Source organism: Exophiala xenobiotica, assembly GCF_000835505.1.
Source record: "Exophiala xenobiotica strain CBS 118157 unplaced genomic scaffold supercont1.3, whole genome shotgun sequence".
NCBI classification, from domain to species: Eukaryota; Fungi; Ascomycota; class Eurotiomycetes; order Chaetothyriales; family Herpotrichiellaceae; genus Exophiala; species Exophiala xenobiotica.
The window spans coordinates 1-995,671 of record NW_013562492.1 but is presented as its reverse complement, the minus strand read 5'-3'; the positions used below and the strand labels follow the sequence as shown (position 1 = coordinate 995,671).

The window sequence follows — 995,671 nt, the reverse complement described above, 5'->3', positions numbered from 1 at the left end:
CGACAGCATGGCGGGGTAGTCCAGGCTGCCCGTTGTGTTCGCAATCATGTGTTCGCCCTTCCGTGGTCTTCATTCGGCATACCAGTTCTTCGCATGCAGCAGCCCCATTCCTGTCGTTTCCTTCCCACTCACTAATGCACTCCTGCCTCATTTGCCGTACTTAACGGGCCTGACAAGTCATTTTGCCAGTTTGTTCTCTGGAGGTTGGCCAACTTACCACCAGCCGAACGATGCATTGGCCTCGGCCGCAGTTTTGAAAACTGCCACAATTGGTGTCTTGCTTGGGTGGTTTCTCATTGCTATCTGTTTCCGGGCAGTCTGTTCTCTGGTCTATCGCGTCTGGATCCGCCTCATTCCTTCCCAAGCATGCTCATTCGGTCTCCCACTGTGTCATCCCTCAAATCGCCAGTCAGCCTGCTCTGTGACCGAGGCTCGCGGCAAGCTGGACAGTGGCCATTGACAGCCTTGGTCGTGATCGCTCCAAATAAACCCGCCCACTACCCGGTCCCGTCGCCATGTCCAAACAGTCGTCCAAGTCCAGCAAAAAGCAGAAACGAGAGGAACAGTCAGAGTCTGATAGCGATGACGATCTGCAGCCAATCCATTTCTTTGTTCCAGGGGAGAACATCAACGCCGCAGTGCTTGTCGACTACATAACGCAGTACGTCGATAGAACCGCAAAGATCACGTCAAGTCATCATCCAACTGTGCGAATAACCGATCCCACTTGATATGCGCTAACAAGTACCAGGATAAGTCGCGAACAGGCTTCAACGTGTCCGCAAAGAAGACACTCAATGCCGTAAGAGCCATCCTCGAAGTGAACCCTCCATGCAGCGAAGCTGATCCCTTCCGCGCAGGTTAGCCTCCGCGACATCATCAACGACTCGAAAGACTGGGATCTAGAGACACAAAGCAGTATGGGAATTGTGTTGCGGGCGCAGAACTATATTGACCGTTGTCAGAGAAATTCCGAAAAGACCCATACCGATATGCAGACTCGGAAACAGCCCGCCGGCGTGGGCGTCAAGGCGCATCAAGAGGTGGCACGACTCGTCCAGCACAACAACGATCGACACGGGAAGCATCGGCGGAGCCTGAGAGTTACCGACGAGACAAGGTCACCGGTCCTACAACCACGGGCAATGTTCCCGCACAGTATTCCTATCAGGGGTCACAGTCCCCAAATGCAGGCGGATACTATCAGCCTCCCCCAAAGGCAGACTATGGTTCGAGCACAAATTATATCTACAACAACGTAAATGCCACTTCTTTCAGTGCTAACCTGCCTGCCAACACTGCCCAATACCCATCCGGTCAATACCAGAGCGCCTATCCTCAACCTCAGAAAACATATTCTGATCTAGCACCACCCTCTTACGAGCAGGCCGTTCCGAGAGGGCCACCTCGACCTCAGACTCCGGGCAATCCTGATCCCGACACGTTTGACCGCGAGGAGAAGCCCAGGAGACAGGGCAGCGATGCACCCGCATCACGTCAAGGTTCGATAGCCCATGGGGACGACGGGTCTCGGTCCTACAGTGCGCAAGGTCGTAGGCAACATCCATATGATGAAACGACGCGAAGGGCCAGTCATCGGTAGTCAGTCTCGAATGGACCGCATACGACCCCGTCGTCGCTGGAAAGGATTTGGGTTCCCCGAGCATACTATTCCAAGAAGCAGCTGTGGTGATGGCAACAGTTGGACCGAGGAGGACCTCTTCATGCTAAATTTGCTGATTAGAAGTCCCAGGCTTGCAGTTCCAACGTTGGTGACCGGGAACACCACAAGGATCTTTGGACGTGGATGCCAATCTCTCTGGGTTAAGGCGGCCGTGCCTTTGTCGATGCAGAGCTGATCGAGCCCCGCCGTGCAGTACTCGCACTCACTGTTTTGTTTCCCCTGCGGCGCGCATCAGGGAAGGAGTCACCACCTGGTTTCTGGCATTCGACATGAGTCGTGGATATCAGTGTCAGTTTCTGATTTGCATTTTTGGGCGTGGCGCTTAGCATCGAGCTTGATGTTAGTTTCATTCTGGATGGAGATGGGATACCTGGACCAAGCGATAGATTGAAGAACGGGGAGGGATATCGAAGAATGAAATCCGTGCCTGATCGGATCAAGGTTGCTTGCCGTTGCGTATGGGGCGTTGGCCAAAGAGCCTTTCGCCGCATAACAGTCGTTGCACGGGAGGAGAAGTTGACAGGTGGGAAGTTGCACATCTCCCAGATCTGTGCGCATGCAGTAATCGAGCTGTTGCAACGTTCTTGCATCGGCAGTTTCAAGTCATGTTATCGCCTGTGACCGCGCACAATGGCAGCTGCCCACGACTGCATCGACCAGGTCATTTTGGTGTTGAAAGTAGATATACACACTCAACAATTTTTGTCTTCCCAACAGTCGCGCTTGCGAGGTAGTCCGTCAGCCGTCATGAGACCTTCGATATCATTGTCACCTGCTGGTCAACTTCAGCGTGATCTACTACGGTCCGGAGCTGATCATGGTCTCTCGGCGTAGCTCTGAAACGGGGCAAAGCCATGTTCACTCAGGCCGCTTTCTGAAACCCGCTCGTATTGATCGACGACCATCGATCCAGGAACTAACGGAGTAGTCAGGTCGACATTGGGAAAAGACATGCTTAATTGCCCTGGGATGGTGACGTACGAGGGCTATATAATAACGATCAATGTCCCTCTAAGATCTGGTCAGGATCCGCCCCCATCATCACCCATCATTTGCTGGACAAGTACTTTATTACCAGCGTGGCATTGCCCGAAGCAGGGTTGTTGGGGGGCACCATCACACACCTTTGATGCCCGCAATCTTACTCCCTGGGATGGGCGTTTGACAATCCACGCCATCGCCTAAATCCCAGTCATGCTCCCTGGCTGATTGGCCGCATAAGGGACTTTGCATATGCAGCAAGCTAATAGACCGGGCCCGTAGCGTTGAGCGATGCATGTCTCACGAGCGCCACGACACACCTTCAGACGAGCCACCTACGACTACTACAGGCCACACCACCCACACCCCTCTTCCATCGAGGGGCAGAGTCAGATCCTCTCTCGTAACGGGCCGCACTCGCAAGGCAAACAGTCTTGCCCTGTCACACTCTGTGTCCACTGTCGACCTAGCCGGACAAGGCGGGAATCCCCTTCACAGCATTGCTTCAAAGGCCGAAAAGTCTCTCGGCAGTTTAATTTCAACCTCACTTTAGGAAGTGATGAACGTTGACAAGAGCACAACAGAATCGAGTCAATGGCCTTGAGCCTGGAGAACGCCCCTGGATGGCCCGCCAACAACAATAACAATGTTGCTCAAAATTCCATTCAGGCTCCTGCTGCTCCTCCCACGACTCAACTTGAGGCACGCGAAGGCCCCGCTCCCGCTCAATGGCAAGCGGTGAGGGAGGAAATCCGGGTCTTGTACGAGAAAAAGCCCTTGAGAGATGTCAGGAGGATCTTAGAACAACGGCACGGGTTTCGCGCGACGTAAGTACCATGCAAGCTTCCGGATCCATTCCTTCCCCAGCCATCGCCCTCCCTCCAAACCTATCGCTTATGCAACGACAGTGAGCGCATGTATAAAGCTCGCCTCGCGCAGTGGGGATTCAGCAAAAACTACTCGGATAAAGACTATCAAATATGCGCGGTGCTGCATCACGCCCGACAAAAAAGCGGTAAACGAAGAACGGCCTTTGTGATACATGGCCACAAAAGATCAGTCAAGGACTTGCACAAGTACATCAAGGGCCGCAAGATGTCCGAAGATGCATTCCTGGCAACCGCACTCAAGAACATCCACGTTGACAGCCTTGCAGAACACGAACAGGCTCAGTATGCCCATGTTCGCGCCTACACGCCACCTCCGGGGGGACCAAACACCCCGAAGCCGGACGGCGACGGCGACGGCGATGAACCGCTACCCTCACCGACGCAAATGCAATCCACGCAAGCAGCCAAGTATCCCTCTCCGCGAAGGAAGTCGGCATCGGGTTCTGGGTCTGGATCGTTCTCCAACCACCAAGGGTCACACCATCTCCTTCAGACAACATCACCCCAATCGGCGACGTTGGTATTCCCATCACCTGCGACACAGTTGACAACACCCACGCGACACATGTACGGTTCGCAATTATCCCCAAGCGCAAATAGTGTCACGGTCACTTGGCCGTCACCGTCCCATCCTCACCTTGCAACCTCACCGTTGGACGAGACTTTCTCATCGGCAGCATTGTCCTACAAGTCTGCGCAAGCCGTACCCTTGAGCAACTACCACGATCATAGCAATCATGTCAGTTCTGTCCACAGCAGTCCGTGTCAGCGACTTGGTAGGGACGTGGAGTACATGGCGCTCCAGGTGACCGACGGACCGTCTCTGAGGTCGCTTTGCGGGCACGACGACATCGAGGCCTGGCGACTGCTGAGTGACACGTCGTCTTCGGACAGTGGAGAGTACGAACACGTCTGTCCAGGCTGCTATGAACCGAGTCGAAGTCATTTTGTCAGTCTTACAAATCTAGAGTTGCCTCAGCAATCACGAAATATCCTCAATGAGACCGTCGGAGGCACCGATCGTGCGATATCCGTTCCACCATCATCTCGCGATCACCAGCACTCCTGGAGGTGGGTCGCTCGCTGTTTCGCTGCGTGCATCTATCTCAGCAGAGGTGACGACGAGCTGTCCCGACGAAGTCTGACCGACGCAAATGCAGAATTCAAGCAGATGCTCGTTCCGACGCAAGATCCCAAGGTCGTGTTGGCTTTGAATCAGACCCTCCAGATCCTCCACATGCATGACCAAGGCGAAATCACCAAGAAGATCATGCGGTCGGCGTATAATGTGGCACAGCGCGTGCTGGGGCCCGACGACCCTTTGACGGTCATCACGCGGTGGATGGTGTACGTGGCGAACCTCCAGATGCGCGATCAGGACATCACAAGTTCCACGCTCTACGGAGTGTATGGACACTATCTGCGGCAACATGGGCCCGAGGATCCAAGGTCGATAGCCTCGTTGTACTGTTACGGGTACATGCTCAACGTGGAGCGGCGGCTCGAGCAGGCGGAACAGGTCCTCCGAGACGTCTACACCATCTCGTGCGCAAATCTCGGCCCCCGGCATTTGCAGAGTTTGTCGGCCCTGACCAACATGGCTCGGTGTCTGGAGCGACAGGGAAAGCTGGACCAAGCCATTGAGATGATGGAACGGGTCATCAAGGATTCAAGGGATACGTTGGGTGAGAGCCATCCACGACGGCTCGAGAGCATGCGGATACTGGGAATGTTCTTGGAACAGCGTGGGGATCTGGACCTGGCAGAAAGACTATACTGGAGAGTCCTGGAGGGACGGATCAAAATGCTCGGTGTCAATCATAAATTCACGCTGGGCGCCAGGGACGTTTTGGAAGCGCTTTTGAGACGGTTGGGCAAGTGGGATGACCCTGAACACGAGGATGGGGGTGAGAATGGGCAGAGCGAGGCGCAGAATCGAATTCAGGACTTGTTCGAGTGGAATCCGTATGAGATTCCAGAGGACGTTGTGGCGAGTGATGGGGATTTGAGTGATGGCGTGGGGAGCGAGCATGATGCTTTTTGATAACATACACAGGGCCTCTGAAGATGGGCTGCGTGACTTGACCGACCTTTACAACGGACTTGCGAAGTACTACCTTATACAATGGCACTGGAACTGGTACTGGAACTGGCTATGGCATGAATGAATGAATGACCCCAGCGAGCGTGGCGTAGGTGTCTGGCGCACGTTCGGGCATTGATTGATTGAACTTGAACTTGAACTTGGCTATTCTGACTGGAATGGATACTAGCGTAGCATATGAAGTACGGAATATGGAGTACGGAGTACCTCGCAGCACGATTCGTTGTGAATAGTGGACTGGACCGAATCGAGTTGCGTGGGGAAATACCGGTGGAATGGGGAGATGAGGCTGATATATATATGTGTGTGTGTGTGAGAGAGAGAGAGAGAGAGAGAGAGAGAGAGAGAGCGCTCTCGATTCATGACGCTGTGCTATGCTGGACGTGGGATATCTGGACAGACGCGCAGTAGTGTAGTGAAAGATCAGAAAGACATTTGAAGGATATCATCCATGTTTAGAAAGGGGTTCGCAAAGGATGGTGCCCAGGAGGTACGGAGTACAGGGAATTACAAAGGAAAAATCAAGACAAGAAAACCCCTCTCTAACCCTCCCAGAGGTACATTCTGATATCTCTTTTTTTTTCCGGTGTCGCGACAGCTTGAGAGTCTGAAAGGGTCAGAAGCGATGAGATGGACTGTACTCTTCGCCGTGAAGAAGCTCGAGTATGAAAGCGTCAAAGCAACGAGACTGACAGTAGTCGATACGGTAAAGGAGCAAGAACAAGGAAGCTGCTCCGTACGGAAGAGTCGGCTAGATCTGTACGGAGTACTGTGCACAGTACACTGCGTCAAACCAGAATCCGCTGTTCCAATCCCATAGGCCAGGCACGGAGTAGAACGGAAATGAAGTCGAAGCCCAAGGCAAAGAGAGCCAGCCCGTCGGGCCCATGAAGATGGACCTGTTGAAGAGAGCGTGGTGGGTTCGGAAAAGATTTCCCAAAGACCCCAAATCAACAGATTCTCTGGGAAAGTGGGAGAGAGTGTAATGCCCTGCAACTCCTTTCGCGAGACCTTCTTGCCGGCATGCCTTGCAGGATACGTACCCACCGGCCGCACGCTCAGTAGGCGGTTGTTTCTGGTTATGTTGAGTTCGGATCTGAGAACAAAGAACTTCGGATAAGGGGGAGTCGGGACGGACTGTACGGAGTACTGCACAGCTCACACGGCTTCACATGTCGGTACGAGTACCAAGCCAGAGACAGACAAACAGCTGAGAGAACGACTTTTAGGCCAGCCAAGGTTCTTGGGATGCCATGCGAGTGCTACTCGCACAATATCTGGTAAATCTGCGAAGACCGTGGAGGACATACTCCGTAGAACGATCGTGGTTACTAGACACAGCCGAAATAAGGCCTGGAGTCTGAGTGGGGCGATCGAAAGGCTGAGGAAAGTAGTGGGCGGTTCGGCTTGTTGACGTTGGGTGAAGTTGAGTATGTAAGAAGGGGACAAGATGCAGTCTCATCAGGCTGTGCTTTTCAAGATTCCACGAGGTTGTCTGCTGGATTTTTTTTTGTTTTTGAGAGAATCTATCTCTTCAATGTGCTGCAACGCCTTTTCCGTCTTCCTGTGCATTCTCGAGATCAAAGAGACATCCGATGTCTTGAGGCACGTCTCTGAATTTGACTGGGAGAACCTTTGTTTCAATGCACCTTTCTATTGATTCTCAAACTTCAGCCCACTTTCTAACCTCTTCGCGCCATAAATGCCGGCAATGTCACCCTTGGCCCCTTGAGTCTCTTTGACCACCTTCAAGTAAGAGTCTGCCAGCTCGACATTCTTCATCTGACATCCGGCGCTTTTGGCCAGGTCCATTGCATGTCTGGCGTCTTTCCGTGCCAGGTCAACAGCGAACAGTGGCTCTTCACGTTTGTAGTAGTCACCACTTCGTAATCGGTTGGAGTAAGCGGTATATGGCCCCGGAAACATCATCTCGATGAGTTTGTGCAACTCATCCACTCCAAGGCCAGTCTTTTCGGCCACAACGTGACCTTCGGACAAAGCCTCTACCATGTTCACGACAAAGGTATTGCCGATCACTTTCAGTAAAGTGGCCTTGCGAGGCTCTTGACCGGAGAAGTCGATGTTCTCTCGACCCATGACACCCTTGCAGTATGGTTTCACCTTTTCAACCGCGTCCGCCTTTCCAGCCAGCACGCACACGAGTTGTCCCGAGTCAGCCATCGCAGGAGCACCGAAGACGGGGCAGGCCACGAAACTGGCACCTTTTTCTTCAATCATCTTGGCTTCTTTGCTTGTTGTATCGGGATGAACAGTGCTACAGTCCACCAAGACTTTGCCCTTCACATCCGTCTTGAGCATCTCTTCAACCATTGTCAGAACCGCAGCGTCATCTCCCACACAGTAGAGTATTATGTCTGCCTTGGAGACTGCATCTCGGATTGAGGTGGACACGGTTGAATTGCCAATCTTCTCAGAGAGCTCTTCGGCCCGCTTCGTCGTGCGGTTGTAGATGATCAGAGGGTTTGAAAGGTTGCCTTTCTCGACTAGATTCTTGCACATGCCCTGTCCGCTGGTCAGCATTCGGTTCAGGGACGTGGAAGGACACGTCTGACCCTGCCCATATTACCTAGGCCGAACCAGGCCAATTGCGGTGCCATTTTGGAGGATTTTGTACTGCGCACCCACTACGTGTAGGAAGCAAAGCAGAAGCGTATTGATACAAGTCGGTGGATATAGCGCTATTGATATCGTCGTCAATGCTCAAGGAACAGCCACAGCAAACCTTTCTACGACGGAGAAAGTCTCAAAGGCATAAGTCCACCTTCCATTATGTATTGTCGACCATGACGTGGTCTCCATGGTTCGTGGGGCGGCGAGCCCCCGCGCTGATAAACAACAAGTGGGAGGACGATATCTGACTAGCCATCGATGGCTTCAATGAGTCGGGCAGTTACGGAACGAGCTCCAATGTGGCTCCAGACGGTCAGTAGTGACATACCTTCGACTGTCAGACGCCAGGGTCAAATTGAGATATCAAGGGCAAGCCACCGGACGCAGCACCGAGTATTACTTACTACTGTGCAAGCCAGGGCGCGGACAAAGAGCTGATCGCCGCTTAGCAGATGGCGAGCATGGTGAGGATCTGCGATGGCATCGATGGGGTAGCGGCAGGCGGTGACTCCGCATCGCCAATGATTCATACGGCAGTATTTTGTTATCTTTTTTTCTTCGACAATGCACGAGAATGAAAATTTTCCATGGCTGCATCGTAAGGAGATCTTCTGAGAGGATTACAAGTCTTCGCTCATGACAATTACACCTTCACTTTCTCATGCATTATTGTTCTTGTTCCGCTGTCGTGCTCTCTCTGCATCATGAAACATGAGCCAGACCGCCTTCACATCGTCCACAGCGTCCTTGAGGAGTCGTTACTCACAGTGGCAGAACAGGAACGATGCTGCTGAAGTGTTGAGATCCTACCTCCGTTCAAATCCTCCTTCGACCTCTCGCTCATGCCACAGACGTCGTTATTCTGCTCAGCCTGCTCCTAGACCGGACGACCCTCCGACGAATGACGTTCACAATGTTTCTGAGCAAGAGAAGAGCAATGCATTTGCTCGCTGGGGCAGGCAGAGACTGGCAAACAGGGAATTCTTTACAAGTCTGTTGAGCTCCGCAGCTACGAAACGAGACGCAAAGGCATATATCTCCAGACTCAAGACCCCGGCGAAGGCGGCTTCTGGTGCAATCACTGCCCAGCAGCCTGCATCTGCTAGAAAAGATCCACCAGTGAATGTGGGCAACCTTTTCGGCCGTGCTCGAGCTGTGGAGGAAAGTCCGATCTTTACACAATATGAAGATGAGTTGTCACAATCGCTTGGAGAGCAAGAAATTCTACATGTTGCTGTGGTCAAGCTCAGTAATGTCAGTACCATGGATGACAGTATCTTAAACGGCATTGCCCAGACCCTTTCTTCCCTATCTCGTCTGAGTATGGCTCCATGTATTGTGTTGGAGGAACCCGAACAAGGTGATGAACAGACTCGGCGGAAGCAACTGGCACAGTCAGCAGACAAACTCGTGGCTGCCATTGATCGAGCCAGTGAGGTCGGTGCCCGGAGGTTAGACAATTTGTTCAGCTTTGGTACAGATGGTCAACCTCAAGTCTTCCTCCGGAAACTTCTGACCCGTCCCCTTCGTCGAGGCCGAATCCCGGTGATTGTGCCTACCGCATACTCTGAAGCGCGTCAGCAGGTTGTTCCCATTGGCGCGGATGAGGCTCTGCTAGGATTGATCAGAGAACTTGCAGGTCTCAATTTCACGCCCAGGAAGGACGAGAATCCGGAGGCTGTGGCGCAGAAAGAGAATGCCCTGCGCAAACAGATTTCTGTTGACAGGATCATCGTTGTCGATGAGACTGGCTGCATACCCAGCACCAAATCACCAGACCGAAAACATGTCTTTGTCAATCTGCATCAAGAATACCCATCTTTACAAGAAGAGCTAAGGAGTTCCACCAGCGGCAATGTATCCAAAAAACATGCAACGAACCTGAAGTTGTTCAGAGAAGCTCTAAGGATGTTGCCACATTCTTCATCAGGGTTGTTGACGACTCCGTTGGAGGCTGCAAACACAGCCCGAGCATCAGATGACGGAGCCTCCAACGTCGGCACCAGACGGCAAAAGAATCCTCTCATACATAATTTGCTGACCGACAAACCGGCGTATTCTTCCTCTCTACCTACAGGACGCTTGGCTCAGGACACACCTACCACGTCTGCAACGACCTCGACTTTTGTCAAGCGTGGCATGCCGTTAACGATCTTGCCCAACCCTCACGCCCAGGTCTGGACATCAGTGAGCACACCTCGACTGAAATTGACCGACCCTAGAATCGATCTCGAGCGGCTCGTTTACCTGATTGATGATTCTTTCAATAGGAAGCTTGATGTTGACGCCTATTTGAGACGAGTCAACGATCGGGTCGCCGGCGTCATCATCGCTGGCGATTATGAGGGCGGCGCAATCTTGACTTGGGAGACACCGCCTGGCGCTTCTGATGAGGACACCTCCCGTCTGGTCCCATATCTTGACAAATTTGCCGTACTCAAGAAGAGCCAGGGTGCTGGGGGCGTCGCCGACATTGTCTTCAATGCCATGGTCAGGACATGTTTCCCCAACGGTGTCTGCTGGCGGAGTCGGAAAGACAATCCCGTCAACAAATGGTACTTTGAGCGATCCAGGGGGACGTGGAAGATTCCAGAGAGCAATTGGACCATGTTTTGGACCACACCGAATCTGATGGAGGAGACAAATAGCCAGACCTTTTTGGACTATGAAGGCGTCTGTCGTACGGTCAAGCCTACCTGGGCTGACGGGAAGAAAGTGGCAGACTGAATTTGAGGGATGAGGTTATGATGTTGACGTAGCGAATCTATGAACATACAGGGTATATATATATATGAACGAAATATGAAACGAAAGGCACGCTTAGACCTGATGGACCCTATTCGGTACTGCCTCTCGCCCCTCCCGGCGATTCTCTCATGTGTACCTGCTCCGTGGGATCTCTCGGCAGGGCGTCTTCGTTCAACTTGCTCTGCAGATGTGCGCCCTCGCCTGAAACCGCCGCCGCTTGCTGCGGCACGGCGGCCGACGTCTTCAACTGTCGCACATTGCCCCTTGACAAAGCCAACAGGAAACTGGACGTAATGAACTCGACACCCTGCGTCTCCTCGGCAGCAACGTCGCGGCCCGTGGCAGAGTTCGCATGGCGCCTGCACAGTCCATCTTCCCGAAGCTGCTGAAGTTCGCCTTTCTCCTGGTCCTTCTCCTCGTTCTCGGATGACTTGCGCCTTGGGATCCAGACGTTGCCCAGCCCGACGCTGGCAACCAGGCTTAGTCCCAGGATCGGCAGGATCGAAATGAAACTCCACATCGTGGCCGTGGCACCCTGTGCGCGGATGGCGTCTTGTTCGGCCTGCGGCAGGCTGCTTATTGCGTCGAGCGAGGCTTGATTGTGTAGATTTATGGTCGCCGTCGACGTGCTGTTGTTGGAGCTGGAGTTGGAATTGCTCACGGCGTCAGACCCGAAATACTCGCTCATCTGGTTCTGGAAGACACTGCCCATGATGGTCAGGGCGAGGGTGCCGCCGAACGGCAGCGCGAAGCGCAACAACGAGTATACGCTGGCGAGTTGTGACCGGAACATGCCTGACAGGTGCAGGTTGGACGGCATGAAGCGCATGCCCGTCCCAGCGCCTGCAATCGCCATCATGACGTTGACGAGCGTTGGGTCGCGGGCTTTGACAGCGTAAGAGAGGACCGCGATGCCAGCGGTTTCGACCACGGTGCCAATAAACAAAGGCCAGAATGTCTGCCGCGGATACACATTGCAGATGAAGATTGCGCCGTAGACGCCGACGCCCAACCCGGGGACGTAGTAGAGCAGTTGCGTGCCGGCGTGGGACGAGGTGTAGGATTCCACGAGGGTGAAGTAGATGCCTATGAAGTAGAAGACGGAGTAGAGCGCGGAGCCCGTGGCCGCGGCGATGAAGCAGACTAATTTGACGTCTTTGGCTGAGAGCACGGAGGAAGGGATCATGGGTACGGTCTTCGGGAAGTGGCGGTTGAGAATGCGACCTGGGGAGAGGAGCGTTTCGTACGCAAGGAACAACATGATGAGGAGCGCTCCGAGGATGATGCTCGATATTACCGCGCCTGATTTCCATGGGAATGTCGAGCCGCCCCAGGCGGTGCCGAGGATGACAAGGCCGACACCCAGAATGAACAGCGTGATCCCGCCGATGTCGAGCGTGGAAAGGCCGGAGACAAGCGCTTGAAAGCGTGTTTGAGATGGCTCAGGCCGGGAGAGCGAGATCTTGCCAGGCTTGAGGTCGCCGCGGAGGAGGAAGATGGTGCAGAAGCTCATCACGGAAAGGCCGGTACAGAGGACGAAGCAGTAGCGCCAGTTGGCGTTGGTAATGTAACCCCCAATGACGGGACCGATGCCTGGATGATGTTAGCAATGAGGTGTAAAAGGTAGCGAAGTAGAGCGAAAAGGGTACATACTGTATCCCACACCGTTCATTAGCTGGAAAATACTGGTGTTGACGGCTTGTTCTTTGAGAGAAACGGAGTCGGCCAGGATGATCATGGCCACATTCTGGATGCCCGCCGTGCCCATACCTTGTAGAGCTCGACCAAGGAGCAGCACGGGCCAGTCTGGTGCAGCGGCGCAGAGAACGCTGCCTATAGTCAGGAGGACAACGGCGGATTGGATCGTTGCATGGCGACCGAAAATGTCTGCTGATTGGCCGAAGACGGGGATGAAGGCTGTTGATGTCAAGGTGAAGGCTGTAACAATCCAATTGAGTTGATTGAATTTGTCTGTTACATGGTCAGAATGGCAGGGCTCTTAAGCGCAAAGGGTAGACGTGGAGGCTGACCGAAATGAGAAGCGATCTGAGGCAAGGCTGTTGCGACAATGGTCAAGTCAAGACTTGCATCGAAGAAAGCGGGGAGCAGGCAGAAGAGGAGTTTCCAGCGATACTTTCGAGCGACAGTCTTCTCCTGTGCGCACTGCGGGCATGGTTTCTTCGGTGTAGCTGCTGTTTGAGGTGAAGTGTTGGTGGAAGCAGTGGTCTTGGTGTTGATCGAGGAGGGCACAGAAGTAGGGACTGCAGAAGTCGGTACTGCGGCCGCTGCGGTAGCTTCTGCGGCTTTGCGAGCACGGTGCTTTTTGATCTTCTTGTATGCCAGATACATTTTGCAAAGAGACGAGTTGCTATATGCTCAGTGAAGGGCAGGGTGAAGAGGACGACACATCGGTACAGTGTGCACGACTTCAGACATGTTAAATAAAATTTACCTCGAACTTGCATCAAGCACCATCTTTACGACGAATACGTCGTTCACATCTTTGCCAGGCTGAATCACAGCCTCTTTTTTCGCAGATTGGACCTGAACAGGCATGGCGCGGAATGGTCGTGAATTGGGTCAATTAAAGCAAGGACGCACCCTGTGGGACGCTCTGTTGTTTCTCAGCTAATCCAAAAATGGTGCATACCACGAGGTTCGACTCGATTGGCGAGTCGTCCTGGAATCGATAGACCAGCGAAATTGTTCAGTGTATGATATCGTCCGATGGTCAAGGCAGACTCGCGAACCTCAATCTGGGGCATTGGGCGAACGTGCCAGACTCGTGACGAAGAAAGCCATGTACTGTGTAGGATGCAGTGGTGATGGGGATGACAAAAGTCCATCTTGAGAGCAGATTTGGTGATTCATCGGCGAAATCCTTGGTTCACCGTACAATTGGGTACGGTGGGTTTTAGTGACCTTACTACTACATGATCTCCCAAACGGCGAGACCAAAGCTCTATGGGTCTTATCTGTCTCGACAGTTCGCAATAAGTCCATCCTCGGTTCTCTGCCATTTCGGCAAGCATGCCAATATGCATTACGTGCAGTACTCCAGTCAAGGACCTGTACACGGTCTACAGCAAAGCAGATGACAGAACCTTAGGCAAAGGCGTACGCTTAACCCAATGCCCCAATTGCAAGCGGTTTGCCGACAAATATGTCGAGCACGACTTTGTTGTCCTGTTCATAGACCTTGTCTTGATCAAGCCCCAGGTAAGCATCTGCAACAGCGAGAACATTTTGGCCCTGACCTTTTCAGGTTTACCGCCATCTCCTGTTCAACCGGCTTGGGCGCTCGGATAACAAGTTCGATCCTAGCATCTTGCGCCTGGGGATCTTGCTCGTCCTATTTGACGTCTACATTACGTGGGCTAGGATCGAGAAGACAAGTGCTATCAGTCCACGCAATGGGGCCGGCTCCAGACTCAGTGGGATGCCTATCCTTACGCAATATCTTTTCTTTCTTACCATGAATGTCATGGCGACAGTTGCGCAGCATGGAATCATCCGCCTGTTGGCTCGAAGTTTTGTCACACGACATGAGCTTCAAGGAGACTTTAATGGGTTAAACCAGAAACCTGCCCTGTCCTCATCTGGCGCTCCTACAAGGCCGCCGACGGTCGCACCCGGTAACGCCAGTCCAAGTGCAATCAGCACTGCTTTATTAGTGTCCAGCTGTACCAAGTTGTTTCCCATCTTGCTCGTCATATGGCCTACAGAAGCAAAGGAAGGTGACTCCCCTGGATTTGCTTTTCGGGCAACGAGTTATGTAGGATGGGCTGTACTCATCAACAACATCGAGGCCTTGCTGATTCTACTCAACTGCGGCTACGTGACTGCAACCGGGCTAGCCGTCTCGGGAATGCTTGCGAGATGGGTTGTGGAAGGTTGGGCTTTGAGCCTCGTTGGATTAGGGAGAGATGCTGGACCGATGGGAGATGTTGTGGGCGCTTTGATGGCAGTAGCAAAATGGCTGGTAGGAAGATGAGACTTTAGCAGGAATAAAAAGAGTATTCGTCAGTAAATCTATACATCCACCTTCCGCCCACCGTACACGAGCTCTTGAGTGCTCGCTCGGTATCCGGTCTCACGTATCGACGACGACGAAGCCCTGCAGGGCACATTTCAAAAGTCTTGAAGTGTCACGAATCATGTTCCATATTCACTTTCCTGATTCCTAAACTTCGACCCTGCAACCCCATGCCTGGTCACCGGTTTCTGGAGTAATTAGCCGGGGTTTTGCCGTCATTTTGTGGCGGCTCGTGTCTACAGTCTGCGGGACTCGAGATATTGTAGCACGCGACGCCATTCTCTGTTGACCGGCCACCTTTCATCTGGAAAGGCCCAGCATGGATGAAACTTCTGGTCGCGGCCATAGGGAGAAGAAACCAAGCGAAAAGTTAAAGGAACAGGTGACAAGCAAGATCGACAAAATCGAGGACGAGAAGTCAATCGTGCTGCCAACCTACATTGCACCCAACGACCCAAAGTTCTTTCAGGACCAAAAGGAGGTTCCAAAGATACACGACCATACAAAGAGATCTCTAAATGACGACAAGGTTGAGTTTTACTCATTGGGCACTCAGTGAGCCATCACTTTCAATCTGTACAAGAGCCCCGGCTAATCGAATCAGTGTCGAGAGTAAAGAGAAACGATACTATATTCGCGCAAAGAGAGATCCGAATACTTTCTACTTCCACGCCGACGAAGCCCCTCCTCGATATGCCCGTTTAAGTGATGAGAATCACCCACAATGCGGGGTGGAAAGCCTGAAGAATGTTTTCACCAAGGATATGCTAGGGAAGAGTGGAGAGTTTGGCAGCTATACAACGAGAGCAAATGTCTTTGCACGAGAAGGAAAGTTCTTTTTCGAGGCCAAGGTCATAAGTATAGCTCCGCCAGGCAGAGAAGAACCCGATCGTGCTCTGGCCGATACCCAGAACTCTGACAGGACCTCTACGAACCGAGGAGGGCTACGCGTTGGCTTCTGTCGGCGAGAACATCATTGGAGTGAGAATCTAGGTGGAAATGCGTACAGCTACGGTGTGGTTCTACGAAGTGGGAGATCAAGAGAATATGGCAGTGTGCGCTTCAACACTTTGATGTATCACATGCAAGGCGAGGGTGGGAAGGATCCTGAAGACCTCTCTCCAGGAGATGTTGTTGGCCTTATGATAACACTCCCGCCTTTGGAGGTGCACAAAAAGGTTGTCGAAGGTACATTCAACCCGGCCGAATATCCACACCTGAAGTGTGGTCCTGCGAGCACCAAGAAGAAGCCTGGACCGGGCAAGAAATCTGCCAAGGGCAGTGCGAAGCCGAAAGATGGGGAAAACATCAAGAGCAAGGAAGAATTCACCAAGAAATCCGACTGTCGGAATGCCATAAGAGGCGCGCTTCAGCCTTTGTACGGGCTGACTGCACCGTCAGACCACGACATTATCCGCGACCGCAACCCTTTCCTCCACAAAGGCATGACTTATTTCGAATGTCCAGAATACACACCAAACAACGATCTCAGTCGGCCCACGTTGAACGCGAAAAACAAGTCCGTCAATCCTGAGACTGGCAAAAAGTACGACTTACTGAACGATCCTCATCCGAATCACGAACTACCACATTTACGAACCCTCCCTGGAAGCAAAATCGAATTATGGGTCAATGGGAAATATCACGGTGTCGTGTGGGAGCACCTCTTTGCATTTCTTCCGCCTGCTTCATACATCGAGAAGGGTAGCCGAGCTGTCACGGGTCACGGCGACGTTGATGATGGCTTGTTAGGCTACTACCCGGCAATTAGTCACTATACGGGTGGCGCAATCGAGTGTAAATTTGACGGACCGTGGTGGTACGGATATGAACAGGACGGTTCTCAACATTCGGATGCTCGTCCCATTGGCGAGCGCTATCAGGAACAAATTGTCGAGGACATGGTCAATGATCTGGTGGACGAAATCTACCAGGAAAAGCTATATCATGATCCAGACTGGATGAAGAAACGAGTTCTGAACGCCGCGCCAGTCAATGTCCAACACAACTGAATGGGTATGATTTCTTTTGAGCTGGTGCATCAATGGTTTCCCGGTCAAGCTCGTAGTAGGCGCACGTGGAATAGTGATTTTACCGCATATGGCAGGATATGGACGTGGGATGGGCACGTGGATGGGTCGACTTGGGCACGGCGGTGAAAATGTTGTTTCAAGCATAGCGAGATACCCCTTGATGCATGGAATGTAGAAATAGCAACATCAAATAACCATGAACACATCAGCATCCTATGTCACTCCAGGCGGAAGGATTCTCCTCGCAGAAGCAGTGGAACGGCAAATGAATTGCTGTACTCCCTACAGTGTGAGATTATACGAGGCGGCTGCAGTCAGCTTCTTGCCCAGCATCACGAATACCAGGGCAGAGCATCGGCAAACCCGACGACTCTCGATTGACGCGTGCCTGAAGTTTCCTTTTGAGGATGTGGAGGATTCCCCTGCGTAACTGACAGTCTCGTCGTGGTACAAGTGAACATCTCCTGATGCACGAAAGGAATCGATAATCGTGATGGAGACCCAGCAAGTGGGACAAGGAAAGGGAGATGCCTACAGCTGACGAGTCTGAGGCTGAGCTGAGTGTGGAGGGAGCGGTTGAAGCGAACAGGATGGAAGGCCAAAGCAAGGGATGGCATGTGTCTATGGTTGGTTGATGGCTGATGATGGCGGTGACTGGCCAACAGAATTAGGAGATGCGTGCATGATGCGGGTCAGCAACTCGGACAGTCAGGAGTCGTGTTCGCCCCCTTGTCTCGCACCATGATCTTGGGGGTCCTCACTTCTGGACACCTGTCCTTATATTTGCTGCCTTCACCCAACACTACCATCACTCTTTCTTTCACACGCATCAACCACTTTGACCATCTTATGATTGACCTCCACTTTCCAGTTTATGGTGCTGCCTGCCATGGGGCATAATACTTGAGGATACGTGGCCACTTTGGCCATCATCCATAAACACTACACCATCACATCTACGTAGTGGCATCTCCTCCACACGTCTCCTCGATCACACCAAGCCCGCCGCAACCATGACTGCAATGGACGATATCGTTGACCCCACGATGCTGGACGTCTCTGGCTACGGCGAGTCCTATCCTTCTCCTGCCACTACTGCCGACGATATCAAGGAGTCCAGTCAGCCACCTTCAGAGCAATCCTCCAAGAAGAAGCGGAAGGCATGGGGTCAACCTGTTCCTGAAATCAAACAGATTCTTCCGCCGCGTAAGCGAGCAAAGACAGCAGAAGAGAAGGAACAGAGAAAGAACGAGAGAATTCTACGGAACAGAAGAGCTGCCGACAAGTCGCGACAACGTCAAAAGGCAGCCGTCGCCGAACTCGAGGCTAGGCAAAATCGGATCGTAGAAGAGAACGCTTCTCTGCGTGAACTCTTAGCTCGATATCAGTCAAGATTCGGTGTCCAACAAGACTTCCCAGCACCAGTTCCCGCAGCTGATTCATCCATGTTGGAATTCGACATAGCCTCTACGCCGATCGAACTCAAGTCTGATTCACCATTCACACCCTCCTCGTATGAAACTCCCCAACCTCAACATCCCACACTGGTTCCATCCGACAATACCACTCCTGTCAAACACGAATCTCCAGTCCTAGCACCTCAACTCAACATCATCAACCAACACGTCGAAGCTGAACAGTCTGATACCATGGCGACGTACCAAAGCTTCCCAGCCGTCTCCGGGTTGACACAATATCCTGCCGTGATATTGTGTGACCTGCAGTGTCAACCGGAGACCTGGGCTTTCAAGCTGCCGGCGTTCCCATGCAACCAGACCAACAACTTTGGACTCAGTTACCTCCTGCAAGTCTTCCAGACCTTGACGATATTTCAGACCTTCTCAACGACAACTCTCTTGCCGATCTACAATCTCTTCCAGATTTTGGCACAGAAATTGTCGGCGACCTCGACGGAACAGGATTTCTCCTCCATCCTGAACAATTTCCCACTAATTCATTCTTTGATTTCGATGCCTTCGACACCGACCAGACCAGCGGTCTTCCGCATGAAACTTCTGAGCCGACTACTTGCATGCAGCCCACACATGGCGCGCCTATTGCTGGCAGCGACAGACCGGGCTTTGCAGCAAGTGGTTAGTGAGGACGGTTTCGCCGAAGACCCTGATCGTCGGTGGACGTGGTCGAGTCTGATGACTATTAAGTGGACCATCTTGAGGTTAGAAAAAGAACATCGCAAGATACGACGAAGGGTCTGGGCGAACCGTGATGAAGCACTTTCAGGTGTCAAGGTCATGGCGGGAGTTGATTATCGAGCAGTAGCCAGGAATTCACAGCTTTGGCAAGGGATGAGTCCCAATTGTACTATTACCACGAGAGATGACGGTTATTGGATGCCTGCACAGGAGGTCCATTGAAAGTCCAATGTGGCTTTCCTTTCTTCCATAGATGAATCAGATCAAAAGCGTGTTTTCAAAGTCATATTATCTGGCCAAGTCTTGATCCTAACCCTCTACATGTGGTAGTACTCCAGATGTGCCTTCCACACCCCTCCTACATGACTGACTGCTCTCGGCTCATCATATCACGTGATCCGTATCTCTTGGCGCTGCGCTGCCCGCGTTTGGAGAAGTCGCGGTAAGTTAGAGAAGTTCAAGTGAAAGTCAAGCGCGACCGACCTACAGCCTGGCGCCGGGCAACTGACGAGGTGAAACCATTGAGTTCAGGACCTGCCGCAACCATGCCTCCCTTTAAGGATGAGCATGTGCTCGTAAGTATCTTCTTCGCAACATAGTCTAACCTCGCTAAAGCCACTGTCCAGATCATTGCACCAGGCTCGCAAATCACCGCCGCGCAACTTGGCCTCCCCGAGTCCTTCACTCCGCCACGGTACCGTTTCCCTACTCGAATGTTCCCTGGCGCAAAACCTGGAGAATGGGAACCTGTGCGGATACGTTCCAAAATCACGACCACACGAAAGGAGCCACCACCACAACCACAACTTGGTCAAAACGGGGATGCGAATGTCGAACCACCTGTCACTCACCAGGGAAACGGTGTACCGGCCGCTTCAGAGCAGAAAATTGCTGTGTCCGCGACTACGCATCAAGCACAAGCCGCGCAACCCACTGGCGATGCTGCCAACGGTCAGACATCCGTCGCAGAGCAGGCACACGTCGAACCATTACCAAACGACCAGAGTCAGAACGAAGTCGCTTCCTCTATTGAACAGCCTAAAGCCGAACAAAGCACCTCCGCACCCGCGCCATCGGGGGATGTAGACATGAACGAAGCTCCTACGGCGCAGGAGACGACAGACGAACCCAAACCGGAATCCGACAAGCCGGACACTGAGATGACGGAGGGCGCAAAGCAGGAAGAAACCAAACAAGAGCCTCCCTCTGCTCAAGAGACGATAGCTGGTGCGAAGCCGGAGCCAGACACGGAGATGAAGGAGGCACCACAACAAGAAGTTCCCGAAGAAGCAGAGGAAGAGACAACAGAATCCTTTGAAGATGACCCCTGGAACACAGAAGGCGCCGTTTACCCTTTACAAGAGGGTCGCATCGACAATTGGCCTTGCTTCTTTGCCCTTTTATCGCACATCTACAACATGATTTCACCTCCTTTCCACATGCCTGTGTTATTCGTTTCACAACCTTGCTGGTCTGCGCGAGACAATGAATTGATCACTCAGTACGTCTTTGAGAATTGGAAGATTCCCGCTTTTTGTCTCATGGATGCTGCTCTCACTGGGATCTATGCCTACGGTATACCGACAGCATTGGTGGTTGATGTTGGATACGAAAAGTGCGATGTGACGGCTGTGACAGAGTATCAGGTCAACGAAATTGGTCGAGGCGCTGGTCTGAGCGGCTGTGGTGGACGAACCATGACGAAGAGACTGCAACAAGTTCTGGAGCAGCAGGGATTCAACGAAGATATGGCTGAGCAGTTAAAGAAAAGTCCTATATGCGAGATTCTTCCAGCTGGAACGGCTTACCCACGAGCAGGGCCCAATGCTGCAGCTCCCAATCCTGCTGCTGCTGCTTCCACAGGAGCCTTGGATTCGGGCGTGAATGCCAAGGATGTCGATGGGCTGAGACCCGGTCAAGCACCTAGGGGTCCGGGCACGGGCACTATGGTCGGCGATGAGGCAACGAATGGGGAAGAGGACGACAACGAAGGAGTTTTGGACGTGGCAGCTATTGTTGCTCGCGATAACGCCGCCGAACTCCTTGCGAAGCGAGAGAAGGAGAAGGCTGAGAAAGCGGCTGCGGCCAAAAAAGGAGCTGTTGCTGAGGCTCAAAGACAGCTCCGGCTAAGGAACTCGGAGAAAGAGCGTGCAAGTTTTACGTACACCGAGTATCTTCCAGTCGAGGAAAGCGGTGACGGTGAGCCGACCAGTCGAAAACGAAAGCGCGAGATTGAGGTTGGCGTGGAACGATTCATGGCGGCAACACCTCTGGCCGGATCTGCAGAGGGTATCATTGACACCATCGCAGAGGCGATGCATCACGCGGTGCTGAGCGTACCCGAGGTCGGTTTGAGATCAACGTTATGGGAGAACCTGATCGTTCTTGGTAATGGAAGTCGTATACGAGGTCTGTTGAGCATTCCTTCTTTCTTGCAAGCTTTACTAATTTGTCTCAGGCTTCGCATCTAGCCTCATATCCGCTCTCAACTCGAAATATGTCTTGTCGCCTTCGACCGCCACTATCTTCACCTCGGAACTGCCCTCGAATTTTACTACTCCTGTAGCCACACCAGGCACAAATACTCCCATTCCCGGACAAGGTGGACAACAATTGCATCATCCAGGAGGTGGCGTCAATCCTCTTCTTGTCGCTGCGACGAAGAATATGATGCAGCCGAACCAGCACCTGCAAGTTCCTGGACAGGGCCAACCTGGTCAAGACTTGGGAATGCAATATCATCACAGGGGGTTCAGCCAATCTCCGACATCGATAAAGACTGTCAAGGCACCAGATTACTTTCCCGAGTGGAAGGATCCGAGTGTGAGTGGAATGGAGGAAGCGGCCTTCCTGGGAGCACAAGTCGCTGCCAAAGTCGTGTTTATCGTGGATCAGGGTAACAGTAAGGGATTCTTGACGAGAACGGAGTACAATGACTTGGGACCGGGTGGGATTCACGAGTGCGCATTATGATGTTCGTTCTTGTGATTGGGGACAAGGTTGTCGGACATTGCAGTATCCTGAAATTAGATGGTTGGGTAGCCGTCTGCATTCTGGGCGGGTTTTCTGGTCCCGGGGCATTACCAAAGGTCTAGTCTGGATGGGTCACGATGGTGGAGTAAATAAAGAATCTGGACAGAGCATGGTGTCAAAGGACAGTAAAATGGTCGGCTTCCACGTCGTGATAGGGGTCTGACTTGGAAGATTGAATCAGAACATGCATTTATTGTGAGACTGTGGAACACTGTTTTCAGTCCCTTGTAGAAAGCCGATCAAGTTCGTCCTTGCAAGACGCAGTATCTAGAGGCTTTTGCGTGGAGACTCTCGTCTGCTAGAGAGGCGGTCCCTTTTCAGGCCCTGCTGGCCCAGTTGGAATACTACAAATACTACCTAGTACTCCGTAGTTATACGAGACCCGGGTTGCCTTGAAGAGAAACGAGTATTTATGCGTGGTATCGCGCCTGCACCACCTCCCAGTTTAGGTCCGGTCTTGTCGATCTTGTAGGTCTTGTCGATCTGACTACTGCAGATGCCGGGTGAAGATATGAAAGACTGTGGCCGTCCGCTGGTCTAGAACAGACGCCGGATGAAGATGTGAAGACTGTGGTGTTCTCGCCATTCTCCAGCAAGGAAAACACGTCGACCGGTCAGCTCGTAGACACCGGTCTTGGTCATGCCGGTCTTGTGCATGACTCGCATGCTCGCCGGGTTGCCTTGGTTCACGATTGCTCGGACTGTGACGGACGAGAAGGGGGACCAGAAAGACAGAGACCGCGATCCTGGGGCTCCCGCTCTCTGACAGGATGAGAAGACTGCGTTGACGGACTCGGTGGCGTAGCCTTGACCCCAGGAGGTGGGGAGGAACATGTATGCTAGTTCGACGGTTAGGGGTTTCGTCGTGGTCGCGCTGGTGGTGGTCGTGCTGGTGGTGCTAGTGGTCGTTGTTGTCGGAAGAGTGGTGAGATGTGTGGGGAGGTCGAGGGTGTTGGCATTTAAGGAGGTGAGAGTTACGAGACCGATGAAGGTTGTTGCTGTGGTTGGGTTTTGTGATTGTGATTGCGCATGGGATTGCGATTGCGACTGGTCTACGGTAGTGGGAGTGGTGGTGGTATTGGTTGTCGTTGCGGGTTGATCTGTCTGTTCTCCAACAAGAGGAGGGTCTGGCGATCTAGGGAGCTGATGCACGGCGTAGACGACTCGGTATGTCTTTTCGTCTTCTGCGTCGGAGGTGTCGGGGTTCTGGGGGTTGTCGGTTGGCAAAGGTGCAGGCAGAGGTACAGGCAAGAATCCTGCGATGACCTTCTCCGTGTCCTCGAGGGTCTTTTGTTGGCCGTGAATACTTTGCAAAGTCAGTCGATGCGGGATAAAGTTCAAAAGGGGGCAGTACAGAGAATGAGATACCTCCCGCATGGACCTGGGACTGCAGCAGTAATCAAGAGGAATGGAAATAGAAACACATTCTTACCTCCACCATGTGGCCTTTTCGTTGCTGCGTACTTCATGTAGCCATTCGAGTTCGGGACTGCCTCGCTCTGCTTTCGTGATCAGAGTCAACTTCAGCCGTGGGGTGAAGATGATCGGATCCATAATGTGATGGGAGGGTGTGACTTCCGCTGTGGTTGATTTCGTCGAGGATTTGGCACGGGCATTACAGTATTTGGATCGAAGGTTGGCCCTCTCGGTGGCCCTGGGGAGTGTCCAGACTATATTACGCAGTGGTAGCGAGTAATGTTAGGTGGGATTCCAGCATGGGTGATGGGGCGTACGGACTATGTACAGAAGGGCGTGGAGGTTGAGTACCTAGCCAGGGACCGGCCATGACAAGGTAGTACAAGGGACCGTAAGGAGATGTCTCCACAGGGGTATCATTGCATGTCTTGGCACATTAACCCATACCTGACGGAGCTGACTACGGAGCATTCGTCCAGCCGTTAGGTACCGCGGTTGTGCTGAGACGGCATGGCCTTGCAGTCACCATGGGAGATGTGCGACAGACTTTTCTTTCCCAGCGAGACTACCTAGGGTTTTTATGTACGTGACCAAGTCAGTGACTCAATTTAGTCCCTACTCCAGCCTGGCTCGCCGCTCCTTTCGCGGATGCTCTTTCCCCTCCACATCAGCGTCACAATGCACAGCGGGAAGAAAAACACGATCAAGGCCGCGAAGATGCCGAATGTGGCGCTGAAGTCGATGTGTCTCAACATGTGGGGGACGAAGAATGGCGTCGTGTACGACAGGAGGTTTCGGCTGAGGTTGAACACCAGACTTGCCTCGGCGCCTTGTCGCGGGTATGATTCGAGAATGTACGTCTGACTGTTTGTTTCGAGGTGCAACAGTCAGCTATAATGCGAATGCGGGCGGAAGTGGTGATTGAGTGCGTGAGACACAGGGACATGGTACTAGGGCCAAAGCACGGGTAACGAGCGACTTACATGACTGTCGTGGCGATTTCGACGCCGAAAATGTAGATACCCTGGCCCACCAGCGGCGTGACCCAACTGGACCCGAACTGTATCGAGACACCAAACATGAGCAGTCCCCCCGGAGCAGACACCAGCGCGGGCCAGATGGCCCTGAACCGCATCTCTGGTCTCCATTCCTTGCCTTGACGTAGATGTCGTCTCGCAATGAGGTCGATCGCCGGTCCGGCGTACGCTTCACCGATCAACGCACCAATCAGGCCCGAGAAGGCCGTGAGCCCGACCCCAAGCACGGAAAAGTTGTACGGCGCCGCTTCGAAAATGAGCGGGATTTCGGCCGTAATGCCCACGTGCAGCATGTAGGTGACCCCAAACCAGAAGGAGGCCAAGAACACCGCTGGATAGGTGCACATGATGAACGGGCGGGTGAAGAGGTACGAGAACGTGTGACGCTTGTCCGGGTGACGTTTGGGTATGCGAATGCCGTATCGAGCCCAGAGGCTTGGTTGCGAGCGATCGATAGGGTTGGCCCGGATTTGATCACGGACGTATATCGTCTCCGGGAGGAACACGATTTGCATTAGGAGACCCGTGGCGATGAAGATCAGAGATATCCACTGGGACCATCGCCAGCCCAGGCTCTTGTTGTTGATGATTGCGCCGCCGATAATGCCACCGGCGAAGGGGGAAACGACGATAGCTAGCGTGGATGTACCGACCTTTTTCCCCTTTTCGTGTCGGAAGAACTGGTGGGCATGTCAGCGTTGTGATGGTCTCATGTCTGCAGGAGGTGAGCCTTACAATATCGCCAATACTCGCTGGGCCGAGAGTCCAAAATGCAGATCCGCCTAGACCTTGAATGACTCGCCCAACCATGCAAGCTCCGTAGCTCGGTGCACTTGCAACCACTATCGTGCCGATGACAGAAATCAGATTGGCAAGGAGTAGGACCGGCCGCCGTCCAACAAAATGGCTCAGAGGGCTCCACAGGAATGGACCGACTGCGTAGAGTGCAACGGGAGTGTTGCCCAGGTACACGGCGATGTCCTTTGTTGTTCCGAATGTTTCGGCCAGCTGCAACGTTCCCGGCACAAGTGATGTGACGGCCATGTAGCAGACGAATGCGAGGTACGAGATGGTGCTCATTGCCATGTGTTTGCGGAAGGATGACCTTTGATGGTTGATATTGTGTTAGACGAGAAGAGAACTGCCGGGGGTGACACCGCAGGACAAGGGTAGGGCGCTGCTCGACGTTGCTTACCAGTTCAAGGGATCGTTGGGGTCATCGGAAGGCTGGGGCATCAAGATGATGCCATCTCGCATCTTGAGCGCACCGTTGATGCTCGAGTCACTGGCATCTTGACTGTCTGTGATCGCTCCTTTCTCTTCTCTGTTTGGGGCCTGATCTTCTAGCTTATGGTTAGTACAGAGCCGCAGACAGCGTCCAAGGAAAGGAAGGCTTACCCAGGTGGTTCGAGTCGACTTTCGTGGCCATGTTTGTGAATGCGCGTAAACGTCCAATGTGCTCGGCTCCATGCGTGCGTAGAGTGCGGGCAGTGATAGAACGTTATATAACAAGCTCTCAGTGCTTCGCAAGCGTTGCTATCCCTCCGCGATTCCATGCTCGGAACAGCTTCCTGGAGAATGGCTCACCCATTGTGGAGGCACGGGGTAGGTCTTTTGTTGCTGTATCCACTTTTGTCGGCTCCGGGTGTATGCTTCCCATGGCCTCGCCCAATGAGCATCCCCCTTTGACACTGTTCCACCGGGTGCACTCATCCGGACAACGAAGCGAGCAGGCCGCTGTGGCTGATGAATACAAAATGCGCTCCAATGGCAGATATCCCCGGAGGGGGTAGGAGGGCCCGTCCAGGCATTCATGCAAGGGTGTCCACTTGACAAGGAGCTCGTCACGAGGTTGGTCGATCGCTTCTGATATTTCAATCTCATACATACCCCAGAATGCTTCAGCAATACCACATTGACCTACCTCTGATATACCACACCTGCCGAGGTGTATCTTTCAGCCATGCCATCAGCGGTTCCTGCCCAAGTGCCCACCTCATCAGCTGCCGCGGTGCAGGATGCCAGCACAAAAATCATCTCAACGACGCAACGGACTACGCCGGTGCCAAAATCGACCCAGGTCCTTGTCAGGGTGAACTACACAGGAGTTTGCGCGTCCGACCTGCATCTGAGCAGGCGAGACCTGCCTTATCTTCAACCTACCGTATCCATTGCTGGACATGAAGGTACTGGAGAGATTGCCTCCCTAGGACCCGAGGTCGACTCTACGACTTGGAACGTGGGCGACCGTGTGGCGATCCGATGGCTGCATAAGGTATGCGAACAATGCGAGATGTGCACGACTGGGTACGAGAACCTGTGCCCCAACCGAAAAATAAGTGGCAAAGATGTCGAGGGGTGCTTTGCCCAGTACGCCTTGGCCGACTCGGAGTATCTCGTTCGCATTCCCGAGGGCGTCAGTGACGCTGACGCTGCGCCGATACTGTGCGCCGGGGTGACAGTCTTCAAGGCGCTGAAACTAGCGCAGTTACGAAAAGGATCCTGGGTTGCTATTGCCGGAGCGGGCGGGGGCCTCGGGCATCTTGCGATCCAGTACGCGCGAGCGATGGGACTGCGACCGCTTGCGTTGGATGCAAAGAAGCGTGGCATTTGCTTGAGTATCGGCGCGGAAGCTTATCTCGACGTACTGGAGACGAGCGACTGCATCGCCGAGGTGCAGAAATTGACAGACGGCGGCGCATCTGGAGCACTAATATGTGCATCAAACGGAAGGGCATACGCCGATGCAGTCAAGTACCTCCGCCGGGCAGGGACACTGGTCTGCATCGGATTGCCTCCGAAGCCATCGCCTATACCGGTGCTGCCAGAAGACTTCATAGCGAGGGGCATCAAAATCATGGGAACGTCGACGGGCACGTTGAAGGATACTGAAGAAGCCTTGAAATATGTGGCACGTGGTGAAGTGAAGCCAAGGCTGGTCGAGAGATCATTGGACGATATTGAACAGGTGTTGCGGGACATTGAGGAGGCGAAAGTCGAGGGGAGGGTTGTCATCAAGATAGAGTGATAGGGAAATGTCCGCTTCAATACAGCCCTCGGAATGGGAGGTAGCAAAACAGTGGTTCAATCAATAGCCCCGAAATAACTCCAGAGTGGTTGATGCACCACTGGATTGTTCTGAAGATGTGCGATTAGTGGGAGCCAGCTGAAATTGTGTCGAGGGTGATTGTCATCCATCAACAACATAGATAGCTTTGACACCGTCCGAGGTGATGCGGCCAAAAGTGTCGAATGGCGTCTCCGTTCGGAGGACGATGGGACGTATGGGGTAAACACGGGACTGTCCTTGTTTGAGGTGCTCCTCGGGATTCCGAATGCCCCGACCTTCTCGTGGATTCAAAGGCCATTGACTCCTATGGTCAGGACTGGAGCTTGTGCAAGAAGTAGTGTACTCCATCAAATGATGAGTCGGTCCGTCCAGTGCAAAAGGACGAGATCGGTGGCCTTTTGTCGCCGGATAGCAGGTTGCGATACTGCACTTCATCGGGTACATGTACCCTTAGCCGCCGGTTCACCTCATCTCGTGGTGGTGGCGAATTGCGGAGACACTGTCGGCTGATCAGACCCATGGAAGCAAGCAGATGTGAAGGGAGTAGTAAGGAACGTCGTTGGGATAGGTATAGCAGCTTCCCTGAAGGAGCGAATGGGTTGGTGGTCATTCACTGCTGTCCACATCTGCCACAGTAGAGTACCTGGAAGAGTACCTGGTAGGGTAGAGAGACGGAGTCATTCACACGAAGTGAAGCCGCCAAGACGCGTCCTCGGTGCTTTCTCATGCCGAGTCTATAGGAGGCAACTGTACCGAGTCCGTGTTCTTTTGATTCCATCCCACACTCAGCCTCACCCTCCACCTGCTGTTCTCACCCGCTCAGAGGTAGTGATAAGAAAACACCGGTTAACGATGCCTGCGCAATTGGAGACGCACTTCCCAGCGTATCTGATCTCTATTGGACCCTTCCGCTTCTCCAACAGCTTGCATGCGAACGAAACATGGGAAATGCGGGAGAGACGGTCAGAGGGAGACCACTAATGCTGATCGACGTCCCAAAAGACAGCCCACGACAGCCTTAGTTCCAACGCCGAGTGCATCAATCCGTCACAGATCTACAGAATAGGCCGTTTCAAAACCAAGGAAGCAGTACTATCAGAGCCGTCTATGACTTGGCGGCATCCGATCAGTCGAAGTGTCGTACAGCTATTGGACCTCGTGGACCTCTCTCCGCACTGTTAAATCTGTCGGCATGGGCCATGCCTTTTAGCCGACTGCCGCTGCAATGGCTAGCTTCAAGAGCGCTTCAATGGCTTGTCCATTATTGGCACTTTTCCAGCATCGGCGCAACATGTGGTCAAACTGGTACTGGCCAGATGGAATGATCCTTGACCTTACCCGTCTTCTGCCCTGAAAGATCATCCTTGGCCACGTTCTCGGCGTGCGGAGTACCATCAGTGATTGCTCTAACGGAGGGCAAGCGATGAGTCCTGTTGGCGGTGCAATACCCGCTCCTGCATTCCTCGCGTCAAATCGCGTCAAAACGGCAATAGCATTGCTATCTACAAGTAAGTATCACTTCCCCACGGGGCTTTGGGGGTTATTAGCATCGTACAGTATACCCCTCGCCGTCCCCTATTTTCCTCGGTTGTCCGAATCGAATGTCGACTGGTGCCGTGACATGACCCCCAAGGCGCGTGCTTCGTTGGTTCAAATAGGGTTCGATGCCCACGATACCTCGCTTGCTGCAGATCACTCTTCCAAACTGCCTCTTCTCCTTCACATCGATTGAGTCCTTACTCGCTTCATTTTCGCCCTCTATCTAAGCCTAGGTCGCCCGCACCTAAGGCAGGACGACGCCTCAACGCCATGGCAGGCATTACCACTCTCCCAGAACCCATCACTATGTCGAAGGAGATAGAGTTGGATACTAAGGGCATCCATGTCGAGAAGTTGCCCGAGCATGAGAATCTGGTGGCACGCATGAATGCGCTCGATCCTCCTGTCACCCCTGAAGAGGAAGCGCGCGTGAGACGGAAGATCGATCTTCGCCTTCCTCCCTTTCTTCTGGTGCTCTACATGTTTACATGGCTGGATCGTGGTGCCCTGGGAAATGCCGCGTTGATGGATATCAAGACAGATATAAACCTGTCTGGCCCGCAATTCAGCCTCGCTGTGAGCATGTTCTTCGTCGGTACATGCGTTGCCGACCTGTTCACCAATATCGGCATGCGATATATTAGGCCAAGTCTCTATCTCGCTGGCGCAATGGTGCCCACTCTCTACTTTGCGACTATTTGGAAGCCTTGCTGATCGAGAATAGGTCGTCTGGGGCGCCGTGGCCTCACTGCAGGCTGTCGCAGGAGGGGCGGCAGGAATGTACGCTATCAGATTCTTCCTGGGTGTGTTCGAAGCTGCGTTCATCTCTGGGGCACCCTACCTGACTACCGTTCTTTATCCACGAGCTGTGAGTTCAGGCTTCTCGTTGTCCACCTTCCTGACCCGATGTGCCCGATGTTGATGATAGCAGGAATGGGGCAAACGCATCTGCGTCTACCTGGCCGCAACTCCACTTGCCGGCGCCTTTGGCGGCTGGATAGCATACGGCATTGCGCACATCAGCAACCCTGGCATCCACAATTGGCAAGTCCTTTTCATCCTTGAAGGCCTTCTGACGGTCGCTTTCGGCATTGCTTGTATCTGGGTTCTGCCCGACCGCCCACACAACACCCGCTGGCTCACACCCAGAGAACGAGATGTTGCCGACTGGCGTATGATGCGCGATGGGAATCGAACGCACGGTAAGATCCATTGGGCCGTCGTCTTCACACAATTGCAGGACTGGCGTCTCTGGTTGAACATTGCTATCTATGTAAGTCCCTTGATCTTTCTTGTCTTATCGTACCAGGCCTCTCTTCTCTTCGTTGCCCTAAGCGTTCATCCCGACTCCATACCGTCTTGGTCCATTGCTCTTCTTGAAGCCATCCCAAGTGACGAGCTATCATACCATGAATGGCCTGCTGATCTTTCCTTCGGAGGCGCTTCGCCTCTCACCTCTGAAGACTCTGTTACTGACCCTTCGACCTCACTAGATGTCCCAAGTAATCTCAACCTACACAATCGCAACCTTCACCCCTATAATCGTCAAGACAATGGGCTTCACCAACGTCAAAGCCCAATTGATGACCGCTCCACCCTACGTCGTCGCTTTCGTCATGGTCTTTGTGGTCGGATACCTGTCCGACCGTTTCCGCTCCTGTTCAGGCATCATGGTCATCAACTCCGTCGTTGCGGCGATAGGCAATCTCATGCTCGTCCTCGTCCCCGCGCATCACAACAACGTACGTTATGGCGCAACGTTCCTGACCATCTCCGGCATTCTGTCCGGTGTGACTTTGTCCGTGGGCAATATTACGGGCAATTGTTGCGGTGATATCAAGAAGGCTATTGCGACGGGACTGTTCCAAGCGTTCGGCTCCACCATGGGCGTTGCGACTGGCTATCTGTTCCCACAGAAGGACGGACCGTCGTACCAGACCGGGTTTTGGACGTTGTTTGCGTGTACGTGTTTCACGGGCGTTGGGTCCGCGGTGGTCACGGTGCTCAACGTGCGTGAGAACAGGAGAAGGGATGCTGCGACGGGGAAGCCGCCGACTGATCGAGTCATCAATTTTGATGAGGACGGCATGATGGAGAGACATCCGCATTGGAGGTATTATAGATGATCCTTTACTAGTCTCTGCTGGCCCGATAATAGGAGGTATGGAGATGAGCAAGGCTGTTTGGGTAAGGGGACAGAGATGATGGGAAGCACGTTGAATATGGTCATTAACGTCGGTCCCTCAGCGCAATAGTGAGGTGCCGAACGACTATAGAGGTGAGAATGAGCTTGTCAGTCTAGATGCACACGTCTTCCTGACCTGGTGCTACACGTGTCGCGACCCGTCTCAATTCGTTCCATCATACCCTCCCGTAGGTGCAACCTTCTCCGTAGACCAGTACTCGGGTCATTAAAACACCGAGCAATCGCGGAGAATGGCCGGGGACCCCACCAATAGCCATCTATGTAATGTACCCGAGGTACTGTAGTCTTTGTCAAGCACAGTATGAAACAACACTGTGATTCTGTATTCTTGTGGATGGGGCACGCTTGAAGAACGTACGGAGTACTATAGCCATGTCATTCCTGCTGGAGCGGCACAGTTGCAACGCAACCTCGACGACCGCCCGGTGGAAGGCTGTCGAGCTGCTGACTTGGCCGCTGTTGAACGAGGCAAGACGGACATTCAGTGCCAGGCAGTGCTTAAGAGAGCGACGGCTTCCCTTGGCTGAAGAGCGACAACCGCCAATTCCAAGACACGCTTCTTCCAAAGTATACCAAAGTGCCGACGACGCCATTTCAGATCTCAAGGATGGCACGACCGTTCTCAGCGCTGGCTTCGGGCTAAGTGGAGTTGCAGGTACGTTCATCCTACACCCCATCAGACACTGCCAGACTCTTCTCTACTGGTTTGCTCGTATGCTTCTCTGCAGTTCTGATTCTTTGTTCTCTGCTCCCTGTTTGTATGCCTTTCTGCTTTCCAAGGCGTAGCGCGAGAGCCAGGGGACACGACTGACATGCGCTGTGGACGTCTGCTAGAAACACTCATCGACGCGATCCGCAAAAAGGGAACCCGCAATCTCACCGTGGTCTCGAACAACGCAGGCGCTGGCGAATACGGGCTCGCGAAACTCACATCGACAGGCCAGATTTCGCGCATGGTCGTCTCGTTCATCGGCAACAACAAGTCGCTCGGCCAGCAGTACCACGACGGCCGCGTGGCCATCGAACTCTGCCCGCAAGGCACGATCGCCGAACGGCTACGCGCCGCGGGCGCGGGGATCCCGGCGTTCTTCACGGGCACGGGGTCACGCACGCTGATCGAGACCGGCGGGATCCCGATCCGGCTGGGGCCCAAGGACCCTGCGACGGGGAAACACGCGGTCGTCGAGCCCGGCCGGCCCAGGGAGACCCGAATCTTCGACGACGGGCGCAGCTACATGATGGAGACGGCGCTGCGGGGCGACCTGGCCATCGTGCGGGCCTGGAAGGTCGACGAGGCCGGGAACTGCATCTTCCGCAGCACCACCAAGACGTACGGAGTGCTCATGCCCAAGGCGGCCAAGATGGCCGTGGTCGAGGCCGAAAACATCGTGCCCGTCGGCGCGCTGGACCCAGACCACATCGATCTGCCGGGCATATATATCGACCGTATCTGTCCCGCGACGAGTGAGAAGCATATCGAGAAACTCGTGCTTGCGTCTGCGTCTGACTCGGAGAACGTACCTGCAGAGAAGAAGAAGTCTGAGGAAGCCGTCAAGAGGGATAGGATCGCTAGACGGGCGGCGAAGGAGTTGAAGGACGGCATGTACGTGAATCTGGGCGTCGGCATCCCCACGCTCGCGCCGAGTTTCTTGCCGCCTCGCACAAAGGTGTGGCTGCAGTCTGAGAATGGGATCATCGGGATGGGTCCGTACCCGAGCACAAAAGAGGAGGCCGACCCAGATACGATCAACGCGGGCAAGGAAGCTGTGACGCTTGTGCCGGGCGCATCGACGTTCGATTCGGCGGAGAGCTTCGGCATGATTCGCGGCGGACATATTGACGTCTCACTCCTGGGGGCGCTCCAGGTCAGTGCGACGGGTGACTTGGCGAACTATATCGTCCCGGGGAAGGCGTTCAATGGGATGGGTGGCGCAATGGACCTGGTGAGCAACCCGGACAGGACGAAGATTGTCGTGTGTACGTATCACAGCGATAAGGACGGACGCAGTAAGATCGTAGATAGCTGTGACTTGCCACTCACGGGGAAGGGAGTAGTGAGCACCATCATTACGGAGTTGGGAGTGTTTCAGGTCGATAGAACCGGTGGGAAGGGGCTGGTGCTCACCGAGACGGCGGACGGTGTGAGTGTGGACATGGTAAGGGAGAGGACCGCTGCCAAGTTCACTGTTGCAGAGGACTTGGGGACAATGGAGTAGATATAGGCGATGGACTCGGGATCATCGAGGAACGGAGCAGGAGACTCGGATGGTTTCCTGTACACTCTTGATGCGATTGTGTGCTAAGTATGTACTGGCTTTATCAGGAAAAGAGTATTTCGTGTTCATGCTTTTCGTGACCATTCCTGCTGCTACATCCCAGCTTAGAGCGCATCGATCCTGCCCAGTAGCCACTGCAAATGCCGATACGAGCTCCGGGGCTGGAATTGTGGCTGCATGTGTCCACTCAGATACGTCTCCGCCCACATGAGTCCTCGCTCGTAGTGCTGAATGCCCATGATGCCTTGAGTCGGTCCATCCAGGCCACCGAACCCGCTTGACACGAATACCTCTTGGTACTGGACATCTGGTATCCTGATCGAGATCGGCTTAGAAGGCGCGGACTGGAAACCCAGCTTGCCATTCCATGTCATATTCTGGATCGCAAGAAGTGTACCGTTGGTCAAGATTTCAAGGTCAAGGTCGCCATTAGACCTAACGGTAGGTGTTAGCTCAGATCTGATTTTTTTTAAGCGATGCACATAGGGAACATACACGAGAACACGATTCGTTGCCTCAATAACGCGAGGCAGCACCATCTGGATTGGGTCTGCACTCAGATCATTCTCGTCTTCTGGACCATTATCTTCAGCGACGAACACCGGCCCCGTGCATAGTTCCCAGTCAGTCGTCAATGGAGCGTGCATCGCCTTCTTGACGTCTGTGCGATTGAAATAAGGCGGCAGTCCAGGATATGAGTAGATTAGATCCGAAGGGAAACCGAGGGGATCAGACAGGAGCGGACACTGCAGGTTCGGCTCGTAAACGTTGAAGCAAGGATTGACAGAGTATGCGGTATCGTACACGCTATCCCAGAGATCACAGCCTGGATCCGCGGTAGTGTTCAAGTACGTTGGTGGTTGAGTACCGTTGGGCGGGAAGTGCATGAAATTCTTGCGGTACTGGGAATAACCACATTTTTGGTCCATGTCTGCCAGCTTCGAGACATACGACTGATTGAAGCCCATGATGTTGTTGTTCTGCTGGATCCAAGGGTATACGGATAACGCATTGGCTGTGGGCCAGGAGCCGATACAAGGATCATACACAAGTGCGCCTATGGCGAATTTGTCAGATTGTCTTGGGATGCAGGCCAATATCGGAGAGACTTACCAGAGACATTGAAATGTGTGGTGTCGTTCTGGTCGAGCATGGCGTTTGCTACATAGGGTACGTAGCGCCCCGCGTACGATTCGCCGGTCACATAGATCGAGTAGTTGCTGATGTTAAAGATTGTCTAGAGACATCTGTGAGCCTGATTCAACCTTCAGAAGGTCAGTAATACTTGGAAGTTTCTGAAGAACTCCACAAATTCAAGTGCGGGTCCTTCTTCGTCCGTGGCGGTTGCATCGCCAGGTGAGAACCCCACACCAATGGGATACTCGACCCAGAGCATGTTTGTCAAGTTGACCCAGGAATATGGGTTGATGGTCGGGGAATACTGTCCCCAAGCCCATTGAATGCGGCCATTTTCCTGCAGAAAGGCTTCAAGCGAGCTGCATCCGGGCCCTCCGTTGAACCAAATGGTGACCTCCTTGACCGGCGGGCCAACGCGAGGCTGGTAAACAAAGAACATACCACGACTGTCATCGGACATGTTCAGGGGAATGACCCCGCTATACATTTCAGTCATAAAGCTTTGTGGGACCTCAGGCAATGATTCCACGAAGTATTCTGCAGTTGAACATAGTCAGCGTTTCGAACTCCATTGGCGGGTAATTCGAGGACGTGGCATATTCATGAGCTTACTCTTGGTCTTGTTGGTGTAGTACAGTCGCTCCGATGCCGCCGCAGTCTCACGGCCTAGCAGAGAGCGAGCTCGCATTTCTTCCATTGCCTGCGGCGTGAAGCCTCTCCGGTGAGCGACATCACGACGTGCTGACACAATACCAAGGAGAAGGCTGCAAAGTAGCAGAACTCTATCCAGATGTTGAAGCGTCATATCGTCAGCGCATGCGATGGAGTTTGCGAGAAAGAGATAACGTTGAAGTAAAGGTGAGCTGGTGCAGCTCCGTGCTACTTATGGACTCTAGCGAACACCCGCAGTGAAAGTCCTCTGAGCCAGGGTCGGTCCAGTGATATGGGGTAGCATTTGTTGCACTTGCCGATCAGTCGATAGCTATCGGTAGGATCAAGGTGTTCTCCACCCCGACTTTGCCGATAGAAGCAGCGCTGTCTAGAGATTAGTGTGATCTCTGGAGGTTCTTTGTACCCGATAGGACGCTTGCCTGATTCATTGATCAGGTAGGGATTCCTGATCATCAGGCATCCACAAGGTTAATCACGAAGGTCCTGACATAGAGGGTCGCCCCATTCACTCAGCATGAAAGATAGCGGACTCTCCTGACCGCGGCACACCCAGACAGTCATGGTTGCAGGCGTGCGCCTTTGCATCAAGAACATCTTGAAATGCTGTCAGGCAGTCCAGCGTGGAGTGACAGGCTAAAGGCAGAGCAGATTTAGGCTCGATTTGTTGTGGGTATGGTGATAAAGAGGTGCAGAACTTTACTTTGACCTATGTCAGCAAGCACAACGGTGTGGCCGAGTGCCTTGCGAGTCATATCAAAGGCCCACTGTGCCGGGTAAGCCCAGCAAAGCTTCCGTGAGCTTCCTTGAGCTTGTGTCTGATCGTTATCAGTCAAAGGGACCTCCTCTGAGGTCTGATAAGGAGATGGTGCTAGACCACAATAGGAAGCAGTCGCAAGTGTTACATCGCGCGGCCGCTACCTCTGATGTAGTTAAGGCGCGTCCTGCTATCGAAGCACGACAACGTCATGTGGGGAGTGCAAAGCAAAGCAGAACCTGCTCAGAAGAGCCATATTTGGATTCGCAGCCGGACATATACTTCTGGGCTCGGGATGCAGGCCAGCTCTAACTCCTGCTGACTGCCCTCTGCAGCATAAAGAGTGTTGCGGACAGTCCAGCGCAACGGAAGCGTATTTTTGTTGGACAGCACAGCGAGAGTCGGCATTCTTGCATAATAGCATCTGTGGTCTCCAGATATTCCAAAGTCACGCTCGAATCGGCGAGACCGGTGCCAATTGTCTGACATTAGTCTCCAGGTGAGTGTCGCGGTCTCGACTTAGTTCTGAGGCGTGGGAACGAGAAATGCCCCGACTGCTATAATGAAATAGCATGCACACAATATGCTTCCCTCCAAAGCATTGGTTCTTGAGTTGAGGATCAAACAATTCACCAAGAATGTAGTGGCAAACAACGCCACAATCTCGAAAAGCCCAAAGTACATCGTCATGTCCTTTTGCATGGCCCAACCGCACAGTATGACAAGTGGCGTCACGAACAGGGATATCTGGACCGATGAACCGACAGATACACCAATCGCTAGATCGAAATTGCCCCTTGCGGCGACAATGATGGCGGTCAGCAGTTCAGCACAGTTGCCGGCTATAGGGAGGATTATCAGGCCGATGAATGCTTGAGAAAACGGTCCTGAGGAGATCATTTCATCAAGAGTATTCACCAGCAGTTCTGCACAAATTGCCACAAGAAGTGACGACACAATAAGGAGTAAGATTGATGTCTTGCGGCCAATAACGGGACTCATCTCGGGTAATGCTTCAACACTGCCCGGGAGATCGTTGGTCGAGGGGTTATTGCCGAGGAGAAATCGAGGCAGGTTCGAGGTAGAGTGTCGTTGATGATCAGATGTTTGACTGTGGCTGCGATGAGAATCTCTCGACTGTGATCGGTAACGTTGGTGTTGATGATAGATGGACTGTGCTGATAATGTCTTTTTGTCACCATGCGTGTTTCGTGCTTGGCTCAGAAGCGCTTGAGATTCTTCATCGGGTCGATTCCGAGTGTGCCACCGGCTTTCGTCCTCATCAAAGGAAGTATTGGCTTCATTAGGACCTGCGATCGGTGCTAGCTCCACGCTGTCTCTTCGCAGATCGCCAGTCGACAGATGATAGTCTACCATTTCTTCATCCTCAAAGCGTATGGATCGAGGAAGGATGCAAGGTGTCGAGGATTCTCTACCCCGGCTATCATGAGACGTCCTGGCTGGCAAAAAAGGAGGCGGGTCATTCAAGGCAGTTGTCGAAGATGGTTTTCTGACCTGGAAGAAGATATAGAGGAGGTAGATGACTAATAAAGTAAATGAGGATACACGACTCAGTATCAGCACAGCCACTTTCGCAGTTTTGTCATCGTCGAACGTGTGGTAGAAAGCATTCTGAGAGACATTAGACTTCGTCAGTGCTTCGTGAGTGTCTCACTCACAGGTATTAAAAGACTGAATACTGACACGCTAAGGAGGCAGGCAAGGCCTTGTGCTTCTTCTTTGTCATGGTCTTGTTCATGATTGTGAAGACTGCCTGCCAAAATTGCCATTCCGAGTATGAGCAAGAGGTTGACCAGGATCGAGCCCAGAATGGAAGCCTGCACCACTTCGAATTGATTGTGATAGAGAGCAGCTCTGTAGAAGTCTATGAGCCTGGAGAAGCCAGATGTATCCGTCTAGTCTTACATACTGTGCGAAGTCAGTTCATGCGCCCATGAAGGCAACCGAGTCACTCACAAAAGAACAATTTCAACCAGATTTCCAAACGTCACGTTCACCAAGGCCCCAATCGGCATCCCCAGACTCTCTCGAGATGTTTTCGGTGGCATATGTGAGCAAGGAGGACAAAGGGATGACAGCAATGACATTTGAGCTGAAGACTATTACGGGGTTTGCATGGACGAAGTAGCTTGTAATGGCCAGAGGTACAATCACGAGCAGGACATTCAACCACGAGGAAGTCGCTATCGTGTGACTGCAAGAAAGGAATCTTTTCCAACTATCACAGATGACAGCAGACACCCTTCGAAGAGACTGCGCCATCAGCTGGGTCGGTCTGAGGTGTCGAGAAAGAAAGGAAGCAGGTCGTGGCATGTCGAGGAAGATCAAGATGCGGATGGACTGGCCTGGCATGTCCTGCATGTCGACGCTCGGTCCGGAGTAGTCGGGTCTCACCAGCCGGAGCCGCTAGTTACTCCCCACGATTCCCTTGTCACCGGGTTGCTGGATGATTGGCTACAAGCCAGGATTTCTTCGTTCCGTCTTGCCGGTGAGCATGGTGTTGCTGCATCTGCCAATCCATTTTATGTCACTTTCGATTTAGTAGGACACCCTTGCTGCGGCTGGCCAGGGTTGGCGAGAGGGATGCTGCTTTTGCTGGACACCCTGATACTGCCAGAGGGTATTTGATCCATGATACGGTGGTGTACGGCGGGACTGAGTGGTATGAAAGGGACAGTCCAGCAACCACGGCAATGTCGCGAGTGCCAAGAAGTGATTCTGACCTCACGGTCATGTGACACCTCGGCAGAACTACCTACGTTGCAGCAGAAGTTCGGTTACGTTTTACGTTACAGCATAAGGCGAATGCCGTAACCTCTCTCGCTCTGTCGGTCTTGCTTCTTGGAAATCCAACGTTAACACAACATTCTACATGCGAAAAATGCAGCTAAACATAGGATACGACGGGGTGTACGGTCATGGCGATGGATGATATTGCGGCGGCAAACACTCGCAGTGGGCGTGTACTGAAACACGAACTGTACCCAACCCCACACGCAATGGCAATGATATCCCTTTGCCTCTTCTCCTTGACTCTTTGGACTGACAATCTTCACACCTCCTGTCGTCTGCGAAAATGAGTACAACTCGCGAACTTCCCGATCATATCTTGCATGAAACGATTTCCATGATCATCGATTCAACACGATCAAAAGGCTGGCAAATATCGCTAAGATTAGTCAATCGTAAGTACGACAGGAATCTTTGCTCAACTCTTCTTAACCTGACTTCTCTGATGCAGACCAATTCAATGAAGCCGTGCTGGATGTATACTACTTGCGGAAAAGACTTGTGGCCAGAACCAGAGACCACTCACTCGATTGCGTCAATCCATGCTACAACGGGTTCTGCCAAAGTAGAATGGCTTCCCAACTGAAAGAATTCTACGCGGCGCGCTTCACCTTCCAAAGCTTGCTTGCAATCCGACACTTGGATGGCAACCCCGCGCACGCTCATCAGCTCCTACGGCAGTGGCAAGCCACAATCACGATATTGCGAGGAGTGGAGAGCCTCAAACAGCTCGATTTAGAGCGAGTCCGATTCTTCTCGACCTGTAGCGACAATCCGAGCTTTAATGATGCCCCCAGCGCGATTCTTTCTGACTGGGACCACAATTTGCGTCAATACTGGTCGATGGTAGAGGAGAGAGTCCTTGTCGTTCAGATGGGTTCCAGATCCACCCTCCTGCGTTCTGGGTGGCTCTCAGTGCATGCGTGCTGGGAGACATTCAACTGTTTGAGACGTACAGTAGCAGAATGACACTACCAGTCGAAATTTCCTCCCGGGTAAGCACTCCGGATCTGTTCATCGCAAAACAGCCTGTCAACCTATTGAAAGTGGCGATAAAGCATGCGAGAACCGGCATAATAAGCCGTTTGCTTGAGCAACATCCAAATCTAATGTCAGATGACCATTCACCTCTACGAAGAGCCATATTCTCCAACAACAACCAAGTCCTGAAAGCTCTACTCGAGTATACGCCGCACAACTTGCCCGACCTGCTGACTGATGCCTTGAGTCATTATTGGACACTGCTCACTCAGTCTAACAACGGCTCAGAGACGATCAGATAGTTGTCACGGCATTTCAGCCCCCTTTCTGCAAAATCACGTACTTGGCTTATCATGCAGTCATGTGCAGTGGGTGACGTAACGCTCTTGGAAGAGTTCTCGAAAACGGAATCGCTCTTCAGTCATCGCATTGACGACGCCAGCGGTCGCATACCAACATACATCCATTTCGCTATCCGCTGCGGGAATATTGACAGTTTGCGCTTCTTGTTCGATCATGGGGTTCTCGAATTTCAGCGTCGACAGTCGGTGTGGATGGCGACGGAACAGGCTATGTCATTCAATCAGATAGACTGCTTTCGAGAACTGTACCAGCGGTGTGAGGAATCTCGATCGGCACGCTTCTTCGAGTATCTCGCAAAGGCAGAAAATGCAGAAGAAATGATGGCCGAGCTCATCTGTACTAGTAAAGACAGGGACCTCATTTTTGAACCGTTGGGCGAGCCGGATAACCCAATACCGTCAGTTGCTCAAAGAGCACTGCGGAATGCTATACAACGTCTCAGAGCCGGAAATGTCCAGTTCCTCCTCGACGCAGGGGTATGCGTATCCGGTTGGCGGCTGCTCGAGGACTCCTTTGAGATCCAATGGCCATATTACAACCTGAACCGAGATGCGTTCCAACGCAATCAAGTGGTGCTCGATACTTTCGGCTTGCCAAAATTGAGGATAATTGTGTAATGCGACAAGACTACTGGTCCCAAACGGGTGCCAAAGTAAGGTGTAGTGTCCGCGCTGGATATCGGAGTCTCATGAGCAGTTGCGAGCTTCCTGTGTCATAGCCCTGAGACGGCGTTTCAACCATGCTGCTATGAGGCTGGGTCACGTGCGAGGCTGGAGCAGCTAGGGGCAGTTGATAGCTGTTCTGACTGCTAGGTGAAGGAAGTTGGATCATACTGTTTCGAAGAAGGGATTTGGTAATTAAAGCAGATAAAGATGTCCAAAGGACGTCATTACTCTGATACCGTCAACAAGACTCGTGTTCCAAATCGATTGGTACTGACATATGCCGCAGCCCCCCTTCCAGATCTCCTCTGGATCCCTTCGCCGAATCAAATGTGATTATTCCGCTGCTAGAGCAGCCCATGGGTTGGCTGGCAGAAACTTTCCTTCAACCATACAGCTATCTTGGATGAGAGGAGGCATCTTGTTCCTCCAACCCCAGCTGTCCGTCGGCCCCGTGGTATGGTAATCGGCTCCAGTAACCTTTTGACCAGTAGCGACGTCCTTCCCGAACGTAGTGCGGTTGAAGATCCTGAACACCGCTTCCGGCGCGTATGCAGACAGCGAATGCCCTGAGTCGAACACCCTGGTAAATGACAATTGACCGTATTGTTTCACAACGCCACCTTTGGCGCCTTTACCGAGACCTTGGAGTTCTTGGTAGCCTGCAGCAAGGAATCCCTTCTGATTCTTCCATGACGCACCTTTGGCCGTAGCTTCGCCACCAGTCCAAGGGCATCGATAGTCTCGGTCTCCAAATAACATGGCGACCTTGACACCTTCGTCGAGTAGGTATTCAATGTTCGGCATCCCGGCTTGCCGGACGATGTCACCCGTCGACCTGATAGGACCGTCTGTGACAAAGCCGAAGAGCGCTGTAACCACATTGGAATCCCATGTCCAATTCAAGGGAACTCCCATGGCAGATTGGATATCTGCTGTGTTGAGGTACTGCGCTACCGGGACGTAATATGGACATGTGTCTGGAGTTTCTATCGCAACATCAAAGGCGGACACCTGCAACTATGTCAGCTTCATTGAGAGGTCTTAGTGGAATGCCGTCTCATACATTGTGCAACACGTTGAGCAGACCGATGATGCTTTCGCAATAGACAAAGCTATCCTCGCATAGCTCATTGACAGTTGCATTGTTGCCGGAGAACCCAGGGTCGCCAACTTTGCTTGCCTGACGGCATTGTCTTATCAGGTCGAGGCAGCCACCAGGCTTGGTGACATTGTTATGAGCATCTTCGTACAAATCCTGAGGAAGGAATTTGACACCGTAAGTGTTATTGTTGGCAAAGTCAAGGTAACCCTCCATGGAGTACTCAAAGTCGACACATCCATTTGTTATTCCGATGGCATCGACTTTGAGATTCTTCGCTTTTAAAGGATGAGAATCTGTGAGGTTCTTGAGGTGCTTACTGATTTGGACCGCGGTTTCGGGTACCCAGAAGCCGCCATAAGAGTTCCCCCACACACTGATCTTGTTCGAAGACGTGCTATACCCGGGGAAAGAGGAGAACCAGTGTTCTGAGAAATGCCACAGAGCTTTTGCTGCCGCAACAGTCGTATTCGCAGTGGTCGACACGTCTTGGTCTGCAAATGTTCCATATCCAAAGGTACCGTTCACAATTGGGGAGGAACTGGCAGTGAATTTCTCTGGAGTGATGTTCAAAGATTCCAGATCATAGGTTCCGTTGATGAGCGAGCTATATGAAAAGCCGGTTTGAGTTGGTTGATCGATGTAGAGCATATTGACATTGTTGTTGAATGACCATGGATTGAGCACGGTGTCAGTACCATTGACATTGACATAGCACGGCCCGCTCTCGCTTGCGAACGCTGCATAGGTGGAGGCTTCACCAGGGCCCCCTGCTAAGTAGATGCCAAGAGGAGCTGATTCTGGATTATTGCGAGCTTCGAAGTAGATGAAATAGGTATTGATATCGTAACCTCCTACGTCGGCCAGCAGACTTCCAGGAAGATGGACGTAGCCACTATACGTCTTGACTCCAGACGTCGTTTCACATATTTGTGTCTAAGAGCCATCAGATAGTGTAAGACGGATTCGACTGTTTGCTCACTTTCTTCCAGGAAATCTTGACGGCCTCATTGGCTTTGGAAGTGGTGATAGTCACCCCAGACGGCGTCGGAGGGAATTGTGCGTAAGCGATGGACACGAGGGCAGTAACGCCCAATCCTAGGCTGAGAGCTCTCATTTTGAATGTATTTGAGGAAGGAAAGAGTGTTGGTGATGGACTCCATGAAGCTTTGGGCAGATAAATTTGCTTTATATGTGCTGAAGAAACGGACTTCAATTTGGCGGCCTGATGAACTCAGAAAATAGAAGTTTCGCTCCGCTGGCCGAAAACAGTTAATCAGGTACTGACTCCTCTGCAGACATGGAGATCTCGCAGCTAGCTGTGGCTAGGACCGGTGCTAGACTATCAGGGGTGAGGCAACTGGTATTCGAGTCGCTATGCATCTTACACGTCGAGCGAAAGGTCTGCTCCACGTCAGTGGCTTGTGGCTCGTGGGCTTGAACGCACATCGCCATGGAGAATTTTGTATGCAGCAGCGTTTCAACCGTTGACCTGACCTTCTTGTGGTAAGCAAGCAAAGTGCTGCCTCTCGCGCATAGGAAACATGGGACACACTATTGGTTGGGAGCTCCATCAAAAGCGGTTAGTCCATACGAGTTGTCCAGAATTGGCACCCCTCGGGTGAATTGGCCATGATCGCGCTGTATGGGCGAAACATGCGGTCCTTGGGACGTTGCTAAGTAAGCCTCGCTCAATGCTACAACATCCGCAATACCGAGGTTTGTACTTAGTGGTCAGAGACGAGGGAGGAGCGTGGAGGAGAGGGGGAGGTCCTTGGAGGCATTCGATTCCGAAATTCTGTGCAGATTCACCCAAGAGTCGCCAAGTCGGCTAAACTCTGGGAATGGAGGGCTTGGCCGTTGTCGGACTGCTCACGTGACTTTTCACGTGACTTCTCCGGCGCAGTGCAGTGCCGTGAGTGCCTGCGCTCATCGTCATCGCAACCTCCAACCGCCGTAGGCTTCACGATACTACTTATCTGAGAGAAGCGACTCATCAGACCCAGAAGAACATACGCCAAAATCGAATCCCATAAGCAAGCACTCTAGTGCCATCATTATCTCGAATCCAAATTTTCAGTGGTAGAAGAGAGAGCGCGACTGTCATTCACCAGCACTCGCTCCCCCCAACCACACCAAATCCACTTACAGTCGACATCTGTTTGAGCCGACTCGATAGCGGCTGTCTCAGAATGTCGGGCCTCGAGAAGGCACTATTTAATCTGAAGGTATTTCCTTTGTCTGATCTTCCGGAACGGATGAAGACGTGGTGCAGAGCGTCCCGACTGGGCGCCCGCCGCAGCCAGATCCAATGGCACTTGTTCCGGGGAGTCACGAAAGTCACTACTGACATTACTCTCTTTCGCAGTTCACCTCCAAGCAATTGAATCGACAAGCCGCCAAAGCCGACCGCGATTCGCGCGCCGAACAAGCCAAACTCAAGAAAGCCCTAACCCAGAACCCACCTCAACCTCAAATCGCCCGCCTATATGCCACAAATTCGGTGCGAAATTCCCAGCAACGCATCCAGCTTCTTACTCTCGCTGCTCGTCTCGATGCAGTCGCCGCACGAGTCCAGACGGCCATAACCATGCGAACTGTGACAAGCTCGATGGCCCAGACGGTCAAGGGGATGGACATAGCGTTGAAGAGCATGGATCTGGAAAAGATAGGTGCCGTCATGGAGAAATTCGAAGCGCAATTCGAGGATCTTGATGTCGTTTCTGGATACTACGAGGGCGTGGCCAGCGGCGTAGAAAATCAGCAGGTCGGTGTCGAAGGCCAAGGAGAAGTTGAAGCCTTGATGAGCCGGGTTGCCGACGAGGCAGGCGTTGAAATTTCCCAAGAAATGCAGCAGAAAGTACCAGAGCACGAGCTCCAGCAAGCAGAGACCGCAGAAAGAGCGAAACTCGAGGAAGGCTTGGGCGACAGATTAAGAGCTCTGAGGAATTGAGAACCTTTCCTTTGTGTGGTTGACGAGAGGCTTCACGAGCAATGACGATTTTATGCAGAACTATGTTATTATCCTGCTGGGGTTTGCTGCTGACATTGGTATATGGAGTGCAGGTCTATGCACGTATCTTGTTCGATCAAAGATTCTAGCCTCACCATTCGAGGGCCACTCCACACCCAAAGGCTCATATCTGTGCTTCTGGTCCTCAGGAGAGATTGGAAACGGTAATGTCCAGAAACAGTTATAGTCGGTACAGCCCGATTATCATGTTCAACCGTAACAGGGACGCCCAACGCTTCCAAAGTATAACTGGAGAACAGACGACACCGCCCTCGATCATTTGGTCTTCCTACCATCCTCCGCTTTCTGTGCCTTCACTCTCTCCTTCTGCCTCGTCTCCGCCAATTGATTATCCCTGATGATCTGGTCTTTGGCGACAGGCCAGGCTTTCCTCTTCCCCATATCAAACAACCTCCATATGGCAGGCGAAAAGACACCGTTCTTGCACAGGTTATAAAACTTCCGATCGCGGCACCAGAAGCGCCAGGCCTCGATGCTGGAAAAGCCGAAATTGGCGAACAATCCTGTCCCGGCCGTCTCGTCCAACCAGGCCACGTAGTCCGGCATGCGTACGAAGACCGAGTACCAATTCCCAGTGGTCTTGTGCTTTGCAAGGACATCCGCGCGCCACGCAAGGTGCTCGCGGCGCCATTGCTTCATCTCCTTGAGGGGCGGCAAGTGCGATTTCCCACGCCAGATCTGCGACACCGCCATGCCGGGTAGCTCGAAGAGAAGAAAGCCCGGGAACGGGACGCCCGCGAGGCCCAGGAAAGCCAGCGAGTTGCGGATTGCCGGGTCGTCGTGCAGAGGGAAGATGTTTCTGTACAAGTGCGGTGGCTGGCCCGTGACAGGGACTGGGTCGTATTCGGCCGGAGCGCAGGGCGCGCAGAAGTCATAGCCTGTGCAGTATATGATTGCGTCGATGTCCTCAAGGAGTCGGCCGTCGGCGAGGCGTACGGATTTGGGGCCCGAGATCTCCTGCACAGCGGCGACGGGAGTGGCGAAGCCGGATTGCAAGTGCGGGTAGATGGCATCGGCGACGAGTGGAGTGGTCGTCGCAGTGGACGGGAAGGGCGCGAAGTTCCATTCCTTCGGCTGGGAGGGGAAGGCAGTGTTTGTCATGCTTGCGAGGATCTTGTCCAGGATCCAGATCCAGAGTGTCGGGAACCAGGTTTCCATCTGCGAACGGTCAGAAAGCGACTCCATAGGTCGGCAGGAATAAAATGCGTAAGATATTCGTGTTGGAATGGTAAGCTCTTTCTTCTAGGGGGCCGAGACTTACGAAAAGTTGGACGAAGAAGAATGCCAGGCTTTGCGCTTGGTCCATCGAGCGCCCGTCCTGCGTGAAGCGTGGCACCTAGATATATCAGTATCAGAGGTCGGTCATTGGTATAGGGAGCAATGTATGCACCATTACGAGCCCATTCCTATGCGCTATGTACACTTTCTTTGCGTGAGAGGATAGCTCGACTGTCAAGTCTTGGGCGGTGGCGTGGAGCCCGACTAAGAGGACATTCTGGTCCTGGAAACATGATGGATCAGGGAAGTTCACAGAGTGCAGCGTCGTGCCCTGGAAGTATCCGATGCCGGCCAACCTGGGCGATCTGGGACTCACGAAGGAGCCTGTGCAGACCATGACCTTGTCGAAGTACTGTGTCGCCGTCGTGCCATTCTGCTCGAAAGTTAGAGCCCATTGGCCCTCCTGCCTCTTGAATGTCTTGATCTCGGCATTCAGCTTGATGTGCGCTCGTAGGCCGAAATGGTCGCAGTAGCTCTCCATGTACTCGTGGATCTGCTTGGCCGTTGGGAAGTCATCGTAGTGCTCTGGCATGGGGTAGTCTGAGATGGCGGAGCGAAATCGACTGCTGTTGAAGATGGTGTTCTCTGTGACCGAGAGCGACGAATCGTGTGATTGCTTCCAAAGACCTCCCACATAGCCGCGCTTTTCAAACCCGGTGACTTCAAAGCCGTCTTCTTTAAGATTCTTCAGGGCCATGAGTCCCGTAGGACCTGCACCGATGACAGCGACCGTCACCGTCATGTTACCACCGTCGGCACCAACGTGGAAGGGGCCCGAATTTGAGCCAGAGAACTTTCGACTTACTGTTGAGATACCGCATATAAATATCTCGAATCCCCGTCGTAGCTACCTAACCCGATGTATGTCAATGCTCGATCCCGAGCGCCTGGAAAGAGACATCTTAGAGCCGTGTTGGCGCGGCATCAACAACTATGGATCTCACCATAAGGCCTCCCAACACAGAATATACCTCGAGGAATACGAATAGCTGGCCAATGGACACTGTCTGCGGAAAAGCGTAAGATGAACGCCAATTCAGGCAACCACCAATGCGCGACGGCTGATGCCCAGAAGGAATTGGAGCGAATGATGATGCTCCTCCATTGTTCAATGCCACCTATCTGCCGGTTTGGCTTCCTAATTATCCTGTGATTCGCGAGTCAAGCGCAACATAATGGATTTCTGGGAGGCCCTGATCTACTCCAAGGAAGCGGGGAACTCGGTGTAAGCCTTGTCTTCTAAAATCTTGCCCGTACCCACTCCTCCTCGCCCCACAGCATACAAGTGTCTGAACAGGCATAAAAGGAGCTTGATGGTTACGCCGGTGCTTTTGATCAGACTAGGACAATTCGAAGACGAGCCTCGATGGCGGCAAATGATGACGAAAACCTTTGTCTGAAAGCCTCAGGCAACATTGCCATCGAAACCATATCCAGCAGTGAAGGATCAGGATTGCCAATCTCTATCTTCAGAGATCACATCGGTCGACCAAATTGATCTGAGAATGGACATTGTATTCTATGCGAAGCACGTAGAAGGTCATCCGAATGGGGCGCTCCATTTCCTCCAGACCCTTACCTCCTTAGGGCGGAAATGACTCTCACGGAAGATATCAGCAGTAGATTAAGATTTGCTAAAGTAAAGTCATCAGCAAGCGGTTACACAGGCGTGGTGTTGAAACTTACGCCATCGATTGTCGGTGTGGTGTTTTCAAAAACAGGCTCTGAGCATTGCAGTACGATTTCAGTCCTCCATGTCCCCATTCATAACCTATACCACTTTCCTTGTGACCGCCAAATGATGCCATTGGGTCTCCTTCCTGATGGACGTTGACCCAGACACTCCCAGCTTCTAGCTGGCGTGTAATTCGAGCAGCTTCTTCTGGACCAGACAGACGCTCCAAGTCCCATATTCGTGTGTTTATTTGATGCATTGAACGTTTTCAAGCCAAAATCAAGCATGAATGCTTACTATACTCCATTGGACAAGACTAGCTGTACAAGTCCGAGGAATTATCAGGGCCTGAATAGTACCTGGGCTCTTTGGGCCGTGTTGCAGCCGAGCGATCTATGGACAGAGCTGTCAGCACAACGATGCTATCTGTGTTTCTGGCTAAGCCTTGACAGAAAACATTCTAGTAATTCGTAATAAGTGAGAGCCTTGAAAAGCTGGAGAAGTCGACATCTGGTTCTGCTTCAAGAGTTCCTCGACTGTAGAACCATGTAGGTACTAGAGAGCCGAGGCAATAGCAGATGAAAACTTGAAATTCTGTTGGCAGCTCCGTTTATATCTAGCACGGAAATCTGACCGTGCTTCCAAAACTACGGTATATTCGGAGGTCTTGTTCAGCACTTGTAGTAGATGTGCAAAAGGAAATAAACAGCTGTCGAGCAGTTAAATGCCCTCTCATAGGTACTCGTTAGCTGTGTGCTTGTAGGCCCTGTTACCTGCAACTGTGGGACATGGTTTCGGAGCGGACAAAACATTTCACCTATTACCGACGACGGTAGCCGAGGTTGTTGATGGACAACGAGGAAGAGCAACCAGACTTGGCCACAGCATAAGTGCGTGTCCTCATCCACAACTGATGCAGACGGTAGCTGAGAGAGTAGTCTGATGCAACATGAGGGTCGCCCGATACCATGGCCGGCGAGACGTTCGAATCGAAAGTATTCCCACGCCGGAACCTGGCCCTGGGGAATGTCTGATCGAGGTGGAATGGTGTGGCATATGTGGCACTGACTTACATGAATACCTTGCAGGTACGCGGTTCTGACATCAGATAATTTGAGTATAAAGTGTGCAACCAGTGTCCACGTACTAAATGTGTCTCGCAGGTCCATTGGGAATTCCCACCCAAGACCGTCCCGACCCCCTGACGGGAGGAACTATGCCCGTCACGATTGGACACGAAGTCTGTGGCCGTATCAAGACTGCTCCTCCTGGATCGAACTTGCAGGAAGGTCAACCAGTCATGGTGGATCCTCATGTCCCGTGCCGGAAGTGCCTTTCATGCAACTCTGGTTATGACCACTTATGCGATAAGCTTGCATTTATCGGCAATAGCGGACGTAGTTGCGGTGGAGGGCTGGCAGAGTTTGTGGCCGTCAATGCTGAGCACGTCCATCCTCTTCCCGCGAATGTTAGTCTCGATTTTGCAGCCCTCATCGAGCCATTGGTGGTTGGCTATCACGCGACACAGCAAGCGGGCGTCAATTTAGAAGGCAAAAGCATCCTCATTCTCGGCGCTGGGCCTATCGGCATGGCTTTGATATCCAACCTCCGAGCGTGCCGAGTCAAACAAATTTTGGTCAGCGAGCCCACGGCGAAGCGATCCTTGACTGTGAAGGATCTGGTCGAGAGGATTATTGACCCCAGATCGGAGGACGTGGGAGATGTTTGTCGCCAGCTAACTCATGACAAAGGCGTGGATATTGTTTTTGACTGTGCCGGTGTACAAGTGGCGATGGATGCAGGGCTTGATGCTCTCGCGTTCAAAGGTACCTACGTCAATATCGCTCAGTGGGAAAGACCGGTAAGAGATACCGAAACGAATTCTGGTCCACAATTAACGCTGATCTATAGTTCGGTGTCAACTTCAGACCCTTCTTCCTGAAGGAGATCAACATTGTCAGTTGCTGCTGCTATAATGACAAAGACTTTCACGAAGTGTTAGAACTGGTTAGAAACGGTACGTCTTAAGATTTTGTCGCCGTATGACTTACGCTCATTTGAAGAAGACAAGTTACATGGGTATGAGCAGATGGTGACAAAGCGTATTGCCTTGGAGGACCTCATCTCCTCTGGCCTCGAAGAGTTGATCAATCACAAGGATGATCACATCAAAATACTCGTCTCACCTAAACTCAAGGCTGCAAAGTAGGTAGAAAGATTGTATGCGTACTTCCATGGGCAGCGGCAGCCACAAATACTTCATATGCTTCTGGGTGAAGGTTTAATATGGAGAGTATGTATTTATCTATATAGTACTTCTATCTATCCCGGCTATCATAGAGATTACTATGACAGCCGCGTCGGATCAATGTAAATCCGCTACGGGACGGATTGGAATCCGCCAAGTGAATCTTCCTGAGTCACTCCCCTGTGTTACCCCTGAGTTCTTGTGATGCGGTGCGAGTAACCATGGCAAGAACTTTGGTGGCTGATCAATGACCTGGAACCCCTGGAACACCGATGCCCTGGGTGATGCGTCTATCCCTCGGGTCTATTCCAAACTTCCGAGCCGATACGGTCTCTCGACCCTTTCCACGGCTCTCTAAGCTTGACAACGTCTCATGTTCTGAGCGATCACTCCTCGGATACCGCTTCAAACCCCCTGGCTCCTGACTAATTGTACGCAGCAGCTGTCGTCCCGGACATGGGCAGGTCGAGGACTTACTCAAACCCAGCACTGACGACCTATATGTAGACATCTTGCAACTGGCTCTCAACAAGCGGACCAATTAGATACAGTACGCACTAATCTACGAGACTTTTCGGCACGGCCAAAATGCCACATATCGCAGAGCAACAAAATGACCTTCTTCCTGACCAGGTGCCTGATTTTCCACAATGCACGCCTCGATCAATGAAGATCATTCACGTCGGTATGGGAGCTTCGGGAATGCTGTTCGCCCATAAGGCCGAGAAGTTCCTGAAAGATTATGCGCTTGTGTGCTATGAAAAGAACGACCAGATTGGAGGTACTTGGTACGAGAACCGGTACCCAGGCTGTGCTTGCGATATTCCTGCACATACGTATACGTTTCCGTGGTTTCCCAACCCGGATTGGAGCGGCTACTATAGCTATAGCGATGAAATACAAGAGTATTTCTCGCGATTTGCCCGGACTTACGGGGTCGAAAAGTACGCTGTCCTCGACACAGAAGTGACGGCGTGTACTTGGGATGGGAACAAGTGGACCGTTCAATTGCGCCGAAAGGACGGCTCCACGTTCTATGATTCTTGTGATGTACTTGTGAACGGTACCGGTATTCTCAACAAATGGAAGTGGCCAAATATTGAGGGTCTGCAAGACTTTAATGGTATTGTGGCACATTCAGCAAATTGGCCCAAGGATCTCAGTTGGCATAACAAAAGAGTCGCTGTAATCGGCACCGGCTCCAGCTCAATACAGATGGTCCCAAAATTGGCTGCCACTGCGAAAGATGTTACGGTGTTCATGCGAAACCAGACCTACATTGGTCCACAGATTGGGTCGGGTATATCCAATAAAGCGGCAGACGACAACGCAATGGACCCCGAGGCAGCTGGTAAACACATCTATACGCAGAAAGAAAAGGACAAGTTTAGGAATGACCCAGCTTACCATTTAGATTATCGACGCGCGATCGAGAGGGCGGTCGTGGGCGGCTTCCGCGCCTTTTACCGAGGGAGCGAAGCGAATCTTCAAGCAAAAGCAGTCATGCAGAAATCAATGGCTGAAAAGATAGGGCCTGGGAATGAGGAGTTAAAGAAGCATTTGATTCCTGATTGGAGTCCCGGCTGCCGTCGCTTGACCCCGGGTGAAGGATATCTTGAGGCTCTCACTCAGGCAAACGTCAAGCCGATATTCGAAGAAATTACCAAGGTCACACGAACTGGAATAGTGACAAAGAACGGCGTCGAGCATGAAGCAGACATCATTGCCTGCGCGACAGGCTTCAACATCCAATTCTTACCGCATTTCACAATTACGGGTATCAATGGTGTGGTAATGCAAGACCACGAGCCGAATGTGTACGCGTCTGTGGCCTCACCAGGGTTCCCGAACTACTTTGTCGTAAATGGGCCTCGTGGTAACTGGGGTCAAGGGTGTGCTCTCCCGAGCCACGACGTCCAGATCGAATACATCATGCAGATATGCCGCAAAATGCAACGAGATCGGATCAAGGCCATAATGCCTAAAGTCGAAGTGACCGATCAAATGAATCTCTTCATGGACGCATGGCACAAGAAGAACTCGGTGTGGGCAGAGAACTGCAGGAGTTGGTACAAGGTCAGTTGTCACCAACGTTGTCTATCAGGTGAACGTGGATCCCTAACTGGCTACCAGGATAATAAGCCTAATGGTCGAATATATATCTGGCCCGGCAGTCTGCTGCATCACCTTAAGTACATGAAGACGCCTCGATTTGAGCACTACGACATCATCTGTGAAGACCCGGGGAACATGTTTGCGTTTCTGGGGAATGGATTAACCATAAGTGAATCAAAGTTTAGAGTGGAGGATTTGGCTGTGGACTACATTCGTAACGATGAGGACGAACAATGGGACATAGAATAGACCAATGCTGGTCTCACTCGCTATGATAAATCTGATGAAACATTTTCGCAGACTTCCACAAGCCACGATCGTAGAGCCGAGGCAAAGCTATGGTAGAACGCCACCACCACAATCGACGCTGTTGCCAGTCCGATGGGTTGTTATTTAGTAAGCTGCCCCGGTAATTGCGAGGCTATGTGTGCAAGGGGTAGTGGTGCCGAAAACGTAACGGCTGGGCTCCTGCCCAGATACCTTACCCCGCTCTTCCTGTGCTTTCAAGATTGAACCCATCCAGTATCTGTCGTTGCAGGGCGAGGTAGAGAGATGGGTTCCTAATGCGACTTGTGCTTGCTCATAACCTGTACGCCGTCCTGTCTCAGACCGCCCAACATGACAACGGCGGCCGCTACAAAAGTCCCAAAGCACAGAGCCTCGAAAGCATGTGAGCGTTGCCGTACCCGAAAAGTCCGCTGTGACATTGTTCTGCGGAAAGACAGATGCACCAATTGCACCTTGGATGACCTAGATTGTGTTGAGTCGGGCCCACGGCGTCGGCGAGGCACTGTTCGTCGCTCCAAGGCAACATCAGATACTACAAACCCGAACAACCCATCTGTGTCCGAGTCGGTCAGCTGGAGCATAGTCCAGGACATGGAAAGTGTTCTGGCGGCAAACCTCCAACCGAACGAGGATGTCCAAGGACCTTCAACCGTCAATGGTGCCCCGTCGCTGTCGACGACTAGTCCTGAGGATGGCCATCCTGTTCCTGATTCAAACGAAGACCTCTTCCCTGATTTCTCTGGCGATCTACTCAATAAAGGTCTCGAAGTTCCACTATTTGGACGTGGGGGAAGAGGGATGCATATCAATGAAGACGACAACGCTTTCAGAGACCTGCAAACCTTACTCCCTCCATTTGCCTCTCAGATACGCTCGCCGCGGATACACATGTATGCCGATTTTCTGCAGAATCAGAAAGCTTTCAAGATCCCTCCACCAAAACTACTACAGGCGCTGTTAATACGCTATATTGAATTTGTTCACCCTCAACTCCCGCTTGTTGATCTCCATCATGTTCTTCAAGCAGTAGCGACCGGCGGGAAAGAGGGCAGAGTGAGTCTGCTGCTCTTTCAGGCGATGTTGTTGGCTGCGTCGGCGTACGTCGATACGCAGCACCTGCTGGAGGCTGGATATTCTAACCGCATGGCGCTGCGAAGAGAGCTAGCCGAGCGTGCTAGGCTCCTTTACGACTTCGACTGCGATGCAGACCGACTGGTCATTGTCCAATCACTAATTCTAATGACCAGTTGGCAAGACAGGGGCGACGAAGTCAAACACTTACGCCATTGGATATCTATTGCCTATAACATCGCATTCTTGCTGGGCCTCAACAAAGAGGTACCAGATTCGTTGAATCTTCCAGCGAAGAGTCGGTCTCTTCGGAAACGAATATGGTGGTCGCTCTATATGCGGGATCGAACTCTCTCCTTGGGACTTCGACAGAGGCCTATCATTGCGGTCGAAGTCTGTGAAATCTCGGCACCGGTTGTTGAAGATTTTGATATTCGCCCTGCTTCAGATGAAATCTGCGAACTGGTGCACAATTGTGCACTTCTAAGAAATCTTGATCAACAAATTCGGCTTGTCGACGTATTCCGAGCACAGTTGGAAGTCAGTCATCATATACACGAGGTATTCAAGGCTAGATACACAGTAGTGACGCCGAAACTGGGGAGCAACCATATGATCGCACTTGTTTTGGTGCCTAAGCCTTTGACCACGACTCTGCATGCCGTGGACGAGTGCTCGGAAGGTCTCGACAAGTGGCTCAAAAACTTGCCAGAGAATTTGAGGTTTCGAATGCCGCTATCACTTCACTTCGACCCGGGAGAGGACGTCCTGGTGCTTCACTGCGGGATTTTGAATCTCTTTTATTATGCCCTGGTGTGCGCGTTACACCGACCATACCCTCTACCAGTCCAACGGGAGCTACCTGCATCAGAGAAGATGTCCCAGCGCAGAGCCCGACACGCAGCAAATGCGATCTTTTCTATATTGGAGGAGTTTCAGAATCTTGACATTGTCTGCTTCATGCCAACGCAAGGAATCACATTCATGCTTCAAGGCGCAATGACAGCTCTCTGTGACACAACATCGAATAACGAGCAAATGCGAACTCAAAGTTGTCGTCGCCTTCAAACGTGTCTCGAAATATTGATGACTTTGAGAGACATGCACTCCTATGCACCTTATGCAACGAACATCCTCACAGCTGCTGCTGCAAGACTGAATCGGCAGCCTCAACCCTCTGAATATGGAGAAAGCCAGCACCGAAACCAGTCTACAACCACAGCATCATCTCAAGGGCCAGTTTCAGCTCAAGGTTTAAGTCTGTCTCTCCCTAGTCCGCAGCTTGGACATGACGACTGGTCTGCAACAACAGACTCAATCGCGCCGTCCGCCTTTGAGCAGGCATACGAGACGCAGGCAGGGCTCCAGGCGCTTTTGTGCTACTCGGAACAGCCTGACACCGGGTTTGACTATGAAACAGCTAATTTCCTCTCTAGCTGGGAGTCCTTCGTGGGCCTTCCTTGACTTAAGCCTGTAAGGGAGGATATCTCAGTCAACGTCAGTTTTTATTGGCGATAAACTCATTATAACTACGTAGTATAAGCAGCGGAACTCTGAAAGATGTTCGATATGTCAATTTCAGCGGTGAGATATCCTCCAGCTCTGGGGGTTTGCTGAAGGAGAAATGAGACCTCGACCAGAACCTGAGTTAATTTCTTGCAATGCCAGGAAAGGTCTTGAGAACCGATACATGGAAACTGCTGGCCAGCCATGTGAGCCCTCGGTAATATCTATCTATCCGAGGATCTAAACCACCCCCCGCACTAACACAAAAGTCCGGAGTGGGTGAACAATCACCGGTTGGCAGGCAGCATCCGCCAGCAAGGTTCGTTATTATGCGTGCCGTTCTACTATGCTTCCATGTTCTCCTGGCTGCATGTTCTCCATGCTGCAACCCGCCTTCGGTCGGCATGTCGTCTCAATCCGAACAGCCCCTCACATTCACGGACGAGGACTTGAAATTGAACTTCAATGCGACATTCTGCGACCAAGTCGTGCCCTTCAACATCTCGGTGAAGCAGGAATTTATCGACTTCACGAAGCTCAAGGTTTCTCTCACTCGCTTCACGGACGATCAAAAAGACCTGGAAGAATATGCCGATGGACCTCCTGAACACTTCGTCAGGAAGATTACCGCATTCTGGGAGAATGTCTATGACTGGAGGGCTGTTGAAACTGGGCTGAATGATGGTTTCAATCATTTCACAACAGTAGTTCAAACACCACAGACATCGCATCATGCATACCCGGATCCTATCCCTCTACATTTCATCCACCAAAAGTCCTCACATCCTGACGCAATTCCACTACTTTTTGTCCACGGGTGGCCAGGATCCTTCTTAGAAGTCAAAAGCCTCATCGCACCACTAACAGAGCCACCTGATCCAGCTCTTCCTGCTTTCCACATTGTCGCACCCTCAATTCCCGGTTATGGCTTCAGCCCTTCTCCTCGGAGGCCAGGTTTTGGATATCGTCAAGCTGGCGCCACTTTTCGGGCGCTTATGTTAAAGCTTGGGTACGACAAGTACGTTTTTCAGGGCGGCGATGCTGGTGATCTTATCAATCGCTATGCCGCTGTCGATTTCCCCGACAATATTGTCTCAGGACTCTCGAACTTCTGGGTCTGTCCGCCACGACAAAGCGACCTCGACTTACACGCGCAAGGTCGAGCGTCCGAGGATGAAAACTACCTCGTCAATCTATACCAGAAGTTCGTCGGGACCAGGTGGGGATACGCCCAGCTTCAACAGACCAGGCCGCTACGCCTAGCAATTGGATTAACGGATAGTCCCATCGGACTCGCTATGTGGATTTACGATAGTGTTCGGCCTGGTGTTGACGACCCCTCGCTTTGGACGGAGGAGCGAATCATCACTTGGACCATGATGCACTGGATCAACGGGCCTTACGGAGCCTTCTCGCTGTACAAGAATGGTGCCCATGTGAGTCACCGCGGCCTCGGGAAATGCGATTCAAATACATCCCTCATCTCCCCGATACTTCCTCCTTACACACCATCAGTTATGTTTATGACAAATTCCACCCTCCTGTAATGCCCAACTATTGATACTGATACTCACCGAATTTATAGGACGGCGCTATTTCCCCACAAGGCATTAACGAGCTTCCCTATGTAAATCAACCTGTTGCCATTTCCGAGTTTCCCTACGATCTCTGGTACAGAACTCCCTTAAAATGGGCCCAAAGATTAGGAAACGTGAAGTACCGCACCGTGCATACCCGAGGAGGACACTTTGCTACTCTCGATGCACCCGACCTGCTGATTGATGACATTCGAACATTTTTCGGTGATCGGGAATTGTCTGGCACCAAGGTCTTTGAGAAGACACAGGATCGATAGACTACTAGTATGCAATGAGATCGACAGTGCCCAATCACGAATTTTGCAGCGTGGACAGGCTATTCTACTAGATTAGGCGATCAAGTACTCCATACTACGGATCAGATTGTGCTTAGGCTGGCTGCCACATCTTCACCGGCCTGGAATAATGTCAAGTCGTTCCAGCTAGAATCTTCTGTTCGTTCAAGCTTGGTTTAATTTAGCATCCCAATATTATCGCTCTTCTTGCAGGCTCGTGAATCAGGCGTAATTAGATAGGCTCCAACTAGCTGCTTCGTAGCTACCACTCTGCGACAATCGTTCAGTCTAGAAAAAGGGATAAGAGCACATATTTAGGGTAAATGAGACCATCTGCCTTCTTTCATGTGTTAGTTACGATGGAGGGATGCGTATTGAGGAGTCTTCCGAAGCATATCGACTGTGCTAGGGGGCCAGCTTAGGCATAGCCGTGGGACAGTATATTCACACTTTGGCTTCCGCCTTGTCAGAGCAAGCTTTTTGGTCTTCGACCATCTCAACCCTTTCCTTGGTTTCGACTTCATACGAGTCATGATTGCCATATTGCTCCCCGTGGTCACCGAAAATCCTGGCAATATCCTCCAAAGGTATACCTAAGGTATCGGGATAGAGAAACCAGAGAATTGCCGTGCACTGCGAGATCATTAGCAGCCGAGGCGTCTTCGGAAGAAAGAGATACTCACAATGTAACCCGGAATGAAGAACACCATGTAGAACTTGTACCCGATGGACTTGAAGGCCATCGGAGCCAGTTGCAGCCAGAGAATATTTATAGCACAGATCGTAGCTACGCCCACGACCATCCCTTTTGCTCGCAAATGTGTGGGAAAGATTTCGCCCAAGTACGCAAACTGCACGCCGTCGAGGCCCAATTGGTAGAAACAATTAAGGAGGTAGATCATTGCGATGACGGCATGCAGAGCTGGCTGGTTGGGGTTTTGCAAGGCCTCTTTTGATGCATATCGTCCAATTAGGCCACACACGATGGTGAGGCAGCATGCGCAGCCGCCGACACCGAATGCCAGTAGCTTAGGCCGTGGGAATCGGTCAATGAGGAAGAACGACATGAATCCTGTTCCCAATGCGACGAAACACCATCCAAGCTGGAAGAGCAGTTGTTTGTTGGTGTTGAAGCCCAAGGATGCATATATCGTTGGGCCATAGTTGTTGACAACGAGAATGCCAGAGGTATGGATCGAGAGAGCCATGCCCGATGCCAAAATAGTACGCTTACGGTAGCTTGGTTTGGAAACCATCGACCACCACGAGCTGACCAGGTGACGCTCAGCACTGATTGATTGCCGAATCTGTATGGCCTCCACGCAGGCCTCTTCCGGGTTATGGAGTCTGGCCAATACGCGTTCGGCTTGCTCGGTGCGGTCTTGAGTCATCAGCCACCTGGGGGACTCTGGCATCCACCGGATGCAGGGCAACAAGATGACAACCCATAGTGCCTGGAATATCATCGGTCCTCTCCACCCCCAGTTATTGGTTGGGGGCAGGTGATAGAATGCATAGCCGAGAATTGTCGCCAGGTTATAGCCAACAAGAAAGCCGACGTTATGGCAATCCACAAAAATGCCGCGGACCTTTGGTGGAACGACCTCGTTCATCCAGATGGGAATGGCGGTGACGATCATGAAGGCGCCTGCACCTGCGATAGACCGGAAGACGATGAATGTCGCAATGTGTGTGCTACCAGTAAGCCCAGCTGCCGACACCAGATTGACAAAAGCGGACACAACAAAAGCGAATTTGCGGCCCCAGCGATCGGACATCCAGGACACGGTCCAGACTGCCAAGAACCCGCCTGCGTAGTAGAGGCCATTGGTGGTCGCGATCAATTGCGTTGCATCGCTTCGTTTGTCCAGTTGAAAATAGGAGATGAAGGAGGGCTGTGCCAATGTTGTAGAAATGATAGATGCATTATACCCATATTCGATCGAGCCCAGAGACATCAGCAGAACCATAAGCACATTGTACCAACGGAACTGCCGTGCGGTCGAATGCTGGAGCTCGGGGCCGGGAGATATGGCTCTAGTTTGGGTTTCTGCCATCCTGAATAGTAGATGATGTTAAGCCTTGTGTAGATAGCCAGAAAATATATCAATGTTGTCGATATCCTACTCTTTTATTAAAAAAACAGGTCTGGAGTCTGCGATCTCGAACCATTTGTAGTAAGACAAGCAGATACTAGTATTATCCGCTTTAGATGTTTACCACCACGACCCGTGGCGAACGTGCTCGATAGTCAGGGCCAACACATGAGATCCGAGGCTTCGAGTTCGGCATGGCAGAAATTCTCCGAGTGAGGCCAAACCATTCTGTGGAGAGTCTGAACAGGAGGAAACCCCAGACCCCGGATATTGAGCCAAGGCCTGGAGAAGATGACATTTACCTCGGGCCAAACAAGTTCAAGCTGGAACGAAATGAGAAGCAATGGCAGTTCCGAGCTTCAAGTCCTAGTTTGCTCACTTGTGCCAACTCGCCCTCTTCCATTTCGGGACAAAAATTCAACAGACCAAGGTTCATTGACCGCTACATGGAGGTTTGACCGCTTATCTCTGCGAGCGAGGGAATTATCTTCTCCTTAGAGGGCATTTGGTTAGAGCCACCAGTGGATTTGGGAAAGGGGCGACTGAACCATGGTAGCAGTAACTTGTAAGTATCGTTCTGGGCACATGGATCCGAGTTCAGAACGGAAATTGGTGGTTTGAAACGTAATGATGTTTATGATACATAATGCCCGTAGCGATGCCTGTGCCAAAGAGGTTGCATTGAGTAGTAATGTACAATTAGCATGAAACCAATAAGCAGCAATAAGGATAGCTAATCGACGAGTAGCAGAAGCCTGTGTGGCAGCACTGGCCAGGAATCAGGAATAGGCAATAGTATGGATAAGTTGAGCCGCCCCCGTGATGACATCTAACAAAGCACTTCAGATGGGCCCGGACCCGGATCCCTTTTTCCTCACGCATGACGGAATGCACTGTTCTTCCGGGTCAGCAGGGGCGGACTTGGCTCACCAGGCTGATGCAGGTTGACCAAATCCCCGAGATAGCCGCACCTTTCGCTGTCACATACCTCAACCACATGACGGCACACGAAAACAATGAAGAAATCCCCCAAATCCGAGCTTGAGTGTGACAACTCTACTATTCAATGAAGGGAGAAATCATCGGGCTATTGTGATTTGCGGATGGTAGTAGTCCGAGATCTCTTTTGTCAATGCTTCCCTCACGATTGAGCCGCACAGTTTCGCATAAGGATTCGTCTTAACTGCCAGTTGCCTTGCCGTCTCATTGCCATATCGACCACCAATCCCCAGCTCTCGGCTTGCTGCTTGTTCCAGATCCGCAAGCGACAGGGGCTTGAGGCCCGGAAGCGCACTCAGCATATTGCGATTGTCCTCCGATTTACTTGCAAAGAGGAGGAGGTATCCTCGGTGCGTATGAGCCGATGCGAGAACTCTAGCATCCAGGTGGGAAATAGACCCGTGTAATTGTTTGGGTGTTGCTAGCGAGATGGCTTGCGTAATGTCCTGGAAAATCTGGGCCACGGCATCTGGCATCGTTGGAAGATTTTCATCCTTGATTAGCATTCGGCGTGCTTGGGCTCGGTTGTTCCATGCAGATGCGTAAGATTGGTCGTCTTCGATTATGGATGTCAAGTCTGATATTGCAGATTTAATGTCGCATGCAGCTGGCGTCTCATGATTGAGCAATCGTAAAGCATCCCGTTCGCGTTCTTGGAGTCCTTGTATCTTCGCAGAATCCGAACCCTGGGGTAGACTGTTGTCGACTTGGACAGTGCTTGAAAGGGACGACTCGGGGTCAAACAGTGCTGACAAGACCGATGAGTCATTGTTGCTAAGGCCGGCCGCATCCATCCTTTCGGGAAACAGTACACTGAGTGAACGCGAAGAGGGTCGTGAAGCTCTCCAGGGTAGTGTTAGTTATTAAGACAGAGAGAGCAGCACATCCGGCAAGACACGGTTGGCGGATTTTGAGGAGACTGGAGGTTAAAGGGCTTGACCACGCAGATGGTCCGCTGATGCACGGATTCGCCAAAACAATGGAAGCCGTGCATATCCGTGCCCACCCACCACAATGGCAGATAAAGGTCACGCACAGCGCTTCCGGTTCGTAAGCATGTGAACAGTAATAAAGCATCAGTGAACCTCTTGAAATTTGCTTTTCCTCCGTACAGCGCTCTGGCAGATTTTGGATCGACATCAAACCAGATTTCGAGCATCATGGCACCCATCGCGTTGGCACCTACACCTGTACCAAGTCACAATCTCAGCAGTACATACCAAGATCAATTCTCGAACCCTACCCTTCCTAAGACATCAAAGAAAGTGGTCAGGTATCAAGGGTATGATCACGTACATTGGTGGGTTGGCAATGCCAAACAAGCCGCAGCGTACTACATCTCTCAGATGGGCTTCGAGAAGATAGCCTACCGTGGGCTGGAAACAGGTTCGAGGGCCATTGCGTCGCACGTTATCCGTAACGGCGATGTCACTTTTGTCCTCACCTCGCCGTTGCAAAGCCCTGACTGCAAGGGTGTGTCACTGTCCGATGAAGATCGACAAGCTCTTGAGGAGATGCACAACCATATAAGAGCTCACGGTGATGCGGTTCGCGACGTTGCTTTTGAAGTCGACGACGCTGTGGCAGTGTATGATGCCGCGGTGGCCAAGGGCGCGCATTCAGTACAAGAACCTCAAACCGTTAGCGACGATTCTGGTTCAGCGACGTACGCCCAGATTCGGACATATGGAGACACCATCCACACTTTGATCGAACGTCACCAATATCATGGCGCCTTCTTCCCAGGCTATCGAGCGGTAAAGGAGATCCAGAAGGCTTCGAAATACTTGCCGAAAGTCGATCTGATGCATATTGACCACTGCGTTGGGAACCAAGATTGGGATGAGATGGAAGCCGCCTGCGATTATTATGAAAAGACTCTCGGCTTTCACAGATTCTGGTCAGTGGACGACAAAGATATCTGCACAGATTATTCTGCGCTGAAATCAGTTGTCATGGCCAGTCCTGATGAAAAGATCAAGATGCCCATCAATGAGCCAGCCAAGGGCAAAAAGAAATCTCAAATCGAGGAATATGTCGACTTTTATAATGGTGCTGGTATTCAGCACATTGCTCTGAGAACGGAAGACATCATTTCGACAGTGATCAACATGCGGGAGCGTGGTATCGAATTTATCAGCGTGCCTGATACCTACTATGAGGCCATGACCAAACGATTGGAAAGTTCCGGTATGAAGCTCAATGAGGATTTTGCCAAACTAAAAGAGCTTGGAATCCTCATCGATTTCGACGAAGGTGGTTACTTACTGCAACTTTTCACCAAACACTTGCTGGATCGGCCAACAGTGTTTGTTGAGATCATTCAGAGGAACAATTTCTCGGGTTTTGGTGCTGGAAACTTCAAAGCGCTTTTTGAAGCTATTGAGAGAGAGCAAATGGCCCGAGGCAACCTGTGAAGAATGAGCATTGATGGACAGTCTCTCAAATTCCGGGGGTCGATTTTCTTCTCTATGCGCAATCTTTGCCCTCATTTCATCACGATGGTTCGACGAGATGAGGTAAGGTAGTACTCCGTATCGCGTGTGGTGGACAATTGAAGAGAAAAAGGACCAGATGACGGGCGCGTGATGAGAGCAAAGGCGAGTTTAACTGTAGACCCAAACAGGGCCTGAATTGAAGCCCGCTAGCAGAGGTTAGCCTACCAAGTTAACCTCATCATGCCTCAGGGAGTGAGTCTGCCAGGCACCCCTAAGGTTAGGTTACTTGGCGCACTGACCGGGCTTGTGCATCGCCTGTGACTTAAAACCTGCACTTCCCGCTTCCGTCCTCCGTCTTGCTCTTCATCCGTGCCCAGCAGCCGTTCTGCTTCTCATCCGTCCTCGACTAGTAGGTATACTCCTATCGATTCGCTGCATACTGGTGGCCGAAGAGGAGCCAGATTATTCCTAGCATGAGCGACAGCACGCCACCACCCATCCGTGTAAAACAGGCTTGCGAGCCTTGCAGGTACGACCTCCTCACTTCTCCCCAGAAGCCTTCGGTTGAATATAACCAGGAGGAAAAAGACAAAATGTCCCGGAGAACGACCGGCGTGCTCCTTTTGTAGTCGTCTCAACCAGCCATGCACGTATCTCTCAAGCAATGGCCCACCCGTTGCCAGAGTCGAAAAGGCCCCGCGGAATCCCAGAGCAAGGGTCAGTGACCTTATGAAACCCTCCCGACCAGTTGTTGAGGTATTTGATTCGCAGGAAGGCCGCCATCCCGCGGACCGCGTTGAACGACTGGAAGCCCGAGTCGATCAGATTATGGAAGCTGTTAAGTAGGTACATGATGGTACCTTCTGATTACCTGACCGCACCAGCGGCACCTTCTGGGCAGGGATATTTCCAGTTCAGTGACGACTTTGTACAGTGCCTTGTGGCAAGGCGGCAACTTGGTCAACTTTTGCAAAGTCCTGATCTGTCAACTAGGAGTACTCTTTGCAGACTTGACCATCTGCTAATACTGCACAGTACACTTGTTGAAAGACAATCAGCAGAAGCTTCCTCTCGGACAGAACAGTTTCCTTCGACGCCGGGAGGGAGAAGCCCACCATATGGGGGCGCTCACGGCCACGGAAGTCGGACTGCAGACTTTGATGCTACCAGCAGGTAAGCCCATACCTCCTTTAGCCCATTCAAAAGCTGGCACTGTATGGTAGACGTGGTTCGCCCATGTCAACCAGTATAAGATAGTCATGCTTTTTATGCCCCGAAACGTCGCCCCTCACTTCAAGATCGAAGATGGCTTCAAGCCAGGGGCACATCCGTTCCGCATACGAGTTCACTGTTTTGGTGCTGAGCGGGAAACCATCTCACGTCCAGACGAGCTCGCTACCAGGCCTTGGGAGCTCCTCTTGTCAAACTGAGTCACTCCTGTCGCCGGCTTGTTCAGTCCATAGTGCTGCCGGATACAAATAGTAACATGATCCAGGCCATACCCCCCTTCCGAAGTGCTGCAGTCTTTGGTGACACTCTACGTTGAGAAGATATCCGATCAGCCTTTGCCACTTTTCGACGTCTCTACGCTCCGATCACAAGCCGAAGACTTCTCCGGAGCTCTCCTCGACAGTTTCCTCGCGCTCACTGTTCGATTTTCCCACAACCAGTTCTTCGAAGGCGTCCAATCGAAAGCTGTAGAGTTTTACAAAAGCTCGGCTCGAGATGTACTCTTCCGTCGCGCTGCCGAGCCCACGGTCACTCTGGGGGTGCTGCAAGCTTTGTGCCTTCTCGGTATGGCAGAGATCTATGATGGCAAGATGGTCAGAGCATGGATGGCTTCTGGAGTCGCTGCAAGAGTCGTCATTTGTTCGACCTTGGCAATGTCGGAAGGTGGGAGGACGTCGACGAGGAAGTCTGATCTTTCCAGATGCTGTTGGAGCCTATTTATCCTCGATCGAATCCACGGCAGCAGTCTGCGAACTCTCCCCGCCATCTCCGATGAAGGCATACTTCCCGATATGCCATCCTACGCATCGTCAGGAGAGACGATCTCGTTTCCTCATACCGCTATGGACTCAAATGATGGACGCTTTCAAGCAGAGAAGGACGTTGGCATCAACTCTTACGCGTTGCAATTATTGACGATCTGGGGCCGCCTGATGGGATACCTCAAGAGCATCAAACAAGGCAATCGCGAATATGCATGGGTCGCCAATTCCGGCTATGCTCAGATCAAAGCACGAATGTCTGAATTTGAGACAATCTTTCCCGAGGTGCACCGGTTCACTAACGCGAAATTTCATGAGAGGGCGAGCATAGATTTGTCGAAGAACAGATCATACTGGGCACCCTGGATCTTCACACAGTGTATTTATCACACCATACACTGTACTTTGAATCACCCGTTCCTGCACGTTGCTCGGATCCATGGGGAGCAAAGGCTTCGATCGCCTTCTTTCCTTCAGCAGGCGATAGACCAGACAATCTTACATTCGACCTGGGTCGTGCAGCTGCTCAACATTTGCGAAGAGAGGGATTTCAGGATCCATGATCCCTTCATCGCGCACCTCGCCTCAATGATCGCGACAGCGCAGTTTTTTCTACGATTCTCGAAAGATGAAGCTCTTGGTCTCAGAGCGACCAGAGATTTTGAGACGCTGCAATATTTCGTGGAAAGAATGGGAGCTGAATACCCTCACCTGCTCCACACGGTGAGTCGTCCACCTTTCTTCCTGCCAGCACGATGCTGCAGTTGCTGACTTTGCTGTGTAGAAAGCGAAGCTATCCAAACTCGCGCAGCTTGCCGCACCGTACAACAACACCGCTCGACCAGTCCATCCGCCGAAAGTCGAAACGGCCATGTTGTGGGATTTGCTTGATTACGCCGTCTCATCGTCACCAACAGTCAGCAGTGATGGTGGGCCGGCAGATGATGTCGAGCTGAGCGTGAACACGCAATTCCTTTTGCCAATGGATCAGACAACGCCGCACTCTGCAGCTGGAGCAGCACCCTTGCCAAGCAGAAATGGCCCGGAGTCCTTCTCGCCGAACTTCTGGGATGATTCCGCATTCGCCTTCGACATGGCGGACTTTTCGAACTTACCCGAAATGTCGACAATATTGATGCCGAAGGATGCCTGGGTCAATGGCCTTCTTTGATCAAGGTCGACGGTCCTGCCTTTTTGTAGAGAGCAATTGCTGGTCAGAATGCAGCACGTAGGCATGCCGGAATCAATAATCTAGCAGAATCTTTTGGATCAGGCACAAGCTAGGCGGGGCTAATGGACAGCTTCCGCATCTGCAGCCGTATAGAGGAGCTCGCAGCCTGCAAACTATCGTTAAAATTGCCCGAGTGCAATGCTGATACCATGACCTCCTGGATCATGTCAGGAGTTCATGACAGTGTTGCAACCATGGTGCCACGGTTACGCACGGTGTCAACCGCTAAGAGCTTTAAGGTGGAAGTTTCCAGGCACCCATAGGTAGGGTATAACGGGTTAAGCTGATCACGTTGAAAATACTAGGGATATGAATTTTAGTGCTAGACTTACTTTCACAATCGACCATAGGATGCGTAATCAACAGGGCTTCCCGTCCGCTCAGCCGTACTTAAGCCGCATGCCGATGAGTTAGTAGTTGCGTCGGTGACGAGCAGCGAATCCTCATTGTTGATTGTTTTTGTGTCTTTTTTGCAAGAATTGATGCTGAATTGGTTAAAGGAGAGGTTCTGATGGCTTTATATATATATATATATTATATGCCCCGAACTGTGCTTTGTCCCTTACCATTTTCGTTCAGGAAAGGGAGCGCGGCCGCTTTAATCGCACGTGTGACGGAGCATCGAGGGCGCCCCGGCCGAGCACGGGAAAGGGTCAAGGGAGCCACGGCAGAGTACGTGGAACACCGGGGGAGTACTGAGGGAGCACACCCGAGCACTGCGCGAGCCCACAGAGAGCGCTGCCCTAATACGGATCTGCAGAAGCCAGTTCAGGCTTAGGTGCGCTTTTGGGTCCTCGGCTATAGTTGCCTAGCTGTGCTCTTAGTAGCCTACTCCTGGCGTGGTAACGCGTTCAATCCTAGCGTTTATGGTAAGTTTTTACTTCAAGAATTCGAAAGTTTTTTGACCTATTTAGCAGAGTATTGCCCGATCATCTACGAAGTGCAGACATACCAATAAACGAGTCGTCTATAACTAGTGTTTCCAAATTTATGATACCGATTGATACAGTAGATAGCGCCTTCGTACCGAGCCTACCTATCTCCAAGTCGATGACCATCTACTGGCTCGTTTTCGTCTATTTGTAGATGCCACTATCCCACTGAGACTACATTGTGGCCATCCCTCAAGGTCCCCAATCCCTCCATAGCACAACCCCGTCCACCGTCTGCGTCTCGACCAGGGTCCTTGATGATATGGGTGTCACTGTCGGCATCCGTGTGACGGGCTCTTCTGGCGTTTTGTTTCGGGCTCGCCAAAACCAGACTTGCGAATTCCTGGGGAGATGGTCAAAATTGAAGATCTTCAGTCGCCGTAGTTAGCACTCAGCTCTGCGTGCCGTACAGCTGGGGGCTAGGATTCTGCATCTTGACCTGGTGCACAACAACTCTTTCGGTGGGGACCGTCATCAAAATTCGTTTCAAGGAGCGTAATGCTCTCGAGCTGTTGTTGAGAGCCTTGATTATAAAGCTCCGATGGTTGCAGTATATTCATCCATAAGATACTTTTCGTGCTCATAAGGCTCGATCATCCTTGGGATCCAACTTTTCTGCCACTCGTCTTCCCAGTGTGTGGTGTAACACATTTTGAAGAATTCCCAGTAGTCTGGATACCACCCAGATTGGCCCCAGTCGATCAGCGCAAGCACCCGCGGTGGACCGAAGGCCGATGTAGAGACAACTATGTTGGTAGGATGTACATCAGCATGTGTGAATTTAATAGTTGTATCTTTCGGCATCAGATTAAGATACGGATCTTGATATCTCTGGGAAAGTGATAAGAATCGTTGGGGAAGCCATTCGAGCCAGTGGTAAAACTCGTGAATTGTATCAAATGGTCCGGCCTTTGGGCGATCATAAAAGACTCTGTCGATTAATGGACCTCGAGTAATAGATCCTACGAGGAAATAATTAGTATAGAAGCCTTGTTAAATCGTGAATTTCTAACTCACCAATAAATGTATTTTCTTGTTCGAGTTGTCGTAGGGAGGAAAGTATATCACGAAGCTGACCACAGATAGCGTCCTTGTCTGAGAGGTCCATGTCGCTCCAACATTCTTGTAGAGTTACTCCAGATATAAGTTCCATGTAGATAAAAACAGTGTCCTGATAGACACGCCATCCAAAAAGCTCTGGAACCGGAACTTGAGAACCAAGACACTTCCTAACTATCCACATTGTCACTGCTTCGTCAATTGTCACACGTGGTCCAAATTTGATAACAAGCTGCATTTCCGAGATAATGATAATGCCTTCTCGCGAGGCACCAAGTTGTTCGGGACGTGGCAGCTTTCGGCCAGCTGTCTTAAAAAATGAGGAGTCAACGAAATCCATTTCATCTTTGAGATGATTGGGAAGCGAGCTTTGGCTTATCCTCTTCAACTCAGTGGTGCTTGTCGAGTTCATTGTTGTGGGTAGAGTCGTGTCGGTATAGAGATGTCCACGACGGCTATCTTCGAGATCTCGCATGTATGCTCGATCGTGCTGTGTCTGTGCTATCTAACTATCTACGTGCCTTCTATATACCGCTTTGATACTCCTGACACCTGCCTCCTTGGCCCTCGTCCACCCCCTAACTATTAGGAGCAACGATCATCTCCACAACAATATAATCGGGAAAAGCTACTAGAGGCTAGGATATACGCGACGTTAGCGCCTATAAGACTAAAGCCCGAACGGGAGCCTCAGCGGCACGTAAGAGAGGACTGCAGGTGCAGGCCAGAGCCCCTAGGGAGTAGAAGGGAGTTGAAGGGGAGCGTAAAAGAGAGGAAGGGAGCAGAAGAGAGCGGACGAGGGAGCGAATCGACTAAATAGTCGTTAGCGGGAGAGTAAAGCGGCGAGGGATAAGTCAGCGAAAAGATCGTGGACGTCGACTATTCGGGGATTATATATATATAGAGGCGTACACTATTACTATTGATCGCACTAAGTTAAATAATAAGGAGCTACTACTTAACAGTCAATTTTTTTTAGCTTCTAAGTGATTGACCTTTATTGATACCTAGGCTTCTAGGCGATCAGTCTCTCTCGATACTTAAAGATTATCCCTTATTTAAGGAGACTAAGTAAACACTAATAAGCGCTTTAGGCGTCAATTGTATAACTTTGGAAACTCCGGGCGACGTCGTTAAAGGTAACCGATAAGAAATCTTGATATCTTTTTATAACATTATCATTCGATTTAGCGCGGTCAATAGTAATAGTGCACGCCTCCGTATAAAATGCCGAACCGTCGTCTCCCACGATTCTTTCGCTGACCAATCCTACGCCGCTTTGCTCTCCCGCTTACGACTATTTAGCCGCCTTGTTCCCTCATCCACTCCCTTCTCCTCCTTTCCTCTCTTTTACGCTCCCCTTCTGCTCCCTGCTGCTCCCTCGTGGCTCTGGCACGCTCCTACCAAACTCCCTCGCGTCTCTCCCTGCTCACTCCTACTCCTCTACATGCCGGTGAGGCTCCTATATTGGCTCCAGCCTTACATACGCCTGCGTCGCGTATACTCGGCCTCGTAGTACCTTTACCCGATAGTATTAATAATAGCCTATTTCGGGCCCTTGATAAAAGGTAAGATCTCTAAGAGGATATATCAGGATTAGTTCCGTAGGCCTCTAGCTCTCGCTGCCGAGACAAGTGTCCTCGGACGGTGGATGTCTGAGGACAGACGTCCCGGCAGAAATAAAAATCACAGGACGAAATTGGGCTGAAGATTCTTGTACCTATCCGATAAGGAGCTCTAAGAGGGATCGCCTGGTATACAAAACAGCCTAAGACAGGCATCCCCGCCCCAGAAGTCCGCTGGAAGTTTGAACACTGGTTTCTGAACTTCAATGACCTTGAGATCCTAAGACGTAGCACTTAAAATATTAGATCGGTGTAACCTAACATTGCTCGTGCAGAAGACGGCATACCAGCAGGAGGTACAGTCTGAGGTGTCAGTCCCTTAGCAGTCGGTGTACTGAATACCACACTCAGCTGAACCCAGCACAAAAGCTTGCGGTATGCGACCTCGAGTGACAGGTCTACAACCCGGGATCATCCCGCCTACTGTGGCAATGGACTATCATCATCATGCTGGGCATACTTCTGGTGTTACTGCTCATAGCCATTACGCAGTACATCGCCCATCATGTGTCGCCAGCGGAGTCGCTGACATCTACTGGTATACTGGTGGCTGCCAACTTATCTTAGCAACTCGACATTTCTAACCATGATTATCAGCCCGGGCGTAAGGATGGCGTGGACAAAGGACTGTTTTGGTGTAGAAATATGGGTGGAGGTCGAGTCACGAGCAGTGACAAGCCCGTGACTTGGTATAGGAGTTGCTAGATAGACGTACTAGTGGAAGGAGGTTCGAATTAGAAGATACGATTGGTAACGTAGTATTCTTGGTAGATCATAGGTACTCAGTATGGAGCTAGACTCGGCAGTTCAGAAAATTTGGAAGTCTTGCAGGGGCAAATGCGGCATGTCGGATCTTTCAATCTGATCCTTCAGTGAGACCAGCGCCAGTGCAGCCAATGCTTCTCCGTGCATAATTTCATGAACATAGGCAGCACCCACAAAATGGTAGCCACCGTCAGAGTCACGCTTTCGCAAGCAGACTGGAAATTTGGAACCGAGCAAGATGCAGATAAGATCGCCCATCTGCATGTCTGCTGGACCGGAGCCAAGATATCCTTGCGATGTAATGAAAAAACGCCGGCGGTATCCGTGAAGAAATGCTGCTCTGTAATAGAGCATTGCGGGGCCCGTTGGTACGATACGTTGGGGATGGGGAGGTCCTCGACAGGAAGCTCCGTATGTACCAGTTGTACCATCTTAGTGACCAGATTAGTTACATCACTTCCGACCTTTCTGGAAGGCAGGAGGAAGTGCCTCGAGGTAGTAAGGGTTGAGAACAGGTCACCAAAGATGTCTGGGGCCGGATACCGCCCGGATGCGTCGGAGTTCCAGATCAAAGTACGCCAGAAGGCCTCGTCTCGCTCATGCTGCTCCACGCGGTCCCGACAATATTTCCCATCGAATTCAGCCAGCCTGCGCTGATATCGCCGGACTGTGTGGAAGAACATCGATTGCTGCTCCTCCGGTTCCCCGGACCATTCCACGTCGATCACGAGAGGAGTATCGAATGTGAATCCTGTCAGGCTCAGTTTCCCAGCTGTATCTTTGGGGTCGAGGGCGCATCCTCTTATGTTCGCCCACTGATTACCGTCTGCCCCGAAGAAGCCTGTGGGATGTGATGCGTTATAAGTCTCTTGACTCACTGAACCAGAAGACGAAGACCACTGGCTTCGCGAAAAGTCAGGGACCCACGTTGGGAGATCAAGGCTCTTGGGAAATCGATTGAGGAGGAGCATGCCAAGTATCCTGGAGGATCCAATCACCGTCCTAGTCACCTCCTCGTATACCTCTTCTGCCTTTCTAGTATAGTCCGGGAGCAGACCTATGGAAGGCACAAAGCCTAAAAGAGCGAAGATCTTGTCCCTGGGGTCGCTTGCGAGATGGTCACGTGTTTGGGTCAAGAGGTAAATGAACCCAGTGATGTCGTCTAAGTTCCTATGAGCCCGAGAACGTAGATCCGTAAGGCATTCTATCCTGAAAAGGGCCATGTCAAGGTGTCCAAGTTGTTGGAAGTAACTAGGGCAAGACAGGTACTCACGTATGAGCTTCGCTGCCCGCTCAAACATCCACCAAGGCAGCCAGATTGTCCCACAACCAACCCAAATAGTGCCAGATTCTCTCCTGGCGGCCGCGATTTCTTGAACGATCCATACTCGGCGCCACCACGGACGCTTCATGAGCTTCTGGAATGCTATCCACTCATTCGGTTTGTGTGGGTATATCTGCTCGCCCTCGGTGGAGTCGTGGAGCTTTAGAAGCGAGCTGAAGGGGTTGATGCATCTCTCCACTCCGAAGAGGATCCCAGGCGGAGTGATCGTAGAGCCTGGCTTTGTTCCTGAGTCCAAGACACTAACTAATATCATGGCAAGGTCGCTCTCATCACAGGCATCACCGAGCCACACCAAAACCCTCGATGCTCGGGCATATATCGACCACATCATTGCGACCTGAATATTCCGCTCAGGAATATTCTCCTGGTCGATGCAAAGGGCATCGATCCAGAGCCGCCGATGAGATTGGGATGATCCTTTGTTGGTGCACACCTTCCTCCGTCTCAACCACTCTAATGCAATGCTCACATTGCCAGGAACCAGGCATTCCTTGCCATTGACAACGATCTTAGCCACCCTGGCGGTAGAGCCCCACGCGTAAGAAAGTGCCTCATATGAAGGTGCCTCGTCAAGTGAGACTGAGAAGATTGCGCATCTGATGATGCTCTTCGTGCCATCCTCCTGGTCGTCCGAGGCATGGCAGAGATCCAACAATCGAATTTCGCGTCGAGAAACATCTAAGGGATCATAATGATACTCATCCATTCCTCGCGCGTTCTGGCGAACCCCGAAGAGTCAGGTTTGTGCGGTATGTTGGGTTTTAGTAGCCTCGTCTCGATCGTCTGACTCTTATCCGGAGTTCGCGTCAGTTGCAGCTGGAACATAGAACACCGAGCGAGAAGTTACAAAGTAGTTGTCGGCCAGGATTTTCTTCAGATTTGCCGGAACGACCCTTTCTGTTCTATAAGCAGAGGCCCGCAGAAAGACGGTGTAGTCAGCCATGGCTGCAGAGAACTATTAGATAGCTCAAAGAGGAAAAGGCTGTCATCTAAAGTGCCTGAGCGGATGCGATTCGCAGGCGCAAAGAGACCCGCATCTGATCGGTTGTCCATTCTCAACATATTCCATTGACACGTCTACTCTGGGCGCAGAAAATCGTTTTCATAATGCTTGTCAAGGTGCCATATGTCTCACTGTCATAGGCTTGTCCGGGCGGGCCTTAGCAGTGGCAATGCGGCCAAGGGTGGTTCCCCTTTCCATCCTCTAATCTGTAAGTGTCAAACCGACGCCCAGGTGCGCACCTCCGTACAATTCGACCACACGCCCTGGCGCACCGCCAGGCCCAAGGTTACAGGGGAATTTAGGCAGCAGTGTAAGGGCACGGAATCTACCAGGTTCCCTGACGCGCATCTGAAACAGATGCCTAGCCGACAGGTAAGTTATAGCCGAGGCCCAAACGGGACCCTTGAGCCCGAACTGGCTTCTGCGAATGGGCGTCAGGCAGCGCTCCCTGTGGCTCGCGCAGTGCTCGGGCGCACTCCCCAATACTCTGGCCTGGGCCCCACGACGCTCTCACGTACTCGGCCAGGCCTTCTCGATGCTCCGTCGCGCCCCCGATTAAAGCGGCCTCGGTCCCTTTCCTGAACGAAGATGGTAGTGGATAAAGTATAGTTCGGGGTATATATAATATATATATATATATATTTTTTGGCGAGGCGAGATTATGCGGCCTCATGGTCGCAGTTGGCTAGCAGTTGCCTGAACATACTGTGCGCTTGTAATTGGCGGAGTAAGCTTACCTAATCTCCATGGATAACCGAGATTCTGCCGGGCTATGACATGGTGCGGATTGCTGCTGCTGCTGTGCGGAGCAAAATAACCATCACATAAACTTGATTGTATCTTGCAATGTGAATGAAAACTGTTGTAAATCGCCTGGTGATATGGTCTCCATCCTCCGCTCTCAACAGCCCTTGAAGGCAGCTTCACGGACCTTGACCTCACACAGCCGGCCGATATGCCGGAGCTGTTCTCGGAGGTCAACACCCATTGACCAGCGCCGGACAATCAGCAGCTATGGCTACGAGCAAGCCAAAGCTCTCGTCTACTCAAAGTATGGAGAGCCCCAAGATGTCCTGTCACTGCACGGCCACTCAATATCTCCTGCCGCCGGAACGAACGTAGTTCTGCGCATGCTCGTCGCTCCGATCAATCCCGCAGACGTCAACCAGATCCAGGGTGTCTACCCGTCGAAGCCGGAGATGAACACAGCTCTCGGCACCTCAGAACCCGCTGCAGTTGCGGGCAACGAAGGAGTCGCAGAAGTCATCAGCACTGGTTCTGGGGTCAAAACTTTGAGCAAAGGCGATTGGGTGATTATGAAGAGCACGGGTATGGGAACATGGCGAACACACATGGCTATTGACGAGAGCAAGCTACTGAAGATTGACGATAAAGAAGGCTTGACTCCATTGCAAGTCGGGACAGTGTCAGTCAACCCGTGCACTGCATACCGCATGCTGCTGGACTCTGCCAAGTGGGGGTTCCGAGGAGACGAATGGTTCATCCAGAATGGGGCCAACAGTGGTGTCGGGCGAGCTGCCATACAACTCGGCAAGGAGTGGGGCTTCAAGAGTATCAACGTGATCCGGGGTCGGGAGGACAAAGAGGAGGAGCAGAAACTGAAGCAGGATCTGTACGACATTGGTGCGACGAAAGTCATTACGGAAGAAGAGCTTATGAGCAGAGAAATCCGGGACCAGATCAAGGAATGGACCCACGGAGGCCGAGAACAGATCAAGGTCGGGCTGAACTGCGTGGGAGGAAAGCCAGCTACAGCACTAGCCAAGTTTTTGAGCCCGGAAGCAACGATGGTCACGTATGGTGCCATGAGCAAACAGCCTCTCATGCTACCCGCGTCGTTGTTGATTTTCAAGGAGATCAGTTTCACCGGTTTCTGGGTGAGTAAATGGAGCGACAGACATCCCGACCAGAAGAAGCAGACTGTCGATGATGTGCTTCGGCTCACGCGGGAGGGAAAATTTAAGGATATACCGGTTCAAGAGTGCAAATGGGGCTGGAAGACGGAGCTTGACACGCTCAGGTCGGCTGTGCAGGGGACATTAGGCGGCTTCAGGCCTGGGAAGGGAGTCTTTGTGTTCGAAAAGACATAGGATGACCATCCTTGAAAAGCGCCAAGGCGAACCTCAGGGTCATAGCGAACTTCGCCGACGAATATGTAAAGCCAGAATAATGACTCGAATTGTCTTGCTTGCCCAATGTGGTGGAAATGGCACAAATTAACCAGACCTCATCTCCAGTTGCGCTTCCGGTGTGCACAAACGACGAGCAGTTCTAGCGGCCGGAATTTGTTATCTACACACCACAAACAAGTAAATGGCAGTTCCCTGAGATATGGTCTCTCTGAACTCGTATTCACGAGGCTGCATCGACTCTGGCCAATCACAACAGGGTGTCTCCCTCGCGCGCACTGTTTCCGCCGCGGAATGAATTCTCATATCATATCCCATCCAAGCCCAATCTGACACTGCAATTTGTTCTGGAAGGGCGTGCAACGAATTGTCATCACTTCGGGGCGGTATTCTGTTGTTTTCTAGATCCATCTTTAGACAAAAAGGGAAGGGGTTGATGGTGTTGTGGTATTTATGCTCCAACTTCAACCGAGCTTTAGTACGCGTAGTACCTTCATTTATCCCGGCGTTGGCTTCATCCAGGTCCTTCCATCGATCCAGGAGTCTAGATATGAACGCAGACGAGTTCAGGAAGGCGGCTCACGCTGCTATAGAAGAGAGTATGGCACCGCTCATGAAATCCTGCGGAAAGCCCAGATACTGACCAGCCCGAAGTCATTGCATACAATCAAAATGTAGCTGATTACCCTGTCCTGCCGACCATCAAGCCTGGATTCCTGGCACCTCAATTACCCAAGTCAGCACCGGAAAAACCACAACCGTGGTCTGAGATCCAGCCTGACATCGCGTCCAAGATTGTGCCAGGCATCACGCACTGGCAGTCGCCCAACTTCATGGCTTTCTTCCCGGCCGGAGTGACCTACCCATCCATGCTGGGCGAGATGTACTCGGCGGCATTCACGGCTCCGGCGTTCAACTGGCTGTGCAGCCCGGCCTGCACGGAACTTGAGACCGTGGTGATGGACTGGCTTGCGCAGGCGTTTGACCTGCCCAAAGAGTTTCTCAGCACGTCTCCCAGTGGCGGCGGAGGGACGATCCAGGGTTCGGCATCCGAGGCCGTGGTGACGTGCATGGTCGCTGCGAGAGAGCGCTATCTCCATGGCAAATGTGATGCCGAGGGTCTTCCGCCGGACTCGAGAGAGCGAGAGGATCGAATTGCGTACTTGCGCGGACGACTGATCGCGCTGTCGTCCGACCAGACGCACTCGTCCACGCAGAAAGGCGCGTTGATCGCGGGTACGAGGTACCGTGCTATCCCGACGAAGCTCGAGAACGGGCTCTCGCTGAAGGGACAAGATCTCGAGGCAGCTCTGGCACAGTGTAACGAAGAAGGCCTCGAACCATATTACATCACACTTACGATGGGCACGACTTCGACTTGCACGACGGACGACTTTGAGAGCCTGGCTCCCGTGCTCAAGGCCCATCCAAACCTGTGGGTGCATGTCGATGCAGCATATGCCGGCGCCGCTCTGGTCTGTCCGGAGTACTCTTCGAAGTATTCACCCTGGATGAAAGTCGCAGACTCCTTCAACATGAACATGCACAAGTGGTTGCTCGTCAACTTTGATGCGTCGTGTCTGTTCGTGCAGGACCGGAACCATCTCACGCGTGCATTGTCGATTTCCGCCGCATACTACGTCAACAAGCATACGGACAGTGGTCTCGTCACGGATTACAGGGACTGGCAGATTCCGTTGGGCAGACGGTTTCGTGCACTGAAGATATGGTTCGTCATGCGCAGCTACGGTCTGGAAGGCATGAGGGAGCACATCAGGAAGACTATCAAGATTGGCGAGGTGTTCGCTGATCTTGTCCGAGGCCGCTCCGATCTTTTCGAGATCATCACCACGCCTGCCTTTGGTCTAACTTGTTTCAGAGTCAAACCCTCTCTGGTCTCGTCGGGAGGGACGGCTGAGACAGACGCAGATTTTGTCCCGCAGGTATCGGCCGCGCAACAGAGAGAGCAGGATGCCAATGCGGTGACGAAGCAGATTGGAGACTTGATCAATGAGCGTGGCGAAATCTTTATTACCTGCAGCAGTACGGCAGGGAAGGCTTTCATGCGGGTAGTCAGCGGCAATCCGAATGCGGAGGAGAAGTATGTGAGGGCGGCGTTTGACATCATTGTCAAGACCACGGAGGAAGTGCTGGCGGCTGGCTCTGACAAGGGGGGAGGCAAACATGCAGCGAACGGGCATGCGGTATAAATATAGATGTCGAGGCATACATATCGGGGAAAAGGCGGTGTTGTACATATGTTTAGGAGCGGATCGAATTGCAACCCAAAATGAGGGTTCTTGAGCAATATAGACAATCACGAGATTTTCAGGTAGATTCGAAAGGAATGTCTGCTTGGCACCAATATGCATGGGACTTGCGAAGAAGCATGGACTGTGTAAGGTATTGGATATCTATCTATTGGTATGTCTTTGGCTTCGCTGTGTAGGTATCGAATCGTCGGCAAAAACGCGTCTTTCGGCCGACGCGTAAAGTGCTTTCTACAACGCGCAATACTGTACAACAAACCACCACACTCACATTTCTTACCACCAACACTGCCGCAAGTATGCCAGACTTTGGCCATACAGATGGCTACGACGACTCGAACCGGGCTTTTCTTCAAGCCTTTCTTGCTCGCAGCGTATTGACTCTCGAAACCGCCAAACCCATCCTTGCTGCACTCTTAACCTACCGAGACGGCCGCGAGGTCCAGCCTCAAGATGCCACCATCGAAGACCTAAATATGTACATTGCAGAAGCGAACCGCAGACTATCCCCTCTCGACCTCGAAATCAGAAGCACATTTCACCAACAAACCCGAGAACGAGTCTATGCGTTGGTCAATACGACGAGTGATCCTCTCACACAGCTGGCCACCACATACACACCCGACGAGATTGTCTACCTCAAGAAGCTCCTTGACGCGATGTTTGATGGCCAAAACAACAAGGGAAAGAGGGAGGCTATGTGTCTGAGCGGTATCGACGCTATACATGTTGGGCGAGCGCAGGGCAGTAGGCGGGACACGGAGAATGGGAGTGCGACGCAGTCCAATGCTGGCATGCTGGGCGCTAGAGACGCCGAGGCAATGCTGAACAAGTTGCTTGAAGAGGGCTGGCTCGAGAAGAGTAGACACGGCTTTTACAGTCTGAGTGCCCGGGCGTTGATGGAGTTGAAAGGCTGGCTCGTCGACACGTACAATGATGAAGACGACGATGGGGCAAGAAGGGAGAAGATCAAGTTCTGTCATGCTTGCAAGGAGATCATAACTGTGGTAAGTGTCGGTTTCTCGATGCGGGTGAATGGTGAGGGCTGATATTGGACTTGTGCAGGGTCAACGATGTGCGCGACGGGAATGTCCTTGTCGGTTGCATGATATTTGTACGCAGAATTTCTTCCGGATGCAGAGATCGCAGACGTGTCCTATCTGCAAGACAGAGTGGGACGGACAGCATTATGTCGGGGAAAAAGCAATAACGACATCCGAGAGTTATCAGATGAGTCGAAGAAAGAGTGGTCATAGAAGGCAGACGGAGACCCCAAGACAGAGGGAAGCCGTTGTTGACGAGGACGAGGGAAGTACTTGAAGATCACTTCGAAAGTTTGTGCTCTGGACCAACAAGGCGCATCTCATCGCCATCGTCGAAGTTCTCGTCGCCTGTATGATCCTGAGTATGAGGGATTTCATCGGTGGCGCCAGCTGCAACGACCGTTTTGATCTTGCGCCAGTGCTGGACTCTATTCGATTGTTCTACTCAATGGCCGACTCTGGAAAGCTTGACTTTACTTCTATGTGATCCATGGTAAGTTTGGACTCTCATCCAAGTCTAGGGCTTGTGCTAACGTATGGGAGTACCTGAGCAAATTCTGTGGTGTTGCAATGGATGGTACCATTTCCATGCATGCCATTGGTGCTGTCAAAAAATGGGTCGGGGATTTTGGCCTCGAGCCAGATTTTGACGGCAAATCTTGAGCATGGACCACCTGCGACTCCTACCCAAGGTCGATTTGAAGGCTACCACCTTCCCCGTGCTTTCGATGGAAACGACCGTGCGTCCAGCTCTCGAAATAGCAAATCACCATCTCGTGACCGTCCCAGACTGTTGCAAAATGGACGCAATAGGACCGTACCCCACAGGGAGTTGAGTTCAGCGAGAATTGGTGCAGTTAAGCTCTCATTCTTATGAGCTAGATACTATTTCGGGCATGCGGCTTTTGTATCATGGACTGGACCCCTAGGTCTACACCAGATTGTGACTTTCCCCTATCCGCGAAAAGATCTATCCTTCGGGGAAGACTTTGCGTTGGCAAACAAGGTATATAGGAGTGCTGTTGATCAACGGTTCAGGTATCATCTTCAGCATCAACAACAACAATAGCAACCACAAGCACACATCCACCGAAAAGCAAACAATCGCTAAAAGCATTCACTAGCATCAATTCGCTACACTCAAACCAGCCTCGTCAGACTATTCACAGCTCTTCTCGCTTCCCACTCGATTTCTTACCTTCATAAACTCCCAAGATGCAATTCAAGAACGCTGTCCTCGCCTCTCTCCCAGCCCTGGCTCTAGCTGCACCCACCGGCTCTTCAGGCCAGAACCCAGATGCCCCCGCCACCTTCCCGGCACCAGCCTATGGCTTGATCGTTGGTACTGACGTCCAACCATTCCACTTCGAGTCCTTCAACGCCAACAGCGGCAAATTCTGGCTCAACTTGCCACAAACTGCCTCTTCTTGCCCCTTCACTGGCACTGCTCAAGCAAGCAACTGCCCGCCGGGCAATGACACCGCCTTCGTCGGCAATGGTGCTCTGGCCGTTGCAGTTCCCGGAGGCCAACAAGTCTACGTAGCCGAGAGTGGCGCGCTCATGTTCACTCAAGCTCACTCCGCTGTCATTCCCAACGGCGCAGTCACCGATCCTTTCATCTACTCCCTGGAGCAGGGAGCCCAATACGGATCGGTCAGCACCAACGCTTTCGGCGCGGACGGTTTCATGGCCTGCCCTACCGCCGGCAGCATTGCTTACCAGGTCTTCGCCAACATCGACTGTGCGGAAGTTCCATTGGGCAATGTTGACGACTGTGTCCCAGTGGTGCCGCTTGCTGTTCCCTACACTCAGGGCCAAGCTGCTGCCTGGCAGTACAACTAAATTATCACCCAGAAAGACGGAGGAGAGGAGGTATTTGACTTGCAGTGGGGATGGTATCACTGGCAGTTTTGTTATACTTGCATAGCCTGGTTGAATTATCGGGTTCATTGTTATTACAGCATAGCGAAGCGGAGCATGGAAGAACATGGGGCAAAGAGCATAGCATGGCATACCAAAGGATCATAGTATGAATTCACCTTTGACACAATATTTCTTGTGATCTTCTCTCCGCTGCAACTGGCATTCCGGGTAAGCCGAACCTTTCTGGAGAAGATTGTCAGGGCCAACAAGGATCCCTGTGTAGTTAGCACAGTACGAGTACGAGCATGCATCAGCCCGAGATCTGGCACGTTGCAACCATGAAAATCCCTTTCAACCACCACTCACCACCACTCACACTCGACTGATGGGATTAGTCCGACTCTCCCTTGCATGGGCCAAGTGTCCGGGGTGTCTGTATGACATTGTGGCGTCTGCGCCTTGCGCCTCCACCAACTCGATTCAGCTAAAGCTACCACCACCATCTGCACCCACAGTCACTTTTCCACCTTTCTCCGCACCCTTCACCCAATGACGGAGAGCTGGACACGAACAATCACTTCCTCTGAGTGGTGGAAGAGCTGGTAAACACGAGGGATGCATCCATTCAATGATGCTACAAGCAGCCAAGTACTCGATGTAACTCCTTCTTTTCCACCGAGCCACCCAAGATCTAGCGGGGTGCTATTAGTACTTGCTTCTATCGACCGGCACTGTACATAGCTCTACCGAGGTGTCCGCCTTCCATCGAACTCGCTTTCCCATTCCCAACCCTGTAAATCACCTCAAGAGAGCTCTACCATCCAGTATACCTCTCTTGCGGTGGAACTCGAGCCTCCGAAAGAACGAAGGTCCTGGGTTTGTGGTCTAAAGCATTATTTCGTCTATGACGAGGGAAGGGTCACTCCCAGTATTTCAAGGTCAGTCTCTGCATCACAGATCCGATAGGAGAAATAGCTGAGACCATAACTACAGATGAAGAGGAAGACCGATACTTCGTTCATCGCTCTGCTCACTGCTGGACTGCTGTTCTCCGTAGCATCAGCTCAGTCAGGCAATGCCTCTACCAGCTACAAGACTCGCTTCCCAGGCGTTACCTGGGATGCTGCTAACTGGGTCCTCTCCACCACCAACCTCGACCCAGGACACTACCAGTCCCGGGCGACAGTCGCCAACGGCTATCACGGCATCAATGTAGCCGCTCTCGGTCCGTTCTTCGAAGTTGACACGTCAGTTGCCGGTGACGACATCAATGGCTGGCCTCTTTTCGGTCGACGGCAAACGTTCGCGACTGTCGGCGGCTTCTGGGACTCGCAACCAAAGCTCAATGGCACAAATTTCCCCTGGCTCAATCAGTATGGCTGGGATACTGCCATCAGTGGGATCCCCCATTGGGGAGGTCTAGTCGTGGACCTGGGTGGAAATAACTTCCTCGCTGCCTCGACGAACAAATCCACCATCAGCAACTTCAAGTCGAGTCTGGACATGAAGAATGGTCTCATGAACTGGGCGTTCACATGGAAGCCAAATGGCGATCATGGCTCATTCGACGTGTCGTACCAGATGTTTGCTCACCGACTCAATGTGAACCAAGGCTTCGTCACTATGAACATAACAGCCACGAAAGCCACCAATGTCAGCATTGCCAATGTTCTCAATGGAGACTGCGCGGTGCGGACCACAGTCGGTCAAAACGGCATGGACTCGGCAAACGCGAACCTCATATTCACCTCTGTTTCGCCGAATGGTGTCAGCAACGTGACCGCGTGGGTGTATGCCGCTGTCTCGCAAACTGGTGCAAATGTCAGCTCCGGCCAGTCAGGCTCTTTGGATCGACCGTACGTCGGCAACAACGCGTCGTCAATCGCTTCCATGTACGAGATGCACCTGCAGGCTGGCAAGATGGCGACAATCACAAAATTTGTGGGCATTGCATCATCTGATGGATATGTCCAGCCTCGTGCAGTCGCAAGAGATGCAGCACTCAAGGCAGCAGAAGCTGGGTACAGCGCATCGTTGCAAAGTCACATCGCCGAGTGGAATGCCAACTTCCCTACGACTTCGGTGGACGACTTTTCATATCCCCAGAATGGAAGTTTACCAGATGACCCATACATTATCGAGGCAGCTATTGCAGCAGTGGCCAATCCATACCATCTGCTGCAGAACACGATATCTGAAAACGCATTTATCGCGTCCAACAACGCCTCAATCAACAGCCACAGCATCGCGGTTGGCGGGCTGGGATCAGACTCGTACGCCGGCCAGATCTTCTGGGACGCCGAGATCTGGATGCAGCCGGGCCTTGTCGCAGCATTCCCAGCATCGGGTCAAGGTATCGCCAAATATCGCACGGAACGGTACCAACAAGCACTCGCGAATGTCAAGACCGCCTACCAGTCTTCGAAGAACAAAACGCACTTCTCGTCGAATGCCGCCATCTTCCCATGGACAAGCGGCCGTTTCGGCAACTGCACGGCCACCGGCCCCTGCTGGGATTACGAGTATCACATCAACGGCGACATTGGCTTGGAATTCACAAATTACTGGGTGGCCTCCGGAGACACGTCGTTCTTCCGGGATTCACTGTATCCAATCTACGACTCGGTGGCGACGCTGTATTCCGAACTCCTGGTCAAGAACGGCTCGAACTGGGCACTGCGCAACATGACCGACCCCGACGAATACGCCAACCACGTGGACAACGGCGCCTTCACGAACGCCCTGATCAGCCAACATCTCACCCAGGCCAACGCCTTCCGCACCATGTTCAACGGCACGCCCAACGCGACATGGGACGTACAAGCGGACAACGTGCTGATCGCCAAGGATGCCGAAGCCGACATCACGCTCGAGTACGTGGGGATGAACGGCAGCGTCGCCGTCAAGCAAGCCGACGTCATCCTCAACACGTTCCCCCTCGGCTTCACCGGCCAGAACTACACCTCCGAAGACAGCCTCACCGACCTGGACTACTACGCGGCCAAGACGGCGACCAACGGACCCGCCATGACATACGCCATGTTCAGCATCATCGCGAACTCGGTGTCTCCATCCGGCTGCTCGTCGTACACCTACCAGCAGGCCTCGACGTACCCGTACCTCCGGGGTCCGTGGTTCCAGTTCTCCGAGCAACTGGTCGACAATTACCAAGCCAACGGCGGCACGCACCCGGCGTACCCTTTCCTCACAGGCCACGGCGGAAGCAACCAAGTCGTGCTGTTCGGCTACCTGGGCCTTCGTTTCGTCCCGGACTTCAATCTGCACGTCGACCCGAGCCTGCCGCCGCAGATCCCGCAGATCAAGTACCGCACATTCCACTGGTACGGCTGGCCGATCAGCGCGTACTCCAACCAGACGCACACGGTCCTCAGCCGGGACGGCAGCCTGTCGCCCGCCGAGGGCGCCGTGCCCAACGCCACGTACGCGAACACGCCGATCCCCGTGCTCGTGGGACCGATCGGGAGCCCGCCACGCCAGAAGCTCAGCCTCGCCGCCAATTCGAGCATCACGATCGAAAACAGGCAGATCGGGCAGCTCAAGACCACGCCAAACAACCTCGCGCAGTGTCTGCCCGTCAGTTCGCCGGACGAGTTCCTGCCGGGCCAATTCCCGATCGCGGCCGTCGACGGCGCCGCCAGTACAAAGTGGCAGCCCGCCCTGGCGAACCGCACCGCGAGCATCACGGTGAGTCTGCCGCAGGGATACCGCGTGACTGGGATGCAGTTCGACTGGGCGCAGGCGCCGCCGTGGAATTACTCGGTCCTGTTCCACAACGGCACGCTGAAGAATCCGAGCGCCGCGAGTGCCGGCTCGAGTGGGCAGCCCGGCGTGCTGGAAGTCGCGAGCAATGACCGGCTGAAAATCACCAATGCGTACAACGCGACGGAGATTCTGAACATCGGGCCCTTGGAGAGCAATATCACCATGTTCAACGTGCCGGCCGCACGAAAGGTGTACACGGCGAAGTATGCGACGCTGCAGATCTGGGGCAGTCTGGCCAATGGGACGGCGACGGCGAAGAACATGGCTGGCGCAGGCGCGACAGTGGCGGAGTGGAGCATCATTGTCGAAGGGCTGGAGGACGGTAGTACCAGTGCCGGTAGTTACAAGAGGGAGTTGGGCGGGAACCTGAGGCCGAGAGAAGCCAATGTCGATGTCTTGATGAAATTGGGTCGTGTGGCGAGGTATATGGAGGTCCGGAGGGGGATGGAGATGGGAATGTCAATGTGAGTTTGCCGTGCTTACATCTTGTGTGGAAGGATAGAATCCATGAGAGGGAAGCAATGAGCAACGAGCAAAGGCTCAACATACGACCAGCATAGGTTAATAAAATGAAACGAACATTATGTATGCGTTGGGTGTAATGGAAGTGCTAGTAGCAGACAGACGAGGCCTTGATCTGGAGGAGCATTCTAATTCCGATGAGCTCAACAGCACTTTGCAGACTCGCCTCGCTGGATGCGACAGCCTTGCCAGATGCACAATTGACATGTGCAAAGGTGTTTGGTTCGATTCCGAGATCGAATCAAAGATAGCGGCAGCTACATGCATAGAAATAGTCGGTCTTGAATGTATGAAATTGATGACCTATCTCGATTTTGATTGCATCAAAATGCGCCGCCCGTAGCGATCGACGCTCACAGGCGCCGGTTGCTGGACCATGGCGATCGTCATCACGGTGCCGCAGACTGTGGCATTGCGCCGTCAATGTCGAGACCCATGACTGTATCTGATAATATGTGACGGATCTCTGCAGTATTTGCTTGGTCGATATCTGCCGAAGCTGAAGCGGGACGTAGCGTGCCAAATGAGGCTTCTTTCCCCTCATCAAGAGGCCTCAGACTGACAAGTTGACTTTATCGGACGGGACGACGTGATCGGGCAAGTAATCTGTGTTTGGAAACCCCTGGATGTTCACATGGCCGGCGAACTCGATCGTCGTGGCGCGGGGAATGTCTGTGTCCCCAGTAGCTCCAACGACGGCGCCGCGTGTATGACAGCAAGCGAATAGGTCTTCCTCTGTGTTGTTTAGTCGGTTAAACCACCTCGACAGTTTGGTTCCTGAACGAACAAGGACGCGGTCGTCATGACTCCCCTTGCGGATCACTGTGACCTTCCATTCTGCCTCGGGCTTCACCGAGCAGAGCTTCTTGCATCTTGCGCAATTCTTCCTCGCCCATCTTATCGAAGCCACCAAAATTTCTCATCTTCTCACCACGGCCGACTCTCTTCTTCTGTACTTCCTGCCATTCGCCCACGACCCCGCGACAGCCTTCAATGTAGCTTCCGAAGCCGAGATCGGTCAAGGCTTGTTCGACATGTTCGACACTAATGGTCTTTTTGGATTCACGTTCGGATATTTCGTTGGACTCGGAGGACAACATGCGCAGAAACTCGAGCGAGCAGGAGATCAACAAGTCGCGAGCAGGTCTGGTAAACGTCATCTCGCCTTCTTTACCTCCGCCGGTGGTGTCATGAGGAAGTTGTGGGAGGATTTCGGCGATGATCTTTTGGACTGTAGCCTTGGGAAGCGACAAGTCGTCGTTACCTGGAGTACTTTGTTAATTCTTGGGCTAGTAGGTGACGCGATGATTGTGGTACTAGAGGGAGGGGCAGACGTACTACCAAATTCCTTGTCCGACATGTTGGAGGCTTCTTCGTGACTGACGCTAAATAGGTATTACTGAATCAAGCGTCGGGGGCGTATCGCCGTTGAAGATTCATGCTGCCTACGCGGCGCATGCGGGAGGAAGCAGGAGCAATAAATACCTTTAGCTGAACGTGCCTGAGTGAGGCAGTGAAGAACGGGATGTCAGTCTCAAAGAGGAATGGCGTGATAATGTCTTGGCACTATTTGCATGAAACGAAAGAAATCTCGAAATCTTCTCTGTTTTGTTTTCATTCTTCCATCGTCTTGTCATCTACCATCAACTGACTCTTGTTGTCTTGGAGAATGCACAGAGCTGCAGTAGAGGATGTCACTCATGCTCCTTCAGCTGTCAGCCTTGACTATGTGACAGGATAGTTGATGCCTGCAGTTTGTTCTTGAGCACATCTCAGCCGTGCATTTTCATCACCCAACAACGCCGAGACCAGGGAATTTCAACAAGTTCTAGGTGAGTTCCATCAACTCTTTCGTTGATCCCTTTTTCATGATGAACATTCGTGTCGCCCCTATCTTACGATCTCATGTCTTCGAGATCCGTGGTGATTACCTGTCCAAATACCAAACTCCGGACTTTCTGACCCTATCCGTCCATGTCAACATTGCATGATTCAGTACCCAACCCCGAATTTTGCTAATGGTTCGAAATAGGTTGTATCTATGTAGGTAAATCTCGCTCTGGTCGGAGCTCCCTCAACATGATGAACAAAACTCTATGTACTATCAAATTCGGAACTACAATGACGAATCAATTGGTTCGATTACCTGAACTCGACTTCAACTTTTTACTCTATGGTCTTCATAAGCAGAATCCTATTCTGACTCGTCTCTCTAATAGTTTGACGGCTTTGTGACACTCTTCTCTCTCATCTCGTAAGTCTAACTCGACTCTCCTTCTTTTCCTATGATGAACACATTCACTCTTCCATGCTAAACATGAAGATCCTATGGGTCTAATGCTTAAAGCTGTGTATTCATTTTTCATCTTTCGCCTGAGTTCTTGTCATATGATGTTGTGTTTTCCACCGATCTGGAAGCCTTGACTGACATTGTCATACCAGATCGTCCTATTCATTTTTTCTCTGCCTTGCTATTGAGATCGCATGCCAATGCGTTCCATCGTCTTAAATCCGCCCAGTGTCATAATGGCCTCAGTCTGTTCGGTAGGCCGCTAACTTGGGATCATCCCAGCTTGAAACGAATCAGCAATCGTCGTATCCATAAACTTCAGCTGGTCAGGTCTTTACCTCAGAAATTGGCCTGACAGAGCTTTCTCCGCTCTGATCGCCAATTCTGCAATGACCCGTCCCGGTTTTTCTGGCGGCAACAGAATACCATCGTCCTTGGCACTTCCGAATTTCTTCTGGTCTTTTTCGTCCAAATTCTGGAGGAACTTCTCCCTGATATCAACCTGCATTGCCGTGTCGACCACGCCAGGGCGGACAGACACTGTCGTTATTTCAGGTTCTTCACTCTTCAAAGTCATTGCAAGATGGTTGATGGCGGCTTTCGAAGCGCCGTATGCGCCCCATGAGGAGTAGGCGTTTGATGCGGCACCTGATGATGTGAAAACTATCCGGCCCTTCGATGGCCGCAGAAGAGGCACAGCTGCTTTGATCTAACAGCCGCCCCAAGACATGAGTTAGCTGGCACTTCTCTTCTTCATGGGCATGTTGGCACGTTCCCACACAACTGTAGGACAGGATTGCCAGGAATAGCCTAGGTAGTTTTCGAATGCAAACACTTACCAATGCCACACAACTTGAGACGTTGATTCTGAAGGTGCTTTCCCAGTCCTCGACCTCGATATCCTTGATCCGCAAGCATGACCCGAAGGTTCCATGGTTCAGAATGAGTCCGTCGAGCCGTCCGTCCAGATGTAACCCTTGTAGCACAAGCTTCACATAGTCCAAGTCGGACATGTCGCCCGCCCGAGAGATGACACGATCTGGATTCTTGGCCTCCAAGTCCTCGAGGACATCTATCTTGCGCCCCGTCAGGATGACGAGATGCTGCGAGCTCGAGGAGAGCAGGTGGTTCGTGATTGCGAGGCCGATCCCGGCGGTAGCTCCAGTGACTACAATCGTGCGGGACGAAGGATTTTGAGACTGCTCACAAAAGGTTCGACAATGTCAGACCCTGTATATTTCCTACCACTTGTCCGTCACACGGGATTGGGATTGCGATGAAGCTGTGCTAGAAACGTACCCGGTGCTTTGATATGTAATCCAGCGAAGAGCCAAAATGGGTCTTTGTTGGAGCCATCCTTCCGGGTGAGAAATCGTTGAGCTTTGGCACCTTGAATCGGTATTTCCCTGCAAGTCTAGCAGAGGTAGAAAATGATTGAGCAATCGCTGGTATTTGGGCTTGGTGGACCTTGTAAGGAAATGAAAGGCTGTTTGCTCTACAAAACATGAAAGTTATCGAACGATCTTTCACCATGTTTCGATCGTTTGGGGGATCGATGGATAAACTTCGGCATTGAGACACAACACACGGAGTGCTTGTCTCAAGAACTGATGTCAACGCACATCGCAGTCAAACGCCTGCATTTTGCTTTTGAGTCCCACTCGCTGCCAGTGTTCAACACGGAATGATATATTTCAAATTTACTCGTTCGTCATGAGGAGTGTTCGTAGCAGCCATGTCCTTTCCATCATCTAAGAACACGCATGCCAGCCACAGAGTCGCCCGCTCCAACATTCTCCCCCTGGTCAACATAGGTCACCATGACATCGGCAACATGTTTTGGCAGGGGATCAGCACCACTTGCATCTTCGTCGTCCTCGATCAGAGCGCTGAAGGCACTGTCTCTGGTCACGCGCAGGATCGTCGAGAAGTTGTTCGTATATGAGACCCGGTTGTCGAACATCGCCGCAAGGCCCAGCGCGAGGCACAAGGTCGCAAGCAACACCGCGATACCGTATGAAATGAACAGTGCACGAGGCGAGTATGTAAATGTGTCGAGGGCTTGTCTCAGCGTGGCCTGTGTAGTGACATGGGAGCTGTAATTTTGTTGTAAATATCCACTTTGAGTGAGCGGTCAGTAAATGCCCCGTTTGGCACTGTATAGGTTCAGAAGGGCTTACAATTCCATGTTGCCATATCGATAGCTTAGGGTAAAGTTCTGGAAGAGGCTCTCCAAGGCCGCTGTGAATTCATCCCATGTTATCGAGAATCCAGGGTCGGAATACATGGCGCCTGAAATTGCTGCGCCAAGGACCGGGTTGACTTGGACGGAGCTTCCGGGTGTGAAATTGTTGCCGTCGACCTCGATCGTTGTCGTTCCGCTTGCATAGTAACCGAACGCTTGCATGAAAGCCTGGGCGTTGAATCGTTCCGCGGCTTGGTCGATAGTGAAATTGGTAGGAAGATACTGCACGGCCTCAATTCCATTGAGCACTTGGCGCTTAGCTGTGATCGCCTGCTGCCCATTACTGTTGAACTCAAAACGTGCGTCGTAGGATGCATTGTGCAGGGAGCACTCAGCCATGCGGTAAACCCAATCACCGGCCGGGATGGCAGTCATGTTGTCTGAGAAGTACATCACGTGGTAGACTTTCGCTGGGCCATTGCTTGGTGCCTGTAAGCCTAGGTTGGGAGTTGAGAAATTATACTGTCCATCGCCGTCAATTAGAGCTTCAAAGAATGTGGCATTGACTGTGTCTGGCCCAAAGTCGCTCTGAGGGACGAAACCAGCCCAGTAAATCATGTTTCCAGTGTGATTCATGTAGTCGTAGAGTCCATTGCGGATGGTCATAGTGGTGGCGGTGTCGGGCTCGGTACAATGGAGAGCGGGGGCCTGGAAGCTCAAGCTGTAAGTGAGGTTCTGCGTGCTCAAGCCAGAAGAGACTGGCAGCACATTTCCCTGTTGGATGTTCAAATTTGCCACTTTGATGAAGGTTGTCGACATCCCGAAATATATCCAAGAAGAGCCATCGTCGGTTTTCAGCATCGTCAGCTGTGAATCGTTATTCTGACGTTGGGGCACCTGCAGTAGATCCGAAGACGAGTGCATCATCGACCGTACCGAAAGTGTCGATGGAGTGAAGATCGCAGACAATGGGATCAGCCTGTCACTCTCGTCAGGACCTTGGCCATCGAGCACAGTACTGACTATGGTGTAATACTTACCATGTGGTAGCGGCAGTCAGAGTTAAAACAGGATGTCGCAGCCAGAATTGCATGTAGAGGAATTGAAGTGGATTTGCAAGGACGTCAAACATCGAGTCGAGCGAACGGATCTTCATGGGCTCCGATCTCAGTGAGCGCCATGAACACTGTGTGAATGCTGTAGCAGAGGTGAGCACCAATGACACCTTAACCAGGAAGGCCAAAGCGAGCCCGGTTGTTGATATGATTTGTTGCTCGTGCTCGAAATCGATAGTGCGGTTGTTGAAGGTTGAGTAGAGAGCATGATGAGAGGCTGCACCCATAAGTCCCACAACGAAGGACGACACCATAGTCGCCGGTGCTCTCCAGTGTATACGGCGTCTTCTTTCACGCGGTATGAATCGTTCTTGCGAGTCCATGGTTGGCTTTGTCGTTGACAGATTGGTCCATGACCCGTCTTCGTGGCCCCGATGTTCAATATAGATATGAGAAGCCATTTCCCGTGTGATACCAGACTGTGCCAAAAGATGAGCGTAGCGAGAGGTCATGCCTCGATAATATGTGCCAGCGATCTTATTGAAAGAGCGACCCAGTGGATGGTCTGGCTATCTTCTTCCATGACTTGCCAAAAGCTTTGCATATGCTGCATGCTCGCATGGCCGCTGATAGCCTCTGTGCGAAGGTATGCGATGATTTTATCCCTGAAACACGTTGTGTTTCGAAGCGGGCTGCATATATGCGAAAATCAACCTATTCGAAGGGTCCGGCCTTACCAGCTCTTGCGGTATATCAGTGTAATTGGCCCAAGGTGGTCTGCCATGATAGGCAAGCACTATTGTCGAAGCGCTAAATAGAACCTGATAAACCTAGGATTGCGAATCATGCCCTTGGTATGTCACGTAGGTGCAACCCGGATGGGGGCTGGAAGTCAAGTTCGGCCCCCCGGCGGCAAACGTCATGAAACATCAAGTTTAAACCGAGTCTGACGAGCCTCAGCGAGACGTAGCCGCAGGGAAGTGCACAGGGTGTGCATTGCCGCCAGGAGGCCAGAGCCTCTTTCGTCGACGACCGTTACATGACTGTTATCCAAGGTTGCTGGGTCATGGCAACAATGGCTAGAGAACAGAATCCCTACCAAGATACGGAGAAGTGCACCAAATGTAGTTGCCGCGCTAAATTTTAGTGCGGGCGGGGAATGCGGCTTGGCAGCTCTCAGAGTTGCGGTGTAAGGATTGCCTACCAATTTGTATGGCACTTTTCAGCACTCGCCTCGAGATTTTTATACTTTGTATACAAAGCCTATAATAATCTTATCTCTAGTATTTGTAATTGGCTTTATTTTATATCTATTTTTCTTTAGAATAGCCCCTTATTTACTTAATTTTGTCGATCCTAGAGGGTACGCTAAGCGCGGAGACGATAGTAAGTAAGAGGTATATCAATGGATATTTGTTTTATCGACGATAATCTAGTAGATAGTTAGTTTTTACCCTTATACTTTCTTCTATCTCTTATCTTACGGTAGAAGTAGCTAAAATTAAAGAAACTAAGCGGCCGCGGCATAAGAATTCGCCTATCGTTAAACTTATAACTAAGTTAGCTTTGTAGAGAGATATTGGTACTAAGTATTCTATTATTTAACGGTCTTAGGCTTTTACTCTATATTTTATCGATTAAAAAACTACGTAAATTATAATCTATACTAAAATCTTTAAGTAATCTATTTAAGCGATTACGAAGAAGGTAAGAAAGAGAGAATTTACGCTATAAGAGAATCCTCGAGTCTTCGATTATTTTGTTAAAAATAGATATAAACTAGGGCGTCTAAGAGAAGTATTAGAAGTTAAGGAAGAGAAAGTTTTAAGTTTATTAAGAATAAATAAATTTATAAGAGAGAAATCCGTAGAAGTTTTAGTTTATAAGTATAGTATTAATATATTAATAGCCCTTTATATTTTTTATAAATATAGCCTAAATAGTATAAAATTAACGATAAAACTAGGCCTTAATTTAAAGTAATATACGATATAGTTTACATTTTATCTTATATATTAAAATTAGACTTTCGAGGATTAGAAGAAAGTAATTTAGAGCGATAAAACAAGTGTTATCCTAAGGTATCGATAAGATTCTATTTAGGTATAATAAATATCTAAAGAGCTATTTAAGAAGTCTATTATCCGTTATCGCTAAAAAGATTACTTAGAATTTATATTTTAGGGTTATTTTACTTACGATAAAATTAGTCTCTATTATATTTATTAAGTAAAGACTACTATAAAGAAAGAGATATCTTAGAAAGAGATTAATAAATTAAATAAGACTCTTAAATTAAAAAAATATAAGAAATAAAAATTATTAAATAGTGTAAGATAACTAGATTTTAGAAATCTTCTAAAATATAAGCTAAAATAGTACTTTACTAAAGAGATAAGTAAACTAATAAAATAAGGTAAAAAAAGAATTAACTAGTAGCGCTATTATAAAGTCTAAAATCTATTCTCTTAAGATCTCTTTATCTAATAGAAATTAAGAGATTATTCTTTTAAAGCTAATTTTATTTGCTTATAAGTATAGTTTCAATACTATTATCTAAGAGAATAATGTTTTACTATATATCTATTACTTTATTAGATAAATTTACTCTATATAAGGCCTTAATAGAATATTTTAATTAAGTAACTTCTTTAATCTCTTTATTATTAAAAAAGATTAGTTATAAATAAAAAGAGTTACTATCTTTAAGGGAGCTCTATAAATAAGAACTAACTTAGAAACCTTATAGATAAGTAAATAAGAAATAATTCTATAGGACTTAATTTAAGGCTAGATTAAGGGTATTATAGAGAATATTAAAAAGATTATTATATTAGAAAGTAATAATAAATATCTTAAGAGCTATAAGAGTAAGAGATTATATAAAGGGTATAAATATATTAAAGAGTTATTTAAATACTCTTAGATCTAAGATAATTAGAATAGCGACAGCGAGGATAGCGAGAACAGCGATAACTATAAAGATATAGAGATAAAAGAGAAGGACGAGTTTAATGCGGATACTACTAACTAATTAAACAGCCGACCTTACTTTCTATAGGAGTACTATAGTAAAAGAGGCGAAGGGTTTAAATACAAGGATAGGCATAGATAGATAGAAAAGGTATAGATAGACGGAATGCCTCCTAAATCAATAGGAATGCCTTAAAAATCAACACCATGGATCTCTATACTAATCCAGCCTTGCGCGTAAATAGCAAGGCTACGGCGGCGGTATATTACTACAATATAATGCCGTTGTGTTCATTCCATATCAACTGCTCACCTAATTTTGGTGAGGAGTCGATGACATCCGAATACCCTTGCAATGCCGAGAAGCTAAATTTTAGCGCGGCAACTACATTTGGTGCACGTCTCCGTAATAGATTGTGATTTCTTTCTCACGGGTCGGAAGTCACCGCACTATGCGGCGATGGGGGCGAGCGGGAGGTTGTGACTCCCCACAAATGTGGGTGACTGTGCTGCTGCCTCCGCTTGTGGCCACCCACATGCCACCGTTGCGGAAGATGATCCGTTGATGGAATGCTGCTCAAGCACCGAGAGCGATACCGCTGTTCAGTCAACGCAGACCCAAATGACCGTTTCTGGGAGTTAACGGTAGAGGCGAAGTCGACGCGTTAGACTTTCACGACCATGGATCTACCTTGAATGTGGGCATAACATTTTGAGAAAAGAACAATATAAATGGACTAAATCTCGGCTTCTTACTGCCTGCCTTCTTCACCCGTCATACCCAACTGGCCAATACCAAGTCAGCCCTGCCGGAAAAGGTATTTTCACGTTACTGCCCGTCAATATGTCGATCCAGACAAATCTCTTCATCAACAACGAGTATCTTCCATCGTCAACTGGTGAAACGCTCAGCATCTACAGTCCAAGTGACGACTCCTTAGTTTCGGACCAGATCCAAGTAGCTTCGGAAGCAGATGTTGACAAGGCAGTCGCTGCAGCAAAAGCTGCTTTCCACACTTGGTGGGCAACTCCAGGCCCAGAGAGAGGTCGAATTATGCTCAAGTTTGCGGACCTTCTTGAGCGAGATGCAAAAAAGCTGGCGAAGCTAGAATCGATGGCAATGGGACTACCAATTTCTGTTTCCACCCGTTTGGTCCATAGCCCTGCTGCCATCTGGCGCTATTATGCTGGGTTTTCAGATAAGCTCGCAGGCGAAAGCTATCCCCCAGATGGAGATGGCATGTACAAGATTGTAGCTTACGAGCCACTCGGTGTTTGCTCTGGGATTTGTGCATGGAACGTCACGCACATCCTGGCAGGTAGTTGTCCTCATTCATCAAATACTGCCACATACTGACCTGACCAGCTTGGAAAATGGCTCCGGCATTGGCTGCTGGCAATACCTTTGTCATCAAATCATCCGAGAAATCCCCATTAGCACTGGCCGCATACGGAGAGCTCGTCAAAGAGGCTGGCTTCCCTCCTGGTGTTATCAACATTCTGTCTGGAGCTGGAGCTGTTGGTGCCATGTTGGCATCGCACATGGATATTGCAAAGATTGCGTTTACCGGATCGGTGAGTTGTACCATAAGTGGAAAGACCTCAACACGACTGACTCCATCTCCAGGCTGGAACTGGTAGACTTGTGCAGATTGCCGCGGCCAAATCGAATATGAAACACGTCTCTCTTGAACTTGGTGGAAAGTCCGCAGCGCTTGTATTCGAAGATGCCGACATTGAAAATGCAGTGCTCCACAACTCAGACAATTTCCTGGCAAATTCGGGACAGGTTTGTGTGGCTGCATCTCGAGTTTTGGTTCACGAGAGTATTGCGTCAAAGTTCATCGAGGCTATGAAGGTTGCATTCGAAGCTGCAGAAAAGGGTATGGGCGATGCACTGCTCGAATCCACAGTGTTTGGGCCTCTTGCAGATAAGAAGCAGTTCGATAACGTCATGCGTTTTCTTGACGAGAGCAAGGCCGATGGTGTTCGAATATTGACTGGTGGTGAACGGAAAGGCGAGAAGGGCACTTTTGTCAAGCCCACTGTGTTGCTCACCCAAGATACCAATGCAAAGGTATACAAGGAGGAAATCTTCGGCCCTGTTATCACGGTGAGGACGTTCAAGAACGAAGAGGATGCTATTAAGCTTGCAAACGATACGACTTATGGTCTTGGTTGTGAGTTTGTTGTCATTTGAGTTGATTTCTGCTAAAACTTTTGTAGCCACCATCTTTACCGCCGACATTGCTCGCGCTCTGCGGGTAGCTAGCAAGCTTGAGGCTGGTACTGTTTCCATCAACAGTTCATATACGCCGAGCGTGCAAACACCCTTTGGGGGGTACAAACAAAGTGGTATTGGTCGCGAAGGTGGACTTGAGGGATTGAGGGAGTATCTACAGGCTAAAGCTATCCATATCAACATGGGAATTGGTAAATAAAGAGATGCCTAAAGTAATGTGCATACCACATACTGCTTGTTCGGGTGAGTGAATGAAGAAACCTCTAAATTCTGCAATCAGAAGGGTATGACAGGCCTTACACTATACGTAGTACTACGTATACCCTTTTACTAGCGTCTTGGAGTTGTTAGGATGTACCAGTATTACCACGCTACACCGCGGCACGCGTTGTCAGTGGCGTCGTCTTTATATGCCTTGGCGTCTGCAAAATCACAAATACAAGGAGTTAGATGGGAGTGGTCCCGGGTCCGATAGAGATGTCCACCCAACATCCACCCAACGTCCACCCAGACGTTCGCACGCCCTCGCAGTGGGCCATAGAATTGCGGCTTTTGGTTAAATCCGACTCAACTCGTCAGTTCTCCAATTCGGGGGTCTCACCCCTTGGGGACTCGGACTCACACCATCGCCACCCATCGACGGACATTAGCGAGCGATGCTCTCGGAAAAATCGCGAATGATTTCGGGGCGAAACGATGTAGACATTCCGCTGCTTTCTGACGGTCGGGTTACGGGAAGAAATGTTTCAAGCAAAATCACATCCTCCTTGAGTGCGATATGACCCCGTCACTGACCTATTACTACCTATATTCTTGATGTCTAGCCAAATCTAGGCCATAATATCACATCTTCCATACAACGATATATTTATTGCACCCAAGAATCTTTTATCGACAAATCTCTCCTACGTGAACACAGTTGTTTGGATTCAAAATGATCAGCCGGGAAAAGGACGACGTAGACTGGTCTCCGGATGAGCTGATGTCCTCAGCCCTGAAGGTCGTGAAGTTGTCCCTGGCCAACCGTCAGGGGATATCTGACCAACGGATTGTGAAAATCAGCCAACCGGACGTTGCGCAGAGATTCTCGAACCTTGCAAGACCACCGCGTCCACCTACTCCGATCGACATCGTTCTGGAGCATGCGCGAGACGTGTTTGACCACCGCATCCGCATGGATCATCCAAGGTTCTTTGGTTTCATCCCGTCTCCCGCATCCGATTGGTCTTGGCTAGGAGATATCCTTAATTCAGCATTCAACACGCATGCTGGCAGTTGGTTTCAAAGCTCCGGACCAAGCGCAATCGAGCAATCTCTGATATCATGGTTGGCTCAGGACTTGCTCGGGCTGCCACCAACTGCTGGAGGATGTTTCGTTTCTGGCGGATCAATGGCAAATCTATCGGCCCTCATGGTGGCGCGGGATCAAAACCTACATTTCGAAGAAAGGGCACGAGCGGTCATCTATACTTCCGACCAAACTCATTCTTCGATTGTGAAAGGGCTCCGGATTCTAGGCTTCCACGATAAGCAGGTCGCCCAAATTGAGTGCGACCAGCAGTACCGCTTCAACACCGCCACATTGCGACTTCGGATTGAGGAGGATCGTCGATCGGGGAAGAAACCATTCCTAGTCGTGGGAAGTTGCGGTACAACGAACACGGGTAGCGTTGACCCTTTAGAGGAGTTAGCCGCCATTGCGCGAAAAGAGGGTCTATGGTTTCATGTGGATGGAGCTTATGGCGCCTCGGCGGCACTGTCCAAGAGTCGAAAGGCTGTAATCAAAGGCGTAGAGCTCTGTGATAGCATCTCTTGGGACGCTCACAAATGGCTCTTCCAGACTTACGGCTGCGGAATGGTACTCGTGCGCGATCGCCAATTTTTAATGGCTTCGTTCCGGACTGGGGCTGAGTATACCCAAGACGCCCCAGATGGCCCTGAAGAATATCCAAACTTCTGGAATTATACCCCGGAATTGACACGTCCGGCAAGAGCTATGAAGATGTGGTTCTCATTTCAAATGCTGGGGATCGATGCGGTGGAAAGCGCTATCGAACATGCGTTCGAATTGGCGGAAACAGCGCAACTAACTTTGGAGAAGCTTGAGCACTGGCAAGTCGTATCCCCTGCACAGATGGGTATCATTTGTTTCCGCTACCAACCCCCTGGGCTCGATCAGGCAGCCCTGGAGAACCTCAACAAAGACATATCCAGGATCGCGATCGAGACCAATGTGGCTGCGGCATTGACGACGCGGTTGTCAGGAAACCTTGTGATAAGGATATGTAGCGTCCACCCGGAACTGAAGAAGCATGAGATGATGCAGGTCATCCTAGACTTGGATCAAATTGCACAAGCCCAGATGCATCACCAAAGGTAGAAACGTACTTCACATGCTGGGCGAGTCGGAACCCACGAGATCCCTCATGGCCATTAAGATGATCTAACCGACCGAAACTTCTCTGGCAGCGGTGACATTGGTAGTTTGCCTTGCTTTAGCGCCTCTGGGCTGCATCGCTGGGTTCGATTGACCCTTTTTGTTTCCGATATCATCAGATTCCCAATTCCGCGATATATCAGGAGAATGTCTTCCAATCAAACTAAAGCCTCTACTAGCAATCTGGAGGCGGCTGCATCGGCATCCTCGCGACAGAGGATACGCGAAGGAGTTTGGGCTTGAGGCGATTCACAACTCCCAAAGTCCGCGTGAGCAAGGTGATAATCGGACTTAACCATCCGATGTATTGATCTCCAAATTTCTGTGCCCCAAGCATAAATACCAGTACTAGATCCTGTAAACTTCTGTTGTCCGAATCCTGCGTAGAAGGCTTCTCGAACATTGGTGACATTGCAGAAACACCGAGTTCCCACTTGAAGCGGTTCTTACTCCAACAGCTACAGACGGAGACATGGCTCCTCAAGCTGCAGGTGTGTGGTTTATCACAGGCTGCTCGACAGGCTTTGGAGCAGCTCTTGCGAGGGAGCTTTTGTCTCGAGGCCAGACAGTCATCGCAAGTGCCAGAAACGTCGACAAACTACGCGATCTGGAAGCCGCTGGTGCAGCTGTTATCCAGTGCGATGTGTCTGCGCCGCTCGATACTTTGGTCAAGACGGCTCGACATGCCCATAGCCTTCATGGCCGTGTCGACTATCTCGTCAATAATGCAGGCTTTTGCGTGCAAGGCACAATCGAGGAGCTGACACCACAAGAGATACAAAACCAGTTCGACACAAATGTATTTGGAACACTCAATGTCACCAAGGCGTTTCTGCCTTACTTCCGATCCCAACGATCAGGCGTCATTGCCAACATCTCATCTATGGGCGCGTGGCGTGGCACTCCCGGGTTAGGGATATATGAAGCATCTAAGTGGACGTTGTCTGGTCTTACAGAGACTCTCAAGTCCGAGCTGGCAGACTTTGGGATCAAAGTGTGCTGCATTGAACCGGGGTCGTTCAGGTCGAATTTCCTCACATCCGGCAACCGCAAGGTAGACGAGAGTCGAATTAAAGACTATGACGGCACAAGTGCGAGAAAAGTTGCGGCTTTCATGGACCAGCGAGATGGTGCACAGTCCGGAGACTTGAAGAAGGGGTCGAAAGTGATTGTGGATGTCCTGACTGGTCACACTGGGAAAGACATACCATTGCGACTGCCACTTGGAAGGGACGCGTATCAGACCATCAAGAACAAATGCGAGGCGACCTTGCAGCTTCTGGAGGAGTGGAAATCCATCATCTCGACAACCGATCACGATGATGTAAGTGCAGCATCGTGATCAGTCTGGGCAAATTGGAAGCTTGCCGGGCATATTGAGCTTTGTAAAGCTGTATCATCTTTGAAACAAAGACATGTTTGACATGCAATCCGCTCAAAACTACTAGAATCATGTGTCTCCTGGCTGATTAAAGGTGAACATGTGCGCTCGTCAGGAGATCTTGACCCGCTCCAAGCCAGAAGAAGCACTCGTATCAGTATGATGATTGGCGACGTCGGAGGCGATCCACTCTACCTGTTGCATGCACTGGACGATTTTTTCCGTGTCTCCAAATTGGAGATGTACTAGTAACGTTTGAGCTTCTGTAGCCTCGTGTTCTGCGCTGATCCACAATGCCAAAGGCAGCCAGAGTACATCATGGGCGTTGACTGAGGTGTGTTGATGATGGAACGACTAGTCTGAAGGCAAAGCCGGACATAAACTTGGCATATATCTGCCATGGCTGTTCATATGGTTCTCAGTCTGGGCCGATTGGGGGTGTCTCCCATTGAGAGAAATACCTACTAACCCGAGCACGACCTGGATGGCAGGAGTCATGTACCAGCAAGATTTTACTCATACACTAGAAATTGCTCTGCCTTCCCGGGCTCCGCCCAGATTGTTATAGCCACCAAACTAATGTCTGTCGAGCAGATCTGCGTATTCCTCCAAAGAGTCTCCTACAAGGTCGACAAAGTCCCAGACACTGCCGGCACGAAATAGTTTCGCCCATATTCGCACAATAACTGAATTGAGACGTATACTGGTCGCACTAAAACGTTCGGAGCAGTACCTTCTTCGGTCTCCGCCATAATCTCATTGACAAAGTCAAGGAGCCGGACCTCGGCATCCGTTAACGGTGGTTATAGATTTACGACTATTACGGCTTCCAGCCATTTCAATAACAGTACAGCCGATTCCAAAGCACAAAGTGCATACTAATCCGACTAGAAAAAGGATATTGTGTGAGCAACGAATTCGATCCCGAGCTTAGCAGGTATATTGAGCGTATGTACGCAATGGAGGACGGCTGTTGTCACCCGGTCACTTCGTTGTATGGGCGGTACATTACCGAGGAGTTGCGCAATCTCCGTCGGATTCCACACGCTCAGAAGCGGTGGTAATTTCGGGCTGACGCTAATTTAAGTATATACCAGCCGTAACAACGCTATAGATATAAATACTAGGGGCCTAGTCGGACTAATAGGATCAATAGACGATTCTTTATTTTGTTCCTATCCAATACACCATCGACGAAGAGCCTGCTCTATCATAGCACAATCTATACTTTACAATACCAGGGGGCCTACACGTACTTGTGCGGTCTAATACAAGAGCCAAATGTACTGAAGATTTGCATAAATAAGAGCGTAACCACCAAACAACGTAAAACAAAACGAATAACTCCCCCCACCTACGAAAAGATAGTTATAAACCTCCTTCAAAGTAGCATATACATTTTCAGCGTTTTCTTGAGCTTGGTTCTAATTATCCTAATCTATTGCTCTCCAGCGGCGCTTGGAGCAAAGAAGTAGAACGTCGAGGGACCACCAGATCAATGTTGGAGCGGTATCGTGGGCGATTGTTTGAATGTTTGTTAGGCAAAAAGCATAGATTTGGATTCGTTTCAATGTTTCCTGCTGGATCCAAGTTTCCCGTTCAGTTCTTAGTTGCCCTACTAGTGGCTCTGTGCTGATCTCGTGGACCATCACGCCCAGCAAAGTCCGGAGAGTTATAGTATCTCGGGAACGAGCAAAATCCTTTGTGCTGGACTAGGTGGATGCGCCGACTAAGGTTAACAAGGCTTGCGCTCCTTGGATTCTAGCCTAATCAGTAAGAAATCTATCCACTAGGCCAGACTAAGTCTCGGTCGGTAGGGACAGATTGATAATGCCGTGCGTATCACTATCGCTGCTGCCAGATGATTTAATCTTTCGAATATTACAGCCTTTGCTGCTTAGAAGAGCTCCTCGCGGCAGTAGCGCACCCCAATGGACGTCAAGGCTAGAAAGAGCTCCAAGGCAACCTCCTCTAGATCGAGCGTAGGAAGGTAAATGACTGGATTGTAGTCGTAAAAGCCCAAAGTTTAGCCTGCCAGAAATCGATTAAGTACATGTTTGGTAGACAGGACGAGCTGCGGAGAAAGTACGGCAGCGAAGGCGCCTATCTCTGCCGCAATCCGTTCACGGCATTTGCTTGAGACTCACAATTTGGAATGTAAAGGTCAATTTGAGGTTTGGAGAGAGTAGATCTTCCAAAGAACCCAACGCAGGTTTTTCTGTCTAGCTATACTTTATTCGCGATCCCGAGGATATCGTCGTCGGCTCCAGCGAAGGCAATCGAGATCTAAACCTCGAAAGTCCTTGTTCAGAATCCGGCTGAAACCCGTGTTGAATAAATGCTTCGCTCGTATGGAACATGCCGAAATCCGTCTGTGGCAGCGGATAGATGAAGTCGTAGGGCATGGTCATGAAATGCTCGAAATTGGGGGAGAACATCTGGTCCGTGGCCTCAGAATTGTTCACCCGCGTGGACAGGTCGACGTCCGGAGCCGGTATCGAATCTTTTGCCGCAAAGTCAACAGCTGGGAAGTCGCGAAGGTCACCACTTGAAGACATCAAAGTATCAATGCTGGAAAATGTCTGCACACACGAGGCGCCATCAGCTGCGATTGGAGCGAGAGTGGCATTGTTTGGCAATTGGGCCTTCAAACGTAGTTGATCTCCAGCATTAGTTGTCCCTGGTCCTGTTGGTGCCATAATAGTGTCTTGAAGCGCATGTTGCGACTCCAGCTGGGCTGCTGGTGGCGGTGCATGGTTTAGTTTATTGTGGCGAGTTAGAAGATCACTTTGGCAAATCTGTCAGCAGGTTGTCGACCACAAGACATTGGGTTATGTACCGTCGTGTAAATGCACCATCACATTTCATGCAGGCGTACGGCTTTTGCAACTCAGCATATGCGCTCAGCTCTGATAGTCGGGCATCCTACGAGATCGATCTTGCCGTTTGAGATGCTCGAGTCGACCAAATTGCCGAGGACAGCGTAAACACTGATGCTTCTTCATTCAGACGGAGCGATAGGAAAATGTGGGAGAGCAGGAGAGAACAGAGGCTTTGACAGGCATGTCAGGCAGGTACCGTATATCACGGGTTGTCTTGACTAGATGCTCTGCCGTACATTGTAGAGCGGAGTATTTATGCCAAATTATGCTCGACGTTTAAGTCAACTACAACGCGCCTGCTACAGAATAATATCATTGACAATAACCCAGCATCTCACCCGTCTATCCCTGATCTCAGAATGGGCATCTTGGAGTGATCTACCCCTGCCATATGTCTTGCGTCAACAATCTGGGAAGCTTACACCCGTACGAGGTCGGTGGAAAACAGCACATCCGGCTTGTGCCCGCTGTCGTTCCGCTGGCATCGAGATATGCATAAGCGAAAGTTATCGATTGTTGCATTCCTCGGTGACACCGAGAAGACTCCACTGTGTGCACCAGTTCAGGTGCGCGGGGCACGGGGTGGCATTCAGTGTTTGCTTCACTATGGCAAACTCTGTCTTACCTGTACCAAGATTGTTGATGGCGATCGTCCCAAAGCAGTCCGCGAAAAGGTCAATCCAAGGTTTGAATTCGACTGCCTAATCGCTGGACGGGGCAGCCTGTTTCGGTCAGCCAGATACATATCGATAGCTAGCAAGCCATGGCATCTTCGATATACCACACTTCTCTAACGGTCTTCTATGACGACAACGGGTGAATCACTATCACAACTCCCGGTATGCACTCCCAGTCGGTCTCTCATCCCTTGGGAATGGGAAGTCCTGGCGAGGTCCTCACTCGGTCAATATTGAGACGATCGCTAAAGCCATGAGCTGTATGACACCGACTAACCCGCCCAACGATTGGTTAACCATTGCTGTCCGATGCAGGCTTGCGGTCGATAAAGTCAGTCAACAGTCTTGGTCTAGAATGTCCAACTATCATGGTTCAGTTAGGTCGGTGTCTTGCGATTTCGTCATCATTCTGGGTTCTAGAGAAGGAAAAATCTTATGCTTATTCCCCTTTTCAATTGTGGCGCCTTATTGGAGGATCCACGGATAACAACAGCTGTCTCCTGGAAGACTTGCAAGTGTCCGTCAATGGTTTTGTGCTTTTGGACTTGATAACATCCTTGAACAATGCCTCAGAGCTTGTGACTAAATCAGATGAAAAGTATTTGACATTCAGGATTGAATGTCCACACGGGGCCGTGTCCTCCCACACGTGTGAATGTTTCTCCACAGGTCGGGTCACTTGTACCTGCGCGTGAAGCTTGCTTCAGAGTGTCTGTTTGCTCATAAGTGAACATCACTTCACGACTCACTGTTGACCGCAACTCACCGATCTCACACCAAGTGCTCATCTCAAACCATATCCGCTAACCTCCCAACCTTCTCGCATATTTGCACCACTCGTTGCCTATTACAATCAACGCCAGAACGAACGACAACATGGCTATGCCAGCAAGACCAAAAGAATGGCCCAAGTCGAATTATACCGATCCTGAAACGCGGGGTTCGCCATCGCTGTTCGTGGTGATGATGGTCATATCGACGATAGCCGTGCTCCTCAGACTCTACTCTCGGCGGTATCTCACAAAATCTCTAGGTTTAGACGATGTCCTCCTTCTGGCGGGCTGGGTAATGATGCCTCCCTTTCTCTTTAGCTCGCAGCTGACGCCTAGAGTTCCTTTCCATTGGAATGACCTTTGCCGAATTCAAAGCAATGACCACTTGGGGTTGGAACAAACATATCTGGGACATACGACCTGAGAAGTTGCCCAAGCTCAGACTCGCTGCATGGCTCATTGAATTCTTCTTCCTCTTGGGCAATGCCTGCACCAAAATCTCGATCCTCCTTTTCTATCGGAGGCTCACGTTGGGACTTCCCAGATTCTGGTTTTTGTACCTAATATGGGCTGCCATTGCGTTTACCGTCTGCTACACGATCGGCTTATTGGTGGAACTGTTCGTCATCTGTCGGCCCTTGACATCATATTGGGAGTCATACAGCCCGACATATGGCAAGGACTTCACATGTGCCAACGAGCATGTGGCATTCCTTTTCAGCGCCGCAGCCTCGGTGACTTCGGATATCTATGCGTCGGTGTTGCCTATGCTGCTGGTCCGAACACTGAATATGACCTGCAGACAGCGACTAAGCATGTATGCGTTGTTCTCTGCAGGTCTGTTGACAGCCGGCACAGGAGTTGCCAGGCTCATTACATTCATCCCAGCTACGACCAACTATCAACCTGGTCCACATATCGACGATGTATCCTGGTTGGGCTGGCCTCTATTGGTGAGTACTTTTGACTCTGAGTCGACCCACTGCTGACACATTCAAGGCGCTCACCGACGTCGAAGCACATCTCGCCATCATAATCGCCTCTCTGCCTGCTTTAAAAGTGTTCTTCAGACGTCGAGTCTCCGGCCAGCTGACCAAGATGCGCGGGTCGATTCGCTCGATGTCGACTTCTAGCAGAGCTCAACTGGCCATCACCCTTCGTTCTGGACCGATGGTTGAGGAGCCTCCACGTGTGGCCGGTGGCTGGTCTAAGCAACCAGTCCACGCCAACATAACTCCTTGCAGTCCGTCTTCGGGGTACTCTGATGAACGATCTGCTAGCTTTGGCTCCGTCTACACCTTAGAAATGGACACGCCGAAGATGCCCCGCTATGTTGATATAGTACAGGCTGCGAAGATTCCGAGATGTGTTCGAGTGGAATCAGTGTAGAGGATATCAAGGGTGATCTCGATCGGAGCGATGATATAGGTGCAATTATACTAGTAGGAATATTGCAACATGTACACCATTCAGCATAAGAGGAACTTTCATGTTATCTTGGCCTTGCTCTACTTTAGGTCGAATGAAACTTATTGCAGCTACAAAGGCTAAGAATAGTACCGATATCATGTTGAGGTATGACACTCTCGTGGTCAGGGTAGAGAATTAGTTAATGAACAACAGCTGGGAAGCAATTTGTCCACAACGGGAAATCTTCAAGAAAGTAGTACTATCCAAACCCTCTAGCAACGTTTTCGCCTCTGTCTGCACCAGGGTTGACCTTCAAGCGCTGGATACGCCAAAGCTCCATGCGTCCCATTCAATCGCTCGGAGATGGCCACGTGGATATCACATGTATTATCAACGAGAAGATCCCAGCCCTCCTCACGTTTTTATGTGTGGTCTGCCCATCTTTGTGTCCATTGTCCAGCAATGGGCCACTGTGGTTTCTCAACTGGACAGACAAATCCACCTGATTCATCTCATCCCAAGAATCTCCTTTGGTAGTCCTTTCTCCACTTCTTCCTGAATTTGCCTTGCTTATCCAATTCTCACTCCTCGCTTTACAACTCAGTGAGTTGTAGCTGGCGGGAGTTTTCGCATCTGGTTTCGGAAACCCATCTGCATCTTCCTGCCTATTTGCGTAATGCTATGCTCTGGTCCGTTGAATCGGGCGCAGTTGTCGACGATCAAGCCGAAATCGGCGACGAATTCGGAAAGCATGGTGTACCGCTTGTCCTTCAACTTCCGATCGATTGTTTCCAGGTCAATCGGGGTTTTTATGATCTTCGGATAGGATGGCAGGCTGAGCGCCACATAGTCTACCGGTTTTCTGAAGTTCTCGGAGAACTTGCTCGTTTTCAGGTTTGAGATGGCTCTTTTCATGTGTGTCAATCGTGCCGGCGTGATGGTCTCATCTAAACTAAGTTCTTCCAAACTGGTCACCGGGGTGGGAGAGCCGCGGGCCCTGCTGTCTGAATACAGCGATGTGGAGGAATGTCGATGGTCTCTATGTCGGCTGCCGAGCTCTTCACTTCCTAGTCTTGCTGGCGATCGAGAACGAGCATCCCTCGAACGAGGGATCCGGTTGACAAAACTATACGACGGAAAGGTGCTTCGGTTGACTGCTTCTCCTTTCGGAGGCTGTTCAGCATAGGATTGTTCCAAATTGTGGCGGTCGATTCGTCCTAGCTCTTGTAATCCAATGCCTTGTGTACTCTGTACGCGTAGTCCCGAATCGATGTCTGGTTGGATGCGGTCCGGGATGGTTCGACGACGAACAAGAATTGTGTCCTCGTCCCCAGCTCCGCTCAGTTGACTTTGAAGAGGAGGATAATTGGTGCCGTCGGTCGACTTGGGTTCAAGGAAAGGGAGGACGCCGCGCGTCTCAGCGGCGCGTGGGAAGTCTGTGGAGTCTTCACCACTGGGAGGTCCGACATCCACGGTAGCAGGAGTCCCTACCACGAGATCGGTAGCGAAACCGATCTGGCTCTCCGAAGGCCGAACGAAGAGTCTAGTCCCGCATTTGAAACAGTATTCTCCCTGGATCTGTGGAATGACAATGTGGCACTTGATGCAGAAGCCCTCCATATTTGCCACTAACGCCGATGAGAGTTGGAGAAAGAGAAAAGCGATGGTGCAGGTAGAGAAGTTGAGAAGAGCAACAGTAATGATGAGTCGTGGTGCTCGGCTCAGTTATCACAAGCAGTCCGTTATGGAAGACAGAGACGCCTCATTCGAAGTGGTCATCGTAACTTCCGTTAGATGTGAACTGAAGTATGAGCCGCGTTGCAGAAACATGAGAAACCATCAGGCAATGAACTGTCGAAACTGGAAAATCAAGGCACCCCTCCCACCCACAACAACAAGAACAACAACGCCTCCCCCAGCCACCAGTGGGAGGCCGGGGGGTTTCAACATCATCACATATCGAGTTCATTGGCAATGGCGATGTCACCACAACGGCCTGGAGTTCATTTAGCCTATCGCTTGTTTATGGGCCTCGAAACGGTTTCGATTCTTCCACGTCCTATGATCCTAGCAGATATATGTCCAGTATGCGAAAGAGGCCAAGACTGTGTAGGATTTGTTTGTGCCCAGGAAATCGCGAAGATGTTTGGTTACCCTCAAATTACCTGCTTACCTTCTCTTCAATGATATAAAAGTGGGTATGATGATGTACTGCTCGCGTCCTCCATGAATAGTACCACATGCAATGTTTGCTTAAGTAGTTTGCGATGGGAGGTTGTTGAGATACGAAACTCCTGAGAACGAAGAAGGCTTTAAAGCGGCATGAAATTTCACGCGAACCCCTTCGACAATTCCACGCGTTCATTACCACGGCGCGTCACCCTCAAACATTGCAATGCGGTGATGCGGCCAGGCTTGAGGTCTTTCAAAAGCTGGGATCTTCGCCTGCTTGGAACTCTCATACGACCCAACAGCCATCCTACCCTCCGAGCATTGCCACTCCAGCGCAGCGGCCCCTGGCTCGCGTCATGGCGCCTCACAGAGGGACAACGGAGAGGAGCGAAGACCACCTCAAGGAAGAAGGTCAGGGAGTTGCAACAAGGGGCAATTCAGGGTGAAGCCCTGCCTGAACTGCCCGGCGATGACGAACCTCAATATCCTACCCTCCTGCAGGGCGTGAAGAATAATATTGCCAAATTTGACAACTGCGTTCTCCTTACAAGAGTTGGTAACTTCTACGAAATGTATTTTGAGCAAGCAGAAGAGTTTGGACCGTTGTTGAGTCTTAAAGTGGCCTACAGGCAGACGAAGCTCGGTCCTGTGGCGATGGCAGGCTTCCCCTTCTTCCAGCTGGATCGGTTCTTGAAGACACTGGTTCACGATCTGCACAAATATGTTGCCATATGTGAGGAGTTTCTCATCCCTGTCTCTAGCAAAGTCAAGTCTGGCGGGCTGAAGCATGACAGACGAGTCACTCGAGTGGTCACTCCAGGCACATTGATTGATGAAAAATTCCTCGACCCGTATGAGAATAATTTTCTGCTGTCAGTACATCCAGAACCAGCCCTACACGCCGATGGTGATAGCCACGAAGTCCATGGTACGGATACTGAGCAGCATGTTGGGCTTGCTTGGTTGGACCTGTCTACCGGTGACTTCTTTACTCAGACCATTGCCCGCAGTTCTCTGTCATCGGCTTTGACTCGAATCTCTCCGCAAGAGATCATTCTCCCTTATGGCGTGGCAGAAGATGTAGAGAATGAAATCCAACAGATCGTCGGACATGACCATCGGCTGCTCACATTGCATCAATCAGAGACTCAATTCAGTTCGATGAATGAGTGGAACACTATGTTGGTGTCTGCGGTACAAGATGATGCCGACACCATTTTCAAACATGGAGAGAAGCAAGCCGGTAACCTCTTGTTGGACTATGTTCGTCTTCGGCTGCAAGGACTACAGCTGCGACTGCAGCCCCCTCGTCACATAGAGCTTCACGAGATTCTGAGCATAGATCGAAACAGTCTGCGTGGACTGGAAATCCTTGAAACTGCAAGAGACGGTCTCGGGAGAGGCAGCCTATTTCATGCTGTAAAGAGGACAGTCACAAAGAGTGGCTCGCGTCTCCTTCGAGACCGCCTGACATGCCCATCTGCCTCTCTGCCAGAGATCAATGATCGTCTGGATCTCGTTTCAGCTTTCTTCGAGTCGGAGGAGCTGACAGAGTCATTGGTCTTCAGGCTACGTCGGACTTATGATGTCCAACGGATCGTGCAGAAGTTTGCACTCAACAAAGGCGATGCAGACGACATGCTGTCGCTAGCGAGTGCGATTTCTGAAACTGTCTCGACCCGTGATCTTCTGCAGTCCGCCTTTCCAGCAACGGAAAGATCCCGGGCCAGTATCATTGAGTCAGAAAACCAGATCAAACCACTTCAGAAGCTCCTCCAACGATTTGACCTGGACGACCCTGTTGAGCTTCAGATCCGGATCGTCTCTGCCATTGACGAAGAGGGACTGCAGCAGAAGCATCGCCTGGAGGAAGATGAAGCAGCCAGTGTAGCGGCATTAGCTCATGATGTTGTCCTTCAAAGCGCACCAGAGGAGCTCGAGTCGATGCCAAAAGCTGTCAGGTCCAGAACCAAGTCTGAAGACAACAAGGATGACATTGTTTTGGAAGAGCCTTGGATCATGCGTCGAGACGCTAGCGACATAATGCTACGTTTACATCAGGATCTTGATGGTTTGGAAGCCGAGAAAGTCGTTCTCGCCGAAAGGCTGCGGAACGAACTTTCAGCACCAACATTGACGCTCAAATCAACGCCGGGGCTCGGCTACATCTGCCACATCCGAAGCGCCAACGGCTTCAACAGAGATAAGTTGGAAGCTTTGCAAGCAAGGATGGTCTCTTCTTCCAAGAGCACGCGGTCGTTCTACCTGAATGACTGGACCCGGCTGGGCCGCAGAATTGACCAAGCCATTTTCAACATCAGAGACGAAGAGAAAAGGATATTCGCATCCTTGCGAGAAGACGTTATTCACAATCTAGTCAAATTGCGTCGCAATGCAGCAGTCATGGACGAATTAGACGTGGCTAGTGCATTTGCTACAATGGCCAAGGAACAATCATGGGTTCGTCCTGTACTCAACAATGGCACTGAGCACAAAATCATAGGAGGACGCCACCCGACTGTCAAGCTAGGTCTGGAAGAGCAAGGCCGGTCATTCGTCAGCAACAATCTTGTTCTCGACTCCAATGAGCGAATCTGGCTTGTGACTGGGCCCAACATGGGCGGAAAGAGCACGTTTCTTCGACAGAATGCCTTGATCACGATTCTCGCTCAAGCGGGTTCGTATGTTCCAGCCACATATGCGGAAATCGGGCTTGTGGACCAGATCTTCAGTCGCATTGGTGCTGCCGACGACTTGTTCCGTGACCAATCTACCTTTATGGTGGAGATGTTGGAGACGGCAGCCATCTTGAAGCACGCAACGCCAAGGTCATTCGTGATCATGGATGAAGTTGGACGCGGGACTACTCCTGAGGACGGCACAGCAGTGGGATACGCGAGTCTTCACCACCTGTATTATACCAACAAGTGTCGGACGCTGTTTGCGACGCATTTCCACGCTTTGGCGGATATGACACGAGACTGGAAGCAATTGGCATGTTACTGTACGGATGTGCTGGAAGAAGAGAATGGGTCTTTTGCCTTTGTGCACCGACTGCGAAAGGGTATTAATCGACAATCCCACGCACTGAAAGTGGCCAAATTGGCTGGTCTGCCCCCAAGTGCACTGAAAGTCGCGGAAGATGTTCTGAAGCAGCTTGCTGAAGAGCGGAGTAATCTACAGGCGAACACTATCCATGGTCAGGAAAAGGACAAAGCATCCACAACGGCAATTGAGTGACTTAGACCAATAGGTCACTCGGGAGGGAATCTCGGCGGCTGTTGTATCTCTCCCTCTGCAGGTTTTGAGGTGGCCACTGTCCCGCAGTTCTTACACGTTCTGGCGTCCATGTCGTTTTCGAAAGCCAATACACCCTCTTTGATCTGCGTGCCCAGATCTGTCAAATGGAAGCTCGCCTCGTGCACGATATTATGACAGTTCTTGCAATACCACCGCATCGTGTCGACTGAATCTTCTTGTCGCGGCTGCTCCAGGACCACCCCAACTGTATCCGCGAATCGGACGGGATTATGAGGAGTGTTGGCGGGTAAGAGGTACAGCGAATTCTCATGGATGGGGATGTCTACTGGGGTGTGAGGCGACGTTGATGTGTCCATGGTCTTGAGGAGCATGGAACCTTTGTGCTGGTAGAAGAATTCTGGAGTGGTGTTGATGTGGTAGTCTGTTCGAGCGTTGGGCCCGCCGACGACCATGACCGTCAGGCCACCTGAGGAGGGTGACGAGGGATGGTAGACGCAGTAGTTGTTGATAGGAGGTTTAAGGAGGTGAGAATTGTCTTTGAGCCTGGAAGGCAGTCAGTCTGCGGGCGTAGAATAGTGTATCAATAGAACAGGACTTGCCATTTGGGCAGGTTCAATGCGGCCATGTCGATTCTCTGTATCGTCGATGGTATGACGGAATTGTGGAAGAAAGTTATCTCGCTACTCCAGACGTTGGCTCAAGCAAAGGATGTTCTCGAGACTAGAGGCGGTATATAAGACTTTATGACTCCCAGGAATCGATTACTATATCTTGTGCTGCATCTCGACTTACAAATGCGTCGTGGACCGCAGACAAATCTGAGGGTCGTCGGATGATGCACGACGTCAGTCCGTCAATCGCCGTTGCGTCGGAAAAATTGCTGCAGATTTGGCCGTGCGGAGAAAAATTTTGTGCAAATGCGGAGAGTCGGCGGAAGGAATCTTCACATATTGATCGATTCAAGAGACATTTCGAATGAACATGCGGTGGTAAACGACTTCGACGCAAGACTCATTCGACAACAATGTCTACATCTCAACCTCCTCTCCGCTTGTCGTCCCACAAGTCTCTAACTTCGCGACTCGTCCTTTCGACTCTCCTCGGCCGCGCCGTCCGCATCGACCAAATCCGCCCTGACTCTCCTACAAACCCCGGTCTTGCGCCTCACGAAATCTCCTTCCTGCGCCTCCTCGAGGCCGTGACGAATGGCTCACACATCGAGATCTCCTACACGGGCACTGTCCTGCTCTACAAACCGGGCCTGATCACGGGCTCTGCCGCGGGAAGCGGCGCCTCGAGTGCCGGCGTCCTACGACACGAAGTTCCTGCGAACAACACGCGCGGGCTGAGTTATTTCCTCATACCGATATGCCTCCTCGCGCCGTTTAGTAAGACCAAATTCAACATCCTGTTTACCGGGGAGGGGGTGATTACGAGTTCAACGGAGCGGTGGGGCGACATGAGCGTCGACGGCGTGCGGACCGCGATACTGCCCATTTACGAAAAATTCGGGATCGAAAGGGACATTGAATTGAGAATATTGAAGAGGTCGAACCCGGGAAGAGGGGGCGTGGGTGGCGCAGGGGAAGTCCAGCTTGTGTTTGGACATCAGGTCAGGCTACCCAAGACACTGCACTCTTTAAGTCCCGGGAGGGTCAAGAGGATTCGGGGCGTGGCGTATTCTACAGGCGTGAGCGGGAGTAATAATGCGAGGATGATCGAGGCGGCGAGGGGCGTGTTGAATCAATTTGTGCCGGATATCTACATTTTCAGCGATATGGGTGGTGCGAGTTTGGTGCCAGATAAAGGAAATCCAAATGCGAAGAGAAAGGTCGGGCTGGGTTTTGGATTGTCCCTTGTCGCGGAGACGACCAGTAGGTGTTTGTACAGTGCGGACGCGGTCTGTCCGCCGGAGGGCGGGAGTGCGGCAGAGGACGTGGGACGGATGGCCGCGTTTCAGTTGCTTGAGAGTATTCAACGAGGTGGGTGCGTCAGTCTGGAAGCTTTCGAGACCGTGGTCACTTTGATGGCCATGGGAAGTGAGGATGTGGGGAGAGTAAGTTTGGGGAGAGATGTGTTGGCGAATGAATCCAGCATTCGGCTAGCGAGGGATCTGAATGCTTTTGGGGCGGCCGGCTGGGGAATCAGAGAGGCGGATAGTGAGAAAGCGGAGGGACAGTTGCTGGTCAGTATTGTGGGGAGAGGTGTTGGAAATGTCGGTAGGAAGATTGGGTGAAAGAAAATGGAAGGACATCAACAGGATGTCAAACAGTCCAAACGGCAAGGCTATGATTGCTTGGAAAGTCACCGATGCTGCCGTCGGTCTCGCAGCCTTGCGGATTACAGATGTCTGCCGAGAACGTCTCTGATATCGACTGAGAGCGGCCTTCGACCACACAACCAACCGTCCGAGTCGACAAAGGCACCTAGGTACAAGGTACGCCGGGATCCCCGAGGAACAAACCAGCAGCAGCCGCAGCCCGACAGGCGAAGCCTTGTACAAGAGCGGCACCTTGAAAGCCCGAGGCCGAATGTGCACAACTGAGGGCCATCAGGTTCACAGAATATGCAGAAGGAATCGGACAGCCAATGATGAGTCTGTAAAAAGACTGGGCTCCGGATTTGTCGGAAGCTGTTGATCTGTTGGTGTCGACTCGGCTGATCGTCACACGACCACAAGCGCTTTCGAGATAAGCAGTGAGAACACGAGCAGTCAGTAGAGTGCACACTACCTATCTAGGTATGTTGGCTGTGAAGGGCCTGTGCTCTTTGCCCTCATGTGTCGACGAAAAGACAACATCAACCAGCAGGATGACGAGCGACTGTTGGGAAGAATTGGCTTGAATACCTAATGATTAATATGCCATCGGAATTGGCGGAACGACGGACGTAGGAAAATAAGAGGAAGTTGTCTCTATGTGGATCCTGGTTCTATCATCCATTTTGTCACTCGATGCTTTCTTTCTTACTTATGTCGTGCTTGTTCCTATCTGCAGCCTCGCTCTCCCGGCGGTCCTGAGGTAATCATGGTCCGCTTGTTATTCGATTCGAGCACACAAAGCGCCACCGCTCTGTTCATTAGCTTCGCCCATACGTGCCTATTTACCGAATGTGGTTGGGTTTATGCAACTCTTCACGGAACGCTTTCATCCCATTTGCTTGCTCGTGGGACCTTTCACATCATCTGCTGACCGAACAACCGACCAACGGACCAACGTATGCAAATGGGAGGCTCTCTGCTCACTAAATGACTCTAGACTTTATCGCCGGCTCCGTGCTTAACTCATCTTTTTTCTTGAAGCAGTCATGCCCGTCCGAACCCCCGCAGTTTGTAAACTGATGATCAATGTCCCTGCCTGTCCGCATCCCTGCGCTTGATTTCTATATCTGATTACCTATCCTTATCTTCTTTGGTGTCGAACTTCACGTACAAAATCTGCTGTCACCAATCCCTTCCACGGTCCTTACCTTGGTTGCCAGCTTTTCCTCGCGGCAGCAGGAGGAACACATACTCAAGATGGGGGCAGGCGCATTCCTTGAGCCGCTGGTAGTGGTGGGATTGCTCTTTGGTGGCGCGTGGATCAATCGAACCACTGACTACACGTTTTCTGCGAAGAAGACTCGTTGGGATGAACGTTTGCCCGAGGCCCAACGAATTGAAACCGACGTGGACCTTGACATCGAAGAAGCCCGTCTCTCACAAACCAAGAGATCCCTGTCGCCGTCTCTACTACCTTCGCAGGAGAACAAATGGCGCGAAAGAGAGATCAGAATCCTGGGATATCGCAAAGTCATCGAGACACCCAATACCGCTGTCTTCCGCAACCGCCTGCTCAGCAGACTTCTACACAAGTTTCCCTTCCTGGTCGAAACATGGTACTGGGCGCTTATTTACTGGGTAAGAAATGGGCCCCACAAACGGAGTCACGCCGATCTGACATACGCAGGTCTACCAACTCGGTCGAGCATTCACGGCCGTCACCCTCGTTCAAGGTACAGTCCACGTTGCGCGCCGACATGCGCTTGAAGTCATTGAATGGGAGAAACGCCTGCACATCTTCTGGGAGATCCCTATCCAGAAATTCTTCATGTCCTATCCACGGCTGATGATGTACATCAACTGGTTATACTCGTTCATCCACATCCCCGGCACCATCGCATTCCTGGTCTGGCTGTATTACTACACCATCACGAACAACCGCCTTGTTCAACACAGGGGGAGTCGTCCGCTGACTGGTGGACAAGGTGGTCCAGGCTCGCCACCTGGACCGTGGCTGTACGAAGCGCGAAGGCGGACCATGGCTATCTGCAATCTGCTCGCATTTGTGGTGTTCACGCTCTGGCCGTGCATGCCGCCAAGGTTACTCAGTGATCCGGAGTACAACGGTCCACAGGCTGAATTGGCAAAGAGTTATGGGTTCGTTGATACAGTGCATGGCAAGGACGGCGCGAGTAGCGTCTGGACGCAGAACAAATTCTGCAATCAATATGGTACGTTTCACACTACCCTAAACGTTGAAATCCGGACACGCGAAAATGAAGGTTGTGGTTTGGATCCATGACTGACGTACTTGTGCCTTGCAGCTGCAATGCCATCCCTGCACTTCGGCTATTCCTTACTGGTTGGCCTGACCATCATGACCATTCCGTTAGCTCCTGAGCATCGCCGCTCGAAAGCGATTCACTTACCTCTGTTCAACAACTCGCATCCTGAACTGGCGCCTCAGATTCGCTTGCCCAGCACACGCCGGCTGGCTTGTCTGACCATAGGCTTCATGTACCCGTTCGCCATCCTGGTCGCGATCGTGTCGACGGCGAATCATTTCATCCTGGACGCTGTCGCGGGTGCCTTAATCTGTGGTATCGGATGGAATACCAATGGCGTGTTGTTGAACTTGTTGCCGCTGGAAGATTGGTTCCTGTACGTGGTGAGGATTCATAAGCCTGTGCAGATGCCGCTTGAGGAGACGAGGGCTTTCGTATGGAAAGAGAAGATCGAAGGATGGGTGCCGGAAGGGCTGGTGGTGGTTAACAGATGAGATTGTTTCTCGTTACCCGTCAAGACGATGTGTCGGACGTCCTGGAGCCCCTTACAACTCCGCAGATTCTCGTTGTGAGCCACCAACGCTGAGAGCTGGCGAGGCTTGAAGGGCTACTTCTGCTCGACGAAGGACCGATCTCTGCGCTACAGAGACTCGACCGACACCAGAGGTGCCCATGTTTATCCATTGCTCTATCTCACGAGCTTCCCTCAAATGGCTCGAGGATACAACGTCCGCCCAGATCGGTATTTGTGGCAGACGACCGGCATGAGTTGGCTTATGCAGGAGGAGTTCGCCATCGGAGCTATTTTGATCTGCGAGACAGCCAATCTAGACGACACAATCCCGCTGCAGCTAGCCTTAAGCGTTGGTAACAACGTCAATTGTTCCTGACAGAGCTGAGAGTGTCTCAAAACGAGGTTGGGAGATTAAATGTTCGAGGATGGTGCTGCTGCTGCTGATGATGATGATGATGATGACATTACGAAACTACTACGAACCTATCCCTTGCAATTGCATTATGGATGGTGGTAGAGTAAGCATGCATTGCATTAAATTGCTTAGACAGTATTTAATCAATCTCTCATGTTGTACTATTTCGGCTCCCCTGTACTAAGACTGCGTGTACGCATGATATGATATGAAGTCGAGTGGAGTGGTATTTTGTTCAGCCAGGCAGTTCCGCTACGCGACTTTGAGCTGGGAGTTCTGCCACGGAGTGATGATTTGAGACTTGCCAGGATGACGGGCTTCGGAATCCGTATGTGGCTTCCTCGGACAGGTTCCAGGGAGGAAGACTCGTGTATGAGTTGTTGTTGCTTCTTTCGTGGGGCCTTCCAGTGCACTGTGGGATCTCAACCTTCTGCTCTTTCCCTCGTTCTTGACGTCTGCGTCGATATCTGCGTAGCAGCAGGAATGCTGCGACTGCGATGACGGCGGCCGTAGTGCCGCAAACCAGGCCGATTATCAGATTGAGCGTCTTGCCAGATATAGTTGGTTCGCTTGATGTTCCTGTTTCTTGACAGTCTGGGCAGGAAGAGGGCCGGTCGGAGGCAGCTGCACCGGTCGAAGACGGTGCGCTGGTTGGACTGGGGGAGGATGAAGTGCTAGTTCTTGAGGACGGGGTCGCATCAAAAGTTGCAGCAGTATTGGTAGTGTCTGCTGTCCTGGTTGAACTTTGTACTGAGCTGGCAGAAAAAATGCTGCTTGTAGTTGTTTCAGGGGCGGAACTCGTTGGGCTGGATGTTGCCGCTTTGGAGGACGTGATTGAAAGACTCGATGGTATGGTTGTTGCAGCCTCGGAGGACATGCTTGAAAGCGTGCCCGCAGGGACGATGGTGAAGTTCATCGAGTAAGCGATAGCATAGTCGGTCAGATCATCCATAAGCTCTAGATAGAAGCCCGAAGTGTAACGAAAGGGGAAGATGTTGTCAGGAAACGTCAGAGGACCCGCGAACTCGTCGAGGGGTGAAGTATCTATGGTGCACATAATTAGTGGTATTCGGGCAGGAGGTGGAAAGACGACGATTCAAGTGCATCCGAACCCGTAAATAAGGCTGCCCAAGGTAACCTTGGTTTGGCGGAAACAAAGGGATGGAGTCGAGCGTACACAGCCGTTATCTGCGAACTCATGAGGCAACGGCTTGTACTTTTGACGGCCCTGTGAACCAGCAACGCTCATAACGGCGCAAGTCATACTAGGACGGGCAAGAGGGAATTGCAGGATAGGGATATGCTCAACTCAAGAGGATGTAGTTCGTATGGGTGCATTCGTCGTAGCAAAGTATGAGATGAATGCCAGAGGAGACGTTCATGACCCATTCGAAATTCGGTGTAGAGCCATATTCGAATGTGTAGGTCATAATGCCGTCTGGAAAATCTCCTTGGTTCGGAGGAAAGACAAAGTAATTCTGAGGTCCACTACTCGAAACTGATCGCGTCGGTTGTGAATGAGTTATCAGGAGGAGGGTCAAGGCGAAGCGTAGTCGGAGGAAGGATGAACTTAACGCGCAGGGCATGACGACCGGTCGCTGAAGAGAGTTGACGGTGGGATGAGCTTCGGAATTGAGAAGTCCCAGATAGCCAACAAAGTGAGAGTGCCAGTAATGTCGAGATTAGGAGCGATGGAGAATTGGACTGCCATGACTGCGCTGTCCAAGTCGTTGGTAGTGTTGGAATATTCAAGACATGACTCAAACGTGTCGTCAAGTATCAAGGCGCAACTGACAAATTCTTGTGCATAGTGTGTGGACGTCCTCGAAAAACGGAGGAAGCTCCTTTTCGGTCGAGACAACCTGATCAGTATTCTGTTCCGCGTGGTTTGGACGATACTTGGTTGCTTGGTACACGAGTGCGGGTTCTAGCATAATGTGGATCTAACATCGACGAGGAACCGTATTTGGGCATTTTGTTGATTCAGCAGAGTCTTCGGAAGGTTGTGGGCTTGATAGGACAACATTGCATCGAAGTTAGAATGATTGCAAGCTTCTGTCTTGCTACGATGCTGGCGTGAAGGCCGGCTGAGCTCCGACCGCCTGGTTAGCAGAGCACCGAGGGCCGGCTCAGCAAGTCCGGGCAATGTTTGCTCTGCCGTGGTTGTGCAACAACGCGTCTTGGCTCCATCCGCTCCGATGGACCTGATGAACTCGTAGTGTTGAAAGAGCCCTGGCCACATATGCAACTCAGCAAAGTCGGTAGACTCGGTATGGAAGCTGTAAACAACCATGGTCACCTGATCTTGGGAAGGAAGTACGGTGAAGCACATGATCCAGCGTGAGAATCTACACTATTGTTAGTGTGCGTCACCGAAGCTTTCCGGTCAAGCGGTCACGAGCGGTCTAGAAATGATGGTACCATTTTGGGCGAAACAGCACCGCCTTGATTGATGTTTGATGAGATATCTGTCGGGGAACTAGGACACTCACCTGCGCTCTCAGGCATGATACTTTTGAGAGCCAATGACCTCAGATGAAAAGGTGAGAGCCCTCAGGCAGTCACTTCCAGCGGCCTACCTTCCTCTTCGGAGATGTCGGCGAAAGAAGGAGGCTTCACTGGTTCGGCAGACACAGTCAATCACATCCCAGCCATCTATTTACGCAGGTCGTGAATGAACTGCAGCCATCAAAGGTTTGATTCTGTGGCGAGCTGTCTGTGAAGTGAGTGTACCTGCAGCATCAAGAGCATTCGTTGCCTTGCTGTTCAGTGGGCACTGCTATTGTCTTGTCGCGCTCTTCATCCTCACCACGTTCGCCAATCAAGCTGAGGTGGCCCTTCGTCAGAGGACATTCAACTGTGAGTAAGTCTTCATTCTCCTTGCATTAAATACACAAGAAAGAGCAATGGTCGGTCGAAGACAAGACATCTTGACAGCCCCAGCCCAACTGCTTGAAAGCTCTCTCGATCTGAAATGAACGCGGCTTGGCAGAGTGATTGAGAGGCAGGTCGATGAAAGGCGGTGATTGGCTGCAGGTGGTTTTCTCTCCAAAGTCTTAGTTGCGTTGCTTCTCTCAATTCTCCTCCCCCATCATTCATTACTGCCGTCACTCTTGCCCGTCGGTCGGAGTCGCTCACACTCTTACATCTTCGCAATACCAACACCATCACAGTTCTTGTCGCATTCGATCCAGCACCATCATTGTCATACTGAACAGAGTCTCTTGGTTTGTGCTCCCTCCTGTCTGGCCCAGATCCACCAGCCGTGCCTGCGCCTGCTTTTGTTGTCGCGTCATCTGTCCCAGCTGCCCAGCACCGATCTGACTGCCCCACGACTTCAACCCATTCGTATAGCTGTCTATCAGCTTCGGGCAAGGCTCTGTTGCTAACTCCTTGTCCCGCCAGACTCTACACTCCGATCGCGCAACGCGTCGCTTCAATCAAGTTGTCTCATACTCAACATGGATACCGAAACACCTGCTCAAACCGAAGTCCCAGTCAAGGTGACACAGCCTGAAGATAATGCTCCTCCATCTCTGGCTGAGCCAGCTTCGGGCCCGGTTGCCGAGATGTCGGGAGCCTTGCCTACAGAGCAACCAACTGAGCCAAAACCAGCTGAACCGACAGGTAAGTAGGGAACACCTATGTAGCGCTGTCAGCGAACTGATGACCTCTGAAGTGGAATCTGCGAACAATGCCCCTGAGTCAGCTACTGAGCCACCCAAAGAAGCCGAACAGCCCGCTGTCGACACAGAAGCCGCAGAAGCCCCTGCCCCTGCCCCGGCTACTGCTGATACAGAGATGAAAGAGGCGGACGAGACGGTGGCTGCAAAGCCAGAAACAAACGGGACCCCTGCTGATAAGAAACCGTCCTCTTCCAGGAGAAAGTCATCTGGTATCACTGAGCACAAGGGCAAGAAGCTCAACAAGAAGAAGTCCATGCCCAAGATCACTCATACAGATGCCAAACCTGGTGAATATTACTTTGCCAGACTGAAGAGCTACCCACCTTGGCCATCTATCATCTGTGATGAGGAGATGCTCCCAGATATTCTCCTTAGCACTAGACCGGTTACCACCAAGAAAACCGACGGTAGCTACAATGAAGCATACGCCGATGGTGGAAAGAAAGAACACGAACGAACATTTCCTGTAATGTTCTTGCACACGAACGAATTGTAAGTTGATTCCGGTTTTGCAAGTAGCCGCTGTTGCTGACGACGTTTAGTGCCTGGATCCACAACACCGACCTCACCCCATTGAACCCAGAAGACTGCAAGGATGTTCCAGAGAAGGGCAAAGCGAAGGCGCTGCTGGCAGCATTCCAAGTTGCTGCCGAGGGGCACGACCTCGAATATTTCAAGAATATGCTCCATGAACACAACGCAGCAATGCAAGCCGATCTTGACGCAAAAGAGGCTCGTGAGGCCGAGAGGGCCGCAAAAGCTGACAAAAAGAAGCGCAAGAGCGAGGTGAAAGCCGACACAGACGTTGAAATGGAAGATGCAGAAGCTGCACCCAAGAAGTCCTCCAAGAAGAGAAAGAAGGAGGTCGACAGCGATGACGAGGAGTCTGAAAAGGTGAGCATTTCCCCTTTCTATGACGACATGATCTGATTCTGATCGTAGCCTGCAAAGACCCCTAAGACCACCAAGATCAAGTTGACAACCAGCAAGACTCCTAAGACCGAGGAGAAGAAGCCCAAGGAAAAGGCTCCCAAACCCAAATCTGAGAGAAGAAAGTCCAAAGCTGCGGCAGAGGACGAAGAAATGGCCGATGTTGCTGAACCAGAACCAGAGGAGAAGCCCCTGGATCCCGTCGAGGCACGAAAGGCTCGTGAGAAAGAAGGTGAGCATATTTTGTAACAATGATAGTTCTGCGATTGACTTGCTCTAGTTTTGTTCCTTCGACATCGCTTGCAGAAAGGTTTTCTTTCCCGAGATCAAGCGCCTCAAGAGGAAGAAATGCCACAAATGTCTAGTTTCATCAAGAAGCTCGAGGGATACACCGATCTCGAGGTCAGCATCATCCGACAAACCAAGATCAACAAGGTTTTGAAAGCTCTCATCAAGCTCAATACCATCCCGCGCGACGAAGAGTTTCAATTTCGGAAGCGCTCGCTCGAGCTGCTAACTCAATGGAACAAGATTCTCGGTGCTGAGCCACCTGAAGCTGAAGCTGGTACAGACAAGGAGGCCAAGGCATCACCAGCCACAAACGGCATCCATGATGAGAAGACAGAGGAAGACACGGCTGAAAAGGCTGGGGAGAAGGCTGAAGAGAAGACTGAGGATAAGACCGAGGAGATGACTGAGGAGATGACTGAGGAGATGACCGAAGAGAAGACCGGAGAGAGCACTGAAAAGCCGGCCGAGGCTGCTGAGACTACTGAAACAAAGCCTGCCACCGAACCCGAGACTGAGAAGCCTGTGGAGCTCACCGAACCAGCAGCCGATCCAGTAGAGACGGCTCCAGCTGAAGACGCACCAAAGCCCGAGACGACTGGTCCTGAAATTGTGGAAAAGGCGCCAGAGTCGGTTGAGGCTGCTGCCGAAGCTAATGAGGTCGTCAAAGCCACCGAGTAGGCAGGTCTCATACGACAGGATCCGATGCCGATTTGGGGTCATGAAGAAAGCATGACGGTGATCGGAGGCCGGATCGCGTCGAGATCCGGGTTCGTCTTGGGAGACAGGGTTGAATCTGGGAGAACCTCCAGGACGATGCGCGGTGTCGAAACACGAATGATTCAGCCATGGTACTATTATTTGCTGTGCACACGAGCTTTCCTTATCGAACGACATAAAGGAACATGGAGTGACGAATGTGGGTTGCTGATCTTGGGGTTGCTTGGAGGCAAATGAAGCAATTGGGGACTTGTGGTTTTTCATTCATTCCTTAGGGGCCCTGGCAAAAGCATAGAAGCTTGCCTATGTCTCATTGATGCAAGTTTTGATGGCTTTCAGGCCTTCGATGTAAAGGGCGATAGAGAGAGTGAGCATAGGTTTGATTACGGAGAATATTTTAGGAAAAAGCAGGCTGAATGGAAAACTCCAAAACAGCCGTTTTTGTCTCTGTTTCGTGTGGCGCTCAAATTGAATCCGATTAATCTGTTGTACATATAGAAACGTGCTCGGCTTGACCTAAAGCCCAACCTGACAATGGGACGCTTTTATAACTCACCGGCTGGGCTGTCTCCTTCATCGTCCTCAGGTAACTCGCTCAGGCACGTATCAATCAGCGTCATGAGCTCGTCGACGTCGGGACGTTCGGAAGGTTCTACCTGGAGGCAGCGCCTTACCACCTCCCTCGCCGCCGGGTGAGGGTATACCCTCTCGTTTGACGCCTGCGGTTCAGGATTTGCATTCCCATTCACTGACGATTGTGTATTCGAGCGTGACGGTGCTTTGCCCTTATTTGCATTGCCCTCGCCAGGCCACCGCCAGTCACCGCCCAGAACACAGATACTCAGCGACCCACCCGTTTCGTCGCTGCGGGCTTCAAACGGCGATTTGCCGATCAGGCATGCGTACATGGTGCATCCCAATGACCAGATGTCAACTTTCGTGTCGATTACGCTGCCTGTCTTGACATCGAAGAGTTCCGGTGCGCGGTATGGCATAGTCGAGTGCTCGGCTGCGATGTCCTGCACGGCGATGGCCTGCGAGCGAGATGTGATGGGTGTCGGGCTAGGCGCGAGACTGCCCAGGTCCATGAGGATAGGTGTGCGGCCGTCGTCGGATAGCATGATGTTGCCGGGCTTGATGTCACGATGGGCGTATGCGCGCGCGTCGCCGGGCTTTTTGCCCTCCTGGGCGCGAGTGATTTCGTCGTCGGGCATGAGTGGTTGTTCTTGCTCCTCTTCGAGATCCTGTTGATGTGTCTGGTCGGCTGTCATTGTCCGTTTTTGGGCGCGGGCATTCCGCCGTGCGGCGTCGGCGTCTTGGCCGGCTGCTTCGTCGCGGACGGCTTTTGCAGCAACGCGGGAGGGAGTATCGCGCACGTGGTATTGGTGCATGGCTTTCAGAGCCTTGCAGACACCCAGGATGAGTTGCATGAGACGTTGCTCGCCGAAGCGTGTGTGGTTCACGAGGTTGGCATTGATCATGTCCTGTAGGTTGCCGCGGCGGTAGTAGGGGAGGAGGATGTATACTGTTTTAGAGGTGGAAGAGGCTTCATTGCCGATGCCAGAGACCTTTGTGCTGGAGTCGTTCTGGACGGCATGGTCGATGCTGTGGATTATGTTCGGGTGAGGTGCGAAGAGGGTGTAGGCTTCGACTTCTTTGAGCGCTTGGGATACGGATTCCTGGCCAAAGGGGCAGCGGATCTTTTTGAGGGCGTAGAGTGCTGAGTCGGACGTGTCTTGGACTAGGTATACGTAGGAGAAGCCGCCCTGTAGAACAAGGTGTTAGTTGGGCAGGCGCAGTTGGAGATGTCGTAGGACGTGGTTGAGGCTTACTTCGCCTAACAGTCTGAGCATTCGAAAGCTCCTGTTGTTTATCTTCAATTGCGGAGTGCTCGGAAAGCAGCATACGCAACTCCCCAAGGAGTAGAAAATGTCCATGAGTGTTTGCGCCATGGCTGGCATGTGCAAGACGGTCGGACGTAAGCAGACGCAGGTAGGAGGACGGCTGCAAAGCTGGGGAAATGCGGAATGTTGACGGGGCTGATGCGACCGAAGGTAGACGAGCGGCAAGAGGTAGGCGTGAGTATGGGAGCGGGAGCAGTCTCGTTCGTATCAAGAGCGAATGTAGATTCAATTCGAGGTCATGTTGATATCGGTCGGCAAGCAAAGACGTTGCCAGATGCATTGGAGGCCGGATATAAGTAACGCGAGGCCTGCTCAGGTGAGATTAGGCTAGTGAGGCTTAGGGCAAGGCTGGAACGTGCCCCCATCGTTCCCCTTGGGGCCCATCAGGGCCAATCGATGCTCTATCATGCTCACTCACCCATGCGTGCCCATCATCATCTCTATCTCGTCCATTGTCGTCCACTCCTGTCCATAGACCGAGGCTCAAATCTCTACCGCATTATGGCACTCGTGCAAAGAAGAGGTGCAAAATATGCCTTTAGACCCGCTATGCGATAAACGGTCGCTGTGTGAGGTTTCTTTTTGAGAGTTTGATGGCTCCTTGATCAATGCTCAAAACGAATTCTTTGCTGCCCTCAGTCCTCTTGCCTTATGGCTTTTCATATGTTAGTGAAAGCTCTTGATCTCTCTCGGTCGCAAGATGAGCCAAGATCCTGGAGGCCATTTGTTCTGCGCTTCCTGCAGCATCTCCTTCTTGCATGGCTGGTCTATCCGACATGAATACTTATATCCGTGTCCTCAATGACAACGCCGAGCTATCTATCCGTGCAAGCAAATGAATTGTTGATCGCCATCTTTCCCATGTGTGCAGTGTGGCGCTGTTCATGATCCTGATGCTGTTACTATGCTTACTTGTATCTAGGAGGCGTATTTACTCCATACGGACAACATGGTCTCTCCCGCTTTGACAGCGAGACTAGCAGTTCCTTTCTTGCCGAGAACAGAATATTCCACGGCGTCCCATCTCCGTTCGTGTGAAGTTTGAACACAATATCCGTCATCATTCCTCTCTGGCCGCCGTTGGCAGGGGAAGTCCTCCGCTCCGGTGGGCAACCGGCGTTGCCCACCGACTGCCTCCACACTTGCAGTTTCTGGGAACCCCCCCATCGGCGGCGGGAAAGGTTAAAGATCATCTTGTTGGAAAACCAGCTGGGGGAATCTTTCTTTTGTTCTTTACACTTGACCGGAAACACTCCTATATCATTTGCTTGAATATCTGGGACAGTACAATGGCTGATACATACAAAGACGTACCTGTCCGCAATGTGGACATCTCGTCCCCTTTCTGGGCCCATATGCGAGAATGTTCACGACAGAAGACAATTCCCGCTATCATCAAAGCGCAAAAGCTTTCAGGCCACTGGCAGTGCCTGACATGGAAGGAGGGCCATGATGCCGAAATCCATGTAAGTGGTTCACTCGTGTTGTGCTATATGGACAGACTTACTGAGTGCTCAGCCCTTCTGGGACAGCGACATATACAAGACGACTGAAGCAGCCTGCTACCAACTCATGACCAAGGATGATCCAACAATGAGAGCCAATGTGGAGGAAGCTGTCGATATGATCAGAGCAGCTCAGCATCCCGACGGCTATATCAACTCCTATTATACCGTCAACGGCATCCAAAATCGATGGACCAATCTGCGGGATATGCATGAGTTGTACTGCTTGGGTCACTTGTTCGAATGTTGCGTCGCCTACGAGACTTTGACCGGTAGTGGTCGACTCCTTGAACCTGTCATGAAAGCTGTTCGACACATCGACTCGGTTTTTGGCACGGAATCCGGTAAGAAGCGAGGCTATCCTGGTCACCAGGAGATCGAGATCGGCCTCCTCAGGCTTTACGAAATGACTGGCGATCCTCTACTGCTCAAGGTTGCGAGCTATTTCATCCATGAACGAGGAACCCGGGATAGCAACGGAGAGACCTACTTCGACCACGAAGCCAAGGCTCGTGGGGAAGAATATAAGCACCATTTCCATATGAAACCCTGGTACCGGTTCCCTCGAGACTACGCTTATCAACAGGCCGATTGCCCGTTGACCGAGGCGACCGAAGTTCAGGGCCATGCCGTTAGAGCAATGTATTACTTCATTGCTGCTACGGACCTCTTCCGCCTCAAAGGCGAGAAAGATATCAAGACCGCTCTGGACCGCATGTGGAGAGATCTTGTCGACACAAAACTCTACGTTACCGGGGGCATTGGATCTATTCGACAATGGGAAGGGTTTGGCCCTCGATACTTTCTTGGAGATACCGAAGAGGGGGGTATATGTTATTCGGAGACATGTGCATGCTTCGCGTTGATTATGTGGTGTCAGAGGATGCTGCGATTGGATTTGCGTGCTGAATACGCAGAAGTCATGGAAGTCGGCCTTTACAACGGATTTCTCGGAGCTGTCAACGGAGTTGGAGACGCATTCTATTACGAGGACGTACTGCGTACCTTTACAGGTCGTCCCAAGGAACGCAGTCGATGGTTCGAGGTCGCTTGCTGTCCGCCGAATGTTGCCAAGTTACTGGGCTGTATGGGCTCTCTCATATACTCGTTCAAGGACGATATGGTGGCAATCCACCTCTACATCGAAAGCACATTGCGTGTGCCGGACACCGACATTGTCATCACGCAGAAGAGCAACCTGCCGTGGTCAGGTGACGTCGAAATCAAAGTTCAGGGCACGACGGCTTTGGCTCTGAGGATCCCTTCATGGGCTGACGACTACAAATGCTCCGTCTCAGGTGAAGTCCGCAATGGTTATCTATACCTTCCAGCATCGAAAGATGCGGAGGTAAAGTTGACGTTCACGATGAAACCAAGGAAGGTCTTTGCCAATCCGAAGACCGGAAAGAACGAGGTATGCATCATGCGCGGGCCATTGGTGTACTGCATTGAAGATGCAGACAACGACGTTGACGTTGACAATGTGTTTCTGACTCCAAGTTCTTTCAAGGAAGGGAAAGCGACCAGCATTGCTTCTGTACAAGACGTTGTGCCAGTCATTGCCCGAGGCAAGGAGATCACGAACGCCAACAGTGTGCCGCTGTATGGACAGCAACCATGGGAATATGGCGACGAGAAAGAGTTGGTATTCATACCATACTTCCTGCGAGCGAACCGTGGTGGGAAAGGAGGAATGAGGGTATGGTGTCCGAAGCTTTCATAGGCCTGCTCTCATTCGATAACGAGAGCTAAAAGTATGTGAGATCTGAGGACCACAATGGTATGATCGTACGAAAAGATGTTGAAGTGTTGATGGATGTATCGAGCGCTGTGCTAGGACGTGACAGCAATAAGAAAAAAATTTCCCGCGGAGAGTATCCGCCAGTATCGATTCTGCAGACACCGCTGCGACCATCTTTATACACCCTTCATTGCAAGCTGCAATAGGCAAATGGCCATAGCGGTACTTTTGCTGCAATCCAGAGCTCGTGTTTTTGGGCCTTGATTAATATAGCAGCTGAAAATCATGCATGTCAGATCGCCTCTCTCAGCAGCCGCGCCCCGCCCAAGGCGCGTTCGAAGCAGCAGTAAGAAGACAAACGCACCGCTTCCACAAAAGGTCCAAGAAACAGACTGCGTACTGTTCTAAGCACTAAGAAGATTTGCAATGATGGGACAATACTCTTGAAGCCCAATTGGTCTGTTCAGCGACGCTTCCCAGCCTGGAAACCTTCAGCCTGGGCCAGATATTCGCCATAGGCAAGCACCTAGCCACCCACATAGCTGTAATACCGACCGCATTTCATACAGATATTTGGACCGACTGCCACATGCTTCGCGCACATTGTCCTCACTTCTTGACAACATGTTGTTCGGAGTGACCAAAGACAATGGCATACGAGCCCGAATCAAGCAGCTCACCCCGGGAACGGAGAGGCCAATACATCTTCGGCAGGCTAGATCACCACAGCCAGCACCACGCGCAGCCCAGCACCCGCAGCGTTACCACGGACAGCGAGACCTGCACTTTGAAAACGTACAGGAATCCCCACCAATGGCCAGTCATTCCTCTAGGCTACCAAGTTTGCCTGCGACTACTGATTCTGACACTCTCTGCATTGGTTTCGGCCGCTTTGATATACCTGATCATCATTAGAAGTTCAACGGGAGATTCTCGACATCTTGACAGGGAGGGACACAATGTGCCTGCTTGGCCGGCAACTGTCTGGATGCAGCCGACATTCGTCCTACTAGGAGCTGCGGCTTTTTGCACGCTAGGCAACTTCTCATTTCTCATAGCAGAATGTTCAAAGGTCGGTTCGTCCCCACTGGTGCATTCGCCCTCTGACACTGCACAGTTCGGACGACGATGGTTGGGCTCGAAGGCTGCCTGGATCGCGTCATTATGCATCGTCTGCATGATCGCAGCCTGGATTATTGCAACGGCGTATGCGAAGACCTTCGGTGCCACCAACACATTTGCTTCGGATCTCTGGTCGTGGTCATGCGCACGAAAAGACGTGCAGCTAAATTACGGGAACAGCAGGATCGGGTTTGTCAAACTCTGTCAGTACATGGTAGGTCTCCAGTGATGCTTCGCCTGGCTGAGGTTGGAAGTGCAGGCTTCAGCTAACAAGCAAACAGGATTTCGTGTTCGGCGCTGGAGTGGCCACAATGTCGCTGGAGCTGATGGATCTTGTCCTTGTATGGCTCAACGAGATGGGGCATCGAGCAAGCAAGCAGAAATCCAGGCGCAATGCGCTCATCAGGAAGCATATCACCGGCCTTGAGATGGCCGGGCTGGACACCGTGGACAGATGAACCGGAATTGTCATGGTCTGAATATTTCTGCGTGGGAGCAGACATGCCAGCAAGCCGTTTACCACGATCTCGCCACCAATGCCTGTAGAGACGGTAATAGATGTGACAAACAGTTGAGCAGTCTGATTTCATCAGGCGTCCAGGGAGAGCCTGCAGCTCCGTTGGATGGTCGAGAGACACACAGAGAGTAGGGTGGAATCGAAGGCGCCTTGCCCGGCGTAATAGAGGTATTGAGTGCGTCGTACGTGGTCGTATTAGGAATCTTTAGCGAGCCCCACTAACTGCGCCAAAATTTGGGGACATGGACTTTTCTTCAGCCTGCGCATCGTTGTTGCTGCAATACATTCGCCGCCGCGTTCATTTCTCAGCGCAAGGGGGAAAAGTGAAGGACAGTCTATTGTTGACTGCTATTTATTGCGCACAAGAGTCGCAATGCTATGACGCACCATCATTGAACAACGGATTAAATCGCTCCATTGAGCATACACCACAACACACCTTTACGAACTTGTAGTGTCCTCTCTTTCCTCGGTCAAAATGGCGGACCCAAATATCTCTCGGTACAAATACTCGGCGATGTCGAACCTGGTTCTCCAGGCCGACCGTCGACTGTACTCGCGTAACAAGGATGAAAATACCGGCGACCCGGAGTCCCTCGCAGGGCGGCTCAACATTCGAGACATGGGGTCGCGAATCGCCCGAGAAGAAGCTCCAAAGCAGAAAAGGTTGGCTCCGGGCCTTGAAGGAGTGGAACGAGGCGCAATTCGTGAAGGCGAAGATGTCTTGGAAAGGGAACAGCGGAAACGAAAGAGGGGTGAGCCTGCCCAGACTCGAGGTGCTGGCATCCTGTCTGCTGGCGATGCACTGATCGAAGGGCTTAAGTATCGTCCTAGGACTCCCGCCACCCGCGCGACCTACGATCTCCTGCTTACCGTGACGGCGAATGCGCTCGGCGATGTGTCGCAGGAGATTGTCAGAAGCGCCGCCGATGCTATCCTCGAGTATCTGAAGGATGAGAACATGAAGGATCTTGACAAGAAGAAAGAGATTGATGATATTGTCGGGTCGACAATGACGCCGAAACAGTTCAACGAGCTTGTCAATCTGGGCAAAAAGATCACGGATTATGATGCGCAGGACGAGGACGAGGATATGGCCGATGGAGAAGAAGCCGAGCTTGATGATCGGCAAGGTGTTGCTGTTGTCTTTGACGAAGACGACGAGGATGAAGATGGAGTTGGCAGGACGTACGAAGTCCGAGACGACGATGAAGATACGGACGAAGACGACGACGTCCAAGATCAGCCCGACGACGAAGCGGCTACCGCTGGAGGTGCTGGGGCACGGGACCTTGAGCCTGATGAAGAGGATACCGGTATAGTACTGGATGGCGGCATGACCGAGTCTAGTCGCAGGAAACGAGAAGATTCAGACCTTGTTCCAATCCACGAGATAGATGCCTACTGGCTTCAGCGACAGATTGGGTCATTGTACGCCGACCCGCACATCCAGCAACAAAAGACCCAGGACGCTTTACAAATACTATCTGGCAAGTCACTCGAAGGAGAAGAGTTATCTCTTCGTGACATTGAGAATGACTTGATGGATTTATTTGACTATGACCACCCAGAGATGGTCGGCAAATTTGTTGCCAACCGCGACAGAATAGTTTGGGCCACGAGATGGCGCAGAGTGGCCGAGGATGCTGATGCTCGGCATCTGGTGGAAGTCGAAATGGTCGAAGCTGGTCAGCGAGCTATTCTCAATGAGTTGCTCGGCAACGAGGACCGTGGCGAGGAAGCGCCTCGACCAGCAAAGAAGATGAAGCTAGATCTGATGGACATCGATATTCCGAGAGCACAAACGGAGAAACAAGAAGAGAAGAAAGACGGTGTGCTCTCTGGTGGGCTGCAGCCCCAGCGGCTCATCAACCTCGAGAACCTGGTCTTCGAACAGGGGAATCATCTTATGACCAATCCGAAGGTTGTGTTACCTCAAGGCTCGACGAAGAGGACGTTCAAAGGCTATGAAGAAATTCATGTGCCTGCACCTAAGCCGAGACGCGATCCAGGCGAAAAGAACATCCCAACCAGCGACTTGCCTGACTGGGCAAGACAAGGATTCGGCTCTGCCAAGGAATTGAACCGGATTCAGTCGAAGTGTTTCCCGTCTGCATTCGGCGATGATGGCAATATGCTGGTCTGCGCACCGACGGGGTCCGGCAAGACTAACGTGGCTATGCTGACGATGCTGCGAGAAATTGGGAAGCATAGAAATCCCGAGACCGGCGAGATTATGCTGGATGACTTCAAGATCATCTACATTGCCCCTCTGAAAGCTTTGGTCCAAGAACAAGTGGGCAACTTTGGCAAACGACTTGAGACATACGGTATTCGGGTGTCTGAGTTGACAGGAGATCGACAGCTCACCAAGCAGCAAATTGCAGACACTCAGGTCATTGTGACAACACCTGAAAAGTGGGATGTCATCACACGGAAAGCCACCGATTTGAGCTATACCAGACTTGTTCGCCTTATCATAATTGATGAAATCCATTTGCTCCACGACGACCGCGGGCCAGTTTTGGAAAGTATTGTCAGCCGGACAATTCGAAAAATTGAACAGACTGGCGACCCCGTGCGCATAGTCGGATTGAGTGCAACACTTCCTAATTATCGGGATGTTGCCACGTTCCTTCGAGTGGACCCCGATAAAGGTCTCTTCCATTTTGACGGCTCTTTCAGACCTTGTCCTCTACGTCAGGAATTCATTGGCGTTACCGACAAGAAAGCGATCAAGATGCTGAAGACCATGAACGACGTTTGTTATGCCAAGGTGATGGAACATGTTGGCACAAATCAGCAACAGATGTTGATATTCGTTCATTCTCGGAAAGAGACTGCCAAAACAGCCAAGTACATTCGTGACAAAGCTGTTGAATCGGAAACCATTGGACAGATCATGCGAACAGATGCAGCCAGTAGGCAGATCTTACAAGAAGAGGCCGACCAGGTACACGACGCCAATGTGAAGGAGTTGATGCCTTACGGCTTCGGCATCCATCACGCTGGATTGAGTGCAGCAGACCGTTCATCGGTTGAAGACCTTTTCGCCGATGGTTCCTTACGCGTTCTTGTCTGCACAGCAACACTTGCGTGGGGTGTCAATCTTCCCGCACACACGGTCATCATCAAAGGCACGCAGGTTTACTCACCCGAGAAGGGTAGCTGGGTTGAGCTCAGTCCTCAAGACGTGCTGCAGATGTTGGGTCGTGCTGGTCGACCGCAGTACGATTCTTACGGTGAAGGTATCATCATCACGTCGCAGGCAGAAATTCAATATTACCTGTCACTCCTGAACCAGCAGTTACCCATCGAAAGTCAGTTGATGAGCAAGCTTGCTGACAACCTGAACGCCGAAGTTGTGCTGGGAAACGTGCTGTCCAGAGACCAGGGAGTCGAGTGGTTGGGCTATACATATCTGTTTGTCCGTATGATCCGCTCTCCTGGTCTGTATAGCGTTGGTGCGGACTATAGCAACGATGAAACCCTTGAACAGAAGAGGGTCGATCTCATTCATTCGGCTGCTGTGGTTCTCGAAAAGGCTGGCCTGGTCAAGTACGACAAGACTTCGGGGAAACTGCAAGCTACAGACCTCGGACGAATTGCTTCTCATTATTACATCACACACCATTCTATGTTGACTTACAACACCCATCTACAACCTTCGATCAGCACCATTGAGCTCTTCCGCATCTTTGCTCTCAGCGACGAGTTCAAGTACATTCCTGTTCGACAAGATGAAAAGCTGGAACTGGCTAAGCTATTGGGCCGAGTGCCAATTCCGGTCAAAGAGGGAATGGAAGAGCCGCAAGCGAAGATCAACGTATTGCTTCAAGCTTTCATTTCCCGGCTGAAATTGGAAGGTCTCGCCCTCATGGCTGACCTTGTCTACGTCACACAGTCGGCTGGACGTATTCTTCGGGCCATCTTCGAGATATGTCTGAAGAAGGGCTGGGCCTCCGTGGCTAAGATTTCCCTAGATCTTTGCAAGATGGCCGAGAAACGAATGTGGCCGACGATGACTCCTCTGAGACAGTTTCCTATGTGTCCACGAGAGTATGTTCAGAAGGCCGAGAGAATGGAAGTCCCCTGGTCAAGCTATTTCGACCTGGATCCTCCTCGGATGGGAGAGTTATTGGGACTTCCCAAGGCTGGACGCGTTGTGTGTGACCTTGTCTCGAAATTCCCTCGACTGGAGGTGCAAGCTCAAGTTCAGCCTATGACAAGATCCATGCTTCATGTTGAACTCACGATTTCGCCCAACTTTGTCTGGGATGATGCATTGCACGGGAACGCCGAATCTTTCTGGATTATTGTCGAGGATTCTGATGGTGAAGAAATCCTCTTCCACGATCAGTTCATCCTGCGAAAGGAGTTTGCTATTGGCGACATGACGGAGCATCTTGTTGATTTCACCGTGCCAATAAGCGAACCCATTCCACCCAACTACTTCATCACGCTCATGTCTGACCGATGGATGCATGCGGAGACTCGAGTTCCCGTATCGTTCCAGAAACTCATCCTGCCTGAACGATTTCCGCCTCATACTCAGCTCTTGGACCTGCAGCCAGTGCCTGTCCAGGCACTCAAAATCAGGGAGTATGTGGACCTCTATCCCCATTGGGATAGGTTCAACAAAATTCAAACACAGGTCTTCAAGTCTTTGTATGACAGCGATGACAGCGTGTTTGTTGGTGCGCCAACCGGAAGTGGCAAGACTGTCTGTGCCGAGTTTGCACTATTACGGCACTGGAAGAACCCCGAATCTGGGAAAGCAGTCTACCTTGCGCCATTCCAGGAGTTAGTTGACGGTCGTCTTGCTGACTGGCAAGAGCGGCTATCTCGAGTGGGTGGTGGGAAGACTATCTCAGCACTGACGGGCGAGACCACTGCTGATCTACGTATACTCGATCGGTCAGACCTCGTCCTGGCCACTCCTACTCAATGGGATGTCCTTTCCAGACAGTGGCAACGTCGCAAAAATGTCCAGAACGTTGAGCTATTCATTGCCGACGAGCTCCACATGCTTGGCGGCGAGAATGGCGCCATCTATGAGGTCGTCGTGTCAAGGATGCAATACATTCACATTCAGCTCGAGAACAAACTGCGGATCATCGGGCTCAGCGTACCACTCTCAAACGCAAGAGACGTTGGCGAATGGATTGGGGCAAACAAGCACACCATCTACAATTTCAGTCCACTGGTCAGACCTGTCGGCTTGGAATTGCACATTCAGTCATTCAATATTCCGCATTTCCCATCCCTGATGATGGCTATGGCTCGACCAGCATACCAAGCCGTGCTGCAACTGTCTCCCGACAAACCTGCCATCATCTTTGTACCTGGCAGGAAACAAGTACGAGCTACTGCTGTGGACATACTTTCGGCTTGCATTATGGACGACGACGAGGAACGATTCCTGCATACCAACGTTGAAGAACTGGCTCCCTTCTTGGAACGCATCCATGAGCGCGCCTTGGCTGAATCCTTGACACATGGTATTGGCTACTACCACGAGGCGTTATCCGCAAGCGACAAACGCATTGTATCTCACCTCTTCAAGATTGGCGCCATTCAGGTTATGCTCGCCTCTCGCGATGTCTGTTGGGAAATCCCCTTTACCGCACATCTTGTCATTGTCATGGGCACACAGTACTTCCAAGGCCGTGAACACAGATACGTCGACTATCAAATCGCCGAAGTCCTGCAGATGTTCGGCCGCTCCTGCCGGCCGGACCAAGACAGACTCGGCAAGGGCGTGCTTATGGTTCCCCAGGTCCGACGAGAGTACTACAAGAAATTCCTGCACGAAGCGCTGCCCATCGAGAGTCATCTCTCGCTATGGATGCACGATGCATTCGTCACTGAGATCAGCACCAAGACCATCACATCAACCCAGGACGCAGTTGACTGGACCACATATACGTACTTCTACCGCCGGCTGCTCGCCAACCCAAGCTTCTACGGCCTGAACGACACATCGCACGACGGCCTGAGCACATTCCTCTCTGAACTCGTTGAGAGCACTCTCAAGGAACTCGCGGAAGCCAAGATTATCGACCTCGACGAGGAAGATGACTCCGTCTCGCCGCTCAACCCAGCCATGATCGCGGCATACTATAACATCAGTTTCATTACGATGCAAACCTTCTTGTTGTCACTCACGGGCCGGACGAAACTGAAAGGCATGCTAGAGATTGTCACCTCCGCGACCGAGTTTGAATCAATTCAAATGCGCCGCCACGAGGATCACATATTGAGGCGTATATACGACCGGGTGCCCGTGAAGATGTCCGAACCGGCGTATGACTCGCCGCATTTCAAAGCCATGGTCCTTCTGCAAGCGCACTTTTCACGTATGCAACTTCCCATTGATCTGGCCAAGGACCAGGAGGTCATTGTCAGCAAGGTTCTGAGTCTCCTCTCCTCTTGCGTGGACGTCTTGAGCAGTGAGGGTCACTTGAACGCCATGAATGCCATGGAAATGTCCCAGATGGTCGTGCAGGCAATGTGGGATCGTGATAGTCCGCTGCTCCAAATCCCGCATTTCGACAGCAAGACTGTGGATGTTCTGGCCCGGCACGATATCAAGGACATTGATGAGTTCATGACGGCCATGGACCCGAGCGAGAACCCGGACCACGCCAAACTCGTGGCGGAGATGGGCCTGACGAATCGCCAGCTCGTGGAGGCGGCCAACTTCACTAACAACAAATATCCCAGCCTCGAGCTGGAGTTTGAAGTCGTGGATAAAGACGAGGTCACTGCGGGACAGCCAAGTCTTCTCCAGGTCAAAATCGCAAGGGAGGTGAACGACGATGATGAAGAGGAAGAAGGCGAGGTGGATCTCACAGTGCACGCGCCGTTCTATCCGGGCAAGAAGTTGGAGAATTGGTGGCTCGTCGTGGCTGAGGAGAAGACCAGATCGTTGCTGGCAATCAAGAGGATCACCGTCGGCAAGAGCCTCGCGACCAAGTTGGAATATGTGGTCCCGACGCCGGGCAAGAAGGATCTCACGCTGTTCCTCATGTCGGATTCGTATGTCGGAGTGGACCAGAGTATGGCGTTTAGTGTGGAGGTTGCCGAGGGGATGGATGAGGATGAAGAGCAGGATGACGAGGAAGCCGGAGAGTGAATATAGTGGTTGAAGAAGAATTGAGGCTGATGGGGATTTTGTTTGTATTGCTGCAGCAAAAGAAACAGGCACTGGCGGTTCTGTAAGTTAGGTAGATCAAAAACTTGAAATGTTCAGTGATTATGGTTCTGCATATACCCTATATCGCTTCCCACCCGAGAAGCTCTACCTGGCATGCGATGGCTGCCACTGGGGATATATGTTTCCCAAATACGCACGTTCTGTCTCGAGCTGGCCTCTCGTGTACATACCATATGGTCCTATCTGACCGCTCACAGACATTATGTGCCCCTTCTTCCACCATGGCTGCGTCACTTTTTCAATGACCTGTACCTAGCTGCCCCTATAAGCCATTGAAGCCGACGAATGGCTCGATTGTCCCATAACCGCACTTGACGCTCACGTATCCATACTCATGATCGTTTCGACACCTGGGGAGCACTTCACCCTCCTCAGGCTCAAACCAGAAGGGTATACTCTCACCAGTGGACGTGAAGTCGTCAATAGCAGCTTCGAAGACCAATTTGTTAACTGCTTCCAGTTTGCCACCCCCTTTGAAAAAGTTTTTGGTATCGACTGGGATCTTCTCGTCCGTATCATGTACGCTCATGATGTTGAATTCGTTTGGGAGCATGCCAGCGCACAAACAATTGGATGTATGCTTCAGAAGACTGATCAATCCGCGACACATGGATTTGCTGTGCCTCATCATATTGACGCAGTAGAATGGAAAAGCATCCTCGGCATTTTCGCTAACCCACTGTCGAGTACCCATGACAGCCAATTGGTCAGTAAACATGTCGTGAAGTATTCCGGCCTGCAGGGCCAAAGAAAGTCTCATTCGTGGACTCATACACCCCTCGAAACAATGTCCGCAAGTGCAGCCACCGGCCAAGCGCTTCCACCCTTCATCTTTGGGCTCGTGGTGGACGCCCTTCAAGATTGCCAGACACCGAACAGCATTTTTCGGATAGCCACGGAACGCGTCCGAATAATGAAGGAGGAAGCGCCCCCCAGTAAACAAGCGGGTTCTGGATTTGTCTAGTACCAGCTCTAGCGCCTCCAAAGGGGTGTCGTAGTCTTGATTGCGAATGTTTTGTAAACGGCGGCCTCCTGGCTGAGCCATCATCCAGGCCAGACATGCCGGTTCGTGGGCCATAGCCGCAATATGCATGAGAGTATTTCCTTTCATGTCCGTGGCTAGCCATCGTTCGTCGTTCGGTTCGGCTTGTCCGAGATGTTTCTGAAGGGCTTTGACAAGAACCTTGTCCTTGGACGTCTCGAAGGCCCGCCGAATGGACTCCGGTACAAGATTATTAGAACGGGATATTGGTGGAGGGTCGTAGTCTTCTGCAATGGGCGGAAGCTGGGATTGAGCATCATGGCCAACAAGGGTGCCAAACCAGATGGAAGACCCTATCCGCCTGAAACCGACGGATCGAAGCCACTTGATAGCCTGGGCGTCCTTTCTCTCAATGAAATTATAGCTGAGGTATCCGACAAGGTTCTCCATGGTTTGATGGAAGTTGTCACCTTTGAATGGATCCGGCCACGCCAAAGCAACGAATTTTCCACCATCAATCTTCTTGCTTGCAGCACTGAGCAGTGTCTGAACCAATCGAGTCCCGATGCCGCGTTGTCGATATCGTTGGTCGATAGTTACATCTTCTATCAGTAATATGTCGCCTTCGTCAAGCTGATCTTTCCAGAATCCCGAACCTTTTCGGATGGGGTGATGTTTGTAGTCGTCTTTCAGTCTTCCATAACGATCAAACAGGTCGAATGCCAACACAGTCAACTCGTTGACTGGCGCTCTCATGCTTTTATGGAAAGAATGCCATATTTGCTGCCTCCTAACCAAGTTGGCCATGCAACAGCCCACTTGTTCAGACGTCTTCTCGTCAGTCGCGATGACATCGATGGGTTCCAGCCATGTGAGGCCATTAAACTCGTCATATGTCTCGTACTTGTCATCCGAATACTCAATATGGAGGTTTTCACCAGACACGTTGAGTGAATTCACTTTCACCTCCCCTAAATCACACTTTGGTTCCGCACCCCCGGATCCTTTGGGATCATTTATATTGGCCTTTTTGCGCGAGTGAAGGCGTATCTTGATTGCAATGTGGTCTTGGAAAGAGGATGAGGTATCGGCAAGGGAGGGCTGTACGCGGTCAATAACTGCCTGGTGCATATATGCGTTGAGTGTCGCGTGTTACCTCGTGCTCGATGGATTCTCGAGTACAAATCGTTTTCGCGGGTTGTTCCTCGGAAGCAGTCCCGATGGGACGTTTTCTAGATTCCATTATGGACATGGATCTGACCTCAAAGAAGTAAAGAGATGATGGGAAGAAAGCAGGGGTGTGTTTCAAGACAAGAATTTCAAGAAAGAAGATTGTTAACAGAATGACGCAGGCAGCCACAGGGTCGTTTCAGCGCACTTCATCGCACTTACCGTTGCTACATCTTCACAGACAGGGCGATTGATAGCACCAAACAGGTGCCAATAGCTTCAGTTATCGCGACTCTCCCCAGTCGGTCTGAGCAGGGGTTTCGAAGACGCTCAGTACTGTTTCCATCGAGATATTATCGCGAGCGCATCACGCCCGTGCATCCCTCCGTGATCCTCTCAGTGCGGGATGTGATGCGGGGAGAAATGGAGGTCCTCTTCCGGTGCTCTTATCCGATGGCAATGGGCGTGGCAACCTCAATGAGCCATGTCTTTACCCGAGGGTGGATTTCTTTGCGCCGGCGACTGGCTGAGAGATAGTTCAATCTTTTATAACTCTGTCGCTTTAAGACTCGCTCATTCCTTATTCTTGCTTCCTTTCGTTCGCTAGAAGTGCTCCCACTGACCAGGACCATTTCGTCGACCCAGACGTACTCAACAGCATCTTCACTTCCTCCTCCGACTCATAAAAGCACTAGACAGCATGGCAAATGCCCGAGGCTTGAAGCAGATCCTCTCGAAGAACCCCTCTGATGTTGTCATCCTATCCTCCCTGCGAACACCCGTAACGCGAGCAGTCAAGGGCGGTTTCCGAGACGCTTACGACCATGAGCTCCTCTCACACGTCCTGCGGGCCACACTCGCCGCAAACCCCAACCTAGACCCTGTCAAAATCGACGACGTTGCAGTTGGCGTCGTCCTGGCTGAACTAGGTGGATCAAAAGCTGCAAGGATGGCACAGCAACACGCTGGCTTTCATGAGCGAACATCCCTACACACGGTCAACCGAGCTTGCAGTTCGGGGCTACAAGCTGTGACCAACATAGCACACAGTATCACCATGGGCCAAATCGACGTAGGGGTCGGCGCTGGTATGGAGAGTATGACTAAAAACTACGGTAGCAAGGCCATTCCCACAATGCTCTGGGATGAGCTCAAAAACAGTCCAGACGACAACACTAAGGACTGCATTATGCCGATGGGTCTGACGAGCGAGAACGTGGCCAAGAGATATGGCGTAAGTCGAGAGGATCAAGATACCTTTGCTGTCCAATCACACCGCAAAGCCTCAAAGGCACAGAAGACCGGATTGTTTGATTCTGAGATCGTGCCTGTCAAGGTCAAGCAGACGGAACCTGAACACCCAGATGTTCCCAAGGAAGTCGTGGTAGACAAGGATGACGGTATCAGACACGATGCCAGCGCTGAAAAGATGGCCAAGCTCAAGCCGGCATTCTCAAACGACGGATCATCCACGGCAGGGAACTCATCTCAAGTCTCAGATGGGGCAGCCGCGACGTTACTCATGCGACGATCCACTGCCAATGAGCTCGGCTTGAGTAAAGACATCATTGGCAAGTGGGCTGGTACGCAAGTTGCAGGATGCAGACCAGACGAAATGGGTATTGGTCCTGCAGTCGCGATTCCGAAATTGCTCGACTACACCGGCTTGACGACGGAAGATATCAACATATGGGAGCTCAACGAAGCATTTGCCAGTCAAGCTCTGTATTGCATACGCAAATTGGGATTGGATGTCGAGAAGGTCAACCCCAGAGGCGGAGCAATTGCCTTGGGCCATCCATTGGGAATGACGGGCACGAGACAGCTTGCCACCCTGATGCCTCAACTGAATGAAGGTGAGGTCGGTGTGGTAAGTATGTGCATCGGCACGGGTATGGGCATGGCTGGTCTGTTTGTCAGGGAATAAAAGCCGCAAAGTTCTCTTCTCGGGAAGACCGAATTATAGGACTGGGGGAAGCGATGAGTCAAGAAAGGGGCTTGGGGTCCTGACGGACGATTGCTCATGACGCTTTCTCGATTAAACGATGGTGCAAGTCACGTCTGGAGCCCTTTTTCAACCTGGAATCTGTTGAGCTTACAAGAAGACTTTGAGTGCACGAGGATCTTGTGCTCCAGCAGGACGCCAAAGAGTCTGTTCGGAACCAGAGTTCACGGCTTCCGTACATTGACACGTACTGACGGTCATATGTTTATACAGCATTTCACTGCGCTGAGACGGGCAAAAGTAAACCAGCATCATCTCTGGATATATAGATTGACAAGAATATATAGTGTACATCTATCGTTGCTTTAGCCTGCCAAAGGATTTTGTAACCCTTCCTCGCCCCTTAAACAGCAACGCTCAGCACACCTCCGGTATTCCCCAGATGCTTCGGACGAATCGGCCATTAACATGCTTTCAGCATGGCACAAGTCTGGCACACCAGTGACCTTTGTGAAGGTTAACACGATTCCGCCTTCACTTAGCTTGTATTGTTGACAGTCTGCTCCCAGCCCTCCCGTTGCGGCGCCAGGTTCTTATGCCCCAACACCGGCAGCCCTTTAGCTCTGAGTTCTCGCTCAATCACCTTCCACCTGCCAATCTCCTTCTCTTTGTCCACGGGCGTTTCGCGGCGTGAGAGGACCATGACATTCGGTCCGAGAGGCTGTGGAACCTTTCTCTTCGGCTTTGTGTTCTCAACTTCACTTTTGGATTCAGGGTCTGGTAGTGCTTGAGACTCGTCTTCGGCCTTCGCGGTCCAGCGCAGCGCCTTGAGCTGCTTTGCAATGAGAATGTCTGCTGTTTTCTGTGGCTTCGGCTTGGAGGCGGTGTCAAGCAGATTGACGAAGTCGAGAAGAGATTTGTTGGTGCGCATGACGGTGTTCAGAACGGGATCGGGAATGGGAATAGAGGATATTCGGGAATATTGTTTGACAACCTGATGGATCTTGAGTCAGCGAGAGCCATCCCCCTGGAGCAGTCTGCGCAAATTGCTAGATATAACTTACAGAGAGCGTGATCGGATCATTAAAGTCGAATCTCGCCTTCGACAGCAGCTCCATGATATCGGATAAGGGAAGCTCAACAGACTTGTCTTCTGCCGGGGGTCCGGGATTTTGCAGGACTCCTGTCGGATCCTCGAGGTGCGACAAGGTACCGGTTGGAGACAAAACGATCTTGACTGCATTGTACGCATCGGCGCCGATTGGGCTTAATCCTCTGACCAAAAAACTTTTCGGTTTGCGACCTTGCTGTATAATCTCTTTGTATGCAAGGCAATCCACCACTGCAATATATAGCGAAGCCAGAAGATTTGTACGATCAGGAGTTGCTGTGTCGTCCTTCAAAAGCCAGCTAAAGATCGTTAACCGTCGTCCTGCCGGGTATGTTGTTTTGACTTACGGTTCAAATTGATCCTGTGGTTTTGCAGGGATGTCTTTCCAATGGCCGCGATGTCCAACGTGTTCTAGTCCATCCCACGTTTGAGCTTCGACGTAGCTTTGCACCGGTACGGTGTCGGTGTCGGAGGAGGTAGTGGCCTTGGTTGTGCTAGAAATTCCGCGAGTCTGCTTCGCATTGAATTGCAGGCGATCCCTGCATGTTCGACAGATGTATCTTGAAGTCGGAACTCTGGAGAGATCATATAAGGATTGAAAGGCGCGGCGTGATGTCGCCATGTTGCTCACGAGCAGCTTGAATACACCGGATATGAAGGAGCAGTGCGTAGTTGTCGTTCTGACGGATCCAGAGAGATAGTCGACTCGTCCAAAATCTTGTCAAGCTCGACTTCCTCCGCATGCGCCAAGATGAGACTGGCAGCTCATCCCGTTTGGGGAGGAAGGCGATGCCGCCCTATGGATATACATCAGTCTGTAGTCTCCGTACTCCGTAATACTACTCAACATTCATGCTACAGTACATCTAATGTCTAATCCCAAATAGTGAACAATCTATCTTGCAGTCGCCTTGCAGAACGAACTAGCGCTCTGTCGATCTTTGTGAAATAATCTGCGGCTGTTATTACGATGACCGTGATGATGAGTGCCATCAACATGTAGGCCCACAAGGAATCACCCAGATGTGTTTGCCGCCATGAGTCCAGGAACTGTTGCTTGATCCCCATACCGAAAGGGACATGCATAGCGTAGAGGCCAAATGAGATGTCCCCCAGGTATCGTGAGATCTTCCAGCCAAGTGGCCTCTGCAGGGCCGGATAAAACTCCAGCGAGTACACGAGGGCCAAGCTGCCCCATCCAAGCCAAAAGACATAACGTCCGGTTTCCGGCCACCAAAACGGGATAGCTTTATTCAGATACGCCCAAGGGAACTGTTTCCAGAGAGGGAGCTCGGCCTGACCATCGTCAACTTCTCCTAGAAGAAGGAAGCCAACGATGAAGATGGCGACATGTGTGATCCTCGAGATCAATGACTGATCTTGAGCAGGCTTCTCATCGTTGTTCGTCGGCAATTGCGGAGGGCCCGCGACACGCTCGGGATGACAACACAACGACAATTGCGCGATGAAAAGACCGCCAGTGAACTCGGCAATGTAGACCGCTTGCCAGCAATAGCTGACGACAATGATAAGCCACATTATCAGCATGCGAGCGCGGGGCGTCAACTTGCAGATGGCGGTGCAAAACGCAAACAGGAACACGCTGCCACGAAATTCCACGGGAATGGTCCACATCTGTGGTAGGTAGTCCGAGGAGAGCGGGTGGTTGTCCTTCAGATCCGTCACGTTCGCGGAGAACGGATTGCAGAATTTGAAGACATCGTTGAACCAGTGCAGCAGCTGGGCACCGAAGTTCTTGTGGTAGATCTGGATGAAATATACGCCGTCATACAGTCGTAGGCGCAAAAGGACAAGCGTGATGAGCAAGGCCATGACGCTACTGCCGTACAGACGCATGTATCGTCTGAAAGCGGAGGACGCGAGGCTGTGCAGCATTGGGCCTTCTTCCCTTCTGTGCATATTTAGAAGCAGGCCGTAGCCCAGGGCATAACCGGATATGACGTAGAATACGGCTACCATGCCAGATCCTGAGAAGAGTGTGCTTACGAATGGGTAGCGTCGCCACGTTACCTCGCCTTGTCGGTCATACAGGTGGAAGATGTAGACGAAGAACGCTGCGTAGCCGCGGAGCGCGTCGAGATATGCAGTGGGACTGTCGCGCGGCGACGAGATCTGAGATGGTACGCAGTAGGTCGGTAGGGCGGACTTGAGCACCTGGCCAACGGCGTGCACGCATTCTTTGAAGCGGGAATAACGCGAACGGTTTTTGACCGCTATAGGGGATTGTGAGGATTCTGAGCGCTCGTCCTCTGCTCGATCCATGAGAGGAATGTTTTCGGCATAATCGTCCTCGTCTTGGACTTCGAGAGGAATAGCTGGGGCATACCCGCCTCCCTTCGGAACCTGAAAGTGGATGGGTTCATCGTCGTCTGTTGGAGCCTCCAACAAAATGTCTTCGGCATGTCCATCACGTTCTCGTGCGTTCGGAGGGTCATTTTCCGCCATAATGAGAGCTTTGAGAAAGCTCGACCGGCCAGTACATCGAACAAGCAAGGGGGAAGACAGAAAATCAAGAACTTACGGAGCACAGGAGGCGGGAGTGGCTAAGACCTGAAATTCGTGATGCCCCATAAAGAGACAAGTGCAAACTCAGTATCAGACGAGCTAGAAACGCCACAATTTGCTGCAACCGCTCAAGGAAGAAGTGCCGACACATTCCTGTCCTTACCTCAAGCGGGCGACAGAGATATGAAGGATGGGGGTGTCAAAAGAAACTCGGAATGTGTAGAAACTATGGAATCAAGGAGGCCGACAAGGTGAGGTTTGAAATGTGGTGCGAATAGTGTAGGTAGGATTGAGAGACGGCTGAGACGGGTACGGTCGCGAGTACGGAGTACCTAAGTTGGTGGTTCCTATCGCGGCCATGGCACATTTTGCCGACCTCGGCTGCTAGTTTTTCCGGTGCTGGAACCGCCAAGACCTCGTGGAGAGGCACGTGACTGCTGCTTTTTCGTCTTCACTTTCGAGCGAGGACTCGTCCTTGCTTCCATATACCATATCCATCCTGCTCTTCAGTTGACATTGATAGCTGTCTATCCATCAACAGTGACATGCGTTGTACAGCTTGGAACCATCACTGTCGATACCGACGTCGCCAAGGTCCTTGACGACATCACCAGGCCTTGTCGGATCCCGATGCCACTTCCTCTCACTCCACTGCCATTCTTTACGCAGACCAGTCTCCCTGCCTTCAAATGCATCTGCGATATACTTGCCAATAGTTGGCAGAAACTTGAAGCCATGACCACTGTCGCCGGTGGCCAGAAGCAGCTCACCCCCAGGATAGTTTGGGTGTGGGCCTATCAGCCAGTGTTGGTCAGGAGTGTCTGTGCACCAACAAATGCGGGCTCCAAGTAACGGACGTCCCGAAAATTGAGGTACCACTGCATCAATGAACCGGTTGATTGCTTGAACAGCTTCTTCAGGGATGCCATCTTCCGGATGATCACTTGCATATCGCGGAACACTGTACTTTTCCACCTTCCCATCATGCGCGTACTCTCCTTTCCTCCACTGGTACCCGGGAAAAGCATTGCAAATTTTGATCCATCCACTATCAGGGTCGGGCTCGAAAAAGAACCCCAACTCGTGATTGTCCACCACTGGCATACCCTTGAACTGTTCTACCTCTTCTTTCGTGAGCTGGATATGGGCCAGCGTCCAGCATTTCGACCAGAGTTGAGGGGAGAGCTCTGGTAAAATTGCCGGCGATGCGGCACCTGTTGCAAGGATATATCTGGATGCCGTAAGAACAGCGCCAGACTTGACTTTGACGCCTGTGATTCTGTTGCTTTCCCTTACGAGGCCCGTCATTGTCCCTCCAGCTCCAGAGATGAAGCGGACCCCTAATTGTTCTGCTTCTGATCCGAGTTTTGCAAGAGCATTCTTCGCATGTGCCCAGCCTGCTTGTCTATTCCACAAGCCTTTCCAGTTGTCAAGGCCTCTGGCCGCAGTGATCTGAGGCACATATCGGGTGATCTGGTCTTTTCCCCCCACGAAGTCGATGCTGTCAGCGTGGCCTTGACGTTTTAGATTCTCATAAGATCGACGAAGGTGCTGAGCCGCCGCTGGCTCTCCGCATGTTGTCACTATCCACCCAGTTTCGTGGAATATGTCCTTCCACATGGGGTCACGCCATGCTTCTAGTGCCTCGATCGCCAGTTCGGCATATAGCGGCTCATCGTATTCCGTGCGGATGATCTTGTTCAGATCAAACGCCGCACTGTCCAAGCTCGGGCATGGATGCTTGTCAATACAGGTGATGAAGGTATACCCTCGTTTGGCGAGATGGTATGCTGTGCTGATCCCAAAGGTACCACTAGAGACCGTCAGTGTCAATCCAACATACGTCACCCGGCCAAAAAGCATACCTTCCAATGATCAATACCGAAGCATCCATGATTGCAGACTTCAACCTCGTACAACCGAGAGTACTGACAGTGACTGGAGTACAATGCGGATGAACTCCTTACTCCGAAAAGCTCGTCTCCCACTTTGCCCCACGGAGCAATTCAGAACATCACCAACATGTCCCCAGGCCTGCAACATTACGACACTAGCATCTCGATGGTCTTGCCACCTACCTGTCTGGAATCGATGGGGGCGAATTGGTAAAAAGGACGTAAAGGTGCACGCGGTCAAATCACATCAAGTAATTGATTTCTCCAGATAGAGCTCCCCTCAACTGGTTCGTCGACTATTGCCCCGTACGTCAAGAACCTACTGCCGGCGACTGAAAATATTTTACAAGATTCAATACGAGTACCCCTTGTCCACAGCCCCTGTGACCACGGATATGGCCGCTCTTGCATATAACATTCAATTGCGCGTGAGGGAGCCCGGAGAAGTTGATTAGTTAAGGTCCGCGGCCTTTCCCTATTCGTGCCAGTATATCAAGGCACCATTACACAGAACGACCAATGAAACTCTTATACAAAGCCAACAGCCAACGCAAGACTTGACATCCTGTTTCCAACCGCCCCGGATTAGTTGTAACACTCAACCCAGACATGCCTCGAGCATGACGTCGACGTCCAAGCCAGCCATTTCACGACTGGTCGCCTCACTGAGGGCATATGTCGCAGAAAATCTCGAAACCCTAAATTTATTCCCCGTCAGCCAGCCATACCTTTCAGCCACGACTCAACAGCTGGTGACCTGAAAAGACTTACAAGATCTTTCCCCGGCGAATTGGAACAGTTGGTCGAGAGCGGCCACTTTTGCTGAATCGCCCAAAGCGCCGAGTCGGGACTGTGATCGAACACGATCGGAACGAATGGCGCCTTGTGTCGGTACAAGTCGATTGTATCTGCGTCGTTATACTTCTCGTTAGCTCACGTCAACCATGCTACATATCAGACAGTTCTCTGGCATCACATGTTCCTCAATCACTATTTGTTGCGTCGCCGCCATATTGAGGCACCGGAGAAGAGAGGCAGCGCCAGAGCCAGAACCTGACATTGGAAAGGAGTTCAAGCATAAGAACGTACCAGTGAATCTGAGCGTGAGATTCTCCAAACGCGAACCCCTGACGCCGTACCCAACGCCCGTACCGTCCCAATTGATGCCGTCCATTTGGCCTGACAACACGCTCAAGGGCTGCTCGGGGCCCATCAACACGACTACCACACGACGGGTGTTAGTCACCTTGGAAGAAGGGCAAGCCGAGCAAGGCAATTGGACACCATGGCATCCAGAGTGATCCTGGCCTGGGTGGAAGAGGAATGCTAGGCCGGAGTAGACCGGCTGGACATACCTCGCAAGTTATACCCGGCTTTGACGATATCGGCGGCGTCCCCTCGTAGCGCGGCATCAACGGCTGCCGGGTCGAAGCCCTGCGCCGTGACCAGGGGATGGTATGGTGGTAGGCCACTGCAATGTCACCCATAAGTGTCTGACGCTCTTGTACCGTCCGTGATGGATACTCGAATAAAGACAAAGGCAGGCAAGCGTACGTGAAAATGATATCCAGATCTCCGCAGCCAGGCTTTGGAGGCCATGAGGGCGCGGCCAAGGTGAGACTGGCTGCCGGAGCGAGTGAGAGCAAAGTCTTGAAGGAGACCATGGCTGAGAATGTTGGTATACCGTTGGTAGGAGGTTTGGAGGTAAATGGAAACAGAAGTCGGTTGGAAAAGTGGTTGACAACATATCATGAAGGCCATTGCAGGGGGTAATTATCTGTTTCTCAGAATTCTTGTCTAGCACCAGAAACGACCGGGAAATTAGCACCGGGGCATGCAGCGTGCTGGAGCGACGCCAAAGCCGTACAGGCTCGTGGAAGTATGATCGTAAAGTCTCTCCAGGTCGGTACGTATACAATAGTCACAGCCCCCAATTCAACAGCCTTGCAAAGAGTTGAGTGCCGGGCCTTGGTTGCCGATACTCCGACTGACGTGGCTACACCGGAAAGGGTACCTCCTGGGATATTCTGCGCATTAACCTGCCTGCAGAGCAAGAACATTTAGCGTACCGACAGATACGTTGCAGAAGGCCAAGAGATGGATCGTGATCACCTAGGTATCTTCAATTCACATAGTGGATGGCAGGCCTGAAATATCATGCTCTTGCTGAGCCTGTGGAGAATCGCTTGTCATTCTTACATCGCACGTGTCGCGGTGATCAACCACGCTTGCAAAACGACGCTATCTCCCACCAGACAGACAGGAATATGATGCGCCGGATATTCCACAACCAGACTATTGCTGCCAAGAAACGCGATCTTGCTGTACAAAGGCCGGAAGTGTCAGTACATGGCTGTGGGCTGGCAGTGAAAGGGGCGCGAACGTATCTAACGCCAAGGGTAGCCTCAGGCGATCAAGCGCCACGACCGGTCATACCGGATGGCCTAGGGGCAGCAGTCTGCCGATGACGACCAAATTCATACGGGCAGCGCTCCTTGTCAGGGTCTTGGCAGGTTTCTGCAGCCCTGTCAGGTACAAAGACCAAGATCGGCTTGTGAGGAAGGGATCAATGACGGCCATCAAACAAGCCTCAACAGGCTAACCCGGGATATAGCGGAAGGAGGCCCGGCCCTCTCTACATGGACAAGCATCCCAAGTCTGCAATGGACGGCCAGGCACTTCCGAGCAGGTCTGAACGATGCATGAGGCGTCCTCCTCGGGAAGAATGTGTCGCTCGCCTCGTCTTCAGAGGTTATGCGTTAGAGATTGCGTATACGCAACGAGACATGCGGTCGCAGGCGGCTACATGAGCTTACCGCGTTAGGCGCCCTGAACAGTTCAGATGTCGGTGAGTCTTGTTGGTGTCTCCTTGTAGCCAAGGATGAGGTGACCGTGCCAGACAATCCGGGCGTCGGGTACCTGCGCCAGCCACCACTCCCGATCATGTAAGTCGAGTCATGGGCCACTGCCGGTGAATCTCAGGATGTTCCAACAGAGGGGAAGTTCGGGGTTGTTTCGATGTCGAGCGAACACCTCGATGGCATGTCCGTCGTCTCGCTAGCCCTTTATTGATGCCGTGCATTTGCTGGGATCGTAAAGCCTCTGGTCATGAAATCACGGCCTCTACTCCCCTGTCCCTCAGACTTTGTGGTATACAAGGAGCTGATATTCTCATTCTCGCGTCGCCTCTTTTTCCTGGCTTCTTCCTCCTCGAGGACGCGAGCGGTGAGACCTGCCGTCGCCGCGTTCTTTATACCACTTGCACTTCTCGGTGTTGACGTCCCAGACTGTGGCGTCCCCGTCTGTGAGATACTTGCCGCAGCAGGTTTGCTCTCGCCATTCGTCTTGTTTTCTTTCGTATCTCCAGAAAGTCCGGTTGATGACTCGGTTTTGCCTTCACCATTTGCTTTTCGCTTCTTGCTTCCACTCGCCTTCTTTAGAGAATGGGTCAACCCCAGCGACTTGAGAGTGTCCATGCGCTCCATCACAAAGGCCTTGTCTCTCTCGGTACTGGGCAGTATAGGGATGACATCACGTTCTTCATATGGTGTAGCACACTGGACACATTTCCCCTCACTCTTCATCTCTTTGATGGCCTCTTGCGAGAAGGCATGGCCGCAGGGCACCAGGTAGACCGCCTTGACATTTGGTCCCAGCTCCTTTGATGTGACTGGGCAAATCCATTTATCTGTCTTTCTTTGTTCGTCATGCTCGACCTCGAAGTGGACTTCCACAATGTCCTTCAGGCTCTTGATACGTCCTTGTATAAACTTCTCATATTCTTGCTTGTCTATCGAACTGGCTTCGGCCGGCAAGAGGAATTGGATGATGGCATCTTTGTTGTAGAGGTCCCCTGAATAGTCTGAGACTATTGGTTTGGCGAGCGGTCTGTGCGATACCGGACATTGTGACCATCGATGTGCGAGGTGTTCTTTCTGCTTATCCTTGAGTTCAGTGGCAGTCGGGTTTCGAGCGGCTTCCTTGACCAGCTCGCGTCGCGTAGGAATACTGCTCTATGTTAGTGCAGGCGCAACAAGTTTGAATTTCAACGGACTTACCTGCCTCCGTCGTTACCCATCTTTGATGAAGCAGTTTCGTTGAACTTGTTGAAATATAGAGACTGCGAAAGCCAGGTCACAGCCTTGTAGATAATTGTGTTTGCAGTAGGTATAATAAGTGGCGCCTGCACCGAATTAACCTAGGCGCCATTTCTTCCCCTCAGTGGCGTTTGACCCAACCAAATGTCCCCCTTCGCCCCTAGCGTGTCCCTAATTTCTCAGCCCACCAGCCTTAGGCATCCCATTTGGCATCCCAAACCTTGGGAATTCCTGCTGCCACGACCTTTCACTTCCAGGCTTCAATAACAACGACAACCTGTACCGTTTTCGGTGTCTGGTGGACTCGAATATGGAGAGTCTCATGCTGTCATATTGTCTACCGCACACTTGTCACAGATTCATGCAAACTGGAATCCGGTGGTAGAAACCTCTGAGTCTTGCAGTTCTCAAGGCTCTCCTACACGGACTTTGGACTTTGTGTAAGGTAGGCTATCTCAGCGCCACTCTATGGAGCAGTGTTAGGGCAATCACGTCTTCCCACAACCAGGACTTTGACCGGAGAGACGATAAAGCCCGACTATATCCGAACATGACTCGATGGACAGGATTTATGACTTTCGGCGAAATACTATGTTCACCATGACATTTTCTTGTGACGATGATGATGACGAAGCGAATCATCTCCTGGCAAAGACAGCAAAGGTGGGTGAATTGATCAGCAGAAACGTTCAACCAAAAATCGTGACGTGAAAGCTGCATCTGGGTGGCATCTTCAGTACATACTCCGTACGATCTACCGAACTTGGGTCCCGGCTAAATCCCGTGGTCCACCGACTTATCAATCCTTCAGGCGATATAAAAAGCACCCATGCTTCGTTCTGGAGTTCGATTGATTCACGCTGCTCGACATCTCAACCCTGTCACACAGACTTTCAAGAGATCTTATCACGCTGCAAACATGAAAGTTCTTCTCAGCGGTGGTTCAGGCTTTATCGCCGCGCACTGTGTTGATTATCTCCTGCAACGTGGCCATGACGTGGTTTTTACCGTTCGCTCGGACGACAAAGGCCAGAAAATATTGAGCAACCACCCTGGGACCCCTTCGAGCAAACTCAGCTATGTCATCGTCAAGGATATCGCTCAAGAAACCGCTTTTGACGAAGCTGTCAAATCTGACCCGCCTTTCGACGCGGTTCTGCATACTGCTTCCCCATTTCACTTTTCGGTCACGGACCCCAAGAAGGATTTGCTTGATCCAGCCATTATCGGTACCACTGGGATCTTGAAGGCAGTGAAGAAGTCAGCACCCTCAGTCAAGCGGGTGGTCATCACCTCATCCTTTGCCTCTATCATCGACCCAAGCAATCATCCAAAGATCTATTCCGAGGAGCATTGGAATCCCATCACTGAGGAAGAAGCGGTTAAAAACCCTGCAAACGCTTACCGAGCAAGTAAGACGTTCGCGGAAAAAGCCGCCTGGGATTTCGTAAAGAATGAGAAGCCCAACTTTGATCTTGCGACAATCAACCCCCCTCTTGTCCTCGGACCAGTGGTGCATTATCTCAACTCCTTGGATGCCATCAACACATCGAACGAGCGCATTCGGAACATGATTCAGGGAAAATTGAAGGATGGTCTTCCACCTACAGGAGTCTTCCTTTGGGTTGACGTCCGGGACGTCGCGCTGGCGCACGTAAAGGCCATGGAAGTACCAGAGGCTGGAGGGAAGCGGTTTTTCGTCACTGCTGGGTATATGTCTAACGGCGAGATTGCCAACGTCATCAAGACAAAATTCCCAGAGCTGGCAGACAAACTTCCAGCAGACCTCAAGAGCGATCGTCCCAAGGACATCTTTGGCTTCGACAACTCCAGAAGCAAAGAAATTCTGAAGCTCGAGTATCGGAAATTGGAGGACAGTGTTGTCGATACTGTCAATTCGTTGCTGGCAGTCGGAGCGTAATTCTCTTAGAGAAGGACAGGGTTCTCACGGGAACTCATACTGAGATAGAATGTCATATATACGCATACTCTGAGATGATCGTTCCATATGCAGCGAATCTTTGTTGTGACGACTTACCATAGCCCTTTTCGCCGAACGTTTGGCCGTGAGTTGCACGGCACACTTCGCTCAGCCTCGTCTCTTCCTAACTCCAGCCTTTATCAGAGGCTGGTTGAAAACACCTCAAGATGATCCATGCGACTTTCGGCCAATCACAAGGACCTGGAGCTGGGTTTCTCCAAAGGATGTCCGGCTCGTCGGTCAAAAGTTCTCATACTCTTCGGTTTCACTCCATGTATCGCAGACACTGGAATGGCCTCGCAACACGTCGTCGACTGACACGTTTCTTGCACTCGTCAAGTCGAGAATCTAAGAGTCAACAAGTCCTTCGCCACGTTGTTCGCCGAAACCCCTTTTTCAGGCCCCCCAGGATCCTCTGCAGTGAAGGCGACTGGCCCACTTACGGATACGGAGATTTCACTACGGTCCTGTTCATTTCTCATTCCGGCTGCACATATTAATGTCCGGCCCACGACAAGGAGCCATCAGTCGGCGTGGTTACTCTCAACTGTTTCAACCCTTTGCAATCATGCTTCACGTGGGAAATGGCGGGTGATTCTGTACCTCCGTCTCCTCCTGACACACCTGGATTGAGAGCAAATCGCGCGTGCAGACATTGTGTTCAAATCAAAGCTAAATGTATCGCTCTCGAGGGGTCCGACAATTCGATATGCCAAAGGCGGGTGATTAATGCAGCCGCTATCCAAGTCAGATTGCTCATATACCCGTTAGGTGTCACCGACTGGGCAGACAGTGCACGACTCCTGCTCCTGTACCTCGCAAGCGTGGTCGAAACAAGTCAACGTATGGTGCACCACAGTTGGCATTGGCTGTAGTCTTACACATTCACTAATGCGCACTAGGAGAGTCGCTCAACTTGAAGAGAGAATAAACAACTTGACGAGTCTTCTGACCTCCAACCAGTCACCAGAGGAATCGCCCAATCCACCAAGTGGCATTCGCTGTCGGCAGCCGCTTCTTACCCCTCCAGTCTCAATTACACGGGAAGCAGGTTCTTTTGGGCAGTCCAACCCTACAGTTGAAGTCGGAAGCAACGCCTCCCAGCGATGCAGACCTGCTGCCAATGATGGTGCCAATGCCACAGCTGATATCAAGACCATCTTTCGAACCCAGTTGGCACCAGTCGTCGAAGAAAAGTTATTTAGCGACTTCCGAATCAGTTTCAACCAATATTTTCCTTATGTCATTATCTCACCTCAAGCTGCGACAGCTTCTATTCGGGATTCCAAACCCTTTCTCTTCCGTACATGTATCGCCGTAGCTTCCCATGCGGATCCTGTTGTGCAGAAGCAAATGGCTGAGGAGTTGCTGCGGTATGTCGGAGAGCGGATGTTGCTCAAGGCAGAAAAGTCACTTGACATACTGCAAGGCATACTAGTCTTCATTGCGTGGTAGGTCAAAGATCCCCTATATGATCCTTCTGAACTCAGCTACATTCTCGCCATAATATCAACATGGCTCCCGAGACAGTACTGGACCCCGCGGACTCGTGGCGCAGACGAATGACTAACGCTTTTCAAGGTATCAATACTACAACCATTACAATCCTCAGCTTATGAATCTGCTCCATCTTGCTTCAGCAATGGCTATTGACCTGGGCTTAAATCGACCAAGTCACCCAGGACCTTGGCCTCCAGTCGGAATGGTGATCGATACGAACCAACTAATACATGGAAAACCAGTTCATCAAGGTATTTCAACATCCGATGAACGGCGAGCACTTCTCGGTCTGTATTATTTCACGGCGAACCTATCGGCATGCTTCAGGAGACTCGATTTCATGCAGTGGACACAACACCTAGACGATTGTTGCACGGCGCTCACGGTCGCTGCTGAGTATCCTTCTGATATCGAAGCGGTCCATTCCGTCCAATTGACGCGCATGTTGGACCGTTATTCACCTTATACTGGCGCAATATCGCCAAAACACGTACCTATCAAGACGTTCGTCAAGTGTTTCCAGGAAGATCTGCAACGGGTCAAGCAAGCTGTACCTGCCAGTCTCGCAGAGAACAGTAAGTGACCATTTTGATGTCTCTAGGACGATAACCACGACTGTTGCCCATACAAAGCCTTGAGACGTCAAATATTCACATCCCTTCGAGTTTGAAGCATGTACTGACAATACCTTTAGCGCTGTTCAAAATGCAACTTCTCAACGCCGAACTCGATATTTTCGAGATTGTCGCTACCTCGGAGCAGGGTGCACCGCTGGAACGAGCTCAGGCGCTGCATGCTTCTCTTCAATCGATGGACTGCCTTATTGAGCTGTTCTCGAAATTACCAGCAAGCAGTCTACCTCACCTACCATTTCTGACCTGGATACACGTCTTGCACTGCTACATTCTCTTGGCAAAGCTTTCGTTCCTCGTGGTGGATGGATGGGATCTACAGTATGTCCGGACGTGTTGGACAAACTTTCCGACAATGGTTTCTCGTTTAGTTGGAATACTCGAGGCTGCAGTACGACAAATCATGGGTGAATCCCAGACACCAAACGCCGTCTCTGTTCGCTACACTGCGTATGCTGAGAAGATGCGTCTATGTGGGAAGTGGTATGACAACAAGATCCGAGCAGAGACTGAATCTCAGGAGACCACTTCTGAAGCTGGTCCCGCTCTTCCATCTTTTGACCCTACATTCGAAGGGTTTTTTGAAGGCGTCGATGATGGTTTTTGGACAGATTTCAACACCGACTGGGCAACTGCTGGTATACAATTCTGAGCATTTATCGGCAAACAACATATGCACCTGTTTGTTCGCTACGGTCAGTGGGAGTTGGTATGCCGGTCCCTCTTCACCACCAACAACCATGTGATCGCTATCTTGGCAGAATACCACCCATTCTGTTTACAGAGCACCTGCAGGCCGAACCCCTGGACTCTAACGCCTAAGCCTGACCAAGTTGATGCAATAATGCAATACCATCTCGGGACTCAGCGAATCCGAGATCCACTTGGCGTCGACCGGAGTACAAATTGGTGATCCGCTGAACGGACCCGGACTCAAAGCGATATCCACGCCTGTTTCTTGTTTCTAATATACATCAGCCTTGTTCAAGAACCTCTCGACCTAATTGCCAAGCCAGTCGCAAATTGAATGGCTATTTTGTCAAACCATCAAACATGGAGCAAGATATAGACACCGTCAACACGATTCCAGCACAGCCACCGATCACAGTCCTCCCAACCACAGTACCTGAAAATGTTGTCACTACCGACTCCTCATCGGCGAAGGAAGACCGGGAACCTGAATACCTCGGCCTACGCGCTTTGGCATTGTTGATGTCCTCCCTGTTGCTGGTCGTCATCATTCTCACACTCGACCAATCGGTATGTGATTCACCTCTGCGAACGACGAGGCCATTCGACCACGAGTCTTATGCTTTTGTTCCAGCCCACACCCGCATAGACTTCTGACTCTGTACAGATTCTTGCTACTGCGATACCCAAGATCACCGACCACTTCCACACAATCGCCGACATAGGATGGTATCCAGCAGCGTATATGATCTGCAATGCCTGTCTCCAGCCTCTCACGGGAAAAGTCTACACCTACTTCTCTCTCCGCTACGCGTTCCTGAGCTTCGTCTTTGTGTTCGAGCTAGGCTCTCTCATCTGCGGTGTTTCCCAATCCAGCACCATGTTGGTTGTTGGTCGAGCAGTTGCAGGCATGGGCGGCTCAGGCATTCAGAACGGTGCCCTGACCATGATCGCAGTCGCAGCACCACCTTCTCAAAGACCAACATTGATGGGGATCGTCATGGCCATGGCAGGCGCGGGACAACTGATTGCACCCCTCATCGGCGGCGCACTCACACAACACGCATCGTGGCGATGGTGTTTCTACTTGAACCTGCCCATCGGAGGCCTCGTCCTAGCTGTCATGGCGTGCATCCAAATGCCAGCATACAAGAATCGCAAAGCGAGCTGGACCTTTCGCGATGTGATGCGTGACTTTGACATTACAGGATTCACCATCTTCGCGCCCGCCTGCGTCATGCTCCTGCTTGCGCTGGAATGGGGCGGTTCGACATATTCATGGTCATCAGCCAAGATCATTGGCCTATTCTGTGGATCTGGCGGCACGTTCATTGTCTTCTTCATCTGGGAATACATGCACGACGACAATGCCATGATTCCCTTGCCTCTGTTACGCATGCGGGTAGTATACAGCGGCATGGGCGCTACCTTTTTCCAGTTTGGTGCTCTTTTGACCTTCTCCTACTATTTGCCACTATGGTTCCAGGTGGTGAAAGGGGCCAGCCCGACTATGAGCGCCGTCTATATCCTCCCGACATTCATCTCCCAAGTGGCGTCGGCGATCCTCGCCGGCGTGTGGGTCTCGCGGATTGGCTACGTCGCGCCCTTTGCGCTTGTGGGCTCCGCTCTCGCAGCACTGTCGTCTGGCTTGATCACCACGTTCAACGTCAATACCGAGCCAGGCCCCTGGATCGGGTATCAAATCATCAACGGTTTCGGTAGAGGCATGGCCATTCAACAACCCATCCAAGCGGTCCAGTCTGTCGTTCAACCGGCAATGGTCCCCACAATTACCGCCTTGGTCTCCTGGTCGCAAACATTCGGCGGAGCTATCTTCATTGGCCTCGCTCAGACTGCCTTCATTAACCTCCTCAAAAGCGCTTTGAAGAGCCATGCTCCCGGAGTCGATGCCGCTGTTGTCATTGCCACCGGCGCAACAGAGTATCTCGCGGAACTCGTGGCCAAGGGCGACACGACGACCCGGAACGGAGTATTGCTTGCCTACAACGAGGCTATCACCAAGACATTCTATCTCGCCCTTGGATGCACGCTGGCAGCTTTCATCGGCAGTGCTGGCTTAGGCAAGACAAGAGTCGAGACGAAGAAAAAGCATGTCAAGGGAGATATCGAGAAAGGCGGCAAAGGAAAGAAGGCTGAGACAACGTCATTGGGCGGGCACAGCGAGAAGGCAAATGCAGACTCCAACAGCGACAGGATCATGAACGACCACGAATCGCGCCCTGTTTCCACCGACATCGCAAGCACTGGGTCGATCAAGGCTGCATAGCGAGACTTTTGCACACGGGTCGTGACCGTCAGCAGCAACGGCATTGATGTGTTGTTGGCTCATGCGCTTCAAGCGACTCTTCTCACAGTTGGAAAAGCATGTACTAAAACCCTTTTAGCGTTTGTTTCAGACTTGGTCTACGGAGTCGAGACGGCCGGATTTTCAACACTTTCATGCATAAAAATGCTTTGGGCGGAGTTCAGTTCTGCTGACTACGGAGTACAGGGCCTGAAACTCGCACTACGTGCACAATTGGATGGATAGCTTATGTCTTGTTGAACACGGACTCCGATCCAAGCAGGGGATTCTGAAAGTATAATTTTGGTTAGACTGGATTCAAGGGACATACTACCGTAGTAGTTGTATTTGTACATTGCATAGATTGCATAAACAGCATTGGAATTGCGCACAACATTACGAACAAACACTGGAAACATCCTCATAGCTCTGAGACCAGCGAGGAGTAGTCGTCGTGCTCTTCAGTCCGGGATTCGTCCTCTCCCCCTCCATCCGGATGTCTAACGCACACTATGATGTAGAAATAAGCGCCAGTGAGAGAGATCAGCGATGACTTGGATTCTATCGCCAATATTTACGGTTGCCGAAGTCATAGCGAAGAGACCGGAACATGCCCCATACACAATTCCATCAACTGTTGGAGTGGCTCCCCTTGGTGCACCGACCACACCAGCATTCAGTGATCTTGCAACAGTTCCTACAAAACGGCCTTCTGAACTCATGCCGACACATGCACTGACCAAAGGCTTTCGAACAAGCCAAGCACCAAGGTCTCTCTAGGTGCATAGAACATTGACAATAATCTGGCAACGAAGCATGGGCTGAATCCAAAGACAGTCCGTACCCATGCTGATGATGCTGTTGATATGAGCCGGAACTCCATAAGTGCTGTTGTTGTTCACGTTGTTGTTGTTGCTCGTGCAACTGCGCCCGCATCAAAGGAGGTGTATCTTGATCCATTAGCATGTCGGCAGTAACCATGATTTGGTTCAAGGGCTCGGTTCGTTGAAGTCCATCTCGATCCATCGCGCTGGGTATACCCAGCCTTGTAAACAATGGCGCTGTACGATCCAGCGGCACCATCAGACGGCTCGGATCTTGCCCCAAGGCTGGGTCCGTGAATCCCGAGTTAGGGCTAGTCTCCATGGCTAAGCTCGATCGGCGTGCGGCAGGTGTGCGCGGACCGGCGTTGCCTGTCATGTGGAGGAGTATGGTCTCTTGATTCTCGCGAGACCCTTCAGACATGATGGTCCCTTCTGGGGAATACTGACCCGTATCAATGCGCGTCGGATTCGTGGAAGACGACGTCACAAGCGTATCAAGGGCTCCGTCCAGCTCTTCCTGGGAAGTGTTCAAATCTTCCTGAAGTTCGCGCTCGGAATCAGCTTGTCTGTGAAGATGGCGTCTCCTGGCTTCAGAGTCTCTGACGTCCTTCTGTGTGACAAGGTCCGAGTATGACCGAACTTGGCTCAAGATTTGTTGGATAATGGGAGGCGACATTGCACTTAGGCTGATGCAATGCATCAATTGCTCGAGAAGGGGCGACACAGGAGTTCGATGATGCGTTTCGGCTTTGTATGGACACACTGCAGGGTCGGTGCCCCCAAAAACCCGGTAATAGCGCCTCCATCTTTCTTCAGGCTTGAGCTTGGTGCCCGACAATTGTTTGACCTGCTGGGTCTTTACTTCATCACCTTTCGTATCTCGATACATGTGACGAGTCACCGCTGCTATCTTTGACCCACACCAATGTCGGCACTTTTGATCATTGCAAGCCCGGGGGTTGGCAGCAAACTTGGGGCAGCGAAACCCTTCTGTCCGCTTCCTATCAAGCGATCCTCCTTGATGGATATCAGAAGGTGAGTCCGAACCCTCCGCATCTTCCTCGTCCTCGTCATCAGTCGGGTTTTGCTCTGCATCGCTATGGCCACCTCGAAATGAAGCGGATCCGGACCCGTTTGCACCTATTGTGTAGGTCGAAGATTTTGAAGTCTTCGCTTTTCCTTTTCCAGAACCTTCGCCGACTCTGTGTCTGATGCCATGGCTGGTAACGCTGTCCAAAGGACCTGCATTGTAGGTACTGTCAAGGTCGCTCTTGTGGGCCGGGTCTCGAGCTGGTTCGTCCGAGTGACATCCTGTTGCACGGCTCTGGATCTCAGCCTGGTGAGCTTGAGAACTAGCTAGTCTTGGGCGCCCGGTACGTGCAGGGGGACACCTGGACCCTTTGCATCGCCGACGGGGTACTCCAGCAGTGTTACCAAATGCTCTGAGCTGATTCTGAGCGATGGACACCGCAGTTTCGATGCTGGCACTTGCCGGGGCTTTGGCTGAGGATTTGAGCGGGGGTGGCGTCTCAGGACGGCGTGGCGCTTTTGGTGGTTCTTTAGGCCGATCGCTACCTCGCTGAGTTGCGTCCAAGGTCTGCAAGCGAGGACGAGATGGTGAGCTGAAAGATTGACGCAAGGTTCCATCGTCTCCTCGCTTCGAACCGCCATCACGGCTTTTGAGCCTCAGGGTCGCATCGCACCCCTGGGCCCTTGGTTCGCCATCGCCATTTCGGGCCTCAAACGAATCAATCAAGCCCGCGTTGCGATCTTCATCATTCCTGTTGAGGTTGGGCCTTCCGAACTTGAACGGCTCAGAATGCTTTCCTGATGTACACGCTCCATCAGACGCATCACTACCCGCATTCTGAAGTGACATCAGAATGCAGATAAGCGCCTGCGTTGCGGAAGCCCAATCCTGTGACGAATGTCCGTCCTGACCGTCACCATCTTTGCATAAGCGAGGCTTTGTCGCATATGTCTCTTCTCGAGATTCCTTGTACGTGGTTTGATGGTGAGTGTCCGCCCAGCAGAGAATTCCACAAGCTTGCGAACGACGGCGCAACCACCAAGACAGCACAACGCATGGGATATGGTAAACAGCCAAAATACATAGGCGAAAAATCAACATCAACATTATCTGGGGCAAATAAAATAGAAGACGTAGGATCTCAAAAATCCCTTTCGCATTCGATCCGATTGAAAGGGCGAGTCTGCCGTCAATCGTAAGCAATGCCCGCTGTTGCCCTGCAAATGCATCCATGGTGCGTGTATGGGAGTCAAAGAACGCAAAATAGCAGAGTGGTCTTGATTCAGTGAGTGGTGTTCTGATGTTCTGAAGCTCGCGGACAAGAAGGCAAATAGTGGCATGTGCTTGGGTTGCAAAGTATATGAAGTATTTCTGGCGGCAACAAGGCAGAATATTGAGTGGGTGATCGATCAAACGGGCGGTGCACTGAAGATACTAGTAACAGTTCGACCACTGTTGATCATGTTGTTGGTTTCTTTCGCTTTTCAATTTGTGGTCACCTCGTGAGCCTTCCCAAATATTCCCTTCTGCAACTTGCAATTTGCAATTTGGGAACGACCAAAGTGTAAAGTGGAGTTGATCTCTGACCCAATGGGGTGAGAACGACACCAATGCCCAAAGATCCCGTACTGCATCGTGCGTGGCGAAGGCTGCAAAGCCCAAGCACATAAAGCCCGAAGCCACAAAGTCGGATATCGGGTGGCCTTAGGCAGCGACACAAGTACGTCGTCGGGTTCAGGCTCGTTTATGGTCCAAGCCTCGTATCGGGGCAGCTTCACTTTGTGGGCGTAGCCGTTGGCGCCGGTGTCCTCTGCAAATGGTCACTTTGAGCGTTTTCGATGGGTGTCCAGCGCCACCGAATCGTTGGGTCACTTCCATCTCCAACACGAGCAGTTCTATTTACTCTGAGGTGGAGGGCATATTTCCACAGAGATCCATCAGGGGCACAGAAGACGTCCTGCCATCACTGCGCATAGCTTACTGCATGTCCCGAACAGTGTGGGTGTGGCGGAGATGGTTTGCTGACTGGAAACCAAGACGGAAGAGGTGTACACTACGTAGTGCGGAAGTGATCCCTACACCGGTCGTATGCTCCTGCCGCTCACCGAATGATGATGAGGCAATGCCAGCGGCCCGCGCCTGCTGCTCAGCCAGGGACACCGCGCAGCGGAGAAGGTGCTCGTTTCCGGCTCGCCGGTCCCCTTTGCACCTTGCTCCAAATCTTGGATGGCTCCTGCGTTGTTCTTTGTGACATCGTTTTAGTCATCCGAGGCATCGTGGAGTCCTCGCAATGCTCCATTACAGATAACTCGAGTTGTAATCGTCCCAGTGGAGAACCGGAAGCCTCTGGGGGAATAAGGGACTGGGCGTGTCGATCACCGGCGGATTCTGCTGCTGAGACCTCATGGCTTATTCGAAACAATGCCAGGGGCTTCCTCTGTAGTCGTGCTTTGTATAAGTGAGTGATGGTTGGGGAGCATTGCAGTGACGTGGAGCTCGCAGTGACCGGCGGAGTCATCTCTCGATATGCCGTCGACAAAGCCACTTGCCAGAGTCGACTTTTGCAATCTTGAAGATTGGGAGCAGGAAAAAGCGACATAAACTCAGCAGAGTAGTTGTGTCCCCTGAGTAGTGTCCTATTGTCCAAAAGGTACCAGGCTGCCTAACACGCTACGTCAACATTCAGAAAAGGTTGCATTGGGGAGGGTTTTTGCTGGGGCCAGACCATGTCCCTTCCTGTCAAGTCGAAGCTCGTACTCATTCTTTTCCTCAGCCCAGCGCGAAGCTGAATACACTCATACGGCTTGTGAGTCTTGCCGCCAACTTCGACCGACTGCTAATCATCCCAACCTCTCTCTGTTACCTCTCACACCGCCGCATCTTTAGGCCGCAAGGCCACATGCTCTGCATTCCAGTTTTCAACGGAGACTGATAGCGGTGACGGTAGCAGAGGCATGCCTCGGCCGGATCATTGACGACCTGATGAAAACAGCGTCACATACATTATTGAAGAGTCTGAGAGTGCAAGTTTCTCTGCGATTTGATCGTGGTAGAGCTAGCAGCGTTTTTTTAGAGTTATTCAAGACACCAGGTATCGAGAAACAGTGCAGCTGAATTCGGCATAGCATTTTTGAAGGCGTTCACATGGAGAAGACCGAGCGGTGCGTCGCGAGTCTCTCATGTGCTGTTCTGGGAGACGTAGGGCTCAAGAGAAGGTTATCGTCAGCGAATCTGCCAAATGTTGCACCGGCGCTCCGCAGCGTCGAGCTGCTTTCTCTTTTCTCATCGGTTGATACGAGACCTTGTGACTTCAGCCAATCCTGAAGTGGTTTCTTGAACGTTAGAGGAATATCTCGAACACGAGATGGTCTCCATTGAGCAATTGGACAGAGCAAGAAATCTTTCCACCCAACCAGAAATCCGTGCCAATGGGCCAAAGTGAGGCGAGTCCTTGCATTCGCTGATTTTGATCCAAGCGAAGACGTTAACTTCCTGGAGGCTTTGCCCCCCTTCGAGTGTACCGCTGGGCCGATGTCTTGACGTCGTGAGCCCATGTTCAAGCGCGTAGATTACCGTGGTTGGACACACGCTGCCAACGAGGGGGGCTTTCGAGCGCTGTTTGGCACGGAGCTTGTGACTTGCTCACCGCTTTCCCTTCTCTACAGGATGTGAAATCCTCGCCCCACCAATTGCTACAAGACCAAGGTTATATGGGTCTGATGGCTTCAGCGCATGCTGGATGCGCCTGAGATGGGTTTCCGGAGATGACTTGTCTTTCCCTCGAGTTTAGTTGGGGAAAGTCGGACAGGAACGAGTGGTGTTCCCACACCGAAGTCTCGCATCCACTATGCCAGGCCATAAGCCGAAGTCGCTTTCCGGGTGTGCTTCCGGTACATACGATCTCCATTGTCCCGCAGATTCAAGCCATCGAAGCCGTGGTGCGGCCTCGGGGCCTTGCAGCCTTGCCTGAAGGATATTCTCCGGAAGAGGATTATTCCGTAGTTAGTTGCGGAGTAAATGAATCATGTGCGGAATTGCCATCCATAAATAACATCATCCGCCTTGCTATGCCTAGCAAAAGAGCGGGTAAGGTCCTCCACAGAGCCAATGCCAGATTTACATTCTCTACCGGCGGGATCGCGACCTGAAAATGCTGTACGTAACAATGGACCCGAAAATTTGGTGTTTGAACGTTACAAGCTGAGAGAGCTGGCCGAGGGCTGGCCAGCGTACAGGTCAGTGTTGGAACCCAAAAACAGGGTACTGCTGATATGTGAGCCCAGAGACGCCTGTGAGTGGGAGAATCTGAAGTCGATCTTTCACCCAGATGCATACATCTACACGACATGGACGGGAAGAACACATCATCTCGACTTTATCGCAGCGTCGCAGAAGGGCATGGACAATGGTGCCTTCATCATGCATCGCTGTCATGGAGTCGCTAGTGATATAAATCTCGACGCAACCCGTGCTGTGACCAAGATGAAAGCCACCATTACCCAGCGATTCAATCTCGACGGATGTGAAGCTGATGCGGAGAGTGACTGCCGGTTCTGCTTCTTCTGGGTCAAGACTGAAGCTGGTGAATGGCGGGCCCGATATGTGAGACACTGGTATGAGAAGGTAAAAAGCATCGGACTTCGTCTTTTGTCTAGAAGGCTGATCTGCTAGGACAAACTCATTCCTGTCAACCCGAACAAGGTGCCAAAGCTGGATGAGCAGGAATTGCAAAGATATCCCAGTGGCTATAGATACTTGGCATACTGCCAGGAGAAGACAATGGGTGTCAAGGTGTTATTGGACATGCCCGGCCATAGGCGTGAGAGTGGGGTTTCAGGAGGAAGTCAGGCGTGCGGCGACAAACATGATTTGCTGTATTGGCAATGTAAGCGATGGGTGGAGGGCGAAGTCTTCGAGATATGATACACGAGATAACCCTTTGTCTCATTCTCAGATGGATATTCGCCAAAGTAGGAAGCTAGGGGGCTTAGTTTTGCTTGCCGTAATCAATTTACCGGCTTTAGTGAAGCAGCACTCTTCTTCCCATGATCTTTCCGTCTTCTAAATCCTTTAACACTTGCGGTAAGGTGTTGATGCCGTCTGTGGTGATTCTTGGCCTGATGATACCTTGAGCCATCAATTTCAATGCTTCTTCGAGTTCATGTCGTGGCCCGTTGTAGGAGCATAGTAGAGTCAATTCCTTGGACATGGCGATGAGTGTGTTGATAGGAAACGTCATGCTGTTCATGCCCACCATGACGATCTTACCTCCGGGACGCACTTCCAAAGTCAGCAAAGTAGGCATTCCTACAAGGGGGACAACTCACCAGCTGACTGGGCGCTAGAGAACGTCTGTTCGGCGCCCACGAAATCAATCGCGGTGTCCACGACAATCTTCTCGGCGGCAATGTAGTCCTCGATCTTCTTGTCGTCCGAGGGGCAGAACACATCCTGAGAGGCAACACCAAGCCTGACGGCTTCAACTAGGAGCTCCTGTTGCTTCTCGACCACAATTACCCGCTTCGGTCCGAGGTGCAGTATTACTTGCAACCCGTTGAGACCGACTCCACCCAGTCCGTAAAGAAGGACTGTCTCATTCGATTGTATCTTCGCAAGACCCTTCACTGCGTGGTAGGAGGTGAGCACTGCATCTGCAGCGATGGCCGCAGCCGCGGCCGAGACACCTATGATGAAAACGTGAGCGATCAATATGACAGTGCTCAAGCAGTAAATTCTTACCCTCTGGCACGGGCACGGCGGCCCATTCTTTCACGGCGGTATACTCGGTAAAGAACCCATCGTGCCCAAGTCCATATGGTTCCGCTGCCATGCATATCCGCTGGAGTCCTCGATTACATTCTGGACAGTCGGGGCGCTGACATCCTGCACAGCACATCAAGGTTACCATATCTCCCTGCGTGGTTCAGCTACTCTGATCAACATCAACGGAATCCAAAAGGTCGACTCACGACTTTGAGTTTCGACGTGGCGGAACCGACCTGGACCACCTCACCGCTTGCCTCGTGACCCTAGCTAGCATCAGCGTTGCTCATGCTGATATCAAATGCACACCTCTTACCAACACAAATTTCCTCGTCCATGAAGGAACCGGTAGGTCCGGGAGACTGAGTATGGTGCAATCACTATGACACACTGTAGTTGGTTGTTAAGTAACCGATACACCTTTGCTCTGGAGGTACCTCACCTCCCATGGCTAGAATTCTGACAAGGACGGCATCAGAGGCTGGTTCTGGTACAGGCACTTCACACCATTTCTGCGGAACCTGGTCTGCAAGGAGCTTCGAACAGTAGGGCTTGGGAACCAACCAATTCTTTTGTGCCAATTTCCACTGTCCACGCGTGCATCCTGGAAGGGATGGAAGCCATGACTATAAAGCACAGAATCGAACACAATGAAGCCTAGTAGGGATATATGACACTTGTAGTGGCTGGGGGCAACAAGACAAGTATGCGGCCACAGCGGCATATCAGATAATAATATAGCAGGATCGGCAACTCACCTCTGATAGGCTTGGTCCCGAGCCCAAGCAGTAGTGACGCGGGAATATCCAGTGCACAACTTTACTCCATACCAAGAGCGGGAGGCACCGACGTGTCTGGGGGCCTGATGTACGCCTTACGAGTCCACTCGAAGACACATTCGTAGCATGGTGCTATTCGAAGTGAGAAAGTCTCAGATTAGGTCGAGCGATAATCCGGCAGATGGAGAATCAAATGATCTCGCTATTGTCATCAGAGCAGGCTCGACTGAAAACGTAACCTTGGAAGACATGTTATGGTGGTGGTGGTGATGGACTTCAGCCTTGCCTCGCTTGTACACAAGATTGCTCGCTATGCTCCGCCGCACAAGGCTCTGTTCCCAGCTTGGCGCAGATTTCCCTCGTTAATCTGCTGCTCGTGTTTCCATCGTGCTGTCTCGAAGCAACCATCTTCTGCGACCATTTAAGCTCTCAGCAGCTGGGCCAGACTTTGCAGCAATGACGGCTGCTCGTCTGTCGCCGGCGGCGAGCTTGCTGCGCAACTCAAAACTTTTTGCGCTCCCTCCTTCGTTATCCCTGCCGCTCACTGAACCGTCGTCCGAACCGGTCGCCTTTTCAGACACTGCCACGACTCCCTACCCGCTTCGAGCAGCCCTCGAAACTCCTACCTCATCATTAAATCGAGGTGACTGGGGTTTGAAGCGGTCACTGCCTGTCAAGACTACAACTTCCTCCGGCACACCTACCATTAGAATCCAAAGAGGAATAGACACTCCGGAGCACGTTGCTGATTTTGAGTCTGCGGCCGACCATGTCATCACTCTACGAAAATTCCAAGAACTCAATCTGAGAGTTACGCTTCCGGCCCCGAAAGACAAGAAGTACAATGAACGGACGAGCGCCTTCAGCCCAGAAATCGATCATACCGCAGACACAGCACCGTTAATATTGGACAAGAAGAACCAACCTTCATCATGGCTCGCGAAGTCCTCAGGTGAGCGTGTGGCTGAACTGCCCAAACATCTCCGAGAGACGTTGGATGAGGTCACGAGAGCCAGGTCTGCCGATACGGCGTCAGAGATTGCAGATGTTCCTCCACCACAATCGACCCAAGCACCAGATGTTTTTGCTAGGCGAAGATGGCGCTACTCAGGCCCTTACTTGGCAGGCATGAACGGCATGCAGTTGGAGAACTTCTTGAAGAAAATCACAAGAGAGAAGAGAGCGGACTTCAGAGCACATGTGAAACAAAACCTAATCAACGAGCGGTTAGCTGAACGCCGTGCAGAGGCGCTTGAACAAGGACAGACGGAGACTGTCAACGAGACACCTCTAGAGGTGACCGAACAGGATGTCACCCAGTATCTCCGGCACCTCCGATCAGAGCCTGGCAAATTTGGTCCGCTCATAGTCGAATTTTTCGACCTCGCCGACGGTCCCAACCCGTCAATGATGGCTAGAGACCCCTGGTCATATGGTCGCGATACCATCGCTGCGGATCAGTTCAGAGAGTCTGGACCACCTCGGACGCATCCTTCTGCCGGCTTGTCCTACATCAAGTCAGAATCATTCTCCCAAAACGATGTCGTCGTAGGTCCAAGGGAGACACGTCCTCCGGTACCAGCACGGTTGCTGAAGTCCGTTCCAACGGTGCATCAAAGACACATACCATATGTTGGCATGGCTGGTTTCGTCATTCCACAGCCTTTGTGGGGGTCAACGCGAGATCGCAACTGGCAATGGAAAGCCGTCAGAGATGGGCCAAAGACAGTGGTAACGCCTACATCTGCCAACGTTTCGCAGGCCGGAAAAGTGGAGATCAATACCAAACTGCTACCGGACTGGCATTTGGAAGATGATGTGCCTGTTAACATTGCTGACAAACCGCGAAAGCAACCTGCTACTGCGCGAACGACTCCTTCTACGAGAGTGCTGCCTTTGGACAGACTAGCCTCCAACAGACTATCTAAGCAGACGAGGCCTGCTCCAGCGCCGAGTCAGGATGTTAGTGAAGAGTTGGCTATGATGGGACGAGCAGCGTTTCAATCATTTGCCAACAAATCAACGTAGCTGTAGAATACTTTTGTATAGAATTTCATCTTCTCATGCTCATACTTGCAGACTTCAGAATCGCATTGCTCCCAGTAGAAAATGCTGTCCGAATGATGATTATTGATCTGGACTTACTGTGTCCGATAGGCAACTTGCTCCAGCAGAGAAGTTCGGCCTAGTAGTCAGACACTTTATTCCTTCATCTACAATTTCCCAGTGGTCACCGGCGTGATTGACTCGTTGGCCCACTGGTGCGATTATGTAATGTAGCTCTTGGCAAACTTAGCGCCAAGAACCAATTCCACATTCAAAAAATCCCACCGCATCTGGCTCTGAATCTCGACGCCAGCACAGCTTCAACTTCCATTCCTCGATCAAATCTCCAGACCAACCGTCAAGATGGGTCGCGTTCGCACAAAGGTCAGTTGTACTCACTCACTTGATCACAATAGAGACAGCAGACCTGACCGATCAATAATAGACCGTCAAGAAGTCCGCCAAAGTCATCATCGAGCGATACTACCCCAAGCTCACCCTCGACTTCGAGACCAACAAGCGCATCTGCGATGAGATCGCTATAATCCCGTCGAAGCGTCTTCGGAATAAGGTACGCCGCTTCCAATTACTCGTCTGCGAGCCGTCCATGATATGCTAACGAGATGATCAGATTGCAGGCTACACAACCCATCTGATGAAGCGCATCCAGCGTGGACCCGTCCGAGGCATTTCATTCAAGCTGCAAGAAGAAGAGCGTGAGCGCAAGGATCAATACGTCCCCGAGATCTCGGCCTTGGACTTCACCCAGAACACCGAGAGCGGACAACTGGATGTGGATGCCGACACCAAGGACCTGCTGAAGAGCATGGGCTTCGACTCGATCGCCGTCAATGTTGTACCGGTCAGCCAGCAGCAACAGCAGGAGCGTGGCGGTCGCAGAGTTTTCGGTGCCGGCCGATAAATTTAGACGTGAGGTGATGTGGCAGGGGAACAAAAAGTCGCTGCTTGATCAGTGACACAAAAATCCCAAGTGTCCTCGACAGGAGAGGGAGTCCTGTAGGCGCAGACAAACGAGACGCCCCGGCGGGCAATCACGCCCTAGACGACAGAAATACTTGGCAAGAGAATGGGACGATATCCAGACCTTGCATTACGCCGGAAACCGCAGCAGGCTGAGACTATCAAAAAAGAACAAAAATTCCACAAGAACAAGGTGTCGCTTAGTCCGTTCAGGACGAAGCTTGATCGCCAAGTCCGCTTTCTTTCCCTGCATGTGTTGTATCGCTTGCTGTCTCCTCCCTATCCTCTAGTCTCGGCATATCGAACCTCACATATGCCCAACCTCTCTATTACACTGACGTGCTGGAACGGCTAACCTGAATTGGCGTCAGACTCCGTTTGATAGACCGACATCGTAGACCCTGCTGAACAGACGTACAATTACTGTCCGACACGCTACGAGGTGCGTGACATAGCACAGATCATGTACGGAGCAGTATACATTACGGATTGAGGATGTACCTTGTAGGTCGTTTCAGAAGAATCTCCATGGTTCTTCATTATACTTGATACACGCCTAATATCCAAAGCATTGCAACGAATACCATCATTGTTTAGTCTTGTCGACCTTCCGGAACGCCATCGCCATGCACTGTACATATAATGCTCATCTCAAACCTCAACCTCAGACACCGTGATACAATCCTGCTTGTTAAGCAGAATCTAATCTGCCTTCCCATTCGTTGTACCCAGGAGCCCTTCTTTCCCATCAAGATGGAAATAGCCACTACTATTCCTGCTCAGATTTCTCTTGATAGTCGTTCCGTTCTTCAAGACATAAAGCAGCATGACCACCGATACGATCAGAATGGCAAATGAGAAGTATGGATGGTACGTGCCAAAGTTCCTGATTTGAAAGAAAACATTTTCGAACGTGCCGATGGTCGATTTGGGCGTCAATTTCGGCGGATTGGCAATGATGCGATTCAGCGTTTCGAGAATCGAAGTCCTTGATGGAACGATGTACGCGCCGGAGTCAGTCACGTCCCAGTAGCGTCGGTTCTGCCGCGTATCAGTATATGATGGTTGAAACGGGGGACGAACACTCACATCCTCATCGTTAATGATCACCCTTTCACCTTTCGACACATCCACACCATAGGTCGACCTCAGCCATCTTTCCCAGAAGACACCGTCAACCCAGGCGAAGCTTACTTGTTTTCGGAAACTTTCTTCTGTGATACTAATAACTCGGCTCTTCGCCTGTCTCAGTGCACGTTGATCATTACGGTCTTCCGCTTCTTCGATCCGTAACTGCTTAGAGTCGCGCAACTCTTGTCTCTCGAGTTGGAAGGCTTGTGTCTGTTTGTCCATCCATTCCAAGGCTGCGTTCTTCAGCTCGCGCCTTGATTGCAGGAATTCATCTGGTCGATCACGGGATAGAACACCCATGACGACGTATTTGCCTGCCATGATCTCCTTTGCATTCGAAGGTGTTAGTTCAGGGACAAGAGGCAACCATACGGATTGCATCCAAGTCAGGACACGCCGGAAGTCTCTCATATCCTTCGGAGCGAGAGCGTTGTAGTAAGTGGGTCTTCCGTCTCGAGACACAAGTAATCTAGGCCATGTTGAGATTTTGAAGCGGTTGGCCAGGATTTTTGAGTCTGTTTTGACTATCTTCCCGTGTCCGATTAGACTCAAAGTTAGTCGGTCGATTGCCGCAAAGTCCTCCGATGTGGTTGCATCATCGAAGAAATAGGCAAAGATGACTTCTTCGGTCTCCTCCATCTCTTTGAACATGTTGGCGTCAACGTATTTGACATCGCTATCCAAAGCCTTGTTTGCGAAAGACAGCAAGTCACCGAGTCCACGGAGCCCTTCATATTCGACGCGTTCTCCGCCACGGAAGAAGTAAATGGTTGGATAAGCATTGACCTTCGCGTCCTTGCACAGTCGTGGAGACTGCTCACAGTTGACCTCTCCAATGTTCAGCTTGCCTTCCATCTCACGGCCCAGCTCGGACCAGGTTGGGGCGAGATGTTGGCAATGAGAGCACCATGGGACATAAAACTTGATGAACCATGGATCTTGGGATGTGGTGACAAGCTTCTGGAACGACTCCGCAGTCAAAGGAATCGAAGCGCCTTTGGGATTTGGCATGAGGCCGGCCTTCGCGCTGTTCTGTCTGCCCTGTCTAGCCGTTTCTGATGCCAGCATGGCGGATGTGGTCTCGGTAGCATACTGTTTGTTCTGCTTGTTTCCAGCAGCGGCGCCAGCAGCAGCATCTTTGTCTTTTGCTAGAGGGATTTCGGGCGTGGCGGTTCGATCGACACTCTTTGCCCCTGGTTTCGGGACTTTGACGCCTTCTCGCGGTCTTGACCCTGGTTTGATCTGTTCCAGCTTTTCCTCAACGTAGCTGCTGAACGCCTCCATGGATTTATCACCAGTATATTTCTCAACGAGCTCGCCATCTTTGAACAAGAGGAACGTAGGCCATGCACGCACGCCATTCTTCTCGCAGATATCGCCATAAGCTATACAATTCAATGAAGCAAAGTGGAAGTTGTAGTATCCATGAAAGCTGTTCGGTGACGATAAATCCGGCTGGCCTGATCTTGTCAGACCGTCGAGAGGATCGGAGGTCTCATAGAATTCGTATAACGTTTGCCAGTGAGGTGCGATGGCTTTGCAATGTCCACAGTAGGGCGAGTAGTGTTTAACCCACCTACAATTTGTCAGTAATGACTCCTCCATATGTCGTACAAGTCATACCAATAACCGTCTTTTATCGTCTCTGCAAACTTGCTGCCTTCGATCTCTGCCATTGGCGGCACTTTAATGCCATTGAAGACTGTGTAGTCGACAGCCTCTCCTCCTTCTGCTTCAGTCTCTCCAGAGACTGCATCGTCTGCTAATACATTTCCTCCTTTTAATGACCCGGGAGGAGCCGCGAATGATGTCGAGAGGACGGCGGCTAGCACCCAAGCCAGCAATGCTGGTCTCATCTTGCAGGTTTACCAGCAATGGCTCGATCACCAGCGAGGATGAAGTGTCTCTTTTAGAAGGGTGGCTCGGGGTAGCGACGGTACGTCGGCGTCCAAGCGCAACACGGGGATGGGAACGAATGTAAGAATCGAAGAGACTATGACTGTCGGCATACAGAATTGAATCTCCCAAAGAATCAAGGCACGGCGAACGGCATGTTCGTGGGGTTTGCGCGATGGCGATGGCGAGACAAGTCGAGATACGGCGTTTGATCTGCAACGTCGCAGTCTGACCCTGACCCTGCCCCTTGCCGCACGTTGCCGCTTTAGTGGGCATACGACCGCCCGCTATCTTCGTACGAACAACAACCCGATCCCCTTGCTGTGCTAAATAATGATCTAACTAACTTGCTTCTCTCCCCTTGCACGGCTCTAGCTGCCTGCTCAAGAACCCTGGCTGTTATGGTCAGTACATTTATCAGGTTTACGTAGCATGTCTTTCGCACGACCAGATATGAACTTCCGATCGTGGCGGAGGCTCTTCTATCCAGTGAGGATGGCCGTCAGATCTTATTCTCAACACCAAACAGGGAAGCAATCACGACCATCGCGAGCACTACCAAATGGAACGTGGGACAGCCATATGCATGTTGTTGACCCGAAGCGTTTTTCACTTGCTGCAGATGCTAAATACAAGCCCCAAGTCCACACATTGGAAGATGCAAGAGCATTCTACTCTCAATTTGGCATTGAAAACATGGTCCTAGTCCAGCCCTCAATCTACGGCAATGACAATTCATGCATGCTTGAGGCATTGCGTGAATTGACGCCAAATCACGGCCGGGCAGTAGTCGGCCTCGATCCAACCAATATCGACCAGAATATTATGCAGAAATGGCACGCCCTGGGTGTCCGGGGAGCTCGCGTCAACCTGGTCTCTGTGGGAAGAGAAGTCACTGAGTCAGAGCTGCGAAGCGAGTTGCAAGCCTACGCTCGTGTCCTCAGGCCCTTCAATTGGGTGCTGCAATTGTACATTCCCTTGAGGCTTGCAATTCCACTTGAAAAGATCGTCCCGGATCTAGGGGTGAAAATCTGTATTGATCATTTCGGCTGGCCGTCTCTACCGGAGCCGTATGATCCGTCGCGAGCTGTTCCTCCCTACGCATTACCTGGATTTGAATCTTTAGTCGCACTCCTGCAGAAGACTACTTGGATCAAGCTGTCCGCGCCATACAGGTTGTCGAAAGATCCTGGTATGCGAGATCTGGACCCAATCGGAAGGGAATTGATCAAGGAGGCTAAAAGCCGTGTCGTGTATGGCACGGATTGGCCTCATACGAGGTTTGATGACATCGACTCCGTGCCATTTATTGAGAAGTGTTTTGAGTGGTGTGGAACGGATACTGGACTAGTAGAAAATCTTTTCAGAGATAATGCTGAAGAGCTTTGGGATGCTCCAGCCTCCAGATGAGCGTGGAAGGCTCCTTGCATCGCTGTGATTTTGCAGACAAGACAGGCCGTATCTATTCGCCACTGAGAGCTATAGAACGTATAGCTGTAATCTGGGTTCCTGCCAAAGGGTTATCGTGCATGCAGGATGACTTTCGGCAACTTGCAACACGGAACAAGAATAGGAAGCAGAAATTTGTCGATAGAATGCTCAAGCCCATTGTATACGAAAGCCTCATTTTCACTGCTTCGTCATTAGGGCAGAACTGATTGAGACCGCTTATAACTCGATACCCGGGGACCAACGCCTAACAAGCAAGACAAATGATGTATGTGCATGGAATAAGACAGCGCCCGCTGCTAGAGCGATCTCCTGACTTCCACCGTCCTCAGTCCTCCTGCAGCTGCTCATCCCCTTGAGAAGAAAACGGTGCTTTCCATGCATGAAATCTTCTCCTTGTCGACAGTGTTGACGTCGGCCAGCACAGTGTATTTCCCGGGAGGTACTTGCTTAGGGATGTCGACTTCCTTCTTCAGTGTCATAACACCCTCCTTGATCGGGCATGACATGTCTATTTGAGGTAAGTTGTCGCAGAGATCGGCTTCTTGTTTGATGAGAGTGATCAATCCGTATTTGACTTGGAGGAAGACTGTAGCACCAGGCTCGATATCTTTGTGGAAAGTGCCATTTGCAGTAATAGTCAACTTCTGACCCCTTCAAACAGTTAGCAATATTCAAGCAAGCTACAGCAACAGGACACGTACGGTAGAGGTGGATTAGGCGACAGGTCAACGTAGTCAACTTCGAGGATATAGTCTTTGGGGTCGGCACAGAACTACAAGACAATTAGTACAGGGTGTGCAATAGTGCCGCAGCTGTCTTGCTCACATTCAATGGGTTCTTGCCTGGGACAGGGAACTGGGGTTCATCGACGAGCGCATTTTGATTTGTAGCGCCGAACAACGACCTCGAAGAAGCGACGCTGGCGGTAAGGAGTGACAGAATGAGAACGGTAGCCTTCATCTTGTCTTGTCTTGATGCACAAACGAACAGATCAACGGGAGTAGGCAGGCTTTATTGCGCCTACAAGGCTGGATATGCTGTGGATTGATGGATTGATAGTCGATATCGCAGCAACGAAAGAGAGTGGCAGGGCAAGATGAGTTGGTTTGGTTGGTGGCGCATGACTGATTGCGCTTCGCTCCACATTCTTCTGGACAATTGCGTCACCGGATAGATATGCTCAGACCTCTCAGTACTCCGCAGTATACTCTGCACTTTGCGCTAGTTGTACCCCGTGTGCCCGTACACGCCTTGACGCTCGCTCAGATGATCCAATTCAAATCCCTCAGTCGCAAAGTACGTGAACATCGGGCCATGGCCCATACGGCTCACGTCGGATATGACGCCGTCTCGAACGAGGCCAGACTTGAGTTACGGTAAGCTTGTATCAAGCACGGTGATATTCACCCACGCTCTGTCTGTCGGGGCAACAAAGCTTGTCGACTCTAGCAGTATTCGATACGCTCTGGAACTCGGACACATGTAGTTTCACTCTGGACATGCCCTACCCTTTTACAGTCATCGCTTGCCAAAGGGAAACTGTCCAGGAAGGTTCCCTGAGGCATGAGTGGGCAAGATCTCCCACTGTACGAACCTGGAGAATATGGCAACAACTAGACAATGACGCGGCGCCTAACCACGATGCGTTTCAGCCATAAGTGAAGACATTCTAGCAACTCCAATAATACTCCCCTGCCGGTCGAACCATGGGAATTCTCGGGAAGCTCCAAGGCCCCCGGCCAGATTCGATCGCTCAGTAGCTCTGTACCGGTCAACAAAACTCCAACCCCAAAAAGGAAGTATGGGAAAGCATCTACAATACCTCAGAACACTGTTACCGCACAAGGATCCAGAAGAATCCGCGAAGATGCTTGGATAATTGCGTTGGTGCTCTTGAAAGCCAGATTGCTTTTACGGCACAGCAGACTAGATATGCAGCTTTCGTCAGGCTGAGGGCAAAATGGTTCATACTCAATTTTCGGGGCTACATTAACTATATCCAGCAGACTCGGAACAGAAATATACATTTGCGAATAGATCTTGTTACTGCAAGACTTCGCGGGCTACACTGCTAACCCCCAGGTTTTCAGCATCACTTCCCGCTTTTCGATCAACCATAACGGAGCCCCGCAAGAGACCTCGGCAGCCTGAACGATTGATGTCCCTCACCGCCGCCTTGATCATTTCTCGCGAGGACTTCCTGTTCCCACCAAGACTAAGGAACATCCTGGTGGGAAGCTATCCTGGACTTGTACTATTCCCGCAAATCATCTCCAAGATCTGCGTTCAGGTGGCCCGTTGCATGTACAATCGCAAACCGTCAGCCTTTCCGATCCATGCCCTGGAAACTAAATTGCGGAGTTCGCATGGCGTAATCCAGGCTCTTCGGCAGTGCATCGCCAAAGCAATCAGGGTACCGTCGGGCTATAAATCTCCAGGTACCGCCTCTCCCACAGCGTAACGAACCGATGTATCGAAGAAAAGTGCAAGTATACTTCTATTGACGGCAGACATGTTGCGACTAACAAGCGCCCTGGTGCTCTTCCAAGCCATCTTGTGCTCAAGCTTTGCCCAATTCCAATCCCTTGGACACGCGCAATCTTTCAACACAACTCCAAGTCACTTGCAAATTCCAGTCGTGCAGTCGACCAAGCACGGAAAGACCGAGGCAGGCTACATTTTTGTGAATCCGCTCAACCGTACAGCAGGAACTGTCACACCATGTATTTTCACCGATGATGGCCGGCTGATCTGGTACAGCTCGTCGCTCTCGTTCGGGCCGTTGAGACCGCAAACATACCAAAACAAGACTGTCCTGACCACGTGGATTGGTGCCGTCTTTTCCCAAGGACTGGGCTGGGGTTTCGTGTCAGTCCTCGACGATACATATACTGTGATACACAATGTCACCTTGGAAGATCAGAGTTTCCAGACGTTCAACCATACGCCTTACCAGTCCTACATGGACTTCCACGAAAGTCAGGTCACTGATGACGGGTCGATTCTGGTCACAGCATTGAATATTACTCCAGCTGACATGTCCTCGGTTGGTGGTCCGAATGCTGGGTTTGTCATTGACAGCTTGTTTTACGAGATCGACATTGCAACGAACAAAGTGCTTTTCTCCTGGAGCGGTCTGAATCATACCTCGCAGATTCCTATGAACAATAGCATGCTTCCCCTGACGAGCACGATCTCTGGCAATGGAAGTTCGTTTGAACAGCCATGGGGCTACTTCCACATGAATTCAGTTGCGAAGTACGGGTCCAACTATCTGATCTCGTCTCGGATGTTGTGCACTCTTTTCCTCATAGGACCAGACGGTAACGTGATTTGGAGACTATCCGTGAGTGGACTGCCCAGTATAATACATCCACTGCGACTGACATTCGACGCCAGGGTATCGGTGGAGGCGATTTCAGACTGGGCATGAACACCCATTTCTGCTACCAGCACGACGCACGAATACTGCACCAAGACAGCAAGAAATTCACTATAACGTTGCACGACAACGGAGACACAGAGTACGACAACAACACTGTAAGCCGAGCGTTGGTGTTGGACTTAGACATGACCACGAAGCTTGTCACCGTCAACCGATCCCTGAGGAATCCACATAATCCTATCTTTGCTGTTTCTCAGGGCAGTTACCAGACTCTCCTCAACGGACATGTGCTCACAGGCCACGGAGCATTTCCAGTCATCGAAGAATTCGATGCCCAGGGAAATATCACTATGACTTTTCAATTCGGGTCTACGTACGAAACATCCACATACCGAGCCTACAAATCCCCATGGCACCCCAATCCTGCCGCTCCACCGGTTGCAGTCGCTTACACAGGCCACGGAACGGACGTCTACATGAGCTGGAATGGAGCGACGGATGTCGAGTCATGGAATGTCTATGCAGGCTCAAACGTAGCGTCCTTGGCTAAGGCGACCTCGATACCGAATGGAGGCTTCGAGACGTCGGTCAACCTGGCCAAACAGTTTGGTATGGTGCAGGTGGAAGCAGTGAGGTCCAATGGAAGCACCATGAGATCGATTGTCGTGAAGGTGACCAGTCCACCTTGAGAAGGTCACCTGCTGTTGGCCATGACGGGGTGGCGACCGATCGACGGGCACACAGGTTGGTCCCATGTTGGGCTTCTTTGCCGTACATCTAGAGACAGGATACAACGTCAATCAATCGACATGAGCGAAAAGTAGCAAATTGTCTTCCCTAGATGCTACCAAGATTAATGACCTACATTTGAGCTACAGTCAATCTTCCCGCCTTGAACAATGGTCGTGCAGCTCTGGTCACCGGCTGATTCGAAGTTGATCAAGGATGGTGGTCGCCGTGACGCTCTCTCGGCGAAGATGCGGTCATCTTTTACGGTTTCCGCATATCTGACTGCTGGAGCATTGTACTACGCACGCACCAGTACCTGCAGATTGCTGCTTCCTTCTCTTTCTGCCACTACCCCAGGCGGCTACATGTCTTCGTAGATTAGAAGTGTATGGCCATACCTCGGTCGAAACACATCCAAGTCGTATGAAGCTGTTCATTGACGATTCGCTCCTCTCAAGGAACTCACTGGCGGTACGCGCAGCTCGCTTCAAATCTTGATGACTTGTAGAGCTGTCTTTGACGTTCAGTGTCAATCACTTAGCAACATACGGACGCTTCAGAAGGGTCATCCATCACCCCCTTTCTTCGCTCCCAAGCCTTGAGAGCGCCAATTGTATGTGGTCTTGATGAAGTTGGCCAACCTTATCCCTACACAAATAAGACGAGGATAGTTTCGTTTGGAATATGTTGGAGTTTGAAAGAAATGGACAGTCAGAGAAGAGGCAGATCGCCAGGATGATGAGTTGTTCCGGCTCAAAGCCCCTGACGAGCTTTCGCCGCCACCGTACGACACATAAATCTTGTAACCTTCTGCGTAGAGCTTCTTCTTCTGCCTTTGGCAATCAGCGTTGGCACTTTGGACTGCACGTGTCGACCGTAAGTATATATATAATGTTTGTTGCGCCATGGGAGGGAACTCCAAACTCCGGACCAGGCCGGCGAACAGTGACTGTCAAGAACGCAAAGTAGCAGATTGTGGAGGTTGATTGAGAACGAAAAAGAGACTTAATTACTTGTTTGGAAGGATTGGATAACTGACATGTGCTCAAGTTGCTGCAGGACTGTCTCGGGAATTGCAGTTCCAGAGTCGCAGTCACAATTATGATCAAGATATCAGTGAACACCCCCTGGGTCAATGACTCTTTCCTCGTTGTGCCACAGGAGATCTTCACCAAAACATGAATTTCACGACAGCTTCTGGCACGATCTCGGCCCAAGACAATTTTTCATGCAGTCGCAAAATTCAATGCGCCAGACATGACCCTTAACCTCTTCCCAAAGAATTGGAGGAAGACGATCAAGAAGAATGCAAAGGCACAGATTGCAGCTTGAATACCGAATGAGGTTTTGGTCCCTTGCGCGTTTGCCCAAGTTACTTGGAAATAGGAAATCTGCAGTTAATGTGAAGACGACATCAGCATGGCGTTCGGTAGGGAGACAAGATGGGGATTACACGTACGATGAAGCCGCCTGTTGTTCGGCAGAAGTTAATCCAAGCAGCAACCTCTCCCGAGGCCTCGGGATAGCTGTCGAGGTTGTAGGCATTGAGTGCCACCGTCGTGATCATAATACCAAACACATATAAGCCCCAAAATACGCTGGTAACCATGTAGTGGTAGGCATCTTCAAGCGCAAAACCTAGACCAACAAGCCCGGCGAGCATAAACGGGGTTGAAATCCATATAGCTTCAAGTCTGGTCTCTGGCTCGAAATGCCCCTTATGTCGCTTGATGTAGTTATTGGCGATGGCATCGTGTAGCCAGTGACCACTGATCTCGCCCAGCAGTGCGGCTACAATCGGAGTGAAGTAGAAGTATCCAATTTGCAAAGGACCAAAGTTGTAGAGTGGTGTGAGGAAGATTGCCAATGTCGTATTGATGCCGACCACCCAAGCGAAGGTCAGGAGGTAGTAGAAGCATGAGATGAAGACTGTGGGCTTTAGGACAACCTTGATAGGTCTCATAAGTGCCTGGGTGAGGGTGTTGCGAAGATGGCGGGAGCGGTATTGTGCAACACCAAGGAGTCGGCAGATTTTGCTGCCACGCGGTGGCTGAGAGGATGCCGGAATTCTCCGGTCGTAGTAGGTCTCTTCAACGAAGAGAACGGTCAGAACTAGGCATAAGGCGGTCTGAGTATCGATGGGTTAGTTATTGCTTGGGTAATGAACATGGGGAAAGGAAGTAATGGGAGCTATCGGAGTGACGGAGGTCGTGGTCCGCGTCAGGCGGGATCTTTAGATTTCAACTCACCTCAGCAACATATACTTCAAACGGTACACGCCAAGATTGTGTACTGATGATGAAAGCAGCAAATAACGGGCCGAAATATGGCGAAAGAATAATAAAAACTGCCCATATATTGATTTTCCTCGCCCGTTCGTGGAAAAAGAAGAGATCGTAAATGAACATCAAGCCTCCTCCTTGGGCAACGGTGCTGAAGAATCCATTCAGGATACGGGCGGCCATGAAGGATTCGAATGACTGTGCAGCGGCGCACCAGACTGCCGTGGCGGTAGCGAGTACGAGGAAGTAGAAAAGTACCGGGAGACGGCCAAAGTATGCTGACAACGCAACCACGACGACACCTCCAGCACCCAGCATGAAGACATTGCCGACTTGTGAATGGTTGACATGATCTGGAGTCATTCCCCATACCGTCGCTTGAGGAAGCAAGGTCACGGCACCCGTCGCACTGCCGTAGTCGGGAAGGAATGCTGCCATGGAGACGATGATCAAGATCAAGTGCTTCTTGAAGCGACTCCAATTGAGAGGATCATTGGGGTCGGAAGAAGGCTGAGGAAGAAGGATGGTATGGCCATCTCGTGCTCGTTTCAAGTTGGCATGCTCCGGATCGCTGGCGTCGATAATGTATCCCTCTTTGTTCTCGAACTCGTGGAGCTGGGTAATATGCTCGACGGTATTGGTGGGCTCTCCAATCTCCTTGTCCTCCATCATTGTGACCTGAGGTTGTGATATGGACTATTCCCAGCTGGCTGCGGAGCAGGAAGTACGATTGCAGAGATAATCGCTGATCAGAGGAGGAGAAAAAGAAGTAGATCGACAACTGCCTGTGATGCGGACTGGTCTTATCGAAAAAGGATCCATGGCCTGTTTTTGTACCTGATCAACAGGTCAGACGCCTTGGGATTATTCATCCGAAGGGTCTGGCATTTGCGTGGAGTATGGAGTATCAGTCGCAATATCCATGCCCCGGATGAGCGCCTTCGGATAAAACCCCATGGCATACCCCCAGGACTTTTCCAGGCGTGTGACGCCCATGGCAATGTTGTGATTGGTTGTCCAATTCGTCTTCAATATTGGCACAATTTGCTTGATCAACCCTGAGTCGACCTGCCATCCTGAGGGAAGTTGGCGGAAAGCTACAACTTTTCCAATTCGTCCTTTTGTCAGCTATTTACCAACTCCAACGAATTAGGATATCGTGGCCTTACCTAAGAGGGTGATGGGGTAAGCCCCAGTTGTATGACCGGTTAGCTCTCGCTTATACCGGCTTTTCATTTGTTGGAAAACTCGAAGCTCCCTCCTTCCGCGATCCAGTTTGCCAGTGCGGGTGTCCCCATGAAACTACTTACCGTGGGGAGCATTCCGATGTGGAGCGGGAAGTTGCACAGTGAGTATTCAACGATTCAAATCATTCGTTTGCTTTGGAGGCCAGCGGAAGCAATACGGCCCCTATCAACGATGCTGTTATCCATTGTGATGAGAAGGAGAAAGGTGACATAGTCTGGATCCTCCAACTCTCCGGTGGCGTTGCAGAAAACGCTAGAACAATTAGCAGGTGAAAACACCTCTCAATACTCAAAAGAAGTCTGGCCATCCCAAAGTCGCTCTTCAAAGTCGAGGACTTATCGATAGACGGCCTGGGGCACCTTCCCAATGAGCCAGCTCTGTAAGGACGTCAATGAAGATCGAGCTTAACGTTGCTAATGCACGGAGTAACTGCACAGAATCTGGAAGTTGAGTGCTCAAAGTTCGCTTACTTTATGAGCTTGGTCTCTTCAAAAGTCGAAGTTCTCATCAAGACATGGGCTCTTTGTGGTAGACATGACCGCTTGCGAAACTCTGACTCAGGCTGTAGCACTCCGAAACCTGCTAGTAAGTTTGCGATTGAGGTCTTACCTGTCATACATCAGTCGCAGGCTCTTGCTTTCTCCGGAGGCACCACTTGTGGCCGTTCGGAGCACATCTGGATTACTCTCTTCCTGCAAATCCGAGCAGATCTTCTCGGTGTCCTTCGGCTGAACTATTGCTGAGCAAAATGCTCCACGTAGACCGAAGTTGATAGCCCTTCGTTTCGTAATCCCGGGACTGCCAGTATTTGTCGTGCTGACAGTGCCTTTCGCTTGGGTACGGTTGACTCTTTCGACGAACTGCACCAGGTTTGCCCGGGTAGAAGGTATCCCAAGATGCTCTAGAAGCATGAGCATGCACAGTACGGCCTAGCTTGGTGATGAACCGGCTTGTGATCGACAAGCTAGAGTTGGCTTCCAGGCCTGAGAAATTTTCCACAACTTCCTTGAGGACGGATGTGGACGTCTTCGGCACGGCTTCTGCACAGTGTAAGACTTTGATTGCCACTACCTCAGTGGCCGTCATACTTGCACTCATGGACGTGGACGACTTCTAGAACTTGGAAACTCATACGAGTACAAAATACCTTCTGCCAAATGTCGCAGCCTTGATTGGCCAAGACCGACTGCGCTTTATGGCACGAATAGCCTGCCATAGCGCAGTTTGCGAGCTTCCCAACTCTAACCTCAATCACATCAGCGACATTGGAATATTTCCCTAGCTTCTGCACCTACCGAACAGTTCGTCGCAACCCGATTTTGTCGTCAAGAGACGTCCCCAGTCATCATGGCTATCTCTCAGGAAATGTTCCAGTCCTCCGGACGCACGCCGCTGCGAGTCTACAACAAGCAACCTACATACAACACATACATTTCACCTTACGGACCCAAGTACGTCGTCCGGATTCGATCTTGTCCTATCAGTGCCCTTACATGAGCGCTGCATGAAAAAGTACTTGGTTACTAACACAAGTCTCGCAGAACCAAGCACATTCCTAACCTTATGGGCCTGAGTCTCGGCAAAGCAGTGCGCTACGGATACATCGCCTCTGGATTTGGGGTTGCAGCTGGTGTATTTGCGCTGTTCTTTTTCGCCGAGGTCCCCAAGGTCCGAAACGATATCCTATCGAAAGTTCCAGTAGTGGGCGAATATTGGGTGCGAGAGATTCCGCCCGAGGACAATCCTTTCTAAGGGAGGAAAAAGAGTATGGAGATGGGCGAGGTGCAGCTACCTGGAGCTGAGTGAGTGCGACATTGTAAATATCACCACGGCATGATAATGGCACAGAAGTGGACAAGTGCTTGCTTGAGAAGATACAGGCAATGGGAAATGGAGTCCACCAATACGGCATGATACATCAAAGCTCTTCCTTTTGACGTTGCATCCCAGACTCTTATCATTTGAGAGCCGGCATATTTTCCCAGAACGAGATCATGAGCCAGGTTCATAACGCTGGAAGACCGCCAGACGACGACAGGAGCTGGTAGTCGCAATACAGCCTTCTTTCTTGCATTTTGATATCGTATATACAAGCTTGCCCATGCGCCAAAAGCATCTAGACTGTGTCTCCACGCTCAAAGTAGGACCATTGGCCAGCCGGCGCCTTCTCTTCGAGCTCTTCCCATCTAGTCAATGTTAGCAACCTGCTCCTCTGGAAAAGCAGTGGGAGACCTACGGTCGGTGTCTCAGCATCTCATCCACAAGCTCTAGTTCACCTTCTGCGACTTGCACGACCTCTTCGATCAGTCCGGCGCCAATCTTGTTTTCAATAGACTCGATCCTGCCACGACCGTTAGCAACATACACAACATTCAAATCTGTCACAACGTACTGCTCTCTTGTTAAAGGCGGCTCAACTTCCAATTCCTCAACAGTTGGCAATTTGCCCTCGACAGCCTCTCTGTCCACGGTCTGCACCTCTGCATTGATATAGCGAGCCTTCCGCTCTGCCTCCGCTGAACTGTTTGTGCCTTCCTGGATACCATCATTCCGCGTGATCATGCCATCCCAGACATCCACAGGCTCGACATGCGCTTTTTCGCTACCAAAAGTCCCGTCCTCGTTCAAAAACCTATTGTACGCAGCGGGATTCGCTTCGATCTGCTTCCGGACTCGCTCGAGCCATTTCTCATATCCTTCGGGTTTCTGTGCCTCGACAATTTCTAGGCGCTGTTTTGTGAGCGCTTCTGTTGACTGTCGGTACACCGAGCTCTTGGGTATCTGTTCGAGCTTTTTGAGTGTTTGACGATATGTGTAGATGAGGGCTGGACGGGGTGCAGGATGCGTACTTAGGCCTGTCAGGCCCGTAGGTGTGTTGGGTTCTAGGTATTTTCTAGCCGATTTGACTGTGGCTAATAGCCGCGATGTTGAGCGCATATTGGCAGACCAAGGTTAAGGGAATTGGAAGATATGTCGACCTCAACTGTGCTGCCCAAGAAAGTCTTTAACGTTCGCTTGTCCCGGAGCTGTAGATGCGCTTCCTGACGTCGAGCATTGATTGGCTTTGGCAACCTTCGGCAGGTCTAGCGAGCTTTCGCTGCTTTTAGGCTCGATCAGCCTCGAGCATGGGAGAGTACTTGTAGACTGACACTTACTGATAGGAGTCCGCCTCTACAAGGGATGAGGATCTTACATGGGTACAGGACTCATGGCCTGCGTTCGGTGTGACCTTTCTCGTTGGCTGGAAATAGTCTCTGGCCCCGAGAATCGTCCATGGTTTGGCCCATGGTATGGGATGCCTTAAGCTCCGCTGCACTTAACGACTGTGAAGCAGCTCAATTCAGGCGTGTACCCTCTGTTGAAAGGGATTGCCAGCGTATTCGACGTTTCAAATTCGGATCTTCAAGTCAGAGGATATCAAAGACTCTGGTCGCCTCAGCCTTCCCATGACTTCGTTCCGAGCTAGACTGATTGGGACCTGGGAGCTTGTCTCATTTCAGGCTGTAAACGTCGCAGATGAAGCTGATATCATATATCCCTTCCAGGGAGACTGGCATGGTCTCATCATGTGTACGTGCTAACTCTATACCTGCGTCTTTGGCATCCGGTCGCTAGAAGTGGCGATGTTCTGATGATACAGTTGTCCGAGCTGACCATAGCTTTGCATTCTCTTCCAGATACGTCGGACGGCTATAGGTCTGTGCAGATACAGAATCAAGAAGTTCCACGAACTGGTGGAGGTCCAGTGCCAGGCACTGTTGAAGATCTAGCCGAGCTTGCCAGGCGGACGACGAACTACACCGGGCCGTACCACTTGAAAGACAACGGCCCAAACGATGGCAAGCTTTACCACGAGAACATGATTTCAATCCCGAGCATATACAATGGGATTACCCAGACCCGTCTAGGACACATATTTGTTAAAGACGGAGTCCAGCCGCGATTGGAATATCAAGCGCGATGTTATCGTGACTTGGAGAAGGGCAAAGGACAATAGTAACAGCAAGGAGCCCAGACAAGAGGTCTCTACACCTTTCTCGTGACGGGAGCAGCTTGTAGATACAGAAAGTGGAATCACTTCATGATGAGTTTTCCTGTCTTGACCGTTCACTATTCAGGCTCGGTAAGGAAGCCCGGTCTCAGAGCAAGAAGAAGGGCTCTTGGATGAATGAAAGCTAACATAGTCGTCCAGCAGTGGCCTAATGTTCATGTGTAGATTTATTTCATGTATCTCGCCTTTGAAAGGCTAATTCGGTTCGCATTGATTGGGCTCTCTCTTTTGAGAAACAGGCCAGGAAGGGTCGATCGAGCAGAGAGACGCCAAAATCAATGGACAACACTCAATGCTCAGACCCAGTTGTTCAACGTCGATGCTTTGTGATGGCACATTCCAGGCGTCCATCAGGTGCAGATATCAGACTACCCCTCCACAGGGCCGCGGCGCTGCTCTTACGTCCGTATGTGCTTCCCAGAATTAGGGCAGCAGATCAGATATGACCTGGGAATGATTCTGTTCCTCGGGATTTTTTGACCTGTTGATACTCTCCTAGAGCACGTAGAGCTGGGAGTGTTTACTCGCCAAACAATCTTCGCACCCTCCGGAGAACGCTATCCTTCTCCGGGTCGTATGGATGATCTTTGCTCGGTATTTCCAGGACTGCAGGGAAAGGATCTTGAAACTTGTCGACAGTATCGCGTATGATTTCTGCCAGCTAGTATTTCAGTCAGCTCGATGGCCTAGACACTGCGTCACTTCGAGGGCCCGGACATACATGTTGATTGATCAACACAATGCCAATATCCTTGCGCTCCTTTGTGAATCTGTTAAATGCCTGCTCTATTGTAGATTTCTCGGTTTTCGAATCGCAAACGAGGAAGTTCTTCTGGGAATCGGGGGGATCGGTGATGTGACCAACGCCGGCGAGTAGCAGGCCTGTCACTGAGCTGACAAGGGGTCAGCTAGAGCCTCGATTGTGCCCAGGTCATATCGACTCACTCTTCATCTCCAATGACAGCTATAAATTGCCGGTCCTAGCATGAGAAGTCAGTAACCGTCTCGGTAAGTTGAGGTCCAAAGCACCTTGTAAGCCGAAGCTGGCGCAGCCATGGTGGGAGGGTCTGCGCGACCGCAGCTTCTTCACCCTTGCCTTTCTACCTCAACTCTTTCGCGAATCCGGTAGTAATGGCGAGTGCCCGTAAATGCCAGATGTGTTGCTGTGAAGTGTCGAAATGACGAGCAGCAGTCTCGCCGGCCGCAATTGCACCTGCATTCATTATCTTATCGAAGCCAGGCGCCTGATTGGTCGCAAGGCTATTGTTTACCTGTCGTTCTCCGCATTCAAGCACATTTCATCAGCAACCCATTTTGAGATATTCACTTCGGCTGTTCCTATTCATCGAGACTTCCTTTCCTCTAAGCACATCTCCCTACGAAGGAGATGTCTGCTTCGAGGTTGCCAACCCAGTCCTCTTCAACACCATGCCCAAGTACGTAAGGCGTCAGCCTCTCATCGAGCGAGTCAGAGCCTACCTCAATCCGTACGATTTCCTGCTATGGATCTCTGAAGAGATTGAATCAAACGGATGGGACCAGCTTGAAAAGGAATGGGCTACACCGATTGGCCTTGTGCTGAATCTGGTCTTTATCATTGCCAGGGCGAACTCAAAGGGCACATCTCGCGGCTATGACGACGTCTTTGGAGATGTTCCACGGATTGCTTGGACGGCATGGCTGGTGAGTACGGAATCTTAGAGTTGCGAATAGTCAAGCTGACAGCATGTAGGCCGCATTCATCGTTCATTTCTTGACGCTCTTGTGTGGTGTCAATGCTGTCTACACCTTCTGGCGGAAGAAACACTACCGGCTATTCGAGAACTCCGTGGATACTGTTCCCAGTACTCCTTCTGCGAAACGTGTCCGAGTCGACTCTTCTCCTGTCTCCTCCTCGCCCCTACGATTTCTTTCCAATATCCTAGGCACAGAATCAGCGCAGTCAAGAGCACATCCGGACCCTACAAGAGACGTCTGGGAGATCGCAGTCTGGGATCCCTTGCCTGTGTCACTTCGACTGTTCTGCTACTTCAGTCCGGGCCATGTCCTCATCTACTGGCTTTTCTTACCCACGCTGTCATCTGATTCTCGACCAAGTGTCACGATTGCTACAGCGATGTTTCTGGCATTGCTTCTGTCGGCTCAACTAAGTCTCCTTCAGTCGAGCTATTCCACCCAAATCAAAGATACTGCATTCATATCAAAGGAAGTCCTGCATGAGTACGACACAAAATATGTGAAACCAAGAACACAACCTGTTTACCGCGATGTTGGCACACAGTTCAGTGAGCAGGCGTCCTACAGTTCTGCCCGCGACGGACAATACAACAAAGTGGATGTCTACACTCCCATGGTTGTCATTAATCGTGGCTTCAAGACACACGCAAATCCGAACTACTCCCATTATACAGATCCGGACGGAGCGGACTCAAGTAATTTTCGACACCGCATATCTACACCTGATTTCAAGTCACCTGTTCAAGTCCCACAGGCCAGCTCTGCAGTGAGACCTCTGAATGCTATGCGACAACCAAACTTCCGACCGACTTCTTCTGGTGGTGATGGTGGAAGCCTTGGTGTGTATTCACATGCTGCGTCGCCTCTCAGAAAGAGTGCCTCGACCAATTTCTCGCGCGATCGCATCACTCAAAGTCCTGAGAAACGATCAATGAGTCCTGATAAACGGATGAGTGTGCCTGCTGGAGGTATCAATACTCTCGCTGCTGCTCAACGCTGGGCCCATTTGAAACCTGATAGACATCGAAGAGAAAGCGGCCGTTTCTAGCTACTGTATGAAAATCGCCCCTTGGCTGGGTCATGAGCTTGAACAAGGACACTTGCCATTTATCTTGTTCGTATCTCGACGTGCGGTCGTGCCTTCCTTGACTCAGCACTGTCCATGGCCCAGATCAGAATCGTTGCCGGGGCCAAAGTACAGACCACGAATACCAATCATCGTGGGGCGTTGTCCTCAACACCAGCCCTATGCACAGACCAGTATATGCCACTACCATACACATATCACAGCAACCATCTCAACCTTCGTCATGTCCTCGGAGCTTTACTTTCCCTCACTTTCTCGTCGACCTCGCCGAAAACCCTCGCTATCGTCCATCTCTTCAGCCAGCACACAGCAGAGCGTGCGGCATCAAAGTCAACCACAGGAGGGTAGAAAGGTCAACCCGCCCTTACGGAGTGCTCTGAGGTCTCCTGAGCCCAAGCGTTCCAATCGCCCTTCCCAGCCACAACAGCTTGCCTCTCCTACTATTCGATTTGACACCAAGCAGTGTGACGGTTTCGCCTCATTTCGACCTGCACAAAACCATTCAATTAACGACTTCGACAACCGTCAGGAGTTGGCAGCCGACATTCCAGGCGACAAATCTCCCATATTCACAGCCACTAGGGGGGTGGATGCTCAATCCATCCCCTCGGATCAATCTAGGCGAAATACCGCTATCTTCATAGGGCCTGAAGCAGACAAAGCAAACATTGCGCCCGAAAGCAGTCAGTTTGGTATGTCTGCTCCAGCACATCAGCGAGATCTTAGTGCTTGTTCGGACATGCATCGACCTGTCAACAAGGATGACTATTTGGTAGCTCGAGGGGCAAATCCGCGAACCGGAGTTGTAACACCAGGATCGCATAGTGCTAGCAGTTCTCTTGACAATAAAGGTTCTCGGGGAAGGTGGCGTCAAAGAGGCGATCAATGGGTCAGTCTAGATATGGAGCCGGAGACACCTCCTGTTACGCCGCCAAAGGGTCGACTGCCAGAGCCATATCATCATGGTCTAAGAGTTCCCCCAAAGCTTGTACCCGGCAAGCGACTATCTTCAAGGGACGAAACCGACCGACCGATAGGTTATCCCGGAGGCTTGCCCAGTTCTCCAAAGCCAGGACGAGATTCGAGCGCTACGTTCCACCTTCTGAAGCACTCGCAAGGGCCAGGCATCTATCCAGAGGTGGCTAGGAAGGCTACGGGGCCTCCAGCAGCGCAAAATCCGGCGGCTGGAGAAGTAGCAGTTCGAAGAAAACCAGTAGGGAGTCCACCCAGCCAAGGTCAGTCTGAACACTGCGTTGAGGGCTCTTCAGTTGTTGATGGCAGTGATGAGACTGTCCTACGACGCCCTCGGTTTGAACCAGAATTGAGATCTTCATCAGCCCCTATACCGCCTCGGATGCGGAACATTACGCCATACGATGTTGACAAAGACTTGCCCAGACTGCCCACAGATACCGGCACTTCGGTCCTCCAGGAATATCAAGCTATGGCAACGCAAAATCCTTTTTTAGGGCCGGAGCAGGTGGCCACGAACGACCCGAGTTCAAACCCCTCCAGCACCTCTGGCCCTCCAATACCCGAAAAAGATCTACCATGTCTGCCGATGAGCAGTGGCCCATCCCAGTCGCCTCAGGGATCGATGCTGTTCGAGGATACCATGAAGGAAGAGCACCCGGTCAGCCCAAAGAACCTCGGAACTCGCCAACCCCAGATTCCCAGGGGTCCGAGGGGAGGCGACCCACAGTATCCTTTCGTTCGCCCAGCGAGACAAGTCCACCCGTCCCCTCCGACAAAGAGAAGCATCGGCCCGCAGGAGCAGAGAGCGATGCCCGTACCGGTGTACGACAATCCTCCGAAACACCTGTCACCGCCGTTAATGAGGACCCCTCTAACGAGAGCAGAAGGGCCCAGGTCGATGCCGGACAGGATCAGGGAAAGTCGCAATTTGTCATTGAATACCACTATCACTCCCACAATCACTACTATGAACCGACCAGGGCTTCCGAGGCAGCTCCGCGTGGGACCAAGACCTCCAATCCCGGATGCACGCATGGCGAGTCATGGCCGGCCTAGTGTGCCGAGAAGGCCTCCTCTGCCAGATATGTCAGGCATTTTCATGAACACTGGCATGAACGTGAGTATGGATTCAATCTTGCCGGTCCCTCTTCCGAGGGTCAGGCCGAGAGCGATGTCCCGCCCGCAGATGGCCTTGAGAGGCGACGGGATGTACGGTATTCCGAGGATGGGACCCGTCCACAATCGTCCAAACACGACAGACATGAAGGTGCAGCCGATGTGGAGGGACACCGAATGGGAAGAAGGCGCGAGAAAGTACCGGGCCGACCGAGAGACGAACCTCGTTCCGCCACCTTTGAGACCACGACTCCCGCAAGCGAGTCACGAGGGCATCGCAGCAGACGATATGGACGACATACCAGCAGACGGAGGCGAGGAAGTAGCGACGGGCCTTGGCCTGACGAGGAAATGCAGCCGTTGTCACAATGGATTCGTGGACGTCAAGCGTCACAATACCGATGGTGTCACCCATACGCCCGGCCTCCAGAACAAAGACGGAGAAGCACACGAGGGCTCTAAGAAACTTCATCCAGCTGCAAGTTCACTTCCAGGCCTCTCAGAAGAGAGTGAGCCTGAGCCAGATCATGTCCAGCATAACACTACTACAACTGCGACCAAAATTGAAGGCACTGTTGAAGAAAGTGCTCATCCAGTATGCTGCCCTGATTGCTGCAGAGAGGAGAACGTCCATGGCAGCTGTCTTGGACATCCAAGTCCAAGCTCTACGACAAGTCCAACGAAGAGTCTTTGGTCTGATGCTCAAAGCCCGAGCAGCGCTAGTGAAACAGATGACTGGGAGCATACGAAAGCACCAAAGAGCAATATTAGGCCTTCAAGGCTTGTCGTCACCTCACAGAATTCGCAACAGCAGGGACATTCGGGACCTTGCAACCAGGGTAAGGCGAACACCAAGGGTAAACGCTCAGCCGATAAGTCACCCTTCGAGCTATCAGCTCAGCCAAGAACACCTGCCACTCCCTCCAGATACAGTCCCGTTCAGTATTCAAGTAGTGCATTGGCTGCGGCTCTGCGTGCCACGGGATCCTCCAATCAGAAGACGTTCGGCTCCGGCATCCACAAGCGGCAAAGGAGTTCTAGCTCGCCTGCTATCGGATCTGTGACGCCTTCCAGAAAGCCCAGCGTGACTCAAGGTGTAAGGATACCCAGCGGCTCCCGCTTGAGACTGCCAACACCAGCAGGCCTTGCAATCTCCTGCGCTGGTCTTCCAAGGGGTCGCGATGTCAGCGGTACGAGTTTTGCGACATTGGAATTGCAGATTCCAGGTCTAGGCTCATTTGGCGGCGGTGCCCTTGGAGAGATGGTTCTCGTTCCCTTTGAAGCTTCAAAGATGTGGATCCGGAACCATCCTCAAGTGATCAACTCGGGGTGGGAGGTGCTTCAACGGGGCTGGCACATGGGACAGACCACGATGACAACTGCTTGGAGGCTTTGGGCCGTCATCTTTGTCTACTCCAAGACTGGAAAGTTGAAGCTGAACGTGGCCAAAGGCGAGACTGCTGGTGGATTCGTCATTGATTGTGCAAGGAGCGCTCTGTACCTGCTCGTTTTCGCTGCGGTCGCTGCATTTGCCGTCAGATGCCTGAGAATCGTGCTTGGCCTGGTTGGTGTTGTTGGCTGGCTCTTCAGGGCGGTATTTTGGGTGTTGAAGCAAGTTCTTGGGTTAGGAACTGCGAGGTGACATTGACGACATGTGAAGCGCCGAGATGAAGGACAGAATTAATTATCCATAGCCTGAACGGCAAGGGTAGACAGCGTAGTACGTAGAAATGAATATCAATATTGTTGGGAAATTATATGCTACGAAGCTTCCAGGGACGTGGACAAGTATCAGTCTGCAGTCTGGATGACGATGGGCAGGCTGAGACTTGTTTTAGTTATCACTCGGCTCTACGGGATGGGGGAACGTATGGACTCAGCCTGAATACTATATCTTTGGTATAGGGGAGAAGGTAACGTGGTCCTGAATACGTTGTGAGTGCTACTCCGGGCCTGCCGTTTGCCAAGCCTCCGTCCTCTTTGTACATTTTCTGCCCGCCTCAGACTTGGGTTTCTTGCAATATATGACACTCATCGGAATCAGCTAGTTCAGGTGCTTCCAAACCTCTTCCTGGTAGGTTATTGTCCAGATGTTAACCAACTTTTATTCTTTGCACGTGTAACACAGAATTTGAGGACATGTCCCCGCAGGTAATATGGATCGAAAAACAAAACCCGGAAGAAGCAAATTTCCCGAAAGATCGTTGATGATCTCATACGCTCAATGCCTCAGGTTATGAACGCAAACAGAACAGACTAGGGTTCTCGGGCATTGAGTGTGCTCTGTTCTCACCCAGTCACTGCACTTCGATAAGACAAAATCTCATCGCCGCGGCGTCGGTGATTAGCTAAGCTGCGGAGTCGCTGACAATTCAACACGGCAAATACGGTAATGTATCAAATTCGAATGCCCGAGCCTGGGATTCCGGATGCTATTTCAAGGGTGGGGTTCGCACATAGGCCTCTGGTGTTGTACTAGATGAGTCAAGACAGGTGAAAATAATTCTTACATCAACCAAGGCCAGTCATGAAACCAACACTTTTGATCATCGGAGCTGGTTCCAGAGTTGGCCAAGCGACTGCGGATACCTTTGCGGCCGCTGGATACACCATCGCCGTAGCCTCGCGGTCAGGAAAGATCGGATCCAAGTACAAGCATTTCACCTTCGATGCGTCCAAGCCCGAGACTGTACGGGACCTATTCAGCGAGGTCCGGAGAACTACCGGCATCCCAAGTGTCGTGATTTACAATGGTAACACACCCTCAGTTTCTCTTCGGTAGGTGTATGGCACGAGAGTCTTCTGACCCCCGAACAGCTTATTCGGCTCATATCACCCGCCCAGAGACACCATTCGAAAGTCCAATCGACGAGTTTCAGGCTGACATGGACGTCAATGCTACCAGCGTTTGGGTGGCAGCTGGGGAAACTGTGAAGTGCTTCGAGGATCTTGGTCTCGACGCCCTGGGAACGACGGGCGGGACTTTCATCTTCACTGGAAACTTGCTCAACCTGGCCGCGGCTCCTGGTTTCCTAACGTTCGGCATGGGCAAAAGCGCGGCTGCACATTTGATTCAACATCTTGCCCTGGTGGCTTACCCAGGGAAGCCATACAAGTAAGCTCACAGCGATGCAGACGGCGAGTAGCGGCTAATCTCGATTGTGTAGATTCTACTATGGCGATCAGCGACATGCCGATGGATCGCCAATGCCCACGGGTCTCAGTGGTCTTGCCCATGCGGAGACGTACCTACAGCTAGCGAAGGATCCTGAGCAAAAGCCATGGCTACATACTTTCGTAGAGGGCCAGGGATATGCCGAGTTTCCCCGTCAAGAGGTCTGGGTCCCCGGCTCATGAGCAAGTTTGATGGTCGCAAGGCTGTGTTTCCCTATTTTAAAGGCTTGATGCTGGCTTCAATTGAATGTGGCAACCAAGCACTCGTCCATCGTCGAACGAGGTGCAGAACACGTGTGAAGACGTCCAAAAGCGCAAGCGTACTTGATGGGGTCGATAGTGGCCATGAAAATACCATGGGCATCGCCATATCGCTGTCCAGTGATGAAATGAGCTGCGCGCGTCGCAGTATTTATCAGTACTGTACTCGTACTATACCACTTTGTGTCCAAATGAAGCAAGTACCGTCCCATACTTTACTCTACCGGGTTTGGGCTCAGAATCATGAATATGTCACGATTTCCGAATTTAAGCATTTAAGATCGACGTGGGTGTAAATCATTGGCAATCATCGTTGATCATTATGTAGATCTCGTCGTGATATCGTTCACGTACTACTTTTCGGACCAACACGAAAAACTCTCCGAGGAACAAGCAGGGCGGCCTGATATCCCGCATTCCTCTCTCTGTCGAGTCCAGTTCCTCGCCTGATACTTTAGGGCGTACGCTCACTTACTGGCATTTAGACGCTACTTTGAGGGCACAAATCCAGACATGGGAATCATACATGCGAGTCAAGTCAAAGCGGGGATAGCGCCGCATTGACAAGAGTCTTACGACGAAGCACGCAATATGCATCCCCGGACCAAGGGACATAATGACATCCGGCACCCCTGCCCTTGTATGGAGGGTCTAGATTGCGGGTTCTCGTCGTGCCGGCTAACGAATTGCTAGGATGACACGGGCACAGTCATCTGCTTACACTGCTTCCTGCCTAATGCATTATGCATGTCGACTTTGCATATGGGATGACTGATCAGCAACTGGTTGTGGTGCTTGCAGGTTTCCTGATGGCTATATGGGCTGTGTAGGAGGAGAAGATTTCCGCGTCACCTCAAAAGGGGGTCGAATTTAAGTACCGGAGGGGAAGCTATCGGACAAGTTTGGAAAGGTATTCAATTTCCTTGCCTTGCTTCTAATAAGCAGACTGAGTCTGTTGGTGGGTATCTCAAGTCATGATAGGCTGGGATCAGCCTTGTAAAATGTAAAGATCCGTGTTGCATGTCCAGCATGATGCTGTGAGCTATGCCATTTCCATGCATCTCGTTGCTCGCGAGTAGAAAGTGGAAGAACAGGCCAGTCAATCTTTCAGCAGGTTCTGCCCACTCAGCACGCTCGCAGAGGACGAAGAGCGGGACTCACCGTGACGAGTCTCGACGCTGGATCGAATCGTGTTTGTTTGCCATGTGCGGATTGTTCATTGTCGAGGGCCAGATTTTTGGCCAGCTCGGACAGAAGGAGACTATGCCATTTGCAATCGCACGGGAGAGTGATGGTCGTGCATTTCACCATCCATCTCCGTAAACAGTCGACGCAGGAGATCCTGCGATAAGATCAAGGTTTCCCAACTCTGTCTGGGTAGCGATGTCGTGGTTGCAGTGAGTTTTGCGTGTGACTTTGTGTACACCATCATGTCGATCGCCATGAGGGTGAAGCCTTGCCAGCCCGGAGACTCAATGTGAGCGAAAAGGGAGGACTTCTCAGCTCTTCTCTGGCTGGAGGAAGGCCAGTGATCTCGCTGGAATGTCGAATACCTCGTTCGGAAGTAAAAATGTCGAATGTCGGTGGCGGCATCGTTTTGATCTTCTACCATTTCATGATGCTGGTCACAAAGGTTGGAGAGGCCGGCAGATTTGTGCCATGATCAATGTCAACCTCGACGACTTCTAGAGGGAGGTTCTGCGGAATATCGAGTCCCAGGGCCGTGTCTTTGAGGATCTCGAGTCCCCTGATGTGCTGCTATTCGAGGTGGAGCTGCCGCTGCTCTGACTGCTGGAACGTTGGGTCATGGTCGGACGGGCATGGCCAAGCCATAACGGCATGTCAAGGGCGTCTTCGATGCGGAACTGGTTGAATTGGGTTTGCTCTTGTTGTTTCCGCTTGCCCTTTTTATCGGAATTTTTCTCCTTGGGGTGACACGGGCAGCCGCTTGGATAGTAGATCTCGCGGAGGGTGATGGTGGTATATCGTCTTCGGCGATCATTTGTGTTGTTAGCAACAGGCTCATCCTCAGGGAAGAGTGTGTTGTACGACGGAAGGATATCCCCGTCTGTAGATGCCATTGCTTCAGATGTGTCGACGTGCTCTGCCTAGTGTGGGTGGGATAGGAAGGGGAGCAAAATCGGTCAGGAACAGTAAGTCGGGGCTGACCTAAAGGATATAGGAATTTATGAACCGAGATGTACTTACGACAACAACAATGAAGCAAGGGGCCACAATTACGATATGTGGATAAGTCGAGGGGTCGAATGTTTAGAGTGAGCGCCGAAGAAGGCTGTGACTGGATGGTTGGCTGTCCGGCTCGGATGCGCACGGAAAAGGGCTGTGCACTTTGGACGAGCTGATGCTGAGTTGGACGATGCGTCAGCGTGACTTAAAGTTGTGAGGTTCTGGGTCTTCGGGTTACCGAGTCAATATCTGACCACTTACAACCTATTGAGGCTGTTCTCGTACAGGCTGGCGAGTTTGTGTCTGGCCTGGATGTTGGGAAATCCCCGAAGGCGCAGTTGTGATTGTGTAAGATTTCAGCGGCGAGACTTGCATGTGTTTGCCATATTACAGGTTGAAACTGGCAAACAGACCAAAGCACCGTGATTTAATATAAGCATGGAAAGAATAGAATGTACCTGAAGGCGGCAGAAAGCGGTGTCTGCCTCATGAGGTTCAGAGCCTCGGAGCATGGTCGCGTCTTTGTCACGCGATGCCCAGAATAATAGGCAACGCTCTGACGATCTGGCGGCGGCAGCATGTTGGCGGGTGGAACAAGATGGAGATGATCAGACAGATGATCAGCCTGCGGACGACTCATTCTTGGATTTCGTCTCATGCTGTGTCCTTTCGGCCCTCGACGTATCCGCACTTGGCGAAGGCCCAGAGCGGTTACGCGAGATTTTCCGATTGACCCCGGACTCTGCTGGGTGTATAGCGCAGTACGAGTAGTGCACAAAGCATTGCCGCAGCCAGAATACGGGGTACTTCTTGGACAACTTACCTACAGAGCCTTGCCTAGAAATACAAGACTTGGCCATTTTCCAGCTGACATGGAAATCATGAGATTTGCTTTTGTATATACTTGAATAGATGCTTGGCGCTGACGACCTCTTCTGGGCGAAATGGTACTCGTCTTGTGACGAATGAGACGCCACGCGAGTGTCTTGAGACTCGGACATACGAGAACCGCCACTGTGTACGTTCTACTGTCACAGTACATGTTGTTGCTGCTATTTATCAACACGAATGGACAAGTATTGAAGAGCGGTGGTGTCGTGGCTGTTCTCAAGTCTGAACGAGATGGTGGGAACATTATGTGACGCCTCAGCCAGGCGAAAAGCGATATTCCTGGATTACACATTATGATGGTGATACGGAATGTGAAGTTATGCAGTCAATCATGCGACTGAAATTGCCCTGTTCGTAGGCGAGGATCAATTTCTTTGGGGTGCATGAGGTTGGGACGATCCGGTCTGGAGATGGGGGAGACTTCGAGCACAATCTGGAAGGGACTATGGAGGCCAGGCCGCCGTATTACGAGCCCAGACTGTTCCAAACAAGCTGTCCTCGAGCATAGCCTCAAAGAGACACATTCAGTGCGGATTCGAATGGTGTGAGTCGGGCAAAATATCATGAGATTTATCATTGGGATGGCAAAATTGAATGGTTCACGATGGTTGAAGCAATGGCCAGACAGGCCACGTGACGTGATTCTCAACTCTAAGGAAGGTCTGCCGAGACGCTTCAAACAACCAATCAGCTCGCGCGACACTTGGAAATGACAGTCTCGCACCGTTTTTCCATGATCCAATCATCATCTTGTCTTTCGGAGCAGCTCAGACTTCGATTTCTCTCGTAGTGATCAAACAGCCACAGCTCCCTCTACGCAAGTGACTCCGGCCTTCAACCAGTCTCCAACGGGATTGGGAATGTCACACCATTCATACCAGCTTCGGCGTTGATACCTCCACCTTCACACCCCAATCATGAAGGGCCCAGCGACCAGGTTAATTCTCAGCGCCCAACGCCCACGAGTTTTTACTCGTCCGTCCTTCGCAACCACCCCCTTTACCACGCCGTCTGTACGCAGATATGCGTCGACAACCGGGACTCCTGCAAGCGGCAGTTCACGTGTGCTCAACTTCTTCTATGGCTCAACCATCGTTCTAGGGTTAGGTATCATCTATGTCTACGTCACGGACACCAGAGCTAGTGCACACCGGTATATCGTCATTCCAGCTCTGAGATGGTTCTATCCCGACCCAGAAGAGGCTCACGAGACCGCTAACCAGGTGTTGAAGTCGCTCTGGGACTTTGGCCTTTACCCACGAGAGCGTGGCGATCCTGACCAGATAGGGGATCTGGAGGTGGAGGTGTTTGGCCGTACCATCCGAAACCCGATAGCAACTTCTGCTGGCATTGACAAACATGCCGATATTCCTGACCCTCTTTTTGCTGTTGGCCCTGCCATCATTGAAATCGGCGGAACGACTCCCATGCCGCAGTCCGGTAACGTCAAACCTCGAGTTTTTCGGCTGACTTCTCAACAAGCGATGATCAACAGATATGGCCTCAATTCCGAAGGAGCTGACCATATTGCCATGAGGCTACGAAACCGAGTGCGCAAATTTGCCTATCGACTTGGTTTGGGCCAGGATGAGGTTGCAGAAAAGGCTGTGTTGGACGGCATTGCTGGTGTTCCGCCCGGAAGTCTGACACCTGGTAAATTACTTGCTATCAATATTGCCAAGAACAAGATCACCCCTGAAGATGATGTTGATGCGGTCACCAAAGACTATGTCTACTGTGTTGACACCGTAGGCCCTTATGCTGACATACTGGTTGTCAATGTTTCGAGCCCGAACACCCCCGGCCTTCGGTCGCTGCAACAGTCGGACAAGCTTCAAAAGATTTTGAGCGGTGTGGTCAAAGCTGCCCATTCGGTAGACAGGAAAACAAGACCTGCTGTTATGGTGAAAGTCAGTCCAGATGAAGATTCGGATGCCCAAATTTCTGGCATTTGCGATGCGGTGTGGGCAGCAGGAGTTGACGGCGTTATCGTAGGCAACACTACGAATCGACGACCAGAACCGTTGCCACATCTTAAAAATCTGTCTTCGCTCGAAGAACAACACCTACTTGAGACGGGCGGATTTTCTGGCCCACACCTGTTTGATAGAACCGTCTCATTGGTCAAACGTTACAGAAAACTTCTGATGGAAAGGCCTCCCACGGATGAACGTGTGCCTCAAGCGCCAAGTGCACTGCAAGCTGAAGCTCAAAAGATCAAGAGTGCTCTTGAAACTCCATCAGGGTCAGCCCCCTCTACGAGCCCTGACGCTGTAACGGCATCGGTCGATACTGGTGTCATCCCCGCTCAGCCTATGCCCGAGCAGACCAATTCAGAAAAGCAGCCTCTTTTCAATCTTCCCAAAGATCGCTTCTACGACAAGCCTCTAGAGGAGCAGGATAATATAGACAACTCGAATGCTGCGTTTCCAGAGAAACCTTCTGCCCAGCCAGTCGACGAAGTAGGGCGTCTGCAAGCGATTCAAGAAGCCATTGAACGCCTTCCGCCTCGAGAGCAGCGCGATGCATTCGACAAGTTGGAGACACCCGTCCATCTAGCCTCAAATGACCAGCCGAAAGTCATTTTTGCGACTGGCGGTATCACCAACGGAAAGCAGGCCCTGGAAGTACTCAATGCGGGTGCCAACGTCGCAATGGTGTATACGGCCCTGGTCTACGGAGGCGTTGGCACGGTATCACGAATCAAAGATGAGATGCGAGCGGAGATGAGGCGTCAGGCAGCGGAAAAATACCCTAATGTTCTAGGTGACGCGGTCAAAACCCCCTGAAGCATGCTACCATGACTCCGGTCGCGCCAACTCGAGATGGATCAACCTGACTGTCTCGCCATGCTCAACGATCATTTCCTCCGAAACCTTCTGGAACCCATATTTAGCCAATATTCGAGCACTTCCAAGATTGTTCTCAACTGTGTCTGCCGTCAAAACCTCTGGCCTCCACGTGTCTGTATTGTCATCGTCATCTTCGTTGATTACCACCTCTTTCCTGGGCAGTTGCCAGTATGCTTGCAGCCATCCCTGGAAGGCTTCCGTGGCATAGCCCTTACCCCATGCCTCTTTAACAAACATATATCCGACCTCAGGCGGTTCGATAATATAACATCCCATGACCCCTATGGCTTTCCCTGGGAGCAAACGCTCTTCCACGGCGAAGTTGAAAGTGGTAGCATCATTTGGCGGCAGAAATCGATTCATCCAGACTTGAGTCGCATCTTGGCTCGCGTCTGGTTTCCCCTGGCTCGTCCATTTCATGACCTCCGCCTGGTTCCGTAGTACAACAAAAGCAGCTAGATCAGTCTGTTGAATTGGTCGAAGAAGCAATCGAGGTGTTACAATCGGTGGTGGTGGGACCGGGAACACGGGACGCGTGGTTTTCATATTCACTGGGAGAGACTGGGAGGATTAAGCCGGAGAAAGAAATTTACGCCATTGACAACAGGGGGAGGGTTCATGTATTCATATATCGATGCAATAACTGCCATGTTACATTCTCCGGTGACTCAGTGATACCTTAATTGAATGAACTCCGTTCACCGAAAAAAGGGGAGTCTTGAAGAAGCAAAGACTGTGACCAATCGGAAAGTGACAGGCGTAGCTTAGCGTGCCAAGAGAATGCCTGATATCGGCCTACCTTCCTTGCAGCCGATAAGAAATTCTTCGTGAAATTTTGTCGATGCGGACCAGTGCATTTCTGCAACCGCCACTTACATTCGCAGTGCCACGACTCCCAGGTCAGTCGGCAAGATGAAGACCACTTGGAAGGATATCGCCCCGGTGCCAACTTCTCAAGAATTCATTGATATTGTCCTCAGTCGGACGCAGCGGCGGCTACCCACCCAGATCCGCGCTGGGTTCAAAATCAGCAGAATTAGAGGTGAGCCTTCCTCGAGCGAGGTTATGTCTTCCGTGCTGACCACCGGCCAGGTTTCTACACTCGCAAAGTCAAGTTCACATCCGAGACCTTCTGCGAAAAGCTGCAAGCCATTCTGGAAGGGTTTCCCCGTCTCCAAGACATCCATCCGTTCCACAAAGATTTACTCAATACCCTCTACGATGCCGACCATTTCAGAATAGCACTAGGCACGTTATCGACGGCCAAGCGGCTGATTGAGACCGTGGCAAGAGATTACGTTCGACTCCTGAAATATGCGCAGTCACTGTTCCAATGCAAATCGTTGAAGCGGGCCGCGCTCGGTCGTATGGCCACAATCTGCAAGAGACTGAAAGACCCTCTGGTGTATCTGGAACAAGTACGACAGCATCTAGGACGTCTGCCTAGCATCGATCCAAATACTCGCACGCTTCTCATCTGCGGTTATCCTAATGTCGGAAAGTCCAGTTTCCTCAAATCAGTCACCCGTGCCGACGTGGATGTACAGCCGTACGCATTCACCACAAAGTCCCTTTTTGTCGGACATTTCGACTACAAGTACCTCCGATTTCAAGCCATTGATACGCCCGGTATCCTGGACCACCCGCTCGAAGAGATGAACACCATTGAAATGCAGTCAATCACGGCGATCGCACACTTGAGATCTGCCATCCTCTATTTTATGGATCTTTCAGAACAGTGCGGATATTCAGTCTCGGCACAGATGGCTCTTTTCAACTCAATCAAGCCATTGTTCGCAAACAAACTTGTCTTCATCGTGATCAATAAGACGGATGTGACAAAACCTGAAGATCTAGATCCCGAACAGCAACAACAGCTCAAGGATCTCCTTACTCAAAATTCGAACACCGAACTTCTTCAATTATCGTGTATCACCAATGAAGGCGTTCAAGAGGTCAAGAATACGGTCTGCGATCGACTTATTGCTGACCGTGTGGCTGCGAAACTCAAAGCTGGTCAAGCCTCACAGCCCGCAATTTCCGACGCTCCAACCGGACGATTGGGAGACCTGCTTGCGAGGATCCACGTTGCAAGACCGCTTGAAGGCGCAGTCAGCGAAACATACATTCCAGAAGCGGTCAAGAACGGCACACACAAGAGATACGAAATGTCTGACCCCGAGAGACGGAGATTGGAGCGCGACATTGAAGAAGAAAATGGTGGTGCGGGCGTTTACAACATCGATTTGAAGAAGTTTTACGACCTGGCTGATCCAGAGTGGAAATCGGACAAGGTTCCAGAATTCTTTAACGGCAAGAACATCGCGGACTACGTCGACCCGGATATTGAAGAGAAGCTCAACGCCCTCGAGGCGGAGGAAGAGCGTTTGACACAGGAGGGATTTTATGACGAGAGTGATAGTATGAGTGATGAAGAGGATGCCGAGATACGAATGAAGGCGAACCTGATCCGCGACAAGAAGACGTTGATGAAGAACGAAGCGCGGATGAAGAAGAGTCTCAAGAACAAGGCGCAAATTCCACGGGCGAAGAAGTCGCGGACTCTGGGCCAGATGGAGAAACATTTCACCTCCATTGGTCTGGATGCGGCTTCCGCCACCGATCGAGCTAGGGCACAGATTCGGAATGCTCCTGCTCCTTCGACTGCTGGGGATCAGATGGAGATTGACACCCCTTCTGCGAGGGCGAAATCCGTCTCCAGAGCACCGAAGACAAACAGGTTGACCGACGGGTTGGGCCTCAGTGCAACTGGTGTGACGGATCCTGCCAAGCGTGAAAAGGCAGAGCGCATGTCGAAGTTGAGCCAGCGGAAGATGAATCGCATGGCCCGGCAGGGTGAGGCTGATCGACACGAGACGGCGTCCTTGCCTGCTCATCTACTCAAGGGCAAGAGAAAGATGGGTACGAACAGGTCGAGATAGTCGGATACTTGGTTGATCTCTTGATGATGTGATGAGGCGTACATTGTAGTTCTTGCGGCATTGGGTTGTGGTTGTTGATAAAGGAGTCTGAGTGAGAGTGACCCCGAGTTTTACACCATCTGCTTTGGCGTTGACAAGACCAGAGCTTGAGCAGATAGCAGACAATATCTATGCCTGATTACTGCTTGAGACGAGTACGCTGTCCCTACCATGTTCCCGTGTGGAAGCCATTCTTCTCTGTCCATCTTCCACCGAGACATGAAGTCGGATCCTACAGACACCGACATAAGCATCCTTGGAATGGTGCAAACCATGGTCACCGACTCGGCCAGTTATAGGTTTCCAAACCGGGATGCTTTTCACTTGGTCAGCCGGTTGCCTTAAAATCTGGCATAACTCTGAATGTTTCGGTATGCTACTGGATACGTGCAATCACCGGGTGACCTCAGTGATCTGGGAAGTGATGGAATATTGAGTCGGAAGTGTCCGAGCGAACATAGTATGTACGAGCGTGTTGATTATTAATAATGCTCGTGCCAAACTTATCAGACCATCCATATTCCACTGCATAGCATCGCATCCCTACGTCCAGCCTACATGTCACCTTACTAAGGACGGATGATCTGAAAACGCCGGTTCCACATCCTTATTGACAAATGATGGCATGAGACTAATCATGGGGCGTACACACATAAGTCCATCAAGAAGCATGAAAGACATGAACCTTCATGCCAGACCCCATCGTCTTGTCTACAACTGCACTGCTTCCATTGCCTTGTCCTTCAGTAGAGTCCAGGATGTCTCCACAGACACAGAAAGCACTTGTGGTTACCGAAATCGGCAAGCCAATCACCCTGGTCACAGACTGGCCTGTCCCGCAGCCTGGTCAAGGCCAAGTCCAAGTCCGAGTCATCGTTGCCGGCACAAATCCTCATGACCAGAAAGCCCGAGATTTTGGCCTTTTCATCAAAGACGGCCTCCCCGCCATCCTGACAAACGATGTCGTTGGCGAAGTTACCGCCCTTGGTGAAGGCGTTACCAAGTACTCGCTTGGCGACCATGTCTTCGCCCAGTCGAATTTCGCGCCAGGGTGGGCGCAGTCTGGACTCCAGGAATACGCGATCCTCGACGCAGACTATAGTGCCAAGGTACCAGAGGGACTCAGTGATGATGATGCGGCAACACTTCCGTGCAACACTCTGGCTCCGGCCATCGCCATGTTTCATGAGTCAAATCTAGGCTTTCCAGCTCCCTGGACGCCCGAGGCCTCGCATTTCGACTACAAGAGCATAACGCTCCTAATCCTTGGTGGCGGCAGCAATTGTGGCAAGCTCGGCGTACAGTTTGCCGCGCTTGTGGGTATTGGACGAATTATCGTCGTGGGCGGAGACGAAGCGACGTTGAAATCGTACGGCGCTACACACATCATCGACCGCCATGGCGCACCAGAGGATGTTACCGCAAAGATTCGCGAGATCGTGGGAGATGACCTAATCTACGCGTTCGACGCGATCAACCCAGCTCCTACTCAGGCCATTGGGATCAATGCCTTGTCGACCACGAAAAGGGGCAAATTTGCGCGACTTTTACCGAATGCTCCGGTTGATGAATCGCAGGTTAAGCCGAAGAAAAAGGGATACGAGCTGATTAACATCTTTGGCAGTTCGCACGCAAAGCCTGAATGGGGGTTGCAGTTCTGGCAAAACTTGCCCAGGTATCTGATCGAGAAGAAAATCCAGCCGACGCATTATACGGTGGTTAAGGGATTAAATGCGGACAAGGTGAATGAGGTGCTGGATGCCTACAGGGATGGCAAGAGGGTGGTGAAGCCACATGTCCATGTCAGAGAGTAAAGGCGGTGGAAGCGAAGGATTCGTGAAAGTGAAGGCCATCAGTCAGAGGTAGTCGGTAGGTGAAAGTGAATTGATGCTTCATGCCAGGCCTCTCGAAGACACGTTTGCTGCTTCCAATTCACTGCTGCTTGACTGCCTTCCTTGTGCGCATGCCAATCAAGAATTCTTTCGTCTGTGTATTTCCTGCCTCCTCTAAACTTGCAACTCATGTCTGCCTGAAGTCCATGCTTCACACATTGAGAAGGTCGGCGAACAATTCCTAACCCAGGGCCACCGTCAAAGACCATGAAAGTTACTAACGCTTTTGTAGTGCCGATATTGGTGGCTAATCAGCCCTGAGCCAGGATGGCAGGATTGGAAGGCGCATTTTTCGGGATCGATCTGTCTGATACAGACCGTCACCGTTCGCTGCAACGACTAGAAGCGGAAGAGCAGACTGAAACCTATGATTTGTCCCAGCTGCATGTCGATACTAGGAAACTGGTCCAGGAAATCCAAAAAAGAACCAACAGAATCAGGAGCGAGATTTCTGGTACTCTCGAGGGTATTGAGAAGGCCTACTGGTACAAAAAGTACGGTGGCGCCGCTATGCTCAGGGCATTTCGAAGCGAGATCGATGGAACTGCGACGCAGGTGCCGGTTGGGCAAGGTCTCGGAACGGCGGTCCGACTCTACATGAACATCATATGGCTTACAGAGATTGTTCAGAAGCATTATCCCGACCGAGGACCGCCCCTTCCTCCACTCTGGAGGTCATACATGGCGATGCGGGTTTATCTTGAGCTTTCGCCGATGAGGTTCTTGTTAGTCCTGGACAGGCTGGCTATCAGGAATCAACTCGAGAGGACAACGAGAAACAACCGTCGTCGTGCATCTGAGAGCGATCGAGACATTCAAGAACTTAGGAGCCTTGATAAACAATACCGAGACGACAGCAACGCCTTTCAGCAGGTGATGCGTCAGCTGTCCCGAGCCCTCCAGTTTGCACTTGCAAAGGCAGAAGGACCCGAAGCTGTGAGGATTCTACAGGAGGACCCAACACAGCCCACACAAGCTCGGGCATGGCCGATACTGAGAGATGACATTGTGGCAAGTGACCCTGATCTTGACCTTGCTGAACTTGAGATTCCTCCTCAAGATTGTTCCGTCTGGGCTCTACTTCCACTGTTGTGCAGGAAAGGAGCTTCGGGCGCGAAGTGATGAATGACTCCATGGGCAAGCTACTGAGGAGAGTTTAACAGAGCCTGTGTGACGTTGGACCAAAGTCCTGTAACATGAGAAGTTACAGGAGAAGAACTCGGATTCGAGTCACATAATGAGAATGCGCAATCCAGCATGACTGAGACTGTGAAACTTGCGATGTTGTGTCCTTCATTTCCACATTACAGGCTCTCATTTGCGCTTGCAGCCCAGTGAAACATGGTCACACCTGGTCTCCTTAGCCACAGGAAAGTCCTCAGCACTGCCCACTGCTGGAACTTGCAAGCGGACAGCCAACGTGCGGCGTCTCCATGAACCCCTTCCCAGCTGCTTCTTTGCCGGCCTTTTTTGGACCAGAATAGTGTTAGGCGGCCGCATCTTGACCGTTCTCGCAGTATTGTGTCGTGCTTACGCATGAGAACTGTAGTGTACTAGTGTCGCGTGATCTTGGGTTGACGTGGGTTGTATCCAGGTCCTATCTAACCGCGTTGATATGCCTCCCCAAGGTATGTAATATCAGCCTTCGCCGTTAACATGTAGTATCTGTCGGCTCTGACTGTCTTGTCTTTGCCAATTTGTTGAAGGTATGCGAAACACACAAAGCAAGATAATTGAGCGGTTGAATGGAAGTGATCCGCTCAGACAAATGCCCCGATTTTGCAGGAGCCAGCTGCAGCCTCGCATGGCTTGGCGTTACCCCTTGGGCGAGACAGCCTCGCAACAAAGGTACCGGGCATCTACAGTCCAACAAAGTGCAATTTGATCTGAAGACGGCCCTCGAGCAAGCAAACGCCGAGCGAGATATCCTCCAAAAGGAAATCACGAATGCCAAAGCCGAAAAGGATCAGCTGCTGAAAGACCTCGACGAAGCCAACAGCAGAGCCGAGAAGGGGAAACGATCATTGACCTCAACCATGCAGCGCCTGGTGAAAGATGAGCCAGAGCTGGAACAAGAACCGGCACAGCACATCGCAAAGCTTACACAAGCCGTCGTTGAGAATGAGAAACCCCAAGTTGCTCTCAATGAAAGCGGTGCAGAAAAACACGCGGCGCAGAAGGTGGCCGAGAAAGAAGAGCCTGGCATTTCCACTGCTGCTCTGCAGAAGGACGAAGAAACAGTCAAGGCAGATGAAGAGACTCCAGAAGCCGCCTATGGAAGATCGGTGCGTCCAGCTAGCGAGATATCCGACTTGAAATCCAGCATGACAACTCCAAATGGTCGGAATCATGGCTTTGCACATGGCACCTCAATGCTCGGTCGAGGCCGGGGCAAGGCCCGTCACCGTGGCTCTGGACGAAAGGGTGTTGGCCCGGAACGATGTGGCAAGTGCGCCATGATATCGCATCTTACAGAAGACTGTCCGATCAAATGAGGTGAAAGCGACGGCGAGGTGTCTTCAAAAATGATTGCCACTTGAGACCCAAGCAAACATGAAACATCCGCGAGAATATGGGTTGACCCGGCGCAGGAACAAGGGTACCCAACAATGAAATTGAACTGGCATGAAACTGAAGATGAAAAGGTGAAATCGTTGGAAAAGGTGGATTTGAACATAAATTCTGGAGAAGGAGTAGGATGCTTCTACCGGAAGAGCTTTGTGAGCTTTCAAAGATGAGGCCATACAGCCTGTGGGTGGGTAAATGCCTGACTCAGTGTGGTCCACGTGACTCGGCGTCCGGATCAAACGCGCTATTCGCTAGTCTGTTGACCTTTCAACGACCTTCACGCGTCTCCTATACGATATGACATCTTTCCCCCTCCGTGACCTTGATTGCTTGCGCTGCCTCTGATCTCATACTCCCTGATCTACAGTCTCACAGCTACAAATATACGTCCCTTACAGCCCATATTCAAGATGTCTGCCTCTCGACCTATTCCACCGGCTGTGTACCCACAAAACCCGTTCGACAGCATCGCAAGCAATCTATCCAAGATTTCTGCTTCCATCAGGATGCCCGATCTAACACCTCCTCTGACACCTCTGGCGGAGCGCAGCGCGAATATCATGCCGCATGTGCATGCGCAAGTAAGTTCCCACGCGCCTCCAGCACCGCAATCCGATTCTTGACTCCAACGAAGATGATGACACTGACTGGAAGTTCGTAGAATTCCGGGGACAAGCCAAACTCAGGGAAAAAGCGTAAGAGTACTGATGTTCTTCTATCAATCCGGATGATATCGACCTCCCGTATGGCATGCCTATCGTAAGTCTCATCCCTGTCTCTGCTCCACGCGTCATATCGTAGTACAATCGATTATGAGGCACTGCGACGCAGCCCAGTATGCATCCCAGAGGGGCTGTCCACATGGCTGACTACGTTTTGCTTGTTCCGATTCTAATTTAGCGTCACAGGGATGGAGCCGTCACAGGAATGGAGTACGCAACAAATTCGGGCCAAAATCCGTCAATATGTCAACAGCGGCGAAAGGAAGATCGGCGAGTTCCAGAACAAGCTAGGCGTTAGCTCAACGTCCTATTCCCGTTTCACGCCATGAACGGCGCAGACAAGGGCACGAGCAGCGACACATACTTCGCCGCCGCCGAGTTCCTCAAGCGCCGGGAACTCGCCGGAGTCAAAATGCCACGACAGAAGAAGGCCAAAACGACCAGCAACACCAAAGAAACGAAACACGTCAGGCTCGACGGCCGCACCGAAGAAGTCGAAGAAAGATGAAATTGCCGAGACCGAGAAGGCCAATGACGTTTCAGACATGACGCTGCCCGGTGAAGAGAAGGACGAGGTACCCGTGTTCGACACGTGCGACGACATCCGCACCAAGATCAAACGCTACATGCGCGAGACACCTCACGCCACGGGCGCAGGCTTTGTGCGCACCGCCAACCGCGCACTGCCGGAGGACAGCGACCGTAAGGCCGGGTCACAGACATTGACAAAGTTCCTCAACGCGAAAGGGCCGAGGAAGGGTGCGGAGGGTAACGTCTTCCATACCGCGTACGTCTTCTTTGAGAAGTTGCGCATCAAGCAGGGCAAGCCGAAAAGCAAGAAACGGGAAGAGATGGAGAAGGCATGGGGACGACAGGGTATAGACTTGGAGGATTCGTCCAGGACCCGTGTCTTCGTGGGACCGAACCTTCCGCCTGTGTATGAGGACCAGTATGGGAAATTGAGGAGACATTGACGCTGAAGAAGAGTCTACAGGATACGCACGACTTAAAATGTCTGTTGGTGCGTTGTGCGTGGTGTTCCGGCAATACGGTCGGTGAGCGTGCAGGTGGGTGATGCGTGAATGTGGGTCTCATTTTACATGTATCAGTACCCCGTACAGGCGACAATGAGGAGGATGCCAATTCATTCTCTATTTTTATGCAGATGCCGGTATGCTCTACGATGCTGCTTGGGCAGAGTCTTCTGTTCAAATACATCCGCGGATTTCTGACCGGGAAAGTGCCTCGCTGCAATCATGTCGTCGAGGCGCCGGACTGCGTACCTTTCGTCAGGCCAAGTTCTTCGTAGAAAGCGTCAGTCTTGGGCTCTCTACCGAGAAAGTCGATTAGCGTCGTCATCTCGTCCTGGCTGCCGCCCTTTTCGAGAACTGTGTGACGGTAACGACGACCTTCCTTGGGGTCCATCGGGTTCTTCTTGAAGACGGAATAGAACATATCGGTTGAGTATACCTGAGAACTGAGGTAGCCATAGTAACCTGTTCAAATTTGGTCAGTGTCTGCGAAATACATTGTCGTGGTAGGCGATCTTACCAGCATCATAACCTCCCATCAAATGCCCAAAGGTGGCTTGACCGTTACCCCATTTGTTCCCTTCACCAAGCACTTCTGGTCCGTCGATCTTACTGATGTCCTTTCGCAGGGCATTGTATGTCTCAGAAATGTCCATAGCCTCGAGGCTGGCATGATCCTTGGGCTCGTGGATCGTCATATCAAAAGTGCCAAAGTGCAGTTGGCGCAGGTTGAATAGCGCGCCGTTGAGGTTCTTGGTCTTGATCAATTTCTGGATCAAATCATCGGGTATCCGTTCCTCGGCCTTCTCCGCATTCGAGCCGGCAGCTTCTTTCCACGAATCGTAGTAGTCAGACGACAGAGTCGAGTAGTGTCTGCTCAGGGCTTTCAGCTGTGACGGTGTCCAGCACCAATTCTCCAGCATCTGACTGGGTGCCTCAACGAAGTCTCTCACAGTGTTCGTGCCGTGGAAGCGCGAATAGGTGGTTCGAGAGACGAGATCGTGAATACCATGCCCGAGTTCGTGGAAGAGAGTGGTGACTTCGTCATGTTTGAGTAGGCTGGGCTTCTTGGCCGTCGGCTTGGAGAAGTTGCAAACAAGTGCTGTTGCCGGATATCTTCTCGTACCATTTTCCTGGATGAAGCCTGGCTGAAGATTGAAGTTTGCGGCATGTCCGTACTTGCCCGTTCGAGGGAAGAGATCGAGGTATAGATAGCCAACAAATCCGCCTCCTTCGTCTTCGTCATCCCAGACACTAAACACCTGTACTTCTTCGTGCCAGACAATATCTTCGCCTTTTCCAGAAGGAGAGATACTGTCCCGATCTTTGCCCACCACCTCCACAAAAGCTAGACCGAAGAGTTGCTCGAATATTTCGAGCATGCCTCTGATCGTCGTCTGCAGAGGGAAGTACTCAGAGATCAATTGCTGGTCGAGCTGATAGTCCTTCTCCTCCATCATTCTGTCGTAGAATCGGTGGTCCCAGAGGTAGTAGCGGCCATCAAACTTTTCACCCCGCGACTCAAGGTCAGCTTGCTTCATCTTCTTGAGTGTCTCGATTTCATCCAGGCCGCCCTGGCTCAGCCTCTGCCGCAGGTCACCCAAGAAGTCGTCCACGGTCTTTGGAGTCTTGGCCATCTTGTCTTCGATTCTGAAGGCTGCATGGTTAGGGTATCCCAGTAATCGAGCGGCTTCGTCTCTGAGAATGATGGCTTCCCGGAACAGTGGTACATTCTGATTGCACTTGTTCTCGTTCGAGACAAAGACCTTCTGACGCGTGGCGCTATCGGTGGCGTACTTTAGGGTAGGAAATAGATCAGGGTATTTGAATGTCAACCAGTAGTTATCTCCCTCCTTTTTCAGGAGAGACAGGACATCTTCGGGCACGCCGTTTAGCTCATCAGCAGTGAGCCACAGCCCGCCCTTCTCTTCGTTGAGGTTCTTCGAAAACGCAATACCGAGCTGACTTAGACGCTTCTTGATCTCCTTGAAACGGTCTCGCTTGGGTCCAGCTGGGATATCTAGACCATTGCGGACAAAAGCCTTGTGTTCTTTCTCAAGTAGCCTCTGCGACTCCGGGTCCAATTTGTCGCCCTTCTTCAACGCAGCATCCACCAGCTTGAAGACGTCCTCGCGCATGGCCGCTTCGATGCTGTACTCATCCATGAGCTTTTCTGCTTCGGTTGAAGCATCGCGCAATGCCTGCTCCGTAGACACTGATTGGTAGAAGCCCAGGATATGTGCCTTCAGCGTCTGCAAGTTCTCGTCATGCACCATGGGAAGCAGTACGGTTTGAAAAGTGGCATCTCGCTCAGCAATCTGGCCAACTACATCATCTGTGACTTTCTTCGACTGCGCCAGCATCTCCTTTGTATCCTTCATAACCGACTCTGGGGTGGCCGTGAAACTTGGAGGTGCCTGCGGAGGCTTGCGAAACTTTGCTGAAGTCATGGCCGAGGTCGTTACTGGTCTGAATGGACTGGACGATGAAGTAGCGGGCCCAAAAGGCCGTATTTGGTTCAAGATGGTACCGAGGCGGGCGGGAACGCGAAAGGGAGCCAGGATGACGAGGCAGATGATGGTGAAGAGGGCGGCGGAGGTGAGTAGGATGAGTAGGGGCTTTGGTCGAGCCAGATTGACGGATGTAAGGAGGTCGATCTCAACACATGGAGGAAATAGTTAAATTCCTGGGTGAAAGCCAGTGCGGGTTGCCAGACCAAAGATGTATGTATATTCAGGTCTGAAAGGGAACTGTCGACAAGTTACACAGTAACCTACCCTTATGCATCTGGACATAGCCGACGACACACGGACCAGTTCTAGTGCGGGCCAAAGTGCCCTTCCGGGTATTTGTTTGTGCTCGCCCGTGGTTCCCATTACTCCACCACAAAGATATCACTACAGAAATCACGCTCAACATCCCTTCCGGAACAATTGCCCATGGTTCTCATAGCTCCGAGGTCTTGGAGCATTTCAGGGGGACGTCTCTTCTTTACGCCTTGCTAGTCGTCATTCTCCAGCCCGATACACGGCCTAGCCCCAGCGGAACCGGCCATGCATGCTTGGCAACTTGCAGGGTAACAACGCACGCCGATGTACCTACAAGTATATCAACCATTGCTGGGCAGCTCCCATATATCAACATTGGTCGTACGTAGACACAAGCAAAAGAGATAAAAAAAAGCATGGACGACTTCCAGCTACCAACACCATAAGTCTCGAGACCGCCACAATACCTATACCATTCATTATCGCGTTCTCGGGGCTCCAGACGGCCAACCTCTCATATTCGTCCATGGCACTCCATGGTCGTCCAGGGTCTGGGTCCCGTATGCTCAAGCGTATGCTTCGGCGTTCAGAGTCTATCTCTTCGATAATCCCGGATACGGTGGATCCCCTGGCGGCATACCAATTTCAGACTCCAAGGGCGAACCGAATGTGTCGTTGGCTTGTCAGGCAGAAGCCTTCGCCTCTCTGGTGAGGGCATGGAGTCTTTCTGAACCTCCACACGTCATAGCCCACGACTTTGGAGGAATCATCCCGCTCCGGGCACACCTTTGCCACGGCATCCAATATGCAAGCTTATGCTTTGTCGATCCTTTGGCAGTCAGTCCTTTTGGCTCGCCTGTCTTCCGTCTGGTGGCATCAAATGCAGAAATCTTCAACAGCCTACCCAGTTATTTATCCGAGGCAATGGTTCGCTCATATATCCGTGAGGCAGCATTGAAGCCCCTCGGCCAAGCAATTGAAGACATGCTTGTCAAGCCGTGGTCCGCAAGTGGCCTGCATGGCATGGCAGGCTTTATCAGGCAGGTGAAGCAAGCAGATCAGCGCGATATTGAGGAGGTAGAACAACGGTTCCATGAGGTAGGTCAAAAGATGCCAGTTAAGTCATCTGGGGTGAGGAAGATGCTTGGATTCCGGCGGAAAGAGCCGATAAACTTGCGCGACTGATCGGTACGGAGGATGTTGTTATTGTTAAGGATGCCGGGCATCTCATCCACTATGATCAGCCTGTACGATTGGCTGTGGAACTCACAGACTGGCTTCAAAAGATCAAAGGGGTGAGACAACATTGAGACAAAGTTGTGTCCGGAGACAAGCGTTCTGTATCTTTTCGGGAAAGCGCCGTTCAATGCAGGGTATACCATAAACAATATCATGATTCTGATTGAACCGTTTGACTTTGATTAATCAGCAGATTGATGCAGTGTGCAACAAGAACGACTTACGAAAGCCAATCCATGCCTTCATTGATACCTTTACCATCGATCACCGAACAGGCAACGATGCTCCAATTACGGTCTCTCAACTCACCCAATTTCAGAGCTTCGGAGATTTCTCCAGCGCCTTGTGCTCCAGGCTGCGCGTTGTCAGTCAACGTTTTGCACATGTCTCATGCAACGTACCTGGTCCTGCTTATTGGCAAAGACTAACAGCGCGGCATCTTTTAATTCATCCTCGTTCAACATTGATCGTAACTCATCAGCGGCAATTTCTAACCGCTCGATATCCGTAGAGTCGATCACAAATATCACCGCAGCCGTATTGGCATAGTATGACCTCCAATAGGGCCTGATGGAAGTTTGGCCACCGAGATCCCAGACATCGAAGTTCAGGTTGCCATATTGCACCGATCTGTTTGTCAACGTCACAAAAGCTTCACGTAGGCATCGAGGAGTCCACTCACTCGACATTGAAGCCAATAGTCGGTATCGTTGTCACCACTTCGCCAATCTAGCACTGTTAGAAAGCGTTCCATACCGCCGCCATTGGAGCCAACCTTTAGTCTGTATAAAAGTGTTGTCTTGCCAGCATTGTCCTGTCGCAGTCAGTGAGCAAAATGTCCACCGAGATAGAAATCGCTGCGAGCATACAAGCCCAAGGATCAATATCCGAATGTCTTTCTTCCCCCAAATAAGGCTGGAAAAGTACTTCGATATTGAGCCTCCCATTGTTGCTGGCTGAACTGATTGGCTGTGAGGATTTGGGATAGGAGCGGTCACAAAACCATGCCGCTACTCTCGAAGACTTTTGATCTCCCACAAAGACTTGGCAGTTCAGTTGTTCACGGTATGCACACTCAGACTATCGATGCTGTATCCGGAGAAAGATGATGGCTTGGTCGAGCAGTATCAGATGAGGTGATGTTTGTTGCTATGACCAGATGTCGAGAGAAGTGATCGAGGAGCCTTGAAGTTCAGCCACTTGGCGGTGTGGCGCCCTAGCTCCTTGGTGACAGAGCCACTTCTCATGCGCCACAATGATTGAGGCTAGTGTCCGTCCCCGTACCTCGTCGAGCATTCGAGCGACTCATTCTACCTCGATGTGACTTTATCCTGGCATTTCGAACAACCCTGCGCACGCCGTGTTATGGTGAACAGAACTTTCACTGCACCTCATTCCGATCAATGGACACTGGGCGTAAAACCAACCAAAGGTATTGCTATTAGGCACCGTCACACGCGGCCAGAAATCTGATTCACCTCGTGGCCATACACACGCGGTCGGGACGCAGCACACGAGACGCATAGAAAATGGTGGGCAAAAAGAGCGGAAAGGCTCTCCTACGAGAGGAGGGCCTTGAAAGGACAGACAACAACATGGACTTGACGTCCTGGCCACAAATCATCCCGATTAATCAGAAGAATTATTACACAGGTGCGCATACATACCGAGTACATTGAACAGACTAACTCGGTTGGATAGACTACCTCAAACGAGATGAACAGATCCTCGCTGTGCGTTCTCAACAGGAGGAAGCCAGAAACAAGATGGTGAAGCAGCACAAGGACAGGGACCGCGCATTGGCGCAAGGCAAGACTGTGGGCACAGATGGTGATATCGAAATGGAAGATGGCGAGGACGAAGATGAAGAAGCTGAGGACGAAGCCTCAAGTGGTGCAAAGACCATTGTCATCCATATCGGTTCACAAAATCTGAGGGTCGGTCTAGCGAACGATGCGCTCCCTAAGACTGTGCCAATGGTCATTGCGCGTCGCGCACCCATGTCCGAAAGCGAAGAAAACGACGGTCAACCCGCGCCGAAGCGAGCGAAGCTAGACAACGGATTACCTCCTCCCGAACCGGAGAAGCGTTTCGGTGAAGACTTTCAGAAAAAGTTCTCCGGAATGTCCAACGATCTGAAGGTGAGGATGCGAATGAATAAGAGGAAGGTCTTACCACAATCCAGAGACATGGTTACCAGCTACAACCGAAGAAACACCTACGAGACCATAACAGAGCACAATGACACCATGCGCATTGAGTGGACGGAAACGACAGGAAGCGCCAATGGTGCACCAGAATACATCACCGGGAAGGCTGCGCTTCGAATTCCTGATCAGTCAACCCCTCGGTACAGACTCTACTGGCCCATCCGTCTGGGCTGGATTAATGAAGCAGATTATTCATCCAGACGCTTTCTGTACGAGGACATTCGGTTAATCCTTGAAGATGCCATCAAGTCCCAGCTAGAGCTCAAAATCCGCACACGCGATGAATGGGCCCAGTACAGCTGTGTCATTGTCATCCCTGACTACTACGAGAGGACCTACGTAACTAGTCTGCTCGATATGGCCATCTCCGAATTCGGTTTTGGCAGAGTATGCTTCATTCAAGAGAGTTTGGCTGCTTCATTCGGTGCCGGTTTCACCACCTGTTGCATAGTTGATATTGGGGCACAGAAGACATCAATCTCTTGTGTTGAGGATGGCATGGTAATTGAAAACTCCCGAGTCAATTTGAAATATGGTGGCAGAGACATCACTGAGGCCTTCGTCAAGATGGTGATTTACAACCATTTTCCTTATTCCGAGGTCAACTTGAACCGACGTTACGATTTTCAGCTCGCAGAAGAACTCAAGCAAAAGTTCTGCACCATGAATGAGGCAGATATCTCTGTCCAACTCTACGATTTTCATCTTCGAGCCCCTGGCCAAGACACCAGGAAATACACGTTCAAAATTTACGATGAAGTCATTCTCGCACCGCTGGGAATGTTCAGGCCTCAAATCTTTGACGAGACTGGAAAATTGAAGGGCCGCCGAAAATTGGTCGACAAATCCTACGACATCTACGACGGCAAGCCTAATGACCCCAGTTCAAGCGCCCAAGCCGAAATTCTCACAGCTATTGCTCCGGAGGAAGTACTGACATCGAACACCAAGATTAATCTGAAAGCGAACGGAATCACCAACGGGACCACCAATGGCACGAAAGACGAAACTCACACTGACTCGCGCCGTCCATCATTTAGCAATATCAAAGATATGGACGCTACGCCGCAGCCCTCTGCAGCGAGCTCCCCAGCGAGACAGCTCGATGGCACTCCCCAACCCGAAGACAGTGAAGGCGCAGCCCCTCGTGAGGAAAAGCCCAAAGTCGAAGAAGAAGTGGAAGAACCTCTCAGCATTGAGCGCCGTGACGATATCCTGCCCATTTACCCACTTCCCAACGCGATCGTCACGTCAATCACCCATGCGGCTAAGAATTCACCACAAAAGACCGGCGATCTGCTCAGCAGCATCATGTTAACCGGAGGTACCAGCATCATTCCGGGCCTACCGGGACATCTTGAGGACACACTCAAAGGTATATTGCCAGGCTATAGCAAGGATATCCTGATTTCACGACCACCACGAGAGTTGGATCCGCAGGTCGTGGCGTGGAAAGGCGGCGCAGTGTTTGGCCGCATGAGCCGGACTAATGATAGCTGGGTGAACCCTTTTTTGTATGAGAGATTAGGCGAGAGAATCCTGGCTCACAAGTTGATGTGGGCTTGGTGAGTGGTGGGACTCAAGAGTCCCAGAAAGCTCATTTGGCTTGAGGAATGGTGTAAATCTATTTTCCAGCACAAGCACGAACCAACAACTGCCAGGTCTCACAATGGTGAACGTTGAGTGGCTTCTATGTCGGCGCTAGTGCTCTACTTGACTGGTCGCAGAGTAAGCAGGAAGTTCTTCCCTCAGCAGAGCCGGCTATTGCACTCTCTGATCTCGTGTGCCCTCTTCGATCACTGGGAGACATGATTGGTCTCGAAATTACCTAACAGAGGGCCTTTTGGAAGACAATAGATGGGGCATCCACTCCTCCACCAACCAAGTACGATTCTTCTGGAGATCGCTCCGCAGAGCTAAAGGCCACATTTTCCTTCAGCAATGCTGGAGTGCTTGGACAGATGCTCAACGAAAATTATTCGTATTGTGAGAGACTTCAGAGCAACTCATTAACAAAAGGACCGGAAGCGAAAGTCGTGACGGCTACAATCCAAAGCCGATGCTGCAGACACATGCAGCATTGAATATTACCAACCCCAAAAGCCGAGTCGCATGAACCGGGAAGGAAGGGTAAGGCATTTGTCTGAAAAACTCCCTCGAGCGGCGTATGTCCTTGGCTCGTATACTCGATCAGAGGCGTGGTCTTGGGAACTTCTTTTTCAACCAGCCCAGCAAAGTGTCCCCGAAGTCTGCGGGACGATCCAAGTGAGCCCAGTGACCCGAGTCGACCACGACTTTCGTACAGTCCGGCAGGAGTCCTGCTTTGAAACTGTAATCGCAAAGTTCTGGCGGGCAGACATAATCCCTCTTCCCACCCCAAAACAGATGCGGCACCTTGACGACATAATTTTCCGGTAGTATAGCTGCGAGAGCCTTGTCTTGAGTGCCGAAGGTAACAGCACGGTAGTAGCTGAGGGGAGCGTCGAATCCACCAGATTTGAATCGTTCAAGCCAGCGGAGCCGTCTTTGCTCCGTGGCATACGGCAGGACAGGCAGCTTTTTGTCCTGGAGGATGAAATTGCGGACACCGTCCTTCACAGTCAAAGTCTCGAGCCAGCTTTCAGGCTCGGCGTGGAGTAGGGTCCATTGAGACTCGAGGTGGGCGTCGAGTATCTGTGCTGCATTGGGCGCCGTGAACAGCTTCCAGTACCAGTGGGTACCATGGCCGAAACGTTTGGTATTCAGCTCAATGACCTTGTCTAGGTCGAAGGGTTGTGTGGATGGCGCGATGTATGCGGCATTAAGCAGGACCAACCCGCAGACACGATTGGGATAAAAGTTGTAGAACCGCTGCGCGATAGGAGAGCCCTGTTGGACCAGATGAATATCTGTACCCTTTTTGGCACAGCAAGAAGAGTCCTTCATATGAAACACCAAGTGATGGACCATCGAAATGTACTTACCCAATCGTGTCCCGTGCTGATTACTTGGTCAACTGACTCTTTGTTGATGATTTCTTCGAGGTCTTGGGCAAGCAGCTGGTAATTGTAGGCTTCTCTGTCAAGTGGCTTTGAAGTCCCACCATAGCCGAGACAGTCAACTGCAATGACACCGTACCCGTTGGGAAGCAGATAGTCGCGGACGACATCGGAGAACTCTTCAGGCGAGTCTGGAAAGCCATGTATCATTAACAATGCGGGAAGATTATGCTTGGCCGCGCTGGCGTAGTAGGTGTAAGTGAAGCCTCGTGAGACCTGCAAGGTCTTTTCCTCGAGAAGCTCCATTCCTCAGGTCTCGCAAAATCAGTAGTATTGTGATGGGCAAGAAAATATAGCGAAAGGCGACACTGGCAAAGCCACGTACGAGCGGTTCATGCGGTCAGGGGAGACACGTTGATATAATACGATACAAGTCTGTTTCCTTGTGCGGGACACATCCAAATTCGATCAATAGGCCGAGGGTATGTATACGAAGTGACATGGGCCGTCACATAGGGTGCCCAGCTGCAGGAAGTTTGCGCCATGTAGCCGAATCTAGACCTACTCAGAAGACACATGATTTGAAGCGGATTAGTGATACCGAGTGCCCAGTTAGGAGGTCCGAATCTGCCGCGTGTTCTCGTCATAAAGGCTTTCGTGTAGGGTGTCGACCAATCCTCTGTCCGTAGCATGTAGTAAGGGAACTCCCCTGCTACATGCAGGTAGCTTGACAGTCGAGCATCATTGTCGAACTGGAACGAAAAGAAATGGAGAGGGGTGAATGTGAATAAGAATGCATCACGAGAGAAGGAAGTGTTGCTGTGATGGCTCGATGGGTATCGAATGCCCCGTCACGTGCCTCTCTGGACGTAAGGAAAATCCGACAATAGGATTGGTCAACCTTTTCTCTCTCGAGTATCGACTCGCATCCGACTTTTTGTAGATATATGAAAAGAACTCTCCCATACTTGGAATCTACACACCGTTCATTACTACTTAAAGTCTTGAGACTTGGCTACCGCAGACTGTGTTGTTCTCCGAGCTCGATACATATGTCGCGAAGATGAACGGTTCCCGAGCACGATATGCGTCTTCAGACTGCGGTGCAGGTTCGCGAATACCTCTTGACTACTTCCGTAGCACACTCACTGATTGATCAATTCCATGTACAGAGGGCGCGGCAGGCACGCAATCTAGATGTCTTTCCGGGGTTCTTCCATCTTTGGGGCCCTGGCGGCCCACGGTTCGGCACACCTCGAATCCGCAAGATCAAACCACGAACTCCTCTTCCTGATGAATCTCGAAACAGACGGGCTCTAGCATCCCGCCTTGGTCTAGTCAATACAGGAAGGCGTCGTGAGCAGAAGCTCACTGGACGTAGCCATCGACAGCTCTTCACACCGTTCGCCGGAGTCTCAGTGCGAGCGCCCATCTTGAAGGAGGAGTCAGAAGGTGGAACAACCTTAGCGAAGACCTCTGTGACGTCGGCGCCCACTGAAAGACACGTTGACACCGACAAGAACTCCGAGGATCACCAGGAAGCAGGGACAGAACATGATATCACGGAGGATTCAACTAAAGGGTTCTACACTGTTAGACCGTCTAGACTTTTCACCGTGAAGCTTCCCAGGGGAAATATCCTCTCATCAGTGAAAGCGTTGAGGCTGGCCCGCGTTCATGCCCTGCCGGAGCAAGAGATTGCTCTCGATCCTTTCAACCTGCCTTCGCCTGAGCCACGAGCCCCCAAGCGTAGACAAAGGAAAGACTACCTCCTTGCTGCACAAATGATTGTCGACCTCCGGCGCAAAAGAAAACAGGCGGAAGGAAACGAAATCCTACCCAGACGATACAGTCTGCCCCTGTTTGCTTCACAGCGAACGAGGGACACGCTAATGCAGACCATTGATGGTAACGACGTGACGATCGTTTTGGCAAAAACAGGTTCAGGGAAAACGACTCAGATACCTCAACTTGTCCTCGACACAGCTATATGTCGTCAGTTGGGACCAGAAACGCGTGTTCTCTGCGCTGAGCCACGGCGGATTGCGGCCACATCAACAGCTCGGCGTGTAGCTTTTGAGCGCGGCGAACCGCTAGGGAATTCAGTGGGCTATCATATTCGCAATGACAGCGAACTTCCACGACAGGAAGGATCCATCACATATTGCACTATAGGCATTCTGTTACACCGTCTACTGACTCAAGGATGGCGGATGCTCCAAGGTTATTCGCATGTTATTCTTGATGAAGTCCACGAGAGAGATGCTCAACTTGACCTGGTATTGTCACTGGTGCGAAGAAATCTCTACTCGTTGAAGGCTTCTCGACTACCTTATCCAAAGGTCATCCTCATGAGTGCCACAATTGATCCGAGCTCGTTTCTTGACTATTTTCGTCAACCTATTTCATCGGATACTCTCGAAGCTGCCAGCTTCGAAGTTGAAGGAAGCGGATATCCGGTCGAAACTCATTATCTGCCTGATATATTGACAGAACTTTCGGCGAAGGGCGAATTGCATCCTACAATGCAGGCTCTCTTACAAAGCAACAGTCGGAAATCGAAATCCAGCGCAGGTTACATCAAGGAAGAGCTGGCCTTTGCTGCTCTTGATGAAAAAGGCAATAAGCTGGAAGTTGAAGGCAACGAACAGAACGCGCACGGAGCTCAAACGAGTCTAAAGGTCGCCGCGCAAGCGGAGGCCACTGCCAACTCATCAGCCAATAGCTATCTGGGTCTGGTGATGGCGGTGATTGCTCATATATCGTCCACAAAGCCGGCAGGGGATGTGCTAGTCTTCTTGCCCGGCAAGCTAGACATTGACACCATTTACGATCTTTTGATCGAGAGGAGACCACTCGGTCTCAATTTCCAAGACGAGAGCAAGTTCAAGCTTTTCAAGCTCCACTCAACACTCCGGGACACAAACGACAATGTCTTTACGAAGGTACCCACAGGCTGTAGGAGAATCATTCTAGCAACAAACATTGCAGAAGCCTCAATCACCTTACCAGAAGTGGTCTACGTTGTAGATCCAGGTAAAGCGAGGACCAGTGTTTATGACCCGATCACCTTTAAAAGAAGTCTCCCCTTCGACTGGATCAGCAAGACAAGTGCGATTCAGCGTCGTGGCCGGGCGGGGCGCGTGCGCCCCGGACATTACTATGCACTGTTTACAGAGAAGCGATACGAGACATTTCTTCCTATGGCGCGGCCCAAAATCACAGTGTCCAATCTTGTGGACATTGTCTTGAGCTTAGCGGCACACCCACAGCATGGCAGTCCAGCGGAATATGGCGATCCACGAGAATTTTTACGTGGCATGGTCGATCCACCGAGCGAAGACGCCATTGAGTCAGCGTATCGAGACCTTCAGGTCCTCGAAGCCTTGGATTGTGACGGCAGAATCACGCGACTTGGCTACTTACTTTCTGAGATAAACATTCATGCGCCCCACGGAAAAGGCATCTTGCTGGGAGCCCTCTTCGGCTGCCTGGAGCCAATGTTGATCTTAGCTTGCCATGATTTCAACAACCCTTTGATCCACAACCCTGAGCTCAGCATCAACCAGGTTCGAGAATCGAAGCGACATTTCGATCGTGACCTCGAAAGTGACCTTCCGGTACTTATTGAGGCTTTTAGAGCCTACCATGCGGCTTATCGAGCAGAAGACCTTGCAAAGCTGGACAAACTCCGTGAAGAGAGGTCCATCAAGCATAGTGCATACCTGGAAATGATCATGACCAGTAAGGCTATCCACGAAGCACTGGTGAAATATGGCATTTTGCTCGAGGCGCCCCTTTCTGCGACAGTGTTTGAGATCCTGCCAAATTTCCTCAACTTCAACCGGGATAACATGACTTTAGTAAAGGCCCTTGCTGTGAACACCGTCAGCTCCGAGTTAGCCGCTTGGGATGCAGAGAAGCACAGATGGATTCTGGATGTACCGAATCTCGGCTTCTCATCCAGGGCCAGCATTAACCACGACAGGCTGAGCGTAACTCGCAAAAAGAAGCGGAAACACAGGGCCGATGGACGTCTAATGGCCTATGCGTGGAAGAGCTCCAATGACGAATCGAGTGGGGGTGAAGTCTGGCTGGAACACTCGTCCATGGTTACGCCTCTGATGTTGATTCTCTTCAGTCGGAGTGCGACCTTGGAATCTCCCCAGACCATCAGACTCAATGACTGGCTGAGGTTTCAATTCGAAGTTGAGCACATGGACGCCGCCCTGGCAGATCACAGCGCGCGGATACTCATGGAAACAAGGAAGATGCTTGATCGCTTCATTACAAAAACCTGGCTTCGCATCCTACCAAACAATGTCCCGGATCGCGCGGACTTACGAGAGAAAGTCGTGAAAGCTGAACTCGGAAGAAGTAGGACCAGGGGTATGATGGTATCTACCATCACGAAGATGCTTGAGGCGGACAACGCATTTTGGCAAGCGTATCGGGCCAAGCGTCGAGCAAAGATTGATGCCGAAGAAGCCCAACTTGCAGAAGACGCTCGAATACTGGAAGGCGGGGGTTCAGAGCCACAGCCAGAGCGATCACATATATATGATGGTGAGTGGGAAGAAACTGCCACACAATATGGGTCAGCCTTGGCCGTCGAGGGCGACGAGGGACCGCCTGCCGCTGATGATGACGAAAATGACATTGGCCTCGGAACTCAAACCACTGAAAGTGCACGCCAATTGTTCCTTACTCATGAAGGTGAAGATGAAGATGTGGTCGCATCAGGAATCTGACCACAACTGCGGCGGACCCGACTGAGCCACATGTCATCCTTCTCGACGGAGATACAGCCTTCAACAGTGTTCGTGACGCCACTGTCCAGGGGGACGGCATATACCCTCTGGCTGATGACGAACATGCCAGCTTCCAGAGTGGTCTACAAGGCGACGTGGTAGGCGAGGTGACACACCCTGACACCGACTCTTTTGGCCCCAGGTGGTCACGGAGCTCGGATGCCACCATACCATTCGGCTTATGCCTAGAATGGCAGATATGTCTCTTGTTCCGAGCCAAGACAAAAAAGTAAGTTTGAAAATCCAAGAAATCAGCGTCGGCAGCACTGTCATGACGATTTGTGCGCCAATCGGCGGAGAAGAGCTACAAACGTCGAGCGGCTGTCGAGATGATTTGCTCGAAGGGTGAAAACACCTTTCCGATACATGATTTGTTAGCGGTGTTTAGGGACATTTCCTGGTCCTTGTCCGTGGTGCAAGATGCATGATGCCAGCAAGCTGGCTTGTATATATAATCTTTTGTGCGACTCCTCTCTAGGATGGGAGGATATGTATGAATACATTCAGTAGGGACAAATAGCTGCCAGGAATGTGCATGCCTCGAGAGCCTTTTGGAACATGATTCCAAGCACGGTGTCAATACATTCATTCTGGTCGAATGGAGATGATGAATATAGCTGGACTGCTCCTTTTTCCCTGACACTGCTGATGTTGTAGACTTGCTTGACCAAGCTCTGGCTGCAACCCGACCCTCATTGCCATGTAAAGACTCACAGCACACCACGCTTGGATGCACAGAACCATCAAGCCTGTGCCAGACTTCTACCCTTCACCTACCAGAGTACGGCAGTGTCATGTTCATAGTCTTCCGTCGCTCGCTCGAGATATTCTTCATCTTCTACAGGCTCGGCTTGACCTCGCCATCATGTAAAGAATCTCCCCACAAGCGGCATAGCAGCATATATTTTATCCCAATTCGATGCCTCCCACCCAACACCCTTGCCCGCACGCCCTACCACTCCCAGTCCGCCTGCAATCCACAATGCAGCAACTGTTGCCGCAATTCCGTTCACAACCCGCCTTGTCCACTTCCTCCTCATTGCGCCCGACTGCCCACCCTCGGTGACATACTCACTCGACAGCTTGAGATACTTCGCAGTACCACTAACAAAGTGATAACTCGCTACACTCACGAACACAGTGTAGAAGGCGTTGGCAATGATAGGGTCATGTGCGACTCCGTGGGCGAAAAACCGCAGCCCGACACCCGCCGAAGAGCCCTCGACCTTCTGCGGTATGATGCGTTGCATGAGGACATGCGCGACGAACATGGGGTACAGTATGTATCCTGCCGCGGAGGTCAAGCTGAGTTTGGGCCAGGGAATCCTGCGACGGTCGGCGCGCGTCTCGGCGCCGTGGCGCGTCGCGTTGATCCGCCGGCGGTAGATGCGCAGGGCCACGCCGGAGACGACATGCGTTATGATCGGGGCGAAGATCAGGAGCGGCTCGAGGGGGAAGGACTGGTAGTACGGCCGCGTGAGAAGGAGGTATTTATCTGCTTCCACTGCATTCCGTGTGAGGAGAGGGATGAGCGCGGTGTTGGTGTAGTGCATTGTCAGGTAGAGCGTGGGAGGGAGGGTTGCGTATTTCTGCACGGAGGAGAGGATGTGCAGGGTCCGCGCGGGCGTAAGGCCGAGGAAATTCGTGGATGTCCGGGATGCATGTGGGAGCTTGGAGGCGTCAATGTCGGAGGGGTTGGTCGGGTAGAAAGCTGGGGGTTCCTCGTCGACAGGAGAGGGTTCGACTTCGTGCATGGGCACGGCGGAAATCGAGGAGCGGGTGTCGCTCGTGGTGAGAGGGGCGAGTTCGGAAGAAGACATGTTCGGCGGTGTTTCCGTGAACTCGTAGACAGACGATTATCGGGGCATCTTCTGAAGCAGGAATGAAGCGGTGATATAGGCAGCTGGGTGGTGGTAAGTCAATGTTTACGGATGAACATTCAGTGAGCGAGACGGACGATCGCATTGTAACCTAGGCCAATCATACTGAGCTGATTACAGGCGTGCAGCCTCGGATATGCTTATGTAAACAAGGATCAGCATCAGGGGCAAGGCTGACCTTTCAATGCTAACATCGCCAGCCTGCTCAATTCACGCTTGCACCCTCTTGCACAGCTTTGCTACGCGTGGACATTAAGTAAAATATTACATTCAGGGTCCCGTAGTTGAGCGATCTCACCGGACAACCTTCGATATTGTGATGGGCATTCTTCAGCGCAAACAATATTGGGCTATGACCAGCAAGCCACGAAGGCGATCGCAGCGACCATCGATCGGGAGAAAACAATTCTCATACTAAAGTTGAATCGGGGCGGATACAGTCGGGCAATAGTGGCTGCCAGACATCCCAAATGATAGGCCAGGGTGAGTTTAGGGGACTGAAGCATCGTCAGCGGATTGCTGCCATAACAAAGACGCTCAGTCGCGGTGGAAGGAGACTTACGATGCCAATGTTTGGATGGGAAGGCTAAAGCTTATTGCATCTTGCTTGTCTCCTGAGGCTTGAATTTCTGCAGGTTGATTGATGATACTGAATTTGAGTTTTTGAAGACGTTGTAGGCGGTATTTCATCGCAGCCAACCGGTCGACGATTGCTTGCGCCTTCTCGTGCGAAGCTGTGGCCATTTCCAGCTGTCGGACTGAGTTCGGTAGACAGTCTAGGAATGAGACTTCCATCTTCGGCCACGCTATACGCAGCTCTTGTAGATCTGGGGCAGCGATCAGAAAGGCTGAAATGTAGGCAACAAAGGCCTCTGAAGGCGGATCATTGGCGGAGATATGGAGCACCCGGAGACTGTCCTTGTGGATCTCATACAAAGCTTTCACCGTTTTGGGCGTCAGCAACGCGCTTGCTTTACCGTTCGAATCAATCACCTCGCTGAGCCTCAGTCGCTTGAGCGGTTTGACTTGCTCGAAAAGTCGATGCGTGGCCGATTGGACGATCTTGCTTTGGTATGCTGCATGCTTTTGTCGTAATTGCAGGCCTGGTGACGGACCACAAATATCCAGCTCCTCGAGATAGCCAAGTTTGCTGAGGACATCTGCGATCCTAACGCTACCGCTCTCGGAGCAGCCTGGCATACGAAGCGACCGTAACTCTCGAAAGCCGCTCAGAGAATCAAGTCGACAGGATTCGATCTCGACTCTCAGATGTTGGAGCTTGGTGTAATGTTGTGCTGCCCATTTGAGCACGCCAGTAACGACGATACTTGCAGGAATTGTCTTGTTCGCATCGGACGGTCTTAGTACCGCTAATCGGGTGACACTGGGTAGCTTAGCCAGTGCGCGCGTAATCCGGTCGATTTCCACGAGATATGGGTGTTGATCTGCTGGCATCGGCGTACCCATCACTATTTTGGTAAGATATGGCTGCATTACATCTGCTTCAACCTCCTCCAATCTTAGCTGCAAACTGGTGATACTGTCCAGTGTCTTTCTCTGACGGCTCTCCACAAACGTGACAAGATCATTCGGCGATCGACAAACAAGAGGTCGGTGGAAAAAAGATTCCCTGGCTTCCGTGCATATCTGGTTACAGACGCACATCAGACTCGAGTGGTCATGGGAGCTGAAATTCAGCATAAGAAGATAGATGTGTCGACGAATTTCGAGCGGAAGTTTGAGTAATTGAGGTGCGGTATTCGTTGCATTCGTCTGCGAGTGGTAAGCCTTGTCTCCAACCCGAGGAAGGAGTCAGACCACCTCTTTGCCGTGAAAATGCGTCCTACGTTGCATGTTCAGCGCCGAGCGACCAGTATAGCATGTTCAAACGACAGGTGTACAACACTTGGCTTCCCTCGATACGGGTTTTGTTATTTCGGAGAACAACTCGTGATGTATTTGTTGATTCCGGTGGCCTGATGTTGACTGCCATTCAAACAGTCAACATACGTGATGCACGAACAGGTGGAGTTTTGCGTAGTATAAGAAGGCTTAAAGAGACCCGTCTCGATTGCCGACTTGCCTACTTCATCCTCTAGACCATATTACGGCAGAATGTTTGCCACCCATCAGATGCAGCCATGACGATATAGTCTCTCCTTTTCGGCGACATCCTGGACTCACAGATAGGTCAAGATACGTGACGGCGTAGAGCTACGGGCGTTGGAGAGGCTGTGAGCTGTCGCCTGTGTGGGTGTAAATGAGAACGTGGTGTGACTTGGACGAGCATCAAGAGGGCGTTGGTTCGTATATGGTCTCGTAAAGCGGAGAGAAGTCAATCCGGACGTGGGTACTGGTCAGCCTTGTTCTCCTATGACCCAATATGGCGGGCAAAATATGTAAGTGGCAGCCACATGGCGACAGGGATGTGACGCAAGTTGATACCAGGAACCGAAGTAAACGTGCATATGTGTGCAATGTCAGCGCCGAAGAGATAACGAGTGCTGAAAGAGGCAATGCAGATGAGATGGGTAGAGCCGGCGACGTTCGGGCGGCCATGTGTTCGGATATGCTGACGAGCATCTTCCACGCGACAGGAGAGGACCATGGGATCCAGGAAGACCCCATTCGGTCAGCCCAGGGCCAGTAATTGTGACAGGGCCATCATATGGAGCGATGCGTGGACCAAGTGGATGACTTGATCTTAAGCGATGCAGCCTTGTCAAACAACTGCTTCAGGGCTCAAGGTCTGGAATCGATACGTTAACAGTTCCGGCGACTTTCTCCAGCAATGGGCACCATCGCTATGGTCTCGACTTTGCTTCTAAGACTCTAACCCAGAAGGAGTACCTGCCGAATTAGCAACTCACCTTCGAATACGATATCGCTTGGAACACTCGCTTCCTTCAGGATACTTGAAGTGCTAGGGAAGGAGGCTAAACTCCAGACACGAAGACATGGGGGCATGGGCGTAGGGGAGCTTGTGACGGACTCGTGGTCGTGCTTCCAGTGGTCGATCGCGCAACAATTGACCTGGAGACGCAGCCACTCCGATCATCGTCTGATCCCTGTCCTTGAGCACATTGAGACCGTCATATGTGCTTGCAGAATGTGAATCAACATGCAGGATGGTGAATGTCAACCACGCGAGGCACTGTCAGGCACGTGGAGGGATTGTCTGGAAGAGGGAAAGGCTTCGTCCACCGCTCCCATGCGTGTTTCACGGCCATTACAGTCTGGCCGAGTAGGAAGTTGACGGAGAGTCGACGAGGTGAACAAATCCCAAAGAGAGATCAATCCCAGTGATCGGCAACTGCAAAAGACTGGACAGCCACAGCCGGGCCGCTGGGAGATTTCGCGAGAAAGGGTTGAGACGGGCTTCAATGGGCGAGATGCTGATGACACGAACAAGATGGCGTCAATAGTTGCCAGGGGAGGGTTGGAGATACTAACTTCGTGGTTGATGTCGAAAGGAGGAAGAAAGCAAAGACACGTGTGGTCACAGTGGTGAGGTCGGACAAGTCTAGATCCCAAGCTTGTCAACATCCTGGTTGAGATCTAGATCGTCATCTCCTTCCCACCATGTCGCATGCCGGATTGTATACGTTCCACGTCCCTCGCATATACTTGGCCGATCGTGAATACGAATCCTGTATCACATTCAATTCGAGATACCGGATCCAGGGCTCAGATATGTCAAATACCTGGACGTTTGGTGCTACTATTGTCTGCAGCCTCCAATTCCACCGTCCCAGTGGCTTGGGATCACATAAACCCTGTTTATCAGCACGAGTCTCAATTCTTAGCTGACACCTGCCTCTCAAGGCGACGCCTGATTCATTAGGTAGGGGTCGTGCCCATACAGGGGGGTACTGGTTAGGTGCTTGTGGTACTTGTGGAATTGCACAGGCAAAGTCTTTGGGGATGATGAACACATGCATCTGATGGGTCTTCGTGTCATGCCACCTGTTCGTGCAATACATGGACTAGTTGAAGCTGAAATTATAACAATTCCTGGCCACCATGTGGCAGCCACCAACGGCAACCCATCCCAGACCTAGACCACCCGAAGTCGAAGAAACGCTTTCGCTAATACACACGTCCAGAATTCTGCTTTTTGGAGCCGAGAAATGGTTTGCCCAGTTACACCCTCAAAAGCTTGGCGGCGTAGTTGACGATGGTGTCGATTTGGGGGAAACTCATTTCTTCCAGTTTCTGTGCGTATGGCGTAGGCACCTCGGCACCAGTTACACGCACGGGAGGTGCTTGCAGATAGTCAAAGCCAAATTCGACAGCCAATGCCAAAATCTCAGCACCCACTCCGAAGGCCGGATACCCTGACTCGACGGCCATGAGAGCACCGGTCTTCTTGACCGATTTAATGATGGCCTCGACATCCATGGGCTTGATTGACCTCAGGTTGATAACCTCTGCGTCCACACCATAGTTCTTCTTGAGTTGCTCAGCTGCCTCCAGCGATTGGCCGACGCATCGCGAGAGAGTGACAATGGTCAGGTCCTTGCCAGGTCGCTCAATCTTTGCTTTGCCAAAGGGGAGCACGAAGTCGTTCTTTTGTGCTTCGGCGCTCATGGGGAATGCTTGGCCGTAAAGGAGCCTGTCTGTGTCAGCCGTATGCAGGTGTACTGAATATCACAGAGCACGCACTCGTTTTCCAGAACCACCACTGGATTGGGATCCCTGATCGCAGCCTTCAATAGACCCTTCGCATCCTCCGCAGACCACGGCGCAACTACTTTCAAACCTGGAATGCTGCCATACCAGGCAGTGAAGTCTTGCGAATGCTGGGCGGCGACACCGGCAGCGAAACCGTTGGGACCTCGGAAAACAATGGGACAAGGCTGAATGCCACCGGACATGTAATGAGTCTTGGCCCCGGAATTGATGATCTGGTCGATGGCTTGCATAGCGAAGTTGAAAGTCATGAACCTTGTCGTCGTGAGCAAATGTTCACTTGACGGGGCAATTTTGGGACTCGATCTTGAGGGACATACTCGCAAACCGGGTGCAGACCTGCCAAAGCTGCGCCGACAGCCAAACCACAAAATCCGGACTCTGTAATGGGTGTATCGATCACTCTCTTAGGTCCAAACCGATCCCTGCGATACCGTCAGAAAAATCAGGCCAACTCCTCGACGACAGGAAAGACTCGCAATAATCCTTTCGAGACTTTGTAGGCACCGTTATATTGAGCCACCTCTTCGCCTAGTAGGAAGACCTTGTCATCCAGTTCGAGCTCTTCCGCCAGAGCTTCGTTGAGAGCATCTCGAACGGTGAATGTCTGCTTCGATTCGGAGGCATAACCGCGTATCTTAGGGAGCGAAAGAGGCGTGACGTTGTTGAATACAGGAATAACGAACTTGGGAGAGGACCTGACTTGTGACAACAGCCTTGAAGTCGGCCTGAGAAGTCGAGAAGCAGACATAGCTGGTGATGGGAAGAATCACTGCAGATGGTGAAGCTGCGACACTGAGCTTATGGAGTTGAGCCCCAGCAGTTTCTGTTGTTCGATTTTCGGATAACTTCCTTAACCAAGCAATCCCCGAACTAGTTAACTTAGGCGTGTTTAGGACTGTCGGCCAAGGGCGTCGGGCTATTTCAGTGGCAAACGCCGGTATGTCTGTCGGCCACCGAAAAGTTTCGATTGAACGTTGGAAGCTACTATCAAGTACTTTCGTGACCCAGAATATAAATGATATAGCACGTCTAAAGAGATACTTGTTTCTATGTCTCTAACCAGAGAACCAGCAGCAAATAGTTGAATTCCGTACGAAGTACCTAGATCTACCAACTCTTCGTGGCTGTATAGCTGGCGTATGTTCCACAACGTTTCTCTGGCGCCTAAATCCTGTCCTTTTCTACAAAGCTCTATTCAGTCCGGTGCGAAGGAAGGTCTAGCAGTGTCGCCTCTTTCATGATCGGTACTGGTTTTTCGCTCATGACTTAGAGGTCTTACACTAGTGTCGATATCTGTACTGAACTGTTCGAGTTTGATGGCGGTTTCTTTATCTTGGATATGTGCCTGTTACTCTTCATCTGCTTGGTCGACAACCAATGCATCAGCCTTAGGCTCCTGACGCAAAACGAAGCCATAGCTGTCTTCGTAAGATGTCTCTAGGAGCTCATCAGGAGTGTTATAACCATCAGTAGTATCGTCTGTCCGATGTTGTTTGTGTGGTCGTGCTGTGGTCTATTGGCACAGCACCGAGGAGTCGAACGAAGAACAGGATGGCTCGATAGACTGGCCCAGACGTGTGCCATATTGGCAGCCGGCTTAACGACATTGCTATCAGCATTGTAAATGTAGGTTTCTGGACGGTTCGAAAATGCTTCTATCGAGTTGATGCCCGCGGACAAGTCCATGATATCGACTTGGCAGAGGGGGGACTGTTGAGAACGAGTTTGGTATGACTTTTGGTCATAAGATTGAGTATCCTGCTAATGAGCTGCAGGGCGTTCTGATCTTGGTATAATGCTATGATAATGTGTTGGATGTCGGCCGGAGCACCCATTGTTTCAGGGTTTTATTCAGAAAAGCAGAATTTGACCACCCCTTGGAGCTTAATCATCTCGACGCTAGATAGCGAGCTTGCAACCCAACGCTTGCCGGCATCGCGCATGCTTTGTCGCCTCCGAAGACGAGCTCGCAGCGACGATTCGATCTTATTTGGAAGTCTAGATAGGTTTCCATTCGCAGGATGGCCGACTGTTGAGTCATGGGAGGTCTTAACGCGTCATGCCCCTGTACCGGTCCTGAAATTCCAGAAGATCAAAGGCAGCAAGAGTCTACAGGTCGGCGAATTCGATTATCCAAAGCCTCGAGAGTACAAGACGAAAGGGTCTTGGTGGCAGTGCTTCTTGCGTCGACAACGCAGACGCAGGAGTGCAAATAGATCAATGAGCGAGGGGGGACTCGCATCGGAAACCGGCTCATGCGTCGTCTGTTGAGCGAGAAAGAAGGCATCAGCAATTGTCTGCCCAATATTGACCGACCCATTTAGCAATGAGAGTGGTCATGTTCTCATCCGGCATGTACTTGTCGACGTCGTCGTCGGTATAGTCCAGGCCCAAGAACTTCAAACCGACAAGCACCCATGGCTGAATAAATTCATTGAACACTAGATCAACGACGGTCTCTTCGAGGTCGACTCTTTGCGGGTTTATGGTTGACTGGATGCAATTTGGGACTCGGTAAAACGATATAGGTGCGTGGATTGTGTCATCCCCATCATTGCCGAGGTCGTCAATTGTAGTGTATCCCGGCGTCAATGCAGTGTCACCAGTGAGGGAGAACTGCTTTTTGTCGGGACCGGGCCGAGAAATCTCCTCGACGATGACGTCCCTTTCGATGCCTATCTGGTCGACTGGAGCCAGCTTTGACATTGCAAGCGTCGGGTCTGCCTTCTCGAAGATCTCGTCGCCTCGGTTCAGAAGGGTGATGAGCTTCTTCGCCCTGTTGTATGGTACATCCTTAATGTAATGGAATCCACTTGTGAAAGGGCACACAATAAATGTCGAGTCCTTCGTGAATGCTCCTTTGAAAATGTCGAACCGAATTGCTCCAGTATTTGAGATTACAAGCCGTGGTCTATCGTCTCGTCGAGAATCATTGACTATGCCGGGGAACACCCTGTCTTCTAGCCAGCTGAAGATGCTGTTGTTGCTTGGATATGGAGCACGACTCATCCACAGATCGCGGTTTGAGCATCCGAAGGTCTGGTCGAGGTCGAGGGCCTGTCTTGCTTGGTGTATAGCCTTCGTAATGTTCCTGCCGCGGTCAGAATGAAAAGTCGAAGAGTTGTGACCAGAATGGTGGTATAATGAATAGAGGTTGTTGTCGATGTATCTCCTGAAGAATGTGGGAGCTGTTTTGCGGCTGGTGTTTGTTGACAAGCCATTGATGGACTGAAATCCAATGGTCTCCATGAAGCGTCCGCTAGCCAGCGCGTGTGACTTGCTGTCGAATATTCGATAGTCTCGGACATGCCAGTGTCCACCGAAGAATTGGATAGGAGTATCCCATTGCACTGATCGAATTGCCCTGAAGACCATGTCGAACTCTTGAGAACGAATGGCCGAATGTCCGATGACGACAAACAAGTCAATTTCTGGGTCACGGATGGCATCTTGAAACCATTGTTCTTCAATGGTCTTCTCCACTCGTTGCACAATAGTATTGTTGTAGTTGCGATCAAAGTTGTAGAGGAAGCCAAATGCCATGATCCGAATGCCCTGCTTCCTTGTAGTGAACTTCTTGTATCTCGGCGCGAGCGGAACCAACTCTCCTGTTTCCGGATCGTGTATGTCGAGGTTAGAGGCAAGGTAGCTGTTCGGATACGCCGGAGCAGTGATCAGGTATTCATTTTCGGACGAGTTTTGTTTGTAGAGCTCGTGGTTGCCGGAGCAAATGAGATCCATATGCTGCTCTCGAAAGATGTCGAAAGTGAATAGCCCTTTTGGCTCTGACGCATCGTATAAGCCATTGCCTTCGATGCGATCACCAGTGTCAACGATCAAGAGGTCTCGTCCCTCCCCTTCCAGCTTCTCTCTCAGTCTGTCTGTAAAGTCCACGTAGTCGCCCCAGTCGGCACTGAAAGAAGGCTCGAGGAGGTGTCCAGCATGCCAGCCATGGGTATCGGTGGTATGGAGGAAATGAACTTGGCCGAACTCGAGTTCGCGCAGCGGAGCAGCAAGAGGTTCGGGAGCGCCTGGTTGTGCGGCAAAGACCCGAGGCGCCAGCAAGAAAAGGGCATGGCATGCCTTTCGAGCCCTCATTGATCCGTGAGGTGTCCTATACTTCAGGACGCAACATGAGTAGGCTGTATAACAGACCTATTGAGACGAAATAACTTGAACTGTCAGCTCTGTCAGGATTGCTGCCTCTTAGCGCTGTTCTCGGCACGATTACCTAGTCGGGAATTGCGCGGCGGCCTCGAAGCCGCATCCTTTGTTCATAGTTCCTGGCATTAACAATTCACCCGTTGCCCTAGTTGTTGGTTAGATCTGGTGCTCCGTCTTGCCTGATTCCAGTGACCAGGGCGACTTTGCCGCGGAGGTCAAGCGCTATAACCGTGCAGCGAAGGCAGGGCACGGCAGATCAACAATCGAATGACAAAAGACCGTCAAAGTGAAAATGCACCGTACAGTATACGCGCTGGTGAAATCCTCAACCGAGTTGCAGCCCGTGTCCTCTTTCGTGAGATCGACCGACATGGCCTTCTCCGCTATCAGCGTTGGTAGGTGTCTACGTATCTTTTTTCGATAGTCAAGCTTCAGCGGGATCTGAAATTGTGTAGGTAGTAGCTCGAGCTGATTCCGTATCAGCTCCGGGCTGGTAGCGAGCCGCTTCGGGTAGGCCTTAGGCTTAGTCTAGGCCTCCTTGGGCGTGAGATGAAGGAGGCCGTCATGCTCGCGTGTTTCGGAAATTCGCTACAGTTGGACATTGGATAGTGGTTGGCGCCGATGCTCATGCCGTGTAAGAAGGCTTCAAGGTGGAAATCGTAACCTTGAGCCCATGGTGACGGTGGTAACGAGATAATTGTCGAGTCTGTGTTGGCGTTGCGGGCGAGAAACAGTGGGGGTGGGGAGAAGTGAGAACTCGCTGCTGTAATTTCGCTGTAATTTCGCTGTAATTTAGCTGTATTTTGCTGTCTGGTGCTCTGGCGCTCTGGCAAGATACAACACCAAACCCTGCACCCTCTTTCTAAATTGTCAATAGCTACCAGGCAACATGCGAATACGACGGATTATGAGAAGCACGGCACCATCAGCAATACCACGAGCTGATTTTTCCCTGTGCTCACTGAATTGAAGACTAAATAGGAAGCAGGAAGCAGGACACTGTCCATCACGATCGCATGGAATCTATGCTATGTAACTGCTGCAGGAATTGCAAGACCAATGAGCCAATAAACAAAACTTTTTATGGCGCAACCAGTGCAGACCAAGGGCGCGAGATTCTTCTCCTTCATCTCATCATGATGATGCGAACATCCAGTTCCGCAAATCATCGAAAGAAGTAAACGCTGCCCTCCTCCAAGCACCACACTTCCCACCGCCCACTCCCGCTTCCCACTAGTCAGCACTCCTCGTCTCCCAAAGCCCTGCAAGTTCTTCACCAAGAATTTCAAGAAGCCCGCCCTACCCAGTGTGTGCAGGTGAGTCTCCAGGAAGGGTTCCTGCCCACTCCCTTAGGAAGGCTTTCTGGTTGTTCTATGGGGGTGGTGTATGATCATCGACGCCAAATTCATCATCGTCGACAGCGGCATTGTACTCGAATGGTGTGCCCATTTGATCAGTGAGAATCTGATCCAGCAAACTCCAGCCAGAGATTATGGGCAAGCCATGGTTTGGGGGAAGACGGGCATCGTCGGCGGGGACCAGTATGCCATTCCATTTTACCCAATCGCCGACATCAGGGATACCTTCTTCTTGATCGAAATCGGCCGCAGCTGCCGTGTAGACATCTTTGCCGAACAGCCTATCGCTAAGGCTGGCCAGCAAGCCCGGCATGGCCTTGCGCATGTTGTTGAGGAATTGCCGGTCGTTGAAGGTGTCCTTAGTGGAGAGAGTGACAATGTCGACGAGGTTTGATTGGCCAACACGGTGGATGCGAGCCGCGGCTTGCTCGCCGAGGGCCTTGGAAGGTGGAGGGTCGAGGAACGCGCCGTGATGGCAACGGTACTGCAGGTTCAGCCCGCACGATGTGATGGCATAGGAGCCGATCAGTACCAGAGGCTCATCCTGGCGGTTGAACTTCTTCTGCAGGGAGCCTTTTTGCTCACCGGTCAATTTGGCGTGGTATGCCTCCGTAGGAATCTGTAGTGCCTGCATAATAGCATAGAGGAAAACTTGCTGCCCTGGAAGTGATGTGAAGATGATCATTTTCTCTTGTTTCTTAATCACCACTTCGTTCACCCACGCCATCAAAGCGCGAACCTTGGGGGCCGAGCGGTAAATCAATGCTAATTGGCCTTCAGTGGTCTCTGGGAAGGCTTCCTTATTAGCCTTGCAGTACCAGCGCACAATGTCCGCAAGTAGATTTTTATTTGAAAGGTGTCGCAGGGTATCTTTGGCCGTAAATTTCTCGTGGATGTGCTGGAATCCTGTCCAAGTTGAGAGCAGCAGGAGCATTCGGTAATGCTTCCAGTTCCAGCGTCGCTTGCCGTCTGGACCAACAGTCACCAGCTTCTTGGTCGGGATAGAGGCGTAGTCTTTGTACCGGGTAAGCTCATCCCGGGAAAAGCGGCAGACCAAACGTCGATGCCGCATGGCGGGGATGTCGTCGGCCACTTTTCTACCATCGACTACGCTGACAAAGGTACGGCGGATCATGCACTGCTGGTAGAGCCGACGGAGTCGCGATCCCACTACGCCAGGGTCGGTAACGTCGTTTGCAGCGATGTATTGCTGGAAGAACGTCTCCGACAAGCGCAGGACAGCGCCAGGATCCTCGTCTTCCAGGTCGTCATAGGGGTTGACAGTGGCCGGGTTCAAGCCCAGGTCGACAATGTGGCGGTTCTTCCCGAAGCCTTTCACCTTCGGGGTGATGAACGGCATATAGCCGGCCACGTCAGCCGAAGAGTTAAGGTCAGGGCTGGCTGTGACCAGGGCGTAGAAATTGGGTTGTAGCCACTTGCACGCGAAATGAGAGGAGGATGCTGGGTTCTTGATGGACTGTGCCTCGTCGATGGCGCATACGTCGAAGAGACCAGAGAGATTGTGTTCCCAGCCCTCGGGAAGTATGTGCCGTCTTTCTTTCGCTGCCTGGTGGCTGAGCTTGAATCGCTCCTGGCGATATTTGATGATTGCCTGGGGACCATGGCGGTAGGCCAGAGTCTGCGGGGTGGTGATGACCACTTTCCACATGTTCTCGGCATCGCCATTGAAGATCTCATGGTCCCGGGAGAGAGTTCCCTTGATTACGCTTTCCGGCCCGTATACCTGCTTGGTGCCGTAATAGCGCAAGGTGATGATACGATCCGATATGTTTCGGAGCTCTTCTTCCCATTGCTCCACCAAAGCTGGTAAAGTTACGATGATCCACGGTTTAGGCTCACGTCCACCTTCGATCCAGAGACCTTTCTCCTCATACTCCGCACGATTCCGATCGTTCTGCTCCTTACGGAGGTTTTCCTATTGGAAAGAAGTCAGTACTCGCAATATAGGGTTATAGGAACGCTTCCTAGGGAATAGTATATAAGCCATTCCTTATGGGCTTCTCCGAAGGGAAATAGGAAGGGTAAGCGTAAAGGGTAGGGCACTCACTGCGATCAGCATGCCTGCAATCTCCCAGGTCTTGCCCATGCCCATCGAGTCACATAGTAAAATACCACCTAGACACTGTCGTCTCATCTGCATCATCCAGCGAATTGCAACTGGTTGCCAAAACTTGAAGAAAGCCGTCATTGGCATGCTGGGGAGCCGTGGCCGCTCGGGATTGGCGATGCGGAGGTATGCGCATGCCTCTGTATGACCTTGTGGCTGCACCATCTCATTGTCGACCATCCGCTGCTGATGGAGGTAGGCTTGGCGGTCTTGCTCGGTAGCCATCTGGGTGACAAGGGAATCATCTTCTTCAGCGCCTTGTGCCTCCAAGCCGCGACGATAAGCAGCATCCTCAGCACACAGCTGGGTCTCCATTGCGCTCAGGAAGCGGACGTCCCGCTCGAGAGCCTGGATGTCCTCGAAGTGCTTGTCCAGCCGCTTGAGGAGGTCATGTTGCCAGAAACGGTCGTCGAGGTCGAATGTCTCGTGGCGTCGCTCCATGCGCATGACGTCGTACGCGGTAAGACGGAAGTTCTCGACACGGTTTGCACGATCTGTGATTTCCTCTTGCAGTTCAAGCCGCTCAATCATGTCACCCACTTCAAGGCGAGCGGCATGATCTTCTAGCGGTGCTGCTCGTGCCGTTGGCAACAAAGCGAGGGCCTCCTGTGCGCCATCAGCCTCATCCACGTCTTCGACGTCATCAGTAGCGGATCCTGCAATCGTAGGTTGCATGAAAGGTTCCTGGGGACTTGGGGGTTGCTCATTCAACGTGTTGTCGGCCAATTCATCCTCAATGCTTGCCAACAGATTATCAAGATTAACAGGACGCTCTACTGGAGCTGAGGAAGCCTTCCCCGAAGGTTGCCTGGCTGACGAACCACCGGTACGCTCTTGCTCTGCTGCAGTCATCAACGCGAACGCACTCTCAAGTTGTTGATCTGCGTTTTGCCGTTCGAGATTTTCTTGCACTTGTATAAATGCAGCTTGCAGATCATTCATAGTGGGAACAGGTTGTATAGAGGCAGGCTGCGATGTTGGTAGTCGTACGGCAGGTGACTCCGAAGCATGTGACGAGGAATTGTGTGACGAGGAATTGCGTGTAGAGGAAGGGTGCGAAGAGGAAGGTTGCGTAGAGGAAGGTTGCGTAGAGGAAGGTTGCCTCGAAGAGGTGCCCGCGGAAAGAGTCCTCCTGGGTGGATGGAATGTCTCAAGTCCGCTAAAAGCCGGAGGGAGAAGCGGCTTGGGGTGCTTCTTCTCGTTGGTCTTGGCTGGTGATGCGCTGTGGACTGGAAACACAGGTTCCTCGGCATCATCGTCGGTCGAAGCGGGCAGAACGTCTGAGGTTTCAGTTTTGACATACTTGGCCGGTTGCTTAGCGAGAGGAGAGTCCCCTCTACGCTTCGGGGTGCGCTTCTGTATTCTGCTCGGTGAGTTGTCCCATACCTCGAATTGGAGTACAGACCACAGCAGATTATGTTTTTCTGACACCGGCATTCTGGCACGACTGTAGAAGAGCCCCTTGTATGTGTGGGTATTCTCCTCCGTCAACTCGTACAGGGTCCAAGCAGTATGGTCGAGAAGAGTCCATTGCGATTTGTCGAGACGTCGGCTAGAGTATTTGCGACGGCCGTTGCTCTCCCCTTCAAGTATCTTTGCTTCGATCGATACGAGGTTCATCAGTCGGCGCCGCATTTTACCTTCGGTTGTGGCTTTCTCGCGTTCGGGGAGCACAACATTCTCGAAGTACTCATCGAAGATGGGCTTGAAACACTCCGACTCCCGCCATTCGTCGTAGGCCCCGATATCCGCAAGGCCAATATGATGCGCGAGATCGGCTTTGCTGGTGAACTTGATGCTTTCGCCCTCTTTGCTTTTTGGGGTAACTGGAGTGGCGGGGTGTTTGCCCTGACTCTTCTTCGAGCGCGGTGGCGTCATGGTGGAAGCCATAGTGATTGGAATTGAAAAATCAACTGAAAAAAAGGCACACTGAAATGAAGCAAGAAGTGAACATTTGAGATCGGGTAGCCCTGGAAAGACCAGGGAAGGTTGTAGGAAGGCTTCCTAAACACTTGGATAGTCCTGGTGATGGTGTAAGCTGGTGGGAAAATAGTGGAAAGGAAGAGAAGTAGTTGATGAACTGAGGATATGGTGGAATGTAAGATAGGGAATTGAGATCGGGTGGTTGGTATTGTGTTGAGAGAATGGACACTATGAATAGCAGCAAGATGAATAGGTGAAGTTGATATTGTCAATAGGCATTGATTGGTCAATCGAGAGAACGTCATGTACAAACCGAGGCACCTTTCCCCATAAGGTTGCGCTAGCCGTGCCTGAATTAACCTCAACTCCCTGATACAGATTTTCGCCTCGCCTGTGCACTCTGGCCCATTCAGACACGCGCTGTATTAGTAGTGATGAGCATCGAAGCAAACTTCCCTCTTTGTCATTCTTCGGTTGGCCGACTCCTCACAGTCCGCATCCACCCAGCGTTATAGCCATGCCTTCCAAGCCTACCATCAAGCGGATGGCGGTAGACGCTTCGCCACCTGCCGCGAAAGTCAACCGATCTCCTGCAATCAAGTCGAGAGAGCGGGTCTGGACAAGACGAACTCGCACCGAGTTTAGACGACCCTAACGCGCGCAAGGTGTCCAGGAAGGTTGTGTACAATGTCGATAACAGTGAAGACAAATTCAATGAGGAAGATGAGGAAGACGAGGAGGACGATCCGGCATCACCAGCGAGAAAGGTATGGTATTTACGTACCTTGAGAGTGTACAAAATACTAGTATTACTAACGATTCAAAGCAATTCTCGCCTGCTACTAAGCTTGCGGGGAAAATATCCACCAAGACTTCAGCCCATCATCACCCCAGATAAGCACATTCAACTTCCAACTTCCAACGCTTACCTTACTTCTTGCCCTTTGCGAAATTTCGCCATAGCGTTTTGGCGTTATTGCATCCCGAACATACCCATATGTTTAGGTGCTTGTTAAATTGTTTGACAGGCTGATTGGGGCAATTAGGGCGCTCGCAGGTGTCATCAGCAGGTTTGGGTGGGTGGTTTTTCCATGCTCGAGTCTTCTGCAACACCTTGCTGTTTTTACAGCCGACGCAGGTCCAAAGCCCGAGGGTTTTGTTGAAGTGGTATGCAACGTGAGTGGCGTTCTGATAACCGAGAATCTCGCTGCATCCAGGCCGTTCACAAAGCATGTCTGCTGGCTTCGGCCTCTCGTTCTTTGCGACTCTCTGTTCCTCTTTTTCGGTTGGTCTTGTCGTGCCATACTTGAATGTCCATTGATAACAGTTTCGGCAGATCACTGTCATAAAGGGCAGCCCCTTTAAGGCATTAAACCAACGATCTTTATCGCTAGTCTTTGCCGCGCAATTCGCACAACCACCACCTCTTTTCTTGGCTTCCAGGCCCTGAAGCATTTGCGTCGCCCGGTTCAGCCCGATATACCTCTTGGGAGGAAGCCCAGGTGGCGTGGCCCTCTTCATGGCTTCCATTGCGACGATGGGAAGGTATTTGCCTTCCCTCTCTTCCCACGTCCTTAGTAGGATGGTATGCGTCAACTCGGAAAGCATCACATATGGTTTCGCGGTCGTATGTGGACCGAAGACCGATACCACGCGTAGGTTGATCTTGACGTTTTTCTTTGTGAGCAAGTCACAATGCTCGCCACCTTGATTCTTCTTGGTTCCGGCTTTCATCTTCACGTATTCAGACATCCTTCCTTGCAGGCCTTCTTTACCAGTGGCCGACCCGGTGTATGGCTCCATGCCTGCTTCGTTTTCAATTGGTTTTCCGGTGAGGATGTCGACGTACACGCCCCAGAGAACCACGCCTTCCCAATTCGAGGGCAGCATCAGCAGCTCCTCGCGAGTCAGAGGTCCTCCCAGCACCAGCTGTGCAGTTTCCGGGGCAGCCTCAATGATCTGGTTGGCGGCCTTGTCTAGCGCCAGGCTTCTCAAGAATCTCCACCAAGCAATGGTGACTGGTCTTTTGTTCTGTGGCAGATGGCTGAATTTGTCCCAGGGCAGATCACTTACCGTCTCTTGCAATGTACGCACGATATGCGTTATCCTGGTTTTGTACTGATTTCTTCGTCTACACTTCTCTTCGGCCGCCAAGGCTGCGAGCTCAGTGGGAGTTTCCTTGTCGGCCCGACTTCTGAAATTCTTCAGTACTTTTGCGGCATCTTCGTCTTCGATATCTGGCTCTTCGTCCTCATCTTCCTTGTCTACCACGAATGCGTCGGCCTGTGGCTCCTCCTTAGGCAGGTAAAGGCTAGAGTTGTCTTCCTAGGACTTCTCTACGAGCTCAGTATGTGAAGTAGGTCCATCTTTCCGTGGTTGTTTGATTGGTCTGGATGTGATTTCTCTCTCATCAGGCGAAGGCTCGCGCTTTGCACCACGTTCGAGTGGTCTAGTGAAGGCCTTGATGGATTGTTGCTTATAGGGAGCCATCTCTGCGGGGAACAGTATGACAAAGGTACTTCTTTCCAAGAGGGCAAAGGTACTTCTTTTCCAGAGAGCAAAGGTACTTCTTCTCAAGAGAGCAAAGGTACTTCTTTTCCAGAGAGCAAAGGTACTTCTTTTCAAGAGAGCAAAGGTACTTCTTCTCAAGAGAGCAAAGATTCGCACGGTACAAGCACAACCAAACAACTCGCTTCAATCCAGGTAAAGGAAATCGGACTTGTGGAGGTACAGGCCTCATCGAAAGCACACAGCAAAGTCGGTCGCTTCTCCCCTACAAGTACTTTCTCGCCTCCGTCGGCTGGCAGTGGCTTCCACACCCGTCCGCTGTCTCGGAGCAAGCCCGATGGAGGGGCATAGTTATCAGCACCTGCCTCCATGGCGATTCTCTTCGAGCTGTAAGAGAATAGCTTATTTCGAGTCAAGATTGGGGGTACTTCCTGAGGAACACTTCCTCTAAAGCCTACCGATGCCCGAGAACGCTTTCTCAGAGTGCTATTCGGACCAAAGCTGATAGTTTTTCTCTAGAATACTCAAGAACGTCATCAGCGCCAGGAGAAAGGCGAAGGCGTTGGTCCAGTGAAACTGTCGGCTCGTTTTACATTGCCCAACCTCGTCGATCAACAGTACGATGAGATTCATGAGTTGGACACGTCGCGCATACCCATCAAGTACTATGGCGATTTCAGAAGTGCAGCGAATATCAGCAGCGAGATATCCAGACTACTGGCTCGGGATCATAAGTCTTCAATGGCGACGAGCTCGATGCTAGGATCATCGTCATCTGTTCGGTTCCAACATGGGCTGCTCGACATATCCGTCGCCTCGGCTCGCCATAGGATATTGTGGTAGAGTTTGTAACCTTTCGATCAAAGACTCGTCCAATGATCGTCAAATCCAGAGCATTCTGGTGTCAATGTGAGTGTCAATGAAAACGATTAGGTGGATGTCGACGTTGGTGAATGGGCTTCAATGTCAGGGATATCTTAACTAGGCAGAGGACCCTCGGCTCCCCTCCAACCATGGTCTTACCATCCTGAATCGTCTGGAAGTCATCCACCAGATCGTTGACAAAGACATGGGAATCCTATGCAAGACGATCGGAGGTGAAGAAGAGGAAAGTGAAGAAGAGGCCGCTGAAGAAGAGCAGCCGCTCTAAGAGGCCATCTCGAGGAAGTGTTCCTCAACCTCCAACCTATGGCTATGACGGATGGCATAAGGAACATATCCTCGGATCGTTTCTACGGCGGTGGAATTATAAGACATATTGACCTCGGCGAACGAATACAGCCAACGAGAGGTGGCTAGGAAATGGAAGTTGATGGGCTTAGCTGCGCCGGCAGGTCGTCATCTGAAGACACGGAAAAGTCTTATGGCCGCTGTTGTGATGATGAATATACCAAAATTTTGCTTCTTGTTTTCATTTTGGAAAACCACAATTGCTATTGGAAACAAAAATACTTGGGAAATGGCATTGCAAGAAAGGGCCACAAAAGGGGCTGCACCTCTTGTTTGGCAAACCACTGCACACAAGCATAAATCGTTTGCCCTGCTGGTGTCGGTGAGAGGCTGGCCGGTGTCACGAGGCTGTTTTCGGATGCCCAACTTGCGGCAGGAGATCATGCACTAAACGCCGTCACCACCATCAAAACCGAGTATCAGACCCCATCATCGAAACCCATCACCATTCTCGACTCAATGACTCCCATACAGGGCGAGCCTATCTCCAACATCGATATAAAGGCCCTAAGCCGAAGGAGACTCCGCGAAGACTCATCTCATGAACCTGCCGAATCCTTCTCGGTACACCCTATCTCGAACGAGCAGTCATCACGCTCCAGGTTTTTACCGCAACGTGTCATCTTAACTACTGACGCCACTCAAATGATGGACGCGGACCTCCTCAGGCAGATCTCTTTGCTGTCTCACGTGCTCGACACGGATTGTCGGCGCTCGCACAGAACCTGGTAACGATGCGACGAGAGCGGGTTATTGTCTGGGTGATACTGACATACCCGTATATACCAACGTGGTAGAATTAGATTTGAGATGGCGTGGCATTTCAGTGCCTCTGAGGTCGAGTCACGCAATGGGATGATTCCATGGGCCCAGTCACGAGAAACAGGCTCAAGCGAATGGTTCACTGCTGTGGAAACATATCTTGTCGTACTCTACTCAGCTCACTGCAAATGCTCATCCCAAATCATGGCCCAAGTCTTGACTCCTTCACCTCCCTCTTGCGGCCACCCTTTAGCATTGACCCTGCCCTTTCCAATAACCACCTCCTCACACACCCTGAACCCAAGATTCTCATACTCTTTCTTCGAGGCCTCGCTGGCCGTCTCGAGCCAGACAGGCACATCCTCCTCCTTTGCCTTCTTCAGAAACTCATCCATACAAGCCTTCGCTGCCGCAAAACTCTTCTGTTCATCCACATCGGGATCTCTTGCCAGCATCGCGAGGTGATAAAACGGCCTCGTCTCAAAGTCCACGTCCTTGTTGAAATCTGCAGGGTAGGGGTCCTCGGACGGCGCACCAGATGACTGACTTGGGGCTGCGGGCTGGTCCCAGCTGTGTGGGCCCTGGTCAGGCAGGGAGAGGTATTTTGCTTTCATCTTGCGCGCGGTGGTGCGCCATTCTTGCAAGATTGGGCCTGGGTTGCGGCGCGCCTGGGATGGAGGGATCCCGCAGAAGTCAGGCGGTTCCCAGAGCGCTGCGGCGGTGAAATCCCCGCTCTCGATCACGACGACATTACTTCGGGCTGCGGCTGTGACGCCGAGTGTGAAGTGCTGCGTCAAACGTTCGGGGGTTATCACCTCGGCTTGATTGGCTGACGATGGTGTGCCATCAATCTCGGTAATGAAGGCTGTAGTGAGGGGCGTGGTCAGGTAGGAGCGCGAGAGGAGAGAGATGAATTTGTCGAGAAACGCTTTGTCAGGGGAGGTAGAGATTGTGGTGGAGGCCATGGTTCCCTAGATATCTGGGGGCAGTAAGGCTGACAAGAATGAGGCTGGAAATCGAGCACACAAGCCGCAAGACCCAAGTAGGTTCCCTGACTGCTTTGCGTACAATCGAGCTCAAAATGAGAATCAAGAGTGGTCAATGGGTATCTACTTGTGAAGCAACGGTTCTAGTGGTGGAATGGTGGAAGGCTGAAGCTGAAAGATATGGGAGGCCGTGCTTACAACCTACACCGAAGCCATTGGCATGATGGAGGGGAGCAAGAAGGTCAGCTCGTTGTCGGGCTGCGCTGCGTCATTGGCACTGGACAATTGGGCAGTGCATGTCCCTGTTGATCTTGTTCATTTATCGCTTGAGCGGGGCCGTGAGCGGACCACTGGCAATCCTTGGTCAGAACGCGGGGCATGGGACGGAACTGCTCCATCAGTGACACTGTTCGCCGAGTATCCAATAAAAAGAATGGTAAGCTGTCAGACTAAATGCTTGGCGAAGGTGCGGTTCGCCAGAAATTTTTTGTGTGAGATTCTGACATAATTCTTCTGTCACGACCACGGATTTATTCTCAGATCCATTCTCATCAAAATCCTTCTCTGCTAAGCTTCAGCAGATCCATCTGCGGTCCAGCCTTGGCCGGCAGGAAGCGATTCATAATTCAACCATGACCACCGTTGACGTGCGGAAGACCGTTCTTGTCACAGGCTGTGCACCAGGAGGCATCGGCCATGCGCTTGCTATTGCGTTCCACGCACGTGGACTGCGTGTCTTTGCCACAGCTCGTCGTACTGAACAGCTGGCGAGCTTGTCCGCAAATGGCATCGAGACCTTATCATTGGTCGTGGACGACGACGACTCGATCCTTGCATGCAAAGCCACTGTCGAGAAATTGACCAATGGTCGCGGTCTCGATTACTTGGGTGAGTTCTCTACCGAAGTTCCTAGTCTTTGGTCGCTGAGATGGATAGTCAACAATGCTGGCGTCTCGTATATCATGCCTGCACTTGACATTGATATCGCAGAAGCGAAGAAGATATTCGATGTAAACGTCTTCGCGGTCATACGCATTTGTCAAGTCTTCTCGCCTCTTCTCATCCAGGCAAAAGGTACCATTGTCATGATCGGTAGCCTTGCTGGTGTAGTTCCATATACATTCGGGAGTGTCTACAATGCCTCCAAGGCAGCATTGCACGCGTACTCCAACACCCTGAGAGTCGAACTTGCTCCATTGGACGTCAAGGTCATTACTGTTGTCACCGGTGGCGTCAAGTCCCGAATCAATGCTCACACTACCCGCGTCTTGCCTCAAGACAGCATTTATGCAGTCATTGAAGACAACTACGTTCGACGTCAAGGCCATTCTCAAGAAGGTGCCATGCCTAATGATGCCTATGCTGAAAGTGTCGTCAAACAAATCCTGCCCGGCGCCGGTCCATGGCCGTGGAGGTGGTTCGTGAGCGATGCCAGGAGGAAATGGATTTGGCAAGGGAACAAATCCTGGCTGGTCTACTACATTTCCGGAGGTTTCACGTGGACAGGTGTGTTCGACTGGTACTTCACCAGACTATTCCAGCTCTGGAAAGTCAAGCGCAGAGACAAGCAGGATTGATTCCACCGTACGGAGTATATTGTCGCCAACTCGCCCAATATGCGTTACTGAGGCCGAAATGATAATGATTGGGTGTCATCGGCATGCACTTGATTGTCTCGGAATCTCACTGATATAACCACCTTTTCAGGGCCGGAGTCTCTGACAAGGCGTGCCCATCGCCTCGAACCGTGCATGGCAATATTCACCTTTTCAAAATGGTTCTTACTTCCCCTAACAAGGCGGCCTGCCATTTTCTTACCGCCACATGATTCGGCCAAGATTCCCACTTGAAATCGGTCCATCACCTTGCCATCAGTCTCAACAAAGCCGTCTTTACTGGGCTGATCATGCATCACGGCAATACGAATGCACAGTTGCGCTTACGATACACGTGTATTGAGCAATAATGGAAAACCTCAACCCCTGCTCGACACACCATCTTTTTCATTTCGGTTTCATTCGTCAACAGAGGCACCACTTGTTTCCTCCTGGTTTTCTCTCGGCCGAATTGCGGACTAATATACATCACACGATTGGGGGCCAATATCACGCAGCTCGATTTGTGTCTATCTAAGCGTCGTCTATCAACCTCTATACTTTGACCACAGTGCGAGTCACTAAGCGCAACTTTCACCAAAGGCCGATGGCTTCTCAACACCAGACTGTCCTCGTCACCGGCGCCTCGGGCACCCAAGGTGGACATGTTATCAGAGAACTCATCACTGCTTCGTCTATCCATCCTGATACTTCGCTCACTATCCACGCCCTGGTCCGTGACCCAAATTCTTCCGCCTCTCGAGATCTACTGGCTCTAGACTCGTCCAAAATCAAACTTTTCAAAGGCAACTTCGACGACATAGGCTCGCTGTCCCGCGCCGCTCAATATTGTACCACGGTCTTCCTCAACGTCACCCCAGTCTTCGTTGACCCCTCGGGTGAACTCCGTCACGCTCGCAACATCCTCTCCGCCAGCCTCGCAGCAGGCGTCAAATACGTCATCCTCGCGTCCGTCGCCGGCCTCGACGAAAGCAAGAACTCTCCCAGTCTCGACGCTTACCCCTTTTTCAAGACGTACTTCGCCAACAAAGCCGCCATCGCTGATATGGTCCGACAACCGCCTTTTCCCACCCCAGAAGGCTACACATATACTATCCTCGAGCCCGCCACGTTTCTAACGAACTACCTCCCACCCGCTCAGACCGTGATGTACCCAACCCTCACAGCTCCCGAGCCTACATTCCACGTCGCGTACACGCCTACACTGAGCATGTCGCACCTCGATCCTGCCGACATCGGACGTTTCGCGGCAAGGGCTATCTACGCTCCCGCCGAGGAGTTTACTCGCTTGTTCGCCAACAAGGCCATCCCCATTGCGAGCGTGAACATGACCATCTCCGACGTCGCGGAGGCGCTGACCCGTGCTGCCAAGCACAAGAAGACTGTTAGGGTAAATTATCTTTCTCCCGAGGAGGTGGCGGCCCAAAAGGATGCGAATCTCTTCATCGAGGGTCAGCTCATGCTTAATGGGCGCGAGTATCTGGTTCATCTGGAAAAAGTCAGGAGTTATGGGATCGAATTGGGCAGTGTCGAGGGATTCTTTGAGCGTGAGAGGGAGAGACTGGCAAAGGCTTTGGCATTGTAGATGCTGGAATGGAACACATCTTAGCTGGATGTCTGGCGCCTATGCTTGTTTAGAATGCCGATTGGGCCAAGAGAATCAATTCAATGTGACTAAGGAGCGATGGCGATCAATAGGTATAGCAGAGGAAAAGGAAGTTGTCATCTGCATGCGTTGTAGTCAGTCATTTCGCGACGATGGGGCTAGACTCCAACACACCACCAATATGGTTTAAGAGCTGATGTATAGCATCGCATCTGAGGGTGCATGTTATGATTAAACTAGGGTATATACAATGGAGAAAGTTCGTCACACATGTCAACTGGCCAGGTCACCAGTGATATAAACATTTTAAACCTAGCCGAAAATGTCATCCAAAGACCTCACAAGCAGTTCCCCAGCGCCCAACGCTGTTTTGACTCGTCCATTGCCTGAAGCATCCTGCCAGCAATTGACACTAATCGTCCAAATATACATCCCTGCGAGGAGAGAATCGGGCCTGTTATAAGGCGCGTATTCCTCGGGGACAGGCTCCAACTTGACCGAAATATGCAACCTGAGAAATGGTATCTTTACATCTATTCCCCGGTCCCTGTGTCCCCGGAGGATGCAAAAATCTCGATTCTGCCACAAGGCTGCGATGTCCTTGATGTGCACGTCTCCGGCGTTCTTGACGATCCAATCATTTCGAAATAATAGCGCGTGTTCTCCGGGTGAAAATTCTGCATCTTCGAACGACTCCGGCGTGACGGCCAGATGCGCTGAATTGCCGCCCCAGAGTGAACGGCGCCGGCCGAAGATGCACATGGGACAGAAATCTTCGTCGAAGCCGAACTTCATCCAGCAGACCCTCTCTCCGTACTTATCTTTCTTTGAGGGTGGAAAATGCACTATACCTGCTGTGCCTCGACCGCTGGGCATTGCGAAAAATACTGGCCGTGGGGGCAAATCTAGAAGTCCATTGGGAAGATAGTTCAGGGCATACTGCATTTCTTCGGGTCCGTAGCGCCATCTGTGAGGCAGGGAGTTGCGAAACCGGAACTCAGCCTGGATGAGCTCTTCGGGTGTATAACCTGGTAATTTCAGATCGTGCAACCGGAAGCCAGGCCAGCGGCGCAGGGGTGGATCGATGATCAATTGTCTGACGTGGACACGTCGAATCCGCCTTTGGGTGTCTTTCATGACGTGCTCTAGGCGTACGGGCTGTACTGTAGCACCAGCATATTGAACTCGGGCGAATTGTTGTTCATCATGGGAGGAATATAGCCTCTCCAAGAAGATACCGAGTCTGTCGTGTGGATAGTTCTTGATGTTGCAATTGAGGATTGACAGATAGGTTTCCATGCCCCAGGGCACCGTCAGTAACTGGATGGAAAGGCCAACATTGGTGAGAGCGAAGCCGCCGGTGCTCACGAGCTCTGTTGAGGAACGGACAACGTTCTGACACATGATGAACTGCGACGGTGATGTTGCGAGGAGACCACTGTGGCCTCCAAAGAAGCCCTTGTGGCCGCGATCCCATGCAAATATTGAATGATCATCGGAGTGCTTGATGATTTCCTCCTGCAAACGCGTGAATGACCGCTCTCCTTCGCCGTAAAGCATAGGCATGCTAACATCGAAGATACCCAAGAGGCTGTATGCTCGGTCCTCGATGCGTTCTGTTTTCCTCTTGGCTGCCCATGACATCCGTTGTGCGACAGAGCAGCTCGATGGACTGTTCTTGCCGACCAGGACATCTAAGGCGATGCCGGTTGCCTGTGCGAGATAGACTGCAAGCTGTTCTTTCGTACCAAGAAATACCCAATTCTTGTCATAGAAAATGACATTTTTGGGTGCAATGAGCTCTTGCAAAGTCCAGCCTCGAGTAAACCACACACTTGTCAAGATTTCATGCTTGTGAACTTCGATGTCTGTAAGATAGGCAAAGCAGATCTCCGCTTCCTTGTACCACCTGTACATAGAGTTGATGGCTTCAGTGAGTTCTGATGAAGAATTCTTGTCGATACAACACGTGTCGACCCAGAGGTAGGGGAGACCCTTATTGCGAGCAATCCAAGCAGCGGATTGGATTTTGCCGTATCCTTTCTTGCCAAAGATTTGAGGGTTGCTCATGTCCTGGAAAGTAACTTCCTCGGCTTCCCATCGGTGCGACAATATGGCATACTTCGGAGCCTGGCCGCTATGAAATTCCTCCATTTGCATAGTCTTAACATTGATGAGGCGCATAGCGACGACGGAGATACCTAACGAACGACATGAGGGTTTCTCAGTGCTGAAGTTCCTGAGGTCCTATGCAGCCTGTGTGCTTCGTGACCCGCAATAGACAGGAGGAGACTATCACCGAAGAACAGCAGGGATTCTTGTTCGCGATCAACCATGTACTGTACGAAGGAAATTGATTCTTCTTGCGTCTCTTCCGGACCGTCGTAGGAGGGAACAGCATTGGCTCGAGATAATTAGATCCTGAGAAATTGCGTGAAGTTTAATAAAGCCCAGGTGCATGGTGACAACGAAGTCAGTGGGCTGATTGATGCGGCTGAAAGTTGGGAGGGGCATCGTTGGTTACCACGTTACCGAAGCTAAGCGTGCTAAGGTACCTATGTACCAGCTCGCCAGGTAGGTACCAAGTCTACCTAGTTAGAGGCTTAAATCGAGGCCACTAGGCCGGACCATAGAAAACACGACTTCGGTGGGTGCTACACAAATAGTCGCAATCATGCATCGCCACTCATCACTCCTTTCCTTCTTCTTTTCAGCATCGCCATATTCCGATCACCCTTCGGAACTCACTCCTGCCCATTCGGCCAAAGGAGCCCATTTGCAGCTTCGCGTTCGACTCGTGCAAGCAGCATCACTTCAATCATGGCTCCGGTAAGTCGCGCTGTTCATCGGCTGCTGGGTGGCAGCGATCGGTACTTGCATGATTCTACCTTGTTGGCATTATTGACTCGTACCGACCTCTCTAGCGAGGATTTACTCTTCCTCCAGCAAACACTCAGTCCGCAAAACAAGCACGTAGTGCCTTCTTCTGTTCATTGTGTCAAAAAGGTTACAGTCGCATGAACGAGTTCGAAGTACATGAATCATCCTACGACCACCAACACAAGAAAAGATTGAAGGAGATGAAAGAAATGCAAAGACAAGTACAACCGAAAAAGGAGGAGAAAGGACCGTTGATGCAGATAAAACTCGGCGGTGCGACTAAAAGCTCAGCCACGGGAAGCGGAGGCTTCAAGAAAGGCGGGTTCAAGAACGCTTTTGCTTCTGCGGAGGATGATACCCCGGTGAAGACAGAAAAGAAAGATGATGAGATGGAGGTTGTTGAGAAGCATACGCCGGAGGACGATGATAGCGATCTGACGGATGTCGAAGATTATTATGATCCACGAAAACCGACGGGTTGCATGCCAGGCTGCCAGGGTCACATTGCAGCGGGCTCTTGATGCCATCCAGTTGACACCATCAACATTTACTTCAGACATCATCAGCTTGACTGCCAAATAGGCACATCAAAGTCGAGCCGCACCTCTTGAGCAGAGACTGCCCTAGGCAGCGGCCGGTCCAGTGGTCGACGACGAAAGGTTCTCCTCGGCACGGAGGAAACTGCACTCTCGGGCTAAGTTGTTCTTATACGGCTCTTCGGTGGCTTGAAGGAGGCTGCAAACACTGGACCGGGCCAGGACCGATGTCAAGGGACCAAGGAAAATCCGGGACCTTGCGTGGCTGTTGGTCTTCGGTCACTGCGGGTGAAGAATGCTGGCATCACTACATGCAAAGAGCGATTTACACAAAGCTATGTCAGCTATATCATCACCGTGGGGGTTGCAATGGTGTTTATGGCTTGAAGAATTCCTGTCAGCCAGAGAGTGGAGGCGAGAAGCCGTGTCGCACAGATACCGTAGGTATTTCGACTTACAACTTGAGTTGCTAGAAGCAATGAAGCAATTGCAATATTCAGACATACTAGGACTCTTAACCTTGTTTCGTGCCATGAGCAGGGCTATCGTTATTCGCCTAGTTCGAGGGCCAGACTGTTAAATGACCTCCACCATGTGACATTTAACTATGCAAGGCTGACGAGGCTGTGCAATGGCCAGTCAGAGACTGGTCTTGGCATCAGTATCTAAAAAGTTTCCGGCAAGTCGTTCGATCTTTAAAGTCTTTCACTTTCAAGGACCATGCTTTGGCGATTATCAAAAGAAGACGAAGCCATGTCAAGGGGATTGTGATGAAGTTGGTATTCATCTCCAGTTCGCTTCAATCACGACCCTTTGTCAAGGGCATACTACATCTCTCGTCACCTTGCATAATCTCCTATTCATTCGAGGCCCGCCGAAGTATTTCCACATCAGTATTTCGGTTCCAGATGGCGCCATCAAGCCCTTTGGAAGCCACTGTAATTGACGGCAAGAAGTACAGAAATGTACGCGAAGGTCTGGCATCGGTTCTGGCCCCATACAGCCAGGACAGCCGACCATCTGGCAAACAGACCCGGAATAATGATGAAGGCGATCAAGCGGTCTTTTACAATCCCATTCAACAATTCAACAGAGACTTGAGTGTTCTTGCTATTACAGTCTACGGCGAGGGTGCTGTGGTAGAGAAAGAAGCTCGGCTCGGCCAAAAGAACCATGCTAGGAAGAGTGCAAAGGAGAGGAAGAAGCAGAAATCGAAGACCGACTCTCATGATGCAACAGCGGCGGAACCTCCTGCAACCCATACCGACGGTGGCAAGCGGAATGCTCGCGCCACAGCGGATGTGAATGGTGATGCTGTCGAGAGTGAATCGAACGACAAAGCCAAAACGAACGATGAGGCCGCGGGGATTGCAACAACCCTTGACACAGCTGTGGAACAGGCTAACGGTCGCAAACGTAAAGCGGACGAGATAACAGATCCATATACCGGACCAAGTGCGGCTGACCCGAGCAAAAAGGCCAGAACAAGTGATGATGTTGAAGAAGATGAGGACGATTTGCTAGTCGAGGCATTCAGCAGTGACCCATTGGCTGAGAAAGGTGCGGAAAGAGAAAAGAATCAGAACGGTGGCACAAGACAAGAAGGCAACTTACAAGAAGCTGCCACCTCGAGTGTTTCAGCATCTACCGAGAAACGTATACCTTTCACCATTCTAGACGCATTATCTGCAACTGGTCTCCGAGCTTTGCGTTATGCCAAAGAAATACCTTTCGCCACGAATGTTGTCGCAAACGACTTGTCGCCTGCATCGGTGCAAGCAATCGAACTCAACATCAGGCACAATGACGTGAAAGACAAGGTCCACTCCAATCTAGGCGACGCTCGTGGCTTCATGTACAGCAAGGTTGGAAACGAAAAGCAACGACAGGGAGATGGGTACGTACATCGCTTTGATGTTATCGACCTGGATCCTTATGGTACTGCTGCGCCCTTCATCGATGCCAGCCTCCAAGCTCTGCAAGACGGTGGAATGCTTTGTGTTACGTGTACCGATGCAGGTGTTTTTGCTTCAACAGGATATCCCGAGAAAACTTATGCACTTTATGGCGGCATGCCTGTTAAAGGTCCACATTCGCACGAGGGCGGGTTACGACTGATCCTGAACGCCGTTGCGATCGCTGGTGCAAGATATGGCCTGGCTATCGAACCCTTGCTTTCTCTTTACATCGATTACTATGCTCGAACGTTCATCCGAGTCCACCGAAAACAGAACGAGGTTAAAATGCTCGCTGGAACTACTATGACCGTATACAACTGTGCACATGGCTGCGGTGCATGGACAACACAACCTTTGCTGCGAAATCAACCACAAACCTCAAAGAATGGTGAAACATTCTACAAATTCTCTTTCGCACAAGCACCGTCGACTACCCCCGACTGCGAGCACTGTGGTTCAAAATTGCATCTATGCGGTCCTATGTGGGCTGGTCCACTCCATAATCCACATTTTGTGCAGCGAATGCTGGACAAGATACCATCCCTGGACAAGAACGTATATGGCACGACAGAGCGGCTCGAAGGGATGCTCACTCTTGCTCTAGAAGAAGATCTGTCACCTCAACCCTCTCCAGCCGCCACCTCAGCAGCACAGCATGCGACAACATCTGACACCAAAATCATTCCGCGGCTACCACCCAACGTCATCGATGGTGCTCCGTTCTTCATTATTCCTAACCAAATAGCGAAAGTCATCCACTGCGCAACCCCATCAGAGAATATGATACGAGGCGCTATCCTCAGCACAGGTTATCGTGTCACCCGCTCGCACTGCAAGCCCGGCAGCATCAAGACCAATGCACCCTGGAGTGTGCTCTGGGAGATTATGCGGGAATTCATGCGTACGAAAGCCCCAATCAAGGAAGGAGCCGTCAAAAAAGGCACCCCAGGCTGGAACATTCTATCCAGAGTTAGAGGAACAGAGAGATCCTTCGTTTCGGGGCTGGCAGACCTTACGAAAGATCAGCTTAAGAGGTGTGAGACTAAGGAAGATCTCAAAACGGTCCTGCATGGGATGCTTGGAAGGCTGGAGAAGGACAATCCCGCTTCCAGTGCAGGAGGTGAAGAGGCCACCACACAAACAAATGGCAGGCTCGAAGAAAGCGAGGCTTTGAGCGAAGACCAGCCTCGTCGGTCTCGCTCCAGGAGTTCATCAACCGTAGAAACGGGTAAGCTCAAGATTGTCTTCGACGAGAAGTTGGGGAAAGAAAAGCCCCGAGCCAAGCTTGTGAGATATCAGATGAACCCGAGGGAAAATTGGGGTCCTATGAGTCGGGCTGGAAAGATGGGCTGAAGATGACACCACAAAAGAGAAAACTGCCTTCGCATACCCACAGTCGCCACTTGAGCAATGATTGACACACCTGCCAACACTGCTCTTAGTGTAGCCGTTGACCACGATGGCGTACGAGCATGTGATTTGGTTTCCGGACTTGAAAGTGTTCATACCAAAGCATTTAGCACGTTTGCAGGATTCAGAATAGATGTGCACCTCCATCTGTACGTGAGACAGATCTGCTTTTCGATGAGACTTTGTAGGATTGAGTATTGACCGAGAGGGCTCAGGACTATGCGAACCACACGCCAAAGTACAGTCTGGCCGTATACCGGTTGAAGTTGCAGTTCGTGGACGGGAGTAGTTTATAAGCGGGGGGAGACTGTAAAGGATCGGAGCATTAAAAGCTGTGTTGACCACTTTGAAGCGTAAGACGTCGCTGCTACTCGATGTCGAAGCTTGTCCCGCAACCGCAGCTGCTTGTTGCCCTCGGATTGCCAACAATCTTGAACTGACTGCCAATCAACTCGGTCGTGAAGTCAATCGTGCTTCCTTTCAGCAGTTCCAGTGACGCCTGGTCCATTACGACCTGCGCCTTCCCAGGGGCCCCGCCATCTTCGCTGGCAAATATGGTATCCTCCTGCGGATCAAATTTTGAGCCATCCTCAAGTGACATCAGATACTGGAAGCCATGACATCCGCCGGCGGTGACCGTTACGCGCAAATGTGAATCTCGAGGAGAGGAAGAGGAGGAAGAAGAGGAAGTAAGAGTGTTCCTCTGGGGCGCAGCACTTGTGATTTGTTTGAGACGCTGCATCTGCGTTAGTGTCTGCCAACATGTGTCTGCTTGAGGAATGCTTGCCTTGGCAGCTCGTTCAGATATCTCAATCGTCATATCCTTCCCATCCTCGTCGACTCGACGGTTATGCAACACGACGGTCGCCCTTACCATATTCGTGCTCGAAAATGACCTTCTGGATGACTGGGACAGAGCACGTTGCTCGACAAGGGGCCTCTTATATCTCGGAGGCCGTTGCGCGGGAGAGGAATCTGCGATCGGGCGAGAGGCTCGGAAATACAATCTGGGATCTTGTTGCCGGCGCAAAGGCCTGGCGACCGAGAAGGCGAGTCGTAGAGGTGTTTGAGACATCATGACAGTGGACATTGTATCACTATAGACACGCCAAATGCCAGGCTCCAGTAGATCATGGGGATAAACAAGTGATGCAGAGTACATACGGACAATAATAGTATTATGAGGAGTTTCGGCGGCGAAACTTCGGTTGCTGACAATTCATCATTCCTCGAAAATCCATGTCCGCATCCACACCACCAAGCCGAATTCAGCCATTCGAGTATTGACATCAACTGCCAGCCCACCTACCAGCAACCGAAAACAGCAAAACATTGTCACAGAGGCGAACCAGAGGAACCTCTCTTGTCTCGGACCAAGACATACACCAACAGATCTCTAAGGACGAGACATCCCGGCGATATTAACGACGACCATGTCGACGGAAGACGTTAAGCAAGACTCAACCAACGGAACACTGGGCCCCTTCTCCAAAGATTATGCTTCTTCCCTCGATGCAGCGGACTCTCTGGCACATTTCCGCTCCAATTTTTACATTCCAACAGTAACAGATCTTAAAAGGCCGACCTTAGCCACACCTCCCGACGAGGGCACGGCACAGCCTTGCACATATCTATGTGGCAACTCCCTGGGACTGCAACCTGTCAGAACTGCCGAAGTCGTCAATGCCTTCCTCACTCAATGGCGCACCAAAGCCGTCACAGGGCACTTTGTTGACCATACCGACTCTCCTCTGCCGCCGTTTGTGGACATCGATGATCACGCAGCAAAGCTGATGGCTCCCCTAGTTGGCGCTCTCGAGGCCGAAGTGGCTGTTATGGGCTCGCTTACAGCCAACTTGCACTTCCTCATGTCCAGCTTCTACCGTCCAAGCAGGAAAGGAGAAGGTCGATGGAAGATTCTTCTCGAAGGCAAAGCGTTTCCCAGTGACCATGTGAGTCCCTCCCATGTTGGGGTGCTTTCTGGATTGCGCTGACAGCAACAGTACGCCGTCGAATCGCAGATTGTCCATCACGGCCTCGACCCAGCAGAGGCAATGGTCCTACTTGAGCCGACGGATCCTCGGTATCCCATCTTACCCACCGAACAGATCCTGGAGACGATCAACCAGCATGCCTCAGAGCTCGCCTTGATTCTTCTGCCAGGCGTCCAGTTCTACACAGGACAGTATTTTGACATTCAGAGAATAACCTCTCATGCTCACTCTCACGGTATATTGATCGGATGGGATCTGGCGCATGCTGTTGGCAACGTCGACGTGAGATTACACGATTGGGACGTCGACTTCGCCGCTTGGTGTAGCTACAAGTATCTTAACTCAGGACCAGGAGCAATGGCAGGAATCTTCGTCAACGAAAAGTATGGCAAAGTTGATGCGGAAGGGTCAACACCAAAATTTTGGCCGCGCCTAAGTGGGTGGTGGGGAGACGACAAGTCTACCAGATTTCAGATGACGAACAGTGAGTTCCATTTGAGCTTTTGTAATGGACTCAAGGCTAACTTTACTAGAATTTGTGCCCCGACCCGGTGCCAAGGGCTATCAACTATCTAATCCAAGTGCCCTCGATCTTGCCGCGGTCGTCGCATCCCTGCAAATATTCAATGAAACTTCGATGGCAGACCTTCGACAGAAGTCTTTGAGGTTGACCACCTACCTCGAGCAGCTCCTGGATGCTTTGGCACTCAAGAAGCCTGGGCTATTCGACATGGTCACCCCTCGAGATCCAAGTGAGCGTGGTGCCCAGCTAAGCATTCGCTTAGCGCCAGGTCTGCTCGATAGTGTACTTGAAAATCTTGAGCACGCAGGCATCATCGTCGACGAGAGGAAGCCGGACGTGATTAGAGTTGCGCCGGCGCCCTTGTATAACTCTTTCCTCGACGTGTTCCGGTTCTGCCATGTTTTGGAGGCAGCTCTAGATAAATCGTCTGCGGCTTCGAAAAGCTGAGAAGTCATACGCTTCAGTCAAAGGCGCCGCTTCCGTCAATCATCTTCGCTATCGCTTGTCTCAGCATCCCGCCACAAGACAAAGTCAAAGCGACCTTCAAGATTTGCCCGGATGTATTCACGGATTAGTTCTTGTTCCGAATCGCTCAGGTCGTATTCCGGAGCAGCAGCCATCAATGATAGGTTGAATCCTTTCTGGGTCTCGGTGTCGAGGCTAGCCAAAAATTCCATAATGGCAGAGGAGCTGAACTGTGTCATGGCGTACAGTGTCAAGTTCTTGAGGTTCTTCAAGCCAGCAAGCGCGGGTAAAATGTCTTCCGAGACTTCACCACCACTAGTCCAGAAGTCTTCGAGAAGTGGGAGGCTCACAGCAAGAGTCGTAATGTGGTCTCCCGAGAATTCGTCGGACACGTCTTTTAGGACGAGTTCTTTCAAGTTCTTCAATGCGCAAAGACCTTGGACCATGATTGAGAGGTCGTCAGGAGTGGTGTCTTCGCCGTTGCCCTTGAGCCACACCGACTCCAGGGACTTTTGCTCGGCAAGCGCACCGTGGAATAACTGTGCATTGGTATGACGAACGGTGTATCCTTCCAGCGACAGTTTGGTCAATTTAATGTTGGGCGAGCAGAGTACTCGCGAGAGAATAGCTGGGCCATCTAAGAATTTCTTTAGGCTCAAGTCGCGCAGATTTCGACAGGAACTGAGCCATTGAACCACTTCAAGGAAGACATCATTGTTTGATTCTTCCAACTGGACAGTCCCATAGAGGTCGTCGAGCTTGACAATTTGCAGTTCGGTGCAGCCCTTCAAAAAGTTCAAACTCCTCACGGCTTCTTGGTTTAGATTGCCAAGGGCCAATTCCCGTAGAGACTTGTGACGTCCTAGAGCTTCAAAGGAGAGCCTGCCAAGGTTGTTGTAGCTGATCATTTCAAAGTAATCTAATGTGTTGGGCTTTAGCTCGTCTAGGAACATCGCGAACGATTCGTCGGCGTCGGGGGAAAGCCATTCATGAAGCGTCAAATCCCGGAAATGTTCGCATTTTTGTGCGATTGCTGCTCCAGCTCCCCCGGCTAACGCGTCGCCTCTCCATAATACCATACTTGACAGTTTGGGAGAGCGAGAGATCCATCGAGGTAGGAATCCCGGACTGATGTGCCCGTCGATTTCTTCCAGGAGAGTAGCTTTCTTAGTGACAGCTTCACCAATGGCGTTGACGGTGGCGATGACATCGACAGCATTCCTGGTGAACTCTTTCCTCGGAAACCAGAACGCTTCGAGGCCTTTCTTGAAGAATGCCGTTTGAATGGTTTTGGTGAATTTGTAGTCGTCCAGCATTGCAGAGAGGTTGCGAAAGTCAAGCGTTTGGATGTACCGGCAGTAGGGCTTGTAGGTAAGGGGTTGCGTGTCGTCGCCGAGACTTGACAGGACGATGGACCGCCAGAGGACCGTCCATTTCCGAAAGAACCGTGTCTGTTCGGCAGCTTTAGTTGCGAAATCGAGGTCTGCTTCTCGTCGCAGAAGTTCTAGCTCGTCTCTCTGTTCGAATACGGGAGAGAATTGATGGCGTCTGCAAGGATCAGTCCAACATGGAAGGCAAGAGGGTGAGCGGGACGTACTGATACATAGTCCGAAGAGCTGGGTCGGCGAATGATTTTGAGGACAGGGCACAGTTGTAAAGAGAGCCAAATTCTCCATCGTTTCCAAGTTCTTGACAGACCATGGATAAGAGCTCGTCTGGCAGAGTGGTGCCGCTGCCGTTGGATGAGGACATCGTTGATGGTGCCCACCTCCGTGGCGAGCCCAGGAAGGTGGCGGGAGAAAAGGCTACAATCACTATCAAGACAGAAGGTACGGGTTGGATGTGACGGAAGTTTTCCAAGGCAATGCCGGTCTTGTCAAGTGAGTGCCATACATGGATGAATGGTGATGGTCTCGTGGTGAATGCAGCATCTTCGAGATCCTTTCCGCCAATGACATCACCGCCTTCTGTGTACGCGTTCTGAGCGCGTTGAGGCATGAGAAGTCCACCACCAATTTGACAAAACCGAGTGCAGCAAGCTGACTCTCAACGAGTCACCAGTGAATGATCAATGCCGACGTTCTTGTTCACAGTCGTTGCTCAGGGAGTCGGCTACATCCATGATCTCTTGATTTGCCTAGCAAAATTTGATGAAGATGTCTCACTAGAAGCTACGCCTCAATTCGTAAGTCTCAATATTCGACCTGCCATGCGTCCTCGGCTGAACAGATCAGCTTCGCATCTCAAGCTTGAATGTTTCCAAAACTTCACATGCATCGTTCACGCTCAGATCATCCTTCTTCAACAAATACCACTTTTCTCCTGGGCCGAGGAGCGCTTCAGGACAGCCTGTGCCAAAGTTCTGGTCCTGTAAGATTCAAAACAGGGTATGCTTCCCGCTCACGGTTGCAACTCCTCAGCTAATCATAAAGGCTCTTCTATCTATCTTCAAACGGCGCCTTGCAGATCAGCGAGATAGAGACACTGCTCTTGAAACTTGCGAGTGCGAATTGCAGGCCAACCCTGACCAAGCAGAATGCCGCCTGATCTTTCGACTGAACTGCCGACAGGGTGTCGTCAAGACGTACAGTCTGTTTTATGAAGCCGGAGAAATCTTGCATGCGGCTTTCGATCAAGTGGGATCTACTAACCACTGGACTGTCGCATCGCGGACATTGCGTGATGTCGTTGAGTACTTTGGCCCCAAGACGGATCAGCTCGACTGGTACTATCAGAATGGGAAGGTCACATTCACAAGCTACACTGAGAAGATCCAAAGTGGAAAAGGTAGACACTTAGCAAACTTCAAATCGAGCTACTAATCTAACATCTCAGAAATTCTCAAGCAGCCGATGCACACCTCCGTTGCCCTCGAACGAAAAGATTTTGCCAGCTTCAATGTTCAAGAAGGTCTGCATATCGGCACCATGGTCAAAGACTTCCGAGCCATCGTGGCACACGCAGAATCGATGAGAGCGCAGGTCACCGCAAGATATTCCAGGGGCAATCGCCCGATGCAGATCAGCTATGAAGACAACGGGGTTCTTGCCGAATTCACCCTGATGACTCGGGGCACGACGAATGTCCCCCATGCCACGAGCACAAGCACGCCAGCTCGAGATCTTTCGTTACGGCCTCTCTCTCGTCCTCCAGACAGTCCAGCCACAGAATCAGCTTCTACTCTTCCTGCAAGTTCTCGTCCTCCCGATGCTGCATCCATGCCGCCTCCGGCGCGGACCTCCTTTCGAGATCGTGACGCCGCACCACCGACTCTTTCAAAGACCGCATCAGGAGATTCTGCACCCCTTCCGGCTGGCAGTCTCAACACCGAGAGTATGTTCATCCCTGCTGATGATGACGATCACCAATGGGGGGAACCCAATTTCGAAGAGGAGCCCGATATAGTGACCTGGGACAACACGGCCGACGAAGTATCCGCATCGAGCTCTCGTCACATCCGCGATTCCGAACTACACTCTTTTGCATCGATGCAAGACCAAGATCGTCGGTCGACCATGACAAGGTCAAGATTTCCGCAAGAAATTGCGCCCACTCAGCGACTTTCTCAGGTTCGCGGCATTTTCGACTGAAATACATTCAGCGCTAGTCAAGTATCTCTCTCGCAAACCACAAAGCTGGTCGCGCAACCTGCTGCGACAGTCCTCACATGGATGCCACCGTCAATCCAGGGCAAAGGGATCGCATTCCATTGATCGGCGACGTACCCTGTAAGGTCCAATTTTTCGCCACAGTTCCCATGTTCACCCCATCCCCAGGCAACGATTTGACCATCGTGCGCGAGACCTATGCAATGCTCGCTCCCTGCGGCCAGGGCTCTCAAAGGAGGTAAATCGGCTGGCGGAAGTTGGCCACGATGGTTTTTGCCAGTACTGATTACATGTGCAGACGACAAAATGTGGATCGAGCTCCAGCCTGAGACCACAATATCTCCAGCTTGTAATGAATACTGCAGCACTCGTTCGTCAAAGTCCTTCATGCTACCCCAGATTAGCGGCGTCTTCCCAGTCCTCAGGAAGACAGTGTAATCTCTTCCAACGACGACTTTCTCCGGCCTGAAAGGCAATCCCACATCAATCCTCCTGGGCCGCCACAAGGCTTTGTCGGGTTTGGCTTCATCTCCTAGCTGTCCTTTCCGACAGCTTCCCCAGCCGAAGACACGCCCATCTGATGTAAAGACCACCGCATGCGACATGCACGCCGATATAGCGACGATCTCATTGTTCTGGTCTCGACCAAGAGCAGTATCTCCCACTTTGTCAGCCACGTCCAAGACCTTGGTCAACCGCTTCGCCTCCACAACATCCTTGCCCAGACCTAGCTCACCCTTTGCTCCGGATCCACACACGTAGACGCTATTCCCATCGACCACGAAGAATGAAGCCTCCCACGTTGCTGCGATATGTGACACTATGCCGGGGCCGGATGTTGCATCAATATAGATTTGTCGCTCCTGGAACTCGGCGCTCACACCATCCTCACCAGGACTGATCTTTCCAGCAGTGAAAATCCGACCATCAAAAGTCAACAAAAGCGTGTGATTGCCTCCCGCAACGATCTCCTTGACTTTGAAAGGGATCCCCTCCCCCTCAATGTTTTCGTGCTGGTTGCCTGGCTTGAGACATCGAAACAAGCATCTCTGCGGACGTGCCACATCATCTGTGCGCCCTATGCCGAGTTGTCCTGAACCATTAGAGCCCAAGGCATACAAAATGGCCGCTGATGTGTCGAAGTGTTGGGCTGCCATCGTTGAGCGGAAGGTCTTGCCGGCCGCCAGATTCAGGACAAAGTTGGAGGGTACCAACAGAGTGAATCGGCCACCATTGAGCGTCTGCTATTATCAGAGAGCGTCCAGGCGCCTGCCGTTCAGTACGAGGTCTCGTTGACGACCGGCATGAGGCAATTCAAGGCACGGTAATTCAATTGTATGCACAGAGTCGTCGCGCCTCTGATCGTAGGCGCTGCATCAGCTCAAGCTTTGTAAGCTGCAATGCCACACTGGTGCTCGTCCTGCGCCATACTCGATACAACCCCGGATAAAGGCGCTGAGAACATGGCAAGAGCTGTCTTGAACTCAAGCTTTTCATGTATCGCAAGTCCTCGTGTCTTGGCGGCTGTGAACGAAGTCAATTTCTTGCGTTTTTGGCTCGCGCGCTCCACCCGAGCTATGTACAGTCTGCAATTCTATCAACACCCTTTCGTCTCACTCGCCTTTGGACTTCTATGCTACCCTGAATCACACCGACGTCTCCCTAGCTTCTACCTGCGCCAGTTGTTGGATCTACCGCTTGGTCAATGCGGTAGGCTCACTCTTGACCAATAAGGGTCGTATGGTCATCATGGCATTTACGACTTGTCCTCGAGCGGAGACCTTTCAACTGCAGACGAAGGAGACCAGAGGACAGGCCGGTAGTCATCGTACAGACAAGTATATTCATGAGGCATGCTCTCTAATCTTTGGTTTGATAAGTCTGCCCATCCGATATCCATTCGGAAACTATAATATCCGCACCTCTATTCGTTCACACAACGAAGAAAAACACATTACCAGCCACACCAGTGTGCATCAGGAAAAGCATGCGTAGTCAATCCATCCTTACATGCTCACCCAACATTGCCTTACAAACCCCTCCACCATCTTGTCTCTCGGACCTTGAATTGCCCTTGGAGAGGCGTAGACGAGCTAGAATCGCCAACCAGCACATCATACGCACCCTTCTCCATCGTCCAGGAATCTCGTGCCTCATCCCAGAAACTTGCTGCATATTTTTTGGACATAAGTATCTTGACCTTTTCGATGGCTCCGGCTTTAACGAACACCTTGGCGAACCCCTTCAGCTCTTTTGGAGGTCGGTTGACGCTTGGGTTCTGTTGTGATACATATGCTTGAACAACTTGTGCACCATCAACATTGCCGGTATTTGTCACGGACGCGGTTATCACAATATTGGCCTCGTCATCCTCAATGGACAAGTCCTTGATGTAGAATGTAGTGTAGCTCAGACCGTGGCCGAAGGGGAAAGCGACTTCTTTCTTGGTCTTTTCGTAGAATCGATATCCGACATACACATCCTCGCCGTAGATGGCTCGGTTGCGCTCTGACTTGTAGTTCAGGAAAGCCGGATTATCCTCATTTCTGACCGGGAAACTCAAAGGAAGCTTCCCACTTGGATTGGTCTTGCCGAAGACAACATCTGCAATGGCATTGCCTGTCTCATTACCACCGTACCAAGCTTGGAGGAGAGCAGGTGCTTCCTTCAACCACGGCATAGCAACAGGCGTCCCGGATTGGATGACTATGGCAGTGTTCGGGTTTGCTGCAAGAACGGCCTTAATCAGGTCATCACTACCTGGTGGGAGATCCATGTGCTGTCGGTCATAGCCTTCAGATTCCCAGTCTTTGTTGAGACCGGCGCACAAAACCACTTGTTCAGCCTGTTTGGCAATTCTGACGGCTCTCTCAATCTCTGTCTCGATCTCGGCCTTGCGTTCAAGCCCAATTCTCAAGCCGCCAGCCCCGAAGCCAGTCGCTCCGTGGGTGTTGAACCGCATGGTTGGGAAGGTGCCAAATGTGATGTGGATGTTGTATGTTTCGCCCTGGTTCAATTTCAGAGTACCAATTTCTTCGGCTGTGCCGGCGCCAAAGAATGAATCTCCTGGTCGTTGCTTTGTTTCGTTGTCTACCACACATTCTCCGTCGACGAAGATCTTGCCAGTGCCAGCAACTGCCAGACTAAATTCATATTCGCAGGTCTCTGAGGGAGTGAAAGTACCGTCCAATTCAACCCAATAGAGAGAGGTCTTGATCAGAGGATGCTTGTAGTCAACGAGCAGAATATCTGAGTTGCTGACATAAACCTCATCTATAGGCTTGCGATCTCTCTCAGAAGGCGGGTCCAGGAACACTCTCATGGTCAAGCCGGGCTTGTCGTCCTTTGTTTTGGCAAGCCGAGTCATGAGTGGAAGAGATTTCCAGCCAGGAGCACCAAGTGCATATTTCGCGTCTGGTGCTTGGGCTCGGAGCCCATCAAGTGGACTGATGGCGTAGTAGGGCAGAAGTGAAGCTGAGCCACCACCGCAGTAGGCAGCATACGCAGCGTTAGGTCCGATGATGGCTGTAGTCTTGCTGTTGTCGAATGGTAGGACATTGTTTTCATTCTTCATGAGGACGATTCCGTTCGACGCTATCTTCCGGAGCAAAGCGGCAGTCTCGGGAGTATCGACAGTCGTCTCAGGGGCGTTCTCGGGAATGCCAAGAGATAAAGTCATTTGAACGAGCTTGAGCACCTCCCGTACTCGCTGGTCGACGTCATATAAGGAGAGTTTCCCGCAGCCGAGGGCTTGGTTGACCAATTTCCCACGGACGTAGGAAGGGCCCGGCATTTCAAGATCGAGACCTGCTTTGATGGATTCCGTCGTTGAGTATGTACCAAACCTGGGAGAGGTCAGTACCGCGTCTTGCAGCGCGTAGAAGGGCCAACCTACCAGTCACTCATAACCAAGCCATCGAAGCCCCACTCGCCGCGGAGGACTTCTTGCAGAAGTCGAGGGTTCTCGCTGGCGTGGACGCCATTCACTCGGTTGTAAGCCGTCATGTAACATTCTGGCTTGGAATCGCGCTGTGCGATCATGAAAGGCATCAGGTAGATTTCTCGAAGGGCTCGTTCTGTTAATATACTGTCGACTGCCTGTCTTTGATCTTCTTGGTCGTTGCAAACGTAATGTTTGATAGTGGCAGCAACACCGGTTGACTGAATACCGTTGACGGTGGCGGCGCTCATTGCACCTGCAAGGTAGGGATCCTCACTGAAACTCTCAAACCCTCGACCACCCAGAGGAGATCTCTGCATGTTGGTCGTTGGGCCTAGAATGACGGAAGCACCCTTGGCGATGGCTTCATGGCCTTGGAGTCTCCCCCCCTTCTTCACAAGGTCGATATCCCAGGTTGCGGCAAGTCCGGTTCCTGTGTTGCGTTAGTGGTCGTTCGATTTGACAACAGGAAGCGCACTTGCCACAGGGAAGACAGGCAGCAGGTACGCCATTGAAAAAGCGAGTGCCACGGACGCCATTGGGTCCATCGGAGAGTCGTATCGAGGGAACACCTAATCTATGGACAGGAGCGGTGTGCCAGAAGTCAATGCCCGAAAGCAAATCCACCTTCTCGGATGTAGTGAGTTGCGGGAGGACTTCTTCGACATCGAAGTTGGTCTGGGGGGCGATAGAACCCATGCTGGCCAGCTGTCTGGGTTCAAGATTTGGTTGTCCAAAAGGTCAAACAAGCGTCAAGAAGTAAAGAGTGTGCTGTAGATAAGATGTACAGTAAAAGACTGAGATAGATACCACTGCGAATACGAGTACTAGAAGTACCAAGTCAATGAATGGTTGATAAGGTCAATGGGTAAACATCGGTTGATGGCAACGAGAAGAATGGATCGGGATGGAGAAGTCACGAGAAGTGCATGGTGATGGCCGTGCATTCTAGTGCCCCTGGTTGACTACCTAGGTCGCAAGAGCGTCCCATAATCGTCCCGCGTAGGCCAGAGACCAGTGACAGCGCATGGCAATCGTCCGCGACAGGCACGACGCGGCATAAGGGGGATCAACGGCATCTCCACAGGAAAGCATCAAGAGCGACCATGAAAGATGCTCTTCTGGGCACAGCCATACGACGAGTCGGCTCTGCACAAGGTAAGATAGGCTTAAGACCACACGCGGAGTACCGGCTCGTTGGCAAGAGAACGGACCTCGCAAGACTGGCAGAATGCGGTGCGGGATGTCGTGGATCGAGAAACATCACCACGGAGGTTCTATGGAGACCACCCACATCACGCTTCCTCAGTCCTCACTGCCTCCCAGAATGGAAAATGCACTGAAGCTGGAATTAAGGCTAAACTTCGGTAGACTAAGAGCTTAGTACCTCTTTTAGCGCCATGTTTATCCTTGGCAATATATGTGTAAAATCAGCCGAAACCCCCATGATGCCCCCTGCTCCCTCCTCATTGATCAATTTCTCGTTCGGAAGTCGTTCCTTGTACGGAGTATCTCGCAAGTCTAGGTATGCAGACATCCTGCCGACACCCGCTGATGTAGGGATGTGTAGGGTCAACTGAAGGCGGTTCTCGGTACGCCGACAGCCGAAGTGTAGAAGAAATTCGTCCATCATTGATGCTTGAACCTCGTGGTCAAGTGAAGCAGACCACACATGCAGTCCACATATGCAGATTTCATAGAAATCCTTGTGAGCATTGCATAGATACAGGTGCCGGCCAATTCGCTCCCGCCACATATGCTGAACGACAGCCAACAGTTGCCATCTCTGCTTCCCCCAGAGATGGACGAATTAGGCAACCTGAGCCACCCACTACTGAATCAGGACGCATTGATAGATTACGCCAGCTTCTTCGTACAGGACCACAAACGCCTCTCCAGCAGCAGACATGTTTACCGAGAGCAGTAGATCTATCCACAATTGATGTACTGTATGTAACTTATGTTGCGGTGAGGTTGGCAGTCTTGATCCCGTGAAATCCAAACGTTCATGCCAAACCAAGTCATTGATACACCATCATTCAACCTCCTGAAGTGAGACACCCTTGGCCATCTCTCTTCCTCCCTCGCCGAGACATCCCTACGTACTGTGCCTGTCTCGTATCTTGCCTGCCTCACAGCTCCCACTCGACAACCTTCCACTGCACTCCAGCTACCACGACCTCGTCCCCTATCCTCCTATCCTCACGGCACGCCCACATACACGGCACTTTCTCACTGTCTCCGCCCTCATCAGACGTATTACTTCGCCCATCCTTCAGCCACTCTCTTTTCTCTTCCTGTTCCTCCTCCACCGACCTCCCTCTATCGATCCGTGTCCTCTGCCATCTCTCTACCAGTACCTTCACCTGTTTCTCTTCGCTTTTCCCTTGGTTATGTCTTGCCATGATTCCCTGACAATAGTTTCCGACCCTAATGACCACCCCATGCCAGCCCTCGCTCTCGCTCGTTCTCGCAACGACGCAAGGCGTTATCTCCACGACTCCCGGACTGGTCCAGTACTCTTTATACATCGCCATTCTCTCCGTCCTCGGATTCTTCATCAACCCAGTCTCCACGCAATCCCCATTCCCCAGCAAGAACAAATCCCCTTCATCTCTTATCGCCTCGTCTCTTGAGTCAATGTCATGTGTCCATACTCCGTGCGCTGTGTGTGGCATCCCTTCGTAGAACCTCATAGTAGCCACACCGCTAAACGCCCAGAAAGCCGGGTCCTCCGTCAACGGTCTTGACTTAGCGAAGTTGGACGGAAATCTGATATCAACGAATGCGCCCGCCTTAGAGGTCAAGACAAGCGTGGAAGTATCTTCGTATGGTGAAGAAAAACCCTGCCATTTTAGTTAATGTTAGCCCGGAATACCAGAGCCTCATGCAGGAGCATAATAGCGAACTCCACTCCGTCCTTCGAGACTCATGAGAGCTCCTATAAATCCTTTCTCCTGCTCGATCATGGCCAGCATACATCCATCGCTATCACCATAGGAAGCTGTAAGAAGATATAGACGCACCCAAGCGATCCCCTTCCGCACTGATATTGACGGCTTCTGCAAGAGATCTTTCTTCCACTGAGGCAGATCGTCAAACTTGGACTTGGTGCCGTCGATTTGGCCTATCACACCAAGTTTCTCCCCCGTCATGCCATAAAACTCCATGGTTGAAGGATATCGGCTGTCTTTTCTTTGAGAATTCAAAAAGACAAACTAGGGCTGGCAAGTGTCCTGAAAGCCGGATGTGTAAGTAATGCTCCTGTCTCATAATCTGTGACAAATCGGAAAATACTTCAACCTGCAAGCATCATGGCTTCTAGCCTACCCCGGAAATCAAAACGATTCTGCTTCTACACAAGGCAGCAGTCATTTGTAAGTTTGGCCTACTGCTACCAATACTGATCTTCATGTGCCATTGTCTCTCGTGGTACGGCAACGACCACAAGGACCCACTTTAACCCAGACATCCCAGTCCTACATGCTACGGGCATGTCAAGATCTCATGCCTGTGTCCTAGTCCAGAGGTGGTCATCTCATCCGTCTGAAATGCTGGTTTAACCCAGTTTCCCTACTCGTCCTTCGTCGCTCTCAACGAGTCGTCTCCTCTTATAGGACCTTTCCCTGCAACATTCCGCTTCCCCTGCTCGAGAAGATGCCCATGATGCCAAAGCCCAGATAAAATAGCGCCAGGGGATACGCCACAAGTCCACGCATGCCCTTCATTCTCCCCACACTCACAAACATGCCCGAACTGCTGAACGTGCACCAACCCACCGCGGCCGCCGTAAGGACATACCCGAGTCCTGTATCCATCGGAAGCAAGACACCAAACAGGGCCGTGAACACCAGCGGCAGAAAACAGTACCCCAACACACTGGCGCTCCTCGAATATGTCAAGGTACTCGAGAAATGCCCTCCATGTCCCGAGCCACTCGCAAGATCCCGCTGCCCCTGCGCCATCTGATCGGAGTCGTTCGGATCTACCGGCGGCGTCATGAGCGCGAACATCCAATGTAGCGCTATGGACCCGAAAAGCGCAATACCGTAGATATATCCATAGAAGAACTTGCCGGAGAGTGCGAGGAAAGTGCCATAGAGCACAAGGAACAGCAAACCGCCGTATAAGTCGCTGTCGTCCATGATGTGCGGGGATGGGCGTGTCAACGGATTCAGGACTGTCAGAGTCTCCCAGAACATCAGCCTTGCAGCACACAAACTGCGAATGATATCAACCTACCTTGGTCTTGATATGTCCAAAGTTGACGCCCAACTCTTCCATTAGTCCTGGTTCGCCTTCGTATCCTTCGGTTCCAAACGCGGCTAGCCAGCCTGTCCGCAGTCCACCAGACTCGCCCATGCGTCCACTTACGCCTTGTATGCCTGGGCCGCCTCCGAAGCCTCCTGATGTGCCTGCGCCGTAGCCTGCGTATGCGGGCGCGGAATTCCCGGAGCCATATCCGCCATAGGATGCTTGTGAGGGTGTGGTGTGTCCCGAGACATTCGTGTAAGATGAAGGGAAGAATTGTAGGTTCGAAGGTGCTGCACCGGAGCCCTGACCGTAGGTAGGTTGGTAGTAGGACATTTCTAGGTCGAGTGAGGCCGCCTGGGCCGAGGTGTTGTTGTGCGCAGCAGGATGAAAGGTCTAGAGAGAGGAGACTGGGGTAGGTCAGATAGGACCGAAGGCCTCGAGGAAGTGCTAGCCACAGCGAGATTGTAGGTAGATGTGAGCGCTGGCTTTCTCAGAATGAATTGTTGGCGTGTGCGGTGAGCAAGTCGACTTTGGTCCCCCAAAAGCCGTGCGGAGTTGTTCAGAGGGAACCACACATCCAGTCACGCTCAACCATGTCTTTCATGCCAGATGGCCTCTCACTTACATAGACTAATTTCACAGTGATGACATTTTCCTGGCCACGTTGCTGCTTAACTATGTACATGCTCTATCTCTTTACTACAGAAGGTTGATTCCCACTCCGAATGAGACTCCTTTACGGGCCTCCTCGTTCTTTCGAACCACAAGAGGAAGGGAGAAATTCAGCTCAAATCGTGCCACAGGATGCGCATACACCAGACCAAAACCGGCCGACATGGTTGGCAATCCATTGCCCAGGTCTGAGATGGCGTTGGACAAACTCCGGTTGACCTCCTCCTTCGTCATTGGACCTTCCGCATTCGCATTCCTTAAAGAGAGAAGTCGTCCTCCATTGACAAACGCTTGTAAGCGAAGGGGTTTATCTTTCCCTACTCTCGGAAGAGGAAAGAAAAGATTCGCACTTCCTGCCGCATAGAGATCGCCTCCCACAGCATCTGGTCCGTCATGAGGTCCCAGACCAGACAGCCGGAAACCTCGAACATCAGTAGGGCCACCAAGCTGGAATCTGTCGTTAATTCGGGACATTTCTGGACGTTGATTTGATCCGAGAGTGAGTGGGTAGAGCAAACCTGCCCGAAGTCCAGTCGTAAAGCTGATGCCACTATCTCCTTTGAGACCTGGCACAGGTATGGGGACAGCGGTCTGGCTTTCAACCTCAGTCTTCAGGAATGAAACGTCGCCCTGCAACGGTCCCCACCCTGCCAATTCCACCATAGACTTAGCATAATATCCTCTAGTGGGCAGCATAGGGTTATCTCTTTTGTCGGTCGTCCTCATGAGCGATATACTGCTCTTGAAAGAATCCCCTGCTTCGTTCTTCACCGTTGGTGACGCGTTTTGTGCCAGTCCTGTCACTTGCCGCCACACACCGTTGTAACCGATTTCATTGAGAGTTCCTACTTTTGACAGCCAACGTAGTTTGGCCCAGCCACCCTTAAGAGCCTCTTCATGGCTCGCAAAGGGTTTTTGAGTTGCGCTTTGCAGACCGCCGAGTTGAAAGCGGAAGTCAGGGTTGCTGAGAACGGGGGTATCGAATGTAGCTTGGTATGACGACCGTGTTCGTGTCCCTATCGAAGCATTCAGGTCGAGCGTTTCTGCACCTCCCAGTATGTTGCGCCATTCGACGTTGGCATATGCCGAACCCTCCGCATTTCCCAAATCTGTACCAGTCTTTGCAACTATCCGGCTCTTCTCTTTTACCGAGTAGTATACAGCAACATCGGTCGGGGTAGTGGTCGGGTCAGTTTTGGCTGGTTTGTCTATGTAGACAGAGCAGTCCTGGTAGATTCCTACAAAAGCAAATCAGCCTGGAACACACGTCTTGCTTGAGAATGTTCATACCGAATCTCTTGAGCTTGTCCGCAGTCTTTGCAACCTCGTGTATGAGCTCCGATTGCGTGTAGGGGCGATCGCGGTTTGCGCTCAGCAAGGGATTGACTACGCCCTTCAGGAATCCATGCCGGGTATTTGGAGCTCCTAGTACCGTGACTGAGGAGACAGTGGTAGGTAACGTGGAGTTCTGGTCTATGAGCTCTGCGAGCCTTTGCTGGCTAAGCTGAAAAGTAGCATGGATACGTTCGTTAATCGCTCTTTGCCGCTGCTCCAACTCGGAAGGATCTGCTTGCTTGAGCAGTTCGAAGATGTTGTCGTCGCCAGCGGAGTCCGAGGCGGCCATTGAGGCCAAAGTGCTCCCTGGCTGCACTAAGTGAGCGTTATTGACAAGAGTGCCAGCGACGGTAACTGCGGGCAGCTTCCAAGTCTCAAGTATGGAGAAAGCCAGACAGAAGCGCAGACGGGCGATCGCCAAGCCATTCCGATGTGCGACCGAGCAACTTCACTCTGTCGTGTGCTCATGAGCTGCCATTCACTTGCTACAGTCCTTAGTCTCTTTCCCTTCTCCATTTCCAGTGCTTTGTTCGTCATGGTCGGTGGTTTAAGTTACTAGTTTTCTTCTCGCTGGACACTCCTCCACACTTTCCCATCTCACCGCTGCGCCTGTCTCCGCCGCCACCACTGACTCAACTTGCCTGGCGTCTCGACGAATCGTGAGACCCTTTCCGCACGAGGTGACTATTCACAATACAGACATCCTCCCTGCATACCTCTGCGCTGAGCGCGTTGTTCAGCCATGGCGACTCCGGCAGCACAAAAGCGATTGACCAAGGAGTTTGCCATGATATCCAAGAACCCTCCCGAATTCATTACGGCAGCGCATCCTTCCGAATCCAACATCCTCGAATGGCATGCGCTCATCTCTGGCGCTCCAAATACACCGTATGCCGGCGGTCAATATTGGTGCACGCTCATCTTCCCGCCAGATTATCCATTTGCGCCGCCAGCTATTCGAATGCACACCCCAAGCGGACGATTTCAGACGAACACCAGACTGTGCCTGAGCATCAGTGACTACCACCCCAAATCATTCAACCCTGCTTGGTCGGTATCGACGATCTTGATTGGCCTCATGTCATTCATGAACAGCGAAGAGATGACAGCCGGTAGTATTGGGGGAAGCGAGGCCGAGCGGAAATGGCACGCTACGAGGTCGAGGTGGTTCAACTCAACTGGAGGTGGTTCTAGTTCTAAGCCGGTGGCTGGTGTTCAACCTACAACGAAAGGCATTGGAGGGATCAAGGCTGGCGACGGTGGTCGCAAGTTCAAAGCCGAGTTCCCCGAGCAGGACAAGGAGAATTGGGAATGGATGACAACACACCGCGTCGATCCTGCCACAGGCAAAATACTCCCGGATCCGGAAGGCGAACCCATAAATTGCTCTCCCGAGACCAAAGCAATACGACGCATCCTTGGTGGCAGTGCTGCAGGAGTGGGGGCGGTGGTTCAAGGAGGGCAAGCAGCACGAAATGCAGGACAGGGCTGGATATGGAGGAACAAATTCTGGGTAGGCGCAGGCTTCTTTGTGGTCTATGTGATGCTAGCAAGAGTTCTTGGTCAAGGCGATTGAGTATCATGATTGGTCATCGCGAATTTGTTCCGATGCTGGATTCTGCGGGGATGGAGGCGTTCTAGGCGCCTATGAGAGACATTACGCATTGTGAAGAATATACTGTGTTGGGAGCGATGGCGCCGGTTCAATCGGAATGCAGGATCGGGGCGCAACCATGGATAGAATGTCCCGCGAGCTGTCGGTCCGCTCGAACCACGGCGAACCACGGCTTTGGTACTGGAACCGATGCGCTACATAGAATCTTTCGGGTACGAGCATTATGACAGCAGTCTCGAATATTTATGATCGGCATTGCTTGGTTAGTCGACGACATCGACCAGATTCAGTAGGTAAAAAGAGATCCGGACCAGAAGATCGCAGCGTCACATGCCGCTTATTTCTTATGTACTGTACGTCCCAACCCCGGTTATCCCTATATATTACTGACGTTCCCACCATATGCCAAAGAAGGCCAAACGACGTGGAAACTCCCTAGCATGCAGCACATGCAGCACATGCAGCTACATTTTACCTTTTCACGGGCAAAGCAACCCACGTCTCGACCACGGTGGGACCCATCAGGCACCAAGTGACAGGGGAAGAGAGGAGCCTGTGGGAGCCAATGTCACTTGCCCCTCCTGGTTGAGTTGAGGACTAACTTTAGTTTTATTGTGGCATCTCATCTGTTACTGGTCTAGCCTCAACGACTGTCCCTCTCGAATGTGCTGCACGGCCTGGACTCACAATCATGTCCTCGCCGTCGGCTTGTGCCGGTTTGGTCAACTTTCGGAGTCTCTAGACCATGTCCCATGTGCTGGTCGTCATTCTAGACCATGCTTAACTCGCAATGATATAGCTGTCCCTGGTCGCCGCTTTGCCCCTGTTATCAGCCCATTGGCTATCACGTCGATCAAAGCTAGTCTATGCCGGAGTGATGGACGTGGAAGATGCGTCACAATGTCAAAGAAGAAGGTAATGCATCGCTTGGTTATCCAAGTACTCTCTCCATACCAGGACTGACACCCGGAAACTCCCAGACTCACCCGACGACTCGAGCCAAACTCCCTCCAGCGCATCTCCAGGAACAATCACCTTCGTCTTTGTGAACCAGGCTGAAGATGTTACTGCCCTCATGCGTCGAAGAATCAGCAACCAGCAACAACGCCATGTCATCCGATCACATGTTATGCAAAGAGTTCGCCATTTGGAGTGGGCGCAGGGAAAGTCGCGGACTACCGCCCGAGAAATTGCGTTATCAGACAAGTCCCGGACGAGTTCGACGTCAACCGAGTCAGGCACATCCATCAAGGATGAACCTATGTCACCAGTCCCAGGGAAGATGGCAATTCTGCCCAAGCGAATCAAACAAGGTGGCTTTGTCAGGTTCTCTACGCCTCTGAGTCCTTCTCCAGCCAACCATGAATTCGATCCTTTTCAAACCTTGCCGAGCAATAACCTGCCGCACAAATCATCGGAGAGTCTACTGGATTACTGTGAGCGACAATCTCCTGTACCTTGATACTGAAATGTTAACAACCCGTAGGCTTCGATGTCCTACTGCCACTCACATTCGCTGTTGAATTCAAACAACCGCAGGAAAGGCTTGCTCGGCAGGGCATGGTTTTGCAAAGCAAGATCAATAGTCCTGCCACTTATCTAGGTTTTATGGCCACTGTAGCAGCGCACAGAGCTATATTGTATGGTCGCCACAAAGACCTGGCCCCATCCGATCTGAACCATGACGAACTCATAACGGATCCGGATTACAAGAGGGCCAAACACGAAGCCATTGTTGCTGTAAGGACGTTAATCGAAAAGAGCAAGACGGCCGATCAATACATGGTCGATGCCTGCTTCGGATTGGTATCGACAGCCACTGTTGTAGGCAACTTTGAAGAAGCACGAATGCACCTAAAGGGTATCGCTCAAATAATGGCACTCGTCGGCAGCTCTCAGGAGTCCTTGCTTTGGCTTCCGGTCACAAACGTCAAGGTATCTGTTGGATTATTACAAAAGCCGATTCTATCGCTACCTTGGATACGCGGACCAATCCCGCCTGAGGCTCTACAACGTATCTCCCCACATCGCAAGAGCGCCCTGGCACGGATGGGGGTAGATTTCAAGCCACTGACAGATCTCAGCGACACTATCCAATCTCTACTCAAAAAGAGTCGAGACATTTGCACTTTCGTTCAATTCAACGCCGAAAACCCCAGCGGGCTGACGCCGCTAGAGAACGCCATCTTGCGACAAAGTGCCGTCGAATTGGAATACGATCTCGTTGCCTATCCATACGACATACCAGAATTCTTCTTTAATGGCGATCAAGAACCGACCATTCCAACACTGGAAAGTGTTATCCGTACAGCAGCCCTCGGGTTCATGTCGTTAGCCCCCCATACGATTATGCCATCCACAGGCCTTGGTAGGGCACTGACGCATCACCAAAAGCGAGCCACCGAAGCTTGGCTGCGTGATAGGCAAGGCAAGTACGCGATACCGGAGCTCAAAGCGGTTTTCTGGTCGCTCTTCATCTTCGCCCAGTGCGCATCGAAACAGCCCGAGGAAGACTTTTTTCTAAAGATGATTGTACAAACGATGTGGGACTTGTGGCCCTTGGGCTGGCCGGAAGCCGAAAGGATCTTGACCGGGTTCCTCTACATTCCCAAATTACAAAGAGTGGTTTGGAAACACATCTGGACGCAAGTGGTCAGCCGATCGGAAGCCCTTCGGAGTCAATTGGCGTCGGATTTGAGCAATGGCTACCAGGAACCTGTCCAGCTGCCTTCAGTGTACTAAGACCTAGCTGCCTACTCTCTCGCTGCGCGGAAGATGTTAGCATCTATAACAGAGGCAAATCAGAGCAGGAAAGGCACCGGCCTGCACAGTCGCAAGAGCTTCAAAGCCGCAGCCGCCCGTGTCACTGCCTGCACAAGCTTTCATGACGAATGAGGTTGAGTCGACACAAGCCAAGGTATACAACCCAGATGCGCAGCAGTCTTCATTCACGGAGTCTTGTCCACCTCTCCATTCACTGTTTCGAAATGATTCAGGATCCAACGAATGGAGCTACATCCGAACGGCTGATCATGTTGAGCTGGATGCCACCGTGGACACGAAATATCTCGGCTGCCGTCTCGCTCCGAATTCAACAATGAGCAGCCCCAACTCGCTGAAATCGAATTTACAGGAGAATGCCATGGACACCTACCCAGCAGCATTGATCGAAGGACTACTTGGAATACCGAACCCATTGTATACAGCTCACCACAGACCGTCTCCACAGTGGTTTGCATACCGACCTCCGGCATCAGAGTCATTCATGAGAAGACCTCGTAGCAGTGAATTTGAATCCCGAAGCAGTTGGGACGAAACACTGCGTGTATATAAATGTAAAGTATCATACATAAGGTCTACGTACCATTGTCTTGGATTGAGGAGGAGAGCATCATATCCCATAAAACCAGAAGTCGGCAATCTGGAATGTCCTTCGAAGGATTGGCTGAATGGATCAGGCTGGACAGTTCGGCCACTTGTCTACACATGCCATAGTCAAAAAGTAATATAAACAAAGTTGAAAGCCTTGAGTTCGTCGGCTTCCCTCAGGCAGAGTTATGATCGCTCGTTCACCTCTCACTCTGCCTGGACTTCCTCGCCACCTACAACCAGTGCTTCGTCGCGTCGTCTGTCACGCGGTCGATCTGAATCAGTTCAATTCACCCTCCATCACTCGTCGTAGCTGCCTCTCTCGCATCACCACAGCATGAACTACACTATATAACACATAACACATAACAACCGAGGAGGAGCGCTCGCCACCGCTGACATACTGGGTAACCTCAGCACATACCTTCAAATATATATGTCGTAAAAGTCGAGGGCCACGGTTGCATTCAGCTCTTGCTTTGATCATTGTTCCTGGCAGCTTCTCTGGCAGAACCACCACTTGCGCGATGCCATATATCGCCTCCCCAACGCATCGCCCGCTCTACCGCGGCTGTCGGTGTGTCCAGCGCGGGTCTGATATCCAAATAGAAAACCGGTTCCCCAGTCGCTTGCACCCCCCCGCCATAATAGTCAATCACGTACCGCACCTCGGTGACGGACCCGTTGGGATTCTTGCGGGCCACGTACCAATCGTGCCTATCAAACGGTGGCTCACCACCAAATTTCTCCGGCATAAGCTTCCCCATGATGTTCAGCATCCTGGCCTTCGGGGTCGGTTCATTCGGCCGCCCTTGGAAACGCACAAGCTTCGGCTGCCACTGTTCTTCCTCCCCGGTTGCAGGTAAATTAAGAGCCTGGCGTCGGGCAGCCAGGAAGTCATGCTTCGCCCTTTCAAGCGCGATACCTTGCTCGCCACGGGAGCAGATAGACCAGGCGTGCGCCAGGCCCGGAGAAAAGATGCGTTCCCACTCTTCGATCTCGCGCCAGGCGCCTTCATTGAGGAAATTGTGGACGGCGACCATGGACTCGACGTCCTCGGCAGGCGTGTCGGTGTAGCCTTTCCGAAGCATAGCGTTGTACATTTGCTGAGGGGATGGGTATTCCCAGTTTGCGTTGTTGTCAGCGCGTGGGATGGACGAGGTTTCGCGGTCGAGGGGAAGATTGATGGATTGAGGGGAGTCGCTGGGGCGTGTGTTGGATAGAGAGGGCATATAGTTCAAAGGATTCAGTTTGGACAGAGTTGAGGAAATAGAGGGAGCATGTTGCGCTTTTGAGGACTCCGAGGCGGAGGATGAGGGCTGAGGATGGTTGGGCTTGAGCGGCGAATTCGAGTTTTGACTGACGGGACAAGAGAAGGGTATAGGTTGGGGTGAGTCTTGTCTAGGAGGGTATGGTACAGCGCTGGAATCTGAGGATTTGTGCATTGGACATGATGGCTGCTGCTTGTCAGTCGGACGGCAAAATGGTAGAGAACTGAGGCGAACTCACGGGTGGTGCTGAACTCAACGGCGCTACCACTGCCGAAGGTGGTTTCGGAGCGTCAGCCCAGAAGAAGCCCATCTTGAATGCTTTGGATGTGAGGAAAGCAGAGGCAAGAACGGATAAATCGAAGTTGAAGGAAGAGAGGCGGGAAAGTGAAGAAGATGTCGTCGCCGGTCGATTCGATCACTCCGCATGGGACCCACACCAAACTTTTGACCTGCAGACGGACTTGGAGGACACCAACACGAGAACATATTTTGCGGAAGCAGTCTGCTATACTAACCCAACGCTGTCGACCGTCTGTCTCAACCCTCTTAGGGCCATGAGCATACCCTGCGCATAAATCCCTCCTCCTAGTCCTCTCTCGCACCACGGGCAACGACCTCCTCTTCGTGAACTTTTGAACAGATTGAGCAGGTTCTAAAAGCAAGCAAGCAAGCCAAAATGGCAGCCTCCAGTGATGCAAAGGGGTTCAAGCAGGATATGGTCGTTTCGATTCGATATCGAAACGACTTGCCTCCTCCACCCATGGCCCCAAAACTCCTTGACATCGACACTGGGGGATTGGCCCAATATCTCACAACAGGCTACGCTTCGGCGCTGGCCAAACGCGAAGAACCCAATATCGAAGTGGACGCAGAAGGTGGAATGCCTATAGACATGGTCGGAGTACCAGGCTACTTTCTCGGAGACGAAAGCGCAATCATGGCTCCAGAGATCCAAGCTGTGCTCGATCCCGCCGACCACGCCCTCATGCTCTCAATCGACCAGCTCAAGAGTCAAGGTGCAAAGAACAATGTTTCCTTCCTGCGGAAAACACAGTACATGACCGCTTCACAAATGGCACGAGCAAATGACCCTCTAATGCGCATAAATCCTCGCGCGCGAAAAGTATCCGAGAACAAAACTGCTCCTTTACCCGTTGCTCGCGACGACAAAGAGAACATCAAAAGACACATCCAGAAGGGTTTCGACATCGCGTATCCAGAAAGCATACCCTACAACCCACCCGAAGCCAAATCCAACCCCATCACACCTCAAGATCGAGACACTTGGAATAACCCTGTCCACCCTGACAATCCCAGACTCAAACCAATCGAATTTTACCCCATCCTCCCCGACCTCGACGCGACCACCGACCTCTCAAGCAACTGGCAGGCCCTCAAGTTCGAGAAACCACCCTTACCACCCATTCGCGGACGCCGCGACGACCGCATCGACGTAGGCCTGCTCATGGCCGCCGAAAACACGGCCGAGACCTCTAAATGGCGTGCTAAGAAAAAGGCATTCGAAGAACATCCAGAGCTGTACGAAGACCCCGGGCCAGAGCCTTATATGTGGTCCCTCAACATACCGAAACAAATCGATTCCACGGCCCGCATGCGCAAGATCTTGGACGACAGCAACCCTTCCAAGGACGATCCCGCGCTGTACGCGCCCCTGCTCGAGGAATCCGCCGACGGTTCGCAGCGTCTACCCTTCGAACGGGTCCGTGTGTACACTTCTGCGACGCAGAACCCCGTCGACCCTCGGCGGATCATGGCACTCTCGCTAGTCAAGGCGGAAAAGTTGGCGAGTGGGTCGCGGCTACGCAAGCAAGGCTCCGCGGCGTATTATTACCCCATTCTTGACCGCGTACGCATGAAAGCGGACAGGGCCAATTTGAACAGAATGCGCTCTCAAGATACTGAGGACGAGTTACCGGTGCCGGACCAGTTGATGGTCACTTTCACCGAGCCCGGGCCGCAGGAGAAAGTTACACGACACCAGTTCAGGGGTGAGTATGACGACAGCTATGCGGAAGAATATGCAGAGATTGTACGCGCGGCCGAGGCCGAGGCCGAGGCTCTGCGCGCGGAGGAGATTGTGCAGGAGCAAGGAGAGGTGCATGAGGGTGCGCTGGATGTGAGTATGGCCGAAATCGAGGCTGGCGAGGAGGCCGAGGTGAGCACGGCGACGAACAGGGTGAGGCATAGGGATAGGGATGATGACCGGAGCACGCCGCCACCGGTGAACGGAAATGAGAATGGGATCGAGGCTGGAGATGCTGACGCCGACGAAGATGAGGATGCCATGCGGGATGATTGAGCTGGCAGCCACTGAGCAGGACTATGTGACCATGAGCATCAATGGGCATTGGCCCGTGGGAGCAAGCAAGACTTGCCGGCTGGCGGTATCATTACAATAGCGTTTTCAGAATGGTGCCTACAGGTAGCATGGCAGTGAGATCTCTTGTGAATACATCCCTGAATTGATGCGAATATAGTTTTGAAGTGATTTTGAAACTTTTCTCTTTCTATTTCAAGCATTGATGGGCTCCCTGCGTCGGATACTACTATTTCATAGGCTCCTCTCGTCAAGCCCAAGCTTGCCATGCGATCCTGCATGTTTTCACCTTCGTGAAACACAAATGCTGAAGCATCTGCCAAGATGACCATACATGGCTTCGTTCGCAGGCCCTCAATATCTCCTCCAGTATTGGACGAAACCCTTCGTCTTCCCCAGCCCACAAAGTGAGCCGTGAGCGGCGTGACTTGGCTTACATCTCCTAGTCATCATCAAGTCCATGGCGTTCAACCATCAGAACTGAGCCGCTTCCTGGTTCAACACTTCCTCGAAGAATGTCTTTGCGGCCATTCTCCATTTCGAATCATGTTCAGTAAGACCTGGCCAGATTCCTCAAGTACCAGTCGACCAATCTCCGCCCCTGCTTTGCCTCACTGATATGGATCAGGTCGCCCTCGATAGCATAGTCCAGCTCGCTGCCATTGACAGTCTCGCCGTCCAACAAACCACCTTCAGTCCAGCGAATTTGCCTGCTTCTCTGCTTATTGACGAGCAACCAGCTGCGTAGCTTCTCGGGCTCGACTTCAAGGAAACTTGACAGCTTTTTCAAATCCATAGTCGTGTAGAGCTTCAAGTACGACTTGACAGTCGGATTGTACAAGGTGTTCTTGACTTCATCCATGAATATATCGGTGTGGTGCTCGACCGGGTCGATGTTGAGCGATGGGTTATCGAAATCTGGTGGCGTCGGGGTAATGAACTTGGGACATGCAGACTGAAACAATTCCTTGTACACTGGCAGAGAGTCGGGACCGCCACGTTGAAGTTTGGCGAATTTCTCGCCATACTTCTCGCGAAGTGCCGTGTGAATGGTATCATCGAGACGAGTGGGTGCGAACGACACACATATCGCGATAAGTGCGTACATCTGCTCCGTCTTCTTGGCAATGGCGTCGAACTGCTGGTTGCCCTTTTGGAAGTTTTTGGTTCGCGAGACGTAAACCAAAATGTGGCTGAACATGCGTACAGCATCAGCATACCGGCGGAGCATCATATAAGAGAAGCCGACGTAATAGTAGGTGTTCAGATGGGCGGCCATGACTCGCGCGAACATAGCTTTCTTGTTCATTTCGATATCATCCAGCGTCTTCAGCGCCAAGCTGAAGTCGCCGAGCAGGCAGTGCACCCTCAGCAGACCGATGATCGAGAAGTAGCCCAGCATGCGGTAGAGTGGTCGAGAGCCGTACTCGCCAGCGACGGAGTTCGGGTCTTCGTTCCGCTTTTGTGCGGCGAGTTGCTCGTTGATCTGGGAGCGTTGGATGAGCGAGTACAAAACATTCAATACTGAATAGCAGCCCCAGGTGTTTGGATTTTCTCGCAGAACTTGTGCCTCCTCTTCATTCGGTGCTGTCCGTGCAACACGGTTCCGGTATCTGCAGAACGATTCGAATTGGTAAATGAATTCGTCGATAACATCCCACGCCCAGTAGTAAGACGGTTGTTCAATATCCACAGGTCCATCTGAGTTCAGGATGTAGTGGAAAAGGCTGCAGTAATTGTCGTATGAGGCAAACTTGGTCTCTAAGGATGCCTGGTATTCGAGAGGTGCTGCCGCAGCCTCCAGCTGGGCTCGAATATCTGCTGGCCCACTGAGCGATTCGGTTCGTTCAATGTCCGCTCCATCGTTATATCTTATCTGTTCCTGATAGTCTTGGACGAGCTCCTCTTCGAGCTGATCGTCCTCGTCGATCCTGTTGCCATTCTGGTATGACATTTTGGCAGTTGTAGAACAAGGTCAGAATACAGTGGTAAGGGACCGGTCATGCGCAGTAAGATTCTGGGTCTGAAGAGGATTAGAAGAGGACGTAGAAGACCTCGTCGCGCACAGGACTCCAGCAGTTGGACAACCTGGAGATGCCTTGAGGACGATGATGCTCTGTGATCAACCGGTGTAAAAGTGCGGCGCACTCGAAATTTCGAAAATGTGGGGTTATGTGACTCTTGTACTCCGCCGTAGTCTCAGAGCCTCGTTCTGAGGCACGTGAGATGCGGCAATCTCCTTCTCAGCCTTGTCCATAGTGACATACCTAGCTCGCTAGTAGGTACTACAGATTACATACTACATACTACATACCACTCTGCGACTGACATTCAATCTCATTGTAACACATATTCACCTGTTGGCAATTCGACTATGGCGACCTCCTACGAGCCTTTCAATCAGACTTTCAAAGTCGCACTGATCCAGCTATACCCCAAGGTAACGCACTCCCCATTATGACTTCGGCTTCAACCTCGTTCGTAATACCTTTGGCAAATGGGCTATAATGGAGACCTACATCACTTTAGCACCAAAGGCGTATGAGGCGCATCATGAAATTCTACTGTCGCTGTTATCATTGACCGAGCCCCGCCCGATGCACCTTACAAGAATGCCCTATGCTTCCGACCAACTCCCCGGGGTGCTGAAGGCGGCACACATCCACCTCAGCCGCTGTTACCTGGACTCCCGCTGTTACCTGGACTCCCGAAACTTACTCTTTCCAAAATCGCAATACTAACACATATGTCCAGGCGCTCGACCCGGAACACAACTTCAACACAGCAGCAAATTACATCCGCGATGCCGCCGTCCAAGGCGCCTCCCTCGCCGTGCTGCCTGAGTACCACCTCACAGGCTGGGTTCCCGACGACCCCAAGTTCACCGACCTCGCCCAGACGGCCTACTCCTACGTCCCTCGCTACCAGGCTCTCGCTAGTGAATTGAAAATCAACATCGTCCCGGGTACAATTGTCACCGTCGACCCGAACCTCCCTCCTCCGGGCGCTAGCAACGGGACGACTCCAAACCCATCAAAACCGCCCTCTCTTCTCAACATTGCGCCCTTCATCTCCTACACTGGTGAACTTCTGGGAAGCTACACCAAAGCCAACCTCTGGCTCCCCGAACGCAGGGTGCTGACATCAGGTCCGGACTCAACACGCTCATCTCACCAATCACACGCCCCAGCGTCCAGCGAAGGTCCGCCCTCGACACCGCCAAATCCGCACTCGATCATAGAAACGCCCCTCGGTCCCGTCGGGATTGTGATATGCTGGGACCTCGCCTTTCCAGAGGCGTTCCGTGCGTTGGTCAGACAGGGTGCCAGGTTGATAGTACGTTATCCCTCCATTTTACCTGCTCTATTTCCCCACTCGGCGCAACTTGAACTCCTCGCCTGACCCTTGCGATCAATCCTTTCCCGCGGTGGTACATTCGGATGATAATGGTCTGACATTCCGAAGATAATCCCCACCTTCTGGACACGCGACGACTTGACTCCGGAAGCGCGCCGGTACGGGCCTGACGTCGACATCATGTTCCTCAAAAACGCCCTAGTAACACGGTCTTTCGAGAACACCTGTGCCATTATATTCTGCAACGTGGGTGGACCATCTGAGGAAGACTATGCTGGTCTATCTCGTGTGGTGCTTCCACTTGTCGGTCCGGTTCACGGCAGTTTCGAGGACAATGAGCCTGGGATGAAAATTGTCGAAGTCGATATGAAGACAGTAGATATTGCCGAGGAAAATTATAAGATCCGCGAAGACCTAGCGAATCCTTCCTGGCATTATGGTTACGAGATCGGGAAGTGAATATGTCAATAATTGAGGCTGACAATAACGTTATGTTCTGCATTGGTATCCGACGGGAATGCGGTCGCCGACATGACAAGGCAAGTTTGCCCTAGGCTAGTCCAATCGAAAGGAACATGACATGGTCAGTTTCGCAGAATTGAAAGAGCCACGACGATTAAACGAGGTAGTCTTTGAAATTCAGTTGTTTGAACATACAGTGTTTCAGCACTAGATGCACAGCTGGCAATGCTCGTTTGTCCTTCACGGTTGGCAGACCTGTCCTGTTTCCTCAGCGGACTGCACCCTATCCACTCACAATATTGTCCTCTTGTCATCTGCGACTGACGAGCCTGCACCGCAGAGGAAACGACTGAGAGAGACGCTAGCACCGACGGTCGTCATACAGATAAGACAGGCTCTTAATTGCACGTCAGCCTTCTGAGTCGTTAAACAGAGCTGCGAACCGATTTCTGAGTGTGATCGCACTTTTCTTGGCCCGGTCTGCTTCGTCATGATTGTCCTTTACCGGCCTAGGCCTTATTGGCTGCGCACATTCATCTGGGTAGAATTCAATGCGCACGCACTTGTACTTTCGTCGAGAGTGCATACAAGTTCTAGCTGTGAATGCGTGTGAGATACCGTTCAGCGAAATGAAGCAGTGATCATTCGAGAACCTGATGCTGACCACTTCGAGATTGTAAATATGGTCAAGGTCGTCGCGTATGGACTCAGCAGTCATGTAAGGCTTATGGAACCGAATGACAAGGTTGCGGGTGGCATCACAGGAGGCGATCCGACGTGCGAGACTGTCGCTAAGGTAGACCTGACGGTCGTTCCATGTGACAGACACCTGCTACTTGTCAGCCAGCTGTACTCAGCACAATTTGTGAAACCATCTAACCTTCTGTCCCTTCACGTAGATATCGTTCTCTTTAGCATGGTGCAAGAAGCTTTCGGCCGCAGCATGATCTAGAAAAGAGATGCGTAAATAACCATCTCCATGATACATCTGCAAGACGGCTCCACCGCGTACAACCTTTGTGAGGTCGAGAAGCGTTGTTGAAGAAGGCAACCCCGTCAGCAAAAGTGTGCGATGTTCATGACTAGTAGCATCCTGTACCTCCTCTTGGACAACTTCCAGTGCTTCCTGCTGAGCGTCGCCATCAGAGAGAGTCTCGGATCCGGGCGTGGGTGAGCGGGCAACGGGTGCGATGTCACTCCGTGGCTCTGGCCCGAATTCCTTGGGGGAAGGGGCCAAGTTGACAGTTTTTGTCTCCGAGGTCGTACTTAAAGTTTTCTCAGGTCTCCAGTTGCTAAGGACGCGCGAGGGGGGGAGGCTAGTGGCAGTGTTGGGACGCTTCTGGGGTGGGAAAGGTGAGAGATTGCTGTTGACTAGGACGTTGATGGTGTCCTCGTGAGCACCACCTGCAAGAAGGGCCTGGCGGAGTGACAAATACTCTCGTGTGGATTGTATCTGCGAAAATGTCATTGTTAGTTCGGAAGCACACAACGACGTTGTAACAACTTGCCAATGATTCATATTCACATAATGGGATTGTGACAACATCTCTACGGTTTGACTACAGTCTGGATCAGTCCACGGCACGAGGGACACAATATGTCGCTCCCTACCTCAACCGGACTGCGTAAATTGAGTCAGCTAGGGGGGTCCTTCAAGGTAGAAGGCCGCGCAGTCCGGACAACACTTACATGGGCAGACTATTGGTGAAGGTCATTTCTGATGCGTTTGTTGAAAGTACTGTCGTATTGACTGGGTGAGTGGGATAGACGAGTTGAGCGCGTTCGCAGGAAGCTTTTCAGGGTTGGGCCAGAAGCCGTCACCTCAGAAGCACCTGCCCGGTCATGTAGAAAGAGGTGCGGCATATCATTCTTTTGGCACTGAGCTCAACCTGAACTTGATCATAACATCCTCCCAGTCGGTAAGGCACTCTTGAAATGCTGGTTAGAGATCAGGCTTTGTGAAAATGTGTTCCTTTGTCAATTAGAGCTTTGCTGAAATTGTTCTCCATGCTCTTTCAAGACTTGCTCTGCCATTTCTATGCTTCCCTTGATAAGTCGCGCGCGTTCATGTGGATGAAGGTCAAGAAATTCTTGAAATTCCTGGTACCAAGTATCATCCTTCGCTGGACCCTTGCCGTCGTAGCCAACAACCATCTCTGCGATTATGGCCAAAGCCACACGGATCGACATGTCACCGCCATACCGTGTAGGGAGTTCCGCCTGGTTGAGTGGCTTGAAGATCGACTCAGGATCGTTTTTATCCGTTGCTAAGGCCAAACATTCCATCCTATCCTCTGAATGCCACCACTCTGGTAGGATAGCGGATCCTTCCACTAGGTCAAGAAACCGTTGAAAATCGTCGATTGCTGCCAAGGGTTCCATCGTTAGTATTATTTGAGGCACACATATCCGGGAGTGGAAGCATTCAAGACCTACCATCACCCTTTGCCCACACCAAGCCGTCGATGGGCTTTCCGGGATAGTATATTCCGTGGTCTTCGTCCCGCGACAGATGATCCGTTTCGACCCGAAGGCGGTAGGCATCGACGATCATTCGCAGCACTTGGTCACGTTCTAAGGACGATAGATACGTATTTGGGGTTCCTTTGCCCTGAACGAGATTGCAGAATGGCTTGTGTACGGGCCAGTTTGCTTTCTGACACCTAGAAGACGGTCAGTATGACTTTTCCATCATAAGCTTCGACTGCTTATCATACTCTTTGGAGCAATAATCAATCAACATACATCCATTACATCGTCTCAGGGGCTTTTGGAATCCCAGAGCTAGACAATTGGCACAAACCGAAAGCTTCTTGCCATGAAGGTATTCATGTTCGATTCGGCTGACGTAGGATACGCCACACATTGGAAACGTCTTCTTCGATGTGGTCATGATGATCTGTTTGCGCTTTAGAGCTTGATTGGTCTAATACTAGATGTTGTAGTTGTGACGCTGCGGAATATCGAGTGCTTTGAGACAATATGCGAGATCGTACGGAGTAGGTCGTCCGTTGCTTTGAATAAATTCCCGGCCTCTCCACCGTCGAGCCGTCCAACCTGCTTGGCGATCTCCTTTCGACCCAGCCTTATGCACCACGTCAACCCTTTGAGTCCGGAAACGCGTCTTCGTTACCTGTGATTTAGGTGAGTCTACGGGGAACTCTCAGTGGGATATAAGCTGGGATTGCCGATCAACAACTGCATAGCCCAAAACAAATACAATGCGAGGAATATACGAAAAAAGTACGAGTTCGATTCTGTACTACCACATGCATTATTGCTGTTGCTGTTGATCATCATATGACACTCTAGCAGTACATTAATGATGTTTTGACGACCGCTGGCTCGAAGATGGACCGAAGTCTGAGTATATCACGGACTTCTGTATCAAGTTGCAGCCACTGAGCCGAAGAAGGGCTGTATCCGATAGCTGTCGTAGCCAGATTCTCCCACTGCAGCTGTTCCTCAACCAGATATTTGCATCTGTGACCGGTCAGGGCGCCCCCTTGGAAAGCGCCGAGCTGTCAAACAGACATTGCAAACTTATCACTGTCGCAGGGAAGGGAGACTGGGAAGTATTGCACCGGCGGCTAGTCCTGGTGCGCGATCCCAAGGCCTGAAATTCCCGCGGCGTGACTATCATTGACTTCGCGAAGTCGGCATGTCTGGGCGCCACTCCTCGAAACAGCTCTTCAACCTTCCACTCTCATGTTGTTGAAGTGCACGATCCAAAAAGGGATAACTTTTCGCGGTCCAGCTTCAGAGCCAGATATCAGGCACATAATCCGCCGTCAACCGAGGGTCCTCGCCATATTGTGCTTGCCATTGCCCAAAACCACCCTGGAGCACACATATCTCTTGAGCAGGCTTCGTCTCTTCACCTTGCTCTAATTTCTGCTCTTTCGCCTCGTGACTCTGCTTGGCCCTCGCGTACCTCAAGGCGGCTCTAGGACCCCTCTGTTGGCTCAACATGCAGTGAAAGACAACTCTCTCTTTATCCTTGAGGGTCCTTACGAGTTCAGGTATTCGAGCGTCTAGCTGATCCATAGGTATCCATGTGCTACCTTTGATATTGCCGCCAAGGTGATCAGAGTCTCGGACATCGATTATAGCAATCTTTGGCTGCTCAACAGGGTCAAGGAGTAAAGGAGCCAGGACATGTCCTTGCAGCTCTGTGAGGGAGGAGAGGGTTATCGGCGCAGAGCCAGAGGCCATATTGCGGACCGAGACAAGAAATCGCTTGCGTACACTGGATGGCGGAGTGGTGAGATGCCTTCTACTTATAAGCAAAGAGCAAATGTACGGCCTTGTAACGCCTAGTATCATCGATTTACATATGAGAGTCTCCCAAAGAGTTTATGTCGAGATTGAGCTGCGATCCGCGCACTCGCATTTCAGGGCAAAATATATGTGCTCCGCATAAGCTCCCTCCTCATTGGTTGGGTCATTGGACCAGCTTAATTCAGATTTCCTGTTCGACAAGGACCTTTCGAGCTCATTTATTCAATCTACAACATCAACGCCTGGCTTGCTGCAAGACCACTGTCCGATCTGCCGCTGCGAGGAGTATTCAGCACTTTGGCCGGGCTGACTCCGCGATGGAAGCTCTACCAACCCTGCAACGATGCTTCACACTTTCGCGGCCAACTCGATGCGTCCTCTCTCCGTCGACTTCCACCTTTCGAGCCATTAGACCAACCCTCTCCCTCTCCTCACGGAGAAGAAGTTTCACGACCTCTTCTTGTTTCTCTGAAGAGCAGCCTCCCAAATCCTCACCGCCGCCGCCCAATTCCAACTCAATATGGCGTAACCTTGTCTCAGAGATGCGAACACTACCTCCGAAAGATGGTCAATCCGCCAGCCGCTCGATGCAGGCTTTGCGAGGCCAAAGATCGCGATCGCCGTCCCAGGCCCAGATATTAGAGAGCGTGAACGCGACTGTCATGGGAAGGCCCGTTGACCAGAACAAGATGGAGGAAGAGCTTAGGGGGGGCAGCGGGTCCTCGGTAGCCTTGCGATTGAAGCCCACTCTTGGACGCACTGTAGATAACGTGTTCGGCGAGCCCGCGAGAGGGTTTCGCACGCTCGAGCGGAAGTGCGCAGAGAATCGAGTCAGGGCGGACGCAAGAACTCAGGAGAAACATGTGCGGAAGGGTCAGCGGAGGAAGGACATCAGAGCGTTGAGGTGGAGGAAGCTGTTCAAAGAAGGGTTCATTGCCGAGTGCGACAGGGTCAGGAGGATGAGGAAGCAGGGTTGGTAGAAGTTCCGCATAGAATACAGCAGTCGCTAAATTACGGATGGAAAATGTACCATGGCGGAGGTTCAGTATTCTTCGAGGAGAGCAGTGTACAAAAGCGAAGCGATCAGGTACGTAGATCTGTCTTATGATCATGAAGGCATCGTGAATGCGTTCATCTTGGCCAGTACCTACGTGGCTGGTGGAAAGGTCATCTCGACCATGGTCCTCCTACCTGAAGGCGTCTTCGATTCGAGCGGCATACACGCTGCTCACCTCCACAAACCCTGCTGGAACACGTCAATGCTGTGGTCAATTTGACTGGAAATGGACCTGTCGACTGAGAAACTGTTGTCTTTGACTGCATGGCCCTATGAGCGAGCTACTCTGGTTGACTGAATCATTTCCAGCTCATGCTCCGTGTTCCAATACCTGCAGCTGGCAATTCGAATGAAGCGCGATGGCCTCTTCCTATCCAATGCTCTCACATTTCGCAACGCCTGTCTGTCCTATCCACACAAAAGCCAGGAAGAAATCTCATGTCGATGTGCGTTCTCTCCGGGACGATTCTGCATCTCATACTTTGTTGGTGTCGTTGGTGCAAGCTATCCGTGTGTTCGGCCAAATTTCGAAACCCCCTTAGATTGTTCTTTTAATATGGCTTCCTCGCCAACCTCGCAATCTTGACCAGGTCAACGGGTAGATCGAGCTCGCCTCTGATCCTGGCGTTGCTGATCTCCTTCTCCACAGCCATTTTCTTGGCCTTCACGTCCTCGTCGTCTGGAGTTCTGTCGAGCGAATATTTCAGGACGTGCAACTGCGCAGCACTGGTCGGCAGAGCAGCTGTTTGAGTATCGTACCAGCCGAGGAAATCGATGAGCTCTGGGTCGACAACCGACGTCTTGCCAGCGATTGAGGCTTTGCAGTCTTGAACGACGCAGAAAGCGCGGAATCCCGTAACAGCATCACCCTTCTCAGCAGAGTTACGCAAGCTGACAATGCATTTGTGGCAGTAAAGGTGCAGGCAGCTGAGGACACGGACGTCACGTCGAAGTTGTTGGCATTTGGAACATTTGATGTCCTTGGCGATGCTCTTGCCGTGTTGGTGAAGTCTCTGAAGCTTCTGCATGAACTCTACGAACGCAGGCGCCATGACTGCAGAGTGGTCAGTAATATGTCTATGCATTGATATGGTTCTGCTCACTGGGTTCTTTGGTTATCTTGTGTCTCTTGACCGTCTTGACAGGTGTCCCCCCTCTTTCAATTGGGCTTGGGCTCGGTTCGCGCGCAACCGCGGATGGTGCTGGTCTCTTTTTGGGCAGAGTGGTAGTCAGGCTCTCGAGGAGACCCGGATAGCTTTTATCAAGGCGGGACATCATCGATTTCGTAGCTGATCCAGCGACCTTTGTTGCGGCGCCATTGCCGTTGCTTGGAGTAGGTGGACTGATGCCGGGCTGAATCGCGGAAGAGGTAGGTGCAAACATGTTCGCAGGGCCGTATGTCTTGTTTGGAGTATACGTTGGCGGTGCGTACATGTTAGGGCTGACTTGAGTCAGGGTAGATTGATGGCTGAAACTGTCCTCAGACTTGATGCTTGGGGAGCGGTATGGGACGAGAGGCTTTAGAGGCGCGACCGTCCGACTGTTGGCAGGTTTGTCGACGGAAATCTCGTGGAGGGAGGAAGACGATCTGGCGGAGACAGACGGGGCATCGACAACGGAGGGTACCGCAATGTCGTCGTCGTCGTCGTTGTCATTGCGTTGCTGAACCCGAATAGCGATGGGCTCGAAGATTTGAGATAGATCGCCTGCCAACTCAGTCATGAGCGCAGCCGCCATCTTGTTGTGGTGGTCAACCGACCCACGACCATTGGCGATGGCGTGGACGGCGATTCTCAACGCGACATCGTACTGGGACCGAGCGCAGAGACCGCCGACCAGGTCGTCATTGTTGAGAACGCTGTTGCGGAAGGTCAACTGTTGCCCAGCGTTCTGCTCAGAACTCAGGACTCTGTCGAGCTCCTTCATCTTCTGTCGGATGTTGGTGATGTTTTCAGAAATCTTCTTCTGAAGGGATTGAAGCTGATCTTCAAGATCAGTCCTCTTGAGTTTAAGGGACTGTCCCTCTCTATCGAGGGTGATTAGCTGTTGGCGGAGGCTGTTGGTGGTTGATTGAGGTTCGAGTGACCTCGAAGGGGATGACATCCTGACCCAGGATTGAATGTGAAGTCAACAAACAGGAAAACACGCTAACGAGGGCGGTGGAAGGGACGGTTGTCGGTGAGGCGGTCAAGTGAGTGAAAGATATTCAAATCATCGAAGGACAGGACGGTTGCCCGAGATGGTGATTCACTGCACATTGTGTTTCTGCCGGACCTCGCTTTCAGATACCGACATGGAGATTTTGTGAATGACACCCCTTTTCTACAGTGTCTTTCCAGGCGGTCTCTTTGTGCAAAGTCATGATAGGAGTGTGAGTATGGCATGCGCTCTGCGGCGCCTTGTCGTCATCAAGGACCATCTGGTTTCTGTGACCAGGATGGCATTGTCGACAACTACGACTGAAGAACCAGATATTGACCCGGGAATCACTCCACCACGCTACAGTGTACATGGCTGTTTCCATGGCAGGACTCCGACCATCCAACTATTTACATAGCTCTGAGGTGGTTGTTGGTATCAACTCTACAAGCAGGTTTCTCATCTCGGTGAGACGGAAGGAAGGGGTGGAAACGGAAGTAGTCTATAGTCCATACACCTCGATATGCATGACGTCCGTGCCGTATTGGACAATAGGATGTAAATTGTAGTCAAGGGGCTATACATATAGCCTGCATAAGCACGAACGGACACCACTTACATTCTTCTCCGCCTGACTCACCGGGTTGAAGACCGTATAACTTGGCTCCCAGCCCTGAGCATTGTTGTTCAAGTCCCAGTCAATCAGGGTTTCTGCGAATTATCGCTCGCCACGTCGGTAATCGATCAGTACATTGCAGTAGAGATAGCTTGACACATTCATCCGCAGCCTATTGTGCAATGTATGCCTCATGCTTGATTTGGCGCATTCCTGTGTCGACGAACGGGACGCCAAGCGTGCCCCGTTCCCAGCGATCGTAGCCCTCCTGGTCGTCTTCCCAGTGAACGAAGTCGAACTTGAGATTCTGCGGCAAGCTCATCGCCGTGTGCGGAGTCGTCAAGGTGCTCTGCCGGTATAATTCGCGGAACACGATCTCGCGTACCCAAGATGCTATGCCGTAGCTAGATCCAGACTGGGAGAAATCGGACCCCTTGTTAACTCTGCGCACTGCAGAAAGCGTTTCGCGGACAGACAGTACTCTCGCGGCAAAGTAGGCGGACAAACGTGAAGTCGAGTCCTGCGCTGGATTGGAGCGCGTGGCCGCGTAGCCCCCTATCTTATCTGTGAGGAAGTGTTTCAAACGCTGGACTGCGGCGCCGTGGCCTGCGGGCCAGAGCGAGCGGATGCGCTTGCGCTCCGACTCGTCGGCGAACTGTTTCTCCTTGGGTGGAGTGGGCGGTTTGCTGTCGCATAGCTGATGCAGCGTCTTTGTGGCATCAGCGGAGTTTCTGGACGGCGCAGGCACAGTGCCGAGAAGCCTGGGGTTATATTTCACTTCGGCTAGCCAGGCTCGGTGGTAGGGCGTGAACACTTTCATTGGCTTGCCATTTTCTGTAAGCATGGTGTCTGGTTCCATGACTGTCTGGTCGTGATGTAGAGAGACGTGAAAGGACCTGTGGGCGTCAGCGGTGGCCTCTTGCAAGACTCTAGTGTCACAACGGAGCTCATCGACTTCGTATTCGTAGTTGGCGAAGAACGTGGGAGATATCATTCTCGCGGATGAAATTGACGATCGAGGGAACGATGTCGCTGCGTTCGCCAGCCTGAAGGAAGATGAGTGGGATGTCTAACTCATTGAGCTCGGACTGCATCAGACTGAGGTTCTCGCAGATAAAGTCCGTCCTAGCTGGTGAGGTTCCGTGCCACCTGAATTCGGCCGGGCAGTTCAAATACGCGCATAGTAAGGGTGCGTTGAATTCTTGTGCGAAGCTGGATGCTGCGTGCAAGGCGCGATTGTCGTGGATGCGGAGGTCCTTGCTGCGGAACCAATGCAGTACTCTCCTTGTGTCTTTCGAATCTTCCTGTTGGTGTAAGAGGGTGGTGAGTTCTTCATATGGGATATGGGAATCGATCTCCTTTGCCAGTTTTGTTTTTGGATGTATGGTCTCAGGGTGATCTGGAACGTGCCTTTTGGACATCTTGATCCGAGATTGATGTTGAATTGGTAGGGTGCTCTTCAGGCGCTGAAGATGCAAGTGTTTCACGGCAAGGCTGAGGGTACTACCTTTAAAGAGAAATCGAGGAGCTGGAAATTGGAACTCTGGTACAACGTATACGGAGGAAAACAAGGCAGATACTGACATTCCGTCATTTTAGTACTCACGGTGTTATAGTACCAGATATGTACACGGGCCAGGTCGAGTTAAGACATGGTTTCTGACTGCGTTGAACCTCGCAATGTACTTTGGGAAGACGATCTTAAAGTCGTCACGCAAGGGAAGATCTGAAGCAGCTGCCTCCTGCCAAGGCGCAGCCTGAGAGGGTCTCGAGTGAAAGCATTCCTCTCGAAAAGTTGCTCTTAGCCGTATCCACGATGCGGATGGGCCTGGGGATCGCTGGTAGGCACAGGAGAGAAGTGAAGCCTGGAATGGTCGTGTCTAGACCTTGAACAGCTAAGTGGCCCATTCTGACACCTCAGCCTTACCGATTGTTTGCCTGTCTCACATCTGTGTAGTAGCCTAGTGGATTGGGTGGTGGAGGCCCGAGGCTCGTTTGACTCAGCAGCATGAAACAATTAGGTTTGCGTGGGGTTCATTGCTGGTACATATCTTGCTTGCACACCTGTGAATTGATGGGAGGATATTTGGACAACAGGTCGTAGTCAAGTTCGAGAGCGTCGAGGCGTCAAGCAATTGGTATTTCTAGATAGTGGTGTGGTGACATGAGTGTCGGCAAACTCATACCTGCATGCTGCAAGAAGTTGATTCTCCTTGGCTGGGCCTCGCTGATCGAAGGTTGATCAAGTTGCTGGACATCTTATCCGAGAACGCCTGATGGTGAGTTGGCTGGATCACAAGCCATGCGTCAGTGCTGAACTCTCCCAACAGAATGGGGCCTCGAGTGAATTAGTAAAATGGTTAAGAGATCAGTGAGAGCCAGACCGCTGGGAACAACGGGGCGACTTCTGGAAAGAATGGATCAAAAAGATTCCGGTCGACAGGCTCGCCTACTACGTACAGGGTTACGACTTACTTGGCGGCCTCCGGGCGAGAGACCCATTCCAAGCGGCGACCCTATCAGCGATGAAAAGGCTAGTTTCCTGCCTCGGATGTCGACCGCTTCGACCTTGGGATGAACTCGTATCGAAATTGGGGTGACAGGAACATGATGCATCGTCGATGTTGCCAAGAAAGCCGCGCTCGTCAGTGCTCTGAGTGTTTCCGAGTTTCGGTGAGAAGTCGAAGGCAAACTTTCGCAACATGGTCAACCTCTGACTTCGGAGATTTGATGAACCATTCCAGTCCAAAATAGATGAAGCGCTGGGAAAGCTGCCACTCACAAGGTGCTCCGCAGATCCCTTATTGGTCCAACGCCAGCCAAAGGCACATGTTTGATTGTGTGCGGTGGCATGATTACTCGTATAAGTTAAAACCATCCTGGCGGAAGCCGCTCCGGACTACAATTATTAGGGCTTCTCAGCGTGGGATGGTATTGGGCTACTGCACTTGGGCCACCTCGTACCGCAAGCTGTAGAGCAAATAGGGGCGTGGAGTGAATTGGGTGGTGGCTCGCAACGTCGTTATGCTTGGATGTCTCTGTGATGCCGCGGAACAGTGCCGAGTTTCCGGGCGTCCGAGACTGAAATTGCTGAACCAACTGTATTGGTCAAGGTTCGCGACCGATGACGTTGATAACGGGTTTGAGCGCTTTGATTTGGTCATCCTTTGTTCACTATTGTGCCAGTTGAGGAGGACCAAGAAGAGCTGCATATCGACTATTGATTCGGAGGCGGCGGCAGGTGTTTGTTTGCTACGTTGAACACAACTCGGCCTCCCCTGGCGTTCAATCCAGAAAAATCAGAGGCATGGGAACGATTGATATTAATCTTCCTAGTCAGACTCGTGTTCGCGATGTCATGGGCGGGTCCGTCTGAAGGCGACCCGAACAGTGCCTTGCAGTTTGTACGCCGCAAACACGTGGATGGCGGAGTAAGTGTAGAGAAATTATTGTGGATATGTCGTTCTGTACCTTCGTGTTTCAATTGACGCCTGTCTAAATCTTGAGGTATCAGACACAGCAATAATGAATAGAGCCCTGATAAAACTTGGCTGGGAAGCAGTTCATTGGCAACCGGGAAAAGGTTGGCGGACATGGGGCTTACGAAGCCGCAGGATTAGCTAGGAAGCAGATCTTTGCCTTCCACTGCTGACCTAGAGTAAAGGAGCAACCAATCTTCCCTCTCTCGAATCGAAACCTGCGTCTCGGAAGATAAAGGAGAACAATATGCTCCAAATGTGCTTCCCCTGCCACCTTCCGGACAATGGTAGCTGACCACCCATTTGCTTATCCCTCGTGCGCGTGAACTGGACAAATCAGCGAGCGATTAGAGCCAGCTCATAAGTCTTCCAAGTGGTAGAAGACTACAGTGTTTGTCATGATCCCAGTCCACCGGTAAACATTTGGCGAGACTTGCAGCGAGACTCATTGTTCCCCGTTAGCGTGGCAAACAAGACTGAGTGACCTCGTGCCTATGCGGAACACTCGGTCGGCTGGCTTGCTTGCTCGGCTCTGATGTGTGCTGTTCGCATTGCCGGTCAGCGCCGGAGCACAAGATATGTGTGCCAAGTCGAGCCTCGTGTGTTCGCTCGTGCAATGGCAACTTCTGCTCAACTCAAAAGGCTGAGATCAACGTGATACTCCTTCAATTCTCCTGTCACATGGCTGACTTTGAGAAGGACATAACAGGATTAGTTTCAGTTCGGTTCGAGGTTGACGTGCTGCAAAAATACTCCCGTTGGCCTTGTTTGGTCAACCAGGACACACTAGTTCATGGAGAGGAAACTGAAAAGTCAAAGTAGCAGGTTGATCGGCTCGAGCTCGGCAAATCATACGTGCCCGAGCTGCTGAACGGCAAGGAGGAATGGCCTTAGTTTCGGGCACGTAAGAAATTTCAAACCACGGCTCTTTCCAGTGTCAGAGTCACGTCGCATCCAGAGTTGCAACGGAAATTTTTCACGAAGCAGACAGGGAGAATGGCAATGTCAATCCGAAGGCGGCGGTATTGCTGCTTTTGGCCAGCTTAGCTGTCATTTTCATGACTCCTTGTAGCAACCGAAATGACGGACGGGTCACTGGCTCTCTGGGGTTTTCGCTCTGCGGCAGTGGTCTTTGCATCGACGACATGTCTAGCTCGTCTTTAATTCAAGATCGTGACTTCTACCGACTTGGATCGGATAGATGAAGTACCTATGAATTGATATAGCTGCATTACTCGGAGATCCTTTGCGATGGGAGCGTGGACAGGCTGTGCGTGGCAGCCTTGGGCTTGCACTGAACCGCCCGGACAAGGCTCAGGAGGGTCCAAAGACTGCCGGATGTCTTGCTGAGCGGGGCCACCCTGCAGGCCACACCTTATGCCGTTATTCGGTAATTGCGAGCTTCGTCGTGTCACCTGTATGAAGGCCTCAGAATTCCCGTCGCATTCCTTAGCAGTACTAATACCAGCGTCCTTTCTTGACCTCTACTAATAGTATTACTATGCGAGGATTTGTTCAGGAAAAGTAATACATGGACAACGGCATGGCATGATCGTTTGTTTCTTCTGGGCTCTTTTTTACCGAGCTTAGCTCCAAGCTCTTTGTGTGGTTTCAGAGCCTGGTCCTTGCTGTCTCTTCCCTGCGTGCGCTCGAGGCTGTTTTCCTCGGCACCTAGTCTTCTTTCGGGGTTAAAGGCGTTCCGCGGCTTCTCACTGATTGCGCGCGTCCGTAACGAGTAGCCCCTGTTTCGCTGGCGGGACGCGCCATTCTTTCTGAAAAGGCAAGCGCAACAGTCCCGGTATCAACAAAGGCATATCCCACGCGAACCATGGGTGGTAATCATCGTCTAAAACAAGATCAGATATCTCAACAATACAATAAGTATCACGAGTATGATGGGGATGCCATGTCTTGCTCCTTATTGGAGTAAGCCCGTGTCTGACCGGAAGTTACCTTGTTCTTATGCACAGATACAATGTCGACATCTCATAACAATTTTTTGACTTTGCGATTTGCTGTCGTTGGCTCCGAGTCCGACCACCGGCCGGCCTTCCGTCCATCTAATCATCAAGTCATGTTGCAGAGATTTTTTCAGTTGACTGCACTTGCCGTCATGACAAGCCCTAAATCCCTGGAAGCCTGGAAGCTACCACGCATTCCTTTCATGACGGCTTGCATTAAACGTTCATCTGTTTGTAGAGTTGTAGTTGCTACTTGGGGTCTCGTCGAGGGCTGCCGATAGTTCTGCTGTTGTCAAGCTCGATCGTCGACCTCGCCAAAATCCATCACCGGTAATATCAATATCCACACAATAACGGAAAAGGAGGGTCGCCATGCATTGCCGGTGGGAGCTGAGCTTTGGACAAGTGGTTGCGTAGGTGTTTGGATTTGGGCAGGGTACGTGTGCATCGTTTGCCCCCTGGCAGCGCCACCCAACGCCCTCCCGATCGACAGATGGTGGGTGTGGATGCAGGCTTAGCGACAAGGGTGGGCACCTTTAGCGGATTCCCACCGTCACAGCGGCCGAGCTTTGACTGTCACCTTCTAAACTCTTGCCTTGCCTCTTTGCCTGCCTTGCCTGGCGCCGTGCTTTTCTCGTCTTTCCTGCCTGAATCATCCCTCATCAGCGACTGACACACCTATGAACCGCTACTCGCTCTTCAATTCCCCGATTCAAATCTCTTTCTCTCTCTTCGAAAGAAAAGGTTTTTGCATCTCATCAAAATTCTCTTTCTCCCTTTTCCTCTTTGCATCGCACTCTCCGAACCCGTCAACAGGATCGTAAAGTCCCTTTTCCACCAGTCTTTGGCAGATCAACCCCGTCAGTATTTTACCCATCTATTTTCCGGGCGGCAGCATCAGCATCAGCATCACGCACTGCGCGCAGCCCACACGCACAGCAGCCCACCCACCGTCAACCCCCAACCCGAAAACCCTACCCAAGAGAAAAACCTTCCCACCTTCCGCGCCAGACCCAGCAAGCCTCCCTGACGCACCTGCCGAGTGTCTGACAAGCTAGAGCAAAGGACCCAGTCAGTGACCCTCATCTATACTCATGCTTTCTGCCTTCACGCGTTGCAAAAATTTCCACACAGCGACCTTCCCATTCCGCACACATCCACCCCCCTCTTCGCCTCCTCCACTCTCTTGCAAACTACCCTGGCAAAAGCCTTCCTCTTCACCTTCAGCCTCACCTGCGCCTGTCGCGTGTCTTGATACATCCATCACAACTTCCTTGCTCCGCTAGGCTGTTTACTGACTTGTGGCTTCGTTGCCGTACCCTGCAGACACGAGTGTTCTCTTCGTTACCTCACTTTGAGAAAATTTTAATCCGTCCTGTCCTTACTGAAGACATTCATCACAACACCTCCTAACCGTCGAGCTGTTCCTCGACGTTCGAAATCTATCCTACACGAACAAGCCCGATCCTTTTCGTTTGTCGCTTCTCTTGATCGTCCGATGGTCGGTTGAATCCAGCGACTCCACGAACAGATTTATTTTCAGGTGATGGACCCTCGGCAATCATTATCAAGGACAACGTCGTCCGGTGTTGGAACACCGCAGAACACGTACAATCCCAATAGTATGGCGTCAGCTTATGCCATGCCTCAGTATCCGAACAACACGCATCTTCCACCGATCAACTACTCGCAACTTCCACCTGCAGGTCAAAACTACATGCCTCAACAATACCGCAACGAGTTGCCTCGCTACACCTCTGCCCCAGCAAACGCACCTGTCCCGTCACCAACTCCTGACAATCGTTACAACTCGCAGATGAACCCCCAGGGTTCCATGGGCGGCTTGCCACCGACTTCCATGTTGCCATCTCCTCACCAACAACCTCAGCAGCAGCCACCCCAGCAGCAGCAACAACAACAACAATCACACCAGGCTTATCATCAGCAACCACCACCTCGCCAGAGCTACCCGCAACCTCTGGCTCCTGCACCGCCTCGACCGAACATCGATTCGATTGCTCAAGGCTACCCCCATCCCGATAACCGCCAGCAACCGTGGTCCGGCGCCGAGTCGATGCCGGGCATGACAACAGATGTCGGTCGCGACCCAACAAGAACACACGTTGTGGGCTCGCAAGGAAGAAGAGGCATTCTGCCCAGTGCACCCGGCCGACCACCGGTCATGCCCAATGGAGTTAATGGTTCACCAAAAAGCAATGCTGTCCCTCAGAAAGACGCAGATGGAAAATTCCCGTGTCCCAACTGTACCAAGACCTATCTTCACGCAAAGCACCTGAAGCGGCACATGCTGAGGCGTAGGTGGTGCCTTTTTTACGTGCCGGACTAAGCTAACATTCTGTCCAGACACCGGTGATCGACCATACATGTGTGTTCTGTGCAACGATACGTTTTCCCGAAGTGACATTCTGAAGCGCCACTTTCAGAAATGCTCTGTCCGTCGTGGTAACCCGACTGGAGCAAGTCATTTGTCCAACCCTGCCGCTCATCTCAAGAAGTCTCAGCAAGCTGCTGCAAAGGCTGCTGCTGCCGCCGGTAATTCACCAGCAAATGCATCTACTCCTACCAGCGGAGTGATGAATAATCCTCCCTACACCACTGCTACAATGCCTAGCACGTCCGCACCGACAACAACCGCTCCTGCTCCTGGAATGGCCTATGGCATGTCCTCCAATGGTCAGGGCGATATGCAGCGTCAGGGACAGATGCAACCTGGTTCCGCACCAGGTGGTATGGATCCTAATGGGAACACCTCGTGGTCGATGCATGACGCTCGAAACAGCCAAATGATGTATCAGACTTCCACGCCTCCCACTCATTACGGCATGCAGCCCGGCGGAGGGGATGACAAGCGCAACGTTATGCCTGGTGCTCATCACATTGGAGATGAGTGGAACCACATGTTCCACCCCAGTGGTAACGAGGGCTACATGAACCCCATGTTTGGCGGATATGACCAGTCACAGGGTGAAGTGAAAAAAGATTATGAGTCTCATGAAGGTGGATCGAATGGTTACTACATTCCTTCTACGAGCCTTGGAGCTGACGGTACGCTTGGACCCCCTCTCTGGAACCTGCATGCATCTCGGCAAGACTTGTTGCAAGCCAAGGTGAACGCCTTATTAACGTTTGTTTTCCCTGGTGGAATACAGGAATCGCTCCAAGAGCAACAAAATAACCTCTCAATCCAATCCTGCCTAACCGTCGACGCCATCCAACATTATCTCGATCTTTTTCCGAATTTCCAAGGTCATTTCCCATGGCTGCATGTATCGACCTTCGATTTCCTGAACTCTTACGACGGCCTCGTCCTCGTCATTATCTGCAGTGGAGCAGTATATTCTGACCGTACTTCGCAAAATCAGGTACGAGCATTGATGCAACGTGTGAAGCAAGGCATCGAACGAACGTCAAAAATCCTCCAGAATTTGGAGCTGGGCATACCACAGTCACAATTCTCACCGTCGGGCATCGAATTCCAAGAGCTACAAGCGCTGACAATCCTGCAAGGCTTGTTTGTCTGGCATGGCGGCCCTGAAGACAGAGCACTTGCACGTGCTGAAAGTAAAAGAATCATGTACCTGGTCAGACAATTCGATATGTTGACCCTGGCTGGCCCAAACGATACTGTCGGCTACAGCTATCTCCACAGTCTTCAACCTGGTGAAGAAGCTGATCCTTCCCGGTGGGATTGGCGTTCATGGGTGGAACAAGAAAAGCGATCCCGGTTGATGTTCATGGTCTTCTTGTGGGACGCCGCCATGTGCATATATTTCAATGTTGCCCCACAATTCTCTTCGGCTGAGATCAAATTGCCCCTTCCCTGTGACGATGCTGCCTGGGAAGCTCAGGATGCTGAGACTTGTGCGCAGGCTCTAGGCCTTCGAGGTCAAGTTGCACAGTCGCGGCTCAATGTCACTGGCTCGCACCGGTTAAAACAATTGGAGATGCACCATGCGATGAGTGCCTTGCATAGTACGTCAGTACTCATGCACCCACGGACTACCAACATCTATTCCAAGTTCATTCTGATTCACGCATTACACGCCGAGATTTGGCAAGTCCAACGCCAACGTTCATTCATCAATCCTACGGGGTCCCCTGGTGCTGGTGAGGATTCGGCCATGGACCAGTTTATGAGCATGTACAATTCTATCGATCTGGCTCTTGCTCGATGGAAGCATTCTTGGGATGAGGATCTGGCGTTACAATATCCTCCGAATGATGGATATCACCAATTTCCTAAACGCGCTGGCTTTTGTCGAGATGGCGTCCATTTCTACTGGCTTGCTCGTGCTTTTCTTCAACCTGATCGAGCTCACGATTGGCAATTACCTGCGGACGCTCGCTTGCAGCAGACGCTACATGGACTGAAAAAAGCCCGCGACTGGAGCCGAAGCGATGGTGCTCAGAGAGGTGAAGAGCCCGGCAGTGTCGCATGCATTGACGACAACTACGCGCTAGCGAGCCCGGTACTAGACATGCGAAAATTGTTTCGTCCATTGCGCATGGTCTCTGATGATTCGCTGGCGTCTTCTCAAGATCTCTGAGATGGCTTCTAAACGTGCTCATTCGAGGTTGGAATTCATCCCGCCGGGGCATCATCTTATGGTTCTCCATGCCAGGGTCTTCCAACATCGATTAACGAATACCATACGAACTCCTTGGCGGTATTGTCATGTTTGCTTTTCAGAAGCTCTGCATTAGACGGGTGGGCGGTATGAAATCAAAGAGCTGAACTTCAGTCTTTGTGATCAGAGCGTTTTCCAACTTTCGCCCATTTTTGCGTAGCAACGGCGCATGGATATGCATTTCCTGGACGGAGACAAATGGAGTCCTTGAGCGAACTTTTGTGCATTTTCTTCTTGTCCAGTTGGCTCATGCCCGATGTCAGGCGGTCAGACTCATTCAATGCGACAGTGGCGAGGGTGCTCAATCTCGCCATTTGTGCATTCTTTGCAGCACTGAATGGAGCTCTCTTTACGGTGGGCGGCAACCATGGATATGGGACATGGGGATTCCGGGAAGATCGAGATGGTGTCGGTTGGGTCGCGACGATTGAGGTTATTATGCTAATTGTGTCATTTTCTGCTTGCATGGGGTTCGTTCCGGTTGAAGCCTGTAGCTTTTATCACAGGCCATCGTGGACGCCACCCGTGCATCTGTTTGCATTGCGTTGATAAACGGGGCTACTGAACGGGCATACTTTCGTTCAATTGGGTCGGAAAACGTCGACCTTCCTGGACAATGGCTAAGGCCAGGCAGAGCTGGAATTGTTGCTGTTAGGGTCATGGGAGTTTGCTGCTTTTTCACGATCAAATCAACTGCCATCACAAGAGACTGGGCTAGTGGTTGGCTGGATGCAATCGTTGTCAATTCTCTCTCGACCTCCGCCTGCGATTGCTTTCTTATTAAAGCATACCACAAAAACTTGATTACTTTCAGATAGATAGACGCAAAAAGTGCAATGCAAAGAATACGGCTTTCAGAAACCCTATTGACGGTCCTCGGACCATGTTTCTTTCGTTTCGTCTCTCGCGACCGCCTTGTCTGAAGTAAAGCATAAAGCTGCCACGGATGTTTTGCGAGAGTACAATCGAGTACAATCCACCATATGTTCACGCCATGCCAGTCAATATCACAGTACACCGTGCTACTCGTATGAGTGGCGCCTCGTCGATCCCACCGAGCCCACGTCGAGAACTGGGCTCCAACTTCTCGGCCCACTTCTGAAGCATCCACTTCCCGCTGTACATAGCTTTTAGCGAGAGATGTTACGCGTCCCAGAATAAGGCTTTCGTCTAGAACTTCCGCGTAGTTTCAGCGACCACGTTGCCATTTTGAGGCAAAAGTTTCCAGCAGTGCAATGCACCGATGGCACTCCATGCAGGGGTTATCCGAGAAGGGCTAAACAGTGGCCGTAATGAAACACTAGTCTCGAGCAAACCGGTGCCGGCATCGAGTCAACCCTCCGGTGCTCAGTCGTAAGCTCAAGTATTGCGTGTCCAAGGGCCAACACCCAGCAACCACGGCGTATGCTTGTTTTAGCGCTGATAGAGCGGTAGTTGGGGGCTGAGACGGGACCGGTAACAGTTCTTTGTGGGGGGCAAACGCGGAAGTCTCGCACGCCACTTTCGCTTGTGCTCGCGTGGATCATACTCGAGAGGGTGTGTGTTTCAGGCTTTCTGCGTTGACAAGCAATCGCTGCCGAAGGCGGAGTCTCGCTTGCGGCCAGTGTCCCAGGACCCTTATGCGAGTCATTCGGCTTCAGATTGTTTCAGTCAGGTAGTGAAACAGGGACACCCGAGCAGTGACCTATCTGGTATGACCTAGGCTCGCCAAGAGCCCCGAGGATCACGGGTAGTCGAAGCGGCATGTCCAGCAGAACAAACAACTCGTCGCGGCCGTCCACGCATGACGGATGGAAATCTGACTGCTACCCTCTCCAAACACTGTCGGACCTGGGGCCTGCCTGTGTGAGGCTGAAATAACCGGTGCTCGCGAGGTTGACCTGAAACTCTTTGAATTTTCGAGCTTGCGCCCTTTTCTCAAACAGTATGTCCAGCTCCATGTACGTCAAGCCGAAGGGCTCTGGGAGTCGAAACCAGCACCAGATGAGGCAGATCAGTGTCGTGCCCGCAAAGAGGAAGGACGATTTGCCTTTCCAGTCCCAGGCCGAGGGGTTTAGCATTCGTGGCGTGATGATGTTCGTGATTATGCTTGTGATATTGTATGCCACGCGGGCTAGCACGACAGTCTTGACGCGCAACCGAGTCGATGGAATCTCTGCGACCAGGACGTAACATACAGGTCCGACTGTGAAGTCGTAGACGAATGTAAGGACTATAAGCATTGAGCCCAGTGTCCAAGAGATGCTGTCCTTCTCAGGTAGTGTGCCGACGATGCCGGTTGCAATCAGGATGACGAGAGAGAGGCCAAGTCCTCCGAGATATAATGCTCGTCTGCCTATCTTGCGCATCCCGACCCATGATAATATACCCGCGCAAATGGCCCCAGCGTACATACCAACGGCGAGGTTGAAGCTGTTGGCAGTGTCAAAGCCTGCTTGTTCGTAGAAGTAAGCAGCGTACCCGGTCATGGAACTGCCACAGAGTGCTTGCGTGCACCATACCATGCAACAGATTTCAGTCCGTCGAAGATCGGTGCCCTTGAAGCAGTCGAGATAGGAGACGCCACCACCATTAAGGTACTTCTCGACTTCGTTGGTGTGTTGCATCATGGCAATCGTCTCGTCGGCATTGAAGTCCGGGTCCGCTCCTTTAGTAGTAAGTCGCAATAAGGCTTTCTTTGCCTCGCTGATCTTTTCATGCCTCACACACCACCATGGGCTTTCGGGCGTGTACAGAACGAGGCAGAGAATTGGCACTGCGAAGGCCCACCTGTGATTTGCAGGCTGCGCATCAGTGCGTGAACCCACGGGATACAAGAATTCGTGCAACACTTACTGAAGGCCAAATGGAATTCGATAAGACCATTCTGAAGTGTTGTGCACAAGACCTCGAATGACCGAAACGCCAAGTATTTGACCAATGAGCCAGCACAGATTGACATTGCTTGTTAGATACGCCCTGAGAGCGACCGGCATGACTTCCGCAGCGTATGTTGTCGATAGTGTCTGAGTAGAACGAATTAGCTCGAAAGAGGTCCAAGCAGTGGGCACCACGGACCTGAAAGACGCCCCAGGGCAGACCGCACAGAATTTGAGCAGCGAGCAACATCCTGATGTTGACCGCGAAGAAGGCAAGAAAAACGAACAGAGACATCCAGACCAAAGTCAATACCATCGTTTTATGATATCCCCATCTGTCAGTCAGGAAGCCGTTGAACATCAACCCAAAAATCTCGCCAACAAGAGCTGCGTTAGTGAGGCCAGATTGCCACGCTGGTGATATCTGATAATCAAGTTCGCTCCTCGAAGCGCTGGGGTTTATTGGAGTGCCATAAGACCGCCGAAAGACCGGGAAAGCATAGAAGCTGTTGATCAAGGTCTTGTCATAGCCTTCCATGACGATCGTCATACTCAGAAGAACGGACCACATCATTGCCTTGGGATATAACCGACATCCTCGAAGGAAAGTCATGGCATGTTCGGCTTTTGTGGCTGCTCGGGCCTCGACTGACAATCGGCGCAGACCTGGGATGGCCCGCGACAAACCGAAAAAGAGATCGTCATTGGATCTGGTGATATGGATTTGATTTTCAGAAGCATGTTTATCGAGGTCCTGGTTCGCTTGCACCCTCAGAGGCTGTAAGCGATGCGAGGCTGGGTTTGCGACTGTGATAAACTCCAGAAATTCGGAGGGATGGACTTTGTCGTTCGATGACCTGGCTTGCTCCGAGGAGTCAGGATCGCGGACACTCCTGCTTGCATCACTCATTGCTGCTGAGGAGGAAATCGTTAAGGGAGGTCATGACTCAGGCAAGCGCATCTTAGGGCATACAGGGCCTTGCAGAACAGGAGCTAAGTTCGCAAAGGGATGCGGCTGACACGAACACCCAATTGTAATAGGCAAAGGAGAACTCAAAGCGAAGGACACGTTGGAAGAGGGAACGGAGGTGAACGCGGGAATATGAGTTTTGAGAACCTCGAGCTCTCCCATGGCGTAGGTTGAGCTGGCCTGGCTAGTACTCAAGAAGTGCAACGATTCGCGGTCGATTTGTAGACCGCAGCCGAGAGTAAGGCCGAGCCAAGAACCACAGAAGCCTCAAGTGGGTGGCAGCAAAAGGGTTGATTGGCAACTGAAAGCTGCTGGAGGCGAAGCGAAGGTCGAGTGGTCTTGTTGAACCAGAAATGGGAACACCAAGCCGTTGGAGTTGCCCATCCCCGCAAATTGTCTAAACCCAACCAGGTCTGGTCTCGCTGATACTCGACCATGGGATGACAAGCTGTTGGTCAAGATAAGCGAGGTGGATGGGAGCTGACTTTCCCACCGTAATGGTTTGAAGAGGTGGTGGTCGTGCTCCAGGACTTCATGAAGACACCAAATTTCGTTTACGCCGGATTTCCAGCTCCTCCCATACAACGCACTCTCCTCTGCTCGGTCACACAACAGTGTGATCATCACCGATGTTCGTCTCGCCCTGACCCGAGCTTACCGTGTCGTAGGCAGCGTGGAAGACACGTCCAGATCTCGCGGTCGCCTTGGAAAGACGCCTGCACTAGCACTGCGGACTGCTCAGGGACGAGTCTTGAAAAGCATACCGATCTTGTGCTGGGTGTCGGTAGAGACTAGCTGCGGAGCACTAGCGACTCCAGGAACTTCCTTCGGCTTGCAGCATGCAATGTCATCTTCTTTTTGAGAGCTGGGGAGGGAGCTGGTGACGTAAATATTGGTCGTTCAATGGCCTGAAAGCAGTGCACAACAGAGAGCGTTGGATCCCATTCCTAGTACCCGTGTGAATCACTTCGGACAAATCCGACTCGATGCAGCTCTTTAGTAATGAATTGAAGGAGCACAGCGTAGCACCATTAGGGAGAACTCGTTCACTGTTGCTTGTTATCACATCAAACACCCAAAGTCCCCGCTCATACATCGCCAGGAGCCTTACCTGCTGTGAGAATGTTGGCAGAAGAAAATCCACGAGGGCGACGCGCCTTGTGTTCACGCGGCAGGTTTGCCGACGCGTCGCGTAAAGTGCTTGCATTACACCGAAAGTGCTGGTAAATTCATTGAACTACACTTTACAGACGTCAAAGTCTTACTGTGAGCAAGTGCTCTTGTTTGGCCTACCGACAAATCTAGACATACGATTGTCGGACATGGAAGACTTCGACCCTTCACCTCGAGCATCGAAGCGGCGCCGGACTGGGACTTATGCCACGCGACGCACGACCTTAGACACTCTCGATTCAATAATACCCGCAGGCCAAAGCAGCGATAAGGACACCCCGGCAGATAAAGAGTCCAAGACTGCTGGAAACGGCGTTGATCATGCTGAAGCCGGCCTCGCCGAGCAAGCCACCGATACTCCTGAAACTGGGGAGACAATATCTCGACGAAGCAGCACCCGAAGACGGAAACCAAGTGCTCGAGTGGCAGAGGCGGAGCAAGATGTTACACCTATCGCTGCGCAAAAGCTTAAAAGGAAAGATATGAATACAGGAAAGGGGGGTGCGGGACGTGGTTCTACAAAACTTGCGAGCAAAGAGGGTGCAACCCGCGAAGGACAGGATGATCAGGATGACGCTGAACCACAACCACGCTCGAGTGGGCGTACACGAAAAGTGCCTCGACGATTCTCACCTGATGTACACCCGCGAAGCCATGGTCAAGTGGGGAAGGAACCTGCGCAAAAGACGGCGGAAAAGATAAAGCTGCGTGAGCCTACAGGCGAGGACCTGGCCAGTGCTGCGCAAGCTCCTCGTCCAAAAGGTATCCTGACACCTTCCCGGCATGGTCGTGAGAAAAGCAGTGGTCCTCGGAAATCAGTCGTTTTCGATGCCAACGAGCTACAGATCGAAGAGAAGCTCGGCTTCAAAGACATTGATAATTCGAGCAACCTTAAAGATACCAAAAATTCAAGACGGGCGCCGAAGAGCGCTGTACCAAATCAAAGCGAGATCTCAACCCGCCATAAGAACGTCGCAGCTGGAGGGGAGCCTCTATTAGACGACATCGACGATGACAGTGACGAGCCCGACCTGGAAATTGCTCCCAATGTGGATGAGATCCTTTCTTTAACCACCAATACTACGACATATGTAAATGGTGACAGGCAATCACCAATCTACGAGCAGGAAGACGAGCATATTACCAAGATCAAGGTCGAAATCCTCGGCCGTATGACAAATCGAACAATCTCGCCTATATCACACCTCCGGTCTCAATACAGCACACTCCACTCCTTACTCTCCGCAACGATAGCAGCTGGCGAGTCCAACTCCCTTCTCCTCCTCGGCTCACGAGGCAGTGGCAAATCGCTGCTTATCTCTCATGCTCTGTCCGACCTAACCAGATCTTATGGCGACGACTTCCACGTTGTTCGACTGAATGGCTTCTTCCAGACGGACGACAAGGTTGCACTGCGCGAGATTTGGCGCCAATTAGGCCGCGAGATGGCCGTGTCCGAGGACGAGACCGGCGAGATATCCAGCTATGCGGACACCATGGCAAGTCTGCTCAGCCTCCTGTCTCATCCAGAGGAACTCCCCGAGCCGGACGCGAATGCGATGCTTCTCGACACCCCGGAGAACAGGGCGGCGAAAAGTGTTATATTCATCATGGACGAGTTCGATTTGTTTACCACGCATCCTCGGCAGACGTTGTTGTACAATCTCTTTGACATTGCACAGGCGAAGAAAGCGCCCATCGCGGTGATCGGCTGCTCGACGCGGATGGATGTTGTGGATTGCCTGGAGAAAAGGGTCAAAAGCCGCTTCAGCCATCGCTGGTTGCATGTGCCTTGCGCGAAGACCTTGCCTGCATTCGAAGAGACCATTGCGAGCATATTGCTCATGCCGGTTGATGTGAAGGAGGCGCTCGGTGTGGGCAAAAACGAGCTCGAGTGGAGCGAGAAGTGGAATGGAGCCGTCAAGGTACGTCTACAACTATTGTCATTCGAAGGATGATTGTACTCACTGTTGATGTCTCGCAGACTCAGTTACTCCCTTCAACAATGGTCCAAACGCTGCTGAAGAAGACCTTTTACAGCACAAAGTCTATTCCAGATGTGCTTGCGGCACTGTACAATCCCATCGCTGAGCTCTTCCTCTCCTCTGACAGCGACAACAATCAGCAAAACGCGGCGCCAGCTACTCTTCCCCTGTCTCTGTCACCGATGTCTGCTCCTTCACTCCTGAGCCTTCTCCCACAGCTGCCAACCCTTCATCTTTCGCTGCTCATAGCCGCCGCTCGTCTAGAAACGATCCACAACTTCATGGCCGTCAATGTCGCCCTTGCATACAGCCACTACGTCGAGCTGCTCACTCGTGCCAAGCTCCAACGCTCGTCGATGTCGTCGCTGACAAATGGGGGTGCTCTGATAGGCGCAGGTCTGCGCCAGTGGAGCAAGAGCACGGCGAAGGGGGCCTGGGAGGAACTTGCGCAGTGGGAAGTTATTGTACCTGCTTCTGGGGTCGGCGTGGGTGCTACAGGGAAGGTGAGCGACGAATGGCTAAGTGGCGACGGTGTAGGAACGAGAATGTTCAAAGTCGATGTGACGCTTGATGAGATGGCATGGGTTGTCAAGGAGAAGCTGGGTGGTATAGGTGCCGGGGAGCTGCTGGTAAAATGGTGCAATGATGTCTAGTGTCAGTAATAGTAGATGTTGATCATGAACATTGCTCGAAGATCTTAGTCTTTCCACCTTAAGAGACTCAGTGACCTGCTGTTGATGGAGGACACTGTACTTGATGAGCCCGTGTAGTCGTAGATGTTGATGTGCCTGTGATACTGCCTTGTGGGCTAGTGCTTTTTGTGCGTTGTCACTGGGGCGGGCGTTCAGATAGAACAGGCGTGGGCCTCGTCAGACGTGGCCACCTTCATGCACTCATATATGTGCATATTAGTTCCTTGTTTGTGGAACTGTGTCACCCATAGATGGTAAATCTAATCCAGTAGGCTTCTCAATAAGCTCCAGCGCTTGCAGTAAAGCATCAGACATAAGATACAATACCGATGCTGTCCATCCAAAGTAAGTCGATCAGGGTTATACCTATTCACTTACCGCATTGCAGGGGTTCTCTGCTGCAAATGGTCACATGCACATATGATGAAGACTTTGCCACTCGAGGATGAGCCTTGAGCAAGGAAAGTGCAAACACGACCCTGATTTGAGAATGAAGTATTCCACATGTGACACGTGCTGCAATGCGGTCTGGTGGTACAAAAAGCCGAGTGAGCATGAGAGCATGGAATTGTCTTGGACAGAGAAGTTCAAACAGTAGCAGGTTTGCGACTGATTCCAGCTTATTGGCCTCCAGGGCGTTGCGCAGCTGCTGGAAAAGGAGAAGCGCAAGAAACGGCACGAACCATGGTGCTGTTGATAAAGGAAGCTGCATGCATTAGTATGCCTTCCCCAGACCCGGTGTGACGACGCGACGCTCCTTGGTCGGCAAAGTCAACGCTTGACATTGGCGTAAATTTGTCTTCTGTCCACTTAGGATGCCCGTTTTTGTTGTAGGCCGGGCGTCGGTGTGTTTGTCCTTGGGAGCAACTTTTCAGCAGATCACAAGTTGCCTTCCTTGAAATAACAATGAGCAAAGATTGGCTGGTACGCACACCCCGGGGTCGTTTGTGTCACCAGCTCTTCCACTTTACGTGCGGAGGTATCCTCCTTCAAACCACTCCTATGCTCTTGTTTAGCGCGAATGACCTTCTGTGGACGAATGCATGCAATCCCTGATCGATGCTTCATATGCCATTCAGCGTTTTGACAAGCGCTTCCCACTAACATGGCGCAGGGAACAGAGGGTTTTGTAACGATGCCCAAACGCGGATGACCGTTAATACGAAGGGTTTAATCGTTATTGGGCCTCGTGACTGCGATGACCTGCAGGACTCATGCACGTCAGGGATGGGGTTTGCCATGGCAATCAGGTTGAAAGCGACACGTTCAAGGCCTCGATTGGTAGTGTGTGGGTTAGTTATCGTGTGATCTGCTAGAGTATCAGTCTCATCATTGATTTCACCAGTAGGAATGGGATGTTCTCATTGCAGCAGCGTCCGTTTCCGGTACCTATGTCGTACTCGAGAATACGAACTGACCCGTTGTGCCCGTTTTGCAGCAGCAAACGATAGTCTGACGCTGGTAGTGCTGAGGAGGAATTGGTCCCAGGAAAGCAGGGAGATCGGTCGCAGGTGGAAAGCCTGTCCCGAATGGCGCTTGAGAGGCGTGCTGGGAACCAAAGCCATTTAAGGTGGACTGCGATTGTGCGAGCTCCTTGGGCCTCCGAGGCCACCAGATGGGTTCTGCAAAAAGAGACTTCCGGTTGCCTTGGGGGAGGACGGACTTGACGGGCCTGTGGCCAGGATGCAGAGACGACGAGCAGCGTGCCCCAGCCGTCGGTTGCATGGACGCCTTGACACCTGACACTTGACATGCGCTTCATCGGTCGCTCCCTTCCGGTCCGAGTCCCCCGTAATCCACATCATGTCTCCCTAAGTTACCTGGTAGTTAACCCACGGTGCCCACTGCAGCACTTAGCCTCGCAACTCTATTCTGTCCACGTCTGTCCTCCTCTTCATCTCTTCCGTCCGTCGCCTCTGCTTCTTCTTCTCCTATTTCTCTCCATAATCGCCTGCTTCCCATGCTCTCCTTTACCACGACGCCGACTCCGGATCCTAGCGTCAGCTCTGGCTGTCCGATCTGGTTGTCCGATCTGTAGAGTCGGACGCCGGCAGCCTCAATGTCAATACGATTCAAGCCTGGTCCGCTTTGGCGCCGTGCCACCACGTCACAAACCCCTTCCTGATCACAAAACCATGATGAATGGTTCTTGTCGGACGCAAGAGACTCAGCATGGCCGCCTAGTCCCTCTGTCTCCCTATTCAAGTGAATCAGCTTCGTGGCCGATTGTCAATTTGACACACCCTGGCCGCGCGACCGAGACAGCGCAAAACTGACCAGAAGACTTCTTGGCATAACCCTCGCGTTTGCTTGATATAACTCGAACCGAGCCATGGAATCATTGTCTTTACGATATTGCTGATTCTCAGCTTGTTGTTGCGCAGTCCTGGGCTGGCCATCGTCTCACAAGGACGTGGTTTCTCCTGAACACGCGACGAAGAGACGCAATGGTGTCGACGCAGGTCAAGAGCGCTACAACAAGACCAGGCATTGTTTCCCAAGTTTTGAGCATGTTCATGCGATGCCACTGTTCATCTTCAGCACTGGAAGCGCTCTTCATGGAGATTTGTCCATGTGGCCGAGACGCTCATGTGACCACAGAGCCGCATGCCCACCATCGCCCCTGGCTTACTCGGCATTGTGAGCGAACCCACACTGAGTCTCTCGGCCAGCTGTGCCCGGAGGCGTCATAAGGGTTAGGGTTACTTACCTATCGACCTCCAGCAACGCTACTGCGCTGCACGCTAGGTACCGAGGGGATCTGATGAGTGCCAGGTTGAGAGCACATGCAGTCCAAAATGTCTTTCAGGACGTCTCGTTTTCACGCAACAGGGGTCTCCATGCAAAGGTCTTGTTTCATTCCGAGCCCGCGACCAATCCTGAAGACATGCTGGGTTGCTAGGTCGATTTGCGGCACTTGAATCGGTCCCATAGTCGGTCTGACTCGCCAAACTGACCCTCAGGTTCGCCGTTCTAACGGGCCGCTCATGCGTTCAGCCAGCATTGATAGGCATGAAATGCATCCATTGCAGACAGATGTGCAGCAACTGTGTAAGGGATATGCAATGAGCGGCGTCTGAAATGGGGATGGCGGCTTAGAGTTCGATTTGCTTAGCTGACGGAAAGGCCCCAGCAGCCAGCCATAAGAACCGAGCTCCCCTCGTCCAGAGTCGTGGACTCGCCTCATTCTAAATTTCCCTGTGGAAATTGGTACAAATCTACCATTGTCTTTTGAATCAACCCGATATCGATCTTCTATGGTCGGAGCAAGTGCATTGCAAAGGTTGAGCTAAAGACAACATCTGCAAGCATGGACAACTGGTTTCGACCAATGGCTACAGGTTTGTGCAACCAGATCTATGCACGACACCATCGACGCTCCCACTTGAGTCGTACAAGCTAAACATTGCTGACCATCTACCGTAGCAACTGAGAGCCCGAGACTCGGCAAGGTTCTGTTCAACCATGATGATGGTAATACCCCGGACTCTACTGCTGGTAAGACTTATGGGACCTCTTCTCCCAGATTGCTTGAACCTAACATGAGACTAGGACGTCGTATAAGACAGGTAGACAAGCCGGCTAGTCACCAGGACGAATACAACGAGAATCTGCCGACATCTTATCGGCCCCTGGTCAGCGATAAATTCATGGGAAAAGGCAAACCTCCAGCACGGCCACCTCCAGCACAGCCACCACCTAATTCCGAGGAACTTCCAAGAGGCAAACCTCCAGCAAACCCTCCAGCAAAACCTCCAGCGAAACCTCCAGCGAAACCTCCAGCAAACCCTCCAGCAAAACCTCCAGCAAAACCTCCAGCACGGCCACCACCTAAGCCCGAGGAACCTCGACCAATCCCTGGCGTCTCGTGAACGCGAGGGCGATGCCAGTTCTCAGGATGCTGCAGGATGCTGGAAGATGCGAGACTATGGACGTCTTGATCTGGCGAGGCTTACAGATCAGGGCAGCAAATTGCTATGAGATGACGGTTGGAAGCACGGACTACAACCCTACATTCTGGGAGATGGTACATTCCTTTGATCTTAGGACGAACTGTAGCTCTCTGATGATTTATCGACTCATAATCGAGAAGTTCGTCAACACTGAAGGTTCTTGATGTGCTGTGTTCGCTAATCTTGAATGGGATGACTAACACTCTCGCGTTGGGTATCAACCCCCCAGGAACAACGAACCAAGGGCCCGAGCCATCACGTCGGTAGTGATATTTCTCGTGACCATACTAGAGTCATCCCTGATTGATGAAGAGCTGTGTTCAGGAATCGGATGAGGCATCGAACCAGCGGAGGGCTCCCAGACTAGCTCTAGCTGAAGTGGCACCGTTGCCAGATGGGAGTGACACGAACCACAACCCCCGACAACTTTCTCGACCTAGGGCCAAGCGGACAGCGCTAGCTGTCTCGGAGCATGGGATTTGTGATGAGCCAAAGCCAACTTTTGGATCGATAAGTCGTGTTTCCACGCGAGGTCACCTCCATTCTCCATTGGAGAACGGATGTGCTCATCAACGCTCCATCATAGCGACAACCCCCGGCGGGAGGTTATGTCCCTGCATGTCGATTCTCAGCCTGCCTCTTGCGGTAAGCATGAGTACCACGATCGGGCCAGTGCCTAGCGTCCGTAGAGTTCGACGAGTTTGCCCGCCAATCGCCCTTGCCTTGAGGTTGAGGCTAATGCGACTGGAGGGGGATCATGGACGATTGGACGCTTTTCAGCTCTACCTTGAATGAGGGTGACTGATCGTCCACGTAGCTGGCCGGGCAGAATGGAAGACGATTTTACAGGCAGGAGACGGATGTCTGAGCCGGATTGAACAACCACAGACTGGAGACGTCTTCCTGATGACCGGGTGAGGGCGGTTGTAGCACCAAGGAGCATGTGCCACGAGGGCCAGCAACGACACCCATAATGAGCAAGCACTAGCCAGCACTGGCAAGCAAGCTCGTATGAGTCGAGAATATGCGAGCATACAAGTGGGCGCCTCGACATTGCTAGGTAGAACATCGACCCTCGACCTTTTTCTCGGAAGCTGCCCAAAGAGGATGATCCAAATGCACTCAAGAGGTATGAAGAGAGGTACGTGGCATGTCGATGGTACAGCTGGTGACGAGGAGTGATCCGTGCAGAGACATGGGTGTCAGCATGCAACTACGGTGATACGCAGCAGGTGAACTTTGACTTGGAAATTCCCATGTCTGCAGCCTGCTCGGGCTAGAGGCCCTTTCCCTGGGCCTACCAGTCTACCCGCCTACCTGACTTAGAACTACTGGTGTTGAGCGTAGTGAGCCTGTAAATCGCCGCTTGATTCTCCCCTTGACTCTCGCTGCCTCATTTTCTTCATCCGCATATTTGCAAGATCATTCTGTTTTCTTCTCACCACCCTCGCTTCAAGTTCTTTCCAGCCTCGTCACTTTCGCGGTCACTTCGGGCAATGGTTTCTTTGGCGTGCCATGTTTGGTCAAAGATTCGCTTCCGCCTTCAGCCACCTCGTATGCGTGACAGGCCGCTGTCCTCACCGTCTGTCTACCCGCCGTTGACAATTCTTGCCCAATGTCATCCAAGTTACACGACAGCAAGGCACGAGCTCCACAATACGCCCTGACGTTTCCATCCTCCCTTCCTGCCGGATGTCCCAAGCAATTCTTTCTCAAATTCATCTTCTCTTCGGTTCCAAAGATGTGCCTTGCCCCCTGCTTTACCCCTCATCCATCGTGAACTGCCACTGGCCCTCCTACTAGTGCTGCATGATGCATGCACTTCTGGTTCAATCAGCAGAGACGTCGAACAGGTCAGATAGATCACCAGCGTCCCAAGTAATGGTTGCCAAAGCTCCTGCCCTGCCATTCTCCGACGTCGATTCATCTTCTCGGGCCCAGCCAACCACTCCCTTCCACGTTGGTCCTACCAGCGTTCAAGCACGCCTCGACTACTGATCGTACAGCCGGGCCTTGGGCAGGGCCGCCAGATAATCCCCCGCAAATCAGGGAGTGAGGAAAATGTTTTCTTGATGTATGCTGTGCTTTCTCCCCGACCAACGAATCCGGAGTACAATGGAATGGCTACATGGTTACCAACCACGCTTCTGACCCCGTTCCAACGCCCATAGCATTATCTACTGACATTGTCACAACCCAAAGCTCCCCAAACGGCCATAGCCGGTGTCACTGGCTCGCTCATACGACATGGTCAGCCCGAAGGCTCCATGTCATCCAAGAGAAGTATGGGAGTCATGGAAGGTTACCATTGCTCAGATGTACTTGAGAGAGAACAAGACGTGTGCCGAAATCCGAACACATCTACTTGGGCAGAGCTTCCATTGTAGCGAGAGACAGATCAAAAATCGGCTGAGCGAATGGAAATTCGAGTGCAAGAAAACGCCATCTCAGCATTATTTGGCTATGTTGGTCGTCGCAGACGCTTATCCGGCTGACGGATATGAAATCATGTTCGATGTACCAAAGCGCCATGATCGGGAGTTCTTCAGTCTCAAAAAGATCAAGAAGGAATGCGACAGAGTCAGAAAGAAGTGCCTCAAAGAGCGGGCTCGGTTCTTGCCACCTTCCCTCGAAGAGGCCCAACGGATATTGCAGGATGCCAACATCCGCGTAACTCGGGGGACAACTGGGACACAGCCTGTCTTCCAACCTTGTGTCTGCCACGAGGGAAATGACCCTTACTGCTACTGGGGGGATTGTTCTTCTGGAACTCGTCGTTCTTCGGTTGATGGTTGGGGACTCTCATTTGACGAAAACAGCTGGGCCTGCCAGGTCCCCGAACCAATTGCCCCATCTCCCACATACTGCAGCTCTCCCAGCATCATTTCCACTCACATGTATTCTCCGTCCCGTGTTAACACTCCATGCACGGGTTTTAGCGATGACAAGCTGCATGCTTCGTCGGTGCTTTCCAATGGGACAGAGGACACGGGCAACCTGTCCGTTCATAATACTTGCGAAAATATCAGCTACACTCCACCGCTGGACGACTCTGAACCTCTTTCGGATTCTGCGGAATTTTCCTGCACTGAGCTATCAACCGACCCTGGTCAAGTTGCGCCACTTGAAAGTGTCTATCATCCTAGGCCAAGATCTCTCTATGCTGCCTTGGTTCGGAAACCAAAGCTCTCGTCGCCATCAGCGTCTGTGTGCGAGGAAGAGCCTATGCGCGATTTTGACCTCTCCCAAGTTCTTGACACGAACGATAGCGAAGAAGGAAATGGCCATGTCGACATAGGTGGGCCTTGGAGGTGGAGGAAGGACAACAAGGACTTTCACATAATGAACGCCTGCAGATGGGCCGCGCCTTACTATTGGCAATGTTCCGGAGTCAGCGCGGATCCGACCACGCTGGAACTGAACAAACGCCAGTCCATGCACATCTTGCGGCAGAGCCTCCGGGAAGACAACAATCAGCTATACCCTTGCCTCGCTTGGGTGCTCTCAGTCCTCGGATCACAGAATCGGATGGCGGAGTTGAAAGACTTTATTTCCACCAGCTGTACTATCATCGATAACGACCCTGAGATGCAAAAGAGTTATACTTTTGCGGTGCCGTTTCACTATGCTTTTGCCTTCGCTACCTACGACTATACTCAAATGGATCATTGGGGTAAGGAGCTCCCGCGCGCTTACACGGAGGTTCGAAACAGGTGGGGTGAAAGGCATCCTAATTCTCTGGTCGTCGCACATTTCTACGCATGGCATGCACTTCACTCCCGCCAATTCGACGAAGCTATAACCCTGCTGAGACGTTGTCTCCCTATATGCGAGAAGGTCATGGGTAGTCACAACCTCGTGACTATCAATTGCTTAACGATCATGTCCCGTGCCTTGGAAAAGACCCAGAATATTCGCTGGGCGATAGCGTATCTCCAGAGCGCGCTGAATCGTTTCGTTGGCGAACGACCTGATCTGGAGAAGTTGCGCCTGATATTAGTACAGAGACTTGCGATGATCCAACTACGCCATACCGACGATCTGTATAGCGCTGAACAGAACCTTCTAGAGGTGCTTTGCTGTCGTGGCTTCCTAAGTGGCCTCGACAAGAAGGAAACGTGGTCCACCATTCATCAACTTGCCGAGCTCTTTTTTACGACTGGTAGGATGGAACAAGGTTATGCACTGATAGACTACTGTACCAAGCACCTAAATTGGCAACGCGACCAAGACCACAACTGGTACCATTTTCCGGCGGAGGAGTCACCAGATCCTCCTTGGTGGTGGCCGTTAGAAATATACGAGGCTACTGGGCTGATGACTTTTCATTTGTTTGATTGAAATCTATCACATCATGGGTCAACAGCATACCAAAAAACGTTACTTTCGGGTTGAATAGGTTGGGTCTTTGGGCGTCGGAGCAAAATGGTTAAAGATACATGGGCTGTTGCCCCTGCTGTTCTTTCGGTCTGAATTTGGAGGGCGCCGTAGATAAAACATGCGATAGTGCAGGGCTATGCCGAGAGAAAGCTCACACCCTGGTAAACAAATAGACTTGGGCTATGACCAGTTTCAATCAGAGTGAAAGCTGGAGATGATATGTGATTCAGACCGTCCTGGCTATTTCCTTCGTCTGCCAAATAATTTCGGCTTCCCGCCCACAAAGAAGAACGATAAAATCGCCGTGACGCCTGAAATACATGCGACAACAATATTCATGTTCCCGTACCCTATTGCGTCCTTCAGTCCACCGCTCAGAATCGGGCCTATGGTCAAACCAGCGCTGAAAACCAGCGAGTTGAACCCATATAACTGGGCGTAGGGGCCATTCTGGCCGAACAAGCCTGGATTGGCCTTGTCGTACTTTTGCACCACGTCGCTTGCCTCGACAATGCTGGGTGATCCGATAACAGCGAGCCCTATGCCGTTGAGGGCAAGTAAGCCACAGAATAGAATGATGTTCGATTTCACATTGGGCGTGATTTGTGCCGGTGGAAGGCGAAGTAGGACTAGCGTTGGGACGAGGAATCCAAACCCCAGTACCGAGGCAGGCTTCGTGCCGTATCTGTCGACGCACCACCCCGCGATCGGGCCAAGGAGGAGGAATGGGACGTCCAGCGCGATGAAAAGCAGGCCGGCCTGTAAAGAGTCAAAATTGAACAGGTCTTGTGCTTCCGTCGGGACCGTGGCGTCGAAGGTAGCTAGGAGGGCTGCCTGGACGAATGCGAGCAGGAGCGCGACGAGAAGTCGTGGATCGGAGAGACAGTACAGGATCGGCAGCATGCGGATCAGTCTGTTTTGGCCGTCGGGAATGGCGTAGTGCTGATTCACTTTCTTCGGCAACAGGTGGTCCTGTTCGCTGCCGGCTCTGGGACTCTCGGAATCTGAATTTGTCGAATTCACGTCTTCGTCGCCTTCGGCTTCGACGCTCGTGTTCTTGGATATCTGGAAGGATTTGTCATGCTGTGCGGCGACTTTCCTCTCAATCACCAGGAGTCGCAGGATGAAGTCAAGGCCAAGCAGGGCAGCTCCAAGGCCGAAGACCCCGGCGTAACCAGTCTTGCGGTACAAGACGCCTCCTAAAACCGGGGCCGCGAGTTCGCCAACAGATATGAATGAGAATATCTGGGCAGTCAGCCGAAAGGGCTTGGAAATGGAAGAGAGACTCACTGTTCCGATGACCTTTCCTAGGTTCTCAGGGCCAACGGTGTCAAGGACCATTGCCAGACCAACTGTCCAGACGACTGCAGCACTTGTACCTTGTAAAAGTCTGGCAATGACAAGCATGGGAATGTTTTTGCCGAAAGCGAGCATGAAAGTGGCAGCCAGGAGGGCGGCGAGGCCACATAAGAATGGTAGTTGGCGAGCATTTGTTCTGTCTGCGATGACGCCAATTGGTATTGAAAACTAAAATCCGTCAAGAGGATATCCAATTGTAAATCGGCTGCCACGGTGTGACCAGGAACCACGGTAGACTCACAATAATACTAGCACCTGCATACGCAGCCAGGAGACCAGAGACATATGATTGGATTTTCCCGTGAGGGATATGGACACGCTCTTTCAGCATGAACGGAAGTACAGGGACGACCAAGCCATAGAGAAAGAGGTCGGTGAACATGCCGACAGCCACGGTAGTGATGATGAAAGGAGTGGACGCACGCCATCGTAGGCCTTTGGGTACTGCTCTTTTGGAGAATATGATGTTCCGCATATACCGTGAGATGAGCGGAGCGGTACAGATATTCTTGCGACTACCGTGAGTAAGAATGATAAATTTCTAACATTGAAAGCCATCCAGACTGGAAGTGTCGGATGGAGTATGGTGTTGAACCCAAGTCGTACCTTCATGTTCACATGTGCAATGTCATATAGTGACGTCACAATCTCAAGCAGATTTTCACCGACATCGTCAAGATCCAAAATGCCTTTGCCTGGCAAAGGGGCCCTCCATCTCAGTTGATGGCATATAGAATTGACGGCATGTCGTGGCGTTACTTCAAGACGACCGATAAATGGCATCCGCCATCTTTGTGACCTGAACCATCTCACTAACATCGTGAATCCGGACGATTTCGGCGCCACCTTCAACGCTCGCGGTCACTGCAGCAGCTGTGCCGTAGCTCCGTTGCGATGCTTCTTGGACGCCGGTGATCTTGCCCACGAACCCCTTCCGGCTTGGTCCCACGAGCCAAGGGAAGTTTTTCAGGCTGACCGCATTTCCAGTGTCTTCCCGAAGCTCCTGTAATCGGCGAAGGAGTTCCAGGTTTTGCGGTTGATTCTTCGCGAAGCCCAACCCAGGGTCGAGTATGATGTGCCACGGTAAGATTCCCGCAACTGTGGCAGCCTTGACGCGCTCGCTGAGCTCCTTTGCTACACCTTTGACAACACCCTCGGGATAATCGGTGAGCTTGGTCATAGTGTGCGGATTGCCTCGCATGTGCATTAAAATGATGGTCTTCCCAAGTTCTGCCACCGTTGGAAGCATTCGGTGGTCCATAACACCCGCAGAAACATCGTTTATGATGTCCGCTCCTGCGAGAATGGCTTGACGAGCCACTCCAGAGTGGAAAGTGTCAATACTCAGGGCGACATTTTCAGCTTCTTCCATTCCTCTGATAGCTTGGACAATGGGGAGCACTCGGCTGAGCTCGTCTTCACAACTGAGAAGGTCTGCATTTGGGCGTGTGCTTTGCCCTCCAATGTCAATTATATCGACTCCAGCGGCAATGAAAGCTCTGACGGTTGCTTTGATCGTCTCCAAGTCCTTAGCACTGTGCACTCCCCCGTCTGAGAAAGAGTCAGGCGTGAGGTTAAGGATAGCCATGACGTGGGTCTTGCGGCTTCGGTCGTGAGGCCGGATCAGGGGCAGCCGGGAGTTGAGGACAGTCACAGGTGACATGGTGCTATCTTTTTCTGCAAGTGCATTCAAATGCTGATGCATCGTACGAGAGGTACTGGTAGGAGAAAAGCTTGCTGGAAGATGGTCATTTGGAAGAATGCTGGGGAGGTTAGTCTGGGATAATGTTCGCATGTGCGCACAGCAAAAGGAAGAATATAAGACTCACTCGGCAAGAGGCCGGAGCACAAATTCTCTTTCCAGCATCAATTTATGAGGCACCTCCAGACGAGGATGCTTGATGTGTTGCTGATTGTAGAGGATGATATCAAGATCAATTGTTCTCGGCCCTTTGTTGATGATTCTCTTCCGGCCAAGGTCATTCTCAATGCTCTGCAGCACATCCAGTAAGGGCAGAGGTTCAAGTGACGTCTCGACCTGGCAAACACCGTTCAAGAACGCATCCTGGTCATCATAGTACATAGGCCTGGTCTCATATAAGGAGCTAACTTTGATAACGTTAAGACCATGCGTCTTCATTCTGGTCAGAGCAGCCTCGATATTTGCAACACGATCACCCATGTTGCTCCCAAACGCTATCACTGCCTCGCCGAGTGATTTTGCAGGCGTGGTTGAACCATTCATTTTTGGCATTGAGAATCGTCGCCTGAATTGACTCACAGGAGAGTGAGGTTCGGCGCGAAGAATTTGTGATTTGCGAGCTAAATCCGTGTAGCAATTTCTCCGTAGAGTCGAGGCGCTCAGCCACCTTACGGGCAAGTCATGGTATGATCGAACGCGTGCCCATGAAAAAGAGGCAGCTGGACTTTGATGCGTCGAATGGAGCGCGGTCGATATGCAAGGAACTGGTCCTTTGGCGCGGCACGTGCTGCTGACGAGAGCCGTGCCGTTCATCAAGGAGCTGAGCTTATTTCAGGAACTGGATAGACCTGTTTAGCAATGGCTTGACCATTGACAGTTATTCAAAGGTCAATTAGCACTAATATCGACACCCAGGACGACACGGAACACTGGGTCCCAGACAGAATTTTTAGCGTTGTCAGGCTTGGACGATCCCAAAAGGGTATCGTTGCCGAACACTGGCATACAGCACTTGAGCAGCCCTACCGTGGCCTACAGTACCCTACGTACCTGAATTAACACGATACGTGGTGAGTACGGTGCGGACCTAGACTGAGCAGTTACTTCATGAACCTGAGTGAACCTTTGTGCAATGACCGTATATCGTGAAAGTATGTGTGGTGATCATCCAACGACCATATCATTGACACTCACATTGAACCAGTCGCATTCAGTTGCCTTCTCCTTCCCTTAAATATTGCCAACCCGGCGTCTTCGTTTCTTTCGGTAAATCCTCCTGCTGTCACACTCCGTCAAGGGTGTGGCCTTATGGTTATATCTCTCCTGCTCGGGGGGCTTGCTCGGCATTCGCAGTGCAAAGGCTTCCCTGCTGGCGATGGGCAAGCACTGCTTGGGATGCCGAATGAGTGGGAATAATTTCGTCCTTCTCGATCAAACGCCCAAATGCGTCCAGGAAGGCAGATGGTAAATCAGCAGCAGCAGCTTCAATTGAATAATTTGAGAACTGCCCAATGTGAGAAACTCATGGAAGAAAAATTGTTGCTACAGTATGACTGTCTGGCGATGACATTCCACTCGAGAACTCCAGCTGCACGGTGATTGCAGGGAATAAACTGTTCATGAGTCCGTTCCAAGCACATGAGGACGGTCCTCGTGCGAGATCTCGACCTGGATTCAGTGCAAATCAACGCAACCCCGGAAAAGCCAACATTTCGAAGGATTATTACCAAGCAGTTGGAGCGCGCAACCACAAGAGCAATCATCAATAGTTCGCCTTTACTTTTTGCTCGGCCCATCAGAAGTCTCTTTGTAAGCTCTCTACCTGTGACAGTTGGACTGAGGCAGTGGTCCACCTTCGCGTTGAAAAGCGCAATGCCGGGTCTTCCATACACGCGTAACCGGATTCGCATGTTGGCAACCCCAGATCCGCCAATCTGGGGCTGAATGGCATTGGACCATGTCGTCCATGTTTACCGGAGGCTCAGCCGGTCTCGGGGTGAATCAGTGTCTGACGAGTTGGTTGGCGGACAGTTCTGCAGTTTTCAGCGAGAAAACATGAGAAAGCCCTCTCGTCAGCCAGAATATTTTCTTCACTTTTGCCTCGGTACTTTGCTCGACTCTGCACACCACCTCTGCCCCAGCCGCTCCTTGTCTCTCTGCGGTCAGTCTCGCTGATTACTTTTTGCTGCTTCTCCCCTTCTCTTCTGCTCTTTGTTCTCTCTCCCATCTTCTTACACCTGTGTCTTCTTCTAACGGCTGCTTACTCTTTTGAGTCCTGCTCCAGCGACCCATCAACCACGAATATTTGCCTACTAACCGCGGCACGAACATCTATCCCTCGATCGATCAAATCCCAAAGGACTACCCAAGATGTCGTCTCCTCAGAAGCTCAGAACCACGGCCACCGATCTACTTAAGATCAAACACCCAGTCCTGCTTGCGGGCATGAATGTGGCCGCTGGTCCTAAGTTGGCCGCCGCAGTTACCAATGCTGGAGGTCTTGGTGTGATTGGCGGTGTAAGACGAGACGAAAAGAAGGATTTCGGATAATACTAATATGAGAAACAGGTCGGATATACTCCAGACATGCTGCGGGAACAAGTTGCTGAGTTGAAGGGATACCTGAATGACAAGAACGCTCCTTTTGGTGTCGACCTGCTCCTCCCTCAGGTTGGCGGCAGCGCAAGGAAGACAAAGTGAGAATAGAACCCTACAAGCGTCAAGGTGGCGACTGACTAGTGGCAAGTTACGACTATACCAAGGGCAAGCTGAATGAACTGATTGATATCATTATCGACTCTGGGGCGAAGCTCTTCGGTAAGCCGCCGTCGAACGAACTCCTCTCCGTGCTTAATACTCACCAACAAACTCTCTAGTCTCTGCCGTCGGTGTGCCTCCCAAAGAAGTCGTTGACAAACTGCACAGAAATGGAATACTATACATGGTGTGTTATGACTCGACCTGCATTTCTGATAGCAACTCGACGTGCTGACCTTCTCGGCTGTAGAACATGATCGGCCATGTCAAGCACGTGAAGAAGTGCCTCGACCTTGGAGCTGACCTCATATGCGCTCAGGGCGGCGAAGGTGGTGGCCATACTGTACGTATCACAGATTCCTCCAACATCGAAGTTTGATGCTAACAACGATGCAGGGCGACATCCCCACAAGCATCCTCATTCCCGCCGTCGCCAAAATCTGTGCAGAAGCACCACCATCCAAATTCACCGGCAAACCAGTCCAATTGGTCGCTGCTGGCGGTATGTTCAACGGCCAATCCCTCGCCAGCGCCTTGATGCTCGGTGCCTCCGCCGTGTGGGTCGGCACTCGTTTCGTCCTCTCTGAAGAGGCCGGTGCCCCCAAGGCTCACCAGGAAGCTGTCCGGACAGCAGGATTCGACGACAACGTCCGTACTATCATCTTTACTGGACGACCCCTGCGTGTCCGCAGCAACGACTACATCCGCAATTGGGAGGAGAACAGGCAGGCAGAGATCAAGACCCTGACTAATAAGGGCGTCATTCCAGTGCGTATTCCCTGAGAAACCATGATGAACCACCTGATTGACAATGTATAGGTCGAGCACGACTTTGAAGAGAAGGGCGACGACCTGACAGATGAGGACATGGAAAATGCCCGCCCCTTCCTGATGGGCAAGGCGGCTGCCGTGGTTAATGAGAGGAAATCCGCTCGCGAGATTGTGGATGAGTTCGTTAACGATGCCGTCAAGTGCTTGCAGACCGGCAACTCCCTCATTGTTTCGCAGAGTAGGCTATAGTCATGTCATTTGGCGAGCGGCAATAGCGGTGTGCATGTTAGCTATATAGCTGGGTGCAATTGAGATGGACTGCGATACTTGAGCCTACAAATTCGTTCTGGTGCTGCTTCGGCAATTCCGCTGGCTAGCAGCTCTGCTCTCTTCTTCGCGCCATCATGCGCTATTCGTCGCCTGAGTTACTCGGCGCCTACTTCTGCTCTACTCCCGAGAGCTATTGATCGATCAGTAAAACATATCTCCTCGTGACACCGGCGAGCAGATTGTGAGACTCATATTGCAGAAGCAGCTTTCCTGTTACGATTGATCTTTTCTAGCTTCTGTCGGATCCAAGTTTTTGCCGTCGGAGATCTTCAAAGATGCCTTTTCTGCATCACTTCAACGCAGCTTGACGTTTTGAACAAGCAATTATCCAGTATGTGAATCCCTTTCCAACGTACAATGATCTCTCCCTTCGGTCTCCAACATCCGCGGTCCTCGTGGACAACGTGACACCGCCACACACAGTGAGTTTCAGGCTAGGGTGGTTCGCAGCAAGTTCATGCCTGCCAACTTTAATCTTGTGCTTGACGTCTTCTGTACGACTTTCAAACATATTCAGCCTTGACGTTGCCGTACTCTACTCCCTTGTACCACAACGAGTATTGGGTATGAGCGGAGAAGAATTTGACCTTGATTTGGAATGAAAGGACGTAGTAATCCAGTCCGTCCATGCCTTTGTCGATCGGAATGATGGATCTGGCGATGGGAGACAGGTTGGCTTCAAGGAGTACCAGCTTTTTCATCGCTGTGAACGGTCAGCGCAGGTTCAGAAACATTCAAACACCGAAACTTGCCGCTGTTGGAGTACAAGGGTGGCTCGTCCTCACTGGAAGGGGCGAAGGAAAACAGCTCTGTCGAATGGTAGCTGAGCGGTCCGCTCGAGACACGCTTTGTCGTGTAATAATTCAAGGTAAGCGGCATATCTTGATCGATTTCATCTCCCTGTAATTGTGGTCAGAGATGAACTATCCAACCGGAAACAAGCTGACCTGTTTGACAAACCAGTCCATGATAGTGATATGATATCGACCACTGTATTCATCGAAATGCCTATCTACAGTCAGTTCTCATTCAGCCGAAGGCCTCTAATACGCACTTTCTTGAGGTATCATGCAAGTGAGCATTGAAAGGACGGCGGACGCGGATTCCATAGGCTTTCCGAGCTACACGCAGCGCAAGCTGGATTCGGCACGTGTCTGGGGCATCTTCATTGAGAGCTCGCTTCAAGGCACCACGAACAACAGCAGTCCATCCGTGAGCAGGTTGCAAGACTTCCACGTTTCCCACCACTCTTTGGATATTCTTCCGCAGATAGGGTGACTGTCCGAAGCCTCCAACAAGGATCACCGCCTTGGCTTGCTTTGTATGTTTGAGCTGGTTCTTGACAAGCATGGTAATGGTGCTCATGACAGGCTCGAACAAGGCTTGCATCTTTTCGTTGGTGATAGTCAACTTGCCGCGTTTGACACCTCTTGCGGGATCGTCGGCTAGGCCTGTGACACGAATGATGACATTCCCATCGCCAGTGAACTTGCGTTTGGCATTGTTTTCGAAATCCTTGAGAGCTTCTTCCAAGGTATCGTCACCATAGCCTTCGCTATCACCGAATTCATTTTCGAGATATTGTCGAAAAATACGATTCAAGAAGGTACTGCCACATGCTTCTCCAGAACCAGCTACAGCTTCTCGGATCTGGACTTTCGGATCGAGACTGACGACAGAATAAGATATGAGATCAACCGTGCCGCCTCCCGCATCGCAAAGCACGAAGGTATCACCGGGTTTGAGATTGTGTGGATCAAGGGCATCAAGTGCATGCACAACAGCTGCTTCCGGCTCCGAGATGACTCGAATATCCTCCCCCATGCCAGCGGTCTTAGCGCATTGCTGAGTTCGCGCTTTAGCGGCATCGTCCCAGATGGCAGGCACAGTGATGATGTAGCGAATCGGCGTGGTATCAACCACTCCATCTCCTAATCTCAATCTCAGGATTTTTGAAGTATGTTTGCGTAGACATTGGAGATAGTCGGTTGTCAGCACGACGGCCTCTCGGGAGCTGTCATAAGATGGCGGAAGAGCTTTTGGATCAGGATAATTCAAGGTCAGATAGGAGATCACGTCCGATTCCTGGTTTGGATCAAGCCCGAGCTTGAACCATTGGTGCCGGCTCGCGTCGTCTGCGATTCCGAAGCCCCATTTGCGATTGCGGCCATGACCTGCAAGTTCTGTAGGAACTTTGTCACTTGTTGCGCCTTCAAGTGAACCCTCAGTATCTGGCCATTGGATGATAGTGGTCTGAATGTCTGGCTGAGCATCTGTTAGCTGCGTTCAAAACTTAAAGCCAGGTCTGAGGAAGTACTCTAGCAGTCTGAGCCCACGCGACTCCCGAAAAAGTAGTGCCATAGTCGACAGCGACAACAATTGAGCGATTCATCGTTCCACACGGCTGCGGCGAAGGTTTCAAAGTCATCCTGAACGGTCAGTCCACCTGGCAAGATGAGCTCTGTTGCCGATCAGAATAGGGGAGGTTGAGGTTGAGAGTCTGAGAGTGATGAAGACGATGGAATGATATGAGCCGGCCAACAAAGAGGGAGTCAAGTTAAGGTGAAGCACCAGGTGAAGTGAAGTACAAATCATTTCGGGCGCGTGCAGTAGACCCTCTTTGTTAGATTGCTGTGACTGCCTCACATTCGCTTCAAATTTCTCGCCAAGTGAGGTTTGAGTGACAAACAGCTGCCTTATAAAACGATGTTTTCTTGCACTTCGGCTTCAAACATTTGCTCTTTTCATAACCATGTCGATTTTATTCGACTACGTGGCCCAAGTTGTCGGATATCTTGTGGGGCAGCCAGAGATGGCAGATCAAGAGGAGCTTCCGCAATTTCCCAGACAATCAAGCCGAAGTCGCCCTCCAGCCACCGGCAGCAGACATCTCGGGCGCCGTGATTCAATCTCGGCTCGACATGAAAGATTCGGCACGCTGGGAGGCTCTGCATTCAGCAACACAAGAAACAAGTCGCGCAAGATGACGGGGACATTCATGGATTGGAAAAATCAGAGACTTACCCAAACCACGACCCCAGATCGACGCGGCCAGATGTCTCGAACGAACCTAGCACCACCATCCCAGTAAGACCGGCTTCAAAGCAGCCTGGAAGAAAACATCCCAAAGGAAGTCGTCCGGAGCAGGGGGAAGGAGAGCCAGCCTCCGATGACTTGCTTGAAGGTATGACGGATGTCGAGAACCTGGTTGTCCCAGCTATTCTGCTGCAAAACCTTCAGGCCTTTTACGAAGAGGAACTCCGCCGGGTGAAGAAAACCAATTTGGAGCAGCACACGCGCATCATGCAACAGAATGTGATGATCACAAAGCTGCAGTATTCAATCGAAGAATCTGAGACATGGTGGAATCATGAATACCACAAAAAAGATACAAGCCTGCAGAACACACAGGCAGATCTCACCAAGGCTTATGACAAGGTACACGCTCTTGAAGTTAGCCTGGATGACTGCAAAAAGCGTATCTTCGCCCTGCAACCATTCGAGGGACCGGCAGATGGCGAGCTTTCGACCTCATTCAAAGGACTGCTCAGCTCCATAGAAGACTGGCTCGATATGAATTTTGGTGATGTTCAGAGTGCGATACCCAGATTGAGTGTGTCTGTCGACGAACGCAGCACTGCTCTGTGTCTTCGCCACTTCTTCGAAGACAACGAGCTGGTTGCTATTCGGCGATTTCCTAATGTCAGCCACTCGATGCTCGGTTCATTCATTCTGCGATCTTTGGCAAACTTCGTTTTCCAGGACAGGATTCTAATACCTGGCTTGGATCCGGACCGTCAGCGCCTACTGTCCGATCTGACTAAGGCGATGAACCGACTGCAACCAGCCAAAGGTACGAATCGTCCGGTTGACCCAGAGATTTTGCTGACTGGAGTGTAGACGAGGAGGTATGTCAAGCATGGAGGGTTGACATGTACCGTGCGCTGGAAAGCCTCGGCAACGTGCGAGCAAGTCGCGAAGATTATCTTCATAAGTTTTCCATCGCGCTTCTCGACACCATGGCGATTCTAAACCGGGACACTGCTGGAAGTAGGGCAGTCCGAGAAGCGTGTATTGATTTCGTCACCGATGCGGCGCTGCTAGCAGACAAGATCCGGCTTTGCACCAACGAATATGAGACAGTGTTTCCATTCTCGTACAATGAGGCGCTAGAACAACGAGTCATGTATGAGCGGAACCTCGAGGAGTACGACATCATCGATGGCGCCACAGGTACGAAGCTCAGACAGGCCAGCACGCCTATCGCAGCATCGGATGGCAGAGTTGGAGAGATGGTTTGCGTTGTATATCCAGCATTTGTTCGCAAGGCATCCGACAGTAAGGCCAGAGCCCAGCTCTGCAAGGCCACAATCGTCGTCGCCTTCGACCGCGCTGTTCCCCGAGGTGGGAAGCGCAAAGACTGTGGCTGAAGGTCAAAGGGAATCAAGCTACGGCTGAGTACCTCAGTCCGGACGGGAATCGATGACAGAGAGCGGCAGCAGGGTGCAACGCTCGGATCATTCAGGGAGAGTCGCCACGACTTGATGAGCTGAGCATTGGGCACTGATGTATCATGGACTCACACTGAACCGAGTTTGTTAGATGGAAGGGTCGATGAAACATGCTCGAAAGGAAATCGAGACCAAGATCTACACGCTAGTACTACCTGGTACCTAGGCGTCCGAGTAAATTCATCAAGTCAGACAACCACCGAAAGCGTTCCCAGAACCACTTTTAGCACATTTTAGGCGTCGGATGTCATGCTACTAATCTCCCATGCTCAGTCAGACATCCATGTAGTCTTGGCAGATACCTAACCTTTTCGGGCCACCAGACATCGCCGCAATGTGTGGCCATCTTTTCGATTTTACAAGAGCCTGATTTCTAATAGAACTCGCACTTCGACATCGCAACAACTCAGATTCCACCATGTCTAAAACCGCAAGGTAGGTCCCCGGCGCACCCACGCTTATCGCGGTCTCATATGGTGTTCAATCTTTCGCTAACCACTTTTCTTGATGCACAGCCGACCCGACTGGGCCGACGATGTCTCCGAGTCAGAACAGATTGACCCATCCGCACTCCCTCCACCAGTCACCACAGTGAACAAAGATGGCACGAAGACGACTGTTTCATACCGTCTCGACGACCAAGGTCGCAAAATCAAAGTAACCCGCAAAACCCGCACGACAGTCCACAAAGAGCGAGTGAACCCGGTCGTCGCAGAGCGCAGAGAATGGTCAAAATTCGGTCTGGAGAAGGGTAAGCCGAAAGGCCCGCAGCCAGACACAACTTCCGTCGGCGAGAACATTGTTTTCCGGCCGAGCAGAGACTGGAAGAACGTGCAGGCCGAAGAGGCCAAAGCCGGCGGTGGCAAGGCCGAAGAGAAGAGTTTGAAGGAACAACTCAGAGACAAGAAGGTGAAGTGCCGTATCTGTCAAGGCGAGCATTTCACAGCAAGATGTCCCTTCAAGGACACCATGGCACCCGCGGACGATGGCGCAACGCCCGTTGCGAATCCTATGGAGGACGACGAGGACGGAGCTGGCAAGGCAGCTGGTGGCCTTGGCGTGGGAGGTAGCAGCTACGTGCCGCCTCACATGAGAAAAGGCGCGCAGGGCGCAGGCGAGAGAATGGGCGGCAAGTTCGAGAGAGACGATCTGGCCACGCTGCGTGTTACGAATGTAAGGAATCTTCCCACCCTTGCAACTTCCCACAGGCATGCTAACGAATGTATCTCTAGGTCTCTGAAATGGCTGAGGAGCAGGAACTCCGCGACCTCTTCGAGCGATTCGGCCGCGTCACGCGTGTGTTCCTTGCGAAGGACAGAGATACGGGTCGGGCGAAGGGCTTTGCATTTATTTCATTCGTTGATCGATCAGACGCTGCAAGAGCATGCGAGAAGATGGATGGCTTCGGTTATAGACATCTGATCTTGAGGGTTGAATTTGCGAAGAAGCCAACTTAGAGGATGCATGTCATGAGAAAGAGCTCAACGGGCCACTCTACGGAGTCGGGCTCCTGCGGTTTAGGATGATGATCAATTGCAATTGTATGAATCAAAAGAAAAGTGATGTGTGGCTCGAATAAGTTTTAGGGCATTCAACAAGACATGAATCGTGCTATCAGGGGATTAGAACATATTTGAACCCAACAACTTTATGTCCTGTGGTCTCCATTTAGACAGTAGTGTCAAGAAAAGCAATTTCTAGCTTTGAGCTCTCGCATAGAGAGGAAAGCAGTCTCATAGACATCTGATGTCTGAAGACTCATCTCGCCAGGTATGGTCGATTAAACAAGTTCGAGGGCACCGTAAATGTTCTCATAAATGTTGGACCTCCCAATAGGCTCTGCTCTGGAGGTTTTCCTTCCCGACCATTACGGCTGGCTGGAAAGGCAGCGTAAACTACAACCAGAGGCGGCTAAAACCTCGTGCTCAGTATGTTATCGAACTTGATAAGCAATATTCAGGTTGAATTGCTCGGATCCCAATCTAGCAGGCCAAAGAGGATAGTCAATTATCTGGTTGAGGTAGGCAGAAGCCCAGGAAGCCACGTAACGCCAGATGTTGGGAACGGCCCAGAACCTCTGTCGGTCGTGACCAGGTATCTGAACAATCGACAGGCAGACGTTGCCTGTTGATGAGATCACTCCGACATTTCAGAGACATCACGAACATGCTTGCATGGACACGTCAGCATTTCGTGGCGTTTACTGTCTCATCAAGGCTTTCTGAGCAGGCGGAGAAGGTTGACAGGTAAGGCCTGGAGCGGAGCCGCGGAGTAGGGGGTCTGAGTCGTGATGGTCGTGCTATCGATGTCTATTGATTTGGTTGCCGCCGGTTGAGATCGAAATGGCCGGATGTGGGAATACTTTCCCAGGGCTGTTGGTGCCCGATGAGCCGGCCAAGAGTGGTGATTTCAGGCAACTGTTGGAACCATACATTTTGCAAAGGTTTGCATTGCTCCATAGACCTGCACCGGGGAAGTACAAGCCGTCGGGATTGGTTACTCGAGTCCAGAAGCGGTTGGAACGATAGAACTGGCACAGCATGGCAACACACCCGCTCTCGCTCAGCATGTTTCCTTTCAGATCGTGATGCTAGTCATGATGTAGGGCGAATTCCAGTGCCGGCGTCTGGAAAAATTCCAAATTAAGACGACTGCGAGGGTGTCCGGGGCATCCGCCGGACAAAGAAACGGTGATCGGAGCCACAATGCTGCACCCTCTGGACTGTCGACAAGATCCTCAGCGGAACCACGACAACTGCCATGAAGGTCGCACCGATGGCGAAACCCAGGACGAACGGGTGGTCCAAGCTGAGCAATAGGCAGTCGCCGTACGACCTGTCAAAGTCGCTGGATTTGTCAAGCCAACAGAACATTCGAGTCGGGTCCCTTGCCTGTCGAAATCAGGTTCCTCGGACGAGGTTGGAGAAAGCTTTCCATGATGATTGTTTCGTTGATACGGTGCTTGTGCCGTTTTCAGGCCACCGGAGCTTTTCTCCACTGGCATGTAAAGTAGCCGCTAATGTCTGTCGTGAGGCGTATGACCCTGATCCATGGCATCTCTTGCGGCTTCCAGTACCGAGACGAATGGTAAAGGAGGCAAATGCTGTAGACCCGACGTTTAAGCGTTCCGATTTGCCTGATCAAAGGGGCCATGGCTGTTCAGAGGGTGGCTTACTGCCAGGGAAACCCGCGGAGTGTCGGGAGGTAGCAAGAGGCAGTGTTCTGTCCCCAGGCGAGAGAGAGCGCCTAGTACCTTTCAAAACACGTAGCAATAGATCGTATAATGGACGCAGTGCGGAAAGGTGGCCATTGAAACCAACGTGCACAGGGATGTCCACAGGTTAGGTCCCGCTGACTTGTCCTGACCCCAGCAGGGGCGGAGGGCAAAGTCTTGCTTCGGCTGACAGCTGAGGCTTAGGGATCAAGCTCAGTGAAGATGGATCTCGAGGTTGGGTGAAGGACCTGGCAGTGGTGGCAGCGGCGGCGGCGGCGGCGATGTTGAATTGGCCGGCATGGGGGAAGGACGAAGTCGTCAATGATCTCTTGAGTTAGTGCACGGAGCAGTTGCCGTGATGGCGCTGCCAGTTTTCAAACTCTCCCTCCACACAAACTTCTCATCCCATCCCATCAATTTCTCTCAACACCATCATCCTTCCATCTTCTACCCACTAACTGGTGTGCTGTCGGTAATATTGCTGGGCCACACGGCCCCGCCACGATATCCAGCTAGTTTCGAGCCCCATCGGCTGCGCATGACATACTTGCATGTGCCAGGAGACTGCGGCCCGCATTCTGCTCTGGATACAGTCTCCCCGTAGCCAATCGTTGTCCCAACCAGTCTCCATTGTGTTCCTTTTCTTTTCTTTCCGCCCGGGGGCCTTCAGTCTCGGTCTGGAGGACCAGCAGTCACCGTTAGGATGTGAGTGGAATGGTTGGATGCTCCAGTGTTCAAAGCCGGCTGAGCCCTGGTACTCGTTCCAAACCAATGGTCTACCATACAACAAAGCAGTGCTTTTTGCTGCTCAATACACCAGCCCCCAAGTCAAGTGTCCATCCGTTGACCATGATAGTGCCTTGCCAGTCGAAACATTCCCCCCTGTCTGAGCATTACCACGTCCCGTCGGAATACCTGCAAAGCACAACAACCATCATCCTTGCTATGGCCATGCAACCATTGGTGTATTCGCAAGTCGGCTAACGATCGGCCCTTCGGCAGGCTGCTTTCTGCGCCCAAACTTATCTGGGCTCAGACATCAGGTTTCGTTGTCCACTTCAGTGCCGTGCTATCCCCTTCAGCAACTGAATACCTCTCTGAGGCGTCTGATCGGCTCAACTTCGCATCTTGTAGCAGCAGACCATTGCCCCCAGAGCGCCACATGGCTGAAAAGGAGACCATGGATCATCGCAAACGAAGACATCTGGGGGGTGGGCCTATTGACAAGGACGTTTCATTGCGCTCGATGCGTGAAGACAGTATCACTCCGAACCACGTGCTTGATGGTCTTCAGGCTATCTTGGATTTTCAACATTCTCAGTTGAAGTCATCATCTGCTGAAACAACCGCTGCAAGGTCCGTGGTCGAAGACTTCCTTTGTTCCTGCATTACAGTCCAACTTTGATTCGCTTCTTCCAAATCTTCCTTACTTTAGCCTGCGAAGGCAATGATACGACGGCCAAGCCAGTGCTGTGGCAATTTTTAGCCTGAAGCCAGGGCTGTTGAAGAAGGCCGCCTGCAGCACAGTCGGGCGGTCTCAAAGCTCAGATGTGATGGGCTGGCTATTCATTGGCTCAAAGATATGCAGCCTTCCATCGAACGGTCCTTGCCCACAACGTTTGGTTGATCCTGCTCCCTCACCGAATTCTGGTAGTCAAATGTCAGATCTCGAAACCGCTTTCATGGCCGAGCTGGTCATTTCTACTTTCGAGCAAGACATTCCGACTTGCGAGTCCAGCCTGCCCAACCGGGTCAAGAAAAGGCTCAAGGCTGGTGTGGGACCACCTACCTGGATGTTGATTGTTGGATGCGCTCCATTTGAACACCTCTCAGCCCAGCTCATTGTTCCGTATATCTCTTACTTCCAAAAGTCTCTTCTTTCCTGGACAATCATCCGCCTCTCCTGACAACGTCTCGTTCAGTCATTTGACTGTTCTGCAACCCGCAGCTCCATCGTGCTGACAACAGTGAATCTTGCGCCCACTTCTTTTAAGGGTCATCCCTGTGTACTCAACTGTCTGCTTCGAAGAGCCACCGAGAGCGGCAGCAGTCGATATTCGGGCTTAGTCGTGTCGTAACCGTCGCGCAGGTTGCTGACCAGAAAAGAGGCAACATCGATTGGGGCTTGGAACAAAAGCTTCTCTGCTAAGCAGCAGTTGAAGCCGTGCCCTCGTTCATCGCGTGGTGTCATTGTGAAGGGAGACGAAGTGAGATCAAGTCAGGATTGATGCGACAAGCAACATATACTGACCAATGACAAGGCCGGATTGGGGTCATGAAAGGTGCGAGCCTCGTCGCGAGAAGACTTTGAGCATATCCAGTGTGGTAGGCAGACCGAAGTGCCACGGCGATCTGTCCAGAGAGACAACCATCACCGGGCAAGTTGAAAGATTGTTGTGCTGACACGCCGTAGACAAACACCATTGAGCGAAGTTGCGGACCTTCGGTCGTACTCCACGGGTGTCTTGCTATTGGCAGCGAGCCCTGTTCTCAGCCTGCAGAATTTTGCCAACCAGCATAGACCTGCGCTGCTCCAGGCCCCTGTCAATCACATTCGACGAGGATCCGAGTTGAAGACCAACTGGTGGAGAAACTCTAAACAGGTCCCCCGTGCCCATTCAGCCTTGTCATTCGCTCGGTGTCGAGCATTGGGCGGCATCATGGATCCCAGTAGGTACTTCGTCAAAGCAGGAATATCTGCCCAGCTCCCTTTCACTTCCTTCATTGCCCATGTGGATGTCGAAATGAGTGCATCCATACCGCAGCGCAACTCGGCAATCTGGCTCGATATGCTCTGTGCATTTTGGGGAATGGAAAATCTCGCGGACACTGTGCATTTGTCTCGCGCCGCGGTTGCCGCCTGCGTTGCTTGACCAGGATGCCCCCGCCCGTCCTACCATGCCTTCCGAAATGGCTCTCAGATGGCAATTGTGCACGACAAGCCCCTCTCAGCCCAGCCGAAATGCATGGCCTTGTGGCAGGCTTCTTTTCTATTTATCAAATAGGGTCCTTGAACGCTTTTTCACCACTACGGGCTACTGACGTCTTGAGCAGCGTTGCTTCAGCATCCCTCTTCCTTCGAGTTTCCGATTTCATCAGAATCCAAATACCTCGGCCACGAGCGTCCCTTTCCAAATCCATCCTATCCTACCAATGATTTTTCAACAAGAAAATATCAGAGCACCTTGACGAATGGTGCTCCGACGTCAGCAGTGGCACTGCCAACGAATTCCAGTCTTGACTTCAGCGGAAGCTCGCTACTCAATGATACACAGTACGTATTCGATCCTGCTTTCCCCGTTGGATTCTGCATCTTCAACGTGTCCGCTGTTGTCATGACTCGAGCAGCTATTAGGCTGCCACAGAAAGGCGTTAAGACTTGGGCGTTGGGCATCTGCGACCTGTGTTGTCCACTCTGCAAAGCTTGCAATCTGCTGAAAAGGCGGTCCAGAAGCCTCCCGTCCTTTTCAAAATGCACTGCGCTTGCGCCACGGCCGACCCCGTTGCACCTCAAGGTTCCACATATGGCCTTGACACAATTACTCTGCAGTTCTCGTCTTACTAACCAGTGCAATCTTCTGCTAGGTATCATTCCAATTCTCATCTGTTGCTGAGTCCTCCTGATTCCACGACCGGCTCAGCAACCGTCAGTGGCAATCCTACAACTTCATCTTTTGTCTATACGACTCTCCCCAAACCGTTTCCGAGCAATGCAGGCTCAGCAGACCACTTTTCGAACGCACCTCCATCGATCCTCTCGTCCAACTGGACTGGATCTGGCATGACGGTCATGGACCGTCCACCAAGATTGTAAGTCTCATTGTTTTATTCCATCTGGACCATGTGATCGCGATTGGTATTGACTCTGGTGGCACAGTCCTCCACCTTTGTCACCTCCTTTGAACTACTCGGCAAACGGCATTCCAGGAGCTGTGCCCATGAACTCTCGACTTGTGGTTGATAGAATGTCACACACCTATCAACCCAATGGACACACTTCAATAAGTCATGGGTATCTCCAGCAGCCAACATCCAGGTTCCCGCCGGGCCCTTATTCCTCTCGCAACAGTGTTGGTCATTATTCAATAAGCGACAATTCATATTCGGGACATAACATGTCAACACCCTTTCAAGAAAATTCTGGTCCAGCCCGTCAAGATGGTCCTCCGTTTGGGGAGACGAACGCCCTTTACCCTGTACTGAACGTGCGAAACCAACACTTGGTACCTGAAATATCTGCCAGCATACAAAAAGGGTTCTTCCAAGTGGATCGCAAGTGGACTTGCTATCGCAGGAACTACTTTGCAGTCTCTTGTTCATTCTCATTCAAAAACCACGGCTCAGAAGGCCCTTTCTACCTCCATCGAAGCGGGCACGATGAGCAGATCCAGCAATTTTCTGTTTCTATCTCGGCGAAGACTGCTCTGACCGGCAATAGCGAGAGTGAAAGTCGGGGCCTTGTCCAGCATACGCCGAAGCGGGACAAGGCGACAGAGACCGTGCCTGGACGGCACCTCATTTCGCCAACACCTCCTCAGGCAATGACTGCTAATGGCGTCTATGCTGGCGCAAGCCATATATACGGCGCGCAACACCATATGTCCGCTGCAGTGATGGGGAGCTTCGGCAGTTTCGACAACCACAGCGCCAATGCCATTCCCACAACATATACCTTCGAGAGGATACAGTTTCAAAAGGCCACAGCCAACAATGGCAAACGACGCGCCCAACAACAATACTTCTTGCTAGTTGTCGAGCTGTCTGCCAATGTTGCAAGAACACCAGGCGATGAGAACTGGGTCGTCATCGCGACAAAAGAGTCAGAACCCATGGTGGTGCGCGGCAGGTCTCCTGGCCACTACAAGGACAATGGCAGACGGGACAGCCAGGCTAGCATGGGCCCCGATCGCGGAAGTGGCCACGATGGCGAGGGTAGCTCTGGGTCACTCCCTCCTCCCAGTTATTCTCATTCAATGGATTGGAACATTAGTAGTCATCGACACGGCGGACACTATGGTGGTTCCACTTATCGCCAGGCTATGGAATCGGACTTTTCGCCGGTGAGCATGGCCTCATCAAGCACTCTGGCTGGAACACCAACGGCAGGCGTATATAAGTTCGGCGGTAGCCGGGCGCCCAAATCGTCTTGCACACTGTCAACAGCTCAATCTCCTCTGACGCCGCTGTCTGAAGGAAGCGTGGACGAAGACATGATGTTTCCTTTCGGTCGTCCTATTATGGGCAGGAAGAGGTCCTACGACGACGATAATGATGAGGACCACTTGCGATTCCACCTGCCAGGTCCCTTCACAGACGGCACTGCTTCGGTGGCAGATTACTCCGCCACGCCGTACTCAAAACTGCTGTGTGCGTCATCGTAAAGCAGAGTCGCGACCCAGAACTACATTCTCGTGACTGGGCCAGCGGCCTTCAGGAGAGGACGGCACCAGGACTCTGTTGTAGAATACAGCGAATGGATTTTGACTTGACGCTTTCTTTTGTGGTATATTCCGGCGAAACAAGGTATGCGGCCGTTGACACAGTGTTGGCCAGGAGGGCGAATGTTAGAGATACCCACTGCATCAAGGTGGTGTATGGCGCATCAGCCGGCTTTGGGACTTGATGGATTTCATTCGTTTGGAACATTATTCAGTGCGAGCCGTGAAAATCAGGAGCATTGGGCGGGTCTAAGGAAAGGACGGAACAAGGGCAGATTTACGGAGGATGCTGGACACCCGCTGACAGGGCTGGGAGGAGTCGGAAACAGGGTGTGACGAGTCGAATCATGGCTAAGGTTTATGCATATGAGCGCCGATACAGGCATATGGTTGAAAGGGAGTACGGCATCACGACATGATAGGCACATAACAGACACAATACAGCTGACTCGTTCCCGAAGCACAGGGAGGTTACTTCGTAACGCGGTGGAAGCTCTGCAGAGCGGCAGATTTTTGTCGGCTTTGGGGAACACAGAGGCAGAGATCGAGATGGGCGCTGGGGGTCGTGCTCGTAGCTCCTGCTGTTTGCAGATAATCTCCTCCGGGGGCTACTCGTAGAAGGTTGGAGCAGGTCCTCTGATTCCTCCCTTCGGTTAAGCGATACTCACTGATGTTTCCACTCACACAAGGGCTTGAACAGACATGCAATTAATAAAATGCCATGACAGTTCGAGGCTCTAAAGATGTGCTCCGTGCGGCGTATTCTTCAGACTGCCATGACAAGATCCACAAGCATCTGCTCTAATTTGGATTGTTCAAGTGTGATCAGCCTCATGCGAACCTGCCCTGTCAAGGACCGCTTGGCTGCCAGCGTAGTCGCCATGGCCTATTCGATGGACCATGCAGGCCTGTAATGCTGGAAATGAGGGACGAATGTTGGCCCTTACAACCTATGTCACGAGCGCACTAGCCGTATAGCGGACTCGAGACAGGCTGGAAGCCCCGAGCGGTTGTTCGCGGCTGGGATAAGCACCCAAAGGAAGCTCTCTTGGGGCAAAGACCAAGAATGACATAGGGTAGGTCCCCGGTGCACCCTTCAAAAAGGTAATTTTGGGCCCGATGCCAATCAACTGTATCAACGACCACCCTTCGAGGACGTGGCAGGGCAGGGACCGCTAGAGTAGCGCGTCGTGGAGGAGCTGGAGACCCGTATCAGGCAAAAAGCTCAAGGACTGGACAAGAACCTTGACTAGCCATTGGATTCTTCATCCGCCCAGCAACATCCCTACCTTAACGAAATTGATATTTTCGACCTTCACGGGCCGTCACGAGGCCACCATTGCTCAGCTTTGGGCACCAAAGATATGCAGTTGTCTGATGGAAATCAACCCATGCCGGCACTCTCCAGGGCTGAGGTTTCCGCTCATCCTTCGCAGTGACGCAGTATCCGATGCTGGTCTAATGCTCCCAGCTGCAATCACCTACAATGGGGAAATGGACGTCAGTCGACGTCATGACATTGCCGGCAATTCCCTCGCCCGGAGGACTCTCTTCACACAAAGCACTTCCGAGACAGATGGCAGCCTGACGATTAAAGCAAGGAGAGGCGAGACGATGTTACACAGCGCCGGTGAAAGCCTGTCGCTTCCGCGAAGGTCGCTAGTGCACATATTTCTTGCTTCCCGGCGTGACGCACGTGGCCATTCCTGTCGACACCGACAAATTCAGCCACAAATGTCGATCAAAGCAAGTTGGAAGCCAGCTTTAAGGGCCAGTGTCCCATGGCAGGTCACAAAGTACATGCTTAGGGCACGCCACGGTCACATTGAGAGCCGCCGCGAACGCAGGGGTTGCGTTATGTATGTGGAAGATCCACTTCGTAATGGAGGGCTCAGAAAGGGAAAACCAGATGCACATCTATTGGAGAGGTTTCCGCCTTTCGGAGGCACAAATGGAATACGAGAAGCTCCAAGCACTCGCAAAGCATGCTAGAATCCGGCATATCACATATCATACTGTGATACGGAGTAACTAGACGCTTGAGATGTCGTCAAAATTGGCGAACGGAGACTCATGTCAGGCGTAAAGTCTAAAGACCTCGAGCAACGCGTGGATGCCGGGACAGACGATCGCCCCGAAATCTTCTCCAAGGCCACTTGACACTCCGAAAGTCTTAGGTTAGCGGCGGAAGGAATCTGGACCACGCAAACTTGTTTGGACCGTAGAGAGCCGAACTGTGGTCCTCGAACCTCGGATCTACCCTTGGCATCACAAGATGGGATTGTGGTGGGGATCAGGGGTGAGCAACTGGAAGCTCCATAACCTGGTAGGATTTGCATGTTTTGGACAGATCAGCCCCAAGCACGACGCAAGATGTTTTCCGGGTGCAGAAGCCGTCGATTCGAGTCTGTCGAATCGACGCACGCATCCAACACTATCGCCGTGGTCGACGAGTAGGTTCCCACACAAACTCGCGGTGAGCACTGGTTTATACCCACTATCGCTCAATGTGGGCTGCTTTTAGGGCGGATGGAAGGACGAAAGTGAGGGTCGGCATGCTTAAGCGAGGACACCAACGGTTCATACATACAAGTGACGCCGCAATGGAGCCGGGAAATGCACACCAATACCAGAAGAATTATCAAGGCCTCTCTGCTTTCTCCGCTGCAAAAGGGCCGATACCAAAGGACGCTGCGTGTGTCCACCTTTCTGCCGCACTCCACACAACCTCGAGGAGAGATAGAGATCTACGAAAGCCGCAAGAACAGCCGAGGTCGTTGCCAGCAGCGTAGCCCATATCCATAACAATGACAGCCACGGCATACCATTCGAGGGATCGTGAAAAGAGACTTGGAGATCCCGCGATCCGCGGAGTCCAGTTTGGCCTGGGCCTGTGGCATCGACGTCTGCAGACACAGTTGGCACTTGGACATACTTGTACAGACATATGGCTGGTCCTTGTCTCACCAGCCTATCGCTAGCACTGTCAAACACGGAGCGCTTCCGACCCATGAATCCAAGATCCTCTTCTCCTCCCGGTAGCCTCCAGATGATAGAAAGGCAACACTTTGCCGGATGAGGACACAACCCCGTCAGCATCAAGCAGCATCCGAGGCTCTGCAGATCCGAATGATATTCCCCAGGCTCAAGACTCGGTGAGTATAAAGGTCTTGATAGGCCGTGCGCCACCGGTAAAATAAATTCCATGGTTTTCTGTCAAGTTCGTAGTCGCATCAGATCATGGCCGGTAGAATCTGTTCTCCACGAATGGCATCTTCGCAACTTCGGCCTTCCTCACATTCTTCCGAACTTTGACGCCCACCTTCGTCCCCTTTTTGTGGAATCCGTTCTTGATGTAGCCCATTGCGATATTCGCCCCGTCCAAGCTGGGACTTGGGCAGCCGGAAGTGATGCGGCCAATGACACGATTATCGTTTTCCGGATCGACTATTTCGGCGCCTTCGCGCGCGGCGGGACCCTTTTCGATTGTGAAGCCAACGCGTCGTTCGCTCATACTCTTGGGTGATGCCAGTTGTTTGTTGATGATCTCGTGTCCGTTGAACGGAGGAGAGGGATTGTCAGTTCGGCGCGCTTTGCCCACGACCCAGCCTAGCGCCGCCATGGGCGGCGTAATGGTGTCGTTCAGATCGTGCCCGTAGAGACACATGCCCGCTTCGAGACGGAGTGAGTCACGGGCACCGAGGCCTGCCCAGCGCACCTTTGAAGTGTCCGCCGTGAGGGCTTTGGCGATCGAGGTAGCCAGCTCAGTCGCATCGCCAGATTCGGGAGGGATCGAGATTTCGAACCCGTCTTCGCCGGTATACCCGGTTCGGCTGATCAGCAGGGATGGCGTATTCATCCCGGACTCCGGCAGCGTGAGCTGTAGCCAGCGACTCGTGCCGAAGTACAGTGTGTCGAGCGATGTGTCGAGACTCTCGTCCTCGGTGTCGTTGAAGACCAGGGATTGCAGGACGGACGCGGCTTCGGGGCCTTGCAGGGCAAGAAGTGCGTGATGGTCCAGGACGTGCCAGTTTATTTTGTCACTGGAGGCGGACTTGGATTTGAGAAATTCTTCCATCTCGGACTGGATGAAGGGTAGGTCGGTCTCGCGGCAGCCGGCGTTGGTGACGAAGTAGAAGCTGTCTTTTCCGATGCGGGTGATGACAGTATCATCGACGATGCCGCCGGATTTGTTGAGCAGCACGGATAAAGACGAGTGGTGCTTTTCGATCTCGTTGATCGAGCTGGGAGTGATGGTCATCAGAAATTCCTCGGCCAGGTCGCCGGAGAGTTTGTGCTGGACCATGTGGCTGACATCGAACACCGAGGCGTGCTGACGGGTCCAGACATGGGAGTCTCGGTGAGATTGGTCGGGGTATTCGACTGGCATGGCGAAGTTGGCGAAGGGGACCATTTTGGCGCCGAGGGATTCGTGTAAGGCGTAGAGAGGGGTGTGCTGGAGACCCTCGGATGGTTTGGACGAGGCATGGCGTGCCTGGACAGTAGATTTTGTGGACGAAATTGCTAATGCTGAAGCCCGTCCGGGATGAGATGCTTGGTACGGCCGTCGTGAGCCTGGAGATAAGGATGATGCGATGCGTGACTTCGGGGAAGTGATCAAAGAGCTCATTTCTCTTATGGGAGCTTGCCGCGGTGATCTGCTAGCTTGAGAGGCTGCAGCCAAAAGCGGTCTCCATGCTCGGTGAGATGGCATATTGCTCAAGAGTCTGGTGTCTTGATTTTGCTTGAGCTTGGTTCTAGGCGGTTGCGGGATATCTACCACTTGCAATCCTCTCTCAGCATCACCACTGGCAAGGATTATTGCTCTTAGATCGCGAAGAAGTAGAGACTTCTGTGACTCTTTGACAGCTTGCTGATGCTTTCAATTTGACAAAAAGTCAATGAAACGCGAAGGGCGCAGACCTGGCCGTTGGCCGGAGACTTGAGCGGAGAAAGCCTCAGATAAGTTGATTTGACCAGGTTAGGACTAGCTTCTGCCAGCATCTTGGCGACATTTTGCGCGTCTGGGCAAAAAGTTCCTGTTGATTTTGACAGTTGAATCCTTTTCTTCCCTTTTCTCCTCACAGTCTCCGCGCTCAAAGAATCGCATTCAAAGCTCACGCACAGCGGAACCTTTGGTTTCTGCATACCATCCTAGCTTTGGGAGAAAGTCCCCGGACCACCCTACCTTTGAATTCCATTCAAAGAACGTTAGGACTTGCCGCGAGGCGCCGCCATAAAAGCATTTTCACTGCGGCTCTTTTTTTCTAAACTCTGCCTCTCACTCTCCTCTGGACACCTGGTTTTGCTGCCTCCGACCTCGCTGTCGTTTGTACTCCTCGTCGACTTCCTGACCAGTTGTCGTCATGTTCGAAGCTGAGGGATATCTGGGTGGATGAAGATATGAGTCCGCCCCTCGGGCTACGGCTAGATGTCTTGACGCGGAGAGCTGGTGACTTGGTCGTGCGAGTCACGAGGAAGAGATGGTGAGGGTTTACAATGGGTAGGTTGGAAGACAGGGGATTTGTCTCAGAGGGCCAAGAGTGCACAATTGGAGGTTGCGCAATTCGTCACATGAGTATAGTTATGCGATTGCTCTTTGCTGCTTGGAAACAGGTAGCAAGGGTAACTCGATGGGGCTTATTCTTGAGGCGCGGAAGACACCACTTTTTGGGTCTGTAGCTTATGGCAAAGCGGCGAGCTCCTGCTCGCAGAAGTCCTGTCAAAGGGACCGGACTCGTCGATGTGAAGTTGGTGGTCAGGGCGAAGTAGGTTGCAGGCGCAGTGAGAATGTCGAAGGGCCGGGATCTGAGGATGGCTTCAAATGATGACACTACAATCAATAGAGTCAAGCACTTAGGCCTCCATGACCTCGAATTGAGCATGGCTGGTCAGTGACGATCAACGATTAAATATCTCTGATGAAGCATTACAATATCCTCATTTTGTTTCACGAGCATTCTCTGAATTCTCATTTGTCATTTGCTCTTTTCCATGGCCGTGATAGGAATTGGCCTCTTCACTTTCTGGCCACCTTTCATCTCTTGGACATATTGTATCGCGTAGATTGTCACGTCCCAGACTAACGCAATGACTGTTGCGCATGCCATGCTCCAGACGTTGATGCTCACGCCTCCGTAGGGACACCTAGGAAACCCCAACAGCCACTCGATATACCATGGGAACCAGCCGCGAGGATATGTGAACACTGGCGTTTTGGCGTGCCAAAATTGTAGACCAAACCGCAACCCACTTGTGCATAGCCAACGGATAGCAGTTGCTTTGGTGTCGAATGAGGCTCGAGATGATGAAACGGCGGCAGCTACAAACCGATGAATTTAGCGCAGGGCCTCCTGAAGTTTTGCACGATCCGACTTACCTTTCTGATCATGGTCTGCCATAGCCTTGTCGTGTTGTCGCCGTACCTTCGCCCACCTCGAAAACTCATCCTGCGCGCTGATTGCGTTCATTTCTCGCTTTAATCGAACCACTTCCTTGCGCAGGCGGATTTGTTCTTGAATGTCGCGCGAAGACTGTATAGGGAGTCGACAGTAGATTTGCCATAACTAGAACTCATCGTCAGCAAGAACGTTGTAAAGGTGAAAAGGATAGTCGCATACCAGGTCGTTAATCGGTTTGGAGCCGATGGTCAAGATGAGGTGGCAGAAGAGCTGGATCAGGAAGACGACGACCAGAAGGGACAACATCGTTGCAAAAAATTGACTCTTGTCAATTAACTATCATCTGCGAAATAACTGCAGCAGAAGCAGAAGGTCCCTGTGAATAAAGATAGGTCGTGGGAACGAGGACCTGGCCCGTTTGTTCCTCTGGATTCCCCTCTAACAAGACCGTTGTGCTACTGTTGGATCACGAGTCAGAGATGACGTGACTTGTTCTTCCCGATGACTCGAGTATCTTCTCCGTTGCGCTTTGTTTCTTGTTCAAAGTTGCACTTTCCTGCCAGTCAGATAGTCCAGAATTAATAGCGGAGATGGCTGCAGTCGAGCCTGGGGTGTGAGATGATGCAGATTGGTCAAAGACATGTCCGACGGTGCTTGATCAAAACCGACTTCGGGAGACTCCTTGCTGCACTATCCGGTATGCAATTCTGAGCTCTCTTCCAGTCGAGGTAAGATATCTTCATTTCAAGTTTTATAGGCTTGTCTGCCTCTCTCTCTTTCAATGACAGGGTTCTCATAGACACCGAATGCTACTGCCAGTATATTTAATCAACAATTGAAAGGACGTCCCATGTACACCTCCGCAATGTCTCGAGTACGACAATTCCTTTCTATTACAATAACAGATCTCCGTTCTGCGCAAAATTGGCCTGTGGATTAAGAACCTGCTGCGGCGCGTTCTGGCTGACGACATAGGGATTTCCACCTACACCGTTTGCAACAGGGCTGGTCAAGATATCCCCGCCGCTATTATCGCTTAGGCTGAGGTTCTTGAAGTAATCGTCCGCTGCTTTGATCGCATCTTGATGGCCTGGCAAAGGCGTGCCGCCAGGTGTTGTCGCTGCGGTGTTCAACGACACGGGATTGACAAGATTCATTCCTGGCGAGCCAAGTGCACGATTGAACTCCTCCTTTCGTCGCTGTAGGGCAGGCGACTCTTGCAAGCGCCGCGGTCGGGCAGCGCGAAAGACCTGCTGCACCGGTTTCAGGTAGATTGTCGCCAAGGTGCCGATACCCAGGCAAAGCTCCTCCAGGGTGGTGGGATCCAGCTTCTCGCTTTCCGCTGTGATGGGAGGCTTGATACCCATGACGACTTTCTTCGCCGCTGCCGGGTCCGTGGATAGGAGGCGCCAATACATGAAGCCTCGATCCCGCAGGTCTGGGTCGTCTGTCTCTTCTGTACACCATTTCAGGACTTGTGGCACGATTGAGGAACCTTTTGTTGGACGGTGCAGGAATAGTTTCACGGTAGCAGTCAGTAGGGCCAGCTGCACTTCAATGGGCTCTTCGTGGAAAGTCGACAGGTAGTCTTGAAGCAGTGTATCGGCGTTATCGATGCGATCTGCGTATTCGCCAATGATCCAGATGATGGCAGCCTTGGCTTCGGGTTCGTCGAGCTCGTCGATCTGTCCTATCACAGTCGAAATGACGGACTCATATTGATTGGGGTATTTGCGGAAAATGTTCTTGATGACGACGGTCGCTTCTTGGACGATGTAGGGAATCTTGGCGTTGACCAAGTCGAGAAGGGTGTCGATACATTGACGAGCTGCGGGTTCGATTTTGATGGCGAGTTTGCCAATTGCTCGGACAGCTTTGCGGACGAATTGGACGTCTATTTCTGTGGCATACTCTCGTAACTCGTGTAGGACGACGGAAATATTGTCTTTGTTGGCAAGCATGAAAATGAGCTCCAGTTTCGTTACTTTGACGTAGATTGGATCGTTGTATTTGCAGAAAAAGACCCGAATGTCGTTCTGTAAGACTTCGGGTCGTTGTTGAAGAATGAGAATGGCATTTCTTAAGGCAAGATATTGGATCTCGGACGGTTTGGACAGCAGCGTAATCAGAGGTGGTGATAGTTTGCGCGCGAGCTCGTCGACCTTTTTCTGGTCTGAGATGTAGTTCATCAGGTACATGATGACTCGGATGCAGGTGAGCACCACGGCAGAGTTGGAGTGCGACAGTCGAGAGGCGATTCGTTCCGCCAGGAGGAGGGCCTCTCCTGACTCTTGTGGCACATATGAGATAAGCGCTTCAAGGACATATGTCTGTGACCACTCATTGCAATCGGGCAATATGGCGACAATCTTCGACGCACTTGAATAGTCAATGGTCAATTTGATGTTCTCGCTTCTTTCCCAGATATCTTGGAGTGCGGATAGTGCGCAGGCAACGACTGTTGGGTTGTCGTCCTTAAGCATTCGGTTGAGTCTATCGATCAAGTCTGAGCCTTCGACCATTCTTTTGTCGTGGTCGTAGATCTTGGCCACGGTGATGGCTGCTGTCTTTCGAACGTAGGGATCCTGATCTGTCATCAACTTCTTCAGGGGAGTAATCGTGCCTTCGACAAATTCGCGAACGTGAATATATGATATTGTCCTCAATGCCAGTGCTCGAATTAGTGGATTTGGATCTTGCATATCCTGTCTCCGTCAGATAGACCTGCTGAGTGGGAAAAGAACTGCTTACATCTTGTAGAAAGGGTAGAGCTCGGAGAGCAACATCTGGTTTCAAACGGGCATAATGTTGTAGGTACAAGAAACACCTACATCCGTCAGCAGGGGTTGCAACTCCAGAACGAGCAGACGTACATCTTCTTGATCTCGAGTACCGGTATCTGCATACAGGCGACGATGTCGGGAAAGAGAGCGACCATGTCGTTGTTACTCATGGTCATGTTGGCAACGATCTTCTTGAGCGCGTTTTTCTTCCCAGAATGATTTTTGTCCTTTTTGCCCGGGTTGATGAGCTCTTGTCGTAACTCAGCGACTTTGCCCTTTAGCCTGTGTAAGCAGGCGTTCCTTAGATAAATACATGCGGCTCCTCTAGAGGGTACGTGTGTCCTAACCTCCATTGACGCACTTGGGCTGATCAAGGAGACATTCCTTGTCCCCTTCGCACAGGACTGAAAACAAAGGAAACATCAGGAAACACGGAATTTGACTTACTCTGGCAAAGAGTTTCGCGTCCCCATGGCCGGACGACATTCTCGATATATCGTTCTCCCAGCGGGAACAAGAGTAGTCGAAGTTGACCCGCTGTCGGTGTCAGGTCTGGCAAATTCCTTCAGTGTACGTAGGTACATCAACACTGTGTCACGACATGGCTACCAGCGGACTGCCATCGACTAGTAGACGAGTGTTGACAAAGGACTAGAACATTTCGAGAATTAGAGGTGCTCCAGACAAATGTGAATGTAGGCGGAAAGGAGTCGAGAGGCACATCTGCTCGCTTACTCAGGCCAAGCGCCGGAGGCTACAATTTCCGTTCCGTTATGTTGCTTGGTTGTTAAACTGCGACCTTCAATCACCTACCTAGGTACGGAGTACTGAAGTCCAGCATCCTGCGTTCTCTGGCCGTAAATCACCATCGAATCAAGCACAATGGATCACACACAGCCGAAATGGGTTGTTGAACTTAACAGTGGTCTTCCTTCGAAGCCGAAACATGCCCACAGCATTCCAGACCCTCCCGGCTTCTCGTCCTCGAAATCAGCGGCCGGGAAACAGGTCAGCAAGAACCCAGATCATATGAGAAGTTTGGCTTACACCTGCTAGAAATCGCAAGTTTCTGCAAGGAAAGGACCTACACCTGAAGAGACCGAAACCTTGAAGCTAAAGAAGGCTTGGGAGATTGCACTGGCGCCTGCGAAGCAACTGCCCATGCAGGCTATCATGGGTTACATGTCCGGCAACTCTCTACAGATATTTTCCATCATGATGGTTTGGATGCTGTAAGCTACATAACCTGCCATCACGGCTCGGGCGGCTACTGATCTAGTACAGCTTCAAGAATCCAATTCAAGCTATTACGCAGACCAACATGGCATTTTCCAAATTCGAAAGCGTAGGCACACGTTCGCAAATGCTGGGTGCCAAAGCAGTTTATGTCCTTATGCAGTGCCTCTTGCTAGGCCTAGGGATATACAAAGTAAACAGCATGGGCTTGTTGCCTACAACGAGGAGTGACTGGTTAGCATGGGAGTTCGAAAGACAACCGCTCGAAAGAGCATACTTTGCTTTCGGCGGATGATGCCACAGCGCCTTACACCCTCGGTCAAGCTGAATGGTGATGACTTCGGCTGCGCAATATCCACGAAATCCTTTCTTCTAGCTCCGTGCGGCATGCTTCTTTGTCGACGATTTGGGCTGTGAGCTCCTCGCCCCCAACCCCACTTCAGCACGGCATCGCAGCACTACAAGCTAGAATCCCGATAACTTGCATCAAGCGGGGACTCTGGGGTTAGTCGCTGCCTTGGTGCCTAGGAATCATACTAGCACAGCTTCAGCTCATCACCACCATCACATTAGGCTTGGATCCTTTCGTCGCAGGAGGCGGGCCCTGTCATGGTGCTCTCAATCATAACATCTTCTTGGTCTCCAGAACGTCAGACTGCGTATTGTCATCTCAGGGGTTCTGGAAGCGGACTTTGCGCGGCTGATGACCCTCGACGGCGTTCTGCTGCTTCGGTTTCAGGGATGGAGCCTTCGGAATAGCGTCGCTCGACTTCTCGACAAGTGCAACAGAGTTGTCAGCGCGATTGACCTTGAGTTCGCCGCGCTCAAGGGAAAGTGCCTGCATTTTCTCTGCGACATCGTCATCTGCTGCTTTGGCGAGCGAGAGGGACTAGTGGTAGTTAGCGGACCTGATGCCCGGAAAAAGCAAGACTCGTGGGTAACATCCTTCAGGTGACTTACATTGAGCGACTCCACAAGATTGTCAGTACCAACTTCGTCCAAAAATTTGATGTCAACAGCTTTAACGTCTCTCAACCAAGCTGGCTCCGTACCGAGTTGAGCGCGAACGAAGGCCGTTCTTTCTTGACAGAGTGGTGAACACCATTTTTCCATTTCTGCCTTGTTGACGAGTTTGAAGTCTTTGCCACCTTTCTTGTTCCACATCAAGTCACCGTTATGCGACAATTTCTGGTTTGGTTTGGGACAGAGAGCGTAGCCGCATCTGTTGTCTACATTTCGTTCGTAAACGAGGTCGTCCAGATCAGATGCTTGGAACAGCCCTAGGCATTGCTTAAATAGAGAGGCATCTGATAGTTGTGGCCTTGCTGGATCGGCATCTGTTTTTGATGGTAGATCGAATGCTTCAACGATCAAGTCAACAATACGGGATTGTAGTCTCTTCCTGTCCTCGATATCGGTAGCATGGCGAAGAACTGTAGAACGGATGCGCTTTTCGGCTTCGGCTTTTGACATGTTGGTGGTCATGATTTCCCACTCATGTCGTCACTCGACCTCTGCCAAAGGTGATTGAGAATGAGGAACACCTGACCAGGCGTTGATGTGTATGTCGAGGCGCAAACAGTTCCTCGACGAAGGATCGCGGCGAATTTCTAGCGTACGACCTCTAAACCGAAGGCGGCCTGATGTTGCGGCGGTCTCTGAACTTCTGCCCCACGTCGCCAGGTTGTCGAAGGCCACTTCTAACCAATTAATGCCACATTGCCGACCAGCTACTTTGTCCTTCACCGTCTCACCTCTTCACCAAATTCTCTTGTCAGACGTTCAGGTGATCGATTGCAGAGCCGGGACATCCTCACCCTGTCGTATTACCCTCAGCTTGGCAGCGAACGTGATTAAGGTGGCGCAGGTGCTGCGTCACCGGTCTGATCGGGTAAGATCATTGAACCTTCAAAGCCGCCGCAACGCAACAACCTCGCCTGTCGTTGGAGCGCCAATTCACAAGTCAGGATGCCTACGGTACCGTTCAAGGTCAAAGCGGTTTTTGAGTACAAATCGGAAGAGCCGGACGACTTGAACTTCGAGAACGGCCAGATAATCACAGTCACAGCAGAGGAGGACGAAGACTGGTATGCCGGTGCATATGTGAACAGTTCAGGAGAGAAGATAGAGGGCATATTTCCGAAGAACTTCGTCGAGAAGTACGAACCGGCGATTCCTACCCGTCCCTCAAGAGCCCCTAAGCGTGCGCCTGCTCAAGATGCTTCGGAACCTGTGCCAGAACATTTGCCGGAATCTCCAGCACCGCAGGCTGTCCTTCCTGCAGTTGAACCTGTACACCCGTCGCCACTAGAAGAAGCAGGCCCTCCCAAAGAGCTCTCCGATCGTCTACACCTTGTCAAGGAGGAAGCACCTGAATCTTCGTCTGCACCTAAACCGGCGGCACCTCCCAGCCCAACTAGCACCTTGAAATCTCCTCCACCCCCTTCAACCTCGAAGCCTCCTCCACCTGTAGCCGAAAAGCCAACCTCAAGCTCCTTCAAAGACAGAATTGCAGCATTCAATAAGCCTGCTGCAGCTCCTATCACTCCTTTCAAGCCTGGGGGCGGTGCCGGCACAGGCTTCATCAAAAAGCCCTTTGTTGCCCCTCCTCCTAGCAGAAATGCCTATGTCCCACCACCCCGTGAACAGCCGGTGCAGAAACCGTATCGTCGGGAGGAAGAAGATACAAGTTTGCATGAGCAGGAAACGAATGAGAAAGCAGAACACCCTGTTGCGCAGGAGGAACCTGAGGCTGAAGATCAACCCAAGCCACAAAGTCTGAAAGATAGAATAGCCCTGCTTCAGAAGCAACAATTGGAACAAGCTGCCCGAAATGCCGAAAAGAAAGATAAGCCTAAGAAACCACCAAAGAAGCGAGTCGAGCCTACGGAGACCATCGAAGAGCCTGCACCAGCGGAGCCGTCAGTCCCAATGCCGAGTACTGACGACGTTCCTCGCCGTCAATCCGTTGAGCTTGCCGAGGATGAGAGCGATCGGGCTCCCCCATCGCGTCGTGCAACAGGTTTGACGGGCGTCACACCGCAGCCTCAACCGGTTCGCGAACTCGTGAGCGACACGAATGACGCCGATGACTCGGGAGCTGGTGATGACGAAGACGCTCAGGAGACGTCTACTGAGGAGGAACGACCAAAATCAAAGGGCGTTGATAAACGGATTGTAGAGACAACCAAGCAGCCGGCGGCCGACGAAGCGGATCAGGAAGATGATGAAGAGGAGGACGACCAAGAAGAAGAGGAAGATCCTGAAGTCCGTCGAAGGAGGGAACTCCGTGAGAGGATGGCGAAGATGAGCGGAGGGATGGGAATGATGGGCATGTTCGGGCCACCAGGGGGTATGGGTTCAGCTGGAACGAGGAAGCCAAAACCTGCAGAATCCACAAAACCCTCAGAAACCCAGCCTCAGGAGGAGCCGCAAGAGAGAGCTGCACCCATTCGAATCATGGCTCTGCCAGGGATGTCTAACGCAGCGCCGACGCGACACGAAGAGCCTGCGGAGGACAGCGGTGATGAGGACACTGCGCAACCTACCCCCCAAGAGTCCGTAGCGCATGGCGACCATAATGACCATGTTCCTCATCCGTTAGAAAGACGCTCTACGGACAGGCCTGCTCCACCGCCACCTCAGGGTAGGTACACCCAAGTTTGATTTTGGGGATTCGCTAATGTTCTATAGACCGAGCCGCACCTCCCGCACCTCCTCGCGAGACTAGAGTTGCTGCAGCAGCGCCGCCACCACCGCCTGCTGCCACAAGACCAATGCCTCCTGTACCTCAGTCCCCAACTTGTAGGTTATCTTCCGTGCTGGGTTTGGAAGTTACTGACTCGCTTAGCCCGACCTCCGCCTCCCCTGCCTCCGGCAGCCCCTACATCTGGTGACGCCCGTGCTGACGACGAAGACGACGGGGAATCAGACTTATCCGAGGAAGACAAGATCCCAATGAAATCACCAGGTGCAGATACGCCGACCAGCCCATCTGGCGTCCCACCTCATCCCCCTTTAAGGGTTGCCGAGTCTCCGAACCTCGAGACAAATGATTTCACAACTGCCCCAGCCGCAGACAAGCGCACGAGTCGTCCTCCGCCTCCTGTTCCTGTGAGCCCAACGGCTGCAGCTCCTCAGACAAGAGCTCCACCACCCCCGCCTCCAGGTTTCCCGAGTCGCCGATCAACAAGCGATTCACGTGGCCTGAATGTGCCTCAACCTCAAGCGGCTGATGTCAGTGACGAAGACGAGGTCACTGAGTACGATGGAGACTATGACACCGATATCGCCTCCAGTGCGAAGCACAAAGACGCATTGAAGGCCCATAATCGTGACTCAAGTCTTGACGAGGGAGTCCTCACCGATGATGCCATGAAGTCACCAAAGAACCTGCCCACGAGGGCTGCACCTCCTATGCCTCCCGTTCCTGCGCCAGCACCCCGAGAAGTGCCGCCGCCATCCCAGCCTGTTCCTAACCGAAGGAGCTCCATGGATGCTCCTCGTGCGGCTCCTCCGCCAGTGCCTCCATCTAAAGGAGGCGATGATGAGGAATACGACCCATACCGGTACTCTGCACCCCACCACGGCCCATCTGCACATCCAAGCAGAAATCAGTACTCAAACAGACTACAATCGCCAAAGGAGGAGCTTGAAGAGGAAGACTTGTATGGAGCAAGTTCCCCACAAGGTTATATGCGACCCCATCCAGCTGAAAGAAGTGCCCCACCACCTCCTCCGGAGAGGACCGAATATACTCAGCCTTCTACGGGCTTCGCCCCTCCCCCGCCATCCGGATCACCGCGAGGATCTCTTGACGTCAAGAGATCCGGCACAGTCTCGCGTCGTTCGATAGAGCAGTCGCGCACAAGTAGTGAACAAGGTTATATCGCTCATGATCTGGATCTGGGGAGAGGTACGATGTGGTGGACGCAAGACAATATGCCACCCCCTTCATTGCAAGGACGATCAGATGTCCTGTTTGAGATGGAGTCCTCGTCTTCCACTAAGCGCGGAGGCCGAAACACTATCTCGAAGGATGTCTATGTTCTGTATATGGACTATTCCCAGACGACTATCAACGCTAGTTTTGACGCGGTGGATCCATCGCACGTCACCTTGGAGCAGAAGCATGAGCGACCGCCGCCGCCACCTAGGCGGGATCAACTTGAAAATGCGTCTGCACAGTATGGCACTCAGATAGCAAAAGCTGCTGCTGGCATGGTGGGTTCATCTGTCGCGGATGGATCTGCTCAAGGGCTTGTGCATGAACTTTTGAGGCCGCATTCGACGGCACTCTTACCGATTGGGTCGAGGGCTTATGGTGCTCTGGTCTATGCTAATCTGGGCAACGCCTCGACGCAACAATACGACGAGATTCGCCCTGGTGACATTGTCACATTCCGCAATGCCAGATTTGCGGGACATAAGGGCAGTCTGCACGCGAAGTACAGCATGGACGTGGGCAAGCCTGAGCACGTAGCTGTCGTGGCGGAATGGGACGGTACAAAGAAGAAGATTCGAGCCTTGGAGCAAGGAAGGGATCTGGAGAAAGGCAAGAAGCCAAAGGTGAGAGAGGAGAGTTTCAAGGTCGGAGACCTGAAAAGCGGAGAGGTCATGGTCTGGAGAGTCATGCCTCGGACTTGGGTTGGTTGGGATGCAGGCAAATCATAAGCCTCGAGGATGGGATGTTGCGCGAGCTTTTCGCACGATATGACGATCTGTTCTCCTATGGAGCATTGTAGCGAGACTGGAGAAGAAGAATAAAGAACTTTCACTCATCATCTACTCTGGTATCGGCGAAGAAAGTACTTGGGCATACTCCTCCTACGCTGATAAGGGCGAATATTCCGTGTTACGCCCACCTACTGCCGTGTTTTACAGGTAGATAGTGTCTGTTCCTGAGCAGGCAGCCGTTCTCAAGCTCACGCAATCCCGCCCTTACGCCCACTGCTGATCCCTTCCTCATCCTCAGGACGTACCAGGTGTGTACCATGGTATGGCATGATGATCGTCACTAGACAAGGAGGATGGTGTCGCTTGATCACCAATCATGCTCAAGTATCTCCACCGCCTTTTTGGCATCATCCATGAAGTATCCAGACTCAAATTCGACCTCGATTCTCTTTGTGAAGTTCTACAGACCAGCTGAGCGGTTTTCTTCTCGAGAGAGACCAATTCTATTTTGAGCCACCTTCTCGGAAGCGGGTCGATAAACATGTCGGGGCTCAAGCAAGAGGCCGGCACGGCAACCCAGGACAAGGGTAATGACAACGATGAAGACTGGGAGACCGAGTCTTCGTCCGACGAGAAAAGGAAAAAGAAAGTGCCTAACAGCAGTGCGATAGGACCGGGAGGGAGACCGGTCCAGCGCCGTGATCTTAAGGAGCTGCTCGAACTCGCCGAGGAAACGAATGCCTTTTTACTGTGAGTATACATGTACATGTACATGTACACCTACACCTACCACCTAGGTCTGGGTCACTATAACTTTCAATGATTTTTTTTGGCCTAGTAGTATTCAAAAATTTCACTGCTGAACATTGTACGTGCTATAGCTCACTCATGTGCGACCCGAAGCTCGATCGCAACAACCCCCTCGCCTCGCCCAAGCCGCTCTTCAATGCATGTGACTTCGCGCGCCGCACCTACCTAGAGTATATCGTCCCGCTGTTCCCCAAGGAAGCGCCGCACAAGGTCCTTGAGATGGCGAATCCGTTCGTGTTCGACTACCCGAACCGCGGGGCGGGCACGGTATTCGATAGGCAAGGCGGCTTCAAGACGGATATGGCTTGGCTTGAGAACGAGGCCAACTGGCCCGAGTGGAATGCCGATTTGGAGGAGAAGTTCAGCGACGCCGTGGGCAGGAACACTGTGATTGCACTGATTGTTCTGCAGAGGGATGAGAAAGGCCCGATGATGATGCAGGGGAAGTATGATTTTCAGCCGGCGACGATGGAGTTGGCGAAAGGTCTGAAGAGGGAGGAAGTGGTCGAGTGGAAGGAGAGGATGCAGGATGCCCGAAAGGCAGTAGGGCTCGCCGGGCGAGGTTGGGCCCAACAATCACAGCCAGTAAGCACATGGGAATTCAAAAAGTCAAGTCGTGCTTCAGTGTTGTGCTGACCAGCTTGTATGTTTCCCATGTATTTCCAGACACGATGTTCCAAAGCTATATAATAGATGTACACCCTTTCTGTCACCGGAGTCCGAATTGAGCCAATCCCTCCTTGAAACACACTTTTGCTGGCAGTACTGCCCTAGTCTACTCGTGTCACATAACGCTCGAGCCCAATTCTTACGTTCATTCCATCATGTCTTCATTATAACAAAATCAACGGGGCGTCCAGAGCAGGTGTTCCGGTGTCTTCCGAAATCCAAACCTGCTCAAGGCGCTCTCGAACCGTATCCACAGTCTTGACGCCGCGTTTGGACCTCAGAGCCGTCAAGCGGCCCCTGACAAAAGCCTGGGTCTCGTGATCGACTGATCCATGGTGATTGAGAAAGTAGCCGGCCATGTAGAGCGGCCACAGGTGGCTTGCTGCGGCAGGACTATCGATCGAGACGTATCCGATATGTCTGACAATTTCTCTGCAATAATGCTCGATATCTGCGCGGTCATGGTCACGGAGAGACATCGAGGTCAATTTGTGAAAGTATAGGAGACCTGCATATCGCATTGCCTCGGCGGTATTGCAAGCATCGTTGGGAATTGCTTGCGGAGGTGCCCAATTTTCCAGTTCCATTTTGAGATTCCTTGCCGCAGGGAGCTGGGAGGCCTTGATGTACCTGCTACATCCATCGTCCGTCAATGACGAAGATAGCATCGACAATTTGGCGACAAGAGAGAGAAGTCGATCAACGGAGGCGAGGAAAGCATTGCTGTGACCGGCGAGCGCTGACCACGTATCTTTGCTATAAAAGTCCATCACCAGCGACGTATGGTTGGTACCGACGCTCGCAAGGACGTTGTGGTAGGCAAATCTGTCGGTCGACCTGTCAGCTTTAATTGCGTGTTCTCTGCGGGCAACCCACATGTCTAGGAGCATCTTTATGTCATGGTCTGGCGCCTTGCATTGAGCCATGTAATCGGAAATGATCTTGCCGGCGGCTCTCAAGTGTCCAGACCAGTTCTTGGGGTTGGCTTCAAATATCTAAACATCGCCAAACGTCAGTGAGCTGGTCGTAAAAGGGTAGCGCAGTGTGGCGTTGGTACCTCATTGATACTCATCATTATGATGGTGGCCAATGTAGTTGGGTCGAACCCTTCCCATGTGTTAATGCGATTGATCAACTTTGGTAAGACGCGATTGCGATAGTGTGGTAACTCCAGAGCAAACTCTTCATACGTGGATGCCAGATGAGATGTCGATACGAGTAGAAGGGTATCTAGAAGCAGGTCGGATGACATGGCCATGGGCAGGACGACTCTGCAGTAGGTATTGATCGACCTGTCATGCGTGCTTGAGAGCAGCCCTGAGACCGTGTAGAAATAATGCTGTAGTAGGAATTGATCCTTGGGGGACAGTACCGATGGTGGTGCCGCTTGCAACTTCGAGATTGCCAATTGCAGCGCCCCTTCGGACTGTACACCAGGCTGTGGCACTTCTCGTGCCCTAGTAGGTCCATTGCCGCCAGGACTTTTGGGCCGACGTGCTTTGGGGGTTTGGATGCGAGAAGTCGACTTCATCCACGTCAAGCGGATGCTGTAGCCTTCACATTCAAGGCCCAGACGAGTGCATTCCTTGCAGACTGGCTTGCCTTCATCGCAGCGATACCCGCGTCTTCTACAGGTCCAACACCCTGCAAACAGTCAGTAAATGGGGCATAAGGATAACGAAAATCATGGCGAAAGGAGCGGTGTTTCCGCCATACCTGTTCTCACACGCTTGATGTTCCCTGAGGCCATCGCAGCGGGGCATTGTGGAGAGATAGCTCTCTTTGCAGTTAGGCCTCTGCGCGTCTGTTTGGTCAGGCACTATCAGGCTACGTTCTCCGAAACCGGATCTCTTAAGAGAAGGATGCTCACCTGGCAGTGATCAACAGCGGCCGGAGACTGCTTTAGTGGGAGAAGTGAGATGGAATCGTCTGGTACAAGCGTCAACCCGACCCGCAGTAAGCTAAGCTTGGAGGATGAAGGCTTTCAAAACGTGGAAAAAGTGAGGAAAGACGAGACTTGAGTAGCTGGAAGGAGGTTTGGCGGGGGAATTCCCACAACCGCGGCGCCGTAGACAAAGATTTCGAGCTGATTGGATGATTGGATATAACGCTAATCTGTGTACATACTAGCGTAACTAGTCAAGCGGATCAGCCTTCATCCGCCAAGCCCGTCAATTATGCGTTTCATCCCTGTATATTCGGCGCAGAATAGTGCATGATGGTGCTCAGGTTCGTATTTCAGTCCTGCGGAAACTGATCACACCATCCATGACGAGCACAAACCAACCATCTCTCCGCTGTGATGCTCAATGGGAGTGCTTCTCACTGACGGTTGTGTTGCCGTCAGCCTTGGCATCGCCCATCTCGATCTCCTCAGCCTGTCCTTCTGTGATCGTAGGCTCGACGAAGTCAGCCTCTGTGATCTCGGTGTTATGCAGACGCCAGTAATAAAGCGGCAATGCAATGACCAGTCCACCTGCCATCAGACCCCAGCTAGTTCCAAAATTGATGTGGAAAGACACTTTGTCCTGCAAAAATATTATTAGTCCATGACAATATCAATGCAAATGCGTGACCATTACCGCATCCAACTTGGAGATAGTTGTTGCTCCAACGGCCTGAATCGACTTGTAAAAGCCGGCATAGTAGGCAAGTTTGCGAGGGTCGTTCGACATTGCTCCCATGGTGTAGTAGCAAAAGACTTGCCACAGAGAATCTAGCAAACCGTAGGACATGTACAGCTGATGATCTGCGTCAGTGATCGTTTGCAAACCGGGACCGTGATAACATACGAAGAGACACCAGATGTAACCTGAGTCAAAGAGATCCATTTCAGGTCCCTTGACATTGCGGTCAGTCTTTAGGAGAAACTTATAGCCCCCTCCCCAAATGGACATGACTAGAGCCAACAACATGGCCCAGGCCATGACTGCTCGAGTGCGTCGATTGAATCGTGTCCAGTCAAGGAAAGCGCCAAAGGCAGCAGCACCGATGATCTGCGAGATCCAGTAGAAGATGTTGTTGAATGCGCGGGTTCTAGTCGAAAAGTAATAGGCATTGACGTCTGGGAAGGTTGATCAGCAAAGGGCTACCACAATGCCAAACCAAGCCCCTACCATTGAATTGATAGGTGTAGAAATAATTGGAAGCGAAGAACATAGGGAAGAGCAAAACAACCCAGGGATCCGTCACAAGGGTCTTGTAGAGGCCAACAATGTCAGACTTCAGCCCTGGGTGAACGACCTTTTGTACTTTAGTCCCGTCTTTTCGAATGATCCTGTCACTGGGAGTCAGGAAGCAACAGAGCAGAGCTCCGGCTGCCTCCAGGACAATAAAACCAACGTAGGTTCCATCAGTGACATGGCCGGCCTTGACACTCCAATTCTGGCCCAGAGACACCGCAGCTCCGATGACTGCACCAAGGTTGAAAAGAAGCCAAGTGATCGAGATGGCGCGACCTCGCTGAGATTCGACAGGGTAAGACTTGAGCAAGATAGGTCTGTCAGCAGGTATCTTATAGAGCAGGAGTGCATAGTTGGTGTTGTATACTGACCATCATCACGACACCCTGTGCGCACCACAAAAACGCAGCACAGAAACCGAGAAGAGCACCCGAGAAAATGACAAAGCCCTCGTTCTTGGTATGATTGTAGCACAAGAACGCAGCTGAATAGACACAGTAGCCGATGCCTCCGATTGCCATTGTCCATTTTGTGCCCCTGCAGAACTTGTTAGCGCAAAAAGGGCCTCCAGGGACACATATGCGTGTACAAGAAGTTATGGAAAATTCCGACCAAGAATCCAATGACCGCAAAAGTGGTGTGGAGGGCAATGCCGGCGTTGTTTTGAGCGGTGGCATCCACTTGTCCAGCGCCTCCCAGGCCTGTCAATGCATTGTACATACTATTATTGTCTTAGCAATGAGCCCACACCAAAGGCAATGGACAGATGTGAACATACCCAGGATTCAGGAACAATATAAAGCCAACAATGACGATCTGCACCATGGGATCGGAGTAGCTTGGTACCTGGAAGCCAAAGAGGCTTCTCTTCCTCGATGGAGTAACATCTTGTTGTTGCTCTGAGTCAACTGCTAGATGTTAGTCCACCATATATGACACACTTAGTTATCAAGACCAGAGTGTACCTTTCGTCGCCATTTTTGTGGCTTCAGCTGAATCCTTGAGACCTTCAGCAGACATGGGGCTTGCAAGACAAGAAGCCGTTTGCAAAGATTCGAAGGCAGAGTGATGGTCCTAGCAGGCTCGGTCCATGAAGACCAAAGCTGAAGTATTTATATACCCAAGAGGTAATCAAGAGTATGCCATTTGTTGCCCGAGCCGGTTCGTGTTATCGCGGAGGGCTTGAGCAGTGAGTACTAGACTACCATACCGCAGAGCCGGGTTGCAGCGAATGAGAGACTGTAAAGTTATCCCATAATTGCAAGTTGTCGGCACGCGAAATGGACAGGACTACACGTGGGTGGTGCTCTTCCACAGAGTAGACAGAAATGAAAGAGTTCGCGAACACATACCATCGTCAAAATCTAGGCCGTAATGCCTGGAGCCAACACACATGCGGGACTGTTCGAGTTGCCACATTGGGTTAGACTCTCAAAAGAACCCGATATCCGAATACATGCAGATGCAGTATACCGTCTCCTTCCTCACAGTGGGGATATCCGAGTGGACGTTGCTCGGTTACAAATTAAATATTCCCGACCATGCGACGGCTCACCATGTCAGCCTTGCGACTAGACATCTGGGCATTGTCTGAATTGCCCATCCGGGATTAGGTTGAGCTCGACGTTTATGCAAAAGCCGTTAGACCTCCCTCCCTATCTTTGGGAAGGGATTCACATGTACAAGAGGGGCAAGTCGAACAGTCAAGGCTAGGGAAGAGGAACCCGAGAACGAAGCGAACAATTTTGATCATTGATCTTGGACAACTCTGTGGATTGCGTGCGATTCCGTGGAGATTTCCGGTAGACCAAGACATCCGGTACATCAAGGCGGAAACCTGGTCAGACCGGAGGCAATATATAGCTCTCTGAGTACTGACAAGCTCTGAGCTGGCAACATCACAGAACAGCATCTACCTCAAGGCTGACTAACCATTCTCGATATCCTACGAGCAAATCCAACACAACTCAAGATGATCGCATCCCTGGAGAAGCAAAGAGAGTCGGTCCATGTCGAGATCAGTCCGGAGGAACGCAGGACCGGCAAGATCTCCAAACAGAACCTGGAAAAGGCTGTCGTGGCACTCTCTGAGGATGGGGTAGTCGTTCTGGACAATGCCGTCGCGGAGGAGAGCCTGGATATGCTCAACCCGCGCATGATCGAAGAGGCCAAAGCTCTGCGCGAAGGCTCAGCCACTTGGTTCAACTACGACAGCAAGGCTCAGAACATCCTTCAACACATGATTCCGGAGCCGGAATACCTGCTGCCAGATATACACGCAAATCCTTTCGCCGTGGAAGTATGCAAAACAATGATGGGACCGAACCCAGTCCTCCGATACCACAAGGCAAACACCAATTTCCCTGGGGAAAGCCGCCAGCCTGTCCACAGCGACGTTCATTATGAACATCCTCGCGCCTGCTTCAGTCTAGCCGTCAACGTCGTCTTGATTGACTGTTCGCCCGAGAATGGCTCGACTGAGTGCTGGCTAGGCACTCACACGACAACCAAATTCGCCGACCAGAACGGTATGAGCGGCATTCATCAGCACCTCTTAGACGAGACATTTCAGGCTCATGGCCCTCCTGTCCAACCCACCGTCAAGAAAGGAGGCATCATTATCCGCGATATGAGATTATGGCACGCCGGGATGCCTAATCGAACAGCTGATGAGGTCAGGGTCATGCTCAACCTGATATTCTTCGCAGATTGGTATAGAAGCCCTATGACCATAGTCTTCCCCAAATCTGCCGAACCAAAGATCCGACAGATTGAGAAGGAAGGTGGCATCCAGATTGCAGCCGAGTTCGTCGACGAATTGGACCATAGGACACTTGCGCACACCCATGATTTCGGACAGGACGACAAAAGAGAGGAATTCGGCAGATGGCACCACAAGGTTGCTACTAAGTAACAGTTGATGTTGCCACAATTGACCTTTCCAAGTACTCTTTTGCATTTGTAGTTTCAATGAGATGTGAATAGATGAAAACGCCCGACTTGCCTGTAATGATGAGAAATGGAGACAACGGACGGAGTGAGGTGAACGAGATGCATGAGGTACTCCGTAGTGAGTATTATGTCGAGAGGGTGACCATGGAGAACAGTTACATGACTTCAAGTTCAACTGGGGGCGAGTCACGCCGCTTTAAGTCAACACTGCCCAGCGGCTCAAGCAGCGAGTCATGTGAATGACCTAAAGTGAGCGAGTGAATATCGGGCATGATTGCAAGAGATGGCTTCCTGAACATTTGCCAACTTGCACGACTAGCCGAATATTGCTGATAGCGCACCGTCTTCCTGACGTTCGGTGCATCCTGATATATATCCAGCAGCAATCTACGCAGAACATATCCGTACAAGGTCCGCTTTCAGTCGCCCATCCTACCAATACTCTCCCCCCCACAGAATCACAGCGACCATGTCATCCTCAGTCGACGAGGAAGCCACCATTTCCATTCCTAGCCTTGCTTTTGTCGCCGTTCTAGGCTACTTCATCTATCGATACTTTTTCTCTTCCTCACCCAGAACCGGCGCAGATGGCAATCCTTCATCGTCATCCAGAAACAACGGCCTCCGGTTTACTCCGGCGCAAGTCGACCAGATAGCCCAGATGTTTCCGCAGCTGAATCGCAGAGACATTATGTGGGACTTGCATCGGAATAGAGGGAGCGTGCAGGCTACGACGGAAAGAGTCTTGACGGGGCAAGGGTTGGATCCGGTAAGTTACCAGGCAGTCGCATATCTGTCGTGGAAGGATATTAACCTTGGAACAACAGGCTCCACCGTCTTTCCAGCCGCAGATATCGTTTACAAACCCACCTGCTAATGTCGCAACGTCGTCCTCTGCAGCAATGCTGAAATCTCTTCCTCCCGACCTTATCACGCGATACAATTTGCAGGCCAAACTCAATTCCAAAGGCAAAGAAAGAGAGGAAGAATCCCCACCCCCGGGCTGGGCAAGCAGCAAAGAAGCCCGCCAAAAGATGCTACAGCGAAGAAGAGATGAGATGATCTTGGAGGCAAGAAGAAAACTCCAAGAGAAGGATGGAGGAAATGCCGCTTCCCAGCCCTCGTGACATCTCCTGCTCCCATGTTACGGGTCCTCGAACGAGCGATTCTTCTGGGGGTGACTTTCATGGGTTTGGTGTCCATGTATGATTCAATGAACATAATTCTTTGCGAGCTGTGGATGAGGATTTCATGTCATTTCGTCGTCTTCGTCGTCCTCATTATATCTTCTATTTTCCCTCTCTTCCTCTTCGCGCTCTCGTCTGGCTTGCTCGCGACTCGCATCGAGTTTTCTCAGCCCGTCCATGACCCCTGTCATGAAGCCTCTGGACTCGGACAGTTCCATCGCACCTATTCCGTCTAGTCGCGTGCCTTCCCCGTCTCCGGATAAGTGATCGACTTCTTTCCGCACCTTGGCTAGCCGGACTTCTCTGATATCTCTTAACAGCTGCCGCACCCTGTCCGGTTCTGACACATCGTCGCTCGCAGACTCGAGGAACATCTCTGATATCTCGAACCAATGGTATGGCAGTGCTGTCGGCGCAGCGTTTGCAGTACAAGACTCCACAAACGGTGACGAAGTATAAAATGGCTTTCCTGTATAGTCTGTCTGCCGTCTCGGCGGTATCTGCGGCGGCGGAGAAAAGGAGTCTTGAAAATGTTTCGTCTCCAGTTCGAGGATTTCTAAAAGGTTCTCGGGATATAGCCATGGCGGCGGCATAATGTTGGCACGTCGCTGGCGTTTTAACATAATCGCAAGCCAGAGAGGTAATGTTGATCTTTGAGGAGGGATGAGAGGTTTCGTGGAACCCTGTTCGCAGCGTGGCATGTCAGAAGAGTCTGAATATTGATCGAAGTACATATGCCCCGCACCTCAAGTGGTGCAGAGGGAAGGACTTACGCCTAGTAAGTCAAGACGGTCGAGGCGTTGCCGTGGGATGACGGTGACTTGTTCCATTTCGCAGAGGAAAGCGACCTCGGCGGGAAGCAGGCCAGGAGGTTGAGGAAATGCCATTTTGGATGGATCAATGCAATAGAACACTTTGAATGCAAGGCCTCGGTATTGTGGACAGCGACTTGGAATGCAGACATGGGCGCAGCCTCGCCGCGTGACGCGCCGAGCGAGCTGCAGAGCCTAAAGATATCGTGGGCCTACAGGGCCCCGGAAGATTTCTACCTCGGCTGGCCAATGTGGTTGGCTGGGCTGCAACCAAGACATCCTAAGCATTTTTACCGGCGCCTAATAAATGCTTGACCAGCCAAGCAGCATACCGACACTATGGGCACAAGATAAAAGACTTCCTACAGCTTTGCCAACTGCATCACCAAAGCAACTTTCGTCAACGACCAACCAAGGTAAAATGCTCTTGAGCAGTTAAAGACTCGATCTGGTCGGCTTGCGCTATGCTGTAGAGCCACATCACAGCCGTCGACCATGCCTGGCGAGGTAAGGTGAGGTGGGTGAGCGGCTGCCAGACGCTAACGCCATGCTTCCTCTCATTCGCCCTCTCCTGATGGTCTTGTGGGAGCCGTACCGGGTCTTCCGACACGATCCTTCGTCGGTCTAATCGATGTCGCGTGAAAAAGACATCTCAATGCCTTTTTCCATCAGACAGATATGACCTTCATTATGCGATAGTCGATCTTTCCCAATGAGGCGCACAACGCGAGGAGCCTTGGTCAACATCTTCCTCTTCTCTGTCGTGCTTCTACTTATCTTGTATGTCAATGGCAGCGGGTCGGGGTCAGGCGACAAAGCTTTCGCATGGAGCACAATATGCTACAGAACGAGCGCCTCAGATTTACCCGAGCCTCGTGGCATTTGCCCAGGACTATCCGATACTTCGAAGCCAGCTCTCGTTGTCGCCAGAGTTGCTAATGATGATACAAAGTGGCTCGACAAACTTGCAGGAAAGTACCATCTATGCCTTTACACTGCGGATGCGCCGGTCGATACAACCTCGAGGTTTCTCCAGGTTCCGGAAAACAGGGGTCACGAGGCTATGGCATATTTGACCTTCATCATCGACAACTATGAGCATATTCCCTCATCTGGCGCCGTTTTCGTACACGGTGCACGCTGGTCCTGGCATAACGACGCGCCCGACTACGACAATGCCGCACCTCTCGCGGCGCTGAATGTATCTTCCGCCCTTGAGCCATGGGGATACCATAACCTTCGCTGCGATTGGAGCGCTAGCACATGTCCTGCTTCCGAGGTCGTCGCTCAGGGCAGTCTGGGCACGTCTGTTAATGCCATGCTTGAACCCTGGAATCAGCGGCTCGTCTCTGATGCAGCATTACCTGATGCTCTGGTGACCTTGTTTGGTGGTGACGACAAAGATCCGATTGACCAAGGGAGGCTGCATCTAGGACGCAATGACGCTGTACGGTCGCAGTGCTGTGCACAATTCGTTGTTTCCCGGCAGAGCATATGGCAGCATTCTCGAGAAGAGTACATCGCTTTGCGACAGTGGCTGCTCGACGGAAGTGGCAGTCAACGACCCGGTAATGGGCGATTCCGAACGACCAAGGCAGCTCCACCAGATGATCGTGTTGCTGGGCGGATATTGTCCTATGTATGGCATATCCTATTTCTGCAACATAGCCACGGCTCGAATGAGCATATTGACCTGGAAAGGCTAAATGCACTTGCTTGTCCTTCTGCAGCCGAGTGCTATTGTCGACTGTATGGACGATGCGAGCTTGAGCATTGCAGTGTTGGTCGTTGCCATGGACAGTATACTATTCCACCAGGTTTTCGATTGCCTGAAGACTGGGCGGCGACGCATTCATGATGAGCGACATGCACTATATGGTCCTTGTTGATATGAAGAATGGATATCCTGAAGATGTGTATTCTATGATCTACACCTAGCTATGCTTCTCAAATTAAATGATTGTCTTTCAGAAGGTTCCCGACCTCGTTATCCATTTTCCGTACGATCCAATTTCTCAGGAACTCTGGTAAGGGCGCGTCCAGTTCCTTCCCATCACGAAGCTTGTTTATTGCAGCAAGCAAGGTGCGATTATCGTATGTTGAGTTGAACACTTCAGGCACCCCGCGCTCGACGTTGAGCAATTGATAGACCGCCTCCATGCCCGTTCGGACCGAATACTCGGTCGTGAAGATGGTGTCGCGCGTTGTCTCGGCGAATTGGCCTATGAAAGCGAAATTCGCAGATCCTTGCGGCACCACGTCCGGCCGATCGCCTGCGTGCCGGGGCATAAAGAATGACGTGACATACGGCATCATGACGGGCACGCATCTGGCGCCAGTGCTTGCGAGGTGTGGGATATCCTCCACAGGCACGCCGAGATGGTAGAGCCATTCTTGCGTGACCTCCTCGCCCGTGCAGTCCTGCATTGGTTTCTTGACAAAATCCCCGGGGACATCGACGAACAGCGAGTAGAGCCAGACCACGATCTGACCGTCCGGTTGCTTTTTGAAGTGTGGTTGGCGATTGACCGTCCAGCTGAGTAGCCAGCTGGAGTCCTTGATCGTCACAATGCCGCCTGTCACGACTCTGCCGCTGAATGGATCGCGTTTGCAGATTTTCTGGATGTACTTGGGAATGCGCTCGTCCAAGGTGGTAACTGTTGCGGACTGCCATTTTGACTCGGGGATGTGAGAGCCGAAGACGTCCGGTCTGCCGAAAGATGGGTCTTTCGCTGCAATGCGGCGCCACAAGTCCCATGCTGGTGCTGGCCCATTGTCGAGCTTAGCAGGTGTCTGATGGTCGCCTGTGCTGGAATTCTCTGTCAAGGAGCCGATGGTCATGAATAGTAAGTCATTAGAAGTCAGGTCGACACCTCCTGTCTGGCCTTCCTTGATCCACTGAATACGGGTAGCTTGCTTTTTTCCTCCATCAAAAGAGAAATCCACGTCCACAACTTGTGTCTTGTACTGAAACTTGACTCCATGGCCTAGTAGCCATTTATAGAGCGGCAGAACAAGGGATTCGTATTGGTTGTACTTGGTGAATTTTAGAGTCGAGAAATCCGGCATTCCTCCAATATGATGGATGAATCTGTGAAGGTAGAGCTTGAACTCGAGTGCCGAATGCCATTCTTGAAATGCGAACATGGTCCGCCAGTACATCCAGAAATTGCTTTGCAGAAAATCGCGGCCAACGACTTCATTGATACGCTTGCCTTCCACGTCTTTCCGGGGCGTCATGAATACTCGCATGATATCCTTTTGCGCACTACCACTCAGGCCAAATAGGCCGTCAGTGTGTGCGTCTTGACCTTGCTGAACAGTAGCCCGCTGCAATGAAGAATTGGGGTCGTCCTTGTTGAGCCAGTAGAACTCGTCTAGCACAGACGCGTCTTGGACTTCCAATGAGGGAATTGACCGGAAAAGATCCCAGAGACACTCGAAATGGCTCTCCATTTCCCGCCCTCCACGAATGACGAAGCCCTTCTCGGGTTCGTCGATGCCGTCCAGTGCTCCCCCAGGCAGGTCCAGTTCTTCAAGTATTGTGATGTTCTTCCCTGGCATCTGGCCATCTCGAACAAGAAAAGCTGCTCCAGCCAAGGAGGCGAGACCAGACCCGACGAACCATGCTGTCTTGCCGTCAACGCCTTCGGGCTTGCGTGGTCGAGCAAAAGCCTCGTAGTTGCCGCTGCTGTAGTACATGTTTGTGGAAATTGGTGTTAGTGATGCTTCGAGTACCTACCTGCGTGGGAACCCTCCATATATATACGGTCCAACCCATGAGTGGCAGTCGGACGGTGACCGCTGTCCTCGGTAAGCCCAATACCAATATCACTCATGGTATTGCATCGAATCCTTCGGTGGTGTGATAATTTGGCCGTGCGGTATTTCGCTGGCTAGCAGCTGCGGGCAAGACCATCAATGGGATCCATAGTCTGGAGCTCTGTGATCATCAGCCCGAGCTTCCAGGTGTCTTTGCAGGCTCGAGGTTGCATGTGATCATAGGTTTGTGGTACCCTTCGGAAAGAGGCTCGCTAACTGAGCCTCGGCGAAGCACGCTCAGCTCGCCTTCCGCAGCCCGCGTAATCTGCATACTGACACTATCCAGGAAATAGCGGTAAATGGCGCGGCTTGGCTTTCCCTTCGATATTCTTTCTTCTCGACCACGGTGCTTAATGAGCTTCCGCTGATCACCTTGGCCGACCAAGTTCCACAGCCTGGAGCGGGCACTGACACATGATGTCGTATGCTCCAAGAGCTTACGTATACAGTGTCCGGGCAGGATCACGCTCCAGTTCCTGACATGAAAACGACCCTGTGCTCCGGGAAAAGGGCAGCCCGCTGAGGGTAGAGGACTTACTTTGGTGGACGGCATAATATGAAACCCTTGGACTTTGGAGGGGCGGCATTGATCTGGGGCCTGGACCGTAACCCTTTTGAGAAAGAAAACTTCTATCCGAGAGAGATCGCTGCTGTTCTGTTTCCCTGCCTTGATTATGGCAGAAATGACAAAGGGTCAGCTGTCGCAGAGCTGATGCCCCTTTACTAGTCCAAAGCCTTGCCGACAAGGACTAGACTTCATCCAAGGCAATCATGAGTCGATATGACCTTGCACTTCATCTTGCTCTCGATCGAGGATGGCAAGTGCGACTCCGCAACATTGTCATGATGATCAGAGATTTCGCAAACAGTCGAAGCATGCATGCAAGTTATGGCGCCACAGTCGACTTTTTGTTCGTTTTGAACGGCCAACAGTCGAATTTCGACGCTTGTGTCCAGCCCGGCAGCATTTTACTGCCGGTCCTCACAGGGCTACCATTCACTTTCACCTCCAGCTGCCGCTCTGATTGGCCTACACAAAGATTTACTGAAATTCAAGGGTTATTATGTTAAGAGGTCCAATTATTCCCAACAATTGCCTGTATCTATCCCGTGTCATCTGATCCTGCCCAGCTGGGTCAGTTGGCGTGAGGGTGATTCACCAGATATGGGCCAGTTTACTTGGGGCTAGCCACGAATCCTAGAGCGCGATGCACCCGACAACCAATGAAGGAAGTACCAGTGTCAAAGCTGGGAAGGGCCTGAGGTTGTTCCTTAGCTAATATGGCCTCCCTCGAGTGTCCTATGCGGGAGGTAACCTGACGAATACCGGAACAAAAAAATCCCTCCACAACTGGGGTTTCCCTCGACCTGGCCGTCAACTACCAAGCGTGTAGTTGGCCCGCCAGGTTAGAGTTTTGCTTCTTGAAAAAAATGAACAAAATATCTTTTTGGCCCGTGACGGCAACGGGACTCGAACACTCGTCGTGTGGGCATAGCCTGGGTGCCTGGCTTGGCTTGAAGGGAAAACGCTGTGCCACGACGGGGTGCGGTGCACGCGAGTCCACGCGAGTCCACGCGAGTTTTGTCACGCGCTCTGAAAGCTAACTCACGACGCACTCAATCACTGTGACGAGATGCAGGTAACACGTCCGGTGAGACAGCTTAGAACATTGCCACTTTCGTCAGCTGCTTCAACGTCAACTCAAGGCTAATGATCTCTTGTCTCAGTGCATATATCCAGCAACCCGACATTAACCACAAGGGATGACCAGGTCGAAAAGGAGGATCATGGGCAAACAGGGCGTTACCAAAATTCTGCCACGGCTGTGCCTTCTTCTTAGCAACTTGTCTCCTTTTGCTTCGGTGGTGGAAGGCCAGTGTTTGCCTTTTCCGGATCTAGTGGCCTCGCCTTCGACATAACGTTCGTGCTCGGCGCTAGCTGAACTCGCGTGGCGATGAACTCAGTCGCGCCAACCGAGCAGGTCGATTTGGTCCGATTCCATCCAAGATCATTTCTGCCTCAGCGTTCGCTTCGATGACCTCCACGAGGCCGCGGCTGTGCCTCCTTGGAGGGTCGGCGAGCTCGATGAGCTGTTGATTGAACCGCCGTGGCCACTTCATCTCGCGAGGTTGAATCTCTTCTGGTGGATACCGTTGGCAGATTTGCGATTCATATGGTCGAATGGTTGAGTCTGGATGCGGACAATCCTGTACATTTGCCGAGCATCACTAACATACTCCCGCTTATTCAAAGCCTTGAACACCTCCTGGTGTCTAAATATTACCAATGTCGGGTGCGGGCTTACCAATGCATAACTACAAATATCGGACAGACATGATATAGTATATGAAATTGGAACGGCGCACTCGGCCATTGGAAGTCCACGACTCTGCGATTTACTATCACAGGAAGGAATGCTTGCAGGGCCATCTTAGTGCATCTCTTCTTCAAACTCGTTGCTATCACCTCTGCTGAGTAAGCTAGGGGTCACCCTGCACCATCATTGCATCCAGCCCTGGTATTCAGAGGCACCACTTGGAGACATTGCGACAGCTGTATTTGTTCGAGGGTAAACCAAACCCGAGACGGAAAACTGCGTCTTTGCGAGAAGACCAAGGTCCAAGAGCTGCAAAGGTGGTGAGACTGTCGAGCGTGTTACATAAGCCGCCAAGTCCGAAATTCAGTGGTTGGCAGAGCTTCAACTCCTTTAAATAAAGTAAACGTTGCTACTCCGTACAGCACCTACTTCTCATGTTCTTTGGAAGTCACCACATCCTCGTCCCATTGTATATTATAGCGGCTTGATATTCGCCATGTCATATTTCTTCAGCCCCGAATTTGCGCGGGTGCTCATCCTAGGCTTCATCACCAGTCTACATATGACATGGCGACGGCTAGTCAACCAAATCGTTCCGGTCCCCTACCTCGACGAAGTGTTTCACATCCCGCAAGCTCAAGCATACTGGCTGGGGAAATGGTCGCAATGGGATCCGAAAATCACCACACCACCAGGCCTGTACATCTTCTCGTACATTGTCAATTCTGTCAGGGACTTTTTCTACCTCAACTTCAAACCGTCGGTCAACGAGTGGAGAGCCATCAATGTCTTTCTCCTATACCTGCTACTTGTCGCCTTGTACATCTTAACGGCCGTTGGGAGGAAGACGGTCAACCATGACAGCATTCTGCAGCGGGAGTTCAGCATCATCTCGTTCCCTTTGATCTTCTTCTTTTCAACCTTGTATTATACGGACTTGTTTAGTGTATTTACTGTCGTGCTGGCCCACATATTCTGGTCGGCTTCAACATCGGCCGAGGGAAGCAAGAAGGCATTGTATCAATTCTTGCATTTTGTTGCCGGCTTGATCGCCTTGTCGAGTCGGCAGACCAACATTTTCTGGGTGGCCGTATACCTGGGAGGGCTACAGGTGGTGGAGAGCGTCAAGCGAGACATTGGAGCCAACAAAGTCCATGACCCTCCTATGTCTGAAGCATATTTCGAAGGTCAGCATTACGTGCACCTTTTCCTCCTCTATCCCGAAGGAAGATTTCTAACTCAGGAGCCAGATTTCCCGATCACCAGCATTTCCATCGCCCAGTCCGCTTTGACCGCCATTCCCCAACTGCTGCTCGATCTCTGGCCACAAATATTCCTAATCCTCACGTTCGCCGCTTTTGTGGTTTGGAACGGAGGCGTCGTCCTCGGCGACAAAGACAACCACATTGCCACCATCCACCTCCCCCAAATGCTCTACATCTGGCCCTTTATAGTCTTCTTCTCCTGGCCAGTCCTCCTTCCTCAACTTTCCCACCTATCCGCGTTCCGCCGTCGCCTGCCCAGGCTCAGCACAACGATCACGTGGATCATCCTCATGCTTGTCACCGTCCACCTGAACACCATCATCCACCCGTTCACGCTCGCCGACAACCGCCACTACACTTTCTACGTCTTCCGCATCCTCAGACAACATTGGCTGCTCAAATACGCGGCTGTCTCAGTCTACTTCCTCTGCGCATGTCTGGTGCTGGCATCGCTAGGGGGGCCCACTGAAGCCGAGCCGGCCTCGAAAACTGTGCGCATCCTGTACGGAGAGGACACAGTATGCGTGAGCTTCACGCTCGTCTGGCTGGTTGCCACGTCGTTGTCATTGATCACTGCACCGCTCGTCGAACCGCGATATTTCATCATTCCCTGGCTCATGTGGAGGTTGGCTGTGCCCGAATACATGCCACGGTCCGACAAGCTACGGACAGTGGAAGTAGAGAAACGAGCATCCTTGAAGGATAGCCCAGCATCACGCCCAAGCTCGCCCCTACATAGACTATTACGAACAGCAGCCGCCTATTCGATGTGGTTGGAGCTGATATGGTACCTCGTGATCAATTTGGGCACTTGCTATATGTTCTTGTACAGAGGCTTTGAGTGGCCGCAAGAACCGAGAAATGTGCAGCGATTCATGTGGTAGTCTGAACTATGGCCGTTCCTTGTCAGACAGATTCCAACTAATGCAGGCTTTGCTTTATGCAACTGCCTGGAAATTGAGTTAGCTCCGTCCAAAAGGCATACGAGACGTCCGCGTCCCCTATTCTCCACAAAATCCAGGAATGGCCATCTGCTCTGACCATAAATTTTTCGAGTGATCGACAGAAGCGTAATATCCAAGCAATGCCCAATATTGCAGTATATGCCACGTATTGGAACTGTCGGCGCTCTCGACAATGATATTAGACATTGACCACACTTGTTCTCCTTATGACAATCGCAGCCACCTCGTCATCAACCACAGGCCCTTTATATTCCTTGTGACCCCGAATGTAATACCAGATGATGCTGAAGATGACGACTCCGCCTGTCACCACGACAGAATAGTTCATCGTCTGATAATCCACCGGCGTCTCAGGCGGCCACACACTCCAGAAGATCACGAAGATCATGTACACGCAAGCGTAGGCGTTGTTGATGATGCCAAACCAGCCTGGAAGGTGGAAGGGACCCCAGACCAACGGTGCCTGAGCCACGGAAATCCGGCGGCAGCCCTCACCCGTGGCAGGAGGATAAGTGGTCGAGCCAGCGTCGGTGTACGCGGGTTTCTTCATATCCTCGTCTTCCGGGGAATCCTTTTTTCCAACAGCACTAGCAATTCCGTCACCATTACCCACGGGGCCTTCGACCTTGTTGTCTTCGCTCGTGTCGCCGTCGTCAATTGGAAGGCCCGGCGTCTCTTGCTTGTGAGGTAGGATACGGCCTTTGACTCGATTGTAGAGCAAGAACGCGGCAGGGAGGAAGTACGAGCTGTAAAAGCCAGTGATGGTCAAGGAGATGACGTCGTTGAAAGCCGTGTAAGAACCAATGTAGATCAGCGTGAGGAGTGCAGCGATGCCGGTCACAACCAAAACTGCAACAGTTGGGATCTTGCGTTGCTTGGAAACGTAGCTGATGGCTTTGCTGAAGGGCGTGCCGTTGTCGCGAGCGAACGACCAAGTCATGCGACTGGCGGTGGTGCAGATACCGATGGCGCATGCCCAGGTCAATGCGAGCACCACGGCGCCCATCGCTGTTGCTCCGGCAGTGTTTTGAACACTGTCTGTATCTGTGGTCAGAGGAATGACAGAGGAATAGACTCTCGGAAGGGATGACTTACTGTAGAATATCTGGATAAAAGGATAGCCTGTTGCAGTCTCCAAGACCGAGTCCACATCACCAAGGCAGAACAGTACAGTCAACATCATCGTGAAGCCTACCGCGCCGTTGATCAACATTGCGCCGATAATAGCTCGTGGTATATTCCACGGAGCATTCGAGACTTCCTCCGCCATGTGGACAGAGGCATCCGCACCCACAAACGTGGCGACGTTGCCGAGAAATCCTACGCAGATCGACAAACCTTGCGTCGGCCAACCGCCTTCGTTTAAGGCCGTGGTAAAGACAAAATGAGCCGAGTTGTGAGGAGAATATACCCATAGCACCGATAAGATGGCGATGAAGCCCGCAATATGGAAAACGATGATAAAGATCTCGAATTTCGGCAGGGCTCCTGGGATGACAACATTAATGAAGATGGCAACAACAATGACCAACCATGCTAGTAGCGTGCCGTGCCATTGTTTCGGGTTGTAGTCGTTTTCATGGTCAAGAATTATCAGACCTTGGAGCATTGTACCGGCGAAGATGGTTTCTGTGGCGACGGTAGCCACCCACGCAAGCGAGGTAAGCCAGCCGACGATATAGCTGGAAAACACTTTGTACCGCTCGGGAGCCAGCATGTACACCCAGTAATACTGACCGGCGGCGATAGGAGCCATGGAGGCAAGCTCGGATATGACTGTGTATACGGACAAAGTGGATGACCAGGCGATGATGAAGCCGTACACGAGTCCTGCTGGCCCGCCATTGTTGAAGCCCTGACTGAAGAGAGCCAATACTGTCTCCCAGGTGATCAATTCACAGACGGCGAAACCGAACAGAGACCAGAAACCGAAACGTCGTTTGAGCACTTCTTTCTTACCCAGAAGTGCTAATGTGTTGCTGTCGGTGTTTCCCTTGGTGCGTGCCATCGAGCTCTGAGGTGATGTTCAAATAGGTGCAGTGGGTTGATATGTTGAAGGTGGTCGCGTGTCAAGTTGTTCGATACACAAAGCAGATGGGCGAAGCTGAGAGGTGAGTGGGCACCAGCGTGGAGTGTGCGGAAAATTGGGATTTTGTTTGAGCTGGGTTCGTAGGTGTAACTAGCTCTTTACCCAACAAAGGTAGAATTTCCTTCGAGTCGGCTATAGGGAGTCTTATAATACTGAGGAGGCGTAAGATGGAAGAATCGCATCCGAAGAATTGCGATGCTGACAAGGAGAATAACAAGGAGATGAGCGAGATCGCGAGGTCACGAGCAGGGGGTAGATAGCAGTGGGCAAGGCACGGGGATGGTCGTCTAGCACAGGCATGCCAGCCACTGTTAGCCACGACAATCCTAAGATTGGGGCACTCGTGGGCTCGATATGGGGTAGCGAGAGATGGTTGATGGATAGTAACCAGCCAGGTGACCACTCAGCAGATCGAGGAAGAAAATCTTTGACCATAAGAAACTCGCAGTGTCGTGAGTGTCCAATGGTGGCGGCGCACAAAAAGCTTTTGCCCAGCCCACCAACAGTCCGCCTCCCGCGGGCCGAGGGAGTGTTACTGGCTGCCTGGATAGGATAGAGGAAGCTTGCCGGAGCTTGTCCAAAATTGTATCGACTTTCCTCATGCGCCTTATGAGCATTACCGTGTGAGATTGCGATGACGGGGACGACGTGCTGAAGATGTTGATGAGCAGCCGAGGTGGCCATCTCCGATTAACATACTACGGTATGGAGTATGTTGTAGGCTCAAACTGACATTGCTGGTTATATTCTGCAACGTCCAATGCCGAGCTCGACGGCACCAACATAACCGTCACCTGGAGGACACGAAGCATGAGAGACGTACTTTGCCGAAACTGCTTCTCTTGAGGTAGGCAGCCATATATCGTCTCCTACTCCTCTACTCCATACTGCGCCCTGACTGCTTGCGGGTCGGTGATGGGATATCTCACTGCCACCCAGACTGCCAGCCAAGCAGCGTCAGTGTCGTATGTCGTATTCCTTAGGCTGTGGCGACGAAACATGTGGCTGAGTGTGGCTGTGCTCGTGGCTTGGCGGAGGGGTTTCTTTCCCTGTGGTTCGATTTCGCATTGAATGACGTCGCGTCGCGGTGATCAGGTTCAGTTGTTACGTCTGGCCCTCACCTGCACCTTGCCTTCGTTTCATATAACCATCCAGGCATAACTTTTGGTAATCCCTTACACTGACACCCACTGACTACCTTGCCGACTCAATTCCCCTTGATTATTCCTATCTCCATACCAACTTCATACTATTCTACGTCTTCAACCACACCAAAAATGTCTACCACAGTCCACGTCAAGGGCATCTCTCACGAGACGACCGAGAAGGAGGTCAAGGATTTTTTCAGCTTCTGGTAAGTCCAGAGAACCAAAATCATTGCAACGAGTACTGACCCGACTTACTAGCGGCAAGATCAATTCCATCTCAGTCACCCCCGAATCCGATGCACCTGATGCGCAAAAGTCGGCCACTGTGACTTTCGAGAAAGAAACGTAAGTCAAATCTCCATTTCACCCTGCCTGCACAGAGCCTCCAGCTGACAAGCAACAGCGCGGCCAAAACTGCTTTGCTTCTGGATAACACCCAGTTGGGCAAATCTCAAGTCCACGTTTCCACTGCAAGCACCCTCGAAGATGTCGCTTCCAAGGCCGGTGCTGCCGTCTCCTCCTCGGTTCCAGATGACCACATTGCCCAAGAAGACAAGCCACGCACGAGAATCGTCGCCGAATACCTAGCTCATGGCTATAGCCTCTCAGACAATGTCATCAATAAAGCGATAGCGGTGGACAAAGAGCACGGATTCAGCTCGAGATTCACGACTGCGCTGTCAAGCTTCGACCAGAAGTACAAGGCAAGCGACAAGGCCAAGTCCGTGGACACAAAGTATGGTGTCACAGATAAGGCCATGAGCGCTTGGAGTGGTCTGAACTCATACTTCGAGAAGGCTATGAACACACCTACTGGACAGAGAGTTCGACAATACTACGTGCAAGGAGACAAGCAAGTCAGAGACGTTCACAATGAAGCCAGAAGACTCGCAGATCTCAAGGCCGGCAAGGCTCACGAACCCGAACCAGTTCCCGGCACAGACAAGACAGTCTGCAAGTGTGGCGGTGCCGAGGGTGTCTGTGGCTGTGCGCCAGGTCATTGCAACTGCGCCAACTGTGCGAAGAGTGGTCAGGGTGATAATCAGCCAGAGCCAGTCAAAGGCACTGACAAGACCGTTTGCAAGTGCGGAGGCTCGGAAGGCTCATGCCCTTGCCCAGCAGGCCACTGCGCTTGCGCTAGTTGCGGCAAGAGCAGCGAAGGTGCGACGACTGAAGCAAAGGAGGCTGCTCAAGCCAGCGGGCAACAATTGCCAGCCGGAAGTGTCTAAGCAGCCAGTTCTGCACCACTCTTTTCATGTTGAAATGAAGGAAAGCAAGCGGCCTAGTTGAGACTCACTGCGGGAGAGGCATGGAATTTCGAGCGCTGAACCTTTCACGAGGCACGAGAGCTGAAGGATTGTGACGTGCTTCTAGGTTATGTAGTACTCTTCGATTGCATCAGTCTCATTGCTTGAACATTGTCCTGGATGATTTCCTGAGTAATGCGCCAACCCCTGGTCTTGAGCTACGAATTGCAGCTCTCTCCTTCTTGACTGCCGCAGTCCGCATACTCCTCAGCTATAATCCAAGATATTGTGAAATGGTTCTGCGATTTAAGCTCAAGATTCACAATTTTGACTGAATAAATTGCCTTCCGAAGCTTCACAACCTTGCATGCAGGTGCTCGTGGTGGATCGTTTGCAGCCCTTGGTCAGAGCGCAAGGTTCTCATATACAGTACCTACCAGGTAGACGTCAATGAATTTTGGACTCTAGCCGGTCTTAATCGGCGTTGTGCCCCACGTACGACACAGTGACCGCTCGGCAATGCTCTGAGTCCTGCATACGCAGTACTGGACATCGAACAGGTTCCTCTGTTTCGCTAGCCATCGAAAGAACAACGCTGTCGAAAGGCACAAACAATGAAAGAGCAATTGTGAGTAGCACGACCACTGGAGGCAACATGAAGGTTCTGTTTTGCATCGATTGAGAATGCTGTGCCATTTCTTCTCTCCCCTTCAGGGTAAATCTACTTCTAGTAGCTCTTATGTAATTCTTTCCCGCACTTGAATCAATTGGGTTGGTTGCCAGACTCCAAACGCCGTGAGCTTGCCTATCCGATTCCATGGTCTGAAGAAATCGTCCATACCGTCCGTAGAATCAGAAAGTAAATTGCATCAACCCGGGGTTCAATACCAACGGCAACAAGAAATGATTCGTCGTCAGAATTGCCAACGGGAAAATAGCCGTGAAAGTGGTGATCCTCCAGTCATACGGGACGAAATGTCCCACTGGCCCAACGCCAGCTAGGATAATCATGGTAGCAATCGTGACGATGCAAAAGCAGAAAGTGAACTTAAACCTTTTCAAGATGACCGGGATCTCGCGAAAGAACGACGTGTTTTCCGCCTCCTTCGCCGTCGCGCCCCATGTCATGTCGATACTGAACAGGTAGCACAAGATGGCCTGCGAAACGTGCAAGCTTATGCCTCCGAGGTACACGGTCAGCAGCAGCAGGTTGGTGAGATTCTCGAACAGCGACCCAAGAAGAGACCGGTTCTCCGTCCGATACCGCAAAACAGCCAGACTGACCGTGCCAAGCGCCTGAAACACGACCACAATACCAAAATAGATCTTGAATGAGTCTACGTACGCCTGGTCGATATATCCGTTCAGCCAGCCGATGAGAAAGTAGTTCATTAGCGTGAGCGGCCATGCCGAGGCGATGGCGAAGTAGGTACCGATGTAGGACATGATAGTAATCTTGCCCATTAGGCTCATCGGGCTCCGCATGAAGCGCCTGAACATGAGTGTAATGGGTCCGCGGGTCAGCCAGTATCGAAAAGGCTGGAAAAGCAGCTCGGCGCAACCATAAGCGTACTTCTCCCACCGGGCTAGCTCATCGTAGACCGTAAGAGACACGCCTTCTTTGAACCCATCGCCGCAGTAGGTACTGAAGCGGAGGGTGTAGCCTAGCGCTTGGAGACGCAGGGCCATATCAAAATCCTCAGACACGGTGTTTTCTGCCCAGTACTTCTCCACGCCCGTGGCTGCATCCGAGTAACGGACGTCCTGGACAGCGGACCAGCGCAGGATAGCGTTATGCCCAACGAAAGCGGCGACGTCGCCATTGGCTACGGCAAAGCGAATCGCGGTGTAGACAAGGTTAGTGAAGAAGGTGATTGCACGCTCGAAGAAGCTGGTCGTCACGTTGAGCACGCCCGAGGAAAATTGGATGATCGCAACTTCTGGCGAGGCCTCCATCTCCGAGACGGCGTCGAGAAGGCAATCTTCGGGAACACGAGTGTCCGAGTCGATGATCAGGATATAGTCGCCTATTCGCACGTCGCCGTTGCCCCACGTTCGACCCGCATCCTCTTTGATGACGTGGTCAAAACAGGCCTGGTAGAGTTGGTCTTCGTCTTCCTGATTCCACGCAGGTGTGCGAGTTGTCTGCGCCATTTTGTCCTCGATGCGGTTGCTCACGTGAAGACAGTAGTTCATATTGGACGCTTTCTTGAACTTGCCAGCACGAACATATACGTTTTCCCCATTCTCATCACCCTTTGGTTGATGCTTGGGACGCGCAACCCAGCCGATGTTGTTGTCTTCGTAGTACTGAAATCGTTTTCGAGCATCTTCTTCGGGTATTAGTTGCATACCGTCATCGTTGATGAAGATATTGGCACTGCCGCCTTGAAGTTCGTAAGTAGAGATGGCTCTGTTGATAGACACCATCGTAGGATGAATGACGGCGTCGAGACCCTCTTTGTACACAGGACATTGAATGGTAACGTGAGGAAGATCCACGTTGGTAAGACGTACTGGTGGCCTCGCCGAGTAAAATTTCGAGTTTGTAGTCAACTGAGAGACCGGACCGAGTATCTGTGAGACACCGTTCACCAATGTCATGAAAAAAAACCATCCCAGCCATAGCTCCAAGGGCGCAGCTGCAAGTATGGCGAGTCGAGTATAGCTGTGGTCGATTGTTATTTCGATGGCAATTCGTCTCCATCCTATCGCGAGACAGAAAATGGTCAGGATGGCGACTATACCTACCAGGAATGCTTGGTAGAGAACGGTCTTTCTCGGTTTGTCCCAGGCCTTCAATTCCATGTCCAGAATTGAATCGGTGGAAGCAACTTCGGGAGGGTTTGAGGTGGTGATTGCGTACTTTTCGTCGTCGATTTCATATTCTTCGTCGTCGTCGGTCTCATTGTCATCCATGGACCACAACATATTCACAACGTATTTCTGAATCATTTCCGCTCGGTCGAAAAGCTCGGTGGGATTTTCGTCCCACACAACAAGAATACCTTGACCGCGCACGAACGCAGCATAATGATGTCGTTTGCTGAATGAGAGCTCACTGATGCTGTCAATGATACGGAGACGTTGACCATTGTTAAAGGGTACATAGTCATGCTTGTACGACTTGAGGAAAGTCTGGATAACCGAAGTTTTGACGGTCATGGCGACCTATTGCATATCAGCACCTCTGTTGCGAGGCTTGGACCGCTACATACCTTAACATTGAGCTTTGTCGCTTCGTCGTAAAATCCGTTGACGTGCTTGGGTAGTTCTGAAGGCTGGCAGATATAGTCATCCTTGCCTCTCCTCAGTATCACGCCTTCGGTTGTATTGACCTCATGAGCCCAGCGCTTTTCGAGTTGTTGCTGCCGGAGGTACAACAGCATGACTTCGAATTTGACATTGTTTGGATGAGCTTTAGAGCTGATCTTGGAGGGTGATGTTGAAGCTTTTCTTGTAGGAGTTTCAACAGCAATAACATCTGGTGCCACATTGTCGTCATCTTGCTGATCGATCGTGCCTAAGGTCGGGACCTTTGGCCGTCTGAACCCAGGACGCGATTGCAAGGACGACATGGCGATAGCAACACGCAAGACTCAAGCACGCAACCACCATCGTCAAGACCGAAGAAAGATCAGACAGGGCCAGCCTTTTTGAGCATGCGGTACTTTCAGATGGCGTCCCGGTGCCGAAGCGCCCGCCGTGGGTACCAAGCCGCAAGAATCAGATCTTTTGTCAGTATTCCCCACTTTGGTAACCTGTTTGCTGGCACCGCATGGATGATTCGTCTTACGGGCGCGTCCAGAGCAAGAGCAGCGTCATTGAACTTTGATTTAGGTAGTTCTTTTGGCCATGGGAGGGACCATCATGCCATTGCAAAAGGCACAGGCTACCCGATCAAGGCCACAGCCGTGGTCGAGGCTGGCCCATCTTGCCGAAATCCACCCTGACCATGGATAACTTAGTGGTCCAGAAGCACAGTAGTTGAAAATGATGTAGGATTTCTAACGATGAAATCGAGTCCTACCGAGTGCTATGACCTCCAAGAGGTCCGGGTGAGGCTTCAAGAATTGAAGTTTATGACCCGGTGCACGGGCGCACCTGGCGCAAGATTTGCGAGATCGGATGTCCCTGAGACGACACGTGTGAAGCCATTGGTGGGCCCTTGCCGCAATCAGATACCCTTTGACTGGGACCGCCGTGTCTATCGATTGTCGTCCAGGCCGTCATACTTGCACAGACCTCGCTGTCGCAACCGGCCGCAGTCCAATGGTGGAACCTTAGCCTTGCGGTATAGTCGGAGGTATCGCCGTCATCTAGACAACATATCTCTTCCAGTCAAGCCGACAGTGCTGAAGGATCCTCACTGCCATCCGTCAGTGTCAGGCTTGTTCTGTCACACTTCTCTCAAGCAAAGATGCCGCCTCCAAACAGCACACGAAATGGTGCGCTCATCACTGAAACAGTGGTGGAAGAACCTGAGAGCAGGGACTCTTCTGAGCTGCCTTCTCCCGATCTGCCCTCTCCCGGCACGGTAGCATCATTGTACCTGAGCAAAACTAGCTCCCGGGCAAAAACCCAACAGACGCAATATGTTGGATTACGACAAAGCAATGAAAGTAATGTAGATGCTTTTGGTAACTTTCAATGGCAAGAACTTCCTGCAGCGGCAGGCACAGCGATCCCTCCATCTCAGGCACCAAGTCGAAAGAATCCGGCTTTAGGGGCCTCAGGTAAAGAGCCAAACCCATCTGGCTCGCGACGACCATCTGTATGGACGAGGTCAAAATCCCTGGCTGAGAATTATTTCAAACCCGATGCGTCGACTGAGCAAGGGCGCGGGCAGAGCTATTTCAAGCCACGTACCGAAGTGACTGCAGTAGGTCTCAACACCACGAATACTTCAGGGTCTGAATGGCCACAATCTGCTCCTAATTCTGCATTCAACTTTGGAAGAAGGAGGAGCTCCGCAGGTCTCGTGGCGCCCGACTCTTTGGCGCCTGTTAGCAGTCGAACTGATAGCCGGAATCATTCCCTCCCATCCCAGCTGAGAAGCGCATCTGCTTCTCAAGAGACTGGACTGAAATCCCATCAGAACAAGCCCGATCGACGCCGGGAAAAGCGTCTTTCCATCACGGAATACATCAGGCCCAGTGTAAGTGCGGAAGGAGGTCGAAGAAACTCGGGGACATTTCCGACAACGTCCACCAGTGCGCGAGGGTCTCAGTCGACGACAGTCTCTCGGAAGAGTGAAGAGGCTGCTGTTGACGCTAAGGTATCTGCAATTTCCGGCAAGCCTCCCTTCAAATATTCCAATATTTGGGCTCCGCCAGTAAAGTCCGGGTCGCCTGCACAAAGTCTTGTTGCTCGTCATCCTTCAGCGTCCGAGGAGGCTTTGGGCCGTTCGAAAACCCGAGCATCGATTGCAGTCTTCGAAAAGGCTATACCAAAGCCCGGGGTTTATTTTCGAACACGCCGGATCAATGAGAAGTTCACCGATCGGTCGTGGCTCAAGCAGAAAAAAGATCCCCGGCAAAGATGGTTGAGCATGTTTCCATTGCTGGGCATAATCATGGGCTTAATCATTGCCGGAGTGTACATCTTCCTTGGCGTTCGAAGCGTTCCCCAACACAAATACTGTATGATATACGAAGATGACTTCACTTCTGGAACGTTGAACCCTGACGTATGGACGAAAGAGGTCGAAGTGGGTGGCTTTGGAAACGGCCAGTTCGAAGAGACAACGGCGACTGATGAGAACGTCTTCATCAAAGACAGCATACTCCACATCCAGCCTACACTCCAAGATGTCAACCTTCTCACCCACAACCATACTCTCAACCTTACCAAATTGGGGACCTGTACCTCGAATCTTTGGTCCAACTGCGTGGCCGTGACCAACACCACGAACGGGACAATCATCAATCCCGTGAAATCAGGTCGTATCAATACCAAAAAGGGAGCAAATTTGAAATACGGCCGTATTGAAGTTGTGGCCAAAATGCCGCAGGGCGACTGGCTATGGCCTGCGATCTGGATGTTACCGAAAGACTCTGTATACGGAGTATGGCCTCAAAGCGGAGAGATTGATATTGCAGAGTCGAGAGGGAATAACTTCACATACCCTGAAGGTGGAGACAACGTCATGTCTTCAGCCCTTCACTGGGGCCCGGATAGTACCAACGACGCATGGTGGCGGACATATCGCAAACAGAGCGCTTTGCACTCGACCTTCTCGGAGCAATTCCACACATTCGGGCTAGAATGGAGTGAGAAGTACCTATATACCTACCTCGACAGTCGCTTGTTGCAGGTACTCTACAACAAGTTCAACACTCCGTTCTGGAAAAGAGGCCAATTTCCGCTCTCCGAGGCCAATGGCACAGCGATTGTTGATCCTTGGTCTCAAAGTGGTGACGCGGCTCCATTTGATGAAGACTTCTATTTGATCCTCAATGTTGCCGTGGGAGGAACGAACGGATGGTTCAAGGACGGCGTAAACAGTAAGCCGTGGGTAGACACGAGCACGTTGGCGAAGAGCGAATTTTGGGCCGCAAAGGACTCGTGGTACCCAACTTGGCAGAACACGCACGGCAGTTCGTTGCAAGTCAAAAGTGTGAGGATGTGGCAGCAACAAGGGTACAATGGATGTGCAGGTAATGCGAAAAGCATTAGCCATATGGCCAGTTCATCTGTAGAATAGTTAGCAGGAATTGGTATGTTATTTCCAAGCGTGGGTGGATGATGGTGGGAAAGCGCCCGGAGTTGAGATGCCTTGGGGTGGTCATTGTATCATGCGCGCGTCGTCACTGCCGAGATAATCGTCGGGTCGTTGCACCGCAGATGCCTGGGATGGACAAAGGCAGAGCGCGCCTTTGACGGATTTTGTACAGAAGGGGGTTTGCGTCATGGCCACACAGGCAATCAAAGAGTCATCTCGATTGTTCATGAAAAGGATGGCATTCGGATGTGACAGTCGCACGCACGGTGATCTAAAACAGTACGGAGTGGTCTCGATAAGAGTAGATGACGGAACACAAGGACATGAATTGCATTCCGATCAATGAGAAGGTGTGTGATGGTGTTTTGGTTTTTGGTTTTTGGTTTAAGAGCTTTGTTGTCGCCCACTCCCCTCCGCCTGACCTGTCACTCCCGAGACTCCCAAGGACCGTGCCCGCCCAGGGCAAGACACCCGAGGACGAAAACTTTGCCTTCGACTGCGCCCTCCTTTGCCCTGTCCTGCCACATCACCGACTTCTTGTCCTCACCGACAGTTTTCTAGACACCATAAAAGCTGTCGCAGTCGTCCTGGACGATTGATTTTCCAGTTTCTCGTCGAATTAAGTGAATCTCATTCTGCCAGAGTATGAACAAGCCCTCCACCATCTCCACGGACCGCTTCTGTGAAGCCTGCGACGAGCCTGGATAACTGGGCCGATCGTGAAGCACCAGGTGCAAGGCGGAAAAAGCCACGACGAACAAACTGGCGACAAACCTGGTTATTGGAAATTTTGTACTCATTCACAAAGGTACGCTCATTGTGCGCGATCTCGATCGTGATCAATCTGCTACCGATGTTCATGCTGAGACATGTCGCAGCTATCCTAACATTACCCTCCCCTTCAAAATGTGCTTCGAGCGGCTGATCAGCCTGAGGTGCGGCCATTACGAATCGTACCAACTGGACAAGCAAGGCTGCCCCTTTCAGGCTGGTCGCCAATGCGCCAATTACATTCAGCTCAAAGTCCGTGAAGACAAGAATCGAAGCTGCCCCAAATGCAAGGCGCGTGGTCTGGCCAAGTTCGGGATAGCCAGTCCAAGTCTCGTGGGGAGGTAGAAAGACGAACTTGCGACATAGAGGAGATGGTTACGTTTGTTGATTTACATGATGCGGGTTGTACGAATTCCCATGTGGCGTGGGCGTGTCTGCGGCTCTGAGAGAAACGGGAATGTTTAGATTGGCTCATAGATGTGTCTACGTGGTCAGTCTGGCACAAGCAGGATTCTTGATGGTGAAGATGCTGGCATTTGTAGTTGTGTCTGTGTTTTGCATGTTCTTGGATACTACATGTTCTTTTGGGCGGACTAGGTCATGTTGACATTCGTTGTTTCCATCATACTCCTACAGTACCACCGGAGCTGCATCGAGAGGTAGATAGATGCCAATCCCCACTCTGAGAAATGCAGCTCACATAATTCGGATCATTACCAAGACCGGACTGTAGCACCTGTGACATGGTTCGCAGAATTTGCATGTTTTGTCAGGAACCAGACGTCATAAGTCAAGGGGTGGGCTAGTGGGCTGTTTGGTGGGGGAACTGTTCTCATCACTCTTATATTCGTGTCCGGGCTTCTGCTTGACTTCTCTTTATTCCATCCTGCCATAATCCTCCAACATTTGAACACGATTGATTCTATTGCAAAGCTATTTGACATCAAGGTGAGCTGAACTGCTTTATTGAGGTCCTATCCGTACTCCACCAACTGTCCAAGGTGCTTGTTTTACTAACAAAATCAACGCGCACCAGAACCGCATCTTAGTCAAGATGTCTGCACCAAACCAAGGCCGTCAATCCCCAGAACCTGAGCGCCAGACCGGTGCTCAGCAGCAAGATACTCCATCTCAAGGCAGCGGAAAGGTGCGCGACACTCCTGCTCTTCGTCCATTGACACGGTCCCTACCTTCCATGCTTCCTCCCACCATGACTACTAGCGGACACGGGTCAGAGCATCTACTAATCAGTGCGCACAGATTGATGAGTCCAAGGCAAAGAACGAGGGAAAAGATGATCAGACCTCTGGCTTGACGAGCAACCCCACACATATCCTTCACGACCATTCGGAGCAAACAACTTCAAAGAAATAAAAGCAGGAGTGTAAGCTATCAATTGACTCCTCAAGGAGCAAGCACGAACATGCCAGCAGTCGAGCTCGTGGTGGAATGGCCATTGCATAGACAAACTTAATGAGAAAGCGGCATTTGTCGGATAAGAACTGCATTTCGTCTCAAACAGTGACTGTCCTCTTTCTGGCCCAACTCACCTCCCCTTCTAACGTACTACTAATATCCCCGTATGTTCCTCAGCATGCCTGGTATGCCCTTTTGTTGGTCTCTATGGAAATCCGAACCAGGATTGACATGTCTTTCCGAGTCCGAATCTCTGATTTTGTCATTTAGGAGCTTCTTGGCCCCTATTGTGCCGCTCCCGAGCACTTTTCAGTTGAAATCATGGCTCTACCCGGCAGACACAGTCTATCATAGAGTCAAGACTATATATTATTCTGCCTCTATAGTAGCTACCTAGTAGCTGAGCAGGCTGATCACGCATCACGCTCAACTCAACCTCTGACGTAGTTTTCTGCATGCAGAGGCGGCTCGTGCCGCGTTTAGCGCGTACCCAAATAAGGCCAGGTTGGTGCTATTGAGCCGAAAACTACGAAGTCGCATGCTCTGCTCGCGCAGGTGAGACAGTTTCAGCAATCCAACTCCGGCCATGCTGCGCTGTCTGTTACTGCCGCTGAATGCGCTCTTTATATTCTATTTCGCTCTTTGCTCCTCAGTCAGGGCCAGCGATGAAAAGATCTTGTCAAATGGAAGCCCGAAAAGGAGAGGATATTCCCCGGGGGAGTTGATGCCTGTCAGCTGCTTGAATAGGACAATGTGAGTTGCATGGTCACAGTATACAATGGGTACTCGGTACTGATGGGTTCAGTGACACGGGCGAACATGTACGTCGAACCATTTCCGCTTTCACCTGCTCGGCACAGTACCTTCCTCTGTTCCTGCGCTTTGTTGTCCTCTGTGAATGCTAATGTTGAACGTCTCCAGATCACCGACAGCCATGGCAATTTGCAATATATACCGTTCCCGACCTGCAATGAGACAAACCAGCCTTTGGCCTTCCCCTACAACACCCCTCAGACTCAGACATGTACCCTTGACTCTCTACCCGACGAGCTCTATCACTTGATCGAGTTCTTCGTCCACAGCGATGTTCCTTTGACATGTCGCGTCCCATCATACCCTCTGTCGCAAGAAGAGTTGGGCATAACATCATCATTGCCTGAAGTTGGAGGGACAGGAGCTGAGAAGGATCATTGGACACCTTTCACAATTGCTCTACAAGGCACGCTGCAGCTGTCTCATCTACACCTGCACACGAATATAAACGTCCTTTTCCATATGTCGCAAGATCCCGAGTCGCCCAAGGCCGCTTCTGAATCGCACTTGATAGCCTCGACCGCATACTCGGTTCCGAACATTTCTGCACCCGCACCCATTGAAGGTTCGAAAATTGTCCGCTATGAACCTGTTGTCCTCACGTTCAATGTTGGATGGATTGATGGCGCAGTGCTACCGGGGATGGTCGGACGGCCGGTGCTTGGCGTCACAGCCCACAGGGTTGGCTTCTCTTTGTTGAGTTTCTTTGCATTGGCTGCCAGTGCCGGTGTGGGTGCAATGATTATGCTTGTTTACGAAAGGAGAAAGAGCGGGAGAAGTGGCGTGTACGGTAACGGAATTTTGGGTGGCAATGTTGGCAATGGGATACCCAGGACGTCAGGATACGGAGGATATGGAGGCTATGGTAGCAGCTTTGGTAAACGCGACTGACAGCCTTGCGCTTTCCAGACTCAGAAATGCAAGTGTCCTGTTCATCGAGCCCGAAACTGGTGATTGACTATCCGCGGCTTGCCCGTACCAGCCGTTCGCTATCGACGAAGTGCAAGACCCAGCCTTGCCGTGACTACCTATATTTGGCCCCAGGATTCGTTCGTCCGTGGAAGAAGGGCGCTTCAAGCTTGTCCGTCGTTTGTCCAACACGGAAATCTGACAATTGCGCAGATAACCGTGTCTCGGCCATCGATATCATGTTACTCCTTATGCAGGCGGTGGTCGTCACACAACAGGCGGCATCTTAGCAACTCATATCTACAGTATTACCTCGCCCTACTAGGGCTTGCAGGAGCTCTATCGACGTACAGATCAGGCTTGTGGGTGAAGGCAAAATGTAATGTACAAAAATAGCATGGAGGATAATCAGGCTGACCACTAACTAATCCCTCGGCTCTAAGCCCTGCTCAAACGCCTTTTTAGTGTCACCAATTCCACCCGCTGAAAATCACCTCGGACCAATTCCACGCCTTCTCACTCCTATCACAACACCTCTTCAGGCCTAATTCTGGGTTGAGAAGTGTTCGAGCCTCAATAGCAGGGCTGTTTACTAACCTTCTTCCGTCTTATCTACGCTTTCGGTTTGCCAGTCTAACCAACAAAGATACCCGCTTGCTACGGGTACTGCTGTCAGCAGACGACGCCATCAGCGCTTTCTCAGGCTTCCTGGCGTCACACCCTCCTCCCGTGCACCAATTCAGTGCCCCTTCCATACTCAGCCTCGTTCAATAAACGGCATCTGATGCTCTTGTGCCACAATAGAGTGGCCAAAAGGTCAAGTTGAGCATGTTTATAATCTTCTACATGGCCCTGTCCAAAAGGTGAGTTCTGTATCCCATCTACCAACAACCACAACCACAACCACAACTACAACAACCATTCACCAAAAGCGAACTACCATCTATCCCCAACCAGCTCAACATCTCACACTATCCTCTCATCAACACCCACAAGAGATAAAAACAAAATGCTCTCCATCAAATCCACCCTTTTCACCCTCCTTCCCATCCTGGGTAGCCTCACTCTCGCTTCCGCTGGGCCCATCTCATCCCGTCAATCCAGCGTTTCCGTCACATTCATCGGCGCCGCCGACGCCCAATACACCCTCGACATGCCCGTCAACTCGGTCTTCACCCCGACCAACAACGCGCTCTCCATCTCCCACATCCAAACCAGCGCCGGCGGTCCCTGCGTCTTCTTCGGCGTCGACGGTGCCGTGTTCGTCGCCCCTGCGACCGGTGGCTACGGCGACGTCGGTCCTCCACAGACCATTGCCGGAGGTATCTGCGGCGCATTCCCAGGCCACCAATATGGCATGTGGTAGACCACCTCGTCTCCTTCTCTCCATCCCTTGCCATTTTCCTTTTCGAGCATCTGCATAGCGTCGGCCCCGGAGTTCTAATGTTTAATTAGAGAAAGACCTGGGATTTTCTGCATAGCGAGGGGGCGTTTACTCTGACTCCAGACAGACTACTGGGAAATGATACCATCTTTTACAGTTGAGAAGCTCTTCAATTCCATCGCCCTATGGCGCAATCCTATCCTACTTATCCACGTCGTCACCCCCTGTTCTCAAACACAACCCCCTCCGCCCCATCCCACCCCTGACCCCTACTTCCCCGCTCCGCCGCCGCCCTCTCCACCAGCGTCCTTCGGCTCCGAGCCCCTATCCACCGCAAACGGCAACTCCTCTTCTTTCTCCCACCTCGGCCTACCCCGGCCCAACCCCCTACTGCCCAAGCCCCTGTCCTCGACGCCCACCTTCCGCGCACCGGCCTTCCCACCATCCACTCCGCTCTTGGCAGCCGCCATGCCTCCATCCGCCCCTGACCGGGCCTCCATCCCCTTCCTCTCCTTCTCCGCGACCAGCCGTTTCTCCTCCCGTATCCTCATCAACTCCCACTCCTCAGGCAACGGCCGAACCGGCGCTGGCTCAAACGTATAGATGTCTCGATTCCACATCTGCGAGATGTTCACATAGTCCCCTTCCAAGGCCGTGCTGGGCTTCGTGGCGACCTTTGCTTCGATCTTCTCCTCCCACGAGACCTTCTCCCATTCCTCATTGGCCATTTTTTTTGGTTTGTTTGTTGCTTGTTTCTTTGGCTCGACCTTGGCTTTTGATTGAGGCTTGAAGGTGTATGTATGTTCGTGATGTTCTGCGCGGAGTCTAGGCGCTTGATTGGGGATATACGGCTGTTGGGTTCGCGTGTTCCGCAAGCTCGGAAAGGTGTATGTGTTGTCGAGAAAATGCAAGGCTTGCGAGGTGAGTATCCGCGGTCTTGTCTAGATGTGCGTGTGGATGTGGGTGTGTTCGAGGTCTGAAAGAAAACCAATTCAAACGTGCAGGTGAGCTAGTTCTTCGCGCTGTTTGAGCGCCTATTTACACACGATGTCGAGGATTCGAAGTTCGAGCTGAGCAATCTGAAGAGGCGGTTGCTTTCGTGTTTGAGGCGGCTGTTTGTTCGCTGTGCACAAGTCTGAAAGATGAGAGAAGTGTTTGTTGGCTCTCACAGGCTTCCGCAGAGTGAGAACAATATCAGGACGCCAGGCAACGACGGCAAAACGGTGACACGATTCACAATGTCTGCATTGAATAGAACGCATGTCAGGCAGAATGATGTCGTCGAGGACAATATGGTATGGGATAGCCGCGCTTTGCGTTCAGGGTGGTGAATTGGCTTGAGTCGCGGCCATAAAACGACTCGTACCATTGAGTGAGGTTACTTGCGTCCATGTCTAGGTTGCCGCGTCTAGCCAGAGCACAGAGTCTCCTTCATCACGACGACTGGAACGGTTGGAAGCTATACGAATGCGGGCTGAAGGGAAGACAAGACTTGCCATGTCCACCTATAGCGTGAGTATGGGTATCGTCCTTTTCAGAAGACAAGGCTCTGGCTCAGGGGTAACATGTAGTATAACAAAAGTACCCGACGGTATGTTACCATGCTCAACGTGTCATTGTTATAAACACAGTGTCGGGACCTGGGCCTTTGAGCCGTCACGGCACGCCAAATGTGCAATGCCTCACAGAACAGCACATTAGGATTGTAATTTTTGAGAGAGTCAATCATCAGCAAGCACTAGAGCAAGCGAACGGTGAGAAATCAAGCTGCGAGATGAGGTTGAATAGGCTTACCCCTGAGATTCTTGGCGGGGGCTCAGCCTTGTGCATTGTCGACCATGGTGGTCGCCATACCACCATTGGCATTCTGTACCATGTACGGTACGGAACTGGCCCATATGATCTTCATCATTTCTGATGTTTGTCCCTGGAGTCATTCATAGCAGTAAATATCCAACTTCTTCCATCATTTCAAACGTTCGTCCAGGTTGTGAGCATCAACTTATTCTTACCGGTCAATTGCCTGTATTCCCCCTCATCTGTACCTCTTTTATTCGCTGCCTTTAGAGTGACGGTCGCCAGACATCTATCTATCTTGACGGGTATCAACCCTGATTAGGCGCATGCACTTGACAACATAAAGAGCTCTGCTCATGCCGGCAGGACGATCAGCATACTCCTACTCCCAAGGATGACACGGCCATTTCTCATCTCATATTATTGGGTGTAATTTAACTATTGAAAGCCAAGCTAGCTATGCCATCAAAGAAAATAGTCTATGTCGACGCCAGCGTCCATCTAGACATATCACAATCATACAGTGCCACGAATCCTCTCATCCGCATACTACTAGTCAGCCTCAGTCCGTTGAAAACCACAACCTATCAAGGTGAGGCATATAGACCCAATGTACTTTCGCGAGTCCTTCTGCTCTTTCAACTGTACACCATCCCATCCCTAACGTAGCACCATGTTTTCAACATCTTTGTTGAAGTCTGGAGTTGTTAGTTCGGACTTCTCAAACCGTCGGGTGAATCTGTATGTCCATCCCGGCTTCTCGTCCTTTCCAGGGTTTGGCTCTTTGTCGACTTCCTCAAGGTCCTCACTGTGTCCTTTACGAAGGTTTGTTGTGCTCAACTTCGTAATGACCTTGCCCAGTGTCTTTCCAACTGGTGAGGCCATCAAGGTCAAGCTTCTCTTCTTAGCCTTTGAAACATGGACATTCGAGCGCTCTTCAGTGCTGAACTGATCAGACTGCTTGCCATGGTGTTCAGTGGTGCTTCCGTTACGATGCAAGTCTGGTGTTTCAGCAGGCTTTTCCGGACTCGAGCTTGATTTGGCCTCTGAAATCTTGCTGAGCTGTGCAATCGAAGGACTGCCGGTCCCAGCTTGATCATCACTCCGTCCTAACTTGGCCTTGTAAATCCATCTCTTCTTGAGAGAGTCTGGGACTTCATGGGCGTTGAGGTCCAGGATGGAGCTATGTACAGCAAGGCGCACACCGCGTCGTGAGAACCGTCTCTCTAGTGGATCCTCTTCTTTCTTCTTTTCTGCTCCCTTGTCCGATGGTAAAAAGTCTTCGACTGCGAGTGTCTCGACGCCAGTGGCAGTGGATAAATTTCGGCCGTGTGCTCCAGGCTTGAAAATAGGGGTGGCTGCTGAAGAAGCAGAGGAGGGGCTGTGTTGGTGAGATTTCTTTGCAGAGTTCTGAAGCTCAGTGATTGCGGCCTTGCTCGCAAAGACAGACTGTAATATTGCAAGGTCATCTTGTAGGATGTGAGGAGACGATTCAGCAAGGCGCACAGAAGGGCTTCGAGCAGGTCAGCCTTGGAGAATCTCATAAAGGACAGATACACACCTCTGCAGACCATATTCGGTGCCATGATGAAGTACTGTGCGCATGACAATCAGGGTAGACTTGTTGGCCTCGAGGTGTCGCCGCAGTCTTTTCATGTATGGCTTCCTGTGCAGCCAGCCCACTGCGGTAGCTCCAATTCGATCAGCTTTGTGCATTTCTCGGCAGCAATCCTCAACATCTTCAAATATGCCCTCGAGGTGACGGTAGATTTCTCTGAGGTCTTCCTCGAATACGTTGGTATATTGGTCCTTATTGGTTTTGACGGCGCAATCGAGGCTGATCAATTCAGACGAAAGGAGCTTCAGCTCTTCGGCGGCTTCAGAGATCTCGGACGAGGTGGTTTGGTGACCACAGTCTAGACGCAGCTCATTCAAGCCTGTCGACAGCGCCTCCGCATGCTCGGCGAGGCAGGCCAGATCAACCTCGTCGGTGGTATGCTGTTCGAACATCTTGATCCCGATGTCGTAGAGAATGAGTTCGTGTGAGGTAGGCAGACAGTCGAGAAGCAGCTGGGAATGGGTGTAAACGAGTGAGGACGTTGGAGGGGCAACTGCGACTGTTAATAAAAGAGAGAGAAAGAGGGAGTGCTCCAGCGTCTTACAGCAGTAAACAGAAGCTTCCATAAACCATCAACTTCGGAGAGGCACCTTCATTCACTTCCAAATTGCTTTGACCTTCCATCTCGGTCTTCAATTACTTGACTTGTAGTCGCGCCTTCCCGAGACAGTCTGCAGTTGTTGCTACGCAGGAGTGATCTGCTGTGGGTTCTCATTGTTCCCGTCATGATCGTCCGCCTTGGTCTACATCCGAGTGAATCGCTATTCCTTGCATACATATTCGGAATGCCTCTTCATCAGCGTATCCATTGTCTTTGAGCTTCTCGCAATGTGAAAAAATGTGTGACTTGACATCTCGAACTTCTCCCGATAGCTCTGCATTACCCACAGCATATAGAATGAACGCAAGGCTCTCACGATTTGCAGTCAAGGATCCGCGTGGAGCGAATGGGCTCTTCCTGCCGCAGGAGACGACTCTGCACTAGAGTCGTAGCAAATGGCATGATCACCATCATTTCTTTCCCCGAGCCCCCCGGGGCTCATTTAATCAATCTTACCCAGAAGCATGATCATGTAACCCGTTCAATCTCCAAAGAGGTCTTCCAGCGTCTGCAACATCCTCTTCTGCAATTCTCTGAGTTCACCCTTGTCGATTCTTCCTTTTGCAGCTCCAGTTTTCTCAGGTCCTTGTTCCAAGACAACCAGATCATGCTTGATAGCATAGAACGGCACTCCTATTGCCCTCAACTGTCGATCGAAATCTGCTGCCATTGTCGTAAGCCCGGCGTAAACTTTCCTATCGTAGGCTTCCAATTCTGCTTGGTCCGTCTTCGGATCTGAAGAAGCCATAGGGACTTCCTTCCCACCTAGTGACTTCAAAAGAGCAGCAACTTGTTGAGACGTCCCGGATCTGCCTTGCTGTCTAGCCACAATTGCCTCCCGACCCGCCCACCACTGACGCTCATGCTTGTGCTGTTCAGAAATAAGATGCTTGATTCGATTGGCTGCCTGTTCGTTTGGAACCAGATGACGAGAGACATGTTTCAGTGCAGCCGGCCATGTCGTTATGGTCGACGCGTCAGGGGCTGTAGGTGTCGAAGGCTTGCTTGATACGTCTGCTGGACATGGTTGTGTTAATGCCTTATGCGAACTTGAAATCTGGTGTCGGAGAACAGGAGGCGGAGAGATAGGTCTCTGCTGACTTGACTGTGAAGGTAGGAATCCCAGGCCTGGAATGCTGGAAGCAAATGTGGCCAATTCCGGATTATAGGCTTGCTCGGAGTCGAAGGGAGATTGTTGTGGAGCGCCTGATGTTTGTGAACTATAACTGTTCAAGGCCGCGAGGACTCGCTGCAAGTCTGGGTTGCGCTCCATCTTGCTGGCTGAATAGGATTTTTAAGAGGCCCATCTGCCAGCCTGAGACAGGACACCCTCCATCCGATGATGGTGTTCAAGGCCTATTCCCGGGGGCTTCAAGAATGGTGTCGCGAAGTGCAAATATGAGGTGAAAAGCACAAGGCCAGAGTTGGACAGATCTGGTCCAAGAAGTGAAGTTGTAATAGGTCTTGGCGGTCATCCTTGCGCCGCTTTTAATGACCCGTCTGCCTGCTACTCGCGCTTCACAACTACATGAACAACCCACGACAGGAGAGAGCTCCAGGAGTTACTTAGTTTGAACTGAGCTGACTCTTCTTCTAAGCAAGCTGTCGAGCAGCCCTAACGCTACTCGAGGCAAAGATCCTCAATCTATCACCATACTGTTGCTCTGCCTCGTCTCCTCCACGTAGCCCGACTTGCGTGCAGTCACCCAGAGCTGGAGAAAAGACCACTTGCTGCGCGCCTCCGGCTTGTATGTCAGCGTCTCTCCCTGCTCTACCTCAAATGGTTCACTTGGCTTGCCATTGACAGTCCACCACGCTTCGAGTGACACGCCGGGATCCCATCGTCCCACGTTCGCCTTAAAGACACACCCTGCTTGACCACAGTCTCCGGTCTCGATAGAGGGTGCCGCCTGGCGTGCGAGTGCTGCTTGATGGCCACCATATGCAAGCACCTCACTGAAGGTGTTTCCCCTTGAAGACGGTGTTGTAACAGTACTCGACAGTGGCGTTACTCCCTTAGGGGAGTGATCTTCGATCCAACTGTGGACTAGCTCAAGAAAGTTCCATATTTCTCGGCCTTGGTAGTTGCCACCGTGCGGCTTCTCTGGAAGAATCGTGATGTTGGCCCAGTTGGGTCCGCCGGCGGCTTCGATGCGCTTCTGAAATTCTATGACGCCCTCATTTAGATAGTAATCGTCCCACGTCCCGACGTAGATGAACAGACGTTCGCGCAGCGTCTCCCCGAGGTTGCGGTCGTTATCCCAATTACTGACGATATAGTCAGCCAGATCCATGTGCCTCCAGTACTCAACGGCCTCAGGATAGATTTCCCCGGTGACCTTGTTCCATGGTTCCAGAGGATAGCCATTGACGCCCTGTACGCCAAACACCGCGTTCCAAACGTCCCATTGCAGAGACGACCGCGTCGAAGTGCCAAACGTAAGCTCCCAGTGATTCTCCTGCGCTACAGTGGCTAGAACAACTTCGGTGCCGTTTTCGAAGTCACGTATAGACGGGGTCGCACTGCCGTTGGGGCGTTGATAAGCATTTGTAGCAGTGTAAAGTTGGATATCTTGGTGCCTGTGGAAGTCCAATGAGTCAGGATACGATGAGAAACAGACACCAAACAGATCAGGCCTGAAAACGACGCTGGCAGCAGAGATCCAGCCTCCTGTCGACCCACCGACCTGAATGCGTGCATAAGGCTCAGGGATTGTGTTGAAAACCGTTTCGATGTACGGTATTAGCTCATCATTGATAGCATCGCCATAGGGGCCTAGATTTGCTGTGTTGACACCGTACGAATCGTCATAAAACGGTGACTCATGACGGAAGGTCACTAGAATCATTTTAGGCGTGGGCCGGTCAGGTTGGCCGTCTTCGCCGGGAATCTCTCCTTGGTCCCATGCCTCTGAGAAATTTGACTTGGGATAACCAAAAGCACCGCCATCTGCCGGCCAATGACCCTGCGAATAGATGACCGGATACCGCGTGGTCGTGTCATTGGCCTCATACCCACTGGGTAGGACGATGTTGGCGCCAACATACATATTGCGGCCCCAAAATTTGCTGAGAGCCTCACTGCGAATCTTCAAATGCTTGAGTGTTGCCGTATCTTCATAGTTTCCTTGGGCACAACCGCCAATCTCCGTGCCTGTGAAAGCCTCAAAGACTGTCACGTTGTCCATCCTGAGCTTGATTGTCTGTGGACCTCCCTGGACGTTTGTATCGATTATCGACGTGGTGAGACTCCCGAATCCGTTGATGTTTGGTGCGCCATCGCCACAGGGGAAGTGCACGCTGAGCGAAGATCCATCGCTGCGAGATACCTTGTCGTACCTGTTCAGGAAGGCTTGCACCGAATAGTTGCCCTTGGGGACATCGTCCAAGCTCACGTTTGGGAAGCCCCATACGCCCGTCATGATGTTATCCCCACTTCCGCCGGAGAGCGTGATCGTGTCCATGTTCGCTACATTGAAGACATTCATTCCGAAGAACAGGTTAGGGCTAGACGTAACGTCCGTGTCGTCGAGAGGGTCTACACCGCTAGGAGCGAACATGACCACAATGCGACCGTCAACACTGCCGTTCAGCAGCCCATTTGCAATTGATATCTGCACTTCCAGCCGGGGCGTGGGGTCGTTAGACTGGGCAAGTGCTGCGAAGGGCAAGCAAGCCGCAAACAAAATCATAGTCGCGGCGGCAGTGACAAACTTGCCGCCAGACGGGTGCTTGAGAAAGGCCATGTCGGTCAGAGATAGCGTGCGTCCTGAGGAGCAGCCGTTGTGCCACGAGCCAGCTTTGGTAAAACAGAATGTGATATGAGGAACAAGCAGTACCTTGAGACGTCCTCAAGCTAAAAGCACCAGATAGGACAAAAGAGAGGTCAGAATGCGAGGTAGTTGCTGCTATGGTCGGAGCCATAGATTCCACGACCTCCACCGATTGCACGAGCTCAATTAGCAGTTGTAACGTTACTTATAGCCGAGTTGCCGTCTCCATTTCCCAAGCAGATACCCTGTACGAGCACTACCTGGCTTGGCCGACCGCGGCCGACCTAAGTCTTGTGCCTTGCAAGTCATGATGAAGACCAAGAAAGCCTAAGTATAAGTCACCTGTATGCTCGTTTCCGCACGCTTCGAGCCTATTGGTAATCGGGACCGGAGGTCAAGAGATATCAAGATTGTCGAAGCGATGAGCGGGGAGAATGGTGTCGAGGAATGTAGGTCCCGAGCCTAGCGTTATCGAGCACCACCGGAAAGGCAGGTCGTTGACCGGATAAGCCTTGGCATCTATCTCTGGGCCGGCTAGGGTGGCAGCGAGTTATTACTGTCGCCGTCGTCGCAGACCAGTGCGTTCAAGAACCTGCCGAAGGGACGGAGACATATTATGGTTGCAGTGAATGCACTCCCCCAAAACTCCGTAACCATAGAATAGACGAGGGAGTCCGGCAAGCTCGAAGTCGAGCAACAAGTACGTACGTTTCAGAGGTTTATCCTTCTGTCCAATTTGTCTGATTGCGTCATTGAATTGAATAAATAAAGCTTCAGTGAAGTTTTGATCTATCAGACGTATATTTGTACAGCCTCCAGCCACGGGTTAGACTGTCACGAAAGGAGAATGTAAAGCTGACCTCCGGTGCGGCAAGGCTACAATTTTTCCGAGTACGGTGGAGTATCACGAGTACCTAGCGAGCCAGACACGTCGATAAGATAAGATCCTGTCGAGGAAAAAGTTCAGAACTTTTGGCCGGCCGCATACCGCAGTCAACAACCACCAGCACACCTACCTGGCTACTATCTTGACTCCTTTGGTCCTTCCCAAGTCAAGATGGTCAAGCGCAAACTCGGCGCGCTCGAAAAGGTCGACGCGGACCTAGCCAATCTACAGAACAAAATCAAACGTGATCCTCGATCCTACCACACCGACTTCTCGCACCAATACATCCAATATGAGAACCAGCGGCAGATTTTCATGCAGTCACCTTCCTCCTCATCCGACACCAACTCGGTAATCTCCTTCCGCGACCTAATCGAATTCGTCGCCCACGTGGCAGACTGCTACAAAGAGGAGACGAAAGAGTTCCCGAGCCAACTCATTGAGATACTGTCCGCACACCATGCGAGTCTCGAACCGGAGTTGCGCGAGAAGATCGTGGGTAGTCTCGTACTGCTACGGAAGAAAGAGATCATAGACTCGACCACACTGCTGCAGTGTTTCTTCCCGATCCTGGTGTCGACGCCGAGCAAGAGCCTGCGGGCGCTGCTGTTCCAGAAGATCATCAGTGATCTACGCAGTTCTAATGCCAAGACGACGAACCACAAGTTGAACAGGAGCGTGCAGACGACATTGCACAATCTCGTGGTTGCTGATCGGGCGAGTCCGAAAGCATTATGGGCGGTCAAGATCACGAGGGAGATGTGGAAGAGGCAGATCTGGACCGACGCAAAGGCCGTGGAGATCATGAAGGAGGCCGCCGTGGGTGACAATGAGAAGTGTATCGTTGGTGGGGTGAGATTTTTCCTCGGCGGAGATAAGGAGAGGGAAGAATTGGAGGATGAGAGTTCAGACGACGAAGGCATCGATATGGCGAAGTTGAGACATCAGGTTGGAGTCAACAAGAGCAAGAAGGCGGAAAGACGACTGGAGAAGGCTGCGGCCACGGTGAAGCGAAAACAGAAGAAGAAGGGACAGCCGCATCCATTGAACTTTTCGGCACTGCATCTACTGCATGATCCTCAGGGGTTTGCGGAGACATTGTTTACAAAACATCTGCAAGCTGCGAAGTCGAAACTGAATCTGGAGCAGAAGTTGGCGGTACTGCAGCTTGTGTCAAGGCTGATTGGGCTGCATAAGTTGACGGTCATCAGCTTTTACAGTTATTTTCTGAAATATCTGACCCCACGGCAGCCGAGTGTGACAAGTTTCCTGGCAAGCTTGGCGCAGGCGACGCACAATCTTGTGCCGCCGGACGTACTCGAGCCCTTGGTACAGAAGATCGCGAACGAGTTTGTGTCTGAGGCTGCGGCGGGTGAAGTGGCAGCAGCGGGGTTGAACGCAATAAGGGAAATATGTGTGAGGCAGCCATTGGCGATGAATGATACTCTTTTGCAGGATTTGGTCATGTATAAAAAGAGTAAAGACAAGGGAGTTATGATGGCGGCGAAAGGCCTGTTGGGCTTGTACAGGCAGGTTGGTGCTGAGATGTTGAAGAGACGAGATCGTGGCAAGGATGCTACGCTTGGTCTACGGTCAGGCGAACAACAACAGCAACGATTTGGTGAGGAGGCAGTTGGAGAGATTGAAGGACTGGAGCTATTGGAGAAATGGAAGGAAGAAGAGAAGCAGAGAAAAAGACTCGAGAAGGGTCTCGACCCCGATGCTTCAGATGATGAAGAGGAGGACGATGAGGAAGATTGGAATGCCTGGGATGTGGAAGAAGATGACAGTGATGATTCAGGGGGCTGGATCAATGTCGAGAGCGATGATGAAATCAACATTAGTGACAGCGAGGATGAGAAGCCGTCGGCAAAGAAAGGTCGATTTGATGCTCATGTCTCAACAAGCGACGATAAAGAGAACGAGACAAAAGAAGATGGAATCGAAGACGCCGAGAAACCGAAATCGAACCTCGCCACGACCCGAATTCTGACTCCAGCAGATCTTGCCAAACTCCAAGAGCTGAGAACGACGGCGTCCGTGTCGTCGTTGATGAAAAATCATCATGCTCAACAAAAGTCCCGTGCAGAGCAGACGAATGCTCAGCGGCACATGGATGATCCTTTGACTGCGGCTGAAATTGAAGGTCTCGCAGCCTTGTCACGAGGTAAGGCGACTCGGGCACAGAAAATAGCTCTGCTGGAAGAACATAAAGCCGACCGAGAAGAGCACAAGTCCAAGGCTGCCAGAAAGAAGGAGAGGAAAGAGAGCGAGGGCAAAAGCACGACCAACAAGGAGAAGGCGCGGAAGAAGAATTTCTTGATGACCTTGGGCAAGGCCAAGTCGAAAGGGAAGAGGAGTTTAGTTGAGCATCGCAAGATCTTGAAGGCGCACGCTGCGAGGGCGAAGAGGGGTGGAAAGAGAGGGAACATGGGAAAATGATATGCCTCGTCTCCGATATGATGATGCTTTTTGCCATCTGTTGGAGTAGGCGTAGACGTAGACGTAGTAGACGTTCTTGGCTTCGATATTCAACAGATGGCAGCCACGACATGAAATTTTTGAGGTTATTTTCTCATCCTCTCCATCTTCAGTGCCGCCATAACCTTTGCCCAACATCGTGAACACATCGTATCCCCTCGACTCAACCTTCTTAATCATTAAAGACGCCACGAGTCATTGAACGTCGGATTGCGTGCTGTGTTGTGCAATTTCCACAGGACAATCTCCTCGTGTGGCTCTGACACCTGCGCCACGGAATACGGATTAATTAATTGACATCGTGTCCACCGCGCATCCTCGCGTCAGGATCGCGTTGAATCAGCAAATCAAAGATAAGAGGAAGATGCAGGAACATGGGTTCTTTGGGCGGTTTCCAGTGGGCCAATGATGCACTCTGAATCCCTCCCAGCCCCCGGACTTTTGCGTGCTGAGTCCGCGCCCAGTATCGAATGAGTGGAAGCTCAGCCTTTTAGCGGCGGAAGCGAGGGCGCTATTAATATCCTTGCATGCAGGAGCAGCACCAAAGATTATCCAGGGGAAGACATTTGAGGCTGGGGCTGATGGCTGAATTTCAGGCCAACAGGACCAAGAAGAAGTACGGAGGAAGAAAGAAACTCGCAGGGCGGACCATTCATCCAGCCTGAGGTTTCTCGCTTATGGTCCCTCGCGTGTCCAGTCGCTCCGGAGACTCCAGGCTTAAGATAAGTTTTGATAGTCAGATTGAGGATCCTCTTCCTGCCCCGTGCGCGACCACACCAAGAAGCTCAGCAAAAGTCTCGACACGGCACGGATAGCTTTCTCCCTTCTCTCTTACTTCCACTCTCAGACCTCTATCATCTCTCACACTCACTTGATCGCATTCATCAAAACAAATATATCTTGCTATTCGCTTAGCAGGATATTCATTCAGTCCTTGCACCTATTTACTCACCTTGCGCCTCACCCTCTCTTCGACTTCACTGTCTAGGAGATCGATCGCACCTAGAGCTCGAGCCCTTTCTCCTCCTCGAGCTTACCACTTCAGCCGCAAACTCCACCACTACTCTCCCATCAGACCTTGTTCTTCACAAACACCCATCGTCATGGGCCTTCCACAAGACTTTTCGGCGCCTGCGCCTTCACAGGAGACTGTCTCTCCCCAATCCAAGCGCCGTCGGTTCGCACCACTCTCCCTTCCTCCCATCATTCCAGTCTCGGACAACTCGTCAATTGAAGACCATACCTTCGACTCTCCCTTGATGTTCCAGCTATGCGAACAAGCTCCTGACCGGGCCGAGATCGAAGCTCAACTTCTCCAAGTCGGCATGCGGGTGCGCAAATCTGTCTCAGAAGGATATCAGACTCAACCGAAGAAATTTACACCTCGTCCATTCTTTGACATTCATCGACTTTCTCCTGCAACACAAGCGGCTCTGACGAACGGTAACCCTCAGTCTGCGAACGAGTTGTCTCCCTATTCTGCCTCTGAGCTTCAGCCTATGAGCACGGCCACCTTCTGCGGCGTCAGCTTGTCCTTCCTTTCTCAATATGAGGACCCAGCTGTCTCCCAACAACAGCTCTGGTCGTACTCGACCAGCCACAAGCGAGGCTATGAGGTCGACTCCGATAGCGACGAGAGCCAAGATTGGCAACCTCAAACACCCAATTTGATTGCAGAAGCTGGAATGAGCATGCCGGTGGATTTTCTGGCGATTGATATGGAAACTATGAGCGATGTCAGCCCAATGACGCAAATTGGTGATCGGAATGGACAACTCAATGGTCGACGGATTGCCATGCCCAGGTCTCGTAATCGTCAAGTTCAACCCGTGGAAACACAAACGTCTTCTACCTCTGCATTCAATCCCTTCGCGGGATTTGCTGCGCCACAACCCGAGCCCCAATTCGGCGCTGGTTTCGGTCACAAGAGGATGGTGAGCTGCGGAATGGAAGCTATGGATTTTGGTGATGCTCCGTTTTTGCAACGACGAGAGGATGTCGAGATGGATTGCTCTTGAAACGGAAAAGTTTTCGGGTTTTTATGATTGTATTGTATTATGCCTCGCATTGCATTATGTTATGAGCTTTTCCCATTTATTCGGAGCTGTTCAAATCAAAACAGCAACCTGGGAAGGCTCGTGTGGAATTTGACTGAAGGACGACGAGACAGGCGAGTCTGAGAGAATCAGCTCAATAGGTCTTGGGATATGGGTTTGTACATCATCGCATTTTGCATCAAAGGCAGTGGACTCTGTACACTGTGAGACAGAGGACTGAAGAGAGGCCTACAGTTAGGCCGCGGAGTCCCTTGAGACTCCAGGAGATTGGGATCAATGCAGAGTCGGCGCACACTGCAACATCATGGAGTTTTGCATGCTATACTTATGCATCACGGCCGATTCATCAACATGAGGTCGAATTAGCTAGTTAATGAATTCAAAGAAGAAGCAATAAATTGGTAGTCCTCCTTGTTCACACGCTTCAATCGTTTAGTACCAAGTCCGTAGTCCTCGTGAATCATCCGCCGCTCTAAATTGACGGCACGTGATGCACTTGTCCGCCAAGCGTTAGTTTAGCCGAGATAACCCCAAACAGACTTAAAGAGTAAACAAATCGGCCTTTGCACACTCAAGCAGCAACCTGCATTGTACCTTTGCTTTTTGACTTACTGTATGTTGTCACACAAGCATCAAACCATGAGCCTTTTATGACAATCAGCATTTTGAGTCTCTCTCAAATTTCCATACATCATGGACACAGCAGTACTTGTCGAACATAACATGGAGCCAACACACATGAGTCCTAATCCATTAAGATGCCCTCCCCCTTCAACCCCTCTACATCAGCTATCTCCCGAACGCATCAATCAGCAGCGCATGCCTCTGTCTCCTTCCTTGCCTAGCTTTGCCAATGAGAATGATCGCCCACGAACCCGGGACTCATTTTCGTCCGATGTCCAGTCGAAAGTCGCATTTCTAAACAGTCTCGCCCACGGCACGGGCACGGGCAGCGTGCAATCGTCGCCTACAAGACCACCTAGGGGAAACACCAACAGCAACAACGCCCTCCAGCGGGCTGTGATGGGGTATGAAGAGGCGCAGGCCAGTCTGGCTACACTGACTGCAGAACTCGAGCGGGCGAAAGAAGAAATGTCCTCGAGGAAGAAGAGGGAACGAATGCTCGCGCAGCGCGTGGACGAATTACTGGAAGACTTGCAGGCCGAAAAGGAGAAGAGATGTCGTGATCAGGAAAGTTATGCTAAAGAGATCAAGAGGTGTCGCAAGGAGGCGTACCGTGCTGAGTTGGCGGTCGTAGAAGCACGACAGGACCTGCAGGAGGCGAGGAGTGAGTTGAAGAGAAGCCAGGCTGAAGTGCAGCATGAAAAGGCGGAGAAAGAGAAGAGTCGGCAGGAGAGTTTTGAGAGAGCTTATGCTCTCGCAGGGGTGGTCGGCGAGCTGGAACAGTTGAAAGACCAGCTGAAGGTCATTGAGAAAGAAAGAGATGCTGCCTTGCTGGAGGTGAAGGCTAACAAAGTCGAGATGAACGTCTCGATGGAAGACGAAGACAAAGATAAGGTTGCGACAAACCGCCAGCCCGAGAAGGGGCAATCTGAAACGAGCAAGCATGCGCAGCAACAACCGGAGCCGACAGTTTCTCTGAAGAGATCAATCGAAACGATGGAAGAGCCGGAAGTGTCTGAATCTATGGCGCCTCGTGATATACTCAAGTTCACCCTGGACATCTACGACAAACGCATGCAAGGAGAAAAGCTGACGCCTCAAGAAGAGATTCGATATCTCAAGCAGGAGTTGAGATGTGCTCGACAAAAGCATGCTGAGGATGCTGATATGATGCACTTCATGCATATGCAGTGCCAGTTCAAGGCTTGCCCCTGCCGACTAGCAGAGGAGAAGGGTGATCGTTTTGTGCATGACTACGCATATGAGGCGGCTGTCGACCAAGCTCGGGCGTCGAAGAAGAGGAAGATCTCGAATCAACGCACTGATCCACAACCCGCACAGGTGCCCTTTGAGGACAAGGGCGCCCAAGCAAATGCAAGCACTGATGTACCGTTCCACGATGCGCCACAGGCACTGCCTGAGCCTATAAAGGACGAAGAAACCTACAGACTACCTCCCGATCCCATACCCGACCATCTATCGAGGATCTCCGAGGAACCACTTCTCCTCGAAGAAGCCGTCGAGGTTCCCCTACCCGAACCTCAACCCATGGAATTGGACTCACGAGAAGTCACGCCCGAGCCGACCGCTCAACTTGAAGAAATCACCCAAGTTATCGTCGAACCCGGCACAACATCAAAACCATTCTCCTTCTCCACCTCGACCACAAGCAATCCTGCACTGAGAGCCGCAACACCATCCCTGCGACACACCGAGAGCGCAACGACCGTTCTCGAACGCCAAAGAGAACAAGAACACGACCTCTTTGATCTCTCTCCTCCAAAGCAAGCACCCCCTCGCCGTCCATCAACTGCCATGGGCATCTTAATGATCGACTCACCCATCCGCCTCGTGCCAGACTCACCACGCTCCTTGAGGTCGTCCGAACACGAAATGACCCGCTCAACGACCCCGACATATGATTATCACCACCCCAACAACTACAATCACACGATCACCACAACCACCAAAATCGCACTCAAAGGCTCACCGCAGAGGAACAGTTTGCACAGACGAGCACAGTCGCGACCAGACATTCGCAGCCACTCCCCTCTGAGATCCTCCGCCATGTCGCATGTAAGTGACCCTGATACTGAGTCATTTCCGCGTCCCGTCTTTGCGAAAGACACATCCGCATCACCGGCCTCGACGACGCTATTCCCCGTCACCCCACTTCATAAGCACGCAAAGTCCGCACAACTACTCGCGCAGTCGCAGCCTCGACCTGCGCCCGCACCCACGGCTATGACCAGTATCACGACTCGCGTCCCGCTCAAGGGGTTCGCCGACGCCGAAGGAAATGACCAGTACTCTCCCGAAAAGCCCGGTCACCGATATAACTATGGTCACGCGCACACGGAGGTGTTGAACGTTAATATGAGTATGAACATGAACTTCAACCCAGACGTCCATGCCAACCCGCTCCGCACGAGCACGGCGAGCAACGGGAGCGATACATTTTCGAACCGCGCGTCGCAGGCAGGGACCATCCCGACCTCGATATTGGGCAGTGTCCCTGGAACGCCGATATCACGAGAAGCCGCGCTGGCACAGATCCGAGCGAGACGAGATCGCGCCAGGAGTGTGAATTTGAAGTTGTCGTCCACCGGCAAGGAGAATGGTATGACTGGCAGTGGCAAAGCTGGCAGTCCAATGAAGCCTAAGGTCGTTGGTGGGGCGGGAATGTTCGGTAGGGACAAGGAGAATGTGAGGCGGGAGATCAGCCAAGCGAGTGCGCCAGGACGGTTTGGATACTGAAAGGCGGGGCAGGACGTGAACGTACAGACAAGTAGACCGTGAGTACGGCGACGAGTGTATGCAAAGATGGTGAAAGAGCGTGGCCGAGGAGGTATGGCTCGAACAGAGCAAGTATGAGGACGAGTGATCGAGAAAAGGAGATTGATGTGTAAAGTACAAAGATGACAGTGTTTCTATTTATTTTGGGTCTGGCGTCTGTATAGCCGGTGCGACTGGATATGCATACGCGTGCTCATTCAGGAACATACCCGATACTGGATAGCGGTAAGGCGTAATGGAATTTCAAGTTGAACAAGATATTAGTACTTCTGTGTGCTTGGATCTGATTTCCGCGTTACTGCTCCCTGCATGCACATATTAAGTAGTGGAAGCGTGCACAGGGCGATGGTTTCAACCGCATCGAATGCAACATAACGTGGACATCAATTGAAAACTAACCTGATACAAAACCGATCAATATGAACCGTACCATCGTGGCCGAAATAGTGTTTGCACACAACAAGCCACCGCGGCGGTTTGCTCCCAAGCTTGGTAGTGATCGTTCTGAAAGCCTCTTAAGCATATACTTCCAGTACGATGTAGACTCCGTTGCTTTTCCTCCTCGTATAAATTTAGTTTGCAAGCTTGGAAACACTTTTGTCCCTTCTCATTCATAAGGCGTGCGACGTCTTCTCCGTCGTGATCCGCCATGGGTCGAAATTGAGCGTGAAACACAATTTCCGAAAATCTCGAAGCCAGACTTGAGCATGAGGGAGGGTTCGAGTGTTCTGAGCTAGGTGGCAAACTGCGACTGCGCTTGCTCCTCCAGCCCAGCTGATTGATGACTGCCTGAAGACCGCGATGGTGCCATATTAAGGCGCCGAGCGGACCACCCCTCCTCGACTTCCTCGACTTCCTCCACTGGCTTTTCAAATGCAACATCACCAGATGATACATACGTAAGGAGCTCCTTTGCGTATGCTGCAGCTGTCATGGCAGCGTAGCTGCGCCAGTCATCATTTTTGTGAGAGTCGGCGTAGTGGCAGATGCCCCTGATAACCAGGCACGGAAAGTTGTGCAATACACCCGCGGCTTCAGTTTCAACGCATAGAGCTCGATAGCTCTTATGCAAACTGTCCCGGAATACTGGGTCCTCGACCACCCGCTCCCCCGAGGCGATGACTCCGTAGTGGATCTTGGGATCGCCGTTGACACGTGCATCCCGTTTGATCTCCTCAGCTGGAGAACACATAGTGCAATCGCGCCCGGAGTCAGCATGTTGATAGGTGGGCTTAAAGAGGCGATCAATCGGCGGTGTCGGACGGCAGTATCCTTTGTCTTTCAGCCCCGGACGATGTTCCATCATTTCTGTAAGATAGGCGGACATCTGATAGCTCCCGTTCAGGACATGCTCCACCTGCAATGCGGTGAGCGCAGTCAGGAGCATGTTGGGTGGCGGCCTGAGTATCCCTTGTCGAATGAAGCCTCCGCCATGAATGCTCTTCCCTTTATCATACTGCACAACTCCACCGCTGTCGCCGTTCGGTTGGCTCACCACGACGTCTCCCAAGCGAATGTCGACTCCTTCGAGACGCGGTATGCCTCCCCCTACGCCACCAAGCAGGACGAAACGGAGCCAGTTGAATGTTCTTGCCATGTCCGTTGCAACACTTGCGGCAGAAATCTTTCCATCAATGCCTGCTGGTAGCACCGCTATAACCACATGATGATCATGGATACGTCCGGCAAAATAGGTGTTGTAGTCTTGGCCTTCTCCTCGAATCACACCATGATCTTCGTCCAACATTGCCCTGGCAGCCACCATCTCCTCGCGTCGTGCACAGATCCACCCTACATGATATGCGTGATTCAAAAGCAAGGCCATGGCGGTGTTACTGCTTGGACGGTAGTCGGTTCGAGAACCGTGTCAATTGTTGAGGCAGAGTGTGTGAATGATGGTTGAAACTGAGGAGTGCAGCGCGTCGATTTCCCAAGGGAATCTGGAAACGGGGGATCACTCGTCAAGAACTGCAGGCGTCCAGAATGGTTGAATATAAAGATGAATGACAAGCGTAGGACGCACCTTCCAGTACTTTGCGTAACTTCCTGACTCGTCGTTGAGGGCAGGACTGTGGCTAGCCAGTACTTGAGTTGCAAGGACTAGCCAATCAGGAAGGAAACCAAGGCTTGTTTGGCGGCAAATGATACATCATGCTTGCTGGCTGTAGCCATCCTGTGAGGGGGCCCAACCTGGCGCTTAGCGAGCCACTCTTGAGGCAGCTGTCGCCTGCGACCAATATTTCATGATTGTGCCTGATGCGTAAGCCACGTTCGCCATTCGAACAGCCGTATGTTTGGTGACAGAACAGGGTTTTCTTGGGGTTGCCTCTTTAGTTCATGTGCCTGACTGTGTTCTCCGTAACATGATTGCCTGTTTCAGTGGCTTCAGCTTCAATATAGCCCTCGTCAGTGCCCACATATCCTTCTTCATCGACATGGATATCCGGTGGAACGAACGTGCGCATGACGTTGTCCACCCAGGATTGTGGCACTCCAAGTTGTACGGATTCAGCGATGGCTCTGTTCATCCTTCCAATGTACTCGTGATTAATCTCGCCAGGAGCTGTGCGATGTTCATCAACATATACCAATGCTCGGATGGTGGTGTTGTCGGAGCCAGATAGCGGGTCTGAGGACCAATCTGGGACGCTGACCCCATAGTCATTGGGATCAGTGAGCCATTTTGTCACTGTCAAAGGTAGGTAATGCTTGTTGTAATCCCAGCCACCTTGCAGATGCTGCTTGATATGCTGCGTATCTGGGTCCGGATTGAGCTCTGGTTCGGGGTTTCGGTACTCGTTGTGACCTTCATACCTGTCTAGTGTGGCCTCGTCTTCTGGGGTCATATTGTAAACGATTCCCCAGACTGTGTTTGCATCACTGGCAGCATTGGACTCTGGCAGAGCTACCACATTTGCATAGCCACGTTCACAGATGATCCAGGCGTGCCCGTCCAGTCGAGCAACGGCCACAGGCACGCTTGATGAAGTGCTGTGCTTTAGCCGGATTGACATCTGAAAGGGGGACAGGTTGCTGCCGAAAGCGAAGTAGAAAGTGCCTGTCTTTGACGACGTGTTGGGTTGGTAGATGAACTGTTCTTGCGCCATGTTGCTTGCTGATGAGGTCGATGGCTAGCTCGCTGAGAACAAGTCGTCCGCGGGCAAACTGGAGGATGTTGGTCGGCTTTGGAGATGACGTCGCTGACTTAGATGATTCAGAGATGGTGACTGATAAAGAGATCTAACAGACGCAGCAAGACGACAAAGCAGCGATCTATTGCGAAACGGCGTCTCTATGTGAAGATAGATAGAAAAAAATCTAGCTGGGGAAGGGAGAATAATGTGAGAATAAATAGATGAGAAGCGTAGGAGCAAACAAGCAAACAAAGGAGAGATGGAGATGTCCGAGATCGGGTTGTTGGAACATTTATGCCGCGGCAAGAGCTTCTTCACTTCAAACCATGTGAATGAAAGAGATATTGTATCATTGATTCTGCCCCAGACCTTATAAAAACCTCATAATCAGTCCTCGATGGTATCTCTCTCCAGCATCAGAGGCGAGCTGATGACTCAGCACCGGTTTCATTCAACATTGCAGCGGCTTGCAGAACTTGGGCACTACCGGATTGAATTCACCCCGACACTTGATGGCGCGTTCATGCACTGCCATCATTGCTGGTGTTCCCAACAAAAACAACCTGAATCGCCGCAAACCTATAGGGCTATCAGCCTATTGGCAATCGTGGAAATCAAATCGCCTACGCAGTGGTGATTGCTAGCGTCTTGTCCGCCTCTATGCGCATCCCAAATACCAGGGTGGCGGCAAAGACCGTGGTAAAGACGAGGATGAAGATGAGCCTGACCAGCAGTCGCTTGATGAAGAACAAGATGACTATTGGGAGGACTGGAAAGATACTCGAAACCACAGTCATGATCCCATTTGCGATCCGCTGCTGCGCGTCTTCTCCAATGTCATATATGTGGGTTGAGCTGTTTTCACCTCCCATCCACGCCCGTCTAACATGCAGCAGGAACTTGGCTAGGTATGATGTAAGACCTATGCTCGTGGTCCGCTGATTTATGAACGATGCGAAGTCTTCGAAGCCCTTTTCTGCATCCCAGACACTTTCCACCTTCCCTCTGAGAAAGCTGTTGCCATAGCCAGGCCTCTCCAACCACTTGCGCAAGGTTACAAGGTGGTCAGGACGTGCCTTCTTTGACAGGGCACGGACTTCGATGTGCTGTATCAATGCTTCATCTGGCACCCAGTCAACTGTAAATCTCGACGGGTTGATGATCGGCCGGCGGGCCCAAGTGCTTACTGTACTCTCGAAGAACAGCCCGAATGCGACAAAAGATCTGCCACTGGAGTGCATCACGAGCGTTCCTGACCGGAGAAGCTGAGGAAGCAAACGAGTGTACTTCAGGACCGGCACTCAATCTTTTCCAGCTGGCCCCATATTCTTGTCTGGGAGAGCTTCTGCACGACTGATCTTCTGATTCGACCTCGCGCAATTCGCACTCGAGGTTTGCCAGTTCAGCTTGGTAATACAGCAGATTTTTGATGTTCAAACTTGAAAAGGTGCGGAGGATCAAAAGATCATTGTGCTCAGCCATCAAATGGGACAGACGATCGTAGCTCGCCATCCTCAATGAACTTCCGACGCCCAAACTGGTGTCGATGGTTACATCTGGTATTTCCACTGACATTACAGACACCCGAGATGAAGAACGCCCTGCGCCTTGCCAAGTCTCAATGTACCTCTATACCCAGGTAAGTTCCTGCAGCTCATGCTTGTCCTGCGTGCCCTTTTGCTGGAAGGCAACCACTTACCCGTTCTTGGTTAGCGCTGGCACCCAGCAGAGGGGTGAGATTTGGCTCAAGTGGTTGAAGACATTGAAAACTCGAATGCCTCTCTCCGTACGTACCATACTACGTTAGTAGTAGCCCTCGTTTCAGTCTACGGGAAACACCATCACACCGGCCAGAAGTACCAATCAAAGTCCCAGGCCACCCGCCATACGAACAGCTTCACCCACCTCACTGTTTTGGAGAGTAGCTACTCCGTACTCCTGTTTCAGACGGTGGTGTATGGCTGTCCGAGTTCGCCGCATTGCGAGATACGCGGGTTTCCCCAGACAGGCCGGCGAGGGACCAGCTGACGAGTGACGACTGCGGTGTTGCCAGGGCTCCTTTTGGTTAGGCTTTCCTTATTGTCCGCCTTCTTCTTCCAGCACGCCCATTTTACATCATTTTCCCTCCTCTCTCCTCTTTTTCCTTCCAACTTACACCCATCTCCTTGCGCTCACCGCAGTCACTCGTTTCTGCTGGATTGAGAGGTTATCTCCCGTTTATTGTTGCAGTATTTCTTTTGCTTAGTCGACCGTCTTCCTTTTGACAGGATCCACTCTCCTTGACATCTCCGAGACAAGCCTCTTTGTCCTATGACAATCATGTCACTTTCCAGACGCTACCGAGACCAGCCTGTCGAGGCCGTCAGCCGAACTCCACGCAGCACGGCATATGCTTGCTTCACTGAGGAAGGCTACACAGTTGCACGAGATGCCTTCCATTCAAAGTTCCTCAGCCTTACTTCCGAAGTGGGTCCGTGGGCCCCAGACAGTCTTACCAGCCTGTACAACTACCTCATCGCTGCGATAAAGCTAATCAACTACGGCGAAGCAGAAGAACAATGCAGATACATCTTGGGACTGATGGAAACATTGAACATGGGCCAAGAAAACTGCTTCATTTGCCTCGAATGCATTCTAGATACAAGTTACTTCTTGTCCGGCAAGCTTGACGACGCTGAGCATTTATTCATCGACATCAGTCAGCGTGGCGATCTTTCCAACGCCCACATCAAAGGGCAATTCGATGTCCTCTCTCTGGTTCGCCTCACGACGAAAGATTGCCTGGTTTTTTGGGAGTCTCCGGTTAAGCTTTCTTCGATCCTCATTCCAGTGACTGACTACGTCGACCAGCTTGAAGGGAAGCGTCCAAAAAAAGGTCTGATACGGTCAGGGATAGGATCGTTGCGCCGAATTGCATCCTTGAAATGGCCGCATTCCTCTGCCAGTTCCAGTTGCGGCGGGACGGATGATACAGAATTACGGATTCTACGGATTCAAAAGGCGCTTTATCAAGTTACGGCTACTAGTTTGTTCGACGTTGGTTTCGAAAAACGATACACGAAATCCAAATTGTCCATGCTAGATCCCCTGGAATCTATCTCAACAGCTGCTGTTTCTGTTGTCAACGGCAAAGACGTTGTAGGTGCCGAGATCCGAAGCGACGCAGGCGAGTTTGGCGATGGTATAGAGGCCGAGAAAGTTGTCGATCTCGAGAAGGACGGTCAAGACAACTTCGTCGTAGAGCCATTACAGTATAGGGTTGTGAGCTGGTTGAACGACCAAAAGCAGCATCCTCCTATGCCCGATAAGCCGCCCGACGATGTCCCCAATGGGCTCACCTATCGAAGTATGGAAACTACGACGAGCTCCGTAAGTTATTTCCCAAGCGGAGGCTGATTATTTGCTGACGAGTTATTGCTTAGCTGCATGGGCAGAAGCCGCAGAATCAGTTGGAAATAACTTTGTGGGCCGGCGACGTCCCTCGTCCTCAAGGACAAGAACTTACCCTGTCTGCGTTACTTGATGGTGGTGCTGAGAAAACGTGCATGTCGGAAGACTGTGCACAGATCCTCCGAGCACCGATCCGAGAAGAGGAGGTGCACATGACAACCGCCAATGGACGAGACCTTGAAGTCCTGGGAAGCGTCCGCATCGGATTCATCTGGAAAGGCCCTTCAGGCTCGAAGGTCAAGGCTAGGCTGAAATGCTATGTGGTCAAGGATCTGCAGGTCGCCATCCTCTTCTGTGCAAACCACATAACGAAGCTGAAGCTGAGGGATTCTTCGTCATTACTGGCTCCCATCCTTCTTGGTGCAAGGTCGAAACGGACCAAGCAGCACGACGCCCAGACGTCCAAAGAGATCGCTGAACACGCCAAGGCCAACGAGCAGCGTGAGTCAGAACAAAGAAAGGCGGAGCGAACCAAGCTCGAACTACAGCCCGCTCTCAACAACAACGACAACAGCAACAACAACAACAGTAATCAAAAGCCACGAGCAACAATGGACTCCTTACTTGGAGGTTCCGACACCAGTGTATCGTCTCAAAGGTCTTCTTTGACGGGCTTCCACCGCAGTATCACCACCTCTCATTCTGATGAGAGCACAAGAAGCGGCACCTCAATGGAATCACCACGTCCGAAGACCAATCGTGAAGACACCAGCCATCGTCGCTCAGGGGCCCAGCTGGCCGACTCTTTTAAACTTCGAAAGAAGTAAATTTCGACATCATGGGAAATGAGGTTTACGAACTTTACGAGTACTGATATCCAATGTTTTTGTACGTTCTGCTTCTGATGATCTCCATTTTTCTCTTGAGCGCGGATCGGTTTAGCGAAGTTGATGCTTCCAATTGCATACTTAACATTTTGAGTTTAAGCACGGTTGATAGTCCAAATGCGTACAATTCGCTCAGAACTCGAATCTTCATGCTCTCTAGGGTTATAGCCGGAACGTATTTGCTGCCCAGTAGGTGCGCTCTGTAAAAGCCACGGTAAGTACCTACCGGTAGAGTGTGAGTTCAAAAAGGGCTGGAGGAAGGACGATTGGTTCTAAAAGCGGCACGGAGGCGGTGAGTCGCACATGAGCTGGTGAGTCGAAATTAAGACATGCCGCTATTATCAAGCTCCCAAGTCAGAGATCGGAGGATACATGATCCGAGGATTGAGGATATCGAGAGATTCCTTTCACACCCTCTTCCCATTGTCTCGCCGGTGTCCAGCATCGCCATCTGGATTGAAGTGCATCTTCTGTGACACAGTGGACGTCTAGTACAAGTGGGGCCTCTTGCAGCGACTGCCTTCACTCCTTCTATGACGACACGTGGGTTGGTTTGGAATATGTGCCAAAGGTCGTCCCTGCACGACGCATGACTTTATGAAAGAGGAACTCTCGGGCTGAGAGTTCTCCCCAGAGGAGCAGGCAATCTGTAGGCTGTACGGAGTCGGCGATCCATCAAACATATTCGAGCAGAAAGTCGGCGTTCGTAAGCCTCTAGATACTATTGCCCGATCACACCACCATCGAAGCCAGATATCAAGGCTATACAATGACCAACGCCTTCAACGACCAAGAGAATCGCACAACTTTGCAAACAGAATCGCTTCAACCAGCTATGCCGCAACTACAAATACCAACCCATCTGAAATTCGGGCCTTTCTCCATATCCTCCCAGGTCTTTCATCTTTCAAGGACCCATCTATCCTACGGCTTGGTCAACTTGAAGCCGATCCTGCCAGGCCATGTCCTCGTTTGTCCAGTTAGGGTCGTCCCAAGGATATCCCAGCTAAGCGTTGTTGAAACATCCGATCTGTTCAACACTGTCCGGGTAGTCTCGCGGACGCTGGAACGCGTCTACTCCGCCAGCGCGCTCAACGTTGCCATTCAGGACGGCGTCGACGCTGGCCAATCAGTGCCACATGTTCATGTGCACATAATCCCAAGACATAAGGGCGATTATGACCATCGAGGCGGCGGCGATCAAATATATGAGGCCATGGACGGGGTTGAAGGCGACGTTGGCAAAGCGTTCATTGAAATGCAGCAACTGAGAAACCAGAGAATGGATCACAGAAAAGAGTTCTCGGTCGGTCCGGACAGTGACAGGAAGCCGAGAAGTGAGGAGGAGATGAAGAAGGAGGCAGAGTGGTTGAGAGGTGAGATGGAGAAGGACCAAGAGCAAGACAGCTAGAGGAGTGGTTGGCTCCCGTGGGCCCCCCTTCAAATGTTGGAAGGGCCTGCCGATCAAGACCATCAAAAACACCTTCCCATTGCGACTGAAGTGGCGGTCATGATCTTCTGGACAACCCAATTCGCAGCCAAAGGCATTGAGGGAGAGCTCAAAGCGTTTGGACGTGAGATTGTGCCCAGTCGCACGGAAGGAGGTCACCCTACCCGGAGAATTTGGGTCTGAGGACCACGCCGCCATGCTAAGAATGAATCCAGGAACGACGAGGCTGGCCGTCCCATGGTACCGACAGCGCAATGAAAGCCAGAAGCCGGCTGGGGTTAAGAAGCAGTCCAACAGATGAAGTATGGAAGAGGTCAGGTACAGTTGCGGTGAGAGGATGACCTGGAGCATTGACTCGGTATAGATCTACTCCAAAGGTATCATTACAGACTCAGGAAGATTACTTCTATTGATCATTGTCATTCATACGCCATCTATGTATTGCTCTGTGGGTATCACTGGTTACACAGCAGTTGCAAATGCTCGTCCTCACTTCCGTATCTTCATCACCTGGCATGCTCAATTCGATCTCATCGAATCCGCGTCTCCGTTCGTCTCTGTGTTCGCGTCCGCCTCGACCTTGCCATTGCCATAATACTGATCTTGCTGCTTCTTGATCGAAGAGGCACTCGTCGGCTCACGCGGCTCCTTGTGCTTGCTCTTCCACAACTGATCCCTCTCATCCAGAATCTCCTGAGCCCAGACCTTCATCTCGTCCAGATAGATCTTCCTCGCCACCCAGCTGAACTCACTTAGGTCGACCTCGCAATTGCTCGCCCGCTCATATTCCACCATCTGCAGAATGAGTTCGATCTTGTCGACATCGTGGACAAACTTGGACTCCTCGGTCTCGCTGTCTTCATACTCTTGCCAGACTGCCCGGATCTCTTTTCCAGGAATGCCGCCGTGCACTTTCCCCAGTAACGATTGCGCCACCCAGTCCATTGTGTCTGCCTCTCGTCTGCTCTTTTCCACCTTGGGCACGCCGTCCACAGGTGTCAAGTCTCCTACAAGTCCCTCGGCCATATCGTGAATAAGCGCCATCTTCGTACACCGGGGGATGTCCAGTCGTCGGCTCAGCTCAGGTGGCGCAAGCATTGTGATCAGCGACATGCGGTACATGTGATCTGCTATCGATTCGCCTTTTGAGATGCCGAATCTCCGCCATCCTTCGCGCTTTTCGACCTTCAATCGCTCAACATAGTGGAAGAATGGTACGGGAGAGGAAGAATTTTCTGTTGGTCGATTGGGGAGGTCTTTGAGCACGGCTCCTACGGACCACGGATTCGGCTTGGGCAGAAGGGAGGTGTGTTCTTTTCTCGTCACATATTCGGGAACTGTGAAAGCGTCAGTCTAATCCCACTGCGCCTGACCAGGTGTTGCTTACCTTGAGGTTGATCTGTGGCCATTGTGATTGGAGACTGAGGGGAGCGGCGGCAAGGAAAACGTGCAGGAGGAGAATAGGAAAAAGAGAGCAATTGGAAAATTGGAAAAGCAATGATAATCTATAGTCTCTGACCTGTAGACTGCATATACAAAGTCGCGCAAAATGAAACAAAGAAAACAAATACAGCCGCAGCCACAGAAGTTTGCTACAGCAAAGCCAGAAAACATCTGCAACGCTGTTGTTTACCAGGTGACGTCGTGTCGTGCCGTGCCGCCGTCGCCCGCTTGGTAACGGTCCTGATGGTTCTGGTAGCCTGGCCACTCTCTTCCTTTCTAGATGTTGGGAAACTGGCGCCCACAGGTGAAGCCATGTAAACTAGGTGAGTTCCAATGGTGAACGCCCAATACATTCATTATAATTGCATTTATTCTGGTTTCAGGCGCTCAGACCGGCAATGTAGTACGATTCCAGCTGGATACCTGATTCAAGGGCCCGTCTTCGCTTCAACAATCTCCTACTTCATTCACGCCTATCAATTCAAGTAATTTTCTTGATTATCATGCTTGAGTCGAATGAAAAAGCAGTCTCTGGTCACTACTCTTATGTGAAGGAGATGAAGGTGCAGGTTGGTGTACTGACCAGGAACAATCAGTTCCAGACGGGAGTCACTGACAAGCACCGCATTTATACTGTGAGTGCCACAGTCTGACTGGGAATCCGAACAATTGTCTCAATCTTTCACCGTCCCTCTGTCATGCCCGGGCTATAAAATATCGCTCCAGCTCCAGCTTCTGTGGTGATTCTGAAAAAAACACTCAACAGAACAAGTCATCCATTGTTTTGGAAGTCTTTTGTCAAGACAGGATGGCCGCGGATCGGCCCAGAGCCATAGCCATCTGCAGCATCCCGACAACCACTTGATCCGAATGTGGAAGCGCTATATATATAAATATCTGGCTCCTTTGGTGGTACTTTCGACGGTACGCTCGCTCGACAGAACCATGTCACCCTGACCCCTTGCCTGGCGCAACTACATGGGGTTCACGAGATTGTTGGCTCGCAACCTGCACCTGGCGGTGGCTCCAGCAAGACTGCGAATAGAGATACATTGCAGACAACGACGTCCGTTTGTGCGTGCCGATGGTACGCAGGAGTACCCGGGCCTGCCGACGTTCAACCACGAGTACTCGAAGTTCGGAACGAGCTTCGACGTGGAGGCGACCAGGTATTGCCGGAAACTGGACCAAAGACAAGACCCTTTCGCCTGCGGTACTCTAAATCTGCATATTGGCACTAGAGTACCAAGGCTGCCAAAGCACAAAACACATCAGTGACAGAAGTTGCCCTAAGCAAGGGTTTTCTCTGGCGACCTTGCGAGACATTCAACAGAACTGATGTTGAATCCGTCGAGTATGAAGTTCGTTTCATCTGGGACAACTTCTACGCTGGCCATCCAATCATCATACCTGCTACAGTGCACAGGAGCATGGCGCGGATTTGGGAAGCGACCAAGAATCAACTGCCCGCATTTGCAAAGTCGCAATTGCACGCTCCACATACCAGTCCGTACTTCATGGCGCAAGAGACTGCTTTTGAGCTCGAACAGACACAATACTCCAGTATGCCATCTTCGTCACTATCGTGGACCAGGACAGACTCTCACTAGATATTACTTTGCTTCAACGAAGCACAGTGATTCTCAGTTCGAAGCGTTGCCACCCTAGAGGTGCGAACAAGAATTCGATCATGAGAGTCGGCGCCCAACCACAAATACGACAGAATGTGAATGACCACAACATTGTCCACCTTTTTGAAGCTCAGGACGAGATCGTGCAAGAGATCGGTACTGGTGTTGATGTCATTGTCAACATCCCACTTGATACGGGCAAGACCTTGACATACTCAATTCCAGCCCTCGACAAAATTGCACTCAAGAACGACCGACTCAATCAGGCAATGACACGCAATTATTGACCACCTTTCTACGGTTGGCTTATCAAGAAGAATTCAGAAGACGCCCAGGGTCAGCAGGAGGTTGTTACCACCAACCAACATCAGCACCAGATCTTCAACGAAAACCGACCTCAATCATTAACCGATTCGATACAGCATTCGCCATCCCACCCTCTCAAAGCTGCGCATCGAGTATTTACTGCTTATGACGCCGTCTCCTCCGCTCTCCCACGAGAGAAATAGCTGAAACACATCGACCCTCAGAGATGGTGACCCTATCCCTCCGCCACCTCCACCGGCGCCTGGCCATGCTGCTATCAATGTCGCTACGAAACAAGTATGTACTACTTAGTCATCACTCTACAACTCAAAGCGGTCGAATTACTCGTCCAGGTACTCCTCAAGCTACCTCGTTCCCGCCAATCACTCCGCCCCAGCCGGCATCACTCTGTGAAGCCACTCACATCCAATTCAGGCCCAATCTTATGAGGATTTCGGAGCTTTCGAGCATGCTCGCATTGATCGGGTGTTTATACGAGCGAACGAAGTCGTCACGGCAACGCAAGGTATATATGCATATTTAGCCAGAACAAATCTTGCCGGGACACTGTATTCAATTCCCACGAAATGGCGTCAATCCGGTCTCCTCTCGATCTGTGTCAACGTGTTTTGCACAACATGACCCAACCGCAACGCAACCAAACCCAGGTGCCATCCGCGCCGCCCCTGCACATGTATGTACTGCTACGTCACCACTCTGTGAAACCACTGACATGCAATTCAGGTCTATTTCCATAAGGATCTCGAATCTTTCGAGTATGCTCACATTGAATGGGTGCTCCTGAAAGCCAACGACGATTGTACTATCATCATCCCTGGCATGCACAAGAATATCAAGGAATGGGCGGAGAGACTTACCACACGAGGACTCGACTCGGAAGCCCTGGTTGAGCGTATGGACGACACACATTTCACGAAAGAGGACAAGAAGCACTTCAAAACCGACTGGACAGCTCAACCATGCAAGAAGTACTAGGTGCGTATCACGCAACCTTATTTACCTCATGGGGCCTTGGGACCTTGTGAGCGTGATCGTCGTACCCTCTTGGTGTGGTATGTCAGGGTTACTGAAGATGGCGAGACTCTTGAGGTTACCAGCAGTGGCAATTTCAGCGATCTTTCTGGGGCACATCGTGACCTTGTGTCTGCAATGAACACCGGTGCTCATGATAGCCAACGAAGTCGTTACGGCGATTCAAGATCAGCTGGCAAAAAGCCCAACAAGGGATATCCAGCTGAGAATGGAAGGTTTACTGTCATGGGTGCCACTTCTGAGCAAGCCCATTCCTGGAATTGATACCCCGTTTGCGTACGTTCCTGGTCGCGTGGGCGCCATGTTTGCCCTACATCGAGAGGACTGGAATCTGGCCTCTCTAGATGTTCTCTACCGAGGCAGGAAGATGTGGGAAGGAAACGCATACTCGCATCGCTCAGGCGATGCGTTATCTGCGTGTCTTGCGAATATCGCAATCTCCAGACGACCCATTCCAAACGAACAAAGCTCAGACTCGACACTGGACTCTGAATCGATCGTCACCAGTTTGAAGCCAGTGTGCGATGCCAGCACCCAAGTACTGGATTGCAATTCCCTTGATCATCGTGGCACAGGATAGGGCCTACAAGACCTAATTGGACAAATGACATAGCCAGGTTGGCACGCTCGGCACCCCGGCTCGGAGCCTTATCTTTTCCCACCGGTTGGAGGAATGCAGTCTCCGTCTCTCAGGCAATGGGAAGATACCTCGCACCGGAAGCACCAGCACCACCGATGCTCCGGAGACCACCGACCATAGACACTCCTAGAGAATTCATCGGCCTCACCGGCGGGGGCAGTCGGACGGCTGAACGAAAGCAAACACGGGATAACCAGCAGCACATCACCAAAATATAGAGAACGGGCATAGCTGCATGGCTCGGCGGCAGCAAGTTTGTGTGCATAGTGTCGTGGAAAACGTGGAATCCCCGGGCCTGCCTCCTTTCCTGCAGCCTGCGACAGCGTGGTCTTGTGATTGGCAGCTTTCCTTTCGTACGCGCAGGCCTTCCACCTCTGGCGCAGAGTACCGTCCCTCTTCCGGTCGCCGCGTTTTAGCACGATCTCGTTGGTTTGTTTTGGGGCCATCGTGGGTTCTTTTCCTTGCCAAAGATAATAATTAAGGAAAAAGACCCGTCATCCTTCAACCATTCACACTTCAACACCTAACACCCCCGTGGCATCGAAACGATCAAAGGCGATGGCACTCGACCGTTCTCCGATGGTATCAATCGAAGGTACAGCAGCCTCTGGCCCAAAGCACGCCTGCCTAGATGAGATCAGTGCGATGCGGAGCAGCGATCCCTACTGGCGAGAAGCGATGAAGCACCCGTTGCTCTCCTGAATTTGTCTGATTGTCATATCGTCTGGATCTTTTCTCTGCTCAATTTGTCTTGAGGAAGTTCTGCAAATATATATAACCCGACAAGACACGCTGAATCGACAAGCAGTGGCTTCGGACCCTATGGCAGAACGGGCGAGAGCGCTGTCGACCTTACTCAACAAGAATCAATTCTTGCTGGGCGAGAAAAGGTCAGAAGATTGCACTATACATGAGCGAAAGCAATGCGGAGGGGCCTTGTACAATCCCTACAGTAGAGGCATGCCCTCAGGTACAGTAGGTAGATCATATAAAATTCAAACACCCAATAGTGTGGCATACAGCTTCTCTTTGGTCTTCTCATCAGCATGAGTCTCGAGCCAAAGATGTGGCTCAATGGCCTCGATCTCCATCATGACAAACGATCCATCATCCCTGATCACGCCATCGATTCGACAATACCCCAACAGGGAGCCGAACCTCGATTCCATATACTCCAGGATCCTCGTCGCAGTATCCCTCGCAGCTTGCGGCACAAGACTATTGTCGACCTGTGCGGTCTGGCCCCCAAACTCGGCCTGACACCTGAACTCTCCTCTCGCCGGCGTCTTGACCATTGTATGCGTATGTTCCCCGGCGATGTAGACCAGTGAATACTCGCCGTTCGCGATCGCCGGTTCGTATGCTTGTATCATCAACGATCCGTCGATCCCGTCACGTAGTATTGCTCGGAGATATGCCGTGTCGTTTTCACTGAGCAGATTCGGGTCGTTCAATAGGTATGTCTGTTTCGAAGACCCGGATATCGAAGGTTTGAGCACCACGCCTTTGCCTTTTCCTTTCTTCGCCGTAGCCGCAGCAGCAGCCGCCACTGGTGATCGAGCAATCCGTCCCGCAAGCTCTGCGACAGTCTCAAAGTTGGCGTCGATAGCTTCCAGGAACTCGGTATCCGGGATGAGAAAGCCCGCCTCCCTCACGTCTTGCAGATATGTCTTGTCCGTGTTCCAGAGGACCACATTGGCATTGTTGACCACCCGCGTTTGCATTGACCGTGATGATCGTGGTGATGACGATGAAAAGTCCGCCACAACAGGACATAGCCGCTCACGCAGGAACGCAAGAAAAGCCACGGGGTGCTCGTGGTAGTTGTTGCACCAGAGGAAAGTGATGTTGTCGTATCCAGCTAGGACTTCGGACGTCAGCGAGTCGTCGCGCCAACACCGAATGTGTACTTGGGCGTTCGCTCGCGATTTCAGGGCTGTGGGTAATGTCCAATTCTGATAGTATGGCCACTCTGCTCGAATCGTTGCCGGGTCTGCTGTCGTTAGGAATAGAATACTAGGTTCGGTCTTGGTGTTGGTGCTGGTGTTCGCCTTGAGGATCATGGTGATGATGTTGTATCTTGAAGTGCGGATTTTGCAAGGGGGTTGAGTGTGATGAGAAGAGTATTAGTAGTCTATCGTTTTTCAGGGTTGTCACTGTGCAGAGATAGGATTGCAAGATTGGGTTCTCATGCATCTGCCAGCTCCCCTCGTGCTGTGCTGCATAATACTAGCAAGGCCGCATGTAGACAATACTTCAGCTTTATGACCACCACCTATCTTTTCAGCCCGCAGCGGATCTGCAACAGGTCGGAGCCGGCAATGCTGTTGACTATCCTGCTCCCTTGGTTGTCTTGGTTGTCTGCATAGGGTAGGACTAAGCACACAGTTCTTGCGGTGAGGACTGGACTACAACATTGGAAGGCTATCGCTTTCCTATCTGAGATGTGGCTGGCTGGACTTTTGAGCCAGCCCTATTGCGTCTTTCGCTTTCAGCTCGTTTGTGGTACCAAATACTTCCACAAAAAGATATCGCATGCCCAACCCAATGAACTGCTCTGGAATGCAGCGTGCCTCCAGGCCGCGCTCATGCAGGGTACTGCAATGTGTGTTTCCAGCTTGCCTTTGTCAAGCCTCCTGCCAGCACTGCAGCAGTCTTTAGCTCTAGGCCCTTCGGTACAATCGAGGAACAGCCTTGTTTCGAATCAAACCTACCCCGTAGGTCACTGGGCATCGAAAATGATTCCAGACCATCGCTAGATGCAATCTCCCACGCGGTTCTTCGTATGCTGGGAAGTGACTTCCATCCAGGTCGTCGGTCCTGGGTGCCCACTATGTAGCAGACGGAGGAGCACCTTTAAGTAGTAATACTTGTCGCAACCGAACCCACCGTCTTCCTTGGTCATATCATCTGAAACCGTCAGCATGCGTCTTATAGTGATATCCATCTTGGCCTCCTTGACTGCATTGCCAGTGTACTTGCTCGGTGTTTGCCTATACAATCTGTTCTTCCACCCTTACCGGAAGTACCCTGGTCCTTTACTGGCGAGGACAACACCCCTTCATGCCCTGTGGCACGCTTACATTGGCGACCTGCACATCGACGCATTGCGGTGTCATCAGAAATATGGTTAGTCCCCTGCCTCTGCCTTTGCTTGTATCAAAGTTGACTTACCCTGCTAGGACCATACGTCCGATACTCACCTAATCGCCTCCTGGTCAACACCCCGACCGGCCTGAAAGGTACTCATCACACACACTTTTCCCAGTATAGCGAGTGGAGCGCTGACCAGAGACAAGATGTGTACGGCCAAGGCAAGAACTTCCAAAAGTCCAAGGGTTATGCTCCGCACCCCTATTTTCCGACCGTGTTCAATACGCACAACTGCATTGACAAGAAAATGCATGGGCGCAAGCGTCGCATCGTGAGCCAAGGCTTCTCCGAATCTGCTATGGCCGGCTCGGAGCAGTATGTGCTTGAGCATGTTCGGAATCTGTGCGATGCACTGATCGCGGACGCAAAGCCAGGAGGCTGGTCGGAGCCGAGAGACATGGCCATGTGGTGTACGTTTGAGTTCTTCTATCAGAGCGACAATCTGTACTAACAAGCACGTTAGCAAACTACTTCACACTCGACGTTATATCAGACTTGACCTTTGGTAGGCCATTCAGTATGATCACGAGCCCAAAGCTCAGATGGATGATCGACGCCATTGTTGATGGGAATCGACATATCTACCTCCGCTTCGCATGGCCATGGTTGTTCAACTTCCAACCAAAGTCCTGGTTCGCACCCGCACGCTGGCTGTTTCCAGAAATGGAAAGGGAGCGAAACAGCTTCACACAAATCGCCGACACCTTCACCACGGATCGCTTGAAGTCGATCGAAGAAGGCAAGTGCCATCGGCAGGACATCATGTCAGCCTTGCTCGCCGCCAGAGATCCAAATACAGGTGAGAAATTGTCTATCGAGGAGACGTGTAGTGAAGCGCATCTGATGATTGCCGCTGGTATGGACGATCTCTCATGGGTAGCCGGACCTTTCTGATGATGGCAGGTGGTGACACAACGTCCACGGCTCTTTCAGCGGTACTATTCTATCTGTCTCGGAATAGATCATCTTACCTTGAACTCGCGCAAGAGATCCGCAGCAAGTTTGCAGACGTCAAAAATATCCGTCGCGGACCGACGCTCTCGTCCTGCCACTACCTGCGGGCCTGCCTCGACGAGGCACTGAGACTAGCTCCGGCGGCGCCTGGTGCGCTTTGGAGAGAAGCTGGTACTGGCGGCGCGTTTGTCGGAGGTCATTACATCCCTCCGGGATGCGACGTGGGAGTCTGTGTGTACGCATTGAGCCATGATTCGAAGTACTTTTCGGATCCCTTCGAATTCGACCCAAGTCGCTTCCTGCGGCGGGAGTGTCATTCGGAAAGGTCTGAGGCATTGACAACTGCTTCCGAGATGGCCGAAGATCCAGCCTTCTTCCCGCAGTCTGCACTATCGAAGTCTCGTCATGATGTGGTCGTGGTCAACGATCTTGATGCATTTGCACCTTTCCTGGTCGGTCCTCGAAGCTGTCCTGCAAAGCCTCTGGCATATCTTGAGCTCAGCCTCGCACTTGCCCAGGTGATGTGGTTGTTTGATTTTGAGCCTGTTGATGACACTGGAGCTGGTGCACCGGTATTAGGGACAGGAAGAGAGAGGCCGGAAGAGTTCCAGATTGTTGATATGTTCAGCAGTAACAAGCAAGGTCCGGTGTTGAGGTTTCGGAGGAGAGATGAGTTGTTGTCTTGGCTTGTTCTGGCCTCTTTCGCTTCATCCACGCTGTTAGATGATTGAGCGATTGGCGAATTCGCTGTTCGAATGGGCATTTTTGATTGGAGATGAGGTCGGAAACTGATTGAACGTTGGTAGACATGTCTGTTAGCACAATCGAAGATGCTCACGACCTTGTGTCCGCGCTGCTGTGCAAGTCAGCGAATACTCTGAAAGTCATTGATTCGACGGACTGGCCCAAGAACAGTATAGTGACAGTGAAGGCGAGGGTGAGGGCCAGGTTGCGCCCCACGTGATAGGGCCTCATTCACTCACCATTATATTCAACAATATAGATCAAACGCATCCAAAAATTGGTAACAAATGCTCTTGAGGAGCCGTAAAGTGGTTAACTCATTGTTCTGTTTACTCGAGATACTTAGGTATATTGAGGTCCTATGCTACGGGAAATCCGGACGGGGCCAGGACCGACACTGACCTGCGGTTGTTCAACCTATACCTAAGGTACCGGGTATGGGTCTCATACGTCTGTGTGATGCATTGTCACAAGTTCAACTCTAGCATGGGTAATTCTTTTTTTGGCACTTTCAGAATGAGCAATGGGAATCATACCTTTCTGCCAACGCACAAGCTATTCCAGTGAAACATTCAGTCCCATATCGCCTTGCCATGAAATCGAGTCCCCAAACCCGTTCAACTCCCTCCTACTGTTCGGAACAACAGTCACGTTCGTCGTTATCGCATGTTTTTTATTGGACTTCCTGGCTTTGGCATCGTTCGAGTCTGGATGCGACCTCGCGCTCTCTGCCGGACCTTTCATTTTGGGCGGACCTGACTGGATATCTGGACAAGTGAGCCAGGTTCATGCAGTTGTTCACTTGGCGGGATAGCGGTACAAAATTGCCAGAACTCACCGCCTTGCCCTTCGTGATGATGTCGACGTGGCTCCGGCCGACATATTCTCCGGTGCGCTGGATTATCATACTCGTTTCACTTCTCCTCGAGAACATCAATCACATCTGAAAAGCTCTCTTTACAGCAAGCTCTCTTGAAACTCTCTGCGCGTGTCGAAACAACTGCCGTGATTGTCCTTGAGAGACTTTTACACCATTCTTGAACACTGCTCAACTCGCCGCGACGAGATCCCAGCTCCTTTGAAGGAGTTTCTCACACACAACTCAGGGAGTTTCACATCAGCTCAACACCATACCGACAGCATTGCCATCACTGATATCCTTCGCAAACCATTCAACTCACACAGACTGTAAGTTGTTCTCTTGCTTTATCCGACTGGTATGGACTGTCAATGGCTGTCACCTTGGACCCAAGATCTCGCTGACCAGAACAGTCAAACATGTCTTCCTCCACCACCGCACCAGCAAGCCAGCCTGCAGGACACATGTACGGCGGTTGGTTTATCACGACTGTATTCGAGGTCAGATTCATATGGAACAACACTTGGGCTTCAGATCCCATCATACTTCCAGCGGGCCTGTACGATAGCAAGAATGACATTTGGGAAGAAGTGAGGCGGCAGCTCCCACCACATGCACTGGTTCTGTTGAAAGAAGATGGGCATACATTACCGCACTTTTTGCTTCAAGAGCCGGCGAACAATGGTTTCGTGCAGGTTGATTGGCGCAACTACATGGCGTTCACCAGATGGTTTGCCCGCAACCTGCACCCGGCGGTGGCTCCGGCACGACTGCGAATAGAGATTCATTGCAGACAACGTCGTCCGTTCGTGCGCGCCGACGGCACCCTGGAGTACCCGGGTCTGGTCTGCCCACCTTCCACCACGAGTACTCGAAGTTCGGCGCCAGCTTCGACGTGGAGGCGACCGTGGACGAATTGGGAGAGTACCATCCCATTGAGGTCAAGGAGCATGACCCGGACAATGAGGAAGAGGAGGACGATGACGACGAGGAGGACGCGCTGAGGACCAGCGTGTGGCTGCAGGAATAAGGGAGGATGGAGGAGGGAGACTCTCGATTCGAGAAATGAGGTGTGAAGAAGGTTGGAAGGGGCGGAAGGCCCACAACCAAGAGTCTTGGTATTGCTCCACAAATTGGCCCTGTATTCCCCAGTACTCCCCTCCATTGTATGAGATATGAATACCACCACGTTGAACGCCTGTCATTGCATGAGAGTCCATTCATTTCGTATAGGAGTCCGTCATGGTCGCAACCTTCGGAGCGAACTACCCTAACCCGCAGCTACCTCGTCCCGAATGGCTTTCAGAAAGGTTTACATCCACTCCGGCGAGGCTGTGGACTTAGCCAATCGGAGTGCGTCATTTCTCCGCAACAACCTCGAATGCAAATCAACACAGCAAATCAATCAATTAAAACACCTACTGGGTCTCTAGTCTCCTTTCCACTCACTTTCAAACCACAATGGACCTTTCAAAGCCTGCCTTTGCCCGATCTCAATGGCACCCTCGAGGCCACATCGCAATCTTCCTCCGTACCCTCCACCTCCTCGACCTCAACTTCCTCCCCGACTTCCCTGACATTTCCGAATCGACATTCCACGCAGCCAAAGCACCCGCAAACCTCCAACAGCGCTTCAAAGGCGTCGAATGGGCCCTGTACCGCCTCTTCGAGCTGTATGACCCTGGGGAAACGCGTACCACCTTGAAACCTCATTTCCCGCCCTCGACCCCGAAAGAGTCTCTCAGCCTCCGTGCGGCGCTGTACAAATCTCTCACGGAGTTGAAGAAAAATGGCGTGTTGCCAAGAGAAACTGTGCTCAGAAAAACAATGCTGGACGAATGCAAGGGCGAGAAGTTTGAGGAATTGCTTGCGGCGTTCGCGATGGTCGTGCTGCGGCAGAGGGTGGACGTCGATCTGATTACTACAACCGGTCAGGTGAAAGGGAAAAGGTCCAGCTTAGCAGACCGGAGATGTGACGAGGAACACATTGTCCCGTTGATACTGGCGCATCGGGTCTCGCTGCAGAAATCGCTGGCAAAGAGGCGGGACCTGCGCGAGAGGGCAGCTACACAGGCGCAAGAGCTGGAGACACAGCGGCAGGAGATTGCGAGAAGAACACAAATTGCGTCGCAGAACGACGAGCTTGAGCAGATGTCCGAGCAAGAGTACGAAGCACTGGTGGGACGGGTCAACCACGCATTTGTAAGTGATCGGCGATGGGCAAAGTATACCCTCGAGGGTACTTGTACCCCCTTTCAAAACACGTCGCCCAGAATCAAGGCGGACGGTGCAGACAGTACCGCGAACCAGCCGATGATGAAAGTCCTCACATCAATGTCAAAGCGTCGAGCCCATATCGAGGACCTCAGCCGTCTGCGCGATTCGTTGCTCACTTCAAGTAGCCGAGACATTCAGGTTGGGGAGCAGACGACGCCAATAGCAGCAACGACCGATGCCTCCGATCGTCTTCATGTCACAATAACCAAGACGACGTCGTCAGCACCTCGATTTAGCAGGCACCAAAGCCTGACACTTGGCAATCTCTCCACACGGAGGTGAAATCTGAGCCACCCCCCCATTAATTGTTTGCGACTATGACTTGGAAAAATGATTTCGCGATCACGACTGAACGAATTTACGAGTTGATGAAGACGAATGATTTATGTACATGAACGAAGAAGAAATGTCGTGCCTGTACCAAAGTGTCCGGATCAGAGAATGAAGGGTATCCTGATATACAATCGTCATAAAGCCAGCACATCAAGCTCCACAAGTTTGCCCAGCATGATCTCACCAAGTTTTCATCCTTCAACTCCGCCTAGCAGTCGAATTTTCAGAAGCTTCATGCTCTCCAAGTTGAACCAGCATTCTCGAGCCCAACTGCTTCCCTTAAGACCACACGGTTGATCTAGAATACTCCCTCTCGCAGCCTTTGACTCCACTGCCCTCTCCATAGCCTTCATCTTCATCCACGTCGACTCCAGCGTCATCGACAACCTCGACCTTGGATCCTAATGCCTGTTGACCTTCAAGAATCATGGCCTGCAACTGCGCATTGAATCGGTTCATCGTGTGATCCTGCTTGGCTTCCTTCCTACGCAGCTTTTGCTCAAATTTGCGAACTTCAGGCGATGGCTGAGGCACGTTCACTTGCGACGATTGCCGACGAGGAGACGCCATTGACGCTCTGCTAGTTGGTCTTGACGCATTAGCGTTTCCATCAAAGGACGACACAGACCGTTGATGCTGAGGTTTGGAAGAGACCGATACGGACAAAGACCGTGGAGAAGCATATGACGCCGACGTCCTCGAGGCCAGTCTTGGACGCGATAGTTTCTGGCTGCTCGCCTGCCGGGAAGGTTGTCTCGCGTGTAAGCTGGCCGTGCTAGCTCTGGACTTCTTGCGCACTGGACTTGCGTCTCTATCCTGATCAGGGTCATCGACAATCACCCAGTCATTCCGCCGGTCAAAGCTTCTCGTCCGGGCTGCGCTGAAACTTGATGGGAAGTCTTGGTCCTCAGGAAAGCCACCTGGAACGGGCGTCCGGTCTCCGTAATTTCGAGACTCGGCACTGTAGCTGTGCTGAAAAACATCTTCTTTCGACCCGGCTTCAATCCAGACGCTCGATGAAGACACACCTGGCGTAACCAGGTCAAAGTTATAGCCATTCCCACCACCCGCATGGAACCCTTTGAACGTGTTGTTCCAGCAGAAGTTGATGACCTTGCCGGCAATGCCGCCTGTCAGAGCCCAGACGGTCTTGCTCCATCCGTTCTGGTTAGGGGATCTGGATAATCTGCGTTTTCCATTTCCATGTGTAGACTCAATCGAGGCAGGTGTTTGCGGAAAGTATGAATCGGTCTGTGCCGATGGTTTCTCTTGTTTCTGCATGTGCGTGTACCTATTTGGCCGGCAGTCCGTCTCGAATGCGTATCGATCTGCATCTTCCTCTCTGTGTACGTCGAGGGCTGTTGGAGTGTCTAAGCCTCCTGCGATGCGGTAATTCGTGTTGGCCAGCGGCGGTGGACTGAGGGTGTCACGACGGGAGGTAGGGTCTAAGCGTGGCCTCTTTCGAGAGCTCGATTGCGAAGATGTGCGCGCGCGGAAAGTCTGTGATAGGCTCGAAGATGCAGGCGACTGAGATCGATCCTGCGACGGAGGAAGGAAAAGTGAGGAATTGAAGGTCGTGCATCGAAAGGTGGTATCGTTGGCAGGCAGATATGAGCCTGGTAGTGGGCTCGGTGTGTCCATGATGGTGGTCAACTTGCCGTATTGTCGTCGAGATGGATCACATTGTCAGGTAAAGATGAATGATCAGATGAGACGACCATGGCTGTGGTAACACAATCAAACGGGTCACAGGCAAGGCTCCAGCACACGAGCAGATGCGGGGCTGATAAACTGTCACCCGTCGCCCAAGCAACAAAAGGTTCGCGGTCTGACCGAGGCAGACGCCCGTAGCATTTAGCATTGTAGCAGAGCCTTTATATCAAGAAATATACGCCGTAATTGTGTATTACACAGTGGGTGCATAGCCATAACGGGCACTTCTATATTATCGAACTACTAAAAGGCTTTTGAACGTTGAAGTGTCGCCCGCTTCCAACGCTAGGAATGCCCGAAGATTTCGATAGCGTCCAACTCAACGTCCGCTCCATTTTATGTACACGACCTCACTCTCTATACAAGCTATCACCCCGGAAGCCATTTCAACGTGCTCGGCGCGATGTCGCCGTCGACGACCTTATTATTATCGTCGTTGTCATCATCATCGTCCTCCATGTCATCATCGTCGTCGTCATCCTCCATGGTATCGTTGCCGACCTCGCCATCATCCCCCTCCTTACCCTCGACATGGACGACGGGCTTTGGGTCTTCAACCTCATAAAAATTGCCCCATTCATCGGCGAGCACCTCATTGCCATCGCCCGGAAAATACCTCAGCCTCTCTTGGAGGCGAATTCTCTTCGCCGTCGACATCCGCCACCCATCTTCTACCCGCTCAACGATATTGACTGGACTCGTCCGTATATCAATTCGAATTCTGGCCCGCGCGAGGTACGGCTTCGTATTTCGAGTGTACCATCTGCGAATTTTGCCAGTCTCGTTCCAGTCGAATTGCATATAGTATCGTTCCCATACAGTCTCCTGCGCGACGAAATGGAGCCTGGTATGTGGAGTATCGGAGAGGGACCTCGCAAATGCCGGTAATTGATTCTTTATGGCTTCCCAAATCCGCGACATGCTCCTGTTCATTGTAGCAGGTATAATGATGGGATGACTGGCGTAGAAGTTATCCCAGCCGAAGCGGACCTCGTACTCGGTGGTGACCTCATCGACGTCGTTGCCGGTGGGAAGCTTGGTATTAGAGAAGACGCCCAAGTGGCTTTGCGAAGGACCCTGGTTGTTCAATGCCATGATGATGTAATCTAGCCACGTCAGAAGCCTGTCTTGGTAAGGTTGCAGGAAGTGAGGTGAGTGAGCACGCAGTTATTGGACTTACCTTGTCTGTGATGATGTGTTGAAATGTGTGTCTTAAGGAGTTGGTCTCTCTTGGTGTCAGGAATGGTCTTGCACGCGGAACCAGAGATGAAGGTGTGGTGTTCTTGTTCGAGTCGAATACTAAGCGCCAGTGCAACGGAGAAGGTATGAGATATCTGGTCAGGGCGTGAACACCGACAGAGTACGCATCAAGGGAGAGCAACTTGACTCGAGCAACGTTTCCACGACGAAGCAATTGCAATATCGCGGCCGAAATTGAGAGTGTTGTCTCATTGCAGCTTCGCGTCTGCTCTCATGCCAAGAGGAAGTAAGGTGAGTGAATGCTGCGGTCCTCTCCTGCTGGCGATGCGCCCGTCCAGTTTGACTGACATGTAGCATGCAAACTACTTCACTACGCAGATCCGATTTCACCCACAGGAAAAAATCACCCGCAAGCGACAGAAAAGTCCCTGCTACAGCCGGACTTGAACTCGCAACCTTTGCAACCTAGCCTTCACCAACAAAAAAAAGAATGGGTAACATTGACAATGTCCATCATCCATCAAGCAGTGGGTTGGAGTCGGTCACGACGTGAAAGGAGGGGCCTTGGGACATGCCTCAAGTTGGCTCATAACCTGTTAGATCTCGAGTAGACGTAAATTGTGATTCAAATAGCACCACTGCGGTTCAATCTTGGGGTCAATCTCATGTGGATACCAAGCACTTCACTTCACTTTACCTGCCAAGCTGGATATCATCTTACTCCACCGACGAGATTGAGAGGACACCACGAGCGAGGATATCACGACAGGGTCTGAGTCGGACGTCGAACTCTTGGAGCCACTAGAAACTGTCTGTTGCTAGTCAATGGAAAGGGGCACGACTGAGACTCACTGCTCCGATATAGCAGATGACTTGAGTCGTGGACTTCAACATTGCGCATGGTCTGTTTCTCGCAGCCGCCGTGATCTCGCAGAGAAAATAGCATCTGGACGACCCCGATATGAGCACCTTCGTCCACCTCTATCATCCTCCCAAACTTTCCACAACCTCCTCCACAACCCCTCTTACGCCTGAGATCTCATGAGCAAACCTGCCCAAAAACAGACCGTCCACATACTTCCCCAGCCCATTCCCGCCGTTCGCTTTCCCACTCCACAACCCCGGACCAGCACTCCCACCATACACAACTTTGACTTCACCCGTGCGGCTGGGGACCACCTGGCCAGCAATTTGGCGGATAGCCTGCACGACAGGTCCAACATAGTCCACTCCAGCGGGCTCCTCGGCACCGATGGCCCATACGGGTTCGTATGCGAAAATAACAGGTGCATACTTGGGCACTGCTTTCAAGATCGTGCTGATTTGCGGGGTCAATTGGCTCATGGCGGTTCCGACGGACTGACTCAGGGGCCCCGAGAGATTGGGACGGTCGAGTTCGCCTATACACACGAGTGGGATCATCCCCAGTGCCGTTACTGCTGCGGCTCTCTCCGCTGAAGATTGGTCAGTCTCGTGGAGCAAGCGGCGTCGTTCAGCGTGGTTGAGTTCGACGATCGAGACGCCGAGCGAGGACAGGGCGGGCGGGACGATTTCGCCAGTGTATGCGCCATAAGATGTCGAGGAGAAGGCATTTTGGGCGCCAAGGGCTATGGGCCAGGCGGAAGAGGAAGAATCTGAAGTGGAAGATGGGTACTTGGATGAGAGGATTTGTGAACACGTGTAGATTGTGAGGAAGTCCGGGATCAGGACGAAGAGGATCTGGTCGGCATGTTGTTGCAGGAGAGGTAAGATGTTCTCGGCGGGGTCAAGTATAGAATTCAGATATGAGATCGTTCGAGACGGAGAGAAGTATGCTTTTGTGGATGTAAGGACGAGCTTTTGCGGGAGTTTGGGATAGGATATTGTCGAGGCCATCGTTGAACGTCTGCCTTGTTGACGTTCTGTTCTGCTCGAAAAAAAATGCTGTGGTTTGAGAAATAAATATACAGTATTTGGTGTTCCTGGTTTATGTGTCTTTTCTTCTTTTCAGAACTCTATAGAATCTGTGCAGAAAAGCTGGATCTCAGTGTTTTCTAACTTATGTGTCGATATGTCGTCGGTGTTTCCCTCCACATTTCACCGAACCTCTTGTGCAAGTCGATCGGCCACGCTCTCCACGTTTTTCATTTCTTTCGCTCAATTAACCGGCCGGAATGTCCAGAAAGAGGATCCCGTGGTGCCCGCTCACCCACCGCTGAAGAGAAAAAGATTGGAGAAGGTGGATTACTCAATGACAGAATCGCCGCCGGCACGGAGACGGCATTGAATGCGTTCATATCGTCGACGATCCAACAGAAATGCCAAATGGCTAAAATCTACAGGTTTTATAGATATACACACCATCTTTCGCCTCTTCCTCATCCTCGTCCTCATACACAGCCTTGACCCAATCTACGATACCACATACTCGATCTTGATCTTCAGGAAAAATGACAACAAACGGCACAAAGACCCCGCTCCGCATCGTCGTGGGTAGCGACAACGCCGGCCACGCCTACAAGAGCGCCCTGAAAGAGACGCTGAAGAAGCACTCGGGCGTCACACAAGTATTGGACGTCGGTGTCGTGGAAGCCGACGATGTCACTGCATACCCTCACCTGGCCGTCGATGCCTGCAAGAAGATTAAATCCGGAGAGGTAAGTTTCCAACCTGGGTTTCCTCCGCATCCTTCGCCTTCGCCTTTATCCTCCAGTTAGACCTACACGCCAGTATCGCTTGTACTGCGCCAATACTTGTGCTAACGATTACCCCGCCTACGAGTAACAGGCCGACCGCGCCCTCCTGATCTGCGGCACGGGCCTAGGCGTCGCCATCTCCGCGAACAAAGTCGAAGGCATCCGCGCCGTGACAGCCCACGACCCATACAGCGTCGAGCGCAGCGTGCTCTCGAACAACGCCCAAGTCCTCTGTTTCGGCCAGCGCGTCATCGGTCTCGAACTCGCGAAGAAACTTGTGGATGAGTGGGTTGAGCTCCGGTTCGACGAGAACAGCTCTTCTGCGGAGAAAGTCGCACACATAAGCAAATATGAGGAGCAGTTTGGTGAACTATAAAAAGGGGAATGCGCGAAGGGGGTACTGAGACAAGAGAGAGAACCTCCTTTGGGCATGTTGGGATGATATTGCCGGTATGAGCACTTTGAGGAGCGACATGTATGGTGAGGTATGATCGAGTCAATTTACCCTTCAATCGTTGGAGAGTGGAGGGCTTGAGCTTCGTCAGATAGGGTGGTTCAAACATGTTTTTGATGAACATAGGGACATCCTCGGAAAATATTGCATATATCTAAACATTCTGTATCGCGGAGACCGCTGGGAGTTTGGCAGCGAGCATCGTATCAAAGCAAGAATGTGGTAATATTGCGACACCATCTCAAGCCACGAAAAGATCCTAGTGGCAGATGCATATCAGTCCGCCGAATTAGACATACTCTCATCAAGTCATAACTCATCCCTCCTCAGACAGTATATACAAATGCATTGAACGCCCAATATTGTCTCCAACCACCAAAACATCGACCAAATGCAAGCAAGACAGCAATCAACCCTTCAGCTCTCCCGGTGTCATGACAGTAACCACACTCGTGCCCTCACTGAACCTCGTCCTGAACACACGGTTCGCATTCTGAAACATGCCATCCTTCAGACTGACCACAATAAACTGCGATCCCGTGAATCTCGTCCTGATGATCCGGCCGATATTCTGGGTATGCGACAAATCCAAAGCCGCATCAACCTCGTCCAAAATATACATTGGCGCAGGCTTGAATTGTAGCAGCGCCAGGATCAACGAAAGCGCGACGAGAGATCTATCAGTTGCACAGGTTAGCAAGCTATATCCACAGAGTCAGACGTCTTGTTTGCAACATACCTCTGACCACCCGAAAGTTCTGTGAGACTCTGCTTCCACACCTTGCCCAAACACACCTTGACCTCGAGACCCTGCTGGATCCGGTCGATGTTGTCGTCGAGTGGCACCAACTTGGCAGTGTTGTTGCCAGGCAGAAGGTCCGAAAAGATATTTCCAAAATCCTCCGTGACTTTGCGCCACGTCTTGACCAGCGCCTCTTTCTTATACTCATCCAGAGTCACGATCGTCTCCTCAATCTTCGTTTTATCTCTGATGACCGTCCGGAGCATATTCTTCAGGCTTGTCTCCTTCTTCTCGACACTATCGATCATAGGCATCACCTTCGGGTTGATCTTCTTCTTCATGCCCTGGAATCGTTCGGTAACATTCTTCAACGTCGCTCGACTTTCAGCTAGATTCTTGCCCTGGAAATCGTACGGCGTGCCAGCTCGGCCGAATTGGTCTTTGTTGTCTTCGATCCAGTCGTGCTCTTTCTCCAGCGCGGCCACAAGCTGTGAGGCGGCTTGCGCATCTTTTTGGGCTTTCTCTACAGCGTGGCTGAGCCCTTGTGCTTCAAGTGCCTCTTCTGTTGTCTGTTTCGATTTCTTCGACTTGGCTTGTTCGAGCTCGCGAAGTTCGTCGTCAAAGCCAGTCAATTTGGCTTGCTCGTCAGTCAGTTCCGCTTGTGCAACGTCATGTTTGTTCTTGACCGTTGCTTCTTCTTCTCGCAGAGTCTGCAGCTCCTGCTTTTGGACCTCGATGGTGTTAGTCGCCTCATTCATCTGTTCTTCAGCAGCATTCAGATCACTTTCTGCTTGTTCACAGTCGATCCTCACATCTTGCAATTCCTTCTGAAGTGACTTGATGGCAGCTTGAGTCTTGGTCAGAGATTTCTTTAACTCGGTCAATGATTTTTCCAGCTCCTTCAGTTTGCTGTCTTTGTTTTTGCTGAAATCTTCCATGTCCATTTCAATGCGTTTAACATCCTTGGCGGCTTCTGCTTGTCTCGACTTTGCATTCGTCATGTCCTCCTTCAACTGCACGATTGACGCCTTCATTTCTTCAATGGAGTGAATGATGGAAGAGGATGAGTTGCCGGAAATCTGCTCCTCAGTCAGTTTGATCTCATGGGTCTTGAGATCCAGCTCCTGCTTAATGGTCTTGATATTCGTCATTTTGGCTTGTTCGTTCTTCATGGTCTGCTGAAGCTCTCGGAACTCGGATTGATGCTTCTCAAGCTCTTTGGTGACTTCATTCAACTTCTGCAGAACGACAAGCACACCACTCGAATTCGGTGAGCTGCCGCCAGAAAGCGTACCTGAGGGATCATACACGTCACCTTCAAGTGTCACACTCTTCAGCCTAACAGCTGGGTCGAAAGTGACCCTCTTTGCTGTGTCTGCATCTTGGCAGATTAATGTGGTTCCGAACACATAATCCATAGCGGCGGAAACCTCATGGTCATATCCGATCAATGACAAAGCCAAATCGACTTTGCCGGGTGCTATCCGTTGAGCTGCACCGACTTTTTCTGCAGATGCCCTGAAAGCAGTGATCTTGTTCAAAGGAATGATAGTGACTCTCTTCTTCAGCTTGCCATTCTGCAAGAGTTGTGTGCCCGTCTCGGCTGTGTCGACGACAACATTATACAGTCTTCCTCCAGCACAAATCTCCAGAGCGGTACCAGCTATTGATTTGTCCTTGTCCAAGGTGAACAGTTGAGCAACAAGTCCTTTGACTTTTGAACGGTCAAAGTTGGGCGAAGGATCGCTGAAGTGGAAGTCAACATTGGCAACCTTTCGCCTCAATCCGTCAGCTTCCTGCGAAAGGGTTCGGATGCTCTTCTGGAGCGCCACTTCTCGTTCCCGCATAGCTTCTTCTCGGCCTGGCTCGAAGCCTAACTTTTGCAGGTCTCCTTCCAGTTTGTGGGCTTGCTTTCGCAGAACTTCCAAGCCTTTGAGCAGATCAGCGTTTTGTTCTCTAGCCTTCTTTGCTCTCGGCTCGTCCTCCTTGATGCGTTTTTCAAGGTGAGAAATCTTCAATTTCGCTTGTTCTTGTTCGGTGCCGGCTGTTGTGAGTCTATTCCGTGCTTCTTGCAATTGTCCTTGATAGCCACTTTCCTGGCCTTCTCGAGATGCCACTCCTGTCTGAAGTGTCGATAGCAGCTCTTCTTTCTTTTCGACTTCTGCGTTCTGGACATCAAGTTCGGATTTCGCGCTGTCCCATCGTGTTTGGAGTTTCCCCAAGCTCTTTTTCTTGTCGGCAACCTGTTTTTCTAGGCTCTTAACATTCTTGGCCACTTCCTTTTTCCTCTGCTCTTCTTCGACAACGCTTGACTGTTTCAGATCGAGCACAGTAGATAACCGCACGAGCTCGTGGCTGAGTTCTTTCACTTGGGCTTCTAGAGCCTGGAAACGCCCACCTTTGCGCATCTCCTTCTCTCGGACATCTCGCACTCTCTGAGCGTCCTCGGCCAAATTCTCGATTTCACGCTTGAGCTTAACAGCATTCTCTTCCAGATGTTGTACCTTGGCTCGCTTGGCTTCGTGTTCTTCGCTAGCTGATTTCATCTTGTCGCCCGCTCGTACATAATCTGCTGCGACCACGACACGCGTTAGGCGTTCCAGCTCGCTCTGTGTCTTCTGGTAGTCAAGCCATGCTCGCTTCTCGCCACGAAGTTTGTCCAACTTGGGCTCAATTTCTTCTCTCAGCAGCCCTTCAATCTCAACCACTTTCATTTCTTTCTTGGCCATTGTTTTTTGTGCCTTCTCTTTCCTGTCCTCAAACATACGTGTGCCAGCAGCCTCTTCGATCATTGCCAGGATTTCTGCCGCTTTCATATTGAGGACCTTTGTGATGCGACCTTGCATAATGATAAAATTTGGGTTGTTGATGTTAAGTCCGACGCTCTGAAAAAGATTTTGTACAGTCGTTTGCTGCGCTCGATGCCCGTTTATCAGGTATTTACTCGTTCCACCCATGACGATCTGTCGCGTAACACTAATTTGCCCATACTCTTCAAAGCCGATCGGACTCGTACTCTTGTCGCCATTATCGAAAACGATCGTAACGCTTGCTTTGGTCACGCCTGCTTGGCCGCGCTTGTAGATGAGGTCTTGGAGGTTCTGGGCTCGAACAGTGGACATGTTTGTGATACCGAGGACAAAACATATTGAATCCAGAATGTTTGATTTTCCAGAGCCATTGAGACCAGTGACCGCATTAAAACTTTGGTCCCAACCAGAGATGACAGTCCTCTGGCTGTAGGACTTGAAGCTGTAGATACGCGTTAGCTTCAGTCGCATCATACCTCAAGGCCACGTACCCATCGATGATAAGTTCGATGATCTTCATGATTACTACTATGTGCAGCCACGGACTTTGAGGTCGAACGCGCAGCAGTACTCTTTCAACAAAGTCGATCTCTGCAGCCAGACGTCGCTACTGTGCCTATAAGTTGTTTACCTTCTCAATGGGGTTAGCACCAGACACTTCTAGAAAAGGAAGGTGCAGCGATATCTGATCTCCGCAGCCTTGGCGCGCTTTTCTCGTATTCGGGCTTCAAGAAGCTTTCAATCGAGTCAAACCACTTTCAGTCGAATGACTCACAGCTTCACACCGCTGCTCTGGAAGACTTAAAAACCCGTCATACTGACCCAACATGGCTTCGCTATCCAGGAGCCTTGCCCACTCTCCGGCGACGGTACCCATCTTCCTCGCCCCAGCCTTTGCAAGACCAACAACCGCCGCAGCTACAGCTGTGTTCTACAGATCCTACGCCAGCAAGTCAAAGCCTGCGAGTCCACTATCTCTGAGCCGGAAGCCCGGCGGGGACAGGAATAAACAGCGAGGGGTCTCAGCCATTCGACGAACAGGACCTAGACGGACTCGAGGCCTTTGGCAGCACCCTTTACCGGTCCCTGTCGCAAGAGATCACAGAGGCACTTCTGCTGAATATGAGGGCGCCGAAGATCATGGACTGTGGGGCTTCTTCAACAAGGACAAGAAGGCCATGATGCCGCCGGAGGAAGAATCAAGTCATGGCAGGTTTTCCCTCGGCCGCCTTTCTCTGCTCAGTCTAACATATCCCAGGCCGATCCTGGACTTACGCCGAGTTGTCCAACAAGTCCTTTGACGACCTGCAGAAGCTATATTGGGTCTGCGTGAAAGAACAAAATTGTACAATGACAAGAGAAAAGGAAAGAACTAGAGTAAGAGCTGGTTATGGAGAACTAGAATATCAGGAGAGGCTGGAAGCGGTAAGCACATCCCCATCGTTTCTCAATGCGAGTCGCGGAGATGAGATAGATCCTTTCACTCGCCGATTTGAATTCTCGAAGGACCGCTTAACCCTTTTGGACATGAGATCTTCCCGGAAAGTTATCTGAGGTTACATTTTCATATGCCAGGATATACTGTTCTTTCTTTCGAGACAATGGCTTGCTGACTACGTTAATGCCTAGATCCGGAAAACCATGTACACAATTCGGGATGTCCTTGCGGATCGACAACTATCGTGGAATCAAGCTCAAGCCTTGCTCAACACGGGCATTATTAACGACATCCTCGCTGAACCAGCGCCTTTAGAGGAGACATGGGAGGATATCGAAGAGGCAGGCCTTGACGAGTCGCCGCCTACAGTCAAGAAACAAACCTTCCACCATACGCCTATCAGTGCTGCGTGAGCCGGTCCTCGCATGAATGAACTGGTTGATGTGGTCTTTATTGAAAAGATCCCTGCGCGATGAGGGACGGTATTCCTAGGTGTACATTATACTGTATATCACTGTCGGTCACTGAATGTCAAGTCGGTGGCGGCTCTACCCGTACAAGGGCGTTGTAGCTTAGAGACAGGAATTCGCTGGTCTCACAGTCTATCAAATCAATCACGCTGGTGTGCTATCTTTCTACCATTCCCTCATCCTGCCTAGAAAACATGCTCACCCAGATCTCTCTTCATCGCAACCAACATCGACTCATGAGTTGGCTTGAAGCCCATTCTCGTCGCGCGATCACCCTTCACGAGCATATTCCCAGCAATAAGATGCTTGACTTCACCTTCGCCCGCCTCTTCCATAGAAACCTTCTTCGGCAAAGGACTCGAGACAAGGCCCTTTGCATACAAGACCGGTGCTAGCGCCGTCCCGAACTCCTTCCAGCCGAGTCTCTCGCCATGTAGGATATAATATCTCGAAAATGCGCTGCGTTTTGGTGCTTCCGTTCCAGCAACGCCAACGATCTTCGTGATGAATGGGACGGCGTCTTCGATATGCACCTGTCACAGATTAACTCATACCTTCAAAATGTACAGAGTCTGACGTACAGTGCTCACCACGCCCGTTCCCTCGCCGATGAACGGGACGAAGCCTAAGCCCTTCGCCAGGCCAGTGAAGATCGAATACCCTACCCCCAAGTTGGCAGACGGGCCGAGGACGTTCTGTCCGTACGTCACGGCGAGGCAGACGATGTAAGTGATGATTTTTCCCCGCTGGCCTGCTTCAAGGACAGGAACATCCGTCGGACCGTTGAACATGTTTCTGTTGATGAGTCTGATGTCTTCTTCGTTGTCATCCTTGTACATCTCCGTGTCAGCACAGCCCCTGTCATCACTGTCTCAAACCATGAAGATGATGAACTTACATTCCAGACTTTGCTCTTGGGGTTGAAATTGCCGGTTGTCCCAAAGTCAATGAAATTCCCGGTTCCGCTGAGATGAATGAGCGTGCCCTTGTTGCTCGCCGGATGTTCTTCCATGCCTGATATAATCACATTCACGAAGTCGCCATCGAAAGACGAGGCGGCATTGACCACGATGTCATGCTCCTTGCTCAATGTGCGGACGAGCTCTGTGTCCGAGAAGGATCCGTGGACGATGCGATCGACACAGGCTGTGGATCTGAAGTATTCATCCGCGAACGAGTTGCGAAAGAAGGCCGTCAAAGCCCAATCTGGGTGGGATCTTTTGATATCGGCCGCAAGACGTGCTGTGAACCTGGTCAGCGATACTGTCAGGTTAGGATAGTGACAATCAATGGGAGCGAACCTCCAACGAGACCCGTCGCGCCGAAGAGCAGGACTGAGGGCATGATGTTAGATCTGAGGACACGTTTGGATTTCTGGAGGTTGTAACGCTTCACTAGTGTGATGGCGATTGAGATGATTGTTAATTGATATGCAGTGTAGTATACTCTTCCCTTATGCCTTTATATCACCTCGTACCATGTCTTGGTCCCGTATGAACAGGCCCAGAGCGCATTTGGTGACCACGCCGCTGGTTTGCCGACTTAGCCATTCCATTGATCAGCCGGAGCTCGAGGCTAAAGCCTCAAGCCGGGTTATTCATCACGGGGAGGACTTCATTTCCAATCTCGAAGCTGACTTCTTGGTGTTGTAGAGAGTACCACTCCAGTCGCGCGAGTAGGTACTTTTCGTGGTAGGTCCCGTATGACGACATGGGATGGTTATGTAAGGCCTGGCTTAAGACGGCGACTACCTGCCCCAATTGGACTTAGCGTGCGGACGCAAAAAGGTCCCGACGCTCCGCAGCTTGCGGAGGCACAGGAGAACCGGTGACGGGGAGCAATCGAGTCATTGCAAAATCTGGCGATGTGGTGTGGTTCGTTACCCTCTCGGTTACGCTACTGCATCATCAGCCATCACTTATGGACATTGTAGGGCCAATGTTGCTTTCGCTTGGTATGCTTCTAAACAAGAGCGGAGCCTCATACATGTCCAGATTGAGAATCGAGCAGATGCTGTACGACCACCTCTGGTCGACTGTTTGTCAGCGATGGGTGCTGCCACAAGCTCTACAACGGCAGGCAATTGAGGTATATATATTGCCATCTTAACAGACAGACTGCTCTGCTCTTCATCAACCAGATGTCCCAGCAGTCGAAACATACACACAGGTTTCTCAAGTATTTCCACCTCCAAAACCTAGGCCATCCAACCGGTTCAGCAATTCAAGTAGAACAGACATTAACACCAGCCCATACCGAAGAAATGGCTCAACAGTATTTGAAGGGCAAGGTTGCCATTGTGACGGGCGCCGGAAAGCTCAATGGAATTGGTGCGGCGAGTGCAATTGCGCTTGCAGAGCAGGGTGCCGACGTACGTTTCACCTCAATGCCACGCCTTACTGTCCAAGCTGACAAGCTCTTAGGTCGCCATCCATTACAATAGCTCGGCCGGACCAGCAGAAGAGACAGTCGCCAAGCTCAAGAGTCTCGGAGTTCGAGCTGTTGCAATCAAAGCCGATGCTGGCGCCGCTGATTTTGGCAAAGTTCTCGTCGACGGAACCCTGAAGGCATTCAACACCCAGTCCATCGATATCATCGTCAACAACGCCGGCACGGCCGTCGTGAACGCTGAAGGCATTGCTTCCGTGGGCCTTGAGGACTGGGATTCGGTCTTTCATATCAACGTTCGTGGTCCTTTCTTGTTGATTCAAGCTGCTCTTCCATACATGAAGGCAGGAGGACGCATCGTCAACATTTCCAGCGTCATTGCCAGGCTGGGTTCGTTCATGCTGCCGGTGTACGGTGCTTCTAAGGGAGCTTTGAATGCTATGACCATTGCCATGTCCGAAGAGCTGGGCCCCAAGGGCATTACCATCAACATCGTCGCTCCAGGGCCAATCAAGACTGATCTCAGCATGGAAGGTTCCCCAGTTGGGGCGAGACTGCGGAACAATGCGCATATCAAGAGGGAGGGCACCGCAAAGGAGGTGGGAGATACGGTGTTGTTCATGGCAAGCCCGTTTTCCAGCTATATCACTGGGCAGCTAATTGGGGTCGATGGCGGTATTAGTTTCCCATGAATGAGAGGCCATGAAGACTCGGTGACGTGCTTAGGCACAAGCAATTTCGGGCATGAAAGTCGGATAAGAAAGAAGTGATCGTGGAAAAGCAATCATAGGATCACACCACCAATGACAACCCAGTCTGAAGCGTGTTTAAGCTTGCAATCGTTGCATTTCCTGATCCCATGAGTACTACAATATCGAATCCTTTCACGACCGGGAATACTGAGAGTCTGACCTGCTCATGGCATTGGGCAGTGACATGTCGCTTGAGGCCAGATGGCCTCCCGGTGAGTCAAGGCTGGCTGAGCTCCATACATACGCATACGCATACTCTACTACAGAGAACGGGAGGTGCGCCAGGAGCTCTCAAGAGCATCCTTCAATGTCCTCACCACACACGAGAGGAAAGCCCAAAGGAGGCAACCAGAGCCGCTGCGACCTGCCATCCGCCAGGTGCGAAGTGGTGGGCAGAGCCGCTGGACGATGTTGCACTCGCAGATGATGTTGTTGCACTGGCGGAGGACGCTGTCACGCTCTTGGGTGCCGGTGTGATGGAAGTCTCTGTGGTTGATGTCCCAAGGGGGACGGTAACGACAGCGGTATCCGTGGCTCCTGGAAGTGCGGTAATCTATATGCGGTCAACTTCCAACTCCGACGAAAATGGGGAATTTCAATCTTCATACCCCACAGGCTTGCCATAAGTCAATGCTCGCCAGTGTCGCCGGTCGCGAGAAGCAAGTTATGTTGCCGTCATACTCGCAGACGGATGCTGCCGAGTAGAAGTCTGGCCTGCAGGCACAACTCTTGAATTGTGCGGTTTGCGACGCCGCAGGAAACTGGGTGTAGCAGTCCTCAATTGAGTAAGCTGTCTCGCACACGGATTCGATGCTTGAACATGCATTTGTGTTGCTACTGGCTGGCAGGACGATAGTGGTGGTCGGCGTTCTCAGTGTCGGTGTCGAGAAAGCTGAAGTGGTGTATGTATCGCACTGCAGACTCCAATTTCCGAGCACATACTGATTCGGCTCGTCGAAGACATATGAGTCGTAACACTCCCGGTCCTCGCTTTCGCAGCTGATGAAGTGAGTGCCAGTCCTGCCTCTGGAACGCGGTGAGCTTACTCGTATATCGCCGCGAACACGTCTTGCCGACACACGCAGGCGTCAAGTGCAGACCCAGTCTTGGTGTTACAAGATTGATATGCTGAACTCAGGTAGTTGCAGGCTGTGAGGACACTGGCTACCGTTACACTGCCCGAGAAGCAAGTGTCGGTTGTCTGAGCGGTGGCAACAGCAAGGAGTTGTGCTGTGAGTACGAATTTCGCGAAGATCATAATGCCTCTCGTATGGGTAAGTCCGACGATAATTGCTGATCTCTGGTTGCTAGTAGTAACATAAAACAGTCGGCCAAATGGCAGCAAGTCAATTGAACTGGTGTATCTAGGTTGCAGGTCTCCATTACCAGGTCTCGCCCTCTTTATTGCTTTCTCATTCACGACGGCTCAGCTTGAGTCTCTTGTTGACCAGGCTGCGCTGCCGGTCTCTCAGCCTGACCGGGAGGATCGGCAGTGAAAGATGCTGCATTTGCACTGAGTAGCTGCATGCAGTATTGGACGTGGCGCAAGACAGGCGGAAAGCCGCGACGCGAGGGGTTATGTCAAGCGATGCTGCAGCTCGATACAGCTCGACACGGCCGACTCAGGCTGCGCTAATGTGAGACCGGACCAGGGGTCTTGTGCAGACTGCCTCGTGGAAGCTCTAGATTCTGTTCACACAGCCAACTCATCGAGAACACAGCTGAACGGAACGCTCATTTCATACCTTGACTGAAAGGCTGAACACGTTCAGCTTCGCCAACGAGGCGCACGCTTATGCATGCGGCCACAATGTATCACACCCTTGTGGCCAATCAACAACGCACTACCTTCCATCTGGCTTTCCAACATTGGAGGGGTGCCTGTTCCATGGCATAATTTGTGAATGACTACTATGTCAATCCCACGGCGCACAGCCGAGAGGAAATTGATCTGGAACAATCACTCAATGCCTTCCCGGATCCTTGCCACAATCGCCGTGTGGGCAGGAAGAATAGAGCGCGACTTATGCGGCACTTCTTCAAACCCCGGTCAGTTGTGAGTTCAGCGAGGCAGACAGGACGGCTGCCGATCATCAAGAAGTGTGCAGAGGATTAATGAAGCTGACGCCTGTCCTCGTCACGCACTTTGGAACCATATCATAGCATACTTCGGTCATGGCAACGCAACATTCGCAAATTGGAAGCCCTCATACTCCTAGCACTTCATTTCAGATGTCAAATCTAAGCACAAGTCAGTCAAACGCGACGGCTACTGCTCCTTCAGTAGCCAGTTCTGCTCCAGGAGGCAGGTCGTCAACAGCAGGCACCTCCCCTCCAGTGAGCAGTCTCTCTTCAGCGGGCAGTTCTTCCGCAATCCAACAACAGCCGCAGCTACCAAGTGGCACACTACCACGCACCAATGCTGCCACACCCCAGACTACCGCCAACCCCCCTCAGACATCGCCTCCAAGTCAACCAGGCTCTTCCACAAGCGCAACCATGGTCCCTCCCGCCAACGGTTCGATACCTCCACGAAATCCCGCACAGCCCAGCAGATCAAGGTTGCGCTTCTCGCTCCCCAGGTCCCTCACTTTGCTATCTAGGAGAAGCACTTTCACAGGAGCCCCTAAGGAATGGAAGTCAACTTGGCTGCAGTTGTGGGCTTTGATAATCTTACTGCTGGTAACACTTGGCTTCGCTGGGACCATTCTCGGGCTCGCACAACGGTCCAACAACAAAAGCGGCATTGTCAAAATCCGCAATTCCTCGCCTGGTCGCACAGTAGCAGGCGTTACCATCGGATTAAGTCTCACCTGGAAGCAGATACCGGTGTTCATATTTCAGTCTTACAGTCTCTGCGTCGCTGCAACTGTTGAGGCTTACGCCGATAGACAGCCCTTTGTAGAGCTGTGGAATGCTCAGGGTGCTCCAGCTAAGCTCACCGTGTTGCTGAACTACGCGGCAGTCTTAGGTCCTGTCAAACCATGGAGAGCATTTCGAAACAAGCATGTTCTTGTTGGTTTCTTATTCATCATGAACTTCATCTTGAGCTTCCTGGTGACACCGTTCGCTGCCAGTTTGCTCTACATTGACAATGACCAGACCTTCCCGACGGCGACCAACGTAAATCGGACAACGTTTTTCAACGAAGGAGCCCTTAAAGCAAGCACCCAGTTGTACCAAATGCTCAGTTACGTGGATGGAATTCAGCTATACGACACGCCTTTGCCTGCTTGGACCGCTAGCACCAACCACTCCTACAGCTTCGCCCCTTTTGAGCTACCACCCGCTCTGGCTGGGGGTACCAATAATCTCACCGTTGTGCAAAATGCCACGTTCCTCAGCCTGGAATGTAGGGAGCTCACACGAGGCTCTGACTACGAGGTGACAGATGCACCTGGACCGAAGCAATGGACCGTCAGTGGGAGCGACCGCGGTTGCGATTTCAATTCGCTATACTCTCATGTTGGCTCTTTCCAGAACTATGCTCAAACATTTGGCGCGGATTACTGCCCTTCGAATTTTCCTTCCAGTGAAGGGCGCATCTTTCTTTTCGCAGCTCGCGCACCAGACGGGGATGGCTCTGCAGTCCGCGATTTCCACCTAATATCGTGCACAAGCACATATTATAACCACAGCGGACAGCTCGAGGTAGCGCTCGACCCCTCGAGCTCCAGACCAGTAGTTCGAAGTTTCACGCCTACAGGCTCTCCGTCGGCCATGGAACCAAGGCCAGAATTCTGGAAACTCTTTGAGAAGACTACCAATGAACTCAGGGCAGAGGATCCGACGGCGACGTGGGCAGCTACCATACTCGGCCGCTGCGTGGTCGAGAATGCAGCGCAGAATGCGACAATCTCAGAGGCCTTTCAAGCATCGCGACTGATTCCTTCTCTGGAATCTACCATGAGCCTAGTCTACGCCGTCACTGCCGCCACCTACCTTCGCTCTCCTTTGAGTACACAGACAGCGGCCCCCACAATGACCGGCACCCTCTACCCCCAAACCAATATTCTGCGCATGGTCCCGGCTATTGCTTACTCCTTCTTCGGCATTCTCATTCTGAATGCTGTGCTTGTTTCTGTCGTCGTTCTCTCCATGCTGAGGACTCGAAGCATTCTCTACGAGGAGCCGGCCGGCATCCTGTCCTATGCAGTCCTTGCCGCCCACAGCGCAGACTTTACGGCAACAGCCGAAGCCCTGAGAGGCACAGTTGCCGACGGAAGATGCACGGAGGCATATCAGAAAGGCGCAGCCTTGCCTGGAGATTATCGGGATTCCAAGTGGACTGTGAAGTATACGCCCAGTGTGCCTTTGGGGAGAATCGAAAAGGTATTGACGGTGCCAGCCCCGACACCTTAGCACGCTACGTGTCATAAACAGCATTCAAGTTTCTCATTTCAAACATCCTACGCCCGGTGTACGCATGTGGACATCAAGCCGCCCGGTGATTAAACTACAAATGCGTCTTCTGAACTGGTAGTTAGTTCCAAGCGGACATTGGCACGAGTGAGAAGCTCCAGCCTCGCCGTTGCATAGGAAGGTACGGAGTACTCCGTAGTGAAGGTGGATTTTACTACCAGACAGCTTAAGACTAGACGAAGACCGTTCCTTTTCGACCATCGATATAAGCTAGGAGACCGCATGCAGGAACATACGAAGATGGAGACTTGGTACTCGTAAGTCGCTACCAGCCCGGTTTGATGCCAATCTTGGCCTGGTCACGCCTGTTGGGTGCCTGGCACGGCCTGCACTGGCCTGGTTTTTCCTGTAGCAGTGACGTAAATTTCAGCAAATCAAGCCACATGATTTTCGGAAATCCTTCGCCATTATACATCGAAGAAGTGGATGGAGACTGTCCGGAATTTAAAAGTGACTTGTCAGCTAATAACACCATACGCCGTCTCATGGTGAATATCCGGCAAAATGGTACTCTCACTCATCACCCTGGCGGCTACGGTGCCGCTCCTTGCGACATCAACCATGCAATTATCGGATCAAGCAGAGAAGAAGTCTAAAGAGGGACATCAGGAGATCAAGACCCGAAAATGCCATTTGGCCATCAGAGCCTCAGCAAGAATGAGCGAGAGAAGAAAGCAGCAATTAGCGGACAAGATGGTGGTCTTGAAGGACGGCCGCCTCGTCCTTGACGACCAGTGTTCCGCGAATCATCATCCTTTCACGGGGTATTTTTTGCCGTTTCCTGAAAAGGAGTGGGATGGCCTGGTTACAACTATCAACCAGGAGAATTTTCTGAACTGGGTGTACATCGACTCATCCACACTCCAGGCAAAACATGGAATACGCGCTGAGGCACAGTCGCAGCTCACGGGACCCATGGATCTCAGGCTGTGCAAGAACGGCGAACAACGTCTGACCTTCGAAGGCTGGGAAGGATTCGTGGTGGTCAAGGAAGCTCCAGGATTGTGGGCTTTGTATTTCGACAAGACGGATAATGGCCTTCGCGACAAAGCTCACGGTCGTGCTGTTGTCGAAGTCGAGCTGATTCGTATGGAGCTTGATGACTACCATCCGAAGGAGACTCGACACGATGCAGATGACCACTAATTATACAGACGGCTTGGATGTCGATTTGCGTGGGGGCTTGAAGAGCGTTCGACTTACAATTGCTTTCTTCGGCTTTCCAGCAGATGCACTCACGAGCTTCCGATACTCAGTGGAAGATTGCAGACGCTCAACGACTCTCCAGGCGGGGAACTCATGACTGGCTTCACCCAAGCGAGATGCAGCTCGATCTGGGGAAGGCTCGACCGTCTAAAGCACCGCCATCAGGCTTCAACGCCCAACGCCAACTCTCAGTCATGAGTCGAGGAGTAGCGACTACGGAGTACTGTGCACAGTATTGGGGGCCACAAAGCCACCCAGCTTGACAGGGGTATGCAGCCTTGTGACGTAAGATTCACGTCAGGCGTGGGCCGAAGTTGGACTGAATCAGGAAATCCCGGATCGAGATTGCAACGTCAAGACCATGAATCGTTGCATGACTGGTTCCTTGCAAGGATCCTGTGATGCGAAACTGGGCAGCTCCTATGTCAGAAGCAAGGAGCTATTGCTGACCTGATGACTATTTCATAAGACCGAACAGTAACCACAGTACTTTCTGGGCTGGCCCCGAAATCACTGCAGCCACCCGAAAACTGAGACCCACGCGCTGTTCCATCACACAAACTCAAGTTCACAGCATCGCCAGCCTTGCAACTTGAAGCACAAGGAGCACAACTGCTTTTGACAAGTCTACGTACTCGTGCCTGGAGTCCTGTGGTCAACTCCACGTGACCACACTTCATGATCATGGCAGATAAGTAAGTTTCTTTGTCTCCAAGGATCAGTCCGGGATCTTGCTGGTCAAGGAAGTTAACGCTTCGTTGCTTGTTCAGACAATCCGACAGCGGGTTCTCTGACAACGCCCCCGGAGGCCGCCACAACCAAGCAGAGACCGAGCACGACGAGGGCAATAACAACAATCAAGGCGAGGTATCCAATACTGTACAGCAGCAAGGAGGGCAGTCAAGTCTCCAACAGATGCCAAATGGTCTCCTCGATAACAGAGGTGAGCAAGGTCAACGAGCTATTCGTGGATTGACGAAACGTGAGGTGGAGGAAGTGTCTGGCAGCTTGAAGATTCATGTGAAGTTGAATCTAGAGGTGGATCTACGGGTGCAAGCTTCGCTGAATGGAGACATTGTGATTGGCATTTTGTAGTTGCCGTCGACTTGATACGTACGGATTAGGTTGAAGCATTTAGGTTGACTGTATATAATACTTACTGTGGGAACTTCTTATTGCCTGGTGTTTAACAGATCGGAAAATGGTGCATTTGCGGACTGAAACCTTGGAGATGTCGGTATCCCTAAATCTTTGAAAAGTAGCAGGGCGTACGGCTTCGTGCATGAGGCCAGTTCTCCCCAATCCGCCAAAACGTGGGATTGGCTGGTCAAACCGAAGGTAAAGAGGTAGAGTAGGTACTTCATGGTACGGAGACTGCAGGGTCCCCTATACGACGCGGCGAGGTCGGCTACTGCCCCGCAAAAGTATGACAGCCGAGAATAAGCGCGCATACCTCGGTCGGCCACGAGTCTGACAAGGGTGCCAGGGCATTCCTTTGTCCATTTTCGATACTTGATCCTTCAATTTGAAGAGACCACGATCTTGCATTCAACTACTGTACTTGTATACATGACTAGAAGCCGCCATGTCAAACCAAACGGTACCATTGGGCCAGTACATCTTCAGAAGGATCAAGGAACTGGGAATTGAACATATCCTCGGAGTTCCAGGAGATTTTAATCGTACGTATTCAACACCTCCTTATACTTATGATTGAACAACAAACTGATCGAATATGGGAAGTAACTCTCCTCGATGAAATCTACAATGTCCCCGGTCTCAAGTGGATTGGCTGCTGTAACGAACTCAATGGCGCCTACGCGGCGGATGGCTACACTCGCATCAAGGGCTCTCCGGCTGTGCTGATTACCACGTATGCCGTTGGGGAATTGTCAGCGATGAATGGAGTCGCTGGAGCCTACGCTGAACATGCAGGCATGATTCACATAGTGGGCATGCCCGCAAGAAGCAGTGAGTTGCCATTCTATGAGAGAACAAACCAATCTCATTGAAGTTTTGACATGCTCCTGACGCGTGAACAGTGCAAAGAAACCGTGTGATGCTTCATCACACGATTGAACCCAACATGGACCATGCGATCTACATCAAGATGGCAGACCCAATCCGCAAAGATCACGCGTACTTGATGGAAGACTGCACCATGGCCGACGAGATCGACCGTGTCATTGTTGCTTGTGTGCGGAGTCGTCTTCCAGTTTATATCTACGTGCCCACAGATGTCGTCTCGGTGCAACTGGATGCTAATCGCCTTGAGACGCCGCTGGACACAACGGTCCGCAATGCCGACTCCAAGACGGAGGACGAGATTGTCAGCAAGGTGCTATCGTTGATCGCAGAGGCCTCGAATCCCACAATACTGGCTGACGTGCTCGCCATCAGACATGGCGGGCTCGAATTGACCAAAAAGCTTGCAGAAATCACGCACTTGCCCAGTTTCTCGACACCATTGTCAAAAGGGGTCATTGATGAGACAGCGCCATACTACTATGGACTTTACAATGGGAAAGGTATGCATTCTCGCCCCTTATCGAGCCGTTGTATCTCATCCTTGTTAGCATCGTTTCCTGGAGTAGCCGAGGCCGTTGAAAAATCCGACTTGGTGATCAACCTTGGTCCATTGTTATCAGACTCCAACACCGGCGGCTTCACCAGAGATATCAAAGACGAAAACCTGGTACGCCTTGGACATGATCTCGTTCAGCTCAAGGGCCAGAGATTCGACGGCTACCACTTCCTGCCCATCCTGAAGCGGGTTGTTGAGGAATTGGAGGCACACCCGCAGAAATACAAATTACCACGCCCGCAACATGCCGGGAGAGTTGAGGCACCAGTGCTCAACGACTCCAAATCCGGGGAGCTGAAGCAATCGTACGTATGGCAGCGGCTTGGGCGCTTCCTCAAAGAGAACGATATTGTTCTTGCAGAATCCGGGACCGCACAGTTTGGAATGCCGGATGCCACATTTCCACGAAATACAAGGTATATCACACAGATATTCTGGTCGTCCATCGGATATACTGTCGGCTCATGTCTCGGTGCTCTCATTGCTGCCAAGGAGATGAAGCATCCTGGCCGGGTGGTGTTGATAGTGGGCGAAGGAAGCCTTCAGATGACGGTCCAAGAGATTGGTACTTACCTGCGCTATGGTTTCAATCCCATCATCTTCGTCATCAATAATAACGGTTATGCCATCGAGAGGGCTATCCATGGACCTGAGCAAGGCTATAATGATGTTAGCATGCTGTGGGATCACCAGAAGATGCTGGAATTCTTCGGAGCAAGGGAAGACACCGGGATCAAGGCGGAGAGTCGAGCAACGAAGACGGTCGAGGAGCTGGAGGCTGCGTTGAATGACGAGGCTTTTGGGAGCGGCGACCGTATACAGGTATGTCATTGCTGTTCATGTGCAATTGGCAAACATCAGGCTAACCATTTCAAGCTCTGCGAGATCTTCATGGACAAGTTTGACTATCCCTGGAGACTGTCGAAACAGCTGGAGATTGCACGGGCGCGGATGAAGGAGGCGGCTTCCAAGAACAATATAACAGCGGGGTGAGCGTGAATGAGATGGCTACAGATCACTGGTGGATGTATGTGGAGAGGCCTGCTAGACGAGGCTGAGCAAGGCTGTATACGGAGGATCATATCTTCCCAATAGTACAATTGCAGCCCTTGGCACCAATGACCTCACTTTGGCTGAACCCGACAGTGCGGAGTGACCGCCAGTCCTTCCGTGGGATAGTGCGCCAACAACCACTGTTCCAGTGTTCACCGACCCTCCAACCCATCTCTCTTTCCTAGCACCTGCATAGCGTTCACTTATCACTATCTTTCTCCGTTCAGTCTGGCCACCATGGAGGAAATTGCTCCAGAGTACGATGTCATCGTCCTAGGCACAGGTATGACTGCGTCACTATCATCTGCCCCTCCTTACTGACTGGACTGCGATGATTAGGCTTGACGGAATGCGTGCTCTCTGGGTGAGGAGATCAAAACGCCCTTTTGAAGGACCTTATGCTGACGGTCGCAGTGTGCTTTCAGTCAAAGGCAAGAAAGTCCTCCACATTGACCGAAACGATCACTACGGCGGGTACGAGATCGCAGGCTCCCTGGAACAACACGAAGGATGAAAACTGACAATCTGACAGCGAAGCTGCCTCAGTAAATATCGAGACTGTAAGCAGAACGCAGAGGAGATTCAAGAGCACGATGTCTGACATTTGGAACTAGCTATTCAAGAAATATGGCAACTTCTCAGATGGACAAGAGCCATGGAAGAAATACGGCCGAGTCAATGATTGGAACGTCGACCTCGTCCCCAAACTCCTCATGGCCAACGGTGAACTCACCAACATCCTCGTTTCTACCGATGTGACCCGATACCTCGAGTTCAAGCAGATCGCAGGCAGCTTTGTACAACAGGGAACAGGGCCCAGAGCCACCGTGGCCAAGGTCCCCTCTACTGCTGGCGAAGCACTCAGCTCACCATTGATGGGTCTATTCGAGAAGAGACGGGCCAAAAAGTTTTTGGAATGGGTTGGCGCTTTTGACGAGAGCAACCCTTCGACACATAATGGTGCGTTGCTGCGGTGAAAGAATGTAGGCTATTATTGACAGGTCTTGCAGGACTCAACCTAAATAAATGCACAATGAAAGAGGTCTACGACAAGTTCGGCCTAGAAGCAACAACTCGAGACTTTATCGGCCACTCAATGGCCCTCTACCCAACTGACGATTACATCAACGAACCAGGAATGGCCAAGGAAACGGTCGAGAGAATTCGACTCTACGCCAATTCGATGGCTCGCTACGGCAAATCCCCCTACATATACCCTCTCTACGGTCTAGGCGAACTTCCTCAGGGCTTCGCTCGTCTCTCTGCTATCTACGGAGGAACCTACATGTTGAACACATCTGTGGACGAACTGCAGTACGAAGGCGGCAAAATCAGTGCCATCAAAGCGACGATGCGCGAACGAGGCGAAGAAGGAGATGGTATGAAGTTCAGCACCAAGACGAAGATGATTCTCGGTGATCCATCCTACTTCCCTGGCAAAGTGCAGGTAGTTGGCCATTTGCTGAAAGCAATCTGCATCCTCAACCACCCACTTGACAAGACGGGCGATAGTGATTCACTGCAACTCATCATCCCACAGTCACAGGTTGGCCGCAAACACGACATCTATATCGCCATGGTTTCTTCCGCCCACAACGTCTGCCCTAAAGGGTACTACATCGCCATTGTGTCCACGATCGCCGAAACCTCTGCGAATCACCATCTCGAACTGCAGCCAGGTCTAGAGCGGCTGGGTCGGATCGAAGAGAAGTTCATGGGCCCACCAATTCCGCTGTACCAGCCTTTGGAGAGTGGTGTGAATGATCAGATCTTCATTTCCAACAGCTTCGATGCGTCAAGTCACTTCGAAACAGTCACGGAAAACGTACGGGATATCTACCGCAGAGCAATGGGCGAGGAGCTGAAGGTGGAAGGGCTGAGGGAAGGTCAGACATTGGCTGAGGAGTAATCATGTTTTGGGAAGGAAAGGCTTGTGCCAGCGCTTGGATCGAGTATGTCAGTCAGTGCACAGCAAACAAACTTATGCATGGCGTAAGGAGTTGTACAGCTGAGAATCATAGCTAGACGACAGCCCGTTTTTGCAATCTAGTCATCTTGCTATCTTGGTGGGAGGGACTACGTTGTCTTCCCCTTTATCGTCTGCCCGCCGCCCAAGATCTGCTTTCTGACTCTAGTATACGCATCGACTCCGATCAGCGCCGCTATTCACAGTTTGTCAGCATAAATACATCAAATCTAAATCCAAACCGAATCCACTCTGGACCGTGGTCGTGATGTCGCATTTTCCTTCGGTACCGTCCATGTGCAATATACCGTAGACACAACCACTGATATTGCAGAGAGGGAGATGGAGGGAGATAGAGACAGCGGCACAGACTTACCAAGAGCCAAATATGGTAGATACAGCGCATACAACCCATTCATCTGTTCCGCGGTGTATCCGTCCCAAGAGCCCATTTCGACGACGCAAGTGAGTGTTGTAACGGCGGTTTCGAGGGCGAAGATCAACAAGTTCAACGGGACCATGATGTGATCTGAGATTTTGATGTGGTCAGTGGTCAGTGGTCAGTGGTCAGTACTACTCGTACTATGCAGAGATGGGTGGTGATTGAAGGGTCAGTCAGAATGCAGAAATGAGTTTCTCAGTATGATGGATCGAGGGGCGGAAAGTCGGGGTTACTCGTACCGTTGGGAATGGCCCAGGTCATCCACGCGCTCAGCGGGACGTGGTAGATGGCCTCGAGGTACATGTACATGGTGAACCAGGCGGGCGGGTCGGTGAAGAAGCGGTCTTTGGACGTTTGGATGTGGTACTCGCGTAGGGTGTGGGAGAGTTGGGGTCGAATGGCGGAGGGGATGAAGGGGCCCAGGTCGATTACTACCAAAAGAGGTATCTGGCGTTAGTGAGGGTTTGAAAGATGGGAATGAGGAGGGAGGGGCGTATGATCGTGCATGACTATATGGCAGTCCGCGGGATATAGGAAGGCAACTTGGTCCCCAGCTCGCCGGGAGACGGGAGGAACATGTCGAATAAAAGGGGATGATGAGGCGAGGCGGGTGATGGCGATGGCGGTATAGCAGGAGACATGCTGGAACAGGTTCATCATTGTCATCGGGTCAGCTCGAGCTCTGAGATACCTAGGCAGCGAGGCTCTCTCGGCTCCTGTCAGGACGCAGAACATATCGCATCTTTCGACTGTCTCGAACAATCAAGTGGTATCAGGGTCGGCTGTCATCTGGAGCTGAGGCCTGCACGGTTGCCGAAAGCTCAATTTCATGCATGAAGAAAGTAAAACTCACAAAGCATGATAGGAATATGTATGACGAAGAAGACGAGGTATAGAATGTCGAGTTTCCGAGCCGACAATGGCCTTGGTTGGGGGTGCTGCGTTGCCGTCATCTTCGTTTAGCACAAGTGGTGGTTCGGTTTCCGGGATATTGGCAGACCAAGATGGGCCAGTCAAAGGATATGAGGCTCAGCAAAGTTGTTCAATAACGCAGACTCGACCACCCATGACATTAAGATGCCAGTTAAGATAGGTACCTAAGGTAGGTAGATACTAAGAGGCACAAAAGAAGAACGAAGGCCATTGTGCTCGGCGAGTCGGGTCTACAGCTTAGGTAGCATCACGTGAGAGACCTGCCTAGTGAGCCCCGCCTGTTAGGTGCCACCTGGGTGCCAGTCGCTCCTATTTCACTTGAGCCTCGGGGCCTAACTAGAACCCCGTCATGCCCTAATCAGAACCGTCGCTACAATCCAAGTCAGCTACCTTGTGATGCTCCTGCTCTGCAGTGACAAGCGTCTTCTTTACTCGCTTCCCTGGAGGCTTCTCGCTTTCGGCTGCCTGGTGCGTTGCATCGTGTCCATCACTGGTTTCATTGAGACTACCACACTCATCTTCGGCCTCGGATCCGCTTGCAGACACGAGAGCATGTCTTCTGCCAGTGTCGACAAGATCAATTGCATTGGACTGTAGTGAACGTATCAGAACTCCATCGGCAATGGATGCCATGATCCGTCCTTTGCGCAACTTGCGTCGATCATTCGCAGATTCGTCGTCGCTGGAATCTGAACTTGGGTAGGAGGAGACGAGAGGGGGGTTGGTGAATCCTTCACACAAGGCTCGGTTCGACTGGGAGAAGTGCAGGGGCTACTGAGATACCGTCACAATCCCCGCCCAGATCGAAGGGTTGATCCTCGCTCGTCTCTTGACTGTTGGTGTCCTGGAATTCCGGGAGATCGCCAACGTGATGCTGTTTGGACGTGGCGCCGACACGTTCGTCGCTTGATTTTGCAAGGTCAGGGCTCCTGATTTTAGTATCCATGCCTGGCACGCCGGCATATTCCACGACGGCCACGACCCTGTCAGGGTGGTTGCGATTATCCTCGGTAAACGAACCTCTGACATCGAAAGCCAACACATCGTTCTGATGAAGACGCACTGCCGTTCTTCCAGAATTCGACTCACCGTGCTTGACACCATTACAAGTTACAACGCAATCTGGTCCAGCTAGGATCCAAACCCGACCATTATCATCGGACGATATATTTCTTTCCACAAGCTCATGACACGTTGGCAATGCTTCTCGATCCCAAAGACAATCTTCCCATCTGAGTGATATTGAAGGCCGGACCCTGATCCGTTGTATGGCAACTTCCATGCAGAACACTTCAATTTCTTGAGAGCCATCCTCCATTCGCTTGGCCCTCGACATCGTAGTGGTTATGTGAGTTACATGGTAGACGCATCCAGGTTCTCGGATCTTTGAATTGTATTTATTAAGCAATTTATAGAGTTGCGCTCTGCGGCTCCGACTCATGGCTTCGAACCCTTTCGATAGTTTGAAACTGATTGGGATGTGTTGACAGCTGTTCTTCACCTCCGGGTCGTGGATCGAGAGCAGCCCACGAGGCACTGGTCCAGCTGTAGTTCAGCTTCTCAATGAGGAAATGGTAGATATTGCCGCTGCGGAGTTAATCGTCATATAAGTCCAGGTGCTGCAGAATTGGCCGTTTCCCTTCGGGATAGTCGTACGACATAAATTCTTGTTCAATCTGGTGCACCGAGTCTCTTGCATCTGGCAACGACAAAGCCAAATGCTTGAAAAGTGCAATATCTTCTTCTAACACCTGAGCATTGCGATGACTTTGACTTACGTGCACAATCTGCGTATCACCCATGGAATTTGAGCGGTGTTGGGTGTCCAGATATTCCGGGTGATTGTCCAGCGATGTGGTGGCTATCGATATCGTCAGTATAACACTGATACATTCCGTGTCAGGGAAGCGGTACGGAGCCGGCCACGCTCTTCTTCTACCTCAGTCTGCTCCTCGTCCTGGGCGTCTTCCAAGTCATCCACTCCATGGGATCTCGGAATGCTGCTTCAATGTATTGCTCATTGCAGTTCTTACTGTGGAGAATTAGCCGGCGAACATCAAAAAGACTTGAACGTTTACCATGAGAGCAGTTGTTGTATCTTTGAACTTTCGAGGGCCTCACGACATCTTGGACAAGTATGAGCACCGTATATAAATCCCATATGCATCGTTATGCTTGAACGAGGTTTCACCGTTTCATGCCATACATCTTCTTCGATCACTTCAGGCTGAGAACCTTTAAGCTTCAAGAGAAAATGCTTGCATAGTACTCGGTGCAAACCAGGCCGGTCCTTGAAATGAACCCTGAGGAAACCGCAAAATATCTCCTAATGTTCGCATTGGGGAAAAGGAATGCTAAAAGTGCTGCCAAAGGGGTCCTCAAAACTGACGCTGCTATCAGATAGGAGAGAGGCCTGAGCAGGTAAGCGCAGATGGCATCGAAGAAGATATGAAGCAGTCAGCAGTAGCACAAAGACCGTTAAGGGCTCATGCTGCGTTTGTGCTGCCAGATGCTGAATGGCCTTCCGCACTAAAGGGCCGGTGGAAGCAGTTCCGATTGTGAGACAAATGATCAAGAGCCAGCCTTCCAGATCCGGTCGGCTGTCAGGAGCTGTACCAGATGCTCGTCCTGGTTCGAGTCCGGATTGCTTCCGTCGGGACTTGGGTCGTCAGGTAGCCATCGCACAACAGCTTTGGTGTATCTTACAGGGGCGTTTCTCTTTGAACGTGATCGAATCCGCGCATAACGTTCCGGATTCGATAGGTCGGGCGTTGTGAGCAATGTTGATGAGTTCACATTGCGCCAGAAATCGGTCTTCAGCTCACGCTGAAGCTCCTCTTTCGTTCGCATCAATTCCTGCAGAATCTCGTCGCGCAGGACTTCCGACGAAAGGGACACACGGCCAAGCGCATCTTGAAAATGGCCAGCGAGATGAGAACTCTGGATCAGCATCTTTTGGACGGTCTCGGCCGCTTGACTCGTGATCAACTTTCGTAGCTCGCTGTTGTGCTGTCGACTCTCTGCTGTGTCTAGTCTTCGTCGCTTAGTCGCAAACTGAGGACAGATTATGGTGTACTCACAGTATTGCACTTAAGACCGCAGCATCGATTGCAGGCGCTGATCTCTGATTGTAGTTCTTCGCCTCATTTGAGCCCTGGAACTCGAACCCGAGCTTTTTACCAATCCCTCGACTTTTCCCTCTGGGTGCATTTTCACCTCATTTTCACCCAGGTCAGCTTCGTACTTGTTAAGGCCCACCAACTGTCCTTCCTCTCTCCAAGGAGGGAGTCCGGTTATCGACTCACTGATGGCAGAAGTTTGACAGGCGGCTTCTGAGGACACCGCAAGCTGTACCAAGTCTTTCACCGCCGCCAAACGTGCCTTGCTGCCGGCTGCGACTTGCCGTATGCATCTTTGGAGCCTCCATCATCTTTCAAAGCGTTGAAACCTCGGAAGAGGGTGCCTCACACACACACACACACACACACACACACACACACACACACACACACACACACACACACACACACACACACACACACACACACACACACACACACCCACGCCACTTCGAGCTATTCAGCCTTACCAATTGATGAGGGTCGAGTCTGCCTCTCGCTTTCCGGCGTACTTTCTGACCGATGCTCGAATAAGAGACTGCCATCACTGCCTTCGATCTGAGCCACGGCCCAATGTGCTTGGATGCATGTGAGGCTACGCCTAGTAGCCTGCAAGTTTTTTGTCACCTGGCAAGCTGGGCATACCTGCGGAGTGAGATCAGCATGTCTCAAATGTCAGGGTCCAGCCCGTCTCGCCTGAACACGTACATAGCTACGGAGTACATTGAGAATATACGTTGCGGTGTGGATCGACTCCGGTGCGAGACAAAATGGATGTCATGCACGCAGCATGAGATTTAAATGTGCTCCGATGGAAAAGACATTTGCAGGTCCCTTCCTCGTTGTCATTGATTCTCAAGCATCAGTCTGGCTACCTGGCACTAATGCAATTCAGTTGCCCACAACAGCTTTTCCATTTCCAAAGACGATCAAGCCAGGATGACTGATATATATTTCACCCTGTCGACACAGATCTTCCGCTTTTCCATTTGTCTCAACCAACATAAACGTGAATCACTACTGATGGTACAGTGCAAGTCTCCAAGCGGAACCACAATGCATCCCTGGACTGTGCCCGTACTCTTGCTTCAGGCCAACAGCTGACCAATTTGCTCTATCACGGCGCGGCAGACTTGAGTCGTCTCCTCGTCAACACCCGCGGCTTTCCCTTGTTGCAAAAACACTTGCAAAGTCTCTTCGACTCGCGCGGCTCCAGCTTCACTGCCAAAGATGACAGTACCAGCTCTCAGAGAGTCATGGAACCATTTGCCGACAACATAAACCAGTTCCGAGGCGATGTATTTGCGGTTTGTACCCATGAACGGTGGGTCTCCGGTGAAGAACATCGTCTCCAAAACCTCAAAGAGCCGCTCGTACGGGATCTCCAGGTCCAGGAAAATGTCCACGACCCAATGAGGCGGTGCAACGTTTCGCTGATTTTCAAAGGAATACTTCTCAAGGATAGGCAGCAGTGCTTGAATTGGGAAAGTCGTCTCGGACACTCGAAGTTTGCTACCAAGGCTTCGGACCTGTTCGGCAATAGCTTCGAAGGGCTGGATCTGTCCCTCATCAAGCGTCTTGTCGTGCACAGATTGCAATAATTGCTGCCATGTCTGTTTGATTTGTGACGCGTCTCGGTGGTCTGCAACCTGGTAGATCAGAAGGCAAAGGTCATAGTAGGCGGCGTTATCGGCGAAATCGTTGAACAGGCTAGTGATGTCAAGAATGGCGCCATTGACACGATCGAGGACGTCCTTCCTTCGATCTCCGGTCAGTCGAGTATCGTCAATCAACCGCTGCAGGATTTCGTCCTGGATGATGGCGACATCAAGAAGTTCGGAGATCTCCAACAACAGCTGCTGCTTCATTTTGCGGTTGCCTCCTGGGGTGTATGTCGAAGCGTTGGCTTTAGCTCTGCTCAAATATTCAATCCTCTTCTCAAGAGTAAGTGGAAATGGACTGCGTGCAAGCTGCAATTGTATCTTAGCGGCATCTGAGAATTGGTTGGTCTGTCCGTAGTACTTCCACAGCAAATCTGCGTACGTGATGTCTTCGGAGGATTTTCGTTGCAAATAAGTGACGATAAATGCCGATTCGGTTGCTAGAAGTCGGTCGTACCATCCTTGTTGGATATACCAATCGTAGAGATTGGTCAAGAACGCTTCATCTTTCGATCTGCTGATCACATCGTAGGCTTCATTCCTTCTGGTGGCAGCGAGGGTGGGCCTTCCGTCAACGAAGCTAGGCCCTTGCTCGATGCTTCTGTCAACGGCACTGACAACATCGTGGATGAGGTCGTAACACTGTGTCCTCATATCGAACTTGGCCTTTCGACCATCCGACTCCGGGCGGCCCTCGGCCATCCAGGATAGCGCCTCGTTGGCCTTGTCCTTCTCGTGCGCGACTCGTAGCGCCAATTGTATCGCTCCAGCAAAGAATTGGAGATTCGTGTACTGTTGGGTCGCTGATTGTAGATAATCCATTGGAAGGCTATGAGCAACCTGCTCAAAAAGCTTCAAGCTTTCGTTTAGCAAATTTCGTGAGAGCTCAGCATTGCCCCCTGCCTCGGCGGCCCTCTTAAGCTGCTCCTGCGCCTTGAAAATCACGACATCATCTGCGCTACAGAAGCTGCCGCATTTTCTTCTCAGAGCTTCAGCTATCGTCTCAACATTGGATCCCTTGGCAATATTGCGGTTAACAATAGCCTTGACCAGTTCCTTTGCAAGATCATAACCTTTCTTCGTCGTGAAAAGCTCCTCGAAAGTCAACTTCAGCATTTGCGGTCTGGATGCTTCTGGAAGAAGTGGAATTAATTCAGCAACCTTCTCATCAAAAAGGACTAGAATGAAAGATAGCCCTTCAATGGTATCGGAGGTGAACTTGACGAGGGAGTGCAGAGCACGGTGTTCTCCCTTCAGCGCAATTTCGTCGTCTTTTGTACTGGTACTTGATAGGTCATCTGGGCCACTCAGCCCCTTGATGAAGCTCTTGTTGGTTTTGAAGAATCGTTGAAGCGCAGACAGAGCTTCTTGCACGTCTCTCAACTTCTTCACAGGCACAGCAGGATTGATCTGGTATCCCGCAGGAGTCACGGTCTCAGCCGCAATCACATTTTTCCAGGTCGATCTCAATATCCGCGAGAGATACAGAGCGATGGCTGCATGTCGGGGTGAAGGCCGTACGGCGTCGATGAGAGGGACAGACTTGTCGGTAATCGAGTTTTGGTTGATGCTGGGCTTGCCGCCATATTCGATGAACGTTTTCCGCGCCGACTCAAGCACTTCAGGGTCATTAACCCGTGCCGAGTATGTGTCCTTGGTCACTTCAACGCCTTGACCGCAAGCCACTGCAAGCGCTGTTGCCAGAGTTTCCGTCCTTCCGTACGCTCGAATCAAATTGTTGACCTCATTCTGAAAACCTTCAGAGCCACCTTGACGACTGACAGCAGCAAATATATCCACTAGTCTCCGCCGTTTGATGATGTGGACCCCGGTGTTGGTCAGGATGGCTATCTCTGGTGTAGGTTTGTCGAACTGGACAGCCAAGTCATTCCCATAGCCGACGGAATTAGCGACGGGGGGTGAATATGGTACAACGAGCCCAACGTCCTCGGCGCGGCTGCCTAATGACAGCCAGATGGCGGATTCAGCCGTCCGACTGGGTTGGCCGGCTTCAGGAGGCCTTATCAACCTGCCAGCGTCCGGCGCGGAGACAAATAATTGATCTGTCTGAGCATTGGCGTCCCTGGCAACGAAACAAAAGAAGTAGCCGGGTGAATATCTTGCCGCAAGTCTGGTCATCGTAAGAGTCTTGATAGGCTGATGAACATTGTTTGATGGATCTGAGCCTACAGAAGCCGATGATGGACCTGGGGCAGTGGTTACAGGCGGAGTTTTCACATGCTGAGCCTGCATGGTGATGTTCCCACTCGATCTTGTTGACGACCAGTAACTGGAGCTGGTCGCACTAAGATATATTCGGTACCCCGTGGCTGTGGTGGCCACTAGGTGATATCTCGATGCCTCGGATGCAGGTATGGCTGAGATGGCCACGATGGGAATGCGTGGATTCAAGGACTCGTTCTGATTGACGATGTGACCTATGTTGGCATAAATCTGATCAACAGGTTTGTCGATCACTTTTCGCAAGGTACCGTCGGATTCCACATGAAACGCACGGATATTCGAGGTGGAAGATAGTGTGTACAACATGTCTCGACTGTCGTCAACCACGATCTGCGCCACATACTCCTTGGACGTTCCTCTCAAAGAATCCCAGGTCCACGTTAAAGACTTTGTCACGCCACTAGTGTGACAGATCTTCGAACAGCGGCTGGAAAACCATCGATCTTCTTGTTGGTAGAGGAGTTCATAAAGCTCATTCTCTGATCGCCCGCCAAAGAAGATTCTTCCCGTTTTCGTTGAGCAGGCGATAACGCTGATGTCCAGACCTTTCACTGAAGTCGACATACCCGTCTGGAAGAGGGATAGTCCGGCAGATGCGCCAGGGCTTGGATCGGTTCCCAGCCCCAGTAGCAGAATATCGGAAGTCGTGGCCAAAACAATGACATGGGTAATATGGGGCAGAAAGACACCAGGGCGAGGCACTGCCAGCTTGACGGTGAGTATACTATGTGGCTGACCTTCAAACCCCAGCAGCTCGGGCTTTGGCGAGGTATAATCCCACATGTACAATGCATTGTCAATAGTTGTCCAAGCATGCCTCAATTCTGCAAAAAGGCCCATACTGGTGGATAGCTGCGCATTGTTGTACTGCTCAAAGATCTCGTCGGGAATTTTGTATACACCAGCTTTCTGGAAAGGCGCCCATGATGTCGAAGATTGTATGTCATAGTCTGCAGAATAACCCTGAGATAAATAGCCGTCCACCTCTGGAAACCGCGACTCGTTCGTGAAGGCTTCATTGATCGTGCGCGCCGCTCTTTCTAGGGGTTCGAGAGATTCGGGCTGCCGTATTGAGCTTTGAGCTGGAGTATCGGAGGATCTCGTGGTCGCGAGGGCAGTGGAAGTGCCATGAGGTGTAAGGGAAGGGCGGGAGAAAGGCGTCCCGGGCGATTGGAACGAAGGCGCAGGTATCGCAGGCCGTGTAACCGGAGTCTGAGGCCACACACCAGGAACAGGTCGCGCTGGTGTTTGTTGAATCGTGGTAGCCATGGTTGTGAAGATCGCGTTCGGCCGCAAGCTGAAATTATTTGTAGAGATGCATTAATGGTAACAAGCCGCCCAAGGCGGGTTTGAAAAAAACAACGAGGATTTCCTGTCAATATCTCGAGCTGAAAGATCAAACGTGAAAAATAACGTGCTCAAAGCCGGACAAGGCGGTTGACCTGGGTTGAAAGAAATGTTTCCTTGCGCCTTCAATGAGGCAGCTTTGACGCGCTCTCGATTATCTCCAATTGCAGGTCGCAGCCGCAACCACAACCGCAGCCTTGCCAAGCCATGATTATATCAGCAGCCACATTTTCTGAGCCTCGTCGCTGGTTGAGATAGGAACCGCCACAAAGTCTTACAGCTGTTCATATCCACGCTTTGTCCTAATGCATGACGTGGATACCACCTAGGGCTGTTGATTCATCAGGCCTTACAATAGATCTACATCGGTCAGATGGAAACCCAAGGGAGTACCAGTACAGCACACACGGAACGCTTGGACGCCTGACAACTCTCGATGATGCAGGGCATTGCCGTTTCTGAATTCGCTCATTAGCTGAACGATGATCACTCCCCTTTTTTAGGCTTGCAGGTCTTCGCACCTCGACCGAGACGAGTTCCGGAGATGACTCAGTATTCGTATTCGATCCCAGCTCTGGATCAGAGTCTCGACGAGAGGACTGACCTTCCACCCTTCAACATGCACTCAAACCCACCATCTCCGCACGTGTGGCTCTATATAAGCTTACCAGAACCCGCAAGTATGCTTGGTGCAAACAACATTTCAATATCAGGATGGAGGCTCTCGCTGGTTGGACCATCTACGCCTTTTCACTCTTTGCAGCAATTATAATAGCCAAGGTATGTGTGCAATGGAGCCCATAATCTATCCATAACTGACAGTACGAGACTATATTCAATGCTTTCCGCCCGGACTTGGATGAAATACCTGGGCCATTCCTTTCCCGTTTTACCACTTGGCCGCTCAAGATCTCCGTCTTAACAGGCCATCGGACCGCTTATATTCACCAGTTGCATCAGAAATATGGTGAGTGATTGCCCTCGTACTATCACCTTACAGACAATGGACGGTCGAAATGGAAGGCTTGCGGCCTCAACCACAATTACAGGCTGCTCAGAGCATTGTGCTGATTTTCTGACCGCTGTTTGACACACAGGGGCATACGTTCGAATCGGTCCCCGAGAAATTGCGATAGCAGACCTGAACGCTGCACAGCAGATCCACAAGGTCGGCACCCGTTTCAGGAAGTCGGAGTGGTACCAGAATCAAACAACCACCCAAGCCACGGACGATACTTGTGGTGTTTTCGGCATTCGTGGCCTCGCTGAAGCTCGGAGGAGACGCAAATACTTTCAACAGGCCGGGACCAAGGCGATTGTCATGGAGTGGGAGCCAATGATCATCTCCACGATCGACGTGACGGTTTCGAAAATCAAACGGGACGCCAGCCAGGGCGAGGAAGATATCATGAAGTGGTGGACCATGATGACAGCCGATATTCTCGGGTCGCTAGCCTTTGGCGAGCCTTTTCGGATGATCGAGTACGAGCAAGTATGGAAAGTAAACTTCCCTCGAGGTACCCGTCGCTCATACGAAAGTGCAGAAACCTCAGTTGATCAAGGACATTGAGGACGCGATGATCGCCGTTGGCATCAAGCTTGAGTTACCTCTGCTTTACTGGTTGCTCAATTGGACACCAATACCAGCTGTGCGACGCCTCATGAGAGTTGCTGATCGACTACGGGATGCTGGATATAAAGCAGTCGAGAACACTAAGCGCGCTTCCCAGGAAGGTTTCAAGACCCTTTTCTCCAAGATGTACCCCGAAGACGGCACACAGCCCTTCTCAGACGACTTGATGGCAGACGAAGCTAGCAACATCATCATTGCCGGGACTGACACCACGGCAATGACCCTGACATACCTTGTTTACGAAGTTCTTCAGAATCCAGGCATCAAAACCAAGCTTTTGAAAGAGCTGGAACCTTGTTCAGCTGATCCCCGAGTGGGAGAACTGGAAGAAAAGCAGTATCTGAACAACGTCATCCAAGAGACATTACGTCTGCACAGTGCTGTACCTGCAAGCTTACCCAGGACCGTGCCCGCGGAGGGTGCTGTGTTTGGAGGTTACCATATTCCTGCAGGATATACTGTGTCCACCCAAGCATATACTCTGCACCGCAATCCGCACGTTTGGGCAGATCCTGAGAAGTGAGAAACAGTTTCCCGGTACCACATCTCATTTGCATTGACTAGTGTGTCAAGGTTCGACCCAGATCGATGGCTCGAGCCGACTGCAGACATGAAGCGTGCTTTCATGGCGTTTGGTGGCTCCGCAAGAGGTAAGCTGAACGCATACTGTGCGAAATGGTTGACCACTACTAACGTGGAGACCTTCGCGCCCCAGTCTGTCTAGGTCAAAACCTGGCGCGCATGGAGCTTCTTCACGCTGTAGCACGGTTCTTCCGCGCGTGCCCGACCGCTAGAATCGCAGACAGCATGAAAGATAAGGACGCCACGATGGTAGATTTCTTTGTGATCAAGCCAGCTTGCGGAGCCATGGAGATCACCCTCGATCAAGAGCAATGAGGCAGCTTGTTGAAAGCTTCCATAAACATATATCATATCTCAGCAACTGGCGCATTATCATGGCATGTACACGCTCATCTCCAAACCCTTCGTGTAAGGCAAGGTCAGGTTTGTGAAGCCACTACCCGAGGCTCGCAGATACTCTAGAAGATCCTTGTACCTTGACGCTGAACTTATGGTGTTGTCCACTATGACCACGGCGCCGCGGTGCATCCTTGGTTGGACCAGCTTGAGGACAGGCAGAGCTAAGGGCGCCCAAACTAGGAGTTGTTCAGTTATGCTGAGGCGATCAGAGCCATGTGCGAATAGACTTACTGTCAAGCAGGAGCAAATCGACTTCGGGCAAGCCATCCTTTAGCGTCTCCAGAATGTCGCCCTCTCGGAGCTCGATGCACTTTGCAATCTCGTCTCCCGCTTCTCTCCAGTGCTCTCTGGCTTTGTCGGCCTTGGACTTCTCCCACTCCGTCGCAATGACAGTTCCGAGAGCTGCTCCGGACTTGGTGTTGTTGAAGACCGCAAGAGCGAGGTATATCGTGCTCACACCGAAGCTCGTTCCAGCTTCGACGATGTTCTTTGCGTTGATGGCAAGACAGAGTTGGTATACAAACTCGCATTTGTCTTGGTCCAGAGCAATGAACTTATCGCGCATAAAGTTGTCGAAGCCTTCCGCTCTGTAATCTTCGGCAGTCACTGCCTCTTCTTGGACCATCGATAATTTGTGGAGTCTATCCAGCAAGGACAGAACATGCGCAGGCGCCTTGACAGGCGTCGGAGACTGGCTCGTTGCCATGCTTGCGGAGGAGACTCTGTTCGAATGCTTTGTCTTGGAATTGGGACAGCTTGTGCAATAGCCAAAGGGTATTTTGCCGTTCCCGGATCAGTTGCGTCTCACCTAAATCAAACTTACAGGCAGTCAGGCCTATCCAATGGCAGGAAATCGACTGCAGAATAGCAATGAACAAAGAATATAAATGCAAATGGTAGTTATACCAGGACTCTTATATCCATCCCGCATATGACTCACCACGTGAGGTTGCCTTGATAGAGCTAGCCGAGCGTCAATCAGCGGACTACGGGTGATGTTAGTCGTACTGTATACTGCACATTTCCCTTAGGTAAAAGGGATTGAAAGAGGGCAGCATAACTCGAGCCGAAGTGCCGAGAAGCAGCACAACCAAGGACCTGATTTTGTGGCCAGCTAACAGCAAGCCAACTTCATAAACAACAATGTTGTCTGAGACCAGCTCACCGTCGGCATGCCAGACATGTGTACACGATTTCCCCTACGCCTTGATTACCTCTCATTCGTGGAATGCCGAGATATTCTTCTGTTGAGCGCTATGAACGGCATTGATGACGGCAAAAAGCAGAGGCACGGAAAGGAGCCATACCCTCCTGAAAAGCAGCGTTGATTTATACTGTGTCTTCGAATGGGACTGATATTCTGGCAAGATATATGTATATTTCCAGCTTAGCTCGCAGGAACTCTCGTCTGAGGTCTCCAACTGGAATCTGGGGAAACCTCGAAACTTTTGCTGGTCAATCATCGTAATGTCATACATCTTTTCCCCCGAAGCGCAAGTACCGTAAATCTCCCTGCGATCTTTTCCAGTGCTCACCATGTCTATACCACGGACCTTCCGCCTCTTTGCCTCCCAGACTGAAAGGCCCCTCTGCTCAAGATGCCTCTACCAATCCAGCCTTGCTCAGCAAGGCGTGCGCTGGAACTCGAGCTCCGCAGCTCCCACGGCTCCCCTATTCGCTAGATTGAAACAAGATCTCAAGGCCGCCATGCGGGCAAAAGATCAGGCAAGGTACGGAGCTACTTTCAACGTCCCTTCTGCCCCAGTTGATAGTCAGCTTACTCCGGTCGGCCCAAGTCCCATACAAGGGCCCGCCAGAACGCCTTCATCACCCCACCTTCTAGCATACACTTAAAGCAAGAAAAAAACTCCCGTTGCTGACGCTGGACAACCTACAGATTGACGGTAATTCGCGGCACGATTTCCGAAATCAACCAAGCCGCATCCTCGTCCTCCCCCGTCCAGACGGACATGCAGATCCTCGCACTCCTTCGCAAACGGCGGTCCAGCAGTACGAGTGCGAGACAGGAAGCCCAAGACGCGAACCGGCCGGAGCTACTCGAAAAACTGGACAAGGAGATTGAAGTCGTGGACGAGTTGATGGGCAGCGTGGAGATGATGGACGTGTCGGAGATGAGGTCCATCGTGCGAAGCGCCGTGGAGTCGATGAGAGGTCACGGTGAACAGACGGCGACGGGTGAGCTCAAGCCCGGTCCCGTCATGAAAGAGCTGTTGAAGCCAGGAGGCCCGCTTGATGGGAAACCGCTGGATAAGAAGGTCCTCGCTGAGCTCGTGAGGGAGGAGTGCTTCAGTAATCATGGAAAAGCATGATTACCTAGGTAAGGTTCATTCACCAAAAAGACTCTTGTATTGTATATTATACGAGGAGAGAGACTCTGTCATTCAACCTCAAAACACCGCCAACGGCCATTGGAACACCATCGTCCGTACCTATTTGCTCCAAACCTTCTGATGCCTGATGCAGTCAACATGAAGTGTCGCTTACAAACTCCTACTTCATTTTGCCATGTCCGAATATGTTCACAGATTGCAGTCTTCACTGCTCCAAGTGCGCCGCCCCAACCCTTCTCACAACCTCCCCCCTACGACCATGCCTCGCAAACGTGGATCCGTCCCTGCCCTGCCTGTCAACCAGCTTCGGCAGTCCAACGAAATTGTTGATCCAATTGACTACCACAAGATGCCAGACGAGACTATTCTCCGGCTTCAAGACCCAATGGTTCTCGTCCGGAAAACTCAAGAACCGACTTTCTATTCCCCTCATCTGCAGCACGTTAAAGGCGCTCAGCCCCTCAGAGATTGTCAGCCGATAGTCCAGCTCATTGTGAATCACCAGCATCGGCGTGGCCCAGTTCTTCGTAAACCGGCTCGGATCCCAGCGGTCATACATCTCCTGCCTCTCCCAAATCGGCCCTCCAAGGTCATGGACCGGGAAATACTGCTCTTCGCTGGCCACTTGGCCTGTCATGCTGAATACGCCATCATGACAGACGAGCGCTTTGAACTTGCGTCCTAAATCGTGGCCCTGCATCCAGTTCATCATGTAGCCTCCGTAGGACGCACCGAGTGCCACCGCCCTGGTCGTATCGACAAAGTTCAGTTCCGCCTCGATATACTCGAAGCCCTTGACGAGATCTACGTAGGGTAGTCCACCCCACTCGTTCCGAATTGCGTCGGTGAATCCCTGCCCGTATCCGGTTGAGCCAGTCGGATTTGGACAAACGACGACATACCCTTGCTCCGCGAAAACAGCGGGATTCCAACGCGTTGACCACTGGTCGTTCCAAGCGCCTTGTGGGCCGCCATGGATCAGATATGCCAGGGGATACTTGTGGTCGGCGCGGAAGAATGACGGACGCATCATCCACGCGTGGACCGGGTGAGAGTTTGCGCCTTTCCACCATAGCGACGAGACTTGTTGGGGCGACAGGCCGAAGCGAGCGCCGCCATTCGAAAAGGATGAGAGTGGCACTGGTGCCGATTGGCCGGATGAGTCGACGATAGTGTATGTGCTGTTGTCGACGAGGCTATTGCTCGAGACGAGGAAGAGGTGTGAGTCAGAGGAAAGCGGAGCCAGGTCAATTATATAGCCTGAGTGAGTGAGTTGGCGAGGCCGCCAGTTCGGACCGGGTGCTTCAAGGTTCAGGTCAAGTGCGAAAAGACATCCGCGTCCGGTGTCTTCGGCTTCCATGAGCAGGGTTTTGCCGTCTGGGGTCCACTTCAGAGAGCTAGGCGACCGGTCCCAGCCGCCTTTGCTGTCGCTCGTGTGCATGAGTTCGGTGGCCGAGAGCTCGTCGTCGCAACCAAGGCCGTGGACGAGGACAATTCGGTTCTTGTCACTTTCGTAGCCATCGACGGCCATCTTGAGGAATGCGATGGACTCACCGGACGGGGAGAAAACCGGGGAGGTGGCTGCACCATGCAGCTTGGGAACACGAATCCGACGGAAGCGAGGTGGGCTCATGTCCATCATGTCTGTCTTGGGCAGGAAATAGCAGTCGCCCTTGGTGTGTGTGGCGGGATTGAGATCGGGGTCTTTCGCTACGATGACCAGCCCCGTCGGCCCAATGTCGAAATGGTCGGTACCGCCGAACGGCGGGATGGGACATTCGAATCTTGACCCTTGTAAAGCGTTCTTGAAGCCGAGTAAATTGTATCGGCCTTGTCGTGAGGTTACCACGGGTTGAGATTTCTGAAGGAGACCTGTGAAAATGCTATTCCTCTGCTCCGTGACGTAGGCATCCCAGTGTCGAACGAAGAGCGAATCGTAGAGCCGAGCGGAGCTGTGCGGTTTCTGCACGTCCTTGGGGTTATGAAGACTGCCATCTGGGTTGGCTTGTCCGGCAACGGCGACAACTACTTTGCCAGCTTCGATGACATGAAGCTTGAGGTTGGAGACGGGACCGGGAACAGTGCCAGCGGTATAACACTTGCCTGGGAAGGTGGCATCAGTGATAACGAAGCTTGTGTTCCCGTTTTCGCACTCCTTCAGCCAGATGACCTCGTGGTTGGTGCCTGTCCATCTGGGCTCGCTCGCCTTGGCGTCTTTGCTGATGGTGACAGACTGAGCGGTTGTGAGATCTAGGACACATATTTCATTGGTTCTGGTATGGGTCTCGAATGAATAGGTTGACTGTGTGTATAAAGCAAGCTTTCCATCTGAGCTGGGTACAGCTGCTGATCTTCTCGGAGCGCTCAGAAGGACCCTACGAAGTCAATGGGCGTGTTGGGCGAGATGGCAAAAAGGCTTACTCTGGTGTGTAATGTTTCCTTACAGTCATGATTGTCACTGACCCTTGCCAGCGATCACAAATTTGAAGACCTCGAAATGAATTCGGTGAAATATTGGCAAGTGCCTACCAGGAGATGCCTCGGATCTGATCGAAATTTGAGGACAGTGGGATCTTCCTCAAGTCTGATTGAGCTTGTTGTCCTCAACAAAAGGCGGGGGCCGAAGCGAGACAGAATGGCCAGACCCAAGCTAACTTAGACTGACCGTGACTGTCTACCTCAGACACACACGACACACTAGAAACATTTTCTGTCTGACCAGTCCCTGAGCTGGGAACCTCCGCGTGACGAGCACTGACGTCCAGCCTTCACGACCAGAACAAGGCTGGCAGCCCTGAGTCATCGATCGTTCCCCTCCCGTCCAAAAAAATTCCACACACACCCAAACTCCTCCTGTCATCACTTCCTGGAGCAGGGCAAGACCAAAAGTCCGCAAAAAGGAAATCTCCCCCGGGAAGGCTCGAACTTCCAGCCTCCAGATTTGCCTGATTAACAGCCTCAGTTCGTGCACAACTGCACAACCTGGTTGATTAACAGTCTGACGCGCTAGCCAATTGCGCCACAGGGGATTGGGACTGGGATCTCCTTTGGGATCTCCTGTCCTGATTGTTGAAGGAATTTGGTGGTTCCAAAATATGACCTGTGTGCAAATGACTGTGGGCATCCCGAGGCTAGCCGTCTCGGCAGGGACTGGGTCCACCTGGTCCCACCTGCTTTGGTGGCCAGAATTATATGCTGATTGATAGGTAAGCAGACGCCTGTAAGCGCACTGACTGTTGACCGTATTTTACCCGGAGGATGATTTTGGGAGTTGGTTGGCTGGACAGAGCCTGCAACCGGAGAAATAGGAGAAACGCAACCTGACAGCCGATTTCCCGACTCGAGACTCGAACAGAACATGAAGGCCAAATGTACATCGTTATACAATCTATCATATACAGTAAACGTCATACATCATAGTCGTCAATCATCCTGGTTAGTTGTAAATTCTAACCATATCACAGCAAGGTACCTGGTAGTGGTACCCCTGATCTCCGGGGCCATCGTTCAGCCGCGTGGCCTTAATTTTCATGGACACCAACTCGATAGAAACCCTCCAAACTATGCCAATGTTTCATCACAGACGTGATCGATTCCTGTAACGCCAAGCTTAAAAAAAGTGTCTTTCCCAACGCCGTTCAACCATCACGTCAAACAACCTGAACTCCAAACTTCCAAACTTGCTGTACAGTCAAATCTCCGTCCAATCCTTCGTCCAGCACGACCAAATCGGCGTCCATGCCCGTCTCAAGCTTCCCTTTAGATGCTTCGACGTCCTTCCCTAGCATCTTTGCAGGAGTGCTCGTCACACATTCCAAGGCTTTTGCTGTGCCGCATCCGGTAAATCGTTTAAAGTTATTGACACAGTCAATCAGGTCAACAACACTTCCAGCAATGCGTCCGTTGCTTTCTAGTTTAAGCAATTTTCCTTCTTTGATGAATCGGTCTTCTCCACGCCACTCATAAGCCCCGTCAGGACAGCCAGCAAACTTTTGAGCATCGGTAACGATGATTGCGCCATCAGGATGTGCCGAGTATGCAATCTTCAATGCTTGAGCTGATAGATGAATTCCATCCGCTATCAAGCCAAAGAATGGTTGTCTGTATCGTACTTCAGCATCTAAGTCTGCCATGGATGTGCTGATGCTGAGGCTGGACCGAGGTGTCGATCGTCTTGATGACCTTGGAGAACCCTGAGGTGAACTCGATGTACTTGCAGGCTGGCTGTGTCTCGGGGATGCAACAGGCGTCGAAGGTGTTGATTGTCCTAGTAGGCCGAAGATGCCGGGATCTCGGTGCCCAAATGGCCTCATGGCGTTGAACAGGTGGGTGAGCATTGAAGCTCCTGCAGCAACCGCATTCTGTGCTTGTTCAAAAGTGGCATCGGAATGACCAACAGAGAATACTATCCCCCGAGAAACGAATTCAGGAATCAAGGACATCATTTCGCCGCATTCTGGAGCCGCTGTCACATATCGAACATTCTGAAGGTTTGAAGAGCCGTAGCAATTTTCGATGTCGGCCCATGAATGTGCTTCCCGCAGGACTTCCGAGTTGTGAATGCCGTTGCGTAGAGGTGACAGGAATGGACCTTCGATATGTGCGCCCAGGCTCTCGGAGCCTTCGCTGGCATCTCGGGTTTTCCCAGAAGGACCAAGATGTGGGAGGACAGCATCATAAGCTTCTGGCCGTGTGCTGATGACAGTGGGAACGAAAGAGGTGAGTCCACTTTTGATGATTTGCTTGCGGGTACGACTGAATCCAGCGGCGAAGTCTGGGTCTGGCGTGGAAAAGTCGAAATTGTGAGAACCGTTGATCTGGACATCAATAAAGCCAGGGGCGAGGATCTTTCCTTGCAGGTCGACTATCTTGTCTGCCGTTAACCGAGATGAGTAAAACGCTGTCTGTGGACTCATGATACGTCCACTCTGTGACGACACCCAGAGATCTCCTGGGACCAATTGGCCATCCTTGAGTAGGTAGCCGTTGGTAAACTTGATAACCCGAGGACTTGAGGCCCGCATTTCGAATATGGCCTGAAAACGAGCAAATGTGATAAAGGAGAGTACGATTGCTTGTAGGCTGGCCTTACAAGAATGAGAAAGATCAAACGAAAGGCAGACGACGATGGATAAGAATATAGAAAAACGTAGGGGTGTCACGTCATACTACGTTACCGGTGTGTTGATGAGGCGATATTAGCAAATTTAACTGGCCATCGGGATCTGGAGAACGGCAGGCGACGGAATAGACCGCAGGAAAAGGTGAGATGAGTGGCACGTAGAGAATTCACCAGAAGGGCTTGGACGGTTGTACGATGACAGCAGCCAACACTCCTAGGCACCCAGGTGCTAGGAAAATTTCTCCTCTCATGTTGCAGTGTTGGAGCACGTTCAACCACAAACGCGACGTGACTTGGTAGTATCGATTTGGGAGTACGCAGTACTGTGGTCGGAAGAAGAGAGGTGCTTCCGCGTGGTCACGTTGCCTCTGTTTCAGCCCTATAAGTCGCAAAGGTTTAGACACCTTTGAGAAAAGTGAGGGACGAGAGAGATGCAACGATGGAAAGGAGAAATTGATGGATGGAACGTTGTTCTAGAGAGTCGCAATCAACAGCAAAAGGTGTATGTAACGTCAAGGCGGAGAAGATGCAACACTCTTATCGTAGGCCGGTCACGTGCTGTACTTTTTGCCTGCGCCTTCACCATCCCCACCATCCACTGCATCTCCTGGTCAGTCAACACAACCGCCCATTCGACCTGGTCTCGCGGCAAACCATCACACAAGCATCCCAGGCTATCTCCCACTCCACCTCCAGTCTTACTGATTGCTAGTTGGATCAATTTCCGATGGTCTTCACTCCAGTGAGACCCTGTCGCGGTCGGCTGAGCGACTTGAGCGATTGAACGAGCCTCTCTCATCCAACCTTCAGTCAACACCTCAGTCAAGTATCTGGATTATCCTGCCGTCCAGCCGACGAACCACACTTCTTGGTTGCGAACTAAGGCGTCCGGGTCTTTGGCCATTATCTCAGAGACACCCTTCTATCAAATGGTGCTGTCTTTGCGTCGGTATGCTACAATGTCACTCTTCTATCTCTCTATCTCGAATTGTCTGCTGATACTCATGGTAACCGTCCTTTAGCGCAACCTAGCTCACTATCACCGTACCTCTCCTCTTCTGTCACTCTATCCAAACGACTACTTGTACATCCTTTGACCTCCTTCGTTCTCGAGATCCTCCCTCCATCTCCAGTGCACGCGACACTCCGAGGTTTAAGACCACTCTGCGACCAAACCACACCAGACTCCACTAGGAATCTGCCCCGAGCACCTCCACTCCCGCAATTCCACTCCGCTTGCCACTTGAAGCTTACTTCTTGAGCCTCGTCCGCCTCCAATCTTCTTTCCTTCGCGACCACGGTCCTCTGCTTGTCCGTGCTTGACTTTCTGTTCTACAATGTCCGAGCCCACAAACGAGAAGATGGCGACTACAAGCGCTGGCTCTGCGTCGGAAACCCAAGCACCAGAGATCATGGGTGCGGAAACAAGACCTCACGGCAAGGCATGGATGTACAAGTCCTTCAAGCTTGGTCCGATCACCATACCTGCGTATGCCACACCACAATTTCAGATCGTCTTTGTCGCCCTGGTCTGTTTCTTGTGCCCTGGCATGTTCAACGCAGTCAACGGTCTTGGTGCGGCTGGTCAGGTCAATGCCCATGATATCAACAATGCAAACACCGCTGTCTATGCAACTTTCTCTGTCGTGGGCTTCTTCGCCGGCACCATTGCCAACAAGATCGGCCTTCGCCTTACCCTGGGTATTGGAGGATTCGGCTACTGCCTCTACATTGCCTCAATCTTGTGTTACAACCACACCTTGAATGCAGGCTTCCTGATCTTCGCAGGAAGTCTCCTCGGTGTCTGTGCTGGTTTGCTCTGGACGGCTCAAGGCTCCGTTATGATGTCTTACCCTCCGGAGAAGTCCAAGGGCACGTACATTGCCGTGTTTTGGGGTATCTTCAACCTGGGAGCTGTTATTGGCGGTTTGGTCCCCCTCGGTCAAAGCATCCACAACAAGAGCAATTCCGTTGGGGACGGCACTTATATCGCCTTCATTGTCTTGATGGCAGCCGGTTTCGTTCTGGCAGGCTTTCTGTGCGACCCAAGGCTTGTTGAACGGTCTGATGGTTCTCGAGTTATCATGATGAAGAACCCAACATGGAAGTCGGAGCTCAAGGGTCTCTGGCAGTCTCTGTTTTCCGACTGGTACATCATTCTCCTCTTCCCCATGTTCTTCGCCAGCAACTGGTTTTACACCTACCACTTCCAGGATGTCAATCTTCCAAAGTTCAACATTCGCACCCGTGCCCTCAACAGCGTCTTGTATTATCTCTCTCAAATCATCGGATCCATCATTTTCGGTATTGCTCTCGACAACACCCGTTTCAGCCGCTCCACTCGTGCCAGAGGCGTCATGGTTGTGCTGTTTGTGCTCACCTTTGTGATCTGGGGTGGCGGTTACGACTTCCAGAAGCAGTACAACCGTACCGAGACCACTGCCGATGATTACGTCAAGATTGACTGGACCGACAAGGCCTATATTGGTCCCATGTTCTTGTTCATGTTCTATGGAGCGTATGATTCGGTCTGGCAGACCACAACCTACTGGTGAGCATCTCCCGCTTAATATGCTAATCGCAAGACTGACACTTTTAGGCTTATGGGCTCCTTAACTAATAATGGCCGAAAGCTTGCCAACTTCGCCGGCTTTTACAAAGGTATTCAGTCTGCTGGTGGCGCCATTTCGCCACAACTCGACGCGAACAAAGTTGCTTTTATGACGCAGTTCGCCGTCAACTGGGGTCTGCTGGCTGGCTCACTCCTCATTGCTGCTCCCGTCATCTGGACCAGGGTCAAGGACACCACTGATCTTGAGGAAGATTTGAAGTTCAGTGACGAGACAAAGGCTGATGTTGCCCCTGCCAGTGCCATCGTTGGCCCTGAAGGAATGATGGCAGAGAAGATCTAAGGGGGCCGAAGCCTGATGAAGACGAGTTGAAATCTGGACCGAAGTTCGGGTTCAGTCCGTATTGGCCGGCTCATCTCGGATTGAGCTTGTCGAGCCAAGCATCTGGAGTCAGGAAATGATGTTATCACCAGACAGAGGGAAGGATTACCTCGGTGTTATTAAGGACCCAGAAAGTTTCTAGCGACGTTACCCATGGCGAGCAACGGAATGATACCTTTAGTAACCTAGCTTCTTGCCAATCAATGCCAAATCAGATCCTGAAGTCACACTACTAGGAAGTGGACGGAATGGAATTGATCAGATGCCAAAATGTCTGTCAGAAAGAGGCCCAAGCCCCAAAGCTGATGAGATGGGATCAAAGGGCCAGGCATGACCACTGTCGATGTGACTTTGACCGCTGTACGCCGATGTCGACCTTGGCTGAATCGTTCGACAATCTCATGCTGATGGGGACAAAGAAACCATGCCAGGTGGGTTAAATCAACCCATTGTGCTGCAGACGGTGTTGCCTGCGCCTCAATCAACACGAGGCTGCATGGGTTCTGCCTTTTTGTTATGTTTCAGGGGTACCCCGTAGTCAAGATGTAAATCTGACGCTGAAGCCTTGGTTGAGAACAATGCGCCATTCTCTTCAAAGAAACAAAACGATGCAGATACCCGTGGTTACTGGCGGCGATGGATGCTGGTCGTCTCCAGAACTGCCTGGTACGCCAAGCTGTTGTTCTTTGACGCAGGCTTTCATCGTGTTGGATTGTTTCTGATGGCTGTTTACAATGTCTGATTGAGGACAGACATTGCTGCGTTTGTTCAGATGGGGTGCAGGCAGGGTGTCTGCTCTTATAAGATGATCTGTTCCGAAAGATGGCAACCATTCTCACAGCTCGTCACAAGGACGGTTTTCTCGCTCTTCATCTTGTACCAGGACATAGGAACATCTGCTAATATCGTCATCTCATCAACTTCGCTGAGTGGCCGCTGGTCACCATGGAAGACGAAGACAGCTGGTTGGCGGCCCGCTTCGCCGCCCGTGAGAAGATCCTTGTGTCCAAACAAGCCGAAGCAGCAATAGCACTGAAAGCTAAACAGGACGAAACAAGCATCAGACTTACTGGACATCAAGCTGAAGCGGAGAGAGAGTTGACATTGGCGAGATATCAAAGAGAACTAGCTCAGCTTGAACTGGAGAAGATTGAGCATAACTTGCAATCCAAAAGAAAGCTACTTTCGGAAGAGAAGGAGGAAGAGGAGGTTCTGCACAAATCCAAAAGACCACGACCAGACACTGACCTACACGACTCTGTTCCATCCCGTCAACAGGAAGACCAGCAGCAGACGGCTTCAGCCGTGGAACGAGGTCAACAGCATCATGTCGCAATTGTCGCGGCCCAGCTATCGCCCCACCATCACCGGATACCCACCTCTGCAGCTGGGACATTGCCAGGCGCTTCTGATCAGGATCCTGTCCGTGCAGGTAAAGATGAACAGAACAGCGCAGGTCGCAAGAAGTCGACTCTGCACGGAGAAGACGTTCTGCCCAAATGGACGGTACCCACACTGGCATTCCAGGCTCAGAAAAACACTCAACCAGACCCGCCTCTCCTCACAGCAGTTCAACAACACAAATCCAGTCGCGAAACGTTAGACCCTCGGCTGCGTCGACAGAGCATTTTGCGCCCGGACGGCCCCGATATCTCACGTCGACCATCTACCGACGGTGTGCAAGATGGAGAAGAAGTCAATGACGGACCAGCGGCGCCAGCAACGGGACAAGCACGAAACGCTGGGTGTCGTCGACAGTCACGAATCCCAGAACAAGCGCTGTACCGACCACCACCACTGTCATTTTCATTTACAGACTCGGCGCGACGGTCTTCGCAATCCAACGCAGCCATGGACGAGAAGAGACGATCACCAGCATCGAAACAAGAACCACTGGCGTCAGCCACAACCGCAATATCCGATCCTACCGGCACAACACTGTCCACGCCTCCAGCAAAGGTCGAAAGCGAAGAAACAAAGCCCCCAATCCCAAGATGGGACGGTCCAGGACCGCAGACACCGCAAGCAGCAGAAGACAACCTCCCACAAGTGCGGCGTGTGATTCCCAAATGGGGTGGCCCACCGAAACCTGCGTTGCCACCATCACCATCACCACCACGACAGCCTCGGAGCCGAGTAAACAACGGCAACAACAACAACAACAACAACAACAACAACAACAACAACAACAACAACAACAACAACATCAACATCAACAACCCACCTCCCAGCGCAGACCTCAACAACAACGTGACACACACCAAATTCACCACTCCCCACCGACAAGAAACATTCCAACGCTTCGCACACGTCCTGCTCTCGAAGCTCCAACTCGCGCTGAACAGCGACTTCGGCCTACGCAGTCAGCATTTCTTCCAACAGATCGAGGACCGCGTCGACAGGCGGACTTTCGACCACTTCGGGGCCCTCACGGCGGAGACATGGGACCGGGTGTACACGTTCAAGAGGGGTGAGCGTCGCGTGGACGGGATGGTGGACGACGCAGTGAGGAAGGTGCAGGAGCTGCTTGACGAGTGTATACGGGAGTGCGAAGAGTACGAGGAGCGCGAGATAGATGAGAGGAGGCGGGAGGCGATTGTGGGACGGTGGGTGAAGAGGGCGTCGGAGTTGAGGGTTTGATTTCCTGGCTGGGTGTGTGAGACAATATTGAGCGGGCATTCGTCTTGCTATTAGGGCTGTGGCTGAATGTAACGAATAGTCCAATGTATGAGAGGTTTGGCTGGGTCAAACCCCGAGTGCTATGAAGGATGCTTGTGCAGCTGATAGCGGGTGCGAGATGCTTGACGGGGACTGTTTGCGGCTTGGTTTTGCGATGGGATCTGTGGGCCGCAGCCTGGACCTGTGTCAACTCTCTCTTCCAGAGCGTTTTGATCAGCATGCCGGCCAAACTGGGCTGTTACGAAATCTGTAGCAGGAAACCGTCACATCCATTTCTAACGATGCTCTGGTCACGTGCCTGCTCACGAGGCTCAGATCTTCAGGGGTCACCCAGGGTGTCGTGGGGATACGACAATGGAGACAACATGCAAGGAAAGCTGCATTACTAGTATTCGCGAGGACGTCTTGATCAGTATTTCGCCATAAACTGGAAGCAGGTGCGAGATCAAGCGCTCCGTATGAATGTTTTGGTATTGCTAATCGGCGCTTACGAAGCAATCTCTGGATAAGCCGGTGAATGTCTCCATGGCTTGCAGCCCAGTCGTATTTTTTTGCCAGCAAAAGTAAGAATTCCGAAGCTTTGCATCCGTTGCTAAACTCTTAGCTATCCAACAAAGTCGTTGAACCTCGTGATCGACGACGGTGAATCTGTCTCCCAACGGCTGGCCCATAAAACGTAAGAATATGCCTTTTTTGCATTCTTGTTTCATGCTTTTCGACAGCATTCTCCATGATTGTTATTACTTCACACATGGAAGCATCCAGTGAAGTAGCGAGAGCATGGCTCACCTGAAGGCTCAGTAAAGTTGACCTGCTCTGCCAACTCCTCGACCATCAGGTATACCAAAGCCACGATACGTCCCTCGTCCACGCGTTGCGCGAGAGGAAATAGCGCCATTAGACAAAATTGGAGCCGGACCGCTGGCGTCGTTGTGGGGCTGATACCAATGGCCAAATAAGTGATGTCCCAGTCCTCTCATTTGCATGCGGTGAAGTTGGACAGCGCCGACTCCTTCCGTTGACCACGCTGGCGGACATTCCGTTACCAGGCTGGACTGCAGTTGCTTGGGACTTGGCTTCGTCGCTTTCCGGCTTCCAAAGCATTAGGGCCAAAACATCGTCATCTAAGCTGGGAACATGAGTACCGTCTTCCGAGATACCGGCTTCCGCTATGATGGCTTCTAGGACATTGACGTCTGGACTGCTGGCTTCTAGGATACTGTTGTCTAAGATAGGAGTCATCTCAAAAGGGGATTCGACATCTTGCTCTGGTTGTTTTCCTAGAAGATTAGGCTCTTCGAGAGGGATGAGTTTCATCCTTTTTCGCAGGTTGTCAATCACTTCCATGTTTTCTCCCATCTCTTCGAAGAGCCTTCTCTTCAGCTCCTTTGTCTCGACATCCCCCCAGTTGCCAATTTGGTTCATGGCCTGATTCGCCAGCTGTTGTAAGAATATACGTGCCCTTTGGAGATTTTCAAGCATGCGGGCATATACCCCCGGTACCTTCTTCTCGTACAGTCTCTTAATCGCTTCTGAGCACAAGCCCTCATGTTCGCGTTTTGATAATGTATTTGACACGTATTCTTTCAAATTATCAAGGGCGGATTGCGTGATGTCGCTGTTGATTCCTTGATTCTCAACGGCAAGCACCATATCGTAGAGCAGCGGCTTCAAATCGTTAGGCAACGAATCGGGAGCCATATTGACTGTTCTGTGGATGATATGGACGTTGATGAAGCAAGAATACTGGAAAATATCTGTTATCAAGGTGATGGCCAATGTGAAAGCGCAGGCAGAGAAGACGAAATGGGTATACTGCACCAACACTCGTGTACAGTCAAGGAAAGTGTTGCAATGGGTTGCGCTTACCGCACTCACAGGCGACCATATTGGAGGAATGAATGTTCAGTTTGCTTCGATGGTATTTTAATTTCGTAGAAGCTGTAAAACCCCCGTTGATGGTATCCCAAGTCATTGTGCTCCAATGTACCTAGCATGATGAACTCATGTCTCTCATCGAGCCCTCTGAATGGCACAACACCCGGCATCCAATTACCGCAGCCACCCCTAACTCGGATGCTTTCTTGTTTCCTGGAGTTCTGAAACAGTCCGAAGTCTGCCATCATAATGACCAGCTGGCATCGTATCGATCTTGCGCACCAGTCCGAACGCTTCCACCACCCGTCGTTTGTTTAGCAGGTCAGTGCCATGCTCACAGAACTATTTTGGCTCCGCAGTTGCACGTGTCGATTTCCATTTCTTCCTCAATTGTTCGATATCATTAAACTGTCGATCGAGGTCTTCGTAGTCTCGCTTACGCTTTTCGCGCTGCGCGAGTAGTCCAGGCGGCGGAGTTGATAATTTGCTAACATTTTTGGTGAATTGCTGAGCATTCCGGGACGCTATAAGGCTCTGCTCAAGTTTTCGCTTCGTCTCTTCAAGAGACTCTGACATCTCCTTGAGCTTAGAGTGCATCTGTTCTTCGACCACCATGGCTTTCACCCTGGCATCTGCATCTTTCTCGGAGCAGCTGACGCTACCTGTAGGTTGATTTTCAGTGATGTGGTGCAGATAATTTTCCAGCTCAGCAAGGATGCGTTTTCTGACTGCTTTGATTTCTTCGCTTGGATAGGAGATGTAAGCGTCCGAGGTGATGGCGATGAAGTCGCTAATTACCTCCGCCATCGCCTTGCCCGCGACATACATAGTTCGAGCAACGAATAGGTCGCGTGGCCTGGGATGAATGAGTGCGAGGAAATGATAACTGACTGATAGAAAGGAGAAAGGTAATCCTCTGCAGCATCAAACATGAGCTAGAAGTAGGAGGCCAGTCTATCTTCTATGCTTTGGCCTTGGAGAGGCCCTTACTTAAAGAGTGAAGTGAAGTGCAGTGAAGTGAAATGAGGGAGTAAATGAAAGCCATGTGAAATCATCTGATTGTTTTCCGAAGTAATTTCAACACTCAACCCTCGGTATCATGGCGTTGAGTGCTCCGCAGGTCTGTATCTTGACAACTGTTAAAGTAATACTGGACAATGCCATTTTCTCATGTTACGTCCATGCTCGAGAATCAAGTGTGATTCTGTTTTCTTCCCCATCACCTCCATAGGCTCGTCTTCGATTGTTGCTCGAGCGTCGCAATTTCACCTTCTATCATGGTCGAGATGCAAGTTTTTGGCCGAGTTGAACCCACTCATCAATCGTTTGCGGCAGTCCAGCAGCGGTGTTGCGGAAAGTGAGTTCGAGCCCTTTGACCATCCAGAAAAGAGTCTGATATGCTCGAGTGAAGTAGGCCTTCTTCTCGACACTCCAACCTCGAAGAATAGCGCCACGACGATCACGCAAGATCCGTTGAGACAATTCCTCAAGTCGTCCATTAACATCAATAAACGCAAATGCCCCGTCATGGTCATCAGTCGCACCATACATGTACGGCACGAAGCTGTCCCAAGTCCAATCAACAACAAAGGCCACACTAGTGAGATGTAGCAGTTTGCTCTTCACATGCCCAAGGATGTCTGCGAGGTGTATAAGCCCATCGTCATTTTTGATCTTTCCATTTCTTGGACATGGTCTGTGATGCCGATACTCCAGCTTTCTCACGTATCGTAGTTTGTTGACTGGAATATCCGCCAATAAGGCCTTGGCGAGTCTCGCAATCGCAGCCTTTGAATCTTCATTTGAATCATCTTGACCTTTCTTCTTGGTTCTGCTGCCGGACATAGCCAATGGTGCAGGTTTGATCACGAGAGAGGTAGTGCTGAAGAACAAAGGGGTCCAATCATCGTTGACTTGACGTGACACTGAGAGCAAGGAGCGTCTGGTGACTTGGATCTCCTTCCACTCTTCTTGGCCGAAAATGGGCGTATGTGGGTCATCCAAGTCCGATGGGCAGCAGGCGAAATATCCGTAGACCTGGAGTCGGATCTCCGGAGGCAATTCGATAAACCGAGACCGGTTGCTTTCAGCTTCAGCCGCTTTCTTTCTAGCAGAGCGCGTGTTCGCCACTGGCTTTGGAGATTCTGATTTTGTAGAAGTAGTGGGATGTGCAGATTTTTGTGAGCGCTTCGAAGACGTGTCCGTGGTATATGGCCCGGCTCTTCCTTTGCCCTTTGCTTTTTTAGCCCTTGATTTCGGCATGATGGGTTGGGAGGGGAGATCTTCGGTTTCAATTTGCAATATCACTGGCTGTGTTTAGCAAGGAGAGAGAATTCGAAACGCTGTATGAGACTGGGTTGAAGAAGGCTGTCAGCAAGCTAACGGACAGCGCTTACGAAGTAGGAAGACTTCTAGGGCTCATATGGAGGAAGAGGTTCCATACCAATTGCTTGTGGTACATTCCCGGGTTGAGGACGTTTGATCGAGTTGGATTGTTGAGAAGGTGTCAAATGACCAAGCGGAGAACAATCAGGATCGAGTTTTCGTTTCGGCGAAGATGGTTGAGTATGAAGTGAAAAGTGCGTGAAACTCCTACCCTGAGAGCGCGGGATGGAATGTCTGAAATGAAGTAAAGGAAGCTCACGGGGCAGTAGGCACCAGGCAGTGTTAACTTGCGTACTTTACCTCCAATAAGAGGGTTTTGTCGTTACGAGACAGAACAAATGCAGTTTATCCTGAGATACATTGAGGAAGGCAGAGGTCGCTACTTGCGGCTGTGATATCAGTGACTCTCCTTCTTCCTACGAATCCAGCCACGATATCGCTTGTCCAAAAAGGTCCTCACTTTGTTTGTTGCGCAGCGGGCAATGACATCGCTAAATAAAGGAAGCGGCAGACCTCTGTCACAGAATTGTTAGGCAGGGACGGGAGATCCAAGTGGCAAGGAGTCTGTGAGAGACGCTCAGCATATTTAGAGAGAGAAAACACCACATAATTGATTTCGAAGTACACTCTGGAGGATGATATCTTGTTTTTCCATCGAAGCCTAAGCCACTATTGTGTGGTTTCGAACCTTCTACCCAAGAGATGAGCATGAGCCGGCACAATGTTCCCAGCCCACACGTTGATCTGCTCATTACTATATTCCAACGGCAAACGGTAACCGATGACCACACATTCTCCTGTCATATAGCTTTTATTCGTCCATTCACTGGGTCTCACGAAGCTTCTTGCGGAGCACCTCGACCTCCTCGAGCTTTTCGTCCAGTTGTCCGTCAAGCATGGCGTCTCTGTCGCTCTTTCGTTGATACTCCTGCCCGGTGAATTCTCCTTCTTTGATCTCGACCTCACACATGCCGCAAATGCACTCGAAATCTTGCCCGTCTTCTTCTCGACAGGCAGTGGCTTTATTGAGGGGGTTGGTTGACTGGCTGGCATCTTGTCCCTGGCTGGGTTAGATATTGGCTTGTCTGATGATGAGTGCCTAGCACGACTCACCCTGTCTGTCTCCAGAATGTTCCTTTAAAGGCGTCGTCTGGCCAGTTTCCTCTCGAGACTGAGTGGGATCATATTGGCGTTGTCGATTTGGTAGATGTGTTTGTCAGTGAGTGAGAGACAGAGTCTACAACTTCGTACGACTGCGGCAGAGAAGAGGACAATGACAAAGGCAGTCATGACTGCGGCCAAAAACTCTGCCGTGTCATTCACTTTCTGCTTCACCTCAAAGAGTGGTAGGCGGTGATAAGTAGCAGTTGAGATGCGGTAGGAACGTGCATTTAGGGTCCTGGCGGCTACCGCCCTGCCCAGCGGCCTCGCACAAGCTGGAGAATATACCTATATTATGCATATGGTCTGCATGGCCAAATTAGTCATTCTTGGTTAGTCGTAGAATATACATACAGATCGCATGCATGATTACTTATGTGGTAGATTTTCCGGGATCGTTTGTTACCGATTATATGCGTTTGCCAAAGTCCCAGCGACTCCTGAGCAAGCAAACAGTCATTCCGCTGCCCTTGTACCTTAGGCAGACAGCTCCCTAGTCCTTGACTCAGTGAATATATCGCTCAACTCATTCCGTCCATATACCTCACTGACTAGCCCGTCAAGGCCTGTCGAGGCACTTAGCCGGAGACTTTGGCTGAGCTTCCGATCGAAGTAATGGGGCCGATATCACCACCCGGTCCGATGGAACCGGAGCGTTCACTCCATAACCCGGGAATGGAAGGTTGACGCATGTCCGAGTTGGAATAAGCGCGGACCTCGTCCTGAGGTGCCTCATTATCTGGAGCCAAGGGGTCTCTGATGACGGTTAGGATTTCCTGATTTTGTCTCTTCGAAGACCAGAACCAGGCAAGAAACACAATGATTGTTGCTCCTCCAGTAAGCACAAAATACAGCCATATCCATCTTGAAACGACTTGATCGGAGCTGTCCTGTCCCGGGAAGAAGTTGAAAAAGCCAGCGGAAAAAAGCGTCGCCATAAAGGTTCCAGGCAGGAAGGAGAGCGTCACTACTGCAATGATTCGCATATCATTGCTGTCCTTGCGGGTCATGATTGCGATGTTTCTGGAATCCTCCGCCATATCCTTCATCGCTGTATTGTGGAGAAGGCTGATCTCGGCAATTTTACGAGAGGCTGCAGCCGTTTCGATATTCAGTCGGTTGTCCTTCTGACCAATCAAGCTGTAAACCTAACCAGGAGCGTCAGTAACGTGGTCTTGAAGGTTCTCTACTCGCAAAGTCATACCGTTTGGACTTGAGCCTTTGTCCGATCCGAAAGCACTCCGCCGAGTGCTTGGGAGCCAACAATCAGTTCTCTGAGGTATGTGATTCTTGTATCAACCTCTCTTAGTGTCCTCTGGCCGGCGAGAAGCCTGATTCTGACAGCCGTGACTGCCTCTAAAGCCCGCAAGCTTGAGGTGAAGGTCATATGGCAAAAGCTCAGAGTACCAGTGAGTCCTGTAAGCTTCTGAGTTATTTGATCAAAGTCCAAGTCTTTGAGAAGTCTCTCCCGCTCAGTGTCTTTCACAGGATTACGTCTTGGGTTCGAAGAGAAGCCGTGTCTCATGCCGGTCATGTATTCAATCTCTTCGATACCTGCTGCGCGCTTCTCAAGAAGAACGGCGAAGTAATGAACCTTCAGCTCGAGGAGAAAAATCGGAAGTAGCATGTGGTCCGAGAGCTCCTGGCTGGATTCTTGGAGGCATTGGAGAAGCATTTGAATTTCTCCAGCCTGCATGCCATTTAGAAGGCCGTGCAGAACACCCGTTGCTTCATTGTAAGCAAGAGCTAAGCAGAAATTCCAGTCCCGAGATCTTGCGCTTCGAACCATGATACCGGTAATAGAACGGCCCAGCGAGTCGCTGGCTCTGAATTCATTGGTTATTGGGAGGCTGCTCAGCATCATCCGAAGGAGCTCCTTGGGCAAGCCCCATGCCGTTCTGACTGCTTCAAAGGTCTCCCGGGAGATGGGCAACGGTAAAATCTTTGCATCACTCTGGTGCTGCTCCGGACTTCCGATCAGAAGTCGAAGGTATGGCGTCCTGTTGTGCAGAGCTTTATGACGCACATCGGCGATATGGTCGGAGCGACCTTCTTGCTCAACCCAGCCCTTGATGTCAGCTTCCTCAATTTTCCGGTCAATAATTTTCTGATCGTTGACATTTGACATCAGAAATTCGACATAGCGGTTACCGAGGCGAGGCTGAAATTTGGTAGGGTCGCCGAGCAATCTAGAATAGTAAAAATCGTGCATCCTGGATCTTCATCGCAGCAGAATCATCTCGACGGGCTTCGAGCAAAGAGATCAGCAGTCTTTGGAAAGGGCTGAAGAGCATCGCACTTCATTTAGGATGCCTGATGTTGCTGGCAGGTAGGAAGTCGAGAGTAGCATCAGGCTGAGGCTGTGCATGCAGCTGTAGGGCCAAATCTCGTACTCGCTAGTAGCCGACGTGCGAGTAGCGCCTCAAGGGAATTGCATCTTCTCATGCTCGATCTATAACGGCTGTGGGCAAGTTTTGAACATTTTGAAAAAGCAAGAATGCATGCTAACAGTTTCGGCTGGTATCTTGTAAGTATGAAATCGCTCGGCCGGCTGTAGATGAACGTGGGAAAAGGGGTTTGTAGCGTTAGCCATTCCTTTCTCCTGACCTCAACGATAATGTAGATTTTCCTCTCGTATTACTTCGTCGTAAACTGTCCATGACCACTCTGACGTAGTAGACCTTCTCTAGACTCGTCAGCCGAGCTTTGAAAGCATCACTTCGTCAACGAACAAAGGAACTGACAAGGAGTGTCACGACGATGACCCTCGTGACGAAGCCTCGGCACAGGTCAGGAGTGAGGACAGCATCACACCGCCTTGCTTAGCTAACGAGCCTGTCAGCTGGCGCCCCGATTGTTATGGAAATTTAGGCGGCTGCGGGGAGGATGACCCAGCGAAATAGTGTCATAATATATCCGACACGTCCGGTTGTACCTTTGAATTCACAAAAACACGACCGAGTCCTTCTCGGCTCCAGCATGCCTCGACAACATGTTACTGCTTCATCAGACAGGCTCTGTCCGGGTCGGTGAAGTGGTAAGGTCAGAAATCTCTCCTGTTGTGTTTCAACTAGCGCCTGTGACTGACTCGTGCCGCTAGATACACATTGACGTACACTCCAAGCATCGATCGCATCCTCCCACCTCCTACGCACCTACACGTCAAGATCAAGAACACCTCCGCGATCCCGCTGCGAGCCGCATACCTGCACGGCCCGTACACCCTCTATGTCGCGTGCTATCCTTCCACATTCGACCCTTACAAAAAGCACGAGACCAGCAAAGAAGAGGGCGTGCCCGAATACGAACCGCAATTGAAAGCAGGTGGTCAATGGTCTGCGAAATTGACAGTCCCTGAAGAGATCCGCCGGGACGCCGTTCACGGAGAGAGCAAGCGTCATGGAGATCGCAAGAGTTTTACGTGGATTATAGAAGTGGCTTCGCAGATCATCTTCTCCAAAACCGCAACCGTGCACTATGAAGTTCTCGTGGGAAGAGACGAGAAGTCGGTCGAACTTGGATTCCACGGCGTTGTCGGTTCCGGCCAAGGTGCGCCAGGAAGACTGGAAGATCACAAGCACCGACGAGCGAGGGATGCTGCACAACCGAAGGGGGTTTTCTCCAAGGCTGTTCGCCTGGCAGTGGACGATACTGAGAGTCTTTGGAATACGCCTCCATTTCCTGAATGGGAAAGCGACGGCGACGTCAAGGTTCAAGAGGGTCCCCAGCACGGCGACAAGCGAGACTATGCCGCCAAAAAGGACAAAAAGCAGCAGAAGCAGAAGAAGATCCATCTGGTCCTTCTGACACATGGGCTGCATAGCAATCTAGGAGCAGATATGCTGTTCATGAAAGAAACCATCGACACAGCGGCAAAGCAGGCGCGGGAGGACTCCAAGAAGAGACGGGCTGAAAGGCGAGCACGACGGTTGGCAGAGTCGAATCAATTCGGAAGAGACGTGGTTGACCAAAGAACGAAATCTGTTCCGGAGATCGCGCTTACAGGTGCCGATGAGGAGACCACAGACGACGAGGAGGAAGAAGTTCTCGTTCGAGGATTCAACGGCAATGCCGTGAGAACAGAACGCGGAATCCAGTATCTCGGCAAACGGTTCGCCAAATACGTGCTTTCCATCACATACCCAGATCAACCATATCTACCCGTCAAAAGTTCGATAGGGAAGTCTCTCTCAAAATCCATGCCGACATCTAAGCCGACACCGAATTCAGATGTGCAACCGACACACAAGAACAGCAGCATCATTAAGGATGAGAACCACCGGAGCCACAATCTCCCCTATAAAATCACCAGCATTAGCTTTATCAGTCATTCTCTGGGCGGCCTAATTCAGACATACGCCGTGGCGTACATTCAGAAACATTCACCTGATTTCTTCGAACTCATCAAGCCCATAAATTTTGTGGCCATGGCAACCCCTTTTCTGGGTCTGAGTAACGAGAACCCAGTCTATGTCAAGTTTGCGCTTGACTTTGGCCTTGTTGGCCGGACAGGGCAAGATTTGGGGCTGACCTGGCGCGCACCCACCATCGCCAAAAATGGCTGGGGCGCTGTCTTGGGCAGCCTGACGACAGAAGCGCACAAGGCACAAAGAGAACCCGATCCTGGCACGAAACCTTTACTTCGGATCCTGCCGTCTGGTCCTGCCCATATTGCTCTGAAGAAATTCCGAAACAGGACTGTGTATTCGAACGTGGTTAACGACGGAATAGTCCCGTTGAGGACGTCATGTCTTCTGTTCTTGGACTGGAGAGGTCTAGGCCGGGTCGAGAAAGCCAGACGCGAAAACGGCCTGGTTGGGACCATGGTGGAATGGGGCTGGGCTGAGGTCACTGGTCAAAATGCCAGTGCGACTCGCAGGGCTCTGCCTTGGAATGACCTTTTCGGAGAGAGTGCGGATGAGATGAGTGGTAATGGGATGTCTTCGCCTGATCCAGACTCCAGTGTACCTCAAGCAGAAGCGAGTCAAGGGTTAGACCGCGATGAAAGAGCTGAGCCAGCACCACAACAGTTTGTGGAGAAGCCGCAGTCCGATGCATCTCCTCCGAGCGCCGATATCACCTCTTCGACAACGTCGGCATCGAATTTATGGACGGGCCTGCTCAATCTGTTCAAGCCGCAAGCTGGACAACAGAAGCCTGCACACAAGGTGCAGAAAATATATCGTCGAGGCCAGACAATGCACCACCTTGAGCGCGGTTCAGAACGGAGTTCGCATGAGAATTCGCAGGGTTCGGATGAGGTCGAAGAAGAGCACGGAGGGCCTAGGAAAAATCTTGTCCGTGGCTCGTCACTGTACACGAACAACTCAGAGAACGGCGAAGTGGAAGCACCTCCCAAGACCACATTCTTCGAATCAGCCGGCGATCTTCTCAACCCACCTTTACCATCGAAAGAATTCCTTCTCGACCCAACCGCTCGGCCACGGACAATCTGGCACGACCGCGTGTATCATCCCGAAGACATCCCGCCGCCACCGGCCAAGCGCCATCGGACGTTAATGATGAGGGCCATACCAGGCTCACGGAAGGGGTCTCAGCAGTCGTTGATGCCACCCGATCCGGCATCCTCGCTTACGGTAAATCCACCTCGCTCAAGCTCAAGCCATTCTTCGGCGTCAATACTAACGCAAGGTCCAAACGAAACCCAAGAGACGGGCTCGATGAAGATTGAGGAGAAAATCGCGCGGGCGTACCACAAGGACCTGTCCTGGCGGAAGGTGCTCGTACGTCTAGAGCCGGACGCGCACAACAATATGATCGTCCGGCGAATGTTTGCGAATGCTTATGGCTGGCCGGTCGTGAAACACATGTGTGACACTCACTTTGCATACACGGCGGCCGCGAAGACACGGGATGAGGATGAGTCGAACGTCGAACGGGCCAAGCCGAGTGATGCAGTGGTGGTCGGCGCGGATGGAGAAAAGGTCAGGGGTCAGACGGATGCGCCTCCTGAGGAGGTCGAGGAAGGTGGTCAGCACAAGGACGGTGCAGAGAGAGCACGGACGACGGACGTTGTGGACCTGGCCGCTAGTGCGTCGCCGAGCAGCGTGGTCGTGCATGATGACCAATTCCACGAGCTACATAGCAGGTGGAAAGTCGGCGATCGTGTACAGCCCCAGCGGTCACGTACGGAATCCGAGATCCGCGAATCGAGGGATGATGTGTCTGAGTTGGTATCGCTTGTCAGCGCGGCTGGAGAGAGTACTTACTCGAGTTCGAACTCTAGTAAAGCTGCGCTGTCAAGACTTGCGAGGCAGGATTCAGCCAGGTGGAGTGATCGGTTCTTTGACGGAAGCGATGACGATGACACTGAACAGGACGATGAAGGCGAGGACGTATTGAAAGAGGAATTGAAAAAGGCCAGGCAGAGAGGGGAATCGGGCGCTGAAAGGAGCGCGAGTACGAGTGCGAGAATCGCGAACTCATTGACGGCGAGCCCAAGGGCTACACGGCTTGGGCTCAATACGAATACGGACGGTCTGGAGCCGGCTCCGCTGGACGCAGGAAAGAACAACGAACACGGTGGGCCCAAGCTGATTCTAGCGGAGCCTGATACGCCTTTGACGGCAGAGCCGGGGGAGCTGGAGCCTTCCTCGCATGCCTCCAAGGCGAGGAGGAAGTGACGGGGAGAGAGAGATGTAGGATTTAGATGTACACTTATGACTACCTTAGGTATCGTCCACGTAATGAATAGCGCTGTCTTATATTCATCTCTCAAAGGTAGCTCCGGCGACACAGGAGTATCACTGGAGAAATTAAAGGCGGCATATAGATCCCTTTACAGTATCTCTAGGTAGAGTTGGCGCCGATCAAAGCCAGGTCAGGCAAGCCGAGAACATGAGCGATAGGAAATGGGCTTGAGGAACTGGGATTTCGGATTCGACATGTTCAGCATCATTCGTTCATTAAAGCAGCATACTAACGACTGCGTCCAGCCACCTGGCTTCGATTGACGTCGACGTCAATCTGAAAACAGTCCCTACAGAGACAAAAGACACGCCGGTCTCATCTGAGCCGAATCCTCACAGCGCCCCGCCCTGCTCTTCCCTTGGTAGATATTGACGAAGGTAGAATTGAATCCAGGGAGGCAAGGGGTACCATACCCCGGTGGGTGGGTGATTGCGTAAGTCAGTGAGTGAGTGATATGAACAAAAGAGAAAACGGAAACGACAAAAGAAAATAAATAGCGAGATACTAGGCGTTGTCGGCTCATGAAAAACAAGCCTGTGTCCCCGATGGGGTAGTTCCTATTACCACATATAACAGGTATGATATCATCGACACCAAAGCCTCGCAGTGGCCAGCCAGAATCTCTTGGCAAGTCGGGTGGTGGTCCAGCAACGAGAGCAGACGGCGACACGGGCACGGCACGCGTGGCTATAGTGAGCCGGGAACATTTATGGACATAAGGGAGTACGCGGTGACTACATCATCTTCAGACTGGCTCCCACCAAACTCGCATAGTGGGACGGGGCGGGCAAGATCTACTATTGCTGCCCCGTTTGAAGATAGTTAGAGTTGGCAGTACAAACAGGAACAGGCACATTGTGAACAAAGTCACCAACTTCTTCATTGTTCGATACTTTAGGTAGGTATCAAATTGGACATCGGACCAGGTTGAAAGGTCACAGTCCGTCATGGCAGCCAATACCTAGGTATTGTATATGCCGCTTGTTATCCTTCACATCAAGTCCTTCTAGACATCAAGTCATCGCTTCGTAAACACTCGCTTGTGCGCTACATTGGGTATCATGTTGAAATGAGATCGACTCCTTTTTCTTTTCCAATGCCATTCATGCATATTTTTGAAGTACCCACCGACCCAACCAAAAAAAAAAAAAAGACAGATGGTGGTTGATGAACGCCATAAAAACTCCCGTGACCAGGGCATCACATATTGCTCAAGAGCATAATTGTCGACGCCCTTGCGCCCGCAGATGGTTGACCGCAAATTTGTCAGCCTGCTAGAGCAGTACCATTGGTCTGGAACGGGACCCTTCGCTGCTCTCCCGATGTGAGGCTCTGTTCAATCTCCGAAACCGGTGCGTCGCCGCTGACAACATTCCTGGTGCCGTTGGTATGACTGTCAGCTGGCTCATCCGTAAACACTTTGTCGAGATCATTAGCTTCAAGCCCTTCAAATACCTCAAATATCTCGCTCGTCTGATGGAAGTCGTTGTTCACAATGTTGACAAGGTAGCACTCAGCCATAATCGCTTCGATCAGCTTCCGAGTTCCGGAGCCGGCAGGATAGCATTTGGCCCAGTCCTCCCCCAAGCGAAAAGCTTCATCCTTCCAGGCGAGGAAAGAGACCGTCTCGACAATTGTCGGCTGAACAACTTCTCGGTTAGGGAAGATTCCCCAAGTCACGGCGTTAGGTCCCTCATCTTTCGCATTCGTGAGCAGCTTGCCTTGGTTGTTGACCGCATAGTAAGTCAAGTTCTTGTTGGCGTTGAGCCTTTCGATGACCGTCTCGATCATCGAGGGGAACACCAACAACTCCAGATAAGCCTTCTGGTAGACCCAACCTCCCGGAGGTCCCCATCCATGGACCGGATCGTCAGAAGCTGCACCATCGACAGCTGGCTGGGAATTGATGGTCAAAAGACCACGCTTGTTCAGCTTGAGGAGATCCTCCTTGATGATGTTAGCCTCGGCAGAGATTGACCCTTCACTCCAAGGCAATCTATCCAATTGACCATTTAGGAAACGAACGAAAAGCTCCGTGACCTCTCTCAGCGTCTTTGGCTTGTTCCAAAGCTTGATATTGCTCTCATTGGTTCCTTTCAAGCCGATGCCATAAGCGTCAAGTTCCCCGAAAGCAGGACTGCGACTGTCGCCCCATCGGCCATTAGGGAATTCGTCCCAATCAGCTGTTCTAGCAATATACGAGGTATTGCGGTTGCGCCAAAAGATGGGCCTGACACTCTCATCCCTGCGATTCAAGCCAAGAGACTGGCGCCAAGGTAGTGGTTTCTCCAGAGGCATACCTGAGGTCTCGGGAGTCAGAGAGAGTTCCTCGAGAATCATTCTTGTGGCTTGAGCTAGATTCATGGTGTAGAAATGCAAGTGCAAGATCCCGGCATCGAGGAGTTTCCGACACATCTGAACAATCAAGTCCTTGCCAACTCCCCTGACAGCGGCGTCGTCGTTCTTGACAGGCTCTAGCGCCTTGTACCACTCTGAAGGAACATTACATTTAGTCCACTCTGCTCGTCTAATGAATGAGGCGTAAGTCGAAATAGGCATGATGCCGGGAATAATGGGAACATTGATCCCACGGTCGCGGCACTTCTTGACCCAATCCAGAAATATGTCCACATCGTAGAACATTTGTGTGATAACGAACGAGGCTCCGGCATCCACCTTTTCCTTGAGATGATCGATCAGGACGTCCACGTCTCGATTGTCGTCACATCCTTCGGCATAACCTGCCACGCCAATGTCAAAAGCATCGCCGTACCCTGTCTTAATATATTTGACGAGATCTTTTGCATGTTTGAAACCTTCATCTTTGGCCTCCCACTTTTCCTTGTCTCGAGGTGGATCTCCTCGCAGTGCCAGGATATTTGAGCAACCTGCCTTGTAGGCCAGTCGGAGAGCCTGGTCGATTTGTAATTTTTCCATGTCTGTGCAAGTCAAATGCATGCATGTTTCCAAGCCATAGTGAGTTTGTGCTGCATTGACCATTTCACAAGTCAACTGCGAATTTCTTCCTCCTGCCCCCCATGTAATGTCTATGAAAGCAGGGCCCAAGTCGTGCATCCGATCCATCCGATCGTACAGATTCTGGACACCTTGAGCAGTCTTGGGTGGGAAGAATTCGAAAGAAAAAGTTGGTCGGTTCTGCTCATGGGCAAGAGCTAGTTTCTTGGAGATATGCATTTTGACGGAGGCTGCTTCGTAAGGTCCAAAGGAAACGTCGGTAGCGATGGTGGAAAAATGAGTAATTTAAGCAAGGGTATCTGTTTGTGCTCTGGGTTTCTGATTGCTTTCGTGATCCTCCTCTTTCGTGATGTCAATACGCACACCACCTGTGTTTACCTCCTCCAATTCAACCGAAATAGCGCTTGCGAGCCCACCTGTCGGCAAGTTGTCGCTGCATTGGGTGTAAAAGAAATACAACAGAAGTGGTCCAGAAGGATGAAATGAAATCTTGGTAGGAAAATGGTGAGCAGGAAAGAAAAGGTGCTTTCCGTAGCCCACCGAACTCTATCCCGCCAAACGTGGTGGAGTTTGGAGATTTTGATCTGCTCCTCAGGCCGTCAGCACATGCAACAACGAAGGGTGTAGTCTATGCACGTCTATGAACAGGCATATCTTTGAACCTGTCAGATCGCCCACAGCCAATGGAGAAAAATCCATCAAGCCAGGGCCCTGCTAACTACTCGTCCCACGGTAGTCTTCCGATGCCGCAGCCTCAGCACGCCTCAGCAAGCCCTGGCACGTGATCTGGGAGTTAGCGACGCTAGTCTGCACTCAGGTGGGCGAGCATAAGGCGGCGTCGTCATCGTTCCATTTCGGGGTGAACCGCGAGTATTTCGAAAAATTTAATGGACTCTGAACAGCATTGGAAGCAAGTACACGCCGCTCCGAGGGTTTCCAAGCTCAAGATCTGGGCTACCAACATACAGACTACTGGGAGACGCGACCAAATCTCTCGACGGACTCTGAGAAAGCCTGATCCCAAGAAACAGAGACTGTTTAATCGAACTACGCTCTCAAAATGGCTGCCAACTCATCCTACAAAGACACCCTGCTACCTCTCCTGCTCAAAGCATCAGTCCTCTCCTTCGGCACATACACCCTCAAGTCCGGCAGAGTATCGCCTTACTTCTTCACATCCTCTCTGCTGCACACATCCTCATTACTGGGTGCACTTGCCCGAGCATATGCCTCGGTATTGACCTCTCCACCCTTCTCACTCCCGTTGGGAACAGACGAGGCTGGTTCCGAAGCAGATGGCTCGTTCTCACCTCACTTCGATATCCTGTTCGGTCCGGCTTACAAAGGCATTCCCCTAAGCGCGGTGGTGACAAGGGAGCTAGAGTTCAGTGGGAAGCAGTTCGCAGGTGTATCGTACGCGTTCAACAGAAAAGAGGCAAAGGATCATGGGGAAGGAGGAACAATAGTGGGAGCACCACTCGAAGGCAAACGTGTGGTCGTCATCGACGATGTTATGACTGCAGGAACTGCATTACGGGAAGCAGTCTCCATCATCAAGGCCCAAGGAGGCACCGTCGTGGGAGTTGTGCTTCTGCTGACCCGCCAGGAGCGTGTAAGTGATTCTGAGCCACGAAGCGCAATGAAGGTTGCAGAAGACGAGCTCGGGGTTCCGGTAGAGGCTGTGCTCAAGTTCGAGGACCTGATTGAGGCTATCGAGGCCGGCCAACTGGAAGGTGCTGGCCCGGAACAACTCGAGCAGATGAAGGTGTACCGCGACAAGTACGGCAGCAAGGATTGAATGAGGCTGAAGAAGTAATGAACCTCTGGTAAACCACGGCCGAAGGACGGACCGCAAGTCGTTTGGGCCGATCGCCCATCAGCAAGTGAAGCGTCAAGTATTTCAAAGCACAGCGCTCTCCTACAGAAAGCATAGAGACACCTTCTCTTGTGGAACGCCAGGGTTGCAGAGAATGCGATGCCCTGTCGACAGCCCAGTGTCGAGCCTACCGCTGTGCTTGAGGCTATCAGTGTCAGGCAGCCCAGATTGGATGCCTGTTTATCGAACGTGGGCCTAAGTCTTCATGCAGACCTGGACTGCCATCAGAGACAGTATCGCTAAGGTCCCCTGACGGAGGAGCTCGATCTCTGATTTTGCCTTACTGGGAGAGGTCACTTTCTGACTTGAGTCTGGCACTATTTTCTGACATTCCGGTGTCACGGACGATTCGTCCGAAGCCTGAAGCTCCATCTCCATCACCATTTTTGCCAAGCAGCTTTCCAGGCACAGCCATGCTTCTATGTACCTGCTTGATAATCCAGAGCCAGAGCTTTTCGCAAGGATCATATAAATACCTTCAGAAATGAAAATGGAATGCAATGCGATTCGCACAATGTTCAGACCTCGATCGACCAAGGCTCATCTTGATATATCAAAAGAATTTCTCAAATCCTTCTGCGAGACAGAATGACCGCCCCAAATGTCACGACATATCTGATCACAGGTGCAAACCGAGGTGAATAGCCACTGGTACCCGATTCGCCATCACCAGTACAATGTATGACTGATACCCTATCCCATACCAGGCCTCGGTAAGGGACTCGTGTCCGCATACCTCCTGAAACCCGACAACGTCGTGATAGCTGCTGTCCGTAACCCGAACGACGCCACCAGCCTCGCGCTCCAGGACCTGCCCAAGCACCCATCGAGCACCCTGATCATCGTCAAGATCGAAAGCGCATCCGAGACGGACCCGAAAACGGCCATCGCCGAACTCCAATCAAAATACAACATCGTCTCTCTGGACGTCGTGGTCGCCAATGCCGCCATTTCCCAGATCTGGCCTGCCGTCGCGGAAGCCAAGGCCGACGACATGATGCGGCACTTCCACGTCAACGTGGTGGGCATTGTCTTCTTGTTCCAGGCCGTCTTGCCGCTTCTTCAAGCTTCATCTTCAGCTTCACCAGACTCGACGCCGCAGCCCCTGCCGGCCAAGTTCGTGACCATAACCTCGTCTGCCGGGTCCATTGGGAACCAAGAGCAGGTCGACGTCCCCAACGCGGCGTACGGCCCGTCCAAGGCCGCGCTGAATTGGATCACGAAGAAGATCCACCTCGAACATCCGGACATCATTGCATTTCCCCTAGATCCCGGGTGAGTCTGATCACCCTTAAGACCCCTTTGGCCCCTACCCCCAAAAAGAGGAAAAACGAAGAAAAGGGAAAAGGAAAAGCCTTTGCCCAAAAACAAAACAAGACACCGTACATGCTTGCTGACCATCTATGTCTCTGGGTCTGTGCAGCTGGGTCCAAACAGACATGGGCAATGCAGGTGCAAGGGCGTTTGGCCTGAAGGAGGCGCCTCTCTCGATCGACGAGAGCATCAACGGGATTGTCCAGGTGGTAAGTTAACTACTCCGTAAAGTACTCCCCAGCGTATCTGGTATTGGCTCTCTCTCTCTCTCTCTGGCAAAAGAAAAAGAAACGTGTACCAAAGGAAAGAAAGGGGCACGGGCATGGAAATGACTGACCGGCTGACCATGATTGTTTTTGCCAGGTTGACCATGCGATTCGGGAGACCTCCGGCAAGTTCATGAACTACAAAGGTGGTCAACAAGCTTGGTAATGCCAGATACACACGGATGATGTGCTCACCAGCACTTTGGATACCGGAGAGGTCAGTATTGTCCAGCTCGTCACGCTGGATGGGACCAGGTGTGTAATCTGCCAATTCCTGCCTTATACCTGAGAACGAAACAACTAACACTTCAGGTACCCGTATTCAAGTCGATCACCACCAAAGAAGGACAGTTTCACAGTATCTTTTTCCTTCTTGTTTCTGGGGCATCGTCACTAGACTGATATTTCTTTACTCATTCTTGATTGAATTTTGTCCCAAGAGGCACCTCGCTGTGCCGTTCTGTTCGGCTCCACCAGTGGTCTTCTGGCCATTAACCACACGCTCTCTTGGTCCGGCTAGACTGGGCCTGACCACATCTGATTCGTCTCACCATCAAGCCCCTTACCATCATTTCTTGCCACGAACTCGAAGAGGCCAAATGCGGCATTTTAGACCTTCTCTGCATGAGTCGTCTCCTGGACCTTGACCATCTCATCCTGTTCCACGATCCCGTGCCCATCAGCTGTGAGATGTACCACGACTTCATCGCCGAACAGTGCGCCGATCTCTTCCACGGGAATTTGCTTTGTCTCGGGACAGTACAAGTACACGATGACCGTCGAGACGATGCACAGGCCCATGTACAAAAAGTACATGTTGTACTTTCTAAGAAACCCCAACCACACGTCATTAGCACAAGATGCCTCTAACACCCCCCGAAGCCGAACGAGCAGCCTCGGGGGCGGAGTGGGTGGAGTGGATGGAAGGAAGGGTGTGTGTGTACCGGGGGAAACATACGCATTTTTGAAAGCCAACACCGACGGCGTCGTGTACGTGATCGCACCGACAAAGTACGAGAAGAACCCTAAGGAGATACCCTTTGCGCGGATGGTTGTGGGGAAGATCTCGGACATCCAGATGAAACTGGGTCCGTCAACGCCTTGGAAGAAGATGATGTAGATGTAGATGACAGCCACGCATGCGCCCAGCCCGGCTTTGTTGTCGGTACCCAGGTACTGGGATTGGAGGACTGCTTCGAGCAGGAGACACATTGCGAGCGCGGGGAAGCCAATGACTACCATCGCATCGACCACTTCGTCAGCAAACGATTCGAGGTAGCAGGTCGAGCTCAAGGTAAGCACATAGTTCAGCGGAAGATTGACTTACGGAACATGGTCCGCCGACCAATGCGATCGACAGTATATATGGCGACGAAGACACAGAAAGTGCCCACTGTGGTGTACAAGGCTGTAAAGACCGGTCAACACATATGATCCAACGAGAACACAGAAGTATTGTTCTGTCAAGTCCGAAGCAAGGGTGCTCACCATAGACAATCAGAGGCATCACGCCGCTCATGCCGAGACTTCCAAAGATCAAGACGAGATAGTTCGAGATACCAAGGATCTAGTCGCAGATTTAGTGGGCTGAACTTTGGGATGGGACATCGATTTCATTTGACGTACACCTGTGGATTGGGAGGCAAACCTATGGCGTAGTCAGTAACATGCTCGAAATGGCAGACTTTCCCAGGACGTGGGCTTAAGCATACTGTATGAACAAGGCAAGCAAGCTTCTTTTCCTCCACGATGGCTTCCTGAACATTTCAATGTATCCCGATTTCATGGACTTGTCGAACTCGACTTGCCGCACGATCTGGGTATATTCAGCCCGTGCAGAACAGTCATTGGGGTCGGTCGGGTCGTGGTGGATCTTCTTCAGCACTTCCCAGGCTTCTGTGGTCTTGCCGATGAGGGTGAGGTAGCGGGGAGATTCTGCCAGTCATTCATCAGTCTTAGGATGGCTTATAGTGCGATCAAGTTGTGACGCGGCCTACCAGGAATGAATGGCAAGCCAATAAGAAGGGCGAGAGGCCCGACGCATGCCAGAGCCAGAGGCATTCGCCATTGCACGGTCGTGTTCGTGGCAAAGTAGCAGCCTACGGATATCCAAGCGCAGCTGCAGAGGATGTCAGCTCGTTAGAGAGGGAGAGGAATAATGGTGGACGTACGTGAAATAGCCCATCCCAAAACTCATCGTTGTCAAACCTGAGAGCAGTCCTCGTCGACGCGGCGGAGCAGTTTCGGTAAGATAAAGAGGTACAAGGCAAATCAGCATGCCTAGACCGAACCCGTGCAACAGTCGGACTGTGATGAGCATGGCGATCTTGACCGAGGCCGTCACCAGGATGGCACCGACAAGTGCGGATGTGCCTGCCAGGTAGAACGCTTTCTTGCGGCCGATCACATCAGCGAGCCAGCCCTGAGCCAGGGCGCCAATAGCTAGCCCGAAGTTGAAGAGGGCATTGATGGCTCCCAGGATATTGGCACAGTAGTCGCTGGTAGGGTCGAGGTCGAAGTATTTGTAGAATCCTGGTTGACCGATGCTGGTGACGAAGATGGCAAAGCCAAAGCCATAGGCATAACCACCCCAGGACACCACCAGGGAGATGAGGATGTTGTAGTTTGTCAATTTGGCCATGTTGAAAGGGGAGACTAATACTTGTTTGGGACAGTGAGGGAGAGAGGAGAAGATGGGCGACGCAACAGAGGAAGCAGTAGACACTCCCAAGGTCTATATAGACCGACTGATGCTCACAAGCTCGGATGTCAGAATCTACCCCATCCTTCCAGCCCCAGAGAGCTGGGTTCCCCGGAGAGTATACTGTGGTACTCGGTATCGAGAGGTGAGACTCCACTGGTAATGACATTGCCACTGAAGAGTAGTGTGATCGTGCTGGCCAACCGAGACTTCCAAGGGGGTCGGCCACGTATCAGTAGGTAAATACCTGTAGATGAAGACTAGAACAGCTAGTTCGCCGTCTGCGAAAGCGTAAAGGTGGGAATAGTGGAAGGAGGAACCAGCAGTTTGTCGTTGAACTTCTGACATTGCACGTTTAATTTCTGACAATTCCTCCCGTGAAACGGAAAATTACCACGGGTAGTGGTCGGCTATTCGACCTTCTGACAGTCAGAGGCTTCCAAGATTGTGATCGGCCGACGATTCTCATTGTCTTCAATCCTGTCAATACCATTGGGTTGAAATGGATGTATGTCGGAATGCTGCCAAGTTCATCTGTAAGTACAATATGATTACTGGTACTGTATTGGTGCCCAGTCCTCGAATTGCGAGGTCGAGTGCTAGTCCAGGGAGACACTTTGGCCCTAAATTTCGAAGATATCTGACTCCATCCATCATGTCTATATTTTGCGCCCGTGGGGGCTTTGTTATGTATCCGCATGCCCATCAGGAGGTGCTTCGACCCGAACATGCATCATGGGAGACTTTGTATAGTCCATCTCCTATTTTGAGGATTCCTCTGGGATCTTCTAATTGCGCCGTTTCCCATTGGGGCCAAACCAGAAGCTCTCCACCGAATACACACAGTGGTATATGATATGTACTATTCAAAACATCGAAGACAAGCATCATAGGCCGATATGACCTGTACATAGTCATGTAAACACACATAAAGAACCCCGTCAGACAAGACGCGCAGAGCCATTAGAAAGAGATCATGCTCAGACGTGGCCCTTCATCAGGCATCAAGACATGAGTTGTAAACAATGGGAGCCATAACATACATATCATAAGCATAACATGAGCGCATTCAAAACGGTCGTAAGATGACATAATTCATAAACAAGGAGAATGGATTCCGAGATGTCAGATGCATCAAAACATGCCAGGAGGAGCAGTTGATCCGGGACGGCTCTGGCAGGGGATTGATCTGGGTACCGCTGTTGGCGGGTTGCCATTGGCTACTGCGTCTTCGACAACGTCAGCAGCCTCTCTGGTGTCCCCAGCCCATGTGGAGAGCGTATTGAAGGAGTTGTTCCGCAATGCTGGAGAATTGAAAAGATCGTCACACAGCGACTCGAAATCATCGATGTCGACTGCGAGATCAATCTCTGTATCCTCGAACAAACGATCTGCTTCTTGCTGCCACGAGGAGCTGCCCACAGACGAGTCAGAATTGCCGGCTGGATTTGACTTTTCCGGTGTCCGCGTATGGATCGTCTTTTCGGGGGTTAGAGGTCCGACGGAGCCTGAGGAGGAGGTCTTGTATGGGCCCGAGAAAGATTCCGAGCTCGAAGTGTTGTAGAACGTTGGTGAAGAGGTAAGTGTTGATTGTGATGGCATGCTCGAATTATGATTGTCGAAGATCTTCAGTTCTCTTGCCAAAGAACCTAGAGTCGTTGAATCAGCTCGCTTCAAACCCACACTCTCATCTTGATTGGATTCGGCTCGCTTCGGCCGAGCTGGGCTGGCCTTTATGGGTGATAATGTGGTAATTCCGGCGACATGTTGTGCAGACGTCCTTCGAGCGTGACCAGAGCTTCTCCTCTTCTTATGATGTTGAAATGACGGCGAAGAGGTGGCCGTTCTTGGTGTCGTTATGGCCGGCGTCGCCAATTGCCAAGACTTGATTTTTCTCTGACCACTCATTGACCGCAGACCACTCTCGACGGAGGTGGAAGAGCCAAGAGAGCGTGTCTGCTTCTTGGATCTGGATTTCGGGATTGGCGTTTCAGATAGTGGCTCTGGAGGTGGTGTGCGAGCTTCAATGGCATGAAGATAGGTCATTCGCATGTCATCGATGATCCTGCGTAAGTCGTCCCTTGTCATCGCCAACTCCTCGGCCATGCTGGTTCTGGTAGTGAAGGAGGAAGAAGCGCCACTGGAGGAAAGTAATGAGTGCCTGTGGTTAGAAGAGCCTTCGGAGTGATCTTCGCGATATCCCATTTCGAGATTTGACGTCGACATGTGACTTCTCAGTCCCAACCCGCTTCTACCAGGCTCGGCTTGGCTATATGAGGTGGGTTGTTGAAGTGATACAGAAGATGTCGGGTATGTGCTAAGGCTGTAGGGCGTCGATTCGTAGGGATGGTGATGATTGTCTAACATGCCCGGCTGGTCTTGTTGGAGCTCCAGAATGTTGCGATCAACACCAGGTTGGCCATATATTGACACTAGGCGACTGTACTCTGCCTTCCATAGCGCTTGTATGGTAGGATTTCGTTCTTCGTGGGGTTCGAGGAGAGATGTCGTTGAAGCCATGTGGCGCGGAAAGAGCGAATGAGTAGGGCTGGATATTCCGAGGCCATGGGTGCCCGGATTAGAACCAGAACCGGGAAAAATGTACCCATGTTCGACCGACGGTTGACGCTCATGTAGAAAGCTGGATGAAGTAGTGAAAGAACGACGGTGATATCCAGATATTGGCAAATCGCTAGCAGCCGATGGCGGCAGTCGGACTGAACCAAATGTCGACTGTTCTCGTGGGGAGTTTGGAGCGGTCGAGAGAAATTTCAATTCTGGCCGGCGGATTGACGGAGTAGGTTGAGATGACGACGTTCGAGAAGTCCTTCTCTCTTTACCGCCAACGATAAAGTCGCCTTCGCGAATCTCCTCCAATGTCCGATCATAGTCTTGTTGGGTGATGAGAAGCTCCCCTGAACTCAGGCGACGGCTCGTTTGCAGCTTGACTGGTCCATTGCCCCGTTGAGGTCGCTCTCCCAGTTGGGGCGGCTTTCCCGGCAGAGTGGAATGATAAGATAATGAGCGAAGATCTGTGGGCAGATGAATTTGGCGCTTTGTTGAAGAAGACTTGCCCAATGCGTGGTTGATGAAGACGGGTAAGCGACCCTGGGGTGGAGCCGTAGTATAGGGCACGCTATGCAAATCCAGCTCGGAGCTGTCCGGATTTTTGTTGGCCTTCAGTCTCTTTGGACTGAGAAATTTGCGAATTCGTGATTCCATGCTTGAGAGGAGGCTATGCGGTGTTCGCCGCGCATTGACCTGGTCGCGCGAGCACCGGGCAGCTTTGGTGTCAAGCGGAACTGTCAACAGAGGTTGACGTGGTTATGTAAGTGTTCGGCAGCCGTGCATATAAGGCGTCGCAATGAGAACTTGCGGTCCGATCTGACGTATCAGAACCACCAAGTTCTGGATTGCAATCAGAGAGACAGATAAAGATTTTAAAAGCCGCGTAGAGCATGGTTTTTGGAAGAATAGAGAAGATCGAACAACGAAAGAGGTAGCAAATCTCTCAATAGTGACTGACTGGGGGAGCGCTGGAAGACGAGAAAAGGTGCATTTTGGCACGTCAAACAGCGGACAGGGAAGAGGCGTGAGAAAACGGGCAGGGGTCCGTGGCCGATATAACACGAGACAAGGCAAGCAACCGAACGAAGGTGGTGAGTGGTGGCAGTATTGGACCCCACGAGGTCCTGGGCACCTCTGAGAGTGTCATACCCAAAACTCAACTTGCTCATGAGGGTCTCTGAGTGGATGGGCCTCCAGAGACTTGCTGCAGCTAGACACCGGTACGTGGAGGATTTGACAGGGGCCCGGGACAACCAAGCCGCCATGTACACAATAAATAAACACCGGACTCGCGTGTGTATGCGCAAAAACATGCATGACCGGACACCTCCGGATATATATAACGATGCTATACCACAATAGACGCAAACTCTTGCGCACCTGTACAGTGTACGGGCGTTGTGTCGAAAAATGTATTCAGCTTGGGTTGGCTATGCACGGAGCGCTTCTGAGACAATGCACGGTTCAGCAGAAGGATCTGCTTACCATCCGTTTGACCAAGGAGTTTAACTGAACTTACCTTGTCCGCTTGTTGAAGTCTGGGCGGAAAGTCTTTTCGTGATGGCCACAATCAAGAAAGTTCAACCGACCCGAGATCATCAGCCGTTGATGCCGTCTTCTGTTAGGCGAACAAAGGCGAGAACGGGGAAGTCGAGTAAAGCGAGCATGCTCGGCGAGGCTTTGCTCTAGGCGTCTTTTAGGTAAACATCCCAGTCTCACTAGTCTGGTCGAGCAGCCTTGCAGGGATGCATCAACTGCCGGACCATCCAGGACAGGCGGGGGAAGCCATCCGTGCCTCCAAATTACAGCTGCATGTCCGATCAGTCGGAACATCAGGGATTCAACACACGCATTCTCCGTAGAGTCGATGTTGCGCATGAAGCAGACACCAAAGAACAAGCGCTGTGGCTTGACCAATTTCCACACACGGAATTTCTCCAGGTTGAGTACTCCGTAGCGACTTCTCTGGATGAAGAGGAAATGACATAGGACGTTCGTAGCCAGAGTGGCGGTCAAGTCTCGAGGTTTGACAATGTGCAGATTCTGGTCGGACTGCCGCATATCCACGTTGGACTACAGCTGGTTCGGATCAGAATTGGCAGCAGATCGAGAAACAAGACCAGGATTGAATTGTCAGAACCGCTAGATACAGCCGGCACCTTTGAATGAATGCCATGGTCAATATAATGGGGGCTTCGTGGCCGGCGAGATGAGCCGATCCGATAGAACAGAGAATCTACGGGGAATAATCTTCGATAGTTTCTCCGGGGCACTGGTGACAGGGAAATGGACCGGGAGGGCCATCATGCTCTGTATCTCGTATGTTTGACCATTGTTCAAGCCTCAGCAGCGCTGTCTGGGTGCGTTATAACTCGACCTTCCTGCGGCGCGACCCATGAGTGACACTGACACCTCGTACTTTCTGGTGGATGCATGCTCTGCCCAACCCGCACTGATCGGCCATGGAATATCGCTTCATTGGGACTGAGACAAGTTCCATCTCCTGCTCTGTGAAGCCCAGATTTTGGTCATTATTCGTCAGTGATAACGATGAGAATTTCAGAACAGACTTGCATCTCAAATCCAGCTAGATGAAGACCAAGTTTTGTGGTAACGCACGGCGAGAGAATGTCTCGGATGCAGTCGATTGTCTTTGCCATGTCACCTCGGTCTTATTAGCAACATGGTTCTCCAGGTCAAACCTGGTCGATGTAGTCATGGTGTGCAAGCATATTAATGTCCTCACCAACGTTCACCGAAGGATCATTTTCAAAACGATGAACAAGAACGAATGCGCCGCTAGAAAGACGGTCAACCCCAGCTCCGCAACCTCAGGTAGGGATCCCATTTACGACATTCGCTAGGATGAGGCTTCGAGGAAGAATGGCTTGAAATGCAGATGAGACCTCAATCGACAATGTGTCTTGATACTGCCTGGGGCCAGAGTGAAATAAGATGGAACGAAAAGCGATGCGTCTCTATGGTCGTACTTCTCAAGAGTCACCATACGTAGGGCTAGAAGATCCGGCGGAGAATCTCTGTTGTGGGAAACAGAGAAGACTGTGTTGAGGCCGTCGTGGGCCGTTCATCGGGATGGGACCCTGACGAGGCCGACACTCACCATGAGATTGGCAATGATCTATCGTCAATGGTACATTGCATCTGGCGAGTTACATAGGCAACGATAGGCTATGCGTGATTGCTGGGTGCACGATGAGACGATCATGTTGAGGCGAGAAGCCTGGTGAGCCATCAATGTAACGGTATCTCACGACTCTACAGTGACACTCGTACTGGAGAATTTCTTCCATCGCTCCGACCTCCGCCTGCGCCTGCGCCTGCGCCTGCGCCTGCGCCTGCGCCTGCACCAGTCCATCGCAACTCCCAAGGTGACAAGGTCCCCTCCAGTGCCTCTCCACCTCCATCCATCGTACCATCGTGACTTTCTCTCTACACAATCCAGAACCCACCAGGCAAGGATGCTTGTCGTCCTGCTGCCATAGTAGCACTCGAGTCTATCCTGTTTTGCTGCCTCAGCATTCGTTTTCTTCTGCTGCTGCGGACCGGCAATTCTCTTCTCCAGTGCCATGCTACTGCCACTTCACTTCTACCACGCCTCCTACCACTCACAGCCTTGACGGGCATGTTACTACAGTCGTCTCTTACTTTTCTTTACTCGTGACATGTCGGTGTTTGTTGCTCAAACAAAACCATCCAACATGCTACTCGTCCTATGTCTTCTCCTCGACTAGAACACCACTTCACCACCTGCTAGCCGACTTCACCAGTCTTCGTTCCTTTGTTCTGGGTCAGCCATGACTCTCCTCGACTTCTTCCGCAGCATCCTGCGCCACCTGGCCGCGATGCTCATCTTCCCTTCCACACTCAAAACCATGGCTGTGTCGCCCAAGTCCTCCAACACCCAAGTCACGGTCATTGAAACGATAGCGGATCCTCCCTCACTAGATTCTCTCAAGGATGAGATCATGCGCCTGTTCCGACAACCCTGTACGATACGTCGAATGCTGTCCATGTCGTCCGCTCTCCGAATACAGTACAAGGCCAAGTTACAAGACAGTGAAGCCTGCATGCTTCCCTCCTTCTGCCATACCCTGCCAACGGGACAAGAAACAGGCACATTTATATCCCTTGATGTGGGTGGGTCGACCTTCAGAATAGCCATGGTTGAGTTGCGTGGCAGAGGCGGGCAAGAGTCGCCCATGACCATCAAGCACATGAGCACATTCAAGATCGACGAGCGCATTCGAAGATTACCCTCTATACAATTCTTCGATTGGATGGCTGGCAGAATACAAGAGATGATGAAGGCACACCCCGAAGATTGCTCGTCCGTGGAACCTGTGTCATTGGGGCTGGCCTGGAGTTTTCCCATTGAGCAGACGAGTCATCGAAGCGGCAAGATGCAGGGAATGGGCAAAGGTTTTGCTTGCCATGAAGACACTATCGGCATGGACCTGGGAGCCTTGATTGAGGCTGCATGTTCAAGAAGGCAGATGAACGTTCGTCTGAACGCCATCGTCAATGACTCTTCGGCAACCCTACTCTCGCAAGCCTATCTTGAGCCTGCCACCTCCATGGGCTTGATCCTCGGGACTGGCACCAATGCTGCTGCATACCTGCCCACCGCCTCTATGGGGAAGTCAAAATTTGGAGTTCGGGATCTGTCATGGTTTCAAACGGCAGATAGGGTCATCACAAACACAGAAATTTCCATGTTTGGCAAATCAATCCTACCCGAAACTCGGTGGGACGAAACATTGAATAGAGAACACCAACGGCCCGACTTCCAGCCATTGGAGTATATGACTACTGGCCGTTACCTTGGAGAACTACTGAGGCTGATCATCATTGAGGCCGTCGAAACAGCCGACTTGTTCAGTGGAGTTCTGCCTCGATGTCTGGCTGGGTCTTATTCGCTGGATACGGAAATATTGGCGAAGCTCGAGCAAAACAGCTCCAAGGACATGAGGGACTCCGCCTCCATGCTCCAGACGGCGTTTGAATTGGCGACTCCTCCTACCTTCGAGGAGGTTGCATTCCTGCGAGCTGCAGCAGAGGCAATTTCCTATCGTGCATCTGCCTATATTTCCGTCGCTGTGCATGCGTTGTGGGCGTTGCAAAAGGATGCAGATATCAATCCCAGGTCAGTAACGGGAAATCCTAAGACCTCCATTGCATGTAACGGAAGCGTCATCCTCAAATATCCCGGCTTCAGAACCAGATGCGAAGGACTGTTGCGACAGATGATAGCTGAGGAAGGTCGAGGAGCAGCGAACGATGACATTGTGCTCCAATCAACCGAAGAAGCAGCAGTCTTTGGGGCAGCCGTGGCCGTGGCACTAGCGGATGTCCCTTGAAGTTGGGAATAGAAACTAGAGACACATCTCACAACTTTGCGGGCGTTCGCAAGGTCGACTACGGCAAGGTGCCCAAGCCAAGCGGCAGAGCGTTTCTGGCGCGAATATCGAGGATCCGCCGCATCTTTGGGGCTGACACTGTTCAGCTTCTGCATAAGGTCCGAGACCGACAGATGAGCCTTGTTGCTCCATGTCTGGACCTTCGGCATGGCATAGCCTGGGCTGACGGACCTTACTTGGGCTTATGCCGTGCAACTTAAAAAAGGGGCAGAGCGTGGGTACGAGGCCGGCAGTTGTAGCTACCTATATACGATGGCTCTTGGGCCTTGTGGAGCTTGTCTATACCTACTATAGGACTGGCCACCAACCTCATGGCCTTGGGCATGCTGAAGTATACTAGGGTCTACGCCTTTGGGCATCAAGTCCGAGACCCCTGGGAATAGAGCCGCGACATGAGCGGCATAAACGGGGTGTGAGACGTGGACATAGTGCTTGGTAAGACATATACCGTGGGCACGTACATAAAATACTATGAGTGTACTCATAGATCTTACCTCGCAACTGTTCTTTCAAGTGGACTCACCCTTCTCTGAAGCTTTGTTACAGTCTACATGATTCTCACACGCCTGAAAGGCTTGATGCTTCCCATCTCAACCATCTCTTTTTTCTCTCATCGTTTTCCTTCCTTCCACTCCTTGCTTTCATTCTGCCCCAGCTTGCTTCTGTCTCGGACCTGAGCCGTCGCTCGAACGGCTTGTGGTCGACGTGAGCAAACACCGGAACCGCGACGGATACGGATAATAACGGGCTTAACCTGAACAACAAACGCCAAACACCGAGCCATGACCGGGCGTGCAGCAAACGCCGTTACCACATCACCGTCTACTGTGTAACTCAACACTGCCCCGAAGCGATTTGCCAAGCACAGCTATGGTAGTTCGCAGACAAGTGCGAGACTGCTTCACAGGCTACTGGTGGGTGAGCTGGCAATGTTGGAACGCCTTAGCAGCAATAATCTTAAGAGGTTGAGCATGAAAGTCAGAGCAGCCAAGAAGATCATGACACGGGGAGGGACGCGAGAAACACAATGTCACAGGAGAAGTATACTCAACTCAGGACCTAGAGCTATAGTAACGTAGGCAAGGTAATAGACTCCTAGCCAGACTACTACTAACTTAGCTAAGTTCCCAACAGCACTTGGTGGTATTATTAAAAGTACATATATCGGAACGAAGACTCAAGAATCAAACCATCCGATGCCGCCTTTCGCGCACCAGAACACCGCCTAATAGTCGAACAAAATGATCTGACAGTCAGTCAGACTAGACCATCGTCGTTAGATTGAAATGTCGCCACTGCGGTTAGTAGGCGCATCGCATCGAAGAGTATAGCAGCATTACCTCTAATTCCGCATCCACGGACAGACATCAAGTCGAGCTGCCCATCTGAATTAGCCATGCGAGAACTTCTCCTTCAGGCTCGTCAGGCTCGGTCGTCCCAAACATCCTCAAGTCCACTCAGCCGCGGCACACCGCTCGGTTCGCATCGATGGAGATACCTCGACATAAGTTGGACCACGTCATCCATGCTTCTGAGACCTTGCCGGCGTGCAAGATCCTTTGCGAGGCCGAGAAACCAATCTCGATCCTCATCTTTCTGGGCAAGTTGTGCTCCAAGACAAGCCATCCACAACACTTTTTCATCGTGCTCCTCCTGCCAATCTTCCCCTGACTCGGTGAAATTGATCAGGGCCTGGCAGAGCCTCCCAGCATCTGCCCATGAGAATCTCGACGATTCCCTCACGCACGCAGACGTAGCGTCCGCACTGGCCACCCGCGAGGCTCCCATGTCTGATATAACAAGCAACAAGGCTTGACGTAGACTCTCCGACAATGGCAGGGACGCCTCCACATGCCCAGGTGAGCCCGCTTGCGGCGCTGAAATCGATAACAACCGATGCGCAAGCGCATACGCCCGCCGTCTCGCCCACCATTCCGTCGGGCTCTGCACGTATTTCTGCAACTGACAATGCTGCATGACCTGAAACCACTGAACAACATCTATCACAGCTGTTCTCAGTTCGCTATGCACCGTCCCTGCATGGGCAAACTGTATCAGGCCGACACCGCTAGGCACAATCCCATGCCTGGCCAACTCCAGCAAAATCACATCTCTCATCTGTGCTGAGGGTAGCGACCCCGGGTCCCACGTTAGGCCGATAAACGGTGGTTCTCCGCTTGCAGAAGCGACCAGTAGATCCCACGACCGGCACAGCGCTCGTAGCGGTGTTTCAAGGTCTTCTGCACCTCCCAGCATCTGCACGAGATGGTGGACCATATTGAAATGTGTTCTCGCGCCCTCGGGGTTCTTTACATACAGCTCAAATATGGATAGGGCCATCAAATCGAAAATCAGCAACTCATCGACCTGCGGCATTGGGTGACTTGGGCCGGATAGATGGTGCCGCAGATGCTGTAGTGCCTTGCCCATGCAGTACTCCGGCGCGTCATGTCTGTCCAATTGCTGGCGCAGCACGAACTTCATGAACCCGCTACTTGCTGCGAGAAGAGCGTACATATGCATTCTATTGGCCAAGCAGCCTTGGACGATGCGGTTGATCGTATCGGGGATGGACTGCGACGAAGTGGAGGGCCATGTCTCATCGATTAAGTCGAGGTCCTGGAAGATGTAAGGCAACCAAACTTGCACCGAGTACTGGAAGGCATTGTGCGACCACCATGTGTCGTTCGGTGTTTCGAGGTATGCGAACTGATCTGCCATGGTTCCTGTGGTTGACGTGACCAGTGCTGGAGGTGATGGTGCAGCGGAGGTCTCTGCAGAGCTGGTCTCGGAAAGGGTGCCCGGCCTACCCCAGCCAACGACACGTTGTGCACGAGTCGCTTCGGTCTGAGCGCTATATAGTCTCTGTTGACGGCGCAGAGCAGCACGCCATTGTCGAGCATGGCTAGTGATGGTACGGAGCGCTTCTCTTTCCTGTCGAGTCGTCGATAGTGTTTCAGACTCTGGCGTCCGATTGACCCAGAGCAACTCCTGGTTGGTGGTGCTACTGGTTCTTGGTCGTCCACGCCTTGAGGACGACGACGATGGCATTGTAGGCTTCTCCTTTTCCAATTAGACGAGTCATCTTTCCCACCACCTTTCTCGAAAGCCCGAGTGACTGGGCGGCGTGGTCCATATCTACTTGGAGCATGGGAACACTCCCACCGAGTCAAGCCCGGCGACCGCATGGCATAGGAGGCTAGCAGTGGTGCCATGGCTGTTTGAAAGTGAGCGGAAAGATCTAACGAGTGTCATATTGAGTCATATACCGGCTCTCGATGGCGTCAAGGCTAGTTAGTACACTTTTGAAGGTCAGCAATAAGGCCGTAGGAGGAGCGGAAGGCCTGCCAAGTGTATTTGGAAGCATTTCGACAGTAAGGATAATGTTCAATGATTATCGACGAGGGTGTTGAACGACGCCTTGGTTTGGAAGCATCTCGACCAACCAGATCTTGGATTTTGGAGATCGTTCAGCCAAAGAACTGCATTTTCCGCAGGCGAAGCGAACCAAACACCGAATCCATATCTTCTACTATGCACCAGCAAGTTCCATCGTTGAAGGGATATCTCTCGTCTATGATTGCGCCAGGTGTATGAGCCACCACGATTCGATGCTCCTCGGACAAACTATTGCAACATGATTTGCAATCGCTGGACAGGGTATACTGCTGGCTGCTCTCTCAGGGCTCCGAATGAATGAATCGTCTTTCGGGAAATGAAAATCGAACCCCTAGAAACGATGATGATGAGGCTTGACGACGAATTGTTATTGGAGACTCCGGGTAAAGGTTGCGGGAAGCTTGCCGCCTGTCATCCGAACACCTCCGACTTGCAACGCGACCCCACCGACTGCGACAGGTCGTACCATAGTAGCTTGACCTCTGCTCTGGTTGTTGTGGTGGTGATGATGATCCTCGAGGACGCATTTGTAACACACAATTCGCTGACAAAATAGCGGTAGTGGCGCAAATATCAGCCTCGGACTTCGCTCGCTCTTTCACAGTCGTCCTTTCCACAGGTGTGCAGGAATGGCAGCAATCAAGGCAAATTGTCGCAAAGTGATTTGCATTGGCAGAAACTATGCGTGTGTCTCTCTTACCACAACAAACCGTGTAGCTTCGGTAATTACTGACGTCGATGTAGTGATCACATCACTGAGCTGAACTCAGCTCGGCCAGCGCAACCTTTCTTCTTCCTCAAACCTCCCTCCTCCATCCTCCTGCCGAACAAAGGGCCTATAATTCGACCCCGGGGAGTGAACTTGCATCATGAAGTCGAGCTCGGTATAGTCATCGGCGAGACTCCAAATGGAGCTGGGTTGAAAAACTTGCAAGCGTCTGACTCTAGAATCCTGAGTTACATCAAGTCCTACTTCCTCGGTATAGACTTGACTGCCCGAAATGTGCAAGACGAAGCAAAGAAGAAGGGACTTCCTTGGAGTATAGCCAAAGGATTCGATACCTTTCTGCCCATCAGTCATGAGATTCCCTTTGACCGGATACCGGATCCTCATGATGTCGTATTGTGGTTGAGCGTCAATGGTAAAATGCGGCAAAATGATAGCTCGAAGCTGATGTTGTTCGACATTCCCAGGATGATGAGCGACATCAGCAAGGTCATGACGTTGGAAGAGGGCGACATCATTCTGACAGGAACTCCGAAAGGCGTTGGTCCGCTTGTTGGAGGAGATGTCGTCAAATGTGGTCTCGAAGCAGACGGGAGGGAAGTGGTGGAGGCCAAAATCGAAGTCGAGGTGGTAGACGACACCACAGAAGGCGGCTATGAATTCAAGGAAACCTGATACTTCAGCAGGCATCTGGCCACTGAAGCCCTAATGATCATGTTAGCATGGACGTCGGCGGGTTGCCGAAAATGCGTAATTACGACACGGCCTCAGAAAAGCAAACTCTCAATTGAAACATTGTTGCAAGCCTTCGAACTGGACTCTTTCGGCATTCTCTGCTTCAGCTCTGACTGTTGGGATGCATCCTCACTCGTCGCTCGAGGTCGGCAATATTGGGATCTCTGGTGGTGGTGGCAGAGGAAGTCGTCGCTCTGAACGCTTGTGCCGAATTGCTGGCAACTCTAGCCCAATAGTTCGTTTCGGCGGCTGCCTGTACAGGTATGGCACATCATCACTGCTCTCCTCTGCCACCCCCGGGAGTCTTCGCTTCTGTGGTACAAGCCGCGGGACGGAGGCCACCGGGTCTCTGACCTGGCTGGGGTGACGATCCAAACGTTGCTGCAATGTGGACTCGTGCCGATCCTTTCGAATATCTTGGGCCACACACTGCGGCTGCAATGCACGGCGAAGGAATTCTTCATTCCCATCTCCATGTGCTTCTTGCGTTTGTCCCTCGTCAAACTTGTGCTCGGAGACGTCTTCGGCGCTTCCATTCTGCATTTCTGTATAGCTTAGCCTGGGGTTCATGTCAAGCCTTGTCTCCGGGACACGAGATTCCGGCCCTTTGCGTCGTGAGGACATCTTGATCCCTTTTCCTTTCCGTGAATACAAACTTTGTATGTTCTTTCCTTCTTCTAGTGCTGGTGGTTCGAGGTGGGTCAATGGCCCGGACTCCGGGGCAACAAGTGTAATATTTTGGCTCTCTTTATTGATCAAGCGCTGACTTCGACGCAGAAGCGCAACTCCAGATGCCGGGTGGCCCCTGGCTGCAGGCTTGTCCAAGCACACTTCTCTTTTTTGTTTCGGTTTGTACTCCATTTGCTGCAATATTTGCCCAATCTTCTCAGAGTATCCAGCTGCGACCGAGGTAGTGGAGATGTCGTCCATCTGCGAGTGTTCAGGGATTTGCGAGCACATATCGCCGAACGAGGCAATATTTTCCCAAGTCCAGCCTTTTGAGTCCATCCATTGCTGACATTGTTTCCTTTGAGCAGTCTGAAAGATTCCCTCGACATATCTTCGCACAATGATCTCCTCGAACGTATGTGGTAGGGCCTCGATCAGATTCAAGGCCTGTGAGTAGTAATGTTCCCAGCTTTCAAACCTCTTCTGCCTGAGTGTGTTGACTTTGGCGAGTTGTGTGGCCTGAGCTTGTGGTTCTGGTAAGGGACGAAGTGAAACATTCTCTCCCACGTTGTAGTATTGATGGCCAACATAGCTGATCGTATTGGCATTTGCGTCCAGGTCGAGATCAGAAGGTATCGCCGGCTGGCCGGTGATCTTGGTGGCACCATGACCCAGACTTAGTGGAGGGGGAACGGATACGCCGTGCAGTTTCTCTGGCTGAGAGTTCTGGACTTGTACAGCAGCGTTCTCTCCTGGAAGAGAAGTCAGACAACCTTCTTGATCACTTCTTCGCATAATAGCCTGATACGAAGGGTGAGCCTACCTTCAAGGCTGTCTCGGACAAGGCTAACAGAATCCAGGCGAGGACGTGGGAGAAGTGCTGAGACCGCCAGGTGGTTTAGTCTACCGACAAGTGGTTCGATAATTGTCTTCTCGGCTTTCTTCTCAATCGTGACCTCCAGCTTCTCGACTCGAGCGTTGATCGCATCCAGATGATGTTGGTGTGCACCAGTCGTCCTCTGGCGGTCAATCCTCTCCTGCTGAACGTGTCCCTGGAGCAATCGTATATCTGCCATCGCATTCTCGAGGGCTTGTTCGTTGGCCAGTTGAATTTTGGACACTTCTGCCTTCAACTTCTCACCGTCATGTCGAAGGCGCTCGATCTCAGGGGTCTGTTCTTCGAATCTTGCTGCTTGCAAGTCCCGCAGGGAGTGTGCTCTTGCAGAATCAGTACGGCATTCTTGGACGATGACACTGAGCTCTCTCAAATCATCTTGCATCGAAGTGAGTTGCTTGCGGCAGGTTTGCATTTCTCCATGCAAGAAGGCATTTTCACGTCGCAGTTGATGAGCTCGAAGGAGATCGATGGCATAGCCTACAGTGGAATCTCGATCTGACAGCATCGTAGAAGCATGAACTGATTGGGAGATTCAGATTGTCAAGCGAGGGATTAGCCGGGATGAGATTAATTCAACGGTTACGGGAACGAAGTGAGATGGAAACTGAGCCTGGCCACGACAAAGCTGGAACGAAGGAGCACACCATAATCAGACGGGATATTTTCATAAATTTCAATCAATTTCTCTACCAGTCTATCGCAGTATCAATTGTCCTCATCCGTTCGTATCACATGAGAATGCCATGAAGTTCTCTCTGTGCAGTCTGAGAGACAGTAGCCAACGATTGCTAGCTAGCATTAAGAAAAACAAGCATGAACGCCCGCGAATCGCCACACGAAGAACGACGCAAGGCCGTCCAATGTGGTATCACCGCGCCCGTATGCTCGTCGAATCTCAGTAATCCCAATGAACAAGTCTGAAAAATACATGACTTTTTTCGTGCTGCGACAACATTGAGCCAAGCAGTCGGAGACAAGCTTCATCCCACTTTTCTCAAGTAGTCGCGTACAATCAGTAGCAACAAACGCCTTCCACATGCTGAAAATGGGATCTGGTCGGATTGTTGCGGAGAAGAAAGCCGTTTAGATAAGGTCGGCAACGTTCATCGGCATCTCCTCGATTTGAGTGCTGTAAAACTGCTCGATCTCTCTCATCATGCGGACATCATCGGCAGTGACGAAGTTGATGGCAACACCCTTTCGGCCGAATCGACCACCACGACCGATACGGTGAATGTAGTTCTCGCGGTTGGCAGGAAGATCGTAGTTGATGACCAGAGAGACTTGTTGAACATCAATACCACGAGCCAACAGGTCAGTGGCAATCAGAACACGAGAAGAACCAGAGCGGAACTCCTTCATGATCACATCACGCTGAGCTTGCTCCATGTCGCCGTGCATGGCCGAGACAGTGAAGTCGCGAGCGGTGAGTTTGTCGGTGAGCCAGTCGACCTTTCTTCGGGTGTTGCAGAAGATGACGGCTTGAGTGATGGTGACGGTTTCGTAGAGATCAGAGAGTGTATCCAGCTTCCATTCTTCCTTCTCGACAGCGATGTAGAATTGCTTGATACCTTCGAGGGTCAATTCAGCCTTCTTGACCAGGATACGGACAGGGTCGCGCATGAATTTCGTGGTGACTTCGAGGACGTCCTGTGGCATGGTGGCGGAAAGAAGGACCACCTGGGTGGATTGTGGGAGAAGTTGGAAGATGTCGTAAATTTGCTCGGTGAAACCGCGAGACAGCATCTCATCAGCCTCGTCCAAGATGAACATCTTCATGTTGTCGGTCTTGAGCACACGTCGCTGGATCATGTCCTGGACTCGGCCTGGGGTTCCGACGACGACCTGAGGACCGTCTTGAAGTGCCTTCATGTCTTCCCGAACGTTTGTACCGCCGATGCAAGCATGGCATTCGATATTCATGAAATCGCCGATAGCCACAACCACCTTCTGGATTTGTTGAGCAAGCTCACGAGTGGGAGCAAGGATGAGAGCCTGGCAGGCTTTGAGGTTGGAATCAATCTTCTGAAGGCAGGAGATGGAGAAGGTGGCAGTCTTGCCAGTGCCGGACTGAGCCTGCGCAATGACATCGGAGCCCTTGATGACGGGCATGATAGCACGTTGCTGGATGGCTGACGGGCGTTCAAAACCGTACGCATAGACACCTGAAAATTTTGTTAGCCTCGTTCCCTCTCTCTTTGTCAAAATTTTGTGATTTTCACGTACCTCGTAGAAGCTCAGGCTTCAGGTTCATAGCATCGAAGGAGTCGGTGACTTCATCGTAGTTAGACTCGATTTGCCCTGTTTTGTCAAAAGTCAGCAAAAAGCTCGCTCAAATTCCGTTCGCTCGACAGTGCGGCTGCGTGAAGTCGTCTCCACTGCAGCGACATTGCCGCTGCGTCTTAAATAGATTGGAACATACCTTCAGGGACCTCCTCGAGACCTTTGTCCGCCATGATTGCGAAAGAAGTCGTAGGATCACTGGCGTCTGCGCCTGTGATCTGAAAGCGCGGGGTGAAGGTGGCGTGAGACCGACTTAGGCGCTGCTTCCGCGTCTAAGTCTGCGAAAAGTCGCTTTTGTTGTGAAAGTCTAGGTCAAAGGATTCTCTCTCTGAGAATCCGGATGATCTAGAGTAAGTGGTTTGTGATTGTTGTTGTTGCTGTAAGAGCGAGTTGAAGATTAATAAAATTTTGAAGAGACTTTTCGCAGTGATTTTATACACTTGGCGGCCGGCGCTAAGAAAAATCTCAGGCCGTGCCACAGCCACTCAACCCCAACTACTGTGCTACACTTGCTGTGCAGGCCATAACTCCGGATCACATTTGCCTCGTTCTCAGTCCAGCCTTGTCCATGATCTTCCATAGTGGCGAATATCCCCAGAAACATTGCAAGTCCATTGTTCAATCTATCTCAGATCGTTCGTGTCGTACCTAGATCCGTCTCGTATGATCTAGGTAGATTGGTCAGTGGGCATCACGTGCCGCCTTTTCGCTGGCATTCCAGCCCTGTCCCCTTTGAGATTATCGAACGAATGATCTCGACCACCACTCTGCAACCGGCTGCAGTCCCGGAGACACCAATTTCTGTGACCTCGGACTGGACCGGGCACCCACAAGGCCTTAATGAAAGCTCCATAGTCTCGAACAATGAGACTGACCGACACCCGTTGGGAGTTCGACCTGCTGGCAATGCTCTTACCACCAGTGAGAATGCCCAAAACTATATGGGACGTTTCGGAGAGCTGCCGGATTCCTTGCTCTTACTCTTGTTAGAGTACTTGGATACCTCAGCTCTGATCAACTTGGGCGCAACTTGTCGGGGACTCTACGCCTATTCCACCTTCGATCAACTATGGAGGGATATTGCGGTCAGCGACATGACGGAGGATTTTTCCTGGCGTGGAAGTTGGCGAGCATCCGTAAGGCAGCTTCCTACATCAACATTGGCGAAAGTGGACTGCCGAAGCCTTTATTCCGATGCACTTCACCGACCGTTTCTGTGCTCCCAGATGTCTCTAGCGCCCTACGTCTCGGGAATTCCCAAGCAGAACGAGATTCCACGCATAAGGCATCTCGCGCCCACCGACTTCAACGACTCGTGGGTTGACCGGCCGTTCATATTGACCGAACCTGTAAAAAAATGGCAGGTCTACAAGGACTGGAATCAGGAGTCCATCCTTTCCAAACACGGGGATACATTGTTTCGCGCCGAAGGGGTCGACTGGCCGTTCAAGACGTATGCCGCATACATGGACAGCACAAGCGACGAAAGCCCCATATATTTGTTCGATAGGGCCTTCGTGGAAAAGATGGGTTTGGAGGTCGGTCCTCATGGAGCTTACACTGCTCCCGAGGCTTTTCAGGACGACTTGTTCACCCTATTGAAGGAACAGAGGCCTGACCATCGATGGCTGATCATTGGCCCAGAAAGGAGTGGAAGTACCTTCCACAAGGACCCTAATGCTACCAGTGCTTGGAACGCGGTTATCCGAGGCTCGAAATATTGGATCATGTTTCCTAGTAATGTGCTGCCGCCAGGTGTCTATATGAGCGAGGATCAGAGTGAAGTAACTTCCCCACTCAGTATTGCTGAGTGGCTGTTGTGCTTTCATGCTGAAGCGCGGAGCACGCCCGGCTGTCTCGAAGGCATATGTCAAGCAGGAGAGGTCCTGCACGTGCCTTCTGGCTGGTGGCATCTTGTGGTCAATCTGGACCCAGCTATTGCGATAACTCAGAACTTTGTGCCGCGGGCACACCTTCGCTCCACCGTCAAGTTCCTTCGGCATAGAGCCGATCAGGTCTCCGGCTTCAAGAACACCGTTGCCAACCCGTACGCGCTCTTCATGGAGCGGCTGCGTGAGGTCCATCCCGACTTGGCGACCCTTGTTGAAGAGTCCAAGAAGAGAAAGTGGGATGATGTGGTACACGATTCACGCCAGGCTGACGAAGAGCAAAGTGGCTTCAGCTTTGGATTTGGCGACGATATTGACGAAGAGGAATGCTGACAAGAAAATTGTGTGAGCTGTCCCGCTAATGGCAAGCCACTGACTTGGTAGAAGTCAAACTACGACCGAAAGCAATGTATCCCACGAATGCTCCGATGGCAACGGCCAACATGACCCAGCCGTTGTACGTCATGAACAAAAGCCTGCGCTGTTAGCCTTTATCTTTCATGCGCAGGGAACTCGCATACATGATGAAGAAGCTGTAAAATACCTGCAACGCATACAGCAATCCCTTTATGATTGTTCCTTTCCGTTCTGCTGCCGCCTTGGAGTCTCTTCCTACGACGAGCAGTGAGCTTGATTCGTTTGACTGAGGAGATGCGCCTTGACAATATCAGATGCGTCTATGGCACGAAGTGGGCAATCGGAACATACTGGAGCCGCTGGTGCTGTATGCAGCCATCTCCGCACTGTGTTGCTGCTCGTATCGCCTGCTGATCTCGCGGATGCATTCGTAGCCGGCGGTCAGGAGGACAATGGCTACCAGGGATAATATCAGAGAGAAAGTGCCTGTGACTCTCCATTGCCGGAAGATTATACAAAGATCTTTCGAAGACCAGGTAAATAGCATCTGCTTCGGTCAGTAAATACGCTGTAAAATATCATGTCGATACATGCATTCATCGAACATTGTCCACCCATATCCATGTCTCCGTGATCCATACCGCCATGGTCCATGTTTGAGTGGTCCATCTCGATGGCCGAAAGTAAATGATGCACAGCTAAGTACTGAGGCACTGGGAGACTTGAGAGACGTGTTTGGCACAGGAGGTCTCCAAGCCTGAGACTAAAATACTAAAAGTGCATCGGACAGGAGATACCTGAACCTTTGCGTGGTGCGTGTCCCAACTGGCGCAGGCGTTCCACACTTCACTGTTATTTTGACCCGCCGTACTCTGTACCGCAACGAAACATTTCTTCATTCGCGCAATTCATTCCATCTCTATTAAGCCTCACCCCTCGCGATCTTGAAAAGATAGCGCGCCGTGCCATGGCTGAAAATGTACCGCCAGCCGGCACGGCAGCGAAGCCTCCGGCCAGCGGCGACAGACCTGGCTTACCATACTACGAGAAGTTAAGACGAGATCTACGTGACACCCTGCAGAAGAAGCGTCTACTGGATCGCAATATGGTACGTCGTTGCCGCAGCCTCGAAACAGGTTTCGCTGACCAGGCTAGGCTGCTGTGGAAGACCAAATCTACCGGCAAGAAACGGCATACCTGGAAGAAACGTCCATTGCAGGCAACATCGTCAAGGGATTTGACAACTACATCAAGGCGTCTGCCGTGTCGGCGGCTGCAACTTCAGCAGGAGGAACAATCTCTGGCAGTGCGGCTGGTGGCGGACTGGGAGCAGGACGGAGAAAAGCTGTTGTGAATGATTCAGACCGCGTCTTTTCTCGAAGTTCAGTATCCTATATGCGCGACTCGGATTCGCCTAGCAGTGCTACGAGTACACCGAACCACGCAGGGACGCCGACTGGCAGTTTCACGAATGAGAAAGGTGGTGATAAAAAGAAGAAGAAGAGCACAGCGACGAATGATGATGACACCGATGGAAGGCCAACGAAGCGGCAAAAGATCAGTTTCGGCGGATCAAGAAAGGGTCAGGATGATTGAGCGCAGGGCCCGTCGTTTAGGATTGCGCCGATGGGTGTTGAATCGATCCATAGCCATCTGAAGGCTTGCGTGATCCAAAAAGCGCCCAACAGACAGACAGTCGGCCACAAAGGCAGATGCTGACCTGCGCATGGCGAGGATGCATCTTAGTAGATAGGACGACAGCGACTGCGCCCAGCTGCAAAACCGCCGCTTCGGCATACGGAAGAGTGGTCCGTAAGTAGAGCCGGTCAAACCCGTTTCAGATTGGGGCTTCATTGCCTCGGCTAGACCTTGCGTCGTCAATATCAGAGACCTCTTCACAAGCACTTTCTTCCTCCGTAAACCAGCCATCAATGCTTCGCAGAAATCTTGTGGTCAAGCTCCGAGACCTTTCGTATTTGTCGATACCTTACTGGAGAAGCTTTACGTCACAAGTCCACCAAAAGACGATGGCACCTCTTTCGCCGACATCAGCTGTGAGTACACGCTTCTCAGAGGACTCGTACACTCATAACGTCAATAGGCCGCTCTTGAAAGATTAAAGAAATACACGCCTCCAGAGACAGTATGGCCATCGATGCCATTATCTCGCAAGGCTGCTGTTTTGTTGCTACTTTTCGCCGATCCCACCGGCGAGCTAAGGGTGGTCATAACCATGCGAGCTAGCACTCTGAATTCGTACTCTGGCCATGCAGCTTTGCCTGGCGGCAAGGCAGAAGAAGGTGAGACTGCATTTGAAGCCGCCAGACGTGAAGCATCCGAAGAAATTGGACTTCCAAGACGCGAGAGTGCTCTACCGCCACCGTTCAAAGTCGAGCACCTCTGCGAAATGCCTACAAATCTAGCGAAGACGGAACTCGTCGTCCGGCCATGTGTGGCCTTTCTACACTCTTATGACCCGGAGACAGGACTCGATGCCAGTGTGGCGGAAAAACTACTTCCTCGGTTGGACGCTCGAGAAGTGGCCGCTGTATTTTCAGCGCCATTCCGCAACTTTCTGTACCATGAAGATCTACCTGATCAGTTTGACCTTCCCGGACAGCCAAGCGACTGGTACAAGGGCGCCTGGACCGACTGGCATCAGAACAAATGGCGGATGCACAATTTCTTTGTCCCAGTCACGAACCAGATTGTATCGAAACCCAAAAGAAACGAAGGACAAAAGGCTGCTGCTGATCACCTGGACCAATTATCGAGGTACAGGGTGTTCGGCATGACTGCCAGAATACTGGTCGATGCAGCTCGCTTGGCGTATGACCAGGAACCGACTTTCGAACACAACAGCCATTTTGGTGATGAGGAGATGATTATTCGATTACGCAAGGTCGGACGACTGGGTGAAATAAGAAGGCCAACTGATGAACTTACTAAAGAAGATCTGGTCAAAGCTGCAAATTTGTGAGCTAGTCTTCCGGCTTGGAAGACGTTCCGAGTGCCTTCGGAGTCATGAGGAATGTGGGCGACATCAACTCCGACTTCACCTAAAAATATCCTTCATCAAGCCGTTTCGACAATTTCAAACAATGAGACATTCGCCCTCGGCGTTGGGAACATGCAGTCTTCACTGATAGGCAAGCTCAACAGAACAATGACTACCCTGATAGTTGTGTCGAGCCGGCTGTCCGCTGGGCGGCTGAAAGCGGCATTCTTTGTCTTCCCGCAGTCATCTTACCTGCAGCCTCGTTGCGGCGAGCGCAGATTTCCCCCGGCTGGGCAGACAAAAAACCCCGGTCGTACCTATGGCTCGAGACTCCATGTGCGCCTGATGCAGGAAAATGCCTGACCCTGCAGACTATGATACAGGACACCCCTTTACCGACATAACAAAAGTAGAAATGCTTCCTCCACCAAGCTCTGCTCAGCGCAGGCTGATGACACCTCCACCACCTTCCGCAGCGCTACTGGAGCTTCAGAAGCAGGGACTGGAACTTGCAACGTCCAGATCGCGAAGCAGTCTATATCTGGATGTCCCTCACAATAAATCGGGAAGATCGACCCCATCTGACCGAGACAAACCCCTGCCGCTTGAGCCTTCTGAAAAGAGACGATCCTCGAGCGTGTATAGCACCGACACGTCAATTACAAACATTATCCGCATGTACAATGGATATCAGGAGTTGATCGACGATCTTCCGTTGCCCACATTACATGCGCCACAGGCCTACCGGGATACCATTGCGCCGCTACTTATCAAACGGATGAGTATCAGTAAGGCTCCCTCACCGCAGCCGCCTACGCCTCCCGTTTCCCGACATAGCACATCCAACCTTTCTGTCCACTCTCCTCCCCTGCCCGCGAGCAGTGTGCCGCTGGGCAACAAGACTGCACCGACCTTTGTTGAGTTCTCGCGTGCTCTTCAAGAGCGACGGAATGAGCTTGTCTCACCATTATCTGCATCTTCAGCGGAACACCACCGCCAAACAGCTTACGATAATCTAGCGCCTCCGTCTCCGCAAGTCTCATCTGTCGAGCTGTCATTATCTGTTTCGCAGACTCCTCCGCTACCGGATGCCATGTCCGGAAGTATATCAGATGTCGACGAGTCCGACCTGCTTCCGCCTCCGCTAGGTCTAACAGATTCAGGTCCTCCAAGCCCGGTTTCGGCTGAATGGGAGATGCATTCTGACATTCAAAGTGCCAGTCCGGGTGATGCAGCTGAAGATGGACCGCAAGACGCGCCTGGTACCAAATGGTCGGAGAAATGGCTAGACGACGACTTCGTCCGAAGTCCTGTATCGGGGTCAAATAAACCATGGGAACGAACGAGCTTCAGACTCAGGAAGAGTCCGACCGAGAAAGAGAAAGAGCGTATCATGTCCTATGCCACGACTAAATGGCCTGCTATGACCGGAGAAGCTCCTGATCGGAAGAAATCGCAGCGCAGTAGTGCACGATCGAGTCTGCAGCAAGGGGTTTCCAGCTTGCTAAGGTCAATATCCCGTTCCAAGCGTGAGGTGGACGAGCATGGTACGCAGGAAGTGAAAGTCCCAGGAGAGAAGCACTTGGCGAAACCGGCTACCCCTTACCAGGTGTATGGCGCAGAGATCTGGTCGAAGAAGACCAAAAAGAAGCAGCAGCAACAGCAACTACAAGACATACAGCGCAGCCATAAGCGAGGGATATCTGTCGACCTTGTGCATGCCTACCAGAATGGACAGACTCAATTTGTCGGCGTTATTGAGGGTGCGAAGCGCAAGTTGACGAGGAGAACGTCTCAGAAGCGGCGGAGGAAGTTGAAGCAGAGTATTGTGTTTGTCGGTCCAACACAGACGACTAGCACGATGCATTCCATGGATCGGTTTACAGGAGATGATGAAGCCTCGTGGATCTGATAGGAATTTGATTGAGGCACCCCAATACTTGAGGAACTAAACTCTAGGCATGAAGGGGCATAGATCTCAGTCCGATGGCTCGCAATATAGATTTGAATACATAAGGTAATTTAGAGAACGAATAAGATGGTGAAGCAAGCTCACGCCTGTAGAACTCCCGCCTGTGGTCACCTGTGGGTTGACCCGCCACGATGCCTACCAGTGACCACCCACATACGCGTACTTTAACCGGGTCTTACTGCTAATCTCGTCATTATGCATGGTTGGAGAAGCGACAGCAGGAACAGGTCGTGCAGGTACAACGCTGACCCCGCACCAGGACATCGATGAAACCACAACATCTGCTGACCGTCCTGTCCTACTATACTGTGTACACCTCAAGCTGGCTTCATAGTGGTAATTGACTTGATAGCTTGCTTCATGCTCAATACACTGGGCTAAACTTACCCTCCTGCCCATTGCCATCCGCAGTTGTCTTTCAGTGCATGAGCCTCCATTCCTTTGAGCGACCACCCCACGAAACAAGCAATCATGGGCGGTGAGACGTCTACCTCTTCTCGTTCGACATCCGCCTATCCCCAGCGGGCGACACTTCCTGTGGGCAAGAAAATAGAAGGCATATACACAGACCGCCTAAAACAGTTCACATCAGGCGGTCAGTACCAGAAGGAGAGCCTTCTTGAGTAGGTCATTGAGTCCAATGGGCGTCTACAACTAGCAGCTAATTGATCGCAGCAAGCTATACCACAACATCTGCGACGACGACGACCATGTGAAGCTTTCAGTCTACTCCCCACCGAATCTTGCGAGGCCGACCTTCAAGGAGGCAACGTCTCACACCTTCAAACCTACGCATCGTGGAGAATCCTTCGGCCCATCGTGGTCAACCCATTGGTTCAAAGTCCAACTTACGGTTCCGGAACATATGTGTGATGGAGAGCATTTGGAATTCCACTGGGATGCAAATAACGAGGGACTTGTCTGGACGCACGACGGCAATCCGCTGCAAGGCTTGACGGGTGGTGGAGACCGCACAGAATGGATACTTCCAGACAGCTGGCGAGATGGAAAGGAACACACCTTTTACATCGAGATGGCCTGCAATGGCATGTTCGGCAATGCCCCCGGTGGCGACAGCATCCAGCCCCCAGATCCGAACAAATACTATACATTATGGAAGGCGCAGATTGTGGACGTCAATCTTGCGGCACGCCAGCTGTATGTAGACTTTTGGATTATTGGAGATGCGGCAAGGGAATTCCCAGGTGACGGTTGGGAGAAGCACGAAGCACTCGTGGTATGCAATCAGATCATGGACACCTTTATTGCTGGTAACGGCTCTGCCGAGTCAATCGAGGAAGGTCGCAAGATTGCGCAGAAGTACATTGGCAAAAATGTCGATTCTTCCAAGGTCTATGACTCGGACGCAAAGAGCATCGTCTATGCCATCGGACACTGCCACATTGATACCTGTTGGTTGTGGCCATGGGCTGAGACCAAGCGCAAAGTCGCCAGGAGCTGGTCCAACCAGTGTGATCTTATGGATCGCTACCCGGAACACAGGTTTGCGTGCAGTCAGGCCCAGCAATACAAGTGGCTGAAGCAGTACTATCCGTACGTCTTTGACAGGGTAAAGTCAAAGGTGAAGGAGGGTAAGTTCCAGCCAATTGGTGGGAGCTGGGTTGAGCATGACACCAATATGCCGAGTGGCGAGTCTCTGGTCAGACAATTTCTCTATGGTCAACGATTCTTCGAGAGCAACTTTGGTGAAAGGTGCCAGACGTTCTGGCTTCCAGACACTTTCGGATACTCAAGCCAGCTGCCTCAGATATGTCGGCTGGCTGGCATGTCTCGGTTCTTTACTCAGAAATTGAGTTGGAACAATATCAACAACTTTCCACACACCACGTTCAATTGGGTGAGCTTGGACGGAAGCCAGGTCATTTGTCACATGGCGCCGAGCGAGACATACACAGCGGACGCCCATTTCGGAGACGTCAAGCGCAGCGTTACCCAGCACAAGAGTTTGAACGAAGACAACACTTCGTTGCTTGTTTTTGGAAAAGGGGACGGTGGCGGAGGCCCCACCAGGGAGATGCTCGAAAAGCTGAGAAGATGTCGCGGTCTCAGCGACACCACCGGATTGCTGCCACGCGTGCAGATGGGCAAATCGGTTAACGACTTCTTCGAAAACTTGGAGAAGAAGGCCGCCGATGGCACCAAGTTCGTTACATGGTACGGCGAGTTATACTTCGAGCTACACCGAGGCACCTATACCACTCAAGCCAACAACAAACTGAACAACCGGAAGCAAGAAGTCATGTTGCATGATATCGAATATCTGGCAACCCTAGCAAGCTTGAAGAGCAAGAGTTACAAATATCCCAAGAAAGAAATTGACGAAATATGGGAAAATGTGCTTCTTTGTCAATTCCATGACTGCCTCCCTGGTAGCTCAATCGAGATGTGCTACGATGACTCTGATGCACTCTATGCCCACAATGCGAAACTGGGAGAGAAGGTCAAGGAAGAAGCGCTCACAGTGCTTGGGCTGTCTAAACATATCAAGGCAAATACTCAACTAGCGGCCGTCAACACTGCTCCCTGGAAGCGATCTGAATTGGTACCCATTCCCCAGGTTCAGGCCGGATCACAGGAACAGAAGTATACATTTGTCTCTGGCGGTCCAGGTGTTTCCAAAACTCATGCAGCATCGGCAATTCAATCCACGGCATCCGTTGAGGAGGTCAAGAAGGGCGTGTTCATGTTGAAGAACAGCAAATTCCAGATCGAAGTCGAGGCAGGGGTTATCACTTCCTTGATTGATCTGAAAGCAGATCGAGAAGTGATTGCCAAAGGTGGCAAGGCAAATCAACTGGTCATATTCGACGACAAGCCATTGTACTGGCAAGCTTGGGATGTTGAGGTCTTTCACCTAGACTCCCGCAAAGAGCTCAAGTCAGAAGCTTCCGAAATTGTTGAGAAGGGCCCGTACCGAGTCAGTGTGGCGACCAAGACACAAGTCAGCAAAGAGAGCTGGGTGAAAACAACAATCAGCCTTGACGCCTGCGATAGCGATAGCGATGTCGGGTTCGTGTCGGTCGATGCTGAAGTTGAATGGCGTGAGAACATGAAGTTCTTGAAGGTGGAATTCCCCGTCGACGTGGTCAATACCGAAGCAAGCTATGAGACCCAGTATGGCATCATCCGCCGGCCGACTCATTACAATACCAGGTAAGTCTCGTCCTAGCGTGACCGTGAGACTAAGTACTGATGTGTGTAGCTGGGATATGGCCAAGTTTGAAGTATGCTGTCACAAGTTTGCCGACTTATCCGAGGCCGATTATGGTGTTTCCATCCTGAACGACTCCAAGTATGGGTTTGCGACATGCGGCAACCTCATGCGGCTGTCGCTCATCCGTGCACCCAAGGCTCCTGATGCGCATGCTGATATGGGACGACACCATATCAAATGGGCTATCATGCCACATCAGGGGGCACTCAGCGCCAACACCGTTCGGGCTGCGTACAATTTCAACCATCCGATGAAGTTGGTTTCTTTAGTCGATGACAGACCTAAGGAACTCTTCAATGCAATCCACCTTAACGGTGCCAAATCGTTGGTGCTCGATTGTATCAAGCGAGGAGAGGACGATGAGGACGTGTCCCGAGGAGAGCTGTCACAAAGATCTGGACAGAGTGTGATCCTGAGAGTCTACGAAAGTATGGGTGGCAAGAGCAGGGGAACCATTGAGACGACACTACCGGTCAAGAAGGTCTTCAAGACCAACGTTCTGGAGGATGATTTAGAGAGCTTGAAGATGACAGGGAAGAACAAGATCAGCATTGACATTGAGTTGCGGCCGTTTGAAGTTGCTACTTTCAGACTGCAATTGTAGGAAGAAAGGGACATCACCGGGTGGGTTTGTGTCAAGGCTCTGCTTTTTCGTCCCAAAAGCCCATGCGCGGTCAATCCAGTAACTTGGATATAATCTGGAGTTTCTGTAGGCACTCAGCTTGTACGAAGGGTCTTTCAAAAGGACATTCATCATTCATGGCTCTGGGACCAATTTGCTGATAAGGCTGAGGCGACGTTAGCAGCATTTGCGTGGCGCGTGCAATCTCGTGGAGGTCGAAGCAAGCCCATCATAGCGATACCATGGCAGTGGTACAGCGTGTCCTCGCCTGGGATTATCATGGCGAGCATGGGTGAGAGACGCCATATGTTTAGGGTCGTTTCTGCTAAGCGAATCAAACAATTTCGTCGCCATGAGGCTGCCCAAAAAGTCATGCAGGGTCTGGGACATCAAGCTTGGAGGGCTTGGAGGGTATTACGGAGTCCCTCATAAGGGATCCACGATTACTGTAGTCACTGTGGTCAACGTGAGCGAACCATCGGGACGTTACCCAGGACTTATGTCCCATCTCTGATGCACTTCTTTGTTTACCCGCATCTATCCGTGCAACCAGCAACCATCGCATTGCTTCAGACTCGATAAACATCCTTACTCCTCCTCATACGACTACGACCGCATCCTCACACAATTAACAGTCGGCCCGCCGCCTGCGCACTCCTGATCGCAACCTTTGCACATCCCGCCTCGTCAATGCGAGACGATCTGCGGCCCATGACTACCACGGATCACGACGTCTCCTATTAAACGATCTCCATTCGCCCAACGAAAAATCCACTCACCGACTAGTCACTCCAAAAGATTGGAATAACGATTTCTATACTGCATTGAAGAGGAGGTACAAATTCACACAACCATGGCTAACGTCAGCGTGGGCGACACGGTCATGGTCCCCGGCGACATGCACGGGGTCGTCAAGTTCATTGGCCCCGTCTCCGGCAAGAAGGGCATTTTCGCAGGTGTCCAGCTCTCGAACGAATACGCACCCAGGGGCAAGAACTCGGGCGAAGTCGATGGGAAATATTACTTCAAAACCACAATACCTGGCTCGGGGATTTTCCTGCCGCTGGAAAAAGCCGTCAAGAAGACCGGCGTCGGTCTGGGTGTCCGCGCGAGTCCAGGGCCGGGGACGCCGACACCCACGAGGCTGAGCAGTTTCAACCAGGGTGGCCGGACACACGGGACGGGCATCGCGAAGCCGAATTTCAGTCAGTCAGTCGGGCCCGGGCTCAGGGCCGGCGCAGCGAGTCCCGCGCTCAAACCGCCCTTGAGACGAGAGAGCTTGCCGCGTCCGGCGAGTCCACTGCGCAAGACGGCCACGCCGACCGCGGGGAAGGCGTTGACGACGCCCAAGACGAGACCCAGTGGGATCGGCATGGCCAAGAGCACGAATGGGCAATACAGGCCGGGTCAGCGGCCCACAACGAGTTTCGGTCAGAGCTTAAGACAAAGTACGGCAACCCCAAGTGCAGGAAGTGGTGCGAGTCCGTCGCTAGGGCCCGAGACGAGTTTCGATGAAACTGCAGAGGACGCGGAGAGTACGCCGACGCCGACGCCGCATGTCAGTAGAAGTGCGAATGTTGAGCAGTATGAGACCAAGATCAGGGACTTGAGTGACGAGTTGAACGACGCGAGACGGCAACTACGTGATCAGGGCGCAAACTTTGCCGAGGTGGAAAGGAATTTCAGCGAGCTGCAGAAGATACTACCAAGCCTGGAGGCGGGAAGTAAGCGCTCCGGCGACGATGAGGACGATGATTTACCGCGCGATGTCGTGGCGCTCAGGGAGATCGTCAGGGAGAAGAATGAGAAAATCAAGCTGCTTACGGCCGAGTTCGATGCCAATCGAGCGGATTTCAGGTCGACCATTGATACGTTGGAAATGGCGAGTACGGAGACGGAAAGGGTGTACGAGAAGCGGGTTGATGAACTGCTTGAGGAAGTGAGAAACTTGCAGGATCGGAGTGAGGATGTCGAGTCCGTGGCCCAGCAGCTTAAGCAGCTTGAGGAACTTGTGCAGGAGCTCGAGGAGGGTCTCGAGGATGCAAGACGAGGCGAGGCCGAGGCTCGTGGGGAAGTCGAGTTCCTCCGTGGCGAGGTCGAGAGGTCGAGAAGCGAGCTGCGCAGAGAGAGGGAGCGGTTAAAAACCGAGGACCAGCTGAATGGATATTCGGCTGGGGATGTGGACGAGTTGAAAACCCAACTGGGCGCGAAGGATGATGAGATTAGAGGGCTGAAGGCGATCATTCAGACTTTGAATGAAAGCCAGCAGTCGCCGAAGTTGAATGGAAATGTCTCGAAGCCGAACGGACTTGCGAGGAAATTGAAGGAGGACCTTGAGCATGGCGACGAAGAGAATCGATTGAGTCTACGACAGCAGATCCACGATCTTGAGGCCCTGTTGCAGCAGAAAAGTGCGCATGAGGAGGAACTCGCCAACGAAGTGATGCATTTGCGGAACAGCGTTGCGCTCTCCAAGTTCCCAATGCCAGGCGCCGCGTTTGGTCTGCACACGGCGATCAGGTCTCCTGGCGGTCATTCTCGGGGCAATAGTGAGGAGCTGGATCGGAAGCACCTCAGTACTGGAACCACGGGCAGTCAGCGGACTGTTGTGCTTGGACGTGGCTCGGGTCCAGAGGGCAATGCACGTGAATGGCAGGACCCTAACCGTCGAAGCGCATCTCCCACAAAGCATCATGAGCACATGGACGATGGCGTGACTGATGTTTCGAGCACAGGTGCGCCATTGTGGTGCGAAATCTGTGAGGAGAGCGGCCATGATATCCTGACATGCTCGAATATGTTCGGCCCAGGGAAGAGCAATGATCAGGGCAGTCTGGGCAAGAGAAGCGGCAAAGACGTCGTTCGCGAAGGACTCCGGCGTAGCGGAGATCAGAGCCAAATATTGTCAGGTGCCGACTCGGACAGACCTGCACCTTTGGTCAGTCGGAAAGGTAACAACACAGTACCGGGTACGAATGCGCCAACACTGCCGTCAGCCCCAGTCGAAGAGGAGGATAGACCGCCTACGCCGCCTGCCAAGGATAATCCCACACCCACCTCAACACCGTCAAAGGTGCCAGCAATGGTTGAAGGGACAGGCATCCAGGCGGGTATGCTCGCTGGCCGGACTAGCGGTGTGATCGACCCGGAGAAATGGTGCGCATTGTGCGAAAGGGATGGACATGATTCGGTTGATTGTCCACTCGAAGATGCTTTCTAGTGGGGAGCATGGTAGGATTGTCGATGTCGGTCTTTCTGAACCAAGGGAAAAAGCAAGCATGGCGTTCTGCTTTTGTTTCTTGCTTCTTTCAGCTGTGGTTGTGATGGTCATTTGTTGCTGGATATGTTTTCATATTGAGCGTTCAGGATGCGTCGATACAGTCAAGGCAGATGATTGTCCATTGATGACGGCTAGCTCTGTGGATACGGTCTTTGTGGATACAATATTTCTCTTCTGCTAATGTATAATCTTTGAACTGGGTTGTGGTTTCAGATGCGCAGTGATGGAATCTGGCCGATATACGCTTTCCGACTGGGATTCACAAACTCGATATGCAACTCAGATTTGCGAGTGGTCAGCGACAGTCCATGGCTTCCCCTGGATCCTGTGCCATCTTTTCTTCAAGCAACACTGGGAGAAAGCCAAGCGTGTACGTAAGTGCTCGATTGCTGCTGTTTGTGCGTTGTTTGATTGTACGTACCTTCCTCTTACTTGGACACCAAGCAGGATGCTCCCTTTCGAAAAGCCCAAGGCAGGAGCATTTGGCCTAGGTGTTTGCCTTGAAGAAGCCCCTACCACACTCCCAAGTTTGTTGCCTATCTGTTTGATATTGCTTTTATCCTGTTTGCCATTTGTTCCCAGCATTTTTTACAATCAGCATTTTTTAATGAGACAGTATTTGAGTGCATACTCTTTAGGCGGTCTCTCTATCTGAATGAATTCCGGCCTTCTTTCCTGCGTTGTACCGGCTCACAGGACATCTAACACCGCCCTGGCGTCTTGACTACAGACCTTCACTTTAGTGGACCCTCTCCAAGAAGCACAAGACACTGAAGTCAGGCACAAACAGGAAACCCTTCTTTTCCCTTCATTGGCATACTATTTCTCCGTGGGTTGAACTGGTGCCGGCGAGCTAAAACCGCGCATAATGTCCTTGGAAGTCCAGAGTGGAAGGCTCGTGCTGTCATATCCATCCGACGAGGTGGGAATCTGGAAAGTCCTCCGGCTCTTGTGGTTCGATGGGGATCTTCGCACAAAGCAAACCTGGAACGTTCTCGCAGAACAGGTGCGGCAGTTGGAAGGTGGCCGATCAAGGCAGGAGCTAGAACAATGGATCAAAGAGGCTCGAGCACTAAGGGCGATTGATCCAGAAGATGAACGTCAACAAAAGGACCGACTGAACCGGAGACTTGAGGCACTGCGTTCGATTTTGTCTTCCGCACCTCCAAGCCGAATGTCTCATGATCAAAATCCACTCTTCGACTCATCGAAGACCACCAACCGCTCGAAAGCCAATGCGGAAGCTCAAGCAGGAGTCTCAGGCCAAACTGCAGCACGCATCGACTCTGCTATCAGATTGCTCAAAAGACCCATCTCTAGTGTGCCAAATTTACTGAATGGGAAAGCTCGATATAACCCACGTTACCCTACACGTCATAAGGGAATACGTGCTCCTAGACCGGATGCTTATGCCCGCCATCAAGCGGCGGCGCAAGCACTCGCGGCGAGGGCCTCCACGAGCTCCAAGACTTCAAATGCACCCAGCCAGCAACATACATCTGATCCCTCTCAAGGCGACGAAGCGCAGACGCTGTTCATTCCAGAGGCTCCCCCATCCTCAATCTGGGCCACCATCCGATCCAATGGTGGCCTGAACGGAAGAAGCCAGGAGGCATCAGTACGCTTTGCACACCCAACAGCCACAAGAGTGACCTCTGGAAGGCATGCTCCTGATTCAAATCAGAGCCCAGGAAGGCGTCACCTAGAGAGATCTCCCCGGTCACCGCCCCAAGAAGATGCTACTGAGGCCAAAAAGAAGCAACGTCGGAAAACCCGCTTTGATATCTTACCCGAAGATCTAGACTCACTTACGGAACGTGACCATACACATAACACCGGTTATGGAGAGGTCCGCTCTCAGCGGTCAAGCAGCGGCTCACACTTGCTTCGGAGAGAATGAGAGCAGCGCCGACCCGAGATCTTGAGATGTCATTGGGATACACTGAATGGGTGTCCGGGCGATCGCCCAGGGTCGAAGGAGATTCAAGCTCTGCTGTTGTCACTATTGCGGCTGTAAGGGAGAAGGGAGAGTGGGAAGCATCTTAGGTCCTTCAGACCTTCTGCGGGGAGGCATGCACAGCAAGAACCCCCTTCTGATTACCTAGGTAAGGTATTTCCTCGTTCGGTAATTCCACCTCCTTTTACAGTAAATTCTCACAGATTTGATGGCTCACCGAACTTTGTCTCAGGACAGATTTACTTGGCACTAACTTGGCATTGAGGGCATATTACGGATCGGGGGCGACAAGTACACAGGTCCGCGAGGCTGTCATAGTATATACTATGGCGAGATAGTAATGCATATTTAGGTATTTAAGGTAATGACAGCCTCGTTAATCGTGTGTACCAAGGTATGGTAGTACTTTGCTACTCAAGGTATTCTAAGACAGTCCTGCCCAACAACTAATACCTAGGTAGTATTAAGCTGGCGGGCTGAGCTTGGCCTGTTTACCGTACGTACCACCTGGTGCCTGGCTTCCTTGCTTCTGCTCACAGGTTGTAGTCCTCTTAGTGAATCCTGGTGAAGGTGAAGGCCAATAGCTGTTTCACTGGAAACGGCGTACGGCTTTTCACCAGGAATACACCTCTACACAGTATCTCCAGCTCGGACACAGTGTACGACGTGGCCTTCACCAAGAATACGCCTCAACCTCCAGCTCGAACACGGTTTTTGGATTTTGCTTCGCGGCCGCTACAACCGCTGCACGGACATGGTCACACAGTGAACCGGGACCCGAGACGACCACGCCGACACTCTGCCAGCCTGTCTCGACCTCGGCAGCGAGCAGGCGGGCAATATCGAGTCTCTTACCGATACGGACTTCCTTGTCGGCGTCGGCGAGCGCGCCGAGAACACTGTTTACTGTGCTTACGCCGAGTAGTTCATCGACCAGGCACTTTGCCGACTCCTTGAGGCTCCAGGCCAATTTCACGTTTCGATGATGGGCGACAAAGGGGACAATGGCGGTGATGCCGATGCCGCCGGCGATGAGTAACAGGCGGTCACAGCGTAGGACTTGGGTCGTGCCACGATTGTTGTTGGGGTACGGGCCCTCAATGAAGGTGAGCAGGCTCTGGTCTGCGTGTAACAGTCTCGTCATCCCCTTGGCGCCCTTGCCCTTCCTGATGAAAAGCGTCAGACCGGCGGTGGGGGCGGTCGGATGAGGACGAGGGCCGTCTCGTACCACGTTCGTCAATCGGGTGTGCGTTCGTGCGGTGACGGTGAGGGCGCCGTGCTTGTTTTTCTCGGGGTCGGCATGCGCATCCGCATCCGCTCCGTGGTGTATTTGTACCTGTTGGATCTGCTTCTGGTCCGTCGAATTATGATCGTCTTCTGTGCTGCGCCTGTCTGCCGTTTTGCCAAGATAATGCGACTGACCGAGCAGCGCCGTGGGTAGCAACGAGAACGGATGGTTCTCCCATGGCCGCAGGGGGTGGAGTGTTGGAAAGTAGAAGTACGCGTGGTTCCCCGGTTCGAGGCCCCAACGCACGCCGGGGATATCGAATCGTACGTAGGCGGCCTCGCCATTAATATTGCCGCCGAGTTCCGTCACCACCGCGCGACGGGGACCCGTATGGAGAACACGCACGATCCGTGCGACCCGGTCGAACGCCCATACTGCGCTCACCGCGTACAGCCAGTAGCAGTAACCGCCGAGATAAGCGTACAAGTCGTAGGCGTGGTACCAGCAGGCGACGACGACGATGACTGAAAGGACGATGTGCACCAGCAGCCAGGCTTCGTAGAACAATGCCCGGATGTAGAGGCCGCTGAAGAAGCAGAGGACTACGGTACATACGGTTGCGACGATGCCCCAGCTCCAGTATGGCTTGGTGTGTTCCATGTCGTACATGCCTTCTTCACAGTATAGGACCAGCGCCAGGACGGAGTGGAGGAGGGCTTGGAATGTGAAGATGCGTGCGATCCAGCGGTGGAGCAGAATGTATGTTGAGTGGGACCAGTTCGTGAGATACTTGCAGAGCAGAATGTTGTTACGTCCGGCGAAGAGGAAGACGAGCGGGGCCATGATGTACGCGAAGTTGCCCGTCCGATACAGCACGAAGGCGACGATTTCGCGCCACCGGGTCGCGTACCATGCGTTGGGCTGGCGGGACTCGTAGTTGACCGATGTTAGGATGATGTTCAGGATGATGAACAGCGCAATGTACAGGGATTGGCCGACCGTGGGGGCATTGCCTAGAAGGTACGGCAGCGGACGGACGTGGTAAGTGCCGATTGTGCTTGGCCACACGAGGTGCGGCTTCAGGTTGTGGATGAGCGTTGAGATGACGGGGACGTAGCCGAGCCAAGTGAGTAGGACGGGTGTACCGAAGCCCGTCACGAGGATTGCGATACTTTTTGGGGGGTGCTTGTCAGTCCATGCTAAGTTAGAGCTCTGTTGTGGGGGGGGGTCGACGTACCCGTATCCGTTCTCGACGGTTCCTTCGCGCTGGACTCCGTATAGTACGTTGTACTGCATCTCGTAAGTGCTAGGCGCGACGAGAGATGTCGTGTTGAGGACGGTATCTGTTGCACTGAGTTGCAGGGTTGGAGCCTCGGTGACATGGGCGAGGGTGTCGCCGTAAGTCCATTTCGCAGGCACGGCCTCGACCCCAGCGGCTTTCTGGCCTGTGACCTGCATGTCCCACCAGTATTCCAGAAGCGAGGCCGACGGATGGTGGGTGGCACACTTGGTATGGACGCACCATGCAACGCTCGTCAGGAAAGGCGTGTTCTGGGCGTAGCATTCCGTCGACGTTTGAAAGGTCACCATGCCGACGGTGACGCCTTCGCTGGAGCAATCCAGCGTCATACCGTTGAGTGATCGCAAGCATGCTGTAGCACAGTATGGGTCATAGATGTTGGCGTGGAAGCCTGTTAGACCTGTTTCGCCGGCAAACGAGACCGTGGCCAGAAGGCCTAGGAGCCAGATGTGTGCAGAATGTTTCATAGCTGCCTGGGAGCTGTTGTGCTAGAGTGTTAGGACGGAGCACTGAGGGGTAATAATGAAGAGCTGTCTGCCGCCGCAGGAACACCTCTGGTCGTTGAGGGCGGATCGAATATATCTTTAGCATTTGGTATAAAACGATCTCGCAAAGGGTCGCTCTTTGGAACGGACTCTGCAAGGAGCCAACAGGATGCCTTTCGAACGCGAGATGTATGTCGGCTGCGTAGTCGTCGAATCCAATCCCATTGAGCTGATAGTATCTCGAGGTTGTTAACTTTGCTCAATGGGCACCGTCTTGGCTGGTGAGCAAGTTTAATGGTACCTTATTGGGGATGGTGTATGCTAGTTTGTCAACGTGGTGCAGGGTATGCTGGAAACCAGCACTTCGTCGCCTACCACATGGCTTCAAGCCTACAACCCAACTCACTGCTCGTGGACACACCAACCGGGCCGGAGAGACGGATGCAACACCACCGTGGGAGGCACATTCTCGCCTGGGCCGATCCAACAGACGGGACTGGGAGACACGGTTGATATCGAAGTGAGCGCAAGTGGAATTCCAGAGGTCGCAAAATCCATCTGTGCAAACTGGACCGGCCATATCTCAATCCGCGGTTACAGGGGAAAGGGTTCACATTGTTCAGTCACCCTGAATCAGCTGTCCTCTTGCGTGGCCTTTCGAAGTTGAAGATAGCGAGAAAAAAGAAGTAGAAACACCCGCCCGCCGCCCCGTCAATCGGGCCACGCGGTCTGTGGTGTTGTCCAATCCAGATTGGTCCAGCGTCAGACTCCGTGCCGAGCTCCTTGGCCAAAGGTATCCTACACAAAGGAGGCCAAAAAAAAGCAATTCGAGACCGTTGTAGAATACTTATTTTCTACTCTTATGCTTCCACACGGATTTGAACCGTGGACCTCGGCATTACTAGTGCCGCGCTCTACCAACTGAGCCATAGAAGCTATACTGTAACAGACCAGGACCATGTGTGTGCGCGGAAAGTGCTGCTTTTCGGGCAAAGTTTTACGAACTTTAACTTATCTAGCTTGGAAAAAGTTAGGCGTCTTGTCGCCTGCGCAGACGGTGCCACGACTATATGGTCCAGGAGATCCTGAAACAGTCTGACAGCTCGATGACAGGCACTAAGTCCCACCAATTGGGAAGTGTGGGAATGGTCACGGCGAGAGGTATCTTTGTCGACAGACACTGTCTGGGCTACCTCTGCCAAACGTCTACCAGGTAGTTCAAGCAGGTCGTAGATGTATCCCAGCAGCTCTTCTATCAGGCATGTTAGCGGGCTCTCTCCGCCATCATGTCCATGGTACCATATCCACACATCCTACCCCCGACGGACAGCTGATGTGCGCTCGCTTGCGGATTATGCGTAGACTTTTCGACTGCGGTGCAGACCTCGAGAATGTACTTGCCGACCGGAAGGCGAATCTGGCGGCCCGTCGTACCCTTCTTCATCAGCCAAGTCGTATGAGTAGCTGTTGTGCCAAGTGCTGCCAGGCTGATGGCTTGGATAGAGTCTAGCATGTAGTCCGCTTCATTGAAAGCCATAGCAAGCATGTCGATGACAATGAGGAGTAGGTTCGGCAACACAACTTAGGTCAACAGTCATCCTTGTCGTTAACACCCCCAGCGTCCGATGATCTGCCCTCAACGGCTCCATGACTTCCTTGCTAAATTCGTACATTGATTGATAGTGGATAGGCCTTAGTGTCAGCACGAGGTGTCTATCTCTCTACAGTCCATGGCGCAAGGACTTCAGATGAGATAGTTGTCCAAATTTGCCAGGGCTGTATCATCTTTTGCAGGTCAAGTAGTGCGTTGCATCGCCTTACCGATTCGATGGACGTGCTTCTAATGCAAGGATTGTTGGGCGATCTCAGACGTAGCCTCCGTGCTTCGCAAAATGCAGGCCGGCCGCGAAGTAAAACAACTTGCCCGCCACCATGTACTTGTCCTGAGCGCTCCAACTCAGCAGTCGATCATATAGCTCAGTTAACGGTACCATGACTCTTTCAATCAGCTCTCCCTCGTCGAGTTTCTGATCTGGCATTATGTCCTCCTTCTCGCTGAGCTTCACCTCCATCATCACGAGCTGTAGCGTCGCATTGGTCAGGCCAGGATCACTGGCCAACACTGGTCCAGTGTGAAGTATTTTACCCTCGTATCCTGTCTCTTCCTTCATTTCTCTGACTGCAGCCTCCTCGGGTGTCTCGTGTTCGTCGACCAACCCAGCAGGCCATTCAATGGTATACTTCCCAATCGGAGGACGATATTGAATAACGAGCATGGTGCTCGGCGGTTTGGAGGGGTGGACGAAGATGTTTCCCATAGCCACGGCATCGACACCGGACTTGGAGGTTGTCTTGCGAACAGCAATTTCCCAGGAGCGAGAGGTGCCTGTCTGGTCCATGAAGTCGACCTTCTTTAAAGCAACCCATTTGGCTTCGGCAGAGCTAAGGTCCGTGACCGAGACAATTTGCGGCTCTTGAGTCTTTGGCGACATGGTCAATGCAGTGAACGATAGCTTAAGTTTGCCAGCCAATGTCGGGTATCGTATGAGTGCAGTGCAATGTCGTGAGAGAAGCATTGAACGCAGTTGGGCTGGTACTAGTAGAGACGGACACTGACGGCACCATGGAGCTACTCGAGGAATATGACGCACCAAAGCTTTACCGCCAAGCGATCTGACCTCGTCCATCTCAGGTACTACAACCACTTGTTTAGTCCTCAAGCGACTCACCTACTGTGATACTCGTACCTGTGTCCAATATGAGGTTCATTCTTGGTAGGTTCCCAGCCCCAACTCCTGATAATTATACCTAGGTATCTGTGTTCCGAATTTTCAAAAGGCCCAACAGGGACGTTCTGCCGTAATGTCTCGTGAGTCCAGGGAATTGGCTGCTTTGCTCGGTATGGAGAAAGACCTCGCTACTCACTGATGCATCCACACATAGGCACACAGGCTTCCCCGCACTATTCACCCACTACCTAGGTTGGTATTAGAACTTGACCACACCACCACAGCCATGTTCTGCGTCTTCGCACACAATGTTGCCTGCCACAGCTCCAAAGGCTTTTCCGAGCCGATGAGAAATGTATCATAGTTTCAAAGTCAACTCAGCCGCCTTCAACAATGCTGCCGACCAAGAAGCAGCGAAACGAAGGACCTCAAACTTCAGAGCTTGCGAACCATGTCGCAGACGCAAGATCAGATGCGATGGCTCAAAACCGTGTGACAATTGCCAAAGGTATCGAGCAGAACCATCTTGCCATTATGTGGAAGCTACGAGAAGGCTGTCGCATGCCAAAAGGTCAGCCGAGAGATTTAGCCAGGATCTGGAAGACTACCGCGAGGTCTTCCAGCAATTATTTCCCGGCTCTGATCCAAGCAAACTCAAAGGGCTGTCCAGAGAGAGGATGGTTGAGTTGTTGATGACAAATACGGCCCCTCAGGAGATTTCACCCTCTACATTGACAGCGGACGAGTCAAGTCCGTTAAGCGAAGAAGCCGAAGTTTTGGAACGATTCCAACCTATGCCGGAAGCTGAACATCCCGCCTTAGATGATGAACTACGAGACATAGCTGACGATGTGAACGCTCTTTCCTTATCCGTCAACGAAGCGCCGTCTTATGTGGGGATATCCTCAGTCGGCGCTGCTCTGCGAGTGATTGAGTGGCTGCGTCCTGGATGTCTACCAAGGAAGCCACCAAGTCCCCGATGCGATCCTCCTTTAACGAAGCATGAACACCACCAAAGACATTTCGCCGACGCCAGCGAGCTCTCTGATCCCTCTTCGTCCGCTGCTTGGGAGGAGATCCCTCTCATCAACGCTTTCTTCGAATTTGTCCATCCATCGGTACCTCTTCTTGATGAAACCTCTTTTCGGCACACCTATCTTGCCGGCCACCGAAGGGACTCACGATGGTATCTCTTGCTGAATACTGTTCTGGCTATGGGCACCGTCGTTGCTGGCCCCACTGCCGAATCGTCAAACCACTGGACTTACTTTGCTCGAGCCAGCGAATACTTGACGGTTGATACTCTCAATAATGCCCACTTTGAAGTCATCCAGGCTCTAGCAATACTCTCTGGTCTCTATCTTCATGTTTTGCAGAGGCCTACACAAGCGAACGTGCTTATGGGTGCCACCTTAAGACTTGCAATCATATTAGGTTTACACAAGGACTTCACTGAAGCAATTGCATCAAACACGACTCAAGTATCCGCAGTATCGACGACCGCAGAAATGCGGCGAAGAATCTGGTGGTCGCTGTTCATGCTCGATTCATGGGCAGCCAACGGACTCGGACGCCCGACGATGGGTCGACTCAGTTCAGGCGTAACAGTCAAGCTGCCACAAGAACCAATTGTAGACCTCACTTCTAATGAGAGTGTTCGATTTTGCTGACCATTCTCCATGCAGGGCCGATCACCGGTTCTACTCAAACTTGTCCAAGAGAATATCCGCCTCAGCATCCTTAGCACAAAGATGGAAGATGCACTTGCTACGTCACCAATTCTTAACGAGGACGAAAGGCAAGCATTGGATGCATCATATATTGCTTGGTTTGAATCATCCTCCACCAAGGACAAAAGTCCAATCCCGCGAGAGCCCCTGGGCGTGGATGTCCTGTCCAATCTCATGAGATGGCGATACGTCTGGCATAGAAGCATCATCCACAGACCGTATCTTCTGTGGTACTTGACTCGCAAAGAACCGCTCGAGAAGTTATCCCGTGAGAAGAAGCATGCAGTGGATCTATGCTACAAACTCTGCGGAGAACTCATCGAAGACATTGCAACAACATGGCAAGGACGAAAAGCTTGCCAATTTGCAGGCTGGAATGCGACGTGGCTAATCTATCAGGCATCGATGACTCCTCTGCTGTGCCTATTTTGCCAGTTTTCAGACCCTGCGACGATTGGGAATAGTCATCACCAAATAAAACTGGTTCTGAAGACGTTGGGAGCTCTTCAGCCATGGTTCCCCACAGCACAAAGATCTGCTGAAGTGGTTCGATGGCTGTATGGAGCAAGTATCGCTCAGCCCGACACAGTTGGCAATTCAGTACCGAAAGGTCCGAACGCCCCTGTGGGAGCCGACATACCAGATGATCTGGGACACAAACAGTCGAATGACTATGGATTTCCCGGTGATAACACATTCGTCGACACCGCTGTCCCTTCTCCGCCGTTTTCGAATGATTTCTTCGGCTCCTTGGGTTGGAGCACCGACTGGGACACGGCAATGGTCGATTTTGACATTCCGGCATTTGGCATCGAGGCCGAAACGGACCTTACTGACGAGTACAGATGAGACCCGTTGTAGTCGAAAGGTTGGCTTGAATGTTGTACGTGCACGCAGCGGGCTATGGTATGGATTAAGAAATATGAGCGCTAGCCCATCCAAACCTTTGCAGCCTCAATATTGGCTTGGTGCGTAGTCCTCGCCACAACCTTGCTAGGGTGTTTTGAGCGAGTGTTCGGGCGTCGCAAGTGTTCCAGAGTCGCCGCGAGGCTGTCTTGGAGCAGACGGGAACCCAGACGGCTAGATGATATCGGATTACCTAAGCAGAGTCGCGTCTTGACGCGTCTGTCACGCGCCAGTCACGCGCCATACTCAAGACTTCGTCTTCAATCTAGAATAGTAAACGTTGACTCTGCAACCCAACACTGACGGCACAACACACGATGCAGTGCCCCGAGCATGGGCGCTTCTGTCGGCATATTCGGGACGAACTTAAAGCCATGCTTTGCCGAAATCCTTCGTACCTGCGTGAAACCACCAACCCTCGTTGTCCGGGTTGAACATGTTTTCGGGAAAGCCCGCCCCCATAGCCGCAGAAACACAGCAGACGATCGACTTCTTAAAAATGACCTGAAAGAGCAAGATGCACATACCTCTCACATCTCCGAGAAACCCGCTCACAGTGACACTGTGCGCGACTGCCTACGTCTAGCAGTATCAGACGGCCAGCTGCAAATTCAAGCAGTATTGGCAAGGCATCTACACAAGAAAGAGCTGTTGGAACTACAAAAAGGTGATCTTGTCGAGGTCAGCAGTTTCCAGATCAGGAGCGCCCCCAGATTGCACGGTGAAGGGAGGGTAGTATTCCTCGGGGTCGACGCTTGCGAATGGGCTGGAAGAGACCAGGTCGATGAGCCAGAGCCCGAACTCGAAGGAGGCTTTATCCGTGAAGAGACAGAGGAGGACACTGTTGAGATGGACCCAACGACCCGAAAGCCCTTCACAAGAGGCGGATTGGCGCCGCCCAGCTTCACCAAAACCTCACGAGACATGCACGGCGCTCACAAGAGACACTGCGATTCCTCTTGTCAAGAGGACAGTCCTCCAAAGAAGAGGCAGATGCAGCAGCCTGCCATGGCCATGCGCAAATCTACACGGGATGGGCGCAGGTCTCAGATCTACGAGGATGACCCCGACGCCACAGATGAAGACTCCTTCGAAACAATTTCCGTATCGCAATCACAAGTTGAAAAGCGGAGAGAAGCACTCAAGCACATCAACCGGAATATACGACCACCACGTATGCCAGCATTATCCAAGCCCGACTGCTACAGTGAGGTGAAAAGCGATGTCGGAGCAGCTCCAGGTCAACCACCGCCGTTATTGTCGGCAGCAAACGAATCCAACCTCAGCCGTAATCATACCAAGGTCGACGAGCTTGATATTCCGAGCTCCTTTCGTCCCAGTCCTAATGTCGACGGCAAACCTCCAACCGGGACGACATCACAACCCTCTTCAGTTCGTGCACCAGTGCATACTCTCTTTTCCTTACTGGATACCGGTTCAAGCCTCCCGCGACGCAGCTATACATGCACGATCCTAGCCGTCGTAAGCTGGGTCTCACCTTCTGTCATCCACAAACCAAACACTCCGTTTCCACCGAAGCGACACATCAAGATCCATGATCAGACCATCTCGCACCGCCAGTCCGGCGTCACGGTAGCCGTGTTTGTGGACGCGAAAGAGTTCATGCCCAAGGTTGGCACTGTCGCCTTACTCAGGGGCGTCGTCATGCAGAGATTCGGCGATGAGGTGATACTGAACAGATATGGTACGCCTGCGCATCTCAATGAGAGCGACTTGGGCGAACGCTCGTCGGAACAAGACTGGTTCGTCACCGACTCAAAGAGGTTGATGGAGATGGGCTTCGATGTGTCTTCAGTCAGGACATGGTGGGAAGAACGCAAACGTTCCAGGAGGAAGGAGCTCTGACGGACAACTCTAGCAAAACCATGACGGAAGAGAACTCGTACGCGCGTCCACTTCAAACGGGATATAGAATTGGGTCAAAAGACGAGATGGCATTGGTGCGATGTGGCTTCTGCCCTACACTCTGAATGCCTGTTGGGTTATTTCGAGCAGGGCACTTCGAAAAATACTTCACGCCTGCTCCAAACCACCAAGCTCCCCATCCCCCCTTTGGCTCTCGAGTCTCGCACTGATACGTGATGCAGAGGACCTATTGTCGCAGAGTCGCTGCTCAATAACTGGGTTTCGCTACCACTAAGCCGGCCTTCTTCAGTCACTGGAGTCGTGCTTGTTGCACGCAGAAGTTCATGATGATATCCACTTCTTCTGTTGCCGTTCCCCATACAAGCACGCCGTGCCATGTCGCCTCGTGCTTTCACACGGCTTCGGCTATCTTCGCGCTAACTCTGCGGCGAACTCATCCACAGCCTCTAATTTCTCCTCCTCGGTCGCCCCTTCCTTGCACATCGCATAGTACTGCGGCCAACCCAACCTCCATAGACCGAGTTTTCTGTCAACAATTTCTGCCTTCTCATGTGGAACACCAAGTGCAGCCATGAGCGACAATACGTCGACCTCAAAGTATCGCAAGTCAGTGTATCCAGAGCGGGACAATTTCATTCGAGTGTTCTCGAACCTCCCATTCACTAGATCATCTCTGCCAGGCAAGATCGAGGTCCGCAGAAGATCAAGTACGGCACCCAGAGCATGCGTGCAGTTACTGTTCAGCAGCTTTTCGTATTCTACCTCTCCAGGGCTGGGCTCTCGGTCTCCGGCTGACTTATCGTTGCCGGATCCCGTCTTTGGCTGTACGATCCTGTAAGGCTCTTCGTCCACTTCCACCGCCTTCTGCTTTCTCGCCCGTGGCTTCCGCGGTCTTTTCGGCGCAGGCTTTACAGCTGCAGTGTCTCCAGCATCAGCATTTGATGGCGCTCGTTTGGCAGTTCGAGTAGAAGCTGCCCGAGGTTTGCGTGACACTTTCTCCGGCTCTGCTCCCTGGTCACACTGCAGTGTATGGGTACTTGCCGCTTGGGGAGCTTGACCGCTGACTTCGGTCGTTTCAGGTTCGCAAACGGGAGGTGAATGAGGCGTATCTTCGTAGACTCGTCGTTGGTCACCCTGCTGCGGCGCGACCACGTTGATTTTGGGATCTGATGGCTGTGTAGCTTCACCTTCTTGCCCCTGTATGCACGGCTGGGCTGTGAGGATGGTGTCCTGAGGGCGGCTTTCGACATTCTCACACGCGCTGATACCAGGGTCGCTCTTGGGCACAGGTTGACTTTCGCCGACCTCGTCGTCCAAAGTCAGGTCGATGGGTTCAAATTTGGACCCCATAGCTGGAACGGCTGATTGAGATTCGACCACTGATTCCTCTTGTTTGATGCTAGGTACGGGCGCGGTGGTGACTTCGTCATGAGATTGGCTGCATTGAGTGCGGAGCCTTGCCTTTTGGGTCTCTAGGTCTGCCAGTCTCTCTCGGATGTCCAATTCTTGTAGCTCCATGACCTTTTTCTCCTGTTCTTTGGTGTTTTTTTCGAGCTGTATGCGGAGCCTGGCCTCTTGAGCTTCGACGGAAGCTAGATCATCCATGCTGGCGACTGCTCTAGATGGTAATTCGCCCATAGACATCCGAGCCCTCCAGATAAGAAAAGGCGGTAAGCTGCTTCAGAGGGTCGCCTGAAGGGACGCTTTGCTTGAAATGTGGACCGGGAAAGAGGAGTCCCTTGCCCAGCGCTGACCGAGGCCTTGTAGCTATACTCACGGCCTGGCACTACAATGATCGGCGAGGCGCAGTATGTGGATCAATGAGAGACCAGGATTGCTATGCTTTTACATGAAGTGGGGTGCATGTCTTTGCAGAAGGTGTTGGCCGGATCGACGAAGTGAAACGAGTCGAGCCAAGAGTAACATGAAGCACACCCAGGTATGCTGCAAATAACGGACTCACGGATACGATGAAAGGAACAGCAAGCTCAGTTAACGGTCACTCCGAGACCCTGGTAGTCAATGGGGAGAGATATATGGAACGTGAAGATAAGCGAAAGCACGATAGGAGGTGAGAGGTCGAGTGAAGTGAACCCTAGATTGAAATAGCACTAAATGCACATGGAGCAGTGGACCGAAAGTACGTTGAAGCTCAAGTCGAGCGAGGAGTCGAGGAGTCGAGGAGTCAATGGAGGGTAAGGCAAGACTGGGTTAAGGATGTGCACGGTATGATGCAATGAATATAAGGTGATTGAGAGGAAATAAGACTACGCATGGTATACGACATGTCGAGGAAGGTAGTACATGGTAGTTGATATGACTTTCCGGGAATTCATATCACTTGATTCCTGTAGGAACTCGGTGCACATTACGGAAATCTCGACCAAGTTATAATGCCTCGCCCCTGGAATCTCAGCCTTGGCCAGGATCATCTGGTGGCAGACCACGGAGAGGCACTGCACTACCCTGCGCATGCGTGATCATGGCTTCCAGAGCCTTACTATATTAGTCTCATCCTTCCCGTTGTCATCACGGCCTAAGCTCATTCTCATCTCTATGTACGGTAATCACGCTCACTCACGACCATCAGGCCTCTGATCTTCCTGCTTCCTACTTACTCAATGTCCATCACTGACCAAACCTCTCTCCTGGCTTCAACCTCATCCAAGGACAAGCCTGCCAGTCACAGCCCTGCTTATATATCTCCGTGCCCCACCACTTGAAATTGTCCATCAAGCCCGGGTACACAAATCCAAAGAAGATGACGACCAGCGAGAATGCCAGCCCAGAATCCAGCGCAGCCGACATAGTCATGGTATACTTTCCCCACCACGCCGATGCCCTACGCTTCATGACATGATTGAAGGCAAAACACACAACTCCCCAGATCGAGAAATTCAGACCCGTAGCCGGCGGGATCCAGCTTAAACTGCCAAACAAGACCGGGAAATTGACCTTGCGCCAGATCGTCTTCTTTTTACCCCGGCCCATAAGCCACACCAGTATCGGGGCAACGAATCCCATTAAGAAGGCCCAGACCAGAGGCCGATACAGAGCTCCCGGACCAAAGAATCTTTGCGGTCCAACAACACCCCAGAGGATACTGCCGTTGAAATGAACCCGGGCAATGGGACAATTGAACCCATTGATCGCCTGAGGTGTGCAAATCCCCGGGATATTAGTAAACATCCAGTTGAGGACGCCAATCTGGACGAGACTTGACACCAGCGTGGCGACCATCTGGACTTTGAAGAGTAGTTTCGGTGGGATCTTCATGTAATGCCCCAATTTCATGTCCGAGGAGAACTTGATACCTTGAGCTGAGCTGATGTAACAATAGGTCACAAAGACCATGTTTGCGACCGGTCGGCCGGGAAAGACCATGCCGCATATGAGCTGGCAGATCAAGTACAGACTGCTGTGCTGATTGGTTATGGCCATGACAATGCCAACTGGGATGAATAAAACCGTAGTAATGCCCAAGGCCATCAATAGTCCGTACCAAGGTAGGTGGACTGGGTAGTATTCGACAACAAACATTCCCACGGCTAGCATGACCACGAATGTGAGAGCATACCACACCATGGGGACATCCTCGTAACGTTTCATCAAGCGGTTGTGCACGTCCTCGCCACCTGCTTGGATGGTTTGACTGTCAACCCGGCGTATAATATAGTCATCGTCGCGGTGCGGCACGGCTTGATATGCGACACCGGGCTTTTCTTGCTTTTCATTGAAAGCTTGCTTGGACTGGCGCCAGATATCACGTCCGTGCCAGCATGTGGTGTGAGTGAGTAGTGCCGAAAGTGATGCAAATTGTACGCCATATGAGAGGACGTATGTGATTGGAAGGTAGACTTTGGAGTAATTGTCGTAGGCGACCTTGTCGAACAAGAAGTCGGCCGTAAGAATTTTGCTGACATCGTAAGGTTTGCCTTGGTTATCAAAGACGGCTGATGAAAGGATAGGTAGGTATCCTGAGAAGAGGACGTTTTTATAGTCTGAAAGGATCAGTAAGTCAATCTTCTGAGGCCAGATGTAACGTACATAAGATTGGCGCGACTATCCACATCACCAGAACCAATCCTCCAACGACATTGGCAGCTGCCCACCACGGCGTCAGTAATGGTGAACCAATATAGGCAATCTGAGCCCAGTCAAAGGTCATTGGGAAGAGACCTAATCCCGAAGCGACGCCAAACTATGATGGTCAGCCGTTGCGCAGTCACCTCTCTCGAAGACCTTACCAGATTGGACACCACCACATTCTGTGGAGCGAACCATGTGATGACATTGAAATAACTCAACGCTGGAAACAAAAGTCCAGGTAGGAAGTACCATGCAAATGCTGCAGCCCAGACATAAATGAAGAATCTATACCGTGAAATCATCCATCCATTGGCCGGCTTATTCTCATCCTTGTGCATTGTCGTAAACATTGCAGTCGACATCAGGGTGCCCGGCCATATCATTGCGGCTGGTCGCACCAGAAATCTTCTCGTGAGCCCAGCGAATGCGTAACCTAGAATTTGAGTCGAAATAGTGAGCAGAAGTTGGTAGAGTATGGGCACATCCTGCTTGTAAAATTTGTGCTGCTCAACAATGACATCAGTAGCGAACGCAAACCCAAAGGACACGTTGCTGCTTATGTATACACAGGCATGCTCTTTTTCGTTCCATCGACCCTGGGCTAGCCAAAGTCGCACGTTTTGCATTCGGGTCCGTGGGAATACAGAGTCCGTCGTCTGAAGAGTGCCGTTGATGAAGAGCTCGTCAGGATCGGAGCTTCGCTTCAACATTAGATCCCACAATTTGCCCATAGGATGGACCAGCACCAGTGCTATGACTGGCGTTATGGCGACGCTAGGATATCGCAACGAGAAGAACAGGTTGGTGGCCGAGCCTGCTATTGCAAAGAACAAGGACAAAATCCACATGCGAGGGGTATTTATTGACAAAGCAGCATTGTCAGTCGCAGGGACAGAAGCTCGAACTTCGGGGTAGGGAGAGTTGTCGGGCGGATCGTCTTCAGCAGCAACGTAGTCTTCATCAGCGTCTGAGCCTGCATCTTCTGGAGTATTTGGGTTCGACGACTCTCCTTTGTCTTCATCAAAGGCGCCGTTCACTGCAAAAGAGGTTTTCGCATCGAGACCCATGCCAACATCACAGGTCGAAGATGACTGCCGCCTCCGCGGCCATTCTGTGCTGCGATACCGTCTTCGGGCGTCTACAAAGCGCCCATGATTATCCTGCACATCGTGTTCAGATTGTACCCTTTTGCCACGGCTCTTGCTACTTCTTCGGTGGATGTGTCCATTCTCTTCATCCTCCGAGGGCGAACTGGACCTCGACCGGCCTTCTATGAGGGGCACTGCACCGTAGGAACCAGTGCCCAAAGCCGGGGAAGACCGAATGAGTAGGAGCGGATTTCGAGACATTATGGCGTGCCAGACGCGGGAGCCTGGTCCACGAAGCTCCTCGCCTTGCACCGTAGTGGTCACCGCAATCGAAGGAAAGGGTTCGTGAGAGTCGCAACTCTGCAGGGGGCCAGCCGTGATGCTTGTAGGCTCCAAGTCCGGTGATGCAGCAGCATTTTGCTGTGCAACTCGGCGAGGTGAGGAGGATTGAAGGTGGGAGAGCTCAAGGCCTGGATCGGAATAAGTGGTGTGGGCGGTATGTTGAGCCAACCTTGGTGGCATAGCATGGCTTGGACATATTATGGAGTTGGGCAAGGCACAAAGGGTTAGGGATGCGTCACAAACATGAGCTCTGTGGAACGACGAGGATGAAGGCGCAGGCCCGCGGGATGTCGTTGGCGGCGGGCGGGCCAAACATGCCTGAAGATGCCCAGTAGGTGCCCACTCTTTTTCGCTCATGACCGCAATAGATTGATAAGATTATCACCCACCATCAACCTCCATCACCTATCACATCTCGCCACACTGCCACGGTGGGCACCGCTGAGCGCAATCAAAAACACTAGGCACCTGACCATGGAATGAGAGTCACATACAGTGCAAGCTGTCAGGCATCTGGCCCTGCTCTGGAGCAGGCCGCGCCGTTATCGGCACCCCCAATGGTTTCTACTACTGTCACAGCACTCGTGGTTCGCGAGCCCATTGGTCGTGTCCTGGGTACGATTGTGCCCTCAAAACGCACCAACATCGCCTCCCACCCGGGTCAACATATCATAGACACGACCAGGCAGCTTGTACTTCACCAGTCCGGCAAACACCATCAAATCCTTGGCCATATCACTCAATTGATCCTTCATTCCATCAGCATCTCCTCCATATCCGGCTTCCCATCGTCCATCCCGCATGATATTGTCCCGCTCGCCACCTATTGCCCGCACAGCCCATACCACACTGACTCCAGCGCACCGAGCAAGAACCTGCGGAAGGACAGCGAAAGCATCGGCAGCGGCCCGGATGGCGGGGATATGACCGTTAGCCCGCAGTGGCAGGATGTTGAGGTCGTTCATTTCTTCCAATGCGGTCATAAATCGAGGTGGTTGTGCCTCGAGATGTGCTCTGACTGACAGCAGTCGAAGGAGAACCCCACATACCTCTCGGTTAGTTGCCGAGATCTTGTTGTAGTAAAGCGCATTGTCGTTGTATAGAGAGATCATATTTCTTGCCAGTTCGATGGGTGACGAGGTGGATTGTGTGAGTGACAGAGACGATTGCGGCCCATTGCCTTGAGTGCTAGCCGACGATTCAGTCTGTCCATCTGGTCGTCGGGGCTTCAGTGGCTGGAGCTGCATGGGCGACTCGCCGAGATCCAGGGAGACAGCATCCGCAAGAGCTCGGTTCAGCACGCTGACAACATTGTCATAGTCTTCACACAAGTGATACAGCAACACCGCATCCGAGATCTGTCCGCGTTGATCTGCAATGGCCGCCGATTGGCTTGTAATTGATCTCAAGAATTCGTCTCGTGTGTCGAGATGTATGAGCTTGGCTCGAACTTCAATGGCACCGGGGATCCGAGTTCCATCACTACGGATGTCGCCGAGCAGTTTTGCAAACTCTCGGGTTTCGAGGCATAGTTCTCGTAGACACTCGTGGCAGGCGTTCGTGTGGACCAGTCCGAGACTTGTCGGTTGCAGATCAGAGTTCAAGCAGATCATCGAGAGATAGTCCACTGCCGCAACCGGTAAGGCGGTACGGAAGGTAGCAGTATAATAAGCTATGAGAGGAACAAAGTTGAGCTGGGGCAATTGAGTGGTCGAGTAGGTCACTAAAAGACTTGTTAGCGCACGTTTCAACGGAGAAGAGAGGAGGGTCTACTCACAGAGCTCGTTGCCCGCGACCGAGAAGTCCGAAACCCTCAACAGTCCATAATATGTGAGAGCAATAGCAAGATGGACCGCACTGGTAGGGTTGAAATTGTGCAGATAATCCACCGCTTGTTCAAACATGCCAGCAAGCACCTGCATCAGCAAGAAAGTTCCATATGCACTGGAGCCCTCCACCTGCGTCTTCTGGAAATGTTTTTGACCAATCTCTGTCACAGTCTCTCGGATCTGGTCCAAGCCAAAGATCTCGCCAGCCAATTCTTCTGACCTGCCAGTCTCTCTGGCAAGCGTGAACTGCAGCCAGAGCCAGTCTTCAACACCTTGACCGACTGCATCTAGGTTTCTCGCCGTCAGATCGCATCGCCCAATGACCTTGTAGCAAGCAATCTTGTAGGGGTCAACAGTGTTCTTCGGTGCTAGCTTGGTAAGTTTCTGGTATTCGTTGTCGATCATGTTCTGCACTCCCTTTGGCAAGCGTCGATCAGGACTGTCTGCATAGGCTGTCACATAAGAAATGACACGTCGATCCATCGATTGGAAGGCAGGATCATTCTTGACATATTCTGCCGCCTCTCTCACAAAGCCGCATCTCAACAGATAGAAGATGAGGACCCAGCAATAGTCGCCATTCTCACCGCCAACCTGTTGCAGCTCTGCGCCATCCGGCACCAGATCCCTACGAGCAGCCCGTATCCGGATGTAAGCGCGCACGATATTAAGCACGGATGGCTGCCCTCCCAATGCACCTTCTCGTGGATTTTTCTCGACCAAAGATCTCGACTCGCGCCAGAACGCGTCTTCTAGGTAGCTTCGAGAGCCTTCCAATATCTGCTTTTTCAATTTGAGATACTTGGCATCATCATTCTCATCGAGATATGCCTCCGCATATTGTCGCTCTCTGATGGAAGATTTGCCTTCTCTCGTGATCTTATGCAGCGCATGATAAGCATCGACCAGCTGTCGAGGGCCGTCTCTGCCATGCTCGCTTTCTGCATCCGCAAAGTTTTGCAGCAGGGGATAACTCTCGTCTTGAAGTCTCGCGCTATTGAGCTGCTGGACCTTTTCAATGAACGCTCTCTCCTTCTCTCGAAGATCTCGCAGACTCTGTCCTCTTGATAGGCCAGGAGTGGCAGGAGCAGGTCCTTCGCTCTTAAAGAAGGATGTCGTGCCGGCACCTGAGCCCGGTGTGCCAATGATGGACTTGTCAATTGCTGAGCGTCCAAATATGCTTCTTGTAGCTCGGGAGGTTTCTGATGGCCTTCCTTTGTCCCGTTGCGTTGATCTGCCAAAGCCGCCTGCTTTCGGTCCCGAAGCATCGCCATTGTCTTCTGGAGGCGCAAGACCAAAATGTTCCATGATTCTCATCTTCTGCTCTTCAAAGTCGACCCCCAAGCTCTCTTCAATGAACTTGTCCACCTCACGATAGACACGATCCATGCTTTCCCTGAGCATCGCATCACGACCTTTGACTCGGAGATCTCGCAGGTACGCACTCGATTCATCAGCAAAACTCTGCGCAATGTTTCGCGATATTGGGGGCGCCTCATCAGGTCCGAGCGCTTGAAAGTCTTTGTATGCTTGACCAGGAGACACCCCCGAGCCCGCAAGCAAGTAATGTGCCCGGCTGTCAGTGAATGGCTCTGCCTGCTTTGGACCACGCTGCCTAATCTCTTGAGCACGTCTGGCAAGATCTCCCAAGTCCATACTGAGCCCAGACAATTGAGCCACTCTTCCCTTGTCCTCAGTCTTCAATTTGGGCTTCTTCTTTTGCCTCTCCAGTAAACTGCTGAAGTAGGCGGCATCTCGAACTTGGGAAGGTGGTGCATCTGCCTGCTGTTGGCCAGAAGGCGCCGCTGTGTTCGCAGAGAAGGCATTGCCGAAGGTAGAGGTGTTCGCGGGTTGCTGTGTGGTTGCTGAGGCGCCAAACAAGGACGTAGTAGCGGCTGGCTGTTGTGCTGCCGAGTTCGCCGCCCCAAACAAGCCAGTTGAAGGAGTGGAGGTTGCGGTTGTAGATCCAAAGAGGCCTGTCGAAGGTGCGGAGGTAGTGGTGGCTGTTCCGAACGAAAAGGTGGGAGCTGAGGTTTTAGCTGCGCCGCCACCAAGACTGAATAGTCCCCCAGTCGAGGCGCTTGAAGTCGTTGTGGGATTCGTATTAAGACTAGGGAAGGTGAATGGTTGCGATGTTTGTTGGGAGGTGGAAGCATCGAAGATGGACTTTCGTTTACCCTGTGCATCCGTGGTGCCGGTGTTCAGATTCAGACCGGAGAAAGGACTGTTGGAGCCGGAGCCTCCTTGCCCAGCTGGCTGTTGACCGAAAAGCGACATGATGTCTGGTCTATGATGGTTGTTGGCCAGCACACCTGGCTCTCAGTCTAGTAAAGAAGCGCAATTGAGATGGTTCGCAGCGCGTCCCCAATAATTTTGGGGCGCGTGTTTTGCCTTGGCACTCAAGTGGCTGCTTTACGCAAGAGCTCCGGCCTTGCTCAGCCTCGTGCTCCCACAAGGGTCTTTTTGACATATTGCAGGTAGTTTCGCACCGATCGAAGTATCTACATTTGCTCGATCAGGAATGAGGAGCACACGAAAGCAGACAGGGCTCTGTAAACCGTTTCTTTCTTTTGAGCTACGCAAGGCTGACCATCAGCCTTGCTGTTTTATCAAGATCACGTGTCTGTCATGTCATCCAGAAGTTCGTCATTCGAAAGACTTTCGGTCTTAGCGGCGAGCGCCGGCTTCCTGATACCTATCACCCAAGCCTCATAGCAGCGCGTAGAGCTTCGGGAATCAGTTTGACCTTCGGTGCTCAACAAGCGCGCGAAGAACGTCAAGGATGCCCGTGTTCCAGTCAAAGCCTTTCCGCTCCAGCAAGGCTCAAGTAGGAGACTTGGGAGAACGGATTGCCGCAGCATATCGAAGCAAGATTGCACACAATCCATTCCTGTTTTTTGGCCTACCATTCATTACGTTGATGGTGTCGGCCTCCTTCCTCCTCACGCCAGCGACAGCCCTTCGATACGAGAAGCACGATCGAAAACACAAGCAAGTGACTGATGCAGAGGCCATGGAATTGGGACTGAAGGGTGGAGCCACAGGCCAAGGAGGTCTCACATACAATCCTCGGCGGAGAAGGGTGCTCAAAGGCGAATTGAATGAACGAGATGAATACTACAAGCTCATGGCCAAAGACTTGGACAACTGGGAACAGAAGCGTGTGGAGCGGTGGAAGGGCGAGCCTGACGGAAGGCTTTGAATGATTCTGGTCCGACATTGATGAAGGACATCCACATACAGCAAGATCTTTCTACGATACCATGCTACAGCCAGCTCCACTTCCAACGAAGAATGTACGGACTGTCGACTGCGATCATCTCGGACAGATCCCCATCAAGATTGTCGAGGACTGCCAGACCCGGGAGGCCAACGAAGAATCAGCATGATGAAAGTCACCGTTCGAGGCAAGTTCCAGTAGTCCTGGGTCTGGACTTGGGATCTTTTATGCCAGATATCCGAGAGGCACAACCACGCTTTCTGATTGCGGGTTGGATGTTCTGATGGAGCATGAGCTTCTGAGATGCCTAATCTTAGAAGTTGGTTGACCGAAACTGCCTGGACCTGTGCATGACAAAGGGATATTTGACAGCTACTTTGCGGTACTGCAGGTATCACCAGAACTGCCAAAAGACGTCATACTGGTTCGAAGCAGCATTTATCAGGCTGACACTCTGCATTTTCGCCATGAAACGGGTCCTCGGACCAAAGGTCTTTGCGGGTGGTAGCCTGGTAGGTGGGTGGGAAGTTGGACGGAAGGGCTATAATTGTTCCGAACGAGGCAACCAGAATTGCGGCGCGGAAGGGCACACGCTGTATGACGAGACGCTAAGCCTCAGCTGCATGACCATAGTAGGGGCCAGATTGAGTCCAGGCCGTTCTATGCAAGGCCGTGTGCAACCACGAGAGTTGATGACGCCGTTGATTGATTGGAATGCATGCAGCTGGATAACAATGGCTGCAGTAGCAGGCTCCTCTCGAGGCTGGCACAGCGACTGCTACGAGTAGATTGAACATCTTAGGTCGATGAAATAATGCATGTTGGGAGTACCTCATACTGGATACGGCTACTTCTATTCACAAGTGGTCAGGCTGAGTGGATTGTTTTAACGGCAAACCCCGGTGCCAGAATTGCCAGAAAACCCAGAGTAGATCTGGTCTTTGCGTGCCATTTCCACGTGAAGCTGTGCGAGAGAATTGGTTCCCAAAGTCGTCAGTCTCTTCGTCTGAAAATAGAATAGCATCATAATCAGGGTGGTGAATCGTGGGATAATGTATCCGTAACCATACTATGGTATTACTATGGTGTTCCGAAGTAGTGGTGATGACGCCCACGAGGGTGGTCATGAGGGTCCATGGGTGCCAGAGTTCGGCACGAGCTTCTTGGTTGTGTGGGCTGCAGTCAGTGCGCACTGCTTGTCTGAGGAGGGATAACCCACTCTTTGGATCATTCGCTTGTTTGAGTGGCTTTGGATTTCAGCCGTAGGAGAAAGTGGCATGATCGGGAGGCAGTTCGTGTCCTCGCTTAGCGTGGGCTACCCAATGCCACGAGGGTGACTTGCAGTAGCAGGGACTACGGCGTCGAAGTAATCAGCAGGATCGCAAAAGAAATTCCACTTCACGTGTTCCAAGGTCGTTTGGCGTTGGATTTCCAATCAGCGACTTGGTTGTTCCTCGGTCGGGTGTCTGTATTCTGGCAGTCAATCATCCAGTAGTGACTTCTTTATAGGTATAATCGCCCACTGTTTCTTTTAGCGAACCCGGAAAGACCCTGTAGACCAGCAGGCAGTGTAGACCCTGGAGACCCGAGGTTCGTAGATCTCACAGTACTCCGTATCGCATCTATGTACAAGTCCGAAGACCCTGGGGTTTCACAAATCATCGATTGGAATTCTGACCAGCTTGTTGTCCACCAGAAGGCCGATTTTAACGAGTCAAATACTACGTAGACGCATTCATAGACCTGACGACGGCATCTTCTCTGGCCACGGAACATGCCTAGATAGGATTCAGATTCCGCCTTGTTCCCGTCGAACCTGAGCCGCCTTTCTAAGGCTGAAAGCCACCCGCAGCCTCCTGGTGAATTAGCTTGATTAGGCGTGACGACGTCATTGTGCGCAGGGGCCGAAGCAGCGTAAGAGGGCGAGAAATTGGCTCAAATCAACGATCTCGGGTGTGCCTCTAATCTGTTTGTGGCGGCACCAAGCAGATCTTTAGTAAACCTCTCCTAACTTAGGAGCCCAGCGAAGCCCAGTCCCGAGTCCCCAGTGATCAAATTCCCTTTATTCCCCTCCAGCTGCGTTCTAGTTTTCTTCAAAGACTGACCACGCGAGCCCATCCCCGGACCCTATACGACCATCGCCTTTACCATTCTTTGTTCCTGCAGACAATGCCCCCATCGGCCGTGTCGTGTGCACAGTCTAGACTCACCATGACGTAGCCTCAGCTGTAGCTTTCTCAGCCTGCGCCTCGCCTAATCGTCTAATCACCCAACAACCACTATCCACCTGCCTCACCACCACTCGCTTTCGCTATCTTGAACCTTCTGTCTACACTCACGACAAACCATCTCATCAGACGCAACGATTTATTAATGACTTGTCATCACGCAGCGGCCTCCTCCCCTCCCTCCATCGGCCCTTCGACCAACATGTCGGCCGTCGCGACCGCTTCGATAAAAACACCTTCACATTCTCATACGCACTCAAAGTCACATTCACATTCACATTCAAATTCACATTCAAATTCACATTCAAATTCACATTCAAATTCACATTCAAATTCACATTCGCACTCTCACTCTCGATCATCTCGTCCTTCGACCACGCCACGAGCACAACCCGCTGTTGCCTCTGTTGGCCAATCTTTACCACCGCTCCTCTCACCCAAGGCTCAACTTGCACCCCACGCAAAAGACCCCAAGAGTCCGAGTCCCAGCTACTTTGGTTTTGTTGTGGGTGGCGATGATTCAATACCACCCGACTCAAATCCTGGCGCTCATGCTCGTCAAAACTGGACATTTGGCAATTCCAGTGTCCAGAGTGGTGTGCCGACCCCTCGTCACCTCCCGGTAGAGGCCAATCCAGATTTCGAGGCTTTTCGCAGGCAATCGGAGCACAATCACCGCTTCTCATTGAATACAGCCTTCAATAGACCTACACAATCGAGAACAACTTCCGCTTCCACTACACGTACTGAAGCAGCGTCTCCATTGACAAAGAAGCCAGATTCAGATCGGCAGCCGAAATCAGAAGAAGGTCCCACCCCACAAGGCACCAAGACTGGCGAGGCTTCATTCTTCGACCTTCCGAGACAACAGTCACCTGTCGCTTTCAACGCATTTCATAGTGTGGCAGACCATCAGCATGCGAGACTTTCACTGCCCAGCAATGGACTTCGAACACCACCGTTCAACACTACCAAGCAGACTTCGCGCTCCGAAACTCTACCCTCGTCTGGGCAAAAAGATACACCGCCTCTAATGTCCCCGGTCCATATTGCAGGAATATTGACCAACGAATCCAATATTGTCCTCGTCCTCGACCTGAGGGTGTATCAGCAATATGCTACGGCAAGAATACAAGGCGCGTTGAATCTATGTATACCGACCACTCTGCTAAAACGACCCGCATACAATGTCCAGAGACTGGCTGAGACATTTGCCTCGGATCGAGATCAAGAGGTCTTCTCAAGATGGCGCGAGTGTACTCACATCGTTGTCTATGACGCGAATTCCAGCCTGCCCAAGGAAGCTGTCACCCCTTTGAACGTGCTGAAGAAATTCACTACCGAGGGTTGGACGGGCACAGGATTGGTTGTTAAGGGCGGCTTTCTTGCCTTCCAGAAACAGGCAGCTGACTTGGTCGACTCTGGACCGGTTCAATCAGGAGCCGGGTCAACTACGCAACCACTATCAATATCCGCCCCGACGAAAGATGCCGTTCCAGTGGCTGGAGGCTGTGCTATGCCAACCACAAAGTCAGCTGCCAATCCCTTCTTCGGCAACATCCGCCAAAATATGGACCTGCTTGATGGTGTTGGACAGATGCCCATCAAAAGGCCCAGCAATATGTCATCCGAGGTCGAGGGCACGCTACCTGCTTGGCTCAAGAGAGCGTCGTCCAAGTCTGACGACGGCAAGTTGGTGTCAGATCAATTCCTGAACATTGAAAAGTCTGAGCAAAAGCGTATGCAGGACGCTCTTAGTGTTCAAGTGTCATATGGAACGCCAAAAGCAGAGATGCCTTCCAAGATAGAAGTTGCAGGGATTGAAAAGGGGTCCAAGAACCGATACAACAATATTTTTCCCTACGACCACACGAGAGTGCGACTGCAAGATGTTCCAAATGGTAGCTGCGACTACATCAATGCCAGCCATGTCAAAGCTGAGTACTCGAATCGACACTACATCGCCACACAAGCTCCTATACCGGCGACGTTCAACGACTTCTGGCGTGTGGTCTGGGAACAAGACGTCCGTGTCATTGTCATGTTGACGGCAGAGGCTGAAGGTGGTCAAGTCAAGAGTCACGTGTATTGGAATGCAGGAGAATATGGCCCGCTCAAGCTTAAGCAGCTCTCCGAACGCCGGGTCAGTCTGGAGTCCAAGACTTCGGCGCCTCGAACGCCTGCGTCAAGCAGACCATCGCTCGGCCCTAGGAGGTCGACGACTGCCAACATTCCCACCCGAGAAGATGTCAAATCTCCTACCACGAGAACACCTAGCGCCGTGGTACGCCACTTTAGCTTGAGTCACGCTGCCCATCCCTTCCAACCCATGCGGGAAGTCACTCAGGTTCAGTACGAGGACTGGCCTGATTTCGGTGCTCCAGCCAGCCCGATGGAATTGCTCGGTTTGGTAGAACAAGTCAACAAGTATGTCCGCGGGTCGTCGAGTCCTTCGTCGGTAGTGGGACCGGATGAAGCAGCCCCAGCAGGCTCACGGCCTATCATAGTTCACTGCAGCGCAGGCTGTGGACGAACCGGAACATTCTGCACTATTGATTCAGTCATTGACATGCTGAAGAAACAAAGAATCTCGCATGAGGGTGGTGATGATAAGATGGACGTTGACGGTGGAGACTGGGTCGATCGAGACGATGTTGACCTTGTGGCCAAGACTGTGGATGACTTCCGACATCAACGATTGAGTATGGTGCAGAATTTACGGCAATTTGTTTTGTGTTATGAGAGCATTTTACAGTGGCTTGTCCAGCAGGAAGGTTCTGAGCGTCAGAAGCGACCGAGCCTTCGCGATCCTAGACGGAGTTATGGTTGATGACACGGATGACAGGGTAGCATAGCATAATGGAAAGGTTGGGTCAACGGTACGGAGCTACTGCATAGCATGACGGACTTGCTGGTGGGTTTTGCATTGATAAGGTATAGGGAATACTTCGTAGTGTCATTGACAATTGACCTCTGCTTCGACTTGGTATTTATTCTAATGTCGATGGCCAGCGAAATGGTTCATGGTGTTGCTGTTGATGAGATTCCATAGAGCTTCACAGGTTGGCGAATTCACCACTTGGCAGCACAGCACAGCACATTGTCTTTTTCAACGTCCTGGTGGGTGGGCGTAGTGGATGCCCAGGACATGGGTTTAGTTGATGAAAAATGTCTTTATTTTTATCGGCCCCAAAGGATCTCGTTCAGTGGCTTTACCCACCTTGCAAGGCTCCCCCCAAATGCGTACGGAGTGTCGCCTGCTCCTCCTGGTCCTCCTCCTCATCCATCGCTTACGAGTACCGACGGGGATCATGTATGTCATCCTTTCCAATTTTACGGAGTCCGATCGCTGTCGCCGGTCAAGGACAGGACGTGCAGGACTCAGCTCCTGCAAAAGAGAACCTAGGTATTTTCCCGATCCGACTCATTGCATTCCAGTTTACGCAGCCTTAAAGTTGCGACGAAGTACCCTCACCGTGCCTGTAATAATGGACATGGGAATTGGGGGCTTCGGCATGAGACATACCAACTACGGTAGATCAGTGAGAGTCATGGTGGTTGGTGGTTAATAGGAGACACACTACGTAGTAGTTCAAATCGCCGAAACACATGCTGATTGATGTGCAAATTACGCATACGGCGCAGGGATAATTGCCAGCAAGGTAGCCAAGCCAATGTAAGACAAAGTATCCGTAAGGTAAGGACCACAATTGTTTTCTCATTGATTGATTGACAATAAAACGCACGATGGCTGTAGTCGGGTATAAGTACAGAGTACCTAGGTATATATGCAAGAAAGATAAAATACACACCGTTCCGGCGTTCAAGGGTCATTAACAAATTAGCAATATCAATATCAATATCAATATCAACACCAAACGCAACACCCATATCAGTACCACTAGGGACTGCTGACACCCAGACTAAAAGGAGATTCGTCAGTTGAACTCGCAGCGGAACGCAATGGTTCGACTGAATATCAATGTCTTGACCGCTTCGTTCCATTCCCCATTCCCATTCCCATTTCTATTTCCATGCCAAGGTTCCAATAACAACGCACGCCATGCTTTGACAAGATTTTTGTAATGCAGTATTGAGGATGAGCTTCCAGGTGGTGAAATTGCATGCAGCAGGCCGTCCTCAACCGCCTCTCCGTGTAGCTCGTCCCGGTCTCGTAACGAATAGCCCGTGGACGGGAGAATTTCGAATCGACGCGGCTCTCGTTCTCGCTCTCGCTCACGCTCTTCCGTACGGCTCCCCACTCTGGCCCGAGTGCCTCAACTTCTCCCTGGACTCGCCGGTCGTCCACCGTCGTGCGCGGATGAGTTCCCACAGAGCGAGCAGGGCGACGGCGGCGCCGATGATGAACAAGGGGATCAGATTCCACCGCCAGCCGCTGATCAGACGGAGATGGTACTTCAGCGTGCCGCGGTCGCTGTCGTGGGCTAGCGGCAGCGCCAGCAGCGCCTTGAACCAATTGTCCGGCGTCCACTTGTCGAGCGGGTACATGTGCGGCTCGGGGTTAGCTTCGGCGACGGACAGATCGATGGACTGGTTGTCGGTCTGGGCGACCACGACGTTGACGTAGATCAGCGCGGACAGGGTGAGCGCCGCGGAGAGCCACGTCATGACGACCCAGAAGATGAAAAGTGCGGAGTGGCCTGTTGCGTTGGTCTGGAGGACAAGGCACGAGAAGAGTTTGTTAGCCGACAACTCTTTTTTTCACATATAATGGCAGTGCTGATAGTACTTTTGGGGGTGACTTACTTTGCGTGCTCGCCGTTTCTCGAGCCAGATGGTCAGGAAGCCCAATAGGCCGACCAAGATGACGGCCGTGCCTGCTGCGCCGTTGCTCGTGTGGCCCTGGTCAACGAGCAGGTTCTTGGGCTTGCCGTGGATGTCGAAGGGTCCGGATGAGGCGTTGACCGTGAAGAAGTCGCCTGCTCGGTCGTGCAGGAAGCCCACTGTCTCTCCGATCATGCCCACTTCAATGAGCCCGTCGACTATGAGGATCGGGAGAGCGATGTAGAAGGGGAAGTAGGGAGACCGAGACATCTTGACTTTGTTTTAAGGCGAAGTCCTTCCTCTACTTCTCCGATGGTGTTTCTGAGGTTGGTCCGTTGACCGGCGCGTTGATGTTTGCCCAGCTCGTGGCTTTCCACACTCAAGGACGTACTGTAGATGCTTTAATGCTGTCGAGGTCGATGGCAATCAGATACCAGACAGGATCAGTGAGCAGAAGTGTATATCAAAAGTGGCAGCGTACGGCCGTTAGTAGTTGATTTGTAGATGGAGTCACACGTGGGTGGGATAGAGAGGCATTGCTTTATACAAGTATTATCAATCATTGCGACTCCAGCTTTAGGCTCCGGTTAGGCTGGATGCCCGTATCAGGGTAGTGTGGCTGCCGTAGGGCCACAAAGAGATTGAAATTTCCAAGTGGCTGGGCTACGCTGATGGTCGCTCGAAGGCGTTCCGATGCCTGAAATGGAATCGTACAGCTGGCGGCGGTGGAGTGTAGCTGGGCTTCACTGGGCATGACCCTACCTGCGCCTGGATCGAGTCATGGCAAGGTATCCAAATTGCACCCCCGGTACTCCTTCCTTTGGCAAAAAAGTTACCAGTCTGGAAGGCGATCATACGTTGACCAGTTCAGCTTTAGCAGCAAGCCGGAACATGACCAGGCAAATCGCGGAATACCAAGACTTCAGGCCAGCCAGACATGACGAAGGAATCATGGTCAGGAACCCCGGCGATCAGATGTCCGACTTGGCCGCCCAAGCAACTCGTATTGGACCTTCGTTCCGTCGCCGCTGTCGCCTCGTGGCTGTCTGAGAGCCAGAGACAAGGCTCATCCTGGACTTTTGCGTACGGCTCCCGAAGTCCGAATGTTTGTTTATTATGAGATTGATGAGAAGAGAAGCAGAAGTCACCTTCGGTGCAGGCTGCGGCCGCACTGAGAAAAGAAATCAAATAATAATGCTGACATGGTGACGGAGTACGGAGTATGATCAAAGGTCAACAATTGGAATCTCGTTGACAAGGGAATTGGCTCACCAAGGGTGTTAGTGCTGACAGATTTTCTGGGCATACTGGGGTTTTGTTGGGCTAAGCCGCTCTAAGCCTAGTGGACGTGGCTCCGCTCGTGGCAACCGGCTTTTCCCATTACTATGTAAAGCACATCAACGAGGCTGTGACAGTTGTGCTCGCCATGTCATCATGAAAGGGGGCCAAGAAAAAGTGAACTGACCACGAGCCCTCCTACGAGTACTTTGGTACAAAGAGTGATGCCACCCTGTGTTCAAGCCCCTGGTCGCACGAGCTTCCTGAGCCTGCACCAACGACTCAGCATCGTGAGGTTTTCGCTCCTTCGGCGCAGACAGCACCAACATCGAGGATCGCCGATTGATGCAAGACTGCTGCTGGCAGCTGTACGAGGTAAATGACCATTACGTCCTCCGTGCGCTCGCCAATACGATCATAGAAAGGGTTCAATTACAGCCTCGATTTTCAGCCTCACACGAGGCCGAAAACCATGAACCTCCGAACTGTCGATTCTGTCCGCTTGGTGACGGATTTTAATCTGCCGAGTAGTGAATCCGTCCCGAGTTGCCACAAGGTTCGGTGAGCCATGAAATTTGTGAGATTCTACCGTAAAAGGAAATGAAATTACCAAGAAAGGGAATACAGTACAAGAGAATCTCTAACCCTAAGCCAAAGTTCGTTGAGCCACCAAATTTTGGGGAATATGCCGTCAAAGGAAAGGAGCTTACTGGAAGTAGAAATATTTCAATGAGAAGCCTACCAGGGTTCTTGCTTTGGTCTTTATCATGGGCTCACGCTCAAATACAAAGTAGGAGGTACTTCTAATCCGCATGATCACCGTTGTCAAAAATAAGTACTGGATGCGAATAGTCTTATCGACAGGCGTTGCTCCAACGGCGACAGTCTTTCCTCTTACCCCGGTGGCTTCGATCATTGACTCTATGACTTTTGGGGATTGATTTGCTTATTGCGGAGTACACATTAATCAAACCCGCCGAAAGCAACGTGGGAACGGGAAATCTGACTGAGCCAACGAGTCTGGCCACTTTCCAGGCCTTTTTACAATGCTTCCGGCGATGTAGGCCATATGAATTAGCTACGCGTACCCTGCTCTCCGTTCCGGTCTCCAGGCTGTAAGCTCCAAGCCTTTTTATCGTAGGAGCTGGGCCAAATACCGTTCTTCCCAGGCGCCAGGATACCTTTGGGATCCAACGCATTCTTGATCGTCTCGTTTAGCTTCATCTGGGCGTTGTCGTTGAAATTGTAAGTCCCGGCAATCTGGTCCATAAGCGCAAGATGAGTTCGGTATTCTCCCCAACCAAGCTTTGCCGCATCATCGATCAGCGTATGGATCAGCTTGTGTGCATTCTCCCGCTGCTGACGGTCCTTGCGGTTGAATACTATGCATACGATATGATGCATCTCGCGCATGCCGACCACGAAGGTGCCAATGAAGTCGAACCCCAGCTCCTCGCTTCTGCGCCGTGTCAACTCATATTGGGCCACGGCATCGTCTCCGCTGACTTTGGCGATAGGGCTGAAGAACAAATGTGCCCCGTTCGGAAGCCAGTCGACCCATGCCAACTCATCTACACTTGGAATACCTTGTAGCGTGCCGTCCCGAATCTGAAGGACCTTATTCTCGGGCATGTCTTCCGGAAAGTAGAACTTAGCCCCCGGAATCTTTGAGAACGATGCCTTGACAACTTGCCACATGGCTTCTCGGATCGGGGCAGGTCCGTAAAGCGCGCCATAAAAGTTCCAGCGGCCAAGATTAAGCTTAGCGGCGATTTCATCGATTTCGGTATCGGTAAGCGGCTTGTCGGAATTCGAGTACTTCTTGCGGTCGCCCTGGTGATCATTTAGCCCATTTCTCAAGTCGTAGTCGTCCTGCTTACCATCACGGCAGCATCCAATAATACGTGACGAATTGAAGGCACGTTCTGCAAGACCATGCCTATCCTCAACGGGCGGATGATCTCAACCGCCTGATGAAGATCTTCATCCCGAGGGAACGTGATCAGGTAAGACTGGTATCCGCCGGGATTGGCCATCAGCCAGATGCCCATCTTGACGACAACACCTGTTCTCCGGTTCAGCGGCCGGCATATGTAGCTCGCTAGCATCACACTCACCGAGAGATGACTGAGTAAAGATGCCGTCATTGTACGGCCCGAATCCGTAGTTGAATAACTGCCACGTCTTGTTTCCCGACTGTTGGTCCGGCGGGACGTTGGGGTCGGCGTCTGGGTCAGGTAGCGCGCCCATTCCCGTTCTCACAAGGGTACCATCGGGGAGAACGACCTCAAGACCACAATGCATCATCCAGTGATCACCATAAGGCTTGATTTCGATCGTTAGCAATTCCCGATTTGTTCGATCTGATACATATACGAACAGTATAGCCGACCCCCCTTTCGATGGTGTTCCCGAGGACCGACCCGCCTCCAAGATCCGGGACATCGATCCACAACTTGTCACGAAGGTTGTTCTTGACCAGATAGTCGTGGAGGCCTTGGAAGGTGACGCCCGGCTCGACCAGTGCGTACGCACCATCCACATTGACCTCGAGAATTTTGTCCATGTTCCTTCCCATGTCCAGTCCAATGCTTCCTGGTACCCTGGGTGCAGCTCCGCCATAGCCAACATTTCTGCCAATGGAAAACGGCCATACCGGGATTTCGAATTCGTTGCAAAGTCTCATTATGGCTTGGACATCTTGCACATTTCTCGGGGCCACGACGGCAGAACTGACAAAGTAATCCTCGGCAAGGACATGGAACATATCGTGGACCTTACTGGGGTCCAGGTAGCTTTCCTTGTCCAAGTTTTCAGTCCCAGTGATGACTGTGACGTTTGTCTGGCCGACAATGTCAAGGACACGGTCAATGAACTCTTTGAACTTCTCCGAGTCAATCCCAGGTGGTAGGCATAAAGGATCGCCGGCCTTTCTGGGCCCTGCTTCGTTGGCTTTCCGGGCGTCCTTTGGTGAAGAGTCGCCATTGGCGGCCGCGGAACTGGAATCCTTTGTGAGATTCTTCAAAGCTTCAAGCATGTTGCCTGAGATCAAGGGGCCCAGCAAGTGGAAAGAAGGAAAGTGTATGATCGGTACTCGTAGGGTGTCCCCGTACTTATGTACGTCTACCTGCCCATGGATGGAGACTGGAGCAATTGCCGGGGTCGACATCCTTCAGGCGGAGTTCCTTGTGGGGGAGGAGATTCCCCACAGACGGCGGCCAACGATCTGTATGCCTAGCAACAGTGACAGCCACGGCCAAGACAGCCATAGCCAGCTCACTGCTGTCGATTGAGCGTAAAGTCACTCATATTAGCTCCAGATTCCTCGGCACATTCTGTGGGAGTATCTGGACTTTTCATGAACTTAAACCCTTGCTTGATTCGGACTCAATCTTGATGGTCTGAATGGGGTCATGTGCTGCCAATTGCGCAGAATGGATTCGTGAGCGGAGACCACTCCGCAGGAACCGGATTCATCGTCACCGCCTCGTCTGCTAACGCAGGATCGAGGTTTGGCGTAAGAACTAAGATCATCGTTGAGAGGGGCCCAAGGCTGGCGGTGAAGTGGGAGTGAAGTGAGGTTGCGAGGTTGATCCGTAGTTTAAAGCGGCGCTGGTCGGATGAGTACTGATGGCGCCCACGTGAGGTCGCCGCAGCTGCCGCCCTAAGAAGGTGACAACCAGGACGAGCAGCCGATGGTAGTGGCTGTACTCCACGGGCTCTGCAACTTCTCAGCCGAGTTCGCAGGCACTTGTGCGCCAGACCGCAGCCTCGCGCTGCAGCTTATCTGCATGTTATGAAGAATGATGGCATTGAAAATGTCACATCATCGCTGTCGAACGCCAGTCACTATATATGGCGCTGGTAAGGTAGGCTAACATCACATAACGGCATGCTGGCATAAAAACCGGGTGAGAATGTTACCGTTGCTCAATGTACTCCGTACCGGAAGGTTGACGGCTCTAGTGCCGATGACATGGCCCAAAAAGCCTACGGAGACGCTGTGAGAAACTTCGAGCAAGAGCTTACTCAACTCGAGGGGAAGCGTGACTGGATTCGTGCTCAGACAAGCCTTCAAGACGTTCTTTGATACCAGGTACTCTTCAAAGGGCCCGTACGGTGTACACGACGAATCGCGCCACGAAAGTTCCCAAAACATCAGCAACGCAACTCTCGTTGAAGTCAACGACCATGGAATGCGTCTTCGAGATATGTAGTTCTCGACCATCTTACAGACACTCAAACCAAACCGGAGTCAGGTAGACGTCCTTTACGCTTGCACGTCCTTTGCTCAAAGGAGTCAGCTTTGGAAGCCGCCCACGTCCGACTCAACTTGGGCAACTGAATTGAGGCTCTTCTCATGTATGTAATATCATTCCCCTCTCTCCTTCAACTCGCTACTGCCTCTTCGTAGTATGTCTTCGAGTACATTTTGGAAGCTGTGGCAGCCGGATATTGTTCCTACTGAATCCCGGGATGCACTGGCCCTTCAAAGCATTAGACGTCATCCTTTGTCGAACTTACCTATTATCTATCTAGGTAGTGTTGATGGCTCTTGCCAACCGTCGAGGCGGCTGCTCCGCTTCAACCAGAAGTTCTGCCCTTTTTATTCCGTATGACTTCTCCTCTTCAACTCATTCATCTCCTTCAACTCTCTTCTATTCTCTCCAGCACTTCTCTCCTTCATGCACTGAAGAACGCTTCGCCAATCCAACACGCAACTCTAACTTGTATCGTACATGTACGACTTCTCGCAGCCAAAGTCTGCTCTCACCTGTTCCCCGGTGCCCGTTATCGGCACCCGGTGCATGACTTCGAGTATCAGCTGCTTCCGCTGTCGACGGTAAGCACAGCCTCCCTGCTATGATTTTCAGCAGATTGTAGTCTTCATCCAAGATTGACTATAAATAGGCCCACTGCTTTCCATGTCTGGTCCTTCATGTCTCTCCGGCCATCGACCATACTACAGCTATAGTGCTGTTATCCTCCAAGGCCCCATCTCGAAAGCCTCTACTATCCACATTCCAATGAACCACCTCCAGTCCAAACACCTCTCGTTCCAAAGTCAGATGCTTAGGCCAGCATGCTTCAACAGACTTATCACTCTTGGGAGATAACAAGGAAGAGCACTGGAAGAAAATGGCGGTGAGTTTACTCACATCGCTCGTGATAATTTCACACTTGTTACGATCCGAGGTTCATGTAAGCGCCCGGACCTTGACTCGATCTCCTTCGGGAGACTTTTCCTGGTACCGTGGACGCATGTTTCCTGTGAGGACGAAGTTTTTGAGTCCGAGGCGAACCTTCGTCAGTCTTTCGAGGCTGACGGGAATTTTTGTTCTCACTTTTTCTTTTTAGCTCGATACAAAGCACCTCAGAACATTTACAATCCAGAGACCTTCTCGGCAGGAGCCATCGATCGTGCTCTGGCTTGTACAGGTCTTAGTCAATCGACAATCGTCGTTCAACATCGGTTCAAAGCTGGTACTTGGTCATCTTCCTGTGAGTAGTGCTCACCGTCTCCCTATCAATGACAGTCCACTGACTTGACCAAGCCTCGGCAGCAGATCGGTTCTCTTCGAGTTCATCCTCGCACGGTTCAGCTGGATTAATCTGCAAGCATGGGAACATTGGAACCCGGGTCCACAGATGGGCCGAAGGTGCTAGGCCTTGAGCAAGAAGTTGTGACTGGTTGGGAAAAGGTGTGGGAGATTGAGCACTTGAGCGGCGTCAAGTGAAAGTGTCCTGTATCTCGTTAGCAGATCATGCTGGGTGCCGCACTGGCAGCCCCAAGTTAGACGCAATTTTCTCTTGACGGAAGACATCATTCCACTTGTGAATGACCTAGTACTTTTTCCAGCAGACAGATCCTTCCCGTGCCCTTTCGCCCAAGTGTGACTGTTACTCGTCTCCAGCACTCGGTTTGGACTGCATTGCCCGATAGTTTGTAATCACAAGGAAGGCTGCCCAAGGCTCCGTTCCAGCAACTAGTCATGGTGGTGAGATCTTCATCTCCTCCTCCAGAGACTTAGGTGCGACGGCACATCTCCGCTTGAAAGTCTGCTTGATCTGCCACTTCCCGACGGAGTGTTGGACAAGTAGTCTCTGCTTTCCATCGTCTTAATCTCGTAACAAGGAAACCCATTCAAAATCCACGTCAAAGTCAGATTTCTTTTCTCTGCGCAGTGTGCGAGCACTCAGTCAACCAAATACAGCACTTTGATTCTCGAGAAGCTATCATCATTCTTTGTTGGCCACCTGTTACGATATACGACTGTGCCACTACTTGGTGGAATCAGTTCGTGGAAAGAGAAAAGGGAGATGGAGGGAGGGGAGAAGGTAGGTATTTATCTGCGCGTTACTACCGGATGACTCATGCAGTGAAAGAACTTTTGCCTGCCTAGTAGTGTTTGACGGTCGGTAACCAACCACGCCTTCGTAGATCGTCTGTACCGATATCTCGCGAACTCTATCTGTAGAAAGAGAGAAGAGTCGCAAATAAGTTTTATTCTTGATTCAGGAAAAGTCTCAAACCTCCCCAGCCTCCGGGCCCTCACCAAAGTGCGGGTCTCATTCTCTGTAACGCAGTCGTACATACACAATACCCTCGGAACACTGGGACCAGGTAAGCTCAAGGCACCGTGCCAGCACACTTTAATTCTTCAGAAATAGTCATCCCTCTTCGCTTCTGTCCCCTTGGGCTTCAATAAGAGACACTGCCTTCCGGTCACGAGCACGGACAGAAGCCTCTTCTGCTGCGTATTGAAGGCGCCTAGAATGTGTAACACACTTTGTTGTGCTACTGTCCCAAGTGTAAAGTGAGCCGGTTTCGTGGTTTCGTGCTTTGAACCTTCTGTGAAATTCTGAATAGTCCTGCATCGCGCAGGTTCGTTGCAATATGTGAGCAAGCTAGTATTGGCTCAGAGTCGACAAGGTCCGCGACTCGATCATGTGTGTTGTCCGCAGGGCAGCGAGCATGTTACTTGTACGTCCTCGTAGTGCTGACTCATGCGATAGCTTCATGGGTTTCAGCGAGTGACACAGATGTATCGCGCCTTTTGATAGAGGTGAGGTGAAGAGCCTTGCCGTTTAGCAGTAGCAAGAGCCGGCAGAGCTCGATGTCGTCGTCCGGGCAATCTGCGGCGGATAAACACGGATGTCCAGACTTCGACTGTCTCAATGCAGAAGCAGGGTGATTCAACCAATGAGCTAGAGAATCAGGGCGAAAATTGGTTGTCATTGGCGATACTTGAGACTAGAGGACCAGCCTATTTGTCTCCTCCGCCACCACCACCGGTCATTGTGAGCATCAGCACGATCAAGGCGACCCACCAGTATTTCTGGAAGAGACTCTTTTCTGGCACTTCTTCTTGTACAACTTCTCGTCCTTCGTTGTCCACTTGAGGCGGTTTGCGAGTGGCGAGTGACGGGGATGGCCCGGGCGAAGACGTGATCAGGTTGACCTTGATAGGCTCGTAGAGGGCCGCTTGCTTTGCAGCTTCTTCCCTGGCCTTCTTTGTGTTTGGAACTGGAGGCCGCGATGGTATAGGTTTCCCCTTGGCCTTAGCTCTTTCAACCTTCTTCCTGTAACGTTCTTCTTCTGGTGTCAAAGGTGGGGGCGACAAGCTTGAGACCGAGGCCGAGAAGATGGAGCCGTCTTTCGGGGAAATCCAGAGGTCGATCTTCTGGTGGACATCTTCGCTGAAAGTGTCAAGGGTTGTAATCGTGGAGCTGCCATTAGGAAGAAGGATTCGCAGGAGCTTAGAAGAGGTCGGTTCAGGAGTGGTAGATTTGACGGAGTCTAAGCTTGGAGGCGACCACGACGAGAGGGCATGTTTCTGAGATTTCGGGTCGTAGAAGACAGTGACCAGCGGCTTGACTGAGGAGGATCCGATCACCTCGTAGGAGAGGGTGACCGACTTTGGGAGTTTTGAGGCATCGCTAGTTGTGCCGGTAGTGCTGGCAGCTAGAGTAGTAAGAGCGCAGACAAGCAGCAGCACTAGGCTACGCAGGCCTGTAACAGGCATATCTAGCAGTCTTGGTGAGGCAACGTGCGCTGGTGGATAATGAATCGAGAGTAGGAGAATGAGATACGAATGAACAACTTCTGAGCCTGGTACAGTACCGAGCCGGGTGAAAGTGAATGCAAACAATGCGGCAAGTTAGCCGAGGTCGGTACATTCATTCCACAGAGCGCCTTCCTTCAAACAGTCGGTCTTTCTTTCTCCTTCCCAAAAAGCCACCATGTAGTCATCATGGCTTCTCTCCAGTGTCTGCCTGGAGATCCCTCGATATTGCCTCTCAAAGACAAAGATTCCCAAGAATACTTCTTTTCTTCAGATTCAGACGACATGGCAACCTCTGATAAGGCTGATGCGATCAAGGACAAGGACAAGCTCGATCCTGAAGTCCTCAAAGACCTCGAGAAACATCAATATCTAATGCGTCAAGCAATCGACGTCGCTGAAGAAGCCCTCGCAGGGGGAGAAACACCTGTTGCTTGTGTTCTTGTCTACGACGGCGCAGTGGTTGCTCGTGGAATGAATGACACCAACCGATCGCTCAACGGTACTCGTCACGCCGAGTTTCTCGCCATATCAGAATTCCTCTCCAAATTTCCGGCCAGCAAACTCAGAGAAACCGACCTCTATGTTACTGTCGAACCCTGCATCATGTGTGCTTCTGCCTTGCGACAATACGGCATTCGATGTGTCTACTACGGCTGTGGAAATGACCGGTTTGGAGGCAACGGGAGTGTGCTGGCGGTTCACTCTGACAAAGGTCTGGAGGCCGGCTATAAAAGCTATGGAGGAATCTTCAGAAAGGAAGCCATTATGTTACTTCGTCGTTTCTACATCCAGGAAAACGAGAATGCGCCAAATCCTCGAGCGAAAGGCAATCGAGAACTGAAGCAAGTGGTCTGAATGAGCTGGATAGAGCATCTCCTCATCAAGCCACTTGCAGCGCGGATGGGCCAACATCAGTGGACTTTCTGGAGCGTGGGAATGAGAGATGAACTGTACCTCGATGGAAATGATAACCAGCAGCCTGCTATGGTTGTGTCCCTCATAGGTGACCCTCTTAAGCGACTGCAGGCATAATGAGATAGAGACATGAAAAAGGCATGGAGCAATCCATTCACTACAATAGGCCATCTGTTTTGTCTTCGTCTCCCCTCGGTCTCCTATTGTTATAGCAATGACCTTATTCCTCCGCAAAGCCTGTTCGCATATTGTCTTTTATGAAAACTCCGCAATTGAATCACTGTTGCCAGGCAGTATTCGTGAATAGTCAGAAAGCATTGACAGCTGCGGAGTCATCATGTCATGTCGTGAATGCCCATGATCCCTGCCTAGCGCGTTTGTCGAGTCCAATCACAACAATAACTTTTTTCGCCTGCAAAACCGCCTCGTTCGTTCATTGTTCTCCTCAGTATTTGCTGTTCATACCTCCTCCATTCGACTTGTGAATTGCTGTCTCTGAGACATCGTTCACCTCACAGCTAAACAACTCATCTGCTTTGTACAATACCTATCTTCTTCCTGTCTACCACGATCCGCGTTCACGTGGATTCCCCTCAATTGCTTGCCGAGTCGCCGTGTCGCCGTCGCGTTACCATCTCATCACCATGGCCACTGCTCGTGCTCGTAAGACAGCCGCCCCGGAAGCACCGAAGAAAGCCGTAAAAGACACAAAATCTACGAAAGAATCGAAGACCAAGCAGGCTACCACAAGCAAGAAGTCAACGGAGACCACCAAGATTTCCCCCAAAGCTGCAAAGACAGCTCCTGCACCTGCAAAGACCTCCAAGAAGCGGAAGGCTGAAGATGAGGTTGAGGAGAAACCTCAAGTCAACGGAGTCAAGAGAGTGAAGGCACAATCTCCTCCGCCAGCACCGGAAGCCCCGAGGAGGAAGGTAGCTGCAACAAAAGCTACGACTGCGAAGAAAGCCAAAGCCAAGGCAGCAATTAACAATGCTCCTACAACGAAGCTCAATGTCTACGTCTTTGGCGAAGGCTCCTCAGGAGAACTCGGACTCGGAAGTGCCAAAGGGCAGATTGAAGTGAAGAGACCACGTTACAATCCCAACTTGAGTCCAGAAAGCGTCGGCGTCGTCTCTCTGTCTGTTGGTGGAATGCATACTGCGGCCCTCACACATGACAACAAAATCTACACCTGGGGTGTGAATGACCAGGGTGCTTTGGGCCGAGACACTACTTGGGAAGGTGGATTACGGGACATGGACGAGAATGATGATGGCAGTGATAGTGATTCAGAGAGTGGCTCGGAGACCGCCATCAATCCCAAAGAATCCACCCCAGGCGAAGTCGACATGTCCGACCTTCCGCAAGGTATCACCTTTACACAACTTGCATGTACCGACAGTGCCACATTTGCCCTGACGAGTGAAGGTGATGTCTATGGCTGGGGCACGTTCCGGTCAAATGAAGGCATCTTCGGTTTCGACCCCAAGACTCTGATCCAATCCCGGCCCAAACTCGTCAAAGGAGTCAGTAAAATCACCAAGCTCGCTGCAGGTGCCAATCACGTTCTTGCCCTCCAAAACAAAGGCGTCGTGTACGGTTGGGGCGCTGGTCAACAGGATCAGCTTGGACGGAGAATCTTGGAAAGAAGAGCCGCGAACAGCTTGATTCCTATGCCCATCGGTCTGCCCAAGAATATCGTCGAGCTTGGTGCTGGCGCGTATAATTCTTTCGCCGTGACCGAAAAAGGCGACGTCTATTCGTGGGGGTTGAACAATTTCGGTCAGACCGGAATCCCCAAAGAATTCGATGAGTCTGGTGCTAGCAAGGGTTCCGATGTTCATCACCCTATCGTCATCGAGAGCCTCCATGGCAAAGGGAAGGTTACTTGCATCCAAGGCGGAGCTCATCATACTGTTGCAGTCACCGACAAAGGCGAGCTTCTGGTTTGGGGACGACTCGATGGAAATCAATTAGGCATCAAAGTCTCGGATCTGCCAAAGGACGATGTTGTCCGTGATTCAGCTGGACATCCTCGAATTTTGACTATTCCGACACAAATTCCCAACATCAACGCCGTTTATGCTGCAGCTGGCTCTGACCACTGTATTGCCATCGACAAGGACGGTAAGGCCTATGCCTGGGGTTTTAGTACCACTTATCAGACTGGCCTTGGTACCGATGATGACGTGGAGATTGCTACGCTCATCGACAACACTGCCGTGAGGGACAAGAAGTTGGTTTGGGCCGGAGCGGGAGGCCAGTTCAGTGTGGTGGCGGGTGTTCCAGCTCCCATGGTCAACGGGGTCAATGGACACGCTTGAAGGATTGAAGCAAGAAGTCGAGTCCAGGGGGTTGGAAGGTATAGCAGAATACCGGCATTTTACTTGGTTAGGTTGAAAAAATAGACTTGAGTGTGGTTCAGGTTCAGGAAAAGTCTACGGAACATTGCTTTCGACAGTGGTTCATGGTCATGCGTCAAGGGGGCACTTCTTCTTCCTCTTCTTGTACCAATAGATTTGGGGATGGTGGGCAACGCTTTCTATAGGAATTCATCGAGCTGAGCACGTTCACACGAGACGGGGTTTGGATGGAGACTTGATGGGTCAAGAAGCCGGTGTGAAGTCTAGTCTAGTTGCTCATGCAGATCAGGCTTGGGGATTTTTACTCTCTGCGCTGGATGTGTTATTGTCATGGTTCCCAAGAGAGTCAAATTCTTGCAGGCGAGGATGAGCGTCAATCGGCATAGATTAGATATTAATGGGTTGAGATTGAGATTAATTTATCGAACCTTCAGATACTCTCGTTATCTGCAGTGTTCATGGCGCCAGTTGCCGGAAAATGTTCAGGCTCTGGCTGATCGTCTCGGAGATAGAATTGGGATTGTCCTCGTCGTTCCGTATACCCACTCTAGACCAGCAGATCGACACGTGGACAAGGTGACACGAACACGACACTGGTGCCATCCTCAGTCATAAAGGTCCCCAGATAGTAGTGGATGGAGATAGAGTTGACTCATCGTAGGCGTGTAAAAGCGGCTCGGCCGTCACGATCGTGGGGAGGGGACACTCAGGAAAAGTGAGTAGCATCTTGTCGAGCATTGGCTCCACCAAGAGTCCGTCAAGAGTTGATCGTGAGCTGCGGGCACGAGCAGATGATTGCAGCGCAGCGAGAGCTGCACAGACCCGGGACACTGAGCAGCAATGCCAGGACGGGCTATAGGTATGACTTGCGGCATAGTGCACCCAGGCATGCCATCACAGCCTCTGCCGTAATCGGAAAACCGGCGGTCGAGGTCAATGTCAAGCTCCAACAGTCGTATTGCTCGGCGCCACATGTCTAGCGTTGACACCGACAGCTGTGGCCGAGCTCGACTCTGGTTCCCGCGTCTGAGTGGGGATTCCGAGGTGCTTCGCCCGTTGTACAAGGCTAAGGCTTTCCCTAAGTGGCTATATCACTCTCACAGTATCTGACTCCATATCCTCAAGCTGCCGGTTCTTCGCGTCTCTCCTCGGCGTTGGCGCCATGGCTTGTAGTCTGTTCCTCGTTGTGTGGAATTGTTCCATTTGTTCCATTGGCCTGCTGTTGCTGCATCCGGACCTCGAGTTCTCTCGAGGCCGTGACGGCGGGATGCTCGCGTGGTCCGTCCTGCTGCTCCCCGGGATGTGATGTCTCGGCAGATTCCGCATGCTCGAGTCCATGCTCTTTCTGCGCCTCTTTCTGCGCTCCAAGAATGATATCGTACTTGCATAGCGGGCAGTCATGATGGCCTCTTTCGACCCACAAGTTCAAACAGTTCGCGTGGTAGACGTGGCAGCAATGCAGTTCACGGATCGTGTCCGAGTCCTGTATTATGTCGAGGCAGATGGCGCAAATCAATTTTGTGGAGATGGTCGCAAACGTTTTGACATGGTGCTCTTGCTTGTCGGCGCGCCACTGGCTCAGGGTTTGCGAGGGAGCCACCTGTTCCAGCTTCTTTATTCGTCTCCGGTGTTTGGCGGTGATTGTGGTGTTGGGCGAGGCATACTCGGGCTCGACACGCCAGGCTGATTCCGAGGTAGACGATTCGGTGTCGGAGTCTTCTTCGCCGTTGCTGACTCTGCGGTAGACTGTCCATCTATGTAGCACTTACGTCAGTCTCGATCTTGGGGGAGAGAACTGGGAGATGTGGAAAATCCAACTTACGCCACAACAAATGCAAGAAAGATGAGAACGGTGATGGTGACTGCGATGAAAGCAGTTGCTGCTCCGCCGAAGACTGGCTTGTTTGCATCTTCGCTTGTGCTGTTTGTGCTTGATCCTGTAGACGGAACAGCTGCTCGCAGCGCGAAAGTGAGAGACCCAGGGGGTTCAAGGCCTGCTACCGGTACTAACAGGAGTAGCGACTCGGAACCTGCCAAATCTTGTTGTCTGGGAATGTACATGGTTTCGGTATGGTTCACGGGGATTGGTGGAGTCGCAAAGCGATGTTCTTGCGCGCGATGTGTGCTTGGATTATAGGTAAGTACTCGCAAGGTCTACTCCCTGGTCATAAATATTCTCAATGCGGTTTTGTGACAATGTGATGCTCTGCAACGTAGCCAGCGACGTTGAGAGCCTACCGTTGAAATTCCTAATGTGCGCAATGCATGGTATGATCATCATGTCCGAGAGTTGCGGAGAGAATGGCCTGGAATGGGAAACCGCAGCATGTGACGAGTGCCACAATGCTTGGAAGGTCTTCATCATTGAGTAGATCGAAAGATATCTGCATCTGCCCTTTTTCGTCAGCAGTTGCAAACGAAGAAGTGGTGTGACATTTGGCGAGGGAAAAGGTTTGAATGAAGTTAGATGGACCGAAAGGAAGCGGAGAAATGCTTACTTAAGCCGGATGTTGCCGATCCGGAATAATATTTATGCGTGGCCAGACAACCATCGCTGTCCACGTGACAACCTCAACTCTGGCCGTCTGCGAGCCATAGACAGCAGACCACAGTTCTTCATGCAAGATGAGCCTGCTTGAGAGGAATTACGGCAGATCTTGACTAGGGGACTTTAGCAAGAGACGTTTCCCCAACGTCGATGCCTGCTGCACCATGACAGTACGTATGCTACTGGTAGCCAGGAATCCTCTCTGCACAGCTTCGGCTTCGGCTTCACAGGGGAGAAAGAATTACGCAAATGACCATTACAAGACGTCGGTATGTATCCATTGAAATCTCCAATGACTTCAATCCGGGAGGGGGAGTTGCGCCGGCTCCCCGAACGATGTTTTTCTGATTCAAGTGAACGAACGAATTCTCATGGCCGCCTCCGCTAGCCTCACCGACTCCATTTCTTGCCCCTTCAGCACACTAACCAAGATGTTCTCGCCGTTCTGCCCAACGGCATGTACTATCACATTTTCGCCAAATCCGCAATCCTTCTCATTGGGGCCAGCCTCATCATACTGCTCGAAAGATTCCTTCGTCACACCATCCTCCGGAGCAAGAAGGACTTCGCTGGCGAATTTCCTCGCTTCTTCGTAGGTCTTGAATGAGCCTTCGACATTAGTCTCTCTCGCCAGACCGCTCTCATCTTCGCTGTACTCGACATTGGTCTGGACCACATGGTATAAATCGAAGTGGATCTTGTGGTCTCCTCCTGCTGCCTGGAAGCCTTGAACGTTTGGTGTTGTTGCAACACTGATGCGGAAGACAGTCTTATCTGGAGCTACTGCGTACACGCACAGACCCGTTGTTCTCTTGATGTTGTGCTTGTCGAACTCTTGTGGTTGGGTATCGTATTCGGTGAACCATTCTTGCTCGTATCCAGCCTCGAACAAGGTCTTGTGTGCGGAGGCTTTGGCAGCTTTCAGGTCTGTGAATGTGCCGCAAATACGCAGTTTTTCCACCTCCTCGTTGACGTCCTTAGGGCTGTTGGAGACTGAGAAGAGGATGTGGTACAGGTTTTCGCCGTCAGGTGCTCCGTTACCGTTGGATGCCATGTTTGATTGCCGTTCGGACTGTTTCGTCTTTTCTTTGTAGGATCTTTTGTGGTTTCAAATGTTGCTCGTGACTTTGTGCAACGACAGGTAGGAAATGCCTGGCTTCTTATGAACTCACGACTGATCAAGGCTTACCCGAAACAGCATTCACATGAACATCAGCGGCGGAGAACCTTCAGGCTTCCAAGTTCCGGTCCATTAACAACGATGCATGACATGGCCCATGGATCTCCCGCTTGTGGTCTGATGCGCCGATAATCGTGATTGAAGCACTTCCGGTTAGTGGTAGAACTGGCATGATGCAAGGTCCATCATCCCCAATGTTGGAAGCAAGTTCAACCATGAATGGGCAATTGTAAAGAAATGGCTCATTGGGTGGATTCCTTTCCAGCCGTCAGAAGAGAAGCACAAAAAGTCCAGGGTGCCCTAGAAAGGACCACTGCACAGTGCGAAGAACATGAAACCATCGAATGACCATCGACCAGCCGATACGAGACCCTTTGAGTCGATACTGCTGCGGCATTTCGCGGACCACGTAATTTTCAGACTCGAGTGCAGGCTTGGATGCGTGGTGTGATCATTTACATAAGGGACGGCATGGACGGGACCCACGTCTTGCTGATTGTTTCTCGTTTTCCCCGGATTTCCTCATCCTACAGTGTACGCCACTTTCTGAATTCTCGCTAACAGATCTTGTTCTCGCAGATGACCTCGTTCGGAGGTGTTTGACATCTACGATTGAGGGCTAACAAGGATCATGCTGACCCGTACAGGGCAGGTAGGCTGAATCGAGCTTTCCCCATGTTTCGAAGCTCAATACTGCGGCTAGTACAAAGTTGAAATATTTCATTCGCTTTCCAGACTCGATCTTGGTCGTGGAAACATTACGATTATGTTGGCCATCATTGTCAGGCTCGACTCTGACACTTTCAACTCTTCATGTTCTTTCTTGACTTCGCCAGGGCAACTCTAGAACTCTAGACCATGTGTCGGCTGAAGAATTGTTCCCGTAACGCCGATGTGCCTTTTGCAGAACCTCTGGCTTGTTTGATGCGAAGCCGCCCGAACGCCCTGGTCATAACCTCATTACAGCATGTTCTTCGCAAGTCATTGCCCTTGTCCCGATGCTTCTTTTCTCTCTTCAGCGGCTTTCTCCATTTCGTCTAAATGGGTTTCGAAGTCGGCCAACTGTTTCTTCTGAGCATTCAGCCTTTCTCTCATCTTCTTGATGCTGTAACCCGATTAGTCTCAGTAGCCTTAAGCTGTAAAGAGGTGGTCTACTCACTTCTCGATCTCATGCTGCCTGAACCACACGTTCTCAATGGACTGTTCCCTGCGGGTGAACGAATCACTGCCGTCAAAGTCAGTACGCCAGATCGCACACATCAGAGACGGTTGCCGACACTTACCCTGCGGCGATACCACCTGATCTCACAGCGCCTGTATCTCCTTCTGACCACATTGGTCGCATGGTTGAGAACGACTGGCAGAAGGCTGGTGTTTTGATTCTGGTCATACACGACCTTGGGATTGTTGTTCGCAACATTGCGGATTTGGGTTGCGGAAAGGTGAACGATTGACTTTGAAGTAGTTTCTCGAACTCTTAGATCGATTGTGTACTGGGCTCTTGTACTTAGTGTCTTGGGGTGAGTAGACCGAAGTAACAGGCGTGCCTCTCAGTAAGATATATATCGAGAAAAAAATATAGGTAGGATTTGTGCTCAGCACGCATTGAGTGAAACAAAGTATCACCGTCGTATGACTGCTGAGCCTAGCACGGCATAGCTCTGTTACGCTGGGCGTGGCTGGGTCATGATTGGGTGCATCATGGGTGTGCTCAGCAAGAGGCATTTCGGGCACTCGGCTATACAAGCCCCTCTTTTCAGGGGCACGAGCCTTCTTCGTCTAGCCTGGTGCGCCTAGAAACGTCACCCACATGGTGCCCAGATCACTTACCATAGTCCGCTCCTTGTGGGCGCCCGTTCCAAGCTAACTACTGTAGCTGCTCGGAAGATATCGAAAGATCGTCCTTTCAAATCACTCCACACTCATGCAACGACAAACACTGCACGGCGCTTGCCGAGGCCAACTCCAGACTCTGGCATCTCATGATCCCAGGTTGAATGTTGTCCCGTGATGCAGTAGCGAACACTCTCGTGGCATCTAGGCCACACCAAAGGCGAGCCAACATGAATTGCCAATGCACCGGGCGTCTTAGCCAGCATGGCAAGATGTTGGCGGATTTGGGTAGGCATCAAGAACAAATAGCACTGTACATCCTCACCTCTCTTGAGTAGAAGCATCAAGAAAAGACCAACAATACTTCAAAACACTTACCAAAGGACCACACAAGAAAAACACATTTTCCACATTGCCGCTATTTCACCCAACGGGCACACTCATGTCAATGTCTTACTTCTACGCCTACCCAGACGTAGACCCCTACCCAACCACGCACGTGGCACACACATTCCCCGAGAAGAGTCACCATCTTCACCACGTACCGATCCCTTTCCTCGCGCACAAAGTGCACAAGGTCTTCCACGACAAGGACCAAGACGTGCACGTGCCCAAGAGCGATGTCAGGGAGACGCCCAAGAGCTTCTACCTCGAAGTCGAACTGCCGGGCATCAAGGACAAGTCGGAACTCCATCTGCGCTGGACATCGACTCGCACGTTGTTGGTGACGAGCAAAATCCACCGTCCGGAGATCCCAGAAGCAGATATGCTCGAGGAGGCTAGCGCTGAGGCTGGAGCTGGAGCTGGTGGAGGTACCATTGAGCCGACACCGACACCGGCCACGGCAGGAGGAGAAGGTCAAGAGGCGCCGCAGGAAGAATCGCAGCGCGAGGAGAGAGCCGTCCCAGTCCCATCATCCGGCCCACCGTCCGCCCAGGGAGACGAGGCCACCAGGAAGGAGGCAGAGGCGGCTGCAAAGAAAGAACCGCATCTGACCGTCCACGAGCGGCAGATCGGCGATCTGATGCGTGCGTTCAACTTCCCGGTGGACGTGGACCGCGACAACACGCATGCCAAGCTGGATGCCGGATTGCTGAGAGTGACGGTGCCAAAGGTGATGCATGGTGATGCCAAGTTGAGGCACATTCCGGTCAGTATTCACGATGGAACTTCTGAGGCGGGTGACACCGTGCGTGAGTCCGTGGCTTAATAGCGAGAGAGAGGCTACATGCAGACTACTGGGGTAGTGATCGGAAGACAGCAGCAGCAGCATCAGCAGCATCAGGATTATGATTCGGTGGCCAGGCCGGTGTGGTTGCTATCTATGGTCGAGCGAAAGACTCAGCGTACTGGTCAGCAGAGAAGGAGACGTTGTCACCAAGAGATAATTGCAATGAATATTGAATTTCGTTCAGTTCCAGTTCATTTCGACTTTGCCGTGAGACCAATATATAAGACTACCGGAGAACACGCGAAGGGATCCTTACTTCGACGATCTAAGCAGCATCTGCGGTTTAGAAGAGACTGGAAGTTCATGACCCGTCAAAGGTCAGACGAGTGTCCTCTCGACAGGATGGGAGCAGAGTCTACAGGGTGAATCTATGCTGGCTCGACATCAATCTGTCTGGTTCGGGAGTCGTACAAGGTTTTCATTTTGCTCAAGTATCCGCCTGACTTCGGCACTAAAAGGTAATAAGTATATACAGGAGGAAAAATTCGTGTCTGTCATCACAATCGTCCCGATGCCGAAAGGACCTCGCTGCCTGCCAAATAACTCCCTGCGCGGATGCCCTTGGAAAGCCGAAGTCGTCCCAATGTGTGTCTCGTCGGAAATTTAATTATTCGTAAGAAGCATAGAAAGCTTCCTCGATGGCATCTTCCTCCTCGTCCGCAGAAAGATCCTCGTCGCATTCCTCGCGTTCCACCCATACATGCTCGGCGACAGTCTCCGTATCTGGCCACCAACTCATGGGCAGATGAGTCTCTGAAGAATGCCGCCGATGGTGATGGGGATGTTCCTCATGAAGATGGGGCACCGAGACTTCAACGAAGCTAGGTCTCCTTTCCCTTTCGTAGACTTTCTCCCCTTTTTCCGAAGTGCTTTCGTTTTTTGTGGCTGTTTTGAGAGGTGTCGGTGCCATTTGCTTCTTCTCTAGAACCGTTGTGGTCGGAGGGGTGGTGCCGGTGTTTATGTGCTCTGCAGGTCTCATTCTCGCTTTGAACGGAATTGGCTGAGACTGTTTGGGCTGTTCCGGTTCCGGTTCCAGTGGAAGGAACCCATGCTTAAATGCAGGTTCCTTGAATAGATACTCGCTCACGTCGCAATCGTTGTAGAAGGATACAAAGGCGTTGTCCTTGATGGCTGACATGGTTTCACTCTTGTCCTGGGCCTGGGCAACCTGCAGGGGATTGTCAGCGACTGAGGGCAAAAGCGGAGCCACCTGGCTTGCTCACCGGTGCTGTTTCCGAGATCATGTTGTCACGATATACACAGTGAATGCTGTTGGTAATTGTTAAAGCTAGAGTCCTATATTCAATGGACGTTTGCAGTGATGTTGGTGCATGAGATTTTATCCCTGGAGGCCAACCCACATTTGACCAACCTTTTATATTGATGGATCCATCATTATCTGCGAATGTGTTTGTAAAGGCTTATCAAGATTTCGAACCATTATCGTGGACACGACGTACTCCGTCCATGTCAGTTGGCATCATGGCAGGTCGGGAGAAATGTGTGAGTGGCGTGAGACGGTCTGGACAATATCGAGGTGGAATTACCTCCAGATGCCTCCACTGGTCACACTGGTACTGGTGAAAACGAATCTGGTGACTGATGACACACGTATTTCGTGGCTGACGAGGGATTTTAGCGGTGATTGAGGGGTTCTCGGTATGTGTTACTGTATCGTACGGTAATCTGTCACCCCATATGTCTCGGTAAATCGCTCACCACTGCAAAACATCAACCTCAACCTCAAGCCTCCACATTCGCCGACCTCTTTGTATTCCACTCAATCACTCCCGTCCATCATGACTCGCTTGATCGAGTCGGCGCTACCAGTCACGGCGTCTCTTACCCCAGATTTGCGTAGTTGGCCAACGGGCGTTGTTCCTGTCACTCACTAGCTGCACAGGCTTTGAGCTCTTTCCACCTTGTTTGGCCATCATCTGATTCGGACAGCATACTCTTACCCGGAACATACTCGAACGGCCTCACTTCTGCTCGGAAATAATGCCAATACAATGAATACTGTCCTCCTATTCTCGGCGGAAATGGGATTTTGGGAATTCTTCGCTGTGAAACCCCAGCTTTCTCGCATCAAGGCAGCTCTTCTCTCGGCATTTCGTCGAAACGGTTGCTCATCTTGCCCCAGCTTTGAGCGGGATCGCAATTCTGTGAGTATGGCTATTGGCCGTCTGATCCGAGGCTGTGCACGCTATGCTGGACCCGTCCAGTTGTACCCATTGTTTCCGTTCCGTGACAAGGGTTTGTATGCCGTCACACGCGTTCGATGAAGGCATGTATAAATAGTCCGTGTCCCCTAACCCCAGAGACTGCGCCCTTCTCAGTTTCATCTTCCCCAGATCGAAGAGTGCTTAATCCTCATCAACAAACACAGCATCACACTTACACCCACCCACACACTGTCACAGACTCATCGGAAAAATGGTAGACGTTACCATCACCGTGAGCACGCCCGGGCTTCATACAGTCCCGGTCGAAGAAGTCCAAGAATTTCCCTTTGAGGGAGGAAGCGTTGCAAAAGCACAAGGAGTCAATCACCCTCCGCCCCCTACTACGGCGGCAGAGACAGCAACGAGATCGGGCATGGTTTGTCACGCCACCCAAACCGATTCAGAAGATGAAATGCCGCTCCAAAAGATCAAGTCTGTCCGTTCTCGGTCTCCATCGCCACCGCGCAAACCACGGCCGCTCAAAGCCTGGACTGACCAAATCCGCAACCGCCTAGCCAGTCCACATGGACGCAGAGCGCCCGTGACAGTCGATGCCTCGGGGGTTCCTCATCTCGCTCCTCCCATGACCGAGTCGCCTTTGCGTCCTGCGACTCCGGCAGCAGATCTATACCGCGGTCAGGCAGATGACAGTTTTGGAATGACCTTTGAGCATCCAGATCATCCACATTTGCGGAAAGGGCACAAACCTCCAGCTTGCCCGTACAACCATGAGGACCACAAACACAGGATGTTGATGGATTGGCTGGAGAGGCGAGGTTCGGTCTAATCCCCTCAGAGGGTCTGGTTAAAACGAAACCGACTATGATTACGAATCATGATTATTGCCGGATCTTCGGAGTCGAGTCAAGTTTTGGCGTTTTAGGCGAATTTTGGAGTGAATCAACCAACTATGGCTCTAAGGGCGAGCAAGAAAATCTGTGGAGGAGCTGTTCAAAGGCGGACGCATCAAGGTTGGGTATGAGCTGGAATCAGTAGTGATGCCAGTTTTCCTGCCACACAAACATTGCATGCGTGGACTACGGATGTCAACCCTCCCACTTACAAGCCTTGGGCTTCCTGACATCAACATCCAGACTCAGGGGGCAAAAAGGCATACGCATCCGTCTTCGCCATATCCGATCCACGGCGTGCCGCATTCGGAACAGCCAGATCGTCCACTGCTAGCATTCACCGCGGGATTCAGTCTCTTTCTACTCTGGATGACATGGTCATGGTACGGCCCTCACTAAGGTATCTGCATAACATATTTGGTATTACGAGAAGGCAAGGATATTTCGCCCTCTCGCCATGGGAGATAATGTGTACATTACTGTCCACGACATGGAAACGGCGTGTTTTCACGAATGATGACATGATTGTAAGCTTGCATGTTTGTAGGAGGTTCTCACATTTGCATCTTCAATGGTGCCGCGAGACAGTCCGTCACTGACCCACTCACATGCTCAGCCGGCCACGCAGGCCATTTCCACACCTCAGGTGATAACTCCCTTTTCGTGCCTTGACCCCCTCAACATCCTCGTCGCATGCCGGACAGTTGCCGGGAACACTCATCGACAGTATGTGCGCTGACCAGGCCTAAAAGATAGCAACGCCGTTCACCGGACTCGCCACTCCACCTGGCACATAACACGGCACACTGGCGACGAAAAATGTCCAACGATTCTGCCGTTTACACTCTTCGCTCAATTTTTCCAGATCCAGCAGCTCGCCAATATTACACCCCCACCCGGCCAGCAAGACCTCGTGCATGCTCCAGTCGTAGGGCGTGGGCCACCTCTCAAAGCTGGGATGATCACTGGCGACGGCGCTGAAATTGTCCCAGATCCACTGCAACACTTGATCGGACTGCTCGACGCCGCCCAGGCCCGGCGGAGACATATTGGTCAAGCGGTCCAACTCGCCTTCGTCGGTCTTGAGCATTTCAAAGTAACTCTTGAAGAAACCCGACCTCACAATCAGAATATCGCCGAACCGCGGCGTGGTGCCGTTCTGCCACTTCAACGTCTCGAGCAACCACTCGAACTTGATGGCGCTGGTCTCGAAGCTCTTAAAAGTCCCGCCGACCACTTCTTTGCCGGGCCCTTCGTCCATCCACCGCCGGAAATCGACGAGCACGCCTCTGCCCATGACCCCGCCGCGCTCCACGGCGCCCTGGATGCCCAGGACATTCGGGTTCGTTTTGCCCTTGTCGCTTGTGCCGGCGATGTCCTCGACGGTGGTGTCGTTGTAGAAGCGCGCGGCCTTTTGGTAGCCAAAGTGCCGCAGCCCGTCCCACTGCGTGGAGGACTGCGTGTTGAACGTCCACGTGTCGTCGTGCACGACCCGCGGCTTCTTCTGGTACACGTCCTTCTGGAACACCTGCCGGCCGAACAGCGGTTTGCCCGCCTGGAAGTCGAGCGGCGCGTCGAGAGGGATGCGCACGCCCGTTTTGATCTCGGACGCCGCCGCCGCCGCCACGGTCGACGGCGTTTGTCGGTTCAGGAAGCCGAGTTCGTCGGAGGTCCCGTGTGCGCCCCACGCGTTGAGACGGGTCGCCGCGTTGTCTTTGGATAGCGGGAGTGAGGTGAAGGGGACTGGAGGGCCGGACATTGTTCTTGTTCTTATTCTTGTTTTTGTATTTGCTGTTGCTGTTGCTCGTGATTATGCTCGTGATTTTGCTCGTGATCTCGCTGGTGTTCTACTTAGCGAGGAGAGAGGTTGAAAGAGATAAGACACACTTCAAAATACTTTAGATACTCGTACTTAGTACAGGATAAAGGATAATTCAGTCCGGATCGGTTCAGTGAGGAGCTTCAACTAGCCTACCTTGATTCCTGTGGTGACTTGTACGAGTGAAATGGCATTCAAAAAGGCAACCCAACGTCGTGGGCACGTCGCGGACTGGAGTATTTGTAGCTCGGCTGCCGCGTAGAGGCCGGCTTAGGTAGCTTGGTGAGGAGAAGGAGACAAGATGTCGGTTTGGACGGAATACTGCGTACGGCGGTTGGCGACGTGAGGGGATGCCAGAAGGAACCGAGGGGGAAAAGAACGAGGTGATGGAGAAAGCTGCCATCATCTACGAGTACGGAGTACATCATCTGCCGGTGGAGACGAATTAAGTTAATCGTGATCGTGATCCGTATGTACGGCATGAATGCCCGAGGGATATACCAGGGACCGTGTGCTATACGGAGTATAAACCAGGTAATCGCTGAAAGAAAGCGGTGGTCCTGCCCATTCTCCTTGGGGGTACATACTGTATATATGTTCAAGGTTGGATGCGGGCGAGGCCTGCTGTAGGAAGTACACATTGAAGAGGAGGTACCTACCTCGCTATTTAGCTAGTAGGTACCTAGCTTGCAAGGAATCAACAGAGGCAGTACCAAATCTCCTGGGCGCCCAACGAGAAAATGTTCGCCGATAAGGCTGGTGAGGCGCTTTATTCTTTTGTGTTTTTGGCTGATCAAAACAGAGATTATCGTCCGAGTTGGGCCATTCTGCTACCCCTTTGGGAAATATTTTGTTCATTGGATTATGGTCAGGTCTACTCGGTAAATAGTAGTGACGAGTACTAGGTATGAAAGGTCCCAGTGTCCAGCCTCGTTACCAGGTTAGCTTAGAAGGATACTGCTGGTATTGACACTCAATCCGTTCTTCACGCGATGAACACAGTCGAACTTTTGATTCTTCACCCCAATGCTGCTTCTCCTCGATCCTGGGCAGCGCCGAATAGATACCATGGTGCGATGTAGCTGACACGAAGGTATACCTCATCCATCCTGACCTTGGTCCTCTCTTTTCAAAGAAGGACACACCCTTCGATGGCTCCGTTGGTTGACCCGCTACAACTACCTCCCCGAGTAACCTCTTCACGACGTCCCAACAGCCTCATCGACCATCCTCCTAAACTCCCTCTGGCGTTCACACTGCTCCAAAAACACCTTGTACTTGACATCCAACAACTTCTTGACACTTTTATCCGCACTGGGTCGGACAATCTTGCCAGGCTTGCTCATCCGGTCCATGATGCTCCACAAATCCTCGGTGCGACCGTATGGATCTGCACTCGCCGCCTTCGCCCCCAACATGGCCGCGCCGTGACACACCGCAGCATGCACGTACCTCGGGATCAGAACGGGCATGTCACAAGCCGTCGCGATCAACTCCATCAGGATCTCATTCTGGCACTGGCTGCCACTCATGAAGATGCTGGATATTTTGTGGCCGGCGTCGTTCATCGTCGAAATAATTTGCCACGTCTGCAGCGCGATGAACTCCATTGTCCCGTAATAATACAACGCCAACCCATCCAAACTTTTGTCGCTGCTCAATCCGACCACGCTGCCGCTCATTGTGGGATCCGCGATCGGGCTCCTGTTACCGAAGAGATCGCCGTAGAAGAAAAAGTGGCGGCCAAGGTGACTTACGCTCGGTGCCGCCCTCTTCTCCTTCAAATCTAACAAGTGCTGATTCAGAAAGTCGTATACATTGCTCGAAGACCCTTGAGACATCGACACGGCCTGGTTGTACGCCGGGTGCGTCTCGAGAACGTGTTTCAACAACTCGCCTGTCGCGGATTGTCCGCCCTCGGCCATCCAAAAATTCGGGATGATACTGTCCCTGTAGGGTCCCCACACGCCAGGCACAAAGACCGGGTCCTTTGACATGACAAGGTGGCAAGTGGATGTTCCTGCAACTGCCGCCAGACGGGTGAACGCTTGTGACTGGTCGTTTGCAGGAGTTGATGCATCGAGTTCGTCGGCGGATAGGTTAACCTTGGCGCCCACGGTACCGATCCAGCCTGCGTACGCATCGATCACACCGGAGCCCACGGCAATGCCGGCGGGGAGACCGAGGTCCGCAGCGGCGCGCTCGCAGAGGTAGCCTGCCAGCTCGCCGGCGGAAAGGTATTCGCCATTCTGGGACAGATGTTAGTCAACGTTGTAGGGCATTACGAGCGAAAACATCTGGGAGAGGGGCGACGGCGTAAATCGACCCCAACTGAGCCAGGAAGGTTCCTGAGTTGCGGAAAAAAAGATGAAGAAGCCAAGGTGGCAAGGTCAATATACGATAAGAGGAAAAGAAAAAGGCTCACCACCCCATTGACACCTCCCATCCTCTTGAAATTGTCCTCGGCGAGATCTTCGAGGCCGATTTCTTTCAAGAAGTCCTCCTGCCACCCCTTGACACTTCCGTCCACCCCGACAGGCACGTACCCTTGCTTACACACGACGGAGCAAAAGCTTCTCTTCTCGTTCCCCGTTGCCAGATGTTCTAGCGCGTCTGTAAGGTCGTAAAACTTGCACCGATCAAACAGTTCCTTGGGCATGTTATTCTTCAGCCAGAGCACCTTTGGGATTTCCATCTCAATGCTCATCGTGCCGCCAACGTAGCGGAGCAGGTTGTGTTTAGTGGCGTTTATTTTCTTGGTCTCTTCGACTGGGCGGTGGTCAAGCCACAACACGACATTGTGGTCGTTGGCAGACTGGTCGAAGTTCGGCCCGGTCACCGAGACAGGCTCGTCAGTGTCGTGCGTGAACACGGCGAGTGAACATGTTGCGTCGAACCCGATTCCTCGGATTGAGTGAGGGTCGATGTTGTTCTGTGCGACGGCGCGGTGGACGCTGGTGCAGATACAACGCCAGATATCGGTGGTAGATTGTTCCTACAACGAACTGGTTAGATTGGCCGTCCACTACGAGGACGTGCAGACAGTGCGACGACGCACATAATATCCTGTCTCGGGCTGCCAGAGGCCGATGTTCTCTGAAGACAGACCGACAATGTCGCCCGCCTCATTGATAATACATGCTCGAGCACTACCTGTACCAACATCAATGCCGATGTAGTGATTCATCTGCACGTGCACCTCATTTCGGGCGTCGACTGAGTTCTGTCTCGTTGGAGTGCGGATGCCACTGTTGGGCCCAGGGCGGAAGGGCATAGTCGCGCTCGCCATCTTGATTCAACAAAGTCACAGTGAGCCGGTATACCTCAAGAAGCAAAAGGGGTGGAAGAGGAAAGATAAAGTAAGGACTCTCCCAAAAAAATCTGGGTTGCATTGATGAAGAAGCTACAGTCACCGACGATGTCATCTGTAGATCGGAAAAGTGTTGAAGGCCCAGCACCAGGGCTTCCGACAAGCCGATACCAACCTTTGGAAGCCATTGGATGGCGTTTCGAGTCTTGTGGATAGAAATATGGATCTGGTGTCGAGGGCAATCGAGCTAAATGGGAACCTGCGTCGAGGGGCAGAAGAAATGGAGGGGAATTGTTTCTGTCTCCTCCGTGGCCCCCGTCTCGAGGATGGAGGGGCATTACCACCAGTGCCACCGGACTCTGTAACCACAATAGGCGTTACAGCGCCGACTCGGCAACTGATCGTGAATACCTAGGAGGTCTCGTACCTAAGCTAGTACCTATACCGCAGGTAGACAAGAAATAAAGTGAAGAATTGGAGTTCTGTATTTCACTTCATCTGTCGCCTACACAAGCTCTTGCTTGTGTCCAGCTCTTTCACCTTCATTTTCATACACGCAAAGATACACATTGCTGCCACCCAGTGAAGCTCATCTCGGCCAGACACGTCGGCCGTCCCCAGTCAAAGAACTAATATATACACATGACAAAAGTGCCTCAGGACTGCCCGAAGCTTGCACTTTTCACTGGCCCATCGAATCCTGACTTCCCATCCCTGACATCTTGGAAATCCCAACCTATAAACGCCGACATCAGATCCCATCTTGCTATTCCGGATCTCATGTCATATGCCCTCTGGGTGGCAAATAGCCGCACCCGATTCTTCTGGTGTAGCCTCGTCATCCCTGCGTGCCCAAGCCTTGTGAAAGGTCCAAAACAAGTCTATTCGTTTGTAGAAATGGTAATTCGACATAATGCCAGTCCGAGACGTGAGGTACTTTGCGACCCGGTTTGTTGGGTCGTAGCAAGTCGCTCACGGCTGAACTGACTGTGCTGCAACTGGTGGTACAGCTTCTGGCGGACTGTACTCCCGTTCTTCACCCTCATCTTTCACACCAGCTGCCGCATGAGATGCGCTTTCTTCACTCAGCTGTTGGTGGTCGGCTTCTGGCGCCACTGGTGAATCATGACTTTGTTCGGGTGTTTTGGATGCGTCAGTCACAGCATTGACGCCGGTTTCGGCTTGAGACTTTTCAACCGAAGGTGTCGAGGCCAGCCGCCGACTCATATAGTCTCCAAGACTCAACTTCTTCCTAGCTGGACTTGGAGTAACCGCAGCGCCCGGTGTTGTTACTGGGAACGGACTGGAAGAAGGCAAAGCCAAGGGTGATTGAGCTGTTGCTGTCAAGGGTCCAGGAGTCATGGCCGTACTTGCCGAGGTTGAAGCTATGGTGCTGGTAGCGGGAAATGTAGGGACAGGCGGCAACGACAACAAATGCAATCGAGGAGGAGCTGGAGATGTGAATGGCGGTCGTGTATGCGCCGCCTGCGAGGGAAGGGGATATACTGGCGTGCCCACATTGACAGGACTAGCAATGCTCTTGACACTTGTTGGTGATACCCCAGCAATAACGTTCTCACCCTCTGTGGCGGCATCCTTCATCTCGACATCTTCTGCAGTATCCAGAGACACAGATGACGCTTCAATGCTGGCAGCCAGCGGTGATGTCGGTGACCCACACTCTTGACCATGTATTGCCCGATCTTCCAAGAGCTTTCTAAGCAGCCGCTGCACCGGTGTGCAAAATTTCCTTCTCTTTGGTGGCGGCAGAGGCATGTCAGACTCCTCCGGTTCAGTCTGAACCGATACACTAACATACACAGGCCGCACGAGCTTGTTCTCAGATCTGCTCGCCGTGTCTGTCGACTTGGCACGTTTCAGAGATCCTTCGCGCGGTGGCGGAGACCCGAGAGAATGGTCGTACGGCTTCAAGGGATGACTGCTGGGTGTTGGAGGCTGGGAAGTAGAGCCGTGTCCTAGTTGTTTGGACGCATTCGCGCTGGGTGTGTGGAGAGTTGATCCACCACTGGTTCGCTTCTTCTTCCGTGATGGTCCCTGTCCGCCCTGGTCCTTCTGTTCTTGCTCTTTTTGCGCAAATGCTCTTTCAGCCATCTGGATCTTGCGCAGTTCACGAGCCGTAAGGCCACTCCCAAGAACCGGATCGGCGTCGAGAGCGGCCACGTTGACCGGAGTGATGTCTCGACTCTGTGGATTACTGGGAGAGGACTCGGAGGTGGACCGGCGGTCGAATTGGTCCTCATCGTCAAGCAACTTGGGTTCGCTCCCTGCACGACTGTTGGTGGCCTGTCCAGTGCTCAAAGGCGAAATGGTGTGCTTATTCTTACTCTTCTTCTTTCTGCCTCCTTTCTCTTTTGGCACAATCTCTGTTGACTTCGCAGACGATCGCCGGTCGAAGTTTGCAAGAAGGCAGGGCGAACTCGAGTCGCAGGCGCAGTCTCCGAAATTGGCGAGAACTCGACTGACCCAGTCCAGACGCCGACTCTGCGCTTGTTCTGAATCATCGCGGACGGCATCGACAGAAAACATGCCTTGATCCAGAAACCAGGTTGTGGTGAGTTCGGATCCCGCCGGGATGTCTTTGCTGGCAACGAAACAGTGGTGTGTCTCATCGTCGTCAGAAACAAAGGTCTTGAGCGTGACATTGGGCCGACATGACCTCCGTATGTATCGGAACCGGGTGCCGGACTTTCTGCTGTCGATGTAGATGTCCATATGAGGATGGAAGAACACGAAAGGGTCAGGATGCCGCAGTTCCTGCCATCGGTTGGAGGACGACTTTTGCTGGCAATATTCCTCCAACATGCCCACTTGTCCACGCACTTCCCCCACAATCTCGTCTTTTCTTACAGGAGACTGAACGCGCAGGAACCGCCACGTGGGAAACCGACCTTCGTACTCGGCATCTGTCTTTGAGGCTGTCTCGACTGACACCTCAGGCCAAGCACTTTGATCCAAAGGCCGGTTGAGACGCACAAAGGGAGATTTTGCCGTAGGTTGCAGTCCAGGAGCGCTGACCGCGAGGGATGGATCAGTTCGCCACGTAGAGAGTTTATTGGCCGCTTGGATGGTCTGCTCATTGTCTCTCGCATTGGTATTTCCTTCGTCGCGATCATACAGTTCGAGGAATTCAGGTGTGTAGGTAGGTATAGCAGGAAAACGGAAGAGGTCTTGAGGTGATTTTGAGGGACTTGGGTATGACTGAAGATTGGAAGCGGCGCGTTTCCTGGATTCGCCGTTCATCGATACAATAGAGCCGGAGGTGCGATGATTCGTCTTCGGCTTCTTTGCAAGGGGACCATCTTTTGAGCTAATCGCCGAGTCATGGCGGTCGAGCGAGTGCCAACCGTTCACCTGCTCGGCAGTCGCGTTGTTCTCTTTGTGCTTCTTTTTCTGACTTTTGGAGCTAGGTCGCTTGACCTTCCGGTCACCACCGTCGATAGCCTCTCTGCGCCGCCTCTGCCTTTCGGTAGCTTTCTTTGCGTCAAGATCTCGGGGGAAGCAGTCTGCACAGAAATGCTCTTCTGGCACTTTTTTGCCATGATAGTAGCACTCAATGTGCTGCCAGGTGTCACACTTTGGACAGTAGACAGTGTTGCCATCATCGTCCGCGTAGATACATATGCATTTGATCGTGTATTCCTCCTCTTCTTGGATATTGGTGTCAGAGAGGGAACCATTGGGCAAAGGAGAGGCTAAAGAGGGTGCGGCGGTGACCGGGTAATGGTTCGGCGTGGGATGCGTGGTGAGGAGGGAGGACTCTGTCATAATCTGGCAGAGTACTTCCTCATTGATTGAATTGGAAGATGACTGTGTCTGATTTAGGTCATAAAGTCGTAGGTCGCATATCGCGCATCGCCAGGGCAGGACAGAACCACCTAGAGCTGAGAGTCTCTAAATCGCGTCGAAGATATCGCGCAAGTGTGGTTTGTATCCTGGAGCCCTCAGATATTTGTTTTCCACCTTTTTCGAGCGGTTTTTCACCCTGAACAGATTGTCAAGGAGGGTGATGACTGGTCGGTGGGAGGGCCGCCTAGGCGCAGACGGGAAAGGAGGTGTCGCGAACACTCGGAAAAAAGATCGAGATGAGCAGGGAGGTATGCAGAGAAGTTTTGAGCGATTTGAGATAGTTTTGGTGTTGTTGAAGGGCAATGTTTTCGAGATGAAGAAGAGATTACCAGAGTGTCGAGACACGATGGCGGGAAAAGATCGACAAAGTTCTCGGAGACAAGAACACAGGAAACGAATCGGGAGGTAGAGAACAACGGCGTTCAAGATGTCCGAGCGTCGAAGGAGGATACTGGATGTTATTAGGTGTCCAAAGGTGTAACTGTTTGTTGAAGAGAAGAGGAATGGATGGCAAAGGGAAGAGATGGAGGGACGCAGATACGGGTGCCCGTCAAGCAGCGAGACTGCTACAGCCTAAACCTGAAGCAGCTTTCCTGTAGAAGCCAACCACACAGAGGAGGAAGAGAGACAAAAGACAAGGGACAGGGGAGCGTGCTTAGCTTCGCGGCCGTGGGTAAGTGAAGGGCGTATTTTTGCCTGCGAGCCTACAGTGACCAGAAGCCGAGTCGCAGGGTCGCAGCGAGTCAAAAGCGCAAGAAGCAGAAGCCAAAAGCCCATCTTGAGGGACCCCAGGCTTAGGAACTAGGCTCGCTAGGCTGTGATGGGCAAAGTCCACCCAAGTTTAGGGTAGGAGAGTCCACTGCATTTAGTTATTGATTGTCAGTTTCCAGCCAGCCAGCCAGTGAAGACTTAGGGAATCCTAGCCTAAGATCCTAGCCTAGACTCCACCGCCTTGTGAGTTCACCACCTTTTTCCTTGACGGACTTCGACTTGCCTTCTCTTCTCTTTGTTCTGCTCGTATCAATTTTGCAGTTTCGCAGGCTTCTTGAAATTCGGATTGAGATGAGATGAGATGCGAAACCAAAGCAACCTTCTTCCCGTGGGATCCCTGCGCTCTCCAGCCTGGCCTGCTTGATGGAGTCTCCCTGGCGCTTCGTTATTGCTCGCTTTTGACGAAGAAAGAGTCCCGGCTGCGGCCCTCGAGCTCGACGAATCAGGCATCAGCAGGCCGTATCTTTGGAAATGTTTGCCTGCGCACAAGCCACGCTATTTCCCGTGCCTCCTGCTCCTTTTGCGCCTTGTCCCATTCCTGGCTGTCCTTGTTTTTCCCTCTCATTTATTCTACTCTTTTCCCTTCCCATGTCATGCGCAGTCTCCGTTCTTGTCTGCCTTCAATACTCTGACAGCTCGATCGAATCATCTCTACGTTGCCGCCGTTCTAGACCTGACCCCTCGTTTTAAAGCTTTATGACCTCCTTTTGAGCCGCAAATATCAGCCAGAACTCCCCGGCCAGGACCGAAAAAAGGCGCTGTTTTGTCTCGTCGAGCGGGGTGTGAGGCCGCAGGTGCAGGTGACGCGACAACAGTTGAGTTACTCTTGGACTTGGACTTGGATCTGCTGCATGTCCACTCTTCAAACTCGTTTCGTCACCTGCAGCTGGTGAGCTGGCTTGTCTTCTCTTCATTCGACACGATGACCGTTCTGCAAGGATATCTCTACCGGCTTCATGCTCGACGCTTTTCGCCTTCCCTCTTCTTGTCGCTTTCGTCTCGCCTGCATGCTGATTGTCCCGCCGATACGCATTTGATCATCATTCCACTACTAGCTTTTCGCATTCTCTCCTGTTGCTCACGCTGACGTTTCTAGTCCAACTCTTCACCGGTCAATGTCCTCAACTCCCTCACCTACCACATCCACCATTCACTTGCTTAGGCTGCCACTACCTCTGCTTTCGTTCCACCTATCAAGCCCTACTGCCGTTGTTTACCTGCGTTCGCAATCCCTGACACTTCAATATTCCACATGCAGAGGTCGTTAACACACTGTCTTTTTCGCGCATCCGAATGCTACTTCACATGAGACTGGTGGCCTCGAGCAGGAGCATTCTTAATTCTACGGACATTCCTGTTACTGCGCGAAAAAGCTACTACCATATTTGTCACTTTTGGCGGGAAGAGAAATGGTGGAGCGGCCGATTGCTGGAGCGCTGCCAGTAAGAAAAAACAACAAGACATTACATATGCCTTCAAGTCTATAAAAGTACGATTGCAATGTCTTTGACCAAGGATCCGTGCATTGGGAGCACAACGATGACGAAAATGAGGAGGCGATGACCTGATTGAAAGAGCTTGCCGTTTCGAAGATGGAGCGCAAATCAGTCGCACTTCACACAAAGATGAAGGCAGCAGCTTCCTGTGACGGCAGAGATCTGATGCGCCGATGGGAACACCGTTGATGTCTGATGATGCTCACCTCCCTTGCAAACGCCTCATCTCACCTCACTTCTCAAGGTAAACCACGTCCTTGTCGCCCTTTTCCTCATCCACAACGTCAACTTGACCATTTCCGATCTTCTCCTCGTCCGCACGTCGTGCAATCTCCATGTCCATCCTCTCCCACATCTCAGGCCTCTTGAGCTGCGTAGCGACCTTGTCCTTGAACACGAGGATGTTCCGGTGCTCTTCGAAGTACCGATCGATATCCTCGAGCGTGCGGTTCGCCGTCTCGGGATAGAACAGGTAGGTCGTGGGGATGAAACTGGCACAGATGACGGCCCAGATGATCCAGAAGCGGTAGCCGAGGTTCGCGATTCCCGGCGGTGTAACCTGGGCGACCATGTAGTTCATGATCCAGTTGGTGGACATGGCGAGGGAGGCCCCCTTGGCCCGAAAGCTGATGTGGTTGATCTCGGTTGGATAGAGCCAGGGCACTCCCAAGACGCCCATACCGAAACTCGCAAAAAAGAGGAAAAACCCGGTCGTCGCGACGGCGCCCATGGCGGCAGGATTCGCCTTGCCGGTCTCGGACAGGCCCAGCGTGATGCTGATGATGGTCCAGCATGTCGAGCAGGCGAAAGCAGAGACCATCATGACTCGCCGGCGGCCGTAGCGTTCGATCACGAACCATGCTAAGAAGCTGAAGATAAGGTAGTCGACGGAACCGGCGGCGGTGAGGATGCGGGCTCTACGACGGGTAGGTCAGCCAAGGCATAAAGGTCAACTGTGTTTGAAGGATCGTCGTTCAAGGAAGAACGTGGAGGCGGTGGAAGGAAGGACTTACAGCAGCTCGTTTAGGTTGATGGCGTGGATGAAGATGTATCTGCTGTCAAATCAGCATGGGGGAAAATGAGAGAGGAGCAGGTCTGAGGGACAAAAGACGCTCACGTTTGAAAATAACTGGTACAATTAATAACTTGAAAAGTGTGGTAGTAGAAGACATGTATGAGAATTGATGATAGTATTGCATAAGGAACATCCCTCTCAATGTAGAGTAGATGTTCCTTATATCTATCTGAGACTAACAAAGGATACATTGAGCAAACATATAGCCAAAGGATACAATCATAGAGGTGTTTGGGTTCTGACAGTCAACATAATACCACTGAGCTGATTACTAGCCTGCATCCACGCTCCCAGGATCATTCTTCGGACGACACCAGACGGGCCACGGCCAGTGAGAAGCTGCCACCAAGTATATTTGAGCGCAGTCTCACGGTCAAGAACGTCCTTAATGATGTTGAACTCAGTCCGCACGGAAGCGGACTCTGGAGTGGCGCCGTTGCCCTCCAGAGCGGCGAGGACTTCAAGAGCTTCATCGTATCTGCCCTTACGGATCAACAGACGTGGTGAGTCCGGAAGCCAGGGGCACATCAACCATATGAGGCCCGTGAAGACTGCGCCACGGGGTTGGTTGTTAGTTGGGAAATCTATAAGGCGCAGTGCAGGACGTGTAGATTGAATGGGGATGAGAGGACGAAACAGGAATGTACGTACAAATCTGAAAAGCTAATGGGAATCTCCACGCGACGCTGCCCGGGGCGAAGGAGAAACCCAGCGTCAACCAGTTCGAGAGACAAAATCCGGTAATGCAGTTCGCCATCTGGATGATGACCAGTTTACCACGGCTCCTCATTTTGCTGGTCTCGGACTGCCAGACACCGGCGGTGGCGGTGTTCATTCCTGTGCCCAGGCCAGCAATCACACGGCCGGCCATCATTTGGCCCATTGACCAGCAGGCGGTCTGGACGATCGCACCGATTGCGATGACGGAGCTACCAAGCAGGAGAGTTCGTGGTCGGCCGAGCTTGTCGCCAGTATAGAGCGTGGAGAGCGCCCCTCCGAAGCACCCCAAATTGTACACACTAGTCATAGTGCCTTGGTCCTTGGGCGATGGGTTGCCCATCTGGTTGAGAAAGTTCTGGCCGACGAGGACATTCCCGAAGACGCCCTGCGTTTGGCAGACGCCGTCAGCACAAGGGTTGACGGTCGGTACTTGTCAAGGACTTACCTGATCGTAGCCATAGAAGACAAGGACCGTTGAAGCGGCCAATGAAATCCAAACAGTCAAGGCATTGCCCGAGCCTCCCAGATACTTCCTCTTCGTGGTAGTCATCTTTGACGTGTCAAACCAGATATGTCTTCTCTCTCTCAAACTGGAGGACTGGATATTCAGCAATTCCAACCAGCTTTGATAGCCGAAGGGTTAAGATACGTAGGTGATTGCCGGGCATCTTTAAATACCACACTTTTCTTCCGCGGTTGCGACATCCTGGTCTCTTGTCGCCGAATGATCAACCGAAGATCATATGTTGCCTCATGCCATCGGCAAAGAAGCCGGCGAACAACGCATGCAGAAGCCAGGGAAGATTTGCATAGCCTAAGGGTATAGCGAGTTCTCCTCGAAGCATTTGTGTCCGCACAGCCGTCGGGTTACCCATTTGGGGGTAGCCTTTTTGGTGATGATAGCCGCTATTGTGTTTTACCTTGTTGGAGGAATGGACCACTCTCCGCGCGGGGTTGGATGATCCCGCAAACGCTGTGGTAGTGGTCGAGTTTCTGCAGTATGATGTGGGCTTGGGTAGTTGTGATTCTGTTGGCTCTTGAGGGCGAGCTCTGCAGAAGGATCAAAGAGCCCCATTCCGGTGAGCAGGGGTGGCAGGAGCAGGAGAAACCATCCAGTATCCCCAAAGTGACCTACCGAGTAAATCTGTTCAACTGGCGAAGGTACTCACGTCCTAAGGCCTCATGACTGATACGACGTTGACATTGAGCACTCGCAGAGTCAATGACATTTCGAAAGGGCACCTCCGATCAGAAGCAGCCGTGGTCGGACAATCACGTCAGCAGGTCAAGTAGGTGCCTTTATGTGTACGACGATGCGTACACCAAAATTTAGCTGGCTCCACCATGCCTTGGCATCTTGACAAGTATATTTGGTGATCTGGTAAGTAGGTATGTTGGAAGGAGGTATCTCCTCCGCAGCTCGAGTCATTCCCGGCGCAGATGCCCCTTCGTCCACGGCAAGGGACTTGCTTCCCCCATACCTTTCCCGCCTATCAAGCAGTCATGCCCGTCACACAGGGCGTGCTGGCGGTGGCCGCGGTCCTAGGGTTCCTCTACACGCTTGTCAAAGTGTCCAAAGTAGGCAGTAGGGCAAAGGGCCTTCCACCCGGGCCGCCTACAATTCCAATTTTAGGCAACCTTCATCTTGTTAGTTGAGCCTGAGAGAATCTAGCATGGTGGCGGCTTATCATCAGGCAGATGCCCAGAGTAAAGCCGCATCTTCAGCTACAGAAATGGGCACAAGAGTACGGGTATGAATCACTTACCGCGGAGGCTTGTTCGAAACGCTGACTTTGTAGGCCGATCTATTCATTGATCCTGGGATTGAAAGTCATGATCGTCCTTTCGTCCGATGTTACAGTCAAGGACTTACTGGACAAGAGGAGTTCAATTTATTCAGACCGGCCTGACATGTTTATCGGTCAAAAAATTGCCAGTGGCGATATGAGATTGGTAGTGATGGTAAGACATTCAGGATCTATGAGCAGGATTTCTGCTGCTACCATATTTGCACCTCTGGCTTACCCTTTATTCCTTCGCCTTCATATGACATTGTTCGAACGGTAGCTCGCTGCTAATCACGTCCTTAGAGATATGGGGAGAACTGGCGAATGATCCATCGAATAATCCATAACATCCTCAACATCAAAGCCGCCGTCACCTACCTTCCCTATCAGGATCTCGAGAACAAATTCCTCCTAGCAGGCTTGTTAGAAACTCCTCATGATGTTCTCAATCACATTAGAAGGTATAGCTATTCTTTGTCCACTCAGATGATCTTTGGCTATCGGTGTCCGGACCTTAAAGAACCTAGATTGCAACAATTATTCTGGGTGAGTGTGCATGTGGCCTCCGTCTGTTTTCTAGTGTGATCTGACCTTCTTATGTAGAGTTTTGAGAGATGGGGTGAGCTAGCTGGAAGCGCAAGTGCCCAACTTGCCGATTTGTTTCCCATCATGCAAAAGCTCCCAGCCGCTCTGGCGCCCAATGTGCGATATGCGGCAAAGCTCCATGAGAAGGAGAAGGAGCTCTATGTAGGCCACTGGATGCAGGCGAAGCGAGGCCTGGAAGCCGGCACAGGATTAGTCCGTCACCACGCCGATAGAACTGTTCTGTGAATACCGATTCCACTGACCTTCATCTTAGCCTTGTTTCTGCAACGACCTTTTGAAAGCGCAGACAACCGAGGGATTTTCCGACGATGCAGCGAGGACATCAGCGGCTCGCTGCTAGAGGCAGGCTCCGATACTACGGCGTCTATCCTTTATGGCTTCATTCAGGCTTTGCTGCTCTGGCCTGATGTACAGAAGAAGGCTCAAGAGGAAATCGACCGAGTCGTGGGGTATGATCGAATGCCGACCATTGACGACTATGCCGAGATGAGCTACATTCGCTGCTGCATTAAAGAAAGTCTGCGTTGGATGCCGACCGTGTCTCTGGGTGTACCTCATGCCGTGGTCCAAGATGACGTCTACAACGGCTATGTGATTCCAAAGGGTGCTACAGTCGTTAACAATGTTTGGTACGTATGGCGAAAGCCACGTCTGTCGAACATGGTTGACCAATAACCCGCTATCAGGTCAATCCACATGGACCCCAAACGCCCACCCGATCCGCGCCGATTCAACCCAGATCGATTCGCTGATGACCCGACAACGCTCTATCAATCGGCCACGGGGGACCCAAAGAAACGTGATAACTTCGTCTTTGGCGCTGGCCGCCGCCTTCGCCAGGGTATACACATAGCTGAGAGGTCCCTCTTCTTGGGCATGTCGCGGATGCTTTGGGCATTCAGCGTTTCCAAGGCTTTGGACAGTAAGGGGCTGCCTATCACCCCGGACATGGATGACCTACTCGGAGGTATTACTGTTCAGCCCCGCGATTTTCCAGCCAAATTCACACCAAGGAGCCAGGGCAAGATCGAATCATCAGAGACGCCGTGCGCGAGTGCGAAGAGTTGCTTGATCCCAAGACGAAGCAGTGGACGAAAGTGCCCCCGGGAATGGCCTTCTCTACCTGGATGCCGGAGAAGATCGAGGCTTGAGTCTCCTCATCTTTTTGCCTCTCGGTCGTACTGCTGCGTGATAACAGTAGCGCGTTCATTCTTCACATAGTTGACCAAAGGATCTCGAACAGATTGAATGCACCAAAATGTTGCTATCCGTTACGTTCGAGTAGGATTTCAAAGGTTGCAAGCTACGGCTTAGATACACCTCATCCTTCGCTTCCTGGTGATAAATATAGTTTCCAATCCGGGGTCAGCCAAACTCGACTCCTGCTACCGCTGGAAGTCGCCCATTTTCTCCATCTCGAATGTGTCAACCTGCGTGGTCAATCCCACTGTCGTCGTGAAGGCCTCGTCCGGTTTCGTGGCCACTTTTTCTCTGGCCTCGATCCTTGCTCCCACTCCTGTCTTGCCGACGACGGTGTTCAAAATCTCTTCGGCGTCTTTCTGGCTTTGCACCTCATTACCCCTCCAGGCAACGTGCTCGTCAGGTCGGATCAAAATGAGGGGCTTCTCATACAGCTTTTTTGCCAGGGTCTCTCCGGCGAGGTTGACGTACGTCAGGGGAATCGAGGAGCACGCTGCGGCGTCCATGAGGAGTTCCTGTCTACACCTCTCAGCAGAGAAGCACAGCAAAGTCCAATCTTTACCAAAGTGGTCGAAGACGGGTGTTGAATCGGACAGAAAGAAGTGAGGAGCACGAGCGCCTGGCCAAGTCGATGGTGTATACTGCGAGGCGAGCCACTCGGGCCCTTTGCCGGCCTGGTCGAGTATAACGACGCGTGATTGGTACCGGTGGTCCATCTCAATACCCAAGTCCTTATTTTCGCCGTCATGGGTCTGATAATGACTCCGAATACGTTGCCGCAGAGCTCGTCCCTCTTCAGTGTCTTGATCAATTCGGCAAGGGTCACCGTCGGCAAAGATCTCCTTCATTTGCCCGTGGACGTCAAAATGGACTCCCGAGTGCTCGACACTTCGAAGCGCAACGGGGCGGCGCTCTGCCTCGTAGGATTCAAGGAATGCCGTGCCCGCATAGCCGTTGATAACCGCTGCCAGTTTCCATCCTAGATTATAAGCGTCACCGATGCCCATATTCATTCCGTAGCCTCCGGTAGGGATGTTTTGGTGAGCGGCATCGCCTGCAATCAGAACCCGACTGTGTTGACTCGACCATTGGCGTGCCACCGCGATATTGGGTCTCCAAGTTGATCGGACCAGAATTTCGTCAATCTTGATAGGGAATCTGTCATAGAGACCTCCTAACACGCGGTAGACAGCTTGCTCGGATGTGATCGAGTCCGTATCTGCTTCCATAGGCAAAAACAGATGTGTGGTCCAGGTGTCCTTCTCATCCTGGGAGATAATAGCCCCTCTCAACTCTCCCGGTGGTCCTGCCAGGAAAATGTGCCAAAATTGTCCTTGTTTATGGATGCGAGTTACGTCCGTCGACTTAAAATGGACGAGTAGAACACAGGCTGGACTGTAGTCGAAAGTGAGGTCAGTCATCTACTAGTACAGGGCTTTATAGAGATAACCAGGACTTACATTGGCCCTCCATCCAAGGGGAATCCCATAGATTGCCGAGTTCTACTCGACGCACCATCGCAGCCGACTACATAGTCGGCCACGAAGGTGAAAGTCTCGCCGCTATCTACGTTGACTACTGTCGACTGCACATGCTGCGGGTGTTCTTCAATATGCTCGACCTTCCATCCGAACCGGACACTTATTAATGGATCTGCATCGCAAATGGTCTTGAGCCATTTCTCGAACAGGACCTGGGAGATTCTTTGCCAAGGTTCGAGAGGTCGGGTACCGTCATTGTTTTCCTGAATTTGTTGCCTGAAGCGGTCAACGCCTGGGAGATCCCATTTTGTAATAGGCTCTTTGGCAGACATGCCCGATGAAATTAGGACAGGCTGGTCAATATGTGCCGGTACTCCCAGTTCACGGAGTCCTTCCGAGAGTCCAAGTCGTCGAAATATCTCCATTGAACGTGCGTTGGTCAGATCCATCTTCGGCCATCTCGTGGTGGTCTTGTTGCGCTCGAACAAGACGGATTTGACTCCATAGTGAGAAAGCACTTTGGCTACAAGCAGACCAACGGGCCCTCCGCCAGCGATAAGCACGGTTCCCTTGGGCAGTGTTTCGACGTGTTGGACGTTCCCGTTCGTCTTACCCATCTTGGACAAGTCTCAACCGGCAGGTAGAGCTTTAAATGTGAGGATGGGTGGGTGGCCGATCGAGTATATAGGGGAAGTATCGTCTGCCCTTGTTTGTCAGAGACGTGGAAAATGGGTGGTTCAACGCTTTCTCTGCAATGGCAGGCGAAGGAACAGTCCTGGAGCCTTCTCCTCCTTCTCCGCTTTCCCTTCCTCCCAGGATGAAATGATGGTCCCGATTTGAAGGTACGAGCCAGAGCCGACCAAGTGGCTCGGCCAACCCGCGATCTCCGTGCGGCCCAAAATTCGGCCCGAGCTACTGTATTGTGGAGACAAAGGTGACAGCCTCACGCGGAGGTACGATGTAGGAGGAGTCGTGGGTTCCGACTTCGCCTGCTTCCTTCCTGGAGGTTTTCAGTGCTGTCGGGCTCAGGTCTGACTGCCTCTTGTGAATCAAAGGGAACCATCGAGTTGCGGAGACATTTAAAGGAAGGGAATATTGTAATAGGATGTTCAGTGGTCCGCAATAGCTCCCCAGTCCCTTGGGCGTGTGTTGTTACAGCTCTGTCACGTAGGTATGTAAAGCAGTGCACGACGAGGACGAGCCTTTCCCCGCCCCCGGATTGGCCCCCAGACCTCGGCCTGCTTAGCTTGACTCCCAAGTAACACCCACACAATCTTACCTAAAGGTCAGCTAGGTCCATGCATGCATTATCCCATTGTCCGCATTTGTGCTTTCCGTCTTGCGAATTCCATCCTCAACTTGCGCCGACTCCACGACCTCAATGAAATAACAATGTCATCAACCGAAAGCCCTTCCACCAGGGGCCGCCCATTGACACCAGAATGCAGCCCCCAACCCAGGACCGGGCGTGCCGTGGCCTGTAACTTTTGTAGATCGAAGAAAGTCAGGTGTATGTCAAAGCTGGGGCAAGCTCGAAATCAGCTACCTAACTTCTGCAGGCAATGGAGGTCATCCCTGCGCAAATTGTATAGATCGAAAGCGAGAATGCGTCCGGCCGGCAGGGTCTCGCGCAAGGCACAAGTACGGCTCAAGGGACTACAACACCCTTACAGACAGACTGGCCCGTCTCGAGACCATGGTGGAAAAGTCCCAGTCTGACAGCCGTGCTCGGTCCATCATGACTGCTTCATTGCCTCCCAGCGTCAATCCTACCCGGACAGACTCTTCGTCCACGCCCCCAGTGATCGATCTCACGCGACGTCCCACTACTTCCGACATGTCGGACGAGAGACAATCGTTGCCCAATTTTGACCAATCATTGCTTGCGATGTCTGAGTCTGGAATCGGCAGTCGCCTCCTCTGATGAACTTGTCTACGATGCCGGCAGAAGGGACAGGTGGCGCGGATTCCTTTTCACCAGCGTCATCAATTCCTCAGCCATTTGGCGTACACTGCGGCTTGACTCAACCACTCAACTTCGACCAAAATTCAGCCATGGGATCGATCGAGCACAACGCAGATCAAGTTCGTTCACAATATAGCGGTCCTGCTAGTGGTATGGTCGACACTCCCAGCAGTATACCGGGGGAAGGGGCAATCTCTCGTGATGAGCTCGTAAGTAACGCTTCTGGGCGCTTGGGATCAATGTGGGCCACAAGCTAATACTTTATCAGTCTAACTGGGAGTATCACGGTGTGTGCCCTGTTGCCGTAACACCGAACCCGCATGCTGATCAGTACAGGACCGAAGTCATACCTGTCTATCTGCTCAGAGTCCGGAATAAGCTGGGTGACTGACCGGCTGCCGGACGCAGGCTTTCGTGATATTGCCACCACTTTCATAAAGGATGTGGCACGACGACTGAAGACGGACAGAAAACTATCACTGAGACGAGTATCAGAGCCCACGCCCGAGCTGGCATGGAGATACACAAAAGGTATCATTGCGTTGGACAAAGCCTACTTTCATGCGAGCGCCAGACTGACAAGACAATCTGGCAGCTTATTTCGATAGGGCAGTCGACGCTGCGTTAGGCATCGTCCATCGAGATTGGTTTGAATCGAGACTCGCAGCTCATTTGAGCGCTGGGTATCATGACGATGACGATCCTGGCTGGTATGCACTTCGCAACACAATCTACGCATCAGGTTGCCGCATAGAAGTCTCCAAACTCAGGAATATACGGGACTCAAATCAAGCAGCCTGGGGATGGTTCGAGAACGCACTCTCGGTGCAAACGGAAATCCTCTATTTTCGGACGTCAATGATTGGCATACAAGCACTGACCCTGATGGTAACCACGCATCACACCTAGGGGGTCTGAAAGATGCTGAAAACCTAAACAGGCGTATTTCTGCGAGAATATCGCTAGTCCGTGTCTTGAATACATGCTGTGTTCAAGTGCCCTACGACTCGCGATTTCCAAAGGGCTCCACCGTCAAGCAAGCCCCTCTGCCAAATTGAGCCAGGACGAACAGTCACAGCGAAGTTTGGTCTTCTGGGCGGCATATTGCTTGGAAAAACACGTTACCAGCCAGTCAGGACGACCCTCGGTATGTTGATCCGCGTTCAACGTCGAAAGCGCTTGAGCAATGTGCCCTGACATGCAATGTTTTAGATTATGGACGATGCGGAAATCAACTGTCAAATACCTCAGACGTTGACCCCAGGAAGCTCGGCCAATGTTTTCTACTACGACACACTGATCAGGCTTGCCCAACTGTCGTCCCAAGCCTATCGTAAGATTTTTTCCTACCAAGCGTTGCAAAACCTCTCCCAGGCACCTTACAACCTTATCGGCGAAATCACCAGCTTGGACGCGCAGCTCGAATCTTTGAAGCGTTCCAAAGAGCACGTTTTCCGCCTGGAAGCGCCAATCGACCCAAACGAGCTCCATGCATGCCTGAGCCTTCATCGTGCCATGTACCTACAGTACGCATACTACGTTACCCTCCTCGACATCCACACCATTCTAGCCATCCCTTGGTCCCAAAACATGCTTATTTCAATGCACGAGCCGTCTCTTGCCGTCCAAAGGGAAAAGTCGACCCAAAAAGTGGCCAGAACATGTCGCGATATCATCCTTAGCACCACACACATGAACTTTGACGCTAGCACTCCACATCCGTAGGTGGACAGACGCCGACCAGCGTTTTGAGCCATGACGCTGACGGAAGTGCCTATAGTCTCACATTTCTCGGACCCATGTATGCTTTTATCACTCTTTTTATCCACATTTTGAGATTTCCAGATCAGCCCAGTGTCCGCCTAGACATTTCTATGCTCACCATTTGCTCCGGGCATTTTGCCCGCTTAGAGTTCGCCACCGACTCGGAAATATCCTTTCCATTTGTGACCGAGGTGGCAGCCCTGGCGAGGAGAAGTGCCCGATTCCTTCGACCGGGTCATCCTTCATATCTGGACGGATCAAGTGTCGGAACGCAGGACGACCCTGGCAGATCGTCCGAGGGAGGAAGAGGAGAGACAGGGAAAGCTGGCGTCGGCGTCGGCTTTGCTCCATCAATCGACAATCAGATGAATCAAGATTATAATGTGAGTGTCTCCCCTTTCTAGCCCTATAGCCACCTCCAGAGTCCCCATTCCTGGAGAAGGCGGAGTGCTAAAGTTCTCTCGATCTGCTCCAGAATCCGGGTTACCCTAACAACGGATTCGATAGCGAGCTGGACGACTGGTGTCTCATGTTGCCGACGTATGATCCTGAGACAACCTGCCTGGACCTGTCGTTCGTGATTTGATACCAGGTCCAGTGTCTGAGGAGCCGGTTCTTCCCATGCAGAAAGAGCCGCTTTCCTGGAATCCCCCGTTCACCGGTCTGATCGAATGATGCTTCCAGCATTTCAGCATTTCAGATTGACCCCGATCACTTGAGCTCAGAAGCTGTGCAAGCAGCACAGAACTCCCCAGTGGCAGCACTATCAGGCTTGCAAGATGTAGTCCCGACCGAATCTCAAGCCAGGACCACCTCCTGCATGTGGGGTCTAGAATTGGGACCTGCTATAAGGGCATCCCAGACAGCGCTGATATGGTTCGCGATCGCTCTGGCTTTGACCCCCTAACCACTTGCACAAATCCCACCCGCTGGAAGGGGTAAACATATGGTGTAAAAAGTGACTGCCACTCTGGGACCGAGTCTCGACTTCGGCCTGCTTATAAGAGGGCGATGTAAATTGATGAACTACAGTGATGCTGTCATGTTTTGTACTGCGGGAATGAAGGAGTCAATTGAGGCGAAATAGCCTTTCTTTTTTCGCACGATGGCGGATCAGTTCCTTTCTCTTGTCTGCCAACAAGGCCGGCCCAGCTCAGTGCCCTCAACAAAAGGTCTGCGTGCCGAGTTATATGCGTGAGAATGACTTATCGATTTCGATTCACCCTGTCAACTTTTGGACTATTTATGATTCCTTCAAAGCCGCCAATGTGGGTGCCGAATCCTGTTGGCACTGGCGGCACCAATATCAGCAAAAACGATCTTGAGCATCGGTGTAATAGGGGGAGGGATCAACTGGGGTAGCAAGAACCACCTACCGCAAAAACCTGCATCAACTGCAGCCGATGTGGGCCCCCACAAGTTCTGCTCGGTTCTTGCACAACCAAGCGAGCTGTGAATTCTTGTTCGACCACTTTGGAATTCCTGAACGTCATGGCAATGGAGCCCAAGACCATTAGGTCGCGGCCCTCCTTGTCGTGCACGAAAACCCGCTGAACGGTGTGCTGCCGCTTCGAAATATGTTTCCAGGCATTGCTTCTGCTCCGAGATATCTCTATGGCCAGGCGTTAGGCGTCAGGAGGCTTCAGTTTTCAAAGGGGGGGTGGGCCAGTTGTGCCAGGTGGGCAGGCGGCCATAAATCCCCCAAATATGCTCCAGGACAGGACCGCATCTTCGCCTTGCATTGCATACCTTCGTGGCCACTGAATTCCGCCGCTCCTGTAATCATTTTGGCGTCCTGGGTGAAAATCTCGCTTGCCATTCGAGGTCCGGCTTCGGGACTGGTGTCGTCGGCCAGAGAATAAAATCGATCGATCAAGCTTTTCACCGCTGGATAGCTAATGGCGCTGCAGTAGGCCAGGCGGTGTCCTTGGTCACGTACGACATCTTGTAGTCTAGGTGGTGGCTTTCGCTGGCTGGCTGGCCTGACGAATGCAGCGCACGAAGTGTACGGAGTAAAGGATGTATGGTTTAAGAACTGAATGAGGTCACCACCCAAGCCTGGAAAGAGAGGTTACTCGGACACTCTACCCCGAACATCCACCTCGGGATCCGGGCAGCGGGATGGGATGGCCGGTTGGCTGCTGCCCCAAGGCCTTGACTATTTCGGACCCGGTCAGAGCGCGCCATGATGGCACGTACTCGTACTGTACGGTAGTTCACTAGACCCCAATACCTCTGGTCTGGGTCCACGAGCCTCAGCTACGGGCTAGGTAGGTACAGTACTTCAGTGAGCGCCGCCGAGTTTCACTGGTCCGAGGCCGAGCCCGAGCCCGAGAGCGGCATAGTCCGTAGCGCGACGGTGAGCAACTCGCTATGGGTGGCTGCTTCGTTAGATCCAATGCCAACTCGGTGAGGTGGGATGAAGATAATGGAAGAATCGAATGGTATGGAAACATTTTGCTCTGCAACACACAGTATCATTATGATGACGGGCTTGACAGCGTCCAGGATTTGATGGGCAAGTCGGCAACAATACATGGTGGCTACGTGCCCTGCAGGGATCCTTGTTCCTGCGCAGCAGCAGCCTTTGAGAGCATCGACTGGGAGGTTAAGCCTCAGTCTTGGGAGGTAGATACTGGTACTGTACATGATTTCTCAAAACAAGTCATCTGGGAGAGCTCTTGGCCCAATCTCGACGCGTTTCTTCAATACTTCCTCGGATTCGCCTTGCTTAAGTCTGGCGATGAAACCTTCGGCGTCGAAATCGGTCCCGACCGGGTTCTCGCCAAATTCTTTGCTTGTCATGAATGCGTTGGCCGCCTCGACGGTGTCGAAGTTGTCCACTTGCGTTTCCAACATGTTTCCGTCGGGATCTTTGTAATAAATCGAGGTCGTCGGCCCATGGTTGACGCACACCAAACGGGGCAAATCCCTCGTGCCTGGCGCTGACGGTATGCGACGAGGAGCGCCGACACCGTAGGAAATGTAAAGGCAATGTGTTCCAATCCGGAGCTTGTGGGGACTTTGGGTCCGGTGCCTGGCATGCCGATCAAAGCGATGCGATGGTGCTCTTCGTCGTAGGTGATGAACGACAGAAAGTCATTCCCATGCGTCACCCTGCCTCCTAGAAAGGCAGTGTAGAAGTCGACCATCTTTTGGAAATTGCCGGCATCGGTTCGGAGAACGACGTGCGCAAGCGCCCTTGGACTCAAGACCTTCTCCCCAATATGGTCAAAGTCAGTGACTGGTACGGATCCCATGATGGTGGAATCGTCTCGCAATCTTCTCACGGCGACTGTCTCGGGACGGATCCAAGATGGTGAGGATGTTGTGAGGATGGTGTCTTAAGGAAAACTCTTTTCGGAGTCGCGGGCTTGATTCGTGTCGTGATGGGAAGCTTCGCGGGCCTTTGACCCATCATGCTCGGATTTTGCTCTGCAGAAAGGGTATTCCTCCCCAGATCGTCCGGCCAATAACCCCTTCATGCCCCATATTGCTGGCAAGGAGTTCGGTGGGTTGATCCGGAATGAGTACTGTAAATTTCGGGCTCGGGCTCGGGCTCGGCCTCACTTAGCCCAGTAGTGTCCCTGACGAACGTCGAACGGATCGTTGCCAGGTCCCATTCTTGACAAGATGGCGAATGACACTGCGATGTGGCAGCTCATATCAAGCCAACTAAGGGCGATCCCCGCGTCGTTTATAAAATGTGCTTCGATTTTCGTGGGGTGTCTCGTAAACGTCTTCAAAGCCTTCGTCCGTCAGGGGAGGCTTCTGACTCCGGATCAATCATCAGACCGTCACGGCGTGGGTGGATTACATAGTAAAGCGGGAGCGTGAAGGGGTAAGAAAGGTGAGAAGAAGGCGAGTCGCGAGACATTGGTTCCAGAACGCCTTAGGTACCTAGGTGTTGAAAGCTGACACGGTCTGGGTGAGCACCCACGTGACCTCCGAGCACTCCTAAAGCTGTTTCTACTCATGAGCGAGACGGGAGGGCGACAGCGCGAACTCATATCCAAAGTGGTAGCACAAGAAAGCTATATTGATCCTACGCCTGAATGTCCGTCTCAGATACCAACACAGCTGGTTGTTGGTACACCCAATTTCTGTACGGAGTACGCGGCTACTACTATTCCGTCTTCAACGCGCCTGTTCCCATTCCGCTCATGGATGACAACCCCCCATTCAAGGTCTTATCTGGTATGACGACTGACTGCTGGTCAACCTAAGATATTGATTGGCTCATTCCAAAGGCACTCATTTCCAGCCGCTGATTTTCATCGTGCCGTTCTCGACCAAGTTCTTGTGCATATCGAATGCCTGGAAGAGCAGATGAGGCTCGTGTCCCATGCCTTTTCTCAAGCACTCAAACTCGGCCTTGTCAAAATAATCCTGGAGGATGGGTCTGTATTCTGGATGTGCGCACTTTTTGATGATCTCGCGTGCCCGTTCTCGTGGAGACAAGCCTCGCACATCGGCCAAACCCTGTATTGTCACGTCAGTCAGCCGGGTCTGGCGAAAGACTAAAGACTACGCAAGTCTAAGCAAAGGGAACTCACGATTTCAGTCACCACAACATCGAGATCATGCTCGGTCTGGTCAACGTGTGTGCACATTGGAACGATGCAGCTCACGCCTGTAGGGTCGGTCTTGGAAGGTCGAGTACTGGGTGTATGCATGATGGAGTACTTGGATGAACGGAGGAAATCGGCCGATCCACCAAGGCCGTTGAGCATGCGGGATCCCATGACGCAGGTACTGTTGGCATGGGCATAGATGTCGACTTCAACGGGAGTGTTCATGCCAATGACACCTAATCTTCGGATGATTTCCGGTGAGTTGGACACTTGTTGAGATCGGAGGAGGAGCTTCGTGTGGTATTGTTCCCACTAGGGCTGCGTTAGTGATGGGCAGCAAAGGCATGGTTTTGTCCACACTGAAGGTCACTTACTCCGTCGTAGAAACGCTGGAAGCCGCCGGGCGAGAATCGAATGGACGTGGCGGTCGCGAAGTCCAGGTTACCACTGTCAAACAGGTCGAGGAAAGAGTCTTGCAAGACTTCTGTCCACACCTTCAAGTTCTTGAAGTTGGCTCCTCCTTTCTGAAAGAGGTCAGATATATGGGGTATCACACAATGACTGGTCTGATGGAGCTTACAGCCAGTCCGCCAACCACGGCGTTTGCGATATTTCCAATACCAGACTGAATGGGGAGCAGATTCACGGGCAGTCTGCCATGTTTGACTTCGTGTTGTAAGAATTCAATGAGGTTAGCTGCAATCGCTCGGGATGTGTCATCCTCGGGGGCATTCTCGGTGGTCTGGTCGGGATAGTCGGACTCGACAACAGCAACCACTCGCTCCGGATCAACGGGGATATGGGGTGTGCCAATGCGATCCTCAGGTGCCATGATCAGGTATGGCTGCAGTACTAGTCAGTATAAGGAGTCTTCTCCAAAAGACTAGAGAAAAGAACTGGTCACTGGCCTTTCTCCGTGGTGGCAAGTCTGTCATTGTAATGTCGTGCAAGCCTTCGAAACTAGGCGCAGCAGTGTTGAGTTCGATAATGATCTTGATAGCTTCGTCAGCGCCCGGCTTCATCCGCAGAGTGCTGACGAGGTTACCTTGTCCGCCATTTGGATGATTTCGGGAGAAGCTCCCACACTGGCACCGGGAATAATGCCACCGTCTTCGGTGATGGCAGAAGCTTCGACGATAGCAACATCCAATCTGTTATTCGCCTTGTGCATGGTATAAAAGCCATACATGAGATCCACGGGGAACATGCTAAGATGCTTGTCGAAGAATTTGATGTTGCCATTGTTGATACCTTTGGCGATCTCCTTGCCGACTTGATGAGGAGCTCGTCGTTCGATCATATTGAGGCGAGCCCATCGATTCTCGGTCTCGGCTCCTGAAGAGGCTCCGACGAAGAGGTTGTACTTGAGCTTCCCCTGGAGTCCATTCTTCTCCACGTGATCCGCCAAAGCCGTCGGCACTTTCCTGGCGGACTGGTCAACAAAGGATTCAGAAGAATGACCGGGAGGACGGGATATGTGCTCACTTTGGATATCCTACTCCTGTAAAACCTGACCAGCCAATATAGGACCCGTGAGGAAACAGGTCGATAAGGTCCTCCGCCTTGGCAAGCTTGTTGAGATAGGAAGGACGCCGACAACGGCTCTTGAGCAGGGCTGAGGCGGCCATTGTCTGGGTAGACCACGATGAATCAGTCTACACAGGAGCAGGCCGTAGCAGATACTCCAGGGACTGTGAGCTGTTGATGGTTTAGCAGTACTGGTGATGAACGGGGGATTTTTTATCTCGAACCACGAAACAATGAAAGAAGCTCTGAGCCGGTAAGAAGCCCATGCAAGTTTCGTCATTGGCTTAGACACAGCTCTTAGGGCCTATTAGCTGGGACGGAAGAGCCCTGATGAGCCCCTCTGCCCCTCTCCAGGTGGCTCTCTCCGGACATGGCGGAGTTGGGGACCACGAATCAAAGAGTGACTTAGCCAGGAGCCGCCTAGCGAGATCAAAGCCAGTATCAGTCAATTATCTGACAACCAACTGGATGGCAGTGGGTGCCAATCACGGACCACAGTACACAGTACTCGTACTCCATATCTCGTATACAAGAAACAATCCCTCAAGCCCTCATTCATGTCCCCGAGTCTTCTCCGACTTTTGCAGTATTGCGGATGCTGGCGGTACGCATTGCCCATTGCCATTGCCCACAAGCCTGGCCAGACTCCTTATGGAGTTCCTTTCTCCGCTGATCCGACCTACTCACTAAAATACTTATTGTTTTATTTACAAAAGATTGCCGCCGGCAGGTGAGCATATTCCATCTCTTCCCATGGCTCATCAGGGTCAACATCGATATCTGCAACTGCGCCAATACAAGCCCGGTCGAACAGCTTCTCTCCAACATTGATGCTCCCACTGACGACACGTATCAATTTCACCTGCTGGTCCTTATCCGACTTATATCCCTTCTCCAAAGCCACAAAGTACGCACAAATACCTTCATGCGAGACGGCGACTAGATTCCCCGGCACATCTTTCGTCGGCCTTGATCCAGTGAAAATTTGAACCGAGTTCTGAAGACGGCGAGCATCGGGCGCGTTCCACTCGTTGCCGTACACAATTTCAAAGTGTTCCTTCCAGTCCTTGCCTCGTGCTTCCAGTCGCTTGGACACCTGACCAAGATAGAAGCTCTGGATCCCCGACCGCGTCGGGTACAGTCGGGCTGCCACCGTCATCCTGGAGAGTGATAGCCCTAATGCGATGATCGTTTCGACCAGCACAGCAAGACAATAGCCGTGAGAGGGCGGCACGCCGTCTTGACCTTCTTGGAGCTTGTCTTTGGCGGTGCATATCCCACAATGGCAAGCATTCCTTATCCTCGTCAGGTGTTCCACGTAGGATGCCGATGCGTCTTCATGCGACATTTTCAGCGGTCTTTCCATTCGGCCTTGGAAACGTCGGAGTTCCGGAAGCCAGTTCGTCAGGGTCTCGACCAACCCAGTCCCATAGGACGCCGTGTTACTCTGATTCTGCGTCGAAACCAAATCACTGTGGTCTTCATGTCCCTTGCCTAAGGCAAGTCCCTCGAACATCCGGGCTGCGCTACCGATCATCATTCCAAACGCTTTGGCCTCATCATGATCTAAGTAATGAAAGCTTTTGCCGAAGACTCGTGGAAGGAGAGACTGCCATGCAACCCGACCACCAAACGGAGTCGCGTGGACTGCGGAAGAATACGTCCGGTCCACAAGCGTCAAGTCCGCGATACCAGCAGAGTCTTGGCCTCTGGGCTCGAAAGAGTACGCGAGACCAGGTTCCTCCACGAATACCAGTATTAGCTGTGGTTCCTCGTCTGGGTGTGTCCTCCGCAACTGCTCTCCATTGGTCTGATACACGGTGATTCGAAGGTCGCAGAGCCATTCAGCTACAGCTCCTATCCAACAAATGATCGCGCTGCCCGTATACGTGACTTGCTTTTGGCGCCCGCTGGTAACATCAAGCAGAGCTTGAAGCGCCTGAGCAACGGTCCTTGGCGGGATGAGACTTTCTAACCTCTCAACGCTGATGATGTGATATGGATACAGTCGGATATAGTCCTCCACCAATAGACCGAAATCGGTTGTGGCGAAAGCTCCATTACATGCATGAAGTGCAGCTTTCCATTGAACCAAGTGCGGCGCCAGATCCTCAGGGCCAGCTGCTGCCGCAACCATCTCTGAAAGAACCATAGCCCCATATGTCTCATGAAAAGTTTCTCCCAGGGCGACCATGACGGCCAAGTGATCATAAGCTCCCTCCTGCTCGTGGACCGCCCTGTCGTAGATGACATGCGACGGACACCAGCCGAATGAAAGCTTGTCGGCTGGTGCTACCGAGATATGGACTGGAAGGTTGCCGAGCGCATTATTCACATTGCGTTGACCTGCAACGGCGATGTTGAAGTCGCGAAACAGCAGATAGGCCACATAGCGAGTGTATGGATCAACTTTAGCACCGGTGAATTTGCGTAGGGTTGTCGAATATACTGAGATCGTCTCAGGGAAATCGTCCCCGATAAGAGGCATCCTGGGATACATAGTGTATGTCCTTTCGCGAGCCTGTTTCATGTCCGCAACGGCCCAGAATCAGCTGCAATGGATAGTTGGATAGAAGGAACATTGTGCAAGACTGAGATTGTCCAAAGAATGCGCTCATACCGAGCTGGAATTAACTCAATCCGGTAGTCAGCGTAGGTAATTGAACATTAGTGAAGAAGCGCTGCGAGATCGTGACTCAGCAGCTGCCGGTCCTCGTGGCGCTGTGTGGAAGCACAATGATAGGGTCCATGTGGCATGATGGCCCCAGGTCATCCGATATGCCAACCACAGCGGGGTAAACAGCTCGACAGATACCTAGGTGGTTGGGTATTTACAGGCGAGCAAACTCGTGTCCATGTGGTTGAATCAATCCTCCTTCCTTGTCCATACATGCGACCGTATGACTGGATTGATTCGTCGCTGCTGAGGATCCTTTCGGGAGTCTCACGAAGTCAACAAGTAGCTTACATTGCCAAAGACCTTGTAGGCACGTGACGGGGCTGACCTCCTGGTAACTGGCTCCCCAAGCTACAAGAACTCTGGATCGGTCAGGTTGATGCTGTGACCAGCGTCCATTATGTGCGGATCCAAAGGAGGGCAACACAAGACAACACGGGTACACAAATGGCGCGAACTTGAGAGTATCATAGATGTATCCGACACTACCGTATGTATCCCAGCTCTCCTGTGCTCCAACTTGCCTACAAAACTTCCAGTCCAAGTAAGGGGGTCCAAGAATAGTTGCTCACAGGTTGGGTTTGATCATCTGGTGCGCGGTGATCAAAGGATCGTAGGACCGCTGACCAAGTATATCCTTGGGTACAGGCACTGTATGAGATGCCAACCCACGAGTGTCCACCATGTCCGGGGTAAGATCTTCCACCTTCGCCGCACCAATCAATCTCATGTTCATTACCATCTCGTCCTTAAGGAGTTGCATCGCCCGGTCCACCCCAGGTAGACCGTATGCAGACATGGCGAAAAGGAAAGGTCGACCGATGCCCACGCCTTTCGCTCCTAGGCAGAGAGCTTTGATAATATCTGTTGCTCGTCGAACACCGCCATCGACGAAAATCTCAATCTTGTCTTGGAGACCACGCTCTCGTAGGACAGGCATGACTTCAGCAAGCACTTCAATTCCTGAAGGTGCGGTGTCCAGTTGACGACCGCCGTGATTGGACAGAACCACACCATGTGCGCCAACTTCAATGGCCTTCAAAACGTCCTCGACTCTCTGCACGCCCTTCAGTATAATGGGCATCTTTGTGATGCTCAAGAACCATGGAATATCTTTCCAGCTAAGGCTGGGGTCTATGAAACTCGAAATGGCTCTGGCGGCACCTTGAGATCTGTCAACGTTGTCGCCACTGGTGTTTTGGACATTGGAGCCGGTGTCGTCGAATTTGCTCCGCATGTCCTTTTCTCGTCGGCCAAGTTGGGGAGCGTCGACGGTGATAAATAAACCTTTGCAACCCCGTGATTCTGCATGCTCAACAATCTTTTTCGTGATTTTTCGATCCTTGTTGACATAGAGCTGCAACCATTGGCATTGGTCACCTTCTCGAGCGTCGCAAATCTCATCAAAACTGCACGATGCCAGAGTCGGGATCATCTGAATGACGTTATGTTTCTTCGCGCCCCTCGTCAGAACCACCTCGCCTTCAGCATGTCCCAGTTTGCCCAGCGCAGTGGCGGTGACATAAAAGGGAATGTCGCATTTGGTCCCGAGCATGGTCGTGCTGATGTCCACCTTCTCAACGTCGACCAATATCCTTGGCCGGAACCAGATCTTATGGAAGGCAGAATGATTTTCTCTCATGGTAATTTCATCATCCGCACCAGAGCTGTAATATGCCCAAGCCGTCTTCTTCATGACATATCGGGCGACACTTTCAAAGTCCATAAGATTATAGCATGCCTCGAGAGGCGGCATGTTCTTGATCCTTTCTTGTCTTTCTATTTCTTCTGGGCTCTCCTCTTTCTCCTCTTTCTGCACCGTCTCCATGTTGACCGGTCCAAGGTGTTTCTCTTTCGGCAGGTACTTGTCAAGGGTGTCTGGAGGGTGGATTGGGTCGAACTCTTCAGTAGAATCTTTTCCGGCATACTTGAGAATAATCTTGGGGCCTCCCGGGTGCTCTAACTTGGGTGTTAGCCACATACTGCAAATGTATTGTTCACCACCACCAACCTGGCAAGAACTCTGTCACATCATAGGCTTTTCCATGTACGATGACCCAACAGGAGTCTCGAGAATTGTGCTTTGCCACCTCTTCACCAGTGAGCGTGCCAACGTCTGGCCGTTCTCCCTCGTCGTGATTCATCTTGACGATGATGCTTCTTCGCTGGAAGGTAAAATAGGGAGTCTTTCAGGATCTGGAGGAACGGCCGGTGTGCGTCGACCTGGGGAGGTGAAGAAGGAGATGTAGAAGGCGAGGACGACGAGAAAAGCGAACAAGATTATAAGAGCTGGCCCGATGCTTCCAGACTGGACAACTTGGAGGAAATTATGTCGGTGGAGGACGTAATGGAGAAGCATATCGGCGTCGATTGGGTGGAAGTGGTGGGTAGTGCATCAAGACTCGCACTGACGGGCGATCTGGAGGAGGCGGGGATAACAACGATCTCATCATTGACGGAGTTCGCGCCGCCCACAGGACGCAGCTCTCCAGGTGTACCAAGACTTGAAGACACCTACACCTGCCTACTGGGGTACGAGTAGAATCCAGGAGAACTGCCGTGCCGCTCGGTGCAGCGGAATTAAGCGAGACATGACCATTATGCTGTCGACGATTTGTGGCAAGACTGCGGATGCCATCGAGGACTTGCCATTTGTCATTCAGAATTCGAGAAATTCTCGTTTGTGCATTTATTGTCCCACCTCTTCTTCTCTCCTCTCTAAGAGGGTCAAGCCGTACTGTGCGTGGTAGGCGAGCGGAACGAGGGATCCGGAGGAAGTGTCCGTGGCTGACTGGGGACATGGTCTGCAGGGACAATAAATAGGGCGTGGTCTGGAAAAGGTCTTCGATTGTTCGTGTCAGCTGTTTTCAGGCAATTTGCCAGGTATGCCCGCGTGATACGAATATCAATATGACAGTTCGTCAATGGGCTCGTGCCTTGTCGACCCTGCTGCTGATTGCGAGATTGCGAGAGCAGATTGCAGAAGTTTGGCGGGGTTGTTACTCGTTAAAGGCGAGGCTTGAGTGTTTTCTGGGGGCGAGAGCGAGCGATCTTCGAACTGCGACTTTTGCAACATCGACTCTCCTCTTCCACGTTCACCTTCTTGTCGCGTTTCTCCTTTTCCCTTCTGTTGATCTTCTTTTTCGCTTGTTGGAAATCACTAAGGGAAGCTGACATTGTCGTTCAGGCCTTCGATGCTGCACCAGCTGACCTCTCTGAACCAGACATCGTGACTCAATAAGCTACAGGCTACCACGGTACTGGGCTCCTTCCCGTTGCTCCGCCTACTCTTGAAAAAATGAGATAGAAAAATTCAGAAGAAGCACGTCTTCCTACCCTTCCCTCTTTTCTTCCCCTGTCGTCCCTCAGCCACAATGAGTGCTGCTCCGCCCTTGATCACGACGACGGCCCCTCAGCCTATTCCTGCGACCTCGATAGAGGCCAAACTGGTGGTTCTTGGTGCTCAAGGGGTTGGAAAGACTTCCCTTGTGTCCCGCTTCATAAACCCAACTGCACAGTTGTCTAAAAACGTTCAGTCGACGATCGGCGCGTCCTTTGTCACGAAACGCATTACCGACCCAGACACATCGACGACTGTTCGCCTGCAAATATGGGACACTGCGGGGCAAGAGAGGTTCAGAAGCATATCTCGACTCTATTATCGAGGCGCGAATGCTGGTCTGCTATGCTACGACATAACCAATGAACACAGTTTCGAAGAGATGAAGACATGGCTAGCAGAGATGAAGGAGAATTGCGAGGAAGGAGAGGCCATGCCCATCATCCACGTGGTTGGTACAAAGACCGACATTGTTGCAGATGATCCCTCGCGCCGGGAGGTCACTTTTGAGAGAACCATTGCATATGTGGCAGAGCAACTGGGAGCCGTGGTTGCGCAGAGTACTGCTTCGACACCCCCCTTGACCATGAAACCTGGCAACATACAGAGTCCAGACTCGAAACGCAGCTCGGGATTTTGGAACCAGGATATTGGATGGGATAGCTGTCACGAAGTCAATGCGAAGGATGGTGAAGGCATCGAGGAGGTCTTTCGGGTGATTGCGCGAAAATTGATCGAGCAGAAGCATCAAAAGGATGCTGTCGAGATGGCCCGGCTGCAGCAAACTCCTGGGTATCGGAGTGAGAATGGAGACGACTATTTTGCAGGACACCATGGCCACAACGGAAGCTTTAGAGTTGGGTATGGAGACAAAAGACGAAGCTGGCTGGGTTTGCCGAGTGTTGGATTGGGTATCGGCGAATCTGAAGGTGGAGGACCGGGCTACGGGACTCGCGATCCGGAAGAAGCCAGACGCAGAGGGAGGTGCTGTTGATACGCATATGCACTGGTGGAGTTGAAACAATCATCGGGCACAGGTAATTGTCGTTCCTGGGCGAGATGCAAGGCGCACGGGGTTTAGGATCCTTGTCACATTCGGAAGGACAGCTCATGGCTTGGTGGGAATGGATATCTGCTTACTCGGAACACTGCACTGTATACGAAGATAGGTCCCAGGCTTATGATTTTGATGCTGAGAAGATGCAATACATTTGTTACGGCCGGTGTCCTAAATGATTTTACCTTCCTCGGCGTCTAGATCGATTTTCCCATATAAGGAATGAGCTTCCTACGCCGCTCCAAGAGATCTCGGTGTCATGTCACCACAGCCGCCGGCTCGTATTGGCAGCAAGAGGGTCAGATATTCGCCTACGGAGTACCTTACGGAGTAATGATCAGGGTCCCCCCCCCGTCCCCCCCGGTTCCATTGTGCCACCTTTCTTGGCCCTTGGGGGTGGAGGTTCGCTAATTACCTAGGTAAAGAGGAGGACAAACACGACAAGCTACCTGTAACAGTCCTATGATGATTGCTCCAACCTCGCATCAGTCGTCGTGTCAAGCTCCTCCCAAGCCAAAAGACTTGGCCAGCCAAGGTGTCTTGGTTCTCTTGTAACCTAGTCACAGACTGCCGGTGCCTGTCCTCCTCGATCTCCTGCCATGTACTATGGTGGTACGGAGTATGCCCAAGTTCTTCCTCTCCGGGGTCGATGCCACGAAAAGGAAATCGTCGGACCGAGAATGCATCACTACGGAGAATGCGACCGAGCACATCCTTGGATAACCGATGGCTTGTTTCGCTTGAATTATCCTCCCCGACTTTGGAAGCTTAAGACTTGCTTCTGGTGCTTTTCCATGCTTGACACATCTCGCGCCATTTACGTAAGCGATATGGACCATGGCCAGTCGCAGATGTGCTTCAGTCGTGCTTCAGTGAGGCCAAGCAGTTCCCCAAAGCATCGTCGAACGATGTTACACTGCAATAAATTGATCCGCAGCCCCTGCAGGCCGATGGTGCCACTGCCAGAAGCCACGATTGGCTTTCTACGGCACTCCGAGTCCACACCCTCCCTGTTTCTTGCAAAGTGACAGCTGTGGCGATGACTTACGACTTCCACAGACCTCATCCTTTCCCCGCAGATTTGAATGCGGCCACCAATCCAAAAGGGCAAAGGAAGCCTTCACCCCGGATGCATCATGCCAAGCAGAAAACGCCAAATGACCTACGGGCTACGAATGCCCAAATCAGAAGGCGCTGATGGAACTCTCCTTATTGCTGGCCTGTGGCGATCCATAGAGAAGAATCAGCACACTTTGACCCGCGTCACTAACGACACATGGCTCTCATACTCGTAACCGTGAACGAGGTAACCGGGGTTCATGCTGCAAACGGCCTTCTTTGCCGACAGGATATGGAAATGATGGCCGTTGTGGCAGACTTCACTTAAGTAGCGACGCAGGCACTTCCCTCCGCTTCGTTTCACCCCGTCCCTTACCTTTCCAACCTCTTCTTCACTTTCGTTACACACGCGCTCCCTCAACATGGCTGCCAACACCGTGGCTGGCTACCAGGCTGAGCCGTCCAGCGAGAAGCACATCGCGACTGGCGAGGACGTTGCTCCCGATGTCTCCCCTCATGGATCCGACCCGGAAAAGTTCAACGATCCGCACATGCGACAGCTAGCAAGCGAGATCTCATATGCTGATGAGGAAGATCCGGTCAATAGGCAACACAATCCCTTGGCTCAGAAGCTCCGGTCGCGCCATATGCAAATGATAGCAATCGGTAAGTGAGTTCGAGGTCAAGCCAGATGACAACATCTTGATTGGATCCCAAACGGTTGGCCTTGAGCATTATGGGCGGTCTTTACTAACAACCACAGGCGGCTCTATCGGTGCAGGTCTTTTTGTCGGCTCTGGTGGCGCCTTACACACTGGCGGTCCGGCAAGCGTCCTACTCGGTTTCATCATCGTTGGTTTCATGTTGCTGTGTACTATGCAAGCTCTCGGCGAGCTTACAGTGCTATATCCAGTGAACGGCGCTTTCTACACATACATAGTCCGATTTGTCGATCCATCTTGGGGTTTTGCTGTCGGTTGGGATTACGCAATCGGCTGGCTGACAGTCCTACCTTTCGAACTCACGGCTGCTTCCATCACCATTCAGTATTGGCGCGACGACATTCACGTCAGTGTGTGGATCACGATATTCTTGGTCTTCCTGTGCGGTATCCAGATCTTTGGAGTCCGCGGATATGGTGAGGTGGAATTTGTCCTGGCCCTGATCAAGATCATCGCTTGCACTGGGTTCATCATTTTCGGCATCGTTGTCGACTGTGGTGGCGTCCCATCGGACAACCGTGGCTACATTGGCGCTCACTACTGGCACGATCCAGGTGCATTTCGGAACGGCTTCAAGGGTTTCTGCAGGTATGTGAGATGATATCCCCCGTTGCTGTCATGGTTTTGCGACCGCCTCAGCCCTTTCGGAATAGTTGCCCCTGTGGGAATTACCCCTGAGTTGTCTACCATATGGGTGCCATAGTATTTTCAGCACTAAAATCGCATTCGACACTCCCTCGTACATGCAATTTCATATCTACACGTCTCAAACCACAACATATCGCTAATAACAATGTCTACAGTGTCTTCGTCACAGCAGCATTCGCCTTCGGCGGGACAGAATTGGTCGGTCTTGCTGCAGCTGAGGCGGCTGATCCCCAGAGATCGCTGCCCAAGGCCACTCGGCAGGTGTTTTGGCGGATTGCGACCTTCTACGTCCTGTCTCTGTTCATTGTTGGACTGATTGTGCCGTCTGACAGCCAGGATCTCCTGGGGGCCAGCGGCGCCAATACGAAAGCGTCACCGTTTGTGCTCGCCATCAAATATGCGGGCGTCAAGGGCTTACCGTCTGTCATGAACGCTGTCATCACCATCTCAGTCATCAGCGTTGCCAACAGCTGCACATACGGATCTTCGAGAACCATGCAAGCACTTGCGGCCAGAGGTATGGGACCTAGGTTCTTGATGTACGTGGACAAGAAGGGACGCCCGGTTTGGTGCATTGTGATTCAGCTACTATTCGGCTGTCTTGCTTATATCGGTGAGGCGAATGCTTCTGGCACCATTTTCACATGGTTGCTTGCGTTGTCCGGATTGAGTTTCTTCTTCCTGTGGTTCAGCATCAATCTTGCACACGTCCGTAAGTCTCTCCAGTCTCTCCTGTTTTCCTCGTGAGTTGCGCCCTCGCACTTTCGCGTCGCGCCTCTTCGGGCTCGGCGTCCTCCTTGGAGACAACTACTTTCCTCGAGGGCTTTTGGTCTGGTGAAAACCCCGTAAAAATCAAGACCAGGACTGACAATTGGAAATAGGCTTCCGACATGGTTGGTACGCGCACGGTTTCACCAAAGAACAACTCCCGTACAGAGCTGCATTCGGAATCACTGGAAGCTATATAGGCGTTGCGCTCAATGCACTCGCCATGATTGCCACGTTCTACACGTCTTTGTTCCCCCTGGGTTCAAGTCCTGACGCACAAACGTTCTTCGAAAACTACCTGGCGGCTCCCATTGTCCTGGCGTTGTACCTTTTCTGGAAGATTTGGTCGAGAGATTGGAAGATGTGGGTCAAAGCAGAAGACATGAATGTCACAGTCGGTATCAGAAGAGGCAGTCTCGAAATGGCGGCCGAGAAAGGAAGAAGCGGGTGGATGAAAGCTCTTCGAGTGTTCATCTAGACCTGGGTGCATAGTCCAGGCAAGATACTTTGTCGGACCAAGCTTTGGCTCTGCGCTCCGACAATCTGGCAAGGCTATGGGCGAGGCTTGTAAACGCCATAGTGGACCTACAGTATCAACGCCAAGAAATAGGTATACTGGTGTTTACTGGGCTAGCGCAGCACTTCAATACGTTACCAATGCATGAACTGGCTGAACTTCACTCTAATCCTTTACTCGTACTGATGATGAACGTCCCTTCGGCGTCTGATGTGCCGAGCCATTCCTTCGTCACATGTGATATTCCTTCCACCACCAGACTTTCTCGGCGATCTGCCGCTGCGCATTGCCCCGGCAAGACTCTAGCCGTTGCACGCTCTTGGTACTCACAATGATGCACCGAGATCTCCCATTCCAGGGGCTGTATGAGATCAGTGAGCAAAGTCATAATTCGTATCAGCCAGGCTCGCTGGGCATTACAGCGAGAAACAAGCTCCCTGCTTATCCCCTGCGGCCCGCACACTGGCATCATGCTGGTATTCTGTAAGTACGGAGACTCCAGACTCGCCTAGTGAGCCCCCGGATGGGTCAAGGACGTGGAGGATGCGAATACTTCCGATCTCAGCACTGCGAGGACGATATAATAGTAGCTCGTCGGATATCAATCTTGTCCGCAATCTGTTCTCTCAGTAACGTCCGCCTCGTTGTCAATTTCGACGTTGGATATCCAGAGAGCCAGTTACAACTTACGAGTTACTGCTACAATGCGACTGTGGAAGCACAGCTTCGCGGGCAAGACTCTGGTCTTCGCCGTCACGGCTGCATCATGCCAGGCCTTTTTGCTGCTGGGTTATGATCAAGGTATACACATGGCCCCAACCTGATGGAACATCTTCTAGTCCTGTGCAGAACGACTATCGAACAGAATACGATGCTAATGATCCAACGTTTCGCAGGTGTCATGGGCGGTATCATCGGCGCCAACAATGAATTCGGCCAGGATTTCAATCATCCTGATGCGGACATGCAGGGGAACATCACGGCTTTATATGATAGTCAGTCTTTCAGTCGTTTCTTCTCACTTGTGGATAGCCAGGATGTTGGCTTGCTTCCCCTTTTTCGACCCGACTTCGACCCTTTTTCCCAATGGTGTCCTTTCTTCAACTCCTCTGCCGGATTGAGATGGCCCGACATTGAGCTAACTACTGTCCGTTCTTCACAGTCGGATGCGTCGTCGGCAGTATCATAACGTACTTTGTTGGCGAACGTCTCGGTCGGCGCACGCTCCTTATCCTCGGCGGCAGCATCATGATCATCGGCAACGCCATTCTTGGGCCGTCATACACCGTCGGCCAACTCATTGTCGGTCGCATCGTGACGGGTATTGGCAACGGCATGAACAGTTCCACTGCGCCGGTCTACCTTTCCGAATGTTCCCCGGCCTCCCACCGAGGTGTTCTGAACACGTTCCAAGGCACCGTCACCATCCTGGGCGTTGTCATAGCATACTGGCCGGACTATGGTCTCAGCTTCTCGTCTTCAAGCATCCAGTGGCGCTTTCCCCTGGCGTTCCAAGCGGTTTTCGCCATTTTGCTTGTCTTGCAAGTGATCGGTCTTCCTGAGACACCGCGCTGGCTCGTCCAGCGTGACCGCTTGGAGGATGCGAAGACAACCGTCACCGCGCTGCTGGGCACGAGCGAGGACGATCCGAAAGTCACGGGGACACTGCTTGACATACGAAGCGTGGTCGAGAAAGAGCACAAGGGCGGCCCGTTCAAGTTCAAGGAGCTGTTCAGTATCCATGGGACCCAGAACTTCAGACGCTTGATGCTTACGATCTCGGTTCAATTTGGACAACAGCTGAGTGGCAGCAAGTTGATTGTCAGGCCTCTGAGTACTTCTACATCTTCTTTGTGGTATTGTTTGTATGCAAACATGCCTCATGGCAAAGGAGGATACTTGTTTGCTATTAGATAGTATATGTAGCGGGATATCTCCCACTCTTGGGAGATGTCCTCCATCAATCCTATCAATATCTTCTATGTACTCTCTATCTGCCACATTCAAGTCAGCAATATGTTGAACTATTACGCCCCAGTCATCTATCAGGACCAGATGTCGCTGTCGCGTGAGCTGTCGCCGATTCTGGGTGGATGTACAGAGGTGACCTACCTCGTCGGGTCGGTACTGCCGCTTTTCGTAATCGACAAGTTCGGGCGTCGGTTGCTGCTCATGTTCTCTCCGGCTGGGCTCTGTCTGTGCTTCGTCATGGTGTCGATATTGTTGTCGATCGGCTCGAGAGGAACGGCGTATGGAGCGACGGCGTTCATCTTCCTCTTCCAGCTCTTTTACCCTTGTACGAGTACTGGTTTACTAACGCTCGTGCAGATGGCTTCCGGTGCCTCGACTAGGTATCGAGCGAAGGTGCAAGCTATTTCGAGCGCGTGGAACTGGATGTTCGTCTTTGTGGTGGTCAAGGTGAGTCAGCAGCGCGACCCCCTTTTCTGAAGGGTCATTCACTGAGAGACTGATACCGATAATCCGCTAGGTCACGCCTATTGCGATGCAGAATATCGGATGGCGGACGTTTGTCATTTTCGCCATTCAGAACTTCCTCTTCATTCCAATGGTGTATTGCTTCTATCCTGAAACGAAGGGATTAGAACTTGAAGACATTCCGCTGCTCTTCCACAAGGGCGGCATCACGGGAGGAGTCTTTACTAGCAGAGGGAAGACGGTGGTTCCCCACCAGCATGCTCAACAGCAACAGATTGGCAGGGACGAGAAGACGGACAACGAAGTACGGGAGGTGGAAGATAGAGCATGAAGGCGAAGGTCCTGGAAAGCTACATGTACTAGTATTGTATCGCCATCGACGTCTCACCAGTGCAGATTCAATATGACCGCGCTCGACCACGGCACATCCACAGTCACCATTCCATTCTGAGCAACCTGAACGACCTCGTTCCTGGTGACGTTGTTGAGCACCACCGGTCTCCCTTCATCCAGCTCGTAATTGTACGAGTACCCATCAAATGTGATCCCCGTGATCGCATCACTTCCGTTTGCCAGGAGTCTCTGCACGCCAACACTCTTAACACTTGCGCCCTTGTTCGTACCAGGCGGCAGCTGGAAGGTGAACGTCTCGCTCGGTCGTGGCCCACTCGCGCCGGTTGTGGTATTGTAAGCCCGCATTTGAATGATGGCAACACGCTCCAGTCGGCCATTGACATACGCTGCGTACGCGTTCTGGTAGGTACTGCCCAGCTCGATGTCGCTTATGCTCACATTGTTGGCCGTCAGGTCACCGAGAAACGCTGCGACCATGATATTCCCATAGTACGGGGCTTTTGTGCCGAGGGTCTCATTGACGGTCTGGACGGGCTGCCATGATGCATAGCGGTAATTGGTGCCCTGGTGCATGTGGACACGTCCGATGCCCGTAGCGGCGCAGTAGAGGTTGAAGTCGACACCCCACAGAGTGGCACCGAAGGAGTTTGACAGACCCGGTGCGCCTTCGTTGTAGAGGCTGTTCGTCTCGCCGAGTATGTATGGCAGACCGGTGTTGGCAAGGAGATTGGATTCGTTCAGATGCTTGGCTACCGACAGGACGGTCGACGTGTGATTCATCAGGGTGCCTTGCAATGTCACGCCAGGCTGAGTGGCGCCTCCGATGTAGCTGCTTCGAGTCAGTCGAGATCATTCTTTAGCAAAATAGATAGGTACTTGCTTATGGCTGTCGATAAAAGCGATGTCATTGTCTGCATCCAGTCCGGCATTCCAGGTCCTGATCAGGTTGAGACTGTTGCCTGCACCTCCAAAGCTTGGTGCGTAGAACTTGAACTTGCCTTGGGCGACCACCTCTGGGCAATTTTCCTGGACAAGCTGTTTCATGATCCGAGTCTTATTGAGCCATTCTTGGACGTAGTCGGTCTCGTTCCACCAGCTCGGTCTAACTGGACCCTGGGAGCTGGTCTTGTAGAGGTCAGGCTCGTTGCCCAGCTGCCAGTATGCAAGTTTGCCATTGCCCAGTGCTTTGCAAGCCAAGGGGACAGTGCCGATGAGGGTATCATAGCCGACGGTGCCATTCTTTGCCAGGTTGAAGCCATGCAAGAACGTCATATTGGGCCATGTCGAGTACGAGTCGAAATATGATGGGCCGATTGATATCGTGGTCGGATAGTCTTTGGATCGATTGAAGTTGAAACTTCCGATCAATGCTTCTGTTTGAGAAGCATCGAACGTGGCATAGTCCCTGCCAACACTGTTGGTCGCTCGTAACAAAGGAAGGCAATATGACCTACTGGGTGTTTCCACCGACTCTGATGATTGGATTCGAGCCCTGAAGCCCTCCAAGGTTCTTCAAGAGGGTGTACGAGAAGGCATTCGGGTTGCTTGAATTGCCTGAGCGTCTTGTTAAGCAACTCTTCGCAGTACAAGTTCAACAACCATACCAGCAAAGTCCGGGAATGATGAGAACTCGATCGAGAACGAGACGAACGAGTCAAGGATAGGCTTGCTTGCATTCTGGGGTGGCGCCGGGCACAAAGGAATGGCACATTGAGCCAATCCTGCGAACAGCAAGCCTGCAACAATGCCCGAAGTAAACATCATTAATGACGGGTCAATACAGCGTCCTACAGGGCGAGATGAGGTGTTCGCTCCAGGTCTCTGAAGCTCTTGAAGACTGTGCCAGACAGAGCTCGAGGTTTCATTCCACTACAAGACACTCGCTTCCAGCACTCCGCGTTCATGTTACTCTCGGCACCTTTTTGCCTAATACTAGTAGGTGTTCTCCAGGTTTGTGATCATTGCGATTGGCGACTGGTTGCGGGGAGAGCATCATGATCTGCAGCGAGTATCCAACTGAGACGCGATGATGCTACAGCGTTTTGCCGAGAAAGGCAGCTCGATCAGTGTCACTGCGAGCAATGGATTGGTCCTGCGTCGGCTTCGAGAGGACGATGAGTATAAGAGAGAGAAAGAAAGAGAAAAGATAGAGCCTCATGTGAATGTACCACTGCTCGCCAAGTTCTACATGCCTGTCTGACGCATACGTTTCCGGTATTCTCCACTGATTCTCCTCGTGGTTTGCGTGGTCTGACACTTCAATAACAGGCCTACAATGTCGACGACCCCGAGCATCCCAATGGCACTCATCGAGAAGGTGAATGCCGGGTTATTTGCGAATGGCACCGTCATACACCCTATGTCGACCTATACGGATCTATTCGATGATCACGGTCCAAGCAAGCCCCTAATCTCACTGATCACGTCCTTCACAGCCTCAACAGGCAGCAAATGCCCACACCTTTCGACAACTCTTATTTTCACATCGACCCCCATCGACTGTAGTACATCTACAGTCTCCTTGCACACCTTTTCCACAGTCTCAACTTTATCTTCTCGCCCTACGAGCACTCTCACCTTCAACGCACGCCTATCCTTCATCAGAGTCATGAACCCCTTCAATACCTCTGTGCAATCGAGCTTCATGCCGTACTCCACCCACCCTCTCTTCGCGCCAGGACTCATCCCCACAGCGTCGCCGGCAAGTCTCCTCACCATGTCATCATCCAGCGGAGCGTAGCTAAGTACATTTCGCACCGTCCAGCCCGCACTCTCAAGACTGTCGTAGGCTCTGAGTTGTTGCGCACACATCTCGGGTGGAAGATTGAGAGGCCCAATCGGTGCAGGCGCCAGGAGTAACATGCGTTCGATTTCGATTCTGACGCCGTTGCCAATGCCACCGCTTGCGAGAAGATAGAGGACATGGTACGCGATTTTTGCGGACATGCTGTGGGCAACGAGTACGAGTCTCCCCGACGAAACGAGGTCAAGAAAGTCTGGGCTGGATAGGACCCTGACGACATCGGCGGCAAGGCTGGAGGTGGAGTGATCCTGAGCTGTATCCGGGCCTCGAGCATGTGTCGACCCTGTTCCTCGATAAGTCAGTGCCACGCTGATGCTCGACGAGGACAACAATGCAAGCTGTGTCAGGACGCTGTCGAATGTCGATGCCGAACCGCCCCAGAACGGTAAGCACAAGACGGTAGGCGTCCTGCCATCAGTGACAGGAGGCTTGTGGTATCGGACGTTCAGTGTCAGGTGGCCGCTGTTGTCGGATGAAACTGATGATTGCAGAGATGTAGCCTGGATCTGGATGTCTCGTGACAAGAGCTTGACGTGAGTCGACGTGGACATTGTGGCGGTTTGTCTGGGCCGGGATGGCAGCCTCGACTTGCTAGCAGTCACTTGACAGTATGGAATGCTTGCCCGTTCTGCTTCTATCAATCCAAGAATAGTGGTGGGATATCCACGGATGTCTTATATAGCCGGATGCTCCTTCTCCATGGCCGGAACTGGCTTGTGGCCCAAGCACTGGACCTGCTGCGTGGGTACTCTTTGTGAAGTTCGGTTCGCACTATACCTAATAAAGTATTTGATTGAGACCTGTTTGCGGCGAATTACTCCATCACACATACGGAGATATTCCGCAATCGAGAGACCAATACGTAGTATGTCTCGCTGCGACAGGCGGCTGCTTAGGACCAGACCATGGCTGACATCCGGACAGAGGTTGTCCCGAAATCAAAAATGGTACCACAGAAGTATTTTCAAATCAACGCCCAAAAAGGAATACTCACTCAACCCGGCATGTGCATGCCCCCCACACAACAGAAGCTTACAGCACAGCAATGTCAAGAGCAGCTCATTGATGTCTGGGAGGGTTGCTGATTTTGCTTTGCAATGAACTAGCTACTTGAGGAATTCAAAATCCTGTCAGCCCAGCTGAATCGTTCTCCAACCATATGAGAAAGAAGGTCTGCCATCATTCAACTCAGCAATCTGTCGCTGGTGGCTTTCTGCCGGTGAAGCAGATTTTTCAGATTCTCCTGCTGCTCCGTCGCTCCCAAAGCAAGTCTAATGCTAAACGATTTTTGGTATTAGTCCCGTCGTGATAGTCGTAGCTCGTTCCTTTCTTCCTGCATGTTGAGCTCCTGAAGGCAAGTCGTCTCTAAAAAGCGCCGCTCCCATTGTCTCGCCCGATAATTCCAGTTCATCAAGCTCTGTGGGTTGTGTCATTTCGTTCTGTCCTTCATACGTCACATTTGCCTGGGTCGGGACCCAAGCAAGTCCTTCCGTTTGCTGGCCAGCACCCTTCTTGGGATTACCTTTCAGGCGATGCGTGAGACGGTGCTGGTGTTGTGTGGCCAGGATGCGGCGCGGGGCCCTGAGATGGGGGTGGAAGTGGTTGTTGTGGCGGTTGCTGCTGCTGATGCTGTGACGGATGATGGTTGGGAGGCGGATGCTGTGGTGGTGGCTGCACCTGGGGCTGAGGTGGTTGTCCCTTCTGCTGCTGATTTGAGGCGTCTGGAGCGGCTCGGGAGAATTCTTCGATGCCCGGCAAGATTCCATTGGCAGGTCGATCGAAACCCATGTGTCCGCAGAGGACAACATCCGACTCGCCCATTGGCTGCCATCGAACATCTCTCAATCTTGTCGCAATAGGTCTGCCAGAGTAGTCAAACGTCGGATCAGGCGATACTGGTACTCCTCCCTTCCCAAAGAACGTGGGGGCAATGGTCATGATGACAGAATCAATCAGGTGAGTGTAGCGCCACTTTAGAAGTTCGGATAGAACAATGCCACCTCCTTCAATCATAACACTCTTGATCCCCTCGCGGAAAAGCACGTTGAACAGTCCTTCCCAATTCAGACCTCCAGCCTGAGGATGATAGTCATTGATCATGAGGTATTCACCTCCATGGGACTTCAGGGTACTGACGGCCACAGGATGCAGCATAGCCCCTGGGGCCACCACGACCCATGGGCCTTTACCACGACCCTCGGCTGCAGCTTTGAGGACTTTCATCTCAGGTTGAATAACAAGTTTGGCATGAGGATCGATGATAATAGGCCTTGGCTGGTATTCCAACGGTAAGCCACCATAGCCAGTGGGGTTGGCGAGCCGACAGTTGAGAGCTGGGTCGTCGATCATGGCTGTCGTGACACCAATGAGGATAGCATCGTGACGACTTCGTAGATAGTGCGTCATTGCTTTCGTCTCTGGCCCAGAAATAACTGTCGAGGCGCCCACCACCTGGGTGATCTTGCTGTCGAGACTGCTCGCCCAGGTGAGTGTGATATGAGGTCGGCCGCGGCTTGCGACAGCCTTCAGGTCAGGAACATAGGCGTCCAGAAAGCTTCGAGCGTGTTGAGGATATTGCAGGGTGTCCACGGTCACTGGTCCTGATTCGGGTCTGGCGGTCTCTGGCTTGCCTGGTTCCAGCCTTCCAAACACTCCTGGTTGCACAGGTGGTGCAGGCATCTTAGGTGGTGTTGGAGGACGTTGACGGGGAGCACGAGCCTGGTTGAAGCCAGTATGTGCCTTTAGTATGGCCAGCTGGTTTTCTTGTCGCCAGGCGTACTGGACATTGCGGACATCGGACACCTTCATGTATTTGCCTCCTGCAGCTTCCATCTTGTCCGGCTCTTCCCACATCTTCCAATAGACCGAGGCCGGCAAGAAGCCCTTGGTCGCTTCACGACGTGCGGTATCCATTATCCCAGAGTTGCGTTTGGTTGAGTCAATATAATCCAGGTCATGCGAATGTTTCTGAAAATTGTCTACCGCCCTTGAAATCGTGCAGCTGTGAACCGGCCCGGAGCTGTAGACAACTTTCATTGTCATACCGCAGGTCTTGTCATCCCGCACTCGTTTCTTCCTTGACTGTTTACCTTCGGGAGTTGGTCGCGGGACATGAGCTTTCTGACTGGCATTCTTGCGGAGCCTACAGGCGTAGTAGTCCGTCCTCACACTGGTCTCCGGCTGTTCTCCTGTTCTCATCTTGCGCCAAACATTGTCAACGAAAGGGTAGTAGGCTTCGAAGTCGGCGATTGGGAGCTCGATGGGCTCCTCGAGATCATGAAGTCTCTGCCGCATTTGACCCAAGTCAACGGGATTTGAGAAGACGCTGTAGTTTGTAGGTTCATCGGACACGGCGTAGGGCTTTCCATTCTGTAGTGTTCGTTGTTCTCCCGCCTCGTCATCGTCTAGCATAGTTGTGTCAACTTGAGCTTCATCATCACTTTCGAGCTGGTCGTCGCCAGGATGATCGACTCCATCAGGAGTCATGGGAGTTTGGGGCCCGCTGCTCATGATGATCGACCTAGGGAAAGGTTGGTGATCGACTCGCAAGCCGCAGGCGCTAGGGAGTTCCCAGGATGCGATTGAAGGGATGCTCCGGAGAGGAAAGTTTTGAATAAAGACACGCTGTCATCGAAAGGGAGAAGAGTACAGTTGTGGGAAGGTTGAAGTGAATTGAAGCTTGAGAAAGGGGATCTGGACAGGTCAATGCTGCTCGATCGTGGCCGAGAAATTGTTTTGCGATCGTGGTGGTCAGCCCGAAACTTCATGGTCCAATTCAACACGCGATTGAGGTTGATCGGCGACTCTCCACACGCCAAGATTTCTGTATGCAAGGGACAAATTGTGATTCTTATGTGTACTGCGAGACATTGTCAGGACAGAAAAAAGGTGGCATTATTGGACAAGGGCACCCGTGGGCACCCTAGTCTCGTCAAGTAATCTTCTTGACGTTCGAGGCGATACCTCCCTGAGATATAGTGTCTACTCTTACAATCATAGATGAACATCTGACATAGATAGCCGTCTATGGCTCTTCTAATGCAACAGTCAGACCTTGATTCTCGGTAGCGCCGTTGCTTCGGCTGGAATTCTAGGCTCTCTTCTTGGTTTGGGCACCGTCTGGCGCCCGGGAAAATGGCTGTCTGGGTCATCTCCTACCACCATACCGCGGCCGGCTCCATGAGCGGCTTCTCGACCTGCTTCTGCTCCGACTATAACTGCTCCTAGAACTGTAACTTGGACTTCTTCGCCTCCGCGGTGGCGGGCTTCGGGCTGGCGGTCCTCGTCGCCGAGGCGGACTCCTTGAAGGTGACCTCGAATATGAAGGGCTGCGTCGCCGTCGGTGTCGCGGGGGTGAAGGTGATCTTGAATATGGGGCTCGTGGGATGTAGGTATCTTCATCTGCGCCTCTTCTTCCACCTCCAAACCCTCCTCTTCTAGCTGGTGGACTTCGATATCTAGCAGGCGGTGGTCCTCTCGGAGGCGCCCCGTATCTAGATGGTGGTGGACCTGGTCTGGAAGACCTGGCTGGGGGAGGCAAGCGAGAGAATGCCCGACGAGGTAGGACAATGCTGACTGAGATGACCATGCCGTCCAGTTGCGCTTCGTGCATATGAGCAATAGCAGCTTCTGACCCTGACGGGTGGTCGTAGAGGATGTAGGCCGTCCCTCGATTTGTCATGACTGCTCAACATTAGATAAATCCTGCACTGTCGTTGATCTCACGTACATTGTTTGTTGAGCGGAAGGTCAATTGACTCGATGCGACCATAAGACCCAAAGATCTCGCGCAAATGTGATTCCGTCACGTTCCTGGTGAGTTTTTCCACCACAATCTTCGAGCTCTGAACTCGTCGGCTTTCCCTGCTCAGGCTGCGCGTGTAGCTGCGATCTCGATATGACCTCCTGTCACCGCGACTTGGGCTTCTGCTTCGCGATGCGCTGCGACTGCGACTTCTCCCTCGAGCATTGCCATTGCGTCCATCTCTCTGAGGTAGCGATCTTGGTGAAGCGGATCGACGAGGAGAAGGAGAACGGCTGTAACCTCGTGAAGGTGCTCGCCGTACGGATGTGGCAGTGTGAGAGCGTGCAGGGGAGCGGCCTCTGGAAGGCGATCTCGACGGCATTCTGGCGATGAACGGACAGTCAGATATAGGAACAATGGATTGGATGCACCGCTAGGCAATGATCATGGTCAGTGAAAGCTGGATCAAGTTCCGAGAAGATTGTTTGGGAAGAATGCAAATCGGTCGCATGTTCATGTCCCCAGGAAATTTGGCAGCAGAGGCGCGTCATTCTTGGAGACGCAAAAATGGGCACGATGGCGCCCTCTCCAGGTTTCACCTTCGCGTTCACCACCATCTCCTTCATATGTGTCCTGTCCATATGTCGGGATTGCATCCTCAGCCATCAAGCATTGATACTCGGTGTCTCCATCCATGCTTTTGCCCCAGTAAGATACCTAATTTCGGGATTCTAAATCTCTTCTCCTTACAAAGCGTGACTCGCAATGCCCTTCATGATGGTGCTCGCTACCATTATCATCTCCGGTGCTGTCCTGCTACTTGGAGGACCTCGCCTTTTCTGTCCTCATCTACTGCCTATATGGGAGTCTGAAAGCCCCGCTAGGCTCAACTTCTCACCGAATCAACTGTCTGGCTTCGACATTTTGGTTGTTTTGAGCAAGCTTCTCTCTAGGTCTATCAGCCATTCGGCTTTCGGACCATGGATCAAACTCAGTTTCAGAGAAGTTCCTACCGACCAGCAAATTTCCTTGACTATGCCTCTTCAAACCAGCCAGGCGGACCTGGATGCTTACATAGCCGCTGATGGAAGAAGCGCTCTTGTTGGTGTATCATGGCCTGGCCCTCAGCAGCTGCTGTTCCTTTCTGCATTGACTGAACCAGCCATGTTGCTATTGCTGGCTCGCAATAACTGCAAAGTTCGTCCACTTGGCGCAGTCAATGTTCGAAATCGGATTGAGCTATTACGGCCTGACCTATGCACAATGCCACTCCTTATGCCCTTCGTCGGAGCTACCTTGACTACTTCTTGTTCCCAAAAGTGCGGTCTGGTCAGACGAGGGTTCGAATATGACCTTGTAGTGAGTCTACAGATTCCCAGTGAGGCTTCGGGGCAGCAAGTCACCGTGTTCAGACAAATCTTTACCATCCTACAGTTTTCGAAGCATGAGATCCATGCCAGTCACCAGGCACGACCATCAGACGCCGACCCCTCGACGAAATGGATGGAGTCTGTACCGTTCAGTTTTAAAGCCGACGACCCCTCGCTATGGGCAAAGGTTTGCAAAGACTACAATCCCATTCACATCTCTGCAATTGCGGCAAGAATGCTGGGATTGCCCGGCATCATTGCACATGGAAACCATGTCGCGGTGAAAGCTTTCGCCTCGCTGGAGCAAAGTACCTTACCTACGGGCTACGCCGAGTTCTGCCGCAAAGAAAATCCGCGTTGGATGGAGATTGCCTTCATACGGCCCATAAAAGTGCCTACGGTTTTGAACGCGAGAGTTTCAATGAGACCATCCAACTCGGAGGACTCTTCAAACGAGTACATGGCCTTTGAGATACTGGAAAAAGACAAGGTGTGCATTCGAGGCAGATTTGGGTACTCTTAACGACGGGTCGACCATATTATTAAGCGTTCTGCTAAGCTTCTGCTGTTGCGCCCACACGAAGGATAGAAGCCTAAAACAACCACAACTGTCTCGACGAGCCAGCCCAAATACGGCTCCCAGATAAGGGCACGGTCAGGAACATAATGTCAACCACACCTATGCATACGGAATGCTTCGGATATTTGGCCCATAGCAACGTTCCGACCCAGACTCCGATTGGAAATGCTGGGTGCTGATCGGCGGTATAGTCACTGGCCCACCCAAAAATTTCAGCCACTTCGCGTATTTCTTTTGCCTATCTGCCCCATCATGGCTCCCTGCAGGTTACAATATGAGGAGGAGCTCCTCCGCATGGACAATCGCAGAGTACTCGAACTTCGATCTATCTCCCGGAATGAGCGCTTGACGCCCCCGTTTGCGCCTTCATACAATGTCCTGAAGCGTTACGACTATTGCTTAATTTGATCCTGGAGTCTCGGAATTTGGCCAGCGCGCCTGGAGTTATTCATTTGTCAGCTTCTGGCGTAGGAAGGAAATGTCGTTCATCGTCGCATATCGAAGACCAAAAGCCAAGCTAGCCCGAGCTCCGAGCGTGTCGAAGCAACCCAACGAGCGTCCGACTCTGGCTTCGAGCAATACGCACAGGGGACTACTAGCATATGAAGACCTCCCTCATTGGTATCGAGACAACCACTTCATGAGGTCGGGTTACCGCCCGGTTTCGAACTCATGGCGTATATGTGCCTACTCTCTGGGCCACCTTCATAACGAGACCGTCAACATCTATACACATCTTATTCCGGGTTTCCTTTTCGTTCTCGGCCAAGCTTTGACCTATTTTGGAATCAACCATCTCTACCCCGAAGCCTCGCTTATGGATCATATCGTTTTCGGCTCTAACATCGCGACGGCTGCAATCACGATGGTCCTCTCTGCTGCTTATCATACGCTTATGAACCACTCAATGCACATGTCCGCCCTGATGCTCAGAGTGGACTACGTCGGTATCTTGACATTGATACTCGGGTCTTTCTTCTCTGGTATCTACGTCGGGTTCCGATGCGAACCTGCAATATGTTGGACGTACTGGACAATGATCATTACGCTCAGCATTATCACGTCGGTTCTGGTCTTGCATCCGCAACTGCAGGGCTTAGAGTACCGAAGTCATCGTTCCTGGGCATTCATCCTGACGGCACTTTCGGGATTTGCTCCAATCATCCACGGCCTCCTTCTTTACGGCTGGAATGAAATGCTGATAAGGTCCGGCATGCAATACTACCTGCTGGAGGGCCTTGTCTATGGCATCGGTGCCTTCTTCTTCTTGACTCGAATACCAGAATCGATTTGGCCGGGCTCTTTCGACATATGGTTCTCATCGCACCAAATATTCCACATTCTCGTTGTCTTTGCAAGTCAGGTCCATCTCTATGGTGTCTGGGTCGCTTTTGACTGGAACTATCAGAATCTTAAGAGTTGTCCTGTGCTGGATACGTGACTGGCCTGCAAAGCATGTAGAAGAACTATAGATACGACAGAAGCAGGCGTGGTGTGAGAGATAAGTCCAACGACAGGGTTTATTGTTCATCTCTGCGAGCCTTGATGATGGCTCTTGAAGAGCCTGGCTTCCAGCCGAGCTGTGGTCTCTCCCGAGTGGCATGCAGTTCCGTGTGGCTATGAGTCCTGGCAATCTCCTCACGCTCTATCTCTTCGGAGTATGCCAAGTTCATTTCACTCCTCCCAACCCCGTCGTCCCACCGCTGCATCTTTTTATATCTGAATCCTTAGGCAGCGCCAATGTCTAAGCGATTGCCGACTCGTGCCATGGGCCAGGAACAATGTGGTTCAGATTACTAGCGCGATCAGTGCTCCAATTTTCCAGCGGTATGCAGTACTATGCACGCCCCGGAACATTGACCGCTGATTCGTCAACCTGATCGTACAGCAACGAGTATACTCCGTAGATGACGGGTTACTATATTGAATGGTGAGGTAGCATTGGATAGTGCAAGAAATGAGCTCTCCATGACATTGTCGATATTATATAGAGGCCAGTTGCTCGTGACAGGACAAAGCAGTGGACTCCGTCACCAATTTTCGAAGGCAAAGTCCAAAGTCGCTCATTTCGCAACGTCCTCAAAATGGTCTGTTGGGAGTTTGCTCTCGTCTTGAGCAGCGCCGCTGGTGCAATCGCCGCCGCCGCCCATGCATCTTCATACATTCAATATTCAACCGTGACGGGTTATTTCCTGCAAGACGACAACTCTACCAATGCCACGACGTTTGACTATGTAAGCAAAGCTCTGCCTTACCAAGGACTGGCACTCATGCACGGTAGACTGCAGCCAATTTCGGTCTCATCAACCAGACATACTCAAGTGACCGGGCGAATGCGGCGTCTCTGACTCAATGGCAAAAGTTTGCCATTTTGGTCTCGTCTTTAAACGCAAAGTCCCCCAAGAACGTCGACTACAAAGTTCTCTTCATGGGTCGACATGGCGAAGGCTGGCACAACGCAGCCGAATCCTATTACGGCACACCAGCATGGAACTGCTACTGGTCTCTCCTGAATGGCAATGCGACAGCGACATGGTCCGACGCGCATCTGACGGACAACGGCATAGCTCAGGCTCTCAAGGCCAATGCGTTCTGGTTGTCTCGCATCCAGACCCAGAAAATCCCCACGCCGGAGAACTACTACGTCTCGCCGCTCTCACGGTGCCTGGCCACGGCAAATCTCACATTCTCTGGCCTTCCGTTGCCCGCGAAGCACGCATTCCTCCCGACCATCAAGGAGAAACTCAGAGAGGGCATCTCCGAGCACACGTGCGACCACCGTAGCAACAAGACGTATATCCACGATATGTTTCCGTCGTGGAAGTTCGAGGCTGGATTCTCAGAATACGACGAGCTCTGGACTGGCGTGACTGCCGAGACGGATTCAGCACAGGATTTGCGCTCGAAGCAAGTTCTCGACGATATTTTCTCGAGCGACTGTTCCACCTGGCTGAGTTTCACGTCGCACTCGGGCGAGATCGCATCGATTTTGAGGGTGTTGGGACACCGGCCCTTCTCACTGAACACGGGCGCCGTGATCGCCGTGCTGGTAAAGGCGGAGACAATCAGTCCGTCACAGGCGACGAGTACGATTTCCGCGGCACCGTGGACAGCTAGTCCACACTGTACGGCGCCACCAGTGACGAGTATTAGTTCCGGAGCGAATGGAGGGTGTGTTTGTCCCAACAGTGCGGCGCCGGTGACGACGACATTGGTGGCCGTCGACTAGTTCATGCCATAAATGAGTCGAGAAGAATTCGTATGCCGTGCTGGTAGAATTCGAACAGAGGGTGAGCTCCTTGTTAGATAGGGAGCCACGGTCAGTAATATAGCGAACGGTATCCCTAGCATTCGATGGCCAAAGCTGCGAGGCCCATTCTGCGATCAACAAGGCAGCTTCAACAGGCCGCTAAAATACTTCCTTCAAGCGTTGGTGACTGAACGTATTCACATGACAATATCAGTATATGACGCCCCGAAAGGATGAGACCGGGCTATGCTCATGACATTATGGTCCCTTCTTGTATTATCACAGTAGGCATAAAGCATGCTCGTATGTAAAATTGAGGGAGTGAAAGGGGCAGTTGAACGGGAGAATGGGGTTCCGTATGCCAAGCCCTAGAGGCCGGCTTCTCTAGCCCCGAATGGCAGCCCTGAGCCCGCAAGCTCGGTCGTCGGTTTGGGTTGCCAATCGTTAGCAAGCTGCGCCAGGCCAGGTTGATTATCTTTCTGGACTGCATTCCAGCTTCACTTCTGTCCACGACTCACATTGGCTTGGTTCGTGGACAATCATGTACAAATTGGGTCGCCGTAGCTTGGGCCCGGCCTTGAAGGCTATCAGGGTAAGTTCCAACACCACGGCAGGTGAACTACTTGGGTTAACAGCGACCAACAGGACTCACCAGCACGGAGCTCAGTACAACAGCGACGAAACCTTAGCATTCACGAATACCTCTCTGCGAGACTGCTCAAATCAGTATGATACTAGACGTCGTCTCTGTGACAGCCCTAACTTTCAGCAGTACGGTATTGGCGTTCCTGATGGAGAGGTAGCGAAGACAGCGCAAGAGGCTGAGACAATTGCAAGGAAGATTGGTATATATGCACATTTGAAGAGATTGGGCCTATACTGATTCTTTTAGACGGAGATGATATGGTCATCAAAGCGCAAGTCCTTGCGGGTGGTCGAGGCAAAGGTACTTTTGACAACGGCCTGAAAGGAGGTGTCAGAGTCATCTACTCGTATGCTGTTCTGCATCAAAGACCTGGCTCCTCCAGCACTGACTCCTTGGACAGTGCTACAGAAGCGAAGATGTTTGCTGAACAGATGATCGGCCACAAACTAGTCACGAAACAGACTGGTGCTCGAGGCCGCATTTGCAATTCGGTATACATCTGCGAACGTAAATTCGCCCGTCGAGAATTCTACCTTGCCATCCTTATGGATCGATCGACTCAATCGCCGGTCATTGTTGCCTCGTCGCAGGGTGGTATGGATATTGAGACCGTGGCCAAAGAGACGCCTGACGCTATTCTTACGACCCCGATCGATATCAACCAGGGAGTGACCGATGAGATTGCCAGAAATATTGCAACAAAACTCGGGTTCAGTGAACAATGCATCGAAGATGCGAAAAATACCATTCAGAGACTGTACCAGGTTTTCATGGACAAGGATGCTACCCAAATTGAAATCAATCCCTTGAGTGAGACCAGTGATCATCAAGTATTGGCTATGGATGCGAAGTTGAACTTCGACGATAACGCCGAGTTTCGGCAGAAGGAGGTCTTCAGCTGGAGAGATACTTCGCAAGAAGATCCCGATGAGGTCAAGGCTGCAGAGTATGGCATTTTTCCCCAGCTGACCAAAGTCTCCCACTGATCTCTCAATAGGCAAGGTCTCAACTTCATCAAACTCGACGGTGATATCGGCTGTCTTGTCAATGGTGCTGGACTCGCCATGGCGACTATGGATATCATCAAGCTGAACGGTGGCACCCCTGCGAATTTCCTTGATGTTGGCGGTGGTGCTACCCCAGAGGCCATCAAAGAGGCATTTGACTTGATCACCAGCGATCCCAAGGTCACGGCAATTTTCGTCAACATCTTTGGTGGTATTGTCAGATGTGACGCCATCGCTCAAGGCTTGATCAATGTTGTACAACAGATGAACTTGCGCTTACCTATTGTGTGTCGATTGCAAGGTACCAACATGGAGAAGGCGGCCGAATTGGTAAGTGTTTCGGTTCAGAGGAAGATATCGCTCGCTAACTTCGGGAACAGGTCAATAACTCTGGCCTCAAGATTTTCTCCATCACCGATCTGCAAGAAGCTGCGGCCAAGGCAGTTGACTTCTCCAAGATCGTGAAAATGGCTAGAGAGATTGATGTTGGTGTCGAGTTCAGCCTTGGTATCTGAGCCCCGCCGGGTTTGCGGTCGAAATGAGTTGATAGTCATTCAGGCTCGACCGATTAGCAGCTTTCTTGTACTTGTTCAACAGCAAAATCTCGCCAAATACCATATCGCCTTACAATTCAATCGTGCTGCATTAGTATCGCCAGTTCAAGTCTCGCCTACTTTCAAGGATTCGTCTTCTCTTTTTCAAGTCATGATATGTCCGGGCGAGGTCCCATCAACGTGGTGGATCGGATTTCTCGGCTGTTACTGTGTTCAAAAGCTCTGCTTCGATCTCATATTTACTTGTCCGCACTACCCAGTATATATTTATTCTTACATGGTGGTCTGACCGTCCTTTCCTCGGCCTTCACGCCGTGTTTGGGTCTTTCTCGTTGCCTCCTCTTCGAGGCCCACTTGTTGGCATTCCGCTGCTCGCCGGTTCCTCGGCGTCCTGGTCTACCAATCACGTTCCTCGTTCCCTCACGCACGCTCACAGCAAAAATATATCTCTGCTCATTTCCATATAATCAAAAAAAAAACAAGATAACTGGACACACGGGGATTTGAACCCCGGACCTTTCACAGACTCATTCGTATAGGTAAATGCGAAGCGAAAATCATACCCCTAGACCATGTGCTGTTTGATTGTTAGGACCGACATTTATCGAAAGGTACAGTATTTGGGAGAGACTTACCCCCAGCCAGCAAATCCAGATGCGATGGATTTAACCATGCAATCAGCGTGGATTTCAAGCAAATTTGGGGCACCACAGTTGATATACCTCTTATTTTTCTCCAGCCAGAACTTGTATCGTCATACCCGTCGTCTCCGAGATTTGCAGGAAAAGATCCGAACCATGATGGCACAACGGAACGAATCGTGGGGCGGCATCAAATCCAAGCCAAGCTACTTTCAAACTCGATGGTTCGTTCAACACGGAAAGCCGGCATCGTCATCGCCTCTTTTCCTCTTGGGCAACCTCGCTATTGTCGACGACAACGTGAGAAATATAGGCGTAAGCTCGAAATCTGCCCCTCTTTGACTTCGCAGACGTTCCCTTCTTTCCGTTCGCATAACTGGCGTTCTTTTCTTTACTGTCGTCTGTATGGATGCGGGTGGACTCCGAGTGTTTCATGGATTGCGTGCGTTCGACACAGCCGACTTTCCGTTTCTGCCATTGTGTCGTTGGGCTGGGGTGGAATATAACCAGGCACAATGCTCCCAGTCCGTCGCTCGGCGACTCCTTTCAGAAAGCATGGGGCCATCATGCAGAGAAACGATCCAGATGCGCAACACTTCTATAGCGACGAGCACGGGAGTGCTGCTCGCTCGGTAACCACATCTCGCAGCCAGGAAGGCTGGCGAACACCTACCATCGAAGATCCAGAGCATCCAGTGAACCTGTCTCGCAGCCTAGACAGTATCTTCCAACATGGATCTGCTACACATCGCAACGGCTCGCAACGGCATACGGATGATGAAAAGCAAGCTGAATTCCCATACGAAGACGAGGCCGAAACTGAGACGCCGAAGCATCTATCTTGGAGACAAAGGATGCAGCACGTCACCTGGGCGTGGTTCACTATGACCATGGCTACTGGTGGTATCGCCAATGTATTGCACGACGGTATGACCTGCCTTTCCCAAATCCAGAAAGTGTGAAACTGACAAGGCCCAGTACCTTACAGGTTTCATGGTCTCTACACCATCGGCCTCATCTTCTTCCTGATGAACATTGTCTTCTACGTCAGCATCTGGGCAATGATCATCACCCGCTTCGTGCTGTATCCATGGACGTTCAAAGCGAGCTTCACACATCCTACCGAGTCGCTCTTCGTTCCCGCGTTCGCTGTCTCATTTGGTACGATTTTGATCAACATCGTCGAGTACGGAACCGGCAACGTTGGAGCGTGGCTCAACTGCACTGTCCTTGTTCTCTTCTGGCTCGACTGTGGTGTGGCCATCGCACTCAGCATCACCATCTACCTGATCCTATGGTCTACCCTGACATTCACAATTGCGCGCATGACACCTATCTGGATCTTCCCAGCCTACCCTCTCCTTATCATTGGTCCACATGCTGCGAAACTGGCAGCAAAGGTAATTAGCTTGCAACACGCCATTCGCGTCATCATCGCAGGGTTCACCATTCAAGGCATTGGATTTCTCGTCTCCCTGACCATTTACTCGGCGTTTGTCTATCGGCTCATGACACAGAAACTACCTCCAGAACCACTTCGGCCTGGCATGTTCGTCTCAGTCGGACCCTCGGCATTTACCGTCAGTGGAACTATTGGCATGGCACAGAACTTGCAGAGAGTGATCGCTTCCAGTCCGACTTCGAGATTCATGGACGTTCCCGGCCTGATGGCCTCGCGCATTCTCCGACTTTGTGGAAACTGGATGTCGCTTTGGTTGTGGGGCCTAGCCTGGTGGTTCTTCTTCATCAGCTTGCTCTCCAACGCTGACTGTCTGCGAGAGAAACATCGTATGCCCTTCGCCATGACTTGGTTCAGCTTCATCTTCCCTCAGACCGCCTTGACAACGGCCACGTTCGCCGTCGCTGAAGCATTTGACGTTGATGCAATCAGGGTAATCGGCTGTGTCATGACTTGTGTCTTGATACTGGCTTGGGGAGTTGTGGTTGGATGCATGATCAGAGCGATCATCAATAAACAAGTCATGTGGCCGGAGAAGGGAGAGGATAAAACGGAAGGTGGCTTCAAAGCTCACCAGAACAGGTCGGAAACGTCTTTGAGCATCGTGCCTACTGCTCTTGCAGTCGCTGATGTTCGCGACCCTCGCCAGGAAGCTGCGGCCGATGCAGCGGCTGATAATGTCTGATGTACTTCGAGCGTTTTTTGTCCTTTTTGCATATGTCTGCAGATGTTGGATCCTACTATTACACCATTCCTCGCTCTGCAGGCAGTGGTCGAGATTTCATTGAGATCTGACAGCGCAGCAGATGCTAGCACCTAGCTACGACAGGAATCATATTAGTGTTCTTCCTAGAGATGGGTTTCTTCCATAATGGTACAAGTACTGTCTTCAAAGAAGCAAAATAGCAAACAGTCAACGGGCCAAGGTGTCTGCTCACACCTGCTGCTCTACCCAGGATTCCCTTCTCCGTCGTAGAAGACGAGGCCCCGCCCGCCAACCAAAATTGGCCTACCTTCGAGGGGGAATCCCAGACACATACTGCTAGACTAGGTCTAAGTAGAGTGCGACATGAGGCCTCTACCATCGGTCCGACTCAAAGGAATATCTGGGGACCTTAAAATATAAGGGAGTCGGTATGGCAGAAAGGATGTATTCACTGGAGATGCCCTCCCTCGTAGGAGACCTCACTGATGTCGGACGAAGCACTCCTGGGTCTGAGGTACATCAGAGGTCTGATGTGAAGGCAAACTAGTCCGGAATTGGCTGCGTCACATGACTATTCTTGGCATCCTGTCTCATGGGTGGTTTTCTTCTTTCCATCGTTGCAATCTGCTTTCTCGCAAAGCTGGCTGTCTCGTTCAGGTGGAGGATTTCATATGTCCAGGGTATTCGAAGTCCCCATCAGTCATGGGGCAAGTGCTCGTATCAATATCTCCGAGCCTGCTCTACGAGCCTTGGGTCTCAGTCTATGTACCTGGACCTCTTCTTTCGTGCTCGCCAGCTTACTTCACAAGCTTGAGCTCCACCCGGTGAGGTCAAGTACCCTTCCGGTACTGGAACTTGGAGCTGGCACTGGGCTCGTCGGGCTGACTGCAGCCACGCTTTGGAGGGTACCGGTAGTGTTGACAGACTTACCACCCATTGTGGCAGGCCTTGCTGGAAACATCAACCTCAACTCCAATGTAGTGGAAGACCTTGTGCAATGCGGCTCTTTGGACTGGACTTCGCCAGATATTCTCGAATTACAGAGCGGAAAAACCTACACTGCAGAAAAGGACAAAGCGATGGTGATCTTGGCCGCCGATGTTGTCTATTCCGAAGAACATCCGGAGCTCCTTTCTCAGACGATCCTCCGATGGCTAGCTGATGGGCCAGCTTCTCGAGCGGTGGTTGCTTATCCTCTGCGTGTGGCTTACCTGGATCAAATCCGGGAATTGTGGGAGCTATTGGAAGCTGGAGGTCTCGAGGCCATCGAAGAAGGCCGAGAACAAGCCAGCACCAAAGATTGGGATGATGAATGTCTCATAGAGTTTTGTGTTTGGAGATGGAAGTCGAGCAACGGACCGCGAAGAGCGCCTTAACGACTAATCGCAACAATGGGCCATGCGCAATCAGATGCCCTGGAATTGCTGGCACTACATGGAGAAACCCCTCTGCTCAGCCAACGATACCACCTTCCTTTTAGGAGAGATATTCACATTGTTGCTTTCACAGACGAGCCAACGACATCAGGAGACTCTTTTGATATGGAGCACGCAACGCTGAATATTCTGACCAGACTACCGGTGTGATGTGGAGATCCTTTCCTGATCGGTCGGTGGCCGATGTCGTGATTGCGAACGTCGATGGTATCATGATCAAACCTCCAACAACATCAACGCATAGCAACCGGAATGCCTACCATTGGAACGCACATTGGATACCGTGGATTCCAATTGCACCGTCATCTCAACGTGGTTACCCACGTGGCGGGGTTGACAATGGCAGACGTCGACTGTAATGGACTTCGTATTCCTGCGCCTTTCTTGTGTCTTCCCGACCAAATTAAGTTGGAACGAGCCAAGTGAGAATGGCTGCGACCCAAGCTTCGAAGGGCCTGGACGAGATCGCTGCCGTCCAAGAAAATCCAGCCTCGACAGCCGGCTCACTGGCGGCATCCTCTGATCTCGATGACAATTATCATCTTTACAAGCGCAGCGACGAGCAAGAAATCGACCCCGCCGAATCCAAAAGAGTTTTGCGGAAGCTTGACTTGCGTCTCGTCCCAATCCTTGTCCTGATATATCTACTACAATACCTTGATAAGAATGGGATCAACTATGCTTCCGTGTATGGCTTGCAGAAGGGCACAAATCTACATGGCCAAGACTACTCTTGGCTGGGGTCGATATTTTATTTCGGTACGTGGGCAGAGCTGTCATCTCCGCAGATGCTGATGTGCTAGGATACCTCGGCGCTCAATTTCCAGCAGGTTATTTCCTGCAGTCCCTGCCAATTGGGAAGGTGGTCGGCATAACAACCATCATCTGGGGCATCATACTGATCACCACTCCTGCATGTTCGTCATTCGCCGGAATTGCTGTCAATAGATTCTTGCTGGGATCGTTCGAGGCAGTCGTGAACCCGGCTTTTATTCTGATCATGTCTATCTGGTACACCGCAGCGGAGCAGCCGCTGAGACTGGAGGCCTACTATTGCACAAATGGCATTGCCACAATGTTCGGAGGGTATGTCCAGCCTATTCGCTATCTGTTCCAGGAGTGATCACTGACTCATTGAAGGCTAATCGGGTATGCTGTTGGCCACATCACGACAGGGCTCGCTCGTTGGATGTACGTCTTCATCATCTTCGGGAGCATCAGCATTTCTCTGGGCATCCTTGCCCTGCTTATGCTTCCGGACCTGCCATCGACCGCCAAATTTTTGACCGACGCCGAGAAAGTCATCGCCGCCAAACGCGTCTCTGTGAACCGTCAAGGCATCAAAAATCACCATTTCAAGAAGTACCAGATGTGGCAAACCCTTCGTGACCCGAAGACATGGATCCTGTTCGTCATGGCTACAGGGTGAGTTTCACCGAAGACCTGTAACAGTGTTGCAGGTGCTTTCGGAACTCCATCTCTCCAGTACAGCTTTCCTGACCACATAATAGTGCGCAAATACCGAATTCAGCAATCACTCAGTTCACCAGCCTTGTTATCAAATCATTCGACGTCGACACTCTTGGCACGCAATATCTCCAGATTCCTGGTGGAGCAGTTCAATTTCTCGCGCTCCTCGGCGGAGGAATCCTTTGCTCAAGATGGCCGAATCTACGGTGTATCACGATGATCGTAGCTAACACAATATGCATTATCGGTTCTGGCTTGCTGGTTGGTTTGCCCAACAGCAATAAATGGGGCCGCCTGGTCGGCCTATGGCTGTGCTTCTTCCAAGGACTAGGATTCAGTATGAGTTTGACCATGGTCAGTTCAAACGTCGCAGGCTACACGAAGAAGCAGCTCACCGCGGCCATCTTGTTCACTGGTTACTGCGTGGGAAACATCATCGGTCCCCAGACATTCAGAAGCAGCGAAGCCCCACACTATCACTCCGCCTACATCGCAATGCTGGTTGGTTATATCATCAAGCTGGTTTCCATCATCGTGCTGTATATATACATGAGCATTGTCAACAAGAGGCGAGACCGGGAAGCTGCAGCATCCGGTCTGGCGGGCGTTGAAGAGGAGAAGGAAGCTATTGAGCGAGGGATGCACGACATCACCGAATTGGACAACAAAGGTTTCAGATATACTCTATGATGCACCATATCAATAGTCTTAATGCAGTCCTGGCAGTCCTGGCATTGAAACTGGAGCCTACATGATCCCAACGCTCTCCGCGGCCAGTATGAGCTGTGGATAATGTATCTGCATCGTGCAGTCATATGTCGATACTTTTCAGCAACGAGGATACGTCAAACCAGCTCATCGTCCTGCATGGAAAGAGCTTCAAACTGATTGGCGAAGCTTCCTGTGAACTCGTTTCTGTCTTTGAGGAGGGCGGCTCTTGTCTGCGGTGTGGATATCGCGGACGGACGTAGTGGATCATTATTTACTTGTTCAGCATTCGACGATCCTCCCTGCGACGTCCCGAACAATTCGTCGATCTTCCAAGCAATCCTTTCGGCACCCTGTCTTGCACCAGCCAAGTTTCCAGCTCCAGGTCCAAGTCTCAAGCCGGCAAGGCCGCCTGTCAGGAACAACGGAATATCTTTATGCCACATCAGGTCTTCAGTGATTTTAGGGAGCCCACCTATCGCGTCAACTGGGTAGTTCGCGATGATGCGCTGCATGCACGCGACATCGTGGATATTTGGCGCTGATCCTGTTGCATAGATAACGTGGTCGACTCTCGGTAGCGAGGTTTCTTGATCCGAACTCGACGACAGACCAATTGACCAGGTCTCACTTGCACCACACCAAATACCTTCTTCGATATGCGTATCGGTGAGAATCTCAAGCCGACCACTGGCTACATGTCTCCTCAGGATCTTGTCATACGTTGGGGTGATACTGCCTCCGTTGCGGGCCTCTTTGAGCATATCGAATCTTTCTGTGCCTTTCTTTTAGTGACAGTGGACCGCAGTGGGGCAATCTTTACCTACCTTCGTCGCTGTCGGCTGACCAGAACACTGACATTTGCTGGTTGCGGACCTTTGATACCCATTCGAGATCGACGTCGAAATGCTTCACTTTGTACTTTCCTCGCAGTAATAGCCAGACCTTGTTCACTCCTCCGCGGAGAGCCAGATCCGCAATCTGTGCGCTAGTCAACCCTCCTCCGACCACCACGACGCCCGAGGACCGTCCCTCTCTTATTTTGCGTAACACATGATCTGGCAGGCACGATGCACCTGTCGTATCAAAGCAATGGCACACGCTTCCTTGCTCTCTTCCGAGCCTGAGCTGGCAGTTCCTAGGGATACTGGGCTTTGAGCCAGGACCAATGGCCAGAACAACCGTCTTTGAAAATATCATGCCCTCATCTGTTGTCAGGGCAAACAGCTGCGGATCGATGTTGCTGCCCAAGTGGCCGTATTCAATACTCTGCACCCGTGCTTGGACTATGAGATTTCGAAGCTGGTATCGACATACGACATCCTCGCAAAAGTCTTCAAACAGCTGGCTTGATGGTGTGAAGTAGTCGACGCGGTCTCTATCGTCGATGCGGAGATGTCGAGCAACTTTCCTAGAGATGATCAATTGAAAGCCGAGGATGAGGGGAGAACTCATACTTGTCGCGTTTCTTCTTGGTTCGATGCTTGCTGACTTCTCTGCCTACAACATTATGGATCTCTTGCAACTCACCCGTTCTGTCGTGGAAGTGCGAGAATGCCAGAAGCCCATCCCTATCTCGGGGATCCGGATGAAAGAATAGCGGGCTCCTCAGTTGGCTTATTTCCAAGTGTTGGAACTTTTCTTTCCATGCCGACATCCACTGGTCCGAATGTGCATCAAGCACGATCATCGACCTTCCTGGTGGCTCAGGTTCACTTGAAGCAGCACAGCGTGATTTTTGCTTGCCTTTCCGCTCCTTCTCAATGGTCTCTCTCCGATTGAACCTGCGCCAATATCTGGCATGCTCATCGTCCGTGAAGAGTGCGGCTGGGGTCGATTCACGCAATCTGGCTGCCGCTGCCAGTCCGCATGGTCCAGCTCCGACAATGGCGACGTCGTAAATCATGGGGGAGGCTTTATAAAGACGAGGATATTCTTCAATACGATCACGACGAAGGGAAACAGGACAGCCAGTGGGATGTTGAAGTCTATCTTGCCGTAAGTCATCGAACGGACGAGCTTTAAGGTCCTCAAATAGTGGTTACCCATCCTGCATGACAATGTCGTCAAGGGGCCACAGCCTCGCACGTGATTTGTGTCCACATCGGCGTATGGCAACCTCTTAACCCTGTGCATTCTCGACTATGCAGTAAATTTGCAAGCCTGGCCTGGACGGAACGCTGCGCTTGGTATTACTGCAGTGTATTGATCAATCACTATTATCCTCGTGGTGGACTGTTGCAGTGAAGATTTGACGACTTCGCAGAAATCGAGGACCTTGAATGATAGGCTGGGCAGCTCCACTCTCTTCAACTAGCCAGTCCACGGCAGTCTGGGATGCTGTCACCAAGGACCTGTGCAATATGCGGAGAAAGGGAAGATCTAAGAGCGAAGATATGGGATCTTGCTCAATGGCCACAGCACGCTGAATTTTAAGACCATCATGGACCTTCCAGCCGTGACTGGTGGAGAGAATGAGAAAGATCGTTTAACAAGGGAGCTTCGGCGGAAGAAGCGCAAAAAACTCCAGATCCGGCAAATGGACTTCAATCAAGATCCCTGCAAGGCGATTGTGGGCAATCGAAGCTGCCTACTACTACGTAGTATACTCCGTACTCCGTCCAAGGTAGGTAGTGTCTTCTCCGCATCACACTAAGACAAGAATTCCACGGCCTTGTCGTGCTTGTCCTCGCTTACAGGTTTGTTCTCCTGCCATGACCATCTGGCCTGCTTGGAGCCGGCCTTCCACAAATGGCCCGGAAGTTTCTACGCCGTAGCCGCCGTCGGTCGAACCTCTTATGCTTTTCTACGTGCTTGCTATGGATGGATAAATGTGTTCGAGTGGCATTGACGGCCCACGGGGCTCTGGAGTCTGTAGTACAGTACTGTATAGCCCACGTCTCTCTCTCATAATTCGATGTCCAGCATGGAGAAGGACGCCCCACGTGAAGTCGAACGAGCCGACACTGCGACCACGACGGCGAGCCAGATCAAAGATGCAGTCCGGCTGGGCGAGGTCAAGACGACAAAAGTCAAGGACGTCGCGTTTGCGGATGCCATCGACAAGGACAATCCGAAGCCATGGTCGAAGTCCATGCTGAAGCTGTACGCCATCATGGCGCTGGTGACTTTGAGTACGATTCCGATTTCCCTCAGGCGCGGTAGCAATTGGAATTGATTGACAATTGACCATCTTGCATTGTACAGACGACTGTGGCAACGGCTTCGATGGGACAATCATGTCGTCCGTCAATGCGATGGACCCGTGGCACGATTACTTCGTCGCGGGCATGGAAGGGGCATCGATCGGTGCTGTCTTCGCGCTGTACAGCGTCGGCAACATCGTCGCCTGCTTCTTTGTCGGGCCAGCGTGCGACTTGTTTGGGCGTCGCTTCGGTATGGGCTTTGGCTCGTCCTTCATCATCCTCGGGACCATCATCCAGGGCTGTGCTCAGAACATCGGCACGTTCATGACCGGGAGGTTCTTCCTGGGTTTCGGTGTCAGTGTCTCAGTCACCGCTGCGCCCATCTACCTGGTCGAGATGGCCTACCCTTCGTGGCGAGGAGCGACTTCTGGACTTTATAATGTCTGTGGGTGGTACTTTGGCTCGCTTGGTAAGCTCTGTATTGTCCTTGTGCTGTCCCTGTCCCAAACACTGTTGGACACGATTGAATAACCCTATACTGAGCAATGGCTAGTCTCCACGTGGACGGCGTACGGTACAGGGAAATTGACTTCGAATTGGTCATGGCGCATTCCTATCCCCATTCAAGCCGTCCCAGGCCTTGTAGTTGTATCACTGGTCTGGCTTATCCCAGAAAGCCCACGTTGGCTGTCGTCGCACGGTAAGACCGACCAAGCTCGCAACACAGTGATCAAGTACCACGGCGACGGCAATCCCGAGTCCGCCATTGTCAAGCTCGAGCTCGAGGAAATGCAAGCCCAACTCAACTACGATGCCGAGTTGAACAGGAGCCAGAAATGGTGGGATCACCGCATGCTATTCAACAACAAGGAGAATTTGTACCGGATGTGGATCGCCTCGCTTGTCACCATCTTCTCACAGTTCATTGGGGGTTCAGTCATCACATACTACGTTAGTGGCTTCCCAGTGGCGAATCCTGTCCTGTTCAACGCACAAATCTTTACCTTTTGCTTCTGTCGTACACGGAGACCGAATTCTGATCAATCTTGCAGATGCCTATCATCCTCGAAAAGAGGGCATCACGAGCTCCTCCCAACAACTCCTCCTCAACGGCATCAACGTCATCTTTGGCTTCGTCAATTTTGTTTGTGCTTGTGGTCATGTCGGAAGTTGGTGTATGATGGTGTTCTCCTGTTCGCCTCGATCTCTCAACCTTGGCATACATAGTTTTCTCTACCGGACCCTTTGAAGTCTCACATCTCGAACCTCCTTGGAAGGCCGTTTACTATTCATCGATTTATCAGCTTCTCAACGGAGTACATCACCTGCCCCAGGGTGCCTAGGCGTGCCTAGGATATGCAGCCCGTTTTCCAGGCAGACGTTCAGGGATCAACGACGCCAAGTCAGATGACTGCGCGTCTCAGTGGTTGTCGCAGAATAGAGGTACGAATAGGTCAGCCACTGACGACGCGCCCAACTTCGAATTCTGCGTGAGACACAGGACACGCTTTCGTATTCATGTCGTATTCCCTGGATGTCGCCCGTCGGACGCGGGACAACAGACTTTGCGACATGCCCGTCCTGGGGATGATAAAAGACAGGCGAGATGGCCTTGAAAGCTGATGAATTCTGACTCCAGACACAAGAAAAGACAAGAAGCGTCGCTCAGTGGGAGTATCTCATCAAGACCGGTTGTCTATTTGGCCACAAATCATCTCACCCTTTCGAGACTTACCCCAGCTCTAAATTAGCTCCAGTATGGCATCTACAAAGGTGAGGATTCTTCGCCCTCCGTATCGTTCTTCCCCGCCGAACATCAGACATTCTTCCTTCATACCATTGCATTTCTCAGACGACATCCGTAACTAAGGTCATGTCAGATCGTTACGCAAGAAGAATACCGCCCTCTCCGCCTCACGCTCCTTGAGAAAGAAAAGCAGCTCACACGTGCTCGAGACGAGCTGAACGCAGAACGCCGCAAACTCCCCTTGGTCGAAGTCACCACGCCCTACACATTCACCACGGTCGACGCCGCGGGCAACACCAAGCAAATAAGCTTGGCCGAGCTCTTCGGTGGCCGCGCCCAACTGATCATCTACCACTTCATGTTCAACCTGGAGACCTGCGAAGAAGACAAAGACGCAGACGCAGACGCCGACGCCGCGGGCTGCCCCTCGTGCAGTCTCTATGCCGACCACATCCCGCGTCATCTCGAGCACCTGCATTCGCACGGCACCTCCTTCGCCGCCGTGTCACGCGCGCCCATCAACAAGATCGAGCGTTACAAGAAGCGCATGGGCTGGACGTTTCCCTGGGTGTCAAGCCACGGCACGCGCTTCAACTACGACTTCCACGTCACGCAGGACCCCCAAGTGGCGCGTGTCGAGTACAATTTCAAGGACGAGGCCGAGCTCGGGCGCCGTGGGCTGCAGGTCTTCACCCGAGGTGACCAGCCCGGTCATTCCGTCTTTGTCCTTGGTGGAGAGAAGACTGGTGTCGGTGAACAGGGCAAGGTGTATCATAGCTATTCCACCTACGCTCGAGGTGGAGAGCATCTCATCGGGACCCTAAGCTGGCTCGACATGACCCCGTTGGGGAGGCAGGATGGTGTGAACGGCGTGCCCGGCTTGGGATACAAGAGGCATGATGAGTATACGAAGGAGGATCTGGACGGTTTGGACTTGAAGATTGGCGCGTGAGCCCGGCAGGGTAATGGGGCCTGTGCGATGTCATGCCAATCAGGTCGGGATGGGTCTCCAATCATGGATAATACCTCAGTTAATCCATTTCGTGCCAACTATCCATCCATGAGAAGTGTTCATCGCTTGCTGCATCTTCATTTCCATCTTGTCTGCCCTTGACCTCCCGCCACCTATCGTACGATGCTTGCATGCTGCATTCCTCACTTCCAAGCACTCAAGCCCGCCCAAGGATCTTGCTCTTGACCTCCACCCTGCCCGTGCTGTTGCTGTTGCTGCTGCTGTGGACCCTGCTGCTGTTGGGTATATCGAGTCGGTTGCGTGTAGCTCGCGTACCCTCCGGGCCCACTAGCCCATACTCCTGCCGGGTTGGGAGGATATTGCGTCCCCGACCCTCCTCCAGGTGGCCCTGGCGGCGGCGGTGGAGGGACATAATTCTGCGGAATGTTGTACGGCGAAGGCTGATAGTTCTGATACTGAGGCTGTGACTGAGGCATTTGCGGCAGTGGTGACGGAGATTGGTACGGCACGCCAGGTGTTCCTGCCTGAGGAGGATAGCTGTATTGAGGATGGTGCGAATATTGAAGACTTCCGCCGGGCGCGTTGAAGTTCATGGGTTGGATTGGTGTGTGAGACTGTAATGGTTGTTGTTGTTGTTGTTGTGGTTGAGTGAAATAAGTGTTCGTCGATGCACTTGGAGGGGATGTCACTGGGGAGTACCCATACGGCTGCTGGCCGCCAGGATGTTGGCTTGGGGAGGCGATCGACCGCTCAGGGTAAGCCATTGGATTGTAGCCAGTGGTAAGAGGCGTTGCAGCACCTTGGGCAAAGGCATGCTGAGAATCAATTGGTGAGGGATTGGAAGGTTGAGTTGGTGGCTGAGGTTGGTTCGAATAGCCGTTGGCCATGACTGGCGCCGGTGAATGACGGGGTGGAATGGTGAATCGCGGATCTGGATTAGTGGCGGGATAGGATGTTGAGATGGCAGCAGGAGATCTCGACGCGTTCAAGGGCGGGAGCGTAGGAAGAGCAGGAGCTTCGGTTTGTGAAGGAGAGGCTGACTTGGGCTCCATAGACAATCTGTTCATCAACTCTTGCATTCGCTTCTGTTCGGCAGCAGCTTGACCACTTGCGGAGCTGTTCTTGGTTTGCTCGATCTGATGAAGTAGCTGGGCACCTTCTGCTCGGCGGTTGCTGACGAAAGAATCGACGTTCTTTTCCAGACTGTCAACACTCTCTTTCATCTCCTTGTAGAAGCCCTGTGCTCGCATCAGGCCTTGTACAAGATCTTCGTGAGCATTGAACGCCCTTCGGTACTTGCTCAAGACACTGTTTCTGCTTTTTTGTATGGCATCATATTTCTGCTGGTCGGATCGGACTCTCTTGTCCTGCAGGAGATCGCCATAAGTCTTTGTCAATTCCTTGAGCAGGGAAGATTGCTTGTGCACGGTGGAGATGAGGCGATTCTGGTGTGAGCGGAATTTCTCCAGTTCCGCCTGAAACAGCTGACTCTCCTGATTGGCGATTGCTTTCTTGTTCAGGATGAGAACATTCGATATGTCATCGGTATGGACTTTCTCCTTGAGATCTTTCAGAACTTGCATTCTCTCGCGTTTGACAAGGTTGAGTTTCCGTAACAGGTCTTCCACCTGCCCAATCTGTTCTGCGACCGACGGGCCACCCTCACCGTAGTCCTCGTCCAACAAAGAGCCCTCTTGAGCTTCTTTACCCTTGCCTTTAGACTCCCCTCTTACTTTGAACAGGGCTTGTTGATATAGGACATCAGCTTCGCCATGCTCGCCAGCTCTTTTCATCTCTTCGAAATCAACTTCATACTGACGGGCCGTCGCGAAAAGTTGCGCGTCGCTCGCTCCGGCTTCGTCGATAGTTTCTCGGTAACTCTTGATGTCCGCTCTCAAGGTCGACGTGAGCCTAGAACTGGGCTGCTGCGTCCAGTCCGCTCCGTATTTCGACCTCATCTTCTCGCAAACACTTTCTTCCATGTCGAGCTGCTTCGTGCTCTTTGAAAGGCTATCCAAGACCATCTTCTTGTCCTTTTGTAGGTGTTCGAAAGCACTATTGAAAGGTTGGTGCTGGGCGATCTCTTGACACCAACGTTCAAATTCCTTGTCGACGCCAATCTCCTGCTCCAGTCCCCCTTTCAGTATGTTCAGGCTGTTTGGGAGTTTAAGATAGTCAAGACTTGCGGCCATTTCTCCGTTAGCCTGATCAGCCTTTTCAGCCTCTGATCGGATCAACTTGGCCTTCTCCTCGTCATACATGCTGGCAGATTCCGTGACCGACATCGGGACAATTTTCTGAAATAGATCAGGTCCGATGATTCTCTGGATATCTTGTCCCTGGTAAAGCTCGGAAAGCGGTATGGCTTTAGCCGCTGGGAGCTTGGTCACTAGAGATAGCGAGGCTTCCACAGGGACTGTTTGGTGGTAGATGAAGTCATTGTCCTTTACCAATGAGGAGATTTTCTCTTGTACTGTCTCCAGCTGTCTTCGGGTGATTGTCTGCAATGTGGTTGCGGTATCAGGCCCAAGTTGTGATGACGGCGAAGGAGTGTAGGGAAATGCTTTCGCATTTGAGAGGGCCTGCTTGCTCGATTTCTCCGCAAGTTGTAACCGAGCGATCGCAGAACCGTGAAGATTCGTTTCATCGTCTGCCAGTGCTTGATAGTATTCAGCCAGCGAGGCCATGTGCAGTGTCTTGATCTGGATGAACTTCAACCACGTGTAGTCGAATATGTCACGCGAACTCTCGCCCTCCAGACCTTCCTTCGCTTGACCGAACAAGAATTGTGCTTGGGCAGCGAGCTTCGCTAAAAGCGCTGGCTTCTTCGCATCCCGAATCTGTTTCTCCAAAAATATCTCTTGCGCCTGACCCAGTGTGACGTTTATCAGAATTTTGACGGTATCCCGATTGAGGTCGGTGGAGGGCGCGTGTAGGAAATTCTCGTTGATGTAGGTGAACATGCCGGCAGACGCCTGGAAAGAGTGGTATGCCGTTTTGAGGTCCTTGTCCTCCGACCGGTTTTGCGCGGCTGCATGACAAGAGAGCACGGCAGATATATTGAAGATGACTGAGGCTTTCTCGAAAGCTAACGAGTACTGGGTGGTCGAGGCGTGGGTAAAGGCATCGTACCAGGTAAACGAGATTTTGATGTGGTTCTCGTCGACCGGAAACCGCAGGTCTAACAGCTCCAGTTGTCCATAGTATCTGTACAGCAGGTCTCTGCCTGATGCTGAGTCGTTCCCTGCCCCTCTCATGTCCTGCCTCAGCCTATTAAGTGTGGCAGTCTCTTCCGAGTACTTCTCGGGATCATCTCCGTAGGAAGTGCGTATATAATTCTTGAGCGGCGCGATCCAGTCTATCTCTTGTGTCTGCTTGAGCGGACATGACAACATCGGCGCCTGTACCATCTTGAGGGCTAGATTCGGAGTTGTGAGGGGCTCTCGACAGGCAGACCGGATGACAGATACTGCGACAGAGGTGTGTCGAGTGCTAAAGGATCAGGGGATTCATGGTTCGGTAGATATGGTGAAGCCTAGAAGGATCGCAGGTAGCCGCCTAAGATCGAGTGATCTTGGGTGACAATGATTTGAATGGTGGGGATTGGATGAGATGGAAACATGAGATGCTCCGTACACTTCTCCAATAAGGTATATAAGGTCCTTCGTGTATTAAGCAAATATTGCTCAGACAAAATACAGAAATAATTGTAGGTTGTTATGTCGTATCAATCACTATTTCTACACTCGAGTAGATGGGTATTCTGTCCTCTCAATAATCAGGTCGCAAGAATACTGTACACTTTTCGAAGCCGCGATCTTCAGATACAACGGGCAATCCAAGTGCCCCATGTCACGAAACTCGCTCTAGAAATCCAGAACACAGCCCATTCAGCCGTTCATCGCCGTCGCTATGATATGTAAATCGAGAAGTAGGGATTCCGTCAAGATCACGGCTCACCCAGAGCCTGATGCCTTCTTGGGCTCATCGTCGTCTTTCGAATCTGCTTTATTCTGCGGGCCCTTTTCTTCCGCTTCCAGGTTGTCATGTTGATGCGTAAGTTTATGCCATGCAGACTTCAAAAACCCTTCGTTCTTGTGGTCCGCTGCTTTGTTTGATGGCTTCGACGTGGTATCCTTGGGAGGGTCCCTGCATGGACGGTAAGCATTTTCCACCGCCCAGAGGATTCCAACTTACTGCTTGTATTGATTGACATTCATGATCCTCTTGGCGGTTTTGTCACCCATCTCGTCTGCCAACATTTCAAGAATGGTTCGTTGATTGGCAGATAAATATTTTGGCATGTTGACCTTGAATTCCACACGGAGGTCACCAGAAGCAGGACCACGTCCACCAAGTCGTTTCATACCCATACCACCGAGTGTTATCCGATCGCCAGTGCCGGTGCCCGTTGCGACCTTGACCTTGACTTCCCCATCAAGGGTCGGTACTGTAACCTCGCCTCCCAACAGAGCGGTCGTTAAAGGTATTGACGCAGTGTAGAGAACATCTGCCCCATTTCGACTGAATCTGGCATCGGGTGCCACACGGATGAAGACGTAGAGATCTCCACGTTGACTTCGAATATTGGTACCCGCAGACATGCCCGTTGGAGGGGCATCTCCTTCCCCAGAGACTCGCAGTCTCATCCCATCTTCAACACCTCCAGGGATATCAACTTGAACCGTCTTCCTTTGTCGGACCACTCCGTTCCCAGCACAAGTGTTGCACTCCGAACCTCTTGGTATCGTCACTCCGCTCCCGCCGCAGCTAGAGCATGTGCTCGACATCTGGAAGCCTTGTTGCATCACGTGTATCCGGGTGCCTGTGCCATTACATGACTTGCATTGTTGTCTCTGTGATCCTTGTTTCAATCCGTTGCCTTTACACGTACCGCACTGAACAAGTGGCGTGATAGTGATGTTCTTCGTCACACCCTTTGCGGCGTCCATGAACGAGATGTTGGTTTGCACTTCGATGTTTTCTCCCACCAAGATCTCTTCCTGAAACGGTGATCCCCCTCTACGTCCGCGCCGGCCACCACCAGTAAATGCACCAAACAAATCCTCGAAGTTGAACTCGGCGCCAAAGCCTCCACCAAAACCAGCAAACGGGTTCCCTCCAGCCGCCCCACCAAAAGGATGTCCGCCCGCCGCAGCACCTGGGTCGAATCCAGCGCCTTGGTCAAATGCGGCTGCTCCAAATTGATCGTAGGCAGCCTTCTTTTGAGGGTCGTTCAGCAGTTCATAGGCCGCCTGTGCATCCGTAAACTTTTCCTTCGCGGTGGGATCTTTGTTGGTGTCTGGATGATATTTCTTCGCCAGGGCATAGTAAGCTTTCTTGATCTCCGATGCTCCAGCATTCTTACCGACGCCCAAGGTGGCATAAGGATCTTTCGTGGCTTGGAACGCCGAGGTTGCGGAGAACAATCGTGTCTGATCAGCCGGGCTCCGTCTAGGGCTTGAAGGAGAAGGTCGAGAGGATGGTCTTTTGGAAGCCGTGGAGTAGGAAAGATGCCTCGTCTGAGCTCTGCGGCTAAAGTTGGGACACTGTCGAGGGCATGGTATAGAGGTTCTTATTAATCGAGGAGCCGAACTGGCCCAGGCGGCGCCGGCCGCACTCATCTGGATGGTTTTGTTTCGATCAACTAATCGCAATGTATATACATGAGTCGTAAGGTGTCGTCCGGCAGTGCACTGGCAGGTTGATTCAAACAATTCAATTAATTGCTTTGGGTTGTCTGCTCGGAGCCAGAAAGTTCCAGCATTCCGCAAGCAGGTGTCTTCGGGGAAAATTTGGAGTCGGCGCAGTTTCCTTTCCGGGACCTCGAATTGATAATGATTCACTTACGCAACGACGAGTGGCACCTGGTTGTCCCCGAGTAGCCACCCTCTGCTTCGTTTTCCTCTTCTCTCCTCTGGTGGACTCAAGCCTCGACATTCAAGAAGAGGCTCTCTATCATCAAGATCGCTAATACACTTCTAACGCGACCAGCGGTACCCCTCCTGTGGTTGGCCCGGACTCCATCTTGCCAGAGCATGCTTCGCGGTCAAAGTATACCATGGCGGACAGCCCTCCGGAATGGACAGCGCAACATATGTAGAGACTGTCGCCGACAGCTTCTCCAAAGAGGTCTTCTGTCTTCCTCCGCGACCTCTCCAAGTCCCTCACCGTTGATTTCTCCTGCCGTCAGACAAGGATTACAAATACGGCAATTTTCTTCTCATCCAATTCGCCGCAAAGAAAAGCCACCGGAAGATGAGCCTCCCTCTCAAGCAGAAAAGACCGATGCAAAAGCGAAGAAAGTCGAGAACGAGTTAGAAGAAGCTCCTCGGACAGAGGACAGCGTCGAGTCGAAAAAGTCGCCTTCAGAGCCTCAGCCTATACCTCAGACTTCCGGTGATGGGAAACCTGCAGCCGGAGGGAGTGGTGGGGATTCATCCTCAGGAGGCGGACAAAGCTCTGGAGGAAACAGCGATGGAGGGAAGCGAGGTCGGAAGAGCACTCAGATATCGAAACCTACCGTACCGGAAGTATACCCTCAGGTGATGGCAATTCCAATTGCCAAGCGTCCTCTATTTCCAGGCTTTTACAAGGCTATCACTATAAGAGACCCCAACGTGGTGGCTGCCATAACAGAAATGATGAAGAGGGGGCAGCCTTATGTGGGTGCATTCCTCTTCAAGGACGACTCTGCGGACAAGGATATCATCGAGAAGATGGACGATGTCCACGAGGTTGGCGTATTCGCTCAGATCACGAGTGCATTCCCTGTGCATGGAGACGAGCATAGCTTGACAGCAGTGCTGTATCCGCATCGGCGTATCAAGATGTCAGCACTACTACCACCCTCTGCGTCGGGGGAGCAGGGGCCGTCACTCGTTGAGGTACAGCCTGCAAAAGATGGAAAGACGAAATCTGAATCCACGGATGGCAAGGGTGACGTGGTCGCAAGCTTCGAGGAATCAAATAAAGAACAACCAACACAACTAAGTGTTTATGAGCCGACTGCGTTCCTTCGAAAGTTCCCCGTGTCGCTGGTCAACGTTGAGAACTTGACAGAACCACCTTATGACAAGAAGAGTGACGTCGTCAAAGCTCTAACAGCAGAAATTGTCAACGTCTTCAAAGAGGTTGCCAGCCTCAACCAGCTCTTTAGAGATCAGATCTCCGACTTCAGTGTTTCGCAATCTGCAGGCAATGTTCTTGAGGAGCCGGCCAAGCTAGCAGACTTTGCAGCGGCCGTTTCTGCCGGTGAGATCGATGAGCTGCAAGATGTCCTTCAGACCATGAATGTCGAAGAGCGATTACACAAGGCACTCGTCGTGCTGAAGAAGGAATTGATGAATGCCAAACTACAGTCTAAGATCTCCAAGGACGTCGAGAGTAAGATTCAGAAACGGCAACGAGAATATTGGCTTATGGAGCAGATGAAGGGTATTCGAAGAGAGCTTGGCATCGAGTCTGATGGCAAAGACAAGTTGGTCGAGAAGTTCAAAGAAAAGGCCCAGAAGCTGGCAATGCCTGAAGCTGTGAAGAAGGTGTTCGAGGAAGAGCTTAACAAGCTGGCCCACCTCGAACCTGCAGCCTCGGAGTTCAATGTCACGAGGAATTATCTTGATTGGATCACTCAAGTTCCCTGGGGTCAAAGAAGCGCCGAAAACTTTGGAATCAAGAATGCCATGACTGTACTAGATGAAGACCACTATGGTCTGAAAGACGTCAAGGACCGAATCTTGGAGTTCATTGCTGTCGGCAAGCTACGTGGCACTGTCGAAGGCAAGATCTTATGCTTCGTCGGACCACCGGGCGTGGGAAAAACTTCGATTGGCAAATCAATCGCACGAGCACTTAATCGACAATATTACCGGTTCAGTGTGGGTGGCTTGACCGATGTGGCCGAAATCAAAGGCCATCGTCGAACATATGTCGGTGCCTTGCCTGGTAGAATCATCCAAGCTCTCAAGAAATGCCAGACGGAGAACCCGCTCATTCTCATTGATGAGGTGGACAAGATTGGCCGTGGCCATCAAGGAGATCCGGCATCAGCTTTGCTCGAATTGCTCGATCCGGAGCAAAACTCGAGTTTCTTAGATCACTACATGGATATACCGGTGGACCTTTCCAAAGTCCTCTTTGTTTGCACGGCCAACATGACAGACACCATTCCCCGCCCCCTGCTTGACCGCATGGAGCTAATCGAGCTCAGCGGCTATGTGTCGGACGAGAAGAAGGCCATTGCTGATCGCTACCTTGCACCACAGGCAAAAGAGCTGTCTGGTCTGAAAGATGTTGATGTCAAACTCGACGAATCTGCCATTGAAGAACTGATCAACAAGTACTGTCGTGAGTCAGGAGTGCGAAACTTGAAGAAGCAGATCGAAAAGGTCTACCGCAAGTCAGCATTGAAGATTATACAAGATCTGGGTGAAGAGGCACTTCCCGAGTCTGAGGCTCTGACAGACGAAGGCAAAGCTGCTCTCGAGGAAAGCAAGAAAGACGAGTCTGATGTGAAGGACACCCCCGAGTCCATTGAGAAAGAGACGACAGAACAACCTCGCGTCGCCCTCAAGGTTCCCGAGTCTGTCCATGTCACGATCTCAAAGGACAACCTGAAAGACTACGTAGGACCGCCCGTCTTCACTGCCGACCGCCTGTACGAGCAGACGCCTCCTGGTGTCGCCATGGGCCTGGCTTGGACAAGCATGGGCGGTGCTGCATTGTACGTTGAGTCCATCCTCGAATCTGCGCTATCGCACTCAAGCAGGCCCGGTCTCGAACGAACTGGCAACTTGAAACCCGTCATGAAAGAGTCGATTCAAATCGCATACTCGTTCGCAAAACATGTCATGGCTACGCGATTCCCAGACAACCATTTCTTCGACCATGCAAAGATCCACCTCCACTGCCCTGAGGGTGCAGTCCAGAAAGACGGTCCCTCAGCCGGTATCACGATGGCCACATCCCTGCTCAGTCTGGCCATGAACAAGCAGGTCGATCCTGCATTGGCCATGACGGGCGAATTGACGGTGACCGGAAAAGTTCTTAGAATTGGTGGATTACGAGAGAAGACCGTCGCAGCGAGACGAGCAGGCTGTTCTAAGATCCTCTTCCCAAAGGACAATTGGGGCGATTGGTGCGAATTGCCAGATGTAAGTTTGCCCCCCTGCGCGAATATGCGCCTAGACTTAGACTAACGGTTATGGCAGAATATCAAAGAAGGCATCGAAGGCCATGCCGTCGACTGGTACAGCGACGTGTTCGACATTGTCTTTCCCGATGTCAACGTCGAGGAGGTCAATGGTTTGTGGAAAGATGCGCTGAAGAAGCGGAAGGAGGATAATGAGAAGGACCGCGACGATGAGGATGACGACTGAGCATCGTCCTCATAGCCGATTTAACACGTCTTAAAAGATCTCGAAAGTATGGCGGACTTTGTACTCACCGCCGCGTCAGAAGCCTCGAAACTGTCGTAACTCGACATCATGTCTTGCCCATTCGGGCGCGAAAGAGCGGAGAAACCCAAGGTCTGGCCAGACCATGGGCTTAACAGCGTCGAGACATATGTTCTGCGAATATCGTTCTGATTGGACGACGATTCGACACTCGTGTTGTTGCTTGGTGTGTGACGACCTTTGGCTATGTCAGGTGTCTGGTTTGGGATCCAGATATTCGAGATCAATGCGACTACTCACCGAGCATGGCATGTCTGGCGTCAGTTATAGGAGGGAATGCATATGCGGCCAACCTGGGGAGAGATCATTGCTGGTTGCTGGACATTTCGAATCAGAACTGGCTCCGGGTGTATATGTTATCATGTTGTTTGAAAATGATGGGATAGAATCTCCGCTTTGCCGCATCACTGTAGGATATGTTTGAAGAGGATGGAAATGATCGGAAGCACAGATCTGCATGGCGGATTCGGAGACATAGACAATTCATCATGCACAAATGAATGCCGTGCTACTTCAATCGTTGAATGTCCGTATACTCTATAGGATCCTATTTCATGGTGCCTTGTTTCACGGATGTCCGTCTTCATCTCCACCGTCCTCCTCGTCGTCATCTGATGAAGACACCGGTATTGCGTCCTCAGAACCCCTAATGCTGGCGTACCTGTAACTCCGTAGAAGAGCGGTCTCGTGCGTGTCGAGAATCATCTCCTCCTCCTCCACCTCCTCCTCGTCCTTAAGTGGGAGCTGTTCATTTCGCACAATGAGGGCGGGGAGTTTTGGCTCGCTGTGGTCGGACTGCACACCATCATCGTCGTCATCATCTTCGCTGTCCGCAATTTCGGTAGCCTTGCGCTTTTTCGACTGTGATGGTTGCGAGAGTTCATCGGGAAGGAGTGGGAGGTCAGCTTGTAGAGGGCGCGGCTGCTCAGCGGCTTTGGTGTCAACAAAGACATCTTCGTTGCCTTTCGCTTGAGGCGGGTCCAGCTGTCGTAACCCATCGGTCAGAATGACGAACGGCACCGGCAATTTGTAGACCTCTTTTCGAGCCTGACGCTGGACTTCGGCGTACCTAAGTGCTTTTGTTTCGAGCTTAGAGAGCTGCGCCTCCTGGTCGTCGTCTGGGAAGTCGCGGAACAGCATGATTCTGGTGTGGATGGCAGTATCCCATGCTTGACTTGAAAGCGCGGGCTTCAATGTGGCTTTCTGGCCGCCTTTCAAGCTGATAGTGGCATTTGAGAGCACCAAAATGGCCGTGTTTTGAAGGGTTGCCATTTTTGACATGGCCGCGCCGAGGCTTTCGATGGTCTGGAAGCGTCGGCCAGCAGCTCGCTTCTCCAGTTTCTCCTTGACGGCAGCTGGCGCGGCGGCCTTGAGAATGTTCGGGTTTCGCGAGAAAGAGCCAAGTAGGAGGTTTGATAGGTCATCCACGACTATTAGCCCTGTTTTGGGCGAGGGCAGCGTCCCGGTCGGATGCATGAATAATGTCAGCACTCTCGGCAGAGTGTGCGCTTCGAGGTATACGAATTTCTCTGCGATCATGGAGTCGTTGTCTTTCCCAGAGAGCGGCGATGAAGACAGATTATAGGGTTTTGGTGGGTTATAACCGGCCATGAGCTGCCGAAGTCTTTCTGGAATCAGTGGCGAACCAGTATTCACCCAGAGCACATGAGATTCCTCGTGGTCTGAATGAAGGGCATTGGCAGCGATTTGGAGTCCAAACGTGGTCTTGCCGACTCCTGGAGGGCCAAAGACCTCGGTCACGCATCCCCTTTGGATACCCGGGGTAGCAAGTGACAGTTCGTTTGGGAGAAGTGCCGAGTCCAACTTGGACAGTCGAGTCGAGATGCCCTTTGCCTTGGCCGATGCATTCTGGAGGGCTTCGATACCGGATACAGTTGGTAAGCGATGTTGAGACGGCGAGAAATTGTGGACATCAGGACCACGATCATCCATTGCTGATATTGTTCACAAAGCTCCGAGACATCTTGATCCGACGCTGGACCTGCGTGCTTCCAATTACGGGGCGATCATTGCTGGACACTGGAGAAAAGTAGGAAGCAGCGTAGGCCGTACCGCATCATGGTTGGAAATTGCGGTCGCAGCCTTTCCCAGGCAGGAGTCACTGTGATCTTCATGGAACCATAATGAGTTGACAGAACTACGGAGATGCCGCAATGGAAAAACGCGGTCATTCAAATGACAGAGATGGACGCGATATTCTTGTCAGATCACGTGTCAGGTTGCGTCACGCGAATGTTGCCGAGACTGCAGCTGCTTCACTACCCACACTACCTTACCTTACCTTATGCAACCACCATGTTCGCTTTCATCCAGTCGCATTACTTTGTGGCCAACATCCTTGGATTCTCTCTGTGCCGGCATTGCTCTAATGCAGAGCGTGCTTTAGCAGATGAGACTTCACCTGCATCGATTGGCAAGGGTTCACCTGTAGGCAATCTGTTCCCGTCAAGGCACATGTGGCCCCAAGTCTTTAGTCGCCAATGTTCTGTCTGCCATGGGACAGATATCGCACCTAGTATCTCCGTCTGTCCACTGCGTGCGATCAGGAAACCGTCCCGAGCAGACAGACAACTACGCCCGTTGAGCCTCTATCATACTCTGCACACAACAAAGGCTCGAGATGGCACTCTGGGCTCTTGGGTTGGGCCTGATCGTGGCTTACATTGCCATCCACAAGTTTCTGGTATGGCGACGACTGCGACATATCCCGGGTGCCTCCTGGTGTGGCTGGTTCGACAGTTGGATGCTTCAAAGGGCTTTTAGAGGCACCATGTATGATGACCTCGGGCAACTGTGTGAACAATATGGTAAAGCCCAGCATGATATCAGCCGCTCAAGATTTGTCTCATTTGTGCTTCGTTACAGGACCACTTGTCCGCATCGCACCGAACTATGTGATTTGCGGCGACCCGATTGAAGTTCGGCGCTTGTGGGCAGTGCGTTCTCAATTTGATCGCTCGCCGTGGTTCAAAGGTTTCCAAGTCGATTCTCCCAATGATAGCAGCATATCTATGCGCGATCGTGCCCTGCACACTGCCCTGAGATCGAAATTGGCCGCCGGGGTGAGTGTCTCTTCTACGAGTAATAGTCGTTGCGTGCCTTGACAGTATCCAGTACTCCGGCAAGGACGTTGACCATCTGGATGAGTCGATTGATCAGCAGATAGCGAACCTCATCCGCCTGATAGAGGCGAAATATCTCACTACCGATACCGACTTTCGACCCGTGGATATCGCCCGCAAAGTCCAGTATCTAACATTGGATGTCATCTCCACGATTGCGTTTGGCCGTACTTTTGGCTTCATTGACAACGATGGTGTTCTCTTCGACTACATCAAGACGACGGAAGAGTCACTTCCACTCTTGCAAGTGATAGCGTTGCTTCCATGGTTGCTCAACGTCCTACAATCCCCTGTGTTCAAGCCTATTAGACCAACTTCCACAGATGCAATCGGACTGGGAAGAATTATGGGTTAAGTTTATCCGTTGATCCTCTTGCACGATTCACACTGGGCTATTCTCATGACTGACGACTGCCAAATGCATCAGCATGGCCAAAGAAGTGGTGGCCGAGCGCTATGGCCAAGACAAGGTCGTGAAACGAGATATGCTCGGATCATTCGTGGCTCATGGCCTTGACCAGAAGAATGCAGAATCCGAATCTCTGGTGCAAATGTGAGTCCGCTACATTTTGACGTTGTTTGTGGTACTGATTTGCTAGTGTGGCTGGGTCTGATACGACCGCGGTAGTGCTAAGAATAGGCCTTTTCCACGTTTCAACTTCACCATTGGTATACCAAAAACTCCAAGCTGAGATTGATCATGGCGTCAAAGTCGGTCAAATTTCGTCTCCGATCAAAGATGTTGAAGCAAGAGGACTCCCCTATCTCCAGGCCTTCATCAAGGAAGTGTTACGTATTTGGCCACCTATTGCGGGGATCCTGCCGCGTCGGTCAGAGACAGATGGTATTGTCTGTGGCCAACAGATTCCAAGAAACACAGATGTTGGCTGGAGCCCTCGCTCGGTGATGCGTGACAAAGGAGTATTTGGCAATGATGCAGACACATTCTCGCTTGAAAGGTGGCTACAGCCAGATGGGAACCGACTCAGAACGATGGAACATACTGTCGAGCTGGTTTTCGGTTACGGCAAATGGGGTTGCTTGGGGAAACCCATCGCACTGCTGGAGTTGAACAAGATGTTTGTCGAGGTATGTCCGCACGATCGATAACACCCGCGAAGATGTTGTCGCCCTCACTTTCCCCTCATCGTCGTTGTCAGTCAAACCATGCTGATCGGTTCAGTTCTTGCGTCGCTTTGACTTCACTGTTCTCAACCCCGCTCATCCCGTAAGTATTCTCTTTTCCGAAGGACCGTCCCGACCGACCACCACCTTTCTCTTCGCCCTTGTCCTTGCCGGTACATTTTTTGACAACTTGCAGATGGATACCTTCAACTACGGTGTAATGACGCAATGGAACCTCTTTATGCGTATCACAAGGCGCCAGAACCCGGTGTGAGGCCAACCGGCTGCTGGTGCCCGCTGGTTCCCCAACCGATCGACAGGCCGCATGCTTGAGCGGTATGCCCATACCTACCTGTCTAGAAGACAGAGCCACGCTCGTTTGGAGCATCCCTCTGGCACCTATCAATGCGCCCCGGTCATTTTCGACGTGGGATGAAGTGTCGTTTAGGCCCTGACATGATTGGATTATCAAGGACTCTTCTTCCTTAGCCAAGAGCATAAGCAATCCTGCTACCGTACTATTTGGGTACTTGTGGCTACTCCATATCAGTTGCCGGCAAAGGCCATCGCTTTAAACACCGTCGGTTACTGAGGCTTGCAGTAACGCAGCTCCAAACGCCGCATGGGAGTCGGGGTATGATTGGGCTCATTTTCCAAATGCCCAGTCCTCGCTGGTGTTGGCGCTGCGAAGATCTGCCGACGTCTGCAACGGGACCTTCAGACACCCGTCGAGCTCGCCATATACCACACACCACTTGAGACTCGTGGCGAATAGCATCCTGCATAGTGTGCCATATTCGCGTGGAGACGGGCCGAGGCGCAGAATAGTACGCTGAGTTCAGCCCGACACCATTCCCGGGTCGTAATACGACCTCAGTGCCTGCTCCCATGCACCACAGGCCTATGTGTGCTTGATGGGCGCTTCTAGAGATGATCGATCTCGATTGTATTCCTTGAAGACCTTGCGATGGGCATATCAGAGTCCTTTGGATACTATTCTTGTCATCTAGGCAGATCGAGTTCAACGTGCCACCATATAGCACGAGCATGGCGGACCCAGATCATACGCAAGATACGAACGCAGCTCTGGTAAGACTACTCAGCATCCCTCGGACAGAAAGGTGGTAAGGCTTGAATGAGGCGGTGCCTGTTCTGGTTGAATAATGCCACTCGTTCTGGCTTCAGGCTGGCCCTTTGGACAAGACTAAATTCAATAGCAAGCCGATGTCGATGACGACTCTGCTGTTGGCTTGGTACGTGACAACTACCTTGCGGCCTATATCATCAAGATGATGACCAAACATGAATGTGTGCATCTTGTCAGGATGATGACCAATTCTCCACGGCTTCCCTTACATCAACAATCCGCAACTTTGAGATAGAGAATGGACGCACATATCATGCGCTTAGCGCGGGAAGCAAGTCCTTGATCTATCAGTCACTGTCGGTACCTAGGTGTAACCTCTTGTTCTCTGCAGAATACGTTCTTCCTAATGACGAGGTAACCTGTCCTTCACCACCCCTTCCATTCATCCTGGAGAAAGGGGCGTCCGCTGAACTTAATTGCCCTGCATCAAGAAGAGATGAGCAGGCTAGGTAAATACATCTGCAAAGAAGTTGCGAGCCCGGCTGACGGTAATATGCGCGTAGACATGCAGAATGCACATTTCCTTGCCACTTTTGATGGTCGAGCATATTTTGCGCCAGCGGCCGAGACAGCTCAACGTGTTCTTGATGTTGGAACAGGCACCGGGATTTGGGCTATACAATACGGTTTTTCCCCTCTCTGGGCCGTGTTTGGTCTCCCAGCTGATGATTGTGCAGCTGATGAGCACCCTTCCGCCCAGGTATGAACCATGCACGGTGGCTGATTGCCCGACTTGACTGCACTATTACTGACCACTGCGTTGTCAAAGGTCATTGGGGTCGACTTAAGCCCGATCCAGCCTGACATGTAAGTCAATTGCAGGGAGGGAGTACTAACGGAGGTTGACAACAGAGTCAGTACTCCGCCCAATTGCTCGTTCGAAATTGATGATCTGAAGAATGAGTGGACGTGGAGTTATCCCTTCGACTATGTGTTCAGTCGGATGATGGTTGGATCATTTGCTGACTGGCCAGCCTTCATCAATCAAGCGTACAAGTAAGTATCGTCTTCTCCTCCAAAACGAAGCAGCTTCTCTTGTCATTGCTCTGGGTCAATATAAAGCCTTTAGGTGGCAAGGCAGCGGCACTGCGCGCTTCATTCTACAATTCTCAACGTAGCACACTCTTTTTCAAACAATCTCGGTGCTCAACAGACTAACCACGGTATTAGGGCACGAAGAAACCTATCTCCCGGCGGCTGGCTAGAGCTCCAGGATTGTACATTTCCGATGGGCTGCGACGATGGGACCTTCCATTCCGGACAAGTGATGTACGAATGGAGCAAGTTACTCGTCAGCGGCAGCGAGAATTTAGGCCGTCTTTTGGCCGCAGCTGTACACCATCGCGATCGGATGGTAGTAGCTGATTTACAAATGTTACAGTGAAGCACTTCAAGTGGCCGACGAATCGCTGGCCAAAGGACAAAAAGCACAAACTCGTCGGCTTATGGACGCTGGCGAACCTCGGCACGAGTCTGGAAGGGTTGAGCATGGCTCTATGGACCCGTGGTCATGGTTGGACACGAGAACAAGTGGTAGCATATGTGTCAGAGGTGAGGAAGGATTTACAGGATGGCAAGATCCACGCGTACTGGCCCATGTGAGTGCTTCCAGACGTGTTCTCCGAGATCTAGTTGCGTGTTAACCCTATCTGAAGCATTGCGGTTTGTGGTCAAAAGCCAACGACCGCTTCTGCCTCGGCCTCGCCAGGAGTAGTTGCATGAGCACACCCAATGCTAGTTTGATCCCATAACGTGATATCTTGGTCTCTTCTTCGTATATACCGGCTTCGATACACCCGTTGGGAACCCAGAACTTGATTAAGATGGCCTTCTGCTGGCCTCCCGCTGGCCGGATGATGACCATTGCCTACCTAGCTAGACACTGACGTGCAAGAGATTCTCCATGCCTAGTGAGATCCTGCTGTCAACTGACTTCCGGGTGTTGGCCCCGCCCATCGTCGCCTAGCCTTAAGACCTAATTAGCGCTCACCAGGCTAAATACGGGGCCCATAATCGCCTAACTTAGCCTCGAGAGCCCTAGATAAGCGTTCAAAGTATGCCTCGGCAGGTCTTTAGCGTTCTTCAAACTTACAAATCTCAACAACAGGCTGTGAGCCTAAGGTACCTCTACTTCGTGCCACTTCACCACGAGTACGGAACAGCACACCATGATGGAAGCTCTTGCTGTATTGCTACCTCCGGTGCTCATAGCACTCACCGTCATATGCGTTCAGGAAGCATGGAGGATCCGCCACTCGCTACAGGGCTACAAGCAAGTGACGATTCGCGGGGCGTCGAATATGACAGATGAATATGACCGCAAATACACCAAACCCGCCTCCTCTCATGACACTTCCAGATGGCAGATCAAGGCTTTGTACATCCACCCGGTCAAGTCTTGTGGCGGAGTGGAATTGGACGTAGCCGACGTGGATGCCGCTGGATTGACCTGGGATCGCAAGTTCGCGTTCGCCGAGTTACTGACGCCGCGGACCAGGGGAGACGCTCCTGAAGAGGAAAAGAAGCCAAGGTGGACTTTCCGGACCTTACGGCAGCCTGGCTTTGAGAAATTGGCTCTTGTGAAACCAGAGATCTGGATTCCAGAGACGGCATCGAAGAAAACGCAGGGCAAAGACCAAGGATTTATGATTGTGAAGTATCCTCGTATTCCCCGAGGTCCTTTGGCAGCCATCATCAAGTTCGTGGTGGAGCTTGGATTTATATCTAACGAAAGGTCATTTTGTGTGCCGTTGGTGCCTTCGGAAAATCATCAATATCCCTCTGAGCAAGTGACCATTTGGAAGGATAGCCCGCACTGGCTGAACATGGGAGTTCACGTACCGGATGACTTTCGTGCTTACCTTGAAGTTCGGAACCAACTCACCCTCTTCAGAGTCGATCCCAAGAACTACCGAGAGGTGCATCGCTGTGCACCCCGAAAAGAGCAGTTGGGCTATCAGTCCGTGGTCGGTTTTGCAGATGCTTATCCCGTGCATCTCCTCAACATCGCGTCAGTGAGGGACGTGGCCGGAAAGGTTGGGAAGGACATTCCTCGCCTTTCAGCGAGAAGATTCCGATCCAATGTTCTGATGTCCGGGCCTGTAGCGTACAACGAGGATGACTGGAAAAAGATCAAGATTGGCAACCATTTGTTCTACTGCGCTTGCCACACAGTTCGGTGCAGGCTACCAAATGTCGATCCTGATACTGCGGAACGACATCAAGTTGAGCCGGACAGGACTCTAAAGTCCTTCAGATGCATTGACGATGGCGATCCACTGAACGCCTGTCTGGGCCTTCAATTAGTGCCGGCCGAGTCGACGACATTCCAAATTCGAGTTGGCGACGAGGTTGAAGTGCTTGAAAGAGGCGAGCACCATTACATCAAACAGTGATCGGGTTAGTCTTTCGCTTATGCAGGTATCGATGAGAATTCTCCTGCCGAGACCGAAAGTGAAGTATTGACCTTGATCATCGAAGCATCCCTCCGTACCAAACGCAAGGGATCTCTGCATATCTAACCTAGTTAGTATGCTTCCATTTCCGAGGTCTGGCACCGATTTACGTGATAATGCCAGCCCAGCGTCAATTTTGACAGTTTATACCATCAGAGATTGTAGCTGCTGTTATCGCCTTCAACAGCCAGAGGGCTGGAAAGCTACGATACAGACTGCACATCCGTGGTTGCAGGTGGAGCAAGGGCAGCTTTTGAGGCCGCTTTTTGTGCCAATACCAATGGCAATGCTTATCAGGCGGCTCTGCCAATGTCGAGCTGTCGACTTGGCATAGAAACCGCAACTTGAAGATTTTGCGTAACAGCAAGCGACGAACCAGTTATATTCGGAATCAGCCCATTCATGAGGCTGCGCCGAGATGGCTTTGCATCTCATCGCGAGCATATCCCAACCTTCATCATCAGTTGTCTCTGGGCACGCGAACCCTAAGCTTGCAAGATGATCTCGCCAAGACATCAGCGGCGGGCTCCTACGTCCTGGGGATTGCCGCTGATGGGTGGAAGCGTCCGTAAACATGCGGGCAGATCCTCTCTGAAGCGAAGATACGGACCTTGTGATGGCATATAATGAGAAGGCACCACCCAGAGATAAAGAGAAGAGTCACCTAGAACTGAAAAGCTGAAGCTGGACTACCAACCTAAGTCCAGAGATATTGTCTTGGTACACAGCTGATCTGCCCCTTTCAACCCAGAGCATTTTCTCGAGGTATATCCATCGTTTGACTGTCGGTAAAACGAGAACTCTGTGGCCCATCTGTCCAACGTTCTCAGATACTTGTTCACTCGCCCAGCAGTATTGAGACACCATCATTGAGCTCTACAGCCTTCATCTACGAGACCACAACAGCCTCGTCTCATTATGGAGCCTGACCGCATTGGGCCCGACACCACACCCCGACGTCCGTTCGTGGACAGGGTAAAGGATGTTCCACGTCGAGTCATCCGAAGCCTTACAACAAAAGAGGGTCTTGTAGGCGACTACGACTACGCATTTCTGTTTACCCCGAAGCTGCCTTTCATGAAGAAGCAAACCCAAACAGCTCCATTCTTCGGTTTGAACGACAAGATGCCCATCTTGCTAGCGTTGTTGCTTGGCTTTCAGCATGCCTTGTCCATGTTGGCTGGCCTGATCACACCACCTATCATCCTCTCTGGCACGGGTGGTGCCAATTTACCGACAGAGACCGCTCAATACCTTGTCTCGACGTCACTCATTGTCTGCGGAATCTTGTCTTCTATTCAAATCACACGTTTCCACCTCTACAAGACGCCCTACTTCATAGGAACAGGCATTATCTCCGTGGTCGGCACCTCTTTTGCAACCATACCTGTGGCTTTGGGTGGGTTGTCTCAGATGTACGCCTCTGGCTATTGCCCCACCGATGCAGATGGAAATCGTCTTGCCTGTCCGAAAGGCTACGGGGCGATTCTCGGGACAGCGTGTATTTGCGCCCTCCTGGAAATCTGCTTGTCTTTTGCTCCTGCAAAAGTCTTGAAACGAGCCTTTCCCCCGTTGGTTACAGGACCTACTGTCGTCCTCATTGGAATCAATCTCATCTCCTCGGGATTTGAAAATTGGGCAGGAGGATCTGGAAGTTGCAGGGCGCGGCCAGAAGAAGGTATCTATCAGAATTGTCCTACCAACTTTGCCCCTCATCCTCTCCCATGGGGCTCTGCGGAATTCATTGGGCTGGGATTCAGCGTCTTTATCACCATTATCCTATGCGAGAGGTTCGGTAGTCCGATCATGTATGTCTTTCTTGTCCCAAAGATACACATTCATCTCATGCTGACTGAGGCAGGAAATCATGTGCTGTCGTCATTGGTCTGCTAGTGGGCTGTATCATTGCAGCAGCCACAAACTATTTCGACGACTCGGGGATCAAGAGTGCCAAAGCCGCCTCGTTCATCTGGGTCGAGACATTTCCACTGTCGTTATATGGGTGAGATTGGTTTGCTGTGGCATTCGAGCCGACCACTGACTTGTACCTAGGCCGATGGTGCTGCCCTTCTTAGCAGTCTTCTTAGTCCTGATGATGGAGGCCATCGGAGATATCACTGCCAGTTGTGATGTCTCGCGTCTGGAAGTGGATGGACCCCTTTTCGACTCCCGGATCCAGGGCGGTGTGCTAGCCGACGGTTTGAACGGAATGCTCGCCTGCCTTTGTACAATTACGCCGATGTCGACCTTTGCACAGAATAACGGAGTCATCGCCCTTACGCGTTGTGCCAACAGGAAAGCCGGCTACTGCTGCTGCCTCTGGCTGATCCTCATGGGCATCTTCGCCAAGTTTGCAGCTGCTCTTGTGGCCATTCCCTCTTCGGTCCTTGGTGGTATGACGACTTTCCTGTTTTCGGCTGTTGCCATCTCTGGTGTCCGTATTATCTCGACCGTTCCTTTCACGAGGCGCAACCGCTTCATACTCACGGCCGCAATGTCTGTTGGTTTCGGTGCTACGTTGGTCCCTGACTGGTAAAGATCTCTTCTCCTTGCGGATCAAATTGATTTCGCTGACCCATCATCGTCAGGTTTGACTACGTATTCACGTATGAAGGGGACAATTCTGCCCTACGAGGATTTGTAAGTGTCTTGTGTCTCGGGATCGTGTCTCGCGCATTGCATCTATATGTTTCATTTTATTCAAGGTTTTGCTTCTATGTGCTGACTTGTATTTCCTTTCAGATGAGTGCAATCGAATTGGTGATGGAGACGGGCTTTGCTGTGACAGCCTTTCTGTCTCTCTTCTTGAACCTGGCTATCCCAGAAGAGGCCGATGACGACGCGGTTGAGACTACCGCAAACACTGTGGACGCGGACGACAACAAAGAATGGGAACGAATCAGACGCCGGAGCCAGCTGAAAGACATGCGGAACAGCGAAGATCTTACGAGGGGCAGTACTGACATCGAGGTGAGCGGCGGAATTCAACAAGGTGAGGTCGACAAGATGCGCACCATCAAAGATGGATGACGGAAGATCCGAGTGGTATTCACCAAGGGGGAGGTCACCAGTATCTAAGAGACCTCTACCGTCGTCTGAGATGGCAGTTTCGTACCACGCAAATGCCAACCCGCTACAACGCGGCGTCGACCCCTTTGTAGCATCAGCCTTATCCATCACTAGATGAGATCGACGGCGACCCCATAACTAGGCGAATTAGTGGCGCTTTCCGGATGGTGATGTGACCAGCAGGAGGGATGGTTTATGAATACTATATACTTGTAATTGCTATGCACATCTTGCTGAGACACGTATATCCATCTGGAGTCTGCCTTGGCCGGTCTCCTCTTTCAAGTCAGTCAAAAGTGGTACAGCCGTTCATTAGTAATGATCTTCCAGTGGTGATACCACCAGAACCACTTGTTTCAATGCAGATCGAAAGCCCAGATGAGTGCCGCACGATGATAGTACCACGATCCAGCTGCATCTAAGCCTTCACTACCTACTTAGTCTTGGTAGACGACCTTGGCAGCGGGTTGATACAGGCCCAATGCAACACCGGGCTGTACGTTGCCGGTGGCCTCGAAGCTCGATTGGGGAAAGACTGTGATGAGAAGCCCGAGCACGAATCCAGCGAACTGCGGGATGTGGATGTGGATTGCAAAGCTCCGTCGACAACCTCGTCCCGCTCAACCACAACACAACACCAGAGAACGACGATTTCAACCTCAACCTCAACCTCCGTCGCTGTCGCTGTCGCTGTCGCTCTCTCCTGACAAGACCTTCCCTCCCAATGTCCCTTGCACAGACATGAATCCCCTTGCGAGTTCGACGCTGTCTCGTACCCATACCGGCTTTCCCTGCCTCTCGCCAGATCCTCGTCAAAGGTCCAAGACACTGCCAGCATAGGTTGATTCGAGTCGGCACAGTACCCTGCCATGGTACGACCCTGTTCCAATGCGACGGCGGATTCGGTTTATCTCTACGCTCGTTCTACGCTCGTTCTATAGTTGACCAGGTGCCACCCCGCGAGCCAAAAATCTTCCCGCAGTCATGCCATTTTGCTTCAGCAGCAATGACACCGAGCCGCACGACGAGTACGACGAGATCCCCTTCGGCCTCAAATGGCGCATGCACTGGGGCAAGAAAGAGACGGATCCAGCCACGGGCGAGACCATCCTGCGGCTGAGCAACACCAGAATCCTCAAGACGCACTGCCTCAACACCGAATACCAGGCCCTGAAGCTGATCGACCGACATACCTCGGTCCCATGCTACAAGGTGCTGGCCGTGTACAACAGGCCTGAGGGGAGACTGGTCGAATACGAAGCGTATCCGGGAAAGCCTCTGGAACAGGCGTGGCCGGGAATGTCTGCCCACCAAAAGAACAAGGTCATTGGGGACTTGGGTCGCTTTGTTGAGCAGCTGCGAAAGATGCAACCTCCCAAGCACTGTGTCGTCGGAGATGCCACTCTCGGCGCCGCACTTGACCATCGATTTGGGTCTGGCAGGGTCGGCCCGTTCTTTTCGATCCAAGCGTTCCAAGAGTTCGAGAGAAGAGGTCACAAGCCAGACGACTTTCCCGAAAAAGAAGTCCAAATCGTCCACGCACCGATGAAGCCTTACGTCTTGAAGTTTACCCACGCCAATCTCTGCCCCAAAAACATCCTGGTCGACGAGGCTGGCCGGATCGTGGCCCTGATCGGCTGGGAGTCGTCTGGATGGTACCCGGAATACTGGGAGTACACCCAGATGTGTCATCTGACTCCAAAGACCATGGGCGACTGGCGCGACGCCATGTGCCATGTCATACCTCGGTACGACCAGGAGTTGATATGTGAGGAAGCCCTGCGTGCGCGATATTGTGGATCGGTGTACGATCTACCACGGAGTGTTCGGGTTCCGAGTCTGTCGCCGAGTGAGCTGCATGCCGAGCAACAGGAAATTAACGATAAGAACACAGAATCAACCAGCGGCTGAGACAGACGGATTTGGCAGATATATGCCGCTAGTACATTATTATATCCTCGAACTGAGATGGCCATGGCCGCCAGAAATACATTGCCATACCTCTAGGCGCGTGCAAGTGCGCGCGGTGCATCGACTCCAAGTCGTCGAGCGATCTCAGGAACAAGCTGACGCCAAGTTGATGGATGTCAGTACTCTTTCGAGTAAGATCTGGTAAGAGCGTGGCGGCCTTGCCCTTCCACGCCGTTGTTCGATACTCGCGTTCCTCAGCACTGGACACACTGCCAGATCGGAGGAATGTATTGCTCGCCCATCACTGCCTGCCCATCCACGGACCGCAGCGCATACGAGTCATGCAACCCTGGACAACAGACCTACGCGGAAGATCACTTGCCGAGTACCATCAAGTCTATTCCGCCGGAATATACAAATCGACCAGTCTATGCAAGCTCAGTGGACTAGTTCTCGTCTCCGGACGCATACCCCTTCGGAAAAGTTTGTCTACAAATATTACACGAAGATGATATCCAGTACATTTTCTCAGCAAGACGCCGATTGTCCCGAAAACAAAAATTTCGAAGTCCTGGATCTCGGTGGCATCATCGGCCCGCCTATTTTGGATCCCAAGCTACAGTTATCCGACACCATTCGAGCAAGCTGCGACGCTGCGTATGGCAGTGTCCCATATACAACCTAAACCTAGCGTTCGGAGTATGGCGTTGTCAAGGCGGGCATCAGATCATGCAAATCCAATGGACGGCGCATCAACAGCCACACTTTTGTGAGCGTTTGCTCTGCACGAGTTTATTTGATTTATTATGTGAGGATGGGTTCTTGAAAGGAGTACCAATGAGTACTACAGTTTTGGTCTAACTACGTAGTACTACGGATCAGACAAAATGAAATGAAGGGGTTAATAGATGTTGTTTGCGCGCGAGGAGTCAAGCCGGTTAAAGGCAAGCGTTGGGTGAGACCGGATCTATGGGGCGTACAATCTACCTAGGTACAGTACTACAAGGTACGGAGTACTTACACATAGTAGAACTGGATTCTTTCTTGAAGGTCCAGCGGAGTCCGGACTGACTTCTATTGCTATCTGAAAGCGAATAGACCACTGGAGTCGACAACGGTGTCTTTGATTTTGTGTCATTCTGACCTACACTTCGCGTAAAAATCTACTACATACCTAGTTAATGTAAATGCTCCTTGGTAAATTTTTTGTGTTGGATGGCGATGGCACTACTGTATACAACTCAGCATATGCATCGTCCCTCCGTCCGTCCGGCATTTCATTCCCGGGAAGGCCGAACTAAGAGTCGAGTCGAGACGCGGCGATGCAAGCGAGGGACTTGGACTTGCGGTTGTACTTGACTATGTACTCTCAGAGATGGAACCCGACCCGTAGCTAGCAAGGCAAAAGAAGATAAGATGGGAAGAATGATGCGAAAAAGACATTCACGTTCACGTTCACCTTCACCTTCACATTCACATCTTGTCTTGTCCTTTCCCAAGTTTTGGTCCGCATTGTCCTCGCCTTTCCCTCTGTCGACTTCCTCTCAAGGATCTGCCGGCCTGGAACAACTAGTCCCTCCAACAATGAAATCTCTCCAGCCTCTCTTGGATTGAGCTTCTACTTCGAACTTGTAGGTGGCCATCTCGACGTCGAGGATTCGATTGTGCGGTATAGGACACTGAAGCCACGCGCACCTCATTCGTCTTCCCGAGTTTCATTAGACGTACAAAATGACAGGGCCGAATCTCCTGGCGTCTCGTTCGTTGATGCGTTTCTGTACTCGTCGTCGGAGGGAGGCAGACAGCGTTCCTGCGAGTGGTCGAATTCAAGGCGGACCCTGTCGGTTTCCAATGAATGTTCCACTCCCTCTCCCTCTCTGACAACTCAACTCTTGCAGGGCGACCTTGGTGCCGATTCCATGCAGTTGATCATCTTCCAACTTCTTTACTACTTGCGCTCGTAAGCCTGTGCGACAAGGTTTGCGCCTTCCCGCTGTGCGGTCTGCGATTCAATCAAAGCTTGTCCCCTTTCTTCGTCGTGGCCCTCCCGGGCGTCCTAGAGACAGGGTTCCAGAATTCGTCTCTGGCCGACTCGGCGAACCATCTCTTCATAGCCAGTCCATCTCCTCTTCCTCCACCAGCACCAGCACCGGCTCTGTTCATGTCGTAGCCGTTCTGTGCCATCTGTTGCTGGAAACGGAACTGGTGTTCGTGCCGATCAACCCGGCGGCCGCTCGTGCTACCGCTCTTGACGCTGGCTGTGCTCGAAGACGGCATCTTGACTGGGATTGTGCTCACGGCGTAAATTGGATGTGGTCGGTAAATGAGGTGACAGGCTTCGTATGATAGTGAACGCGTGCTTTCTGGTTATTACTGGGCGGGTACTCCGTATAAGTAGACAGGTCTGACTACCTTCGCGGCGTAAGGAGTTTGCTGATTTTTCAAACAGACAAAAGGGTGCAATCCGCAATGACTTTGGAAAGGCAGTGGGTTGCGCTGCGCGTCCCTGGTCAGTCGTAGAAGGTCTTTATACCTCACAGGGGGTCGCAAAGACCATCTCAACATTTCAAAGAAACCAATTGCTCGTGACCACGAGAACGCGTCCCTTGGTAACCTACCTTGTCTCCCGGACCGCGGAACAAAAGAACTTTTTGCTCAAGATCACAGGCACCTTTGCTCGTGGCGTTCACGGTTCACCCTACCTGGTACCAGCAAGCAAAACCTACAGTAGATTTCATGTAGCGGGCCATCTGTGACGTCTGCGGTGTGTGTGGGCAGCGTCACCAGTGGCGTGTCGAAGAATGAGGCTACCTTGGCCTAGGTAAATATTGTTGAGGACATGTTGTGTACTAGTATTTCGAAGAGACAAAAGTACTGCATCACCCTGGATGGGCTCGGATTGTACACAGTAGGAGCGCGATTACCCTTTGGGCTCGTAGATCCAGACTCGCATGTGGTCCTTGACACGTATGTCGGGATAGGCTCTTACCGGGTAGATGAGGCCGAGGTCTCCGCCGAACATCTGCTGAATAATGGATGGAGGTGGAGCAGATGGGAAAGGTAAGTACTGTGAGTACGGAGTACGAGAAGATGTGGTCTGAGACTTGAGACACGGAAGGTTGAAGGGCTCTGGAGTGAATAAGCAGTTCCCAATCCCAGAGCCAGAAACTGCGGGCTGCTTATGGCGGTGATGGCGGCATCATGCGGGGTCTTTTGGTGAGACTCGGTGGAAGATCTGCAATGCCTAGCCTATAAGAGTGCCTGGCGAACCTGAACTTGGGGCAACACTTGGGGGCGAGGCAGACTTTTGGGCTCACAACCTTAGTCAAGTTAGGCATACCCGCCCCGGGAACTGCGGAGGAACTTTGGAGTAGCTCCTTGGAAAACTCCATCAATGGTCAGTGAGGCTCCTTTGCTCAGGCTGGAGTTGGAAACCGCTTCCGTGACAAAAGTCCTCTTCACTCCGTTTTCTTCCCAACTTTTAGCAGAGAGAGTCGTGCAAGAAGTCCCTCAACAGAAATGGAAATGACGGGCCATCGCCCACGCGTCCAACTAGTTCATATACCGAATTCGATCCTTCTGTGAGTGGCTGAATAAGTCACCTAAGTTACCCATTCAGCTCGCTCATGGCCGGTTGATGCCCTTTTGGCCCCTTTTTTATTTCAGTCCGCCTCCTGCAAGCCGCCAGGGTGGGCGGGAAAAAAAGAAAAGAAAAGAAAAGAAAAGAAAAGAAAAGAAATGTCGAGGGCTTTACGAACGGCTGCGGTCCCTATCTGGAAAGTGGAATTTTTGCAAAGACAAGAAAGGTCCTGGTCATGCGAACAGGTTCTTTCTGGTCAGCACGGTGAGGAGGAGCGACGGCGGTTGTGCGTCCGTCAGTGGTGGCAATGCTGCCCGAGGAGCATTGCCTCGAGTCTGCTTACTGAAAGGGCTTCACCACCCCTTTCTAACCGTCTGCTACGATCTAAAATGCTTGATGAGGTCACAGGAAGAGGTCTTTTCTGGAATTTTTGTCCCTGATGCATCTTCTGTTCGTCAGCATCCTCCCTTAGCAAATCGCACTTTTGTAATACACCTCAAGACCACCACCACCCCCTGCGCATGGGTCACCCCCAATCCCAGTCCACGTATGCGCCCTGGGCTGTGACAAAGGCGTGAGGCGTCCTTCGAGCCCATTGTCTGCCTTGTCTGGTGTCCCATTTTCGCCACCCGGACCAACAAAATGCATCCATGCATCGCGAATTACTAGTAAGTGCCTGGCTTCTCTCGACTGTCGTCCAGCCGCATATTCGTGTTTTCATGCACTTGACGTCCCATGCAGCAAGCCTCGCAGTCAGGTTTCGCAGCATTTTTGCATTCCACCGGATCAGGTATGGTGCTCCAGAGCACCTGAGAAACCATGTCCCGGCCATCAAAACGGCCCAAGAAGGCCTACAAGCGAGTCCAGTCACCCCTGAACGCGCTTAAAAACGAAATTGAACGCCTCTATGTGGTCGAAGGCTGGACATTGGAAAGGATCAGAGAGCATATCAGAGCCTCCTATGGTCTTGATCAGTCGTAAGTTTAGCCCTGTTGCCTAGATTTGCCCTTTTTAATTGCCAGTTATCAGACCCAAGCAGTACAAAGACCAGTTGAAAAGCTGGGGCATCAGAAAAAATCATACATGGCGTGATGCTGCCTTCATATTAAGGCTCTTGAACCGTACAAGAGCAGAAGGACGTCCCCGAGAGGCTCAAACAGTCCTCTTCTCATCATTCCCTCGCCGTCGAGAGGATATCCTCAAGTATATCAAGAGATCCAAATTGGTCGATGAAGCGCACCTGCTGTCCAAAATCTCAGATGAAGAGGAAACGCCACTTCACATCAAATTGCCGGATACTCCCCTGGAACAAACCGTGCCGAGAACAGCGCACAACCCGCTCACTCCTCCCTCAGGCGGCTCGGGGCATCTGATTCCTCCGCCAGACCATGCCGAAGTGCCACCATTGAACGCCATGCCATCCCCAGAAGTCAGTCCGCGACCGTCGTCCCAATGGTCAAGTAAGGGCACCCCGTCGAAGAGGTTATCAACCTCGACCTCAGATACTGAACCCGATGACATGGACTTGGACCCTGAATCATTGCCGATGCCACCTCATGACACCGTTAAGCAGCCAGCCTCGCCCAAGTTAGGTGACCCTTTTGGACCGGATGGTCCATTACGGCAGCATAACGGCCTCGATGGGCCAACGGATGGCCTGTCCGTAGACGACATAAATGCGTTGCTCTCTTCCACGCCAGCTAGCATCGACCAGTTTGGCCTCGGGTTTGATATTGCCCGGCTCGGAGTATATACTGACAGCCCTCAACTGAATGATGGCAGTTTCTCAGCGCGGTTCGTAACGAACTGCTTATACTGGTTGATTTGTGTTGGCCAAGACAAGCCTGACTGCAGAAAGAATGCCACGTACCACCTGGATCAAGCCAAGTTGTACTTCTTATGCATGATCCAAGATGGGAGCCCTCCTGGTGAAGCATGCATTGGCGCGTTGAGTGTGGCCTCTGTGTTGTTCGAGTGTTTGGGTCACACGGAGCGACTGGCGGAGATGCTTGCTGAATGCGACCAAGTCACCAGAACGCACCTCGGTGACGACAATCCTCTGAGACTGACAATCGCTTTCAAGAAAAACTTGCTACAACGTGGTGGTGGATGCAGTCCCCTTCATGATGTCGACCGTCTCCGATACATCTATCACCGGATGGAATGTGAATACCCAAAGTCCCGTGGTCCGGTGTTGATGGCCAAGTATCATCTCGTGTGGGCCATGCTGGAGAATGAGTTGAAGAAGGATCGAGGACAACGAGATTTCCGCCCCGCAAAAGAAGGCCTCGAGGCTCTGCTCAAGGAATACGATGCGCATGTCGGCTCGACTAGGATCGAGACAATCATGGCAGCCACTACACTGGCGAGAGCCACCTTTCGTTTTGGTGACGCTGAGAGGGCCGAGGAAATCATTGTCGACGAAGTCTTTCCACGGCTAAGGGAGAACTTTCCTGAAGACCATCCGTATACATGGGAAGCCAAACATCGCCATGCATACTTCCTTCTGCAGCTCGCCAAAGCGGACCCAGGACCCACATACAGAAGACGACTCCAGCAAGGTGAGCAACTTCTTCGCGAGGTTGTGCGGCACAGGCGGCGCGTGCTCGGCGAAGGTAATCCGAAATCCATGCAATCGTTCGAATTGCTGAAGACCATTCTCGAAAAGCAAGCCAAAGTTAATGAAGCAAATTCGCTGTGGTGGTGGTGTAAGCGTCAAGTCTGAAAATTGCCACAAAGCGCGGGATGTCCTTACCATTACATATCCTCATGTACGCGCCCTGGACGAAGCGAAGAGCTCAGTATCGCTGTTCGACTTTACCTTCTTCTGTTTTTGTAGGAGCGAGACGATTGATGGTCTCGCCTCGGTACAGATATATTTCTGTTGTCGTCGGTATCCCTGCTGCAACCGAAGACGCCGTCGATTCCATATTCGCTCGATTCGCTCGAGACAGAGTCAGTCCGAGTTCGAACCCGTTCGTCCAAAGATGCCATCGCATCTGAGGGACGTCTGGAACTCGAATAGCTGGTGGAGTACGAATAGCTTCGACTGTTCTGCCAGGGAGGACTTCCGAAGGTAGAACTTGGAGAGCCAGCGACTGACTCCATCGCCGAACCGCTGTTGGAGCTGTTCCTTTGCGGCAGGACAGGTCTCTGAGGAATCGCAACCGCTGGTGTAGCATACGCATTGGCAGACATTGACCCATGAGAGTCATACCTTGTCGAATGATGACGAGGCACAACACTGCCGCCGCTAAAGGAATGCTGTCGGTCTCTGTGGGTTCGACTGTCGCAGTAGCCTGTTGGTATTAGCTCGGCGTCAATGCCATCCTCCGGACTAGACCTCACTCATCCGTCTCTGATGACCATCACTGCCTCGCCATCGGGCTGTGTCATCACGGAGTAATGGAAGCATCGACTACGCGTCGTCAACGCCTTCACGTCGTCACAAGGCCCCTGATACCTACACTTGGAGGGGGTTGCGAAGCTTCAATCACATATCGGTCTTGCTAGAACACGTCAGTATACTGCCCGGCTTGCCAACATGCTCGACATACGTGGCTTTCCAACACTCGAGCATCACGGCCCAGGTAAATAGGCAGGTCCGTCTCGAGGACTTCTCTGGAGATACCCTGTTTTGGCAAAGAGTACTTGGTCATGGTCGGGCAAGGTGGGGCTTTCTTCACGCTAATGTCTTCCTGAGATGGGAAAGATATTGTTCTCGATCCTACCTTGAGGTATTCATGCAAGAGTGTTCAGCAGGAGTGATCACCGGTGGCAAAAGGAAGAGAAAAGTGGACTTATGCGGAACAATGTTGAAATACTCAAGCTGGAGCTCGTCAAACAAGCAAGTCGACCACAGTCAAGGACATGTGGGTTATTGAGCTCCAAGCGAGCAGGAGCGGGGTATCAACGAGGACCTGGACACTGAAACCGACCGGAAGAGCCTCATGTCAACCAGGATCAACGAAACCGGTGAAAGGATTGACTCGACACTGGCTCGGACAATGGAAGGCCACGTAGCTCCGGAAGAGTTGTTGGCTGTTATCGACCAATATAAGGCCGATCCGCTCGCAAAATGTGCTGGATGCTGCCCCAGAAGCGAGGTTGAGACAGCTGAACCAGGCCGAGAGATGTGGCTGCATGTCGCTTGTGCAGGGTTTCCGAAAGGGTCCAAGCACATGATGGGTGAAGAATCCTTTCGGCCTCTGGTCTTTGTAAAGCCACCAAGGCCCAGGTTGATGAGATGAGTGACGGCAACTGCAAGTCGAAGACGGTCAACGAGCAGCCTGAATGAGAACAGGCGAAAGGCACGTTCGGGCAAAATCCGTCGAAGCAGCAGCAGCAGCAGCACAGGCCGCATGGTCGGTCAGGATTGGCATTCTGCCACCTTTCCTCGTAACGATATTTACGAACGACCGAATGACGACGACTCTGCATCATCCTGAATAATCATGCAATCGAGGTTCCCGCTTGATTTTCGTTTCGACGAAGCGGTCTATACATGGGGTATAGTTAGGCAGCGCCCAAATTGTGTCTAGACCTGCCAATACACGATCACCACCCATTCCAGCGCCTCAACTCCCACGAGACGTAGGCCGGATCTGTGACAGAATCAGACGCCGACTCCAAAACCCACTCGCTGCAAATGCGAACAAACCAGCGCATCTTGTTGTATATAGTGACGATGTATTGCTGAAGGGAAAGCCTTCTTACGTGCCCACTGACGAGGCCGCAGTCGCAAAATTTCCAAATATCAGGGCTTTACCTGATTGACCATCATCGGGCCGCGTCGATGCCTCAACCGCCAGCATCAGATGAGTTGTTCGTACAACGAGCTCTGTCGGGTAGTCAGTCAATGTGTACAGTTCATGGGCAGCCGACCTCACCCTGTATCTCGATCGAGAAGCTCATAGGCAAATCATCGTATTCCGAGGCGTCCTTGCCATAACACGTGCCTTCACGAGCTCGAACCGCTACCCGTAACCCGACATTCTTTCTGTAATCCGTCCATAGGATATTCTTGTGCAGACCAATTGTGGGATAACTGGATGATGGTGTACGATCAATCGTGGAGCCTGGATCTTGTTCATGTTGCCAGAGCTCGAGAGCACGATCCTGTAGCCATTGCTTCCACACTCTCATGACTCCCTGGCCGGACTGTACGATCTGGACATTGCTCAGAAAGACGCCGCGACGTGGCCCGAGCCGGACAAGACTGGCGTAGGCGCAAAACTGGCCAAAGAGCTCGTCCGGGTCGAGGTTCAGACTGTGGACAACCTTGGCAGAGCCACCGTCTCCTCCGTCAGCATAGATTGGCTGCGTTGGATTGGGTGAGGATGACTGCTGGGACACGACGGACCCAGCTATCCGTCGCGCAGGCATTGAGCCTTGCACACCCGGTCGCTCAGGTCTGAAGCGACTGTATAGAGCACCCAATTTGGCGAACCTCCCTTCTTCACTTGCGCAATCTTCGTACAGACTCCCTTCCCCTTCATGCTTAGAACTAAGTCCATCTGTGCCAAGGTAGGTGCAGAAAAGGTACGGGTCGCTATATCTCTTACTCGGGTGGTAAGCCTCGAGGATGAGCTTGCAGTCTGGTAAAGCTGCCGCAAGCAAGAGTCGGAAGTGTAGGATCCGGAGGATGATGGAATGGAAACGGCGGGAGACGACCACCAAGGGAAGGAGAGCCTGGGTTTCAAAGCCCGACAGTATCGAGACCAAAATCTGGTCGCCATCAGTCAGTCAAGGTTTCGATCAAATCCCATCTGACCTGTTTACCTCGTTGGGTAAGCTGTAGAGACACAGACTATCCACAGCCATCATAGTCAATCAGTGACTAATTAAGCCCATCAGCGTCAAGTCGCGCGCAAAGCATAGCAACAGCAACCACGGCTGCACAGATCTTGATTGTAGGGATGAAGTGTATGGGAGTTAATGGTCAGTCGTAGGTATAAAGCACGATACGCAAAGCGGAATTTAAGTCAAGAAACATTGTCGTCTGATCAGAGGCCGAAGCCGTCATCCGCATCCGTTCTGTCAATGGCGCCGATAGACGGAGTGATGGGGCTTGTGGTGGGTGCACACGGCTCACCAGGCTATCGATAAGCCAAAATAAAAGCTGACATCATCTTCAAGCTTCGGAAAAGAAAGATCAGGATTCTTTTGTACCCAGCGTCAATATTGCAGGTCCAGTTTGGCCGAACTTTGGGGTCTTTCAGAGCTCGTACCACACCCATAAGGTGATGGAGACGTGTTTTTTCCAGAATCGACTAACGATCGAGATGCTGTAGGGACGCCAGTACGTCTTGGGCGCGGTCCCAGAGTGAGGCTGTCATGGCTGGATCTTCTTGAAATCATCCAAGAGCAGAAGTATATATCCGTATTCTATCACAGGACACCTGTGGCATAGGACATGGTTGCGTCTCTTGATCTAAACAGACGAAGGAGATTCAATATCGTTGAACACAGAATGTCCAAGGCTGCACAGTCTGGTGAGGGTTGTACTCGTAGTTGTACTCCTTCTGGCTGCAACACTTCTGACGTACGAGGTTTTCCCACACCAGACACTGAATGCAACGTCGATTCCACTCCGCACCCGCCAATTCTGTGGCTCCTTGTCTACAGCTCGTGCTTGCTCTTGATATTCCTGAGACGGGCTACTTGGTTTTGTGCTTCCCCTACATTCAGCAGTCATGCCTGAAAAGATCCTCGACGACATCTCGCACCGGCGGTACAACCCACTCCGCGGTAGCTGGATCCTGGTTTCCCCTCATCGCACCAAAAGACCATGGCAGTAAGCGATTTGCGCTTGTCGTATATCACACCCTGACAACGTCGTTCTAGAGGACAGCAAGAGAACCCCGGAGTAATCGACCTCCCAACCTACGACCCGAAATGCTACCTCTGTCCCGGAAACAAAAGAGCCTCGGGCGACACCAACCCCAGTTACAAGGATACTTTCGTCTTTGTGAACGACTACAGTGCTGTTAAGGAGGAACAAGAAGACTACGCTCCGCAAGATGCAGCAGGGAGTCTGTCGAGTCTCCTGCTACAAGCAGAGCCTGTCAAGGGGAAATGCTACGTGCTGACATTCAGCTCTGCGCACAACATCACCCTGGCTGACATGTCTCCCACCGAGATCCTGCCTATCGTTAAGACATGGACAGAGATCTACACAGCACATATCTCTCCGAAGTCACAGCTCGCTGCGATCGCAAAGCCGACTCACCTTCCTCCATCGAACCCACACGCGAACGTCGGCACGCCGAAAGATCAGTATCGGTGGATGCAGATTTTCGAAAACAAAGGTGCAGCCATGGGATGCTCAAATCCGCATCCCCACGGGCAAATTTGGACCACCACATCACTGCCTGAAGAGCCGGCCATCGAATTGGAACAGTTGAGGAAATACCACCGGGAACAAGGTGGCGCACACATGCTGGTTGACTATGCCCGCCTAGAGCGGGAAAAGAATGAGCGAGTGGTGTTCCAGAACCAGACCTTCCTTATCGTCTGTCCATGGTGGGCAACCTGGCCTTTCGAGACCATGGTGCTTCCGGTCAAGCACTTACGCTCACTGATCGACCTAGACGAGAACGAACAAGTGGACCTTGCAGAAGCGATTGCTGAGATTACCCGTCGGTACGACAATTTATTTGAGACAAGCTTTCCATATAGCATGGGCATACACCAAGCTCCTTTGAAGGGCACCAGCGAGGAGATCGATTGCTCCAGTCTGCATCTTCATTTCTATCCTCCGCTGTTACGAAGTGCGACTGTTCGAAAATTCTTGGTCGGCTACGAGATGATGGCCGAGCCACAGAGGGATATCACGCCAGAACAAGCTACTGCCAGGTTGCAAGCTTGCGGTGGAGAGCTCTACAGAAAGAAATTGCAAGGTGATGGAGACAAAGTGCAGAATCCTCCTGCACCAGAGAAGCCGGAGCCTTGATATATTATTCTTCGTCCATATTCTTCCGTTGTGTGTACAGTTCTTATTTGACATAGAAGTCATACTGAGCGACACTCCATACCAAGCCAAACAGCGAGACACTGACAGGGGCCAACCAAGGACCCCAAGGTCGACTTGTTTTGTACACAAATGCCTCCATGCTGAAATGGACCAGACCGACAAGATTGGTTAACATCTGCATCTGAAACCAGGACGCCTCGTTGATGTGGTATGCAGCGAAGATCCTCACGAGGCCTACAGCGAAGGTCCAAGTTCCGAAAGTTCTCGAGGACAAGGGCGTCGCAGTAGACGTCTCATGAGCAGGTCTTTTGGCCTTGCCCGGTTCGGGGTGGCCAGAGTAGAGGCGCTGAGTGTAGGATATGGTGTTGTAGCATTGCACGGCATTCCCAAGGGCAGTCACCCCCACCTGGGTATATATTAGCATGTGTTGTGAAGAGATGGGTGTGTGGCTGTACAAAGAGAATATACAGAGGCAGATAGCCTTCTGATTGAGGGAGCATGGACGCCATTGTAGTAGGTGAAAGTCGGTAGTGTGCGTTTCTCGCAAGTCAATTCTTCACGAAGGAAATACAAGAAAATACTATCAAATTGTGATAGAAATGCGGCAGCTATTGATTGTGTTATGCGACAAAAAGATCCCAAAAAGCAATTGCGGTGGTGGGCCGCAGGTTGGAGAAGAGATGCAGACCCCTGGCGATCGGGCTGCGATCTTTCCCATCGCTCATTATTTCCCCGCTGCGATCTCAGCTGCTACCCAACAACTCAACTCTTGCCAGCTCGCCAGCACGAGGCTCTAGTGCCCTACATTTTCATTTCTCCCTGGCTTGCACAGGAACATTGATCTGTCCAAACTCTTGTGGTCATCATGGCAATCAATCTAGGGCCTCTGGGCCAACAAAGTCTGACCTCCACCGCGCTGATAAGCATTGGCGCCATCACGATTGCCTCGATTGCCTTCACCACGCTGAGAGTGCTCTTGAGTACGTTTGTGCTGCCTGGTAAATCCGTAAGTTGATCATAACTCCATTCTATGCGCTCTGCTAATATCCTGTCAAAGCTCTCTAGTTATGGTCCCAAGGGCTCTTGGGCCGTGGTTACCGGTAGTTCTGATGGCATCGGTCGAGAATATGCTCTCCAGCTGGCAAAGAAGGGCTTCAACCTGATCCTTGTGTCGCGGACCGCTTCCAAGCTCGAATCCCTCGCCTCCGAAATCAAAAAGGCGTCGCCCAATACTGCGGTGGAAATATTAGCCATGGATTTTTCGCAGAATCGAGATTCAGACTACGCATCCCTCGCTTCTCTGGTGCAAGGAAAACAAGTATCAATATTAATCAACAACGTTGGCCAGAGCCATAGCATCCCAGTAACCTTTGCCGAGACGTCGCTCTCTGAGATGTCCAACATCATCAACATCAATTGCCTGGGGACACTGCGGGTCACACAGACTGTTCTACCAAGCATGGTGCCGCACAAGAAGGGTCTAATCATGACAATGGGCTCGTTCGGCGGATTGACACCGACTCCGCTGTTGGCAACTTATTCTGGCTCAAAGGCGTTCCTACAACAGTGGTCAACCGCTCTGGCCTCGGAGCTCTCCTCCAAAGGAATTGATGTCTTCTTTATCCACTCTTATCTCGTCACCTCGGCCATGTCCAAGATCCGGCGGGCCAATTGGCAAGTTCCTACGGAGAAGGCGTTTGTGAAGTCCGTGCTTGCGAAGATTGGACGAAGAGGTGGTAGCATCGGATATGCATACAGCGGCACTCCTTATTGGAGCCACGCTCTTGTAGCGGCACTGATCACTGGTGTGCTTGGGCCTATGAATAGTATGCTACTGGAGTTCAATCGGAGGATGCATGTGGATATTAGGACGCGAGCTCTGAGGAAGGCTGAACGAGAGGCACAGAAGGGGAAGAAGGAGACATAAATCTCGGACAGGTCGACTTTATGAAGAGCTGTGCATTGCGCCTTCATGTAGTTGCCGATATGAGTTACTAATAGTTCAGACTCAGGGCTATGGCTGTTAACATTTGATACTGGCATGACCGCGTTCGCATTGAAGTGTTTCGTATGCTGATTGGCGGGATCTGTTTGCTTCCCGATGATTTCCCCCTCGTCTCAATGGAACACCATCAAAGGCTCCTCTAATAACATCCGTTTTGCATCGCGCTGGTCGCATGAACATCTCTTCCTTGCCTCAATGGCCATCGGGCCAGACCCTTACTAGACCATGAAAATTAAAAATGACCCAAGTTGACCTTTCCATACGCCAGGCAATCCAGCTGAACGACGCTGCGCTGGTCCGCAGACTGCTGAAGCATCACCCACAATATCTACACAACCCTGACTTTGCCGACAAAAGCAACACGTCGTTGCACCTGGCTGCGCAACATGGGCTGACCGAAATTGCAGTAAGTGGGCTGGCATAACCCAAGCAGCTCCGGCGTTGCTGATCAAGAGACACAGGAGCTATTGATCTCCCTTGGCCATGACAGCACACGAGAGGTCACAGACTGGATCTATTCCAACCGCGGAGACAACCTGGGTATCTCTGTCAACACTGACGGGAAGACCCCTCTACATCTAGCTGCAGCCTACTCGCAGTCGGCCGTCGTTGAGCTTCTCTGCAAGCATTTCCCACAGACCATGAATCGACCGGACTACACAGGTCAAACACCCCTCCACCTCGCATCCTGCTCTCAAGGTACGCCTGTCTTGCCTGCGTATGTCGACCAGAATTCCAGGCCTACCACAAGATCAGGAGAGGACAATAGCACTATTGACATCCTGATCGCTCGCCGAGCGGAGGTGAATGCAAGAGACAATCAAGGCAATACGTGTCTACACAATGCAACTGCTTGGGGGAACTTGAAAGCTGTACGAGCCTTGATTCAAGCTGGTGCAGATCCCCTTCGGAAGAACAAGGCTGGATGGACGCCTGAATACTATAGCATCACCGTACAGGCAGAAGTCTACTATCGAAATCTGGTAGCAGAGTGGGAGAAGAGGAAAGCTGAAGAGGGGACAAGGGCGAGCGACCGACGAGTCAAAGGAGGTGGTGCCGTCAGGCTGGTTCCTCAAGAGGCCGAGAGCGACGAGGGTGAATCAGAGGCATCGAGAAGTCGAGCCAGCAGTGCCAGATCTCAACAGACCGGAGGTAGCGATGGCGATACTGGGCTGGGGATCAGCGTAGGCAACCTGGATACGTGGAGGTGATTGTACGGAGTTCAGTTGCGATCTTAGGCATCAAAAGTGGCAGACTGCACTTGACGGGAACAGCAGCAGCGACAATATGGTGGAGACGAGACGATGCATGAGAAGTTGGATCAGCTGAACGAGTTGACTGGATAGACTCCGCAGATGTGAGACGATCGATTGACGCCTTGATCGACCCTCAATGACCCAGATTTTGGACCCCAAATTCTGGCTCCTGCAATCACTGACCCGCGGGCCAGCCACCACCAACATGCAAGTCAATGTACCAGTATCTCCGGCCTTCCCTTGATGCTTTCTTCCTGTCTTACTATCGTTGTAGATTGACGCTCATTTTCGCATTTCCTATCGTCTAGTCCTGACTACTGTTTCGTTCTCTTTGCTGTGCAAATCTGTGTCTGCTTCGACCTGACCGATCCACTTCCAGAGCCGCCTCCACACGTACGGCTGACGATACTCGACGAAGCTACTCACCTGATCTGCTCCTATGGCAAGCCCTGCCCACTGCCTATACTGCTTTGAAATTCTATCTGCGAGTTTTGAACGCCGAGATCCACCTACCCTTCAGAGAATCCTGGACTTGTACGAACAGTACAGATCAGATAACGCCCCTGATGCAGACGCCGTACTAGAAGGTCATGAAGAGGCTGACATAGACATTGATCTTGCGGCAGAAGAGTCGGAAGACGAAGCAGAGGATGAGGAGGAAGAAGACCACATACAGGAGGAGAGGCGCCGCCCTGAACTGTCCAGCATATCCCGGCTGAAGGCGTCAACATCCTCTTCCAGGTCATCCTCAACTTCGTCACCCTCCATACTCTCTGCCACATCCTCCAATTCACAGTTAACCACTCCTTCAAGCCTAACGTCCATCACGCCACCGCAGCCATCTTACGCCTCACGACTTTCCGTCACCGATTCATTTCCACTCTTCGTCACATGGAACACAATCTCCAGGTCCGGCCACAAGTCCCTGCGCGGCTGCATAGGTACATTCGAGGCCCTCCCTCTGGCCTCTGGACTGTCTACATATGCTCTGACAGCCGCCTTTGACGACACGCGCTTCTCGCCCATCCCGGCTTCACTGCTACCTGCGCTCTCGTGCTCATTGACATTGCTCGCCGATTTCGAGCCCTGCAAGGATGCCATGGACTGGACACTCGGCCTACATGGCTTAAGAATCAGCTTTACACACCGTAACCGACGGCATGGCGCTACTTATCTGCCCGATGTGGCCGTGGAGCAGGGCTGGACTAAAGAGGAGACAGTCGAAAGCCTGATGAAGAAGGCAGGATGGGACGGAGGATACGGACATGGTGTTGCCAGACGGCTGCTTAGAGGGTCTGCTAGAGGCACCGAGGCGCAGAACTCGAAGCCGTGGGATGATGTGCAGGACTTCAAAGCCGTGCGATATACGGGGCTGAAGGCCAGTGCCATGTATGATGAGTGGCAGCAGTGGAGGGCATGGATTGAGAAGAAGTAGGAGGTTCACAAACAAGAATACGGTAACGGTCTTATTCACCCCGGGAAGCTTTCCCACCCAGCGAGGTACTTTGGCGCGTATTGTCCCTGGAGACGGGAAAGAGCAGTGGGCACAGCAGTCAAGAGCAAAGCATGGGGAAATACAGAGGCTGGGAATGTTGGGCCAGAGGGAGGGCAGTCGACAATGCCCGGGTTTACACATTATTCAGGCCCGCCTTCAATTGACGGCTCGTCCATTAGCCGAACACTTATCTCATCTCCCTGGCCCAGTCTCAAAGATTACCATCACGTTCTCACAACAGGACGTGTTGCGAGGGTAGAAACTACTGGAAAGAAGCTTCCGAAGCTTCACTCATTCTCTTCCTCGCATGATCTTGAGCATGTTGCTGGTTCTGGACATCGTGCAGCGCCAGTGCTCGAGACTCTACGTGTGTTAGCCTTCTCTTGGGATAACGTGCCTGTCTCGCGAAAGGCAGCATACTTCATTTCAGCAACGAAGTCGGCTCTAGACCTGTGGGACGACGAGGAATCGGCGGAAGTCTTCACTCGACCAGGAGGACGTATTCGTATATTCTGTCAGATACTCCTACGCACGTATCTGGATCTTGGTCAAATGCTGCCGTGTCCTTCCCACAGCACCTGGCCGAGGTTCGACGTAGCACATGCTGCAACTTCAATGTCGCTGCTCCCGTCATACAACTGTAGATGTAAGCACCGAACAAGTTACAGAGGTGAATCTACTACATATGAATCTTGCAAGGCTGATCTAGATCTGAATGCTTAGCAGCTTTGTCGAATCGGAGTTGTGGAAGTCCTGCTGGAAATCCGCTATTGGGATTGGCGAGTCTCGGTTCTCTTTCTCGACCATCAAAAAGTCCATTGCGCAGTTTCGGCATCTTGCGCATACATTTTCTCAAATCGACAGAACAGCTTCCCCTCGACCTCGACACTCGTTTATACATACTCTTTTCACTACTTCTGTTTCATGGCTATCTAATTGGCTCTTGGCCGGTTTACATTTCCATCATGCGAGTGCGCATCTCTCCTAACTCTGCACTTTTGCAACAATCTATTGCCGGCCACATACCTACAGCTCCTACACCAGCAATCTGTCCATGGTGCTTGACAAGGTCACAATATCCTCGATCTCGGCAATCCAGACGACACTTCTCCTCGTCTCAACAATCTTCATCAGCATGGGCGGCCGCCGTCTCCAAGATCCAGAATACTGTCGCCGACATCCTCCCCTCCTCCCGTCCCGCGACCGGTAACATCACCATCGACCCTCTCAAGATCGTAGCAAAAGAACTCAAGTTCTTGAACAAGAACATCCGCCAGCTCCTTGGATCTGGCCACCCCGTCCTAGCCACTGTCGCAAAATACTATACCCAAAGCGAAGGCAAACATGTCCGTCCGTTATTGGTCCTGCTCATGTCCCGAGCCACTGCCTTCGCGGCGAAACAACCACGTTACGACGCCCAGAACCTCTCACCATCTAGCATTGATACGCCTATATCCTCGCCCACCATCTTGTACGACAACAACCCGGACCAGACCTCCTCCGAACCGCCCTCACCACTGACATCCGCCTCCAACGAAACACAATACGCTTTTCCGAACGACCCATCCATCCTTCCCTCGCAGCGCCGCCTCGCCGAAATCACCGAGCTAATTCACACCGCCTCTCTTTTGCACGACGACGTAATCGACCACAGCTCCACGCGCCGCAGCTCCCCCAGCGCAAACACGACCTTCGGCAACAAAATGGCTGTGCTGGCCGGCGACTTCATGCTCGGCCGGGCGTCCGTCGCACTGGCCCGTCTGCGTGACCCGGAGGTCATTGAGTTGCTCGCCACTGTTATCGCCAACCTTGTCGAGGGCGAGTTTATGCAGCTTAAGAACACGGCCAGCGACGAGACGAGTCCCAAGTGGAGCGAGCAGACCATCACATATTATCTCCAGAAAACATACCTCAAGTCGGCAAGTTTAATTAGCAAGAGTTGTCGAGCCGCAGCATTGCTGGGCCAGTGTACGCCCAGTGTTGTCGAGGCCGCATACCAGTACGGCAAGAACCTGGGCTTGGCGTTCCAGCTTGTGGATGATATGCTGGACTACACGATCAGTGGGAGTGAGTTGGGCAAGCCGGCGGGTGCCGATTTGGAGTTGGGGTTGGCCACGGCGCCCTTACTTTTTGCCTGGCGAGATCGGCCGGAGCTGGGAATTTTGGTAGGACGGAAGTTCGCGGCCGAAGGAGACGTGCAGAGGGTGAGTTGCGATTCTTTTTCTCGAGAAGCTATATGAACGGGACAGCTAACGTGTACATGGCAGGCACGAGAAATTGTCTTGCAATCCGACGGGCTCGAACAGACCAGGGCCCTGGCGCAAGAGTACGCAGACAAAGCGATAAGCAGTATCAGCGTTTTCCCGCCCGGTGACGCCAAAGACGGGCTGGAGGAAATGTGTGTCAAGGTTATGAAACGCAGGAAATAGCCGACCAGAGATCCGGAATATGTTAAGTGGGTGGGATTGTATCAACACCTGTCAGGATAGACCATGTGGTCATGATCATGGCCATGGATATTTATGGATACAGAAAATGTACCTTGAGCAGCCGAAATGGAGGGAGTAATGTGCAAATACTTCAAGTGCTTGTCTGCACTCGTGCAAGACGCTAGTAGAGTGTCCAACGAGGACTACTCGTAACCCGAAGCATGACTTGCTTGCCGCTCTTATATATTTGGCCGTGGACTGAATATGAAGACGGGATAGAACGGTGGTTACGGATATATGACAAAACGAAGAATCAGAACCACTATTCTATGAGGTATAATCAGTGGTGGGAGGTGTGGTTTGTAACCAACAACTGTTTCCAGTGATTCGACCAGTTGCACGTGCGCGGAGTCGAAGATACCTAAGTTCCAAAGCCCCAATCTTTTGACCAGTGATTTCGATTGTAGACCTTGATAGAGAATCGCTGCTCACACAGAGAAGGCTAAACACGACTTTCTTGATATCTGGGAACGATCTTCTTACGATCTTCTTACGATCTGCTTGGCTATATCAGTAGCGTCGATAAGGCGCAGTCGCAAACATGGCGTCCGGTCCCCATACCTTTGTAACTGTGAGTACATCCTCTAGGAAGTATTTTGGCTTAAGACTGCTCAACCTAACGAACGTTGCAGATGGTGGTAAGTCCAATTGATGTTTGCTCTACATTGGGCCATGCTTCAGAGAAAGTCCATACGAAAGGTCATTCCAGCTCGCAATCAGCACAGAACGACGTCCGTCCACACAGGAGGATGATCTTGTTATCAAACGGAGCACTCACAGGGGATATCAATTGCAATTTTATCCCTCTGTGAAGTTGATGGGCTTCTTGCGATCTTGCTAGACCCCTAAGAGACCTTGAAGTTGACCAGCACAGGTCTTCTCACCCGAGAAATACCAAGGAAATCCACTGGCAATTGTCGCCGTGCGCGGAAACGCACTCAGCCAGAAGCGCAAGTCCCTCATCGCCAAAGAGTTCAAGTTTTCGGAAACCGTCTTCCTCCACGATGCGCCTGGGCCTGGACAGCCGCGGCTCTGCGAGATCTTCACAGAGACGGGTGAAGAGTTACCCTTTGCCGGCCATCCGGTGAGCATTGCCTCCTTGCGGCGGAAATTTCGAGCTGACAACATCTTTCAGATAATTGGGACAGCTCATTATGTGAGGATCACGCTCCCAGTCTGAAAAGATCTCATTCTTATGCGCGCAGATATTTTCCTATCTGGAGAAAATGCACTATGGGGGCCCACAGGATCGTGATACCCAGCGACAAGCGGCCGTCCTTCAGACCAAAGCGGGCAAAATCCCCATCTTCTATAACCCCTACCGTCAAGTCGCAGCATGTGCAGTACCCTTTGACTTCCACGAACACTCAGGGCAAGTGCCAATGGAAAAGCTTATTGCCACGCAACCTCAGATCCAGATTGTTCCAACAATCGACAAATCCAAGGACAAAAGGTTCCCCTTGGTATCCATAGTCAAGGGAATGACTTTCGTCCTCGTGGATTTGACTGACAACCCGGAAATATTTGCTGCCCTCCAAGCAGGCAAGTCCCCCGAAGTTGAGCTGGATCCGGAGTGGTCACCCAGCTTTGTTGGTTGCATGTACTATAAAGTCCTGGCCAAGTCAGAGCAGGTTGGAGAGCCTACAATCCACAACGTGCAAACGCGAATGATCTCGCATGGAATCGAAGATCCCGGAACAGGTAGCGCTTGCAGTGCTTTGAGTTGCTATTTGGCCCTCCGCCGTGAGGACCCGAAGACGTCGGAGCCTGAGGCAGAGGCAGAGGCAGATTTGACAAAGAAGGCAGAGGATCTGAAGTTGGCAGAGAAGACGGAAAGAAAAGTGTTCGGAATTCAGCAGGGTGTCGAAATGGGACGACTCTGCACCATCGCTGTAGAGGTCGACGTCAAGACCGACGCGCAAGGTCAGGCGAGTATTACAAATGTGATCCTCAGTGGAAGGGCCAATGTTCATCTCAAAGGAGAGCTTGTTGGGCCATAGTCAGGCGGCCGTCGAAAGGCCCAAACAAGCTTTTGCACGGATAGATTGTTACCGAAGCTTCAATTCTGACCGGAAGTAGCGAGACCCGGTTGAAGTGGTCGATCTCTTACAGTACTGTGCAAAAGCACGCACGATTGAATCGGGAAAGCAGATTTATAATCAAAGTTGTAACAGGGTCTGCCAGTTGAGTCAAGAATAGGCGAAGGGTGCTCCGGACACCGCTCGGTTATAGTGGAAGTAAGTCAAGGTCGTACTATAGTACGGGGGGTGGTGCACCGTAGTATGCTGGGATCGAACGTGTCCTGCTTCATGATGAGTCCGGGCAGCAGGCAATCGGCAATCTGGTGGCAGAAAAGCTTAGGAAAGCTTGACTGCTACCAGGGCATGGTCCTTCCCAGGGGGTCCCAGGGGGATCGTGGCTTGCGAAAAGGATCGTAGGGGAAGTCTGGCCCATGTGGGCGCCACAAGGCCGAGTTCCCGAGTATTTTTGGAATATTGGCGATGAGATGGTGAAGCAGAGGGGGAATCGCATTGGGGAAAGACAGGCAGCCTTGCAAGGGTGTTTGACAGATTTGCCGTGGCGTCCGAAGAAATGCTATAGTACCGTGGGTATACTCCGTTCTCCGTGTGGTATGGAGGCTTCGATTTGAGAGTCAACACGGAGTCGAGGAGGTGTTGGAGGAGGTGCAAATGACGTCGATTAGGAAAATCGTGGAGGTCTAGTCAGCCACTAAGGGTCGTTAAAACGAGCCAGATGACCATTAACCATTAGCTTAGACTGAATTCGGCTAGTTACAAAACCTTACCACCACCTCTGGGCCAATTGGTCGCCTTCCGCTACAGCCGCTGGTTTCAGACATGTCGTTTCTCCCTCCACCTCCGAAACGTCTCGAAACCATGCCAGCTTCACCTTCGTCTCTACCACTGTCTTTCTGTCTTGGATCTGGACGAGCTAGCTCTGCGTCTTAAACATTGGCAATGCTTGTTTCCCTTCGAGCCTGCCCGGCGGCGGCATACTGCGACCAACCTGTAACCGTCCGGCCTGGTTCTTCAGCCTTCGAGATCTGAAGCACCTGGGGAGGTTTGTGTCATACCCCTTCGTTGGAAACACTTCCAGCCTCAAGGAAATCAGCATGGCACGAGCTTCGGCCCGCGACAGTTGTCCAGACACTGCCAAGTCAATCGCATAAGAGCTCGTTCTTTCTCTGCCATGTCCTGGTGTTTTCCTTTCATCGTGGCAGTGCCTCTTCATTCCTTTCGATCCTTTTTGTCTTTCGATCCAAGCTTCGAACTTATTCCATTCCTTAGGCTTGATCGCGTTGACCGCGGAGTCTCTCGTTCTTAGCAAAGCAGAAGATTATTTTATTTGATTCTACACCATTCCAATTCCACCAAACCGACCTTTCAATCCTAAGTCTTTTTCGAACCGATATTCAACATGAAGACCACTCAACTCATGATGTTGGCGGTCGCCGCTTTGGGGTTTACCTCAGAAGCTTTGGCCCAGGGGAACAGGGGAGGAGGCAACAATAACGGTGGCAACAACAATAACAACAACAACGCTGGCACTCAGGGTGGCAACAACGCCAACGCCGGGAATGCCAACGCCGGGAATGCCAACGCTGGAAATGCCAACGGCGGAAACGCCAACGCGGGCAATGCCGCTAATGCTACCGCCGGTAACAATGCAGGTGGCAACGGTGGTGGGAACGCTGCCGACCTGGCATTGGACCCCGACAACGTGCAGACTGGCAGTCAACAAGAAGGAGACCTCAGTGTAGCTGGTACAGCGGCTTCCACAACGTAAGTAATCGTCCATTCCGTCTTCCCGATGTATTATACTGACTCCGACTAGCGACAATGCCAACTTCATCAATGTTTGCACTGGCAAGACTTTGACAAACGGTAAACAAGTGACTGGCGGCTCCTGCAACGGTATCACTATGGGCGATATTCCTTCCAACCAGGACATGGTTTCCGCTATAGTGCTCTTCCCTGGTCCTGGAGACGACCTGGACGCAAACCAAGCCTTCACTATTCAAGTCCAACTTCAGAACTTGGTCGCCGGTTCCTTCACCGATGCTCAAAGCACATACTACTCTGCTCCTCAGGCTCTTCAGGGTGGCCAAGTCGTCGGTCACTGTCACGTCACTGTCCAGGATCTCGGCGGCACTCTCGCTCCCACCAGCCCCCCTGACCCGAAAGTCTTCAACTTCTTCAAGGGTATCAATGATGACGGCAACGGCCAAGGTCTTCTCACCGCAGACGTCACTGACGGTCTCCCCGCCGGCTTCTATCGCATCTGCACAATGAACGCCGCCGCCAACCACCAGCCTGTCCTGATGCCCGTAAGTACCCTGTTCAACCCGGAGATATCCATCATCAAGCTAATCGATACAGGTCGCTCAACGTGGTGCTCAAGACGACTGCCAGAAGTTCACTGTTGGTCAAGGTACCGGTAACGCCAACGCAGGCGGAAATAATGCCAATGCAGGTGGAAACAACGCTGCGGCCGGAGGTGCTACTGGCGCCGCCAACTCCACAGCAGCCACTGGAGCCACCGGCGGCAACAACGGAGGCAACAACGGAGGCAACACCGGAGGAAACACTGGCGGTAACGCTGGTGGCAACACTGGTGGCGGCAAGACAGGAGGAAAAGGCGGCCGTGGTCGATTCGGCCGAGGAAGATTCGCTGTACGAGACTTCATCCAATAAGCAAGGGAACGAGCTTGAGCCATGAGCATGAGCAGGATGGGGACGGCCACACAGAAAAGACAAGATCTACAGATAATCAAGCTTGTCTGTGGGTGCACGCCTTGACGACACAAATGTGGGGTGCCATTGTGATTTGATGCAGCAGGGAAGAAAAGAGAGAAAAGTCTTTATTCTCCCTTTTCCTATTTTATCTCACGACATAGAAAGGAAGAGTGTGTATAACCAGAAAGGAAGTTTTTTGTTCGATGTTTTGTCGGCTTGCATGCATTATGGATTTTGGGGGCTTGGGACAACAACAGTCATTGAAGAGGGCCGCTCTTTTGCGGAACTTGGGTCGCGGTCACGGATTACCTGAGCGAGCCTCGCCGTGACCATGGAGCCCCATGGAATTGGGCTGCTTCATAACCGAGCAAGAATCGAGATCGAATGATGAGGAATTGGGAAAAAGGTTTTCGAACTGCATCCAAGCCCTCCAGAATGCTCGGTACCACAGTTACGTGTACGGTGCTCCTTCGCTTCGCCCTTTGCAAAATCAGTCTGGGACACTTCAAGTCGTGTGTGAGTACGGAGTATGAGTGTGAGGTCTTTTCTCGCCCAATCACCATGGGCCCACCAAGCCCAATCAAAGGGGGGCCGAGGGGGTTGGTCGCGACCGTCCTTGAAACACCGCCTGATACGGAGTAACAGACACCAATGTATCAGAGCCCGAGACGGACTTTACTCCCTTTTTTGCCTCAGTCGACCCGTGCAATTTCATCAATGGCAACATGAGACGCGGGGTTGGGGGCCTGCGGAAGTTCTACTACGTATCTGCTTCACCTTCTTCGGAAAGAATAGCATCCGTATATACGGAGTACTACGTCAAGTAAATACCTCAAAATGATTCCTCGGAGAGTGAATAATCAGGGATGGCGGGTCATTTGCCATACTATGGTACGTAGTAGTACTCCATGCGGAATATCCGTACTATTGTAGTACTGTATGTACTGTCGTAACATGGCTGGTAGACAACCACATGGGATCCAGCATTGCACTTGCAAATGTTGCGCAGACTCTTCTCGTCCTGCTCGGAGAGTCTGGAAACGCCCTCACCACGTTCATAGTAACAGACACCCTGATAACCTCGTACTAGTACCCGGTGCAACCAACCCACCCCCTGTCGAGAGTCGACTTGACCGTGAGCATCCGATTTCCAGACTTAACAACACTTACTATGTACTGTCTCGCATCGCACCGACGAGTCAGGCAAACAAGCGGCTACCTGCCACGCGTTGAAACCTGCTGTTTTCCTTGCAAAGAGAGAAGAATCTTGGAGAGCACTCACCGGCTTCGGCTTTGTTTGCGGGGATGAAGATACCTGGTAAGTAAGCAGTGGCCGTACCTGCGTCCGACTCTCGGATTCCAGAATAAGGTGAGTCCGCTCAAAAAGAGGTCAAGCATCAATAAGGGTACTAACGCAGTACTCCCTTGGTCCCATGTGCACCGCCCGTAACCGCCCTCGATGCTGTGTACCACCGAGGACGTTGACCAAAGAACCGCTCACGGAACAAGACAATTACCAACATCAACTTAGCTCGATTTTTCCACCCACTAGCTTTCTTTCACCAGTAGGGCCCATGATGGTGGTTATGGTGGTAATGACAATGATGACGGAATCTCGCTGACGTCTACCGCCCGACTTGACATGGCATGAAGCTCATCTCCGCCAGAGGCACGACGAAGCCTGGTTCGGTACATGTGCACAGTACATTCCTGGCTACATGGCCAATTGGGAAGAGGAGAGGATTTGTGTCGAGCCTTGCACGCCTTGTCATCGCGTAGCAGCCTGCTGTTTGGACTCGCCGCTTTGGAGGAGCCGGGTGTTCGACCTCCCGCTGGTTGTACGACTACCGTCGACAGGCATGATTCAGGTGAGAAGGAACTCGGGCTCAGAAATGCACACGAAAATCCCGATCCGGTCGCCCACGCAAAGGCAAGCAAAGCACGTCCCCTTCCGCATGTAGGAGATGTACTCAGTCTTGCCCCGTATGCCTGTTCAGATATGTCCCTTGGTCCCGGCTCGAACGTGACGATCTGCATCCAGCTCATGATTCTTCCTTGGGTGGAAGATGCTTTCCGATCAATCCGCACGATCCGATCGATTGCAAGTTAACTTCGCTGGATCTCATGTGAGGGCGTATTGAGGAGCATCAATGCGTTTCGGGCCATTTGTACCAGAATCTATTCAGTAGAGCGGTTTAAGTACCCAGCGAACAGCATCTCTACGAGGTTCCGAACCTCTCGAGCTTACTGCCATGGGGCTCTGATAAATCGGACTGTGGCGGGTCGAAAGAGCATGGACAGGTGTGGTTCGAAGCTCATACTTTGAATGATGGTCCGATATTCTCCACTACTGTTCCATCTTCAATATGGTCCGGGCAGACCGGGTGCATTGGATGGGAATATCTTTCCTGCTCGAAAGTTTGCCTAGTAAAATGGAACCCAAAAATGTTTAAAGCAATACTGGAAATTTTTTGAGGCCGAAAACCAAACACTGGCTTGCGGCGATTCCGGGAAAGGAAAGGAAAGGAATCGTCCTGCACGAATCTGGGGTATCCGCACCGACGTCGTCATATTCGTACCATGCTCGCATGCTTACTTCAGTCTTTGAAGCGTCTGCAAAGAAAACGGTTGCCGGCCCGCTTGAGTTGAATTGCTTCAGACTCCGGTATTCAGTCTTCAGTCAATTAACGGTCAAGAATTCACTTATGCTGGGCGGATCGGAATCTTGACTGGTCGGAAAGAGCCTGATCATGCCTGAAGATGATAACTCTGTCTGTCTGATCTGACTCGGTAAGTTCGTCCCTGCAGTCTCCGACATCTCCAAATGATCGTCAGAGCCACAGCTAAAACATTCGAGCCGATCTGTCCAACTGGCGGCGATTTCACTTACTCGTAGTTGGAGTGACAGCGTCACCATCGGTGAGAGACCCGTACCCGTACAGGTACGGTACGGGCTGTATCAATTCCCCATCTTCGAAGTCAACCGTGGGGAGGACCTGGAGTAGCTTCGTAAGGGACTTTCCACAACCAACACGGATATGGACTGCGATCAGCATTGAAAGGCACAATTTTTCGGCGAAAATCTGGAAACTTTGGCTACGAGGAAGAGCCATCGCCAATGTGTCATCGTCGATGTAATCTCAAAGCCTGAATCCTTCGCCGAGCCCAAGACTTAGAGGAGCCTGTTCATGGGCGATCGCATATCTTCGCAACAATGCAGAAATTCCAAGTCTTGATCTCCATACTTGTCGCCTGCTGTGAAGGGCACGTTCCCTTTGTCCACTAACAGCGAAGGTATGAACAGATTGCCGATCCTCAGGCGGAGCCAGCAGAAACGATTTAGCCTCGGTTCTCGTAGCGAGCATATTCGAGCTGGTATTCCGCAGACGAACTGCAGCATCGACAACCACTCTGCAGTCGTGACGGCCACAGTTCAATGAATAAGCCCGTCGAAAGTTCAGAGTGATTTTGCGAGTACGAGGTACCCGAAGAACTCTCGCCAGGGTTCCTGGAATTGTTCTTCCAAGCCAGTCTGGTCGGGTCTGGTTTTCTCCATTCCCCACAAAGTGCGCCGAGCAGTTCAGCATTCTTACTCATACGGATACTGCGGTTTCCCATTGCGTGATTGCCCCCAGGATTTCTTCCCCACCCGGAGGAGAGGAGTCCAGCCCGGGATAGTGGGGGTTTTCCTGAGGAAGAAGGCATCTTCGTTCTCGTATCCCGATAGGTGACCGCATTTTTGCTGAAGTCGATCCTCCTCCAGACATCATGTGGGGTCGGATCAGAATCGGAAACTGGACCAAGCGGCAGACAAGTCATGATCATGGTTTAATTTGCAAGTAATGCGTAAGACCAGGCGGGCGTGTCGTAATCCTGACCTTCGTCTGTGAAAGCGAAGCCAACGACTTCCTACCATAGTAAGTGCTTCTTGGCCCAAGTGCCGTTGAAGCCAGCGATTCCTGCCGGGCGAAACAAAGGGATCGCCTTGAAACATGTCACGAACATTCAAACTCCAATTGAGTCTTTGGAGCCGACGTTATCATTTTAGCCTGAATAACAATCTGAATCAAAATATGCGACCGCTCTGGGATCAAGACGAAGCGGAGGATATCCCACCGGGACCACAGTCACTCAGCTTACGATAGTAACAGTACGTTGTCGATAGTCAGAATATGGTGTCGATAGAAGCGCCGAGGCCAGATGACGGTGGCCGAAGATGTCCTCGGCATCGGCATAGACCCTAATTAGGCACGGGTGTGAATTAATAATGCTTCGAAGCTCAGACTTCCCGTTCGATTCGAAGTCCACTAGCTGTTGGGTTTGGATCATCAAAACATCATACGAGATTGGAGTTACGACGTCGGCCAAAGCCAATCTTCAGCAACAACCGTTTAGCCGTGCTGGACCACCGGTGAACCGGATTGTATCGGCCGCAAAAACGATGGAGGTGGGTACGAGGTAGGATGCCATGGATGCTAATGCACACACACTGGATTTCCTCCTGTCCCCACACGTTTGGCGCTTCATCCGGACACACGAGAGACTGGGGACTCCACGATTCCCCGGCATCCATTTTCGTGCGGGTGGGCGTTTATGGGTAGGTGTCGGTTTGCGGATACCACAAGGTCACAAGGAACTCTTGTGCTCAGAACGAGTCCAGTATCAGTGGTCCAGACCACTCCCAAAAGCACCTGCGTTCGTTGCGATCAATATCCCTGCGCCTGCGAGGTGAGGGCAATAGAATTGCCAGCCAGTCAGGCAGGCTGACCAAGTCATGCGTGAGATGCGACGTGCATAGTGTGGGGGAACAGTTGTTACACGGGCTGATAAGGTGTCCTGGAATTGTTGAGCAGGATGACTTGAGTCAGGTCATGTTGGACGGATGATCCATGGCTGCTGTGTGCTGTCCACATCTCATTCGGCTCTGGGTGACCGCTGATCGCTGGAGATACCCAACCTCTGATGCTTGAGGCTCCAGCTGAATTGCAAGCAAGTCCGGGGTGTCAGAATCAAGCTGGATGATCATCTTTCTCCTTCGATTGCGCCAGCATGCATCGTGACTCAGCTTCCACTTTCTTCGGCGTAAAGGAACAGGCATATGACGCGAATCACAGCTAACACCATGGTGATTCCCGGCACGGCGTGGAACGGCGGATCAGCGTCCTGACCAAGACCTGCACAGTTGACTAGAGACCTAAAACTCTGGTCGTTTGGATGTGCACACACCGGATATCCTCCGACTACGTGGAGTTGGGATGGGAGAGCGTGATGATTGATCAGGGACCAAAGTACGAGGCAGGAAGCATTCGCTCAGAATCATAGAATGGATACGGGTTATCTGAAATTACACATGTAATTGTGGATTGGATGCTCAATGACAAGAGAGCTCTTACGCCTGAAGATGATAACGTGTTTCTTTCATCCACCACTCAATCAATGCCCAATCACTGAAGGATCCTATTCTATTCGGCGCTGTCATCCGGCGCAAATCCCCATGATGTTCCTTATCCGTCTATGCCTTGCTCCACGCTGTTGTTCTCATACCAGGTCGCCCAAATCCGGCATTGTCTTCTGGTTAAAATCAAACCATTCAACTCCGGGAGAAAAATAAAAACCACAAAAGAAAGCGTGAAAAGAGAGGTAAACTCGAGCAGACGGGTAAGCTGCCTTGCTATTCGACTCCGTGAACACCTGTCTCAATGTCCGACCAAATCATCTAGAGAAATCTCCATTGACCGATGCTGCCGTGCTGGATTCACCAGAACTTAGCCCACTGGGTGGATGTAGCATCTCAGACACCCCAAGTTTGGGTAGTTGTGGCACTGGGAGTTTACGTTGGGTCCCAGTAACAATGTCGGCAATCGAAGGTCCAGTATGCTGAGGCGGCGGAATGTGAGAATAGGACCCATCGGCCTGAGGCTCCATGGGGGCTAGGAGTGGTGTATGCCCTAATGAGAGATGTCGTAGCCCTGGGAGTTGGACGTCGCTTCCATGAGGCCGCAGGCGGGGTGAATGTCCGGGCGTGGCCAGAGGTGTATGGTCCGGAGTCGGCGATATTGATTCGTGGGAGAAAGTTGGAGATGAAGGAGCCGTGGAGTGAGGTGAACTCGGCCTCGATCGCTTGTGTCGGTGATCGTCATCATGGTTTTCTTGCGAGTGTGACCTCGACATAGAATGAGAAATGGCGTACGCGGACAGAGAGGGTAGACGGCCATTGCTGTTGTAGGTGCGATGACTAAAGAGATGATGCTGATGTTGATACGGCACTCTAGTGATGTGGTCGTCCCTCTCTATCTGGGAAGCGGCGGAGGCGAGCAGGTTGATGTCCATATTGTTCCTGTCATCGTGGCGTCCGAAGGGGCCTAGCGGTGTAGGAACATGAGAGGCGTGAACAGCAAAGGAGTGAGGCGGTGACACATTGGGCGAGCCCGCGGCAGATGTAGGTGCTGATCGGGGCATGTTGTTCTTGTTTGGGGGCGGCATCATTTGAGCGTGAGCCGACACATTCTGGCTCGCGCCATCCTGAAGGCCAGCAAGCGCGGCGGCAGCGGCGACTTGATGAGTCTTTTGATTGCGGCGCGAGTTGGGGTTATTGTGAATGCGCGAGTGTCGGGTCAGCTCGTCGGATCTGCTGAAGCGCTTACTGCAGCCAGGGAACTGGCACGCATGTGGCTTTTCTCCTGTATGCGTTCGAATGTGTCTTGTTTGATGTTCTAGACGGTGGAAGGCTCGGTCGCACAGGGGGCATTTGTAAGGGCGAGGAAGATCCTGCCTATCGTCGTTGTTGTTGGCCTGAGGGGCTATCGCAGTAGGCAACAGGCTGACGGCGGCAGCCATGTTAGAGTCAGTCTGCGTCGTCGATGAGGAAGTATTCGTGGTTTGTGTGCCGGTGTTGGAAGCGTCTTGTTGGGCCGACCGAGAGGTGGCCACAGTGATGGTGTCTGGAGAGGAAGAAGGAGGAGAAGGGTTGAGGAGAGCAGTAAAGTTTACTGCAGACGAAGAGGGTTGCATTCGAGCGAGCGAGGAAGGAGAGGCTTCTGTTTCCCCAAGATGATCGCTTATCGTGGGGGGGTGAATCATCCACTGGACGAGTGAAGCAGGCGGGTGGGCGGGCGTGACGAAAGACCCGGGGTCGGAAAGAGGCAGATTGAAATGGAAGTTGGATTTGGTACCTAGCGCGGGCGGTTTGGCGAAACAGGGTGATGAGTGGTGTGGTCTCGTAATGGTGTGGTCAGAGAAATTCGGGGGGAGAGAAGGGGAGGAAAAGGAATCAGGGAGGTGACGAAGTGTCAGATGCAGTAATTTGCGAAGGAGGGATTGAGCCTGATGTTGGAGAATGGGCAGCAGATAGGATGCGAGGATGCGATTGTGTGTGCGACTCGATCCCGGCAATGCGGACTGGGAAACTGGAGACCGGGGAGAGCAGGGGTGGGAGGATTCGCGGCGTTTTGTCGTGTCTCTCTGAGTTTTTTTCTGACGGAAGCTTGCAGAAAAGAGGCGAGGGTTGTTCCAGCCGGGTTTGCCAGTTTGCCAGTTTGCTACTCCGTCTCCGTAAGATGCTGAGGAATGTGGGTTGCTGCCGCCCGTGCTCGGCGTGTCGTAACAGTGCAAGACTCAAAGACCACCGAGAAAAGGCCCCCCTGCGGCGACACTGGGCACTTGGACAAGCGGTATTTGGGCCCTCTTCCTTGTGTCCTCCTTGTGATTTGTGGGCACGGGGCAGGGCGAGGCAAGCCCAGCTAGCGTTATCGGTCCACGTCCCAAAGTGTAAAAAATGACGAGCTGATACCGTCGTGGTTCGGTGGTAGGGGCCTGTGTGTCTTTGGCCGAGTCCGCAAGTCGAATCGAGGGAAACACCCCGGTGGCTAGGCTGCGGCGGATGGTGCAAGACTGGCAGGACTGGCACCAGTGCAGCACAGGCTAAGGACAGGATCAATTCTTTTGCGGCCCCGAAGCTGGTGGGTGCCGATGGTGCTGGTGTGGGTTCGGATGACTCTTGAGTCTTAGTGATGAGGACAGCAGAGGCTGATGCGACGGGCTATTGGATCACCTTGATTGCCGCCCGCGCATTGGCATGTATTTTGGTCGTCCACTGGTGTGCGTGCTCTTGCTTCACGGCCCCTTGATTCGAATCCAGTGTCTCTGTGCTGAATCTCTGATACACTGGGCGAAATTTGCAGGATCGCTTTTCGGTTACGAATCCGGGGAAATGAAGCCAGAGAGAAGGTTTGGAAACGGGCTCCAATGATTTCGATGGCGGGACGGAATCAGGCCAAGTCGATCCCAAGGCTGTCAGGAGCAAGTTGTTATGGGCAGGGATCTCGGTCCGAAGACTTACGCTGTAATAGCCGAAGAAAGAGTCAATTATGATGATGATGATGAATGTATGATGTATGATGCTACGCTGGAAGAAGTGTGTGCTGGCTCGGAAAAAGGCATGGGACAGAGCGAGGGCTTTGGGTGGTACCGGTCAGGTACTCGTCAGGTATTCGTCTGGTAACTCGTACAACTTCAGCAGCAGAGAAAAAGATGGGGAAGGAATTCGAGACGAGGCAAAGTACCCGTGGGCGACGGTTTTGCGGGAAAGTGACCAGGCACAAAGAGAAAATGCCGATGAAGAGCGGTCAGGCAGAAAATGACCCCAACGACGAAAACTTCCCGGGACGAGTATGTACCTCTTAGATGCCTCCAGTGGTGCCTCCCACCTACGGGATTATCACAGTAGTACATGCCCGGCATGCCGACACCTTGCGGAGTCTCCGTCGACACTTGGAGCGCCCCTTGGTCCTTTCGCACCATTGAATGAGCAATAAATGAAGCCTTTTTGCCTTGTAACAAATAACTTCTCGCTTTATTGCGTACTAGTACCTTGGGCATCTGCTGTGTGTGCTTCAGAGAGACATTCTAGGGAAAGATGATGATGGCATGCGAAGAGACTGCCGAGTCTCGAGTCTACGAGTACGAGTACTGGTAAAGGAAATGCTGGGCGACATCATCTTCATCCCTCTCGGACATGCCGCGTCTCGTGAAGAACCTTGCATGTCACACTCCAATCCTATCTAGGTATTTCTCGTCGATTCGCAGTACAGATAGCATAGGCTCAAGGTGCTTGTGGTAGAGTATCTGAAGATAGTTAATATCAGATGTCAACTTCAACTATAAGACCACTCGCAACAACGTAATTGAACTCCATATTAACCCCATTCACAATAACAGTCCACCCGGAACTTCCACAGAAGGCGTAAGAAGTGCCCAGAAGGGCATCCCGGCCGACTTTATTCAGCAATCTTCAAAGCCCAGAAAATCACCTCATGGGTCCTAGTGCGACAACCTAAGGGGGGCCCCCAGAGCATCTCGTAATCGGACGACGGGGGCTAAAGGGAAGCATGTGGGCAGCAAACGACTCTGGCTGGTGCCTGAACGGATATTGCGGGAACGGCTGGCTTGTGATGGTGGAACTCACTCACGGGGCTTACCACGGTATGTTTGCAGGTGCAAGTGGGGGACGTGGGTGTGTGTCGGTGGCTGAAATTTTCGGCCTGATCTCCCCGAGGGCGCACAATAGTACTATCCATAGATAGTAAACGTGTACAGTACGGACGTACCCTCGCCGTGACATAATTTTGTTGGATATGGAGATGCGTGAGGTGACGAGTCTCGCTGTCTCTTGCGCCGGCCTTTGCCATCCATTTGCCTCAACCTGCGTTTGTATGGCCTCCGAGCCTGATGAACAGACAGATGGAGAGGCGTGAGAGGACAGAAATTTGGCCAAAATCGCACCATGATCCCAAAACCTGAAGCTGCCCCGTACGCACTGGCAGTAGGTACCTGGGCTAATCAAGGCACCATTCCGATTCTATCGATCTTGTCTGGGTAACCTCTTCCGACTGCATCTCCACAATTTCATTCATGCTGATAACGCCAAATAGCCGGAGAATGATGCAAACGAACCTCACAAACGTGAAGGCATGGCACATGCAAACCCAAGAACACCCAGTAAGGAAAAAGAAAAATCACGATGATAACAGAGCAAACACACAGGGGGTCTGGATATGCACGACTCATCCCACTCATTCAATCTGCCCCTACACTCGGCTCCGCAGAACGCCAGGGAACGCCAGGTACTGTGATACATGCAAATTGCTTGTTGCATCGAGATGACCTCCCCTGTGCGTCAGTGATTTGCTTGTATGTTTCCGCTTCGAGCATTCACACATGGACTGACGAGACTATTCCAGCAGCCCTGACCTTCTGCAGTAATTTACTGTGTAGTCGCGACATGTGCTCACGCCCATTTTGGTCCATATCTCGCTAGCCGGACTGCTCCCACTTCTCCACAGTCTGGACTCTCAGCCTTCAATACTCGGATGCCGGCCAACATTTGTGCTGCCCATATCTATATCAACTTTGGATGCGACTCCATTTCTGTCACAAACATCGAACTATTAATCACTCCAGACGGCACATTAACATCACGCGGAAAGCAAATTGTTCTAGATCTCAAGACTCAAGGCCGAGAGGATGGAGTATTTCATGGAGCCGCGAAATCAACCAAGCGAGTCTAGGCCTTCTCCGTGCACAGCCGCGATGAGCAGTCCAGGAAGCGCCGACCTTGCTTATCAGATTGCTCCTCAGGCACTAGTACTCCTTCGGTGCTTATTTGCTCAGGGTCTACGGCGATGTCGTGATCAGGATCGATCCGAGGTGTAACTGATCATCCTTTTGACTGACTCTGTTGACAGTCACTAGTTCGCAAGAATGTCAAACAATGTCCTGGCAAGTGCGGACTCCGCGACAAATTCCGCGACAGCGCATCGCACAGGGCAAGGTCGGCTCCTTTCAATAATGATACTAATCCGGCACAATTCCACAGCGAACCATCTGTGGATCATAGTGTGGTCTGACCAAGGGCGGCACATACCCCACGATCCAGCCAAAATCACCAGATTCTTTCTGTGTAACCTCAGATGTTTGGCGTCTGGAGACGGGTAATGGGGTATCAAGGCAGGAACGAGCCCCATGGTCGAGAAAGAAGAGATACCGGAAGTGAGCCATTTCTGTTGCCGTCCAGCTGCGTACTTTTCGGCCTTGCACAACCCGCAAAGCATGCACCATCAACCTGCGACTTGGATGGTAACGGCACCATTCGCAGGTTGCCGCGCAAGAATCTTCGCCTTCTCTTTGCTCCGCCGAATCCGTTGCTATCGGTCGGCAAGCGAATGAGGAATATACCCGAACCATGTTCGGGTGAGGGGACACTGTCCAAGCCTGGTCCCAACATCATATGAGGACTTTGGAAGCTCTCAATGTTTGATGCGCGGAACGTGTTGGACGACGGCTTGCCTCCGGAGTTGTGGCCGGCGGAAGCAGAGCTTCGAGCAACGGCGAACAACACTTATATGACGCTCATCAACGTCTTATTTTACGAGCTTCGATGATGATATAGGTACGGAGAGATCGTGCAAGGTAGGGATGATATCTACCGGGCATTCGTACTCTGAAGATTGCGTGGACTGGAGTAGCAGATGCCTGCTTCTTCCTGTCGGATGAAGTCCATAGGCACTGTTCCTTTGAAGCTGATGGGAGCTACCTTGCTGAGCAGAGTCCTCCACACGGCTTCGGGCGATATCACCTAGGCACTCTTTTCTGTCTAGCACAGTACTACACCCATTGTGGCTTATGCTCGCCGTTCGAAAACAAATCCATCACATGCCAGGGCTTCCTGCGGATAAGGAATTCCGATGTTCGGCTCTCCAAGTCTATGATACCAGGTATCCTTGAGTCCGTCCACTACGCCGCGGATGGATGCCTGCAGCCCGAGGGTTTCGTTTGATGGCAGTACGGCTAAAGGGCTAAAGACAAGGTCGTTTTTGCTACAAGGCTGTCTGAGGCATACCACATGGGGACCGCAAAATTTTCTCGTGGGGTTCCATCGACAGAAAAATCGCGCGGGTGTAGCCGAAAGTGTGTGCCACAATACTATTTCCGCCCTTGTATGGAGTGTGGTGTACTCAGTACTGTGTAGGTATTGATTGCCACATGTCAGAGTACCCGTGCCGCTGGTACGATGGGCGTGGACACTATGAAATCCTCCACCTATGGCACCTTAACCAGCATCCTGTGGTCCCAGACGAATGTACCGGGTCTTCCTGGCATGTGAAATGAGGCTGCAATGATTATGATAGCGGGCTTCGAAACCCCGATAGGCAGACCATCTTATTTTTCTTCACCCATGATGGCCCCCTTCGGCAGACACTGATCATTGATTTGAGAAATTACCGTTCGGCATTTCTTCGGTGCCTCAAGGCCCATCATCCAAAGCCTTGTGCTTGCATTTGACCTACATTTTGCATTTTGCATTTTGACTCGATAATTCCTTCACCTGTGCTAGAAAGTATTTCCTTTCCTTTAGGTCAGGGACCTCGTACCACAGATTTACGATGGATGCCCTCCATCCATGATCCGGCGGCTTCTTCCTTCTTCCTTGGCGATTCGATGATGCTGACGAAGCTTTCACCCCAACTATCTCACTGGCATGTGCAGAATTTTTATGATTGAATGTCCACAATATCCTTACACCTTGCTGTTCGTTCAGGTTGTGGAACTGGCGAGTGACAATACAACCCCAACCCTTTAATAGAGCATAGCGCCGAGCTCAACCATTGAAACAATAGGACTCCGTATGTTACTCTCGCCTCGCGTCTTGTCGGCAGTTACAAGGTTGATGTAATTTGCCATGACAGATTCTCCTCTGTTTCATCGTGTGGGATGTCACTGTGCCTTCTTCCAACAAAATTGATGCGTTGTGGACTTCTGTCTGCTATGGGACAATTCTGCAATTGCGTGGTCAGGTCCATGGTGAACCGGTCGACGGAAAGGAGAGTCTGATCGAGCAGCAGGTCTCGACCTGGACCCCGTGAGTGCCAATATGATTCATGGCCCATGACAACCATGTTTGCGGTGCCTCGAATCGCAGTCGAAAACGAAGCCATGGGGGTAATAGCACGTAGCGCTTAGAATGCTCGGTCGTGTCCTTCTGCGCCTATGCAAGCTTGTGATCCTGATTCTGCTCCGAGATGTCTATACTACAAGATTTCGGAAGGACTTGTCCATCCGCCCTTTCTCCCCAGTATGAGCGACAGGCAAATACGAGTCCCTGCATATTTGCAACTGTCCATGGATCAATATAGTGAATTTTACGTGAGATACCAGAGCCGCTAAGTTACATGTACTGCAATCGGTCAATGCAGCAACGTCCGTCCTAAAACAGTACCGGCAAGCCTACATATTTGTATTTGATATGAGCTTCCGCCCACATGCAAGAACCAGTAGAGCTCAAAGCTCTCCATTGACATCTCCCATCACACGGCGAGATGGTACGAGTAGAAATGGTATTAACTCGTGAACTGCAGTGACTGCTACTGAGTAAGTACCAGCTTGCCAGGGACTATACCGACGACCGACGACTAATAGCGGGAGTGTCCGCAGCCTGGTGAGCCCTGACCGTGGCCCTGACCCCCATGCGGCAGGTATGATATCATATCATCGGTGTCGTTCTTTTGCCTGCACCTGCGCGTGTCCCTGAGAAAGCAGAAATGCATCACATTCACTCGTAGTACAACTTGCACCTCGAACTTCGAGATCAGCACTTCCAATGTGACGAGAAGCAGAGGCTTGTATCTCTGACTCGATCTCGCACCTTTTGATCTGTATTTGTTGCCCTGTCTTCCCCCCCCAAAATTTCAAGACCAACCATGCCTCCAGCACGACCACGAAACATCGACGACTCACGATCAGATGCCTCAAGCACCGTCACCAACCAGAAAGAAAAATCACTGCTGGGTCCAACAAGCGGATCAGGGACATCGAAAGGAAAACGTACAGCTCCAAACCTCCATGGTCCTAACGGCTCGAGTAAGGCTGCTGTGAACGGCTCTGCCGTAGCAGCTGGTTCAACCTCAGCCGCTGCTGCCGACACAGAAAGAGACCCGAGTCTTCCTAGAGTAGGTCTACAGCCAGATAGAATACCGTGCCAGACATTCTCAAAAGGGCTACGAGACTGACCACAAGCGAATGACAGACGGATTGGACCACGATGCCCACCTCCATCTTGCGAACATACCGAATCGCCCACCGTCTCCCCGTCCGGGCCGCATTCAACCACGGGCACGCTGAATTAACATACACCTCCTCCGAGCTCGCCCTTCGCGCTCCATCTGCCGTACAAGCCCGCAGGAAACTCCGAGATCAGAAACACCAAAGACGGAAATTACAACAAGCGCAGACAAACGGTACAGGGAAGAGCAGTAAATCAAAGGACAAAGGAAAAGAACGTTTATCAGTGACGCAATCTATTGAAGCACCTGACCACAACTCTGAACAAGCGTCCACTTTGTCGTCTGCGACAAGCTCATCGACGTACCTCGGTCGACGGGAGGCAGCCACGCATCTAGCCAATTCCGTCAGGAAACATTTCAATGCCCAGCAGTTGAGCGAGGCAGACACCATTGCCCGGTTTATATACGTGGTGCAACAGAATGGGAAGAGTGTCGCGACAGAAGGCTCTGCCGGCGACGGGACGGGCTACTGGATGGGCAGTCATGGAAGGCAGGTCAGGAAAATCGATGGACCAGGTGGAGAGGTTGGATTCAGGTTGCGATTCAGACCTTGATGCATTGTGGGAGCGACGGAGTACGACTTGACAAAACGGCGTTTATGAATGGGGTCACGGACCAAATATAGGGTATTCGGCGCACTGGAAGCATGAGAAAAGGACATTGAAGGGATTTGTATTATAAACTTGCAACCGGGATTTTTCCAAGCCACGACACATAGCATTTTATTGGGTCCTGCCAGGTCCAGAGGCGGCGTTGCCAGTAAATTCACCTCATAGCATAGCATGACAAGGCCGAATCCTTGATAGTCTATATATATGCCTGTAGCTGCGCGTTACGGCTTCACGAAAACGTACGCCTGGCCTTCCCGTTCCAAAGCTGCAGGAATACCTGATGACAGGTCCAGGCTCGCCGTAATGTCAACCGCTGCGCTCCAGGGGTGACCGTCATATCTTGAGCGTTCTTTCTTGGCTCAAACATTCATTCATTCGTTCGTTCGCTTGAGGGCGACATCATATGGCCATTGAGACAGTGGTCAGTGGAGTGTCTCTGACTGACTGATTTCTGGTCTTGCCACACTGTAAGATGGGCCAACTTGGAGGTCAAAGGAATTAGCGGTGTAGAGACAGTGATCTCTTTCTCAGGGGATAGGAGCTAGCTGTTTCGAACGCGTTTAACAAATGGGAAATCGTGGGAACACACGCCGGTCTGGCAATGGACACGGCATGTTTTTCGCCACGGAATCGACGTCGGTCAATCTCAGGAGAGGGAGGGAACAAAGAAGACCTGTTGCTGGAGGGAGAGTGTTGCTCTCGTGCAGACAGTGCGGCGAGCGGGTACTGGGAAAGTGTTGTGATTTCGAACCCTCCCGAATTCCGCGAGTTACACTTACGGTAGCTGGACTGTGGTTCGGATGACCATGCATTGTCGAGTTCGTTCAGAGACCAGAGACCTCCTCCTTGGCGGTGAATACATCGGACGGAAGCGGGAGTTCAAGATGGCTGCTTCGAGCTGTGAGTAAGGAATGTCCTACCTATTTGATACCAGCTTCGTGCGCGAGCGTCTGGGGGACCGGAGCCATGATGTCTGTATTTCCACATCAGGATTAGCAGCAAGCAACAGCACATATGTTTCCAAGGAATTGGGACCCTCAGGACCTTCAGGATGCGGGTTCGACCGCAAGATCGGTACTCGAAGCTAGTAAGTACTGGCCTTTGCGACACTGGTTGCAGGAGAACATTGAACGGATGAGCGGTGTGTCATGAGACCGGGAGCGGTTCCGAAAATGAAGCCCGCTTAAAAGTGCTTTTGTCTGATGATCGTAGTTGTAGGATATAAAGGTTTGGGTTGCAACATAAGTTGATTGACAATGGTACAGGTGATTGCGAACCAATGCGTAAAGTTTGGTCGATGTCGAAAAATCCCACGCTTTCTTGCGGCCACGTCAGTCCAAAGAAGTCCGGGGGTGAGGAACCATGTCATGAGATCAGAAGCTCCGATGTCGTCTCCCTGGGCAGCATCATAGAAATGATGTAGGCGGCAGAAGGCAGGATTTGATCTCAGGAGAAAAGAGAGCCAATCGAGGGTTGGGAAAATCCGAATATTGAAGCCCAACACGGTGAGGCGACAAATTGAATGGAAAAGGGCGAGAAAAAGCACAGGCGAGTGGTCGTGACGCAGGCGCTGGATGGCAGCTGCAGCAGGTTGCAGTAGTCGGAAGTCCTTAGCATGGAGGAACAATTGGTGTTCCAAAATGCAGAATATTTGCTCGTCGCCTTTTTCTTCTTGTTGGGCACAGGAATAGAACCAGGCGTCACCATACTTGATGACGGAGCTCGCACATCGAGAGACGTGACGATGAGAAGCTGGACGATGTTTACCTCCGAGTAAAGGCGCTTGTTTCCTTGCTTCCTTGCTTCCCATGGCTGATAGATGTCCAGCAGATTGGGCCCAGGCTGAGAGGGGCAGGGAAGATTGTGGCTGGCAAGGTCGTTGCGCTGGTTGCTGCAATAACGCTGTCCGAGTTTGCCTTGCCGCACTGCAAGTCGCCTTGAATACGGAGTAGAATGCAAAGAAGATGCAATAGAAGAATTCCACGAGCCCGATACTCCGTACTGTATGATTCAACAAATCAAAGACGTGGTGAGAGACAGGAGAGGGTTTAGCTTAGGTCAAGCTTGGTTAAGGCACTGTGGGCACCATTGGCGCCCATGGCTCTCATGGTTAGGCACGAAGGCCCGGCGCGCGGAATCATGGGACGCGGCCGGGCATGTCGCTCGATTGGTTGCTTTAACAGTTTTAACCCTAAGTACTGTAAGAGCAACCCACCGAACCCAGCCTCATTAGCCCATCTGCCTCTGACAATATTCCCGCTGCACCTAAAAGCCCCCGGAGCCTTGAACTCTGTCGAGACCTCAATCCAATCTAAGGATACCAGACTCTGCAGCTGCTTAGCTGCCTTGTGGCTTACAAGGGGCTGCTTAAGCGGTGAACGCATCCCACCGACAACCAGCTCGAACAACTCTCCCCATCCGTCCTCTTCATCAACATCCACGCCTCATCTCAATCAATATTCCCAGCGGGCCGCATCTTGCATCCACCCGCTTGACAGGCCAAGTCATCCCAATCCCTGTCTCCGGATGCGTGGATCAAACGGACAAATCCAACGAAGAGTCAACGACCAGCAACAGACCTGCCTCTGACCAAATACCCATCGTCCTCCTGCAATCATCCTGCAACCATCTCAAAACTTCAAAATTGCGCAGCTGCCCCCGACCTCCGAAGATTTTTCACCTGGCAGCAAAGATCAAGCGTTTCCGCGTTTTGTGTAACCGTGTGCTGCAATATCGGCTACGACGAAGCTGTGTGGCTTCCACACACTCACCGCTTTGGCCGACAGCTGCAACAACTCCTCTCGGGTCCTCTGTGCGATGTCTCGACACCAATAAACCGTGCCTCGCCGTCTTCGTATCACCATTGACCTCCAATGTTCGATTGCTGTCCACCCAAACTGTATCGTTGTGGTGCCTTCGGACTCAGCAGAGGTTGCTGACTGTCGTGGAGGCTGCCCCTCATTCGATCCAGACTAGAGCGACCTCCCCAACATGGGCATCAGACCTCACCATGCTGAAGTACCCATAAGACAAGTGGAAACAGAGCCGCATTCTCCCAAGCATCCCTTCAAATCGGGCATGTGGCAGAAAATTCACAATTTCTTTGCCAAAGATGACCCGACTCAAAGTCCCGTTGACTGCCCCGAGGATGATCAGTGGCCTCAAACATGGGCTGATCATGAAGATTCCAGCCGACAAGACTCGACAACGAGGCCGCTCGCGATCGGCCTGCCTCGGCAAGCCACCTTCAGACGTCAGAATTCCGAGAGACGGGATCGACTGCTTCCCGTCGAACCTTGTCACGCCGAACGACGGGCTGTCTCTGCAGTTAGACATGTATCGACAAGCTTACCTCGTCCTCGAGCGACTTCTTCACCGCCCTGTTGCGAACCCGGTCGGACCTCTGCTCCTGCAGTAGCTGTCACAAGTCGGGCTGATGCAGGCGCCACCGATGCCAGCATCGACGCTATCACATCATCTTTTGATCCCACTCTGCTTCCTGCTTCCCAAGACATCTGGCCCCAAGACGCATATCGACCTCCTCGGCCACCGTCGACCACCTCTTCTGATGATTCGCATTTTGTTCGAATGCCTCTCGTCGACGACAAAGCCGACTTGAGAGATGAGCTCGACACTCGATGGATCCTCAACCTCAGTATGCACTTCAGAGACAAGTCGGACCGTGAAAAGTTTTTTGTCACGTATGCAGAAACTCCGAATCACTGGCGTCGTGTCACAATCTCATGTGATTATCGCAATGCCGAACCTGGTTCTCTCGAAATGGACCTCAAGGAACTCCAGTTTCAGAGAGATAAGAGCATGCAGATATACGAATCTATAAGAGACTCGCTGCCCGAGATACAGTTCTACGACACAGTGACGAATTTGAAGTTGGAAACTACAGATGGACGCTTGCATGTCCATGTCACGGAGGATGTCAATGAGATAATCCCCTACCCGCCACGATACACTGTCGCCCATATTGTGCAGGATGAAGAGTTCCGACCCCTGGAAGTGCGAGAGAGCGAGTTGATCTTTGATTCCCACTTGTCAGGTTTCGTCTACAAGGTCAAGCACAAAGGCAAGGTTCTTATCAAGAAGGAAATCCCCGGCCCAGATACCGTGGACGAGTTCTTGTATGAGATCAACGCCTTGCATGCGCTACACGGTTCCAAGCATGTTGTTCAGCTCGAAGCAATCGTGCTCGATGACGAAGAGCAATTTGTCAAGGGACTGCTCATCAGCTATGCCGAGAAAGGTGCCGTTGTCGACTTGCTCTATGACCATAGAGGTGCCATTCCTTGGGAAGACCGCTGCAGGTGGGCGGAACAATCAGTCCGGGGCCTTAGCGAGATCCACGAAGAAGGCTACGTGCAAGGTGACTTTACCCTGTCGAACATCGTTGTAGATGTCGAGGGAAACGCAAAAATCATCGACATCAACCGTCGGGGTTGTCCTGTCGGCTGGGAACCTCCAGAAATTGCAACCAAGATCGCCAGCAACCAAAGGATCTCGATGTACATTGGGGAGAAATCGGACTTGTACCAACTGGGCATGACTCTGTGGGCGTTGGCCATGGACGATGACGAGCCCGAGCGACATGTTCCGCCCCTGAGCGTTGAGGAGTTCCCGTCGGAAGTACCAGAATGGTATCAAGAAATTGTCAGGATATGTCTGTCTCCTCGTCCTCGAGATCGAGACTCGGCCAAGGATTTGACCAAGCTGTTTCCCGAAGGAGATTCAAAGTCAACACAGCCAGCGGAGCACCATGACAGGCCTACCTTAAAACTCCGAACTCCTAAGGAATATATTGACCCTGCCGATGCTGTCGGGCGTGATGACATCGAACGCTTTACGAATCATCATGAGATTACAAACGTGCCTTACTCTCCGGAAAGTTCAAGAGACGATTACACATTCACGTACCCCAAGTCCTCGAACTATGAATTCGACAGCGAGACATCGGCCTATGATCGTCCCAGAGGTAGAGCACCGCCCTCAAACTACGCTCATCTGGGCCGCAACGAGAGGCACCATTGGGTGATCAATGATAAGACACCGACGTTGGTGGACGATTCGGAGCCCAACATCGTGGCCATTTCTCCTGGAACGGACCGGGAATTTGACAAAGTGGAGCTGGACGGACATCCTTATCTTGTGTCTCGCAGCACGTTCAACGAAGAAGAGCTAGAGATCCTTGAACGCGCAAGGGAGTCGAAGGGAGTACGTCAAAATGAGGGGTCATCCACGGATGTTGTGACACTACAGCAGGTGGAATCTCCAGTCTCCCCAGCGAACATGTCAGTGCGACGTCCTTCGTTGGCAACTGCGGTTTCCATGACCTCCGAAAGTACACCTCGCAATAGTCATGCAATCTTACCAACGTCGGCTCATCAGCTTTCTGGCGAGCTAACTTCCGACCCGGAGATTATTGGCGGCTCAGATCATTCGGATGTTGGGGAGCTGAACCAGCATCATGGCTGGTCTATGGCCGCGACGCTAAATGCCGTTGAGACGCATCAGATACGTGGGACGACTGATCCTTCTGCACGTTCAGAACCGCCTAGTCTTCTCTACGCTGACAGTGGGTTCGATGAACCGCATGATACGTTCTACAACGGCAGTTTCGAAAACAACGGGCTCAGCGCGACTGAAGAAGAAAGGGTAAAAGTGCAAGATTTGGAGACCAAAGTCCTTGATGATGCTGAGGCAGTCCCAATCGATGACATGCAGCTGGAGTCTCAGCCTGCAGAAAAGGTCTCTAGCAGGCTTGTGACCGAGGACACAAGCCCAGAGTGCTCGTCCAAAGCCGCTTGCGACGTGCCACAGAAGCATTGTTCGGCATCGTCAGAGCAGTGCAATGAACAGACTGGCCAGGTTGGGATGAAGGATGCACAACATGCCGAGCTGGGAGCTCCTTGAACCACACTCCTCATTTTCAGGCTGGCCTATCACATTGACTCTCTTCTTCAAGATGAACCGATCGACTGGACACATCGCGCATATTCAGACGACTTCTGCACAGACGGCATTTCCCTCGTTGGCTCGCACAACCATAGGTCACGCCTTGCAGCTGCTCTTGTCGTCCTCTATGCCAATGGTTGGACCAAGCCATAGTGCAGCAAGCAAGATGCGTAACTCGCCCGAGGCCTGACACGCCTCTTGCTGGCTCAAGATATGAGTGTAGAGCGAAGCGGTGTGCGAGTAGCCGGGACGTTGGGGCATGTCTTCGCGCACCGATGTGTTCCAGAAGCTTACAGACAGGCTCAAGATTGACACGGGCCTTAACGCCCTAGTCATCGTGCTCAAATGAGCTCCACATTGTGTTAAACTGTAGTGGCCTTCCACTCGACATGATTGAAACGAAATAACGACCTTTTCACGACTTATCTTTCAACGACTTTTTCATGACGCTGGGAACAGGTCCTACTCGGCTTGGAAAGGGCGACTCAATTCTTGGATAGGGAACAGTGATGATTTCAGCAAGCAGTGCAAGTCCACGATACCACAACGCGCCGCACGGGGATTTTGGGACTTTTGGGATGTTGGAAAAAGGAAGACCTCTTGGGCATTTCGAAATTGTATTGCATCGGGTGGTGTCCTGGCTTATTCTATGAAATTAACGCTATCAACATTGTATGGTTGCGAAACCGATTCAACCACGCACGTCTCTTTATGGCTACTACCAGCGGGCAGCGAACGGACCACAGGTAATCCAGATATTTCATTCATATAGCGCCGCTTCATGAGGCGAGACAGAACTCATGAAGTCTCTTTAGATGATGAAATTTGAACGAATAAGTTCCAACACCAATAAAGACGCTCGTGATTCAGGATTGCCGCAGAAACCATGGCTATTCGACCCATGGTTATTTCCAAACTCGGTCTATGTCATCGATCAGGTAGTAGTTGAAGGCCAGTAGATGGCAAGGGCGGCAAGATGGTCTCTTGTACCTGCTAGACGCGATCCCCAAGATGCGCACCCGGGTTCCCTTACACGTTCCATCCAGGGCTGTTCGGTGATAGCATTGACGCATCCAGTCTTGGTGCATGGGACGGTTCTGTGTCTATTTCACAGCTTTTTGTTCGATTGAATTTGACGAACTAATCGACACTACAACCACCTCAAGTCAGACTGCTACGCGGTGGCTTGTCCAGAAACGTGACATGCCCACAAGCCTGTCAACTCGGCCTCAATAACAATCGCACCACCGGCGGGCCGGCCGTACTTATGCTATGAGCTTGCCACCACGGTTTGGCTATTTCGGCCACCGGGCACGCGAGTGGTAGTCTGGGCAGCGTTTCCAGACATTGCGGGGCGGTTCGCGTTGTGTCCCGCCGATAAGATCCGATCGTATTGTATCTTTCCAACGCACCAAATCCATTAAGTACCTGAAAAGCCAGGAAGGAGATCGAGGTTGCGTCCTATAAAGACGAGTTTTCCTTCTTTTGGGATCTCATCGTTGGAAGCGGAAGCGGAAGCATCGCCGTCAGAGGGTTTCGGAGGCTCGATGATTTCGAAGATCTCACGTACGCCCTGGACAACTCTGATGGTGCCATCTAAGAGCGGTATCAGCCCTTTGGTGCGGTGAATTTCGTACTTGCGCGTCTGGTCTGCTTGGTTATCATCGGCTTCCCAGAGGATCGCCTCCAGCCAGCTTTCTAGTAGTGGGAGCTTTTGTGGGTCGAAAGGCGGGAGTGGGAGGGTTAGGGTTGATATCGTCGGGTCGAGATGTGAATGACCCTTGGAGGAGAAGTCTGGTATTGATGGAGTAGTCGATATGGAGCTGGTGGTGGGGAATGTTGAGTAGGCATTCAGATCAAGGACGGTGCCGCTGAGCGAGCTGATCTGTGAGTGGTTTGTTGGGATGAGGCGGGCGAGGCTGTTGATTGATGCTATTCGTGCTTGAACTTCTGACAGTCGAGGTGGTGAGACGAGATCGGTTTTGTTCAGGATGATCACGTCTGCGTGAGAGATTTGCAAATGTGCGGTCGTCATGAGTGGGGAGTCGTGGTCGTTGTGTTGTCGGTCTAGGGCTTCTGAGTCCGGTATCTCTTCTGATGCGGGCTCCTCAAGGTTCTTCAAGATGTTTTTGGCATCAACCACTGTCACTATCCCGTCGAGATAGATACTGCTCCCAAGACCTTCGTCCATCCAGAACATTGGCGCGATGTTTCCTGGATCGGCAACACCCGTCGTTTCGAGCAGGATGTAATCAAAGTCCTTCTGCCGCTCGACCAGGGTCTCGAGTGCGGCAACGCCACTATCCTTGACACTGCAGCAGATGCAGCCGTTTGCGAGCGGGATCCATTCTGTAGTAGACTGATTGCCTTGGTTGACGGTCAGAGACTTCTCAATGTCTGCTGTATTTCCGAATTCTATGGTGCGAGAGAAAAGACGTTAGATCCAGTCGACTGATACGGAGTGAGTCAGGGCGCTATGACATTCCATGTCAGAAGCAAAAGCCGGGGCTGGGGGTGGTGAGACCTGCCGTTCAGAATAACTGCTATCTTCTTGCCGTGCTCCGCTGTGAGGATGTAGTTGAGCAAGGTTGTCTTTCCAGCACCAAGGTAGCCTTAGACGAGTCTAGTGTAAGCAATGGAAGCAGGCTGGAATCAGTATCTCATTCACACACCTGTGACAATGGTGATGGGCACCTTTTGCATCGCTGGAGTAGTCTCCGAAGGGCCACCGTCTTCTGCCCGGAGGTCGACAAGATCAGGAATGTCATCCTCCATGATTTGAGGCCCAGGGCGTGCCGACAGGCAGGTATTAGGTCTCTTACAAGAGGTCGGGGACAGGTTAGATACACGCTATTAGGCCAAAGAAGTACAATCTCGAAGTCTACTGTGTAGAGAGGTACGTCCGGCAAAATCGTGGGATGCCATCAGTGCGGAGCGGAGATGCATTTTAGTCGGACGCTAAGTGATTTAACCGTCGATCTCCCGCTATGTGTCGTGAACAAGGAAATATAGCCGAGGCATACACAAGTACATCTGAGCCCTTCTCCGGCGGCTGCTTCAAGGACGAAGACCCTCCTCGACTCACCGGAGGCGACGTGCCCTTGGACCTGCTGTTCGACATGGCGGCAGTCTCGCCATCGAGTTCGCCGCGCTTGCCTTCTCCTCCTCCCATCCCAGAAGTCCAATTCGGTCCTCAGAGCCCCGGAATGGGTGACCTTTCCAAAGAATTGTCCCTCGACGCGACCAGCAAGCCAGATGAAGGCTCGGCACGGAGGATCAGACCCGGCACGAGAGCGGCAGACATGGCTTTGGGCCCTCCTCTTGTGCCTCTCAGCCAGGTAAGACACAGACTCAGATTGAGCGCAAGCGCAGACTGACTCGTGTAATAAATAGCTCGATTCACCTTTCCAACTCCAAGAACATCTCAAAGCCCTCTACTCTCACCTCACCCACACACCTGGATCTACACATACGATACCCATATCGAAAGAGACGGCTCTACAGCTTTCCACAGCCCCTCAGATCAACGAGAACGAGTCGGTGGACCGAAACCTTTGGCTCTATGAGCTCTGCAGATTTCTCACAATGAAGGCCAATGTGGTCTCAATATTCCTCATGAACGACAACCCTCCCTGCTCAGCCCAGACCTGCCCTGAAATGCGCGCAAGCGAATGGCAGTATCTCTGCGCCGTGCACGAACCTCCAAAATCCTGCTGCGCCATTGATTACTGTAACCACACACTTGACTGGGCTGCAAATGTGCTCACGAGTCCGAAACACTTCCCATCAAGACTGGCGCTAGGTGGTGAGGCGGGGAATGTCATCCAGAGTATGCGCCAGCTCACCAACATCTTCCGACGAAACTACAGAATCTTCGCCCACGCCTGGTTTCAGCATCGCGATGTTTTCTGGTCAGTTGAAGCAACCTATGGTCTTTACATCTTTTTCAAGACAGTGTGTGATGAATACCACCTCATCCCTGAGGACAGCTACACAATCCCAGCAGAGGCAGAAGGATTACCCGAAGATTCCAACGATCGAAATGCAGCCCCAGCCTCAGAACCGGGCTCACGAATGCAGATATTGCGAAAGGATAATCAGCCTGCGTCTTCAGAGAACAATACCTCGTCTAACCCTTCCACCTCTCCTCCAACTACAACCACGATAAGTACCGGTGCAACGACGCGTCGGCACAAGCATACTCCAAGCACAGGAAGCCATGTCGCAATTATACCCGAAGGCCACGAAGAAGAGGAAGAGAACACGACAACCACTATTCCAGCCGTAACAGCGCCAGCTACGGATACTGAACCCACGGCGATGACTCCAGAGAAGCAAGACCCATACCCGGATCGAATGCTACCAAAACTTGACATTGGAGCCACCGTGCCCAAATATGAGCCACGTGCGCCTGAAGATCCCACACCAACAGGAACAGGTGACGACGTCGATCCGCTTGCTGCGACCCAGTCAACAGAGGCAGCTGACAGCAGCTCCATCAAGACAGAAACACCCATCAAACAGAAGAAACCTGAAGAAGACGAAGAAGAGCAAGAAGAGCAAGTCACATCTCCTTCTGGCGGCAGTATTCGTACAGGCGGTCCTGACGTATTGAAGGCCATCCTAGGACATCTCGACGATGAGCATACCGAACTACCAAGCCCGATCTTGAAGACACGAACAACGAGTCCGGACAAGGACCAGATACCGGCGCCAGAAGCCGGCAACAGCAACACCAACACCAACGTCAAGGTCGAAGTCGAAGAGAAAGTTGATGACGAGGACGACGAGCCCGTCAAGGAGATGGCTGCTGAAAGCACAGAACAGCCCGAGGAAGACGAAAAGGAAAGATGAGTGTCACGCCGTCAAAGAATCGAAGCACGAGCACGAGCAATATATTGGAATCGATTCACGCGGATTGGCACGATACCAGTTGGTGTTTCTCACCTATAATGTACAGTATGATGGTAGAGAGCATAGCCAGCTGATGATGAGGACGCGGCTAGCATTATAGTTGGTCTGATGACTGACAGCGAATCTTTCAAGCATAAAGTGCGGGAGCCTTCAGGCTCTTGCACAACGATGAAGCGAGTGGGCATGACCATAAGTCGTGGGAATAGAAGGTTCAGACAGCAGGCGAGTCCAATTTTCTTTGTTTTCACATTCTTCATCTTTTGCGCGCAGTGTAAGGTGCTCTGCCAATGGTACTTCCTAAAACATATCATACATGATACACAGACTCGCTTCGCGGAGTCAAACCGGGCATGGTGTTTTTCGGCACACTACAGACAGAAAGAGCGCGCTTAACTCCCGCCAGGATAACCAGGCCTCAACTTGGCCATCCGTGGCTCGATGAGTGGATGCCATTGAGCTAGGAATGTTATTGCTTTGAGATTATCAAGTGTCAGTATAAGATTTCCTTTCAGGCGAAATGGAGCAGAGCGAAATGACGAGGACCAGGCATGGAGGAGGACATACCCCACATGATATAACAGCTAGCAAAGCTGAGGATCAGGGTGCTTCGCCATATCCTGGTCATTCAGTTAGCTTTGGATCCAACCGGGCAAGGAGGGTGGAAGAGGAATAGCAGAAGGGGAAGAAAAGTGAACGACGTACGTCTGGTTCTCGCCCTTTGGGCTGAGGAAGTATGCACCGACACTAAGGGCGACAATGACCACGAGGCCTATCAAAAGGGACCATCTGCCACAGCATATCAGCATGAATTCCTCCACGAGTGCTCTGTTCAGTTGAGGTGGTGAGCGAGGGGCCGCGAAGGAAGAATGCAGGATGCAGGTTGAGGATATAGATGGCCAGGCGATGGCACAACGATGCCGAAAAGAAGATAGGGATGCTGATCGAAGGTCATGCTGTATGACCGTATGCACCGAAATGCTGTTGCAGCGAAGATGGGTAGAGACGGCTGTCATAGACCATCTGCTTTCAAGGTCCTCCCACCGAGCGTTGTCTGTAGTGGAGGGCATTGTATTCGCACATGTAAAGATGACGATGTGCGATTGACTTCTTCTCATTCTTCTCATTCTTTGCCTTTGCCCGCGTTGACCGGTCTCGGGATGCTGGGACGGTCCTCACTAGGATGTTGCCAATATGTGCTGGGGCCAGTGGATGTATGGAATCGCATTGCAAGTGCTCACGTACCCGTTCGCCATTGTGTACTAGTCTCTCTGCTTCGAATCCTCTCTCAGATTTCAGAAATCACTTGTCTTTCCTCTTCGCAAGAGCACCGACCTCAAAGCTGTGAAAGGACGATGTCTTGTATTCCAGATGCCTGGTCAGACTTGAGAGATGGTGGCGGATGATCGAGGTGTTGACGTCCTCATCGGTGGTTTGCAGCGTGCTCGAGGATGGCAGGGCAAAGACTCCGAGGAGCTGTAGTCGCTCGACTTTTCTGAAATATGGGCGAGAGGTAGGGCAAATGTAAATCTGTTGCAGCTCCGACGATGTCACGATCGCAGCTCACCTGCGCGCAAGAGCGAGGCTTCGGCCAAATTTCCTATCAGGGAACTCCACAACTGGGCCATGACGAACGTTCCGTTCTCACAAGGCTCTACAGCAACGCATATTCACATCGTGCTCGATTATATCTGTGGTTCCAATGGGTATTGATCTAACAACTTATGATGATTTCATTCCATGATAGGGAAAAGAGACCCAGCCCCAACGACACAGAAGCGCGTCAAGCAAGCACACGCCGCCGCATTCCTCTCCAACCAGACTGATTCGATCAAGCACCCTCTCTGCTCTTGCGGTAGTTGCTCTCTTGCTCAACCTGGAGTTGATCAATCTCCGGCGCAAGCTCAGACAGAATCTCGTAAGCCTTCTTATGGTACTCAAGTTGAGCTGCGATAAGGTCGGCAAGGTTGCGAAGTGGTTCAGGAGTGTCGAGGACCTATCTCGTTAGCAATCTTGTTCACATCTCGACACTGGCATAAGCTTACATTCTTCATAACACCCTGCGCTTCTTCAACCTGTGAAACAAAATCGTCCTCCTTGGCTTCAATCTCGGCACGTGCCTCCTCGCTCAATGCCGTCTCGTCATCTGGGTTCATGCCCCGACCCATGACCTGGCTCTTCTTCGCAGTCTTGGTGCTGTCCAAAATTAAACGGCTGTTTTCAACGGCTCTTCTGGCCTTGGTAGCGAATTGAATGTTTGTGTTCAATGTAGTGTTCCATCCAGCAAGGAAGCGCGATTGGATAGCATGATCTTGAGCCAGCCGCGCCTCGCCGACCTTCTCTTCCGCCAAAGCATATCTCTCCAAAGCAGCAGCTAGTGGGTCTTCACCGCCCGAGGTGTTTGTCTGTTGCAGGAGCTGCGAGCTGGCCAGGGAAGCGCGAGCAATGGCATGGTTGAAAGTCTTGGGTTGTGGTTTGGCGGACGGAGGAGCAGTAAACGCAGCTTGTGCTTCGGCCGGGCTCGAGGCGTGCGAAAGGAGAGTGACTTTCTCAGAGATGCTACGGCCGAGGTCGGTGAAGGACTCGCGAATGTTTGGAGGGTAATCGTAAGCCTCATTCTGGTATTGGTTTCTGTAGGATTCGTCAATCAGGGTCACCAGTTTGACGGCTTTGTCAACTACATACGTGACTGCAAGCAGCTTTTGGTGGACTTGTTTCAGCGCATCGACGCGCTTCTCGAGTTCAACATAGTCTGCAGGAAGTTGAGTCTGTCGAAGCACAATCAGTCGTGTCCTCAAAGCAGTCTCCTCCTTTTCGCACCTTATCCTCTACTGAACCGAACTGCTCCTTGAGCTGCTGCTGGCTTCGTTGCACAAAGGGCGAGACGGTGGTGTTGAAAGCAGAACTGCAAAGCCATCATGTCAGAAGAAGTCCTGTGCTGGCAAAGGGGCATTGATGGCGATCCGTAGGCAGGCCGGGGACAAGGCACTGGCCATCAATGCTTCGAGCTTAGGACGAGCGTACCTGATGTTCTTTCCAAAAGCCGAGAACTTGTCCATATTTATCGACTCTGCAGACCATACGACAACGATGTTGACTCAAGAGGAAGAACACGTTGGTTAGTGAGACTGGATTCCCGTTGTTAAGCCAGCTGACGGTTGTTTGCAATAATATGCCTGCCTGACAGAATACGGGGCCAATTTATGGTGGGATCTTGTTCGTCTGACAGGATGTGTGATACCAAGGGGCTTCACATGTGAATCGAGGCGCTTGAAGAACCAGGCACACGGCTATGAAAAATACGAAATGAGATTTCTGCTTGTACGGCTTCAGAAGTGGAACGTAGGTATCTTGCATGTTGTGTCTATCAAGAGTCCAAAGCCAGATTTCAGGTGGCGCTTCGTTACAAAAGAAATTCGTCCAAAATTCTCTCCAGGTCCTCTCGGTTCCTTTCCAAGTCGTCATCTTCTCTCCAACGTTGCCCAGACATTGCGTGACATGGTTCAGGTATATGCACCCGTAGCCCGGAGTCGAACAAGATGACCAGCATCGGCGCTTTCCAGGATATATTGCAGAGTCGTACATTTCCAAATGTTGACCGACGAACCTGCTCGTCACAATGGCTCAACACTGTTGCAAGGCACTTTTAGGTGAGCGTTGCCATCATAGCTTTGATGATGCCAGGACTGGGAGCAGTCGAGCGTGACCGACCTGCAGACACCATCAGGAAAGTTGTTACTTCACTTGGCCACGAGCGACATCCTACCTCTCCTGTCTTTCTTCACTTCCAGGATCTCGTCGCCTCGCCGTTCGATGATGACTTCACCACGAGGCGAAGGAGATCTGTCGCGGACTCGATCCACTCTGACGATCTCAGTAGCACCTTCGCGCTCATACCGCCTTTCTTTCCGCAACGCTCGGCGCTCAGCTTCCAGCCTGCGGATTTCCTCTTTGATGTCGCGGTCACTGCGTGGGTTTCTGTCCACGACAAGAGCCAATGGGCCAACATGCACAGAGTTGGAGTCTTCATCGCCTCCTTCGCGTATAATCTTACGTTCAATGATCGAGGTGTCGTCACTAACAGAAGATCCTCTGCGACGAGTATTGCTGGATCGGTGTGTCCGGGCTGGAGATACTTCTTTGATGACCTCCTTCTTCTCGACGGTGATTTCCTTGACCACGCCAGGCGACGACCCACGTCTTGATCGTCTCCGAGAATGTGATCGGTGAGATCTTGGAGACGGCGACCGGACCGATAATTGATCCCATTCTCGAACGGACCGAGGCGCTTCGGCTAGAGGCACAGTCTTGAATTCCTCGATCTTTTCCGTCTTCTCATAGACCATGTCGCCGCGACCACTAGATGCTCGTGGTCTTGTCTCCACAGGAGGAGCTTCGATGAGTCGAGTAGTGGTGACTACAGCTGTTAGTGCAAGGATGCAGTGAAACATTGAGATACTCACCTTCTCTCTCACGGTACTCCTTGCTCCTTGCGAAAATTTCGTCAATGTTGTCCGGACCCAAGGCTTTCTCAATGATAATAGTCCGCTCGTCCTAATATTGCTCTGTCAGAATTGCTTGACCACAAAGTTCCAACTCTAGCTTACCTCTTCGTAGTAAGGATAACCCAGCTCGTAAAGAACCTTGGTGTTCACCAGTCTCTTTGGCATCCGTGTCTTTCCCCGACGCGGATACGGCTTCTCTTCTTTAATCTCTTTGATCTCTTCCTTCTCAATGAACTCCTCTCTGACGGTCCGTCGATCTGGCGATGGGCTGCTGTTCCTCCTCCTGCGCGTGAGCCATTCCCGTTCTCGGTATTCCCGGAAGCCATCATCTCCGTAGTAGTCGGGGTCTTGAACACGGATATCATCATAGATCCGCTCATCATATCTTGGGTAGGACCTCTTTGGCGACGGCGCCCGCACAGGAATTAATTCCCTCGGAGGGTTTGGTCTTTGCGGTCTATAGGCGTCGTCATAGTCTTCATAACGACGCATTGGTCGACGATCGAAAGTGTCCAAGCTGGATTGCCTCCGAAGAATTCCAGGGCGTGGTGGTGCTTCGGGTCTGGCAGGGCGATCAGGAGCATAAGGGACCATCTGACCCCTTTGCGCCCTAGGATCATAGTAATCCGCCTCCTCGAAATATCTACGTTCTGTGGCCCCTCGCGGCCCATAGCGTTCCTCCTCATAGTAGCGCTGGTCTTCATAGACAGGTTGGCGACGTGGAGGATAGTCATATGGAGGGCGTTGATCGATGACTGGAGGGGCTCGGATCTCTCGTTCGCGCACAAAGCGATCGGTATCCCATCGCTGCGGTGGGGGATCTCGGTAGGCAAGATTGCTCTCAGAGTATCGAGGGTCAGCACGGTATCTAGACATGGCTTGGAAAAGGTCGATCGCTGTAGATTTGAAAGGGATCCGAGCGTCGATCGGGGCGGGTTGATGCTGTGAAAGGGTTGGTGGAGAGCGAGGCTGATATGATGTGATGGGATCAGCCGAACGTGTAACCCTCACGAGACCTCGCTGAAAATGAGCGAGAACGCACGTATATAGACCTGAAGAACACTGGAGATGGAGGTCTTTTCTGCACTTCGTGTCAAATTTCGCTGTTCGAGGCTGGGAGTCACAGTCGAGTAGTAAGAAGGCCAATTGTCGCAGACGTGTAGAGGAGTTGGGCTGATGACGTCGCAGCAGCCCTCTTCTTCCAAGTCTGGTGATGCCCAAACCCGAACTCCAAGCAGCCCAGCCTCCTGCGGCCTCTATCCTCTATCGAACGACTGCATATTGTTGGGCATCTATGTGACTGCGCCTTAGCACTGCCTGTACTCTAGGCCAGGCAATCCTTGTTGGACTATCTAGTTCGCGAAATGCTGCACCACAGCGGATTACAACAACGCTGTGGAGGAATAAAAACACCACGGCGACGACATGACGATTCAGAAAAGATCTCACAAACCTGGGTGGTTGTGGAAGGGGATTTTTAGGAGATGACTGATCATTCTCTCTATCTGAGTGCTTGCTTAGCAGCAAGTACAGTAGTCATGTCCTCGTTCTTGACCAAGATATCTTGAGGAAGCATGCATCCATCAACGCCGACGATGCCCCTGCTGCCAATATCGTTCCTGTCCCAATGCTCATGGTATCGATTCGTGCCACGCCTGAGTCATGCATTAGAGTACACAGTATGAATCCGTGATCTTTCAGATGTTGGCTTCCCAACGCCTAATCACGACCAAAGCTGTCGATCAGGTGTCCTTTCCAGTGGAACCACCCGTCGCTGCGCTGCCGCCACCTCCAGTCAACTTCGCAGCTTGGACAGCGCTCATTTTGTGAGCCCAGCCAGGCGCAGCTTGAGGACGTCGCACAGTTCGCACCTCGTCGGTCGAATAACCAGGAACACGGATGTTGTACTGGCGTTCGAGAACAATCTGGATGTCGCGCAATTCCAAGCTAGACGAACCACGGAGTTTGGCCAACTTGCAGGCTTGAGTGACAAGTTCGTCGACGAAGTCATCAGCGATTGAGAGAAAGATCTGTCTAGATTAGCAAAAGTTTCAGCCCAAACCCGGAAAATCTTACCTCTTCGGCTTCTGGGTCAAGCTGCTCGTCAGGACCTGGACCGCAGACTTCGCGAACTAGCTCGTTCAGTTTCTTCTTCGAAAGGACCCGTCCATCTTCGCTTGATTCCAACACGTATCCTGGCAACGCTGTAATGGCTGGTTGAGCAAGTTGTCCGGGCAATCCAACTCCTGCGCCTCCAGTCAAGGTTGGTCGGGATGGTGGCATTTGAACAGGTTTGGGTTCGGCAACTTGGAGGTTCTTGGTGATGACCGGGGTGGCGGTTTTGGCGCTGTTGATACTGGTATTGAGAGGATGAGGATGGACGCCTGGCTGCGCCGCATGCGCCGCGGCCTGAGGAGTCATGGCTTGACCTTGATGAGATACTGGACGTGCTGATGTGGCGCTATCTGGTTGAGCTGAAGGAGGGAATTGTGGTTGAGTTGCCGAAGCTGGGGTTTGTTGAGTTGTCGTGGTTGTGATCTGACCTGCTTGTGTGGTAGTCACTGCGGGACTGGCGGTTTGGGCTGCACTTGCTTGGTTACGCGCGGCAGAAACAGCACTGCTGATTGAATGTGCCTGTGGTCCTTGGGCGCCAGGTTGCATGTGAGGCATCGCACCAGGCTCAGCCGCTTCCCCAGCCGCTGCGGCTTGTTTGGTATATTGATGCTGGGGTTGAGCGCTGCGGAATTGTTCTTGTTGCTCATTGAACTTTTTCATGAATGAACCACTTTCACTGATTGCGCGATCACACTGCGCAATCTTATTGTTGTAGACCTCGGTCTCTTGGGGTGTCAGAGGGTTTCCCGCTTGCTGTCGTTGCTGTGCCTGTCGCTGGAATTCTGTCTTCTTCTGTTTGGCCACTTGAAGTCTCTGGAGAGCCTGTCCTAGACGAGCCTTTGCTTCTCGCAACCAGTTCTCGGCGGGTTCTGTACCTTTCGTCATGGCTGGCGGATAATAGAAATTTTGTTCATTGACTCTTTTCTGGATCTCAGGCATCAACTGATTGAACTGGACACTACTATTTCCACCTTGAGCTGTTCCTCCTTGCGCTTGAGGAGCTTGTGTGGCCTGCTTTTGTACTTGTGGCTGCGGCTGGGCTTGTTGCTGTTGCTGTTGCGCCGCCTGTTGTTGTGCCTGCTGTTGTTGTGCTGCCTGCTGGGCCGCTTGTTGTTGAGCAAGTTGTCTCTGTTTGGCGGTTTGTTGCCACTGTTTCATACCTGCCATCAGTTGGCTTGACGTGCGCACCAGCCCTTGGTATGCCTCATTGTACTTTGGATCTCCTTGGGGGGTGTTGTTGAGAATCTCCCAGAATCTTTTGACGCCCTGCTCATATTGCTGCTTCTGTGCGGGGTTGAGTTGTGGCAGCCGTTGCACCTGTTCTGGACGAATCAAAGAGGCTTGCTGTGCTGGCGCAGGTGCCGCGGGACGCTGATTCGCACCGCCATCCATGATTGCCGGTGAAGTGGGAGGACAAGAACGAAGATGAGGAGGTTTGAAGGATGAAGGATGAAGGATGAAGGCTAGCAGTCAGAGATCGGCTCAGTTGCCCCGGTCCCGTTGACCTGAGTCGCTGCACAGTCAGATCGGTGGGAAGGAGGCACGAGGTAGAGGTAGCGTTGGCTATGACTCGGATACATTCATCTTAGCCTGCGGAACGCACCGTGGCTCAAGATGGTCGAAAGGTCTGAATGTCTAACCACCCTCAGATCGGAAGGCCAGGAGATAGATGGTTGAGGTAAGTCGAAGCAGTAGAGAAATACTATGTGAGTTGAAGAAATGGCCCTCGATATTGTTCAAGGCTGAGGCATCAACGGTCCAGAGGGACGTTCCCGTCACAACTTGGCGTCCTGCGCCTTGCGCCTTGCAGCCTCGAGTGACAGCCTCGTCCTGGATCTCCCCACATCAAGGGCTCACCAGCCAAAGGGGCAGCCTTGCAGCGACATCATCCACATCATCCAACACGGGGCAAATCATTTCAATACTCCACAGAGCTTTCCTAATACTTCTCTACGGAATTGTTTCTCAAATGCACAACCTACGCCAGGAGACATCTTGATGTCAGTAATCCTCTCTGTACTTCTCGGTACCTCGAATCTCGTTATTCCTTCAGCCACGCCCGGATCAGCTCCTCGTCAACAGCCTCATTCCTCTTGCTCACAACTTGCCGATCCCAGTCTAGCCATTCTCCTACGAGCGCATTCCCCATGGTTGATCGCAGAACGCCGACACTGACATCAATGATGTATGGTCTTTCAAAAGACTGGTAGAAGATCGTGGCGCCACAGGTTGTACAGAAGCTTCGTAGCACACACTCGGAACTCTGGTAGTATTTCAGTCCTTCGATTTGCGATTTTTCTTTGGCCTCGGGTCCAAATATGACCCGCTCTCCGGTCGAGGTATGGATCTGAGAAGGCAAAATATATGTCCAAGGCTGCATCGTGAAGCCGGTTGTCAGGCGGCATGACCGGCAACAGCAGAGGCGTGCATAATACTTGCTTCGATCAGGAGGCACATACCAACCTTCGCTCTTTTCATCATATGGTGGCGGCTTGATCCGCAATCGTACCTGTTCGCAGTGACAAGCCACATCTAACGCTTCTCCCCTCTCCACCGACGATGGTACGTTGAACGCCTTTTCTTGCAGCTGGCGGAGCTCACTCTTTTGCATAGCCTCGCCTTCCGGTTCGCCCAGATAGCAAGGCACGTCTCGCCCGCTGAGATGGGAAAGGTATGGAGCAATCCCGCCATCGTTCGCAGCTCCAACATGTTCATGGAGTGTGACCTTTGATACATTTGCCTCCTTTCCGGGCTCTCGATCTATCTCGATGGTTCCGGAACAGGCTATCCACCGACCATCGGTTTTACATCGCGCGAAAATGTTGCACCCGCACTCTTTGCAAAAGTAATGCTCAAACTTTGCCGTGTGGTAAGCCGTCGCATTGTCCAGGGACTTTGCAATCGGAGGACCTTTGAGCTGCGCATATGTGGTGCCTAGAGCACCAGTATTGCGGCGGCATCTGTTGCAATGGCAGAAGGCATCATCGATTGGAAGAGTCTGAGACTGCAATAAGGAGGCTGGCTCTTTGATGCTGCCACAGAGGCATGTGAGATGTGTGGGCTTCGGCATGCTCTTCGAACTTGGGGTGTTGCTGATATGATACCTTGGACCTTTTGATGTTTGACTACCTTAGAGACAGACTCTATATACTCCGGCGTCTGCTCTTGGGACTTACGGACACATTTATCTCGTTGTCTGCTGAAGGGCGCGGGGTTTGGCGTCTATGATTGGAGAAGGCGTATTCTTAAGAATCCTACAATTACTACTACTGTCTCATGGGTAAATCCCGTAATGAAAATCACGTACAGGGGTGCGAAACAGCTGTCGGCTGTGTCGTCAAAGGAGCAGTTGCGCTTCGCACTGAACAGATGGACCCTGCTACTACACATTTCTACAATCAAGCTCACGTGTACCCGTCCGACTTGTATTGCCACCGCCGTAGTCAAAGCACCTCCGCCGGCCTCTCGTGTCATCTACTCTCAGATACTGCGAGTCTGCAATTGTACCAAGACTCCATTGATTGATCTGTTCGTTTGCCCTTCCTCACTGTGCCGCAGTTTGCAAGGGCAGTGCCTGCTCTTGCATTCGAGCCGGCCTCCCGTCACCATTGCTATGGACGTAATTTCTGTACAATTGACCTGTGCACGGGTCAAGGTACCACCTCCATAACTGGAGCCAACTCTGATGCCTTCGAGACTGATCTGGGGACCACAACACGTCACATTCTTCATCAACTCCTGCTTTGAACATCTCTTCCAGGTTCCGATCAGGAGGATGGTTGATATCGAAGGGCTCCTCAGCCCTGCACTCGTCATAAAATTGTGCATCCTCGGTCTTGTTTCTGTTGTCAGACTCCCGAGCTCCGAAAGACTGCCATATCTCTACTTCAATTTGGACGCACGTACCGCCGCACTCTAGTTCCACTCGAACTCGCAGGTCGGTGGCGCAGTGACCGCAGTTCAATAGATCCAGGCTTCTCATGCGACCGTCGGAACAGCCGACCCGGAGCTCATACGCATCCAGAATAACCACAGGGAGTGAATCTCCAGTGTGAGCGCAGCCGATGGTCTTGAACTTATCAATGGCAGGCACAAGCCCTTCCGGGACATTTTGGCTGATGTCGACCGGTGAAGTCAGAGTATCAGGTGATTGGGCTGACAAGGACACGGATAGCTTGTAGACACCGTGAAGCAAAAGCTTTTCCCTGACAACCCGAGCGTCAAGACTCTTGTCAATATCCCCGCCTTCGTGAAAGGACTTGCAGTTGTGATTTAGTTCATGGAGCTGCGGGCCATATCGTGAGCCTTTCGCAAATCCTCGCAGGAACGCCTCCACCATGTTTTGGTCGATGAAGGCGCGTCCATGGCAGAAGTACCAAGATGCGCCACGGTTGAAGGACGCATGGTCAAAACGTTTAGCACAGAGGTATTGCTGCCGCTTTTCCCAACTGTACAGGATATTGCAGCTGTAGCATACCATCTTCTCAGGTAAGTCCTCCTCCAGAAGCCGAAGGAAGCCTACGTTTTCTGCACCGTCGTCTCGCCATTTTGGATCAAACTGGTCTATGAGGGCTTCGTGGTACCATCAAACTCATGCAGGCGATAGAGCTCGCTGGCAAAAAGGAGATGATGCGCAGCAGGATTTCTGCTGGGAACCTCTCCAAGATCGAGGTTAGTCTGGTCTCCGTCTGTAGCGAGGGTAAACTCTCGCCCTCGATTGTTGGCGAGCCTCGGGGTGGTGATGAGATCCTATCTTTGAGTGAGAGAAGCGCGTTCATGGCTCTGATCTGAAGGCGGATAGGCATAGCAGGATGTGCAGTATGTCGTCCAGGGCCGCGAGCCGGCTCCTGAATAGACTATGGGGATAAGAACAACTCTGCTCTGTGTTAACCGAACATGAAGGGATGAGAGGTAGCTAGGTACCTTATGTACCAACAAGTTCGTCAACGGGTCCTCAGGCACCAGCGGCTTGCCAAGCCAAAGTACTATGGTACACGCAGCGTCGACCGTGTACCAAGGTACTGGAATCATGCTGGGACCCAACACAGGCGAGAGATACGTGGGTGCGTACCCAACTCATGCCCCTTTAGCCTAGCCGGTAGAGATTCCCCTGTCATGCAAGCTCGGATGCGCTGCAAAATTGCAGATCATGCTCAGGTTATTGTATTATCTCTACCTCGCAAAGCATCTACCGGCGGCCAAAGAAGAGAGACTGATAATCTGGCATTCGTACACAGTCATATCTGTTGATCAGTTTGATTGTTAGCTCACCTAGTGCTTCCTTCGCCGCACGTTCTGACTCGGTCAGTTCGCTTATGTCTGAGTTTGCCAACATCTGTACAGATATCGTAAGGTCAGCGTACCATCTAGTCAGAAGAACAAAGCTCGGCTGTAAATACAAGTGCCGAAGAATTGCTTGCCGAGAACAAAACAAGCTGATGTTAGTGCTTCGAGCTCACTCACCATGTCCAATCTCCAATTTTCCAATGCCTGACTAAGTGCATGACGTTCGTCATACTCCGGGTCATCTTCAGGGAGAAGGTACTGCGTGATGTGCCAGGTTCGATCTTGGTCTGTTGGTGCACCGGCCAAATCATCTGCTTCGTGCGCATTGAGAATAAGATCTAAGGACGCCGCCGTCTATTAGCCAGGATCGCTTAGACCTTACTAGCCTAAGGAATATACCTTGGTTGGGACGCTGGAATTCTCGATAATAGATCGGAAGAACGACTCACCATGAATCCTATGATGCCTCTCAGAAGTCTCGGCTTCGGCGTTGCGTACTTGGGCGTAGAGCTCGTCGGCCATGTTCCACACGTCGGTTTCAACTGTCTGTTCTGAGGCCAGTAATGATTGGGCGGCCGTTCCAGAGGCAGAGGGTGTTTGCGTTGGGCTTTGGTTTGATGTAACAGGGATCTGTTCTGGCGCTGCCGATTCGATATGTACCTTTGGAGAGGGTGCTTGCTGTTCTGTTGTATTTGTGTTTTTATTTGCCGTTGCTGAGTTTATTTGTGTACTCGAGCTTTCTGCTAGAACGTGTTCTGCGCCGGGAGAAGATTGTGGCTTCTCCTCGTGCTCGAGTGTTTGCTGACTTCGAAGCTTCCATCTAGAAATGTATTCCTCCAGAATGCATTGCGCGCCATGGTCAGGTATGTGTTTCCGCCCATCGGGCTCAAAACGAGCCACGTAGGGTGACGATGATAAGTCCAATAATTCCTCGAAGCATTTAACATGGTAAAAATCCGTACACAAATCAGTATAAGTAGTAGATTGGGCCTAAGCGACGCTAGTAGTTCTAGGACAAAGGAGTTATAAAATGAGCACCGCAACATGTACCAGGCGAGTGGGACAAGACTACATTGCCCTACTTGGCCAACAGCCAAGACTGAGCAGAAGAGCTCCAGGCATAAACGGCAAGGCACGGCATGCACAGGATCTCCTGAGCTGCAGAGTAGAAGGGTAGAAGATCTAGTAGGGAGGAAGTCTTATCTTGACCTCTCGAATTCCAAATCCCCGGAGTCAATGCAATCCTGTATTGGCCTGGGGCAATGCCATCGGAGCAGTGAGGGAGCCTGCATTTCGCTCTGCTACGTGAATCAGGTGCCGTTTGAAGCAGAAACAGTGGGTAATGGCTCAGGCGGGCAAAGCCAGTGTAATCGAGTATTAACTGGGGTTTAATGTGCTTTCGGAAGGCCTTTGCAGAAAGCTCAATGTCCTCTTGCCTTCTTTCTTCAGGAGAGAGTGCCTCTCGACGGGCCTCTTCCGCTTCAAGACGGTTATCAAAAGCCAGCCAGTATTCTTCTTCTCCATCAGAATCCACTTCATCGCCGACTTCCCAAGCAATCCTTTTCCTTCTTGTGCGCTTTTGTTTTTCTGCTAGTCGCTGCTGTCGTGCTTGAGGCTTTCCTTGCTGATCTGTACTGGCCGGTTCACGTGTCGGTGGATGACGGGTAGCCGTAGACGATGAAGGAGAAGCAGTCGTTAACGCGGAAGATGGCATATGAATGACTTCACCACTCCGAGTCCCTTCGATGACTTGTGCAATATTTCGACTACCTTTAGCTACAGTATGAAGGGCGGTAGATGAGGCCGAAGACAACTGTGCAGATGAACTGTGGTGGCTGCTGTCACCAGGGTCTTTGTCGCCGGGTTTCTTATCAGATACATCCCCGCTAATGGACGCCTGCGGTGTGGATCTGATCTTGATCCCATACACACTGGGATCGATGGCAGTATACATCATGCTCCAGTTGTGTAGCAGTAAATGTAATCGTCTCGTGACTGAATGTTGCGCAGTGATATCAAGATTGTATATGCGAATCCTGCACTTGCAATACTAGTAATGAATTGAATTGTTAGGGGAGCCTGCGCGGCTAAAGTCGTTCATGTTGCAGTCGAGAAGGGCGACAAACGCAGGCTATTACTTTGTAGGCACCAGTGGCTACGTGCTACAATCAATCCTGGAGGGGGCAGTGGTGTAGAGGCAGGGATTGTGTCAGGCTCACTGAAGCTCACCTGAAACAGATTTCTAACTAAGGGGCAGGTGTAGCCAATCGTTAGAGCGTTCGATTAAACGCCCCTATACTGAATGCATACGGTTCAGTGAAGAGTCAGGCTGAAGAGACCTCGGATCAGGCAGCAGCGTAGGAGCAGGAATTAGCCAAGTTCGCTGAAGCTTACCTGAACAGATGTCTAGGCTGGGAGGCGACGCTCTGTTCTCTCGGAAGGATGGGCGGGGGACTACACCCTCTCTATATCTGCTTGACAATCTGTAGAAGACAGCAAAAGGGGAAGAAAAGGAGAGATCGGGGGCCATTGAAGTGCCGCGGGAAACCCCGTTGAGAAAAGGGGCAATCGGCACCCTCTATGTATAGGGGCCCGAAAGGACTCAGGGCCAAGAAGGCTCACAGGGGCAAGGCTGAGTCTCGGGCACAAGGCTTTGCAAGTACAGGTGTTACCCGGTATTTCAGCATCAAATGGAGCTATTCCAGCATGAATTCCAACAATCTTCATGTGTAAATATCACTCAGGGACAATGGCTGCCATACTACGCCAAAAGTCACACCTGTATCCTCTGCCGGCCTCCCAAGTCCAAGCATTGACGAGCGTGATGTCGTTCTGCAAACCTGGTTGGCCGAACTCCGTAATATTATGCTGTCAGTCTTGTTAGCGTTGATTTCTTGCACCGGCACCGAGCAACAGGTTCAAGACATCCTGCAACAGTCTTGCAGCTTTCGGTGATGCTTACCCCTATTTGTGTGATGTTCATCGAGAAAGGTGTCCCTCCGGTCTGTAGGTAGAAGTCAGTCGCGTGTTGCACGCGTTGTTGTCAGCAGCTCAGTGACAAATGGATGCTTACCTCGTTCAGATTGATCTGGTATGGAGCATAGATTGTGAAGGGTGGCCAATTGCTTGCATCGTTCGCCGAAGCCGCATTCCCGAAGACGCACCATTCGCAACACTGGAGGAGATGCTCGGATTGTTCGTGGTTATGAAATTGCCCCAGATCTGTCGGAAAGCAAGTGCTAGGTCTGGGCCGATATTGGCTGCCGCCGGACCAAAGTCTTTGCGGCATCCTGATCAGTTGCGAACTTTTAGGAAAATTGGGAAGGGATAACGACGTACATCCACTGACATCAGAGCCATGCAGCGCTGGCGGCACGGAGAATTGATACTTGAAAGACGTCCGACCCCGGTCGCTGTACGCCTCGGCCATCCAGTATGACGGACACACGAAGGTTGTTTCGGCGTAGATGTTGTCCGCTCTCTCTTGCTGACCCGTGCCAATGGAGCTTTGGTTCAGCGCACTCGGTCCAGACTCTCCCGAAGTTGCGTACAGCGGCGCATTCGGATCCGTCGAGGCGTTGGAGCTGGGGTAGTACAGCAGGACTTTGGCGATGTCGTCGTTGGTAAAAAGAGGGAAAGTCAGTTGCAGCCACGCTACAAGATCGTCTTCGCTCGTGATATTCTGAGGAACGAAGGACGGTCCTTCTGCGGCGTTGTTGCCGATAAGTGCATTGACCCCGTTGACGCGCTTACGGAGAAGTTGCTGACTGGGCAGATCTTGGATAAATATTCCGTCGGTGCTTTATACCGACGAGTTAGTCAGTGTAGATCGACAGTGGAACAGAGGCGGACATACACAGGAAGAAAAGCCCAAGTACCGTAGTTTCCTGATTCGGAGATCGTGGCACTTGCATTGATCAAGGTGTCTGTGTCCTTATCGAGGAGGCACTCAAAGATTGTTTGCGGATGAGCACCATAAGGAAGACTGGGAGGGCAGCCGGCTTTAGTGGCAAATGCGTAGAATGACTGGGAAGGAACCCAATCCTTATATCCATATTGCATCGGCAGGTAGGGAGAAGCGGCAATGGTCTTGGATCCTGTCAATGCTGGTGATCCCAAGCACGTCGGCAACTACTTACATTCACGAACAATGATGTTCCTTGGCTTCCGCCGTAAGCCATGTCTTGAAGCATAACTGATCCGCCGCCTGGTACATGTCAGCGTAGATCGATCGGCTAGTATTTCATGCCTTACCAGCGCTCTCTCCGGAAATGGTAACTTGCGAAGCGTTCCCGCCGAACAGGCCTATGTATGACTGCACCCACTGCAATGCGAAGTGCTTGGAAAAATGAGAAAGGTCTGCTACAATGTGATCAGCCCTCTCACCTGGTCGAGAATGCCAGCATTCACCACGCCATTGCGGAAGACCTCGTCCGAGGCCAGGAAGCCGAATGCTGCCAACTGTTTGATGTTAGCTCCCATATCGAGGGCAGCAGTACTGGAGGAGCAGCAGACCCTATATTGGATTGCGACGCCAACAAAGTTGTTCCCATTTGCGTTGATGATTGTTGACAGATCTTGCCGTCCATTACCACCCCCATACCCTCCACCATGGATCCAGACCAGCACCGGCAGTGGACCGGTAGCATTGCTAGGTGAATAGACATTGAGAAATAGACAGTCCTCGCTCGCACCAGTCTGATTGACAGTGTTGATTCTGGTGCTTGCATCGGGCCCTTGAGGGCAAAATGGAGCAAAACTGCTTGCACTGATGACCGAGGATCTGTTCACTTGTGGCGCTGTCGGTGCCTGCCATCTGTTGGAACCCGTGGGTGGTGCCGCGAACCGAATGCTGTCAATTTTCAGTACCGGGGCAGTCCCAGGTGGCACTCGGCGCAGTCTCACCCTTTCCAGACGTTGATCCCGGAAGTGCTGTTGAACACTCCCTGATATACCTCGTAGCCCAGATCCACTTGTAGTGCAGAACTGAAGTTTCCTCCGGCCTGCCGGGCTTGAAGAGCAGCTGCATAGGGCTTGCCGTTGCGCTCATAGCCAGGACGGGCGACGCACGCACAAACGAATACAAAGAAGGACACCAAAGTAATAATGGCCATTTTGACCTCAACTGTCACCTACAATGAAGCAGAAGCTTGGTGCTGCATCTGGAGCTTGATTTTCGCAGCTTCGGCAGCTTTTGTACGGTCAAACGCCTCTCCGGCGGCAAGGGCGGCACGTCATGAAGCGAGGAGACTGCTCGTCAAGTTCAGGTCCAACATTGGGGGGTTTTGACCTGAAGGAGGACAATGCGGAGAAAGGTTGCAAGATTCTCCAGGAAGAGAAGGTCATGAACGGGTAGACGCAAGTCATGCTGCAGGGCCGACGTCATGAGAGATCGGAAGATGGACTTGTCGCAAAGAATCACCTCTTTGATTCGGTAGATGCAGGGCTAAAGCTGTTGCGGTGCGGCCGGAGGTGAACAGAACCGGTCGATATCAACTAGTGATTGGTGACTTGGGCCCTCTCAGTTTTGCTCAAATTCTCTCTGGTCGGGGGGCATCGAAACGTCGAGGTGAACCGAACACGAGATGGACCTGGATCATGGGTTGGAGGAGTTGGCCTTAGCAGGGTGGTACAAGGCTGGCCAATCATAAATCTTCCGGCATTCACACGCCCACCAGACATGGCGAGGATGGCATATGACCAACTGCCGAGCTGGAGAGGGGCACGCTTTATGGGCCGAATTTGTACGGAATCCATACAGTAGGGTAAACGGTAAAACGCTCAATCTACCATAGAGTAGGACGAATGGATAGAAATACATAGTCTTCATTATTGGACTTCTAGAGACTTTGTGTCAAATAAAGTCTAGCTTCAGAATACACAGCCTAGTGCTGTCTTCTCCCATCCTGTCCCGTCACCTGTTGAACTCCATGCTATGCGTTGAACAACCAGGATATCATATCAAGATCAATTGACCCTCCCAAGAACCCGAGTCCCAGAAAAAGCAGCAAGAACTTTTAAGTAGACAGCCCCGCATCCAGCAAGAACGCTTCTCCTTTGTGACAATCTGTGTGTCGTCGACTGGCAAGGACTCCTCGCAGCCTCCTCGCAAATTTAGCATAGCTTCGGCGGAGACTCTAGCGACGATCGGCATAGACCTGGAGTCAGATATTTCAGCATCAAGCGCCAGGCAGATTTTCCAATTTTCCGAACCCGCCGAGGGGCATAGGTTGCTGACCGAGCCATTCTTTATCGACCAGACGTTCCTTGTCCTGCAGCAGATAGCGGTACGCGTGTTTGATTGTGGCATCGCTGACGCCTGCAACCTCACTGATCTGTTTGCTGGGTTTCCCGAACCCTATCAGCCAACTAGCGAAGAAGGTACATGCTGCAGCATTGGAAAGCGGGCTGCGGCCAGCTAAGCCTTCAATGGTAGGAATCTTCCTCGCAAGACCTTCGGCGATGGTTTGAACCCTGTAGTTGAGTCCAACCATGTTGCAATATCTGCCACAAAGATCTTCGGGCTTGGTTGATTGAGTGGCGCGAAACTCCGATGTGCTGTTGGGAATGCCCCCAGTGGATTCAACTTCTGTAATCTTGTCTTGCGCGACTTTGCTCAGGAAATTCTGAAGCTGCTTGTACACACGGCCAATCTCCTTCTTGGGAACTGAAGTCATGCCGAAAATCTCATTAAAAGTGCGCGGTACCTTCAATTGGCGGCAAGCGATAAAGACGCAGCCAGCGAGGATCGAATCCAGCTGCTTACCTCGAAGAGCGTTTGCCTCGAAAACCCGTTTGTAGTAGGATTTGGCGGCAGCCTTGACAGGAGCAGTGAGTTTGGCCTTCTCCCCCCAAGCCTCGATTTGGGCATATGCCCCCTGTAGTGCTCTTTCCGCCTTGTTCTCGAGCTGCATAGCCTGTGCCTTTTTGAGTCTCCGAGTCTCTTTCGACACGTTCGGTCCGCCTCCACCGATCATCGTGCCCGCATTATTGGTGAGGTAGAGCTCGTTGTCTGCTTCACCGACACGATTGGGATCCTCGCCTTTACCTTCATCCGAGTTGAAGGTACGCCACTCCGACTCGTAGCTGACCAAACGCTCCGCCAGCACCATTCCGCAGTTTGCGCAGATGGTATCAGCATTCTCTTCAACCAGCTGAGGCGGAACCTGTCTGCAGTCAGGGCAAATAAGATGCATGTTGAGATTTTCGTGCCATGCTGGCGCATCAGGCGAATGCGTTTCGACGCCTGCTACAGCAGCCGCCATGTTGTCCCGTGACGAGCTTTCTGTGTGAGGGGCGTGTCTACAAATCAATGAGACAACCCAAACAGAGGGGCCAAGCGCATGCGTCGACTATCTGCTGTACCTCGTTTCCGAGGATAAAAAGACGATAACAAATGATCGCAGAGATTGTAAGCAGCCCAGCGCAGCGATGATCGATGACCTGACTTGGACCGTTTCAACCAGTGAAGGTGTCGTGAGTCAAGGGAGAGAGGGGATCTTTCTGAACACGAAAGCCGTCGTCGAGATCGTCGTTCGAATGCGCGCCAGGTCTCCTTCACAGGGTAAAGCGAAGGAATCTTGCAAAGGCGATATCTGAGAGAGGTCTGCGATGGTCGTATGGAGAGATGGAGGGATGAAGGAGAGAAGGTGGTGGAAGAGTTCAGTAAGGCGCGGTTTGAAATCGAGTCAGAGGCCAGACACTGACGCCAAGCTTACATCACGTGCAGAAATCTTACTCGAACAGGAATAGTTCATTTTGGTTCATGCAACTGCGCTTGAAGCTTCCTGCAAAGCTCCCTACGTTCGTCTGGGAAACGACTGTACTATCAAACAAGAGGCAGCCATGGCGCAATCACTAAGGGCCAGCGTGAGTCAACTGTACGGCCATGGGTTCGACATACTGACGAACGTATTAGGGACGTTTGCTAGCTCGTATGAGCTCAAGAAGCACGCGGGTCCCTCGTCGGAGCTTCGCAGTTGCATCAGTCGCGAGAATGCGTGAGTACAAGGTGGCAGGAACCGGAGTCCATTCACTCACCCGTTTTTTTCCAGCCGACTTGATTCAAGACATGTATCTCCGAGAGCTGAAAGCATACAAACCACCGCCACAAAAAGCCTCCGATGCCGAAGGCCACGTTCAGAAATTTACTCCTCCTTCGACCCCGAAATCTCCGGAAGAAACAAACTTGGCAAGTGAAATGCAAGACTATGAGAGTCAAGTCGTCGAAGTTGAAGGACAAGCCGCAGCTGGTGAGGGCGAAGAAGGAGGAGAGGAGGATTTCTTCGAGGACATTGAGAAAATGGACGAAGACGAAGGCGTACACCATTGATCAACGTCGAAGCGATGATAAATAAAATTGCTTGTACAATCAATTGATGCATGAATGGAAGACCGTTGCCTTTTTGCATCCAATACGATGGCTTATGTGCGTGGCGACCGCAGGAATGTTCACAGCTACCAGCTTCTTCAACTCAGCGCCTTTCTTCCTAGTCCTTGCCAGTGGTAGAACTCTTGCTTTATGGACGTAACCAAGGCAAGAATGGACACAAACGAAAGGCTCAAGCCAAGGTTGAAAGTCATGTCAACAGCATCGACTTAGTTGGCTTTGCAAGCGTGGTATACTTGTACTCATGACTCTGAACCACAATTCACGGTAAGAAGCCAGTGAACTTGTTAAATGTTGACGACGGCTTTCATAAAGCTTTCTCGTGACTCCGAACGGATGCCTTTTCCAGACAAGTTCTAGGAGATATCTGGGAGTATGGGCGTGTCCGGATATGCACGCCCAGGATTAGGCCTACCCTGCATCCCCTGTGGCCTCTTGGAACACGCGTCTTGATGATCAGCCTTCTTCCGGGGTTAATCATTCTGTCAGTCTGTAGATGTGTTGGAGATAACCGCAGTAGTACAAGCATAACAGCCTAGAAGGTGATAGGATCACAATCAACCCTCTACCGGACATGTGGGCTTGTCGTGGCTTGTCTTGTCACACATAACCAAGCGCAGATGGCACATGGACAGCGGGTATGTGCACGCTTAGGGGGACTTGCGCAAGGAATGATGGAATACGAGACATCTTAGATATATTTATGATCTTCCTCACTGTCTTGAAACCATGGCGAATTGTGGGAAGATGGGCCCCTCCTGACTCCTCCGTACTGGCGGATCACTTTAAGCCCATCAAGCCTTTGGATCTTTATCGGTTGCATCCCGGACAGAACTCTTGCTTGGAAGGTGCCGGCGCTTGCTAACCACCGACGTCCCATCAGTCCCCTTCGCCTGCATCTGCAGCCCTTTTGCCCTTTACCTGTTCCATCTTCATTCATTTCCACTATACTCCGTATGCATCTTCACTGACTACTTATCTTCTCGTCGTTCGTTCGTCTTCACCGTCTTTTGTCCTTCGTTGCTTATCCTCTGACCGACCATCTTTGCTGATCTCTAGCCTTATCGTATACCACAATCTCGCCTCTACCTATTCAACGACCCGCTTATTCCGACCGGTCACCGACCTCTTGTCATCACCCTCACGCATGTTATCGCAGTACAGCCTCATGTCTCATGGCGGGACCTAGAGGGAAGAGCAGAGTTTTCTTTTTGGAGTGACGGGTGTCTGTCTTTCTCGGCGCTGTGCGCGAGACCTTATAGCCATGTCTGCTGAAGTCGAAGGGCAACTTCTGCCCGCGGGACCTGTTCACTCTCTCAGCTCTCTACATTCCTCTATTCCTCTATCTTCTTCTGGTTCCTCAAACGAACCTCGTCCGGAAGATCTCCCTCGCTCTGCAAGCTATACGTTGCTTTCCGCTCTGGAAAAGGAGCCTGCAATAGCCACGATCAAACGGACATTCTCGGAGAGTGTGCTCGCACTTCCACCCCAAGTAAAGACCAAAATGAACGACAGTGTCCAACCTCCAAACCGGACCCCGTTTCGTCGTGCCTCGAAGAAGGCGAGGAAGAAGATATCGAGTGGTATCTTTTCCTTTTCGCAGGACGATGACGAAATTCATACAAAAGAAGGCAATGAAACGGAGACTGGCAAGACGGAGCAAACAAAGAGTTTAAGTCGATCAGTCACTGGAACAATACGCACGCTTGCTCGGAAGTCCTGGGCTGGCTCGAGGCCTTCTTCTCCCGCGCCGAAGGACGGTTCTTCAGTGAGAAAGCGAAGTTGGTCACCTAGCAAGATCAAAGACGTTGTTACACCGAACCCGACTGCGGAGCGAAGATCAAAAGCCTCTAGATCTCCTTCACGATCGCCTCAACAAGAAACGGAAGAACCCCCTGCGGCTCAGGTTCAAAGACCGCTCAGTGTTTTGCAGGCCAAAAATAAAAGCGAGATCAGTCTCAAACGCTTATCGAGGAATTCGTCATCCACTTCACTTGCTTCAGACGAAAGATCCAGATCGAGGGTTTCACTGGGGAGAATACCGCCATTACCCAGGAATCCGTCCTCCGATCATTTGTCGGCTCTTCAGCTCGACGTGGTCAAAAAGAAGGACCCATTAGGAACTGCGTTCAGAGCAATCGACAGCGAATTCATTACCTTCCATGCAAAGCCTAGCGTACAGAAGTCCAAGGTCCTCCGGACAATTTTGGTCCCTTTCCTGCAGAAACATGCTCGACATCCTTCAAATGCTACCTTACGAGCGGAGGACCTCGACAGACGGACGGTCGTGTTGAACAAATGGTGGACTGGTCTGCTCGAAATGCTTCATGGAGCAAACAACCACTTGATCTCGCTTGCAGACAGACCCGTGTTTCTTGAAGCGGTCGGCCTGATCATGTCTAGGGCAGAATGGAAGGCGCCCGGCTTCGCCACGATGCCCGGAGAAAGCTCCCAGATCAACTCAATCCCCAAATCCAAGTCGACTAATTCTCTTGAATCAGACGAGTCGGATTTTTTGATCGATACCATCAAGCAGAATGTGCGCAACATGTTCATACAGAATTTGCTCTCTCAGCTGAAACTCGTGGTGGAGAAATTGTCCTGGCGTGCTGCCCCCTCAAGCCTGGTGACCTTTGCCGGCAAGACTTGTTCGTATGCTTTCTTCTACTGCCCAGGGGTGGCAGACATGCTTGTTCGACAATGGAATCTCCCTGGTGGCATCTTGGGGCGAGTTTTCACTGAATTCGACATCCGCTTCGGCGACAAAATGGTGCTGATATCCAATGCAATCATTGGAAACTTTCCCCCACCGGTGCGGACCCTCTCTGTGGTCTCCCAAGGTGCCCTTGCCCGCCACGTCCAGCCGCAACGCCAGCGCCCACTCGGCCTAGAACAACTGGACTGGTGGCATCCGACATGGGTGACTAGGTGGTGCGGACGGGACACTGATCTCTTCTTCGCCTTCACCAAGTTCTACCACCTGCTCGTCTCTGAACTTCTGTCTGAAGAGATGTCTTTGAAAGAGCGTGCTGGGGTACCAGGCCTCGTTCCAGTCTGTGCTCAAATGTTGGTAGTGCTGGAGGCCACTGTTTACCGACAAGCCAACCAGAAGAGATACGACGACAGCGACGCAGAAGGCCCTCGCTTTGACAGGGATCATCCAGACGCCCTAGCACCACTGCCGACGATTGCCAACGCTGACCGTTCGATTGCCGAAAACCGCTTGATCATCTTGTTGAGAGACGTGCTGGGAGACGTGGACCCCGAGCTCACGACATTCCGAAATCTGTTTATCGGCTCATTCGAGGCTGTGGTGAAGGCCACTACCCGGAAGATATCCATGTACAACACTGATCCCTGTTTCGTCATATGTGATCTTATGGAGGAGGTTCTTCCAATTACGTTTCGATACCGCCAGACCTACAACGATACCCCGGTGTTTGACTGGCCTTTTTGGCTCAAGGTCTTGAAGCAGATGATGCAGAGTCAGACCATGCTGACAAAAGTTCGACTAATTGCTTTCTTGTACAACAAATGGAGCATCCTAATTTCTAATGAAGAGCGGAAGCGAGAGCTCGTCTTGGAGTGGCTGTTGGATCAACGAGTCTTCGAAGACAATTTCTGTAATTGGTCACCCATGGTCCGCCATTACTTCTACCGCTTGCTGTGTTGGCGGATCGCCAGAGTCGACGGGTCCGTCACCGACTTGGATATGTAAGTGGATGGGTGGTTGTACCAAGTTGAATGGATTGCTGACCAGCTTCTCAGTGAGGTTCTGCAAACCTTTGCCGCCAGGCTCAACAAGTGCTGGGCACATTACCAGTATCTCTTCGCGGAAGCAGAAATGCGAGGTCTTGCCCTCCCCTCCTCCGAGCCTTGCACTCCAGCACCCGCCCGTCTCCTTCTGATCATTCGTCTTGACAACCAACCACTTTTGGCACCTTCTAGAACGACGTTCGACAGACACGCGGGCCCTGGGTTAATCAATCAAAGTTCACCCTATCAGAATCATTCTTCGGCACTCAACACCATTCCTTCGGCTGATGTCACGCCTCAGGTCAACAAGAAGCGTTGGAGTCTGCTTAAGGGACTTAACATGTTCAACTCGTCGCCAGGAAATCATCGACCAGGGGAAGTAACACCTCCAGGAAGTCCAGATGAGAACGGCTCGAGAACGAGTTACATCCCTGGACCGAACAATGCTATTGCTGTTCCCAAAGTAATGTCGCGGCCCATCACGCCTCCGCACCAAGCTTGTTCGTTCCGATTCGAGCTACAGCCGCATCGCGCACTGCCTCAGCTGGAAGTTCGGAACTGGACGCTTACTGCTCCACGCTTGCCACAGACGGCGCAGAATATCTTGAGAGTGCGAGAGAGCCGCGAGAGCAATGCAAGTGGCGGCAGTAGTGGTAGCGACGCAAGGTTAAGGGCCAAAGCAAAAGAAATCAAGCCGCTGAAACCGAACCAAGATGAGATGAGCAACGCACGGTACAGTGGACGAGCACTGGCCGAGTGGGTGCAAGTGGTGAGTGAATGTCGCAATTTCTATATTCGACGAAGACAAGATGGCGTACCACGAGACAGTCTTGTTGAAATACCGACATTGGGAGTGGAGAATTTCCGGAGTCCAGGTTAGGATCTGTTTTGGGGCACACGAAGATTTCCGGACGGAACTTGGTATAGTTCTGGTCATCGAGTGTTTTGAGCGCTGTCATACATGGGAAGTGTCGACTGAGTAAGTTGGATAAACGACATGAAGACTTGAGGGTTTCTCAATGGCGCTTTGGAAGTGGCTTTGCTGGATTGTACAATGCTTGGATGGCTGAGGATTGGGCTTTGATATACTCTTGATACCACGTGACCGGCAGGTTTCACGTTTTCGAACAAATGAATGCAACGATTGACTCTGTCCGGCTGCTGCGGAGTGCTCTGTCAAAACCCTAGCGACGTGACGAGGTGCACGAGGTAATCAGAACGGCAATGAGGCTTCGAGTCTACTACGTATTGTGATGGGCATCCCGATGGGCGGGCAATCTTCAGCCTCGTCAACCCCACATATGGCACGTGATCCGGGCACTACCGTAGCCATTCGCAGCCTTGCCAAGTATGTGGGCACCTGTGGGTGACTCCGCATCAGGCGTTTGTACCGAGGATGCGGCTGCTACTGACGTCGAAGGCTGCTACTCGTACTCATGTCCCGAGGATGAAGGACTATTGTGTAAAAGGTCCGACGAGCTGTACATAGCTTTCGTCCGGGGCAATCCTCTACTCTCGTGTGAAGCGATCGTTGACAACTATTTCACTATTATTCCCGTCTTTCATTTCTCCTCAGCTAGCAGCCGCGATCTACCATCATCGCACCAGTCCCGTAACCAACCCCAAAACACAACAGTAACTACTGTAACAGAGCTAGAACGTCCCCCGCCGGCGCCATGCCTATCTTCAAGTCCTCACAACCTCCCATTGAGAGTGCGTATTACTCATGGTCTACTTCCATACGGGAGTATACCGTCCCACTACGGGAAGTGATCCTTCCACTGACCTTTTCATGTTGCAGTGCCATGGCATCTCCCCGTGTGGACATGGCTGTTCGATTCCGAGTACAGTCCACTCCGCAACTTCAGGCCCGAAGAGATCAAAGGCTTCACGAACGCCATTACGAAAGAGGTACTCTTTCACCTCGACTTCTCCCTGTTCTCTTGTTCTTCACATCCACTATTACTACTGCTGGCCTTTCTTCTTCAAAACTCCCCTCCTCTTTGCTAGAGCATCCATAACACCGCTGCAAGCTACAAGCTAGGCTGTACAACTGTACAAAATACTAATCCAACCGAGAGAGCAGCATCTTAGCTACACCGACCTGAAAACGCACACCACGCATCTCTCTACCGCCCTGGTGAAAGAGTACGGCCTCCAGCAAGGCCAGACGGTCGCCCTCTTCTCTCCGAACACGGTATGGTACCCGTGCGCCATGTTCGGCACCCTGCGAGCCGGCGGCGTCGTCTCGGGCGCCAGTCCCGCGTACAACGTCGAGGAGATGAGTTACGCCCTGCGCACCGCCGAGGCGAAGTTCCTGTTCACCGTGCCGGGCAGCATGGCCGTCGCCGCCGCCGCCGCCAAGAACGCCGGCATCCCCCAGAGTCACGTCTTCCTTCTGGAGGGCAAGATGGACGGCTTCACCACCATGTCCGAGCTGATCGAAGTAGGTAAATCGTACGGCTCGGCCGGGCAGATCGAGCAGTTCCGCCTGCCCGCTGGTAAGCAGAACAAAGACGTGTGCGGCTTTTTGAGTTTCTCCAGCGGCACCACGGGCCTGCCCAAGGCCGTCATGATCGCGCACGGCAACGTCATTGCGCAGTGTCTGCAGGTTCGGCAGATCTCGCCCGACACCCTGCGCCGGATCCTCGCGGTGCTGCCGCTGTTCCACATTACGGGCTTGGTGCACCAGTTGCATCTCCCCGTGCTGCTGAATGCGAACGTGTACATGCTGCCCGCCTTCAGCATGGACTCGATGCTCGCCACCGTGCAGGAGTACCAGCTCGAGGAGATGCTTCTCGTGCCGCCGATCCTGATCCGCATGGTGCGCGACGAGAAGACCATGGCTAAGTACGACCTCTCCAGCGTCAAGCGCCTCTCGTCAGGCGCGGCTCCTCTGTCCGCCGAGATTCTCGACTTGTTGAAGAAGAAGTTCCCCGGCACCGGGTTCAAGCAGGGCTACGGCATGACCGAGAGCTGTAGTTGCATCACGACGCATCCGCCCGACAAGTACGACTACAAGTATGCGACTCGGGTGGGCACGGTCGTGGCGAGCACCGAGGTCAAGATTGTAGACCCCGAGACGGGCAAGGAGTGCGGATTGAACGAGCCCGGCGAGATTTGGGCGCGCGGGCCGCAGATTGTCATGGGATATTTGAACAACAAGCGCGCGACAGAGGAGACGTTTGATAAGGACGGCTTCTTACACACGGGAGACATCGGCTGCATGGACGAGGAAGGCCTGATCACCATCACCGATCGCCTGAAGGAGATGATCAAGGTCAAGGGCATTGGTGTGGCGCCCGCCGAACTGGAGGACTTGCTCCTCGGACACCCTGATGTCGAGGATGTGGCAGTCCTCGGTATTGCAGATGACTATTCCGGTGAGCGGCCCAAGGCCTATGTCGTGCTGAAGCAGTCGAAACGAGATCAGCCCGAGGCCGTTGGGAAGGCCCTGATCAAGTACGTCCAGGACAAGAAAGTGCGGCATAAGTGGATCACCGAGGTCGAAGTCGTCGATGAGATTCCCAAATCGCCCAGTGGGAAAATTCTGCGGAGAGTTCTGAGGGACATGGGCAAGAGCGGGAAGAAGGGCGTTGTTGTCAAGGATGAGAGAGAAAGGGCGAGGTTGTGAAGAGGAGGAGAAACACTTCGTCGTGAGAGACGTAACCCTGTCCACAGGAATATGCTGCTTCGAGAGTGGTGGGATATGGTAAGACTTGTGGGACAGAGATATTGAAGAGACATTGTCGAGATATAAAGCAAAAAGTCAGGCTGTGAGGTGGGATTCCCTGTGAAGAAAAGAGCCGCTCCAGAGTTGCACATCGAGGTCGAACAACATCCCAATAATGCCGCATTCTAGTCATCGTTTCCAGCAAGATTTGCATCAATGAGGGAGGTGGGGACCGAATGGCTTTTCAGCGGCTTTTGTATTCATTCAAAGAGCAAAACAAAATTCCCAACCACCTCTTGGTAGCTCATCCAGAACCACATATCATGTGTCCACGCCTGCCGTTCTACAAGTGTGATTCGTCCTGCCGACTGTCTCCTCTGTTGGCGTCACAAGCCATCATGAGGCCTCTTGTCCAATTCAATACATTAGCTGCTGTCTGGCCGCCACTTAAGAGCCGCCCTCAGCGCTCTTTCAATTAGTTGCTGGAATTCGTTGCCCGGAAATACGTCCATAGTCTCTTCTGCTGGTCCATCAACTGGAGTTGAAGGAGTTCTTTGAAGAGGTTGAAGAGGTATTGGTCGGTAGAGACTTCTCCGGCACTCGTAGCACTCCAGTACAGCGGATTGGAATGAGTGTACGGTGATCGGGTGACCGTCGGACTCAAAAAAATCACAGGAGCTGAACGTGACATTGGCACATCCGCAGCGCAATATCCTCACGAGTTGCGTGCACATGATGGATAATTTGCTGTGGTGTGGTTGGTGACTGTAGCACGCAGTAACGTTTCTTCTACTTTCGATGTTGGTAGTGGACTTGGTGTATCGTCGCTCTCCAGCAGTTAGTTGTTTAACTGTGCCAACAATTTCGACTGAGAGCCTCAACCTGCAAAGAGACTCCCAGGAGCTGATGCTGTGATAACCGGCTCCCTATTGACCGAACAAAGCGTTGGAGGAATGCCGAATCCGCAGCTGCGCACCTTTTCCCAGTCGATGCACATAGCAAGCGACCCCTGGCCTGGTTATAAAGGTTGGTGTACAACCAACGTTCTCGATCTCGGTGGTAGCCGCGGCTATGCTGATGTCCTTCGTTCCAACTTTCCACGTGTCCGATGGGCGCTCACTTTTGCGACAAAGCGAGGGTTTCGAGAGCTGTAGCAGGCGACGCGGGAGAAAATATCGAAGAGGCTGATATGTCGAATGTATGGTTTTACTCCTGCGGTCGAGAGCCACGGGAGTCGAAGCCTGGAATTTGATATCAATTTTCTCGTGCTCGAGCTTGTGGTTCAAATTGTGGATATTAGTTAAGTCTGTAGCTGAATAGATGAGCGAATGAAGAAATGCAGCATATTCAACGTGATCGGATATGTCTCTGAATTAAAAGGATTTGTTTGCCTGGCACGTATGTTTTGTCGTTCCGAGCGCAGTAGCACCTGCTCACACGAGACATATCGAGTGGCAGGAGGGCGTGCTGTCGGGAAAGAGTGATGATGGCGACTTCAACAGATCAATCTTGGTCGCCGTACTTGCCGTTCCTATGAAACTCCCGGTTTCGAGACGTTACCCATACTGCGTTGCTCGTAGGCGAGTCAATAACAAATTGCGAAGCATATTCGAGCGGGCCCGTTCAGGACGCAGCTCCTGTAGATCGTCCGGCTGGGGAACTACTGATATATCCCGAGAGTGAAAGACTCGGTATTGACCACTGTGCTATCGACTCGGAACATGAATAACCAAGTGTAGTGGGATGCCGAGAGGAGAATCAAATCTTAGAGTCAGATGATGGAGGAGAGGCGGCGTGTCTCCGTCCGGCCTTGCCAAGCACAAGATGCCCTCGTTGCTCATCGACCTCTTATTATTAAAAGACTTTGCAACAGCGCGTCATGGATGCAACGAAGGCATGGCGTTCCCTACTCACCCTACTGTATACAGGGCTGGATCAGAGACGTGACCCTTATCTCCAGTTGCGTAAGTAATGTCTTTGCGAGTACTAGATAGAGTAGACTGCGAAGGCGGCTTTTCACGGTCAGAGGACATGTAGACCTGGAAGATAGGAGATGGTATCGGGGCGTGTTCGAAAAACCAATAAGCATGCTATTCCTGAATGCTCAAAATCATACTTGGTTGTCTATCATACAAACGAAGTTGAAGAGGGTTATTCGTCTTGCTGCACCCTTTCCACAACTGAACAAAGTCACCAAGTCTGCTCCCCTTCCTCTCTCACCCCCAGTTAGGCATTCCGAGGTGAGTGAGTCCTCAGAGCCAACAGTACTGTTTGTCGCTCAACATCACTCCGCTACAAGCTCTCCTACTGTGGAGACGTCGTTCTGCACATTGCCTTTCCCAGTGCTCTTCATGCACTTGTCCGTGTTCATGTCTTGCTGTCGTGAACCATGATGTCAAACAACCGATCGCTTACAGAAGGTACGTGTGGTTGATTTCGCCTAGCCTATGCGTAGTTCGCCTGTGCGCTAGGCATGGTCGCAGTCTCTGGCTTGTGTTCCACAGAAGTTGCAGGGAAGTCGGTCTTCGGAGCCGACGGAAAGTCACCCTCCTGAACTGGGGCTTTGCCAGTGGTTGTGGTAGGGGATGGAATCTTCTGTCTGGCACTTCCGACCATCTCTTGAGCCTTCGCAGTAGCCGTCCCGGTGTATTGCTTCATCGTCTCGAGACCTTTGCTTGTATGCTGCGCAGTCAAATCCTTGATCTGACTGGTTTGATGGCCGATGATGTTTCCGGCGTTCTCGAGCTGAGCGTCGATCATCTCCTTGTTTTCAATGTAGATCAATGGACCGAGGAAAATGACGCAGGTGAAGAGGAGCGACAACCCCCAGAACGGAAGCAGCTTGATCAAGTAGTAGGTCACGAATGCAGACAAGAAGGCCTAACAAGGTCAGTCCGTTGTTGGAAAGTAGAGCAGGTTTCACTCACAGCTGCGGTGACCGGAACGTTCTCTGCAAAGACAATACGTTGGCCCTCAATGACGAAGAAGTTGATGAGATTTTCGAGGTCATCGAGAGAGGATTCGAGAGCTTCCTTGGGGAGCTTGTAGTATCGCCGAGGTCGAACAGTGCCTGCGACACTGGAGCCCATGAGAGCTTTGCTCGAAGCCTCGGCAAGCGTGACAACTGTTGTCCATGTCAATTTATTTCTTTTCCACCCGCAATTGGGGTCCAACATACCACCAAGAGTCATCCAAGTGATCTTCAGCATATAGCGGAGGATGGGGAGGTAGCGGCAAGCGAAGATAAAGGTAACGGCAGCGACAAAGGTGACACCGGTGGCTCGCTTGTTCTTCCACTACGGATTGTCAGTCCTGCTCAAAACTGGGGGCCGTTGATACTCACGCTCAACAAGGTGTAGAAGAAGGAATGATAATCTGCTACAGTGTCAGAATTGCACACAATCTCTCGGATTGGGATTTCCTACGAGTCAATGGAGTGTCATTGGCGGCAGTGTAGGATGGAGGTTGACGAGAACCAGCAAGATCACTGAACTCGGATGCAGTTGCGCCAGCCTCATTCTTGACTGAAGTTGCAACCGGACCTGGGACTGATTTCAGCGTTTGTGTGAATTTTCCCGACTCATTGCTCCTACCATTGACAATATTTTGGGTGATGGGGTGATTTTGCACAGTGTTGACGGCAGCAGCTGCGTCTGCGAGGAATTAGTGCCTGGAGATATGAAGGGAAAATCGAGTCTATATTCATGTTAGCACTGATGCATGATGTGATGATTAAAGCTCCAGGTCATCCACGTACCTTACTGTTGACCATTGTGTCCTTCAGCTGCGTGCCATTTATAGTGGAAGCTGGAGCAGAGGTATCGTTGGTGGTCTGTGACATGTCTGTATGAGACGGAAGATCCGTGGATGCGTTGAAGTCGCCGTGAGACATGGTTGCGTCTGTGGGACAGGAGAGGTATGGCTTTTCCTGGACAGGTGATGTTTAAACGAGCAGCTCCGGTCAATGACAGGAGGTGGTGATTCTGATGAGGACAAGGATCAAAGGTTGGCTAGAGACCAGAAGAACAAACCAAAGGCTGGAGGAAGTGATTGAAGTGAAGGTGGAAAAAGAGAAAGAGGAGGTGTCAAGGTGTTCGAAGGAAATAGTTGTGCAAGGAAACTTGGTGCAGTTTTGGGACGGGGCCATCATGGGCCAAGTTGTGTCTGGCGTTGCGTAGTTGCTGCCTCTGACGCAACCAGCACCTGCACTTGCACTTGCCCACACCCGCCGAGTTACTACTGGTAGGTGACTAGTGGGTGACTGGTCGGTGACTGGGAGGCAGTGGGAGCTGTGATTTCACCCGGAGAAACAGGCTCATCAGGCTGCTTGTGACTGGCTCCGTTTCCTTCGTCACTCCTGCTTTGCCGTTTGCTGCCTCCTTTTCTAGACAATTGGTCGCGTGCACATTCAATCAGAACCGTATCACAGTACGAGTATCTCTTGGTTGTTTATTCAATGGACACTGTGGCATAAATTTATCTTTACCACCGATGGGTCACGCCATCCCAGGAACAATTATTCTGCCTGTTCTTCCGCTCGCAACCGTCAAGTCCCTCTACTACAGTACATTTATTATACGTGTCTCTGGTGGGTGGAACTCTGTTTGGGGCAACCAGAAGATTCTCGCCTCATTGATTCCGATGCCTTTGGATATTGTGGATATGCCATAATTATTTCATCATTGCCAGTCACCCAGTCGAACTCTCGAGCAGGGCATCCGAAGTTCTGACATGTGATAAAGCTTGGCATCAGATCATAACCTCCTCGTGGCTTTTTTATTAAAGGCTCAGGGCTATCCGTGTCCGCCTCTACTTTGCTACAACTGGCACACTGGTCTATCCAACGCCTAGAATATTGAATCCATCGTCGGGTCAGGACCCTCATCACCCGAGACCTCTGCAGCCTCTTCATCCATTGCTTCAGCAATCACTGGGGCTCCGTCATCCTTAGTCCCGGCTTTCTTGTGTGAGACAATCTTCCATCCACTCGGTTCACCTGGATCTTTGACGTATTCAGACATGGGGAACTGTCCAAACAATTAGCAGCTGTCACATTCAACTTCTCCCTGCAACTTACATAGTGCTCGTTCTTTTTCATCGTCACCACCCACGGCACATTGTCAAAGGTCATTGCCCGCAGTCTGAAGTACGTGTTGTCGTCGATCTTGTTCACCTCATTGACGAATGCATCAAGATCTGGAGTCTTCACCCCATTGACATGAGTGATGAAATTGGTTGGAGCGAGTCCATATTGGTATGCTGGGGAGCCTCGACTTCGGGCGCTGACGTAGATTTCGGAATGAAGCTTGCTGATCTGTTGACGCACAGCATGATGCGGCTTTTGCAGGACAGCACCGCAGAAGACCACAGCCCGTGCCGTCTCTAAATCCTCGGTGGGCACAGTTGGCACTCGGAGTTGCACCTCCTTTCCTTTTCGCACCACTAATGCATCAAGCCATTCTTTGTCATACATGATGTCGAAGTCCGAAACTCTTGTGATGAGTTGGCCGTTGAGAGTGAGGATAATGTCTCCTTCTTGAAGCAATTGGCCATCACCAGGGCCATTGGCTGGACCACAGTCTACCTTCCTCACAATGAACAGCTGGTGCCGAGAGGGATTAGCTTTGGCAACCTTCTTGATCCATTCATCAGACACTCCCATGATCCGGCATTGTGCCATCTGTACCACATACGACTCCATGTTAAGGATCCGTAGCTTGGGAATAATTCCAGCTCGAATCTGGTCAATCACCGGGTGGATCATACTGGTAGCCAAACCGAGATGATATTCCGTGTCTCTATGACTGCCCTGGCTTCGCTCGCCCATGTAGGTGAGCCAGAGAGCCTGGACCGCGCCATCTGACCCAATCAGCACTCCAGACGAACATTGAGATGACAAGCCAGTGTCAACAGTGATTGCATCTAGATTGACTGCTCGGTATCTGGGAGCGGCAGCATTTGCTGGAATGCCAACAGCTGTGATGTCGGTTACTGTTGTTTTCGCAACCACTATTCTATGGTTTTGGTTGAATCCAACGAAGATTGTGTCTGCTCCTTGCTTGATCATCTCTGTCGCTAAACGCGCGCTCTGCACGGGTGCTTGCACCAATTCCGGGTCGTACTGGATCACCGTGTAATTGGTAAGCGGGTGAAGGAAGATCACCTTTGCTTCAATCTGAATCGAATCCGCAACGGTAACAGTGATATCGCAGAGATCGTACGGGACGATGGCTCTCGACACGACTACCAAGCCTTTCTCCGCGTCGATCACCAGTCCAAATCCGGTTCTCCGAGCCTGTGGATATCCATCGATTTTGACAGGCATGTAACAGGACACCTTGACAAATGATCGAACAATGTCGGCAGCTGCGGGTAGGTCGTCGAGCTGGACAAAATCGGCTGACTTAGGCTGGGGAGGCAGGGCCGGAATGGGTTTTCCCAAATCTTTGAAGTCCCACAGACCTGTTGTGTCGTTTCGGACAGCTAGCCTCATCCTCTGGTGCCAATGGCGATCGATGTGAATGATACTGGTAGCTCTCGTGTGAAGGTCTCGGATATGGCGATATGAAATGACGATTCGTGACTTGTCGGGGACGTTTCGCATGACTTCGATGAACGTGTCTAGATCTGGCGTTGGCTTTTGGTCTACCGTGTCGATGATCCAGCCAGAAAGGGCGTTGTCCATCTTGAAGGATCCTGCCGCTTCAGCCACATACAAGCCTTTACAGGCAATTGCATACAATCGTGCTTGTTGGTATGATAGATTGTGAAAGCTTCCACCAGCTACGGCGGCAAATCGATCGGGTGTGATCGCATGGAGGTCCCCAACATCGAGCGTTACCTCGTGATCATCTCCTCCACGTTGGAACAAAAGATCAATCTTTGCTCCAACACTAGAGTCCAGAATTGAGTCCAGCTTGACAAACGAGTTCAGAAGTTCGCCATTAACCTTGATCAAGACGTCTCCTTCTTGGATCTTGTTGTCGGCAGGTCCTTCAGGCAGTACAATCTCGGCGACAAGCATACTGTTCTCCTTAGGAAATTCTTTGCGCATCGCCGACTCCCAGTTGGGTGTGAGGCCTAATCTTCTGCAGTCGTCGAATGGTTTAAGCATCCATTGAGTTTGAATGGTTCCTCGGGTGATAGTCAGGCCTTGTTGCAGACACTGTAGTGCCCGCAAAGGTCTGTCAAGTGGGAGGAAATAATCAGTAGCAGCACCGTCAACACGACCACCTGCCTGCAGGGCGACCGCATTGCCGTTTAGATTGACGACAGGGCTACCGGAGCTCCCGCCAGTTGCGGCCGCAGCCGCTTGTATGTAGTTGGTATTGAAATCAGAATAACCTTCACCATATTCGGGAGCATTGCGATCTAATCGGCTGATCACCCCCGACAATATGCTGAGCTTTTCACCGGCGTCATTTCCGACCACTCTGATTTCGACACCGACTTTAGCAGACTCGGGCTGCAGCGTAAGTGCCTGGAGTTGCATATATTTGATGGCCTTGGGGTCGAACTGCAGGATACCGAAATCGTGGACGGGGTCGCGATAGACAGGCCGGACGTCACACTCCTCATGGTTATCAAAGACACAGTAACCCCAGAAGGGGCCGGCGCAGACAACGTGGCGGTTTGTCAAAATGTACCCATTTTCAGCATCCACCACAAACCCAGTAGCCTGACTCGAGGTGGACAGATCGGTATCAAAAGAACAGGTCTGACAGAAATGTATAGAAACCACGCTCTTGATCACCCGTTCTATTGTAGCCTGCCACTCCGGAGAGTCGCCCGCGGCTGAAAGACTGTTGATGATGGGGACAAGATTTGAGGCGGCCTCGATATCGTAGACCGAGCCATTCTGTGGAGTCGCATCTCCCGGCGTTGGAACTCCATTCTCTTGTTTCAACTGCTTTTTAGGTCTCTCGATGGCGGATATTGGACTACTTCTTCGTTTGGGGCGAGCTTCGCCATTGGCCGCCATGGTTGAAGCAGGACGGTGTTTGGCGGCAAAGGGTAGAAAAGCTTGCAGTTGGTGGGCGGATAGAGACGACACCGGACGGATAGACGCAGGCTTGTACGCTAGAAGTGCTGTGGAAAATCGAGGCCGGGTTTGCAAAGAGGACAGTAGAGTCCCTGGAGAGTATGCAAAGGGCCGTTGCGCAGTCAAAGGAGAGGAAGCGGTTTTGAAGAGAGTATTACAATACTGTAAAAAAGATGCCCTGATCTGTTTGGGGCAGATACTGGGTATCATTCAGAATGAAAGCGACAAAGTGAGTGTTGATTAGAAGAATCAACAAAAAAAGCAAGTCATTGACAGTCTCAGGTTCACAAGGCTGCGCTTGTTTGCAGAGCCTGACGCAGGCAATTGGAAGCTTTGGCGGCGACAAATGATACGTCTCTTGGTCTTGGCGAACTTCAATGAACAAACCTGGTAGGTACCGTGGTGCCTTATGTTCAGCCTTGCATACTCCATACTATTGGCACCATTAAATACAATCACCTTGCTTCTAAATAGCACTCAGTAGAAACACGTTATATGACCTGCACCCGCCTTTGCCTCTCCGTCGCTATGCTTGGCTCCACCTCATCCACAATCTTTACTTACCACCCAGCCCATACACATGTGTAACCTATCTCCTGAAGAGTAATAGGATGAGGCCGCCTCTTCATAAATACCACTTATCTCTCTTCTGCAACCCACAGTTTTTGTCTGAGAATACACACAGAGTCCTGGGGCGAAATATCCGTCTGCTTCTCGGGCAATCGGAGGGTCGCATCAGCTCCAGAAACATGCCGCACATGACACCTAACCTTCCATCGGTGTTCTCGAGCAATGACTCCTGGCGCATTGGACTAGGTCTATCGAATTCCTTCCGACTGTGGATGGCTAAATCGGCCTATCAACACGGTTTGAGGGCAGGATCCGATGTCGCCAGAGGCATGACGCCAACTCTCGCTCAAGTCTTGTCTGTTGTCAGTGTGGCAAAGACTGCGGTCCCCATTGGTAAGCATGCGCGCTGGTCTCCTATAATGCACCCTGAAATGGATGGAGGAACTCTTAAATTCAGCCTTGAGCCGACACTGGAGCAGATTGCTGAGGATTGGCGCCCGGGTTCTGATTCTGCTTCTGTGATGCTGCAAGAGCTTTGTTCACCGCAGACTGGCCGGCCTCTGGAAACAGAGAATTTAGCTTCTTATATAGATCATGGACGTGAGGCACCTGCGGCGGTGGCACCATGATTGCGGGCCCACTGGGTATGGCGCCATTGACTTTCTTTTTCGCGTCCGCTATTGCAGCCAAGTAGGATAGGTTTGCCTGTAACCGGCGCATGCAATCTGCATATTCCTGGGACGCTGGTTTCGAAGCACTCGACCCCGGTCCACCCGCAGATTTTGGCCGTTCACCAGGGCTATTGTTCAAGGCATTGGACGGGTCTGTGGCAGATGTAGGAGAGGTCGGTGATTGTTGTCCTTGATTCGCTGTAGTGCCTGCCTTTCCTTGCGCCTGCAATGAGACCACCTCTTGCAACAAATGCGTGTTTATCTCCAGCAAAACGGAAACTCTTGCTCGCTCTCGAGCGGCTGACTGGGGGGAAAGAGACGGCCCTCCTCCTGTCTGTTGTTGCTGTTGTGGCTGTGGCTGTTGCGGCTGTTGTTGTTGCTGATGCTGTGGGGTATTGCGTGCCATTTGCGCCGCCTTTTGCATTTGCGCTTGCTGAGCGAGACTGGCATTCGGTTGCGCTGATAGTCCCATGTTGACCGCCATGTTCATATCAGCCGACGCAGATGTCACTGGTTGCGGTTGAGGAGTCGGGGTTGATCTTTGGGACTGGGAAGGATGGAAAGGTTGGCTTGCTGCTTGAGTCACTGGGACGGGTGACGGTCCATTTGTAGGATAACCTGCTACCGAATCAGCCTGGTTTGGCGCAATGAGCAACAGCGTGGAGCGGTGCTCACGATGATGAGTCTGCTCACCTTGGTATTGAGGGCTATAATTAGACTGGGGAAAGGCACCAATTTGCCCCGGATTCTGCTGGTAGATGGGCTGCTGCGTATGCTGAGGGTGGGATGGTCTCTGCAGGTGGTTTGGTATCATGCCAGGTTGGAATGGAGTCTGGGCATGGTCGAAGGGGGGTCCAGGGGAGGTGGAAAAGGCGCCTCCCGCCTGGGGATTGTTGAAAGCGTAGGATCCTGGGCTCTGAGAACCATACATTGGCAGTGCGGGGTTGTTCATGATGGTCTAGCGAGGCTTGATTGGCGGTTTGAGCTAACAATCGTGAAGCTGAGAGCATGCAATAGCCTCGAAGGAGCCCTGCTGCAAAAGGCGTGCCTGTGCGGTCGATTGTGTTTAGACTGGAGTGAGTGGCACTCTGCAGCTAGCCGGAAGCCAAAACGAAGCCAAACAGACGTGGGTCCGTGAGGAAGAAACGGGTCCGACCAGGATTGAATGCCGCTAGTCGACTATCCTGAAGCGAAAAGGCAGGACAGGGGGGATGGAGGATTGATGACAGGCCGACGACGGATGGGCTGGTTTGAATAGCGTGTGGTAGCTTCATCAAAATTGGACGAGTGGTGGCATCTGTGGGCTGTTTGTGTGATACAACCGGAAAGGCCCGAATAAGACAGCAACTCCATTAAGGAGACTGAACGCACGTCGTTTGATTGGGTTCTACCAACTCATTTTTGTTCCTGTACATTCAACAAAGCCGAAAGGTTGAAAATGGTACTTCAGAGCCATTTATTTGCCCTTTTTTCGCTTCACTTCGTCTATCCACTGCGATGCCAGCGAGACCGGCACCACATATATCCTAACCAGCCCGTCCACGATTTCCGTCTTTCCGTTCGACAGCGCCTCCAGCAGTGTCAATTTCTTGCCGATCTTCATCAGCCCGCCACCGACCGTATCCATGTAACAATCAACCGTGGATTGTTTGTACGCATTTTCCTTGTCCCATGGCAGTGGCAAGATGTAGCTCAAGTGATGGGCGATGGCGTCCTTTTCGGCCCAGGCTTTGATGAAATCCGATTGATTGTGCATCGGATACAGCAGCATTACTGGAAACTCTAGAAGACTCTTTGGCGACAGAGGATCTGGCGACAATCTTATGACTGCATCTTCCAGGTTTGGCGCATGTTTTGATCCTCGAAGTTGTATATTCCTCGCCTTTAGAGCAGCCTCCAGGACCAGCTGTTCTTGCCGCTTCCTCTTCTGCTCGGCTAATCGTCTTCGGTCCTGCTCTTCTTTCACCTTTGCTCGAGCTCTTATCTGGCCTAGCAGTTTCTTCAATGCGGCGTTATCCGGATCGATCTTGATGCCACGCGAAGCCACATCCAGTGCTTCGAGAACCTTGTCCAAGGCGAACAGAGCGGACGCCGACCGAAAATGAGCCTTGATGTTCGAGGGATTGATGCGCAGAGTGGCAGCGCAGTCTAATGTGGTCGATCGATAGTTTTCTGCGTCGTCAGCAAGTATATCCTCAGTCCCACAGCAGGACCTACTCAGTTCGAGATTGCACAGCGCTCGATTGACATATAACTGCTCTTCCAACGTGAGCCGCTGCTTCTCCTCCTCCGCCATGTCTTTGGGCTTGTCCCATTTGTCCTCGCCCTTGGCTGTCAATACTGCAATGCCTTTCGTGTAGAACTCTTTGGCATCGCCCCAATGCTTTTCCGCAACCATTTCGTTACCACGCTCTTTAAAACCTTGGGCGACTTCTGACTTGGTGCCCTCATACTGTAAGGCTTTGATAGCCTCAATCATCACGTTCTCTCCATCTGCGACACTTTGCTCAGCCAAGCGCATGAGCAGTAGTGGAGTCCAGCGTACCGTCGGTAGTCGCTTCGTCAAGACTGTTCATAAAGAGTGGAGTTTTGCTCATGTCCTGCACAATCTCCTCAAAACTCTTGGACGAAAGAAGATTCTCCCCGGGTCCTGAGAGGTGCTGCTCGTAGAGTTCCTCAATCGAGGGCGCACTGGGCGCCTCGTTGAGGTTAAGAGTCTCGTCAAAGTCATCAGGCAGTTCTTCTATGCGCGACATAGTATTCGTGGAATGATCTTGCAATGGTAGGAATTGGAATCGATTGGGTCTACACAATAAGAAGCGCAGGAAGAATTTCGTGATGCGGGGCGAATATTTTTATTCAGAATTCCCCCGCAATCTCCTTCACAGCCTTGCCATACTGTACATGCTTGAATGTGACCAGGTACTCCGTACCAACTATGCGATGATGAGGTCTTTCCCGAGATATTGTAGTCATTTTCTGTGGATGGCGCGCCTGAGGACATAGACAGAAAGATTTGATCAATAACTCCGTGGCAACTCCAGCACCTTCTCGCTAACAAAGTTCAATATCATCTCCCGACTGACTGGTGCAATCCTAGGCACAAAGCATTCCCTCAAATATCTCTCGACATCATATTCCATCGCATAACCCATTCCTCCATGAGTCATGACCGCCCGCTCGCAAGCCTTGAAGGCGGCCTCCGCTGCAATATATTTGGCGCTGTTGCAGGCCACTCCCACTGCATGTGGAGTGATGGATTTGTCCGTCTTGCTTCGGTCATATAGTCGTGCCGCGTGATAAGTAGCCAATTTTGCTGCTTCCAGGTTCATGTATGCATCAGCAAGCGGGTGGGCAATCGCCTGGTTCTTGCCAATTGGCCGACCGAAAACAACCCTATCCTTCGCGTAACGAGACGCCTTCTCCACGGCAGCATACCCAAGGCCAAGAGCCTCTCCAGCAAGCAGACATCTTTCGGCATTCATGCCATGTAGAATGATCTTGAAACCCTGACCTTCTTCTCCAATGAGCGTGTTCGCTGGAATCTCATAGTGATCGAAGAAGACTTCATTTGCATCCACAGCTCGCCCACCCATTTTCTTGATCTTCTTGAGCTCCAGAGCGGGGTTGGACCGGTCAATATCAATGCAGAACATTGACAAACCTTCGCTTGGTTTCTTCACCTCTTCTAAAGGCGTCGTTCTCGCAAGAAGAATCATTTTCGAAGCGACCTGAGCGCAAGTAATCCAGATCTTCTGGCCTATGTCTCCGGGTTAGCTGTGATGCTCGAATCTCAGAGTTTTGCAGCCCTCAGGGGACTTAAGGCTGCTCCGGAGATGCGGGGGACATCCTTCACAGGAGCAACACCGGCCAAGGACAAAGATTACACAGGAGGAAGCCGAGGGACTCACCAGTGATGATATACTTGTCGCCCTTCCTGGTCGCCGTGGTCTTCAGCCTCAAAGTGTCAAGACCAGTGTTGGGCTCGGTAACACCAAAACAGACCCTCCAATTGCCGTTGATGATATTTGGTATGGTTGATTCGAGCTGTTCCTTGTTGCCAAATCTCGCCAGAGGTTGCGTGGCATAGACATTTGCGTGTATTGATTGAGCACCTGCCATGCCAGCGCCAGATTGTGATATCGTCTGCAGCATCATTGTCGCCTCTGAAATGCCTAGGCCAGCCCCGCCAAACTCCTCCGGAAGTGCGATACCAAGCCACCCATCTGCTGCAAGGGCAGCATGCAGTTCCTTAGGATCAGTCTCTGACTGGTCATGTTGTTGCCAGTATTCATTGGGAAACTGAGCACAGATCCTTTGAATGGCATCTCGGACGGTCAACTGCTCTTCTGTAAAGCCACTCATCTCCATGATGCGGCTATTCCTACTAGCTGAGAAATGCCTCTGCCCTTGGTTCCTCGCCAGTCGAGGACACAGCCGAGGTCCAGAGGCGAGGTTGGATGCACATCTTTGGGAGAACTGCGACGCGATGCGCGCAGCGGAATGCTTCGAGGCCATACCGAACGAATAGGTGTCGTTTGCTCGATATCACAATAATTGAGCTCAGTCAAGATGGATGCAAAGCGCAAGATCTCAATGTCATTGTGCAGAAGCACGAGGTAAGAGGCTAATGTATACTTTGGAGAACTCCGAGATCGCAGTACTTCTCCAAGCTTGTTTTAGCGTCTCGGAAATGAATATGCTGATTTCGAGACGCCATCGCAGCGATTCTCGGAAACATTCTGGCTAAATCTCGACGCCAGACCAACCTTGGAATAGCCTCCGATCAATCGCGTCCAATGACGATAGGACGGAGTGTAGCCTCGCCGCTTCTGCAAAGTGCCTGTCGCATCCGTGCGCATCTTACTTACGTACAAGTTAGACCAGGAATCTTTCATGAGTTTGCGGTTACTAATGGACATAAACGCTGGAGAGTAAGAGTTTCGTGGGAATCGGAGTGATGGAGGTCTCCATACTTACACAAGAGCAGTCGCTGGGATGCTCACTCGGAGAAATGAGGCAGCGGTCATTATGCCAAGATACTTGACTAATCACGTGATAACGCTCACCTTCAAACTCACGCTAACTCAAACGGGTAGCGAGTGTTGAGAGATCAAAACAAGGACTGTTTCTTCAATGTTCAGTACATTCAACTCCTCGACACTTCAGCAATGCTAATCTCCCACACAACTGAAATTAGATTGGAGAAGCTTCGATAGCATCCTTGGACATTGGGAATCCGCTTCATCACGCGTTGTTGCGAATCTCACCATGGCTTCCAAGGTTGCCGCCGTCGGGTCTACGGCATGGATCTCCGCAGAGAAGGAAAATGCGGTACAACTACTGCAAACTGAGAAGGAGGAAGTGATATACCCTGCTCAACATCAGCTAGAATGGCTGAACGAGCATATGTGCGAGATCTTTAGTGGAAGTCAACTGTATGCCTCATAACCAATGTGTTTACAATGCAGCTGATCGAAAACAGTGATGTGGCCAATGTCTTCAAAACACCTGGAAAGCTGAAAGGAAAGACTCCTCGCACGGCCAGAAAGCGCAATGCCCAGGATGCACGAATAGTATGTCTATCTCGAGCGTAATTCCTACAACCGCTAACACTTGCATTCAGCCGCTTAGCGACGTCTTCTCGTCGAAACCAATACCGCGACCGAGTCCACCCAAACGAATGAGCCAGAACAGACTCCGCTTCGAGATCGCCACAGACCGTCCTGAACAACATTACCCCGCTGTTGTGAGATCACAAACCGACTCGGGCTATCATGGCTCAAGTCAAGAAGACACAGACTTCGATCAGAAGTCGCAGATGGTCCCAACATCCCCAATCCACAATATACAGAGGTCAGATAACAATGATATTATGGAGGAGCACATGGAAGACGCTGCAGAGACAGAACATAGGACTACCGAAGGTTCATTTCACTCCGCAAAGGAAGATCAGACTACAAGAATGGCGAACGTGGAATGCACAGCGCAAGAGCATCACTCAGAGGATCCACTGATCCTTGATGATGAACGTGATCAGAATGCTGCCTTTCAAGAGCGACAAAGAGATGTCGACCCTGATTTTGATGAAATTGGATCGCCGTCAGATGAATCAACACCGGACCGGCCCTTGGTGAGAAAGAGCAGCTTGACCTTTGCCGCCTTGCCTGCGAGAGAACCTATGAAAACCAGCATTGGAGCCAGAATATCAAGAACAAGTCATGTCGAGCAGTCACGCCAGGTTTCAGCCAGCTCTTCGAGGCAACTTGCAACTTCGAGTCATGCTGAGCAGCCACCTAGTGGAAAGCACATTAAGGATGTAGAGATGAAAGATGTTGATGACGATGACGATGGCGGTGATGAAGATGATGACGAGAATGTGAAGATTTTGAGGACAGACGACTCTGATGAGGACACCCAGACAGCGAAAAACTACTCTAAATCGTCGACGAAAAGGCTGCATGAAAAGATTGACATGCTAGGCCAGGCCCCGGCCCCGAGACCTTCGAAATCGATACCCTCGGCTGCGACACTGGGCGCGATGAGACAGCAGGAAACCTCCGAGCAAGCTGAGGAAACAGCTAGAACATATCAGCGAGGGAACGACGATGACGACGACTGGATCAAGCCATTGACTTCCCCTAACGCAGCCAGATCGTCTCCCGCGAAAAGTATGACTACTAACAATGAATACGAGTCCGACGAAGAGGAGGAGTTTTATATGCGTGCTCCGGAATTGGTCGCTCACGAAGAACGTATGAGAAGTCCTGTGAGAATGTCTCCCAGCCCTGGTAAAATCAGGCCTGGCTATTGTCATACAAAGTCGGCATCAACGGCGACCCTTGCCTCGCCGGCCAAGGCGGCAATGGCACCGCCGCCCAGTCCTGCAAAGTCGATTTCAGTCTCCAATCCTGCACATTCCACGACTACTCCGCAAGGATCACCCAAACGTTACCTTGATTTGAGCGCGTCCAAATCGAAGCTACAGTCAATCATGAAGACGGCGAAGGGGCTCTTTACCACCAGTGCGAGTGTGTCTGCAGCGGCCAAGCTTGAGACTCTTTCTCCCAATTCTATACGAATGGCGGCAAGTGCAATGCCAGGCATGTACCCGAACCTCAACGGTTTCCTCGAGGACAAACCTTTGCCATCAAGTCCTCCTAAGCAGGGAAGGAAGACTCGCAGCTCGACCGAGAGAGAAAAGGAGGAGAAGCGAAAGGAGAAAGAGACGCACCTGAAGCAGCGAATGGACGACCAACTTGAACAAGCGCGCGCGCAAGAGCGCCGGAAGGTTGCAGAACAAAAACAACTGCAACAACAGACAGTGGAGTCCAGTCGAAACGAGCAGTCGAACTACCTGAGCCCGAAGCGTCACCTCGAAGAACAGAATAATCAAGAACCCATCGAGTCAGCACCCCCAACAGGCAAAACGACACGGCCACTACGACCCGGAAGAGAACCGCCTGTCAACAAAGCCAAGCCTGCACCTGTGTCTATCCGGGTTGGCACTTTATCGCAGCGAATACCTGCTGGCTCGTCGCAGGCCCCATCAAATGCACCAGATTCCCTGACCGCCGAGCCTAAGCGGCCTGGCCTGAACAAGAAGGTCAGTAGTGCTTCGCTACAATCTGCCACGTCCACAGCCTTGAAATCATCCGTCCACGGCCAACCACCAAAACCGAGAGCTCTTCTTGCAGCCGAACGTAAGAAGGAGCAGGATGAACGTGAAGCCCAGAGAAAGCTTGAACAAAAACGAGAGATTGAGCGCAAACGAGCTGCTCAACAAGAGGAGGCTCGTAAGCAAGAGCAGAAGCAGCGAGCAGAGGCGGAGAAGCGAGAGCGGGAACGTGTTGCAGCCGAGCAAGCCAAGAGGCAAGCTCAACAGCAAGCCATTGAACGCAAGCGTCAGGAGGCAGCTCGGAAAGCGGAGCAGCAGCGTCTGGAACGTGCTGCAACCGATGCTGTAAGTACTCAAAGATTTGGTGAATCTACGTGCCAACTAACCATGACAGGCTCAAGCGAGACCCCCCTCTCGGCTGGCAGGCCAAAATGCTGCCCGCTCTTTAATCAATCACCCGTTGCCCACCAATCCGGCTAAGCCAGCGAAGCGGCCTCTGGAGGAAGAGGCTGGCCGGCCTCAAGCCTCCAAATATGGAGGTGCTGGCCTAGCCCAAGGTGATTCGAAGCGACGCAAGACTGACGAGGAGAGCAACGTCGAGCCGGCAGCTCGACCAGTCGTGTCCGGGGCTCCCATTCGGCAGTCACACCTGGGAAAGAAAGCGTCGATCTTCAACCACAGCAGCTACACACAGGCACAACCGTCTAGCCACATGGGCCAATTCCCGCAACCCCCGTCTCGTGCAGCTCCGCCACAGATGCAACAATACGCCACGGGCGGGAAGATTCCTTTTGCGGATGGAGCTAACCCACCGCCACCAGCAAAGACACCAGTCTCGATCATGCAGCAGAAGACGATTCAGACGGTCAAGTCCTCACCTCAGTATCCGAACGGAGATGCGATCAATCTACCTGAAATCCCCACCGATTCAGAGGACGAAGACTCTGACGATGAAGGCAACGCATTCCCGATCCCTGACTGGGCGACTCCGGGACATCTCACCGAGCAGCTCATTCGTCAAGAGGGTATGGATGGAGATGCTGTGTTTGGGCCAATAGCACCACTGAAGATGGAGGAGATTTTCTCGAAAGGCAATAAAGACCGATTGAAGCGACTGCGAGACCGCACCAGCAGTGCCAACTGGACACTGAGCGGAGACGGGTTGACACTGGAGGAAGTGAGAGCAGATCGAGAACAGCGAGAACGTATGAGACTGGAAGGTGGCTGGAGATTTGGTCACTGACAAGCCAGCAAGAGGGCCTTTGGTTGAAGAATTTGGAATTGATGTCTAATGAAAAGTGGCATCTTGATTGACACCCGGCTTATGAATGGAGATTCTTGAGAGGAGTCCCGGTGTGATGATGGTGCGTTTTGTATAAGAAGCGTGCATTCTGCTTGTGCAGTGTGATGCTCCAGTGAAGCATCCAATGTCGATCGATTATCTGAGGGTCATGAGGCCCTCTGTGAAAGTTCTGCTATAATCTTTGTGGTCCGACCTCGAGTCAGTGAACCAGCACCCTGGTCGGTGTTTAGATAAAGACATGTTTTGGGAGTACTAGTAGTGCTGCTATCCGATCGGTGAATGACGCCATTGTCGGAGAAGACCTTTTGGCAAAGAAGAAGTCGAAAAATATCAGACCAGGATTGCGTGAGGTCTCTATTTTGATTGTTTCTCTTTTCGAATCAAATAGACAACTCAACCTCTGATCTGGTGTTCAACATCAGAGACTCGTATCAAGATGGCTTCTTCATCTTCTCGATCCTTCCTCCGCTCCTTTACGCCGGTGTTGCGCTCTCAGCTCGTCCCCGCCTCGAAACAGAGAGGCTCGTTGTCTGCACATTTCCGTCGCGGGTATGCCGCGCCTGCAAGAGAACAGCCTCGTCTGCGGTTAGGAGTAACAGCCCCTAACTTTCAAGCAAAGACTACACATGGCGACATGGACTTTCATAAATACATTGACGGGTCATGGGCGATTCTGTTTAGTCATCCTGCAGACTTCACGCCCGTCTGTACGACGGAGCTTGGTGCCTTTGCGCAGATGCGCAATGAGTTCGAGAAAAGAGGAGTAAAGATGATCGGGCTGAGTGCCAATGACCTCAGCAGCCATGATGCATGGATCAAGGATATCAATGACATATCAAACACCAGCCTACAATTCCCCATCATTGCGGACGCGGACAGGGAGGTGGCTTTTCTCTATGATATGGTGGATCAGCAAGACTTGAGCAACATTGATCAGAAGGGCATTGCGTTCACCATCCGGGCCGTTTTCATCATTGATCCGCAAAAGAAGATTCGCTTGGTCATGCTCTATCCTGCATCTGTGGGCCGGAACTCTGCTGAAGTACTTCGGGTCATCGACAGTTTGCAGACTGGTGACAAGAAGGGCGTGACAACTCCCATTGACTGGCAACCCGGCGATGATGTGATAGTTCCCCCGTCCGTGACCACGGAGGATGCGAAGAAGAAGTTCTCTGATGTGAGAGAAGTGCGGCCATATCTCAGGTTTACGAGCGGCAACACGAAATAGACGGTCGTTTTGGGACGAGCAGCCGTTCATAGATAAGAAGCAAGAAAGTGTCCGCCAGCTTGCTGTACATAAAAAAATATAATTCTCAATGGACATGGACTATATAGAAGTAAACTTGACCATGCTGCTGCACGATCTCAACCTGCACAGTCCCTCGTTATTTAATGGCAGTGAGGTGGTGGCCAACTCCGGCCATGGAGCGGGTAGAATTCAATGTATGATGTCGAATCGGAAGAGGAACCTTCTCGCCTTATTTCAGGCTTGTCCCCGAGTATTTAAATTAGCCAGGGTTCTTCTCCAAGTTGATACAACAACCTGTCTGCCTCACTGCGCTACCAGTCTCGTCGTCACTCCTTCGTTCCTTGGGCTTCACTGCTAAGCTGGTATAACCTCTCGCCCTCCCTAAACGCTTCACCTTCTACAACTCCGATCCCACGTCCCGGCCTTGCTCTCACGATTCGCGCCACCACTACAGCGGCGGTTCCTTTCCAACCCACATCGAGACCTGCCCTCTCTACATGTCATAATGGCCTCTTCTTCAGCCGCTGCGACTCTACTGGGTCGACAGTTGAAACAGATGCAATCAGACAAAGACATTCCGGGGATCAGCTGCGGTCTGGCTGATGATAACATATTTGAGTGGGAAGTCATGTTGATGATCAATGATGACTGCAGATACTATGGCGGTAGGGCCTCCTCTATTCGCCATTCCAAGGATGTGCAAATTGACAGAGATTAATAGGTGGTTTCTTCCGCGCCCGACTATCTTTCCCCCAAGACTACCCTCTGATGCCGCCGAAGATGAAATTCGAGACGCCTATATTCCATCCCAACGTCTACCCCTCAGGCGAAGTGTGCATTTCGATCCTCCATCCGCCTGAAGAGGATAAATACGGCTACGAGTCTGCCTCAGAAAGGTGGTCGCCTGTGCAATCGCCGGAGACGATTCTCATTTCTGTAATCAGCATGTTAAGCAGTCCGAACGACGAAAGTCCCGCGAATGTGGATGCGGCGAAGATGTGGAGAGAAGACCCCAAGGCGTTCAGAAGGAAGTGTCAGAGGATTGTAAGGGAGAGCTTGGGTGAGGAATGACAACCTATTGGAAGCAGTTGTCGGCTTGACCTTTGCGTTCGGACTCGGCAGAGACAACCAAGCATGGGCGGGTTGATGTTGCTGCAGTCTCAATGACGGCTTTCCAGCATGGCGTTGGTGTGCATTTGCATCATGGATAGCGAGATGGGTCAAATTGGGATTTCCAGGTTGGAGTTGCAGCATCTCATCATGCATATTTGTACAGAGTTTCTCGGAACAGGCTTCGGATTGGGACTTCAAGTGGAATGCATACTTGACGGGGTGATCTTTTTGCAGACAACGGGTCGTAGCGAGTTCAATCCTGGGATGAATGTTGTTCTCCTCGATTTCGGCGCGACGCGGGCTTGTGGGACGTCTTTTGCTACCCTCGCTCATAGCTCGAGCTGCTCAAAGCTCTCCACAATCTCGAACTCCTCCTTATCGTCTTCAGACAGTGGCGCGTTTCCGGGCCTATTCACGACCACGGCCCGCATACCAGCCACAATCGCCGCACGCACCTCCTTGACATTATCACTGAGGAACAGCACCTCCTTCGGATCCCGCTGCAGCTCTTTGGCTATCTTCTCGTAGCTGCTGACTTCATGCTTGAGACCGGCGTTAGTCGTATCAAACCAGTCTTCAACAATGTCACGCCTGTCGAGGACTGCCTTAGGATCATCGGGAACCGAAGGGTCTTTGATGTGTTGAAAGAGTAGCTTCTGCGCAAACATCGAGCCACTGCTATAGATGGCAATCTCCTTGGTGGATGAGCTAGTAGAAGAGGACCAGATGTCGAAGGCCTTGAGAACGTCAGGGTAGATGGGCGTTGAATATGCGTGGGATTTATAGCCTTCTTCCCAGAGATACCCTGGTTCCGTTCAGTACGAGACTCTTGAGGGTGAGTGCTTCTAGCTGGGCGACACTCTTTGCGAGAGGGGTTCATCTTACCTTGCAAGTTCTTGAGGTAAGCGATCTTGACGTCTCGCTCAGTTAAGTCTTTGACATGGGCTTCAAATGCTTCGGGTGACGAGCGAGCTGTTTCAGGGAAGGCGTCGCGGTAGGATATAAATGTCGGATCATCCCATTTGTTTGCTAGCACGTCTGGCAGTGCTTTGAGAGCGTATGGGAACTACCTTGGCGAGTCAGTCCTGTGGTGGCTCTGGATATAGGTGCCTTGCTGGGGCAGAGACAAGCAGCTCACTACTGCTCTTATGCTTTCATCGCTAGACTCACCAGAGTATCTTTGACAAAAGTAATGGGACATATAGTGCCCTCTGATTTTCGCCTAGTGTCAGCAACTGATCACTCCGGCTACATGGGACACTGTGTTTCACGGCAACACGACCTACCTATATCGAGAAGAATGAGCTTGACATGTTCCAATGGTTGTCTCAGCTTTTTAGTCTGTTCCTTGTTTTGGGCATCCTCCTTCGACTCTGCAAGGTTGTCGGCAGTGTCCTCTGCCTTCACTCGGCTTTTTACCGGACGCTGCTCAGATCCATCAGCAACAGGGCTGCGGGAACGCCTCTTGTTCGAGCGCGTTGAGACCATCGAATGAGACTGGTGATCTAAAGTGAAATGAGAAGAAACTTGCGTGGGTTGAGTTCGATGTCGAACATTCATCCGGCTTCGGAGAAACTTTTGACCAGCTTATATCTGGTTCTACGCTGCGGATTTCAAGTCTCCCATGTCTTAGAACGCTTCATGACTTCAAAAGGCTACCTAGGTACCCAACCACAGCAACACATGCTCTCACTCGTCAACCAACCCCTGGTGACCCGTGACCGGGAGATGCACTACCCTCTACATGGCGAACCATCTGCTCGCTCTTAGAATCTATGGAGAGATCCCAACATCTGATATGCCTCTTTGTCGTACTTTCTTGTCTTTTTCAGACCTGGCCAGCGCCAGAAATTGGAAGGATGGAAGTAGATCCAGACCGTCAAGACAGCGACTGTCAACGGCACGCTGACGATCCAGAAGATCCAAAAGTGTTTTGACAAGGTGAGATCGTTGTGATTATCCCCGCCGAAGTCGAAGAAAGCGCTGCCAAAAATGCTCGCCACCGTGGACACTGGCAGGAAGATGAGTGTTGTCAATGCAATCGTGTGCATTGAGCTGCTCTCAATCTTGATTGTGCTGCTGTCCTTCTGCGCCACTAAGTTGAAGCTCTAATTCCCGCTGTCAGCCCGATATTGGATGGCACTGGCCGTGCATGACTCACAAGGTTGATCACGTTCTGCATTCTTTTCTCCATACTGACTGCTCTCAGACTCACCGATTCGAACAGACTCTCTTGGTGATGCAACGCAGAATTCGTCTTTCGAGCTTCATCCCGCGAGACCATGCAACTATCTGACTGCTCCCGGATCATGTGCGAGACAGTGTGCAAGACGGCATTGGAAGCCTCTTTGATGTGGATGATGTTCTTTGCGACATAGTGGAGATCGACCCAATTCTGGTCGAAGTTCTGCGTCGCTACGGTAGAATGGTGCTCTCGTTAGCAAGGTGGAGATGCCTGGTTGACTTACTCTCTCGAAGTCTCCCACAGACCTATTCAGCGTCCACAATTGCTCGTCAACCTGACGGTGAAGCTCCCCCAGCACGACGGCGAACAGATTGAAAGAGCTTGCCAAAATGGCATTCCAGGCAGCCTGCGGCAACAGCTTCAACCTCTGAATCAACATCGCCGACGTTCCAAAACAGATCAAAATGAGCTTTCCCCGCTGATCTCGGCGCAGAAAATATGCACTTCTCAACCACAAGAAGTTGTCATGCTTAGGCTCAATCGCTTTGCAGAGGAAATGGAACCAAGAGCCTATTCCTCATTAGCATCTATCCAAAGGTCCCTAGAATGCACTTACAGAATTCGCCAGCCTGGCTCTCCTCAAAACCGAATGAATGGGTTACGCTCTGGATCCTCTCGTACAAGAACGTAGTTGGAATCTTGAATTGCTCAAGAAGTGCCATCAGTGTACTTGATGTTCCGGCGGAGGGATAGTCAAGAGGGGCAAACCTGCAATCTAGGTAAGCAATGCAGCTCTTTTGGACTTTGGCTCCTGAGTCCATACAGCACCCTGATAGCAGGAGCGTGGCTTCTATCAAGTCGAGATATTGTGGTACTAGTAAGTTGTGGTGAGTTCAGATCCCCTGTTTGGGGTCAGCGTTTCCGCAGAAGGCATGATGCAAGACATCGAACCTGAACTTGATATGTCAGCCTCCAGGACTCCATCTTGTATTCACGAGCCGATACAGTTGGAGCTCCCGAGTCGTCCACGAGGTCTTTGAATGATCCATATTGGCTTGCATCGTGCATCAAGGACATTTTGGCAGATGTTTTGCGCTCCCAATCGTCGCCGATAGGATGTCCGCTCCAGACGAAGCTCTAGAGAATATCTGTTCAGCCCAACAATCAAGGACTAGATTCAGGGGCGATCAGGCCGAATGGATACGAGCACATTTGCGCCGAAAATAGTAACCCGGGAATGCAGGGGTTGGGCTGCAAAGGAACACGAACAAAGCAACAAGTGAACCTTTCACGGACGGGCAGTGACGGGAGGGGAAAAGGCGGTCTCGTTCGAAAGTGTTTCTCAGTTGAAGTCTAGAGCCAGGCCTTTGCAGTCTGGAGGCGAATACGGACCTCGTGGCTGATCTGATCCCCGCTCATCGGGGCCTGCGTTCACGAGGCAGATTTCAACCGAGTCACCATCGCATTCAAAAGTTCCCATTGAGGAAAGTGCAACTACGGTATTCTTGAAAGTCCAGGATCCATCCTCTACGTTTTTGGCTGGTGCAACCACCTGCAACCTATATGGCTGAAAGGTGAGTAAAAAACTGCTCGCGGCTCACCCCCGATCGGGTAACAGGGTGATGCCGCCCTTGCTCACCCCGGGGTCGCGCGAGCCGGGTGAGCGATCACCCTCTACTCGCGGGTCGTGGGGGCGGAATTTAGATAGGACGCAATAGCTATAGCGCTATAATAGTACGACGCTAATACCTAGTCGATAAATAGTATATCCCTAAACCCTTCGTTTATTAGATATCCTATTTACGTAAAGCTATATAAAAGTAGCGTCGTTCTAGCACCACTACTCGATATCGAATATTTAAGTAGGTTGTTCTACTATACTTAACTCGCCTTGAGTTGTAGATAGAGACCTCGATCTCTCTCTACTTTTATCTATATATAGCTATTTTAAGGCTCTACAATATACTCGTCTCTAATTTTCTAGTCTCGCTTAATATAGGCGGTCATTTTGCACCTAATTCTATTGTTAGGGATAATGCACTATGAAAAAAAGCTCAGAAGATAGCTAAAAAAAATAAAGCTTCTGATACAATAAATAATGCTACACCCATATTTAATCCCTTTTGTACAGCTAAAGTATGATTACCTAAATAAGTCCCTTCTGATATTACATCTCTAAATCATAAAGACATAGATAATATCAATGTTATTAAAGCAACAATTAAATTATTAATACCGTAACTAAAACTTTGGAAAGCTAAAACTGCACTAAGTGTAACAGTTAATAAAGATATACTAGTATTAAGTGGTCAAGGGCTAGGAGAAACTAGATGATAAGTCGATGCACTAAAGCGAGACTGATCGTCGATATCCAAAACGTATGGGTATAATCAAGAACGAAGTTAACTACATAGTAAAGCTATAAAATGACTGTATATATATAGGCGAGAGCGAATGTTGCGAATGTCGCAGCATGACGCAACACAGCAGCATTCGTGTCACGTGATTTGTCTCGTATCTTGGTACGATTCTTCCCTCCACGTGCCCTTGGTTCGGCTGCCTTCCTTGTCTGTTGTCGGGCTGCGGCCAGACGGCCTCCGTTCGTAACATCAATGTCAAGCCTAGACTGTACGATGATGCGAAGGTAGACTTCTAGCAATACAAATGTCTCAGCTTGCCATTAAAAGCTGAAATTGAATTTTAGTTTTAACCAATCGTCGGAGTCCAATGACCGAAGGCGGGTCACTGAAATTGTATAGAACCCATTAAATGTAAAAGTCTCATATACGGCGAGCGGGCGAGAGAATAGGGGACTAGAGCTCTCTAGCTTGGCGGTGCTTAAGTAAGTGGAATTGCTGTCGGAATTTGTGAGGTCATGCAGTTGCCACGGTGAACACGTGGGTCGAAATCCCGTCGCGTCCCAGAATGCCCCCTCAGTCCATGACGTTCAAATTTTCGATCTGACTGGTATTTTCTTACACAAAGCCTCTCTCCGCTACCGATACAGTTATCCTATCTGCCCTAAATTTCACTCGCGATCTATACTACTCCTCTTGTTGTCTTCTCCGCACTACTCTTTGCAAGTTCCTTATCCGTGGATCTGAAGGATAGCAATGGATCCTTCCGCTGCATATATAGGCTGTGGACAACAAGGTTGTTCTGATCAAGATCACGATGGCCACTACGAAAAGAATCAAACCATGATCGAAGATCTTGAAAATTCAATCTGCGAGCGAGACAATCATGGCTGGCGACGAGTTGCACTCAACTTTACACCATCCTGGTTCTCCGTCAACATGGGTACGGGCATCGCTTCGATTTTACTTCACAACCTCCCCTACAACAGTAGATGGCTCTACTGGATTTCCGTCGTGATTTTCTGTCTCAACGTTCTGCTGTTCCTCCTCTTCCTCGCCATCTCCATCGCACGATACACGTTCTTTCGCGGCTTATTTCGATTTATGCTCAACCACCCTGTCCAGTCACTATTTACCGGCACGTTTCCCATGGGTTTAGCAACGATCGTCAACATGGTGGTTTTCGTCTGTGTCCCTGTATGGGGTCACTGGGCTATTATCCTTGCCTGGACACTTTGGTGGATTGATGCAGTGTTGGCTATATCAACCTGCTTTTACCTTCCTTTCGTCATTATGCACAAGCACGAGAACGAGCTATCGAACATGACGGCGGTCTGGCTGCTCCCGATTGTTGCAACGATTGTTGCCGCAGCCACTGGCGGAATTGTCGCGGAGGTCCTCCCGAACCCTCAACATCAGCTATGGACGGTTATTATATCTTATGTCCTCTGGGGTACCGGTTTCCCGTTGGCCATGGTGACTCTGGTCATCTACTTTCATCGACTGACGATTCACAAGCTTCCGCCGCGGGAAGTCGTCGTGTCTGTGTTCTTACCTCTTGGCCCTGTCGGGCAAGGCAGCTTCGCCATTATGCAACTAGGAAAGGTTGCTAAAAAGGTATTCCCAACTACGAGGACACTAGACTCAGCAGCAGGGACAATATGCTATGACGTTGGGGCGGTGGTGGCGATCATTATCTGGGGCTATGGCCTGATCTGGCTTTTCTTCGCACTAGCCAGTATCAGTCGCAACAAATTCCCATTTAACATGGGTTGGTGGGGGTTCACCTTCCCTCTCGGGGTCTACAGTGTCGCAACCACAACGTTGGCCAAGGAGCTGCCTAGTACGTTCTATCGAATTCTCGGCACAATTTTCTCCCTCGCGGTGGTTCTGTTATGGGTCATGGTCTTCGCAATGACTGCGGTGGGAGTGTTCAAAGGCAACATCTTCTACGCGCCGTGTGTACCGGCGTATGAAAGACAAAGGGCCGTTCGGGAAATTGAGCAGCGGAATGCCCAAGAAAGCCCAGATTTAGAATAGCTGTGATGCTAGACTGTTGCCTATATGGTCGAAATCAGGACTTCTGTTTATCCTACAATTCATTTTCACTTAATCTTTCACTAGAATAGGACACCTGGTTTACGAAGGTAAGCACCGCGCCACTATGCCTCATTCTGGGGCTTGGGAATGGATTCTGTTCTTGTGGAATTTCGTCCGCAATCGCTTCCAACTGTCCGCCTCGTCAGGGTACTCCTTGATCCACTCGTCAAGGTCTGCTAGGTGAATCTCTTGACAGCCATGAGCCCGGCCAATGCGTTTGTTCTCGTCTTCAACGTTAGACGTCAGTCTTGAGCCTGGTAGAAGACGAAAATGGCGAGGAGCGCGGCCAATATGTGGTTCGACTAGGCCAAGCCAAACATGACTATAAAGCCAGATATGGCTGAAGTAGTGTGCTCGAGTATGGTTTGTCGGGATATTTCATGCTCACCGTGTAGATATTTCCTCATATTCTCTGAATGCCTCCCTGACTGATGGGGATCAAAATAGTGCAGGACGACGTAGGTGACAGCCACCGAGGGAACCGCGATTTTGAGGATTGCCTTAGTGTTTGCTATTGCGGCCATTTTATGGATGAATAGTCCAGTGTAAGTATAATTAAGGCGGTATCTCTAGGCGCGTACTTTTACTTATAGATGTCGGACTGCTTAAAACGCAGGGAGGAGGCGTAGATAGAGGAAAGTACTTACGTCATCTGCATGACGTCGACACAACAGCTAGCTCCCTCCCCCTCCCCTTCCCTAAACACTCATCAGAAAGGGTTGACCGGGATGAGATCATCTAAGTTTCTATCGGCACGACACGGTTGGCTCTCGGTCCTTTCCAGTCTACCTCGTCCATCGAGCTTCTTCTACCAGAAGGCGCAGAATATCAAGAATGCAGCCTACAAATTTACAGCCAACGCAACGGAAGGTGGGCGTATCATTCCTCCACCTCCCAAGGACGACGATTTGCAGTTGCGAATCGACGCAGGTCGTTATAATCCGGAGACTCATAAACTTAATGTGGTCTTGCAAGTCAATAGAGAAGCAAAAAGTCCAGAATTGAAGGACTGCGCCAAGTAACACACCAGCCATGACAAGCTCGCCACTGCGTCTTTCGACACCAATGCACCAAACCTAAGGGCTGAGTTTGACAGAGTCCTCGAAGATCTGAAAAGACGAGCAGAACATATAAATCTAGTAAAGAAATAGAGATCGACTCTTTATTTTATTTATTTCTAGGCTTTCGTAGAGTCAATAGAGATTATATAATCTAAACTAGATAAGGCTATATACTAGCCTTATCTCGCTATACTTTCCTCTTTCGTAGTTATATAGGTCGCGGCTTATATAGCCGATCCCTTATATAGCTAGATTTATAATACTATACCTAAATTAGTATATTGTATATACTATAGTTATATAGATACTTTGCTCTATTAGAGCTTCGTACTTAATAGAAGTGTATCGCCGGATAAATGTTTCGTTCTTATATAGTATTCTCTATCGTTATATATATATATATATATATATATATACGTAATCGCTAGCGGTATACGTACCGATCTTAATTGGAATTCTTAATTTAGTGTAGATCTATCTATTATCGTAGTACGAGCGAACCGAATAAAGTATCCTAGAAACCTTATTCTAGGGTTTATACGCTATATACTACTTTCTTTATAGCTAAGGGCTATTTTATTGCTTATACGTCTTAAATAGCCGTATCGCGATATATTAATAGTATTTTTAAGCGATTATCTATCTTTAATAGAAGAACTATAAGTTATCGACAATATTATTATTCGATTAGAAGCTAGTATAGTAGCTTATTATTTATATTGCGAATTTAATGCTTATAGCCTCTTTATATACAATCTAAAGTCGTCGACGTAATCGATATATAGGATATCGATATTTTCCCCTTCTCTAATATTTATTAACCGTAGTAGATAGTAATTTCTTAACTATTATAAATATTTTCTTTAGTAACGATTACGATCCTAAACTTCCTTGATTCTCTTAAGCTCTTAAAGCGGGTCGATAGGTTATAACTATAATCGCTAATCGAGAAATATTGCTGGACTTAGTATAGTTAATCTAGGCGATTATAGACTCGCTAAGGATATTAACCCGGACCACCTATATATATTAACTATTGTCGTATATATCGGAAGGTATCAATACCCCCGTAAAGAAGGCGATAATAGTGCCTTTCGGATACGCGATTTAGCCCGCTTCCTTCGCGACGGCTTGTAGACCTCGGTTTTTGCCCTTATATTTATCTCCATAATTCCGGATGCGAGGCTATATATCGTGACGGAGAGCGGTGCAATAGCAATTCGTCTTATGGTATAGGTAGTAGGGGCAATTGCTCTGAAGACACAACTTGCACTCAATCCCACCAGAAAGAGGCAAGGATGTAGGGTCAACCGGCTACGGTGAATCGCTAGGCCAATCTTCTGGTGTGGGCCATTCTGGATACGCATCATTTGTTCGTCTACCGCGATTAGGCAGGTTCTAGGGACAGGAAGCTATCGTAATGACTATCACGAAGCTTCGTAAGTATCGAGCTGCTTGTGGCTATCTGTGCAGCAAACGCTTCAGTGTTTGCCGACGTGACGAAGAGGTCGAGGTCCTAGATTCGCCAAAGGGGCGAAATTGTACATGACTCATCAGAGCTTGGTTTGTACGTCGGAAATCGAGTACATGGACCCTCGGCTCATTGAAAGATTGCCTGCTGCGAGGAAGAGGTATAATTCTGTATGAGGCGAAAGTATTCCGGCCATTTTCTAGAGCCTAGAGCTACTCTGGGGTGGTCGGAATTTCCCCCACATATCGAGAAGTGATCTTCCCACACTTGTCTCTTGGTGAACTTAACTTTCCGGACCAGTACGACGAACTTAAGGCTCCCGGATTAGCCAAGCAAATTGTACCTTGCCAAATGTAGGTAAATTTCTAACTCTCTCAATGCGAAGGGGAATCAAGTTAGAGTCAGGGTGGTTTTTCGAGCTACTGTCGGACACAGAACCATATTAAGATGCGACTGCAGTTTCAAAGGCCCAATAAATGGTACAAGTAATTTTGTTCATGCAGTTCAGCTGCCTGAGGTCTAGCAATTACTTCTAGCTTCTAACTTCTAGCTTCTAGCTTCTAACTTCTAACTTCCACTTTCCACGCCAATCGTTCTGTCGTTGATGACAAGCCAACAATGAGTAATCTACGAGCATCGGTCCAGGTGGGTTCTTGCCGTTTCCCATTTATCTCCACTCCGCCGACAGATGCCGTCTCGGCTTCAGGTAGATGGACGATGACTGTCCAATTACCCGAGGTCATTGGTGCGTACCATCCGCAATACCCAGCGGAGCTTCTGGAAACGCCAACTAGGGCACTTTCGAACGTGTATGGTTCTTGAACGGTGGATGGCCTCAGCTCCAAGCCTGCCGATTTGAACTCGATGCCGAGTAGTTTTGGAATGCCGAGCAGCTGGGAGGCGTGAATGTGGCTGTTTGTGACGGGGAAATCCTCCTGGTTGAAAACCTCAGAATATGACGCTCTTCCTGGACGCTCGTTGAATGCACTGTTGACGCTGTCCAGCGAACTCCAGGTGCCATACCACACGTCAGGGTAGGTAGTAGCGTGCCACGCGAGAGAGTTGCGCTGCCATTCTTCCCAAGCCATGGAGCCGTAGCCGTTTTGGACGAGAGCCCAGATCAAAGTCACGTTCAGAGCTGGCCAAACACCGCCGTTGACGCTCATGCCGAGCGGTCTTTTGCAACCGTTGGTCATGTTCTCCCCGGGGCCATTTTGCTGCATGGCGCCGATGGTTGAGGGCTGACGGAGCATTTTGTCGATCGAGTCAACGAGGATGGGGGCTGTTTGGGCGTCAGTTGCCTCAGCGATGAGGGCCCAGGGTTGAGGCTCGAGCCAGATGTTCTTTTCGCCGAGCCAGCCTGTCGCCGAGCCAAGCCAAGCTCTTTTGAACCATTTCCCGGTCCAAGTCTTAGTTGTAGCTTGGCGATGGTGCTCCGCGTCCCTAAGTGCCGTCGCTGCGAGGTCCGCTGGGATTGTGGTCACCGTAGGCGTTGAAAGTTTGCGTACGTACTCGATCATTCGGGCATAGTGTTTGAACACATACGTTGCCATAGCGGAGTTGGGGACGCTCTCGCCGTCACGGACACATTCGTCGCGGTGTTGCTTGGGAACCCATAGGGCAATTACCGCATCGTTCCAGTCATCTTGGAGTTGGCGGAATAAACCATGTTCACCGGTCCCGATTTTCTTCTGCATGCACTGATAAGCGGACTGGAGGAGGCTGAATACTGTTGCCCGGTTCGGAGTGTCGGAGTACAATGGATACGTAAGAACTGACTCGTCTAGGAAGGCATGGTCGCGAGTAGCGAGGACATATTCGCTGGCGAGCCAGAGGAGGAACAGTGGTATGTCACTCGCGTCATCCATGATGGTGGGCATGGGCATACCGTGACCCACCATGCCGTATGGGATCGAACCGTCTGTTCGCACGGATTTCAACGTATATCGCAAGACCTCTTTGACAATTTGAGGGTCGCTGTACACGAGTGGAAGGACATGTTGTAATGGATCTCGCGCAGACGAATTATTCCCCATGACGTACACGTACTGGGCTCCCTGCGTTAAGATGTGCTCTTGAAAATAGCTATCATACGTGAGCGCACTCCGTAGATAGTAATAATGCCACGCCGTCTCCCTGGCAATCCAAGAGTTTTGGGCGCTGAATTTCATACCAGAAGCATTCCAAAGCTTGCTCGAGTCCTTCCACGTCGTACTTGCAACATGTCTGTATTTTTCGACCAAGGCGGATACCTGTGAGTCGCCCTCACCGTTGCAGTAGCCGTACAGAAAATACAAAGTGCGGCTCTCTGCTGGGCTGAGGGACAATCTGCGTTGAATCAACATGGCGCTAGAAGCACCTGTGTACGACAAGTCGTTGGTAAGTCCGGTTAGGAGACCGCTAGGTTTGCTGACTCCTTGACTGCCAAAAAATTTCTCCCCATTTGTCGACATGACGTCTGATGGGGCATCAAGCGAGACAAGGAACGTTCGCGGCGGGTTGAAGTCATCGAAACCGACATTACCGTCGGCTGGCTCCGAGACAGCGCCTCCAGCAAACATGGTCGGATTCGCAGCCAGGACCGGCTTCAAAGCCTCCCACTGGGCGTTCTCCTCTTCGGAGTCCCCAGTGTACGTTTGTTTGTTCATCAGGCCAGTATTTCTCCCATCGAGCAGGGTGAAGCTATGCTGGAAGCGGTCACTGAACTTGTGTCTCATCTCAACCGCAGATGTCTTGTGCGCCTGAGCAAGCATGTATTGCCGAAAGGAGAATTGGTACTGGTGACAGCCCCAGTATTCGATCCAGCAGAGATCTGACAATGTTTCGGAGGTCTTATTCGTAATCGTCACCTGGGAGAGGACAACTGGGTCATCACCGAAGGGAGTTTGAATAACCTGATCGACAGAAAGTCTTTGACTGTGAATCTTTTTCTGGAAGTAGCCCATACCGAAGACTCGTTCAAATTGCTTTGGGTTTCCATCTGGACTGTAAAAAGTTGAAAGCATCTCCTTGCCATCTGTCAGGTATCCAATGCCGCCGCCGAATTGTGATCGTTCTAAAGAGAAACTGTTGAGGAATTTCGGACCGCCCTCGTCCTGTCGCACTTGGACGTAACCATGATTGGACGCGATAGCTACCAGACGGTCATTTCCAACTTGGTGAATATGCTCTGTCGCACCCAGCAGGCCGCCGGGTGTCACGGGCGTTTCTGCCTTTGGATCGTGTCGCTGGTCAGACGTATAGCGGAACGCAGGATTGTTAAGGTCGTCTACAATCCATTCTCCAAAAGAGCCGGAGCCATAGGCTTTCTTTTCGATGGTATTGGCATCGAGCACGGACAAGTATGATTCGTGGATGCTGCCCATTCTTTTGACCTCTTGTTTTCGGCGTTTCAAGAGGGATGAACGATGGAAAACGATCGAGCGTTCCTTAACCACCGTGAGGGAAAATTGGAGTAGAACCTTTTTGAAAGCAGGTCAGGACCGACAGTTTGAGAAATCCAACAACCATGGTTTCGAAACTCTTCCACGTTCGTGTATGTTTTAGTAGGTCCTCCATTAGTTACCCAATGGTAGCCATTCATGGCCGTATATGTCCCCTGAATTGTTTCTAGGTCCAGGTCGCTACGGCTGGACGCCGCGTTACAGTTTGGTGGCGAGGTGTACAAGGTCCAACCAGCCAATACATGAGCTCCCATAGACGATAGACGAAGCTAGACGCTACACGATACACGACACACGAGACACGAAATTCTGACCAATCAGTGGCCTTCAAGGTCCACTATGTCTTTTTCATTAGCGGACCTACGAAAAGTCAGGCAGAATCGTGACTGTTTCTCGGGAGTCGAGGCACAAATCAACCAGCGGAAAATGGACCACTTCCACTGTCCTGTTTGCCATGTGGCTGTCAGTCCGGAGAGTCTATGCGGGGTCTACGGGGAACATAGTCAATCCTTCTTCCTCAACTACATATACGTCAAGGACGTGGCGAGACGTCCCTCAGTCAACTACCCTCACCTTCAAGTTGGAACTCCCGTCTTCATCAACTACTAGCAGTACTTAGAAGCGCTGGCCTTTTACCCCCGCGAATACGATCCATAATGTTCGGTGAAAGACGAAAGAAAATGGACAAACCTCCTCACTCATCATCTGTTGGTGAAGAACTCGCAAAGGTAGGTTTGTTTGTTCACTTCGCACGGTGCAGTCTCAGACATCACAGCTGATTTGGCCTTCAGGTTCTGCCACAGAGTGACAAGCCGTGGTGGAGGAAAGCATATTTGCTCCGCCTCAACCTCGTCCTTCTGGTACCCCTATTCTCTTCGGCGACTGTGGGCTATGATGGTAAGAAAACTACCTCGGCATCTCGAGATCCTAAACTAACGTCGCCATCTACCCAGGGGCCATGATGAACGCTCAACAGGTCATGCCAACCTGGAAAAATATTTCAACCACCCGGCCGGCGGGCAACTTGGACTCGTGAATGCAATCTTCTTCATCGGGAAAGTCGTCGGGCTTCCGACGGTTTCCCTGCTGTCTGACAAAATCGGGCGTCGTATACCAATACTGATTGGTATCTGCCTCTGTCTTGTTGGGACTGTGATCCAGACAGCTTCCCTTGACTTTGGCATGCTGGTATTCTCTCGCGGCCTGCTTGGATGTGCCACGGCCTTCATGTCGCAACCGAGCCCCCTGCTCATCGCAGAGCTGTCATTTCCCACCCATCGTGGGAAAATCACGGCCATGTATCAGACATTCTTTGTCAGTGGATCCCGTGCTCACCCCATTTGAAACCGCCTAGCTAACAACACATAGTATTTCGGAGCCATTCTTGCTGCATGGACGGGCTATGGAACTGTCAAGCTCGACAATGACTGGGCATGGAGAGCAGCATGTGCGATCCAAGCCTTTTTTCCCTTTCTGCAACTGGCCTTCTGGCCTTTCCTCCCAGAGTCACCCAGGTAATAATTTCACTCAGGGCGTCGAAGAGTGTGATATCTGATGTCTCCGCAGGTGGCTGTTGGCCAACGGCAAAACCGAACATGCCCGTGCAGTCCTTGTGAAACACCATGGGAACGGCGACGAAAACTCCCCACTTGTCGAATTCGAAATCAAGGAGATCCAGCAAACCATCAAAATCGAAAAGGAAATCGCTGCTACGTCTAAATGGAGAGACCTTATCGCCACGCCTGCCAACCGAAGACGGGTTGCTATAGCAATCTCGCTGGGGTTCTTCGCGCAGTGGTGCGGGAATGGCGTTGTGTCCTACTATCTCGCACTTGTATTGAACTCGATCGGCATTACGAACCCTACAGACCAGTCCCTCATCAATGGACTCCTGCAGATGTTTAACTTTGGGGTCTCTGTATTCCTCGGTGCTCTCATGGTCGATCGCATCGGCCGCAGAGTGCTCTTCCTGTGGTCAGCTGCCGGAATGGGCTTCTCTTATATCGTAAGTTGATCAGGATGTGGTAGGCTCTCACATCACTAACCACATCCTCAGGCATGGACGGCTCTTAACGGGACATTTCTCCATTCCCACAAACAGGCAATCGGTATCGCCGTCGTCCCTATGATCTTCGTCTACTACTTCCACTACGACATTGCCTTCACCCCACTGTTGTACAGTTACCCGACGGAAATCTTTCCATACCACATGCGCAGCTGGGGTCTCTGTCTGACTCTATTCTCGAGTTACCTGGCGCTCATCTTCAACCTCTTCGTCAATCCTATTGCAATGCAAGCAATCTCTTGGAAATACTATATTCTTTACTGCTGTGTAAATTTCGTCATCTTCGGCGTCATCTATTTTCTGTACCCAGAGACGAAGGCTCACTCATTGGAAGAGATTGCAGAGGTATTTGAAGGATCGAAGGGTGTAGCTCAGATGGTGCTCACTGCAAACGAAGGAGATGCCAAAGATGCTGAACATGTGGAGACGAGGAACCTGGAGAAGTCGTCTTGTTAAAAACAATTTCTGCCAAACCACGGTATCATGCACGACGCGAATCCAGGGGGAAGCTTTATTGTAATTGAATCAAATACCTAGCATACTTCATATTATGGAAAACCGGCACCCGAACATCTCAAGTGAGAGGTCCATGAAATGCACACGTGCGTCGGATTGCGCCTGCCTTTTAGTCAACTCCTCTAGTAGAATGGCGCTTCGGAATGCATTCTGGGGCCCATGAGGCCGATTTTCAGCGCCTTTGTTGCCATTAGGCAGAGGATCTGCGCCCGATCCGATGTCTCTCAGCTGCCGCACCGCCCACCTCTGCTGATCGGGATGCTTACATTCAGAGCCAAAGAGCATGAGTGACCACATGAAGCCAGGGTGAAGAACTTGTCCGCGACCAGGAGGACTAAAGATTTCATCAGATGGGGGAAGACCTTCGTTCTGGCCATTTTGCTGTCGCATCATCCTCCACATGGTGCTCACCGCTTTGGTGGCGAGCTGTGAGAGGGGCAAATTCCACCAAGCTGTGCGATGGATGTGGATGAAGTGCGACCAGAATGTCACCACGTAGACGCAGAATAGGCTGGCCACAGTCTGTGCCACGTCCCTGGAGACCGTCTGAGAGATTTCCGTCATAGTAAGGTCTAGAACTCGGGGTCGTCGCTCCCACAGGCTCTTGAGCTCGTTTTCGTATTCCTTGCAGGTTGTCACAACCACGTACTCATCCTCGACTGTGTCTCGAGTACGATGGTACCGTTCGAGGGAGGATATACGTCGACAATAACGCTGTGACACGATGTGAAACTCGAGTCCTGGCTGCACAATTGCATTGAAGATATTCATTTTGAGGATACGAGTTAGGGTCGACCTTTTGTTTATGGCGGAGGACGTTCCCGAATTTGATGGTGATATCTGTTCGGGTGGAGGTCGTTCATGGACCCGGTCAGGCTCTTGGGCAGCACCGTCAATGGGCTCGGAATCATTGTCATCCTCGCTCTCGCCTCTTTCGTCCCCCAGCTCGTTTTCGACCTCGAAACGATAATCAAATATCACACCTAGTGACGCAGCCGATAGCAGTGGCCTGCCTCCCATGTACGACGCTTTGGCATCGATAGAATTTAGGCATTTTAGTATCAGTCTCGATTGGGGATACCATTCGCCCTTGCTGGTGATGATAGTTTGGGCAATATCTTGGGGGAAAGTTGCAGAGTCGACGGCTTTCACATCACATACAACCTAGCCGCTGGTCAGTACTGCTGCGGTAGTCGGGTCAGATCAAAGGGTAATTACCTCGAACCACGCCAACAGGAATATCACTGCGAGAAGATCATTCCTGGTTACAGTGCTCAGCTCCGATGATTTCATGTCTTCTCTAAATCCCTGGCACGATATTTGCTGCAACCGCATTGGGCTGAGGCTATGCGTTCTCTGACCCTGTTGTGGGACCGAAGCGGCATTTTGTTCGGCGTACAGCTCTGCCACGGCAAGAAGAGCCCATTCCGCAGCTTCATTTCTTGATGATACGGTGAGTAGATGACTCCGTAGCCTGTGCCAGCCGCCAGGGTCCATTGAAACAAGAGATGCAGGCGGTGATACGCTGTCACGAAAATAGGATAACAGGAATTTTCGCACTCCAGTATTCATTGAGCCTGGGGCCTGGGTGAACGCCATTGCTCGGTCATTTGCAGAATCATGAAAATCATGCTCCAAGTCGTTGTTCTGTTCTTGGGTGGAATGACTTTCGTCGAATGTCTGAGGATCTGCTAGATTCAGGGGATCGTTTGCGTCAATGGTTGAATGGGAGAAGTCTTGTGCAACAACAGCTGGATCTGGCGATGAGAAGGTTGGATAAGAATAGTCCATGTACGGTAACTTGTAGAAGCTGTTGAGCTCCAGAGAATAGAATGAGGACATGTTTCCTTCGGACAACCAATCTCCGTGGCTCCAGATATTATCGGACTGGTACAGATCGCATTGGACTACAGGCTGTGAAGAAGGACCACGGATTGAGGTCGATAAAATATTGGCCCCATGTGCGCTGTGACCGAGTTCGGTAAAATAGGTCTGACGCTGTTCTGTAGGTTGACTCGATCGACCTTCAACAGGGGATTCTAAAGTCTGTGTTTGAGCAGCATCAGCTCCTGGGTCAGGACTCGCCTTTCTGCGGCGAGGAGCTGGAGGTTCATAAACACAGTCATGAGACATGCGCAGGCAGTTGTTACAAGCCGGCCGTGCTTGGTCGCAGCGAATATGCCTTTGCTTGCATCTGGAACAACCCAGACGCGATCGCTGTGTTCCTCGACGGGAAATCTTGTCAACGCGTTCGAATGATTGCATCGTTGAATGTTTTGGGAGACATTCGAACGTCGAAGAAGGTGAGGTCAGGTTTAGGATTAGATCTGAGGCATCCTAGCACTTCCTGGCGTCGGACATGCTTGGCACCGCGGCACTCGGAACGACGGCTCGCTCGCCTCCACACTCTTGGCGAAAGGCACATTTCCCACGTTTTGGCTGATTGTTGATGTTTTCTTGCCGTGTCTGAGCTTGGCACTGGGCTTCGACATCCTTTGGGCTTCTGGCAATGTCAAGCATCTCTCGAGGTCACACACTTACTTATAAGGTTCCGATATTTTTCCGACCTGATGCTCCCATGCGAAAATGCACTTCCGTTCCTACAGTAGACGACTCCATCATCTCGCTCGACAGAATTTTTGTAGGAGAGATGTTCATCCATGTCACGAGGATTGATAGTCAAATTATAACACAATCCCAATGCAAGTAGTCCAGACTGAAATGCTCTTGGGCGCTGTGCCCTTTTGATGAATTCATCTGTTTCGGCTTTACGCATTTCACTGCTGCCACAAAAGATTTTACTGGACTTTGTTATCGTGATGTCCATTGTCTGTCGATATGGCCAGCGTTCTTCGGTATGGTCATGTTGGGTGGACCGTAAACGGTTATAGAGGCTTATCATTGATAAGACGAAATTTCCAATAGCGTAGTGAGCACGGGGTGAGTTTCCGTACGATATAGAAGAATCTCTGTGATCGTACTACAGCGGGAGAACGAAGCTACCGTTTATTGACGGAGTATGCAACCGACCTTAAATAATATCAACGGTTCAGTGGTAAGAAACTATATTTATTGTAATTCTTGTTGTACGATACTTGCCAGGATATAGGAACATAGTTTTATAAGATGCTTTTGAATATATCGAGTGGTCGCCACGAAGCTTCTCTGGAGTAAATCCCCAATCTCATCCTCTAGCCACCTATGCAACGTTTGGAGGTATATTTACGAATCTAAACCCCTCCGAACTGGCTGTAGGCAGCCTACCACCTCGGACATTCACTTGCATAAATTGTTGTAACAACTTTGGCTCTGCAAGGCCCTTGTCTCTGTCCGACCTCCATTTCACAAATTCTTCCTTTTTGGTACCAGATTTGACGTGTTTGTTCTCTTCGCTTTGGGTCTTCACGGTTTTCTATGTCAAATTCACAGTTTGGACAACCCATCGCTCAGCCTTTCAAAAGGTATGAGTCGCGAGTTACTGTACAGTAAGTGTCCTCTGCAGGAGCATTGCATTTGATTGATAGATCAGGAGCTCATTCGTGGTCGTGCAGCCGGCAATGGGGTCTCCCTACGCGCCTAGACCTTCAAGAGGGCCCTGCGCGTCAGTGAAACCTCCATGAATCAATACGACGCGGTTTTTAGGTGTTTCTTGGCCCGATGCTCCTGGTATATCGTAGTCCGGGATTGACGGGATCTGGACAAGCAGAACTTAGATGGCACTTGGGGGCCCCCGTGGTTGATCGGTGGGGACGCAAGCTCGAAGCGAGCACCGCGGTGACGTACTGCCCCTAGTTCCTAGGTCCCGAAAACGAAAAACCACAGCAATCGCAAATACGATCCAAAAGACCATGATGTTTCTTCTAGATCTGCTGCAATACCCGTTTTCGTGTGGAAGGCCCGGCATCGTCCACTGTAGTTTCAGCGTGCCCAGACTGTTACTTGTCTACCCCGATAGCCTGGCTGATACTGGCAGCAGCTCCGACAGCGCATGAAGAATTGATAGTACGGTACTTGCCGGATTCAAATATCCACTTAGGACTCCGTGCGACCCGTGCAATTGATGCAATGAGTGTTGAGCGAGCGTTAACGGCCCGGCTACTGCATAACCTTCAAGTTATTGTAGATCTACAAGAACGTCGTGCACGAATTACGATCCAGTAAACCGCGTCTTTTGTGCGTTTCTCTGACTTTGTAAAACACTCGATTACATCACGTCCACTAAAAAATAGCTATGTTATGACCTCAGAGTATGCGCGCTTTGTGCGTGATCCGCATAATACTTCTAATGGCAAGAATTTGAACCGCAACAAAGCTTTATTAAGATTGTTCGAAGCCCTCTTAGCACAACGAAACTCTTCACTCGCGCATCCTCGCTTATTTGAGGACCTCCAGTGTTGGCTAGTATACCTTGACGTGCTAGCAAGCCCACGGATTTGCCGGCCCTTGAGAGACCATTCCTTTTCTTGCCCAACCTGTCACCATGGCCTCGTCTGAGTTATACCATCAGCCAACGGCGCTTATCGTGATCTCCTCAGTATCAATAGGCCTAGGCGCCATTGCAGCAGCATGGATCTTACTCGACATTATCTGGCGACGAGGCTGGCGGTCGATGATGTATATTATGATTCCGGTATATGTTATCAATGCGCTGTATCTGTGGCCGATCACGCTGTGGGTATATATCAAGTATGGCCGACCTCCACCGCCACAGAAGTATGGCGAGACCGGTACGCAGGAAGTGCATCAACCTCCTACTGCGAATGTTAGTGGAACAGCTGGTGAGGAGACAGCGCGACACATGGATAGGAGGAACATTATCGACGGACTCCCGAATACCGAGGGTGACGGCGAGCAGAATGACCTGGAAACGGGGATTCCTAGAGAGCATGAAGCGAATGAGTACTATCACTCGGCGGAAAACGAAGATTACCAGAAGGAGAGTGCAGGAGACGGAGAGCAGCGCGAACACCTCGAGCACCATCACAAGGATTCCGGGCGTCCAATGTTCGTGACGGTGACTGTGGGAGTCTGTCACTGCGGTGCAGGTTGCGTACTGGGCGATATCGTTGGCGAATGGCTCGTTTACGGTACAAATGCAGCCTTCGGCACCCCTCCTCGTCTCCTTTGGGCTGAAATGCTCGTCGACTTCGGTTTTGCCTTTGCATTCGGCATCATCTTCCAGTATTTCTCTATCGCACCTATGGCAAATGAGTATGGTCCGAAGATTGTCTATCGAGCCCTCAAGGCCGACGCGCTTTCGCTGTTATTCTTCGAGATTGGGTTGTTCGGTTGGATGGCGATCTTCCAGATCGCAATTTTTCAGTGGGGTTTGGAAATGCCGACGGTCACGTATTGGTGGATGATGCAGATTGGTATGTTCTTGGGTCATTGGACGGGCGTACCGATTAATTGGTGGTTGATTAAGACCGGGGTTAAGATGCCCTGTGCTTAGGCTTCTGAGGACCAAATAAATGGATCTCGATGATTTATTGTCTGTTCGAGTCTGAAGAAAACATCATGCCCATGGAGACGGTTTCGAAAGACATGAGTTGATCCTTGGTTGATCAAAAGGATCAAAAGTGGTTTCTTGATGATTGCCACCGTCCTCTCCACCCATAACAAGATAGGGATTTCCTTGATAATGCTTTGGTTGGCGACACCATTTCCAACCTGTACCACTGCCAGAATGAAGTGCTCTTGTCAGAAATATAGCCATCCACGATACAGTGGACCGTTTGCACGTCGTTGTCGGTCTCCTCCTCATTTGCGCCGGAGATCAAATCTTAAGATCCAGTCATAGTTCATCGGTCTGAAAATGTTACTGATTTCAGCGTAGTTCACCCAGGCGACTTCAGGCTCGAAAGGGAAGGTCATCCCTGAACAACGCGTAACACCTAAAGAAATAAGTGGACCGCGCTTTCCCGAATCTGCCATGGTTCCACTAGTCCAACTACGAATCATCAACGACCAGATTTTACTTCGGTATTGCTGATACCGTACTGTGCCGCCACCGTACGGAATATTACACGTCTACAGGCGGACGACGAGCTCCCACCTCCACGTGGTGTCCGCTGGGAACTCTCAGAGAAACAGTCTGGCTGTCTCTGAGTGCCAGGAGGAGCTCAACAACGCGGTGACCCTCTCACGAACAACGCGTCGAAGTCCCGAAAACCACCCTCTGCACCTCCCGAAACACCCAACATCCAGCCCCAGTACGCGGGAAAGGAGTGGTACCTCTTTCATGTACGCCTATAGACGGAAGATGGATTTCGGCACTCCGTCTTCCTACCCGACCACAGTTTACGGCACCGTAGGTTGAAGAGTACACGGCGAAGAGGCGGAGTCAAAGGGAAAGAGATGGTTCACCACACAGAACAATCACACCAGACAGAGAAGAACACACTTCAGGAAATCACCATATCGAATCACACCATTACTACCAACACCACACATAGCTCAGAGCACATCTTCAAGACACGTCACATACTGCCACTTGTACAGCTGGCATATATCGCGTCACACCATTCACGCGAAGGACGCCGTGGCGACGCGTCCGGTTGCTGATGGGATCTCGATTATCGAGAGCCAGCATCCATCCGAGGAACATCAATGAGCACGCCCCGAACACTTCAAGTACCTCCATTACGACGTACACATCGACACTTCATGAAGCGTATCGCAAACAAGCAACTATTGCAAGGGGCAGCCAACCGCACAGACAGCTCAGCGATAAAGATACAGACACATAGATCAAAGAACTAGACGAGGCCCGTAAATCACAACTGGCGGTCACGTCCACGGTACGCGCATACATCTAGCGCAGAAGAGTGAATATTGGTATACAGAAGTAGAGGAGGGCCGGAAAGGGCCTAACAAGACATAGATACGGAACTACCATTATAACGATAAATAGAGGTGCGACTACGTGGAGCAGAAGGGGGAAGCAGTCTGACCAGGAGCGCTTGACAACTGGAAGCGAGACGGGGAAAGCACCTGTATTTATAGTCGTACGCTGCATAGCTGCCATTTTAGGGCGGCTGGGACAGTCTATGAAAAGAAGAATAAGAAAAAAAAAATTACACGTCTACACGTCTTCAATCTATACAGTACCTTCCCTCTCTAATCAAGCTCCACGAATGGTAGGTATGCGCAAGCAACTTCAGTCCGGACGGGCGTCTTTCTCATTGGGATTCGGCTCTCTAGCAATCGCCGTGCCAATATTGCGTTAGCTGGCCAAAAGGTTCGTGGTCCAGACACGATAAATACTCTGTAGACGTGGAAAGAAGTGAGAATTTGAGATCAAAAACATGTCGGATGTTCCTGGACAGTTAATGTTTGGAAAACTTTACCGACACAAATCTCGTTCTTTTCTTCTGTTCTCCATCTATTCTACTTATGCCTTCCCTGTCGCCATTCGCATCCATGAGGAATTGTTGAAATTCCGATAGTCTGCCGCCATGCTCAGAGTGGTATCTTAATCTGTTGAAGTCCACAAACACGCGCATCTCCGTCTTAACTCTCGCCGCTATTCGACGCTCATCCAGACACGGTTGGGGTCAAAGTCGTGTCAACAACAGTTTCTTTGCCTTTAGAGCCGAGTGTGGACTCGTTCTGCAGCCCTTCGATCATTTCGACATAGCTTGAGAGTCGCAAACGCCTCTCATAGAGTATGAGAAGCTCCCTTCGCTTCTTTTCTGCAATCGAATTGTGGCCGGTGACCAAGACTATCATCAGGAAAGACTCGAGGATACTCGGTGGAACGTTACACAGAAGTTGACCCGTCAGACTCCAGTTCATCGCACTCGCGCCTGCAATGAGACCTACCACAGTCAGAAAGCCGGCGACGACGGCGAATTGATGCGAAGTGATTCGGTCCAATGCCTGGGAGACTTGGTGAGTCACGGGGATTTTCTCTTCTGGACCCGTGACGGGAAATGGCAGACCGATGGTTTCAAAAAGGAGGCTGTCCCTCCGGTCCACGACTTGCATTGCGGTGTCTGTATATGATCTCAGGCGAGACTGCATATTGCGCAGCACAAAGCCGTCGAACATGCCGATCAAACCCGCGTAAGTTCCAATAAACAGCCACCAGTTCGAGCTGAATTTTAAAGCCGGGCCGGCTGCCACCCAGGCAGCGAACACCGTGAGGAGGATTGCAATCCCAACCAGGGTACCGACAAAATCAGTATAATAGAAGATGGCACGCTGGATCTTGCGGACCTTCGGGGCAGGAATCACTACCTCAATGTTGCTTTGAACGTCGTGGGTTAAGGATCGGAGTCGTAATTCAAGCGATGAGTCTGCTTGGAAGAGAGAATCGAGGCATTTCTGAGTGTAGACGCTGTGGCGTTCACTAATGTTGGCGATAAATATGAAGGTAAAGACCATCAGCGCGGATGATGCAGAGTTCATGTAAAGCTGCCATGTATCGCTGTAGTCGAAGAGATGGCCGATACCAATCCAGATAAATACCCCAATCCAAAACAACAAGATCGTGACCATGTGGCCTATCGCAAAGGCGACGAAGGTCACGAAGCGTCCCAACCGACCCTCAGACGGCAACTGGCTCGTAACACTGTCATTACCGTAAAATGCTTGATCGAGATGGGAAAGCACTTTAGCTTGCTGTTCTTGAGAAGGTTGATCTTTCAGTTCCGACAGCATTCGCAGAATGCTGTTCGACCGTGACTGCATCTGCGCAGCGACCGCAATGTCTTCGTCGTAAGAGTTCAGCTGCTGGCGGACCAGAAACGAATCGAAAATGTAGCAGATAATTGCCTGAGCATCTGATATGAGGATCTGCCAGGTCTTATTCCTCCCAAATTTGATACCGAGCAGGGCCCAGGTTAAAAGACCTGTTAGTATGGACAAGAACACAAATTGTGAGCCAGAGACTTGGACCACCTTGTCAAGCCATCGATCAAGTTGTCTTTTTTTGGGCTTCTCAATAAACACAGTGATGTTGCGCTCTTCATCCTCTTGTGTCTTATTACCGGCGTGGACAATCTGAGTTGGGGCGACGCCTCGAACCTCTACCTTCTCCCCCGGCTTTCGAAAGAGTTCGAAAATATTCTTCTGAGCGAATGACATGGTGAATATTCTTTCTCTATTTTTCGCCCCACCTTCTTCAAGTTTCTGTACGACGGCGAACTGCCAGTTAGAGATGAAACGGTCACAGGAGACAAAACCACATACTCACATAATCTAGGTCATTAACGCGTGTGGAATTGAAGGAATATATTATCGAAGCAACATGAAATTGTCCCGATCCCAGAATTCTATCCAGGGTCAAGAATATCGGGCAATGCGCTGTAAATCAAGTTTCCGCAATGACGACGGTGTAGTGATTCACCGCCGGCACAAAATAAGAAATAAGAGGCAAACATAAAGTGTTTCATGAATATGTTAAATATAAGACTCTCAGATTTCCGAAGTGACATCCGAAACGACGGAACGTTGTGAAGGAGAATTTTTGGTAACTAGGCGGAGGAGAAACCGACTTTTGTTAAATACCAACTCTGGCCGAAGCTCTCCCGCTTTAGCGTATGAAATGGAGAACGTTGAAGGAGTGGGTTCGCCATTTTCGCCAATGTCGATGTTTGCGTGACCGATTACAAGAGAACTCCATTCCACAGGTAGAGTTAGGCGACGTAGTAAGCACAACCTGATCACACCAGAGCAAGTTCGAACAAAACTCGTACCACTTTCCTGCGGGGACGTTTTCAATCTACCCGATCAGCCTAAAAAGATGAGTGTTGGATGCGACCTGTCACTCGCCTATTCTAAGTGGCTATATCCCAATATCGGCTCCCTACAGGAGTGCGTCAGAGGTTCCCTTTCAACAGACTCACCGCCTCTTCCGTGAGGGATTTTTTGGCCCTTTATCGCTCAACTATCGAAGTGAAAATTAAAAATGATTTTGACATCCAACTCGCACTGAATGGACAGCATCACGATCGAAAAGGACAAGACCCTAGCGCTGGATGCCGTTGCGGCGGTAAAAGAAAAGGGAGGTAGGCTCATCTTTACGAATGCTTCGGCCAAAGACACGAAGGTTGGTGCAGCTGTAGCGATACTAAGTCGTATCAATCGAGGGATATAAACCTAGTAAATAGATATCGAATCAATAAAAGATTAAACGGTCTATACTAACAAATAGATTTCTTCAGATGATCACAGAATGCGCCATCAGAATCCGCTTTAGTTTTGCATGCTTCAAGCTCTGTCGAGTACCCCATAGGTGCTTCACGCTAACAAGGGACGCAGTTGCGGTGGCATCGTTGTCGAAACAAGCTCTGGGATTATTGACAGCATGACCCTTGCAAACCTGCCTTTCCGACTAATGAATCATAGAAGGACGCTGTGGGATGGAGGTGACCCAGGAATGGTCATTCTCTTGCCGGGCTCCAGTCCACAGTTCCCTTCACTGTTGTCTGCTCCTGTCATTGCTTGACTGATAAATCGTGCAAACTCGGTTACACTGCTGGACCCTCGATTGGCCCCGGAAGCCCATGGCAGTGTGAAGATAGAGTTCAAAAGTCTGTCGTGTCGACCTGCGACTAATTAGGGGGCGGTGCGATGGCGCCACATGAGTAGGACATGTCGAGGCAAAAGAGGATCAACCTCAGCCACTGCGCTTATGCTCGCTCAAAGAGATCTGCATGTCAATGCAGAAGAGGAAGCGTCGGGATGACCAGCAGTTTGGCAGAAGGTATACACCATCTTTCGCTGCCCGGGCCTACACGATCGTGGACCTCACTGCTGGATCGATCCAGACGGGGACCCGCAGACAGTACTCGTGACAATGGGAGATGGATCTACTCCTGGACCGACACGGGACCGACAGGTCAAGGCAGCATGCCTGTTCCAGGACTTGGCCGACTCCCAAATTATAAAGGTCGTCCTCCCCTCTCGGCCTGAACGCCCTTGCCTAACAGTTTCATTGCAGTGTTTCTTTTATGTGGGAAGAACTTCCTATTTAGTACATGGGACTCTTAATCAATCTACAATCGGGCCTCGTATCACTACATCCTATGGCTGACCCTTCAAAATCTCGGCCTCATGGCGAGCGCGGGTACATGAAACATACTCAAGCACCCACAACAAAGCTGCGAATCCAGTAGCAGGGCGAGAGAGTTCCATTAATGCCAGTGACTTCCCAATTCGTGGGCGCAACACTCTTTCTCGGATGGTGACCCTACCCTATCCCCGAACCAGGTTCTCTTAAGCTCGATGAGATTACTAACCTTGTGTATGAAGCAGGAGTGTCACCTTCTTTGCACGAAAAGACGCCCGAGGAAAGCGATCGAGGCATTGGCCCATCTCGGCCCAGGCCAAGCGCCAAAGGAAAGGCAAGAGCTGAAAGCAAAAGCGGACACCCACCTCCTACTTTGATAAGAGAATTATAGATGCTCTAAGACCTGACCTGCGGGAGACGAGAGATTCGAACAGGGAGACAAGGGACTCGAACCCGGAAACAAAGTATGTCATTGATGGAAGCACTTACAGCGAACCACGAAGCCCAAATGGAAAATCAGAAAATGAGCATCGCGAGCAGATGGTCGCTATTAATCAAACTATGGCTGATCTGATGTGTAACCTTTGCACCGTACATGGAGACAAGAATGATTGTTTGGATAACCTGCGCACGGAACAAGATCAGAAGGAGGCGAAACAGAAAGCGACTGCAATAGGTACCTAGTCAAAGAATCTAGAAAATCTCGAGAATGCGAAAGGAACGGGACCAAAAAGCATGTGATAGAAAGCAATGAACATAAGGCTCCTTATCATATTACTTGGATGACCTGAAGTCAGTGAGGCAGGCAACAACGGGCCTTGTACGGCGAAGTTGTTACGCGTGGTGTCATCTACCCTCGCTTCATTTTATGGGACCACCCTATATGGGGACGGCAAGTGTGCCGAAGTCACGAAATCCCTTGAATGTCACTGCCTCGATCCACTACTGTTTGATGCGCCTACCAAGGCTGTCACTTCAAAATAGCCTTGAATGACGAGTATGCTTCGTTCCGCATCGATGTTCGCCTTCGAGTGTGCCACCAACTCGAACCCATAAAGAGGCAGAACTTAGAAAGCTAGCCATATTTCAATTTGATATATCTCGATATCCTAAGGAATCTACAGCGAGCCATTCATTGTGGCTTTAGACCTATATCGTTTATCTCTTTCCCTTTCTTGCCTTCTTATTCTTAATACCGTTCTTTCTCTTTCTTTGTCGAGCGATCTTCCTTTTCGTGTTAGTTTTCTCTTCTATACTCTTCTTTTTTATAATTTATCTTATAGTCGATAGTTTAAGATAAAGCGTAATTTTTAGCTAATTAACTCGTAATCGAATATAAGTGCCGCTATTTAGTTAGTTAATATTTCCTTAATACTTAGTCTCTTATTTTTATAGTGTATATCTTAGATTTAGAGTTTAGAGTTTTAGGCTAGGGAGCTTTCTAGATAACTCTTTAGATAGCTCTTTATTACTACTATATTAGTAGCGTTTAGTATTAACTTATATTACTTCGCTTAATTTACCAACGACGTTATTCGCTAAAGATAAGAGTAAGGGCGAGGGCGAGAGCGAAGGGGTATATAGATACGAATTAAATATAATATTATTATTAATATCTTCTAGTACGACAAAATCGATCGCGTCGCTAAGGATTATTTATTAAGATAGGAATAGATTATACTCGAGAATAAGATATAGCTCGTTATTCTCGAGGCTTAATATATAATAGAGAACGAATATAATCGAAAATATAACGAGTAAACTAATTACGAGAGAAAAACTTATTTTTATCTAAGAATAAAATTAACGGGGGGATAGCTAGAGAATTATAGTGTAGTTATTTTAGAGGATAGTATCGCGATAGTTTCTCGATATATATTAATACGCCTTCGAATAACTAGGATAATATCTACTTAAGTAGTTAGTATCGCTCGAGAGTTTACGCTTTTAGCTTAAGCTAGTACTTAACGCCTTTTTATCGAGCTATATATTTTTATCGTAGAAATTAAGGGCTATCGAAATAGTAGAATAAGTATAACTAAATCTATATTTATTCGCGAAATAATATTAAAATACTACTATATCTTTAAGAGATATATTATATAAATAATATATTAAGGGTTAACGACGATAGATAAAATATACGTCGTTAATATAGTATTATAATTTATAATCTCGAGATTAAGGTTTTAATTATTAAAATATAAGTAACTTAAACTTATTAAAATATAATAAATAATAGTCTAGTCGTATTAATGTATAGTAATAGATAACGATTCTATATTATTTAGAGATTAACGCTATAAGATACCCTTAATAGTACGACTTCTACTTCTTTTTAATAATTTAGTCGAAATATTAATAGTAGTAATAGATATTTAATTAAAGGCGATTAAGATAATATACTATTTTCTAATATATATATATATATATATATATATATTTAGATATATTTAGATATATTTAGATATATTTAGATATATTTAGATATATTTAGATATATTAATTACACTAATATTTAAATAAACTATTTTCGTTAATTTATATATCTATATATATATAAACTTACGTAAAAAAGCGCTTATCTATTTATTAAGAACTAATAATACTTAATAAAATAAATTATATTAATAAAGTACGCCTTAAAAAAATAAAAAATAATAAAATTTTATATATATAAAATATAGAGGTTCTATAGAGTCTACTATATCTTAGTTAACTTTAAGATATAATTAATAACTATTTTTTAAGTAAGATAACCTTATTTCGAAATTAATAAATAAAGGCTTTAAACGAAGTTAATTTTCAATTTATTAGATATAGCCTTTTTTCCTTACGTTAAAATTTTTTAATCTTAATATTCTCGAATCTAATACTTCTAGTATTAACGTAGCGCTTAGTTCTTTAACTTTTTAAGATAATTACTTAGACTAACTATATATTTTATTACTACCCTTAGTTTATATAAGTATTTATATCTCTTTCTTAAGCTTCCGAAACTTTAGATCGCGATACATATTATCTTTAAAATATAAAGGAAGCTTATTAAAGAGATTTTTCTCGTAAAAAAATTTTATACTTTAGAAATACTCGATATATTAATAGTCGCTCTTTTTATTTTAAAAAACTATTTAGTTCTTAACGAAGAAACATTTAATTATATAACTTTAATTAAAGATTTATTTATTAATTTATATTAAATATTATAAGCGTTATATAGTAGTATACTATTTTAAGGCGTAAAAAATAAATAAACGTATAATTAACGCTACTAAAGAGATCGATTAAAATCGTTAAAGTTATATAGTTTAGCTACTAACTTATATCGATAAAGCGAAAGTAACTTATTATTTAATCTCTTTATTAAATTATCGTTATATCGTATAGATCGATAAACTATAGAAATAGTTTATATTAATTAAGGTACTCTTAAAAATAATAGTAAATAAACTTTTAGGTATAGAATAGAATCGTTAATTATATCGTTAGTCTTCGTATATTTTCGAAAATTCGATCGTTCTAAAGTTAATTTCTTAAATTTAAGCTTAAGCTTATCCTTATTTAAAAAAAACTTTTATACTTATTTATTAAGAGACTTATATTTAAAGGAAGCGTTATTAGCGATAGTTACAATAAAAAAAATTAATATTATTATAAAATAGTCTTTTATAGTTCTTTATTATTATATTAAAACTAAAAAAAGTTTTATCCTTAACACTTAAAAGAAAATTAGTTAATAAAAAATATAAATAAATAAAAATAATATATACTATATTCTTAAGATTACGATTATTTTTAATTTATTATTAATTAACTTTATAAATTAGTCTTTAGCTATAATTAATTATATATTATAAAATAAATATAATACTTTAATAAAAATAAATAAAAAATTATTTATAATTATACTTTATATTAAAGATTATAAATAAAGAATATATTAAATTAAATATTAGTTTAATAATATATATATAATAAAAATAATCTAAACTTAATATTACTTAAAGATAAAGATAAGATTATTTTACGTTTATAAAGTTAGAAGAATACGATTAAGATCGCGATCAATAAAATTATATTTTTATTAATATTTATTTATAATAATTTCTTTATAAATTAAGGTCTTTCGAATTTATTAAGAATTATATTAATTACTTTATATTATATATTTTAATTTAGAAGATAAATTTAATTCTATTATATATTTCGCTTTATTTATCTTTATTAATATTAATTTCTATAATATAAATAAAGCTAATAAAGAACTACTTAACTATAATATTAATTAAGTTAACGATCGATCTCTTTTTTTCTTATTAAGCTAAAGCTTACTTATAGCGATATAAAATTAAATAAAGTCTTTAACGATCGCGAGATCGAAGATAATTATATTTTACTTTAGATATTAGCGGCGAGCTATCTCTTTATTAAAAAAGAATAAATCTTTTTAGATATATTTTTTATAGTATTAAAATACTATCTAAATATTAAATTAAAATTAAAGCGATAAAGACTATAAAATAATAAATATAAAGAATAAAAGGGTAGCTTTTATAAAATATAGTATTAAAGGGTAATATCTTAGTTTTCTTTATTTTCGCGCTATATTTCTTTTAGCTATAAACTTTATTAGTTTCTTTATATATTTTTCGTTAGTAATTATTAACTTTAGTATAAGTAAGCGATAGTTCGTTTGTCGTAAGCTTTTACTAACTTAATTAATTTATAGTATTTATAAAAGTAATAAAAGTTTATAATTTTATAGTAAAGAACGATTATAATAATAATAATAATAATAATAAAAGAATCGTCGTTCGAGGAAGATTGTATTTCAGCGGAGAAAAAGAAAGAAAGGTTAGTAGCTCGAGAGGATAGAAAGAGAATTTTTTTACTCTATTGCTTAAAAGGGGGGGTCTTTATCCGAATAAAGGAGAGGAACAAAAAATTAGTCGTAAGTCGAAAAGCTCTTACAGAGAGAACGGGCGACGCACTACGAATTTTAGATCCTAGCTAGCGCTATATACGGTGGAGCTAGTTCAGGATAAAGGGTACTTATAAAAGTAAGCGAGGTGAGTGCGAAAGGTGAGAGGGGGGTGAGTGGTTATAAAAGCGGCACGCTCGGGGTGAGTTGTACGTGAGCTCCGAGCAGTTTTTACTTATCTTTGCTCGCCAAGTGTCTCATTTTATGTAGGGCGTCGGTAGCCTTGTCGATAGCCAATCGTTCCATATCCGAAGTTCGATGGCAGCCCTATCAATAACCTCAGCCTGATGGCGAAGCAGGGCCTCGAAAAGACTATTGCTTTGAGCTGAACCGACGTGAGAAACAAACCGCCCCTGAAATACGCGCGCCGTGTGACAGCAGCTGGTCAGGAGTTCAGACTTGGATGTTGGTGAACAGATAGAAATGCCCGGTCGACCCCTTTCCTGAGGGTCAATCCAACTTCCGAAGAGTTTTCCTACTTCCAGGCACTCAAGGATAAAAGCAAGGTACGATATAGTCTCGAGAAAATGGTAAGTACCCAAATCAAGCTATGCAGTCTTTGAGCGATGGGCTGATGCTGGCTTCAGGCTCAACCTGGAAGACATGGAGGCGCTCGCCTGCCGGCTGGAGCATCAGCTACGACACATGATCAATCCTTCCACACCCAGGTATGGATATGATCTTTGTTTCAGGACTGTTGAGTTGGTGACAGTCTTCAGGCCCAGCATCACACTCCTCCAGCCATAGTTCATTCTGCAACTCCATCAATGAACCAATGCCATGGTGGGAACAGGCTTCCGTCAGGATCCATTGCAACTTTGGGATCCGTCACGACCGCGGCAGCCAACACCAACAGTCAAGTAAATGCCTTACCAATGACTTGAGGATGGCGCTTACATACCCTAGACACGAGCTGGCAGAGTGGTGACTCCACGAGACGTGCCCTACAGTGAGAACGTCATGCCCAAAACGCAATCATGCCGAGGGCATATGAAAAATCTGCCTGGCAGGACCACGGTGATTTCATAGCTGCAGCACCACCTGTGGACTATCCGACAGCCGGAGCCGGGGTAGGCACGATGTTCGTCAGTGACAAGAACCAAGCTCAGCAGCCCAGGCATTCTATCATGATCCTCCTCTTCCAATGCCTCCGCATCTTCCAGCGACGGACGAAAAAGCATTCGGCCATGCAGGGTCCAACAAGGTAGACATCACTTGCGTTGAACAAAAAGTTTTGACTGACTCTTCCCAGACGTCGATGAGCGCCGTCTCAATTACTGAGATTGGGCGCGATGACGGACCGGCCAGCGTGCCAGCAACCGCACAATCTCAGGTCGCCTTGAAGGAGCTTTACACCTCAAGCCACCATGCTCCAGTTCCTGTAAGTCTCCACCACTTGTCATTGACCCTGCCGCTAAGCATAAGCAGACACAACGCCGTATGCACCAAAAGGGCTATCGCAACCTCTTTTCGGAAAGAACCGCGTTCCGATGGAAGGCAAATTCGCATTGGAATCCAGATTCATCTCATGCTCATCAGAAGCCTGGTTATATCAAAGGGTCGGGGCAAATACACCGACACCGAGACGCAAAGGCGTCGAAGATGATCGATTCATCGCACCCGACAGCCATCTCGAAAGGATGATGGTTCAAAGCACAGATGAGATTTACGAAGGCCCAAGGAACTCGACGTGGAGACGAACATTCGTGCGCAACAAAGCGCCAAACGCTATACGCGTGGCCAACTGGCCTATGAACACTGCTCCGCTGGACGCCGAGCATTGGTCACAACACGATTGGATGCTAATCGTTCTCAAATGGCCTGTTTCTTGTATCGTCCTCTCTGCCATGGTAAGCCAACCAGCATGCTCAACCTTGGTGTCATGACTGACGCAGTCCAGCTATTGAAAGTTGGGAAAATGTACGGCGGCGCCTCTCGGCTCGCTCACTATGCCCCTTTCCCGTACAGATACTGGGGCTATCCGAAAGTTGCGCGAAACATGCTCGAAAATGTCCCTGCTAGGATTGAGACAAACGAGGAAGTGGACGGTGCACATCCCGTTTCCGAACGCCCTTTGTATCCAAGCCGGCCGTGCTTTGTCGATGGCGGCAAGGACAAGGCCGGCCGCACCCACCTGTACGAGGTCAGTCTGTGGCTGGAGCAGCACAACATGGCCGACCATGACATGAAGTTCATTTTCGTGGCTTATACCTCGACGCAATTCACCGATAGCGACGAGGACATTGAGCCCTTACACGCCATTGCTCGAGAAGCCGCGACTAAGCTCAAGTGTCCAGCCTGCTGGGCCGGGTCAGCTTGCATGTCCGAAGGCGAGAAGCAGCTCGAGCAGGACGTCTACCGCATCAGTGATGTTATCCGAGCAGCTCACTCTGTCGTCATCGCCATCAAGCCCCAGCCCGGCAGGAAGGGTAACTGTCCTACAAATGAGTTGCTCAAGGACCGGGGAACGCGCATGTGGACTCTGCCAAGAGGCGCTCCTAGCTCCGAAGGACCATCCTATCCGCATATACAACGTTCCCAGCGGTCGAGTGCAATTCGTCAAAGAGCTGCCTAAGAAGGATCTTGCCGCTCTTGTCTGGCCAGAGGACATTGGTCTCACAAGACAGCTCGTCGACCATTATGAAGGCAACCTGACATTGAGCCGGCTTGAGCTTGTCATTTTGGCCTTGAGGTGCCTCAGTCGACGGAAAACGTCCCCTTACCTCAAAGGCGACCTTGCATATGTCCTCATGGGTCTGCTCCAACGCTGACCAACCGTGGACCATACAGACTCCGAGTTTCAGGCGTTTGCAAGATTGTCCCTGGCGAACGACAGTGACACTTTGCTCGAGCGTCTACTGTGTGTTCTACCCAGATCGCACAATCAGCCATGGTACCATACTGCCGACATGTTTGGCGTGAATCTGTGAGACATCCAGCCCACCTGCCAGGTTGCTGGAGTCTGTGAAGATGATACCGTCCTCCTTGATGGTTGTTTTGGCGCTTCGAACCGATGGGAGTCTTTCGTCGCCGTGGCTCACGATACTCAAGTTTCGTGGAAAAGATCGATCGTCAAGCTCTGGATTCGGATTGCGCCGATCCTGCTTGTTTTGGCGGCTCTTCCAAGTACTGTCATCACGACAGGATCACGGGTGGCTTTGCTGCTCTTCAGCCTGCCCATCTTCGTCATCTCGCCATGGCTCGTCCGCATCCTGTATGGGGGCAAACCATGGAACATTGCTCCTCATTTTCTCGGCTTCGAAGGGTACCTGGACATCGTTACGATCGAGACCAATATCTATGGTCACTACAGCGGCCGATCGTCCTGGAGTCCAGCTGGCAGCAATTTGAGCCGCCACCAGATGATTGAGTTCGGCGAATGCATCGGCGAAGATCCTACCAGCGATGGTCTCGTTGCTGACATGGTGAAGCAAGCCAAGTACAGCAACTATGGTGAGCAGAAGGTGTTCACGCTGGTTGATACACTAAACGGGTCGGTGACCTTGTTCACGGCCACAAGACCACCAGTTGCTGCTCTGCTCTGCGGCCAGGAAGGAGGAATGCAGCGTGCAGTGATGGTCTCTTTGGATTGGAAGACCTCGACGCCCTACCGCGAGACGGTCTTGCGGATGCCGACGACTGTCTTGGAGAGGACGTGGCGTATGGACAGGGCCAGAGTTGGGCTGAAGAGGCCTTTGGAGCGGACGGTTTTGGTTCAGAGTGCGTAAGGCTGGGTTGATTGCAAGTCTTCGGCTGTGTGCGGCTTCTGTGGTGATATGCACGATAGTGACGGGTTTCTTATTCTTTTTTGTTCTCTTGCATGTCTTCGACCCCTGCGATCCAGCTTTTCAAGGCGTTATGAGGCGGGCTAGCTTGGGATATTAATGGCCAATGGCCACTTACCGGTGTGAAGGAGGGGCGATCGCATGCATGCTAATCCCAACGAGAGAGGTTTTGACTCATTCCAGCCTAGACATTCAGATGTTTAGACGTTCATATACTACGAAGTACTCTTCGCTTCCCGACCCCCAGAGAGATCTTCGTATCGGTCAGCAGGCCTTTTTTCTCTTGAAGCAAGCGACGCCCTCAATCATGAAAGGACGTCTCTCTAGGAGGTATTGGTATGTTTGAATTTTGGCGGTAGCCTTTCGGAATGCGGACTGCTATTTCCGGTTTCAGGACACATTTGATACTGACGAATAAGAGCCGCATGATCGGACTGGGATTGATGGGCCTGGGCTCCAAAGATTGCCCTACATGGTGCGTCTACGGATGTCAGCAGGGTTGGTTCTGGCAGTCAAAATGCCAGCATTCTTCTGTGGTAGCTGCAGGTGGAAGGTACACCCGCCAGTACCATTGTAAGTCACTGAGTGGTGCCGGAGCCACTGCAGGCGATCAGGCGGTCAGGCTCAACCGAATTCGTTCACGCGTACAGCCCGGAGCTGTGGCATCCCCGGACGGATGCTGAGCGGCTGAAGCTCTTGGTCGTACTTGGAAACTTGGCACCTTCGAAAGCGTATAGTCAAGGGGACAAAGCGAGGAGGTTGGACTATGAATAAAATGCCCCTTCATAAGGAAGGGCAAGAATAGGCCTGCCGATGTGTGCTGAACGAGGGTAAAAACCGAAAGATAGGAGGCTTCTGCCTCATGCGGCCGTGAACCTGGACATACCTCTTCGAAACTTTGGGACACATCGTAGCAGTAAGGCTGATTCCATCAAATTGTAACAACACGCGTAGCCTTACCGCAAGTTGCACCTAGCAGAACAGCCAAATATAGGATAATCATGGCATCATCCAGAGCACCGTGTACCTGCAAGATCACGCTTTCCTCGCATATCGAGACAGCCGCTGAGTCCAACCCCGGACGACGATCAGCTCCACGCTCTCAGCAAGCATACATCATGTAGTATAGACGTGGCAGCCTCTGGAGAACACACATGTTCCATCTCTATCGACGATAGAGTCAGTAATGCGAGCGGTGGTCGCTATACCCCTTTGAAACCACCCTGCCGGAGGCACTCCCACGGGCTCCACCGCCAGAGCCACCACCTTTCTCCAATTGTCGGAGCTTGTCAATGTTTTTCTGGCTCTCTTTGTCTTTGCTATCCTGGCGCTCCTTGTCTTTCGCTTTATGCTTGTCATTGGAACTCTGGTCTCGATCTGCGTGTGAAGCATATAGTCAGCAGCTTGTTTCGCAGAACGCTGTACCCAATATCAGCGCAACATCCTTGTCTGTCAGGCCTGCACAAAGCAGTATGAGAGATAGTGCTACTCGTTGACTCAAAAGTGGGGACAATAAAGCGAGGAGTAGGCGTGAAGGCAACAACAGTTGAGCCTACCTTTATCCCGAGGGTCGTCCTCCAAGATGTAACCATCCGACGCACGGCTGCTTTGCGGCTTCACGCAGGATGTATTCGCCTGTAGCAGAGCATCCAGGCCAGCTCGCAAACTGCCAGTGACATAGAAAGTTTCCGGGTAAGATCTGACTGCCTTTTGCAATGACCATCTTCCTGTCACTGTGCCCGTCAAAATATAGTTGCGTCCAGTCTGGTCCGTTGCCGTTTCATGAGGGGTCAAAGGTCTTATGAGGTTGCTGTGAGCCTCGAGGCTCCTGGCCGTGATCAGGCTGTGTTCCAGAGCTGTGTCACGTACTGTGCGAGGGAGATCGATAGTTATGACTTGCGGTCCATTGGGTCTGAAAGAGACGTGGTGTTCGACTTCCGGATCCTATCCATAAAGCAACTGTTAGACCATGTCTGTGACAAGAGGCCGCCGTCGACTGAAGATGAGCAGCTTACCATTGAAATGTATGGCGGATCAGCAAATGCTATGTTCGGCCGGCCCTGATGATTCTCCGAAAGATCATCTACCAAAGTGTCTTCTTTCGCGGTTGGGGAGGGATATAGGTAGGAAAGTAAATAGCTCAAAATTCCCATTGCAAAACATTAGCGACCTGGAGGAGAACTTGAGGAATAGGGAGTCGGCACGATCTGGGGCATGGTAAGTAGTCCAGTCCATGAGGCTGAGAATAACAGGTGCCCAAGCTGCTGATGACCTCCAAGTGAACGCATCTGCGGCGGGGTTCAGGATGGGAAACGCCTGGCCATCTTGTGAATGATATCCCTGCGACATTCCTCATTTGTGGCACCTTGACAGGAAAAGCCACAAGTAAGGAGGTCTGTCGGCTGCCGCTCTCGAAGAGGCGTGTTGTTGAGAGGCAGGTAGATGGCAGGAGCCGAGCACCTCCCCTGCAACAGATATGAGTCTGTAGCGGCATTGGGTCGACAATGTGCATTCTCAAGACTCAGTCCTTTCAATCAGGCTGGTGTGGCTGGTCTAACAGGGATAGGAAAGGTTACACAAAGAGTGGGCGGTACCCTTGTGTACTGGAATGTTGAGCGGCAGCCATTTTTGTCATGCTCAAGTGACCCATCCTAAGTTGGAAGCTGGACAAAGGCAGTCGTTTCCATCAGCACACCGAGAGCACTGCAGCCTGTCACACCTGTGCATTATAACCGGGGTGTGAGATTGCCCGGGTGGAATTGCCCGCCCATCTAGAACGACAATTTTCGGTTGTACGGGATCATGCAGTCAGTACGGAGTAGTTAATCAAGAACCTCGAAGCATGCCTGTTTCATTCGACAGCCTACTGGTCACAGCCGCACCAAACCCATGACGCCTTCGCATTTATCTAGCTCAATAAGATAAGAAAGACCGCCTGGTAAGCAGTAACAGGCAGCGCCATCGTGTTCTCATGAATTCGTACAAATCTATGTCGTTAACCATTGTGCAGGCTTTCCAAGCATCTACCCAATCGCGCGCCTTATCACCGTGCTCATAGTAGGTAATAGGATCTTCCAAGGGTTGGTGATCAACCGAACAATTTATGCAAAAAACCAAACATTCGGGATCTTGTCAAAGTCTCGAGCAATGCCACCCGTGCATTTCGAGATCCAATTCCGTCCAAGTAAGAAATCGAAGCCTGGTTCGCCTTCGTCCAAGACCAAGAATTTTGTCCAGTACACTCGACTGGGATTCTTCCGGAGGTTGAATCTCAACATTATAACGCCGGTAGTGGTGAGTATCTCGTTCTTGACGGTTTTGATCTGGTGGGTTTCGCTGTACATGTTATCCTGGGCCCCGATCTCCTTTATCACTTTCCGCGAGGTAACGCAGCAGCCTGAACCCGAGTCGATCAAAGCCAGACAATGCTGAGTCTTGAGGCCTTCTGGGTCGTTCGCATGGTGGATCTGCATGGCTGTTGCCCAATTCTGTCTCTGGTTTTCGTCTTCCGACTCCACGACGACATCATCCTCGCCGGCGTAGTCGATTAGTCCGCCTGAGGTGGCGCCAGGACGCTTGCTATCCATGTCCACAGTGACGGAGCCTGCGTTTGGCCCAGGCATATCCGTGCTCGACGGCTCAATGCGAACGGTCCCCACCTCACCCACAGTCCCAATTGGTCTGCCTCCCATGGACTCCGGGCCATGAAGTACATAGACCTCGGACACAGCAGTTGAAGGACTTGATGAGCTCACCCGGTCTATAGTGGTGTCGGCAGTCTCGGAGATATATGGGTGGATGCGCATGGTCGCAGGTTCTACCGTGTCGTTGAACAAGAGGCCTTGTGATTCAGTTGGAGATGGTGTACGCTCGGGATGAGGTTGGTTCGAGGGAGTATGACGCCGTTTCTAAACGATTGGATCGAACTTGACTTGATACGAAGAAGAAGGGTACCTACCCGAGGCAAGCAACAACATAATTCCCCTATGCATCCCAGAAGCCGACGATTGTCTTGGGTCTCTTGAGCATACGATTTTGCATCCATCGAGGGTGTTTTTCAGAAGTAGACACGAGACCCAGGTATTGACTTCTCGAGGTACGTCAATTTTGCGTTCTGCTTTGAGCGATCGGGCAGGCCTCGAAGAGGGGAATTCGAGGATCCCGAAGCCAGTTGGAAATTGGGTCGAGTGGATGAGGGGCCAATGGAGGTTTCGAGGAAGAACAACGAGAAGTTGGATAGGGGTATGCTTGGTCGTCCCGTACTTCACAAGAAGATTTGATGAATGCAAATGGGAGAGGTGAATATAGTCAGGAAGCCTCAGTCGATGAGATGATGGGAAGATGATCAAAGGGACGCAGATGAAGGAGGAGGGAATCGTGCGTGGACGGAGGAAGTCGCTGGATTTTGTGCAACAAGATTGACCAGTGGTCTTGTAAGGGCATCGACGGTACTCGCATTGAATTCGTGGACATTGTCGGGCAGATCCACCGTACACATGAAGGCAATCCATCGTTGTCAACGAACAACCCATAGCTCGCAAGGATTTTGCATCTCTTACCTTGAGATAGATTGAGATATGTTTGCCATAACAGAATCCGGGTTTTGTGGGGGTTTGCAGGGCTCTGTCCACCGTAGAGGCCCCGGGCATTGTGGCTGGGCTGCATAGTGGTTGCATGTGCCCTTGACTAGCTCTCCGTAAAAGGTTGGTTGCCCTCGACGCCTCACCGGCTCGCCCTCAATACGAGCTCAAAATCGCAGAATTTTCAGACAAGCCTGACACCGCAATGCGCATCATTGAGTTGTTCGAGTATTGCAAAAACCATGACCGGATATACAGTGCTCGCAAAACTGATAGGGATCTTTCCCGAGCTCAATATCTATCGCCGCTTTGGCGCGTCGAGTGCAGGAATGTTACTCTTTGAGCAGGCTGAGCTTGCTCATAGGGAAGCAGAGCTCCGTGACATCACCGCAGAGCTCCAGACGTGGCCAGATATGAGCCTAATCGATCAATCTTGGTCGAAATTGAATGAGGCCGAAGATGAATCTGCTTCTGGCTATTTGCGGGATAAGACACTCGAGTTCCACGCCAAATTGAGACAATACCGTGGGTCGTTGCCCGTACACATGGCTCGAAGACACTGACTAGGGAGCAGAAGAAGATCTTCTTCGAATCAAGGAGTTGCACAAGACCCGGTCGCCGGCGGAGAGGTCATTGTCCTTCCTGCGTCGTTGGTTACGGGGACCTGGTCGAGGGGACGACTTTCTCGAAGGATACGAGGCTGATCCTTGGGCTGCTGGCCGTGAAGGTGATCTCGTCGGCCTTTATGATGAGCAGTCAGACGATCTTCTGGCGGGTGCCCTGAGCAAGCTCGGCTCAATCTGGCACAGGTTCGTGGGTTATCGAAGCAGGCCCACAACAGACATCGAAGATGGTGTCGGACGCATCTGGAAGTACGAACACCGACATTTCGTGCTGTTGGGAAACCTCATATGTGTTGTGGTGTCTACTGCTGTCCCGACAGCATCCACTCTCATACTGTTCTATGTTGATGATATGGTGCGCCGTCTTCAGTTGATGGCAGTTTTTGTACTCGTCCTGGCTTTTGTCATGATGTTCATGTTGCACTGTCAACGCGTTGAGGTGATTTTGGCTACCGCCTCTTTTGCTGCCGTCCAAGTGGTTTTCCTTCAGGGTGTGAATGGTACTCGAGGATCTTGCTAGGCAGTACGGAGGACATGACGGGAATTGGAAAATGTGGACGCGCGGTTGGCCTTGGTTTCAGAAGCTGAAATTTGGCGAACACGGTCTGTGGAGTTCTACATCAACTTGGGCAGACTGACGCAAGGATGAAGGAGAGCGGACGATTCTTTCGCAGCAAGCTAAGTCCATCTTGACAATATCATTGGGATGTTGTTGCCTTCGAACAGTCGAAATAAGGTTGGCCCTTCTGGAAGCGCGACCATCTCGGGCCCCTGTGCAACAACGACGACGACAGGGCTGAAAGTCCACCTGATTAGTTGCTTGCCAGCTGGTCCATCACCATGGCTGTCTCGGACGTACAAGTGATGGAATTGGTGTGACCAAAGTGCTTGCACAGGAGTAGACGGTGATTGTTGACATATCTACCAAGTCATTGATGGCTCGGGCCTGTGGATTGTACTATGAAGGTCATTTGAACGAATTGAACGAGGCGAGACAACTGCTGCAAGCTACATAAGGTACCTATTACCATCTCCGGCGCTATTCCTGCGGTCAGAGAGGCGACAAGTCGGGCTATTGTATCTCGGAGATCATCATAGCGAATCTACCATTGGTGTACTCTTCAGCTTCACCCAATGCGTCTCGTCTTGCATGATTCGGTCCGTGTCAGGACCCTGGCCGTATCGCAAGGAGGTCATGCCTCGAGGCAATAGCAAAAGTGCATCTTCTGTCATGTGCTTCTGACGCATTAAAATCAAAACAATCATGGTTTTCTCCTCGAGCGCAGAGGCTGGAGCTCCACAGCTTACCTGAACAACGACCAAAGAGTCAGTCGAAGACATGCTCGCTGGGAAGCAGTGCTGACTCGTGCCAAAGTCGCACATCGCTGAACCAAGTGGGCTCCTGGAGTCGACCTCCTCGTCGTCTCTTCCATTCAGTCGTTTGGTTACCCTGCTTGCATTACAGAAAGCCTTTGAAATTGGTACTGCATGTCTGATTCGACACCCAGGACGATCGCTCGTTGGCATCCTCAGAATTTGCTGTGCTGCATTGGACCTTGTCAGCTCCATAGCCTATTGCAGACTCCGCTGCTTTGATACCCAACTACATGGAACCACACGAGCTGGAATTGGCAACAAGATGCAGCTGTTGTGATGAGTCGAATAGGGTCTGGAGATTGCCACTCCATCGGCCAGTGTTTCCGAAAAGCAGGTAAGTGAATCGAGCATGTCTCTTGTGCTCCAGTTTGCTACACGACCGAGACGTATCTACATGGCGGCCTGCACATTATTGGCTCAATCGGTGATTGGACCATGCAGAGTCCATCGCCGCCCTGCGTTACCGCAGGTATCGTTTCTGGGCTGGCAAAGCCTTCTGTCATTGGGACGCAACTATCCGTCTCGAACTGGCCTGGCCCGAGCCTTTGTTCGACCGACAAACGAGATGTCAAGTGATGACCTCTCAGCAGCTTGTGCAAGGAAACTTGCTAGTTTCGCAATAGCAGAATCAAGGGCACGGTCGCGGACTGGGCCTTTTTACTATGAGGACGACAACAGTAACCAGCGCAGACTCACCAATGCGTACCGCTACCGACAGGATGGCCAGTACTCGCATGCCTGCGGTCTTGCTGTCTATGCGGCCCACGAGACATGTAGGTGCCGCGCAGTCTTCAGAAGGCGCTCGAGATGTCTCGCTCGATCACAGATTGACAAAGCGTCACGGGCGGCGGAGCAGTGGAAAAGCTCGGAACAAAGTCGCCTGAGCCGACTGCGGGTATCGTGTTATTGAGGGTGAGCAGGGCAAAGAAGAGAAGCCGTACCGTGATGGGCATCGAGGAAACGGCGAGGAAACGTCGAACTTCACAGTATGCGTTGGAATGGCAGCCTTGTAAGTCTACGGAGAACGTCTTTGATTGCGTCAGCATCTGCGAGAAGGAGCAAATGCTTCTGCATGTCTGCCATAGTCGAGCTTCCCAATTGCTACCAGCCGAAGCTGCGACAACAGATGAAACATCAATACTGGGCCTTCCGTCAGCCAGCAGAAGAGTCAGTAGCCAACCAGGACATAGTCTGGGGAGTGAGCATGATTTGGCCCGCTGTGCGTATGCCGGGCCAAGTGTCTGGTTCATGAAACTCCCTGTTGAGAGCTGCTGAAGGCCTACGAGCGTCGAATTGAACCCGTCGGAGACGGACATAAGCGTTACACTCGGTGTATCACATAAGGGGTGGGTTCAATGGCCGCATCAATCTTCACATTAGCTGCAAGCTGCTGTGAATGTCCGCGTCTCCGGACATTGAGAAACCTGTGGAGATATTGAATGATAAGGTACTTATACTTATTCTGCAAGGCCGGCATTGACTGGATTCGACGTATTCGGCTGAAGATATCGGGATGATGGGGGTCTTGAAAAAACGCGTGGCAAGGCTTTGGAGCTTGTCTTGAAATGCGGCGTGATCCCAAAATACACCCAGGCACGACTGGGCTCACTAACTAGGCCTACCGGAAGCCCGGCACGCCTATTGGTGATTCTTTCGGCACCTGATTGGGTGACGAGGGCGGTTTCTTTGTCCCTGTGAAACACGTAACGCTCTGGCTCATCTTCAGCCCCAATCCTCCGAACCGATTATTGTTGCTGCCTTGAATAAAGACGACCTCTCATCTTACCTTCTTTTCTTCCTACGTCTCAACCGCCTGGCTCTTCATCCCTCATTGTCAACAGTCAATTGCAAACATGACACTCACATCTCATTTCGTCCGCCGTGGTATGGAAGCCGCTCACGGCATGCACAAGCATGGCATGATGGCTGGATCTGGATCAGATGATGGTAGCCACGGCAAGCCAGGCGATGGCCATCCCCTTCAGATCCCTCCTGTGGCGGCGTTGGTGTTCTTTCTGAGCGGATTGCTCGCCATAATCATCATGTTCTGCGTATGTTCATCTGTCAAGACTCTGGAGAGTTGTCTGCTAACTCCTGCTAGATCGCCTATACTTATGGCCACCTCCTTCCCACCCTCTGCATGGTCGAGTCTCCTGAAACCGATGCTTACGTTCCTGTTGATACGATCGAACCTACAACTCCTCCTGCCTACTCTGAGACAGCGACTCCAAAACCTACCGACGACGAAGAAGATGGCGACGTTCTCCTTGTCCGCAACAAACCCATCACGGCCTCAATCCGTCGTTCCATGCTTCACCTCCGAGCCCGAGCAGGCTACTGGTCTCGTTTCCGTGGCCTGTCCATGTTCATCGTCTGGAACATTGCAAGCGGTATTCTCGTCTCTATCGTTGGGGCTCTCCTCGGCAACCGACTTGGAATTGCTTTGGCTGCCATTGTTGCCGAGACGATCCTCGCAACCTGGCATATGACCTGGGTTCACATAGTTATTTCCGAACCCAGCGAGAAGAGGTGGTATCAGCGGATCCCTTCGTTCAAGACGTGGCCCAAGATTGCACCGGCTGTTGCATTGTGGGCCACCTCTAACCAGATCGTGGCCATCATGCCCATGCTCGTGTGCGGCAGTTTCGGATCGCTCAAGCATATGCACAACCCTGAGTATAACCCTGGCCGGAAGGATCTTTACGCCGTCGGAGCACAAGGATTCATGGGCATGTTCCTGACCGTCCTTCTGTTCGTCCTGCTCCAGATCCCCGCCAGCGTGACGTTGGTCCGAGTGGCCGCATCAATGCTCCCAGAAGAGGATGAGACTATCGTCCCCTTTGACCGCACTTTTGGTGGCAAGACCACCCCTACCATTCTTGGTGGTCAGGGCAAGATTGGACTCGTGGAAGCGTGGAGAAGTTTCCCCTGGGCAAGCCGGGTTCGTCTCCTCAAACTTATGGTCAAAGTTGCTTTGATTGTTATGGCTTGCTGGCTACTTTTCACCATGCTTCTCGTTGCCGAAGCGCACTTGTTGTTCGGCGACAAGCTCGGAGACATGATGAAGGCGATGCATGGAATGGGTCATATGGGACGTTCTCATTGAGCACAGGATCCAGCATTGCCTGATCTTGGCTTCTTATCCGGCTCCTGATCAGATGATTCCTGTGACTGTTCACGAAAATTGTACACTAGAGCTGGATACATTGGCGTTTTGGTTGAAGCGGTCATTGGGGGGGGGGGATGGATATAGCCATGTTTTTACGAAATGAACCAAAAACATGCATACTCTATCAACCTCATACTCATCCACACTCATCCTACTTGTACTGGGCCGAACTGTTGCCGGGAATCCATACTGGAGTACTCCATATATATTAAGGGACTCTTCGATCGATGGGGCCCTCACTGAACTCTGACAATACGAGTATCCATCAAGCCATATCCTTTGGTGCGAAAACCACCCGGAACGAGTCTGAGCCATGCCCAATTCGTGGCTCCCCACGGGCGAAATAGACTGAAAACTCCGAGCCTCGGTTGTTGATTTACAGGCTTCAAGGGGGAAGAATTTGGGTCGTCGATTCGGCCGTCTGGATGGATAATGCAAGATCTTGCTGCTGCATGTTGCTGTCACAAGCTTCCCAATAAAATAAAATAAAATAGAAACACCTTCCGCTGCACATTCTCCTGCATAGAAAACATATCTGGTCCTCTTCATATTCCCTAAAAGTTGTTGCCCTCTTTGTCCATCTGCTACCTCGACCATGATATCACACTGCTAAACGAGCCCTCACAACCACCACCCAATTGGCATGTGCCCCTCCTCTTGAGCTCTGGGCGTCCTGTTGATCACTCTCCCATCCGTCTGTCCGCTGCCTAGGGATTGAAGAAATCTTCTCTGAGGAACCTGCGACCTAGGACTGGTCTCGAGCAAAGGAACAGCATCCTCCATTGAGCTCCCCTCCTCGTCCTCCACCTCACCTTCACAATGGCGCCGACGACGATACCTACGTCGGTGGACGAACTGCCCTCGAAAGCGGAGCTGAAGGAAGAAATAAAAGAAAGCGCCAAGGGTGCTGTCTCGGGGCTAAGGTCTCTCGCTGCAGGCGGTGTCGGTGGTATCTGCGCGGTCATTGTCGGCCATCCCTTTGACCTGGTGAAAGTCCGATTGCAGACAGCCGAGAAGGGAGTCTACAGCGGCGCTATGGATGTTGTCAGGAAGACAGTGGCTCGAGAAGGTCTTGCACGAGGTCTATATGCCGGTGTCTCTGCGCCTCTTGTGGGTGTTACGCCCATGTTCGCCGTCAGCTTCTGGGGTTACGATATGGGCAAGCGACTGGTCAACACCTTCACTACAGTCCCCGTGGTCAACAACACCCCTCAATACAGCATAGGTCAGATCTCAGCGGCTGGCTTCTTCTCCGCCGTTCCTATGACCCTGATCACTGCGCCCTTCGAGCGTGTCAAGGTCCTGCTGCAAATTCAGGGCCAGAAACAACTCGCACCAGGCGAGAAGCCTAAATACAGTGGAGGTGTCGATGTCGTCAGACAGCTTTACAAGGAAGGCGGCATACGGTCGGTATTTCGTGGGAGCGCCATGACCTTGGCTCGCGACGGACCTGGTTCTGCAGCATATTTCGCCGTGTACGAGTACGTCAAGCGCAGTTTGAGCCCAAAGGATGAGAATGGTAACGCGACCGGCGAACTGAGTCTGCCGGCCGTTATGACTGCAGGTGGTGCCGCCGGTGTGGCCATGTGGATTCCAGTCTTCCCCGTGGACACGATCAAGTCGAGGATACAAACAGCAGAGGGACGGCCGACGATAAGTGGCGTCATTTCAGGGGTGTACCGGAGTGGTGGGATCAAAGCTTTCTTCCCTGGATTTGGACCCGCGTTGGCGAGAGCAGTGCCGGCGAATGCAGCGACCTTCGTCGGTGTGGAGTTGGCGCATAAAGCAATGAACAAGATGTTCGGCTGAGGAAGAACAACTTCCAGAGGGCATGCTTCAGCATATATCTAGAGTATCAGCAGGCTGCGTGGGAGGCTATGGCTTCGCAAAAGGTGCATTGCTGGCGCTGGGAGGAACTCAGGCCCGTATGGTATAAAGGTATCGGGGCGGGTTGAAATCTAGCCTGGTGTATCCGACGAGATGCGGCAAATCTACTCGTGTTGATCTACTTGTGTTGATCTACTTTCTCGACTGGAATTTCGCAGGCGAAGCTGATGGAAGTGCTCGGTAGCTACCGTAGCTATGAGACATCGACCTTCAGAAGATGCAACCTCATGTCTATATCTTGAGAGAGTACGGATAGAAGCAACACTATTGAATTTCATAAGTCGAAGCACGTGTCTCCACGGCCGGGCCCCTGCATTATTCTCATCCCCGGATTCCGCTTTCTAAACTCCCCTTCCTCCATCGCCGTTACGACAACGAAAGACACTGGCCTTCTCTATAGGCTTCGACCTCGACCCGGGCCTCACTATCTGTCATCACCATGGTCCTCTCATTCATCCTCGTGCAAAACCGGCAAGGCAAAACTCGACTCGCCAAATGGTACGCCCCGTACACCGATGAAGAGAAGGTCAAATTGAAGGGCGAGGTAAGGACATGCGCATTTCTCCCGTTGCCTTTTCTTCTCTTCTCCTTTACGACTGGCACACTGACTCTCTGATCCACAAAGGTCCACCGGCTCATCGCGCCTCGCGACCAGAAATACCAATCCAACTTCGTCGAGTTCCGGTCCGCACCTAGCACCTCGTCCTCGTCGGCGCATCACAATCATTCGCTGGTCCGGCAGAATCTGTCGTCAACGAAGATCGTCTACAGGCGCTACGCGGGTCTGTTCTTCTGCGTATGTGTCGACGCCAATGACAATGAGCTCGCGTACCTCGAGGCGATCCACTTCTTTGTCGAAGTGCTCGACCAGTTCTTCGGAAACGTCTGCGAACTGGATCTCGTGTTCAACTTCTACAAGGTCTATGCCATTCTGGATGAGGTCTTTCTGGCCGGAGAGATCGAGGAGACGAGTAAGCAGGTCGTGTTGACGAGATTGGAGCACTTGGACAAGTTGGAGTGAGAAGGGATCATGGAGTAAGAGTCCCTCGAGATGAGGGCGAAGAGATTATACAACGTAACACCACGGGCGGGGAGACAAACGCCCTCAGCCAGGTATACCGCGTCTTGAAACGGGATGTACCTCTTCGCGGGCTCTGTCGGACTCCGCGAGGGCGAACTCGAAGCTTGCAGTACAGTGCAGTCGTATTTGGGCAAATCAGCCACGAGAGAGGACAACGAGCATCATATCAGCACAGCGGGACGGCTATGTATCAATTTGGACACACGAAGATCTCGAACGACTCTGCCGAAGCAGTGCTCACCCGAGCACGTTACGCCCACCAGCCCAAGCACGGACGAGCCGAACATCATAACAGCTGTATAAAGTCTGCGACTTGGAGGGAGCATTAAATGCTCGATCAACGGCCAAAATCCAGCGGCGCTCACAATTGTCGCGGTGGATTGGTCTGTCCAGGCTGAAGCTCGGTGTCGCTATCTCGTGTTGACGTTTCCCCGTGACTGTCTGACATCGACAGTCGAAGACAGGAGGGGAGGCCGCCAGGCAATCAATTCCTCCCGGTCAACATGAATTCTACAAATGGATGAGCGGACAGTGTGTCGGAAAGTCTGGAATGCTAGAAGCCTCCCGCTTCCGGACCTTCATAGGGTAGTCGTAACAAAATGTTCACATTCTCATGGAGTACCCAACCATCATCATCTTTTCAGCGCCTGGAACCTCTTGGCCAAGTCATCCACTGTAGGAACCTTTCCTGGCAAAAGACCTGCGGAGGTTCCTCCTCCTCCCGCTGGAGCCGCCTTTCCCTTCGTCGTTGACCCCGTCGCCGGCGGCGGTCTAGACTTGATATCCTTTCCGATCTCCCCTCCGCCGGGCAACTTGACCTTTGGACTTGGATTGTCCGACCGCGGTGCTGGGGGCGCCACAGAGACTGGACTCTTCGCACCTCCGGGCGCTAGACTGGACGGCGGCGTCGCCCTCTGCAAGGACCCGATGTCGATCTTGTTCGGCGGTTTCTGTGGTGTCGCGGGTGCAGCACCCTCCGCGAGGATGGGCAGCTCCTTTGATCCTCCTCCTACACCATCATCGTCGTCATCATCGTCGATCCCCGCGGCTCGTTCTTGTTCTTCGTTGTCGACCTCCCTGCTCAACTCATCCACATCTTCCCGGTTCGGCGGCCAGTCCACGCCGTACGCGCGCGCAATCTCCTCGAGGTACGCCTGGACCAGCCTCGCACTTGGCGGGTCGACCTTCAATTTGTCCGCGACCCGCGCCGGCACGATGCCGTCCTGATTCTCGTTGGCGCGCATCGAAAACTCCTTGCCGAACCGCTCGATCAGCATGTTCCGCACGAGCCCGAGCTCCCTGACGTCGCGCGCCAGTCGCGGTGCCGAGTATATGATGCTTGCCGCCGCCTCTTCGAGACCGGTATTGTTGTTGCTGTTGTTACTTTCGCCCTCCGATGTGGAATTGACATTCAGACCTTCCTTGATGTTTTTGTCACGCACGTCGAGCAGGCCCGCGCGGGCGAGGAGGAGTTCGGCGTAGAGCTCGAGGATCTCCATCAGTTCGACCGTGATGTCGGTGTGGATGATGTTCTCGACGCGGATGCGCGCCGAGGCCTCGCGCGATTGTGAGAGGAGTTCGGCCATTTCACGCCTCGCCGCGATCGAGAGCGCCGTGTCTTTCTTTTGCGCATTGCGGAGCCGTGGAATCAATAGGCGCAGGGTGGATTTTAGTTTGACCTGCACATCACAGTGTTAGTCACTTGGTTCAGGAGTTGGTTGGGGATGTTTGCATGGTGGTCACTGTTGAGGATGTGCTGCGGCGTGGAAAAAACTATGGCAAGGCGTAGGAAGCCGCGGGAAAAACAATCGATGGAATAAATGTGGGTGTACAACGAATAGGGCCTCCTGTCTTGGAGCAGCTGGAAACGTACTGTCTGAGGTGATGCCGCCGGCATCTTGACTGTAACGTGGTTTGTTCAAGAGAGTGAGTGTGTTGGCGGGGTATCAGGCCGGTTGCCTTAGACCAGAAGTCGGTGGGAGTCTACAAGGAGTGTGCTGAAGACAAAGATGTTGTTAGTGTAGAGATGGCCAGGTCGAGCTTGAGAATCAAGGAGAGCAGACTGTAAGGTCGAACCCAAGATGCAGAGGCGTGAGTGAGTGAGTGAGTTAGGAGCGTGTGCATACTGTAACTTCTGTGGTATGGATGAAGAGGTGGGGAGACATGATCGCCGTCAACCCCGGATCGGACCTGTGAGTCCAAACAGTGGCAGCATGTGCGACAAATCCGATACTGGTTCCTGGTTCTTTCTTACATACTACGATAGTAATTCGTATTGACAGTCCTCGTCAGCCTCCAGAGATAATGATATTTACATTACAATCAGCTATACACTCTTCTACAACATGAGTCCTCCTGTCCCAAACATTCCACCCACGCCCGCCATCTCCATCTCCCTCTCCATATGCAAAGCACAAACGTGGACATCGTTATTCAAAAGGCCTTCAATCCGTACATAAAACCCCCGAATACGAACAGCAAATCCCATTCTTTCCTGCTCATGTTACTCCTCGCTGACTTTTATCCACAAGCATCAAGTGTGAAAGTAATTCGCTGAAACCCTTGCTTTGCCGGCATTACCAGAATGTTGTTCCAAAATGGTGGATGTGTTTCCAAGAAATTCTCTCGAAAAGAAAAAGGTTCGTTAAGAAAAGTGTCGACAAAAGAAAAGAAGATGTCGGTCGAGAATAACCAGCCGATACAGGGTTGCATAGGAGGATCTTGCAAGTCCAGCTGCGCTAGAGTTCCGAGGACCACATTATTGCTCGGAAAAGCTCTTCTGCATGATGATGCGGCGATGCATCACAATGGTGCTAGGGCGTAGAAGGCCAGGCCAGTGAGAAGGCCGACCATGGAGATGGTGACAGAAGAAGCAGCCCCTGTAGCAGGTAAAATCGAGGGTTGCACTGCTGAGCTCGGCCCAGATGGAGTAGCAGTAGCTTCACTGCTGGAAATTTGAGGAGCGCTGTCGGTGGGAACGTATGTCGTGTGGTTGTTGAAGATGGAGTAATAAGGCGAGTGCGTCGGTCCTCTCGACGTGTAGGTGTTGGTCGCTGAAGTCCAGAGCGAGACCGAGCTTGATGTGTGACTTGATGACGATGACGACGAAGCACTTGGAGTCCAGGCAACCGTAGTGGTCGTGCTTGAGGATGACGAGGAAGAAGGGGTGGAAGAGGTTGCCGCGTTACTGGTGGACTGGAAGAATTGCCCACCATGACCACCCTTGTTCCACGTCGTGGTCGAACTTGCACTGCTGCCGCTGTTGTTGTCACTTTCGTCGCCACCGGTGTTGAAAACCACAAAGTTGGCGGTCGCCCCCTTGTCCACCGTGACCACGCAGAATGCGCCACCACCAGCTCCATCGCTGGAGCTACCAACCATCTGGTTGACACTGTTTTGGCTGGGATCGATTGCGCAGGGAAGCCCGTTACAGCCGCCGTTGGGACAGTCGATCTTGACACCCCAGTTCGGCATGTTATTGCGGAAAGGGGTGGCTGGTTCAAGGTAGATGGGATTCCATCCAAGTTTGATAAAAGTACTTCCCGAGGTGTCGACATTGGCTCCAGCGACGTATGGTGACCAGTTGCCCCAGGGACTACTCTTTGTGCCCCAGACACAAGCTGTATCGGTATCAGTTCCAGGTGGATTGATATAGTAGTGCGCAGCCGTCCCGCACCAATAACTGGTGTCTGGAACAGCCAGGGTCGCATAGTCGGTGACAGCAGTGGGAATGAGCATGGCTTCGTTACCAGGGAGCACCGTCTGACAGAACGAGACAACGCTACCAGCATTGTTCTGAACGCCAATGTTGCTCGCCGTGGACTGGCAGTAGGGCTTGCTCGGGAAAGGTTTCTGAATGTTGCCGCTTTCGTCACAATACAGACCGCCGTTCTAGTCGAAGTCAGTCATAATTCGTATAACAGAGAGGATGGGAATACCATTGATTTCGGGTAAGTATATGATGTGGCACTTGGATCCCATTGCATCATTACCTCACCAGGTGGGCAGGCATAAGGGCAGTAGTTTCCAGGAGTACACGGCTGATCAGGGCTCATAGCCCATCCAGCGTTCGCCTCATTTGGAGTCACCGCGACCAATCCCGCATCAGTTGGGAAAGCGCACTGCCCGCCGCGCTTTTCTACGGTTGCTTGAGTCGTGGTCTCAGGAGTCGACCTTATTTCCACGCCTTGTTCAGCATTCTCGGCTGTTGACCTGGGGTCCAGCTGGCGATGGATGCGATGTCTCTTGTGCAGCGCTTCGAGGTGTTCGTGTGCCCCGTGCTTTGCGGCGACCAGTGAAGCTGTAAATAGCAGCAGAGCGCTGGCGCTCGAGGTGATGGTTCGTTTGCGCATTGCTCAAGGCAAGGTATTGCTGGATGTTCTATAGAAACTGGCGCATGAGCATCGGCTGGCCACAGTCGAACGGTTTTGCTAATGGCAGTCGCTGTTGTGGACTCGAATGAGTGACTAGGGTCAGTGTCTGTGGTAAGGAATGTGGGTGCTCGCAGAGCAGAGCGCGCAACAGCAAAAGCAAAAGCACAAGATCGACGACGAGAAGTCCAGCGACGACGAGAAACAAAAGACCGAAAAGGAGCGGACGAGTTCTGCTAAACTCGAGGTGAAAGGGTCAAGAGAACGCAGATCGACACTCGAAACGAAGCTCGAGTGCAAATTGGGCCGTGACCAAGGGCAGACCATCGCAAACGGTTCTCGAGCCATGCAAGGCTGGCGCATACACAGCTCCACTGTTGATATTGCAAATGGGGTAAAGTCAGGGATGTCAATCAAGATCGTGCCAGAGCCGCGGCCCGCTTAAGCACAGTCAAATTTCATGCGACGAATCAGAAAATATCCCTACCAGAGCTTAGAGCTTGGACAACACGAGCAATGTCCGAGCCAGGCAAATGATGATGGGCGGTTCATCTGTGCTATGCTATGGCCGCTCGCTGTTGCTGTGGGGTGCCACTTCCAGATGGATGGAATGTTAGCTTGTAATCTCGCCATCGCTTCTCAAAGAGACCCGGTTCTTGAAGAAATCAAGAAACGGTGGTCTTTGCTCAAGAACGAGACCGGTCGAGAATGGCCTTCCCTACGGCCATTGCTGGCGTACATAGAAGGATGTCGGGTGATGTCGAATCGACAAATGCTTTCTTGTTCGAGTGTGACACGATAGGCTGGAAGAGCGAGGTGAGTCGGGGTTTCATAGTTGCTCGCCCCTTGATCTTTGGAGGGTTCTTGGTCTGGGGGAGAAATTTGGGCTGAGCCGCCATCGCTCATTATTACGGCAGGTCAAGCCTCTGACGATCAGGTGGCACACGACAAGGGGTGAAGACGCGGAGAAGAAATCCTTGAGAAGAAAATTCACGCAAGTATATACAAGTAAGTGGTGAAGGATATCAGCAAGCCTTGCATGATGCTGCAGGTGCCATGTTGTTTTGTTGTTGATATGCTGATGATGAAAATGACAAGGTGGCAGCAAGGTGGCAGCAAGGTGGCAGCTGCCTCAGAGACTTTTGACGGGCGCCTTCCTTCAAAATCGACACTGCACGTGACGTCGGTGGCTCACGTGACACATGTCAACACCGAGTTTTCTCGTTGAGCCTGACCACTGCATCTAGAAGACCTCTTGCTTTCTACCCTTGATAGCGTATAAATTTTTGGTGTCGACATACTGATAAACTTATATCATTCGATAGAGTATCTCTCAAATAATATATCTATCTCTTTAAAATACTATGTTATCACATAAAGTTGTTCGTTCGGGCCTACGTATTATTACCAAACATTTTGGTGTGCCACTTTATTTTTAAAGAGGCTCGTCGTCTTGATTCTTGGTCGTTGAAGAAGCATAAGCTAGAGAAGGCACTGAGGACACTCTTTCATTCAAATGAGTCAGCCATCACTGCTTCTAGACGGACTGAGAAGACTATCCCATGCTACACCGTCTGTAAATCCTCGCCATCCCCAAGATATGCAGTAGTGTTGAGCCAGCAGTACAAACTCCTCGACTTCGTCCATCCATTCCAAGCCATCGATCCTCTCTTTCTCATCCGGTGCTACCCATTGCCGCCAGATGAATTCAATATCTGCAGCTTCTGACTCTCCGCGGCTTCCATCACCATCCGCCTTGAACCCATGCGCTTCCAGCCTCTTTCTTTGCTCTTCTAGCCCAGCATACTTTTCTAGAGTCTGTAACTGTATGCCCCTGCTCGTGAGGTTGCGGACCATGGTCTTGCCAAACGAATCGTGTGGTCGAATGGGCTCGTATATCACAATGGCCAGAGGCGTGGTTGAGGGGAACACCTTCGAGAAGTACTGAAGTACGGCATCGGCGTCGTCCGGAGGCAGGTAGACAAGACAGCATTCGGAGATGATCAGAGTCGGTAAGCTCTTGTCGATTCCTGGCAGGCCGGTATCGTGCTGCGGGAGTCGACGGAGATCTTGTGGGTGTATGGTGTATTCGGGCGAACTCAGGGTCGCACCATCCGCGGATATCTCGACATCTTGTGCATGTACGTCTATGCCTGCAAGGTCCTTTGCCGCGGCCGAGAAGAGTGGGCTTCGTAGCCGACTGATCTTCCTTCTCGTGTTGGCTTCGAAGTCGATCTCATGGTAGACAACATCTAGATTTCGGCGCTTTTGCTTCAGTCGAAAGAATCTTGTGTCGCTTCCTGCGCCCAACGAGATAATCTGTTTGCGACCCGTTCCACCTGCTGACAAGAATGTTTGGACAACCCTGTCTATGCCCGTAGTCCGCACATATGTCCCTGTCAAGGATCAACTCGGATCATGCCAACATAAATACTCGTGGACACACCTCGGTTCATTAAGGGCAATCGTCTCGCGACGTCGTCCCCAGAAGTCAGTAGGCGCGCATACGGATCTTCGAGGTATCCCGCATCAACGGCACTTAGCCGGGAGGTAGCCGCATCATTGTCGGTGTTTTGCACAATGGCGTCTTGCTGGATCGTCTTTGGAGTTGTTGTGTGCACACCACCAACACTTGCAGCACCCCGCCCTCTTCCCCTCCCACGTAAACCCCCTCGTCGTAGGGTATTCAAGTTTGGTATTGCTGGTGCGGACATGATGTTGATAAGTGGCTTCAAGTTGGCCATGACGAATGTGCTTGAACTTCAGCCAAACTCGAACCCTGCCGCTTTAAACAATCAAAGACGAGTCATTCTTTGGGCATCGTTGAGCAGAGCAAGTCTTCATAATTCTACGTTGAGCAAGTGGATCATGAGATAGGGTCTGTTGAGAGTACTTCACTAAATTATTCTCTCGATGATAGTGACCGCAGTCACTGTTATATGACAACGGAATCATCCATCCTATTTCAGAGTGCGGCAGAGGACGTATCAGAGGTCTAACTGTCCGAGATTAAATTGCATTTAATTGCTACTGATGTCCCTGTGCCCGTGCCCAAGACTGACCATCTTCACTTCAGGCAAGACTTCTCGCTTTCATCACCCGGCCATCTTAAACAATCCGCTTGGGCTGGTCGCGTACTGATCTTGGAACGGCAAGAAGTAGAGGTGAGTCCCCAAGCTTCTGACTGCTCATCTCTGCGAAAGAATCTGGGCTGTAGGGCTTGGTAGGTATGGGAGTCCTGGTAACATTGTCCGGCGATATGTCCGTACCAATACCAGCAGAGGCGGGGCTCCCGATTGCCCTTTCGCTTATCGAGCGGAGGCCCGCTGGCATGGCTTGAAACCTAGTTTATTTGATGAAGCTTAGTTCATTATTCGGGATAACCAGGCCCTGGAGGACCAGAAGAAAGTTGACAGATGGCCTCGATGACTTTCTCACCAAGCAAACTGTTCCGTCACTCGGTCAAGGAGCTTCCCAGCGCTTGGTATGCTCCGCGTGTAGCCCGATGATCGGGACGCGTCAAAGGCCCGAAATGGGACGGCAAGTCGAGATGGCTTCTGCACTACGTCCTGTCCTGCTCGAGCTGCCGCCCTGTGCCCGGCACCTCTGCGCGAAGGACCCCCTTTTTCAGTACTATGACACCCAGCACAGTAGTTGTCTAGCACCCTCTAGACCTCGAAAGGTGAATTGCATGTGCTGCGCGGGAATGCTGTCGTGAGACTGCTCGGTTGTGAAGCCGTCAACGTAAGCTCTGAAAAAGTTGTTTCAAGCATAGTTGAAATTGTTGCGACAAAGCGGACAACTCGAGCTGTTCGAGCTCTTGAACCACCGGAAGAGGCAAATGCCATGAAAGGTGTTGCGACATGTCCCACATCGTTTGTTGGGAGTTTGCATATCTGTGCCAATGATGCTGTAACAAATAGCACATTCACTCTGACCTTTCAGAGCGCCCTGGACATTGCGCCGGAATGCGATGAGCCCTTCAATGATACTCCCGGTACTGAAGATGATAATCTGGAAAGTCCTTAACCATGATTGCCAATTCTTATCAGAAACTCCGACTCGAGTGCGGGAGGCCACTGTAGGCGAATCGAGCGGATAGGTGGACGGCAAAGAGATAGCTATGGATATTGGAGGAGACTCCGGATCGATGGCGATTGACGCCACGGTCTCGAATCCGCTCAGTGATGCCTTAACATTGATGGCGGCTTCATTTTCTTCTTGTGATTGACTTGCTGCCCATTCAGTAACGGTTCGGGTCGCAGCCAACACCAATGTTGGCGAAAAGTATCGCTGAGTCCAGCTTTCCAATGGTGATTTGACGCGATTCTTCTGCTCAATGAACCAGCTCCTGGTGAGGCTGGGCAGATACAATAAACAACAATAGTAGAGATGCATGCTGAGTCGTCGCTCTTCTTGCTCCTCAGTGTCCGCTGAACCATATTCCAAACCTGTGAAATTCACTTTCGAAGCGTCGAGTGGCCGACCACTGGTGATCATGCAAATCTCACAGATGAGTTCCAAAAGGCCTGACAGGACGCCTCGGTCCTTAATATCCGCCGTGTACATCTCCTGGACCTTGTAAGAAGAGGTCGTAAAGTGGTCAAAAACTAAATCCCAGCTGAGCAAATAACTCTGGCGGAGGACGCCGCCTGCCTGATTAGCCGATCCAGGCGTCTCTGTCAGGAGTGACATCAGTTCTTCTGGGAGATGTGCAACCTTCTTCTCTAGCGCGATCTCGATTGAGATCTGTTCCTGTTCTGCGGGGATGGAGCGATGGAGCAGACCATACGCTGCACCGCGAATCGCATTGTCTGCCGAGGGGAGCAGTGCATATAGCTTCGGGTCATGGCGGACAGACACTTGTGCAAGGTGTCTCTGGAGGAGTTCTGCCGTTATAAGGCGCGGTTGGTTCGTCTGAGCGCTGGGGATGTTGAAAGTTTGCAGACATAAGAGCAAGCCTTCCTCAAGGGCAGATTGCCCTGTTTTCCAGGCATCGGCAAAGTCTTCGTTGCTATCTTCTGCGCTGGCGACTGATTTTAGCCGCCCGTAGAGGCGAAGTGAGGCATGAATGAGAGGCAGACCATCATCCAAACCATGCTCCTGGCGCCAAAGAGCGTTGAGATATTCGAGAATTTGCTCCCAGTGATCGCCATAAATGTCCCTGGTCATGGAGAGGACCGGGTCAAGGATCTTGACGGCCAGAGTCTGGAGAGCGACGTTCTCTGAAGATACGTCCAGAAGTCGTACAAGTGCCTGCATCAAGAAAACGATCCGTTGCGTGGGAATTGCCTCTAGGGGCTCAGCGTCGCCGTTCAGTAGGAGATCAAGCAGAGCTACAGGCCAAAGACCTGACGTGGACGTGGCTGACGCTTTTATGTCTGTGCATGCAGCAATCAATTCGTTAAGCAATTTTCGACCCTGCTGCGAGCTGACAAGCTGATCGCGGCAAGAGCAGATTAGGCTCGCAGAGAGTACCACATCCGCTGATCGATGCGTGTCCTTGAATTCGGCTTCGAAGGAAGACATGATAAGCGCAGGCCCATGCTCGTCTACGAACCGTGATGCAATATCTGTGAAGGTTAAGCCCTGAAGGTAAGAGCGATATGTCAAGTTCGTGATCGAACGGATGTGTTGCATCCACGACTTCACCATGGCATCATTGCCGGTCCATCGTTGTATTAATGCATTACCTTGAGAGAGCACGTCGGCAGCCTCATCAGTCACCTCGTGGCTAGTATTGAGCCAAATGTTGTTGGCAGATTCCATTGTTAACTTTTCATTGACCAGCTGCAATGCAAGAGGGTAGTAATAATACAAATTTCGTAATTGGTCTGGAGATAGGCGGTCAAGGATATTAGACTCGCCGACAATTTTGGTTGCGTATAAGACCAGCCTGAAGAGAAGAGAAAATTCGTCCGCGTCCCGAAAATCGTCTGCTTGGAGGGACGTCGTCTGGTCCCGCACCAGGAACAGCAAGCCATGAAGGATGCTTGTAATTGTCAGGGACAGAGGCCGTCGACTGGAGACATGTGGTTCAAGTGCATTTTCCCACTGAGCCTCGGAGGGGATGACGCTTGATATCAAGTCAGATTCACCGCCCGATGGTGCGTCTCTCAATGTATCCTTGGCCAGATCAATGAGTACGAATATACCGAGTGGGGTGCCTTTTCCTGACAGCTGATCCGCAACCACCGCTGTTGAAGAAGTAGCTGTAGAGCTGGAGCTCGAAGAAATCATTTTGAGCTTTGGAATCAGCGATGTGGCAAGCTCGGCAGTGTCGGAGTCATCCACATCAGACAACAATAGAAGTTTGGAGAGAAGGCCACTTCCCAGTTCCTCGGAGAGCACCGAAGACCTGGAGCGGGAGTCAGTCAAGAGACTTGTGAGGACGCGGAGGATAGCCTGATCCAAGTGTGGTGGTGATTCTGGGGATAGCTGGCTAACTATCCTCTCCTCGCAAAGTCGTCGAAACTGAGAAGACTGTAGATTGGCATTCTTGAAAAGTGATTTTGCCATTGATTGAGTAGCTTCCACTGCAAAGTCTTGAGATATTTTCTGCAAAACAAACGTTTGGAGTTCCTCGAGCTTCGATAGCGCCGGCTCTGGGATCTCGAGCAAGAGATTTTCCAAAGCCTTTGCGGCGAAAACATTGCCCTTGGCGTCAATCAATCTTGCAACAGCTGGTCCCAGGTCTTGGTGCATACGGAGGATAACCACCATCAGATACTCCGCAGATGGGCTAGTCAAGAGGTCCAGAGCGTCCGATTGCAGGAAGCTGGTCAAGACTTGTAAGCTGTCCGAAGATTCGACTCCTACTGAGACGCTTTCAAGAACACAGGCAGCTCCATAGGGTTTGCCATTTCGGGTTCTCAAAAGTTCCGCTGCAGCAACCACCAACTCTCCATCGGAACGTTGAAACACGTCTTTTGCGAAGGTCCGCCCGGAGGCATCAAGCTGGTCAGACTGCAGCACGAAGGACTTGAGACCGAGAAGTCGTTTCGACTGAGCGACAACGCCGTCCTGAGATCTTGTAAAATCTTTGGATGATTCCGGCAATGACATTTTCATGCTATTGACCAAATGCTGGCAGAGTTGACGCCATGCTGCGTCGAATGAGGATTTTAGGCCATGTCGAATGAGCTCCACAAGTACAGTTCCTGAAATCTTCGTACCAATTGATGCAGGCATGGCCCACAGAGTTTGTTGAGGATCAGAAACAACATATTGGACAGGAAGAGGCAAGACTTGCTGGGACAGGAATGCTGATCTGGACTCCTCCTGGCCAATCTTCTCGATGAACCAGAATGATAGATCTACGTAGACAGACCAAGCAATATCGAGATTCTGCCGAGGCTCATCCGTACTGGTGACACCTGCACGCAGGGCCTCAACAAGATCATCAAGTGTCTGTGGATTGATACTGCCATCACTCTTGCCTTCTGTCCAAAGCTCAGAAGGTATCTTCCTTAGCAGAAGGGAGACATTTCTCCAGAAATCTGCAGACCCTCGCTGGGACCCGTGCCTCAGATATTGAAAGAGTCGTTTCGTGGCCGAAGTCTTGGATGTGTAGTCTACCGTCCAGATCTCCGGGTGCGACGATGTGAGGGCCAGGATGACTTCCGAGAGGTGGCCTGACGAACCGATTTGACTGCTGTGCAGGGCTTTACCAACAAAGCAGGAGCTTATGGCTCTCCAATCCAGGTCCGACGGCAGTATCTGAGAGCACACTAGGGCCAGACTGCATGCTGCTCTCCTCAGTGTGGGATCAGCATGGTAAGAGTATTCCCAGAGCTTCTTGTTCTGTACAGCTTCTCGAACACGGCTGCGAATGTCTGTCTTATCGGACTCAGCAGTAGAGAGGTTGGCTTTTATGACTTGACTCAACAAGGACATCGCATTTCCGACCACGCGAACGTGTTTTGCCTCGGCATCTTCAGGTGTCGTCGAGCGTTCGTCACTAAGCGTCGTAGCAGTCTGTACGAAGATGGCATCTTCGGCATAGTCGAGGAGGGCTATCTTGTACACCTTCCACAGTGCCCTTCTCTTCTCATCAGTGGTGAATGAGGCCGCAATCGACTCTTGTGCAGCTCTGGCCACTGCCTTGTCGCTGTCGTAGACACCCGACAGCCACGGTCCGATGACTTTTGGTAGGGAAGGTGCAATTCGCTTGCCGGAGAGAACAGTGAGAGACCCTTGAAGAATGTGTGCCAGGAGACGAACTCGGCGTGCATTGTCGATGGAGGTACGCGGGTACAGGCTGACCTATGCACAGGCTTTAGAGAATTTTCACAGAATTACAGACGCAAGAAGAAATACCCATGCTTCTAACAGGCCAGCGTCGATTGCTGGGGTGGATGCGGTAGAGTTGACATATTCCTGTAACTCCTCGAGGGCTTTGGCTTTGGTGACACTGTCCTTCTTGCTCAGGTTTCTCAGCGCAACCACAAGGTGGGGATCAGCAATACTGGTCAAGTCTGGCTGTTCTGCGATATATGAGAGGGACGACGGCGCAGTCTGGAAGCCAGCTGAAGGGGGCCCGAAGCCGAAGGAGGACGATCCGAACGCAGCAGAAGCAGCACGAGCGCTTGAAGCCTGCGATTTAAACTTTTTGCTCATGCTGCCGCGGCCTGCCTCAATGTAGCGGTTTGAATGAAAAGGAACACGAGTCGATCATTTGTGTACTTTGCGGAGTGGCTGTCGATGCGGCGGCATGATTCGAAAAGGGAAAGAAATAAATGCTGCTACTGCATCTTAATGACGTCGGCGATGACTAACTTAACTAAGTTAGGAGCCCTTGTGGTGCCTGCGGAACGCGTGCTGTCGTGCCTCTTCTCGCTAGACTCTTGCGCCTGGGCTTCGTGGCGTGCCCGCTTGTTGCATAGCCAAAGAAAAAAAGTGACAATTGCTGTGGCCATTCAGTGTCCATTACACTTCTATCCAATCTTGACGTCCTTAAATCTTCAAGCCATTGCTTATAAACTGATGCTGAAATTGGGGCTACGGGCTTGGTGACCAGTTGAGGTCACCGTTTCAACATGAAGTTCTTCATAGAGTGCGCACCATCCTCGCACAGTTGTCTGCTTGTTGACTGACACTCCGACAGTAATCTCCCTGTTCTCTTTCCCTATCCTCGAATTTATCCCGAACAATATGCCTATATGTGCGATATTAAGCGGACCCTCGATGCTGGGGGTCACTGCGTCCTCGAAATGCCTTCAGGCACCGGCAAGACCGTCTCTCTCCTTTCCCTCATCGTGGCATATCAGCAACACTACCCGGAACATCGAAAACTTATCTACTGCTCCCGTACCATGTCTGAGATCGAAAAGGCTCTGGCAGAATTGAAAGCTCTCATGAAATATCGTTCAGAACAACTGGGCTATGTCGAAGACTTTCGAGGCCTTGGTCTAACCAGCCGTAAGAACCTGTGCTTGCACCCGTCTGTCAAACGAGAAAAGAGTGGCGCCGTCGTCGACGCGAGATGTCGAAGTCTGACTGCGGGCTTTGTCAAGGAGAAGAAGGAGAGAGGTGAAGATGTCGAGCTGTGTATCTACCACGAGAACCTGGATCTTCTCGAGCCTCACAACCTCCTTCCTCCGGGGGTTTTCACCCTCGATGACCTGCTCAGGTACGGCGAGGATCACAAACAGTGCCCGTACTTCTCTGCACGAAGAATGATGTCCTTTTGCAATGTCATAATCTATTCCTACCACTACCTGCTCGACCCCAAAATCGCAGAACGTGTCTCGAAAGAGCTCTCAAAAGATTGCATTGTCGTTTTCGACGAGGCTCACAACATTGACAACGTCTGCATTGAGTCGTTGTCCATTGATTTGACAGAAGACTCGCTGAGAAAAGCAACACGAGGCGCCAACAACCTTGAACGCAAGATCGAAGAAATGAAATCATCCGACGAAGAGAAGCTTCAGAACGAGTATCAGAAGCTCGTTGAAGGTCTTCGAGAGGCAGACGAAGCTCGCGCAGAGGACGCCTTTATGGCCAATCCAACATTGCCCGATGATCTGTTGAAGGAAGCTGTGCCAGGTAACATCCGCAGAGCTGAGCATTTCGTCGCCTTCCTCAAACGCTTTATCGAGTACCTTAAGACACGTATGAAAGTCCTCTACGTTATTCAGGAAACCCCGCCCTCCTTTCTCGCCCATCTGAAAGAGCTGACCTTCATCGAGCGTAAGCCTCTGAGGTTTTGCGCCGAACGCCTAACTTCGCTTGTCCGTACTCTGGAATTGACAAACATTGAGGACTATCAGCCTTTGCAAGAAGTTGCGACGTTCGCCACTCTGATCGCTACATACGAACAAGGCTTTCTCTTGATCCTGGAACCTTTTGAGACGGAGCAAGCGACAGTGCCAAATCCTATCCTTCATTTTGCCTGTCTCGACGCTTCGATCGCTATCAAACCCGTTTTTGAACGATTTTCCTCCGTCATTGTCACATCCGGCACAATCTCACCTCTGGAGATGTACCCAAAGATGCTCGACTTTACCACAGTCACCCAAGAGTCATATCCCATGTCACTGGCAAGACGGTCTTTCCTGCCAATGATTGTGACTCGCGGCTCAGATCAACAATCAATCACATCGGGGTTTCAGTCTCGTTCGGACCCTGGTGTGGTCCGCAATTACGGTGCCCTGTTGTTCGAGTTCGCGAAAATCACGCCTGATGGGATCGTGGTTTTCTTCCCTTCGTACCTCTACATGGAGATGATCATCAGTATGTGGCAAGGAATGGGTATTCTGGACCAGATTTGGACCTACAAATTGATTCTCGTGGAGACCCCAGATGCCCAGGAGACGAGCTTGGCGCTTGAAACTTACCGTACCGCGTGCGAAAACGGCAAAGGTGCCATCTTGCTCTGCGTCGCTCGTGGTAAAGTCTCCGAGGGGATCGATTTCGATCATCACTATGGCCGGACTGTCTTGTGTATGGGGGCCCCTTTCCAGTATACCGAATCTAGAATCCTGAAAGCGAGACTGGAATTTATGCGAGAAAACTACAGAATCAAAGAACAAGACTTCCTATCCTTCGACGCCATGAGACATGCTGCGCAATGTCTAGGCCGAGTGTTACGAGGGAAGGACGACTACGGAATCATGGTCCTTGCTGATCGCCGTTTCCAGAAGAAACGAAACCAGTTGCCAAGATGGATTGCCGAAGAAATCCAGGATGGCCAGACTGGTCTGAGCACCGATGCCGCCGTTGGGATGGCAAAGAAATTTTTGAGGAGCATTGCTCAGCCCCTGGGTCCAAGTCAAAAGGCACCGGATGGGACCACCAAAGGCAAAGATAGTTGGACTCTGAAGGAGCTGGAAGCCTTTCAGAAAGAGCAAGCGTTGAAAAGAGGACAAGGGGACGAAGGCAGAGAGGGAGCCAACTATCACGACTACATGCACAGCGAAATCAACAACATACCAGTTCAGAATGGTACCAATAGTCACTCGATCGCAGTTGACGAATTCGACGAGATGATTGCGGATGAGGAATTTCTGCTGGCTGAAAGTATGGAAATTGGTTGATATGAACCACGAACTTGCAGCATTGCACACGAATCAAGCAAGTGGCGAACATATCCCGGCTTGCGGAATACACCTGCGAGCCTTGCTTAAGCATTTCGGTCTCCCCACTGCGAAGATCACTTCATGCGGTGTTCCCATATGTTGGCCCGGCGTCTGTCGACGCAGCTACGAGATCCCAAAAATCAAAGACTTCTATCGGACAACCGGATCAATTAGGTGGAACTCCTGGATTCGAAACTTTCTGTCCCGGTCAGCCAATGTTCCTTCAACCTAACGATGATGGCCTGAACAGGCCATCCTGTCCGTCTCTGACTGCCTAGTAATCGGTTCACAACTTCACGACGGTCCTCGTCCCTTCTCAACCACTTCGCGCCTTTGCGAGTTAGTCCGTATCCACACCAAGAGGAGGAAGCATACTATAACAAATGGGACCATAAGCATTTACCATGGTCGGGTCATTATTGGCAGTAAATGTGGATCCGCATATCAGTCTGGCATATTCCTCCAGTCTCGCCGAGCGCGCAATGCTTACGTCTACAAGACACATTGCCACATAATAGTAATGCATCGCTGCGACTACCACGGTCAGCCCAAACAACGGGGACAGGCATGAAACTTACAATGGCAATTCTGCAACATTCGAATCCTCGGCAAGCCATCGCTATGAGACTCATGGTATGGTCGGAATGGCAGAGTTGAATACCAATGCGACAGTGCTTGTCGAAGTCTCTCGACCGTCATTTGCTCTTTAGCAAAAGCAGCATTGATCAAGCGCCCGAGGAGAAGCGTGATCTGACTGGCGTAATCATCGTCACGACAAGGTTCCACGTTCACCTCCCCCAGATCAATTTTCAATGGGCACTCGTTGATGAGAGAAAATGTTATATCCTCACGCAGGTAGTTCCACAGCCCGGCTCTGAGAAGTTGCTCACTCGGAAGTGCCGAGGACAGTAGTGGTATCAAGGAGAATGCCCCAAACAGGTGTCGGTTTGGATCCTCCTCCTCTGCTTCACTTAGCAAATCGACCGCGGGTCTCGGCAAAACTTACCAGAGAGGATTTCATACGAACGCAGCAAACACGTGGCTGCAAGTGCGGTGCCGTTCCTGATCTCGAGATCATCACTGTCGAGGCCGATGAGCAATCTAAGACAATGAGCGTGATGTGTCTCGGCCAGGTTTTTGGATGCAGCATGCCCAGTTCTGCTTTTGTGCACAGCCGCAAACGCAATGATGGCACTCAGGAGCAATCGGCTATGTTGAGCTCTGCTTGCCACAATCACTGCAAAAGTCATATCAAGATCGTTCAAATCGTACCATGGTGCCAGTTCTTTGAGATAGTGCTCGAAATACTGTGCGATATCTTCATCTTGCAGCGCGGTTTGAGGATCTCTAATCTCAGCTGCCTTAGCTTGTGTCGCCCCGAGCGCATGAATGGCTGTCTCGTCTTGTTTGCCGACGTTCTTCTGTGCGCGAATCCTGAGAGATTGGGACCTGTCGCACCAGCGCCCGCTCTTGTCGCAACGACCACAGGTCGGCACAGCCTCGTCACCTACATTAGCTTGGTTAATTTTGAAATACATAAACTCGAGGAGATTCTACATTTGAGCTTACGAAGTCGGCATGTCCTGCTGCGAGGAAGACATCAACATTCGCAATGACTTATCAAATGAATGGAGGCCTACCAAGCTATGTCATTCATCAGCTCAGAGCATCATGCCTTATGACTTCTTGACTCACCGTTCTTGCCCACAAGCTTGGGCATCGTGCGCCTGTGTTCTCAGTTTGACGATGCTTACGGGTTTGTCAAGGACCAGATCAATGATGGGACTTCTTGTGGAGTGAGGGGGCAGCCGCGCTTAAAAAGAGAACCCACGAGCTTTTTTCCTGGAGAATTGCCATGCCTGGTAACCCTGGCACCCTGGTAATACCCCAGAGACGCCAAATCCAGGGTTTGCTGGGGAAGAAACTACACTAACTTAACGGAACATATTCCAACGAAGGTTTTCCTGAGGTTGGCTTTTAACAAATGGCTGCCGCTACGTCTGGTATCTGCCGGGTTAAACAGGATGAGCACTTCTGCCAGCAATTCATCCCGGGTAAGTCAGAGGTAGGACTGTGCGCTTCTTTTCGATCTGAGACGTGGCCACTACAAAGATTGCCCAAAGTCATAGCTATTTCCAAAACCACGATTCAGGTAGCTGTCGAGGGCCTCTGGCTCGCTCACATAATTCGCCCTAACATCAAGATCCATCACCTTTTGCACGACCGGTTTGACCTCTTCAGCCAGCTCCAACTTCATTTGGTTACGATACCAGGGTGCAAAATGAACTGAAGACGGTCAGCAAGGCCTCAATTCCTCCGGGAAAAGGGTGCTTGTACTCATTGCAAGCATTACTCTGACCTCTTCGGTGTGGTTCGGCATCCTGCAAGCAGTCAGATGGATAATGTACAGTAAGAAAGAGGAGCCTACCCAGCATGCCAGAGGCGCAAATCGCGGATGACGATGCTTCCCTTTGGGATGAAGGGTTGCACTGGTGGACGTGTTTTCGCCCTCTCTTCCAGAAACGATGGGCGGATCCTACCAGATGCCCTCTCACCATGAGCCCCTTCTTGTGCTTCAAGCCCGAATGCGTTATGTGTTCCCAACCAAACTTCGGTCGAGCCATTGTCAGGCTTCATGTCAATGAGAGGAACATTTACCACCAAAGCAAAAGGGTGGTCGGGATGAGCAAAGTCGGCATCTGAATGTACTGGTTGTCTTTGGGGTGGAGAATCTTTTGTTGGTGGCATCGCCGAGTTGCCGGAGCAGAAGGTCAGCTTGGGGCGAGGGCCTAGAATGGCGGACGTTATCTGTGTGGCAATCGGGTCTGACTGCACCGTCAACAAATACTGCCACATGGTGAATGTCGGAGAACACGTACTCAGGAAGATCTCGGAGTGGAAATGTTCTTTCACAGGCGGAGCATCCTGCTGCAGGTTTCCTTGGTTGTAATTGAAGGGGCCATTTTTCCCTTTCGACTGCAAGTACAGGGCGTCCGCCACCATTTTTGTATTCAGCTTGTCCAGGACCTTGGTATCGATGGCATTTTCCACCACCACCAGCCCGTCATGTTGGAGCGAACGGACAGCTGTTTCGAGATTTTGTTCGGTCAGTCGACCCTGCGCGATCTCTGGCGGACTGGCACGAAACGACACTGGTTGTGCCTGCAAAGGTTGACCAGAAGAGAAAGTTCGTATCAGGCTCCGGGTGAAGTTAGCCGGCATAACACGAGCGGCGCTATGCACCCAGCCCTTCCCACGAAATGAGATGAAGAGAGTTCCCGTCATTGCAGTCTATCACATATACTCTGTGCAGGTTGACAGATGCGATGAGATGGAGATGAACCCTCTCGTACGTGGCCATGGTTGCGCTTTTTATGCTCATTTACATTGGATTGAACTCGCATCCATGTGACAATATCAGCGAGCGTCGGGCAAACCTGTCGAAACAGGTAAAGCGCTGCATTGTGGTGGGTACCGAGCATTTGCAGGTTGATCATCGCATTCGACGTTCGTTCGACCGTGAGACACCGCCAACTCACAAGATGCAGAGCAGGACGAGACACTCACGAAATCCCTTTAGTCAATTGCACCCTTTCGTAACCGGCGTCGACCTGCAGGGATGTTCGAATGTCTCTCTCTCGAATGCGAAGAATATCATGTTCCAGGTCGAATTGCTCCGAGCATTTGTCCCTTTTCATCTCTTACTTGTTCACTTCCTCCACCCGCTCTTGCACGACTTCTTTATTCCTGGTTTGCAGTGCTGACGCAGGATCGATGCCACAACGCACTGCCAACTTCTCCTCAATGCCGAACAATCGGCTCATTTCTTCCAAAGTCCTTCCTCGAGTTTCCACCATCGCATATCGCACGAATATGAATGCCAGTACACAAATCCCGGAATAAATGATGTACAAACCCCAGCCAATAGCAGAACCAATTGGCGGACTCGCCTGAGCAACAATGTAACAACCCGCCCACAGACTCATTGTCGACAAGGCGTTCCCCTTGGCCCTATAAGTGACAGGGAAGATTTCCGATGCGTATGTCCAAGATCCAACGCCCCAAGAAACATTGAAGCTGATATAGAACAAGTATGGGAAGACGATGACGGCATAATTGGCACTGTCTCCTGGGTGGTGTTCGGCGTGCCATTGAAGAACTAGCATCCAGTCAGCCTCAGCATTGATCAAGACTGTTTTACTTAACCTACCAGTTATCCCAATCATCGCGCACATCATGCCCACGACGCCAATTTGCAGCCAGGTCTTCCGCCCAAGTCTGTCGAAAACAAAGATTGGTATCCAGGCGAAAACGAAAAGGACAATTCCAATCCCTCCTGTGGCCAGATTGCGAGTGTGCGCATCTTCAATGCCTCCACGTTCGAACAATGACGGAGAATAATACAGTATGGAATTTGTTCCTGTGATCTGTTGAAAGAACTGTACACCAGCGCCCAGCAGGGTGACCCTGAGGACGGGCCAGCGAAACATATCCGTCCAGGTTGCCATGGCCACTGTCTTCTCGAACGCTACGTTCTCCGCAATCTCCTGCATCTCGAGTTCCGCTGCCTCATCGCCATGAAAGCGGGCAAGAACTTCTCTGGCGCACTCGTGGCGATCTTGTTGCACTAACCATCTCGGGCTCGGAGGAACCCAGACCCAGCAGCCGACGGCGAGGACTGCGGCCGGAATGACTTGAATTGCAAGAGGGATCCGCCACCAGTCCGGCGTTTGGAGATACGCAAACCCGTAATCCAGCCAAAAGGCAATCAATTCGCCAAGGCAGAGAATCATTTGTTCGATGCCAATGATTCTCCCGCGGAGGCCTGCAGGCGCGATCTCGCTTACGTATAACGGGACTCCTGCGGCGCAGGCACCAACACCGTAGCCGAGAATGATGCGGCCGACAGTGATAGTGGGCACATCATAAGATGCAGCCTGGATGACTGCACCGACAATGAAAACGAGGCTGGCAATGGACAACGTCCGCTCCCTTCCACAACGGTCCGCAAGATATCCGGTACTCATCGCTCCGATGAAGCACCCAATGTCGTACAAGGAGACGACCGCTCCAGTCACCCAGGAGTTCTTTGGTCTCATCAGGTTTATCCATCGCTCGTCTGCGACGATTGTCCCCATGACGCCCTGATCATAGCCAAAGAGAAGAGCGCCCATGGACACGAATGCGGTGACCAAATAGACATACGGCAAATTTGCAGGCCTGACCTTGGTTACTTCATGACCAGGTGGGGGTCGAACAATTCTGGTCTGCTTGATGCTGAACATGGTGAACTTTTGTCGAGAGACAAGGTGCAAGATACGAGCCAAGGTGCGGTGTCGAAATTTGATACCAGATGAACAAGGCACACACTGCGGCTAGGAGCCCTCTTTATACGTCTGAATGACTCTACGTTGGAAGCCATGATCAGTGAACGCTCTCCACTGCGGGTTGTCGAAGCTTTGCCTGTGTGATCGGACTGGCACTGTCTCTTGCTGATCATCGGAGACACTAACTCAAATCCCCTCCAAAGGGGTATAGTCCGACACTCTGCATAAGGTCGCTGTCCGGATGTCGGCAACGATCTGCGGAGCCCCATGGGTACATGCCGTAGCACCATGCAAGTTCGACCTTCATGTGGTTGGGGAATGGTCAAGGCGCCAGTCCCAGAATTGTTCCAATTGTCGCCGTGCGGAGGAAGTTGGCCATCCGGTCTGCTTCTCCGTCTGGATCAGGAGGTCCCGAAGCACGGCTTGCTCGGCATGCGATACGAAGCGGTCACCGACTAAGACGAATTATTTTGTGGATGCAAAAGCGGAGACATTGAACGCTTACACAGTGCAATTGCCATGCACGCAACGAGCTGTGCTGGTGCCGTTCCGGGATTGGACAGAGCCACGCCGCATATTGTTCTTACCTCCTGGGCCGCCGCTTGCTCCATATGCGATATCGCTTGTCTGCGAGATGGTCCCACCCTTGGGAATGATTGGTGGACAATCAACAGCAAGTACGACATCGAAATGTACTGCCAACCCATGACTTGACCCCGTCAGCACTGATAAGAATATGCAGACTCGACTTACCATGACAATCCAGGTGCAAGCGGATATCTGGCAGAAATTCGAATTCCCCGCTTGGGCTTTGGAACAGGGGATCAAAGCCTCTAGGTCGATTTCTTTTCCAAGCATCTACGTCCTCTAGCAGTCGACCGTACTCGGCCGTATTCGCAACATCATTCCCAAACACGAACTCTTGCACTTTACCACACAGATATGTTGCGTTCAAAGACCATTCCCAATCGTCAGCAGATACCTTAGAGGACGACATTTCCGGAAGTCGAAGCTTGAATGGCCTTTGAGATGTCAGAGATGTGAAAATCTCTTGTCGAAATGCCCCCCAATAGCATGCCTTTCGTAGAGACGTGACTGGTGAAGGTGATTGAGCCTGTGAAGCTGTGATGATAGCATGGGTCCCCAACAGATGGCCTTGAGGGTCAGATCCGAGAATGGAAACTGCGCAAACGTCAGTCACAGCTAAACATGACCTTGAAAGACCGACCGTCCATCTCCTCAAGGAGCCGCAGAACAATGACCGCGGCTAGGAGTTCGTCGTCCTTGATTGCAGCAGGGTCATCCAGTCTTGGTATCAAAGTCTGCAAGCACTCGTGGTAGTAGCGATCCGAAACATAAGGGTCATATTGCTGGGTGCGACTACGGTGTCGGGCGGCTAGCGCCAACATTGCATTCGCCAGCGTGGCATTTCGACGTGCCCGAAGCGGAACATCGTAGGCGAAATGCCGATGGAAGTCACTGAAGTCGAAGAAACAAGCACAGTAGTCGACGAAATATCGCGTCAGTTCGGCCGCTTCTCTCGTAGCTAACGGGGCGTAGTGCAGCGTGGAAGCTGGGCCAGTCGACTCAGGCGAACTGACAGGCAGGGTATTGATCCGCTGAGGTATCTTCGGGCTCCAACGAGCCTGGAATGGAGAAGAAGGCGCTGGAGCTGCAGAGTTCGCCGGCCTCGACTGACCAGCTTCTCCATCATCGCTGGAGTCTTCTACGCCGGCATGACTTGCTTGCAGCGACCTAGTCTCGTCCACGAAATCAACTGAAAAGCATCGTCAACCCAGTCAGTCTTGCGAAAATGACGGTTCGTTTACCTCTTGATGGCACTGGCACCCATGTTTGGTGGTGTGCAAATCCAGTAGGTCTCGGCGCAGCACGAAAAGACCTTGCGACCGAGCTCCGAATGCATTGTCGGCCCGATTTCTCACACCGGCTACATCGAGGATGTTGGTTGTCACCTGTAAGCCGATCAGCGGATATGCAATCATCAGAGTTGCAGCAGGCCATACACTTGGTATGCCGTTCCCTGCATGCTTCGCAGGACATGGCGTGTTAGAGCAGCAATAAAGCAGAATGGTTGTGCGAAGCGGGGAAAGCTGGTCGCCGGAGCTTGCGGTATATATTGCCCTTTCGGTCGCTCTCTCGGGCAGGCTGGCCCGTTTTGACCCCTTGGATTCTTCGGCTGTGCAGATCGAGTCAGTCCCGATGTCGATCGGTGGCCATGGAGCCCGTCTCCCTTCTGCATAGACGTACATTATGTGGTCCACACATGATCGATGACATGGAGGGGAGCTTTTGCGTTTTAAGCTTCATTCCATTTATCTCGCTACAGTTGAGCGTCTATCTCCCAGCAAGTCTCGTCACTTCAGAATTTCCCCAAGATGCCTCACGCAGAGTCACCTGAACCCCAGCAGACTCCAGGAGAAAAGTTGTTCGTCAACGACGGACAGTTATCTCCAGATCAGTGGTCCGAACTGAGACCTACAACCGCGGATACGCCTATTGACGAGGTCCGTAGACGGTACAAGGAAGATGGCTATGTCTTTCTCAAGGGCCTGATGCCCCGGGAGGATGTGCTCAAGGCCCGAGAAGAATACTTCAAACTCCTGTCGCCGAGTGGCGTCTTGAAACCTGGAACAATGCCGGTGGATGGGATTTTCGATTCGTCCAGGGACAAGCTCGATTTCCCTGGGATTGGAGCAGGCTCCGCGGATTCCAATGGCCGCCCTACTGGGCCTCATCCGGAAGTCGCTCAATTGTTTGTGGACCTGGCCCTCAAAGCACATAGCGAAGATTGGTACAAGGAAGACTTCTGCAAGCACCCAGCCCTACGAAACTACATTGCGAAGTTGACTGGCTGGGGAGAGAACACTCTGGGTATTCGCCGGACACTCTTGCGGAACAACACGCCCGGCAACAAAGCCATTGGTGTGCATTATGACCAGATCTTCCTGCGGCATGGCGAGGATACCGCCGTGACTGCCTGGGTACCTATGGGCGACGTCTCCAGACAAGGTGGCGGACTGATCTACCTCGAGAGAGGTCATACGCTCGGTGCCGAGATCGAAGAGCAGTTCACCAAGAAAGCAAGAGCGTCCGGGTTGACCGACCAAGAAGCAAAGAGTGCATTCAACCAGAATATGATGAGCGGCGGGCTTCTCGCGGACGGGCCGGCAGAGTTTGGAAAGCGGTACAATCGTCGGTGGCTGTTGACGGAGTATGAGGCGGGTGATGTCGTGCTGCATAATGCTTATGCTGTAGGTATCTTGATTTCTGACCAGACATGACCGCCGCTGACCAGACCTTTCTAGATCCATGCATCCACGATCAACCATGACCCGGAGGACAGAATTCGATTGGGGACGGATCTCAGGTTCGTTGATCAGTCGCGGCCATGGGATAGGCGCTGGGCAAATGACTACACTTTTGGCGATGGTGTGTAGGTAGCGAATTGGTGACAGTAACATGCATAGCAACATAAAAATTCTCGATGATGATGATGATGTTGTTGTTGTTGTTGTTGTTGTCGTAGGAGCTTTCTTCGATTGAGTCTTGTGTCCTTGTGCGTGGGCGAGTCACCCTGTCGCTGTCTCATTTGCATGGTTTCCTCGCAGGTAGCAGGGATCGATCAGAAATCGTCCACGACCAATCCGACGCCTTTTTCTTGGGCCATCCGAAGCAATTCCCCAGCCATGACAGTGTCCATGATGCCTAGGCCGACGCATTTGAACACGAGGTTCCCGTCGAGTGCAAATGGCTTATCGCCCAGCAGCTCGCCGAGTTCAATCAACTGATGTTCTTGCACGTTTGCCTTGATCAGCTCTCCGGCTTCAGATAGGCACCCTTCCTCGGTGTCGACGTAGATGTACTCGCCCGAGAGCAGCGTCTCTGCGTCGACCTCCTGCATCTCGGGCTTGTAGGACCCAATCAGTGAAATGTACCTTGGCTTGTGGTCCAGGTACGAGGCCGGGAAGTGCGGGACGGTCGACGGCGTGCAGCCGCAGATGATGTCGGCCGCCTTGATGGATTCTTGGAGTTTCGCGTCGTACTCGCCGTCGGTCTTGAGGAGGAGGTCGAGCGTGACGTCCGGGTACTTCTGCTTGAGGGTCGCGAACAGCTGCTCCATCCGCCGTGGCGCGCTCCGGTTCACGACGGTGACGTGCTTGACCGCGCCCTCACCGAGCAGGAGAGCCAGTTTGACGTGCCACTCGGCTTGACGGCCCGCGCCGAAGACGAGCATGTTGGTCTTGGGGTGCGGATAGCGCACGAAAGGGATCATGACGGCCAGCGAGGTCCGGAAGGCCGTGACTTCCTCGGCATTGAGGACCCCTAGCAGCGTGCCGTCCGGCGCGAACAGGTTGATGGCGCCTTTCAGGCCTCCCGTCGGACTGATTGTGACGACTTTGACGCCCGTTGACGTCGTCACCGACGACGGCATGAAGAGTGTCGTGTTGCCGAGCTTCGTGACAATCACGTCTCGCTCCGGTTGGTGGATGGTGCGCTCCGATGGAGGGGCATGTTTTGTCCGGCTGTATTCGCGAAGGCTGTTGTGCAGACTGTCGAGGAGACGTCGGCATTCTGGGACACTCAAGTTGGACAGGAGGCTGAAGACGTCGCGTTCTTTGAGGATCAGCATTTTCTCTTTTTGCTTCGAACTTTTGGGGGAGGCAGTGGAACTTTGGAAGGCTGGAGTTGGACTGATGTCTGAAGGGATGAGTAATCAGATTGAGAAACGGTTGAAAACTGAAGGAGCTCTGCTTAATCTCATACTACGAAGCGCTGTTCCAATGGCTGGGAAGCCACTCTGATATTATGATATTATGTGTTTCTTGCTGGGAGGAAGTTTTCGCCGAGCTTTTGCGCTTTGGCGTTTAAGTGTTGCCGACGGTGTCCGCAAAATGGTGGAGCATGGATGATGGGCCGCTCCCACATATGAGACGATCAGGTTCCTTTCTATCTGCAACGAGTGAGCGACAGCTAAGACGTTTTTGTATGAGTTGGTCTTATGGGCGAGGATATGAATCCAAGAGAACAAGGAGTAGGATGGAAGAGATTTGAATCGAATCAGCCAAACTGCTGAGCAGTACAAAGTCTTATATTGAAAGCAGTAGTCTCGACCACTAGCCTCTGCATGAACGGCACCAGACCACTATCCAGAATGAAAATCGTCAATAAGGCTCGTACCATTACATGAATGCGTGATCTTGCCCTGTCAGACCGTCTATCACCACTGCAGGCTGCAGGTTTAAGCCAGAGGCAACTTGGTTCCATCGGGGCTGTAGATCGTGAAGCCAGTGTCGATACCCCAGGCGATGTTGTTGAACTCGACATACACTTTGCCAATCTGATTCTTGTCGGTGATCTCGAAGATGTTGACGCCGTTGATGGGGAGCTGTCTGCTGCCAATGCCGGTGAATGTAAAGTACCAGACGACCTCGTTGCAGCTGGCGAGGACCTTCTTGGTGTTGATGCCGGTGACGGAGGGAGCGAGGAGAACGCCTTGGATGTACTGCGCCTTGCCCGTGAAGGTGTCGGCGCCGGCCTGGAAGACAATCAGATTAGCCCTGACGATTTCCGCTGTACTATTCAGTTTGACATACTGGATGGCCTGCAAGCATGTTGATGGAGTCGCTCTTCTCGACGAAACCATCGGCAAGCAACGCTTGAGCAGTGGCATTGGCAGCGCCGATATCAGTGTGACTGAGGACGGTGATAAACTTGTTGACAATGTCGTTGGCGTCGGCTTGAGTGAGGCAGTTGTCCGCGGGGCATCCAGGCTTACCACCCTGCCAGTCACCCCAGCCGGGGGCAGCGGCGACGGCGGAGGCAAGAGCAAGAGGTGCAAGGATGCTGAAGAACTTCATCTTGGCTAATTGGATTGGTTGAGGGTTATTCGATCGGTAGAGTACAGATTGCAACGAGCGACTTGGGCGAGCTGGGAACGAGCGACAGTGAACAAACTTATCTTTGAGCTTGTAGTGAAGATGGGAGAGTGACCACCGGGCAGCCTTCACCTTTTTGTACCTTGATATTCACAGCGATGGATGGCTCCTTGCGGCTGCCGCTCCTTCGCGTGTAAGCAAGGAATCCTTCATCAGCATGAACCATCTTCACCAAAAGGAGTCATTCGCAAGGTACAAGGTCATAACCGAGTCTTGGGTTTCAAGCCACATCCCAAGGCTGAACTCTTGGGCGAACGTGGGCAAGGCGTCTGGTCCAGCCATCAGCGAAACCAGGGGTGGCTTTCTCCGCGTTGGGTGCCGTGTATACGGATCAGAGTTCGAGATGAGTAGGAGTTGAGCTTGGTGTCATGTAAGGCGGCTTAGCCAAGACCGAATCCCCCAGATTCGCAATTTCCTGGGACTTCCTCTGCACCACGAAGGAGTGAGATCACGAATGAGAGGCATGGGAAGGACAACGCCAATCTCAGCCAAACCAGCGAGTCGGAACAAACCGAGACTTTGGTATACTAGGGTCGATCGTATCGTAGTGAAGCAGTTCGGATGAACGTGATCATAGACAGGGCGCCAGGATCGAGGGAGTCGTGGGATGCTAGCTGGGATGGAACGTTTCTTGGTGGATGAATCAGGAACCTCGTGAACATCACACGGGCTCGACGGCCACGTCGAGATTGAAGGAGCGGTATTGCTTGGCTGTGTGGTGGCGGGCAAATCAGAGACATTGACATTTTCCAAGGTTCTTAGGGGCATGATGGGGGCCAGATTTGGCTGCCTTGGGCGGTTCTAGGCGGCAACGAGCGGTGTTGAAGCCTGTTGCAGACCCCCCCCAGGTGAGAAACTACTACGTAGTAGCCCTGCAGCAAGAAGTGCGCTACCAGCTCTAGGACACCCAGCTATGCCATCAGCTCAGGAAGCGTGTGTTCAGTCCAACCACTCTCTGCTATTCCTTCATGCAATTGAGCCTTAGAATTCAGGTGACCTCCGCGTTCCTGGGTGTCATCCTCGCATGGCTGCGGGTACAAAGGATTCTTTTTCTGTCATCATGTACTGTAGTTCTCGCTCTCCAAGCGCTGAACCTTCACGAGATCACAGGCTTAACGGAAGGCCAGCCTCAGCGAACATCCTTGCCAGTTGTGATCAATGATAATCTCCAGAAAGATGCTGATCGTAGATTGCTGAAAGAGAATATGCAGGAGAAAAGGGCATGGGATCTTGGAGGCGGCTGAAATGCAATCTTCTACAACCAAGAATGATTTTGGGTGTGATTAGCCCGAAGTTTGAGGTACAACGTTAGATGAATTTTGTCAACCGCTGCTCAATACCATCCTGCCCTATGATCTTAACATACATGCATCAAGTTTGTGCTTCCAAACTTGCAGCGACTGTCTGACTTCACGCCACCGGCAGAAGTGACTCATTTCATTCATAACTGCTTTCCGTCATGACTTGATAAAACTGTTGACGACGGTGATGATGGTGGTGTAAATCATGCAGGCCAAACCCAACGCCATCAATGCAATATCTCCAGCTTTCGCCCACGTCGTTTGAGCCACGCCTTTGTAATGAAGCAACGGCGGATACACGTATACAAGTGGGACGCATGCAAATGAACCGATGAGTGCAACGAACCTGTCCAAGTTGTTGGAGCCCAGGATTGCTACCAATACACAGACAATGACAAGGCCCGTACGGAACCCGTTCTTCTTCCATTTCGTAAAAGCATCTCTCTTGCCGGACCGGCGGCCGAAGACCTTGCCTTCAAGGATCCGAAGGGCCGGGAACAGTTGCACAGGCGTACCGGCCATGACCGCGAGCGCGTACAGAAATTGTACGGCATTGACGAGCTTGTTGTTCTGTGGGAAGTTAGAAATAACTTCAATCTGCGTTGCGGACCCAAAGGTAGCATAGCAGAGAGCGCCTATCGAGGTGAAGATGACTGTGATGATGAGCATGATGGCCCATAACAACGGCTCGAATTTTTCAGGTTGCTTCATGGACGACTGAATTGGGAGGATCAGGCCAATGCCTTCGAACGTGAAAATCGCGGAGCCGATGGTCATGGTGTAGTAATCAGGATTGAACAGCTGAACAGTCGGGTGGATGCCATCATTCACTAGGGTCGCAATGTCGTAGTAGTAGATGTAGGCCAGACCAACAAGGATGAAGACATCTGCGAGCAATGCCGCAGGACCGAGCTTGGAGATGTTGCGGATATAGGCCAGCGGTATCAGGGCTATGAGCTGCAGCGCGATCAGAACATTGGTGGATAGCGGTTGTGAACCTTTGGTGACGGCCTGCAGGAAAGAATGAAGATTCTGCGCGACGAAAACCGTGCCGGCGCAGACGAATCCAAGTTGCGAAATGGTGACCGAACCGAGAATGATGGCCCTCAATCTCGGTCCGCCAATGGCTTCGCCGAGTTCACCATAACCGTTCTTCTTGTGTTCTTGTCGGCATTGTAACAACAAGTGGAAAGCCAGTGTTGTGACGAGCGAGACAGTCAGCAACGTGATGGATGAAAATAGGATGCCGCCATTGTTGAAAGCCTTGGGCAAGAACATGATACCGGTGCCAATGAAGGCCTTGAGCAAGGTGAAGAATGTCTTGGTCATGCCGGCATCGCCCCTCGCTTTGGCAGTGGTACGCCGTCGGCCGAGCAGTGGTCTGGTCTCGGATGGGGCCTGTTCTTCATCTTCAAGTGCTGATTCGTCTTCGGAATCCTCGAGATCTTCTCCAGCGAAGCTGCCGTACAAGGCGAGAAACTCGACGAAATTTCGAGTGACGGGCATAACGGCTGGATTGAATCGACCATACTTTTTCCTCACAAATTCCCGGCGGAAGCCTCCGGGGGCCAATTGGTCTGCAACTGTGGGCTGCTCATCGTCTTCGTTGGAAGTGCTGAGTTGAGGATGAGAAAACGTGGCAGCTCGATGTTGTAGCTTTCCCCGGTGATGGATTTTGTAAAGATCTCTATGGATGTCTCCACCCTGGAGCTGCAAGGAAGATTCGGCTTCTTCCTCGTCGGAATCTTTCGAGGCCTCTGCAGCATCAGATCCAGCAACGTATCCAGCCGTGTAGCCAGATGGCAGATGATCAGAGATCACACGCGCTGCCTGGACGTCTTGGTGCGAATTCGGCGTGTCGGCCATGATGGCGGAATGACGGTGCTCGTTGGGTCAGACTTAACGGCCAATATTGTTGACACGATTAAAAATGTAGACAAGAGGACTCGCCATGGAATGGAGTTATTTCTCAATCTCGCCCAAGAAGGAGACGAGGACGTGCAATGAATTGAAGAGACGACGAGGACGAAAGACGGGAGACGAACAGACACGGTGGTACGGACGCGGTGACATGTCGAAAAGCTGGAAGTCTCTAGAAATCGGACGCTTCACTTCCCACGTCATCTTCAAGGAGTAAGAGTAATGGTCCGCGGGCTGAGGCTGCAAGAATGATTGGCCAGGCGCTCGCTTCCGAGGAAAATCTGTACTACGGCCAAGCACAGAGCTTCAGAGCTTCAGAGCCACGTGACTCGATGACCAGGCGCCCCTCGCGCCCCTCGCGTCGTCTCGTCCCCTCGTCCCCTCGTCGACCATCATTGCTGCCGTCTGTTGATGCACTCTTTCCACTCCATTATATGCATATTTCATCGGCCGGCTTTTCCGACCACACCTTTGACACACCGACCAAGTCCCCCAACCCGACCTATCACTCAGCGGTGAGGAACCGCCCAAGAATTTGCTATGCCTGCGTGAGCCTTGCCGACGGCACAGCGCCCCCTCTTGTCGCTGCCCGACGTTCGGTTCGTCTGCCTACTAGCCATTGTTACCGACCATGGTGCCGCGTCCACCGCGGGTGGTGCAGCAACCGCAAAATAACAGAGGAAGACATGTCCAGTACGGCCAGGCTCAACGGCTGCGGCGAGCAAAGAACATTTCAAGAGACTGGGCCCTTTCGGTACACTACCAGGTGACGGTGAGCTCAGAATATTGAAATACACAGCACACCCTGTAGGACTATTGACGGTTCTTGATCGCTCATTTCATATGCAGCCATTACAGTCATGTGCGCACGGGGATACGTTGAAGAGACGAACGGTAAGGTACGATCCGTACTGTAGGGAAGAGCGTCCCCGGCATGCTGCAAATACCATCAAATGCCCTGTCAAACAGACTTCCAGAATTCTAGTCAATCCCATCATACCATTCTAGTATCGTGTCATCGTTTAATGCATAGGATCCTCCTTTTCCTCACCCATGACCCCGTTTCCATAACTCCTAGATTTCAGAGTGCTCAGGACTACCCTGGCTTAAGACACGCCCGGCTGCCAATGCGACGCAAAAGTCGGCGTTTTCCACAGCTGTGGCACGATGAGCGATGGTGATGATCGTGCTTTCCTGCAACTCCTCTCTCAACACCCGCTGGATCTCTGCAGAGGTCTCCATGTCAATGCTGGCAGTTGCTTCATCCATTATGACAATCGCACTTCTCCTCAGAATGGTCCTGGCAAGTCCAACCAGCTGCCTCTGACCTTGACTGAGATTCCGGCCGCCGTTGTCAATCTCCGTGTCCAAGGTCCAGCCATACTTGCCGCAGACCCTGGATATTACAGCTTCGCAAGCATAGTCCGAGTGCTCCTCCATCGGATCGAGGTTGTGGCGTAGCGATCCTGGAAAGAGAACAGGTTCCTGAGCCAAGAATGTGACCCTGGTTCTCAACGCTTGTTTGGCGACCTTGGAAATGTCTATGCCATCAATCAGGATGCGGCCCGAATCAGGCGTGATGGTGGCAAGGAGCGCAAGCGCCAAAGTTGACTTGCCCGACCCAGTTCTTCCGGTGATTGCATTGGTAGTTCCACCTCGGAATGTAACCGAAACATCTGACAAGGCTGGCTCGAGATGCGGCTGATAGCGGACTGTCACGTTTTCGAAGACAATGTCGCTGCCGTATTTGGGCCAAGCTGCTGGCGGTTGAAGGGATCCCTGAGGTTCTTGCTCAATATGCATCAGTTCCACGACTCTTTCCACGGACACGAAGTTGAGCTGTAGCTGTCCATACTGCTTGCAGATAGCATGAGTGGATTGAACAAACTTTTGAGCGGCAACAAGCACGAAAGCAGTGAGTCCGGCCGAGAGACCGGAGAAGATGGCCATCAGGGTCAGGAGAAATGTTGACACTGCGGATAACGTATCGAATCGGTACATCAACCAAGCTTGCAGGCTCCAGTAGAAATGGTCCATTTTCTGAAAGGCATCGGTGGCTTGAATATTACGTTCTTGGAACTGAGGCTGCGCACAAAATGCTCGGACCGTCATCAGACCGTTGAGCAACGCGCCAAAGTTGGTCATAAGAGGTGTTAGGGACACCATCTCGAGCCGACGCAGGCTTTGCGACGTCGGCAAAAACTGCAGGAAAATTACCACAAAGGCCAGTGTCAACGCGACTGCAAAGACCAAAAAGATCGGTGTGACGCTTGCAATCACGATCATGGAGGAGAGCCATGCAATGGCGTACCATATCACCACCAAGAATTGGTCAGCAATGTTGCCGTCGATGGTCCCAATGTCCGACGTCAGGCGATTCATGAGCCTACCGACTGGCGTCACATCGTAGAAATGAAAGGTCGTGGTGCTGATTCGGAGCATAATATCTCGGAACATGCGGCGCGCCGCAATGTACGTGACGACGAGCATCGAAATTTGACTCAGCACTAGAGCCACCGTTTCGCAGATAACAATGACAAGATAGCCGAGGAGCCAAGGGTTGACGTTCCTTGCAGGGTCGGGGAATCGATCGAAAAGACCGGCGATGGGACTTTCAAGAAGGTGGACTTCGGAATCGAACTTTTGCAAAGTGAGGACGTGCATCTTGACTCGATCGTATGCCTCTCCCCATTCCTTCAAGAACCAGCTCTCGCTGACGTACGTTATTCGGCACACAGCAGCCGTCAAAACGACCATGAACCACCATCTGAGCGTTCCAGCCTTGATATATTGCCAGTAAATAGCTAGCTGGACACCTCCATGGGCTCTGTGTTCATCTTCCACGAACTTGTCGGGAACAGCGGCGGATTCATCAATATCCTTTTCCGTATCTTCGCTTCGGGCGGAATCAGCGCCCTCCACAATCGTCGCGGAAGTTGACGTCGTCAAATCTTCATCGTTTTTGTGTAAAGTGGCGTTGCCGTGGGAAATTTCAACTAGTTGAGAGGCCACATGCTGACAGAGATCTGTCCGGTGCGTTGCCAGGATGACGCTACGTCTTTCCATTAAACTGCCACAGAGACACTTTGAGACAATCCACTCTGCAGTCTGTTGATCCAGAGCGCTCAAGGGGTCGTCGAGAAGTAGAATTTGTGCTCGACTGTAGACCGCTCTTGCAAGGGCGACTCGGGATTTTTGGCCGCCCGAGAGTCCAATGCCGTTCTCGCCAATGTTCGATAGATCACCGTGTTTGAAGCCGGCGAGGTCCGGGAGGAGGGCACAAGCTTCTAGAGTTCTCTTATATCGCGCGTCGTCATAGGGCGAGTTGAACAGTATGTTTTCCCGGATGCTCATGCTTTGTAGCCATGGTGTTTGAGAACAGTATCCGACAGGAGCATCGGGCCGCAACAATTCACCTTCACGGAGATCAAGTTCACCAAGGAGAGCTTGAAGAAGAGCCGTTTTTCCTGCTGCAACAGGTCCATACACCACAGTCAAGCCCTGGGGGAAGGACAACGAGATGTTGCGAAGCGTCAAAGTGGAGAGACCAGGCCATGAGAAGGAGGCATTCTTCAGTTCGAGGTCGCCCTGCGTGTATTGTTGATTTTCAGATCTTTCCACTTTGTCAGGCTCCGCAATGAACTCTTCAATACGACCTACAGCCACCGATGCATTCAGTAAGGTAGCGATCAATCCCGGAAGTTCTCGAATGTTTGTCTGCAACAAAGCGAAGAGTTGTAGGGCGGGAAATGCGACATCAACACGTAGTTGGTGACCTGCAAGGACTGTGTATGCGTAGAACGTGGCGACAGGGAGAATGCCACTTGTCATTGAGTTGAGGAATTTGATGGCCGAATTCCAGAGGTAAGTGACGATCCTCAAGTTCAGCTCCCTCTGCCTGGCTGACATCACCCCATCGAGCCAGGTGAAATGCCAGCCATACCACCTCAAGTGTCTAATAGCCTCGACGTATTGAGATATCTTTTGCAACTTGACATCTGTTGCCTTTCGCCGCTCTGTTTCCCACGTCATCAGAATACGTGCGAGAATGTAGTTGAACATCTGCGCCACGATGACTACTGCCACACCAATCAAGCACGGCCATCCCACCATACGCCAGATCAGTATGATGGAGAGAACGAGCCCCAGAGGCTTGTTGATCAGGTTCTGAAACTCCCAGAATCGTTGAGCAACTTCGTAAACATCGTACCGGAAAAGGTTGAATATCTTGCCCATTGAGGCGGACGCCTTCTGCTCGACATCGGAATTCCCCTTGTAAGTAAAAAATGATCGAACTTGGTAGATGGCTCTCTGAGCACGCCGAGCAAAGCTCCGCGGGGACTTGTCGTAGCCGTTCAGTAGCTGCTCGGACTCCGGTAGCGCGCCTGACCCAGCGGTCTGGGGATCTCGAATTGATCCATGTTCAGCGTGTTTGACGCCTTTTTCGTTTTCTTGGGGCATTCCGCCCAGGATCTTCCGGTGAAGAGTCTTTTCATACAGCATCGTGATCATTTCACCTCTGGACCGCTCATAGCACCGTCTCTGAAACCATAGACTGACAACGGCGCTCTGAGCTGCGACAAACCTGACGACCAATATCAGAAGTGCAAAGGTGACTGCAGGTTGCTTGTTTGTCTTTATTTCTTCCATTGCTTTGAGGAGCCTCTGCAGGATTACCGGAGCAGAATAGTTTGTAACCAATTCCAGGACGGCTAGAAGTGTCAGAAGCACCAAGTCTATCCAGTTGGCGGCCAAGAGACGTCGAACGACACTGCCTTGAAGCTCGCGAAAGGCATCATGAAGCTGCCGATGCTGAAACTCGTAACCCAACATCCATACATCTTCGTCGTGAAGCTGGCGCTTGTTGCCGATCTTGATTAAAGGGGCCAGCCATGAAACCGTCATCCATTGGAACAATGTCATGTTGTCCTCTGGCGATCGGAGAGCACTTGTTGGAGGAGTAAAAGGGTGACTTATCTCGGCGCGACTCAATGCTGGGTCGCGGAGGGGCATGCTCACTATAGTGGCTAGAGTGATGATGGCCAGTCCTGTGCTTGACAGTGTGAGGATTGCATTGCGCCCGAAAGTGTCGTCGGAGAAGACGTAGGAAAAGAGGGCAACTCCAGCAGCAGCAATGCAGGAAAGGTCAAGTAGAAGACATATTGAGGCTGTTCTCGGAGGCCAAATTGCGATGTACAAGGCTGCAACACCCCAAAGAGCAGCGATTGGCCTGGCCCATGATACCTCGAGTGCGACCAGAAGTTGTACGACGCTGCCAACGACGGTCAGCGCGAAGAGGCATATTGCATACCACGGTATTCGCGATCCTTTCGATGTCAAGTCGGCCGTTTTGACGGGCTCGACGATGAATGGTCGCGGCCAGGGAAGCCTCGTTTTCCATGATGGAATTCCAGATGCCCACATGATGATACTTCAGGTCATATCATGCATCGCACATGTCCGTAGCAGAGCAGCCATCAAGCAAACACACAAAACACGAGATGATGGCAGCAGGAGGCTCATTGGTACAGAAGCCTGAGATTCAACATGCAGTATCGACAGTGGTCGTCACCTTGTCAATTGTGAGGCTTCTGGCGTGAAAAGCAGTTGAGGCCTGGGGTGGTTTTGAATTCGAAGAGGGAAGAATGTGAGATCTCACAGCCAAGACCCAGAATTGCTTCCAGGATTTATGGTGACGCGAAAACGTGCATACAGTGGTACGTGTTGCAGTTGCGTTGGCACCTCAGCTCCATCTTTCACCTCCATCATTCTATTCTTTTGCGTCACCATCGAGACCGTGTTCTTCATCGGTCAACACTTTCTCAATCCATAACCCATTACATGCGCAGAGACACCACCGATATGAATGGAGTCTGCCAACACTCGATGGGCATGGCCAAGCGACGGTACCTCCACCCACCAGTCTCAGCCGAAACACCGCAGTCTAGGTGACAATTGCAAGATAAGAGCCTATCGACACACATTTCACACCTTTCGTATCCCCGCGATCGTGCCGATGGCCGATGCAGCCAAGCCCCGCGTTCCTGAAGCCCAAGAGTTCGTCGACTGTTGATGCATGCAAGAGACGAAAAAGGCAGGACGAATGCAAAGTCCTACAATAGTCCTTATCTTGCCGATCAAAGACCTTATGAGCGGATGAAGGCGCAAGAGACAGTCTTCGGCATATACAGGAAAGTATAAAGTGCGTGATGGCCCATAGTTGAAGAGGTAGGTTGGTTTTGTTTGCACAGGGTTACTGCGACGAGGCTCTATTCGGACCATGCCTATCATAAGGAGAGTGTTGCTCTTGCTGGCATACTGCATTGTTTCTATATCGTGCGCACCACTGAGGCGGGCTCCCTACAATTTGCTGCAGTCTTTGCCGAATGGTGATTTGTTGTTTGAGCTGGGCAATCTCTCCTACGTCGCCAACATACAGCATCCCAAAGCCATAGCCTCCACTTCATTTGCAACCGTTTCCCAGCATGTGAACTTCCCTATGACAGTGTTCAACACAAATGCTTCGGTGATCACAAATGACGTGCTTGAGAGTATAGTTGCGAGCTATCTGGAGGCGGACGATGTCTTCACCGAGGATTTCCTGCAGTCCGTGGTAATCTCTTCGACCGCAGACGAGCCTACGCTCGATGCAACTGCGATCAGCTACCTGGAGTCGTACGAAGTCAGTCACACCTTCGTCAGCGGAAACTTCAAGCCGGTCGTCAGCGCTGGCAACTACAGAGTTGCTGCATTGTCCCTCGACCGTGCTCTACCATCTGGTCCTTATATGGCGACAACAGCTGGAGATTCGCTCTTGTTCTGCATGGTCCACCTGCTCTATGCAGATTCATACCGTGATTTCTTGTTCGGGGCTTACGACTCTAACGACGGCAATGGCAGCTACTCAGCTTTACCGACATTCCTCCCGAGGTACTGGAATCCAATGATTCCAGTGCCTTCCCGCATTTACAGCTGGGGAGATGACCGACCATTGGCAGGCGAACGCGTCGCTATTAAAGATCTATTCGACATCAAAGGTCTGCAGACATCAGGCGGAAGCCAAGCATGGGCCTACATCACACCGATCGCCAATGGCACTGCTCCTTCGATACAGCGAATCATAGACTTGGGAGGAGTGATCGTTGGGAAATACAAGCTTGCGCAATTCGCCTCGGGAGCGAACCCCTGGGATTGGCAGGATGAACATTATCCATTCAACCCTCGAGGAGACGGGTGGTTGACATGTTCGGCGTCTTCTTCTGGTGGTGGTTGTTCGGTCGCTGCATATGACTGGCTTGATTATGCCATTGGGACCGACACAGGCTCGTCAATGCGGCGGCCCGCTGCCGTGGCTGGAGTCTACGGGTAGGTCTAACTAGACAGGCGTAAATGCGCTGAGCCTGACCTGAGTGCAGTCAAAGACCAAGCCAAGGCTTGATGAATCTCGAGCGCGTGATGCCGTTGGGCGGCGCCACTGATACGACCGGGGTCTTTTCGAGAGATCCATACAAATGGGTCAAATTCTCCAAGGCATGGTAAGACAAGAGACAGACTGACGCATCTGGAGGCTGATAGTATCAGGTACACTCAGTCATACTTTCAGACCGTCGACGTAACTGGACTCTCGCCATTGTCAGTCCCTGATACGAATGCCTTCCCCAAGCGAATCCTCTATCCAGTGGACTACCTGCCTTTGAACAATTCGGCTGCTGAGGTTGTCCTCCAAGATTTCATCGCTAACATGAGTTCATTGTTGGGCATGACCGTGGAAAAATTCAACTTCACCGCCACTGTTCAGAATGCCTCGGATCCTCAAGTCCACAATCTAACATACCTCAACTCTGGGCCCCTTGGGGTGATCAACTCTTACACTCAATGGGAAGAAGTCGCCAAACCACTGATCCAAACATGGGCGAAACTCTACGATGGCCGCTTCCCACCAATTGATCCCGCTCGGCGTCCAGGATGGCGGAAATACAACGAAAGTCAAAACACTGCTGCTGCATATGAGACAGCTTTGCAACAGAAGAATCTGGCAGTGGAGTGGTACGAGCAGAATCTCCAGTTCAGCACCTCCGAGTCGTGCTCAGAGTCGGTTATGCTCTACGACATTGGCCCCGGAGGTCTGCCCTCGTTTCGAGAAGAAAGTCTGAATGACTCCCCTGCTGCGTCTTATCTGGCCGTGACACCCCCGACCGCCAAGATCACTGGTGCGAGTATTTGCCCAATATATGGATGCGCAGATTTCACAATCCCCATTGGTCAGGTGCCGTACTTCAGCAATGTGACTTTCCATGAAGAGATGGTGCCCGTGACCATCAACATGGTGGTGAAGCGCGGATGTGACTTCGTGTTGTTGAACATGATCGAGAGGCTGGCCGATGCAGGGGTTTTAAAAACAGTGAAGACAGGTCGTACAGCGTTTTGATTCGGCATGCTCCTGATTGGAATTCAGAAGCATGGGAATGGAAGCTATTTCCTGGTTCTTATCGAATTAAAAGTCTACGTAGCCTCCTCGACCTCCGTGGCTTGTACGGATACTTGGCACGGTCTACGGAGTATGTAGTACTGTCGAGCTGTCACTCTGTGTAGCTCCGTAGTGAGTCTGAGATTTGAGCCGAGGTCTCAAGTTGGAAAATTGCGTTGTCAGTGTCTGTACTTCGCTGTAGCTGCATGTTCATGTGCGACGATCCGGTACCTGTCGATCCTGGGACCATGTATCCGGCCACCTGGTTCACAGTCACCACGCCGAAGATGTCGACTACCGGCACTACCCTTGACGCAGCGAACTCCCCACCGAGAGAAACGATGCGGGAATGTAGTGCTGGGCGAACCTGAGAGGGAAAGAGAGAACACGTTGTAGTGGACGAGGTCACACCCTAAAGAGCTGCAAAGGAACAAGGTCCAAGAAGAGACAAACACACAGCCCACACTGAGGGATCTCACCAGGCAGCCTGTCGGAACTCAGCCTTACCTAGAAGCAATGCCTGCCAGACAGGTTGAAGAGGAGGTGGCGAAGATTGGCGTGAGGCACAAGCAGCCAACAAGAGTTGGAAGATGATGGATGAGAAAACGTCCATAGTCAAGATACCTACAAATCATGTACCGAGTTGCGCAAGGAAGCCGACTCTATTGTATATCTGGTACTGTGGTCTCATATGCACTATGTAAAATCGTGAAGTTTAGCGCTAAGATGCCATTCGACGACAAAGAGCAGCGAGGACAATTTGTGTGGTGGAGGGCCTCTTGTTCAATGCGGTGCCCAACTCCTGTTTCGACAATTCAAGCGGCAGCTGTTTTAATCCCCCGGTTATACGAGATTCATTACACGATTTACCCATGAGACCGCAGTAGTAATTTTGCCCTCTTCCGTGACCACCGGGTTCGTGTTGAAACCTATCAATCTCTTGACAGTCCCCCTGTGGCAGGAAGTGTCTTCCGCGACACTGATCTATAAGCGAGATTGATCCGAGATAAAGCGATATCTCCGAGAGATCAGGGACTGTGGGATTCCGGTCTGCGGAGAGTTGTACGCGAATTGTTGATTCACACCACTGACGTCTCTCGTGCACCCAACCATCAGTCCACTTTCCTCGTCAAACCTTGCCGCAATGGACGCTGAACATCAGACCGATGGAGACGAGGATCACGTTTCGCCAGCCCAAGTCAATCAGATCCTACGCCGGAAACGCAAGGCTCGCGAACGACGAGCCTGCTACCCTTGCCGGCAGCGCAAAGTCAAATGTAATTACGAAACGCCTTGTCAACGCTGCATCGATCGAGACCACGTAGATCTTTGTTCCTACCAACAAGCCCCCAAAGGCACCACTGAGGCTGAACCTCTTCCGAATCCTCCTGTTTCCAGCTCCAGTCATGGCCATGGTCCGCAACGCGCCGGCCCAGACTGGAACCAGCTTTGGTCGAAATTGCAGACTGTCGAGGGCTTCCTCCGAGACATCAAGAATGGATTAGCCAGCCATGTTACGGATACGTCGCCGGCCGATAGTGCACTATCTGTCAGACAGGGGAATTCCCCTAGCCAGGGCACAAGAGAAGCGAACATCACTGCGGTACCTGTGTTTCCCCCCAAGAGTGGTCTGGTAGCAGATGGCTCAGTCTATCTGGGCTATGATTCCGTCCCCGCCATGGCCTTGGCTCTGGGCAGTAGGAACGACGGAGAGGCCACGCAAAACGTCGCTGGCAATAGTGTTTTGCCGTTGTTTGGCCTCGACAATGAGTCTGCGACCTACCCTTTCACCGACCTCTGGGGCTTGACCGATACACCTTCACGGGTCAAGGAGGTTTGCAAATTGATACCCTCAGATGCCGATTGCTTTCAGCATCTGCGACATTACCGCGATAATGCCCACGCCCTCTATCCTGCAGTCGTCAATATCGACCAATTTGAGACTGAAATGTCCCGGTTCCTCATTACCCGGTCAAGCCGTCGTTCGCAGGTCGATGTCTATGTTGATCAGTCTTCAGACATATATGGCCAAACGGTCCATTGGCTCAGCCTCTTGTTTGCATGTCTAGCATCGGGTTGCCAGTGCTCATCCCTTCCACGAAAGGAACGTCAACTGACTGCACAGGTCTACGGTAAACTTCGCGCCCAGCCCTTCTGACTACTTATGATGTGCTGATCAAATCTCTAAAGTGTGCTGTGCCTACGAATGTTTGCGAATAAGCAATCATCTGTCAAGGCCAACGCCAGTGGACATTCAGTCCCTGTTAGTGGTGGGGAATGTCATCGCCAACAGCATGAATGCCGGCGTGGCCTGGTCATTGCTTGGTACCTTAGCCACCACCCTAGATATTTTGTAATGTATAGTTTGACGATCTTTAGGGCTTACCACCAGATTGGCTCAGACCATCGGTTTGCATGAACCGGCAGAGTTCTCCGCATCGCCGGACGAGGGACGTTTCCGAGAAGAGATCTGGTACGTCGAAACTAATCTCAAGCAGGTATTCGGTGCCCTCCACTAACCGTTTCCAGGTGGCAGATTGTATGGCAGGATAGTCTACTCTCTATTCTGTTCGACAGATCCCCGGCAACTTCCACAATCGCTACGACGCGGCCGCATCATGTTTCCATGCACGATTCGGACAAATTGTCCTACATCAACTGCATGAAGAGACTTTGCGCGGCCATCCTTGACATTGTTCGCGATCGTTCTGTCTCCGTCGGCGCAAGCCAGGAAGTTTCACTTATCCTCAAGCACCGAGACAGGCTGACGGCCATCTTGGGTCAAGCAGCGCCGCACCTCACCGATGTGTCTGCATCCAGAAGTATGAGAGACCAACTCGAGCACTGGAATCTATCACTTCATCTTTCCTACGTCATGTTCGACCTGCACCGAGCCACTCTCCGAAACCAGAGTGACACAGCATTGGGTCATCTCCGAGATGCATGCGTCGACAGCCTGGCCAGTACCGTACACGCTTATTTAGGCCTCCAAAATGTGTCCTCAACTACGAGAACGTCCTGGATTGCGACGCAGAGGGCCTTAAGCTCCGCCCTCCTTTTGGGCATCATAAAGGAGCACGAGAAGAACCAACGTGTCCACACTCTTCTACAGGACCTTTTGACGGTCATGACGAATCTCAACTCCGACACTGTTCCGTCCGAGGTGCCAGCTCCTATCGCGAGGGCCATTGCAGCCCTACGTAGATTCCTGCACTCTTCTGATGCGATGGAAGTCGATAATCCTCAATGGTCTGGTCATGTTTCCATGCAAGGGAGCAGAGATGGGTCACGGTCTTATGACGCATCTACATTCAACTCTCCGACAATGACGCCCGCGAAGTCTCCTCATGGCATCAGCCCATTCTCCCTCCTAGGGGACATACTCTGGGGAACCCAGTCTATGCAAGCTCAAGGTCTCTATCGACGGTCTTAGGCGAGCTCTTCAAATCTCTGTTGGTCCTCCGAGCGATGTTGAACCGTCTTGGAGGGTCGCCACTACCACGCGGCTGTTTCCGAAGCACGTTCCTTGGAGCTTGTACGTCTTCCCTGACCTCCGCACGGCCATTCCCTGGGAAAGGACGAACCTCGAAAGACATTGTTCTATGATGCCGTATGGTTCAACAAGCAGGCTGGTCAAAAATATGTATGATACTTCTGCTATCACGATCATCGGATCTCCCAACGCTGCGATTATGCGCCTATACCCAGAAGCACACTGGAACACATCATCTAGTAAGGCATGAAACATGATTCAACCGTCGAACGCCAGCCTCCCTACTATTGCAACGCAGGAGTCCGCGCGGCAGTGATGATGGAATGGCCGGAAGCGCCAAATGTTCCTGACGGACATCCGGCTCATAACGATTGATGTACATCAACCTGGGCCCCAAACAGGACACCTTTATCATGCTGCCTTCGTTCAAAACATTGCTCCGCTTGTCTTCACTGGCCCCCGGCTGTATCCTCCTGAGATGCCACAAAGAAACGCCACCTATGGGCTAAGCGTCAAAAAACCTCTCCTTGAAACCATGGATAGCTCCAGGAAGGTTGGCCATCGCACATGACGGAATAGTCAGAAGGGAACCGCATTGGGTCGTAAGGTTCTTCAAAATTCCAGTCATTCAGTGGATCCGGAGATGTATTGCAAGATGGACTTGAGCTGTCGAGATGATCAAATTCCTCGAAATCGATGCCATCCATGAATTGAGACTCTTCTCTGGTGGATGAAGACTGGGTAGTCTCAACATGACTATGTCTTGCGCTTGCCGACGATCCATCATCCGTTGGCGAGTTTGCAATTTTAGGCGGTGGTTTGTGCGTGCGAAGTTCCACGCGAGGCTCAACAATGTCGACAGGGGCTAAACCGAGAGACTCCACAATATCCTTTACAGACATGTCGCTTTCTGGAGAGCTCACGTTCGAGTCTTCAGGGTCCTGTTCCGCTTGCAGTCGGCGATGCAGGATATGAACACACTCGACCAGGATCGACTGTTGGCGTGCCAATTGCTCCGCATATCTCATGGCCGTGTTAGCAGAGCGACAACAAGGAGAGAATTGACAGTGTTGTACTTACGCTGCCGCGGTCTGAGAGCCCGAGGATTTCCGCACATACTTGTAAGTGCAACAAGTTTGGCTTCTCGAGCACTTCCCGCAGGGTTCTCCACCATCGCACTGTTTGGCGAGTTGCCATATGTCAGTCTATATGCTATGCTGCATAGCAGCGCGACGTCTTCACCCACCTTGGCCTTTTTAATTCTGCAAAAATCGCACGCCCGCGAGATACGATTCCTTTCCTGCCGTCCGGGTTTGCGGCAAGATGAGATTCCCGCATTTCTAGGTAGTACCCGTTTCAACTCGTTCAGGGCGTCGAGTTTTTGGTAGTTGTTGTCTGCTGCGAGCATGCTGGGCAAGTTGTATGACGCCTGGCTTTCTTTTGCTTTTGTTACGCAAAGTCAAAGCAGGTTTGAGCAACGGAGTCAAGATTGATGAGCCGACCATGGGCTCTACATCTCAGCATTAATAGGTAGTCGTGAGCCAGATGCATCAAAGATCGGCTACCGGCTACTACTAGTTAGTTTACGTCAAGACAAAGCACCATTTCCTCCGCTTTAGCTGTCAGGCTGGCAATATGCCATCACCAGGACACGACTATCACCCACGAAGCACGCCTTGACCTGGTCAGGAGAGTCTCTCGCTAGGGCGAAAGCACTTTTTCGGCAGGCCGCGCCCCGTGTTCTTCGGATTGCTTTTAGCGTCGTATCACCTGAGAGCTGCATGAGGCGCCAGCCACAAGCCAATGGCTTCGCAGACTGTGATGATTAGTTATACAAATCATGGGCCCTAGCTGCGACTAAGATGGGACGGTCGACTTGATCATGGAGGAGACTTTGTGAATTTCTGTCATGTCAAAATCGACTGACATTCTCGGCCTCAGCCCCGTTGGCAAGGAAGTCCTTCATCGGCTTAGCTGGCCTCGTTCACTTTCTGACTGCTCTGTGACAGCCTACTATGTGTTACCACAGCCTCTATGCACTGACTACCGCGCCCAAGCGCCATTGTGCGCCGAGATTCTGTGAACTTCTGAGAGACTTGGTATGTGAAAAAATGGCGGTTAGATTGGGTGACCGGCTCGTGACAAACATCACAACAGCGGGACATGGTTGATTTTGTGACCGACGAAGGGAGAGACTGGTCACCGGGCCTATGCAGGATCAAATTATATAATCCTCTTCATATCTTATGCTGGGGAAGATGTCGTGCACACGAAAGTAACAGCTTACACCTGCTCCTTTACTTGGAATATCTCCGCATATCCACGGTTCTTCAAAACCAATCAAAAATCAAGACCTCCGTAACAAGATGCCTAGCTACAACCCTCGAGAGATGGAGTCCGGCACCCTTGCACTGCTCTCTAGAGGTCTCTACATCTCCGAGTCGTGCTGTGCAGCGGTAAGTGCCCAATTCTCGCTTGGAGGCATTGACCTCAACCAGCGTCTCATCCAGCCTTTCGTAGAGGTAAGACGAGAAGCTGGGTGAGCATGATATGAACACGGTACTGATGCTGTGGTCCTTGTCAGGTTGTGTTGGGTATCAACTCCTGGTACCTTTCAAACTATAACGACACCCCGGTTTATCCCCAGGCTCGTCTGATCTACACAGAAATCGTCGCCGGCCTTGCGATTGCACTGGCCAACGTCCTCGCCTGGATTTACAACGTCGTCCCCAAGTTCTTGGCCTTGATCAACCTGTTCTTCTCTTTGGCCTTCTTCTCGGCGTTCGGAGCTTTGGTCGAGTTCGACTGCAACAAGAACTGGCACGGATGGGAGACCGGTGTGGGAGAATCATACCGTGCCTGTTGGAGAGCGACCGAGGCTTTCTGCTTCATTGGCGCCTTCTTCTGGCTCTGCAGCGCATTCCTGGCCTTCTTTACTCCCGCAGCCGGAGCCCAGACACACCACCTGCCTCACATGAGGAAACACAGCCAGACTCCCAGTGAACAAGTGTAAAGCTTGGTCCGACGACAAGAGCGTGGGATGTGACAACAACGACGGAAGCTGGTCTACCGATTTTCATTCTTGCAAATTCTGAAGGATGGTTTCAGGGGTTCATGTGATAATAATGGGGGTTTTGTCGGTGGGAGAAAGTTTGTGGCGGGTTACTTGCTGATTCATTGCTGGATATCTTTGTACAACTACGAGTAATTACCTAATCATAATGTTTGTTTAAGCACACAACAGCAGACGCGACAAGGGAACTCTCTGTGCAGTATCCCGAGGGTCACTAAGCTGAAGCTGAAGCTTTGTCTTGTTGTCCATTCCGACAGGTCAGCTCGGAGGCCCCGAGGAGCGTGGGAAACTGACTACGAATCATCAGTGCTCGGTATATCGATAGTCGCCCAAAGTTCGGATTGATATCGGTTTCAACACTAAATAGTGTAAAGCAGTAAATCGCGGAGTATTGACGGCCAAAAGCTTGCAGATGATCGACCGTCAGATTGCGCGCAGGTCATCTTATGCATAATGTTGTCATCCAGTATTCGAAGAAGATTCCGCGCGGGACGAGATATGTCCGCAATATCTCAGGCAATCCCGGGTCGACGGGACATACAGAGTACTACGTAAGCTCGTAAGATACAGGGATCCACGGAAATCATCTTCCTCTACGTATGGAGTAAACGTACCCTGCATACGGAAGATCGGCTGGCCAAACATGTGATGCCGAAAAAGAAAAATCAATGAAAGCGACAATGCATGATGGCCAGCACCTCACACCACTCTTCCATCTCAATCCATTCGCGGGCTGGCCTTGCATTGCTCTCCAACAAAATCTAGGATCTAGATCGATCATGATTGGCAACTCTGCCAAGCGCACAATACCAGAATCGTATCGAAGCTTCAGGCCCGGACTTCTCACGAGTTTGTCATGCGAGGCTCGATTCAGACCGAACTACACTCTATCACAAGGTAAGCAGTATTCGATGAGATCACAAGGTACACATTGCAGCATTATTTGAGTTACACACTCCGTTCACTAAACCAGCTGGTCAATGCATGCAAGAAAAGAATCTAAACACTCAATCCACCGTACCTGGAGAACAAAGTGCTAGTCCACTTACCACAATCAATCTTGAGCAAGCCCGAATACTGAAAAGCATTCTGTAAACAAGACAACAACCCTCTCAACCTAATGGACACTCTTGCTTTCAAGCTCACCTGGCTTTCGAAATGGAAGCTGCAATGCGAATCTCAACTCATGGACCCGAATTTCACAAAGCTTATCGGCCACTATTCAGTATACCTCAAAGCCGCACAATACATGAGTGACGAGGACGATGCCGGCTCCGATGCGACAGTTGTTGACACGAACCTCGATGATGGCAATCTGGAAGACTTCGAATGGCGGAGCAACGAAGACCATCCCTATTCGGGGTTCCTAAGCGACCCATTGCCTGACCTGCATTCACACGAACATGAAAATGAGTATAGGGCACGCATGTCAATAGTCGTGTCCGAAAACGAGGTTAAGGCCGCCGACGAAGATGACGACAGTGATCCATTCTCGGACGATGAAGCAAGTGATTTCAGTAACGAAGAGGACAATTGTAGCGATTCCAGCGTCGAAGAGATGGACGACCGAGACAACCCTCCACCAACCAAGAAGGTATCCAAATCACCAAACCCACATTTCTGAACCCTGCATGGTCACGATTCAAAGAAGAAAGGAAAAACGCCTTGCCGGCGGAAGTCCACTGGAAACTCCTTGCAGGTCATTGAAAGTCACCCATGAGATGACGACGTGCAAGTCAGAGCATTCGGCAATGAATGCAATATGACTACAGGCCCCTATCCGAACATGCGGCCTGACGGCTTCGTATAGGACGTGGAGATGCAGGCCGAAGGCAAAGCTCCGCAGCGAATTCGGAAGGAATTCTGCTTCACCACATTTTGCTTGGTATACGGCAGAGTCGAAGGGAGCACACCGGACGGAACGCATTCACGATGACGACGCGTTTAAAGACCATGGAGCACTCATTGAAATGCTCAGGACAGCTTGTCTGCATCAGAGTGGTGACTCTTGTGCTGCTGCTATTCGCTATGGTCCGGAAATTCACCATTTGGGACAGCCACGGAGGCCAAGTACATGGCAGAAGGTGGTTACATAAGTCTCAGTCAGAGCAATATATGGTCATTCAGAGCCCCCTTTGTAGCTAAATATCTCCTGCAACTAAATCAAGGGATAGAAAAGATGAGACTTGACGAGATCTAAGGTTATCAGGCTTCGTACGGAGTATATGGAAGCCAACATGTATGTGTCCTCGGACATGTCCCCGGAGCAACACGAAAAGCCAGAGAAATACTGGTCTTTCTCCGGAACAATTCATATCACGTCAGGGTCACGCGTTGACAGCTAGCCTCACTGAAGTTTGAACCGAAAAACGATTGAGAATCCTAGTTCAGCAGCTGACCAGGGGAAATTCGAGACCATCTACTAGGTACTCATTCCATGTCTACTGGGGTTTCTACCTCGGCATGTTTGAACAACAATCATGTGCATCGTTCTGGAACTATCCAATTGCATTTCTGCCTCAGTTCGACCATCTGTTGCCTATGATCACAATCCATTGAGGTAAGCAAGAATTTGAGCAAATGTCACGCCATGAAAATTCAGATAAAGGTATCCGGACAGCATTTGCTACACCGCAGTACCATCGACCCTCAACCTGAACAAAATAAAACTGAACAAACCAATGGCTGCCTCAATGGCTACAAACACAATACTCACACAAGCTCTTCGACTGTCGTTCTTCTACTTTGCGATAGTCTTCATGTTCGGAGCCCTCTTCGGATCGGCACGCGTACCCTTTTTACAGCCAACTCTAGGCACACGCTATGCAGAACTCCTTGAAATGCCGCTCATGCTCTTTGTCATCTGGCAATCAGCGCAGCTCACCATTAACCGATTGGAACAAAAGAAAGGCACCAACAACCAATATCTTACTCCGGTCTTGATTGGGACACTTGCCCTTTTGTGGCTTGTGGGTGTCGAACTCGCGACAACGGCAGTCTTACAGGGAGGATGGTGGAACGGGATCCGAGTATATTTCGTGGCCCGCGATGCCATCGCCGGTCCGGTATATGCGCTGGCGGTGCTGTCGTACGCAATCATGCCATGGTACGTCTGGCGCTGCCAAAATCAGCAGACAAAATGGACGATCGAATTCGATGGCTCAGTGGACGAAGACGAGGGATGGTTCTGAGCTTGTCATGCCATTATGATTTCAATGGTGGTCGGTGCAGGCTCTGCTATGTGAGTCAGGTTTCTCCAGAAGTACAGAAGCAGGGCCAAACGAGCGCATCTGCAACGGCTCGGTGAAGGGGGAACAAGTCAACATATACTCGAGCTGTTAGGGGAATTTTGGAACTACACGTGGGGGTTCGTGGCTTGCCAACATGAGGATCTGGCCTAGCACGGAGAAAGGATGGCCGTGTACGGAGTACTGTGATGCACAAGTACAGCACAGCACAGCACAGCACATCCCAACAGGGAAGAGATGCAGGGGCAGGGCTGGTGAGGCTGCTTCTTAGCGAAGTGAGTCTCTGCAACAAGTTGCGTGTGGTGGAAAAGCAAACTCCGCGGAGTCTTCCGAGTCGTCATGATCGGTCGCTAGCCGCAGCCCCAGAGGCATCAAGTTAGCAGCTACTGTCAGTTAAGCCTCACCAGCCTTCGGGATGCTGCCTCCTTGCCTCACTGGCCTTCCGCCTTCCAGGGTCTCTAGGGACCCCCAAACTCTAATCCAAACTCGATCGGGGCGCAAAACGTTTCTGGTAGTCGCTTGCGGGCGGTGGGGTCCTGATGGTGTGATGTGGACGGACTCTGGCAATACTTTTTCTGAGGGCAAACGAGGACAGCCAGCCGAGCAAAAGCCTCTTCGGGACTTAGTTTTGTTGCAATGTTCACTCAGTGGTCTCTCTTGCTTCTGGTGGCTTTTTGGTAATCAGACAGGAGGTAGGCCCATTCGTGTTCGGTCATCCAAGAAGGGTGCCGGGTTGGACGTGTCCTAGGTAAGACCACAGGGAGAAAGGGCAGAAGCATTGTAGAGCAGAACCAGGAGCGAGCGATATCTCGTGGATACTAGTAGCGACACAATTTTGACATGTCGACTAAGCAGGACTGCAAATTTCCGTGTTTGCGTCATACATGGGTGCTCGTGAAACTGGTTGCTGTGTTGCTGATCAACATACAAGCAATTGCAAGTGGTGCGCCTCTCATGTTGCCTCTCTCATGTTGACACTTTCCGGTCGAAGGCGAGTATTTCGCGACATCTCGCTTATAGCCCTTGCTTTCTGGGTGACTTAAATCAGTATTGCCGCCATATAAATGTATTCCATACGCTTCGCGTAGGTAGCCAGACGCCTACGCTAATACAGAAGCACGACCGCCAGAGCATGTATTCGAATAGGAAAAGTCCCATGTCAATAGGTCTTCTCCAGCTGCAGCCTCCGCAGGTTTTGAAGCAAGGTACAATCTTCACATTTGACAAGCTTTTCGAGCCCCCGGACTCGCTCTTGCAAGTGCTGGATCTCCTCGGTCATGTGGCGGAGTTCAACTTCCGACTGGTGGACGTAGTGAATTGCTTTGATCATGATGTCGCATTTTCGGACTCTTCTGCCAGGGTCGGAGTATTGGCCATCGAAGCCAATGAGACGAGAGTTGGCCTCTACAGCTTGTAAGGTGCGGTGGAGGTGGGTGATTTTTCCGTTCAGATTGTCACGATACCGACGCTCGATAACCGAGTGGTTGTGCTTGGCCTTGAGATTGGCCGAGTCTTCTTCGCAGGAAGAGTCCGATTGACTCCGCTTGCTGCGAGTCCTGGTCACTTTGGGTCGCCTATCGTCCCTGGATTTGCTGCCTGGCTTACTGTTCGATCTCGACGATGCCTGTTCCGTTGACGTGCGGGGAGCCAAGTTGGTCGGAGTGATGGTAGGTGACGCCCTGGTTCGAGGCGCTGCACCAAGCCTTCGGTCCGGCTCACTTTGCCCCATGTCCTGAGGGGCGGACGGGAACCGATTGTTTACGAAGTACTCCTGTGTATCTACCGGGCACGTCCTTTGTTGCGGAGACGACACCATCTGTGTTTGAGATGGCGCAACAAAAGAGACTGGGGCTGCATTGTCGTATGGATCCTGATACGAAGCGTCCCCGAATGAGAAGTCGTTCAAGTATGTTGGGTATTGAAGGCCTCGTATTTCAGTTTGACCAGGCCAGGCATCAAGGTAGGCCGAAGTAGGGCCAGGGTCCTCGTTGTCGAGGGACTGGAGAAAGAAGCTATCATCGTATGATTGCTGGAAGCTATTAGTAGTGCCTAGGAAGTAATCTGATAAACCATCAACATACCTGATTGTCCAAGAAGGGCTCCTGATAGGCGATGCTAACACGTGGGGTCGCCATATGGTCTGATAGTGGTATTTGTAGAACTCGAATGCAAAGTGTTACCCTTTGTTGGTGAAAGTCTTGCGAAGAGGCTGTGATTTAGTGGCAAGTGAAGAGGTTCTTGATAATATATACGGGTTTGGATGACGACGAAACCTTGAATATATCCACAACATTCCTATGTGTCAGTCATTGGGTTTCCACACGCGACGGGACAAACTTGAAGTACGGAGAAGTTCGGTTGTATGAGGATGCGCAAAGTTTCTGAGGTCAGAAGGTCTAAAACACCAGCCTACCTTGATCTTGCTCCGACGCCGAAAGGCTGACTTCCAAGGCCTAGTAGGGCATTCCTCTTGTCCGTGCATGTAGAAGGCATTGTATCGCTGGTGGCTTGCCGCTTACCGAGATGCCTGCTGGATGGAGCGGAATACCTTTCTCGGATCGAGACAATTGGCATTCTGCGTCTGCCGCATCTGCCCAAGGGGGCTCACTTAATTGGATACAATGGGAGCTTTGGTAGCGGCTAACATCAGTCATGTCTCGGTGCAACAAGGTCTCCAACGGGATCCCATTGGATGAGACAACAAGCTTAATCAAGAATCCCTGCCAGGGCCCAAGGGTTCGGAGGAACTTCGTGCTACGCTCGGAGAATATCATGATACAGTACTGAGCATCAATGGAGTCTGCCAGATAGCCCAATCACCATCAAGGATTGCCTCTTTGAGAGTACCGAGTTCGACAAGAGTTTGTTCCGTCCGATCCAGAAGCCGAGAGACGGCACGAGAATAGCTACAAGATCCAGACCCCGTGGCATCACACCCTACATACTACGTACCAAGTAGTAGAGCGTGACGGGATGACGACACCGGAGACTACCACTACTACTTGCACGTACTTGTGCCTGGCGTGTGCTGAGCATATGGCGTAGTGGTGACATAATGCTAGCGACCACGGTCGCGAGATCGAGTTCCCACGTAACGTGCTCCGTACTACTGTAAGTATGCACCTCCAACGTCGGCCATTCTGCAAACTCCTCGTAGGTATCGTATCAAAGGGGATGGGGCTGAACCTGTGACTTCGGCCATTGTGCTTTTGGCTTGACACGGCAGCCAATTCAGCTGGGAAGACGTTGTCCGATTCTCACAATATCTTCAAGTATCGTACGATCGATTCTTACTTTGCCAATGCCGGGCTCCTACCGATGGTTGTGAGATACCTCGTAATTACCTGTTCGCTTCTGTTCAGCAATACCCATATCTGGCTGTCTCGTATGATTTTGCACTTCGATCCATGCACGACGCGATAGGTCGAAATCCACAAGATGTATCGAATATTCAAGTCCATTGATTCGCGGCATATATTGCACATGATTTCGAATCCCTTGTCGTTATCTAACTTCCTCCTACGGAATGCTTCGAACAGTAAGTGCGAGTGACCGAACCTACGCCGACAGACGAATAACTATCTCAGCCTTGACTAGAATGTTGTGCTTGTTAAAGCATACATATAATTCTAGGTCACAAATGGAGCACTGATCCCAGTCCCATCATCATACACATCTCAACAACCACTGTTCGAGCAACATGATGAAAGAGTTACTCGAAAACGAAAGCCAGCCTCTTTACATCGGACAATCGGTGTTCGATATGGCTCTTGAGCAAGATCTTGACCAAGCAATCGCCCTACACTACATTCCTGCTGATTTACTGTCTGATCGAACCGAAGAAAGTGTCAATCCCACAGAGCTGCGCTTCCTTCATCAGCGTTTGAAATGGCCAGTCTCCCTTCCGGACAAGTCAGTCGAATATTCCACTTCTGAGCCGCCATCTCAATGCTTATACTCAGGCGGCCGATCGCCTCTACCGTCCGCCAATGCTGTGTCCAGAATGGTCGACTGGTGTCGGACGCGGTGTGATGACTACCTAACCTCCGGACCTGCGTCCCCGCCTCGGCTCTCGCGGTCTTTGTACGAAGCCTTGAGTGGCATACAACTTGAACATCCGGGTGCAAAAGCCGGCAAAGGACAAAAGCGAGTAATGCCAATCACAAAGAGCCACACCAGCCGGACCGCACGCTTACGGGCATTTGAGAGAGAAGTCTTGCTCGAAGCCCTTGCTAGAAGCCGAGAGGATGACTACCTAGATTCGTCCAAATTTGTATTCAAGGACCCCATGCTGGTTGCTTCCTGCATTCTCGAGGAGTATCGGCGGATACAGTGGGCGAAGGAGATGCTAGTGCTGTTTCCTACTCAATGTCGCCGGTTATGTCAATGACGATCCCAAATAGAAACCTGTTCGAAACTGCGGAAGACGACTGAATTATCAGCTAGGCGTGAACATAGTAATAGGGGTTCCAATATTCGGTGCTTCATTTTTGCAGCATGAAAAGGGATGGCGAGCCTTGGGATGGCGTGTCCTATTGAGGTTCACACAGCTACGGCATGGACAAATTAATCCTCCTGGTTTGCTCCTCTGCGAGATTGAGAGATATGAAGTCATTGTTCAGACTCCTACCTCTCACTCGGTCGCCCGCGAGAATCCGCATTAACATTCTCAACGAAGACAGTACACTCCTTTGGATATGCAGCTACCATTTCCTTTGCCCAGCCTTCGCGACGATAGTCTTCTAGCGGCCACACGCATGCGTATGCCTCTTCGTATTCGGCGTGGTCAACGAGGCTGTCGATGTACTCGGTGATTTCCACCCTGGCTTGACCTTCGGCTGTGATCTCCTGATCGAAGAGATTCTGCCTCGGTGATTTTTTGATCGGACCCTTGGCCCCACGCTGACCATTGCCGTCATGTCTGGCAAGGAGCTTTAGAACGGAGTAAGGTGTCCTAGCTAGAAGAGCATCCGGGTCAGCGCATGCCATAGGGTGCTGAAAATGTTCATACTTCGACTCGAGGGTCGCCTACATTTTTCAATCTCGTGCTCCGGCCTCGATTCATCTGCTTTGATCTTCCAGGTACTTACAGCTGTCGATAACTCCTCCCAAGTCGGGTTGGCCGTCTTCGGTGGCGCTATGTGTATCTCGTCATCCGAGCCACTGGACACCTCTTCGGACCCCGTACTTTCTTGAGATTGGGATCCGTTTTCGTCAATGTCGGGCAAAGGCGTATGTGGCGAATATGCCTCAACGACTTGGTCACCCTGACTTGGGGTTGATTTTGAAACTGCAATGTCTTCGTTGTTCGCTGGTTCGTTGGGTGGTGGCCACGCCCCACAATGCAGGAACTCAGGCGGTGATACTTCCGCAGTCTGTTGTACCAAGGTAGGCAGCGCTTCAGCTATCTCCTTGTGCTTCCGGCAGTGGTGGTGTTTGCAACCCACATGTATCATTTTTTGGATGAGCTTGGAATCTACCGTGCTACCCATCTTGCGCATAGCGGTGTTTGGAGAACACTGGTGGTATCACGATGGCTTTATTGACTCCGGGTTGTCGACTGTCAGCCTCATTTCGCTACATATATCTTCTGAGGTCGCAAGCTTACCATAAGACTCCGTTCCGTATCAGTAAAGGATGAAGCAAGTTCATGGTGGCACAAACATGTGCTGGTGGCTTGAGCTTGGGGACGATCCAGCTGATCTCGGGACCATGGCGTGATATATAGCACTTGCCAAGCGTCCCCTCGTATTCGGCTGCAGGATGACCAAACATCGTGGGTTGACTTCGCTAGTCAGTCACCTGCCGTGCACTTTCAGTTCCCCGGAATCGCGGAGGCCACAGGTCTAGACCGTTGGCGACGTGGCGTTGCTCTTACAGTGCCTGGCCATAGTACATGGCAGGTTTCTTGCCCAAAACAATATTTCACTCAAGCGGAAGTCTACCTAGACCTCGCCAACAACCACAGAATCAAGCCGTTGTGCGTTCAAGACATGCGCTGGCTCGGGCTTGGAAATACCAGCTACAGCAACTTCTCGTAACCTCCTCCGGCATAAGGGACATGGCATCGAGATAGTCCGAAGTGTATCTTCAGGCGTTCGTGGCTCCGACAAGGCCGAAACGATCTCAGCCTTTTCTGACGCCTCCAGTTCTCTCTTGATCCACTCATCGGTGCACTTGGAGTGGAAGTAGTGAGGGCACTGTGGTAGTTTCTGCACCAGATCAGACAATTTGAATTCGTCCAGGCAGAATGCACTGCAGAAAATCAGTCCCTGTACAAACTTCCCTCTAAGGTCTGAATCACCAAAGCTCGGCTTGGTCCTTCGTCGCGGGAACAGAAGATTGCGATGTGGTTTCCACAGAATTCTCATCTTGAGCCATTTCTTCCGCGTCATCTTTGGGCCGCCAAAGGACGGGTTCTGGCAGTGAGCTCAGGAAGATTTCTCTGCGTTCTTGCCGCCATGAAACCAATTTCCCTGCAACCCTTTTCTCTCGCTTCTTGACGAGGCATAGGAGGATACTGCCACAATTGATCTTTGAGTCAAGACGTTCAAGCTTCAGACTGGTGGCAGCGCAGACTTACGAAGCAGCCAATATCACCACGACAAGTAGTATCAACGGTGTAGCATATAGTACACTGACTGTTGCTCCTGTCATAGACACCCCGCTAGATAGGGAAGAGGTCGAGTTGGCATAATAATCGCCACTACCTGCTGAATTCATGACGATAAGGCTTCGGAGAGTAGTTGCTTTGTTGTTTTCTCAAAGAATGCCATGTAGTTTGGATGCAGCGTAAAAGCGTGCTGTTTCGTGTTCGAGATATGTGAGACGTGGATGGGTAGTGTTCTTCTAGCTAGCATGGTACGCGAACACTTATTTCTATGACGTTCTCGAGGGATGTGTAAATGGATAGTGCTGTTATCACGCGTTTTGCAACAGTTCCTCTGGGAATGTGATTGTGGCGTACTACATTCGCAACACGTGCACTGGGAGCTTACGTGATTTCGGCGCGGATACTGTACGCTTGAACCTCAACATCTGGCTCATTCCGGAACAATTGGGCAAGGAATTCTCTTTTGAGATAGTATTTTTGTGCTTTAACAGCCGCACATTATGCTTGGTCTTGCAACAAAAGAAGCCAGACACCCAGGTGCCAGATAGTTGGAAATATGTCCATACCGTGGGGAGAGGAGAAGCCGCTGCTGATGCGTAGTGATATACCTAATATCTAATGTAGCTGGACGTAACAACAAGATGTTAGCTTCGAAGCAAGGATGCCCTGGAGCGGAAGTATGAATAAGCAAGACGAAGTCCAGAGTCTTTCGCTTGACTCAAGCCTCCGCTCGCCCAGATACTCTTGAACGTAGGAATAGATGGTGTCGTTCAATGCTGGGGCTAATCTCGAAACTCCATAGCCTGTGCGCTGTGAACGACCGGTATGTTTTCCGAACACATGAAGTCATAGAGCTGATCTGTCATGGATCATGAAGTGGTGCTATACCTGTGCTTCTTGCATGGTTGGTTTCCGTAGTACAAACCGGCTAGGGTGTTCGTCTCTTGAATACCTTTGTATGCCAAACGAGAGCCGGCATGCAAGCGCCGGAATGACTTTCCGAGGAATATTTCATACTTATGGAGCTGATTGATGATGGGCTAACTCGGTTTTGTCCCTCACAAGGGGATAACGTGGTGCAGGTGTGGTGAGGTGCGTAACGAATAAGGCTTCAAGTTTCAGGGGCTGGGTCCTTGATACTGGGGGAAAACCAATAGGAAAAGTTCGGCTTCCCGGAAAATTGCTCCGATATCACGACACGGCTGCAGGAAACTGAAGATGTAAACCGCCGAAGAAGGCAATGTCACTCCATGAACATGATATGGAGGTCCAATCATGAGCTCGCTCGAACCAGGAAGAAGACTAGAGCTCTACATACCCCAGAATTCCGTCAACTAGAGGTTGAGCTTAGCTAATATCTATGGAGCCTTGTAGTCCGCATGGGACAACCGGTCATACCATCATGCAACTAGTTGTCGGGAAATCAGAGAAAATCCTGCTTTCTTGCATGGGACCACAGAGTCATGTTCCAATACTCTGCCTTGGCTTGGGCCACGTCTGCTTCGACGGCGGATTACTTGCCCACTGCTTACGAGTCAACGCTTCCGGAGGGTTCCAGTACGCTGATCACAACGTATAGGTGCTATAACATCGTTCCACCCCCATGTGAAAACTTCGATCAATGTCTTCTCGTCGCCTTCTAGTCCGTTCCCTCTCAGACAGTCTTCGCAGCATCACTAGAGCCCCAGTCATCAGAGAAGCAAGAAGATTTACTTCTACCAAACCACCTCGCAGTATGGCTCTCCTTCCAAGGTTCGCGGCTTTCGCCCCCTCACGAACCGAGTTCGGCCCCTTCTTCAACCTTTTCAACGACACCTTCAGTGAATTGCAGAAGATTTCTGACACCATCCCGCGCACCTGGGCACCACGCTTCGATATGAAGGAGACTCAGGACAGCTTCGTCCTGGACGGCGAACTTCCGGGCATCGACCAGAAGGACATCACTATCGAATTTGTCGATGATCAAATGTTGTCGATCAAGGGCCGTACCGAGACGGTCAAGGAGGAAGGCAAAGAGCCGGAAGAGGCCGAGGCCGGAAAAGAAGTTGCAGAAGGCAAGAAGGCTGACCAGGAAGGACCAACTTACTGGTATTCTGAACGTAGCAGTGGCGAGTTCGCTCGTACCTTTGGTTTCCCCACGCCAATCGACCAGGACAAGGTCAAGGCCAGCTTGAAGGATGGTGTGCTCCATGTCGTGGTGCCAAAGTCCGAGAAAGCCAACAAGACCAAGACCATCACGATCGAATGAACGATGGCTGACTGGCGAACCGGTCAGCTTCAAAGCTGTATCAAAGGACAAATAGGAGAAGCAAATTAGTCCCCAATAATATTCACTCTCTGCAAATGAAACCTTCCTTAGCCACGTAGGCACAACTGTGGATGGTATTAAGACATCATTGACGTGGTCACTGTTGCTTATTTTCCCCTGCCGTGATAGCGTAACACGTATTGACACATCCCTAGCTCTCACGACGAGCATAGACGTGTGACTCTCAGGTAATGTCCGTAAAAATTGTTTTCGTACTACCAACGTGCTTCTTATTCCACCACTTAGCCGGTGCTTCAATAGCACTGGTTTGTCCGGAACCCCTTTGAAGATGCATTTTCCCAAAGTTCATTACGTGTCTCAATCCAACCCGGACGTTTCCCTGTCAATGAACCTTCAATCACGATGAATGAATGTCCCTTCAAACGCCGTCGGTCGTCTGCAACGACTGCCAGTCGACTGCTTCCCATGCAGATGTTCAGTGTACAATTTTGAATCGAAATCACTCCCAATCCTGCTCCTCCTTCGGCAGATGGAACGACTTGTCGTGCGCGGTCCAGTCCTGGTCTCCATCCGGCTGACGATGTCGATGCCAAGGCTTTGAGAACCTGGGTACATCGTACATGCCGGCGGGATCGACCCCGTGCTTCTGGATGAATTGCTCCACCTTGGCGCGTTCGTGCTGGACATGGGCCACAAGCTTTTGGAGGTCGACCGCAATGTGCGGGTTACATTTTGCTGCACCGCGGATTGCTGCTTCAGCCACGTGGTACCGGCTGCACTTGTTCTTCAGCATCGTTTCAAAAGGAGTTGTGCTGGTAAGTTCGTTCTGAAAGCTGGAGATGGAGACTCTTTCCAGTTTCGGCCGTCCGAAGAGGAGACCTTGCAATTCATTGGCGTAGCCATGGTAGTTGAAGTGGATTTCCCTGTGTGGTGTGAAGAGGATATCGAAATCGCGGTGGCTCAGAGCGTGCGGATGTGAGCCCTCACGACCCAGTATCATCAGGTCTGTGACATTGATGACACGAACGGACATTGCTGGTGCGAGTTTCCTAAGATAACTGGAAGCTGCGAGCACCTCAAACATGACCTCTGATCCAATACCGACGAGGACGACATCGGGATCGATCCCTTCGTCGGTGCTTGCGAATTTCCAGACACCGCCTCCAGCGCGGCAGTGGAATTCTGCTTCTTCGGGACTGAGCCATACCGGGCCAGGATGTGACGACGACACAATCAAATTGACGTAGTTCTTGGAACGGAGACAGTGGGCGAGGGTGCATAGGAACGTGTTCGCATCTGGCGGCAAGTAGACCCTTCCGATGGTTGGTTTCAAGTTCAGCACAGCGCCGATGAAGCTCGGATTCTGGTGGGATAGTCCATTTGACTCAGGGCGAGTCCATGTGCTCGTTGAAATGTAGTTCAGGCTGTTCAAGTCCTTCCGCCAAGGTGTTTCTCGTGCCATTCTCAAGAACTTGCCGTATTGAGTCATCATTGTGGCGATGATGGGAAACAAGCTCTCATCCGCAGCGAAAATTCCCGTCCGGCCAGTCATAGTGTAGCCTTGGAGCAAGCCTGCGACATTAATTATCAGAAGGGGATAATTGACCAAGTGGAAGTGTCGGCTTACCTTGACATGTATGTTCAGAAGCGAATTCAATCACCTGGTCACCGGTTGAGACATTGTTTGCGTCCCATCTGAAGCTGCGAAAAGTGCGGTCTGACAATTTGTCGAGTTGGTTGAGCTTATTAGCCACAAGACCGTCGGGAGAGAAGATACGCAGCGTATGCTTGTTTCGTGCCAGAGTCTCATCGAGGTATCGACCTCCCTCCTTGAGGCAGCTGCTGTGATTGCCTTTGGCAACCGCGAAATGTCTCCATTCCGGAACATCAAGATGGTGCCGAATATCCCAAGTGACTCGGTTTTGGCCAAGGAGAAGCCTCTCGTTCGGTGCAATGATGTTCTCGATTCCTTCAGAAATCTGCCCTCCAGGAAGAATCTCGGCTGGCTTGTATGACCTTAGCCAGTCCTGAAGGTGCTGCAATTCTGTCTGGTTGATCTTGACATGTGGCAGGAGTACTTCTCTACCGTGGAATGAGCCAGAAAAATGCTCTTCGGGGTCGAGCTGAGGATAGCCCCATCGTTTAGGAATCCTCAGAATAATCATTGGCCATCTTGGTTTCACGACATCATGTTCTCCGGCTTTGGCTGCAAGTTGGATCTCTCTGATAACCTCGACTGCCCAGTACAAGGCGCTGCTTAGCTCCCTGTCGACGTCCTGCATATCGTCGACGATACAGGGACGATAGCCGTATCCGGAAAACAGACAGCAGAGCTCGGCATTATCCATGGACCCGAAAATTGTTCTTTGGCTCTCTTCTGAGCTGCTCAGGTATAGAATAGGCAGAAGAGCTCCGTCTTGAGTAGGGTTGACATATTTGCACATGTGCCATGCACTACCAAGCGTTAGCCTATTCGACCTAGCAATGATGAACCACTCACGTTGCTGTTGGACCCGTCTCGGCCTCGCCGTCACCAATGACTGCGACAGAGATCAACTCTGGTTTGTCCATCACCGTACCATACGCGACACTCAAGACATGTCCGAGTTCGCCACCTTCATGAATGCATCCTGGAATTCTGGCACTGATGTGACTGAAAAAGTCTGGAGTCAGCCACAAACGTCTGGATCTACACAAACCATGGCAAAAATACCGACCTAGGAAATCCTCCAGGTACGCTGAAACTGGTAATCAGATTGTGCAAGCCCTTTCTGTCCCGGCTATACTGTGGATAAAAGCGTTCCAAAGATCTTTCCAGCCAAAGACAAGAAAGAACAGCTGGGACACCGTAATTTGCTCCGATGAGACAGATCATGGGCTGATCGTACTTTTGAATGGTGAGGTTGATATGGGCGTAGATGAGAGTGAGGCCGGGGGAGATGCCCCAGTATCCTGGATACGTCATTAAGCATTCACTATTGAAGTGCCAGCAGAGATACCAATGACATGCTTGATATCATCAGGGCTCAAATCTCGTTCGAGCAAGACATTATCACGTAGGAAGATCATCGCTGATCGCAACGTTAGCTGGATGCACAAGAATGAGCAACTCCTGGACTTACCAGCAGAGATATAGTCCGCTGCTCGTCGAAATTCAGCCAGATGTGCTGTCGTCTTGAAATGTAACGGTTCTGGGTACAAGCTCTTGCCGAGCTCAAGAGTAGCGTCCGGCAGCTGAGAGATGGACACCCGCCGGTCCCTCGCGGACGGCGGTTCTGTGCGTTCTGTAGCCATTGTAAATAGGTAGTGTGTAGTGCGGTAATGGGTGGTAAAGCTATCACATAAGGCGGATTGAAGTTGTTGATGCAGGACGCGGATCCTTTTGTACTGTAGTAAGAATAAAAGTGAGCCTCACCTGGTGCTGAACACCGCACTATATTCCGGCCCATTCTATTTTGCCTCCAATGGCTCTTGCTACGAATTGCCGGCACGAGCTGTCATTGGAAACATTATCATGTTACCTTGACATGATAGGAGCCATTGGAAGACGCGGAGTCAGTCACGCCACATCACCTTCACCAGGGCACGAGGTTGGTGTTGAAAATGGCAAATGGGCCACTCGTTCCGGTGTAAACCGCGGCCAAGCTTCGCAGCGTCTCTTGTTGGCTGACGAGCCTCAACCAGAACAAATGACTTGTCTGACCAGGAGTATTCGTTTGGTCGTATGATGTTAGTCATCAGCTCAAGTATGCTGGGAATTCTGAGTGGATATCCAATGCAGTATCTTAGCGATGCTTTGCAGCTCTGTAGCATACCTTGACGCGATTTCCAGTTGGAAGTCGTCCTGTTGGAACTCAAGGTGAGACAGCACCAATTAGTACTCCGTTGCAAAGACACCAATGTCATTGGAGGCTGGCGGTCCAGACCCAGCACGTTTCATAGACGCGATCGACAAAAAGCACTCGAGCAAGATTCTGCAACAGCTCTAGCAAATAGGCAAATGTATAATGTAATCAATTATGCCGTCCAATGATCTATGTTCCAGTCAGGTAACCCACGAATTTTGTTATCCAAACCCAATGCAAATAATGTCCAGTTGTCGAGATGGTTGTCAATATGTTCCCATGTCTACAAGACCAAAGCAGCGACCAGAGCACCAATTGCAAGACCGGCCATGGATCCTTCAGACCTGATAGCAGCTCCGGTGTAGGTGGAGGTAGCGACAGGAGCAGTTCCCGTTGCTCCGCCTTGGGTCTGCGTGGCGGTTGCTCCAGCAGCGCCTGTGGCACCAGCACCGGAAGAACCAGTAGCGGTAGCAGGAACAGCAGCGGAGGGACCCGCACCAACAGCACCAGATGCAGTGACGGTGGTCAAAGTCACTGAAGAGCTACCCGAGCCTGATCCGTGGGAGGCTGTGGCAGTGCCGTTCTTGGAAGCTGTGGCAGTAGAAGAGGCGCTGGATGAAGTCGAGGTGTACCCAGCCGTAGCGTTGCAGGCAAGGTTGTAGAGGGGTTTACCACCGCTGCTGACACCGAATGATGGGGAAGACCCTTCATCATTGAGGATGTACCACCAGAAATTGATTCCACGGTTCTCGAGAGCACATGCAACTCCTTGCCAGAATGTCTCGGCATCATCGACGCTGGCAACAGCAAGGTTGGAGGTTGGTCCTGAAACGGGCCAGCCAGCCTCGGTGATCCAGATTGGCTTGCCTCCAGAGACGGCTTGAACTCTGTCGTAGGCTTGGAAAAAGAGGAAGGAGCTGTTTCCAATGGTGTTGACATCGGTGGTCTGGTAGTACGGGTACTCGTCGAGGCCCAAGAAGTCGCAGTTGGAGATAACATCGGAGTTGGAGCCGTTCACGTAGACGTTCCAGGTGTCGACATGACCGACAGGCTTGGAGCCCAAAGATGTGCCCTTGATGGCGCTACGGACTTGACCAATGTAGTCAACAAGGACATCAGGAGACTGGCCGACACCGCTGCCGGCAGCGATACCAGTTTCCGAGATACGGTAAAGATCCTCGCTACCGACGGAGATACCAACAACCAACTCGGCGAAGGAGGAGCCGTACTGTGAGATGGCACTCTTGAGGGCCGTGATTTCGTTGTCGAAGCTGGACTGATCCACCGAGGCCCAGAGACCCAGCAAAAGGGTGGTGTTGGTGTCGATGGCAGCCTGAATTGCATCAATAGGGGTGTTTGTTGTGCCCTCCTGGATCATTGTGTATAATCTTGCGCTGGTGAAATCATCGGCACCAGCCAGAGAAGCAGCAGTGTTGAACTGACTGGCAAAGCCATCGTAACTTTGACCCTGGGAGGCGTAGTTGAAACCACGGACGGCGGCAAGGGCAGTGGAGGCACCACCGAGGACGGCGAGGATGGAGGACTTCATGGTGTAGGACGTTTCAAATGAGTGTACAAACAGAAGAAGCAAGGAGTGAGTTGTAGGAGGAAAAGTCTCAAAGAACGAGTGAATGAAGGAGATTAATGAATGAGATTATTGACGTGTTGAAGATGGAAAGTGAAGGTGAAAAGAGAAGAAGTCAAAGGTCAGAGATTGAGTCGAAGCGTAGGGGAGAAAATTGGGCTTGTTTGTTCACCTACCAGGTACATACTCTGTATTGTGGGGGGGCGTTTGGACCCTAAAAGTCAGGATTGGTGTGGCGATGCGACTGGCCAGTTGCAATTCTGTTCCTGATGTTCCTGCATTCAGGCTTGCGTGGCGTGGCCGCTAAGCAAAGCCACTGGCTGTCAATTCACGCTTAGACCTCGGCGCCCACCGAGCACGCATAACGATCGTCCCTCGCCTACGCAAGTCAGGAGGCCGGCAAGATCGTTGGCTCACAGCTCAGACAGTTGTTGCATCTACAGTATGATTCCCTTACTGGCCAGATACGAGTAGGGACCATGTCAAGAATTATCCTTGTTCTTACGGAGCTTCGTTAATCATTAGATGGCCCTTTACGAGCTACCTACCACGAGCAGGGTGACGAGAAGGTTTCCCATCATCTCCATGGTTAATTCTCTCAGGGGATGTGGAATGCTTTTCGGACCTCAATCAAGTCTAGCCCAAATGCATCTCAGACATTGACAGGGGCACGAAAACAACTCGAACCACTCGCCTGACGTCAATGCGCCTGCATAGCCACCTTCTGCCGTGTTTACACAACTGCCTCCATGAGATGACACTCAAGAGACGATACGAGTACAACACAGCACCTTTGATTTTGCAGATCACATGTTCCGTTGGTCCAGCGCTGTCAAGGCTGGTCGACATAACATTGCAACTTCTCGAGGGGACTCTTATGGATACTTGTCAAACAACATTCCGTCATCTCCCACATGTCTCAAGCTGGTATCAATACGTGCCCCAATACGGGGCTCTTCCCTATCCTGCCGAAGTCTATACGTTGCCCCAGATGGGTCCTCCACCATGCTGTTGCTTGCAACTTGCCTTGCGAGCAGTTTTGTGAGTGATGACGACGTAGATGCTCTGCAACCCACGTCGGACTCATTTTGGACTTTTGGTCAACTATTCGCCCACAAGCCCTGTAGTGTTCGTGAGTGATGTCATGGGACGAACATCATCGGTACCCATCAGTATCGTCCAAGTCGGGCGGGAGTAATCGGAACACACCCAGAGGTATTCTCAAATCCCAATGCTCACCCAACAAAGCTGCCGTCTCCGCCATTCTGGTAGAAGCTCACAAAATCCGTGGAGTTCTTGTATTCTGAACTGGTTTTGCACGCTGTTGAGTAGCCTCCGAACATGGCAGCACGATCAGCCAGCCAACTGGACAGACCTTCTGAGCTGCAGCTCTCGTTGGGCCCGTCATAGCAGCCGGGCAATGTTTGTGGGGAGTCATTCACCAATACTCGATAATACGGTGAGCTGCCGGCATCTCCATAAGTGCCCGACCTAGCCGAACAGTTCATCCGCTCGATGGCGATGTTGGTGAGGAAAGGCAAGATGTAAGACGACACCCACGCCCGACTGTAATTGATGCGGTCAAGGGGCATGCTGTTATTCGGATGACCTCCAACGAACTCGGTATTGTTGAAAAGGCCCATCGCGACGAGGACCGTGGGCGGGAGCTCTCGGTGAGTGAAGCTGACATAGATATCTTGGGGATTGGGACCACCATCTGAACCGAGAAGGGACATTGTGGCGTTCACCCATGGAAAGCCAATGTACCCACTGACTGGCTGTCCATAGCCAGTATTGTAAAAGTACTGAATGTCCTGAGAGTACTCGAAGCTGAGCCAGGCGTCGGGGGGAAACAGATCCAGCGAACAAAAAGGAGATGACCCTCGAATGACGGTTTCGTAGCCGCAAAGCTCCATCATGCCAACCAGGTCATTGGCAGTGAAATTGAAGCTCGAGAAGACATGGTTCAATCGAGTCAAGTACGGCTTTGACCATCTGGACAGGTACTGCTGAGACTGTTTGCTGCCGGCTGACGAAGAATAGACCGGACAGCTATCGTAAGGTGTCAGAGTATTGGCTCCGCCTTCTTCACTTTCGTAGATTTGCACTAGCTTGATGCTGTTGTCGGAGGCCTCATAGCCACGTATGAAGGATTCCGCCGAGACCACAGTGCGCTCGGCTGTGGACGACCAGACATTTCGAGGTGCTTTGAAATTCGGGTAGCGAAAGGATACTTCCACTCCAAGTTGTGAGGCTTCCAATTTCCCAACTCTTGTAAGGTGTTCCTCTTCAGCAAAGGACGGGGGTATCCATGTCGAAAGGAAAGCCAGAGAAGGCAGATCACCCCAGTGGACGTTGGTATGGTTCTTCAGCTTAGATAAAAACGGCGAGATATAGGATTCAAGATCGAAATCATTCCTGGAAAGGAGTCAGTATACGGAGTAGCTCGTCGCATGCATGGAGATGCTCACGCATTGATTGCAGCATGCCGCACGAGATATGCAGCTTTGGTAACGGTGCAGCCATCTGGAGGACTAGGACTCCGAGGAGGATCATTGGGTTCAAAATACGGAGCGATGCCGGCAAGGTGCTCGAGCGGGTTGAAGTCGTAAGTATCGTAGAGGGATGGGGAGACTGCAAGAGCCAGCGAAGGTAGAGTAGCTACGAGGAACAATCGTGTCAGCGCCATCATTGTTGCATGTTCGATCTGCTGGTGAACTTCAGAAAGGTCTTACCTCAGTTGATGTTTTGTACTTCTACAGATTCAAAAGGACGGAAGCATGGATGTCATCATAAGAACCAAGTTTTGAAAGCCCAGTGCGGAAGATCGACGTTGTTGGTGACTGGGATGCCCTCTGGGTGGCCTTGTTGGTGCACCGAAGCATCAGCCAAGCCTGGAAGCTCCCGCGCTGTCTCCAGCCAAGCGCCTAAAGCTCACCGAAATTGGAAATTCGTTCAGGAACGTCCCCCGGATCCTTCCCACAACCTTGCTCACATCAGGCTTGAATAGGGCAAAGGGACACCTACGGCTAATAAGCCCGGTGCACCTAAACCAAAGTTTTGGTGCAGAACGTTCTCCGCAGATTCAGTTGGAGCATATGACGACAACCAACAGATGGCCATTGATGCCGTCTCCTTGTCCGTGCTCAGCTGTGCGTTAATCGAGGAAATCACCCACGAGTGTATTCGGAGACAGCTTGCCACTATCCTCATTTACTTCTCGGTTCCCTCAATCCTCAATAATTCCCTCTAAAGCCTCCATCGCAGACGCCTTAGATGAGGAAAAACAGGCTCTGTTGGCACACGCGAGGGGAGTCAGAGGAAGCTGAAAATCGAAGAGACTGGAACGCCGACTGAAAACATCATCATTCGAACCTAGGGAGGTTAAAAATGCCCCGATTATGGCATGCTACACGGTGTTGTCGTTAACAAGTCGTCCGGTGGCTTCTCGTTCCTCCTGCCGAGGCTCTCCTCCACGCTCGAACCTTGGCTGGATCGAACCGGAGCCGGCATTGACAGCGCATGCACTAAGATCTTGTAGAAAATCCATCTCGAACTGAGTCACAACACCGAGGTTAGACAGCAGCGAGATCGGCTCGTTGCCAGAAGCTGGAAACTGTTCGCCACTCATGCGAAGCTGCCTCGGAATCGTGCATCTTGTCGAAGGGAGCACATTGAGCGTGCGGAAGGCTGCCTCCAGCTTCATCGGGAGAAGATTCTCAGGCACAGCATCACCGCCAATGGAATCCAAGATCCTCATACAATCATGATACTTTTCCAACCTGGACTTCTTCAGAGTCCCAGTCTCGGGTCTGATGTCCTGTAGGTGAACGAGTAGTATAGGAAGATAGAGACTGACACCTTTTGGATTCATGTGGGTTCCCATCTCCAAATCTTGGATGCGTTTCGCAACATGCGCTACTTCTTCAGCTGTTTCGCGGAGTTTCCTACTTGACAGCTCCTGGGACGCACTCAAGCGTACGTCGAATGCGTCCACTGCTTGCGGTCGATGGAGGGCGAGCAGTGCGGTAAGGAACAAAAGCTTCAGATGTCCCTTTTGTATTGATACCACATCAGGGCCTGCTGTGACCGCATCCCGGAGATCCAGAGTGCTGCTGTCGACAACATTGTGGTACCATGCTTGGAGCTCGTGATCATGTTCAATCACTTCATACTGGTTCACTGCAGCTCTCTTGGGAACAAGAATAGTGACCATCTGGGTTTCTGCCTCCAGGCGGCGACTTGAATATCGGGCCTCCAGGATTCGATTGATGCATACGCATAGCTTCGCCTTCTCAATGCACAAAGTCGCCAGCTGCACTCTTGTTTCCCTGCTATTGACCAACGGCCATTGTCCAAAGTTGTCCACGATTGGATCTGAGAAAGCTTGCACCTCAAAGTCTTCCAACGTCAACATCGGAAGGTTACGATGCCTGGCGCCGAGATGAGCCGGAGTCCATGTCATGAGGGCAACGAATTGGTCGCGCATGAAACAGCACCACCAAATCCGCTTCATAAGCCGTTTTTGTTTTGAGCCGCAGTTGTCAAGGTCCATCCCAAGTCCCAGGTCTAGCGCGAGACTCACGCCCTCACGAATCCAGAACCTGCGGTCTTTGTGTTGCGTCCCTGTATGCCACCAATATGTCATCAGCAGAAACGCCTGGACCAATGACACCCGCTCGGGTTCGCAGTCGAAATCATAGAGTAGCTGGAATGGGTCAGCAGCTATCTACCACGCCAGCAAGCGTCCCTACCCGTGCTCTATCGAAGAAAGCCTTTCGAGCCGCTTTCCTGCTTTGATAGCCCAGAGCGTGCAACACCCCGATTTCGACATGTGCCGCTCCAGAGCATAGGACAGCGTAAAGTAGAAGCAGGCTAATCTTCTCTGGTGGACTGCTCTGTAGCATCGGGCCTATGAAGCTCTCGATATCTAGGAGTGGCATGAGTGGATGGACGAATTGAAAATGCGCTCGTAGAATTTCGTTTCGACATCCTGTTGCTGGGATCTGGAATATGCCCCTATGACGCAAATATTCAGTGTCTTCAGCTGTCAAATGAGCAGGAAGGGCCTTGACAAAACCCGGGAGACCAGCATCGACAGTCATTGGACGCTGGTCTGACGGATCACCGAGTCCAAGTAAGTTGGCCGTCGTCCCTTGACTTGGTGCGTCGCTCGCCGACTGTGTCCTTGTATCGCCAGGGTTTGACGCCCTAGAAGCTCGCTTTTGCGACTTGCGAACGCCCAGAAGACATTCTATTCCATCCAGACGACAATTGGTGCACGGTGAGCCGAGGATCTTTCGGTCACATCTTATCTTCCTGCCTTGGCAGTATTGACACGACAGGGTCGTCCGCTTGTAAGGCGGCGGCCGCGGTTGAGGCTGAGGCTGCGGAAGCTCCATTCGGATAGCATGCTTCTACTAATGGTAGGTGACGAGGTTCCACTTCAATGTGTGGAACAACCTCTTCGTCTCTTTTGAATGATCTCGTGGTCGGTTGTCAGGCGTGTGATCCGAGCCCAATTGTAAGTGTGAACAGAAAGGATGCTTGGTAGTCAGTCACAGATTGCGAACCTTGGACTTCTCCACTTCAATGACAAGCCAACAGTTTGGTGGACTATTACTACTACTGATGGAGCAATGGATTTCCCCACGAAACCGAGCCGTGTTGCTGCCGCGGGGTCCTCGGTCAACACATCTCCGCGTGGAATGGCGATCCAGTGCCAACCTCACTGACTCTGGTGAGGTTTCCGATTTTGGAATATGCAGTCTGGAATCAAACTCATCCCTGGACACCGTTTACAGCCTCGGTCCGGCCATCCTCAGGGTGATAGGTCGACACTATGCAGTATATCTTGGTCCGCCTTTTCGTTGGCGACGAGTTCGCGTGTCTGAACATCAGCCTGCAGAATTCGATCGCAAAATTAGACGAAGATGCCATACCTGGCAGCTGAGCACTATCCTATCCCCACGACAGACCTCTTGACATGGATGTTCGATGGACGAGCACCCTATGATGTCAACAAACCTGTATGCCCCTATTCACCAAATTGAGGAGCACTGATGATGACCCAGGAAGCTATACATCGATGCCAAGGATCCTTCGAGATCGATATCCTGTCAACAGGCACGAGGGATTGTCCGGAGGCTTGCGGCTGGCTTGCGTAGGACAGGTGTGAGAAAAGGCGATTGTGTCTGCGTGTTGGCCTTCAACGACGTTAGTGCTCCATCAAAAGCTCGCGCACATTAAATTATCGCTTCTCCTGAAAATAGAAAGCTATCGTCTTCTTCAGACTCTGCGGTATCCTGAAATGACTTAGCTACTGGGGCTGGAGACTGACACGAGACTCCTCACAGATCCACTATCCCATGGCTTTCCTTGGGATCGTCGCTGCTGGAGCAGTCTTTGCAGGACTGAACCCATCCTACACGACTTTTGAATTGGCGCATGCGATACGCACAGCGGACATTACTCATCTCCTGGTCGAACCAGAGTTTCTCGGCAAGGCAGTCCGGGCAGCAAAGGAATGCTTAATCCCGGAATCTCACATCTTTGCCTTTGATACCCTCGGCCAAACAATACCGCGAGAGTTAAGGGTCAGAAGCTGGAAGGTGCTACAGATTCGGGGTGAAGTGATGGATTGGGAAGTGTTCGATGACCGACGACGGAGCGAAGGGACGATCGTTGCCAGATTGTTCAGCAGTGGTACTACCGGTCTACCAAAAGCACTGAATGTGTCAATGTGGAATCTTGTACGCGTCTTTCTCTCTTTCCGTTCAAACAACCGTTTACAGTGGCACTGCATAGATCGCACAACATACTCTAGTGATGGAGGTCAACCCAAGACCATATGAGGTGAGGATTTGTTTTCCTTTCGAGGGCGCTAGAAACTCATATGAGCAGATTCGCCGCCTTATATCCAACCCCATGTTCCATGCATCTCAAGTACCTCGAGCCCACACTAGCGTTATAAGGTCCGGCCAGGTATCATACATCATGCGCCGCTTTGAGCTCGAGCCTTGGCTGCAGAACATCACCAGATACAATATCACAGAAGTCAACATTGTCCCAATGATGGTCGTCAACCTGCTGGCTTCAGGACTGTTGGAGTCGGGAAAATACTCTTTGCAGGCTCTCCGGAATGCATGGGCCGGATCTGCACCTCTAGACAAGCAGACCCAAGCACGTTTCAAGAAGTATCTACGGCCTGACACCCCTTTCAATCAGGCATGGGGAATGAGCGAAACCACGTGTATCGCAACTTGGTTTTATTACCCGGAACAAGACTTCACCGGTAGCGTAGGGAGACTACTCCCGGGTTGTGATGCAAAGGTGGTTGATGAGCACGGCAAGGATGTCAGTGGAGTTAAGGGCCCGAACGGCATTGACGTCCAAGGTGAGCTCTGTGTGAGAGGTCCGATTATTGTATCGAACTACCACAAAAATGCCGAAGCCAACAAGAGAGATTGGGACACCGAAGGGTATTTTCACACCGGCGACATTGCGTACTGCGATTCCAAAACAAGGAAATGGTACATCGTCGGCCGTAGGAAGGTATGTCTCGATGCAGGGAGCTTGTTCGCGGAGACAGTCCACTGACAATATTTCAGGAGCTGATCAAGGTTCGCGGTTTCCAAGTTGCCCCAATTGAACTCGAGGCTGCCCTCCTCTTGCATCCTAAAGTTGCAGAATGTGCTGTTATTGGCATACAACGCTCTAGCCAAGAGTCTGAGTTACCAGCGGCGTACATCGTCTTGAGGCCTGGATGCAAGCTTACCGAGACCGAAGTCCATGACTTCACTCTATCAAGGCTGGCAGGGTATAAGCAGCTCAGAGGAGGAATCAGATTCATTGATCAGCTTCCCAGGAATGCCAACGGCAAGGTCATGAAGAATGAGCTCAAGGACATGCTGATGCAGGATATCAAGGCCAGATTATAATCTTCCGAGTTACTGTACCGATTTGAAGGAGCCAAGGGTCAAATAGAATGGGCGCCCAAGAATAGAAGAGCTGGCGCTCTAGACGAGGGGTGTCCTCCTTCGATATCGTTACTATAATCATCCACAGCTGCGCCGGCTGGAAGTGATAGCGGGCATTATCTGCTGAGGCCTTCCCAATCCTGCCTAGGTAATTGCATCGGATTCCCACACCTGTCTGAACAGCAAACCTGCTTCCTCCCTCGAGCATGGTCACATAACATATCTAAACTGTTTGTTCGTGTTGTCTGTCAAGTCATCGTTGTAAGCATGCTCGAAAGCCTCGGAAACTCCTCCCCTGTCCCTTCGTCGATTTTCCCACATGCAAACGAATCTGTAGAGAATTGCAAGCCCAACGGCTGCAGCAGAGCCTGCCACAACGACCTTGAACCCGGGGCCGTAAACGGGAGCATCTTGGGACTTGAACAGTAGAGGCCCGGTGAAGTTGCCGAGGCACCAAGCGACGAAAAGACCCGCAGATGTCACAGACCGCTTGGTGTATCCAGCAGTGTTTGCAATCTGCAGGCCCATCAAGAGAGCGTAGCCACCTCCGAAGCTGGGGAGGAAAGTGATAGCGATCAGCAGGCCGACCTTGTCATGGCGGGGCAACTGCCACAGGAGACAGCATGAGGTGATAGTCGCGCACACACAGACCACAAACAAGTATATTCGAATGTTCTTGAAGCGATAGGCGAGGTAGCAGACAGTCAATTCCACCGTCCCAGACAGGAAACCCGCAGGCGTGACAAGAAGCAGGGAGTTGAGCGTAGAAAAGCCGAAGCTGTTGACGATAATGGCCGAGAGGGTCGAGTTAGGTCCATTCGCGAAGAACATCAGGAACGTTGTGCAGAACATGATGCCGAATCTGATGTCGGTCAGAGCGTCAATGACATGCGATATCTTGAAGTGCAGGTTGCGGACTCCGGCATTGTTGGATCGAAGGCGGGCCACGGCGATGTATCGCTCGCGAGCGTTGAAGCCTGTGGCTCGGATAGGGTCGGGTGGAAGGAAGAACAGAACAACCACCGACCAGAGAGTGGTGATGCCACCCGCAAAAAGGTACATATACTGCCATGGGTGCAGAGAGCCTCCTGTGATATGGCCAAGACCGTAGTTGATGATCGGAGAGATGATGGAGATGTAGCCTAGAATGAAACATTTAGCTATTGCCCAGGCGAGAGGCACATCCGACGCACCTGTGCAGCAGTACCAAGCGCCCATTCTCAAAGCCTGCTCGTTCTTCTTGTACCAGCCTCCGACAACAAGCATGAAAAGTGGGGAGATTCCAGCCTCAATGACACCGAGGAAGAATCTCTGTGCATAGAACGCGCCGTACGACTTGCAACCTGCGCTCGACATGACACAAATTCCCCAGATGAACGTAATACCGGCGGCAACACGCTCGATCGGCCATCTCTGAGCCATCATCATCGCAGGGTAGGCACCAATGATGAAGCCGAGGTAGAAGATGGCGGATGAAAAGACAAACCGGTTGCCAACTTCAAGCTCGAGGTCGGTTCGCAAGCCGAAAAGAGCCTGGGTAAGCAATCAGCAAGAGGCCTTGGGTCAAATTCGCGGACTGTATGATCCAACCGAGCACTTACCGCTTGTGCCAACATGGCCTTGTCATAATACTGGACGCCATACGTTACACACAAAATAGGCATTAATTTTCTGTCGATCTTCCTGACGACCTTCTTCTCTTCCAGGTCCTCCCAGACATCGTCTCCGCCCGCGGCAGCAATGACCTTGAGGGCTTCATCACCGTGGACGGTATCGACAACGATGGATTTCTGGACCTCCTCGTTTGTAACCGCCGTCTTAGGCTCTTCCACGTGTTGGATCTGCTGACCGTTGGCCATGGTGCTTGTCGAAAGTCTAAGACACCGGAACGGGACGAAGTTTGGAAAGCGAGGGTTGAGTATCAGAGAGGACAAGAAGCGGGCCGCGAGAGAAGCAGTCCGTCCCTCAAGCAAAGGTCAATACTTATGCACTCTTAATGCAGCCCACCACAGAATAGCCGAGGACTGCCAGAATGTGTGTACTGCCACGAGCTTGGGTGGACAAGCGAGATGTCCGGGGTTTAAGAGCCTGGGTCCGAGGAAGCGTTCTCCAGGTTCAGTGGGTTCAAAACAGCGGGAAAGGAAACATATAGTGTTGCCTTCATCTTGTTCCCCGCGTGCTCCAGGGACGGATTGATGTGGTGACAAGATGATCATAGAAGAAGTAGTAGCCTCCATACAAGTCATCATGAAGGATATAGGGTCAGAACGCCAATCATTGCCTCATCTGTCAGAGTTGTGGTTGAGCCGCGGACTCCTCGGTCGGAATATTGTAAACGAGCAAAAGACCCAACCTGCAAGCCTGTCCAGATATCATGTCAACACACAAGGTCAGCAATGGCACTAGCCTCTCAAGGAATAACGTGGATCACGACATTTCCTGCAAATTGCAAATTGGGGGAGGGTAGGCATATTCACAGTGTGAACATTAGATGCACGAAAGCATTTTTCGCACAGCCGGCAGTGATTGATTTGTAACGAGGGAGGGTCGGCAGATCTAATTCAAAGGCGCCGAGACTGTCTCAAATATCACGCTCTCGAATCGTTCACCTGGTCGATGGTGTCAAGGCCCTGCCCAACAGGATTGGCCAGCTCCTTTCACGCTGTCTATTCCGATATCCTAGAGGCGAACAGCGGACCTGGATCTTGCGCCCGAAAGCCAGCTTTTGTGGATATACTTCTGTTCAAAGAATGCCCACTTTGTCGACATTGACCTCGATCATCTTGTAGAAGCTGAGCGATCAATTTCTTCGGATGCAGTCATGCCATTGCTCGAGCCTCCCCAAGGCCAGTGAGCCCTGCTCAACGTTTGCCTTTGCCTGTGAACGAAAAATCTTGTTCGACCTTCCAGAATCCACGATCGTATCGGTAGAGGCTCAATCCAAGAACTTGCCCTCGACTCCCACGAAACTGTTCACTGAGTTCTTGCAGTGTCTGCTCCACGAGTGTCTCGTCATCGACCTTGTTTTGAATGGTGTAGTGCGCTTTGAAGCTCCGGTCTTGCTGACTCAAGAATGGCACCCAACGTTTTTTCAGCTCTTGGTAAATGGTCTTGGTATAACCAGATGTATCGTCCACGTATATGCCGACGCCACGCTTCATTCGGAACGGTTTCTTCGCGGATATTTCATATGTAGGTTGCGATTGTGCAAGATTCGTGAGATCTGCCATGATCCGAGGCATTTGTGAGCCCGGGAGAGCGCGAAACAATGCGACATGTGCAGCCAATTTGTTCAGATCTCGAGGGAAATATTTGTCGCGTAAGGACGTCATCAAGTTGTGATGCTCGTTGTCCGTGAGCAGAGTCAATATGTAACTGTCCTCGTTATCATTGCCAGTCCGCGCCTTGTGGTCATCTCTTCTTCGGTATGTCTCGACAGTATAGGGTCCGGAAGCTTGCGAGTGGGACGTGTTGGGGCGGCTTGTCATCGTGAAAGGCCTGGGAAGTCTCAGGAGGCTTGTGATATTGCGCATGGCATCCCGCAGGATAGAGTGGTGTCGCAATGGCCAACTAAGAGGGACAAGGCACCGCATAAGCATAGTAGGAAGGCAAAGCATAAAGGTGAACGACGTCATGATATGGGAGGAAATCTAGCGAATGTAAGCCCATCACCAACGTCGATGCTTACCTGGAGTGTCATGGATATTCCAGTAGAAGGCTTTTTCAAGCGAATTCATATCAACGACAGATGGGACAGTGTTGGCGGCGGTGGTGTCTTTGATCAATTGTGCCTCTCCGGTTCCAGGCTAGATGCAGCTGGCGAGCTGGAGGGCAATCAGAGGGCAGGGCGATGATGTAAGCAGTCACGTGGCAGTTCCCAGAATAGAGGCAAAGGCTAAGCTTTGCCAAGTCAAGAACGGATATTCGGATCCGGCGACATGCAGGACTTACAAGTTACCTTACTATAGGTAGTATTAGTCCCGACGGTCCCTGACGTTAACCGCGAGTCAACTGCCAGTAAATGAAGACGGACTGCCCGGACCAGGAATGCTTCTGGTTTCCATCCCTGCGTCTGTGTCATCCTTCAACAATCCTGTTACGTTGTGTGTTGTGTGTTGTGGGCCAAGTCACAGTTACGATGGCCACTTTAAAGTGCTTGACATGCCTGGCTGAGACGTGCTTCATGGCACAGTCCAGACAATTCCCGACGATATATTACTATCTGTCAGTAGCTGATCATCTAGAAGCTCATACTCGGCATGCCTGCGACGCACTCTGACCGCCACTCTCGTAAAGAGCCATACCCTCGATGGAATATCCTCCTCTCTAACGGCCGGTTCCCCGTGTCTCTCGACCTTGCCCGACAGTTGCAAAAAGGAGGGCACAATGTCTACACGGTTGACCCCATGCATTTCCATGTCTGCAAGTTCTCAAGAGCCGTCAAATACAGCTGGCAGAGCCCTGCGCCCTCGCTCGATCCCGAGGGATACATAGCCACGGTCAAAATGGCAGTGTTAAAGGCCAAGGTCGACCTCATTATCCCTATGCACGAAGAGATCATCTACCTGACCGAATGTAACGAACCGGAAATCACGAAACGTCTGTTCGCACCGTCCTTTCTCGAGACCTACTCATTGCACAATAAGTGGGAATTCAGTGAGATGCTAGGCCGCATAGGCCTCGATCGTCCGGAAGCACACTTCTGCCGCAGCATAGAGGACGTGAAGAAGCTGGACATGACACGGGAATGGGCGTTGAAACCGACCCTTGGTCGCTCGGCAACTGGAGTTCATCATCTCAAACCTGGCGAAGAACCAGCTTGGTCGTCCGTCGACATCACGCCTAAAACCCCACACGTCGCACAGGAATGGCTCAAGGGCAACAGATATTGTACCTACGGCATCTGGCGTCGTGGCAAGGTTCAGGCATTCGCTATCTACCCGGTCTTGGAAACCATCGATGGCTCGTCTTCAGTCTACTTCGAGGCCACTGAGCATGAAGGCATCAGGGAATATTGCAACACTTTTGCCAGGAGATACAACATAACCGGCCAATTGGCGTTCGATTTCATCGAGACGGGTGTCGAAGAGGGTGAGCTCAGACGTGGACCGCATGGTATTCCGAGAGGCGGCAAGTATCGCACATTAGGACTACGGACCAAACGAAACAAGGCCACCACCCAAGCGGGATCTGCATCAACAAGTACAACTACCACCTCCAGCCGACTCGTAGCGATCGAGTGCAACCCACGAGCCACTTCTGGCATACACTTGTGGTCAGGCACTCCGAAGCTGGCCGCTGCCTTCGCAGACAATTCGGTGCAACTTCCAGAGATGGCGGCAAGGCCAGGCCGTGCCAGACAAACGGGGCCGGGAATGATGATGTGGGAGCACAAGGAAGCCAGTTTCAAGCGATACTTGACTCATCTTGCACGCCTGTTGGGCACCAAGGATGTCATGTTCAGCTGGCGCGATCTCGGGCCTGTGCTCGTGCAGCCGTTCTTACTTGCCAGCTATTATCGCATCTGCCACGACCGGGGAGGCATGCCATTGCCAGAGATGTTCCAGAGTGATGTGATATGGAAACCATGCTTGTTTGGCCAGAGCAAAGAAGTGGGACTGAAGGTGGGAAGACCGCTTAAAGAGACGATCCCCGGCGCAGTCGTGAAACCACAAGCCGAGATGGACACTCCTGAGCATACCTGACCGGAGCATTTCACGATGAATTTCATGTCTCTGTCTCTGCTCACACCGGCCAAAGATGATATTGGCATAACTTTGCAAGCAAACGAGATGAATTGCTGCATGAGGACTTTGCTGGGGAGGATATGCCAGCTTCTGATCAGGCGGTAGGTGGGCGGTGTATTATACCTAGGTAGCGTTCCTGACGTCAGGACGATCAATGGCCCGGACCTCCCTCCTGATTACGACAGCACGGCACATTTTCACAAGAGCAACAATGAAACAATACTCTGTACATCTTGTCTGAGATTCGGAAAGCAAATCTTCAACAAGGATACTCATTACATGTTATCCTCCCAGCCAGCTCGCCAGAATGGGAATGCCCGTTTCCACAGAAACTTGGCTATTCATGTCTTGAATTCGGATTTGACAAAAGTAAGATACGCTTATCTTAAGCTCATCTGATTGGTGATGACATCTCCCGGTATGACGTTTTGAACGATGGGAGCATTACATGCACGACTGAAAGGTCTCTTCACCGATCCCAACCTCGAATACAGATATCCTTGTGGCTTTTGGCAATGCGGTTTAAAGGTCATGCAATTTACTAAACGGCACATGGACACACTCGCTGCCTACCACACCCATTTGGTTTGAGGTTGTTCCCATGGCTACATCAGCCTTCCTTTCGTTTTAACTCAATCTTGGTCCGGCGTTGTGTGTTCTTGCTCCTATGAAAAGATGTGCGGAATCAGCTGTGTCGTGGCACTGGGAGAGTGTACAAGACGCCCCAACGAGGAAGACAAAAAGAACACTGAGGGGAGACTGAGTAAAAGTCTGGAGCAGATTAGGCACCGCGGCCCAGACTCCACTGGGACCTGGATCAGTCAGGATGGACGAGTGGGTAGGTACGGTCCTGACCACCACCAAGACGGAAAACTGACGGTATAGCACTTGGTCACGTCAGACTCGACATCAATGACCTTTCACCCTCAGGTTGCCAGCCTTTGCACTCAACTGACAACACTGTGCACGCCGTGGTCAATGGGGAAATTTACGACTACGACAAGCTCAGGACTGAGATGGAAGAGAAAATCGAGTACCGTTTCCAAGGCACCTCCGATTCCGAACTAGTCCTGGCGCTGTACAAATACTACGGGCTTTCTTTTTTGTCACAGATCCGCGGAGAATTCTCCATATGCTTGTTTGACAGCGAGCGAGAGCTGTTTGTTGCAGTTAGAGACCGATACGGCATCAAACCATTGTTCTGGACGATTCAAGATGGGGAATTGCTACTTGCAGCTGAGATGAAAGCCTTTCTGCCGTTGGGTTGGAAACCAGAATGGGACGTCAAATCCATTGTCGGCGGGGACTTCCAAATTGGAAATTCGACAATCTTTAAGAACGTCCAAAAAGTAGGATCAGACCAGTCACGGGTCTACGTAATCACTGACACGTCCAGGTGCGACCTGGTCATGTCCTGATCTCCAGATGTTTCGGTACCGTGCATGAGCAGCAGTATTGGGACTCTCGATATCCGGACAAGGTAAGTCGGACGCGTCTTGATTGTGTTCGTGTCTCATCTGAACTTGCAGCATACCAAGGACCCGCGTACCGAAGCAGAGATGATCCAGGGGTTCCGAGAACGCCTGATTGATGCCGTTAAAGAACGTCTTCGGGCTGATGTCAAAGTCGGAGTTTCCCTCAGCGGCGGCATCGACTCTTCAGTTGTTGCGGGTGTTACGAATCACCTTCTGCGCCAAGGTCATCAAATCGGCTCTGAATCTGTGAACGAGCGAGTCAGCTGCTTCGGAATCGCATTCGACGAGGACAGCGGTTTTGATGAATCGTCCACCGCCAATCGTACAGCAGAATTCCTTGGTGTCAAATTTTATAAGAAACAAATGAACGAAGAAGAACTCGCGAACTCTTTTGCCGATGCTACGTGGCATGACGAACAGCCCAATCCCGACCTGAACTTTATTGGGACATATGCACTGTCTGAGCTATTCCGAGAGAAAGGATTTCGTGTCAATATTAATGGTCAAGGTGCTGATGAAATCCTTGGTGGCTACAATATCTTCCTGCCGGATTTTCTGCGTGAACCAGATACCACATTTGGAGCGCCGTCAATGTCCGAAGATGAGCGCAAAATCGAGCTTCGCAAGTCGGAGGAAATACTCAACAATGTCTACCAGGGCAAGCTGGACCTTAAAGGGTCATCCGTTGCTCGTCGTCAGTTGAACAACACTCTCACACCTGCGCAGATGACGGCGGCGTTTCCACCTTTGCCTTTTAGAGAGGATTTTCTGCCGAGGAATAATGTTGTCGACCCTCAGCTGACATACGCCGAAAGTATCAATGGGATTATGCTCGAGGAAGTGAGGAGCAAATGGCATCCCTTGCACACGGCTCAGTACATCTTCAGCCAGGCTCACCTACAGAACCTACTGCTTTCGAACCTTGGGGACAGGGGAGAAATGGCACATTCTATCGAAGGCCGGACTCCGTTCCTAGATCACCATTTGACAGAATATGTCAACAACCTGCCACCGAGCATGAAGATTCGCCTGGATGAGAATGGAGGATGGGTTGAAAAGTACGTTCTGCGAGAAGCAGCCAAGCCTTTCATCACGGAAGAGATCTACAAGAAACGGAAGCATCCCTATAGTGCTCCGGTAGAATTTCCCATGGATGGACCAATGCGTAGACTACTGGGTGACCTTGTTACCGAGGAGAACATTGCGAAGCTGGGTTTCCTCAATCCCCATGGCGTGGCAGGCTTGGTCAATGAAGCATTTGAAAAGAGGGAGACGCCTATTTTTCGGCTCGTCATCTGCCTGGCGCAGTGGGTTGTGTTGCAGCAACGATTCGGTGTGGCGAAGGCACAGTCTGAAGCTCAGCGTTTGGAGGAAGGCACATTGAAGGTTGGAAGTAATGTCATGCTTGGATAGGTGCATTAGCTATGCAGATGACGCTGACTTTGCTTAGATTGAGAGACAAAGGCTGTTGTGATATTTGGTCATACTGTCAAGAAATTTGGAATTCTCGGCGATTCATTTGAGTGGCTCAACTATCCTGGTACACGATTTCGCCCTCAAACCACGTCGTCAAGATCCTGGCACCCTCGAACTCACCTTTACTCAAGTCCTTGCTGACCGCAATGAAGTTGGCTTTCTTTCCGACTTCGATGCTGCCGAACTCTTGATCTCTGCCGACTGCTTCAGCACCCGCGAGCGTCAGCATATGGCAGATTTTTTCTCCTCCAATTACTCTATCTCCATTACCGACAGATTCGACAATGTTGGCCATGGATGGCAGCAGATCAGGCAATTCCCCTGCCCCCCAATCACTTCCGATTGTGACATGAGCACCTGCTTCAAGCATTTTGGGAAAATTCCAATCCATGAGGCCTCCGCTAGCAGCTGTGACAGGATGCACGAAGAAGAAAGCCGGTGACATCTCGGCCGTTACATTCAACTGTTTGTAACGCTTGTAGTCATTGTCGCGTACGCCTGAGCAATGGGCAATCTCGTGCCGAGGACCATTTGGGTTCACCTCTCGAACTGCTTCGTATGCATCAAGCGCAAGCTTCGTGGCGCCGTGACCTGTGCAGTGGATCTTCATGGTAATATTCCTAGCGTCGTACTGTTGCACCGCTTCATGGACATTGAGGATGAACAATTTTGATGCGTCAACAGTCCCATCCTCTGTGAGGCCTGCGTGCGTATAATAAGGATCTAGCGGCACGCCATCAAGAATAATCTTGACAAAGCGGGTATCGACGTGGCTGGATTTGAAGCTGGCCGCATTATCAATGAGGCCATGCAGGGACGCCGTCCCTTCCTCAGCGATCCAGTCAGGTGCGTACACGATATGCGTGTACATGTTGACTTTCAGAGCCCCTTCGGCATCGAGCTCACGCAGTCCATGAAGCATTAACGAATTGGCAGAGGCCTCCTGGCAGCTGGTCACCCCCGCACGATGAAGCATATGCTGGGCATCCTTCAACACCCGTTTGATATGCGAGAGACTCGGCTGCGGTAGCTTCTTCAAGACTTTGCTCATGCTCATCTCAGCCATCTCACCCGTCAAGCGGCCTTGGCTGTCCCGCATGTATCGTGTGCCTTGATCGTCTTGCTCGGACTCAATGTCGTATCCGGCACGTTTCAATGCCTCGGTGTTGAGAAACGCGCTGTGACCAGCACCCCCTCGAATCATAACGGGAATATCTGGATAGTCCTTGTCTAGTGAGCTGCGATCGAAGTTCTCCACCAGGTATGTCCATCCAATTAGCCAGTCCTGGTTGACATGGGCATATTTGCACAAGCAGCTGCCTTGCTTCAGCTCGTCGGCTACATTTCTCGAGTTGAGCCCTTCCATTGGAAGCTTGATTTGAGAAGTCATCGCTATCCCGGATAAGAGCATGTGCACATGAGCATCGTGGATGCCAGGCATGACAAAGTGTCCTCGAAGATCATAGATGGCAAGCTTGTCATGTCGAGCTTTTCCCTCGATCTCCCCAGTAGTACCAACGGCTGTGAAGGTGCCGCTTGGATCGACAATGAATGCTTCTGCCCATGGCGCGTCGCCATTGATCGTAAAGACTCGCCCGTTGATGTAAGCCAAGCTGTTTTCCGGGGTCGTCGATGAGATGGGCAGAGTCATATTGTCTAGGTTGAGAAGTGAGATTCGGATTGCACCTTAAGTCCACGAGTATTTATCAACGGAATGTTTCCGCCGTTCTTGCGGTCGCCTTCGTGAGCGGATTTCACCGAGCCGAAGACAGAGAAGCAGGAGAAACGGGAATAAAGTCTCTTGTACACACGTTCGATAATTTCTATCAGTACATTCTAATGAGTCTATTCAGTAAAATGCTCGTATCCATACAACGCACTCGCCGGTGTCTGCTCTCCCTCTTCCATCTCTGACGGACACCCCGAAGAGCACTGGTCAGAGACTCGTCATTGAATTGCCTCGCTTACGAAACATATGCAGCATTGTAATTAGGGTTGCTTGAATAGGACCTGGCAGAACTCAAGAGCGTACAGGTACCACTGGTGGCCCATGATACACCAACGCAAGCTGAGGCGCCAGAACAAGCCGAAAGGCACTTTTCGAACGTTGAAGCACTGGTGCTGCTGAGCGAGTTTCCAGAGAGCGAATAGTCACATCCGATATAGTAAGTTTTCGAGCCAGAAGTGTAGAAACTTCCATTACCGGAATTGTTGACACAAAGTCCTGTTGCAGCTGCAGATGTAGTGGTAGTAGTGGTTTTGGTCGTGGTGGTTGTTGTGGTAGTCGTAGTGGCTTTGGTCGTGGTGGTTGTTGTGGTGGTCGTGGTAGTTGTTATAGGGACAGTGGTAGTAGTCGTGGTGGGTTTGGTCGTGGTTGTAGTTGTAGGGACGGTAGTACTCGTTGTCAGGAGCGTGGTAGTTGTAGTCGTCGTAGTAGCTGTAGCTGTAGCTGTAGTTGTAGTAGTAGTGGTGGTCGCTGCGGGAGTAGAGGAGCTTGTACTCGTAGGCGCTACGCATTGGTAGTAGAAATCATTCTGGTGTTGACAAGTCCAGCCTCCTTGACAGCAAGTAGGTCCGGTCCAGTTGATTCCCCCGCATTGTCCGTAATTGGTAGCACAGGCGCCCTGACTTGTGGAAGTAGTTGATGATGTCTGGCTAGTAGTGCTGGTAGTGCTAGTGGTCGCGACAGTTGTAGTACTTGTCGTAGTTGGGGTTGGGGTTGTTGAGGAAGTTGTGGTTGTGGTAGTAGCCGAGCTCGTAGTCGTACTGGACGTTGTACTCGTCGTGGTAGTGCTGGTGGTAGTGCTGGTGGTAGTGCTGGTGGTCGTGCTCGTGGTGGTGCTTGAGGTGGTGCTTGAGGTAGTCGAAGTAATTGTCGAGCTAGAAGAGTCCGCATTGACAAGGCGAGCAGCACTCACACCAGAGTTAGTCACGGCTTTTGTGAGAGTGCTCTTCAGGTAACAGCGACCGTTGTAAGAGACATCTATACATCCAGAGGTCTTAGCGCACTGCTCGATGCAATCACTCAGGCTAGACGCCGCGGCATTTTTAAGATCTCCACCGTAGAAGTCCGTCTGGCAATAGATCTGCCACTGAGAACCACTGGCAGCAGTATAGATGTTTCCGTCTGAAGCATTATCGGAGCAAGATATGGCTCCCGTCTGAACTGCTCCGGTAACGGTTGATGCAAAACTGGTGACGACAGAGGCACGAGTAGTAGTCGTAGTTGTCGTGGTGGTCGTCGGCGAGGTAGTTGTGCTTGTAGTAGTCGTAGTCAAAGTCGTAGCCGCCGTCGTTGTGGTAGTCAAAACCGACGAAGTTGTGGTGGATGGTACGGCCGTAGTGGTTGTAGTGGTCGATGGGATCGTGGTAGTGGTAGTGGTGGAAGTTGTCGACGTGGTTGTAGTCGCGGTCGACAAAGCTGAGCTCAGAGCAGCGGCCCTAACATTGGAGTTTGCCGCACCAACCGCAACCGTATTCTTCAAGTAACACCACCCATTTGTCCAAGATACAGAAACACATTGGCTGTCAGACGCACAACTTGAGATACAAGACTCAAGGTCTGCTGTCTGAAGATTCGAGTAATCGTATCCGTAGTAGTCCCAACCACAAGCAACACTAAAGCTCTTCCCACTCGAGGTGTATGTCGAAGTACCGGTGTTTCCATTACTGCAGAGCGTGGCGGAGGCTGTAGCTGAAGTGGATGAAGTCGTGGTTGTACTCGTGGTTGTAGTCGTGGTTGTGCTCGAGGAAAGTCTTGCACCAATGACAGCAGCGTTACTAGACGCGGAGTTGATAGAGTTCTTCATATAACAATATGGCGCGGCGTAAGCAGCCCCGACACAGCCACTCTTTGCTGAACATGCGTCGAGACAGGATTCGAGAGTCCCAGCCCAAAGGCTACCGATATCTCCACCAGCATAGTCGGTGCCACAGGCAATGGTGAAGCCGTCGTAGGTCTGGCCATCGGCACTGGGACATGAGAGAGCCGGTGACGAGCTGCCTTTCTTGGCTCCCCAGACAGAATTAGTATTGTAGCTACCGGCGGCGTTTTTCATGTAACACCAGTTCCCGAGGTACGAGACATCAATACAACCGCTAGTGGCAGCACAGGTGTCGATGCAGTCCTCAAATGTCGATGTCCAGGCGGAACCAATGTCGTTTCCAGCGTAGTCGATACCACATTGAACAGTGAACCCATTGTAGGTTTGGCCGTTACTGGCGGAATTGACACAACTCAGAGAGCTGGTGCTCGTAGCCTGGGGTGCTGGTGCAGCACATGCCAGCTGCAAAAGGGCAGCGGCAAAGAAGCCTTGGGTGAGGTACATGGTAGCAGAAAGAGCACGAAAGAATTGAGTGAATGTGGATTGCTTGCGCCAAAGAATTCGCTACAAAGCAGGATGATGCTGACAAGTGATGGAAAAGCCTACTTTGATATAGCTGGTTCTCAGCGCAAGGTATCATCCGTAGGAAAGCTTCCTTAGGCCAGAAAATTTGTTCTAGAACGCACTTTAGTACTGGACTCTGCTCGGCATGGACTCGCTGTGTATGCTTCAATAGCCGGCGGATCTGGCGATAAGTCCGGACACAAGGCCCTCCAGCGGAGCCAAATCCTGATTCCGGATGCATCGTGCGACGACGTGCTTCGAAGAGATTTTTACCATGTGGCCCGAAGCGGCGCAGCCGGTCCCCGCGCGAGTGGGAGATCGATCGGTAGGCTGTGACGAGCCTCCACGTGGAATCAGATCTTCCGGAAAAGGCAATCCAGATCCGGACAGCAAGTGGGCTTGATCGTGGATCGAGGTCCAGACTGGTGGAAAGTGACGATTTCGAGATAGTTCAGCATGAGCAACTAACATTCGTATCTGGTGTCGGGACGGCCCGCCAATTGTCACGTTTGATAGGATAAGAGAAGGACCTGAGGAAAGCCCACAGTAGCAACGAGAAACGCACAGACGTTTTCATCGTAGAAAGACTTCTGAGAAAGCCCGATATCGGATTTTGAGTTCACGATAATGGTCCTGAAGCTCGAGCCCTCTGCGCCGATGTCACCCCTGTCCCATCACACTATCACACTTTGAGACGGGATAAGGCTGTGGAGCATGAGGGAATTTGAGGTTGGAAATACCTTGAGGCATGTCGCAAAACTGGCTGGAAAGGTGGCCAACTGGATGGATGGCAGGCATGAAATGATTGCAGGTCGGTGTTGAAACGATTGCTGGACGTCGTTGGTAGTAGGACAACGTCATAGCCAAGCATGGCCCGTGATATCGAAATTTGTCAAATGGCGCGCAACGGCGCACAGGCACCCATGATCCTACTAAGATCGAGTAGCCGATAAGTTTGGAGCAGTGGTTTCTCGGTTCAATAGACATTTGTATCTTACCATTTCGTATGTAGGTGCAGGAAACCGATGTGCTGGAACCGACTCCAAGGTCTTCTGCCTCAGCATGTTGCATCATTTCTTAGCGTCATTCGTGGTCTAGATGCGTCGGATAGCCTTCGAATGCCAGTGTCCTCAATAGCAGGCTCGATTTCGGAGCACAAGCTATCCATGATCAATAGGCACCATGTGCGAGAATGTGGACTGCGCAGTTGAGGAGGGTCTTCGACCTGTTGTGTCCTCCCTGCTGGGTCGAATCTTGTACTGATCCTGTTGACAAATTGAAAGTAGCCTCCAAGACCGGCGACTTTAGGAAAAGCCTCATGGTGCTTCGAGTGGCCCACATGCGGTGACAAGGAGAAGTTTAGACGTCGAAGAGTTGTGTTGTTTTCGCGATGTTGGGCCATCGCCGCACCTTCCCTATTAGATAGCTTGGCGCAGGCCTACATCTGTCTGCCAGACGCTCCCTCAGATTTACACAATACCATGCTTACCCTCACGTTACATTGAGCGCTCTAAGTCATTCCAACAAATGGTGAACCTCTCCCGACACCTTTCTAATTGGTTATGAGATCCCTTAAGAGATATGAGAGTCTTCTAGACGAGTTTAACGAGTCTATAGACATTGTTTTATCTCTGTCGTCTATCGTTCTAGTTAATAGACGATCCTCCTTCGAGTATAGCCTTACACTATAGAAACGAGTTCTCTAGATCTCTCTAAAATCTCTAAGCTTTTATCTATATTACCTTAAAAGAGTATTATTATTAACCTATATTGAATTATTACTACAATATAAGATAGTAAATTTAGACTATTCTACGCTATAATAGATAACCTTATATCTATCTAAAATAAAACTATATAAATTAGTCTATCTCGCTAGATAGTACTAACCTCTATCTTAATCTACTAGTAGCTTAGATAATCTCTAGCGATAGAGACGAGAATATACTTTCGACTACTAATAGAGAATTAAGAGTTATCGAAAGACTTACTATTAATTAATAACTTTAGTTTATATAGTAAAGCTAAATAACTACGAGTCTCGCACTATATTAAACTTTTAGAGTAAGTCTAGTATTATCCTAAAGAAGATTAACTTAAAATATCTATTTATATAGTAGAAGGTACTTACTTCTACTTAATGTTAATTGTTATTAATATAAGATTTTAATATAATACTAAAGCTAAGAAAGAAAACTAGGCCTCTTTTATAGTTCTTAGATAATTCGAGTACTAAAAGTTATAAATCTACTAGTTCGATTAAATAGCTAAGATTCGAAAATACGAGTACTACGTATAATCTATTCTTAAAGTTAAATACTTTAAAAGATTTCTTCTAGAAAGGTAATAATATAGATTTATAAACTAAGATAACTATAGAATTATTAATTAAAATAAATATACCGTAGAAAATAAAGTTAATACTTACTCTTAATTCTTTATTTAGTTTATAATCTTGTCTTAAATATAATCTTGAAATAGAGTTAACTTAAATTAGTATATTCTCTAAGGAGGATAATACTATTAATTTAGTAATATTCGTAAAATAAGTTCGAAATATATAGCTAACGAGAAAATCTTTATTTACTAGTAAAGATACTACCGTAGAGTTCTCTTAAACCCGAGCTATAGAGTTAGTTAAATATATTGTATATAGCTCGACTACTTTTCGTTAATTCTTAGGTCTTAATGATAAAATTATTAACGACTATAATAAACTATTTAAGGCTTTACTAAAGAGATTTTTAAAACGACTAAAGATAATAGCGAGATACTTAGTATATTAAGACTTAGGATAGTTAGTATAAGGAAATTTATTAGTCCCTAACTATTTAGATAAGATCCGTAATCTATAACGTTATCTTTCTAATAAAGATAGATAAATTAAGAGAGATCTTATAGATACTATAATTAATAGATTATCTAACCTTTAAATTCGCTTAATTATAGATACTATAGTTAATAGAGATAAATATATTATACTTAATTAGGCTATTAATATTCTAAAAAATACAATATATACTAAGCGAGAAGATATAGACTAGACTAATAAATTTATAGGCTATAAAAGTTATTTAGACTTTACTTCTAAAGACTAAGCCTTCTATAAAGTAATAGAGAAGATAACTACTATACTAAAAAATCTAAATCTTAGAAGCTAATAAAGATAAAGTCTAAATAAATAGTATTAAGACTTTAGTATAAAAAATAAATAATAAGTAGAATTAAATTCGACGCGAGATTCTAATTAATAAGGCCAAAATTAATAATAGTGTCTAGCCTAACCAACGAGATTTTCTTAATCGATAAATAGAATAGCATTAAAAGATATAGTCTAGGTTATAAATAGCCGTATACTACTAGTGTACTTCCGTTATAGAAGATAAAATAGCTATATAGCGCTATAATGCTCGAACCAATACTTACTAGAGGAATTGTAACAATAGCTATAGTTAAAATAGACGAAACGCCGTAACTTAACTAACCTTTTTACTCGAAATAACTATAATAATTTCTTAGGCTCGAATAATCTAACGAATCCTAGCGTTACGAGGTAGTCTATTAAAGCGTTACTTATCTAACTAGCTAGTAATTATAATAGCTATATTACTTAAAACTAATATAATAAAAACTACGATAATTAAGTATATCTAATTTAGTAATTATAGAATTCTCGCTATAGTATAGCTAATATATACTTCTAAGAAATTATTCTAAATAATAAGTTCGATATCAATATAAATAATATCCTTATACTTAAGTATAAGAGAAAAGTAGATAAAGCTAAACTTAATAATACTTTTACGCTAGAATAGAAGATATCTACTTAGACTAAATCTATATCTTATACTATTATTAATATTAACTTAGAATTAATAAAGAATAGTAAAATTAAACTAGTAAAGTGTAGCTTAGTTAGTCTTTAGGGTAAGAGACTTTCGAATATAATAGAGATTCTTAATATCTCTATTCTAAAATATTTATTTTTATAGTTAATAAATATAAATACTAAAATTAAGATATAAATCTTAAAGTCCTTTAAACTCTAGCCTAGCGAAAAGTAGAAGGCGAAGAAGGGCGGGCTAGTAAAGAAGAAGCTATCTACTACTATAAATAAGAAAGCGAAAGTTAATACTACTAATATAAAATAATATATAGTGTAGAGTCTCTCGAAGATTAAGGCTACACTAATAGAAGTACGATGTAAGGTCTCTAACCTAATTCTAAACTTTTACACTAGAGCTATTATTTCTTTAAGAGACGGTAGTAATAATTATAAAATTAAATAAGTTCTTCTTAATAATAGTATTATAGTTAACTTAATTTTAAAATAGATTATTAAAAAAATAAATATAATTATAATCCCTAATTAATTACTTAGTATTTATAGATACAATAGTAGAATCTTATTATTATCTAGATATATTTAAATATAGATTAAGATTATAGAAGTAAAGAGTAATATTCTAATATATATCTTATCGAGAGTAAAAACGAGTTATACTCTTCTTCTAAGTTAGAGCTAAATATAGTCTATAAAATTAATTGATCTATATAGAAAAAATTAGTATTAGATATTGGACCCTATATTTAAAAGCTACGTAATAATTAAAAGATAGCTAGATACTAAGCTAAATATAACTACGAAGCTTCTCGATATATACTTAAATTAATATAAATAGTTAAGTCGAACTATAATTAAAGTATTAAAGGGATCTATAACTTTAATAAAAATAATTAAATAACTTAACTATATTATAAAGAGATTACTAGTTAACGACTTTAAAGATATCCTTAATAATATAATTAATAAGCTTATTACTAAAAGTAAGAAAATTAATTAAAGTACTAACGAAGATAGCGAAGATAATAAAATAAAGTAGTTAGAAGAATTAGATAATAATATCGATAAACTAAAAGATAACTACTATTAAAGGATCTAGACTCTAATAGTAATAGTTAATAACTAGGTAAGAGTAATATAATAAGTAATAACCCTAGCGTCTTAGTAAGCTAGGCTAGAAGTAATAAATATAACTCTAGATTATAACGATTAAGACTCTTACTTAAAGTAATAATATAAGATATAGTATAGTCATTAAATAGAAAGTATAGAAAAAGAATTCGAAGACGTCTATAGATAATACTACTTAAGAGGAATAGATTCGAAATTATACCGAAATTAAAGAAATATTATATATTTAGTAGAATTATAAGATTTAAATAGATAAGTATAAGATAGATAAATAGAGGTAAGATATATAATTTACCTAAGTCTTAGTCTCGTACTATATATAATTATATAACTAAGAGCTAAGAATCACTAAAACTAAAGATTAAAGCTATAGTCTATAGCGCTACGATAACTACGAACTTAAAGATTAATACTGACGAAGAGATAATATTATAGTCTACTAGGATAAAAATTAAAGACGGTACCTCGTAGCCACTAACTACTACTAAAATCGTAGAAGTAAATATAACTAAGACGATAATTAAGAACTAAGTACCTAAATAAATTAAGGCTAAGAACTAGCTAGATAAGGAATTCTTTAGACTAAAGTTAAGATTCTTAATGGAAAGGAGACTATATTTCTATCGTTATAGATTAGAATTAGATACAATATAAGAATAAACTATTATATAGATCAAGTTAAACCTATATTTAATAGAAGACTTTACTAGATCTAAAGAGAAAAGATAGCGTATAGTCTTTCTACTATATATTTAGAGAGATCTCTTTATTATTAAGGTAATAAGTATACTAAAGATCGATCTAGTTAAATATTATATACCTATCTTTCTAGACTATATTTCTAGAGTAGCGAAGTTACTATTATATAGTAAAGTCGAGTTAACGTAGTAGTAAAGGAATCTTCTACTTCTATTAAAGTATAGTATTATTATAAAATATAATTCGCTATATATATCGAGAATAATATATTCTCTAAAGAAGAAGAAAGAACTACGGATAGTATATAACTATATTAAGCTAAATAATATTATAATTAAATCTAATTATCTTTAGTGTAGAATAAAGCCTATACTCAATAATTTATTAAAGAAGAATAGTCGATATAAGTTTTAGACTAATAGTATAAACGATTACTAGGGAATTAATATCTACGAGTTATATTAATATAAGGTAGTCTTCTTAATAGCCTTAGACTAGTTTATATATATACGAATAAAATAAAGCTTAACTAAAGCTTCTAGAACTTATATAAGATTTAAGGATATTATAATTAGTTCTATCCCTAGTTTATATAAAAAACTAAAATTAGTAATATATATACTAGATATAGTATTTAGATACTACTAAGATAATAATTTTAGTGGAGCACTAGACTTTAAGATATTATTTAGCTTTCTTTATAAATAATACTTTCTACGAGTAATATAAACGAAGATATTACTAAACCTAAAGAAATATCTCTTCTTTATATTAGAAGTAAATATTTTAGGATATTATATTAACTACTATAGACTAAGGCTATTAGTAAAAAGGATTATAGCCTTTTAGAATTAATTAACCCTAAAGACTAATAAGGAACTATATATATTTTTATATTAGCTTCTATATATTATAAGATTTATTCTTAGTCGAATAGATTAAGATTAAATCTTATATATTGTAATACTATAAAAAATTTAAGAATTTAAGAAGAATAAGCGTAAGCGAAAAGTTACTTTAAACGTTAGATTTAATTAAAGAAAAGAGTATTAGTGAGCTTTTAATGCTACGTAAAATATTGTAGTCTATATTTCCTTATTAAGCGATAATCGAAATATATAATATTACTTAGCTACGAACGCTTTAAAAACTAGTAGAGGCGAAATTCTCTTCTAGCTTTCTATAGTTAAGTTAGGGACGCTAGTTAGTAATAAAGACTAAGGAGATATTTAGTTTATTATATTTATATCTTTTATATTTAATACTACGGAAATAAGATATTCTATAACTAAACGAGAAGCTCTAGTATTGCTTAAATCGCTAATAGAAGTACGCTAGCTAGTTATTAATACTAAATATTTAGTTCTTATATATATTAATTATTTTATATTACTAAAGATATTAAATAGCGATAATAGATATAGAAGGATTACTCGATAATAGCTAAAGTTCGAAGAATTTTAGCTTAACGTTAAGTATATTTCTAGAAAAATATTGGTTATCGTTGATAGTCTATTTTGTATTAGGCTAGATTATAGCTATTATACACTATATAAGGATAAAGAAGATTTTTTGATTATAGATTTTACGCCTAATAGCTAAGCTAAAGATAATAAATTAATAGTTATTTATAACTTATATTAAATTATTTAAAATAAATATAGCTTAGAAGATATAATACTAGTTATACTAGTAAAACAAGATAATCTATTAGTCTCTACTATATAGTCTAATAATAAGGATACTAATCTAGATTCTAAAGACCTAGTTAGCTAGAAGTATCTAAAGAATAATGAGTAGTATAGCCTAATCCTTCATTATAAGAAAATAAGTAAAGTCGAGATAACTAGGGTACTTAATATATTCTTAGAACAAATTGTTAAGAGAGCCGCGAGAAAGGTAATACTAATTAATAATTTAGAAACTTAGCCCTCTCGACCGAACGAACTTAGTTATATTAAGAGAAACGAAAAAATATCGAAATATATTACGTAAAATAAAATTCCCTTATAATTTAAGGAATTATATAAAGTCTACAGCTATTAAAGCGAGTGGATTATAAGTGTATAAGCTATTAGTATCGTTTAGTAGTCTAGTAGAGTATAGAATATCTTTAAATTCTATAGATCTTATCTAGAATATTAGTTCCTAAATCCTTTATACCTCTTCTAGGGTTTACTATTTATTTTATTTATATAGTCAATAGACTATAGTAGTATTGATTATATTAGTTTATTTATATTTATTACGAAGTTAGAAGCGCGCTATATTATAATATATATAAATTATTTCTCGAGATATATATTTATATATTCTATAAAGACCGCTATCTTTATAAATTTATAGTAATTTCTATAGTATTATATAATTATAGTTTTTAGATATATAAAACTTATTTACTTAGATAATAAATCTTATTTTATAAAAGAGATTTTCTTGTAAATACTAAATTAAAAGGCGATATAATATATAAAGGCGTCTATAATCTACCCTTAGAGTATTAGTCTCTTCGAGTCGAGTATAAGACTAATACTAAAATAATTAAGAAAGATATTGTAGATAAACCCTAATATAATCTTTAAGTAGGATTTATATATAGTACTAGCTATCGCGGAACTTAATATACGATATATAAGGATATATAGATATATATCTATATAATTACTATTTAAATAATAGCTATATTATATATCTACTATTAAAGAATTTAAAGACTAATTAAGGTCTACCGAAATATATTCTAAGATTATTAAGTAAACGTCGATTATAAATTAAGGACTTAAAGAAGCTTTATATATAGTACACTTAGCTACTATAGATAAAGTTTAAACTCGAGCAACATAACGATTATTCGAAAATTAAAAATACTTAGTAAAATATTCGAATATAAAAGTAAATAATATAAGATAGCCTATAATTAAAGATATTATTTTATTAAGACGAATATAATAAAATAAATAATATTTCTATAAACTTAAACCTTAGTAGAAGAGACTATATCGTTTATACTTAATCTTAAGAAATAAAAAGTTAGGGAAACTAATAGCCCTAGATTTAAACACTATTAAGGGAATATACTACCTTAATAATATTAAGACCTAAATCTAGAGAGAGAAGAGACTAAACCCTTAGACTAAAGTAAATATTCTAAGAAACAACGATAAAATAGCTCGCCGCCTTAGGGCTATAGCTATAGAGTAGAAGTCCTTACGAAAATAAACTAAAGTTACTATAGATAGAGTTCTATAATAAAATCTAAGTGTAAACGATCTAAACTTTATAGTTAATAATAAAATCTAGACTTTATATAAAATTTAATACTTAAAGATATATAGAGATAAAGGATAAAATTTTTAGCGAGCCTATAAAGTTAATTTATAGAATTAGCTTTATAACGATAATATAATTAATTAAGAGAAGGGAAGAAGTTTAGTATTTAGACATTATAGTTAATATAGTAAGGATAAAGAAGTAATAGCTAGTGTACTATTAAGTCTCGTACTAATTAAGTCTTATATCTATATAAAAGTAAAAGATTAAGGTATACCCCTAGAAGTTCGGAATTTTAGGCGATTTTATACGTCTCGTACTAGAACGAGTATCGAAGTTAATTAGTTTTAGATTATTAAGTCTTATATTAAGATAAGTTACTAATGATAGAGGTATATAATTATAAAAAATAATATTAAGATAGTAATAATATAGATCGCGCGATATAGTTTATAAGAAAAAGATAAAAAGAGAATTATAATAAAAATAGTAATAATAAAATATAGGGTCTTATATTAAAGGATATTTTACGTTTAAAATATAATTTTTAACTAAGGATATAATAGAATAGTAAGTAATTTAATTTTTACTTTATTGATACTTTTATTTTATAGTTGCTTTAGATATAACTAGCGAGCTTATATCTATTACTCTTCTCTATTTATTATTTCTTTCTTTTTCTTACTATCTTAATATCTTTAAAGCTAATCTCTTTACAATAGAAGAAGATACTCTAAGCTTAAAGACTCGAAAAATCGACGAACTTAATTAAACTTTAATAATTCTTTTGCGAAGATAAATTTAATTACTATAAGGAATTTTATTATTATTTAATTTTACTATTTTATAAGGAAAAACTAGGATAGAGTAATTAACTTATACAATTAGAAGTAAGTACTATATATTATAAAAGGGAAGATACGGTCAATATTTACTAACGCTATCTATATATTTTAATATCCCTAGCGATCCTTAATAAAGCGAGATAACTTTATTACTAAGTTATTTATAAAGATCTATCTACAAGATAACTAGCGCTCTTTAATCAATAATTATACTATTATAGAGAAGAAGTAAACGATTTAAAAACTAAAGATCCTAGTTTCTTAAAGAAAAATTACTTATAAAAACTTATAAGATATACTTAACGAGGGTAAAGATTATTCGCGAGAGAAGTATATCTATATAGATAATATCGAAATAATTACTATAAACTTTAGATATATAACGGCGTTACTAATTATCGACAATAAGAATACGATCTAAGAGAGTAAGATTAAGCGAATAATTAAGGAGAATAAGATTTTTCGCGTTTATTGTTCTAAACTAGGTCTAAAAATTATTTTTGGTATTAATTTAGACGAAGAGAGAATCTAGATCGAGAATATAGATAAACCCTCGATAGGTAATCTATTATAAGCGACGAGGCGAGATTCGAAATCTATAAATATCTACACTATATCGTTAACTACTATATAAAAACTAATATAGATCTTAATAGACTAGCGATTAAATATTAAATAGCTAAAGTTAATTATACTAGTTAAGAATATAAAGCGAAAAGCGATCGAATCTATTAAGTAATCTATATTAAAGAAAGCGCGGAAAGCAATAAAATCTATAACGCTAGTACTAAAGATAGCGAAATTAATTTAAGTTAATAATAAAATACTAAAGGGCTAAGTAAAGAAATAGTATAAAAGATTTATAGCCTTTAAACTTACGAAACTTAATCTAGAGCGAGAACTAAATATCTACCGTAAGAGAGAATTAGTAATTCTTAAGGTAGCTAGACTTAAGGAATTGGAGGTAAATATATCGATAATTCTATAGCGATAATAGAAAAATATACTTTATACCGTAATTTTAACCGTAGAACTTAATTATCTAAATAATACTTAGTAGAAACCGATAGTATATAATATTAAAATATACCTAGATATAAAAGTAGATAAGAATAATAGAGAGATATCAATATTAGAGATACTTATCGATACGAGATTCAATAATAAGAAAAATATAATATCGAGCGATAATTCGAAATAAACTATAAGTAATCTAGAAGATTCTAACTTTAATAAGAAAGACTACGATAAGCTCTTAGAGATATCTAAGAAAAAGATTAAAAATAATATAACTAAGGAGTTTCTACGTAAAATAAATTTATACGAGAAAGAGAGAAAACTATATACTCCTCGACGCGAAAATACTAAAAGTAATCTTAATATAATTATTAACTAAGGAAAATCAATCAAAGCGAAGAAATCTTAAAAGAAAAGTATAGAACGATATCTAAAATTACTAAGCGATTATCTAAATTAATAAAAGAAATTTACGAAAGATAAACTAAAGAGAGTAATTAAAAGATTCTCGATAAATAAATAAAGTCGATATATAGAAGCTCTCGAATACTTCTCGCTACGTAGTTATCTCTATAATAAAGGTCTAGGAAAGAAACTAATTAAAGAGTAGATTTAGAAATATAAATAACTTAATAACTAAACTAAGACTAAAAAGGATATCTAGCTAAAAAAGATATTTTCGATTACTATTATAATTAATTACCTTAAGTAGTATAATCGAATAATTACTAAATATATTTTATATAGTATATTAATAAGTACTAGTAAAATTAGGGTAGCTCCTTTATTAAAGATCGATAGTATAAAAGATATATCTATAGATAGATTCGCTAAAAAAATTAATAAATTAATTAAATATAGAGAATAAACATTAATTATCTATACACTAAATATTATAGAAAAGCGTTTAAACTAGAGAATAGACTCTACGTAAGATATATTAAACGAAAAAATTAGAAAATACACTAAAACTTATATAAAGACTAATAAAAAAATATAGACGTTATTAAATATACTTAAGGATTAAGACTAAAACGATAGCCTTTAAGAAATTAATAGTAAACTTCGTACACTACGTCGAAGATTTAAATACACTAATTATAGATTTTATACCCTTAATTTAAAATATAAATATCTTCTTAGAAAGTATTAAGCCCTTTATAAAGAGATAAAACAATATAATACTATATTAATAGTCTACTACGAAATATTTTACTTTATAAATTAAATAAAGAAGACTAAATAAAATTATAACGTAGTATAAGATTTAGAGGGAAGTACACTAAATTAATATTCGAGCTTTAAAGAATAGATAAAAGATTTATATATAAGAGTTATAGATATATCGATATTACTTCTAGATAATCTTAAAGAGAGTAATAAATTTATAATAATAAATATAATAGATACCGCTATACTTAATTTATTTAACTACTACTTAGTTAATAATAACTTTGTTATAGCTTTAGACAATAAGATCGACGACAATAAGATCGATAAGATATTTATATCTTATAAGAAAGCTATAAACTTAATATAGAATAAGATAGAGTATTAATATAGCGTTTATAGCCTCGTATATCGAGGCTAAAGAGTAAAATAGCCGTCGATAAAGATATAGAAGAAGTAAAGTAATAACTAAAAGATTAAGAGACTAATGGGATAAATACAACGAGACCTAGCCTCGATTATAAAGAAGTTTAAGAAAGGATAGTTATTTTAAGAAGCACGAGATTTAGTATAATACGAGAAGGTAGTATTATATATACTATTGAAAAGAGTACGCTCTTTTAAGCTTCTAGCTTTATAGGTATCTAATATTCTTTTATATAGAACTAAGAGATTTTTAACACCTTTTAATATAATAGACCTATAGTCTTTACAATAATTCTTATAATACGAGAATTATAGTGTAAGTAGCTAGAGACTATTGAGCATCAATAGAGAGAGAGGGGGGCCATTGTTGGGCCATCGCCGCACCTTCCCTATTAGATAGCTTGGCGCAGGCCTACATCTGTCTGCCAGACGCTCCCTTAGATTTACACAATACCATGCTTACCCCCACGTTACATTGAGCGCTCTGAGTCATTCCAACAGCGAGACTTGGGCTGATCGCCAAGAAGACTGGCCGATTGGCTGCACACGCTGCATTGCCGCTACACCTTCCTCCTTTGCTCTGGTTCTTTTCTGTACTCTGTCACTCTGTGCAGACGAGCACATTAACAACCTCCTCGGATCATGCATCTCAAGCATCGGTCTCCTTTACTATGCGTGTTGGTGCCCTGCTACCAATGCGGTATCGTTGCCAATGCGAGGCAGTATTGTCTCATGTTACTAACCCAACCTTGCTTCCTACAGCGGCTTCTCATTCTCCTCTCTTGATCAACACGTCCACAGAGCGCGGAAGCCGATGATCGTTACGTCCCGCCTGCCTTCGGAGCAAAGTCCACCCACCATCGTTTTCATGATGCTATGGCCATTGGATGCCTCCTTCGACGGACAATCGACAGCCTGGGAATGCGTGTTGCGCCTCGAAATCAGCGACATTCCACCGCTGCATTGAAGAGAAGGATACCTGGATGACACGGTTGCTAAGAGCTGGGATCAGGGCATCCGCTGATGGCACACAGGGAGCTGAATTGACATCTTTAACATCTTGGATATGAACAGACCTGGACTGCTTCCTTTTCCGCTGCTCTTGAACTCCGACGTGCTCTCCTACACCCTTGCGTCTCACACTCCCGAGACAGTCCCTGCCGTGGCCTGGATGTGGAATTCTCGTTACGCTCTACATTCCAATGCCGCTCCTCTTGTGCTGATTTCTTGGTGGTTGCGGATGGACTTGCTTACTGGATGACTGCGGTCGGAGACTGCGAATTCATCACTTGCTTGCTTTCTGGACATGTAAACGAGACTGAGGCCATGCACCAGGGACCTGAATATCACGAGTAAACCTTCTGGTCTTTTCTGGCTCAAGACAGCTGGCTATCACAAACACTTTGATCTTTCTTGTCATTCATTCTTCCCAGTTGCTCGTATTCCAGCCCAAGAGAGGTACGTCATCAAGCTCGCCCCCCCTTTAGCCTGCTAGTGAGTATGGCAGGCAAGAACCCATTCACAGGTAATACCTGTGGTGATCAAGAACCTTGGTCGCATTGGAAAATCGAATAAGGTTGACTACCAGGACACAGCGAATGATCGACGCCCAGGCCAACTGTTCCTCAAAACCACTCAAAGCCAGCACTCCTGTCGCCATTGTCCAAGGATGCTTAAGCGTTGTTCCGCTATCGAATATCCAGCTTCGTCACCTCTCTACGCTGTTCCTGACCAATCCACCTCTCTGACACTCAAATTAATGTGTATACGATGTTTTCTGAAGGCCGGCCTACAATATTCACAGCCTATCATACTCTTTCTCCGAGCACTGTGGCACTTAACCTTGACCACAAACCTACCGCACGCCAACCATTTATCGTCGCAGACGACATAGGAACAAGAGCAGGAACAAGAGCAGGAACAAGAGCAGGAACAAGAGCAGGAACAAGAGCAGGAACAAGAGCAGGAACAAGAGCAGGAACAAGAGCAGGAACAAGAACAGGAACAAGAGCATGAACAAGAGCATGAACAAGAGCATGAACAAGAGCAGGATACGAGCAGGAACAAGCGCAGGATCAGGAGCATGATCAGGAGCGCGATCAGGAGCAAGGAGGATACAGCCATTCCCTGGCACTATCTTGCTTCCGCAATCATGGTCCGAAGCGCCTCCTTCGAGCGTCGATCGGAATACTAGACTTGGCACATTCGGCAAACGATCAACCCTAGTCTTGCAGGCGCAGCCGTCCAAGGACCCGGTCAATTCAACACTCAACATTAACATCCTGCGATATTCCATCTCACCATGGCCCTTGCTACAGATCCATGACATTCTGTCGACGGCCTTTGCAACAGCAGTAATGAACAGACCAACCCTGCAACCGACAATCCCAGCATTTATCGAAGCTCACATTGGCCGACGTGGCTCGGTAGGTGCCTTCATATTCCCCATGGCCATGTATTTTGCATTGGAAATACCGAGTCCCAGAGCCCAGCTGGCCGGAGGTCTCTTTGAGTCCGACATGCTGAACGGATACTGTCCGGGGACTATTCAGCGTCCGTGATGCGTCGCAACAGGAAACCATCTGCGGTCCATGTTCGTGGGCAAGCCAACTCTCGAGGCAACCGCTCATGTGCCCAACATCATGCTGATAAATGGCAAAAGGGACATAAACTTCCCCTTGAGGGTTCTTATTGATCACAAGTCCATCGCTACCAACTCCAACACCCAGGAAAGCTAGTTCTCCTCGAGTCCGTAAGGTCTCAAACATGGAACAGCATTGGCTTCATCACGCATGGAATTGCTTTGTTCGCCAAGAATCTCGTTACCGCGTCTCGCGCCGAACCCAAGCGGAATGGCACCTGTATCGCACGCTCCGCTGAGAACGTTGCCCTTCGTGTGACGCCAACCTCCGTAGGGCTTTTTTCAATCCTCAGGCCCGCCCTGGGAGAAATATTCTTACGAAGGCAGAGGTGCTCGTACAACGCTTTCACGATGAGACTACTGCATGATTGATGCCGGTGTCACTTAATTTCAACGTGTTAATATTGTCTGCGTAGGGATAGTCTTCAAGTCCGGATCCTTCTTGAGAGCCTAACATGACAGTCACCAGGATTCATGTTGAATCTTTCGACGAATGGCAATTCGCGATCAGGTGACGCCAATTCCACGTCGTACCTGTTAACAACCGTCGCAATCACTTTAGTAAGCTCTATCATTGCCAGATTGCGACCAATGCAAGCTCGTCCACCGATTGAAAATGGTTGAACATACTCACGCAGGTTCGGCAGTTGCTGTTCGTCAAACCATCGATCTGGGTCATAGCTGTCGGGGTTGCGGAAAAGTCCCGGGTGTCGCTGCAGTTCAAGTATAGGGGCAGACACCGTTACATTTCCAGCGATATAATAGCCACAAATCTCGGAACCCTCCTTTGGCGTGACCCTTGGAAGACCAATTGCGACTGGTGGTCGAAGTCGCAAAGATTCGTCCAAACATGCTCGAAGATATGGCGATGCCATCAACATGTCGAAATGCGGCTGGATATTGGACTCGTCCATGATCAAGTCAAGCTCAGCTCTCAGCTTCTTCAATGCCTCCGGGTGCTTGGCTAGAAGCCAAAAGGTGTTTGTCAAGGCGCTGGCTGTTGTATCGCTTCCGGCATTCAGCATGATAGCCGCTTCGGCAAGCACCTCGCCATGGGGAATCGGTTCGCTTTGACCTTTTGGAATCTCCTCCAGCTTGGACAGAAAGTCACCTCGGTCTGTGCCATTACGCAGCCTCTGATTGGTCTTGTACATGCATACAGCTCCAAAGTCTTCGATCGCTCTGCTTGAAGATGACTGCACGAACGTGAAGAACCTTCGAATGAAAGCCGAAAGGCCGGGCCGAGCGTGGCCCATGAATGAAGCATAAGACACTGCGTCGTGGAATGTCTTCACAATTTTGACGGGATACGTGCTTCCATTTTCCCTCTGACCCAGGGTCAAGTCATCACCTTGTCGAAGGAAATCGAAGGATTGCGTGAATGCCAAACTTGATATGGCGTCGAAGGTGAAGAGATTGAACCAGTATCGGATGTCAATGTCTTGGGAAAGCCTGTTGTCGAGAGCCTCAACCAAGTTCACCAAGATATTGTTGATCACTTGCTCCATGGTGAGTATCTGCTTCTGGCTGAAGACGTGGCTCATGATCCGCCTCTTTCTGGAGTGTTCGGCTCGATCTGTGGCATTGGCAACGTCGTGGTAATCACCAGCGACGTTGTCATAATATTCACTTTTCATGATCGAGGACCCATGGCCATAGATGTCTTTCAGTGCTCGTGGGTCTGTGAAGGAGACATGATTCGGTTGGATCCTTACTACTGGGCCTAGTGCAGCGTGTGCTTCATGGACTGCTTTGTACCGCGAGTTTGTCCAGTGGTAACGAAGAGCCCAAAGGTCGGTGAAAGCTGCAACACTGGGAGCCGGAAAGCGTCGCAAGTTTTTGGCGTCAAGATAGTATTCGAAGACAGGGTATGCAAAAAGAGCTAGCACGGCGGCTGCTAAAGCAATCAGTACATAAGCCATCTCTTCTGTGGATAAGGAGACCTCCTGCGGTATGTTGCCATACCGTGATCTTGCCAGCAATATATAACAGTCATTAGGTATTCTCACCTGGTCCGAGGACATTTCTAGAGTTCGTTTTTGCTTCTCGCCGCGACTTGCCACTAGGGTTCCTGGACTCGCCGAGAAACAATATAAAACTAAGAGCTCGGCGAGGAAGCTCGTCTGCCCCCTGGGGTCCATTGTGAGTCGGTGCAGCCCGCGGGGTCGTTCTCCATCCGTCGGGGTCGACAATATTGAGATGAGCGTCTTCCTGGACTGCAAACTTGGCCGGCCATCCGCGATCCGCACAAAAGGCCGACTCGAGCCCCATTTTTATTCGACATTAAGGCAATAAACGTGGTTATCGACAGGAAAAAGGCCTAACCCCTGCTGACGCTACTATGATTTCGGTATGTCGCGCCGAAGCAAGCGGCACGCGACCACAAGGCCCACGCTCTCTGCGACTTCCCCCAGTGTCCCCCAGTTTCACCCCGGGCGTACGCAAAGGTTTGTTCCGCATGGCATCCGAACTCGTATAAAGACTCGTGTTATAACGTCTGAAGCTGCGAATTGCAATCTTGAAGCATCAAACATTCACCCTCTTTGGACTGCCAATCAATCATGCTTCAAAAACTGTTCAAGAATGCCTTCGGACTCGAGCAACATCTTCGGGGTCGAACCTTGGTCAATGCAATCACGGTGGTGTGTTCAATTGGATTCTCACTGTTTGGATACGACCAAGGAGTTATGGCCAACCTTATCGGTGCAGACAACCAGTTCGGCAAAGACTTCGGGCATCCTGACCCGGGCCTGCAAGGAACAATAGTTGCTATCTACGAATTGACAGCGTTTCTTGGGAGTCTGGCAGTCATCGGTATTGGCGACTATCTGGGGAGAAGACGAACAATCAACTGGGGTATCTATATTCAACTGCTCGGAGTCGTCATACAATGTTCTGCCTTTCAGCTGCCGCAGTTGATCGTGGGTCGTTGTGTCACAGGAGTTGGCATCGGCATCCTTACAGCTGGTGTGCCGGTCTACCAAGCCGAATGCTGTGAAGCAAAAGATCGTGGAAAGCTTGCCTGCGTTTTCAATTGGATTTGCATATGTGGAGTCACATCATCCTATTGGATCGGTTATGGGTTTTCTTTTGTCGACGGCCCGGCACAATGGCGATTTCCAGTGGCTTTTCAGGCGGCATTCAGCGCAGTGATACTTGTCCTCATCGCCATCTTGCCAGAGTCCCCTCGATGGCTCGAAGACAAGGGATTTACCAGCGAAGCGAAGGAGGTCATCGCTCGACTTTCAGGCAAGAACGTCAGTGTCAGCGATCCGCGAGTCGTCCAGTTACATGCCGAAATTCAGACCGCTATTGCAAGCGAGAATGAGGCTGGCAAATTCAGCTTCAAAGAAATGTTCGGAGGTGGACGACTTCAGAACGGAAGGAGAATGTTGCTGTGTCTACTGGCTGGTTTGGGATGTCAGATGTCCGGTATCAACCTAATCACGCAATACGCGCCCATCATCTTCCAGAGCTCAATTGGCATGACCAGATCTACTTCCCAGCTCGTTGCTGGATTCAATTCGCTTGAATACATGCTCGCAACAATCCCCCCAATTTTCTATATCGAGAAAGTTGGAAGGCGGAAGATCTTGATGATGGGAGCCTTGGGGCAGTGTCTGACCATGGCTATCCTGGCGATTACAGTACACAACGGTAATTATGCTGCCGGCATTGTTGGAGCCGCCATGCTGTTTCTCTTCAACACAGTGTTCGCGCAAGCATGGCTCACTGCACCATGGCTGTATGCTTCGGAAATTTGCACACTTAGATTGCGAGCCAGAGGTGCAGCAGCAGCATCTGCTGGATTCTGGATTATTAACTTCGCCGTCGTTGAGTTTACTCCATCAGCTATCAACAATATCGGATGGCGCACCTATATCATCTTTGCCGTCTTTAATGCTGTCTTCGTACCGACAGTGTACTTCTTTTTCCCAGAGACCACAAACCTGCAGCTCGAAGACGTCGACTATTTGTTCGAGGTCAAAGGTATTACGGGTGGCGCCCGAGGTGAAGCACGCAAGCATATCGCAGCAAGACACGACATGGAGAATGCCAGAAGAGATGAAATGGGGCAACTCGGTCTGGAAAAAACCTCACGAACCGAAACAAAGACTGCTGTGGAATTCTGTGAGGATACTAACTCGGACTGAAGACAAGTCAGTCTTTGGAGGCGGTCTTCACTCGAAATGGTACACGTTCCATCTGGCAGAGCTAATGAGGGAACGATAGAGGTAAGATGGATTTGGCTGAGTTTTTGACAATTCATGTCGACTTCTCCGCTGGAGAATGGTTGGCGAAGTAGGGATGCGATATATGGAAGATAGCAACCATTTTAGAACAAAGGAGAATACCTCATCATACATGAATTAAATGATGGCTTAGTATTGAGCCGATTAAAATACTAGGACACTGTTAGAAGCTACCCTAACCTGGAGTCTATAGGCAATATCTTGCAGTATATTATTATCATCACGCCACGACACATCGTGCAAGTAGGAATTTCATAGAGTCATCATATCCAAGAACCCGTCTCCAGACATGACTTTTCCACCGGAGCCTCCTTCATTACAGTCTGATCTTCTCGGCTATCTCCAGCTTAAGCAAGATGGAATAAAGGACAAGACCCATAGTAAACTTCGTGGACCTCGAGCTGGCTCGTGCTCTCGCAAAGCTGTGGGGAAGGAATTTGCAGAATTGCGGAGAGCCACTGGTGTCTGGGAAGCTAAACTTGTAAGGAAGGTCGCGTCGAGCGGGGCCAGTGCAGTCCTCGCCGCGACATTCTCAATCAAGAAGGAAATGCAGATGATCTATCCGAATGCATCCTTTGGATTTTTGATTTAAGACAAGGTGTAACGCTGTCGAATACTCATTTCTGGTCACAATCCAAAGCAGCAGCCTTCACTCAGTTAGGACCCAAAGCAGCTCTCAATACAATGGCTATCATGAATGGAACAAGCTCACCACAGTTCGACCCGAGGAACATGAAATACAGGTTCCTTGGTCGGACCGGATTGAAGGTATCTGTTCTCTCTTTTGGCTCCTGGGTGACTGGTATGTCTTCTCCGATACTCTTGCTTTTCGTTTCTGACAGGCACAGTCGGTGGGCAGATCGGGCAAGATTTGAGCAAGAAGTGCATGCTGGAAGCATGGAATAATGGGGTCAACTATTTCGACACAGCCGAAGTCTATGCTTCTGGAGAATGCGAAAAGGCATTTGGCCAAGTACTGCGAGACTTGAAGTTCAAGAGATCAGATCTTGTGATTTCAACAAAGCTTTTCTGGGGTGGCCCTGGTCCCAACGATACTGGCCTTTCAAAGAAGCACCTTTTCGAAGGCATGAATGCCTCGTTGGACAGGCTGGGCTTGGATTATGTCGACATTGTGATGGCTCATCGTCCAGATCCCTTAACGCCAATGGTCGAGATCGTGAGAGCCTTCACAGAAATCGTTCAGAAGGGCCAAGCGTTGTACTGGGGCACGTCAGAGTGGAATTCTCATGATATTGAACGGGCTCACCACATGGCAGCAGTCCATAATCTGATCCCACCGAGCTGCGATCAACCCCAGTACAATGCATTCTGCCGTGAAAGAGTCGAGGCGGAGTTGCGGCCTGTCCTGCGCAACTATGGATACGGTCTCACCATTTGGTCTCCTTTGGACAATGGTGTTCTCACTGGGAAGTACAATGATGGAATACCGGCAGGCTCGCGTCTGACTGGCGAAGGAGCCGCAGCATCCGACAAACAAAACATGATCAACTTTGGCAAAGCATTGTCGACTCCAGAGGGCCAAGCCAAGATCGAGAAAGTTCGTCGGTTAACCTCACTTTCAAAAAAACTGGGATGCACAACAGCTCAGCTGGCGCTTGCATGGTGCTTGTCCAACGAGAACGTGAGCACTGTGATTACTGGTGCCAGTCGGCCAGAGCAAGTCATCGAGAATATGAAGGCTCTTGATATCTACAAGAAGATGCTGGAGGACCCATCAATCGGAAAGGACATGGAGACAATTCTGGCGAATAAGCCCGCAGATGTCGAGCTTTTTGGTAGATGGTCGTAAAGGGAGAGGTTAGGATGAATCCAGTAGCACTAAAATTGTGATTCCAGATGAGCCCCGTTTCTTGGAAGGTTGAATGAAACCCGTAGCGAACTGTACGATCAATAAAATCTGATCCCAGGGGCCGTTTTGGTCCTGTTTTATAAAGTATCTACCTAGACCCTGTGTCAGTGGGGTGGCAATGTCGGTCTCCTGTTCCGATCGGAGGTGTTAAATACCCCGCAGAACCCCAAGTAACGCGGGGCGCCACTCTCGTCCTCTTCCACCCAGATTAACCTCACACACCACGAATCACCGGCATTCGTTGTGACAACAAACATGCACTCGCTACCCTCGCCGTTTCAGCTGTTCAATCAATCACCTCCAGTGTCAGCAGACTCGGTGGGCTTCGAAGGGGATACCGGTCTTACAGGCTATGGATCAAATCCCTCGCTTACGGATACTCCATTTGGTCAAGGGCTGAGAGAGCATGCAGTGGAATTTCAGCATGAGATGGCTGAGAAACGACCACGCAGCAGTGCCAGAGGACGATTTGGCTGCAAGACATGTCGTCAAAGGCACCTTAAGTGTGACGAGACTCGACCTATCTGCGAGAAATGCACAAAAGCAAAACGAGAGTGCCATTGGAATCATGACCTCCGGCTACGGCACGACTCGAGATCTTCGGCGCATACTGTTCAACTTCCAAGTCAATCTGGACCGAACGACCACTCAAGTTTTGATCCGTGCTGGGCCATCAGTAAGGATCTGTTCGCGAATCTGCCCTCAGACATTTCTGGAAATTATATCACATCTATAAGTTCCGCGCCGGACGCACAACCGCTCGAGATCTTGAGTAAGCCTCTCGAGGCTTCCCTTTTTACGTTTTATATCAGCCATGCAGGTCCTTGGCTGGATATCACATCTCCATCGCGTCATTTCAGCTTGACAGTGCCGAGATTGGCTCTCCAAAAGCCCGTATTACTGTATGCTTGTCTCGCTTACTCAAGCCGCACTCTTCTTCCTCGGTCAAGTTTGAACGACCAATATGGCAGTGCATGTATCAGACTTTTGATTCCAAGGTTATCTGACGAAAGCTACGTCAGCCATGATGAAACGCTACTTGCGACCTTGGTAATTTTGCGACATGTCGAACAATACGCGGATACCCTAGAGAACGAAGGGGCTCATCTCTCCGGTGCCTTCAGCCTTATTGCATCTCAAAAGCAGCTTCCACCTCAGGACTCGTTGCCAGGAGCGGCTTTGTGGACGTACATGAGACAAGATGTCCGACAGGCGTTGCTTGCTAGAGCTTCGCCAAAATTGACACCACGGTACGGAATCAGACTTGACACGCTCACGTCGATTGATGAACATGCATGTCAAAGCTCCTGGGCAGACAGTGCATGCCATATGGCCGCTATGGCTTGCACATTTGCTTGGGGAGGAGAAGAAGGTGAGGTGGATGCGGACCAACTCGAGGTAATGCTCGATGTCTGGTTGGAAAACCTGCCGGGGGACTATCATCCATTTTTCGCTTCTGGCAATGTCGTTCGGTATATCGCCACATGGCATGGTATGTCTTATCTTTCAAGAACATTCTGATGCTGACTGGAGCAGTGGTCGCCTGGCAGTTCTATCATCTTGCCAAGGTACTTTTGAAGTTGTACAATTCCAAATGCCCTCGGGGTGTCGACGTCGTAACTTTCAACTCTCAGGTGGAAGTATGTACATCCCTAAATTCAGCCAGCCAGGACTGACGTGAACAGACGGAAATTTTGCATCACGCTAGAACTATATGCAATATCAGCTATTCGAACCCGGAGATCGGCTCACGCTTCAATGCATGCGCCATTCTTGGATTTATAGGGACTTACCTACGGGACAGAGACGAGCAATTGCAATTGATTAAGTTTATGGATGCTTTTAGCAAGCAAACGAATTGGCCGACTGACACTGATCGGAAAAGACTGGAAAGTTACTGGCACCTACGTTCTGACGAACCTCCCGTGGTTTATGAGCACCTATAGCCTCTTATATTATTAGGAAGGAAGTACTACCTACTATAACCGTGCAGAAGGTATCGGTATTTCATTTCAGAGAGTTATTTTCATGTCAATATCTGCGTCAATTCTCCGTCATCCGTATCACCGTACATGGCCCAAAACATCATCCCGTTCATTCCTAGACTCTTCGCATAACTTCTTTTGAGGTCCAAGCTATATGGATCATCATAGGAGATTAGCTGCGGTTTAGTCGTATTGTCACCATTGTAGACGTAAGGAGTCTGAGTTGAATGGTCAAACCCGTAGACCCAGCCAGGTCCAGCGGTATAGCTGCCGTCGGATTGTTGCTGAACAACGTTCTGGGACTTTAAGTTTCGCCACTTCCAGAAGCCAGAGGTACCTTCCGGGTCCTCATTACTATCTCCACTTGACTTGCCGCTAGATTTCGTGTACAATCCTGTCTTCGCCGGGTCGGAATCCTGTTCATCGTTAGCCTAGGCTGTCGACTAATTCGAGCGATCAAATATACCGTGAGCATTTTCCAGCCGTAACCGTAGAAAGGAACACCTATCTTCTGTCAGCGTCTAGTTGTCAGTGACCAAGGGCCTACGTACCATAAACGAGCTTGCTCAGCGGAAAGCCAGCGTTGCTCCAGGTTTGCACACCCTCCGAACCAAATTGTTGGTCTTCGTTAATGTTGTCGGGATCCGTCTCTTCGTCAGGGCCTAATGCGCCGTTGGACCCTGCGGTATTGGGACCGTTCCAAAGATCGTAGGCCATCAGATATACACGATCGAAATACTCCACATAAGGATGCATGTCGACTTCGGTGAGGGAAGAGCTGTTGGCAGTCTTGGTTTCCAGAAAAAGGAACATCGGCACAGCGGCAGAGAGCTCAGCGGACGGCATAGCTGTACGTAGTGCCTTCAGCATGTTGAGATACCCGGCGGCATCAGTGGCGGGTCTGTTGTTGCCTTTGGCCAGACTGCCCACGAATTCCCAGTCTACCAACATGTCAGCACAGTGCGGACATATACGAGCTTGCTGAAATCGTACCAAGGTCGACTCCTGCAAGGTCGAAGTCAGCTACAGCATCCTGCACCGATCCTACAAAAGCATCAATTGTCTCGTTTGTTTGTACAATATCAGAGAAATATTGGCCTCCTGTCCCGTAGCCGCCGATGCTGAGGATCAGCTTGACGCCGTAGGTATTTGCCTGTTCGCTGAGATACCGGAGAAGAGTTTCGTTGAAACTTATAGTAAAGTCGACGTCGGCACCACCGGTGTTGGCAAAGGCGAAGCAAAGGTGCGTGAGATACTGCCACGGGATTTTCTCCGCAGGAAAAATGTCCGTATTTCCAGCTCCGAAATATGCCGTGACGGTATGGTCCGGCCAGTCATCCGGAGTTGGGGTTGGGCTTGTAGCACTAGATGTTCCGGAACTGCTCGAACTCGTGGTAGATGAATACGTACTTGAACTTGAACCGGGTTTCCGCGTGCTTGAAAAGGGGGAAGGTCGATTGCTTGAGATTGAACTCGATCCATACATGGAAGAAAAAGAGGAAGGTTGCTTGCTCGCTGGGAAGGACCAGGGTGGTGGAGACGGTTGAGTGTTGGATGGGACAGGATGTGGCTGTCGCTCGGTGACTGTGATGTCTGGCGCACTGTAAGGATTCACCGGGCCACCTTCTAGCTGGGACCATGGGAAGAACCCAGATGAGGAGCTGGATTCGCCATTGGAGCCCGGCTGAGATGCCTCTCCAGCGAAACCTATTCCCGAGGGCGTGTTCCCTGGTAAGTAGGTCGGCACATTGACAAATTGGATCAAGGTCTCGGTTTGGACAATTGTAATGGCGGATGCTGCAGGGACTGTAACGGTGATGTATATAGGTTCGTAGTCACCTAGGCAGTTGTCAAGGGCATTGTCCCGTCGTTGGTGAGTAGTCTCCCTTTGGGGACGAGACTCGACGGCTGCGAGAAGGAAAGGCAAGCAAAGTGCCAGCAACATCGCGGAATCGGGACTGAAGACTAGTTGCGAAACTTACTGAATATGACGACAGGCTGGAGACATTATACCAACTCGCATGCGTCCTGTCAGGCCAAAAGACCCCAGAGATATATGTACGAAATTACGCCTCAGAAAGTGCAAATCCTAAGGGCGGTCGCTCTTGAACGCAGCCAAGCTGGAGACTGCACTGACGGTCCAAAATCCCGTGCTAAAGAGACAATATTCGTAATCGCGAAATTGCTGCGTCAAAATGTCCAGCGCAACTGACTTGAGGTGGCTTGCTGTGAGGCGTAGTCATCAAATATTGTAACAATTCTGGATATGCATCTGTCCTCGCCTTGCGCAATAGTCTCTCATCGCGCTCGTTAGTCTGGGCCCGTGCAGTTACGACGTATAGGGGCTCTCGATAATTTAAGGAGTAGATTTGAGCTTTGACAGGTCGTTGAGATTATTCCGTGCAAAGCAAGGGAAAGTGACGTCTGTCCCTTGATCACCCTAGGATAAATGACTTGGCTGTGGGTAACTTGTAGGGGTCCTCGCTCGGGAGCTTGGTACCGAGCCTCCTGGCGCATATAGAGTCCCACGCTCGGAAACCTGTAAAGCGTGCGTGAGCGTGCCATTAGAAGGCGCACGTATGGAATTGACTTAAGTAGACACCGTTACAACATTAATTCTTGTTACATCCCTGTCACTTTCGACCATCACAACGCAATCAAACATGTGTAGGCATCCGTTCGGCAGTGATCGTGTGTTTCCTGTGGGACAGCATTCCATGCTGGACCTCGCTCCTCAAGGGAGCCTACCCAAGAAAGCAAAGCTGCAATGATGTTGCTCGCTTTCCCCCATGTCTAAAGATGCATGTCTATCTGCCAGAGACTTGACCAGTATTTTACTTTCAACGTAACGTGTGATCACGATTCCGGCTACTCTGAGAAGCAGTGTCGCGCTGACCCAGCGAGCCAGCTACTTTGATGCCGGACCGGTGGTTGATGCTGACGCCACCAATCGCTTGGCGAGTGTCTCAAATGCCTTTGCCTCCCTCTCATAATGCTCCAGGGCGTACGCCGATTTCTTTGCGGCGTGGCGAAGATCAGCTCCATTTGTGCCACGTCCGAAAATACCATTGCAAGGTATATGGCCTCATTTAAATAGCGAACCGTGGGATGGTATTCTCGCTATTTTCACGGTCTTCAAAGATAACCAGTCGCTTGATGGAGGTCCAAACTTGTCTGTCAACAGATCTTGTCATGATGCGATCAATACACCTTGGAGGCTCGATCGCCGCTATAATCTTTCTCAATCCACCGATGACTTGACATAATGCATTTCATTCCTCACCCACCAACGTGTCGCTCCTGGTCTTGCCCCGCCACTGCCTTCCTGGCCAATCTCCATCTACTCGTCATCCTGCACATCGACGTGTGTTCGCTTCCACTTGCGAGCCGGGACCTTACGCTTGAACAAGATGTCAATCTCGCGGTAAGATCGGTGCTTCATCTCAGGGATCCAGATCCAAGCCATGACCGTGCAGACAAATGCAGTGCCGGCCCAGACGTAGCCACACTTGCCACCGAGGTTTCCCTGGTCAGGGTTGAGCATGTAGCTGGCCAGGAAGATACAAGGAATGTTGACTGCGTAGTAGGCACCACGTCCGACACCAGTAGTTAATGGCCTGAGACGGATGGAAGACGTCTCTCCGATAATGACCCATGAGGCGGGGGCAGGTCCCAGGCAGAACAGGACAGAGACGATCAGGCCGAGTGATGCTTGCGCCTGGGTAGCCGCCTTACCACCACCAACTGAAGCCGCAATACCAAGAGCGATCAGAAACGCACAATTGATGAAAGAACCCCAGACGTAGATCGTGCGTCGGCCTAGGTAAGTGGTGAGGATCCAAGAGAGCATAACCATGATCCACTGGAGGGCAGAGGTAATGAGGCCAAGGGCAAATGCGGTATTGTCGGCCATACCGGCGCCTACGCTTGTGTTAGTCTATCGAGAGGTTGCAAGAGAGGATGAGAACTCACGTTGGAAAAAGTAGACTGCCTGGTTGGCGATCAAGTTACCCGTCAGATTCTGAGCCGCATACACACCACACACAATAAGTGTACGGTAGCGATCAGTGCCTTTCCACAGTTCGATGAGATTGGGTTTCTTCTCGGTCTTCTCAAGCTCGATCGTGCGACGCATCATTGCGACCGAGTCCGCGGGATGGTTATCAGGCGCATTCGCACGTCCGAGGCGTCTGACGGACTTCTCTGCTTCTGCGAGACGGCCTTTTCGCACCAGCCACCAGGGTGATTCAGGTGCTAGGAAGAGGAGGATGGCAAGAGGTGTAGGAAACATCCATTGGAGAGCGATGGGAACTCTAGTAATGGTGTTAGCACAGTGCTCCTCTATTAAAGCTGCGGGAGCGTACGAACCTGTACGATTTGTCGCTGTCCATGGATTGGTAGTGATAGGTGATGCCACCGACAATAATTGACCCAATGGCCCAGAACATCTGTAACATCTGTGTCGCAGGAGCTCTCAATCTCAGTGGCACTATCTCACTGCAGTAGGCGGGTGCATTTGCGATAAAAATGCCCCAGGGAATGCCCTCGAGAAGCTGGGACAGCAGGAACACTCCCGAGGAGTCGGCGAAATAGAAGATGAAGATGAAGCAGTTCAAGACCATGAGACCGCCAATGGTTGCCCATCGGTATCCGATCCAGCTGGTAATGGGACCTGCCAGGAAGACGCCGATGAATGCACCAACTGGTCCACCACACTGGAACGCTGACTGCCAGGGAGCCGTGATGAGCCACTTTTGTTGTTCCGCGTTGTATTTGCCATAGTTCTCGGCGAATTTGGCCGTGGCTATGAAATTTCCCATCAGGAAGACACAGTATGACTCCATGATCTGTTGACGGTTAGAGAAATGACCTGGCAACTGCGGGCAGGAACTTACAATCGTGGCTGACATGACGAATGCCCACCAGCTGGCAGCAGGGTAGGCTCGGACAGCCTCGAGCACAGTCATCCTGTGTTCGGTGTTTTCTGCCTCGATTGCACCCGCCCTGTTGTACTCGACCTTCTCGACAACATGGTGGACAGGGTCGACCTTGGGGTGCTGTGCCTCGATCTCTGAGACCGAGGTCGGCTTCTCTGAGACGTCGTTACTCATGTTGGCTGGTGTTTCCCGGATGAGTTGGATGGGAGAATTGGGACAAGGATAAGAGAGACAGAAACGAGCAGCCGCAGTCCAGGCTGCTAGTCTTTATGCTTTATGTATACTCCTAAGCCACGTTTCTGGAGGCGATTCGCCTGGGGTCATACTTTTTTTTAGCGGGAATAAAACGTGGAGGGTAAATTGACACGTGCGGGGTAGAACTCCGGTGGTCCTTGTGCGTCCTTAGCGGGTCAGTTGGCACCGAGTCTGGTCGGCAGTCCACAGGAAATGCTATGGTAGCATCGCTTCGATAATACGGTGCAACAATAAATGGCATGATTTTGCGCTGCCATTTCCTGTCAAAACCAGCTCGTCGGCTAAATTGTCCACATAACGACACCCCTCGAGTATAAAGCTACTGTACGGGAGACCAAAAGGTTCGGCCTATTGTACATCTAGGAGAAAAAGCCAAGAGGGGACAACATTTGATGGTATGCTTTTGCAGACGTCAGATCTTGATCACAGGGTACAGTTGGTCCAGACCACACAAGATGAACGGGAAAAATGCGGTTCTGCTGTCGAGAGGTCCATAGCATGCCTTGGTACATCCGCTTCCACTATTGGAATTGCCTAGCTTTCAGTAAGAAGAGGCCTAAAGCCGCGATTGAGAAGCTCGAATCCATCGTCGTAAGCATCTAGTGGGGTACAATCTTAGATGTGGAGGAAGACGTCGATAGTCGATGCGCATGAGATCATGGTGCAGGGATTACACCGGTGCAAAGCTCACCGAGATATAGCGATGTAGCATCCAATGCTTGTTTTGAGTTCTGTCAAAGGACGATCAGACACCGGAAGACTCCCCCTTTAAGTGGACCATTAGGACCATTAGCCTGATACGGGTAGCAGCCATCTGCCGCGAATCCCTCCCCCCGTACAATCCTTTTATCCAGTCCTTCGGTCACTGGCCAGAAGGAGCATAGAGCAATGCAACCATACATTGACGAGGAGTAGCCTGACAGGTAGACCAGCGCAACTGAACACAGATTGACGAGCACTGCGCATCTATCGGCGCTGTTCCCACCGAGCATCCTTGTTTGCTGTGGCTGGTAAGATGGAGATAGACCGAGTTGTTGCCCTCAGGTGAGAAGGACTCCAGATTGTATCTGACGACGATACTCAGTCTCTGTGATTGACAGTAGTATCTGACTTCAAGAGTGAGACTACTTCGCCCGGTACCTGGACATATAGTGCACGTGGTCGTGGTCATACATTTGGCTATTTCGCCAACAGTACCTGCAACCCCTGGTTTGGGAACCAACGAGGCCGGGGGCCGGATTGCTCGCATGATCAGGAAACGAATCAAAGTCGATGCTCAGGACCAATAAGATGAAACGAGTATTCTGACGATATACGTCAATGAGCTCCGAATTTTTCCTCGCGCACGGGGAGCATTTAATTGTGGCAAGCAATCACCGTGGCAATCATTCAAATCAGCCGTCCTTAGATGACTGTTAGACACTGAATCATTCTCGATAGAGTCATCCATGAATCGCAGTCCTACCACATCGCTTATCTCTCCTAGCCATCGCAATCTCATTCACGTCACTCCGTTGTAACCTTGTGAGACTCATCAACCGAGTGTATGAGGCGCGATTCTGAGGCCGAAATGTAGTGCACATGCTTAGCTGGTTCCCTGTTGACATTCAAACTGAGTAGATCAGGTCGTGAGTAATGTCCTACAACATCAAGCACCTGTTTAGCGTAGTCGATAGCCCCCAAGTCAATATCAGCGGCGAGGATGCCCTCATGGCCCGGGTCAAATGCTGGAACCAGCGGTTTCCCGTCTGGTCCAAAGATCATAGCGAAGCCTCCTCCTGGGGTTTTGACGAATGGTACGTCGGAGAGTTTTGTCCTTTCGCGGTTTCCTTCCGTGAGTAGTTGTGTGGCGATGAGGACAAAACAAGTACCTTCCATGGCCATGAATTGGCCAGTGAGACGGTTCGCACTAGCCTGCGAATTGTACGACCCTGGCAGATCTTTAGATCTATCCCAAAACAGCGGCCAGCTAGCCACATGGATGTCAACTCCTTGACAATATTCGTTGTATCGCAGCAAGGGTAGGAAATGCTCCCAACAATTGAGGGCCCCAATCCTGCCAAAATGCGGAGTCTGGATCACATTCGTAAGACTGTCGGCCTGGCCCTCACCCCAGACTGCCCGCTCTGTATACGTTGGTTTGATCTTCCGTCGATGCAGTACAATAGTCCCACTGGGATCAATGAACGACTGAGCAATATATAGACTTCCGCCAGCCCGTTCCGAGTACCCGAGCACCACAAAGATTCCTGCTTTTTTCACGGAGGAGCGGATCTTGTCCATTTCTACTGATTCTCTGCCGAGCGAGTTGGCCTGATATTCAGCAATAAACTCAGTGTTCGTTATAGTAGGCTCCGTGAAAATAGACCTTGAACACCCTTAGTATCAGTACCAGTGGTAGCTGCAGCCAAAGTTCAAGTTCTCACCATGGGTATCCTGGGATAAACACCTCGGGGAAGCCAAGAACATTGATCCCATCCTTCGCAGCCTGCTCAATCAGCGATGTCACTTTTCTGACGCCGCCTTGTAAGTCGAGCCATACGGGCTCGGCCTGGATGGCTCCCACTCGAACCTTGTTGCCCATTTGGGATTCGTTACGCTGGCTTTGACTGTTTCCTGCGAACTGGATTTCTAAGTTTTGGGCCAAACCTACTATGTTGATTTTGGAGGCTTGAATAATATCTTCGATTCACTACAGTGCTAGCAGGACAGTATACCACCGATTGGTACACAATATATCTAAGATATGATATATGTTTGCTCAGTCTCCAGCTTCTGATTACTCAACATTTCTCGAAAGCTAAGGCACAGATACTATTAAGTCGCCTACGCTTTCAGACTACGGATATATTGATTACTATTGCTCTTTAAGCAGCTTGTGCTTGCTAGTTCTTAGTCCGATTATATACCCTACTTATTGGCTGTAGACGTTGCGTCACCAGTTCGGTAACTCCACCAGTAGATTGCCCGCGTGTGTGCACTCATTTAGTCAGCCAATACCCAGAGAGAACACTGCAGTCTCGAAGTCACGGGTAATATTCGCGGTCTCTTACTGTGAACGCACTCGGACCGCTATTTACCGATGAGTACCGCGAGAGGAGCTAACAATTGCTCCAAATGGTGGCGGGCGATGCGGCCAAAGTCAGACTTGGAGGAGAGTACGATCTTATGTCGGTTGGAGCCGCACAGGACGACTTGACTTCTCAAAAGACAATGGGAAAATTGCAGTGAAGATCAGCTAGCCATGACACCCGTGCCAGCCTTGTAAGAGACGGGTTCGGTGTCGCGACGTTAGCCTAGCAGAAAGGCGCAATATGATGGCTCAAATTACATGATCCGCTTCTCATCTTATCCACCCCAAATTTCACAGTAACTCATACTGATAAGGCTTCTGTCTAGGTAGTCGCAACTGTGATCGAATCCAACCAATAACTTATTGTGGTCGTAAAGATTCTCATTCAGGCCTCGCGTACACTTCGAACAATATCTGCCGCCGAGTCTCGATCAGCGCCACCTTGATCCCTTCCTATTTCATTTCGGCCATGCCGATGCCTCGACATTCATCCATTCCCTTCAAACCACAGTATGGGACCAGCCTTTGGTCATACCTGGAGAGAGCGGGGTCAGGGTGAAGTCGTATTTCAGATCTAGGGAAGCCTTGGGGTCATCTGAAGGCGTGAAATCCAGAATTAGATCTTCTTTGACCGCAAACACCGTGTCATCTGTGAGGTGAGGATCAGCACGTGGAAATAGCTGGGTGGTGAGTGACCTGTAGCCCTCGGCAGTCACCATTACATGAATATGGGCTGTTCGCATAGAGTGTCGATCCAGGACTTCAAGGAGCCGACCTGCTGCGCCATCGGTAGGTATTGAATACGTGGTGGGGGTGGTAACAATAAAAATAATACTCTCGCTTTTCGTTGGTCCGAAACTTGCCGCACAAGTTGTTCTCGGATTGCTTGCCGTCTTGAAGGTCCTATTCGCCATTGGCTGAAGCTTGCCAGATATCTACTATGGCATTGAAGATTGGTTTCCTGGTCTTCACATCGGTCACGGTTCCATGCATGAACGTGACCTGACCTGTTCGATCTGGGTCTTGTATGATACTGTCTCCAAGGTTGAGAAACGGGGCATGAGGGCTCCAAAACGGGCCCAAAATGGTCGATGATGTTGGGTGGTCGCAGTCGTCGAGGATGGCTTTACTGGAGATTTCATCGACGAGCCTGACTGGTTAGTTAGCACGACGAATGTACAATAGGATCAGAACTTCCTCATACGATTCAACTCCTAGGACGTCGCTGACTCTCTGTGCTTCATTTATTTTACCTATACTGCCTTGGCCGATGGAGTTGATGAACTCAACACCAGCCATCCACTCTTGAGGAGTTGGGGTGCGGACGTGGGTGTGTGGGATGGCTCACTAGGCCTCGTGTCATCGCCGCACTTCGTGCAAGCTGAGCGCCGTAGCTGAACATTGTCTTGCCGCAGCGCGACGTTGTCGATGTGACAGCGACAACTATACTATCCGCGATCGCAATGACAACGAAGATGCTCATTCGCTGGTCCACCTTTCTCGCGAGGAATGTTCTGTCTATGGGCAAGCCAGGAGTTTTCGAGGTGTTAGCTTACCGATCTGGTCGTCGATGAGTCGTGGGGATACAGTTTCCTCCCATCTGTGGCCAGACCAGCGGCAGGATCTACGGAAGGGCGGTTGACCACAAGTCGTCTCCCGCTATGAAAGCTTGCTCCCAATCTATTGCTAGAACGTCGAAATCATGTTGGTTAAACCCGATGCCGCCAGTATCTGTGTCTGGCAACCGGTTGAGAGGCTGCAAAAGGTCGGTGACTGGACGTAGAGGTGACCGACGCTTCTCCCTCGCTGTTCGATTCTGCCATGCGTCCATGTCTCGCTGCAAACTGCTGAGGATACTGTAATAGCGCGCCGCTTGAGCGTTGCCGCTGGAAAGCTTACGCATCACATTGATTGCAGCGTTGAAGGAGGAGCCAACGTCACTATCCGACTCATTTCCGAAGACTGATGTACGCGATATGATCAAGGAAGCACCTGGAACATATGCTCTACAAAAAGTCAGTAAACTTAACTTCCAACGCAGTTGAGAGGGTCGATGAAGCTTCTACGCACTGCAAAAAGGTCATGTTATCCAGTAGGAGATCCTTCTCCATAACATCTTGACAATTATGGACGGGAGGAACACTGCGGCATCCTCACAAGTTTTGGCAAGTAATTCAATCTCCGGATTGATGTCCACGTCGACGGAACCTGGGGCTTGAACTGGATTTGAAGAGCTCATTTTGTAACCCTGCTGATCCTTTCCCAGCAGAAAGTGAACGAGAAACGGTCTTGTGACCAGTATCACGGAAAAATAGTACGCACATGCAACGTGTAGATTACCGAATACTTGGTCCTGTCGTGAGATATCCGTGCCGTTATCCTGTGATACAGTACGCAAACAATCAGGAAGAGAAGAACTCCAGGTGCTCAAGCAGTCTAGAGATGCCCGGGCAAACTTGACGTCCACATTTTTCTGATGGCAAATGTTTTCCATTATAGGGTCAGTGACTGTCAAGAGTTGATAGCTGGCCTCGACTGGAAGCGCTCGCGATGGGTGCATTTGCGATGACGATAAAGTCATCGCCTCGGACGATTGGCTTGTCTGCATGCTGGCTATCGGCCGACCTAAGAGGGAACTAATCAATGTCTCTAGGGCACGCAGACTTTTCCAGATCCGCAGCCGGCATGGAGGTTAGTTTTTCTTTTGGGCTTGAATGGATCGTACATACCTTTCAGCATTTTCTTTTGCCGTAAAAGATGTCGAAGATGTAGTGCTGTGTAACCCTAAGACATGGGCTGCCCGCGTAGCAATTCCAGCATAGATATAGGATAGATTCCTCTGACAGGTGCAACTGACATAAATGGTCGCAAGCATCAAAATCACCACAGTCTCAAGGCGGACAGTGGTCAGTGCTTCAAGTGTAAGGAACTGTCGCGAGTGTTCGAAATATGCATGTTCGGCCCTTCGAAAGCTCGTGCTGTCAGGATGGCATCTTGCTCCAATGCAGATAACTAGACTGGATATTGCGATACTTGAGGGATCGACGTGATGGCCATGGTTCTGGTTGGTAAGGATAGCGTGGATACGGGAGGCGTCGACTATATCTAATGTACCGCTAGTCTTCAATGGTCAGTTCTAGAATGTCAATGGTAATGGAATATTTACAGCGGTGAAAAATGTAGTCACAAGTTCCTTTTTCTAAGACAGGCTCAAGAGGTCTTCACCAGTACGCTGGGCAGTGAGGGGTAATTCGGTTTCGAGCATCTGTCCATCATCGGTGAGTTCGGTAAATTCTGTTGGCCCGATACGTCGCCGGAAGCAGGAACGCAGCAGTGGCAAGCAGGAGATGATCGCAGTTGACCCGACAAATACTCTGCGATCACGTCTCAGCGACTGACCTCCAGGAAAGTAGCTATTTTGGGACACGTGAATTACCTTTGGTCTTTTGGGCGTTTTCTAAGACTCTCGGGGGAACGAAAGAGATGTTGTCCGGGGAAAGTGTTTCTAGAATCTGCGTCATCTGCTCATCTGCTCATCTGCCCCATCAGCCAAATCGCCCATGGCTTGTGAATTTGCATTTTGGTGCTCTCCTGATGGTGGTTCCCGTTGAGAGATGCGTGGCACGATCACCGTGGCTAGGGATGCATGCTCCGTTGTCGTTGCGTTCCTGCGCTCTCCGGGATATCTGCAATCTGCTACACGCCCGCGCTTCAAGCAATGGTCGCATGGACTGGATCCTGTGCATTTTCTTTTCGAGGATCTGCACAGAAAACATGCGAGATAAAGCCTAAAGTTAACGCTTCGATAAGAGGGAAATGTGCGGTTGACCCTTGGCGATGATATTGACAACGAGAATGCAAGGATAGAGAGAAACCTGAATGTGAGGGGCATGGTGGCACATTACGAGAGAGGCTACTACTCCCGCTGGCCTGGCGGATTTATTCGTTTAGTCATATGATATTCGTCCTTGTGGAATTGCGTACGTCAATGGTATCAGCCAGATACACTCTTGAATATATCCTTTGCAGCTGCCCACTGGTCAGGAAACTTCCCATCCTGCCACCCACTGAAACCCTCGTCCCTCAGTGTCTGGACGGCCTGTATCCCTCGCAGAGCCATTCGAGAGCGTAGCCGCCAGGGAACGTCAAACTTATCCATTATTATCTCAATCAACACCGCATTTTCCGGTCCCTTTCGTGGCAGTTGATCCAATGTCTCTTCTAGTCAGTCGGAGTGGTGCATCTGTGATAGCTGGCATGGGGATCCGGGTGCGAGAAAACGTGAAGGATTTGAGCGAAATCTAGTTTGTTGATATCGTTGTATGGTTGGCGTGCCCCCATGGATCACCCGTTCAACCGTGTAACCGTCGTTATTAATGATGAATATTATCGGTGCCAAATTGTTTTTGACCATGGTGCCGACTTCCTGCATGGTTGACGCAAAGCTGCCATCCCCAGTGATTAGAATAGTCCGTTTGTGGTCAATCTGGCCAAGCTTCGCGCCATCGACGATAGCAAGCTCTGATCCCAATGCCGCAGGCGTGGCCCATCCGATACTGCCATAAAATGTCTGAGTGACAAAGCTAGAACGGTCAGCACAATTTTCACAGCAGTATGATAGGATGGCCAGCATACTGAGAACCAGGTGTGAAGCTCTCGCCGTGAAGGCCGAATGTACATGTCCCAGTGTCGCCAAAAACGACGTCTCCTGGCTCAAAAAATTGGGCCAGTCGTCCCCATACCCAGTCTTGAGTAATGATGTCTTGTCTTGAACTCTTCGTTTCAGATGCTGCTGAGAGTTTTGGAATCACGGAAGGCTTTCGTACTTTGGGTAGAGTTCGGACGAGCTCGGCTAAGAGTGGTTTCATGTAGGTGCCTTGGTGTAACTTGCCGTCAACCTGTCTCGAAGTGAGCGAGCAGAAATGTGGGTAGTTGGCTAAACGCGTTCTCACCATGACTTCGAATGGCCGGACATCAATTTGAGCCTGGCTGATCCTCCGAGTAAAACCTCCAGTGTTGGTGTCTGAAGGTACGTTGCCGAGGACAAGTACAAGATCACTTGTCTGAAACGCTTCTGCAACACCAGGCGAGCTGATGACCACGTTGTACAGGCCCACCATACATTTGTGAGCATCTTCTACTATGTGCTTACCCATCATAGCATAGTACACTGGGATTTTCAGCGCGTCTACTAGTTCCCGAACTTCTTCTACCACGCCGTGGCGTAACACTAGGGCGTCCACAAAGATACTCGGATTCTGCGCTTCTGAAAACCTTTTGACGATGGCAGAGACTGCGTTGTCTTGCGCAGCGCTGTATATTGGAAGAGAAAGATCAATTTTCTTCTGTAACAAGCTTGATGGTACCTGCAGGTCCACCACATCGGAAGGGAAGAAGATGTAGACTGGACGGCTTCGAACGAAGCATTCGCGGATTACACGCTGTGCCCCTAATGAGCTTATCATCTATGGTAATAATACTTAGGCTTACATCGATTTCTGCGGGAGCGTTGCCGCTGTGCCATAATTCTGCAGCGGCAACTCGGACTGGTTCTGACATCCTCTCGTATACCTGCGTGGACTATGGTCAGCTGGCCCGTGGGATAGTAGGATGTTTCTCTCAGCTTACCTTATGGTCTGGGTTGATATCATTGCAATGATGTATCACCAGGCGTTTTTCTTGCTGCTGGCGCGCTGTCTGACCCACAATATGTATCACTTTAACCTGCTCGGCAAAGGAGCCAGAGATGGCGCTGAGCGCACTCAGTTCGCCTGCAAAGAAAAGATCAGATTTTGATTCAAGAAATCGCTCTTGCATGGCTCTGTTTACCAACTCCATAAGTAGTGACCACTGTCGGGTGAGGTTTGAATTAGCATGAGTCAGACATGATGTTCAGGCGGTAGATGCGTTACTGACCAACCCAAGGAGCTCTTTTGACTCTTGCTTAGCCGTCAGCGGCGTATGCAGCACCCAGCTCATTCGCATTGCCCACTGTATATGTCAAATTAGACTTGACCAACTCTGATTTGAATAGTACCGACCCCATCTTAGACCTTGGACTTCGAAGATCGAGTCCAGCATGTGCAAATTGAAGTCTCCTGGCACCCCCTGTTATATGCAAAGTCATTAGGATGGAGTACAGTAGCATTGGAGGTTCAGCATTGCACCACATACAAACACCGAATTCACACCAATCTCCCTAATTCTGGTTCGGAGCTTACGGTTAGCATACGAAGCAGGATCTTGGAACAGTCTCTAGTAGCTCACCTTGACCATAGATAAGCCGCAAGCGATATCGTTGCCATCTTGCCGCTTCTTCATAGGTCATGAGGGGGACACACCTCAGGGCAAGGGAAGGAGTATGCAAGTAGCCTTGGACTGCGATAAGGCACGGTTGGAGAAACTCGTAAGATGTGTCCTCAGTGATCGATGCCTCCAGTAAGTGTTCATAAATGGGGTACCAATCCGCAATATATCCGCAAGCGGCCCGCATTCCGGGCGGAATTGTCGGAGAGATGGAACGTAAAACCTAAATGGCCTGATCCCTCGGGTTCGCTGCGACATGATCGTGCAGTGGCTGGACATTTGGAACGCTGTCTGTCAACTTATCATACTGATAATAACTAGTTTCATATAAAGCTTCAAATTGATCGGCCGAAAGCTGATAGATTTCTGTCAAGTCGAAATATTGGTGAAACCCCCAAGCCTGTCCGACCTTCCAAGGCCAACCTAAACATGAGCCAGACCTGGAGAAGGCTTCAAGTCGGTAGTCTCTGAGCCTGAGTTCGCATCTTACCTGGTGCTCATCAAGGAACGTACAGCTGTACGCCAAAGCGAAGAGCCAACAGATGATGAGTCCGATCTCGACAAGCCACTTCCCTATGGACGCCCTAAGGCTTGCTATCCTAGATCGCTGCCATTGTCAAATCTCGCGTCTCCTCAGTAGCCCTCTGGCATCCCATGTCCAACACTGTCGTTCAGAACTTCGTGGCCAATGTATGTCTACCACAATATTGGGAGGTGCTTCCTCCACCGGCCCCGGAAAGCTGATGGAGGGCTGACCTGGGCACGGTGTGAAGACTACACCAGCGTAGCTTACAGGCTCCAGCGACAGAAGTCAGCTGAGACCTTTGATTTCCAAGTTGTTGCCGTCCGTCAAATGCAGGATGCATCTAAGAATACCTGGCTGTTTCAGCTGACAAGGATGTACAACGAGTGGAGCAAGAGTCAGCCAGCCACATTACAACAGATTTGAACGGGATGCCTCTGATGTAACAGCGACAGTCATAGACAAGGGAAAGAGCTCAGTTTACACGGAAAGCAGGTGCCATAGCCTACAGTCAACGATTCGCGTTCTGCAAACCGCAGTCACAATCGGTTGTAGTGTCGCACTGTATATCCGGACAGGTTGTTTTCATAAATGGCATGTAGATTTACTAAGTAAACTGGGGTAGAAATACATAATGGCTATTGAAGTTGCCTGTTCATGATATCCGTGAGGAATACTAAGAAAAAAGTGCCAATCCTGCCGCGGGTGGGATAGGACGCAGCTCATGCGTGCAAACAGATTGTCTTGTTCCATGAGAGCTGTGGCCTTGATACTGGCCACTGTCAACTTCCTTCCTACTATTTAAGACCGCAATCTGAGTCTGGAGGTCTAGGTGCGGACTCCATACAGACGCTCTAGGTAAAGTCGGTCGACCAACCAATAGCTTGATTGTTTGGGTCGACTGCAGCGTTATTCACCACTTGCATAAGGAGCCCAAGTTCTTGAGCGTCATTTGCATTGGCGACGGTCAAGGAGTTGTTGGGCTGCCCGTATCGAACGACTCCTCCGGCTCCAATTCTGACTTCGTAGATGTCGTTCTGAGCAGCACCCTGCTGCCAACTCATGAGGACCGCTTGTGCACCAAGCGCAAGGAATCCGTATCGGTACTGCCCGAGTCTAGCATTGTTGGCCATATACCCAGCAAGCTGCGGAAGGTTGTTGAAGAAGGCCTGTGTAGTGGCAGGGGGGTTGTCCGCGCCTCTCTTGCCTTCGAAGGCAAGGACTCTCCTGCGCTCCATGGCACCCCCATTGTTTCTGACTTGCAGGACCACCATGTCTGTCCTACCATTGGCTGTATCTCTCCCTTCAGGGCAGATGATGAACGCCGGGGCGGGGAAGTAGTTGTGAAGCACTTCAACCCATTGTCCATTCACGATTGATTCGGCAACGTGGGCTTTTTGGAGGATATTCTGCCATGCAGCATTACCAAGTGGACCAGCCATGATATGGTCTGGGATGGCCGGCCAGTTCGGAGACTTCAAGAAGTTGGTATGTCCGAAAAGAAATAATCGTTACAAATGCTCTTCAAAAGGGAAATAGAGGAAAATATTTCAGTGAGAAGCCACTGTATCTTATAGTCCTCTTTCTTCCTCTCTGCATCACAACACCATCTACTGCCCCACGCAGCTGAATATGAAAACATAATATGAGGTGCAACAGCTGATATTGTGGCGCACGTCTTCCGGGAAGATGCAGATACGGCCAGGTAGACCGCAGTGGATTGCGGACTAAGGTAGGCGAGTCCGACCAATCAAGCATCACAGGACACCGTTGCCTCAGATTTAAAAGCTGATGTGCGGTAGCTTTGCAGGAAAACAGTGCAACCTTGCAGGAGCTGAGTTTCACGAGTAAAGCTTTCAATTTCGGGAACACCATTGGGCCTTTGTCTCGTTGTATCAACTGGGGTTGGTAGCACCCTTCCACGAATTCCACCCAACCAGCGGTGGTGGCGTCGGGTATAAGTGTCCTGCTGACCCGATCCAAAGATGATTCTGATTACGATGTCTATAAATCCTGAGAATCGAAAGTTTCCCGTTCTTAGACTTCTAAAAGCCTAGGCTTCTGGTTCAAGAGCCATCCGAAGCCTTCAACCTGGTCCTCTCTGAATTTCACGCTAGCTTGGAGGAATGGGAAGAAAATCCAGTGACAATGAGGTACACCAGGATAGATCTCGAGTTTAACTTTGACGCTGTTCTCTTCGAGGACATCTGCAAAGATCATGGCTTCGTCCCGAAGCGGGTCCATGCCGTTGATCTGCAAGAATGTTGGTGGGAGATCTTTATGGCCTTTGGGATGATTCAAGACCGAATCTATAGCCATTCTCGTCAGCACTATCCGTTCCTCCATACCCAGACAGAGTAATCGGAACTCACAAAGGATTGCATCTTCGAAATTAGGTTCGTAGGCCCTAATGAACATGTCGATGGCCGCCCTCGGCAGCACCAATGCATCCTTGTTGTGTTCATACGACATGAAGCGGTCCCGAAGTTTTTCTGGCAGCACTGACTCGCCACATACCAAAGGTACCGCTAGATACAGCCCTGTCAACGGCGGCGAAAGGTTATGGTCTCGAGCAAGAAACGCAGTTACGGCTGCCAAGTTAGCTCCAGCGGAAGTACCACCCACGGCGAATCCCACCGCCGGATCAGCACCCCAGGATTTGGCGTTGACGGCCGCCCATTTCAAAGCTGACCAACCATCCTTAGCCGCGTACGGAAACTTGAATCGAGGAGCCAGTCGATATGCACATGAGACACAAGTTGCTCCAAACGCGTTGACGATGTTTCGGGCCGTCTCCTCTTCATCTTCGGGAATACCAATGCAGAACCCGCCGCCGTGAAAGAGTACGACCAGTGGAACTCCTTCCGCCGTCGGCGTCACTGGTTGGTAGATCAGTGCTCGAAGCTGCATGCCATCTTCGGCGGTGTAGTGCGTCTCTGACCGCTTGACGCTGGCGGGGGATTCTCCTAGCCTAGCAATCTTCTGGGCGTCGAGTTGTTCGGCCCCTTTCTTGAATTCATGAATGTCGCTGTAGTCGATGCTTTGGATCGTGTTCGCCTTCAAAAACTTTACATGATGACTGTCAGAGGCTATATTCCTGGATGCCAATCCCAGCAGTCGCACAGCGCGTACTTACACCATCAAGTTCTGGGTCAATTACTCCCAGCTTCAAGAGAGCTTCAGTGGTTAATCGGCCCATTCTGGAAGCATAAAAGCCAGGAGCGCAGTCTTCGATATGAATAACCAAGCGACCCAAAAGGAAAGGTTGTCATCTACACTCTATACATGAAAAGAGACATACATATACTGACATCAGAAGCCTGGCAGGCACTGCTCATGGTAGCGACATCTTTATGGCACTGGAGGCCAACGGTAATTCTCGGTATCGGGCAGACGGAGCAGCGATTTGTCCCTAAATCTAGAAATGAAGAAGGCAAAAAGGTATCAAGAAGTCGGCAAAAAACTGCGTGACCGCAGCCGTGGCGCTTGACACGGAGAGAAGTGGGGGAGGGGCGGAGCGGATCATTTTATATCGATACTGGTAGCCAAGCTTTATGCAGAGTTCCCTGTCGTTCCCGAGCATGAACCTAGTAGACCTTGACCTCTTTTCCACTGCTCTTACTTCTGCTAGACCCGTGACTAGGATGGCAGGCTGACTTGACCAAGGTTGACTCTGTTGAACGAAGAACGACTCAAGCTAGGTCTCGCACTTCAGATTGACGGGAAAAAGAAGAGAAATCAAGATCGGTATATTGAAGATCTGGACATAGACCAGGAGCCTTAGTTTTTCATTCCTTACTGCACCTACAACTAGGCCGCTCCTCGCTTTGTCATGTTGTTATGAAACCAAGCACCTTCATATAATGGTCGTTTTGATCAGCCTCAGTGGCTTCGCTAATTGAAATTTACACCACCGCTGCAATTGAAAGTCTGGCCCGTGTAGAAAGCAGCCTCAGAACTAGCGATAAAAGAGAAAGTATGTGCAATATCCAATGGGTGGCCTCTCCTCTTGATAACCTGTTTAGCGACAACTGTATCGAAAAGGTCAGAACTTCCTTCGTGCCGTAGCACACCGGGCGTCTCAATAAGTCCAGGAAGTACTGCATTGATCGTAACTCCCGGTCCAGCCTCGATAGCAGCCGCGCGAACAAGTCCAACAATACCGGCCTTCGAAGCAATGTAGGCAGTCATCCCAGGCTGAGGATCTCGGAAACTCGCTGACGAGGTATGAATAATGCGCCCGTACGCGGCTTTTTGCATATGCGGTAGAACCGCACGGGTCAGATAGAAGGACCCGTCCAGATTAGTTGATATCGTACGGTGATACGAATCTGTTGGGTAGCCTTGTAAGGGATGGAATGGATATATACCGGCAATATTAACGAGGACGTCAATTTTATCGAATTTCCTGATTGTCTCCGCGATTGCGGTGAAGACGGACTGTGCATCACTGACATCGCAAATTTGAATATCCGCTTTATTTCCGGCGGTCTGTATCGATGCTTGAATAATCTGTAGCTTTTTCTCATCGATGTCTAGCAATATAACTTGGGCTCCTTGCTGTGCAAAAAGTTGAGCAGTGGCCTCTCCAATGCCAGACCCTGATCCGGTAATCGCGACGACATGGTGGGCAAACTTGTCCGGATATATCTTGATCGGAGGTGTACAGGCTCCTTTCTCGTGTTGAATCTCAGCCATTGATTGGGGTAAGACCTCCTACTGCTGCGCCGGTGATAAAGGGGTGAGTGATAACTCGATGACTGGGAGAGAGGTTCCGGACCTGATTTCTGAGGTTGATAGCGCCCACCTCGCAGATAAAATTAAAATTTAACCGAACTTGCCTAGAAGTGAAAGAGATTCGTTGTTGGATTATAGAAGGATTCGGATTCAGACGCGGGTTATAGTTAACAGGCACACAATTTCTCAGTACGCCGGGTCTCAGCCTTGCGACAGACCTGTGGAAGACCCTCCGGCGATAGTAACAGAATGTAGATTCTAGTACCTAGGCAGCTAGGCAATTCAAGAGAGTGACAGCAAGGGACTATGCATGACTACACCAGGATCCACTCATCTGCAGGCTCTACAGGACCACCTGGGCACTAGGCGCGCCCCGGGTAATCTGGAGAATATCGACCGTGGGCTGGGGTGGGGCCCGGCTCCGATGAGGGGCGGGATCGGGAGGGGGATATGCCAAGGTTTAACTTTGTTTATTGGCCTGGCAGCAGAGGCAATGGTAATCTTGGATGCAAAGCCAAAGGGACTTACAATTGAATGGAAACTGCAAACGATCTTCGTGGCATCGTAGTTTACCGGTGTGACGGAGCCTTGGAGAAATGGTTGACCTATGTTGACGCTTCGGCTTGAAAATTCGAGCAGGCAGGGTATATAGAAGACCAGTCATAAAGCGATTTCTATATTTTGATTAATTTCCAGATCGAATAACTTTCACCCTATCGTGGATGCAGCTTCGAGTAGGACGCCTCGCATCGATGGGGCCATAGGGTAAGAGCTTGGGCTGCCAGGAACCTCTAGAGCCTTGGGCAAACTACGCCACCGACATCTATACATATTATCATTAGATAACGACTAAATAGAGGTCCTCTTCCCCCGTGTTCAAAATTTTGAATTCTTTCATCGAACACACTGCGCATGGGGAAATTGACCCTTGATATCTTCCCCATGGGTACCTTCTGCCCTCTTGCGCATCGAGAAGTTTGGGATTGCCATCACACTCAACATTAGATAACTCCCAAAACATCTATTTCTACTCAGTCAGATCAGTCGAGCAGTTAGATCAGTCGGGTAGATTAACGCGCATGTCAATTTTCACTTCTTCCATATTCCCTCGTGTGTGTCCCATCCTTCACCCTCGTCCTGATATTTCGCATGGTCTACATGATCTGCTGCCGCATGCTTGAGCGCCACCGCTTCTATAGCCTGCGTTGCTTTGTTTATGATCACTACCGGTTGGTGCCCGTCCTCGCCGTATTCGATCTCCTCACAGCCGATCAGGTACACTGGCAATAGTAGGCTGCTGGGGCTGCATGCCTACCAAGGACCGATCACTTGTCTCCGGGGCCGCTTCTTCGCTCTCCAGACTTTATCGGCCTTCGTTCCATCGCTATGCCGAAGACAGACAAGTACCTAGGCACGGAGCACGGCGTAATGTTCCTACACCCTGGAAGCTTCGGCCCACAATGCCCAGAACTTTTGTGGGGTACTAGTGGGCTTCTCGCTAGCAGGCCTGGCAGGTGGCAAACCCCACGGACCAATATTTCCCCAGCGTCTGTCCCTCTTCCTTCAGCCAAGCACAGATCTTTAAACTTGGGCCAGAATCTGTACTCTTCCCTTATCCAGAAGAATCAAATCCGACGTTTCTTTGATCTCATTCAATGATCACGGTCCTTCTTCTAACTACTGCTATCTCAGACAATGGATTTTTTGCTTGACTGTGTATGTAGCTTCTGTGGAGCGATGTTTGGGCGCCGAGACCATCTTAGACGTCATCTCATGATACATGGGAACATCAAACCTTTCCAGTGTTCAGACTGCGCTCGCAGCTTCCCTAGACAGTGAGCACATCCATATAGCAAGAGTTCTAGTCTTGCGTCCCGGTTTGCGGCGAATGTCTACGCAGACGCTGACTTGACCCCCTTGTCATCAATCTGCAGAGATGCCTTGAGTCGTCACTACAGAAGCGTTCACGGAGTCCAAGCTGAAGAGAATCCAGCCGGAAGCACCCACTCCCGTAAGCGCATACCGTCTGCGTGTCAGAATTGTCGGCGACAAAAACAGCGTTGCGATGGCTGTAACCCGTGCGGCCGCTGTCGATATCGGAGCAGCATCTGCACGTATTCCACGACCGAACTACCTTCTGTCACAAACCAGATATCCCCTCTCCCTTCCACAAGCGACTCCTTTTTGAGTAACAATGAGTCGAGTTCAGTTCCGCTGCAGGATGTCTGCACCGCTGGGCCTCTGGAATCATCTCCTGCACTGGAGAGGCGGTTGACCATGGTCGGAATAACAAAAGCCTCTTCCCTTCAATCCCAGTGGACGGTTCCCACAGACGACATCATCTCGTCGGAAATGGCCTTTCCTTCGGCAGGTGCGTTTTGTCTTTGTGCTCTCCGATCGAACGCTAATTCATATCTTCTTGAAGAGCCAAAGAGAAACGATTTATCTTGGGACGACATATCCTTTCAATGGGACACGTTAATGAGAACTCCTTCAGATGTGTCTCAACCCTGTTTAAGCCCTTCTGCCAATATGATGCTTCCATCGAGCGTCGATTCAGCCACCGATCCCCCGATACCATTAATTCAAGCGGAAGACAGGTGCTCACAGACCATTGTTCCAATGAAACCCCAATATGTGCATCACCAACACCAGAATGCTGTTGGACCTTCCTATACTAGTACTTCTCAGACGAATCTACCGGTCACATGTTTTTTGCGAACCAGCTACGACCAATTGCGCGCGAGCTTGAGCGAAGTCATCCACCAAGGCGCGGACGCTTCTAACAATGTGCTTCTACCAACTAAAGAGTCACTCAACATATTTATTGAAAGTTATTTCGAAAATTTCTCTCCTCTCTTTCCGATACTGTCGTCGGTCGCCTTTATTGCAGACATGGAGCACTATCTGTTAGTATTATGTGTCTGTACAATTGGCGTGTCATTTCTTTCGGAGACAAGGCTCCAGACTTTATATTCTATGCGCTCACTCTTGCGGAAGAACCTAGACAGCATTGTGAGGATAACCTGATGGCTATCGTGCGCTTGAAAGCTGACTCATATATTAGGCTGGAACGGAGACATCGCTAGCCACGGAGCTTTGGTATCAGCAAGTCAGATTTTTAGCCTACGTTATCTTTAGCTGCAGCGAGAGCTATGAATCCCTGGATTATGCGCAAAGAGCCAAAGGCGCGTTCGTCATTTCGCAGGAGCAACGATTGCGGAGCCTCGATCGTGAAAGGTTGAAGCCCCACGTCATAACTTGGCTCCAATCCGAAGAGGAATTGGAGCTCTGGAGGAAGAAAGAGTCCAGGAAGAGAACTGCGCTTGCGACTTGGGTGAGTTGGATTTTCGGACTGACAACGGCGTTATGGCTAACATGCTCATGGGCAATCGAAACACAAGGGTCGCTGTTGTACGATGTTCGATCTATGGTGACCCTACGTACGCGCCAGCTCCCTATTCCGGCTTCGGAAGGACTGTGGGAAGCACTCACAATAAAAGAGTGGCATGCGGAGCGTTTAAAGCAAGGTGCGTCTACAGAAATCTTGGTGCGTGTACAGTTCTTACGCTCAATATAGGTCTAGATCAAGATCCGCTTACCCTAGATGACTGGGTTGAAATATTATACAAAAGTTCCGACATCCCTGAGACGCTTAGCGGTTTCTCGAGGTTTCTGGCGATGCTGGCCGTTACTCAGGACGTCGGTGAGTATATTCGAGCTACCAGAAAATTTCCTCGTCTCCCCAAGGGACCTAGGCAATCCCAACTGGAATGGACGCGAGTTCTCTCGAAGTGTTACGACAGGCTGAGCCGAACCCCGTGTCTCGAAAAGACTTGGCCCCTTCATAGGCAACTCATCTCGGAGGCCTACCATTGCACCATGATATCTATTCAGGTGACCTGTACCGATCTGTACAGTTTTGTAGGATTCAAGGCAAGTGGTCGAGAAGTTGATGTGACAAGGTATCGGCTCTCGACCTGGATGATGGAGCAGCCTGAGAGCATCCAAGTAGCCCTTGTACACGCCATTCAGATCATGGTCCAGACGCGCATCAAACGACCAAAAACTCCACATGCCGCACTGGCGGTTTGCATCGCGGTCCTAACAATTTGGGCATATATCGAGCTGAAGATAGGGTCGATTGAAATGGAGCTCGGTCGGTGTACAGGATGCAAAAGGGATACACTCAGTAGTATCGACCACTGCTGCTTGAAAGGAGTCATTTCTCACGAGTTGTCAGACTTTGAGTTGGACTTGATACGGGGAAACGTACAGGTTGACAGTCTTCTTTGCAAAAGTTTCGAGTTGCTGAAGACAATACCGTTTTGGCAGCTCAGCAAGGGGGTGGTAGCTGCTCTTACTTACCATTACCAGATCACAAGAGGCCTAGTAAGCTCCGCGACACTCTGAAATGAGATACGAAGTTTCACCAAAATTGAGATCGAAAGGGGAGTACGTGTAAAGTGAGATGCGTGCCAGACGGTTTTGTTCTTTTCACATAAAGGTACAACTGAGGGCAGGATGCTATGGCCCTCATCTAAAGCGCCGCGTACTGCAGTCGTGATGTTTAGCATTTGCTTACTTCGTTTTGCTGGAATATGAGATTGACGCAACTGGTGACTCGCGCCACTGTTTCGTTTGAGGATCCAACAGTTCTGTTTCCGCCTCTTTCCACTCTTTTGTGACTAGATCTGCACGTGCTTGGGACCTTGGAACAATACGGACAGGAAACGGTTCAGGCGCGCACACAAATCCTTGCGTAAGTCGCTCTTGGTCCGGATAGATCGGGGATCCGTTCTCTTGTTGAGCCGGCTCAATGTTGAATGCCCACAACATGCGCGAGATGCCGAGGAAAAGACTGCGTTCCGCGACATGAATGCCGGGACAGATGCGACGTCCAGCTCCAAAAGTGAATTGGTCGCGCTTTCGAGGGTCCGGGTTCGCAGCCGAGTCGCCGAGACTTTGTGTGTCGTTGTCATACCGAGAGGGATCGAACTTTCGAGGCTCAGGGTATCGCTCAGGGTCACGGTGGATCGACCACACATTGTTCATTACGCCAGCACCTTTTGGGATCAGGTAGCCCATATACTCGTCGTCTTGCGTTACTGCATGTGGAACAGCGCCCATAATAGTTGTCGGCATCCACCTTAGCGCCTCCTTCATACATTGGCGGACATATTGTAGATCTGCCTCATCATCCATAGTCGGAAGTTTATCAGGGCCAATCACTCGGTCAATTTCATCTTGAGCCATCTTTTGAGCCTCGGGATTTAGAACCATAGCTTGAACGAACCCGTAGAGGGTGCTTGAGGTTGTGTCCGACCCGGCTTCGAGGAGGGTACCCGATGTGTAGCAGGCCTGCTCATCACTGAAGCCGTCGACCCTTTGCGCCTCAGCCATGCCGACACAGAAACATGGCTTGATAGTACTTTCCGCAATAGCCGATTTTGCGTTTAGCCAATGTTCTAGATAGAGCTTCTTTTCGCGCTGGTGATGCTGTTGAGCTTTCTTCTGTGTCTGGTTTAAAAAGCTCGGTAGATATCTTAGGAGAGGAAAGAAATCAATGAGAGCTGCCGTGCCCGTCTGATTCAGGTCGGAAAATTTGGCAAATTCGGTGAAAAGCTGTTGCATTTTTGGGTCTTCATAAGTCGGCGTTCGCCAACCAAAAACCATTGAGGTAGTCAAGGCGTTAGAGTATCGGCGAATGTGCTTCAAGACGTCGTTCGGTTGCAACAGGATTTGGTATAACATTTGCTTGTTTTCAAGCACTTGATACGGGACGTAAGACCTAGCTGCCGAGATATTAAGCAAGCTATGGAACATCTTGCGGTACTAAAACACTTGTCAGCGCATCATGATTGCAGCACATTTCGAAACTATACCATTCGCCAAGTTGTTCCGTAGGGCTAAGAAAGAGTAAGCAACTCAGGTGCACGTAACTAACTTCCAAACCACAAAATTTACCATCATGAGGAGCCGTAAGCCTCCGCTGCAGAGGGTCTGACCGATATACATGTCTTGCCTGCTTGAGTAGATACCACTTCTCCGATCCAACAACTCTTTGACGGCCTCTGGGCTCGATAGGACGACTAGGGTCTTCGTGCCCAACATGAGGCTGTAAATCGGGCCATATTCCTTTGCCCACTTCTCAAATTGGAGGTGTGCGTCGCGAGAGGGCATCTATCCATACGCAATAAGGCTTTGTTCTGCAGAGAGACTGAAATGGATTGACCTCACCTGATGGATATTTCCCAGAATTGGTAGGGTCGGAGGCCCGGGAGGATAGTTCTTTGGTCTGCGCCCAACCTGCAAGAGGCATACCATGCCCGAAGCCAAAGCCAAAACAACCAGAAGGATAAGGGGCTGCATGTTTACTTTTCTTGGGCTTGAGTGACGACTCGCAAGCAGTAAAGTGGAAGTTTGAGCAGCGGGAACGACGCCAGCCGTAGAAAACCCAAGAATCTATTTCCACTTCATGGCCACTTTCGATCGACACCGGCTCAAATACCGATTCCTATTCTGACTACGTCTCTTATAGGGTAGTCCATCTCACGACACCTTCCAGAACAGTTTTCAGGCAAACTACGGGCACATGAAGGAGGCACTGAGAGCACTCGGATACCGTGACTTTGGAACAAGGATGCTCGGCAACGAGAAAGGCTGGGTCGGGAGGGCGGGAAAACGAGGGGCGGGTGCGGCCCACCAAAGGAAGCACAAGTCTCAATGCAATGCATCAAATCACGATGATGTTCCCTGTAGTCGCTCTAACAAGACTCCAGTCTACAATTCTCAATTGTCATCATTACAGAAGTCTAGGGAAGGAGGTATCTCTCTTCTACATTGACTAGTTACCATCCGTCTCCATCGGCTTGATTATTTCGTTCGGCAGAACATTTCGGCAGTTCAGTCGACATTGCACGAGATACGTGATCGAAGCGTTCTTGTTTGATGAGGGTACCGAGGTCTCACCAGATCAGGACTGGCTTGATCACCTTTCCAGAGAGCATGTCTTGAACAGCATCATTGGCGGCGCTAATGGGACACGGGCATTCCAACTTGTAGAGGGGGAATTCGCCTTTCAGGTAGAGTTCGGCCAGAAATGGAAGGAACTGACAATATCAAAGTTGGCGAGGTTTGTAATCATGATTGGAATCAGTTCCAAGCATAGCTTGCTTTCCCGGAAACGCTGTCCCCCTGGTGTGATTCACGATAAGATTCACACCCGTTGATAAAGGGAAACACCTCGATAGACATTTTGATTGTCAATGGAGGCGCACCCACAGTCACGGCTCTTCCGCACGGAGCTAGAGCCACAATCATGTCTTCGATTACTGACAATGCCCCCGAACAGTCATCGGCTCCAACACCACCTGTGATACGGCGTATTTTTTCAACCAGATTTGACTTGTACTCTTGGCCGTCGATAGTATGTGTGGCTCCCAACTGCTGAGCGAGTTCCAGGCGTTCGGCTCTGAGGTCCACCGCAATACTGACATCCAAGACCCCTGGATTCTGCTTCGCAAGGTACGATGCTGCCATGATCGCGGCGCAGCCCACTCCACCAATTCTGAAGACCACCAATGACCTAGTATCGTTTTCCATAGGTTTGACAATGTTAAACAAAGTCCCGGAGCGCGTCTGTATGCCGCAGCCCCGGGGTCCCAGTATTTCTGATGGCAGACTTAACTCGACTGGCACGCACGAAGACTCTTGAACAATCGCGGGGTTTGCAAATGATGACTGCCCAAAGAATCATCCGTGGACGTCGAGCTCCTCCCACTGTAGTGAACAACTGCCATGAGGCCGTGAGCACCTGAAATTGTGCCTCTCCATTTCCCCGCAAGCATATGGTTTTCCCTTGTTGCAAGTGCCACAAGTTCCACAGGAAGTATGGAAAGTAGAACGTGATCTCCGATTTTCACACTGCTCACGGCGCTACCAATCTCTTGGACCACGCCCGCGCCTTCATGCCCGAGGACAAGCGGGAAAGCCCCTGGGGGCTTCCCCGTTCGCACTGCATTATCTGTATGGCAAATGCCTGTGGCTCTTAGTCTGACGAGTACCTCGCGAGCCTGCAAGGGCTTTCGGTCGATGTTCTTAAGGTGAGAGGGCGCACCAACATATTCAACGATTAATGCAGTAGAGGTGGACGTTTTTTAAACTTGTTCGGTGCTGATGAAGTGCACTGGTCTGGTGAGGTTTAGATCGGTCGAGACTGCACCCGTCCCGCATAAGATATATATACTCAAATGTCTTCTTGACGTTTGCTTGTTAGAACATGCAAGACAGACTTTCGTATAATCAAATGTTTGGAGAGACTATCTATAATTGCGTAGCTTGAGTCTTTTCAATTCAGCCGTATGGCAAGATTGGCCGGCAATTAACTCATCTGCTATGGAGCGCTTCTAGAAGGCCCGATTTCTGCCCTTTTCTTTTTGGAGAGACAACACGATAATGAAAGACATGTTCATCCGAGTTTTTCATTTCCAACCGGAACGACGAATGTCTCATCCAGGTCCTAGTCCCACTGCAAGTCGCTCGGGACCAGCTCAAGATATACGTGCAATCCTTGCCATTGATGTGGTTTGCATGTCTATAAGTCTGGTCGATGTTCGATGTTGGTCTAAGATCTCCATGCCTCAAAACCCCCAGATCAGGCCCGCGTGTTCACTTATATTGAGGCAGCGGAGTGCCCATCAGAGACGCTTTGATCTGCAATGCCACAAATCTGGAAAAGTACCTAGCGTGGCCAACGGTACCGCCGATATACCATAATGCCGGATCTGTTCGTGCCATCAGCTGTCAGTCATGCACCTGCGCTTGCTGTTATGCCGGGATACGTGGAAAGACTCACGTCCAGAAGGTTTGAAGGCGCCTCTGAGCTCTCCTTCATCATCCAAACCCCAGTATTTCTCGATGTTCGAGGCCACCTTCTCGCCAAAGATTTTCACTACGTCTGCCTTTGCGTCTCCAATGAAGCCTGTACAAAAGACAATAACGTCCGCTGGGAGCTCGGTTCCGTCGTTAAAGGCGAGACCTGCTCGGGTGAAATGGGTCATTATAGCATTAGACTTCATCTTGATCTAGTTGTGAATCAAATCCGTTAGTGGAATCTAGCATGTTTCTGAATAGGTCTTAGGGATGACTTACTGCACCTTCTGAAATCAGCTTTGAGCATCCAACATCCACGTAGTGCCCGCCTCCTCTCTCACAAAGATGATACCAAATATCTCCGTAGCGTTCAACTCGGAAGCCGGCGGCTTCGAGAGCATCGAATCGGGCAGGATCTTGCTTAGCCATAGCTGCCAGGGCTGTATTAGCAATCAACCGGTTAACTGCATAAGGGGTCGACAGAAATTCGAAATCGGACTCTGATGTCGGTATGGTCGTATTGTATAAGAAGTCACTGAAGTATTTGTAGTTTTCGACGGGCACCACAAACGTACGCGCCCTTTGCACCATAGTAACGGAAGACAGTCCGGCTGCAACCATATCCTGAGCGACATCATGAGCTGTATTGGCCGTCCCCACTATTACGCCAGCTTTTCCTTTCCAGGCTTCTGGCGATTTGTAGTCCGTTGAATGAAGCACTAGGCCTTGGAAATTGAGTCTGCCTCGTAGATTAGGCATAACTGGGGTTTGACCGCATGCCCCAACTGCCATGATGATATTTCGAGTCCGGATAGACTTAACGTCGCTTTGCCTGACTTGAAGGGTCCAAAATTTGTCCTGCTCGTCCCAAGATCCAGCCTCGAGGTTAGTCTTTGGCCAGATATGCTGGTCAACTCCGGTTCTCCTGGCCCAGTCCAGATATCCTTTGGCGAGGTCGAATTTTGTCAAATACTCCTGGTATCCAGTGAATGTTCGATCAAATGGTAGATGACTGAACTCGCGCGGCGTATGGAGTCTAGTCGAGTTATATCGGTTCATCCAGTTATCGCCGATTTTACTATTGCGTTCGAGAATGATGTAGGATGTAACGCCCAATGCTTGGAGACGTGCCGCAGAGCCTAACCCTGCCTGACCAGCACCCACAATGACACAATCATATATCTCAGGTGATTCCTTGATGCCATTGACTCCATTGGCGTTGTCAACGCCATAAGTGCCGGCTTCTGATGTGGTCGAAATATCCTCTTTTGAGTTAATCCACGTAATTTCGTCGACGCTTTGAGCTCCCTCAAGATTGTCGATCACGGTTCGAATCAACCATATTTTCCATATACCTTGGTTATCACAGATCAAGGACAAGACCCCTCGACAATGAGCAGCAGGAGTTGCTCGCACATCAAAGGTGAAATGCACGTCGACCCAGTGACTTGGGCCGATCTGTACCGGCCTGATTCGGCCTGGTGTGAAGGAAAAGTCCTGACACTGGCGAGTTGCACAAGTTGATGTCCAAGCTTTGATGATCGACGCGGGTGTATAAAATGTTCTTAAAGATCCCGTGAGCGCGAAAGTGTCACGCCATACAGGTTTCTCGACCAGAAGGCTTTCGTTGAGGGTGGACAGTGATTTGACCAAAGACACAGCAGTCGCATCGTCAAGTTGGCTTGATATCTCTGAAGTTGGTAAATCCGTAAGAAGAGTCTCAAGTACGGTCCTTGGCGAATAGGGAGTAACTTCGACACCCATGGTGCTGGCCAACTTCAGTATCTCAGTAACGTTACAACCTCACTCGAGTGCAAAGCATGATCTGCGCCAGTACAATCTTGCCGTGATAGGCTTTGGATGTCCATTTATAGCCACCCAAACCAGACTTGAGGAGTGGTGTCTTGTCATGCTTGGTAATATGGTTATTTCCTTCAAGACGTCTGAGCCATGTGCCGGGAGGTTGGAGCTTTGAAGTCGCAAAAGAACCTATTACACGTTTACAGGTAACCCCGGAGGAGGGGCGGGCGAAGGGGGGCACCAGTAGCGGGCGATGGCAGCCACTTGTGCCATCTTTGCGAACGTCATACATTTTCTCCATAGCTTCAAGCTAAGTTCGGAGGAGTCCGATCTTTCTCATACATCTCGTCTTCTCCGGGGCACCAAGCCCAAATACGCAATTACCCGGACATTGCCTCCCTGAGCAAGCAAGGAATACGTGGAGGCGGATATAGATGTCCCGGGGGGAGGGGGAGGGGCGGCGCAGCACAAAGGACTGTTAACGCTTCACAATATTCTAAGAGGGCCTTGTGTACTGGGAGATGTGATTGGCTTACAGAAAATACCGGCTGTTGACCAGTGAAAGCGAGAAATCAATGATTTGGATCTTGCCTTCAATGACCTTTGCCTACAAAAATGGACTCTGATCTCGATAAAGCTACTGGTTCGTCGAGCATTCATTTCGTCATGTCATTGGCACCACTGATAAAGCAAATCTGCGCTATCAGGAGAAAGCCTGGCCTGACACGCAAGGAGTATATGGATTATCGTTACCGGATCCACGGAGCCATTGTTGATGCACCCGAGAACAAAGACGAAAAGCCACAGTACGAGTCCTACTGTCATGCCATGAGATTAGCACAGAAACTGACCCGTCTGGCACATTGATAGCAAATACATCCAAACTCAAGTATTTGACTCCGTATTTGGGGCACGCGATGGGGGACCATTGAATGCCAATCAGCATTGGTTCGGCCGTGACGATGTAACAGAGCTCTTCTTCAGAGACTGGGGACATGTGATGCGTTGCTTTACGTCCGACTATGTGACGGGAAAGGTCGGCCCAGATGGGATCCAGTTCGCCGACTATGAGACCAACATCGTGCTGATGGCCTACGAAAAAGACCTGGAAATCGCCACGCGGCTTGCATCTCGGCGCATCGAGCTCGGGTTGGACATGCTTCAAGGGCGCGCGACAGTTGCTCAATACTTCATCTCTAGTGCCGAGCACGGGACAGAAGGGGAGAAGCTAGAGCCCACGCTTACTCCGCTCCTCAGAGCTGCTCTCGAGCAGCATTGCCACGACGATGTATGGGGGTTGATGGCCGATATTGGCGTTGAATCTGACAAGTTTGATCTCGCCTCATACTTCGGAGGTAGAGATATGCCGCGCTTCTGCTTGGTATACAAGATCTTTCTCCACAATCATGCCTCGGTACCGAAATTCAGGAGGAGTCAACACAGCTTTGAAGATGGTGCGCAAGCACACTTTGATCTGAATTCGTCTTTTGTTTTGTTCGCAGAGGAAGCTTTAGTCATGGATGTGGACAAGGATATCAGGGTAAGTTGGGTTCTTCCTGGTCTTTTTTCGGTCCTCTGACAAGTATTCTAGTTTGCTCTTGATCGCCAGCTTACTTTTCCAGACCTGCCTGGTCCCACGCACTTGCAACCTTAAAAACCGCGGCTCTGTTGTGATTCAAAAAGTCTCGTGGGCACGACACAGCCGGGCCATTGCCGTAGATAAGTTATTGATACATAGCACAACTTCACAGCCTGTTCTGATAGACCGGCTGGTCGACAGTAAAGCAATGCCTATACACCAATGCATCAAATCAACTCAGAACACACATATTTTGAGTCATCAACGCTGTTGTCCTTGGTCTCTTGGCTGCTTGCTTTTGGGAGCTGAGCTGCACAAAGGATCTTTCCAGCAGGGTCAAACTGACTGCAACCGACATCATATCATCCGACACAAAATTGCCTTCAATCAATGATGCTGTTGTGCCTAATCTTTTAGCTATTTATCCTCGAGTGCTAAGTTTACTGAGAATCTCTACAAAATACCTTAATATAATTTGACTTGGCCACTACGTCACTTCGGGTCTAAACTCCTCCACCTTCAATCAACGACGCTTTTGTCGGTAGTCCTTGAGCTGCTCGCTCTCGGGTGCTGAGCTTCCTTAATGATCTCTGTAATATACATTAATCTAAACCGAAAGTAATTCAGTCAATTCAAGAATAATGTATCCTTACCAATTAAACAAATCAATATCAATTTATACTATTTTCATTCTTGATTCTTTAGCTACTCGCCCTTGTACTGAGCTATACTGTAGAAGTATTGCGACTTATATTAAACTATCGAATTACTGTTATACCCTTACAAAATATTAGTCAACAATACTATCATCACTACTTCTTTTTAGCTACTTGCCCTCGGGTGCTGAGCAATACTGGAGAAATCACCGTCGAATGCACAAAGCCTAGTCAACTACAATTGTAATCAACAATTCGATTGGCACTGCTTCCTTTTAGCTACTTATCCCATGGGATTTGAGTTGCACTGGGGAAGTATGGAACATACATTCAACCCTTCTTCGAAATCACCACCATCACTTATGTGGTCACTGCTTCTTTTCAGCTGCTCGCCTCGTGCTGAGTTGCACTGGGGAGGATTTATAGGGAGCCCGGAAGTTTTGCGCTCTAATAACTCACTTTTCCTTCGACACAAGTTGGCGCGATCAAACTTCTCAAAAAACATTGTGTCGTTGATTGCCAGCACATAATTGACCTTTCGAGTATATATAGGCGCAAAATCGTTTCCCCAAAGGTACGTTCCACCATAGAAAGGGGAGTCGTATGCCGTGCTCACCTCCATGTACACTTCAATGCTGTCAGTCACTACTTCTGGATAGGCCATGATTGCCGCCGTGATTTCATCCCACAGTGGATAGCCTAGGTAATAATCTTCCGATAGGTCGGAATAAAGGTTGGGAGATCTCGAAACTATGTTCTGGACAGTCGTGTTGGGTAAGTAGAGGGAATTTGCCACGTTACCAACAATCGTGATGGACGGCCAATCCGCTGTCACTGCGATATGCGCAGCTTCGGGGTCAATTATAAAGTTGATGTCGCTGCCAAGGTCCTGGTTCCAGTCTGAGGTAACTTGAAGGAGGTTCAGGTCCACGTAGCCGCCCATGATAACGAGTTCCTTTGCGTTTCTTGCAAAGGTGTTGTTCATCCGAATGGCGGCAGCAATATTAGTCAAACTACCGGCAGAGTAGATTGACACTTTCCCAGGTTACCTGTGTACCTGTTCCACCATGAAAACAGCGGCTGCCTGGTCGATGAAACTTGTGTTCGGATAACCTTCAACGAAGGCGGATTTGCTGATTCGGTCTGGGTTACCACCTGTAGGGTCATTGCCGAGAGATTCGGCGGTGAGGTTTTCGGGAGCGAAGACACCGTCCCAATCGAGAGTTCCCCAAGCTTGGGTGCACGAGTCGAAGCGAGCCTGGGTTATCGTGATGGGATTATACTCTCCCAGGGCAACTGGAATGCAGGAGAGATTGCCGTGTTCGAGCAGGGCGAGTGCATGGAGACTGCATTGCAGGGCCCAAGAATCGGCAGTGTTTCCAGTCAACCCAAGGACGGTCATGTTGGCGCTAAGAGTAAGGAGAAATGGACCCATAGATGTGGCAGTATAATCGTTGTCCATAATCGTATAGCGATCTTCCGTAGACCAAGCATCGCGGGGGAAAACTGTGATAACCTGTCTTTTGGCGAGGCTGCCACTCCTTGCTCGTTTCGCAAACGTAGGCACAGCCCCAGCTAGAAGCAGGGCTGTAGAAAGGCGCATACTGGGGTTTGCCGTTGGAGTTGTCAATCTTGAGGACTTCAACCTTGCGAATTATTGTTAGAAGAGGAAGAATGCCGGGAATTGAAGTACCGTTCGCCACTTTATATTTGGCCAGTACTTGAGCCGGTTGTCTGCTCTTGTTATCTCTCGAGGGGGGCAATGCCGCCCACTTGCAAGACCCACGCTCAATTGGCTTGCAAACCACATGCCCCCAGAGATTCAGCTTGTGGGAACGGTTCCACACTGAGACAAGGAGAATATTCGAAGACGGCGACTCGCGCAGATGGCCGAGAAAGAGGTGGTCGTGATCGTCATCGTCACTCCAGTTAGTCACGCTTTGTTGTGCCGAGGCCTGGTCAAAGTACGCCTTTTCATCTAGCATATCATCGAGAGGCTCGCCTCGACCACGTCAACGCACGCCCTGTGCTATAAGATCGTCTCTAGACTGGTGTCCGCATGTTGAAAGGCAGGCAGAGGCATGCAAAGGCTTATGAGAACGCCGGTCGCTCTAGGTTTATAAGAAAAGGAAGTTCGAAACATTCAACCAGGTTAATCCTTGCAGGAGCGGCGTTGATTTTTTCTGCAGCAGACATTCTTTCCGCATGCGTCCTTCTGTGGTAAGATAGCACTTGTGTTGTTGATAACTTGTGTCATCTTAATACTAGTATCGCCGTGATGCAGCGTATCGACGCACACAGCCACGCTGTACCGCCAGGATGGAGGAAATACTGCATAGAGCTTAGATGGGAAAAGCCAGACGGGATGTCTAGCATACCTGTAAGTATCCCAGTGCACAGGCGACTCATCTAGATAAGAGCTCATCCTTTCCGCGTACAGGAATGGAGCATCGAAGCACACATGAGTCTAATGGACCGCGCGCATATCTTAAAGAGCATCCTCAGCATCACTTCTCCAGGCACATACCTTTCGCCAGGAGACACATCGCTTTGCCGCAAGATCACCCGTGAAACGAACTCAGAACTTGCAAACATCAGCGCGCTCCACCGTGACCGGTTTGGTTTCTTCGCCAGCTTACCTCTCCCCGATGTCGAAGGGTCAATAGCGGAGATTGATTATGCTTTGGATCAGCTGGGGGCGAAGGGATTTGCAACCTTGACGAACACCAACGGCGTCTATCTTGGTGAGCCTTCGCTCGACGGGGTATTCGAGAAGCTCAACGAGGGAAAGGCTGTTGTTATGATCCATCCCACTACATGTCAGTTGTGCCCTAGCACGCATCTACAGGCTGCCCAGCAAGTCCGATCCATGGAGGTAGTGCCACTACCTCAGTATCCACGCCCGGTGCTCGAGTTCTTCTTCGACACAGCTCGTGCTGTAACTCATCTGATCTTATCCAAAATCGTGGAGCGAAATCCCGATATCACTTTCATTGTGCCGCACTGCGGTTCTGTGCTCCCTTCAGTGAGTGAGCGCTTCACGTCATATTCAACTCGAGTCTATGGTAGCAATTCCATTTCCAGCGACGATGTCCGCCGAATGTTCAAGACTCGCTTCTACTTCGATCTCGCTGGCTTCCCATTCCCAGACCAAATCCATGGAATTCTCAGGTTTACTGATGTTTCACATTTACTGTACGGAACCGACTTTCCGTTTCTGCCCGGAGATGCAGTTGTTGACTCGGCTCAAAGGAATGACGAGGAAGTGCAAGCTTTGTTTGGGGCCGTTGGCCAAAGATATATCTTTTCTGAGAATGCCCGTATATTGTTAAACCTGGATTAGAATGCCATCACCGCCGACTTCCCAGAGCCTGAAAGAATCTTTCCAGGACGTCTCGTCTTTGCTTGGACGCATAGAGTTGAGCTTCCAGCACTTAGTCTACCGCACCTGTAGGAACGACTATTACATGAGAGGTTAATATCTTACCGAGATCTTCACATGTATTCCCCCTTGGCGAATGCAAACCTGTACATCGATGGCCTGAATGACAATCGCAGATACCTAGACAAAATGGAAGAGTGCCTTTACCTTGGATGACTAAGTCAACACCCTCTTTCTCGGGCCTTGAGCGACGATACCTTGACCCCCTTCCGATTGTTATCGCCCCAGGAGACTAGTCAAGGTCTAGCGTTGACAGTGGTCAAGATGCGCCCTGTCGCCTCACAGAATTCAAGAGACGACAGTGCGTCCCACTTCGGATATGCGACAATCGAGAAAGGCAAGGAATATTCTCATGATGGCTATAAGGGCAAGAAATCTCTTCAGCAATTCCTTTCAGCCATTTCTATGCTGCAAAGTTCTCGAAATCTCAATGGCTGCAGCTAACAGTGAGATACCCACTATCGACATACAGCCGTGGCTGGACGGCAGTAACCCTGACGGCGTCGTCAAAATCATCCGAGCCGCATGCATGACCTATGGGTTTTTCCAGCTCGTTGGACATGGGATCCCACTCGCATAGCAACATGAGATATTCGATTGCGCAAAGAAATTCTTCTCCCTTCCTCTAGAACAGAAAATGGGCTTGGCTAAGGACCCAGTGTCAGGGAGAGGGTATGAAGTGATCGGGTCGCAGGCACTACAGGCCGGACAAACACCGGACCAGAAGGAGGTAACGCATTGCGGTATCCGAAATGAGAGTTCTACAGGACTGATACCACAGACTAGGCTATGCGCATTGAAAGAGATGTGGCCGCAAATGACCCAAGTTACGGGACCTATCTTTATGGACCAAATCTCTGGCCAAACATGCCACAGGAGGATTTCAAGGCACCGGTCATGGAGTATCGAGAGCATATGCTTCGACTGGCAACAGAGATCATGAAAATCCTGGCAAAAGGCTTGCCATATGGCGACGATGTTTTTGATGATTTCATGCGGGATCCTGTTGCTTCCGTAAAGTTGCTGCATTATCCGACGCAAGCTCAAGATGGCGAGAAAGCTGTGGGAGGTGAGTCTCACCTTGAGCCCTTCCCCTAGAGGCTATCATAAGTCCTGACCCTTGCGTGCATCGAGCCATACTCACGCGTTGAAATAGCCGGCGCTCATACTGATTTCGGCGCCATCACCCTCCTTCTGCAGCACCCTGGTCAAGAAGGCCTTGAAGTCTTGCACCCGGCTCGAGAGTCTTGGATCCCTGTTCCAACGGTGGAGAATATCTACGTGGTCAACATTGGTGACGTTTTGTCTGCTTGGACTCACGGGCAATACCGAAGCGAGCTGCATCGAGTGGTCAACAAAAGTATAACGGAGGACCGATACAGTATTCCTTTTTTCTTTGACGGGACTATGACAACGTTGATGAGTCCATTACATGGCTCCGGGACGTCACAGACGGGAAAGTCGGCTGGAGAACAGTTCGAAGAAAGATGGTCAACCGCAGATTTGAAGACATAGGGGGTTGTTAGGGTGGTCACCTCCGGGTCTGCAGTACCAGAGTCAAGCCTCTGCTCTAGATCAAATACTGAGAAAGAGGCCATTATGCTGAATTTATAACGGCATGCAGAATTTGTTGCGTGAAATGGATATGGTTCAGACATGTTTCGGGGCCCCGTCAACTCAAGACGCCCTGGTCGTGATAACGAATTTGGACCAGCCCATCGAGGAACAGGTGTATGCTGTATATAAGGGTATCCATCGACTTGATCGGCAGCCGCGATGTGTTTGGATGGAATCTCATTTCGGATTCTGTTGAAAGAGCTTCTCGAAGCCCCATCTGATCCTCATACACTAGTCGACTCGGCGAATGACCATGGTTGAGATATCCGGGCCTGTGGTTATGGAAGACAAAAATGCTTTCTGCTCAGGCCGAGAGGAAGGGCGCCGAGGACATCGCCATTGGAGACGACGAGAAGCATGAGGTCTTCAAGAAAACGGTGGATGGTGTCCGGTTTCGTACTGTCAAATGGCCAGTGGCGGCCATCATCTTCCTGAAACGTGAGTTTGACCGTACTGGGAGTCAACACGCGACGAGACTGACACCCGATCTGCGCAGTCATGTTCGCCCCTGGTGTCCTCAGCATCCCGGGTGCAATGTACAATCTTGGTACGGTCCAGAGAAAGTCCTTTCTCCCATATTCTACGTGCTCACCGTTCCAGGAGCACTTGGTGGAGCTTTATCAGTCATAGGATGGGGCGCCCTCAACACTTGTAAGTTCAAGTGGAAGTATGTCGCATGCACATGCTAAAGATGTCCTCTCGCAGATACTGCCTCAAATCTGGGCGATTTCAGATCCAAGCACGCTCAATGCCACACCGTCATTGACATGGCCAACCTTGTCGGTGGCGTCTGGCTCAAAGAGCTGGTTGGTTTCCTGTACCTCGTTAGGTAAGTTAGAGAGCATCAACATCCCCTCCCGAGAATGTATGCTCACGTTATCTCTTCAGCTTCGTTCTCGTCAGCGGTTCGGGCATTCTTGGAGTCTCCATCGCAATTAACGCTCTTTCGGATCATGGTGCTTGCACGGTCTGGTGGTCATTCCTGGCGACCATCGTGGTGATCATCCTAGCACGCATTAGGACATTCCAGAAGATTGGCTGGATCACCTGGGCAGGCTTCGCCTCGATTTTTATCGCCGTCTTGATCGTTGTGTATGGCAAACCATTCTCCGCGATGTCATGTTCACCCGTAACTGATGCTGCTTTCCAGGATTGGCGTGACAACCATAGATCGGCCTGCCAGTGGCCCTCAGACCGGTGATTTTGACTTGGGTTACCATGTCATCGGACATCCAGGTTTCATCGCTGGCATGACGGCCTCCGCCACCATCTTCGTGTCCTCATCGGAAACCTCCTCATTCATGCCCGTGATTGCCGAGATGAAGAACCCAACGGATTACAAGAAAGCCTTTTTCACCTGCATGGCAGTCCTCAATGCCGCGTACCTCGCCTTCAGCCTCGTGGTTTATCGTTGGTGTGGACAATGGGTCGCGAATCCCTCACTTGGTGTATGTAGTTCATTTGAGGACCTCCTATCGTGCCAGCTGACTTTAAGGCAGAGTGCAGAGCCTGTCGTGAAGAAGGTGGCCTATGGAGTTGGCCTTGTCGGTCTGGCAGTCAGCGGCTGCTTGTATCTTCACGTAGGGTCAACCCACCATTAGAAGCATGAGCAAACGCGATGACAGCCACCAACAGGTAGCAGCCAAGTATTTGTTCGTTCGCATGCTCCGCAACACTGCACGCCTCCAAGCCAACACGCTGACTCATTGGGCCACAAGGCTGTAAGCTCACCCGGAGGACGGAAAAGATCGCATTACTGACAGAAGACTTCCAGCGGTTGCACAGTTGGCCTCGGTGCCATTGCGTTCATCCTTGCCTCAGCCATTCCCATCTTCAACTACCTTCTCGCGCTAACGGGCTCGATATGTTTTTCACCCTTGGCTATCATTCTACCCAACTGGTTTTGGGTGCACGACCACTCCCAATACCTTCGCGGCTCGTTTAATCAGAAGGCGGTATTTACCTTTCACACCCTGTTGATGTTGACTGGAAGCTTCCTGTAGGTCGGAGGCACCTACAGCACCGTCCAATTGATCATCGATGCATACAAAGTTAGCAATATAGTTGAGTCATCGCCTTCTTTATGGTCTTGCAACGGGTCCCGGCCTCTGCACCCGGTTAGGGAAAGGATTTGTATGCTAGGGCTGATCGATGTCTGATTGTAGGCTCTGCATTTTCCTGCGCCGACAACTCGAATTCGCCTTAGTAGCGAGCATCACAATCCTCCCCAGAACGATGCCATTTCATTCAGCTCAGGCTGGAAACTCGCCCAACTCGCGAGACCAGGAACCATTGCAATTGCGAGATATGGTCGTAACTGCATAGAAGGGGAAAAGCTTTCACAACGGCTCCGGAATGAGACAAAGTCGAAGGCTTGTGGAAGACTGACCGAAACGGTTTAGATTGTAGTTGATACTATAGGATTATCCACTCTATGCCACCACAACCGTTTAAGTTTAGATCTTTAAACTTGGAATAATTTTATAAAATTTATACCGTTAGAAAGCCCTTCTCTCTCAATCTAAAAATATTCTCTTTATTAGCGAACTTTAATTTATCGATAAATTATTCTTTAAGTTAGCTTATAGTTTTATCTAAATACGGTCCTTTTATCTTCAATATAAATAATATAACCCTTCGCGCTCAATACGAAATAGATCGTTGCCATCGTTAAAACTACGGTACTCAAAGATATAGAGCGTTATACTTAATATAAATATATTGACGTTAGGTAGTGACCACGAAGATCTAGTGAGCTTAACGGCTACGCTTATAGCTGCTCGAGAGTACGCTCTAGAATTACAACGAGTGGTAAACCTATGTGGAGGGATTCATAATAGATATCACGAGACCGCTACCATACTCACCCCGCACGCCTCGAATTCGTAAAAGCTTATGCCACTCGTGTTGCAAGCCCGACTAACATTGCCATGGGCCGTTGACCCTAGTCCGTAGCCCTGGCTGACTGGCACCAATCCAATGTCAGCTGACATGCTGCGTTTCTCGCTTGCGTCGACGGTCTAGCGGATGGAACAGCTGGCTCTTCAGGTGCGGCTGAAGGTCGTCAAGCCACGTGGGTTTGGACCAATAATGCAATCAAGGGATAGAGTTTCCGAGCGATATTACGAAGTGCCAATACGGTATATTCCTGGGGCCCTCGGATTCTGTGAACATCAGCAACTTACACAATTGGAGACAGCGATTCTTGCAATAGATGAAGAGATAGGTGGTTCAAGCACAGCCGCTGATCAATGCATAAATCTCTACTGAGTAGTACCAGCATTTTGCTGTTTGCTTGCCTGCTAAGGTGGCTAGACTTTAATAGGTGCTAGGAACCTTGCCTCAACTGGCCAGTATTGCCTCATCGCACGCTCCAAGACAATTGACCAAAATAAGCTAAGTAACGAAATATAAAGTGCTTTTGATCAGGAAAGGATAGTGGACACGCCTGCATTTCGCCTCCTGCGCTGGCGAGTTCTTTTCGTATGGCTCCAACGACCTCGCCACCCTAGTGCACTCCTCGGATTCAGCTGAATCGCGCTCTGCTCTTAGTGACTTTTGAATAGATTGGCGTTCAAGCTCTCTCGCTTGTCCCTCTTTAATGGTCATCATCCTGACCATGTGATTCCATGCCGAACACCCTGCAGTCACCTCCCCAGATTGCAGCAGTTGAAAGATATCCCTTGATTCCTGAAACAGTTGCTGAGCCCTAACGTCCAAATCGTACGCGCTACTTCTCTCCTTGTTGGCAGCAATGAGTTTGTCAGCCGCTCTTTTTACCAAATCCTGCCTCTGTCGAGTAACCCAATAGCCCCCTTGTGCAGGGCTCCGGGTAGGTATAGTTAATGATTGACCCGCCATCATTGATTCGAAATAGTATCAAAGCGTGAATCAGATCTTGTATTCGTAGATTTTGTTGGTATTGGCTAACAGAGGCGGAAGGAAGAAACCAGAGTGCCCAAAAGCTCTCTTATAATGCCGCCTGCTGAAGAAACTAGCATGAGTCAAACTGGCTCGAACGAAACTATATTTGCGGCTAGCATTTGTGGCGAGCGACACCCGTACCAAAGCGCATGTAACCAGGAGCTGAAATCGTAGGTCGCGACATGCAATACGAGCGCTTGTCGCTTCATCTTGTGAAATCCAAGCTGAAGAACGTCGTTTGCTCTGGAACTCCTCGCTAGAAAATTGATTCGAGGACGCCGTGCCATTGCTGACCCCGCAAAGCTCAGTCCGGGGAAGCGAGCCTTAAAAAAGCCACACAAACCTAGAGAAGGATTTGGCAGACACGTGTATATCTGGAAAGGTCCTTGTAAGCCGAAGGGTCCAGCACAACTGCATACATAAACTCCGACCCTACGCTCGAAGCGACTCTAGCGCTGTCAAATTTGCTGATCTAGGTATCTGATCTAGAGGCGGAAAAGGAGTGAACATGTCATCAAGGAGAAAGGCGTTTAATATACTTATTACTGGTAGGTTGAACCGGTCTTAGCTTTATGGACATGCTCAAACCTCGACCGTAACTGCCAGCGCAAGTTACGGACGATCTGCGGAATGTGGTGCGAATGCTATACTGAAGCGGAAATCACTCCAGACAGATAAAATCTCCGCTACCTCACATCCCTAGTACCAGTGTAGTGTGGACCATGGGTGATAAAGACTCCCAGGTGCATTGCAGTAGTATAGGCCTCTGTTGACGGTGGTGCGCTTTTGCTGCTCATAGCAGACCTGTATGCCTCGTTACGCTCGTGCAAATCCGCCTCTATGGCACCCCATCAAGTATGATCGAGTCGTCATACGGGGGCTGAAGGAAATCTTCTGGCACATCCTTCGGTAGTTGCCTTGCCTCTGCCCACCTACGAATATCATCATAATTTCGACATTTGTGCTGCGTACTGAAGTCCACGAAGGCCGCTGGCATCGAACCAGGCGATGGCCTATACCAGACTTGGCCGAAGACACCCACATCGACCGTACACATAAGTTGTTGTCGTAGGATATCGAGGCAGTGCGCTGCCATCATATCAGTATGGCCCGCCCCAGGGAGAGGTCTGCCTACTTACAAACATGGAGTTTCAGTATATCGTCATTGTTTCTGAATGCACCCTTTCTCTTAGCCTTATAATAGTCGAAGTTGTAATATAAGCTTTGTCGGAGAAGATTCTGGCATTATTGTCAGAACAGACTTGATGCTTAATGAACGGCCCACCTCACCAGGCAATGCAGGTGGTGCAACCCTTCCACATTTGCTGGAAAGCCTCCACCATACTTCGAGTTGATCTGAACTTGGTTGTTTCGCAAGCCTGCTTCTTTTGCTCTGTCGGGTGGTATTCTGACACTTCGGTCTTCCATATCACTTAGCCCGCAGAGCAACGTAATACTGGCATAGAAACTCACAGTTGACACCAAGTGCCTCCCATGCCTCATCAACCTCCAGAGCTGCTGATTGCCTATAGATATTCTCGGTCGTAAAGGTGCCATTATAGGTCAACTTGTTGTAGGATACCGTTATATCCTCAAGGAGGGGGGCTAGTGACTCAGTAACAGTGGCTTCGGTCAGAATTATCAACACTCACTGGAGTGAGTCGTCAGTCTCACACATTGATTGTAACTTGGTGAGTATAGGCGGCAGCGGTTGAGGAGTCCCAGAACGAGTCCAATGAAAAACGCAAGACATAAAGAGACGCATATACTATATGCTGAGTAGGCGTATCTCGTCGTTAGTGGGGCCCTCGCCCCAAGCATTGCCTCATCTTCGCTCACAAGGCTTTCAGGATCATCTGGAGCATCGGCGAATTGGGCTGAGGCCTTCATACTGTCTCGACGAGAAAGCGTTGCTAGAGGCATACAGCCTAGTCACGGGACCTTCTATTAGAATTGAGGGTCTGTGAGCATTGAAAGTAGATAGGAACCGGAATATCGAATGTTCTTTACTATAAATAAATAATTAATGTAATCTAGTTCAAATCCGGAGGGGCAGCTGCCCGTGTTGGAAGAGGTCAGGCCCTTGTCACTAGCGAGGATAGGCCGCCAAGGCACACCTCGTATACTGTACACGAGGGAAACCCCAGAACTTTCCCAACTTTCCCAACTCTACCAGCTTTATCCTAGACCATCATTCCGGCGCTATCTGTAATCTTGTATTGCCCCTATCAAGATGGCAACGACCACGTAAGAGCTGCGTACTATGGTGTATTCATGCAGTCTCAAACTTCCCACCTAGGCATTCTGCCTGAGCCTTCATCTTGCCGCCGAATCGAATACGAGGCTGAGAGAACTACAATGTTTAATGACGATAAAAATCGGAGCTATTATGTGATTTTGTGTCTTCTGACACCGCCACAGCATCATCGTCAGAAGCTGGATACGGGTTTGGACACATTGTCGTTGCGGGTGGGACATATACGACCTACTATATACTGTTCTGATTCTCTCTGGACGGATACCTGGGGTTGGAATAAGTCGGATAATATAACACTTACGGCTGAAGTCCCACGTTTCGAGCAGATTATATATCATTGTTCCTAGAAGATTGTTCCTAGGAGGGTACATACCAGGCAATATTTCTGGGTGGGAGCTACGGAGGAAGTCAGCACGGGAAGAGTGTATATGGACGGCCTGTCAATTACTACGCGCTAGCTCTCTTCACGAACAGACGATTCTAGCCGCGTAGTTAGTGGGGTCTTCATTATGCTTTCGCTAATGGCAACCAATGGTTGTTTTGGGCCTCGTACATTATAGCCAATAGTGCTTCTCTCTGAAGCGAGTTGAAACTCGATTGCATAAGACAAACCTTGATCTAGCTTTGATCTATCTCTACGGTCAAACGCTATCAGGATCTAACGCAACATGACGAACAAAAAGTTTCTACATTGTTGATATGGCCTTGGCAGAGTCTACCACTGGATCACAGGACTAGCGAGCTGAGAACCAAGACTATGCAAGATGTCAACTTGGCTATTTAAGCTGGCTTGCTCGCTTAGAATCCAAAGAACTGGAGTCAACTCTTCAGCATCCTATTCAAAGGCAAAGATGCGCATCAGTATCAATTCCGTCTTCCTTCTGGCCTTGGTGCCATTGACAGGAGTCATTGCAGCACCTCAGGGTTCTTATGGCAATTATGGGGGCAAGCCTTCTTTCTCATCTCCACGACGGCAGCGTGATTGATGTGAGACCCAGACTACAAGCTGCCTGCGTACGCCGACTACGGAGAGTACGACAATATCCCTGCATCTGGGTAATGCCCTAAATTTCCCCACTCGCGGACGGCCATTAGATTGCTAACCTTGACCTACAGAGCACCGAACCCCTATGGAAGCTACGGGGACTATGGAGCCTACAGGCGAGACGAGATAGCAAGCCCCGAGAAGAGAGACACAGAGCCAGAGCCTGCGCCTGCAGATTATGGCAAGTACGGCAAGTACGGAGACTATGGCTCCTATAAGGACATCAAGCCCGCTGGTGCAGGAAATCCGTACGGGTCTTACGGCAGCTACGGCTCGTACAAGGAGTGATGCCTTGGTTGGAGAGGAATTGTGTCTAACGATACTGAGGGAGATATTGTCCAACTAGTTGGAGGTCCTGACAACAACAGCTGTTGTATATGTACTTGTGCTTACTGCTTTTCTGGCAGATCTAAATGCTTCAGCAAGAGATAATAATGTTACGCGACAGTTCTGAAGTAAATACTCTTTCCGAGTAACGGTGAGGTACTCTTCTACTAGCGTTCCTTACTTGATCAGCACGATGGTCTGTCGGATCAGCTGCCGGGGAACAAGTTGTGCGCAGCACTTCCGAGTGGATATCTTCAGACGTATACCCAAGCTTGGCCCCAGCTGAAGTTGCTAGCGCAGCGCGCTGCTGGAAAGAGTAGACTCAACACTACCGAGATATCCTTTACAGCTCTCTACACCCTCATGCCTTGGAAATTGCCAAGTTCCATATGATCGCGGCAAGATAGCTATGCGCCCCATTGGGAGGTCTGTCTCTGCCGCTTCAGCTTAGCAATGGCGTGCAATGCCACCGAGAGACGGTTCTCGAGCTAACGGCACAGTGGATCTAATGCCAACATCTTGCCACGGAATTTCTCTTCGTACAAACGTTTCCTGTTTGTCAGCCTCCACAAGATGTCATTCAAGCGATGGATCAGCGGACAACACCCTCAGTTTCCCCACTGTAAAGACACATTATCACCTCTGCTACCTAATTTAGTATTTACATCATCCAGCTGACTTCGAGGCGTTTGATGCGTCGTGCGATGGCTATGATACAATTCCGAGGGTCGATTGCCTTGACAAGAAGCGATGGTCAACGTGTTGACGGACGCGTCTCTTTCAGCTCAGCCGCCATCTCCGAGCTTGACGTGCTATGAGAAGTGCAAGCTTTCCTGTATTTTGCTAGCTCATCCGCTGAGCAGCATTCAGCTGGGTGTCGCGCTAGATTCACATTATCAATCACCTGCAGTGCTGAAGAGTAGTGAGATCTGATGGTCCACAAAAAATGGTTGCAGTCAAAAGAGCTACGGGTCTCTGCTTCACCATATCCCGCTGCTGGCGTGCACTATGCTAAAAGTCCGCTAAGTTTTCCAGGGCTTCCACTCCGATTGCAATCAGGGACATCAGTTAACTCTTGTGGCCCATAAGATGGGCCACTATGCTGGCTGTGGTGATGATGTCTAACGCGGTAGTGAGGGCCGTTACGAATCGAAATAAGCGTCCATTCTTTTCTTCATGATTGGAGTTGAAGTGAGAGAAGGCGGTTCCCCATTCGATATTGCGTCACCCTGAGTGCCGTTCGGTAACATACGGTGAAGTTGGTCCATGGACTTGGTGCCGCCTAGATTTAGGAGCAACAGTACTGAATGAAGTGATACGGAGCTTTTTGTAATGGGCGATTTAGTGGAAAGCGAGGACGATAGAAAACTTTGTATATTTCCTTACGGCAGGTGATAGGTCTACGAAACGTCTGTCAAGGCTGTAGTAGCAGTTAAGCGGAACAGCTCTGATTGGTTTTAATGGTCCGGTAGCCTTCCCCTAGTGCTTACCCTTTAAAGCTATTGCCAAGAGCGACTTAGAGAAGGCAGAACTCCAACGACCCAATCAACTTTCGATATCTGCAAAAATACGAATGACAGCTTCAGCTGAGGGTTCACAGCTTTCAGCACATGTGAAGCTCAGCCTATTCGCACCTCAACCCGAGTTTTATTCTTTCGCAAGCGGGCGCGACCAATGCAGGAAGTATAGGCAACATAGTAGATGGGTGAATTAGAGCTGACTCAGTGGAAATCATCGAATCTAAGATCCATCAACAATTTTGCGAGATGTAATTTGCTGAACCTACGCAGGCGTCGAGGTATACACCACATGTAGTTGCCCGCGCTAAATTTAGCTTCACAACCGGATACGCCAAGGAACGCCAAGGCCACTAAGGATATATGTCGAACATTCTTCGTATGAGAGCTTTGAGTCTTGTATAACAGCCACGTCTAGGAATACCTAATAGATTAATTGAACACTATCGCTGTACTCTGCCTATCCAGCAGGCTATCCCTAAAAGTATCTCAGTTTTTATCGTCGAGTAACGCGGATATCAACACCCGTTTATTTATTAAACCAGAAATCCAAAGTTTGCCAAGTTTTGTAAGGTTTAGTTAGCTATAGGTTAAAATTAAGAAGCACTTACGAAAGTAACTTATAAATCTCAGTAAGCGAGATCTAAGAAGCCTACGTTAGTTCATCGTAGATTACCCTAGCCGAGAGGCGGCCCGGCATTATATAGTGTACCTCGGTAGGGCGGCCAATCGGGCGAGCCAGTATTCTCCGATTCCAGGTGGTGCACCTAGGTAGTGCACCTTTCGTCTTATGCGCGTCCACCGTCGACAATCTCGAAAGGGATAGGTGCACTATACTCGACTTATCCAGCGCTATCGAACGCGGGTAATTATATAATTGTACGATTTCTTATCGTTATACTATCGTTTTAAGGTAGATTACTATCTCTTTAATTCTCTCTTCACTAAATTTTAAGATAATTTAATATAACTTTTTATTTTCTTAGTAGTGATTATAAAGGATTTAGCTTTTTCTTAAAAATTAAGATTTAATATAGTAATTTAATTATTTTTTATTTATAAATAAAAATAATAGTAAAGTTTACTATCCTTAATAAGAGAAATAGTAAAATTTAAGAATATTAAAGAATATAGCCCTAGAAAATATTCTCTTTATTTTAAATTTAGTTATCTCTTTAAGATATATTTCTTTCTTAAATTATTTAAGAAGGGTTTTTTTTTTTTTTAATAATTTTTTTTAATTAAATTATTTATTATTTTATTTTATACTTAATATTTTTTTTTTTTTTTTAATATTTTCTTTTAATTAAACTTTTTCTTTTTATTTTTCTTTTAAAATTACTAAAGAAACTTTATATCTTAATTTATAGTAAAACTTTAAAAACTTTATTCTAAAATTAATTTATTTTATTAAAAGATTTATATTTTATATTTAGTATAAAATATTATTAATCTATCTCTAATATTAAGAAAGTATAGAAACTTTTTTATTAATTAATTATTATAATTAAGATAATAAGAGTAGATTTATACTTTTTAGATATTTAGTAATTATATCGATCGCTTTTACTTAATTAACTTAAAGATTATTATAGTTAAGTTCGTAGTATTTCTAATTTACTTTATAATTAATTAATAATTATTAAATCTTATAAACTATTAAAGTTAATATTAATATAAGATATTAAAAAAAACGATTTTATTAGGGATAGACTAATTAAAATATTAAAAGATCGATTTTATATTTAATCTCTATAACTTTAAAATTTCTTTTATTACTATTATTATTACTAAAGTATTTAAATTTAATTAAGAATATACTATTTTATTTCTAAATAAATATAAAATTTATTAAGTAAATAAAATTATAGTACTATTATAATTAATATAATATTAATAAATATATTATTTATCTTCTTAATAAAGTATTATATATTCTTAATAATAAAGATTTTATAATTTACTATATTAGTTTAAACTTAATTAATAAATTATCTCTAGCCGAGAGGCGGCGCGGATTATATAGTGCACCTTAGTGGGGCGGCTAATCGAGCGGGCCGGTCTTCTCTAATTCTAGGTGATATACCCTAGTAGTGTACCTTTCGTGTTATACGCGTCTACCGTCGATAATTTCGAAGGGAATAGGTACACTATACTCGGCTTATCCAGCGCTATCGAACGCGGGCAATTGCACAATCGTACGACTTCTCGTCGTTATGCTATCGTTTTAAGGTGGGTTACTATCTCTCTAATCCTCTCTCCGCTAAGTTTCAAGATAACTCAGTATAACTTTTATTTCTTAGTAGCGATTATAAAGATTTGGCTTTTTCTTAGAAACTAAGATCTAGTATACTAACTTAGCTATTTTTCGTTTACGAGCGAGAATAATAGTAAGATCTACTATCCTTAACGAGAGGAATAGTAAAGTTCAAGAACATTAAAGAATATAGCTTAGAGAAATATTCTCTTTAGTTCTAAACTTAGCTATCTTCTCGAGGGGTATTTCTTCCGTAAATTATTTAAGAAGGGTTTCTTTTTTTTTTTTTTAGTAATTTTTTTTTTGGTTGAACTATTTATCGTTCTATTTTATATTTAATATTTTTATTTTTTTTTTTTAATATTTTTTTTTAATCGAACTTTTTCTCTTTATTTTTCCTTTAAAATTACTAAAGAAACTCTATATCTTAATCTATAGTAAAACTCTAGAAACTTTATTCTAAAACTAATCTATTTTATTAAGAGACCTATATTTTATATTTAATACGAGATATTATTAGTTTACCTTTAACGCTAAGAAAGTATAAGAACTTTTCTATTAATTAATTATCGTTATTAAGACGATAAGAGTAGATTTATACTCTTTAGATATCTAGCGATCACGTCGGTCGCTTCTATCTAATTAATTTAGAGATTATCGTAGTTAGGCTCGTAGTATTTCTAATTTACTTCGTAGTTAGTTAGTAATTATTAAGTCTTATAAACTATTAAGATCAATATTAATACGAGGCGCTAAAGAAGATAATCTTATTAGAGATAGGTTAGCTAAGATATTAAAAGATCGATCTTATATCTAACCTCTACGACTTCGAAGTTCCTTCTATCGCTATCGCTATTACTAAAGTACTTAGGCTCGATTAAGAATATACTATTCTATTTCTAAATAAACGCGAAATTTATCGAATAAATAAGATTATAGTACTATTGTAATTAATATAATATTAGTAGATATATTATCTATCTCCTTAATAAAGCGTCGTGTATTCTTAATAGCGAAGATTCTATAATTCGCTATATTAATCTAGACTTAACTAGTAAGCTATTCTCGAGTTGATACCTAACTCTAAAACTATAGAAGAACTAAAGTCCCTTAGTACTCGTTTAGTAGGTAGCTAAGAAATATATAGGCTTCTATCGTATTTCTTTAACGAGTCTTTTAATTAGGGTAAAAATTTTAGTATTATATTTAATAGACAATTAGATCGTAGGTCGCGATAATTTAATAGTTTTCTTAATAAATTAATATAACTAAGCGTCTTAATTTATTAAGTAAAATTAATATCGATCGAATAGGGTTATATCGTATTAGACTTATCTATCCTTACTATACTAATAAAGATTCGAAGGGAATTATAAAGTTACTTAATTTAAATAGATTATTTCTCGACGTTATCTTAAATACTCGATATATTATTATTAGTAGTAAAGCTTAGATTATCGACTTATTTAACTAGCTACGGTAAAGAGAGTTAAGTAATATTGTCTTAAGATTATACTAATCTATAGTTATCCCTTATTAATATTAATCTTTACTCTATTCTACTATAATTAATATACTATAATATATTCCTATAATCTTTTAAATAATTTATTGTATTACTACTAAGTTACCTTAATATAGCTTATTTAATAATATAAGTTATATTACGATTAATACGCTCTTAAGATAGACGACTATACTCGTATCTATAAAATATAAGTAAGTTTAGTTTAACGCGTCTACAATTATACGAATATTACAGCTAAGATTTATCGTTATATATCTCTTCGCTAAGAATTAACGATCCTCGTCCGTAATTTAAAACTAAGTATTCTAGGCGATACTCTATATCTTAATATTAAATAAATTTTATAGATATTTTTAAGCGATAGACGCGTTCGAAGGTAAGGGATATTAAATCGCTTTAGTATTTAGTCGATCCGCTATTAGCTTTAGATTTCGAGTTCTTACGATAAGCTTATCGATATAACTTATAATCTTAGCTAAATATATTAATACTACTTAAAACGATTAGTTCTAATACTATCGCTTTAGGTTTAACGAGCCGCGCGCTAAGGAAAATTATAAAGACTCCGATCGACTATAAACTAACCTCGTAATCTACGAATTAAGTCCTATACTACTAGGCTAAAATATAAAAGTTATCTATTAAGAATTAGGTTCGATACTAAGTTAAGTCTTATTAATCGAGGATTAAGTTAAGCCTTACTATCTATTAATATTAAAGAGAGTAGATAATAGCTCTCTCGATATCGAAGATATATTATATAGATTTACGAAAGATTATACACTAGATATAGATACTAGTAGACTTAGCGAGTAAAGCACTATAGCTTGTAAACTTAATTTAGTTTAAGTTATAGATACCTATATCTTAGCGTAGTTAGTTAGACCTTAAGGTCGAAGATTATAGCTACTTAGTTCGCTAGATTAAAAATTAGATTTAATCGATAATCTTATATCTTCGGAATCTATAGACCCTATACTAAATAATGTAGTATAACGTTTAGTCCGAATAGTCTAGATTTATAGTGTTTCTTAAGGCTTCTCTATCGGCGTTACTTATAACGCTCGACCTTTATTCGCGGTCGCTAGGTTAATATTATTTAGAATGGCTCTAGTACCGAAATATAATCTAGCTAATTTAGCGAATAAATTATTTATTATAGTAGCTTAGATAAGGGTAGCCTATTACTTAGAACGATTCGATTAATAAATAGCTCAATATCTATTATAGATATTACTAAAGATAATCTATTGATTTCGCTAATTATATCTAATATAATTCCCTAGATAAATAAGATATTAAAGACATTTTACGTCGACGCGCTATATAGCCTTTAATAAATTAAACCTAATATTACGAGCTTTAATTAATTTATCTAGGACCTCTATTAAATTATTAATTATAGTTTTAATTACGATATCTATAAAAGTATTACTTATCTATAGCGCTAGATAACGATATAGTTTATCTATATAATTACGCTCTCGACGATAATTTAAAGCGATAATATATAGATTATTAAATATATTATTAAATTTTTATTATTATTTAATTATCGCTCTTTAAATAAGATTATCGCCTTTAATCTAAGTCTAAATATTATTAATATTTATTATAAAGTTATTGATAGCTTTTTTTATAGTATCTTAAAATTTCTTAAATATCTATAAATATAGATCAATATTCTAAAATAAGTTAATAAAGTTAATAATAGTTTATAGTCTATAAAAGTTCTAGCTCTATAGATAAAAGTTAATAATTTAGTTTTAATCGTTATATATTAACTATACGCTATATAGACTAGATATATACAATAGCGGCCTAGATATATTCAATTCATTAAATATCGAGAGAGAGGAGTATTATACCGCTATCTTATTAGTTCTATATCGAAACTATTTAGATAGGGTAGAATTACTTATTAAGACTTCGAAGTAATAAGTATAAATTAAGTTAAGATCGATAATATCGAGGCCTCCCTAATTTATAGAGTAAGAAAGAAGAGCTTTTTCTTTTCTTAAGGATAAGAAAGAAGATTACGATAATTAGGGTTAAATAATATAAAGAAGAAAGAGAATATATAAAGGATATATAAAGAATAAAATAAATAAAAAAAGAAAAGATTAAGTTTATAGTAAGAGAGTAGCCTCTCTTTATAAGCAATAGAAAAAGCGATAGTAAATTATATCTACGGTAATAAAGCAATACAATAATAGTAAGCTAATAAATACTAAAGTAATATATATATATAAATAATTATAGAGTAATATATATAAAAGTTCTTTATATCTCTTTATCGATCTCTTCTTATACTTAACTTATATATAGCCTAATATTTAACTTAATTAAATCTTTTTATAGTAATTAATTTAAATGCTTTAAGTTAAACTTTAAGATTATAAGGGTATATCCTTACTCTTTAGCTACCGTAGAAGATAACTACTTTCTTAAGCGCGCTATCTCTAGCCCTCCTTTAACTTAAAAGAGAACGAATTTATCGAGAACTTCGTTTAGCTATCGATAGTATAAGATTAATTTATTAAAGATACTGCTTATCTATCTCTAGCGTAGTTAAACTAATTAATTTATTAGTGTATATATTTATTACTCTTTTTTTTCTTTATTCTAAACGACCGTTAATTTATTAAAGAAACTATCTTTACTTTTATAGATAATAATTAATTAATTAAAAATATTGTTTATATACCTCTATTATCGTCTAAGATAATTAGTTTACTAAAAGTCTTAGTATATATCTTTATTTAATTATAGTAAATAATTAATTTCTTAAAAATATTATTTATATCTCTTTATTATTGTAAGATAATATAAATTTATTAAAGATATAATATATTTATCTCCTTCCTTTACTAAAGATAATTAATTTATTACTACTATTATTCTCTTTCTTCGCCGCGATAGAATAACGCTTTAACCCTATTAAGAGTATATTCATCTCGAGCGAAGTAAGAAAAGTACTAAAGATAAGGGAGAAGAGATACGCGGTAAAAGAGAGATCTAATAGTTATTAATATTTATATTCGACTATTAGCGTATAATACGAAAGCTCGCTTTTCTCGTAGTATTAATAATTTATCGTATTTTCTTTAATATAATACTATATCGATAAATTTAGTTTAGATATAATAGCCTCTCTTATAAACTATTATATATATATAATATTATATTTAATTATATAAGAATTAATAAACTATATCTAATTTAATAAAAAGGGTTAACTAACTTAAAATAATTAATTTTTAAACTTAATTAAAGAGAAGATATCTTAATCTTAGGAAAACTAATAAAGATAGTATTAAATACTTTATAGACTATTATAGCGAAGGTTTTAACCTTAGACGCTTATTATATTAAGAAATAGCTATATAACTAAGTTCGACTCGAATTTATTTAAGTAGAATTTTAGTCTATATAATATAAATATATATACGATCTTACACTATTAGCTTAATCTAAAAGCTCCTTAACTTATACAATAAAAAAGAGAAGAGTTCGATAAAAAGAGAAAGGCACTAAGATTTCAACGCGATCTTATCTTTAATATTTAAGAGGATACTACTATTAAAGTAGATAAGGTTAAGAGTAATAGCTATATAACTACAAAGAATAACTTTCGTACTTATATAAAAATTATATTTAATTTCGACACTCTTAAGAATAAATAGATTATATATATTAACATTAAAAACCTTATACTTATAGAAGATTATACTAAATAAATCTACCTTAAAGGTCTACGAGTTAGTATTTAAAGCTTTAGTGTAGCTAATTATTATTTTAGCCCTCTTTTATTCTTAGCTACGTTCTATATAATATCTCTTTATAGACGTTACTATCGACATTATTCTAGCTATAATATAATTAATCTTAACCTTAATCTACTATTTAAGATCTAAAACTTAGATAAGCCATTAGTTAGCTATTTATCTTAGTAGCCGTCGCTATAGCTATAGTATAATCTATTGTTTAAGATCTAAGACTTAGATAGACCGCTAGCTAACTATCTATCTTAGTAGCTACTACTATACCTATATAGTATAATCTCTAAACTCTTAAAACCCTAGGATTATCTATAATATCTTCGACATCTTCTTTTTAAGAAGACTAATTTAATAATAAGTCTAGTATTACGCCCTTTATTAATACTATATATACTACTAAGCGAGCGAATAAAAAAAGACTTAATATCTAAACTATAACGACCTTAAAGTATAAAAAGCTAAAGATCAATATTAAGTAAAAGATATCGAAGAAAGAAGATAATAGATAAAGAATATCGAGAGAAGAAAAGAAAGGTATAATATACTCTTATAGTAACTAGGGTATAGATTCTAGATATAATAATCGATATTACAACGAGTATATAGTTAAGCTAACTACTTCTAGTTAGGTTAGTATTAAGGTAAATATCTAAGTACTTATATTAATATAAATCGCTAGACTAGAACTATAAGAATACTAAAGAAACCTAAGAGCTAGATTACTACTAGGATTATAGGTTAAAAGTAGGTTAATAAGTCGCCCTAACCCTATATAGTATTATTTAATTCCTCAATATTAACTCGTCGCCTTAACCTAGGACGCCTTTCTATATCTATAAGCGATTCCGACGAAGAGATAAAGTCTTAGGAACAATACTATAATTTAGACGCTTAACTACAGTAGTTCTACTATACCGAGATCTATACTAGCCCTCTCTATTGTAGTTCGCTCGATCGTAGTAGCGTACGAAAAGTAACTATTCTATATAAATAGTAACCTTAAGGTATAGGGTAATAAAAGTAAAAATACTATAAAAGCGAGATCGCCTAGATACTAAGAAAGTTACTTAGAGAGATAATAAATCTATTCTAAGCGAGGGACCGTCTAAACCTTAAGATAAATAGTAGAAGAAGTAATAAAGATCTTACGAATTATTATCTAATCGCGTTCAATATCGAGCGCTCGTTATACTAAGAAATAGATATCTAACTAAGGCTAAGTTAACTAGGATTTTAATTTATAGATAATAAAGATATCTTTAGGATTATATACTACTTATTTATATCCTATACTATAGTATAGAACTTAAATACTTAATATAGTACTTAAATATACTTAAGTTACCCTTAGATCTATATTCTATACTATAGTATAGAAGTTAATTATTTAATAGAGTATACTTTAATCTAGGGTCTAAGTCTTAGTAGTATATTAGCTATATATATAGTCTAATTTAAAGTTTATTTCAACTATCTATTTAAAAATAAAGTTAGCCCCTTTTTTTAAAAATCTAAGATAAGAAGGTTTACTATAGCGATACTATCTAGTAATTATCTATAATGTATCGACGTCTACTATTCTTTATTATATTAAAGTTTCTCTTTCTCTTCCTCTCTTCTTTAAAATCTATTTATTATATAATCTATAATCTAAACTTCTTCTAATATATAAGACTTTATTATTTACAATAAAGACTATTAAATCTTTATATATTATTAATATAATTATACTTTAATTAATTTTACTATATATCTTTATAAAGAGTATAAAGAGCTAAATAAAGTCGAGCGAAAGTATATAGTTACTAACTATATCTATTAAATCGCTATTACTTAGGCGATTATTCTAGTACTCTCTTTATTATTATTATCTATTAATAGCTTATAGCTATTTATTATAGGTTTTATCTATACTAACTAATAATATTAGTTTATAAATAGTAATCTTAAATATATAGAGACTTATATATAATAGAATTATAGCTAAAGAAAAATAAAGTAAACCTCGATATATTGAACTAAGAGTTAGATATAGACCTAATTTACCGTCGTAGATCGTCGTAAATACTTTTAGGTTCGCGTAGTAGATATCGATATATCGGCTAACGTCAATATTATTATCTATACGCCTTCGAGATAGCCTATATCTACACTTTTACCCTTTACCGTTATTATACTCGATATATTATCGATCTCTAAGGCTAAAGCTAATCTTATATAACTTAATACGAATACTATAGCTATAAATCGTAATTATCTAAAGAAGTAAGAGAAACTTAAATAGAATATACTAAAGTAAAATATTACGAGGTAATAAGACTAAATATATTAGTAATAATATCTCTAAGATTATAACCTTAAATAGCTCGCGGCCTTAAGTCGACTATTAAATAAGGATAAGTTAATCTTATATCGCGTCGTTAAAGTATTCGATATTTAAGTCTATAAGGCTTTAGAGGGTATCGATACTCTTAACTAAAAAGCTTATCGTTAGCTTCGAAGCGAGAAACAAAACGAGATTTCTTCTTATTTATTTTATCGTTTATAGAATAGAGATAGCGAATACTATTATCTAAACTATATACAACGATTTCTATACTATACTCTATAAGTTTATATCGTAGAATAAAATCTTAATAACTTAATCTTAGTTAGTCGAACTATAATATCTAGTAAAGAGAGTATAAGTAAAGAGAGTAGTATAAGTAACGATAATAATAAGGATAACTATATTAGCTATAAGTATTATAGAATTTCTATGATCCTTATAGTTAATTAGCTCGAGAAATCTTGGGACGTATATAAGCTCTTTTCTTAAACTATTAACTAATAAAGAGATTAATAGTAGATAATTAAAGAATTATATATAGCCCTAGAGAAAGAATATTCTATCGATATATTAAAGGCTACTCTTTAAATTTTATTTCGGTCCTTTATCTTTTACGCTATTAGAGAAGATAAATTTCGAAGTATATTAATTTACTTTACTACGGTCTTAGATATCGATAAAGAGAATCGACGATTTAGGGAAACTATTCACTTCTTATATATCCTCGCTAGACTAGTCTAGTCTATCTAACTTCTCGGTATCGATCTTCTCCTTTTAGCTAGCGAGCGCGATTACCAATAAAAGTACCCTAAGGTACACGAGTAGTTCCTTTAGTCTCGCCATAACTTTCTATACAATAGTACTAGTACCCTAATAAGTAAACTTATTAATCTTTTCGTATATAGTAAATATATTACTCTTAATATAAGTAATAATACTACAATTACTTAATTATATAATAAATAAACGATATTCTATAAAGACGTTATTATTCTACTAGTTATATTTTATACTATAATCTATAAAAATATCTAATAAATAGAGATACTCCTTTAAGAACGACTTATATAGATTTAATCCCTAAAGGAGTATTTTATCGTCGACCTTAATTAGATCGAGGATAACTAGACCCTATCGATATATAGGTATTTATTTACTAGTTAAGCCGCTAATATCTACCTCGATAATAGTCGAGAGTAAATATTTTAATATATACTAGGACAACGTAATAAATATCAACTATAAGATAGCGATAATATCTAAAAACGCGACAATATTCGCTAATAGTTAAGCTCTACTAAATAATTTCTAGAATAATTTCTTTTCGCGGTCTATTTAATATATAGCTCCCTTACTCGCGGTATTAAGCTAATTACTATCTATTTTCGTAACAAGGCGCTTTAGAATTATAATTACTTCCTTATCGATAGCATTAGCACTATTATTATTCGTTACTATAAGTCTTAGTAGCTATTCGACGCCCCTAAGATTATCCCTCGATTTCTCTCGTACACTATTAGCTAGCTTCTTATAGTCTACCTTATCTATATTTAGCCGTTTCGTAAGTATCTTCTCGTTTAGACCTAAAACTAAACTTCGTATAACTATATCTAGTATAGTTTAAAGGGGTCGTAGAAGATCGACTACCTTACGCGCATTATTTAACGAGAGATTAGTATCAGCCTTAGTTATTAATTTTATATACTAAATTTCTACTATATCGTTATTAATATTAGTCGCGTTATAATAAATAAGAGATTCGCTATAAAGTATAAGAGAGAACTAAAGAAAATAGAAGAGCTAGACGTAGACCTCTAAGATCTCCTCGAGATATAAAATAGACGAGACAATACTATAGATACTAGACGATATAGGGTACATACCGATATCCTTAAGTATTTAATACCTAAATTAATCGATATCTTTCGTTCTATTAATAAAGGGTAGTATCGTTTCCTTAACCTCTCTAGTATAGCTATTAACCTTTATACTCGATCCTCTATATCTTATACATCTCGCGCGCCTATAACTACTATATCGAGAACTATAGAAGACCTTAATAAGCGTTCTAGTCGCGACTCCTAGGAGGCCTCTCGATTAACGCCGCGCTAGCAAGTATTATTTATTACGATAAAGAGCCTAAACCGAGACTCGACTAGCTATAGCACTAGTAATAACTATCTCTCGATAAATTCGATTATTATTACTTATACTAGAATACTTATTATCTCTTCTAGTAATTATAATTATATCGACGATATTCTATATTATAGTATAAAAGATAAAAATATTGATCCTATTAAACCTCTTAGGCCTAAAGATGACGACGTCAATTCTAACTATATTCTATACTATAGTCTAAGAGATATAGACGTCGCTATAATTCTATTTAAGAGCCCTATATTTTTATTTACGCCGATAATTAAGGAACTATTCTTATCTAAAGAAATCGAGGGGACTCTATATCGACTATTTAGACCTAGGCGCGTCTCGTTTTACTCTTAGATATAGAAGGAAAGGGTTATAGCGGTACTCCGCCTAGAAACCTCGATTACCATAGTCCTATCTACTAAGAACAAAAAGACGTTACTAGCTCTACTATCTATACTACTCGAGTCTACGGACGTATCTATTTTCGTCGTATTGTTTCGCGCTCTCGTGGATAATCTCGTGACTTAGTTTACTAACGTCGATATTAACTACTACGAATAGACGGTCTAAGCCCTATTAAGGGTCGCTTAAGTTATCGTCGTTAGTGCGAATATTATCGTAAACGATTATTTCTTTACCTTCGCTTATCTTCTTATATAAAAGGGCCTCCTTCGATAAATCTTTATAAATAAGTATTATACTATCTTTACTAATAGCTACTAATATAAAAAGCTATCCTAGATCTCGTATATTTAAAGCCTAGATTATTTAATTTATCTTTTTATCGTTACCCTACTATCGATACGCGTATACGAGCTTAAGAATAGTATAGTAGTACGAAATACTCGTATTATTTAAGGTAGTATAGTCCGTCCTCGCTATCGATATCTTATTTAAGTATATTTTTTTAATCGACTCGAGGCATAGACCGTAGAGATCTACCGATATTGTCTTTATTACCTAGTTAGCTATAGTAAGAGAGGGGTAGTATATAGTCTCTTAAAGGACGTCTATATATTACTCGCGGCCGCTTTTGATTATTATTACTATTACGCTAGCGATTAAAACCGCGCGAAGCGACTAAAGAGTTAGGTTTAATATAACGGGCTTATTGTAGCTACTTTAGTACTTAGTATTAGCGTTAATATCGCGAATATTATATTCGTTCTTTATATCGATCTTCTATACTCGATAATTAACTTTACTTAATAGAGTAATTATATTAAATACGAGGGTAAATTCGTCGACTCTATTATCCTCGCCCTTCTCGGGAAGATCAAGGGAAGGCTTTATCGCGTAGGTCTTAAAGATAAAGAGAAGGCCGTAGTAATATTTATAGCGAGTATAAGCTATCGCCGTTATATTATAAGTATATATCTCGATAGTAAGGCCCTCGCTCGATCCTATTTAGACGAGAGGATATAAGCTCGTTACGATCGCTATAGTAAAGGCGTCTACGAGGTAACGCGTCAAGTCTAGGAAGAGAAAAACGCTCGTACCCTCGTCGAAAAGTACCTTGGGCGCTAGACGGTTAGCTATCTTTAATATAATATAGATATTGAGATATCTAACGCCGCGGAGATCCTATATTTAACCTTAAGCTACTTAGGTCTAGAGAGATTATAGAGATAGGTCGAAGCCTTACGATCTTAAATTCGATATATATCGGAAATATACTTATACTTCTATTATAGGATTAATTAATATCTCTATATAACGAGGACTAATACTATTAATACTTATTAATAACTAAGGGTTATAGCCGTCGTTCTATATCTCTCGCTTATTAACGAAATATTTTATCTCTCTACTTAATAAGCGAGGTATACTAGCGAGTATAGCGATTATAGCGTCGAAGTTTATCGTTAATAGATTAGCTAATAATATAAGTAGCGAATCTAGGGAGAGAATATAAGTAACGATATAATAGTCTTAATTTATATTGTTTAACGATATAGTATATAGATTTTTTATCGAGATTAAAATACTAAGTTAAGATATTTTTAAAATAAATATACTTATTATCCTAGATTAGTAGTTTCTAAAGATTAGTAATTTACTTTAATTTAGTTATTTTAAATATTAAATAATTTATTCTTTTAATTTAAAGTTAAATACTAAACGATTTATTACTTTAAGTAAAAAAATAAATAAAGATATTAAAAGATTTATTTATATTAATTATTAGATAAAGTATTTAAAAGATATTAAATATAGAATTATAATAATAAGGCTAAATTAAAATTAATAAGGTTAGTAAATTTATTTAATTATTTCTTTATATTAAATTATAATAATAAATTAATTATAAATTAATTATAAATTAATTATAAATTTATAATTAAAAGAATTTAATATAAATAGTATAAATTTTATAATTTATATATATTATATCGTTAATATATAAAGATATATAAATAATTAAATAAAATTTAAAAAATTCTACCCGTATAACTCGGCTTAGGGAATAGAAAAATCTCCCCGTTTTTCGATCTTTTATCGACTCTAATGGCCTTTAGGAAGGCTTAGCTATCCGTTAAACTCTTTTGTAACCTTGTCTAATTGATATTCAATATCGACGCAATATATTAATTTCGGACGACAAGGGAGTTCCTTAGTATACCGGGTATGCCAGAGACTTCCTTAGCATACCGGGTATACTAGAGACTTCCTTAGCATACCGGGTATGCCAGAGACTTCCTTAGCATACCGGGTATGCTAGAGACTTCCTTAGTAAACTAGGCTAGTAGGAAAGTCGATCTTATATTATAATATAAGAGACTCCTCGATAGTCTTCCTCCCTCGATATCCCTCCTTTTCTTTTTATATTTCGATAATCTTCCCCTTCTCCCTAGTTCATTATATTAATATGATAGACTCCTCGATATCCCTTCTCTTCTTTTTCTATTCGACAATCTTCCCCTTCTCCCTAGTTCATTATATTAATATAATGGACTCCTCGATAGTCTTCCACCTCAATCATTGTTCTCTTCTTTCCCTTCGCTCCTTTCTCTGCTCTACTTTCTACCGAACTTCACTTGTACAAGTAAATTAGCCTGAATATCATCTTCAGCATTATTGCTTCCCCTTGCTAGGAAATATCGTGCGATATCCTCCCTTACAAGGTATCCCGTAAACAAGAGTAATTATCGTACTAGACGTATTAAACTCTTCCTTCCGTGACGATAAACTCCTCTCGCTACCCTAGACAGATCGTTATAATGCGCTTCCAGTAATGGAGGCTACAAGATTTGCCCAAAGTCCCTCGACGTTAAATTGTCTACGTAACCAACGGACTTACGTATACTGATAGGCTTAGCGCTCGGCTCTACCATATTTTGTTTACCTAATATCATTCCCATCACCCCCCGAAACTTTTCTTTTGCATATACAGTATCTCTTTCTAAATACATCGTTCTTCTCTCGGTCCTCTAATTCTTAAAGCTTCCTATCATTCAAAGTCCGAAAGGCGTCTTTAGGTTCCTAAGATGGCTAAAGCCGCTAAGGTATCCCTTGACGATATTAAGTATACCGCCGAAGCAGTGAGTTCTAATTATAGATGAGCCTTAGTGACGGAAGACTAATTTCGATCCGATAGGCTTATATCCTAGCGTAGGGATATATCGATAGCTTCAAAGGTAAGGACAAGGACCTAGCGAAGAAAAAAGCGCGGGAGGCTATCGCACCCTATAACTACCCTCTCTCTATACCTAGTAGAATAGACCGCTAATAAAGGTACTAAGTTATTCGAGACAAGAATAAAGACAACGGCGACGATACTGGCGAAGATAACGAATCTATAGAACTGAGCAGCTCCGACGAGGAAGATCGTGACAGTGGCGAAGAGGACGAAGATATAGAACTGAGTAGCTCCGACGAGGAAGACGATATCGACGATATAGATAACTCCGAGGATAGTGTTTGCGTTACCATAAAGACGAAGAGAGTCTCGGTCACCCGAAGCAAGAAAACCCTAGCGGCAATAAAGCAGGCTCGTCTAGTCACCAAGAAGTCGTCTACCAAAGAACGCAAGCGTCGTGGGGATGATACTGACAACGACACCAACAGCGATATCAATAAACGACGCAAGGTAACTGGCAACTACCGTGGCAGCAGGACTAAGGGCAGAGTCTTCAAGGCCGGCAAACTCTCCAAGAGCAAGTGAGCCCTAGCCGTTGGGTTAAATACGACCGTCCTTATGCTAGGCCAGTAGATACGTTAACATATAGCCCTTTAGATATTGTTAAGGACTTGGGAGTAGGGGAGTACGTCGAGAGAGTAGCTAGTTTTAATAGTACAAGGCTATAGCTCTTGTATAAATTAAACGAACTATACCTATATTCTCTACGACGTATAAAGTAGTTCTCGTCGGATTTAAATTCTTTATCTACTACTTAGGTAAGATCTCTTCGTCCGGATTCCCTTTTTGAATTCGTGCTTATAGGTTACTCGAAATGTCTCCTCTATTCTTACAATCTACGGTGACCGACTACTCGCTGCTACAATCTACCTCTTCCCTAGCATTGGTCCCGTTATTAGCATCCGTTTTCTCGTTAGTACCGGTCTGACCTCCTTATCTTATCTTATCGCTAAGGATAATCTTATTATAAAGCTAGGTGTCGTATCCTCTCGTGGTGCCGGTAGATTCAGATTCCTCGCCGTTACTAAACGTGATCCCTCCAAAAATGGCGCCTAACCTCGGCGGCTATATAAGTGTTAGAAGCATCGATGTATGTTGTGCGATCCCGTCTTGTACTGGGCTTAATGCTCTGGTCTCCTCGTCTTCCCTGTTCGGGAACCATTCGCTTCTAGTTCGCTCTTGGTGATCTGGTATCGTGCTTTTGCTTTGATATTCGCTATGCTTGGTATCGTCGCGGTAGAGGATTACGTCCGCGTAGGCCTAATAGTGCCCGTGCTTAAGGAGGCGAATTGTAGAACTAGAATAGTTAGAAAGCGGACCCTTGAAGTATGGATTGCAACGTACAAGATAGGTTATCTATCGCTTTTGAGCCACGCCACAGTTCTATCCCGTTATAGAGTCTAGTATTCTGGTAGCCGCGGCTCTCCGGGCGTCACTAGCAATCCTGTGAGGCGCGCGAATTCAAAAGGATATATCTAGGTAATGTCTCGGTCGAGACCGCGAAGCCGAGATAATCGGGACACAAAGCAATGGCCGTTGATAGTGGAAGGGAGAGAAGAATAATGATAGTTAGCTGGTAAGCGAATTTGGGCGTGCGCGAAAAGTGAGCCTACCATACCAGTATGCCCTGCCAAGTATTTTACCATTCGGTTTCCCATCCCACCGCTTAATTCACGGAGATCCTAAATTGTTTATGTATTTCTATCTCTCGCCAAAATATACGATACGCTCCCCTAAGCATTAATCAAGTTCTCTAACTATGGCTCGCGCCGAGTTAAAGGCGAAGTACATTGTTCGTACGTCCTAGGCGTCATTTATAGATTATCTCGACTAACTTGAACAACAGTCTCTTACTCTCGTTAAGATGAAGTCCAAGACTCCTACTCCCGTTAAGATAAAGTCCAAGACTCCCACTCCCGTCAAGATGAAGTCCACGACTCTTACCTCCAAGTCCCCTACCACGCAAAAACTTAAGTCTTCCACCCCGGATAAGTCTAAGACTGGCTCGGCCAAAACTAAAGCGAGCGGTACTGTAGAGACCCGTTCTTTTGAAAGCGTATTGACTAATATCTTTTGCCTTTAGTTATAGGTATTAAACGTCGTCGTAAAAAGGTTGACACCGACTTCGACTCCGACACCGATTCTAAAGAAGTAGAAACGACTAGTAAGAGTGATACTAGTAACGAGACCACCGACTCTTTATCTAATGAGGATAAATACTCTATTGCTACGAAGCTTGCTATGGCTAAGAAGGTAATCTATTATTACTTCGAAAATACAGCCCAAGCCTAAAAGCGTATTATTAAACTAGAGGCGAAGTAGGCGGCAGCTTTAAAGAAGGAGAAGCAAGAACGTCGCAAGAAGCAGAAGCAAGAACGTCGCAAGAAGTCTAAGCTTTCCCCCAAAGGCAAGAAGTCCAAGAAGGCTTAAGTTAAGATAAGGATGATACAAAGCTAGATAATACGAGCCTAGTGAATTCAAGATACGGGTTATTTAGATGATGAGGTTATATTTCCTCGAGCTAGGCATTAAGTCTTTTGGGACGAAGGGATAAACGCGTATCTCTTAGTGTAATTTTAGTCACCTAGAATACTATAGGGCTTATTTAGATCAATGATTGCAAAATAGTCATCTATATTCCCGCTTCGTATATAAGATAGTGGTCTCCTTGTAAATCCCCGTAAGGGACGTATTCCCGCTTAACCCCAAATACTCCTTAGACCCTCTTACTAAGCCGGCTTTAGGGACGATGGTAGAAGTACTGGGCCGCCTCGATATACTTCCCTCTCTTGGTCCACTATACTAATATGGTAGACTCCTCGATATACTTCTCTCTCCCGGTCTACTATACTAATATAGTAGACTCCTCGATATACTTCCCTCTCCTAGTTCACTATACTAGTATGCCTAGTAAGTTAAGACGGTCGAGGCGTTACCCTAGGATAACGGTGACTTGTTTCATTTTGTAGAGGAAAACGACCTCGGTAGGAAGTAGGCCAGAAGGTTAAGGAAATGCTATTTTAGATAGATCAATACAATAAAACACCTTGAACGTAAGGCCTTACTATTGTAGACAGTGCCTTAGAATACAAACATAGGCGCAGCCTCGCCGCGTAACGCGCCGAGCATTTATCGACGTCTTTAGAATATAAGTGCTATCTACTCGAAAGGATGTAATCCTACAACAGAAATAGATCTCTTGGTGCTTCTTCTCCCCGTTTCTCGTGTCCGTGCCACAATGATCCAACTGTATAGGAAGCTCAGTACCGTCGGCATCGTACCCAATAGTACGTTCATCGTAGTAGGCGGAGTACTATTAAAAACTCTTCGCTAAACGATAGTACGCGTTAGTTAATGACCAGTTATACTTTACGTCTATATAGACCCCGCTAGCCGACCGCTTATTGGCTACGTAGTTTAATAGGGCGGGTAGAATATAGTCGGCGACTATTTCTATTGCGATAGAAGCTTAGCGCTAGCAGAAGTAGGTCATTCTCTATAAACTATAGAGTGTAAAGATAGACCGAGGCTAGATATGGCACCGCTTAGCTTCTTGGACTGTCTACCCTAGCTTACGGGCTAAGTGGTACGCTCGTTGTACCGCTAGGACGAGGCACTCCTTGTGGTGGGCTTCACCCGTAGCGAAGTAGGGCAGAGACTTAGAGGTATTAAAGTCAACCCAGATTTCGCAATTCAGAGAGAATAGTTGCTTAACAACCGACTTTTCAATGTTGGATATATCCGACACCGCCAAACGGACTTGAAAGCTTCGTCGGCCGATGCCATTGATCCACTTGACCACGGACCGGTCGACCGTGTCTAAACACTAAGTTTTACCTACCTAAGACGGTGAGTACGCGGCGGCGATGATTACGTGCTACGTATTTGCTAGGCCCTCGATTAGAAGGAGATTGAGGTCCCAGAGCAATATATATAGTACGACTTTGCCAGATAGTGTGAAGAGATAGTTGTTCTATAGATAACGACCAAGTGTCGGATCCGACAGCACTACGCGGCGCTAGACCCTTTAGCGGAGTGCACCGTTAGTAAAATTCACCTGTTCGCCGCGACGGGTAGTCAAGTTATCCTATAGATGACGGAAAATATTTATCCATAGCTCCGTTGGTAGCTGCGGCAGCGTTTTTCGACTTTCTAGGATCGATCGTACCCTATCCAAGGAGGCCTAATCGTATATTTTTGTCCTGGCTGCCCACTTCTCGATTATAGTATTCTTAGATTCGATCTTAGGCACGAGGAAAGGAAGAGGTGAGCGCGAGGCCGACATTTTCGACGAAGGCCCTACATTGACACGCCGTTAGTGGCACGATAAACAGAAGGGCAAAGTATATACTAACCAAGAGGAAGGATAAAAAGGGTGGAATAATAGTGCCGGACGTTTAGGGCCCCAATACAATATTGTGGTGTCTAGAAAGGTAAGGGAAGTTAAGAAATAGGTCGCGATAGAGAAGCGTTTTAGGATACTGGGAGCTTGAAATTCGGAAGGATTTTGGGGGTCAATATACCGGTATGCTAAAAGCGTGATTCGATTATTTGTTTATAGTGCGGCAGTAGGGCATCACTTTAGATTAACCTAGTCTTTACTACTTTTGATTAACCTATTCTCACCACTTTAGATTAACCTAGTGTTTATAGATCACCCTATTGTCTTGATAGCTATCTCTCTATTAATATTCTCCCACTAACTATTCTCTACTATCACTCGCACCACTCCTCTTATTATATCGATTGCCTCTTTCTATCTCACAGGAGCTTTTCTACCGTGACGCCACCATGGTTCCTAAATCCATTAAGGGTGGAAAGTCTAAGGTCGCCGTGAGTTGTCTCCCTGGTCTAGTAGAGATAGAACACCTTGCTAATAAACTCTTTTTAGGTAGGCTCCCTTAAAGCAAAAGTTACTAGGGGAAGAGTTCTAGGTTAGAGCACCTCTCTAGTGACTAAGACGTTAACCACTGTTATTAAACCTAATGGCGACATTAAGATAACCGTCACTAGTGAGACGAAAATCCTACTATCCCGTTGAATATAAACTAACTTCTAAACAGTGAACAAGACTAAGCGCGCTATTGTCGAGATAAGCTCTAGCTTTAGCTCCGGCTCTAGCGACAGCGATAGCGATAGCGACGCGAGGCAGGCTATGGCTGCGGCGAAATCCACCCTAAAGTCTAGCTCCAAGAAGACCTCCACCCTAAAGTTAAGCTCTAAGAAGACTTCCACCCTAAAGTCTAGCTCTAAGAAGATCTCTACCCTAAAGTTAAGCTCTAAGAAGACTTCTATCTTAATGTCTAGCTCTAGCTCTAGCTCCGGCGATAGTAATAGCGACAGCGATAGCGATAGCGACGCGATGTAGGCTACGGCTACGGCGAAATCTACCCTAAAGTCCAGCTCTAAGAAGACCTCTACCCTAAAGTTAAGCTCTAAGAAGACTTCCATCCCAATGTCTAGCTCCAAGAACACCTCCACCCCAAAGTTAAGCTCTAAGAAGACCTCTACCCTAAAGTCTAGCTCCAAGAAAGCTAGAATTACTTAAGACAATGATACGCTTATAAACCTAGCCCCGCTATCCAAGAAGATTAAGAAGAACTATACGGCTGGTTATAGTAAAGTGTATATAGTATACCTCGAATAAGCAATTTACGCCTCTATCTCTAGTAGTTAGAAATATCGTCCTTAAAGGGCTAAATAAAGAATACTAGTATTGCTGAATAGTAATTTATACTAAATGGACCTCTCTAAGAAACGTAATTCCTACTTTCTACCCAATCCATTTCCTTGAAAGTACATCACTGGGTATATATCGAAAGCGTACTATATGCTGCGTACTGTATCCCTTGAAAGTAAGTATGCTTAATGCTGCGTGCTCGATGCTGCGTGCTTAGTGCTGCGTGCTTGGTGCTATATATAGCGATACGCGTAATGGACAAGGCAATGTGCTAAATAGAGGTAATTCGATCGATTCTATCGGTGTCTTTCTAGATAGATTGTAGTCCCCATGCTCAGTCGGTGCTGATCATTCTGCTTGATTCGTTGCTGGCTTTTATAGCCTTCCCTCCAGCCTTCCACCGGTTCCATAGGTTGAATTTTAGCGTGCTTGCCCGACACCTCCTCTTTCAGCCTAGGGGCTTTGACTTCGCGTTTCCGCTTTTTGCGGATATAGTCGACCTAGGCCCCGACGTACTGAATACCGACCCGGACCTACCGGTTTCCCGGTGGGCGCTTCTTCCCCAAAGTTAGTACTCGCTCTACATGTTCTTTTTTTGCTTTTACGGGAGATAGTAGTCTCGTCGGCCCTTCTACTTCGACGTTTAGCGGTCGTAGATAACCAAGGATTTCTACGTAGAATAGATATAGTAGAAAGGGTCTTAGATTCTATATCTATAGATAGGTCTTTATCGATAGCCGAGTCGAAGAGATAAAGACTGTAAAAAGACGACGCGGATGTAGATAAAGACGGAGAAAGCATCTATCGATAGCGACCTAGTAGATATTCAGCACATAATGCAGTAAAGTTAGCTAATTTATACGTGGTTGATACTTAAGGTTGATTCGAGCCTTAATGGCCGGAGACGCCGACGAAGGTCTTGCGTTTAAGCCACTAGTGGACGTAGTAGACGTATTAAAGTTATTGTTATCGTCGTCGAAGAGGGCGTTCTTCTCTAACTACTCGCGGCTTAGGTTAGTTCGTATTTCGATAGAATAGGGTTAGGGTTAGGGTTAGGGTTAGGGTTAGGGTTAGGGTTAGGGTTAGGGTTAGGGTTAGGGTTAGGGTT

At 50.7% G+C, this 995,671-nt stretch overlaps 406 protein-coding genes and 4 non-coding genes across 444 annotated transcripts; 206 read left to right on the top strand and 204 right to left on the bottom strand.

Annotated features, from left to right (window-relative positions):
* Positions 1-97: 97 nt before the first annotated feature.
* PV05_04572 (uncharacterized protein) lies at positions 98-2,367 on the top strand. Its single transcript, XM_013460988.1, has 4 exons — positions 98-707; positions 752-802; positions 861-918; positions 966-2,367. Exons 1-4 carry the CDS (start codon positions 516-518, stop codon positions 1,601-1,603), a joined length of 939 nt encoding a protein of 312 aa, XP_013316442.1. The 5' UTR covers positions 98-515; the 3' UTR covers positions 1,604-2,367.
* Positions 2,368-2,955: 588 nt separating this feature from the next.
* On the top strand, positions 2,956-5,841 carry PV05_04571 (uncharacterized protein). The gene is made up of 2 exons (XM_013460987.1): positions 2,956-3,492; positions 3,574-5,841. Exons 1-2 carry the CDS (start codon positions 3,260-3,262, stop codon positions 5,597-5,599), a joined length of 2,259 nt encoding a protein of 752 aa, XP_013316441.1. The 5' UTR covers positions 2,956-3,259; the 3' UTR covers positions 5,600-5,841.
* A 605-nt stretch (positions 5,842-6,446) lies between these two features.
* On the bottom strand, positions 6,447-8,723 carry PV05_04570 (uncharacterized protein). Its single transcript, XM_013460986.1, has 2 exons — positions 8,233-8,723; positions 6,447-8,182 (listed from the first exon to the last, which is right to left on the bottom strand). The coding sequence occupies exons 1-2, from the start codon at positions 8,275-8,277 to the stop codon at positions 7,313-7,315; spliced, it is 915 nt and encodes a 304-aa protein (XP_013316440.1). The 5' UTR covers positions 8,278-8,723; the 3' UTR covers positions 6,447-7,312.
* A 136-nt stretch (positions 8,724-8,859) lies between these two features.
* On the top strand, positions 8,860-11,087 carry PV05_04569 (uncharacterized protein). The gene has a single exon (XM_013460985.1). The coding sequence runs from the start codon at positions 9,002-9,004 to the stop codon at positions 11,015-11,017; it is 2,016 nt and encodes a 671-aa protein (XP_013316439.1). The 5' UTR covers positions 8,860-9,001; the 3' UTR covers positions 11,018-11,087.
* On the bottom strand, positions 11,031-13,536 carry PV05_04568 (uncharacterized protein). The gene is made up of 3 exons (XM_013460984.1): positions 13,069-13,536; positions 12,692-13,009; positions 11,031-12,631 (listed from the first exon to the last, which is right to left on the bottom strand). Exons 1-3 carry the CDS (start codon positions 13,385-13,387, stop codon positions 11,127-11,129), a joined length of 2,142 nt encoding a protein of 713 aa, XP_013316438.1. The 5' UTR covers positions 13,388-13,536; the 3' UTR covers positions 11,031-11,126.
* A 490-nt stretch (positions 13,537-14,026) lies between these two features.
* PV05_04567 (uncharacterized protein) lies at positions 14,027-15,041 on the top strand. The gene is made up of 2 exons (XM_013460983.1): positions 14,027-14,257; positions 14,304-15,041. The coding sequence occupies exons 1-2, from the start codon at positions 14,069-14,071 to the stop codon at positions 15,030-15,032; spliced, it is 918 nt and encodes a 305-aa protein (XP_013316437.1). The 5' UTR covers positions 14,027-14,068; the 3' UTR covers positions 15,033-15,041.
* A 312-nt stretch (positions 15,042-15,353) lies between these two features.
* Positions 15,354-17,308, top strand: PV05_04566 (uncharacterized protein). The gene is made up of 2 exons (XM_013460982.1): positions 15,354-15,629; positions 15,679-17,308. Exons 1-2 carry the CDS (start codon positions 15,394-15,396, stop codon positions 17,084-17,086), a joined length of 1,644 nt encoding a protein of 547 aa, XP_013316436.1. The 5' UTR covers positions 15,354-15,393; the 3' UTR covers positions 17,087-17,308.
* Positions 17,309-17,904: 596 nt separating this feature from the next.
* On the top strand, positions 17,905-19,548 carry PV05_04565 (uncharacterized protein). The gene has a single exon (XM_013460981.1). The coding sequence runs from the start codon at positions 18,121-18,123 to the stop codon at positions 19,480-19,482; it is 1,362 nt and encodes a 453-aa protein (XP_013316435.1). The 5' UTR covers positions 17,905-18,120; the 3' UTR covers positions 19,483-19,548.
* A 52-nt stretch (positions 19,549-19,600) lies between these two features.
* On the top strand, positions 19,601-22,575 carry PV05_04564 (uncharacterized protein). The gene is made up of 3 exons (XM_013460980.1): positions 19,601-19,835; positions 19,887-21,669; positions 21,719-22,575. Exons 1-3 carry the CDS (start codon positions 19,806-19,808, stop codon positions 22,231-22,233), a joined length of 2,328 nt encoding a protein of 775 aa, XP_013316434.1. The 5' UTR covers positions 19,601-19,805; the 3' UTR covers positions 22,234-22,575.
* On the bottom strand, positions 22,471-24,071 carry PV05_04563. 2 transcript variants are annotated; one of them, XM_013460979.1, is made up of 2 exons: positions 23,648-24,071; positions 22,471-23,599 (listed from the first exon to the last, which is right to left on the bottom strand). In XM_013460979.1, exons 1-2 carry the CDS (start codon positions 23,668-23,670, stop codon positions 22,831-22,833), a joined length of 792 nt encoding a protein of 263 aa, XP_013316433.1. In that variant the 5' UTR covers positions 23,671-24,071; the 3' UTR covers positions 22,471-22,830. The 2 variants fall into 2 exon arrangements, with proteins under 2 accessions (XP_013316433.1, XP_013316432.1); XM_013460978.1 differs by having other exon boundaries at positions 23,726-24,071.
* A 246-nt stretch (positions 24,072-24,317) lies between these two features.
* Positions 24,318-26,175, bottom strand: PV05_04562 (uncharacterized protein; the record flags this gene model as incomplete). Its single annotated transcript, XM_013460977.1, has 5 exons — positions 24,318-24,573; positions 24,693-25,426; positions 25,482-25,851; positions 25,942-26,089; positions 26,145-26,175. The coding sequence occupies 5 exons, from the start codon at positions 26,173-26,175 to the stop codon at positions 24,318-24,320; spliced, it is 1,539 nt and encodes a 512-aa protein (XP_013316431.1).
* A 534-nt stretch (positions 26,176-26,709) lies between these two features.
* On the top strand, positions 26,710-27,774 carry PV05_04561 (uncharacterized protein; the record flags this gene model as incomplete). Its single annotated transcript, XM_013460976.1, has 2 exons — positions 26,710-27,021; positions 27,118-27,774. 2 exons carry the CDS (start codon positions 26,710-26,712, stop codon positions 27,772-27,774), a joined length of 969 nt encoding a protein of 322 aa, XP_013316430.1.
* A 1,851-nt stretch (positions 27,775-29,625) lies between these two features.
* On the top strand, positions 29,626-31,481 carry PV05_04560 (uncharacterized protein; the record flags this gene model as incomplete). The annotated part of the gene is made up of 4 exons (XM_013460975.1): positions 29,626-30,027; positions 30,080-30,223; positions 30,287-30,628; positions 30,849-31,481. The coding sequence occupies 4 exons, from the start codon at positions 29,626-29,628 to the stop codon at positions 31,479-31,481; spliced, it is 1,521 nt and encodes a 506-aa protein (XP_013316429.1).
* Positions 31,482-31,933: 452 nt separating this feature from the next.
* On the top strand, positions 31,934-33,777 carry PV05_04559 (uncharacterized protein; the record flags this gene model as incomplete). Its single annotated transcript, XM_013460974.1, has 2 exons — positions 31,934-32,216; positions 32,396-33,777. 2 exons carry the CDS (start codon positions 31,934-31,936, stop codon positions 33,775-33,777), a joined length of 1,665 nt encoding a protein of 554 aa, XP_013316428.1.
* Positions 33,778-33,802: 25 nt separating this feature from the next.
* PV05_04558 lies at positions 33,803-36,352 on the bottom strand. 3 transcript variants are annotated; one of them, XM_013460973.1, is made up of 6 exons: positions 36,066-36,352; positions 35,587-36,009; positions 35,123-35,511; positions 34,951-35,074; positions 34,333-34,894; positions 33,803-34,272 (listed from the first exon to the last, which is right to left on the bottom strand). In XM_013460973.1, the coding sequence occupies exons 2-6, from the start codon at positions 35,777-35,779 to the stop codon at positions 33,942-33,944; spliced, it is 1,599 nt and encodes a 532-aa protein (XP_013316427.1). In that variant the 5' UTR covers positions 35,780-36,009; positions 36,066-36,352; the 3' UTR covers positions 33,803-33,941. The 3 variants fall into 3 exon arrangements, with proteins under 3 accessions (XP_013316427.1, XP_013316426.1, XP_013316425.1); XM_013460972.1 differs by having other exon boundaries at positions 35,587-36,352; XM_013460971.1 differs by having other exon boundaries at positions 33,803-34,894; positions 35,587-36,352.
* Positions 36,353-36,666: 314 nt separating this feature from the next.
* Positions 36,667-38,772, bottom strand: PV05_04557 (calcium/proton exchanger). The gene is made up of 3 exons (XM_013460970.1): positions 38,378-38,772; positions 38,080-38,329; positions 36,667-38,032 (listed from the first exon to the last, which is right to left on the bottom strand). The coding sequence occupies exons 2-3, from the start codon at positions 38,188-38,190 to the stop codon at positions 36,920-36,922; spliced, it is 1,224 nt and encodes a 407-aa protein (XP_013316424.1). The 5' UTR covers positions 38,191-38,329; positions 38,378-38,772; the 3' UTR covers positions 36,667-36,919.
* Positions 38,773-39,250: 478 nt separating this feature from the next.
* On the top strand, positions 39,251-41,398 carry PV05_04556. Of its 2 annotated transcripts, XM_013460969.1 has the most exons (3): positions 39,251-39,606; positions 39,663-40,206; positions 40,259-41,398. In XM_013460969.1, exon 3 carries the CDS (start codon positions 40,546-40,548, stop codon positions 41,170-41,172), a length of 627 nt encoding a protein of 208 aa, XP_013316423.1. In that variant the 5' UTR covers positions 39,251-39,606; positions 39,663-40,206; positions 40,259-40,545; the 3' UTR covers positions 41,173-41,398. The 2 variants fall into 2 exon arrangements, with proteins under 2 accessions (XP_013316423.1, XP_013316422.1); XM_013460968.1 differs by having other exon boundaries at positions 39,663-41,398.
* PV05_04555 lies at positions 41,395-44,071 on the bottom strand (the record flags this gene model as incomplete). Of its 2 annotated transcripts, XM_013460966.1 has the most annotated exons (3): positions 43,302-44,071; positions 42,284-43,255; positions 41,395-42,231 (listed from the first exon to the last, which is right to left on the bottom strand). In XM_013460966.1, exons 1-3 carry the CDS (start codon positions 43,434-43,436, stop codon positions 41,554-41,556), a joined length of 1,785 nt encoding a protein of 594 aa, XP_013316420.1. In that variant the 5' UTR covers positions 43,437-44,071. The 2 variants fall into 2 exon arrangements, with proteins under 2 accessions (XP_013316420.1, XP_013316421.1); XM_013460967.1 differs by having other exon boundaries at positions 41,554-42,231; positions 42,284-44,071.
* Positions 44,072-44,280: 209 nt separating this feature from the next.
* Positions 44,281-45,765, top strand: PV05_04554 (uncharacterized protein). The gene is made up of 2 exons (XM_013460965.1): positions 44,281-44,547; positions 44,688-45,765. Exons 1-2 carry the CDS (start codon positions 44,512-44,514, stop codon positions 45,270-45,272), a joined length of 621 nt encoding a protein of 206 aa, XP_013316419.1. The 5' UTR covers positions 44,281-44,511; the 3' UTR covers positions 45,273-45,765.
* Positions 45,350-47,759, bottom strand: PV05_04553 (uncharacterized protein). The gene is made up of 4 exons (XM_013460964.1): positions 47,576-47,759; positions 46,744-47,518; positions 46,615-46,689; positions 45,350-46,511 (listed from the first exon to the last, which is right to left on the bottom strand). The coding sequence occupies exons 2-4, from the start codon at positions 47,371-47,373 to the stop codon at positions 45,609-45,611; spliced, it is 1,608 nt and encodes a 535-aa protein (XP_013316418.1). The 5' UTR covers positions 47,374-47,518; positions 47,576-47,759; the 3' UTR covers positions 45,350-45,608.
* A 1,496-nt stretch (positions 47,760-49,255) lies between these two features.
* Positions 49,256-50,515, top strand: PV05_04552 (chlorophyll synthesis pathway protein BchC; the record flags this gene model as incomplete). Its single annotated transcript, XM_013460963.1, has 4 exons — positions 49,256-49,394; positions 49,470-50,167; positions 50,218-50,323; positions 50,370-50,515. 4 exons carry the CDS (start codon positions 49,256-49,258, stop codon positions 50,513-50,515), a joined length of 1,089 nt encoding a protein of 362 aa, XP_013316417.1.
* A 627-nt stretch (positions 50,516-51,142) lies between these two features.
* Positions 51,143-52,918, top strand: PV05_04551 (uncharacterized protein; the record flags this gene model as incomplete). The annotated part of the gene is made up of 2 exons (XM_013460962.1): positions 51,143-52,630; positions 52,688-52,918. The coding sequence occupies 2 exons, from the start codon at positions 51,143-51,145 to the stop codon at positions 52,916-52,918; spliced, it is 1,719 nt and encodes a 572-aa protein (XP_013316416.1).
* A 369-nt stretch (positions 52,919-53,287) lies between these two features.
* On the top strand, positions 53,288-55,492 carry PV05_04550 (uncharacterized protein; the record flags this gene model as incomplete). Its single annotated transcript, XM_013460961.1, has 1 exon — positions 53,288-55,492. The coding sequence occupies one exon, from the start codon at positions 53,288-53,290 to the stop codon at positions 55,490-55,492; it is 2,205 nt and encodes a 734-aa protein (XP_013316415.1).
* A 446-nt stretch (positions 55,493-55,938) lies between these two features.
* PV05_04549 (uncharacterized protein) lies at positions 55,939-57,389 on the top strand (the record flags this gene model as incomplete). The annotated part of the gene is made up of 2 exons (XM_013460960.1): positions 55,939-56,970; positions 57,120-57,389. 2 exons carry the CDS (start codon positions 55,939-55,941, stop codon positions 57,387-57,389), a joined length of 1,302 nt encoding a protein of 433 aa, XP_013316414.1.
* A 462-nt stretch (positions 57,390-57,851) lies between these two features.
* PV05_04548 (uncharacterized protein) lies at positions 57,852-59,464 on the bottom strand (the record flags this gene model as incomplete). The annotated part of the gene is made up of 2 exons (XM_013460959.1): positions 57,852-58,040; positions 58,091-59,464. 2 exons carry the CDS (start codon positions 59,462-59,464, stop codon positions 57,852-57,854), a joined length of 1,563 nt encoding a protein of 520 aa, XP_013316413.1.
* Positions 59,465-60,077: 613 nt separating this feature from the next.
* PV05_04547 (uncharacterized protein) lies at positions 60,078-61,393 on the bottom strand. The gene has a single exon (XM_013460958.1). The coding sequence runs from the start codon at positions 61,294-61,296 to the stop codon at positions 60,583-60,585; it is 714 nt and encodes a 237-aa protein (XP_013316412.1). The 5' UTR covers positions 61,297-61,393; the 3' UTR covers positions 60,078-60,582.
* A 179-nt stretch (positions 61,394-61,572) lies between these two features.
* On the top strand, positions 61,573-63,273 carry PV05_04546 (4-hydroxyphenylpyruvate dioxygenase). The gene has a single exon (XM_013460957.1). It carries the CDS (start codon positions 61,663-61,665, stop codon positions 62,917-62,919), a length of 1,257 nt encoding a protein of 418 aa, XP_013316411.1. The 5' UTR covers positions 61,573-61,662; the 3' UTR covers positions 62,920-63,273.
* A 43-nt stretch (positions 63,274-63,316) lies between these two features.
* On the top strand, positions 63,317-66,306 carry PV05_04545. Of its 4 annotated transcripts, XM_013460956.1 has the most exons (6): positions 63,317-63,469; positions 63,519-63,657; positions 63,712-63,786; positions 63,976-64,113; positions 64,436-65,654; positions 65,716-66,306. In XM_013460956.1, exons 2-6 carry the CDS (start codon positions 63,605-63,607, stop codon positions 66,100-66,102), a joined length of 1,872 nt encoding a protein of 623 aa, XP_013316410.1. In that variant the 5' UTR covers positions 63,317-63,469; positions 63,519-63,604; the 3' UTR covers positions 66,103-66,306. The 4 variants fall into 4 exon arrangements, with proteins under 4 accessions (XP_013316410.1, XP_013316408.1, XP_013316407.1 ...); XM_013460954.1 differs by having other exon boundaries at positions 63,712-64,113; XM_013460953.1 differs by having other exon boundaries at positions 63,519-63,782.
* Positions 66,307-66,502: 196 nt separating this feature from the next.
* PV05_04544 lies at positions 66,503-66,620 on the top strand. The gene has a single exon (XR_001230714.1). It is a non-coding gene; the product is annotated as a 5S ribosomal RNA (ribosomal RNA).
* Positions 66,621-67,622: 1,002 nt separating this feature from the next.
* PV05_04543 (uncharacterized protein) lies at positions 67,623-68,565 on the bottom strand (the record flags this gene model as incomplete). Its single annotated transcript, XM_013460952.1, has 2 exons — positions 67,623-68,056; positions 68,112-68,565. The coding sequence occupies 2 exons, from the start codon at positions 68,563-68,565 to the stop codon at positions 67,623-67,625; spliced, it is 888 nt and encodes a 295-aa protein (XP_013316406.1).
* Positions 68,566-70,585: 2,020 nt separating this feature from the next.
* PV05_04542 (uncharacterized protein) lies at positions 70,586-72,594 on the bottom strand (the record flags this gene model as incomplete). Its single annotated transcript, XM_013460951.1, has 2 exons — positions 70,586-70,801; positions 70,996-72,594. 2 exons carry the CDS (start codon positions 72,592-72,594, stop codon positions 70,586-70,588), a joined length of 1,815 nt encoding a protein of 604 aa, XP_013316405.1.
* Positions 72,595-73,717: 1,123 nt separating this feature from the next.
* On the top strand, positions 73,718-75,310 carry PV05_04541 (uncharacterized protein). The gene has a single exon (XM_013460950.1). The coding sequence runs from the start codon at positions 73,773-73,775 to the stop codon at positions 75,000-75,002; it is 1,230 nt and encodes a 409-aa protein (XP_013316404.1). The 5' UTR covers positions 73,718-73,772; the 3' UTR covers positions 75,003-75,310.
* A 68-nt stretch (positions 75,311-75,378) lies between these two features.
* Positions 75,379-77,450, top strand: PV05_04540 (uncharacterized protein). Its single transcript, XM_013460949.1, has 2 exons — positions 75,379-75,640; positions 75,696-77,450. The coding sequence occupies exons 1-2, from the start codon at positions 75,478-75,480 to the stop codon at positions 77,249-77,251; spliced, it is 1,719 nt and encodes a 572-aa protein (XP_013316403.1). The 5' UTR covers positions 75,379-75,477; the 3' UTR covers positions 77,252-77,450.
* Positions 77,451-77,610: 160 nt separating this feature from the next.
* PV05_04539 (uncharacterized protein) lies at positions 77,611-78,631 on the top strand (the record flags this gene model as incomplete). The annotated part of the gene is made up of 2 exons (XM_013460948.1): positions 77,611-78,318; positions 78,434-78,631. 2 exons carry the CDS (start codon positions 77,611-77,613, stop codon positions 78,629-78,631), a joined length of 906 nt encoding a protein of 301 aa, XP_013316402.1.
* A 938-nt stretch (positions 78,632-79,569) lies between these two features.
* Positions 79,570-80,196, top strand: PV05_04538 (uncharacterized protein; the record flags this gene model as incomplete). The annotated part of the gene is made up of 1 exon (XM_013460947.1): positions 79,570-80,196. One exon carries the CDS (start codon positions 79,570-79,572, stop codon positions 80,194-80,196), a length of 627 nt encoding a protein of 208 aa, XP_013316401.1.
* Positions 80,197-81,210: 1,014 nt separating this feature from the next.
* PV05_04537 (uncharacterized protein) lies at positions 81,211-84,468 on the top strand (the record flags this gene model as incomplete). The annotated part of the gene is made up of 1 exon (XM_013460946.1): positions 81,211-84,468. The coding sequence occupies one exon, from the start codon at positions 81,211-81,213 to the stop codon at positions 84,466-84,468; it is 3,258 nt and encodes a 1,085-aa protein (XP_013316400.1).
* A 162-nt stretch (positions 84,469-84,630) lies between these two features.
* Positions 84,631-85,985, bottom strand: PV05_04536 (uncharacterized protein). Its single transcript, XM_013460945.1, has 2 exons — positions 85,861-85,985; positions 84,631-85,786 (listed from the first exon to the last, which is right to left on the bottom strand). The coding sequence occupies exons 1-2, from the start codon at positions 85,880-85,882 to the stop codon at positions 85,323-85,325; spliced, it is 486 nt and encodes a 161-aa protein (XP_013316399.1). The 5' UTR covers positions 85,883-85,985; the 3' UTR covers positions 84,631-85,322.
* Positions 85,986-86,673: 688 nt separating this feature from the next.
* On the bottom strand, positions 86,674-88,307 carry PV05_04535. 2 transcript variants are annotated; one of them, XM_013460943.1, is made up of 4 exons: positions 88,112-88,307; positions 87,652-88,011; positions 87,151-87,521; positions 86,674-87,094 (listed from the first exon to the last, which is right to left on the bottom strand). In XM_013460943.1, exons 1-4 carry the CDS (start codon positions 88,166-88,168, stop codon positions 87,055-87,057), a joined length of 828 nt encoding a protein of 275 aa, XP_013316397.1. In that variant the 5' UTR covers positions 88,169-88,307; the 3' UTR covers positions 86,674-87,054. The 2 variants fall into 2 exon arrangements, with proteins under 2 accessions (XP_013316397.1, XP_013316398.1); XM_013460944.1 differs by having other exon boundaries at positions 86,674-87,521.
* A 185-nt stretch (positions 88,308-88,492) lies between these two features.
* PV05_04534 (uncharacterized protein) lies at positions 88,493-90,651 on the bottom strand. Its single transcript, XM_013460942.1, has 3 exons — positions 90,038-90,651; positions 88,993-89,976; positions 88,493-88,932 (listed from the first exon to the last, which is right to left on the bottom strand). The coding sequence occupies exons 1-3, from the start codon at positions 90,562-90,564 to the stop codon at positions 88,560-88,562; spliced, it is 1,884 nt and encodes a 627-aa protein (XP_013316396.1). The 5' UTR covers positions 90,565-90,651; the 3' UTR covers positions 88,493-88,559.
* Positions 90,652-93,869: 3,218 nt separating this feature from the next.
* PV05_04533 (uncharacterized protein) lies at positions 93,870-95,466 on the top strand (the record flags this gene model as incomplete). Its single annotated transcript, XM_013460941.1, has 4 exons — positions 93,870-94,344; positions 94,392-94,600; positions 94,653-95,205; positions 95,252-95,466. The coding sequence occupies 4 exons, from the start codon at positions 93,870-93,872 to the stop codon at positions 95,464-95,466; spliced, it is 1,452 nt and encodes a 483-aa protein (XP_013316395.1).
* Positions 95,467-96,201: 735 nt separating this feature from the next.
* Positions 96,202-99,046, top strand: PV05_04532 (uncharacterized protein; the record flags this gene model as incomplete). Its single annotated transcript, XM_013460940.1, has 2 exons — positions 96,202-97,643; positions 98,122-99,046. 2 exons carry the CDS (start codon positions 96,202-96,204, stop codon positions 99,044-99,046), a joined length of 2,367 nt encoding a protein of 788 aa, XP_013316394.1.
* Positions 99,047-101,307: 2,261 nt separating this feature from the next.
* PV05_04531 (uncharacterized protein) lies at positions 101,308-101,784 on the bottom strand (the record flags this gene model as incomplete). The annotated part of the gene is made up of 1 exon (XM_013460939.1): positions 101,308-101,784. The coding sequence occupies one exon, from the start codon at positions 101,782-101,784 to the stop codon at positions 101,308-101,310; it is 477 nt and encodes a 158-aa protein (XP_013316393.1).
* A 1,986-nt stretch (positions 101,785-103,770) lies between these two features.
* Positions 103,771-104,806, top strand: PV05_04530 (uncharacterized protein; the record flags this gene model as incomplete). The annotated part of the gene is made up of 2 exons (XM_013460938.1): positions 103,771-104,370; positions 104,417-104,806. The coding sequence occupies 2 exons, from the start codon at positions 103,771-103,773 to the stop codon at positions 104,804-104,806; spliced, it is 990 nt and encodes a 329-aa protein (XP_013316392.1).
* Positions 104,807-105,103: 297 nt separating this feature from the next.
* Positions 105,104-106,474, bottom strand: PV05_04529 (uncharacterized protein). Its single transcript, XM_013460937.1, has one exon. The coding sequence runs from the start codon at positions 106,445-106,447 to the stop codon at positions 105,428-105,430; it is 1,020 nt and encodes a 339-aa protein (XP_013316391.1). The 5' UTR covers positions 106,448-106,474; the 3' UTR covers positions 105,104-105,427.
* Positions 106,475-107,224: 750 nt separating this feature from the next.
* PV05_04528 (uncharacterized protein) lies at positions 107,225-110,890 on the top strand. The gene has a single exon (XM_013460936.1). It carries the CDS (start codon positions 107,231-107,233, stop codon positions 110,237-110,239), a length of 3,009 nt encoding a protein of 1,002 aa, XP_013316390.1. The 5' UTR covers positions 107,225-107,230; the 3' UTR covers positions 110,240-110,890.
* Positions 110,041-111,083, bottom strand: PV05_04527 (3-hydroxyanthranilate 3,4-dioxygenase 1). Its single transcript, XM_013460935.1, has 2 exons — positions 110,860-111,083; positions 110,041-110,803 (listed from the first exon to the last, which is right to left on the bottom strand). The coding sequence occupies exons 1-2, from the start codon at positions 110,883-110,885 to the stop codon at positions 110,254-110,256; spliced, it is 576 nt and encodes a 191-aa protein (XP_013316389.1). The 5' UTR covers positions 110,886-111,083; the 3' UTR covers positions 110,041-110,253.
* A 149-nt stretch (positions 111,084-111,232) lies between these two features.
* On the top strand, positions 111,233-113,164 carry PV05_04526 (18S rRNA biogenesis protein RCL1). The gene has a single exon (XM_013460934.1). It carries the CDS (start codon positions 111,285-111,287, stop codon positions 112,494-112,496), a length of 1,212 nt encoding a protein of 403 aa, XP_013316388.1. The 5' UTR covers positions 111,233-111,284; the 3' UTR covers positions 112,497-113,164.
* A 361-nt stretch (positions 113,165-113,525) lies between these two features.
* On the top strand, positions 113,526-115,888 carry PV05_04525 (uncharacterized protein). The gene is made up of 3 exons (XM_013460933.1): positions 113,526-114,158; positions 114,208-114,751; positions 114,845-115,888. The coding sequence occupies exons 1-3, from the start codon at positions 113,778-113,780 to the stop codon at positions 115,297-115,299; spliced, it is 1,380 nt and encodes a 459-aa protein (XP_013316387.1). The 5' UTR covers positions 113,526-113,777; the 3' UTR covers positions 115,300-115,888.
* Positions 115,889-115,969: 81 nt separating this feature from the next.
* PV05_04524 (uncharacterized protein) lies at positions 115,970-117,320 on the bottom strand (the record flags this gene model as incomplete). Its single annotated transcript, XM_013460932.1, has 2 exons — positions 115,970-116,778; positions 117,044-117,320. 2 exons carry the CDS (start codon positions 117,318-117,320, stop codon positions 115,970-115,972), a joined length of 1,086 nt encoding a protein of 361 aa, XP_013316386.1.
* An 857-nt stretch (positions 117,321-118,177) lies between these two features.
* On the top strand, positions 118,178-121,808 carry PV05_04523. 2 transcript variants are annotated; one of them, XM_013460930.1, is made up of 6 exons: positions 118,178-118,597; positions 119,140-119,361; positions 119,414-119,912; positions 119,963-120,314; positions 120,363-120,582; positions 120,631-121,808. In XM_013460930.1, exons 2-6 carry the CDS (start codon positions 119,196-119,198, stop codon positions 121,317-121,319), a joined length of 1,926 nt encoding a protein of 641 aa, XP_013316384.1. In that variant the 5' UTR covers positions 118,178-118,597; positions 119,140-119,195; the 3' UTR covers positions 121,320-121,808. The 2 variants fall into 2 exon arrangements, with proteins under 2 accessions (XP_013316384.1, XP_013316385.1); XM_013460931.1 differs by lacking the exon at positions 118,178-118,597 and adding an exon at positions 118,840-118,961.
* On the bottom strand, positions 121,795-123,533 carry PV05_04522 (uncharacterized protein). Its single transcript, XM_013460929.1, has 2 exons — positions 123,191-123,533; positions 121,795-123,124 (listed from the first exon to the last, which is right to left on the bottom strand). The coding sequence occupies exons 1-2, from the start codon at positions 123,317-123,319 to the stop codon at positions 121,904-121,906; spliced, it is 1,350 nt and encodes a 449-aa protein (XP_013316383.1). The 5' UTR covers positions 123,320-123,533; the 3' UTR covers positions 121,795-121,903.
* A 1,018-nt stretch (positions 123,534-124,551) lies between these two features.
* On the top strand, positions 124,552-126,490 carry PV05_04521 (uncharacterized protein; the record flags this gene model as incomplete). Its single annotated transcript, XM_013460928.1, has 2 exons — positions 124,552-124,728; positions 124,781-126,490. 2 exons carry the CDS (start codon positions 124,552-124,554, stop codon positions 126,488-126,490), a joined length of 1,887 nt encoding a protein of 628 aa, XP_013316382.1.
* Positions 126,491-127,157: 667 nt separating this feature from the next.
* PV05_04520 (uncharacterized protein) lies at positions 127,158-128,088 on the top strand (the record flags this gene model as incomplete). The annotated part of the gene is made up of 3 exons (XM_013460927.1): positions 127,158-127,580; positions 127,626-127,844; positions 127,912-128,088. The coding sequence occupies 3 exons, from the start codon at positions 127,158-127,160 to the stop codon at positions 128,086-128,088; spliced, it is 819 nt and encodes a 272-aa protein (XP_013316381.1).
* A 333-nt stretch (positions 128,089-128,421) lies between these two features.
* On the top strand, positions 128,422-135,406 carry PV05_04519. 2 transcript variants are annotated; one of them, XM_013460926.1, is made up of 2 exons: positions 128,422-128,902; positions 128,982-135,406. In XM_013460926.1, exon 2 carries the CDS (start codon positions 129,109-129,111, stop codon positions 135,283-135,285), a length of 6,177 nt encoding a protein of 2,058 aa, XP_013316380.1. In that variant the 5' UTR covers positions 128,422-128,902; positions 128,982-129,108; the 3' UTR covers positions 135,286-135,406. The 2 variants fall into 2 exon arrangements, with proteins under 2 accessions (XP_013316380.1, XP_013316379.1); XM_013460925.1 differs by having other exon boundaries at positions 128,422-135,406.
* PV05_04518 lies at positions 135,397-137,908 on the bottom strand. Of its 2 annotated transcripts, XM_013460924.1 has the most exons (3): positions 137,741-137,908; positions 137,505-137,580; positions 135,397-137,449 (listed from the first exon to the last, which is right to left on the bottom strand). In XM_013460924.1, the coding sequence occupies exon 3, from the start codon at positions 137,153-137,155 to the stop codon at positions 135,629-135,631; it is 1,527 nt and encodes a 508-aa protein (XP_013316378.1). In that variant the 5' UTR covers positions 137,156-137,449; positions 137,505-137,580; positions 137,741-137,908; the 3' UTR covers positions 135,397-135,628. The 2 variants fall into 2 exon arrangements, with proteins under 2 accessions (XP_013316378.1, XP_013316377.1); XM_013460923.1 differs by having other exon boundaries at positions 137,505-137,908.
* A 110-nt stretch (positions 137,909-138,018) lies between these two features.
* Positions 138,019-139,815, top strand: PV05_04517 (uncharacterized protein). Its single transcript, XM_013460922.1, has one exon. The coding sequence runs from the start codon at positions 138,219-138,221 to the stop codon at positions 139,443-139,445; it is 1,227 nt and encodes a 408-aa protein (XP_013316376.1). The 5' UTR covers positions 138,019-138,218; the 3' UTR covers positions 139,446-139,815.
* Positions 139,783-141,280, bottom strand: PV05_04516 (uncharacterized protein). The gene is made up of 3 exons (XM_013460921.1): positions 140,922-141,280; positions 140,528-140,873; positions 139,783-140,457 (listed from the first exon to the last, which is right to left on the bottom strand). Exons 1-3 carry the CDS (start codon positions 141,194-141,196, stop codon positions 140,002-140,004), a joined length of 1,077 nt encoding a protein of 358 aa, XP_013316375.1. The 5' UTR covers positions 141,197-141,280; the 3' UTR covers positions 139,783-140,001.
* A 167-nt stretch (positions 141,281-141,447) lies between these two features.
* Positions 141,448-143,040, bottom strand: PV05_04515 (uncharacterized protein; the record flags this gene model as incomplete). The annotated part of the gene is made up of 1 exon (XM_013460920.1): positions 141,448-143,040. One exon carries the CDS (start codon positions 143,038-143,040, stop codon positions 141,448-141,450), a length of 1,593 nt encoding a protein of 530 aa, XP_013316374.1.
* A 594-nt stretch (positions 143,041-143,634) lies between these two features.
* Positions 143,635-145,104, bottom strand: PV05_04514 (uncharacterized protein; the record flags this gene model as incomplete). Its single annotated transcript, XM_013460919.1, has 2 exons — positions 144,966-145,104; positions 143,635-144,913 (listed from the first exon to the last, which is right to left on the bottom strand). Exons 1-2 carry the CDS (start codon positions 144,992-144,994, stop codon positions 143,635-143,637), a joined length of 1,308 nt encoding a protein of 435 aa, XP_013316373.1. The 5' UTR covers positions 144,995-145,104.
* Positions 145,105-145,657: 553 nt separating this feature from the next.
* Positions 145,658-146,659, bottom strand: PV05_04513 (uncharacterized protein; the record flags this gene model as incomplete). The annotated part of the gene is made up of 5 exons (XM_013460918.1): positions 145,658-145,693; positions 145,767-145,903; positions 146,085-146,216; positions 146,351-146,466; positions 146,550-146,659. 5 exons carry the CDS (start codon positions 146,657-146,659, stop codon positions 145,658-145,660), a joined length of 531 nt encoding a protein of 176 aa, XP_013316372.1.
* Positions 146,660-148,060: 1,401 nt separating this feature from the next.
* PV05_04512 (uncharacterized protein) lies at positions 148,061-149,073 on the bottom strand (the record flags this gene model as incomplete). Its single annotated transcript, XM_013460917.1, has 2 exons — positions 148,061-149,003; positions 149,054-149,073. 2 exons carry the CDS (start codon positions 149,071-149,073, stop codon positions 148,061-148,063), a joined length of 963 nt encoding a protein of 320 aa, XP_013316371.1.
* An 856-nt stretch (positions 149,074-149,929) lies between these two features.
* PV05_04511 (uncharacterized protein) lies at positions 149,930-151,093 on the top strand. Its single transcript, XM_013460916.1, has one exon. The coding sequence runs from the start codon at positions 150,012-150,014 to the stop codon at positions 151,011-151,013; it is 1,002 nt and encodes a 333-aa protein (XP_013316370.1). The 5' UTR covers positions 149,930-150,011; the 3' UTR covers positions 151,014-151,093.
* A 564-nt stretch (positions 151,094-151,657) lies between these two features.
* PV05_04510 (uncharacterized protein) lies at positions 151,658-153,857 on the top strand (the record flags this gene model as incomplete). The annotated part of the gene is made up of 5 exons (XM_013460915.1): positions 151,658-151,791; positions 151,845-151,916; positions 151,976-152,524; positions 152,655-153,148; positions 153,268-153,857. The coding sequence occupies 5 exons, from the start codon at positions 151,658-151,660 to the stop codon at positions 153,855-153,857; spliced, it is 1,839 nt and encodes a 612-aa protein (XP_013316369.1).
* A 401-nt stretch (positions 153,858-154,258) lies between these two features.
* On the top strand, positions 154,259-156,182 carry PV05_04509 (uncharacterized protein; the record flags this gene model as incomplete). Its single annotated transcript, XM_013460914.1, has 2 exons — positions 154,259-154,465; positions 154,563-156,182. The coding sequence occupies 2 exons, from the start codon at positions 154,259-154,261 to the stop codon at positions 156,180-156,182; spliced, it is 1,827 nt and encodes a 608-aa protein (XP_013316368.1).
* Positions 156,183-156,918: 736 nt separating this feature from the next.
* Positions 156,919-158,903, bottom strand: PV05_04508 (uncharacterized protein; the record flags this gene model as incomplete). Its single annotated transcript, XM_013460913.1, has 2 exons — positions 156,919-157,003; positions 157,045-158,903. The coding sequence occupies 2 exons, from the start codon at positions 158,901-158,903 to the stop codon at positions 156,919-156,921; spliced, it is 1,944 nt and encodes a 647-aa protein (XP_013316367.1).
* Positions 158,904-161,012: 2,109 nt separating this feature from the next.
* Positions 161,013-161,689, bottom strand: PV05_04507 (uncharacterized protein). Its single transcript, XM_013460912.1, has one exon. It carries the CDS (start codon positions 161,606-161,608, stop codon positions 161,195-161,197), a length of 414 nt encoding a protein of 137 aa, XP_013316366.1. The 5' UTR covers positions 161,609-161,689; the 3' UTR covers positions 161,013-161,194.
* A 458-nt stretch (positions 161,690-162,147) lies between these two features.
* On the top strand, positions 162,148-163,085 carry PV05_04506 (uncharacterized protein). Its single transcript, XM_013460911.1, has 3 exons — positions 162,148-162,289; positions 162,338-162,677; positions 162,726-163,085. Exons 1-3 carry the CDS (start codon positions 162,162-162,164, stop codon positions 162,975-162,977), a joined length of 720 nt encoding a protein of 239 aa, XP_013316365.1. The 5' UTR covers positions 162,148-162,161; the 3' UTR covers positions 162,978-163,085.
* PV05_04505 lies at positions 162,961-164,525 on the bottom strand. 3 transcript variants are annotated; one of them, XM_013460908.1, is made up of 7 exons: positions 164,382-164,525; positions 164,260-164,329; positions 164,134-164,207; positions 164,024-164,083; positions 163,794-163,968; positions 163,382-163,738; positions 162,961-163,334 (listed from the first exon to the last, which is right to left on the bottom strand). In XM_013460908.1, exons 1-7 carry the CDS (start codon positions 164,439-164,441, stop codon positions 163,075-163,077), a joined length of 1,056 nt encoding a protein of 351 aa, XP_013316362.1. In that variant the 5' UTR covers positions 164,442-164,525; the 3' UTR covers positions 162,961-163,074. The 3 variants fall into 3 exon arrangements, with proteins under 3 accessions (XP_013316362.1, XP_013316363.1, XP_013316364.1); XM_013460909.1 differs by having other exon boundaries at positions 164,260-164,525; XM_013460910.1 differs by having other exon boundaries at positions 164,134-164,525.
* A 335-nt stretch (positions 164,526-164,860) lies between these two features.
* On the top strand, positions 164,861-166,668 carry PV05_04504 (uncharacterized protein). The gene has a single exon (XM_013460907.1). The coding sequence runs from the start codon at positions 165,053-165,055 to the stop codon at positions 166,622-166,624; it is 1,572 nt and encodes a 523-aa protein (XP_013316361.1). The 5' UTR covers positions 164,861-165,052; the 3' UTR covers positions 166,625-166,668.
* A 279-nt stretch (positions 166,669-166,947) lies between these two features.
* Positions 166,948-167,815, top strand: PV05_04503 (40S ribosomal protein S17). Its single transcript, XM_013460906.1, has 3 exons — positions 166,948-167,026; positions 167,088-167,213; positions 167,274-167,815. The coding sequence occupies exons 1-3, from the start codon at positions 167,006-167,008 to the stop codon at positions 167,562-167,564; spliced, it is 438 nt and encodes a 145-aa protein (XP_013316360.1). The 5' UTR covers positions 166,948-167,005; the 3' UTR covers positions 167,565-167,815.
* A 263-nt stretch (positions 167,816-168,078) lies between these two features.
* Positions 168,079-170,837, bottom strand: PV05_04502 (protein disulfide-isomerase domain). The gene is made up of 3 exons (XM_013460905.1): positions 170,378-170,837; positions 168,713-170,330; positions 168,079-168,664 (listed from the first exon to the last, which is right to left on the bottom strand). Exons 1-3 carry the CDS (start codon positions 170,608-170,610, stop codon positions 168,326-168,328), a joined length of 2,190 nt encoding a protein of 729 aa, XP_013316359.1. The 5' UTR covers positions 170,611-170,837; the 3' UTR covers positions 168,079-168,325.
* A 166-nt stretch (positions 170,838-171,003) lies between these two features.
* On the top strand, positions 171,004-172,256 carry PV05_04501 (uncharacterized protein). Its single transcript, XM_013460904.1, has one exon. The coding sequence runs from the start codon at positions 171,083-171,085 to the stop codon at positions 172,058-172,060; it is 978 nt and encodes a 325-aa protein (XP_013316358.1). The 5' UTR covers positions 171,004-171,082; the 3' UTR covers positions 172,061-172,256.
* On the bottom strand, positions 171,343-173,203 carry PV05_04500 (uncharacterized protein). The gene is made up of 3 exons (XM_013460903.1): positions 172,928-173,203; positions 172,804-172,874; positions 171,343-172,753 (listed from the first exon to the last, which is right to left on the bottom strand). Exons 1-3 carry the CDS (start codon positions 173,060-173,062, stop codon positions 172,447-172,449), a joined length of 513 nt encoding a protein of 170 aa, XP_013316357.1. The 5' UTR covers positions 173,063-173,203; the 3' UTR covers positions 171,343-172,446.
* Positions 173,204-174,189: 986 nt separating this feature from the next.
* PV05_04499 (uncharacterized protein) lies at positions 174,190-176,377 on the top strand. The gene is made up of 2 exons (XM_013460902.1): positions 174,190-175,448; positions 175,502-176,377. Exons 1-2 carry the CDS (start codon positions 174,615-174,617, stop codon positions 176,174-176,176), a joined length of 1,509 nt encoding a protein of 502 aa, XP_013316356.1. The 5' UTR covers positions 174,190-174,614; the 3' UTR covers positions 176,177-176,377.
* Positions 176,378-177,222: 845 nt separating this feature from the next.
* PV05_04498 lies at positions 177,223-180,711 on the bottom strand. 2 transcript variants are annotated; one of them, XM_013460901.1, is made up of 5 exons: positions 180,217-180,711; positions 179,668-180,123; positions 178,466-179,595; positions 177,676-178,344; positions 177,223-177,607 (listed from the first exon to the last, which is right to left on the bottom strand). In XM_013460901.1, exons 3-5 carry the CDS (start codon positions 179,168-179,170, stop codon positions 177,443-177,445), a joined length of 1,539 nt encoding a protein of 512 aa, XP_013316355.1. In that variant the 5' UTR covers positions 179,171-179,595; positions 179,668-180,123; positions 180,217-180,711; the 3' UTR covers positions 177,223-177,442. The 2 variants fall into 2 exon arrangements, with proteins under 2 accessions (XP_013316355.1, XP_013316354.1); XM_013460900.1 differs by having other exon boundaries at positions 179,668-180,711.
* Positions 180,712-181,004: 293 nt separating this feature from the next.
* PV05_04497 (uncharacterized protein) lies at positions 181,005-181,817 on the top strand. Its single transcript, XM_013460899.1, has 2 exons — positions 181,005-181,197; positions 181,288-181,817. The coding sequence occupies exons 1-2, from the start codon at positions 181,094-181,096 to the stop codon at positions 181,496-181,498; spliced, it is 315 nt and encodes a 104-aa protein (XP_013316353.1). The 5' UTR covers positions 181,005-181,093; the 3' UTR covers positions 181,499-181,817.
* Positions 181,597-182,932, bottom strand: PV05_04496 (uncharacterized protein). The gene is made up of 4 exons (XM_013460898.1): positions 182,902-182,932; positions 182,139-182,846; positions 181,983-182,087; positions 181,597-181,932 (listed from the first exon to the last, which is right to left on the bottom strand). Exons 2-4 carry the CDS (start codon positions 182,681-182,683, stop codon positions 181,863-181,865), a joined length of 720 nt encoding a protein of 239 aa, XP_013316352.1. The 5' UTR covers positions 182,684-182,846; positions 182,902-182,932; the 3' UTR covers positions 181,597-181,862.
* A 55-nt stretch (positions 182,933-182,987) lies between these two features.
* On the top strand, positions 182,988-184,028 carry PV05_04495 (uncharacterized protein). The gene is made up of 3 exons (XM_013460897.1): positions 182,988-183,316; positions 183,424-183,869; positions 183,939-184,028. Exons 1-2 carry the CDS (start codon positions 183,193-183,195, stop codon positions 183,741-183,743), a joined length of 444 nt encoding a protein of 147 aa, XP_013316351.1. The 5' UTR covers positions 182,988-183,192; the 3' UTR covers positions 183,744-183,869; positions 183,939-184,028.
* Positions 183,904-184,963, bottom strand: PV05_04494 (V-type proton ATPase subunit F). The gene is made up of 4 exons (XM_013460896.1): positions 184,827-184,963; positions 184,743-184,777; positions 184,519-184,690; positions 183,904-184,458 (listed from the first exon to the last, which is right to left on the bottom strand). Exons 1-4 carry the CDS (start codon positions 184,851-184,853, stop codon positions 184,318-184,320), a joined length of 375 nt encoding a protein of 124 aa, XP_013316350.1. The 5' UTR covers positions 184,854-184,963; the 3' UTR covers positions 183,904-184,317.
* A 165-nt stretch (positions 184,964-185,128) lies between these two features.
* Positions 185,129-186,640, top strand: PV05_04493 (uncharacterized protein). The gene is made up of 2 exons (XM_013460895.1): positions 185,129-185,480; positions 185,530-186,640. The coding sequence occupies exons 1-2, from the start codon at positions 185,226-185,228 to the stop codon at positions 186,580-186,582; spliced, it is 1,308 nt and encodes a 435-aa protein (XP_013316349.1). The 5' UTR covers positions 185,129-185,225; the 3' UTR covers positions 186,583-186,640.
* A 79-nt stretch (positions 186,641-186,719) lies between these two features.
* On the top strand, positions 186,720-190,471 carry PV05_04492 (uncharacterized protein). The gene has a single exon (XM_013460894.1). The coding sequence runs from the start codon at positions 186,845-186,847 to the stop codon at positions 190,352-190,354; it is 3,510 nt and encodes a 1,169-aa protein (XP_013316348.1). The 5' UTR covers positions 186,720-186,844; the 3' UTR covers positions 190,355-190,471.
* A 274-nt stretch (positions 190,472-190,745) lies between these two features.
* On the top strand, positions 190,746-192,284 carry PV05_04491. 2 transcript variants are annotated; one of them, XM_013460893.1, is made up of 4 exons: positions 190,746-190,786; positions 190,849-191,465; positions 191,530-191,827; positions 191,880-192,284. In XM_013460893.1, the coding sequence occupies exons 2-4, from the start codon at positions 191,240-191,242 to the stop codon at positions 192,067-192,069; spliced, it is 714 nt and encodes a 237-aa protein (XP_013316347.1). In that variant the 5' UTR covers positions 190,746-190,786; positions 190,849-191,239; the 3' UTR covers positions 192,070-192,284. The 2 variants fall into 2 exon arrangements, with proteins under 2 accessions (XP_013316347.1, XP_013316346.1); XM_013460892.1 differs by having other exon boundaries at positions 190,746-191,465.
* Positions 192,285-193,044: 760 nt separating this feature from the next.
* Positions 193,045-194,903, bottom strand: PV05_04490 (uncharacterized protein). The gene is made up of 2 exons (XM_013460891.1): positions 194,573-194,903; positions 193,045-194,512 (listed from the first exon to the last, which is right to left on the bottom strand). The coding sequence occupies exon 2, from the start codon at positions 194,226-194,228 to the stop codon at positions 193,833-193,835; it is 396 nt and encodes a 131-aa protein (XP_013316345.1). The 5' UTR covers positions 194,229-194,512; positions 194,573-194,903; the 3' UTR covers positions 193,045-193,832.
* Positions 194,904-195,961: 1,058 nt separating this feature from the next.
* On the top strand, positions 195,962-198,725 carry PV05_04489 (dihydroorotate dehydrogenase (fumarate)). The gene has a single exon (XM_013460890.1). The coding sequence runs from the start codon at positions 196,143-196,145 to the stop codon at positions 198,012-198,014; it is 1,872 nt and encodes a 623-aa protein (XP_013316344.1). The 5' UTR covers positions 195,962-196,142; the 3' UTR covers positions 198,015-198,725.
* On the bottom strand, positions 197,962-198,751 carry PV05_04488 (uncharacterized protein). The gene has a single exon (XM_013460889.1). It carries the CDS (start codon positions 198,621-198,623, stop codon positions 198,021-198,023), a length of 603 nt encoding a protein of 200 aa, XP_013316343.1. The 5' UTR covers positions 198,624-198,751; the 3' UTR covers positions 197,962-198,020.
* A 191-nt stretch (positions 198,752-198,942) lies between these two features.
* Positions 198,943-201,236, top strand: PV05_04487 (uncharacterized protein). The gene is made up of 2 exons (XM_013460888.1): positions 198,943-199,119; positions 199,170-201,236. The coding sequence occupies exons 1-2, from the start codon at positions 198,990-198,992 to the stop codon at positions 201,017-201,019; spliced, it is 1,980 nt and encodes a 659-aa protein (XP_013316342.1). The 5' UTR covers positions 198,943-198,989; the 3' UTR covers positions 201,020-201,236.
* A 511-nt stretch (positions 201,237-201,747) lies between these two features.
* PV05_04486 (uncharacterized protein) lies at positions 201,748-202,872 on the top strand (the record flags this gene model as incomplete). The annotated part of the gene is made up of 1 exon (XM_013460887.1): positions 201,748-202,872. One exon carries the CDS (start codon positions 201,748-201,750, stop codon positions 202,870-202,872), a length of 1,125 nt encoding a protein of 374 aa, XP_013316341.1.
* Positions 202,873-203,217: 345 nt separating this feature from the next.
* PV05_04485 (uncharacterized protein) lies at positions 203,218-204,072 on the top strand (the record flags this gene model as incomplete). The annotated part of the gene is made up of 1 exon (XM_013460886.1): positions 203,218-204,072. The coding sequence occupies one exon, from the start codon at positions 203,218-203,220 to the stop codon at positions 204,070-204,072; it is 855 nt and encodes a 284-aa protein (XP_013316340.1).
* A 623-nt stretch (positions 204,073-204,695) lies between these two features.
* On the top strand, positions 204,696-205,445 carry PV05_04484 (uncharacterized protein; the record flags this gene model as incomplete). Its single annotated transcript, XM_013460885.1, has 1 exon — positions 204,696-205,445. The coding sequence occupies one exon, from the start codon at positions 204,696-204,698 to the stop codon at positions 205,443-205,445; it is 750 nt and encodes a 249-aa protein (XP_013316339.1).
* A 483-nt stretch (positions 205,446-205,928) lies between these two features.
* Positions 205,929-206,217, top strand: PV05_04483 (uncharacterized protein; the record flags this gene model as incomplete). Its single annotated transcript, XM_013460884.1, has 2 exons — positions 205,929-206,099; positions 206,122-206,217. The coding sequence occupies 2 exons, from the start codon at positions 205,929-205,931 to the stop codon at positions 206,215-206,217; spliced, it is 267 nt and encodes an 88-aa protein (XP_013316338.1).
* Positions 206,218-206,565: 348 nt separating this feature from the next.
* Positions 206,566-206,748, top strand: PV05_04482 (uncharacterized protein; the record flags this gene model as incomplete). Its single annotated transcript, XM_013460883.1, has 1 exon — positions 206,566-206,748. The coding sequence occupies one exon, from the start codon at positions 206,566-206,568 to the stop codon at positions 206,746-206,748; it is 183 nt and encodes a 60-aa protein (XP_013316337.1).
* A 37-nt stretch (positions 206,749-206,785) lies between these two features.
* On the top strand, positions 206,786-207,214 carry PV05_04481 (uncharacterized protein; the record flags this gene model as incomplete). Its single annotated transcript, XM_013460882.1, has 1 exon — positions 206,786-207,214. One exon carries the CDS (start codon positions 206,786-206,788, stop codon positions 207,212-207,214), a length of 429 nt encoding a protein of 142 aa, XP_013316336.1.
* A 102-nt stretch (positions 207,215-207,316) lies between these two features.
* Positions 207,317-210,022, bottom strand: PV05_04480 (uncharacterized protein). Its single transcript, XM_013460881.1, has 2 exons — positions 207,792-210,022; positions 207,317-207,736 (listed from the first exon to the last, which is right to left on the bottom strand). Exons 1-2 carry the CDS (start codon positions 209,719-209,721, stop codon positions 207,495-207,497), a joined length of 2,172 nt encoding a protein of 723 aa, XP_013316335.1. The 5' UTR covers positions 209,722-210,022; the 3' UTR covers positions 207,317-207,494.
* A 352-nt stretch (positions 210,023-210,374) lies between these two features.
* On the bottom strand, positions 210,375-212,427 carry PV05_04479 (uncharacterized protein). The gene is made up of 6 exons (XM_013460880.1): positions 212,148-212,427; positions 212,054-212,092; positions 211,961-212,007; positions 211,680-211,908; positions 211,503-211,633; positions 210,375-211,454 (listed from the first exon to the last, which is right to left on the bottom strand). Exons 1-6 carry the CDS (start codon positions 212,223-212,225, stop codon positions 211,430-211,432), a joined length of 549 nt encoding a protein of 182 aa, XP_013316334.1. The 5' UTR covers positions 212,226-212,427; the 3' UTR covers positions 210,375-211,429.
* Positions 212,428-212,591: 164 nt separating this feature from the next.
* PV05_04478 (uncharacterized protein) lies at positions 212,592-215,592 on the top strand. The gene is made up of 2 exons (XM_013460879.1): positions 212,592-212,931; positions 212,980-215,592. Exons 1-2 carry the CDS (start codon positions 212,808-212,810, stop codon positions 215,055-215,057), a joined length of 2,202 nt encoding a protein of 733 aa, XP_013316333.1. The 5' UTR covers positions 212,592-212,807; the 3' UTR covers positions 215,058-215,592.
* An 86-nt stretch (positions 215,593-215,678) lies between these two features.
* Positions 215,679-216,772, bottom strand: PV05_04477 (uncharacterized protein; the record flags this gene model as incomplete). Its single annotated transcript, XM_013460878.1, has 2 exons — positions 215,679-216,383; positions 216,452-216,772. 2 exons carry the CDS (start codon positions 216,770-216,772, stop codon positions 215,679-215,681), a joined length of 1,026 nt encoding a protein of 341 aa, XP_013316332.1.
* Positions 216,773-217,404: 632 nt separating this feature from the next.
* PV05_04476 (uncharacterized protein) lies at positions 217,405-221,863 on the top strand. Its single transcript, XM_013460877.1, has 2 exons — positions 217,405-217,575; positions 217,639-221,863. The coding sequence occupies exons 1-2, from the start codon at positions 217,552-217,554 to the stop codon at positions 221,215-221,217; spliced, it is 3,603 nt and encodes a 1,200-aa protein (XP_013316331.1). The 5' UTR covers positions 217,405-217,551; the 3' UTR covers positions 221,218-221,863.
* Positions 221,727-223,205, bottom strand: PV05_04475 (uncharacterized protein). The gene has a single exon (XM_013460876.1). The coding sequence runs from the start codon at positions 223,095-223,097 to the stop codon at positions 222,141-222,143; it is 957 nt and encodes a 318-aa protein (XP_013316330.1). The 5' UTR covers positions 223,098-223,205; the 3' UTR covers positions 221,727-222,140.
* Positions 223,206-223,508: 303 nt separating this feature from the next.
* Positions 223,509-225,113, bottom strand: PV05_04474 (uncharacterized protein). Its single transcript, XM_013460875.1, has 3 exons — positions 224,979-225,113; positions 223,720-224,930; positions 223,509-223,654 (listed from the first exon to the last, which is right to left on the bottom strand). Exons 1-3 carry the CDS (start codon positions 225,009-225,011, stop codon positions 223,567-223,569), a joined length of 1,332 nt encoding a protein of 443 aa, XP_013316329.1. The 5' UTR covers positions 225,012-225,113; the 3' UTR covers positions 223,509-223,566.
* Positions 225,114-227,021: 1,908 nt separating this feature from the next.
* PV05_04473 (uncharacterized protein) lies at positions 227,022-228,661 on the bottom strand. Its single transcript, XM_013460874.1, has 4 exons — positions 228,329-228,661; positions 228,170-228,274; positions 227,823-228,104; positions 227,022-227,772 (listed from the first exon to the last, which is right to left on the bottom strand). The coding sequence occupies exons 1-4, from the start codon at positions 228,598-228,600 to the stop codon at positions 227,301-227,303; spliced, it is 1,131 nt and encodes a 376-aa protein (XP_013316328.1). The 5' UTR covers positions 228,601-228,661; the 3' UTR covers positions 227,022-227,300.
* Positions 228,662-228,888: 227 nt separating this feature from the next.
* Positions 228,889-232,692, bottom strand: PV05_04472 (uncharacterized protein). The gene is made up of 2 exons (XM_013460873.1): positions 232,084-232,692; positions 228,889-232,007 (listed from the first exon to the last, which is right to left on the bottom strand). The coding sequence occupies exon 2, from the start codon at positions 231,948-231,950 to the stop codon at positions 230,139-230,141; it is 1,812 nt and encodes a 603-aa protein (XP_013316327.1). The 5' UTR covers positions 231,951-232,007; positions 232,084-232,692; the 3' UTR covers positions 228,889-230,138.
* A 547-nt stretch (positions 232,693-233,239) lies between these two features.
* PV05_04471 (uncharacterized protein) lies at positions 233,240-237,392 on the bottom strand (the record flags this gene model as incomplete). Its single annotated transcript, XM_013460872.1, has 2 exons — positions 233,240-235,310; positions 235,443-237,392. The coding sequence occupies 2 exons, from the start codon at positions 237,390-237,392 to the stop codon at positions 233,388-233,390; spliced, it is 3,873 nt and encodes a 1,290-aa protein (XP_013316326.1). The 3' UTR covers positions 233,240-233,387.
* A 550-nt stretch (positions 237,393-237,942) lies between these two features.
* PV05_04470 (uncharacterized protein) lies at positions 237,943-238,323 on the top strand (the record flags this gene model as incomplete). Its single annotated transcript, XM_013460871.1, has 3 exons — positions 237,943-238,038; positions 238,091-238,192; positions 238,252-238,323. 3 exons carry the CDS (start codon positions 237,943-237,945, stop codon positions 238,321-238,323), a joined length of 270 nt encoding a protein of 89 aa, XP_013316325.1.
* A 32-nt stretch (positions 238,324-238,355) lies between these two features.
* Positions 238,356-239,915, bottom strand: PV05_04469 (uncharacterized protein; the record flags this gene model as incomplete). The annotated part of the gene is made up of 2 exons (XM_013460870.1): positions 238,356-239,708; positions 239,766-239,915. 2 exons carry the CDS (start codon positions 239,913-239,915, stop codon positions 238,356-238,358), a joined length of 1,503 nt encoding a protein of 500 aa, XP_013316324.1.
* Positions 239,916-242,104: 2,189 nt separating this feature from the next.
* Positions 242,105-242,890, bottom strand: PV05_04468 (uncharacterized protein; the record flags this gene model as incomplete). Its single annotated transcript, XM_013460869.1, has 1 exon — positions 242,105-242,890. The coding sequence occupies one exon, from the start codon at positions 242,888-242,890 to the stop codon at positions 242,105-242,107; it is 786 nt and encodes a 261-aa protein (XP_013316323.1).
* Positions 242,891-243,543: 653 nt separating this feature from the next.
* PV05_04467 (uncharacterized protein) lies at positions 243,544-244,488 on the top strand (the record flags this gene model as incomplete). The annotated part of the gene is made up of 2 exons (XM_013460868.1): positions 243,544-243,799; positions 243,848-244,488. The coding sequence occupies 2 exons, from the start codon at positions 243,544-243,546 to the stop codon at positions 244,486-244,488; spliced, it is 897 nt and encodes a 298-aa protein (XP_013316322.1).
* A 625-nt stretch (positions 244,489-245,113) lies between these two features.
* PV05_04466 (uncharacterized protein) lies at positions 245,114-246,112 on the top strand (the record flags this gene model as incomplete). Its single annotated transcript, XM_013460867.1, has 1 exon — positions 245,114-246,112. The coding sequence occupies one exon, from the start codon at positions 245,114-245,116 to the stop codon at positions 246,110-246,112; it is 999 nt and encodes a 332-aa protein (XP_013316321.1).
* Positions 246,113-246,345: 233 nt separating this feature from the next.
* PV05_04465 (uncharacterized protein) lies at positions 246,346-248,582 on the bottom strand. The gene has a single exon (XM_013460866.1). The coding sequence runs from the start codon at positions 248,315-248,317 to the stop codon at positions 246,446-246,448; it is 1,872 nt and encodes a 623-aa protein (XP_013316320.1). The 5' UTR covers positions 248,318-248,582; the 3' UTR covers positions 246,346-246,445.
* Positions 248,583-248,814: 232 nt separating this feature from the next.
* Positions 248,815-250,051, top strand: PV05_04464 (uncharacterized protein). Its single transcript, XM_013460865.1, has 2 exons — positions 248,815-248,962; positions 249,058-250,051. Exons 1-2 carry the CDS (start codon positions 248,954-248,956, stop codon positions 249,532-249,534), a joined length of 486 nt encoding a protein of 161 aa, XP_013316319.1. The 5' UTR covers positions 248,815-248,953; the 3' UTR covers positions 249,535-250,051.
* Positions 250,052-250,269: 218 nt separating this feature from the next.
* On the top strand, positions 250,270-253,056 carry PV05_04463 (N2,N2-dimethylguanosine tRNA methyltransferase). The gene has a single exon (XM_013460864.1). The coding sequence runs from the start codon at positions 250,320-250,322 to the stop codon at positions 252,858-252,860; it is 2,541 nt and encodes an 846-aa protein (XP_013316318.1). The 5' UTR covers positions 250,270-250,319; the 3' UTR covers positions 252,861-253,056.
* On the bottom strand, positions 252,079-254,053 carry PV05_04462 (uncharacterized protein). Its single transcript, XM_013460863.1, has 2 exons — positions 253,705-254,053; positions 252,079-253,653 (listed from the first exon to the last, which is right to left on the bottom strand). The coding sequence occupies exons 1-2, from the start codon at positions 254,005-254,007 to the stop codon at positions 253,285-253,287; spliced, it is 672 nt and encodes a 223-aa protein (XP_013316317.1). The 5' UTR covers positions 254,008-254,053; the 3' UTR covers positions 252,079-253,284.
* A 166-nt stretch (positions 254,054-254,219) lies between these two features.
* PV05_04461 (kynureninase) lies at positions 254,220-256,682 on the top strand. The gene is made up of 3 exons (XM_013460862.1): positions 254,220-254,869; positions 254,921-255,395; positions 255,445-256,682. Exons 1-3 carry the CDS (start codon positions 254,351-254,353, stop codon positions 255,879-255,881), a joined length of 1,431 nt encoding a protein of 476 aa, XP_013316316.1. The 5' UTR covers positions 254,220-254,350; the 3' UTR covers positions 255,882-256,682.
* PV05_04460 (uncharacterized protein) lies at positions 255,426-257,897 on the bottom strand (the record flags this gene model as incomplete). The annotated part of the gene is made up of 2 exons (XM_013460861.1): positions 255,426-257,447; positions 257,497-257,897. The coding sequence occupies 2 exons, from the start codon at positions 257,895-257,897 to the stop codon at positions 255,917-255,919; spliced, it is 1,932 nt and encodes a 643-aa protein (XP_013316315.1). The 3' UTR covers positions 255,426-255,916.
* Positions 257,898-257,923: 26 nt separating this feature from the next.
* On the top strand, positions 257,924-259,888 carry PV05_04459 (uncharacterized protein). The gene is made up of 4 exons (XM_013460860.1): positions 257,924-258,084; positions 258,134-258,286; positions 258,332-258,686; positions 258,735-259,888. The coding sequence occupies exons 1-4, from the start codon at positions 257,971-257,973 to the stop codon at positions 259,487-259,489; spliced, it is 1,377 nt and encodes a 458-aa protein (XP_013316314.1). The 5' UTR covers positions 257,924-257,970; the 3' UTR covers positions 259,490-259,888.
* On the bottom strand, positions 258,723-260,967 carry PV05_04458 (uncharacterized protein). Its single transcript, XM_013460859.1, has one exon. It carries the CDS (start codon positions 260,662-260,664, stop codon positions 259,507-259,509), a length of 1,158 nt encoding a protein of 385 aa, XP_013316313.1. The 5' UTR covers positions 260,665-260,967; the 3' UTR covers positions 258,723-259,506.
* Positions 260,968-261,330: 363 nt separating this feature from the next.
* Positions 261,331-264,428, bottom strand: PV05_04457. Of its 2 annotated transcripts, XM_013460857.1 has the most exons (3): positions 263,930-264,428; positions 263,403-263,880; positions 261,331-263,352 (listed from the first exon to the last, which is right to left on the bottom strand). In XM_013460857.1, the coding sequence occupies exons 1-3, from the start codon at positions 264,144-264,146 to the stop codon at positions 261,537-261,539; spliced, it is 2,511 nt and encodes an 836-aa protein (XP_013316311.1). In that variant the 5' UTR covers positions 264,147-264,428; the 3' UTR covers positions 261,331-261,536. The 2 variants fall into 2 exon arrangements, with proteins under 2 accessions (XP_013316311.1, XP_013316312.1); XM_013460858.1 differs by having other exon boundaries at positions 263,403-264,428.
* Positions 264,429-265,365: 937 nt separating this feature from the next.
* On the bottom strand, positions 265,366-266,767 carry PV05_04456 (uncharacterized protein). Its single transcript, XM_013460856.1, has 3 exons — positions 266,745-266,767; positions 266,474-266,683; positions 265,366-266,293 (listed from the first exon to the last, which is right to left on the bottom strand). The coding sequence occupies exons 2-3, from the start codon at positions 266,615-266,617 to the stop codon at positions 265,580-265,582; spliced, it is 858 nt and encodes a 285-aa protein (XP_013316310.1). The 5' UTR covers positions 266,618-266,683; positions 266,745-266,767; the 3' UTR covers positions 265,366-265,579.
* PV05_04455 (uncharacterized protein) lies at positions 266,694-268,207 on the bottom strand. The gene is made up of 2 exons (XM_013460855.1): positions 267,690-268,207; positions 266,694-267,637 (listed from the first exon to the last, which is right to left on the bottom strand). The coding sequence occupies exons 1-2, from the start codon at positions 268,032-268,034 to the stop codon at positions 267,059-267,061; spliced, it is 924 nt and encodes a 307-aa protein (XP_013316309.1). The 5' UTR covers positions 268,035-268,207; the 3' UTR covers positions 266,694-267,058.
* Positions 268,208-268,286: 79 nt separating this feature from the next.
* Positions 268,287-270,063, bottom strand: PV05_04454 (uncharacterized protein). Its single transcript, XM_013460854.1, has 2 exons — positions 269,664-270,063; positions 268,287-269,611 (listed from the first exon to the last, which is right to left on the bottom strand). Exons 1-2 carry the CDS (start codon positions 269,995-269,997, stop codon positions 268,401-268,403), a joined length of 1,545 nt encoding a protein of 514 aa, XP_013316308.1. The 5' UTR covers positions 269,998-270,063; the 3' UTR covers positions 268,287-268,400.
* A 126-nt stretch (positions 270,064-270,189) lies between these two features.
* PV05_04453 (uncharacterized protein) lies at positions 270,190-271,676 on the top strand. Its single transcript, XM_013460853.1, has one exon. The coding sequence runs from the start codon at positions 270,451-270,453 to the stop codon at positions 271,282-271,284; it is 834 nt and encodes a 277-aa protein (XP_013316307.1). The 5' UTR covers positions 270,190-270,450; the 3' UTR covers positions 271,285-271,676.
* Positions 271,677-271,838: 162 nt separating this feature from the next.
* PV05_04452 (uncharacterized protein) lies at positions 271,839-274,849 on the top strand. The gene is made up of 3 exons (XM_013460852.1): positions 271,839-272,238; positions 272,304-272,759; positions 272,810-274,849. The coding sequence occupies exons 1-3, from the start codon at positions 272,214-272,216 to the stop codon at positions 274,063-274,065; spliced, it is 1,737 nt and encodes a 578-aa protein (XP_013316306.1). The 5' UTR covers positions 271,839-272,213; the 3' UTR covers positions 274,066-274,849.
* Positions 274,601-276,335, bottom strand: PV05_04451 (uncharacterized protein). Its single transcript, XM_013460851.1, has 2 exons — positions 276,202-276,335; positions 274,601-276,149 (listed from the first exon to the last, which is right to left on the bottom strand). Exons 1-2 carry the CDS (start codon positions 276,271-276,273, stop codon positions 275,160-275,162), a joined length of 1,062 nt encoding a protein of 353 aa, XP_013316305.1. The 5' UTR covers positions 276,274-276,335; the 3' UTR covers positions 274,601-275,159.
* Positions 276,336-276,449: 114 nt separating this feature from the next.
* PV05_04450 (uncharacterized protein) lies at positions 276,450-278,461 on the top strand. Its single transcript, XM_013460850.1, has one exon. The coding sequence runs from the start codon at positions 276,640-276,642 to the stop codon at positions 278,281-278,283; it is 1,644 nt and encodes a 547-aa protein (XP_013316304.1). The 5' UTR covers positions 276,450-276,639; the 3' UTR covers positions 278,284-278,461.
* On the bottom strand, positions 278,461-280,412 carry PV05_04449 (eukaryotic translation initiation factor 3 subunit L). Its single transcript, XM_013460849.1, has one exon. The coding sequence runs from the start codon at positions 280,253-280,255 to the stop codon at positions 278,852-278,854; it is 1,404 nt and encodes a 467-aa protein (XP_013316303.1). The 5' UTR covers positions 280,256-280,412; the 3' UTR covers positions 278,461-278,851.
* Positions 280,413-280,597: 185 nt separating this feature from the next.
* PV05_04448 (uncharacterized protein) lies at positions 280,598-282,328 on the top strand. Its single transcript, XM_013460848.1, has 3 exons — positions 280,598-280,741; positions 281,056-281,637; positions 281,767-282,328. Exons 1-3 carry the CDS (start codon positions 280,676-280,678, stop codon positions 282,115-282,117), a joined length of 999 nt encoding a protein of 332 aa, XP_013316302.1. The 5' UTR covers positions 280,598-280,675; the 3' UTR covers positions 282,118-282,328.
* A 201-nt stretch (positions 282,329-282,529) lies between these two features.
* PV05_04447 (uncharacterized protein) lies at positions 282,530-283,835 on the bottom strand (the record flags this gene model as incomplete). The annotated part of the gene is made up of 4 exons (XM_013460847.1): positions 282,530-282,949; positions 283,001-283,573; positions 283,732-283,741; positions 283,810-283,835. 4 exons carry the CDS (start codon positions 283,833-283,835, stop codon positions 282,530-282,532), a joined length of 1,029 nt encoding a protein of 342 aa, XP_013316301.1.
* Positions 283,836-285,382: 1,547 nt separating this feature from the next.
* On the bottom strand, positions 285,383-286,463 carry PV05_04446 (uncharacterized protein). The gene has a single exon (XM_013460846.1). The coding sequence runs from the start codon at positions 286,444-286,446 to the stop codon at positions 285,880-285,882; it is 567 nt and encodes a 188-aa protein (XP_013316300.1). The 5' UTR covers positions 286,447-286,463; the 3' UTR covers positions 285,383-285,879.
* Positions 286,464-286,629: 166 nt separating this feature from the next.
* On the top strand, positions 286,630-287,863 carry PV05_04445 (uncharacterized protein). The gene has a single exon (XM_013460845.1). It carries the CDS (start codon positions 286,719-286,721, stop codon positions 287,379-287,381), a length of 663 nt encoding a protein of 220 aa, XP_013316299.1. The 5' UTR covers positions 286,630-286,718; the 3' UTR covers positions 287,382-287,863.
* Positions 287,864-288,009: 146 nt separating this feature from the next.
* PV05_04444 (uncharacterized protein) lies at positions 288,010-289,561 on the bottom strand (the record flags this gene model as incomplete). Its single annotated transcript, XM_013460844.1, has 2 exons — positions 288,010-288,512; positions 288,562-289,561. The coding sequence occupies 2 exons, from the start codon at positions 289,559-289,561 to the stop codon at positions 288,010-288,012; spliced, it is 1,503 nt and encodes a 500-aa protein (XP_013316298.1).
* Positions 289,562-289,918: 357 nt separating this feature from the next.
* On the bottom strand, positions 289,919-292,772 carry PV05_04443 (uncharacterized protein). Its single transcript, XM_013460843.1, has 2 exons — positions 292,689-292,772; positions 289,919-292,501 (listed from the first exon to the last, which is right to left on the bottom strand). The coding sequence occupies exon 2, from the start codon at positions 291,205-291,207 to the stop codon at positions 290,386-290,388; it is 822 nt and encodes a 273-aa protein (XP_013316297.1). The 5' UTR covers positions 291,208-292,501; positions 292,689-292,772; the 3' UTR covers positions 289,919-290,385.
* Positions 292,773-297,199: 4,427 nt separating this feature from the next.
* Positions 297,200-300,221, top strand: PV05_04442 (uncharacterized protein; the record flags this gene model as incomplete). Its single annotated transcript, XM_013460842.1, has 2 exons — positions 297,200-297,968; positions 298,018-300,221. The coding sequence occupies 2 exons, from the start codon at positions 297,200-297,202 to the stop codon at positions 300,219-300,221; spliced, it is 2,973 nt and encodes a 990-aa protein (XP_013316296.1).
* Positions 300,222-302,107: 1,886 nt separating this feature from the next.
* PV05_04441 (uncharacterized protein) lies at positions 302,108-304,070 on the bottom strand (the record flags this gene model as incomplete). The annotated part of the gene is made up of 3 exons (XM_013460841.1): positions 302,108-303,071; positions 303,138-303,307; positions 303,360-304,070. 3 exons carry the CDS (start codon positions 304,068-304,070, stop codon positions 302,108-302,110), a joined length of 1,845 nt encoding a protein of 614 aa, XP_013316295.1.
* Positions 304,071-305,382: 1,312 nt separating this feature from the next.
* PV05_04440 (uncharacterized protein) lies at positions 305,383-307,947 on the top strand. The gene is made up of 2 exons (XM_013460840.1): positions 305,383-307,228; positions 307,288-307,947. Exons 1-2 carry the CDS (start codon positions 305,453-305,455, stop codon positions 307,939-307,941), a joined length of 2,430 nt encoding a protein of 809 aa, XP_013316294.1. The 5' UTR covers positions 305,383-305,452; the 3' UTR covers positions 307,942-307,947.
* Positions 307,948-309,878: 1,931 nt separating this feature from the next.
* On the top strand, positions 309,879-312,301 carry PV05_04439 (uncharacterized protein). The gene is made up of 3 exons (XM_013460839.1): positions 309,879-311,321; positions 311,407-311,478; positions 311,533-312,301. The coding sequence occupies exons 1-3, from the start codon at positions 311,291-311,293 to the stop codon at positions 311,850-311,852; spliced, it is 423 nt and encodes a 140-aa protein (XP_013316293.1). The 5' UTR covers positions 309,879-311,290; the 3' UTR covers positions 311,853-312,301.
* A 1,313-nt stretch (positions 312,302-313,614) lies between these two features.
* PV05_04438 (uncharacterized protein) lies at positions 313,615-316,509 on the top strand. The gene has a single exon (XM_013460838.1). It carries the CDS (start codon positions 314,181-314,183, stop codon positions 316,272-316,274), a length of 2,094 nt encoding a protein of 697 aa, XP_013316292.1. The 5' UTR covers positions 313,615-314,180; the 3' UTR covers positions 316,275-316,509.
* Positions 316,510-316,553: 44 nt separating this feature from the next.
* PV05_04437 (uncharacterized protein) lies at positions 316,554-318,147 on the bottom strand (the record flags this gene model as incomplete). The annotated part of the gene is made up of 3 exons (XM_013460837.1): positions 316,554-317,558; positions 317,604-317,840; positions 317,914-318,147. The coding sequence occupies 3 exons, from the start codon at positions 318,145-318,147 to the stop codon at positions 316,554-316,556; spliced, it is 1,476 nt and encodes a 491-aa protein (XP_013316291.1).
* Positions 318,148-318,432: 285 nt separating this feature from the next.
* Positions 318,433-320,187, bottom strand: PV05_04436 (dihydropteroate synthase; the record flags this gene model as incomplete). Its single annotated transcript, XM_013460836.1, has 2 exons — positions 318,433-319,435; positions 319,502-320,187. 2 exons carry the CDS (start codon positions 320,185-320,187, stop codon positions 318,433-318,435), a joined length of 1,689 nt encoding a protein of 562 aa, XP_013316290.1.
* Positions 320,188-321,477: 1,290 nt separating this feature from the next.
* On the top strand, positions 321,478-323,298 carry PV05_04435 (uncharacterized protein). The gene is made up of 7 exons (XM_013460835.1): positions 321,478-321,891; positions 321,943-322,070; positions 322,121-322,191; positions 322,251-322,318; positions 322,382-322,474; positions 322,528-322,899; positions 322,951-323,298. The coding sequence occupies exons 1-7, from the start codon at positions 321,745-321,747 to the stop codon at positions 323,149-323,151; spliced, it is 1,080 nt and encodes a 359-aa protein (XP_013316289.1). The 5' UTR covers positions 321,478-321,744; the 3' UTR covers positions 323,152-323,298.
* Positions 323,299-323,380: 82 nt separating this feature from the next.
* On the bottom strand, positions 323,381-325,660 carry PV05_04434 (uncharacterized protein; the record flags this gene model as incomplete). Its single annotated transcript, XM_013460834.1, has 5 exons — positions 323,381-323,935; positions 323,985-324,132; positions 324,180-324,240; positions 324,287-325,497; positions 325,550-325,660. The coding sequence occupies 5 exons, from the start codon at positions 325,658-325,660 to the stop codon at positions 323,736-323,738; spliced, it is 1,731 nt and encodes a 576-aa protein (XP_013316288.1). The 3' UTR covers positions 323,381-323,735.
* Positions 325,661-325,984: 324 nt separating this feature from the next.
* PV05_04433 (uncharacterized protein) lies at positions 325,985-327,662 on the top strand (the record flags this gene model as incomplete). Its single annotated transcript, XM_013460833.1, has 3 exons — positions 325,985-326,319; positions 326,367-327,085; positions 327,133-327,662. The coding sequence occupies 3 exons, from the start codon at positions 325,985-325,987 to the stop codon at positions 327,660-327,662; spliced, it is 1,584 nt and encodes a 527-aa protein (XP_013316287.1).
* A 456-nt stretch (positions 327,663-328,118) lies between these two features.
* On the top strand, positions 328,119-329,389 carry PV05_04432 (eukaryotic translation initiation factor 3 subunit G). The gene is made up of 3 exons (XM_013460832.1): positions 328,119-328,178; positions 328,259-328,916; positions 328,976-329,389. The coding sequence occupies exons 1-3, from the start codon at positions 328,162-328,164 to the stop codon at positions 329,198-329,200; spliced, it is 900 nt and encodes a 299-aa protein (XP_013316286.1). The 5' UTR covers positions 328,119-328,161; the 3' UTR covers positions 329,201-329,389.
* A 5,358-nt stretch (positions 329,390-334,747) lies between these two features.
* Positions 334,748-336,338, top strand: PV05_04431 (uncharacterized protein; the record flags this gene model as incomplete). Its single annotated transcript, XM_013460831.1, has 2 exons — positions 334,748-334,767; positions 334,835-336,338. The coding sequence occupies 2 exons, from the start codon at positions 334,748-334,750 to the stop codon at positions 336,336-336,338; spliced, it is 1,524 nt and encodes a 507-aa protein (XP_013316285.1).
* Positions 336,339-338,958: 2,620 nt separating this feature from the next.
* Positions 338,959-341,303, bottom strand: PV05_04430 (glycine cleavage system T protein). The gene has a single exon (XM_013460830.1). The coding sequence runs from the start codon at positions 341,107-341,109 to the stop codon at positions 339,634-339,636; it is 1,476 nt and encodes a 491-aa protein (XP_013316284.1). The 5' UTR covers positions 341,110-341,303; the 3' UTR covers positions 338,959-339,633.
* A 974-nt stretch (positions 341,304-342,277) lies between these two features.
* On the bottom strand, positions 342,278-343,202 carry PV05_04429 (uncharacterized protein). The gene is made up of 3 exons (XM_013460829.1): positions 343,016-343,202; positions 342,775-342,961; positions 342,278-342,717 (listed from the first exon to the last, which is right to left on the bottom strand). The coding sequence occupies exons 1-3, from the start codon at positions 343,100-343,102 to the stop codon at positions 342,374-342,376; spliced, it is 618 nt and encodes a 205-aa protein (XP_013316283.1). The 5' UTR covers positions 343,103-343,202; the 3' UTR covers positions 342,278-342,373.
* Positions 343,203-343,454: 252 nt separating this feature from the next.
* PV05_04428 (uncharacterized protein) lies at positions 343,455-346,258 on the bottom strand. Its single transcript, XM_013460828.1, has 4 exons — positions 346,027-346,258; positions 345,670-345,854; positions 345,548-345,623; positions 343,455-345,501 (listed from the first exon to the last, which is right to left on the bottom strand). Exons 1-4 carry the CDS (start codon positions 346,063-346,065, stop codon positions 343,690-343,692), a joined length of 2,112 nt encoding a protein of 703 aa, XP_013316282.1. The 5' UTR covers positions 346,066-346,258; the 3' UTR covers positions 343,455-343,689.
* Positions 346,259-346,385: 127 nt separating this feature from the next.
* On the top strand, positions 346,386-348,167 carry PV05_04427 (uncharacterized protein). The gene is made up of 3 exons (XM_013460827.1): positions 346,386-346,587; positions 346,636-346,811; positions 346,864-348,167. Exons 1-3 carry the CDS (start codon positions 346,462-346,464, stop codon positions 347,108-347,110), a joined length of 549 nt encoding a protein of 182 aa, XP_013316281.1. The 5' UTR covers positions 346,386-346,461; the 3' UTR covers positions 347,111-348,167.
* On the bottom strand, positions 346,828-348,622 carry PV05_04426. Of its 2 annotated transcripts, XM_013460826.1 has the most exons (3): positions 347,776-348,622; positions 347,093-347,704; positions 346,828-347,030 (listed from the first exon to the last, which is right to left on the bottom strand). In XM_013460826.1, the coding sequence occupies exons 1-2, from the start codon at positions 348,298-348,300 to the stop codon at positions 347,486-347,488; spliced, it is 744 nt and encodes a 247-aa protein (XP_013316280.1). In that variant the 5' UTR covers positions 348,301-348,622; the 3' UTR covers positions 346,828-347,030; positions 347,093-347,485. The 2 variants fall into 2 exon arrangements, with proteins under 2 accessions (XP_013316280.1, XP_013316279.1); XM_013460825.1 differs by having other exon boundaries at positions 346,828-347,704.
* Positions 348,529-352,653, top strand: PV05_04425 (uncharacterized protein). The gene is made up of 3 exons (XM_013460824.1): positions 348,529-350,461; positions 350,509-350,619; positions 350,666-352,653. The coding sequence occupies exons 1-3, from the start codon at positions 348,784-348,786 to the stop codon at positions 352,486-352,488; spliced, it is 3,612 nt and encodes a 1,203-aa protein (XP_013316278.1). The 5' UTR covers positions 348,529-348,783; the 3' UTR covers positions 352,489-352,653.
* A 379-nt stretch (positions 352,654-353,032) lies between these two features.
* PV05_04424 (uncharacterized protein) lies at positions 353,033-353,937 on the top strand (the record flags this gene model as incomplete). Its single annotated transcript, XM_013460823.1, has 2 exons — positions 353,033-353,241; positions 353,373-353,937. 2 exons carry the CDS (start codon positions 353,033-353,035, stop codon positions 353,935-353,937), a joined length of 774 nt encoding a protein of 257 aa, XP_013316277.1.
* PV05_04423 (uncharacterized protein) lies at positions 353,915-355,952 on the bottom strand. The gene is made up of 5 exons (XM_013460822.1): positions 355,841-355,952; positions 355,687-355,774; positions 355,028-355,614; positions 354,847-354,965; positions 353,915-354,795 (listed from the first exon to the last, which is right to left on the bottom strand). Exons 2-5 carry the CDS (start codon positions 355,718-355,720, stop codon positions 354,135-354,137), a joined length of 1,401 nt encoding a protein of 466 aa, XP_013316276.1. The 5' UTR covers positions 355,721-355,774; positions 355,841-355,952; the 3' UTR covers positions 353,915-354,134.
* Positions 355,953-356,264: 312 nt separating this feature from the next.
* On the bottom strand, positions 356,265-358,172 carry PV05_04422 (uncharacterized protein; the record flags this gene model as incomplete). Its single annotated transcript, XM_013460821.1, has 8 exons — positions 356,265-356,498; positions 356,553-356,711; positions 356,763-357,034; positions 357,087-357,453; positions 357,524-357,689; positions 357,742-357,873; positions 357,931-358,060; positions 358,118-358,172. The coding sequence occupies 8 exons, from the start codon at positions 358,170-358,172 to the stop codon at positions 356,277-356,279; spliced, it is 1,503 nt and encodes a 500-aa protein (XP_013316275.1). The 3' UTR covers positions 356,265-356,276.
* A 952-nt stretch (positions 358,173-359,124) lies between these two features.
* Positions 359,125-360,066, top strand: PV05_04421 (uncharacterized protein; the record flags this gene model as incomplete). The annotated part of the gene is made up of 2 exons (XM_013460820.1): positions 359,125-359,451; positions 359,500-360,066. 2 exons carry the CDS (start codon positions 359,125-359,127, stop codon positions 360,064-360,066), a joined length of 894 nt encoding a protein of 297 aa, XP_013316274.1.
* A 328-nt stretch (positions 360,067-360,394) lies between these two features.
* PV05_04420 (uncharacterized protein) lies at positions 360,395-361,402 on the top strand. The gene is made up of 2 exons (XM_013460819.1): positions 360,395-360,873; positions 360,932-361,402. The coding sequence occupies exons 1-2, from the start codon at positions 360,574-360,576 to the stop codon at positions 361,229-361,231; spliced, it is 600 nt and encodes a 199-aa protein (XP_013316273.1). The 5' UTR covers positions 360,395-360,573; the 3' UTR covers positions 361,232-361,402.
* PV05_04419 (uncharacterized protein) lies at positions 361,235-362,278 on the bottom strand. The gene is made up of 2 exons (XM_013460818.1): positions 362,065-362,278; positions 361,235-361,974 (listed from the first exon to the last, which is right to left on the bottom strand). Exons 1-2 carry the CDS (start codon positions 362,176-362,178, stop codon positions 361,354-361,356), a joined length of 735 nt encoding a protein of 244 aa, XP_013316272.1. The 5' UTR covers positions 362,179-362,278; the 3' UTR covers positions 361,235-361,353.
* Positions 362,279-362,738: 460 nt separating this feature from the next.
* On the top strand, positions 362,739-364,043 carry PV05_04418 (uncharacterized protein). Its single transcript, XM_013460817.1, has one exon. The coding sequence runs from the start codon at positions 362,816-362,818 to the stop codon at positions 363,959-363,961; it is 1,146 nt and encodes a 381-aa protein (XP_013316271.1). The 5' UTR covers positions 362,739-362,815; the 3' UTR covers positions 363,962-364,043.
* Positions 364,006-365,907, bottom strand: PV05_04417 (uncharacterized protein). The gene has a single exon (XM_013460816.1). It carries the CDS (start codon positions 365,803-365,805, stop codon positions 364,051-364,053), a length of 1,755 nt encoding a protein of 584 aa, XP_013316270.1. The 5' UTR covers positions 365,806-365,907; the 3' UTR covers positions 364,006-364,050.
* Positions 365,908-368,661: 2,754 nt separating this feature from the next.
* Positions 368,662-370,680, top strand: PV05_04416 (uncharacterized protein). Its single transcript, XM_013460815.1, has 2 exons — positions 368,662-369,430; positions 369,494-370,680. The coding sequence occupies exons 1-2, from the start codon at positions 368,740-368,742 to the stop codon at positions 370,390-370,392; spliced, it is 1,590 nt and encodes a 529-aa protein (XP_013316269.1). The 5' UTR covers positions 368,662-368,739; the 3' UTR covers positions 370,393-370,680.
* PV05_04415 (uncharacterized protein) lies at positions 370,652-372,481 on the bottom strand (the record flags this gene model as incomplete). The annotated part of the gene is made up of 2 exons (XM_013460814.1): positions 370,652-371,511; positions 371,569-372,481. 2 exons carry the CDS (start codon positions 372,479-372,481, stop codon positions 370,652-370,654), a joined length of 1,773 nt encoding a protein of 590 aa, XP_013316268.1.
* A 1,176-nt stretch (positions 372,482-373,657) lies between these two features.
* PV05_04414 (uncharacterized protein) lies at positions 373,658-375,359 on the top strand. Its single transcript, XM_013460813.1, has 3 exons — positions 373,658-373,916; positions 373,969-374,055; positions 374,114-375,359. The coding sequence occupies exons 1-3, from the start codon at positions 373,840-373,842 to the stop codon at positions 374,937-374,939; spliced, it is 990 nt and encodes a 329-aa protein (XP_013316267.1). The 5' UTR covers positions 373,658-373,839; the 3' UTR covers positions 374,940-375,359.
* A 265-nt stretch (positions 375,360-375,624) lies between these two features.
* PV05_04413 (uncharacterized protein) lies at positions 375,625-378,591 on the bottom strand. The gene is made up of 2 exons (XM_013460812.1): positions 378,176-378,591; positions 375,625-378,128 (listed from the first exon to the last, which is right to left on the bottom strand). Exons 1-2 carry the CDS (start codon positions 378,533-378,535, stop codon positions 375,810-375,812), a joined length of 2,679 nt encoding a protein of 892 aa, XP_013316266.1. The 5' UTR covers positions 378,536-378,591; the 3' UTR covers positions 375,625-375,809.
* Positions 378,592-379,304: 713 nt separating this feature from the next.
* On the top strand, positions 379,305-382,021 carry PV05_04412 (uncharacterized protein). The gene has a single exon (XM_013460811.1). It carries the CDS (start codon positions 379,378-379,380, stop codon positions 381,661-381,663), a length of 2,286 nt encoding a protein of 761 aa, XP_013316265.1. The 5' UTR covers positions 379,305-379,377; the 3' UTR covers positions 381,664-382,021.
* A 1,269-nt stretch (positions 382,022-383,290) lies between these two features.
* On the top strand, positions 383,291-383,972 carry PV05_04411 (uncharacterized protein). Its single transcript, XM_013460810.1, has 3 exons — positions 383,291-383,400; positions 383,489-383,599; positions 383,713-383,972. Exons 2-3 carry the CDS (start codon positions 383,507-383,509, stop codon positions 383,824-383,826), a joined length of 207 nt encoding a protein of 68 aa, XP_013316264.1. The 5' UTR covers positions 383,291-383,400; positions 383,489-383,506; the 3' UTR covers positions 383,827-383,972.
* Positions 383,973-384,423: 451 nt separating this feature from the next.
* On the top strand, positions 384,424-385,725 carry PV05_04410 (uncharacterized protein). Its single transcript, XM_013460809.1, has 3 exons — positions 384,424-384,621; positions 384,674-384,689; positions 384,790-385,725. Exons 1-3 carry the CDS (start codon positions 384,455-384,457, stop codon positions 385,570-385,572), a joined length of 966 nt encoding a protein of 321 aa, XP_013316263.1. The 5' UTR covers positions 384,424-384,454; the 3' UTR covers positions 385,573-385,725.
* Positions 385,726-386,599: 874 nt separating this feature from the next.
* PV05_04409 (uncharacterized protein) lies at positions 386,600-386,956 on the top strand (the record flags this gene model as incomplete). The annotated part of the gene is made up of 1 exon (XM_013460808.1): positions 386,600-386,956. One exon carries the CDS (start codon positions 386,600-386,602, stop codon positions 386,954-386,956), a length of 357 nt encoding a protein of 118 aa, XP_013316262.1.
* Positions 386,957-387,243: 287 nt separating this feature from the next.
* PV05_04408 (uncharacterized protein) lies at positions 387,244-387,702 on the bottom strand (the record flags this gene model as incomplete). Its single annotated transcript, XM_013460807.1, has 1 exon — positions 387,244-387,702. The coding sequence occupies one exon, from the start codon at positions 387,700-387,702 to the stop codon at positions 387,244-387,246; it is 459 nt and encodes a 152-aa protein (XP_013316261.1).
* Positions 387,703-389,431: 1,729 nt separating this feature from the next.
* PV05_04407 (uncharacterized protein) lies at positions 389,432-390,955 on the bottom strand (the record flags this gene model as incomplete). The annotated part of the gene is made up of 3 exons (XM_013460806.1): positions 389,432-390,284; positions 390,333-390,882; positions 390,934-390,955. The coding sequence occupies 3 exons, from the start codon at positions 390,953-390,955 to the stop codon at positions 389,432-389,434; spliced, it is 1,425 nt and encodes a 474-aa protein (XP_013316260.1).
* A 516-nt stretch (positions 390,956-391,471) lies between these two features.
* PV05_04406 (uncharacterized protein) lies at positions 391,472-392,263 on the bottom strand (the record flags this gene model as incomplete). The annotated part of the gene is made up of 1 exon (XM_013460805.1): positions 391,472-392,263. One exon carries the CDS (start codon positions 392,261-392,263, stop codon positions 391,472-391,474), a length of 792 nt encoding a protein of 263 aa, XP_013316259.1.
* Positions 392,264-392,604: 341 nt separating this feature from the next.
* On the bottom strand, positions 392,605-394,736 carry PV05_04405 (uncharacterized protein; the record flags this gene model as incomplete). Its single annotated transcript, XM_013460804.1, has 1 exon — positions 392,605-394,736. One exon carries the CDS (start codon positions 394,734-394,736, stop codon positions 392,631-392,633), a length of 2,106 nt encoding a protein of 701 aa, XP_013316258.1. The 3' UTR covers positions 392,605-392,630.
* A 1,007-nt stretch (positions 394,737-395,743) lies between these two features.
* On the top strand, positions 395,744-398,213 carry PV05_04404 (uncharacterized protein). Its single transcript, XM_013460803.1, has one exon. It carries the CDS (start codon positions 395,821-395,823, stop codon positions 398,089-398,091), a length of 2,271 nt encoding a protein of 756 aa, XP_013316257.1. The 5' UTR covers positions 395,744-395,820; the 3' UTR covers positions 398,092-398,213.
* Positions 398,214-398,822: 609 nt separating this feature from the next.
* On the top strand, positions 398,823-400,605 carry PV05_04403 (uncharacterized protein). The gene has a single exon (XM_013460802.1). The coding sequence runs from the start codon at positions 399,234-399,236 to the stop codon at positions 400,146-400,148; it is 915 nt and encodes a 304-aa protein (XP_013316256.1). The 5' UTR covers positions 398,823-399,233; the 3' UTR covers positions 400,149-400,605.
* Positions 400,606-400,779: 174 nt separating this feature from the next.
* PV05_04402 (uncharacterized protein) lies at positions 400,780-403,867 on the top strand. The gene has a single exon (XM_013460801.1). The coding sequence runs from the start codon at positions 400,881-400,883 to the stop codon at positions 403,566-403,568; it is 2,688 nt and encodes an 895-aa protein (XP_013316255.1). The 5' UTR covers positions 400,780-400,880; the 3' UTR covers positions 403,569-403,867.
* A 473-nt stretch (positions 403,868-404,340) lies between these two features.
* On the bottom strand, positions 404,341-405,432 carry PV05_04401 (uncharacterized protein; the record flags this gene model as incomplete). The annotated part of the gene is made up of 1 exon (XM_013460800.1): positions 404,341-405,432. One exon carries the CDS (start codon positions 405,430-405,432, stop codon positions 404,341-404,343), a length of 1,092 nt encoding a protein of 363 aa, XP_013316254.1.
* Positions 405,433-405,937: 505 nt separating this feature from the next.
* PV05_04400 (uncharacterized protein) lies at positions 405,938-406,714 on the bottom strand (the record flags this gene model as incomplete). Its single annotated transcript, XM_013460799.1, has 1 exon — positions 405,938-406,714. The coding sequence occupies one exon, from the start codon at positions 406,712-406,714 to the stop codon at positions 405,938-405,940; it is 777 nt and encodes a 258-aa protein (XP_013316253.1).
* A 650-nt stretch (positions 406,715-407,364) lies between these two features.
* On the bottom strand, positions 407,365-408,316 carry PV05_04399 (uncharacterized protein; the record flags this gene model as incomplete). Its single annotated transcript, XM_013460798.1, has 2 exons — positions 407,365-407,864; positions 407,929-408,316. 2 exons carry the CDS (start codon positions 408,314-408,316, stop codon positions 407,365-407,367), a joined length of 888 nt encoding a protein of 295 aa, XP_013316252.1.
* A 533-nt stretch (positions 408,317-408,849) lies between these two features.
* Positions 408,850-411,005, top strand: PV05_04398 (uncharacterized protein). The gene is made up of 2 exons (XM_013460797.1): positions 408,850-410,110; positions 410,164-411,005. The coding sequence occupies exons 1-2, from the start codon at positions 409,052-409,054 to the stop codon at positions 410,956-410,958; spliced, it is 1,854 nt and encodes a 617-aa protein (XP_013316251.1). The 5' UTR covers positions 408,850-409,051; the 3' UTR covers positions 410,959-411,005.
* A 423-nt stretch (positions 411,006-411,428) lies between these two features.
* PV05_04397 (uncharacterized protein) lies at positions 411,429-412,919 on the top strand. Its single transcript, XM_013460796.1, has one exon. The coding sequence runs from the start codon at positions 411,788-411,790 to the stop codon at positions 412,427-412,429; it is 642 nt and encodes a 213-aa protein (XP_013316250.1). The 5' UTR covers positions 411,429-411,787; the 3' UTR covers positions 412,430-412,919.
* On the bottom strand, positions 412,872-414,049 carry PV05_04396 (uncharacterized protein). Its single transcript, XM_013460795.1, has 2 exons — positions 413,856-414,049; positions 412,872-413,805 (listed from the first exon to the last, which is right to left on the bottom strand). Exons 1-2 carry the CDS (start codon positions 413,875-413,877, stop codon positions 412,988-412,990), a joined length of 840 nt encoding a protein of 279 aa, XP_013316249.1. The 5' UTR covers positions 413,878-414,049; the 3' UTR covers positions 412,872-412,987.
* Positions 414,050-414,840: 791 nt separating this feature from the next.
* Positions 414,841-415,603, top strand: PV05_04395 (uncharacterized protein). The gene has a single exon (XM_013460794.1). The coding sequence runs from the start codon at positions 415,250-415,252 to the stop codon at positions 415,577-415,579; it is 330 nt and encodes a 109-aa protein (XP_013316248.1). The 5' UTR covers positions 414,841-415,249; the 3' UTR covers positions 415,580-415,603.
* Positions 415,600-416,412, top strand: PV05_04394 (uncharacterized protein). The gene has a single exon (XM_013460793.1). It carries the CDS (start codon positions 416,075-416,077, stop codon positions 416,390-416,392), a length of 318 nt encoding a protein of 105 aa, XP_013316247.1. The 5' UTR covers positions 415,600-416,074; the 3' UTR covers positions 416,393-416,412.
* A 74-nt stretch (positions 416,413-416,486) lies between these two features.
* On the top strand, positions 416,487-416,844 carry PV05_04393 (uncharacterized protein; the record flags this gene model as incomplete). The annotated part of the gene is made up of 2 exons (XM_013460792.1): positions 416,487-416,546; positions 416,593-416,844. 2 exons carry the CDS (start codon positions 416,487-416,489, stop codon positions 416,842-416,844), a joined length of 312 nt encoding a protein of 103 aa, XP_013316246.1.
* A 190-nt stretch (positions 416,845-417,034) lies between these two features.
* On the top strand, positions 417,035-417,481 carry PV05_04392 (uncharacterized protein; the record flags this gene model as incomplete). Its single annotated transcript, XM_013460791.1, has 1 exon — positions 417,035-417,481. The coding sequence occupies one exon, from the start codon at positions 417,035-417,037 to the stop codon at positions 417,479-417,481; it is 447 nt and encodes a 148-aa protein (XP_013316245.1).
* Positions 417,482-418,050: 569 nt separating this feature from the next.
* PV05_04391 (uncharacterized protein) lies at positions 418,051-419,604 on the bottom strand (the record flags this gene model as incomplete). Its single annotated transcript, XM_013460790.1, has 2 exons — positions 418,051-418,168; positions 418,562-419,604. 2 exons carry the CDS (start codon positions 419,602-419,604, stop codon positions 418,051-418,053), a joined length of 1,161 nt encoding a protein of 386 aa, XP_013316244.1.
* An 861-nt stretch (positions 419,605-420,465) lies between these two features.
* PV05_04390 (uncharacterized protein) lies at positions 420,466-422,379 on the top strand (the record flags this gene model as incomplete). Its single annotated transcript, XM_013460789.1, has 4 exons — positions 420,466-420,670; positions 420,724-421,104; positions 421,158-421,550; positions 421,598-422,379. The coding sequence occupies 4 exons, from the start codon at positions 420,466-420,468 to the stop codon at positions 422,377-422,379; spliced, it is 1,761 nt and encodes a 586-aa protein (XP_013316243.1).
* Positions 422,380-423,670: 1,291 nt separating this feature from the next.
* Positions 423,671-424,281, top strand: PV05_04389 (uncharacterized protein; the record flags this gene model as incomplete). Its single annotated transcript, XM_013460788.1, has 2 exons — positions 423,671-424,083; positions 424,140-424,281. The coding sequence occupies 2 exons, from the start codon at positions 423,671-423,673 to the stop codon at positions 424,279-424,281; spliced, it is 555 nt and encodes a 184-aa protein (XP_013316242.1).
* Positions 424,282-424,712: 431 nt separating this feature from the next.
* Positions 424,713-425,653, top strand: PV05_04388 (uncharacterized protein; the record flags this gene model as incomplete). The annotated part of the gene is made up of 2 exons (XM_013460787.1): positions 424,713-425,453; positions 425,525-425,653. The coding sequence occupies 2 exons, from the start codon at positions 424,713-424,715 to the stop codon at positions 425,651-425,653; spliced, it is 870 nt and encodes a 289-aa protein (XP_013316241.1).
* A 226-nt stretch (positions 425,654-425,879) lies between these two features.
* Positions 425,880-427,653, bottom strand: PV05_04387 (uncharacterized protein). Its single transcript, XM_013460786.1, has one exon. The coding sequence runs from the start codon at positions 427,500-427,502 to the stop codon at positions 426,141-426,143; it is 1,362 nt and encodes a 453-aa protein (XP_013316240.1). The 5' UTR covers positions 427,503-427,653; the 3' UTR covers positions 425,880-426,140.
* A 290-nt stretch (positions 427,654-427,943) lies between these two features.
* On the bottom strand, positions 427,944-428,669 carry PV05_04386 (uncharacterized protein; the record flags this gene model as incomplete). The annotated part of the gene is made up of 1 exon (XM_013460785.1): positions 427,944-428,669. The coding sequence occupies one exon, from the start codon at positions 428,667-428,669 to the stop codon at positions 427,944-427,946; it is 726 nt and encodes a 241-aa protein (XP_013316239.1).
* Positions 428,670-429,480: 811 nt separating this feature from the next.
* On the bottom strand, positions 429,481-430,842 carry PV05_04385 (uncharacterized protein). Its single transcript, XM_013460784.1, has one exon. The coding sequence runs from the start codon at positions 430,647-430,649 to the stop codon at positions 429,759-429,761; it is 891 nt and encodes a 296-aa protein (XP_013316238.1). The 5' UTR covers positions 430,650-430,842; the 3' UTR covers positions 429,481-429,758.
* On the top strand, positions 430,842-432,237 carry PV05_04384 (ribose 5-phosphate isomerase). The gene is made up of 2 exons (XM_013460783.1): positions 430,842-431,410; positions 431,541-432,237. Exons 1-2 carry the CDS (start codon positions 431,204-431,206, stop codon positions 431,823-431,825), a joined length of 492 nt encoding a protein of 163 aa, XP_013316237.1. The 5' UTR covers positions 430,842-431,203; the 3' UTR covers positions 431,826-432,237.
* PV05_04383 (uncharacterized protein) lies at positions 432,108-436,039 on the bottom strand. Its single transcript, XM_013460782.1, has 3 exons — positions 435,947-436,039; positions 432,643-435,897; positions 432,108-432,580 (listed from the first exon to the last, which is right to left on the bottom strand). Exons 1-3 carry the CDS (start codon positions 435,973-435,975, stop codon positions 432,313-432,315), a joined length of 3,552 nt encoding a protein of 1,183 aa, XP_013316236.1. The 5' UTR covers positions 435,976-436,039; the 3' UTR covers positions 432,108-432,312.
* A 177-nt stretch (positions 436,040-436,216) lies between these two features.
* Positions 436,217-437,561, top strand: PV05_04382 (uncharacterized protein). Its single transcript, XM_013460781.1, has 3 exons — positions 436,217-436,664; positions 436,714-436,880; positions 437,085-437,561. The coding sequence occupies exons 1-3, from the start codon at positions 436,283-436,285 to the stop codon at positions 437,304-437,306; spliced, it is 771 nt and encodes a 256-aa protein (XP_013316235.1). The 5' UTR covers positions 436,217-436,282; the 3' UTR covers positions 437,307-437,561.
* On the bottom strand, positions 437,445-439,036 carry PV05_04381 (uncharacterized protein). The gene is made up of 4 exons (XM_013460780.1): positions 438,665-439,036; positions 438,262-438,605; positions 437,945-438,193; positions 437,445-437,896 (listed from the first exon to the last, which is right to left on the bottom strand). The coding sequence occupies exons 1-4, from the start codon at positions 438,705-438,707 to the stop codon at positions 437,549-437,551; spliced, it is 984 nt and encodes a 327-aa protein (XP_013316234.1). The 5' UTR covers positions 438,708-439,036; the 3' UTR covers positions 437,445-437,548.
* Positions 439,037-439,235: 199 nt separating this feature from the next.
* Positions 439,236-440,653, top strand: PV05_04380 (uncharacterized protein). Its single transcript, XM_013460779.1, has 2 exons — positions 439,236-439,734; positions 439,787-440,653. Exons 1-2 carry the CDS (start codon positions 439,504-439,506, stop codon positions 440,441-440,443), a joined length of 888 nt encoding a protein of 295 aa, XP_013316233.1. The 5' UTR covers positions 439,236-439,503; the 3' UTR covers positions 440,444-440,653.
* A 163-nt stretch (positions 440,654-440,816) lies between these two features.
* Positions 440,817-441,761, bottom strand: PV05_04379 (uncharacterized protein; the record flags this gene model as incomplete). The annotated part of the gene is made up of 3 exons (XM_013460778.1): positions 440,817-441,056; positions 441,112-441,502; positions 441,550-441,761. The coding sequence occupies 3 exons, from the start codon at positions 441,759-441,761 to the stop codon at positions 440,817-440,819; spliced, it is 843 nt and encodes a 280-aa protein (XP_013316232.1).
* Positions 441,762-442,678: 917 nt separating this feature from the next.
* Positions 442,679-444,865, top strand: PV05_04378 (uncharacterized protein; the record flags this gene model as incomplete). The annotated part of the gene is made up of 1 exon (XM_013460777.1): positions 442,679-444,865. One exon carries the CDS (start codon positions 442,679-442,681, stop codon positions 444,863-444,865), a length of 2,187 nt encoding a protein of 728 aa, XP_013316231.1.
* Positions 444,866-445,429: 564 nt separating this feature from the next.
* Positions 445,430-446,247, top strand: PV05_04377 (uncharacterized protein; the record flags this gene model as incomplete). Its single annotated transcript, XM_013460776.1, has 1 exon — positions 445,430-446,247. One exon carries the CDS (start codon positions 445,430-445,432, stop codon positions 446,069-446,071), a length of 642 nt encoding a protein of 213 aa, XP_013316230.1. The 3' UTR covers positions 446,072-446,247.
* Positions 446,248-446,815: 568 nt separating this feature from the next.
* PV05_04376 (uncharacterized protein) lies at positions 446,816-447,226 on the top strand (the record flags this gene model as incomplete). Its single annotated transcript, XM_013460775.1, has 2 exons — positions 446,816-446,826; positions 446,902-447,226. The coding sequence occupies 2 exons, from the start codon at positions 446,816-446,818 to the stop codon at positions 447,224-447,226; spliced, it is 336 nt and encodes a 111-aa protein (XP_013316229.1).
* Positions 447,227-447,654: 428 nt separating this feature from the next.
* Positions 447,655-449,849, top strand: PV05_04375 (uncharacterized protein). The gene is made up of 5 exons (XM_013460774.1): positions 447,655-447,813; positions 447,875-448,102; positions 448,174-448,659; positions 448,708-449,537; positions 449,592-449,849. The coding sequence occupies exons 1-5, from the start codon at positions 447,717-447,719 to the stop codon at positions 449,706-449,708; spliced, it is 1,758 nt and encodes a 585-aa protein (XP_013316228.1). The 5' UTR covers positions 447,655-447,716; the 3' UTR covers positions 449,709-449,849.
* A 26-nt stretch (positions 449,850-449,875) lies between these two features.
* On the top strand, positions 449,876-451,964 carry PV05_04374 (uncharacterized protein). The gene is made up of 6 exons (XM_013460773.1): positions 449,876-450,051; positions 450,108-450,132; positions 450,183-450,242; positions 450,301-450,328; positions 450,383-450,728; positions 450,779-451,964. The coding sequence occupies exons 1-6, from the start codon at positions 450,006-450,008 to the stop codon at positions 451,675-451,677; spliced, it is 1,404 nt and encodes a 467-aa protein (XP_013316227.1). The 5' UTR covers positions 449,876-450,005; the 3' UTR covers positions 451,678-451,964.
* PV05_04373 (uncharacterized protein) lies at positions 451,691-453,284 on the bottom strand. The gene is made up of 4 exons (XM_013460772.1): positions 453,030-453,284; positions 452,416-452,607; positions 452,111-452,263; positions 451,691-451,930 (listed from the first exon to the last, which is right to left on the bottom strand). The coding sequence occupies exons 1-4, from the start codon at positions 453,127-453,129 to the stop codon at positions 451,845-451,847; spliced, it is 531 nt and encodes a 176-aa protein (XP_013316226.1). The 5' UTR covers positions 453,130-453,284; the 3' UTR covers positions 451,691-451,844.
* Positions 453,285-453,463: 179 nt separating this feature from the next.
* Positions 453,464-454,445, bottom strand: PV05_04372 (uncharacterized protein; the record flags this gene model as incomplete). Its single annotated transcript, XM_013460771.1, has 2 exons — positions 453,464-453,798; positions 453,893-454,445. The coding sequence occupies 2 exons, from the start codon at positions 454,443-454,445 to the stop codon at positions 453,464-453,466; spliced, it is 888 nt and encodes a 295-aa protein (XP_013316225.1).
* A 1,235-nt stretch (positions 454,446-455,680) lies between these two features.
* On the bottom strand, positions 455,681-456,773 carry PV05_04371 (uncharacterized protein; the record flags this gene model as incomplete). Its single annotated transcript, XM_013460770.1, has 2 exons — positions 455,681-456,163; positions 456,699-456,773. 2 exons carry the CDS (start codon positions 456,771-456,773, stop codon positions 455,681-455,683), a joined length of 558 nt encoding a protein of 185 aa, XP_013316224.1.
* A 261-nt stretch (positions 456,774-457,034) lies between these two features.
* PV05_04370 (uncharacterized protein) lies at positions 457,035-461,595 on the bottom strand. The gene has a single exon (XM_013460769.1). The coding sequence runs from the start codon at positions 461,400-461,402 to the stop codon at positions 457,317-457,319; it is 4,086 nt and encodes a 1,361-aa protein (XP_013316223.1). The 5' UTR covers positions 461,403-461,595; the 3' UTR covers positions 457,035-457,316.
* Positions 461,596-462,194: 599 nt separating this feature from the next.
* Positions 462,195-463,636, top strand: PV05_04369 (uncharacterized protein; the record flags this gene model as incomplete). Its single annotated transcript, XM_013460768.1, has 4 exons — positions 462,195-462,260; positions 462,309-462,447; positions 462,578-462,972; positions 463,025-463,636. 4 exons carry the CDS (start codon positions 462,195-462,197, stop codon positions 463,634-463,636), a joined length of 1,212 nt encoding a protein of 403 aa, XP_013316222.1.
* Positions 463,637-463,723: 87 nt separating this feature from the next.
* PV05_04368 (uncharacterized protein) lies at positions 463,724-464,010 on the top strand (the record flags this gene model as incomplete). The annotated part of the gene is made up of 2 exons (XM_013460767.1): positions 463,724-463,763; positions 463,829-464,010. 2 exons carry the CDS (start codon positions 463,724-463,726, stop codon positions 464,008-464,010), a joined length of 222 nt encoding a protein of 73 aa, XP_013316221.1.
* On the bottom strand, positions 463,853-465,123 carry PV05_04367. Of its 2 annotated transcripts, XM_013460765.1 has the most exons (3): positions 465,001-465,123; positions 464,326-464,912; positions 463,853-464,270 (listed from the first exon to the last, which is right to left on the bottom strand). In XM_013460765.1, exons 2-3 carry the CDS (start codon positions 464,798-464,800, stop codon positions 464,068-464,070), a joined length of 678 nt encoding a protein of 225 aa, XP_013316219.1. In that variant the 5' UTR covers positions 464,801-464,912; positions 465,001-465,123; the 3' UTR covers positions 463,853-464,067. The 2 variants fall into 2 exon arrangements, with proteins under 2 accessions (XP_013316219.1, XP_013316220.1); XM_013460766.1 differs by lacking the exon at positions 465,001-465,123 and having other exon boundaries at positions 464,326-464,953.
* Positions 465,124-465,551: 428 nt separating this feature from the next.
* Positions 465,552-466,534, top strand: PV05_04366 (uncharacterized protein). The gene is made up of 2 exons (XM_013460764.1): positions 465,552-465,824; positions 465,992-466,534. Exons 1-2 carry the CDS (start codon positions 465,631-465,633, stop codon positions 466,422-466,424), a joined length of 627 nt encoding a protein of 208 aa, XP_013316218.1. The 5' UTR covers positions 465,552-465,630; the 3' UTR covers positions 466,425-466,534.
* PV05_04365 (uncharacterized protein) lies at positions 466,439-468,996 on the bottom strand. The gene is made up of 2 exons (XM_013460763.1): positions 468,867-468,996; positions 466,439-468,820 (listed from the first exon to the last, which is right to left on the bottom strand). Exons 1-2 carry the CDS (start codon positions 468,893-468,895, stop codon positions 466,651-466,653), a joined length of 2,199 nt encoding a protein of 732 aa, XP_013316217.1. The 5' UTR covers positions 468,896-468,996; the 3' UTR covers positions 466,439-466,650.
* A 354-nt stretch (positions 468,997-469,350) lies between these two features.
* Positions 469,351-469,474, bottom strand: PV05_04364. Its single transcript has one exon. It is a non-coding gene; the product is annotated as a tRNA-Asn (tRNA).
* A 330-nt stretch (positions 469,475-469,804) lies between these two features.
* PV05_04363 (uncharacterized protein) lies at positions 469,805-471,705 on the bottom strand. Its single transcript, XM_013460762.1, has one exon. The coding sequence runs from the start codon at positions 471,467-471,469 to the stop codon at positions 470,096-470,098; it is 1,374 nt and encodes a 457-aa protein (XP_013316216.1). The 5' UTR covers positions 471,470-471,705; the 3' UTR covers positions 469,805-470,095.
* A 1,199-nt stretch (positions 471,706-472,904) lies between these two features.
* Positions 472,905-474,479, top strand: PV05_04362 (uncharacterized protein; the record flags this gene model as incomplete). The annotated part of the gene is made up of 2 exons (XM_013460761.1): positions 472,905-474,118; positions 474,167-474,479. The coding sequence occupies 2 exons, from the start codon at positions 472,905-472,907 to the stop codon at positions 474,477-474,479; spliced, it is 1,527 nt and encodes a 508-aa protein (XP_013316215.1).
* Positions 474,480-475,463: 984 nt separating this feature from the next.
* On the top strand, positions 475,464-477,675 carry PV05_04361 (uncharacterized protein; the record flags this gene model as incomplete). The annotated part of the gene is made up of 1 exon (XM_013460760.1): positions 475,464-477,675. The coding sequence occupies one exon, from the start codon at positions 475,464-475,466 to the stop codon at positions 477,156-477,158; it is 1,695 nt and encodes a 564-aa protein (XP_013316214.1). The 3' UTR covers positions 477,159-477,675.
* A 419-nt stretch (positions 477,676-478,094) lies between these two features.
* PV05_04360 (uncharacterized protein) lies at positions 478,095-478,898 on the bottom strand (the record flags this gene model as incomplete). The annotated part of the gene is made up of 1 exon (XM_013460759.1): positions 478,095-478,898. One exon carries the CDS (start codon positions 478,896-478,898, stop codon positions 478,095-478,097), a length of 804 nt encoding a protein of 267 aa, XP_013316213.1.
* A 519-nt stretch (positions 478,899-479,417) lies between these two features.
* On the bottom strand, positions 479,418-479,903 carry PV05_04359 (uncharacterized protein; the record flags this gene model as incomplete). The annotated part of the gene is made up of 1 exon (XM_013460758.1): positions 479,418-479,903. The coding sequence occupies one exon, from the start codon at positions 479,901-479,903 to the stop codon at positions 479,418-479,420; it is 486 nt and encodes a 161-aa protein (XP_013316212.1).
* Positions 479,904-480,350: 447 nt separating this feature from the next.
* Positions 480,351-481,337, bottom strand: PV05_04358 (uncharacterized protein; the record flags this gene model as incomplete). Its single annotated transcript, XM_013460757.1, has 1 exon — positions 480,351-481,337. One exon carries the CDS (start codon positions 481,335-481,337, stop codon positions 480,351-480,353), a length of 987 nt encoding a protein of 328 aa, XP_013316211.1.
* A 946-nt stretch (positions 481,338-482,283) lies between these two features.
* On the bottom strand, positions 482,284-482,750 carry PV05_04357 (uncharacterized protein; the record flags this gene model as incomplete). The annotated part of the gene is made up of 2 exons (XM_013460756.1): positions 482,284-482,520; positions 482,712-482,750. The coding sequence occupies 2 exons, from the start codon at positions 482,748-482,750 to the stop codon at positions 482,284-482,286; spliced, it is 276 nt and encodes a 91-aa protein (XP_013316210.1).
* Positions 482,751-483,199: 449 nt separating this feature from the next.
* PV05_04356 (uncharacterized protein) lies at positions 483,200-484,833 on the bottom strand (the record flags this gene model as incomplete). The annotated part of the gene is made up of 2 exons (XM_013460755.1): positions 483,200-483,769; positions 483,826-484,833. The coding sequence occupies 2 exons, from the start codon at positions 484,831-484,833 to the stop codon at positions 483,200-483,202; spliced, it is 1,578 nt and encodes a 525-aa protein (XP_013316209.1).
* A 732-nt stretch (positions 484,834-485,565) lies between these two features.
* PV05_04355 (uncharacterized protein) lies at positions 485,566-489,419 on the top strand. The gene is made up of 2 exons (XM_013460754.1): positions 485,566-485,663; positions 485,722-489,419. The coding sequence occupies exons 1-2, from the start codon at positions 485,614-485,616 to the stop codon at positions 489,263-489,265; spliced, it is 3,594 nt and encodes a 1,197-aa protein (XP_013316208.1). The 5' UTR covers positions 485,566-485,613; the 3' UTR covers positions 489,266-489,419.
* Positions 489,420-490,470: 1,051 nt separating this feature from the next.
* PV05_04354 (methylenetetrahydrofolate reductase) lies at positions 490,471-492,982 on the bottom strand. Its single transcript, XM_013460753.1, has one exon. It carries the CDS (start codon positions 492,525-492,527, stop codon positions 490,599-490,601), a length of 1,929 nt encoding a protein of 642 aa, XP_013316207.1. The 5' UTR covers positions 492,528-492,982; the 3' UTR covers positions 490,471-490,598.
* A 191-nt stretch (positions 492,983-493,173) lies between these two features.
* Positions 493,174-494,721, top strand: PV05_04353 (orotate phosphoribosyltransferase). The gene has a single exon (XM_013460752.1). It carries the CDS (start codon positions 493,369-493,371, stop codon positions 494,104-494,106), a length of 738 nt encoding a protein of 245 aa, XP_013316206.1. The 5' UTR covers positions 493,174-493,368; the 3' UTR covers positions 494,107-494,721.
* A 51-nt stretch (positions 494,722-494,772) lies between these two features.
* Positions 494,773-495,959, top strand: PV05_04352 (uncharacterized protein; the record flags this gene model as incomplete). The annotated part of the gene is made up of 4 exons (XM_013460751.1): positions 494,773-494,821; positions 494,892-495,459; positions 495,608-495,707; positions 495,862-495,959. 4 exons carry the CDS (start codon positions 494,773-494,775, stop codon positions 495,928-495,930), a joined length of 786 nt encoding a protein of 261 aa, XP_013316205.1. The 3' UTR covers positions 495,931-495,959.
* A 178-nt stretch (positions 495,960-496,137) lies between these two features.
* On the bottom strand, positions 496,138-498,923 carry PV05_04351 (uncharacterized protein). The gene is made up of 8 exons (XM_013460750.1): positions 497,936-498,923; positions 497,762-497,883; positions 497,477-497,699; positions 497,391-497,412; positions 497,253-497,331; positions 497,092-497,172; positions 496,723-496,999; positions 496,138-496,590 (listed from the first exon to the last, which is right to left on the bottom strand). Exons 1-8 carry the CDS (start codon positions 498,403-498,405, stop codon positions 496,374-496,376), a joined length of 1,491 nt encoding a protein of 496 aa, XP_013316204.1. The 5' UTR covers positions 498,406-498,923; the 3' UTR covers positions 496,138-496,373.
* Positions 498,924-498,931: 8 nt separating this feature from the next.
* On the bottom strand, positions 498,932-502,039 carry PV05_04350 (uncharacterized protein). Its single transcript, XM_013460749.1, has one exon. The coding sequence runs from the start codon at positions 501,685-501,687 to the stop codon at positions 499,600-499,602; it is 2,088 nt and encodes a 695-aa protein (XP_013316203.1). The 5' UTR covers positions 501,688-502,039; the 3' UTR covers positions 498,932-499,599.
* Positions 502,040-504,470: 2,431 nt separating this feature from the next.
* On the top strand, positions 504,471-507,014 carry PV05_04349 (uncharacterized protein). The gene has a single exon (XM_013460748.1). The coding sequence runs from the start codon at positions 504,849-504,851 to the stop codon at positions 506,409-506,411; it is 1,563 nt and encodes a 520-aa protein (XP_013316202.1). The 5' UTR covers positions 504,471-504,848; the 3' UTR covers positions 506,412-507,014.
* Positions 507,015-507,578: 564 nt separating this feature from the next.
* Positions 507,579-510,176, bottom strand: PV05_04348 (uncharacterized protein). The gene has a single exon (XM_013460747.1). It carries the CDS (start codon positions 509,520-509,522, stop codon positions 507,894-507,896), a length of 1,629 nt encoding a protein of 542 aa, XP_013316201.1. The 5' UTR covers positions 509,523-510,176; the 3' UTR covers positions 507,579-507,893.
* Positions 510,058-513,582, top strand: PV05_04346 (uncharacterized protein). The gene is made up of 7 exons (XM_013460745.1): positions 510,058-510,555; positions 510,615-512,062; positions 512,110-512,305; positions 512,370-512,416; positions 512,471-512,537; positions 512,620-512,814; positions 512,862-513,582. Exons 1-2 carry the CDS (start codon positions 510,500-510,502, stop codon positions 511,270-511,272), a joined length of 714 nt encoding a protein of 237 aa, XP_013316199.1. The 5' UTR covers positions 510,058-510,499; the 3' UTR covers positions 511,273-512,062; positions 512,110-512,305; positions 512,370-512,416; positions 512,471-512,537; positions 512,620-512,814; positions 512,862-513,582.
* PV05_04347 (uncharacterized protein) lies at positions 511,462-513,404 on the bottom strand (the record flags this gene model as incomplete). The annotated part of the gene is made up of 2 exons (XM_013460746.1): positions 511,462-512,753; positions 512,825-513,404. 2 exons carry the CDS (start codon positions 513,402-513,404, stop codon positions 511,462-511,464), a joined length of 1,872 nt encoding a protein of 623 aa, XP_013316200.1.
* Positions 513,559-515,570, bottom strand: PV05_04345 (ATP-dependent RNA helicase eIF4A). The gene is made up of 3 exons (XM_013460744.1): positions 515,322-515,570; positions 515,126-515,200; positions 513,559-515,064 (listed from the first exon to the last, which is right to left on the bottom strand). Exons 1-3 carry the CDS (start codon positions 515,353-515,355, stop codon positions 513,983-513,985), a joined length of 1,191 nt encoding a protein of 396 aa, XP_013316198.1. The 5' UTR covers positions 515,356-515,570; the 3' UTR covers positions 513,559-513,982.
* A 169-nt stretch (positions 515,571-515,739) lies between these two features.
* Positions 515,740-517,993, top strand: PV05_04344 (uncharacterized protein). The gene has a single exon (XM_013460743.1). It carries the CDS (start codon positions 515,932-515,934, stop codon positions 517,402-517,404), a length of 1,473 nt encoding a protein of 490 aa, XP_013316197.1. The 5' UTR covers positions 515,740-515,931; the 3' UTR covers positions 517,405-517,993.
* Positions 516,713-518,210, bottom strand: PV05_04343 (uncharacterized protein). The gene is made up of 4 exons (XM_013460742.1): positions 518,023-518,210; positions 517,780-517,975; positions 517,593-517,728; positions 516,713-517,547 (listed from the first exon to the last, which is right to left on the bottom strand). The coding sequence occupies exons 1-4, from the start codon at positions 518,095-518,097 to the stop codon at positions 517,430-517,432; spliced, it is 525 nt and encodes a 174-aa protein (XP_013316196.1). The 5' UTR covers positions 518,098-518,210; the 3' UTR covers positions 516,713-517,429.
* Positions 518,211-518,341: 131 nt separating this feature from the next.
* On the top strand, positions 518,342-519,330 carry PV05_04342 (uncharacterized protein). Its single transcript, XM_013460741.1, has 2 exons — positions 518,342-518,536; positions 518,584-519,330. Exons 1-2 carry the CDS (start codon positions 518,396-518,398, stop codon positions 519,022-519,024), a joined length of 582 nt encoding a protein of 193 aa, XP_013316195.1. The 5' UTR covers positions 518,342-518,395; the 3' UTR covers positions 519,025-519,330.
* A 125-nt stretch (positions 519,331-519,455) lies between these two features.
* On the top strand, positions 519,456-520,408 carry PV05_04341 (uncharacterized protein; the record flags this gene model as incomplete). The annotated part of the gene is made up of 2 exons (XM_013460740.1): positions 519,456-519,482; positions 519,530-520,408. The coding sequence occupies 2 exons, from the start codon at positions 519,456-519,458 to the stop codon at positions 520,406-520,408; spliced, it is 906 nt and encodes a 301-aa protein (XP_013316194.1).
* A 373-nt stretch (positions 520,409-520,781) lies between these two features.
* Positions 520,782-522,338, top strand: PV05_04340 (uncharacterized protein; the record flags this gene model as incomplete). The annotated part of the gene is made up of 1 exon (XM_013460739.1): positions 520,782-522,338. One exon carries the CDS (start codon positions 520,782-520,784, stop codon positions 522,336-522,338), a length of 1,557 nt encoding a protein of 518 aa, XP_013316193.1.
* Positions 522,339-522,688: 350 nt separating this feature from the next.
* On the top strand, positions 522,689-526,388 carry PV05_04339 (uncharacterized protein). The gene is made up of 3 exons (XM_013460738.1): positions 522,689-523,021; positions 523,074-525,572; positions 525,622-526,388. The coding sequence occupies exons 1-3, from the start codon at positions 522,870-522,872 to the stop codon at positions 526,235-526,237; spliced, it is 3,267 nt and encodes a 1,088-aa protein (XP_013316192.1). The 5' UTR covers positions 522,689-522,869; the 3' UTR covers positions 526,238-526,388.
* Positions 526,389-526,734: 346 nt separating this feature from the next.
* On the top strand, positions 526,735-529,753 carry PV05_04338 (uncharacterized protein). The gene has a single exon (XM_013460737.1). The coding sequence runs from the start codon at positions 527,109-527,111 to the stop codon at positions 529,473-529,475; it is 2,367 nt and encodes a 788-aa protein (XP_013316191.1). The 5' UTR covers positions 526,735-527,108; the 3' UTR covers positions 529,476-529,753.
* A 650-nt stretch (positions 529,754-530,403) lies between these two features.
* Positions 530,404-531,435, top strand: PV05_04337 (uncharacterized protein; the record flags this gene model as incomplete). Its single annotated transcript, XM_013460736.1, has 1 exon — positions 530,404-531,435. The coding sequence occupies one exon, from the start codon at positions 530,404-530,406 to the stop codon at positions 531,433-531,435; it is 1,032 nt and encodes a 343-aa protein (XP_013316190.1).
* Positions 531,436-531,773: 338 nt separating this feature from the next.
* On the bottom strand, positions 531,774-535,204 carry PV05_04336 (uncharacterized protein). The gene is made up of 2 exons (XM_013460735.1): positions 533,958-535,204; positions 531,774-533,891 (listed from the first exon to the last, which is right to left on the bottom strand). Exons 1-2 carry the CDS (start codon positions 534,485-534,487, stop codon positions 532,166-532,168), a joined length of 2,256 nt encoding a protein of 751 aa, XP_013316189.1. The 5' UTR covers positions 534,488-535,204; the 3' UTR covers positions 531,774-532,165.
* A 164-nt stretch (positions 535,205-535,368) lies between these two features.
* PV05_04335 lies at positions 535,369-535,441 on the bottom strand. The gene has a single exon. It is a non-coding gene; the product is annotated as a tRNA-Thr (tRNA).
* A 41-nt stretch (positions 535,442-535,482) lies between these two features.
* On the bottom strand, positions 535,483-537,323 carry PV05_04334 (uncharacterized protein). Its single transcript, XM_013460734.1, has 2 exons — positions 537,253-537,323; positions 535,483-537,200 (listed from the first exon to the last, which is right to left on the bottom strand). The coding sequence occupies exons 1-2, from the start codon at positions 537,272-537,274 to the stop codon at positions 536,371-536,373; spliced, it is 852 nt and encodes a 283-aa protein (XP_013316188.1). The 5' UTR covers positions 537,275-537,323; the 3' UTR covers positions 535,483-536,370.
* Positions 537,324-537,329: 6 nt separating this feature from the next.
* PV05_04333 (uncharacterized protein) lies at positions 537,330-539,983 on the top strand. Its single transcript, XM_013460733.1, has 2 exons — positions 537,330-538,865; positions 538,920-539,983. The coding sequence occupies exons 1-2, from the start codon at positions 537,588-537,590 to the stop codon at positions 539,811-539,813; spliced, it is 2,172 nt and encodes a 723-aa protein (XP_013316187.1). The 5' UTR covers positions 537,330-537,587; the 3' UTR covers positions 539,814-539,983.
* Positions 539,984-540,163: 180 nt separating this feature from the next.
* PV05_04332 (uncharacterized protein) lies at positions 540,164-542,089 on the top strand. The gene has a single exon (XM_013460732.1). It carries the CDS (start codon positions 540,204-540,206, stop codon positions 541,734-541,736), a length of 1,533 nt encoding a protein of 510 aa, XP_013316186.1. The 5' UTR covers positions 540,164-540,203; the 3' UTR covers positions 541,737-542,089.
* Positions 542,090-542,162: 73 nt separating this feature from the next.
* PV05_04331 (uncharacterized protein) lies at positions 542,163-543,362 on the bottom strand (the record flags this gene model as incomplete). Its single annotated transcript, XM_013460731.1, has 1 exon — positions 542,163-543,362. The coding sequence occupies one exon, from the start codon at positions 543,360-543,362 to the stop codon at positions 542,163-542,165; it is 1,200 nt and encodes a 399-aa protein (XP_013316185.1).
* A 706-nt stretch (positions 543,363-544,068) lies between these two features.
* On the bottom strand, positions 544,069-547,590 carry PV05_04330 (OPT family small oligopeptide transporter). The gene is made up of 3 exons (XM_013460730.1): positions 546,005-547,590; positions 545,805-545,958; positions 544,069-545,758 (listed from the first exon to the last, which is right to left on the bottom strand). The coding sequence occupies exons 1-3, from the start codon at positions 547,454-547,456 to the stop codon at positions 544,386-544,388; spliced, it is 2,979 nt and encodes a 992-aa protein (XP_013316184.1). The 5' UTR covers positions 547,457-547,590; the 3' UTR covers positions 544,069-544,385.
* Positions 547,591-547,674: 84 nt separating this feature from the next.
* PV05_04329 (uncharacterized protein) lies at positions 547,675-551,441 on the bottom strand. Its single transcript, XM_013460729.1, has 2 exons — positions 549,054-551,441; positions 547,675-548,999 (listed from the first exon to the last, which is right to left on the bottom strand). The coding sequence occupies exons 1-2, from the start codon at positions 551,380-551,382 to the stop codon at positions 547,906-547,908; spliced, it is 3,423 nt and encodes a 1,140-aa protein (XP_013316183.1). The 5' UTR covers positions 551,383-551,441; the 3' UTR covers positions 547,675-547,905.
* A 1,234-nt stretch (positions 551,442-552,675) lies between these two features.
* PV05_04328 (uncharacterized protein) lies at positions 552,676-553,113 on the top strand (the record flags this gene model as incomplete). The annotated part of the gene is made up of 1 exon (XM_013460728.1): positions 552,676-553,113. One exon carries the CDS (start codon positions 552,676-552,678, stop codon positions 553,111-553,113), a length of 438 nt encoding a protein of 145 aa, XP_013316182.1.
* Positions 553,114-554,370: 1,257 nt separating this feature from the next.
* On the top strand, positions 554,371-557,735 carry PV05_04327 (uncharacterized protein). The gene has a single exon (XM_013460727.1). The coding sequence runs from the start codon at positions 554,699-554,701 to the stop codon at positions 557,381-557,383; it is 2,685 nt and encodes an 894-aa protein (XP_013316181.1). The 5' UTR covers positions 554,371-554,698; the 3' UTR covers positions 557,384-557,735.
* A 530-nt stretch (positions 557,736-558,265) lies between these two features.
* Positions 558,266-560,549, bottom strand: PV05_04326 (uncharacterized protein). The gene is made up of 2 exons (XM_013460726.1): positions 559,321-560,549; positions 558,266-559,227 (listed from the first exon to the last, which is right to left on the bottom strand). The coding sequence occupies exons 1-2, from the start codon at positions 559,606-559,608 to the stop codon at positions 558,790-558,792; spliced, it is 726 nt and encodes a 241-aa protein (XP_013316180.1). The 5' UTR covers positions 559,609-560,549; the 3' UTR covers positions 558,266-558,789.
* Positions 560,550-561,556: 1,007 nt separating this feature from the next.
* On the bottom strand, positions 561,557-564,223 carry PV05_04325. 2 transcript variants are annotated; one of them, XM_013460724.1, is made up of 4 exons: positions 562,997-564,223; positions 562,734-562,941; positions 562,497-562,681; positions 561,557-562,449 (listed from the first exon to the last, which is right to left on the bottom strand). In XM_013460724.1, the coding sequence occupies exons 1-4, from the start codon at positions 563,783-563,785 to the stop codon at positions 561,691-561,693; spliced, it is 1,941 nt and encodes a 646-aa protein (XP_013316178.1). In that variant the 5' UTR covers positions 563,786-564,223; the 3' UTR covers positions 561,557-561,690. The 2 variants fall into 2 exon arrangements, with proteins under 2 accessions (XP_013316178.1, XP_013316179.1); XM_013460725.1 differs by having other exon boundaries at positions 562,734-564,223.
* Positions 564,224-566,907: 2,684 nt separating this feature from the next.
* PV05_04324 (uncharacterized protein) lies at positions 566,908-568,700 on the bottom strand. Its single transcript, XM_013460723.1, has one exon. The coding sequence runs from the start codon at positions 568,641-568,643 to the stop codon at positions 567,885-567,887; it is 759 nt and encodes a 252-aa protein (XP_013316177.1). The 5' UTR covers positions 568,644-568,700; the 3' UTR covers positions 566,908-567,884.
* Positions 568,701-568,848: 148 nt separating this feature from the next.
* On the top strand, positions 568,849-569,768 carry PV05_04323 (uncharacterized protein). The gene has a single exon (XM_013460722.1). The coding sequence runs from the start codon at positions 568,872-568,874 to the stop codon at positions 569,538-569,540; it is 669 nt and encodes a 222-aa protein (XP_013316176.1). The 5' UTR covers positions 568,849-568,871; the 3' UTR covers positions 569,541-569,768.
* Positions 569,769-570,063: 295 nt separating this feature from the next.
* On the top strand, positions 570,064-572,385 carry PV05_04322 (uncharacterized protein). The gene has a single exon (XM_013460721.1). It carries the CDS (start codon positions 570,245-570,247, stop codon positions 571,922-571,924), a length of 1,680 nt encoding a protein of 559 aa, XP_013316175.1. The 5' UTR covers positions 570,064-570,244; the 3' UTR covers positions 571,925-572,385.
* A 698-nt stretch (positions 572,386-573,083) lies between these two features.
* On the bottom strand, positions 573,084-574,024 carry PV05_04321 (uncharacterized protein; the record flags this gene model as incomplete). The annotated part of the gene is made up of 2 exons (XM_013460720.1): positions 573,084-573,717; positions 573,786-574,024. The coding sequence occupies 2 exons, from the start codon at positions 574,022-574,024 to the stop codon at positions 573,084-573,086; spliced, it is 873 nt and encodes a 290-aa protein (XP_013316174.1).
* Positions 574,025-574,860: 836 nt separating this feature from the next.
* PV05_04320 (uncharacterized protein) lies at positions 574,861-575,565 on the bottom strand (the record flags this gene model as incomplete). The annotated part of the gene is made up of 1 exon (XM_013460719.1): positions 574,861-575,565. One exon carries the CDS (start codon positions 575,563-575,565, stop codon positions 574,861-574,863), a length of 705 nt encoding a protein of 234 aa, XP_013316173.1.
* A 1,107-nt stretch (positions 575,566-576,672) lies between these two features.
* On the bottom strand, positions 576,673-577,036 carry PV05_04319 (uncharacterized protein; the record flags this gene model as incomplete). The annotated part of the gene is made up of 3 exons (XM_013460718.1): positions 576,673-576,796; positions 576,851-576,916; positions 576,975-577,036. 3 exons carry the CDS (start codon positions 577,034-577,036, stop codon positions 576,673-576,675), a joined length of 252 nt encoding a protein of 83 aa, XP_013316172.1.
* A 585-nt stretch (positions 577,037-577,621) lies between these two features.
* Positions 577,622-578,926, top strand: PV05_04318 (uncharacterized protein). The gene has a single exon (XM_013460717.1). The coding sequence runs from the start codon at positions 577,967-577,969 to the stop codon at positions 578,732-578,734; it is 768 nt and encodes a 255-aa protein (XP_013316171.1). The 5' UTR covers positions 577,622-577,966; the 3' UTR covers positions 578,735-578,926.
* A 25-nt stretch (positions 578,927-578,951) lies between these two features.
* Positions 578,952-580,268, bottom strand: PV05_04317 (uncharacterized protein). The gene is made up of 2 exons (XM_013460716.1): positions 579,979-580,268; positions 578,952-579,923 (listed from the first exon to the last, which is right to left on the bottom strand). The coding sequence occupies exons 1-2, from the start codon at positions 579,997-579,999 to the stop codon at positions 579,363-579,365; spliced, it is 582 nt and encodes a 193-aa protein (XP_013316170.1). The 5' UTR covers positions 580,000-580,268; the 3' UTR covers positions 578,952-579,362.
* Positions 580,269-581,191: 923 nt separating this feature from the next.
* PV05_04316 (uncharacterized protein) lies at positions 581,192-581,767 on the top strand (the record flags this gene model as incomplete). The annotated part of the gene is made up of 1 exon (XM_013460715.1): positions 581,192-581,767. One exon carries the CDS (start codon positions 581,192-581,194, stop codon positions 581,765-581,767), a length of 576 nt encoding a protein of 191 aa, XP_013316169.1.
* A 466-nt stretch (positions 581,768-582,233) lies between these two features.
* Positions 582,234-584,019, bottom strand: PV05_04315. 2 transcript variants are annotated; one of them, XM_013460713.1, is made up of 2 exons: positions 583,719-584,019; positions 582,234-583,670 (listed from the first exon to the last, which is right to left on the bottom strand). In XM_013460713.1, exon 2 carries the CDS (start codon positions 583,588-583,590, stop codon positions 582,577-582,579), a length of 1,014 nt encoding a protein of 337 aa, XP_013316167.1. In that variant the 5' UTR covers positions 583,591-583,670; positions 583,719-584,019; the 3' UTR covers positions 582,234-582,576. The 2 variants fall into 2 exon arrangements, with proteins under 2 accessions (XP_013316167.1, XP_013316168.1); XM_013460714.1 differs by having other exon boundaries at positions 582,234-583,717; positions 583,807-584,019.
* Positions 584,020-584,487: 468 nt separating this feature from the next.
* Positions 584,488-587,107, bottom strand: PV05_04314 (uncharacterized protein). Its single transcript, XM_013460712.1, has 3 exons — positions 586,709-587,107; positions 586,076-586,645; positions 584,488-585,899 (listed from the first exon to the last, which is right to left on the bottom strand). Exons 1-3 carry the CDS (start codon positions 586,937-586,939, stop codon positions 584,850-584,852), a joined length of 1,851 nt encoding a protein of 616 aa, XP_013316166.1. The 5' UTR covers positions 586,940-587,107; the 3' UTR covers positions 584,488-584,849.
* Positions 587,108-587,353: 246 nt separating this feature from the next.
* Positions 587,354-591,512, bottom strand: PV05_04313 (uncharacterized protein). The gene has a single exon (XM_013460711.1). It carries the CDS (start codon positions 590,744-590,746, stop codon positions 587,933-587,935), a length of 2,814 nt encoding a protein of 937 aa, XP_013316165.1. The 5' UTR covers positions 590,747-591,512; the 3' UTR covers positions 587,354-587,932.
* Positions 591,513-593,326: 1,814 nt separating this feature from the next.
* Positions 593,327-595,439, bottom strand: PV05_04312 (uncharacterized protein; the record flags this gene model as incomplete). The annotated part of the gene is made up of 6 exons (XM_013460710.1): positions 593,327-594,011; positions 594,108-594,146; positions 594,212-594,239; positions 594,427-594,720; positions 594,821-595,274; positions 595,335-595,439. 6 exons carry the CDS (start codon positions 595,437-595,439, stop codon positions 593,327-593,329), a joined length of 1,605 nt encoding a protein of 534 aa, XP_013316164.1.
* A 953-nt stretch (positions 595,440-596,392) lies between these two features.
* On the top strand, positions 596,393-598,433 carry PV05_04311 (uncharacterized protein; the record flags this gene model as incomplete). Its single annotated transcript, XM_013460709.1, has 8 exons — positions 596,393-596,536; positions 596,588-596,640; positions 596,689-596,851; positions 596,980-597,222; positions 597,280-597,478; positions 597,536-597,911; positions 597,969-598,249; positions 598,303-598,433. The coding sequence occupies 8 exons, from the start codon at positions 596,393-596,395 to the stop codon at positions 598,431-598,433; spliced, it is 1,590 nt and encodes a 529-aa protein (XP_013316163.1).
* Positions 598,434-598,667: 234 nt separating this feature from the next.
* On the bottom strand, positions 598,668-600,580 carry PV05_04310 (uncharacterized protein; the record flags this gene model as incomplete). Its single annotated transcript, XM_013460708.1, has 2 exons — positions 598,668-599,877; positions 599,943-600,580. 2 exons carry the CDS (start codon positions 600,578-600,580, stop codon positions 598,668-598,670), a joined length of 1,848 nt encoding a protein of 615 aa, XP_013316162.1.
* A 1,438-nt stretch (positions 600,581-602,018) lies between these two features.
* Positions 602,019-604,600, top strand: PV05_04309 (uncharacterized protein; the record flags this gene model as incomplete). The annotated part of the gene is made up of 8 exons (XM_013460707.1): positions 602,019-602,138; positions 602,198-602,312; positions 602,525-602,817; positions 602,870-603,076; positions 603,142-603,650; positions 603,710-604,076; positions 604,169-604,266; positions 604,378-604,600. The coding sequence occupies 8 exons, from the start codon at positions 602,019-602,021 to the stop codon at positions 604,598-604,600; spliced, it is 1,932 nt and encodes a 643-aa protein (XP_013316161.1).
* A 1,748-nt stretch (positions 604,601-606,348) lies between these two features.
* PV05_04308 (uncharacterized protein) lies at positions 606,349-607,163 on the bottom strand (the record flags this gene model as incomplete). Its single annotated transcript, XM_013460706.1, has 2 exons — positions 606,608-607,163; positions 606,349-606,566 (listed from the first exon to the last, which is right to left on the bottom strand). Exons 1-2 carry the CDS (start codon positions 606,951-606,953, stop codon positions 606,349-606,351), a joined length of 564 nt encoding a protein of 187 aa, XP_013316160.1. The 5' UTR covers positions 606,954-607,163.
* Positions 607,164-607,702: 539 nt separating this feature from the next.
* PV05_04307 (acetyl-CoA hydrolase) lies at positions 607,703-610,016 on the bottom strand. Its single transcript, XM_013460705.1, has 7 exons — positions 609,753-610,016; positions 609,313-609,691; positions 609,176-609,259; positions 608,848-609,111; positions 608,642-608,791; positions 608,250-608,579; positions 607,703-608,175 (listed from the first exon to the last, which is right to left on the bottom strand). Exons 1-7 carry the CDS (start codon positions 609,893-609,895, stop codon positions 607,948-607,950), a joined length of 1,578 nt encoding a protein of 525 aa, XP_013316159.1. The 5' UTR covers positions 609,896-610,016; the 3' UTR covers positions 607,703-607,947.
* A 222-nt stretch (positions 610,017-610,238) lies between these two features.
* On the bottom strand, positions 610,239-612,499 carry PV05_04306 (uncharacterized protein). The gene has a single exon (XM_013460704.1). The coding sequence runs from the start codon at positions 612,322-612,324 to the stop codon at positions 610,498-610,500; it is 1,827 nt and encodes a 608-aa protein (XP_013316158.1). The 5' UTR covers positions 612,325-612,499; the 3' UTR covers positions 610,239-610,497.
* A 361-nt stretch (positions 612,500-612,860) lies between these two features.
* Positions 612,861-615,207, bottom strand: PV05_04305 (uncharacterized protein). The gene is made up of 2 exons (XM_013460703.1): positions 614,483-615,207; positions 612,861-614,430 (listed from the first exon to the last, which is right to left on the bottom strand). The coding sequence occupies exons 1-2, from the start codon at positions 614,613-614,615 to the stop codon at positions 613,040-613,042; spliced, it is 1,524 nt and encodes a 507-aa protein (XP_013316157.1). The 5' UTR covers positions 614,616-615,207; the 3' UTR covers positions 612,861-613,039.
* Positions 615,147-617,033, top strand: PV05_04304 (uncharacterized protein). The gene has a single exon (XM_013460702.1). The coding sequence runs from the start codon at positions 615,846-615,848 to the stop codon at positions 616,803-616,805; it is 960 nt and encodes a 319-aa protein (XP_013316156.1). The 5' UTR covers positions 615,147-615,845; the 3' UTR covers positions 616,806-617,033.
* Positions 617,034-618,064: 1,031 nt separating this feature from the next.
* PV05_04303 (uncharacterized protein) lies at positions 618,065-620,737 on the top strand. Its single transcript, XM_013460701.1, has 4 exons — positions 618,065-618,593; positions 618,691-619,237; positions 619,453-620,009; positions 620,179-620,737. Exons 1-4 carry the CDS (start codon positions 618,350-618,352, stop codon positions 620,541-620,543), a joined length of 1,713 nt encoding a protein of 570 aa, XP_013316155.1. The 5' UTR covers positions 618,065-618,349; the 3' UTR covers positions 620,544-620,737.
* Positions 620,738-621,286: 549 nt separating this feature from the next.
* PV05_04302 (uncharacterized protein) lies at positions 621,287-623,349 on the top strand (the record flags this gene model as incomplete). The annotated part of the gene is made up of 5 exons (XM_013460700.1): positions 621,287-621,383; positions 621,479-621,577; positions 621,745-622,438; positions 622,595-623,000; positions 623,071-623,349. The coding sequence occupies 5 exons, from the start codon at positions 621,287-621,289 to the stop codon at positions 623,347-623,349; spliced, it is 1,575 nt and encodes a 524-aa protein (XP_013316154.1).
* A 53-nt stretch (positions 623,350-623,402) lies between these two features.
* Positions 623,403-625,133, bottom strand: PV05_04301 (uncharacterized protein; the record flags this gene model as incomplete). The annotated part of the gene is made up of 4 exons (XM_013460699.1): positions 623,403-624,179; positions 624,249-624,777; positions 624,827-624,926; positions 624,977-625,133. 4 exons carry the CDS (start codon positions 625,131-625,133, stop codon positions 623,403-623,405), a joined length of 1,563 nt encoding a protein of 520 aa, XP_013316153.1.
* Positions 625,134-625,760: 627 nt separating this feature from the next.
* On the bottom strand, positions 625,761-626,726 carry PV05_04300 (uncharacterized protein; the record flags this gene model as incomplete). The annotated part of the gene is made up of 1 exon (XM_013460698.1): positions 625,761-626,726. The coding sequence occupies one exon, from the start codon at positions 626,724-626,726 to the stop codon at positions 625,761-625,763; it is 966 nt and encodes a 321-aa protein (XP_013316152.1).
* Positions 626,727-626,934: 208 nt separating this feature from the next.
* On the bottom strand, positions 626,935-629,955 carry PV05_04299 (uncharacterized protein). Its single transcript, XM_013460697.1, has one exon. The coding sequence runs from the start codon at positions 629,683-629,685 to the stop codon at positions 627,694-627,696; it is 1,992 nt and encodes a 663-aa protein (XP_013316151.1). The 5' UTR covers positions 629,686-629,955; the 3' UTR covers positions 626,935-627,693.
* A 1,729-nt stretch (positions 629,956-631,684) lies between these two features.
* Positions 631,685-632,812, top strand: PV05_04298 (uncharacterized protein; the record flags this gene model as incomplete). The annotated part of the gene is made up of 1 exon (XM_013460696.1): positions 631,685-632,812. The coding sequence occupies one exon, from the start codon at positions 631,685-631,687 to the stop codon at positions 632,810-632,812; it is 1,128 nt and encodes a 375-aa protein (XP_013316150.1).
* Positions 632,813-633,347: 535 nt separating this feature from the next.
* Positions 633,348-634,310, top strand: PV05_04297 (uncharacterized protein; the record flags this gene model as incomplete). Its single annotated transcript, XM_013460695.1, has 1 exon — positions 633,348-634,310. The coding sequence occupies one exon, from the start codon at positions 633,348-633,350 to the stop codon at positions 634,308-634,310; it is 963 nt and encodes a 320-aa protein (XP_013316149.1).
* A 637-nt stretch (positions 634,311-634,947) lies between these two features.
* On the top strand, positions 634,948-636,245 carry PV05_04296 (uncharacterized protein). Its single transcript, XM_013460694.1, has 2 exons — positions 634,948-635,103; positions 635,151-636,245. Exons 1-2 carry the CDS (start codon positions 634,954-634,956, stop codon positions 636,096-636,098), a joined length of 1,098 nt encoding a protein of 365 aa, XP_013316148.1. The 5' UTR covers positions 634,948-634,953; the 3' UTR covers positions 636,099-636,245.
* Positions 636,246-636,556: 311 nt separating this feature from the next.
* Positions 636,557-638,584, top strand: PV05_04295 (uncharacterized protein). The gene is made up of 7 exons (XM_013460693.1): positions 636,557-636,711; positions 636,765-636,845; positions 636,892-636,964; positions 637,012-637,111; positions 637,166-637,711; positions 637,763-638,102; positions 638,153-638,584. The coding sequence occupies exons 1-7, from the start codon at positions 636,661-636,663 to the stop codon at positions 638,285-638,287; spliced, it is 1,326 nt and encodes a 441-aa protein (XP_013316147.1). The 5' UTR covers positions 636,557-636,660; the 3' UTR covers positions 638,288-638,584.
* A 230-nt stretch (positions 638,585-638,814) lies between these two features.
* Positions 638,815-638,906, bottom strand: PV05_04294. Its single transcript has one exon. It is a non-coding gene; the product is annotated as a tRNA-Ala (tRNA).
* On the top strand, positions 638,824-641,308 carry PV05_04293 (uncharacterized protein). Its single transcript, XM_013460692.1, has 2 exons — positions 638,824-639,894; positions 639,946-641,308. The coding sequence occupies exons 1-2, from the start codon at positions 639,483-639,485 to the stop codon at positions 641,109-641,111; spliced, it is 1,578 nt and encodes a 525-aa protein (XP_013316146.1). The 5' UTR covers positions 638,824-639,482; the 3' UTR covers positions 641,112-641,308.
* Positions 641,309-641,803: 495 nt separating this feature from the next.
* Positions 641,804-642,508, top strand: PV05_04292 (uncharacterized protein; the record flags this gene model as incomplete). The annotated part of the gene is made up of 1 exon (XM_013460691.1): positions 641,804-642,508. One exon carries the CDS (start codon positions 641,804-641,806, stop codon positions 642,506-642,508), a length of 705 nt encoding a protein of 234 aa, XP_013316145.1.
* Positions 642,509-642,996: 488 nt separating this feature from the next.
* PV05_04291 (uncharacterized protein) lies at positions 642,997-644,728 on the top strand (the record flags this gene model as incomplete). The annotated part of the gene is made up of 4 exons (XM_013460690.1): positions 642,997-643,327; positions 643,372-643,654; positions 643,709-643,993; positions 644,080-644,728. 4 exons carry the CDS (start codon positions 642,997-642,999, stop codon positions 644,726-644,728), a joined length of 1,548 nt encoding a protein of 515 aa, XP_013316144.1.
* PV05_04290 (uncharacterized protein) lies at positions 644,696-646,723 on the bottom strand. The gene is made up of 3 exons (XM_013460689.1): positions 646,204-646,723; positions 645,574-646,157; positions 644,696-645,521 (listed from the first exon to the last, which is right to left on the bottom strand). Exons 1-3 carry the CDS (start codon positions 646,650-646,652, stop codon positions 644,884-644,886), a joined length of 1,671 nt encoding a protein of 556 aa, XP_013316143.1. The 5' UTR covers positions 646,653-646,723; the 3' UTR covers positions 644,696-644,883.
* Positions 646,724-647,663: 940 nt separating this feature from the next.
* Positions 647,664-649,073, top strand: PV05_04289 (uncharacterized protein; the record flags this gene model as incomplete). The annotated part of the gene is made up of 4 exons (XM_013460688.1): positions 647,664-647,880; positions 647,954-648,361; positions 648,446-648,843; positions 648,945-649,073. 4 exons carry the CDS (start codon positions 647,664-647,666, stop codon positions 649,071-649,073), a joined length of 1,152 nt encoding a protein of 383 aa, XP_013316142.1.
* A 402-nt stretch (positions 649,074-649,475) lies between these two features.
* PV05_04287 (uncharacterized protein) lies at positions 649,476-654,237 on the bottom strand. Its single transcript, XM_013460686.1, has one exon. The coding sequence runs from the start codon at positions 654,020-654,022 to the stop codon at positions 650,795-650,797; it is 3,228 nt and encodes a 1,075-aa protein (XP_013316140.1). The 5' UTR covers positions 654,023-654,237; the 3' UTR covers positions 649,476-650,794.
* PV05_04288 (uncharacterized protein) lies at positions 649,651-650,591 on the top strand (the record flags this gene model as incomplete). The annotated part of the gene is made up of 2 exons (XM_013460687.1): positions 649,651-649,665; positions 649,773-650,591. 2 exons carry the CDS (start codon positions 649,651-649,653, stop codon positions 650,589-650,591), a joined length of 834 nt encoding a protein of 277 aa, XP_013316141.1.
* A 66-nt stretch (positions 654,238-654,303) lies between the features above and the next one.
* Positions 654,304-656,347, bottom strand: PV05_04286 (chaperone DnaJ). The gene is made up of 2 exons (XM_013460685.1): positions 654,810-656,347; positions 654,304-654,761 (listed from the first exon to the last, which is right to left on the bottom strand). The coding sequence occupies exons 1-2, from the start codon at positions 656,234-656,236 to the stop codon at positions 654,569-654,571; spliced, it is 1,620 nt and encodes a 539-aa protein (XP_013316139.1). The 5' UTR covers positions 656,237-656,347; the 3' UTR covers positions 654,304-654,568.
* Positions 656,348-656,490: 143 nt separating this feature from the next.
* Positions 656,491-660,597, top strand: PV05_04285 (ATP-dependent protease La). Its single transcript, XM_013460684.1, has 2 exons — positions 656,491-659,764; positions 659,822-660,597. Exons 1-2 carry the CDS (start codon positions 656,651-656,653, stop codon positions 659,987-659,989), a joined length of 3,282 nt encoding a protein of 1,093 aa, XP_013316138.1. The 5' UTR covers positions 656,491-656,650; the 3' UTR covers positions 659,990-660,597.
* On the bottom strand, positions 660,552-662,201 carry PV05_04284 (uncharacterized protein). Its single transcript, XM_013460683.1, has one exon. It carries the CDS (start codon positions 662,018-662,020, stop codon positions 660,635-660,637), a length of 1,386 nt encoding a protein of 461 aa, XP_013316137.1. The 5' UTR covers positions 662,021-662,201; the 3' UTR covers positions 660,552-660,634.
* A 507-nt stretch (positions 662,202-662,708) lies between these two features.
* PV05_04283 (uncharacterized protein) lies at positions 662,709-663,565 on the top strand (the record flags this gene model as incomplete). Its single annotated transcript, XM_013460682.1, has 3 exons — positions 662,709-662,895; positions 662,954-663,150; positions 663,203-663,565. 3 exons carry the CDS (start codon positions 662,709-662,711, stop codon positions 663,563-663,565), a joined length of 747 nt encoding a protein of 248 aa, XP_013316136.1.
* Positions 663,566-663,638: 73 nt separating this feature from the next.
* On the top strand, positions 663,639-667,084 carry PV05_04282 (uncharacterized protein; the record flags this gene model as incomplete). Its single annotated transcript, XM_013460681.1, has 12 exons — positions 663,639-663,763; positions 663,810-664,299; positions 664,394-664,438; positions 664,532-664,605; positions 665,346-665,424; positions 665,553-665,643; positions 665,986-666,108; positions 666,160-666,182; positions 666,252-666,289; positions 666,341-666,478; positions 666,653-666,699; positions 666,864-667,084. 12 exons carry the CDS (start codon positions 663,639-663,641, stop codon positions 667,082-667,084), a joined length of 1,494 nt encoding a protein of 497 aa, XP_013316135.1.
* A 566-nt stretch (positions 667,085-667,650) lies between these two features.
* On the top strand, positions 667,651-668,877 carry PV05_04281 (uncharacterized protein; the record flags this gene model as incomplete). The annotated part of the gene is made up of 1 exon (XM_013460680.1): positions 667,651-668,877. One exon carries the CDS (start codon positions 667,651-667,653, stop codon positions 668,875-668,877), a length of 1,227 nt encoding a protein of 408 aa, XP_013316134.1.
* Positions 668,878-669,855: 978 nt separating this feature from the next.
* Positions 669,856-671,967, top strand: PV05_04280 (uncharacterized protein; the record flags this gene model as incomplete). The annotated part of the gene is made up of 5 exons (XM_013460679.1): positions 669,856-670,745; positions 670,799-670,939; positions 670,990-671,469; positions 671,526-671,577; positions 671,680-671,967. The coding sequence occupies 5 exons, from the start codon at positions 669,856-669,858 to the stop codon at positions 671,965-671,967; spliced, it is 1,851 nt and encodes a 616-aa protein (XP_013316133.1).
* Positions 671,968-672,607: 640 nt separating this feature from the next.
* On the top strand, positions 672,608-675,073 carry PV05_04279 (uncharacterized protein). Its single transcript, XM_013460678.1, has one exon. It carries the CDS (start codon positions 672,991-672,993, stop codon positions 673,915-673,917), a length of 927 nt encoding a protein of 308 aa, XP_013316132.1. The 5' UTR covers positions 672,608-672,990; the 3' UTR covers positions 673,918-675,073.
* A 288-nt stretch (positions 675,074-675,361) lies between these two features.
* On the bottom strand, positions 675,362-676,391 carry PV05_04278 (uncharacterized protein). Its single transcript, XM_013460677.1, has one exon. It carries the CDS (start codon positions 676,192-676,194, stop codon positions 675,931-675,933), a length of 264 nt encoding a protein of 87 aa, XP_013316131.1. The 5' UTR covers positions 676,195-676,391; the 3' UTR covers positions 675,362-675,930.
* Positions 676,392-678,203: 1,812 nt separating this feature from the next.
* On the top strand, positions 678,204-680,274 carry PV05_04277 (uncharacterized protein). Its single transcript, XM_013460676.1, has 2 exons — positions 678,204-678,474; positions 678,527-680,274. The coding sequence occupies exons 1-2, from the start codon at positions 678,317-678,319 to the stop codon at positions 680,220-680,222; spliced, it is 1,854 nt and encodes a 617-aa protein (XP_013316130.1). The 5' UTR covers positions 678,204-678,316; the 3' UTR covers positions 680,223-680,274.
* A 21-nt stretch (positions 680,275-680,295) lies between these two features.
* On the bottom strand, positions 680,296-681,156 carry PV05_04276 (uncharacterized protein; the record flags this gene model as incomplete). Its single annotated transcript, XM_013460675.1, has 3 exons — positions 680,296-680,796; positions 680,965-681,006; positions 681,055-681,156. The coding sequence occupies 3 exons, from the start codon at positions 681,154-681,156 to the stop codon at positions 680,296-680,298; spliced, it is 645 nt and encodes a 214-aa protein (XP_013316129.1).
* A 548-nt stretch (positions 681,157-681,704) lies between these two features.
* On the bottom strand, positions 681,705-683,564 carry PV05_04275 (uncharacterized protein). The gene is made up of 3 exons (XM_013460674.1): positions 683,279-683,564; positions 682,387-683,224; positions 681,705-682,337 (listed from the first exon to the last, which is right to left on the bottom strand). The coding sequence occupies exons 1-3, from the start codon at positions 683,321-683,323 to the stop codon at positions 682,210-682,212; spliced, it is 1,011 nt and encodes a 336-aa protein (XP_013316128.1). The 5' UTR covers positions 683,324-683,564; the 3' UTR covers positions 681,705-682,209.
* Positions 683,565-684,052: 488 nt separating this feature from the next.
* On the top strand, positions 684,053-686,032 carry PV05_04274 (galactose-1-phosphate uridylyltransferase). Its single transcript, XM_013460673.1, has 2 exons — positions 684,053-684,293; positions 684,344-686,032. Exons 1-2 carry the CDS (start codon positions 684,193-684,195, stop codon positions 685,449-685,451), a joined length of 1,209 nt encoding a protein of 402 aa, XP_013316127.1. The 5' UTR covers positions 684,053-684,192; the 3' UTR covers positions 685,452-686,032.
* Positions 685,450-686,092, bottom strand: PV05_04273 (uncharacterized protein). The gene is made up of 2 exons (XM_013460672.1): positions 685,928-686,092; positions 685,450-685,878 (listed from the first exon to the last, which is right to left on the bottom strand). The coding sequence occupies exons 1-2, from the start codon at positions 685,979-685,981 to the stop codon at positions 685,495-685,497; spliced, it is 438 nt and encodes a 145-aa protein (XP_013316126.1). The 5' UTR covers positions 685,982-686,092; the 3' UTR covers positions 685,450-685,494.
* Positions 686,093-686,214: 122 nt separating this feature from the next.
* Positions 686,215-687,512, top strand: PV05_04272 (uncharacterized protein). Its single transcript, XM_013460671.1, has 2 exons — positions 686,215-686,478; positions 686,530-687,512. The coding sequence occupies exons 1-2, from the start codon at positions 686,338-686,340 to the stop codon at positions 687,397-687,399; spliced, it is 1,011 nt and encodes a 336-aa protein (XP_013316125.1). The 5' UTR covers positions 686,215-686,337; the 3' UTR covers positions 687,400-687,512.
* A 105-nt stretch (positions 687,513-687,617) lies between these two features.
* On the top strand, positions 687,618-688,965 carry PV05_04271 (uncharacterized protein). The gene is made up of 2 exons (XM_013460670.1): positions 687,618-687,883; positions 687,939-688,965. Exons 1-2 carry the CDS (start codon positions 687,716-687,718, stop codon positions 688,686-688,688), a joined length of 918 nt encoding a protein of 305 aa, XP_013316124.1. The 5' UTR covers positions 687,618-687,715; the 3' UTR covers positions 688,689-688,965.
* On the top strand, positions 688,964-690,901 carry PV05_04270 (uncharacterized protein). The gene has a single exon (XM_013460669.1). It carries the CDS (start codon positions 689,173-689,175, stop codon positions 690,166-690,168), a length of 996 nt encoding a protein of 331 aa, XP_013316123.1. The 5' UTR covers positions 688,964-689,172; the 3' UTR covers positions 690,169-690,901.
* A 91-nt stretch (positions 690,902-690,992) lies between these two features.
* Positions 690,993-692,941, top strand: PV05_04269 (uncharacterized protein). Its single transcript, XM_013460668.1, has 2 exons — positions 690,993-692,432; positions 692,496-692,941. Exons 1-2 carry the CDS (start codon positions 691,194-691,196, stop codon positions 692,655-692,657), a joined length of 1,401 nt encoding a protein of 466 aa, XP_013316122.1. The 5' UTR covers positions 690,993-691,193; the 3' UTR covers positions 692,658-692,941.
* A 191-nt stretch (positions 692,942-693,132) lies between these two features.
* Positions 693,133-694,904, top strand: PV05_04268 (uncharacterized protein). The gene is made up of 5 exons (XM_013460667.1): positions 693,133-693,288; positions 693,350-693,355; positions 693,592-693,801; positions 693,853-693,873; positions 693,923-694,904. Exons 1-5 carry the CDS (start codon positions 693,259-693,261, stop codon positions 694,715-694,717), a joined length of 1,062 nt encoding a protein of 353 aa, XP_013316121.1. The 5' UTR covers positions 693,133-693,258; the 3' UTR covers positions 694,718-694,904.
* Positions 694,905-695,599: 695 nt separating this feature from the next.
* PV05_04267 (uncharacterized protein) lies at positions 695,600-697,864 on the top strand. The gene is made up of 3 exons (XM_013460666.1): positions 695,600-696,520; positions 696,573-697,065; positions 697,118-697,864. Exons 1-3 carry the CDS (start codon positions 696,156-696,158, stop codon positions 697,430-697,432), a joined length of 1,173 nt encoding a protein of 390 aa, XP_013316120.1. The 5' UTR covers positions 695,600-696,155; the 3' UTR covers positions 697,433-697,864.
* Positions 697,865-702,779: 4,915 nt separating this feature from the next.
* On the bottom strand, positions 702,780-706,132 carry PV05_04266 (uncharacterized protein). Its single transcript, XM_013460665.1, has one exon. It carries the CDS (start codon positions 704,552-704,554, stop codon positions 703,187-703,189), a length of 1,368 nt encoding a protein of 455 aa, XP_013316119.1. The 5' UTR covers positions 704,555-706,132; the 3' UTR covers positions 702,780-703,186.
* Positions 706,133-707,758: 1,626 nt separating this feature from the next.
* On the top strand, positions 707,759-709,778 carry PV05_04265 (uncharacterized protein). The gene has a single exon (XM_013460664.1). It carries the CDS (start codon positions 708,442-708,444, stop codon positions 708,760-708,762), a length of 321 nt encoding a protein of 106 aa, XP_013316118.1. The 5' UTR covers positions 707,759-708,441; the 3' UTR covers positions 708,763-709,778.
* Positions 709,779-711,053: 1,275 nt separating this feature from the next.
* PV05_04264 lies at positions 711,054-712,458 on the top strand. Of its 2 annotated transcripts, XM_013460663.1 has the most exons (3): positions 711,054-711,183; positions 711,239-711,477; positions 711,555-712,458. In XM_013460663.1, the coding sequence occupies exon 3, from the start codon at positions 711,570-711,572 to the stop codon at positions 712,143-712,145; it is 576 nt and encodes a 191-aa protein (XP_013316117.1). In that variant the 5' UTR covers positions 711,054-711,183; positions 711,239-711,477; positions 711,555-711,569; the 3' UTR covers positions 712,146-712,458. The 2 variants fall into 2 exon arrangements, with proteins under 2 accessions (XP_013316117.1, XP_013316116.1); XM_013460662.1 differs by having other exon boundaries at positions 711,054-711,477.
* A 2,033-nt stretch (positions 712,459-714,491) lies between these two features.
* On the top strand, positions 714,492-719,011 carry PV05_04263 (uncharacterized protein). The gene has a single exon (XM_013460661.1). It carries the CDS (start codon positions 715,194-715,196, stop codon positions 718,122-718,124), a length of 2,931 nt encoding a protein of 976 aa, XP_013316115.1. The 5' UTR covers positions 714,492-715,193; the 3' UTR covers positions 718,125-719,011.
* Positions 718,798-721,057, bottom strand: PV05_04262 (uncharacterized protein). The gene is made up of 3 exons (XM_013460660.1): positions 720,839-721,057; positions 720,695-720,778; positions 718,798-720,581 (listed from the first exon to the last, which is right to left on the bottom strand). The coding sequence occupies exons 1-3, from the start codon at positions 720,939-720,941 to the stop codon at positions 719,587-719,589; spliced, it is 1,182 nt and encodes a 393-aa protein (XP_013316114.1). The 5' UTR covers positions 720,942-721,057; the 3' UTR covers positions 718,798-719,586.
* A 96-nt stretch (positions 721,058-721,153) lies between these two features.
* Positions 721,154-724,166, top strand: PV05_04261 (the record flags this gene model as incomplete). Of its 4 annotated transcripts, none has more annotated exons than XM_013460659.1 (4): positions 721,154-721,504; positions 721,560-722,725; positions 722,784-723,569; positions 723,627-724,166. In XM_013460659.1, 3 exons carry the CDS (start codon positions 721,154-721,156, stop codon positions 722,791-722,793), a joined length of 1,527 nt encoding a protein of 508 aa, XP_013316113.1. In that variant the 3' UTR covers positions 722,794-723,569; positions 723,627-724,166. The 4 variants fall into 4 exon arrangements, with proteins under 4 accessions (XP_013316113.1, XP_013316112.1, XP_013316111.1 ...); XM_013460658.1 differs by having other exon boundaries at positions 721,560-723,102; positions 723,173-723,569; XM_013460657.1 differs by having other exon boundaries at positions 721,560-723,569.
* A 582-nt stretch (positions 724,167-724,748) lies between these two features.
* On the bottom strand, positions 724,749-726,288 carry PV05_04260 (uncharacterized protein). Its single transcript, XM_013460655.1, has 5 exons — positions 726,102-726,288; positions 725,898-725,982; positions 725,763-725,845; positions 725,123-725,708; positions 724,749-725,073 (listed from the first exon to the last, which is right to left on the bottom strand). The coding sequence occupies exons 1-5, from the start codon at positions 726,134-726,136 to the stop codon at positions 724,909-724,911; spliced, it is 954 nt and encodes a 317-aa protein (XP_013316109.1). The 5' UTR covers positions 726,137-726,288; the 3' UTR covers positions 724,749-724,908.
* A 68-nt stretch (positions 726,289-726,356) lies between these two features.
* Positions 726,357-728,729, bottom strand: PV05_04259. 2 transcript variants are annotated; one of them, XM_013460653.1, is made up of 4 exons: positions 727,685-728,729; positions 727,541-727,631; positions 726,844-727,494; positions 726,357-726,788 (listed from the first exon to the last, which is right to left on the bottom strand). In XM_013460653.1, exons 1-4 carry the CDS (start codon positions 728,456-728,458, stop codon positions 726,724-726,726), a joined length of 1,581 nt encoding a protein of 526 aa, XP_013316107.1. In that variant the 5' UTR covers positions 728,459-728,729; the 3' UTR covers positions 726,357-726,723. The 2 variants fall into 2 exon arrangements, with proteins under 2 accessions (XP_013316107.1, XP_013316108.1); XM_013460654.1 differs by having other exon boundaries at positions 726,357-727,494.
* Positions 728,730-729,056: 327 nt separating this feature from the next.
* PV05_04258 (uncharacterized protein) lies at positions 729,057-731,444 on the bottom strand. Its single transcript, XM_013460652.1, has 2 exons — positions 729,659-731,444; positions 729,057-729,612 (listed from the first exon to the last, which is right to left on the bottom strand). The coding sequence occupies exons 1-2, from the start codon at positions 731,087-731,089 to the stop codon at positions 729,325-729,327; spliced, it is 1,719 nt and encodes a 572-aa protein (XP_013316106.1). The 5' UTR covers positions 731,090-731,444; the 3' UTR covers positions 729,057-729,324.
* Positions 731,445-733,241: 1,797 nt separating this feature from the next.
* On the bottom strand, positions 733,242-734,177 carry PV05_04257 (uncharacterized protein; the record flags this gene model as incomplete). The annotated part of the gene is made up of 1 exon (XM_013460651.1): positions 733,242-734,177. The coding sequence occupies one exon, from the start codon at positions 734,175-734,177 to the stop codon at positions 733,242-733,244; it is 936 nt and encodes a 311-aa protein (XP_013316105.1).
* Positions 734,178-734,885: 708 nt separating this feature from the next.
* On the bottom strand, positions 734,886-735,505 carry PV05_04256 (uncharacterized protein; the record flags this gene model as incomplete). Its single annotated transcript, XM_013460650.1, has 3 exons — positions 734,886-735,032; positions 735,161-735,321; positions 735,433-735,505. 3 exons carry the CDS (start codon positions 735,503-735,505, stop codon positions 734,886-734,888), a joined length of 381 nt encoding a protein of 126 aa, XP_013316104.1.
* A 2,001-nt stretch (positions 735,506-737,506) lies between these two features.
* PV05_04255 (uncharacterized protein) lies at positions 737,507-740,097 on the bottom strand (the record flags this gene model as incomplete). The annotated part of the gene is made up of 9 exons (XM_013460649.1): positions 737,507-737,851; positions 737,946-737,987; positions 738,057-738,783; positions 738,840-739,072; positions 739,123-739,190; positions 739,238-739,322; positions 739,370-739,444; positions 739,499-739,835; positions 739,889-740,097. The coding sequence occupies 9 exons, from the start codon at positions 740,095-740,097 to the stop codon at positions 737,720-737,722; spliced, it is 1,908 nt and encodes a 635-aa protein (XP_013316103.1). The 3' UTR covers positions 737,507-737,719.
* Positions 740,098-740,793: 696 nt separating this feature from the next.
* On the bottom strand, positions 740,794-742,624 carry PV05_04254 (uncharacterized protein). The gene has a single exon (XM_013460648.1). It carries the CDS (start codon positions 742,246-742,248, stop codon positions 741,163-741,165), a length of 1,086 nt encoding a protein of 361 aa, XP_013316102.1. The 5' UTR covers positions 742,249-742,624; the 3' UTR covers positions 740,794-741,162.
* Positions 742,625-742,786: 162 nt separating this feature from the next.
* PV05_04253 (uncharacterized protein) lies at positions 742,787-743,706 on the top strand. The gene is made up of 3 exons (XM_013460647.1): positions 742,787-742,852; positions 742,902-742,983; positions 743,038-743,706. The coding sequence occupies exons 1-3, from the start codon at positions 742,829-742,831 to the stop codon at positions 743,313-743,315; spliced, it is 384 nt and encodes a 127-aa protein (XP_013316101.1). The 5' UTR covers positions 742,787-742,828; the 3' UTR covers positions 743,316-743,706.
* A 498-nt stretch (positions 743,707-744,204) lies between these two features.
* PV05_04252 (uncharacterized protein) lies at positions 744,205-748,316 on the top strand. Its single transcript, XM_013460646.1, has 2 exons — positions 744,205-747,086; positions 747,141-748,316. The coding sequence occupies exons 1-2, from the start codon at positions 744,637-744,639 to the stop codon at positions 748,006-748,008; spliced, it is 3,318 nt and encodes a 1,105-aa protein (XP_013316100.1). The 5' UTR covers positions 744,205-744,636; the 3' UTR covers positions 748,009-748,316.
* Positions 748,317-748,555: 239 nt separating this feature from the next.
* Positions 748,556-751,119, top strand: PV05_04251. 2 transcript variants are annotated; one of them, XM_013460644.1, is made up of 3 exons: positions 748,556-748,841; positions 748,930-749,039; positions 749,215-751,119. In XM_013460644.1, the coding sequence occupies exons 1-3, from the start codon at positions 748,805-748,807 to the stop codon at positions 750,760-750,762; spliced, it is 1,695 nt and encodes a 564-aa protein (XP_013316098.1). In that variant the 5' UTR covers positions 748,556-748,804; the 3' UTR covers positions 750,763-751,119. The 2 variants fall into 2 exon arrangements, with proteins under 2 accessions (XP_013316098.1, XP_013316099.1); XM_013460645.1 differs by having other exon boundaries at positions 748,930-751,119.
* Positions 751,120-752,868: 1,749 nt separating this feature from the next.
* PV05_04250 (uncharacterized protein) lies at positions 752,869-755,230 on the bottom strand. Its single transcript, XM_013460643.1, has 7 exons — positions 754,564-755,230; positions 754,395-754,454; positions 754,227-754,343; positions 754,145-754,176; positions 753,980-754,097; positions 753,729-753,925; positions 752,869-753,681 (listed from the first exon to the last, which is right to left on the bottom strand). The coding sequence occupies exons 1-7, from the start codon at positions 754,691-754,693 to the stop codon at positions 753,247-753,249; spliced, it is 1,089 nt and encodes a 362-aa protein (XP_013316097.1). The 5' UTR covers positions 754,694-755,230; the 3' UTR covers positions 752,869-753,246.
* A 287-nt stretch (positions 755,231-755,517) lies between these two features.
* On the bottom strand, positions 755,518-759,096 carry PV05_04249 (Pro-apoptotic serine protease nma111). Its single transcript, XM_013460642.1, has 2 exons — positions 755,879-759,096; positions 755,518-755,828 (listed from the first exon to the last, which is right to left on the bottom strand). The coding sequence occupies exons 1-2, from the start codon at positions 759,050-759,052 to the stop codon at positions 755,649-755,651; spliced, it is 3,354 nt and encodes a 1,117-aa protein (XP_013316096.1). The 5' UTR covers positions 759,053-759,096; the 3' UTR covers positions 755,518-755,648.
* Positions 759,097-759,236: 140 nt separating this feature from the next.
* Positions 759,237-761,282, bottom strand: PV05_04248 (uncharacterized protein). Its single transcript, XM_013460641.1, has 2 exons — positions 760,777-761,282; positions 759,237-760,701 (listed from the first exon to the last, which is right to left on the bottom strand). The coding sequence occupies exons 1-2, from the start codon at positions 761,033-761,035 to the stop codon at positions 759,866-759,868; spliced, it is 1,095 nt and encodes a 364-aa protein (XP_013316095.1). The 5' UTR covers positions 761,036-761,282; the 3' UTR covers positions 759,237-759,865.
* Positions 761,283-761,449: 167 nt separating this feature from the next.
* PV05_04247 lies at positions 761,450-762,884 on the bottom strand. 2 transcript variants are annotated; one of them, XM_013460639.1, is made up of 3 exons: positions 762,629-762,884; positions 762,301-762,576; positions 761,450-762,255 (listed from the first exon to the last, which is right to left on the bottom strand). In XM_013460639.1, exons 1-3 carry the CDS (start codon positions 762,837-762,839, stop codon positions 761,540-761,542), a joined length of 1,203 nt encoding a protein of 400 aa, XP_013316093.1. In that variant the 5' UTR covers positions 762,840-762,884; the 3' UTR covers positions 761,450-761,539. The 2 variants fall into 2 exon arrangements, with proteins under 2 accessions (XP_013316093.1, XP_013316094.1); XM_013460640.1 differs by having other exon boundaries at positions 762,301-762,884.
* A 76-nt stretch (positions 762,885-762,960) lies between these two features.
* PV05_04246 (uncharacterized protein) lies at positions 762,961-764,676 on the bottom strand. Its single transcript, XM_013460638.1, has 2 exons — positions 763,995-764,676; positions 762,961-763,843 (listed from the first exon to the last, which is right to left on the bottom strand). Exons 1-2 carry the CDS (start codon positions 764,599-764,601, stop codon positions 763,104-763,106), a joined length of 1,347 nt encoding a protein of 448 aa, XP_013316092.1. The 5' UTR covers positions 764,602-764,676; the 3' UTR covers positions 762,961-763,103.
* A 563-nt stretch (positions 764,677-765,239) lies between these two features.
* On the top strand, positions 765,240-769,216 carry PV05_04245 (uncharacterized protein). Its single transcript, XM_013460637.1, has 4 exons — positions 765,240-765,521; positions 765,569-765,659; positions 765,710-768,046; positions 768,096-769,216. The coding sequence occupies exons 1-4, from the start codon at positions 765,355-765,357 to the stop codon at positions 768,942-768,944; spliced, it is 3,444 nt and encodes a 1,147-aa protein (XP_013316091.1). The 5' UTR covers positions 765,240-765,354; the 3' UTR covers positions 768,945-769,216.
* A 143-nt stretch (positions 769,217-769,359) lies between these two features.
* Positions 769,360-770,351, top strand: PV05_04244 (uncharacterized protein). Its single transcript, XM_013460636.1, has one exon. The coding sequence runs from the start codon at positions 769,441-769,443 to the stop codon at positions 770,230-770,232; it is 792 nt and encodes a 263-aa protein (XP_013316090.1). The 5' UTR covers positions 769,360-769,440; the 3' UTR covers positions 770,233-770,351.
* Positions 770,352-770,533: 182 nt separating this feature from the next.
* PV05_04243 (uncharacterized protein) lies at positions 770,534-771,786 on the top strand. Its single transcript, XM_013460635.1, has 2 exons — positions 770,534-770,918; positions 770,975-771,786. The coding sequence occupies exons 1-2, from the start codon at positions 770,759-770,761 to the stop codon at positions 771,322-771,324; spliced, it is 510 nt and encodes a 169-aa protein (XP_013316089.1). The 5' UTR covers positions 770,534-770,758; the 3' UTR covers positions 771,325-771,786.
* On the bottom strand, positions 771,696-774,628 carry PV05_04242 (2,3-diketo-5-methylthio-1-phosphopentane phosphatase; the record flags this gene model as incomplete). Its single annotated transcript, XM_013460634.1, has 10 exons — positions 771,696-772,171; positions 772,252-772,432; positions 772,537-772,577; positions 772,653-772,777; positions 773,182-773,474; positions 773,528-773,797; positions 773,835-774,121; positions 774,168-774,319; positions 774,375-774,453; positions 774,547-774,628. The coding sequence occupies 10 exons, from the start codon at positions 774,626-774,628 to the stop codon at positions 771,696-771,698; spliced, it is 1,986 nt and encodes a 661-aa protein (XP_013316088.1).
* Positions 774,629-776,560: 1,932 nt separating this feature from the next.
* PV05_04241 (uncharacterized protein) lies at positions 776,561-777,986 on the top strand. The gene has a single exon (XM_013460633.1). It carries the CDS (start codon positions 776,665-776,667, stop codon positions 777,946-777,948), a length of 1,284 nt encoding a protein of 427 aa, XP_013316087.1. The 5' UTR covers positions 776,561-776,664; the 3' UTR covers positions 777,949-777,986.
* A 678-nt stretch (positions 777,987-778,664) lies between these two features.
* On the top strand, positions 778,665-779,030 carry PV05_04240 (uncharacterized protein; the record flags this gene model as incomplete). The annotated part of the gene is made up of 1 exon (XM_013460632.1): positions 778,665-779,030. One exon carries the CDS (start codon positions 778,665-778,667, stop codon positions 779,028-779,030), a length of 366 nt encoding a protein of 121 aa, XP_013316086.1.
* Positions 779,031-781,100: 2,070 nt separating this feature from the next.
* PV05_04239 (uncharacterized protein) lies at positions 781,101-783,905 on the bottom strand (the record flags this gene model as incomplete). The annotated part of the gene is made up of 1 exon (XM_013460631.1): positions 781,101-783,905. One exon carries the CDS (start codon positions 783,903-783,905, stop codon positions 781,101-781,103), a length of 2,805 nt encoding a protein of 934 aa, XP_013316085.1.
* Positions 783,906-784,639: 734 nt separating this feature from the next.
* On the top strand, positions 784,640-786,571 carry PV05_04238 (uncharacterized protein; the record flags this gene model as incomplete). Its single annotated transcript, XM_013460630.1, has 6 exons — positions 784,640-784,711; positions 784,775-784,880; positions 784,960-785,297; positions 785,352-785,497; positions 785,550-785,988; positions 786,040-786,571. The coding sequence occupies 6 exons, from the start codon at positions 784,640-784,642 to the stop codon at positions 786,502-786,504; spliced, it is 1,566 nt and encodes a 521-aa protein (XP_013316084.1). The 3' UTR covers positions 786,505-786,571.
* Positions 786,572-786,591: 20 nt separating this feature from the next.
* On the bottom strand, positions 786,592-788,842 carry PV05_04237 (uncharacterized protein; the record flags this gene model as incomplete). Its single annotated transcript, XM_013460629.1, has 2 exons — positions 787,783-788,842; positions 786,592-787,728 (listed from the first exon to the last, which is right to left on the bottom strand). Exons 1-2 carry the CDS (start codon positions 788,827-788,829, stop codon positions 786,592-786,594), a joined length of 2,184 nt encoding a protein of 727 aa, XP_013316083.1. The 5' UTR covers positions 788,830-788,842.
* Positions 788,843-790,905: 2,063 nt separating this feature from the next.
* PV05_04236 (uncharacterized protein) lies at positions 790,906-792,259 on the top strand. The gene has a single exon (XM_013460628.1). The coding sequence runs from the start codon at positions 791,045-791,047 to the stop codon at positions 792,014-792,016; it is 972 nt and encodes a 323-aa protein (XP_013316082.1). The 5' UTR covers positions 790,906-791,044; the 3' UTR covers positions 792,017-792,259.
* A 1,367-nt stretch (positions 792,260-793,626) lies between these two features.
* On the bottom strand, positions 793,627-796,028 carry PV05_04235. 2 transcript variants are annotated; one of them, XM_013460626.1, is made up of 2 exons: positions 795,760-796,028; positions 793,627-795,714 (listed from the first exon to the last, which is right to left on the bottom strand). In XM_013460626.1, exon 2 carries the CDS (start codon positions 795,652-795,654, stop codon positions 794,101-794,103), a length of 1,554 nt encoding a protein of 517 aa, XP_013316080.1. In that variant the 5' UTR covers positions 795,655-795,714; positions 795,760-796,028; the 3' UTR covers positions 793,627-794,100. The 2 variants fall into 2 exon arrangements, with proteins under 2 accessions (XP_013316080.1, XP_013316081.1); XM_013460627.1 differs by having other exon boundaries at positions 793,627-795,699.
* A 7,318-nt stretch (positions 796,029-803,346) lies between these two features.
* Positions 803,347-803,770, top strand: PV05_04234 (uncharacterized protein; the record flags this gene model as incomplete). The annotated part of the gene is made up of 2 exons (XM_013460625.1): positions 803,347-803,422; positions 803,469-803,770. The coding sequence occupies exon 2, from the start codon at positions 803,540-803,542 to the stop codon at positions 803,768-803,770; it is 231 nt and encodes a 76-aa protein (XP_013316079.1). The 5' UTR covers positions 803,347-803,422; positions 803,469-803,539.
* Positions 803,771-804,052: 282 nt separating this feature from the next.
* On the top strand, positions 804,053-806,290 carry PV05_04233 (uncharacterized protein; the record flags this gene model as incomplete). Its single annotated transcript, XM_013460624.1, has 5 exons — positions 804,053-804,412; positions 804,463-804,991; positions 805,053-805,316; positions 805,353-805,480; positions 805,514-806,290. The coding sequence occupies 5 exons, from the start codon at positions 804,053-804,055 to the stop codon at positions 806,288-806,290; spliced, it is 2,058 nt and encodes a 685-aa protein (XP_013316078.1).
* Positions 806,291-807,527: 1,237 nt separating this feature from the next.
* On the bottom strand, positions 807,528-808,500 carry PV05_04232 (uncharacterized protein; the record flags this gene model as incomplete). The annotated part of the gene is made up of 3 exons (XM_013460623.1): positions 807,528-807,724; positions 807,904-808,291; positions 808,363-808,500. The coding sequence occupies 3 exons, from the start codon at positions 808,498-808,500 to the stop codon at positions 807,528-807,530; spliced, it is 723 nt and encodes a 240-aa protein (XP_013316077.1).
* An 815-nt stretch (positions 808,501-809,315) lies between these two features.
* Positions 809,316-810,761, bottom strand: PV05_04231 (uncharacterized protein). Its single transcript, XM_013460622.1, has 2 exons — positions 810,306-810,761; positions 809,316-810,255 (listed from the first exon to the last, which is right to left on the bottom strand). Exons 1-2 carry the CDS (start codon positions 810,390-810,392, stop codon positions 809,449-809,451), a joined length of 894 nt encoding a protein of 297 aa, XP_013316076.1. The 5' UTR covers positions 810,393-810,761; the 3' UTR covers positions 809,316-809,448.
* Positions 810,762-811,169: 408 nt separating this feature from the next.
* Positions 811,170-812,070, top strand: PV05_04230 (uncharacterized protein; the record flags this gene model as incomplete). The annotated part of the gene is made up of 2 exons (XM_013460621.1): positions 811,170-811,452; positions 811,502-812,070. The coding sequence occupies 2 exons, from the start codon at positions 811,170-811,172 to the stop codon at positions 812,068-812,070; spliced, it is 852 nt and encodes a 283-aa protein (XP_013316075.1).
* Positions 812,071-814,666: 2,596 nt separating this feature from the next.
* PV05_04229 (uncharacterized protein) lies at positions 814,667-816,582 on the top strand. Its single transcript, XM_013460620.1, has 2 exons — positions 814,667-814,978; positions 815,029-816,582. The coding sequence occupies exons 1-2, from the start codon at positions 814,781-814,783 to the stop codon at positions 816,031-816,033; spliced, it is 1,203 nt and encodes a 400-aa protein (XP_013316074.1). The 5' UTR covers positions 814,667-814,780; the 3' UTR covers positions 816,034-816,582.
* Positions 816,583-816,589: 7 nt separating this feature from the next.
* PV05_04228 (uncharacterized protein) lies at positions 816,590-818,267 on the top strand. Its single transcript, XM_013460619.1, has one exon. It carries the CDS (start codon positions 816,916-816,918, stop codon positions 817,903-817,905), a length of 990 nt encoding a protein of 329 aa, XP_013316073.1. The 5' UTR covers positions 816,590-816,915; the 3' UTR covers positions 817,906-818,267.
* Positions 818,268-818,352: 85 nt separating this feature from the next.
* On the top strand, positions 818,353-820,090 carry PV05_04227 (uncharacterized protein). Its single transcript, XM_013460618.1, has 2 exons — positions 818,353-818,527; positions 818,609-820,090. The coding sequence occupies exons 1-2, from the start codon at positions 818,423-818,425 to the stop codon at positions 819,002-819,004; spliced, it is 501 nt and encodes a 166-aa protein (XP_013316072.1). The 5' UTR covers positions 818,353-818,422; the 3' UTR covers positions 819,005-820,090.
* On the bottom strand, positions 819,330-821,183 carry PV05_04226 (uncharacterized protein). Its single transcript, XM_013460617.1, has 2 exons — positions 820,938-821,183; positions 819,330-820,743 (listed from the first exon to the last, which is right to left on the bottom strand). The coding sequence occupies exons 1-2, from the start codon at positions 820,959-820,961 to the stop codon at positions 819,697-819,699; spliced, it is 1,071 nt and encodes a 356-aa protein (XP_013316071.1). The 5' UTR covers positions 820,962-821,183; the 3' UTR covers positions 819,330-819,696.
* Positions 821,184-821,306: 123 nt separating this feature from the next.
* PV05_04225 (uncharacterized protein) lies at positions 821,307-823,695 on the bottom strand. Its single transcript, XM_013460616.1, has 2 exons — positions 823,003-823,695; positions 821,307-822,955 (listed from the first exon to the last, which is right to left on the bottom strand). Exons 1-2 carry the CDS (start codon positions 823,414-823,416, stop codon positions 821,867-821,869), a joined length of 1,503 nt encoding a protein of 500 aa, XP_013316070.1. The 5' UTR covers positions 823,417-823,695; the 3' UTR covers positions 821,307-821,866.
* On the top strand, positions 823,556-823,879 carry PV05_04224 (uncharacterized protein; the record flags this gene model as incomplete). Its single annotated transcript, XM_013460615.1, has 1 exon — positions 823,556-823,879. One exon carries the CDS (start codon positions 823,556-823,558, stop codon positions 823,877-823,879), a length of 324 nt encoding a protein of 107 aa, XP_013316069.1.
* Positions 823,880-824,807: 928 nt separating this feature from the next.
* PV05_04223 (uncharacterized protein) lies at positions 824,808-826,178 on the bottom strand (the record flags this gene model as incomplete). The annotated part of the gene is made up of 2 exons (XM_013460614.1): positions 824,808-825,830; positions 825,881-826,178. The coding sequence occupies 2 exons, from the start codon at positions 826,176-826,178 to the stop codon at positions 824,956-824,958; spliced, it is 1,173 nt and encodes a 390-aa protein (XP_013316068.1). The 3' UTR covers positions 824,808-824,955.
* A 238-nt stretch (positions 826,179-826,416) lies between these two features.
* PV05_04222 (uncharacterized protein) lies at positions 826,417-832,140 on the bottom strand. The gene is made up of 2 exons (XM_013460613.1): positions 831,754-832,140; positions 826,417-831,699 (listed from the first exon to the last, which is right to left on the bottom strand). Exons 1-2 carry the CDS (start codon positions 832,051-832,053, stop codon positions 827,200-827,202), a joined length of 4,800 nt encoding a protein of 1,599 aa, XP_013316067.1. The 5' UTR covers positions 832,054-832,140; the 3' UTR covers positions 826,417-827,199.
* A 162-nt stretch (positions 832,141-832,302) lies between these two features.
* Positions 832,303-839,643, top strand: PV05_04219 (DNA repair helicase rad15). Its single transcript, XM_013460610.1, has 3 exons — positions 832,303-832,489; positions 832,541-839,053; positions 839,106-839,643. The coding sequence occupies exons 1-2, from the start codon at positions 832,473-832,475 to the stop codon at positions 834,969-834,971; spliced, it is 2,448 nt and encodes an 815-aa protein (XP_013316064.1). The 5' UTR covers positions 832,303-832,472; the 3' UTR covers positions 834,972-839,053; positions 839,106-839,643.
* Positions 835,184-836,733, bottom strand: PV05_04221 (uncharacterized protein; the record flags this gene model as incomplete). Its single annotated transcript, XM_013460612.1, has 5 exons — positions 835,184-835,344; positions 835,389-835,547; positions 835,592-835,975; positions 836,020-836,520; positions 836,709-836,733. The coding sequence occupies 5 exons, from the start codon at positions 836,731-836,733 to the stop codon at positions 835,184-835,186; spliced, it is 1,230 nt and encodes a 409-aa protein (XP_013316066.1).
* PV05_04220 (uncharacterized protein) lies at positions 836,988-838,298 on the bottom strand (the record flags this gene model as incomplete). Its single annotated transcript, XM_013460611.1, has 4 exons — positions 836,988-837,299; positions 837,351-837,394; positions 837,442-837,838; positions 837,893-838,298. 4 exons carry the CDS (start codon positions 838,296-838,298, stop codon positions 837,118-837,120), a joined length of 1,029 nt encoding a protein of 342 aa, XP_013316065.1. The 3' UTR covers positions 836,988-837,117.
* On the bottom strand, positions 838,715-840,298 carry PV05_04218 (uncharacterized protein; the record flags this gene model as incomplete). Its single annotated transcript, XM_013460609.1, has 2 exons — positions 838,715-839,172; positions 839,224-840,298. 2 exons carry the CDS (start codon positions 840,296-840,298, stop codon positions 838,715-838,717), a joined length of 1,533 nt encoding a protein of 510 aa, XP_013316063.1.
* A 345-nt stretch (positions 840,299-840,643) lies between these two features.
* On the bottom strand, positions 840,644-842,401 carry PV05_04217 (uncharacterized protein; the record flags this gene model as incomplete). The annotated part of the gene is made up of 6 exons (XM_013460608.1): positions 840,644-840,795; positions 840,846-841,049; positions 841,094-841,522; positions 841,569-842,117; positions 842,170-842,313; positions 842,365-842,401. The coding sequence occupies 6 exons, from the start codon at positions 842,399-842,401 to the stop codon at positions 840,644-840,646; spliced, it is 1,515 nt and encodes a 504-aa protein (XP_013316062.1).
* Positions 842,338-843,843, top strand: PV05_04216 (uncharacterized protein). Its single transcript, XM_013460607.1, has 2 exons — positions 842,338-843,612; positions 843,667-843,843. The coding sequence occupies exons 1-2, from the start codon at positions 842,737-842,739 to the stop codon at positions 843,796-843,798; spliced, it is 1,008 nt and encodes a 335-aa protein (XP_013316061.1). The 5' UTR covers positions 842,338-842,736; the 3' UTR covers positions 843,799-843,843.
* PV05_04215 (uncharacterized protein) lies at positions 842,623-845,138 on the bottom strand. Its single transcript, XM_013460606.1, has one exon. It carries the CDS (start codon positions 844,989-844,991, stop codon positions 843,984-843,986), a length of 1,008 nt encoding a protein of 335 aa, XP_013316060.1. The 5' UTR covers positions 844,992-845,138; the 3' UTR covers positions 842,623-843,983.
* Positions 845,139-845,532: 394 nt separating this feature from the next.
* Positions 845,533-846,219, bottom strand: PV05_04214 (uncharacterized protein; the record flags this gene model as incomplete). The annotated part of the gene is made up of 2 exons (XM_013460605.1): positions 845,533-845,897; positions 845,956-846,219. 2 exons carry the CDS (start codon positions 846,217-846,219, stop codon positions 845,601-845,603), a joined length of 561 nt encoding a protein of 186 aa, XP_013316059.1. The 3' UTR covers positions 845,533-845,600.
* A 1,285-nt stretch (positions 846,220-847,504) lies between these two features.
* Positions 847,505-849,680, bottom strand: PV05_04213 (uncharacterized protein). Its single transcript, XM_013460604.1, has one exon. The coding sequence runs from the start codon at positions 849,462-849,464 to the stop codon at positions 847,755-847,757; it is 1,710 nt and encodes a 569-aa protein (XP_013316058.1). The 5' UTR covers positions 849,465-849,680; the 3' UTR covers positions 847,505-847,754.
* A 660-nt stretch (positions 849,681-850,340) lies between these two features.
* On the bottom strand, positions 850,341-855,145 carry PV05_04212 (uncharacterized protein). The gene has a single exon (XM_013460603.1). The coding sequence runs from the start codon at positions 854,940-854,942 to the stop codon at positions 850,593-850,595; it is 4,350 nt and encodes a 1,449-aa protein (XP_013316057.1). The 5' UTR covers positions 854,943-855,145; the 3' UTR covers positions 850,341-850,592.
* Positions 855,146-855,373: 228 nt separating this feature from the next.
* On the top strand, positions 855,374-858,029 carry PV05_04211 (uncharacterized protein). The gene is made up of 3 exons (XM_013460602.1): positions 855,374-856,883; positions 856,934-857,053; positions 857,100-858,029. The coding sequence occupies exons 1-3, from the start codon at positions 855,799-855,801 to the stop codon at positions 857,944-857,946; spliced, it is 2,052 nt and encodes a 683-aa protein (XP_013316056.1). The 5' UTR covers positions 855,374-855,798; the 3' UTR covers positions 857,947-858,029.
* Positions 858,030-859,056: 1,027 nt separating this feature from the next.
* On the top strand, positions 859,057-863,090 carry PV05_04209 (uncharacterized protein). Its single transcript, XM_013460600.1, has 4 exons — positions 859,057-860,117; positions 860,176-860,310; positions 860,365-860,458; positions 860,515-863,090. Exons 1-4 carry the CDS (start codon positions 859,130-859,132, stop codon positions 861,416-861,418), a joined length of 2,121 nt encoding a protein of 706 aa, XP_013316054.1. The 5' UTR covers positions 859,057-859,129; the 3' UTR covers positions 861,419-863,090.
* On the bottom strand, positions 860,908-863,066 carry PV05_04210 (uncharacterized protein). The gene is made up of 3 exons (XM_013460601.1): positions 862,725-863,066; positions 862,559-862,656; positions 860,908-862,501 (listed from the first exon to the last, which is right to left on the bottom strand). Exons 1-3 carry the CDS (start codon positions 862,884-862,886, stop codon positions 861,991-861,993), a joined length of 771 nt encoding a protein of 256 aa, XP_013316055.1. The 5' UTR covers positions 862,887-863,066; the 3' UTR covers positions 860,908-861,990.
* A 294-nt stretch (positions 863,091-863,384) lies between the features above and the next one.
* PV05_04208 (uncharacterized protein) lies at positions 863,385-865,013 on the top strand. Its single transcript, XM_013460599.1, has 2 exons — positions 863,385-863,934; positions 864,063-865,013. The coding sequence occupies exons 1-2, from the start codon at positions 863,845-863,847 to the stop codon at positions 864,489-864,491; spliced, it is 519 nt and encodes a 172-aa protein (XP_013316053.1). The 5' UTR covers positions 863,385-863,844; the 3' UTR covers positions 864,492-865,013.
* Positions 865,014-865,671: 658 nt separating this feature from the next.
* PV05_04207 (uncharacterized protein) lies at positions 865,672-866,175 on the top strand (the record flags this gene model as incomplete). Its single annotated transcript, XM_013460598.1, has 1 exon — positions 865,672-866,175. The coding sequence occupies one exon, from the start codon at positions 865,672-865,674 to the stop codon at positions 866,173-866,175; it is 504 nt and encodes a 167-aa protein (XP_013316052.1).
* Positions 866,176-867,072: 897 nt separating this feature from the next.
* Positions 867,073-870,269, bottom strand: PV05_04205 (uncharacterized protein). Its single transcript, XM_013460596.1, has 2 exons — positions 869,881-870,269; positions 867,073-869,828 (listed from the first exon to the last, which is right to left on the bottom strand). The coding sequence occupies exons 1-2, from the start codon at positions 869,932-869,934 to the stop codon at positions 868,959-868,961; spliced, it is 924 nt and encodes a 307-aa protein (XP_013316050.1). The 5' UTR covers positions 869,935-870,269; the 3' UTR covers positions 867,073-868,958.
* Positions 867,233-867,742, top strand: PV05_04206 (uncharacterized protein; the record flags this gene model as incomplete). Its single annotated transcript, XM_013460597.1, has 1 exon — positions 867,233-867,742. One exon carries the CDS (start codon positions 867,233-867,235, stop codon positions 867,740-867,742), a length of 510 nt encoding a protein of 169 aa, XP_013316051.1.
* Positions 870,270-870,978: 709 nt separating the features above from the next.
* Positions 870,979-872,569, top strand: PV05_04204 (uncharacterized protein). Its single transcript, XM_013460595.1, has 2 exons — positions 870,979-871,337; positions 871,387-872,569. The coding sequence occupies exon 2, from the start codon at positions 871,500-871,502 to the stop codon at positions 872,187-872,189; it is 690 nt and encodes a 229-aa protein (XP_013316049.1). The 5' UTR covers positions 870,979-871,337; positions 871,387-871,499; the 3' UTR covers positions 872,190-872,569.
* Positions 872,262-873,562, bottom strand: PV05_04203. Of its 3 annotated transcripts, XM_013460594.1 has the most exons (4): positions 873,408-873,562; positions 873,247-873,345; positions 872,832-873,174; positions 872,262-872,757 (listed from the first exon to the last, which is right to left on the bottom strand). In XM_013460594.1, exons 2-4 carry the CDS (start codon positions 873,298-873,300, stop codon positions 872,426-872,428), a joined length of 729 nt encoding a protein of 242 aa, XP_013316048.1. In that variant the 5' UTR covers positions 873,301-873,345; positions 873,408-873,562; the 3' UTR covers positions 872,262-872,425. The 3 variants fall into 3 exon arrangements, with proteins under 3 accessions (XP_013316048.1, XP_013316047.1, XP_013316046.1); XM_013460593.1 differs by having other exon boundaries at positions 872,832-873,345; XM_013460592.1 differs by having other exon boundaries at positions 872,832-873,562.
* A 16-nt stretch (positions 873,563-873,578) lies between these two features.
* PV05_04202 (uncharacterized protein) lies at positions 873,579-874,630 on the bottom strand. Its single transcript, XM_013460591.1, has 2 exons — positions 874,383-874,630; positions 873,579-874,319 (listed from the first exon to the last, which is right to left on the bottom strand). Exon 2 carries the CDS (start codon positions 874,192-874,194, stop codon positions 873,745-873,747), a length of 450 nt encoding a protein of 149 aa, XP_013316045.1. The 5' UTR covers positions 874,195-874,319; positions 874,383-874,630; the 3' UTR covers positions 873,579-873,744.
* A 1,248-nt stretch (positions 874,631-875,878) lies between these two features.
* Positions 875,879-876,761, top strand: PV05_04201 (uncharacterized protein). The gene has a single exon (XM_013460590.1). It carries the CDS (start codon positions 876,034-876,036, stop codon positions 876,658-876,660), a length of 627 nt encoding a protein of 208 aa, XP_013316044.1. The 5' UTR covers positions 875,879-876,033; the 3' UTR covers positions 876,661-876,761.
* PV05_04200 lies at positions 876,486-880,248 on the bottom strand. Of its 2 annotated transcripts, XM_013460588.1 has the most exons (6): positions 879,804-880,248; positions 879,681-879,752; positions 879,399-879,633; positions 879,182-879,334; positions 878,309-879,135; positions 876,486-878,253 (listed from the first exon to the last, which is right to left on the bottom strand). In XM_013460588.1, the coding sequence occupies exons 1-6, from the start codon at positions 879,973-879,975 to the stop codon at positions 877,181-877,183; spliced, it is 2,532 nt and encodes an 843-aa protein (XP_013316042.1). In that variant the 5' UTR covers positions 879,976-880,248; the 3' UTR covers positions 876,486-877,180. The 2 variants fall into 2 exon arrangements, with proteins under 2 accessions (XP_013316042.1, XP_013316043.1); XM_013460589.1 differs by having other exon boundaries at positions 879,399-879,752.
* A 297-nt stretch (positions 880,249-880,545) lies between these two features.
* On the bottom strand, positions 880,546-882,281 carry PV05_04199 (uncharacterized protein). Its single transcript, XM_013460587.1, has one exon. The coding sequence runs from the start codon at positions 882,073-882,075 to the stop codon at positions 880,810-880,812; it is 1,266 nt and encodes a 421-aa protein (XP_013316041.1). The 5' UTR covers positions 882,076-882,281; the 3' UTR covers positions 880,546-880,809.
* A 1,065-nt stretch (positions 882,282-883,346) lies between these two features.
* On the bottom strand, positions 883,347-884,803 carry PV05_04198 (uncharacterized protein; the record flags this gene model as incomplete). Its single annotated transcript, XM_013460586.1, has 2 exons — positions 883,347-884,529; positions 884,583-884,803. The coding sequence occupies 2 exons, from the start codon at positions 884,801-884,803 to the stop codon at positions 883,347-883,349; spliced, it is 1,404 nt and encodes a 467-aa protein (XP_013316040.1).
* A 717-nt stretch (positions 884,804-885,520) lies between these two features.
* Positions 885,521-887,362, bottom strand: PV05_04197 (uncharacterized protein; the record flags this gene model as incomplete). The annotated part of the gene is made up of 2 exons (XM_013460585.1): positions 886,866-887,362; positions 885,521-886,819 (listed from the first exon to the last, which is right to left on the bottom strand). The coding sequence occupies exons 1-2, from the start codon at positions 887,214-887,216 to the stop codon at positions 885,521-885,523; spliced, it is 1,650 nt and encodes a 549-aa protein (XP_013316039.1). The 5' UTR covers positions 887,217-887,362.
* Positions 887,363-887,859: 497 nt separating this feature from the next.
* Positions 887,860-890,204, top strand: PV05_04196 (uncharacterized protein). Its single transcript, XM_013460584.1, has 6 exons — positions 887,860-888,140; positions 888,190-888,327; positions 888,468-888,863; positions 888,919-888,966; positions 889,015-889,665; positions 889,722-890,204. The coding sequence occupies exons 1-6, from the start codon at positions 888,045-888,047 to the stop codon at positions 890,049-890,051; spliced, it is 1,659 nt and encodes a 552-aa protein (XP_013316038.1). The 5' UTR covers positions 887,860-888,044; the 3' UTR covers positions 890,052-890,204.
* On the bottom strand, positions 889,929-891,995 carry PV05_04195 (uncharacterized protein). The gene is made up of 3 exons (XM_013460583.1): positions 891,692-891,995; positions 891,284-891,623; positions 889,929-891,232 (listed from the first exon to the last, which is right to left on the bottom strand). The coding sequence occupies exons 1-3, from the start codon at positions 891,947-891,949 to the stop codon at positions 890,301-890,303; spliced, it is 1,530 nt and encodes a 509-aa protein (XP_013316037.1). The 5' UTR covers positions 891,950-891,995; the 3' UTR covers positions 889,929-890,300.
* Positions 891,996-892,551: 556 nt separating this feature from the next.
* On the bottom strand, positions 892,552-893,872 carry PV05_04194 (uncharacterized protein). Its single transcript, XM_013460582.1, has one exon. It carries the CDS (start codon positions 893,723-893,725, stop codon positions 892,952-892,954), a length of 774 nt encoding a protein of 257 aa, XP_013316036.1. The 5' UTR covers positions 893,726-893,872; the 3' UTR covers positions 892,552-892,951.
* Positions 893,873-894,349: 477 nt separating this feature from the next.
* On the top strand, positions 894,350-895,795 carry PV05_04193 (uncharacterized protein; the record flags this gene model as incomplete). The annotated part of the gene is made up of 1 exon (XM_013460581.1): positions 894,350-895,795. One exon carries the CDS (start codon positions 894,350-894,352, stop codon positions 895,793-895,795), a length of 1,446 nt encoding a protein of 481 aa, XP_013316035.1.
* Positions 895,796-896,512: 717 nt separating this feature from the next.
* PV05_04192 (asparagine synthase (glutamine-hydrolyzing)) lies at positions 896,513-898,725 on the top strand (the record flags this gene model as incomplete). Its single annotated transcript, XM_013460580.1, has 4 exons — positions 896,513-896,675; positions 896,723-897,186; positions 897,234-897,317; positions 897,367-898,725. The coding sequence occupies 4 exons, from the start codon at positions 896,513-896,515 to the stop codon at positions 898,723-898,725; spliced, it is 2,070 nt and encodes a 689-aa protein (XP_013316034.1).
* PV05_04191 (uncharacterized protein) lies at positions 898,696-900,443 on the bottom strand. Its single transcript, XM_013460579.1, has one exon. It carries the CDS (start codon positions 900,437-900,439, stop codon positions 898,841-898,843), a length of 1,599 nt encoding a protein of 532 aa, XP_013316033.1. The 5' UTR covers positions 900,440-900,443; the 3' UTR covers positions 898,696-898,840.
* Positions 900,444-900,987: 544 nt separating this feature from the next.
* On the bottom strand, positions 900,988-901,305 carry PV05_04190 (uncharacterized protein; the record flags this gene model as incomplete). The annotated part of the gene is made up of 1 exon (XM_013460578.1): positions 900,988-901,305. The coding sequence occupies one exon, from the start codon at positions 901,303-901,305 to the stop codon at positions 900,988-900,990; it is 318 nt and encodes a 105-aa protein (XP_013316032.1).
* Positions 901,306-901,461: 156 nt separating this feature from the next.
* PV05_04189 (uncharacterized protein) lies at positions 901,462-903,116 on the bottom strand (the record flags this gene model as incomplete). Its single annotated transcript, XM_013460577.1, has 2 exons — positions 901,462-901,668; positions 901,707-903,116. The coding sequence occupies 2 exons, from the start codon at positions 903,114-903,116 to the stop codon at positions 901,462-901,464; spliced, it is 1,617 nt and encodes a 538-aa protein (XP_013316031.1).
* Positions 903,117-903,772: 656 nt separating this feature from the next.
* Positions 903,773-904,512, bottom strand: PV05_04188. 2 transcript variants are annotated; one of them, XM_013460576.1, is made up of 2 exons: positions 904,175-904,512; positions 903,773-904,108 (listed from the first exon to the last, which is right to left on the bottom strand). In XM_013460576.1, exons 1-2 carry the CDS (start codon positions 904,248-904,250, stop codon positions 903,837-903,839), a joined length of 348 nt encoding a protein of 115 aa, XP_013316030.1. In that variant the 5' UTR covers positions 904,251-904,512; the 3' UTR covers positions 903,773-903,836. The 2 variants fall into 2 exon arrangements, with proteins under 2 accessions (XP_013316030.1, XP_013316029.1); XM_013460575.1 differs by having other exon boundaries at positions 903,773-904,512.
* Positions 904,513-918,644: 14,132 nt separating this feature from the next.
* On the bottom strand, positions 918,645-920,141 carry PV05_04187 (uncharacterized protein; the record flags this gene model as incomplete). Its single annotated transcript, XM_013460574.1, has 1 exon — positions 918,645-920,141. One exon carries the CDS (start codon positions 920,139-920,141, stop codon positions 918,645-918,647), a length of 1,497 nt encoding a protein of 498 aa, XP_013316028.1.
* Positions 920,142-920,780: 639 nt separating this feature from the next.
* Positions 920,781-922,373, top strand: PV05_04186 (uncharacterized protein; the record flags this gene model as incomplete). Its single annotated transcript, XM_013460573.1, has 1 exon — positions 920,781-922,373. One exon carries the CDS (start codon positions 920,781-920,783, stop codon positions 922,371-922,373), a length of 1,593 nt encoding a protein of 530 aa, XP_013316027.1.
* Positions 922,374-923,165: 792 nt separating this feature from the next.
* Positions 923,166-924,282, top strand: PV05_04185 (uncharacterized protein; the record flags this gene model as incomplete). Its single annotated transcript, XM_013460572.1, has 2 exons — positions 923,166-923,274; positions 923,321-924,282. 2 exons carry the CDS (start codon positions 923,166-923,168, stop codon positions 924,280-924,282), a joined length of 1,071 nt encoding a protein of 356 aa, XP_013316026.1.
* A 315-nt stretch (positions 924,283-924,597) lies between these two features.
* PV05_04184 (uncharacterized protein) lies at positions 924,598-926,288 on the top strand (the record flags this gene model as incomplete). Its single annotated transcript, XM_013460571.1, has 3 exons — positions 924,598-925,834; positions 925,879-925,982; positions 926,028-926,288. The coding sequence occupies 3 exons, from the start codon at positions 924,598-924,600 to the stop codon at positions 926,286-926,288; spliced, it is 1,602 nt and encodes a 533-aa protein (XP_013316025.1).
* Positions 926,280-928,529, bottom strand: PV05_04183. 2 transcript variants are annotated; one of them, XM_013460570.1, is made up of 5 exons: positions 928,310-928,529; positions 927,321-928,166; positions 926,879-927,268; positions 926,794-926,831; positions 926,280-926,743 (listed from the first exon to the last, which is right to left on the bottom strand). In XM_013460570.1, exons 2-5 carry the CDS (start codon positions 927,811-927,813, stop codon positions 926,369-926,371), a joined length of 1,296 nt encoding a protein of 431 aa, XP_013316024.1. In that variant the 5' UTR covers positions 927,814-928,166; positions 928,310-928,529; the 3' UTR covers positions 926,280-926,368. The 2 variants fall into 2 exon arrangements, with proteins under 2 accessions (XP_013316024.1, XP_013316023.1); XM_013460569.1 differs by having other exon boundaries at positions 927,321-928,529.
* An 881-nt stretch (positions 928,530-929,410) lies between these two features.
* On the bottom strand, positions 929,411-931,538 carry PV05_04182 (uncharacterized protein). Its single transcript, XM_013460568.1, has 4 exons — positions 931,223-931,538; positions 930,696-931,174; positions 930,300-930,640; positions 929,411-930,248 (listed from the first exon to the last, which is right to left on the bottom strand). Exons 1-4 carry the CDS (start codon positions 931,436-931,438, stop codon positions 929,668-929,670), a joined length of 1,617 nt encoding a protein of 538 aa, XP_013316022.1. The 5' UTR covers positions 931,439-931,538; the 3' UTR covers positions 929,411-929,667.
* A 1,487-nt stretch (positions 931,539-933,025) lies between these two features.
* Positions 933,026-935,311, bottom strand: PV05_04181 (uncharacterized protein; the record flags this gene model as incomplete). Its single annotated transcript, XM_013460567.1, has 3 exons — positions 933,026-933,887; positions 933,946-934,135; positions 935,128-935,311. The coding sequence occupies 3 exons, from the start codon at positions 935,309-935,311 to the stop codon at positions 933,026-933,028; spliced, it is 1,236 nt and encodes a 411-aa protein (XP_013316021.1).
* On the bottom strand, positions 935,093-935,506 carry PV05_04180 (uncharacterized protein; the record flags this gene model as incomplete). Its single annotated transcript, XM_013460566.1, has 1 exon — positions 935,093-935,506. The coding sequence occupies one exon, from the start codon at positions 935,504-935,506 to the stop codon at positions 935,093-935,095; it is 414 nt and encodes a 137-aa protein (XP_013316020.1).
* A 710-nt stretch (positions 935,507-936,216) lies between these two features.
* PV05_04179 (uncharacterized protein) lies at positions 936,217-936,703 on the bottom strand (the record flags this gene model as incomplete). Its single annotated transcript, XM_013460565.1, has 2 exons — positions 936,217-936,598; positions 936,663-936,703. The coding sequence occupies 2 exons, from the start codon at positions 936,701-936,703 to the stop codon at positions 936,217-936,219; spliced, it is 423 nt and encodes a 140-aa protein (XP_013316019.1).
* A 2,114-nt stretch (positions 936,704-938,817) lies between these two features.
* Positions 938,818-940,409, bottom strand: PV05_04178 (uncharacterized protein; the record flags this gene model as incomplete). Its single annotated transcript, XM_013460564.1, has 5 exons — positions 938,818-939,175; positions 939,228-939,490; positions 939,545-940,033; positions 940,083-940,163; positions 940,221-940,409. The coding sequence occupies 5 exons, from the start codon at positions 940,407-940,409 to the stop codon at positions 938,818-938,820; spliced, it is 1,380 nt and encodes a 459-aa protein (XP_013316018.1).
* Positions 940,410-940,536: 127 nt separating this feature from the next.
* PV05_04177 (uncharacterized protein) lies at positions 940,537-940,920 on the bottom strand (the record flags this gene model as incomplete). Its single annotated transcript, XM_013460563.1, has 2 exons — positions 940,537-940,700; positions 940,860-940,920. The coding sequence occupies 2 exons, from the start codon at positions 940,918-940,920 to the stop codon at positions 940,537-940,539; spliced, it is 225 nt and encodes a 74-aa protein (XP_013316017.1).
* Positions 940,921-942,275: 1,355 nt separating this feature from the next.
* PV05_04176 (uncharacterized protein) lies at positions 942,276-942,863 on the bottom strand (the record flags this gene model as incomplete). Its single annotated transcript, XM_013460562.1, has 1 exon — positions 942,276-942,863. One exon carries the CDS (start codon positions 942,861-942,863, stop codon positions 942,276-942,278), a length of 588 nt encoding a protein of 195 aa, XP_013316016.1.
* A 595-nt stretch (positions 942,864-943,458) lies between these two features.
* Positions 943,459-944,620, bottom strand: PV05_04175 (uncharacterized protein; the record flags this gene model as incomplete). The annotated part of the gene is made up of 3 exons (XM_013460561.1): positions 943,459-943,730; positions 943,794-944,487; positions 944,558-944,620. The coding sequence occupies 3 exons, from the start codon at positions 944,618-944,620 to the stop codon at positions 943,459-943,461; spliced, it is 1,029 nt and encodes a 342-aa protein (XP_013316015.1).
* A 6,119-nt stretch (positions 944,621-950,739) lies between these two features.
* On the bottom strand, positions 950,740-952,530 carry PV05_04174 (uncharacterized protein; the record flags this gene model as incomplete). The annotated part of the gene is made up of 4 exons (XM_013460560.1): positions 950,740-951,993; positions 952,044-952,067; positions 952,126-952,341; positions 952,399-952,530. 4 exons carry the CDS (start codon positions 952,528-952,530, stop codon positions 950,740-950,742), a joined length of 1,626 nt encoding a protein of 541 aa, XP_013316014.1.
* A 783-nt stretch (positions 952,531-953,313) lies between these two features.
* On the bottom strand, positions 953,314-953,700 carry PV05_04173 (uncharacterized protein; the record flags this gene model as incomplete). The annotated part of the gene is made up of 1 exon (XM_013460559.1): positions 953,314-953,700. One exon carries the CDS (start codon positions 953,698-953,700, stop codon positions 953,314-953,316), a length of 387 nt encoding a protein of 128 aa, XP_013316013.1.
* A 1,128-nt stretch (positions 953,701-954,828) lies between these two features.
* Positions 954,829-956,796, bottom strand: PV05_04172 (uncharacterized protein; the record flags this gene model as incomplete). Its single annotated transcript, XM_013460558.1, has 3 exons — positions 954,829-954,944; positions 955,016-955,244; positions 955,312-956,796. The coding sequence occupies 3 exons, from the start codon at positions 956,794-956,796 to the stop codon at positions 954,829-954,831; spliced, it is 1,830 nt and encodes a 609-aa protein (XP_013316012.1).
* A 651-nt stretch (positions 956,797-957,447) lies between these two features.
* PV05_04171 (uncharacterized protein) lies at positions 957,448-958,486 on the top strand (the record flags this gene model as incomplete). Its single annotated transcript, XM_013460557.1, has 3 exons — positions 957,448-957,638; positions 957,703-958,372; positions 958,424-958,486. The coding sequence occupies 3 exons, from the start codon at positions 957,448-957,450 to the stop codon at positions 958,484-958,486; spliced, it is 924 nt and encodes a 307-aa protein (XP_013316011.1).
* A 949-nt stretch (positions 958,487-959,435) lies between these two features.
* PV05_04170 (uncharacterized protein) lies at positions 959,436-960,670 on the bottom strand (the record flags this gene model as incomplete). Its single annotated transcript, XM_013460556.1, has 3 exons — positions 959,436-959,476; positions 959,527-960,032; positions 960,117-960,670. 3 exons carry the CDS (start codon positions 960,668-960,670, stop codon positions 959,436-959,438), a joined length of 1,101 nt encoding a protein of 366 aa, XP_013316010.1.
* Positions 960,671-961,345: 675 nt separating this feature from the next.
* On the top strand, positions 961,346-962,410 carry PV05_04169 (uncharacterized protein; the record flags this gene model as incomplete). Its single annotated transcript, XM_013460555.1, has 2 exons — positions 961,346-961,447; positions 961,508-962,410. 2 exons carry the CDS (start codon positions 961,346-961,348, stop codon positions 962,408-962,410), a joined length of 1,005 nt encoding a protein of 334 aa, XP_013316009.1.
* Positions 962,411-963,146: 736 nt separating this feature from the next.
* PV05_04168 (uncharacterized protein) lies at positions 963,147-964,024 on the top strand (the record flags this gene model as incomplete). Its single annotated transcript, XM_013460554.1, has 3 exons — positions 963,147-963,239; positions 963,296-963,578; positions 963,666-964,024. 3 exons carry the CDS (start codon positions 963,147-963,149, stop codon positions 964,022-964,024), a joined length of 735 nt encoding a protein of 244 aa, XP_013316008.1.
* Positions 964,025-964,419: 395 nt separating this feature from the next.
* PV05_04167 (uncharacterized protein) lies at positions 964,420-966,129 on the top strand (the record flags this gene model as incomplete). Its single annotated transcript, XM_013460553.1, has 9 exons — positions 964,420-964,564; positions 964,623-964,673; positions 964,727-964,777; positions 964,832-964,955; positions 965,015-965,218; positions 965,277-965,574; positions 965,626-965,706; positions 965,762-965,847; positions 965,901-966,129. The coding sequence occupies 9 exons, from the start codon at positions 964,420-964,422 to the stop codon at positions 966,127-966,129; spliced, it is 1,269 nt and encodes a 422-aa protein (XP_013316007.1).
* A 2,759-nt stretch (positions 966,130-968,888) lies between these two features.
* PV05_04166 (uncharacterized protein) lies at positions 968,889-969,940 on the bottom strand (the record flags this gene model as incomplete). Its single annotated transcript, XM_013460552.1, has 5 exons — positions 968,889-969,139; positions 969,190-969,289; positions 969,341-969,471; positions 969,524-969,655; positions 969,703-969,940. The coding sequence occupies 5 exons, from the start codon at positions 969,938-969,940 to the stop codon at positions 968,889-968,891; spliced, it is 852 nt and encodes a 283-aa protein (XP_013316006.1).
* An 18,791-nt stretch (positions 969,941-988,731) lies between these two features.
* Positions 988,732-989,408, top strand: PV05_04165 (uncharacterized protein; the record flags this gene model as incomplete). The annotated part of the gene is made up of 3 exons (XM_013460551.1): positions 988,732-988,785; positions 988,860-988,881; positions 988,987-989,408. The coding sequence occupies 3 exons, from the start codon at positions 988,732-988,734 to the stop codon at positions 989,406-989,408; spliced, it is 498 nt and encodes a 165-aa protein (XP_013316005.1).
* A 1,339-nt stretch (positions 989,409-990,747) lies between these two features.
* PV05_04164 (uncharacterized protein) lies at positions 990,748-991,313 on the top strand (the record flags this gene model as incomplete). The annotated part of the gene is made up of 3 exons (XM_013460550.1): positions 990,748-990,910; positions 990,973-991,136; positions 991,206-991,313. The coding sequence occupies 3 exons, from the start codon at positions 990,748-990,750 to the stop codon at positions 991,311-991,313; spliced, it is 435 nt and encodes a 144-aa protein (XP_013316004.1).
* A 2,361-nt stretch (positions 991,314-993,674) lies between these two features.
* PV05_04163 (uncharacterized protein) lies at positions 993,675-994,251 on the top strand (the record flags this gene model as incomplete). Its single annotated transcript, XM_013460549.1, has 3 exons — positions 993,675-993,716; positions 993,775-993,817; positions 993,947-994,251. 3 exons carry the CDS (start codon positions 993,675-993,677, stop codon positions 994,249-994,251), a joined length of 390 nt encoding a protein of 129 aa, XP_013316003.1.
* Between the last annotated feature and the right edge of the window lie 1,420 nt (positions 994,252-995,671).

What these genes read in the sequence shown, in the direction of transcription:
- PV05_04572 (XM_013460988.1), top strand. Translation starts at nt 516, where the DNA reads ATGTCCAAACAGTCGTCCAAGTCCAGCAAAAAGCAGAAACGAGAGGAA. An exon ending in CGTCAAGTCATCATCCAACT is followed by an intron (nt 708 to 751) that starts GTGCGAATAACC and finishes AACAAGTACCAG; the next exon opens with GATAAGTCGCGAACAGGCTT. An exon ending in GGATCTAGAGACACAAAGCA is followed by an intron (nt 919 to 965) that starts GTATGGGAATTG and finishes GACCGTTGTCAG; the next exon opens with AGAAATTCCGAAAAGACCCA.
- PV05_04571 (XM_013460987.1), top strand. Translation starts at nt 3,260, where the DNA reads ATGGCCTTGAGCCTGGAGAACGCCCCTGGATGGCCCGCCAACAACAAT. An exon ending in CGGCACGGGTTTCGCGCGAC is followed by an intron (nt 3,493 to 3,573) that starts GTAAGTACCATG and finishes ATGCAACGACAG; the next exon opens with TGAGCGCATGTATAAAGCTC.
- PV05_04570 (XM_013460986.1), bottom strand. Translation starts at nt 8,277, where the DNA reads ATGGCACCGCAATTGGCCTGGTTCGGCCTAGGTAATATGGGCAGG. An exon ending in GCCTAGGTAATATGGGCAGG is followed by an intron (nt 8,183 to 8,232) that starts GTCAGACGTGTC and finishes ACCAGCGGACAG; the next exon opens with GGCATGTGCAAGAATCTAGT.
- PV05_04569 (XM_013460985.1), top strand. Translation starts at nt 9,002, where the DNA reads ATGAGCCAGACCGCCTTCACATCGTCCACAGCGTCCTTGAGGAGTCGT.
- PV05_04568 (XM_013460984.1), bottom strand. Translation starts at nt 13,387, where the DNA reads ATGTATCTGGCATACAAGAAGATCAAAAAGCACCGTGCTCGCAAAGCC. An exon ending in TCAGATCGCTTCTCATTTCG is followed by an intron (nt 13,010 to 13,068) that starts GTCAGCCTCCAC and finishes ACCATGTAACAG; the next exon opens with ACAAATTCAATCAACTCAAT. An exon ending in AATGAACGGTGTGGGATACA is followed by an intron (nt 12,632 to 12,691) that starts GTATGTACCCTT and finishes AACATCATCCAG; the next exon opens with GCATCGGTCCCGTCATTGGG.
- PV05_04567 (XM_013460983.1), top strand. Translation starts at nt 14,069, where the DNA reads ATGCCAATATGCATTACGTGCAGTACTCCAGTCAAGGACCTGTACACG. An exon ending in TTGTCTTGATCAAGCCCCAG is followed by an intron (nt 14,258 to 14,303) that starts GTAAGCATCTGC and finishes TGACCTTTTCAG; the next exon opens with GTTTACCGCCATCTCCTGTT.
- PV05_04566 (XM_013460982.1), top strand. Translation starts at nt 15,394, where the DNA reads ATGGATGAAACTTCTGGTCGCGGCCATAGGGAGAAGAAACCAAGCGAA. An exon ending in TTTTACTCATTGGGCACTCA is followed by an intron (nt 15,630 to 15,678) that starts GTGAGCCATCAC and finishes TAATCGAATCAG; the next exon opens with TGTCGAGAGTAAAGAGAAAC.
- PV05_04565 (XM_013460981.1), top strand. Translation starts at nt 18,121, where the DNA reads ATGACTGCAATGGACGATATCGTTGACCCCACGATGCTGGACGTCTCT.
- PV05_04564 (XM_013460980.1), top strand. Translation starts at nt 19,806, where the DNA reads ATGCCTCCCTTTAAGGATGAGCATGTGCTC. An exon ending in TTAAGGATGAGCATGTGCTC is followed by an intron (nt 19,836 to 19,886) that starts GTAAGTATCTTC and finishes GCCACTGTCCAG; the next exon opens with ATCATTGCACCAGGCTCGCA. An exon ending in TAATGGAAGTCGTATACGAG is followed by an intron (nt 21,670 to 21,718) that starts GTCTGTTGAGCA and finishes AATTTGTCTCAG; the next exon opens with GCTTCGCATCTAGCCTCATA.
- PV05_04563 (XM_013460978.1), bottom strand. Translation starts at nt 23,847, where the DNA reads ATGGATCCGATCATCTTCACCCCACGGCTGAAGTTGACTCTGATCACG. An exon ending in GAAAAGGCCACATGGTGGAG is followed by an intron (nt 23,600 to 23,725) that starts GTAAGAATGTGT and finishes GACTTTGCAAAG; the next exon opens with TATTCACGGCCAACAAAAGA.
- PV05_04558 (XM_013460971.1), bottom strand. Translation starts at nt 35,779, where the DNA reads ATGACGCTTCAACATCTGGATAGAGTTCTGCTACTTTGCAGCCTTCTC. An exon ending in CTACACCAACAAGACCAAGA is followed by an intron (nt 35,512 to 35,586) that starts GTAAGCTCATGA and finishes GTTCAACTGCAG; the next exon opens with AATACTTCGTGGAATCATTG. An exon ending in AGTTCTTCAGAAACTTCCAA is followed by an intron (nt 35,075 to 35,122) that starts GTATTACTGACC and finishes AGATGTCTCTAG; the next exon opens with ACAATCTTTAACATCAGCAA.
- PV05_04557 (XM_013460970.1), bottom strand. Translation starts at nt 38,190, where the DNA reads ATGGCAATTTTGGCAGGCAGTCTTCACAATCATGAACAAGACCATGAC. An exon ending in TATTCAGTCTTTTAATACCT is followed by an intron (nt 38,033 to 38,079) that starts GTGAGTGAGACA and finishes AATGTCTCTCAG; the next exon opens with AATGCTTTCTACCACACGTT.
- PV05_04556 (XM_013460969.1), top strand. Translation starts at nt 40,546, where the DNA reads ATGCAGTCATGTGCAGTGGGTGACGTAACGCTCTTGGAAGAGTTCTCG.
- PV05_04554 (XM_013460965.1), top strand. Translation starts at nt 44,512, where the DNA reads ATGTCGGGCCTCGAGAAGGCACTATTTAATCTGAAG. An exon ending in AGGCACTATTTAATCTGAAG is followed by an intron (nt 44,548 to 44,687) that starts GTATTTCCTTTG and finishes TCTCTTTCGCAG; the next exon opens with TTCACCTCCAAGCAATTGAA.
- PV05_04553 (XM_013460964.1), bottom strand. Translation starts at nt 47,373, where the DNA reads ATGACGGTGACGGTCGCTGTCATCGGTGCAGGTCCTACGGGACTCATG. An exon ending in ATAGGAATGGGCTCGTAATG is followed by an intron (nt 46,690 to 46,743) that starts GTGCATACATTG and finishes TGATATATCTAG; the next exon opens with GTGCCACGCTTCACGCAGGA. An exon ending in TCTTCTTCGTCCAACTTTTC is followed by an intron (nt 46,512 to 46,614) that starts GTAAGTCTCGGC and finishes GACCGTTCGCAG; the next exon opens with ATGGAAACCTGGTTCCCGAC.
- PV05_04547 (XM_013460958.1), bottom strand. Translation starts at nt 61,296, where the DNA reads ATGGATGCGGCCGGCCTTAGCAACAATGACTCATCGGTCTTGTCAGCA.
- PV05_04546 (XM_013460957.1), top strand. Translation starts at nt 61,663, where the DNA reads ATGGCACCCATCGCGTTGGCACCTACACCTGTACCAAGTCACAATCTC.
- PV05_04545 (XM_013460953.1), top strand. Translation starts at nt 63,414, where the DNA reads ATGAGCGACAGCACGCCACCACCCATCCGTGTAAAACAGGCTTGCGAG. An exon ending in GACTTTGATGCTACCAGCAG is followed by an intron (nt 64,114 to 64,435) that starts GTAAGCCCATAC and finishes AACATGATCCAG; the next exon opens with GCCATACCCCCCTTCCGAAG. An exon ending in ACCCTCACCTGCTCCACACG is followed by an intron (nt 65,655 to 65,715) that starts GTGAGTCGTCCA and finishes TTTGCTGTGTAG; the next exon opens with AAAGCGAAGCTATCCAAACT.
- PV05_04541 (XM_013460950.1), top strand. Translation starts at nt 73,773, where the DNA reads ATGGTCTCCATCCTCCGCTCTCAACAGCCCTTGAAGGCAGCTTCACGG.
- PV05_04540 (XM_013460949.1), top strand. Translation starts at nt 75,478, where the DNA reads ATGGTGTTGTGGTATTTATGCTCCAACTTCAACCGAGCTTTAGTACGC. An exon ending in TCACGCTGCTATAGAAGAGA is followed by an intron (nt 75,641 to 75,695) that starts GTATGGCACCGC and finishes ACCAGCCCGAAG; the next exon opens with TCATTGCATACAATCAAAAT.
- PV05_04536 (XM_013460945.1), bottom strand. Translation starts at nt 85,882, where the DNA reads ATGTCGGACAAGGAATTTGGTA. An exon ending in GTCGGACAAGGAATTTGGTA is followed by an intron (nt 85,787 to 85,860) that starts GTACGTCTGCCC and finishes AAAGTACTCCAG; the next exon opens with GTAACGACGACTTGTCGCTT.
- PV05_04535 (XM_013460943.1), bottom strand. Translation starts at nt 88,168, where the DNA reads ATGGCTCCAACAAAGACCCATTTTGGCTCTTCGCTGGATTACATATCA. An exon ending in ATTACATATCAAAGCACCGG is followed by an intron (nt 88,012 to 88,111) that starts GTACGTTTCTAG and finishes TTTTGTGAGCAG; the next exon opens with TCTCAAAATCCTTCGTCCCG. An exon ending in CTGTCAGGCCAATTTCTGAG is followed by an intron (nt 87,095 to 87,150) that starts GTAAAGACCTGA and finishes ATTCGTTTCAAG; the next exon opens with CTGGGATGATCCCAAGTTAG.
- PV05_04534 (XM_013460942.1), bottom strand. Translation starts at nt 90,564, where the DNA reads ATGACCTCTCGCTACGCTCATCTTTTGGCACAGTCTGGTATCACACGG. An exon ending in CTGACTGCCGCTACCACATG is followed by an intron (nt 89,977 to 90,037) that starts GTAAGTATTACA and finishes CGAGAGTGACAG; the next exon opens with GCTGATCCCATTGTCTGCGA. An exon ending in CGATATGGCAACATGGAATT is followed by an intron (nt 88,933 to 88,992) that starts GTAAGCCCTTCT and finishes GCTCACTCAAAG; the next exon opens with TGGATATTTACAACAAAATT.
- PV05_04529 (XM_013460937.1), bottom strand. Translation starts at nt 106,447, where the DNA reads ATGGAGGGCTTCTGCATCAAGTGCCACATTGTCATTCCACAGATCCAG.
- PV05_04528 (XM_013460936.1), top strand. Translation starts at nt 107,231, where the DNA reads ATGCGGCCAGGCTTGAGGTCTTTCAAAAGCTGGGATCTTCGCCTGCTT.
- PV05_04527 (XM_013460935.1), bottom strand. Translation starts at nt 110,885, where the DNA reads ATGGCCGCATTGAACCTGCCCAAATG. An exon ending in GCATTGAACCTGCCCAAATG is followed by an intron (nt 110,804 to 110,859) that starts GCAAGTCCTGTT and finishes ACTGCCTTCCAG; the next exon opens with GCTCAAAGACAATTCTCACC.
- PV05_04526 (XM_013460934.1), top strand. Translation starts at nt 111,285, where the DNA reads ATGTCTACATCTCAACCTCCTCTCCGCTTGTCGTCCCACAAGTCTCTA.
- PV05_04525 (XM_013460933.1), top strand. Translation starts at nt 113,778, where the DNA reads ATGGGGGCAGGCGCATTCCTTGAGCCGCTGGTAGTGGTGGGATTGCTC. An exon ending in ACTGGGCGCTTATTTACTGG is followed by an intron (nt 114,159 to 114,207) that starts GTAAGAAATGGG and finishes TGACATACGCAG; the next exon opens with GTCTACCAACTCGGTCGAGC. An exon ending in CAAATTCTGCAATCAATATG is followed by an intron (nt 114,752 to 114,844) that starts GTACGTTTCACA and finishes TGTGCCTTGCAG; the next exon opens with CTGCAATGCCATCCCTGCAC.
- PV05_04523 (XM_013460930.1), top strand. Translation starts at nt 119,196, where the DNA reads ATGGATACCGAAACACCTGCTCAAACCGAAGTCCCAGTCAAGGTGACA. An exon ending in AAAACCAGCTGAACCGACAG is followed by an intron (nt 119,362 to 119,413) that starts GTAAGTAGGGAA and finishes TGACCTCTGAAG; the next exon opens with TGGAATCTGCGAACAATGCC. An exon ending in ATGACGAGGAGTCTGAAAAG is followed by an intron (nt 120,315 to 120,362) that starts GTGAGCATTTCC and finishes TTCTGATCGTAG; the next exon opens with CCTGCAAAGACCCCTAAGAC.
- PV05_04522 (XM_013460929.1), bottom strand. Translation starts at nt 123,319, where the DNA reads ATGCCAGCCATGGCGCAAACACTCATGGACATTTTCTACTCCTTGGGG. An exon ending in TGCTCAGACTGTTAGGCGAA is followed by an intron (nt 123,125 to 123,190) that starts GTAAGCCTCAAC and finishes CTTGTTCTACAG; the next exon opens with GGCGGCTTCTCCTACGTATA.
- PV05_04519 (XM_013460925.1), top strand. Translation starts at nt 128,626, where the DNA reads ATGGCGGACCCAAATATCTCTCGGTACAAATACTCGGCGATGTCGAAC.
- PV05_04518 (XM_013460923.1), bottom strand. Translation starts at nt 137,600, where the DNA reads ATGTCCATAATGGAATCTAGAAAACGTCCCATCGGGACTGCTTCCGAG. An exon ending in GAGAATCCATCGAGCACGAG is followed by an intron (nt 137,450 to 137,504) that starts GTAACACGCGAC and finishes GACCGCGTACAG; the next exon opens with CCCTCCCTTGCCGATACCTC.
- PV05_04517 (XM_013460922.1), top strand. Translation starts at nt 138,219, where the DNA reads ATGGCAAATGCCCGAGGCTTGAAGCAGATCCTCTCGAAGAACCCCTCT.
- PV05_04516 (XM_013460921.1), bottom strand. Translation starts at nt 141,196, where the DNA reads ATGGCGACATCACGCCGCGCCTTTCAATCCTTATATGATCTCTCCAGA. An exon ending in CCACAGGATCAATTTGAACC is followed by an intron (nt 140,874 to 140,921) that starts GTAAGTCAAAAC and finishes AACGATCTTTAG; the next exon opens with CTGGCTTTTGAAGGACGACA. An exon ending in ATGATCCGATCACGCTCTCT is followed by an intron (nt 140,458 to 140,527) that starts GTAAGTTATATC and finishes AAGATCCATCAG; the next exon opens with GTTGTCAAACAATATTCCCG.
- PV05_04511 (XM_013460916.1), top strand. Translation starts at nt 150,012, where the DNA reads ATGAAAGTTCTTCTCAGCGGTGGTTCAGGCTTTATCGCCGCGCACTGT.
- PV05_04507 (XM_013460912.1), bottom strand. Translation starts at nt 161,608, where the DNA reads ATGGGCTCACGACGTCAAGACATCGGCCCAGCGGTACACTCGAAGGGG.
- PV05_04506 (XM_013460911.1), top strand. Translation starts at nt 162,162, where the DNA reads ATGCCAGATTTACATTCTCTACCGGCGGGATCGCGACCTGAAAATGCT. An exon ending in GAGGGCTGGCCAGCGTACAG is followed by an intron (nt 162,290 to 162,337) that starts GTCAGTGTTGGA and finishes ATGTGAGCCCAG; the next exon opens with AGACGCCTGTGAGTGGGAGA. An exon ending in TGAGACACTGGTATGAGAAG is followed by an intron (nt 162,678 to 162,725) that starts GTAAAAAGCATC and finishes CTGATCTGCTAG; the next exon opens with GACAAACTCATTCCTGTCAA.
- PV05_04505 (XM_013460908.1), bottom strand. Translation starts at nt 164,441, where the DNA reads ATGGCTTCCATCCCTTCCAGGATGCACGCGTGGACAGTGGAAATTGGC. An exon ending in AAATTGGCACAAAAGAATTG is followed by an intron (nt 164,330 to 164,381) that starts GTTGGTTCCCAA and finishes CAGGTTCCGCAG; the next exon opens with AAATGGTGTGAAGTGCCTGT. An exon ending in CCACGTCGAAACTCAAAGTC is followed by an intron (nt 163,969 to 164,023) that starts GTGAGTCGACCT and finishes TGAACCACGCAG; the next exon opens with GGAGATATGGTAACCTTGAT.
- PV05_04504 (XM_013460907.1), top strand. Translation starts at nt 165,053, where the DNA reads ATGACGGCTGCTCGTCTGTCGCCGGCGGCGAGCTTGCTGCGCAACTCA.
- PV05_04503 (XM_013460906.1), top strand. Translation starts at nt 167,006, where the DNA reads ATGGGTCGCGTTCGCACAAAG. An exon ending in TGGGTCGCGTTCGCACAAAG is followed by an intron (nt 167,027 to 167,087) that starts GTCAGTTGTACT and finishes GATCAATAATAG; the next exon opens with ACCGTCAAGAAGTCCGCCAA. An exon ending in CGAAGCGTCTTCGGAATAAG is followed by an intron (nt 167,214 to 167,273) that starts GTACGCCGCTTC and finishes CGAGATGATCAG; the next exon opens with ATTGCAGGCTACACAACCCA.
- PV05_04502 (XM_013460905.1), bottom strand. Translation starts at nt 170,610, where the DNA reads ATGAGACCAGCATTGCTGGCTTGGGTGCTAGCCGCCGTCCTCTCGACA. An exon ending in ACGATAAAAGACGGTTATTG is followed by an intron (nt 170,331 to 170,377) that starts GTATGACTTGTA and finishes GACAAATTGTAG; the next exon opens with GTGGGTTAAACACTACTCGC. An exon ending in TGATCATTAACGATGAGGAT is followed by an intron (nt 168,665 to 168,712) that starts GTGAGTGTTCGT and finishes GATACGCGGCAG; the next exon opens with AACCGACGCTACTGGGACGT.
- PV05_04501 (XM_013460904.1), top strand. Translation starts at nt 171,083, where the DNA reads ATGTCTTTCGCACGACCAGATATGAACTTCCGATCGTGGCGGAGGCTC.
- PV05_04500 (XM_013460903.1), bottom strand. Translation starts at nt 173,062, where the DNA reads ATGAAGGCTACCGTTCTCATTCTGTCACTCCTTACCGCCAGCGTCGCT. An exon ending in CAGGCAAGAACCCATTGAAT is followed by an intron (nt 172,875 to 172,927) that starts GTGAGCAAGACA and finishes ATTGTCTTGTAG; the next exon opens with TTCTGTGCCGACCCCAAAGA. An exon ending in TCGCCTAATCCACCTCTACC is followed by an intron (nt 172,754 to 172,803) that starts GTACGTGTCCTG and finishes AACTGTTTGAAG; the next exon opens with GGGTCAGAAGTTGACTATTA.
- PV05_04499 (XM_013460902.1), top strand. Translation starts at nt 174,615, where the DNA reads ATGTTGCGACTAACAAGCGCCCTGGTGCTCTTCCAAGCCATCTTGTGC. An exon ending in ACGTGATTTGGAGACTATCC is followed by an intron (nt 175,449 to 175,501) that starts GTGAGTGGACTG and finishes ATTCGACGCCAG; the next exon opens with GGTATCGGTGGAGGCGATTT.
- PV05_04498 (XM_013460900.1), bottom strand. Translation starts at nt 179,170, where the DNA reads ATGATGGAGGACAAGGAGATTGGAGAGCCCACCAATACCGTCGAGCAT. An exon ending in TTGAAGTATATGTTGCTGAG is followed by an intron (nt 178,345 to 178,465) that starts GTGAGTTGAAAT and finishes ATCGATACTCAG; the next exon opens with ACCGCCTTATGCCTAGTTCT. An exon ending in GAACAACAGGCGGCTTCATC is followed by an intron (nt 177,608 to 177,675) that starts GTACGTGTAATC and finishes CATTAACTGCAG; the next exon opens with ATTTCCTATTTCCAAGTAAC.
- PV05_04497 (XM_013460899.1), top strand. Translation starts at nt 181,094, where the DNA reads ATGGCTATCTCTCAGGAAATGTTCCAGTCCTCCGGACGCACGCCGCTG. An exon ending in ATTTCACCTTACGGACCCAA is followed by an intron (nt 181,198 to 181,287) that starts GTACGTCGTCCG and finishes CAAGTCTCGCAG; the next exon opens with AACCAAGCACATTCCTAACC.
- PV05_04496 (XM_013460898.1), bottom strand. Translation starts at nt 182,683, where the DNA reads ATGCGCTCAACATCGCGGCTATTAGCCACAGTCAAATCGGCTAGAAAA. An exon ending in CCGCCTTTAACAAGAGAGCA is followed by an intron (nt 182,088 to 182,138) that starts GTACGTTGTGAC and finishes CGGTCGTGGCAG; the next exon opens with GATCGAGTCTATTGAAAACA. An exon ending in GAGATGCTGAGACACCGACC is followed by an intron (nt 181,933 to 181,982) that starts GTAGGTCTCCCA and finishes AACATTGACTAG; the next exon opens with ATGGGAAGAGCTCGAAGAGA.
- PV05_04495 (XM_013460897.1), top strand. Translation starts at nt 183,193, where the DNA reads ATGACTTCGTTCCGAGCTAGACTGATTGGGACCTGGGAGCTTGTCTCA. An exon ending in CTGGCATGGTCTCATCATGT is followed by an intron (nt 183,317 to 183,423) that starts GTACGTGCTAAC and finishes ATTCTCTTCCAG; the next exon opens with ATACGTCGGACGGCTATAGG.
- PV05_04494 (XM_013460896.1), bottom strand. Translation starts at nt 184,853, where the DNA reads ATGGCTGCGCCAGCTTCGGCTTACAAG. An exon ending in CGCCAGCTTCGGCTTACAAG is followed by an intron (nt 184,778 to 184,826) that starts GTGCTTTGGACC and finishes TTCTCATGCTAG; the next exon opens with GACCGGCAATTTATAGCTGT. An exon ending in GCTGTCATTGGAGATGAAGA is followed by an intron (nt 184,691 to 184,742) that starts GTGAGTCGATAT and finishes ACCCCTTGTCAG; the next exon opens with CTCAGTGACAGGCCTGCTAC.
- PV05_04493 (XM_013460895.1), top strand. Translation starts at nt 185,226, where the DNA reads ATGCCCAAGTACGTAAGGCGTCAGCCTCTCATCGAGCGAGTCAGAGCC. An exon ending in TTGCTTGGACGGCATGGCTG is followed by an intron (nt 185,481 to 185,529) that starts GTGAGTACGGAA and finishes GACAGCATGTAG; the next exon opens with GCCGCATTCATCGTTCATTT.
- PV05_04492 (XM_013460894.1), top strand. Translation starts at nt 186,845, where the DNA reads ATGTCCTCGGAGCTTTACTTTCCCTCACTTTCTCGTCGACCTCGCCGA.
- PV05_04491 (XM_013460893.1), top strand. Translation starts at nt 191,240, where the DNA reads ATGAAACCAACACTTTTGATCATCGGAGCTGGTTCCAGAGTTGGCCAA. An exon ending in AAGTGTCGTGATTTACAATG is followed by an intron (nt 191,466 to 191,529) that starts GTAACACACCCT and finishes ACCCCCGAACAG; the next exon opens with CTTATTCGGCTCATATCACC. An exon ending in TACCCAGGGAAGCCATACAA is followed by an intron (nt 191,828 to 191,879) that starts GTAAGCTCACAG and finishes TCGATTGTGTAG; the next exon opens with ATTCTACTATGGCGATCAGC.
- PV05_04490 (XM_013460891.1), bottom strand. Translation starts at nt 194,228, where the DNA reads ATGGCATCTACAGACGGGGATATCCTTCCGTCGTACAACACACTCTTC.
- PV05_04489 (XM_013460890.1), top strand. Translation starts at nt 196,143, where the DNA reads ATGAAGGGCCCAGCGACCAGGTTAATTCTCAGCGCCCAACGCCCACGA.
- PV05_04488 (XM_013460889.1), bottom strand. Translation starts at nt 198,623, where the DNA reads ATGAAAACCACGCGTCCCGTGTTCCCGGTCCCACCACCACCGATTGTA.
- PV05_04487 (XM_013460888.1), top strand. Translation starts at nt 198,990, where the DNA reads ATGAAGACCACTTGGAAGGATATCGCCCCGGTGCCAACTTCTCAAGAA. An exon ending in CAAAATCAGCAGAATTAGAG is followed by an intron (nt 199,120 to 199,169) that starts GTGAGCCTTCCT and finishes ACCACCGGCCAG; the next exon opens with GTTTCTACACTCGCAAAGTC.
- PV05_04480 (XM_013460881.1), bottom strand. Translation starts at nt 209,721, where the DNA reads ATGACTTCAGCAAAGTTTCGCAAGCCTCCGCAGGCACCTCCAAGTTTC. An exon ending in GATGGGAGGTTATGATGCTG is followed by an intron (nt 207,737 to 207,791) that starts GTAAGATCGCCT and finishes AAATTTGAACAG; the next exon opens with GTTACTATGGCTACCTCAGT.
- PV05_04479 (XM_013460880.1), bottom strand. Translation starts at nt 212,225, where the DNA reads ATGGGAGGCTCAATATCGAAGTACTTTTCCAGCCTTATTTGGGGGAAG. An exon ending in GGATATTGATCCTTGGGCTT is followed by an intron (nt 212,093 to 212,147) that starts GTATGCTCGCAG and finishes TGACTGCGACAG; the next exon opens with GACAATGCTGGCAAGACAAC. An exon ending in TTGCCAATAAGCAGGACCAG is followed by an intron (nt 211,634 to 211,679) that starts GTACGTTGCATG and finishes GACAACGCGCAG; the next exon opens with CCTGGAGCACAAGGCGCTGG.
- PV05_04478 (XM_013460879.1), top strand. Translation starts at nt 212,808, where the DNA reads ATGGTGGGCAAAAAGAGCGGAAAGGCTCTCCTACGAGAGGAGGGCCTT. An exon ending in TCAGAAGAATTATTACACAG is followed by an intron (nt 212,932 to 212,979) that starts GTGCGCATACAT and finishes TCGGTTGGATAG; the next exon opens with ACTACCTCAAACGAGATGAA.
- PV05_04476 (XM_013460877.1), top strand. Translation starts at nt 217,552, where the DNA reads ATGCGTCTTCAGACTGCGGTGCAG. An exon ending in GTCTTCAGACTGCGGTGCAG is followed by an intron (nt 217,576 to 217,638) that starts GTTCGCGAATAC and finishes TTCCATGTACAG; the next exon opens with AGGGCGCGGCAGGCACGCAA.
- PV05_04475 (XM_013460876.1), bottom strand. Translation starts at nt 223,097, where the DNA reads ATGTCTTCTTCCGAACTCGCCCCTCTCACCACGAGCGACACCCGCTCC.
- PV05_04474 (XM_013460875.1), bottom strand. Translation starts at nt 225,011, where the DNA reads ATGCAACGTAGGACGCATTTTCACGGCAAAGAG. An exon ending in CGCATTTTCACGGCAAAGAG is followed by an intron (nt 224,931 to 224,978) that starts GTGGTCTGACTC and finishes TACCACTCGCAG; the next exon opens with ACGAATGCAACGAATACCGC. An exon ending in CCCATCCAAACATTGGCATC is followed by an intron (nt 223,655 to 223,719) that starts GTAAGTCTCCTT and finishes ACGATGCTTCAG; the next exon opens with TCCCCTAAACTCACCCTGGC.
- PV05_04473 (XM_013460874.1), bottom strand. Translation starts at nt 228,600, where the DNA reads ATGTCTGCTTCTCGACTTCTCAGGCCGACTTCAAGGCTGTTGTCACAA. An exon ending in GGTCTGCACCCGGTTTGCGA is followed by an intron (nt 228,105 to 228,169) that starts GTATGTCCCTCA and finishes CACGACGACAAG; the next exon opens with GTTCATGACTTTCAACTTCG. An exon ending in GTGGTGGTTCTGGAAAACGA is followed by an intron (nt 227,773 to 227,822) that starts GTGCGTGCTCTG and finishes TGACACAGACAG; the next exon opens with GCTCCTTTACGGCCAAGCAT.
- PV05_04472 (XM_013460873.1), bottom strand. Translation starts at nt 231,950, where the DNA reads ATGAGGGCTCGAAAGGCATGCCATGCCCTTTTCTTGCTGGCGCCTCGG.
- PV05_04465 (XM_013460866.1), bottom strand. Translation starts at nt 248,317, where the DNA reads ATGCGCCTCATCAATGTTAAGACTATGCAAATGGAGGAATTTCATAGC.
- PV05_04463 (XM_013460864.1), top strand. Translation starts at nt 250,320, where the DNA reads ATGAAGTTGGTATTCATCTCCAGTTCGCTTCAATCACGACCCTTTGTC.
- PV05_04462 (XM_013460863.1), bottom strand. Translation starts at nt 254,007, where the DNA reads ATGTCCACTGTCATGATGTCTCAAACACCTCTACGACTCGCCTTCTCG. An exon ending in TATCTGAACGAGCTGCCAAG is followed by an intron (nt 253,654 to 253,704) that starts GCAAGCATTCCT and finishes ACGCAGATGCAG; the next exon opens with CGTCTCAAACAAATCACAAG.
- PV05_04461 (XM_013460862.1), top strand. Translation starts at nt 254,351, where the DNA reads ATGTCGACGGAAGACGTTAAGCAAGACTCAACCAACGGAACACTGGGC. An exon ending in AAGCGTTTCCCAGTGACCAT is followed by an intron (nt 254,870 to 254,920) that starts GTGAGTCCCTCC and finishes TGACAGCAACAG; the next exon opens with TACGCCGTCGAATCGCAGAT. An exon ending in CAGATTTCAGATGACGAACA is followed by an intron (nt 255,396 to 255,444) that starts GTGAGTTCCATT and finishes TAACTTTACTAG; the next exon opens with AATTTGTGCCCCGACCCGGT.
- PV05_04459 (XM_013460860.1), top strand. Translation starts at nt 257,971, where the DNA reads ATGCCGACGTTCTTGTTCACAGTCGTTGCTCAGGGAGTCGGCTACATC. An exon ending in TAGAAGCTACGCCTCAATTC is followed by an intron (nt 258,085 to 258,133) that starts GTAAGTCTCAAT and finishes TGAACAGATCAG; the next exon opens with CTTCGCATCTCAAGCTTGAA. An exon ending in GAAGATCCAAAGTGGAAAAG is followed by an intron (nt 258,687 to 258,734) that starts GTAGACACTTAG and finishes CTAACATCTCAG; the next exon opens with AAATTCTCAAGCAGCCGATG.
- PV05_04458 (XM_013460859.1), bottom strand. Translation starts at nt 260,664, where the DNA reads ATGGCAGCCCAACACTTCGACACATCAGCGGCCATTTTGTATGCCTTG.
- PV05_04457 (XM_013460857.1), bottom strand. Translation starts at nt 264,146, where the DNA reads ATGGGTTCTATCGCCCCCCAGACCAACTTCGATGTCGAAGAAGTCCTC. An exon ending in TGCTGCCTGTCTTCCCTGTG is followed by an intron (nt 263,881 to 263,929) that starts GCAAGTGCGCTT and finishes AACGCAACACAG; the next exon opens with GAACCGGACTTGCCGCAACC. An exon ending in GGCTTGGTTATGAGTGACTG is followed by an intron (nt 263,353 to 263,402) that starts GTAGGTTGGCCC and finishes GACCTCTCCCAG; the next exon opens with GTTTGGTACATACTCAACGA.
- PV05_04456 (XM_013460856.1), bottom strand. Translation starts at nt 266,617, where the DNA reads ATGGAGTTTTATGGCATGACGGGGGAGAAACTTGGTGTGATAGGCCAA. An exon ending in TGCGGAAGGGGATCGCTTGG is followed by an intron (nt 266,294 to 266,473) that starts GTGCGTCTATAT and finishes CTAAAATGGCAG; the next exon opens with GGTTTTTCTTCACCATACGA.
- PV05_04455 (XM_013460855.1), bottom strand. Translation starts at nt 268,034, where the DNA reads ATGTCCTACTACCAACCTACCTACGGTCAGGGCTCCGGTGCAGCACCT. An exon ending in TTGGACATATCAAGACCAAG is followed by an intron (nt 267,638 to 267,689) that starts GTAGGTTGATAT and finishes ATGTTCTGGGAG; the next exon opens with ACTCTGACAGTCCTGAATCC.
- PV05_04454 (XM_013460854.1), bottom strand. Translation starts at nt 269,997, where the DNA reads ATGGCCGCCTCGGACTCCGCTGGCGACGACAACATCTTCGAACTGCTC. An exon ending in GGACAAGCTCAAGAGATTCG is followed by an intron (nt 269,612 to 269,663) that starts GTATGAACATTC and finishes TTGCTTTTGTAG; the next exon opens with GAATCTACCAGGACTGCTCT.
- PV05_04453 (XM_013460853.1), top strand. Translation starts at nt 270,451, where the DNA reads ATGGCGACTCCGGCAGCACAAAAGCGATTGACCAAGGAGTTTGCCATG.
- PV05_04452 (XM_013460852.1), top strand. Translation starts at nt 272,214, where the DNA reads ATGCGTCACAATGTCAAAGAAGAAG. An exon ending in TCACAATGTCAAAGAAGAAG is followed by an intron (nt 272,239 to 272,303) that starts GTAATGCATCGC and finishes GGAAACTCCCAG; the next exon opens with ACTCACCCGACGACTCGAGC. An exon ending in GGAGAGTCTACTGGATTACT is followed by an intron (nt 272,760 to 272,809) that starts GTGAGCGACAAT and finishes AACAACCCGTAG; the next exon opens with GCTTCGATGTCCTACTGCCA.
- PV05_04451 (XM_013460851.1), bottom strand. Translation starts at nt 276,273, where the DNA reads ATGGGCTTCTTCTGGGCTGACGCTCCGAAACCACCTTCGGCAGTGGTA. An exon ending in CGTTGAGTTCAGCACCACCC is followed by an intron (nt 276,150 to 276,201) that starts GTGAGTTCGCCT and finishes GACAAGCAGCAG; the next exon opens with CCATCATGTCCAATGCACAA.
- PV05_04450 (XM_013460850.1), top strand. Translation starts at nt 276,640, where the DNA reads ATGGCAGCCTCCAGTGATGCAAAGGGGTTCAAGCAGGATATGGTCGTT.
- PV05_04449 (XM_013460849.1), bottom strand. Translation starts at nt 280,255, where the DNA reads ATGTCATACCAGAATGGCAACAGGATCGACGAGGACGATCAGCTCGAA.
- PV05_04448 (XM_013460848.1), top strand. Translation starts at nt 280,676, where the DNA reads ATGGCGACCTCCTACGAGCCTTTCAATCAGACTTTCAAAGTCGCACTG. An exon ending in TGATCCAGCTATACCCCAAG is followed by an intron (nt 280,742 to 281,055) that starts GTAACGCACTCC and finishes ACATATGTCCAG; the next exon opens with GCGCTCGACCCGGAACACAA. An exon ending in GACAGGGTGCCAGGTTGATA is followed by an intron (nt 281,638 to 281,766) that starts GTACGTTATCCC and finishes GACATTCCGAAG; the next exon opens with ATAATCCCCACCTTCTGGAC.
- PV05_04446 (XM_013460846.1), bottom strand. Translation starts at nt 286,446, where the DNA reads ATGATACTAGGCGTTACAAGGCCGTACATTTGCTCTTTGCTTATAAGT.
- PV05_04445 (XM_013460845.1), top strand. Translation starts at nt 286,719, where the DNA reads ATGGAAGCTCTACCAACCCTGCAACGATGCTTCACACTTTCGCGGCCA.
- PV05_04443 (XM_013460843.1), bottom strand. Translation starts at nt 291,207, where the DNA reads ATGATATCTCCCACGTTCTTCGCCAACTACGAATACGAAGTCGATGAG.
- PV05_04440 (XM_013460840.1), top strand. Translation starts at nt 305,453, where the DNA reads ATGGAAGACTTCGACCCTTCACCTCGAGCATCGAAGCGGCGCCGGACT. An exon ending in AGTGGAATGGAGCCGTCAAG is followed by an intron (nt 307,229 to 307,287) that starts GTACGTCTACAA and finishes GATGTCTCGCAG; the next exon opens with ACTCAGTTACTCCCTTCAAC.
- PV05_04439 (XM_013460839.1), top strand. Translation starts at nt 311,291, where the DNA reads ATGGACAACTGGTTTCGACCAATGGCTACAG. An exon ending in GTTTCGACCAATGGCTACAG is followed by an intron (nt 311,322 to 311,406) that starts GTTTGTGCAACC and finishes CATCTACCGTAG; the next exon opens with CAACTGAGAGCCCGAGACTC. An exon ending in TACCCCGGACTCTACTGCTG is followed by an intron (nt 311,479 to 311,532) that starts GTAAGACTTATG and finishes ACATGAGACTAG; the next exon opens with GACGTCGTATAAGACAGGTA.
- PV05_04438 (XM_013460838.1), top strand. Translation starts at nt 314,181, where the DNA reads ATGGTCAGCCCGAAGGCTCCATGTCATCCAAGAGAAGTATGGGAGTCA.
- PV05_04435 (XM_013460835.1), top strand. Translation starts at nt 321,745, where the DNA reads ATGTCGTCTCCTCAGAAGCTCAGAACCACGGCCACCGATCTACTTAAG. An exon ending in GGCAGCGCAAGGAAGACAAA is followed by an intron (nt 322,071 to 322,120) that starts GTGAGAATAGAA and finishes ACTAGTGGCAAG; the next exon opens with TTACGACTATACCAAGGGCA. An exon ending in CTCTGGGGCGAAGCTCTTCG is followed by an intron (nt 322,192 to 322,250) that starts GTAAGCCGCCGT and finishes CAAACTCTCTAG; the next exon opens with TCTCTGCCGTCGGTGTGCCT.
- PV05_04432 (XM_013460832.1), top strand. An exon ending in CCACGCTGCGTGTTACGAAT is followed by an intron (nt 328,917 to 328,975) that starts GTAAGGAATCTT and finishes ATGTATCTCTAG; the next exon opens with GTCTCTGAAATGGCTGAGGA.
- PV05_04430 (XM_013460830.1), bottom strand. Translation starts at nt 341,109, where the DNA reads ATGCCATCTCACCGAGCATGGAGACCGCTTTTGGCTGCAGCCTCTCAA.
- PV05_04429 (XM_013460829.1), bottom strand. Translation starts at nt 343,102, where the DNA reads ATGTTGTCCCTTCTGGTCGTCGTCTTCCTGATCCAGCTCTTCTGCCAC. An exon ending in CCAAACCGATTAACGACCTG is followed by an intron (nt 342,962 to 343,015) that starts GTATGCGACTAT and finishes GATGAGTTCTAG; the next exon opens with TTATGGCAAATCTACTGTCG. An exon ending in GGCAGACCATGATCAGAAAG is followed by an intron (nt 342,718 to 342,774) that starts GTAAGTCGGATC and finishes ATCGGTTTGTAG; the next exon opens with CTGCCGCCGTTTCATCATCT.
- PV05_04428 (XM_013460828.1), bottom strand. Translation starts at nt 346,065, where the DNA reads ATGTCGTCCGGCCATGGGGACGCGAAACTCTTTGCCAGA. An exon ending in ACGCGAAACTCTTTGCCAGA is followed by an intron (nt 345,855 to 346,026) that starts GTAAGTCAAATT and finishes CACAGGCTAAAG; the next exon opens with GGCAAAGTCGCTGAGTTACG. An exon ending in GTACTCGAGATCAAGAAGAT is followed by an intron (nt 345,624 to 345,669) that starts GTACGTCTGCTC and finishes TGACGGATGTAG; the next exon opens with GTGTTTCTTGTACCTACAAC.
- PV05_04427 (XM_013460827.1), top strand. Translation starts at nt 346,462, where the DNA reads ATGGATCACACACAGCCGAAATGGGTTGTTGAACTTAACAGTGGTCTT. An exon ending in AATCAGCGGCCGGGAAACAG is followed by an intron (nt 346,588 to 346,635) that starts GTCAGCAAGAAC and finishes TACACCTGCTAG; the next exon opens with AAATCGCAAGTTTCTGCAAG. An exon ending in ATCATGATGGTTTGGATGCT is followed by an intron (nt 346,812 to 346,863) that starts GTAAGCTACATA and finishes GATCTAGTACAG; the next exon opens with CTTCAAGAATCCAATTCAAG.
- PV05_04426 (XM_013460825.1), bottom strand. Translation starts at nt 348,300, where the DNA reads ATGACCACCAACATGTCAAAAGCCGAAGCCGAAAAGCGCATCCGTTCT. An exon ending in ATCTTGTGGAGTCGCTCAAT is followed by an intron (nt 347,705 to 347,775) that starts GTAAGTCACCTG and finishes AACTACCACTAG; the next exon opens with TCCCTCTCGCTCGCCAAAGC.
- PV05_04425 (XM_013460824.1), top strand. Translation starts at nt 348,784, where the DNA reads ATGCCTACGGTACCGTTCAAGGTCAAAGCGGTTTTTGAGTACAAATCG. An exon ending in TGCTCCACCGCCACCTCAGG is followed by an intron (nt 350,462 to 350,508) that starts GTAGGTACACCC and finishes AATGTTCTATAG; the next exon opens with ACCGAGCCGCACCTCCCGCA. An exon ending in TGTACCTCAGTCCCCAACTT is followed by an intron (nt 350,620 to 350,665) that starts GTAGGTTATCTT and finishes TGACTCGCTTAG; the next exon opens with CCCGACCTCCGCCTCCCCTG.
- PV05_04423 (XM_013460822.1), bottom strand. Translation starts at nt 355,720, where the DNA reads ATGGCCTCAGGGAACATCAAGCGTGTGAGAACAG. An exon ending in TAATGATGAGTATCAATGAG is followed by an intron (nt 354,966 to 355,027) that starts GTACCAACGCCA and finishes GGCGATGTTTAG; the next exon opens with ATATTTGAAGCCAACCCCAA. An exon ending in ATAAAGATGCTCCTAGACAT is followed by an intron (nt 354,796 to 354,846) that starts GTGGGTTGCCCG and finishes GTCGACCGACAG; the next exon opens with ATTTGCCTACCACAACGTCC.
- PV05_04420 (XM_013460819.1), top strand. Translation starts at nt 360,574, where the DNA reads ATGTCATCCTCAGTCGACGAGGAAGCCACCATTTCCATTCCTAGCCTT. An exon ending in CGGGGCAAGGGTTGGATCCG is followed by an intron (nt 360,874 to 360,931) that starts GTAAGTTACCAG and finishes TTGGAACAACAG; the next exon opens with GCTCCACCGTCTTTCCAGCC.
- PV05_04419 (XM_013460818.1), bottom strand. Translation starts at nt 362,178, where the DNA reads ATGGCATTTCCTCAACCTCCTGGCCTGCTTCCCGCCGAGGTCGCTTTC. An exon ending in ACCGTCTTGACTTACTAGGC is followed by an intron (nt 361,975 to 362,064) that starts GTAAGTCCTTCC and finishes CGCTGCGAACAG; the next exon opens with GGTTCCACGAAACCTCTCAT.
- PV05_04418 (XM_013460817.1), top strand. Translation starts at nt 362,816, where the DNA reads ATGAGGCGCACAACGCGAGGAGCCTTGGTCAACATCTTCCTCTTCTCT.
- PV05_04417 (XM_013460816.1), bottom strand. Translation starts at nt 365,805, where the DNA reads ATGTACTACAGCAGCGGCAACTACGAGGCTTTTGCTCGACCACGCAAG.
- PV05_04416 (XM_013460815.1), top strand. Translation starts at nt 368,740, where the DNA reads ATGTCATATTTCTTCAGCCCCGAATTTGCGCGGGTGCTCATCCTAGGC. An exon ending in GTCTGAAGCATATTTCGAAG is followed by an intron (nt 369,431 to 369,493) that starts GTCAGCATTACG and finishes CTCAGGAGCCAG; the next exon opens with ATTTCCCGATCACCAGCATT.
- PV05_04414 (XM_013460813.1), top strand. Translation starts at nt 373,840, where the DNA reads ATGTCTACCACAGTCCACGTCAAGGGCATCTCTCACGAGACGACCGAG. An exon ending in AAGGATTTTTTCAGCTTCTG is followed by an intron (nt 373,917 to 373,968) that starts GTAAGTCCAGAG and finishes CCGACTTACTAG; the next exon opens with CGGCAAGATCAATTCCATCT. An exon ending in GTGACTTTCGAGAAAGAAAC is followed by an intron (nt 374,056 to 374,113) that starts GTAAGTCAAATC and finishes GACAAGCAACAG; the next exon opens with CGCGGCCAAAACTGCTTTGC.
- PV05_04413 (XM_013460812.1), bottom strand. Translation starts at nt 378,535, where the DNA reads ATGTCGTCCTTGCAATCGCGTCCTGGGTTCAGACGGCCAAAGGTCCCG. An exon ending in CGACAAAGCTCAATGTTAAG is followed by an intron (nt 378,129 to 378,175) that starts GTATGTAGCGGT and finishes GATATGCAATAG; the next exon opens with GTCGCCATGACCGTCAAAAC.
- PV05_04412 (XM_013460811.1), top strand. Translation starts at nt 379,378, where the DNA reads ATGCCGCCTCCAAACAGCACACGAAATGGTGCGCTCATCACTGAAACA.
- PV05_04411 (XM_013460810.1), top strand. Translation starts at nt 383,507, where the DNA reads ATGTCTGCACCAAACCAAGGCCGTCAATCCCCAGAACCTGAGCGCCAG. An exon ending in CATCTCAAGGCAGCGGAAAG is followed by an intron (nt 383,600 to 383,712) that starts GTGCGCGACACT and finishes CAGTGCGCACAG; the next exon opens with ATTGATGAGTCCAAGGCAAA.
- PV05_04410 (XM_013460809.1), top strand. Translation starts at nt 384,455, where the DNA reads ATGCTGCGCTGTCTGTTACTGCCGCTGAATGCGCTCTTTATATTCTAT.
- PV05_04404 (XM_013460803.1), top strand. Translation starts at nt 395,821, where the DNA reads ATGGTCAAGCGCAAACTCGGCGCGCTCGAAAAGGTCGACGCGGACCTA.
- PV05_04403 (XM_013460802.1), top strand. Translation starts at nt 399,234, where the DNA reads ATGGGCCTTCCACAAGACTTTTCGGCGCCTGCGCCTTCACAGGAGACT.
- PV05_04402 (XM_013460801.1), top strand. Translation starts at nt 400,881, where the DNA reads ATGGACACAGCAGTACTTGTCGAACATAACATGGAGCCAACACACATG.
- PV05_04398 (XM_013460797.1), top strand. Translation starts at nt 409,052, where the DNA reads ATGACAATCATGTCACTTTCCAGACGCTACCGAGACCAGCCTGTCGAG. An exon ending in TGGAAACTACGACGAGCTCC is followed by an intron (nt 410,111 to 410,163) that starts GTAAGTTATTTC and finishes GTTATTGCTTAG; the next exon opens with CTGCATGGGCAGAAGCCGCA.
- PV05_04397 (XM_013460796.1), top strand. Translation starts at nt 411,788, where the DNA reads ATGACCAACGCCTTCAACGACCAAGAGAATCGCACAACTTTGCAAACA.
- PV05_04396 (XM_013460795.1), bottom strand. Translation starts at nt 413,877, where the DNA reads ATGGCCACAGATCAACCTCAAG. An exon ending in GGCCACAGATCAACCTCAAG is followed by an intron (nt 413,806 to 413,855) that starts GTAAGCAACACC and finishes ACGCTTTCACAG; the next exon opens with TTCCCGAATATGTGACGAGA.
- PV05_04395 (XM_013460794.1), top strand. Translation starts at nt 415,250, where the DNA reads ATGTTGAATCCGTCGAGTATGAAGTTCGTTTCATCTGGGACAACTTCT.
- PV05_04394 (XM_013460793.1), top strand. Translation starts at nt 416,075, where the DNA reads ATGGTGACCCTATCCCTCCGCCACCTCCACCGGCGCCTGGCCATGCTG.
- PV05_04387 (XM_013460786.1), bottom strand. Translation starts at nt 427,502, where the DNA reads ATGGACACACCGAGCCCACTACCAGGCTCATATCTGCCTGCCAACGAT.
- PV05_04385 (XM_013460784.1), bottom strand. Translation starts at nt 430,649, where the DNA reads ATGGCCTCGACAATATCCTATCCCAAACTCCCGCAAAAGCTCGTCCTT.
- PV05_04384 (XM_013460783.1), top strand. Translation starts at nt 431,204, where the DNA reads ATGACAACAAACGGCACAAAGACCCCGCTCCGCATCGTCGTGGGTAGC. An exon ending in AGAAGATTAAATCCGGAGAG is followed by an intron (nt 431,411 to 431,540) that starts GTAAGTTTCCAA and finishes TACGAGTAACAG; the next exon opens with GCCGACCGCGCCCTCCTGAT.
- PV05_04383 (XM_013460782.1), bottom strand. Translation starts at nt 435,975, where the DNA reads ATGAAGATCATCGAACTTATCATCGATGG. An exon ending in ATCGAACTTATCATCGATGG is followed by an intron (nt 435,898 to 435,946) that starts GTACGTGGCCTT and finishes GCGTATCTACAG; the next exon opens with CTTCAAGTCCTACAGCCAGA. An exon ending in GAACTTTCGGGTGGTCAGAG is followed by an intron (nt 432,581 to 432,642) that starts GTATGTTGCAAA and finishes TGCAACTGATAG; the next exon opens with ATCTCTCGTCGCGCTTTCGT.
- PV05_04382 (XM_013460781.1), top strand. Translation starts at nt 436,283, where the DNA reads ATGGCTTCGCTATCCAGGAGCCTTGCCCACTCTCCGGCGACGGTACCC. An exon ending in GGAGGAAGAATCAAGTCATG is followed by an intron (nt 436,665 to 436,713) that starts GCAGGTTTTCCC and finishes AACATATCCCAG; the next exon opens with GCCGATCCTGGACTTACGCC. An exon ending in ATCAGGAGAGGCTGGAAGCG is followed by an intron (nt 436,881 to 437,084) that starts GTAAGCACATCC and finishes GTTAATGCCTAG; the next exon opens with ATCCGGAAAACCATGTACAC.
- PV05_04381 (XM_013460780.1), bottom strand. Translation starts at nt 438,707, where the DNA reads ATGCCCTCAGTCCTGCTCTTCGGCGCGACGGGTCTCGTTGGAG. An exon ending in CCAAGAGCAAAGTCTGGAAT is followed by an intron (nt 438,194 to 438,261) that starts GTAAGTTCATCA and finishes GAGATGTACAAG; the next exon opens with GATGACAACGAAGAAGACAT. An exon ending in GAACGGGCGTGGTGAGCACT is followed by an intron (nt 437,897 to 437,944) that starts GTACGTCAGACT and finishes AATCTGTGACAG; the next exon opens with GTGCATATCGAAGACGCCGT.
- PV05_04380 (XM_013460779.1), top strand. Translation starts at nt 439,504, where the DNA reads ATGTCCCAGCAGTCGAAACATACACACAGGTTTCTCAAGTATTTCCAC. An exon ending in TTGCAGAGCAGGGTGCCGAC is followed by an intron (nt 439,735 to 439,786) that starts GTACGTTTCACC and finishes ACAAGCTCTTAG; the next exon opens with GTCGCCATCCATTACAATAG.
- PV05_04375 (XM_013460774.1), top strand. Translation starts at nt 447,717, where the DNA reads ATGTCAAACCAAACGGTACCATTGGGCCAGTACATCTTCAGAAGGATC. An exon ending in TGGACTTTACAATGGGAAAG is followed by an intron (nt 448,660 to 448,707) that starts GTATGCATTCTC and finishes CATCCTTGTTAG; the next exon opens with CATCGTTTCCTGGAGTAGCC. An exon ending in GGAGCGGCGACCGTATACAG is followed by an intron (nt 449,538 to 449,591) that starts GTATGTCATTGC and finishes AACCATTTCAAG; the next exon opens with CTCTGCGAGATCTTCATGGA.
- PV05_04374 (XM_013460773.1), top strand. Translation starts at nt 450,006, where the DNA reads ATGGAGGAAATTGCTCCAGAGTACGATGTCATCGTCCTAGGCACAG. An exon ending in ACGGAATGCGTGCTCTCTGG is followed by an intron (nt 450,133 to 450,182) that starts GTGAGGAGATCA and finishes TGACGGTCGCAG; the next exon opens with TGTGCTTTCAGTCAAAGGCA. An exon ending in CAACCCTTCGACACATAATG is followed by an intron (nt 450,729 to 450,778) that starts GTGCGTTGCTGC and finishes CAGGTCTTGCAG; the next exon opens with GACTCAACCTAAATAAATGC.
- PV05_04373 (XM_013460772.1), bottom strand. Translation starts at nt 453,129, where the DNA reads ATGACGGCAACGCAGCACCCCCAACCAAGGCCATTGTCGGCTCGGAAA. An exon ending in ACATATTCCTATCATGCTTT is followed by an intron (nt 452,608 to 453,029) that starts GTGAGTTTTACT and finishes CTCTTTTGGTAG; the next exon opens with TAATCGACCTGGGCCCCTTC. An exon ending in TCTACCATATTTGGCTCTTG is followed by an intron (nt 451,931 to 452,110) that starts GTAAGTCTGTGC and finishes AACTGTGAATAG; the next exon opens with CGGCGCTGATCGGAGTCGAT.
- PV05_04370 (XM_013460769.1), bottom strand. Translation starts at nt 461,402, where the DNA reads ATGGCTACCACGATTCAACAAACACCAGCGCGACCTGTTCCTGGTGTG.
- PV05_04367 (XM_013460765.1), bottom strand. Translation starts at nt 464,800, where the DNA reads ATGGCAACGAGCCAGTCTCCGACGCCTGTCAAGGCGCCTGCGCATGTT. An exon ending in CGATTTGCTCCTGCTTGACA is followed by an intron (nt 464,271 to 464,325) that starts GTAAGTCTATTC and finishes AACAACTCCTAG; the next exon opens with TTTGGGCGCCCTTAGCTCTG.
- PV05_04366 (XM_013460764.1), top strand. Translation starts at nt 465,631, where the DNA reads ATGTCTATACCACGGACCTTCCGCCTCTTTGCCTCCCAGACTGAAAGG. An exon ending in CGGGCAAAAGATCAGGCAAG is followed by an intron (nt 465,825 to 465,991) that starts GTACGGAGCTAC and finishes GACAACCTACAG; the next exon opens with ATTGACGGTAATTCGCGGCA.
- PV05_04365 (XM_013460763.1), bottom strand. Translation starts at nt 468,895, where the DNA reads ATGACTGTAAGGAAACATTACACACCAGA. An exon ending in AGGAAACATTACACACCAGA is followed by an intron (nt 468,821 to 468,866) that starts GTAAGCCTTTTT and finishes TTGACTTCGTAG; the next exon opens with GGTCCTTCTGAGCGCTCCGA.
- PV05_04363 (XM_013460762.1), bottom strand. Translation starts at nt 471,469, where the DNA reads ATGCGGGCCTCAAGTCCTCGGGTTATCAAGTTTACCAACGGCTACCTA.
- PV05_04355 (XM_013460754.1), top strand. Translation starts at nt 485,614, where the DNA reads ATGTTACTGCTTCATCAGACAGGCTCTGTCCGGGTCGGTGAAGTGGTA. An exon ending in CGGGTCGGTGAAGTGGTAAG is followed by an intron (nt 485,664 to 485,721) that starts GTCAGAAATCTC and finishes TCGTGCCGCTAG; the next exon opens with ATACACATTGACGTACACTC.
- PV05_04354 (XM_013460753.1), bottom strand. Translation starts at nt 492,527, where the DNA reads ATGCATATCTCCAAGAAACTAGCTCTTGCCCATGAGCAGAACCGACCA.
- PV05_04353 (XM_013460752.1), top strand. Translation starts at nt 493,369, where the DNA reads ATGGCTGCCAACTCATCCTACAAAGACACCCTGCTACCTCTCCTGCTC.
- PV05_04351 (XM_013460750.1), bottom strand. Translation starts at nt 498,405, where the DNA reads ATGGCCAAATTGACAAACTACAACATCCTCATCTCCCTGGTGGTGTCC. An exon ending in TGGCTTGCCATTCATTCCTG is followed by an intron (nt 497,700 to 497,761) that starts GTAGGCCGCGTC and finishes AATGACTGGCAG; the next exon opens with AATCTCCCCGCTACCTCACC. An exon ending in TTGCCTCCCAATCCACAGGT is followed by an intron (nt 497,332 to 497,390) that starts GTACGTCAAATG and finishes ATCTGCGACTAG; the next exon opens with ATCCTTGGTATCTCGAACTA.
- PV05_04350 (XM_013460749.1), bottom strand. Translation starts at nt 501,687, where the DNA reads ATGGAATCACGAATTCGCAAATTTCTCAGTCCAAAGAGACTGAAGGCC.
- PV05_04349 (XM_013460748.1), top strand. Translation starts at nt 504,849, where the DNA reads ATGACTCTCCTCGACTTCTTCCGCAGCATCCTGCGCCACCTGGCCGCG.
- PV05_04348 (XM_013460747.1), bottom strand. Translation starts at nt 509,522, where the DNA reads ATGCCATCGTCGTCGTCCTCAAGGCGTGGACGACCAAGAACCAGTAGC.
- PV05_04346 (XM_013460745.1), top strand. Translation starts at nt 510,500, where the DNA reads ATGGCAGCAATCAAGGCAAATTGTCGCAAAGTGATTTGCATTGGCAGA. An exon ending in TGCATTGGCAGAAACTATGC is followed by an intron (nt 510,556 to 510,614) that starts GTGTGTCTCTCT and finishes ACGTCGATGTAG; the next exon opens with TGATCACATCACTGAGCTGA.
- PV05_04345 (XM_013460744.1), bottom strand. Translation starts at nt 515,355, where the DNA reads ATGGCGGACAAAGGTCTCGAGGAGGTCCCTGAAG. An exon ending in TCTCGAGGAGGTCCCTGAAG is followed by an intron (nt 515,201 to 515,321) that starts GTATGTTCCAAT and finishes TTGACAAAACAG; the next exon opens with GGCAAATCGAGTCTAACTAC. An exon ending in GAAGCCTGAGCTTCTACGAG is followed by an intron (nt 515,065 to 515,125) that starts GTACGTGAAAAT and finishes CAAAATTTTCAG; the next exon opens with GTGTCTATGCGTACGGTTTT.
- PV05_04344 (XM_013460743.1), top strand. Translation starts at nt 515,932, where the DNA reads ATGATCTCGACCACCACTCTGCAACCGGCTGCAGTCCCGGAGACACCA.
- PV05_04343 (XM_013460742.1), bottom strand. Translation starts at nt 518,097, where the DNA reads ATGGACCACTCAAACATGGACCATGGCGGTATGGATCACGGAGACATG. An exon ending in GTGGACAATGTTCGATGAAT is followed by an intron (nt 517,976 to 518,022) that starts GCATGTATCGAC and finishes TGACCGAAGCAG; the next exon opens with ATGCTATTTACCTGGTCTTC. An exon ending in TTTTACAGCTTCTTCATCAT is followed by an intron (nt 517,548 to 517,592) that starts GTATGCGAGTTC and finishes CTAACAGCGCAG; the next exon opens with GCTTTTGTTCATGACGTACA.
- PV05_04342 (XM_013460741.1), top strand. Translation starts at nt 518,396, where the DNA reads ATGGCTGAAAATGTACCGCCAGCCGGCACGGCAGCGAAGCCTCCGGCC. An exon ending in GTCTACTGGATCGCAATATG is followed by an intron (nt 518,537 to 518,583) that starts GTACGTCGTTGC and finishes TGACCAGGCTAG; the next exon opens with GCTGCTGTGGAAGACCAAAT.
- PV05_04339 (XM_013460738.1), top strand. Translation starts at nt 522,870, where the DNA reads ATGGGCGGTGAGACGTCTACCTCTTCTCGTTCGACATCCGCCTATCCC. An exon ending in CAGAAGGAGAGCCTTCTTGA is followed by an intron (nt 523,022 to 523,073) that starts GTAGGTCATTGA and finishes AATTGATCGCAG; the next exon opens with CAAGCTATACCACAACATCT. An exon ending in CCGACTCATTACAATACCAG is followed by an intron (nt 525,573 to 525,621) that starts GTAAGTCTCGTC and finishes TGATGTGTGTAG; the next exon opens with CTGGGATATGGCCAAGTTTG.
- PV05_04338 (XM_013460737.1), top strand. Translation starts at nt 527,109, where the DNA reads ATGGCTAACGTCAGCGTGGGCGACACGGTCATGGTCCCCGGCGACATG.
- PV05_04336 (XM_013460735.1), bottom strand. Translation starts at nt 534,487, where the DNA reads ATGAAACATTCTGCACACATCTGGCTCCTAGGCCTTCTGGCCACGGTC. An exon ending in ACCGTCGAGAACGGATACGG is followed by an intron (nt 533,892 to 533,957) that starts GTACGTCGACCC and finishes CCCCCCAAAAAG; the next exon opens with TATCGCAATCCTCGTGACGG.
- PV05_04334 (XM_013460734.1), bottom strand. Translation starts at nt 537,274, where the DNA reads ATGAACCTCATATTGGACACAG. An exon ending in GAACCTCATATTGGACACAG is followed by an intron (nt 537,201 to 537,252) that starts GTACGAGTATCA and finishes AAGTGGTTGTAG; the next exon opens with TACCTGAGATGGACGAGGTC.
- PV05_04333 (XM_013460733.1), top strand. Translation starts at nt 537,588, where the DNA reads ATGTATCATAGTTTCAAAGTCAACTCAGCCGCCTTCAACAATGCTGCC. An exon ending in AGCTGCCACAAGAACCAATT is followed by an intron (nt 538,866 to 538,919) that starts GTAGACCTCACT and finishes TTCTCCATGCAG; the next exon opens with GGCCGATCACCGGTTCTACT.
- PV05_04332 (XM_013460732.1), top strand. Translation starts at nt 540,204, where the DNA reads ATGGGCGCTTCTGTCGGCATATTCGGGACGAACTTAAAGCCATGCTTT.
- PV05_04330 (XM_013460730.1), bottom strand. Translation starts at nt 547,456, where the DNA reads ATGCCACCAAGGTTGGCTCAACATACCGCCCACACCACTTATTCCGAT. An exon ending in ATGTGGTGGTGTCCAATCTG is followed by an intron (nt 545,959 to 546,004) that starts GTAAGGTCTTCG and finishes TGACCATCATAG; the next exon opens with TTTGGCGTCGCTTCGGGATT. An exon ending in GATAGTCGCGCCAATCTTAT is followed by an intron (nt 545,759 to 545,804) that starts GTACGTTACATC and finishes TGATCCTTTCAG; the next exon opens with ACTATAAAAACGTCCTCTTC.
- PV05_04329 (XM_013460729.1), bottom strand. Translation starts at nt 551,382, where the DNA reads ATGTCGCTTTTCGGTCAACAGCCAGCTGGGCAAGGAGGCTCCGGCTCC. An exon ending in GGTCGCGGGCAACGAGCTCT is followed by an intron (nt 549,000 to 549,053) that starts GTGAGTAGACCC and finishes CAAGTCTTTTAG; the next exon opens with TGACCTACTCGACCACTCAA.
- PV05_04327 (XM_013460727.1), top strand. Translation starts at nt 554,699, where the DNA reads ATGACTTGTCATCACGCAGCGGCCTCCTCCCCTCCCTCCATCGGCCCT.
- PV05_04326 (XM_013460726.1), bottom strand. Translation starts at nt 559,608, where the DNA reads ATGTCTCGGTCTCCCTACTTCCCCTTCTACATCGCTCTCCCGATCCTC. An exon ending in AGAAACGGCGAGCACGCAAA is followed by an intron (nt 559,228 to 559,320) that starts GTAAGTCACCCC and finishes CTTGTCCTCCAG; the next exon opens with ACCAACGCAACAGGCCACTC.
- PV05_04325 (XM_013460724.1), bottom strand. Translation starts at nt 563,785, where the DNA reads ATGTCGACCCCGGCAATTGCTCCAGTCTCCATCCATGGGCAGGTAGAC. An exon ending in CTTTACTCAGTCATCTCTCG is followed by an intron (nt 562,682 to 562,733) that starts GTGAGTGTGATG and finishes ACCGGAGAACAG; the next exon opens with GTGTTGTCGTCAAGATGGGC. An exon ending in TATTGGATGCTGCCGTGATG is followed by an intron (nt 562,450 to 562,496) that starts GTAAGCAGGACG and finishes AATGATCACCAG; the next exon opens with GGCGACCGCAAGAAGTACTC.
- PV05_04324 (XM_013460723.1), bottom strand. Translation starts at nt 568,643, where the DNA reads ATGCCTGTTACAGGCCTGCGTAGCCTAGTGCTGCTGCTTGTCTGCGCT.
- PV05_04323 (XM_013460722.1), top strand. Translation starts at nt 568,872, where the DNA reads ATGGCTTCTCTCCAGTGTCTGCCTGGAGATCCCTCGATATTGCCTCTC.
- PV05_04322 (XM_013460721.1), top strand. Translation starts at nt 570,245, where the DNA reads ATGGCCACTGCTCGTGCTCGTAAGACAGCCGCCCCGGAAGCACCGAAG.
- PV05_04318 (XM_013460717.1), top strand. Translation starts at nt 577,967, where the DNA reads ATGTCAATGTCTTACTTCTACGCCTACCCAGACGTAGACCCCTACCCA.
- PV05_04317 (XM_013460716.1), bottom strand. Translation starts at nt 579,999, where the DNA reads ATGATCTCGGAAACAGCACCG. An exon ending in TGATCTCGGAAACAGCACCG is followed by an intron (nt 579,924 to 579,978) that starts GTGAGCAAGCCA and finishes AATCCCCTGCAG; the next exon opens with GTTGCCCAGGCCCAGGACAA.
- PV05_04315 (XM_013460713.1), bottom strand. Translation starts at nt 583,590, where the DNA reads ATGTCCGGCCCTCCAGTCCCCTTCACCTCACTCCCGCTATCCAAAGAC.
- PV05_04314 (XM_013460712.1), bottom strand. Translation starts at nt 586,939, where the DNA reads ATGGCGAGCGCGACTATGCCCTTCCGCCCTGGGCCCAACAGTGGCATC. An exon ending in AGCCCGAGACAGGATATTAT is followed by an intron (nt 586,646 to 586,708) that starts GTGCGTCGTCGC and finishes AGTTCGTTGTAG; the next exon opens with GAACAATCTACCACCGATAT. An exon ending in TGGGAGGTGTCAATGGGGTG is followed by an intron (nt 585,900 to 586,075) that starts GTGAGCCTTTTT and finishes CATCTGTCCCAG; the next exon opens with AATGGCGAATACCTTTCCGC.
- PV05_04313 (XM_013460711.1), bottom strand. Translation starts at nt 590,746, where the DNA reads ATGACAGAGTCCTCCCTCCTCACCACGCATCCCACGCCGAACCATTAC.
- PV05_04307 (XM_013460705.1), bottom strand. Translation starts at nt 609,895, where the DNA reads ATGGCCGCCTCAGCCCTGCTCAAGAGCCGTTGTCGGCGTCCTTCCTAT. An exon ending in ACTTGCCACCACGGAGAAAG is followed by an intron (nt 609,112 to 609,175) that starts GCCAGTGACCAG and finishes CTAGTACTGCAG; the next exon opens with CCATACCTGATCATGGCACC. An exon ending in TCCAGCGTTTCTACGACGGA is followed by an intron (nt 608,580 to 608,641) that starts GTAAGTGACCTT and finishes ACGCAGCCCTAG; the next exon opens with TGGGAACAATACCACACGAA.
- PV05_04306 (XM_013460704.1), bottom strand. Translation starts at nt 612,324, where the DNA reads ATGAAACAGGCTCGCGAAAGGACATACACTATGTATCCCAGGATGCCT.
- PV05_04305 (XM_013460703.1), bottom strand. Translation starts at nt 614,615, where the DNA reads ATGAATCACGACGAGGGAGAACGGCCAGACGTTGGCACGCTCACTGGT. An exon ending in TGTGACAGAGTTCTTGCCAG is followed by an intron (nt 614,431 to 614,482) that starts GTTGGTGGTGGT and finishes CACCCAAGTTAG; the next exon opens with AGCACCCGGGAGGCCCCAAG.
- PV05_04304 (XM_013460702.1), top strand. Translation starts at nt 615,846, where the DNA reads ATGAGTGCTGCTCCGCCCTTGATCACGACGACGGCCCCTCAGCCTATT.
- PV05_04303 (XM_013460701.1), top strand. Translation starts at nt 618,350, where the DNA reads ATGGCTGCCAACACCGTGGCTGGCTACCAGGCTGAGCCGTCCAGCGAG. An exon ending in TATGCAAATGATAGCAATCG is followed by an intron (nt 618,594 to 618,690) that starts GTAAGTGAGTTC and finishes TAACAACCACAG; the next exon opens with GCGGCTCTATCGGTGCAGGT. An exon ending in CATCAATCTTGCACACGTCC is followed by an intron (nt 620,010 to 620,178) that starts GTAAGTCTCTCC and finishes AATTGGAAATAG; the next exon opens with GCTTCCGACATGGTTGGTAC.
- PV05_04299 (XM_013460697.1), bottom strand. Translation starts at nt 629,685, where the DNA reads ATGAGCAGCGGGCCCCAAACTCCCATGACTCCTGATGGAGTCGATCAT.
- PV05_04296 (XM_013460694.1), top strand. Translation starts at nt 634,954, where the DNA reads ATGGTCTGTTGGGAGTTTGCTCTCGTCTTGAGCAGCGCCGCTGGTGCA. An exon ending in ATGCCACGACGTTTGACTAT is followed by an intron (nt 635,104 to 635,150) that starts GTAAGCAAAGCT and finishes CATGCACGGTAG; the next exon opens with ACTGCAGCCAATTTCGGTCT.
- PV05_04295 (XM_013460693.1), top strand. Translation starts at nt 636,661, where the DNA reads ATGTACAAATTGGGTCGCCGTAGCTTGGGCCCGGCCTTGAAGGCTATC. An exon ending in CGGCCTTGAAGGCTATCAGG is followed by an intron (nt 636,712 to 636,764) that starts GTAAGTTCCAAC and finishes AGCGACCAACAG; the next exon opens with GACTCACCAGCACGGAGCTC. An exon ending in TGGAGAAGGCGGCCGAATTG is followed by an intron (nt 638,103 to 638,152) that starts GTAAGTGTTTCG and finishes CTTCGGGAACAG; the next exon opens with GTCAATAACTCTGGCCTCAA.
- PV05_04293 (XM_013460692.1), top strand. Translation starts at nt 639,483, where the DNA reads ATGCTCCCAGTCCGTCGCTCGGCGACTCCTTTCAGAAAGCATGGGGCC. An exon ending in CGCCAATGTATTGCACGACG is followed by an intron (nt 639,895 to 639,945) that starts GTATGACCTGCC and finishes GACAAGGCCCAG; the next exon opens with TACCTTACAGGTTTCATGGT.
- PV05_04290 (XM_013460689.1), bottom strand. Translation starts at nt 646,652, where the DNA reads ATGATTTACGACGTCGCCATTGTCGGAGCTGGACCATGCGGACTGGCA. An exon ending in ACCAAGAAGAAACGCGACAA is followed by an intron (nt 646,158 to 646,203) that starts GTATGAGTTCTC and finishes GATCATCTCTAG; the next exon opens with GAAAGTTGCTCGACATCTCC. An exon ending in GTCAGCCGACAGCGACGAAG is followed by an intron (nt 645,522 to 645,573) that starts GTAGGTAAAGAT and finishes AGAAAGGCACAG; the next exon opens with AAAGATTCGATATGCTCAAA.
- PV05_04287 (XM_013460686.1), bottom strand. Translation starts at nt 654,022, where the DNA reads ATGGTACAGGCGCCGATGTTGTCATGTCCGCTCAAGCAGACACAAGAG.
- PV05_04286 (XM_013460685.1), bottom strand. Translation starts at nt 656,236, where the DNA reads ATGAGTGCGGCCGGCGCCGCCTGGGCCAGTTCGGCTCCTCGATTAATA. An exon ending in AATGTCAATCAATACAAGCA is followed by an intron (nt 654,762 to 654,809) that starts GTAAGTTGGAAT and finishes CCGTCCATGCAG; the next exon opens with GGACCCTCCCAAGGATACCA.
- PV05_04285 (XM_013460684.1), top strand. Translation starts at nt 656,651, where the DNA reads ATGCTTCGCGGTCAAAGTATACCATGGCGGACAGCCCTCCGGAATGGA. An exon ending in ATTGGTGCGAATTGCCAGAT is followed by an intron (nt 659,765 to 659,821) that starts GTAAGTTTGCCC and finishes CGGTTATGGCAG; the next exon opens with AATATCAAAGAAGGCATCGA.
- PV05_04284 (XM_013460683.1), bottom strand. Translation starts at nt 662,020, where the DNA reads ATGGATGATCGTGGTCCTGATGTCCACAATTTCTCGCCGTCTCAACAT.
- PV05_04279 (XM_013460678.1), top strand. Translation starts at nt 672,991, where the DNA reads ATGCCATTTTGCTTCAGCAGCAATGACACCGAGCCGCACGACGAGTAC.
- PV05_04278 (XM_013460677.1), bottom strand. Translation starts at nt 676,194, where the DNA reads ATGCCGTCTTCGAGCACAGCCAGCGTCAAGAGCGGTAGCACGAGCGGC.
- PV05_04277 (XM_013460676.1), top strand. Translation starts at nt 678,317, where the DNA reads ATGTCCCGGCCATCAAAACGGCCCAAGAAGGCCTACAAGCGAGTCCAG. An exon ending in TCCTATGGTCTTGATCAGTC is followed by an intron (nt 678,475 to 678,526) that starts GTAAGTTTAGCC and finishes GCCAGTTATCAG; the next exon opens with ACCCAAGCAGTACAAAGACC.
- PV05_04275 (XM_013460674.1), bottom strand. Translation starts at nt 683,323, where the DNA reads ATGATGGCTGTGGATAGTCTGTGTCTCTACAGCTTACCCAACGAG. An exon ending in TCTACAGCTTACCCAACGAG is followed by an intron (nt 683,225 to 683,278) that starts GTAAACAGGTCA and finishes GATGGCGACCAG; the next exon opens with ATTTTGGTCTCGATACTGTC. An exon ending in CTTCTCGATCGAGATACAGG is followed by an intron (nt 682,338 to 682,386) that starts GTGAGGTCGGCT and finishes ACTACCCGACAG; the next exon opens with AGCTCGTTGTACGAACAACT.
- PV05_04274 (XM_013460673.1), top strand. Translation starts at nt 684,193, where the DNA reads ATGCCTGAAAAGATCCTCGACGACATCTCGCACCGGCGGTACAACCCA. An exon ending in CGCACCAAAAGACCATGGCA is followed by an intron (nt 684,294 to 684,343) that starts GTAAGCGATTTG and finishes ACGTCGTTCTAG; the next exon opens with AGGACAGCAAGAGAACCCCG.
- PV05_04273 (XM_013460672.1), bottom strand. Translation starts at nt 685,981, where the DNA reads ATGGCGTCCATGCTCCCTCAATCAGAAGGCTATCTGCCTCTGTATATT. An exon ending in TGCCTCTGTATATTCTCTTT is followed by an intron (nt 685,879 to 685,927) that starts GTACAGCCACAC and finishes ATATATACCCAG; the next exon opens with GTGGGGGTGACTGCCCTTGG.
- PV05_04272 (XM_013460671.1), top strand. Translation starts at nt 686,338, where the DNA reads ATGGCAATCAATCTAGGGCCTCTGGGCCAACAAAGTCTGACCTCCACC. An exon ending in TTGTGCTGCCTGGTAAATCC is followed by an intron (nt 686,479 to 686,529) that starts GTAAGTTGATCA and finishes ATCCTGTCAAAG; the next exon opens with CTCTCTAGTTATGGTCCCAA.
- PV05_04271 (XM_013460670.1), top strand. Translation starts at nt 687,716, where the DNA reads ATGACCCAAGTTGACCTTTCCATACGCCAGGCAATCCAGCTGAACGAC. An exon ending in ATGGGCTGACCGAAATTGCA is followed by an intron (nt 687,884 to 687,938) that starts GTAAGTGGGCTG and finishes CAAGAGACACAG; the next exon opens with GAGCTATTGATCTCCCTTGG.
- PV05_04270 (XM_013460669.1), top strand. Translation starts at nt 689,173, where the DNA reads ATGGCAAGCCCTGCCCACTGCCTATACTGCTTTGAAATTCTATCTGCG.
- PV05_04269 (XM_013460668.1), top strand. Translation starts at nt 691,194, where the DNA reads ATGCGAGTGCGCATCTCTCCTAACTCTGCACTTTTGCAACAATCTATT. An exon ending in CCGAAGGAGACGTGCAGAGG is followed by an intron (nt 692,433 to 692,495) that starts GTGAGTTGCGAT and finishes TGTACATGGCAG; the next exon opens with GCACGAGAAATTGTCTTGCA.
- PV05_04268 (XM_013460667.1), top strand. Translation starts at nt 693,259, where the DNA reads ATGGCGTCCGGTCCCCATACCTTTGTAACT. An exon ending in TACCCTTTGCCGGCCATCCG is followed by an intron (nt 693,802 to 693,852) that starts GTGAGCATTGCC and finishes AACATCTTTCAG; the next exon opens with ATAATTGGGACAGCTCATTA. An exon ending in TAATTGGGACAGCTCATTAT is followed by an intron (nt 693,874 to 693,922) that starts GTGAGGATCACG and finishes TTATGCGCGCAG; the next exon opens with ATATTTTCCTATCTGGAGAA.
- PV05_04267 (XM_013460666.1), top strand. Translation starts at nt 696,156, where the DNA reads ATGAAGACCACTCAACTCATGATGTTGGCGGTCGCCGCTTTGGGGTTT. An exon ending in GGTACAGCGGCTTCCACAAC is followed by an intron (nt 696,521 to 696,572) that starts GTAAGTAATCGT and finishes GACTCCGACTAG; the next exon opens with CGACAATGCCAACTTCATCA. An exon ending in ACCAGCCTGTCCTGATGCCC is followed by an intron (nt 697,066 to 697,117) that starts GTAAGTACCCTG and finishes TAATCGATACAG; the next exon opens with GTCGCTCAACGTGGTGCTCA.
- PV05_04266 (XM_013460665.1), bottom strand. Translation starts at nt 704,554, where the DNA reads ATGATTCACCCCCCCACGATAAGCGATCATCTTGGGGAAACAGAAGCC.
- PV05_04265 (XM_013460664.1), top strand. Translation starts at nt 708,442, where the DNA reads ATGTTTGGCGTCTGGAGACGGGTAATGGGGTATCAAGGCAGGAACGAG.
- PV05_04264 (XM_013460662.1), top strand. Translation starts at nt 711,229, where the DNA reads ATGCCTCCAGCACGACCACGAAACATCGACGACTCACGATCAGATGCC. An exon ending in GAGACCCGAGTCTTCCTAGA is followed by an intron (nt 711,478 to 711,554) that starts GTAGGTCTACAG and finishes AGCGAATGACAG; the next exon opens with ACGGATTGGACCACGATGCC.
- PV05_04263 (XM_013460661.1), top strand. Translation starts at nt 715,194, where the DNA reads ATGGGCATCAGACCTCACCATGCTGAAGTACCCATAAGACAAGTGGAA.
- PV05_04262 (XM_013460660.1), bottom strand. Translation starts at nt 720,941, where the DNA reads ATGGAGGATGACATTCCTGATCTTGTCGACCTCCGGGCAGAAGACGGT. An exon ending in GCCCATCACCATTGTCACAG is followed by an intron (nt 720,779 to 720,838) that starts GTGTGTGAATGA and finishes GACTCGTCTAAG; the next exon opens with GCTACCTTGGTGCTGGAAAG. An exon ending in GATAGCAGTTATTCTGAACG is followed by an intron (nt 720,582 to 720,694) that starts GCAGGTCTCACC and finishes CTCGCACCATAG; the next exon opens with AATTCGGAAATACAGCAGAC.
- PV05_04260 (XM_013460655.1), bottom strand. Translation starts at nt 726,136, where the DNA reads ATGGACAAGTTCTCGGCTTTTGGAAAGAACATCAG. An exon ending in CAAAAGCTGCTTGCAGTCAC is followed by an intron (nt 725,709 to 725,762) that starts GTATGTAGTTGA and finishes CGAATCCTACAG; the next exon opens with AAACCAATACCAGAATGAGG. An exon ending in CGCAGGGTGTTATGAAGAAT is followed by an intron (nt 725,074 to 725,122) that starts GTAAGCTTATGC and finishes CTAACGAGATAG; the next exon opens with GTCCTCGACACTCCTGAACC.
- PV05_04259 (XM_013460653.1), bottom strand. Translation starts at nt 728,458, where the DNA reads ATGTCTAGATACCGTGCTGACCCTCGATACTCTGAGAGCAATCTTGCC. An exon ending in GTTATCCTTACTACGAAGAG is followed by an intron (nt 727,632 to 727,684) that starts GTAAGCTAGAGT and finishes GAGCAATATTAG; the next exon opens with GACGAGCGGACTATTATCAT. An exon ending in GGAGTACCGTGAGAGAGAAG is followed by an intron (nt 727,495 to 727,540) that starts GTGAGTATCTCA and finishes TAACAGCTGTAG; the next exon opens with TCACCACTACTCGACTCATC.
- PV05_04258 (XM_013460652.1), bottom strand. Translation starts at nt 731,089, where the DNA reads ATGGATGGCGGTGCGAATCAGCGTCCCGCGGCACCTGCGCCAGCACAG. An exon ending in TTGACCCAGAAGCCGAAGAG is followed by an intron (nt 729,613 to 729,658) that starts GTAAGATTTTCC and finishes TAATCTAGACAG; the next exon opens with ATCTTTCTCTCAATCGCTGA.
- PV05_04254 (XM_013460648.1), bottom strand. Translation starts at nt 742,248, where the DNA reads ATGGCGGCTGCTGTAGCAGGCGTCGAAACGCATTCGCCTGATGCGCCA.
- PV05_04253 (XM_013460647.1), top strand. Translation starts at nt 742,829, where the DNA reads ATGGCGCAATCACTAAGGGCCAGC. An exon ending in CGCAATCACTAAGGGCCAGC is followed by an intron (nt 742,853 to 742,901) that starts GTGAGTCAACTG and finishes CGAACGTATTAG; the next exon opens with GGACGTTTGCTAGCTCGTAT. An exon ending in TGCATCAGTCGCGAGAATGC is followed by an intron (nt 742,984 to 743,037) that starts GTGAGTACAAGG and finishes GTTTTTTTCCAG; the next exon opens with CCGACTTGATTCAAGACATG.
- PV05_04252 (XM_013460646.1), top strand. Translation starts at nt 744,637, where the DNA reads ATGTCTGCTGAAGTCGAAGGGCAACTTCTGCCCGCGGGACCTGTTCAC. An exon ending in TCCGTCACCGACTTGGATAT is followed by an intron (nt 747,087 to 747,140) that starts GTAAGTGGATGG and finishes CCAGCTTCTCAG; the next exon opens with TGAGGTTCTGCAAACCTTTG.
- PV05_04251 (XM_013460644.1), top strand. Translation starts at nt 748,805, where the DNA reads ATGCCTATCTTCAAGTCCTCACAACCTCCCATTGAGA. An exon ending in CTCACAACCTCCCATTGAGA is followed by an intron (nt 748,842 to 748,929) that starts GTGCGTATTACT and finishes TTCATGTTGCAG; the next exon opens with TGCCATGGCATCTCCCCGTG. An exon ending in CGAACGCCATTACGAAAGAG is followed by an intron (nt 749,040 to 749,214) that starts GTACTCTTTCAC and finishes CCGAGAGAGCAG; the next exon opens with CATCTTAGCTACACCGACCT.
- PV05_04250 (XM_013460643.1), bottom strand. Translation starts at nt 754,693, where the DNA reads ATGTCTCACGGCGACTTCAACGCATCCACGGATCTTCCGTCTCATACA. An exon ending in GAAGGACACAATGGTCAACA is followed by an intron (nt 754,455 to 754,563) that starts GTAAGGTACGTG and finishes AATTCCTCGCAG; the next exon opens with ACGCAGCTGCTGCCGTCAAC. An exon ending in ACGTTCCGGTCACCGCAGCT is followed by an intron (nt 753,682 to 753,728) that starts GTGAGTGAAACC and finishes TGACCTTGTTAG; the next exon opens with GCCTTCTTGTCTGCATTCGT.
- PV05_04249 (XM_013460642.1), bottom strand. Translation starts at nt 759,052, where the DNA reads ATGATACCCAGTATCTGCCCCAAACAGATCAGGGCATCTTTTTTACAG. An exon ending in TGAAAAAGAACGAGCACTAT is followed by an intron (nt 755,829 to 755,878) that starts GTAAGTTGCAGG and finishes TTGTTTGGACAG; the next exon opens with TTCCCCATGTCTGAATACGT.
- PV05_04248 (XM_013460641.1), bottom strand. Translation starts at nt 761,035, where the DNA reads ATGAACAACCCCGCACTGCCAATGTATGGTTCTCAGAGCCCAGGATCC. An exon ending in TTATAGCCCTCAATACCAAG is followed by an intron (nt 760,702 to 760,776) that starts GTGAGCAGACTC and finishes ATTCGGTAGCAG; the next exon opens with GTTATCCTACAAATGGACCG.
- PV05_04247 (XM_013460639.1), bottom strand. Translation starts at nt 762,839, where the DNA reads ATGTCGCGCATAGAAGAACTGCCTGATGACTTTGACGAGACTCTTAAC. An exon ending in TGACGAAGCGACTACCGACG is followed by an intron (nt 762,577 to 762,628) that starts GTACGCTGGACT and finishes AAAGTGTCGCAG; the next exon opens with ATGGAGAGAACGTGATGATT. An exon ending in GCTGTGCAATCTCGAACTGA is followed by an intron (nt 762,256 to 762,300) that starts GTAGGTCCTGCT and finishes CTGACGACGCAG; the next exon opens with AAAACTATCGATCGACCACA.
- PV05_04246 (XM_013460638.1), bottom strand. Translation starts at nt 764,601, where the DNA reads ATGGCCTCGAAGCATTCCGCTGCGCGCATCGCGTCGCAGTTCTCCCAA. An exon ending in CGACAAGTATATCATCACTG is followed by an intron (nt 763,844 to 763,994) that starts GTGAGTCCCTCG and finishes CCGGAGACATAG; the next exon opens with GCCAGAAGATCTGGATTACT.
- PV05_04245 (XM_013460637.1), top strand. Translation starts at nt 765,355, where the DNA reads ATGGCTTCCAAGGTTGCCGCCGTCGGGTCTACGGCATGGATCTCCGCA. An exon ending in ATCTTTAGTGGAAGTCAACT is followed by an intron (nt 765,522 to 765,568) that starts GTATGCCTCATA and finishes GATCGAAAACAG; the next exon opens with TGATGTGGCCAATGTCTTCA. An exon ending in AACGTGCTGCAACCGATGCT is followed by an intron (nt 768,047 to 768,095) that starts GTAAGTACTCAA and finishes TAACCATGACAG; the next exon opens with GCTCAAGCGAGACCCCCCTC.
- PV05_04244 (XM_013460636.1), top strand. Translation starts at nt 769,441, where the DNA reads ATGGCTTCTTCATCTTCTCGATCCTTCCTCCGCTCCTTTACGCCGGTG.
- PV05_04243 (XM_013460635.1), top strand. Translation starts at nt 770,759, where the DNA reads ATGGCCTCTTCTTCAGCCGCTGCGACTCTACTGGGTCGACAGTTGAAA. An exon ending in TGACTGCAGATACTATGGCG is followed by an intron (nt 770,919 to 770,974) that starts GTAGGGCCTCCT and finishes AGAGATTAATAG; the next exon opens with GTGGTTTCTTCCGCGCCCGA.
- PV05_04241 (XM_013460633.1), top strand. Translation starts at nt 776,665, where the DNA reads ATGGATCCTTCCGCTGCATATATAGGCTGTGGACAACAAGGTTGTTCT.
- PV05_04236 (XM_013460628.1), top strand. Translation starts at nt 791,045, where the DNA reads ATGGCCTCGTCTGAGTTATACCATCAGCCAACGGCGCTTATCGTGATC.
- PV05_04235 (XM_013460626.1), bottom strand. Translation starts at nt 795,654, where the DNA reads ATGTCATTCGCTCAGAAGAATATTTTCGAACTCTTTCGAAAGCCGGGG.
- PV05_04231 (XM_013460622.1), bottom strand. Translation starts at nt 810,392, where the DNA reads ATGGATGCAAAATCGTATGCTCAAGAGACCCAAGACAATCGTCGGCTT. An exon ending in TATGTTGTTGCTTGCCTCGG is followed by an intron (nt 810,256 to 810,305) that starts GTAGGTACCCTT and finishes CCAATCGTTTAG; the next exon opens with AAACGGCGTCATACTCCCTC.
- PV05_04229 (XM_013460620.1), top strand. Translation starts at nt 814,781, where the DNA reads ATGACACTCACATCTCATTTCGTCCGCCGTGGTATGGAAGCCGCTCAC. An exon ending in CCATAATCATCATGTTCTGC is followed by an intron (nt 814,979 to 815,028) that starts GTATGTTCATCT and finishes AACTCCTGCTAG; the next exon opens with ATCGCCTATACTTATGGCCA.
- PV05_04228 (XM_013460619.1), top strand. Translation starts at nt 816,916, where the DNA reads ATGGCGCCGACGACGATACCTACGTCGGTGGACGAACTGCCCTCGAAA.
- PV05_04227 (XM_013460618.1), top strand. Translation starts at nt 818,423, where the DNA reads ATGGTCCTCTCATTCATCCTCGTGCAAAACCGGCAAGGCAAAACTCGA. An exon ending in AGGTCAAATTGAAGGGCGAG is followed by an intron (nt 818,528 to 818,608) that starts GTAAGGACATGC and finishes TGATCCACAAAG; the next exon opens with GTCCACCGGCTCATCGCGCC.
- PV05_04226 (XM_013460617.1), bottom strand. Translation starts at nt 820,961, where the DNA reads ATGCCGGCGGCATCACCTCAGACA. An exon ending in CGGCGGCATCACCTCAGACA is followed by an intron (nt 820,744 to 820,937) that starts GTACGTTTCCAG and finishes TGTGATGTGCAG; the next exon opens with GTCAAACTAAAATCCACCCT.
- PV05_04225 (XM_013460616.1), bottom strand. Translation starts at nt 823,416, where the DNA reads ATGCGCAAACGAACCATCACCTCGAGCGCCAGCGCTCTGCTGCTATTT. An exon ending in ATACTTACCCGAAATCAATG is followed by an intron (nt 822,956 to 823,002) that starts GTATTCCCATCC and finishes GACTTCGACTAG; the next exon opens with AACGGCGGTCTGTATTGTGA.
- PV05_04222 (XM_013460613.1), bottom strand. Translation starts at nt 832,053, where the DNA reads ATGAGCAAAAAGTTTAAATCGCAGGCTTCAAGCGCTCGTGCTGCTTCT. An exon ending in CTGGCCTGTTAGAAGCATGG is followed by an intron (nt 831,700 to 831,753) that starts GTATTTCTTCTT and finishes GCCTGTGCATAG; the next exon opens with GTCAGCCTGTACCCGCGTAC.
- PV05_04216 (XM_013460607.1), top strand. Translation starts at nt 842,737, where the DNA reads ATGCCTCACGCAGAGTCACCTGAACCCCAGCAGACTCCAGGAGAAAAG. An exon ending in TGCTGCATAATGCTTATGCT is followed by an intron (nt 843,613 to 843,666) that starts GTAGGTATCTTG and finishes AGACCTTTCTAG; the next exon opens with ATCCATGCATCCACGATCAA.
- PV05_04215 (XM_013460606.1), bottom strand. Translation starts at nt 844,991, where the DNA reads ATGCTGATCCTCAAAGAACGCGACGTCTTCAGCCTCCTGTCCAACTTG.
- PV05_04213 (XM_013460604.1), bottom strand. Translation starts at nt 849,464, where the DNA reads ATGGCCGACACGCCGAATTCGCACCAAGACGTCCAGGCAGCGCGTGTG.
- PV05_04212 (XM_013460603.1), bottom strand. Translation starts at nt 854,942, where the DNA reads ATGTGGGCATCTGGAATTCCATCATGGAAAACGAGGCTTCCCTGGCCG.
- PV05_04211 (XM_013460602.1), top strand. Translation starts at nt 855,799, where the DNA reads ATGCCTATCATAAGGAGAGTGTTGCTCTTGCTGGCATACTGCATTGTT. An exon ending in GCCGTGGCTGGAGTCTACGG is followed by an intron (nt 856,884 to 856,933) that starts GTAGGTCTAACT and finishes ACCTGAGTGCAG; the next exon opens with TCAAAGACCAAGCCAAGGCT. An exon ending in GTCAAATTCTCCAAGGCATG is followed by an intron (nt 857,054 to 857,099) that starts GTAAGACAAGAG and finishes TGATAGTATCAG; the next exon opens with GTACACTCAGTCATACTTTC.
- PV05_04209 (XM_013460600.1), top strand. Translation starts at nt 859,130, where the DNA reads ATGGACGCTGAACATCAGACCGATGGAGACGAGGATCACGTTTCGCCA. An exon ending in CGTGGCCTGGTCATTGCTTG is followed by an intron (nt 860,311 to 860,364) that starts GTACCTTAGCCA and finishes GACGATCTTTAG; the next exon opens with GGCTTACCACCAGATTGGCT. An exon ending in CGTTTCCGAGAAGAGATCTG is followed by an intron (nt 860,459 to 860,514) that starts GTACGTCGAAAC and finishes AACCGTTTCCAG; the next exon opens with GTGGCAGATTGTATGGCAGG.
- PV05_04210 (XM_013460601.1), bottom strand. Translation starts at nt 862,886, where the DNA reads ATGCTCGCAGCAGACAACAACTACCAAAAACTCGACGCCCTGAACGAG. An exon ending in GCAGAATTAAAAAGGCCAAG is followed by an intron (nt 862,657 to 862,724) that starts GTGGGTGAAGAC and finishes CTCGCCAAACAG; the next exon opens with TGCGATGGTGGAGAACCCTG. An exon ending in GGCTCTCAGACCGCGGCAGC is followed by an intron (nt 862,502 to 862,558) that starts GTAAGTACAACA and finishes CACGGCCATGAG; the next exon opens with ATATGCGGAGCAATTGGCAC.
- PV05_04208 (XM_013460599.1), top strand. Translation starts at nt 863,845, where the DNA reads ATGCCTAGCTACAACCCTCGAGAGATGGAGTCCGGCACCCTTGCACTG. An exon ending in CCGAGTCGTGCTGTGCAGCG is followed by an intron (nt 863,935 to 864,062) that starts GTAAGTGCCCAA and finishes GGTCCTTGTCAG; the next exon opens with GTTGTGTTGGGTATCAACTC.
- PV05_04205 (XM_013460596.1), bottom strand. Translation starts at nt 869,934, where the DNA reads ATGGCGACCCCACGTGTTAGCATCGCCTATCAGGAGCCCTTCTTGGAC. An exon ending in AGCCCTTCTTGGACAATCAG is followed by an intron (nt 869,829 to 869,880) that starts GTATGTTGATGG and finishes AATAGCTTCCAG; the next exon opens with CAATCATACGATGATAGCTT.
- PV05_04204 (XM_013460595.1), top strand. Translation starts at nt 871,500, where the DNA reads ATGATGAAAGAGTTACTCGAAAACGAAAGCCAGCCTCTTTACATCGGA.
- PV05_04203 (XM_013460592.1), bottom strand. Translation starts at nt 873,300, where the DNA reads ATGCGCAAGATGGGTAGCACGGTAGATTCCAAGCTCATCCAAAAAATG. An exon ending in GGAGCACGAGATTGAAAAAT is followed by an intron (nt 872,758 to 872,831) that starts GTAGGCGACCCT and finishes ATGCTCTTCTAG; the next exon opens with CTAGGACACCTTACTCCGTT.
- PV05_04202 (XM_013460591.1), bottom strand. Translation starts at nt 874,194, where the DNA reads ATGACGCGGAAGAAATGGCTCAAGATGAGAATTCTGTGGAAACCACAT.
- PV05_04201 (XM_013460590.1), top strand. Translation starts at nt 876,034, where the DNA reads ATGTCTTCTCGTCGCCTTCTAGTCCGTTCCCTCTCAGACAGTCTTCGC.
- PV05_04200 (XM_013460588.1), bottom strand. Translation starts at nt 879,975, where the DNA reads ATGGCTACAGAACGCACAGAACCGCCGTCCGCGAGGGACCGGCGGGTG. An exon ending in TGATATCAAGCATGTCATTG is followed by an intron (nt 879,634 to 879,680) that starts GTATCTCTGCTG and finishes TGACGTATCCAG; the next exon opens with GATACTGGGGCATCTCCCCC. An exon ending in GAGACGGGTCCAACAGCAAC is followed by an intron (nt 879,136 to 879,181) that starts GTGAGTGGTTCA and finishes AACGCTTGGTAG; the next exon opens with TGCATGGCACATGTGCAAAT.
- PV05_04199 (XM_013460587.1), bottom strand. Translation starts at nt 882,075, where the DNA reads ATGAAGTCCTCCATCCTCGCCGTCCTCGGTGGTGCCTCCACTGCCCTT.
- PV05_04196 (XM_013460584.1), top strand. Translation starts at nt 888,045, where the DNA reads ATGCCATACCTGGCAGCTGAGCACTATCCTATCCCCACGACAGACCTC. An exon ending in CCTATGATGTCAACAAACCT is followed by an intron (nt 888,141 to 888,189) that starts GTATGCCCCTAT and finishes TGACCCAGGAAG; the next exon opens with CTATACATCGATGCCAAGGA. An exon ending in TCAACCCAAGACCATATGAG is followed by an intron (nt 888,967 to 889,014) that starts GTGAGGATTTGT and finishes TCATATGAGCAG; the next exon opens with ATTCGCCGCCTTATATCCAA.
- PV05_04195 (XM_013460583.1), bottom strand. Translation starts at nt 891,949, where the DNA reads ATGGCCAACGGTCAGCAGATCCAACACGTGGAAGAGCCTAAGACGGCG. An exon ending in AGGCCATGTTGGCACAAGCG is followed by an intron (nt 891,624 to 891,691) that starts GTAAGTGCTCGG and finishes TTGCTTACCCAG; the next exon opens with GCTCTTTTCGGCTTGCGAAC. An exon ending in CGCTTGGTACTGCTGCACAG is followed by an intron (nt 891,233 to 891,283) that starts GTGCGTCGGATG and finishes GTTTCATTCTAG; the next exon opens with GCTACATCTCCATCATCTCT.
- PV05_04194 (XM_013460582.1), bottom strand. Translation starts at nt 893,725, where the DNA reads ATGACGTCGTTCACCTTTATGCTTTGCCTTCCTACTATGCTTATGCGG.
- PV05_04191 (XM_013460579.1), bottom strand. Translation starts at nt 900,439, where the DNA reads ATGACTCTGCCCATCTCATCGACGACCCCGGAAAACAGCTTGGCTTAC.
- PV05_04188 (XM_013460575.1), bottom strand. Translation starts at nt 904,250, where the DNA reads ATGATGCAACATGCTGAGGCAGAAGACCTTGGAGTCGGTTCCAGCACA.
- PV05_04183 (XM_013460569.1), bottom strand. Translation starts at nt 928,272, where the DNA reads ATGTTGCTGGCACTTTGCTTGCCTTTCCTTCTCGCAGCCGTCGAGTCT. An exon ending in GCTGAGCAAGCTCGTTTATG is followed by an intron (nt 926,832 to 926,878) that starts GTACGTAGGCCC and finishes GACAGAAGATAG; the next exon opens with GTGTTCCTTTCTACGGTTAC. An exon ending in ACGGCTGGAAAATGCTCACG is followed by an intron (nt 926,744 to 926,793) that starts GTATATTTGATC and finishes AACGATGAACAG; the next exon opens with GATTCCGACCCGGCGAAGAC.
- PV05_04182 (XM_013460568.1), bottom strand. Translation starts at nt 931,438, where the DNA reads ATGAGTAACGACGTCTCAGAGAAGCCGACCTCGGTCTCAGAGATCGAG. An exon ending in TCGTCATGTCAGCCACGATT is followed by an intron (nt 931,175 to 931,222) that starts GTAAGTTCCTGC and finishes AACCGTCAACAG; the next exon opens with ATCATGGAGTCATACTGTGT. An exon ending in GGCAGTCTACTTTTTCCAAC is followed by an intron (nt 930,249 to 930,299) that starts GTGAGTTCTCAT and finishes ACACAAGCGTAG; the next exon opens with GCGCCGGTATGGCCGACAAT.